Here is a 1,047,604-nt window from a genome sequence, read left to right on the forward strand (position 1 = left end):
CAAACCTGGGAAGAAATAAAAGCATGATCCTTCTGGAAGGGGTGGGGTGCTTGGTATCAGGGCAGCCTCTGGAAGAATGAGGTCATGTAAGGCAAAAGCTGCTTCCAGGTCTCTTGTCCAGGATAGTCAGTTGCTGTACAGGGATTATCGTGGAACATCCAAAGAACCTTACGTCACCTCTTTCCTCTAGGATTAGGGCCTAAACTGCTGTAAAAATTCTTCCAAGATGTGTCTGTTGGAATCATGCTGAGGGCTGAGGTGGTTTATTATGACTGGAAGCTCAGAATGAACATGAAAGAAGAGCGAGATATGGAGAGAGGTGTTAATTTGAGGCCTGGCGCTGGCAAAGAATTATTTAGAAAAGCAGTCAGAGTTCAGTGTGTGAAAGCCAGATTTATTTTTGCACATGATTAACTGAGTTAACTAACATCAGATACCCTGAAGCCAGCCCTCCCCACCCCTACCACCCAATCTAAAACTCAGAGTTTAAAGAATTAACAGCAATAAAAAAAAAACTAAATCATGAACTTGTTAAGGACTTCGCCTTTCTTCTGTGATTCTCTAAACACCAAGGCAAAATGAATCTACGTGGCAAATTGCACAGCCTAAACTGTACAGAAGCCTGTCCATATTAGAAGTGTTCATAATCACAGGTTCTGTGATGTTCACAATTTTCACTTTATATATTAAGATTCCCAAGTTCAGCACCCAAGAAGTTATTTGTGGGGGGTCACATGGACAGTACTGAATGCCCCTCCTATGAGGGGTGGTGCCTTTGTAAGAAGTTGTAGTTTAATGACAAAAACCTAACATTCAGATAATCAATTCTCCAATCAATACCATTTATCAAAATAAAACTCTTTATTAAAGCAGTTAGTCTAATGATATTAAAGAGTAGTTTATTTAAGAAAACAATACAAAGTTAGAGTAAGACATTCAAAAATATTTTTAACTCTATAATGGATTATTACTTTTCTCACTAATACTTCATTGAGGTTAAACAGAAAACAACAAAAATTTACATGGAGATATAAAGCTATTTTGGTAAGATACTGTGACCATCAGTAAGAGCCGGTGACAAAAAAAAAAAAAAGTTACACAAGGTCCTGGGGGAATGTGTTACACATAAGTAGGAATTATAATTAAAATTGACAATATGCTTGACAACATGACAACATTGGTCTCAGACTAATAATAGCTAGTATTTAAGTAAAATAAATGTTATGGAAGCACACAGGCTTTGATAAAAATATATCTCATCTGTTATTTCTTTATATTTTCACAAAATTCTCATGTTATATATTAGGCAAATATCTTTTTCAATTTTAAAATATGAGTTACGAGGGACTGTAGAAAAATTAGAAATGTGTAAAACTGTTTAAATGAAAATGTTTATACAATATTATACAGATAGCTATTACAAGAGCTGGGACAAGATTTCAGGTTTCTTTTTTTTTTTTTGCGGTCCGTGGGCCTCTCACTGTTGTGGCCTCTCCCGTTGCAGAGCACAGGCTCCGGACGCGCAGGCTCAGCGGCCATGGCTCACGGGCCTAGCCGCTCCGCGGCATGTGGGATCCTCCCGGACCGGGGCACGAACCCGTGTCCCCTGCATCGGCAGGCAGACTCTCAACCACTGTGCCACCAAGGAAGGCCCCCCCCACCAGGTTTCTTAATATTCATTCATTCACTGATCCTTCTACCAGACCAGTCCAGCTGCTTGTACTTCTAATGCTCACTGCCATCACAGGGCACTGGGGAAATATTAGTGAGATGAGACTGAATAATGTTAACATGATGTTTGTAAGTGTGTGTAGACACTTGCACACTAAAACTGTATTTGACATGAGGCAGGGAGAGTATAACTGAAAAATGGATGACAGACAGAATTATGATACAAAAAAGATTCTGACAGGCCATGGCATGGACGATGTTGAAAACACACTGTCTCCTGAAGGGCTCCATCCATCCTTGGATAGCTGAGTTAGTGATCCATAATCATTCTTTCATGTATATAAAATGTAAAATACATATTAGGTGCTTACTCTATGACAGATAGGCATTTGACCTCGATTCTGGAATTACAATGGCGTATCAGTTAGCTGTTACTGTGTAACAAACCACCCCCAATATCAGTGACTTAAAACAATATGCATTTATTACTGATCACAGGTCAGCTGGGTGGGTCTACTGATCTAAGCCAGCCTGTGTCTGGTCAGCTGGTGGGATGGTTGGTTAGGCTAGTCTGAGATGGCCTAACTCACATGTCTGGCAGTTGACTGACTGTTGGCTCGGGCAACAGGGTGACTAGACCACATAGCTTTTAACCTCCAGGAGGTAGTTACAGGGGACCAAGAGAGCAGCGAAAGCAGGCAATGCTTCTTAAGGTCTATCCCAGAAGTTGCACACTGTCACTTCCACTGCATTCTATTAGACAGAGCAAGGACAAGTACAGCTTGAAAGAAACAAGAGATGAGATAACAGAATCCACATCTTAATGCGAGGAGCTGAAAAGTCACATCATGTAGGGTGTGGGAGCAGGAGGGTATGAGAAACTGGGATCATTTTTTGGAATTAATCTACTACAAATGATGAATCAGACAAGCACTGATCCTATCCTATCAGAATTCAAGAACTTTTTTGCTGTAGCTTCCACCCATGAATTCTGGTTTATAAAACAAATCTAGTCACTTTCCACATGACCAGTTCTTCAGATACTTGAATTCATCTCTCATATCTCACGTGAGCTTTTTAAAGGCTAATTATGTCAAGTTCCTTCCAACCCTCATGAGGCAGTATGTACGATGGGACTCTGCAGTAGTGAGAATGTTTATTTCATAAGGTTTCTGAAAGCAAAGAGGGGGAAATTATGGCAAGAATATGTTGCAACTTGTTTCAGCTTAGAGATACTCTCAAAGTAACATATGGCTGCCTGGCAGCAGAGATCTAGTACATATACACACATATTGTGATTTTTAAATAAAAACTATTAATGTCAAATATGGGCCAAAATTAAATAAATCTTAAAGTGATCCAGTAGAAATTGTTAAAAATGTTATGGGGATAAAGCAATATCAAGAGAAAGAGATTTTTACAGGGAAGCTGAACATGACATTGATCATGTTATGAAAAATGGCTAAAAGGTAAGAGATTTGGAGTCATTTAAATAGAGGGCTGAATATGTGAATTTGGGCTACGCGGGTAATAGGAGATAAAGAAACGGGTTCAAAAAAAAAATTTTTAATAAAAAAAAAAAAAAAAAAACTAAAGCAAGAAAAGCACCAAAGAGGGAAGATTGCATGAGTTATATGAACACAGAAAAGAAAGGAAATTTTAGCAGTTTAAGAAAGTACAAGTAAACATACTTTAATAAAGCATGCACAAATATATATGTATATAGTACATATAGTAGACAAGATATAAATTACTTAATTTGTGCACTATGCAGTAAATATTTATTAAGCAAAAAAAAAAAAAAGGTTCACTGTGGGGGGAAAAAATGAGTCGAGTCAAATTTTTTTGGTAAATATTATATCACATACTAGTAGGACTAGTCAGAGATGACAGCATGTGTTTTTATCAATCAGGGAAAATTAATGACAACACCCTGTTTTTAAGGATTGTAACAGACAGTGATGAAACATTGTGTTTCCAGCATGACCAGAAAATAAATCATAAGTCTCCAGTAGGAAGCCCTCTAAGAGCCCTACAAAATGAAACAATAACAACAAAATTTATGTCCAAATCACAAATATAGATGATGCTGAATTTCTTTTTCTGATATCAGTAGCATCATTTGAAGAAAAATCCATCCCTAAAGCCAGATTGACTATCAGATTTAGCATGAAACTATCTGAAGGATTTGAAGGTGTCTGCTCTATAGAAGGGAGTGAAATGCAGCCTTTCATGAGCTGCAGTTTACAATAAGCTTTCCCTGAAAGGTTTTCTTTCTTTAACATTTTTATTGGAGTATAATTGCTTTACAATGGTGTGTTAGTTTCTGCTGTATAACAAAATGAATCAGCTACACATACACATATATCCCCATATCTCCTACTTCTTGCGTCTCCCTCGCACCCTCCCTATCCCACCCCTCTAGTTGGACACAAAACACCAAGCTGATCGCCCTGTGCTATGCAGCTGCTTCCCATTAGCTATCTATTTTACATTTGGTACTGTATATATGTCCATGCCACTCTCTCACTTCATCCCAGCTTATGCTTCCCCCTCCCTGTGTCCTCAAGTCCATTCTCTACATCTGTGTCTTTATTCCCGTCCTGCCCCTAGGTTCTTCAGAACCTTTTTGTTTTTAGATTCCATTGCATGTGTGTTAGCATATGGTATATGCTTTTCTCTTTCTGACTTACTTCACTCTGTATGAGAGTCTCTAGGTCAATCCACCTCACTACAAATAACTCAGATTTGTTTCTGAGTAATACTGCATTATATACATGTGCCACATCTTTATCCATTCGTCTGTGAATGGACACTTAGGTTGCTTCCACGTCCTAGCTATTGTAAACAGAGCTGCAATGAACATTGTGGTACATGACTCTTTTTCTCTCATTGCGGACCACAGGCTCTGGACGCACAGGCTCAGCGGCCATCTTCCCAGACCGGGGCATGAACCTGTCTCCCCTGCATCGGCAGGCGGACCCTCAACCACTGCGCCACCAGGGAAGCCCGCATGTGTCTTTTTGAATTATGGTTTTCTCAGGGTATATGCCAAGTAGTGGGATTGCTGGGTCGTATGGTAGTTCTATTTTTACTGTTTTAAGGAACCTCCATACTGTCCTCCATACGGGCTGTATCAATTTACATTCCCACCAACAGTGCAAGAGGGTTCCCTTGTCTCCATACCCTTTCCAGAATTTACTGTTTGTAGATTTTTTGGTGATGGCCATTCTGACCTGTGTGAGGTGATACCTCATTGTAGTTTTGATTTGCATTTCTCTAATGATTAGTGATGTTGAGCATCCTTTAATGTGTTTGTTGGCAATCTGTATACCTTCTTTGAAGAAATGTCTATTTAGGTCTTCTGCCCATTTTTGGATTGGGTTGTTTGTTTTTTTGATATTGAGCTGCATGAGCTGTTTATATATTTTGGAGATTAATCCTTTGTCAGTTGCTTCATTTGCAAATATTTTCTCCCATTCTGAGGGTTGTCTTTTCGTCTTGTTTATGATTTCCTTTGCTGTGCAAAAGCTTTTAAGTTTCATTAGGTCTCATTTGTTTATTTTTGTTTTTATTTCCATTTCTCTGGGAGGTGGGTCAAAAAGGATCTTGCTGTGACTTATGTCACAGAGTGTTCTGCCTATGTTTTCTTCTGAGTTTTACAGTGTCTGGTCTTATATTTAGGTCTTTAATCCATTTTGAGTTTATTTTTGTGTATGGTGTTAGGGAATGTTCTAATCTCATTCTTTTACATGTAGCTATCCAGCTTTCCCAGCATCACTTATTGAAGAGACTGTCTTTTCTCCATTGTATATTCTTGCCTCCTTTATCAAGGATAAGGTGGCTATATGTGTGCGGCTTTATCTCTGAGCTTTCTATCCTGTTCCATTGATCTATATTTCTGTTTTTGTGCCAGTACCATACTGTCTTGATGACTGTAGCTTTGTAGTATAGTCTGAAGTCGGGGAGTCTGATTCCTCCAGCTCCATTTATCTTTCTCAAGAATGCTTTGGCTCTTCAGGGTCTTTTGTGTTTCCATACAAATTGTGAAATTTTTTGTTCTAATTCTGTGAAAAATGCCATTGGTAGTTTGATAGGGATTGCATTGAATCTGTAGATTGCTTTGGGTCATATAGTCATTTTCACAATGTTGATTCTTCCAACTCAAAAACATGGTATATCTCTCCATTTTCTATCATCTTCAATTTCTTCCATCAGTGTCTTACAGTTTTCTGCATACAGGTCTTTTTTCTCCTTAGGTTGGTTTATTCCTAGGTATTCTATTTTTTTGCTGCAGTGGTAAATGAGAGTGTTTCCTTAATTTCTGTTTCAGACTTTTCGTTAGTGTATAGGAATGCAAGAGATTTCTGTGTATTAATTTTGTAGCCTGCTACTTTAACAACGTCATTGATTAGCTCTAGTAGATTTCTGGTAGCATCTTTAGGATCCTCTATGTATAGTATCATGTCATCTGCAAACAGTGAAAGTTTTACTTCTTCTTTTCCAATTTGGATTCCTTTTATTTATTTTTCTTCTCTGATTGCCATGGCAAAAACTTCCAAAACTATGTTGAATAATAGTGGTGAGAGTGGGCAACCATGTCTTGTTCCTGATCTTAGTGGAAATGGTTTAGTTTTTCACCATTGAGAACGATGTTGGTAGTGGCTTTGTCATACCTGGCCTTTATTATGTTGAGGTAAGTTCCCTCTATGCCCACTTTCTGGAGGGTTTTTTATCATAAAAGGGTTTTAAATTTTGTTGAAAGTGTTTTCTGCATTTATTGAGATCATCATATGTTTTTTTCTCCTTCAATTTGTTAATATGGTTTATCACATTGATTGATTTGCATATATGGAAGGATCTTTGCATTTCTGGGATAAACCCCACTTGATCACGGTGTATGATCCTTTTAATGTGCTGTTGGATTCTGTTTGCTAGTATTTTGTTGAGCATTGTTGCATCTATGTTCATCAGTGATATTGGCCTGTAGTTTTCTTTCTTTGTGAAATCTTTGTCTGGTTTTGGTTTCAGGGTGATTGTGGCCTTGTAGAATGAGTTTGGGAGTGTTCCTCCCTCTGCTATATTTTGGAAGAGTTTGAGAACAATAGGTGTTAGCTCTTCTCTAAATGTTTGATATAATTTTCCTGTGAAGCCATCTAGTCCTGGGCTTTTGTTTGAAAGATTTCTTTCTTTCTTTTTTTTTTTTTAACATCTTTATTGGAGTATAATTCCTTTAGAATTGTGTGTTAGTTTCTGCTTTATAACAAAGTGAATCAGCTATACATATACATATATCCCCATATCTCCTCCCTCTTGCATCTCCCTCCCACCTTCCCTAGCCCACCCCTCTAGGTGGTCACAAAGCACCGAGCTGATCTCCGTGTGCTATGCGGGTGCTTGTTGGAAGCTTTTTAATCACAGTTATATTTCAGTGGTTGTGACTGGTCTATTTATATTTTCTATTTCTTCCTAGTTCAGTCTCGGAAGGTTGTGCTTTTCTAAGAATTTGTCCATTTCTTCCAGGTTGGCCATTTTATTGGCATATAGTTGCTTGCAGTAACCTCTCATGAACCTTTGTATTTCTGCAGTGTCAGTTGCTACTTCTCCTTTTTCATTTCTAATTTTATTGAATTGAATCTGTTTATCAATTTTATCTTCTCAAGGAACCAGTTTTTAGATTTACTGAACTTTGCTATTGTTTTTTTCATTTCTTTTTCATTTATTTCTGATCTGATCTTTATATTTCTTTCCTTCTGTTAACTTTGGGTTTTTTTGATCTTCTTTCTCTAATTGCTTTAGGTGTAAGTTTTGGTTGTTTATTTGAGATGTTTCTTGTTTCTTGAGGTAGGATTGTATTGCTATAAATTTCCCTCTTAGAACTGCTTTTGCTGCATCCCATAGGTTTTGGGTCATTGTGTTTTCATTGTCATTTTTTCTAGGTATTTTTTGATTTCCTCTTTGATTTCTTCAGTGATCTCTTGGTTATTTAGTAGTGTATTGTTTATATTCCATGTGTTTGTAGTTTTTACAGATTTTTTTTTCCTGTAATTGATATCTAGTCTCATAGCTTGGGGTTGGAAAAGATACTTGATATGATTTCTATTTTCTTAAGTTTGCCAAGGCTTGATTTGTGACCCAAGATATGATCTGTCCTGGAGAATGTTCCATGAGCACTTGTGAAGAAAGTGTATTCTGTTGTTTTTGGATGGAATGTCCTATAAATATCAATTAAGTCCATCTTGTCTAATGTGTCATTTAAAGCTTGTGCTTTCTTATTTATTTTCATTTTGGATGATCTCTCCATTGGTGAAAGTGGGGTGTTAAAGTCCCCTACTATGATTGTGTTACTGTTGATTTCCCCTTTTTTGGCCATTAGCATTTGCCTTATGTACTGAGGCAATCCTACGTTGGGTGCATAAATATTTACAATTATTATATATTCTTGGATTGATCCCTTGATCATTATGTAGTGTCCTTCTTTGTCTCTTGTAGTAATCTTTATTTTAAAGTATATTTTATCTGATACGAGATTGCAACTCCAGCTTTCTTTTCCGTTCCATTTGCATGGAATATCTTTTACCATCCCCTCACTTTCAGTCTGTATGTGTCCCTAGGTCTGAGGTGGGTCTCTTGTAGACAGCATATATATGGGTCTTGTTTTTGTATCCATTCAGCCAGTCTATGTCTTTTGGTTGGAGCATTTAATCCATTTACATTTAAGGTAATTATTGATATGTATGTTCCTATTACCATTTTCTTAATTGTTTTGGGTTTGTTATTGTAGGTCTTTTCCTTCTCTTATGTTTCCTGCCTAGAGAAGTTCCTTCAGCATTTGTGGTAAATCTGGTTTGGTGGTGCTGAATTCTCTTAGCTTTCTGCTTGTCTGTAAAGCTTTTCATTCCTCTGTTGAGTCTAAATGAGATCCTTGCTGGGTAGAGTAATCTTGGTTGTAGGTTTTTCCCTTTCACCACTTTAAATATGTCCTGCCACTCCCTTCTGGCTTGCAGTTTGTGCTGAGAAATCAGCTGTTAACCTTATGGGGATTCCCTTGTATGTTATTTGTTGCTTTTCCCTTGCTTTTAATATTTTTTCTTTGCATTTAATTTTTGTATTTAATTTTACATATATAAAAGCAAGAGAGCAACCAAATCAATAAACTAATCTACCAATGATAATAAACTCTAAATACTAAACTACAAAAAACATAAAACCAGAAACTAATTAGATGCTGAAAGCAAACCCCAAGTCTATAGTTGTTCACAAATTCCACTGCCTCAATTTTGGGATGATTCATTGTCTTTTCAGGTATCCCAGAGATGCAGGGTACATCAAGTTGACTGTGGAGATTTAATCCACTGGTCTTGAGGCTGCTGAGAGAAATTTCCCTTTCTCTTCTTTGTTCGCACAGCTCCTGGGGTTGGATTTGGCCTGCCACTGCGTGTAGGTCACCTGAGGGCCTCTGTTCCCCACCTAGACAGCACGGGGTTAAAATAGCAGCTGATTAGGGGCTCCTGCTCACTCAGGTCGTGGGGAGGGAGGGGTACAGAAATGTGGGGTGAGCCTGAAGCAGCAGAGGCCAGCATGAGGTTGCAACAGCCTGAGGCATGCCGTATGTTCTTCCGGGAAAGTTGTCCCTGCATCACAGAGCCCTGGCAGTGGCCGGCTGCACAGGCTCTCTGGAGGGGAGGTGTGGATAGTGACCTGCACTTGCACACAGGTTTCTTGGTGGCTGCAGCAGCAGCCTTAGAGTTCCATGTCCGTCTCTGGGGTCTGCTGATAGCCGCGTTTCGCACCCGTCTCTGGAGCTCTTTTAGGTGTTGCTCTGAAACCCCTCTCCTCGTGCACCCCAAAACAATGGTCTCTTGCCTCTTAGGCAGTTCCAGAGTTCTTCCTGGACTCCCTCCCAGCTAGCTGTGGCACACTAGTCCCGTTCAGGCTGTGTTCGCGCAGCCAAACCCAATCCTCTCCCTGGCATCTGACTTCCGAAGCCCGAGCCTCAGCTCCCAGCCCCCGCCCGCCCCGGCGGGTGAGCAGACAAGCCTCTCGGGCTGGTAAGTGCTGGTCAGCACCAATCCTCTGTGCAGGAGTCTCTCCGCTTTGCCCTCCGCACCCCTGTGGCTGTGCTCTCCTCTGTGGCTCCAAAGCTCCCCCCCGCCCACCCCCTGTCTCCACCAGTGAAGGGGCTTCCTAGTGTGTAGAAACCTTTCCTCCTTCACAGCTCCCTCCCACTGGTGCAGGTCCCGTCCCTATTCTTTTGTCTCTGTTTATTCTTTTTTCTTTTGCCCTACCCAGGTACGCAGGGAGTTTCTTGCCTTTTGGGAAGTCTGAGGTCTTCTGCCAGTGTTCAGCAGGTGTTCTGTAGGAGTGGTTCCACATGTAGATGTATTTCTGATGTATTTGTGGGGAGGAAGGTGATCACCACATCTTACTCCTCTGCCATCTTGAAGGTCCCCCCTCCCTGAAAGTTTTTGATGGAAAACACCACCCATCAACATTGGCTCTTAATGACTAGTACAGTATTTCCAAAACTCAAATTCAACTTAAAAAGACACAGACACGCCATCACTGCTGCCTCATCTCTGAAGGCAATTCCAAAAGATAAAGTTTTTCACAGCCTTTTTAAAGATAAAGCAGTGTTAGAATAAATGGGTCCCCTCCTCTAATAAATACTTTGAAGGAAGTTTTGGGTATAAACTGGGCTGATTTCATCTAGTAGACACTGGGAAGACATGCCAGACAGCATTCTGACTTACCATTGCAAATTAGGGGTCAGGAAACCAGCACCCTTAGGCCAAATTCATCCTTGGACTATTTTTATAAATTAAATTTTATTGGAACACAGCCCTGCCCACTGTTTACATTTTTTCTATGGCTGCTTTCACCTACAATGGCAGAGCTGAATAGTCCACAAAAGCCTAAAATATGTATTATCTGGTCCTTTTCAGAAGTACCCACTCCTTACTTAGGCTATCATCAGTGTATAGTTTTACTGATGCTTGTGAGTTTTCGATCATCTCTCGTATTTTATATTTATGTCTCTATATTATTATAATTTGTTCATGGGCTGAGTTCTTTCTTTGTATTGTTTTAATTTTTTTAAGTCATTTCACTGAAAGATAAAGCAGAGATAACGAAAACCGCACACACCAAAAAATGCACAGTATAGTGAATTATTATAAGACAAAAACTCTTGTACCCAGGTTAAGAAATTAAACGTTGCCAAGCCACCCCAGATGCCTTTTTGTGTATCCTTTCCCCAAATGCATAACCAATAACCTAACTTTTATGGTAATCCTTTTCTTGCATTTTTGTAGGCTTATCACCCACGTGTGTATCCTTGGACACTAATTTTACCTGGCTCTTTAAAAGAAATTGAAATTAAGTCACTCTAATCTATAGTTCCCACCATCACCACCTCCACCTCTTTTCCTTACAATGTGCCTATTGAAGGAGCCAGTGCATTTGAGCCAAAGAATTCCCCATAGTCTAAATCTTTCTTACTATATATTCATGGTGCAGTTCAACATGTTCCTCTGTCCTAGGTGTTTCCTACAATTTGAAGCTGGGTCCAGAGGTTTGGTCAGTCTGCTTTGATTGATTTTTCTTATGCAACGTTCATATGAACAACCTTCATAAAGCAAATGGAGTCAAATATGCCATTTCAATAAATATGAAAAAATCATGACAACCAATAAAAAGGTAGGAGAGAGTGGCCTCATGAGTGCTCCTCTCCCCTTTCATTTGGTCCTCGTAATAGCTTTTGGGGTGGATGCACAGCTGTTTGGGGCCCTATTTTACATACAAGGAAAAGGAGACCCAAGTGGGTAGGGGGTTTGCCCAACACCATTCAGCCTGTCAGTGAGGGAGGCAGGACCAGCTGCCGGGCCCTTTGCCTACAAGGAGTCTGCATTCATCCCTCTACCACAGACAGTCTCCCTGTTTGTCTGTCCCCAGTCTCATGGTTTATTTAACTTCCTAAGTGTAGTTAATTAATGTAATTAAATATAATTAATGTAGATTAATTTACAACCTACAATGGGCTAGGTACCATGCCAGGTGCTGAGGACACAGACATGGCCCTACCCTCAAGTTGCATAACCATAACAGTCTAGTATAAATGAAAAATATCTTCATTATTCAAATATTTAATCAAAATGTGTTATGTTCAATAAAAGAAAGATACAGGGTGCTTCTGCAGTAAGTAATATGGTAGTAACTCCGTTTGGGGTAATTGTCAGGGAAAAGTGCTATTTAAACTGAGAGCTAAAAGGGTGACATAATAGGTAGAAGACAGGAAGGAGAAGGAGGTGGTGATGGAGCCAGAGTAAGGAGGGCCTCCAATTCCAGGCAGAAGGAATACATTTGTGAAGTCCCTGAAATGAGTAAGCAGATGGCAAAGCTCTAAAAGAACCAATGTAATGCAGTGCTGAGAACAGACTCCAGTCAGGCTGCCTGGGTTACTAGCTGCCTGACCTCAAGCAAGCTACTTAATCTTTGCTACAGTTTCCCCACCTGTAAAAGGAGAGTGAGGAATATAACAAAAACCCTATAGGATTATTTTGGGGTTTAAAGGAGTTAACTGATATAAAACACTTAGAACAGTGCCTGGCACCCATTCAGCCATATAGAAGTATTTGATAAATAAGAGAAGGTAAGTGTACTGAGCAAACAAAGAAGTTGGTGGTGGTTACATTGTCATTTTTGGACTTTATCCTAAGAACAGAGGCAGACCTTGAAGGTGTTAAACAGGAGAGTGACAGGTTCAAAAGGGTTGGAAAAACAAACGCCTGAAATAGCAACAACAGCAAAGTGAACACAACACAGCTGATCATCAGCCAACATTAATATTTTGATCTGCTACAAACTTCTGAGGGAAAGAGCCACCATCAATTACATAAATAAATGACTGGATTAAAAACGAAAGTATCCACGTAAGTACCATCTCTTTCTCCACAGCTAATGAATCATTAGCTATGAATTCAACTTTCAGAGAAGGATGATTTAGATGCTGGACAAGCCTGATAATTAAAACGCAATGTTTCTCTCCTTGCAAAAGAGTTATTTGTACATGTGTCCCAGACCCAGTCTAGATCACAGCCCTCTTTCAGGGCAAGGATTAAGTCTTACTTGTCTTTGAGACCCCTGTCCTGCATCTTTGCTCAAGGCAGGCACTCAGGAAATTCTTATTGCAGTGGGTTGAACAATTCTGTGACATTTGATTTTAGAATTGTCTCCATTCATGCTGTTCCAAGCCAGGAGAATAACCTACACAACACCCAGCTGGGAAACTCAACCACATTTCAGTGATGTGGAAGTCTTGGTTATTAACTCATGAATGATTGCACTGAATAGTGTGAATTTCCAACAAGAGCTGCTGCTTGGGGAAGTTCTAGTCTCATACTAGCAGACTGCCTCACTGACCCATTATAATCTACCCAGAAGCCTTTAGAGAATCAACGTTATATTTGGTTGTGCCCTTGTGTCTAGCCTAACTGAAAAATAACTAATGTTTTCCTGAGACTCCAATACCTTCCATGCCTTCCAAAAGTGTTGTTTCAGTGGCTGTCATTGATCCCAGCAGTCCTAATGCCATTAGAAAGAAAGAACTACCACTGAAAGAGTATTATCTGGTGACCTCACAAAGAGTCACCACGAGAGACCATGAGGATGACCTCTCTCATGGGTCTCAAACACAGTGAGAGCTTCCTCTTGCTGCCTGAAGTAGGACCAGATTCATTCTTTCCACGGTCAGGTCCCATCTCTACTATCACTACCTATTGGGTGACCTTGGCAATGGATCTTACCTCTTTCTGCCTTGAGTTTATCATCTCTAAAGTAGCACTCATAACAAGAGCTACCTTATAGGATTGGAGAAGAGAGAAGGATATAAATCTCTTTGCCCAGTGCCAGACCCACAGGTAAGAACTCAGTCAACGTAAGCTGCTATCACCTTTCAAGAATCTTTGAAACAATGAATTACAGTCCCAGTTTTACACTGCCCAAATTCTGAAAACAGAGAGTGTTAATTCACTTTAATTTAAAAAGTGCCACACAGCACTTTTAAGAAGAGTGGGAACGTGCCATGAAGTCAAAAGATCTGGTGTCTGTAATTCCAAAAGAGGTCAGGAATCAGAGCCCAGGAGTATACTATTTTGGACAGCCCTGCTGTCCCAACCAGACACTGTAGAAATTGTCCTTCTGGGTCACAGGAAGACCTGAGGGGACCCAGAGAGAAAGAGACCTCTTCCAAGATACACAGCGAGGACATTATAGGAGATAGAATTCCAGGAAAGGGACATAGAAGCTGTAGTTCAAACTTTGATTAATAAAACCCCAAACTTAGTTTGTCATTAGCCCACTTTCTAATGTAAACTTAACACATCTCACAAAGGAAGATAAACCGAACAAACACATGCACTAGTAGTGCAGTTTCTCTCACTTGCTCGATCATTCGCATGCACAAAACAAATTCCCTGGCTGTCCAGTGGTTAGGACTCCGTGCTACCACTACAGGAGGCACGGATTCAATCCCTAGTCAAGGAACTAAGATCCTGCATGCCGTGCAGTGCGGCCAAAAAAGAAAAATGTAAGAGTTCTTTCTTTCTACTGCAAATGAATGGCAATGCATTCAGGTTTTGGAACCATGGGCAGCAGACAAGCCTTGTAAAAGCCATCATGCAAGAACATTTGCTTACACTCAGTCTTTAATAAATTAAATCCCTCTTTTCTTTATTCATAAAGGTACAAATGTAGCCACTGAATCATGGAACAATTATTACCTTTTGATTACAGATAAATTGGCACTTCTGACCAGGCTAAGCTCTTTTAAACCTAGAAACCCAGGTTGTTTTATTTTTAACATTTTCTAGAAGAGGAACTTCTATATTTCATAAACTTTAAAGCCTGCACAGATTCATTCTCAATGATAAAACAGCCTAATCTGCTGCATCAACCAACAGTGATTATTAACATGGCGATATTGTTTTCAATCTAAATGTACAAAGTCACCAGCCATCCTCCTGTTATTGATTAGAAATCAAATGAAAAGAGCTAAGTATAGAGGAGTAATCTGGACACAAAAGCCTTTTCTTTTGCCCCATCTATTTACAAATTTCCTGGAAATGCAAATACTGTCCTTGAGAATTTCAAAGGTTCCTCATAATTTTACACCATTTTATATCAGCAGTCAATGGCAGCAAGCCCATAAAAGTCTTGCTAATATTTATTCAAGAGAGTTGAACATAAAAGTAGTTCCAGACTGAAACAAGATTAGTAAAGCGGAAAGGCTAAATACTCTTACAATCAGGTGGTCCTAAGAACAAATGAATCCCCTTTCTTTGTGGGTAGATGAATAGATGATAGATCGATAGATAGACAGATAGATAGATAGATAAATAGACAGATGATAGATAATGAAATCATTACTGTTACTTGGCCAGTGTGAGACATTGAACCTGAAGATCTCTTTCCTATTCAAGGAAATAGGTTGTCTTAGCCAGGGTCTTCAACAAGGTAAGGCATCTCTGTCCATCATCACAGGGCCCAGAACAACCCTGTATCAAATGAGACCCTGGTGGATCTAAGGGATTGACAAATATCTTCTGGAGAAGGTCAGCCTGATACACTGTAACCTAAGAAGAAAAATGTGTTCCCAACACCCCAATTGCTGACCTTTCTTGGCAGCTCAGTGTCAGAATGTGAGGAATCAGCTACTAGGCACAGCTACCATTTGCATGACTCCAAAGGCACTCTACAAATCAGAGGCTATGTGTGCAGTATATAGCCTACACAGCAGGATACAATAGCTCTGACCAACAATCTGTTCTCTGTCCAGGTAACACAGTGACCAGAATGAAGCTTTACTAGGGGAAAGATACTCCAGAAAAACTCAGCCTCTTCTGCAAGAAAAGGGACAAAGTGGTCCCGTAAATGCTCTTCACATCACTCCTTCAAGGAAAATATTGCACTAAGCACATTCCTAGCTTGAATAAGCACTGAGACAAAAAATTGCCACAAAAGACTCTGACAACTTAGGTGGCTGATCTTCAGATTTCCCAGGTAGGACCTGATGTACAGTTCCCTGAAATAATCACCAGGCCCCTGGGCTCTGATTCTGATCTCAACTTTCTGTGTGATTTTAGACAAACTGTTCAATTTCTCCTTATCTCATTTATACATACCTTATTTAGATGAGGAAATAAACATGAAAAGTTTTGAATGTTAAAAGTACTAAGTACATATTAACTATGATGATGATGATGATGTTATTGCAATGGTGCAGTATTAGAGAGAACACGGGATTCAGAAGATTTGCTTCAATTTAAAACTTCTCACTCACCCCTGGACAATTTAACCACTCTTTGACTCAATTTTTTCATTCTGTAAAACAGGGATAAAAAATAACTCTCTAGATTATCTCATTCAATCATCTGAGTACTAAATTCATGATACACTGTCAGTTCTCAACAAAGGTGAGGTTCCTTTTATCAATAGTGTCCCAATAAGGACCTCTATTTAATAAAGGTGATCATTAACTCCCCAGGAATTTTGTTTCAGGGAGCAAAGAAAAATCCCCCACAAAGGGCTGAAACCAGCTACATGGAAAGGAATTTCCCAGAACAAGCTCTTCCTCTACAGACTTCTAACTTAGTTGTGTTTTCTATCCCAGACATATTTAACATGAGCAGCTCAAGGGAATTAAATGATATCTCTGGCCTGGTCTGAGACACGAAGCCATCTGGAGAACATAACTTCCAACACTCATTCCTGGTTGCATCATATCTAACCACAAAACCCCATCCAAGCTCAGAGTTTCTCCACCACTTTCCTTTCTCCATGGACTTAAATTCATGGGCCTGCAATGACCTTTTAAAGCTTACAAAAGGCAACCCATTCTCTCCTTAGTCTCCTCTGGGCTGTTTCCCTAATTAGGGAACAGAAATATGGAGACGGTAACTTAGGAATAAAGCCAGACCATCCAAAGTCAGTCATTTCTGCATTGTTCTGGAATGTATGGCACATGTTTCACTGGGAGCAAATTTATCTTAATTGGGTTTTACTTAGTCAACTATTGAAATTAATTTCCATTCCCTGAGCATATTCCATTTGATAGCAAGGGAAGGCAGCCTGAGATTAAATTCTTACTATGGAAAGCTACAGAAGAAAGATTGTATGGCTAATCAAGAGCAACACATCTTTGGTAGAGACCTGAAGATTTCAAAGCTCTAGCTCAGGAATAGCATTCAGTGTCCTGCTGAACAACCAACAGTCTCTTAAAGTCTGCCTTCCTGCCCGCACATTTGGTCTTAATTCTTATCCTGGTACCATTCCCAAACTTTCCATCCCCATGGGGCTAAAGTTACCCCAGAAATCCTTCCACACGAGATGCAATCATTGTACTGTTTTCTGCCACCTTGGCCTAAGCCAAGGAGAGCTGGCCGCTTCAAATGCCTCGAGGTAGCTTATTGTTACTAAGACACATTTTCCAGCCTAGAGAGTGGCTGAGTCTCCTGCAATCCTGAGGTTTGGCTCTATTTGGTGGGTTGACTCTGCCTGTGACCAAACAAACAAACAAAAAAAAACAGCTGAGTAGCAGGGTGGTGAATGTTCTGAATCAACATAAGGCAACCAGACGCTTCAAAAAAGGCAGTTATGAAATATATTCAATAAATATCCACATCCAAGTGTGGGCTCTTTCTTTAGTTGTGACAGAGGGAATACAAACAAATCAACAGCACACAGTTAGCCCTCCATCCACGGAATGTAATTTCTCAAACTTTCCACTTGTGACCCACTCTGAGACTGCCATGTAAACCTAGACACTTGCAAGAACATTGCCTGAGATATAAACAAGGTGCTCTTTGGGTTGCCTTTGCCCATCGTCCCAATCGTATTCTCAGACTCTGAATTTGATAAGCTTTCTTTGCGCTTCTAGTTGACAAAGGGCCAGATCTGCAGTCAGTCAATTGTTTGTAACTAACTGATCAGAACATCACTGGGGATGTTTTCCCAGAGCAGGAGGAAAGACACAGCGCTAACTGTACCAGTATTTGCCATGAGATTTTCCATAAATATATAACACAAAAAAAGACAGAACCAAAATGATAATAAATTCAGCAGTCTAATTATCACTAGGCAATTTGATTCAATGCAACCCAAGTGATTTTATTTGGGGATTAAAAGTTGGGAACAAAAATATTACAAAGGCAGTACAGATAGTGGTTAAGACATGGGCTGTGTTGTCAGACCTGGATTCAAACTGCAGCTCTACTGTTTATCAACAGTGTGGCCCTGAACAAGTAATTTAACCTCTAAGCCTCAGTTTCCCCCTTTTATGTGCATAGTGGAGTGTGACACATAGTGAGAACCCACTGAAAGCGAGCAATAATAAGCTTCAAATACCAGAATGTTGTGGAACTGTTTTGGTCTCAGTTTTAACTGAGACCACAGGAGTGGTGCCAATTATCCCCAAATTTCAAAGTGAGATAACAAACAAGCTGAGCAGGATTTACAAAAGAGGTGTTCTCAAACTGTTTTGTGACCCTTGTTCCCTCACCCGCTCACAGGTATATAAAGAAACCATTTGATAAGGCTGGAAGAACTAAAGATTGGAGCAAGGAATTTTTTTGGAAATTTCTACCCTCACCTCAGTACTAATGAGAGAGGCTTCAAGGAGATCACTTGGTGAGCTTGTTAGAGGTCTCCAGAGACAAAGTAAATGGAAACTGGGCCATATCTGAGAAATATAAAGAGCCAGAGCTAGCTAAAGCAGTCTGTAGAAGAAGAGTAGGGAGCTGTAACTGGAAAGCAACTGTATCCCCACAGAAAGAGAATCTCAGACATGGGCCACATGAGAGAGATGACAGCTGGGTGGCGAGGAATTATAGTCCCTTCCCAAGAGAGGTATGGTAATCTTTAAGATTCCTGCCCCCTTGTGTGCATTCCTATATAATCCCCTCCCCTTGTATAATCGCCTCTATTGGGCAAGACTTATGAACATGATAGAAAATCACTCCCATGATTAGGCTACTAATCCTCTGAGTTGATCAAAGGACAGATTTCCTGAGTGGGCCTGACCTAATTCGATGAGCTTTAAAAGAAGGCAAAGTGTCACAGAGACTCTCTCCTACTGGCCTGAAAGATGCAGCCTTTGGGAGTTCTTGAGCTGCAAGGAAATAAATTTGGCCAACAATCATGTGAGATTGGAAAAGGACCCCTAACCACATTTGAGATCACCACTCTGGCCAACACCTTGATTTCAGCCTAGTTGGACCCTGAGCAGAGGACCCAGTCATGCTGTGCCTGGACTTCTGGCCTACAGAAACTGTGAGATAATAAATTTACATTGTTTTAAGCCACTAAGTTTGTAGTAATTTGTTTTACAGCAATAGAAAACTAATACAAGGACCCTCTGGGGGAGCAAGGAAACCTCAGCAGAAATGTGCTAGAGATAAATCATCAGATGCCCAGATCTGAGGAAAGTAACGTAGGCAGCCAGCCAGCGAGTACTTCACTTGTGACAGAACACACACAGCAGGCTAAAGATCCTCAGTGATGAGTTATTGAGGGAAGTTCCAAAGACTCAAAAACATGCCACAGGAGAATCAGCCTAGCCTACAGTGATCCAGCGCCAGCTAGATCCAGCGCTAGCTAGGCAGCCTAGCCTTCTGCCTAGCCTACAGTGATCCAGCGCCAGCTCACAAGAGTTCCAGTCCTATAGGACCTCACCTGTCCTCATTCCTTTCCTTTCATACCCATCCCCCAACTTCAAGATGCCAATGTGGGGATGAAGGTCAGAAACATGGTTAGCAAGCTGGGGGAGGAAGGGCAGAAATATAACACTGAGAATTGTAGGTACTCCCTACATTCAGACACCCCTACTCTGTCCCCTTCACCACTTTCAGCCTTCTATCTGCATAGGTCTAAAGTTTTACCTTTGAGCGGGTTCCTACTTTTCATCATTACACTAAACTGGACCTAATAAATGGAACTGAGTCTAGCTTTTTTCTTTCCAACTAAAGTGACTAGAAAACATTTTATTATCTGAAAATAAGAAAACTCTCAAGCTCAGCCAAGATTTTATCCAAGGGTAGGGAAAGAGCAAGCTGGGTTTACAGAAGCATTATTAATACAGAGTTGCTTTATAGTGGTACCATACTAGTCTGTTCTTTGAACATCAGGGTTACTTGGATTTTAATGATGATTCAACACACGAAGAAAAATCTGCCCTGTTTATAGATAGAAACCATCAGGTTGGGAGAATGAAGTAAGAAAATTATATCCATGAAATTGACCTAGTGTAAGGACTGATAATACTGCTTAGGCCAGGATCAAAAATTCTGCCATCAGGTTGTGCTGAATTCTGCTCCCAGGGGAATCTCAGACTCTAGGTTCCATTTTAGTGGGGAAGAAGCTTGGGGTGCTCAATAAATACAGCTCTCAGATTCAAGTCTAACATGGTGGCAACTATGCTGCCCCACTGAGGTGGAAAGGATTTCTTGCACACTAAGAATTGAAAATCCTTTCATGGTAACTCATTATTTATTCAATGTATACACTTGAGAACTGTCTTAGGCAAGAATCATAATTTACCTAAAAGTCATGGTCTTCACCCCTGAAAAGACTGCCATCTATTAGAGTGTTTTTAATATAAATTCCCCGTCTGAAATAAAGGTGAATGTGAATGGTAAGTATATGCAAACACACACTCACAAACACTCTCCCTTTTTAAAAGGTGTCCATGTTTTGGTAAAGCATGAGAAAGTGGCAAAATTACATTTTTATTTCTACTCCTACAGAAGAAATAGGAGGAAAAACATGTTGGGCCATAGAGGGATAGGAGAGTCTCAAGCAGTAAACAAAGAGAAAGAAGCTGAGGCAAGTGGGTAAGAAGAGGGCCTGAGGTTTAGACCAGAGGAGGGAGCAACGAGAGGCAGGCACAGAGAGTGTACCAAGCCAGAAGCAAGGGGCCAGTGTGAGGACCCCAGCAGCGCTGCAGTGTCTGTGACTCACTCCTGGCAAGGACTTGGCCTGGAGGGGGGGCGCTGGTGGCAAGGTCCGATCAGCACATTTCATTTCTCAGCATAAAATAAAGGAGGGGCTACTTAGGAAGTCCCCTCCTTCTGAGCAGTTTTATCTCCTGTCTGAAGGAGTAGGGGCTGACCACTGCATACTTCTAACAGTGAGTCATCTAAAGACTTACTCTAAGTCTCTGGTGCTAGCCACGCTCACTCCCACCGACATTCCTTGTCTGGAATGTCTTTCTGTGACACCCTTTCATCTCCCTGTTGAAATCCTGTGCTACCTTTAAGACCGAACTCAAAACCTACCACTCCATAAAGTCTGCAGGCAGGTCCCTCCTCTTTAACCTCTTATTATATTTAGAAGGAAAGGAGGAGGGAACTTACATGCTGAGATCACCTACTTTATGCAAAGGACTGTTGGGTGGCTTCCATTCTGTTCCAGTTGTTTCTCACTGTGTAACAAACCGTCCCCAAAACACAGGGACTTGAAACAGTAGCAATTTTATTATGCTCATGAATTCTGTGTGTCAGGGATTTGGAAAGAGCACTGTGGGGACAGTTCTTCTCTGTTCATCTTGTTTGGGGCTTTGGCTGAGGTAACCTTCAGGGCTGGGAGTGACTCAATAACCAAGAGCTGGAGTAGCTGGAGGATCCACATCCAAGATGGTATCTTCACTCAAATATCTGTTGCTTGAGCTGGGATGGCTGAAGAACAGCTCAACTAGGACTCAACTAGGCTTACATGTGGCCACCCCTGCATGGTGGTCTCAGGGTAGTCAAGAATTCTTTTATGGTAGCTCAGTGTTTCAAGAATGAGAATTCTGTCTGGCCATTTATGACCTAACTTTGGAGGTAACATACTATCACTTCTGCTGTACTCTTTTGGCCTAAGCAAACACAATCTGCCTAAATTTAAGGGGAGAATACATAGACCGCCCACCTCTCAATGGAAGCAACGACTAAAAATCTGCTGTCCTGTTTTAAGCCTACCACAGATAGAATGACATGTTTAATTCTCACAGAGATGTTTAGAGAATATTAGTATGTATTCTTCATAGATGAAGAAGCCAAGGCTCAAAGAAGTTAAGCAAGTTGATTACTGGGTCTCATGCCTAGAAAAAAGAGTACAGGTTTGTCTGATTTCAATGCCACCAATCTTTTCATTTAGACATTCTGCCACACTTGAGTCATCATCACATTGACATTTCTCTAATCCTAAACTCTTTAAGAGCACATATTGTATCATTTGTTTCTTATTACACACACATGTCCTAAATACTTAAGTTAATAGTGGTACTTCCCATATAATATTAGCCAACTGATTTCCAACCCTTTCTCCTGCCAAAAGCATTGTATCTTTCATCTTGCTTTCCCTCCTTATACTGCATAGGTAAATAAACTTGATTGACACCAAGTCTACTCCTGCTCCAAGGAAAGAGAGAAAGTATGGCAGAAAGTCATGTACACAGAAGCTTTTCTCCTAGCAGAGAAAAAATTCAAAAGGTACCATTCATTAATTCAACAAATATTTATAGAGCACCTACTAGTAGAGTGCCAGACACTGTTCTAGGCAATGGAGATAAGGGATTGACTAAAGTCCCTGCCCTCATGGACTCACACTCTAGGGGCTGAGTTGGATAAATCAATAGCTAAACTTAGAATACATCAGGCAATGATAAGTGCATGAAAAAAATAATGCAGGGCGGGCTTCCCTGGTGGCACAGTGGTTGACAGTATTATGCGTGGTAAATCTTATTATGCAACAATCAATAACTAGAACAAAGTTTGAGAGAGGAAGCAGAGGACCAATGAGGGAGCTACTGCAGTAACCTAGGTAAGAGAAAATGGGGCTTAGACTAAGTTGTTGCCAGTGGAGGGGCTGAAAATTATTAAGACTCCGGATGTGCTTTTACACAGAAAGAACTGGTGACTATCTATTGTTGCCTAAAATCTTGTGCCCAGACTGAAAGAACTGTGATCTAAAATTAACGGTAATAAGTTACATTATTAATTGAGGGTTTTACTAAGCGTAAGGCTTTGTTCTAAAAATCCTTTATATGTTTTACCCAATTTAAACCTCATGACAACCTATGAGGTAGGTACCATTATTATCCACAGTTACATATGAGGAAACTGAGGCAGAGAGGACTTAATTAACTTTTCTAAGTTTCTTATTTGGGAGAGAGTTGTTACTGGTAACTTGAATAGGGGCTGGCTGGTTCCACAGACTGTATTTTTAACCAATCTTAACCACTGTGTTATAAAATGCACACTATAATCTGAGTCATTCCAGCAACTAGCTCTATGACCTTTGACAAGTTTCTTGACCTTCCCAGGACTTAGTTTTGTAATCTGTAAACTAAGAAGGCTGAAGAAGATGATCTTTAAGGTCTCTGCAAACTGTAACGTCCTGTGATTCTAAATACCAGAATTCCTAGAATTGGTGGCCTGTTTGTCTCTGGAATTCAGAATGGATAACCTCAAGTGTCGTTGCAAGAAATAAGAGACAGAAAGTTCATTACAGACCCTAGAGACGCTTCAGGCCTGTGCAATAGATGGAAGATTAGGCACTTTAAAACCAACCCCCTCAAGATGAGATCATGTACCCAGAGCCAGCTACAGCTTATCTCTCTCCTTCTGGCTCTGCAGCCCAGTGTGACCAGCAAGATAGTCCCCAAGTTCAGCCCCAAGGTTCAGACAATGCTGCCAACAAAATCGCAAATTCGGGGGCTTCCCTGGTGGCGCAGTGGTTGGGAGTCCGCCCGCCGATGCGGGAACGCGGGTTCGTGCCCTGGTTCGGGGGAATCCCACATGCCGCGGAGCGGCTGGGCCCGTGAGCCATGGCCACTGAGCCTGTGCGTCCGGAGCCTGTGCTCCGCAGGGGGAGAGGCCACAACAGTGAGAGGCCCGCGTACCGAAAAAAAAAAAAAAATCGCAAATTCATTTTGGAGGTAAAGACCAGTTCAGCCCATCGTGGATGGTACAGGGGAAGAGACAGCAGCACTTCTGGGTTCTAACCACAGGGTACTGCTCACATCACCTCAAGCATGTAACCAAAGATCAAAGTATTCTTGTATTGAGAACACATACTGGGCTTAGTTCTGAGTTCCAAATGTTTCCATTTATGTTAAATTATTTCAAATCACCAAGATACCATGAAGACAATTATAATTACAGGTAGGAAAATATTTTGATCTTCTTAGAGGAAGAGGGTTATATATATTTGAAGAATCTGAGGATCATTTTATATGATTATTTTTCCCTGAAAAACAAAATCAAACAGCTAACTTTTAGAGAGCCTATTATGCATAAGTCTAATGTTTTGTGTGCATTCTCCCTTTTGACACATATTAATATCATCATCCCAATTTACACATGACGAAACTGACACTTAGAGGTAGGAAGGGGCAGATCTGAGTTCAGACAGTAAACTCCAGAGCACAGGGTCTTAACCCTACACCATACTGCTCCTCTTCTGTTTCTTATAATGTGAAGCTAGATTGATCTCTCCTGTAGGTGTTGCATGTTAATATAAGAATGAAGGTCTCAAGACCAAAGATCCACAACCACAGACCCCTGGCAGCCTGAAGGTCAAATTTTCTGCATCTTTAAGGTACTAGAAATCCTTTTAGAAATTACTCCATTCCATGTAGCATGAATATTTTAGTGGAGAATGGAAAGACCCTAAGTCCTCCCTACCCACCATCGCCGACTCACGTATCAAGAGAAAGGGTTGCTAATATTACTGGGCTAATTTCAGGATGCTGACAGAACCACACTGAGTAGGGTCATTGTGCATTAAAAGATCCCATGAAGGAAACTCACTTTTTTCTATTTCCAGCTTCCACACCTTTGGCTAGTTAAGACCCGAGCTGATTTGGCCATCTTGCTCTGGCCTCTGCCATTATCATGTTATATGGCCAGCCTGGTGAGCTGAGCCTGATCTCCCTGGGAACCTGGCCATCTTGCTGAGTGCAGTCCTGTTTCCATGTGGCTAAATGGCCAGGTAAGCAAGCCAGGATCTACCTCACACCCACCTATCTTACCCTTTGTCACTCTCCTGTGCAGTGGGTTTGACTGAACGAGCCACATCTACTTGGGAACTAGGTTGTCTTGATGCTTTTTATCCTCTTCTGTTCACTGAGCTGCAGCATTCTCTTTCCTCTAGAAGGTTCCAGCTGGCAGTGACAGAGCCACGTTTCACTGGGTGGAATCATTATACATTTAAAGGCCACCCAGTTATGCATCCCTTTCTTTCACTATTCCCAGCTTCTATCCTCCTCAGTGAGTCATGGACCCTCACCTGAGCATGCAGGTCACCTTGATTTCCTTTGTAGCACTTGTTTCCCTTCCCCAAGTGTCATGGAGTAAGCTGTGCCAGGATATCCTGAGGCCCCGATTCTTCTCTCTTCTCAAACATGATCATAAATGCATGTAATGTTGCCTGTGTCTGTGTATCTAGTGGTTTATCAAAAGGGATTAAGATTCAGAGATTTAGAGTGTGTGGACCTTTGGCTGGGCCATCTATGCCAACCTAGCTTTCACTAGAGAGTCCTACATTAGTGAAAGAGATACTCACCCAGGCACTAACAAAGTAAAATTTGGTTTCCCATCTGTCATTTTTGCTCATGGGTGGAGCTTCCTGGGAAACTTACTGCAATATAGGTGACCAAGGTAAAAAATCGTGTATTCTTAGGCCCCCAGACTGTACTAACAGCATTGATTTTACCAGATTATTTTTCTTTATTGAAGTATAGTTGATTTACAATACTGTATTAGTTTCAGGTATACAGCAAAGTGATTCGTGTGTGTGTGTGTGTGTGTGTGTGTGTCTGTGTGTGTGTGTATATATATACTTTCCAGATTCTTTTCCCTTATAGATTATTACAAAATATTTAGTATAGTGCTATATAGTAGGTCCTTGTTGGTTATCAATTTTATATATAGTAGAGTATATATGTCGATCCCAAACTCCTAATTTATCCCTCCCTCCCCTTCCCACTTTGGTAACCAGAAGTTTGTTTTCTATGTGTGTGGGTCTATTACCAGCTTATTTTAAAAGCAGAACTTTATTTCCTATCTGCTATTAACCATTGTGTGTATATCTGCCTCAGGAACCTTTAGAAGAGTGCTTAGACCAATACAGGATCCAGGCACTCTTTTTTCTCTGCCCATAATACCATCAAAACTTTAACCAATTCCTAATAATTTTCTTCTCCTTCTTAAAGGTGGAAACCAAGAACAATAGTCTCTCTCCACTGCTGGGGAGAAGCAGAGAAGTGGGGATAACATTGTGCAGTTACTCTGAAAGACCACAACCAAATTTAGATGGTGGAGGATAAAGTTATGCTTTAAGAAAGCCACTCTCTTTATAAATTTGCCCTCAGAAGAAGCATGTAAACTGATTTTTTATAGGACTATTTCCATAGAATAGGTGAAAACATGGAAGACTATGAGTTCAAAATCACATTTTCAATAGCATTAGCAGAAAGAGAAGTGCGATGGTACAGCCCATTAAGTCATCCAGTCCCTCAGTCCAACCACGGAATCTGGGACCTCATATAATTTAACTACCTCTTGATAGAGAAATACTGCTCACAACCACCTCTGGATCTGGTCATGAGCCTCCATTCTTCCCACAACTGGACATTTCTCAGCATGGAAACTTCTTTTACCCTGATCTGTCTCCTACCAATGTCCTCATTCTGCTCTCTAAGGTGTCAAATAATAAGTCTAGTCTTCTTACACTTTTTGTCTCCTTGAGTATTTTAAATGTCCTTCTTAACCCATCACCCTAAGCTACCACCAAGTCTTCTCTTCAGAAAAATTAAACTTCCCAATTTGACTGAATGTTTTCTCATGGGATGTGGTTTCCAGACCTCATGTCATTTTTTCATTCACCTCTGGATGTGCTCTAGATTGCCAAAGCTCTTGTTTAGGTGGAGAGTGTGTTTCCACAAGGGAGCATGATTCCAGACATAATATTGTTACCACAGAGTGAAGCAGGTCCTTCTTTGTTGATATGAATTCTAACATCTCTTAGTGCAATCCATGATTCTGTTGAATTTTTAGCAGCTACATCACACCAGTGGCTCCCTATCTGCAAGTAGCCAATAACTTGGCTTTAAAAGAGAAAAATTAAGAAAATGACCAGGTCCCTAGCTTTTTCTTTCACTGAGCCTAAACTCTTTTCAGGTTCTAAAATCCAAATTTTCAGCCCTCATGTGTGAAGGCATCACCCCTTCTTGAGAAATGTACTATAGCTAAATAGAGTGGGAGTCTAGCTGCAGTAATGTGGTTAAGACTACTGAAGGGGTGGGGACAGGACTCTAGAAGCAGAGCAAGTGGGGCATCAACAGGAGCTTCTAGGATGGTTTCATTAGTCCCCATCCAGTCACTCACAGAGTTTAAGAAGCTTGGCCAAGATTTCAGAGCTATTCAGTAATATAGCTGAATAACTTTGTCTGAGTAGTATTCTTGTCCACTACTCTATATTCTCTAACCTGCTAGTTTATTATTTCTCAAATCATAACCAACAGACCATTACATCAGAACCATAAAAGTACACATTCTCAGATGCCACACCAGTCTCACTGAATCAGATTCTCTGATGGGGGCCTGAAATCATCTTTTTCACAAACTGCCCAAGTAATTCTTAAGTGGGAACCAGTATGTTAGGCAACTCCAGTTAAACCATTCTCCACCTAGGAGAATAAGAGGATAAAAACCAGAAAGCCCTTTAGGAAAGTAACAAATTCTCCCAGGTATATAAATGGAAACTCCTTCTTTCCTAGTCTTTAAGATTTGCTGGGACCTCCCTGGTGGTCCAGTGGTAAAGAATCCTCCTTGCAATGAAGGGGATGGGGGTTCAATCCCTGGTCAGGAATTGAACTAACTGTGGCGCACTAAGCCCATGTGCCACAATTACTGAGCTCACACACCTCAACTAAGCTCGCGTGCCACAAACTACAGAGCCCACACGCCCTGGAGCCCACATGCAACAACTAGAGAAAAGAAAACCCACACTCCACAACTAGAGAGAAGCCCGTGCACCGCAACAAAAGATCCCGTGTGCCGCAACTAAGACCCAACACAGCTGAAAGTAAATAAAATAAATAATCTTTAAAAAAATATATTCTTTAAGATTTGCTGGGATGCAAAAAGCACTTATCCCACAAAACATGAAACAGTAGTTAAGCAATAGTGCTCACAATACACTGTCTTTTTTGTTTGGTGGGAAAAGTGTTGACAAAAGCTGGTTAGTCTCATGCAACTAAAGATAAGAAGATCAAAAGATTTAAATAATTGCTAGTCACTATTCTACTGGCAAACAGTATTATTATATGAACTATCAACACCTCAGGATCTCTATGATTTAGTTACCCAAAGTGGAACAGAGTTCAACAGGCAAGATGAGGTTCTAAAGGTAAACAGGAACAAACCATAAATGACCCTGTAGTCCTTGATAAAGAGTTTAGACTCTATGTCCTTTGAGATAAAGAGTTGCGACAGAAACGAGTTACTTATTCCCCAATTCTCTTTCCTTTCTTCCTAGGTAAGAGACTGCAATGGGCTACATTTCCCAGCCTCCCTTTGGTTAGGTGTGGTCATGTGACTAGTGTCTGGCCAATGGGCTATGAGTGGAAGTTTTTACTCCACTTTCAGGCCTGGACCATAAAAACCTCCCATTTATTTCCCAGGTCCTCTTTTTCCCAGCTAGAAGTTAAGGACTACAGAGATCTAAAAGTTGGTAGAGTCAACAGAAGGAAGGAGCCTGGGTCCCTGGCTCACCACATTGAAAGCTGCCCAACTGAGTAAGAAATAAATTTTATTTCATCGAGATACTGAAATTGGGGGATTTATTCATTACAGCAGCTAGCATTACATTAACTAACATAGGAATTATTACAGGACTTGAGTTAACATGATGAATTCTTTGAATAGAAAAGCCATCCTGATGTTATATCACTTAGCAAAAGTTAGTTGCTTATAGGGAATCTCATCTTTGTTTAAAATAAAAAAGAACAAAGATCAAGGGTACTAATGATCACACAGCTCAAATGATTTCTATGTGTCATTTAATTTAGTAACCTGCCTATGGGCAGTTGAATATCCAACAGCCATTCAACTCAAAGCATTGCTTACATATTTTTAATGAGCTCCAACAATTACACTACCTCCCATAGTAATCCAGAATTGTTTTTTTGCTCTAGGTATTTTTCTTCAAGTATAAATATAATTTCGCTGCATTTGAAAAAATTCTCTAAACAACTGGGAGGCGGTCTGCTAGTTTCCCCAAAAATCCATTCTCCTCTTCTTCCAAACTATCATAGTTCTTAAAGGGCCCATGGCCAACGTTAGAAGCTATGTTTTCCAGCCTCTCTTTCAGCTACATACGCTATTTGACTACATTCTCTCTATTAGAAAGTGAATGGAAGTATTCAACGTAACCAACTCTAGCCATAAAAAATTTTTTTTTAATGTAACTGACAATACAGTGCTCTTTCAGAATTCCTGGCAACCAGGTACACTTGCTAAATGTTAAGTCACTTTCTACTCCATGTTATCTTTATCATGCACTCAAAACAACACGTTTAATGTGATACTATTTTCTGGGTGGGAGAAAATGGAAGTAGAGGAACAAGGAATTGACCTTTCTGGATCATAGTACCACATTTGAAAGTTCCCACTTGATGCTCCATTCCCAGGCCTACAGTATCTCTCTAAGAGAAATATTTTAAAGTATGTCTAAAGCAGCCATCATTTACCCCCTTCTTTCTTAATTTAAAAATGACATTCATCTTCAAAGTTTTAATAAAAATAACCAGCAGAATTTTTGTAATTAGAAAAAAATCAAATAAGCACAAAGAATTGGAAAATGCAATTTTCTCATAATTTTATCATAGTAGTAACTGTACCATGAGTCTTTTTTATTAATAGATATTAGTATATATAATTGATATATTTAATTTTATTTATATATTAATATATACTTTTTATTAGTAATACTATATTTTGTTTTTACAAAAATAAAATCGTAAGTTCATTGAGTTAGGTTATTTGCTTTTTTTTCTTTTTAGTCTCTTTTTCAACAGCTTTACTGAAATATTATTCACATAACATAAATTTTAACCTTTTAAAGTATACAATACAGTGGTTTTTAGTATATCAAGAGTTTGCAAACATCTAACTGCAGAAAACTTTCACCACTCCAGAAAGAAACTTAATAGCCACTGGCAGTTATTCTCATTCCCTCCTCTGCCCAGCCCCTGGCAACCACTGATCTACTCTCTGTCTCTGTATATTTGCCTACTATGGGCATTTCATATAAATGGAATAATATAGTATGTGGCCTTTTGTGTCTGTCTTCTTTCACTTAACATGTTTTCAAGGTTCATAAATGTCATAGCATGTATCAGTACTTTATTCCTTTTTAAGGCTGAATAATATTCCATTGTATGGACATACCACATTTTATTTATACATTCATCAGTTGATGGACATTTGGGTTTCTAACTTGTTTTTTTGCTTAACAAATTTTTATTAACATGGAATTAAAAATCATGTTTAATGCCTGTGGATACTCCATTGAATAAGAAGAACTACTTCACTGAATGAGATGTACCATATTACTTAATCCAACTCCCTATTTACAAACTATCCTGCAATAAACATCCCTATAGACAAATATAAGCAATTCTGTCTCACTACAAATTAGAGTTGGGCAACTAGAATGGGATTGACTTTTTCCTTAAAGCCACTGCATTCTGGGTGGGGGAAAAATAAGTGCAAATATAGGGTGGAATAGGGCAGGGGGGTGGTGAAAGATGAAGGGCACTTTTTAAAGTTATCTATCATCAAGGAAAACAGATTCAGGAATATGCCACTGAAAATGTCTGTAATCCTACAAATAAAATGAGTTGTTTGACCAAGGGCAGATGTAGGTTATGGACTGCCAAGGTGTGTTTCTAATCTCTTTCAGACCTGAAGCAGCCTGAGGCAGTACTCTTACAGCCCTAAAAGACTGAATATAAATCATGCTTGTTGGCAATTTCTGCTGACGTGCTGCCTGACACATGGCTAAAAGCCTTTCTCAGAGCTGAGAATAAATTTCAAGACAGCAATGACAGCTGTAACAATGATGCCACATGTTAAAGTGTTTAAAAGCCCTCATCAGTAATAGTAATCCAACACAACATCCTTTACTTAGATGCATCCTGCCCACTGAAAGACAATGGGGAAAGGGGAGTGCTGTGCTAAAGAAGATTGTCCTGCAAAAGACTACAGGAATGAGGTTTTATAAGCAATGTTTAGACGAAATAGCCCCTGTTCCACCCTCACCTCGCCAAGCCCAAAGGAATCAAGTTCTTCTAAGGCATTTCAGTCTGAGCAGATGTCTACTGTGCCACACAAAAATGAGACAAAGGGGGATACAGCATCACTTGAAAGGGCATAATAAACACAAATTATTATTCCAACAGACTGTACGGCTTTCCTTTGCAATCTGGTTTATTCCACGTGATTTGTTTCAAAAAGACTCAGGCTTGTTCTGGGATGGGGTGGTGGGAGGTGGTTAGGCCAACATTGTGTCCTGGGGATCAGCTTCTGTGGGGTGTCTACATGGGAACATGTGCTCCAAGAGCATTTCTGGAAGTCAAGGGTTTTGCTTAAAAGGCAAAGTCACAAAAGGGAGGTTTGCCAGCCTCTTTGAAGAGGTAAAATTTATCCCTTTTTAGTAGTTTGCCTTTGCAACAATTTGCCATATACTAATTTTTTTTAACTAATAATACTGTGTGTGTGTGTGTGTGTGTGTGTGTGTGTGTGTGTGTTTTCAGAGAGCTGTTTTGCAAAGAGAACATGCCTTGAGATTTACAAAAAGAATTGGCAACATGGAGCAAAGTGAGGGACCTTCTTGAGTCAAAAGAAAAATAAAAATTCCTGGTGGTTTCTGGCTCACATATACTCTGCAAAATGTCCTGGGATGGGGACCATCTGGACAAAGATATTCCCACCCCACCAAACAAAATTCAAGTTAGAAAACAGGAAAAACACACCCACACACACAAAGCAGAGCCAAGAAGCCAAATGACTGAAGGGCGGCAACTTTGCTCAATGCAGAAGTGGAGCTCCACAGGCACCTCGAAATGCAGGGCTGCTTGGAATCTTGGGGGAATGCCCCCCAGAAAGTCCCAGGAGAGGGAAATAGCATAGGTTCTGCTGAATGTGGGGCTATAGAAGACTACCAGGCCAAAGGGAAAGGGGAAGACAGGAAATGGAGAAATTACCATTTTCATATCAATTTTCCATGCTTTCTACAAGCACTCAAAATCCATCCAAAATAAAAATGGTTACTTCCTGGGTGGTTTTGGATTTCAGAATGGCCATTTCTTGGGATTCCTTAATATGTTTAAACTCTTACAAGGCCGAAAAGATTTCATCTGCTAAATCAGATAAATTGTCAAACATATAAACATGTAAGAGTCACAGACAAGGAATTTTCACTGACGTGAGATACTATCTGCAAACTTAACCGAACTTCTTTTAGTTTACCAATGTTTATTATAACACTTTTTAAATTCTCCTACTCAACTAGCTTCTCTAAATGTATACGTTAGTTTGAAAAAAACTTTCATCATAGTCATTAGCAGTCCACAGGAATAACACAAATATGTGTGCTGTGGTATCACTGTTGCTTTTATGGTGTTTGTTTTCCAAGTACAGTAAGATGTCAGGCTACCCATTCTTTACACAGAAAACTTACCAGTGATTTTATCTGGAGTGGAATCGATCACATAAAATATTGTTTTCCCATCAGAGTGGTGAGGGCATGCCTTGTCCTTCATCTAATAGCTGAACACCCTGCTCTTTCCCCCACCCCATAAATCACTTCAACATCTGTTTCCTTTCACTCTATCTTTGAACTATGTAATCAGAGTCTTTCTGCCAATCAACAGCCCATCTTTCCCCATTTAAGAAGCCTGTTGGTTATGGACTTCTGCTTTCCAGAACAGCTGTCCACAGCTTGTGGTCCACAGCTCTATGCTGGTCTAAGACTAGGCAAGTGATTCAAAATGCCCTCTGTAGATAGAGGTGAAGTAAAAGGAAAGCTGACTGCTGCCTGTCAAACAAAATAACCTCACAAAGACACACAGGGAATCACTAATTCAGACCACAGGACAGTCTTCAGCTATTATCAGAGCTTTAAAAAATAAAATTAATCCATGTAGCCAGGCCAGAAACACTGTGGTCCTGGTTGTTAAGCACATACTTTCTGGTCAGGAATTTTGATTCACCATCCAGCTTCCATTGCTTTGCAAGTTTTTTCTAAAATGCTTTTGTGTGTGTATATATCTCACCTCTGAAATAGGAGACAAAAAGATATAGGCACTTTAAGATTAGAATATTTAGAAAAAAGAAAAAAAGAGTAAAGAAAGATAGTCCTGTGGGAGTCTTTCTTCCTTAATTTGTCTTTTATTTGTTGGCAATGGGATGTTTTTCCTTAGAAGAATATTAAAATCAACCTCATTATATAAAAAGGTAAAAGTGGAGCTGCTCTGGTCAAAGATAGGGTAAAGGACCCTGATTCTTGCTCTATCTCCCCTGTCAAGTGCTGCTTTCCTCTGTCAGTCACAGAGACTACTTCACAGTGTCCTGGGCATCCACAAAAGGCCTGACCATTGGTTTAGTAGAAAGACCACTGGCTGGGTGGCAGGAGACCCAGATTCTCATTTAGAAATGGAGCTCATTTCTAAATGGAACCAGAAGGAGCTCAGACCATGTCGTCCCATGTTAGGAACCAGAAGGACCAGAATGATCTAGGAGCTCAGAGACAGTTTCAACAGGAGTAAGTCAACCATGGCATAGCTCCCATGCTTCAATCAGAGTAGCTCCTCTTACAACTGGTTTTATATCAAGTTTACACTGGGGTTCCAGAATTTGTAAAATTACTTGAAAAGGAGATCTCAAAAGCCTCTTTTAATCACAAAGCTCTAAACTAGGATTCTAACTCTTTGTAGTCCATCTGACTTTTCTTTGGAGAAAACACTTCTGAAAGGTCACAGAATACAGCCAATTTGCCAGCTGTTGAGTGAATGTTATTAGTATGTTCCATTACACCCTCCCTTGTTATGCTTAAATCCCATAGTAAAAATACCTGGCTACTCTTCTTTCAGAAAAGAAAGATTATCATGACAATTCAGGAAGCAAGCATTCAGTTCTGTTCTTTAAAAGTGATTTATTACAACAATGTACATAAGATATAATCACTTTAACCAAGTTAACTTTATGATTTGGCCCAATTTGAGTCTTTTAGCCTCAGTGCTATTCCCAAGTACACATATTTTAAAAACTCATCTTCTCCATAGTCCCCCAAATTATACCAAGTACCAGTAGGTTGTTTGTATAAAAATTACATATTGAAGAAATGATGACACTACAGCAAATGACTTTTTGTAAAAACAGGAAAAATCAATCCCCAAATAAACCAGCTTTACCTTTTACCTCTATTCTCAACTTTGCCAATTACCTTCTAGTTCTTACATATACTTTATGCAGCTATTACCATGGTGTCCACATCAGTTTGCAATATGATTTTCAATTATTTTGTAAACAGTTAATATGTTTCTGCATTTTCTTCCCAGTTATAATTGGTAAAAGCTGCATAATATCCTATTGTGTTGATGCATTATAGTTCGTTAACCATTCCCTGACTGACTGTACTTCAGTCACAGATTAAGCAGCAAGAAAAGCTCAGAGTCATAATGCCAGAGGTTGTAGCTCTGCCTTGTGAAGGCCTATTTCTGAACCGCCAAAATACTCTGCTTGTCTCATTACATTACTACTGGGTCAAGGGTCAGCAGATTACAGGGTCTCCCTTGATGTTCTAAGGTTAGAAAATATATATTGCAAGGAGGGTGCAAAATGCATACCATATAAGGACTTTTCAGTCTACCTTGGCCAGTAAATACAGAGAAAATTGGAAATATTAACCTACACAGTCCCATCATGTTTTGATCACAGCTCCCAAGCTGTAGATACTGCCATAACCAAGTGATTCTTCGTTATCTCTAGTCCTACTTTCCAGAAAAATCTAAGTCATAAATTTCTATAGAAGTAACTCAATTGAAAAGTAATTTCTTCTTTCAAAAAGTATTTAAATTGGAAATAAACTCAAAGGTTTTGGAGCTGGAAAATTTTAAGGATGGACCTTGGGTGGGATCTAGGAAATATGTCCTCATCTAAAATAACATACTTCTTTTGTTTGGCGTTCTGTAAGCATTTGGATATGTTGAACAAAGCTTTTGTCATCCTCTAAAACATCAGGCAACAGTGGGCCTCCATTTGTGTATTTCAGAATGGACAGACCTCGACTTTTTCTTCAACCAGAATTTGGTTTTCAGATGCAGTGGGTGGTTATTTGATTATGTTCTGCATATGTTCAGAGGGTTTTGTCAGTGGGAACCAAAATGTCGCTTCCTAGAAATGTTCCCTTTTGTTCCTCTCTTACTGTTAGTCCTTGTCATTCTTGCTCTAAGACATGCTAAATAATTCCAACCTCCCAATGCTATTTGCACCTTTCCAACGCTCATAGCAGGTACATGGGGTTGCATAAATACTAACGAGGAAATCAGTCTCTGAAAAGTGCTAAATAATCACATTGTTGGAGCTATAACAGCAATACAAAGCACTTTCATTTTCACAAGTACATTTTGAATGTAATAAAATAAAGAGTGTTAGTTAAACAGAGACATTTGCACCATGGGAGGTTGTAGAACTATTCAAAGGTAACATTGATAGGTTAATACATGAAAGGGGCTGTTGGAAACAGATTATTATTTTTTTTTAGTAGAAATATACTTACAGCATTCAAAAGGAACAGGACTGCAATCTTATTATAAGTCCTCAAGTTCTTGATTTTTTTTAAGCTACAAATTTCTCTATGATTAGTATATATTATTCAGTGAAAGCTGAAATGCTTCTAGCATTTCCCCCACTTCCTTCCTTTTTTCTCTAAGAACCTTCCAAGTTCAGTATGTCAAGTTGGTAAAGTCCAACTGGGATAAACAACCAGCTTGAAATGAACCTTGATTCTCAGCAGCCACAATCATGCAAAGAATAATGATCATTTTTCTCAGGGGTCACCAGAGTGCATGTGTCATTAAAAGAATGAAATCCAACCTTTATCTCTACCTAAGAAACCTACTGCTAGGACTTTGAAGATGGGAACTCCATTGCAATCATCAACACCAGCCACCAAAAAGCATCTTGTCCAAAAAAAAAAAAATACAATTTAGGCCTTCTTCCACACCACTTCCAAAAAGAGTTCCAAAATTAGACTTTGACAATCACTAAATTTTTTTAGAATTTTATTGACTGGTGGAATCACAGCAAAAGAGATACACATAGTCAAAGCAGTACTTACCTTTCCAGAATTGTCCTAAATGCATTTGAAAATTCTCTTTTTACTTTCCTCTGCCCCCCAAACTCATGTTTTATACAAGGAAAATTTAAAGATACACTGGATCCTTTCAGTACGTTGGACCACAATAATTGCATCTCAATGAACAGTAGTCCATCAAATATGTTTTAGAAATATTCTACTTCCCCAAATCATTGTATAATAGAAAGGCAGGAAATGTTTCCATCATTGCCTTACTCCTCCTTTGTAGTCCTCGCACTCCTTAGTCTCTTAATGATGTTGCTGTCTGAGTGCCCAAAGCTCTGAGATACTTAAAAAATAACAAAAACACACCCTCAAAAAATAGTCATAGTTCTGAACCTCATGTAGCTTACAAACATACCTATAGTAATACGGTAATTCATAGGGTATGCATTGTTTGGCAAGAGTCCCAACTCTCCATTTTGTTTGTAGCTACTGCACCCCAATTGTAAAAAAATTTAAGTTTTGCTAAGCAAACATCTCACCAGACCCCAGGAAAACAATGGAGCTTATGGACCTAAAACAGACACCAAATCAAATCACATCTCTGCCATTACTTAGCTGTTCAGTATGTGACAATTACTTAATTTCTCTAAGCCTCAGTGTACTCATCTGTAAAATAGGATAACTGTGTCCATGGGATTATTGTAAGGATTTAATAAAATGCTCATGAAGTAGCTACCTCAGGACTTGACACAAAAAAGCCAAAAAAATAACCTTAGTTGTTTTTTCACTAGCTTTGCTTTTATTTTATCCATCTTATTTTATTCAGTGATGGGCACTTAACCAGGACTAAATGAACATGCCCTCTACTCATGGCACCTGTACTATACTACCTTCTTTCTGATAGTCTCATGCCTTATAATATATTCTTTTTTTTAAATTTCATTTATTTTTATACAGCAGGTTCTTAATAGTTATCTATTTTATACATATTAGTGTATATATGTCAATCCCAATCTCCCAATTCATCCCACCACCCCCCCCCCGGCTTTCCCCCCCCCGGTATCCATATGTTTGTTCTCTATATCTGTGTCTCTATTTCTGCCTTGCAAACCGGTTCACCTGTACCATTTTTCTTGATTCCACATATATGCATTAATATACAACATTTGTTTTTCCCTTTCTGACTTACTTCACTCTGTATGACAGTCTCTAGGTCCATCCACGTCTCTACAAATGACCCAATTTTGTTCCTTTTTATGGCTGAGTAATATTCCATTGTATATATGTACCACATCTTCTTTATCCATTCGTTTGTTGATGGGCTGCTTCCATGACCTGGCTATTGTAAACAGTGCTGCAATGAACATTGGAGTGCATGTGTCTTTTTGAATTATGGTTTTCTCTGGGTATATGTTCAGAGTGGGATTGCTAGGTAATATAGTAGTTCTATTCTTAGTTTTTTAAGGAACCTCCATACTGTTCTCTATAGTGGCTGTATCAATTTACATTCCCACCAATAGTGCAAGAGGGTTCCCTTTTCTCCACACCCTCTCCAGCATTTGTTGTTTATAGATTTTCTGACGATGCCCATTCTAACCAGTGTGAGGTGATACCTCATTGTAGTTTTGATTTGCATTTCTCTAATAATTAGTGATGTTGAGCAGCTTTTCACGTGCCTCTTGGCCATCTGTATGTCTTCTTTGGAGTAATGTCTATTTAAGTCTTCTGCTCATTTTTTGATTGGGTTGTTTTTTTTAATATTGAGCTGCATGAGCTGTTTATATATTTTGGAGATTAATCCTTTGTCAGTTGCTTCGTTTGCAAATATTTTCTCCCATTCTGAGGGTTGTCTTTTCATCTTGTTTATAGTTTCCTTTGCTGTGCAAAAGCTTTTATGTTTCATTAGGTCCTATTTGTTTTTATTTCCATTTCTCTAGGAGGTGGGTCAAAAAACATCTTGCTGTGATTTATGTCAAAGAATGTTCTGCCTATGTTTTCCTCTAAGAGTTTTATAGTGTCTGGTCTTACATTTAGGTCTTTAATCCATTTTGAGTTTATTTTTGTGTGTGGTGTTAGGGAGTGTCCTAATTTCATTCTTTTACATGTAGCTGTCCAGTTTTCCCAGCACCACTCATTGAAGAGGCTGTCTTTTCTCCATTGTATATCCTTGCCTCCTCTGTCATAGATTTGTTGACCACAGGTCTGTGGATATATCTCTGGGCTTTCTACCCTGTTCCATTGATCTATATTTCTTTTTTTGTGCCAGTACCATATTGTCTTGATTACTGTAGCTTTGTAGTATAGTCTGAAGTCAGGGAATCTGATTACTCCAGCTCTGTTTTTTCCCTCAGGATTGCTTTGGCTATTCGGGGTCTTTTGTGTCTCCATAGAAATTATAAGACTTTTTGTTCTAGTTCTGTAAAAAATGCCATTGGTAATTTGATAGGGATTGCATTGAATCTGTAGATTTCTTTGGGTAGTACAGTCATCTTATAATATACTCTTAAATTTCTTCTCATGTGAACTTTCACCTGGATTATAAATGCTTTTAGGGAAAGGATTATATCCTATGTTTTTTTTCTGTTGGATTGAATTATTTGGGGAGAAAATTGTTTATGGAACACACTGTCAATCAATCAGCAAGCTTTACTGAGTGCCTACTTTCTACATATATATATATCACCAGAATGGTTCATAGGTCTGCTAGGTTAACCTTGGGTAGAATTATCTTTTCACAATTTGGTCCTTATTTTGTAGAAGCTTCATGTTTAAAATAGTGGAACACTCTTCTTGGTATAGAGTTACACTGCCAGCAAATCTTCCTATTTTAATAAGTGTAAACTTCTCAGTAGGACATTCAAGGTCTGTTAGAAAACACTTATGTACAATAAGCACAAAGTAATAAAGATATCACAATTTCAGTGGAAGTCGGCAGAGAGCCTGAGAATCCTACAATGATATAATGTTATAATTTCAAAATACTTTTAATGAGCATCTGTAGGAATTGAGTTCTAATGTCTATTTTCAAAAAATATACATGACATGAATTCCCCATGGAAGTGAACCTCACGTTAACATCCAATTTAAAACATTACAGAGGGCTTCCCTGGTGGCGCAGTGGTTGAGAGTCCACCTGCCGATGCAGGGGACACGGGTTCGTGCCCTGGTCCGGGAAGATCCCACATGCCGCGGAGCGGCTGGGCCCGTGAGCCGTGGCCACTGAGCCTGCACGTCTGGAGCCTGTGCTCCGCAACGGGAGAGGCCACAACAGTGAGAGGCCTGTGTACCGCAAAAAAAAAAAAAAAAAAAATTACAGAAATGACATTATTGCCCAACATGTTTTATCATGTGATGATTCTGTTTTAAGAGTATGATGGTAAAGTTATTTCAGCAGAATTCAAGAGAGACCCTTATGCTGCTATACTTTCCTATTACTCCCACATCAGGCTCATGGCTGGGAAGGTAGAGAATAATCCAATAAAAGGAGACCATAGCATGTAACCTTAACCCATTCTCAGATTCCACAGAGTTCTACCTTCTCTGCTCCAAAGAAACGATTGTCTATTTGTCAAGCAATATAATTATTGCTATGGTTTGAAAGTTTTGTCCCCCAAAATTCATATGTTGAAATCCTAATGCCCAACGTGATATTAGGAGATTGGGTTTTTAGGAGGTGCTTAGGTCATGAGGATAGAACCCTCATGAATGGGATTAATGCCCTTACAAAAGAAATCTCACAGAGATCCCTTGCCCCTCTTATCCTGTGAGGACACAGAGAGAAGGCACCAATTATGAACCCGGAAGAGGGTCCTCACCAAAAGATAACCGTGCTGGTGCCTTGATCTTGGACTTAGCCCCTAGAACTGTGAGAAATAAATGTTAGTTGTTTATAAGCCACCTAGTATTTTTTCATAGCAGTCTGAATGGACTAAAACAGTTGTCAATTATAAAACACAATTTTGAGAAAGAAACGTGTTCTAATTTCAGTTTTATTTTAATAAATTATTTTCTTGTTTTGACCCCAAAGTGTCTTAAGTTGGCAGATCTGCAAAAAGTGGGATCATCTGTCTACTAGTAAGATATGTAGATATTATTTCATGGATAGATATTATTAATAAAAGCTACCATACTGCTCTTTGCAAAAGTAACTACTATACATATGATTAGTAGAAAATTATTTTTGCACATTTAAACTGTCTGAAATAATGCACTCAGACTAAATTCCTTATCCAAAGTTTCATGTCCCACAACTCCACACGTAATAAGCAATCAATTATATGCTGGAAAAATTAAAAAGGAAAGTAACATACATTTATGGAACTTTTATAATAGCCTTGAACTTTAGATCCTGGATATTAACAAACCAAATTTCACTAACTTTCACGATGATGCTATATATTACACGTACATTTGCTCATACATATTTTTGGAAGAAATGTTGTGTGGGCAAGAGGGTAGACTATGAATTTCTCACAAGATACAAGGCTTAGGTATAAGCTTGTTTTTTTTCAGAATGAACAGAAAGACAGGAGAAACTTTTACAGTACCATGAGCACAGTACAGTTACTATTCCTAGAGAGAGTAGTCCCTCAAATAGAGGGACTGTGTTTTCACATCAGTTGTAATTTTTAAGTTGAATCTATTCCGTTATTACACATAGGGAAAGCCTCTTGCACAGCGACTGAGACACTGTAGAGACATGCAATAAATGATAACTATCATCTTACCACACCATTCAAAATTAAACTAAGAATAGGAGCAGCAAAATTTACACACTACTGGTCTCTCACATCTTGCCCCCACTTTTTCCAGTTATGAAGAGCAGAGAGAGGTAAGCTGCTGGAAGGCAGGGAATGCCTGTTTTATTCACTGCTGTATCTCCAGGATCCAGAAGAGTGCCACACATATAACAGGCACTCAGTAAATAACTGTTAGCCATCTAGCTCTTCCCCTTTCTCCCTCAATCACCATGTCCCTGCCTTTCCTCCTCCAATATCACTGACCCTAAACCCAGGAGGAGAGAACAGAATAATGAACAGAGAAGAAGGTGGATAGGGGTCCCATATTCTGGCTTGGACTGCATGGTGCTTTTTTAGCTCTAAGTCGCCTGTAAAAGCATTAAAAATTAATGCACTAATGCAGTTTTAGAACTTGACTGTTCATTATGGTAAATACTATTTTGTTTGAAATTTGAAAATAAAAAAATAATTTCTTCAAATTTCACAAAGGTTTCTATCTAAATAAATAAGACCCCTGGAATCATTCAGAATAGCAGGAGATTCAGATAAGAAAAACATTTAAAAAAGCAAATCAATATAGGAATTCCATTAAAAGATTGAAAAGCAGTATCAGTAAAAAAAAATAAAAAAAGGACAACTAAGTTCTTTTTTTATTTTCTGAAAAAAAAACTGAACTAAGCATGGTGTACTGAATCACTTCGAAGGGTCATAAACCTCCAGATTTAAAAAACATCACATTCTGGGATGCCATGATACTGGCAGTTTTATAAATCAGTCTTGTTTTGCTCAATCATTTCAGAAAATATAAGATTTGAGTCTCTTGCCTTTACAGAGGCAGGTTGCTCCAAAATAAAAAATAGTATTTATATATACTATTATATATATAGTTATTAACACATGCTAACATAGAGACATATACATACATATATTAGAAAAATCCCTATATTTCATCCATATTCTTTTTTTAAAAAGCCAGAAAACATTCAAAAAGATAAAAGTTGTATTTTAGACTCTATTCAATATAGTTTTACTTCCTATTATTTTCCATTTTAGTCCCCTGGATAAAATTTTTTTCCTACAAATAATGCAGCACAAATATTCTGTTGGCAATGTGGAAATCATGCTAAATACAGTGGTAGAATAGTATTAGAACTCTATTAAAATATATACACACTTAAGCTTAAGCAACGTATAGACCAGAGCTTATTTTCTTCATTGCTTGAATCAAGAAGAATTTAACTTATTTTACAATGTTATATACTCATAGGAGACATATAGAATTTCTAGCCAAAAGAAAGCTTATATTCTAAGAGTTATACGTTGACTTTTTAAAAGTCAGTTTAATAAGAAATCCACATTTCTGGAAACATTTTGGTTCTTAATGGCCTGATATTGGGGGGAGGGAGTAAGACATAAGACTGCTATAATGAATAATAGATATTCTCCATTGAATTGAAATTTCACTGTTATTAGTAAAATAGGATATAATTCTAACAGAATGTTTGAGTACTCTTAAACATACGTGGCAAATTATAAGTTAGATAGACTAAATGTTAAACTGGGAGATGTACCATCATTATGTAGAAAGAATTTGCTGATTTCAAGAGGTGTAATTCTCTAAGTCAACGGTCCCTTTCCCCACATCATGTACTCAATAAATGTTGATTTGAATAATGAATCTGTACTTTATAGACTAATAAGTTGTAACTCAGAAAATTTAAATATCTTGACCAGATCACAATATGATCTTAGAATATGTAGCTTGAACCCCAGATCTCCGAGTCCTCGTCATCACCAGCACAGTTTCATAAAATGCAGACAGCTCAGATCCACATCCAATATTGCAGTGGGAAGAGGCAAGAGGGAGGTAGGGAATAAGAGGACAAAAAAGAGAGACAATGTGGTGAGATCCTGTAGTGGGGAAAGGGAAGAAGTCAGAGTCCAAAATTGTAAGTCCAAAGGATAGGAGCCAAACTCAAGTCCATCTCAAGCAGAGATGGATTACAGGCTGGAGCCAAGCAGGAGAGAGAGGACTTCAAGACTTCTGCAAGGTGCTGGTTCTTGTCAAGGAGCAGGGTTATCAACAAGGGAGTAGACAAGTAGAAACCAAGTAAAGAAGAGGCTCCTGGCCTACTGACAGGGGGTCAAATTAACCTCAGAACAGTGGAGCGGATTTACCTTCCCATTAGAGGGAATGCAGCAGAGAGAGTAGAGGCTAGGACTTTGGCCAGAAGTTTTGTTGGGATTGCCTGGCCACATACGAATGGAAACGCCTCAGTATGAGCCTGTTGCTAGACCAAGACTACAGTAGCCTTCAGATACTTGGACAGCCAAGTCTTATTTCCAAACCTTACCTCTCATAGAGATGTGGCTACAGACACCATACCCACTTAGTGCCCACTTGTTCCATGGCTGAGATGGCTGAACTTGCAGGGAGCAGCTAGGTGGGGCCAGGACAGGAAGACTTATACAACTCATCCAGAGCTGTCCCCATAAACCACATAGAGTCCAGTGTTCCTGTGTCAGAAAAAGTGGCATAAATTCAGGTGTGGTGATTCCAAGGTCACATAACAATGGGCCAAAAGGTAGAGATACTGAAAGTGAGGTAAATAGCCACTGAAAGAGGCAAAATGATGAACATGATGCCTTGGAAGATGACATGAGGTTAAAAACATAAAAAAAGTAATTTAAACACTATTGATGATGTGAAATATCAATATATCATTTGAACCAAAAATTATCAAGGGATTTTTAATAATAATAATATTATGTGCAGTGAGTGATACTGGCACACCCCTATATTGAAAATAAGTGTATGAATTGGGAATGGCAACTTGGCAATGAATACAGAGCTTTAAAAATTGCATAATACCCAGTAATTCAACTTTTAAGTATCCCTCATGAGGAAATAATCTGAGATTCAGATACTTTTAAACCACAATGCTGAACACACTATTACTTATCATGCTAAAAAAAATTAGAACCACCTAAATGTCCAAAAATAGGTAAATTACAGTACATATAGTCCATGAAGCATTAAGTAATCATTAAGCATGTTTATTTTGAAGAGTTTTTAACACCATATTGTTTGTTAAAGTAGACTGTAAAATCATTATATGCCCTATGATCCCAATTATATGTGTATATGTATACAGAGAGAAATGTGTCCCTCTATATTTGTTCACATGTTTTTCACATATATACCTACATGAATATATATATAGATATAGATAAAGTATAAATATAAGACACAGAAAAAGACTAAAAGGAAATTGAACAGAACTTCATCGAAACAGAGTGCTGTAGGTGATTTTTATTTTGTCATTTATTTGAACTGTTTCCTACGATGAACCTATATTGCTTTTTATAATCAGAAAAAAATAATAAGTTGTTCCTTTGTATTGGTCTGTTTTTCATTTTAGATAGAAAGCCATGGCTTGGACTTTGGAGTCATGAAGTTCTATACTAGAATCCTATTTTGCCCCTTATACCAGCTCTGTGACCTTGGGCAGGTTATTTATCTTCTCTGAGATGAATTTTTCCCATACATAACAGAGAGATAATACTACCTCAAAGAATTGTGAAAATTAAATAAGAACATGAAAATAAAGGATTTATCATGATACCTGAAAATAAATGGCAACTATGAAAATAGTATTCCAGTAATTTTGTCCCCCAAATCTACCACCCTACCTTCCCCAAACACACACATCTAGTCTTCACCCATCTAGTCTTCAGAGAACAGGTTTATAATGTTTTTCAATTAGCACCCTATACCAGGCAGTACACTACCTCCAGGGTTATGAGGAACTAAACCCTAGAATTAGAAAACTATTTAAAACCACATGGTTCATACAATTAAGTCCCAGCAGCTTCCCTGGCAATTCATTCCAGCCCCACAATTACTTCCTCCCATATCTGAAGAGTTTTAAAGTCACTGCTACTTATAGCAGTGAACTACACGATGTCCGATACTCCCATACTCTATACAATTAATTTTATGTGCTGTAACTTGATTTCCATGCTAAAAATTTAGCCTCCTTCATCTTTATTAATTTTTTTGGACTTTTATTTGCTCTTCACACAATTCTGGGCATATGCTGGGTTAAACAATCTGCTGAACACAGAGATCCCATTTGCATTCTCCTCGAAGTAATATAGTCAACCAGTAATCCACTTCAAAAAAGAAATGTGCATATAAAGACTAAAGACAGGTGCTTCCCTGGTGGCACAGTGGTTAAGAATCCGCCTGCCAGTGCAGGGGACATGGGTTCAAAACCTGGTCCAGGAGGAGCCCACATGCCACGGAGCAACTAAGCCCGTGCACCACAACCACTGAGCCTGTGTGGCACAACTACTGAAGCCGGCAAGCCTAGAGCCCATGCTCCGCAACAAGAGAAGCCACTGCAATGAGAAGTCCGTGCACCACAACGAAGAGTAGCCCCCGCTGTCCACAACTAGAGAAAGCCCGCATGCAGCAACGAAGACCCAATGCAGCCAAAAATAAATAAATTGAATAAAATTTTAAGAAAAGACTAAAGACAGTTCAACAGTTGTAAATTAATATTCAGCAAAAAAGACTGACACACCTTGTTTCTCCTGGGAAAGTGAAGATTATAGCCTGTTAGTCTTTAAGAGGTTTCAATTTTTAGAGCTACTGTTTACCCTGATACTACTTGAAAGGAAAGAGAGAGAGAGAGGAAGGGAGGGAGGGAGGAAGAGGGAGGGAGAAACAATGGGAGAACGGAGGGAAGGAGGGAGTAAGGAAGAGAGGCAGAGAGGAAAAAGTTAACATAAGTAAGATAAAGAGCTCCCATCAAAAAAGAAAAAAAATAATAAGATTTTTCAGGTGAGAAGGCTCTTTAAATACTGACATAAATACTTGGGAAAGTTGTAGATTCTTCTAATTTGGGGTGGAAATAGGAGATAGGGAGAAAATATGGAGACAGATTTTTATCTGCCTAAACTGATGGCTAAGGTGGGGTCCACTGATTCCACAGATCAAAATTATATAATTATTCTATTTTAATCCTCTTGTTTGAAGACTGTGTGTAAAAGATAACCTACATGGTAGAGACACTTTCAGATTTCTGAAATGTTTCCACTTGAGATGAATGTGAGAGAAAGAAAAACATGCTATTCTATAAAAGTGTCATTTGCAAATCACTCATTGATTCATCCAATAAATATTTATTGAGAATCTGCTCTGTGCCATGCCCTGTTCTAGGACTGGGAATAAAGCAGTGAACAAGACTTGCAAGTCCTTTATCTCAGGATTGCGCATTTTAAACAGTCAGTCATAAAACTAAGATAACGTTTTTATGTATGCAATGTAGATTACCCCGAAAAAAATGATCAGAAATTTTCAGTATGCTTCATGCCCTGAAAATAAATAAAGGGATGGATGGATGGATGGATAGATGGATGGATACATGGGAGGATAGAGAGAGAGAGAGAAAGAGAGATGAAAAATAGGTGATAGATAAAGGGCTTTCAGAGGTGTGGGAGAGATCATATACAATGGAATAAAGACACATGGTTTTTGTTTTGTGGTAAAATGTCTTGCTTTGAAATGGACAGAAGTTTGCCTTGAATTCTTCTGGAGCAATCTGCTCCAGTTGGGAGGCTGAACATTCTGAAAGAACATTCGGAAATACGAGGCTAACCCTTAAAGACCTCCATGTGTGCCAGCTGTTGGCCTTTCCTGCACACTCCAACAAAAAGGAATACTCTCCCAGGCATGTGTTTGATTTCAACACTCAATTATTTTCTTCAACCTCACCCACATGCTAGTACATGTCCAATAAAGTGTTGAATTTTTTTCTCTTTAGCTGTAAACACAGTACAAATCCAACTCCCACATAAATAGTATCTGCTGCAAAACCATGTAGCAGCCACATATTTCTTTAATGAAACAAGCCCAAATGGAAAAGTTACAATCTCATTTAAAGTTTAGATACCTGGGGATGATTCTGATAATGTTTAGAGGTGGATAATTGTGGGAAACAGAAGAAATGAGAGATAAATATCGGCAGTGGCTGAAAGAAAAGGAAAAGGCTGTCTTCAGATCCATGAGGAACACTAATAAATGGCATGATGTAAAAGACCAAGGATTTCAGGATGTCGACGTGTATATTTTCCTCAAGTGCCAGGTGCCTTCTGATTTCCACAAGGACAATTGCTTATAAAAGGAATAAGAAGTATTTATTATTGCAAAGCATTCAGCAATGGTCTTGCATTTACAAAATTTAACTAGAAATCCTACTGTTTCCAGAGACTAAAGGCTTCTAGGTAGATAAAGAACTAAGAAATTTTGATATTCATAGCTGGATAATGCCATGAGGTTAAAAATGAGGAAAGAAAGATGCTTTGGAAGCCCTCCTTCATTCCCAGAGAAAAGGTACCACATTCCACAAACCTAAAAGAGAGTCACTGCTGAGAGGGCAAAATCTCCTTTTGCTTTGTTTTGTTTTTCAAGATTAAAAAAATATATCAGAAATTATATAATTGGGCCTCAATGTTTATGTAGCTCAGAAGATGACATTGCAACATTCTGACTGGTGTTTACAAGAAAACTTCCAATTTACTTATTTTCAGTGACAAATCCAAAACATTCAAAATTTACTTGAAAAGGGAATCATTTGTTAGAAGCATCTGATGACCAGATTTTAGCTAAAATTACACACTTGTATTATTCTTGTTTTAGCATCTAGTATGTGTATATGTGACTGACATTGATGTTTTTCTCCCAGGAAAGGCCCTCTAAATATCCTCTCAAGTTCTGATTCTCAGTGACCAAGAAGAATATCACATAAACGCCAGTCGCGGTAGCAGGGAGTTAGAGGTCCAGGAGTGAGGCTGGAAAGGGCAAAGATCTAGGCAGAACAGACCAACAGAGACCATGGCTGCTGGGACACTGGTTATGGTGCTGAGGTTAAGTTGGCCTAACTAAACACTCTAAACTGAGCAAGTACTTTTTTGTTCTGTTCCTGACTATGGCTACAACAACCTGGGCCCCCCAGGAAATGTCATGAGTCCTAATAAGACCAATGAGCTCAACTCCTGTACAGACCCATTACTTTCATTCTGTTTCACAGCCAAAGACATCCTTCCTCTTTCCAGTACATCACTATCACCCATGAAAACATTTTATCAAAGTCTTTATCACCCTACAGTTTAATAGTGGTCAAAATATGAGTTCTGGAATCAGACTTCCTGGATTCAGGTCCTGCCTCTACTACTTTACACCACTGTAGCCTTGGACAAGTTACTTTTCTCATCCATAAAAGGTGGTCTAGTGAACATTTGTCTTTATTTATTTCTTTTTTAGCTGATCATTATTTGTAGCCCTACTTATGTTTGGAGACTCTCTCCCTTTATGAATCTTTGTGCAAGGCAGAGAGCCTAGCCTCCCAGTAAGGAAACTGGAAATGTGGGACATTCATCATCCCAGGCTGCCTTGCAGCTAGGGTGCAGTCACATGGTCAAACCTAGTCAGTCAGACTCACCCACTTTGACTCAAAGAAGCAGGAATGGTTGAGAATCATTCTGGGGCTAGGTGGCACATCTCTGGCAAGAAGGTCCACTTTCTCAGGCAGCAGAGGCAGAAGGGCCGGGGCGGGGGGGGCCATCAGAGTTGACAGCAGCAGTGCAAATTGAGGCATCTAGAGCTTAGTGGTGTCAGTTCTAAGGTACAATTTTTACTGAGGTGAAAATTAGTTGCTTAACAGAAATATATTGACTAGAAGGAAAACAAGAAATAGAGCAAGAAAAGCAGACATGATTAAATCAGCCCTCTATTTTAAAACCTTCAATAGCTTTCCATCCAACAGAATAACATGCAAATGTTACCTTGACCTATAAGTCTCTTCAGAATTTGGTCAAGCCAAACTTTCCAACCTGAAACCCTGCTGCTCAATCCACACAAGTTAGTCTCAAACCACAACATACTACTCTCCAGGTTGCAACATTATCATCTACATTCATGCCTTTACCATCTATTCCTACTCACCCTTAAGGGCCCTTCTTAAAAATCCTTTCCCTGGTCAGCCCTTTCTAACTCTTCTACCAAGGTAGAATCAATTGCTCCCTTTCTCTGTGTTACCCTAGTCTTTGATAAGTACCTACTGAGAGCATTTACCACAAGGAATTCTGATATGTATGCCTTCCCCAGGGCAAATTAGTTTTTTAATTTCCTCATTCTTAGCATCTAGTACATTGTCAGTCAGTTGATGGCCACTCAACAAATAATTAAGTGTAAGCACGAAGGCAAGAACCTAGTTTTGGGAGAAACCAATTAAAAAAAAAAAAAAACTTTAACAATTAGGTACAGTTTGGTCTCAGCCAGGAAATACATTTGGGTCTAGAGGGTGTGTACAAAGCATACAAATGTGATTTTTACACAGAGTTTACTGGTAGGGGAACATAACTTCAGGCACTTAACCAGAATCGGAGTTGAGTAAACAGTTCCCGATATTCCAATAAACATTTTTCTCCAACAAACATATATAAACAATCAATGCTCCTCAGGTCAAAAAGAAGTTTCTTAAGACAGGAAGCAAGACTAAGTGAAATCTAAGATAAGCCGACTTGTTTCACTCTTCTACTTTAGTTTGGAAGCATCAGAATTTTTACAGAGGAGTTCTAAAGATATTTTGTAATACATAATGCAAAAAAGGAGGTAGGGCAACTGGAAAAAAAAAAAAAAAGAAGAACTTAGATATGCATGGGTGAAACTAATGTCTAATGCAGGGACTCCTGTCTATTGTACTCAGTATGGTAGTTCATTGCCTTCACTCTGCAGATCAACTGACTTCTCTCTATTCATTAAGCCCCTCATGATCTATCATTAAAATTACATCTTGGAAAATATGTGAAAACCCCTTGCCCCTCTGTGCTTCTATAACCCCTGGCTAGCAAAACCCCAATCTGCTGACTACGTCACCCTGGCATGACTCACACTTGAGCCACCACCCTTCCCACCTTCTCAAAGAGACTGCTCCATTACTAACACTCTCTCCTACATCCTCAAATGCTTTCTCTCTCCTGCTCATTCCCATATGTACTCAAATTTGCTCTAGTTTCTCTCATCTTTTAAAAAGTCCTTTCTTGATGCACAATCCCCACCTGGGACCATTCCTCTCTCTGCTGCCCTTCACAGCCAATCCTTCCCTAAAAGGTTTTCTGTGCATTCTATATCCATTTCCTCACTGCCCATTTACTGTTCAGCCTACTACAATCTAAGTCCTGTCTCCACTTCCAAAATTATTCTTACTAAAGTAACCAATCACCTCTAAGTTATTAAGTTCTCATCTTACTAAACCAACAACAACATTCAATAAAGTTGACTTTTCTCTTATTGTTGAAATGTTCTCTTTGGTCCTGCTCTGACACTGTATTCTCATGGACCTCTTCTTCTTTCTCCTAAATAGAGAAACTTATATCCAACTAATTCTTTAACATCACCATTATAATGTCTCAAATACATTTCATCCATAACATATTAAAATCAAATTTTGATTTCCCCTCAAATTCGTTCTAACTCCAGCCTTCCATATTTCAGTAAATGCCATCTTTTCCACACACTTAGTTGCACTAGTCAAAAATCTGAAAAGTCCTCCCTCTTCCTCATACCCTCATCCAAGCCATTTCCAAGTCCTGTCTATTTTACTGACAAAATATTACTGAATCTATTAACTCCTGCCCATCATTGTGCTATCCCTGGAGTCCAGGTTGCTGTAATCTTATCTTAAGCTAAAGCAGTGTTACTCCATTTTTCAGTCTTGCCTCCTCCTCTAACTGATTTTCCACACAATAGCAAGAGCGGTCTTCAGGAGGAGACCTCCAAGATGGCAGAGGAGTACACATGGAGATCACCTTCCTCCCCACAAATACATCAGAAATACACCTACATGTGGAACAACCCCTACAGAACACCTACTGAACCCTGGCAGAAGACCTCAGACCTCCCAAAAGGCAAGAAATTCCTCACATACCTGGGTAGGGCAAAAGAAAAAAAAAAACAGAGACAAAAGAACAGGGATGGGACTGCACCTTTGGGAGGGAGTTGTGAAGAAGGAAAAGTTTCCCCACACTAGGAAGCCCCTTCACTGGTGGAGATGGGTGGTAGCAGGGGGGACGCTTCAGAGCCACGGAGGAGAGCACAGAAACAGGGGTGCAGAGGGCAAAGTGAGAAGACTCCTGCACAGGGGATCCGTGCTGAACAGCACTCACCAGCCTGAGAGGCTTTTCTGCTCACCCACCAGGGCGGGTGGGGGCTGGGAGCTGAGGCTCTGGCTTTGGAGGTCAGATCCCAGGGAAAGGACTGGGGCTGGCAGCGTGAACACAGCCTGAAGGGGGCTAGTGTGCCACAGATAGCCGGGAGGGAGTCCAGGGAAAAGTCTGGAACTGCCTAAGAGGCAAGAGACCATTGTTTCCAGGTGCACGAGGAGAGGGGATTCAGAGCACCACCTAAACGAGCTCCAGAGATGGGCGCAAGCCACAGCTATCAATGCAGACAAGAGAGACAGGCATGAAACACTAAGGCTGCTGCTACAGCCACCAAGAAGTCTGTGTGCAAGCACAGGTCACTATCCACACCCCCGCAGGAGGCTGTGCAGCCAGCCACTGCCAGGGTCCCATGATCCAGGGACAACTTCCCCAGGAGAACCACAGCATGCCTCAGGCTGTTGCAACGTCATGCCGGCCTCTGCCACCACAGGCTCACCCAGCATTCCATATCACTCCCTCCCCCAGGCCTGAGTGAGCCAGAGCCCCCAAATCAGCGGCTCCTTTAACCCCGTCCTGTATGAGCGAAGAACAGATGGCCTCAGGCGACCTAAACGCAGAGGCAGGGCCAAATCCAAAGCTGAACCCCAGGAGTTGTGTGAAAAAAGAAGAGAAAGGGATATTTCTTCCAGTAGCCTCAGGAGCAGCGGATTAAATCTCCACAATCAACCTGATGTACCCCGAATCTCTGGAATACCTGAATAGACAACGAATCATCCCCAAATTGAGGGAGTGGACTTAGGGAGCAGCTGTAGACTTGGGCTTTGCTTTCTGCATCTAATCTGTTTCTGGTTTTATGTTTTTCGTAGTTTAGTATTTAGAGCTTATTATCATTGGTAGCTTTCTTTATTGATTTGGTTGCTCTCTTCCTTCTTTTTTTTTTCTTAATATATATATATTTTTTTTCCTTTTTCTCTTTTTGTGAGTCTGTACGTGTATGCTTCTCTGTGTGATTTTGTCTGTATAGCTCTGCTTTTACCACTTGTCTTAGGGTTCTCTCTGTCCATTTTGTTTCTTTGTTTGATTTTGTATAGCTTTTAGCACTTATCATTGGTGGATTTGTTTTTTGGTTTGGTTGCTCCCTTCTTTATTTCTTTCTTCTTTTTTAATTACTTTTTATGTTTTTTATTTTATATATATATTTTTTATTTTAATAATTTTTTATTTTATTTTTTCCTTTCTTTCTTTTCTTTTCCATTTTCTACTAAGCTGTGTGGTTGACAGGGTCTTGGTGCTCCAGCCAGGTTTCAGGCCCGTGCCTCTGAGGTGGGAGAGCCAAGCTCAGGACATTGGTCCACCAGAGACCTCCCAGCTCCATGTAACATCAAACGGCAAAAGCTCCCCCAGAGATCTCCATCTCAACGCTAAGACCCAGCTCCACTCAACGACCAGCAAGCTACAATGCTGGACAACATATGCCAAACAACTAGCAAGACAGGAACACAACCCCACCCATTAGCAGAGAGGCTGCCTAAAAGCATAATAAGGTCACAGACACCCCAAAAACACACCACCAGATGCAGTCCTGCCCACCAGAAAGACAAGATCCAGCTTCATCCACCAGAACACAGGCACCAGTCCCCTACACCAGGAAGCCTACACAACCCTCTGAACCAACCTTAGACACTGGGGGCAGACACCAAAAGCAATGGGAACTATGAACCTGCAGCCTGCGAAAAGGAGACCCCAAACACAGTAAGTTAAGCAAAATGAGAAGACAGAGAAACACACAGCAGATGAAGGAGCAAGGCAAAAACCCACCAGACCTAACAAATGAAGAGGAAATAGGCAATCTACCTCAACAAGAATTCAGATAAGGATAGTAAAGATGATCCAAAACCTTGGAAATAGAATGAAGAAAACACAAGAAACATTTAACAAGGACCGAGAAGAACTAAAGAGCAAACAAAAAATGATGAAAACGCAATAAATGAAATTAAAAATTCTCTAGAAGCAATCAATAGCAGAAAAACTGAGGCAAAAGAACAGATCAGTGACCTGGAAGATAAAATAGTGGAAATAACTATTGCAGAGCAGAATAAAGAAAAAAGAATGAAAAGAATTGAGGACAGTCTCAGAGACCTCTGGCACAACATTAAATGCACCAACATTTGAATTATAGGAGTCCCAGAAGAAGAAGAGAAAAAGAAAGGGACTGAGAAAATATTTGGAGAGATTATAGTTGAAAACTTCCCTAATACGGGAAAGGAAATAGTCAATCAAGTCCAGGAAGTGCAGAGAGTCCCATACAGGATAAATCCAAGGAGAAATATGCCAAGACACATACTAATCAAAATATCAAAAATTAAATACAAAGAAAAAATTTTAAAGCAGCAAGGGAAAAACAACAAATAACATGTAAGGGAATCCCCCTAAGGTAAACAGCTGATCTTTCAGCAGAAACTCTCCAAGTCAGAAGGGAGTAGCAGGAAATATTTAGAGTGATGAAAGGGAAAAAACTACAACCAAGATTACTCTACCCAGCAAGGATCTCATTCAGATGAGACGGAGAAATAAAAAGCTTTACAGACAAGCAAAAGATAAGAGAATTCAGCTCCACCAAACCAGCTTTACAACAAATGCTAAAGGAACTTCTCTAGGCAGGTAACATAAGAGAAGGAAAATAACTACAATAATAAACCCAAAACAATTAAGAAAATGGTAATAGGAATATACATATCAATGACTACCTTAAATGTAAATGGATTAAGTGCTCCAACCAAAAGACATAGACTGGCTGAATGGATACAAAAACAAGACCCATATATAGGCTGTCTACAAGAGACCCACCTCAGACCTAGGGACACATACAGACCGAAAGTGAGGGCATAGAAAAAGATATTCCATGCAAATGGAAACCAAAAGAAAGTTGGAGTAGCAATTCTCATATGAGGTAAAATAGAGTTAAAAATAAAGACTATTACAAGAGGCAAGGAAGGATACTACATAATGATCAAGGGATCAATCCAAGAAGAACATATAACAATTGTAAATATTTATGCACCCAACATAGGAGCACCTCAATACATAAGACAAATGCTAACAGCCATAAAAGGGGAAATCGACAGTAACACAATCATAGTAGGGGACATTAACACCCCACTTTCACCAATGGACATATCATCCAAACAGAAAATAAATAAGGAAACACAAACTTTAAATGATACATTAAACAAGTTGGACTTAATTGATATATAAAGAACATTCCATCCAAAAACAACAGAATTCACTTTCTTCTCAAGTACTCAGGGAACATTCTCCAGGACAGATCATATCTTGGGTCACAAATCAAGCCCTGGTAAATTTAAGAAAATCAAAATCATATCAAGTATATTTTCTGACCACAGTGCTATGAGACTAGATACCTATTGCAGCAAAAAATCTGTAAAAACTACAAACCCATGGAGACTAAACAATACACTACTAAATAACCAAGAGATCACTGAAGAAATCAGGGAGGAAATCAAAAAATACCTAGAAACAAATGAAAATGAAAACACAATGACCCAAAACCTATGGGATGCAGCAAAAGCAGTTCTAAGAGTCAAGTTTATAGCAATACAATCCTAGCTTAAGAAACAGGAAACATCTCAAATAAACAACCTAACCTTGCACCTAAAGGAAAGATCAGGAATAAATGAAAAACATCAGGAATAAATGAAAAAGAAATGAAGGAAACAATAGCAAAGTTCAATACAACTAAAAGCCGGTTCTTTGAGAAGATACACAAAATTGATAAACCATTAGACTCATCAAGAAAAAAGGGAGAAGACTCAAACCAATAGAATTAGAAACGAAAAAGGAGATGTAACAACTGACACTGCAGAAATATAAAGGATCCTGATAGATTACTACAAGCAACTAAATGCCAATAAAATGGACAACCTGGTAGAAATGTACAAATTCTTAGAAAAGCACAACCTTCTGAGACTGAACCAGGAAGAAATAGAAAATATGAACAGACCAATCAAAACCACTGAAATAGAAACTCTGATTAAAAATCTTCCAACAAACAAAAGCCCAGGACCAGAGAGCATCCCAGGCAAATTCTATCAAACATTTAGAGAAGAGCTAACACCTATCCTTCTCAAACTCTTCCAAAATATAGCAGAGGGAGGAACACTCCCAAACTCATTCTACCAGGCCACCATCACCCTGAAACCAAAACCAGACAAAGATGTCACAAAGAAAGAAAACTATAGGCTAATATCACTGACGAACATAGATGCAAAGATCCTCAACAAAATACTAGCAAACAGAATCCAACAGCATATTAAAAGGATCATACACCATGATCAAGTGGGGTTTATCCCAGGAACTTAAGGATTCTTCAGGATATGCAAATCAATCAATGTGATAAACCATATTAACAAGTTGAAGGAGAAAAACCATATGATCATCTCAAGAGATGTAGAGAAAGCTTTCGACAAAATTCAACACCCATTTATGATAAAAACCCTCCAGAAAGTAGGCATAGAGGGAACTTACCTCAATATAATCAAGGCCATATATGAGAAACCCACAGCCAACATCATTCTCAACTGTGAAACACTGAAACCATTTCCTCTAAGATCAGGAACAAGAGAAGGTTGTCCACTCTCACCACTCTTATTCAACATAGTTTTGGAAGCTTTAGCCACAGCAGTAAGAGAAGAAAAAGAAATAAAAGGAATCCAAATAGGAAAAGAAGAAGTAAAGCTGTCAGTGTTTGCAGATGACATGATACTATACATAGAGAATCCTAAAGATGCTACCAGAAAACTACTAGAGCTAACAATGAAGTTGGTAAAGTCACATGATACATAATTAATGCACAGAAATCTCCTGCATTCCTATACACTAATGATGAAAAATCTGAAAGAAAAATTAAGGAAATACTCCCATTTACCACTGTAACAAAAATAATAAAATACCTAGGAATAAACCTACCTAAGGAGACAAAAGATCTGTATGCAGAAAACTATAAGACACTGATGAAAGAAATAAAAGATGATACAAACTTTAATGGAGAGATATACCATGTTCTTGGGTTGGAAGAATCAACATTGTGAAAATGACTATATTACCCAAGCAATCTACAGATTCAGCGCAATCCTTATCAAACTACCAATGGCATTTTTCACAGAACTAGAACAAAAAATTTCACAATTTGTATGGAGTCACAAAAGACCCCAAATACCCAAAGCAATCTTGAGAAAGAAAAACGGAGCTGGAGGAATCAAGCTCCTGCACTTCAGACTACACTGCAAAGCTACAGTAATCAAGACAGTATGGTACTCACACAAAAACAGAAATATAGATCAATGGAACAGGACAAAAATCCCAGAACTCAATCCATGCACATATGGTCACCTTATTTTTGATAAAGCAGGCAAGAATATACAGTGGAAAAAAGACAGCCTCTTCAATAAGTGGTGCTGGGAAAATTGGACAGCCACATGTAAAAGAATGAAATTAGAACACTCCCTAACACCATACACAAAAAGAAACTTAAAATGGATTAAAGACCTAAATGTAAGGCCAGACACTATAATACTCTTAGAGGAAAACATAGGCAGAACACTCTATGACATAAATCACAGCAAGATCCTTTCTGACCCACCTCTTAGAGAAATGGAAATAAAAATAAACAAACGGGACCTAATGAAACTTAAAAGCTTTTACACAGCAAAGGAAACCATAAACACGATGAAAAGACAACCCTCAGAATGGTTGAAAATATTTGCAAACGAAGCAACTTTCAAAGGCTTCATCTCCAAAATTTACAAGCAGCTCATGCAGCTCAGTATCAAAAAAAACAAACAACCCAATCCAAAAATGGGCAGAAGACCTAGACATTTCTCCAAAGAAGATATACAGATTGCCAACAAACACATGAAAGGATGCTCAACATCACTAATCATTAGAGAAATGCAAATCAAAACTACAATGAGGTATCACCTCACACCAGTCAGAATGGCCATCATCAAAAAAATCTACAAACAATAAATGCTGGAGAGGGTGTGGAGAAAAGCGAACCCTCTTGCACCGTTAGTGGGAGTGTAAATTGATACAGCCACTATGGAGAACAGTATGGAGGTTCCTTAAAAAACTAGAAGTAGAACTACCATGCGACCCAGCAATCCCACTACTGGGCATATATCCTGAGAAAACCGTAATTCTAAAAGAGTCATGTAGCACAATGTTCACTGCAGCTCTATTTACAATAGCCAGGACATGGAAGCAACCTAAGTGTCCATCAACAGATGAATGGTTGAAGAAGACATGGCACATATATATAATAGAATAGTACGAAGCCATAAGAAGAAACAAAATTGAGTTATTTGTAGTGAGATGGATGGACCTAGAGTCTGTCATAGAGAGTGAAGTAAGTCAGAGAGAGAAAAACAAATACTGTATGCTAACACATATATATGGAATCTAAAAAAAACAAAAAACAAAAATGGTTCTCATGAACCTAGGGGCAGGACAGGAATAAAGATGCAGACGTGGAGAATGGACTTGAGGACATGAGGAAGGGGAACGGTAAGCTGGGACGAAGTGTGAGAGTAGCACTGACATATATACAATACCAAATGTAAAACAGATAGCTAGTGGGAAGCAGCCACATAGCACAGGGAGATCAGGTTGGTGCTTTATGACCACCTAGAGGGGTGGGATAGGGAGGGTGGGAGGGAGACGCAAGAGGGAGGATATATGGGAACATATGTATATGTATAACTGATTCACTTTGTTATAAAGCAGAAACTAACACACCATTGTAAAGCAATTATACTCCAATAAAGATGTTAAAATAAATAAATAAAAATTCAGCTCTTCACAAAAAAAAAAAAAAGTGGTCTTCAGCTACTTAAATACCATTGTGCAATTCTCCTGCTTAAAAGCTTACAATGGCTTGTCATTCTTCTTAGGATAAAATCAAAATCTTTAAAATGGACCACATCTGGCCCCTGCCCATACACTTACCCCTTAATCCTCCTTCCCACACACACACCATGCACCAGCCACACTGGTTGCCTTTCCATTCCTTGAATGCTCCCATTTCTTCCCCTCCCCAGGGCCTTCTTACTTGTGCTTCTACCTGACTGGAACAATCTTCTCTCCAACTCACTCCTTGGCTAATTCTTACTCATCCTTCAAATCATCATAGTGTCATTCTCAGAAAAGCTTTTCCTGAAGTCCCAAACTAGCATCTATTATAATCTTCAATCAGAAATTGCACCTTATATTTTTCCACCACAGTTCTTACAACAATTTGAAGTTACATAATTTTCATTTAATTAACATCTGTTTCCCAAGTAGATCACAAGTTCTACAAGGGCAGTAATTGTGTCCATTTTGTTCAAGGCTGCATTCTCAGCATATTTATCAGTATTTGGCCCACCGATAAACATTTGTCGAATGGATGGGAAATTAGCATTTTTTGTAAAGCTGCATTTGGCTGTCCCTACCTGATTTGAGGAAAGTAGGAAATTTCTCATTTCCAAAATGGGCAAAAAGAACTATATAGCTTCAGGACACAGAGCGACAGCACACAGAGCTAGAGACATGGCTAAGATGCTATAGAATAAAACCCCAGCTCAGTTCTCTAGATGAATGGCACAGAAACAAGGGGTCAGAATGTGAAATCAGAGCTGACTAAAGTTATACACTCTGTTAGATGGAGTTGCAACATTCATTTTAACTTCTGCATCTCATGTCTCTCTTCACATTATTCATGAACTTAAAGGCTCTATTAAACCACCAAACCTAAAACTTTAACTGCATTTTCAAAAGCATGTACTTTTGTACCTTTTGCACAGAAGTGTGAGGCTTGCTTCCTCATTTCACTGAGCTATACACTGGTTCCTCTGTCCAGAGGTGCAAACTAGAACATGCTGCATTTGATGTTATGACTCATCGAATTACAGACATAAAATAATGAGGCTGAAAGAGATGCTATGCGGATGAAAAAAGAAAGTCCAGAGCTGTGAATAATATTCCTGCAGATTCTCAAGTAAAATCAGAAAATAAACAAATCTCATGGTCCAGTCCAGATCTAGTGATTAAAGTGCTATATTCCAGAAATCTTATCAATAATTACGGGAATTACATGCAGCCAAAATCAGAAGAGTCTTCTCAGCCCACTACTGCTACCCCAAAAGAATAAAGGTCAGATACTTAAAATCATAAAAAGTTTGCTTCACTTTCTTGTTTCCTTTCCAGAAGCTTTCTCATTCTGAAGCTAAAAACCTATGCTCATGGTTCTTCCTTTAGTCAGTTGGATATTTCCTCAGCATAATTTTTTTCTATTCTATAAAATATGTAAGCCAAATAAATTAACAATTAAGTGGATATCAATTTCTTAGCTACATTGGTGACTAAATCTAAGTTTAGTTTACAGCCTGCAAAATACACCTAAAGCTTCAATATAATGTCTTCCATGCTAAACAGAAGGTCAGATACCATTCCATTTAAGTAGCTAGTTTAGCAAGATTTAGCTCTTTTTCTAAAGGACTGTAAAACTTAAATCAATCATCATATTCGATATGAGGTTTGATAATCAAGATTGTTAAGCAAGAAAAAACTGAGTTTCAAACTTTGCTCTTCTTAAACATTTCTGGCTCTTTAATGATTTGAGCCTTTGCTGTGCCTTCGGTCATTCCTGCATGTTAATCATAGTCATAAAGTATAGTCATAAAATAGCAGGTACAGGAGATTAAACACATTTTTCACTGATTCCAAACTGTAATATGAAAGGTGGTTTCTTGAACAAAGCACCAGTAGGTATTTCACTGACATTTACCTTTTTCTCCAAAAGGTAGGTTATACAAAAATTGCAATCAACTAAAGATTCTGCTAAATTAAGGCCCTTATGCTTTAAGAACTACCAAAATGTTCCTAGTGAGTCCCACAGACTAGAGAATGTCTAATAGAAGAATCTTCTGGCTACATTAAAACTAGTCCAAGAGCTCACAGGCAGTTCCCTCTCCTGGAATTCAAAAGCAGGGATGCAGTTCTCAAAAAGAGGGGTGGGCTTCAGATTCAGAAAGGAACTAGAGATGTTTGCACAAACCACTGAGATCTATGTTTACTGGGTCAAGATGTCACCATGAAATATTTACTATAAGTATTTTAAACCTGTAATAAATTGATCTGCAGCTTGAGAAACCACACATTTTCACAACTCTACCCAATAAACTAGGAGCTTATACTTCAAATGTTGTACCTTTTTCCTTTGCCCTCTGTCTACTTCCCCAACTTAGGCCATAAAACCTTATCTGACAGGCTTATTTTCATCCTCAGAGCTGAGTGTGTGAGAACAAGCAATTTTTAAAATCAGCAGAAATAATGAATAAAAAACAACAACAAATAAGGAGATGGGCTATGGAAAGTAAAGTAAGCATTAGGGAAAATAATCACCATTTGAATCAGACTTATGCTTGGACCCACTTGTAACCTACTCCTACACTGACACAGATCAGCCATCCAACAGCATGACTGGTAAGGAGTCTTCTTTCCAAAGGTCTCTGTAAAATGTAACCTGCACTGCTTCAACTGATGACATGGTTCATTTCACCTTTGAAGACCCAGGCAAGCTAATGCCAAAAAGAGCCTCCCTGTGTTATCGCCTCAAACAACAGACCCTGCAGCATTCCAGGTCATCATCCAAGAGGCTGCTGAGAAGCTGAGTTCCAGCCATTCTCTTGATTCCTCTTATCACATGTCTGGGCTGTCAGAGGGTCAGAACCAAGGAAGCAAAAACTTGAGCCCTGAAGAACTGTTCCATCTTTACTAGCCTTCAGGACCCAGTCAGAATCACAACTGGCCCTGACCTTAATATGAGGAAAACGCAGTCTAGAGACAATGTGTTGTTACTTACCCAGGGTCACACTGCCAATGAGGGCTCATGTTAGGAGACGAAATGACCATTTGACCCCCACCATCTGCTTTTCCTTTTTTACTCTACTACCATCCCTCAACTGAACCAGATAGCTGGAAGAAAGGCTGGCTCATGCATCCTTATGTTTTGCTAGTTTATTTGTTTAAAATTTTTGTTAATACGATGTGAGTCCAGAAGCAGAATAGCCAAGAAGGAAAGGCGGCAGTCTGCAACGTGATACAATTTTACAGAAGTCACTTCTCCTTGTAAGATGGTCCAGCCACCAGCTCTCTGTTTCTCCATGTTTCCCAACCATTTTGGCAGAGTGTCATCTCTCCAGCCTCTAGAGTTACATATGGTGTAAGATCTCACTGTGTAAACTGACAGCAGAACCACTCCAAGTTCTCCCCCATAGAAAGGGACTGGTGGGATACCCCTATGTCAGAAAAACAGAAAGAATTTGTATCGCAAGTAGCAAAGTCTCCATAGGGAAAAGAAGGCTCCAAGGTCTTATTCTAAGAAAGGGTCCCTAATCTTTTTGTACATGGACCCCTTTTCAGTCATGTAAAGTCTGTGATGCTGTCTCACAATAATGTTTTTAAAAGCATAAAATAAAAAAAACAGAAATAGAAAGGAAACCAATTAAGTTTAAATACTAATATCAAAATGTTAATAAAACAAATTAATGATATAGTAATATACTCTTTATTAATGTATGACATAACAAAATCTATTTTCAGGTCTGATAATTGTCATATTTTTGAAGTAGTGTTGAATGTAAACAATATCTTAAGATACAGGAATTGACTGTAATGTGATACAAAAATATCTGTGGTTTCTATTAATGGCTGCATCACAGGTACCTTGAATACTACTGTAATTAGTTGCTTATATTCGTAATGAAAGAAAATACTAAATTTCATTACAAATGAGGTAAAATCAAGGTGTACTCTCTTTTCAGTCCAAGTCCACAGAACTCCTGAATTCTACCCACGGACCCCAGGTGAAGAATTTATGCTCTAAACAATCATTATGTCTTTCTGATAGCCATTTGTGCTGCTTCAAGAGTACATACCATGTACACTTGAGCATACTCAGTCCAACATTTCTTAATGCCATTGCCTTTAAATTGAAGGTTATCCAGGAGCCAGTAGGAATTAGATTACACTGCCATCAGTTTCATGAAACCAATAGCTAATATATTCTCATTAGCTCAATTAGCTCATAAGCATTATTTCCCAGAGTGAGATCATTGCACCAGTAAATATTGATTACTCACATGGATTATAGCAGGTCTTAGGTACAGGTCTGTCTGTCTCTGGGGTTGTGTATGCAGGCCAACATCTCAGCTGAGAATATGGGGGTGAATCACTGTTAAATGAGTTTAGGACTCTCCATTTATCACAGGGAAGTAAAGAAAAATCTACTACACAGCAAATGGGGACCAGCTGTTGCCTGCCTCCATTTTATGGAATTAGGCAAAATCACAACACTGACAGAGATTCAATTTAGTTCATAAAATTTGCATTGCCTTCTATTGTGTTTACCAATATTCCTATCCCATTTGCTTACTCTTGTCTCTAAGCTTCAGCACATAGAAATGTATTCTCAACTAAACACTATCTCTAATCATACTCTTTTTATCGTTGCATGTTAGTTTTTGCTACACAACCAAATTATAAATTGTGCATAAGATGCAATACACACTTTACTTTCAAAAGCACTGAGCACAGTGCTGGGCACATTATAGGAATTTTTATAAATACTTTCCCATTGACCAGAAGTAAATAAATATTTAAAGAGAGAGAAGCAAATATATTAACTTCTTTACTAACTACTCTGTTTTCACTGGTGTTGTTTCCAAAAAAAATAAATAAATACGTCAGATCTATCAGAGGGAATTGGTACATTGGTACTGTTTGGATAACAGTTTCTAAGGATGGATAACATTTTCTTTGGGAAGGCCATATGAGCAAGAAAGTTATTTAGATTGGACGGTATGTGATGGTTCTTAGCAACACCAGCATCACCAAAGCCTAGCATTCATTTGCTCATTCATTCATTCATTAAACAAACATGTAAATGAGGGCTCACTAGGTGTAAAAGAGGAAGAAAACCTAGTGTAGGCCTTAAGGGAATCAAAGCCTGAGAAGGTAACAATAACCCTCTTGATTTCTTCTATTCCTTTCCTTTGTTGCTACCCAATTTAGACCTTGAATCACTGAAACTTCTTCCTGTCACTGGCTCCCATTTCCAGTCAGTGTTATTTGTGTAACATAACCTCCTTCCCCAAATCATATTGCTGCCAAATGAATCTTAATAAAATTATAACACTAGGTAATATTAAATACATAATAACCCAAATGTTTGATAACAGAAAAATGGTTGAAGAAATAATAGTATTTCCACAAAATATTGTACAACCAATAAAAACAATGTTCATGAAGGGTTTTTAATAACATGGGATATTGTTGTTGTACTGAGTACAAAAACTAAAAATAAATTGTATACACAGTGTAATCTCAACCATGTAAGCATATGCACCCAAATAGAACTAGACAGAAACAGCAAAATATCAACCACAATTATGATTATTAGTGACTACAGAAATTTTCAAAATGTAGAAAGTTATAAAGAAAAATTATGAGAATGCATAACTTTTATACATCTTTAAGTCCACTAGTTCCTTTTATTAACCAAAAAAGAATTCTAAAACTACAAATCCAATAATGCAAATCATAATCCCATCTCATTATCCTTTCGTACTTTACTATGACTTAGTGAGCAGAAGCCAATTCTCTTGGACTAGACCAGCCTTCAAAGGTCTCTACCTGCTGACACCACTTCCTGTGTCACAATTTCTCCCACATCTCTTCTACAAATGACAGCTTACATTCTGTTATGTCACTCCCAAGCTCTCCAGCCTCTGCACCTTTGCTCAGTCTATTGCTTCTTCCAGAGCTAGGTTAGGGAGAGGGCCAGATGGCAACTACTCCAGCAGTGCTCAAGTGTGTAGTGAAATGGAGCAAACTGTGTTTACCAGAATTCCATTCAGAAACAGCACTGTAGGTGTTAAGAAGAAATAATTTAATAAAGCCACTTGGGGTGAGGGCAGTTGGCAGGGGTAAGTGTGAATAATCACAGATGGCAAGTGGCTAGACTGCCTTCCAGGGAGAGTGGGTCCAGGTGACTGCAGGGCTTGTATCCCGTTAAATAGGGTGTACAAGCTTGAGACCAGAGAGGGATGACTTGGGGCAGCACAGAAGAGTCTCATGTGGGTCTTCTTCTCTCCACTAAACAATGTTGAGCAAATATTTTAAAACCATAAGTTTAAAGGACCACCAAAGCATAAACCTGGTCAGAGGACTCACACCTTTGTCCTGCTTCTACTGTAAGTCTCTCAAATATGTCCTCCTCTATTATCTTCTCCTTACCTCTCCCACCCACCACCATCCCCCTTCTCTGAACTCCTCTTTCTCTTGGTTGATATGGCACTTCTCATTCCAGTTTAAGATTATTTGAGGATGTTCATTATCTCCTTCATTAGATGCTAAACTTATTTATTTTTAACTGCACCTAGCATACTACTCAATACATATTAAATTAATTAATTAATTACAGAACAAGTAAACTATCTGGATGCTAAACCAAGAAGATGGAAATGACTTAAGAATAAGAAGAGGTTCTACAGATACATTACAAAAGGTGATTCATTTGGGCCAATTTAACCTAGAGCAGGGCAAGAAAAGGGCAGAGACTTGCTGAAGTTTCTACCTTGGTGTGGCCATAACCTAGAGAAATAAAACCCTGAAGTATCCAGGGTCCCCTTCAGAGCACATTTCAGTGTCACTATCTGTCTGACAGCTGGCTATAAGCAGTCCTATATCTTTCATGAGGAAATGTCATTGAAATGTGAATAATGTGAAGCTCCATTGGAATCCCCTATGTAATTTCACCTAGATGAGCAACTTTCTAGCCTGATGTCACATGGAGTTCTTTGGGTGGAGGTGGGTGTTGAACAAACGCTCAGAATAGCATGCTATAAATAGAAGACTGCCTCACACATTCTAATAACAATAACCATCCCTGAACCATTTAGCCATTGCCTGCTGTATTTCACATTCCTCATATTTCCCAACTCATTTGCAAGAGTCAAACCTCAGCCGTGAATCACTCTGTGTTGCTAGCTCAATCCATTCTTCCAGAATTAACCTCCAGACTCAGCAAAAATCTTAAGTCTCAAAGTAAGTCATCCCTCACACAGGTAAATTGGACCATCTCCCTTTTCAATCCTCTGTGGGCCACATATCCCCCAGGAAGCTGTTCCTCGACGAGCACCTCTCAAGCTCCTTCCACAGTCTGTCCACAATCGCATTAGTGCTCTCTCCAGCCCTGGTTGCCAAGATCCAATTTTATCACTTCCTATGGCTTGTTTGGTAGCAATTTCATTACTATGGGCTATTGTTATCCAGTTAGACTGGGATTTTCTGAAGGTCCTGGTCAGATCTTCCCTTCTTCTCTCTACCCAGAGCTCACCAAGTAATATCTGCTTAAAAGACTTAAATGCTTATTTATTGCATCATTCATTTTCAATCTGGTGAGAATCCCATTAAAAATTCCACTTTGAAAGCAATTCAAACAAAAGGAAAAATAAGAGTACAACTCAAGGATGCTTGTTATACATTAGTTTATGTGCTGGTCGATTAGCTACAACTTATACATCTTAAGTCCATTTGTCCATTTCTAATTACATGTTAAGTCCGTTTGTCCATTTCTAATTGACCATTCTAACTTTCACAGTGCTGATGAAAAATATCCAAATGGACCCTCTTAGGATGGCTGGTTGGAGGTATTTTAAGCTCTGTTGAAATGAAGATTCTGCTAGACAAAAGTCCTCCTTCACTCAGCACTGGAAGTCAGTCTTTGTGAACCTAATTAGATACTGGGATTTATACGGTCTAAAGAAATCCGTAATCCTCATGTCTCTTTCCCTCTACAACAGGCTGCCAAGGGACCCGAAGCTGCACTAAGCACATTTACTCCTTTGAGTAAAGGCAGTGGGTTTCCCAGGAGCCTCCCCATTGGGTGCTTGCATGTCCCCTACAATACCCTGGACACTGCAAGTAAAGAGATACTGCCTCTTGACTCACTTCATCCTCTTTCTGACAATTTTAGTTTAAAAAATAATTTGTTAGGACATAAAAGTAACATACCTAAGTACCTTGCATTTAGAGTTTACAATTTTGACATTTTGTCTTTTTTTCCTCATTTTTATGAAAGAAATTAAATATTAGAGATAAAATTGAAGCCTCTTCTCATTGGTCAGCCTATCTCCTTCCCAGAGGAATTTAGTGTGGTAAACTCAAGGCTCTTTCTTAAAAATCTTTGTATTTAGTTTAAATAATATAAATTTGTTGATATTCAACTGGTTTTTTTGACCTAAAGAACACAATTTTATGTGTTTCAACCTAACATATATGTGCATTATGCATGTGGTTTTAAAGATGTACATAAACAATATTATATCATATGTCACTCTGTAATATGCTGATCAATATTATTTTTTAAAGGTCTATATATACATTGAGAGAGGTATTCATTTTCACAGCTATATGGGATCCTGTTATATGATGGCCTGCTTTGTATTTGTCTGTTTGCTATTACAAAGATGGCTAACAATGGACATCTTTGCCCATTCCATCTTTGAGCACAAGAGTGAGAGATTCTCAAGAATATATAATAAAGAGTAGAATTGCTGGGTTATGTAACACATTTTCGATTAAACAAGAGATTGCCAATTTGCTGACACCAGTGATTATACCACTCACATTCCACCAACAATAAATGAGAGCTCTTACTTTTACACACTCTCACCAAACTTGACACTATCAGATTTTTTAATGTTTGCCAGTGTGAGGGGTAAGAAATTATTTCTGTCTGGTATTTTAACTTTCATTTTTCTGATTATGGGATTGTGACAGATCTAATTTTCAGATGGTACTTCCTTACCTTAAGCTAAAATCTACAACTTCCACTCATTTATTTCCTATGTCAGCAGTTCTCAACCTTTTGTCCTCAGGACCACTTCACAACCTTTTAAAATCACTGGGTACTCAGAGACCTTTTCTATATGTAAATTCTATCTATTAATACTTATTGTATTATAAAATTTAATTAAGATTTAAATATCTAGTAATTAATGTAAAAATAATAAACCAATTATGTTAACATAAATAAAATACTTTTATTAAAAATAACCATATGGGCTTCCCTGGTGGCACAGTGGTTGAGAATCTGCCTGCTAATGCAGGGGACATGGGTTCGAGCCCTGGTCTGGGAGGATCCCACATGCCACGGAGCAACTAGGCCCGTGAGCCACAACTACTGAGCCTGCGCGTCTGGAGCCTGTGCTCCGCAACAAGAGAAGCCACGATAGTGAGAGGTCCGCGCACCGCGATGAAGAGTGGCCCCCGCTTGCCACAACTAGAGAAAGCCCTCACACAGAAACGAAGACCCAACACAGCAAAAATTAATTAATTAATTAATAAAACTCCTACCCCCAACATCTTCAAAAAAAAAAACCCACAGTTTAAAAAACAAACAAAAAAAAACATATGTTCCAAAACAAAAAATTTAGTGACAAAAGTGGCATTATTTTGCATCTTTGCAAATCATTTTAATAGCTCTGACTTAATAGAACACAGCTGGATTCTCATACATGCTTCTGCATTCAATCTGTTGTGATACATAGGTTTAAGTATATATAAAAAAAAAAAAAATCCAGCCTCACACAGGTGTTGAAAAAGGGAAGAGAATTTTAATAGCTTTTTCAGATAACTGTGAAAAATCTTCTTCGATACTACCCAAAACTCAACATGTGGTAGTATCTTAAAGCTTAGCTGCAATATGGAATCCGAAACCCTATCAATGACTATTTTGTCTTGTATTGCATTAAAATTCATTGAACTATGTTACACTTTAAATGGATTTTTTATCCATGAATGATTTTGTGACAGCATGCATTGGTTGTTTAGAAAATACTAATTCACTAGGTTATCAGATCTTCTAACTACTGACATATTTCATCATACTTATCAAAAAGTCATATTACTGTTATTCCTAGTAATCTCTTCAGAAAAGTCTTTAAGGACTGGGCAGCTGTCAAGATCACAGTGGCAGATACAAGTTTTCCAAAATTATAATTTCTACTTGAAACCTTGAATTTTATCATTGGCAACAAATGCTCAGTTTTTATTTGGATTGTCAGGTTCACTTTGTTAATTTTTAAGAAAATGTGTACCAAATACCTAAGTCAGCATAACCATAGTTTGTCAGTCATTCTTTCAATTTAAATTGCCATCCTATGAAAACAAAGTGGCTAGTTCAGCTTGCAACTTAAACAACTGCATACTTACTTCTCCTCAGAACAATCATCGTATTTGGATACACAGCAGAAATTACTTCATCCATTCTTCCCATTTCATCACACAGAATATTAAAAAGACATGTATGTATTCAGGGTTTGAAATTTCATAAAATTAATCATTCCTACTGCTTCATCAAGGATATTCTTAAAAGAAATTATTCGTTCACCATGTATGTGGTAGTCAAAAATCCAACAACTATTAGTAGTATAGTTTAGTACCACTTCTTTATTTTCTGCTAAGGTTCTAGTAGTTATACTACCATTGTTTTTGTACCATGTGTGTCAAAACAGTATAGGCAAATAATATTTTAATATTATCATGAATATAGTTTTGACCTCACAAATTTCCTGGAAGAATCTCAGAGAACCCAGGAATCCACAGATCACACTTTGAGAACCACTATCCTATGTTATATGCCCTTTGGAGCCATTTTCCAGTTGTCAATGTATTGTCTCTCAGCTCCAAATTCACCCTTCATTGCCTGCTCTGTAAATGGAGATGAACCCTGTAAATATTTTTCCTCTGTAAGTGGGCATAATGTTAAGCTTTGTTAGTACAAGGTGCTGGAGAGACACTGCAGGAGGAAAGGGCCTTCCTCCTGGTTCTTGATCCAGTGTGCATGGCTTCTCCAGAGCCCAGCTTGCACAGCACATATGGTTTCTCCAGCATCTGGCTCCTGTGTACCCAGAGGCCAGCAGCAGTTGGTGGTAAACAGCTTCCCCTAGCACCCTTCTTGGGTAGTTTCACAGTGGAGCGCCTCCAGCAAGATATCTTCCTGTGAAGGGCTTTCCCTGGCATCCCAGAGGGTGGGCTTCTGATAAGCTGCAGAGTACAGATTTTCAGAGAGTTCCACCATCAAGGCACCACTACCTTCACTACCCAGTGAGCCACAGCTATGCCCTCCATCAAGGTTTAGATCTCAACCCTGAGGATCTCTTCCTCAGGCGTCCTATCTAAGCCCTAGGGGTGGTGGATGTTCCTTATATGTGCTCTTTCTATATTCTTTAGGGTCTTCTTCAGTTCTTACTTCCAGTTCCTCAAAACTCCAATCCCCGTGCTATTAATAATTAGTTAATAATTCTTTATATGTAACTCTCCTTGTTCAAACAACTATGTGGTTTATATTTCTTGATGGGATCCTGACTGATACAGATCATATAGAACAGAACAATTTTCCCATTTCAAAAAGATAATCTTTGAGAGCTATTATCAGAGATGTTCTCATCTGTAGAAAAAAAGCCCTAAACAATGAGAAACAAGTACGTTTTGGAGAAGAAAACAGAAAACACAGAGAAATGAAAAGTCCATGGCATAGAATCTGAAATGGGGAGAATATTAATAAGGGCATAGAATGGAAACAGTCAGGAAATTCAGGTAGACAATTTGAGGAATCTGATCATTCAGGAGGGGAATTAACTGAATAATCTATTAGAGTGACCTGTTTTGTGTTCACCTTGTGTTCTGTTTTCTATTGTTGCAATGTATTACCACAAACTTAGTGGCTGAAAACAACACAAATTTATGATCTTACAGTTCTGGAGGTCAGATGTCTAAAATGGGTCTTACTGGACTAAAATCAAGGTATCAGCAGAACTACCTTCCTTTCTGTAGGCTGTAGGGGAGACTCCATTTCCTTGCCATTTCTAGCTTCTGGAGGTCACCCATATTCCTTGGCTTGTAGCCCTTTCCTCCATCTCCAAAGTCAGCAATGGAGGGCTATATCCTCATGTCATATCTCTCTGACCTTCTCTTCTGCCTCTCTCTTCTGCTCTTGATGATCCTTGTGACCAGATAAAACAGGATAATCTCCCTATTATCAGGTTAGCTGATTAGCAATCTTAATTCCCTTTTGCCCTGTAAGCAACATATTTACAGGTTCCAGGGATTAGAATGTGACACATCTTTGAGGAACCATTATATTGTCCATCACACCTTGGTTGCCTTCTGGAGCTCACTCAACCAGACCTAAAGTAAGGGATATTGATGGCAGAAAATTAATGATACCACAGAAAGTCACCAGTTTTGAAGACTTACAACCTTTTTTATGAGACTGTGTAATGCTTTGCCTTTGTTAAGTACATTTATGCACTTAATGCCAGTTTTTACTCTCAAGAAGGTTAAAACCTAACACAGAAAAATAAAACAAACCAAATGTTTCTTTAAGAGAAGAGAACCTTTCTATTAAGGACAGAGAATATTTTATTCTTCGTTTTTCTGAGCCCAAAGCACAGTGCCTTGAAGATAGGAACAAATGCTTGTTTAGTGGAGAAGAGGTAGAGAGAGGTTTGATATAAAGAACAATTATGTTTTATACACACATGTACACACACATTCTGGAAGGCAAAGAAGGGGATGTAAGTTAAGACAATATTTAAAAATAAAAGGGAGCTGTGGAAATAGAAAAATCTTTAATTCCAAAACCATATTACATTATCTTATTTCAGAGGTCTCTCAAAAACAGCCAAATAAAGTAAGCTCTCTCTGTTTCTCTTCTAATTTTAGCACGGTGGGGAGGGGAGTGAATCCTTTTCCCTCTTCAAAAAAATGCAAAATATGAGAAAAATAAGTTCCAAGGTGATAACGTTCAATTCAGAGGGTAAATTTTTATAGTTACATTAAATTATAGTCCCCTGAGGCCTCAGAAATGGGAATGTTGACAGACCCTGCAATATAGCAGCAGTACCCAGGGACTACCACCCTCTCTCTCTCTCTTTCTCATTCACACCCATCTTCTCCATCATTCCTCCCAATTCTGCTACCAAAAGGGAATTAAGCTATTTTTTGACCAGCTTTTGATTTATGTACTCAAAGAAAACTCATTAAAATATTATTATATATTTGCCAAAAGCTACGTGATCTTTGATTGACTAGTCTGTCCTGGAACATGTTGTCTAACAACATCTACTTTGTGTGACCCTGGATACTCCCAATTAGGGATTCTGAAAGGCAGAAATAGACAAAATCCCTGCCAACCCTTTATATCTGAGTCCCTTGCTAACTGCGTAAAGGGCTCTGAAAAATGGCAAGGGAGAAGCAGCAGACAGGGGGTTATGGAGGATGCAGTGGGGAGGTGTCTTGGGATACATTGCCTCTGATTGTTGCCAGAGCTTCCTTCCTCTTTGGAAAGCTCTAGGATTGTTATGGTCCCCCAGGATCACCCTCTGGGTTTACATCCTGCTGAAGTCTTTTGGAGGATTTTAAAGGAAGTAAATGCTTTTGGAAATTCCTCCTATGTACAGAATCAACTCTTGGTGATCTAGAGTGGGTGAATGTCCGTACAGGTTATAGCTCACCTGGCCTGACTACAGCTATCTACAGTTCTGCTGAGAGCAGTCATTGGAACTGCACGTGAAAGGGGGTATACACACATAGGGGTCTATGTTGTGAGCTGGCAGTTCTGAATATAGGCCAAACTGCATTGCAAAACCTAACAAGCAAGATTTTCTGGTTACCTGGTGTTTTTAAAATTTCTATATGTCACACTGTGACTCTTAAGAAAGATGCAAAATACAACTCTTTTGATACCATCTTACTTCCCCTCAGTAGCTTCCTCTCCCAGATGCCTTCTGCCTAGGACCATCCCCTCCAACAGCATCCCAACTTCACACCCTCCCTACCAGTCTTTCTCATTCAAAATGCACCTGTGTCCCGTGCCCTCAAAGCTCTTCCCAGGTAAAACTTTTGTTTTAGCAGATGCCTTCTGGGAAAAAAAATAAATTAACCCTAAAACAGTGAAAGTAAATGAAGACATTTCAAATCTGAGAAAATATATTTGGAGACAATGGGTTTTTGGTATCCCTCTAAATCAAACCACATAGTTTGGTTTGATTTAGGAAGGCCTACATTATTTATGCCAATGCCATTATTTATGCCAATGTAGGCAGGCCTACATTATTTATTTTCCTTCTATCTATGTCTTTCATTTGTTAAAGAAATTTTATTATATCTTGCTAATAGCAAGGCACAGCTGAAGGTGTTGAAGAGGGCAGTGAACTGTTGCCTTTGAGGAGTTTACAATATGGTAGATAAGAAATAGACATAAATACAATACTAGGCAGAAACATAAAAACAGAGTAAATCAGAGTATTACCTTCTAAGAGATAAGCACTACTTCCTCCTGAGAAACAGAATATCTGCATATATTAAGGGTCAATTTCAGACACTATATACATATAGTTCTGATGATACTTTTTCAACTATGTATACTAGTCTCACTGGAACCCTAGCAAGGCTTCATCCCATCTCTGTTTATGGTCTAATGGCAGTAATAGCAAGTAAAAAAAGAAATTCATCAGATGAGGAAAGAAAAGCAATTATATAGCTTATAAAAATACCCAGGATGATTTGTTTTCCTTCCTAGCTGTCACTGATTTCAAAAACAAAAGACAAATCTGTAATCTTAAAAAGAAAGCAGAAAATTAGGCACTGATTTGATTTTGTAGGAGAGCATTTTTAAATGCATCACAGTCCTTTTTTCTCCATGCACTTTGGGCAGCTTGAACAGTGAAGGGCATCAGAAGATTGTTTTCCCTAGTTTTGCTTATCTATATGTTGCTAGGATAAAATTTAAAATATTCATCAAAAGTCCATTTGGAAATATTTACTGGTAGAGGAGTAGCCTCCCAGGCTTCTGGATATTTTATTGTTATTTCAGAAATCTCACCTGCCTAGCAGATTGCTTTGCCTAAAGTGAGAAAAAAAAAAAAAATAGTGGTATCTATTTTAAGCATTATGATCCTTAATTTCTTAGTCTTTTGTTCTTGAGTTCTATAATATATCCATTCAAAGCTACACATATGCATTAAGAAGCACACGAAAGTCACCTTTTCTTTTCTCTTCAAAACATTAAAGCCTTTTTATTCTGTTTAAAAGACTCTTTTAAAGCAAGTTCTCTAAGCCAACTTTCTAACCCACACATCACAGAACACTATCACCCAGTTTTTCTGAATGCATATCTGGTACAGTTCTTTCACCCATCAGCATCTCAAGGAAAAGTAGCTTCTGAGAAGGGGCAGGGCTAGGGCCAGATCTAGGAAAAGGGTGGGAGTGTAGTATTCAAGGTCTCTCTCTCTCTCTCTCTCTTGCTGTCTCTTTCCTTCTCTCCGTCTTCCTCTCTCTCTCTGTTTCTCTCCCATTTAAACATAGCTCAATTTTCACCAAATCCCCAAAATATTAGCAAACAGTAAATACTAAGAATTCATTAGAAATGCCTTAAGATTGATAAAGAATTCGAGATATATTCTGGGAAGACATCTCTGATCCACATGCTCCTTCATAGGTCCCAAACCCCAGATATGCCAGCAATGGTCCCCAGTAGGTTCTGGGATGGAGGTGTTTGTCCAAAGTTATTGATCAGGGCAGAAAAGCTAACCGTCTGGATCATTAAATTTCAAAAACCATCTCTCTCTCTCTGGATAAAACAAATAATAAATAAAGAACATCTTGGCAATAAGATACAGAAAGAGATAAGGATCTGTAAATGGCTCCCTATTTCTGTATATTAATACATTTGCCTGTCTCAGAAATTCAGATATATAAAAAAAAAAAAAACTGGCTTCCTTTTGTAACTACAGTGTTTGTGCTGACATAATGCACTGTCCTTCAAGGGTTCTTAAAATCAAAAGGCTACATACCATACCATCAAAGCAAGCCCCTTAATGCAATTTATATTTACATTTGCACAATAATGACAGAGTGCAACATGTATATGGTGAGATAAGTTCTAAGTAACCCTCTATGATTTGTCTCATGCTTTGCCTCATCGATGCTTCTCCTCCCATCACTTCATGGCCCTCCTCTTAGGCCAGTCCATCAAAGAATCTTTCCTGCTTTCAGGCTTACGGCTCAAGCACCTCATCCTCTATAAATCCTCCCCTAACCGGTGGTCTCTCCTGCCTCTTACCACCACCATCACTTGATAATTGCCCATTGATCACAGGTGGCTTTGTGAGAGGTAAATTAGAACATCTCAGGTCACACTGCCTCTACCCACTCAAGGACACTTCCAGGAGGTCTCTATACCAGGTTCCTCTAGCACCGCTCATAGACCCAGTGACCTCAACATTTGCATAATAATTCCTTCAATAAGAAGCCCAGCAAATCACCCACAAGTCCCCATAGCTCCCAAGTCAAGGATTCTGTGCCTCCAGGTATCAGGATCTCATTAGGGCTTGTCCCCAGCTAGGACACACAAGTGTCCCTCCATTTCTAATCAGGGGCCATCCAAGATCTCATTCCTGCCTTCCCTCAGACGTTAGGGAGATTAACCTGAGAGGCTTTTTTCAATAGCAGATCCCTGGACCCAACCTCCCCCCGCCCCGTCCCCTCCGCCCACAATGTTCTGATTCAGCAGGTTTGGAGTGAAGCTCAAGTGTCTGAAGTTTTAGAGAGTGATAAAACCCAGGTGACGCTGATGAAAGTGATGACCTCTTTGGAGGACGGGGAATGCGTCTTATCCTTGACTGTTTTTTCCAGCATGTAGCACAAGGTCTGAAACATGTTTGTTGTTCTGACCCCAAAGCAGCCAGTCCTAACTAGGGGCAAACCAATATGGCACTGAATTAAAGTAGGGGCGTTAGAGATGAGATTGGAGATTCAGCTGTTCCTGTGCTTTACCTGCATCTTTCACTCTCCCTGCTAGGAACCACTCTCAGCCTCACTTTGCACCTTGTTTACAACCATCTGCCGATTCTGGGAGCTTCCAGCTATCTTACATCACCATCTTGGCCCCTGCAGCTACACGTGGGCACGCGGTCCTGTGTTCTACCATCCGCACCAGCCTCAAAAATAAGCTCAGGTGACTAGAGAGACTACAAGCAATCTGGAGGAAAGAGAAAAAACTTGGGCCGAATTCAAATAAGAAACTGAGCCGAGAGTGCTCAGCCCTCCTGTTTCCCTTTGGCTTTACAGGAACTGGTAGCTTCGGGAAAACTGAAGCTGTGGCTGCCGGCATTTTTACGTGTTGTCTGATGGGGAATAAGATGATGATTAGGTGGGCAGGGAATAAAGCCAATGCAAATGTTGTGGACTGAAAAAATGCTTAAGGAGTTTTGAAATCTTTTACAAGGCTGACTCCCCTTGAATTCAAACTTCCACACACCCACCATCCCTTACATAGCTCAGCTCCTCTGTCCAGAAAGCAAAGGAGAGGCTGGAAGAGCAGCTCCCCTGATAATGTAGTGCTCAGAGCGGATCAATGTGAGACACACTAGGGTTAAACAAAACTGAGCTTCAAAAAACAGAGTACCAGGGTCTGGTTACAGCTCCTTTACCCACTGGTTTGTTCATTTAGGTTTCAGCTGTCTACTTTGAAAGATGAGGTGGTGAGAAGCAATGGACTAGGGGCTTTTGCATATTAGACAACAAAATAAACCTAAACCCAAGTCCTTTTATACACCCCTTCCTCAACGTATTGCATCATAGGAAGCTCATCTCTGTGCAATGCAGAATTCCTGAATCCATTAAATAAGAACAATTTTGATAGCCTCCATTTTGCAGATATTGATGCACAGAAAACTACTAAACAAAAGTAAGCACCTAGAAATGATAAATTATTATAAATTTGTACAATCATCTCAAGAATGATGGTGTTCTGCTGTCTTCTTCATTAGTAATGAACTAGAGACAACACTTTTTAAAACAAACAATGGCAAATAGCAAGAAGATAAATATTTTACATTTTTGCATTCAGGACCTTCTCTCTACAAAGAGAAATTTCATCTTATAAATATCTCATGTTATTAATATCAATTACTTCATTGTATACTGCTCTTTCCCACTTGAATTTATATGGGGAGAAGAGCCGAGGTTGTTTTTCCCTTTTGTACTTGAAACTCAGGGTCATTCCTGCATTTTGCACTAAATCATCTTCACACATTTTCTTTTGCCTCTTTTGGATTTTAATATTTGAAAATGGGCAACAGCTTTTATTCTACAAAGGTGGTGATTTACTACTCATAGCTCAACGCCCAACGTGTGAGAGTACAGAACTCATGCAAACAGTGACACCTTTTTGCTGTGACAATTTCAGCCAGCCTTAATAAGCATTACTTTGCAATCCTCAAAAAATAACACAAAGGCACTAGGTGGAAATCCTGTCATCACCTAAACTCTGCAAACATTCAGTCTTAATGGAATACAACCAGCAGCCACTACATGTTCACTAGCTAATCTGACCACACAAAGCAGGTTCTAAATGAAGTGAGAGCATAATGCCTTATATTTAAATTGTACTTTCCAGTTTAAGAAATGCTTTAACATATCTCATTTGGTCCCCACATTAATCCAGTCATTAGCCCATTTTATAGATTAAGATGCTAAGAAAAGGTCATTCCACTGCTTTCCAGAAAAGCCTGAAGCCATCCCTCGTGGGAAGTGGGAGATTTTTGTAACCGTCCCAGTTCAAGCAACATTTATAGCTATAAGGCAAAGAAGAGTACACAGAGCACTGGAAGCCAACAAACCTGAATTCAAGTTCTGGTTTGGCCACTTACTAGCTATGTAACCTTGGGCAAGTTACCTAACCCACTTGAAACTCAAATTTTTCACCTATAAAAAATAGAGCTAGTAATAAACTACCTCACTGGGTTGTTATAATGGTTAAGTAAAATAATGTAAGTAACAGGCCTTGCTTTCATGCCTGGCACTCAGTAACCACTCAGAAAAGGATGCTTTATAACAAAACTACACAGTGCCACATGCTCTTCCTAATTAACATCCCTCATAAACACACCTAAATGAAATAACAAACCAAGCAAGATTCCATCTATGATCCTAGGAAGACAAACAAACAAACAAAAAACATGCCACTCTATAATAATCAGCCACACACTGTTCCTATGTATCTTATAATAATGAAGTCGTTACTCCAAGGGACTTACAAAAGCGTGTCTTCCTTAGACTAGATACAGAGAGGAGGGTTTGGGAAATGAGACTCCTCCTACGGCAATTTCCTTTGCAATTTCCTTTGCAACTTTGACCTACACAGAGAAGCTTTCTTATTCCTCTTTACCATTGATTAATGGCATATTTTTCAGGTGATTTACAAGCCTTTAACTCGTGATATCCTGAGTGAAGCGTGACAAAACCATAATCGTTGGTTTATCCATCAGGCACATTTCACTCACCTAGCCTGGGAAACAGATATCTTCGTCAAAAGGAATTGCTTCATGCACTTGGGCAATGCATGCCTGGTTCCAGGCTTCCTTCCTCCCTTCCTGTCCCTGCTCAGACACCACGCAAATGGGATTCCTTCAGGCAGGGCTTGGATGGAATCCAATTAAAAGACATATAATTGACAATTTTTTCATCTTTCAAAGGCCTTTTCAATACGCATACTGCTAGAGTCAGACTTGCTTTGATTCTCACAAAGCATTGCCTCACCTCCAAGACTGTTGCTAGGATATAGGGGATATCACAACTCCTGAATACATAGGCGGAAGGAAAAGATTTTCCTGCTCCTTACAAATGTCAGTCCAATTCTTGCTCTGCTTTTCTTCAAGGCCAAACTCAGGACAAAGAATAGGATTACCAGGATGAAGTATTCAAAATAAAAGTCAGAAACCAGAGAGACCAGTGCCTGACTGGGAATGGGGGTGGGGAAGGCCCTGTGGGAGAGAAAGTTTTGCTTGCTACAGTGATCAGATGACTCACCAGATATGGATCAGATCCAGAATTAGCATCGGTAACTACGTGTGTGCGTGCACGTGCACACACATGCCTGTGTGTATATCACAGACAAGGGAGGGTATTAAAAATCAACCAGAGACTGAAATGTCCCCATTATTTCCTCTCTAAAGGCCTAGTGCCCTCTCTAAAGTCAATAGGTCAGAGAAGGGAGCTCCATGATTTATTAAGCTTGAGGCTTTATTAGTATGCAAATATGGCATCTGGCAGGGTTAGCATATTAACCCTTTTAGTAGATTTAAACACATCCATAAATTCTTTTATATTCTTCCCATCAAAAAGTGGAGCCCAATTCCCCTTCCCTTAAATGTGGACTGTATTTAGTGACTCATTTCTACCTAAAAGAATGTGGTAGAAGTGACAGGGATACCGAGTGGCTTCTGAGATTAGAACATAAAAGGTGGTGTGGCTTCCTCCTCACTCCTTTGTATCACCCACTCTGAGGGAAGCCAGCTGCCATGCCATGAGGGCATTCAAGCAGCCCTGTGAATAGGTTACAAGGAGAGGAACTGAGGCCTCCAGCCAACAACCATGTAAGTGAGCCATCTTGAAAGCTGATCCTCCAACTGCCATCAGGTCTTGAGCCGACTGAAGCTCCAGCCAAAATCTTGATTGCAACCTCATAAAAGACCCCAAGCTAGAACCATCTAACTGAAGTCCTCCCAAATTCCTGACCCAAGGAAACTATGAGATCATAAATGTCTGTTGTTTTAAGCCACTCAGTATTGGGTTAGTTTTTTTTTTTTTTTCCCGGCAATAGATATCTAATCAGTCACCTTTCCTCCACAAACATATGAGTTCAGATTAGCTAACCACCTAGCCACGGAGGAAATCAGGCCTAGGACTAAAGTATTTTAAAGAGAAGGGAAAGTCAGATATTTTATATCCTTTTATCATTTAGAGGCCAACTCATGCTAACAGAGAGGCCAGGGTAGAGTGCCATGGGAAACCTTACGACACCAGAGCCAGCAGGGCCCAAAAGGAGATGGGAGGGATCCAGACAGGAGCTTTGACCTTTTTTAATGTTACCCAGAATTTGCCTCTTGGTTATCACAGACCCACCTTCTGCTTCTAAAAGACAAGACTCGCCTGCACCCAATGAGGCAAGGCCACAAGCAAAGAAAACCACCTCTATAGAAAACCAGAAGCAGGAAGACCCATCATGGCTAAGAAAGGCCTGAATATTCCCAATTTAACCACCCTAAGATTAAAGCACTGACGTTTCAAAGAACAAAACAATTTTATAAAGACCATGCACCACATGAGTTTAAACAACTGTACTAGTCAGTGTGAACATAACAAGGTTCCTACTGCAACGGTTCCCAAACCTGACTACACATCGACACCTGTGGAGCTTTGGGAAAATGCAGATTCCTTGGCCCCACTCCAGAACCTATGGAATCAGAATCTCTGCGAGTCAGGGCCACAGTTGAGAAATCATAAACTTCTCAGAGTCAGAAAGCAACAGAAGATGCTGCATCAGTGGCTTTAGTCACACAATTACCTCACTGGCCTCAGATTCACCATCTACAAAGATGGGGCCTTTGTGACCATTGTCCTGGGAACTGGGCTGATATCCTGATAGCACAGGCTCTTAACACAGAAGCCTACCCATGAATTATAGCCCTGAGAAGCCACTAAGAGCTTCTAGTAGTTGTTTCCAAAAGCATTCCCAGTTTTTAAGTATTCATAGCAGAAAAACACAGGAATGAAATATACTAATATGTTGATTACAGTTATTGCTGGATAGTGGGATTTCAGGTAATTCACCAGTTTTTTGGTATAGTTTTATTTTCTTTTTTTTTCTTACAATGTCATGCAGTATATATAAGAAAATAATGTTGTTGTTGTTGTTGTTGTTGTTGTAATTACAAATGGGGGGAGGGAAGTGGGAGGTGGTACGACCAGATCCCAGAGGCTGGAGCAGCCTGGAGACAACTGGATCCAGGCAATCCTGCCAGAGGGGAGCTGGGATCACAAAGGGAGGGGCTGCTTGGGAGCTGGAAACACTGAAACAAAGGGCAGAATACCCAGGTCTTTCCCCTCTTCCCACCCTCCAATTTCCTGCCCCATTATCTCTTTGGCTTACCCTGACTATGCTGAGCAAGAGCCTGAGAAGGACAAGGAATCAGTCTGAGGGAAATGAACAGCACTATCACTTTTCATAATTATTTTCCAATTTATCTTTCCACATTTGGGAGCACAGAGAGGGATAAGCCCACACAATCCTACAGTGCTCCTGGCACCACTACACCACAAAAGAATGCATTTTTAAAGCACTGTGAAAACCACCTAGCTGGATTGCATAAGTTCATTTTTTATGGAAAGGCCCTAAGGCATCAAAACCAGAGGTGGGAGGAAAGACTATAGTTCACAAAATGAGCTGCATTGCTCATGGAAATGTTTCATACTTAGGTTTAGATATTTAGGCCTATGCATAAAATTTATAAACAGAGAGCTCTTGTGGATAAGGTTTCATCACTTGTTTGCAACAGGAAGAAGACAGTTACACAAGGCTAGGTTTTCCAGGTAAGTCATCACTTTCTTCATTGTCTTTGTTCTTTTTTTTTTTTTAATAAATTTATTTATTTATTTATTTTCGGCTGCATTGGGTCTTTGTTGCTGCGCACTGGCTTTTCTCTAGTTGTGGCGAGCAGGGGCTACTCTTCATTGCAGTGCGCGGGCTTCTCATTGCAGTGGCTTCTCTTGCTGCGAAGCACCAGCTCTAGCCACGTGGGCTTCAGCAGTTGTGATGCACAGGCCTAGTTGCTCAGCGGCATGTGGGATCCTCCCGCACCAGGGCTCGAACCTGTGTCCCCTGCATTGGCAGGCAGATTCTCAACCACTGCACCACCAGGGAAGCCCTGTCTTTGTTCTTTGTGTAATCAGGCAGTGCTCTGAAACATGGAGACCCCATTACAATAACAATCCACTTGAAAGAAGGAGACAAATACTCACCAAACCAACTAAGAATGTGCAGACTTTTTGTGGTTGTAGAAGTTCTGAAAGAGAGGAATAATCTATTTCTCCAGTACCTAGTCATGCACTTCACCTTCAAAAACATCAGGTTCCACCAGGTTTTACAAAATACTCTGTATGAGTTAGCTAGATTTCAGTTTTAATTCTCTTTACACACATCTCGCATTCATTTATTAGAATTTTTTAAACTGCAGCCTTTGCTAAAAGCCAGTCCACAAACACAATAAAAATTTTCATTAAAATATTTAAAACCCAGAACAGCAGCAAAACACCAAAACTAAGTGCTAGCAGCCTGCAACAGCAAATCTCAAGAGGCCCCTGCACCATGCACTGTTGAAAGAGGCAGTGTTTCACACTTTGTCCTAAAAGTTATTAAGCCTGGACTCTTGAAGAGGCAAGGTCAGAAGAGTTATCCAAAATATTGAACTGTCCAAAGAAAAGGTCTGAAAGCCTTCTACTCCCTCCTCTCTATTTTCTTTGTAATGGATAGTTGGAGAGATAGGTAGGTAGGTAGGTAGGTAGGTAGATAGATAGATAGATAGATAAAATTACTGCATGGAGTTGAGCCTGCTGTGAATGTGCTTAGCAAGCTACAAGGCTTGGAGGCCTGAAAAGGGTCAGGAACTGTTGTTACCCCAGGAAGGGTAGAGGGTCAACTTAATACCAACAGATGGAGGCACTTACATATATATACATTGCCTGTATACATTGCTATCTAAAAAATCCATTAAAATAAGAATTAAGTGCCTACTATACACCAGACATAATTATGTTTCCCAAACCGAACCCAGCAAAATAAGAAAATGGTTTGATACATAGGGTAGAATATTTGAAACGAGGACTGCTCTGGGAAACATTGGCCTTGAGTACTGAGGACAAGCCCACAAAGCTATCCCATGAGGCCTGAGGACATGGCTCTCTTCCAGGATTCTGCCTATGAGACCCTGCCTCCATGGGCCTTTTTCCAGAAAATTCTAAAGTTTTCTGAAATCCTTTTAACAGGGGTAGAGTTCTACAACATGCAATAAAAACCTCAAATTGTAGGGACTTCCCTGGTCATCCAGTGGCTAAGACTCTGCACTCCCAGTGCAGGGGGCCCGGGTTCGATCCCTGGTCAGGGAACTAGATCCCACATGCCGCAACTGAAGATCCCACATGCCGCATCTAAGAATTCACATGCCACAACTGAGGATCCCACATGCTGCAACTGAAAAGATTCTGCATGCCGCAATGAAGACCCCACATGCTGCAACTAAGACCTAGTGCAGCCAAACAAATAAATATTTTTAAACTATTTAAAAAAATAAACAAACAAAAAAATAAACCTGAAATTGCAAACACACCTGAGAAAGATAATACTGTTAACTGGATTTCACACAAAGTCTAAACAGCTGCTTTCTTGAGAGTGGTTTTGATGTGAGGGTGAAGGTTGAGTGGTAACAGGGAGGAGATTTAAGACAATGATCCTGTGTACCTGAAAAGCAGATGTGCTGTGAAGGAATAAGGAAAAAGGATGTCTGAAATAAAATTCTCTTATGCCACAGTTTAGCTGAGGGGAAGAAATTCTCTTGCTCATTTTTACATTCACCAACACACGACATATACATTATAGCAACTAGCTCAATGACCCCACCCCATGACACCTAAAGTCAACCCTTGGATGGTGACCAGAAGCAGATTCCAGAGCCTGGTATCATGAGCTCACAGTGGTAGCAGTAGGCTCCCTGCTCTGCAACCAGGGAGAGAGCATCAGCAACATGAGATAGAAAGTGCTCTTGAGGAAAAGAGCAGAGAAACCCATGTTCCTTCCAACTATTTGTTGGCTTCTTAAAGAAACCTTTTCTGTGTTTGTTCTGGGGTTTGGTGATTCCAGCTCTACAATGCACTTGATAGTTTTATTGTAATAAAGTTCCTATTTGCCCATAATAACTATCATTTAATCCTCCCAGTGATCCCATAAGACAGATACTATAATCGCATTTCAGAGGAAAAGTGCCATGACTTGCCCAAGGTCACAAAGCCAATTGCAGGTGACAAAATTTGAGCCCAGATCTGCCTCCCCTTTTGAAACCACTAAGCCCCTGAGAACAAACATTCTCAGGATATAAATTATCTTTATTTCAAAATACTTTAAAAAAGTTTTGTTAACATTGAGTACTCCCTAAACAAACATATTAATTCACAATGTGTGTTTACATTGTCCTCTATCTCCCTCCCCTGCTCTTGTTGGACTCTTCTTTCACTTTTTCTCCCTCTCTGCCATTTCTACATACCCATACCTTTTCTCCACCCTCTACCCTTTTCTTTCTGGTCCCTGACATTTCCTCCCTTTCTTTCCATGGCTGTATGTTCTCAAAGCAGAGATAACTAACCTAACAGGTTTGACTTGACAAAAAACAACTTCAAAAACCTTTCTCAACCAAGATTCCTTGTCAGAATCACAGAACACAGAACAACTCTCTTCCCAATTCTCCCAAGAACGGTAAATAGAGAGTATTATATAAGATACATAACCAACAAGGACCTACTGCATAGCACAGGGAACTCTTCTCAATACTCTATGATAACCTATATGAAAAAGAATTTGAAAAAGAATGAATACATGTATATGTATAACTGAATCACTTTGCTATACACCTGAAACTAACAACACTGTAAATCAACTACACTCCAATAAAATTTTTTAAAAAGAAATTAAAAATAAAACTACAATATGATCCAGCAAAAAAAAAAAAAGAGAGTATTATTCTAAATGCATGAGTGAAAAGTTCATTCATCACACACAGTGGAGGCTGAACTCTTTCACAGAACTTTGAGAAAGGGATACCCTTGTACCTAGATAGTTGGTAAGAAATTAGAAGAAAATAACGTTTTTTGCCACTCATGAACATATACTCTAGGGGTACTGAGAAGTCAAACATGAAACAAATACTAAGCAAAACTGGTTACAAAGATGAGGAAGTGAAAACAAGTGTTAGACTTAGGAATAAACCCAAATAGTAGGGGAATTCAGTCATTCTCATACACCAACTTTTGTGACATATACACATACCACCTGTACTTTTATTTAATATTTTCTTTTTTTCCATATTTCTCCTTTAGATTAAAAGGTAGTGATGTTAAAAAAAAAAAATACCAGTACCCAGCTAAGCCTGTCTCCTTTACAGAATTAGAAAAATGGAAGGAGGACTGGAAAAAGAATTCTATGTGACTGAGTTTTGTTAAATGTAGGGTCCCAGCTCCGCCCAAAGTCATCCTGACCCTCACAACGCTACTCATCTCACCCTGGGGAACCCTGTATTAAGAAAATCAATCAACAGATGCTTACTGAGCCCAGTAATTTTCATTGCATTGTACTTGCAATTACAAAGTCTCTTTGAATGAAGAGCTGATATTCTAATTTTGGAAGACCCATTCCACTACAATATGGCAGATGCTAAAATCAACTCCATCTGCCTCTTTAGAAGATACGTAAAACCTTGCTACATGTAACACATTTTGAGTCCCCAGGACCCCAGAAAAAGAAAGTGGTTGCCTAGACAAAATCCAGCTCCACAATAAACAAGCAAATCTTATTAAGTCCAAGAGCTAAGAAAGGAGTTCTGAAGCAAGGAATGCAACAGACCACAGGGCACAGGTTTGAAGATTAAGCTCACACAACTAATCAGTCTTTGATGACATGGATCATTTGCATGATTCTCACTATTAACCAAAATTCTAAAATTCCATCACAGCGAACATTTCTTGTTCATGTTTGAAAGCTCTTATTGAAAGGGCTCTTCCATAAAATATCCTAATTGCTATGAAAACAATCAAGGTACCGCTTAACACCTTTGTCACAAGATCTTTATTTTTAGCCCCTACTCTTAACTATGCTGTGGAAAACTCTACTTCTCCAATCCCTTTTATTGCTCACAGATTATACATATTAAAGAGAAACAAGAAATTTTCAATAAACAAAAAAAGTAAAATTTACTCTCCATCCTCACAATTATTCTTATAATAACTAGAAACACTGGGATTATTATATTTCAGCAACTGTCATGGTTACAAAGTAATGCCAGACAGCTGCATATTATTTTTTTAATGTTTTCATTTGTTAAAATATTTTAAACATTGTTTGGATCCTTATACCAGCTGGCCAGAGGTGAATTTCAGCTCATCTCATGTTACAATGTCTCTAAGCCCAAAGAGCCTCAGACTTTTTAAAGTCCCCACACTAACAGGGTCCACATGTGTAAATAAAGCAACCAAACTTTACAGCTTGGGGGTTTGTAGCCCTGGATCTCACTCCCACTATGATTGAAAAATTCCCAACTTGATTAACTTTCAGTGCCTATAAAGTGTTTTCAGCTCCTCCAAGAAAGAGGCTATATAAATACAAAGTATTATTATTAGGTGGCACTGGAATTTATTAACAGTTTAGTTACTCCATCAGTTTCTTGGCGTGTCGTTTTTGTTCTGGCTTGAACAAATCCACCTGTAGGGCTAAAACAAAATTCAGTCCAATGATTCAAAAAGCCACCCTGTCTCAGACAATAAAGCAAAGATAGTCTCATTGGCCAGAAATAGAAAATAAATCTTGCACGCTACTGCAGCCTCATGTCCCAACTTCCCACAAGTAAAGTCTTGCTAAGCCACGGCCAGGGTCACCCAAACCCAGTTATTCTGTGTTTTTGGGGTGTCACCTTTGGTGAACCATCACAATTACTGTCCATGATATATACTGCAAAACTGAATGAACCCCAAATACTCTTCTCACTCAATAATTTAAACTTTCATTACCCATCCTTCTTTTACATACACTTCTGTATATAATGATTTTCATAAGTTTAGTATCAACTATCAAAATTCATATTTTATTTGCCAATTAAGTATGAAATATTTATTAATTTTCTATAATAATTTAAAGAAAAATCCACACATGCACAGTATGAAGTGTAAGGCACTGTACTGGAGAGGAAGGAATATGTAACATAAAACACATCCAAGGGATTTAGGATTCAAGTGGAGAAATGAGATGTGTGCACTCGGAAAGATGATTAACAGTATAAAGCAGGTAGTTCTTTCCTGTGGAATGAATTAAATCAGACATTATATTAATTACAAGTGAGTGTTCCTGCGGGAGGTCATGCGAACAAGTCAAATAGAGTAATGCATCACCGAAGTTTAGTTGGGATTAAACTGCTGGCCCTTAACACCAGGTTTCCACTAAAATCACCTGGAGAGTTTAAAATAATACTGATGCCTGGGCTCCACCCTACACCAATTAGAAGCCTCTGGAAGGAGCCCAAGCATAGAACTTTTTAAAGCTCTCTAGATAATTCTAATATGTAGCCAAAGTTGAGACTTCGAAGAATTCAATTGGACAGAAAAGTAGTAGGGACAACATAAAGGTGGGGGAGGCCCTCCAGGTGACTAGAAAGGTACATTTGGAAAAAAGTGAGGCAATACAAAGTGGATGGGTAAAGGATTCTGATAAGAGAGCAGGGAAGAACAGCATGAGGGAGGAGGGCTGGATCGATATATGGAGGGCTTTAAAGTCCAGAACTATAGTTTGACCGGTTATTTCTTCTTTGGCCACAGCCATTCTAGGCCTAATCTCTCCTCCGGATGTTAGGCTTTTAGTATTGAAAAGAAAAGTTTTTATTTAATTTGAAATGACCACCCTATCTCTAGAATCTTCACTTTTCTAGGCTAAATCCCTCCAAGTTTGTTCACTCCTCCTAAGACACTCAAGAATTCTCAAAATTCGAAGCCCAGGAAAACTCAGTCCTTGGGATGTGGCCTTACCAGGCCTTACCAGGACAGAACAGTCCTCCTTCAACCTTGGTGCTGGACACTTGCCACATGAAGCTGAGGCCTTAGCACTGCATACATATTTAGCACCGCATACATATGGAGTTTTTAGTCAACTCAAGCCTTTAAAGTTGGGTGGATGCTGTCTTGTCTTGCTCTGTCTCAATAAACCACATAGTTATTCTATGTATGTGCAGTTGATTTTTTTTTAACTGCAGGTTTTTGCATTCATCTCTGTTCTGTGTCAGCATATTTGTTTTGGCCCATTCTTCCAGCCTCCTTCCTTGAAAGTTAATAACGTTTGATTAACATAATCTGAATGTGTCTATTTCCAAGTGCCAAAGTGAAGTGTTCATTAGCCCTTAGGTGAGATGCACAAATTACTCTACCAAACAGTAAGAAACCAATTTGGACTCTTGGGAATAATTTAACTCAATTCCAAGACACTTCCATGCCATTTCCCTGTTACTACTCCCAACTAAATAATTTATGTGAAGGAAAGGGAGCAAGGAATAATGGGCTAAACAAAGAAGTGAGGAATCGAGATGAGTTTCCCATATGACTTTCTGTGACTTTTGATCACTCAAATATCATCTATACTTCCTTTGTAGAAGTCCAGTGTGAGACAGCGATGTAGGCCCTGAACTTTCTTTCTGCCCCTTAGTCTCTAAACCACCATATATTGATTTATTTCATTCCAAGATCCCAAGCTTCAATCTATTCTTCATTATAAGCCTCTTCAAAATTAAATCTGTGAGGAATGTAATTTCTGTTTGGAAGACACTGCCTCCAGTTAGCACTCTTCTCCAAACAGCAACTTCCAACCTCATCTGGACTGAGCTCTGGCCAGGGCCCACTTTCTTCCCCTGTACATCGGAAATTATATTGACCTACTTTCCTCAGCATAGCTAATAAAAAGTTGTGTAAAGCTCCGTCCAAAGATAACATGGTCTATGAATGCCTTCTGTTCTGCCAAATTGCATGGGACAGCCATGCATTTCTAAAGCTTAGAAGCCATGTGCCTCCCAAGTTTGCATCTTATAACTAAGAGAATTCCTTGTGTTTGCAAGTAAGAGATGCTACTTTTTATTAGGCAGGCTTAGTCCCTTAAATAAATTAGATAATCCAAAGACCAGTGGTTCTTTTTGTTCTTCTTAATTTTCTACTATTTTCTTCTGAAATACAGAACAAGAAAGATTAAAGAAAATATGGAGAGTGGGAGCCTATGGAATGTCTCTGAGTTCAGAAATAAACATGAGCATGACCTTACATTGAAGGCTGGGCTATGTGTGTGTGAACATACCTGCACGTGAGTACAAGTGATTGAGGACATATATTTGGAGGAGTGTTTAGCCTAAGATTGACTGCTTGCCTGTTTGAGCAGTGTCAGCATATGACAGGGAAGGAGGAAGGGAGCTCTGGACACCCAAACAATGGAGACAAAAGGCTGCTTCACATTCCATTAGGAGGAGATGAGATGGTGGAATGAGAGAGTCACATGGCACCAAGCACTTCACGTTCAGATTCTGCATTTTCTAAAAGTGTTTGTCACGCTTAATTTTCCCCCTTTGCTGATATTAATAATGATAGCACTTAGCATTTCTAAAACACTTTCCATCTTCAAAGCACTATATGAACATTACCTAATTAACTAACATTAACTAATTATAATTAAACTTGCCCTGGGCTCACAAATCAGAAGAACTTTAAGAAGGGAAGGGGGGGAGGGAGGAGAAAAGAAGAAAAGCTTTCTAGTCAGACAGGTTTCCCAAGTTTTCTGAGATTGAATTTTGATTCAAATTATCACAGAATTTCAAACAATTCTTGAGATAACCTAATAGGCCTCCCCTTGCTTCCCAATGGTTAAATATTGATAAGAACGATAATAAATGGTCTCCAGAAAAATTGTCATTCTTATACCAATTTGTATTGACAGAGAGTTTAAATGCCAATTAAAATGTGTTTCTCTGAAGCAACATGCTGTAAAATATTGAGCCAAAGAAATTTCTTTTCCTAGAGCAACCTCTCACTTCACACACACATGCACAATCACACACATATACTCACTACTGAGTGGCGTCAGAATTTTGACTTTCAATCTTTAAGTGCAATGAGCTCAGTGTTCTAACTCACGTGCCCGTTTCAGACATTTTAATGTATCTATTGAATTTCCTTTTTATTAACCTTAGCAAAAACTTTCAGTAATATTATATCCCAAGATCAAATAAAGCATCCTGTTTCCATAATTCCTAGACAGAAAAGCTATATAATCAAATAAGTCTATTTGGATGCTTGTTTTCTGTACATTACACTTATCTAAATTTATACTTGAAGAAGCGGGTGGGGAGATAGGGTTTAAGGCCTCTTAAAAGTTCCCTCGTTTTCATTCTAGAAATGTCTAAATGAAATATGTAGCTGTGCTTGACTGGAAGCCATCGCTAAGACTTTGTTCTAATCAGAACATGCTCAGACTGTTCGAAAGTATTCGCTTTAGCAACCTGCAAGTTCAGTATTGTATCAAGAATAATATTCCCCTTTACATAAACTCCTTTTAAAACATTAGGGTTGAGCAGGGTGGCTGTAAAAAATGTGGCAATAATGGCATCATTTTTCTTGTTTTTTTTAAAATTCACACTGCTTGCACTGGTGAAAATATTCTGTTTCCATCAATAAAGCAGATCTTCAAAATGTTATCAAAAAGAGAAATCACTGTAACAAGCCTTTATCCCTACAGGACTGCCTATTTAAAGGCCTCCAAGACTGAAAGGGATGTGATCTTCACTCCTTGGTAAGTCTCCAGGAGAGACTGATACAGCTCAGCTGACAGTGGTTACTCTCAGAAGCTGGTTATCGATCAGCTAAGATGATGTGTGCCATTTATCTCTGCTGAATTTGATCTTTTTATTGTGCTCCTCCAACCTCTATGTAATGAGAGCCTGCAGGCCACTGCTTGGCGGATCTTTACCCACTGAAGTCACTTCCACCTTCTTATTACCCACGTGCCTCCCCCCTATGAAGATAATAGTCATCTTTCTCCTCTGAAGACTGAATATCAGAGATAATAGAGGATATGGGCACAAACAAAAACTGGAAGGACAATCAAAACATCATCCACGAAGAGGCCAGGGGATCTCATCCAGGGCTAAATATTTTTAGTTTTTCGAATTCGATCCTTAGGCTTCTGCTTTGTAAAGACACATGGCTATATTTGAGGTTTTTTGCTCTCTCGAGAAGACTTTTGTTTGGGTTTTTTGTTTTGTTTTGTTTTGTTTTGTTTTAAACAGCAGAATTAATCCAGGGCTTGGAAAGTGTCCAATATCAAAGAAAAATGTGTGGATCATACAGAATTCAACATGTCAGATTACAAAAGGGATGATCCCTTGGGCACCCCCATCACAGGCCTCTTTCAGAAATACGAGACAAATAAAAGGGACCACAGAATAAATCAAAAGAGGACATAATTTTGAAGCAAGATATTTAAAACCCTCTCTCCATAAGGCTAATGACATGTGCCATTTTTATTTGATAGCCTGAAGCAGTCACCTAACAACCCATAACGCTCACAGAATCCCATCTTTATTTTTTAGCTTCTGCCAGGGAAGTTCTAAAACTCCTTATGGCATCATATGAAAGCTCAGTACACAGTGAATACAAATCTGCAAAAGCTTGCTCTCCTACCTTAATCCTTTAGAGAGATTTATTCACTACTGATGAAAACCTAATTTCTGAGCCCCGCCTATTTGCTGAATCCAAAATCTCTGTTACACTCTTGATAATTGCTCTACATAATTCCAGTTTCAAATGACATAAAATCTGTCCAAGCAATAAACAGCTTTACACAGTGAAACCTTCCTCAAACATTCTCCTAAGTACAGAATAAAGGAACTATTTTGTAACCATGTGTACTGAGCTTGACAATATATAATAAACCACAAAGATTTCATACGCAAAGGTAACACAAACTCAATATAAATATCCAGAGGCCAAAACTTGCTGAGCATAAGTCCCATACAGAGCCTATCACGCAATGCTTTCACATTATTTAAATTTATATGCTCACCACTGGGTAATTCCTGCTGGAAATTCATGGAGCTGTATATGCAGAATCTCTGCCTTAGTTTGTTTGATCTGTTCTGCTTGATGAGAGAATGAACACTCTAATCTGAAGTTGAGTTTTGAATAACTTTTTCTGAATAAAGGTAAAATAACTTCAAAAAATGAAACCATCATCTTCCAAAGAGAAAAGGTCTCAAGATCAAGGCTGTTTGTTTGGGCGTTTTGAAGCAAAGAAGAATTCCACATGTAAAGGGGCTGAGAATGGAGGAAGAATCAATTTAGAAATCTGATTTTTCAGAAGGAACTATCTAAAATATACAGAATATCTGAATAACACACATACACACATCACTTGCCAGAACTGTCCCCTGAAAAGGACCTCATGTTGGGAGCCTCCTTCTTCAACCTGCAATTTGCATCAAAGCAGAGAACAGAAGCCCAGCTGAAAGTCATGCACAACATAAGGGAAAGGGAGGACACGGATTCACGTTTAGTAAATGAACTAAGACAATCTCTGTAATGACTGTTACATTTCATTTGTGTACTCCAAGCAAAATCTGTTAAAAATAAATTATATATGTTGAAACTGGAAGTGTTCCTAGCATAATGGTATAAGGTACCCAGGGCTAAATTGAAATGATCATTCTAAAACTACAAAAATCTCAGGAACATAAATTATAATTTCACGGTATGCCTTGAAACGGTAGTTCTGCAATAAAATTAAAATATATATTCTCACTGTTTGTCTGGCAAATGCAAATACATGAAACAAACATGGTTAGTAAATGAACCAACAATTTGCTGCATTTGGAGAAATCTGTTTTTACACTGAATACTTCAACTGGCAAAAGCCTCAAAATTTTATCTTTCTAAAGGAATTACCATTGGTATAATTCACATGATGGTTCCAAAATGATCAGTGATTGTAACAATAGAGATTCCCTGTTCTAAAAAAACAAACTAACAAAAAACCTTAAGCAACAGGAAATGCTCTTGCTACATTAATTTTCTTTGTTGTATGTACACAGTCTTCAAACAAGGGCAAACAGAAACCAAGTACCCTTGCTGAAGGATCAAATAGAGGTAAAATCAGAGGTTTGAATTACAAAACAAACAAAAACCAACCTTAAGTTAAGAAGACATATTGCCCAGGTGGTTTTTGCTTGCTTCTTACCTATCTTGTTTGCAAGTGTAAGTGGACAGACCAAGGGCTTAAAAAAAACCCCTCAAAATGGGGCTGCTAGTGTTTCAGCAACTCACCAGCTACCAAAAGAGCTTACTGAGCGCTGGAATCAACAATTCTATGTTTTAAACGTAAACAAACATTCTTGATTTACTAATTTTTAGAGTAACAACACAAATTTTGCATTCTCCTTGCAATGGAAAACTTGCCGGGAAGTTCATTCTTTTTCTCATTTTCAAAAATGTGTCATGTAGCACCAGCTTTTCTCTGAAGTTACACTTAGTTTTTGACCATACTGGCCACACCACACCATCTTCAATTCTTTTCTAAAAAAACATTAATTTATTTGAAAGATGCCCATTTACTGTTATTGTTATTTCCTGAGTTCTGCACTAACCAAGTACAGATACTATGATACAGACGTGATAGGACTCTACACTATTTGATCACATAGCTCTGTATACCCATGGAGAAAAAAAGGGGTCTGAATTAGCATACTTGTTTGATCCTTTCCCTGAAAGGTCTTAAGAACATTATGTTTAAAACTCTACTGAATTTTACCTATTGAAGCACTCTTTGCCAGCTGCTACAGTGCAGAGTGAAGAGACCAGGAAGCTGCCAAATTAGAGACCAACATTCAGGGTCCCAGCTCTTGTACTGACCACACGCAGAGGTTTGGCTATTAAGTTTCCACCTTTTTCACCTCTACAGAATAAGGTGATTTGCCTTATTATGAATACTGAAGGCAGTGTCAGAGCCTCTGATCATGCAGTAAAGTAAGAAAAGTGAATAAATAGGTTCTTTTTTTAAAAATATTTTTTAGAGCAGTTTTAGGTTCACAGCAAAATTGAGAAGTTACAGAGATTTTCCATATACCCCTTGCCCCATACCTGTATAGCTTCCCCCATTATCATCTCCCACCAATGTGGTACATTTGTTGCAGTTGATGAATCTATTTTGACACATCATAATCACCCAAAGTCTATGTTTACTACAGGGTTCACTCTTGGTGCTATACGTTCTATAGGGTTGGGAAGTGTATAATGACACATATCCATCATTATAGTATCATACAGAGTATTTTCAGTTCCCTAAAAAACCTCTGTGCTCTGCCTGTTCACGCCCTTCCCCAACCCCAACCTCTCACAACCACGGATCCTTTTACTGTCTCCACAGTTTTGCCTTTTGCAGATGTCATATTGTTGGAATTATAAAATACATATAGCCTTCTCAGATTGGCTTCTTTCCCTTAGTAATATGCACTTAAGATTCCTCCATGTCTTTTCATGCCTTGATAGCTCATTTCTTTTTAGTGCTGAATAATATTTCATTGTCTGTATGTACCACAGTTTATCTGTTCACCTACTAAAGGACATCTTGGTTGCTTCCAAGTTTTGGCAATTATGAATAAAGCTGCTATAAAAGTCCATGTATAGATTTTTGTGTGGACATGTTTTCAACTCCTTTGGGTAAATATCAAGGCACGTGATTCCTGGACTGTCTGGTAAGAGTAATGTTTAGTTTTGTAAAAAAATACCAAACGGTTTTCCAAAGGGGCTGTACCATTTTGCATTCCCAACAGCAATGAATGAGAGTTCCTGTTATTCCACATCCTCAACAGCATTTGGTGTTATCAGTGTTCTGGATTTTGGCCACTCCAAATAAGTATGTATAGTATCTCATTGTTTTAATTTGTATTTCCCTGATGACATATGAGGTGAAGCATTACTCATATGCTTATTTGCTATCTGTATATCTTGTTTGGTGAGGTGTCTGTTAAGGTCCTTCACCCATTTTTCAATCAAGTTGTTTGTTTTCTTCTTGTTGAGTTTTAAGAGTTGTTTTTTTTTTTCTACTTTGGATAACAGTCCTTTAGCAGATGTGTCTTTTGCAGTATTTTCTCCTAGTCTGTGGACTGTCTTCTCATTCTTTTGACAGAGCAGAAGTTTGCAGAGCAGAAGTTTTCCATTTTAATGAAGTCCAGTTTATCAATTATTTATTTCATGGATCATGCCTTTGGTGTTATATCTAAAAAGTCATCCCCATATGCAAGGTCATCTAGGTTTCCCCCTATGTTATCTTCTAGGAGTTTCATAGTTTGCATTTTATATTTAGGTATACGATCCATTTTGGGTAAATTTTTGTGAAGGGTGTAAGGTCTGTGTCTAGATTCCTTTATTTACATGTGGATATCCAGTTGTTATAGCACCATTTGTTGAATAGAGTATCTTGGCTCCATTGTATTACCTTTGCTGCTTTATCAAAAATCAGTTAACCATATTTATGTGATTGTATCCTAAATAAGTTCTTGATGTTAAGTCTTTTTTGAAAAGTTTCACTGATTTTCAGAAGTCTTTAATGTTCTAGGCTACTTAGAAATGTCAATGGGTAGTATAAGTGGTGCCCTAATAACCTGGAAGAGTTTATACACACAGGCAGACCATTTAATTCAATGTACACTATACCTGCCAACTCAAATTGGGTAGAATTGAGAAAGTACAACTTTCTGTTTTCATTCAATAAATCTTTCTATGGGTTTCTAGTGTTTGAATTGAATGCCAGCCTGCTTAATAATTAACTTGATAATTTAATTTTTTCTGTGATTTGAAGAGAAGAGAGGACATTGAGGACAACTCTACCATAGACCTACATCTCCACCACCCTTACCCCATCACTCTCTATTCCCTCACCCTAGCCTATTTTTCTGCATAGCACTTATTGCCATCTGGCATTATTTTGTATATTTATTTACTGTTTGGTAATTGTCTGCTTCACCCAGTAGAATAAAATCTCCAAGAGGGTAGGGATATTGTCTTGTTCACTCCTATATTCCCAGTATGCAGAAAAATACCTAGCACATTATGGGTGCTTAATAAATATTTTTTGACTGAATAATGCTATTTGATTAGTTTAAAGGGATTATCATACGGAATGTCACAACTACTAGTAAAAATAACATTAAATGTGCCATAACGTATATCTATATAAACTTTACCGCAGGAAAAGGAGAAAAAAGTCAAAAAGAGACAATAAAGAAGATTTGAAAGACCCTCTAGACCCTTGCTACTCGAGTCTAGGGACCAACCACATTAGCATCACATGGGAGGTTGTTAGAAATGGAGAATCTTAGGTGCCACCCAAAATCTATAGAATCAGGATTAATAGTCTAATAAGATGCCAGGAAATTCATATGCACATTAAAGGTTGAGAAGCACTACCCTGGGGACCTATATAGGAAATTTATATTTAGGGAAGGCACCAAAACATGTCATTTCTCAACTGGTATAGGCTTCCAGTAACCATAGCTGAGTGGAAGGTGATTCCTGATGATTCTCCTTCAGAGCCCTCCAGTGTGATTAAATCAGGTTTACCTTCAGCACCTGTCTTACAACAAGGCCTAGAATGATATTGGAAGACTGTCTTACCCCTTCCAGAAAGACTCCCTTGCTGCTTAATGATGCTTGAAATTCCTTTAACGGAGGAGAAGAATCTTTCATTTCCCAAACAGAAATAAAAATCCTAAAGGGAAAATGCCTGGAAAAGGTAAAATATAGACAAAAACTTAAGCATACTAAGGTGAAATCCAAAATCAAGAATGAAAGACTGATATTAGTATCTGTAAGTTTTGCTAGAAAAGGAGTCAAGAGAGGAGAAAGGTATTCAATGTTTGTATCTTGTTCACTACAGAGATACCAAGACAGAAAAAAGGGAAGGGAATGTAGGAACCAGAAAACAGAATTTAAGGCATGAGAATTTTTGTAGAGCAAACACTATCTACTTTGAATTGAAAAAAAAATATTGCTTACATAAATTTATGAATATTTTTTAAATTCTAACTTTATATTGAAGTACTTTACTCCCAGTTTACATAACCCAAGTTTTATCTAATAATCCAAAATAAACTTACAGCACAGTGAACTACAATCTTAGCATCACTGGTTCAGTCTGTAGGCAGCACATGCAACATATGGAAGGGGTAGTCCCAGGAGGCCATATTGAAAAGGAGTACCCTAGTGGGTGTGCCATTTGGAAAAATTAGGACAATGAAGGAGCCCTTTTTCTTGGAATTCAACCTGCTATCAGCTGATAGTCATCTGAAGAGGCACTTTTCTATAAATTACTATAATTTAAAAACCAAATACTTTGAAACTCCTCTTGCCAGATCAAATCAAACTGACTCTCAGTTGGTGGAAGGCCCAGATGTGAGTTTCGTAACACACATCAATTACTATCTAATCCATCACTTGCACTGGCTGAATGTGCTCAGTGCCATTCCCAGAACTAGTGTCATGGAAACAACAGCATCTAGGTAGGAGTGGAATTTAAAAAATCTCCAGTCAGTGTCTGCAAAGCATTAGTGGAGCATGTGTAAGCACATGCTCAGTTTGGCCTTTTAATTTCAAACAATACCATCTCTTAAGCTATTTAAAGCTCAAGTTGTAAGCAGTAAGAGATGGTGTTACATAAAGAAAATATCGAGAAAAGTCCCTCACTAGGGCCATATCTCTTGTACCTGTGGCCGCCAGCTTCCCTGCACATTTGGCACCACTGGGGCTCCCACGATCCAAGCAGTCATACCACCTCTGTGCCCTGTCCTCACTGGGGGCAGACCCAAGAGCTCCAAGGCAGCCTCAGGACCAGACTCCTGTGGGTAGACCACACTCAGAGGCGGGAATAAAACCAAAACTGAACCCCAGGAACAGGGGGACTAAGGAAAAAGATCGAAACTCTTTCCATCAGCTGTCCAAGCTGCAGATTAAATCCCCACGATCACCTAGGTAGACCCTGCCTCTATAGATTATCTGAGTAGACAATGAGTGTCCACCACAAATGAAAACGGTCTAGCTCGGGCAGCTGTGGACTTTGGGGGCAGCACACGCAGGAATTGGGCCACATCAGAGTCTCAGGGGTCCCCACAGGGCCCACAGCAGGTCCAGAGACCAGCCCAGAGGCAGAGGAGGGCCTCCTGGAGAGGTGGAGGTGGGCTGTGGCTCACGGTGTGTGCAAGGACACTTACAGCTGAGACCCCAGGGAAACATAATTATTACTATTAATTGTATTATGTTTTGATTCATTCTGTTATTGGTTCTAGCAATTTGTTTTTTTGTTTGTTGTTTTAGTATTTTTTTCTTTTTAGTCTTTTGGGATCTTCATGTTTTATAACATATTTTTTATTTTTTTAAACTTTTTAAAAACTTATTTATTTTATTTATTTTTGGCTGTGTTGGGTCTTCATTGCTGCACTGGGCTTTCTCTATTTGCAGAGCGCAGGGGGCTACTCTTCAATGAGGTGCAAGAGCTTCTCACTGCAGTGGCTTCTCTTGTTGCAGAGCACAGGCTCTAGGCGCTTGGGCTTCAGCAGCTGTGGCTCGCGGAGAACAGGCTCAGTAGTTGTGGCACACGGGCTTAGTTGCTCCGCAGCATGTGAGACCTTCCTGGACCAGGGCTCAAACCTGTGTCCCCTGCACTGGCACTGCACCACCAGGGAAGCCCAATTTTTATTTTTTTCATATATTACTATTTTTACTTTGCTTTCCTGTTGTTCTGTGCTCTTTTCCCTTATTTTTCTTCTTTTTCTTTAATATATATTTTATTTTTTTATATTTCCATTTCTACCTTGCTTTTCTGTTGTCCTGTGTTTTTGCCCTTTTTATTTTATATTATTTCATTTTATTATTTTTAATCATTTTTATTGGTTTGTTGTTTCCTTGCTTTATTCTTCAGTTGGCACACTGCTTTGGTTAAGCTTTTAGGTTTTGTGTTTTTGTTAGTTTGGATCCTAATTGTTTGATTTTGTTTTTCAGCTCTACTATTTGTCTGGCTGTTCTCTTGCTTTTTGTTTTATTTGGTTCTGTTTCTGTTTCTTTTGCATGTGTATTTCCTTGTTTCTATTTTTGTTTGTTTGATTTTGTTTTTACCATTTCTATGGGGTTTTGTCTTTTTCTTTTCTTTAATATATTTTCTATTTCATTTTTTATATTTCTATTTCTACATTGCATTCCTGTTGTTCTGTCTTCTTTCCCCTTCCTCTTTTTCTATTTTTTATCATTTTTGTTGGTTTGTTTTGTTTCTTTACTCATTCTTCAGTTGACACTCTGCTTTGGTTTTGTTTTTTGGTTTTGTGTTTTTGTCAGTTTTCTTTTTAATTGTTTGATTTCGTTCTTGGGTTCTTTTGTTTCCCTGGTTGTTCTCCTGATTTTTGTTTTATTTGGTTCTGTTTTTGTTTCTTTTGTGTTTGTTTCCTTGTTTCTGTTTTTGTTTGATTTTACTTTTTACCATTTGCCTGGAGTTTTGTTAGTCTTCTTTCCTTTTTTAAATCCCCTTTATTGCCAGGATGAACGACTTGCCGGGTCTTCGTTCCTTGACTGGAAGTCAGGCCTCAGGCTCTGGGGTGGGAGCACCGAGTCCAGGATGCTGGACCACAAGAGAATTCCCAGCCCCAGGTAAGATTAATCACTGAGAGTTCTCACAGAGGCCTCTATCTGAATCTGAGACCTGGCTCCACCCAACTGCCAGCAGCTCCCAGTGCTGGACGCCTCACACCAAACAATAAACAAGAAAGAAAGAAACATAAATCCATCCATCAGCACACAGACTACCTAAAGTTATACTATGCTCACAGACACCCCAAAACACACCAACTGACACTGCCAGGCTCATCAGAGGGAAAAGACTCAGCTCCACCCACCAGAATGCGGGCACCAGTCCCTCCCATCAGGAACCCTACGCAAGCCACTGGACCAACCTCACCACCAGGGGCAGAGAACAGAAACAAGAGGAACTAAAACACTGCAGCCTAGGGAAAGGAGACCTCAATACTGTAAATGAGATAAAATGAGAACACAGAGAAATATCTTGCAGGCAAAGGAGCAAGATAAAAACCCATAAGACCAAATAAATGAAGAGGAAAAAGGCAAACTACCTGAGAAAGAATTCAGAGTAATGATAGTACAGATAATCCAAAATCTCAGAAATAGTGAAAATAAAAGAAATATTTAACAAGGGCCTATAAGAACTAAAGAGCAAACAAACAGTAATGAACAACACAATAACTGAAATTAAAAACACTCTAGAAGGAATCAATAGCAGAAGACTGAGGCACAAGAATGGATAAGTGAGCTAGAAGATAAAATGGTGGAATTAACTGCCACAAAGCCGAATAAAGAAAAAAGAATTAAAATAATGGAGGACAGGGACTTCCCTCGTGGTGCAGTGGTTAAGAATCCACCTGCCAATGCGGGGGATGTGGGTACAATCCCTGGTCTGGGAGGATCCCACATGCCATGGAGCAACGAAGCCCATGCACCACAAGTACTGAGCCTGCGCTTTACAGCCCACAAGCCACAACTACTGAGCTCACACACTGCAATTACTGAAGCCCACTTGCCTAGAGCCCGTGCTCTGACACAAGAGAAGCCACCACAATGAGAAGCCCAAGCAGCACAATGAAGAGTAGCCCCCACTCGCCACAACTAGAGAAAGCCTGTGTGCAGCAACGAAGACCCAATGCAGCCAAAAATAAAGTTAATAATAAATTTATTAAAAAAAAAAAAAAAAGAATGGAGGACAGTCTCAGAGACCACTGGGACAACATTAAGCACACCAACACTCGAATCATAGGTGTCCCAGAAGAAGAAGAAAAAAAGAAAGGGTCTAAAAAAATATTTGAAGAGATTATAGTCGAAGACTTCCCTAAATTGGGAAAGGAAATAGTCAATGAAGTCCAGGAAGTGCAGAGAGTCCCAAACAGGACAAACCCAAGGAGAAACATGCCGAAAAACATATTAATCAAACTAACAAAAATTAAACACAAAGAAAAAGTATTAAAAGCAGCAAGGGAAAAGCAACAAATAACATACAAGGGAATCCCCATAAGGTTAACAGCTGATCTTTCAACAGAAACTCTACAGGCCAGAAGGGAGTAGCAAGATATATTTAAAGTGATGAAAGGCAAAAACCTACAACCAAGATTACTCTACCCAGCAAGGATCTCATTCAGATTCAACAGAGAAATCAAAAGCTTTACAGACAAGCAAAAGCTAAGACAATTCAGCACCACCAAACCAGCTTTACAACAAATGCTAAAGAAACTTCTCTAGACAGAAAACACAAGAGAAGGAAAAGACGTACAAAAACAAACCCAAAACAATTAAGAAAATGGTAATAGGATTATACATATCAATAATTACCTGAAATGTAAATGAATTAAATGCTCCAACCAAAAGACACAGACTGGCTGAATGGATAAAAAAAGAAGACCCGTATACATGCTGTCTACAAGAGACCCACTTCAGACCCAGGGACACACACAGGCTGACAGTGAGGGGACAGAAAAAGATGTTCCATGCAAATGAAAATCAAAATAAATCTGGAGTAGCAATTCTTATATCAGACAAAATAGACTTTAAAATAAAGACTATTACAAGAGGCAAGGAAGGACACTACATAATGATCAAGGGATCAATCCAAGAAGAACATGTAACAATTGTAAATATCTAGGCATCCAACATGGGAGCACCTCAATACATAAGGCAAATGCTAACAGCTATAAAAGGGGAAATTGACAATAACACAATAATAGTAGAGGACTTTAACACCCCACTTTCACCAATGGACAGATCACCCAAAATGCAAATAAATAAGAAAACACAAGCTTTAAATGATACATTAGACCAGATGGACTTAATTGATATTTATAGAACATTTCATCCAAAAACAACAGAATACACTTTATTCTCAAGTACACATGGAACATTCTCCAGGACAGATCACATCTTGGGTCACAAATCAAGCCCTGGTAAATTTAAGAAAACTGAAATCTTTTCCAACCACAATGCTATAAGACTAGGTATCAAATTACAGGAAAACACTGTAAAAAATACAAACACATGGAGGCTAAACAATACACTACTGAACAACCAAGATATTACTGAAGAAACCAAAGAGGAAATAAAATATACCTAGAAACAAATGACAATGAAAATATAACAACCCAAAACCTACGGAATGCAGCAAAGGCAGTTCTAAGAGGGAAGTTTATAGCAATACAATCCTACCTCAAGAAACAAGAAAAGTCTCAAATGAACAACCTAACCTTACACCTGAAGCAATTAGAGAAAGAATAAAAAACAAAGAACAAAGTTAGCAGAAGAAATCATAAAGATCAGAGCAGAAATAAATGAAATAGAAATGAAGGAAACAATAGCAAAGATCCAAAAAAAAAAAAAAGCCGGTTCTTTGAGAAGATAAACAAAACTGATAAACCATCAGCCAGACTCATCAGGAAAAAAAGGGAGAAGACTCAAATCAACAGAATTAGAAAGGAAAAAGGAGAAGCAACAACTGACACTGCAGAAATACTAAGGATCATGAAAGACTACTACAAGCAACTCTATGCCAATAAAATGGACAACCTGGAAGAAATGGACAAATTCTTAGAAAAGCACAACCTTCCAAGACTGAACCAGGAAGAAACAGAAAATATAAACAGACCAATCACAAGCACTGAAATTGAAACTCTGATTAAAAATCTTCCAACAAACAAAAGCCCAGGACCAGAGGGCTTCACAGGCGAATTCTATCAAACATTCAGAGAAGAGTTAACACAGATCCTTCTAAAACTCTTCCAAAATACAGCAGAGGGAGGAACACTCCCAAACTCATTCTACAAGGCCACCATCACCATGATAGCAAAACCAGACAAAGATGTCACAAAAAAAGAAAATTAAGGGCCAATATCACAGATAAACATAGATTCAAAAATCCTCAACAAACTACTAGCAAACAAATCCAACAGCACATTAAAAGGATCACACACCATGATCAAATGGGGTTTATCCCAGGAATGCAAGGATTCTTCAATAGATGCAAATCAATCAATGTGATACATGATATTAACCAAATTGAAGGATAAAAACAATATGATCATCTCAATAAATTCAGAAAAAGCTTTTGACAAAATTCAACACCCACTTATGGTAAAAACTCTCCATAAAGTGGGCATAGAGGGAACCTACCTTATCATAATAAAAGTCATATATGACAAACCCACAGCCAATATCATTCTCAATGGTGAAAAACTGAAACCATTTCCTCTATGTTCAGTAATAAGAAGGTTGTCCACTCTCACCACTATTATTCAACATAGTTTTGGAAGTTTTAGCCATGGCAATCAGAGAAGAAAAGGAATCCAAACTGGAAAAGAAGAAGTAAAACTGTCACTGTTTGCAGATGATATGATACTATACATAGAAAATCCTAAAGATGCCACCAGAGAACTACTAGAGCTAATCAATGAATTTGGTAAAGTAGCAGGATAGAAAATTAATTCACAGAAATCCCTTGCATTCCTATACACTAACAATGAAAAATCAGAAAGAGAAATTAAGGAAGCATTCCCATTCACCACTGCAACAGAAAGAATAAAATATCTAGGAATAAGCCTACCTAAGGAGGCAAAAGACCTGCACACAGAAAACTATAAAAAACACTGATGAAAGAAATCAAAGACGATACAAACAGAGAGATATACCATGTTCTTGGATTGTAAGAATCAACGTTGTGAAAATAACTATACTACCCAAAGCAATCTACACATTCAATGCAATCCCTATCAAATTACCAATAGCATTTTTCACAGAACTAGAAAAAGAAATTTTACAATTTGTATGGAATCACACAAAACCCCGAACAGCCAAAGCAATCTTGAGAAAGAAATGGAGCTGGAGGAATCAGGCTCCCTGACTTCAGACTATACTACAAAGTTACAGTAATTAAGACAATATGGTACTGGCACAAAAACAGAAATATAGATCAATGGAACAGGACCGAAAGCCCAGAGATAAACCTATGCACATGTGGTCACCTTATCTTTGACAAAGGAAGCAAAAATATACAGTGGAGAAAACACAGCCTCTTCAATAAGTAGAGCTTGGAAAACTGGACAACTACATGTAAAAGAATGCAGTTAGAACCCTCCCTAACACCATACATAAAAATAAACTCAAAATGGATTAAAGACCTAAATGCAAGGCCAGACACTATAAAACTCTTAGAGGAAAACATAGGCAGAACACTCTTTGACATAAATCACAGCAAGACCCTTTTTGACCCACCTCCTAGAGTAATGGAAATAAAAACAAAAATAAACAAATTGGACCTAAAGAAACTTAAAAGCTTTTGCACAGGAAAGGAAACTATAGACAAGATGAAAAGACAGCCCTCAGAATGGGAGAAAATATTTGCATACAAAGCAACTGACTAAAGGATTAATCTCCCAAATATACAAGAAGCTCATGCAGCTCAATATCAAAAACAAACAACCCAATCCAAAAATAGGCAGAAGACCTAAATAGACTATTCTCCCAAGAAGACACACAGATGGCCAAGAAACACATGAAAAGATGCTCAACAACACGAATCATTAGAGAAATGCAAATCAAAACTACAATGAGGTATCACCTCATACCAGTCAGAATGGCCATCATCAAAAAAATCTAGAAACAGTAAATGCTGGAGAAGGTGTGGAGAAAAGGGAACCCTCTTGCACTGTTGGTGGGAATGTAAATTGATACAGCCACTATGGAGAACAGTATGGAGGTTCCTTACAAAAGTAGAAGTAGAACTACCATATGACCCACCAATCCCACCACTGGGCATATACCCTGAGAAAACCATAATTCAAAAAGATACATGTACCACAATGTTCACTGCAGCACTATTTACAATAACCAAGACATGGAAGCAACCTAAATGTTCATCGAAAGATGAATGGATAAAGATGATGTGACTCATGTATACAATGGAATATTACTCAGCCATAAAAAGGAATGAAATTTAGTTATTTGCAATGAGGTGGATGGACCTAGAGTCTCTCATACTGAGTGAAGTAAGTCAGAAAGAGAAAAACAAATACTCTATGCTAATGCATATATATGGAATCTAAAAAACCCATACTGATGAACATAGTGGCAGGGCAGGAATAAAGGTGCATAGAGAACGGACTTGAGGACACAGTGGGGGATGGGGAAGCTGGGACAAAGTGAGAGAGTAGCACTGACATATATACACTACCAAATGTAAAATGGATGGCTAGTGGGAAGCTGCTGCATAGCACAGGGAGATCAGCTCTAAGCTTTATGATGATCTAGAGGGGTGGATAGGGAGGGTGGGAGGGAGGTTCAAGAGGGAGGGTATATGAGTATATATGTATACATATAGCTGATTCACTTTATTGTACAGCAGAAACTAATACAACATTGTTAAGCAATTATATTCCAATAAAGATATTTAAAAAAAGAAAATATCAATTTCTATAATAGCAATTTAATAATAGCTCAGCTCCTTGGATACTTTCTCTGGTAACAGCCAAAATTTTCTAGGCAATGATATCGTCACTAACATGACTGTTAATCTCAGTGATGAACTCATGCGTTCCCTTCCACATGAGAAGTGCTGATTTATTTGTATCCTTCACATTGCCATAGGGTGCTTTCAACAGAAAATAATATTGCAAGTCTACACAAAATGAAAAAGCTGACATAAACATGAAATAGTATATAGGCCATTGGAACAACCAAACTATCCTCACAGCTGAGTCTCTAGTCCCACACAGCCTGGTGGGGCTGTGTTAGCTATAACTTCACTTTCTGTTTGAACTGGCTAATTTAACCAGCAACAATTATCCTAATGAGAGATCACTATCACTAAAATTTATGTCGTGCTTAGGATGTGCCAGGTACTTCTCTGTATATTTTACATGTATTAATCCACTTCTTCCTCATAAAAATCATATGTGGTAAGTACTGTTATTGTCCCCATTTTGCACATGAGGAAACTGAGGCCAGAGTGCTTAAAGAACTTGTGCAAGGTGATCCAACTAACTGTACTGGATGCTTGACAGAGTACAGGTCCCATTCTTCCTTGCTGCTTTTCCTACAGCTCCATATATTGTGACTGACTCCCCCCCCCACCCCCACAGTAGTCTCCCTGACCAGTTACAGTGTTATCAAGAAGAGAGCCAGACCAAAAAAAAAAAAAAAATCATAGAGATAGGAAGTAGAATGGTAGTTCCCAGGGGCTGGAGTGGGGAAGGAATAGGGAGTTATTGTTTAATGGGTATGGAGTTTCAGTTTTAGAAGATGAAAAGAGCCTTGGAGATGGATGGTGGTAATGATTGTGCAACATTATGAATGTATTTAATACCAATGAACTGAACACTTAAAAATGGTTAAGATGGTAAATTCTACATTTTTTACATTTTACCACAATAAAAAAAAAAACGGGGGGAAACTGACAAAGAAGAGAGCCATATGAATAGAGGAGATGCAGAGGTACCACTAGGGAGACTTTCTTGTACCAATCAGTTTAGCTATTTAAAAGAGCATCCATGGACTTGGCTTTGTACATGCCCAGATCTGTGCCTTTGGAAATACACAGCCTACTACCTCCTGGAATACTCTGTTTGGCAGGATTGCTCAAGAGGCACAACCACATGGAAATCACCTCAGCCAAGACCATCCGATCCACCAGGAGTGTGCTTTTCTTGTCTACCCACACTGAGCATCAGGATCTTAACTGTACCACTTAGGAGAGATGCATCAGGCTAAAGATTTCATGGAAACTACAAACGATTAACTACAACGATAGATTCCTTCCTGTGGAATAAAAACTGCAGGCAGTGTTCTATACATTTAACCTAAGCAAAAATCATACAAAAAAAACCATAATGTGCATCTGACCCAGAACTACCTAACATAGTATACGGCCAGTCCTACTCATCCTACAAATATTTTTCCTTTACGTCAACTCCACTCATTAACAAATTGGTCAAGAGGCATGTACCTGCACGCCAGGAAACACCAAGACCCGGACTCCCTCGTGGACCGCGTCATCTGTGTTGTGGAGAAGGACAAATGACGTCCTCCTGCACTGGGCTCCTGTAGAGAGGCTGGAGATTCCACTCAAATCCTCTTCTCCAAGAAGGACGCCAGTGGGGATGACTCCTGCACTTCTGACGAGGAACTGACCTTTGACCCCGGCTATAAACCCCACAGAGGGCAGTCATCAGCACAGGTCAGCTGCGGCCCGGCCACTCAGAGCCACGAGAGGTGCAGAGCCCAGCTTCCGCAGGGGCGCCCTGGTCTTCTTAGTGAGTAAGTCTGGGGGAGCTCAAGGCCATCTGCCGTTCAAAGTCTGGCCTCAGCTGGGCCTGTCCGGTCCTGGTCACGCAGGCCACAGGCTCCCCGCCTGCCCTGCATGTCCACCGTGGGGCACCAGCGCCCTGCTCTGTGTCTTTAGCCGTCACCTGCTGTTGGCCACCTCTCCACAGAACCGCCACCTCTACCTCGTCTCCCCCTATGCCTCCCCGGCCCTCTCCAACTCCTTCCATCACGTCCAGCTCTTTAACCAGGACCGTTCCCACGTGGTGTCTCGCTTCCTCCAGGATTCCTACTGCACCACCTTCAGCAGCTTCTCCAGCGCGACCACCTTTTCAGGGGAGACCTGCAGCCACACCTGGACGGGGCCTCCAGCGACCCTCTTCCGGCCTCTGAATACGCGCCCCACCTGGGTTGCAGGTCACTTCCGGTGTGGAGCTGGGGCCACGCCGCTTGTGGAGCGGACGCCTCGGGTCACAGGGGAGGAGTGGGCCCACCGCGTGTGCCCCGAGGGCCTCCTGCAGCAGGTCCCTGAGCTGAGACCCCGGCTCTTCTCAGGAATGCGGAGCCAAGTACCCCCTCAGGGAGGGCTGGGCAGGGCCGGCTGGCGGCGCCGCGGGGGCGGGGCGGTTTCCCCCAGGGTCTGACCCCAGCCTACTGCGCCAGGCTTGGCGGTCCCTCCTATGGTACTTCAGCTGGGAGGGCTCTGCCAAGGATAGCAAGGCCCACGTGCGCAAGAAAACTGATGAGGATTTCCACCGGAAGCTGCCGTGGAAATCCGTGAGGCCTGGGCAGGGGCGGAGGAACTCACCGCCGCATGGATACCGCAGCCTCATGGCCAGAGACGAGAGCCGCTCTCATAGAACCAACAAATTCTCTGAGGGTCGCGAGAACCCAGGGCTGGGCCTGCCGAACGACGTCCTCCTCCCCGACTGCCTGTACCATGACGAGCTCGGCTACGTCCAGGGCAGGAGTGACCTTCTCTTCCCGATCCGCTAGGGCTCTCAGGACGAGGTGGACGCCTTCCGCTGTTTTTGTGGCGTCACGGAGCACGTGCAACGGAACTCTGAGGAGATAATGAAGCGGCAACTCCTGCTACTCCTGAAGGTGCCGGATCCGCCGCTTTGAGACTTCCGGGACTCCCCCGACTCCGGCTCGCTCTGCTTCTGCTTCCGGTGGCTGCTCCTCTGGGTCAAGAGGAAATGCCCCTTCCCGGAAGTCCTTCGGCCGTGGGAGGCGATGTGGACAGGGCGCCCTGGCCCCAGTCTGCACCTGCTGGTGGCCTGCGCCGTCCTAGACGTGGAGCGGGACACCTCATGCTTTCCGGCTTCGGCTCCAGCGAGATCCTCAAGCACACAGACTAGCTGACCACAAAGCTGAGCTTGGAGGACGTGCCGACACTGGCCGAGGCGCTCTACCCGCCGCCGACAACCTGCCCGGTGAGTCCCTGACCTCTCACGATAGCCCGCAGGCCCCATCAAACCTCTGACTTTTCGCTCCCTGACCCCCAACCCTCGGTGAGCTGCCCCACCACGTGCAGGAGGTCCCAGGTCTGGGCCGTCCTCGGAGCACCACAGGCTCTCGCTCCAGACTCCCCACCGCCGCTGTCCCGTACCCGTTCCCCACCAGCTCCTACGCCCCGCAAGGAAACGGGCCTGCAGGCGGACCAAACGGCAGCCCAGAGATCCTGCCGGAGGAGGGGGAGGAAGGTGCGAACTCCTAACACTCCTGGGCCTGCTGAGCCATCATGTTGGCTTGGGCCTGGGTGGGGAGGCATGGTGCCTCTAGTCCCCTCCGACCCCTCAGCAGGGTTGACGTCTGGCCATGTGGCCCTGATCCGGTCAGTAAGGTTTAAGAGGACGCCGGGGGTGAGTGGTGGGGGTCGTGGAGACAGGGCTCCCTTACCTGCCTGAGTTTAGGGCTTTTGGAGGAGTAAGGATGGGGCGTTAAGGTGCAACTGCCACTTAGTGGATGTGCGGGAACACATCCCGGACATAACCGAGACGGAAGGGCCTGCAGAGCTGCTCACTCTTGGGACCCGGCCCACCAGATTGTTCTGTGAGAAAGAAAAACTCATGTTTAACGCCCACCCCTCCCCCCACCCCCAAAAAAAGAAAATTGGTGAAGACTTAGCCAAGCAGGGCTGAGAGAAATGTCTCTGCTCTAAAGTTCCTGTCCAGGTCTCTCCTTACACTGTCCATCATACTCTGTGGGCTCCACACTATCCTTGTCATGCCTGTGTCATTTCCTCATATAAGTTTCCTTATAAGAGGAATGTCATTATAAGTTTCCTTATATGAGGAATGTCATATAAGTTTCCTTATATGAGGAATGTCATTTCCTCATTTCCTCCCTTATTTCTAATTCCAGGCAATTTTTACTCTTTGCTTTTGCCTTGCATAGGACATGGTTTAAGTATAGAGTTTATAGCAATGGTATTTCTAAGAATGTTTGCTTCCTCCAGTATGTTTTACAGTGTTTCCACTCAGGAAAGACTTCTTTTTCCATGTGCATGGTCCTATAGTGCAGTTCTTGCCCATATGTCTGTGCTTCAGGTGACTCCCAGTCTTGCCTCCACGTGTGATCTCCATGAGACTATTGGAGAAATGTTTGTTTTGTGGGTTTTTTGGGCCACATCAACCAGGGATAGAACCCATGCCCCCTGCAGCAGAGGCACGGAGTCTTTACTGGACTGCCAGGGAAGTACCATGTTCTGTGGCTCCTCTTGTTGAAAAAAATATTTTTCAGAATAAGGTTTAAACAGAGGATGACTTGCCCTCCCTTAGCTCTGTTTGGAGGAAAATATACTGTCTTCCCCACCCACCCTTATGCCTTATTTCTAAAACAATAAACATTCTTATTGACTCTTATAAGACAGTTAACATATAATCTATCTCATCTCAGAAGAAAGAATATTAATTTCCAAACTGTGCTTTAGGTGTCTGGAACAAGACACAATAAAGGGCAAGCTAAGAAATCATTCGTGATTCAACTGAATAATTTCCCCAAAAGGGAACTGGCTTCAGTCAGTGCTATCAGTAGCTTTTGCTCTATTCTCAGCCCCCAGGGCAGTATTTAATGTGCTACATGGTAATAAGCTTCTGTGTGCTATTATCTGAAGAACTAAAAACCTAAAAAAATTCCATGAAGTTGTTAGTGTTGACCAAGAAGGAAGGAAACTCAGATGCCAACGTTTGACCTAAAAATGTGCTAAACAAACTAACTAGAGAAACAAGACACACTAACTTTATGTTTGTGGAACGTACAAAGAGAAGCTCATCCCTCAGCTCCTATGTTTCTTTTTTTAATCTAATTAATACTTTGCATTATAAATAGTTTTAAAATACCTTTGGTTATGCAGTAAAACAGTGAAGCCACTGGAAAATCATACAAACAATGCAATAGAAAAATCAAAACCAAAAGAAACAACAAAAAAAAGAAAAATCAAAACAATTTAAAAACCTAAATCAGTTAGGATTCATTTGGATGTAAGTAAAGGAAGTTGTTCAACTCAAAATGGGTAAAGTTAAAAATAAGGAGAGGGAGGGAAATTATTGGCTCACAAAATGCTAAAGTCCACAGAAAACTGAGCCAGGGGCTCCAGGGGTATTAGGCCTTAGTTTCTCTCCACCTGTTGGCTCTGCAAACCTCCTGGGTTGGCATCATTCTTAGGTAGATCCTGTCCTCATGGGGACCTTGTAGCTCAGGCTTACCTCAGCCTAGAGCTAGCAGTCACTACACAGAGAAATTGTCTCTTCACTATAATTCTAGGAAGCGTCCCAGAATTGAGTGTCATTGTCCTGAACTTGGTTACATGCCCACCCTTGAACCAACCACATACCAAAGGGACATAACGTATTCGATCTGGAGTGGAGGAAGGTGCTACACTTGAGCCCCATCCTCATGGACTGAAGGAGCTGAGGAGGGAGGGTCCCCAGAGTAAAATCAAGGTGCCATTACTTAAAAAAGGTAAAAGGATGCCAGATAAGCTAAAGGTTGCCCAATCCAGCACTCAAATTAATTAAGTCCCCAACCTCAGCTTGTGAGATACTTGACAGGAATTTTTTAAAAGGGAAATTAAGTACAGTGATGCAAGTCACAATTCCAACTCTTGACTAATCAGCAAACACAGACATACATAAATATATTAGGACAGTGACCCTTCCATTTTAACAAGAAAATATGTGAGTCACTCAGACAGAAACTAAAATCTGAATCTATTCAGAAACAATTGTTAACTCAGTTCTAAAGCCACAAGCATCCAAGCACATACACTCTCATGTCAAAGAGGTCCTATTCCTCTTCACTTCAGTTTGCATCTTGTTGTGACATTACACCATATGGCGTGGGCAAAGTGCTCCTGTATGCAAAGTGAGTTCAGAGTAAATGAGCTAAAAATGTCTTACATACGTAATGGCTCTTGTTTGAACTTAGCTGTGACTACTAGATTGCTGCAAACACCAAAATAATAGTGCTGCTAATGAGGAGATTTGTTCATAACTTACTACACTGTCAACTCTAATGTTCGACCATAATGGTTATTATTTATTGATATGTTGTGTGTATACAAAGCAGTGGCTGAGGCCAAAAGCAGCATCTTAACAGAACCCAAGTCTATTAGATTGTGAATAATCTCCTAAAGATAACCGTTAAAAAAAAAAAAAAATCTGCCCAAAGTCTCTGTTATTTGAGACATCTTAATTGAAAAGACAGAGACCTAGATTTAAAGTCAGAACACCAGGATTGATCCTGTAAGAGACTGGAGTGACAACTCCCAGTGCTGGTGAGGGTGCAGACAAGCAGGCACTTCCAGACATTGTCAGTGGGAAAGTGTTTAACCCAGTCTTTTGGAGAGGAATCTGACACGATACATTAAAATTTTAAAAGCTCATATCCTTTGATTCAGCAGTTTTACTTCTGGGAATCAACCCTGTAAAAATTAAAGTACCAGTACCTGAGGACATACATACAAGGCTGTTTATTGCAATTGTATTTGTGATAGCAAAAACTTGAAACAACCTACTCATCCACAAGAATGGAATGGTTGAGTAGACTGATGCATCCATTTGGTCACAGGTTATAAGCGACTACAGAAGAACAAGTCAGATTTACATTTTAGTTTGGAGAGATGAATATTATGTACTATTAGGTGAGAAAAGCAAGTTGCAGGAGAACGGGACAGATAAATAATGATACATGAGGTAGACAGATAATGTACATCCATGTATATAAAGATATGAACACACATATAGTATGATCACAACTTTTGTATAAAAGAATAGAATAATAGGGTTTGGATTCAGGCTCTGAAATTTGAGAGATCTTTGAACTTCACTTTCTTCTTGTGCAAAATAAAGGCAATCTTTTTGTGAAAATCAAATGAGATGATGATGAAAATGATTTTTGAACTGTAAATAGCAATCAAATGCCATATAATAATATTACCATAATATAGTCTTATATGAGTCTAAAGTTCAGGTTCCACAAAGTCCTCCGAAGGTAGTGTCAACTTGCAGAATTATATTTGACTTTATCCACACCAATATCAGCCGCTTCTTCTGGTCTCCAATTGTGTGTAACTGGATTCACAAGAGAGAAAACAAATGGGGAACTATATTAATACCCCTGCAGGTTACCCATGCAGTGCCAGGAAAACACTGCATATGTTCCCAGAGGAGCCACACAATCCATTCAGTACTTTCAACCCTAACAAGATCATGTTTTTCTAGATGGCTAGTTAGAGGACCACAGAAGATAATAGCCTTGCAGAAATATGGTTGTGTATAAGAAGTGTTTTCACTTTTTAGAATTAATGTATTCTCTCCGCATATATGCTTTATAAATAGTTTTAATCATATAACAGATATAATTTTATATCCTGACTCTGGGGCCAGGTGACTCTACTTCTTTCTAGTTGTGTAATCTTGGAAAATTACTTAGCCTCTCTCTATCTCGGTTCTGTCATTTGCAAAATGGGAGTGATGCTACTACTACCACTTCAGATTGTTGTGATGATTAAATGAGTTAAAACTTTTTTTTTTAATTGGAGTATAATTGCTTTACAATGGTGTGTTAGTTTCTGCTTTATAACAAAGTGAATCAGTTATACATATATATATGTTACCATATCTCTTCCCTCTTGGGTCTCCCTCCCTCCCACCCTTCCTATCCCACCCCTCTAGGTGATCACAAAGCACCAGGCTGATCTCGCTGTGTGATGCGGCTGCTTCCCGCTAGCTATCTGTTTTACATTTGGTAGTGTATATATGTCCATGCCACTCTCTCACTTTGTCACAGCTTACCCTTCCCCCTCCCCATATCCTCAAGTCCATTCTCTAGTAGGTCTGTGTCTTTATTCCCGTCTTACCTCTAGGTTCTTCATGACTTCTTTTTTTCTTAGATTCCATAAATATGTGTTAGCATATGGTATTTGTTTTTCTCTTTCTGACTTACTTCACTCTGTATGACAGACTCTAGGTCCATCCACTTCACTACAAATAACTCAATTTCTTTTCTTTTGATGGCTGAGTAATATTCCATTGTGTATATGTGCCACATCTTCTTTATCCATTCATCTGTCGATGGACACTTAGGTTGCTTCCTTGTCCTGGCTATTGTAAATAGAGCTGCAAAGAACATTTTGGTACAGGACTCTTTTTGAATTATGGTTTTCTCAGGGTATATGCCCAGTAGTGGGATTGCTGGGTCATATGGTAGTTCTATTTGTAGTTTTTAAAAGAACCTCCATACTGTTCTCCATAGTGGCTGTACCAATTCACATTCCCACCAGCAGTGCAAGAGTGTTCCCTTTTCTGCACACTCTCTCCAGCATTTATTGTTTCTAGATTTTTTCATGATGGCCATTCTGACCGGTGTGAGATGATATCTCATTGTAGTTTTGATTTGCATTTCTCTAATGATTAATGATGTTGAGCATTCTTTCATGTGTTTGTTGGCAGTCTGTATATCTTCTTTGGAGAAATGTCTATTTAGGTCTTCTGCCCATTTTTGGATTGGGTTGTTTGTTTTTTTCTTATTGAGCTGCATGAGCTGCTTGTAAATTTTGGAGATTAATCCTTTGTTAGTTGCTTCATTTGCAAATATTTTCTCCCATTCTGAGGGTTGTCTTTTGGTCTTGTTTATGGTTTCCTTTGCCGTGCAAAAGCTTTTAAGTTTCATTAGGTCCCATTTGTTAATTTTTGTTATTATTTCCATTTCTCTAGGAGGTGGGTCAAAAAGGATCTTGCTGTGATTTATGTTATAGAGTGTTCTGCCTATGTTTTCCTCTAAGAGTTTGATAGTTTCTGGCCTTACATTTAGATCTTTAATCAATTTTGAGCTTATTTTTGTGTATGGTGTTAAGGAGTGATCTAATCTCATACTTTTACATGTACCTGTACAGTTTTCCCAGCACCACTTATTGAAGAAGCTGTCCTTTCTCCACTGTACATTCTTGCCTCCTTTATCAGAGATAAGGTGACCATATGTGCATGGGTTTATCTCTGGACTTTCTATCCTGTTCCATTGATCTATATTTCTGTTTCTGTGCCAGTACCATACTGTCTTGATTACTGTAGCTTTGTAGTATAGTCTGAAGTCAGGGAGCCTGATTCCTCCAGCTCCATTTTTTGTTCTCAAGATTGCTTTGGCTATTCGGGGTCTTTTGTGTTTCTATACAAATTGTGAAATTTTTTGTTCTAGTTCTGTGAAAAATGCCAGTGGTAGTTTGATAGGCATTGCATTGAATCTGTAGATTGCTTAGAGTCATTTTCATAAAGTTGATTCTTCCAATCCAAGAACATGGCACATCTCTCCATCTGTTTGTATCATCTTTAATTTCTTTCATCAGTGTCTTATAATTTTCTGCATACAGGTCTTTTGTCTCCTTAGGTAGGTTTATTCCTAGATATTTTATTCTTTTTGTTGCAATGGTAAATGGGAGTGTTTTCTTGATTTCACTTTCAGATTTCTCATCATTAGTGTATAGGAATGCCAGAGATTTCTGTGCATTAATTTTGTATCCTGCTGCTTTACCAAATTCATTGATTAGCTCTAGTACTATTCTGGTAGCATCTTTAGGATTCTCTATGTATAGGATCATTTCATCTGCAAACAGTGACAGCTTTACTTCTTCTTATCTGATTTGGATTCCTTTTATTTCCTTTTCTTCTCTGATTGCTGTGGCTAAAGCTTCCAAAACTATGTTGAATAAGAGTGGTGAGAGTGGGCAACCTTGTCTTGTTCCTGATCTTAGTGGGAATGCTTTCTGTTTTTCACCATTGAGGACGATGTTGGCTGTGGGTTTGTCATACATGGCCTTTATTATGGTGAGGAAAGTTCCCTCTATGCCTACTTTCTGGAGGGTTTTTATCATAAATAGGTGTTGAATTTTGTTGAAATCATTCTCTGCATCTACTGAGATGACCATATTGTTTTTCTCCTTCAGTTTGTTAATATGGTGTATCACATTGATTGATTTGCATATATTAAAGAATCCTTGCATTCCTGGAATAAACCCCACTTGATCATGGTGTATAATCCTTTTAATGTACTGTTGGATTCTGTTTGCTAGTATTTCGTTGAGGATTTTTGCATCTATGTTCATCAGTGATAATGGCCTGTAGTTTTCTTTCTTTGTGACATCCTTGTCTGGTTTTGGTATCAGAGTGATGCTGGCCTTGTACAATGAGTTTGGGAGTGTTCCTCCCTCTGCTATATTTTGGAAGACTTTGAGAAGGATAGGTGTTAGCTCTTCTCTAAATGTTTGATAGAATTCGCCTGTGAAGCCATCTGGTCCTGGGCTTTTGTTTGTTGGAAGATTTTTAATCAGAGTTTCTATTTCAGTGGTTTTGATTGGTCTGTTCATATTTTCTATTTCTTCCTGGTTCATACTTGAAACGTTGTGCTTTTCTAAGAATTTGTCCATTTCTTCCAGGTTGTCCATTTTATTGGCATAGAGTTGCTTGTAGTAATCTCTCAGGATCTTCTGTATTTCTGCAGTGTCAGCTGTTACTTCTCCTTTTTCATTTCTAATTCTATTGATTTGTATCTTCTCACTTTTTTTCTTTATGAGTCTGGCTAATGGTTTATCAATTTTGTTTATCTTCTCAAAGAACCAGCTTTTAGTTTTATTGATCTTTGCTATCACTTCCTTCATTTCTTTTTCATTTATTTCTGATCTGATCTTTAGGATTTCTTTCCTTCTGCTAACTTTGGGGTTTTTTTGTTCTTCTTTCTCTAATTACTTTAGGTGCTAGGTTATGTTGTTTATTCGAGATGTTTCCTGTTTCTTAAGGTAAGATTGTATTGCTATAAACTTCCCTCTTAGAACTGCTTTTGCTGCATCCCATAGGTTTTGGGTTGTCGTGTCTCCATTGTCATTTGTTTCTAGATATTTTTTGATTTCCTCTTTGATTTCTTCTGTGATCACTTCGTTATTAGGTAGTGTATTGTTTAGCCTCCATGTGTTTGTATTTTTTACAGATCTTTTCCTGTAATTGATATCTAGTCTCATAGCGTTGTGGTCAGAAAAGATACTTGATACAATTTCAATTTTCTTAAATTTACCAAGGCTTGATTTGTGACCCAGGATATGATCTATCCTGGAGAATGTGCCATGAGCACTTGAGAAAAATGTGTATTCTGTTGTTTTTGGATGGAATGTCCTATAAATATCAATTAAGTCCATCTTGTTTAATGTATCATTTAAAGCTTGTGTTTCCTTATTTATTTTCATTTTGGATGATCTATCCATTGGTGAAAGTGGGGTGTTAACGTCCCCTACTATGAATGTGTTACTGTTGATTTCCCCTTTTATGGCTGTTAGTATTTGCCTTATGTATTGAGGTGCTCCTATGTTGGGTGCATAAATATTTACAATTGTTATATCTTCTTCTTGGATCGATCCCTTGATCATTATGTAGTGTCCTTCCTTGCCTCTTGTAATAGTCTTTATTTTTAAGTCTATTTTACCTCATATGAGAATTGCTACTCCAGCTTTCTTTTGGTTTCCATTTGCATGGAATATCTTTTTCCATCCCCTCACTTTCAGTCTGTATGTGTCTCTAGGTCTGAAATGGGTCTCTTGTAGACAGCATATATATGGGTCTTGTTTTTGTATCCATTCAGCCAGTCTGTGTCTTTTGGTAGGAGCATTTAATCCATTTACATTTAAGGTAATTATTGATATGTATTTTCCTATTCCCATTTTCTTAATTGTTTTTGGTGTGTTATTATAGGTCTTTTCCTTCTCTTGTGTTTCTTGCCTAGAGAAGTTCCTTTAGCATTTGTGGTAAAGCTGGTTTGGTGGTGCTGAACTCTCTCAGCTTTTGCTTGTCTGTAAAGGTTTTAATTTCTCCATCAAATCTGAATGAGATCCTTGCTGGGTAGAGTAATCTTGGTTGTAGGTTTTTCTCCTTCATCACTTTAAATATGTCCTGCCAGTCCCTTCTGGCTTTCAGAGTTTCTGCTGAAAGATCAGCTGTTAACCTTATGGGGATTCCCTTGTGTGTTATTTGTTGTTTTCCCCTTGCTGCTTTAATATGTTTTCTTTGTATTTAATTTTTGACAGTTTGATTAATATGTGTCTTGGTGTGTTTCTCCTTGGATTTATCCTGTATGGGACTCGCTGTGCTTCCTGGACTTCATTAACTATTTCCTTTCCCATATTAGGGAAGTTTTCAACTATAATCTCTTCAAATATTTTCTCAGTCCCTTTCTTCTTCTCTTCTTCTCGAACCCCTGTAATTCGAATGTTGGTGCGTTTAATGTTGTCCCAGAGGTCTCTGAGACTGTCCTCAGTTCTTTTCATTCTTTTTTCTTTATTCTTCTCTGCAGTAGTTACTTCGAGTATTTTATCTTCCAGGTCACTGATCTGTTCTTCTGCCTCAGTTATTCTGCTACTGATCCCATCTAGAGTATTTTTAATTTCAGTTATTGTGTTGTTCATCACTGCTTGTTTTATCTTTAGTTCTTCTAGGTCCTTGTTAAATGTTTCTTGCATTTTGTCTATTCTATTTCCAAGATTTTGGATCATCTTTATTGTCATTATTCTGAATTCTTTTTCAGGTAGACTGCCTATTTCCTCTTCATTTGTTAGGTCTGGTGGGTTTTTATCTTGCTCCTTCATCTGCTGTGTGTTTTTCAGTCTTCTCATTTTGCTTATCTTACTGGGTTTGGGGTCTCCTTTTTGCAGCCTGCAGGTTCATAGTTCCTGTTGTTTTTGGTGTCTGTCCCCAGTGGCTAAAGTTGGTTCAGTAGGTTGTGTAGGCTTCCTGGTGGAAGGGACTAGTGCCTGTGTTCTGGTGGATGAGGCTGGATCTTGTCTTTCTGGTGGGCAGGTCCACGTCTGGTGGTGTGTTTTGGGGTGTCCTTGGACTTACTTTGATTTTAGGCAGCCTCTCTGCTAATGGGTGGGGTTGTGTTCCTGTCTTGCTAGTTGTTTGGCATAGGGTGTCCATCACTGTATCTCGCTGGTCTTTGAGTGAAGCTGGGTGTTGGTGTTGAGGTGGAGATCTCTGGGAGATTTTTCACCATTTGATATTACGTGGAGATGGGAGGTCTCTTGTGGACCAGTGTCCTGAAGTTGGCTCTCCCTCCTCAGAGGCACAGCACTGACTTCTGGCTGTAGCACCAAGAGCCTTTCATCCACATGGCTCAGAATGAAAGGGAGAAAACGTAGAAAGAAAGAAAGAGGATAAAATAAAATAAAGTAAGGTAAAATAAAGTAAAGTTATTAAAATAAAAATATAATTATTAAGAAAAAACAATTTTTTAAGTAAAAAAAAAACAAAACAAAATAGACAGAACCCTAGGACGAATGGTGAAAGCAAAGCTATACAGACAAAATCTCACACAGAAGCATACACATACACACTCACAAAAAGAGGAAAAGGGGAAAAAAATCATAAATCTTGCTCTCAAAGTCCACCTCCTCAATTTGGGATGATTTGTTGTCTATTCAGGTATCCCACAGTTGCAGGGTACATCAAGTTGATTGTGGAGATTTAATCCGCTGCTCCTGAGGCTTCTGGGAGAAATATCCCTTTCTCTTCTTTGTTTGCACAGCTCCCAGGGTTCAGCCTTGGATTTGGCCCCACCTCTGCATGTAGGTCACCTGAGGGCGTCTGTTCTTCTCTCAGACAGGACGGGGTTAAAGGAGCTGCTGATTCAGGGGTTCCGGCTCACTCAGGCCGGAGGAGGGAGGGGTACGGAGTGCAGGGCGAGCCTGGCGGCAGAGGCCAGCAGGACGTTGCACCAGCCTGTGGCACACTGTGCGTTCTCCCGTGGAAGTTGTCCCTGGATCCCAGGACCCTGGCAGTGAGTGGCAGGCTGCACAGCTCCCCGGAAGGGAGGTGTGGAGAGTGACCTGTGCTCGCACACAGGCTTCTTGCTGGCGGCAGCAGCAGCCGTAGCATCTCCTGCCCGTCTCTGGGGTCTGTGCTGTTAGCCGCAGCTCGCGCCCGTCTCTAGAGCTCCTTTAAGCAGTGCTCTTAATCCCCTCTCCTCTGGCACCAGGAAACAAAGAGGGAAGAAAAAGTCTCTTGCCTCTTCGGCAGGTACTGACTTTTTCCCGGACTCCCTCCCGGCTAGCCATGGTGCGCTAACCCCTTTAGGCTGTGTTCACGCCTCCAGTCCTCTCCCTGCGTTCCGATGGAAGCCCGAGCCTCAGCTCCCAGCCCCCAGCCCGACCCGACAGGTGAGCAGACAAGCCTCTCGGGCTGGTTAGTGCTGGTCGGCACCGATCCTCTGTGCGGGAATCTCTCCGCTTTGCCCTGCGCACCCCTGTTGCTGTGCTCTCCTTCGCGGCTCCGAAGCTTTCCCACTCAGCCACCCGCAGTCTCTGCCCGAGGAGGGGCTTCCAGTGTGTGGAAACCTTTCCTCCTTCACGGCTCCCTCCCACTGGTGCAGGTCCCGTCCCTATTCTTTTGTCTCTATTTATTCTTTTTTCTTTTGCCCTACCCAGGTACGTGGGGAGTTTCTTGCCTTTTGGGAGGTCTGAGGTCTTCTGCCAGCGTTCAGTAGGTGTTCTGTAAGAGTTGTTCCCCGTGTAGATGTATTTCTGATGTATCTGTGGGGAGGAAGGTGATCTCCGCGTCTTACTCTTCTGCCATCTTCCGAATTAAAACTTTTAAAGGACTTAAAATGAGTTATTACCTAATAGGTGCAAAATAAATGTTAGTTATTATTATCCTAAATGTTCCATTAATCATAAGTTTCTGTGCTTTTTACATATTCATTATATAGTCTTCATAACCATCATTTTATTGATGTTTAATAGAACATAAATAGCATGCTCTACAAAATGTCTCTATAAATGTCATTTATTTGTGCATTATTCTGTTTGCTTCTTGTTTTTCAAAATGTTTTCTACTGTACATTAACTTTTTCCGTATTCTGGATTATTCCCATAAGATAGACCCCTAGCCCAAAAGAGTTTAGAGGAAGAAAGAATATAGAAATCTTTGGGTATTTTGATATATATTGAAAGTAGGACTTTAGGTTATGAATATATCTTTACTGAGTCCTTTCTGATCTCCCTTCAGAACTTGACATGATTTTCTTCATCCAGCCATTCAACACCTGCTGATGTGTTTATCAAGGTTGATTTAAGAAAGGTCATTATAGGAAATGACCCTATTAAAATTCATATATATATAAAAGTATTTGAGTTTCAGATCTTTAAAACATAGTTCCCTAAGTATAATCACATCATGTTAGAATTTTGCTGCCAGTAAGGAAACTTTGAACTCAAAAAAAAAAAAAAAAGGAAAGCCCACTTAATGACATTTTTAGCACATAAAATTCCCCCTCTGAATCATGCACTCACAAACCATGCACCCCTAAACATTTAGCTCCTCCTGACTCATTCTGAAACACTCTGACAACTTCTCCATTGAAATTCAAAATGTCCCAATACTGTAACATCCTCTTTTCCTCTAATTAATTAGTTCCCTTTCCCACTGGCAAAATGCAAGAGTGATAATCTCTGTATTTACAGATTGTGGAATGAAGCACACGCCTGGAATCTTCCACTGCCCACTCCTCTAAACATTCCCATCTTCCAGGCATGCCTGTCTCAATCCTAATACTGGATTTTCATTGTCCTCCTTCCCTGCCACCCCACCAGCATTGCCAATAGGTGACATCTTATCCTTCAAAATCCCGGATGTTCTTAAACCCCATTTCCATCTGTGGATGCTATAATTTCTGTGCCCTCTCTGCACAGTTTGCATAAGGAGACACACTGTCCTCACTAATTTATGTGGATTGATCCAGGCTTCCAAGACACAGTTAGCTCTCCCATGACAATCTGCTTACTTTCCTCTTCTACCAATACACTCTGAGTGTTCCATCTTGTATAGGGGGTCTCTCTACATGGAGAGCTCCCATCATGCCAGAGAAAAATTGAATCCATTGTGTTTGCTCTCAATAGCCCCTTTCCCTTATTGCTAATTATTACAGTACCCAAGAAATAAACATGAAACTCATTCCTCAGGTGTTTTTCTATTCTGTTGCTACAACTCACACTGGGCTGCTGGTCTGGCAAGCTTTCAAGTTCCTTTGCCACCAATTATTGAATTAATTAATTTTCCAGCAAGCTCGCTCTTTGTTCTGTGTAGCACATAAGTGGCACTCAGGGATGGCAAGTTTATACTAAGAAAGCAAGACAAGTACTAATTTAAGTCACTATGAGAAGCACTTAAAACCCCACACCTTCCTAGTAGACCCTTACTGACCATTATCAACCTCCCAAGTGGGACAAAGTGAATGACTTCAGAGACCTGAAAATTTCACCTAAGTGGCCTTGCATGAGCCCAGACTAAATTTGAAATTAAAGTCATTCTTTGAAACCCCACTGGAAATTCTAGCAATGTGGCTAGGGAGATGCTACTGGTTGGCAAAATGGCAAGTAATTTATCCTCTCTGCCCTTGTTTCCTCACACATGAAATGAGGAACACTGATTTGCTTCACAGGAAGGCTACATGTGTTTAATTAGTTAACAACACAAATCAAAAATAAAAGCTGTGGAACACCTTTGCTGAGCCCCTAAACTTGGTAAATCTGCCAATAGCATTCATTGTTTAGTTGATCTAACCTAGGTCTTTCCTTAAGTTGTGGCTCTGGTCTGGCCCATAAGTACGTTTGTCTACATTTATAGAAATTTATAGGCACACATGTGAGTTTTGGTTTCCTATTTTAATGTTTTCTTTTCACTGCTGCAATTGTTGAGGTCTTATGTTTTCTTCATCAAATGCTCACTGAGCTCCCCATTTACTACAGAAAACACTAGGCAGACATGCCAAAAACTTGCATGTCCGACTAGCGTATATCTAGCCAAATGAGCCCACATCAAACTCAGTTTTCCTTTCCTTACTCCAAAGTACCTTCTGTGACTAGACAAAAGGTGATGGAAACTTCATCCTAGAACATCAAACCCTGCCAGGCACATTTCCATCTGTCCTGTTGAAGATTGCCAAAAACAGTTTTTTAGGGTTTTTTTTTTCCCCTTAGTCAATCAAAAATTCTCTCAGGCAGAAGTTATTTTAGGACTAGGAAATGTGTTAGTTCCTACCGTGACTGACTTCTTGGACTTTGGAGGACATACCTGACCAAAATAGGGGGCAGAAAAACAACCGATGTACAGAAGTGGTACCTTCAGAATCTGTTTACTTCCTTCTTTTAGCTACAATAAAACACCCAAAGACATTCAGCCTAAGTGGTGAAGAATCATGTCTGTAAGGAGAGAGAGGAAATCAGATGTCTTAGATCCTATAGAGGTAGGAAGCTTTACAACTAGAGCCTAGAGCCAAGAAGATTAGAAGAGAAATGATATTAATGCCAAGGAGGGAAGGTCAAGGCCAAGGACTTGGGGTTGAATGATCAATGGCTGGTTGTCCAAGACAAAAAGTAGACTGCCCATTTTGACACTGGGACAAGGAAAAGTCTTACTGATAAACAGGGGCAGAGATAGGAAACATTCATGTTAAATGTGTTTATTCTCTTCTGTAAAGAAGACCAAATTGTTAAAGGGGAAAGGTTTCTTAATACCTCTCCCTGAACTGACGCTGTATCAGTTTGCTAATTTGTGCCAAATTAAGTCATCTCTCATCAGTCAACTTTAATTGATTCTCAGGACCACCAAGTATTCCCAAGACCAGTTCCTGCCCTGGTATAGGCTTTATCGCTTAAGAGGGGGAAGTGTAAGCTGGGACGAAGTGAGAGAGTGGCATGGACATATATACACTACCAAATGTAAAATAGATAGCTAGTGGGAAGCAGCCGCATAGCACAGGGAGATCAGCTCAGTGCTTTGTGACCCACCTAGAGGGGTGGGATAGAGAGGGTGGGAGGGAGACGCAAGAGGGAGGAAATTTGGGGATATATGTATATGTATAGTTGATTCACTTTGTTATACAGCAGAAACTAACACAACATTCTAAAGCAATTATACTCCAATAAAGATGTTAAAGAAAAAAAAAAAGACTGTTCTATGAGTCTTTTTTCATGTTTTTCCTAAATAGCCACAGCAGGATTATGCCTGAACATTGTAGTTTCTAGATGCACAGAGATGTTAGTGAGTCTTTGTTAAGAAATCATAGTTTTGATCACCATGCTACACACTATAAGAATTTTTTTAAATGAGGTTCTTCCTTCCACTAATAAAATTTGATTTTTAATTGAAAAGTCTGTACTCCCACAACTATAATAGCACTGAACAAATGCATTAACAAAGTGATTTATAGTCAAATGTAAGTCAAGATAGTACTGATAAAGCAGAATCCAGAGTTCTTGAATGAGCACCCTCCAACCACAAGACCAGGAAATGAGGTCAGACCTAACTGGGGAAAGTGACCACCCCAGCTGCCTTCCTTTTTTACTTCCCACTCACTCTTTAACCCTCTGGCATCTGTCTTCCCTCCACCACATGCTGGCTATATGGAAGTTGGTGGTTCCCAAATTTAGTGTGCATCAGAATTACCTGGAGAGCTTGTTAAAACACAGATTGCTGGGCTCCACCCCCAGTGTATCTGATTCAGTAGATCTGGAATAGGGCCCAAGAATTTGCATTTCCAACAAATTCCCAGGTTCTGCTGCTGCTGCTGACCTGGGAACCTCATTTTTTTTTTTTTTTTTTTTTTTTTTTTTTTATTACCGGTACACGGGCCTCTCACCATTGTGGCCTCTCCCGTTGCGGAGCACAGGCTCCGGACGTGCAGGCCCAGCGGCCGTGGCCCATGGGCCCAGCCACTCCGTGGCATGTGGGATCCTCCCAAACCGGGGCACAAACCCGTGTCCCCTGCATCAGCAGGCGAACTCTCAACCACTGCGCCACCAGGGAAACCCCAGGGAACCTCATTTTGAGAGCCACTGATCTATGGAAACTGCGGTGTAACCTTGACCCAATCTATTTTCTGAAAATGAGAATACCTACTACCTCTTCCTCAGAGAATTACGGAGAAGACCTGAAACTTGTAAATGAAATGAATCACTGTGAAAGAACTTTATAAACTAAGCAGATACAGTACTAGTGATCTTCAGTATGGACCTAATTGTCTCTCTGTTGTATTTGATCACAAGGAACACTTTCTTCTTGAAACTCTGGTCTCTGTCCCACTGTTCTTTTCTGTCTCCTTTATCATTCCTGTTTCTCCTTTATTCCCTGCTCTTCTCTCTCCATACTTTTTCTCTACATATCCATCTAGTCTCACTGGCTCAAAAATCACTTATAAAAAAAATCTAACTTATCCTGTTCTGGTCATAACTTCTCTAAGATTAAAAATATATATATCATGTTTTACCCTCTCCTGTACCTAACTCTTCTTCCCAGATACCAACAGTCTTAAATGCTTCCTATTACAGCCTTTAATGTCATCTGCCATATTGCCTCCCTTCCTCTACAATCCCAATGCTGCCACTCTTGTTGGCCTCTGTCCCACAGGCCTCCCACCTGGCCTCTCTACTTCCATAGCCTCCCTGCTCCCACCCTCCTAAATGCTCCCTCTTGTAAAGCTATTTTCATCAAGCCCCTTCCTCTCAAATCCACTCTGGCTCTCCATGGCCTAAATAATAAACTCCCAAAGCTAACTCAAATATTAGCATCTTTGAAATCTGCCCTCACTTTTGAACAGAAGCTGGATGGGTGTCTGTCAAAGGCAGTAGTAGAACAGATTCCTGTACTGAGTGATCTTCCCTTACCACTCTCCAATTAGGTATTTACAATCTTTAGTACTACTATTTCTCTAATAAAGCCATGGCTACAATCAATCCATCCTACTAACTTTTCATACCAAAATACCATCTTAAGTATTACACATGTGCCTTTGCCAGTGATGTTACCTCTCCTTTCTGCCCACACAAATTAATTGAGGTCAAAGTTAATGCCTTTTCTACTGGTGCTTGTAACTCCATACATTCTAAAGCACTTTGTGCTTAAAGTCTTCCCCTTCTTTCTCCTCTTCTTTTCCTTCTCCTCCTTCTCCTTCCTCCTCCTTCCTCCCTCCTTCCCTCTCTCCCTCTTTCCTTCTCTCCCCTGAGTCACTATACAACATGCTTTAGAACCTCTTATCCTTAAAAAAAAATAACTCCATTGACCCACTTGCACCATCATCTACCTTACTGTCAATCAGACCATTTCTTTGCTTGTTTCTACAACTTCTCTATACACAGCTTCTCTTTTTTTCACTTCACATTCATTCCTTCCTTCCTCAACCCTTTGCAATCTAGCTTCCAACTCCACTGAATTTGCTCTTTTCAGTTTAACTAAGAACCACCTCTGTGCCAAAGTCAATGAAATTGTCTGTCTTCTCCTCTTACCCACCTTTCAGTAGAAATTAACATGTCTAACCATTCCTCCCTACTTAACTCTCTTCTCTTGGCTTCCAGCATTTCTGCTTTTTTCTTACCTCACTGGTCACTCATTCTCAGTCTTCTATCATGACTCTTCTTCTTCGATTCAGCCTCTAAGTTTTGCAGTGCCAGGGGCTCAGTCCTGGGCTCTCCTTCTCTTACTATCTACACATTCCCTAGATGACCTCATCTACTCACTGGCATACTATCTACCTGCTGGTGACTCCTTATTTTTCCTCCAGGCGTAACATCTACTTTAAAGCCCAGACTCTGTCTTGGTATCTTAACTATGATGTCTAATATGCACATTAAACTTACCTGAATAGAACTCTTAGTTCGCCTCTCCAATCTCCTTCCTGTTTCTACTCCAGTCTTCCCTCTCCCAACAAATGACACTATTCATTTAACTCAAACCAAAAATTAAGACATCATCTTTAATATCCACCCACATTCAATCAGTCAGCAGATCCTGTGTGTTGTACCAGTAAAATATATCTCGAATGTGCCCAATTCTCTCCATCTCCAGTGCTGCCACCCTAGACCAAGTCATCAAACTCTCTTTCCTGGAATGTTATAATAGTCCCCTAAATGGCCTTCCTGCATGCATGCTTGGCCTTCTCCCATAGCAAATAGAGTGATCTTTTTGAAACATAAATAATACCACATCACTCTCCTACTTAAAATATTGCAGTGACCTCCCATTTTATAAAACCCAGACTTCTTACTGCAGCTTATAACATTGGGCTCTTGACTTTCCCATCTCATTGGTATCGCATTCACACAAGCATCTTATTCAGACCACACTGGTCTTCTTTTGCTCCTCACATAAGCCAACCTCTTTCTTGATCCCAGGATTTTTGCTGTTCCCTCCTTCAGGAATACTCCCTGCTAGGTTTTCACATGGTAAATTCTTCCTTATCCTTCAGATTTTAGTTACTAATATCATCTTCTCCGAGAGGTCTTTTTTGACTACCCTGTCAAAAATATTCCTTATTGGGGCTTCCCTGGTGGTGCAGTGGTTGAGAGTCCGCCTGCCCATGCAGGGGACACGGGTTTGTGCCCTGGTCCGGGAAGATCCCACATGCCACGGAGCAGCTGGGCCCGTGAGCCATGGCCACTGAGCCTGTGCATCCGGGGCCTGTGCTCCGCAACGGGAGAGGCCACAACAGTGAGAGGCCCACGTACCACAAAAAAATAAAATAAAATAAAATAAAAAATATTCCTTATTAAAAAGGTACTTTCTATCTCACTAAGAGTAATTATAATTCAGAATTCTCACTAGTTATGTTTTTATTTACATGTTTGTTATCTGTCTCTAGCTTCATCCCTTAACCTCCCTGAAACGAGAATATAAGCTCTAAAAGAAGAAATTTGTATGTATTCTTCTATGATTTATTCCTAGCCCCTAAGAATACTGCTTAGGTTCCTCAATAAATATTCATCAAAAAAATTTTAATGAATAGAAGGCCCACGCATGAGTCAGGATAGGCTATAGAAACACAAGTCCAAAATCTCAGTGGGCTAAAACCATAACAATGTATACCTTGTAAGGACTACAGGGCACTGCTCATTGTGGTCCATCAGGGACCATGACTGACAGATGCTTCCTCTCAACACATGTGTCCATGAGGAGCAGCACACCAGTGGGACAGGGTGTGTTTAATTGCATGCAGCTCTTAACACTTCCAACAAGAAGTGGCACGTATCAATTTTGCTTGCTTTGGCCAAAACAAGTTATATAGCCAAGCCTAAATTCCTTTATTTTTTTTTTATTGAAGTATAGTTGATTTACAATGTTGCATTAATTTCTGCTGTATAGCAAAGTGATTCAGTTATACATATATATATATATATATACTCTTTTTTTATATTATTTTCCATTGTGGTTTATCATAGGGTATTGAATATAGTTCCCTGTGCTATACAGTAGGACCTTGTTGTTTATCCATTCTATATATAATAGCTTACATCTACTAAACCCAACCTCCCATTCCTTCCCTCCCCTAACCCCCTTCCCCTTGGCAACCACAAGTCTGTTCTCTATGTCTGTGAGTCTGTTGCTGTTTTGTAGATAAGTTCATTTGTGTCATATTTTAAATTCCACATATAAGTGATATCATATGATATTTGTCTTTCTCTTTCTGACTTACTTCACATAGTATGATAATCTCTAGTTACATCCATGTTGCTGCAAATGGCATTATTTCATTCTTTTCATGGCTGAGTAGTCTTCTATTGTATATATGTACCACATCTTCTTTATCCATTCATCTGTCAATGGATATTTAGGTTGTTTCCATGTCTTTAACCAAGCCTAACTTCAAAAAGTGTGGGAAAGTATATTCATCCATGTGTCCAGAAGTCGGAAAGATGGAAATATTTGCTTATCAGCACTTGTGATTCCATACCTATCTTCTACTAGAACGTTTCTTACACTCAGAAGAAAGATGATAAAAATATTTGGTCATTGCACTTTTGACTTTCATATCTACCCTCTACTTAAAGCCTTCTTCCACCAACAGAGCCTAACATAAACTCTCTGAATCTGTGTAGCATATATTTCTGTAATTCTCAATTGGTGTAACTGTTCAATCATCTGACTCCCCATCTACACTGTAAATAAGGAGGGCAAGGATCCATATCTCTTTCCCTCTGAACCTAGTATTCTGAGAACCTGGCTCAGTGCCTTTCACATAGTAGATTCTATGAACAACTATTTGTTGGAGGAATGTCTTGTAGCCTTTCATGTGTATGTGTTTTTATCTGCACAATTAGACTAAATATTCCTCTGCATATAGTACATAAATTCAAGAATTTGTAGTTCATGTATCTTCTAGCTGACTCGTCATGGAGATATTCTCATATTGGCAGGAACACAATAAATACTTGTTGAACTAAGCTAATTGATAGTATTGAGGCCTCATCAAAATACCCCTATTAAAAAGGTACTCTCAAATCCCCAGCACCATCATCTTTTGAACACAAACTCACAGAAGACACACATTGCCGTCCCTGGCTTCCAGCAAAAGTTCCATGGCCAGTTTTCTTTGGTAGGAAAAAACCAACAAATGATTGCTTGGGTCTTCTTGGTTCTGCTGGTGATCAATCTTTCTGGAAGTGAAACTCCCCTTTCCACAGGATTTCATCAGAGCAGTAACCACAGGACTCAGATTTTGGTCATTGATAGTGTCTCAGCTCAGCCATGTATCCTAAAGTGAAAATGAAACTTGTGTTCCATTCCCTTATGTTCCTTTTCCTAAAATTGCCAATTCCTAAAATGATGCTGAGATTAAAATCTGTTCCTTCTTGAGTGGGGTCATAATGTGTGATGACAGATCTGTCTCTAAGACCCTTGCTGTATGACAGAGAGTGGCAGTATTGTTGAGATTTTTATATCAGAAAATATCCTTTGGTTTCCAGGTGGTTTCTATTTCTGCTGACAAGTTCAAAGTACATATATTTGGACATCCTCCCTGCTGCAATACTATTGGATTCATAGCCTTCTTCCTTAGAAAATTGTCATTTCAATTGACTGAGTATTCTCAATCTTCCAAATCACAGCCAGTGTATCACAGTAGAAAGAGTTAGAGAGGCCTTCTTTAATTCCATAGCACATCTTGGGTGAATCTCGTAACCTGAATTTCAGTTTCCTCATCAAAAAAATGAGGATAATAATACATGCCTCATGGGATTAAATAACATAAAATTGGAAGTGTTTCTTTCTATTCCTGGCACACAGGAGATATTCAGTAAATGTTTGTGCTTTTCTAACAGCTACTTTAACTGTTAAGCAAGGTACCAATTTAAAGTCCCTTCAAATAAAATCATCTAACAATCATAGAATTGTTTTGAGCTAATTAACTTAAGGACCCATAACAGAGCCTGATACACAATAAACTCTATATATGAATATTAGCCTATAGCATCTACAGCGGGACATACTGCTGTGCTACAACATTATTTTTGCCCCTTTCCCACATTTTCATCTCATTCATATGGCTTTTCTAAAATGTATCATGCTCTCTTCCGTTGTATTTGGGAATGTATGTTGGTACAACTTTTTTCTATGGAGAGCAATTTAGCAATGTCCTTCAAAATTTTAAATGCACAAATTCTTTGACCCAGCAATTCTACTTCTAGGAATTTATCCTATAGATATGCTAACACATATGCAATATGATATATGTAGAAAAACATTCATAGTAACATTGTAATATGAAAAGATGGAAAATAGCCTAATGTTCATTAGTAAGAGAGTAGTTACACAAATGATAGTATGTGCGTATAAAGAAATCTTATGGGTGAGGCAACTATAAATACTGACATGGAAAAACCTCCAAGATATGTCCTCAAACAAAAAGAGCAAGGTGCAGAGCAATGTCTATGATACGCTACTATCGCGTTACAAATTGTAAGTATCTACATACTTGTGTAAGAATAGACCATCCCTGGAAGGACACAAGAGACTGGTAATAGTGATTGCCTCTGGGAAGGGAACCAGGTGGCCCTGGGGAAGAATAGAGAGACGATTAACTCCTATAATACCTTTTGAATTTTGTTCTACGTACATGTAGTTTCTTTTCCAAAAATATGTTCCTTAAAACTGTCCTTAATTCTATTGTAAATCATTGATTAAATCTGGGAAGAGAATGATAAACAAAAGGAATGTCTAGAATGCTTTCTTTTTTCTTCGTTTATTTTTTTTAAAAAAGGTATTTGTATTCTGTAATTATTAAAAATTTAATATAAAAAAGGAAAATGACCGGAAAGGGAAAATATAGCTAGTTAAACCACTGTCACTTCCATACTACAGTGACTGTCCATCAGTCAACAAGCATTGAATTGAGTATTTATTAAGTCGTTGATGTTCTGGAGGATGCAGTGAGGGAAGAGATGCAAAAGAGATAGAGGGCCCAGTTTCTCCCCTCAAGGAGCTCACAGTCTGGTTGGATGGATGAGACTTGTAGGTGAAATGGTGAACACCATCCAGCAGTAAAGTATCATGCAGCAGTGAGGCTGGCCTGGGTAAGGAGGCTTTACAAAGGAGCGGTCTTTTTCTGTTGTAGAAACAGAGATAATGATGATGTTGGTGACAAGTTATGTCTCCTCCTTTATCTATTTCCTTGTCTTCAAAATGGAATAATCTGCCTTAGCTTTCCTCTCACAGGGATGCTGTTAGGATTAATGAGATAAAGTTTGTGCTTATACAGCATCTTTCTTCTGAGAACTCAGAGTGCTTTGTGTAAAGTATTCTTATTAACATTCATAGGGTGGTTTATATAGTTTTCCACCTTTCACTTTGGAATTTGCACATCTATACCTAAAGACTTGGATTATTTTCTCACTCTTCCTCAACATCACTCTCGTTTTTGCACCAAAATAGTGGAGGTTCAAACTTTAAAGTCTTGGTGGTTTTATATAGCTCAGGGCTAATAACATCGCACAGCTTGTCTGCAGGAGAGCCCACCTGTACATTCTAAAATTTCTGCAGATTCCATTGTATACATATGCATGATAAACCTGAGCACATGGTAAGATTTCAAACAAGTATATAACAGGAATGGAAAAATCTATAACTAAGACTGCTCCCTAGGAAGGGTGAATCACAACAGCAGTAAGTCTTGTGAGGTTGTGCTTGCAAGTTTAGGGGTCCAGGCTGAACCCCACCCCCCTCCACTGTCCCCAGAGACCAAACTACACTGCATAACAGGAGTGATTTTAGGTTGAGGACAGAGGGTGTCAAAAGAGAGAGGAGGCAGAAGTAGAGATGGGAAGAAGGAAAATGGAGCCAGGAAGGTAGCGGGAGGCCATGCATAGCAGGAAATGACTTCTCCATATTTCCCCTCCCCAGTTATGAATAAACTTCACCAAAGCTTACAAAATGCTAGGAATGAGTGGATTTCTTATGTAAGTTTGGCTGCGTTTCCACCCAGAGAGATGGGGGTAATGAAGCAGAGACAAGATTATGAGCCTGGGAAGTGATAGAAATCATGGGAGAATCTGGACTCGCGATGACCTGGCACTAACTAGGCTCCAAGTTAATTAGACTAAATCTCTGAGGAAAAAAGGGACTTGGCTGACATGAGGATAAAGATCTGTGATGCCCATTGCTGCTTGTTGTTTATGCATGTATACCAATGTTAAAATCAAGTTTTTAAGAAGTAAAATTTAGGTTTAGAAAAGATGGCCCAGTCCAGCTCCTGTCTTGGACCAAGTGGAGAGCGGAAGGCAGAGAGTGAGTGGACTTCCTCCCTGTGCAGCAGCCAAGCCTGGATCCAAGGTCTCCTACCTCCCAGTCAAGTGCTGGCTACATGTAACCAAACTGTGCCACCGCCCCACACATCTTTCCTCAGACTTGTTTCTACCCTGTTTGCATGTTTGAGAACAGCACTTGGCTGAAGCCTTCAACTTGAGAGGTAGTAGGAGTGCTGCCTACTCATATCACGCTACCTGTTTGGCCCTAGGCCAGTATCACAAAACAAAGCTTCTTGCAGCAACTGAGAAGAAACAATCTGCATAACTTAAAGCTATGTTAGAGTGTTGTGCTTCATGTCTGAGCAGCATAAGTCTTGAGCTTTAAATAGCCCAACCCTAACATATATTGAAGAACAATGTTCTAAAGGTTGTATTACATAAAGTGGAACACTTAGTGACACCACAGCAAAGTGCCAGGTCCCCTTTCTTGCAAACTGACAGAAGCCAGCCTCAGTTAGGCAGCTGGGGAGAAAACTTCCCTGTGATATGAAAACCAAAAGAGGTCAGCTCTGTTTATAATTTGGAGAGCCCTACAGTATTCCACTGACCCCAAATAGCTCCTCCCCTTGTCTGCTGCAGTCTTGCCAACCCTCTGATAGAACCGTCATAGAGTCACTTCTCTGGATTAGACAGTAAGAGTCATAATTCCTGGACGGACATTTAGGAATACCTAAATGTGCCACAGGTACACCTAAGGGCACAGGCCTTAGCTGGTGGACAAAAGTTATAGACAATGTCTTTTTCCTTTGGCCTTCTCCCTCTAACGTAGAGACCCAGATGTGTTTTCATTACTCTCTTTGATATCCTAGTAGTTGCTTCACACAGTTATAAAGCATTAAATACCAAGTTATATACCAGAATCATCTATGGAACTTATGTAAGTTATAAATGCCTAGGGTCCACCCCAAACTTACCAAGTTGGAATTTGGAAAGTGGTAGATGTTTGAACAAGTATGTTTTGAAAATGGTCCCACAGAGATTCTGATGCAAGCTTCTGTCTCACAACCACCGGGGATAGGATGGGATGTAGGTGAAGGTCAAGGATGGGAAAGAGGTATCCTGGAAGACCTGGTGACTGGAGAAATATGCCACCTGGAAAGGATGGGTCCCAAAGACTGTACCCCAAAGCAAGTCCCTGATAGGAAGGGAGTGCAATCACTGAAAGGTAATCACTCTGGAAAGTGACTGAGAATTCCAGACCATGCTGGGGAAAGTCCCCCCAAAAGGACTGCCTGAAACAAATAAGAACCTTACCCAGTGTATACTGCCATATACATTTGTTTATGCTTTCAATTTAATATTTACTAACTAATAAATGCCAGGTGCAAAGTTAGGTGCTGGAATAGAATGTGGAGCAAAACCAGACAAAATTGCTTACCCTGTGGAGCTTCCATTCTGATAGGAAAGGCAAGGGATTAAAGAAGTGATTATACTAAATGTAATGAGTAACAGGGGAAGTACAGAATGCTAGAGGAATACATAATGAGGGAACTAACCTAGTCTAAGGGTAATCAAGGAAAGCTTCTGGAGCAAGTGCTTGTTAAATGGAGACCAGGAGGATAAGTGAATATTAGCCTGATAAACAGAATAGGGGATGAGAATCCAGACTCATGTGCAAAGCTTCATGGTTTTTTACCCCAAGGAAGATTTTTTTTAACTCCCCGCTGCCTTCCCACAAGTTGAATAATAATCTCTAGGGGTAGGACCCAGATATCAATAATTTTTAAAGCTCTCCAGGTTATTCTAATGTGCAAACAAGGAGAACCAGTGGTATAGAGACAGGACTTTCCATTCAGGATACTGAAAGAAATTCAGAGCATTTAATGCAAGTGAGAAAACGGCAAGAGATGAGGCTGGAGTGACCATATGCAGTAAGCAATGTGTTGGAATTCTCCAGAGAATCAGAAGAATAGGACATGCCAAATAGATAGATAGATAGATAGAGGGATTTATTATAAGGAATTGGCTCACATGATTATAGAGGCTGAGAAGTCCTACAGTTTGCTGGTGGTATAGCTACAGTCCAAGTGCAGAAGAAGACTGATGTCCCATGTCAAAAACAGGCAGAGAGAAAGAGAATTCTCCCTCACCTTTATTCTATTCAGACCTCTAACTGATTGGATGAGGCCCACCCACAAGGGGAGGGCAACTGCTTTATTCAGTCTACCAATTCAAATGTTCATCTCATTAAGAAATACTCTCATAGGCGTACACAGAATGTTTAACCAAATATCTGGCTACCATATGGCCCAGTCGACTTGACACATAAAATCGGCCATCACACCATTCTTAAAAAATTCATATTTTATCTTGAAGTCATGGGAATCTTTTAAGCCAGGGAATATGATCTGATTAGTACATTTTATATGGTCACTCTGGTTGTGGTTGTGAGAAAAGAATAAAGGGGAAGAAACTAAAGGTGATGAAATCATTAGGATGTTGTTGCAATAATCTAGGCAACAGACGTGCTGGAGAGAGATGGAGAGATATGAATCCATCTGCAGAAAGGAAGAATCAATAGGACATGGTGATTGATTGGATATGAGAGATGATGCAGAACAGAGTCAAGAGTGCCTTCCAGGTTTTAATTTGAACAATGTGGTGGATTGGAATTGTATTTACCAAAATGGGGAACATAAGAACATCCCTCCACAGAGTTGCAGATTTCAGTATATGAGAGCTCCATCGTCTTTCAAAGACCACTCTCTTCCAAAAAGACTGCACCTCAGCTATCCCAAGCAGATGAGCATCCCAACTGGATTTCCCTATACCCTAAGGAAGTCGTTCCTCCACCTACTTCCAAGGCAGCCCTAAATTGAGAAAATCTGACGGTGAAGGTATCATTAAAAAGGGCTGGGAAGTCAGATATATAGAAGATACAAGTACTTGCCCTGAAGGGAAAGTGTTACTAAAATTTCATCCTTAGAAACACAAAATTTGCCCTTTTGTTTCTGATCATAATGCTGTGGTTCTACTTAGGGGCAAATGGAACATCAGTAGGATGTTTTCACCTGGAAGTGCTCTTCTGGGAAATGCAGCCAGCTGGTTTACCAATGCATCATGTCTTCTAACCCAGAGGACTAGTCAGATGACTACCAAGGCCTCTCATCTCTATTATAACATCTACTTAGATTCTCTACATGCCCTCCCTAAACAAGGAGCATAGGTCCTCCAAACATAGAGAGCAAGACCACAAGTATCATTCTTCCGCACTAGAGATGGTGTAGGAATTGTTATTAAGCAGGGGCACAGGGCAGTGCACACTGGAGAGCACTGTGAACCCCTGTGCCCTGACCTTGCCACAGAAAACTTAGAAACACTGGGTTCCATTTGCAAAACTGCTTTCATAGGATGGTCCCATAAATCCAGTTTCGACAGTGCTTGAAAGATTAAACTCAGGAAAATAATTGTGTTTGGTTTGGTAAAGCACCTGAAACTATGGCTACTTTTTTTTTGACACGCAAAAGTATTTATTGCAGCATTATTTGGAAACAAATAGTCAAAAGATTATTACACTGCAGTTAGTTACACTGATCGACCTACACATATCAACACAGGTGAATCTCAGACTACCGAATGGAAAAACTAGGTACAGAAGGATACTATGGTATGTTACCATTTACATAGTTTTAAGACATTCAAAACCAAAGATCTGAAACAGTAAATCAGCAGCCTCCTGTGTTTGCAGCAGACTGTTACGTAGGCATCCAAATGTCCATAGGCTAGACCACCATATTTCTGCCTGCCCCGTAAGAGATGAGGAGCTCGGGGCACTGACAGAATCAAAGCATCCACCGTCTACAACCACCCTAGAAAACCGCATCGCTGATGTTTCCAAAAACCACACTCAAAGTTTGGTTTCTTGGGTTGCTCAGTTAAAAGGCAGGATGTATTTGTGACCTCCCCAGATTTCTTAGGAAAGTCAGAGGTCTTGAAAATCAGACCAGGGACCGTCTGGAGGACTTGCTTTAAGTGGGTATCTTTTTTTTTTTTGGTCTGTGTCTTTTGTTCCTGTCATTAATTATTTTTTTCAGTTTACTTTTACTTTTTTTTATTGGAGTATAATTACTTTACAATGTTGTCTTAGTTTCTGCTAAGTTCACAATGAAGTGAATCAGCTATATGTATACATATATTCCCTCCTCTTGGACCTCCTTCCCATCCCCCCTCATCCCGCCCATCTAGGTCATCATAGAGCACTGAGCTTAGCTCAGTGTGCTATACCACAGGTTCCCACTAGCTGTCTGTTTTACACATGGTAGTGTATTTATGTCAAACGTAGTCTCCGAATTCATCCCACCCTTCCCTTCCCCACTGTGTCTACAAGTCTGTTCTCTACATCTGCATCTCTATTCCTGCCCTGGAAATAGGTTCATCTGCACTATTTTTCTAGAGTCCACATACATGCGTTAATATACAATATTTGTTTTCCTCTTTCTGACATACTTCACTCTGTATGGCAGACTCTAGATCCATCCACATCTCTACAAATGACCCAATTTTGTTCCTTTTTATGGCTGAGTAATATTCCATCATATATATGTTACCACATCTTCTTTATCCATTCATCTGTCAATGGACATTTAGGTTGCTGTAGATTGCTTTGGGTAGTATAATCATTTTCACAATGTTGATTCTTCGAATCCAAGAACAAGGTATATCTTTCCAACTGTTTGGGTCATCTTTGATTTCTTTCATCAGTGTTTTATAGTTTTCTGTGTACAGGTCTTTTGCCTCCTTAGGTAGGTTTATTCCTAGGTATTTTATTCTTTTGTTGCAATGGTAAATGGGATTGTTTCCTTAATGTCTCTTTCTGAATTTTCATTGTTAGTGTATAGAAATACAAGAGATTTCTGTGAATTAATTTTGTATCCTGCTACTTTACCAAATTCATGATTAGCTCTAGTTGTTTTCTGGTGGCATCTTTAGGATTATCTATGTATAGTATCATGTCATCTACAAACAGTGACATTTTTTCATCTTCTTTTCCAATTTGTATTCCTTTTATTTATTTTTCTTCTCTGATTACCATCCAGGACTTCCAAAACTATGTTGAATAATAGTGGCGAGAGTGGACATCCTTGTCTTGGTCCTGATCTTAGAGGAAATGCTTTCAGTTTTTCACCATTGAGAATGATGTTTGGTGTGGGTTTGTTGTATTCTTTATTATGTTGAGGTAGGTACCCTCTATGCCCACTTTCTGGAGATTTTTTATCATAGATGGGTGTTGAATTTTGTTGAAAGCTTTTTCTGCATCTGAGATCATATGGTTTTTATTCTTTAATTTATTAATATGGTATATCACATTGATTGATTTGCATTGAAGAATCCTTGCATCCCTGGGATAAATCCCACTTGATCATGGTGTATGATCCTTAATATGCTGTTGAATTCTGTTTGCTTGTATTCTGTTGAGCATTTTTGTGTCCATGTTCATCAGTGATATTGGTCTGTAATTTTCTTTTTTTGTGATATCTTTGTCTGGTTTTGGTATCAGCATGATGGTGGCCTTGTAGAACAAGCTTGGGAGTGTTCCTCCCTCTGCAATTTTTTGGAAGAGTCGAAAAAAGATAGGTGTTAGCACTTCTTTAAATGTTTGATAGAATTCACCTGTGAAGCCATCTGGTCCTGGACTTTTGTTTGTTGCAAGATTTTTAATCACAGTTTCAACTTCATTACTTGTGATTTGTCTGTCATATTTTCTGTTTCTTCCTGGATCAGTCTTGAAAGGTTGTACCTTTCCAAGAATTTGTCCATTTCTTCCAGGTTGTCCATTTTATTGGCATGTAGTTGCTTATAGTAGTGTCTTATGATCCTTTGTATTTCTGTGGTGTCAGTTGTAATTTCTCCTTTTTTATTTCTTATTTTATTGATTTGAGTCCTCTCCCTTTTTTTTCTTGATGTGTCTGGCTAAAAGCTTATTAATTTTGTTTATCTTCTCATAGAACCAATTTTTAGTTTTATTGATCTTTGCTATTGTTTTCTTCATTTCTATTTCATTTATTTCTGCTCTGATCTTTACGATTTCTTTCCTTCTACTAACTTTGAGTTTTGTTTGTTCTTCTTTCTCTAGTGGCTTTAGGTGTAAGGTTAGGTTGTTTATTTGAGTTTTTTCTTGTTTCTTGATGTGAGATTGAATTGTTATAAACTTCCCTCTTAGAGCCACTTTTGCTGCATTCCATAGGTTTGGAGTCGTCGTGTTTTGATTGTCATTTGTTTCTATGTATTTTTTAATTTCCTCTTTGATTTCTTCAGTGAGGTCTTGGTTATTTAGCAGCGCACTGTTTAGCCTCCATGAGTTTGTGTTTTTACAGGTTTTTTTCATTTAATTGATTTCTAATCTCATAGTGTTGTGGTCAGAAAAGATGCTTGATATGATTTCAATTTTCTTAAATTTTCCAAGGCTTGATTTGTGACCCGAGATGTGATCTGTCTTGGAGAATGTTCCATGTGCACTTGAGGTGAAAGTGTATTCTGCTACTTCCAGGTGGAATGTCCTATAAATACCAATTAAATCTATCTAGTCTTTTGTGTCATTTAAAGCTTGTGTTTCCTTATTTATTTTCTGTTTGAATGATCTGTCCATTGGTATAAGTGGGGTGTTAAAGTCCCCCACTATTATTGTGTTACTGTTGATTTCCCCTTTTATGGCTGTTAACATTTGCCTTATGTATTGAGGTGCTCCTGTGTTGGGCGCATAAATATTTATAATTGTTATATCTTCTCCTTGGATTGATCCCTTGATCATGTTGTAGTGTCCTTCCTTATCTCTTGTAACAGTTTTATTTTAAAGTCTATTTTATCTGATATGAGTATTGCTACTCCAGCTTTCTTTTGATTTCCATTTGCATGGAATATCTTTTTCCATCCCCTCACTTTCAGTCTGTATGTGTCCCTAGGTCTGAAGTGGGTCTCTTGTAGACAGCATATATACAGGTCTTGTTTTTGTATCCATTCAGCCAGTCTATGTCTTTTGGTTGGAGCATTTAATCCATTTACATTCAATGTAATTATCAATATGTATGTTTCTATTACCATTTTCTTAATTGTTTCAGGTTTCTTTTTGTGGGTCTTTTTCTTCCCTTGTGTTTCCCACCTAGAGAAGTTCCTTTAGCATATGTTGTAAAGCTGGTTTGGTGGTGCTGAATTCTCTTAGCTTTTGCTTGTCTGTAAAGCTTTTGATTTCTCTGTCAAAACTGAATGGGATCCTTTCTGGGTAGAGTAATCTTGGTTATAGGTTTTTCTCTTTCATCACTTTAAATATATCCTGCCACTCCCCTCTGGCCTGCAGAGTTTCTGCTGAAAAATCAGCTAATAACCTTATAGGGATTCCCTTATATGTTATTTGTTGCTTTTCCCTTGCTGCTTTTAATATTTTTTCTTTGAATTTAATTTAACTATCATTCTTCCACGCTAGAGATGGTATAGGAATTGGTATTAAGAAGGTGCACAGGGCACTGCACATTGGGGAGTGCTGTGGACCCCTGTGCCCTTACCTTGCCACAGAAAATTTAGAAGCACTGGGCTCCTGTTTGCAAAACTCCTTTCATAGGAGGATCTCATGAATCTAGTTTTGACAGTGCTGGAAAGATTAAGCTCAGGAAAATAATTGTGCTTGATTTGGTAAAGCACCTGAAACTATGGCTATTAACTGTTAAAATAAAATTATTAAGCAACTGTATTAGTTTCCTAGGACTTCCATAACAAATTACAGCAAACTTGGTGGCTTAAAATAACAGAAATTTATTTTCTCACAGTTCTGAAGTCCAGAAGTCCAAAATCAAGGTATCAGTGAGGTTGGCTTCTTCTAGAGGCTCTGAGGGAGAATCTGATCCATGCTTCTCTCCTAATTTCTGGTGGTTGCCAGCAATCCTTGGTGTTCCTTGGCATATAGATTGCTGACTCCAATCTTTGCCTTCACATTTCATTCTTCTCTGTGTCTCTGTGTCCTCTCTTCTTCTCATAAGGACACCAATCATTGGATTTAAGGCCCACCCTAATCCAATATGACCTCACCCTGATCCTTAACTAGTTACATCCAAAAATAACCAATTTCCAAATAAGGTAACATTTTGAGTTGGACATGACTTTTGAAGGGACTACTGCATTTGACTGCAGCAACATAATCAGTTTTTGATGTTACTGAATGATGGCTACAACCAATTACATATGCAAAGCCTGAAGTTTTTCTAAAAATATGTCAATCCTGCTATTAGTAAGTATCAAACAGGGAATTTCAAAGGGCATGTAGTCTTTATTTCTGGTACTGAGATAAAACCAAAAGCTCCCTTTTCTTGCAAGCCAGTCTTGGCCTCCTTCCCTCCTTTTTCCCAGTCGTTTTTTATGAATTAGAAACTTAAGTTGTTCTCCTCACCCCATCCATCATCACCTTTCTTTCCCTGCCCTAAATCCCAACCTCAAAGAAACAAAACTTAGCTGAGGTCAGGGTCTGACCATTTCTGAAATAATCAAATGAAATAGATTGCCATGGTTTTCCAGTTATCATACCATTGAAGGTATTTTAAGGTCTTACTCTTTTTTGATGTGAGAAGGTTTGAAGATGCGGGGTGGGTCACAGGACCTTTTGGGTGAAAAGGGTGTTCAGGATTTAAAAAGTGTGATAATCTGTTTTAGAAGTTGTGACCTTCTTGTGGTAATACCTTCAGATACAGATAGCAATGTTATCTGAAGCTATTCTGGTTTAAGATGTTTAAATAGTCTAATGTATCACAGTCTGTTTTAAATGTAATACATTTAAACACACCTCCACACAAGCCCATAAATGAAACAAAGATGTCTTAGAGGAATAGTTTAGCTCTGCTTCTTTGCAGCCTACATGTAAACTCTCCTTTAGTCTAAAAGCATTAAAATCATAGTAATGAAATCTTGCCATTAAGAATCAGAAAGCACTTTTCTCTTTAAAAAGACAGATGCATTAAAATATAATTATTTTCTCCCTATCTGATTATCAGACAAGAATAAAGCACATTTGAGGGGAAACTACACATATGTTCACCCAGTGTAGGAATGTTTTTTAAGACTTTTCCAGGAGTTGTTCCCTAGCACCCACCCGAAGTGGAAAAAAACATAATTGGCTACATGTATACACTTTGAAACAAAAGAGCCAATGCACCAACTGAACAATCAAACAGATACAAATCAGGTGCTTAGGAGATGATTTTGGTTTCCTAATCCTGTGCACATTCTTCCTGTCTCTAAATATATATATATATGTGCATTTGACTTGGTGTGGCATCCCCTCAGATGGTTCCTTGAACCACTTTTTCTTCTTCTTTAGGATAGGTAAGTAGAGATTCCTTTCTGGAGTGTGAAAGCTTGCAGCAGCAGGAACACAGCATATCTCATCTCTAATTTATGACTGACTAACTGAAACTCCGCACTGTCGGCAAACTCTGCCGTGTTTACTGGTGTGACAGCATACACACATATGGCAGAAGCCAGATGGACCTTCTCCCCCAGCTTCAAGCTAAGGGTGCTTCATTAGGAAAGAGATGCAGCCAGGCTTTGAGATCTTTGAACAAGGCTTTCCAGCACTACAGGAAGGAAATCAGTCAGCAATCTGGAAAGAAAATAACCCTTCCCTAGGTGAGAGATTAGGTCAGAAGAGAATTTATAGTTGCCCTGTTGAAGCCCATCAAGTTTTAAAGAACGAATGGCCTGTCCTCCCAACCACAGAAATTCGGAAGCTACTTCCAAAGAAATCAGTTGAAATGAAGTTTGCATTTCATCTACCCAGACAAGGGTTAATAGGACAATAAATCCACTTCCTAAACTCTGATTTATAGTTAAGTGTTAATAGTTTCAAAAAGTTCTATTAAGCTCCAAGAAAACAGCAGTCTTTTGCAGCTATGAAGATTTGCAGTGAAGAACCTTCCTACTTCAATGAAATGTTGCTCATAAGTTATAAAATAAAATATAACTCTCTAAACCCAAACTTTCATTCTAAACTTTCAAGAAAAACAATGTTTTCTTCAATTTATCCAACACTACTGTGTTTTAGTTTTCGTTTCTTTTTTCCTGGCATGTGATATCTGTACCTTTTTTGACTTATTAGCCTGAGGGTTTTTTTTTTTCCTTCTGTTTATACTCTAGCCTCCAAATTTTGGAGTGTGTCTCAGGAGCAATGGGCTTAGATTCCCATCAGAGTCCTTCTTATCCACACTTGAACCATCTGGAGCAGAGATCTCTGAAAAGTAATCTGAGATCTTCTCTCTTCCTAAAAACCCAGAAACAAGGGTTCTGGGAGTAGTAAAGGGGTGACAAGAAGAATTGAGGGAGAATGGATTCTTAGCCAAGGAATAAACTGCCCCACTATCTAAACTATCTGAACCTCTGATTCAGGTAAATCCATTAACTCCATATGTCTCAGGGCCTAGTTCAAACAGAGAAAGGCCTAATTCCAGGGCAGTAGGAGTGCCAGGGAGGAAAGAGGTTCATGGTTTGAGGAGATGATCCATTCTCAAGGACCTTGTAGATTTTATAGGAAATCTAGATACCCCTCCACTGCCTCCAAGGGCCTTATGGTGATTAAGCTCTGATGAAGAAAAGCAGTGAGGAGGGATCACTGGACGTAGTTAAAAACTACTTCTTTACACCCTACAATTGGTTCACACTGACTAGAAATTTTCCTCTCCAAGAGGCAAAAAAATTACATATTGCTACAGAGTGGGCCATAGAAGCAACTAACAATTCTCTCAATATTCTACACTGCAGAAAAAAAAATCTACTTCTCAAGAACAGCCCTTTAATTTTATGTTGGAATATATAGGGCCACTTCTAGTCTGCCTTTCTACAAAGAGTAATTAGAACTAATGCTTTTTGTAGGCACCAGGACTCCAGGTTTAGTGTAAGGCATTAACCTTCTGTTTAAATGTTATTTCACACCAATAGAGAAGCCCCTAGCATGAGACTGTGGGTAGATTTTAACCTGGTCCTTTTCCTCTCACTGGGAAGCTGTGATATGATTTGAAACTCAGTGGTCATTGTTGGTGAAACTCCATGGAACTAAAGCTCCATCATTAACCAAACAGAAGCTGAACAGAGTGCTCAGGGGCAGTACTGCCTGGGGTCCTCAGGGCACCATATTTCATAATGGTCCAGAATATGATACTCCTTAAAGGGTTCTACACCCATCCTACCCTTTGCACCTCAGAAGAATTCTGTGAATTAGAAACATTGTTATTGGTCCCCTTTTACAGACAAACTGAGGACCAGAAAGGTACATGATATGCACCCAACTGGTTAATGGTAGGGACAGAATTAAATCCCAAGGATTCTATATTCCAGAATCTAATAGTATCCTCTTATACAGAGTTTCTTCTCCTGATAAGTGAGTGCAACTACTATTTAAAGGTCTAATATTCGGTTAATGGCATTAAGCAGCCAGAGGAATGGAAAACATAGGCTATGTTTGATCACAGTTTAGAGCATCTAAATATAATAAGACAACTCAGGTAAGGGGAGGGAGGGATAAGATGAAACCAGAAGAGCCAAGTTTACTGTTCAGCAAACATGCTCCTGAATCTCTCTATGGTTTACACCTCAGACAGCCCCAGTCCAAGAGAATGGAAGTGAAAAGAACATGCAAATGTGCATGTTACATCCACAGCAAATGCAAAGACAAATTAAGAATTAAAGACAAATGCAAATTACTCTGCTCATAAAAGAAACCTATGCAAAAGACAGGGAATGAAAAGACTCTGACAGTTATGGATGAATCTCTGAAGAGGCACACAGCGACCGTATTTCCAAATTCAAGCCTTTTAAAAACCGGTTAGCAGTATGAGAACAGCTGCTGCAAAGAAACGGGGGAAACTTCGGTTAACAGTAAACCAAGCTGAGAGTAAAACTGAGAATTATGTCCTTATTGTCAAGGTGAGAATAAAAAGCAACAAAGGGACAAAGCCAAAGGAATTCTCTCTCCAGAAAGTATGGCAGATTTTAAAAGCTAAACCCACAGCAAGCCTTTGGCTGGGGGATATGGAGACAGGAAGAGAATAAAGAAGGAGGCAAGGTGGAAGAAGATGTGAGTGTTGGAAGAGAAAAAAACCACAGGACATCCTAGCAGGAAAGGGACCTAGAGATCAGGGGCCATTCTTTAACTCAGTGACTGCCAGACCAGGTAGGTAAGGGAGAGCCTGCTTGGCTAGGAGCGGTGGAGACAATGGAAAGTGGTGAAAGGCATTCAAATTCACCCTTTTTTAAGAAGATGTTAGACACAGTCACAGAGCATGTCACACAACATCAGTTTGCGTTTTTTTATAATTGAGTCCTTTGGTGCATCTTTAAATCTGTGCAACAGAATAGATGTGTTTTAAAAGGCAATGAATCAATGAACCCCGAACCCCTCATTTTACACATAAAGAAAATGAGACTCTGAAGGATTAAGAGGCTCTCGTGAATTCACTCAATTAGGTAAAAGAAATTATCACTAGAGCCAAGTCCCCAGCCCTCAATCCAGGGCTCCTTCATCTATGGCATAATACCTCTGTAAGAAGAAGAAAAAGAAAAGAAATGTCTTCACCAGGGTATAGAAGAAAGAGGCACACAATTGTCTCCAGTGGCACCAGTTGGCATTCCTGCCACAGACTGTCACCTCTGAGCTAGTGTGGAGCATTCAGGCTCTGGTTTTTGGTCAAAACCAAAGATCTGCAGTTGTCAAGGAGGCAAACATAGAGCAAAGTGGGTCTCAGCCAACCTGTGCCAAACTGGAAAGTATGTGCCCCAGAGAAGGGGCAACCTCTCCCCAATTCCACCCAGTCAAGAAAGTGGGAATGTGGCCAATCCTTTTAGAACCTATCATTTTTCAAGAGTCATAAATCTGTATTTTTTTTATTTGAAACACCCTCATTTTAAGATTTTACAACTAATTATTTCTAAATACAGTGAGAGCCAAACAATACAACTTTTTGAGTCAAAGGCAGCCTGAGCACAGCCAGCTGACAACCTCTGACAATAGTGATGGCAGCCATTTTAAGGCAAGGTACAATGTCTTAGTTCTAAAACACCCCAACACTTCAGCTATTCAGAAGCTCTCAGTCTAAAATGTCTACTTTTATTAAAGGATCAAATATATGAAACCTACATTTTAGTTGAAGCAAATGCCTTCAATGACGCCTTAGATCTATATACTTGTTTATCATATTTCCTGGACATTCATGTTTTCTCTATCCCTGGGTGGCATTAACTTGTGTTTGCTTTTCTTATCTACCTACAGTTGGTAAGGTTGTCAAAATGAGACTCTGTGGCTTCCACCTTTCTCGAATTTGTAAAATACCAGTCCTCACATAGCAACTCGTTCAGCCAAGTTCAGGCTCCTTAGTGGTTACACAAGCAAGACAATAGAAATTTGAGTCCAGTCTTTGTAAAAGTGCAATTTTTATTTAATAAGATTGGATTAGAAAATGAAAACTTGTTGCATTTATTATGACACAGAGTGAAAGAATTCCAAAACTTCCATCCAACAGATAGCAACTTTTATTTTAGGGCTGGTAATTTATTTAGGGCTGGGAAATTTTTTCTCTTCCGAAGCTATTAGAAGACCAGTTTCAGGAATTATCCAAGAAATAGAATTCAAATTGTTTATGAGGCAATCAGCCCCTGAAGTATGATGTCCATACTATAAACTTAGCCTTCTGAGAGGAAAGGCTGCGTTTTAAAACCTGTAGGAATGCAGCTTAGCTTAAAGGGCCTGTTGTTTCTCCTCACAAAATCCTGGGCTGTAGAAAATACAAGTGGTAAATGTTATATAAATAGTGTGTGACATTTGCAAAGGTTAAGAAGAGTCTCTTTACTCCTTTTCTTCTTTTCCCAAGTATTATATTTGAGCAGTGAACCCCAAGGTTTCAGTATTCAGGTACAAGCCTGCAGGTCAGATTACTGGTGATAATGCAGTAGATCAGGAATTTCCACCCTGTTTGTTCTTTGGAGGAAAGCAAGGGCTCACCAAGTAAGATTTTGCACAAACATTGCCCAAGCAAGGGGTGATGTGGCATTCTGCCAAGGGGTCTCAGCGCTGCTGAATTTGCACAAAGCGAACTTGGCTTTGTCTTTAGTTTCCATGAGGAATACAGGCACAATTTAGAGGCACTGCTTTACAAAACAAGCCTCATTCCATCTATTCGTAGCAAGTCTCTGATTTTTTTTTCCCCTTTAATCCTCCTTTTCAAGTGGCTAAACAAAGAGGTAGGGTGTTTCTGCTACCAAATCTGTGAAAAACATTCAGTGTCTAGGATATCTGAGCAGTTAAGGTGTTGGGTTTTCTAAGCCATAAACACAGAACTAAACTTGGAACTGGAAGACCATCAGAGAGGCCATCTCAGTCCTACCCTGCCTCCAGGCCAAGCAGAATTTAAGCCGTGAAGAAAACTTTGAAATTTGCAGGGAATAAGGATCTAACAGTTCCTTTCTTAGTGTCCCATCACTGACTCCTCAAACTTTGGGGGAGGAAATTCTCCCTAATATCTAGTTCACTTAAAGTTGTTTTCTGCTTTTTCCCTATAGAGGGACACATCTCCCTCTCATTGCTAATATGAACACCAGATATTCTGAACTACATCCATATTCATGCAGGAGTGTGTATATGGAGTTCCAGGAGATTGCTTGACCAAGATGTAACAACTGTCAATAATAAATCTCTCATGGGTCCTTGCTATGGTTTTTGTGGATTAACTGGGAACTCAGTTCAGCTCTCCAATGGAACTTTGCAAGCAGGGTTTCTTCTCTGGCTCACAAACGTTTACACGACTCATTTATCCCCCACACACCCTCCCATAGGACACACACCCAGCTCAGGATTGCTAGGTAATAGATAGTGAATAGCTGAATATTGATTGATAAATGGTTGTTGACAGATTGGCTTCATGGGAAGCCATCTTGGCTCTTTCTAAGCCCTTGGCTAAACTTTAACAGTTCCCTCATCCCTTGCCCTCACCCTCCTTTGCCCACTTAGTGCACCCCTTATTGTACTAGCCTCTAGACCTTAACCAACCTTGCCACACTCTCCATTGTGGCTCACTTTGGATCCTCTGGTGTTTTGGTTGGTCTCCTCTGCTGCCCTGATTGCTGGTCCAAGGTCCTATTTAAATTGTGCCCCAAGCTAGGTCTTCTCCTACTCTGCTTCCTAATCTCTGAAAACCTATCCAGAGATGAACCAGAGCCAATTGCCATACCTAGCAGTAAAGATGATGGTGATAAGGGCCAGTCAGGGCACAGAACTGTAGATCTATAGATGCTGAATTGAATGGACAAGGGAAGCTGCATTTGGCTACTGTATGCTTGATAACAACAAGTGTCTTTCTTTGGGCCATTTAGATTTGGTCATGTAGGATATAGGCTCCCTACTGTAAGTCCTTACCCTCAGCTTTATCACCTGGATGTCACTGAGCAGTGGGTTCTACAACATAGGATGTTGTGACTGACTGACTCTTAGATAACATTTAGTTGCACAAGTAAAGCAAGAAGGAAAAAGAGAGAAAATCTGGAGATCTGAGGAACATGGCATCATTATTTGCAAATTCTCTTCCCATGATGGTACTGAAAACTGAGGGTTTTTTCTTGAAAACAAATAAATGTAGAAATAAAGAGCCAGCCCCTCTGTGTGTGTGAAGTTTTTCCTGCTACCTTCCCCAATGCAATTGGCCACCACCTTCCATAAGCCTTTGTTCCCTTAACCCTAGATCTGGCACATACCTGCTCTGTTGTCAGGTTTAGTCCTAGGCTAATTGGATTCACTACATGTATTTCACTTTAATTTTTTTTTTAATTTACAAAAATAGATATGGCACTGATGGAAAAGTACAGACATGCTCAAAGAAAAAAGTTAAATCACCCATAATCCTATCACTTGGAGATAACCATTAAAAACACTTTAGTTCATTTCTGTCCCATTTTTTTTTCTAAGCATACATTTAGCATACTAAAACTGTTTGTAGAACAAGATTGCACTGTGTATATTTATTTGTAACTTGCTTTTTACACGTATTTATTTATTGGATAAGACTAGTTCCTAGTGATTCTTTTTTTTTTTTTTAAGAATGAACAAGGAAGTAATGGAAAGATAGAATCTAGAGCAGCCATGTGCTCAGAGAAATCTAGAAACCCATTCTTCAGAGAGAGAGAGAGACACACACACACACAGATGAAGCAGATGGGCAGAAAGAAGCAAAGACAAAAGACCACAAGATTCCAGAGAGCTGGAGAAAGTAACTTCCATTCTTTATGATTGCCTACTTGGGGTTCTAGTATCTCATGAGCCCCAACTGACTTCCTTCCCTTAGGTCCGATGCTATTGCCTTATCTCTCCCTAATTTCTCCGGTTTTTCTTAAGATTGTTTGAATGGGTTCTTTTTCTCACAGACAAAAAAAAAAAATCCTAACCATGGCAAAAACCTGAAATATACTAGAGAAGATTCAGGCATAAGAAGGCAGATGGATAATGGCTTAAGTAAGCAAGTGACTTTCGTCTTGAAGGTAAAACTTCCCCCAAATAGCCAATTCTATTCTTGCTGAAGCTTCTATGCCATGTTACTTCTCACCTTCAGATGTGTAGATGAGAAATTTTATTTAACACACTATGACAACCTGTCAAAAAGAATAACTTCAATGCATTGTGTGGTCTGAGCATCTTGATTTGTTTTTCCCTAGAGTTGGATAATTGCCTGGCTTGTTGCTGTTGTCATTGGGACTAGGTGCAATGATAAACTAAATCAGCGTCCAAACTGGGATTGTTCAGTGGTCCTTATCATCACAGATTCATATTATTAGCAAGCTATAGAGCTCTGCAGAGTTTCAAGACCAAGGTATGGTAGCTTTCTGGCAGCGAGACCCTATGAGTGCTCAAGGGTCTTTTCTAAATATCCATTTAATAGTATAGCCAAGGGCACTGCTGGAGTTCAAATGGAATTCTAGTGAACTGTCTCTCTTAGCTCTCCTGTGACCTAGGTTCAGAAGTACATTGTACTTGTTACTTTTTACTCCATTGAATTTTTGTACAAACCCCTCCTTTATTCAAACAGTGCCATCTCAGAGAGTCCTTCCCGAATCACTCTGTATAAAAAAGCACTTCTCTCCCTCTTCCTGCTCCTCTCTCTCTCCCTCTCTCTCTTTCTTTTTAATATCACTTTGTATCAGCTGACATAATACTCTATGTGTTGGCTATCAGTCTATCCCAAATGAATTTCAGTTTCTTGAGGACAGGGACTACTTGATTTACTGCTTGCTGATTGTACCTCAGAGCCAGGCACATAATAGGCCCTTAACAAATATTTGTTGAATGAATGAACTCCTAGACATAGCATCCTAAGACTTGGCAGGGATTAAATTCCTGACAGAATGGGATGACATAGTGTTTTCCTTTCCTGCAATTACACTAATTCCTATTTAGATTTGGGCAAGGAACCCAAAGGTCTTCCCACCTCTCTTCAGACCTGTCCTTTGGATCACTGAGCTTCCTTTCTTTTTAACCTCAGCTCTTTAAACACTAGATCCAGCTGTTCCTTCTAAGTTAAAAATGGAAGGAGGTAGCACGTGGGTTTCATTTACATAATACCATAATTCCCAGCCTTGGGATGCCTCCCACCACAAAGTACCTCTAATTACCTCAAGGGAACATCATTAAAACTTCAGAGAAAGAATCATTTTAATTCATTTGAAGTTTTAAATAAACATAGGCCACATGTGACAAAATCAAGCAAACAACCATGCAAGTATTAAAATGGTAAAAATGCTGGGAAACCCCACTCTAATGGATTTCAGGGGTGAGATCCACAATTCTGAGCTGCAGTTAGTGTGATATATGCCTACTATACATTTCCAAAATGACTCACCTTTGAATTTTCTCTAATTTACACACTTCACCTACTCTCCTTCCAAATTACCAGGTCAAGAAATGCCTCTCATTTTCCTCTGTTAATATGCTGCTTCGCCCATTCAGCTTCACATATTAAGTTTTAACTTATTGGCTTCAGTGACACTCAATGATCCCAAAGGGGGGTGGGATAAAATATGTGTTTTTCCAAGGTGCCTTCATGCCTGGATTGCAGTTTCTAATCTCTGAACTATTGCTTGCTCTACATCTGTGTCTTGTGGAAGAGCTATTGATCTGTAATCACGCCAGTGCATTTTCCCCCTGCTCATAAAATCCCAGGGACATTCTAACTAAGGACAGACTCTGGCTGCAAATTACAGAAAAGGCAGCACCCAGGTATCCAAATAGAATTCAGACCTTTGGTCATTTACACCCTGGGCAATTGGGAAGGAAGCCTGTGTTTGAACTCTCCTTAATCAGTCAGCCAGGTTCTACTGTGTCCCAAAGGCAATAATAGTAAGTAAATAATAAACAAACAAATAAATAAATGCAAATTAGATTCTTGTGTTGTTGCAGATAACGCTATTGATCCCATGGTATACAGTTTGTGAATTATGAGAAGCAGAATAAGGTAGCAGGAAAACAGAGGCTCTGGTGTCAAAACAACCTGAGTATCTTTGAATCCAGACTCCTCCTCTACCAGCTGTATGCTAATTTTCTCTCTAAGCCTCAGTTTCTTTATCTGTAAAATAAAAATAGTACTACTTAGCTCACAGACTTCTTGTGATGAAAACTGATTACATTGTGTATAAAGAGGTCCCGTAATGTGGGTTCAAGCAATGATAGTCACTGCCCCTACTTCAGATTCCCGTATTCAAGACTACAGGTCAGAGCAGAGTCTGTATGTATGTTCTTATCATTCAAAGGAATAGGAAAGAAATTTCTGAAACAGTGAGATGCCTGAAATTGGTCATAGGAATAGGAATGAGCTGCTGTAAATGCCTGATAAAAAGTTGAGTGGAGGAGTTGCACTTGGCCAAGAGAATGAGTGGGCTACCTGAGGTCAGGCTTGATGAAAGATGAGATTCTCCTCCTCTAGGCCAAGATTACCCAGGCAGGAGGAAAGCATTTCAATAAATGAATAACCAGAGCTCTTCAACACCAAGCAATGAGGACTGAATAGGGTCCACTGGATGTGGCCATCTCAGGTCACAAGATGACCAAGGTAGAGGTTGGGAGTCAGGCTGCAGCAGTGGATTAAAGCAGTAGGAGAGGAGGAAGCAGAGTTAACAAATGGAGACTATTCTTTTGAGTACCTGAGTTGTGAAGGGAAAGTAAGTCTCACCTTCCTCATTTTGAGGACTAGAAATTTTAATGCCAGAAATAGTGCAAATGGGAGTGCTGAGCTATACAGAAGATCTCAGTTATTAAGACAGTCTTCCCCCTCGCCTCTTCCCTCAGCAGTTGCTCAGCTATTGCTTTTTGGGTACCACACATGGCTTGCTTGAATCTTCCTTGCCTCTCTGGAAACTTCTGACTTGCCTCACTTGCCTGACATTGGCTCCTGCCCGGGATCAACCCAGGGTATCATGAGGGTGCCAGTAGCTTGCAGTCGGGAGTGAGACAGGCCTGGTTGGTATCACACCCATGGGCTGTGCGGCCTTGGGAAATGTGCTAAAATCTCTTTGTTCCTCAATTTCCCCAAATATAAAAGGGGGGTAACACCTAGATAGAAGCGTTATGAGGATTAAATGAGTTAGTAACTGTAAAACACTCAGAACAGTGCTTGGCATATTTTAAGTGCTCGGTAAACGTTAACCATTATTGTTGGTAGAAGACCTGTGCTGACCTGTGTGCCTAAACCTCTGATGAGTCCCTAGTCTGTCTGACCCTAAATTCTGTCCTGCCCTAGTCCACTACATCATGCTGTAATAACTTTCATTTTTCTCTGCCAACCTGAGCCAACCTCTCTCTTGCCCAGCCTTCAGTCTCCAGTACTGATCAGTCCTGTCTCCAACCCAGGCCCTATGCCACCGAAGTATCCTATAGGGATAACAACTATAACAGCTGCCATTTATTATTACTTAGCATATGCCAGGCACCATGCTAAGAGTGTTACATACATGCAATCCTCACAAACCCATGAGATAGTCATTATTAATGAGGAACCCAGCCAGTCAACAACACAGTCAGGATTTGAATCCAGTTCTGTATAAATGCACAACCATACTCCTAACCCCTGGGTTACATTTCCTGCAGAGGTTGTTCAGATATCTTGCTCCTGCTGGAGCATCTATTCCCTTGTCATTTCTCCTTTAAATTAGATCTTTAGGTGTCTGTGTGGTAGATTGCAAAAACAGCTACAAATTCTCCCACAATTTCTTTAAATCCATCAGGAAATAAAATTTATTATTTTACCCCTTAAACCTAGGCTGGTGTGCGATTTGCTTTGGCCAGTAGATATGTACAGATACAACTGTATGGTAGTTCCAAGCCTAGGCCTCAAGAAGCTTTGCATACTTCCACTCACTCTTTTGGGACCCCTGCCACCATCATCGTGTGAATAAGTCCTAGAGAATAAGATACTGCATAGAGGAAAACCAGAGCACCCCAGCCAAAAGTCCATCAGCCTCAGCTTCCCTGGCACCTGATCACAGAACCTGAATGAGCTCCAGCCAAGTGTAGCCAAGCCTAGCTCAGATCACTGGAGAAGCCCATGTGAGCACAGCCCAAATTACCAATGTGCAAAAGCATAAACCAGACAAATGCTTATTGTTTTAAGTCACTACATTTTGGGGTGATTTGTTATGCAGCAAAAGCTCACTGATACTATCTGCAAGTATTTTTTAAAAATCACTAATTCATTTCCTTGTCTTCTATTGGAGTTTCTGTTTGCCACTCAATCTCAGATACTGATCTTCCTGGTCCCTGCCTTTGCGTTGCTCTTGATCAGGTCTTGGGCAAGAGATAAACAGTATTAAAACAAGATTCCACTAGCACTCCAGTAATATACTTCTTTGATGAGATCCAAAACTACTCTCTTTATACCAAATTTCATACTATAATAGGTTGTATTATGGTAAAATACCCAGGTAATAACCAAACACAGAATAAAATAATTGAATTCAATCGCTAATAACAGAGATCCAACGACAACTTAAATACACAAAGACTTCCACCCCCTTTTTAAGTAAAAGAAGACTTTAGTCAACCTAAGGTTAATATCAGGGCTCCATGAAGTCATCAAGGACCCATGGTCCTTCTACTTTTCTGTTTTGCCACACATGATTTTCATAATCCAAAATAGCAGCTGTTTTTCCAGCCATTACATCTGGATTCCAAGCAGTAGGCAGGAGGACTTGCGCTTCTCCCTACCCATTCCTTCCACCATTAAGATCTTTGCCCACATACTACTACTCTCCACATCTGACTGTCCAGCACTTAAGTCGTAGGGCCACATACCACTTCAAATGGTGCTAGGAAATGTAGCCCAGGTTCTGTTACTAAGGAGGAAGAGTGAATGGGCGTTGGGAGGCAACTAGCAATGTTTGCAACAGACACATTTCATTATCATCTTAACTGTGTACCAGGTTGTTGGCAGTACAGACCAATTTGGCAATCTTAGTCTGAGTTTTAATATGGAGACATTGTAAAAGCCTCGTAATCTGTCAAGAGGCATTGAAAATAATGTGAATTGTAATACTCATTTCATAGAGAGGGCTGATAGGATGCTTTTGCCATCAGTCAAGATCTGAAGTATTAATTCCAATATCTGAAGTGTTTACCCAACAATGATTGAGGTAGTTATCAGCAGCAATTTGCAGCCCAAACTTTACCTCTGACCTCCAGATCTGTATATCCAACTCAATATCTTCTTCTGGATGTTTTAAAGGAAGCACAAATCCAACTTGTTCAAAACATAAGTCATTTTGTTTCCCAAACATCAGTCTTCCTCCAGTATGCCTCATCTCAGTGAAGGATACCACCATTCACCCAGGTGCCCAAGCCAGAATCCTTGATCTTCCCTTCTCCTTAGCACCACTATCCACTCAGTCACCATCCTGCCAGTTTTAATCCCTAATACCTGTTAAATCCATATATTTCTTTCCATCACCTAGGCTACTACCCTAATCAAAGCTAACTTCATCTCTTGCCTGGACAGCTATAATAGCTTACTAGTTGGTTTCTCCACTTCCATTCCTGCCATTCTTCCAACCCATTTTCTATATTGCAGCCAAAATGTTTACTTTGAAACATAAATGAGATCATATCACACCCCAGCATAAAACTCTTTGATGGTTTTCTATTACCTTTAGCATAAACACCCAAATCCTTTACATGGTTTATAAGATTACATACATCTCCAGCTCAACCTAGTTCCCTAATTCCACTCATTTTTTATGATCTGGTAATACCACCCTTTCCAGTCCCTCAAATATGCCAATTTCTCTCCTGCCTTGGAGCCTTTACACATGGTGTTCCTTCGCATAGAGTGTTCTTACTTCCCTCCTTCACCAACTAATGCCACTTTCCCCCCACATACAACTATACAAAACTCGGTTCAAATGTCTTCCTCAAGAAAGTGAACTAATCAGGCAAGTCTAAGTACCTCTATTAGAGACTCTACTATTATGGCACACTTTTACTCTGTGGTCCTTTTCACAACTGTAATTGAGCAATTGTGTCCACTGGCTCCCTCACTAGAAAGGATGCTCTGTGAAGACAGCGTCATTTTCAGTCTTATTCATAGTTGTACTCTCAGTTCCTACCCTGGTGACTAACATAATGCTTTCAATACTTTCAATATATATTAGTTAAAGGGATGACTGAATGAATGAGTGAGTGAAGGAATACAATGCAAGCAGAAGGTATCCTCATCCCAGGAGGCTGGCAGTAGATTTGACATAGTCATGAGAGAAGACTCAGTTATTGGGGAGGGTAGCATAAAGAGGATACACAGAAATGGTGTTAATATGGAATACTTTTACATACTCTAAAATCAGAGGTGGACAAACAGCAGTTTATAACCAGCAAACAACTCAAACACGGGTCTTCATACTTATCCTGCCTAGAACCACCTAGGACCAGTTCCATGTCCTTAGGCAGAGCTGATAGAAATTAGATCGACTTCAGTATAACCAGAAGCATCCTGCTATACCAATTTGGCCTTACTAAAATTTAAACTCTGTGAGAACAGGAGTTTTGTGTTTATTCATTGAGTATTCCAAACATGTATAATGGTGCCTGGCATAGCATCAATGCTCAGGAAACATTTGTTGACTGAATCTCAGCATGTATGGCCACAAGTAAGAAAGAAGTGAGTTAGCAGCCACAAATTCAAAACAGGCTCAAGAGGCAAGGGTTGGTTGAATGATCTACAGGCTAACATTAAAACATACTCACACACACACACACACACACAAGTATTTTCAAGGGGACACTGGACACTGTGCAGTCTTTAGTCCTTTTGACCCGAGTACAGAAGCTACAGAGCATCGCACTTTAATCACACTTTGGATGCCTTTTACACCCCGCCTGCAGTTTTGCCAGTTTACTTTGCTTTAAGTATAGTTTTTCAACACTAGTTAGTTCCCTTCCCTTTATAGACCACATTCTCATACCATCTGAACCACACCACAAACCAATGAGTAAGGAGTTTTCAGTCTCATTTGTCACATAAAATAACTGAACATCAGAAACATTAAGGCACTGGCCCAAGGTAGCACAGTTCACAGAATGGCACAGGTAGGTCTTTACATGGTCTTCTGCTTCCAGATTCTATTATTCTTCCACTATTCTCACTTCTGAGTAACGGTCACAGTAAAGGGAATAGTACATCCAAAATCAGTGATTAGGTCAGGGGAATGGGGAAACTATTTAAAAATTAACGAGATCATCATTAAAAACCTGCCTATAACATTTGCATAATTTCTGTCTCTCTGACAGCCTCTTTCACTGCGGTTTAAAAGCAATGCATGTGAGTCTCACCTGAAGTTTAGTGATATGAAAAGGTTGTGGTGACCAAATGTCCTACATTGGCTAATATAAGATATGGTCACTTTGGGAAAGATATTTACTTTCCCACAGCATGCTTCAATACATTTCAAAGATCCAGTCCTCTAGGGCTCTGCTTCCAGCTACTAAAACGTAGCCAGCAAGCAGTTTCCCAGCTCTTCTACATGAATTATTCTAATTTCCACCCTCTGTCTTGCATTTGCCCTAGAGTCTTGCCTGCAGTGTTTGCTCAACCAGCATTAAGAAGTGGGCATTGCGGGCTTCTGCCCACGGCCTGCTGTGCTGAGGTGTCGGCGCAGCTATTTCACATCAGGAACTCTGGCCGGAAGGGCCGGTTTCAGGCCTCTGCAAGCGGCCCCCTATGAGCAACTGACGCTACTCTAAGCACAAAGGACAAAAAAAAGCCTCCTACCTGTACAGCTGGCCCATGAGGCCCGTCGCCCCACAGAATAAGAGGACAGTGACAATTCTGCCTGGAACAAAGAAATCTTAAGAGACTGGCTAACATTGCTTCCTAAATAAAGAAAGCAGAAGAGAATAGTTTGTCTGAAGTCACAATAGATACCTGGCTAAACTGATATACTCAAGGTCCTAATCACATCACATCCTTGGGGAACTTCAAGGCCACCTTTACTTCTAACTCGGTGTGGATGAAAGGCTCTTGGTGCTGCAGCCAGGAGTCAGTGCTGTGCCTCTGAGGAGGGAGAGCCAACTTCAGGACACTGGTCCACAAGAGACCTCCCAGCTCCACATAATATCAAACGGCGAAAATCTCCCAGAGATCTCCATCTCAACACCAGCACCCAGCTTCACTCAATGACCAGCAAGCTACAGTGCTGGACACCCTATGCCAAACAACTAGCAAGACAGGAACACAACCCCACCCATTAGCAGAGAGGCTGCCTAAAAGCATAATAAGTCCACAGACACCCCAAAACACATGACCAGACGTGGACCAGCCCACCAGAAAGACAAGATCCAGCCTCATCCACCAGAATGCAGGCACTAGTCCCCTCCACCAGGAAGCCTACACAACCCACTGAACCAGATTTAGCCACTGGGGACAGACACCAAAAACAACGGGAACTACGAACCTGCAGCCTGCAAAAAGGAGACCCTAAACACAGTAAGGTAAGCAAAATGAGAAGACAGAAAAACACACAGCAAATGAAGGAGCAAAATAAAAACTCACCAGACCTAACAAATGAAGACGAAATGGGCAGTCTACCTGAAAAAGAATTCAGAATAATGATAGTAAAGATGATCCAAAATCTTGGAAATAGAATAGAGAAAATGCAAGAAACATTTCACAAGGACCTAGAAGAACTAAAGATAAAACAAGCAGTGAGACAATAAATGAAATTAAAAATACTCTAGATGGGATCAATACCAGAATAACTGAGGCAGAAGAACAGATCAGTGACCTGGAAGATAAAATAGTGGAAATAACTACTGCAGAGCAGAATAAAGAAAAAAGTCTCAGAGACCTCTGGGACAACATTAAACGCACTAACATTTGAATTACAGGGGTCCCAGAAGAAGAAGAGAAAAAGAAAGGGACTGAGAAAATATTTGAAGAGAGTATAGTTGAAAACTTCCCTAATATGGGAAAGGAAATAGTTAATGAAGTCCAGGAAGCACAGAGAGACCCATACAGGATAAATCCAAGGAGAAACATGCCAAGACACATATTAATCAAACTGTCAAAAATTAAATACAAAGAAAACATATTAAAAGCAGCAAGGGAAAAATAACAAATAACACACAAGGGAATCCCAATAAGGTTAACAGCTCATCTTTCAGCAGAAACTCTGCAAGCCAGAAGGGACTGGCAGGACATATTTAAAGTGATGAAGAAGAAAAACCTACAACCAAGATTACTCTACCCAGCAAGGATCTCATTCAGATTTGATGGAGAAATTAAAACCTTTACAGACGAGCAAAAGCTGAGAGAGTTCAGCACCACCAAACCAGCTTTACAACAAATGCTAAAGGAACTTCTCTAGGCAAGAAATACAAGAGAAGGAAAAGAGCTACAATAACAAACCCAAAATAATTAAGAAAATGGGAATAGGAACATACATATCAATAATTACCTTAAATGTAAATGGATTAAATGCTCCCACCAAAAGACACAGACTGGCTGAATGGATACAAAAACAAGACCCATATATATGCTGTCTACAAGAGACCCATTTCAGACCTAGAGACACATACGGACTGAAAGTGAGGGGATGGAAAAAGATATTCCATGCAAATGGAAACCAAAAGAAAGCTGGAGTAGCAATTCTCATATCAGACAAAATAGACTTTAAAATAAAGACTACTAGAAGAGACAAAGAAGGACACTACATAATGATCAAGGAATCGATGCAAGAAGAAGATATAACAATTGTAAATATTTATGCACCCAACATAGGAGCACCTCAATACATAAGGCAAATACTAACAGCCATAAAAGGGGAAATCGACAGTAACACATTCATAGTAGGGGACTTTAACACCCCACTTTCACCAATGGACAGATCATCCAAAATGAAAATAAATAAGGAAACACAAACTTTCAATGATACATTAAACAAGATGGACTTAATTGATATTTATAGGACATTCCATCCAAAAACAACAGAATACACATTTTTCTCAAGTGCTCATGCATGGCACATTCTCCAGGATAGATCATATCTTGGGTCACAAATCAAGCCTTGATAAATTTAAGAAAATTGAAATTGTATCAAGTATCTTTTCCGACCACAACGCTATGAGACTAGCTATCAATTACAGGAAAAGATCTGTAAAAACTACAAACACATGGAGACTAAACAATACACCACTTAATAACGAAGTGATCACAGAAGAAATCAAAGAGGAAATAAAAAATACCTAGAAACAAATGATAATGGAGACACGCCGACCCAAAACCTATGGGATGCAGCAAAAGCAGTTCTAAGAGGGAAGTTTATAGCAATACAATCCTACCTTAATAAACAGGAAACATCTCGAATAAACAACCTAACCTTGCACCTAAAGCAATTAGAGAAAGAAGAACAAAGAACCCCCAAAGTTAGCAGAAGGAAAGAAGTCATAAAGATCAGATCAGAAATAAATGAAAAAGAAATGAAGGAAACGATAGCAAAGATCAATAAAACTAAAAGCTGGTTCTTTGAGAAGATAAACAAAATTGATAAACCATTAGCCAGATTCATCAAGAAAAAAAGTGAGAAGATACAAATCAATAGAATTAGAAATGAAAAAGGAGAAGTAACAGCTGACACTGCAGATATACAGAAGATCCTGAGAGATTACTACAAGCAACTCTATGCCAATAAAATGGACAACCTGGAAGAAATGGACAAATTCTTAGAAATGCACAACCTGCCAAGACTGAATCAGGAAGAAATAGAAAATATGAACAGACCAGTCATAAGCACTGAAATTGAAACTGTGATTAAAAATCTTCCAACAAACAAAAGCCCAGGACCAGATGGCTTCACAGGCGAATTCTGTCAACCATTTAGAGAAGAGTTAACACCTATTCTTCTCAAACTCTTCCAAAATATAGCAGAGGGAGTAGCACTCCCAAACTCATTGTACGAGGCCAGCATCACTCTGATACCAAAACCAGACAAGGATGTCACAAAGAAAGAAAACTACAGGCCAATATCACTGACGAACATAGATGCAAAAATCCTCAACAAAGTACTAGCAAACAGAATCCAACAGCACGTTAAAAGGATCATACACCATGATCAAGTGGGGTTTATTCCAGGAATGCAAGGATTCTTCAATATACGCAAATCAATCAACGTGATACACCATATTAACAAATTGAAGGAGAAAAACCATATGATCATCTCAATAGATGCAGAGAAAGCTTTCGACAAAATTCAACACCTATTTATGATAAAAACCCTCCAGAAAGTAGGCATAGAGGGAACTTTCCTCAATATAATAAAGGCATATATGACAAACACACAGCCAACATCGTCGTCAATGGTGAAAAACTGAAAGCACTCCCACTAAGATCAGGAACAAGACAAGGTTGCCCACTCTCACCACTCTTATTCAACATAGTTTTGGAAGCTTTAGCCACAGCAATCAGAGAAGAAAAGGAGATAAAAGGAATCCAAATCGGAAAAGAAGACGTAAAGCTGTCACTGCTTGCAGATGACATGATACTATACATAGAGAATCCTAAAGATGCTACCAGAATAGTACTAGAGCTAATCAATGAATTTGGTAAAGCAGCAGGATACAAAATTAATGCACAGAAATCTCTGGCATTCCTATACACTAATGATGAGAAATCTGAAAGTGAAATCAAGAAAACACTCCCATTTACCATTGCAACAAAAAGAATAAAATATCTAGGAATAAACCTACCTAAGGAGACAAAAGACCTGTATGCAGAAAATTATAAGACACTGATGAACGAAATTTAAGATGATACAAATATATGGAGAGATGTGCCATGTTCTTGGATTGGAAGAATCAACATTGTGAAAATGACTCTACTATCCAAAGCAATCTACAGATTCAATGCAATCCCTATCAAACTACCACTGGCATTTTTCACAGAAGTAGAACAAAAAATTTCACAATTTTTATGGAAACACAAAAGACCCAAATAGCCAAAGCAATATTGAGAACGAAAAGGGAGCTGGAGGAATCAGGCTCCCTGACTTCAGACTATACTACAAAGCTACAGTAATCAAGACAGTATGGTACTGGCACAGAAACAGAAATATAGATTAATGGAACAGGATAGAAAGCCCAGAGATAAACCTATGCACATATGGTCACCTTATCTTTGATAAAGGAGGCAGGAATGTACAATGGAGAAAGGACAGCCTCTTCAATAAGTGGTGCTGGGAAAACAAGACAGATACATGTAAAAGTATGAGATTAGAACACTCCCTAACACCATACACAAAAATAAGCTCAAAATGGATTAAACACCTAAATGTAAGGCCAGAAACTATCAAACTCTTAGAGGAAAACATAGGCAGCACACTCTATGACATAAATCACAGCAAGAGCCTTTTTGACCCACCTCCTAGAGAAATGGAAATAAAAACAAAAATAAACAAATGGGACCTAATGAAGCTGCAAAGGTTTTGCACAGCAAAGGGAACCATAAACAAGACCAAAAGACAACCCTCAGAATGGGAGAAAATATTTGCAAATGAAGCAACTGACAAAGGATTAATCTCCAAAATTTACAAGCAGCTCTTGCAGCTCAATAACAAAAAGCAAACAACCCAATCCAAAAATGGGCAGAAGACCTAAATAGACATTTCTCCAAAGAAGATATACAGATTGCCAACAAACACATGAAAGAATGCTCAACATCACTAATCATTAGAGAAATGCAAATCAAAACTACAATGAGATATCATCTCACACCAGTCAGAATGGCCATCATCAAAAAATCTAGAAACAATAAATGCTGGAGAGGGTATGGAGAAAAGGGAACACTCTTGCATTGCTGGTAGGAATGTGAATTGGTACAGCCATTATGGAGAAACAGTATGGAGGTTCCTTAAAAAACTACAAATAGAACTACCATATGACCCTGCAATCCCACTACTGGGCACATACCCTGAGAAAACCATAATTCAAAAAGAGTCATGTACCAAAATGTTCATTGCAGCTCTGTTTACAATAGCCAGGAGGTGGAAACAACCTAAGTGTCCATCATCAGATGAATGGATAAAGAAGATGTGGCACATATATACAATGGAATATTACTCAGCCATAAAAAGAAACGAAATTGAGTTATTTGTAGTGAGGTGGATGCACCTAGAGTCTGTCATACAGAGTGAAGTAAGTCAGAAAGAGAAAGACCAATGCCGTATGCTAACACATATATATGGAATAAGAAAAAAAAATGTCATGAAGAACCTAGGGGTAAGATGGGAATAAAGACACAGACCTACTAGAGAATGGACTTGAGGATATAGGGAGGGGGAAGGGTAAGCTGTGACAAAGTGAGAGAGTGGCATGGACGTATATACACTACCAAACGTAAAATAGATAGCTAGTGGGAAGCAGCCGCATAGCACAGGGAGATCAGCTCGGTGCTTTGTGACCACCTGTGTGGGTGAGATAGGGAGGGTGGGAGGGAGATGCAAGAGGGAAGAGATGTGGGAACATATGTATATGTATAACTGATTCACTTTGTTATAAAGCAGAAACTAACACACCATTGTAAAGCAATTATACTCCAATAAGGATGTAAAAAAAGATATATATATGTATATGCCACCGAAAAAAAAAAAAAAAAAAGAAGTGGGCATTGCGGGCTCCCTGGTGGTGCAGTGGTTGAGAGTCCGCCTGCCGATGCAGGGGACACGGGTTCATGCCCCGGTCCGGGAAGCTCCCACATGCCACGGAGCGGCTAGGCCCGTGAGCCATGGAGGCTGAGCCTGTGCGTCCGGAGCCTGTGCTCCGCAACGGGAGAGGCCACAACAGTGAGAGGCCCTCATAGCGCAAAGAATAAAAAAAAAAAAGAAAAAAAGAAGTGGGCAGTGCAAGGTCTCCTCATTTGAATAGAGCTGAGATTAAGAGCCACCACTGATTCTTTACAATTCCAATAGATTAGAGCTGGGAGGTGTGAACCACAGTAATCAGATTGAAAGTAGATGCTATTGCTGGTTCACTCCTGTTAGCTGGGAAGCTTGTCAAAATGCAGATTCTGAACCAGTTGTAACTGGGATGGAATCTGAGACTCCTTATTTCTAACAAGCCCCCCAGGGAATGGCAATGCTACAGATGCATAGACCTCACTTGGAGTAGCAAGACCTTGAAGTAGATGAACACAGCTCCCCATCCAGTTACATGCCTTCATTGTAACTGTACTTTTTAACATATCACAGAATGTCATTATGTATTTGTAGGACTCTTTGAATAATATCTGTCCCCCCCAAAAAATGTAAAGTATTGAGATCATACCACTCAAAGTCTAGTTAGGGAAAGAGAGACCACATCAGATGGTTTAACAGAAGGAATTTAATTTTAGGAAACTAGTTACAGAGGTGTTGAAGAAATTGAGAGTGAAACAACCCAGAGTTAAGCAAGAGCAAGAAGCCACTACCATCCTAGGGCTGGAAGGACAAAGAAAGCTGGGACTGTTACATGATTCAAAGATGTGGGCTGCCTAGGGGGAGCAGGACACATGACAGAAGCAGCCTGGCCGGAGGTAGGACACAGAGGAGATGTAGCCACTTCCCAAAGCAGGAGATGGGGACATAGTGAGAAATACCATTGCTTCTCTTCGTCTTCCTGCTCTACTACCTTCTTCTAATGTCTCCCATTGGCTGAATCTAGCAAGAAGCCACTTGGCAAGGGAACCTGGAAAATATAGTTTACAGGGGAAGATCAGGAAGTCAACCTGCTTGCAAAAGCTGAATAGTGGAGGCATATCTACTTTACTTATAATATAGTGCCTAGCATACAGTAGACATTTAGTAAATATTTATTGAAAGACTGAACAACCATAGGAGAAGAAAAAGTCAGATACCCTTCTTACACATATACACCACATAGACACATACCTTGCATTCATTAAAAGTATGATACTAGTCATGTGTAGACACTGGCCTGTTGAAATGCTTGGTTTCTACAACATCCGAAGTTACCGTCATGCTAAACTCTAGCCAATGGGGGTGAACAGTTATCCCAGAGCAGTAAATGTGGTAAGCAGCTTCACAGTTGACCAAATTCCTTTTCTAGTAGACTGTGGTCCAGCCTTGAACGAGTAGGGGTAGGTGAACATCAAACACTCTCAGAATAATTTGGTTGCCACCCACATTAGGGAAGATAGCAATAATGGTGGCACAACAGCATCATCTACAGCCAGTGCAAGCCTTATAATGGAACAAGCAATCCACCATTAAGCCGAACCTTAGCTTCCCCTAAAGATTGATCTCTTATAAACACAACATTCTGCTAATCATTCTCTTATAGGACAAGCTGAACCAGTTTTGCTTACTAGCTGGTGCTAGTACAGACTGCAGAAATCCCTAATAATAACTGCCACCATTTACTGAGAAGTTATTATGTGCCAGATACTGTGTCATAAACTTTTCATGCTGTATCTCATTTTGTCCTCACCTCAAGTCAGTGAGGTTGGTACTATTCTCATTTCCATCTTACAAGGGAAGAAACTGAGCTTAGAGACTAAGTTTTTCTGCTCAAGATCATGAAGCAGATAAGTAACAGAATTGGATTCAAACCCAAGCAATGTGACTCCAAAGCCACTTTTCTTTTTTCTTTTCTTTTTTTTTTTTTGATTTGAAAAATAAGGGATTTTTTTAAACATCATTATTGGAGTATAATTGCTTTACAGTGGTGTGTTAGTTGCTGCTGTATAACAAAGTGAATCAGCTATATATATACCACCCATATCTCCTCCCTCTTGCGTCTCCCTCCCACCCTCCCTATCCCACCCCTCTAGGTGGACACAAAGCACCAAGCTGATCTCCCTGTGCTATGCGGCTGCTTCCCACTAGCTATCTAGTTTACATTTGGTACTGTATATATGTCCATGCCACTCTCTCACTTCGTCTCAGCTTACCCTTCCCCCTCCCTGTGTCCTCAAGTCCATTCACTATGTCTGCATCTTTATTCCTGTCTTGCCTCTAGGTTCTTCAGAACCTTTTCTTTTTTATATATTCCATATATACGTGTTAGCATACGGTATTTATTTTTCTCTTTCTGACTGACTTCACTCTGTATGACAGTCTCTAGGTCCATCCACCTCACTACAAATAACTCAGTTATGTTTCTTTTTATGGCTGAGTAATATTCCATTGTACATATGTGCCACATCTTCTTTATGCATTCATCTGTCGATGGACACTTAGGTTGCTTCCATGTCCTGGCTATTGTAAATAGAGCTGCAGTGAACATTGTGGTACATGACTCGTTTTGAATTATGGTTTTCTCAGGGTATATGCCCAGTAGTGGGATTGCTGGGTCATATGGTAGTTCTATTTTTAGTTTTTTGAGGAACATCCGTACTGTTCTCCATAGTGTCCAAAGCCACTTTTCATCTCTGATTCACCAAGGAAGAATCATAAGTGCAGGGATTCCCTTACATAGGCTTGGGTACATGACTTCATTCTTCAGGCCACAGCAGTGTTTTGACACTACAGAGTGGACAGATATTCCTCACATCTGCGTGTGTGTGCCTTTCTCAGCATGTGTATATCACCCTGGCTTATTGACTTAAGAAGGGACTTTAGAAGTCCAGTAACTCTTGATGATCTAGGAGAGTTTTCCAGGAGATCTGAAGCAGAGACTAACATCAGTTCTTAGATTTCTAGTGGCACTCTGAAGTATAGCTATACACAATAGAGTGGAGCTGAGTCTTTTGAGCAGCCTCGCTCATTCCATTGTTGATGGAAAGTGACTATGACACAGTGCCATCAACTCTGACCCACCTGACCAAAGTCCATGAAGCTCAGCTATTTTCCCTGGCAGTCTACTTAGCATCTGTCAGAGCCAAGCCTTACCGGGAAGGACAGGCATTCTAGAAAAACTGTCAAATGAGATTTAGATTTCAGAATTTGTACTGGACATTTCTCCTATGTCAGCTACCTTTAAGGAGTATGTGCGCCACCCTGTAAGGTATCCTAAATCCCACCAGAGCCCTGGGGGACCAGAAAACCCACCAAGCAATCACACTAAACCTCCTCACCTTTCCTCTTTCAGGGGCTGCTGATGGGTCTTTTCAATAGAGCAAAGGGGGAAAAGATAGGCGGTGTCTTTCTCCTTGCTGGAAAGTTTTAGAAAGGTTATCAACATTGGCTTGAGAAAGTTCCCATTTTTCATGGCTATAACTGTGGCTTTAAAATCTTTGACAGCCCAAGAAAATCTAAATCTATTAATTACTAGTTGTTTATTGAGCACTGGGGAAAGGGTAGAAAAGACATGGTCCTGCCCTCAGGAAGCATACAGTTTGTTGGGTCATGTATCAGTTATACATTCCCACAATAATGCTGAGTAACAAATAATTACATGCAAAATAAGCATTCAGTGCTCACATATCTGGGATTGTTAGGTGGATTTGCTGAGCTTGGCTGGGTTCTCTCACATGTCTAGTGGTTGGCTGGCTATAGGCTAAGGTCAAGTATGGTTTTAGCTAGGTTGACCAACGTGACTCAGCTCTCCTCACATGTCTTTCATTCTCCTTCTGGGAGCAGCAGGCCGGCCTGGGCATGTCCCTCCCATAACAATAGCAGAGTGCAAAAGCATAGGCAAAATGCACAAATACAATAGAATCTACTAACTTCTTATTAGCCACAGAAAGTCACCTGCCCAAATCCAGATTCATAGTAGAGAACAGACTACCGATTTAGTGAGAGGTACAACAGCATCACATGGCAAGGGGCAAGGACACAGAAAAGTCTGAATTGGGTTCATAAATAGAACGAGTGTATAGCAGAGAGCTAAGAGAGAAAAGAGTATTTATGACCAAGCTTCTTAGCATGGCTTTCACAATCTGGCCAGCTGTGACTTATAGCTCGAACTTCCTATCTCCTTTCCCACCCATACCACTTTCTTCATCTCACTAAGAGACCTAGGTATTCTTGCACTGCCTGGCCTTAGCCCATTTCTCTCTGCCTGGAAGATTATTCTTTCCCGTCGCACCTGACATTCGCCCAATAAACTCCTACTCATTCCTCAGGCAACTCAGGCTAAAATTCCTCTGGTAATCTTTTCTGAACTCTTGCACTTGAGTTAGGGGCCCATCTGTGTACCCTTAAGCACCCTGTTCTCAACCCACCATGGCACTTATGACCTGTATTGTCATTTATTGCTCACGTGTCTATTTCTTCCATTAGACTGTATCTTCTAAGAGGTTGGGGTGGGGGGGCTATAGGCGAGTCCAGCACAGCCTTTTGTTCAGAGCAATAAAATCAATAAGTGTGAGATGAGTGAAGCTGCTCAGAGCCTTGGCACCAATGGGGATGGGGAGAAAAAGGGCAGCAAACAATGCATTCAGGGAGGGAAGGGGTAGTTTCTTCCTAAAACAGTTAAATGGGAATGCAGTTTAGAGATGGCCTTGAAAGCTAAAAAGAACATACAGATTACATGGATGGGATTAAAGTACCACTAAAAGTTTTTGAGAAAAAGTGGGTGGGGAAGATTTGTGTTCAGCAGATACTCAAGAGCAGCACTGTCCAACAGAAATAAAATGTAAGTCATAAATGTGGACCCATTTAGGTAATTTTACATTTTCTGAAAGCCACATTTTAAAAAGTAAAAATAAACAGGTGAAATTCATCTTAATAACAATTTATTTATCCTAACTTGTCAAAAATACTGTCATTTCAGTGTGTAATCAATATAAAAATAGTATTGAGATATATTATTTTTTTATACTACATCTTTGAAATCTACCATGGATTTTACACTTAACGCACATCTCAATTTGAACTAGCTACATTTCAAGGGCTCAATAGCCGTAGTGGCTAGTGACTACAGTGTTGAACAGTTCAGCTCTCGGGGCAAAGAAATCATCTGGGAATAACCCAGGATGATGACAGTCATGAAGTGATGACAGAATTGAGAATGGAGAGATAAGCAAGGGCATGACATTCCACTGGCAGAATTAGCATGTCAGTTTATCTAAGAGAGAGCCTTCAAAATGGTAATGTATATTTACACATTTGGCCTTCAATCTGCATTGGAAAGAACTGGTTCACATACAAGCTGTGAGTTTGTTTATATTTCTATTGTCAAAAATAACTATTTGTTGGAGAAATGTACTACCTTTATCCAAGCCATGAAGATAGTAAAAATACTTTCTGAGGCTGATTTCCCTAGTGTGGAATGCAAGATTTGTGAAATTCAAGCACACTTGGTGGAATTTAAACACATTTTTATGTACTATGGGTCACAATCAATTCAATTCAACAATCAGTGAATGAGTTCCTACTAATTGGGAGCTTGAGCTACTCAGCAATTATCCTTGGGAGACGAGTAAACAAGAGAATAATTTATTAACTTGCTACTTATTCTCCCAGTTGTATAATTAGCTAACTGTTGCAGACTTATATTGTTGTGTGTCTATATGATATAAATGTGTATAGATATATTTTATTATACTTTATTTTAAGCCATACATAGAGGTTATCTATTTTGTGTCCTTCCAGCTCTCATATCTCTATTTTACAAATGAAAATATTGTAAAAGAATAAAGGACTTGCCTAAAGGGAGTCAGTGGATGTTTGATGACAGAACCCTTCCTCCTCCTAGGCAAGTGCTTCTCCTGGGGTTCCTTAGATTTTTACATAATGCACTGAGGTTTACAAGCTTTGCTAATTCCATCCATTTTACATGTAAAAAATTAAATATTCACATACATCAGGTTATATGTAAAGATATTTCTATGGCTCTTGGGTGTGCATGTATAATAAATGAATAAAATATATTAATTTATTAAATAATGTCCTATCTATGGGGATATTTTAAGTTTATATATTTCTATTAAAATGGATTTCAAGAAAAGACCTTAAGGCTTTAAACAACACTAAATTTGATTTGTCCCCAAACTGCATCTTCATATTAGCAGATAACTCTCATACTCTTATGAGCACCTTTAACGTATCTTTTTAAATGATCTGGATTGACTGTCTAGACTGTTTCAAGTTCCCTGGATAATTTTACAACTCCCTCTTTGCTGTGACAGTGTACATGTGACCTTGAGTTAAATTAGAGAGATTTCTTTTCTTCTAAATGCTTCTATGTACTACATATATCACTTAATATTGGAGATTTTTGCTTTTAAAGTATGGGGAAAAAATTTCCTGTTGAGCGATATTAAATACCACTTATCTGAGATTATCAAGTTACATGACTGCACATTTTCCAGCCCTTTCTTTCTGAAAGTGAATCCATTATTATTGAAATGTAAAGAAATTAATGCATTTTTAATCAGATCAACATACATTTGCTATAACAAGCACACAATCCATTTTGAATTGAGCACTGTTTTTCTGAAACTAATAAAATCACTGTAGGTCAAAAAACAAATGTATTGGAACTTAACTAAATAGGTATATCTATATTGCTAATAACAATGTGATTTCATCAGGAGCATCTGGTAAGTCTCAAAGCTTTGAACATTCCCTTGTTCTGTTTTTTCACATGACAATGTGAGCAATTAAGAATTCATAAATTAAAGGACATTTGCTTTCCACCAGCATCATGAGAATGAAAGAACTTCAAAGTTGAGACCCTTAGATCCAATAGGGAGTCTCCAATTTTGACACTGAGAAACTTGTTTTCTTACAGGATATCAGCCTCTGAAAAGTAGGGATGTACCCAGAAGCATCCTATAACTTTCACTAATTATATACAAAGCTACAGAATGTCAGATGTTTAGAAGTATTCTAATCCAAGTCTTTCAATTACAAATTCAATGTGGAACATAAACAAAACTAAACTCTTCCCCAAGTTTATTCACATGTCCAGCTAGCATCTCTTGAGGTAAACTTCTACAAATTTGCCAACCTAATCATCCTCTTAGAACTCTACTGTATTTCCTTTATATAACTAAACAAATGTTTGTTAAGGTGCAATTAAGTGCAGTGAGTTAGCCCTTGAAGGTTTAAGGCATTGCCCTTGGCTTTAGCTTTCAGAGATCTGGTGAGCATGTCTGTACTCACCCTGCTCAGACCCTTCGTGACTTTATAGACTTCAATCACATCCCTGCCAGCCTTCATTTTTCATATTATTCCTTCCAAACTAAAGACATCTGAGGATTCGAAACATTTGGAAGCATTCCCTTTCATTTCTAGCCAAGACAAAAATAGAGGGTTCCATTGTGCTCTCAAGGAAAAAACTTTATTTTTTTGGAACTTGGGGCTGCCTCCAAAAATGAGATCTTACATAGTGTATCTCTATAGAAGGCATACAAATAAGAGACACATAGACCTACAAAATACCCAAAACCAAAAATCCTATATCCACTCTCACCTCTTGCTAGCGACAACCTTTCCAGACTGGGGATGCTGACCCATTTCCTTCTTTTGTATGTATTGAGGGAAACGTTCCCAGAGGAGGAAAGTATAGTGTCCCAAAAGATTTCTTCTACAAAATACTTTTTATCTTTCTCTTCCACATAGATGTTCCTGATTTCTTTGATTGAACAAATTCTATGGATTTTTTTCATGTAAGATGATTTCTCCTAGCATGAGTCGTAAAATGCAGATGTCTCTGAATTAATTTATCAGTTATCTAGATTTCATTGTGAATTGCTTTAATCAGATTGCTTTCCTTACTGGTACTCAGATAAGATGAAGACTAAAAGAACTGTGTTTCTATAAAGCAGAAACTAACACACCATTGTAAAGCAATTATACTCTAATAAAGATGTTTAAAAAAATTTTTTTAAATAAAGGAACTGTGTGTTTTTGACTAGAAACTTAGAAGCACAGGGCACTAAAAAGAAGGTCAGGTCTGAACTGGCACATCAATAAGAAGCATTGGACCACCAAAGGGTAATGTAATGTCTGTGATCCTTGGGTAGGAGAAGAGAAGAAAGAGGGAACACAGGCAAGAGAGACAAAAGAATGTAGGAAAGAGATCGATGCACCCAGACAACTATAGGTATTTTCAAAAGAACATTTATTGAAATTTTACATTCATTATCTCATTTAATTCTCACAACTGTCTTGCAAATTACAGATTATTATGCCAATTTACAGATACGAAAACTGAGGCTCAGAGAGTCTAATGAAGTTTCAAAGGCCACATGGCTAATCTACCAATTATTGAATATTATGTACTTTATATAAATTTCCTCATAGAATCCTCACAAAAATTCTATAAAGTATATGTTACTATCTGCATTTTAAAGTGGAGGAAACAGAGGAACTTTCCAGGTGGTGCAGTGGTTAAGAATCCGCCTGCCAATGCAGGGGGCACAGGTTCGAGCCCTAGTCCGGGAAGATCTCACACGCCGTAGAGCAACTAAGCCCATGCTCCACATCTACTGAGCCTGCACTCAAGAGCCCACATGCCACAACTACTGAGCCCTCATGCCACAACTACTGAAGCCCACGTCCCTAGAGCCCGTGCTCCGCAACAAGAGAAGCCACCGCAATGAGAAGCTGGCGCACTGTAGTGAAGAGCAGCCCCAGCTCAACACAACTAGAGAAAGCCTGCGCACAGCAACGAAGACCCAACTCAGCCAATAAATAAATAAATTCATAAAATAACATAAAGTTGAGGAAACAGAGCCTTAGAAAACTTAAGGTGTTTTCCAGGCATCCAGAGCTAGTCAGTGACAGAGCTGGGATTAGAACCCAGCTTTTTCTGACTTAACAGCCAAGGCCAAGCCACTAAGAAGCACTATCCTTCTACCTCAAGGTCAGAGCTTTTCTTCTACTCCACAGCAGCCCAGTGGCTCGATCGCAAGGATCCTAGTTTGCTGCATGAGGCCTTGAGTCAGTGATTTTTCTAGGAGGCTTTTTTGTAACCCCATCTCCCTTTCTTTGCCAATTAAGATAACCTAATAAACTGTCACATTATCCTCAGTTATTCATGTTTGCTCACAAAAGCCTTTGCCGGGAAATCAGATGTCCTGCGTATTGGTTCCAGATCTCCCAACGATTGGTTGTATGTCTTTGCATCAACCACAGGACCACTAGGGACAAAGTCACATCAATGAAATGAGAGGATTGGAACTCTCCTAGCATCACAATTCCATAATCCTTTTGCAGTCTTCTGTCATTGGTGCAATGCAAATCACTTCCTAAGTATTAAAACTTAGTGGGGACTTCCTTGGTGGTCCAGTGGTAAGTTTGATCCCTGGTCAGGAAACTAAGATCCCACATGCCTCAGGGCAAATAAGCCCGCACACCACAACAACTGAACTCACGCACCTCAATGAGAGAGCCCACGTGCCACAACTAAAGACCCAACGCAGGCAAAAAAAAAAAAAAAAACACCTTAGTGTATATTTAACAGCTACTGGAGGAGGTAGAAAATAGGAGTAGAGGATTTCTCATTAAAGCTCCATTGTTTCTCCCACCACACACAACGTAATGTTGGAGATAACATGCCAGTTGTTTCTAGGTATGGATACTGCACAATACTAGCTTTGAGGCTTGGTTTGTGTTCGTTTAATTCCTTTTGCAAGCTGGATTCCACACTGTGACCAAGAGTAAAGCATTTTTTCATTCAACATTTGTTGAGTACAGAATATATGCCAGGAACTCAAGAAATAAACATGAATGTTGACATATGAATCGTGCCCTGTGGGAACTCACAGTGCAGAGGACAGGCCAGATAATTATCATAGCTAGCTAAATTTAATGAGCATCAAATGAATGCCAGGCAGTGTTCTGAGCACTTCATCTCATTTAATCCTCATGTCAGCTCTGCGAGGTAGGTACTAGAGATATCCTTACCTGACAGATGAAGAAACCAAGTCTAAGACAGTTATTTAAGTTGTCTAAAGTCACACAGATGGTAAATGCTGAAGTTCGGGTTGGACTTCATGCTTTAGGTTTTAGCTTATACACTTGCCCTCCCTGCTGTGGTGCTACTTTCTTATAGTACTTGTAGTAAGAGTTATGATAAAGGCATCCATGGGAAGCCGTGGGAACAGAGATAAGGAACTCATGACCTAGCTAGGGCTTCAGAAATTTTTGGGAAAATGGTTCTTGAGTTTGAGCCCATTGATTTTTTTTTTTCCTTTGGGGAGGATTTTCCCCAATATTGATTATCAGATAAATTTGAATTAAATACTATTTTTACAACATTAATGTTAGGATTGAGAAAATTTCATTTCACTTAAGGAAAAGGGATTTGGGGAAACATGTCCACATTGAAAATTATTTAATCGGGTTGTTTGTTTTAAATCAATACAAACTTTAAAACTATTAGGACAAGTTATCATGAAGATAAATTCTGAATAAGTGCAGAGCTATAGAGCAAAGAATAAACTTAATGACTTCACATGCAGTGTTTAACAAATGAGCAAAAGGTGTTTCTTTTTAGAGCTCTCTTATTTGTACTTCAATTTAAAAAAGAAATTTATTTTAATGTGATTTTGCTTCATTAAAAAAAAAAAAAGGACATGCAGTCGATAAGAATCTACCTGCCAATGCAGGGGACACGGGTTTGAGCCCTGGTCCAGGAAGATCCCACATGTTGCGGAGCAACTAAGCCCACGTGCCACAACTGCTGAAGCCTGCACACCTAGAACCCATGCTCTGCAAAAAGAGAAGCCACCGCAATGAGAAGCCCGCGCACCGCAATGAAGAGTAGCCCTCGCTCGCCGCAACTAGAGAAAGCCCGTGCACAGTAACAAAGACCCAATGCAGCCAAAAATAAATAAATAAAAAAAAAAAGAAACAAACAAGAGAAGTGGTAGATGTTTTCTGAAAACACCAACCTGAGACTCTGTCTCAATTTACTTTTGACATCCTGGGCCAGCCTTATCTGACCTTTCTGTTATTTTCCTTAAGTACAGATCCCAATTCCAATTCCATCTTCTACTGTTGTTAGGTTATGTTGTTTAATTCAAAAATCAAAGATGAAGTTCAGACTGGAGAGCAAAAATGGATTTGTCATCAGGTTACATTTGTGAGGGCTGAAAGGGCAAAGTAGTGAGAGCCAGAACTTCCTTGCCCATTATCATCCCCTCACTACCACCCCAGGTTACTACAAAGAACAGCCATTCATGTAACCTATGGGAGATGGTGCAGTTCTTGAGAGCGTTCTCATCATAAGAAAGCTGGCAAGGAAGCCAAAATAAACAACACAACTTTTAGGCTCATGCTCATGTGTGCTTATGACAAAGGGTACTGATAAACTCATCTTCTCTACCACCACCTCCCACCCCATCCCCCACCATACCTTAAGGCAGAGTGGTGAGCCTTGCCTGACTTGGAAAACATTTCCTAAGTCATTAGGCACCATCTGTAGACTGAAGCCTACACAATGGCTAGCTGGAGACTTAGTGGTACCAGGTACCAGTGGGTAGGAGCTTTTAGACTTATTCTCCGTACCTTCCTTCTCCCGCTTAAGCTGTGGCCCATCTATACCTCCACAAATCTCCAAGGGCAGATCTTACTTACCTACCTTTTATCTACTAACAATAGTTGTTTATTTTTGAAGATGACTCACTGAAGATATGTGACTAGGAAATTTCTGTGCTTTGAAACATCTCTAATTGCTTCCTCATTTTTGTCGAGTTTTTTTGCGTGTTCCAAAATGCCTTTGAGATCTTTTACCAAACAAATCTTTTTATATTAGCTTTCTAATCATTTCACTGTTTTTTTTTTTAATTTATTTCATTCTAGTCCAGCCAAAAAGCAGAGGACTGAATAAAGCCATCCCATGATGTCACTTTCAATTCCAAGACTTCATGATCGCATAAGAATTTTTACTAGAAGTATTGGGGCCAACAAAGAAAAGCAACTATAAATGAAACAGGATTGGCTATGGTTTAACACAAAGAAGGAATTCCTAAAGATCTGAGTAAGTTAAACCTAGAACTTTGTATAATCCTTTTCATGGTAGACTTTGAGAGTAACTTCATCCAGAAGACTGGACTTGATTATTACCCACCACAGAATGTTTAAACTCTAAAGAGCCTCAGAGTCTGTTCTGATCCAAACTTCTCACTTTATAGAAAGGAAACTGAGAGTAGAAAGGTTCCAGCTCATCCAAGGTCAGTCAGCTAGGAGGGTCAATGGTAGGTTAAAATGAACCTCTTGGCTGTTCCTGTACTTATTCGACGTCACAAGGTGAATTTCTATCTATGTGGACTATTTCCGCAATGTGCACCTTTAACAACTGTTCCATGGTTTTTTCTTTTTAATGACTAAAATTTATTTTTAAACTCAAAGATGAGCAAGACAGAAAATGTACCACTCAGTATTACAACTCGAATTTTACTAAAATTTTACCAAGGATATCCTTTAGCACCATGTGTGGGTGATGGCTACAACTATATTTTAGATAGATCAATCAATCATTTGATATAGAGATGATATACATACACATATGGTGGCTAGGGCAATTCTTAGAGACATTTCTAGCAGAGTTATTGGATATTCTAGAAACAGGGTCTCCTGTCATGCTGCTCATATGTTGTATCTAATATTCATATATTCATTTATTTAATCAGTATTTGTTGAGTGCCAACCATGTGCCAGGTATTATGCCTTTCCTATGGCTTGCATCATTTTGTGGAAATTGGGTCCTAGGGTCAGCACTTGAGACAAAAATCATTTTCCGAGAATCAAAATTACCCTTGGAAAAAAATCCATTATGAAGGTATAACCCCATTTCCCCCAGTTTTTTCTCTGATTGAGCACCAGATGAAGTTGTTAGCTTGTTTTTAGTGGCCCTGCTGTATGAAAATTGTCTCATTAAACATTTCAATCACCCTTGGTGCAGAGAAATACTCAGTGTGAGAAGAACATAAAAACTGAGACCAACCCAGGGAACAACTTGGGTTCACATCTCCTGTCTCTACTCATTTACTAGGTGGAATGGCAGGCCACCCCATTTAAATTATTTCTCTCTCTCTCTCTCTCTTTCTCCCCAAGTAGATAGAGTTGAATTCAAGTCATTTAAATCCAAGTATGTTTGGACCTCTTGCCATTGGTCATAATCTGTCCTCATTCTGCATTATCCTGCTTAATCTACATGGTATTTTATTATATTGGCTCATCTGTACTCACTGTAGGGAAAAAATGTAAGAGACTTTTTGTCAACAGGGGAGCCTCAGTTTCAAACTCCCTGTTCCTAGTATCTTCAGTCTGCTATTCAGTTGTGTGCTAGTATTTTACTATTGGACCTTGACCCCCAGGCCTCACTCTGGCAACTCAAGCAGCTGCTGACCCCTAGAATGAGTAGGGTTCTCTGGCTTGAAGATTGCTGACCTATTTTCGCAGTGCTCTGTAAGTTGTCGAGCCAATGGTGGATCCCAACTTTCTTTAACTTTCAAGACATTTGCTGTCTATCATACCCCATTTGCCACATGAAACCAAAATACTGGAACAACTCCAAATAACATATTTGGATCAGTAATAAAGTTTGGTTACAGTTCTACAGTTTATCCTATCAAATTGCCTAAGCTCTGAGGAGGGAGAGAGAAATTGTTTCCAGAAACGGTTCAATTCACAGGTAATTTATCAATCCTGTGGAGCAAAGGATACAATGTCGCACTGAATTATGGAGATTCTTGTCCATTAAAAATAGGATTGGCAGCAACAGCTTATTTCACAGGATCCTCTAACTGGAGGTCATTAAATCCAATGACATCTTGATTGGCTCTGAATTAGAACCCAAAAGATGAAAGACTCCACTTTTCCCATCTCTAATCTTATAAGCCACTCAACCTAAATCCTGGGTTTTATTGTCAAGCATCATACTACACGGAGAAGTGCAAAAATACTCCTAACTAGATCAAGCTCACCCAACCTATAGTATAACAGCATCAGGATTCGTAACTTCCAGGCGAGTGACCATAAACCATGAAGAGCTAACATTTCTCTACCTTTAGAAAATCTGAAAACATCATGCCACCAAGAGAAATAGTCATGGGACAGCTTGCAAGCACTGAAATTTGGGACTCAGTTGTATTTTATTTTGCTTTTATTCCCCAGTCTCATCGTTTCCTGCCCCCATCCTTTTCAATAAACGTATCTTAATGAAAGACGTTAAGAAAAAAAAGTTACTGGAAACATGTAAAGAAATATGCTTTAATACATAGGTGGTAATTAAAATGTGAACATGCCCTGAGGGCAGAAAATGGATACCTCTGTTAGGAATTTCAAAGCTAATAAACACAGCAATATAAATACACCATTAAATTGCATTGTAACCAACAAACAACATATGAATTATTGAGCCATACTTAAACTTTAGGACCTGACTGCAGAATAGGCTGAAAGCAAACAAAAAAGGTCCAAATTAATTGAGCAAGTAATAGGATACGGGAGGGTAAAATGTTTAAAAATGGAATAGCTGAAGCACTGAAGTATATAGATTCTCAAGAGAAGAATCCCAAGTGGCAAGAGGAAGCAGAAGAGAAGCAACAGAGAAAAGTTCAGAGTTTATTCTGGTAAATGCATACCTGTGGTTTAGATCTCAGCACTGATGCCAGTTTGATTCTGAAGATAGAATATATTTCTAAAAGCATAGATGTAGAAAGAAAATGGGATTTAGTTTTGAATACAATATATAGCACTGTCCATGAACTTTTTTAAAAGTCTATCATGAGCTTCCACTTCTGGTCATGTTGGAGTATCAGGGACCAGATTTACCTGCCCACCTTAAGTAATTTTTAAAAACAGACTAAACATATGAAACAATTGTTTTCAGACATTGGACAACATGAAGCAAGGACAGTAATCCCTGAGTGAAGGGAAACACACCAGGTGAGTTCCACCTCCAACGTCCCCTTTTACTGCCTAGAGATAGTTTCTAGGCTGAAACAAAGAGAGGAAACCCAAACGGACTCTGGCTTTCTCCCTGAGTGGAGGAAATAGAGCTGATTATTTAAGAAAGGAGCCCAAGGTGGCTCAAATTCAGAGCACACGGTTCTGGAGAGGGGAGAGCTTCACTGAGATCATGCTCAGGAGATCTGCAGAGAGTTCTTTGTGTCTTCAGCTGAGTACTGACCTTTGACACATGCATATGAGGAAACTACAAGGCTAGCTAAAGACCACTGTAAAGAAGCAATGCACAGAGCTCACACATGTCTGGAAATAGTTCCATTTCCCCTCTTCCCCACCAGAGTGGAAAATCTCATAACACACAGGTTACAAGGGCATCAGGTAGAGTACTCATAAGGCTATTGACTCAGTAGTGAGGAAAAATTTTCCCTAAAGTTTACTCTAGTCCCATCCAACAAATTTTAAAAATGAGCCTATGGGATCAAACTGTTTCCAAGTAACTTAAATGTGTCCAGAACAAAGTTCAAGGATATTTAAAAGAATAGAAAAATATTCCGCACCCAAGATAAGATTCACAACTGGCATCCAATGAAAAATCACTAAACATGCAAAGAAGCATAATGAAAAGGAAAAATAATTAATAGAAACAGATTCAGCAGATAGGACAAGTGGACAAAGATATTAAAACAGATACTATAATTAAATTCAAGAAGGTAGAATATGGTTTCTCAACCTTGGCACTACTAACATTTGGGGACAGATAATTCTTCATTGCAGGGGCTGTCCTGAGCATTATGAGATGTTTAGCAGCATCTCTAACCACTTGATTCCATTAGCATTCCCCCACCCACCTTGTGACAAGCAAAAATATCTTCAGACATTGTCATATGTCTCCTGAGGGGCAAGATCACTTCTGGCTGAGAACCACTAAGATAGAAGAAAGTATGAGCAAGTTAAGGAGAGATATGGGTAATATCCCAAAGACCTGGTTACAATTTCTATTGATGAAAAATACATCTGAGATGAAAAACACATTGAGTGAAATAAACAGCAGATTAGACACTGCAGAAAAAAATAATGGACCTGAATCTAAAGCAATAGAAATGCTCCAAAATGAAACACAGAGAGAGTCTACCATGGAGTATAGTTATTTATTATGGTAGATGTTCTATAAATGGAGTTAGGAATATCAACTACAGGGCTGTTGTAGCAAACCAGTCTAATGAAAGAAGATGATAGGCTGAAAATCACAGTACTGATGGTAGGAAATTAATACAGCTACTACTGCAACTAATAATGTAGCAGTATAAGGATTACCTAACATTGAATTTTTTGTACCAGTCACTTTGCTAAAGCACTTTATGTGCACTTTTTCATTTAATATTCACAACAATCTTTAGAGGCTAGTGTTACCATCCCCTTTTACAGGTATAGAAGCTGAATTTCAGACAGTTTAAATAAATAGTAAAGAGAACAAGATCATAAGATCACACAGTACTAATGGTAAAGGAGGAATTTGAACCCAAATTTGTACTACTATAGAGCTTGCCCTCTTAACCACTAGGCTTCCCAATACTAGTGGTTGGGAAGGAAATGCCTGGTTGAAAGGAAAACATTTGAGAGATATTTCAAAGAAGAATCAAAGTGAAACTGATGACCGACTTGGATGTGGAAGAAAGAAAATACAGCAAATGGAAAGTGTTTTATCCAAGAAATAGCTGAAGGGTCAAAAATATAAATAAAGCTGTAAACATGTACTGTCCATAGAACTTTAGAGGTGGAAGGAATATGAAAGATAATCTCTTCCAGGCACAGATGCACACACACACACATACATAAACTTTTAAACAGCAAAAACAGTACAGATCTAGAGATTTTGCTTTGCTTCTCCACATTTGCTGAGTGTTTTAAATGACTTGCTTAGTTTCCCCAGCTAGTTAAAGGCTATGCCAAAACTGAAGCTGTAATTGTCATGTTCTTTCTACTCGGACACCCTGCTTCTCCTGAATAAGTATGTAAACGTGCCTACCCCATGCCTAGCACATGGCAGATTCTTAATAAATATTAGATGTTTCTATTGACAACCAATTAAGCCATTCAAAATGACTTATGCATATAGACACAGCATTACTGCATGGGGGCAGATTCACTCTGAAACTGTCTCATTCTTTTCTTCATGGAATAATCTGATTTACTATCAAATGTTGTAGCCAAGTCACAGTGACTGAGGAAAGAACATGTTTTCAGGATTATTTCCCTTCTTATAGTATGTTCTTGAAACCCTCTCATGCTAAAGTGCCTAACACCTAAGCAGAATGGGAATAGAATAACTATCTCCACGTGACCAACATTACCCATGTTTACAATCCTTTCCACAGGAGGGATCGGCTGATGAAGGCAGACAGTCTGAATGTACAGTTACAGAAAGCACGACAGAAACCAGGTGAGCCGTTCTCCACAGGATTCTATATTATCCAGATCCCATATCGGCCCCAAATCAAAAGGCTGGCCTTAATCGCTTTATCCCCTCATTCTGCTCACACAATTGGTATGCCCAGTTAGAGATGGCTTTCTCTGCATGAGATTGCTGTCCTGAGCAACATGTGAAATCGTTTTCCTTTAAAGAGCCTCTCCATCGCCCTTGGCACCAACATTTCCTAATGTTTATGTTTTTGAGAGGAGAGTGTTGGTGATAAAGCTCTCGGTCACACGGAGGTGCCTTTTTGCCCCAGCAGTTCACAAGATATTCAGTTTTATTTAATGGCTTAACTGCTTCATAATTGCTCATATTCAGCTGCTCCTAAGCCTGAATGATCTCAGCTTTTAATATGCCTTGTCTAATTTTTAGCCACATCAATCTATACAAATAGCTCATCACTACTCCGAAATGCTAATGCTTGTCACATATTTCAGTTGCCTCTATAAGACCTTGTTCCTGTGTTCATAAATCTTGTTAACATTTCAGGACCTTTATTTTCTTGTCCAATGATTCGAAGATATATATACACATTTGTAAAAGGCCTAATCTCCTCCAAGGATGAAATTCTTTTAAAATATGGAATAAAAAAGATGTGACCTCTTTTCTCACTACATCTACATAGCACTATTTGTAATTATTCGTAGCATTTTACACCTTCTGCCTTTTTTTTATAGTTATTCTCATATTTTTCTTACCTCCTCTTCTTGTTTGTAAACACCTTGGGATAAACCAAGGAGATAAATAACAACCGGGGGGTGAAGGGTAGCTGGAGATTGGGTAGTCAGAGGCCACTCTGTGAGATGAGATATGAGCTGAGAGCTGAGAAATGGTAACAGTTAGCCACAGTGAAGACTGGTCCAGTTCCAGTACCCCACTTTCTATAGGAGAACAGCAAGCTTGTCATCATTCACTGTGTGTCATCAATCACTGTGTGACCTACTTCATCAGAATACTAATCTTTTCAGTAAGGTAACATCATCAGAAAGGGGTAGGGCATTAAGAAGAAAAAGTTTCCGGAGACACCTGAGTCAACTTGAAGTCTAAGGACTCCATTGTAAAATGCCCCATAATAGGGCACACTGGATATCAAGTAGAGATCCTTAAAGGTCCTCTAAATCACTGATAGTATATTACTATATTTATCTGATAAGTAAGTATATGCTGGTATATTAGTCTCTCCAATTACATTGAGAGCTCCTCCAAGGTAGAAACTATTTCTCTATATCCTTGTTATTTATTGTTTATTGTGTATCACCCCCACTAAATACAAGCTCCAAGAATCCAGAGACCCTGTTGTCTTGTTCATAACTGCATACCCAGTCCTAGAATAGAGCACACAGAAGGCACTCAACGTGCCTACTAACTAAATGAATGGAACCAATCTGGTATCAATGTGAACTTAAATTGTTTGCCAATAAAACTGTATGTTCCTTGGATCTAAAGGAGAACCTTTATAACTGACCTAAATAGTTAGTGTCTATTTTTAAAGCCAATAAAATGTCCCTACAATAAATGACTATTACAATGGTCCTATATTCGTTAGGCTACAAGCGCTAGGTCTGGTAGAACCGACCAACACATCATACCTACCCCTCTTCCAACTCTTTGTACCCCAGAAACCCAGGCCCAGGTAGAAAGCAAAAAACAATGGCCACAGGAACCCTCTCTCAGAAGCTGGTGCTCTTACAGGGCACCACTACTGGTCATAGGAAGGGCTGCTATCTGACTCACATCTCCCAGCTCTCCTCTTCCTTACACTCTATTCTAACTTGTGAAAATACAGGATTTCTCTCTCTTTTCAGGAAGCTAATAACATACGGCATCATAGACTGAACATTCAGTGTTTGTTTCAATTTCTACATGTAAACATCCATTTTCCTTAAACCCAGTGTCATTACCTTCAAGGGCGTACTCATCCACAGGACTGTTTCAGTTGTATCTATCAGAATGCATCATTACCCAAGCACTGTAAAATCATTTACAGATCATGGTCTTCCCTGAGAGCTGAAACATAAAGTACGTGACATCATTTTTAACTGCGTTGACTGGACCTTCCACAAACACTCCAATAAAAGAATTGTGCTTTCTTCCTCCTCCCGTACTTATTACCCTTAATAATACCTGTTATGACTGAGGCCTTTAGCAGAAAGAATGTTAGCTTAAAATTGTATGTTGTTAGTTATAATTTGTCTGCTAGGAAAAATGTTGCCTAAGTAATAAATACATTTTATTAATGAAAACTAGGTCAGAATAAAAAAAAAAGTCCACTCTCCAACTACCTTTCTCCTCTTTTCCTAATGTGTGCTACTTTCCAAAAGCTTCAGGTGCTAGCAGCAACTATTATAGCAGCTGGGGATGGATTCTTCTTACAAGACCGTCCCTCGGAAAAATACTTGGCTCAGTCAGATTGGTCTCCTGTCTTCTGGCCTCACTTTCCGCAACAATTCACCAGCATTTAACATCTCTCCTCTTTCAAGAATGTCTTATGGCATCATGATCTAATAAACTCACTCACATTAAACCTGAGGTGTTAGAGGTATAATATATAACCTTACTCAGGAGTTATCTGTGTTTCAACAGGAGGTGTGGGCAAAGAAAGGGCAGTGTTTAAAAGAGAGAAATGAATTCATAATGGTGGTCTTTTCCATCTACTTGTAAGATCCAACTATGTGCAAATCTCAGAAGCATTCATTTAGTCATTCATTCATTCAGTCAGTCACCAAATACTTTTTGAGGGCTTATTTATTATGTGCCAGTCACTGAGCGAGGTACTTAAGATGTTATGACAGACCTAGTCCCTGACCTTAAAGAATTTATAATACACAATTCTCTTGATTTTGGTTCACGTAAGAACACTGAACATTTTGGCCAACATACTTCAAATATCCTGTACTTCTTTAGAGTCCCCCAAATCCTAGAAGTTTCTATACTAATTTTAGCTTAAAAGCATTACCTAGTTCCGACTTCTGTCAAGTCTTTCACTTCTCTTCAGCCTCTGTGGAGAAAAAAATAATCTCCCAGAATCTTTCCAAAGTTTTTCTCTGAAAGGCTTCAGAGTCAGTTTTAAACTTACAAACTGGGGAGACCCCTTAAATAGTTTCTATGTAAAATAATCCTCGAGATGTAGGTAGCAACTTTCTTCAAGGAGGAAAGCCATTCAGCACTTTAGGAAGCAAGACACCTCTCTTTCCAGCAGCCCATCAGAGATACGAGTAACAGACCAACTGTCCCCTGGCTTGAGAGAACTTGGACAATACCAACAGTCTAGAAAAGGCAGTTGGTGTCAGGAAGCACTAGGATAGTTTTACCAGATGTTTACACCCGGCCTCCATATTGATTGTTGGTGTCCATGCCTTACCCCTGGTATACACCCGTTTTAATCATTTCCCTTAACACTCATATAGATTCTTTCTGTTTGTACTCAGATCACTAAATATTTTTCCATTTTGTTTAACCTCATCAGTTTAAACTGGATAGTATGTCTTGATCCCATCCTGTGGAAGATAGGAGAAAAAGACAATATTGCCATTGAAACCCAAGGTTTGTCATCAAGATATAATGAAATTTATTAAAGAAATTAGTGACAGGCAGGAGACCCATTCCTGTATTATCTGAAGGTTCCAGGTAAAATGTCAGTGTCTGTACAGGAGCATTATGGATGGTAACACTAGTCAAAAGTGCATTGAACCAAAGTTATGGTTGTAGTGAAGGAAAAGGATGCCACTTTGGAGCAAACACCTTTCATCAATTTGGGGACAGCTGATTTAAATTAGTAGGTTGCATAGAAACTTATTTCTGGAAACAAGTTTCAGGGCTGCTCTTGCAGGCTTTGAAGACCAGGAATTAGAGATACTTTTAAAAACTGTTCCCTCTATATATAGGGAAAAGAAGCTATATAAAGGAAGTAAAATACTCGTCTGGTTCTATATGAAGCAGACCAAAGTCTTCTCTAGTAATTTTTTGCATGTGAAACCATGCTGTAGTTACTTTAAAATGACTAAGGTTAATAGTTGGAGCATCCAAACAATATTACAGGTATTTGGAAGGTTATAAATAAATAGTTATTAGGATATTTAGGGGATAAATTTAGACATATTGTATAAATCATAATGACGACTAACAAAATCCTGACCAAAAATCTATAAATAATAATTATCAAGACCTTAAATTTTCCTTTGGATTTAAGCCAAAAAAATCCACATCTAAATTCAACCTACAAATTTGGTGTTCAGATATCTGTTTTATTTACTTATTTTAATTTTTATTGGAGAATTGTTGATTTACAATGTTGTGTTAGTTTCAGGTGTACAGCAAAGTGAATCACTTATACATATACTTTCGATATAGGCCATTACAGAGTATTGAGTAGCATTCCCTGTGCTATACAGTAGGTTCTTATTAGTTATCTATTTTATATACAGTAGTGTTCATATGTCAATCCCAATCTCCCAATTTATCCCTTCCCCCACCTTACCCCCTGGTAACCATAAGTTTGTTTTCTACATCTGTGACTCTACTTCTGTTTTACAGATAAGTTCATTTGTACCCGTTTTTTAGATTCCACATATGAGCGACGTCATATGATATTTGTCTTTCTCCGTCTGACTTACTTCACTCAGTACGACAACATCTGGGGGCATCCATGTTGCTGCAAATGGCATTATTTCATTCTTTTTTGTGGCTGAGTAATATTCCATTGTGTATATGTACCATATCTTTTTTATCCATTCCTCTGTTGATGGACATTTAGGTTACTTCCATGTCCTGGCTATTGTAAATAGTGCTGCAGTGAACATTGGGGTGCATATATCTTTTCGAATTATGGTTTTCTCCACATATATGCCCAGGAGTGGGATTGCTGGATGATATGGTAGCTCTATTTTTAGTTTTTTAAGGAACCTCCATACTGTTCTCCATAATGGCTGTACCAATTTACATTCCCACCAACAGTGTAGGAGGGTTCCCTTTTCTCCACACCCTCTCCAGCATTTATTGTTTGTAGACTTTTTGATGATGGCCATTCTGACAGGTGTGAGGAGATGCCTCACTGTAGTTTTGATTTGCATTTCTCTAATAATTAGTGATGTTGAGCATCTTTTCATGTGCTTTTTAGTCATCTTAGATATCTGTTTTACATGAGCATCACCCATCTTCTGTCTTAAGCCTTTATGATTACTTAAAGTATGTAATGCCCTCTTGCTATTATCCTCAGCTTCTTTCTTGCAAGGAGATGGACAAGCCACATTCATTACATAAAGTTAAATTCCTCAATGCCCCATCTCTTGTGCACGCGCACACACACACACACACACACACACACACACACACACATACACACGTCTCCTTTCCAAACAACCACTCTTCCCAGCCATGCAGAAGAGACTAGGCCTTGGGAATGGTACTCTTAGATTACCTGAAAACATACATCCTCAGGAATCACAGTCTAAGTGAATATGGGGTCAATTCATTTTTTCAAAATAGAGATATTGATTCATTGTCCTTGCTCATTAATTTTTTCCATCTCCATGATCCAGAATAGTTTACCTTGTCCCCTCCATCAGGCTAAATTCCAGCCATACTTTAAGGCTCCATTCAAGTGCCACATCATCCACACATTTTCCCTGACCCAGCCAGACAACTTAAACACTTTGTTCCCTCTGAGCCACATGATTCCCACAGTAAGGACCACACCATCAATAACAAAACTTGGAGCAAACCCAACCAGAGTAAACGCTCCTCAACCACAGACTGTGCTGGGTTAAATAGTGCCCCCCTAAAATTTATGTCCATCCAGAACCTCAGAGTGTGACTTTACTTGAAAATAGGGTTTTTCAGATATAATTGGTTAAGATGAGATTTGGGATTAGGATGGGCCCTATCCTAAGGACTAGAGTCCTCATAAGGATAGAGGCACAGATACACAGAGGGAAGACAGCCAAGAAAAGATAGAGGCAGAGTTATGCTACCACAAGCCAAAGAATGCCAAGGATTGCCAGGAAACATCAGAAGCTAGAAGAGGCAAAAACAAATTCTTCTCTACAGCCTTTGGAGGAAGTATGGTCCTGTTGACACCTTGATTTGAGACTTCTAACCTCCAGCACTATGAGAGAATAAATTTCTGTTGTTTTAAGCCACCAGTTTTTAGTAATTTGTTTTAGTAGCTCTTAGGAATTAATACATTGATCATGTCTTATACTTCTATTTCTTCAAGTTTCAGAGGGGTTTGGGTTTATGGCTGGTGATCAATAATCAATGCTTATTGACTAACAGGAAGATACTTTATGATGGTTGTGAAAGTCAGGACAGCTGATCTGTGTAGCCATAACTGAGTGGCTTTAGGTGGAGACAATGGACCATTCTCACGATACTTGTGAAGCATAAGAGTCCTGCTAGTGATTTCCCAATGCCATGGATAGATTCAAGTTCAAGAGGAAGACAAGAGCCGCTGTTTTTATGGATTTGTTATTGGTGGAGGGGATTAATACATCAAATATATTTTCTATTCAAAAGCATTTTCTCTTACCTACATGCTACTTATTTACTCCTCTCTTAAAAGGGATCTGTGGGATTATAAGCAGAGGAAAGGTTTTGCTCCAAGCCTCTGATATGCTAATTTGATCATTAACTTCCACGACCATATGTAGTTTTCAAATTTCCTATATTTATTTGATCATGGATTACTTTGGGTTGGAGGGCATATCCAAGGAATAATATTTTGAGTTAACACATTTTGGGAAGCTGACCTAATTAATAACCCTTGCCTCTTATATTGAGATTCTTTAGGCCAAAAATAACAATGAAGATGATTTAGAATGGCTTAAACAATAAAAATTATTATCTCATATAGCAAGAAGTTCTTCATTAGGTGTCTCCAGGGATGGTTAATTCAGCTGATCAGTGGTGTCATCAGTCCCCGTGAACTTTTTTGCAGTGAGAATATCAATTTATTCTCTTAAAACTCAAGGATTTTGAAATGTTTGTCTTTTTTTTTTTATGAATTGGTTCCTTCCCTTTTTTTTTTTTAACCTCTTTATTAGAGTATAATTGCTTTACAATGGTTGTTTCTCTTTTTTGCTTTCTTCAGTATGTCTTGTGGTTCCTCTTAGGACTGCAGCAGCTCCAGCCATCACAACCATATATGCCGATCAGAGAGGCAAATCATTCCCAGAAGCCTCCTGTCCAGTTCCCCTCACATCTCACTGGCCAAAATTGTGCCACATTTCCCTGCTTAACCCAACCACTGTCGAGGGGAACTAGGCCACCATGATTGGCTTAAATCACTCACACTCAATACATTCTCTGAAACTGGGAAGGTAGTCTCCCAGCATGAATGAGTCATACTTCTGGGACAGTATGGAGGAGGAAACTCAACAAAACCATGATTCTGTTAGTGGGGCTGTTGGTTGCCCCTCAACAGCCATCTATCCCTTCTTCCATACCAACAGAACAATCATTTTTGGGCAGAACGGTGATGTGTTCAGCCCCCATTGTCTGAATCATCATTAACAAAGCCATTCCTAGAAATCTCATTTATTTTTGCCAGATGCTAGCTTTCCCAGACTCTTGTACTGTGGGTGCCATAGGACATGGTTCTGGCCAATGAGATATGAGTAAAAGTCTTCTGCAGTCTTTTAATATATCCATATATCTATATCTACTTATAAATCTTATTTGTCTAATCTAGCAGTCTGTCTATACAGAGACAGAAAAAGACAGACACAGAATTAGCTTAAGCCACTTCTTCTCCCACCTACCACTACTCCCACTCCTCCTTTATGCCTTTGAATATGGACATGTTCCCAAGAGTTGTGGCAGCTACCTTATGGCCCTGAGGTAACCAGCACAAGAGCCAAATACCAACATACTGAGAATGACTGTGCAGAAGATGGAAAGAACCTATCATCAGTGAGCTACAGAATCCATCCTGGATGTTCATATGCCTGACACTCTTCATAACACCTATTCACATCAGGCTGAACATCCACAGAGCACAGAAAGCAAGATGCCAGAACACCCAGTCCTAGAGTGAAGACACTGTTGCAGCTGAATCCCCTAACCCTGACTCCCTAAAAAAAAGGGACAAAGAAGTATTGGTTTGGGGAACAGTGTGTCAAAGGCAGACAGAAAAGCACCCACAAAGGCAGGTATCCCCAGCTCTTTGGCTCATCCTACACCGTTTGGAGCTGTATCTGGGAGGTGCTCGGAGGTGCCCCTGTGCTCCCAGTGTTGTTGGGAGGGGCCACAGAGAGAACTGGGGGGAGAGTGCTTCTCTGCTGTGAAGAAAGCAGTTGGAGCCTCAGGGAGGTAATAGATCAGGAGAAGGGGCAAGTGTGTCCCTTAGTGACTCCCACAATAATCATCTTAACCAGCTTTTATCTGAACAAATCTGTGAGGTGAAGCGAAATGGCCCAGCCAGGATCATCAGCACTGGTTCTGTATCACCCACCTACCCTGACTCCCAGGATGGTCCTGGTGGCAAACCACTCTTTGGGGTATGTCTCTTCACTCCCTCCCCATAAGGTCCCTCCACATCTACTCATTTGGGACCACAGTTTTGTAAAGTACAGGCAAAGCACTAAATTTCAAAAGTATGCTTGGAAAAGGGGAACTGAAAATGCAGTAATGAAATGAGATGAGCTGGCGGAGCAAGCACAGGCTTGGTGCTTTACCAGCGGCAAAGAGAGCTTAGCAAGTGCACAGAATCAGCCCACTCACGTTCCTCAAATTATGACCATACCTTCATTCTAATCATTTATACAAAAACAGTATACATGTTATGCCTTCATCATGCACTTTTATCATGTGTCATGTAACTTTAAAACACTTTCATTTATTTGTGTATTACATTATTCTAAGACATATGCATTGATTCATGGCTTCTGAAATTTTAAAATCTGAGTTCAGGTCAAAAGAAGGAGGAAGAAAAGGAAGAATCAGTAATGGAGGAGAAGAAGAAGAAAAATAAATGATTTTCTAGCTAGAGGTCTCCTTACAGATTTCCTCATTCTATGCCCTTTCCTATTCAGGCAAGGAATGGAGAAATTAGTTTTGTGCCAGCACAAAAATCCATATTTCTACAATTCCCTTCCAGTGCTGTTCTCAAGCGACTCATCGTTTTAATTTCAACACCAATTTGTCAGACTGAAGGGTGGGAGAATTTTAATCATAAATTATTTGCATGGAAGCACATAAAGAATTTGCCACAAAAATATACATTCCTTGAAATATGTAAAAGTATTGCTTTTCACACTTTCTAGCTCTTTGATTGTAGTGGTATCTGTTAAGCTTATAATAGACCCATGGACTTAAGAAGGCTTCTCAAACATAACCATGCCGTCCCTCAGGGGACAAACAAGACTGACAAATATTCAACTAGAAATACCGTCTAGAATCACAGTGTTTCTGATAAAGGAGGTTTCTGTTTCATTTAATCACCGAAGGTCTTGTGGGTCCAGATCAATCCCCCCACATCCTCAAGGAGGGGTGCAGGCAGGGGGAGGCGGGAAGGAATGTCCCAATGATACTGTGAGGCTTCAGGCATTTCCTTCAGCTCTGCCTCCCAGAACTTCCTTTCCAACCTCCTGGTTCTCACTGGTTTGCATCCTGCATCCCATGGCTGTGTCACTGATGTCCATATCTATTCAGTTGCTACATATGAAACTGGACCAAACATCAGATCCTCATCTGGACAGGCTTTTGGAGCTCCCTTGGCTCTGCTTTTGGCAGTGAGCCAATCCCACCTACCCAGTGCCCCCTCACTCCCCAGGTCCTGCTAGCCCAGGTCAAGCCCTTTGAACCTACAGGGGGATTAAACATTAGCAAAAATGAGTCAGCTTTGCTTTGAAAGGTAGGCAAAGGGAAACAAATGGAGAATGAACATAGATTTGGCTTTGGTCAACACGCCTAATTTGGAAAATTCCTATGTCTTACCTGGAAGTAGCACTGCCCTAGGACTTAGAAAACCTCTGAAGAGCTGGATGACCCTTATCAAGGTAGCTCAATTTTCTAAAGTGTGTGATCAAAAGATCTGTACCACTCAATCCCTGAAGTCCCCTCCAGATCTAAGATTCCATGGTTGGATGAAGTAAGTGGATCAGAAAGCACAGGTATATAAACTTTCTAATAATACACATTCCTTAAACAACACAAGATGATGAGGGAGCCCAGGAGGAGGCACCAAGCAAACAAAAATCAGGATAGCTAAGTTTTCTTCTGTTATCCCATCCCTGTCTGAGAGAAAGCGACCAAGATCGGTTTTTGGCAGGCCGATTAGCAACCTAGGGGAAAATCAAAAGTACTTACTTACAGGATTCCTAACCCCAGCCATTTCCCCAGCTCAGTGAATGTTAAATCATGATGAGGAAGGTAGATCTGAGTATTGTAATCTGATTCTTTTAAAGTTCCAGAGGCTTTGGTTCAGAAAGAGCACATTACCAATTTACATCCTATTTGGAACGTATAAATATTGTTTTAAAAGGCCCAAACTTAAAGCATCTATAATAAAATAACAATCCCCTGGGCTATATTCAAGTGCAGCACAGAATATATATTTTGTCTTAATTTAATCACATTCTCAATAGGAAAAGAAGTACAACAAACATACAAATGTTCAGATTTACCCTGCTAGAGTAAGAAGGATATCCAGAAAGTAAGGCTTGTCCTTGACAAATTCTGTCTTCCATTTCCCTGACTGATACATCAAATTTCTGCAGCCCTCCAACCAGTTTTCATTTCCCAGAAGTCTTATTCCTAGCTGACTGTCATCTATTCCTTCTATAGATAATGGATTTTAGCTGATACTGGTTTAAGGTGTTTCTTTTCCCAGGTGTATTTGCATATATAAGTGAAAGCTTCAAATCATCAGCCTTAGGTTTAAGAAGCTAATTATGATATGGGTGAGGGGAAGGTGGGGAGTAGGGTAGAAAGTAGGAAAGTGTTTTGGTGGAAAATTCTCAATTTGTCATCTCCCCTTGTCAAAGTCCGAGAGAGAGAGAGAGTTACAAACAGACATCAAGGTACTCAAACCAGAAACTGTCACCTGCTGGACTTTTAGATTTCTTTTAATTACAAGTGACAGAAGCACAAATCATCTTGAGGAAATCTGGGACTTTGCTGGCTCATGATAGGAAAGAAAAGAACAATAAGACATGGGAAGAGCAGGGATGCTACTGAACCTCTGAAACTATTGGAATTAGGTACTTAGATGCACAGTGGGCTTTTACTCTGTTTCCCATTCCTGCCTCTCTGCCTGTGTACTTCTTCCTCTTCCCCTGCAGAATGATTATTTTTCAAATGAGAGGGTACATTACCTTTGACAGTTGCTGAGTTTTACATCTTACAGACTGACCCCTAGAAAGAGGCTGCCCTCAAGCTCTCTCTGGCCCCCAGTCCACCCAAGGAAAGTACTCATGACCTCAGCTTAAATCAGCCATGGGACCAGTCAACTGGGGCCAGAGGGAGGGCTGCTGCAATTGGTTCAGTTCCCAGGGTGGACCCAGCATGTAGAGCCTGGGAATGGAGACATGAAAGGATACTCAGGTGTTTATTCCTGTGTTAACTGTGAAGATGAGGAAAAGGGAAAGAGCCACTTCTTAGCAAAGGGATCCTGGCAGACAGTCCCAGGTGCCAGATGTCCTCTACAACTGGCACAGCACAGTGCTGCTTAAAGACCCAGTGTCTCACATTGGCAAAAAATCCTCACTCCGTCACTATGGAACACCATGTGGTTTCAAGTCACTGGGAACTATAAAGAACATAGCCTTCTTGGGTTAAACGGGTAATATAGAGACAGCAACAAGACAATATCATGGGGACACCCGAATAGGAGAAAAGGATTTGGTAGATACTACATGTCATACCAGTATCCACTGGTCCACACCTACCAGACAGTCTCTGGGATTTCCAGAAATGGTTGATGGTGGGGGCAGAGGGAGCTCTGCTGGAGGCTGGAGTTTCTGCAATAGTAATTAGGTGCTAGAGCTAGCAAAATAAGAATTAATGCTACTAGTGTAGGGCACAAGGGCATAGGGGTAAGAGCTGGGGCTCTGGAGCTAGACGGGCTGGGTTCAAATTCTTGCTGCACCACTTCCTAGCTATGCGATCTTGGTCAAATGGCTAGTACCTCTGTGCCTCAGGTTTTTCATCTGAAAAATGAGAATAATAACAGTACTTACCTCACAAAGTTATTTTGAGGATTAAAATATGTAATAGCACTTTAAAAATTTTATTTCTCATGTAGATACAGACAGAGACCTCTAAAAACTACAGTATCTCCAGATCCAAAGGCATGAATTTAAAATATAAATAGGATAAATATAAATATCCTATAAATATAAATAAATAAATAAATATAAATATCCTATAAATAGGATAAAATATAAATAGGATATTTCAGGGCAGAGAGTTATGCCTAATACCTCAGTCTATCCAGCATATAGACACCTACCTACTCTGATTTTGAGTTCACTGTGTCAGGCAGGAAGGAGTTATTTCTAACTCTTACTCTCCTCCTACCATATCTCTAAAGGTCTGATCTCAAGCAGCTTTTTGATGGCTTAGGAATTCTTGGGCCCAGGCCTTGAAGACCTCCCAATTTGGGCCCCATCCCCACTGATTCTGGTCTCTAAAACCTGGAACTTCAGAGTCTCTAAGAATTACTGGGGAAATATGGGGAAGGAGGGGGAGATAAGTCCTGAGAGGACTGAGGAGTATCTCACAATGACCCGCTGAAGGAGATAAGAAATAAAAAAGAAGAGTATACATTTGTGCAGCCTGGCACAGTGGTCCAGGCTGTCCTGGAGACAAATGATAACACCCAGCTGTCTTCCAGGGCAAGGTCAAGGCAAACAATTCATCTTTGGCTACCTACCATGGTTCTGAAATAACAGGGAGTTAGAAGACAACCAGGTTAATCCAGAGCACTTACAATCAAAGAGTGGCAACATCCAGGTCAGCTGCACTACTCCTTCCTGAAGTCAGGGAAATGTCAGCTCAGATACAAAATGGAAAAGTGGACTCTCTTGAACGGTTGACTGAAGATAACCATTGGTTGTGAGTGCAGTGAGTGTTTTTCTTCCTCTCTCTCTTAAAAGGAAGTTGCTAAACTTGTTACTGGAAAGAGTCAGATTCCTTAGATTGTTCCATATGCCCAAATCTGACAGTTACACTGGCACACTTTGATTCCCCATTTCAAAAATGTGTGTGGAGACGCAACTGAGCGGCTTCCATGTCACATCCTGTTCTCTCAATCCAGCTTTTGACATTTGCAGAGGACTCTTCCAAGGGAGTAAACTAAGCACAGATAGAACTCAGTCTTTTCCCTTTCAGCCATCTCTTCCTTTAACATATTCTTCATCAAAGATGCACTAGAAAACACTGTCTAGTGCGTAGTGAAGGTGTAATTTTTCAGTTTCTCACTGAGACGCAGGTTGGCAAATAGGTTAATTTTAACTTCACAGATTGCAAGGTGTGTGAATAGAACAGCTATATCAAGAACAAAATAGAGCTGAGAAGAAAGAGCTGCTCTGAACCAGTAGGCTGTTTCCTCCCTAAGGTCACAGAGGGCACAGGGGCTATTGCATTGACTGCTGAAACAGCACTGAGTTAAAGAACTTCAAAAGTATCTGCCCCTTTGGTTCTTATCAGGAAAAGAGAAGTGTGTGGAACATGAAAGAAAGAAAGAGATACCCAAATTTTTCATGGATAATAATTATAGCTAACATTGATTAGGTGCTTGCTGCATGCCATGCACCAGACCAGGAATATAACACACATGATCTCATTTAATTCTTACCACAACTCTATGAGAAAGGGACAATTTCAATCTCCTTTTGTAGATGCGGAAGCCAGGGCTCAGAGAAGTTAAAATATTGCTTGAAATCACATAACTGATAAATGGGGGCAGTGAGATTTGCACCAAGGTCTGTCTGGCTTCAGAACCCATATCCCATTTCTCTATCCTGGCTTGTGCCAAAACCCAAAGATAAGAAAAAATTGTTTGCTGTCAGCCTTCAGTTGCTTGAGGCCTCCTGCACAGTTTAGGGATTACCCTCTCACCTCTTTCTTCCTGGCGCCCATTTGTTAGATCCTCCTTCAGAAGAGTGAGTAAATAGGGGCTACGGGCCAGGGAAAGAGGAAAGAGCAAGCAATTGATTTGACGCACCTGTTACGAAACGCATGGAGGAAGTAATTAAAACCAGTGGGTAGAGAGATTTAGGGATTATCTGCATGTTTCAGTTATCAAAAGTGTTCACTGTTCTTCATAAACCTACATAATCAAGTTGGCTCCAGGGCAGTTTTGTTTGCTTTGCCCTTTTACCCACCTAATTAGCCTAGACAAAGACTTCATCTCTGATTTTAGATGAACAAAGTCATTCTGTATGAAACATAACTGGTTATGCAAGTTGTACAACAGCAAGGGCCCACCCTTAGATTAAATACAATTTAAGGCCAGTAATGAGCAAGGTCAGTAAGTCATTTTAAGGCCTCTTACTACTACTGCCTACCTAATTAGGGTGTGTTTATTCATTTTCAAATGCCAGAAAAGTCCAAAGGAGATTTTGCTCATCTTAATAAAGCATGGATCTTAAAAGGGTGTCGCTTCAATACAACCGACTTAGATTCACAGTTTTGTCATTCCCTGGGTATAGACCCTTGTCTTAGTGATAGAAAACACACACACACACACACACACACACACACACACATACACACAAATACATACTCAAATAAATATTTGCAATGATAATATATTGACTCAAGTAAAGCTTTGTTAAATATTTTGTTTAAAAAAAAACAATATTAGCCTGAGGATATTAAATGACTGTCTTGGGGGATAAAGGCAGAATGCTATTCCTGTTTGATTTAGGGGCAAAGCAGAAAGCTAGGGCAGCATGAAGTGCTGAAGTTTTGTAAGCTTGTATATTAAAATAAGTATTTCTTCTTGGATGAAGTCACAGTTACCTGAATGCTTTGGAAAAGAGAACTCCCTTTTAAATCTTTCTGACAAAATTTGTCCCTTGAATGAAATATATCTCTTCCCACAGGTCACGATAGCCATTGATTGATAAATGGACACTGTGGCAGAAACTGCCAGCTGCTCACTAGAATCCATGTTTTCCACTTCCTGGGAGCACAGGGGGCCTGTGCTTCCCACTCTTCTCTGCAGTTAGAGGTGACCATTTAGCCAGTGGAGTATGGGCAGAAGTGATGGGTGCCACCTCCAGGCCCATAAGAGCCTTCCATGCTTGCGCCTCTCTGCCCTTTTCCCTACCAGCTGTGCACTTGGAAGCCACATGTTAAAGATGGCACAGCTTCCTTATGCCTGGACCCTTAAATGACCCTTAAATGACCCTTAAAAAGAGGGCCACCCTTCTGCCCTGTTCACTTGCCCAGTATCATCATATGAGCAAGAAATAAATTTCATTGTGTTTTAGCCATAATATATTTTGGGGTCTATTCTTATGGCAGTTAGCCTGCCCTAATCAATAGACACATTTTTCAGGCAAAAATCAGCTCCAAATCTATTATAATCATTTCAGTTTTGACTGACCTCCTAGGTGTGACTCAGTAGAGGCATTAACCCCCTATAGCTAAGTCCCTATTGTTATTTACTTAGCACAGCTACATGGAGTAGCTTGACTGCAAATCAACATCTGTAAATCAGAACATCTGCCCTTGAGACTTTTCACTTAAGACTCATTTTGAAAATACTGTTGGTTTTCCTCTGTCCAGGGAGCCTTGACACATGCAAAGTACCTTTTCTAATTCACAGGCCAAGAGTTTCTAATGATGCTTCCATCTTAGTCTATCTAGAGAATGAATACCTATCTCTTTGAAGTGGCCCCCAGGAAACTCACAATTTCATATAGTAATTGTCTGAGTAAGATTATTTAACTTTCTTTAAACAAATTGTGCATCAATTCCCATCTCAATTGAAGGCATAGAAAGAAGTTTTAGTTTTTTTGAACAATGTGAAGACCAACTAGAAAACAATGTGCATAAAACTAGTCTAAGGTAAATGCTGTTTTCTTCAATATTCCATGCAATTACTCTGAAATATTTTTTAAAGTGGTTTCAAAAAATATTTTAAGATGATTTTTAAAAATCTGCCTAAACAGCATGTATAAATTATCTTTTGAAGTATGCAAATTATTTGTTCACATACAAGAACACTAACCCCCCCCCCTTCCCCATCCTCCCCTCCTCATTATTGAAGAACAAATATTCTGAGGAAGCTATTTGATTCCCTAGTTTCTGTCTTCACAGATTGCTGAAACAGGAAATCAGAATAGGGTTCAGGGCAGAGACCAGTCCTAGAAATTGGGGAGGGAGATTAGGAGGAAGATAGAAGAGAAAATGTGAGGGGAAAGAAAGAAGAGCTAATACAGCAGAAACTAACACAACATTGTAAAGCAATTATACTCCAATAAAGATGTTAAAAAAAAAAGAAAGAAAGAAAGAAAGAAGAGCTAAGCTTAAAAACAAGAGAAAGGAAGTGCCGTGCTCAGACAAACAGGCAACATGGAGCTGGGAAAGGGAGCTGAGGGTGTTGAATAGTTACTTATGCAGTGACTGAAGGGGAGGACGAGTCAGGGACACCACTTCATAGGCTGCTTGAAGCAGTTCAGTAATGTGACCAGTATGTTATGGTTTCATTGATCTGTGAATTATAAATTCAGAGTATATTAACTTTTAGTGCTCAAATCATAATAGTACTTTCTACAAATGAAGTTCTCAGCCTCCTTGCCCAACACCTGCAAATTACTACCCCCACGTTATTTGTGGAGCCTCCAAAGAAGTGAGTCCTTTGTGCTTAAAGAACAACTGTCCACTAGTCACCAGTTGGTGTCTTCCAACCAGTCCTTTCCATGGTTGATGTCCACTCCTTGACTTGAAGGAGCCTCTTGGTTGCCACTGATAATATATCCCTTATGAGATCACCAGCCAGCTCAGGGGTGAGAAGTTGAGGGCGCTTATGGCTACAGTAAAATGAAAAAGTCAAATGAATGACCTGGGGCTGGACATCCACCTGCCTTCTTACCCAAATTCAGCTTATGTTAATCACTGGCCAAATTAAGTAACTCTTTGGTATATGTCCTCTCCATACTTAGTTCATCTTCTGTTTCCTCTAATCTTGATTTCTTTGTAAACATGTCTTGAAGGCAAAAGGAATCTGATCTCAAAATGGATTCCTGTTTTGGTTTTTGAGGTCTGCCAGTAATTTGTACCATCTAAGGACATCAGAAGCAGCTATTTTGACCATAACCAGATGGCTGCAGCTTCCCAAATTATCTGTATCTTGACTGTAACATTTTTTCCCGTTTGTTTTATGAAACTTTTTGTGAATCTATTGGTATCTTTTATTTCAGCAATGAAAATTCCCCCAAGGAACATCTTTTCAGTCTCCCTCTAAGCTTTTTCCTAGTAGTTGTAAATTGTGAGGTTAAATATGAATTAAATAATCTGTTCAACTTTATAATGCTACAAAGAAACATCAGCAACTTCCCAGTAGGCCATGCTAATTTATACAGAAAAGCTAGGTTGGATCCAAATCTCAATGTTTCAATAACCATGCCCTGGCTCCTCAAAAAACCAGGCTCAACTCAAAAAATAAAACAAAAAAAAAAAAAAAGAAGAAGAAAGAAAGAAAATTTTAAAAACAATAATAGGTACTGTGTGTGCATAAAGTTTTATACATATATATTTCATTTATATGCATTATATATGTATATAAAACTTTATGGAGCTACGGTTACACAAAAGTCTAAATTTCAGCCAAAACTGGGAAGAAGATGAAAAGAAGACCCTAAACTCTGGTAACTGGACTTTATTTGGAGTCATTAATAAAAATTGATTTGATTAGGAAAGGATTTCAATGGAAGAAACAGAAAAGCTGTAATTACTGTCGTTGGACTGAAACGCGCTATGAGCTTATGCAGTCTCTCTCCTCTCTTGCTGAGACATGCTCCTCTTTAGAAAGACAGCAAGTTTAATCCCCATCTCTTCCTTGCACAGGGCAAGGGTGATTGAGAAGTCTACACGTGACCAGCAGAACTATCTTTTGTACCCATTCCAGTACTTCAGCTGGATCTTTGTGCAGTCTGGGGTTACTCTGGCAACACAGTGATAAATAATACCTCTTTCAGTGTAGCCTGCCCTGGCAAAGGCTTCAGTGACAGTTAAGGAGGAAACCAGATAAAAAAGGGAAGCTGGAGGATGTCACTGTAGAAGCAGAGAGGGTTTGGAGTATTAGTCTGCATTTTTCCGCACCTGATTTACATTTCTTATGCTAGTCCTTAAGAATATGGGAAAAGATCACCAACTTGGGTTAAGAGACCGATCTGAGGAGTGGCTCAGGTCATTCTTTAAACCTCTCTGGGCCCTTGTTTGTTCCAACTGCAAATTAAGAACAATTCCTTATTATATTTCCAGGCAACTCTGAGAATTTGAGATGCTAACACACTGGCCATTAAACATTTGCATTTTGCATTGTCAGGATAGGCTAAATTATGCTGAGGTTAAAAAAAAAAATCTAAACTAAAATTTTTGTGCTTTAGCATGACACAAGTTGATTATCTCATACACAGTCCAGGGCCGACCTGGGCCACTCTCCAGGGCAGCTGTTCTCCAAGCAGCAGGATAGCAATCCCTGATACTTAGATCCTAGGGCTCCACCATCTCCACACATGTCCTCCTCCATGACAACCGTGGCAGGAGAAGAGACTAGAAACTCACAACCTGTTGGCCGGAACTTGTCACGTGACTTCTCCCAAGTGTGGGGGCAAGTTTTCCCACTTCCTCAGGTGAGTTCAGTGAGAATTAAAAGTCTCGTCTACAGAGGTCTGTAAGAAAGCACATGTGATACATATAAAATGATATAAAATATCTAAGAAACCATAGATAACAGTACAGAGAGTTTTAAATATGCTCACAACTACCTGAGAAACAGAATCTGTGTGCCTAAGACTCAGCTTCATGCCAGGAAAGCTGAAAAGAATCATAACAGTTCCTTCTCTCAGAGAGCTTTCCTTCTTATTGGAAAGACAAGATATCCTTCAAAGAAACAAGGCAGGTGGAAATAGTGAAAAGAGCTTTGTGTTAGGAGCCAGACTACTTGGATTCTACTGCCAGCTCTGTCGCTTACTAACTGCATCATCTTGGGCAAGTACCTTGGTCATTCTCAGGTTTTCATCTAAAAACTACATAAGAGCATCTATTTCATCTGCCTTACAGGGCTGTGGTGAGGACCAGGTGAGATGACTGGCATGCCTGAGAACTGGGAATGACAAAGTGTTCTCCACATATAAGCTGTATCTGGAGAACAATACAGAATACTACAATAATAGCACTTGAACAATTTATTGAGTACCTACTCTTTTATAGACTTTATACTTTACATAGGATTTCTCTTCTTGGAGTTTGGCTGTGGATTTAAACAGGAAGAGAGAAGGAAGAGAAACTCAGTTACTCAATTCCATGTGTGGCGAGTGGCTTGAAACAGATGGAGGGGCTGGATTTGTAAGAGTAAGGCCTACTGTTAAAGACAAAAAGATGAAAAGTTTCTGGAGAAGTGTGGTTGCACAACAATGTGAATATATTTAACATTACTGAATTGTACACTTAAAAATGCTTAAGATGGTAAATCTTATGTTGTGTATTTTACCACAATTAAAAATTTTTAAACAAAAGCAAAACAAAACTTTTCAAAAAGAAGGTAGATCTGAATAGTACAAATGGTTTCTGAGAAACCAGAGTGGTTGTAGGGAAGGGCCCATTGATGGAGAAATTTTAAACGCAGGTTGACAAGAGTGGCCTAGATGCAGGTGTTAATAGGAATTTGTAATAGGTTCTTGAATAGGAAAATGACATGACAAAAATGTTGTTTAACAAGTTTAATTGGACACGATATTCAGGATGAATATTTATATCTGGAGAGAGGCTGGAAGAATGGACCATATACAATTATTTCTTGAATCTAGAGAAACGTGACTAGAGCCTCAGCCAGGGAATGGAGAGGAAGAAAATGTGGCTGTGAAGACAAAAACCAATATATTGTGCCACTGATTGGATAAGGAGGATAATGGAAAGAGGAGAGTCCAAGATACCCCCAAGTTTGAATCTGGAAGGTGGCAAAAATGACTTTGCACCTTTCATCTGCTATCACATAAGGAGGGCCATCTTAAATATTCTGACACAAAAGGAAAATTATATGATTACTTAATAATAAAAGGAGAGCTAAAGACAAATTGTTCATTTTAATCTATTTGAAGTGGCCACACGAGCTCTTCATTAGAAAAGCGGGATTAAACTAAGGTTTAAACTAGGGCCATCCCCCTTGATGGCCATCTCCCCATTACCTCTGAACAAGTCCACAGTCCTGAGCATAACATGCAAGGCCTTGGTTAGTCTGGCCACACCACACTTTCTTGAACCTTTAACTCATTACATCCTCTCATATGACCTCATGCAAACTGCCTAAGGCTTCCACAAGTAGGCCATGCAATTTCTCACCTCATGCCTTTGCTTCTTCAGTTCCCTCTAAATGGAATGCTCTTTCCTTTTTTTTGGAGGAACTTGCCATGCCTTGCCCTGTGCCTCAATATGACTTTGTTCTTCTAGCTTATTTGATTCATTTGATTTGGGATTATGACTAACTGAATACATGTTCTTCTATCTCTAGGGTAACCAGTTCATCTGGATTTGTCCAACACCATCACCATTTTAAAATGGAAAGAACCGTGTCCCTGGAAACCCATCAGCATCGGGCAAACTGTGATGGATGGTCACCTTACACCTTTATTGTATCACAAGCCAAAGGACAGAGAGAGCAGCCTAGGTATTTCTATAAGCACTTTATTTGTATTGTCTCAATTTCTATAAGCACTAGGTATTTCTATAAGCACTTATTTGTATTGTCTCAATCATCAAAGCCACGAAGAAGAAAGGTGTCATTATTCCATTTTATAGATAAGGAGACAGAGGCTCAGAGGAGGTAAGTAATATGTTTGGGAAATGGCAGAGCTGGGATTGGAACCCAAGATGTCTGATTTTGAAGCCCATTCAGGGAAGAGCCAGACATCAAGGAGTTGGAGCAGGAGACTGACAAGTGTTTTCCCGAACCCTGCTTTTCTTAATAAAGGACTATTTTTTCTATATTCCAAATGTGACAGTGACTAGCTCAATCAATGTTAATTGAACTGAGGTTAACTGATTGGTAGACACCTAATGTGAAGAAGAAGAGAAATGGATAAAGAATAAGGGAGTCAAGACAGAGAAATAGTAACTAATTTTCCACAGTACAAAGGAAAAAGAAGGATAGCAATGGTGCTTCTAGTTAGAGCTTAAGATAAAATTATATCTAGTCTGAATGCTCTCCCAAGTCTCACCTCCTTTCAATCGGATGGAAACCAAGTCCTTTTTTCAACATTTTCTCAGAACATTTCCAATATTACTTCTCATTATTCTTATATTATTCCATTTGCATTTTAAGCATACAGTGTAAAGGCTGGAAAACAATGAAACATGCAAATAAGGAAGCTGAAAGTGTTCTTTGAAAAGTTAAGTGATGAAAAGTAATGGCATTCACGTTCTTTAAATGCAATACATTATCTCTTAAATCGACTTTTCTGTTCCTTTTCTACCTTCCCCCTGCTTTTGTTACTCTCTGTGTTGAAAAAAAAAGTGAAATTCTACAATAGTATTTTGGCAGGGTAAAGTAATTTTTAGAGTTTGAATTATTTGTTTTTAATCTTAACCTGGAAGAAAAATTCTATAACAATTCTCCATCATTACTATTTGAGATAGGTTATCAAATTAATCCAGATGTATTTAGTACTGAATATTCTTAAAGTCTGGGCTATCCTGAAGGTCAAGGCTCTTGCCCTTCTTAGGCCAGGATTAATGACCTGAACTCCACTAATGGGTGTTTTTAGCCAATTGCATCATCACATGGCCATTCAGGGCATCATTGTGAGGAGCTACATTTTATAATTTCTGTTTATATAAAGTAAGCTTTTAAATTGTTCTCTCTCATAATCTGAAAGCTCTTAGAAAAGAAAAAAAAAATAAATCATTTCTACATTATTAACCTAAAAGTGCCCAAAATAGCCCTCCACGTGGATCAATTGAGAATAAATGTATCTTCATGATGACAGTAGGGACAGTGGTAGCAGAAACCTTCTTCAATGATGCTAGAACAGTCAGTAAAGCATTGTGTATCTATTTTTAAATAAGTCCCAAATGATCTCTGCACTCACAGAAGGCCTATGTGAGCCCAGCCCCGATCCCCTCATTGTAAGCGCTGGGCTCCTTCCCTTCACTCTCACAGCTGAACCCTGACCAGAGTCTTTCTAGATTTTGGTTCTGTTCTCCTCTGCCCCTTGGTAGAGAATCTTGGAGAGTGTCAGCCCTCAGGCAATGTGGCATCAATGTAAGAAAATTATGTATCTCAGTTAGGACATTTGGTAAGATGAGTCTTGAGGGAAGCAGGAGGTAAATGAAACTTATCTTTAGCTTGACCTTTAGGGTTTTATAACCTCCTCATTGGGTAGTTTTCCCCCTCCACAGGCCTTCTTTCTTAGTGCCGATGAAGGGCTTCTCCTAACGCCTCCTACCTTCATAAGCTACTCTCCCCATGTTTTCACCAGTTCTCCTCCCAGGAGTATCTGCATTTTAAATACAAAAAGTCTCCCCTTAAAAAAGAAGCAATTTAATCATTTTTAATTATAAAAAGATACATACTTACTTCCTAAAATGTACGGAATTATAAAGAAGAAAATGAAAATCACCCATCATCCCACCATCTCTGGATGGGATATATCCTTTTGGATTACTTTGCAAGCTTACGTGCCTATACAAGTGCTTGAGACCATGCATATATAATACCATATAATAACCTGCTTTTTCCCCCCTGTACTATCTCATTAATAAGGGCCCTCAAAGGTTTTTTTTTTTAAGTGCCTTAATAATTGCTGGCATAATCTGATTTTAACATTTTGTCTTTTCTGGTAGAAAAAGACCTGCTGCTCAATCTCTCCCTCTCTCTCTCTTCCTCTCTCTCTCTCTGCCCCTTACCACCAACACAACATTTGGTCAAAATGATACAGAGAACACTCTTTATTCACAAAATAAATCACAATCCACTCTTCAAATAGGATAAAGAACAACCTACCAAATGTGGCAGGTCTATCTGCCCCCTACACTGTGCTCTCCAAGGACAGATGCCAGATCCTGGTCTTCCTCTTGTGCTCCTCAGTGCTCAGAATTTGGACATTTTTGCATTGAGTGGGCTCTTTCAAGCTAAAAAGCCACGTGTTTCAACTTTGGCAAACTGTTTTCTCTTACTGCTTTGAGTATTTCCTCCCCTTCATTTTCTGTCCTTTTTTTCAGAAGATGTTGGACCTCCTGGTTTGATCTCTTATCTCATTGCATTTTGTATTTTTATTTCTTCTTATTATTGTTTTATATTCCAGGAGATTTCCCCTACTTCATTTTCCAGCTCTTGTACCAAATTTCTTTTATATAGGTAATAATATTTTTATTCTTTAAGAGTGCTTACTTTTCTGATTGTTCTTATATCATGGAATATTTTCTTGACTATTTTTGTTTTAAAATTTTATTCTGTTTCCTAAATAATCTTGGTTTCAGTTTTAGTTTTTTTCTGTTTATCTTGGTCTTTCTCTTTCATGGCACTATATCTCTGTGTGCCTTGTCTGTCCTATTACATTAAGAGAAGGGGATTACAAGGCTTCTGGGGAGCTCTACTGCTGCTGGATAAGCCAATCTACTTCTTAGGAGAGCTCTCCCCTGAGTAGGAAACCTAACAGGGAACTATGTGTTCATGGGTTAAACATAAACTTGCAGCTTCATTTAAAAAGTGAGGGTAAGGGCTTCCCTGGTGGCGCAGTGATTGGGAGTCTGCCTGCCGATGCAGGGGACACGGGTTCCTGCCCCGGTCCGGGAGGATCCCACATGCCGCAGAGCGGCTGAGCCCGTGAGCCATGGCCGCTGGGCCTGCGCGTCCGGAGCAAAGTGAGGGTAAGAGCTACCTCTGAGGCTACAGACTCCACCCTTACCCACCACCCCAAATAAAGAATACAGGCACCATCACCAAAGGCTTAACTTTCCTCCAAGGGTTAGTTCAATTATTCAAGATATGGAGTCTCAGAATATTTTCCTGGGAATAAATGACTCTTTAGGTTTCTAGGGATAGAAATATACAAAATTAGCAAAGATGCATAGTCTCTTACCCAGAATTCTGAAATCCAAAGACCCCTAAAAACCAATGTTTTTTCCTAAGTTTGGAGCTGACTCATTAGGTAGCAAACCCGGCCTGAACTGATTATAACTACATACAGTCTTTATTTGTCTACTTAGTGTAGAAATATTAAAGAGTTTGGTTATGAGGTGCTGTCCCAGACCTTCCTGGGGTGTTATGTAATATATGAGATATATATTCCCCAAGACTGTTCTTTTAAAGGGTTTTTTCAAAACAATAGATTGATTGCTCAAAAGGTAAACTAAAGAACTGATTTAGACTTTTAAATGGTGCTATTTTAATACTAGTTTTGTTGTTAAAAGTTTTTATTTGTTGGTTTTGGTTTTTTCCATTTATATCTATGAAATTTCAAAGGAAAAAAAAAAGTCTTAGGACTCAGTTTTAGCCAACGTACCCCATTTATACACAAACAGAAAATTATCAGTGATCCATTAATTTATTTGTTTTATCACTTGGAGTTGATTCTATCTTGAGTTTTCTTGTCCTCCTCCTGATTTATTTTCATACCTGGACCAGTTTTTTAAAGACCTAGGTCTATTCCTCCTGACATGTATATAATGGTGAGGCAAATTAATTTAAAATCTATAGTGAAATATCATGGTTAAAAAAAATGTGAAAATGAAACTTTCGTTTAGAAATGTTTCCTCAGCCAGAGCCATTCATATTGGCCACACATAATTCACTATTTATCTCAGTTAGGCAGAATCATTTTTCTAGTTGCATGTGAAGTCATAAGGTGGAAATCAGATTAGCCTCCCTCTTAACAGAGCCCAAAGCCGTTAATAAATCCAAGAGATATAGTTTAATTAAAAAAAACAAAAACCTAGAAACTATTATCAGACAGAAATCACCTAATAAAAAAAGTAATTTATAATGTACACCCTAATTAATAATTTACTCCTAGGCTAAAAAAAATTTATCAAAAGTAATTACAATTAAAATACACTCTTTCTCCTTTAAGGATAATAGGATAACACTAAGAAGCTAGGATAATCTTGAGCAACAAATTCAACTGCTGCTATCTCCACGTTCTGCCAAAAATTATAATTAATTTTTAATGCTACTTTTTTATACAGAGGTGTCATTCCCTCAGCTAACAGTCCATTAAGCTGGTAATTGTAAATTTTAAAATGTTAAAAATTTCTTACCATAGTCTAGTATAATTCTAGCCAGGAAGGCTATCCATTAATTTAAAAGGATTTGGAAAACAATAGCCAAGTGCATAAGACTTGAATGAGAGATTTAAATTGGCTTAAATTAGGCTACATTGAGTTACTGACCTAGAACCAATTTCTGATTAAACAAGAGACTTCAAGGAAGGAGATTAAATACAAATAGCCTCCCCCAGGCTATAAACATTACAAGAACAGGAACTTGGTACATATTTTTCATTGTCATATCCCCAACCTCTCACACAGTGCCTAGCCAAAAAAAAAAAAAAATCACACTGAAAAATTATATATTGCTTAAATAAATGAAAGAATAAAGAATTATAATACATACATATATCATTGTACTGTACATCTAAAACTAATATAATGTTATATGTCAATTACATCTCAATTAAAAAAAATACTTTCTCCTAATAAACAATTTTGCCAAATTAAAGGGAAAAAAGGAATTCCAGAAAAAAAATAATGTGAATATAAACAGTTGTGCTGGGTGCACAACTTAAGGAACAGAGGACTTACTTTCCCCAGCTGGGGGCAGGTGCTGCTGGCTGATAGCCGTCAATAGTCAGCCCTCTTCAGGATGACTATATCCAGTGACAGATCTTTGTGGGTAGAAAAGGCCCAGCCTCTACCCTACAACTCTGAACGGGTTATCCTATCTGAACTCCCTGTAGGTCTGTCTGAGGACTCTTGAAATTTCATCATAGCTCAGTTTCTTTCCTCTGCCCAATTCTGCCTCCTTCCATTTCCTTCAGAGACATTGATGCCAAGAGCACTCCCTAATACATCTCTGATATGCTAATCTCCATTTTAGATGCTGCTTCCCAGGGGACCCAACCTGTGATAAGAGGTTGAGAAAATTAAAGATTTAGAAAAATAAAATAGTTTTAAGCATCATTCCCTAAATCTCTTCCTTCATTATCCAGAGTACAACTAAACTTAATAAGCCAGGAAAGAAAGGTTAGAGAAGGAAGATTTCAATTAAGACAGACAAGAATCTCCGTGGCAGATCATTGGCAATGGTATCTTATTCGAGACCAGTGTCTCAAAACAAGGATGGACCAAGTTTGCCTGCTTGATGTCTGGGAGTAATGGTATCCCAAAGGAGTATAGCATGGTCATTAACAACATGGAATTGAGCATCCAACTGACCTGGATTTGAATCCTTTCTCCACAATTTGCTGGTTGAGTGACCTTGGGCAAGTTACTTTTTCTAAGCCTTGTAATGGAGATAATAACACATAAAGTTGTGAAGTGCTTAACAAAGTACCTGGCACCATAGTAATCACTCACTAAATAGTAGACATTCTTACTACTTTTTAAATATTTATTACTAAAAAGGCAGTAAATTAATGCCCTTCTGTTGTCAATCTCCCAACCTGAAAACTAAATGACAACTATTGTTGCCAAGGGGGAAAATAATTCTCTGCACCTTAGTTATCAGCACTCAGAAACGAGAACACTGAAAATTCATTCACAAGAAAATAGAGAAAGAGATATGGGTAGAGCTTTAAACCTGTTTGCTTCTTGAAGGATGGATGATGGATGGAGTATTTCTTGTTTTTGGACATAATGTCAAATACAGTGCATGACCTTTGGAACAGGGACTGACCTTTTATATACACATGCAAAGGATATGGACACCTCAGTGAAGATCTGGTCATTAAAACTAAGTGTAGGAGACTTCCAACTTCCACTATGACAGAATAAGGAAATCAAAAAATTCTGTCTCCCAAAAGCAACTCTAAAGCTGGACTGAACAGTCTAAAACATTCATCTAAGCATTCTGGAACTTAACCAAAGACATATAACAAACTGAGAAGCATTTATTCATGAAAATGACTAAACTTCGGTAAGGACAGCACAAGTCTGTAGCATTTTGCCTGGGGCTACAACCACCCCTCCTCCAGTAGTTCAACCAGAGTGGGACAAGCTATGAAAATAATAAGCACTGCTGCTGCTGCTGCTGCTGCTGCTGCTGCTGCTACTGGAAAGAGCTCACTCCATTTGGAGCATTGTCAGTTTAAAAGGAGATCTGGTGGCAAGGAAGGGTTAGGGTTCCATTAGCCTGATATTGCTGGCCTGCTTGAGGCAAGCAATGGACTGCTGGACTAGCCAGAGTTTTAACAGAGAGTTGTGGGAAATGGGACATCCACTGAGGGTGTGATAAACTTCAGATATCCTGGGTTGACCAGAGGCTGTGCACATGCACAGCCACCTACATGTTCCTGGTTGACGGAGCTGAGTCTGGGCATATGAAGAGGAAAAGCAAGAGAGCCCAGTAGAAAGGAAAAGCTGATGCAGACTTGAAAATTACCTGAAGTTTGAATACAGTTTCTGGCCTACACACAAATCCATTAGCAGTGAATAGAAACCATACTGACTCAAGGTATTTGAGGGCAGCCTCTGATCAATCATTGGCTGAACATTAAGCTACATAGGCATATAGATGATTCCCTAGGAAGTCAGGCTTAAAAATAAAAACAAGAAAAAGAAAAGAGGAGAAAGAGTAAAGGCATCAGGGGCCATGCATTGCAGGGGAGACAGATTTCACAGATTTATTCCAGACAAGTTATTAAACAAACAAACGATAACAAATCTTTAAGGGAAAAAATTCAGAATCCAGAGTTGCTACAAGAGATTATCAAAAATGAGCAATATTCAACAACAAAAATTATGAGTATGCAAAGAAACAAGACATTATGACCCAAACCCAGAGGAAAAAGCAGTCAATAGAAAGTGTCTCTGAGATAATCCAGATGTTGGATTTAGCAGACAAAGACCTAAAAATGGTTATTATAAATATGTTCAAAGGATTAAAGGTTTTTGGTTTCTTTTTTTTTTTTTGGCCACACCTCATGTCTTGAAGGATCTTAGCTCCCTGACCAGGGATTGAACCCGCTCCCTCAGCAATGAAACTGCAGAGTCCTAACCACTGGACCACCAGGGAATTTTGCAAAGGATTAAAGGAAACTGTTTAAAGAATTAAAGGAAAATATGATGACAATGATTCAGCAAAAAGAGTATCTCAATAAGAGATACAAATTATATAACAAAAAGAACTAAATGGAAATTCTAGAATTGAAAAATACAATTACTGAAATGAAAAATTGACTAGAGGATTACAACAGAAAGTGTAATATGGCAGAAAAATATGGAAGATATTTGAAAATAAATCCACAGAAATTATCCAAGCTGAAGAACAGAGAGGGAAAAAAAACAACAATGCAATTAATGACTAACTTCTCATCAGAAACAATAGAGGCCAAGTGACAGTGGAATGATAAACTCAAAGTATTTAAAATTATTGAATTGTATACTTGCAATAAGTGAATTTTAAGATAGGTCAATTATAACTCAATAAAGCTGTTTTTTTAAAAACAACAATAACAACAACCTAAGAGTAAGAGATCACAGCACAAATATACTTGGAACCATTTCTGGAAGTACTCCACCACACTCCCATTCTCTCCTTTTACTCTCTACTTTGCTTTATTTCTTATTCTCCCTTTTTCTTTATCTTCCATCACCATTTTTTCCTTCTCCCAGGCCATTAATTTCATGGCACCTAAAACCCATGGAGATTACTCAAATCCAGAAATAATACTTAAAGATAGTCTTTGAGTCACAGATATTCTAAGATGGGCCTTCTCCATGTTCAGATTTTTCCCTTTTCCTTCTGAAGGAAGAATTTCATTCTCACTGAGCAGTCTGACTTCATAATTTTTTACAAAAAAACAAAAACAAAAAAGGGACAAGCTGGATACCCAAAATGATGATTTCAAGATGGCTAGCATTCAAAAACAGACAGCTTAAGAAACCCAAAAGATAGGTCTCATATGCATACTTGGCTTTGGCTCCATGATTTAGCACAATAGCAATTTTTATGTAAACTTAGATATCTCAACTTAATAGTCAACTAGTTTGTTATTTATGCCCTTGTTATTTATGCTGATATTTTCCATAGAAAAAATAACTCAATTGTATTTACTTCGGTGCATTAAATTGAAGCAGGTTTAGAGGGGGGAGATTCCTTGAAAATAACCATATACTAACAGTAGCATTTTCTGTAAGATTAGTCAGATACAGGAGAAACTGGGCAGCCTTTCAAAATTAAAGTTGAACATGACAGATAGGGGCTAGCATCAGGTGGGAAAAGTTACACAGTATTCTTGGAGCTTGGTGATGGTACTGTACTGGCTAAGCTGGTACACTTAGTTGGTGCAGTATGCTACAAGGACATTCAAATTAAGGTCCTTTTTACAATGCTGAAAGGACATAATGTGATTCAGGCTTCAGAAAACAAACTTTTATCAAAAATGAAATATCAATTATTAGAATTCTGCCCAAGCCAGCAGCTTGATCTGGTGGGAAACTCTAAGGCAGCAGGCCCTAATAACAAAACCTTGGGCTGGGAATCAAGAATTCATTCGGGTTCTACAGCTGTTATGTAACCTAAATTGTGGCATTTACATTCTTTGGTCTTCAGTTTTCTCATCTGTAAAATGAAGGTGTTAGCCTATCTGGCCCAAGTCCTCTTTCAAGCTTAAATATAAATGAAGCTTATAAAATAGTCTCTAGCCCCACCATTTTGTTAATTGCTAATTCATTGTTTAAATGTTTGCCCAGGACTGATTGTTACCCTTCCTGAACAGTTTGGCAGATGATGATCCTATAGCAGATCACGAGGGCTCCGAAGACATCAGAGAACAACTTCTTACAAGAATTTACCAAATTCCTTACATTATTAAGGAACTTCTGGAGCCCAATCATGACTGGATATGAAAGGGCTTGAGATTAACATCCACAAAAAAATGCCTCCAGACATTTTTGTCTTTTGTGGAATCATGTCTGGGTTTTTGTAACAAGATATTTTAAATATTCCACCCACTATCCATGGAATTTTTTTAAAGATTTAGTCAGATATGAAGCAGAGATCAATTCACCAGTCTTCTCTACCCAAGTTATTGGTTGTCTGTGTGTCTCACAAAATGTATCCCCTTATGCTTTCAACATTCTTTTGGAATGAATTTCCCAATGAGGGACTTAGGAAAATGCATACTGCAAAAGCACATACTGCAAAAGAGAGTCTACCCTAAGGTGTTCTGTTTCACTTTCAACAGGTAGTCAACAATGAGCAAAGAGAAACCAGGCAAGAGATGAGGAGGAAAAGAGAAAGAATAAAGTCACAAATTGAGAATCTGGTCAATCTGCTCCCTACATAGAGAAATAATTCTATAGTAAGGAACCCTATTGCCCTCTATGTTCCTTAACAGAATCAAAGCTCCTATTTCTGTATTTTTCTGCAGGACCTCATTGCCAAGAGGTTTGTGTTTCAAGCTAGCTATTTCCCTGAATCAACTGGTGGAAATTCTCTAATTTGCATTAGCTCTAGTCTAGTCCTGGGAGCTTGTCCAGTAGAACAGGAACAGGGAAATTTGCATTTGGGCTCACAGATTTTTCACAGTTTAATCAGCAGGTGAAAGAGAATCATCTCACAAAATGTTCTTTATCTTTAGATGGTCCTTAGCTGTCAGTAACCAAGCTCTTCAATGAACACGTTTGACTAGAATGCAACATTTTCTTTGCTCTACAGCTGTTGAAGAGTAGCCATGTTGTAAGAACCTAATAAGAAACCAATACTTTATTTTAGCAAATGGGTATTGACTTTCTCTAAGCCATCTCTATAAAGTTACTACTTATATTTTTTCTACACAAATTCAATTCTTAATAAATCAACCAGAAATAAACTCCTTTTACTGATCATTCTCCCCCTGCGCCCTCCACATAGATCCAAGGTTATTTTACTACCCTGGATTTTTATTGACTATATTGATTCTCACCAAGAATCAGGGATGAAGATTCAACTGAAGATACATGACAATTGGACATGATTCAGGGATATTTTACTTGAAGAAGTTCTTCATGGTCATACATTCTTCCTTCACCTGACCAAAGCTTATATCATTTCTTATGGTGAGAAGGATATACTACCATCTGTGATTTTTAATGAAAGATCATCCCAAGCCATAAGAAGCCAGCTAAGCCTCACCACAGCAGCTGGGCTGTGTCTCCAAAGAGAGTTATAGGAGAATTGTTGCATGCATAGCATTGCTTTGCAAAAATCTGATTAGATACAGTGTGGTAACTGAAAAATGTGAACAAGCACAGTTTCAGAAAGTGAGATTTACTATTCTGTTCTCAGTTCCACATACTTTCTGGATTTCATGAGTAGAAAGTTATTGTTTCTCTGATATTCACAGAAATGACAGTAAGTTATTTTATGTTATCTATCTGGAAGTAAAATCATGGAAGGAGAAAATTTAAATGGAGGTATGAAAAATAAAGCCGAGGTTATTCCCCTACTGTTGCCCATAAAGAGGGGACAGAGAAGGACAGGCCATACATAGGTGCAGTGCTGTATCCTTTGTAAGTGTGTGAGGTCAGAATGGAATCACAGGAAAACTAAGACATTGTAAGGCAACAAAAAGTAACATGTCTAATGAATTTTAAGAGGAACTAAACTTTTCCCACCATGTTCCTTGAAACAAAGCCTAAAGAGTCATACCATTTTAGAAGATCAAGGGAACAAAACCCAATCAAGTGCAAGGATGGCAAACCAAGGAAGCTACAGGGCCCAAGAAGTTGTTGCTATTTGAGAATGCAGGCTCCATGTTGCCACATCTTTCCATTTCTTAAGAGATACTAGAAATCTTAGGTAAAATTTCCTGACTTTTAAAACAATATGTAGCCCAAACAAAACACCTGTGCACTTTAGATGTAAGCCATGAGCCCCCTGTTAACAAATATTTCATTTCAGACACTGAGGCTCAGGAAGTTTTAGTTCAAAGTCCAATAGCTGCTTGTGGGCAAATCCAAGCCTGGATTCCAGGTCTCTGTGTTCGGTCTATACCCTTCAGTATAACTGGCTTACCCTAAGTATTTCAACAATGTAAAGATGATGGCAAGGAAAAAAGGGGAAAAAATACAAGTGGATAAGGACCTTTCCATTTTTCCATATTAGTACCCAATTTGCACTGCGAAGAAACGAATCTAAGCCTTCCCAACATGCGTGCGCTCTGCTATAAGAAGCAAGATGCTTACAGGTGTGCAGCCACAGATCCTTTGAGAGATACACAATGATACACAGAACACTTCTCAGATTAAAATCTGACTCAAGGAGTACAAACCATTTTCTTCTAGGATTATGACACTTTCTCAAAATGACAAGCGTGTTGACATAAGGCAATAAACACAACTGACCAGTATTTTCTAAGAAGTTTTACTCGTTAATGCCTTGAAATAACAAACACTATTTAAAAACCTTTAAAAATAACTCGTCCTGCAGTATTTACTTGTTCCTGTTGAGAACTGAGAACAAAAATAGCCACTCATGGAGACTTGCATAAGAATAATGTGCTACATCTTTTCAGTAAAATCACAACCAGATGTCTAAGGTCAAAGGTAAAAGTCACCAAACTTTCACAAAACAAGATAATGCAAACTCAGGGAGATTTTTCATTCCTGCAAAGAAAAAAATGTAATGTTCTATATAAGAGTGTTATTGGGGAGTAGTGACTTGCATCTTGCAAGAGTGTGGAATGCATTATGTATGCATAATAGGTTTGCAATAAAGTTAGGGGCTCATTTTTAACAGGTTTGCCTTAAAGGAGCTTTCAGCCATGGGTTCTAAGATGAGAATTTTAGTAACTAATACTACAAATATTGTAAGTACAAAGCAAACATTTTTTATTTTTAAATGCATATATTCCTATGCAAATAAAATGTGATATTTGTAATACATAGACACAACATATTTTTATAATAAAGTTAACAAAACATGGCTTGGCCAAATTCACTGGCTGAATTTTATTTATTTTATTTAGAACTGTAAAATCAATACGGAAAAATAGTTGAAAGAAATTCCTTTACAGAAGAGTTGACTTAATTTCTTATAAAATATTACTATTTAGTTTGTCTGCTTTCTGCCATTGCACAGTCTCAGAAGACTCTGAGAGTATGAAATAAATTATACTTACCACAGACCATACAACTAAATGTCCTCTTATGTTATCTAAAGGAATCAAATTAGAACACCAGCACTTTGTAAATAGCTGATCATGTGATCAGACATTAATCTAGGAGGTCATTCTGTAAGGATGTAGGAGCTTTAAAAAGATCTAAGAAGACAGGAAACTGAACCAATAACTAAATACTACCATGATCTCATGCTTCATTTTGGGAAACAGTGTAGTGGCAATAAAGAGAATTTTAGGACTATTTTAGATACAAGTATGCAAGGATGGTGAGCTTGCTGTCTGCAAAGGAGCTAACTGTTCCTTTATAATTGTCAGAACCAACTTCAGAAGGTTCTGGGCCTATATAACATCATCTCAAAAAATAACAACTATTATTATAGGTCATACTGCAAATGGCATTTTGAATCATACCATCCATACCAAATTAAATTTCCAAAAGGTAAATCATGTGCTTCCATAATTTCAGTGGCATATGTCTGAGTTCTTAAGACCCAGCATTCTCATAGGCAACAAATGTTTGCTCACTGTTTTTTTATTATATTTCCCATCGTGAGAAATAATTTTGCTCTCCCAAACATGCCATACTTCTTTAATGAACATGAATATGTTCATCCTTGTATTACAGCATTTGTCATCTCTTAGGGATCAGGATTTGTTCATCTTTATATTTCTTACTATCTAATGGTGTACTGCACATAGTAGATGCTTAATACATGTCTGTTGATTGATATTCATCAAATCCCCCTTTCGTTCATCCATTCAATCAGTCAATCTAATATCTACTCAGGTAACTCAAATCAAAAAAGAACATTAAAATATGAAATTTGTGCTATTTGCTTCATATGCTTTGATACATTTTCACCAATTAAGGCTTTTTTAATCAAGTTTTCTGCATTCAATGAAGTACATTCTCTCCCTTGGCATTCCTAGATTTAGTGTTGCAATCAAGGGGAAATAAAATACTATTTCTAATACTGTTTATAACAGGAATATGGTTCTTAAATCTCCTCCCTACATGTAATGACATGTAAGAGTTCCATCTTCTCATGGGGAACTTACAAGGATTGCAATACCAATCCTTGTGTCATGAAACTTTATCCCCCAGCGTCTGGCCAAATTTAAACTGGAGCACATTCACTGTGCTTTCATAATCCAGCAAAATGCAAGCAGGAGTTCTGGGACCATTTGCTTCATCTTTCTCAGTTAATGGGGCGTCCCTTCCCCCCTTTACCCTAAGAAATACTATTTGGCATGGTCCTCAAGCCACTGCTGCTTTTGGATTTTCAGTTAGCAGCTTGAGCTGACAGTGTCAAATTCCTACTGTGTTAGGGCAGAGACTGTGGCCACTCTCTGAGAATCACACCTTTACTAACTAGCTACCTCGTACAAATCTGTATCAGTTTTCTAAGCAGCATATGGCATCAGGGAGAGACCAAAATTGGAAAGCAGAAGACCTGGTTTTTCATCCTCACTGTCACTATTTTCAATCAAAAAGAGTAACCCTTTAAACTTTTCTCTTCATGAGTAAAATGAAGAGTTTGAATAAAAATGTTTTCTGAGATACCTTCCAGAGTTGAAAATCTACAGTCTCAATCTCTTATAGTTTTCTCTTCTATTAAATGGGGACAGTGTAAAGATTAAACTACATAGCAGACATACTAGATCAGGGACTTTATTTTGTCATTGCTCTAGCCCAAGTGACCAGGACAGAGTCTACTACTTTGTAGGCACCCAATAAATATTTGTTGAGTGATTCATTAGTTGCTTTGAACAGGAACAACGTGAATGTGATTCCTTCTTAATGGTTGCTACCCTGGTGCTAACCAAGGAGAGGATCTAATAGTTCTGCCTGTCTACTGAGCAGTATCAGCCACAACAGCTGTCCCACACTTTATATCTTGCCTACTTATCTCTGGTGCAATTTAACGCCATGCCTATTTTGGAACGGTCTCATGGTTTTTGCTCCAAATCTCTTAACTCCCTAGGCAGCAGTGTTAGGATTGTAGGATTAGTCTGTATCACCCTGTTTTTAGTATTTTGCACCCACTTTTTCAATGATGCTGCCAACTGCTGCGAATAATATCAAAGACCTTTTTCTTCAGATGGCTGCATGGCAAAGTTGGCCAGGGCTATGCCATCTCCCATCACCTCTTGGCATGAGGTACACATTGATCAAAAGTTCTGGATTATTTGAGGCAGATCAAATTTCAAATTGTCCTATTGTCAGAGAACATGTCAGATCATGTGTACCAATTTTTGTTTCAAGATATGTATCTTTTCTCTCCTGTTCTACAGTTCTTGTTTAAGAAATTTAGGACACCATTTACCAAAGCAGTTTCCCCAAAACCTAGTCTTCAGAGATGCTCTCTGATAAAAAGAGTTTCATGGGAAAATAATTTGAGGAAAATATTGCTCACACAATGATTATGACCTTGTTAAATGCTCTGATAAGTCCTGTAGAGAAGAAACCAACTTGTTTTTCTAGCATTTCCCCAATCTTTTTTCACCAGGAAACATTTTCCTTTTCCAGTAACACTTATAAACACCCTGGAATGAAGGAACACTTTCTGAGAAAAACTCACAAGTCTATTTTAATCTGGGGCAAAGAAGGAAATGCAACAAAATTTATGGGAAAAAATGACAACCTTCAAATTAGTACTGACAAAAACATTTTCACCTTAAAATTTACCTGTGAGTAAATGTCATAATAAGGAAACAGCTCTAGCGTTGATAGATGCTAGCATTAAACTGTTAAAAGGCACGATAAAGAAGATATAGCACATATATACAATGGATTATTACTCAGCCATAAAAATAAACGAAATTGAGTTATTTGTAGTGAGGTGGATGGACCTAGAGTCTGTCATACAGAGTGAAGTAAGTCAGAAAGAGAAAAACAAATACTGTATGCTAACACATATATACGGAATCTAAAAACAAAAAAAAATGGTTCTGAAGAACCTAGGGACAGGGCAGGAATAAAGACGGAGATGTACAGAATGGACTTAAGGACACAGGGAGAGGGAAGGGTAAGCTGGGAAGAAGTGAGAGAGTGGCATGGACATATATACACTACCAAATGTAAAATAGATAGCTAGTGGGAAGCAGCTGCATAGCACAGGGAGATCAGCTTGGTGCTTTGTGACCACCTAGAGGGGTGGCATAGGGAGGGTGGGAGGGAGACGCAAGAGGGAGGAGATGTGGGGATATATGTATACATATAGCTATTTCACTTTGTTATACAGCAGAAACTAACAAAACATTATAAAGCAATTATAATCCAATAAAGATGTTAAAAAAAAAAAAAACTGTTAAAAGGCGGAGCCCCAGTGAGGCATGCTTTCCTCATAAGGGAACAGTCTGTAACCTCAGCTATTACAGCCAAGTTTAGGGTTGGAGGAGGGGGTGCATTTGATAGCTTGAAACAGTAGTCTGCTCCAGAGAAAAGAACTTCTGACCAATAAGGGGAAATCTATCAGGAGACATGCAGACAAGAGATCATCTTCTCTTTACCCAGATAACTCCTCACAGATTTATTTTAAATATGGAAGCAAGTTTTGTTGTAAGGCTGTTTTAAAGAGTGTATTCACATTGGAGGGAAAACACATATCCTACATTTCTCCCATTTAATACATTTGTACAAGAGCAACAGGAAAAGTTTTGAGTCAAAGAAATGCAACTGACAGAGGTCACGTATGAAGTCAGAAAGTACCTGTACGAGAGAATGATGTCCAAACAGGACCAATTCTTATATGGGAGCCCTGGCCCCAAGAGGCACACGCAGAACCTCATAACTACAGGGGCATGTTTACAGGTCTCTCGGTTGCTTAATACAGCTGTGGGTGGTCCTTGACTTCTTCTGATCTGACAAGGACACCACGGCGTGCTCTGTGGTAAATTACGTAGGGTACCCTCTGTAGGTTCAACATCAGGCACCTGGGTGTCTACCCTTTATTAACTGATCCTGATGCAGTCAGAATTGAGGACCACTGCTCTATTCTCTTCCAGAAGATTCTTAATCTCCCTGGCAATGCAGGTTAAGAAAGAAGGAAAAGAAGAGAAGCCAGAGATGGACAAACCAAAGTCAGGATTCTGGCTTCTATGGCAGACATTTCACATGTCATGTGGAAACTCCCTATGCAAGTTGGTAATTGCTCTTGGGTGAAGAGCGATCAAAACTAGAGACTAAAAGTGATTTTAAGTGAGAGCAGTTTAAAGACTACTGTTGGTTATGGTGACAGTGAGCAGAGGGAAAACAAGAAGACTTTTACAAACCCCAAGAATGCTTTTGTAGTATAGGATTATTCCTTGTAGCAAATTCATTGTAACCAAATCCCCAAAGACCAATTTCTTAATGCCATAACATGAAAACATCTTTTTTATACATATGTATCTATTCTTTTTTGAATTCTTTTCCATTATAGGTTTTTTAAAAAATATTTATTTATTTGCACTTGGTCTTAGTTGTGGCAGGCGGGGTCCTTAGCTGCGGCTCCAGGGCTCCTTAGTTGCAGCTTGCAGGCTCCTTAGTTGTGGCATGCAAACTCTTAGTTGCAGGATGCATGTGGGATCTAGTTCCCTGACCAGGGATTGAACCTGAGCCCCCTGCACTGGGAGTGCAGAGTCTTATCCACTGTGCCACCAGGGAAGTCCTGAAAACATCTTTATATTACAGAGCCCTTTGTTGAAATTCTCTAGTTCCAACTGCATCTTCCCATCAGATAGCCACTAATCACACCAGCTAACATTTATTGAACTTTCATTACATACCAAGCAACATGCTAAGTACAGTAAGCACAGTAGCTCAGTTACTCTTTGTCCCAACCCTATGTGGTGTGTAATGTTATTCTCTGTCTACAGAGAGAAAGGTGAGGCTTGGATAGTTTAAGTAATTTACTCAAAGTCACCCTGCTGGGAAGCAAGAGATGGAGGCACAAACAAGCTGGCCCCTGTCTGCTAGAGTCTCTCCCCTTAAATTGCCTGTGTCAGGCTGCCTGGACAGATACAGTTTAATTATCTACTATAGTACCTCTGTAGTAGATACAGGGTGTCTGTCCATGTTCTGGGTGAAGACCAGGCAGACCTTGCCTCTTTTCCACTGTGAAAGTGTGTTAGAGCTGTCAGACTCTCTTCATCCCTTTGCTTTCCTAAGGCGGGATAGCACTTGGGTCAAGCAACTTCAGAACTCACACATCCAGGTGATCCAACTTTCAGATTTTCTTGGATTTGTAAGCAAAACCCTTACACAGCATCACAGAAGGGTACGTCTGAGAAACACTATGTTTCTCCATGTTCGTCGATGGTGGATCCAAGTGTCATCTGCCCGACCTGTGTCCTAGCTCTGTATCTGATGGTGTCCCTCGTTTCACTGATAGTCAGCTTTGGTGCTCCCTGTTTCATGGTTCCTTCTGTTCTGAATGGATGCCCTTCAACATTCACGGGTTTTATTTGTCCGATTGAGGAGGGACTCTAACGTCTACAGACAAAGATCACAAATCTCAGTCCTAGAATGTAACAAATGGTATATTCCTCTCCTCAATTACCCTTGGCCAAATAATAGCAACAATTTTCAGGAACAGATTGTGAGTTTCAATCCAAACAGGTAAAATACCATTTAATCAGCTCTGCTTAGTACAGCAATTTCCAGGTCTCCAAGGGTAGGCCATAGTAACAGTGCTTTGCTGATCTGGTTTCCACACACACACAAAAATCTATTAAAAGAAAATCCTTTAGAACAGATGTGTTGACAAATCCCTGCCCACAAAGCGGTCAAGCTATTTAACAAAAATGTTGGTTCAGTATTTGTTCTCTCTGTTATAAGTGTGGGTGTTTGCTGAATCTCAGTAGGGGTGGGTTGGAGAAGGCGAGCTGAGGACAATCGGGAAAGAAGCATTGGCAGGGCCAGGTGAGGATGAAAGAAAACAGCAATAGGGTAGAGTGAGAGGACAATCAAAACCAAAGTTTTAGAGAAGTTACCAGAAGGCAGAACCAGGAAACCAAGATGTTTACCATTCCAGGCAATACTAATTTCAACAGATCTTCAACAGAACTGCTCAGTTCTGTTCAACAGAACTGCCCCAGTGCAGCTGTCTTAAATCATCTTCCCCCTCACACCTTCTCCTTAAAGAAACCACTGGATCCTCAGCCTGAAACCTGTGTCTTCTAGACTCCTTTCTCACTCGCCAAGTTCCAGTAACTCTTCCACTTTATTGTCGCTCAAACCTGTCCTCTTCTGTCCATTACTGCCATGGCGTCTCATGCAGGCTCCTCCAATCACCCCCTACTGCCCTCAGTCACACCCTCCTCCAACCCATTCCTCACCTGGCAGCCCAAAGGGCTTTATCTAAACTGCAGAATTTATCACCTAATTGTATCTAAGCACACTCTTTTTACTCCCATCTTTTGCCCGCTCCTTATGCCCCCAGTGCTAATGGGATGCTTAAATTCCTGAAGTGGTGCCCCCATGGCATTCCAAAGAAACTTCCAACTTTTAGAATGCCATATGGGACCCTTTAAGATTAGACGCTGCTTACGACTCCAGCTTCATCTTTTCTCCCATCTCGTTTTCCAGTCCCCACCTATACTCCAGCCAGCATCCTCAACTCCTGAATATTCCCATCTCTATAACTTTGCACATGCACAGCTCTCTACAGAGAATGGCTCATCACCATCACCAACACTTCCTACCAGGTATAGAGCTAGAGCACAGATCAGGCTGATTCTCTCAACTGTCCCTCCCCTGAGCTCCCACAGTCCTTTGATTTTGTCTCTCTAGGAGCCCTTGTCATTGTCACACTGTGTTCTAATCTCCAAAAGATTTTAATCCCCTCAGGAGCAAAAACTCTTGTCAGGACACCCTCAGCATAAGCCTAATGCTCAACACACAATAGCTACTTAATAATTGCTTCTTGAATGAAACAATCTCTGCCCCCACCAAAACTTCCAATGCTAATAAGCTGTTATTTGCAAAGAGTGCACACCAAAGCCAAGGGGAGAAAAAGTAAATTCTCCATACCTCGTGGCACTAAATTTTTACTTTAACATACTTTGAATTTAACAAAGCCATCTGAATAAGCCATCTGGTTGATTAAAATGGACTTTTTACCTGCAAATATGAATGGGGTTTAAAATAATTTTGTATACTATTCGAACTGTTCTCTCTGATGGAATCCTATCTGCAGTTTAATCACAGTGTTTACTGATGTTTCCATAAATGTATCTGTACTGAAACAGTTTATTTTCTGGACCACAGAGCTCTAATTTCAACCACCCCAGAGAATACCCATCATTTTCATCCAATTCCTTGACTTCATAGGAGGTCTTCATTTCTTCTCAATGGGACAAATGAACCATTTCCCATCATTTAAGCTCACAGTTGCTGCTGTAGTGGAAGTCCTTTGCACAAGAGAGAACAATTCATTAGGTACTCAACAATACTACACTAAGTGCCAGGAGGAGAAATTAAGGACCTAGATAAAGATCCTTTCGTTGAGGAACCTCCATTTTTAGATGCAAATAGTCAGCAACTTGGGAGAAACTGCTGTCAGCACCCTGTATGCTTCCCAGTCTATCCACCTCTTTTTCTGGTTTGCTTTTCTTTCCCTTTTCTGCTTTCCTAGACTTTTTGTCCACTCTCTTTTTTTTTTTCTTTCTGAGGGTTCCTTCACACATTCCCTTGGCCTTAGGCCTGACATTGACAATCCCAATAACTCAAAACTCCCAGGCCAATACTAAACTTTTCTCTTGCTCCTTCCCTCAACTTCTGCTGCCCCGGGTTCCGCAGAGTCACAGCATCCCTCCACGCCCCACCAGTGGGGAGGCTTTCTGCAAATGATTTAACTTCTCTGCAACATTATTTCTGTTGAAGGAAGTCTCATCTGCACAATCTTTTACAGAGTGTTGCTATATCAGATAAGATAATGAATATAAAAATATGCTAATGCCATAAAGTGCCACACAAATCCCATCATCATGATGATGTTTATGATCATTTTTTAAGTAAAAAGAAGAAATAAACATGTGACTGTCACATGGACCAAAATAGCTTATTTGATCTTGATTTATAACTCTGCCTAAATTTTCAGTCCCAAAGCCAACCTTAATTTTTTTTTAAATGTCCATCATATAGTTCATATCAATAACCAAGTTGTGACAGATGGATCACCTAAGAGCTAAGTTAATCACCTTTTTCTTGGTTCGTCTAGGCTTTGTTTCTGCAGCAGCTCAGATGGTCAGAAAGCCACATGCCTAGACTATATCTTTCTGCCATTTCTTGGTGGAGGAGGGAAGGGTTGCCGGTGGGAGTGGGGAAACCCACTTCTTTTTTTTTTTTTTAAAGAAAATGTTGGGGGTAGGAGTTTATTAATTAATTAATTAATTATTGCTGTGTTGGGTCTTCGTTTCTGTGTGAGGGCTTTCTCTAGCTGTGGCAAACGGGGGCCACTCTTCATCGCGGTGCGCAGGCCTCTCACTATCGCGGCCTCTCTTGTTGCGGAGCACAGGCTCCAGACGTGCAGGCTCAGTAGTTGTGGCTCACGGGCCTAGTTGCTCCGCGGCATGTGGGATCCTCCCAGACCAGGGCTCAAACCCGTGTCCCCTGCATTAGCAGGCAGATTCTCAACCACTGCGCCACCAGGGAAGCCCCAACCTTAATTTTTAAGAATGTATAATGGTGAGTGGATGGGAGTGGTACAGGGCGGGAATAAAAGGTGTGGGGGGGAGGGGAAAATTCAGTGACAAATACAGGGATTTCCACACAATCCCTTTGGGAAGGATTGCTTACATTAACTATAGGGACTATAGTAATAATGGCATTAATAATAATAGGTAATATTTATTAAGTAATTTACTATGTGCAGACACTCTTTTAAGTGTTTTTCATGTTTTACTCTCTATCCTCCCAACAACCCTATGCGACAGGAAGTGTTATCACCCTCATTTTACAGAGAGGGAAACTGAGGTACATGCAGTTATATAAACCAGAGTCTGGACCCCACACTCCTGACCAGGGTGTTCCATTGCCTTTCAGCATAGAGCTGTGCTTGAGACACGGGCTGAAGAGCCAAGCTGCGTAGAGTTGGAGGCGCTACACCTCTTGGAATAACCCGCCGATTCATGAGATAATAAATGCCTAGTGCATGGTAAGCACACAGTAGATGTAAGTTAGCAACACACTGCCTCAATTTACTTTCTTTGCTTCCCAAACAATTAACTGGGTCTGCTGATTGTCCCAAGGCAAAACAGTTTTTGAATATCATATATTTAAAATAAGATGCCAAGTGAAAACCCGTGAAGACACACAGTGAACCAGAGGAACTGGGATCATTAAATACATAGGGCTCAGACCCTCCCAGGCTTGACAGTAGAATGGGGCAGCCAGAAACCAGAAGTATTCATTTTGCCGTTTTGCTCAGTGCTACGACGGCCCTTTGTGAATAGAATTAATTGAATTTTTTGGCCCCAAATCAATCCATACAGGGTAAAGCAGACACAGCCTAAGGTCTGTCTCTCTAAACGGATAAAGTGAAATAGAGAGCAAGGTAATTTTAGATAATTTTAATGTAGTTAGTCCAGTTGAATAATTTAAGCCAAAAATCCCTGTTTAGCCTTAATGAAGGTTTTTAAAAATGAAATAATTTAGGTAATTGTCCCAGATTTTCATTTCACTTTGCTTGTATCCACAAAACTTAAACTTGCAATTGAGAAGCTCATTTTTAAAAAGGACAAGGAACTCAGCTCTTTGTTCAGGTAGAAGGGAAAATCTGCAGTCTTCACTTTACGTGATCGGGACCTCCCTTAGCCAGCTCTTTCATGGGTCCTGTGTCAGTACTTCCTCTGTAGCTCCTCCTATCATAGAAAGGATATGATCAATTATTTCATAATAAGGTGTGAGTTACTCAGGATATTACTCCTTTCTGGAGTATTTGCAATTTAGAAAAGAGCCACCGAATGAGAGGAAAGCTTTACAGAAAACAATGGATCATTATTGGTGACATTTCAGATATCCACAGTAGGCCTATATCTTTGAGCAGGGAAACTTCCCAGCTTCCTGTCAAAGCCACAGGTATCTATTTACACTATAGAAATTGAAACACTTCAAACTTTTTGGCATTTTAAGAACTAGAAATAATACATCATGATATTATAACCAAGACAATATAAACTTTTATTAATAGATAATAAAGGGACTATCTATTCAATATACCAAAAAGCTATGGTTAGAGGCATTTTCTCACTCAAAATGTAGGTTTTTTTCTATTTTTTCATATATTATATAAGCTAGAGAAGATATTCTTTTCAAATGTAATAAAATATATGGTAAGTCTGACCATGATATTTGGCACCAGCCATGTAAAATTTTTTATATATAAGAAAGGAAAGTATAAACAAGCACATTTGTCACACAGGAAGGTACTGACTCATTAAATATTACACATTTTTAGAGTAAGTTAAAAATCAGAATATGTGTGATGTAGCTGTGTGTCTGCATCACATAATGTATGTTTATGTGTGTCCCCAAGAAAAACACCAACTAAGTTTTAGAGACATGACACAATGTCTTGAGCTTTCACCAGTTTTTCTTAATAGCTATTCAACACCATGGTGATATTTGTAAAAATTGCCCATATGGATTTTTAATATGGTAAAAATTTAAGTCCAGAATTTAGAACAACTGCATTGTGTAAGAATTTCACCATTCTCATTATTAGAACTTCTTCCTTTAATAGCAAGATTACATGTATGTATTGTGTATGTATTGTTGGACATAGCACAATACTTACATAGTATTTCAGTCTACCCTCTATGTGCAAGAATTTTTTTTTTTTTTAATTCTGGTAAAATACACATAAAATTTACCATCTTAACCATTTTTTAAGTGTAAAGTTCAGTGTTGTTAAATACATTCACATTGTTATGCAGCAGATCTCCAGAGCTTTCATCTTGCAAAACTGAAACCTATTAAACAACAACTTCCCTTTCCCCCTCCTCTCAGCCCCTGGCAAGTACCATTGTACTTCCTGTTTCTATGAATTTGACTTACTGTAGATATCTCATGTAAATGGTATATAGTATTTTTATGACTGACTTATTTTACTTAGCCTAACATCCTCAAGGTTCATCCAGGTTATAACATGTGTTAGAATTTCCTTCCATTTTAAGGCTAAATAATATTACATTGTAGGTGTATACCACATTTTGCTTATCTGCTTATCCATCAATGGACCCTTGGGTGGCTTTCAAATTTTAGCTGCTGTGAATAATGCTGCTGTGAATACAAGAAACACAGGTATATAAATATATCTTTGAGACCCTATTTTCAGTTTTTTGGGGTATATACCCAGAAGTGAAATTGCTGGATCATATAGTAACTCCATTTTTAATTTTGGGGGGAACCACCATACTGTTTTCCACAGTGACTGCATCATTTAACATTCCCACCAACAGCGCACCCAGGTTCCAATTTGTCTGTATTCCCACTAATACTTGTTATTTTCTGGGTTTTTGATAGTAGCCATCCTGATGAATGTGAGAAAAAATATTTTTTAAATATATTTTCCTGAAGTCAAAGGCAAAGATTATTTATTGATTGAACTCAGTGCTGCATTTTGTTGTTGAAGAAAACATTTGGAACTGGACACACATGTATTCAGATTGCAACCCCATCACGTTCTGTTTCTTCTCCAGTGATACAGGAATAGTCACACCTTCCTTATACGATTATTCTAATGACTAAGTTAATGTAAACCAAGCACACAGCACAGTATAAGTGGTCAAAAATGGTACTGATATTAGAACTGATGTTAGAATAAGAAGACTTGAGATATACATTCACAAAAATCTTGCTAACTTGTTGGGAAGAGACAACTAACTCATATGGGACAGCTAAATGATGAGAGTGAACTTGGGACATCCAGAATGTGTTGTAAGAATTCAACACAGGCAGAAATCAACCTACAGCATTCAAAGCACTTAATGTCCATGGCACTTGTGAACTAGAAGAAGGAGAAAAATAATCTCCATGATTTTTCCGTCTGGCATCACCTTCAGGTTAAAAAAAAAAAAAAGATGCAAGTTGATTTTTTCATTCCTTCTACCCCAATATGGGTAGTTAAATAGGGAGTCAGTGAGAGGTTGACTGGCAAACCAAACTAGGGGTGGTAAGACCTAGAGGTCTGCGATGCAGACATGGCAGGAAAGAGGGAAATCTGGGATGTTGGGCAAGTTTTAAGGAGTTAGGCAGCAGGCAACAAGCACACATCTGGCAAAAGAGATGGTTGATCTGCTATCTAGTATCAAATATTCAGCCACAGGGGATGGGTACCAGAGGGAGGACTCTAGTAACCCAGAAAAGGGTCTAAATTAAAATACATCCTAATAGGGAGGGTGGGAGGATGGCTCAAGAGGGAGACGATATGGGGATATATGTATACATATAGCTGATTCACTTTGTTGTACAGCAGAAGCTAACACAAAATTGTAAAGCAATTATACTCCAACAAAGATATAAAAAAAAAATACATCCTAGAGTAAATGCTATATCAAGCAAACTATCAAGGTAGACCTAAGAAGACAAGGACTCACTCAGTTACTGTAATTGGGTACTGAAGCAAAACAAGAGCCTGAATATTAGCCTTACCACAGAAGGTAGGAGGTGGACTAGAAAGCATAAATTTTGAGCTCTTGGATCAATCCTCTAAGAAAAATGTCTCTAATAAAAAATAGGCTCAAGGTAACAGACTTAATGCAGTGGCTCCATCTGAGAATTAAAGGAACTGTGGAGTCGAGGAATGAGTGGTCTGCTCAAGAACCTTGTACTCTCTGCTAAAATTGAAATCACCTGGAATGCAGACTGTTAGGTGAGCTTATGCTCTAGACACTTAATAAATATATGCTGAATGAATGATTTGTGGTTAATGAATCATTAGCTTCACTAGCATGATGCCTACCACCTCCTGCTATAGTCAGGTCATTCATTTACTCATCCAACCAACATTAATTGAATACCTGCTACATACTGGGTCCTATTCTGAGTGCTATAGATACAGAGATGAATAAGTCAGTCCTGAATGTCTCTCAAAATGTTCCCAATCTAATAGGCAATGAGAATCTCTTGGCAACCAAGAATCTTTAGATCAAGCACACTTCTCCATGGGTTATTTCAGCTACCTGCCAGTGTTATACAATGAAACTGGAGCATGTGGTGAGTGATTCTCTGATCCATGTGAGAACATACACTGTACCTCTGAACATGGATAAAAATGTCAGAGGTAGAAGTGAAAAACAGGAATTGTTTCAATAGTTTTCAGAACATTCTACAACCATTCAGGTTTTGGTCAAACAGATGGCCTGATTCCTCTACTTACTAGCCATGAATAACGCCCTGTGACTCACCTTTAAAATGGGAATAAAAATAGTATATACCTCAAAGGTACTATTATGAATGGAACAAAATAAGCACTCAGTAAGAGTGGATCTTTTTAAAATTTATGTTGCTAATAACTTCTTACTACAGATATTAAAATGCTCTGAGAAGTGAGACTAACTTGACCACAGTGGTTACTTTAACCAGTGGGGGAGTTGAAAATAACGCTGATTTCCTCTCTTCCAAATTCCTTCCAACACAAGTTCCTGGCTCACCTCACCACAGATCTGAAATATTGGAAATACTTCTTCAGTATTAAAGAAAAAAACTTTATATCACAGTAATATATGATAGCTTAAAAATGTATATCTCAGTAATGTGCAATGGCTTAAATTAAGTACACCGTATATTCCTGAAATTAAAAGTTATGGAAGGGGACAGCAGAAGCATGAAGAACTACAGTCCTGCACCATGTGGAACAAAAACCACATTCACAGAAAGATAGACAAGATGAAAAGGCAGAGGGCTATGTACCAGATGAAGGAACAAGATAAAACCCCAGAAAAACAACTAAATGAAGTGGAGATAGGCAACCTTCCAGAAAAAGAATTCAGAATAATGATAGTGAAGATGATCCAGGACCTCGGAAAAAGAATGGAGGTAAAAATCGAGAAGATGCAAGAAATGTTTAACAAAGACCTAGAAGAATTAAAGAACAAACAAACAGAGATGAACAATACAATAACTGAAATGAAAACTACACTAGAAGGAATCAATAGCAGAATAACTGAGGCAGAAGAACGGATAAGTTACCTGGAAGACAGAATGGTGGAATTCACTGCTGCAGAACAGAATAGAGAAAAAAGAATAAAAAGAAATGAAGACAGGCTGAGAGACCTCCAGGACAACATTAAACACAACAACATTTGCATTATAGGGGTCCCAGAAGGAGAAGAGAGAGAGAAAGGGCCCGAGAAAATATTTGAAGAGATTATAGTCGAAAACATCCCTAACATGGGAAAGGAAATAGCCACCCAAGTCCAGGAAGTGCAGCGAGTCCCATACAGGATAAACCCAAGGAGAAATATGCCGAGACACATAGTAATCAAATAGGCAAAAATTAAAGACAAAGAAAAATTATTAAAAGCAGTAAGGGAAAAACAACAGATAACATACAAGGCAAGTCCCATAAGGTTAACAGAGTTTCTCAGCAGAAACTCTACAAGCCAGAAGGGAGTGGCATGATATACTTAAAGTGATGAAAGGGAAGAACCTACAACCAAGATTACTCTAGCCAGCAAAGATCTCATTCAGATTCGATGGAGAAATCAAAAGCTTTACAGACAAGCAAAAGCTAAGACAATTCAGCACCACCAAACCAGCTCTACAACAAATGCTAAAGGAACTTCTCTAAGTGGGAAACACAAGACAAGAAAGGACCTACAAAAACAAACCCCAAACAATTCAGAAAATGGTCACAGGAACATACATATCGATAATTACCTTAAATGTGAATGGATTAACTGCTCCAACCAAAAGACACAGGCTTGCTTAGGATACAAAAACAAGACCCATATATATACTGTCTACAAGAGACCCACTTCAGACCTAGAGACACATTCAGACTGAAAGTGAGGGGTTGGAAAAAGAAATTCCATGCAAATCAAAATCAAAAGAAAGCTGGAGTAGCAATACTCATATCAGATAAAATAGACTTTAAAATAAAGAATGTTACAAGAGACAAGAAAGAAAACTATGTAATGATCAAGGGATCAGTCCAAGAAAAAGATATAACAATTTTAAATATATATGCACCCAACATAGGAGCACCTCAATACATAAGGCAACTGCTAACAGCTATAAAAGAGGAAATGGACAGTAACACAATAATAGTGGGGGACTTTAAAACCTCACTTACACCAATGGACAGATTATCCAAAATGAAAATAAATAAGGAAACAGAAGCTTTAAATGACACAATAGACCAGATAGATTTAATTGATATTTAGAGGACATTCCATCCAAAAACAGCAGATTACACTTTCTTCTCAAGTGTGCACAGAACATTCTCGAGGATAGATCACATCTTGGGTCACAAATCAAGCCTCAGTATATTTAAGAAAATTGAAATCATATCAAGCATCTTTTCTAACCACAACGCTATGAGATTAGAAATGAATTACAGGGGAAAAACATAAAAAACACAAACACATGGAGGCTAAACAATACATTACTAAATAACCAAGAGATCACTGAAGAAATCAAAGAGGAAATCAAAAAATACCTAGAGACAAATGAGAATGAAAATACAATGATCCAAAACCTACGGGATGCAGCAAAAGCAGTTCTAAGAGGGAAGTTTATACCTATGCAAGCCTACCTCAAGAAACAAGAAAAATCTCAAATAAACAATCTAATCTTACACCTAAAGGAACTAGAGAAAGAAGAACAAACAAAACCCAAAGTTAGCAGAAGGAAAGAAATCATAAAGATCAGACCAGAAATCAATGAAGTAGAAACAAAGAAAACAATAGCAAAGATCAATAAAACTAAAAGCTGGTTCTTTGAGAAGATAAATAAAATTGATAAACCATTAGCCAGACTCATCAAGAAAAAGAGGGAGAAGACTCAAATCAATAAAATTAGAAATGAAGAAGGAGAAGTTACAACAGAAACCTCAGAAATACAAAGCATCCTAAGAGACTACTACAAGCAACTCTATGCCAATAAAATGGACAACCTGGAAAAATGGACAAATTCTTAGAAAGGTATAACCTTCCAAGACTGAACCAGGAAGAAACAGAAAATAGGAACAGACCAATCACAAGTAATGAAATTGAAACAGTGATTAAAAATCTTCCAACAAGCAAAAGTCCAGGACCAGATGGCTTCACAGGTGAATTCTATCAAACATTTAGAGAAGAGCTAACACCCATCCTTCTCAAACTCTTCCAAAAAATTGCAGAGGAAGGAACACTCCCAAACACATTCTATGAGGCCACCATCACCCTGATACCAAAACCAGACAAAGATACTACAGGAAAAGATTACAGACCAATATCACTGATGAATACAGATGCAAAAATCCTCAACAAAATACTAGCAAACAGAATCCAACAACACATTAAAAGGATCATACACCATGATCAAGTGGGATTTATCCCAGGGATTCAAGGATTCTTCAATATACGCAAATCAATCAATGTGATACACCATATTAACAAATTGAAGAATAAAAACCATATGATCTTCTCAATAGATGCAGAAAAAGCTTTTGACAAAATTCAACACCCATTTATGATAAAAACTCTCCAGAAAGTGGGCATAGAGGGAACCTACCTCAACATAATAAAGGCCATATATGACAAACCCACAGCAAACATCATTCTCAATGGAGAAAAACTGAAAACATTTCCTCTAGGATCAGGAAAAAGACAAGGATGTCCACTCTTGCCACTGTTATTCAACGTAGTTTTGGAAGTCCTAGCCACAGCAGTCAGAGAAGAAAAAGAGATAAAAGGAATACAAATTGGAAAAGAAGTAAAGCTGTCACTGTCTGCAGATGACATGATACTATACATAGAGAATCCTAAAGATGCCACCAAAAAACTACTAGAGCTAATCAATGAATTTGGTAAAGTTGCAGGATACAAAATTAATGCACAGAAATCTCGGGCATTCCTATACACTAATGATGAAAACTCTGAAAGAGAAATTAAGGAAACACTCCCATTTAACATTGCAACAAAAAGAATAAAATACCTAGGCATAAATCTACCAAGGAAGACAAAAGACCTGTATGCAGAAAACTATAAGACACTGATGAAAGAAATTAAACATGATACAAACAGATGGAGAGATATACCATGTTCTTGGATTGGAGGAATCAATATTGTGAAAATGACTATATTACTGAAAGCAATCTACAGAGTCAATGCAATCCCTGTCAAATTACCAATGGCATTTTTTATGGAACTAGAACAAAAAAATCTTGAAATTTGTATGGAAACACAAAAGACCCCGAATAGCCAAAGGAGTCTTGAGGGAAAAAAAACAGAGCTGGAGGAATCAGACTCCCTGACTTCAGACTATACTATAAAGCTACAGTAATCAAGACAATATGGTACTGGCACTAAAACAGAAACATAGATCAATGGAACAAGATAGAAAGCCCAGAGATTAACCCATGCACCTATGGTCAACTAATCTATGACAAAGGAGGCAAGGATATACAATGGAGAAAAGAGAGTCTTTTCAATAAGTGGTGCTGGGAAAACTGGACAGCTACATGTAAAAGAATGAAATTAGAACACTCCCTAACACCATACACAAAAATAAACTCAAAATGGATTAGAGACCTAAATGTAAGACCAGACACTATAAAACTCTTAGATGAAAACATATGAAGAACACTCTTTGACATAAATCACAGCAAGATCTTTTTTGATCCACCTCCTAGAGTAATGGAAATAAAAACAAAAATAAACAAATGGGACCTAATGAAACTTCAAAGCTTTTGCACAGCAAAGGAAACCATAAACAAGGCAAAAAGACAACCCTCAGAATGGGATAAAAAATTTGCAAACAAATCAACGGACAAAGGATTAATCTCCAAAATATATAAACAGCTCATGCAGCTCGATATTAAAAAAACAAACAACCCAATCCAAAAATGGGCAGAAGACCTAAATAGACATTTCTCCAAAGAAGACATACAGATGGCCAAGAAGCACATGAAAAGCTGCTCAACATCACTAATTATTAAGGAAATGCAAATCAAAACTACAATGAGGTACCACCTCACATCAGTTAGAATGGGCATCATCAGAAAATCTACAAACAAATGCTTGAGAGGATGTGGAGAAGAGGGTACCCTCTTGCACTCTTGGTGGGAATGTAAATTGATACAGCCACTATGGAGAACAGTATGAAGATTCCTTAAAACACTAAAAATAGAATTACCATATGATCCAGCAATCCCATTACTGGGCATATACCCTGAGAAAACCATAATTCAAAAAGACTCATGCACCCCAATGTTCATTGCAGCACTATTTACAATAGCCAGGTCATGGAAGCAACTTAAATGCCCATCGACAGACGAATGGCTAAAGAAGTTGTGGTACTTATATACAATGGAATATTACTCAGCCAGAAAATGGAATGAAATTAGGTCATTTGTTGAGACGTGGATAGATTTAGAGACTGTCATACAGTGAAGTAAGTCAGAAAGAGAAAAACAAATATCGTGTATTAACGCATATATGTGGAACCTAGAAAAATGGTACAGATGAACCGGTTTGCAGGGCAGAAGTTGAGACACAGTTGTAGAGAACAAACGTATGGACACCAAGGGGGGAAAGTGGTGGGTGCGTGGTGGTGGTGGTGTGATGAATTGGGCGACTGGTATTGACATGTATACAGTGATGTGTATAAAATTGATGACTAATAAGAACCTGCTGTATAAAAAAAATTAATAAAAAAAATTATGGAAGGAAGGAAGGGAAGGGGAGAGGGCGAGAGGGGAAAGGGAAGGAGGGGCATTGCAGTTAAATTTGGGGTTAAAGTACATTTTATTTGGTACTTCAGAACTTAGTCTGAGCTTTTCGAAATGTGTAATTACCCAACAGTCATTCAGTAAATATTTATTGAGTGCCTGCTATGTGCCAGGAATTATTCTAGGTGCTGGAGATATTTCTGTGAGTGAAGAAAAAATTCTGACCTCTTGGGACATATGAAGAATTGGGAGAAATGGACAATAATCAAATAAATATGTAATATAATTCAGGAAATGACAGATATAAAGAAAAATAAAGCAAGATAAAGGCATAGAGAGTGACGAAGGAGATAGTTCAGATAGGCTGATCTCTCTGAGGAGGTGATGCTTGAGACCAAAATGGAAGAGGAAGCAAGGTATGCAGTAATCTGGGGAAGAGCATTCTAACCAAAGAAACAGCAAATGCAGAGGTTCTGAGAAGAGAGTGAGCTTAGTGTGTTCAAAAAATAGCAAGAATGCTATTGGAATTATGGAAACTACAGGAGCGCGGGTGATGGAGGGATGGCAAGAGGTAAAATCACAGAGCTATGTAGAGTCCGAATCACATAGTCCAAACCTAGGGTTTGGGAATTTGTTGTAAGTATAATAGAAAGTCATTGGATACTTTTCATAGAGAAATGACATGATCCAATTTGTTAAAAGATTTTTCTGAATGTTGTGGGGAAAATATAATGAAAGGAGACAAGATTGGGAACTGGAGGCTATTGCAGTCATCTAGATAAGTAATGATGTTGATTGGACCAGGTTGGTGTAGTGGAAGCAGCAGCAGTAGTAGAAGTGGTAATAGCAGTAGTAGTAGTCAGAATTGGTAGGTTTCAGGATATATAATCTAAAGGTAGAGCTTCCCAATACTGATGAATTGGCTATTGGGAGTGAGACAGAAATCAATGATGACTCTTGTTTTAGCTTGCTCAACTGGTGGAATGGCAGTTTTCTTTACTGAAATGAGAGAAAACTTGGAAAGAAAGGGGGTTAATCAGGAGTTATACTTCAGGCATGTTAAATTTGAGATGCCTGTTAGACACCTCGGTGGAGACGTTGTGCAGGCAGTTAGACAAAAGTCTGAGGAAGAGACTGGAGTTGGAGGTGTAAGTTTGGGAGGCACTCTCTCTGAGTAGTAGAAGAGTACTTAGTACTCTTAGTAGTACTAAGTACTTAGTACTCTTAGTAGTAGAAGAGTAATGAGTAGAAGATAAAGAAAAGAGGGTTGGAGACTGAGCCCTGGGGCATTCTGTCATTCAGAGGTCTATTAAAGAGGAACACCCAGCTCAAGACACTGAGAAGGAGCAACCAGTCTGGCAGCAAGGAAACCAGGAGGGTGAGAAATCAAGAATTATACAGTATCCAAAAGAAAACAAATGAGTACAAGATAGGAAAATACAGTTCATATAAAATAAAATGCAAATAGCTGTTGGAAAAGAAAAGATAGTCAATCTCCTTCATAATAAGACAAAATAAAATTTAAACATCATTGCGATATCATTGTTCACCCATCAGATTAACAAAGATTAAAAAGTTTAATAACATACTATATTGGTGAGGTTGTAGGGAAACAGACAGTCATATATTGTAGATGGGTTTCATAAATTGGCACATTCTCTTTGGAGAGCAACTTGACAATAACAAAATTTTAAGAGTAAATATACTTTTTGACCAATCAATTCTACTCCTGGGAATTGATCCTATAGTATATTTATACATGTGCAAAATGATGAATGTACAAGGATATACACTGAAGAATTATATTCAATAGCAAAAGGTCAGAAACAATCATCAGGGAACTAGTTAAATAAATTGTGACTCATCCTGAAATAAATATAATAAAATTATGACAACTGGTTAAATAAATTATGGCTCATCCCAGAATACTATTCAGCTATTAAAAAGAACAAGGCAGATTTATAGGTACTATATGGAAGGCTCCTGAAGACATGTGATTAAGTGAAACAAGTCAAAGTTTAGATTAGTATCTTTATTATGTTACCTATATCTTTTATAAGAAAATAAAAGAATATAGGTACATATATATTTGTATATACCTAGAATATCTCTGAAAGGATACACAATAATCTGGTTATAAGGCTGCCTCCAGGCATGAGAACTGTGTGAGGTAGAATAGAGACTTATTCTCAGTTTATTCCACTTGTACCTTGTGAATTTTATGGCATGTCCATATATTTCTATTTTTTAAAGTTTTTCTTTTTTTTTTAATTTTGAGGAAAGAGTGTTGCCAAGAGGTCAAGTAAACTAAGAACTCAAAATTGACCATTGATAAGGCAAGATGGAGTTCCACAGTGACCTTTATAAGGTCAAGTCCACTGGACTGGTTGAGATGAAAACCTGATGAAACATTCAAGTGAGTGGGAGGTGAGTACGTGGTGATAGTGAATCCAGAGTCCTATACTGGAAAAAACACTGGACTTTGTTTCTACTTCTGACCCAGCCATTTCTAATTCTTTCAGTCTGGACAAGTCACTTAATTTTTGTGAGCCCCAATTACTACATGAGTAAGATGAAGAAAGCCATATTTGCCCTGCCTATTGGAGAGTATTCTTATTGGGCTCAAATGAGAGAATGTCTCTTAATTGATACTCTATAAAACCCTATTAGATAAGATGTATCATTGTTGTTATTAATACCCAAGCACCGTTTTACTGCAGAATAAAACACTAAAAGAAGTGTTTTGGAAAGTTGGAGGTTTAGTGTTTGCTCTATGGGCCTCTTTTAATAATATAACCTATATTATATTCCAGGTGTGTTCATATTGCTGCTTTCTTAAATGCCTCTTTTTTTCCAAATGAAAATATGTTTTATTTCTGGCTGAAAGCTCACTGATTTTAAAGCTATAGCTTTAAAAAAAAGCTTTAAAAAAGTCCTACTGGTTATCTTTGCTTTAACATTATTTTGATAACATAAATATACATAAATTATAAAAATAAAATAAGTTAATAGTCTCACTTCCCAGACATAACCACTATTAACTAGTACATTTTCAAATCTTTCCAGATGTTTCTCTATCATAATCAATAACCTTATATACATATTTACTTTGGATTTAAACAAAATCAACTTGGCCCTTCCTGGTAATTCTCAATACAAGCATTAACCACAATGTCCCCCCAAACACATGACCCATCCAGTTTTGACTTATAATAGGAAAATCAAGAACTTTTTTTTTTTTTTAACGAAGAAAACCCATATCAAAATTTGGAAAGAAACCATCAGTTTTGATTTTAGTCCCTTTCTAAATGTTCAGATTTCTTTGTCGAGTAGAAGTTGTAGAGCTAATTTTACCCTGCCAGATAATTCTTATCTCATTGGAAGCTGGGGCAATAGCATGGATGGGTGCCCTGCAGCATAAGAAATGCAAAACTCCCTTTGCTACTAACCCTTTTGACCAAGATAATAAGGAATCACTTAATTTAGCCCTGAACGCTCAGTAGTGAATAACATATTCTCACTTGAAAGAGAAATTTTAAGGCATAATAAATATTCTTTTTAATAAAATTAATCTTTGTCTACATAAGATCCATCTCTAGGGCAGGCGCAAGAGTAGAAAGTGCACATAAATCATTCAGTACAGGACTTCCCTGGGGGCACAGTGGTTAAGAATCCTCCTGCCAGTGCAGGAGACATGGGTTCGAGCCCTGGTCCGGGAAGATCCCACATGCCACAGAGCAACTAAGCCCGTGCGCCAGTTATTGAGACTGCACTCTAGAGACCACGAGCCACAACTATTGAGCCCTCGTGCCACAACTACTGAAGCCCACACGCCTAGAGCCCATGCTCTGCAACAAGAGAAGCCACCTCGATGAGAAGCCTGCACACCACAACAAAGAGTAGCCCCTACTCACTGTAACTAGGGGAAGCCCGCATGCAGCAATGAAGACCCAATGCAGCCAAAATTAAATAAATAAATAAATTTATTTTTTAAAAAATCATGCAGTACACCTCTATCTACAAATGTGAATTTGTGAGTTGCAGAAACAGCATGCACTGCTGAGATGAAGATACTTCTGTTTTCCTTCTCACCTTCTAATTGTACTTCATTAAGGCAATGTCAGAACTTGTAACAACACCAAATAAATGAGAAAATAGCCAAATTTGGTCATATTTTCAAAAAAGTATTTTTTTTTCTTTTATTGGTTATATTAGACTTCTTGGGCTACCATAACAAAATACCATAGACTGGATGGGTTAAAAAACAGAAATTTATTTTTTCACCATTCCGGAAGCTTGCAACTCCAAGATCAGGGTGCCAGCATGTTTGGTTTTCTAATAATGGCTCTTTTCCTGGCTTGTAGACAGCTCCCTTCTCACTGTGTCCTTACATAGCGTAGAGAGAGTCAGCAAGTTTTCTGGTGTCTCTTCATACAGGGGCACTAATCTCATCATCAGGGCCCCATCCTCATGACCTCATGTAACCCTAATTGCTTCCATAAAGGCCCCATCTCCAGATACAGTCACATTGGGAGTTAGGGCTTCAACATATGAATTTGGGAGAGATATAAACATTCAGTCCATAACAGTAGTTCTTTCTGATATAATTTTATAATTAAAAGAATTAGAGAAAGAATGAAAAGTAGTGAAAAATGCCCTGGATTAGAAGTCAAGAGACTTAAGTTGTGTTACAACTCCTGTGTGTCTTTGAATATCTCTCAGTTTCTCCGAATTGTTAAAATAAGACCGGTGACACTAGAGACTTGTTATCAGAGCTAAAATTCCATTTATTCAAAGAAAAAAATGTTATAGCACTTAATTTTTCTAACACCAACTAAAATTAATTTCTATCCAGCTGTGAAGATATGATTGAATTATAACTTCCCTTCCCTTTCAAAAATTATCTTCTCCAAACAAAAATCCAGTTTTGTTACCTAAAAATAAATTACAGTATCTATAAGAGAGAGAGTTTTAATGTTGCAAAACCATGTACAATGTATATCACATAACTGATGAAGAATTAAGAGAGACTCTGGGGAGCAATCCACCAGAGAAAATGTTTAAGTGATTTCAAATTTCTTGTTAATTTCCATTCATCATCTCACCTTCATCTCTGAATTTACTCCTTCATACTATGATAATGTTATTCCAACCTGACTTAATACAATTAGTTTGTAATCGTTCCACTTCCATAGTGATATATAATTGCCTAAGCTTCATTTGTGAGGATGATATATAGGTTACATGACTGTCACAAGACACTTCTCAGATACTGTGAATTTAGATAAGTAAGTATTTGGGAGTTTTGTTATTCATAGGATTCAAACATCTTATAAACTGTAAGAATAATAACATAAACTCCAAAGTTACTCAATAAGTGTTGAGCGTTTAATAGTGCCATGTAGCTCAAGCAATGCTTAATTTTTTTATTTATTTTTTTAATTAATTTTATTTATTTATTTTTGGCTGCATTGGGTCTTTGTTGCTGCATGCAGGCTTTTTCGTAGTTGCAGCGAGCAGAGGCTACTCTTCTTTGCAGTGCACAGGCTTCTCACTGTGGTGGCTTCTCTTGCTGTGGAGCACGGGCTCCAGGTGCGTGGGCTCCAGTAGTTGTGGCATGCAGGCTCAGTAGTTGTGGCTCGCGGGCTCTAGAGCACAGGCTCAGTAGTTGTGGAGCATGGGCTTAGTTGCTCCATGGTATGTGGGATCTTCCTAGACCAGGGCTTGAAACAGTGTCCCCTGCATTGGCAGGCAGATTCTTAACCACCGCGCCACCAGGGAAGCCCTTAATTTTTTTAAATTAGAGGTAGGCATAGAAGATATTTGTCTATGACATACAGAAAGCCATAGAAATGATTTCTACACAACAGAGCATTATTTTTCATTATTGAATCCAACCAGTGGCTGCTCCATTGTGTCAAAAATCCATGGAAATACATAAATTTTTTTCAGTCCTTCAATATAGGGCAAATCCAGAAACTCTTGGAGTTGCAGCAATGCTTGCAAAGAACATTCCCACTCCAGGGACCAAAATTGGGGCAAGGATTTTGTAGAATATAAGGGAGGCCAGGAATCCCCTTACATTTGATGCAGTAATGGATTTTATGCAATAATGGATTTGATGCAAATTACATTTGATGCAATTACCTAAAGAAATGGTTCATGAAAATTCTACTTAAAGGCTGTTCTAAGCAACTGTAAACATAACAACTAAATATCCTCTTCCAGTAGTAATCCTGAGTCTGAGGCAATGCATGTCCATTCTGAGGCAGGAAGATGTAGGACATGCAGAGTGTAGGATCCACAAAAGGAACTATACAAAGGGGTCAACACTAGGTCAGAGATATTTTTCTGATCCACACTTACCTAAGATTTCACCAGTTCCCTCACGTAAAGAGATGAATGTCACCATCAGAATAACATTCAATATTCACTGTAATATGTTGGCATATATTCAAGTATAACTTAGTTTTAAGTATAAGAGTACTAATTTCATATCACGGGTTCAGTTATTCTCAATTGCACACAATTCCTTCAAACCTTATTAAAGAATGTTGTTTGGAAGAAGTGATCCCCAAGATATCAAGTAACAACTGCAGTCAAGATTCAGTTGCCCAGAGTGACTAGTGTAGGAGTGTCATTCCTAGCAGAGGGTGCTTAAACAGGTCTTATTCCTACCTGGGTATATACACATTACACCAGCCTTTAACTGGGCACTAAACATATATACTATAGTGCACATGGCATTGTTACTGACTTTCAGAAATGTATAATATAGTTGGAGAGGCAAAACTGATACACACACACTCACAAATTTAGCAAAGGAAGGCCTATGTACAAGATGCTATGCTAAGCAGAATATAAAGAGAAATGAGACTGCATGGTCTTTGACCTCAAAATGACTATAGTCTTTAAGTAGGGGAGGACATAATAATAGCAGTAAAATAATAATTTCAAACATATATTGGTCACATAATGTGCGAAGGACTGCACCAAGAGCTTTACAGCACATATACTATCTCATTTAATCTTCATTTTAACATGATAGTGTAGGTATTACTATTCTCATTTTACAGATGAAGAGACTAAGCTCACAGATTTTAAGTAAGTGCTTCAAGTTTATAAAGCTAGTTAGCAGGACTTGGGTCTGAGTCCAAGAAGCATTAGCTCCTTCCTGTGATATCACACTACATCTCCCACATGTAGACAAATTACTGTGAAATGGCAAACATCATAAAAGTAGACCCATGAACCACAGTGTTTTACATCAGTCATTTCCAGCCTGAGAGAACTGGAAATGTTTGGTGGAGGAGGTGGCCTTTGAGCAATAGTAAGGAGCCTAACAGGAGATGAGTAACTGTAGGAAGTTGGATTATTCCAGGAAGCACATAGGCAAAGGCATAGAGGTAGGACAGCATACGTTTTTTAAAGGGGGAATGTGATTAATAATCTATTTCGGTGGTAGCCTGGAAATAATATGGCGGTGTGGTGGGAAAAGTAAGTTGGAATCAGTTTGGAATCAAATGATAACCAGCAGGTCTTGAACACTACTTTAAGGAGTTTAGACTATTTGGAGGCTACCACTGACCTATTAAAAGGTGTTTGTGGAAGAAGGGCATAATCAAACAGCATTTCAGTGTGATTAAACAAGGAGACAATCATTAGGTGATGATACATGACAATTATCAACAAATATTCGCTCAATGTGAGGAAATATTCTTGTCGTTATATTAGGAGAGAACTGGTAAACTGTTTCAGGAGTGGTTAGTTAAATAACTAATCATCAGAATCATCACAGTCTAGACTGGCCAAGAAAGTTACAAACTCAATTTCATCAGTTTCACCCCCAACAGTTTGATCATGCTGGGAGAAATAATAAAGAGCAAGGAAAATAAAATAATAATTTATAATAGTAGCTAATCTTTGTGGAGCTTATATGTCAGGCAGTGCACTCCAAACTCTTTATAATAACAATCTGCTGTCTGCTGAGCCCAGATTCACTGCAAAGGAGGTTGTATAGTCGTGTCAACTATTTAAATCAAGCTGTCTGAGAAATCAGAGAAGTTGTCACCTTTCAAGTGATCTAATCAAGATTACTAGTGACATAAAACATAGTCTCTTGCCCTTGTTGAACAGTCAAGGATAAACACTGAAATTACTCACCAACTTTCCTTTTCCTAAACTCCATAAGGACCATTTGTTTCTAGCATGTTTCCATTTCTAGGATTACAGTTTCTTTTACATTAGTTACATTTTATGGTGCTTGTTTCCCGGCACTTCTGTCTCTTCAGCAAACTCTTCTCCAAATCAGAGTGTAGGATGGGTTATTTCTAGGAAAAGCTTCTCCAAGTAAACTGATTCCACCCACTATGTATTCATTCTGGTGTCTTGTTCCTGCATTTTGAAGTACTTTTGGAGCCTACAGCTCACTATCTATGATTGCCTAAACTTTCTCACTGTAATGAGGGCGAGAGATTGTGAAACAAAAAGTTGGATTTGTGACCCCTATAAATCTTAATAAGCAAAGGAAACTCAGTCACCTATATTCTCACTCCCCAAACACCTACTGTAAGTAAACTATATGCATAATAAGTCACATTAGGATAGAATGGGGGGGGAGGGGGACACTAGTTTGAGCCAAATTATTACCTATAAGTTCTTTAGTAATAGAAATTATTTCTTAATAATATTTGCATATCTGAATTGCCTAGCATGGTTAACTGCACACTCTAGACACCAAATAAATATCTATCGAATAAATTTTTTTTTTAACAAACCATAGATTGGTGGAAAGGAGTGGAAATAAAATTCAAACATGAACAACTCACTTCTTTTAACAGCTTGAGTTAAAATAGTAAATGAAGAATGAGGCTAATGGCTAAATTTGAACAGAATGTTGGATTTTTACAGGGATTTGATAACGTTTTCTTTTACATGACCAATAGAATGAATATCTTTAATAATAATACCTGATTATTTAATTCAACAACTCAGGCAGTTATCAGGTGTCCTCTCAGCTAAAATTAAAATTGTATACATCCCTCTCTCTCACCTCATTTGCTTTTCTCACCATCTCCTTCATTTCAGTGAATGGTATAATGGGTTGAATAATGGGCCCTCCAAAATATATCCTTGGAACCTGGGAACATCACCTTATTTAGTAAAGGAGACTTTCAGATATAGTTAAGGATCTTGTGATAGAATCATCCTGAATCACCCCATGTGAGGGCTAAGAGAAGCATCCTAAGAGACAGAGAGCAGGAGTCATAGAGGCAGAGATTGGAATGATATAGCCAATGGAAGTCAATGAAAGCTGACAGCCACCAGAGCTGGAAGACACAAAGAATGGATTATCCCCTAGAACCTTCAGAGGGAGTGCAAGTTTGCCAACACCATGATTTTGAACTTATAGTCTCCAGAACTGTGAGAGAATACATTTCTGTCATTTGAAGTCGCCCAGTGGTAATCTTCTAAAAATCTAACAGAAAGGACAACTCTTTCCTGCCACTTGCTCACCAAAACCCCTAGAGTTGTCCTTAACTTTCATCTTTCTCTCACATCGCCAATCCATCCAACAGTAGTAAAGAATTTATATTTTTAAAATACATCCAGAATCTGACCACTGCTTACCACTTCCACTGCTCCCACCCATTGAAGCCAGATGCTGTTGTCAGGACTTTTATATCGGTGGTTATGGGCAAGGTGGCATTCCTGTATTATCCCCTTAAAGAGTCTCCTTGATTCCACCCATGCCCCCTACAACCTATTCTCAATACACCAGACAGACTGACTCTTTTAAAACTTAAGTCATGACATGTCAAAACACTGTAAGTCCTCCCCATTTTACCCACAATAAAGCCCAAATTCCTACATTGGCCTGTATAAACCCTGTCACCCCCGGACCTCATCGCCCCCCAACCAGTGCATTACTCTGATCCAGCCCACAGCCTCTATGCTCTTCCTTGCTCCTTCTCCAATACTCCAGGCGTGGTCTCTCCTCAAGGTCTTTGCACTGGCACTTCCCTCTGTTTAGAAAGGTGTTTCCTCGTGTATCTCTGCAAAGTTTACTCCACCACCTCCTTTAAGTCTTGCTCAAATGTCACCTTCTCAGAAGTAAGTAAAAACTTATTGAATAAATAATTAAGTGAATGGATTTCAAATCAATAGCTTTTATAACTATCAAGCACTTCTACTTTATAATTATTCTATTTTCTTTTTTTTTTTTTTTATAGAATTAGATTCCTTTATAATGTCTCATACATTAACTCCATGATTACTTAATGACCTTGGAAGTTTTGGAAGCATACAATACTGTCCAATATTTTCTGAGGTAGTATATCATAATTTGCCTAAGTTTTAATATGTGACATGAGTGAAGTAGTCTTTTCTTCATAATCAGGGGGACAAGAATGTATCTCCTCATTTTTTCCAAAGTTGAAAACTACTGTCAGAAATATGGATGTCAATTAGTTAATGAATAATGTAAGAGAGTGGTTAGAATAACACAGAAAGTTAGCTTCAAAATGAACAAACCTATCAAAGAAAAAGCCGTTTCTCCAATATGGTCAGCATGGTAGCAGGTATATTATCACTACAGGAAGCAAGTTTGACTGTCAAGTCGATGAAGAATAATTACAATTGTCAGGCAGAGAAATGATGAGATTGTGGGAAATTGAGCATTCCAAAATTCTCACACAGTTGTTGACTTCATGTTATAGTCCCCAAACTCATTTTAATGCTATAAGATCCAATTCACTTTTCCAGAAGTCATTGTTGCCAGTTTTCACCGTGCCAATTGTGAAATGTTCCAATGTGATTTTTGTGTTTGTTTGTTTTATTTGTTTGAGAATTCATTATCGCATTGTCAGATTTCTAGGTCATTGCTTAGAGAGGCAATTTTAGTAGTGTTTTAAATCACCCATGTGATAAACCTTTTCTTTGGAAAGACCTCTGTCTCAATCATCCAAAATAATTTCATAATCTCTCTTGGATTGAAAGTTTATAGATTTGAGGCCACATAATTCTTTCCTTGGCTAAGATAATAAATTTTCCCAAGCTAAAAAGAACTTTCCCAAGCCATGTTGAAAACAAAATTGTAACACTCTACGAAGTGTCAATTTCAACAGCTCAAATACATTTTCAGAAATTTCAAGCAGATCAAATACTTCTGTAAGTTAGGCACTGTGGATCTCCTTCTTGTTTTGCTAGGTACATGGTTTGTAGTGTTCATAATAGCACAGTACTCCCTTTGAAGTCAGTATTCTTGAAGTCTCTGGAGGCTCAGATAAGTTCCTCAGAGACAGACCTGGTATAATTTGTCAAACAGCCCACAGCATTACCAGTTCACACTGTAATTTTGCCAGATCTTATAAGATAAGCTGGCTTGGCCCTAGTCATTAGAGAGATGGGCAGCCTCTAGCGTAAACCCAATTGCTGTAGAAACTATCATTAAAACTATTATTGAACATCTATCTGGTGCCAAAAATACATCCAACTCATTGTAGTCATTGGGATCTGCAGCAAGACAATGCTTCTGTGCTTCACAAGGGACACATGAATGCCTCAGCAGTTTTAATCCATGGAAATGCTGAAATGGAAAAGCACTGGCTGCTCCCTCTCATTCTGGACCACTTACAGTTCCAGTATCCTTTTTTTTTTTTTTTTTGAATATAAAAATTTATTTTTTTAAGTCAAAGTATGCAACAAATAAAACCTACAGAAAACAGATTTTCCCATCACAATCTGTTGCTTTACCAAATAATAGTTTGAAAACACATTCCTTCAGTCATTATAAAGTTCTTAAAATACAAAAGAAATTAAATCTGTAAGAAAGTCTAGTAGACCAGATGCTGTTGTCAGGACTTTTATATCGGTGGTTATGCTTCAGTACATCCCACGCCATCCACCTCCACTCATGCCACCTTGCCCATAGTAACCGCCACTGCCTCCACCACCACAGCCATAGCCACCCAAACCATCAGGAGTACCATATCCTCCACTGTAATTGTTCCCCATTCCCATTCTTCCAACAGATCCATAGCCTCCCTGATTATCCATTCCATCTCTGCCATAAGCTCCCATTCCAGAACCTCCCATTCCAGAGCCACCTCCAGGAGTTGAATTCAAGAAGAGTTCAATGTATCGATGTTGCATGTTATTCTTATCTTTAGACATGGCAGGTAGTGCATCTTCGTGTGTCACAAACTCTACATCTGCTTCTCCTGTTGCTCTGCCATCAGCTCCAATATCAATATGCACTCGGATTGGATTTAGTGGTGAGAAGAAATTAGCAATGTCACTTTTGGTTGCATGGAAAGGTAATCCCCTCATATGTACAAAATGACCACCATGAAAACCTGAGCTTGCATCACCAGCTCCACCATAGCCATGTCCTCCCATACCTCTTCCATCTCTCATTCGCTCATCAAAGCCATCATTTTCATAGCCATAATTATTATAGCCACCATAGTCATCAAAACCTCCATAACTTCCATGCCCAGCTCCATAATAACCCCCTCTTCCTCCTATTGGTCTATTATATGGTCCCGGTTGCTGGCCCAGCGATCTTCTTGGTGGATCATAAAATCCTTTGATTTCACTCCTGCTACTTCTGAAGATCTCAATATACCTGTGCCCTATTCTTTCCTTGTGTTTCCCCAGAGCATTTTCTGCTATCTCCTTTGAAGCAAACTGCACGAAGGCCTCCCCTGTGCCTCTCCCCGGTAGTCCATCGTCAGTGTTATCCCATTTGGCACGATTTCCAACCCTTGAAAGAACTGAACTATTTCCTCTTTGCTGCAACCAAATGGCAGTCCACGAAGTCGTACTGTTCCATCATTAGCGTCATTTGGACCATTATGTTTCAACCCAATCCATCTCAATACCGTTTGATTTAAATGCCTGTCGGGCGACAGTAGCGCCGACTCCGCTGCTCACGGGGTCCGGTCGTGAGCAGGGAGAAGTCGCCCGCCTCGTTCCCACAACGGTTCTTCCAACCGTCCCCGGCGGCAAGCGCTAAGGGCTCCAGTATCCTTTATCATCCCCTTATGTAGCCAAGAATCTGAAGAGAGGCCCAGATGTAATTTGATCATGTTTGGCCAGTTTTATCTCCAAAACACTTCTTAAGTCGATCTCCTCTGCCTTCATGCCAAATACCACTGCCTTAGTTCAGTCCTTCATACTGTTCACCTGGACTAACACAAGAACTTCCAAACTGGTCTCTCTAACTCCTGTCTACCCACCTCCCTTACCCCAAATCTACCCCCTTATATACTCCACATTGCAGCCAGAGTGACCAGCCTAAAACACACACCTGATCCTTTCACTCCCAAGTTTTGAATGGTTCTGAATTCATTCATCTATTCATTCGACAAATCCCCAGTGCTCCAGCACTGGGAATACAACAGTAAACAAAACAGATACATTTTTGCCTTCTTGAAGCTTGCATTACTGTAGGTAAGACAGGCAATAAGAAGACAACTGTACAATGACATATGCTGTAGGAAAGAGAGACAGAGAGTGATGGAGGTGGGGGTATCTTAGAAAGGGTAGACAGGAGGGGCCTGTCTCAGCAGAAGGGAGTGAAGGGAGAGGGTCGACCATGAGAGATGGACAGGAAGGAAGGAAGAGCACAATAGGCAGAGGGATTAACGAGTGCAAACGCCTGAGTCAGAGAGATGCCAGCATGTTCTAGCACATCAAGGCGGCCTGTGAGTTTGGAGCCCAGTGTGTAAGGGGGTTGAAGGCAAAGTGGGGAGCAGGGCAGGGGCCAATTCAAGTAAGGATTTGCCTTCCAGGCCTTGGTAAGAATGTGGATTTTATTTTAGATGTGAAGAAGCCATTGGAGGTTTGAGCACTCACTGGGGAATGTTATTATCTGATTTATATTTTAGAGGGACCACTCTCACTTCTGTGAAAAGGGTAGACTTTAGGAGAGCCAAAATGGAAGGAGACTTATTCCCACTATAATTGTGGAGTTACTGCTGTGATCCATGGGAGCTTGGACTGTGATGGTGATGGTGGTCAAATTTGGCATACCTGGTCAAGAGGGTTTGCTGAAGGATTGAACGTGGGTACGAGAGAAAGCAAGGAATAAAGGACTCAGCATTTCCCATAGGATAAAGCCCAAGGTTGTAGCACAGCATCCAGTTCCCTCTCAATCTGACACCTGCTACCTTCTTCAGCCTCATCTCCCACCCACATCTGAAAAATTTCCCTACAAGAATTCTGATTTCTGGGAGTTTCCCTGCCCACGTGCCCATGCTACTTCACATCTCTGTGATGTTTTTCAGGCTGTACTTTTTGTGTGGATCTCCCTTCCCACTTATACAATTCTTTCTCAAGACTCAGCTCAGGCATCATCTCCCCAGGAAACCTTTCCTGTATTAACTTTCCAGGTTAAATTAAGTACCCCTTCCTGTACTCAGCATCCAGGAGTCTTATCTCAGAATTAATCATATTGCATTGAAACTCTGATTTTTGTCTGTCTTGCCACTAGCCTGTCACCTCCACAAAAGAGAGATCTTGCATTATATGCCTTGCATCCCCAGTGCCTCACTCAGTGCTTACACCCAGCAGAGGTTCAATAAATGCTTGTCGATTTGAACTGAATCTTCCAGCAACTCTTTATGCCATCAAGGCAGCATTATCAGGGACCACAGGGAATCATAGCGTCAAAGAGAAACGGAGAGTGAAGCTTTCCTGGATAAATCCCATTGTGAAGACTGGCATGTTGACCACGTGGATCACGTGCTCTTCTTATGGAGTGCTCAGGGCCTTTAGTCAAAGTAAGCCATCCCCAAAACATCTCTGCATGTGATAAACACAGGGATCAAGGAGTAAATGCTTGGGAGTAAAGGTAAGAGAGAACATAGTTACCTACTCTCTTTTGAACATGGGGTAACAGGCTTCTAGAAAAATGAAACAAGCAGGCACTAGCCACCTGTTTTCTCTGCCTGTATCCTCAACAGCCCATGCTGCTTTTCCTGGTCATCATATCTGATAGAGAATATCAAGAGAATCAGTCTGCAAGCTGCAGGTACAGAACAGTGTTCAGGGGATCTATAATCACGTTACATAAAGTGGGGTTTATATAAAGTTGACAGAATGTGCTGATGTGAGCCATTTACAGTTCAATTGTAACAGAGCAGTCTGGCAAGCAGCTAGCTTTATCTGGGAGATGATGTACTTTGGATTCTGCCATCAAGTCAGATTTAGAATAACAATCTGAAGGGAACACAATCCCCCTTTTAAAAATCTTGCCTTCTCTTCCTCGGATCCAGTGAAGCAAAAGAAGTTAGAAGAGTCTGCATAATACCAGCAGACTTTTCATTACTTTTTATGGAAATGCAACTTATCTAAAGATTTTTTTGTCAAGGGAAACATAGTCAATATACAAAACTAGATTTAATACAGCAGACAACAAACTTTTTTTTAAACAACTATGCTCCTTGAACTTTAAAAATTTGCCAGATGAATTAACCAAATCTTTAAAAAGTTTTCAGCATAGCTTTACTAGTTTCTATAAAACACACAGTCAATGACAATTCTATAAAGGGACTAAGTTATGGAAGAGACACAGATTGTCAGTCCATATATGTTGCATGTGTATGAAAATGTTGAAAACTGTTTTCCTTAAACACAAGAATGTATTGTCACCTGGTTTTATTTTCACATACATTCTCAAACATTTGTTTGAAATAGTTTTCCCAGTTTGTTTTTTCTGTTGTTTTTCATGGTTTCTTTTGCTATAATCAATTTTTTATATTTTTATACTTAAGTGTTTTAATATTTTTCTTTATGGTATATAGGAGGGGGAGTGTGTGTGTATGATGGTAAAAGGCTTTCTTCTCCACAAGAGTGTAATACTAGCTACCCTTGGTTTTTGTCTTTTAATTCTATGGTTTAGTTTTTTACACTAAATCTTTAATCCATTTGGATTTTATATTAACGTAACAAGTGAAGTCAGTATTGAGCTCTTTTTTTTTTTCTGAATGACTAAACAGTTTTCTTAACATGATTCATTAAAGTATCCATCTTTTTGATATTGCCATCTTTATCATATATTTTATTCCCCTACTAACTTGAGTCTCCTTCTAGACTCATTGTTTTGTCTCATCCTCTGTCTATTCCTGTCCTAGCAAAACCACATTGCTTACTTAATAATGCCTTGATGCTGGGGAAAGTTACCCATCATCACTTTTCTTTTTCAGAATTTTATTAGCTGCTATATTCATTGACTATTATATTTTTCAGAATATTGTTGGCTATATTTATGATCCAAGATTATGTTTTAGATAAGGAATCTTTTAGAATCTTTAGAATCATTTAGTCAAATTCCCTCCAAAAAATCCCATTTGGAATTCTGACTAAGATTACCATTCATACCTTGATTGACTTTGAGATCATGGACATCTTAACATTAGTGATTGTTTCTAGCCAAGAAAAGATGTCTTTCCATTTTTTTGTCTCCTTTTATGCCCCTCAGCACATTTCATCAGTCATGCATATTTCATGTTAAGTTTATCCCTAGGTATTTTGGATGTTTGCAAGTTAGAAATTACAATTTGTCCAAATCCTGCACGTCAAGATTCAAAAAAGATCTTAACCTCCAACTTTTAGTCAGCACATCCTGTTAATGTACCACTTAATTTTAAATTCTAGCTCATCCTGAAATAAATGTGTCCTCACTAAGTTTCTTTAGTCATAGCCTTTAGAACTTTATCATTTGTAGCTGCCTGATAGCTTTTGAACATTCTAAAAATTTCAATAGATTCTTATATTATGAATCTAGCCCTGCCAAAGTAGAATTAAACAAAAGCAAACAAAAAAAAGAACACTACTTCTTTCAGTCTCACTTACAGCTACAGTGCAAGCATCAGACCTAGGTTGTGTCAAGCAAATATACCCATAGAAGACTCCAGAAGTAAAACATGGAAGGTAGCAACATGAACCAGTGGCCACATGTAGGGAAATTGACCTTCTGGCAAATGGGGGAGTGGTAGTATCTGATTCTTTAGAAGGTGTCTGGCATGTGGCAACAAGCACAATCAGTGGAGGGTGGCAGCAGTGTTCTCTTGCTAGTAACAGTCCTGCAACATGGTGGAGCAGAGCTGCAAGTTGTATTGTTTAAGCATGTGTGGCATTCAAACCTCGTTCAGTGGCTACTATAGAAATTTTGTGAGCTATCTGAAGATACTTTAATAATTAATCTCTTTCTCTTTAAACTAGCCAGAGTACTGTGGCTTGCAACTAAAACTGGACAATTTATAGACGAAAGATGGAAACTCATGTAGTAGGCACTAAGAAAAAAGAACTATAAACAAAAGTGGATGGATTGTGCCTATGCTTGTCTTTCTATTCCCTCGGCTTTTATCTAACTATGTCCTTTACTAGGCCTCTGACTAGTAGACAGTTTCTGTTTGAATTCCTCAAGGGCTGCTAAACTTGGCTCCCTGGTGTGAAAAGCAAACATACTTTCATAGCACAAGACTTTGATCCCTCAGTTGTGTAATTAACTATGTGTTATGGAGAAAATGTATGAATCTGACAATTATTTTTTTAATTCTTGTTAATATTGGCCATCAGTATATCTAGAGGAGATTTAAGTGTAAGTATGTTTGATCACACAAATTAAGTATACATACACAACTATTAATTCACAATAAAACAATAAACACATATATTGTTGCTAAACTACATACTGGTCTCAGCTACACCATCACCATCAATAACCCTACATATTTTACTGGGTTTCCAAGGCCGTGTTAGTAAGCTAAAAGAGACCAAGACTTCAGAATTGAATAGGGCTGGGATTTATTGCCTTTGTTATTGGCATCTCATAGGGGAACACCAACTGAAGTTAAAAAAGCTCTCTTCAAGATTGCTAGGGATAAAATATGGACACATGAAGCTGAAAATATATTCCATTCTCTTCTTTGTCTAATTCTATTTTCTTTTTAAACCTCATATACGTGGGTGAACCATTTCTCTTTTCAGGTCTCCTTTCTACTTCCTCAACTAGATAGTGAAAAACCTGTTCTGTTCTCCCTTAGTCAAATTCAAAGATACCTAGGGCTTCTCCTCTATTTGCCTTCACCAAGACCAAGATAACCCCTACTCATTACCAGAAGTGCACCTTGTACCTGTTCACAGCATCTGTTAGTCATTAGAAGAACAGCTATTAATGAGGATTAATTCCCAGAATGCTCACACCCATTTCAGATGCCATTTATTTCTCTAGTTTCAGAACCACTAGCCTATAACCTTCATTGGGAAAGAAGCTTGTGTCTCATAGAGTTTAGCACAGTCCCTGGTACACATAGGCTTCACAAGCACTATTCTTTAAATGATGTTTTGGTGTTGGATTATCATTGATCAGTTTTTTGGATGTATGTGAAAATGCATTATAAGTAAATTTCAAATTTCCAAAGTATTTGAGGTGGTCTATGGTCCAAATAGCAAAACATTCTGAATAAGTATATATTGGTTTTCCTTCTGAAATTTATTCTTATAATTTACTTTAGAAACAAGAAGATGAGAAGGAAATTCATATCTATTCCACAATTGCCTTATCGGAATACTTTTTTGAAAACTTTATGGTTCTGCTTATATAACCAATTATATGCACTAACAGTAGCTTATTCAAGTGAATTAATCGACAGGGACCATCTAACAAAGAGTTGAACTGAAACATTTAACCAGTGAGAGTCCGAGGGATTATATCAACTATTTCATGTGTTGGAATTGATATTTCTAGATTCCGTGTTACAATATATACAATTATAATTATGTGGGAAAATCTCTGTCAAATTGAAAAGTCTGACATTTTTTCTGATCAGACTAATAGGCCATGTTGTCTAGACGTAGACTTTTCCTGTGAGGACATGGCTAAAATGGGTTTTTAAATACTAGTTCCTTTGCCTCTACATCTATCCAATTGCCCTTCTGAAAGATAAGCCCTAGCTCAGGTAGCTGCTACAAATTTTCTCTTTTATGCCATGATTCATTTTTCTCCTATTGACCTTCCTTTTTCAGTAATAATTGCAATAAAGATTAGTAGCAATTGGGAAATCAAGAATTTTACCCAAGAAACTTAAGAATGTGAGAAAAACTGAAAACTTGAAGGGTAGTGTCCTTTATAAGTACTTTCTTGAAGTCATTTATTTATTGCCGTAGATTAATCAAGTTTCTTGGAATTATTGGCTTTCATATAAACACAATTAAGAAACATTTTTTTCACATAAAAAACAGATGGGTACTTGTTTTCTAATAAAGCAAAATGATGACAAAATGAAAAGGGGAAAGAGGGAAGCTCTCCAAAACCTACAAAATTGCAATTGCTTCTTCCTCTTAAGGAATACTAAAGGGTATTTTTTTGCCCCTTCATTTGGGAATTTATCTCCTCAGCTTCAACCATGTTTAACAGGAATCTTACAGTTTAATGCCTGTACCTCACATTGAAAAGAGCAGGCAAAACTGTAAATAAGCATTTTAAAAGGATGAGCTTGCTCTTAGAAATCTTTTGAAGCCACTCTGAAGAAAATCAAGTCAACGATAGTTGGAAACAAAAAAATAAGTAATGATTACTAATAGTACGTGGCCACTTACAAAGCAGAGGCTTCTTTTATTTATAAAGTCTCCACATCATTTAATTCAATTTGGATGACCCATTTCTTTGCTGTTTCAAATTCATGTCAATTCTAGTGATCCCTTTTCTTTATGTACCACGGTGCAGATTAAGGTCACTGATTTTGCATAGAACAAAATGAAGAAAAAAGAAAAAAAAAACGAGAACCCAATTTCAGTCAGTTACTGGGAGAAAAAAGGTCAGTCTGTTAACAATTATCTATTAAATAGCCACTGTGTGTGGAGTGCTGAAATAGATTCTGTGTGGGGAAATGGGAAGCAGAAGATAGTAACCATACCTCTTAAAGAACTCAAAATATAAAAGGGACAGAACAAATCTCACAGAGACTGAACAAATACAAAAATAAGAACATGCAAAAAATAGGGGAAATATGTATGACCAGCCTGAAAATTCCATGCAGGATAAAATCCAAGATGAGTCTGACTTACTATCTTACCTTTTGTGGTACAGTTCACCTCACTCCTCTTTACTGCTTTGCCATGCTTACGGGATAGACCCTAGGACAGGAAAGCAGGGTCAGACAGATGCAACCCACATGTATCAGCCTCCCATCACACAACTGTTGGAACTATTCAAATTTCCCTCCAGATGTGTGAATTCAGAGGGTTTAAAGAAACTTTTTAATACCCAAACTATATTCTAGAAAACCATTAACTTAAATCTTCACTGGAACATGAATGCTCTCCCCCCTACACATACACACACACTGGTTTAATTAAAAAACAGTTAAAATTGATTAACATTTTTCATTGGATTCCTTAAGAAAAAAGAATTTAAAAAAGAAACAATTCTCCGTTTGTGAATCTGGGCCAAGGGAGCAGAAGACGAGGTGAAAAATGAAAGATGGCTCTGGCTACCCCATGCAGTATTGGAGAGAGCATGGTGTTACTTGTGTTTATCTTGATAGGGGGCTGTCCAATCAGAGGGCAATTTTTGAAAAACAGTAGGAAATGAACACAGAACAGCAACCTGGGAAAATCAGCAAGCATGTCAAACAGCAAACACTCTTAGCTTTTTCTTCTCTCTTTTCCTACATTTGTTGGCAATGACAGTTACCAAAACACAGGATCACATGCATTAAACTTTTTCAAGATAAAGTTCCTATCTCAAAAATAGTAAATTCCTAGTGGGAGCAGGATAAGAGGTATGTTGATTCTTTTGCAGATAGGTAGTTTCTACTGTGGATGCCAGTGTCTTTGTTGATTTTGTGTTTTTTTAAGTGCTCAAAAGAAAAATACCATCCATCTGTCCTTAATCTGGAAATGACTCAATTGTTTAGAAGCTTTTGTTTAAAGCTCACAGAATTGCTGTACATTGACTTGATGAATGTACTTCATTCTTGATGAAACTCAGGCCTTCAATGAGACACCCAAGTGAGAAAACTATTAGAGTAACAGAATTATGTTTTTTTAATAACCATTTATTGTAATCCAGTGTATTTAGCTTAATACCTTATGTCTCTTTGACATCTAGTTAAAATGTTAGTCTCATCTAAATGAAATTGATGAAATCTAAAATGTATAATTAATGACCTCCTTTGCAGAAGAATAGAAAATTAACTTTATTTCTTTTAGAAAAGGTGTTATTCTCATGAATAACCAAATTTCTCTAAGTTGTTGGAAGTAGTTTAGCTTAATAGTCTTATTTTAAAAAATCACAGATATTTTCTTCTTCCTTTTGCAAAAGGAATAAAAGCCACATGCACTGTCACGCTAATGCTCAAAATTAGAAATTTTTTGCTGGCTACTTCCATTCTCAGCCCTCACACTCATCACTTGCCGTGCCCCTTTTTTACCCTTTTGTATCATTTCCACGCTTATCTGTCTCCCCAAAAGACAGAAGCAGGAAGTAGTTCTTGTTCATTGTAAGCTTTAGCACTCCCATCTCCCAGCCCAACAATGTGTACAGAGTAGGCACTCAATAAATGTTGGCCCGTAAATATTTTAAAACTTAAATTATGTGCAAGAGACTATGTTTGTTTCTATATACAAAGATAGGGAATTTTTGACATCACAGCCAAGATGACACCAAGACTTCCAAGTGGGCACACAGTGTGTAAGCAATACCTTACCCACCTCCACCTTCCCCTAACCAGCCTGAAGCTGCTGTTTGATTGAGTAATATAACATTCCTCCTTACTTACCCTCAAGGCTGCTCTTGATACCAAATAGGTACTAACTGCTCCAAGGTTGAGAGTCCCTGTGGGGAGAGCTTAGCTGTGAGCAATGCTTTATTCCAAGGACAGATAGAGTCCCAAAGAAGCCTCTCTAGACTTCCCCAGCCCTCTAACCTGTGTGGGAATCTAATGATGCCCTGGACAAAAAAGGCAGAGTTCCTTAGACAAAGTGCATGTGGAGGAGGGAAGATTTATCAGCTGCTGAAAGTTGGCCTAGGGCAATGGTGGGGGTGAGTGTCATGAGTCTGTAGAGTGTTTGTCTAAATCTTCTTTGAGTCAGTTGTATTTCTGCCATCAGCAGATCCAGTGCTCCAGTACACATGGGTTAGAATGTTTGGCTTCTCATTCTCATCTCCACTCTGGTTGAAGCCAGGCATCCTCAATAGGGAATGAAAAGGCTGGAGCAGAAACCCTTCAGGTTCAACCTCCCCAGCTCCAAGAGTAGCAGCAGCGAGGAGAAGAATAAGCAGGACTAGCTTGAGGCTGTGTTCAAAGGAAACTAAAAGTCCTAGTCCTTGACCAGACAGCCCAATAATCAAGCCCAAGAATCAAGCACAGAACCAGAAATAGTTCCAAGCACAAGATTTGCAATAGAAAGCAAAGGGCCTGAGGGGTCAGAGAGAGAGCTGCAGTGACATGCCGAAGGAGGAAGCCTTTGATGCTGTCCCACACACGTATCCACTAGCAGGCAAGGAATTGTTAACGGTCCTGGCCAGTTTGGACTTCTTTTTTTCTCAGTTCCCAGGACGTCAGAATGAGAGTGGGACATTATAGAATCCATGCGCCTGCCCTTCTAGGAACAGTTTTTAGTTTGGAGTGCTTGTTTGTTTGTTTGTTTTCCAAAATCAGCATCAGAGAACCATCCATTGTCTCTGAGAGAGAGGGAGAGCAGCGATGTGGGAGGTGGCAGAGATGATGGTGATGAATGCAACATTGCTGAAAGCAGCAGAAAAAGCCTCAGGAAGTCAGCAAAAAAGGAGACCTATCTATGTTTCCAGGAGTGGCACCTCTGACCGAGATCAATGAAGGGAAAGCCAGAATAACTCAAATAATTGTACTAACACACTACTTTAGCAAATAATAGCTGGTATGTGAGTAGGTGAGAGGATCCTGAGAGACCAAGGGTATCAGGGTAAGATATGAGGCCAAATTTGCAAAAGGAAACAATTGGCGGTGCTACACTCTCCCTGTGGAACGTGTACCTGTGCAAACATGACTGTCGCAATTGGATTGGATGGCTCAGACTAAGACTGGGACTCACCTGCATGCTGTGTGTATAGACGTGAGGGAACTAGGGTCTTTCATTTGTCATCTGCATCAACATTCCTCAAATATTCACTGAATGACCAGTAGACACAGACATTGTTCTAAGACCAGGGATATACAGTAGTGAGCAAAAAAGATAAAACCCTGCCCTCATGAAGTTTGCTTTCTATTTGGGGAAATGGGTCAATAATTTAAATACATAATGTGAGAATGGGGACAAGTGTTACAGAGAAAATATATCAAGGAACGGGATAAAGGAATGTTGGTAGAGAAGAGGTTACAATTATAAATGAGGTGTCCAGGGAAGGTCCACTGAGAAGGGGATGTTTGACAAGTGATATATTCAAATAATTTTTTTTCATCATGAAAATTTATCTTTAAGTGAATGTTGAGGACAACCTAGAAACAGTACAAAAAGAGGAGTAGATGTCGCATAGGGTAAGGTGTCTTTTGAGAAGCATATGTGGAAATGAGTGAGGAGATGTGCTGCCCAGAAACCATCAGCAGGTCCAGTGTTGAAGTATTTACAAGGATCCCAGGAGTTCCTGGAGTCACTACTTCCTCCTTCAGGAAAATGGTGGTCTCTGTCCTCTGGGTGCAATCAGAGCCTGCTCTTACTGCCATGTTCTCTCCAGGGGCTGCTCGCTCCACGATGGCTTCCCTGTGGGATGCCCTTCAGCACTAGGCCTCCACATGGAACTCAGAGCATTACTGGAACCTGGAGAGGAAGGGATTAAATGGATCTCCTTTCCTTTGCCACACTAGCCCTTTAGTTTCCACAAGAATAACCCAGCAGGGACTTCCCTGGAGGTCCAGTGGGTAAGACTCTGCGGTCCCAATGCAGGGGGCCCGGGTTTGATCCCTGGTCGGAGAACATCCGGCATGCATGCCAAAACTAAGAAGCCCACATGCTGTGTGACTAAAAGATCCCGCATGCCACAATGAAGATCCCGTGAGCCACAACTAAGACCCAACCCAGCCAAAATAAATAAATATTTTTAAAAATAAAAAAATAATTTAAAAATAACATGCCAGCAGTTAAAAAAAAATCCAGCAGACTGCATAGATTTCAGCAAATTTCTTTCCTAAAAGATTAGTGGAATTTCAGAAGAGAATAAAAACAGAGGCAGAACAAATATTAAAATGCCAGCAACTTGGTCTTTTTCTTTGAGTGTCAAATACACCACACAGACACATCTTAAGAATTAAACCTTCAGAAAGGAAGGTCCCTGTGGAACCCTTTCCCCAACTCCTACCTGGGTTCTCTTCCACGCACATAGGTGCAGACACACACACACACGCATACACACACACATCCATACAACATTCCTTCCACCACTGTGTTCAAACAGATGCCTGCTGATGATAGAAACAAAAAGCAAAACAATATAGACCAACAATCTCTAGTTTTTATTGACTCCTAAATGTTACCTGGCTGGAGTGGGGGATTAATTCCTCATTAATGGATCTCCTGAACCTTTTTTTTTTTTCATTTTTTAGTATTTTTTTAGTATTAACTGAGAACCATCTCCTTATTTACACTGTCTCCAACATATAACCAGCCATTTAGTTTCAAAACTCTGGGGGTTCATTCTTCCCCGGATTGACTCTCTGTGTTCAGGAAAAGCTCTTAGCACAAAAGCAGCACAGAAATCCAGCTATGTGAAAAAAGATGATTTGAAATAAGAAAACGAACCCAAATTTTCCTTAGTAATTAAATAATATAGCTTGAAATTCATCTCAGAAATCTCCTCTTTGACTGGAGACCCAAGAATAAAGAAATTAAAATTACCAGTATATCGGGAATTGAATAGCTACTGAGTGCTCAGAAGAGTGAAGGTTGAATGATTTGGTATTTTTGATCCAATAAGCTATTAGAGAGAAAAAAAGACCAGTTTAAACACAGCCCTCACTGGACCATGCCTCAGCATGGGAAAACCAATCAGTGTGGCCACTCAGATTTGTCAAGGATCATTTCAATGTTTAGTAGAAGAAAATTTTAATATTCCTCTAATATTGAATGAGAGCTATGTCTCATTCTCATTCATACTATGTCTGAGAGCTCATGGCACTCATGTTTTCAGCTCAGTCTGATTTGATGTGCACTGTCCCTTTTTCTTTCTACAGATTATTTTTCTGTAAGTTTTTCTTGATAAGGTTGCATTTTCACCTAATATTCTCTGTATGCATATGAAGGTTATTTACATATATAAAACTGGTTAAGAAATCAAAGTGACATCTACTTGATATTTACAGACAATTTCATCTGCTTATTTTTCAGTTTCATAGAATTTAAATTGAGGATTTTCTGACTTGGATTCCATTAGATTGGTACACTTAAGAGTTAAGCTGATTTTCTTTCATTAAAGTTTAGTTTCTGAGGTTTAATCAGTGAACATATAATTGCTTAAAGTATTCATTTTATAAGATTTTTCAATAAATTATCAAGGATGTTTAAGTCTAAAAACCAGTGCTATTTCTGTACTTGTGGTCATAGATACACAGCACAATTTTTGCAGCTAGTCAACTTGCTCTACTTTAATCTAATAAACCAGCTGGAAAAATGGTTGTTTTCTTTACTGGATTTCTTTCTTTTTTTTTTTTTTTTTCTATATGAATATGGCCCTTTCATACTTTATCATCTGTCTCAAAGGCCATGAGATTTTATTTCGTATCATTCTTTGATTCATCAGTTAATAGCTAACATTGATTGAGAGTTTACTATATGCTAGGCACAGGGTAATAAGTTAATTCATTTAATCTTCATAATACCCCTAAGACATACTTACCATCACTATCCTTATAAAGATAAGAAAAGTAATGCACAAAGAGGTGAACCTTAGGAAACAATACCTACGTTCGGAGTCCATCATAGTCTCATTAAGTGCAAAAGTATATATGTAAAGTATGTAGCTATACGAGGTCTGCCATGTTCTTATTAAATGCAATGAGATGTGTGAAGCATGCAGCATAATGCCTAGCATACTTTTTGCATTGTAAGCATTCAACGAGAATTCATTCCCATTGTACTCTGTGTATGTTACTCTATTAGAGCAAATGGCTCACCCTGTTCCAGGTATTTATTTAGCTAAATGACCTTGAGCAAAGTGCTTAACAGCTAGTAAGTTGCACTGCAGGATTCTTACCCAGGCAGTTCTCGTCTGGATCCCTAACCCTTAAACAGTACAATACATTGCTGGATAAACAATATAGCATTGATAATTCCATCAAATCAACACATATTCCACCTTATTACACTACTATGGTACACAATGGGTACCTCTATTCCCACACTGATGTGAGAATATCAACCATAGTCAAATCTAGATGACAATGTCAAGGTGTAAATAAGGAAGGAAGATATAAAATGGAATAAGTACACACAGTGAAGGGCATAGGACTGTAGTGGATACTCTCATAAAAGCTGGGAACCTAGACTCAGGACTGGATAGTCATGACTCATCTAACGGAGGAAAGAGAAAGTGAAAAATCTAAATCCCAAAATGTGAGAGGGTTGATGAAGCATCTTGTTCATGACCTTAATCATGGTGATACTTTTAAGTCAATAAAGTAGTATAGTAATTGTAATTAAGACAACTTTTAAAGATAGAATCAGTCTTCTTAAATGCTACCAAACTGCTCTTTCTGCAACACAAATCTGATATTCCTCTGCCAAAATCTTTCGATGGCTACTCGTCACCCACCAGGTCACCATGATCTGACCGTGTTTCTTGCAGTTCTCTCTCCTTTCCCAACCTTTCACAGACCACTTGATGTGGTTGAGAGAACTTGGGTATTGAAGCCAGAAAGATGCAGATTTGGATTTCTTACTCCACTACTACAGAGTGATCTAGGGGAATTTAACCTCTCTGACCGTTATAGCCTTCTCTATAACTTGAGGATAATTGTAAATACCTTTGTGGCAGTATTATTTGGATTAAGTGTGACAACATTATTTGGATTAAATAATATAGCCTAATGCCCAACATGCCGTAAGCATTTTAGACGTTCAATTAGCTTTAATCCTACTATATTTTATTTGCATACTTTCCCTACAATAGTACCTGGAAATACATCCAAGTTTCTTCATTTCTTTAGGCTCCATTTTCCTTATCTTCAAAATGGGCACCTAGAAGAGTTTTTATGAGGAATAGAGAAAATAATGAAAGCAAGGCATGTAGAAATTACTCAATCAATGTTAGTTATTTTATTGACACTGCTGCTGCTCTTTAATCCATGAACTCCTTGTGGACAGCAACTGTCTTATTCTTCCTTTTTATCCCCAGTGTCTTACATAGCACTTGCTTATGCAGTGGGTGCTCAACAAACTTTCAAAATGTGAACAAAGGAGTTTTATCTGCTCTGCTTTTAAGGCAGGATTTCTTGAGACCAACCAAAAATACTGGCTGTAAAAACAGTTCCAAATCTCATATTCTTAGTCCTACTAGAGATTTCAGAACCCAACTTTATTAGTTAAGGTAAACAATTATAATTACCATAGAAGAGAACCCCCAAACCTCAGTAGTTCAACACAAAGAGTTTCTTTCTTTCTCATGGTACAGTCTAAGGCATATTGGATTCCCAAAGTTTTGTGATGAGGATAAAATTACCAAAAATAAATAAGTTCCTATAGAGTAGCATTAGTGTGTATATTTATTTATATGTGTGACTACCTTGATTATCACTACCCCTTTGTCCATAGTCATTAACACAGTGCTTTGTCTTCCATAAGAATTCAGAAAATATTTATTATTTACTAATCAAACTACACAATAAAGTTAAGCTGCTATCAAATATTTTAGGGAAAAAAACTCTTATCAAAGAAAAGTTGGATATAAAAGCCTGTATTTGCTGGTATTGTTTAAATTAGTTAGCTTTGCAAGAAAGTTGCTTAAATCATATTTACATTGAAAAAAAATCCTTTTGTACTAATTTAATGCACCTCTACATGAAAAAAAAAATTCTCAACTAGCTTAGTATGTGTGTGACAGGGGTGATAAGTGTTCTTTTGTATACAGGGGTCTGAATCTTCCTGAGTTCAATGTAGAGAATGTGTTAGAGTATAATAAATACTAAATACTTTCTCAATGTAGGCACTAAGTGCTTTGCTGGTATTGACTCATTTAATCCTCTCAATAAACCCCATGAGAGAAGTCCTATTATTATTCCCTTTTACAGATGAAAGAACTGAGACCCAGAGAAGTTTCAAAACTTGCCCAAGGGCTCACAGCCAGGGAGTAACACAGCCAGACTATAACTTCAAGCAACCTAACCCATAGTCTGTGCTCTTAACCACCTCCTCTACTGTCTCTGTAATAGAGCATAGATTGAAAAAAAATCTCTACAAAGTAGAAAGGACTGTGTAGAATACCACACAGGCAAATTGTCATTCTAAATATGTTTTGTATATTGTCTTTTATTTTTTTAACTATAAAAAAGCTAAAGCTTTAGTATAACCTAAATTGACAGCACTTGAGTTATGAATTAGCTTGGGGGCTGCTTTCTTTGATGCTAGAAAGGCATTTGATTTGAAGTGGCAAAATAATACAATCCAGTTTTAAGGGTAACATTTGAGCTGAACTCAAGATTTGCTTTTTAAAAAACAATATGTAATCTTCAGTTACCAATGGATAATTTCCAGGTTCTATTTTGAAAGTGATAATTAGGCCTGGAAATTTTTGCTAACTTTGTTATGTAAATCACACCTTTGGGGGAAAAATTGGACAAAATAGCAATAGAAAACCATTTTACCCTGAATGATCTTTTTTCATCTATTCAATCAGATGATATACATGCCAGGCTTTTTGCCATACTCAGTGATTCCTAGAGCATTTAAAAATTCAGCCCCCAATTTAAAAAAGAATGGTCCTTGTTTCTGTTTATGCCAACCTCAGATATAATGTTGAGTTCCTCAGATCTTGGCTTCCCACCCCTTGACTGGTTGGAGGCTCATTATAGAATCTTGTACCACCAGAATCTTAAACACTTTTCTCTTTTTCATCACATCCCAGCCCCACCCCATCCCCCCATTTTCACCAGCTATTCTCTGGAAAGAAATATAAATTAATCTCTAAACCATGTTTTTAAATTCCTATTTCTACATTTCCTAAAAACTTTGAGACTGACATAATTATACAACTCCAGAAGACTTTTCTTAGTCAAGGTAATCCCCAAATAAAACTCTATAACCTCTCTTGTGCAATCAATTGGAGATAACGTCTCTGGGTCAGACAAAAAAAGAACTATATCAGCTCTGTGCTGTTTCACAGTGGAAGGCAAAATGAAAATGGTCCCACCAAACTGCACGGGACACCCTATTCTGGCTCCTCGGGGAGCAGTATCTGGTTTTGATGGGAAAGTCCAATTCCAATGATAGACTCAAAAGACATCTGCAAAACTAAATATATCTCTAAATACAGCACAGCTTGAGAAACAGATCAGATCTGGTTTCAAAACACTATGTTGTTAACCCTTTTCAAGATTCGGAATTCCTTGAAATGATTATTCTCATGGTTAAAGAGAAAAAGTATCACAGAAAATCACTTTGTATCCAAATATTTGCTTGTATCTCAAAATATGACATTCCATGGTGGCCACATTCTACCTTAAATTACTTACTGAATGGCATCTGTTGGCTTACTGATTGCTAAAGCCAAGAACAAAAGCAAAAAGGATATAATTCTCCTATTCATATGTCGAGGTCAGAATAGAGAGGCTGACTCATCATAGAGTTGTTATAGCAAGTCATAGGCTTTTCTGCCATCAGTCTGTTCATTTGTTATTATGAGTTATACAATTGCTGTTTTTCTTCATTCAAGGCAGAAACATAAGGACTAGGCCAGAGAGAGTAGAGTCCTTAATGGCTCTTTTCTCTTACTTCCCTACTTGACAGGCTAGTCAGTTGGCTTACATAGCCAGTTGGACACATATGCCTTTGTCATCTCGCCTCCTCATGCCTCCCCACTTTAATTACTTGTCAGTGTGCTTTTGTCTCTTGTCTTTTGAGAGGGTTGGTTTCCTGAGCACATATGCTCTCTTTTTTGCTAGATATGACATTTGCCATAGTACAGTTTAGTTTAGTGTATACTTTAGTAATTTACCTACTTTAAAGAAGTCACTTTCCCTTTACAGGCAGACCTCAAGAGATATTGCACGTTCAGTTCCAGCCCACCTCAATAAAGCAAGTAACACAACAAAGTGAGGTACACAATTTTTTTTGTTTCTTGGTGCTTACAAAAGTTATGTTTAGACTATACTGTAGTCTATTAAGTGTGCAATAACATTATGTCGAAAAAAACCCAATGTACATACCTTAATTACAAAATATTTTATTGCTAAAAAGTGCTAACCATCATTTAAGCCTTCAGGGAGTCATATTTTTTGGTGATAGTAACATCAAAGATCACTGATCACAGGTCACCGTAACAAATACAATAAAATGGAAAAGTGAAATATTGGGAGAACTGCCAAAATGTGACACAAAGACACAAAGTGAGCAAATGTCATTGGAAAAATGGTGCAGAGGGCTTCCCTGGTGGCTCAGTGGTTGAGAGTCGGCCTGCCGATGCAGGGGACACGGGTTCGTGCCCCGGTCCGGGAAGATCCCACATGCCGCGGAGCGGCTGGGCCCGTGAGCCATGGCCGCTGAGCCTGCATGTCCGGCGCCTGTGCTCCGCAATGGGAGAGGCCACAACAGTGAGAGGCCCGTGTACCGCAAAAAAAAAAAAAAAAAATGGTGCAGAAAGACTTGTGAAACTAAGGGTAATCATCAGATCCATTAAACTTGTAACCTGCCTTCACTGATTAAGCTCCTTTAATTGTTGCTACAAAAAACTTGCATATCCTCCAAGCATCAAGTAGCCTAAACAATAAATTGTTTGCCCAGTTGTTTTTCAAGAACTTGGAGCCAGCTGTGTCCAGTTCAAGCTCCAGCCAGTTAACACTGGTTAGGACAACCGACCTTCCAACTGGGCATGTGCAAGTGTCCTCTTGGTGACCTTTTGATGTCAGAGGACCAAAAACTCCACCCACAGAAAGTACTAGGGCTGCCATTTTTTGAACATGAGTTACATAAAGAAGTTTAGTTGCATCTGCCCAGAATGAAGATTATCTCACCTTTTTCTTATTTCCAATCACCTTTCCCCATGCTTCCCACACCTCAGCTTTATCCCATAAATATCCCGAGCGCCCGAGTTTGAGGAGGCAGATTTGAGATTTGTTCTCCCATTTCCTCGCTTGGCTGTCTCGTGAATAAACTCTGCTGCAAACCTCAGCATCTCAGCCTTTGGCTTGCTGTGCATGAGGCAGTTGAGCCTGGTCTGACAACCCTTGCTCAGCACTGCGTTGCCACAAACCTTCAACTTGTAAAAAAAAAAAAAAAAAAAAAAAAAACGCAACATCTGCAAAGCACAATAAATCAAAACAAGGTATGTCTATTTTCATATTCTTCCCAACGATTGAAGATCCTGTAAGGATAAGGGACTTTTGTTTTTCAAACTCCAAATGCTAGTATATCTAGTTTTTTGTAAACATGCTGACTCAGCGAAACCTTCCCTGATTTCATAATATTTCCCTTTTCTGTTCCTTGGCAGTATTATTTAGAGTACCTATTTAATATCTTATTCTATTCTTTCTTACTCTCAGCTTACCTACCAGAGGTTCCCAAATCTGTCGCGTATCAGAAATGCCAGGGGAAACCCTAACCCTATAAATTCTGATTCAGTAGTCCGTGAAATACCCAAGAAACCCTGTGTCTAAAGCCCCTGCAGTTTTCAAAATTCTTACTCCACACCCCCACCAAAGAAAAAAGGAGACTGCATTGCATAGTTGGTGTGGAACAGATTAAAAGGACCACAATATCTGTAACAGTGTGGCCTGGGAATATAAGTTTTTTTTAATTTTCTGGTGATCCTGAGGTAGACGCCATTGACAGAATTGAGAACATTTGTTAGCACCTTGTAGCAGTAATAGGGGATGTTAAAGTGGAGATGGCAATATAGAGAATACTGATGTGGCTGGAGAACACAGGTAGGGACTAAAGGTTAGATTGGGGTAAAGGGATAAGAACTCTTAAATGCTAAATTAAGGAATTTGGATTTATTTTGTAAGTAGTGAACACAAGAGCTTCTTAGAAAAGGAGTATCATGATTCAGCCACAATTTTTGAAATGTAATTCTGAAAGCATTAGAAGGATGGAGTTGATGGGAAGACTAGAGTCAGGTAAAACCATAATGGACCAGAGACAAGATGAGGAGGTCCCAATTAATGAAAGAGGGAACATAAGGAATATGTATAAGACAGCAAAGAAATACTGTCAGGTGTTAGAGTGGAGATGAAGGGTCAAATGGTGGAAGGGATCGAAATGATTCAAGTCTTTAGCTGGACTACAGGAAGACTTATGATCCCATTAACTGAAAAAGGAGGTCCAGATTTTTTGTTTGTTTGTTTTTGTTTTTGTTTTGCGGTACGTGGGCCTCTCACCGCTGTGGCCTCTCCCGTTGTGGAGCACAGGCTCCGGACGCGCAGGCTCAGCGGCCATGGCTCACGGGCCCAGCCGCTTCACGGCATGTGGGATCTTCCCGGACCGGGGCACGAACCCACGTCCCCCGCATCGGCAGGCGGACTCTCAACCACTGCGCCACCAGGGAAGCCCAGGAGGTCCAGATTTTGAGGGAAAGATGATGAGTGTAGTGATGTATTTCTTATTTGAAAATCAAACTCAAGTTGATTTTGGAAAGATGCTGAGTAACCAGTTGGAAATTAAGGTCTGCAATTCACGAGCAGCCAAAACTGAAGAAGTAGGTTTAGGGTCATCCACGCAGAGATACTACTTAAGATTGTACACAAAACTACTTCTCAGGGAATTTGGATATTTTGAGATTGAGGGGGTTGGGATGAATTGGGGCCTTAAGTTTGAGGGTAGGCTGACTGTATCTTCTATCCCTCCATTGAATTTATGAGCTTAGTGAAGAGGAAATTGTGAAGAACGTGAGAAGGTGTAAACCAAGAAAAAGTAAAAGGATTATCTAGCAACATCAATGCCTGTCAGTCTATGCCAACTGGTGTAACAAACAGCCCCCAGATCTTAGTGGCCTAACACAATAAGAATGTATTTCTCACTTATGTCACAGTTCAATGAGGGTTAGTGGAGTTCAGAGGGAGCAAAAGTTAGGGTGGGTGAGGGGCTTTACTTGGCTCCATGTACCCACTCGGGGACCCCAGTTTCGTTACTCTTCAGCTGTGGTGTCTAGACCACCCTGGCTTCCTCCAACAAGAGAATGAGGAAAGAGGCATTACGGAGGATTTGTAAGACATTTAGAGGTCAGGCCCAGAAGAGGTATATCTCACTTCTACCCACACTCCACTGGTCAGAACTCAGTTATAGGGCTTAAACTAACTGCAGGAAATGCTGGGAAATGTATTTTGCTGCATGCCAGCTGGAAAATAAAACAGATTTGGTGAGCACATGAAAGTGTTTCTGCCACAGTCTTGGTCACCACATACCTATTTTACCCCCTCCTCCCATATGCAGAACAAAATCACCACCTCCCATGAGAGACAGCCCCAATTTCCATTCAATGACTGCATCCAGCCCAAACACAAGGATCTCTGAGTAATGCTCAGGCCCTCCACCAGGTCCAGATGGGATTTCTCAAGTTCTTGTAAACTATGAACTAAAAAAGCCACAAATTATCTGCCTCTCAACACACATACTCCCAAAATTCAGTGGTGGAATGGGCACATACTTATCACCAAAACACTCCCATTTGGGAAGAGGAAACAGACATGAGTTAAAGCAATCCTAAAATCCTGCTCAGCAGACACAATGAGAGCCTACCACTCTGGAGTGTGGAGTAGGTGAAGATGTTCTTGTACAGGTCCTGATTCTACTCTTTGGGAGAACTCCTTTGACTATTTTATCCATGGCTACTGTCTCTACCCACTGGGAGCTTCTTCCTTGTCCAACATCTCCTTTGGCCATGTCTGAAATGGGTACTTGGGAGTACTTCCTTCTTACAGACTGCACAGTTTTTACAGGCTGCTTCCTATTGGAACAGGTTGAGAGCCCAAGAGTTGTCTTTCTACTTAAACAATCAAGATTTGTTTTTAATCCAAGCTTGTTTCTTTGGTAATACAGTTCCCTCAAAAGCATAGAATATTTCTGTTCTACTGTATTCATGTTCATCCTGTTAGCTAAGTAAACATCCCCCAATTTTTTTTCTAGACATAATTCTCAAATATGCTTTATTTCCTCACTCTGAACCTTGCTATCTCAATTTAATGGCAGTCACCTCAGTGCCATCAATCCTGGTTGGAAAACCACATCCTTAATTTGATCTTTGCCAAATGCTTGGATATAATGTTTTTTTTAAATTTTTTCAGTCTTATTTTCTACTGACTGGGGCTTGGTAATGGTCATCTTTGTTAACTCTTCAAGGCCCCAAATTAATAGTCTCTATTACTTTAATTTCTGCTTGCTAAGGGGCCAGTTCTTTCCTGACCTTATCTATCTTTTGAAATATTTTTCAAAAATTAGCCAACAGTAGTCAATACACTGCTAAGTTGATTCTTTCCAACTATTTCCTCTAGAGCTATTTGTTCAACAGAGATATCATCTGCCTCCAAAATATAAGTGGTGACCGTTTTATCAAACCATTTGCTACTATATAACATGGATTGTCATCGTTTGTCATTTTTTCAGCTTTTAACATTAGTTTCTTTGCTAACTACCCTGCCTCGCTAACCAATGCCATATAGTTTAGGGTTTTATTATATAGCAGCCCAGTGTTGGTAACAATTTCTGTACTAGTCAAGATATCCTAGCTGCTATAATAACACCAACATCTTAATGAGTTAAATTATAAAGGTTTCTATAAAGGTTTCTCATGTCATAATCAAAGCATGTTAGGGACAAAGGGGAGCTTAGATACTCCCAACTGTAACATAATGGCTTCTGTTATGGGCTTGTGTTCCCCTCACCAAGATTCATTTAAGTACTAACTTCCAGTAACCTCAGAATGTGACCGTATATGGAGACAGGGTCTTTACAGAGTTAAGTTAAAATGAGGTCATGAGGGTGGGCACAATCAAATATGACTATGTCCTTAGAAGAGGAAGAAATTTAGAAACCCATCTACAAGCCAGGGAGAGAGGCCTGGAACAGATTCTTTGCTTAAGGCCCTCAGAAGGAACCAATTCTGCAGACACCTTAATCTTGGACTTCTGGTCTCCAGAACTGTGAAAAACTAAAATCTGTTGTTTTAAACAACCCAGTCCATGGTACTTTCTTATGGCCATCCTAGCAAACTAATACGACTTCCTAGTCGCCAGGTGTCATGCAGCCAGCAAGTGGGGAAAGAGAAAATGTGAGAATCTTGAAGGAGATCTCAGGATCATTGCCTGGAGATTTTAGGGGCTTTGCCTCTATATCATGTCTACCCCCATAGCATTAGCTAGAACTCAGGCACATGGACTCACCTTATTGCAGGAGAGATAAGGAAATATTTAGCTGTTTGCCAGAGATAAAAAGGAAATAGGTTTGGCGAGCCCATTAAAGTTTCTGTGCTAGAGTGGCCTAGCTCAAGTTGGGTAGTTTGAATTTGAGGTGGGAATGATTCTCTACTCAGACCAGCAATTAGTGTAATTTCAGCAGAGAACTGGAGAAGGAAGCAGAGGGAAGAGATTTTTCCTTCATTTATATATCACTCTCCAGTTGACTTTTCTCAGTTTTTACTCAATTCATTTGGTCCTCAAAATAGCCCATTTAAGTATCCACTGAACAAATATTTGTTGAATTCATTATACGTATTCAACACAAAAGAGACTTTCCCTTAATTTCCCAGTCCACTAGATGTATGGTTGGATAGGTAGGTACATAGTTGTAGGGATATTATTGTACTTATTTTATTTATAAGTAAATACAGTCGCAGAGAGATTGACTTGAATAAGTCATATAGTTAATAACTAATAGTCAGTGTCTTTTAAAAAATATGTATGTATACAGTGCCTGGCAGGCATGTAATAAATACTAGTCATCTCACTCCACCCTTTGCTTTTACATGCCGTGTAGTTTTCACAGATTACACAGGGTAATCAAGTATATTAAAACTGTAAGTGAAAGGTGCATTGTAGAAAGCATGATTATGTTAAATGCCTCTAACTATATATATATCACTTGTTCTGTGGCACCACCATCAAGTGCAAACTCCTCAACCACACGTTCAGACATGACTGCCACACACTGGCCCTTCCCACCTGAGCTGCCCAGCTGAAAGGACTCTGCTGTTCTCACCATTCATTCCACAACACATGCTATGAAACACCCCATTCTCTTGTGTTTGCTTATGCTATTTTTTGCCCATCATGCCTATCTGTCTAAATCCTACCAATTCCTCAAGTATCTTAGGTGGTCTCCTTATAACTTTCCCTGCATATTTCAGCTGACCTCAAGCCTCCATTATCTATCTGAACTCACTATTTATAATACTGTTTTGGCATACCATCCTTAGACTCCCCTTATATAACATTTTTATGCTCAATGGCATTAGAATAAAGCATATTTTTATATTTCTAAACTTCAGGGCATTCAAAATTCATTTTGTGTTTTTAAGTTTGCATGAATCATTTACTTCTTAAAAAGTCATAAGTTGGAAGATTTTTTTTCAGTGTGGTGTTTAGATAGGGCCTTCTCTGATCAAAAATGTGAAATAGGTTGCCTTGTGTGGCCCTTCCAATCTTTTTTTTTTTTTTGCACTTAAAAATAAGAACCCTATAGCATTTTCCTCCCACTGTCAAGGTTGCAGGGCTTCCTTGGTCTGGTAGGTCTGCCTGGAAGAACCCCTGTGGCCATAGACATTCTCAGTTTTCCTCATCTCTTTGCCAACAATACGTATCTGTCCCCTCTCCCACCCCCAGGTAGCCAAACTTAATCAGACACATTTCCAGTAAGATACAGAGGCTAAACGTGACAGCAGTTTCATGGTTGCAATTTCATGACATCTAAGATTGTTTGCGCAAATTGTAGTCAGTGAGGTAACACTGGAAGTAGGAGGGCAGCATGTGAAGAACTTTTGATGTCCCCAAAAAGATGAAACCATATGCTATGCCATGGACAAAACTCTGGTTCCGTAAAATATCATCAGTGTAAAGGGGAAAAATTGATTTGAGTAGTAAAACATCATAAAGCATGGAGTCTACAGAAATAATTTTAATTCAGAGATCTTGTATCCCTATTGTAGCTTTGTTCATTATTAGTTTATGGATATAGAGCATGATTATAGAGAAGCTGACCAGCTACCTAATACAAAAAGTTCATTGTTGCAAAAACAACAACAAAAGAACTGCTTTGGGACTTAACATTTAATAAAAGAGACAATAACAAACAGTGCTTTAGAGGACCACTTTCTGTTTAACAGTAAGGTAGCCTAGTAGAAAAATAACGAATAGATTTAAGCATGGAAAGCATCTTCCTTCTTTGCAGGTTTGCTTCTGGTAGGGACACAAACATAATGGTCCAGGCCCTGAATATAGTCCAGGCAGGCTCTGACCACCTCTGAGACAGAGCTGGGAACAGGCAGGTTGTATTTTTAGGTTATGAGCTTCAAGTTCCTGGAGACTATGTCTTGTTGATTCTCTTGGCTCCCTCTTGCACAGTACTACATGCATTTTTGGTACTCAAATATCCTTCAGTTCTGATATCGGAAACCTGTCTGTCTTTGTTCATTTATCTCAAGAACAGAAGAGAAAACTTCACCTATACTCAAATATTCCCATACCATTTAAGGTCCACAAGCTGAGAAGTCTTCCCCTACTCCATCATAAAATATTTTATTATGCCAATTATGGGGAACCCAATCACTCAAATAATTCATAGTGAGATGGAAAAAAGTACCTGGAGAAACATGGGGAATAATCATAAAACTAGCCATGGATGTGAATACAATGATATAAACACCTTTCTAATTTCAATAATTCCTTATTCCTGAAAATAAAGGAAATTATTCATTCCTCCCTTTTAACTACAAATATAGATATAAGTGCATTTAAATAGAGGAGTTAGGTTGAGCATAATAACCACCAACTTTGATTATGGATGAGGTCAATTCAAAGAGAGAGAAAAAGACAAAAACTAGTCACGTTCTCTCTCTCATAATAATTTACTATAAATGTATAGTAAATTAAGCTTCACAAAATTTTATTTAATTTTTAAATAAAAATAATTTAAGGTCTTCACTATAAAACAGCAAGATGAAAAAAGTAGGCTTTTTATTTAGGGAACACCCCCCCCCCCCACTTATAAGTATTTCAAAGCACATCAAAGGATAAATTGTTAATTACAGAGCTAAGATGGCATATTGATTACCTGCAAATGTTCTTAGCTCTGTTTTCCTCTATCACACAAAAATGGAGAAAATTTGTATTATTCTTTTTGTTTTCCATTTTAACAACTTTACCACCAACTACTTAATATTAACATGTTTGTGAATCTTACAAACAAAACCCTATAATCTGCTTTTTTAAAAAAGTCTGTTTAATAGCCTTTTTGTAGTTAGAAATTCTTTTCATCATCTTTGCTGTATTACAGAAAAAGGCAATCTCAAATCTTATTATAAATGACAAAAAGGATTTTTAAAAGAAAAAACTAGTTTCAATGATGCTTTTTCAACTCGTTGCAATAGAACCTCTCTGATACACGAATGACAATGTTTTCCTACAGTTTCTCATTAGTACTTTCATTTGTTCTGTATCTCACCTCTCTAGCTTCAAATATGCTAAAGGAACATGCAGAATCACAAAGAAGCCCACCTTTATGCCTTTCTGTGGGGAAGAATTAAATTCTGTGGCTACATCTCTGAATGATAGTGAGTTCTGCCTTCCTTGAATTCTCCATCTGACCTGGAATGTGCACTCGCAAATAGAAGTGATGAAAACAGGTAGAGGACTGTCATAGGTCCATCTGCCCCCATTTATGGCTGAGTCAATAGGATCTGCTTGTGGCCCCATACATATGTGTGAGGACAGGAGAAAGGAGGAAATGCAAAGAAAGGACTTCTCCAATCCTGGCTATTTGAACACTAAAAGATACCACATACCCACTTCCAACAACTCACTGAAGGTTACTGCAGATCTCTGTGCAAATAAAAACATAAAGCCTAAAAGAGTGGCTTTTCTAGTGCTTCAAATAGACAACCCACATCCTCACAAAGAAAGTAAATTCTCGTTTATTTAAAAAATGTCTTATGTGCTTAGAACCAAAACCCTCCTCTAAACAATATCATATGGTAGAAACTGAAAGGAACAAAGGATGTTTTAGTAACTGGGTCTTGTTGTGTTAAATAAATGCAGCATGAAGTTTACATATTTATGTGGGCGTAATGATGTAATCCAATCTCAGAAAACTCATACAAGATGATGCTGGGTTCTATGCATTCCTGAGCACTGAGATTAACAATGTGCTTATATAAAACTACACACGTTGTTGGTTAAAAAAATATAATATATTGCCACCTTTATGGGAAAAAAAATGAAGACAAAGACAAGCCATTTGTATAAAATATTTTGATCAGTTCTCTGTTAGCTTAAAATTGAATTACTCAGTTTTCTCCTTCCAGTTTAAGATTATCCAACAAATTTTCTCCAAGCATTTATAATTCAGGCTGAATCTTGTTTTCATATTCTTATTTCTTTCATTTTACCCTAAAATTTCCTCTTTTTTTTTTTTTTTTTTTTTTTGTCCTATTGTATTTTGTATAAACCACTGCAAATCCTCTTTGAACAACAGGGGAAGCACGGCCAATCACATCTCTTTCCCCAGTCCCAAGAAGCAGGGGGACTCAACTCTACCTTATTCAGAGGCTCTGTGCCCAAAGCTCACCTCCCAGCTGCCTCGGGAAAATTGTTCAGCCCTGACAGCAGCTGCACTCTGAGCTTCACAGTGTCCGGGAAGAGTCTGGGCAGTAATCCATGTCTGTGCACATTAGAATCACCAGGTCTAAAACCTGGCTTGAGGTACATACAGAACCACATACTTCATGTCAGAGTTGCTACAATTAGACTTATCTCAATTCCGCTCCTTATTCCAGGTAACTTTAGCTAACCGAATCGTCCCTTCCTATCTCTTCCCCAACATTATTAAACGCCTAAACGGTAGGATTATGGCCCTAACATTCTTTGTACCCCTCTTCACATTCCCAAGGATTTCATCCAATGTTGTACACATAATAGCTAATGCTTATTAAGCACTTACTGTATGCCAGGCCCTGCTGTCTGCACTTAACATGTATTATTGCGTATAATCATTTCAACAGCACTATGAAGTAGCATTAATTTTATCCCCATTTTACAGATGACAGAACTAAGTCACAGAGGTGTTCAAATCCATGTTTGTAAATAGTGAAGCCAGAATTCAAAGCCAGAGTGTACACTCCTAACTGCCAAGCAACACTTTCTCCCACTTAGCACATCACAGATGCTTAATCAAATTTTAATATGAGAATAGGTGATTCCAGCAAGCAGAATCATGAAAATGTAGGAAAGCAGTTTAAAGGCCAATTCTTCAAGTAAAAAGAAAAGTATCCTTGATAACTCAGACATTCTGCCTTATATCATCATCTGTTCAGCCACTGAGCAATGGCATCTCTTGAAACAGATTATGAGCACTGCCCTCACCTAAATGATTGCAGTAACTTCTTATGTGGCCTCTCTGTCTCCAATCTCTCCCTCTTCCAAACCCTGTTCTATACTTTCCAAATTGACTATATTAAGGGTTCTTATATAGACCAGATCAGAATAATTTAGTAAAATCATTTACCTCCCTTATTTGTCTCAAAATTCAGCCTCACTGAAGTAGGGACCGTATCTTTTTATTTCTGCTAAATTGCTTTTCAAGTAGTAGACTCTCAAAAATTTTGAAGGTAGTTAAATGAGGGCCTTGTCAGGTTTGGCTACTCTTTGGAACACAGAGTAGAGCAATCCCGATTGGCAAGATATTCTGGGAAGAGGCAGTGGTAGATATATGCACAATTATGCATACATAGGCAGTTTACCTTTGATTCTATATTTTTAGGAATGTGTTCAGCTACAAATAATAGAAAACCCAACCAACAAGCTCAAACCAATAAAAAATTTCTTCTTCTCACATAACAAGATCAAGGGTAGCATTTGACAGGATCGGTTCTACTGCTCAAATATGTTCTGAGATTCAGGCTCTTTCTACTCTTCCCCTTTACCATACTCAGTCTACTGCTTTTCCTCAGCCCGATTTTCATCTTATGTTGAAGGATGGCTCTGGACATCATATCCATACCCAGGGCAGGAAAGAGGGGACGTGGCAACACCAGCCACCCCTCCTACCAGGAAAGCAGTACTTTACCAGAAACCCCTACTCCCACTCCAGGCAAGGTGGTACTTACATCTCATTGGTCAGCAGTTTGTCACATTTTCCAGATGTCAGGAAATCTGGGGAAGTAAATTCATTTTCCTAGCCTCTTTAGTGAAAGGAGACAAGAAGGAAGGGAGTTGGAAATTGCTGTGGGTCAGCCAACCAACAGTACCTGCCACAGAGTCTTCCCTTCCCATCTTCTTCCCCCAGGAGAGCATCATTTCCAGGAAGTTCACATGCATGTGCTCTTTCCACCATCTCTTAACCAGTCTACATATCAAAACTATTTCTAAGGAAAGAAGATGGAACGTACGGTAAGTTCTGAGTGAAAATGACAGCTTCAGTTAAAAGAAACCAAAGTCTTAAGCTAGCCTCTGTCAGTGTCTCTCACCACATGCACTGTTGCCATTTGGGTAGGATAGTTCTTTCTTACACATGACTGACTGCTCATGGAGAGCATTTGCCATCATCCCTGTCTCCTGCTCCAACTGGCTGTAGTAATCCAAGTGTCTCTTCCCATTTCCAAATGCCCCGTGAAGAACTCCCAGTTGACAACAACTGAGCTAAAGATTGGAGCTCCCAGGTAAAATGTCAGAAACCAACAGTTAGGGACTGAGTAAGGAACTGAGTTGGGGAAGAGTGTGGAAAGGAAATTTTGAAGTGTAAACAAGACCTTCTCAGAGCCTCTTGAAAAAAGAACCTAAATAACTTTTCTTCACTCTTTGCTGTTAGCTCTTAAGAAAGAAGAGATCATCTGGGGTCCTTGTCTGACCAACATCACTGCATTCCACAATCCATCAAAGACCACAAATGGAATGAGAACAGGGTGAGTAAAGCAGATTTGCCACTCAGTTTAGAGAATGGCCAAAGAAGCAGACGTTTACACACACGCACCACACATACACACACACAAACACGTTTGCTTACACAGATGTTTTTTAAAAAAAGTTTTATTGCTAGGTCATCCATACACCATATAGTTCACCCCTTTATAGTGTGCAATTACAGTTTTCAAAGTGGATTTTACTTGTGTCTGGGGAATGAAAGTGTTGGAGTAGGTGGTCTCTAAGAGCACTTGCAGCTCGGGGATTCTCTAGCTTGCCCTCCTTATGAGGAGATGGAGGGTCATGGAGAGGAGACTGACTGGCTCTGCAATCAGTGCTGTAGGCAAAGACTCTTCACCTGCTTCAGCACCCTTGCACCAAACACTTGGGGAATGTGGTGTCCCTGAGCAATAACCATAACATTTACAAACTGTACTGTCCTGCAAAGAGCTCAAAGCTAATGTCATTACCTTACAGAAGTATTTATTTTCATAATATGCATTAAGTAGGTAGGGGTTAAGTATCATTATCTTCACTTCAGTAATAATGAAAGTGAAAAGTATTGGTTTAGAGTGGCTTAGTCAAAGTCCCACCATTTATCACTGGGTTAACTGAACTGAGGTTTCCAGTGAAAGTGCTCTGCTTTTATCTCTTAGGAGAATAAACTTTAATGGCAGTTTTCCACAAAGTTGAAAAGCAAAAATTACAATAGAATACAATTCCTTTGTAAAAAATTCTTGATGTGTTCTTTCTAACTTAATCTTTTGTTACTAACAATGAAGATTTAGCACTTGTGTAGCACTTTTAATCCACAAAGCACTTTTCAAATGTTAACTAATTAAACATCACAAGCACCTTGGAAATGAGAAAGTTCTTTTATTAGACTTATATGCTTCCTCTAACATGTATATTAAATACTTTATTTCAAGTTTATCAGAATATTTGTGACACCGATGAAGAAAATCTCATTTTAACTAATTAATTGTCTTCTTTACAGAATGCAATAGAAAGTGTTATTGAAAGTATTCATTAGATGTTCTGAACTTTTCATTTAAATAGAATAATATAGGGCTTGATGCTCTTAATATATATTTGGTGTGACATATTGTGATTTGAAAGCATAATAAAGTAATATGAATTTGATTGTTTTAAATCAACCCTTGAGAGAGTACAATAAAATCACCAAAATTGTTAATATTGATCAAGCCTCCTCTATGCCAGGCACAATTCTCAATGGTTTACATTTATCAGCTTATGTAGTCTTGCCAACATCCCTATGATGAAGTATACAATGATCCCCATTTCACAAATGAGGAGACTGAGAGAAGAGAAGTTAAATAATGTGAACAAGGTTAGATAGCTAATAGGGAGCCTAGCCAGGCAGCCTGGCTCCAGAGTCCATGCTCTCAAGATCTAAAGTATACTATTGAAATCACAACAGAGAGTAAGTTTGTTTTTGGTTTTTGGGGTTTTTTTGGCTACGTTGGGTCTTTGTTGCTGTGTGCGGACTTTCTCTATTTGCAGTGAGCGGGGGCTACTCTTCGTTGCGGCACGCGGGCTTCTCATTGCAGTGGCTTTTCTCATTGCAGAGCACAGGCTCTAGGTGTGCGGGCTTCCATAGTTGCAGCATGCGCACTCAGTAGTTGCGGCATGCAGGCCCTAGAGCGCGTGGGCTTCAGTAGTTGCGGCACATGGGCTCAGTAGTTGTGGCTCATGGGCTCTAGAGTGCAGGTTCAGTAGTTGTCGCACACAGGCTTATTTGCTCTGCAGCATGTGAGATCGTCCCAGACCACGGATTGAACCCATGTCCCCTGCATTGGCAGGTGGACTCTTAACCACTACGCTATTAAGGAAGTCCCTAGAGTAAGTTTTTAAAAAGACTGTAAGTTAAAGAACCATGGACAGTTTCTAAGGTACAATCTCTCCAGGCCTCTAAGAAGTCTTAAACATATTTAATTGTAAATATGGAAAATAAGCTAAAGTTCTGGCACCATCACAGGTTTGGGGAAAACGATGATAGATTTCATATTTTCAGTATGGATTTTAATGCTTGATAATTATATTAAAAATATTCTCTGCCACTAACGACAGTTAAATTTTTGAATTTTTAATTTGTCAGTTTGTCTGTTAATAACTTCTAAAACAACTGTTAAACTTAACACTGAGTGGGGAAAAAATGCCATATGTAAAATTTCTTCTTTAGATATGTAAAGTACCCAAGGATTTGTATGTGTGTGCATGCTCATGCGTGCGTGTGTGTGTGTGTGTGTGTGTGTGTGTGTGTGTGTGTGATATAAGGTAAGAACAAGTGAAGTAAGGCCTTTATATTAGGAAGGAATTAAAAATGTAACTAACCTTGGTCAACGTATATTGTTTCAAATATTATAGTAAATTCAGTGGATATTTGACAAGCATTCTCCATGAACACAATATCTATTAAGTTCTGCTACAAATCTTTAGCAAGGAAAAAGAAAAATATTTATCTGTAATTGAGTATATTAGTGTAAATATCTTTTTCTGTTTTGTTTTTTGAGGTTTTTGGGGTTTTTTTAACATCTTTATTGGAGTATAGTTACTTTACAGTGGTGTGTTAGTTTCTGCTGTATTACAAAGTGAATCAGCTATATGTATACATAAATCCCCATATCCCCCCCTCTTGCATCTCCCTCCCACCCTCCCTATCCCACCCCTCTAGGTGGTCATAAAGCACTGAGCTGATCTCCCTGTGCTATGCAGCTGCTTCCCACTAGCTATCTATTTTACATTTGGTAGTGTATATATGTCATTGCTACTCTCTCACTTTGTCCCAGCTTACCCTTCACCCCTCTCCATGTCCTCAAGTCCATTCTCTACATCTCCGTCTTTATTCCTGTCCTGCCCCTAGGTTCATCGGAACTTTTTTTTTTTTTTACATTCCGTATATATGTGTTAGCATACGGTATTTGTTTTTCTCTTTCTGACTTACTTCACTCTGTATGACAGACTCTAGGTCCATCCACCTCACTGCTAATAACTCAATTTTGTTTCTTTTTATGGCTAAGTAATATTTCATTGTATATATGTGCCACATCTTCTTTATCCATTCATCTGTCGAGGCACACTTAGGTTGCTTCCATGTCCTGGCTATTGTAAATAGAGCTGCAATGAACATTGGGGTGCATGCGTCTTTTTGAATTACGGTTTTCTCTGGGTATATGCCCAGTAGTGGGATTGCTGGGTCGTATGGTAGTTCTAGTTTTAGTCTTTTAAGGCATCTCCATACTATTCTCCATAGTGGCTGTATCAATTTACATTCCCACCAACAGTGCAAGAGGGTTCCCTTTTCTCCACACCCTCTCCAGCATATATTGTTTCTAGATTTTTTTGGTGATGGCCTTTCTGACTGGTGTGAGGTGATACCTCATTGTAGTTTTGATTTGCATTTCTCTAATGATTAGTGATGTTGAGCATCCTTTCATGTGTTTGTTGGCAATCTGTATATCTTCTTTGGAGAAATGTCTATTTAGGTCTTCTGCCCATTTTTGGATTGGGCTGTGTTTTTTTGATATTGAGCTGCATGAGCTGCTTGTGTATTTTGGAGATTAATCCTTTGTCAGTTGCTTTGTTTACAAATATTTTCTCCCATTCTGAGGGTTGTCTTTTGGTCTTGTTTATGATTTCCTTTGCTTTGCAAAAGCTTTGAAGTTCCATTAGGTCCCATTTGTTTATTTTTGTATTTATTTCCATTTCTCTAGGAGGTGAGTCAAAGAGGATCTTGCTGTGATTTATGTCATAGAGTGTTCTGCCTGTGTTTTCCTCTAAGAGTTTTATAGTGTCTGGTCTTACATTTAGATCGTTAATCCATTTTGAGTTTATTTTTGAGTATGGTGTTAGGAAGTGTTCTAATTTCATTCTTTTACATGTAGCTGTCCAGTTTTCCCAGTACCACTTATTGAAGAGGCTGTCTTTTCTCCATTGTATATTTTTGCCTCCTTTTTCAAAAATAAGGTGACCAGATGTGTGTGGCTTTATCTCTGGGCTCTCTATCCTGTTCCGTTGATCTATATTTCTGTTTTTGTGCCAGTACCATACTGTCTTGATTACTGTAGCTTTGTAGTATAGTCTGAAGTCAGGGAGCCTGATTCCTCCAGCTCCGTTTTTCTTTCTCAAGGTTGCTTTGGCTATTCAGGGTCTTTTGTGTTTCCATACAGATTGTGAATTTTTTTGTTCTAGTTCTGTGAAAAATGCCAGTGGTAGTTTGATAGGGATTGCATTGAATCTGCAGATTGCTTTGGGTAGTGTGCACATTTTCACAATGTTGATTCTTCCAATCCAAGAACACGGTATATCTCTCCATCTGTGTGTATTGTCTTTAATTTCTTCCATCAGTGTCTTATAGTTTTCTGCATACAGGTCCTTTTTCTCCTTAGGTAAGTTTATTCCTAGGTATTTTAATCTTTTTGTTGCAGTGAAAAATGGGAGTGTTTCCTTAATTTCTCTTTGAGATTTTTAATCATTAGTGTATAGGAATGTGAGAGATTTCTGTGCATTACTTTTGTATCCTGCAACTTTACCAAATTCATTGATTAGCTCTAGAAGTTTTCTGGTAGCATCTTTAGGATTCTCTGTGTATAGTATCATGACATCTGCAAACAGTGACAGTTTTACTTCTTTTCTGATTTGGATTCCTTTTATTTCTTTTCCTTCTCTGATTGCCATGGCTAAAGCTTCCAAAACTATGTTGAATAATAGTGGTGAGAGTGGGAAACCTTGTCTTGTTCCTTATCTTAGAGGAAATGGTTTTACTTTTTCACCATTGAGAACGATGTTAGCTGTGGAGTTGTCATATATGGCCTTTATTATGTTGAGGTAAGTTCCCTCTATGCCTACTTTCTGGAGAGTTTTTTGTTTTGTTTTGTTTTGTTTTTCTGCGGTACATGGGCCTCTCACTGTTGTGGCCTCTCCTGTTGCAGAGAACAGGCTCTGGATGCGCAGGCTCAGCGGCCATGGCTCACGGGCCTAGCCGCTCCGCGGCATGTGGGATCTTCCCAGACCGGAGCACGAACCCGTGTTCCCTGCATCGGCAGGCGGACTCTCAACCGCTGCACCACCAGGGAAGCCCTCTGGAGAGTTTTTATCATAAATGGGTGTTGAATTTTGTTGAAAGCTTTTTCTGCATCTATTAAGATTATCATATGGTTTTTATCCTTCAATTTGTTAATATGGTGTATCACACTGATTGATTTTCATATATTGAAGAATCCTTGCATTCCTGGGATAAACCCCACTTTATCATGGTGTATGGTCCTTTTAATGTGCTGTTGGATTCTGTTTGCTAGTATTTTGTTGAGGATTTTTCCATCTATATTCATCAGTGATATTGGCCTGTAGTTTTCTTTTTTTGTGACATCTTTGTCTGGTTTTGGTATCAGGGTGATGTTGGCCTCGTAGAATGAGTTTAGGAGTATTCCTCCCTCTGCTACATTCTGGAAGAGTTTGAGAAGGATAGGTGTTAGCTCTTCTCTAAATTTTGATAGAATTCACCTGTGAAGCCATCTGGTCCTGGGCTTTTGTTTGTTGGAAGATTTTTAATCAGAGTTTCAATTTCAGTGGTTGTGATTGGTCTGTTCATATTTTCTGTTTCTTTCTGGTTCCATCTTGGAAGGTTGTGCTTTTCAAAGAATTTGTCCATTTCTTCCAGGTTGTCCATTTTATTGGCATATAGTTGCTTGTAGTAATCTCTCATGATCCTTGTATTTGTGCAGTGGCAGTTGTTACTTCTCCTTTTTCATTTCTAATTCTGTTGATTTGAATCTTCTCCCTTTTTTTCTTGATGAGTCTGGCTAATGGGTTATCAGTTTTGTTTATCTTCTCAAAGAACCAGCTTTTAGTTTTATTGATCTTTGCTATTGTTTCCTTCATTTCTTTTTCATTTATTTCTTATTTTATCTTTATGATTTCTTTCCATCTGCTAAATTTGGGTTTTTTTTTGTTCTTCTTTCTCTAGTTGCTTTAGGTGTAGGGTTAGGTTGTTTGTTTCAGATGTTTCTTGTTTCTTGAGGTATGATTGTATTGCTATAAACTTCCCTCTTAGAACTGCTTTTGCTGCATCCCACTGGTTTTTGGTCATCGTGTTTTCATTGCCATTTGTTTCTAGGTATTTTTTGATTTCCTCTTTGATTTCTTCAGTGATTTCTTGGTTATTTAGTAGCATATTGCTTAGCCTCCATGTGTTTGTATTTTTTACATTTTTTTCCCTGTAATTGATATCTAGTCTCATAGCATTGTGGTCGGAAAAGATACTTGATATGATTTCTCAATTTTCTTAAATTTACCAAGGCTTAAATTTGTGACCCAAGATATGATCTATCCTGGAGAATATTCTGTGAGTGCTTGAGAAGAAAGTGTATTTTGTTATTTTTGGATGGAATGTCCTATAAATATCAATTAAGTCCATCTTGTCTAATGTGTCTTTTAAAGCTTGTGTTTCCTTATTTATTTTCATTTTGGATGATCTGTCCATTGGTGAAAGTGGGGTGTTAAAGTCCCCTACTATTATTGTGTTACTGTCCATTTCCCCTTTATGGCTCTTAACATTTGCCTTATATATTGAAGTGCTCCTATGTTGGGTGCATAAATATTTACAATTGTTATATCTTCTTCTTGTATGGATTCCTCGATCATTATGTAGTGTCCTTCTTTGTCTCTTGTAATAGTCTTTGTTTTAAAGTCTATTTTGTCTGATATGAGAATTGCTACTCCAGCTTTCTTTTGGTTCCCATTTGCATGGAATATCTTTTTCCATCCCCTGACTTTCAGTCTGTATGTGTGCCTGGGTCTGAAGTGGATCTCTTGTAGACAGCGTATATATGGGTCTTATTTTTGTATCCATTCAGCCAGTCTATTTCTGTTGCTTGGAGAATATAATCCATTTACATTTAAGGTAATTATCTATATGTATGTTCCTATTACCATTTTCTTAATTGTTTTGGGTTTGTTTTTATAGGTCTTTTCCTTCTCTTATGTTTCCTGCCTAGAGAAGTTCCTTTAGCATTTGTTGTAAAGCTGGTTTGGTAGTGCTGAATTCTCTTAACTTTTGCTTGTCTGTAAAGCTTTTAATTTCTCCATCGAATCGCAATGAGATCCTTGATGGGTAGAGTAATCTTGGTTGTAGGTTTTTCCCTTTCATCACTTTAAATATGTCTTGCCACTCCCTTCTGGCTTGCAGAGTTTCTGCTGAAAGATCAGCTGTTAACCTTATGGGAATTCCCTTGTATTTATTTGTTGGTTTTCCCTCTCTGCTTTTAATATTTTTTCTTTGTATTTAATGTTTGATAGTTTGATTAATATGTGTCTTGGCATGTTTCTTCTTGAATTTATCCTGTATGGGACTCTCTACACTTCCTGGACTTGATTGACTATTTCCTTTCCCATGTTAGGGAAGTTTTCAACTATGATCTCTTCACATATTTTCTCAGACCCTTTCTTTTTCTCTTCTTCTCCTGCAACCCCTATAATTCAAATGTTGGTGTGTTTAATGTTGCACCAGTGGTCTCTGAGACTGTCCTCAATTCTTTTCATTCTTTTTTCTTTGCTCTGCCCTGAAGTAGTTATTTCCACTATTTTATCATCCAGGTCTGCCCTGAAGTAGTTATTCGCACTATTTTATCTTCCAGGTCACTAATCAGTTTTTCTGCCTCACTTATTCTGCTATTGATTGCTTCTAGAGTATTTTTAATTTCATTTATTATGTTGTTCATCATTATTTTTTTGCTCTTTAATTCTTCTAGGTCCTTGTTAAACATTTCTTGTATTTTCTCCATTCTATTTCCAAGATTTTGGATCATCTTTACTGTCATTACTCTGAATTCTTTTTCAGGTAGACTGCCTATTTTCTCTTAATTTGTTTGGTTTGGTTAGTTTTTACCTTGCTCCTTCATCTGCTGCCTATTTCTCTGTCTTCTCATTTTGTTTACTCTGTTTGGGGTATCCTTTTCGTAGACTGCAGGTTTGTAATTCCCATTTTTTTTGGTGTCTGCCCCAAGTGCATGAGGTTGGTTCAGTGACTTGTGTAGGCTTCCTGATGGAGGGGATGGTGCCTGTGTTCTGGTGGGTGAGGCTGGATCTTGTCTTTCTGGTGGGCAGGACTTCTCCAGTGGTGCGTTTTGGCGTGTCTGTGAACTTAGTATGATTTTAGGCAACCTCTCTGTTAATGGGTGGGGTTGTGTTCCTGTCTTGCTAGTTGTTTGGCATGGGGCATCTAGCACTGGAGCTTGCTGGCCGTTGGGTGGAGCTGCGTCTTAACGTTAAGATGGAGATCTCTGGGAGAGCTCTCACCGATTGATATTACATGGGGCCAGGAGGTCTCTGGTGGCCCAATGTCCTGATCTCAGCTATCCCACCTCAGAGGCTCAGGTCTGACACCCGCCTGGAGCACCAAGACCCTGTCAGCCACACAGCCATGTACATGGGGATCTTCTTGCCTTTTGGGAAGTCTGAGGTCTTCTGCCAGCATGCAGTAGGGGTTCTGTAGGAGTTGTTCCACATGTAGATGTTTTTTTTGGTGTATTTGTGGGGAGGAAGGTGAATGTCTACATCTTACTCCTCCACCATCTTGAAGGTCACCCTGCAGTAGGAGACTCCACTGAAGATGCCAACCTCCTCAAGAGCTAGAGGTGCAGAGGCATATTTTTCAGAGGGTTTGCAGCTTACTTTTTTTTTTTTCTTTTCCTTTGTGCTTTGTCAAGTTTCACTTGTTCACAGGGTGCTTCATGCAGAGGCATGAAGAACAGAGTGCCTAGTGAGAAATGGCTGCGCTAACACCTCAGCTTGGTGGGCCAGGCCATATTAGTGTAAATATCTTGACAGAAATCTATCATCTTATCTATAATTGAGTATATTAGGATACATATCTTGATAGAAAAAGAAATGTTCATTTACTGTGATTTAATGTGTCAAGATACATGACTTAACATCTAGGTTGAATCAAAGTTTAGTAACATCCTGTGATAATTTGTCTTATTTTACTGTGAATTAGGTTTATACTTTAGTTCGAATAATGACCTTGAGTAGCTCACTCATTACAACACCAAAAGAACCTAAATGATGAATGTAGATTTTTTTTCTCTGTCACCAGTATTATATAACCGTGGCTGCATTGTATCATCGGAGTTTTAAAAGTCAACTTTGAGAAAACTACAGTATTCTCACCTCCTTGTGGAACCAGCACAGAGCAAATCCTCAAGGCTGTTTTCCACTTCTCTTTTCTTTCTTCTCTCACCACAACCCCTCAACGCTGCATCTCAGAGGCTAAGAGTCTCAGCCCTAAGAAGCTATGTATGGTCAAAGACATTAGAAAATAACTCACATTTTAAAAACACCTTAGCTATTATATCACTCATTAGGAAGACGTATGCATCATACCCTTTTGTGACTTTTTCCCCTCCTGTTAACCACTCCATCACTTTGTCTGTACTCCTGAAAGTGTAAACATACTCTCATGACCATTAAAAGCAACAAAATTAGTCATGGAGCTTACAAATCAACCACGTCAATGATATTTCAAAATTCTTATTAAATTGATGTCAGCTTTATTAGCCCTCTACCTTGAACAACTCATTTCCTTTGCTTCACCAGAAGGACAAATATTGTTAAAGGTATATATCAAAATAAGAGCAATAAAATTTAGCAATGATTAGAGAGTGCATAAAAAATCACTAAAACATTTTATACTTACCTTCAAGAATGGAAAGTTTTTCTTTTACTTTCTCTTTGTTTCTGAACTACAGTTTCAAGAATGGGAAACCTTGTACCTGATATATGTGTTATGTAAGGCTGACGATGATAACGCCACTCACATGCTCTTATAAATCTTAAGCAGAACTCTCTAACTCCAGATATGGAGCCTAACCATCAAACAAATCTTCCAATTTAGGAGTCAATCATTTTGATAAAAGAACCAAATTTGGTGATGTTAAAAGAATGTTACAATAACAAGGGGAAAATGTGACAAAACAGTAGGGCACACTATATTCTAACTTGTCTCACTGGGGAATTAATGTGCTGTAATGTTTGATCACAATCTAGTTGTAAAGTGAAATGATTGTGTGACAAATGAGCATAACACAAGTGTCACAAGGACTGTCTAGATAGTGAGGGGGTGTTTCATGCCTAAAAAGGACAACATTCTATGTTAATAGTGGAAGAAGTACTTTTTAAAATGTTTATTATATTTTGATTATGAAAGTAATATTTTCCTATATATGTCTACATAGTTGAGATTATACTACATATAGAATTATACACGTATTATATGTGTGTATGTATATAGAAATTTTTTGTCCTGCTTTTTCATCTAGCATTATGTCTTACATTATATTTTCTTAAGAAAGTGTTTTGAAAGTGTAGTTAAGGGATCCTTATTCTGCTACACACCCGAAGTCAAAAGGAAGGAAAAAAAAACAGTGAAAAATGGGCAGCCAGCTGAATGTGCCACAGTGCTAAAGCAGAACTTTCATTTATTTTAAAAAAGGTATTTTAAAACCTTATCTTTATTATTGATCACTTGAGCTCTTCACAGGTCATATATAAATAAGGTTGTGGCATGTAGGTGCATTACTCTTTATGTTGCAGATAACAGAAAACCCAACTCAAGCTGCTTTAAACAGTGCTTAAGGAGCTGAAATCCAGAAGCAGTTCCGACTTGAGGCAAGGCTGAATTTAGCAGCTTCATGGATTTTAACCGTGAGGCAACTTGTCTCCATCTCCACACTTTACCTTCCTTGCTGTTGCTTTTATTCTCTAGCTCCATGTCTTTGCCCCTAGTGGCCCCATCTGCAGCAACTGCACAGCTGATATCTTAATATCTTGCCAGCCAAGAAAAGAAAAACTCCAACAGTCAAATACAAATTTTGGTTCAGGATATTTCTGGTCCAGATTGGATCACATGCCTAACTCTGAACCAATCACAAGGGCCACAGGGAAGAGACACTGAAAAGCCAAACAAGGTCCAGTCCAGGGCTGAAAATAGGGTAAGTCCCACCTACCAAACTTTTGGCTAAGAATAGAGAAAGATAGGATGGGAATGAATATTGCCAGAAAAAATAAAATAAAATCATAAAATATGTACTCTGTACCAGGCTATTATTGTCCCACTGTTGTTGGCTCAGATCACACCTTCCTTGATTCATAGTCTTTACAAATAAAATAAGAAATGTGAAAAAATAGTAGATAATTCATAAGTGAACAGCTAAGATAACTAAGAGTATTTGGATTCCTTACCCAAGGAAAGGAAATTTTAAATCTGATCCAACAGACTCCATAAGAATAGTTGTAAAAAAAAAAATTATGATATACTTATCACTTCACCATGGCTTAGCATGGCAGAATTAACCCGGCCTCTTACCCAAACATTCTGTCACACATGAGAATAACAACTACAACAAGGGCTAACTGATACTGGCCACTTATTATGTGCCAGACAGTGTGCTAAGAGCTTTGTATTCATGCTTTCATTTAGGTTTCACAACTCCATTGGGTGGTAACTATTATATCCTCCTTTTAAAGATGAGGAAAGGAAGTTGACTTTCTTCTTCTCCAAGGTCATGGCCTGTAAGTAGTGCAGAATTCTTTCTACATGTCCAAATGATAAGTAACAAAAAGATCCTACTGAGCCAGCTGAAGACTCTGAGATGAGGTATCTTTTTTTTTTTAAAGAAGATTCTCACTTTTCTTAAGGACATATTCTTGTACTCTTCGAGGATAGCTGCCAAGTCTTATGCTCTTTGAATGCCCCTTCCAGCTATTTCAGGACTATGACCAGAATTGGTACTTATGGGCTATGTTAGAAGATGGATTAATCTGACCAAAGAGAGTCTTAAACTATTGTTCAAATCTATCTATCTAATTTATAATAGGCACATTGACCCAAGTGAATTTTAAAGTTTCTTTTACATGCTAAATCTATAAGTATATGTTCTATCTTTACAATTAACCCCCTCTGTATCAGTCGAGTGTTCTGTAACAAACCACCCCAGTACTTAAGTCAGAAAGATAAGCATTGATTCTTAGTCACATATCTGTGGATCAGCTGGAGGAGTGTCTTTGCTTCAGACTAGACCAGAATTGCTCTCATTCACTGGTCTCATTCAGAGGCCCAGGCTGAAGCAGTAGCTACGTGGGTATATTCTTTTCTTGATGGAGACAGAAGAGAAAGTGGGAAAATCTTAGTGTGGACGCACTCATATTTCTAACATCCCACTGGCCAAGGCAGTCACATGGCTAAGTTCAACATCAACGGGAGAGGGAAATAAACTTCTCTCTTGGAGATGTTGAAGAGGGAGAGACTAAGTATTATCTGAGCAAAAATCTACTCTACCACAACTCCTCAAATAAAGAATGAGGAGAATAACATGAATTAAGCACATACTCATTTATCCATCAATTTAGAAAAGATTATGGAATAGGTACAATATAGTAATTTTTGAGCTAGATGCTGGGACTGCAATAATGAACAATAGTCTAGTGGCAAAACAAATGCTATTTCTTTGTGACTCCTAATAGCAGTCCCATTGGCAGATATACTCGTCCCCATTTGATAGCTGAAGAAACTAAGGCATCAGGAGATCAAATAAGTTGGTCAAAGACACACAGATAACAAGCACCAAAGTGCCAAAGGTAGCATGTAAAGCCTGAGTACAAAGCCTGTATTTTTTCAACCTCATCAGTGTTGTTTCCCAATAAGAGAGAAGCTCTCAGATTGCTTTAGAAATGAATAACAAAAACCAGCCTGCTTGTGAGTTAGGGTTCCATCAGACAGGCAAAGCCAGTATGAGTGACAGAGAACAAGGAATTCACTACTGTAGGCATTAGCCTTATGCAGTCATGGATGTCTGCTGCCTCTAAATCTGGTGCTAAGCCTGAGCATCAGCAGTCAGGAAGAGAATGAAGTAGGGCAACCAAGGACAAACTGCAGCCTGCGAGGAAAAACTGAAAGTTCACCTAATCAGCACTGCCTCCAGTCCCAGTGATTTGGGCAACTTGTGAGATAAGCCAGCATCCTCTGCTACAGAGCTGTATGTGCCCCCGGCCCAGGATTCTCAGAAGCTGAAGGAGTTCGATGGCAGCTGGAGGTGCTGTGGGCCCAGGAGGTGCTCCTTGCCAACAGCAGGTCTGTGACAATATGCACAAAGTTCAACAGCACCTGCCCTGCAGCAATCCTCTGAGCCTAGAAGTGGCTGCCCTTTGGTGCCAAATCCCGCTTAAATTTCTATTGTGGCCACCTCTAATCTGAAACCACATGGGAAGAGGATGTGGGGAAATTGACAGGGGAAAAGACATCACACCACGTTAGTACTTTTATTGTGAATCAACTGAAAGTTGTATTTAAAATAGGAGAGTATGAAATAAAATGATTTGCTAGAACTTTCAAGTGTTCTAGGGCAGAAAACACTGAGAGATGTCAGAGGGTCCATGTCCAGAATCTACTTCCCATGTGGTAACAGATCATGAGTTTATGTATTTAACCCTGACATTTCATACTTAAACAGCCATAACACTTAGTTTTTTCCATCATAATGTCACTCTGATGCATACTGTTTTGGTTGCAAGAGCTCAAACTAGCTTAAGAAAAAAAGAGGGGATTTATTGGCTCATATACCTGGAAATTTAAGGATGGCTGTCACTTCAGGCATAGCTAAGTTCAGGGGTGCAAATAGTATCGTTAGGGTTTATTCACCATCTCTCAACTGTGCTAGTCTCTGCTTCTCTTTGTGGGTAAGGGTCATGTTTTCGTACCCTAAGCAGGCTATCTCCACCTGTCAGAAGACATAACTGCCGGTATCTCCCAAGTGTGCATCCTTACATCTTGAATGCAAAAAATAAATAAGCCATTTCTCTCCTCCTCCCACCCCCATGCGCACACACACATTGAATTGTTCCAAATTGCCTTGTCCAGATCATTTGCCCACTACTTGCATCAAACACTGTAAGACAGAAGGATGAGATACTATGATTGAACAGGCTTGGGTCTCCTGCCCGCTCCCACAGCAGAAGCTGGCGGGACACTGGGTCTGTCATTTCCACCGAAATCCCTAGAATGAAGGAGGAGCCACTCCTGAAGTAATCCAGGGGTCATGGCCAGATTAAAATGGTGTCTAATGCAAATGTACTTTAAATCAAAGAGCTGTAAAATCTTTGTTAATTGAGAGAGGGAAGATGTTGAAGTTTATGTTATTATTCTTTTCCCTTTTCTAGAAAGCATGACAGTGACATAAAGAAGCACCTTTATTAGTTCTCTGATAACAGATGAACTGTAGGAAAAAAAGCACATATTGGCAGTAGAACCAAACGCAGTTTTCTGTAGATAGCCCTGGCCTGCTGCTATCTCAATGTAAAATGCATTCAAAACATCGCCACCAGATGAACTTTATGGGCAGCTTTAGCTTTGAGGGAAATGAAAGAAATCTAATGTCCAGCAGCTATCCTGGAATGTTTTGCCTTTGCTTGGAATTTTTTTTTATTAACAAATAATGATGCATGCTGCTGTAACCCATTGGTCATGCACAACTCATATTTTTTAATACAAAAAAAAAAAGAATCCATAAAAATGGAGAGGCTTCCTAATAATGAAGAACGACCTCTAATTGTAATGGATTTTACTTTGAGGTAAATTGGTAAAAGTTAATTTTTATCGTTTGTCTTAAAATTATCATTTTTCTTAGTGGCTTTGTTTCTGGACAGAATGTTAATCCTTAAGTCATAGCACTGAAATTTGTTCACAACTAAAAGTACCAAAGAATTTCTTCATCCCCTCATTTCTTCACTCTGATTTCGAGCCCACTGTATTGTCACGCACTAAGCTTAGCACTAGGGATACCAAAAAGAATAAGATACGTCCTTGTCCTCAAGAAGCTCAGAGTGGAGGAGAGGAAAGCTCAAGAAACACAGACAGCACTACGAACCACTGGTATCCAGACAGCTGTGACAGCACAGAGGAACAAACACGTCATTTTGCCTGCGGTGTCAGAGAAAGCCTTTTAGATGAAGATCTTGATAGAGAAACAATAATTTTCTAATCAGAGACCCTAGAAAATGGTATTCCAGGAAGAAAGACAGCACCCACTGTAATAGGACATTGTGGATTAACTATATCACAGTGGAAGGGATATCCAGGAAGCTGACAGGGAGTGAGAACAGACAGAATGGGATGGAAATAATATGTCATGTCAAGGAGTTTGGAAAGATAACTCTGGAAGCAGGGAGAAGGGACAATGACAAAGGAGCGAGACTGATTACACAGAGACCTTATGGAGGTTACAGAGAAGCCTGACACGGGGCTAAACTAGATATCCTGTAATGTTCAAATGGAAATGAGTAGTAATGGATTGAATGAAGGAGCTAAGGAGGAGGGAGGAATCAGAATTCCTTACATGTATACAGTTTAGGAGACTAGCTGGACGGAGATACCATTAAAGATACTACAGGAAATAGACAAAACAGATGTGAGAGTAGAGAGGAGGACAGGGAGGATTAAGAGAGAGAACAGAGCTGTGATCGCCTATGCTACGAGACGTTAATTTGTGTTTTAGTACAATAGCTACATAAAATAATTTTTTTTTTTTTTTTTTTTTTTTTTTTTTGCGGTACACGGGCCTCTCACTGTTGTGGCCTCTCCCGTTGCGGAGCACAGGCTCTGGACGCGCAGGCTCAGCGGCCGTGGCTCACGGGCCCAGCCGCTCCGCGGCATGTGGGAGCTTCCCGGACCAGGGCAGGAACCCGTGTGCCCTGCATCAGCAGGCGGACTCTCAACCGCTGCACCACCAGGGAAGCCCTCTTTAGTATATTTTAATGTCACACTTAAACATATTCATCATGTTAATACACCTTATTAAATAACAGTATGGACCAAGTCATCTGTTTCTCCCAATACTATATGAGGGGTATAATGTTTTGAGTAGCAGTAATCTCATGTATATTTAGTATTCTGTCTTCATGAGTATATTACAGATGCTTTGGGGAAAAAATACATCTCCATGTGACTACACAATACTTTGAGACACACACAAAAAATGTTTCTGACCACAACTAGTGATCTTTTTATAAAAGCCAAGAGCTGATACAGTTTGTATTTCCTAACCTTCACTTTTCATGTGGAGATATTTTCATCTATTGGAATATAACAGTGTTAAATAAACCTTTTCAAATTATGTCTTTTGGTTTAACTCGAAAAACTTGACAACTACAGCTTCTTATGGATTAGGGGTAAACTATTCACCAGAAACAATAATAGTAACAAGTTGTTGAATACACATAGCATTTTTCAATGATATTCTAAGAAACTTGCTTACTACTATATTACAAAACTTTCACAGTGATCTTAGACAGGCATTAAAATGAATTACAAGAAAGGGAGCTGAGTTTTTTCACATCAAATATTCAGGTGGAGGAAGGTTGGTTGTCTAGTCTTATTTCACACTGAGTCTTTTTCATATACTTTTCTTAATGCATTCAAAGGTTGTTAAAGTTTCTTGTATAAAAATATGATTGACTGTTAGTGACAGTAATTGCATTTTAGCAAAAGTGACCATTATAGTAATTTTCTTTAAGGAAGAGAAATCGAACTAAAGTAGCTAGTTACTTCCTAACACATTAACTTTGAAATTTTTTAACATAAAAATACATGATAAGGGAAGTACAAATTGAAGAACATAAAATGGCATGCAATATTTATAAAACTACTTCCATTAGGTGGTTCTCAATTTTATGTAGCTGTTAATCACAAATTAAGTGAAACAAAATATAGGAAAAAGCTAAAATTTCTATACTAGTGGGCCAATTAAACTAAGTCCTCATTTAAAGCCTTTTAAAAATGACTCTCAGATAGCTCTTATTTTCATTTCTAAACTATAGAAGGTAATGATTTTTTTGAAACCAAGAATATTTATTCATATCATGCCCTTAGAAGATTGAATCAAATGATACATGAAGATAATATGATTACAAAGAAAAAAGAAAAAAACAATTATACATGTGCATAGACAAGGTAATGCTGTATATAGTAACAACTTGTACACGTTAAATCACAAATGAAACAGCATTAGCATTTAATTTCATGTATTCTGCTGCACACCTGAATACTAATTAGCAACTAAAATAGGAAATGTGTGATACTGCATGTATTGATAAAATCTCAGTTCCATATTCTTCAGACACCAGCAATTTAACATGCATTGCATACTGGGAAAAGCTACTTTATCATCTTCATGGTTTCCTTTCTAAAATTGTTTTTCATTATTACTGAGAGCAATATACTAATTTCAAAATCAATCAGAGGTGACTGAAATGTTGGCTGAATCTGGAATTGCATTTTCTAATATTTATTGTTAACAATGTATAGACAGTAACTGCAAAGTATAAAGCAAGAAGCCTCAAATTCAGTATGCAAATAGATGAACAGTAATTCAAGGTTACCTAAGTCATCTGAGTTAACTCAAATTTTTCATTTTTAGGGGCCACAGAGGACACTGGTGCTTTGTTTCTGCCCCTCCTTAGCCCTGTTTTTGAAATGGCCCCTGCAAAAGAGAGATTTATTTTGAAGGCTGAGACAGAGGAAAAGGAGTTTCAGCTTCATGATTTTTCCCTGGCTGCCTCTATTCATCTCTCTCCATCTCCATTCCTTTGCTAACCTCTATATTTAAATTGGCCCTTGCACTACCACTTGATTTATTTTTCAGTTATTCTTAAGGAAGGGAATTTTATTCACAAAGCCATATTTCTTTGAGTTAATACTTTATTTTTCCACTATTCCGCATAGATTACAGATGCTCTCCCATTTGTTTGTACCATTTTGTCCGTCAACTGCATCTATAATACAAGTTAGTTCTTATTATGTACGGCACGGAATGCAGTTGGGGAAATTGCAGGGGTGTGTGTGTGTGTGTGTGTGTGTGTGTGTGTGAATACACGTGTCTATTTGCTTTTGAGTTATATTCTAAAATAAGGATTCAGTATAAAATTGACGACAGTAGTCTTTCATCAAAGTCCTATTTCCTTAAAGCCTGCCTCATGTCTCATTTATTAACGGAACACAAAGGTAGAAGGTAATTACAAAATAATTACACTAGTGGACATCAAAATAAGAAGTTTCAAAGAGAAGGACCTAATAAATTTCTGCTAAGAAAGTTCCAGGAACTATATCAGTTAAGATGCTTCTAGTTACAAACAACAGAAAAACCGACTCAAACTTGCAGAAACAATAAAGCAAATTTATTGGCCCAAATAACTAATAGTTCAAAGGATGGGAGAGATTCAGGTGCAAATGACCAGAGTTCCAAATGATTTGGCTGCAGTTGTGTAGTTCTTCCTTCTTTTATTGTTGGCTCTGTCCTTAGGCTAGCTTCTTTCCAGGTTGTAAAATTTCAGCTCACAGCAACCAGGGTTCTTTCCCATTCACACCTCCCAAGAAAGGGCATGTTCTCCCCCAGCCAAAGAATAAAAGTCCTGAGCTTCATTTTGATTGGCCCAATTTGGGCCACTCTTGAATCACCTGTAGTGGCAAGAAGGAAAGACCAACCAAGGCATATGCCTGGCACACACTGATACAACTCCATAGGTTTTTAAAATATTGAAGTGCTTCTAAACCAGGTGATAAGAAGCCAATGCTCTAAGTCTCCCAGATGTTCCTCACTGCATCAGCCTGAATCCCTCTGATCCGTCTTTATCCAGCAAGTAAAGAGTTAACATCTGCAAAGCAGGAATCCATTTGGACCCAGCTCCAGCAATGCAGGAGGCATCTCTTCTGTTTGGATGGATCATGCCTTCGTTGTTAAACATGAATATATTCCCATCCTGCAACTGGGGGTAGGATCAGTTCCATTGTATTAGTTTCCTAGGGCTGCCATAACAAAGTACCAGAAACTGGGCGACTTAAGACAACAAAAATTTGTTCTCTTATCATCCTGAAGGCTGGAAGTCCAAAATCAAGGTGTTTGCTGAGCCATGCTCTCTCCGAAGACTCTAAGAAAGAATCCCTCCTTGCTTCTTCTAGCTTCTGGTGGTTGCTGGCAGTCCTTGGTGTTCCTTGGTTTGTGGCAGCATAACTCCAATCTCTGCCTCTGTTTTCCCATGGTGATTTTCTATGGGTCTGTGTCTAAATTTCCCTCTTCTTATAATGACACCAATCACTGGATTAGGGACCACCCTAATCCAGCATGACCTCATCTTAACTTGATTATATCTGCAAAGATCCTATTTCCACATGAGTCACATTCTATAGGTTCCAGGTGGACATGAATTTGGGGGGACACTATTCAACCTAGCACCCCCCTACCAAGTGGGATGACTGCTCTGTGATGGGAAAGCATTAAAGTGATGTTGGGGAAGTTGCCACAGTGTCCACTCTAGATGCTGGACCCTCTGGGCCTCAGCTCTCTTCATGTACCTGGTTATAGTCTACAGCAATATAGTTGACCTGGCATTTCAGACTTTATTTGTACCTTCTAAGCTGGCTCTTATACTGCCTAATCTCATTTTCAACTCTAAGGCCTAAGTCCATGGACTTCAAAAATTCATGTGGAGTAGGGGTCTGGCAGAGTCCTTAAGTCCACATTGCCAGTCCAAGCATTATCAATAGAGTGAATAAACAATATATCTCACTTACATGTTCAAATGCTTGTAGCTGTGATTAATTTTAAAAAATTCACTTAAAATCTTCCTGCATTTATAATACCTCTTTGTCATTATGTATGTTCTCTATCAACAGATAATAAATGCAACTACTGTTGTACTTTAGCACACAGGCCTTTATTAGAAGGACCATGAGTAAATTGGGATACGTCTGACTGCTGTCACAAAGGCCAAGAAACAATAGCTCAGACAAATAGACATTGATTTCTTTCTCTTGTAAGAGCTAGAGCATAAACAGTCCAGGGCTTATATAGCAGCTCTGTGGTCTTGAGGACCTAGACACTTACTACTTTGTTCTACCATTCTCAAGTCATGGCTTTCATCCCTGGTCTAAGATGGCTTTTGCAGCTCTCACCAGTGTGGCTGCATTCTGCTCACATACCATTTTTCGGACCCTAAAACATATGGCCAAAACGTAGCAGCAAGAGTGACTGGGAAATGTGGTCTTTATCTGAGCAGGCTTGTGCCCAGCTAAATGTTGAGCGTTCTATTACTAAAGAAAGAAGGAGAAAATCAATATTAGGGAAGCGTTAGCAGTCCTTGACAAAAACTACATGCATTTAGGAGAAAGCAATGGATATTTACAAATGATTGGCATATTCCTAATAGATTATGATGTTTGTTCTAAGATAATTTTCAATATAACTTTACACATCCTGAATATTATAATTTTGTGACATGTTTTCTGTAGACTCTACCTCATCTTACTGACTCTACTTATATAGTTGAACTGAATATGTTCACAAGGTGTCTGTAGTGAGAAAGTTTTAGAGTCATAAAGAGAATGGTTGCAAATATTGAGGTTAACAGGAAACAGTATATGGAAGGGGGAAAATTACAATTTAGGGAGTGACTATTTTGCTAGAATGAGAATTTTAACTATCTCTAATGACAAGTTATCCAATTACAGATCTTCCTCAACTTACAATGGGGTTATGTCCCAATAAACCCATCATATGTTGAAAATATCATAAATCGAAAATGCATTAATACACCTACTGAACATCATAACTTAGCCTACCCTAACTTAAATGTGGTCAGAACACATGTATTAGCCTAAAGTTCAGCAAAATCATCTAACACAGAGCCTATTTTATAATCAAGTGTTGAATATCTCATGTAATTTATTGAATACTATACTGAAAGTGAAAAAATGGTTCTATGGGTACAGAATGGTCATAAGTGTATCAGTTGTTTCCCGTCCTGATTATGTGGCTGACTGGGAGCAACAGCTAACCGCCCAGCATCAGGAAGGAAGATAGTACCACATATCCCTAGCCTGGGAAAGATGAAAATTCAAAATCTGAAGTACAGTTTCTACTGAATGCATGTCTTTCTCACCATCGTAAAAGTAGAAAAATTCTCAGTCAAACAATTGTAAGTTGAGGACCATCTGTACAACTAATAAGAAGAAAAGTTTGAAAACAAACTACACAGTGCCATAGCCAAGCGAGACTTTGTATAGCTTAAACCTGGTACCCAGCTTAGAAGCAGACTCTTCTCATATGGGAAGAGGCATGTCAAGGCCTTTATAAATACTGAATAACAAATATAAGCAGAGCTTTATCAAAACAAAACAATCAAATAGGACAATGATGCCAAATAAAGGAAGAAAGGGGAAAATAAGGTGAGCTTTTTTTTTAAAGACTTAACATTGAAGGAGTGGGAATCTATCATTCCATTCATGATGGTTCAAAGTTCTTAATGGTGCCAAAATTCTCATAATCCTCTGACTTTTCCCAGAAACTTATTATAAACTTTCTTATGGAGATAAGTGTACTGGATGGTTTCATTTTGTCTCTCCATCCACTCTCCATCCTTCCTGACCTGATCTGTGCCCCAGGAGGCTGACTTGTATGGACCACATCTCTAGATTTGCTTGCCCTCTGGTTTCCCGCTGCATCCCACCAATGAGAGGCTCCAACAGGACATCAGGAAATGGAAGGATGGTGAGGTTGAGTATTTATTCTTCTGCTTCCCTCCATGCCAGACTGCAGGTTAGCAGTGCCTGCGTTCCTCTGCTGAAGGCCACAGCTACTGTCAGCTGATCCTCTCCTGCAGCTGCAGCACAGCTGCCTTCCCTACTCCCTGGCCCTATAGACGGTCTAGCCAGGCCCCTCTTACCGGTTCAACCCTACCTACACCTTTAGAGATAGTTCATTCCTTAAATTCTCCTCAGTTGCTCCTTCCAAGTGAGCCCTCTGTTTCAGGGATACTGAGTGATAAAATAATGAAGAAATGACTCACTCACTGAAAAACTAGCCCTGCTAATCCAGTGGATAATAAGCCATTCTCGATTTTGAAATTCTCTCCTTTCTACAAATTCATATTCTCTTTAGAAACCTGCACCAAGGCTTGTCGCTAACATAAACCATTTCTAAACCAGCTGCATGGTTCTACTTCCTAGAAACACTGGCCATCACTTTCCAGTCCTGTTCATTACCCCACTTTTCTACTTTTGGTGTATTTATAAGCCATTTCTAAATTTACTGATGCTTGCTGTAGACTTTTTTTTTTAGGGGTTTTAGTATCTCCAGTGTGGAGATGACTTTTTAAAATCTACTTTCTGTACAAATTCCGTGACCATATCTAGTATTATATGCTTCTTAAGCAAGAGATATGCAATATTTGTTATTCCAGGAAGCCAATACCTCACTCTCTTAGGGTTTGAATTGGGAAGCAAGGTGGAATATAGATAATTTTCCTCAAAATATATCCCCCTACACTTTCACTACTAGCAACATATTTACAAATCAGATAGTTCCTCCTCATCTCCAGCACCTCGTAATGCTAGAGGGGCCCAGGACTTCATCTCTTGTCTACATACACTCTTCCCCTGGTAGCTCTCATCTAGTCCCATGACTTTATAGGCCCAATGAACATTTCTACTTCTAAGCCTAATAGGCATTTTAATCTTAAATGTTTCCAATCCAAACTTCTGATCTCCATATTTACCTCCATTCCAAATGTGTTCATGTTGCAGTTTTTCCCTCTCAGTGACTAGCAACTAGCCCCAGTTTCTTGGGCCAAAAATTTTGGAGTCACCTTTTACTTATCTTTCTTTCCCCACTCCCTACAATAATCCTTCAAGAAGTCATATCAACCCTATATGCAAAAATACATCCAGATTCTAATTACTTCTCACTGCCTCCTCTGCCACCTACCACTCTGGTCCAGGCCCCTGCAATTCACTGTAACAGCCTCCTCACTGGTCTCCCCTGCCTCTGACCTAGTCCTTCTAATAGTCTTTTCTCAACAGAGCAGCCTGAGTGCTTTCTTTTAAAATATTAGATCATGCCATTTTTCTGTTCAAACCTCTCTACTGGATCCACTTTCACTCAGAGTGATACCAAAAGTCCTTACATATAGCCTAGAAGGTTCCTCATGATATAGCCTCTGCTATCTGACCACATCTCCTACTTCACTCTAGACACACTGACCTCCTTGCCTCAGGGTAATGTACCTACCATCCCCTTATGGACCTTAAACGATAGACCGCCAGTTATTTCTCCAGCAAAAATGGGTTTATTCAGGATCAACAAAGAATAGCAATTCAGGGTCTGCAACTGTGGTGAGCCACATGCAAGTTCCCCCAAGAAGGAGAGAAGAATTATTTTATAGGAGGGAAAAGGAAGTTGGGAGGGCTATAGTAAACAAAGAGTCCATTGGAGGAATTGAGATTTTGAAGTTATAGTGGCTTTTCATTGAATGAGTTGTGACAGTCTTTCCTTGGCTGAGCTCTTGCCAGGCTAAAGGAAGTTTTCCTCTTCCTGTTGGGCTCTGCTATCATGGTAGGGCATGAGAGCAGCCCCTTGACATTTAAAATAGAAAACTGAAGAGGGAAGAGATATGGGAACATATGTATATGTATATCTGATTCACTTTGTTATAAAGCAGAAACTAACACACCATTATAAAGCAATTATACCCCAATAAAGATGTTAAAAAAATATAAAAATAAATAAATAAACAATAAATAAATAAATAAATAATAAATAAATTGAATAAAATAGAAAACTGTGTTTTAATTGAGCTTACTGTTTATTAACTTTTACACCCTCTTCCCCTAGGTAGATACACAGCTTACTCTCTAACCTCTTTTAAGTCTCCACTCAAGCATTACCTGCTCAGGACACAACCCCCTTTCCAATGCAGTTATCATCATTTGACATATATTTTGCATGTTTATTTTGTTTATTGTCTGTCTTCCCCATAAGAATGCAAAATCTTGTATAAATTTAATATTTGTTAAATATTCACCACATATTCCCACCTTTTAAACCTGTGCCTGGCATAAAGACAGTGTACAACAAATATTTGATGAATGAATGAAATTATATATACATATATTTATTTTTTAAACATAAATCCTTTCACAAAAATAAATAAGCATTAGAATACCTCAAATAAATTTTAAGAAATCTCATGTGTACAACGTGTTACTCATGTGTTAGGCTCTGGGTAGTACTTTACAAGTGTGATGTCAGTGAATTTTCATAGCAGATCCTATGTGCAATCACATAAGACCTGTGGTCTTATGGTAATAAGACCAATTCTTATTACAACCAACTTACATGTGACATGTAATATAACTAGTTTAAGAAGTGAAAAATCAGTACATGGGGAATACACGTTCAGACCCTGACATGTCTGACTCCAGAGGCCATTCTCTTCCTAATATGTCTAAAACATGCCTCTTTAAACTTAGAAAGAAAGTTACCACCAGCAACAGCAACAAAAAAGATTAAACCAAACCTTAATTTTAAAAGGGGCAACTAAATGCCTGACTAGGATTCCAAGTGTGTGAAAATTATAAATCCCAGCTTTTCAAAGGAAAAACATTGAGTAGGTCAGGCAAAAGGCTGACCAGAGATTAGAAAGGCAGAACTGCACACTCAAACAAATGAAGAGATTACAGTTAGAGAAACTTCTCTGAAAACTCCATCTTCTCTTCCCTGTTGTGGTCATTACCGAAGCAGCAACAGCCAAAATGAAGTTCAATCCCTTTGTGACTTGTGACCAGAGGAAGAACCATAAAAGCATTTCAACTCACTTTCCCACTTTCGCAGGAAGATTATGTCTTTCCCTCTTTCCAAAGAGCTGAGACAGAAGTACAATGTCCAACCCATGTCCATCTGAAAGGATGATGACGTTCAGGTTGTGTGAGGACACTACAAAGGTCAGCAAATTGGCAAAGCAGTTCAAGTTTACAGGAAGAAATGTATCATCTACACTGAACGTGTGCAGCAGGAGAAGCCAGTGGCACAACTGTCCGTGTGGGCATTCAACCCAGCAAGGTGATTATCAACAGGCTAAAAGTGAACAAAGGTTGCAAAAAGATCTCTGGATGAAAAGCCAAATCTTGCCAAGTAGGAGAGGAAAAGGGCTTAAAAAGGGAAGAAACAATTGAGAAGATGTGGGAATAAAGTAATTTATATACAATACCTGCTAAAATGAAAAAAAAAAAACCAACAACTCCCTAACCCTACCAGCTGCCCCATACTCCCACTGTGCAAAAGGATGAGAAATTGTTTCAAGTTCTTGCTTGTTGATTTGCTATCAGTTTGGGCCAAAAGACTGAGATAATCAAAGACTTCCAGGAATAAAATTAGGGACCTTTTTATTAAAGTGTTCTCTTAAAGTGTTTTGGTCAATCATAAAATAGTAGAGAAGGCCTTCCTTTGCCCTTTTGCTGGCCATGTGAAGAAACATGGGCTTATCTCTACCTCTGCCCTTCTCCAAGTCTTATTCTTTTCTCTGAAACATGCACTATGTTTGAAAACCACTATGTTTTAAAAATAATCCAGAAAAAAGACAAAGAGAGGGTAAAAGTCATAGCACACCCCAGAGACAAGGAAATGTTCTTGAGAAGCATTTGCACATAGGTACCTGAAACTTTTCAAAACCACATCAATAAAAGAAAAGGTTACATGAATGACTATTGAATATTGAAACTTAAGTATATTAGCAAATCAAATGGCCTGTGAAATAAGTGAAAACATTTTCTAACATCCCGTATGGTCTCTACATAAACAGGTTCTAAAAGGACATTTATATAAGTAATTCACACTTGAAACCAAAAGAAGCCCCCTATTTTTTTTTTAACATCTTTATTGGAGTATAATTGCTTTCCAATGGTGTGTTAGTTTCTGCTTTATAACAAAGTGAATCAGTTATACATATGCATATGTTACCATATCTCTTCCCTCTTGGGTCTCCCTCCCTCCCACCCTCCCTATCCCACCCCTCTAGGTGGTCACAGAGCACCGAGCTGGTCTCCCTGTGCTATGCGGCTGCTTCCCACTAGCTATCTATTTTACGTTTGGTAGTGTATATATGTCCATGCCACTCTCTCACTTTGTCACAGCTTACCCTTCCTCCTCCCCATATTCTCAAGTCCATTTTCTAGTAAGTCTGTGTCTTTATTCCCATCTTACCCCTAGGTTCTTCATGACTTTTTTTTTTTTCTTAGATTCCATATATACGTGTTAGCATACAGTTTTTATTTTTCTCTTTCTGACTTACTTCACTCTGTATGACAGACTCTAGGTCCATCCACCTCACTACAAAGAACTCAATTTTGCTTCTTTCTATGGCTGAGTAATATTCCATTGTATATATGTGCCACATCTTCTTTATCCATTCATCCGATGATGGACACTTAGGTTGCTTCCTTGTCCTGGGTATTGTAAATAGAGCTGCAAAGAACATTTTTGTACATGACTCTTTTTGAATTATGATTTTCTCAGGGTATATGCCCAGTAGTGGGATTGCTGGGTCATATGGTAGTTCTATTTGTAGTTTTTTAAGGAACCTCCATACTGTTCTCCATAGTGGCTGTATCAATTTACATTCCCACCAGCAGTGCAAGAGTGTTCCCTTTTCTGCACACCCTCTCCAGCATTTATTGTTTCTAGATTTTTTGATGATGGCCATTCTGACCGGTGTGAGATGATATCTCATTGTAGTTTTGATTTGCATGATGAGAATATTCCAAGTGCCAGCATCTCTCAGTGCACACAGAATAGTGACTTAAGATGTCAGTTCTTCATGTTATTTGTTCTGAAGTTTCACTGGTTTTATTTTAGAAGTAATGTCTCAGAGAAAACTGAAATTTATATAAAACTTATTTAGGATTTTAAAAGCATTTTATATCTTGGCTTTATTTTTAGAGAATTTTGTAGATGAGAGGTAAAATATTGAGATTCAACCAAAGCAGAAACAAGGCAATAAAGTTGAATTTACTAGACCAAATCAGGATTTCAGTGCCAACAGGTACAAATCTACACATTCACAATCTTTGGTTCCTCTATTGCACGTCTTTTATATTCATTGACACACAGCCCAGTATGACTGTGTACATTTTTTCTAATATGGACAACTTGTGATGTACCTCAAATGAGAAGATTCTTCAACACACCAAATTTCATGTTATTATGGCTAGCTCAGTACTAAGACTTGGGTGACAGCTGCAGCTCTCCAGAAACTAGCACTAAAAGGTGCTAATATCCTAGCAAGCACTTTAAGAAGACCTTAAGTTGTATATATCTAATCTAAGGTTGAACATTGTATATATATAAAAAAAAAAGTTAGCAGGAATTCAGCAACCAGAAGTCTGTGTTTCCTAGCAAAAGACAGTTGGACAATTCCTCTAAAAGATAGCAAGCTATTACTCAAAAGTCAAACATTTGCTTCTCCATTTACTAGTGAAAATTGCATTCTGTTATCAAATAAAATAAGTGTTATTATTAAAAATTACATGCCCATCACTAAATGGTTGAGTTCACCTACATATTTGGGTTAACATATCAAACAGAGAAAACAGGCTTGGCCACAAAGTCAATGAAAGTCAAATAAAAGGCCAGACTAAACAGATGAGACACCATGCCCTGAAGATCAACAGAGGATATCATTGTTAGGTGAGGAGGGTTTAGTAACTTCAGCAAGGAGGATTTTCTGTGCCCATCACAAACTAAGCAACTCATTTAGGCTACTTAACCACAAATTCTACTGCAAGACTGATGGACAGTTAGTTGCATACAACTGGATTTTTTTCTTTGCCATATTGTATTAGAGTTAAACTCCATTGAACCTTACATAGATATCCTAGAGATATCTTTGAAATTTTTGGTAATAACAATGGTGGTAACAAATAGGTAGCTTTATCTTAGTTAATTTTTCAATACAAGTTATATTTACATGTAACATGTGATGACAATTATGATAACTGAGATTAAGATAATAATGGGGGCTTCCCTGGTGGCGCAGTGGTTGAGAGTCCGCCTGCCGATGCAGGGGACACGGGTTCGTGCCCTGGTCTGGGAGGATCCCACATGCCGTGGAGCGGCTGGGCCCGTGAGCCACAGCCACTGAGCCTGCGTGTCCAGAGCCTGTGCTCCACAACGGGAGAGGCCACAACAGTGAGAGGCCCGCGTACCGCAAACCACCCCCCCCAAACAAAAAACAAAACAAAACAAAAAGATAATGAATTATTTGTTTGAAAACAATCCTTATTCCAGTAAATTCTTCCTAAAACGATCCTACAGCTTTTGAATACTGGGCATTACCTGGTCTGGTCTAGAGTATCAAAGAGTCCATAATGTGTCCATATTTGTCATTCTTGAGATTTGTCAGAAGGAACTTCCATGCACTAAACTGAAAAGCCCAATTTCTCCTTCTCCACAGCATCCATTAGGATTCATCCAGCTAAGTATTATGATTATATACCTAGAAAACTCAAGAGATTCAACCAAAAAGCTATTTAGCAAGGTAGTGGGGCACAAAATTAATACACAAAAGACAACAAATGGCATGAATATATAATGGATTCAAGTACTCATTTAAAAAAAGAAAAAAGATGAAAGGCACATTAATAAACTTAATAAGAAATGTTAAAACACTACTGGAGGGCTTCCCTGGTGGCACAGTGGTTGAGAGTCCGCCTGCCGATGCAGGGGACGCGGGTTCGTGCCCCGGTCCGGGAAGCTCCCACATGCCGCGGAGCGGCTGCGCCCGTGAGCCATGGCCGCTGAGCCTGCGCGTCTGGAGCCTGTGCTCTGCAACGGGAGAGGCCACGGCAGTGAGAGCCCCGCATACTGCAAAACAAACAAACAAAAAACACTACTGGAAAACATATAAGAAATTTTGTACAAAGGGAAGATGTACCTAGTTGGTAAATACCAAAAAGATGACAATTATTTCTGAGTTAATTTATAATTTCAACATGAGCCCAATAAGAAAAATATTGACAGTGGGGTTTTTGAAACAAGGCAAAGTGATCATAAAGTTTATATGGAAAAATAATCAAAAATAGGCAGAAAAACTGAGGGGAAAAAGGGGCAATGAGGGCAAATTAGCACTATCAGATATTAAAACGTAAAAACCTGGACACAAATAGTGTGGTACTCGTTCATCATTAGATAAAATGACTAATAGAATATTATACAAAGTTCAGAAATAATTCCAAATGCATACCGCAATTCAATATATGAAAAATATAGCATTTCAAATCAGCGGTGAAGAGGTAAACACCTCACTAAATGATGGCAGACTACCTGTGGAGAAAAGATGTTGGATTCATACCACACACCATACTCTAGTACAACCAGGATACATTTCAAATGAATGAAAGATGTTCATACAAAATAGAGCATATAAGTATTAGAAGAAGTCACAGGAAGTTCCTTTTTAGTATTTCAGTGGAGACGGTCCTTATAACTCAAAATCTAGAATCCATGAAAGAAAATAATAAATTTAATGACATATAAAACTATAAACAAAGTCAAAAGGTAAGTTACAAACTGAGAAACTCATCACAGATAAATTCTAATCTCCCTAACATATGAAGAACTACTAGATACCAATAAAAGACCAACCATATAATAGAAAGATAGGCAGAGATATATATATTCAAGTCATAGAAAGAAAATCTAAATGGCCTGTAAACATAAGTAGATGATCAAGTCCACTCGTAAGAAAAGAAATACATATTAAAACTACACTGATATCACTTTTTAGATTGGCAATGGTCTAAGAGCTTGATAATACATTTTATTGCTTATAGGAAAACAGGCCCTCTCATACATTAGGAAGAGTTGAAATTGGTACAACTCTGATGAAAGAAAATTTTGCAAGGTTTATTGAAACTGCATATACCCATCGACTCACAATTGCACTTCTAGGAATTTATCCTACAGATATATTTGCCCATATGTGAAATGACATTATGTGTAACATTATCCAGGCCTGTATTGCTTGAAATAAAAACTAGAAACAACTCACATGCTCATCAGTAGGAGAATGGTTAAAAAGTCATTGAACATTTACAGTGTAAAGTACTGCACAGTGGCTTTAAAAAAAGTGAGGATCTCTCTAGTATTGATCATTAATATGTAGATGTATTGTTAAAGGCAAAAAAAATAGTAATCGATAAAACAGGATACGTTGTATGCTACTTTTTTAAAAAAAGATGTATAAAGAAACTCTGCAAGAACATATAAGAAAATAATAACTGATTATGGCACTCTCTGTATGTGTGTGTGAGAGAGCTATGTAAATGGTGGACAGGGTGAGAGCAAAACTTTTCACTGTGTTCCTTTTTACATATTTTGAAAATTTTGAACTATGTGAACATATGACATTTTAGGGTACAGGACAGGGAAAGACTGTGCCACCCCAGAGAAGCTATTCCTTTAGGGCCCTAGTCATAAGCAACCATTTGCTGCTGGGGAGAGTGAAAGGTCAGTTAAAACTATCTTCTAGCAACAGTAAACAAATGTGACTACATCAAGCTAAAAAACTTTTGCGCAGCAAAAGAAACCATCAACAAAACAAAAAGGCAACCTATTGAATGGGAGAAGATAATTGCAAACAATATATCCTGTAAGGGATTGATATCCAAAATATATACAGAACTGATACAGCTCAATATCAAAAAAAAAACAAAAACAAAAAACAAAACCCAATTGAAAAATGGGCAGAGGACCTGAATAAACATTTTTCCGAAGAAGACAGACAGATGGTCAACAGGCACATGAAAAGATACTCAACATTACTAATAATTATGGAAATACAAACGAAACCTACAATGAGATACCACTTCACACCTTCACACTGCACTCGTCAGAATGGCTATTATCAAAAAGACAACAAATAACAATTATTGGGGAGGGTGTGAAGAAAAGGGAAAACTCATGCACTGTTGGTGGGAATGTAAGTTAGTGTGGCCTCTATGGAAAACAGTACTGAGTTGTATTAAAAATATGACTATCATATCATCCAGCAATTCCAGCTCTTGGTATTTATCTGAAGAAAACAAAAACACTAATTCAAAAAGATATGTACTCCCATGTTCATTGCAGCATTGTTTACCATAGCCAAGGTATGGAAACAACCTAAGTGTTCACCAATAGATGAATGGATAAAGAAGATGTGGTATATATACAATGGAATACTACTCAACAGTAAAAAAGAAAGAATTCATGCCATTTGCGATAACTAGGATAGACCTAGAGGGTATTATTCTAGTTGAAGTTAAGTCAGACACAGTAAGACAAATACTGTATAAAAAGAACAAAACAGAAACAGACTCATATATACAGAAAACAAACCTATGGTTGCCAGAGGAGAGGGGGCAAAGGATGGGTGAAATAGGTCAGAGGGATTAATAGGTACAACCTTCTTGTTATAAAATAAATAAGTTATGGGGATGTAATGTACAGCATAAGGAATATAGTCAATGATATTATAATAACTTTGTATGGTGACAAATGGTTACTAGACTTAACGGTGATCATTTCATGATATATAAAAATATGGAATCATTATGTTGTATACCTGAAACTAATATAATATTGTATGTCAATTATGACTCAATAAAAAAGACCAAAAACCCACCAAATCAATAAGTAAATAAATAAAACTATCTTCTTCATTGCCAGTGGACTCTTTCTACTAAAAAGTACACTGTCAAAGCTACACTTTGGAAAGAGAACTAAGTAGAATACATTTTTTACTTATTTTTGTTCCTTTACCTAAGAATAAGGGAATTATGCCCAAATAGAATGTGTGCTCCTTTAAATCTTTCTCTTCTTTTTAATCTTTTCTAAACATACCAAAAAAAAAAAAAAAAAACAACCCACCAAAATAGACCATTCAGTATTTTCCTTCTCTTAGTCTGCCCAGGCTGCTATAACAAAATGCCACAGACTGGGTAGCTTATAAACAACAGAAATTTATTTCTCGTAGTTCTGGAGCCTGGAAGTCCGAGATCAGGGTGCCAGCCTGGCTGATCAAGGGCCCTTTTTGGGTCACAGACTTTACATTGTATCCTCACATGGTGGAAGAGGCTAAGGATATCTCTGGAACCTCTTTTATAAGGATACTAATGCCATTCATGAGGGCTCCACCCTCATGACTTAAGACCTCCCATACAGTCGACCTCCTAATACAGTCACCTTTGGGGGTTAGGATTTCAACATATGAATTTGTGGTGGACACACACATTCAGACCATAGCATTCTTCAGAACATACTTTACACCTTTTAAATCTTATTTTGTAAGGTAAAATTTTCTCTACTTTTGTTGATTGTGCCATTAATCTTGGAGACTCCTCCATTTTGTATACAGAATTTTAAAGTTTTTTTTCAAAGATCCATATGGATACATTGTTTTAGTGCAAGTCCATCAAATGAAAAGCATAGTGGAAGAATTAGCTTTCAAACTGAATTTATGGGAGTTTCTTTGTACTTAAACCTCACCTTCTATTTGTCACCTCTGATTCCACACCCTGTTTTCAGACTAACATTTTACCAACTTTCAAGGTCATTTCTCTCTGGGCCCTAGGATATTAGCAAAGCACCTAATTCAGTTCACTATGAGTCTAACAGTATGCTCTGAATTCTTTTATCTCATCAATAAAGATATTAAGGAGACTATCCTTGTGACAGGTTTCCACTAAATATCATTTGATTCACTGTCATCATGTGAATCACTGGAAACACAGTGATGGCTAACTACTCTTTGTAGCTTTGTCAGATTCTCCCATTACCTAGAGGTGGTATAAACCAGACTACTTTAGCTCTTTGAAAACTTCTTCCCTCTTATTGATGAGATGCTGCAGCTGTTAATACTTCCTCATAAATAGATATCCCCAGACCCTAACCTGCCTAGATTGAAACTGATTCTATCTTTTGTCCAGAGGTTTCATTGAAGAATACATTGTAGGGTAACTATGACAACACTAGTGTGATAAAAGAAAAGCAAACTCCAATAATCTAGAATTCCCTTCAGCCCTTGTTTCAAGGGAGAATTTATAAGACACTTTATGTTGCAACTTGCTTTATGTGGTAAAGATAATATAAAAGAGATATCCCTCTGTATTCAGTTCGTTTGTTTTTCTTTTTTTCCTCTTTTTTTCCTGTGCTTTAGTTTGGTTTCAGGACCAGATTTAGAATAAAAAACAGTTTGCTCATTGGGGATAATAATCTTTGAGAAAGCAATTTTAATATGATACAGTGGCCAAAAATATATTAAAAAAATAGCTGATAATTGTAGAAATTGGGTGATGGATACCTGAGAGTTCAATATAGTATTCCTCTACTTTGGTATATTTTGAACATTTTCTATAACAAAAAAATTAAAATAAGCAAAGCTTAAAGTACATTCTCAGTCTCTTTTGCTGTGGTGCATCTTATCAGATATCCTCTAAATTACCCTTGTCATCATCCCCCAAACTGGATCTATGTCCAGAGAGAGAGATTAAAGTATAATTGAGGTGAAATATACTATTACTTTACTGTATTTAATAATTTGATGAGAAAAGTAGAGAGGTAATAGCAAAGTGGTGGTAATCCCTGAATGCTGGAAACTGGGGGCCACTCAGGTAGGTCATTGATATTGTTTGTATATGTTTAGAGGAAGAAAGAGGGGAACATAGTGTGGATTACACAGGGGTGCTAGGAAGAAATAAGGTTTTAAGAAAACTCTAGGTTCAGATGGTAAAGAACATGAAAAAAGAAGATGAAGAACAAACTCAGGAAGGGCTGATAATGAAAAGCTGAGCTCAGGCAATCTCTGCATATTACCACACATCCAGAATAAAGGAAGGAAGCCTGATCACGGGATTTCTGTGGGTTTGATCCCAGTGACCCTGGACAGACTGAACATTCAGATGCCTACAAGAACTTCAGCTTTAGCCTGAAACTGATCCAGGCAGAAAAGGACCCTGCACCTTCAATGATATGGTTTTCCAAAAAGGTTTATCTGCCCTCAGCTTGAGAATGGGGGTAGACTGAACTAGAAAGAAAAGGCAGTGATTTCAAGGGTTTGGACTCAAGGAGAGAGCAGAAAATGAAAGAACTGAGATTGCTTAAGAGAGATGGCTTACTGTTTTCAGGCTGTACTGAGCTAATGAAGCAATATCTTAACCAGTAACTTACTTCATCTATCTATAGTTTTTTCCTAAACTTGTCCAAAAGGATGCTAATATCAGACATGGAACTGAACAGATTGTATATACTGTATTTTGGTAGATATAATGGGAAAGGTATGCTCCAGAGAGAGAAAAGGGTATCAGGCTGTAGAGAGATATTTGGAGGAGAAATCTCTCCCCTCCTTGCATTTTTAAGTGATTGAGAAGGTAAGTTTTTTGCTCAAAATGAGGGGCAGAGAAAATCCAGCTAAAGTTGATTTCTGTTTGGGATCTGAGAGTGGCATTTCATCAGCCATTTGGAACTTAATTGCCAAAGCATAAATAAATTTCTATAGCCCCTTATTCTCTTTATAAATAGCACTTTCTCACTTGTGTGCTATTGTTCATTTGCCTGAAAAGCAAATTAAGGTTTTCTAGTAGCTATCCACAAATGCATAGCAGCTTTGTAAGTCCTGCTTTATTTATTATTCTCATTTGTGATTTCAGAATTTATGTTGAGAATATACTTATTAAACTAGCCAAAGATGCAAAGTTAGCTGGCATGCCTATTACTTAAGAAAACATGGTTAAATTCTAAGTCATCTTCACAAATCTAATGACCTTTAATGGGGACAAATGCAGATTAAATAACCTAAATAAGAGAAATAGATGTTAGAAATTTACATAAACAGGCAGAATATTATCTGGTAATCATGATATAACTGAAACAATAAAAATAATAACAAAACCTTTATATTGATCACTGACCAGGTCTTAAACAGAGTACTGTTTTCTAGAATAAAACTTCATAGCATAGATAGAATGACAAAACTTCATAGCATAGATAGAATGACAATTACTTCTCCCTTTCTTCCTGACAGGGAGAAGTTCAACCAATATATGAATGTTTAGTAAATGACAGGAGGAAAGCCTAAATGAAGTAGGGAAAAGGTCATTAATGTGAGGATAGGTCTTAATATTCCTCAAATATCTAGAAAGGAATCATAGATTGTGATCAATCATTCTATGTTTGAGTAGAAGGCTGAAAAAGAGCAGGCTGCAGAAACAGAGAGTATAATCATGGGACAACTTCCTTATTGTAAAAAGTATGTGATATTTTAATGAATTAGCATTGTGAAATCTCATCATAAGGTATATTTAAGCTGAATGACAAATACCCTTGTATCTCACAGAAAGACTTAAAAGAGGAGGTTTAAAATTCTGTCTATTCCTAGAATCCTAGGATTACCTAAAGAATCAAGGATTAATATCATCTTTTAAGAATGATTTAATAGAGAATTCTAAAACCGTGGGCACCAATCTAATATTGATAAGTTGGTGACTATCAATATTCTAAAAAAAAATGTAAGTATGGTAAAGAAGCATAATCATCTAATAATAATACATGAAAAGTATCCATTTTTACTCTGCTATTCACAAATTCTGACTCTACAACTGAGTCTACTCAAGGGAAAATATAACATTTGACCTCCAACTTCAAGAGTTGTACAGATAAGATATGTGAAAGCAATTTAAGAACTATAGAGCATTGCAGACATATAGGCTTCTGTTATTAGTATAAACAATAGTATTAAAAAGAAATCATTCCTATATCTCAGTGGCACATATATGAATCTCTTAACTCTGAATATGAAACCTTTTACTCTTTGCATAAAACTCTGCAAGGGAATCTATATCTAAGAATTAAAGAAGGGCCTGAGGTTAACCATTTACTTTTATTTACTTTTTAAGTTTTTATGAGAGTATAAATTCATACAGTAAAGTTCACAAAGTGCATTGCTCAAAGAATTTTAGTAAATGAATACACCCAAGTAACCACCATCCAAGTCAAGATAATAAAGAACAATACGAACATCCTAGGATATTTCCTCATGCCTCATTCCAGTTGACTATCCCAAAGATAACCACTATTCTGAATTTAATCACTATAGACTTATTTTAACTGTTTTGGAAGTTCATATAAATGAAATCATATGGTATGTACTCTTTGTGTCTGGCTTCTTTGGCTCAACCTTATTTCTGTGAGAGTCATAGTTGTGGTTGTATGAAGCAGTTGTTCATTATTTTGATTGCTGTATATTTTCACTTTAAGAATACAGAAGCACTTTTGGAATGGCACTCTGAAAATCTCCTGTCCTATAAAAGCAATGAGAACACTATTAAAAATTGTCAAAATCAAATTCTTCAGACATCTGGGAATAAACCAAAGATTTACAGCAATCTGAAGAGCATTTATTCAAGAAAAACAATTGAATTTTGACAAAACAGTGAGCTTTGTGACATTTTAACTTGCCCTATTTTGATTGCCCTCTCCCCAGATCCATGGTAGCCTTGAAAATAAGCAGCCTCACACCATAGTAGCTGTGAAAAGCACCCTAGTAGACACTGAAGAGGGCAGAATGGATTTGGAACTCCCCAAAGTCCTCAGTCAATTGTCATTATTCGACCTGTCTGGAAGCTTCCTGGAAAAGCCCCATTCATGAGGCTTGTCTTTATTTTGACTAACCCAGAGTTTGCTTGGTGAGGAGAGCTCTATCCCCAGGCACTGTCAAAAACATCCAGCAGCAATTGTTTAACATCATAGCTGTTTAAAACAGAGATACCATTTAAGAAAAATAAGTGGCTTGCCAAAAAATGTAAAAGGGAACTCTGGACAATAGATATCCATAGTGGGCTTTGGAAAGCTCCAACATATTCCTGGGTATCTAGGAGGCCACATGCACGTGCACGACTGTGTGCATGCCCCAGAAAGACCAGGGAAGGCCCTATTCTCTCACCTCTAGCACAACCAGAGGCTCTGTGCACATAGGAAATGAAGGCTAAGGCAGACATAAAATGCCAGAGCACTGAAGTCATGCCCCAACACAGACACACACAGATCCTCTTAGAAAAATCTTGGACATATTGTTTCAACACGCTGAAAGAGATTAACTTGGGAATGATAACAACAACAAACACCAACAACAATAAACCCTGGAAGGAGGGGATTTTAATTTACGAAGTTAGCACATTATATTATATAAAACTCCAGTTTTCAACAACAGCAAAACAAATTACAAGACTTGCTAGGACAGGAAAGTATGGCCAATACACAGGGGAAAAAAGCAGTTAATGGAAACTACCTCTGAGGAATCTCAGATGTAAATCTTACTAGGCAAAGAATTTAAATCAGCTACCGTAAACATGTTTAAAGAATGAAAGGAAATCATAGCTAAAGAATTAAAGTATGAGAAAGATGGCTCATCAAATAGAGAATTTCACAAAAAGATAGAAATTACATATGTGTGTGTGTGTATATATCTATATATCTATATATCTATATATCTATATATATACCAATTAGAAAATTTGGAATTGAAAAATACAATAAACAAAATGAAAATTTCACCAGAGGGGCTCAAGGTCAGATTTGAACTGACAGAATAAGAATGGGCAAACTTGAAGATAGGTCAAATAGAAATTGTCCAGTCTGAGAAACAGAAATTTTTTTCTTAATGAAGAAAAATGGACAGAGCCTCAGAGATCTGTGGAACACTGTCAATAATACCAACATATGCATAATAGGAGTCTCAGAAGAAGAGAGAAAGAGATACAAAAAATATTTAAAGAAACAATGACCAAACCTTTTCCAAATTTGATACAAAATATTAATCTATAGGTCCAGGAAGCTCAACAAACCCAAAGTGTGTTAAACATAAAGAGATTAACCCCTTTACACAGACAAATCATATTGTCAAACTGTCAAAAAACAAAGATTAAAAATGTATTTTTGTTTGTAATGCTTTTATTTCCCTGTATGAATTAAAAGATATACACATAAATTATAAAACCACATTGATGGACTTAATATATACAAATATAATTTGTATGACAATAATAGCACAAAAGTTGGGGTGGGAAAATGAACTATAGTGGAGCAAAATTTTTATACATTATTGAAATTAAGTTGGTAATAATCTGAAGTAGATTGTTTTAAGTTAGTATGCTAATTGTAATTCCCAGGGAAACCACTAAAAAAAACCCTCAAAATAATGTAATAGAATAAACAACAAGGGAATTAAAGTAGTACACTAGGAAATATCTAACAAAAAAGAATACAGAAAGGGAAAAAAGGCATAAGACATAGAACACAAAAAACAAACAGGTAAATGAAATCCTACCTTACCAGTAATTACATTACATGTGAATGAATTAAGCATTTGAATCAAGACAGATATCAGCAAAATGAATTTTTAAAAAATGATCCAACTATATGCTGTCTATAAAAGACACATGTGTGATTCAAAGAATTAAAAGGTTGAAAGTAAAAGAATAGGAAAAAAATCTCTTTGGTTACTGTAACCAAAGAGACCTAGTAACCAAAAGAGACCTAGAGTGGCTATACTAATATCCAACAAAGTAGATTTTAAGACAAAAACAGTTACTAGAGACAAAGAAGGGCATTTTATAATAATAAATGAGTCAATCCCTCAGAATGGCATAACAACTTTAAATATATATGCACCTCACAGCAGAGCTCCAAAATACATGAAGAAAAAACTTGTGGAATTCAAGAAAGAAACAGACAATTCAAAAACAACAGTTCGACAGAAGTAGAGTTGCAGATGTAGAAAACAAACTTATGGTTACCAGAGGATGGGGGGAGGGGTAAATTGGGAGATTGGGATTGACATATACACACTACTATATATAAAACAGATAACTAATAAGAACCTGCTGTATAGCACAGGGAACTCTACTCAATACTCTGTAATGGCCTATATGGGAAAAGAATCTTAAAAAAAAAAAAAAAAAAAGAGTGGATGTTTGTGACTGATTCACTTTGGTCTATGCCTGAAACTGGCACAGCATTGTAAATCAACGATGCTCCAATAAAAAATTTAAAAAAAAAAAAAACAGTTTGAGACAGCGATATCCTACTTTCAATAATGGAGAGAGAAGATCAACAAGAAAATTGAAAAGTGCATGACAGTATAAGACAACTAGGCCTAAAATACATCTATAGAACACTCCACCCAACAACAGCAGAATTCACATTCTTCTCAAGTGCACGTGCAATAATTCTCTAGGATAGACCATATGTTAGGCCATAAAAGAAGCCACAATAAATTTAAAATGATTGAAATCATACAATATGTGTCCTTTGGCCACAATGTAATAATATTAAAAATCAATAACAAGGAAATTTGAGAAGCTCATAAATATGTGAAAATTGAACAACACACTCCTAAATAATAAATGGATCAAAAAATCACAAGGAAGATTAGAATATACTTTGAGATGAATGAAAATGAAAACACAACATGCTAAAACTTATGGCATACAGTGAAAGAAGTGCTCAGAGAAAAATGTACAGTTATAAATGCCTAGATTAAAAGAGAAGAAATATCTCAAATAGCCAAAACTTCCACCTTAAGAAACTAGAAAAAGAAGAGCAAACTAAATCCAAAACAAACAGGAAGGAAAAACAAAAATTAGAGAGAAAATAAATAAAGTAGGGAAAAAAATAAAGAAAAAACAACAAAACTAAAGATCGATTATTTGAAAATATCAAAAAATTGGCAATCCTTTAGCTAGATTGATCAAAAAAAAAAGAGAAAAAGAACTGAGAAAGAAGACTCAAATTACTAAAATTAGAAATGAAAAATGGGCCATTTGTACCAATCTTACAGAAATAGGAAAGATTATAATGGAATACTATGAACACCGTATGTCAACAAATTAGACAACCAAGCTGAAATGAGCAAAGTATTAATACTAGAAAGACACAAACTAGTGAAACATTTTTATCTGTAATATCATTATTTACATATTTAAGACTTTACTATTATGTAAGTTATATTAAAATTTAAGTTTGTAATCTTGTTGATCCCTTTATCATTATGAAGCACTCATTTTTTTCTCTAGTAATACTTTTTGCCCTAGAGTTTCTTTGCCTGGTATAAGTATAACTACATTGTTTTCTTTTGGTTATTATTTCATATTATATTTTTCATAACTATTACTTTATACATTTAAGAGTCCTTATATTTCAGGTGTATCTCATAAGGTGCATACAGTTGATTATTGTTTTTCTGTCCACTTTGACCATCTTTTTCATTTAATTGGAGTATTAATCCAACTAAGTGTAATTATTGCTGTATTTGGATTTAAATCTACCTTCTTACTCTATGTTTCCTATTATACCATCTTCTTTTAGATTAATCAAGTGTTTATTATTCCATTTGCCACATCTATTAGATTATTAGTTATATATTTGTTATTTTGTTGGTTATCATAAATAAGAGATTCCAACATTCATCCTTTGCTTGTTACAGTCTACCTTAAATTAGTACATTTACACTTCTCGGATAACACTTCTAGTGTTGTCATCTATTTTAATCCTGCATATATATATATATATATATATATATATATATATATATATATATATTTTTTTTTTTTTTTTCTTTTTTTTGCGGTACGCAGGCCTCTCACTGTTGTGGCCTCTCCGTTGCAGAGCACAGGCTCTGGACGTGCAGGCTCAGCAGCCATGGCTCACGGGCCCAGCTGCTCTGCGGCATGTGGGATCTTCCCGGACCGGGGCACGAACCCGTGTCCTCTCCATCGGCAGGCGGACTCTCAACCACTGCGCCACCAGGGAAGCCCCTGCATATATTTTAAATCCTATAATGCATTACTACTATTATTTGTATAGATTTACTAATTTACCCTTTCCTGTGTTCTTAATTTTTTTCCTGCAGTTCCATGTGTAAACCTGAAAAAAATTCCTTTAGAGTTTTTTTTTTACTATAAATCTGTTAGCAGCAAATTCTCTCTGCTTTTGTTTGTCTGAAAGTGTATTTATTTCACATTCTTTTCTGATGGATATTTTGTGAGCATAGAATTTTGGGTTGGGAATTATGTTCTTTCAGAACTTTAAAGATGACATTCCATTGTCTTCTGGATTCCATAGTTTGTATCAAAAAGTCAGACTTAAATCTTATTTTTGCTCCTTTGAAAGTAATGTATACATATATTTTTTCTCTGACTACTTTCAACATTTATTTTTATCATTGTTTTTCAGATGTTTGATTATGATGCTCTGGGTGTAGCTTCCTTGTATTTCTTCTGTGGTGTTGTGGAGCTTCTTGAATTTATGACTTCCTGTCTTTCATCAGTTTTCTAAAAGTAGTTGCCAATAGTATTTGAAATGTTGCTTTTGTTCAATTCATGCAATTCTATCCTTCTGGGACTCCAAGTACAGGTATATCAGACTTTTAAACTCTTCCACATAGCTCTTATTCTCCTGTATTTTCTACCTCTTTCAATCTCTATATTTAAATTTGAATATTTTTGACAGTCTTCTCTCTTAGTTCACTGTCCTTCTTTCTAATGTGCCTAATCCATTAAAAACTCATCTTTCAATTTGTTTTAGTTCTTGTAATTTCTGGTTCTAGCATTTCCATTTGGTCCTCTTTTTTATATACTTGGTAATTTTTAAATTGTATGCTGAACATTGTGTGTAAAAAAGTTGCAGACACTACATAAAGTCATCTTTTTCCAGAAAGGATTTAATATGCCCCAGTCATGTAATGGATGGACTTATTACATTACTCCAGTGGATGCTGGATTTCAGACTTTTAGCATCATCAATTTCCAGTTTGTTCTAACTCTTAAAGCATAGCCTTTAATTTTTAAGGAGTAGACTTCTTGGGTTCTCTTATGAAATCCCGAGGTGTTTACTTGGGCTCTTGCACCTTGATGGTCTCTAAACTTTCATCTTTGTCTCCCAAGGTCTCCAAGACTGCCAAAAATCTCTGCTCACTCTTTAACCTCCAAGCTGTTCCTTTACACTTAGTTTCTCTGCATTTTACCCTGCACGGTTTAAGAGTCAGCACACACCGTAAGGGGAAATCACACAGAAGTCTGGGCTTCCTCCTCTGTAATTTTTTCAACTTCTGGATCTTAGTCTTTCATATCCTAATCACCCTGTTACACTCAAGCTTGAACATCTGTCTCCCTACTCCAGTGAGACTGCTATAAGCCCAGGTTGACACTTTCTTAGCCTGTATTACCCATGCCATGAATCTGCAAATATATAAGTGAACATTTGAGGTGAATGTGGAGCTCAATTTATTATAGTTTTCTCCTCTCTGGGATCTTGGTCCCTCCAGTGCTGGCTTCCTTAGTTCCTGTCTAGTGACTTCAAACAATTGTTGTATATACTTTCAAATAGTTCTTCTCAATAGGAGAGTTAAAGTAGTACAAGCTATTCTATCATAGCCAGAAGTGGAAGTTGAACCATTTACTTTCAATTTGCAATTTTCCTTAATCTCTACTTTCAACATAGTCTTCTTATTTGTGGTTTTGAAACTGCAGAGTTAAAATTGAGTCAGAAAAATTATGTACCTGGGTGGACTTGAAGTAAGAAAAATGAGTCAGGAAAGCATCTATTCAAATATTAAATAAAATTTTTACAGTTGCTTTTTTTCTATGATTAGCCTAAATCACAAAGGGAAAATGGATTCCTGAATTATGTAGGTTTTTATCTAATATTGAAGATTCACTGTTCTGTGTATCCCAGGTCTAATGTCAGTGTTGAAAGATAAAATCAAAACATCTTTTTGGTTTTACAAGTACAAAATTTAGTGCCTTTTAATGACATATATTTTGCACTACTTTTTGAATATATAACATATATTTCCTCCTCACAAAAAGATGAGATTGACAGTTTGGTGGGTAATTTTTTTTTTTTTTTTTTTTAAGTGAGAGAAGTATGTCTCTCTACTATGTAGCATAGGTCTTCTGGATGGAACATGCTCCACTTAGAGCTCTGTTTCCTGCTTGGAAGGACAATTAATATGCTTACTACTTGAGAAACGCATGGCTCATTGGACTAAGCTTTGAGTCAGTAGTTGGGAGTTATAATCCTACTTCTGCTACTGATTCAATTTGTGCCCCTGGGCAAGCCATTTAACATTTGTATTTGTTCACCTGAAAAATGGGATAAAATTATCACTTATTTGCTAGAGTAGCTAGTAATAACAGATTTTGAATATGAAGAAGTGCATATATTTTGACCAGTTAAGATTACTACAAACATTCCTACAATTAAGTTTCCCCTAAAGCCTCAGTACTGCTTTGATTAAAATTCTTCTGATTTAAGTTAAAATGAAGCACAATAAAGTGAAGTTAAGTGTTTTGCCTAATTTGCATGCTTAAACAGGTAGGAAAATCCAGAGTAGTTTAGCCTGAGAAAACAAATTATTTTTAAAATAGAGAGGAAAATAATCTTTCTTCCCCCCACTGTTTTTTTTTAATTGTAAGAAGTATTATATATTATACACATGTACTATTCTCTACTGCCAAATTGCAAAAATTCACATTTACGCACAATAATAACAATAAACTCACATCTATCCTTTTCCTTTTCTTATTTATAATTCTTCAGAAATAGAGTTTTAATAATAATTATTCTTAAATTTTATGATAATTTTATCTCAGCATGGATTGTTTTAAATGCTCTAACCATATTATAAAAGGGAAATGATCATATTACTCCTTTGCCTGGTGCTTTATCTTACTTTGCAGAGTCTATGCTTCTGATAAAAATATGAAAATTGAATTTTTTGTATATAGAGAAATTTAAAATATACTTGTACTTTGGAAAGGTGCCATTGAAAAGGAGGCCTTAAAAAGAATGCTTTTAAATATTTAATAAATTATCCTCAATTTATTTCATAAATTTGAATTTAATATAAAATAGAAGACAATAAATTGTCTCTCTTTACCATGTGCCTCCTTTTAACTGCTTCTAATATATTTGTAGTTTTTCTGAGACTCAGTTTTTTCCTCTTATTATGAAATGGTAATAATATTATCAAGGCAACCTGCTTCATAAAGTTGTAATGAAAATTAAGTAAGAATGTGTATGAAAACACATTAAAAACCATTGATCTTGTTAGAGATAATGTTGAAGAATGCTGTCATCGAACAGCCTTCACGTAACATTCCTGAATTCTTGAAGTCTTAATTTTTACTTTCCAGCCTAATCTTTGTCACCATTCTGGGTGGTTTCAATATCCTTGCAAATGACCCATCCAGCTCCCTGGAGGTTTTGATATCCAATTTTTTCATCTCTTCATTGCCAGGGACCATTTTTTTTCTATCACTGCAGTGGTAAATCCCTGGCCACTGTCGTCACCAGATATGACTCCCCTCCATACCTTGAATTCTATTCTTAGATTATCTCTCCTATCCTTCTCGCTCACTTGCTTAAATATCTGCCCGGAAGCAAGGATTCCTCTGAATGGTGTCAGCCTTCTAATCCATTACACGTATCACTTCTTTCTATCCACAACAGCCTCTTCTATGCTATACTTTCTTCTTATAAGACTCAAATTCCATTATTCATTGTACCAATGACTCCCATACAACTCCCATAACTTCCTTGTTCCTTTCTTCCTCAAATCCAACCATTGAAGAACTCATTCATCTGCCTTCTCTGTGGTGCCAATAACTATGTGTTCTGGGAAATAACCACACACAGCTGGGCAGACTGGAGTCATGATAAACATGATCTCCAACCTCAAATGGGTGCTCAAGTCTGGCAATTCTACTATAATGCTTCTGTCTCCAACCTCAATCAGGACTATTTTTAACTTTTTATCATGTCCCTTCCACTTTAAGCTGAAAACCTTGCTTTATATTTCAGGGAATTTAGAGTTCTCAGCCGAGACTATCATCACCCTCCAGTGTCAAGTTGTACAAACTCACCGGCTTCTGCTTGCCCTTTCTTCTTCCTGCCTGCCTCAATATGGCGTCTGCTGAAACTACTGTCAAGGAGAGCAGTTCTCTCCATGATGCCACATGCAGTGGACCCTTATATTTTTACTCTTCAATTTACTTATGTCTCTATAGATTTCAATACTGTTCCTATTTCCCTTTTACAAAACACTTTCATGTATGACATCTGCCTCTCTCTTGGTTTTTATCTCATCTCTTTGGCTTTTTCATTACTTTTTCATCCCCTTTCCTGGCTTTTAATCCTCTACTCACTAAATTTCTTTTCTCTGTCCACTCTTTATTTAGATACTCTAATTCATTTCCATGGCCTTAAATACCATTTGTGTGCTGACAGTTCCCAAATTTGTATCTGTGAGACCATGTTCTTCCAAACTTCAGTCACCTCCATCCAATTGCTTGCTCTACATCTCCATTTGGATGTCTCACAGGTGTCTCAAATTTAACATTTTCAAAATTGAGATCTTTCACTATTCATCTCTTTACTCCCTTCCCTATCATATATCTCTCCCCCTAAATCTTGCCCAACTCAACAAATGTAACTACCTCTGCTCCTTTGCTCAAGAAAAAAAGTAGGAGTCATCCAATTCGTCGGCAAATCCTGTTGATTCTGCTTCCAAAATATATCTTGAATCTGCCTGCTTCTTTCCATAATAGTTCGTGGTACCATAATGTCTTGCCTGACTTACTGCAACATCCTTCTAACTAGCTCTCTGCTTTCTTTGGTAATCTCTTGCAACCCGTTCTCCATACAAGAGCAAGAGTGATCTTTTCAACATAAACCAGACCATGTAACTCCCTTACTTAAAATCCTCCAATGGCTGGACACTTCACTTTGAATAAAATACAAGAACCTTACTTTGGCCTATAAGATCTTGCAGTCTGGGGCCTGTATCCCTCTGTCTCCTTATTCATACCACTCTTTCACTGCCACAAGAGCCTCCTTTCAATTTCTTCAACATATGGTAGGTTTTGTACATACTTTTCCTTCTTAACTAGCTCCTCTCATAGCTATCTCTTTTTCATCTTGTAGGTTTCAGTTTAAATGCCACTTCCTTAGTCAGTCCTTCCTGAATCATTCTCTTATATAAGCCCATTTTTCCTATCCAGTACTATCACTCTTATTCTTTATCTCAACATCCTGTCAATATTTAGAAATAATCCTTCCCATTTGACAATTATTTGTTTACTTGCTATTTTTCTGTCTTCCTTATAATACTGTAAGCTCAATGAGGGCAGAGACTGTATACATTTCATTTATCACTATACAATCAACATATAGCACAAATCTTGTAGCTAATAATTACTTGTCAAATAAATGAATATCACAGATGAAGATGGACAATGTAATGAAAATGACTGATTCTTATGCAGTCTTGCATTATAGAATATTTTAGGACTATAGCATCAAAGCTTTATTTAAGATTTTAAGCATTTGTCAAAATGGATGAAGGGCACTGTTTTCGAGAAAGAATGTTGGGTATATAGCCTATTCTCTACTTCAATGCCTCTCAAACTGTAGTTGGCAAATTTCCAATCTATGAGACTTTTGTAAAATACAATAACATTGAATTACTAAAAACATGAACTATAAATAAAAACAAAATATAAGCTCACTTATTTTTATTATTACCTTCAATTGTAGTAAAATTATTCTGTCAAGTTTCTACAAAAATTAAACAGTTGTTGTCAATGTCTGTACTAGTCTCATTGAAGATCAGTAACAAACAGTTTAAGGTTAACACTAGTTTTAGAACTGTACTTTGAGCAGTTTTGGTTTACTCCAACTTGAATGTCTTAAGTCATTGGCATTGGGTTAGGTAGGGTATCTCAAAGTCTCAACTATTCTTTGTTATAGAAAGAATAGTTGAAAACTATCAGAAATAAAAGTTAGAATACCAAGCAATAAAATAGTTGTAGCATTTATAAAAGTTATAAAATTTAGAAATAAAATAGTTAGAAAACTATTAGAAATAAGATAGAAAACTAAGTCCCTGTGGTCATGAGTATAAATTGGAGGATGGGCAAAAAAAGACACAAAAACCTTCCCTGAATTAAGCCTGTTCTATTTCCCACATACTTACTGGATTTTTTTTTTTTTTTTTTTTTTTTTTTTTTGTTGCATTACGCGGGCCTCTCACTGTTGTGGCCTCTCCCGTTGCGAAGCACAGGCTCCGGACGCGCAGGCTCAGCGGCCATGGCTCACGGGCCCAGCCGCTCCGCGGCACGTGGGATCTTCCCAGACCGGGGCACGAACCCGTGTGCCCTGCATCGGCAGGCGGACTCTCAACCACTGCGCCACCAGGGAAGCCCTACTTACTGGATTTTGAACAAGTTGCTAGCAGGAGAAAAAGTCAAATGTTACCCTTGGGATGTTACAGAAAAACCAATTGGTTGTTGAGATTTTATTACTAGCTGGGTTGGTATAGCCTTGTAATCAAAGTGCTGGATACATTATTTCCATCACAGCTAGTTTCTCTTAACTCTTCTAACTCACTTTCCTGACCTAAAATATTCTGCCTTAATGTTTTATCCCTTAGCCATTTCCACATCCTTATAACAGTACCAAAAGCTAGGATATAGGGAATTTTCTTCCCACCTTGAGCATTTAGGGTGTGAAGGATATTCATGGAAGATAGGCTGATTATTATCTGCCTGCCTTTGACTTACCAAGTTACTAAATTTCTTCCCCTTATATTATGCCTTACAGCTTCGGTATATAAGAAATTCTTTACTTGTGCCACTTCAGGAATGTCCATGTTATCTGAACATAGGAGTAGGTTTTTACAGTAGCTGAAAGCAGCAGAAATACTTTAAAATCCTTCATCTAAGAGGAATTCAACATCCCTCATACTCCAAAGGGATTTTGTCACCTTCCTGAAGATGAAGGAAGAGAGATTTGGCATGCCTTGCTTATTTGTGGCTGTTGGTATATCCAAAGACAGGTGAATACCTTAAGGTGAATTTCCTCATGATATATGGCATACTATCCAATCTCAAAGGCAAGGTCAATTCCAGCCCAGTTCAATTCCAGCCCTACCTTGGAGCTGAAGATTTAAACTTAATCTATACATTTTTGAGCCATGTGAATTTCAAGCATAGGAAGAAATCAACTTTTGTTCTGGAAGCAGTCTATGGTACTCATTTACCTCTGTTTCCTCATCCAGCCAACACACACTTGAATCTCTAGAGTAAATTGGCTTCTCTAGAGTCTTCCAACTGGTAATAACTGGAAGTTCAATTGAACTTCTGTCAAGACCTTGGACTTGAAATTCTGGCATTGGGACTTCCCTGGTGGCACAGTGGTTAAGAATCCGACTTCCAATGTAGGGGACGCGGGTTTGATCCCTGGTCGGGGAACTAAGATCCCACATACTGTGTGGCAACTGAGCCCATGAGCCGCAACTACTGAGCCTGTGTGCTCTAGAGCCTGAGTGCCACAACTAGAGAGAAGCCCGTGTGCCGCAACTAAGGCCCGACACAGCCAAATAAAAAAAATAATAATAAAAAAAGGACTTCCCTGGTGCACAGTAGTTAAGAATGCTCCTGCCAATGCAGGGGACACGAGTTCAATCCCTGGTCCGGGAAGATCCCACATGCCGCAGAGCAACCGAGCCTGTGCGCCATAACTACTGAGCCGGCACTCTAGAGCCCGCAAGCCACAACTACTGAGCCACGTGCCACAGCTACTGAAGCCCGCGCGCCTAGAGCCCATGCTCTGCAACGAGAAGCCACTGCAATGAGAAGCTTGCACACCGCAGTGAAGAGTAGACCCCTCGCAGCAACTAGAGAAAGCCCACGCACAGCAACAGACCCAATGCAGCCAAAAATAAATAAAGTTATTTTAAAAAAATGTTAAAAAGAAATTCTGGCATTGGAGTGGCTACAAGGCTAGGTATCAGGTTTGGGGACTGAGTGATGTTAGCTGAAGCTGTTTAACACATAACAGTCTAATGCTCAGGCAGACCAGAATTCCTTTCATGTTTCCTTTTCCTTTCCTTTCCTTCCTTCCTAAATCCAGTTTGTACAGCTTGCATTGTGTTAGGGAGGTGTTGGATTCGTAGATAAGAAAAAGTGATTGTAGAAAATAGGAAGGAAAGAGGGGCAGTAGGGTTAGCTGCAGCTACCTCTGTCTTCTTTTTAAGCTTTGGAATTCAAGTGGGAATTAGTCATATACTCTCATGTCTTATTCTGTTAAATTTTTTTTGAATTCTTTTTTTCTACTTACAAACTAAATATTTCTAAAAATGAAAGAAACTAGCCACAATAGGTTTCTGGTTCATGTGAACTGGGGAATATTCAATATTAAGTTAGTTTGTTGATCTAATTAATATAGGCATGTCTTTAGAATCATCAACATTAAGTATAATACTTCTATTATACCTAGGTTTTTAAAAAATTTTTTTGAAATATAGTTGATTTACAATGTTGTGTTAGTTTCAGGTGTACAGCAAAGTGATTCACACACACACACATACAGGTTATTACAAGATATTGAGTTTAGTTCCCTGTACTACACAGTAGGTGTCTGTTGGTTATCTATTTTATATACAGTAAATATTTTTGAATTTTTAAGAAATGCAGAGGGCGGGAGTGAACACAGATTCAGGAACAAAATGGATAGTTACTGTTACTGGATGTTAATAACTTTTACCATGGAGTTATTTTAACTATTAGAGAATAGTCTAGTGAAGACTTTGACTTGTTGCTCCTCTTTCATATTACAGAAAAATATTTTTCATCTTCTCTTCCGTTCTTATACTGGAAATTTGGGTGGTAAGATAAGGAATATATTTTCAAGTTTTAGTCCTATTGCTGGTTATTCCAGTTATTCCACTTGCTCTGGTTTCACAATTCAAGAAAGATTGAAGCGATGCAGAGATAAGACAACAGTGGGGCCTGATTCAGGGCATAACTAACATCAAATTCCTGAATGAACTAAATAAAATACACTCTTCTACTCCAGAAATGTTAGGGAATGGAAGATTTATATTTATTCCTTGACCAGCTCATAAAGTCCAGAGAACTACATAATATGAGATTACATTTAGACACCTTGAAGACCAACTAGGGACTTAACTGTTGCACAGTATCATTCAAATTCTGAGCACCACGACTTGGGAACTGGAAATCTTGGAGAGAGCTTAAAGAGCCACAATGATTACTAATAACCTTGACAAGCTGTAGAAATGGCCAGATAATTACAGGATGAACTTAATAGAAATACACAGTAATTTACAGGAAGAGAAAAATAAGACTCTATAAGTACAAGGGAGAAGGCTTGGCTTTGTGGGAAAATGTGGGAATCAGTAAACCATAAGCAAAACATGAATTAGCCATATAGTCCAGATGTTTTATTTTTTATTAATAAAACCCCAAAACTTGTAGATTACATGTGAGAATATTGTATTTAAGAAACAGGCAGTTATCCCCTAGTCACTTATACAGTTATTTATTAAGCACCTATCATATCAGGCTAGACACTCTTAGGGCTGGCATAAAACGGGGAAGAAGACGTAAGACCCCCATCTTCACGGAGCTCGCTAAAGTGTAGTAAATAACAAAGCTAGTACCTTTAATACTCTCTTCAGTTTGTATTCTGTAGTCAACTCGAGTACAGCAAATACTGTGAGCAGAGATCCTACTTTTACATTTTGGATCCCATTCCATGCCTAGCAGCATCTTTTAAGCAATCAACTTGGATTAAGGGGTAAAAATTAGCCCTAAAAGAACTAAAATTTGAAAAAGTAAACACTTGTCTGATCATCAGATATGTCGATCGAAATCTGCAGGTTTCCTCTTAAGCGCGTTTTAAATATTTGAGAACCTATTACATGCAGAACAATTCTCAACACAATGCTTTGTGTACAAAAGGGAAGGTGGGAATGGATTCATATTGCACATCATGATAATTGCTGTGGAAATCCTGCACGGGTGGACAGCCCATCCTCCGCGGGTTATTTTTCCCCGTTTCTTTTCTCTTTTAGCCGAAAGACAAAACGCTTAAAACAGAAGCCACAGGGGTGGGACACACCGCTAGGACTGGGGGTACAAACACCAGCTCCTGCAGCTCGGCAGGCGCGGAGGACCGACTCCCCACCCCCGGCTTCCCGGCGCCCGGGATTTCAGAGCGGACGAGGCGTCCCCCCAGAGGAAAGACAGGGCGCCGCAGACGCCCCCCCCGGAGGAGTCACCAGTCACCCGCCCCGCCCCGGGGTCCTGTTCCTCTTGGGCTCCCCGTGACCATTCGGGCGTGCGCTCCGCAGAGAGGCCAGTAGAGCACGGTTAGGAAACCGGGCACTCGAGACCCCAACAGCATTTACTTGCCACCCACTGTAGCCCCACCGCCCAGCAGGCCAAGCAGGCCGAACCACGAGGCCTCGCGGTATCGAGCCTCCGCCCGCCCCGCCTCCTCGCCCTCCTGCCGGCCCCGCCCTCGCTCTCTCACCCCTCCCCCGCTCCCGCCTTGCTTCCCCGACAATCTCCTCGCGCTCCCGGCCCGGCACGCGCGCTGCGCCCGGCCGCCGCTGCCACCGCCGCAGCCGCCGCCGCTGCGGAGCGTTCCTCCGCGGTGCCTGGCTTCCAGCTTCGGGCCGGAACCGGAAGTTTAGGGGGCGGGGCCGGCGGAGGCCAGGGAACCGAAAACGCGGCCGAGCCCGGAGCCTGGAGCTGGAGCCAGAGCCTGGACCAGAACTTGGCCGCCGCCTGCGCTGCCGCCGCCGCTCGCCTCTCCTTCCCCGCGCCGCCGCCGCCGCCTCGGCCGCCACCGCCGCGAGCTCAACCGCCAGTGGTCCGGGGGACTTTGGGTGTCCGGGCTGAAGGTCGGTCCGGACGTCGGACCCAGCTCGGTTCCCGGACTGTCCGGGCGGCAGCGGACGCCGCAGCCGCCGCCTCTTCGTCGCCTCAGCCTGGCGTTTTGTTCCGAGAGACCCGAGAGGCGAGCGGAGCTGACAGTGATTTTGACAGTGATTTAAACCCGCTTTTGTTGTTGTTGGCTTTTCGTTGTTTGGTTTTGTGTGTTGTGCTTGTGTGTGGCGGTTTTTCCCCCGTGGTGCATTTTTTTTTTTAATTGTTGTGCTCGCTGTTTTTATTTTTCATTTTTTTCCCTCTTTTTTTGACCCCGTGAACGCTTTTTTGGTCGGGGCTTCCGAATATGTTTTATGACGGTTGATTTTACACCAGGAGGTTTGTTTCCGAGGAAGACCCAGGGAACTGGATATCTAGCGAGAACTTCCTACGGCTTCCCCGGCGCCTCGGGAAAATGGGAGCTGCTGCAAAGTTGGCGTTTGCCGTCTTTCTTATCTCTTGTTCTTCAGGTAGGTGCATGGAGCGCGGCGCGGCGGGGCTGCTGCCGCTGCCGCTGCTGGCGGCTGCGGTTGTTGTCGGGTCGACGAGCTTCAGCGGAGCCTGGGGAGGTTTCCCCCCACCCCGAGCCCCTCGGCGGCCGCCCCCCAGGGCTGATTATGATATGGAAATCTCCATGAATTTTCCTCGTTTTGAGTTAGGTTGGTAAGAGTGACTGCTCTGTTGTTGTGGAAGTGAGAAAGTCATGGTTTGTGGCCGTAACACTGGATGACAGCGCTGGTTGGGTTGCAATTAAGCCGCAAATACCACAAGTGACAATTTATGCAAAGGTTTGAGACCCTAAAGGCGTATTCCAAAATGTCCTTTAGTGTGGCATCCTCCAAAATAAGGGTGTTTTTTTTTTGTTGTTGTTGTTTGTGTTTTAACGTCTTTTAATTAGTGCTTCAGTGACTATCACAACAGAGATCAAAGTCAGCTGCTACTTAATTTTGACCGTGAGAAACAATGCATTATATCAGCAATTTCATCTGGGTCTCCCCTCACGTTTTCTTCAACTTCAGTGTCCAGCAGTGTTAAAAATAGTTGTAGTTGTTGTTGTTGGAGTATTAGCAATAACCCAGTGCAGAAGAGGTATGCCGCTGTGTGTTGGTAATGTGCTGGCTTTCAACCACCATTTATGTGCTCTTTTCTGGCAGAGATTTTTGCTTACCTACGGAATACTTATTTTAAACGCGTTGTATTGAAGCATTGTTTTCGGTTTAGAACAGCCCATTTGAAATTGTTCACACTGCCAAATACACTGTAGTCTTCCAGGGTTGGAAGAATAATCTGGCCCATTTATATTTGAAATTTTGATTTTGTGAGAACGTTCTGTGGTTGCAACCAGTGGTTGGAAAACTAGTCTTTTGTATTTGAAATTCTGTAAATGAATACAGCATCTAGCTCAGAGGTGTGCAAATGTACCTAAGAGGAGAGTTAGTTTGATAGAAGAAACAATTTTAAAGTGGCAGTGGATCTATTTATCATAAAATTCAATATTCAGTTACTAGGTTGTGAGATAGAATTATAGGGGGACAACGAATTGACAGGTTTGTGGCCATGTCTTTATCTCGTTTGCCACAGGGAAATTAGAGGGTGGTAGTCTTTTCTTTGTGTACCTCTGTGGTGTGTGTATTTGTGTGTGTGTGTGTCCGTGTCCACCCATCCTCCCTGCCCCCCTTTTTAATAGAATCTTTTGTAATGTATAGAATTTTGCTGAATGGTACATTTCCTTGTGGTTAATAAATGGATAAAGTCTAGTCTTATGTCTGTAGTGGTATTGATCAGTTCCGGGTGGGCTGAATGTGTTGTGAAATGGCGATCATTGCCAGAGATTAACCAACAGAATCATGTCTGTTTAAATGGAAGAATGAACATGCTTAAGGCAGGCTGACAGTTCTTTTTGTGCACGGTTTGGGGAGGAAGATAAACAATGGTGTCTCTGAAATGAATGAATACTGGATAACATTAAACCTCTTGCTTTTGTGACATAACTTAACCATGTAGTTTTAATTTTTCCTGTAGTACTCTTCCTCCTCTGGCCCTATATGTTCTGGTTGGTGAACTCCTCTTGTTCTCATCCCTTTTTCTGATCTTCTGCCCTTGAGGAGGAGGGGCATCATGGCCACTGACCAAAGAATTGTGGACATTATTCCCTCCCAGACCCACCTGAGTCACACTAATTGGTGAAGGAGGCTATTCTTGAGCAGTCTCAAGGTATTACTTCTGGAAAAGAAGGCTGTCGCTACAAATCTTACAGCTTCCTCTGCTTGGCTTGGGAATAAAAAGAATTGAGCATTAGTTTCTTGTAGGATTATTTTCACTGAGTCAGGAGGTTAATAGCTAAAATTTTGAAATAAAGTAATTTTGTTGCTGGAGAGCACATAGATATTGCACTTACATTAAACTAAGTATCATTGCATCTTTTTTTAAAAAAATAAACAATCCTAGTTGAACTAAAATATAATTCTGTTGAAGATAATTGAAATAAATCTTAAAGACTTTCATCCATATTTATACATGAAGATTTTTATTACAGTATCTGATTTTTTTGAAGGGCTTTTGTTATGCATCAAATGCACTCTAAAAAAGAATTTTTTATGTTTTTTTTTCCGAATTGATTTTTCTATGAAATATGTAATCTGACCTGCTGGAAGCATGAGAATGGCTATTTTTATGAGAATTAAAAAATTTCTGAAGTTGTAATTTTTTTTGTTTATGGGTATTTGATTGTTTTAAAAATCAGGTGAAGAACCGTAGTAAAGAGCAGTTTTATTTCAGATGTTTAGGATGGATGTTTACTGTTTTTTTTAGTATTTTGTGGACTTTGATTTTTCATTTTCCATCCCATGGTATGTATACTGGAGACTGATTATGTAGACTATTCCTCTGGGATATGGCTAAGTGTATAATTCACTCCTCTCATTCTGGGGGAAACATTTTTGAGTTTTTCCCTCATGCTGAAATGCCTTCACATTCCCTTTGATTTTGAATTTTTTCATTACTCTTATCCTTCCTCAGGTTCTGTTTCAAAACACCAATCTACTTCTTAGTTGTTTTGTTTTTAAAGCATTATGATTAGTTTGTATCATCCTCCAAATTTGTTAAAATGTGAGGATGAGTTTAATATTTGCTCTAGGACTTAGGTTTATCATATCTAGAGTGATGCAGCTATTGTATTTGAGTTGCATTGGATAAGTTGAGAATTCTCTTGGTTTCTGTGGGAACTGGAACAGTCTGGTCCATATATTTGATGAAATAAGAAATGCAAATACAGTAATTTTGTGCATTTTCTTCAGTTCAGCTAGGCAGTACTGTGTGTGTATGTGTGCACGGATGTGTGTGTATGTGTGGTTGAGGGGTCATTGGCAGTACAGTGAATCTTCTGGGACTCTTCTGAACTTTGACTAACAAGTGATAGATATTACATGCTTTGTTTTCAAAGGCAGAATCTCTCAAATATAATCCGTGATCAAATTCAAATATAATATCTTGGAACATTAAGACCAGAAGAAAAACAAAACAACACCCTCTCCCTCAATTCATTTTTTTCTGTTTATGATAAGACAGTAGTTCTCAAGCTTGGGTGACTTTTGCTCCCCAGCCCTGCAGCTCTCCCCCAGGGGCCATTTAGAGATGTATTCGGTTGTCACAATTGTGTGGGAGGAGGGGAGGGTGTGCTACTGGTATCTAGTGGATAGAGGATGGGATGCTGGCTAATCATCCTATAATGCACAGGACAGCCTTCCACAACAAAGAATTATCTGGCTCAGAATGTCAATAGTGTTCAGGTTGAGAAGCCCTATTCTAAACTCTTAATTTTAAAAAGCATTAGTGTGTTAGTAAAAGGTCTCTGCTCCCCCTCACACAGTTAATCATCTAAATTTTACAGGTACATGGTATTGATGATCTCCAGCTGACCTTGTATTGAGAGTTTTCATTAGCTTGTAAAATTAGAATGATTAGAAAAATAGGCTATAGGTATACACATTATTTCATCCTATTATGCTTTAATAAAAATATTTTGTTGACTGTTTTGAATAAACTTTCTCCAGTCACTTGTTATAATGGAGTACTTATGAAGACTGCATATTAATGGATATGATAAATGATTGGTCAAGGTATCAAGTTTAATTATATTTGTTTTGATTCAGTAGTTTCTTTGCAATAATGATCATCTTTAAGAATATTTCCTTTTATCCTTATTGAAATTACTGTGAGTGATGTGCTGGCAGCAGGTGTGTGTGGACCGGGGGTGGGGGGGGGGAGGGAAGGAAGGAGAAGGAGGAGGGAGGGAGAGGGAGAGAGAGAGATTAATATGGTATCTGAAAATTTCGTAAGTTTCGTATGGAAGAAATATTTTCACTATTATATTTTACCTGAATGGAAAAACTGAATTTACACCTTGAGTTTTTTTTTTTTTTTAAGAGTATTTCCTTTACCTAGCAAACCTTAATTTTAAGAAACTTTTAAAGTAATTTCTTAATTACATAATTTTTTTGAGAATCATTATCTGGGTTTTGGTTACCATTAGACTCATTTAGGCTATACCGCTAAGTAATATTCTGTGATCTATTGCAGACCCTTGTCCTTTTTGGGGTTAAAATTTGACCATAATTAAAAAGTGTTTACCTTGTTTTGAACTCTGGTTTTAAGGAAGTTACCCAGCCAGCCAGGATAAGAATTACAGTGAAATACTTAAAATAAGTAGCACTAACCAATAGAAAGGAAAAATTCTGAAATTGCTCCCACAGAAAAGTATACAAGTAAGTCTCATACTTTCTTTGTAACACATCTCCCCAGACATATCTCTGGTACTAACTGACATTTTCACCTTTTGTGTCCATCAGACTCATTGTTTCATGAGAAGTAAAAGCATAACTAAACCAAATGAGATTTTAGTAATCTTTAAATTGTCTCTTTAGACTCTAAAACTATTTTGTTGCTTTTTTAGTTTTGTCATTATCCTTATTTCTCATCGTTGGTGTCTCATAAATCTGTGATTTAAATGTGTCTTTTCATGCTCTCTAATGTTGCCACTATCATGGTGCCCCTCAGTAAGTTAGCTAAGGTTGGCAACATTTGATATTGAGGTCACTAGCACGCCTCAGTTTTATTCCATATTCTGTAACATCATTTCTTCCATTCCCTTTCATTGTGATTCCCTTTCTACTTTCCTCTCTTCTTTATCTTCTCTGTCCCTTCTGTACTTTCCTCCCTATACTGTAGGCTGCTTGTTTGTGGAACCCACTTGTTCCTTAGTCTCAAGGGTGGCTCAGGAGGGCTCACCCTTGGTTTAAATCTAAAGGGATTGAATTTAGAATGCTTGAGAATTGACCAGATAGTCTTTTCTACTGTTCTTTCATTTGTTGGTTTCTGGAATACCACACACACTTGGGACTGGTGTTACTCTCTTGGAAACAAATGGCTTGAACTTTACATTGCTCTGATTCATATCCGTTTTTAATATTCTGTTTTTCTTTAACTCTTGCTGCTTTCAGAAAGTCTATCTCTTATTATTATTCATTCATCACCTCTGTTTAAGCCAAAATTTGACCAGACCAGAGAGTATATTTATTGCCACAGCTGGGACCACATTAGACTTCCTCTGTGGTGTATTTAATTGTTAGGTTGGTTATAATAGTCATGTCTAGACAGAACATTGATTTCAAATTGACTATTGAACATGAAAGTTCCAGGAATAGTATATAGAGGAAGGAGAAGGAGAAGTCAAGAAGGTGAGAAAACTGCAGATAGCAATTGACTTTCTGTCATTCTCCAACTGTTCTGTCACTTTCATATACGCAACACATCTAGTGGTTATGCTTTGTTTAATAAAGGGGCCTAAAGGGAATGTGCTGTTGTTCCTGAGGTTGGATTTCTTAAACTATTAGTATGGTGACTTAAGGGGAAAAATGGGAGGTTCTTAAGCGGTTGTGGTGGTCAGTAGACTTGGGTTCTGGTGCCAGCACTGCCGCTGTACAGCTCATCTATCATTTCTCTTACCTGAATTATTGTAGTATCTTTCTAGCTATGACTAGCTAAGTTCCCTGCCACTAATTCCTCTTCCAATCCAACCACATACCTGCCAGACTGACCTCATTAAAAAATAAGTCTGAATATGTCACTCCTGCTTAAAACCTTTCATGGACTGTGAGTCACCTTTAACGTAAAATCTGAAGTCTTAGAAGGGCATACAAGGTCCTTTTTCATTTAGATCCTGCCTGTTTTCTCTAACCTCTTGGTATAGAGGATAAGAGTATAGGCTCTGGAGTTAGACTTTCTTGCTTTTACATCCTCGCTTCACAACTTAACCTTAGGCAGATCACTTCACCTTTTGTGCTTCAGTTTTGTCATCTACAAAATGGGGATATTAATAGTGCCTACCTCACATAGTGGTTTGAAGATTAAATGTCAGATAAATTCTAGGTATTCTGCTGTGGCTCCTCCTCAGCATGAGTCCTATATGCCAGATATACAAACTCAACCTTCAGTTTCCTGAATGTGTCCTCCTTTATTGTATATTAGTATGGTACTTTTGTACATGTTATTTCTTTCTCCTTTACCTGGCTAACTCCTTGTGTTTAAGACTGAGAAGTACCACCTCTTTAAAAACAAAAGTTCTCTGCCACTCAGCCCAGATTGAGTTAGTTGATTTCTGTTCTTTATAAATGACCTTGATTTCAGTAATTAATGTAAATATTTACTTGCATATATACAGTGTAGACTCTGAGCTCTTTGAAGACATCTTCTCTTTATCCACAAACCCACTCCTAAAACCTGGTACACAATACGTGCTTAGCAAATGCTTACTGAATAAATGAAGTGACATTTTTTCATTTCTGGGCCTGAGTTTCTTTTGTATATTAAAGCGATAAACTTGGATTAGATGATCTCTGAACTTTTTTCCTACTCTAAAAGCTTTATGATTCTATAGTTCTAAGGATATAGTTTAATAGTGACATTTTATTAAGAAAAAGTGATTTTGCTGGTTGTTTTTTGAGTATCCTTAAGTTCTGCCCCCTTTTTTAATGCCGTGTCTCGGTTCCTTAGACTAAATCTTTTAATATAATTTGAATTGTATAGATTTAGAAGACATCGTAGAGTGCTTCAAATTCAGTGGCTTTCAGCTTTTTTGACCATAACCCACAATAAGAAATACTCGTTGTCTTGACTCAGTTCCCATATACATAAATGTGTATGTGTATTTATCAGAAATAGAAGTTTCATGAACTTACTGTGTGCAGGACACTTTTGTTTGTTTTTTTATTCTATTTCATTAACAAATTTTTGATTATGACCCATTAATTAATTCAGTGACCCACTAATGGGTTCTAAACTCCTAAAAAATACTGGCTTTATTCTTTTGACCCAATCCTCTGAGTAGAGAAGGAAGCTGCCTATGTAAATATGTGCAATAAAAAATATGCGCAGTGAAAAATATGCTCATTATTTAATCTGCAAAGGAGAACTTGTGCCTAGGTGCAGAATATATGGAAAACTGGTCCCAAGGGAGAACATGGACCTACCCTGACTGAGCTAGTATCTCTCTTGGACTAGCTGGATGACTTATGGACACACAAAGGTGCTAGAACAAAATTAGATTGTAATTGGAACAGTTCAGATTTTTTCATTTAGGAAAGGCTTGTTGGAGGAGATAGCTCCCAATAATACGAAAAAAAAATGTCTTGGCAGGAGGTTAAGTATATTCATCTTAATATGAGGGATTAGGAACAAAATGGGATGAGGAATACAGAAAGCATTTGTGAGTAAACTTGACTGTGGATGGAAGGCAAGTTGAAATGGAGGAATTTTTGACTAAATCTGAGGAAGAGATTTCTGTGATGAAAAAATGTTTATAACTGCTTGAAGTAGAACAATCTCAGTTGAGAGGGTTAAATCCAGATGAAAATAATTAAAACCAAGAGGAGGTAAGCGGGTGGATGATGGAGACCCTGATAGATGTCCCAAATACTTATAGTATGTGGACTATAAAATAGAAAAACAGCTTGAAGATTAAGGTAGGATGGTAGCACTACTAAATAAAATTGGTAAAGAAATAACAAGCCAGAAGAAAATAGGAAGCACTTTCATAACTAAAGAAATTCTACAGACAGAGATGAATTTAGAATATAAGCATGAATGAAAATATAAACATAGATTTGGGAAAATAAGAGTTCATAAAAAACGTGAGAGCATATAATATTCTTTAACACACATACACTGTACGGTGTATATGTCTCCATTGTGAGGTTGAGTTAATTCTAAGCTCTAGTAGCTCAGTGTGTTGTTTGTGTTTAAATAATGGTCAGATTCCAGTAATTGCAGTGATTGCTCATACTGGTCATTCAGATTATATTCTTTGAAATCTATGTGAGGCATTTTCTTCACAGTAAATTATACTGTTTTATAAAAGTAGTTTTAGAAACTTTTCTGAAGTTGGTATATGTGATTCAGACCTGAATCCTAAACCTTTTCAATACCATTCTTTTGGACTAGATAAAAGTATTTTTTTCTTTGGCTGACTATCAGTAGCTGTAATCATATTGGAAATCATTATATTCTCTAATGTTGCTGAAGAAAAATAAATGTAAAGCAATGAGATAATTATTAGGAGGACTCATGTAGGGGGGGCTTGCCTTTTTAAAATGAATCGTCTTTACATATCATAGTAATAAGCCTATCTTATCTAAAGCTTTTGAGAAAGGATTTTTTTCCTACTTATGATTACTAACTATATTTTATAGAAATGAGACCTCTACTGGGAAAAATCTGTTGGTCTTCACATCTTTATGATATATTGTAAATCAAGCTTGTTCCAAGGCATTATTTCAAGAGGAAGAGGCATGGGCAAGTTATCAGATGTTGGCAAATTTCTAAAGTGCTGAGATTAATTTTTTAAATTTGTAAACCAAGATGTAGTAAATGAAATAATATGCCACATAACACAGTAGCTGGTTCATAGTAGATCTTACATACATGTCAGTTTTTAACCTATCTTTAAAAACGTAATATGTAAAACATTTAAAAATACAGATTCAGTTGTTGGGAGGCTTTAAAAATTTGCTCGTAAATTACTTATAAGTTAATATGAAATAATATTCTGACTAAATGATTCAGCCAAAGAAAATATCAATAACGCTGCCAAGTAGGTGCCAGGAAACATCTAGAACATTCAGCTATCATAGTTCTTTTACAAAGAGTTCTTTAAGGTCTCATTGTTCTAGCATGCGTGAAAAGGAAACATTGGCATTAAACCTTCATCTTTATGTATTTGTTGGAATTTAAAGTATTTCTCATAAGAAATTTCACCTAAACCTTAAGTGTTTTAAAACTTTTCATGTAAAATCTTGAAAGATTCTCAAGTCAGTTTGGGGGTACCAGTACCAGCTACCAGCCACAAGCTTCGTAAACATGATCAGTGGAGTTTTGAGGTCAATATTTTGAATGTGGTATAATATTTTGGATTAAAACTTAAGAGTCTCTCATTTAAATTCCTGCTTTCCTACTGACTCTTCTTTGACCTTGGTAACCATGAAGACTTTACTCATCACTAACTTAAAGAGGATGAAATAAGTATTCATTTATTTAACAAATAAATATTGAACTACATGCTAGGGGTACTGCTAGGTGGTTGGGATGTAGCAGTGAACAAGACAGACATGATAATGCCCTCACAGAGCTTACAGTCATAAAGTAAGTAGTCAAATGAATAAAATAATTACAAATTGTCATATGTGCTCTGACAGGGTTCTGAGAGGGTAACTCTTTATTTGCCTCACATCACCTATCACAGTCTCTAATTATTCAGTTTATTTATCTACCTATTTATCATCTGTTCTTTCCACTACTAGAGCGTAAATTCTGTGAGAGAGAGTTTCTCACTTATTCATCACAGTACCCCCAGGTCATGGCACGGTTTCTGGCACAGAGTAGAAGCTCAGTAAATATTTGGCTGGCTGCCTGAAGAAATGAGTGCAAGGATGGGACTGGAGAGATAGATAGGGACAAGATCCTGCAGGGCTTTTGATCTACGCTGGGAAAGAGAATAAAATCCAAAGGGCAATGGAAAGCAAAGAGCTTTAAGGAGGAGCTTGACCTGGGTTATGTGTTAAGATCACTGGCAGCTATCCGGAAAATATATTGGAGGTGTGTAGGAGTGAGGAGGTGAGACCAGTTAGGAGACTGTTATGTCTTCCTAAGCTAGAGAGACTCTCTAAGATCCTTTCTAGCTTTGTATTCTAGAACTTGCCTACACTTACCAGTCTTATTTTACTAGTTACCCCATTTTTTCCCATACTTATTATTACTTAAGAAAAATGGATAGCTTATTGTGCATGTGAGAACTGAATACAGCGTCTCAAAAAAAAAAAAAAAAACTCAGAGAGAAAACACAGACCAGAGGTTATTGAATTTTTGTGGCAAATGCCTATCTTTAGATTCCATGCACCTGCTAATTTATATTCTTACTAACCATTCCTATTTCTCTTTGAAACTTTGGCTTTACTTCTTTTCAAATGCCTATTTTAAAAAAAATAATGTTACCTCTTTATTGTTTTAACATGTAATATACGGTATTGTTGATATGGCTGAAGATTTAGAAGCAGAAAACTCAGCATATTTTGTATCTTAATTCTTAGGAATTTGATATCTTTACGGGTTATCAAGGTCTTACAATAAAGGCTGAAAGGATAAATAGTTAATACTGTAGGCTATTATTTTTACTCAGGGCTATCGCCTCTGTTAAGTAGTTAGCTTGAATATTTTTATCTGAAAGATTTCAAGCCTCTACTGTTAGTGGGAGGGGGAGGTGGTGCTTGGCACAGGGAAATCAACTATATTGGCAGAAGTTCAGCAGCATCATCTTTGACTAGGGAAAAACTGCATTATTACACAGAGATAAAGCCAGAAGAGACTGTTAAACTTTACTGAATTTAGCAATATAATAGTGGCTGCCTCTTTTCACTTGGTTTCATTTAGTTTCTTTCATTTTGGAAGTAGGTAAACCTAACTGCCCGTCTTTGGTTAGCCATCTTCTTCTGTAAAGAAGTCTAGCTTCACCCTGTAAATATTACAGGCCATTTTATTTATTATGACCTTAAAGTAGTTCTAGAAGAAGAACTGGTTGCTAGGCTTTGTGCTACTTGGTAGTGGAGTTTCATACATACAAGATTAGTGAGTAGAATTTGCTAATTTTTTTTTTTTTTTTTTTTTAAGCTAAGAGTTGAAATTAACTTCTGTAAGTACATTTTAAAATGGTTTGGGGAGAAATGAGAAGTCAAAGCTAAAAGGAAATGATAAAAAATGAGTAAGGGCAGTTGCAAGATATTAATTATTCAAGATGAGCATGGTGATAGTAAAGCAATTTGATTAGTAGGCATTCAGAAGAAGAATAAAATCCCTTTCTAAATGACCATCCTTTTATTCTCTATAAATATTGCATAGTAAATCTTTCCAGGTAACCTTTTAAAATATTCTGTTCTTTAGTTCTTTAGAGATACATAATACCAGTTTGGGTGTTGAATTAGGAAATTAATTGCTAATTTAATTGTTTGTTAAAATGTAAATAGAGATTGCCTATTAGCTGAGAGGGCTAGAAATAAGAGAAGCAATTAAATTAGTAGGGTTTAACTGCTGAGAGGACCTAACAAACTATCAGGTACTGTTTTCTAAATTAACTATCTCTGTCAGAATCATTTTTATGAAGAATAAACTACTCAAACTGAAGAATGAAATAAAATTAAAAGCTTAGGGTCAGAGAAGAATATTGTTACATATTTTTTCTTTTTGAATCAGTGAAGGGTAGTTTTGGTCTTTTATCTACAGATCTTTCACCGCTGTAGCCCAAGAATAGCCCTACATCAAGATTTGTAATTCTTAGTCTAGCAACATATATTTAGCAACCCTGATTAAGCAGGAGTTTTATAATTAATATCTAGTCTTATTTCCATGATATGGAAAGAAATCGGTTCACTAAGAGAGCATAAGAGTAGATGAGCCTAGTCTGTTACAAGATTATAGAATTTTCTACCTTTGGAACATGTGGTTACCCAGCAAGGACTAGTTACAGAAGTAGAAGCTAATCTTGTTGGTACAAGCGTAGCTGTTGCTTGCAAAGAATGGTTTTCTCAAAAACAAACAAATAGCAGTAGGTCCTTCATTTCAAATTCAGTGAAAGTAGTTAATTATGCAGTTTGGAGGCAGGTATAGTAGAAACAACAAACATTCTGTAGGGAGAAAATTTTTGTGTTGGGCCTTTCTTTACCATGGTGTGATATACCATGTGAACTTGAGAAAATTCTATAGTTTATTCATCTGTAAAATGGAGTTTATAATACTGCCTCACAAGATTACAGTGAGGATCAAAGACTGCATGCACAGACATAAGCACACTCATATATGTGTGTGTATATGTATACACACACATACATATATATGAAGCTTTTAAAACTTCATAATGTTATTCAAAATATTTGTAATAAATGATTTTTTTTCAAGGAGAGCAATAGGAGAGGTTCAAGTGAACTGTAATAACACTTTTAATTCCGAATTTGTGATTCTTCATCAGTAGACATTTATCTTTACCCTGTGAATAAAGGAATTAATTCTGTGAACAACTGAATATAAAATCTTAGAAGAATGTCTATTCCTTACAGTGACCCATAGCTCCTACAAACAAATCAACTGTTTCTTATTCCTCCAAACTTTTTTTCCCACTTGCCTTCCATTAATACTTATGAGGGGGACCATATCTGACTTATGCACTGTAGTTTCCCCAGTGTTTGACACGTAATAGGTGCTCAACAAATATTTGTGAATGAATATTGAATGCTTTCAAGTGCTTAGGATAGAGTCCACAGACTTTTTTGTAAAGGGCCAGATAGTAAATATTTTAGTCAGTCTCTTTTGGAGCTACTCAGCTCTGCCAGTTGTAACACAAAAGCAGTCATAGACAATACGTAAATGAGTCAGTGTGACTGCGTTCCAATAAAACTTTATTTATAGATACTGGAATTTGAATTTCATATAATTTTCATGTGTCACAAAATAGTATATTCTTTTTTTCAACCATTTGAAAATGTAAAAACCATTGTTCAGCATCTGTACAGCTGCAAACTGGATTTGACCCATAGGCAATAGTTTACCAACCCCTGGCATACTGCATTGTATAAGTAGCACCCTCCCCCAACTTAGAAATAAATATATTATTTTCCAAAAACTTTGTTTGGAACCTGGGAAGCATTTTCTTATAGGATGATCGTCATCTGTGTTGGTTACGTTCCCAGACCAATCTACAAGCCTGTTTTACCTTGTGTTCTGTATTCCAGCAATACAGCTTTATCCCTAGGAATAACACTGTGTCTGAGGGAAAATGGATTTAGTATTCCTTCTGAGACCAGAAGAAACAGACTCTCCCCAGCACTCTCAGAATTTCCTTCTTCCCTGCTCTCTCATTTCAAGTACCCTGCTCCCTGGGGCTTCAATAGGGTGGTATGGTGACAGGACTAAAAAGCGCTTTGTGTATGTGATTAGGGAGGAGAAAGGTGGTGGGGAGAGAAGAATGAAAGAAAATAGAAGATATCAGGATGAATCACACACAGTAGGGGTAGTACTGTTTTGTGAAACCTCAGTTATGTGTGTGATTGTATGAATACATGTACTGGGTCACAGTGAAAAATGTATTTCTTACTGTGATTTGTAGTCAGAATGTTTGAAAGCCTGTGGTTCTAAGGGTTTGAGGTCTTGAGATCCTGAGATCTTTTTTCCCCTCTTACTGCATATGAGAGCCAAATGAAAAATATAAAGGAAGCCTCTTGACCACTTGGGACAGTGTGTTTCTGGTAAAGAGTTACCTTATGAGGTAGTTAACCTGTTTTACAGGTGAGAAAACAGGGTCATACAGCTAATAAGCATCATAATTGAGATTCAAACAGATTCTTACCTTATTTAAGAATATGTGCTTGGGCTTCCCTGGTGGCGCAGTGGTTGAGAGTCTGCCTGCCAATGCAGGGGACACGGGTTCGTGCCCCGGTCCGGGGGGATCCCACATGCCGCAGAGCGGCTGGGCCCGTGAGCCATGGCCACTGAGCCTGCGCGTCCGGAGCCTGTGCTCCGCAACGGGAGAGGCCACAACAGTGAGAGGGCTGCGTACCGCAAAAAAAAAAAAAAAAAAAAAAACAGAATATGTGCTTGATACTTTATACCATGTTATTTCCCCTGTAGGGAAAGAAGCCATGTATGACTTCCATTGTGTTTCAGAGGATGAAAAACATCCCAATTGGTGGCAGCTCACCAGATTTCTTGAGACATTGGCTTAAGTATTAGGACAGGGCCACTGGAAGAAAATGGTTAGGAACTCTATATGAAGAATGACATGATGTATTAGAAAAGAAGGGGCTCTGTCATTTTACCTTTAATTTTTCTTATTTCTCTTCTGTACTACTATCCCTGCTCCTTCATACCTCACCACCAACATGGACTGTTAATTCATACTAGAAACAGCAAGGAAGGGTTTGAGGATGAGGTTTAGTGAGGAAGAGTAATATAATCTTGTCTTTAGCTGAAAGGAGAATGAGGAGGGAAACCCAAGTAGCTGGGCCACCTGGCCACCCAGATGAATTGGCGGTTCCCAAGTGGCAGTGTATAAGTGGGTGTAGGTAGAAAAGGGCCTGCTATTAATTGTGATATAAGCCGAAGTCTTGGCTTTGGAGACTTGTACCTTTGATATGCTAACTGAAAATAGTTCTTTTTTAGTTATTAAAGGAAAGCCTCTCTTAAGCAATACTTGGTTAGTCTAGACTTAGTTACCCATTTTAGGTACTTAAAAATCAGAATCAATGTTTAAGACATCTCTTTCTCTTATGTATTAAGTTAGCAAGTATGGTGAAAACAAATTGATGCTGATTCTGATTTCTAACTTGATTTGGAACTGTCTTGGGAAGAAGTAGACTGATAGGAAGGCTGTTGTTCTTAACTAGAAAAGTAATGAAATGATAGCAGATACCTGGTTAATTGAATGGAAAGATGACAGATACTTGTAAAATGTGTTTATCTTTATCAAGCTGAGTTGAGATTCTTGATTTTGCAATGGGAATTACTAATTCATATAGAAAACGTTTCAACTAGTAATATCTGAAGACTTGGACTTAATATCTTTTAGCCCAATCTCTTACCCCTATGGTACTGCTTACCATGTTCTGTATTATAATTGCTCGCGAATGTGTCTGTCTTCCAGCTGACCTGGAGTTCTTTTAGGCTCATTCATTACAGCGCTAAGTTAGTATTTGATGTAGGTTAAGAGCATTGGAGCCAGAGTGGCTGGTGATATATCTTGGCTCCATTATTTTCTGTCTCTGTGACCCAGGGCAAGTTATTTAACCTCTCTCATCTGGAAAATGGAAATAATAATGGTACTTACTTTATACAGTTGTTATAAAGTGTAAGTGAGTTAACATATCTAAAGTGCATTGAATGATATCTGGCATGTAGTAGGCATTCTGAATAACTCAATAAAAATATTACTTGAAAGATAAAACACAGACTGGGAGAAAATATTTGCAATATTTGATAAAGGATTGTTATCCAAAATAAACAAAGAACTCTTAAGACTCAACAAGAAGAAAATGAACAACCCGATTAAAAAATGGGCCAAAGATAGCTCAGATACCTCACCAAAGAAGATATGCAGATGGTAAATAAGCATATGAAAAGATGCTCTACATCATATGTCATCAGGGAAATGCAAGTTAAAACAACTAGGTACCACTACACACCTATTAGAATGGCCAAAATCTGGAACACTGACACCACCAACTGCTAGCAAGGATGTGGAACAACAGGAACTCTCATTCATTTCTGGTGGGAATGCAAAATGGTATAGCTACTTTGGAAGACAGTTTGGTGGTTTCTTACAAAACTAAAAATCCTCTTACCATATGATCCAGCAATCATGCTTTTTCGTATTTACTCAAAGGAATTGAAAACATTTTCACACAGAAACCTATACACAGATGTTTATAGCAGCTTTATTCCTAATTGCCAAAACTTGGAAGAACCAAAATGTTCTTCAGTAGGTTAATCGATAAATAAACTGTGGTACCTCCAGACAATTATATATTTTTTCAGCACTAAAAAGAAATGAGCTGTCAAGTCATGAGAAAACATGGAGGAACCTTAAATGCATATTACTAAGAGCCAGTCTGAAAAGGCTACATACTGTATGATTACAACTATATGACATCTGGAAAAGGAAAAATTATGGAGACAGTAAAATGATCAGTGGTTGCCAGGGATCGGGTGGGAGAAAAGGGATGAATAGGCAGAGAACAGTATTTTTAGGGCAGTAAAAATACTCTGTGTGATTTTATAGTGATGGGTATATGTCATTATACATTTGTCTGAACCCATAGAATGTACATCACCAAAAGTGAACCCTAAGGTAAACCATGGAATTTGGGTAATTCTGATGTATCAGTGTAGGTTGGTCTTCGGTAACAAATGTAACACTCTGGTGAGTGATGTTGATAATGAGGGAGGCTATGCATGTGTGGGGTCAGGGGGGTATATGGGAAATTTCTGCATCTTCCTTTAAATTTTATTGTGAACCTAAAACTGCTCTTAAAAAAAAAAAGGCTTTAAAAAAATAGTTGCTAATGTATATTTAGTGAGAAACTGATCTTTGGCAGATGGCCATGCTGTTTTGTTTAGGATACAGTACTGTTTGTTTTATTTACAACATTTACATTTATTTATATATTTATTGGACTCTGGTTTAATTCTAAAACAGCAGCTGGTATCCAGGGAAGAATACAGTTGGCTCTCCCTGGGTTCCCCATCCATGGATTCAACCAATTGGGGATCAGAAATATTTGGGGAAAAAATTCCAGAAAGTGCCACATTTGCTGCACATTGGCAACTATTTTCATAGCATTTACATTGCATGAGGTATTATGAGTAGTCTAGAGATGATTTAAAGTATGCATGAGAATGTACAGGTTATATGCAAATACTGCATCATTTTATAGAAGGGATTTGAACATCCTCTGGTTTTGGTATCCCTGGGAGGGGTGGGGAAGGTGTCCTGGAATCAATCTCCCTTGGATACCCAAGGACGACTGCACTAACATTTCCAGTTATGTAATTTGGTGGTATTGTTTTATATAGAAATATGGGGAGATCCTTTCAGAAAACTATAGAGTGGAGTAGTGCATCATTCAGTAGTATCAATATATTCACAAATGAGAGTACCTCAAAATCTTTTTTCCAAAGTGAGATAAAGACAAAAGGGAGCGAAACTGAGTTATTTGTAGTGAGGTGGATGGACCTAGAGTCTGTCATACAGAGTGAAGTAAGTCAGAAAGAGAAAAACAAAGACCGTATGCTAACACATATATATGGAATCTAAAAAACAAACAAAAAAATGGTGATAAGAACCTAGGGGCAAGACGGGAATAAAGCCAAAGACCTACTAGAGAATGGACTTGAGGACATGGGGAGGGGGAAGGGTAAGCTGGGAGAAAGTGAGAGAGTGGCATGGACATATATACACTACCAAATGTAAAATAGATAGCTAGTGGGAAGCAGCTGCATAGCACAGGGAGATCAGCTCAGTTAGCGACCACCTAGAGGGGTGGGAGGGAGGGAGATGCAAGAGGGAGGAGATATGGGGATATGTGTATATGTATAACTGATTCACTTTGTTGTAAAGCAGAAACTAACACACCATTGTAAAGCAGTTATACTCCAATAAAGATGTAAAAAAAAAAAAAGACAAGGGAGTGGGTATGTTAGGGGAATAACTGTAACTTCCAAAAGTGTATGTAGTTTTATTTTCTCAATATTTGAATATCATCACTTCTGGGAGGGTAACTTCTTTTTATTAATGCTTTATAGTTTTCTAAGTGATTTCATGTATGTTCCTATTTGATCCTGTGTGACCCTATTTGAGATAGGTTTCATGTTGTTTTGTTTGTTTGTTTGTTTGTTTGTTTTTTTAGCTCAGACTCTAAGATAATAGAATTAGTCTGAAGTCACTAACCAGTGGAGCTAGAACTTAAACCCTAATTTTTAAGTTCTTTGTTCTTTTATAAAAGTAAAGACCAACTTTTGCCTCATTATCCTCTGCTGTCTCCCACCCTAGGGGAGGAAGTGTTTGCAGCCATTTATACTAGAGGTAGTTGCTTTGCAGATAATCCTTATACCACATTTTAAGAAATTCATGCTTGGCGCTGGGCAAGGCGGGAGCCAGAAGTAGCAATACAGCAGTAGAAAGCACTAAAATGAGCTCTAATTCCAGGGCAGAGGTTGTTTTGCTCTTGCTTGGATAGCTTGATGGCAATCATAAATCCACATATGTTAATTATTGCTGAAGGAAATTTGTAGGTAAATCCTGCCTTTGATTGCTTCAGAAGTGCTTTTGTTAATCACTTTTTGCTCTTGATGAAGAATGGTTAAAATTGTTTTCCTAATGGGCCATTATTAGGTTAAGGCCCATTACACATGTGCCACAATTTTACATTATTACATTTCTTTGGTCAAAATTGGAACTGGCAAGTTATATCACAGCTCAGTCATTATGTAGAACAATGGTGTTATTAATTATTACCATTTGTTAAAACAGCCATTATTAATAGTCACTGCTTATTGCATGCTCTGGGCTAAGTGCTTTTAAGTTTTAGTGATAATGTGTGTGACTCACCCTACAAGATAAGTATTATCCCCATTTTATAGGTGAAGAAACTGAGATTCAGTGACTTGCCTAAGGATACCTAACTAAATAAGTACCAGAGCCAGTGTATGTAGCCTAGATCTGCAGGGATTAAATCTATTATTCTGTTGAATCACATATTCTAAAATGTGTATTAAAACAGGAGTTACCAATTCCAGTGCAATGCGACTTTCTTTGAACCTGTTCTGCCAGGCTTCCCTCCCCCGTTCCCACTCTGACAGCAGCTGCTATTTGTGGTACTCCTCAAATCCTATGATGTAGTAAAAAATGCTGAGTTATCAAATTGAATTGTTGATAATATATCATGGGTACTGTAGCTGATATAGCAGAACTTTCTTCACCTCTTAAATGAAAGTAATTGTTTGTCCACAGCTGTTTAAAGACTGAGAAACAGAAGTTGTTCCTTTTGGTTATACAGTGAGCCAGAATCAGAACTAGGTCAGAATTCATTTGCTCTGATCACCACTTGAGTAATTAGTGAATCAAATGATCAAAGTAAATGCATCTTTTAAAAATGATTATCGTTGATTCAGAGAGGTTGAATTAATTGAAATTTGCTCATGTAGAACCAGACAAATCCAATGTTCTTTTTGACTCATATTTGGAAAAGAATTTAATGATAGTGGTTGTTAATTGCTTACTTGGTGCCTGTTACCTATGATTGGTGGGTGAGGAAGAACATGTTAGATAGACAAGAATGAGTGGTTCTGGCATTTGGATTTGTGATTCCCTTGCCTGCATTCATATTAAGACAGATTGGTAGGGACTTCCCTGGTGGTACAGTGGTTAAGAATCCGCCTGCCAATGCTGGGGACCCGGGTTCGAGCCCTGGTCTGGGAAGATCCCACACGCCGTGGAGCAACTGAGCCTGTGTGCCACAACTACTGAGCCTGCGCTCTAGAGCCCGCGAGCCACAACTGCTGAGCCTGTGTGCTGCAGCTACTGAAGCCCACGTGCCTAGAGCCCGTGCTCCGCAACAAGAGAAGCCACTGCAGTGAGAAGCCCACACACCGCAATGAGAAGCCCGCACACCGCAATGAAGAGTAGCCCCCGCTCGCCGCAACTAGAGAAAGCCCGCACAATGAAGACCTAACGCAGCCAAAAATTTAAATAAATTAATTAATTAAAAAAAAAAGATTGGTAAAAAGATTTAACACACACATTGTTTTTCCAAATCCAAGGACTTCAGTTTTCTGTTACTTTAACTTTTAAATTATAAATCAGCTTGCAGGAAACTGAAAGATGATGAAGAGAATAGAAAGAAAAGGAAGTCCCTTATTTCTGTGTTTCTTAGGCTAGGAATAATGAATAAAAGGTGGCAAATGAGTAGTAGAAACCAATAAATCCATAGGGATTTGATTTGAATTTAAGTGACTGAATTTATAGAAAAACTTTAGTATTGTTGTATCCTGAATCCATGTAGCTATATCTGAAATCATCTGTCATTTAAGGGGTACCTACTGTGTGCTAATTATTATGCCAATTACTATGGAGGTTACAAAAGGAATATGAAGTCTTTGATTGTCTAAGAAACTAGTCACTTTGGAGTGATAAACCTTATACTCTAAACATAATATACATTCTGAAACTGAAAATGTAATATAAAAACATTTCATATGTTAATTATTAAAATTAATGGTGTTAGGCACTAACAGACATTTCTTTCTCTTTTTTGCGGGGGGGGGGCACTTTGGTTATCTTTTAGGACTTCACTAGGTGAGGGATGCCTTTCAGATTCTACTTGGTCTAGTCTTCTTGAGTCCTTCTGGGCTTTGTTTTTTCCTGAATTTATTGCTGCTAAAATAAAAGCACCATTTGGATGGGGATTATGGCCCTCATGTTTATCACTGCATCCCTAGTGTCCAGTGCTCAATAAATATTTATTGAATACGTTAATGTGAAAGTCTTTCTTTTTCTTCTCACTGTCTTGAAAAGTTTCTTTCCTACCTTCTGTTTTCTTTGTTATCCTAAAGTATGTGAAATAATTCCCTCAAAGATTAATGATTTTCTAATTGCCTAATCTAAAGGATTCTTGTTATCTATATTCGGTTACTACTTGACTTTCCTGTAACTTTGATGCTATTGTCTACCTGTTCCTTCTTGAAATTCTTTTGTCCCTTTAACTCTCTCAGTGTTTCTGACTACAGCTCCTCACCACGCCAGTTTTTCAATCTGCCCATCCTTTTAGTTTTGCATTTCTCAGAGTTCAACCCTATGGAATTCTTAGTCCATATAACCTTCCCTGCTGAAGTAATCCCATTTCTCTTCTAAATATAGGTATCCATAGTTATATCTCTAACTTTGATCTCCCTCTTGAGCTCCAGACTTATTTATTAGCCATCCAGTAAACAATAAGCATATGTCAGAACTGGGAATATAGAGATGAATAAGACACAGTCTTTACTCTAGAGGACACACAGCTTAGTTGGAGGAGAATGATTAGTAAACTAAAAATTATGCAGCACATTATGTCAATATTAGAGTGCCTGGGACTGTAGAAAAAGATAGTCTGGGGCTTCCCTGGTGGCGCAGTGGTTGAGAGTCCGCCTGCCGATGCAGGGGACATGGGTTCGTGCCCCGGTCCGGGAAGATCCCACATGCCGCGGAGCGGCTGGGCCCGTGAGCCATGGCCGCTGAGCCTGTGCGTCTGGAGCCTGTGCTCCGCAACGGGAGAGGCCACAACAGTGAGAGGCCCACACACCGCAAAAACAAAAAACAAACAAACAAACAAAAAATAGCCTGATTCAGTTTGGAGGGAGTCAGGTAATGTTTTCCCTCAGTGATGCTTGAGGTGATCGAAGGATGATTAGAATTTTATCAGGTGAACAAAGTGGGAAGACTGTTTTATGTTGTCTTATCAAGTCTGGTGGATGTACTTCCTGGTGGTAAGACAGCCAGTATAGAAACCTCAAGGTCTAAGGATATAAAGCCTCAGGGCAGAGAGTGAGAATTGTCCAGTGGAGCCAATGTCAATACCAGCAAAATGGTATGAAGTATTAAGTCCAGAGGGAGAGAGGTGACTGTAAGAACAGGAGAGTCAATTACAGAATCCATTACTGCTCAGTCAAAAGCAGTGTGTGTAAGGGAATTATTTAGGCTAAGGCTCTGAAAGTGATGTGTGCTAGATTTGCCCTTTTCTGTGATACCTGTTGTATATTATAATAGTGGTCATAGTAAATTAATGCAGAGCTTCTCAGGCTTTAATAGGCATATGAATCACTTGGAGATAATGTTAAAAATGCAGATGTTGATTCATTGTGTCTGGAGTGGGGCCTGAGGTTCTACCTTTCTAACAGGCTCCCAGCGATGCCATGCTGTCGGCACCGTACTTTGAGTAGAAAGGGACTAAAGGAACTGAGAGTGGCCAGACAGATGCAGAGGAAACAACTTATATGGGGCATGAATAATTATTACATGTCAAATTTGAGGAACTGGAATTAGTTCGTGAGACCTAGATCATAAGCCCTATTATGGGGCATGTGGAACAGTGATGGGTGAGTGCAGAGGTGAGCAGGGATCAGGACTTGATTTTCGAAGGAGTGTTAACTTCATGTTGAAGGCTGTGGAAGGGCCATTTTGAGCCAGAGAGTGCTTCATCAGGTTAGTGCTATTTAGCATAAAGAGATGCGTTAAGTTTTCATCAGGGTGAGGTCAAAGTACTTGTGGTTCATCCTGAAAAAGTAGTTGATGATATAGGTCTAAGCTGGAGAAAGATTTGAGTCTTTGGCCAGTAGATTTACAGGCATGAAATCAACTTGGCAGAAGAAGAAGAAAAAAGAAAACCAAAGATCAAACGCTTTGAAACGCTAATTTTTTCAGCGTAGGGGGAGAGGACAAGGAAGAGCTTGTAGAGGAGAACCAGCTGTGGCCAGAAAGGTAGAAGGAAGATTAGTGTCATTGTAAGAAATCTAGATGGAGGGAGTATTTGATGGTGCCAGAGAGATTAAGTAAGATAGAACCTGAAAAGTCACCACTAAATTTGTAAATTTGGAGATTATTTGTAACTTTAGCAAGAGACATTTCAGTGGAATGGTGGAGACAAAAACCATGTTGTAGAAGATGGGGAGTGAGTTGTGAATAAGGAAGTAGGTTTGGTGGTGGTCGATTACTTTTTAGGAAATGTTGGCTGAGAAGGGATGTAAAGAGATGGAAGAAAGCTAAAGTTGAGATGTTTTTGTGCTTGAGGAGTTGGTTCAGGAGAGAGCTAATAGAAAGGGAAAGATTAAAATTTAAACCTCTTGGAGCCAGAAACTTGGGTGCCATCTTCAATGCTTACTTCTTAGTGTTCTGCCAAATCCAAGAAATTACTAAATCCTATAAATTTTACCTTCTGGATATTTGTTGAATCTATTCTTGCTTTTCCATTCCCATCACCAGTGTGTTAGTTTTACCCTTACCATTCCTTGCCTAGACTCTTAAATGGACCTTTCTCCCTCCCACTTCCAAACAAAGCAAACAAAAAAGCACCAGGGAAAAAGAAAACCTGTCTTCTATACTCTTTGCTAGAAACCATGGAGACTGTAGATACTGAGATCTATCATGAATGTGGAGATCTGACCCTGACGCTCAACAGCTTAAATCCCCCCCACCGACTTCTCTCATCACCTACGTAGGACGAAGGTCAAACTTTTTAACATGACATATAGTACCCTCTGGGACTGTTCATTTCCAGCTTAATTTCCTGCCATCACTGCCTCCCACTTTGATCCTGTAACACTAAAAAAATCTCCTAATCTCTCCCCTCTCCCCACATACTTGTTTTTTGCCCCCAGACTCTATTCATTTTGTACTTCCTGCAGTTCCTGTGGGGCCACTCTTTCCTAGGCAGACTGTTAGGTACTCCTTTCCGTATTCCCATAGCATCTTATTCATCCACTTATTGTTATACTCCCTACATTATTGACATTTTCTCCAGTTTTCTCTGTTCACATAAGATCTGTAAGGGATTCGTCTCTGAATTTTAGGTGCCTGACTCAGTGCTGGTAGAGTTGGTGCTCAGCTCGTGTTCATTGATTAGTTGTAATCAGAATTGTATGTGGGGGTAGTGGCATTTGGACCTGGGAAGAATGGTAGTATTTCAGCAAGTGGCCTTTGATGGAGAAGATTCAATTCAGAGTGGCCAGCATGTGTAAGAGCATTGAGGCGGTAAGTATGATAATACTTACAGATAGGCTGAATACTTCTTTTAGACAGGAGAGAAAAGGTAGAAAATGTAATGGGAGATATGGTTAGAAAAATAAATTCAGTACAAATGAGATGGAGTCTTGGATGCTATGCTTTAAGATTTTAATTTTCATTTTTCCCCCGTAACAACCCTTGTAGATTGTTAAACTGAGAAGTTACACCAACTCTTGAATTTTGAGGAAAGGCTCTATTTCTTCTTGAAATAACAATGTGAAATAACCTGTTTATTTTGTGCAAAGTTTTAGAAATGTCTGGGTTTTTTTGTTGTTGTTTGTTTTAGTTCCTTTCCTAAAGATTATAAGATGCTGCCCTTTATGAATATATCAGTACTTTCTGTTATTTTAATATTTTTAAAACAATCCTGATAACTGCTATGTTTTTTTTTCCCCTCAGAGAGATTATCATTCAGTAAGGGTAGTTTACATTATTCTTCCTTTAATATTAGAAAATATTCTAATATTATACTTTTATACCCTTAAGAGAACTTTCTAAAGTTGCTCCCTTTTGACACGGTAACATCAGTAAGTCTGGAGGTCTTGCTGTACCCATGCCTTTTCAGGTTATTTGTAAAAATGTTAAAATTGATTTTACATCATTCATAAGGGAGACTGATTATTCATTCTTGTCTTTTGTGTATTCCCTTAAACCAATAACCAGTTTATTACTGTGGGACACTTTTAGTTGTGTGTTTAAATGTGATATTGTGAATTGTGGAAGGAAATCCAGGGATTGAATGTGTTTGGGGAGCTATTAGACAAAATTAGGTCAGAAAGGGGAATAGCATATAGGTAACAGTCATTCAAAGGGGTGTGCCCTTTATTGTGCTCCTGTAGAGAAAACAGAAAGCTGTGGCCTGTGCTTATGCTCTAGTTGAGGAGAGAATTTTATATATAAATCGACAGTAAATGTTACAATATAGTTTATATTTAAGTGCTAAGTTGCATGAGAAACCAGCTGAATGCCAGTTGGGTAAGTAAGAAATCCCAAGACCAAGAAAAATCATCAAAAGGTAAAGGTATCCTGGAGAGCTTCATAAAGAAAACGAGACTTCAATGAGCCTTGAAAGATGAATTAAAATTTAGATAGACGGGAAGGTGGTTGCTGTGGGGTTGAGAGTTGGGGGAGGAAAGGTGAAGGTAGGGACAGGAGCTCAGATGGGGGGGACAGTGAGGTAGCATACTTGGCCTTGAGCGGGATATGGATGTGCTTGGGGTGTAGGAGAGCGTGAGTGTGGGGGTGTGAAGCTTGTGGGCACGTGTGAGGAGACAGCATGTGAGGGCGTGTGGGGGTGTGTAAGAGGAAGGGGCGGGGGCGTGTGAGGGTGTGGTGGGGTATGAGAGGAGGGTGTGTGAGGAGACGTGTGTGTAGGGGTGTGAGAGGAGGGTGGGGGTGTGAGGGTGTGTTTTGGGGGAATGCGTGTGGGTGTGAGAGGAGGGTGTGTGTGGAGGGTGTGAGTGTGTGTTCTCTTCAAAGAGAAAAATTTTTTACTGGAGTGAAAAATGTCTGAAGTACAAGGAAACCTTCAATATTCAAACATGCCTGTTAGTCATTGTGGTCATCTCATGTAGCATAGCCTCAAGTTAAAGTGTTGGCCTATTTCTTCCTCCTTTTAATATTCTACCTGGTGATCTCTGTTACTTCTTTAATCAAAAATGTGCTTTTAATCTCAAGTAACTCTACCTACCTGCTGTTTTTGAATTAGTCTTTGAGTAAAGTATACCTTGCCAGAGTGCTGAATTTAACAAGTCACTTCTGATTTTTCTTGTTTCAAGCATTTACAACTTGAGAGCAGGTGTCACACTTTGTAAAGTTCTTTGGCCTATCCTAGTACCCTGTGGGCTGCCTAGGACAGAGATTTACCCTTTACACTTTCAGGCCTGCTGACCTGTCACTATGGAGGGACTCTGATACCATAGGTAATTATCCTACACCTTTTAGTTGCAAGAACTGTTTTCCCTGACTTTTTTCATTTATTTCTCCTGTTAATCCATTCACTCTATTGTGAAGACCCCACTTCTTCCTTCTTTCCTTTTAATGGGCTTTGTTTTTTATTATTTCTCAGTATAGACTGCTTTCTGTATGTGTGCCATTCTTTTCCTTGAGTACCCTCTTCCTTTGACAGATATCTTTACTTTCCAAATATAGCTAGAATATTTTTCATAAACTGCTTCTTTTCTGTGAAGCCTTTTCTAATTAATCCTTTTTATCCCTTTAAGCCTTCACATTCCTCATGTACTTTGTTTGCAACGAAGCAAAAATATTATTTTAAACAATTTCTAAATTTTTGGTATATCTGATATTCAGAATGGATTACAGATTCCCCAAGGGCAGAAAGGGACTGTTTTATTTCTTTTGGTGTGTTTCCATAACACTTTGCTTACTCGGAGTGCTTAGATATGGGTATTGTCTGATGTTCGGAACTCCCCTCCTGTGCCCAGAGCACATACGTGGAAAGGTGTTTCCCCTGCAATGTCGCAACTTCTAATTCTTACACTTGTGGATTTTTATGATATTAAGAATTTGTTAGGAAGACATTTTCTTTTTCCTTTTGGTCACTGTTGAGTAAATGCCGACAAGCTAGTACATTATTACTAAATTAATTGTTAATTACCTTCTGCTAATCACTTTCTTTAATTTTAATACCTAAATTCTAAGGACCTGAAGGGACATCAAGAAATAATTTAATTTGGTCTGCTTTTAAAGTCAGAGTTTTATTTAAATAAAGAGTTTTGTATCTTATCCTTCATAGGAGATTCTGCACAGCATCTATCCTAGGTGCCTGTGCATTTATGTATATATGGTGTATTTAATTATAAATAAATTTTTAAAGCTGATGTATCAATATTTTGTGAAAGAAAACAAAAAGGTAAAAAGCTGTGCTATCTGCTTCAGGTAAGTCCTAGCAAGAAAAAGTGTGGAACAGTTGCTTTTAAGCCTTGTACTATCTTTTTGGTTTCAGTAGAATTGAGCAGATATGTATTGAAAAACTCATTTTATAAATATTCTGAGGACTGAGTCCCCTACTTAACCATCTGTTAAGATTTCATTTTAAAGACAAACTTGCCTCCTGCTTTCGGGATCATCTTAGAACACTGCTCACAGTGCCATCTTCTTGCTCTTCTTCAAGATGAGATCTTGTTTATTTTTCTGCTCATTCTCTTCTCTTGTTACTTCCCATTAACATTCCTTGTGACTTGATTTTGTTTGTTGGTTGGTCTTTGGCATGAGTAGGAGAGAAACAATTTAAGTAGCTGCTGTATTAGGAATTCTTACTGGTGAAGATTGCTAGCTCTCTGATGCAAGTTTTTTTTTAATCCCAAGTAGTGGCAAACCTGATCACATACTTTCCATTTCCTCCTTTGAATCAGCATTGGAAACATAGAGCCCATGGTTTGGCGTGTACATATTCTACCCAGTAAAATTTAAATGATTGACAGTTAACTTCTTAAATGTGTCCTGCCTACCAGTTTTGCACCTATCAAAAAGGAGTCATACATTATTTCTCCACATTGAACACATTATGTAAAGCCCAATTAAAAGTAAAATATGCCTTGATGTAAAAAGCTTCTTATATCTTAATGGAAAGTTGGATTCCATGGATATTCAATATGTTAAGTAGTTGATTTAAAGCATTGGTAGCCTACATTGTGTTCTGCTTTATATTTTCAGAGTATTTCTCAAGAGAAACCTCTATCTTTTGTTTCTTTATCAGTCTGACATTAACAGATTGCCATGGTTTTTCATCTGATGTTTTGGTTTATCACTGCCACTTCTGAAAATTCAGGAAACTTGTCATTGATGCATCTCTTGGCTTATACAATTAAAGAAGTGTTGGTATGACTTCTTCCTTTGACGGAATTGCTACCAGGTGACCATGGTAGGAATCTGAGTCACCTACTACTATCTCCAGGTCATCTGGTTGAGTAGGATTTGTGACAGATGTTGTTAAATGCATCCTTTCTGAAAGTTATAATGATTTTCTTTCCTAATAACATATACTTTAACTCCCAAAATCTTATTCATTTGGTTTTATGTATAGATCTTTTAGTGATGGAAGTTTTACTTGTCTTCTTATGGTTTCTAGGATTTTCCTTTGTTAGAGATAGCCATTGCATCACCTTCTTGGGGGCACCTTTTATGTACAAAGGAGAAAAAGCAATGAGAAAAATTCCAGAGAATAATTTCCAAGTATAAGAGAGGACTATTTTTAGAATAGGCAGGGTGTTTTATGTGCCTCTGAGTAGCTCATTTACTTGACACCTAGCTTGTAGTTCCCACTTTGGAGACATCCATGGTAGCTTCATTTCCAGGTGATGTTCCTTAAACTGTGCATGTATATTATTTGTGATAAAGCATTGTTTTGGATTTTTTAATGGGGTGAACTAATTGTTATAGCTTTTAGGAGATGACTGAACAGATAGAGTGAGTATGTTCTAAGAAGATCACATATGGCATGTGTTACATGCATGGCATGAGGGCATTGGGCCAATCAAGCTCAGGATGGTGGAGTGTCTAGAGCAGTGCTGCAAAAGAAATATAATGCAAGCCATACTGTGAGCATATAAATTATACAAAAATATAATTTTAGATTTTCTAGTAGCCACATTAAAAAACATTAGAAAAAAAGGTGAGATTAATTTTAATAATATACTTCATTTAATACATTTTATTAGAAATATTATTTCAACATGTAATCAGTATGAAAATTATTAGTTTTTTTTGTACTAAGTCTTTGAAAGCCAGTGTATATTTTACACTGACGGCACATGTTAATTCAGATTAGCCATCTTTCTAGTGCTCAGTCACCACACATGGCTAGTGACTACTGTATTGGACAACTCAGGTGTCGTAGAGTGTTTGCTGAATCTCTAAGATACACTTGGTGCAGGTAATTCTGTATGAAATGGTTTGTAACTTCAGGAGGGAGTCAGATTGAGAAACTGGTGTGAAAGAACTTTGGTAGATGGTGGGAAACCAGCTGGAAGATGAAAACAGCAGAGATTCAAAAGAAGGTGAAAATAGGAAATGGCAGGACTTGACAATGGCCAGTATTCTATAAGAAGAACAAAATAATTATCATTTTAAGGAAAACAGCTTTCCCAACTAAGGGCTTTTTAGCCTAGGCTATGTCATTATAGTTTGGAGGAAAGCAGTAGCTACTCATAATGGCACCCAAGAAAAACCACTGAGATCAACAGGCAAAATTGATTGCAGAGAAATAGTGTGGGTGGCAGGGAGGCAGGGGAGGATGATTTACACTAATATAGTAGAGAGGAAGGATCTGAGGTAAATGATTGCTTTTTATGAAATAGGAACTGGACCAAGTTCTTGGTGACTTAAGAGCAAATGAAAGATTATGCAGAATACTATATCAATATTTATTGCTTAAGCAGTGAATAAGAGGACCTAGTGATAGGGACATTGGCCACAGTATGTAAGTGAGGTTAAGAGCTCATACTTTCAATTTTGGTCCAGTCCTGTCCTGACCATTAACTTTACGTTCCTTGGTGAGGTAAAACCACCCAAGCCTCAGTTTCTTCATCCATAAAATGGGCAGAAATAGCATCTACTTCATAGAATTACATGGATTGAATAAGATTATGTATTCAGTGACTTTGGCCAGTATGACACATCTTCCTGTTATTCCTCTTAGTTTGGAATATCCAGAGGGAGGAAAAAGAGATACTATAGTGTTTTCTTGGAATACATGCTTACACCACATCTTCTGAGCTATTACCCCTCAAAGCAGTTTTCAGAGTTTAGGCTGGTAACAGTTGATGAAAATTTCTTTATGCGTAATTCCTATTAAGTGAAGAAAGACTTTCTAAGTCTTGTTTTGTGAATTGTTTGGATAGTGAAAAAAAGAACAGAAATCTGGAATTGAGTCACAGCTCCACCACAGTGACCTAATCACTTTATCTTTCTGGGACTCAATTAGAATTGAATTGATTAGTGTTTCTCCAACTCTGGTTTGAGGACCTCACAGCATTAGAATCACCTTGAGTACTGGATTAAAATGCAGTTTCTTGATCCCCACTGTATACCCACTGAGTCAATCTCTGAGAGTAGAGCCAAGGAAGTTTTATTTTGCACTCAGGTATAGCTGATCTACACCGCATCTAGTTTGAGAACCACCAGAAGGGATGATTCTGAGATCTTTTTTGTAAGTTCATTGTATTATAAGCCTAGAGTAGGAGTTGGATAGGAATAATGATATCTATTCCTATTTCCCCTGTAGGATTTTTGTGAGGATCAAGTAAGATATCTTTCAGTTTGTAAACATAAGTTTAGGTGAAAAGATAATTAAATTTTAGACTCCTATAGATTGTAATACATTTTTTAAAAAATTTATTTATTTATTTATTTATTTTTGGCTGCATTGGGTCTTCGTTGCGGCACGCAGGCTTTCTCTAGTTGCGGCGAGTGGGGGCTACTCTTTGTTGCAGTGCGCGGGCTTCTCATTGCAGTGGCTTCTCTTGTTGCGGAGCATGGGCTCTAGGCGCGCGGGCTTCAGTAGTTGCAGCATGCGGGCTCAGTAGTTGCGGCACGTGGGCCCTAGGGTGCGCGGGCTTCAGTAGTTGCGGCACACGGGCTTAGCTGCTCTGTGGCATGTGGGATCTTCCTGGACCAGGGACTGAACCTGTGTCCTCTACATTGGCAGGCAGATTCTTAACCACCGCGCCACCAGGGAAGTCCCTGTTCTAATTTTTTAATTTAGGCATTAAAGTGTTTAATACTAGGAATAATAATTCCTAATAATATTAGGAATAATTTTTTAAAAGAATTTTTGTGATTCAGTTGTTTAGGTTGTCCTATTTAGGGATTATCTGTACTTTCATACTGTTCCATCCATTAAACCCTCTGCTCTCAACAAACAAAAAAACCACCCCCACTACTAGGGTGTTTTCTGGGGATAGAATATAATCCCCCATTTTTTCCATTTCCAGAGAGGGCAGACTGTTACTGGGTATATACCTTGTGTTGGTTATAGCATTTCATGCTTTAAAACATTCTTATTTTGGTGTCTAATCCCTACACATAATTTAATATATAGAAATACTTATTAAATGGTTTTTAAGCATGCAGTGTGTTGACCAGACAGCACACTTTTAGAGAATTCAATTTAGTTGGTCTGGACTGGGGCCAGAAATGAGTGTTTTGGTGATTTAGATGGAGGTTGTTCATGGCCCACACTTTGAGAAGCATGGCTCTGTTTCTTGTTTCCTCTAGAGGCATAAATTTTGTAGGCACTGGCTGCACAACATAAATTAGGAATAGTTTGCTTCCAGCTTGAAAGTGAATATAAAAATATTGCACATTAGAACTCTACATGTGTTTGTGTATGTTTTTCCCATAGGAACTCAAGATGGTGTTACCACAGATGTCAAAATGAAGGGACAAATCTACCACCTGCAGGTTAAAGCTGTTTAATATCACAGAAAACATTTTTATAAGAAAGAAAATCGTAGGACATTGTTGGATCTTGACTGAGTCTATACTTCTTAGCCTTCCTTTTAAAGTTAGTTTCAGGGATTCCAAAATGTTACCATCCATTAGTGAAAATTTAAGACTTTGTGGCAAAATAAATAGGGAAGCAGAAAATAAGATAGGCAGTGTGTAGTACTTCTGTTAGAAAAGCTGTTGAGCTTTATTGTATGCCTAGTACTGTGCTCCTGCAAGCATGATCTGCAACACTAGCGTTCACCTCTTGAACTGATTAAATGCCTTTATTCCCATGAACAATCCTCAGTTTTTGGTCCTTTTTCCTGTATCTTATTTAAACGGTCTGCTCAATCACTGTTACTTCTGTTCTTCTTGTAATATATCTCAATTTTTGTCTCTTACCCTGGCTTCTTGGTTTCCCTTTTTACTGTATGGTATAATTAATGAAATCGCTTATTACAGATTTAAAATTCCTAAGTACCAGACTAAGTAAAAAATTAAAAATTGGTTTGATAAAACCCATTTTCTTTACTTATACCAGTGCTGCTGCCTTTTCTCTTAGGTATTTACTCCTAAACCTCTTCTCAAGTGTTAGGTATATGCTGTAAGTGCTAATTTATATTTGAAAAATGCTAATGTTAAAGGGAGATCATAGATTTTGTGGCACCTAGGACATAATTTTCATCAGCTTATCACTTCCATTCTCTTCATCAGACTTATGAGGCTTTTAATACCTATTGTTACTTAAGTTCCTGTTGGGCTCAAACTTTTATTGCAGTCATTCCCTGTTCTTAGTTTGTTTTTAAAAAGCAAAATTTTTCTTCACTGAAAATTGGGGCAGGTGGGTATAAGTGCTAAATGGGAAGAGGGTGTGTAAATTCCACCAGGAATTGGTTTTCAGATTCAGTGAAGGCCAGGGATTAGAATTGTTGACCCCTGAGTCACCAGCCAGCCAGCTGCTTAACAGAGAACAACTCGGATGGTTGCAGTTGTTCCCCATGTCCTTTCAACTGCTTTTTATCTCCATCCTTTTCTTATCTCCGGTTGCTCCTGTCCCTTCTCCATCTCCTCAGTGCACAAATACATCACTGAGTATGAAAAAGGGCAACAACAGTAGCATTATTGCTAAAGTTTTTGTGTCTCTGAATTCCTTTGCTTTTTTTTCCATTTCTAGGGTAGCCCTAAACCTACACATTGGCCAGCTGTGTCCTTAATTAGTTTCTGGCACTGGAAAAGTAGCTTTTAACTTGGAGGAAAATGCCCTATATTTGAACTTTTTTGAATCTTATTTTGGTATCTTTCAGTGGCTTACTAATAAGAATTTTTTAACCTCATGTTTAAATGTTTCACAAATAAAAGACTGGGAACAGCCCTGATAGTTGTTAGGGTTCTGTGGATCTTTGTTCCTTAAGAAAATAGTAGATATAAACATTTCTGGGTGGGAGGATGTTGAAAAAATGGTGGAATGGCACTCAGGGTGGGCCCAACAATTCTTTTTAAGACATTTAACGTACTGAACTTATTAGGACATAAGCAAGGATGTATCAATGTGTTAACCCCCTTCCACTATCAGATTTAAAAGTAAATAGTTTAACTTTATTTACTCTTCTTCAGTTCTACATTTCCGAGGTTGTCTGTCATACTCCTGAACGCAAAAATTTCCTTTTACTATTAGTTTAAGTAAAGAGGAGTTTTCTGGTTTTGTTAATGGGGTATATAGGTGGTGGCTTATTAGAAAATAGTTTAATCATTCGTATAGAGGACTTCCGTGGCGGTCCAGTGGTTAAGACTGTGTGCTTCTGCTGCAGGGGGTGCAGGTTCGATCCCTGGTCAGGGAACTAAGATCCCGCATGCTGCGTGTCGCAGCCACACACACACAAAAATCATTCATTAGATAGGAAATCTTACCAGCTATTGATTATTGTTGTAGTAGACATACCTTGTTTTCAGTGTAAACATGACATTTCAAATGCAAGTTATATTAGCGAAGGTGATAAAATTTGTGGACTATGAGTAGTGTGCTTTATAGAGGTTTATATGAAAGCTTTCTGAAGGAGACTAGTCTAGAATGTCTATGTTCTGCTCTTCCTTTGATACTTGATGAAAACTGTTAGTGCTACATTTATCATGCTGCTCTTTTACTCTTTGAAAACCAAATTTCTTAACTACTGCATGGATATAGCATATTTTACAAATTGGAAGTTTGTGGCAACCCTGCGTTGAACAAGTCTAGCGGTGCTGTTTTTCCAGCAGCATTTGCTCACAGCGTGTCTCTGTGTCAAGTTTTGGTAGTACTCACAATATTTCACACTTTTTCGTTATTTGGTATGGTGATCTGTGATCAGTGATCTTTGATGTTACTGTTGTAATTGTTTTGGGGCACCACAAACTGTACCGATACAAGACGGCAAAATTAATTGTTAAATGTTGTGTGTATTCTGACTGCTCTACCGATCAGCTGTTCCCTCATCTCTCCCCCTCTCCTTGGGCCTCCTTATTCTCTGAGACACAACAATATTGAAATTAGGCCAATTAATAACCCTACAGTGGCCTCTTAGTGTTTAAGTGACAGGAAGAGTCACACATCTCTCACTTTAAATCGAAAGCTAGAAATGATTAAGCTTAGTGAGGAAGGCATGTTGAAAGCTGAGATAGGCCAAGAGCTAGGCCTCTTGTGCCAAACAGCCAAGTTGTGAAAGCAAAGGAAAAATTCTTGAAGGAAATTAAAAGTGCTACTCCAGTGAACACACAAATGATAAGCAAAACAGCCTTACTGCTGACATGGAGAAAGTTTCAGTGGTCTGGATAGAAGATCAAACCAACCACAATATTCCTTTAAACCAGAGCCTAATCCAGAGCAAGCCCCTAACTTTCTTTAGTTCTCTGAAGCCTGAGAGAGGTGAGGAAGCTGCAGAAGAAAAGTTTGAAGCTAGCAAAGGTTGGTTCCTGAGTTTAAGGAAAGAAGCTGTCTCCATAATATCAAACTGCAAGGTGAAAGCAGCAAGTGCTGATGTAAAAGCTGCAGCAAGTTTTCCAGAAGATCCAGCTAAGATAATGAATGAAGGTGACTACACTAAAGAACAGATTTCAGTATAGACAAAACAGCCTTCTATTGGAAGAAGAGGCCATCTAGGACTTTCATAGCTAGAGAGGAGAAGTCAGTGCCTGGCTTCAGAGCTTCAAAGGACAGGCTGACTCTCTTATTAGGGACTAATGCAGCTGGTGACTTGAAGTTGAAGCCAATGCCATTTACCATTATGAAAATCCTAGGGACCTTAAGAATTATGCTAAATCTGTTCTGCATGTGCTCTATAAATGGAACAACAAAGCCTGGACATCTGTTTACAGCATGGTTTACTGAATATTTTAAGCCCACTATGGAGACCTATTGCTTAGGGGGGAAAAAAAAGATTCCTTTCAAATATTACTGCTCACTGACAATGCACCTGGTCACCCAAGAGTTCTGATGAAGATGTTCAATGAGATTATGTTGTTTTCATGCCTGCTAATGCAGTATCCATTTTGTGGCCCATGGATCAAGGAGTAATTTCAACTTTCAGGTCTTATTATTTAAGAAATACATTTCATAAGGCCATGGGTGCTATAGATAGTGAGTGATTCCTCTGATGGATCTGGGCAAAGTAAGTTGGAAACCTTCTGGAAAGGATTCACCACCATTCTAGCTGCCATTAAGAACATTTGTGATTCATGGGAAGAGGTGAAAATATCAACATTAACAGGAATTTGGAAGCAGTTGATTCCAGCTCTCACAGATTGAGGGGCTTGGGGTTCAAGACTTCAGTGGAGGAAGTAACTGCAGATGTGGAATTAGCAAGAGAACTAGAATTAGAAGTGGAGCCTGCAGATGTGACTGAATTGCTGCAGCCTCATGATAAAACTTGAATGGATAAGGATTTATTTCTTATGGATGAGCAAAGAAAGTGGTTTCTTGAGATGGGATCTACTCCTGGTGAAGACACTATGATGATTGTTGAAATAACAGCAAAGTATTTAGAATATTGTATAAACTTAGTTTATAAAGCAGCTGCAGAGTTTGAGAGGATTGACTCCCATTTTGAAAGAAGTTCTGTTGTGGGTAAAATGCTATGAAACAGCATTGCCTGCTACAGAGAAATCATTCATAAAAGGAAGAATCAATTGACGTGGCAAACATCATTGCTGTCTTATTTTAAGATAGTGCCAGAGCCACCCAAAGATTCAGCAACCACTAGCCTGATCAGTCAGCAGCCTTCAACATCAAGGCAAGACCTTCCACTGGCAAAAAGATTATGACTCACTGAAGGCTTAGGTGATGGTTAGCATTTTTTAGCAGTAAAGTATTTTATACTTAAGGTATGTACACTGTCTTTTCAGGCATAATGCTTTTTGTACAGTTAATAGACTACAGTATAGTGTAAACATAACTTTTATATGCACTGGGAAGCCAAAAAATTTGTGCGACTTGGTTTATTGCGATAGTCACTTTGTTGCAGTTATCTGGAACCTGAACCCCGAGGTATGCCTGTACAGAGAAGTATGAATACTTATAGTAAAAATTATTGCCTGTAGTATATATATTTTGTTCCATTAAGTTGTGGAGGGAAAATTTTATTGAGATACTATTAATAATTCTTTTGTGGTAAGTAACATAGAACAAAATTGTTAGATTTGGGCAGTATTAATATAGCAAGTCTATTAAAGTGTTCAAGAAAAAAATGTTTTCTTCAAGTTTAGAGGAGATTTGAAGGAAATGTTTTAAAATTGTAAACATGAAAGATTTAGATAGAATATACTTTGTAATATTAAATAAGAATGAGTGTGTTAATCTGGTTTTTACTATTCCTGCTACTCTTTTATAAGATTCAGACAAGCCAACATCTAAAACAACTTTGGTAGCTGTTGAAAGGTATTATATGGATGTGTTTATCTTTAAAATGGGCAAACATGACTTTTACAAATATAGCTTTTACAGATTTTACACAAGAGGCCAGTAACTGTAACCTAGAATCAAATATTCATTTGATTTAGAAAGTTTACCTGAAATTTTTGCTTAGTTTTCTCTGGGTTTTAGAGGAAGGGTGCATGTTTTGTATTGTTGTGATTTAGGGATTTTTTTTAAAGGGTTATTAGTTTTAAGGGCTTTCCCCTTTTCTCTTATGAATTAAGTAGCAAATGAATCTTTCATTTTTGGAGGGTGGGGTAATAGTTATAGAAATATCATAGAAAATTAACTGAGTATTTTAATTTTTTAAGAGCTAAGAGATCAGTAGTTTCTTAAGAGTGAAGCTGGTAAATATATGTGTTTTTAAAAACTTACTAAATATAATCAAACTGTGTTCTCAGTTGTTTGAGAACTATTTCCAAATTAAGAGTTGATATTTTGCCTTTTTTCATTTCATGATCTGGTAACTCTTATTAAACCTCTTTGTATTGAACTAGATCTACAGTTAAGTGAATTAAAAACTAAAATTTGTAAGGGCTTTATTTACAGAGGTTTTGCTTGCCTCTTTTATAAAAGGAAATTCTATTTCAAATTTGGTGTTCTCTTTGGGCCTCTAAAATTTTGTTAAGGCTTTTTAAGAGAGAGGTTTGAGAAATTTATGTTTTCTTCAAACCCTGGTCTGTATAAAAGTAGATATATACTTATTTTGGACCTATCTGAGGAAAATCAGTCACTTATGAGTTAACAGTGTTAAAATACATTTTAGGCGGTTATCTTAGTAATTTGTCAGGAATTAACATTAGGAGTCCTTAGATAACCAGTGGTTAAATGTTGACATCTGCTTTTATTCTCCTTCTCACACCCACGTATGCACACACTATGTCTAGTGTTACAACGTACAGTGTTTATATTTTTATTTTATACAACATAAGTTCTGTTTTTAGTTTATATTACTTTAGCTAGGTGGACAGAATCTTGAACTGTTTTGTCAGACTGATAGTACTGAGTATACAGGCAAGGCAAAAAAAATTTCTGGGAAAATTGCCAGAAAGTGTTTGTGTTTTCCTTTGGAAGTGATTGTTTGGTGGTAGGAAGGTGCTTAGTTTAAAAAAATAAAAATAAAAATTAGATTGACAGGTCCTAAAATGTTGCATTGCCATCCAGAAATTTTATTTGAAAATTTGTTCTCCTTCCTCATATTTCTAAATTGTTTATCAGAAGTCTTTTGGGACATTGTGGACTTTACTTTTTTTCCTAATACTTAAAAACAGCCCAGGGCAGCCAAATAGGGAAGGTGACTTCTGTGATGTTTATTAATATAGAAAAGAAAGGATACCAGAAGACCTTTGATGTGTTTATAGATGCATAAAAACAAATTATTTAAATGAGTTTTAAAGAAATTACACAACACATAGAAGTAATAAACAAGAATTTTAGATTCTTCTCTTCTAAGTACTAAGCATCTTAGTTATAAATATGAAGGCCATTGGTGATTTTTAAAATAAGGCTAGTTGTGATATAGCTGTTATTTAATATAGTGAGTTTTCAGTTTGTATTCTTGTCCTTTAATAGAAGTGTACTGCTATTTAAAACTTCTCTAATAAGTATTGCTGATTTTCTTCAGTTGCTCGTTTTAAGTTGCCAGATGTTACTTTGATGAAAACTTTGTGATGAGTTGTTTTGTTTTGTTTTTTTAAGTTTCTCACTCTTAATACTGCTGGTTCCTCAAGGGTAATATTTCACATTACTTTCATAGCAGCTGAAGTGATCCGTTTTTACATCAGAGTTTGATGATTTACTAAAAGAAAGCCTGCATTTTCCCAAGTAAATGAAGCACTAAAACCCCTTAATGTACCTAGTGTCTTTTCAGAGTAATTGAGACTTGTAGGTTGTTTTTAGTAGAAACTACTTTGTGTGTGTGTGTGTGGGGGGGGGGGGTTCCTTAATCTATCTTAGGATGTCTGTTCTGAGAATTTACCTTTATCTCTTATTCTTCTAAGTTTATGCCCAGTTTTGGCTTTTGTGCAATTGAAAAAATAGTCCATTTATTCTGATGGGAGTATTGGCCTCTAGCTGCAGTCAACGTGATCTCCCTGTTGCCCCCAAAATGAACATCTAATATCAGAAACCTGTTTTATATGGTCTAGGTAATACTTGTATCTGCTTGTACCTGTTTTGATGTAATTTGTATTTTGAATGAGTGCCAGAGAACTGCATAGAATTATTTCAGTCTTGAGATCTGGGCATTTATAGGTAGCCCACACATTTTGTGGCTATAGGCAAAACCACTTTTCTGTTGTGCCTTATCTTTGAAGATACCTTGCTTATCCCGGACAATACATACCTTTCATGACAGTAAGAACATAACATCAGAAAGAGAGTTAGCAAAAAAGGGAAACATAGGGTAAATATATATAGAATAAAGCTTTATTTTGTAAGATGATGTAAGCTAAACATTTATCAACAGCCAGATACCTAACTCAGGTCACTTATATCTTACTTTCTTACACTTAGACCAAATAGGAGACTGTATAAAGCAAAAACTTTCTCCATATCCTAATTTGCCAGTCCTTTTGATACCTGTGGCCATCTGATAAGCATGGATATTACAGACTCGTAGTTTTTATTGGGTAGTTAGTATGGCTTGCTGAGTTTCCTTCCATTCCAACACAGTTTACTGATTTTCAGGTTAATCTTAAAAATATAACTTCTATTCTTAGCTTTTGATGTCTTGCACATCTGCCTTGATTATACCCAATACTGAAGAATATGGAACGTTCATGTTTAGTGAAAGCAATCTTGTCAAACACTGATTAACCACAGCCCTGTTTATTTGATCATGATCTTCTCTGTCTCTGTTTAGCTCAGTTCTGTCTCTTTCCTTAATAGTCCCGCTTTAGTCCCCTTTCCTCCATAAAACCTTCTTTTTTCATTTCCTTGTTAATTGATTGATTTAGTGCATGTTTATTGAGTGCCTGTACTGTGCCAGGTACTGCTGATACAGCAATGATAGTAGGGCTTGTTCTGGAAGCTCATAGTCTAGTGGAGGTCCAGGTTATCATCTCCAAAGTCCTACTGCATTTATTTATAGCCCTTATCTTGGTGTTTTACAGTACAGGCATATGATCAATTTTTTTCATCTGTATATGTTCAACATAAAAGCAAAGTTTTCTTCAAAGATTATCCCAGAAAAAGTCATTTTATATTTGAGACTTTGCAAAGTTTTTAATATTTTGAGGCTCTTGCTCAATAATTTTATTTTGAATAGAAGAATAATGTTTGTAGAAGACAGGCTTGAAATGATGCCAGTCAGTGCTAGTTTTGAATTTTTATGGAAGTTTCCTGAGGGAAAAGGGGAATAAAGAGTTCAAACAGATAAGAAATTATTCTTGGGAGGGTTGATTAACTATCATAATTTGTTGTAAACTATTCACAAAGGTTGTAAAAAAAAAAAGCCTTTAAAATCTCACTTTTAAGAGCAATATTGTAAGTACTTTATGAACATCACAATATATACCTATAGAACAATGGGAAAAAAAACAGTGTCTTAGTATTATGGGAGTGGAAGTTTGTGGCTTGGAGAAACATTTCCACTGACAATATTCTATATGACTTCAAAAAGTACTGTTTCTCAAACAACTTAAACGGAAATGAAGATAATTCAAGTTTTGTTACTTTTAAATGACTCAAAAAGAAGGTAATGAGATGACACTTGTTGAAAGACGTATGTGAAGTTTGAATAAAATTGTTTTTAAAAGTTTTGTGCTTCATGATTTTAAAACATTCATAAAACTAAATTAATGAGTTAAAATAAGTATACATTAGGCTTTTCATACAAATATAGAAAGGTTTGTATATTTCAAGTTGGTCAAAAGATTTTTAAAATATCTCCTCATTGGGGAAAATTAGGGTATCTGTCATATTGAGGGTTGCATGAGGGTTGTATCAATGTTTTGATACAATTTTATTTTATTTTATTTGTACTATAAAGTGTTTTTGATTAAAAGCATCATTCAGTTTGATCTGCCTTCCATAGCTGATTCTCTTTGGACATGTGTTCTACCCCTAGAGTGGTGGGAAGCAGTGGCATGTGAAGGGAAAACAAGAATTGCTTTTCATTATTTTTGAAACTTCATTAACCCTTCCTAGCAGACTAAGTTGCCTTTGGGAGGCACAAGGTTAGGGAAGGCATTCAGTAGTAGCCTGTTTATACTGTGTTCTCAATGACTTGTTGATAGTTTCAGACAGCATTAAAATACTTTTCCAGAAGTGAGCCTCAGATTTGTAAGTTGTCAAAACAGTTCTTTTCTTTCTTTTTAATGTTGGTTGCATACTGTAGGAAAATTGTGATAGGATGAGGCTGGTCACAGGACCGTGAAAAACAGTGTCATCTTAATCAGATAAGAAATTAATACAATTCTTAATTGTAAAAGACTCTTTAATTCCATCTATCTGTTTCAGAGGAGATGGGGGTGCAGTAGTAGTTGGTGGATTTTTTTTTTTTTTTTTTTTTTTTTTTTTTGCTGTATACAGGCCTCTCACTGTTGTGGCCTCTCCCGTTGCGGAGCACAGGCTCCGGACGCACAGGCTTAGCGGCCATGGCTCACGGGCCCAGCTGCTCCGCGGCATGTGGGATCTTCCCGGACTGGGGCACGAACCTGTGTCCCCTGCATCGGCAGGCGGACTTTCAACCACTGCGCCACCAGGGAAGCCCTAGTTGGTGGATTTTTAAAATTCAGTTGTCACATCACATTTTAATCATTCATTAAGTATTGTTTATGTTTGGAGGGCAAGTAAGACAGTCTTAGATCCAATAGCATTCTGATGTATGAAAGGACTTATATAGACAACTAACTAAAAACAATGAATAAATATAAAATATTTTATATTGGATTGCAAGTAGTGTGCATTTTGTGGGAAGGAGGAGTTCTGATGAGAAAACTTGAAAATTGTCACATATGTGAGATTTAGCCTGGGAGGCTTTTTGCAAGAGCTGGGCTTTCAGAAACTGTTTGTTAGCTAGATTGCAAAGGGGAGGGCATTTAAGAAATATTTGCGTGAACCATGTCCACTGTTCCAGTACCATTTATTGAAAAGGCTATCTCTCCTCCTTTAAAATTCTTTTGCTCATTTGTTAAAAATTAATTGGGCATATTCGTATGGGTCTGTTTCTGGGTTCTCTATCTGTTCCACTGCTCTTTGTGTCTTTGTCTCCACCAGTACCACACTGTCATGCTACTGCAACTATATGGTAAGCCTTAACACCAAGAAGAGTGATTTGTCCCTTTATTATTCTTTTTCAACACATTAGTAAGCTCTTTTAGGTGTCTACAAAGAAATTTGCTGAGATTTTGATGTGAATTGGATTAATCCTATATATCAGTTTAGGGAAAATTGACATCTTTATTATGTTGACTCTTCCAATCCATGAGTACAGTATGTCTCTCCAAGTGTTTAGGTCTTCTTTGATTTCTTTCATCAACATTTTATAACTTTTCATCATAAAAATCCTATATATGTTTTATTAGACTATATGTATTTTATTTTCTTAGGAGCAATTGTAACTGGTACTTTTAATTTTTAATTTCAGTTCCACTTGTTCATTGTCAGTATAAAGAAACACAGTTGATTTTTGTGTGTTGATTTGTATTCTGTGATCTTACGGAACTCACTCACTAGTTCTAGCATTTTTTTTGTTTGAAGATTCCTTGGAATTTCCTAAATAGACAGTCATTTCATCTGCAAATAGAAACAGTTTTATATCTTCTTTTCCAATCGGTATGCCTTTAATTTCTTTTTCTTGCCTTATTGCAAGAGCTAAAACTTTCAGTACAGTGTTAAATAAAAGTGGTGGGAGTAGACATTGCCTTGTTTCTAATATTAGAGGGAAAGCATTCAGTCTTTCACCATTAAGTATGATGTTGGCTGTAGGTTTTTTTGTAGGTGCTGTTTGTGACTTTGGGGGAGTTTCTGTCTATTCCTGTTACACTGATAGACCATATGATTTTTCTCTTTTAGCCTGTTTATTTGGCAGATTGCATTTACTGAGTTTTGAATATCAAACCAACCTTACATGCCTGGAATAGATTGTACTTGGTTGTGATGTATTACTTTAAAAAAAATACAGTTTTGGATTTTGTTTGCTAAAATTTTCTTGAGAACTTTTACATCTAAGTTAGTGAGAGATACTGGTCTGTATTACCCCTCTTCTTTTTTGTTCTGTCTTTGGTTTTTGTATCAAGGTAATACTGGCTTCAGAAAATTAGTTAAGTAGTCCCTCTTCATCTTTTTCTGGAAGAGATTGTGTAAAATTAGTGTTGGTATATTATTTTAATACTTCATGCTTTCAAAAAACAAAACCCTAATTGTCCTCAGATGCAGTTGCAGTAGGTAAAATTTACTTTTTCCTCATGGGAGGTGTATTTCAGATTTTGAGTATGACTTTTACAGGCCTACTTTATGGCCAAATGTTCTAACAAATTTCAGGTCCTGTGTATTTCTTTTTTTTTCTTTCTTAAATGGTAGGAAAAATGAAATGGTCAGTATGAGTCATTATGTATAAGCAGTACTTTAGTAATAGAACTATTATCTAAAATAATTCTGATACTAAATTCTGTGACTAGACTTACTGATTTGCTATAACTTGCCTGAGTGTGAGTTATGAAACTATGGAATTATCCATAATAATTATGGATTTATTAGGGAAATTGAATCAAATATGGAAACAAAGCTGTGAAAGGTTTGGTAACTTGTTCAAGGTCACAGTTTGTAAACTAAATTCCAAGTTCAGGTCACAGTCTACTAAGCCAGTGGTACTTCACTGGGGAGGAACATTAGATCACCAGTGGGTCTTTGCCAAAAGGAGAAAAGAAAACATACGTACAATATCTATACATCTATATATTTTCCTGCTGCCCCCCACGTACTTTTCAACTACTCATTCCTGGGGCATACAAAATGGCACTCAAACATGAATTCAAGAAAACACATAGGGGATTCTGATGCCCATCATTTGTTAAGAACCATTATAATAAACCCTGCACACAGACCTTTTATGTTCATTTATTTCTTTTGAAAGTCATATTAACTATTTGGAATTACCTTGATAGAATAAACCTATGGTAGAAATTTAAAGTTTCAGAAAATTTTAAATTGGGAGATGCTCTTAAAAACTAGTAAATACAGGTAACTTTTGTCATCCTTTTTAGAACTACACCTTTAAAGTCACTATGTGAGCTTAACATAAAAATACATATAACTTGGTTTATTTTTATAATTATCATGTTATTATATTTAGTGGTCAGTTGGAGACGTGATGGATAGAGACTGATTACCCAATCAGCTTGAGGAGGGGGGGTGGCAAGATTGTCAGTTTTCCCCATTAAGCAGTTTTCTTTCTATCTATGGATAATATCAATCAAGTGATAGTCTAGATCTAGAAAATCATCTGAAATCTTAACTTACCATTAAATATTAAGAAGTAGGGCTTCCCTGGTGGCGCAGTGGTTGAGAGTCCTCCTGCCGATGCAGGGGACACGGGTTCGTGCCCTGGTTCGGGAAGATCCCACATGCCGCGGAGCGGCTGGGCCCGTGAGCCATGGCTGCTGAGCCTGCGCGTCCGGAGCCTGTGCTCCACAATGGGAGAGGCCACAACAGTGAGAGGCCCGCGTACCACCAAAAAAAAAAAAAAAAAAAAAAAAAAAAATATATATATATATATATATATAAAGAAGTATTAAAAGAAATAAAGAAAATAGTCATTTGTTTATCTTTTTTCAAGACCAGAGGTGGCAAAGAAAAGATACTGATGTTTTCCCGCCTCCTTCTATACTAATTTCAAAACCCTTTACCTCAAAATCTTTCTCAGTACATGGCTCCTGGCAGCCACTCTTAATTGATTGGAATTGACGCCAAAGATAAAACCTATTTGGCATTTTTTTTATAGGCAATGTTCTTTTTTGGGAGGTCAGTTTTATTTAGTTCAAGTGTTGTTCCTATGCTTCAATGGAGTCTTCTTTTGGAAATTAAAAATAATTAATAGTGGTTTTTAACATGAATTACACAAGTGATAGTTCACAGAAGACTCCTCCCCAACAAACAAAACAAACGAAAGGCAGGTTAGCTAGACTGTGGAAATTAGGGTGTTGTTTCAAGAGGTAGCTGACCAGGACTTCCCTGGCAGTCCAGTGGTTAAGACTTCACCTTCCAATGCAGGGAGTGTGGGTTCGATCCCTGGTCGGGGAGCTAAGATCCCACATGCCTCGCTGCCAAAAACCAAAACTTAAAACAGAAGCAATATTGTAACAAATTCAATAAAGACTTTAAAAATGGTCCACATCAAAAAAAAAAAATCTTTAAAAAAAGAAGAGGTAGCTGACCACACAGCCTGTGGGCCAAATCCAGCCTGTGAACTAAGAATGATAATTTACATTTTTAAATGGTTGGAAAAAAAAATCAAAAAAAGAATAGTATTTTGTGACATGTAAAAATTACATGAAATTTAATTTTCACTGTAAATAAAGTTTTATTCGAATGTAACAATGCTCATTCATTTACTGTCCTCTGGATGCTTTTGTGCTACAATGGCAGAATTGAGTAGTTGTGAAAGAGGCCATATGGCCTGCAAAAGCTAAAATATTTACTCTCTGGCCCTTTACAGAAAAAGTTTGCCATCCCCTGTTTTGAGATAACGTGGGCAGAGTATGATTTCTTTGTGGTTATTTAGTAAAGGAGGAAACTTAATTTGCTGTTATTTTCAACAGGTTTCTGAAAAGGAATAATTTACAAAATGGCTACTGTTTATATACAGATGAATAGTAGTAGCAGCCCTTCTTTTATAAAATACAGTGGACATAGAGTTACCAGCCATAGTTTACATGTCCGCTCACACTATTATTTCTTCCGTAGTTGAGGAGTCCACAGCACCATTACTGCCACAGATTTTATCAGCTTATAATTATATCTCTGTGCTAGAGCACTGTAGAGCAGCAGTTCTCAAACTTTTTGGTCTCGGAACTTCTTTAGACTTACCCCAAAGAGTTTTTATGTGGTTTGTATCTGTAAGTATTCATCATATTAGAAATTAAGGCAGAAAATTTTAAAAAAAGTTATTTAGAAGTGACAATAAATCCATTATATGTTAACAAAAGAATAGGTTTTTATGAAAAATATTTTCCAAGACAACAAAAAAATTAGTGAAATTGTTACAGATCTCTTTATAATTGTTTTAGTAGAAGACAACTGGATTCTTATATCTGTTTTTTCCACTCAGTTCGTGATACAACAATCTGTTGTGTTGTTTTGATATGAAGGAAATTTGGCCATACACAGATATATAGTTAGAAAAGTGAGGAATATTTTAATCCTTTTTTAAGATAATTGTGGATTATTAGTGATATTGAATATCTTTATATGTAGTATTTCCCGTTCATATCTCTTTGATAAAGCATGTCTTTTAATCTCTTGTTCAGTTTTTAGAAATTGGGTAGTATGTTTTCATATTGTTGAGTTGTGAGAGGTCTTTATATTTTCTGAATATCAGTTATTTTTAAGGTATGTACTTTGCAAGTATTTGCTCCCAGTCTGAATTTTTTTCCTTAACTTTCAAAGAGAAGTTTCAATTTTAATGAAGTTCAACTTACCAGTTTTTTTCTTTTGTAGCTCATGTGTTTTGTGTTCTAAGAAATCTTTCATAATTTAGGGTCACCATATTTTTCATTTTTTCTAGAAATTTTATAGTTTTAGGTTTTATTTTGAGTTTGTGATCTGTTTAGAGTTAATTTGTATATAGCATGAGCTATGAGTTGACATGAGGTGAGGTTCTTTGTTTTGCATATAGATGTTCAATTGTTCCAGCATCAGTTGTTGACTTTCTCTGCTAAATGCATTGGTACCTTTGCTATGTATCAATTGACTGTATGTGTATGGGTCTATTTCTGGATTCTCTGTCCTGTCCTGTAGGTTCGTGTGTCTGTCTTTTCACTAAGACCACACTGTCTTGATTGCCGAAGCTTTAGTGAAAGTCTTAAAAACAAGTAATATGGGGAGTTCCCTGGTGGTCCAGTGGTTAGGACTAGGCGCTTTCATTGCCATGGCCCTGGTTCAATGCCTGAGTGGGGAACTACGATCTCTCACAAGCCACGCAGTGCGGCCAACGAAAAAACAAACAGTATGAATTGTTTTGTACATCTTTTTCAGAATTATTTTGGGTATTCCAGTTCCCTTGCTTTTCCATGTAAGACAAGAGATAGTTTCTTAAAAGTTAGTTACAGTGTGGAATCTGAAACCGCTAATGAACTTTTTGTCCTCTGTAACGTTAAAATCTACTTGGCTGTCTTGAACTTTGTATGGATTTTTTGCCCATGAGTGTTTTTCAAACGTCATACATAATTCACTTGGAAAATATTGATTCTCTGAATTATATAGACTTTCTGAATATTGGCACATCTCATTATTCTGTATTTAAAAGTCACATTTGTTAATATCACCACTCATCAGAAATTCTTTAAGTATTGGGAAGGTGTCAGGCTAATTGTGGTGGTAAATACAAATTTTCCAAAATTCTTATTTTTGCTTGAAAACTCATATTTTATTATTGGCAGTGCATACTGTCAGGTGTTTTTCTTGAAATAACAGGTTTACTTGGTTCATTTTGGGAACATTTCTGCCAAATACTTGTCTGAATAGCCTTGGTTGGTTTAGTTCACAACTCAATCATGCAAGGGCTTTTTTGGAGGCAATCATTGTACTTCAGTGTGTAGCAGCAGTGCTTTTGGTTAGTTCCCATTTTGTCACACAGAATATTGAGAAGAAGTCTACTCAAGGGTCAAGATTTTTAAAAAATTAGCAATTGTACTGCTTTCCATCAAGGACATTCTTAAGTGAAACTGGCCTTTTACAGAGAAACCTTGTGATATATGTGGTTGCTTTTTATTATTATGTTTATTATACTTAAAGTACAGAGATTGACCTGGAAACCTGAACCCAATGTTATAACACTAGTAAGGCAGTAAATTATTGACATTTCAGGAAGATTTGAAGTTTCATATACTGGGAGACGAGACGATCTGTTTAGGAACAAATACAGTTATATTAAAAGTTGTCGTCTTATTATCTTATAGGTGCTATACTTGGTAGATCAGAAACTCAGGAGTGTATTTTCTATAATGCTAATTGGGAAAGAGATAGAACCAATCGAACTGGTGTTGAATCCTGTTATGGTGACAAAGACAAACGGCGGCATTGTTTTGCTACCTGGAAGAATATTTCTGGTTCCATTGAAATAGTGAAGCAAGGTTGTTGGCTGGATGATATCAACTGCTATGACAGGTAAGAACACATTTTATTTTTTTATGATAGTGTTGAATAATTTTCATTTCCTCCATTTCCCTCCCCCCATTTTTTTAAAAGGAGAAAGATCAATGCATGGATTTTCACTTAAATGTTTCTTTTTTAAGATGGGATTATGAAGACCATTATAACATGTTGTAATGACAAGATATATATTTTAAAGTAAAAAAATAAATATAGCATGTTTATGTTTTATCTTTAATATACTTTGAATAATCTATCAAGTAGTGAGAACTTTAGATAAGAAACATTTCTTTCCTTATGTTGTAGGGTTATAGGTTTTTTTTAAACACCAATTTTAAGGAAAAAGGATTTTTAAAATTGCTTTAAGAGAGACTATATCTGTTGAAAATCTATCCTGAAGGAGAATAAAGCTTAATCATAGTATTTAATTTCCTTTTAGTTCCCTCTTTATGTATCTGGAAGAAATTGATCTCACTACATTTCCTTGCAGAGTAGGCCTTTGTTCTTTATCCCAAGAGACATTTTAACTTGACATTCAGAATTACATCAGAACTAACACAATTCTCATAGAAAGCTACATTTTATTTAAAAAATCTTGTTTAAATTGTTTTATTCTGTTGGAAATAAAATATAGTGGATATGTCATTGACTGCCTGTGATCTTTCTGCAAGGTGTCCCTAGATGTTTGGCCGATCACTTAAACTGCCTGGGCCACAGGATTTTCACTGAGGGTGGGTGCTGATGACTGCAGAAGGTACAGAATCCTAGATAACCAGACTTTTTGGAGCCAAATAACTAATACACTCACGGAACTCTAGCTACATCCTGATCCACTTTCAGGGGCTTTAATAGATTACCACGAATCTGTGGTTGATTGGACATATGTGATTAGTAGTAAAATGTGTTGAATAAACTCATGAAAATTGAATTAGCTCCACTTTTGGTGAAAATTAAAATGGTCATTTAGGTATATATTTAGTATTTAGGATATACTTGTACATATTTGAATTTTCCGGGGATTATTACTCTGTAATTATACATTTTAGCTGTATTTCTGATTATTAGCTTCTTTCTTAACAGAGGTGATAATTAAGTGATATTTGCTGTTATGAAAGAGTAAGTAGAGCCACTAGGGAAACAGTATAGATGTTCCTCAGAAAATTAAAAATAGCAGTGATATAGCAGTTCCACTTTTGGGTATATATCCAAAGGAAACGAAAACACTAACTTGAAAAGATATATGCACCTCCGTGTTTATTGCAGCATTATTTACAATATCAACCTAAGTGTCTGTCAGTGGTTGAATGGGTAAAGAAAATATGGTCTGTGTATACAATGAACTATTTTTCAGCCATAAAAAAGAAGAACATCTTGCCATTTGCGACAACACTGATGACCTTGAGGGCATTATGCTAAGTGAAATAAATCAGACAGAGAAAGACAAATACCATATGATCTCACTAGTATGTGGAATCTTTAAAAAAAAGAAAAAGAAAAAAAAGAAAAGAACCCATATATAGAGAGAACCATTGGTGGTTGCCAGAGGCCGGGGGTGAGGGGTGGGCATATGGTTGAAGGGAGTCAAAAGGGTTTGAATTTTCAGTTATAAAACAAATAGGTCCTGGGGATATAATGGGGGATGTGATGTAATGGTGACTATAGTTAATAATACTGTATTGTATATTTGAAAGTTGCTAAGGAACTTAGCAACTTTTAAGTAAATCTTAAAAGTTCAATTCACAAGAAAAAAAATTTGTAACTGTGGTGATGAGATGTTAACTAGACTTACTGTGGTGATCATTTCACAATATATGCAAATATCCAATCACTAGGTTGTACACCTGAAACTAATATAATGTTATAGCAAATTATATCTCAATTTATAAAAAAAGAAAAATTGAGGAAGAAGTTGGGGAAAAAATGAGGTTTGGAGGTCATCTTTATTCAAAACTGTCTTTATTAATTAGTTGAAATCAGGGATCCCTGTTCTTTTTATTGTAAAACGCTACTGTGCTTCTCACCTAAAACCAGTATTACTGGAGATTATACTTTGCTCGATAATGTGAGTGAGTTGTTCAGTGCAAATGCCTGCTCTTACAGTGATAATTACTACATCAGCTTTGTTTCTAGGGGTTAAATGCCAATTTAAAAGTATGTGAATTTCTGCTTTTATGTTCTGAATTTGATTAAAAAACAAATATTAAAGGTAGTAACATAAATAAGAGAAAGGAAAAGAAGATTCAAGAAATGTCAAAGTGTGGAGGAAAAGACAGTGGTAAAAAGAATGAAATTGAATGGCGAAAAGTATTGATAATTTACTTCAGTTAACTAGGCTAGGTATTTAATCATGTTAACCTATGATTTGATTCATGATTCTAAATATTAAATTTGTAGATTTTTCTTTATAAATTGTTAGAAATTTAGCTTTCATTTGTCCTTTACTTTCTACTACATAGACATTGGTATAGATTTTATTTCAAAGTTTAATTTTATTAAAATTGCCTTCTCCCTGAAATTTCTTGAGCTTTTCCCTTTAGAGTTAAATTCAACCTTGTTATTCTAACAGCCATTATAAAAGTTCACAGTTTATTTGTAATGTGTCTTTAAATCTACCTGATGTTATTAGCAATATTTAAATATCTGATTTTAAAAACTAACTATAGCTAATTTTTTAGTGGTTGATTAGGATTTAATCTAGATGCTAAATCCCTATCTTTTCAGTAATTCAGGTCCTATATAAAAGACTGCCTCCCCCTACCCCTTAAGTTAGCCCACCTCCAGTCAGTTTTTTGAATTACTAGGGCCTGTATGTTTGTTGTTACGTATTGCTCTTGTTGCTTATCCTTAACCCTGTTCATTGTGTTCAGGGAATTTAAATCTCCTGCAAAAATGGCTTAATTCCCAAGCCTGGTTTAGGTCTCTGATGTTGAAATATGTTCTGCCACAAGATATGAACACGAATTATTTTGTGCCTGTGTATTTATATGTATACATAGGCGTATAGGTATGTATTTATATGTGTACACATACAGTTTTTTATATATAGTGTTCAGTTTTTGTATTCATAAAATGGGAAAGCTATATTTCCTGTGAGTAAAAGTACCCTTAGACCAAATTTCTTCTTCATTGGCTTTATGTTCCTCTTCAAGCTTTTCTACTAATTAAACAAACAATTAAAAAGATGGTTGCCTTAGATTGATCATTAAAAACCAAATTAAAGAAGTGGTTTCAAGGAGCCAATGTGATTGTTATAAAATCAGCTGTTGATTTATTTTTCTGATGAGATTTAATAATAGGATTCAAGGAACATTTTTGACTTTTAAGAATTGATTATTGAATATTAATAAAAATCTCAAAGTTGACTATAAATGACTTATTCATTATTTTATCTCTGAGAACTTTAGAAAAACACCTATTGTAGATTCAGAGTAATAATGTTGATTTTAATTATTTCTCCTCTTTTTGTTTATAGGACTGATTGTATAGAAAAAAAAGATAGCCCTGAAGTATATTTTTGTTGCTGTGAGGGCAATATGTGTAATGAAAGGTTTTCTTATTTTCCGGAGATGGAAGTCACACAGCGTAAGTTCACAGGGAAAATGCATATGTCTGTTCAACTAGTAGACTGAAAACAAAGCATGTTTGTATTGATGGAATAATTTACTCCCATCTTCTCCTACTCTTTATTTTTTCTCCTAAAATTTGATGCTATAATAAATATTTATTGTGAAATTTTGTCGACCAAATCTGAGTGGTTTTCTTCCTCCTCTTTTCCACAGCTACTTCGAATCCAGTTACACCAAAGCCACCCTATTACAACATCTTGCTCTATTCTTTGGTGCCACTTATGCTAATTGCGGGGATTGTCATTTGTGCATTTTGGGTGTACAGGCATCATAAGATGGCTTATCCTCCTGTGCTTGTTCCAACTCAAGTAAGTTATTGTCTTGTACTTTATGTTGTTTTAGATTTTACACTTTAAAGAAATACTACTGTGGTGAAACCACAGTAGATTGTTACAAATCATTTTCCTTTGGGGTTAATTTTTGAATATTTATTGTCATGGAAACTATAGCTAATTTTGCAAACTTATTAATTTGCTGTGTCCTAAGTTTAAGGGTTGAAGTGGAGTAGAATAAAGAGTATTCCCATTCCTGTTCTTCTTTGGGGAGTTTTACTGTCATCATAGTACTTTAAAATGTGGGATATACTCTGCTGTCTTTCTTAAGAAGTAATTGATGATGGAGAAGTGATATCATAGCTCTTTCTTTCCCTTCTATTTTCTCCTCCACTCCTAAGTTTTTGTGTCTTTTTCAAAACTACTTGCCAAAAAATCCTTTTAACCATGGTGAGGGACCCAGTAAGGTAACCAAGAACGTGGGGTAGAGAAGTTTCACAAAGGCATCAAGAGGATATATCTATAAAATTCTTGTTCTGGGAAGAGGAGCAACAGTTCTCATCATGTGTTGTTTGTAGTTCCAAGTGTATATATTTTTATTTGCAGCATATCAAACATGTACTGAAGTCTGAAAACTTTTTTAATGCCCTTGATTCTCCCTCCCTTGACACCGAATATATCTGAAAATATAGGTGTGGTAGGTAGGTAGTCAGAATAAATTCATGAAGTTTTCCTCACTCTCTGTCATGTGGACAGTTGGAGCTGATTCAGTGCTTTACAAGGACTTTTAATATAAGTAGTTATTATTCTACAGGCAGAGGAAACGTGATAACTTTTGGTTTAATTGCTTGAGATGTCTTTTTGTGTTTCTTTTGTGTTTCTTTTGACTCTTAAGATCAGATTACCTCAGCCTTCTGGATCTCTTGGTTTAACTTTGTTTCTCTAATACCACTAGGATTAATGGTTAAAACTTGGTAGAAGAAAATGGTAAAGTCTTATAATTTAATGACCAAAACAACTTCTTCACTTTAAGCTTTATTTACATAACATATTCCTTTCTCAGTGCTTGAAGCAATCTGTTGGCATTAGATCATTGATCCCTGTAATCTTTGTAAGATGTGTATATGAAGAAATAAGCCCAAAGGTAAAACTCCTCATTTAGTAAATTAGGTAAACACACTATTTTGTACAGCTGAAATATTTTAACTTTTAACATTAGTAGATAACTTGTAGATTTGTTAAAAATCACTTTAAGAAGTACTTTAAAATTTTAAAAATTTAGTGCCTAATAAATATATGTAGTTTACTCCAAAGTGTCCATAGAATACACTTTACTTTCTGTTGGTGGTAACTGTTTTTTATGTAATATCTACATTTAACAGAATGAGTATTTACTGTTGGTGACATGCATTGATTTGTGAAACTGTCTCTTTCAGTAACCTAAGAGCAGTTGCCTTTATTAGGATCACCAGCAGAAATAAATGTGGGAGCTAACTTCCTTCTAAACCTCCAATTTGAATGTAATCATATCAATTCAGAAGTCTGTGATGCTGGTTCAAAAGGAGAGTTATGGACAAATGGAAATTAAATTTGGCACATAAAATATATTGATAGGGGGTTTTAGGAAGCTCCATTTTACTTTCTTTGATGGTGGGTACAACAAATATTTGTGCAAAGAATATTTTAAATGTATTTGTGCAGATTGTAATGACATAAATAACGATGCCACCTTGGGCTTATATAATTCTATTTTCAAAAATGATTATTTCCTGTACATGATTTTGCAAAGTAGTCAGTTTGCTTCATAGAGATCTACTTTTTTTTGTTTTGTTTTCTTATATTGTCTCTAATTAGTGATTAAATTGTTGTGAATTTAACACAAAAGAAAAGAAAAGAAAAAAAAAGAAAGAGTGTTTAAGTGTCTAAATTTGCCCTGGATTTGTGATATGATAGAAACAAACTGGAAACTACACTTAAAAACAAATTTGTTAAGTTTCTTAATAGAACTTTAAAAATAATAATGTAATCCTATAGATAACATTGATTTATATAAAATATTGGTAAAAAAGTGTGGTTGGACATTTTTATTTAAAGGGCTGGATATCATATATTTGAGGCCACTTTATTTAGAAATGCTAATTAATTCAAGGGTTTGGATTTTTAAAAAGGAAAGATGCATTATTATTCATAAATAAGGACTAGGAATGTTCAATGAGTATCCATCTCTGTGGGTTTTAGATATTTGTTGCAATGGTTAATGTTATTGTACACATTTATTTAGTGTTTGTGTTGTTCTCTAGTGAATTTGCATGAATTGTATGAATTGCTGAAAAATAAGGAATGAACTTAAAAAAGTTGTGTGAAGGAATGACCTGGAATGGTCAGGCTTTCTTATGAAAAATTTAAGACATGCCTGACTTTATGCTTTCCTTCTGTCATAAACTGTGTTGTGGAAAAGGAGCATTGTCATCAGTGTGGAACTTCATATATGTCATTTTTCACTGTTTGAAACGGTATAGAGTCATGCTGTAAGTCTCATTTTTGGTGAGAGGTTTATGCAGACTACTTCTGCAAGATTACTTAGTGGCCATCTTGTTACAAAATACTCAGTTTTATTTCTGCTTCAAAAAAATGATTGATAATTGTATCAAGCATTAATTGAACATTTACAGTGTACTAGAGTACTGGTAAGTTACATAGATGTATTAATATATATATAAAAAATATACAAAAAATACATAAAAATTTCCCCATGATTTCCAAGTTGTGACCAGTATGTAAGGATCATCTTGGGAATTTGTTAAGAAATACAAATTCCTGGACCACACCCCTGAAAGTATGGAATGGGGCCTGGGATATTATGATTCTAATAAGTTTTCCAGGCAGTTCTGGTGACCAGCCAGGTGTGGAAAGGACTGATCTGATTTTACCTCACAGGTTTGTTTATGTAGTGTTATAATCCCCATTTTATAGATAAAGAAATTGAGACATAGCAAAGCTCACAAGTATCAGAGCTGGAATCTGAACCAAGGACTCTCTGACACTAAAGCTTTGCTCTTACTGCTTATGCTGTTCTGCCTCTCTTTTTTCAGAAAGCAGACGCTTTTGCTGTTTCAGATAATTCAGTAAACATCCCTGCCATTTCAAAATCATTCTATAAGTGAATTTATTTTCCTATTTTGGGATGTTGAGTAGTTTGACTACTAAAGTGGGCAATAACGTGATCATATTGTCTCACAGAGGACAGAAGGGGAAATAAACAAGTCATCTGTTTTCCACTAAAATTTTTTTAGCACACATTTTAGAATAGGGTTTATGAACATTGATTGGGTTGCAGGTAAAGATTCTTGTGCTTTTGAGTTGATAGTGCCAATGCCCTAGCTATTCAAGGCTTTTTTGAGGGACAGGAGAAGTCGGTAGGGGAAACATACTACAGATTTGAAGTCTTAAGGTGTCTTCTGCATTTCACCCCATATTCATGTCCCCATATTCAAAGTTTAATTTCAAGACCAGTTAGGAAAAGATCTTACATTCTTGTTGTGCATTTCTGCAACAATCTTCCTTCTAATTTCTTCACTTTTAGACAATGACATAAAATTTGTCATTCTCTTTTCTTAGGGAAACTTTCTTAAAGCGTTGGCTAAAGGTTGGTGATAGCTTATTGATGGATCCTTCCTACAATAAGAACTATATTTGAAGAGAATTTACAGTGATTCTCAGCAGAACAAGCTAACATTACATATACTGTGCTCATTCATTGGTCTGATCTCAGTCTTTCATTCTCTTTGTGGGTAAACGATCAGTCTTACAGGGTATTCTGGAGGACTAAGACATACCTACATACATCTCTTAATAAGCTGGTTCTGGCACTTAAATGGTAGGATTCTTTATTTGTAAGACATCAAGTTGTTTAAAGTTTCTTCTGGTTTTGTTAGTATTTTGAAGTGATACAGGAATAAACATGCTTTAAAATCTGGTCTTTAATTATGGTTCTAATTTATTTTAAAATAAAAAATATTCTAAAGTACATCTATCATAGTTAAAGACATAGAAAAACGTAATTGTGCTTTTTTTTTTTTTTAAGAAATAAGCCATTCTTCTTTCTTTATAACCTGTAACTACTATGTTTCTAACACTTTTTCATGTTATCACTGTCTTCCCCTCATCCTGGGTGAAAGCCTTGGAGACAGCAACTTCTCCTATTCTTAGCCCTGTTATTTATGAACTCCAATACCTTTTCATCCTTCTGATCCTGTGGTTTTCAGGACATTATTACGCTGGAGGCTGAGATTATTTCTGTAGTCTCATAGCTTGTCTTCTTGTTTCCAGTTCTCTCTCTCCATTTATACTATTGCTATACAGTAACATTTTACATGTCTGATTATGTTACTTCCGTGCTTAAAAATTTTTGAGGGTTCTGAGTGATCCAACAGCAAGAATACAAAGTTTGGAACATGGCATGTTATCTTCCATACTTTGTCTGCCTTTTGATTCTTTTCTTCCATTACACCCTAAGCCATCCATCATATGTATCTATAATGGTATTAGTTACGTGCCATCCTTGAAAGAATTGAGAAAATAGTGCTCAAGTCAGTTTCTCTCTTTTGTGACTCAGATGAAATAACTTAGGTTGAGAAAGGTTCTGGCCATTTGTGAGCATGTTCCATTATCATACTTTATTATAAGCTCCTTAAAGACAAGGTATGTATTGTAGTCACTACTGTATCTCATGCAGTGTTTGTATGTAATAACCATTCTGTAAGTGATGAATTGCTGAATTGTTTCATTTAGTGTTATATTAAGATGATAATGCAGTATACCCAGGAATTGTTTAATAAACATTTTATGTGCTTTAGGACTTTATTTCTTGGGGGTAAAATAAGTTGAAGTATTTCAGGCTTTTATAAGAGAATGCCATTATTCGAGTCTTTCTGTAATCACAGGTGTGAAGCATCCTTTTAATTTGCATTACCTGGGTCACCTTTTCTTTTGCCTGTCCTGAAACTGTCTTTCTGTATGTAGGTAGATGCTCTTACAATCTCCAGTAAGTAAATTGAATGCAAACTGGTTTTTCTAGTACCAGTGAGTCATGAATATGAGGGAATTGATGCATTGACTCTATTAAGAAGTCTTATTGTGGTTAATGTGGTTTCAGTGAAACTGTTTGCATTGCTTTCATACCCATATGTAAGCTTAAGTTTCCTTCTTATAAAATCTATATTTGTGCTGATAAAAAATACCACTTGATAAGAAAATGCAGTTTAGGGGCTAGAAATTACCTACCTTTAACAAGGTATGAAGTTAGTTTCTTGTTAATTTTTGAAGGCTATATAATAGCACTAAAGTATTGCAGCATTAATACTTTTTAAATGACATCAATCTCTTCAGTCCTGACATAACATTTTCATGACATTTTGTCTAGATTTTGGTCTGACTAAAGGCTTTCAGATGTTTGGAATATTGAGTTCTGCATACAAAACAATGCTGTTGACCTTAATATTAAAGTAATAATAGGTTGTCGTTTCACGGACGGTATGTGAGATTACTATCCACTGAGAAACCAAGCCATGTGTGACAATGCTTTGTAGTATTTTCCTGTTGAACATGAGTTTATATATGTACCCATTTAAAATTAATAAGATACTAAAGGAGTAGCATAACATTATTCAGCCAAGTCAATTTAGGAGAGTGTGCTGCTTCCCTATTTGGAGAAGATGCAGGGAGAAGTTTACCGAGTTTTATTGAATATTTAATATGTTAGTATTAAGTTATACTTACAGAATAAATATTACATCTGTAGAAGCACATCTTGAAATAGGTTGATTGCTGAATGGCTGGAGTTTAAGAACACATCTCTCTCTTTCACTTTCTCTTCCATTTAAAAATTAACTACAAATGCTTGCTTGTTATATAGCAAGGCAAATTATTCAGAAAGAAGTATGTCCAAAAAAAGGAGAGAATCATTTGTTCTTCCTCTTTTTCCTTTATCAATTTCCTGAAATAAACAGTTTTAACAGGTTGATGTGTATCTTTTCACATCTTTCTCTAATCTCGTTTGAGTATATATATTTTTTCTTTTTTGTAAACTATAAAATGTTATTCTACAGTTGCTTTCTTTTAACAGTATATTGACGACAGCTTTTCAGCTTAGTACTTTGAATCTATCTCATTCTGATTGTATGATGTGTTTTTAAGTGAAATTTAGTGGAGCTTTAATGTATTCTCATAAAATACCAAAATTTGATGTTTTATTAGCTTAGATTTTGTGTTAGGTTTCTGCTAAGAGCTAGAACCTACACTTCACAAATAGTTTTTAATTGTATTATTTTAGGATATTTAATGTGGTGGTATAATTCTACTGCCTAACTCTTGAGCACCTTTTTTTCTTTTTTTTTCCATATATGCCTGAGAAATAGTACAGGGCTACTACAAATGTCTCTTTGTATCATTATTTTTGTACTGATAACCTAAATTACAACTTACTTAAAAAAAATGTTTTTTTATTTATTTTTGGCTGTGTTGTGTCTTTGTTGCTTCACGTGGGCTTTCTCTAGTTGCAGCAAGCGGGGCTACTCTTCGTTGCATTGCGTGGGCTTCTCATTGCAGTGGCTTCTCTTGCCTAGAGCATGGGCTCTAGGTGCACGGGCTTCAGTAGTTCAGCACATAGGCTCAGTAGTTGTGGTACACAGGCCTTAGAGCACATAGGCTTCAGTAGTTGTGGTTCGTGGGCTCTAGAGTGCAGGCTCAGGTAGTTGTGGCACACGGGCTTAGTTGCTCCACGGCATGTGGGATCTTCCTGGACCAGGGATCGAACCCATGTCCCCTGCATTGGCAGGTGGATTCTTAACCACTGTGCCACCAGGGAGGCCCCACAACTTACTTTTATATATACTTCTAAACTAATTGTAGGGAGAAGTATCATAAATTATCCATAGATATGCAGCTTGACAAAGTATTATTAGGTGTATATAAGTTGTTTCTCTTACAAATGTACAGACAGGCCCACTTGGAGGTTGGCTGAAATTCTGTGTCCAAAAGCAAAAAAGAAGGGGAGAAGGAGCGAAAGGGAAAAAAAAGCTGTATCAAAAGCTTAAAACAAGTTAAAGCTGCACATTAAAATTACTCAAAGCACCTTATTTCTAAAAATGACATATTAAATTTTAAAATCTTGAAATCAGTTTTTCTTTGGCCTGTGAAGGGCCCCGCGTTGTTTGCCAATTTGCAAATGGGACTGATGCATATAGCCCAGAGTGCATAATATCTCCTTTTTCTTGTCTGGCAAGGAGATGGTAGATAGGAAGAAGTGAGCTTGCTTTTCTCTGTTTTTTATTTCCTGAACCTCATCCTCGATCTCTTCCATCATTCCTAGCTACTTCATTGCTGTCAAACCTTTTTCTATTAATTTGAGATAATAAAAATGAAGAAGTCCATTTGTTAGTGAAAGCTGCTTGCATCAGATAGGCTGGGTTCACCTTGGTTGGTTTGTTTTATTTTTGCTTAACTATTCATCTGTTGCTTGACCACCTACTGTATGCCAGGCGCTGTGCTTGATGTATAATGTTAAGTGGCTCAGGGACAGTCTTTGCTGGCCCTTCTAAGGGAGCCTACAGTTAACATGTAGGTGTACTAAACATAGGTTGGTTGATTGGTTGTTTGACTTTGCAGCTTGGAGAGGAAGGGTAAAAAGAGTAAAAAGGGAATTGCTTCAACAATTTTGGGCAAAGATGGAGGAAAGGAGGAGAAATGTTTGATTCCATTTCTATAGTGATTGGGAGAAGAGCCACATCTAGGGTGCTGGGCTAATTTTAAGTGCTCAATAAGTTTTAGCCGTTAATTGCCAATGACCTCAAAATTGTACTCCAAAGGAAGAATTTTTGTTGAAACCATTGATTTCAATATTAAAAATGATTTATTGAAATTATTTTACTTGAAAATAATTTCAAAATATTGGCATATATGTGTGTCAATACTTTGAAGTTAATTTCAAATAATAAAAAATTTCATTTTGAGTACTCTGTCAAGCACTATACAGAGCACTTTATACATATTAACTCAGTGTAATCTTTCAGTACCCCATGATGTATATATATAGGTGAAGTGACTTTGCCTAGAGTCAGTCTGCTGAATGGCAAAGCCTTGGACATTTATGTCCAAGGATTATTATTATCCATTGAAGTAATTTTAATTGAATAGCTCATTTCAGTAAATTATTAGGTTGGGTCCGTAAAAAACTAAAGTAGGATACAGGGAGGGATCAGAGTACATAATTTACATTTAAAATAGTTTTTATAGTGACTATATATAGCCTTGCAGATAAACATAACCATTTTATCACATCACAATTTATTAATGTATAGCACGGTCCTTTTCCTTTTTTCCACTTGCAGAACACAAATGCTAAATAAAAATAAAGTTTCTTCTGTACCCAGTAATAAACCTGATGCTCCTGAGCAGCAGCCAGAAGAATAGGCATGTCTGCCGTCTCTCTTTCAGACTTGCAGCTCCAGTGCTGACTGCCCTGAGGAGCTAATCACTTCTTAGGGAACTTACTCAGAATCCTCATTCATCCACCTTGGTCTGCCTTCATGCTTTGCTTTTGGAAGGAGTTAAGATGTGAGCAGTAGGAGTTGGTGTATCATAGAGTAATTTTGAAGACCTAATTGGATAGAATCATGGCTGTGTATTTGACAGTATCAGTATTATTAAATCTGTTAATGTATAATGTCTTGCTTTCCTTAGCTCAGAAGCATTTGTCCTGATACACATACTGTATTATTTCTTTACATATTCTATTTCTGTCTGCTTGGCAATAGTCTTCTTAAAAATTTGCAATTGTAAAATGTCTTAGAATGTAAGATAATTATATGATTTAAGAGGAGACAAATTCAGAATTTGTCAGTTTTCAAATACTTTGTTGAGCAGTTACTTAATTCTTCTTAATCATCCAAAGAGGTTGTTGAGTGAGTTATTAAAAAAATTATATATAAATATAAATCTTGGAATGGTTTAAATGGTAAGAGAAAATTTATAGTATATTTCACGTATATTTATAGCATGTAAAATCCATATTTCTAGAAAGATTTCTTTGTATTCTAGTTCTGTTTATCTAACTGCGTTCTAAATATTTCCACTTAGATGTCTCCAAGCACTTAACAATACAAGGGTAATGATCTTCTCTCTCAGACCTGGTTCTCAGTAAATGGAACCAGTAACCATTTGGTTGCACAAGACAGAAATCTAGGATGTGTCCCAGTACTGTTTTTTTCCACCTTATCTGCCTCCCTCTAGTACTTATTTCGTTGCTCAAGGATCCTCTCCTCAGGAGGTCTTCTCTTATTTACCTTGCCCAGTATAAGTTAGGTTTCTCTTTACAGGTGCTCCAGGTAACTAAATTGCTTTTTATTGCTCTTATTTTATAATTATGCATTCATTAGTATGATTCTTTGATTAGTCTTTCTTCCCCACACTATAGTAAGTGTCATGAGAGCCTGGGTAGCCAGTGCCTGGCACAAACTAGGTGCTCAGTAAAGATTTGTTGAATGAATAGAGAAGTATTATTCATTCCTTTCTGATGTTTGTCAATAGTTAATTTCTTTTCCCCTTAAGGAATAAGCAGCAAGGCTCTTTCTCATCCAGCAACCTAATTACTTGACATTAATGTGCTGATTTGGTTTTCACTATTATCTCCAGTCACAGTGCATGATATTCAAGTTTCATTTTCCAAGTTGTGAATACAGATTACTTTGTTTGGTTACTCTTTATCTATTTGTGTATTTCGGTGAATTATTTTTTTTTGGATTCTGTTTTGCCTCTTATTTTGTAACATAGTTTATGCATTGAGGCCTGCTCTTGGTGTCTTTTGTTTAGTTTGGATCGTTCTATAGCTTATTCTAATACTCATTTGTTGAGAGGTATATTGAGCAAAGGTACACTTTTTTGGTAAGATGCATGCACAGCACCTACTTGCCCAGTGTTATTACAGTGGCATCTTTGTCTCTGAAAGCACTGGTATGAAAAGAAAAACAGATGTTTAAGCTTTGGAAGCTACAGTCTAGTTACTCATTTGGCATGTATTTCTTTCAAGGGATGAATTTTACTTTGGAGTACTGATAAAATGTTTTGATAGTGGGATTAGCTAAGCCTTTTAGATGAATTATTAAATAATCCTGAATCATTATCACAGGAGAAAATCAAGAAACAAGAAAAACTAGTTAAGCAACTGGTACATATAAACAAGTTGTCAAATCTTTTTCGTCAGTGCTATTTGTTCTCTGTAGAAATATTGGAAACTGGGAAATATAGTCAAGTGTTTGGAGGAATTCGAAGTCTTTCTTTACACTGGTGACAATATTTCTCTTGATTTTAAATTAGGGCCCTTCCTTACCTGTTGTGGGATGACTAGGAAAATGAAAATCTTGTTCTTTATCAGTATCTGAGTGTCCTGAGCCTGAAAAATATGCATGGATGCTTCCTTCCAGGGCCACCACTGCTTGCCCTCTTCACTCTGGATTGTAGCTGGGGAAGTAGTTAACAGTAGGCCTGGTCTGTCACTGTGTTCTACTCAGTTCTGATCTTACTCTTCTCCCATCTTATTTTCTTTCCCTAGTGTATTATTTATGTTGCACACACTCACATAGGCACCAGAAATGTTTTTTTGTCTCACTGTAAGGATTCTCCTGTCTTCCATGAGAGGGGAATGAAGCAGTTCAGGAAGTTGGAGATTCTAGATTCTTAGGACAACTGTCTGAGAAACTTAACTCTAGCTATATAAAAATTTCTTTTGCTGCTCCTACAGTTTTTGTTAAAGGCAGTACTGCCCTCTGGTGTCCAGAGTCCAATTCCAACGCATAGCTTCTCAGCTAAATTGCTTTTTTAAAAAAAAAACTCTTATAGTTAGTCCTTAGAACTTCTTAGAAAAATAAGTAACAATTATTTAAGACTAGGTTTAGTTTATTTGCTGGCTTGAAGTCCATTGGATCAGGTAACTTGGGGTCATACTAGAGTCATCTATATAATAATACCTCTTATCTGATAGGTAATGTCCAAGATTTAAAAAAGAATATATTACTTTCCTCTGTTTATAAGGAAAGTGTTCTCAGTTCTCATTTAAAAAATATGATACATTGGATCATTGCCAGCTTTTAAAAAGCTAAATCATTATTCTCCTTCCTTCACTTTTGTAACTGATGTGTCATTTTTCATTTCATTCTGGATATAAATCGTAATTTCTTTTGCCTGTGTTTTTTCTTCACAAGCACGCCTTTCATATAATGATAGAGGTAAGATGCATTGATGTTTGTTTTATGGTTGTGGCACTTTTTGTGGATACATACTAAACATTTTGTTCTTAGATTTTTTGTTGTTGTTGTTGCTTTATTGTCCATCCTCTATAGTTTATAAATTTATGTTGTAGTTTTTTTTCCACTTCTAGTATTAAAAACATGATTGGCTTGTCATAGTAATAGTTTTGGGTTTTAAAGAATTGTTACCAGTGTTTATGCTTATCTAAGGTGAAATGTAGAAACACAACTGGTTTAGTTGACTAGAAGTTAACACCTAATGGCTAGATTTTTAGCCTTACAAACCTTGTATTGCTTAATTTTTATAGTATGTCATTACCTTAAATGTCAGCATGTGCTCATTTTTAACAGATGCTGACTTTCTGGTCGAATCCATTATCTTTTAATGTGAAATCTATATTTTCAGGTAGTTTCTTTCATCTTTGGCATCTTTAGCAAATGGACTGGCTAGAGAAGTATAACTTGATCTTTTGCTGTCTGGAAGTTTAAGGCTTTATTTAGATTAGAATTCACCTTTCATATGGAGAACTCAGAATAAGTAAAATGATCACAGACTGCTTTACAGCTCTTCACCTCTAATCTTTTATCCACTGTTGGTTATAGTAATGATACTGGGTAGTGGTGCAGGGGTGGGGGGCACTTTTTCCAGCTATTGTCATTTGTCGCTTCTCAACATGTCTTCTGATGCCATAATTTTCACATACAAGTGGGTAAAGAAGAGATGTAATCAGAGCCATGTTCTAATGAAAATCTTTTTAACTGTGCAAAATAGCATGGGTGCTGGAAGAGAGCTGGAACTTAGGGAAAGTTTTCAGGAACTCTGTAGTCCTTATAGTTACCCCTCCAAAAGTGGTTTTTCTCTGTAGCAGGGCAAAGCCATGTTTTATGGATAATATCAGAATGTTGTTGTCATTATGAAGTTTAAGTCTGAATTTGTCTCCCCAGGTTCTCATATATTTTAAGGGTATAAATCTTTATTCCTAGAATCAAGTATGAGGTTTTTTTGGGTAAATTAGTATAATGCTGTTAATAAACAGAAAATAATTTCTAATATTCTTAGATTATAGGATAAGTAAAAGCTAGATATGAGGGAAGTGGTTAAAACTTCTTTTAGATGTAAGCTGTTAAATGGAAGAACTGAGAAGTATGAATTAGAAGAATAGTCCGATAACATTTTATTAGAAAAGCAAAAAGATATATTGACTGGTAGTATAGATTTTATAGAGTTGTAATCTGTTACAGAGTTCTCATTTTTGAACCTAACCTTTCTAAGAATTGTAGAATTATCATTTCTAAAAGTTTTGACATTTTGTAGGAGTGTGCCTTTGTAGATCTTCTTCTTACCCTTTGAAAATTGGCCTGTGTTCTCCTAAATTTAAGCTTTTTACTTATAAGTAATTTTGACAAAGCATATTTTCAGGTTGTTAATATATAATGCTGACTATAATGGGAATTTCATTAGGAGAGTGATCTAAGATTTCTTACTGAAATAACGGTAGCTTACAAACTTTGTAAACAGAGTCTTGGAAACTTATGGGAACTTTTAAGTTTATCTACGCATTTGGAAAACATTCAGTGATTTTTTTTTTTAATTCTAAACATAGGCATTGGAAATTTTTGTTTCCTAAAATTAAGGTTAATATTATATTAAAGTCTTATTTTGGGTATTCTTTTTTTTTTTTTAAACATCTTTATTGGAGTATAATTGCTTTACAGTGGTGTGTTAGTTTCTGCTTTATAACAACATGAATCAGCTACAGTAGCCAGGACACGGAAGCAACCTAAGTGTCCATCGACAGATGAATGGATAAAGAAGATGTGGCACATATATACAATGGAATATAAATGAAATTGAGTTATTTGTAGTGAGGTGGATGTACCTAGAGTCTGTCATACAGAGTAAAGTCTTATTTTGAACTGCCGACATATTCTTAATTTGAGGTGTGGATTAAGTCATCTAAATTCTATTTTATAGACTGAATCATATCCATATGGTTGGTACTCTTTAGAATAGGGAATGGATAATGTGTATGTTATCTAAAGAGACATTATCAGTCAATTTATTAAAAATTTTAGTGTTTACATATAGTGCTATATTACTCTTTACCTGGTTATTTTCCCTCTTCAGCTTTCAACCCTTATCTGCATACTTTAATTTTTGTCATCCCTGCTTTGAAAACTCAACTTTTCTAACTTATCTCTAAAGGAGGGGGAATCATTGACTTTAACCTTATAGTTATTTAAAGTTTTTCAAAGTGAACTTTGTTTAGTTAGCACAATTACTCTTTTATGCAGTTATCCAATAATTCTTGAACTTAGAGCACTGAGTGGTTTTCTTTGCCTCTAGAAGAGTGGTTTCAACTTGTTCCCTCCTGTCTCCACATTCACATAAGTCATGTACTACGATCAGTGGGGTCTCTTATTGCAGATATATATGATCAGTCAAGGAATGAGGGAGGGAGGATTCAGTTCTGGTAAAACTTCTCCAGAGCGTCTTGTGTCCCCTCCCACTGAGAATCATAATTTGAGAGGCCATACTTCTATAAGATGTACATCTGACTTTCTTGTCACTCTGTTAAACTAAAATAATCTTTAGCTCTACTAACCTTTCATGTTTTGAATGTGTGAAGGAAAAGCAACTTTTGCAGACATTTAAAAAATAAATATCTGATGTTAAAATGGGTCACAGGAAGTCTTCTGGTTTATCATACTGTTTTAAAATAGGAATTCTCAAACCATTTTAGAAAGATTGTCTACTTTAGAAGAAGAAATTACATTATTTTTTCTCTTTAATACTTTGCAGTGTTTCTATTGCTGAGGGTCTTTCTAACATAGATGCCAACTTTTAAAAAATCTTGAGTGGCATCCAGGGGCTGAATAATGCCTCAAGGGAGCACTTACTGTCCTGAGGCATTAGAAGAGGAGGTTTTTGTTTGTTTGTTTGTTTGTTTTAAGGAAGGAGAGTAAAGGCAGAGAGACATGCATTGATAAAGGGGTGACATACAATCTCCAAGTGTCTTAAGTGCCACCCAGTGTCATAAAGTCTGTTGCCACAGAAATTTTAGTTCTTGCTAACAATACTCATTACACAGGCCTTCAAACATGTTACTACTTTCCTCTGGAAGCTTTCCAAAAGGCTTTCTACCTCTTGCTTTAGTTGCAGATATTTAACTAATACAATGTTTTCAGCGAAGGGTAGCCACTCTACTTTGTATAGGAGGATCCCCTGGTGATGCTGTACTCCTATTTATATATTATAGTTGCTCCATTTAAAAAATTAACTATAGCAGTATACTTCTCTTTCATTTTCCATACCTTCTCATCTAATATGATGACCACTTATTTTCTGAATTATTTGTACTTTCTTTGCCCATGAGTCCCAGAATACTAATAATATCTCAGATCAATTCTGGGAAGTAATTATAAGCAAAGGGACAAATTGTTACCGGGTGGAAAAGTTAGAATGAATGGAGCAGTTTGGTTATAGCAACACTAACTTACATATTCCTTTTATGTGCTTTGTATTTGAAATACCTATTTGTAATGTGTTTGAGAATAGCTGTGTGGGTATTTCTGATATTAATGAAGAAAGATTTAAACACTCACTGGGGAAAGTAATGGATTTTGAGGAGTGGTTTCTTTGAGACATAGCCATAATTTGCTGTATCTGGCACTTTTCAAATCCTTATCCTATAAGGAATAATCAACTGGATGAAATTAAAATACCATTAGTAATATCCTGAAGGTCACAGAAAAATCTTAGGAGAATTAGTGAGACTGGATCAAGAAGATTTTAGATCTTTTCTCCTGATTGCTATATATATATATATATATATATATATATGTAGCAGTAGGAATGTTATTGTGAAAACTCTTAATTCAAGTTTCTTGCTTTTTGATCACTATAGGTAATTAGTAATGCTTGAGAATTCAGTTTTGGCAAGATTGAAGTTAATGTCATTTGTATGTGTCTACCGTTTCTGTCAATCGATTTCTCAGTATACTGATATTTAGAAGCGAGATGTGTCATGTGCTGCTCTTTAGATAATATTATTATTGTTTATCTGTAGGACCCAGGACCACCCCCTCCTTCTCCATTACTAGGTTTGAAGCCACTGCAGTTACTAGAAGTGAAAGCAAGGGGAAGATTTGGTTGTGTGTGGAAAGCCCAGTTACTCAATGAATATGTGGCTGTGAAAATATTTCCAATACAGGTATGTTTATTGCAGTTTTCTAGTCTGCATATATTTTTTAAAAGATGCGACTGGCTAGGTCATTGGAACTCAGAAACAGTCTGAAAACACAAGCCGTATGTTTCATGGTGGTTCTTTATGATACCGGGGGAAGTGGTTAGCCCTTTTATGTCTGCCTTCTCATCTGAGAAATTAATGGTACAACAGTCATGTTTGTTTAGAGTGGTGGAATTACAATACATAAGCATATAGGAGACTTTTTGCCAGTAAAAATTCTACAGAAATGCAAAGTGAAGATGAGGATTCTAATTAAAAAATATAATTCATTGTCTGAGTGGTTAACTTTTTTTTTTTTTTTTTTTGCGGTACGCGGGCCTCTCACTGCTGTGGCCTCTCCCGTTGCGGAGCACAGGCCCCGGATGCACAGGCTCAGTGGCCATGGCTCACGGGCCCAGCTGCTCCGCGGCATGTGGGATCTTCCCGGACCGGGGCACGAACCCGTGTCCCCTGCGTTGGCAGGTGGACTCTCAGCCACTGTGCCACCAGGGGAGCCCTGAGTGGTTAACTTTTAATGTCCCATTGACATTATCAGAAAAAGCAAACAGAATATTGAAAGAGTAGTGTGCTTTGTTTTAGAATCGCTGTTTGGAGATATATTACCAGGCTGATTCATTTTTGTTCTACTTTGAGTATTGGTGTAATCATTTCAGATTTTGTTTGGTGAATTTTCAGAGGCATTGAGTCAAGACTCCAAATAATTGGTTTACTGTTGACTTGTTTTTCTATTAAAGGGGGCCAACCTTATAAAACCCTGGTCTCATGCACCTCTGAGATATTCTTTAGTTTTGCTCCGTTGGTGGTATAGATCTATGATAATTCCTTTGTTCCTGTTTTCTGCTTATACACACCTGTGGCTAATGCTGTGCATGGTATTGCGATCCTGGCTGGGTTTTTTGATGCAGGCTTCACCCCTGCACCTGTATAGTAGATCTTCCTTATACCAAAATTATTCAATTTCTTTGTCTTAATATACCTAGATTTTTGCCCTCTTACCTCCTTGAAAGTCTGTTCCTTAGAGTCTGTGAAGAAGTTTATTACTTTTTTTCTTTTTATTACTGTTAACTGTAGTTTAGTTCTCAAAAGAAAAGTCTTTTGGGCCAAGGTTCACAAAGAAGATCAGGGTTCTTATTTCATGTGAGGAAGCTTAAAAATTAGAGAAGCGCATTTGGATGCTATTAACGTCAGAGTAACAACAAGAACAGTAGCTAACATTTTACTGAATGGTTCTATTGTGTCAGATAGAGGTACTTTACATATGTGAGTACTCACTAATATGTATTATTACCCATACATATAATATAACACACAATATATGTATAATACAACGACCCTATGGGGCACCCACTACAGTCCTTGTTTTGCTGATCAGGAAGCTGAATGATTATGTAACATGCCAAAGGTTCTTAGATAGCTTGGATCCAGAGGGTTCCTAACCGTTATGCTGTGGTGCCTCCCACTTTCGTTATTCTCCCATTGTGAAAAGAAACTAATCCTTTATAAGTAGACATGTAAGAGGTATGGATCACTTGCAGGCACAAGTGAATCTGTGGTGTTTCAAATTATTGTATTGCATATTTATACCCCATTGCTCTCTTATTGACTCTGCAGGGTATTCTAAACATTTTGTTAAGAAGGTTTGACATGCTGTTAGTGTTTGAAAAAAATTTGTTTTCTATTTAGATGAAGTCATTCTCCCTGAATTTCATCTCTCAGAGAGATTATTCTTAATAGTAACACAGGTAACTTCACACCGTGATAAAATTACACTGTAGTACTAACTTGTATGTGGAATGTGTTGCCATTGTTAGGATTCAGAAGTGCAGTATTTCTGATCAACTTCTATGTTTACAAATTACAAACACAAAAAAGTATGTTTGAAGGAATGGGGCAGGGCAGGCATTTGGTATGTAACTGTTACCTGTTGTCAAAGTTTTCTTTTATTAAAAAACAGGACAAAACAAAACCAAAGAATCTCTTAATACTTAGCCTTTAAAAAAAATTGCCTTAGAACTTACTTGAGTGATCTCTTAGATATGGTTTATTTGCCTGTGTTCTTTGCATTCTTACTATTCTTTTTAACTCTAGGACAAACAGTCATGGCAGAATGAATATGAAGTCTATAGTTTGCCTGGAATGAAGCATGAGAACATATTACAGTTCATTGGTGCAGAAAAACGAGGTACCAGTGTTGATGTGGATCTTTGGCTAATCACAGCATTTCATGAAAAGGTAAAACTACTTTCCATTTTAACTCAGTGAAGTCAGGGTTGGCTTACTTCCTAATGTTGGCTACAAAGCCCTCACTTATTTTTCTGGGAACAGTGTGTTATTATAGTTGGTTAATATTTATAAATAAAAACCTGCTTTAAAAATGATTTATTTAATAGAAGAACAAAGATGACAACTTTTTCACCTAACCCTCTACTTATATAATACCAGTCTTTTGTCCCTGATTTCTTGTGCTGCAATTATACTTCTCTTACAAATAATTATTTTAGTATAGCCAATGCTTAGGAATTTTCATTTACCATTTACTGTCCACTTTTATTACATGAGACATTTTTTCAGCTTGAATTTTGTTTCTTAAAATTCTTTAATTGATGTCACTTAGTGACAAAACTAGGGTCAGGAAATTTATCTGATCTTTGATCAGTCACTGATTTGTAGGGTAATTACCACCAAAACACACTTGCTATTTTTCCTCAATTTTTCTGCTTTCAGAGTTAGTATGAAAGTATACATTAATGGAGTAGGAAATTGTGATCTTCTTGGCAATCAGTTTCATCACTGTCAGAAAAAAGTGGCTGTTTTAATTCCCTTAATTCTTGACTAAAAGGTTGGCAGTAATCTCTAGAGGAAGATTCTTTAGGTTAGTTGTTGTTCATATGTTTTAATTTTTGTTCTCCTAGTCCTATTTATAACATCTCTATAGTCAACATATTTTAACTTTTAAAATATTTTCTAGAACTTTAGATTTTCAATAACCTTTTTTTTTTGTTGTTAATTTTGCCTTCTCAATGGGAAATTGACCAACTGTGCTTGTAGCAAACCTTTAAAGATTAGTGGTATTCCTTTCAAATGTTTATTAATGTGAAACTTGAACCCTTCCAGAAAGATTGCGTTTTGGATATTATTCACTGAAAGGAAAACTATGTTGCCTTCCATGACCTCTTAAAAGTAAAAAGGAAAGTCTCCATATACATACGGCTTTTGTCAAGAACATAAGTTGTTTTTTTTCCCCCTTCCTTTAGGGTTCACTATCAGACTTTCTTAAGGCTAATGTGGTCTCTTGGAATGAATTGTGTCATATTGCAGAAACCATGGCTAGAGGATTGGCATATTTACATGAGGATATACCTGGCCTAAAAGATGGCCACAAACCCGCCATATCTCACAGGTAGAGCTAAATTTATATTATTTTACCCAATAATTCAGTATTTATTATTTAAACTTTCAATCCCCTGGGCAAAATTTATTTTTCCCCAAGTTACCTAATCATGCTATAGGAAGCATTGATTTTCACTTGTTTTTCAAATTAGCTTTGAGATTGGCCAGGAAGTATTTTGGATAATGTATATATTAACATCATTGTCAAAGGTTAAGTATTGACTTATGTTTCAATTTGTCTCATTTCCGAAAACATAGTTAAGAAAAAATGTATTTTCTTTGTCTCAAAGGAGAAATCTGTTTTACCTCAAAACATGATTTACTTCAAAGATGATTATAAATAGGTATAAGGGGATGTAATTAAGGAGAGATTTTGAGTATCTTTTTTGCTTGTGTTTTGAATGACCATGTGATCATTACCTAAGTTGAGGTGGAAGGAGGTATTATTTGAATAATTGGGTTTACTAAACTTTCTTTTTCAGTGAAGAAATAGTACTTGGACTCAACAATTGTCATATCCTTAAAAGGGAAACCGTTAGTTCCCTTAAACATGGGATTCAGTTTGCCATTGTGTATTTAACTTCCTTGAACATGGGGTCAATCTGTCATCTTATATTCAGTTTAAAGATGGATGTTTTAAATTACCTGATTCATTTAACAAATACTTAGTTGAGTGCCATCAGGTGGTGTCTTAGGTTGCTGGGAGGCATTACTTTTATTCCAATTCTAATGTAGATTCTGATTTTGAAAACCTTAAATGACTTCTACCTCAGAAATAGCTTCCCTGCTCACCTTCCTACATAGTCTAACCCTGTCCTCCTGGATTTTTGCTCACCTCACCTAGTCCTATAGGGAACTAATCCTTTGGAACCCCCAAAGGTTATTATAAGTAGGGTCCCTAAAAATCGTTTGAGTCTAAAACTGATTTTTGTAGCATTTGTGGTTGTCTATCTATGCGTCCTTTGTCTCACACTTTGTGTCTGCACACATAAATTTACCATTGCTCATGGTACCGGTGTGTTTACTGGGGTATAGTAAGCCCTAGGATGAGCTAGTTGAGGCTAATGTGTAGAGGAAGACATCTGATTGCCTTAAAATGGTTACTCTTTTTGGAACACCAGGATCCAGCTGGAGCAGTGTATGTTTATGGTGAAAAATTTCTCTTATACATTCGTAGAGATGCTTTTGTACAGCCAAGTTGGTGAATGTAATAAGAACCATTAAAATAAGGGACCGTTTTAAAATGTAGGCCTGTGTGTCATCCAATTCAGCTTTAACTGAAAATTCTTTCATTGTGGTTTTTAAATTTCAGTGTCAATGAGAGTTTCTAATTATAAACTCTGAAATATGCTTATTATCTTAAAACAACAACAATTTTATGATTGGTAGTTAGGAGTGACATAGATAACATGTAGGCTGGACAGTACTTTTGGAATGGCAGCTCTTTATAAAACTGCTTTATGGAGAGAATTCCTTCTTATTGTCCATGTAATGGATACGACTAGGTCACTGTACCCTTGTGCTTCAAGCTATCTGGAGACTTTACTTAAACTTTTTGTCCCTCTGCCCTTTTCTGTATTTCATACTTTGAAATAACTATTTTTTTTAAAAGCATACATAGTCTCTCTTCCTACTTACAGTCAAAAAATTTAAAAGATAACTTGTTTAAACTGAATTTGAATACTTTATCTTTCTATTTGCAAGGGACATCAAAAGTAAAAATGTGCTGTTGAAAAACAATCTGACAGCTTGCATTGCTGACTTTGGGTTGGCGTTAAAGTTTGAGGCTGGCAAGTCTGCAGGTGATACCCATGGACAGGTAAGGATAACTGTAAACTGTAAGAAAAAATAATCTTGTCCCATATTTTCTTAGATGGCATCTGGGATCAGTTGGTCTAAAATTATTGTGCTGGTTCTTAAATTGGTATCTATTATAAAAATGACTCTCGGGCTTCCCTGGTGGCACAGTGGTTGAAAGTCTGCCTGCCGATGCAGGGGACACGGGTTCGTGCCCCGGTCCGGGAAGATCCCACATGCCGCGGAGCGGCTGGGCCCGTGAGCCATGGCCGCTGAGCCTGCGCGGCCGGAGCCTGTGCTCCACAATGGGAGAGGCCACAACAGTGAGAGAGGCCCGCGTACTGCAGGAAAAAAAAAAAAAAAAAGACTCTCTTAAGAGTAATATGTTAAATTTGCTGAGGAAGATATTTTCATATGGTGATGAAGGACTGTTAGGACCTCAGGTGGTTTAGATCAAGCAATTCATAAAACAATTTAGATGTCATAGGATTCTATTTTTAAAACTAATCAAAGAAGAATCCAACACATTTTAATAAGCCTCATTCTTCTAGGGAGTTCTTAATATTAACTCACTAGTTTTAACTTGTTAATTCTTTCACTATCTTAAGAGGAATGGAAGAATAATCAGTCACTATTCATGTTATAATGTACTAAGATCTAGTGCCTGTTTTTCCAGACAGCAATGATAGTTTCTTGCTTCTTGGTCTCTATTGCTTCTTTAACTCTTTAATCAACTTTATAGCTTTTCTCTGAATTCTCTCCAGAGTTCAGAGGACTTCTAAGGCCCTGAGCAAGGAGTTTAATTTTACTAACCAAGGTCTGCACAGAGACTTCAGCAATGGGAGCCTTTAAGGAAGCCAAAGAGGAAAAGAACATTATCCATACATTTTATTCTCAGAAACTGAGGCTCTAGGAAAGGTGTTTTCAAACTAGTTTGACCTGAAAGGTGATATTTCCTTACAAAGCCAAATGATTTTGCACAATCATTACTTCATCTTTCAAATCAGGCAAATTATTTGATCATCTGATTCTCAGCTTTCTTTTTGCCCAGTGTGTCCTACTGACCTCCAAGAACATAGCACAACAAATTTTGACAACATTGACTAATGATTTAAGAATTTAGTCAGCAGTCATAGTTCTAGAAAAGTTGACAACATATGTATTTGCGGAGAATGTACTGAGATGGGAGATTGTGCAGGAAGCCTAGGACCAGGCTTCTGAGCTGATTGTCTGATTACCTTAAGACTAAATTTTGGGAAGAGTTTAATCCTTTGGTACCTTATAAACCTCCCCCCTTTTTAAGAAAAGAATTTGGGGATTCATTCATATCTTTTTTTTTCAAGTTTTTTTTAATAGATCTTTATTGGAGTATAATTGCTTCACAATACTGTGTTAGTGTCTGTTGCACAACAAAGCGAATCAGCCATATGCATATGCATGTCCTCATACCCACTACCTCTTGAGCCTCCCTCCCATCCTCCCTGTCCCACCCCTCTAGGTCATCGCAAAGCACCGAACTAATCTCCCCTCATTCATATCTTTTAATGCCCTCATGATTGGCTTACATGATGAGGGTAAAAATAACTAATACATAATAATTACATATATATATATAATAATGAATAATACATCACTGATTCCTTGACTTTAGATTTCATGGACCAGAAAGTTTCAAAATGCTTGTTATTGCATATTTTATATATTGCAAAGAACACTGGGAAAAAAATAACATTTTTCTCTAATATCATCATCAATTTATAAAAGAGAGGACATTTTATACTAAAAAGGAAGATGTCATCATTTCATAAGAAAAGAAGTACTTTGGAAGGCATAACATTTATCTTCAGGAGAAAAGTAGATTTTGGGGAAAAGCTTACTTACAGTACAATTAAAATAGTTATTTAAAGTAGCAAAAAAGGCAAAGCTACCTTTTTACGCTTTCTTTAAAGTGTTCTCCTTATTAAATGAATTAAAAACTTCGGGTTTTTGAACTTCAGTGTCTTAGTGATCTATCCTTGTTTTTTCTTAAACATCTCTTTATATGTATATTTGCAGATAATTGCCCAACTTCTAGTCTATAGATCATAGTCACTTAACTTATGGAGCTTTTGGAAATACCAGTATCTGGGCCGCTCCCTAGACCTATTAAACTCAAGTGGATTAATCTAACCACCTATCTCACAGAAATTAAGTGTTCATATATGAATCTTGTCAAGCACCAACCAAAGTTAGCTGTGCTAGCTTAGTAACCATAGTTACATTACTAAGAAATACCAGATTGTTAGGGACAGATATCAATAAAGAATTTAAGACAGAATTCATGAAGAAACAAATACATAGATTTTGTGGAAACAACTTTAAAAAGTTTATCCATCCTGTACTTGGCTAATTCATTTTATGTTTATTAGGGTTTTTTTTTTTCGTACAGAGAAAGAGAAACTCTCAAAAGGAGTATTTTTTTAAAAAAGATACATTTCAAACAATGTACAGTTAAAAAGTATACAGCCTTTTTTCTCTGTTCCATCCTCTCTCCACAAATAACCATTGTTCAGTTTCTTGTGATTACTTCCAGAAGGAGGAAAAAGTCGAAGCCTAGACCAGCATAATGTCGGTTGATATATCTGTTAAGTGTATCCAGAAGGGATCTTAGTATATATACTGCTTTGTTCTTTGCTGTTTTCATCTTACAGTATTTTTGGAAATCTTTCCATATTTGTCCTTATAGATTTACCTCATGTTTTTTTTAAGAGCTGCATAGTTCTCTTACTTATTTAAGCAGTCCCTACTGATGGTTGCATCCACTGTTTCCAGGGTCTTGGCTGTTGTGTTACTTGAAATGGAATAAAATTCTGGTAGTCATAATTTAGTTATCTTACCTAATACTAGAGCACACTTGGTTTTGATTCTCTACAAAATCATAAAATGTTATTTCACAAAGTTAGTAAGTGCTGCTTGCTTTCAACATCTTTTTCAGGTTGGTACCCGAAGGTATATGGCTCCAGAGGTATTAGAGGGTGCTATAAACTTCCAAAGGGATGCATTTTTGAGGATAGATATGTACGCCATGGGATTAGTCCTGTGGGAACTGGCTTCTCGCTGTACTGCTGCAGATGGTAAGGGAACATATATTTTTTTAAAAGACATATACATATATATGTATACCTGTACCTACTACACGTGTATGAAAAGGGTTGATTACTCTCAAAGGTAATATTTTAAAGTACAATTTTTTAAAAATAGACTCCAAGAGGTGGTAGCATAAAGAAAACTCAGGAGGCAGGGGATGGGGAGGGCAGGAGAGGAAAGGTACTGATACGTATTGATCCATTACCATTGCCAGATGTTTTGCTGGGCACTTTACATACCTTCAGCTTATTTCCTAAAACAACTTTGGAGGTAATTATCACCTCAGTTGTGAGGAATTTGATGCTCAAATTTTAAATAGAAATTAAATAGCTTGTCTGTTTTAGTTGCAGAGTGATAAGTGGTGAAATCAAGATTTGAAACTCTGATCCAGATTCAGGGAGAGGGCTGCTACTTTGGTAAGATCACGAGGGTCCTGAGACACCTAAGAGTTAAAGTCAACTCTTGGGTGAGAGGAGGTGCACAGAGTCGGGGGATTTTGCTTCCCAGGATACTCAGGCTGGCTGTTCAGCCCTCCTGTGATGGATTGAATTACCATTCTATCCTCCATGACCCAGAACTGAGTGTGTGTTACAGCACAAGTTAGATTCTGCCTCCTTAAAGCTTTGTTAAGTCTGATCTGATGTAGACATTATTGTGAACATAAGTTACATTCCCTAGCACATCACCTTGGTTCTAAGGGATTCCTAGTCCTTGTTCTTGAAGTCCTTTTCAAGTCCTAAAAATATTTACATTGATTGACTCATTATAAACCTGCATATTATGTTCCTAGTGTGACAGAATTATAGCGTTGTAGGTATTCTGTCTTTAGTGCTCCTCAGAAGGTCTCTACCCTCTCCAATTATACTACTTTTTTGGATATGAGAATATAAGGCAAATTTCCTATTAAACTCCCAAACCAAGTAAATTAGTTTGATCTTTTAAAACTTTAATTTATAAAAGTTATAACCATCTTAACCTATGTTTATAAGAATATTTTCTGAGTACTGTAATAGTTTCTCAGTGTAGGACAGACTACCTCTGGTATATGAAACTTGATTTGGGATACTCTGCTTTTAAAGGGAATTTAGTGGAAAGTGCTCAGGAATGGACAGCCATTCATTCTTCCAAAATTGGCGTGGGAATGGATCCAGAACCTAAGAAAGGTTGAAGCAATTTGGATATAATTTTAGCTTAGAAGTCTATAGGAAGAAGAGTAAGCTGTTCAGTGTGTTTTGGCTCAAAGTGGAAGAAAAAATGCATTTATTGCGTGCATTTATGGAGGCACAAGTAGGTTAGATGGCAGATGTTACAGGAAAATATATTTCTTCAGAATTTCATTAACATGAACTCTCCAAAGCAAGCCAATTGGATGTAGTGTTATAGGGGATACACAAGTAATATACAGTTTAGTTAAGGTGATAAAATGTATCCTGGACAATTAACTCCAGAGTAAGGTAAGTATGAATTGTCTACATAGGCAAATGTTTTTGGATGAATGTTAATACCTGAGAAATGTTAAGGGAGTGTTATGGGAGCTTAGAGGTGTGAGGACTTGCTTTGTTGGTGGGGAGGAGAGGTTATCAGGGAAGTTTTTATGGAAAAAGAATAGGATAAGGATAGATGCTTACATTTCTTAAATGCCTTGCATGTGCTATGAAATACTCAATTTCAGAGTCAGGCATTTCTGATTCAAGTCAGAAATTGAAGCAGAGGGGACAGTATGAACACTGCTAACGTAAGTGCTTTTCAATTTTTTAGATGGCTAATTGTTGATGGTTCAGTTCAGTGATTCTCAAACTTTAACGTGCAAACCAAACTCCTGGGAATCTTGTTAAAATTCAGATTTTGACTCGGTAGGTCTGAGGTGGGGCCTGATATTTACATTTCTTACAAAAGCTACCCCATCAGTGCCAGTGCTGGACCTGTGGACCACACTTTGAGTAGCAAGGGTTAAATAGACACCTTAGAATGTCAGTACTCTAAGTGATTGGAAATGCTTCAGCAGAGACTGACTATCCAGCCATCAAGGATTCTTATATTTAGACAGGGTTGAGTTAGATGGCCTCCTTCTTGATCAGCTGTTTATAACTTATATTCTACGCAGGAGTATTTGGTGTGTTTTGAGAACTTATACAAGGTTTATGTCTATATACAGACACATCTGGTCACTGAAATTGCTCATTAGCGACCAATTTCTGTCAACGGGAGACAGTTTAGTGATTGAAAGCACAGACTTTAGAGTCACTGAGGTGGATTCAAATTCCAACTCTATCACTTAACAGCTGTATGCCCTTGTGCAGATGATGGAACTTTTTCTTGAGCTTTTTATCTGTAAAATAGGGTAATGCCACCTTCACTCTGTGAAGATAAAATGGAAGTAAATAATATAAAGTTCCTGGTTAGCATAAGTGCTCATCAGTTATTAGTTATTACAAACTCCTAACTGAATTTCCATATTTGCGTAGGCCTAAGAAAAAGAACATGTAGAATAAATCTTGCTTGTCTGTGAAGGCACATTCTGATTCGTTGGGGACCCTTTTTGTAGAGTACATTTGTGATTTTTAAAAAAACAATATCTGGCAGCTCCTGTGAGGGCAGAGAAGAGGTGTGACTCTGGGGTACGTAATTCCTCATGTGGAATGTGTAGGGGGTTTGGGCATGTCAGAATAAAAATGGTTATAGCAGACCGAACCCAAAATCTTCAGAGATGAAAGCACTACTATTTACAGTCTGATCTGAATTGCAAGAGTGGGTACCTTAAAGAGCTATTACGTCCTTAATATGCAGAGATCCATGGTTCCCTATGTGCTATATACAAACAGAGATAGGCATTCCTTATACAACAGGTAATAAAGCTCCTTTCACAGTCCTTAGCAGAGTTACATGCCAAATTACAGACTTTCTGATTTCCTCTAAAGTTTGCGTCACACTGCGGTATAAGTACAGTTGAGGGTTTGTTTCTCTCCCGTCACTATAGCATATGACAGTTGGGAAAAGGTGATTCAGAGTGTGTTTTAGAAAGCTTGTTCCAGTTTGGAAGTTAGGAAGATTTGAATTACAATGATTTTTTCCCCTTTTTTTACATTTCAGGACCTGTAGATGAATACATGTTGCCATTTGAGGAGGAAATTGGCCAGCATCCCTCTCTTGAAGACATGCAGGAAGTTGTTGTGCATAAAAAAAAGAGGCCTGTTCTAAGAGATTATTGGCAGAAACATGCTGTAAGTTATATAGTTAGCTTTGCACTTGAATTTCCAATAAAAAATGTTTTTCAGAGGAATGATTGATATCTCTGCACATTTCTCTTTTTGTCTGAGGTGGTGGTCTTCATACAGGATATTCTGAACTAGAGTTCTAGAAACAACAGAATTAAGGCTATGTTCACTGGTGAGGAAGATGGTGAGGTCAGAGCCTTGGGGCACTCAGGTCTGTGGTCTTTCTTGTGCAGATGAGTGTGCCCCCCGTTTGGAGATCTTCCCGGGGGAGGAGTACTTGGCTCTGAGCCTGCGGATAGTCGGGTAGGCTTGCTGATCACCACCTTCCCAGGTCATTTAAGAAAGTGAAGCGCCCAGTTTTCTCCTCTCCATGACAGTTTTTGCATTTTGATTTGGGACTGGATGATTTTCAAGTTCTTAAGAACTTAAGAGACTAGGTAGGTGAAGGGTGGAACAAAACTGCCCTGGTTATTTTGGTCTAGATATAACTAGAAACATGGATAAAGCCAGGTAGAAAATCCTTAAGGTTGGCTTTTGAACCTTTTTTCCTACTTTAACTGCAAGGTAGAAATGCTGATATTAAGAAAACAATAAAAATTGGTAAACTTCTTAAAGCCTCGGTTTTGAATACAATTCAGAGGTTAGCATTTAAATTACCTGGTTTATGAACAATGGTCAGGGATTTCTGGAATTAAAGAAACGGTGCTCTGTGAAGACCTAGATGGGTAGGATTGGGTCAGGGGGAGGGAGGTCCAAGAGGGAGGGGATATATGTATACATATTGGCTGATTCACTTCACTGTGCAGCAGAAAGTAACATGACATTGTAAAGCAATTATACTCGAAAAAAAAAATCACCTGCTGTGATAGTCCCAATGCTCAGAAAAAAACATTGATTTCTCTCAGTGCTTTTCTCCATGTGTCTGCATATAATAGATACTCAAAAGTGAATGCTGACAAATATCAAACTTGGCTAATCTTGAAACTTTCTTCGACCCACAAAAATAGCAATTTTTTTGTGAGAGTTTTAGTCTGTTTCCTAACAGAAAACAAAAACTGATGTGGTGTTTGAATGTGTTTTTCCTTTTTAGGGAATGGCAATGCTCTGTGAAACGATAGAAGAATGTTGGGATCACGATGCAGAAGCCAGGTTATCAGCTGGATGTGTAGGTGAAAGAATTACTCAGATGCAAAGACTAACAAATATCATTACCACAGAGGACATTGTAACAGTGGTCACGATGGTGACAAATGTTGACTTTCCTCCCAAAGAATCTAGTCTATGATGGTTGCACCATGTGTACACACTGAGAAACAGGACTCTGAACTGGAGCTGCTAACGAAACTGCTTACAGTTTATTTTCCGTGTGAAATGAGTAAGATGTCTCCTGGACATCTCAGAAAGAAGACCCTCGTTTCAAAAGGTGGCTCTGGGAGACTTAATGGCATTGCCTGTAGCAGAGACATGAAGGACATGAGACTAAGAGAAAAGTTGCAAACTCTAAAAAGAAACTTTTGAAGAAGTGTACATGAAGAATGTGGCCCTCTCCAAATCAAGGATCTTTTTGGACCTGGCTAATCAAGTGTTTGAAAACTGACATCAGATTTCTTAATGTCTGTCCGAAGACACTAATTCCTTAAATGAACTACTGCTATTTTTTTTAAAATCAAAAACTTTTCATTTCAGATTTTAAAAAGGGTAACTTGTTTTTATTGCATTTGCTGTTGTGTTTCTATAAATGACTATTGTAATGCCAATATGACACAGCTTGTGAATGTTTAGTGTGCTGCTGTTCTGTGTACATAAACAAAGTCATCTAAGTGGGGTACAGTAAAGAGGCTTCCAAGCATTACTTTAACCTCCCTCAACAAGGTATACCTCAGTTCCACGGTTGCTAAATTATAAAATTGAAAACACTAACAAAATTTGAATAATAAATTGACCCGTTTTGTAACAAGGTATTACAAATTCACTGTGTTATTTAAGAAAAAAGGTAAGCTATGCTTAGTGCCAACAGTAAGTGGCCATTCATAAAGCAGTGTTTTAGCTTTTCTTGTGCTAGCTTGTGATTTAAGGAAAAAAAAGTGCTGTTTTTTGAAATGAAAAAACGGTGTCTTTCCCCTTTCTCCCATATTTTAAAGCTTCATCTTATATCCAGTTCCCAAAATGTTGCATACTTACCTATGTATTTTTCTAGGTGTGCTGTGCTTGGGGACTATTTGAAAATTTAAAGCATGATTTAAATTTTTTAAAGTGAGCTGTAACACTGGAAAGCTCTTCATTTTTATTCTTTTAAAATAGATTTTTTTTTTCCTATTTATATATGTAAAATTGTAGTGTATTTCTTTTCACCAAACAGTGTGTGGGACATTCTTTATCACTGTTTTAGGATCACCTCAGGAAGTGTCATTACCCAGAATTCCTCACTCTCTGCTTCGAGACTTGTAACTTTATCACTATATTTCTGCTTGGTGCCATCTTGTCAGAGTAATATTTGATGTCTGTGATATGTCAAGAATTATCCTAGGATAGAGATTTAAATTTTTAAGCACAGATTTCAGATGTTACTGCTTTAAAACAAATCAGGGATAACAAGTTAAACTTATAACTTAAAATATGCAATGACATTTAGAGGTAACCAATGTTGATATAGGTAACATAGCTTAGCCTCCTCCCACGAATTGCTTTTACAACTAACCCTGATATTAGTTTAGGATAGTTCATGCCTTATCTTTGATAAGAAAATGGAATTGACGGTAGGTAGGTGCCAAAGTGCTTTTCAAAACAATATTACATTAGAATATAATTGGATTCTTTCTCAAATTTATAGGCCAAAGTAAAACATTAATTTCCTGAATTTCTGGATTACTGATGACCAACAAATAGCCAGTATTATGCTATGTACTTTTGTCAGGTCATTTTAAAATCCATACATTAATTTTATAAAAGAATTTTTTACGTGTCACTATCAGGAGCTCACTGTGAATGTGTTATCTTCAAATGGCTATTTAACCACACAGTACACTACATTTTACATAAAACATGCACTTAATCTCTGGGAATAATAAATTATATTATTTATAAATAATACATAGGTCAACAAGACTCCTTTAAGCAGGGAGGGAAAGAAGAATAACAGCATTGTTGTCTGTGTGCCACACACCATACAGAACTTTGTGCTCTTGGTCACATAATGTACCCAAGGCTTTGTTGTATTTCTAAGAATTGCCATTTCAATGTTGAGTTCACCTTTATTTCAAAAAGTACTTGGCTTCTCAATTTCTTGGTCTGGTTTTGCTTCCACTTGGAAACTAATTAAGAAGGGAAAATGAGAATGTTCATACATGAAAATTGTTAATCTCCTGAAGACTAATTTCTACCTGTTGTGAACAATCCTGTTTTTAAAAGTTAAAAAAAAAAAATCAAATCAAAAGAAAACAAAAGGGAATATTATGATGAATGTTTGGCTTATGTGAATCTTAGAGATAAACTTTATAAGACCACTTATTCACAAAATAAAGTTTTCTCTTCATGTTAGAAAAAATTTTTAGAAATCCTGGGTATTGTACTTAAAACTCTAGCTAACCAATTTTAAAACCTGTATCCTTTTGAGAATTACATTGACAGAAAAATACTTTTTATAAGCAGTAAAATAAGAATGTTCCAGTGACTACCTGTCCTGATACCTAGTCTTGTTAAAACTTTCTTTTGCAGGGCATTTTCATGTTTGGTTTACAGTCAGTGTAAGTGGGCAAGTTAAAAACTTTGAGCTTAGGGATACTGAAAAAAAGAAAGATCAAAAAGAGAAAAATGATTTGTTTTGGGGTACACTAAGACCCCAGTAATTTTTTCCTCATGTGTATGGTGCTCCTTATGATTCGTCTTGTATTTTGCCTTTATGACACCCATCAGAACTGCTGCTCTAACTTATACTCTCTACCTTGCCCAGATCTCCGTGTAAGGAATGCTTTATGATCAACTGCCATAGGACTGATGGATTAACCAGTGTTTGGCTTTATTCGAAGTTTATGCCCTGCACAGCTCTTGTATGTATTTTAGATGCTAGGAAGTTTTTAGCATGTGATGTGTGATTCTTGTTTGAATGTTTATTACAGGTACCTTGTGAATTCCAGAACAGAGACTGTGCCTCACAATTGTTGGTCCCATGAACTTGCACTATCCTTCATGGTGATGTTTCGAAAATACAATCAGGAAAAAAAAAAGTTTATAACTTAAAAATGAGTCATATATCATGAAACTAAAAAGAATCTGTTCTTCCCCCTTTCCTCACTCCTAGGTAACAGCTACATTTAAGTAAAATGCAGGTGGTAGGGGAAAAATCCTGGCCAGATGATAGTTTAGTGGAATAAACTGATTACTGTTTTAAAAAAATGCTTCACCACGGATATTTTCCAGTTTCTCTTTTTTACCTTTTTAAAATACTACTTTTTAGGAACATTTGGTATAATGTGCATAAAATTATTTACTGATTTATGGGCAAAATGATACAAGTAGCATCTTGATTGAACATCATTTACCTCAGATATTCAACCAGCAGTACATTTTTTAATGCAGTCTCAACCCATATCCTATTTGTTACCTCTCAAAATATTGGTAAACAGTTATTTTAGCTTTACTCTGTATTTCTTGTCAGTGTTTTGGGCACAGGTTGTTGTACTACTGTCAAATTGTACTTGCTATTTTTTCTGCAAGTATTTAACAAAAAGTTAAAAAAGAAAAAAAAAAGTCCCATAAAACCCCACCTTGGGTAAGTGATTGTTAAATATTGTACAAATAAAATGTATGCTATCCCCATTCCATTCCCAAGTTAAATAAAAAAATAAATATGGTATGATTTGCATATGAAGTTTTTCTTTAGTTATACGTTCTTAAAGAGGGGAACAGTAGCTTTATAATTTACAGTGAGGCTTACACCTTGAGATTTGCAAGAATGGGGATAGGTGAAAGGGAGGTTTGTCAGTTGTGGCATTTCCCTCCTTTGTTGTGTAAACAGATTGTATTCCCACTAAACTACATATGTTGGTCCTGCCAATTTTAAGAGAGGCTAAATGGTCTTAGTTACCTTGTCTTTTCATACGGAGATTTAAAAAAAGTGGCTTAGGTAATAGACATCAAAGACATAAACTACTCTTCCCAACTGTAACTAGTTTACCAGTTGAACAGAAGAATTCTGGTATTTTCACTTAGGGTAATCGGTGAGAGAGATCACCAAGGAAGCTAGCATTCATTTACATTTTTAGTGTTGCAAATTCTTTTGTTTATCCTGTGACTTTCGAAGAAAGGGGGGGAGGAAGAGCCCTACCTTGTCACACTGAGCGTCACAGTTCACACCCATGGATTCTCAATTTTTGGGGGGTAAAGGTGAAGGAAATGGCAACACTTAGGTTATGGTGGTTTGAAAGAACCTGCGTTGTCTTCTAAAACCAAATGAAAATGCAAACCATGGTGGAATCTGCAAGGAATCTCTACAGAAAGACCGAAACTGTTTCCACAGCGTTGTTCTGCAAAACAGATTCTTCAGACAGTTAATAGTATATTATCAACACATATAGCATTATGATGTGTGGTAAGTTTGGACCAACAGCTCTTATCTCCTCAGAGCCATTCACATGCATGTCCACAAAATTGGAAAGACTTTTTTTCTTAATAAGATCCTGTTCTTGGTAGGGCACCTGGAGGGAATCACATGAGTGAAAACTGCACTGATGGCGCTAACATTCCTCCTCACCTGGTTTTCAGTCTTTTGATTGCGCTGTTAACAGGCTACATTCCTCCTCTAGTAAATGAAAATATCTTTAAGCCATATTTGTTTACATTATTCTCGAAAGCTTTTTACTAGGGCTTTTTCAGATTTGGTTTTTATTTTATTCATGATGGTTTAAACAATTTAAGAGATGAAGTTAGTTTAAAAAATTTTAAGTATATTTAGCTTCTCTGTATTAGGGAATGTGGAAAGGGGTACATCAACATTCCTCTGAAAAAAATGCCCTTGAAATGTAGGCACGTGCTTCATTTGTATGACTTCTGCTAACCTACTTTTTCTAGTGTGTTTCATAGCTCTTTCACTGATATTGATGGATTTTCTGTAAGGCAGGTGAGGGCTCTCAAACTTCTAGTGGCATCTTAAGCTGATAAAAATTTGCAATCTTCAAGCCAGTTCTTTGGGTGCTTTTATGGTCAGTACCTTTAAGCAGAGGGTACTTCTCTAAACAGTTGAGAAGAATTTTTAAAGGGACAATCTTAGCTCAAGTGCAAAATCCTTGCTTCTGGTAATAGTGATGCCACCATGGGAAGTATTTTTTCAAAATATCTCCTAAAAATCTGTAGACTATTGCATAGAACCAGGGTGCAAGCCTTAGCTTTCATAATACACTGCTGAAAAGTAAATGACAGTGATCTGAAAACTTAGAATGCCGGTATACAAAGAACAGGTTGCAACTACTAAAGAGCTATTTTTATGCACAGAAATCTCATATTCCATTCTAAACGCAATACTTCTTAAAAACCACGTAAATAGTTTTTTAGAGTATACTTTTAAAACTACATGGTAAGGAACGCATTACTGAGTTTTGGTGTCAACGAAATGAGTTGAATTCCAGGGTCTGTCAATCCTCTGGACAGGGTCACTACTGTGTTAGTTTTCTCACCTGTAAACAACAGTAACTAAATATCATAAGGTCTTTGACAGTTAAAAGGATTACAAACTGCACAAGGATAGGGAGTCTGTCTTTAGTAAACCTTCCATGAAAATAATAGACAATCAAATATTTTTAAATAAATGAAGTCACTAACACGTAACGAATGCTTACTAAATTTCATTTTAAACATATACCAGCATTAGTTCATGGATTCCTGATGCTTTGCCATTCCCACGTTCCTCCCTCCTAGGGCTCCACATTTTGATACAAGCAGGTTTAGTTAGCACCGTCATACACTTTCCATTATCTGTGGGGGTGGGTTCACAGGATCCCCTAAACTGCCTGTGTCAGAAAGACAAATGCTAGTCCCTAGAACAGGCCCCAGAATCTGCATTTTAAAACATGCTACAAAAGATTCTTCTGTAGATGGTATGAGTACCATATTATAAGAAGCCTGGAAGAAAATGGTCAAACCTTTTGCTTTTTTCTTCCGTGTAAACCATCTTCTAGCCAAACTGATCAGTCTCCTGAACTAGAAGACGTGGGTCTGGGACAGAATCCCAAATTTCCATGAATACAGAAAAACTGCAGCACCTCCCAAAGGACCAAAAGACTACTCATTACACCTCAACTCTTACCATTGTTTCTTTACTGCTTTGTTTAAGGTTTGTAAAAACATCTGGCTGCTGGGTTGAAATGAACTCTTCAAATGTACCACATAAATACTTCACAAGTGTTAAATAAGCATATGATTCAATCCCTAAAATAGTCATATTTATTTTTTGAACAACTACCTACAACATAATCTAAATTACTGGAATTATAAATCATGTAACTGCTCATGTGCCGTGATTCAAAGGCAAGGCACAGCCATGATGCTACATGTGTAACAGTCTCCCATAAATACAAAAATACATTTTTATAAATATAAGAAAATGTAATAACATATCTTGTTGAAGGACAACATTCTTTAGAGAAGTATGCCTGAAACTCCACAACTGAAGCCATGGTTATATTCATAACCAGCTTAGGGAGGATGTTGCCCACTGCCTAACATCTGTAGGACAGTTAGGGTATTTTTGCAAAGCATTCATAATTTGCGTATTATCCAAAAGTAGTTTCATCAGCTGGTACTCCCTCTGTGCATTTACTGATGTTCTTTCCATGGGCCTTATTAATTCTAATTGTTGTAAATGTTCAAAGGCCTGAAAGATGAAAGAAATAGTTTAGGTTGAATAGGGGAAGTAAAGTAAACAACATTAACTCAGAGAACAGTCAGGATCTTGGTCAGTTGTGGAATAGAGTACCAGGAAACAAAACTTAATAGATATGAGTAAAGTTCAAAAACAGCTCTCATTAACCTCATAAAAACTTCACACATCACACGAGGCAGTGTCTATATACAGTTATCCGTCCCTGCATCACTGAATATAAACAGGGCAAACTTAATTCAGTTTGTACAACGTGGTTTTTGTTCCTAACCTCATTCTATGTCATATCTCCTCCTAGTACTTAAGTTAACAGTTTCTAGTTCTCTATAAAAACCTAAGATCTGATAAGACCAGTACTTTTTGACTAATTGCCTAGGTTACTCAAATTCGCCTTTACATTTTGTTTCTACCTTTGTAAGACTTTGCTGTGTAAAAGTTTAATACAGCTGTAAAAAGAGAGGGAGGCAGGAAAGACCTGTAGGAGTACACCTGTTCAGCTAACCCTATAAATAAATGATTCAGCAGAGTGGTACAGGTATGGAAGAAAAGACAGGCTCCTGTTTCCCTAAGAAGTCTGACAGACCACTACAACCCGTCAGAAAGTCCCTTTCTTTCATCTTCCCCACCTTAACAGGGCTCTTTACTGTCTGCTTCCTCTTACCTCCAACATTCATGTATTATGTCTTTTCTAACCATGTTTGTTGTTTCAGGTATTTTATTAATGTATTAAAAAAAACCCATTAAATCATGACCTACTAACCATTAAATACTGAGACACTGAAATAGATTATGAGCTTTCTATTCTTAAGCCTCATTGTGAAAAATACTGTTGGAATATATTCTTTATGTACTATAAAAATTCTTCTGATGAAAAGAGAAACAGTTCAGACACCATTAATTTCTGAAAATGAGAAAATACTAGAGGCTGCAGGTACTGGCTGAATAAAACTGAGGAGATTTAAAGTATTTCTAGGTAGCAAAATACTTTCTTATTTAATTAAAAGGTAGAAATGAGCAGCTTCAAATTACTCATAAAAATTTAAGTGCTCAGCTAAACCTTTCCACTCATACAACTCCCACAAGCTATGACTATCAGACAAATATGGACATTAGGAAGGGAGGAAAAAACCAACCTCCAGTATACTAAATACTTTTCCTATTGTTTTGAAGAAATGGCAATGCCCTGATCTCACATTTTTTGGTTGCTGTAAGAAATAAAATTGACTACTAATCCCTTATAAAGGATGCTAAAGAAGCTATGGGTCCACTGCTTAAAAAAAAATCAAAAAAGGTGTTTCTTCCCATAAAGTCCTCTAGAGCTGTACTGTCCAATAGGTAACCACTAGCTACACGGGGCTCTTGAGCATTTGAAATGTGGGACTCTATTTTTAATTTTATTTAATTTTTATTAAGTTTAATTAAAAAACTAACACTTAGAAAATTTGTATGTTTGAAACAATTTCATAATGTAAATCTACTTCAGCTAAATAAGGAATCTAAAAAAAATAATTGAAGGAATCTAAAGAGCAATTATTTCCAATGAATAGTCAGTGAATTAAGATGTGCTTTAAATGTAAACACATAGAATTTCAAAGATTTAACACAAAAGAAAATAAACTTCATTAATAATTTTCTATATTGACTATAGATCAAAAGATTTTGGTACAGTAAATAAAATTTACTGTCCAAGTTAATTTCACCTTTTTTTTGTTTTACTTTTTTGTTGCTACTAGAAAATCTAAAATTACATTATGTGGCTCATATTTCTGGTGGACAATCGTATGCTAGAATAAAGTTCCTCAAGTTTTAAAACTCATGCCTCACCCCTAACAAAACTTTCTCTGTATACCCTCACCAACCAATGAGATTCTTTTTTGTTTTCTTAATGACCCATTCGGTCTCTTTTTACTGCTGAGATTATAAAGCCAAGCTTAGAGGTATAAAGGGATAGGGTTATGACTGTAATGAGTAGATCCTTTGCACGATGCCAGTTCTAGGAAGAGACAGTAGAGGGCAGTATACCCCCAAAACTGTAAAAAGAACTGGCTGCATTCTTCAGAATGATTCAAACATTTCATTTTTAGATTGATTTTTTTTTGTCTGTTTTGAATAAAATTCCTATGATAATACCTAATGTTTCAAAATTAATGAAAGTGCAACTATGATATATACAATCAAATCAGATGTAAAAATAAGCCTTTAAAAATTAAAACTCTTACCTTCATGACAACAGGTTTCTCAAAATTATAAACAGAATGGGCCTTCCTTTGAACAAACTTCTGAAACTCTGGACAGAAAGCAATGACAGCATTAGTAGCTTCAAATAAGCAGTGGGGGTAGTAGTGTTAGAAAATACCAATGTCTCATCTCACCATTATAAACCATTTGAAAATTAAAGGGTTCCTCTTCATAGATGTCATTTAAATGTTTCATTGCTATGATAAGACAGATTTCCAAGACTGACAGACCTATAATAAAAGGGGAACAAACTATGAGGTATCGTTTATTTACTGATACATAAGACTGAAATAACTTTCCTTCAAATAGAAGGATAAAGTGAAAGATTATGGTTTTGAGGGGTGGAGGGAGGTCAAGACACCCCTCTAGGTTCAAATGTGTTTCAGTCACTATTATCTGAATAATCTTAAGAAAGTTACTCAACCTCCCTGAGCTCAGTTTTCATATATGTAAAATAGGATCGTTCTAAACTTCCAGAGATGGTACAAGGATTCGAGACAATACTATCTAACACTTAACCACATAAACCAGAGCTGCAATTATGATGTAACTTTAAAATTACACAGGGCCCTCGATTATTCAGAATCTCTAATCCCCTGGAAATTATATCTAATTTTTTTATTTCCTGGAGAGGAGAAGGTTCATTAGATTCTCAAAAGGGATAGTGAACCCCAAATGGCTAAAAGCCAGTGCCCTTCATTAACACTTGGTGCAATGAGAACGCCTGCAATACAGTCTCAGCTGGATTTACAATGTAGCAAGTGAGGCAGTGCCTCGAGTTCCTTTCACTTTAAATGGGAGGAACAATACCTTTTAAAGGGCTGAGTTAAAGGACGTATGGATATAAAAGTATTCTGTATATAAAATACTATACCCAATGTTAATTATAATTTTGAAAATCATACCATTATATAAACTCAAACATTTAAAAAACTACTAATTAAGCAGGTTTCTCACCATGTACAATATTTGCTTTAGAGTCCATGCTACACAGCTGGTTTGCCTCCATCAGATCTGCTGCAGTCATAAATGGGTGTGATGGTGTTACACGATTTAAAGCAAGCATCTAAGGAAATGCAGATCAGAAAAACAACTGCATATTTACTTAGGCACTTTAACAAAACTTCTTAATTCAGAGAGTTATGAAAGAGTAAATAGTAATGCCTGGGAAAGGTATTCTCATATTTAGCTCTATTAAAATACAGTATTTCAGTTCATATGTCATGTAACTGTATAAATGTAAAGCATTAAAAAATTCTTGCTGCTCTCTCTACCCCTTTCCATTTGCATATCTTGTTTGTTTACAACTCCTCAAAAGAAAAATACTTTAGAAGGAGTAGGGTGACGAGAAGAGACCAAAAATAAGTAAGACTACTATTTAAAGCCCCAGACTAAACCAAACCAAAAAGGCAGAAGTGTGACTTGTAAAAACTTTCTTACCACCCAATCGACCAATCCAGGTTATTAGTCTTAAGTGACAGAGGTGAGCTACTTTATATTGAATTGTATTAAAAATTAAAAAAACAAAAACAAAATTATACCAAGAAACAACTCTCCTTGAAAGCAAGGACAAGTTGCCTCCATGTAGCAAGTGCTCTGTCCAATGACTAACAAAAACTTCTGCATTTGAAGATTTATTTGTAACTTTCCTAACATCTAAATTTTACTTAATTTTTTAAAAATTTATTTTTCATTGAAATATAATTGACTCAGCATTTAAATTTAGTCATGTAAGTAGGGTGAGCAGGTAAAAATGCATGACATCTCATTAAATTTGAATTCCAGGTAAACAATGAGTAATTTCTTAGTGTAAGTATATGCCATGTAATATTTGGGACACTAACACTAGAAACTCCTTTTTTTAAAAAAATATATATTTTATTGAAGCATACTTGATTTACAATGTTGTGTTAATTTCTACTGTATAGCAAAGTGATTCAGTTATACATATCTATACACTCTTTTTCACTATGGTTTATCACAGGATATTGAATATAGTTCCCTGTGCTATACAGTGGGAACTTGTTGTTTATCCATTCTACCTATATTTTGCATCTGCTAATCCCATACTACCAATCCATCCCTCCACCACCCCACTCTCACCCTCGGCAGCCACAAGTCTATTCTCTATGTCTGTGAGTCTGTCTCTGCTTCGTAGATAAGTTCATTTGTGTCATATTTTAGATTCCACATATAATTGATAGTATATGGTATTTGTCTTTCTCTTTCTGACTTACTTCAGTTAGTATGATGATCTCTAGGTCCATCCATGTTGTTGCAAATGGCATTATTTCATTCAGTTTTTAATGGCTGAGTAGTATTCCACTGTATATATGTGTACCACATCTTCATTATCCATTCATCTATCGATAGACATTTAGGTTGTTTCCATGTCTTGGCTATTGTGAATAGTGCTGCTATGAACATATGGTTGCATGTATCTTTTTGAATTATAGGTTTGTGCAAATATATGCCCAGGAGTGGGATTACTGGATCACATGGCAAATCTATTTTTAGTTTTTTGAAGAACCTCCATACTGTTTTCCATAGCAGCTGCACGAATTCACATTCCCACCAACATAGTTGCTGCACAAATTTACATTCCACACTCTCTCCAGCATTTGTTATTTGTAGACTTTTTAATGATGGCCATTCTGACCAGTGTGAGGCGGTACCTCATTGTAGTTTTGATTTGCATTTCTCTAATAATTAGCAATGTTGAACATCTTTTCATGTGCCCGTTACCATCTGTATGCCTTCTTTGGAGAAGTATCTATTTAGGTCTACTGCCTATTTTTCGATTGGGTTTTTTAATTGTTGTTATTATTAAGTTGTATGATCTGTTCGTATATTTTGGAAATTAAGCCCTTGTCTGTCACATCATTTGCAAATATTTTCTCCCAGTCCTTAGGTTGTCTTTTTGCTTTGTTTATGGTTTCCTTTGCTGTACAAAAGCCTGTAAGTTTGATTAGGTCCCATTTGTTTACTTTTCCTTTTATTTCTATTGCCTTGAACTCTCTCCCTTTTTTAACCAGGGCCCAGGGTCTTTAACTGAACAAAAAAGTTTGGTAATCCTTGTCCTTCATTCCCCATACTGGGAGGGATCCAGGTACCCAGTAGCTCCTTCCCTTTCTCTTACCTTTTCTTTTTGCTTTTATTATAAAATATTTTTGACATATAAAAAGGCAAGAGAATAATATAATGAATATCCATGACCACTTTCTCAGCTTACAAAATATAAACTTACAGAGTTGAAGCTCCTGTCTCTTGCCCTGGTTGGACTCTCTACTCTTCTCCATGCAAAAAAATCATGCAAGTCTTCATCCTTCTACTACATATCTTTGTATTCCTAGACAATACAGAGTAATTTTCAACTTTTATATAAATACCATATTGTACTTAATGCTACTCTTTCTTCACTAAACAACTGTCATGAGAATTCATCTATGTCCAGATGTCAATTGTGGTTTATTCTTTTTTTTGTTATATTCCTTTGTATATATGCACAATTTAATTATTCTTTCCCTTATTGATGGGTATCTGTCATTTTGGGGGAGGGACTATAAACAAGGCTGCAATAAACAATCTTGTACATGCCTTCTTGTGTATTTGAGTCTCTCTAGATACCTAATTTTCCATATTGCTCTCCAAAGTATCTATACATATTTACACTACTAGCAGCAATAAACGTAACAGTCACCATATCATCAGACATAAACTTTTGTTGTTGTTATTGTTGCAGTACGCGGGCCTCTCACTGTTGTGGCCTCTCCCGTTGCGGAGCACAGGCTCCAGACGCGCAGGCTCAACGGCGATGGCTCATGGGCCCAGCCGCTCCGCGGTAGGTGGGATCCTCCCGGACCGGGGCACGAACCTGTGTCCCCTGCATCGGCAGGCGGACTCTCAACCACTGTGCCACCAGGGAAGCCCCAGACATAAACTTTTGACACCCACCAGATTGGCAGAAAAAAGGGTTTAACTGTAAAGTTTAAATTGTACCATTTCCCTAATTACTGGAGAGGTTAAATATCTTTGCAATTTATAAGTCATGTGGGATTCTACAATGGTGGATTGCTTGCACTCATATTCTTAGTTCTTCCCTTTATTTTTCATTATTATTTTTTTTTTTATGGTCGGGATGCAAAAACTCGGGCTCTGTGCACCGGTGCTGAATTGTATCTCAGAGACAGAGTTTTGGATGAAGTAGAAAAGAATAGCTTTATTGCTTTGCCAGGCAAAGAGGGAGACAGCAGACTCCTGCCCTTGAAAACTGTGGGTCCCAACCTGGGAGGATTTAGTGAGGAGTTTTATAACAATGGTTCAAGGCCAGGGTTGCTGATAAGGATCAGGGTGTATGCAGGGCCTGCACTCCTTTAATCAGTCCTCAGGTGGTCTTTTTAATCTAATTTTTAAATTTTATTTTTTTTATATTGCAGGTTCTTATTAGTCATCAATTTTATACACATCAGTGTATACATGACAATCCCAATCACCCAATTCAGCACACCACCATCCTCACCCCACCGCAGTTTTCCCCCCTTGGTGTCCATACGTTTGTTCTCTACATCTGTGTCTCAACTTTTGCCCTGCAAACCGGTTCATCTGTACCATTTTTCTAGGTTCCACATATATGCATTAATATACTATATTTGTTTTTCTTTTTCTTACTTCACTCTATGACAGTCTCTAGATCCATCCACATCTCAACAAATGACCCAATTTCGTTCCTTTTTATGGCTGAGTAATATTCCATTGCATATATGTACCACATCCTCTTTAACCATTCGTCTGTCGAGGGGCATTTAGTTTGCTTCCATGACCTGGCTATTGTAAATAGTGCTGCAATGAACATTGGGGTGCATGTATCTTTTAGAATTATGGTTTTCTCTGGGTATATGCCCAGTAGTGGGATTGCTGGATCATATGGTAGTTCTAGTTTTTAAGGAACCTCCACACTGTTCTCCATAGTGGCTGTATCAATTTACATTCCCACCAACGGTGCAAGAGGGTTCCCTTTTCTCCACACCCTCTCCAGCATTTGTTGTTTGTAGATTTTCTGAGGATGCCTATTCTAACTGGTGTGAGGTGATACCTCATTGTAGTTTTGATTTGCATTTCTCTAATAATTAGTGAGGTTGAGCAAATTTTCATGTGCTTCTTGGCCATCTGTATGTCTTCTTTGGAGAAATGTCTATTTAGGTCTTTTGCCCATTTTTGGATTGGGTTGTTTTTTTTACTATTGAGCTGTTGAGCTGTTTATACATTTTGGAGATTAATCCTTTGTCTGCTGATTCATTTGCAAATATTTTCTCCCATTCAGAGGGTTGTCTTTTCATCTTGTTTATGGTTTCCTTTGCTGTGCAAAAGCTTTGAAGTTTCATTAGGTCCCATTTGTTTATTTTTGTTTTTATTTCCATTACTCTAGGAGATGAATCAAAAAAGATCTTTCTGTGATTTCTGTCAAAGAGTGTTCTTCCTATGTTTTCCTCTAAGAATTTTATAGTGTCTGGTCTTACATTTAGGTCTCTAATCCATTTTGAGTTTATTTTTGTGTATGGTGTTAGGGAGTGCTCTAATTTCATTCTTTTACATGTAGCTGTCCAGTTTTCCCAGCACCACTTATGAAGAGACTCTCTTTTCTCCATTGTATATCTTTGACTCCTTTGTCATAGATTAGTTGATCATAGATGCGTGGGTTTATCTCTGGGCTTTCTATCTTGTTCCATTGATTTATGTTTCTGTTTTTGTGCCAGTACCATATTGTCTTGATTACTGTAGCTTCATAGTACAGTCTGAACTCAGGGAGTCTGATTCCTCCAGCTCTGTTTTCTGCCCCCAAGACTGCTTTAGCTATTCAGGGTCTGTTGTGTCTCCATACAAATTTTAAGATTTTTTGTTCTAGTTCCGTAAAAAATGCCATTGGTAATTTGATAGGGATTGCATTGAATCTGTAGATTGCTTTGGGTAGTATAGTCATTTTCACAATATTGATTCTTCCGATCCAAGAACATAGTATATCTCTCCATCTGTTGGTATCATCTTTAATTTCTTTCATCAGTGTCTTATAGTTTTCTGCATACAGGTCTTTCGTCTCCCCAGGTAGGTTTATTCCTAGGTATTTTATTCTTTCTGTTACAATGGTAAATGGGAGTGTTTCCTTAACTTCTCTTTCAGAGTTTTCATCATTAGTGTATAGGAATGCAAGAGATTTCTGTGCATTAATTTTGTATCTTGCAACTTTACCAAATTCATTGATTAGCTCTAGTAGTTTTCTGGTGGCATCTTTAGGATTCTCTATGTATGGTATCATGTCATCTGCAGTGACACTTTTACTTCTTCTTTTCCAATTTGTATTCCTTTTATTTCTTTTTCTTCTGATTGCTGTGGCTAAAGCTTTCAAAACTATGTTGAATAATAGTGGTGAGAGTCGACATCCTTGCCTTGTTCCTGATCTTAGAGGAAATGCTTTCAGTTTTTCACCATTGAGAATGATGTTTGCGGTGGCTTTGTCATATATGGCATTTATTATGTTGAGGTAGGTTCCCTTTATGCCCACTTTCTGAAGAGTTTTTATCATAAATGAGTGTTGAATTCTGTCAAAAGCTTTTTCTGCATCTATTGAGATGATCATATGGTTTTTATTCATCAATTTGTTAACATGGTGTATCACATTGATTGATTTGTGTATATTGAAGAATCCTTGCATCCCTGGGATAAGTCCCACTTGATCATGGTGTATGATCCTTTTAATGTGTTGTTGGATTCTGTTTGCTGGTAGTTTGTTGAGGATTTTTGCATCTATATTCATCAGTAATATTGGTCTGTAATTTTCTTCTTTTGTAGTATCTTTGTCTGGTTTTGGTATCAGGGTGATGTGGCCTCACAGAATGAGTTTGGGAGTGTTCCTTCCTCCACCACTTTTTGGAAGAGTTTGAGAAGGATGGGTGTTAGCTCTTCTGTAAATGTTTGATAGAATTCACCTGTGAAGCCATCTGGTCCTGGACTTTTGCTTGTTAGAAGATTTTTAATCACTGTTTCAATTTCATTACTTGTGATTGGTCTGTTCATATTTTCTATTTCTTCCTGGTTCAGTCTTGGAAGGTTATACCTTTCTAAGAATTTGTCCATTTCTTCCAGGTTGTCCATTTTATTGGCATAGAGTTGCCTGTAGTAGTCTCTTAGGATGCTTTGTATTTCTGCGGTTTCTGTTGTAACTTCTCCTTTTTCATTTCTAATTTTTATTGATTTGAGTCTTCTCCCTCTTTTTCTTGATGAGTCTGGCTAACGGTTTATCAATTTGTTTACCTTCCCAAAGAACCAGCTTTTAGTTTTATTGATCTTTGCTATTATTTTCTTTGTTTCTATTTCACTGATTTCTGCTCTGATCTTTATGATTTCTTTCCTTCTGCTAACTTTGGATTTTTTTTTGTTCTTCTTTATGTAGTTCCTTTAGGTGTAAGGTTAGATTGTTTATTTGAGACATTTCTTGTTTCTTGCGGTAGGCTTGTATAGCTATAAACTTCCCTCTTAGAACTGCTTTTGCTGCATCCCATAGGTTTTGGATCGTTGTGTTTTCATTGTCACTCATCGCTAGGTATTGTTTAACTTCCTCTTTGATTTCTTCAGTGATCTCTTGGTTACTCAGTAACTTAGTGCTTAGCCTCCATGTGTTTGTGGTCTTTTATGTTTTTTTTCCTGTAATTGATTTCTAATTTCATAGTGCTGTGGTCAGAAAAGATTCTTGATATGATTTCAATTTTCTTAAAATTACTGGGGTTGATTTGTGACCCAAGATGTGATCTATCCTGGAGAATATTCTGTGCGCATTTGAGAAGAAAGTGTAATCTGCTGTTTTGGGATGAAATGTCCTATAAATAAAATTAAATCTATCTGGTCTTGTGTCATTTAAAGCTTCTGTTTCCTTATTTATTTTTATTTTGGATGATCTGTCCCTTGGTGTAAGTGAGGTGTTAAAGTCGCCCACTATTATTGTGTTACGGTTGATTTCCTCTTTCATAGCTGTTAGCAGCTGCCTTATGTATTGATGTGCTCCTATGTTGGGTGCATATATATTTATAATTGTTATATCTTCTTTTGGATTGATCCATTGATCATTATGTAGTGTCCTTCCTTGTCTCTTGTAACATTCTTTATTTTAAAGTCTATTTTATCTGATATGAGTATTGCTACTCCAGCTTTCTTTTGATTTCCATTTGCATGGAATATCTTTTTCCATTCCCTCACTTTCAGTCTGTAAGTGTCCCTAGGTCTGAAGTGGATCTCTTGTAGACAGCATATAGATGGGTCTTGTTTTTGTATCCATTCAGCAAGCCTGTGTCTTTTGGTTGGAGTATTTAATCCATTCACGTTTAAGGTAATTATCGATATGTATGTTCCTACGACCATTTTCTTAATTGTTTTGGGTTTGTGTTTGTAGGTCCTTTTCTTCTCTTGTGTTTCCCACTTAGAGAAGTTCCTTTAGCATTTGTTGTAGAGCTGGTTTGGTGGTGATGAATTCTCTCAGCTTTTGCTTGTTGTAAAGCTTTTGATTTCTCCATCGAATCTGAATGAGATCGTTGCTGGCTAGAGTAATCTTGATTGTAGGTTCTTCCCTTTCATCACTTTATCATGCCACTCCCTTCTGGCTTGTAGAGTTTCTGCTGAGAAATCAGCTGTTAACCTTATGGGAGTTCCCTTGTATGTTATTTGTCGTTTTTCCCTTGCTGCTTTCAATAATTTTTCTTTGTCTTTAATTTTTGCCAATTTGATTACTATGTGTCTTGGCATGTTTCTTCTTGGTTTTATCCTGTATGGGACTCTGCTTCCTGGACTTGGGTGGCTATTTCCTTTCCCATGTTAGGCAAGTTTTCAACTATGATAATCACTTCAAATATTTTCTCTGGTCCTTTCTCTCTCTCCTCCCTTTCTGGGACCCCTATAATGCAAATGTTGTTGCGTTTAATGTTGTCCTAGAGGTCTCTTAGGCTGTCTTCATTTCTTTTCATTCTTTTTTCTCTATTCTGTTCTGCAGCAGTGAATTCCACCATTCTGTCTTCCAGGTCACTTATATGTTCTTCTGCCTCAGTTATTCTGCTACTGATTCCTTCTCGTGTAGTTTTCATTTCAGTTATTGTATTGTTCATCTCTGTTTTTTTGTTCTTTAATTCTTCTAGGTCTTTGTTAAACATTTCTTGCATCTTCTCGATCTTTGCCTCCATTCTTTTTCCGAGGTCCTGGATCATCTTCACTATCATTATTCTGAATTCTTTTTCTGGAAGGTTGCCTATCTGCACTTCATTTAGTTGTTTTTCTGGGGTTTTATCTTGTTCCTTCATCTGGTACATAGCCCTCTGTGTTTTCATCTTGTCTATCTTTCTGTGAATGTGGTTTTTGTTCCACAGGCTGCAGGATTGTTGTTCTTGCTTCTGCTGTCTGCCCTCTGGTCAGTTCATTCCTTTATTGATTACTGTAGAAGCTCTTTATATATTATGGACAGTGTTGATGATTATACACATTCCATTTTTCCTCTCCTTATCAGTCTTCACTTCATCTATGGTATCTTTCAGTGTCTAGACATTTAAAAATTCAATGTAATTAACTTTAACCATCTTTTTTGTTATGACTTGTGCTCTGTGTAACTTCTGTAAGAAATCTTTCCCTACCTCAAGAATACAAACATATTCTCTTATATGTTTCTTGTAATTTAAAAAAAAGTTTTGTTTTTCTACATAAAGTTAGGTTTATCAACCTGAAATGTACTTTAGGCTATGCAATGACGGTGTTTTTTCTATGTGTATAACTGATCTATTTTTGTTGAAAAATTATCCAAACTATATTTAATCTCAGGCAGGTCTTTCTCCTTTCTTTATAATTTCCACCAATTCTAAAAGTTTTCTTAAATTAGAAAACCCCAAACAAAAATTGAGTCATCTCCTTGAATTAAAAATATAGGAAACTGGCAAAACAATGGTTTTTCATGTTGACAATTCTGAGGCAGAGATATTTTCCCAGAATAATGAAAGGTATGTGTTTATGTATATACATGTGTGTGTGTATCCTCCATATACCGTAAGCTAGTAAATAAAGTCTAATTTTGGTAAATAAATAACTAAAATCTCTACTCTAAAAATTCTTAGCCTGTAATACTTCTGTGATAAAGACAGCTGTTGCTGAAAATGGCAGTGTGGTTTTGATAAATGGGAGGGGGATGTGCTAACGAGAGGGAAAGTATATAGAGAGGAAAACACTCTTAAGTTTCCTAAGCAAGACCAGAAATGGAGATGGAGAATCTGTAAAAAGTGGCAGAACCATATAGTAAAGCAGTTATGATAAGCTTGAAGCCAGACAGCCCTGGATTTGAGTCCTGGGTTTGCCATCTACTAGCTGTGTGACCTGGGGTAAGTTATTTAACCTCAAAGAGCATCAGTTTCCTCAAAGGTAAGGATAAAATACATCCAAAGATTAAAAAACAGGATTAATATAACTAGACATAACGCTGGTAAAGTAACTAGGTCACCTGACTCATGTGCTCTTTAATAAATGATACCCATTATTATTATAAATGGAAGTGATCAAGAAGAAACTCAGGAAACCAAAATTATTTTCTCTTTGAAAGGTATTTGCCATACCTTTTGTAATAATGAATAAATAAATTTCTAGAAATATTAGACTAGTATCAAATACTCTAAGAGAAGGAAAAACTTTACTTTTCAGAACAATTAAGTACCCCTTTCTTGATACTGTTTAAGCTTAAGATATAATTACTGGGTGAAAGACCATGACCAGGTAGGATTTGTCCAGGCATGTAAAGCTAGTTCAAGATTCAAAAATCAAGCAAGGTAATTCAACATACCAACAGGCTAAAGAAGCAAAGTCATAGATCATATTCATTGATACAGAATAAGCATTTAATAAAATCTAACACAATCATAATAAACTCTCAGCAAGTTAGGAATAGATGGGAATTACCTTAACTTGATAATAAACATGTATTAAAAACCTACAGCTTATATCATACTTAACAGTAAAAGACTAAATCCTTTCCCCCTAAGACTGGCAATTATCTACCCTCACCATTCTTATCCAACATAGTGTAAGAAGTTCTAGCCATTGCAAAAAAGACAAGAAAAAGAAAGAAAAGATATACAAATTAGAAAGGAAAAAAATAAAACTCTTTATTTGCAGATGATATGATTATCTACATAGGAAATCTCAAAGAATCTGTTAAAAAAAGTCCTAAAATAAATTAGTTCAGCAACATTGCAGAATACAACATCAACACAAAAATCAGTCACATTTCTATACACTAATAATGGGCATGCTAAAACCAAAATTAAAAACAAAATATCATTTAAAATTGCTCCACAGGAAACTAAACACTTAGGTATACACTGTAAACATGTACAGCATGTGTGAGGTGAGAATTATAAAATGATGATGAAAGAAATCAAAGAAGAACTAAATAAAAGAAAAGACGTACCATATTCATGGATTGGAAGACCTAATGTAGTAGACATGTTTATTTTCCCAAAGTTTATCTAGAGGTTTAACCAATTCCCATCAGAACATAATTACCTGGTGAAAGAAATGAGTGATAAAAATAAAACTAATACAAACCAGTAGCGTGTGTAATGACCGCAGGCTTTTGCTGACATTGAAATGCTTCTGCAGCACGTCTCGCACATTCCTATCTTCTGAGAGACTCTAGAGGAAAAAAATCAAAACAGAATTAAGGAACAATGCAGTTTAAAACCTAACTATAACCTTGTGCCTCACTGGCTGGTGTATCTCATGAACTCTATCTGGTATTTATCCATTATTAAACAGGTGCTGGTCTTATTTGTGGAAAACAAAAATCAAAATCAAACTTCCACTCTATTTTCTTCTTGTCCCTTTACGTTAATTCCAAAGACACCAAGATAAAACATAACCCTTGCTACCACAAAATTTCCAGTCTAAAGAGGGAAACTATACAGTCATACTAATGGGATGATCAAAATGCACCACTAAATGAAACAGAGAATAACGGTTGTTTACTATACTTCAAAAACAAGGTAAAGTGTTACAAAGAATGCTTAAACTGTATGAGTCAATATGCTACAAAGAGCAATCCAGTTATAGGGAACATCATGAACAACGTAGGGAGATTGTGGCATAGGGACAGAAGATGAGTAGTAATGTCATCCTGAGTTTCAGCTTTGGCTAAGTGACTGTACGGAAGGACAAAGGCAGGAAAACCTAACTGGAGGCAACTGCAATTGTCCATGTAAGAAACAAAATGAGTCTGGATTAACACAGTGGTGTGAAGACAAGAAAGAATTAAACATATTTATAGAAGACATGTCTGATGGAGAATCAACCGCTGGGGAGCAGCGATGAAGGGTTTGAGAGGGGTTAGAAAAAAATCAAAGATGAAACTATGGGGAACAGAATGTCCCAGGAGAAGTGAAGAGGGAGATGTGGTCAGGAAGTAAAACTTGTATTATAAATGTTTAAGAAGTAAATGGAGGGGCTTCCCTGGTGGCGCAGTGGTTGAGAGTCCGCCTGCCGATGCAGGGGACAAGGGTTCGTGCCCCGGTCCGGGAAGATCCCACATGCCGCGGAGCGGCTGGGCCCGTCCAGCAGGCTGGCCTGCGCGTCCAGAGCCTGTGCTCCGCAACGGGAGAGGCCACAACAGTGAGAGGCCCTCGTACCGGAAAAAAAAAAAAAAGAAGAAGTAAATGGAAAAAGAGGAGCAAAGTAAGAGACTGAAAAAGATGTTGAAGACTGGAATAGAATCCAAGAGAGAGCAATAAAACCAGGGGAAGAAAACAAGAGGGACAACACTTCAAGAGGGAAGTGGTGATCAACAATGTAAACTGCATACTTTGTATAACTAAATTAAGATGTATTTTGAGAAGTTGATGGCTTTGGAAATTTAGAGCTCAATAGGGCCCTTTGAAAAAGAAATATCTAAATATATATTTAATATATCAACTTTATAAGTGACTTGGTAAGAGTCAACAACTGCAGAAGCAAGGACTACGGTTAATTTCCCAAAGTTTTTTATTTGTATTACTTTGCTTTATTATTTTATGTTCATCTGGTATGCTTCCAAGGGTATTCAACCCTGTTTATGATACAAATATATATATAGCAACAGCAAGCCCTTTAAGAGAGAAAGAGAAGACTAAACACAGTGACTGCAGTGAATTAGGATTAATGAAAGGTGAGGTTCACTTGGCACCAAAGAAAAGATCAGATGAAAGGACAGTAAAATCAGAGTTGGCAGAGCCAAAAAAGGCTTGGATAAGACTGACATAATTTTTCAAAACTCATCTGCAAAGAATAACGATTCTTTTTCCAAAAAAAAAGGCCCAGAAAACTAAGTATTTCTGTATTTCCTAGAGCTGAAACTGTATGTCTCTAATTCTTCCACTGTGAGAAGATCCAGATTCATGAATAAGTTCTAGTCAAATGGGATGAAGTTTTATGCTCTCAGTAAATATATTATCCTAGTTACAGTCCCCATTCCCTTGCTACTGTTTTTAGTCTTCTCTGCCTTATTCAGGGAAGCTGACACATTCCCTTGTCACTGATGAGCACAGGAGTAGCACTTGCAGAAACAAGTTCTTAATGTGCTCACTGCAGTGTGCTTGACCGGCAGGATTACACTAGTACTTGAGGGCTCATGCTGCTCCAGGGATAACTTAGTGGCAGCAGTATATATACTAAATCTCCTAGTCTTCCTGCTAAACATTCTTACCTTCTGTTAACTAAACAGGGAAGGTTAAGAAAGTTGGTAGATCTTTCTTGAACTTAGCTATAGCACTTTGTGGGAATTTCCTTTGAGGAGAATTAGCTATGGTCCTTTCATTTAATTAATTAATTTATTTAACATCTTTATTGGAGTATAATTGCTTTACAATGGTGTGTTTCTGCTGTATAACCAAGTGAATCAGCTATACATATACATATATCCCCACATCTCCTCCCTCTTGCGTCTCCCTCCCACCCTCCCTATCCCACCCCTCTAGGTGGTCACAAAGCACCCAGCTGATCTCCCTGTGCTATGCGGCTGCTTCCCACTAGCTATCTATTTTACATTTGGTAGTGCATATACATCCATGCCACTCTCTCACTTCCTCCCAGCTTACCCTTCCCCCCTCTGTGTCCTCAAGTCCATTCTCTATGTCTGAGTCTTTATTCCTGTCCTGCCCCTAGGTTCTTCAGAACCTTTTTAATTTTTTTAGATTCCATATATATGGGTTAGCATATGGTATTTGTTTTTCTCTTTCTGACTTACTTCAATCTGTATGACAGTCTCTAGGTCCATCCACCTCACTACAAATAGTTCAATTTCATTTCTTTTTATGGTTGAGTAATATTCCATTGTATATATGTACCACAACTTCTTTATCCATTCATCTGTCGATGGACACTTAGGTTGCTTCCATGTCCTGGCTATTGTAAATAGAGCTGCAATGAACACTGATACATGACTCTTTGAATTATGGTCTTCTCAGGGTATATGCCTTGAGAGTGGGATTGCTGGGTCATATGGTAGTTCTATTTTTAGTTTTTCAAAGAACCTCCATACTGTTCTCCATAGTGGCTGTATCAATTTACATTCCCACCAACAGTGCAAGAGGGTTCCCTTTTCTCCACACCCTCTCCAGCATTTACTGTTTGTAGATGTTTTGATGATGGTCATTCTGAGCTATGGTCCTTTTAAATGCTCTTTTATACAGATTTTTCTTATACTGCCATGCTGAGATGGTATTTACCCTGCTTACATATTTGGGATAGGGCTAAAACAAATATTCAAGTTAGGCAGGATGTCCAGGTTCAAGTCTATCCTGAAGATATTTCTTGGATGAGATTCCCTAGGTGACCTGTCACCTATACCATTGCTTTTGTTTAACCTTGGAATTAGAAAAACTTGCTGGATAGTCAGCACTGAGTGAAAGGATAGCTCCTTCAGTGCACACCCCCCCTTTTCAGACAGGGCCTCTGGCCATGGTGCTGACATATTTTTTTCAAGTGAAGCTCATTTATGAGCATACCCTAAAGGGAGGTGGCAAATGATGATTAGGATAGGGCAAGAAAATATTAGAACTAAGAGACACAAACTCCAGTGGTATTAGTTCTACCTTATGAAAGAACTGTAAGATTATCAAAAAGGTGACAGGAGAGTGTTCACATTCATTCCTATCATCCTGCCTCTAAATTCAGTGATCAGCAAAGAAGGACCAAAAACCTAGGGTTAGCCACTCTCCATCACATGCTTACCATTTTCTGAGTCATCCAGAGTTATGCTTCACAGTAACTGTCACCATCTACTTCCTTTATATACCCATTCTAGGATCTCAGAATACAACATAGCTGGGAGGGACAGAAAGATGGATGACAGTACAGTATAATCTGGGCTTACGTAGTCGTCTTAGGAAAAGAAAGTGAGCAGGGATAAGAATAATAAAAGCCCTGGGAAAGCACAGACATTTAAATACTAAGACTGCATTTGATCACTAAAGCAATCAGAAAAACACACTGTTGCAACAAGACAATCAGTTCAGGAGCTGTAAAAGGTGAAAGTCTGTGACGCACTCAAAAGTGGATTCAGAGGCCAAAGATTCAGAGCACTGACCCACTCCAGATCCAGGTAAAGGAAAAGACAATGTGAGAGCACCAACTATAAAGTGTTCTTATAGCATGGACTCTTATAATTAGACATAGTATCAAGAAAAACTTGCACGAGCTAGTAAATATCTGAGTCCCAGGAAAAGTTAATTTGGGGAGGAAGGTGGAAGGAAGGACCCACACCTAATTATATCATGACACAGTATCATGATTTAAGGATAAAGTCAATCATTTTGATATACAATTCTGTACAGTTATATTAGGAAAAAAATATGAGATTAACGATTACAACAAAGTAAAAAAGGTAAACCAAAGAATAATATTTAAGGTTTGAATCCTTTATGTAAAAACAAATTTGGCATGTATCAATATATAAGGTCTGAAATTCTATGAACCAAATAATTACTTTGTAGTGAAAGGAGGGAAGATGGGCATGGACATAAGGGAAAATTCTACCTTTTACCATGTATTCTTAAGCACTGATTAAATTTTGTTCGTAACTTTTAATTTTAAAAAACTGTGTCAAAATTAATAGTTCTCACATAAGCTGACTCTATTTTAAAATCAAAATAAGAATCAAGTTTCAGTTATACAAGTTAGGTTCTGCATAAGTAATGGATAGCAATGTGATTACAGTTAACGATACAGTACTATATACTTGAAATTTGCTTAGAAGATAGAACTTAACTGTTTTACCACAAAATTTAAAAAAAGGAGAAAAGAAAGAAATCTATATGAGGTGATGGATATGTTAAATATTATAGCTTGATTGTGGTATTTCACAATGTATACCAAAACATCAAGTTGTATACCTTAAATATAAGCAATTTCTAACTTGTCAATTATACCTCAACAAAGATGGGAAAAAAGCAAGAATCGTTAAAGAGCAAAATAAATGCAAACTTTCACTTTTAATTTGGTATTGATATTTAAGATTTTACAGTAAAAAAATATAATCTATCATTATTGCTATAACATAAAACAATCTTTTAGAGCCAAAGAATATAGACTGTTCAATTCTAAGCAGATCTAATCATCCTCACTCATTAGTATTTAATATTATAGACCAGTTTTTCCTAATTCTTTCATAACCAAGGACTCTATATTATTTTCCACTTTCACAAGGTCCATATTTTTGACATGTAAGATTTATTCAGTAATATTTTTTTTCAAACACATTATTAAACACATATTCACACACATACACTCTCTCCCTTTTCCCTGCCAACTAAAACTTGTCAGTATAAGATAAACTGATGCTAGTACGCTTAGCTGATAAAACAACAGTCTGTACAAATTAGGCTGTTCAACTTAAGTATATTTAGAGTCCACAAGGTTCAGAAGATGTTTAAAACAACAAGTGAGTGTGCATTTGCAACTTAAGACCCTCAGGGCTCCAAGGACTCAAAGATGGGATATGTCAATATAGATAATATAACCAAAGTTGCCACAGTCTGAATTGCCTCTTAATAGACCCAATGAGAAAAACGCTTAAGTTGTTCATGAGAACTGGAAAAGAAAAATCCACACTGGATAGGTAGGTATGAACCTTACTAAATTAATATATTGCTAAACTTATAAATAAAGAAAATAAATATTTAATGATGAAGTTCATTAACAAAGTAATCTAAAATATAAACCAGATACAAATAAATCTCATAAAAGTTCCTTTGAGAAAAAAAATTTAGAAGTATGACATTTCAACTGTTTTTGAAAAGAAAATACACAAACAAAAGAGTATAATTTGTATTAATGCAGTTTTGTGCCACAGTAATATTAGAAATTTTATGCTAACTTACAGATTTTAAAGATTTTCAAGTTTTAATTGCTTTCAAATGGTATAGCAAGACACAAATATTACTTTAATATTATTGTCTTTTTTCCAAACTACCTGAACATTTTCATTCCACTTCTCAGCAAAAATCTTGCCTGGAAATACTGCAGGTAGAGATAATTGTTCTTTAAATATTTTAAGATACTGTGGAAAACCAAATGAATTCATTAAGTGTATCTGCCGGTGGGAAAATCGTGACTTCACTCTCTTTTCTAAGAGTTCCAAAATATCCTTAAAAACAAACAAAAATCTCCGTAAGATGCATATTTAAAATAACCATACCAATGTTACAGGTATAACTATTTGAACTATCACTTATAATCAGCAATGTTTATCCTGTAATAGACAATTAAGCATTAAAAATGCTTATCCTGTAATACACAATTAAGCATTAAAAAAAATTTAATTATTCCCTTGATCTACTTAGGGCTACAAGGTAGTAGAGGTAAGAGAATGCGGCTTGGAAATAAACCAAGCCTCTGAAAGTATTTTTAATCCAAGCTACTTTTAATCCCCTTCTAAGCACTTGTAAGCCTGGTGATGTCAAGCCTTTTTCCAACCATGTTTTTCTCAGCTTATCTTTAACATTGCAAGGCCAACAATAACTACTAAAAAATTATAGCTATCAATAAACAATTTCATACATTCTATGAAGAATTCAGATAAAAATTAATATAATAAAATGTAATTAGACTTATTAACATTCATGAAAATTTAAACATCTTCTTCATTGTTTTATGTAACAAAGACTCAAGAAGCAGCATGTGTAATGGAGAAACATTCAATTCACTAAACTATACAAATTTAAGCTGAAGCCACGCTGGACTTAAGGAACAAACTGTAGAAGAGGAAACTGGCAGGAACACAGTGTGACACTGGTAAATTATTCTGTCTTTTGGCTTTTTTATAACAATATTTGAGAAACTACTTGTATTAGTGCTATTTTTCCTTGAGAAGTGAGGGAGCAAGTTTAGTGTCAATTTTCTATAAAAGAAGAAAAACAAAAAGCTGTGGTGAGGCCCAGAAATACGGATTTTCAAATCTACCCAGATGACTCTAGGTTAAGAAACCAATGATACACAGGAAAGAATTAAAGCGACCAAAAAGGCATCATGGTTAGTGTGGAAAGGAAGACAGGAAAGATTAATAGCTTGGGGTTAGAGTGGAGGAGGGTGAATGAAAAACCTGAGATGTGTTTACAGGTTAAAGAAAAATATAGTGACAGCATAAGACAATTAAAAGTTATGTTCAGAGACAGAAATATTATACATTTACTTTCTACTAAGGAGCAGTTCTAGATCACCCATACAGGTAAGCAATAATTAAGAGCCTGAACTTGGGAATGGAAAGAGATGGAAGTAAAAGAATTTTAGAGGTGAACAGTAACTGATAGTTTGGTGGTGGGCAGTAATGACAGAAATTGGTAATGTGGGGATACAGGGAATAGTAGAAAAAAAAAAATTACTGCCACAAGGAAGAGGTTATTTGCTAACAAAATCACTACTCCATCATTCCTTTTGCTCTTTCCCTATAAACATGGACACATAGATATATACTTAGACTTGAATTACACAGTTGGAGAATTATACATACAGAATAAAAAAGAGCCTCTGATAATATGGCTAAGGAGCTACTAACCCTTTATTTGGTCCCTCACTGGGTCAAAAGCATTTGCCACAGCCACTTCCACCCAAAGGAAGAGCTTTTAGCAAGGAGGAATGTGCTTCCTTAACCACTGTGTTAGATTGCTACATTTTGAAAAGAAGAATAAAGATATGTGGAGAACCAGCCAGATTTTCTGTGAGAGAGGCTTATTATGAAAGCATACATTGTAAGCTCTAGAGCACTGGGGAAGGAGGACAGAGAAAGCCACTCCTTTGAGAAACAGCACTAGCAAGACTGTTGAAAGATGACTTAGTAAAGAGTTTCACATTTCTAAAAAAGGGAATGAGCTGTACAAAAGGAGAATGAGGGCTTGACATAAGCCTGCCATAAATGAAGGAGGAAAAAGGATGAAAGCTACAGATGCATGGCAGCCATAGTATAAGAAGTGGGTGACTCTTAAAAACCAGTTTTACCTGAATTCAATTAGAAAGTTCATACTAGGAGAGTAAAAGAAGGTAAACACACTGCTTCTCAGCCTTTCGGCTAAGATCAAGTATAGTATCTGTTCTTATCAGTTTAATAACCGATATGTGCTCTATCCGAGGACAATGAATTAAATGGATTTCTGGAACTAGGAGATGGAATAGGAACTTGCTCCATCCATTCCATGCATCGACCTGGTACTGCAGTACTTCCAAGAATGGTGCACCCACTTCGGGGAATAATTTTTTAAAAAAAGAAAAAGAGATAGATAAGGTAAATGCAAAAAGACCTACATAAGCTGTCTGAAGGTACACAGGGTTCAACATACATGGAGTCTTCACAAAGTAATGTGATAGTGACATTAACACTATGGTTAAATCATTCTAAAATCCTCCAAGGAGCAAAGAAGCCACTATCTACAGTGACAGCCTGATAGAGATAATCCCTTCCATTTCTGGAGATGTATACTTACAAAGTTGGGACAGTATCATTTTGAGTTGATTCCAAGCATTTTTAAAATATGGAAAGAATCTTAAATGTAAAAAGTAGAAACTATTAGCAATTTTTATAAAATGGTAGTGAGGTCATTTACCTTTCTCTTTATTTGCTAATGTAGAAATTATATTTATTAGCATAATCTCACTTCACATTTTTTTATTCAGTGATTTGATTAGACGGCAGGAGGTATTAGTCTATCAAGATATGTGATAAATATTTCCTTGTTTTCCTCAATTTGAGTTGAAAAGTGGGATAAATGTGCCAAGTATTGATGAAATACATTTGAAAAATGACCTACATAGTAACTAAGTCAGTAATTAAACTTTAATTTTCTAAATATTATAATCAATTTTTAAAATAGAAACACTTACCAATCTACATGTAAGACCAATAACTGCTACCGGAGTCTGTGCAGACTGAGAAATGTCAAAAAGATTATAGAGGAGTGTTTGGTTTTTATGATGAGCAAAAAGATCAAATTCATCTAATATGAAGATCACTGGGCAACTACTAGTCCGGTCACCTAAGAAAAAATAAGAGTTTTATATTAACAAGCAATTATATCAGCCTTTCTTAAATTTCCAAACTATTTATTACATTTCATTTTTTAAAACTCAATTCAAAAAAAATATATTGATAACCTACTTTGGGTGGGGCACTTACCAATGCTTGTACATTTATTCAACAAAAAAAATTATTCAAAGGACAAAATAGCCCCTATGGCCCTGAGGTAATTCAGTCTAATCACCAGACTCTAGTAGCTTTACTGATGTTAAGAAAATCATTTAAATGACTGAAGATTATTGTTTTTTTAAATTATGTAAACGTAATTCTTCTATCATCAGAAAATTGACAAGGATCTTTTAACACCTACAGAGACCAAAACACTTTGGGATTAAATACAGAGGGACATAAAACTATTACTTCAAAAGAGACTTATTTTTAGTTAGTAGAAATACAAAGTAAATCTTCCCATAGAAATAATTTTTATAAATAACCGTTGTACTGTGAAGTTTAACCAAAGCTACTTTAACTCCTACTAATGACAATTTTAACACTTCTACAATAGGGAAAAGTTCAACATGACTCTGTGGATTTGTTTTTCTCCTCACAACAATGGAAACTACTTTAGCAGAACAATCACTATTACCTTAAGGTCTAAGGCTTTATATTTGCATAAAAAGTGAAAAAAACTGATAATAAACAGATTTATTAATAATAATTATTATCTGTTAGATAATATCTGATAATATTATCCAATAGATAATAAAACATATGCATTAACCTAAATGACATTAAAACCACAGGGACCACTCAGAAGTCTAGACCTACAAAATACAGTACTTTAGTTTTTGATAAAATATAGCATTACATAACAATGGAAAAAGTGGTATATTCAAGATTAGATCTTTACTTTACACCTTACCAAAATAAATTCCAGCCAAATTATGAATTATATGTACTGGATGAAAATATAAGTGAATGTCAAAGTATGAAGGAGAGAAAAATTTTGACTATGTAAAAAATTTTAAACTTCTATTCAGCAGAAAAGTCCAAACCAAACTTAAGAGAAGAAAGAAACAAGTGCAAGAATTCACATAATAAGTATGAGATAAACCACCAAAATAAGGCAAAGAACCAACAGGAAAAACACAAACCAGGAAATATCAGTGGCCAATTAAAATTTGATATGAGCATCATCAGTATACAAATTATGCAAATTAAACTAAAATAAAAATTTTTTTCTATTAAATAGGCAAACATGAAAATAATTGTTTTTGAGGTCCTGTAGGAAAAAAGTACTTTTAAATATGTTTAGAAAATGGACCTTCTAGGGTAGTTTGGTAATTAATATTTATTCTTTTAAATGTAGAACCTTTTAATCTAGAATTCTACTCATTGAAATTTACCCCAGGAAATCTGGATGATCATTTAAGCATTTCTTCCTAATTATACAAAATTAGAAATAAAAGTTGATAGCTGGTGATTAATAAATTATAATTCATTATATTAGAATTATAAATTATAGTTAATTTATATTTTTTAAATGAAATATATGAGAACCATAAAAATGATGATGCACCTCAATATTTACTGACATGGAAAGATGCTTACGACATACCATGAGTAAGTGAAAAGATGTATATCACACAACAAAATAGAAAAGATTTTATTCTTATTGAAAATTATGTCTATACCAACGATATACTACAGGTGAATAAAGATATGAAATCAAATGTTAGTTGGAATAATCACTATTATTAGGGATTTCAATGGTCATTATTTTATTCTTTTTTATATTTCTTTGTTTTTGTAAAAGCGTATGATCAAGGGATAAATAAAGCTAAACAATTATTGTTTGATATTGTTAAACATACTAATATTTACCTTTTTTTAAAGCTTCCAGAAGAAATGAAAGGTTTTCGGCAAAGCTTCCCTGAATAACAAAAAGATACCATGACTAGAAGTTTAGTGAAATAAAGAATAAAAGAGGGCTATATGATTCTATATACTGTATAGACACCGTGTATCTGGCCAAAGTCACTGGCCAGATTCTGAGCTGAATATCTCTATGCTTACAATCTAAAACTTAAATACAAAAGTAGAGATGGCATAGCACTGAAAATGGCATTATTATGCCATGTTCAAAATTTTATATTTTCTGGATAAAATCTGTAAAACTGTTAACTTTATTTAAAGGTAATTTTTAAGAGTTGTTATATTCTGAATAGTCAGAGATCAAGAAATCCATTGCACTTTGTATCTTGAAACACATCAGTCTCTAGCAAGTCTCAAACTTGTACCATTAAAAAAATTACCATGAATTTAAATGAGATCCAAAAGGAAAAGGGAGAAGAAACTTGCCTCAAACATCAGACAATACAACAGTGTTTCTCTATTCAAGAGAATATTATAGAATTTGTATATATCATATCAAATTTGGCTATGTTTACTTGGAACACAGCCAAAACATTTTTGGATACAACTTAAATATTCTGGTTGGAAATTAATAGAGTAGCAGATGCATTATCCAGATGTTCCAGCTTGTGGATAAAGGCCTCATTAAAATATTTTTTCACTTAAGTCCTTAATTTTTACTTCATTCAGATTTCTTAATTTAAAGAAACAGCCAACTTTAAATTTGAGGAGCTATACAGGAAAAAAGAAACCCACTTGTTTGTTTCCCAGTAGAGAGAACTGATATAAAATAGCATAACAGGTTTTAAAGAGCTTCTACATATTTTGTGATGATTACATACTGTCAAGTAATACTATTTCCAAGGTAGGCAGGGCAAGAGGTATTTACCATAACATAAACAAAGGCTCAGAGACAATCTGTTGGAAAATCAGTGGTCAAAGTTACTCAAAGGTTGCTTACGTTTTGCTTTTTTTTAAAGACTATTATACCTGACATTAAGTGTAAGTATATACTTAAATTCATATGCACATATTATAAGAATTTACTTATATGAGTATATATTTATATAAATATACACATTTATGTGTGTGTGTGTGTGTGTGTATATATATATATATATATATATATAAAAAAATGAATATACAAGTTTGCTCTAAGTACATCAAAACAGAAAGGGTCTGGGTTAAATCACTTAGTTTCTTAATGCCCAGCCTTTGTCATTTTATGACTTTAGGCACACTAATTATGTTCTCTTAGCCTCAGGTGCCTAATCTATACAATGTAGAAGTTAAACTAATAATCTGTATATGTGGGGATTATGATAACAATAGTGATGACTATGATGATAACCAACTGTGCCTTGTATTATTTCATATGAATCCAACGCAAATAGCTCTATTTAGAAAAGTCAGAAACACTTATCTACTGGAAACCAAAAGCCAAACAGAGTCTACGTAATAGTAACTCTCCTTTGCCAACTAGGCCGCTATCTTCTACATTACATTCTGGACAGGAGGTAGAACAACAGATTTACAGAAGAAGCATTTGAACTTGCACTTCAAAGACCTGTAGATAGGGACTTCCCTGGTGGTGCAGTGTTTAAGAATCCGCCTGCCAATGCAGGGGACACGGGTTCGATCCCTGGTCCGGGAAGATCCCACATGCCGCAGAACAACTAAGCCTGCGTGCCACAACTACTGAGCCTGCGCTCTAGAGCCCGCGAGCCACAACTACTGAGCCCATGTGCCACAAATACTGAAGCCCACGCACCTAGAGCCCGTGCTCCGCAACAAGAGAAGCCACTGCAATGAGAAGCCTGCCCACCGCAATGAAGATTATCCCCGCTCACCACAACTAGAGAAAGCCCGCGTGCAGCAATGAAGACCCAATGCAGCCAAAAAAAAAAAAAAAAAAGACCTGTAGATAATGGAAGGGTAACACATGATTGGCTCAACTTGTTATAGGTAATTTTTAAAGAATAAAATTACTAAATGTTAGGAGGCTTACACAACTATGTCAGTGTTACTGCAGAACAGAGACACAGTTTAGAGATTAGAGTGACACCACTGAATGATCACCAGTGACCAGAAAATGAACTTGGAACGTCTACAACCTGCTTCAATTGCATTAAGCAGATGAGTCATTTCATTATGAAAATTAAGGCAGCTGCAAGTTAATCATGTTTCCCTTGAGCCTTATAAATCAAGTGGTAGGTAAAAAGTTTAATAAAAGTTCCAAAACATTTCTTATCAGTTTAAGTTATTGATGTTTACTGTCCTGAGATTCCAAGCTACAATAATGAGATGTGGGTAACTTTCGGAGAACATTTTAATAATAAGAGATAACTGACATTTGCACAGCATATTACCATCCTATTTAAAAAAAAAAAAAACATAAATGATGTTTAATACTTCTTTTCTTCTTTAGAATAAATCTGTGAGGTAAGTATAATAAGATAATGCCAATTTAACAGGTGAGGAATCTGTAATTCAAAGATATTTATTAGCCATGATTACCAGGTAGTCAATAGTTATAGGGCAAGACTCAAATCCACTTTTTGTAGCTTCAAATTCAATACATTTTCCACTACTCCCATGCTATCCAAGTCTCATAAGACTAGAAATAGACTGCCAGAGTGTAGTATTTTTAAAAACATATTAATCTATCTCCAAGGGTAGAGAATCATAATATTTACCTTACAGATAAAGAAACAAACTCAGATAATATCTACACAAACCTGGATTTCTTGAAGTATTTTATAACTAGTATAACCTACTTCAAAAAAAATCTAAACATAAAGATTTGATGAATAAATGCATCCTAGTACATTGTACATTCTTATAAGAATCTTACGTATTTCAATTTAGAATCTCTGAACTCTTCCTACTCTTCCAAAAATATAAACATATCTATGCTATACAGACTTTAATTTGAAGCCTATTTAATAAAATAATGAAAATGATACTTACAAAAACTTTATCTCCAACTACATTTTCCAGATTTAACTGCCTTGTGATTTCCTTTAAGGCAATTTTATCATTGATCTGCAGCAGTCCTGAAATAAAGCCCATTTTAAAGTATTTAATAAAAATGAAATATGTATTTGATACAATGCAGATTATTTTCAAGTAAATTTTCTAATGCTTTTAAAAATTTAACTAGAAAGAAAAAAGTCAAAGCCTGTTAGTGTACATTATTTCCTTTTAAAAACTCAACAGTGAAAACATTTAATAGACTCAAAGAACCATCTTCCTTGGGATTAGTATTTAAAAAAAAACAAGAGACCTTATGTGTCTCCTTTATTAATATTTTTTTAATTTCTAAAAATACTGTGTACAGTGTGCTAAAGTAAAAGTTGTTAAACAAGGATTTAGTTTTTAAAATATAGTTATTAATGCAGATTTAAAACACACTAGTAAATTAAGGTTCATAACATAAAAAGCTCACATGGCTTACATCATTTCCAATAACAAAATGAGGACATACTTACCATTTAAGTGAACTTGTAATACATTTTCACTCACTTCTTCTACTTCCATTAGTTCTTTCAAAGCATGGTTTATTAACTAAATAATATTAAAAAGTTTATGAAATATTTAATAATAGGTAAAAGATGATAAGCCCATATTCTTTTTTAAACTATCAGTAATAGGAACAGAATATAAACAGATTGTCATTTAAAAATCAACAATTAAATTTGCAGATTCTCTGTAGATAGAAAGTTTAACTGAACTCCTAAAGTCTGACTCTTAAGATGCCAGAGCCTGGACTGATGCCACACTCTCTCAATCAGCTACCCAAACTTCTAATAAACGTTCAGAAATAACCCTTAAGTTTTCAAAGAAATACTTCTCTACAGTAGAAGTCACATAAAACTATGGCCACTTAAGAACTTCATGTTTCAGTCAGTTCATTATATGTCTCCACCATTTACTCTACAAAATTATCACTGAAATCAGTTAAAAGCTATTGAAAATAAGTACAAGAACAATGCTAAATGATAGCAAAACATCTGCCCCCAATACAGCAATTTTTATGAAATACTGTGAACTACTTTGTATGTTACCTTAAAATGAAAATTAAAAAAGAAATACCAAGAGGTTAAGCTGAGAAAAGAGATGTTGCCTTTGTTAGCTGCTAGATAAGCAAAGAAAGCCCTTATTAAACTTAGAGCTCACAATTAAAAAAAAATTATTAATACTAATAAAATATAATAGTAATTACTACTAAAAATACCCAGAAAGTGTTATGCCACCTTAAACTGTTCAATTATAAAGCTTCACATTTTTATAATTACAGGTTTCTATGCCACATACTTACATTCTTTATATTTTTTGATTTGTGACATCTTATCACTCATATTGCACTATCATATATATCTCTTCATATTAATACTACATATTTCCTTAAATTTGAAAATAAATAGAATTAAGAAAAAACATAAAGCTTTTTAAAAGGAAGAGTAATGGCAGATTATTCTTTTTAATATGAAAATAGAAATAGAATGGTACTATCCCAAAATATATAGTCCAGGAAATTAGGCTATGTATACAATAAAGATGGCATCAAAATTTAGTGAGGACAAAAAGGATTATTCAACAAAGTCACTGAGACAACTGGTAAGCTATTTTGAAAAATAAAATACTATTTGTATTTGCAATATTCTACCTCTATTTGTCACTGTAATATCTTTGTGCAATAGAAAGAAAACAAATACCCTCATTTTAAATTATTACGTTTCACAACAGTATATCAAACATACTAGCTATTCCTGGTATATCTGTATAGTTTCTAAAGCATGGAATTCTACCTCAGATCACAGGTAGTCCTCTTAAAAAAGTCCTCTTAAAAAAAGACAATCTCAAAATGTCAACTGTCATACTATGAGTAAAAGCCCAGCTGAGATGTTACATTCTTTACAGAAAACTGTCAGAAGATGAGGTGGTACTTTTCCGTCTTTGGATCAAGTCAGACCCTATCGCAAGAGTTAGCCCCCAAATGATACAAACTCGGGTCTCTTATGCTGTATTCTCTTAGTAACCTGCTGTGTTCTTTCCCCCACCTCTTGATATTTTACTTACATAATATTTATATTTCCCTGGCTCTGATTTTATGTTTAAAATCATTTTACGTTTGATGAATTGTTCAAAACCATTTCAAATTCTTTGCAAAATGAAACAGGGTTAATAATAATACCTTCATTTTACATATGCATAGAGAGAGTTGTAACAGATTTATAGCCTCTTTCCACTGAATTTACTTTAACACCAGGTTACTATGATTTGCTTGAATCAGCTCACAATTTTTTAACGAGGTGTGACCGTCTGAAATGATCATATTAGCAAGTATGTCTTCAAATAATAATTTTAGTTCCACTCTGGATATTGCTAAAATTTACTGTGTAATTAGCTAGGTTACCAATCACATAATGCCAGTTTTTTTTCAAGGAAACAATGTCATCTTTTCAAATATTTTAAACTATATTATGTACTAAAAAAACTTAGTTGGTTATGTTACACTAACCATCATAACGAATTTGGCTACCCCATCTCCACATTCTTTGTAGCTTAAAATTAATTTTACCAACATAGTAGCACAGCTTGCTTAGAACTGCCAACACCCAGAGATTTTTATGCTTACCTACTATTACTATTCCCAAATACTTTATGGAACACAAGATTCAACAATATGCAACTAGAGGAAATATCAACTAGAAGAAACATCCTACTTAACCATCTAGCAAGTTTCTTTGTCTACAGTTATCTCTATATAGAAGAGTATTTTCCAGGGTCCAATCTGTCATTTGGAACCATATCTATTTTTAAAATAAATGTTTGAAATACAACAAACCACAATATCTGTTACCTTTATCGCTTAACTGTAGATTTTGAATTTTTGTATTTTGGATAGTTTGGCCAAGGATAGTGTTTTAAATATACTGTAATCTTATTTTTTAAGTTCAAATTTACATGATTATACTAAATAATATTACTAACACGACTGTACTAATGCTATGATATATATAATTATACTAATTATATTACATAATAAAATTCTTATCTAAGAATATATTTTATATCTCAGGATACTCCCACATACAACAAATCACAAAAGTGGCACGAGTTAAACAATACTCCTTATCTTTTTGACCTCTCAATATTGGAGTGCAGTAGGAATAAATTAAATTGTACCAAAATGGAATACCAGGTATGGGTTCTTCCATATTCCAGTTAACTCACATTAGATAAATGACGTCAAAACACCAGAACAGTGTGCTGTACCCACAGACTTGTGGAATTCAAAGAGTGACCCTTAATGTAGACAATGGATTTTAGTTAGTAATGATGTCTCACTATCACTTTCATTAATTTTAACAAATGTACCACACTAAAGCAAGATATTAATGATAGGGGAAACTGTGTGCACGTGTGTGCATGTATGTATGTGGAGATTATATGGGAACTCTGTACTATCTGCTTACTTTTTCTGTAAAAAAAAATATCTATTTTAGCCAATTTACTAATGAAATGGAGTATAGCTTTAATTTGTATTTACTTATACAACTTTGTAAGCGTTTACTAGCTCTGTTTCCTTTTTTCTGAACTTTCTCCATGCCTTTAGGGACAAACTTCCAAGATGAAAGTTCAGAATAAATTCAGTCATTAGCTGTTCAAGTTATATTTTTAGGCTTGACACTTTGATGTATAAATCACTGAGATTCAACTTCTCTGTTGTATTGTTACTTTGTTTCAAGATGTGCAGTGTACCACAGAATAACAGGTCTAATGTACTGATTTCCTAGATCTCATTTTCTCCTGTACTGATACAAGAGTATCACTATGGAGCTCCTTGAAGAATTAAAGTATTATGTAAAAATGTTCTTCCAAAATACATAGGATAGGGCTTCCCTGGTGGCACAGTGGTTGAGAGTCCACCTGCCGACACAGGGGACACGGGTTCGTGCACCAGTCCGGGAAGATCCCACATGCCGCGGAGCAGCTGGGCCCGTGAGCCATGGCCGCTGAGCCTGCGCCTCCAGGGCCTGTGCTCTGCAAAGGGAGAGGCCACAACAGTGAGAGGCCCGCGTACAGCAAAAAAAAAAAAAAAAAAAAAAAAAATACATAGGATAGAGCTTCCCTGGTGGCGTAGTGGTAGAGAGTCTGCCTGCCGATGCAGGGGACGCGGGTTCGTGCCCCGGTCCGGGAGGATCCCACATACCGCAGAGTGGCTGGGCCCGTGGACCATGGCCGCTGAGCCTGCGTGTCAGGGTCCTGTGCTCCGCGGCGGGAGAGACCACAGCAGTGAGAGGCCCATGTACCACAAAAAAAAATAAATTAATTAAATTAAATAAATAAAAAATACGTAGGATAATGTGTTTTCCAAAGACAATAAAATAATGAAAACTGGAAAGAAAGGAAAATTATCCTTTACTAAAGAAAGACTTAAATTCACATTAAGAGGGTTTGCAGAGCTTCAGTTTTTATGACCCACACTTGGAAATAGCCTGTGAAATGTTCACACTGCTAAGACAGAGAAATTCTAAAAGCATCCAGACGAGGAAATATCACAAACTCAAAACATGTTAGCTGTGGTGGTCATCAGTGATGTTCACCTTACTTCTGCTTAACCTCCCTTTCTAGGCACCTAGGAAAAATGCACTTCCTTGCTCTCTTGAAATTAGGTGTGACCATGTGACTCACTCTGTTCAATGAACTGTGAGATGTGTTCTGTATCACCTCTGGGTAGGAACTTTAAGAGTGTCCATGATTCATCATGCTCCCTTTCTTCCACGGGGGTGTTTGTGGAGAAATGCTGACATAACATCCACCACTTCCTTTGAGTGACTACAGAGAACAGTGTCCCCTTGCTGATCCACACTATGCATAGAGCAAAAGTAAACAATAAACTTTTGTGTCAAGACACTGAAATTTAGGGTTGTTATGACTGCATAATCTAAACTATCCAGATTGAAACAGCAATTTATAAAGGAAAAAAGAAAAGCCTACCCTTGGAGTTTTCCCACAGAATACAAATTGAATAAAATCTATGTAATTCCAAAGGAGAAAAAACTGTGACCCAAGAATTCAATCCCAGCCATGTTGTAAGTAATGTGCAAAATAATTTTTGATGTATTTAAAATATTTTTTACATTTCCCCATATTACTAAACTTCAATTCTCTTTTGCATTTCTGTGGTCTGAATGACTTTAGTGATTTGTTCTGTTAAGCAGGTTGTTGGGGTTTTTACCCTTGCCTTCAACCAACTTTCCATTCTTTAGTTTTTAAGATAGATTGTATGGTCATATAGTTTACCCCTCAAAAAGTATAAAAAGATATGCAGTGAAAAGATTCCTACCTCTGTTCCCATATCCCTGCCTCAACAAATAACTCACTATATTTGTGTTTAATATCTTAGGGAGGCACATGGATGGCCAAAGAGCACATGAAAGGACTTCCCTGGTGGTGCAGTGGTAAAGAATCCTTCTGCCAATGCAGGGGGCACAGGTTCTAGCCCTGGTCCAGGAAGATCCCACATGCCGCGGAGCAACTAAGCCCGTGCGCAACAACAACTGTTGAGCCTGTGCTCTAGAGCCCGTCAGCCACAACTACTGAAGCCCACGTGCCTAGAGCCCATGCTCCGCAATGAGAGAAGCCACCACAATAAGAAGCCCATGCACCGCAACGAAGAGTAGCCGCCACTCGCCACAAGCACAGAAAGCCACTGCACAGCAACGAAGACCCAACACAACCAAAAATAAAAATAAATTTATATATAAAAAAATGGGGACTTCCCTGGTGGCGCAGTGGTTGGGAATCTGCCTGCCAATGCAGGGGACACGGGTTCGAGCCCCGGTCCGAGAAGATCCCACATGCCACGGAGCAGCTAAGCCCATGCGCCACAACTACTGAGCCTGTGCTCTAGAGCCCGTGAGCCACAACTGCTGAGCCCACGTGCCACAACTACTGAAGCCCGGGTGACTAGAGCCCGTGCTCCGCAACAAGAGAAGCCACTGCAATAAGAAGCCAGCGCACGGCAGCGAGGGGCAGCCCCCACTCGCCGCAACTAGAAAGAAGCCAGCGGTCAGCAACGAAGACCCAATACAGCCAAAAATAAATTTAAAAAAAATGCACACGAAAAGATGCTCAACATCACTAATTATTAGAGAAATGCAAATCAAAACTACAATGAGGTATCACCTCACACCGGTCAGAATGGCCATCATCAAAAAAATCTACAAATAATAAATGCTGGAGAGAGTGTGGAGAAAAGTGAACTCTCCTACACTGTTGGTGGGAATGTAAATTGTTCTCCAGACACTATGGAGAACAGTATGGCGGTTCCTTAAAAAATTAAAAATAGAACTACCTTGTGACCCAGCAATCCCACTCTTAGGCATATACCTGAAGAAAACCATAATTTGAAAAGATACATGCACCCCAATGGTCACTACAGCACTGTTTACAATAGCCAGGACATGGAAGCAACCTAAATGTCCATCAACAGAGGAATGGAAAAAGAAGATGTGGTACATATATACAATGGAATATTACTCAGCCATAAAAAAGAACAAAATAATGCCATTTGCAGCAACATGGATGGACCTAGAGATTGTCATACTGACTGAAGTAAGTCAGACACAGAAAGACAAATATCATATGATAGCACTTATATGTGGAATCTAAAAAAAAGGGTATAAATGAACTTATTTACAAACAAGTCACAGATGTAGAAAACAAACTTATGGTTACCAGGGGATAAAGGGGGCAGGGATACATTGGAAGACTGGGATTGACATATACATACTACTATATATAAAACAGATAACTAATAAGAACCTACTGTATAGCACAGGGAACTCTAGTCAATACTCTGTAATGGCCTATATAGGAAAAGAATCTAAAAAAAGAGTGGATGTGTATATATGTAAAACTGATTCACCTTTGATATATACCTGAAACTAACACAACATTGTAAATCAACTATACTCCAATAAAAATTTTTAAAAATATATACACATTTCAGGGAATTTTTGGTTCACAGATGAACCAACAGAAATATGAGCATTTTTTTCCTTTTCTTTATGTACTGTCTACAAATATTTCCTTATTCGTTTTTACCGCTGTATCATAGTCCATTATATGGATGGATGTACCATGATTTGTCAACCAGTATTCTGTTGATGGGCATTTATATTGTTTCTCATCTTTCACTATTAACAAACAGTGCTGAAATAAGTAACTGTACACGCATCATTTCACAACAGTAAATTCCTAGAAATGTTGCTGAGTCAAAGGGTATACACATTTGTAGTGTGGTTAGATTTTGTCTAATTCTAATTTATACCACCAGCAAAAACATCAGTATGTTATCAATCTTACAGATTTTCTTGTCAACCTGATAGAGAAAATTACTATAGTTTTTATTTAATTTACTAAATATGAGTGAAATTGAACACGTTTATAAGTTTAAGATCGCTTTGTATTTAATTTCCTATGATCTTTCTGTGCATATCTTTGCTCAGTTTTTCTATTGTTAACAGAATTATTGTTAATAATTTTAAATAGTCTAATAATTCCAAAGCATATTAGTCACATGGTTCTCCTGTAAAAACTACCCCAAATAGCACTGAAGTCGAACACAAAAAGGAAAATCGTAATAAAAAAACAAGAATAAAGAAACAGTGGTTACATATAAGGACTGAGCCCAAGGACTGAACCAAATTAAACAGTCAAAAATAAATACTATCGTAAATGTGATTATAATAAATGAAAAACTCTTAAAAGATTAAAAAAGAAAAGAAATTATCTAGATCTAAATTCCCAATTGATGTACTTCAAACAATACTGGAAATGGGTGATAACAGTAAAATCCTAAAGTCCTAATTTCCTCATCTTACATAATGTACAGTGAAAACATACTGCTTAAAAAATAAAAACGTAGGGCTTCCCTGGTGGCGCAGTGGTTGAGAGTCCGCCTGCCGATGCAGGGGACATGGGTTCGTGCCGCGGTCCGGGAAGATCCCACATGCCGCGGAGCGGCCAGAGCCTGTGCTCCGCAACGGGAGAGGCCACAACAGTGAGAGGCCCGCATACCGCAAAATAAATAAATAAATAAATAAATAAAAACGTAATTTTATTTCTATTTTACATAATTTTACTTAATATAAAATAATACATAATTTTACTTATACACATAATATAAAAAGCATATTAGTGAGAAATCTAAATTTATTGCATGGAATATAGCAGAAAACAGATTTTATAATTAAACAGTAATACTTGCAATATAACAGCCATAATTTGTCTTATATAATGAATGAAGAAAGAGAAACTGAGGGAAAAAAGCAACAGTATCTTTTGAAGGTGACTAAGCAAATATAGTAAAGAGGGAAAGTAGAAGAGAATTCTAGAAGACGTGAGTGTACATATAAAAACTGCCTGAGTTAGGGTTAAACAATAAGAGGAAAAAAAAGAATGCATGGTATGATAGTTACCTAATCTACAAATAGAGACAATACCAAACCTACCTTGCAGGGTTAATGTAAAGAATAAATGACAAAACATAAATAAAAGACACAAGGTACAGGCTCAATAGCTGCTAGTCTGCTTTGTCCATTGTCAATCACAAATTCTTCAAGGATAAAAGACCATGATGGAACAAACATTATTTGAAAATTTGTTACTGTGAGGGAGAAAAAGGTAAAAAACATTGTTCAACTCAAATATACCACTCTATACAGGCTTTGCATGTCTTCTATGATTTAAATAAAAAAAAAAAAGCAAAATATTAGTAACACAATAATGAAAACAATGAAAAATATTTCCAGTGTTGTCCCTAAGAATCATCACATGCCTACAAAGCAAAGGAACATCAGAAATCAACAGCTTTTACCATGGTCTTTCCTGATCCTCGGGGTCCAATAATGAGAACAGAATTACTTTCTCCATGAATAGCAGTTCTTTTTAGCAGTTCAATTAAGTGTCTGAAATGATATAAATAGGCCAAAATTTAAAAAGGAAAGCTGAAATAATTTGCTAGGTAATACTTTTTAAAAGCTGAATTTGAACAAAAAACAGCCATTCCTTTTTTCTCTTCTTCTGGGCACTTGACTTATGCTCTAAATAGTCCTACAGAGAAGAACACAAATACTGATTCTCTGGAAACGTCAAAAAGAGAAACCAAGTAACACTGAAGTATCTTGGTCTTTATGATAGTATGGGACAAGGGACAACAGTGGCAACTCTTAGAACCTTTCACTCCACAGCTGGCTGCTGAGTATTAGGTAGGTGCAAGCTCAGAATTCTCTCCATAATACCAGATTATAGAAATGATACAAGATTGAAAGTTAAAAGGTTTTTTTCACTATGGAAATATTGATATCTGCTCTTGCTTCACAACAGTCATTTTTTTATATACAAAGCAAAATTTTTTACCTCTATAAAATGTCTGTTAGCCTTGTTTAATAAAATCTGTGTATGACAATTTTTGCAAAACCTAAAGGGCATCTGTAAGTAGTTTCATAACAGACAAGCAGATAGCTAAACTTACTTATATTGTACTTGTACTCCAAATAGGTTACTATGTGGACTCTGATGACAAAATCTTTCCCGTAAAATTCTTTGTGCCTGATAAAAATAAAGTGAATAAATATAAATGAAAATATTACATATGCAATCAAAAAAGAACAAGAATATACATTTATAGCAGTCAGAATTAGGTATTAATGAATCAATTCATCCCTCCCTAAATAACTTATCATCATGACATCTGGCATTTTCCTAAGTTGTAAAATTAACAATTCTTTTTACCTATCTCAAGGCCCAGAGAAAGGATGAGAACTTAGTTATGAAGCTTTCAACAAGAGAAAGAATTAGTTCCTTTAGATACATCAGCAATTTGAGGGCTGTTTTAATCCATGTGAGTGAATGAATACCTCACTTTGCATAACATATCAGCCAACAAACAAAGATAGGAGAGAATCTAATAATGTAATCTAATTTAATAATGCCCATGAACCACACCTCAGTCTCTAGAGACCAACACATCTAAACTGGTTTACCTCAAGCCTTATCAATCTCTACCTGTCACAAAAGTCAGGATTCCGAGGAAATAAAAGAAATTTAGGGCTTCCCTGGTGGTGCAGTGGTTGAGAGTCTGCCTGCCGATGCAGGGGACACGGGTTCGAGCCCCGGTCCGGGAGGATCCCACGTGCCGCGGAGCGGCTGTGCCCGTGGGCCATGGCCGCTGAGCCTGCGTGTCCGGAGCCTGTTGCTCCGCAACGGGAGAGGCCACAGCAGTGAGAGGCCCGCGTACCGCAAAAAAAAAAAAAAAAAAAAAAAAGAAATTTAAAAGTCCATATAGTTATTGAGAGCCTATTAGATGCAGAGCACCATACTACTAAAAGAACATGATCTATGCCTAAAAAAACACTGCAAATATATTGGAAAGAAATGAATGTATTTGGAAAAAAATGACACATTCAAGAAACAACGTGCAAAATAGCAGTAACAGCATATAAGGATTTGCTCAATTATATGGAAGAAATTATATTCACCTAGGACATAAAATACAAAATGATTGGAATTAAGAAAAAATTCTTCTAAAGACCTAAATTTTGAGTTTGCCTTAGAACAAAGGGCTTAGATTCAGTTGTAAAAAAAAAAAAAAAAAAGCCAATCACGATCTTTAAAAATATGGATCATTAAAATCATTCCTTTTCTGCTTTGCTGCTAATACAGAGGCCCTCAGTGACAAAAACCTTAGGAGGCTGTTTCAGATTTAGCCCCATCAGCAGAAACAAGAAGCCTCCAGGATTATTTGCTTCTCCCAGACTGACAGCATGGGACTGATCCTTCACATACCAAAGAAATAGATCTGAGTTCTCTTTGCATGTACCAGAGGATGATCAAAGCAAATTATTCACTGGGGATAAAATAATCCATACTTATAGTTATAGAGGAAGTGGAAAGAATAGGAAGATTGGTGCCAAAGAAACAATAACACTTTTCTGGCAGGCCTGTTTTGATGATTAAAAGAGGCAGTTATCTATAACACAATATAGGTACTATACAGGTAATAGCTGATATCTGTAAAAAAATTAAAGGGGCATATATAGATTCAACGAATCATAGTGTGTATTCCGCCCCCTAGATAAGATCACTAGAAGTCAAAAGACAACCCTCAGTCCTTTTCTTTTTTTAAACTTCATTAAAGTCTATTAGAGAGACAACTGTATAAAATAAAGTGAGAGATAAAGTGAAGTTGTAGTGAATAGTCAGAGGTTCAAAAATCCTAAAGTGATCTGAGATGAAAGTTAAACAGGTGTATACATGTGTAGAAATTAATTAAGCTGCACATGGAAGATTTGTTCACTTTACAAAGATATGTAAAAGTTAAATTAAAAAACAGAATTAAACATTTTCCTTCTAAAAGAAGGAAGGTAAGGTCTCACAAAGGAATGCCAAAAACATTTAGTTTAGTTTTTTTTTTTTTGCGGTACGTGGGCCTCTCACTGTTGTGGCCTCTACCGTTGCAGAGCACAGGCTCCGGCGCACAGGCTCAGCGGCCATGGCTCACGGGCCCAGCCATTCTGCGGCATGTGGGATCTTCCTGGACCGGGGCACGAACCCGTGTCCCCTGCATTGGCAGGCGGACTCTCAACCACTGTGCCACCAGGGAAGCCCAACATTTAGTTTTTGTTTAAAAGAAATGTAGTCTGGTCAAGCCAGATAAATAGAAATGCCAGTGTAGGGAGTTCCCTGGCAGTTCAGTGGTTAAGACTTCACCTTACAATGTAGGGGGTGTGGGTTCGATCACCGGTTGGGGAGCTAAGATCCCATATATCTCATGGCCAAAAAACCAAAACATAAAACAAAAGCAATATTGTAATAAACTCAATAAAGACTTTAAACATGGTCCACATCAAAAAAATCTTTAAAAAAGAAATGCCAGTGTAGAAATATCATGCACATTCCCTAATAGACTCCTCGAAAGAGATATATATGCACTTAAGAAAACATTAAATGTTCATGATAAAAACACTCAACATACTAGGAATATAAAGGGACTTCCTCAACCTGATAAAGAACACACACAAAAACCTACAGCTAACATCATACTCAATGGTGAAAGACTGAACGCATTTCCCCAATATCAAAAACAAAATAAGATTGTCTGTTCTTGCTAGTTTATTCAGTGTTATACTGAAGGTTCTAGTCAGGGCAATTAGACAAGAAAAAGAAATGAAATTCATCTAGATTGAGAAGAAAGAATTAAAACTACCTCTATTGCAGATGACATGATCTTATATAAAGAAAATCCTAAGGAATAAACTAAAAAAATATTAGAATAAATGAGTTCAGGAAGGTTACAGAATACAAGATTAATATAGAAAAATCAATTTCATTTAGATACACTTGCAATAAATAAAACATAAAATTAAGAAAACAATTCTGTTTACAATAGCACCAAAAGGAATAAAATACTTAGGAATAAATTTACCAAAAGTAGTACAAAACTCTAAAGATAATATTAAACTAAACTGAACTAGAGCACATTTAGGAAGACATGAGTAAAGTTAGGATTCCATCTATCCAAAGACTTAGAGGTTGAAATTAGGAAGTAGCAAAGATACTCTTCCCTTGAGAATGAAAAGAGTGGTTCTTCATACATGCTAAGGGAAGAATTCAAGTTAAGAAGATGACTAATTCTCTTATCACCTTTGCAAGGTAACAGACCTTCAGAGTAATGAAAATATATACCAACCTGTGAAAGGTATTCTGCTTGTATTAAGTTGTTACTCTTTGATTTACGACTGCTCATTTCAACAAACTGAAATCCTTAAAAAAAAGAAAAATAATTTTTAGCATGAATATAAAGACTATTAACTTATAGAGATTATTTAAGAATGTACTATTATAGAATCAAAATAAACAAGTTTTAAAACATGAAAAATGTTCAAATTTCTCAAACTTTAAAAATTCTCAGTTGAACCTAATTGTAGGAATCATTTCATAATATATGTAAATAAAACCATCCTGCTAAACATCTTAAAATTATACAGTGATGTATGTAAATTGTTTCTCAATAAAAACAGAAAAAAAAACCATCTCAACGGCTCCTCTTTGTCTAAGTACAGGTTTAATTGGCACTCCATTCCACAATTTAGATGGTTCTCACACACAATTACTCCTACCTTTCTTTTCAATTTACTATTCAGTTTCCCTTCCTTGCCTTTAAAAACAAAAACAAAAACCAATCTATATGCTTCCTTTACATACAGTGTTTCTCCCCACATCCATCCCACAGGATCAGCCCTTCCAGAAAGCTTTCGCTTTCTTGTTCTACTCATCAGTCATAAACACTCATTACAGACTAGGTAAAATGTCTCTTCTGTAAACATACAGAACTGCCTGTACTTCTTTTTCATAATCAAATCACACTAAACAAAATTTGGTTAACTGTCAGTGTCCCCAAATTGAGGATATTTAGAAGTTCCAAGCATTTTAGCATAATGTCCAAAATAAAATTGGCAATGGTAACTGGAATGAAAAATACATATATACTAACGAAAAAAAAGAAGTTCTGTAAAATTCTCCTTGAGGGCAATATACTCATAGATAAACACCTTTGGCTAAAAGATCTAATTTTCTCATCAACAATTTCCTATATAATTACTTTACTAATCAGGTAATAATAGCTTAGCCAGTAACTGTTACAAGTGCTCTGATTTTATGAACTCATTTAATCCTAAGAATAACCCTATGGGATAAATATGATCATTAACACTGCTTTCAGATTAGAAGACACAGAAAGGTTAAGTAGCTTGACCAAAACCAGTGTGTAAGTCACAGAGTCAAGATTTAAACCCAGTCACGGTATACTTGATTATATATAACTATTATATATAGCTATAACTGTATATACTTGGTTAACTGCTATTTAGTCAACTGTTTTATTTTTTTGCGGTACACGGGCCTCTCACTGTTGTGGCCTCTCCCGTTGTGGAGCACAGGCTCCGGATGTGCAGGCTCAGCGGCCATGGCTCATGGGCCTAGCCGCTCCGCGGTATGTGGGATCTTCCCAGACCAGGGCACGAACCCATGTCCCCTGCATTGGCAGGCGGACTCTCAACCACTGCGCCACCAGGGAAGCCCTCAACTGTTTTTAAAAAGTACACATTTCAATAACTTAAAGGAAGATCAACCTCTGTGACATATTTTATATTCATATTTATTAATTTCATATACTGACAGATGCCAACCCTTGGAATGCTGTTTCTAACAGGACAGCAGTTGAGAAATGCTTTGAAAAACAGATAACAAGCAAATCTGTCCCTCCCTTCTTAAACCCCAAAGGGCTTCCGGCTCCAGGCACTCAAATTGGAAACTCAAGAACAGAGTACTCTACTGATGTCTTGGTCCCTTAAGAAGCTTCTTTCTTAAGAGAAAAGTGGTTTCCTCAGTCACCCTTAGAGCCCTTCTAGCAGCTTTTTCTCTGTATGAGGCACCTTGCTTGAGAAACTTTACATTAATTATTTTAATTTTATTCTATTTAAAATTTTTCCCTTAAATCAGAGTTGTGTGTGGGCAAAAAACCATTTTAGCAACATGAAATGATATCCTCATTCTGGTTTAAGATACTCTTGATTGTGAAGAAGGTCTACAAGCCAAAATCTGAAATCACAGGAAACAATGGAACAAATGTCCCCTAGACAATAAGGAGAAGTGAATTTTTAAAAAATGGAGGAGAGCTTTTACAATATACCTTATCTTTGTAGAGCTATATTAGCGATTTCACAGTATTAATGGAATTAAAACATATTTCTCCCCATTTCATGGGTTGAAAAAACATGCTCAGAAGAGGTAAGTAAAATGCCTGAGGTTGCAGGGTAGGTGTCTAATCTGCCTCTTTGCATCAAATATAATTCAGGTAAGCCACTAAAAACAAACATATTCGTCATTTGGTGATCATTCATGAAAGAAACATACACATACACACTACTTCAGTTCCTAACCCACATAAATTTTTACTGCAAATTGAGTCTTAATTGACATTGATTTTAATACATCTAGCCCCTCCAAATAACAGTCAAATCTCCACTCTATTACAAAGAATATTTTAAAAGACAATTCTAACTTTATAGATGAAACGACAAGTTTTGGAATGATAGATGCAAACCACATATCTGACAAAGGACTTATATACAGAGAAGCTTCAAAGCTCAACAATACAGAAATCTAGAAAAATGACAAAGGGCATAGACACTTCAACCAAAGAGGGTATATGGATGCCAAATAAACACATGAAACACATTAGTCATTAGAAAAATGCAAATTATAACCACAATGAGGTATATGTACACACCTATTTGAACAGCAAAAATTAAAACGTGAAAACAGCAAATGCTGGTGAGGATGCAGAGAATCCACATCTCTAATACAACTACTGGTAAGAATGTGAAATGTTATAGTCATTCTGCAAAGTTTCCTTTTGGCAGTTTTTTTTTCAATTTAACTTAATTTTATTTTTTTATACAGCTGGTTATTAGCTATCTATTTTATACATATTAGTGTATACATGTCAATTCCAATCTCCCAATTAATCCCACAACCACCCAACACCCCGCTTTTGCCCCTTGGTGTCCATACGTTTATTCTCTACATCCGTGTCTCCACCTCTGCATTGCAAACCAGTTCATCTGTACCATTTTTCTAGACTCCACATATATGAGTTAATGTACAATACTTGTTTTTCTCTTTGACTTACTTCACTCTGTATGACAGTATATAGGTCTATCCACATCTCTAGAAATGACACAATTTCATTCCTTTTTATGGCTGAGTAATATCCCATTGCATATATGTACAATTTCCTTAGACATTTGTCTGTCTATGGGCATTTAGGTTGCTTCCATGACCTGGCTACTGTAAATAGTGCTGTAATGAACACTGGGGTGCATGTGTATTTTTAAATTATGGTTTTCTCTGGGTATATGCCCAGTAATGGGATTGCTGGGACACATGGTAGTTCTATTTTTAGTTTAAGGAACCTCCATACTGTTCTCCATAGTGGCTGCATCAATTTACATTCCCACCAACAGTACAAGAGGGTTCCCTTTTCCTCACACCCTCTGCAGCATTTATTGTTTGTAGATTTTCTGATGATGCCCATTCTAACCAGTATCAGTTGATACCTCATTGTACTTTTGATTTGCATTTCTCTAATAATTAGTGATGTTGAGCATCTTTTCATGTGCCTTTTGGCCATCTATATGTCTTTGGAGAAATGTCATATTTAGGTCTTCTGCCCATTTTTTGAGTGGGTTGTTTTTTTTTTTTTTTTTTAATATTGAGCTGCATAAGCTGTTTATGTATTTTGGAGATTAATCCTTTGTCTGTTGATTTGTTTGCAAATGTTTTCTCCCATTCTGAGGGTTGTACTTTCGTCTTGCTTATAGTTTCCTTTGTTATGCAAAAGCTTTTAAGTTTCATTAGATCCCATTTGTTTATTTCTGTTTTTATTTCCATTACTCTAGGAGGTGGGTCAAAAAAGATCTTGCTGTGATTTATGTCAAAGAGTGTTCTTCCTATGTTTTCCTTGAAGATTTTATAGTGTCCAGTCTTACATTTAGGTCTTTAATTCATTTTGAGTTTATTTTTGTGTATGGTGTCAGGGAGTGTGCTAATTTCATTCTTATACATGTAACTGTCCAGTTTTCCCAGCACCAGTTACTGAAGAAACTCTTTTCTCCATTGCATAGCCTTGCCTCCTTTGTCATATATTAGCTGACCAAAGGTGTGTGGGTTTATCTCTGGGCTTTCTATCCTGTTCCACTGATCTATATTTCTGTTTTTGTGTCAGTACCATATTATCTTGATTGCTGTAGCTTTGTAGTATAGTCTGAAGTCAGGGAGTCTGATTCCTCCAGCTCCGCTTTTTTCCCTCAAGATTGCTTTGGCTATTTGGAGTCTTTTATATTTCCATACAAATTTTAAGATTTTTTTTGCTCTAGTTCTGTACAAAATGCCATTGGTATTTTGATAGGGATTACACTGAATCTGTAGTTTGCTTTGGGTACTAGAGTCATTTTCACAATATTGATTCTTCCAATCCAAGAACATGGTATATCTCTCAATCTGTTTGTGTCATCTTTGATTTCTTTCATCAGTGTCTTATAGTTTTCTGAGTACAGGTCTTTTACCTCCTTAGGTAGATTTATTCCTAGGTATTTTATTATTTTTGTTACAATGGTGAATAGAATTGTTTCCTTAATTTCTCTTTCTGATCTTTCATTGTTAGTGTATAGGGATGTAAAAGATTTCTGTGCATTAATTTTGTATCCTGCAACTTTACCAAATTCATTGATTAGCTCTAGTAGTTTTCTAGTGGCATTTTTAGGATTATTTATGTATAGTATCATGTCATCTGCAAACAGTGACAATTTTACTTCTACTTTTCCAATTTGGATTCCTTTTATTTTTTTCTTCTCTGATTGCCGTGGTTAGGACTTCCAAAACTATGCTGAATACTAGTGGCAAGAGTGGACATCCTTGTTTTGTTCCTGAGCTTAGAGGAAATGCTTTCAGTTTTTCACCATAGAGAATGATGCTTGCTGTGGGTTTATCTTATATGGCCTTTATTATGTTGAGGTTGGTTCCCTCTGTGTCCATGTTCTGGAGATTTTTTAATCATAAATGGGTGTTGAATTTTGTCAAAAGCTTTGACTGCATCTATTAAGATGATCATATGGTTTCTATTCTTCAATCTGTTAATATTGTGTATCACACTGATTTGTGTATATTGAAGAATCCTTGAATCCCTGGTATAAATCCCTCTTGACCATCATGTATGATCCTTTTAGTGTGTTGCTGGATTTTGTCTGCTAGTATTTTGTTTGGAATTTTTGCATCTATACACATCAGTAATGTTGGTCTGTAATTTTCATTTTTTGTAGTATCTTTGATTTTTGTATCAGGGTGATGGTGGCCTCGTAGAATGAGTTTGGGAGTGTTCCTTCCTCTGCAATTTTTTTGGAAGAGTTTGAGAAGGATGTGTATTAGCTCTTCTCTAAATGTTCAATACAATTCACCTGTGAAACCATCTGGTCCTGGACTTTTGTTTGCTGCAAGATTTTTAATCATAGTTTCAATTTCATTACTTCTGATTTGTCTGTTCATATTTTCTATTTTTCTTGGTTCAGTCTTGAAAGGTTGTGCTTGTCTAAGAATTTGTCCACTTCCTCCAGGTTGTCCATTTTATGGGCATATAGTTGCTTGTAGTAATCTCTCATGATCCTTTGTATCTCTACAGTGTCAGTTGTTACTTCTTGATTTTCATTTCTAATTTTATTGATTCTTGATGAGTCTGGCTAAAGGTTTATCAATTTTGTTTATCTTCTCAAAGAAACAGCTTTTAGTTTTATTGATCTTTGCTACTGTTTTCTATGTTTCTACTTTCTTTCTCCTCTGATCTTTATGACTTCTTTCCTTCTACTCAGTTTGGGTTTTGTCTTCTTTCTCTAGTATCCTTAAGGTGTAAGGTTAGATTGTATGAGATATTTCTTGTTACTTGAGGCAGGATTGTATTGCTATAAACTGCCCTTTTAGAACTGCTTTTGCTGCATCCCACAGGTTTTTGATCATTGTGTTTTCATTGTCATTTTTCTCTAGGTATTGTTTGACTTACTCTTTGATTTCTTAAGTGATCTTTTGGTTATTTAGTAACATATTGATTAGCCTGTGTTTGTGTTTTTTGCGGTTTTTAACCTGAAACTGATTTCTAATCTCATAGCATTGTTGTCAGAAAAGATGCATGCTATGATTTCAATTTCCTTAAATTTACTGAGGTTTGATTTGTGACCCAAGATGTGGTCTATCCTGGAGAATGTTCTGTGTGCAACTGAGAAGAAAGTGTAATCTGCTGGTTTTGGATGGAATGTGCTATAAATATCAATTAAATCTATCTGCTCTATTGTGTCATTTAAATCTTGTGTTTCCTTATTAATTTTCTGTCTGGATGATCTGTCCATTGGTGTAAGTGAGCTGTTAAAATCCCTCACTATTACTGTGTTACTGTCGATTTTCTCTTTTATAGCTGTTAGCATTTGCCTTATGTACTGAGGTGCTCCTATGTTGGGTTCATAGATATTTATAATTGTTATATCTTCTTCATGGATTGATCCCTTGATCGTTATGTAGTGTCCTCCCTTGTCTCTTGTAACAATCTTTGTTTCAAAGTCTATTTTATCTGATATGAGTATTGCTACCCCAGCTTTCTTTTGATTTCCATTTGCATGGAGTATCTTTTTCCATCCCCTCACTTTCAGTCTGTATGTGTCCCTAGGTCTGAAGTGGGTCTCTTGTAGACAGCATATAGATGGGTCTTGTTTTTGTATTCATTCAGCAAGCCTGTATCTTTTGGTTGGAGCATTTAATCCATTCACATTTAAGGTAATTATCAATATGTATGTTCCTATTACCATTTTCTTAATTGTTTTGGGTTTGTTTTCGTAGGTGCTTTTCTTCTCTTGTTTCCCACTTAGAAATGTTCCTTTAGCATTTGCTGTAGAGATGGTTTGGTGAAGCTGAATTCTCTTAGCTTTTGCTTGTCTGTAAAGTTTTGATTTCTGTTGAATCTGAATGAGATCCTTGCCAGCTAGAGCAATCTTGGTTGTAGGTTCCTCCTTTTCATCACTTTAAATATATTGTGCCACTCCCTTCTGGCTTGTAGAGTTTTTGCTAAGAAATCAGCTGTTAACCTTATGGGAGTTCCCTTGTATGTTATTTTTCCCTTGTTGCTTTTAATAATTCTTCTTTTTATTTAATTCTTGTCAATTTGATTACTATGTGTCTTGGCATGTTTCTCCTTGGGTTTATCCTGTATGGGACTCTCTGTGCTTCCTGGACTTGACTATTTCCTTTCCCATGTTAGGGAACTTTTTGCCTGTAATCTCCTCAAATATTTTCTCAGGTCCTTTCTCTCAATCTTCTTCTTCTGGGACCCCTATAATGCCAATGTTGGTGCATTTAATATTGTTCCAGAGGTCTCTTAGGCTGTCTTCATTTCTTTTCATTCTTTTTTTTTTATTCTGTTCCGCAGCAGCTAATTCCACCTTTCTGTCTTCCAGGTCACTTATCCGTTCTTCTGCCTCAGTTATTCTAGTATTGATTCCTTCTATTGTATTTTTCACTTCAGTTATTGTATTGTTCATGTCTGTTTGTTTATCCTTTAATTATTCTAGGTGTTGGTTCTTTAATTCTTCTAGGTCTTTGTTAAACATTTCTTGCATCTTTTTGATATTTGCCTCATTCTTTTTCTGAGGTCCTGGATCATCTTCACTATCATCATTCTGAATTCTTTTTCTAGAAGGTTCCCTATCTCCACTTCATTTAGTTGTTTTTTCTGGGGTTTTATCTTGTTCCTTCATCTGGTACATAGTCCTCTGCCTTTTCATTTTGTCTTTCTGTGAATGTGGTTTTTGTTCCACAAGCTGCAGGACTGTAGTTCTTCTTGCTTCTGCTGTCTGCCCTCTGATGGATGAGGCTAAGAGGCTTGTGCACGCTTCCTGATGGGAGGGACTAGTGGTGGGCAGAGCTCAGTAAAACTTTAATCCACTTGTTTGCTGATGGGTGGGGCTGAGTTCCCTCCCTGTTGGTTGTTTGGCCTGAGGTGACCCAGCACTGGAGCCTATCTGGCTCTTTGGTGGGGCTAATGGTAGACTCCAGGAGGGCACATGCCAAGGAGTACTTCCCAGAACTTCTGCTGCCAGTGTCCTTGTCCCTGTGGTGAGCCACAGCCAGCCCCTGCCTCTTCAGGAGACCCTCCAACACTATCACGTAGGTCTGGTTCAGTCTCCTATAGGGTCACTGCTCCTTTCCCCTGGATCCTGATATGTACACTACTTTGTGTGTGCCCTCCATGAGTGGAGTCTCTATTTCCCCCAGTTCTGTCAAAGTCCTGCAATCAAATCCCGCTAGCCTTCAAAGTCTGATTCTCTGGGAATTCCTCCTCCCATTGCCGGAACCCCAGGTTGGGAAGCCTGACGTGGCAGTCAGAACCTTCAGTCCAGTGGGTGGACTTCTGTGGTAAAACTGTTCTCCAATTTGTGAGTCACCCACCCAGTGGTTATGGGATTTGATTTTATTGTGTTTGCACCCCTCCTACCATCTCATTGCTGTTTCTTCTTTGTCTTTGGATGTGGGGTATCTTTTTTGATGAGTTCCAGTGTCTTCCTGTTCAGCAGTTAGTTGTGATTCTGAAGTTCTCGAAAAAGAGAGTGAGAGCACGTCCTTCTACTCCACCATCTTGAACCCGTTTTAAGCTCTCCTATGCTTTGGCAGTTTCTCATAAACAAACACTTACCATGTAACATGGCAATTGTACTCGGTATTTATACCAAAGAAATGAAAATTTATCCTCAAACAAAAACCTGTAAATGTGAATATTCACAACAATTTTATTTGTAATAGCCAAAAAACTGAAAACAATACAGATGTCCTTCAAAGAGCCAATGGAGTTAAAGAAACTGAAACATCCATACATACAGGGGGACTGTAACTGAGGAAAAAAAAAAGAGATTAACTACTGATATGTGAAATAACTTGGATGGCTGTCAAGGGCATCACGCTTAGTGAACAGAAAAAAGAAAAAAAAGGCTGATCTCAAAAAAATTACATATTTTACAATTCCATTTAAAAAACATTCTTGGAATGACAAAACTATTATGAAGATGAAGAACAGATTCACGATTGTGAGGAGACAGAACTTAGGGGTGAGTATGACTACAAAAAGGAGTTACATGAAGAATGTTCTCTGTAATGATGGAACAGTTCGGCATCTTTATTGCAATGGTGTTCAAACAAATCTAACCATGGGATAAAATCACAGAGAATTATACAGACACACAAAAATGAGTGCTAGTAAAAACTGTTGAGAACTGAATAAGGTCTGTAGTCTTGTTAACAGTGTTATACCAATGTCAGTTTTCTGGTTTTGACATGCAGTATCATTTTATAAGATGTCACCCTTAAGAGAATGTGGGTGAAGGGTTTATGTGACACTATGAATTATATTTGCAACTTCTGTGAGTCTATAATAATGTCAAAATAAAAAGTTAAAACAAAATTAAACTCTAATTTTATAGGTTTTTTTGAAGTGCTTAATGACAAAAATGAGAGTATAACTGGTATAACTAAATCTTCTTTATCTGCAAATAGATTGATTGAATTTCTCCTCAAATTTACCAGTGGATCATGGGACACCTCCTTCCACTTCCTACTGTGCTTTTGATACCATGATTTTACTTGCTATTCTAAATAGCAGGACTAGACATAAAGTGTAAAAGGAGCTGAACGTCTATGCATGACTAAGTCATGTTGGTATCAAATACAATAGGTGACAAAGATTATTTAGTTGTAGAAATTTTGGTAGAAACTACTATTTTATTTATACTCTTAAGACGAGCAGTGAAATGGGTAATCCCAAAGAATGGCTTACCCTCACAGTATTTCTTTAGCACCTATACTTTTTATATTATTGGTTTCCAGTAAATCCTCCTCTCAACTTATGCTTTCTAAGGTGAATAAACCTAATTTTCAGTTTCAGAGTTTCAAGTAACAATTGGTCTATTCTATAGCCTAAAAAAATTGAACCCAATCCACTCCTGTCACTAGCTGCCTCCATCCTACTTTAGATCACCATTATTTCTTGACTGGAAATCTATGCCAGCTTCTTTATTGCCTCCAACTCTTACTCCCATTTTCATGTAAAAACCCTTCAACTCCATCCTCAACCCCCAAAGTTCTAAATTCCAAATTCCCTAACATCATTTAAAAGGAAGGTTCCGAATGACTAATTTCCCAGTTTAGCTCACAGCTCCTTCTCTTAATATGCCTGGGAGAATCAACAATTCTCTATACCCTGACTCACTCCAAACTCAGGCCTTAGTTGAGATATTATTTCCTTTGGAATACTTTCTGTGACACCGCTGAACACTCCTAGTCTGGGCAAAATCTGAGGGTTATGTATCCCTCAAGTGCTATCTTCCCCTTTCACAGAACTTAATTAGCATACAGTGATGTAACTAACTCTGTGTTTACTTATGTTTGCTCCACTGGACCACAGCTCCTTGAAAGAAAGACTCAGAAATCATGTTATCATTGTATCCAAATCAAGTAGTGCAAAAATGGCATACAGTTGGTTTTCAAGAAAATATTTGATAAGTGAATGAATGTTAGGCAATGGAGAATGTCCACAGGCAAATTAGCTGCTAAAAAGGAGCCAGATTAGTTTAAATCAACTGCTTAGCTAAATTTAAAAGTTTTGAATAATTACATGCCATGACCCTCAAAAAAACCCTGCCAAGCATGAAAGAAAAATTATATATATACTAATATATATTTATATAAATATTTATATAAAATAAATACAGAATGATTTATACTTCAAGTAAAATACATGTGGTATAATATTATCATGGTAGTGTCACATCAATGGAAATTCAAGTTGGTTAAAATATAGTTAATTTGGTTAAGAAATTAATTTCTTTTAATAGAGAAGTCCCCAAATTAACAAAAGATAAAGTACACATGTTTTTTAACAAATAATTTTTAAATCAAATGATATACCTTATAAAGCTATAAGTCTGATGATGTAAGAGAAGGTAAAGTCAATTATCTTTAGAAAAAGATTATCAATTATTTCTGTCTTTTTATAATGGGTTGACAGTTTGCTAGTAACACATTAAAAAAAGATTAGTAATATATTCTCCTTTCTGGAATTAGGCTACCATACTTCATTCTTATTTACACTGCCTTCAATTAAGACTTGGAGGATTAAAAGGAATATCTGAAATGAATATTAAATTTACTAGTCAAAATCTACACTTTTACGTATTTTATTAATATTTACAAGTACTCCAGCCATCCTCAATTTCATTATTTTAATTTTGCTGTGATTTGGAATACTCTCCCTACTCATTTCAAACTTGCAGTTACTGAATGCCAGTTTTAGCTTGTCTAAAATATAGGCAACACAGATTTTAAATCTAATATACAGTAATACTGAACATATGAAAAAAGAGAGTTCAAGGTTTTCATTTCTGAAGTTAAACCAGAAAAGCGAAGGCAGAAGAAGTGAAGATGAAGACACTAGAATCTTTCTAGAAAGTTTTGATTTTTCTTAGAAAGTAAGTCACACGCAATGAAATAAAGAAATATTTGAGGATATTATTGAAATCAGAACTGTAAGCAAGGAGAAGTCTAAAAGAAGGCCATTTATATATCAAATTTAAGATAAATGCAAATTCAGACAAAGTCAAGGAGAAGCAGAACTTGAAAACTGAGATTGATGGTAATATCAACTGTCCCTAAGAGTTCTGTCATCAAGCATAGATTTGAATTCTTGGTTCTGTGGTGTGACCTTCGCAAATTAACCTTCCTAAGCCCCAGTGTTCTCCTCTGTAAAGTTTGAGATAAAAGCATTATTTAATTCACAGGATTACTGTGGGGATTAAATGAAATGTTTTACCTGATATGCCATGCTGTCAAATGCCAAGCATGGTGATACAGAGTACCCTTTATAAATTATTATATTACACTGGAGAGAAGAACCAAGATTAGAAACAATTAGAGTTGTGGGCTGGGGGGAATGAAGCACAGAATTAGACTCTTGTTCTAAATAATTTCTTTTTTTTTTAACATCTTTATTGGAGTATAATTGTTTTACAATGGTGTGTTAGTTTCTGCTTTATAACAAAGTGAATCAGTTATACATATACATACGTTCCCATTAAACAATTTCTTTGAGGGTACTTTGACCATGCAATGAAGTATCGAGTACAACTCCAACTAAGGTACACCAGAACTATGATGGCAACTTCAATGGTATAAATTCACTAAGTATTCCTCAATATAAAAAAACATTTTAATACTAGTAATAATAAGAAATTATGGGCAGATCAATCTATATAGAGTTATATGGACCCTAAAGACTTCAAATCCCTAGTGCCCAAAGCTATTCAACACCTAGAAGTGATTAAGATTGCTGGGCCTCATCCCCAGAGTTTCTAATTTAATAATAGGTCTAGGATAGACCTTGAGAATTTCATTTCTGATAAATTCCCAGAGGATGTTCCTGTTGCCTGTCCTGGAACCACACTTTGTGAGCTACTGAGAAAACTGACTTTATTACTGTGCATTCCACATCAAAGCGGATAAAACTGCTAAGAGGCCAAAGAAAATGAAGAAATCCACGGGTATAGACAGCATCTCTTCAAACCAAGCTAAGCCTAACGTAAGTATTTGAGGATCGTGAAGGGAAAAGAGGAGAATGTAGAATAAAACAGGCATCAGGAGGCCAACGGACTTTCATCACGGTAAATAAACAATAAGCTTTGAAGCCCTAGAAGGCTTCTTAGCAGATAGATAAAGAGATCACAAATCATACAACATAAGAGGAAACAAGGAGTTTCTCTTTCCTCCTGTTACTGAAAAGTAACAAAAGGTTTTTGTTTTACCAGCTGATAATTTAGAGAGCCTTCTGAGGATATTCCAAAAAAGTATACAGTCCTGTGATCTACTTGGGAGATTCTTCTGGTTGTCTAAATATTCATATAAACTTTTAAAATAAAAGAGTGGAAAGATAGAAAAAAACATTTGCCTGGATATTTTATATTTATGTCATCCCCTGATTTAAAAAAAAAAAAAGTCCTTTCTTTCCTGCAAAGAATTTTTAAATTGTTTTTTGATATGTATATTTTAACATCATAGAAGACAATGTTTTAATAACAGTTTTTGATTCAACAATATTTCTTGGGACAAATTAAATATGCCTAGGCTAAAATAATTAAAAGTAAAAATTAGTACCTAAAAAATAAAATACTTAAAAGTTATCAACCAGTCTAAGACTGGTATCAAACAACATGAAAGACTTTTAACACAAAAAGGCCAAAAAAGATGTGCTTGATTCAGGAGAGGAGGACAGGCATTTGCTCTATGGAGCTAACGGAAAATTACAGTCTCACTGTCCGAATTACAAGATGAATGAGGAACTGGTTAAGCACTAATGCTGTAACACTGTGGGACAGGCTGTGTCAGTTACTATGATGCAAAGTTCGTAGTATCCAGGAAGACACAAGCAAAATGGATGAATATTCATTAAAAAAAAATCCCTGGGCAACACTCTTGAATCTTCAGGGGTAGAAAACACCCCCCTCCCCCTTTTAAAGCAGTAAATGTTAAATTCTGACATACAGTCAAAGTTGGAAAAAAAAAAAAAAAAGGATTAACATCACAGACCATGCCTGTAGAGTTCTTGGTAAATGTTAGTGGAATCTTTTTTGTAAAACCTGAGCCAACTTCATTCTGCTTTGGTTTGCCACTTCCTCTGGACATTGATCTCTTGAGCAGTAAGTGTTACATATGAAATCCTCGCAGTTGAAGTGAAAACGGAATGGAGAAACTTACTGAGATTCACAGACGAGAGATACTTTTCTTTGCCAAAGGCTAGGTGCTTCAAATACTGCCCAGAATGAGACTACTGCATGGAAAATCCAAGTAGACCACCACAGATAGTCTATTAAGAGCAGTAAAGCAGGAAAACAAAAAACATAACTTTTCTTCCCCTTTATTGTTTCAATGTGTTGGTCATGGTTAATGCATTTAACCAAGTAAATAATCTGCTTTTATTTATTATATGTGTTTATGTGACATTTAAAGTTGACTCTTGAGTTATGTGACCTTTTCTCTATATACTACCACCAGACCAAATGGTTCAGAATACAAACATGGCAGTGACTATTCTTTTAAAAAACTAAGTTGGAAGAATTAAAAACTCTTAACCAGACAACTAAAAATAAACAATGGCATTTTAACCATGCATAAATATGCACACACAGAACTACCCAAGCCAGTATATTCATTTATACAATAGCCAAGTAAAGCAAACCATTTGCTGAATATGCACACATACACTTACAAATAGCAGATATAATTTGTTTTACATTAATGATCTTTCCCTTAGATGTTCAAAATGTCCAGATCTAAGGAACTAAACTGAAAGGCATCCTGGCTATGCTACTCAAATATTTTATCTTCATCACGAAGCTGTCAATAGAGAAATGGCCAAAGCTACAGAGAAAACTAACAGGCATCCTTAAAATTTTTCTGAATTCTAATTATTCTTCTCACCTTTCTAATTATAACATTCTTAGGGACTATGTAGTAAAATGGTAAAGAGACAAACTGTAGAGCAGTTAGGTTATAGTCAATTCATCGATGATAGAATTCCACTATTATAAATCCCAGTGCACCTAGCAAGGTAATACCTTTAATGTGGTATGTCCAATGAAAGAATTCTTCCTCATAAAACAAGAGTACAAACTCACGAATTATTACACTTTTCATTTTTAAAAGGCAAATAAAAATCAGCAAACATTCATGAAATTTTGGACACAAGGGTAACATTAAACTCTAATTAGAAAACATACACAAAGAACCAACCGAGTATTTGTTTTATTCTATATCAGTTTCCCAAATATCATCATAATCACCTGGGAAAATGCTTTTAAAATATGATTTCTGGGTCTCAGTCAAAAATCTGTAATCTACACAATGTTCCCTGATTGACTCTTCTATACAACCAGGTCTAGGAACCAGTGTCCTACACTATGGGCTCAAGTAAGTGAGTGGCATTGTAGCTCTGACTTTTGTACTGTCTTAGATGATACTCAGTTCTGACACACACATAAAGGTGCACACCTATATATGATTGAGAAGATTCTTGCTATACCAATTCCAGAGCACTTCTATATTATAAACCAGAAAGGTACTGACCATTTAGAATTTATTCCTGCACTGACAAAGGACAAAAATGACAGTAATTATTAAAATATGCCACCTGAAGCTGCCTGCTCAGAACAGTCTATCTACATTCCCCATGACAGTAAGATCCCTGCAACTTACACCCTTACCACTGAAAGGATGATAAAGGTGAAATATTGAGATATATTCATTGACCACTACTTACCATAACTATATGTGGAATTTCAGACTTTTAAAAACATGTTAACCAAAGCAGGATGGTTAAACAAATAAGTTCAAGACTCAATCACGTGTAGATTCAGCTCCCACTTATCAACCAAGGTGGTGTATTTATCATGATAATTACCCATTCCTATGCTTTCCAAAACCTACATGTTGATAAATCCCTGAGAATTATGAAGCATGTCCTTTTCTACTCCTGGGATTTCATGAGCAGTTATAGATCTTTTTTTTCTAATGGTGACTTCCTCAGTTCAAAGCCTGTACTCTATTTCTACTTCATTGTTTCTACATCATATATTTTAGATCAACTCTATTCGGCCAACAATAAAAATAATTAGGGAAATCACTTAACTTCTAAAAACACTAGAAAATAAATGTCACTAATAACTTATTTACAAATATAGTTCAATATCCAGTCAGATGTCCAAGTGTTTTGCCACTCTACAGATGTTAAACAAAAATCTACTTGGTATACACAGTTAACTTGACCTCTTCATTTTAGGCTAGTTCGAGTCATTGTCTTTCAGACTAACAGTAGTAAACGAACGAAGGAAAACATATGTGGATAGACTCCTGACACACTCCTTCAAATCAGATTTTTTTCTAATGTCTAGTCAACTGACCAAATACCTCTCAGCTTGCTGACTCACAACACAACATTTATATTATGACAAAAGTCAACCTGATTTTGAATATTACTGTCTTAACTTAGAATTATCAAATATTACAAGGGCACAGATCATGAGACTTGCTTTGGAATACCACCAGCTATATCTAAGAATAAGCTGCTCAACAAATCACTGAATTAATATGATAATGTTTTTAAGTCAAAAGCAAATTATTGCTTCGCCAAAATAATACTGTTAAGTCACAAGTCCTTTCATGCCACAGATTTTAGGCACTCAACTTGTTGCCAGTTATATAAACTAGATATAAAATTTCTGGTGATATTGTTATGTGGTGATAACATTTAATGATTAAGTTCCTTTGGCCCAAGAAGTTAATAACATGAAATAACAGGGCCACACAACATACCTTTGGCATATTGATTGTCGTCTGTATGTGTGTGTGAGTTTATGTATACATGTATAGGTGACATATATACATATATGTGAGCTTATGGCTTCAGTTTCAGATACTGCTTAAAGAAACATTTTTGCTACACTGAAACACAAATTGTTGCTGAGAATGACATTTCAAATGACAGAAAATAAATGCATTTTGAAAAGGAATTAAATAAATGCTTATTCTATATAAACACCTCCTTTTATTAAACGAGACAACCAACGGGCTCCAAGTTGATTTCAAAGTTTCTCAATCAACTCAATCTAACAAGTATTTAGTGAATGTTTACTTATTACAAGGCCATGTGGCAAGCATTACAGGAAAGATGAAATGTAAAAGTTGGTCTCTATCCTCAAGAAGCTTAAAATCTCATTGGAATAATACATATGAATATAAAAAGCAGAAAAGGCAACACAAGTATAAAACAAGGGATAAACTCATGGACTTAGTGGTGAAAGAAACCATAAAGAACATATAGTCTACCTTTTATATGAGTAGAAATTGAACAGAGAGGTTTTAAATGACTTGCCCAAGATCACAACTTATAAGCAGGAGCTGTTACATCTAGTGACACCAACACAATGGTCATTTAGTCTCAAGAGGAAGGGAGGAAAAAAAACCCTGTAAACATCAGAAAAGCCATCAAAATCATCACTGGACTTTTCTTTAGGGGAATAAAAACAGTGGAAGGATGCATTCTGAAAGAAAATTGCTAGTATTCCAGAAGTTCAAGGATGATAATCCATTTCTTCAAATGTGTATCTGTACAATTTATGTTTTTTATAGGCATCTATATTTTTAAGACCATAAACTTACTTTTTTTATTCATTAGAAAGTAACACGTTTATCATAGAAACTTTGGAAAGCCAATAAGAAATCACGTAGATAAGAACTGTGGTGCAAAATGGAATAAGAGACTCTCTGCAACATCTTTTTTTTCAAATTGAAGTATAGTTGATTTACAACATTGTTTTAGTTTCTGGTGTATAGCAAAGTGATTCAGATATACATATATACACATATTCTTTTCCATTTATTACAGGATACTGAATACAGTTCCCTGTGTGATACAGTAGGACCTCATTGTTTACCTATTTTATATATAGTATTTTCTATATGCTAATCCCAAACTCCTAATTTATCCCTCACCCACTCCCTTTCCCCTTTGGAAACCATAAGTTTTTTCTATGTCTGTGAATCTGTTTCTGTTTTGTAAATAAGTTCACTTGTGTCATATTTTAGATTCTACTTATAAGTGATATCATATGGTATTTGTCTGACTTACTTTACTTAGTATGATAATCTTTAGGTCTATCCATGTTGCTGCAAATGGCACTATTTCATTTTTTTTTTATGGCTGATAGTATTCCATTGTGTATATATACCACATCTTCTTTATCCATTCACCTATCGATGGATATTTAGGTTGCTTCCATATCTTGGCTATTGTGAATAGCGATGCTGTGAACACTGGGGTGCATGTACCTTTTCGAATTAGTTTTCTCCGGATATATGACCAGGAGTGGTATTGCTAGATCACATGGCAACTCTATTTTTAGCTTTTTAAGGAACCTCCATACTGCTCTCCATAGTGACTGTACCAATTTACACTGCCACCAACAAACATTGTAGGAGGGTTCTCTGTTCTCCACACCCTCTCCAGCATTTATTATTTGTAGACTTTTTGATGATGGCCATTCTGACTGTTCTGAGGTGGTACCTCATTATAGTTTTGATTTGCATTTCTCTAATAATTAGTGATGTTGACCATATTTTCGTGTGATTTTTGGCCATCTGTATGTCTTCTTTGGAGAAATGTCTATTTAGATCTTCCACCCATTTTTTGATTGGGTTTTCTTTGTTTTTGTTTTGTCATTGAGCTGCATGAGCTGTTTGTATATTTTGGAGTTTAATCCCTTGTCGGTCACTTTGTTTGCAAATATTTTCTCCCAGTTCATAGGCTGTCTTTACATTTTGTTGATGGTTTCCTTTGTTGTGTGAAAGCTTATATGTTTGATTAGGTGTCATTTGCTTATTTTTGCTTTTATTTCTATTGCCCTGGGAGAGTGAGCTAAGAAAACACTGCTATGACTTGTGTCAAAGAATGTTTTGCCTATGTTCTCTTCTAGGAGTTTTATGGTGTCAGATCTTATATTTAAATCTTTAAGCCATTTTGAGTTTATTTTTGTGTAGGGTATGAAGGTGTGTTCAAACTTCACTGATTTACATGCAGCTGTCCCGCTTTCCCAACACCGCTGGCTGAAGAGACTGTCTTTTCTCCATTGTATATTCTTGTCTCCTTTGCCAAAGATTAATTAACTGTAGGTTTATTCCTGGGCTCTCTATTCTGTTCCATTGAGCCATGTCTGTTTTTGTGCCAATACCACATTGTTTTGATTACTATAGCTTTGTAGTATTGTCTGAAGTCTGGGAGGTTTATACCTCCAGATTTGTTCTTCTTCCTCAGGATTACTTTGGCAATTCTGGGTCTTTTATGGTTCCCTATAAATTTTAGGATTATTTGTTTTAGTTCTGTGAAAAATGTCATAGGTAATCCGATAGGGATCACATTAAATCTGTACATTGCTTTGGGATGTATGGCCACTTTAACAATGTTAATTCTGCTCCAAGAACATGGGGTATCTTTCCATTTCTTTGAATCATCTTCAATTACTTTTATCATGTTTTATAGTTCTCAGCATGTAAGTCTTTCACCTCCTTGGTCAGGTTTATTCCTATTTTATTTTTTTGCTGCAATTTTAAAAGGGACTTTTTTTTACTTTATTATATTTCACTGTTAGTGTAAAGAAATGCAACAGATTTCTTTATGTTAACCTTGTATCCTGCGACCTTGCTGAATTCGTTTATCAGTTCTAGTAGTTTTTGTGTGGAGTCTTTCTTCGTACTTGTAATATCTAATAAAACAAATAGTTAAAAAGAAATGTCCTAGGTAGATTATGAGAAGATGGTGGAGTAGAAAGCAACAGGAATCTGTCTCTATACCAAGAGAGCAATTGCACTTGCACAATCTGTCTGATGAAACTATTTTGGAACTCTAGAATATAGTATATTAAAGGTTTGAAATTTCCAAGAGAAGCCTAGGAAAGCAAGTTGCCATTAATTTTGGTCAATTTCAGCTCTTAGCACAGTAGTAGCTACCCATTCCCCATTACCCAGTTCAATGGGTGGCAGTTGTATGCACACGTTCCTGGAGCAGCTTACACATAGCTTGTCGTGAAAGGGTGGGTAAAAAGGATCCTGCTGTCCATATGTCAAGGATCTGTGATCTGATCACAGCTTCTCATCTCAGAGGAACAGAGACAGGTAGACACTGCTGTTCCATCTCCCCTGACTGTTGCAAGTCCCTCTTGTTCCTGCTGAAGTATGCTAGGGGGCCAGCGCCCTTTCACCCTCCCTTCATTTTACTCTTATTCTCTTTTGGAAAGACAGACATCAAATACTAGGACATTTAAAAGAAACTGCACATATGAGGGAAATTGGAAAGTCACCATGCATGCCCAGGGAAAAGACCAGGCTCAAAGCACCTAAGAAGACCTTAAGTATATACCTCAGTTGATCTTTGGCAAAGAAACAGAACACACAATTTTAAGAAAGCAAAACAATAAACAAAAATAACAACAAAAACCCAGCAAACCCTGCAGAATGGGGAAATCTGATTTCCAGAGTTACCAAATGATTATATTCAAATGTCCAGTTTTCAAATTAAAATTATCAAGAAATATAAAGAGGAAAGTATAGCCCATAAAAAGAAAAAATATAAATAAACAGAAGATGTTCTTTAAAAAGACCTGATGGCAGATCTACTAGATTCTAAAGCAACTGTCTTAGAGATTCTCAAAGAACTAAAGTAAAATTTACAAAAAGTCAAGAAAATTAAATATGAACAAAATGGAAATAATATTAATAAAGAAAACTGAAAAGGAAATTCTGGAGCTGAAAGTATAATAAATGAGGTGAAAACTTTACTACAAGAATTATAAGGCATATTTGATCAGGCAGAAGAAAGAATGAGTGAACATGAAGATAGGACAATGAAAATTACCAAGTCAGAGAAACAAACAGAAAAAAGATTGAAGAAAGGTGAACAGAGCCTAAGGGACCTGTGGGACACCATCAAATGGGCCGACAAATACACTGTGGGAGTCCCAGAAGGAGAAAGAAAAAAGGGATGAGAGAATATATAAAGAAATAATAGCTGAAACTCCAAATTTAATGAAAGAAGCTCAATGAACTAGAAATTTGATGAACTCAGAGATCTACACAGACACATTATAATCAAATTTTCAAGACAGAGAAAGTCTTGAAAGGTGAAGGAAAGAAGCAACACTTCACATACAAGAGATCCTCAATAAGATTATCATCAGAGTCCTCATCAAAAACTTTAGAGACAAGAAGGGAGTGGGCCAATATTGTCAAAGTGCAAAAAGATTAAAAAAAATAAAAACCTGTCACCCAAGAAGCATATATCCCGAAAAACTATCCTTTAAGAGCAAGGGAGAACTTAAGTCATTCATAGGTAAATAAAAGACGGAATCTGTTACTACTAGACCTGCACTGCAATAAATGCATAGGGAAGTCCTGCAAGGTGTAATAAAAGGACACAAGACAGGAACACAAAACCACATAAGGAGATAAATGTCTCAATAAAAGTACATGAGTGATTTTAAAAGCTAGTATTATTCTAATTTGGTCTTCAATTCCACATTTTGTTTTCTACATAATTTAAATGACTAATGCATTTCAAATAACAGTTTATGCCTTTGGGTACACAATGTATAAAGATGTAACTGTGACATGAACAACTTAAAAGGGCGGGAATGGAGTAGTAAAGGAGCAGAGATTTTGATATGTTATTTAAATAACATAAGCAAACTAGTGTTACAATTTCAGAATTTTAAATGTAATCCCTATGGTAACTGCAAAGAAATTATTTATGAATATACACAAAAAGAAATAACAAAGGAATTTAAATGTTTCCTTACCACACCCCCAATCAACTAAGCACAAGAGTAGACAGTAATACAGAAAATGAGGTACAAAAAAGCTATAAGACATACAGAAAATAGCAAAATGAAAGAAAAAATTCCTTATCCGTAAATAGGTTTTTTTTTTGCGGTACGCAGGCCTCTCACTGTTGTGGCCTCTCCCATTGCAGAGCACAGGCTCCGGAAGCACAGGCTCATCGGCCATGGCTCACGGGCCCAGCCGCTCCACGGCATGTGGGATCTTCCCGGACTGGGGCATAAACCCGTGTCTCCTGCACCGGCAGGCGGACTCTCAACCACTGCGCCACTAGGGAAGCCCCATAAGTAGTTTTTAACATAAAGAGTTAAACTCTATAATCAAAAGAGACTGGCAGAATAGATAACAAATATGAATAAACTATATGATAGCTACAAGAGGTTCACCTTTAAATCCAAAGGCACATATAGTTTGAATGTGAAAGAATGGGAAAAGATATTCCATACAAATAACCAAAAGACAGCAGAGGTGTCTATAGTAATATCAGACGAAATAGACTTTAAATCAAAAAAGGATGCAAGAGACAAATAAATGCATTAATAAAAGGTTCAACACAACAAGAAGATATAACAATTATAAACATTTACACACCAAATAACAAACCTTCAAAGTACATGAAGAAAAAAATGAACAGAACTGAAGGGAGAAATACAGTTCTACAATAACAGTTGGAGATTTCAATACCCCACTCTCACTGGATAGAACCATATGGAAAATAAGTAAAGAGAGGACATGAAGAACATAATATACCAACCAGATGTAACAGACCTATTCAAAATACACTACACAATAAAATATACATTCTTCTCAAGTGCACATGGGTCATTTTCCAGGATATACCATATATTAGGACACAAATTAAGTCTCAACAGATTTTTAAAGATAGATACCATACCAAGTACCTTCTCCAACCAAATTGGGATAAAGTTAGATATACTGGAAGAAAAAGAAGACAATTCACAAATTTGTGGAAATTAAACAACACATTCTTAAACAATCAATGGATCAAAGAAGAAATCACATGGGATATTAGAAAATACCCAAAGATAAATGAAAATGAAAACACAATTTACCAAACTCCTGGCACACAGGTAAAGCAGTGCTAAAGGAGAAATTCAGAGCTATCAACTCTTTAATTGAAGAAGAAGAAAAATCTCAAATCAATAACATACTCTACAACCTTAAGAAACTAAACAAAGTGTAAACAGATTAAGCCTAAAGACAGCAGATGGAATGAAATAATAAAGATTAGAGCAGAGATTTTTCTTAAAAATAGGGAATAGAAAAACAACAGAGAAACCAAAAGTTGTATCTTTGAAAAGATCAACAAAATTGACAAATCTTTAGCTAGATGGACTATGAAAAAAAGAGAAGAGATTCAAATTAATAAAATCAGAAGTCAATGTGGGGACAGTACTACCAATTCTACAGAAATAAAGAAAAATTAGAAGAGAGTACTATAAATTGCATGCCCACAAATTGAAAAACCTAGATAAAATGGACAAATCCATAGAAACACAAAATCTACCAAGACTAAATCACAAGGAAATAGAGTATCTGACTAGACATATAACTAGTAAAGAGATTGAATCAAAAGTCAAAAATCTCTTGACAAAGAAGAGCCCTGGAATTCTACCAAACATTTAAAGAACTAGCATCAATTCTTCCCAAACTTATCCAAAAAATTGAAAACGGAACACGTTCTAATTCATTCTTTGAGGCCAACATTACACTGGTACCAAAGACACTATAAGAACACTACAGACCTCAATTCTTATGAACACTGATGTAAAAATCCTCAACAAAATATTAGCGAACTGAATTCAGCAGCATATTAAAAAGATCATACATCATGACCAAGTGGGATTTATTCTTGAAATGCAAGGATGGTTCAACATATAAAAATTGATGTATGTAACACTTCACATTAACGTAATTAAGGGAAAAAAACACATAATTATCTCAAGTGATGCACAAGCAGCATTAAAAGTTCAACTAAACAAACTAGGGACAGAAGAAAACTATGTCAGCATAATAAAAGCCATATATTAAAAACCCACAGTGAACATCATGGTGAAAGATTGAAAACTTTTCCTCCATAATCAGGAACAAGGCAAGGATGACTGCTTTCACCCCTTCTATGTTCTATTCAACACAGTACTGGAAGTTCTAGTCTGAGCAATTAGGCAAGAAAAGAATTAAAGGTATCCAAATTGGAACAGAAGAAGTAAAATTGTCTCTGTTCACAGATGACATAATCTCGTATGTAGAAAACCATAAAGATTCCATGAAGAAACTGTTAGAATAAATGAGTTCAGCAAAATAGTAGGATACAAAGTCAATGTAAAAAATTCAGCTGCATTTCTAAAACAATCTGAAAGGGAAATCAATAAAACAATTCCAATAAACACTACTACATATAATATAAACAACAAGGACCTACTGTATAGCACAGAGAACTATATTCAATATCTTATAATAACCTATAATGGAAAGGAAGCTGAAATGTATATATATTTTACATATATATATATAAACTGAATTATATATATAAACTGAATCACTTTGCTGCACATCTGAAACTAACACATTTTAAATCAACTATAACTTCAATTTAAAATAAAAGTCTAGTGTCTTCCCTGGTGGCACAGTGGTTGAGAATCCGCCTGCCATTGCAGGGGACACGGGTTCAAGCACTGGTCTGGGAAGATCCCACATGACACGGAGCAACTAAGCCCGTGTGCCACAACTACTGAGCCTGCACTCTGGAGCCCGAGAGCCACAACTACTGAAGCCCATGCACCTAGAGTCTGTTGTCCGCAACAAGAGGAGACACCGCAATGAGAAGCTCTTGCACCACAATGAAGAGTAGCCCCCTGCTTGCCACAACTAGAGAAAGCCCACACGCAGCAATGAAGACCCAACACAACCAAAATTAAATAAATAAATTTATAAAAATAAAAACAATAAAATAAAAGCATAACTACCCACCCTCCACCCCCCAAAAAAAAGTAAAAGAAAAAAAGAAAACAATTCCATTTACGGTAGTATCAAATAGAATAAAATATGTACGAATTAACTTAGCCAAGGAGGTGAAAGACTTGTACAATGAAATGTACAAAGCACTACTGAAATAAACTTATAAATGGAAATACATCCCATGTTCATAGATTAGAAGACTTAAAATATTGTAAGATGTCAACATTACCTGGTTTGATCTACAGATTCAATGTAATCTCTATCAAAATCCCAATGATGTATTTGGAAAAAAAGAAAAACTCATGCTAAAGTTCATATGGAGTCTTAAAGGACACTAAATAGCCAAAACAAGGCTGATAAAGGAACAACAAAGCTGGAGGACTAACACTTTCTGATTTCAAAACTTACTACAATGCTGCAGTAATCAAAACAACATAGTACTGGCATAAAGACAGACATATAGACCAATGAAACAGAATAGACAACCTAGAAATAAAAAAATAAATACCCCCCCCCCCGATTTTTGACAATGGTGCCAAGGCTATTCAATGGGGCAAAGACAGTCTTTTAAAAAATGATTCTGGGGAAACTGAATATCCACATGCAAAAGAATGAAGTTGGATCCTTATGAACACTATATAAAAAAATCAACTCATCAAAGAGCTAAATAAATGACCTAAAACTATAAATCTCTTAGAAGAAATTTAAGATAAATAAATATAGGGTAAAAGCTTCATGATATTTAATTTTGCAATAGTTTCCTGGATATGACACCAAAAACACAGGCAAAAGAAAAAAAGAGATAAATTGGACTTCATGAAAAATTTAAAATTTGTGCACTAAAAGACACTATTAACAGAGTAAAACGACAACCCGCAGAATGTGAGAAAATATTTGCAAATCATTTATCCAATCAAGGATTAAAAATACATATATGACAATTAATATTAAAACTCAGCAACAAAAACAAATAACCTAATTCAAAAATGGGTGAAGGATCTGAATGGACATTTCTTCAGGAAAGATATACAAACAAGCACATGCAAAGATGCTCAACATCACTAATAATTAGCAAATTCAAATCAAGGCTATGAGATACCACCTCACACCCATTCGGATGGTTACTATATTAAAACAAAACCAAAAACGTTAAACAACAAGTGTTGAAGACAATGTGGAGATATGAGAACCCTTAGCACTGTTAGCTGGGAATGTAAAATGGTAGAGAAGCCTGTGGAAAACAATATGGCAGTTCCTCAAAAAATTAAAAACAGTGTTGTCATATGGTGCAGTCATTCCACTTCTGGGTATAAATACTGAAAAGAACTGAAATCAGGGTCTCAGATATTTGTACACTCATGTTCACAGTAGCACAACTGATAAAATATGGAAGTGTCCAATGACAGATAAATGGATAATCAAAATACGGTATATACCTAAAATGGGATATTAAACCCTAAAAAGGAAGGAAATTCTGACACATGCCACAACATAGATGAAGCTTAAGGACATTATGCAAAGTGAATTAAGGCAGTCACTAAAAGACAAATAATGTATGATTCCACTTATATTAAATACTCAGAAGAGTCAAAATCATATAGACAAAATGTAGTGTGGTGGTAGCCAGGGGCTGGGGGCAAGGGGAGAATGAGTAGTTAGTTTTTAATGGGTATAGAGTTTCAGTTTACAAGATGAAAAAAGTTCTGGAGATGGATGGTGATGATGGTAGTGTACTTGTATGAATGTATTTAATGCCACCAAACAGTACATTTAAAAATGGTTAAGATGGTAAATTTTATGTTATATGTACTTTACCACAAAAAAACACTCTGAGAAAAAGAGAAAAGAATGTCCAAGCAGTAACTAAAGAACGAAAGAGGCAGAAGTTAATACTATAAAGAAACAAAAGCCTAGGAAATTCTAGAAGCATTGTACATAGTTCCCAACTTAAACCCCACTCTCCAAAGCCCCCAAACGTTCACAAGTGCATCAAATAAGGAGGCAAGCAAACTGTAAAAATCATGATTCATTTATTAAACCTTAAAATTAAAGAAAAAATTCATCAGGCATACAGGCTGAAAACATCTTCAAGGTAGAAAAATAAATGCTGAAAGACAGTGGATTAATATTTACAAAGTTCTGAGAGAGTGAGTGTAAAGACTCATGATCAGTAAAGATTTCATTCACATATAAAGGTATAACAGGTATAACCTTATCAAACTAGAATGGACTCAATAAACAGTGCAAATAAAGCTTTGTGGGGGAGCGGAGTGTGGGGAGCTCAACCATGAAATCCAGCCAATTAAAGCATGATTCACCCCCCCCCCATGCACACACATGATGGTGACCTGTGAATCCACTAAAGTGAAGAATTAAAACTAAACAACTAGGGGCTTCCCTGGTGGTGCAGTGGTTAAGAATCCACCTGCCAATGCAGGGGACGCGGGTTTGATCCCTGGTTGCCACGGAGCAACTAAGCCCATGCACCACAACTACTGAGCCACAACGCCCTAGAGCCCATGCATTGCAAATACTGAGCCCACGTGCTGCAACTACTGAAGCCCGTGCGCCCTAGGGCCCATCCTCCTCAACAGGAGAAGCCACCACAATGAGAAGCCCACACACCACAATAAAGGGTAGCCCCCACTCGCCGCAACTAGAGAAAGCCCGCGTGCAGCAACGAAGACGCAACGCAGCCAAAAAAAAAAACAAAAAACAAAAAACTGAACTATAAGCATTATAGTTGCAAAATAGGTAATAAACATATAAATCTTGATAATGTGAAAATAATTATACCAAAAAAGAAGTGAATGCATAAGAATGCAAATTTCTTCATTTTTCACCGTAGGAAGACAATAGGGTCTAAAGTTGAAACATGCATTATAGAAAAAGGAACTTTTTTTAAACCTTAGATTGGAATCTTTTATAAAATCATCTTTTGGGTTTAATAAATATTCAAAGTTCAGCAATTCCAACAATTTTTACTTGGTTAAATTCAGGAAAACTGAATGCAAGCAATACCACTACTGGTATTAAGCGCGCACACGCGCACACACACACACACACACACACACACACACTTTTTACCAAAATGGAGTCTCTAGATACTGCTTCATAATATCTGTCACTTAAAAGAACATGAACAACTTGCCACATTTATACGTATATATACATATATTTGTACACACTATGTATTTTTAACGTTTTATTAAAATCTTTTGTAGCACCATAAAATAATCTGCGTTTTGAATGAAACGCAAAAAGAGGGGCAAGTTTTGTTTGATATGTCTTTGGTTAATGCAAACTGGATTCAGTGAAGCACCTCAGGCAAGCCCTACAGGAGTATCCTTATATTTCAAGTGAGTGGAGTCAGTGAAATGACAAGGTAAAGAGAAAGGAAAATTAGATGAAAGCCATAGTAGTAATGTGAGTAAGACCTATAAAACTGTATACCAAAGAGAGCATTTACAAGAGAAAAGTGGTGAGAACATGTCCTATTAGTTTCAAAGTTTTCCAAGTAGGTCGAAGAGACAATAAATAGTTTTTCCTAGCCTGCAGATCAATGCCTTCCAAGATGGGTGGTGCAAAACAACTCTCTCAGGTAAAGTATTTTAAAACTTTTACTTATATACATATTTATCCAAAAAAAAGATTTAAGCTTATATAATATTTAATATATAAAATGACATTAATATCTTCACTTCATCCCTGTTAGCAGGTCATATCATGTCACTAGCAGCAACCCAGGAGTCCTAAGGAAAGAGTGGGAGATCAGTAACAGATAGGGGTTACAAAGGGCACCATCATGTTTATTCACTTTCAGCTTATTATAAAACAATACGGGGCCCACTTGGATGGGAGAATATTATTATTTAGAGGAAATGCTCACTGAAATATTTGGGGGTGAAGGGCTTTATGCAAGTAACTTACTCTTGAATCATTCAGAAAAATGTTATGTATATATATTATTTGTGTGTGTATGTGTGAATACATGTCGATCTAGATGTATATGGAAGAGAAACAGCAAACAATAAAGCAAAGAGAAAAAAAAGAAAAATTGTTGCCTTGCTGAACTAAAGTATTGTTGATGTTTTAAATAAAAGAAAAATGATTCAGGTGTTCCAATAAATTGCTGATCTTTCCTGGAATGAAAAGTGGCTGCCTGTCAAAATCATGTTATTTAGCAAAAAACAAACAAACAAAACTCCAAACAAAAATTCTTGGTGTAGAACTTTCAGATGAAAGTAGAAAAGAAACTGCTTTTTGAAAGAAACTTATGTTATGGAAAGAGCACTTTGAAAATGTTTTCACTTCTGATTTTATGGCTGAAAATGGTGTATTATGTATAAAAATTCTCATACCTATGTACTTAAAAACACTTATGAAGACGACTTTCTAGTCTATTAACAGATATTCCTACAAAGAGTATGAGTGAGTTTTATAAGCATTTGTTAGAAATATAAAAACACACCACATCCCAATCAGTTTGCAAAAACAAATAATTTACATGAGAGAAAATGAAATGTACTAATAAAATTTCTACAAAAACCTTTGTAAAATTGGAGGATGGGACTCAAAATTAAAAACATACAAATGGGGCTTCCCTGGTGGCACAGTGGTTGAGAGTCCGCCTGCCGATGCAGGGGACACGGCTTCGTGCCCCGGGTCTGGGAAGATCCCACAGGCTGCGGAGCCTGCGCGTCTGGAGCCTGTGCTCCGCAACGGGAGAGGCCACAACAGTGAGAGGCCCGTGTACCGCAAAAAAAAAAAAAACCATACAAACGATCATTATTTTCTTTAGTAACGTTTTTTTGGTTAAAATCCTAAAGTTCCAGTAGTGGGGCATATTACTTTGTGACAAGAACTCTTGGTAAATTAAAAAAAAAAAAAAAAAAGTAATACTCTCTTTCTGATGATGACTGAAGAAAACACTGAAAATAATACCATTATCAACTTCTATCTAATTTAGGAGAAAGTTGAAAAATACAAATTCTACTACTGTTTATCTAGTGTCTAACTCTGCATGGTTGACATTTTTCAAAGAAGAATGGACAGAAGATTAGAACTTTGCCTCTCTCTTCAGTTAGAAAAATGTTGTGATAAACAGTCACATAATATAGAAAAGGCATTTTAGAAGAAATCTGTGGGTGGTTTCCACCCTTTGTTAATGTTCTTTGACATGAAACTTAGGTAAGAACATATTTAAGCTGTTTATCAGTCAGGTAGAATTAGTTTTCACATATCTCTTTCCACATAGAGCATTTGCAGCAAGGTGAAGATTAAAATAGAGTTAAGAGAAATTTTAAAGGTGGAAGAAATAAGCAATAAAATAGGTATAAATTCCAAGTTAACAGACAAGCAAACATATTTTTACTACTCCTAAAGGGATAAGGTTGAAAATGCTGTCTATGAAATTATGCACATTTAGTAAGTCAAGTTGGGGAACATTTTCTGGTAAGATGTTTCCTTGAGTTCTCCACAGAGCTGAAGCATAATTCCAAATAAAATAAAAGCCTTTTGTGATTTCTAGATAAACTTGTCCACAGTGAACTGTGGTAATTGCTGAGAATTTTATAAAATCTTTTTTTCTCCTCATTTGTTCCCAGCGAATATACAGGGGTGCAATTTACTTAGGAACTCACTCAGATCAAATGAATCCAAGGTTTAATAATCTGTAGTCTAATCATATGATGACATGCTGTTTTCTTAATTGATATTAAAGTGAAGAAAAATATTTTATAATGTCTAATACTCAAAAATGACCATATGGAAATGCTTGCAGTTCTCCAGAAAAGCCATTCTGTCTCTCACCTCTGCGTTTTCAATATTGCATAGCAGTGTGCCTGGAATCACATATACACATGGAGACACACCCTCACACATATATGTGTATATTTATGCATACATATATGTGCATAGGTACTCTACATATATATCTTTTAGTAAATGTATTTATTTGTAAAGTACCTATTAGAATCCTGACATCAAATATGCCCATCAAGTTGTTTTTGAGAACATGTGCAACCATCACAAACTAAGTAAACAACTTCAGTGGGAGAATCATAGGTTTAACAACATGAAATCTTCAGGAAAAAAAGGCAATTTATAAGTTACTACAGTACTTTATGATTATTAACCATGGAACATCCCTTGTAAATGATGAGAAGTATAAACTTTGCATTACTGTAAAAGAATACATTAAAAAGAAATAATATTGAGAGGACTTCTTTACTTTTTAATTTTTTATAAATTTTACTTATATATTTATTTTGGGCTGTGTTGGGTCTTCGTTGCTGCGCGCGGTTTTTCTCTAGTTGCGGCGAGTGGGGGCTACTCTTCATTGCGGTGCGCGGGCTTCTCATTGCGGTGGCTTCTCTTGTTGCGGAGCATGGCTCTAGGTGCGCGGGCTTCAGTAGTTGTGGCTCGTGGGCTCTAGAGCACAGGCTCAGTAGTTGTGGCGCACGGGCTCAGTTGCTCTGCGGCATGTGGGATCTTCCCGGACCAGGGCGCAAACCCATGTCCCCTGCACTGGCAGGCAGATTCTTAGCCACTGCGCCACCAGGGAAGTCCCGGGAGGACTTAAGACACATATCTAAAAATAAAATATATTCACTTCTGAACTATGAAAGAAGCTAATGAAAGAAGCAACACAAACTTGCAAAGAATCTAGAAACCCTTCCAGCCTTTGGAATGCATTATAACACTTTATTGGCACTGATTTATGTTATAACTACATCTTAAATATTACACTGGCTAACAGTATTCTACATTCTCTGAGCACACAGAATCTGACTAGAAATGTGCTGAATAGAAGGAAGAATTAAGCTTGTGAATCAGAGCTAATGTGTTTATTTGGATGGATAAATAGTATAAAGGAAACAAAGATTTGAATTCAATGAAAACATTATTTTTTTTGGAAAGAGGAAAGTGTCATACATGGGACTCAAGATTTAAGACCTGGCACTAAAGTCAGTGAGTAAGGAAAGAGCACATATGGTCAAATTTTCTCTGAAAAGCTCTGAACTGCTTATAAAGTAGTACTGTACTTTTTCGCAAGACCATTACTCCAGGGCATATGTTCATTTGAGAAAAATGATGAATAGAATCCCCCCTACTATTAAAATAATTTTTTCCTTTGACATGCTCACACAGTTGAATTTATGTAAATATTATATGCTACAACCCCAATGAATTAATTAGCAAATGTTAATTAAACTATTTAAGTAGAGAGAAAATTGAAAACATTGCCTTAGAGAGAAACAATCTGAGAATTTCTAGAAATTACCCATGTGAATACAAACTCTAAGAATTTTTGCTAAAAACTTTAAGAACAGTATGTTTCTAATGAGACTTTCAGCTTATGTAGGAAACATAAGGAGACCAAATTCCTACAATTTGAGCACTAGGGCCAAAGAAATTATGTTCTCCAATTGTGTTTACTACTGACTACACAGCCACCACCCCACACCCCCAATCAGCATGTTTGGGTAACTTTGCCATGACAGATGAAAACTTGAGTTTAAGCATTTTTACTGTAATAAGATCTTAAAACAGTTGGCTTTTCTTTTTTACGGGAGAGTGTGCTAAGAAAAAGTTGCGGGTTTTGGGGGGGTTTTTTTGCTTTAAAAAGGCAGCTTAGAATTTCTTATATAGCATTATACAATACAGAAGAAAACACATCCTTTTCAGACTCCAAACCAGGAGAATGCTCAAAAAACTTGTTATTGCTTGCATTGCAAAATAACCGTTCATTGTAATTACTTTAATGCAATAGGCTATCCAAACTGTCTCAATAAAAGTTATAGACTCACTTACTTTTAAAAGATCACCAAATATAACTCTCTCATTTTCACATAGGAAAACCTGAGACGCAAATTTATTCACAGATCCAGTTGCAGGCAGATCTAGGTTAAGAATTCGGGTGCAATACATCCATCCTTTTCTGTAAATCTTTCTTTCCCCCAAGGTTAAAGGGCTGTCAGTGAGACAACTAACGGATGATTGATTTTGAGCAGATAGGTTCAAATATACTGTTTCCTATATTGATGTCATTCTATATACAGCTTTTCTCATGTACACACCATTCTGTCCTGAGAAAATGCTATTCCTTAACTACTGATGTAAGGAAAACAAGAAAATTCACCCTCATTGAAACAAAAAACGCCCAACAACCATAAACAAAAGGACCATTAAACTGGCTACAGGGAGAACTCAGATTATAGTTGAAAAAAACTCAAATACATCCTGACCTATGAATTTCCTAATTCTTAAATAAGACAGAACTAACTCATGATATCCAGATTACTCCCTTGAAAAGGCAGCAGCAGGTAAACAAACACGGAATCTCCGACACTGGATTTGTGGTGCAATCTACTTGCTAATAAAAAAAAAATGGTCTTTTCTAAGTAAACACGAGAAAGCACTCAGGGAAATAGTCTTTTCTCCCTTTGGAGGTAGACCAGACTGCATAACAATGAGTCAACTCTAACAAAGGGGTAGGCTCAGAAGCAGAGGCTTCCCCTTTAAGAAGGCTGACTATTTCAGTTTACCTTGACTTCCTTCAGAAATGTCACAGAAGAAACAACAATAAAAAGGATAAATCTATGCAATCAGGAAAGCTAAAAAGCTGAGATGACCAGAATGCTGAAGAACATCTGGAAGACATAAAGCACATGGGCTAAAAATCCACTAGTATAGAGGGAGTTACAACACAATATTAGTAAAAGAAAACTTAAAACAAATAAGTTTCCTCAGGGGAACTCCAGAATAAATGTAAGATCTAAAGTAGCAGCAGAACAGGGAACTCCCTGGAGGTCCAGTGATTAGGACTCCGAGCTCTCACTGCCGAAGGGCCGGGTTTGATTCTTGGTCAGGGAACTAAAAATCCCACAAAAAAGCCGCAGGGCACAGCCAAAAGAAAAAAGTATCAGCAGGACAATGATCACAGAGAAGACAAAGAAAATGAATGGTAGAAAAGCATACCAATCTCCAACGCTGAATACTCAGTAGCTCCATTTATCCCAACTGAAAGCAACAATTATAGCTATGTATAAAATGAGAATTTCTTATACAAGAAATTCAGAAGAAACTTGGAGTAGATACTGAGGTCTGAGAAGGGGAGGTGGTACGCCAGATAACTTTCTGGCCCTCTTAAGAGAGGAGATCTTATTCTCAAAGTGCAAGGTTTTATTTATTCCACTTTAACTACCCTCCAAAATGGCCCCCAATGGTTCTCATCTTCTAGTATTCATTTCCTTGAGTAATCCCCTATCACACTATTGAGCTGGCTAGTATAACCAACACGTTATTGTGGTAATAATGGAGTGTGACTTCTGAGGATAGAAAATTTGACTTCCTCTGGACCACCTGCTCTGGTGAAGCCACCTGTCATGTAGGGAAGACAGTCAGGCAACACTATGAAGAGGTCCACATCATAAGGAACTGAGGACTCTTGCCAGGAGTAAGTAGTAACTTGCCAACCATATGAGTGAACCAGTTTAGATGCAGATTCTCCAGCTCCTGTCAAGCCTTCAGATGACGGCAACTCCAGCTAATATCTTGACCGTAACCCATGAGAGACCAAGAGCCACAACCGTCTATCTAAGCTGCCCCTGAATTCCTGACCCACAGAAACTGTGTGAGAAAATAAATGTTGTTTTAAGCAACTACTGGTTGCACCTGTTTTGGAGTAGTTTGCTACATAGCAACAAATAACTAATATACCCTCCTTCAGAATTTATTAAAAAAATAAAAGTACTGATAATCCAATTATTGATATTGAGAAATACTGTAAACTTCCTGTTTAAAAAAAAAAGAAAAACAAAACCGCAAAAATATCACAAAATCTAGAGAATGTGACCAAGGTAAAATTTAGAGAAAAATGTATGGTATTTGTGAGGTAATAAAAATATATATATTGGTCTCTGCCCCTGGTTTCTGGCACAGAGCTTCAGAAACCCTTGTAATTTCCTAAGTAATAAGAGCACCAGGAGCATTTTTTGTTCTAATATTTGGTTATTAAACTCAGTTCCTGACACAGGGATCCTAAAACCCTTGTGATTTCCTGGGTGATAAGAGTGCCTTTTGTTCTAATGAGGCGACTTTCAGTGGGCTCCTGGATGGGTCCTGAATGAGGGCTAGCCAGCAGAAAGAACAATACATAAGAAGCTTGGAATTTTTTAGCCTTGCCTCCCATTCTCTTGAGTAGGGAGAAAGGCTAAAAACGGAGTTAATGATTCATCATGCCTATGTAATGAAGCCTCCTCCATAAAAATCCCCCAAATATTGGTTTTGAAGAACTTCTGGGTTGGTGAACGTGTGGAGATTTGGGGAGAGTAGCACCCACTCTGAGACGTACGGTCTCAGAGCTCCACTTCCCCATAACCTGCCATACACATCTCTTCCAAATGACTATTCCTGAGTTATATCCTTTCATAATAAACTGCTCATCTAGTAAGTAAAATGTTTCTCTGAATTCTAGGAGCCACTCAGGCAAATTAATCAAGCCTAAGGGTGTGTGTGTGGGGGGGTTGTCATTGGAACCTCTGAACTATAGTGGGTTGATCAGAAGCACAGGTGACAACCTTGACTTGCAACTGGCATCTGAAGGGGCTGGGGGTGTCTTGTAAGACTGACTCATTAACCTGTGGAATCTGATGCTACCTCTGGGTAAAAAGTGTCAGAATTAAGTTGAATTGTAGGACACTCACCTGGTGTCTGAGAAGTGCTTGGTGGTATGGGAAAACCTGCCTTTCCCACAACCCTAGGCTGAAACTGGGTGCAGAACTGTACAGTATTAAACAAACTTATTATTAAAGACGAAAATAAATATGTAATTTGCAACAAGTAACTTACATAGAAAATTAAGTAAATCGAAAGACTGCATAACAGAAAATAAGGATCAAAGCACAAAATTGAAGAAATAATTACTAATAAATAGTAAGGAAAGTAGAGGCAGAAAACCTGAACAAATTAGTTATCACAAAAGAAATGGAAAGGGTACTCAAAACTAAGCCCCCAAATGGCTATAGACCAAGGTAGTCTGGGAAGATAATTTTTAACCTAAACACTCAAAACAGAAGTTCAAAAGGATTTAAACAGTTCCAATATCTAGAAAAAAAGATATAGGCCTTCTAACTTTATTCTACATACCTGATATAATCTTTGTAAATAAAACTGGACAGAAGGTAAAAAATTTTTACAGATAAAGCTCACACAGAATTCATAAAGAGAAACAGAGACTCTGCCTCAAATATTAGCAAATATAATATGTAAATAAGAAAGTGCATCTTTTAGATTGCTAGAAACCTGGTTCTTTAATTTGAAATAGGATAGGTATCAAAAATCCATTGTAAACAGTGTTGCAAATAAAATCATGAATAATATGTTCACTACTACTAATACTTAACAGCATTCTAGAGAAAACAAGCAACAACAAAAACTCACTAACGCAATTTTAAGTGGTTCCATATATGAGTTTAAACACTACCGCTCTTCCCAATAAAAGTTGGACTGTAAGATTCCTTCAAACTGAAAAATGCTCAATTTAAGTTACCAAACTATCAATTCAACCATTGAAACAACATGTTTATATTTACTTTGTTAAAGTATTATGCTTATTGATGAAAATATACAAATTTATTAATCAGTTTATTGTATTACATAATTAAGCATCTGTAAGCAGCTCCTGTTTCAGTGATTAATGAATGCAGTATAACAATATTGAGGTAGTAAACTGGAAAGTTGCACTGTTTAACATTCCACTGCCTTATTAGCTATCACTGATGAGTGGCAAAATCATTAAGCAATATTCTGATGTTAATACAAAATAACTTAGGAAAATAAAAAATAAATCTCAACTTTAAAATGCAGTTCTTTATTAAAACTAAATGAAAAATGATTAAATGAGATATCATTTTTGGCATACGGAAGTAAAGTGTTTTGTTTCAGTTGGGACAATACTTGGGGTTGGTGAAGTTGTGGTTAATGAAACTAACACACAATAATGGTACAAACACACAGTACTAGAAGCCACATTTTACTGCCTTCCATTCAGCAATTCCACTTTCAGAATTTTACTCAAAAGAAATAATCACAGATATGTACAAATACTTAGCTGAAAGGATGTTTAATATAGCTCTGGTTATAAAAAGAAAAAATTAAATATCCAGTACCAGGAAATTAGTTAACCAAGTCACAATACAAACACAATGAAAGCCAATTACTCTTCAACTAAAGTCCTGGTGAATTTGGTTAAAAAAAAAAATACCATTTTTTGGTTCAAAAAGGATCAAGGCTTTCTGTCTGGCATGTAAAGAGCTTAGAGGTTGATACTCTTGTCCTCACAAGAAAAAAACTGAATTAAAAAACAACTCTCCCTTAATCCCTAAAAGGAATGAAGTCATAGGGCAAACTGTTTCCTCTAAAATTAGAGACACACAGGCAGATATAGAGAATCACAGTTTATTGGAGCAGAAGCCTGGAAACAGAAATTACATTGAAGCCAGTTCCAAGGTATGAAAACTTAAAATGTAATTGACAAACTGCTAGAGACTCAATGTAGACAAGTTTAAGTTAAAAACTCCAAGAGGGCCCAGGCTTAGGGAAGCCTCCCAACTTTCCTGAATTTTACCTCCAGGAACCTCACTAGGTTCTCAGAGAAAGCCAGAGAAAAGTCTCCTCCTGCTTCAATAGGGGTAAGGGAAAAGTACCCATACTGAAATACATCCAAGACCATTCTGTCCTCCTTAACAGGGCTTGCCCTGAAAGGAAACTCTTTTACCAGAGCGTAACTGACCTGGGGAAAAGAAATATACAACTCTAGCTCCTTCTAGCCTTCCTGACTCACCTAAAAAGGGTAATGTGTGTGTGTTGGAGAATGGGGGGAGGGAGCTGACAAGCACCTGTGAAAGTCACATCCCAGGCACACAGGCTCTCTCACAAATATAAAACAAAACCAAGACCAAATCAAAGAAACATGGAATGTTTCCCCTCCCCTCACATCTTACCATATGATAGGGCTTGGGTATTTTAACTGGGGATTACAACTAAAAGAACAACTCTCAGATCTTATTTAAGAAATTGCTAAAGAAATTCAAAGAAAAGAGTGGAGACAAAAGTAAGGACACTAAAAGAAATTTTAGCTTCTGACACATACAGGTACAGTAAACAATAAACACAGTCTACCTCTGAGATAAAGGAACATAAATATCACACTAAAGACTTACCTCAGTTCTTTATATCTAGTTCATCATGTCTGGCTCTCAACAAAAAAATTACAAGGCATAATAAAAGGAGAAAAACACACAGTTTGAAGAGAAGAGACAGAATGAGATTCAGATATGGCAGAGAATTTGGAATTAATAGACTGGGAATTTAAAACAACTATGACTAATATGCTAAGGGATCTAATGGAAAAAGCAGACAACCTGCAATTACAGATGGGCAATGTAACAAGCAAAGAATGAATCAAAAGGAAATGCCAGAAATAGAAAACAGTGGCACAGAAATAAAGAATACCATTGATATGCTTAACAATGTAGAAGTGATGAGAGAAAATGTTACAAGGGATAGGAGGAACTGGAAATACTGTTATATGATACTTGTACTACCCGATAAATGGTATAGTGTTATTTGAAAGTGGACTTGCATTGCTTATAAGTGTATACTACAAATACTACAGCAACCACTAAAAGAAGTTTTTAAAAAGTATAATTTATAGCCTGAAAGAGGAAAAGAACCCAAATATAAAATGCCTGGTTAAAACCAGAGAAGGCAGGGGAAGGAAAAAAAAAAAAAAACAAGAGTAGAGACAAAAAAGAAACAAAGAACAATGAAACAAAAGAAAACAATAATAAATGTAGTAGATATAAATCTATTATGTCAGTAATGACTTTAAATGTCAATGGTCTAAATAAATAGACCAATTAAAAACTGTGTAATTAAAAAAAAAAACCATAACTTTATGTCCTCTATAAGAAACTGACTTTAAAAATGACACACATTAAAGTACAGAAATGGAAGAAGACATACACTAATCCAAAGAAAGTTTAAGTAGCTATGTTAATTTCACACAGAGCAAATTTCAGAGCAAGAAGAAGTATTGGGAATAAAGAGGGCATTACATATTGATAAAGGAATTAACTCTCCAATAAGGTAATACACATTCTTCTCAAGTTCACAAGTCACATTTACCAAGATAGACCACATTCTGGGCCATAAAACACACCTAAAATCTGGAAGACTACAAATCGTATTAAAGTATGCTCTAATACCATAATGGAATTAAACTAGGAATAAATAATAAAAAGATAACTAGAAAATCCTACAATACAGAGATTAAAAGTCAAATAAGAAAAATCAAAAATCAAAAATTATGAATGACAGTGCTGTTTTTTTTTGCGGGTTTGGAGCCATTCCAGATGCTTTAGGCTGCTGGATGTCTGAACACTGGATAACTGAGGCATTTCTATACATGGAATATCTGTGTTTTAGAGCACTCTGCTGCAGGGGACTACCGCCTGCATACCCAAAGGATGACCTGTTCTGCATAGGCCTCATGAGCTCTGGCAAGATCAGTCTGCCATCCAAGCTCTGCAGTGAAAGCCCTGACAGCCTAGTGTCCACTATGGGTTTTAAAAGCAGTGCCATTCCAGAATGCCATCTTGAATGTGAAAGAACTTGGAGAAGAGAGCAGCCAAGATGGCAGAGTAGAAAGACCATGAGCTCACCTCCTCTCACGAGAACACCAAAATCACACTATCTGCAGAACAACCATGGATGAAAAAGACTGGAACCTGCCAAAAAGTATCTTCTACAGCTAAAAACATAAAGAAGGAACCACAGTAAGATGGGTAGGAAGGGCAGACTTGTGATATAATCAAATCCCATTCCCCCAAGGTCAGTGACCCACAAAATCGAGAATAATTATAATGCACAGGTTCTCCCACAGGCATGAGAGCTCTGGGCCCCATGTCAGGCTCCCCAGCCCAGGGGCTCCAGCACCAGGAAGATGAGTCCCAAGAGCATTTGGCTTTGAAGGCAAGCAGGCTTAACTGCAGGAGCCCCACAGGGCTGGGAAAAATAGAGATTTCACTCTTGAAAGGGGCACACAAATGTGCACTGGGATTCAGCACAAAAGCAGTAATTTGATAGCAGCCAGGGCCAGACCTACTTTCTGGTCTTGAAGAGTCTCCCAGAGAGGCGGCTGCAGCTCACCCCGGGACACAAACACTGGTGGCTGACATATTTGGGAACGTCTAACCATATGAACAAGCTGCCAGCAGCTGCCTTGTTCACTCATTAGCACCAACACCTGGCCTCACCCAACAGCCTGTAGTGATGGACCACCTCAGGCCAAACAACTAACTGGGCGGGGGATGCAACCCCCCCCCCCCCCCCCCCGCCCCATCAGCAGACAGGATGCCTAAAGACTTCCTGAGCCCACAGCTGCCCGTAGACAACTCTCTAGACACAGCCCTGCCCACCAGAGGGCCAAGACACAGCTCCACCCACTAATGGGCAGGCATGGCCTTTCCCTTTTCCTTTCCAGGAAGCCTGCCCTAGCCTCTGGACCAGATTTACCCAGCAGGGAGCAGACACCAGAAAACTATAATCCTGAAGCCTGTGGACACAGGCCACCCACAGCAGGCCAGACCCTACCCTGGGACCAGATGGGCCCTGGTCCTGTCTACTAGCAGGCGAATGGAAGCTTTGGGACACTCCAGACTCCATACTCAACTGTGTCAGGACCACCCCCCACCCCCCAAACAACGATCTGAAATGAGCTCTGGACCTCAGGGCCTGCAGCCAGATTCCAGGAACAAGCTCTGCCTGCCAGTAGTCTAGCACTAACCTCAGATCTGGCTCCACCTCCCAGGGGGTGGGCAACAGTCCCAGAGTCTTGGGGACCCTGATTCTACCCAGCAGAGCCAGTACTAGCCCTGGGGTTCCCTAGGGTTCTTCAACCAGCCACCTTGTGACCAGGTCCCACTAAACAGCAGCCAGCAGCATCCAAACAAGGTAGAGTGTGGCACCCAACCGGACTAGGGGGCAACCAAGCCTACCAGACCACCTACATAGTCAACCTGCCACAACAGAAGGACCCACGCAGCCCTCTTAGGGGAAAACCCTAGAGCATATAGCTTGGGTGATGAAAGGGGAGTGCACTGCTGGGAGACATAGGATGTCTCCTACAGAAGGCCACTTCTCCAAGATTAAATACATAACAACCTGACACACACAGAAAAATACAAAAAGCAACTCAGAAAAATGAGGTAGCAGAAAACTATGTTCCAGATGCAGGGAATAAGCTAAAACCCCAGAAAAATAACTAAGTGAAGTGGAGACAGACAATATAACTGAGAAAGAATTCAGAGTAATGATCATAAAGATGAAAAAACTCGGGAGAAGAACAGAGGCACAGAGCGAGAAGTTAGAAGTTTTTAACGAAAAGTTAGAAAACATAAAGAACAACCAGAGATGAAAAATACAATAACTAAAATGAAAAATACATTAGAAGAAATCAACAGTAGATTAAATGATACACAGGAACGGATCAGTGAGCTGGAAGACAGAGTAGTGGAAATCACTGCTGCTTAACAAAAAAAAAAAAGAAAAGAAAAGAAACGAGGACAGTTTAAGATACCTCTGCGACAACATCAAGTGCACTAGTATTTGCAGTATAGATGTCCCAGAATGAGAAGAAAGAGAGAAAGGGCCTGAGAAAATATTTTAAGAGATAATAGCTGAAAATTTCCCTAACCTGGGAAAGGAAACAGTCACCCAAGTCCAAGTAGCACAGACTCCCATACAGGATTAACTCTAAGAAGAACAGACCAAGATACATTGTAAACAAAATGACAAAAATGAAAGATAAAGAGAGAATAGGAAAAAAAAAAAAAGAGAGAGAGAGAATAGGGACTTCCTTGGTGGTCCAGTGGCTAAGACTCCATGCTCCCAATGCAGGGGGCCCAGTGTTCGATCCTTGGTCAGGGAAATAGATCCCACATGCCACAACTAAGAGTTCTCATGCTGCAACTAAAGATCCTGCATGCCACAACTAAAGATTCCGCACACGGCAACGAAGATCCCACATGCTGCAACTAAGACGTGATGCAGCCAAACAAATAAACAAATACATACTAAAAATATATATAGAGAGAGAAAATATTAAAAGCAACAAGGGAAAAGCAACAAATAATATACAAAGAAATTCCCATATGGCTATCAGCTGACTTTTCAGCAGACACTCGGCAGGCCAAAAGGCATGATAAATTCAAAGTGATGAAAAAGAAAAACCTACAACTAAGAATACTCTACCCAGCAAGTCTCTCATTCAATTTGATGGAGAAATTAAAAGCTTTACAGAAAAGCAAAAGCAAAAGCTAAAAGAATTCAGCACCACCAGTTTTACAACAAATGTTAAAGGAACTTCTCTAGGCAAAAAGAAAAGGCCACAACTAGAAACAAGAAAACTATGAAATGAAATAGCTCACTGGGAAAGGCATACATACAGTAAAGATAGAAAATCATCCACACACAAAGCTACTAGGAAGTTCAAAAGACAAAAGTAGTAGAAACATCCATATTCACAATAAACAGTTAAGGGATATATATACAGAACAATTAGATGTAAAATACAGTATCAAAAACAGTATACGTGAAGGAAAGAGAGTACAAAGACAGGGTTTTAAAATGGACTTGAGGAGGTCAACAACTTAAAACAATCATATATACATACATACACATATATATACGCGCTGTTAGACAAAAACCTCATGGTAATCTCAAACCAAAAATCTACAATATACACACAAAAAAAGAAAAAGGAATCCACACATAACACTAAAGATAGTCATCAAGTCGCGAGAGAACAAAAGAAGGGGGAACAAAAGACCTATAACAAATCCAAAACAGTTAACAAAATGGCAATAAGAGCATACATATCTATAATTACCTTAAATGTAAACGGACTAAACACTCCAAGCAAAAGACAGAGTGGCTGAATGGATACAAAAACAAGATGCATGTATATGCTGCCTACGAAAGACTCATTTCACATCTAGAGACACATAAAGAATGAAAGTGAGGGGATGAAAAAAGTATTCCATGCAAACGGAAATCAAAAGAAAGTCGGAGTAGCAATACTTATATCAGACAAAATAGACGTTAAAACTAAAATAGGGCTTCCCTGGCGGCACAGTGGTTGGGAGTCCGCCTGCCGATGCAGGGGACGCGGGTTCGTGCCCCGGTCTGGGAGGATCCCATGTGCAGCGGGGCGGCTGGGCCTGTGGGCCGTGGCCACTGGGCCTGCGCGTCCGGAGCCTGTGTTCCGCGACGGGAGAGGCCACAACAGTGAGAGGCCCGCGTACCGCAAAAAAAAAAAATAAACTAAAATAAAGACTGTTACAAGAGACAAAGAAGAACACTACATAATGATCAAGGGATCAATCCAAGACATAACAATTGTAAATACATACGCACCCAACATAGGAGAACCTCAATAAATAAGGTAAATATTAACATAAAAGGAGAAATGAACAGTAACATAGTAATAGTAGAGGACTTTAACACCTCGCTTACATCAATGGACAGATCATCCAGATAGAAAATCAATAAAGAAACACAGGCCTTGAATAACACATTCAACCAAATGGACTGAATTAATATATAGACAGCATCCCATCCAAAAGCAGAATACATGCTTTTCAAGTGCACATAGAACATTGCCCTAGACAGATCACATGCTATGCCACAGAACAAGCCTTGGTAAATTTAAGAAAACTGAAATCATATCAAGTATCTTTTCTGATCACAATGCTATGAGACTAGAAATCAACTACAAGAAAAAAAACTGCAAAAAATAAACACATGGAGGCTAAACAATATGCCACTAAACAACCAATGGATCACTGAAGAAGACAAAGAGGACATCAAGAAATACCTAGATACAAATAAAAATGAATACACAAAGATCCAAACTTATGCAATGCAGCAAAAGCAGTTCTAAGAGGGAAGTTTATAGCAATACAAGCTTACCTTGGTATACAAGAAAAATGTCAAATAAACAACATAACTTTACACCTAAAGAAACTAGATAAAGAAGAACAAACAAATTCCAAAGTTAGTACAAGGAAATCATAAAGATCAGAGGAGAAATCAATGAAATAGAGACTAAAAAAATAGAAAAGATCAATGAAATAAAAAGCTGGTTGTGGGCTTCCCTGCTGGCACAGTGGTTGAGAGTCTGCCTGCCGATGCAGGGGACGCGGGTTCGTGCCCCGGTCCGGGAAGATCCCACATGCCGCCGAGTGGCTGGGCCCGTGAGCCATGGCCGCTGAGCCTGCACGTCCGGAGCCTGTGCTCTGCAACGGGAGAGGCCACAACAGTGAGAGGCCCGTGTACCGCAAAAAAATAAAATAAAATAAAGATGCGTTCTCTAAAAAAAAAAAAAAAAAAAAAAAAAGCTGGTTGTTTGAGAAGATAAACAAAATTGATAAACACCCAGCCTCACCAAGAAAAAGAGGGCCTAAATCAATAAATTCAGAAATAAAAAAAGTTACCACTGGCACCACAGAAATAGAAAAGACCCTAAGAGACTACTACAAGCAATTTTACGTCAATAAAATGAAAACAATCCCATTTACCATTGCATCAAAAAGAATAAAATATCTAGGAATAAACCTACCTAAGGAGGCAAAAGGCTTGTAATACCACAACTATAAAGACTCTGATGAAAGAAATTGAAGATGACACAAACAGATGGAAAGATATACCATGTTCTTGTATTGGAAGAATCAATATTGTTAAAATGACCATACTGCCCAAGGCAAGGTACAGATTAAGTGCAATCCCTATGGAATTATCAATGGTATTTTTCACAGAAGTAGAACAAATAATTTTAAACTTTGTACGGCGATACAAAAGCCCCCAAATAGCCAAAACAATCTTGAGAAAAAAGAACGGAGTTAGAAGAGTCATGCTCCCTGGCTTCAGACTATACTACAAAGCTACAGTAATCAAAACAGTACAGTCCTGGCACAAAAAGAGACAATAGATAAATGGAACAGGATAGAAAGCCCAGAAATAAACCCATGCACCTATGGTCAATTAATCTATGACAAAGGAGGCATGAATACACAATGGAGAAAATATAGTGTATGTATGTACACACACACACACACACACACACACACACACACACAAAGGAATACTATTCAGCCATAAAAAGAATGAAGTAATGCCATTTTCAGCAACATGAATGGACCTAGAGATTACCATACTAGGTGAAGTAAATCAGACAAGACAAATATCATATGATATCACTTATATGTGGATTCTAAAAAAATGATACAAATGAACTTATTTACAAAACAGAAATAGACTCACAGACATAGAAAACAAACTTATGGTTACCAAAAGGAAAGGGGAGGGGGGAGGGATAAATTGGTAGGAGTTTGGGATTAGCAGATATAAACTGATAAACAATATAAACAATGATATAGATAAACATAAACAATGAGGTCCTACTGTATCACACAGGGAACTGTATTCAATATCCTGTAATAAATGGAAAAGAATATGTATATATATGTATATCTGAATCATTTTGTGGTACACCAGAAACTAACACAATGTTGTAAACCAACTATACTTCAATTTGAAAATAAAAGATATTGCAAGGATAGAGTCTCTTATTCCATTCTGCACCACGATTCTTATCTGTGTGATTCCTTATTGGCTTTCCAAAGTTTCTATGATAAACACACAGAAATAAAAACACATAAAAATAATTATACACAAAGAGTAAGTGGGATTTATTCCAGGTATGCAAAGTTAATTCAACATTCCTAAAGCAATTAATGTAATTTACAACATCAACAGGATAAAGAAGAAATATCTTCTTTGCAGAAAAAGCATTTGACAAAATCCAACATCCACTCATGATAAAGAATTTCAGCAAACTAGGACTATAAGGAACCTTTTTAACTCGGTAAAAAAAAAAAAAACTAAAAAACTCTATAGCTAACATGATTTTTAATACTAAGAAACTAGATGCTTTCCTACTAAGATCAAGAAGAATGTAAGAATCACCACTGCTAGTCAACATCATACAGTAAGACAAGAAAAGAAAAGAAAAGGTACACAGGAAGGAAAGAGTAAAAATGTCTGTTTGCAGATGGCATGATCGTGTATGTAGAAAATCCCAAAGAATCTACACACACAATAGGTACTATTGGAATCAATAAGGTATTGAAGCAAGGGTGCAGGTTTTATATATATATATATATATAGAGAGAGAGAGAGAGAGAGAGAGAGAGAGAGGGAGAGAGAGAGAGAGAGAGAGGGAGAGAGAGAGAGAGAGAGAGAGAGAGAGGGAGGGAGGGAGGGAGGGAGGGGGAGGGGGAGAGAGAGAGAGAGGTTAGTATTACCAATGTCAATTGCTTTCCTATGCCAGTAACAACTGGAATTCGGAATTAAAAATATAATACCATTTACATTAGTATCAAAAAAAAAAAGCCCCACAAAAAATGTATGCATAAATCTAACAAAATACGTATAAGATCTATATGAGGTAACTATAAAACTATGGTGAAAGAAATTAAAGAGGATCTAAATAAATGGAGAGATATTCCATGTATATGGATAGGAAGACTCAATAGTGTTAAGATGTCAGTTCTTCCAATCCTGACTTACAGATTCAATGCAATCCCAATCAAAATTATAGTAAGTTATTTTAAAGTTTACATGAAAAGGCAGAAGACAGAACAGCCAATACAATACTGAACAGGAACAAAGCTGGAGGTCAGAAACTACCCCACTTCAAGACTTACTATTAAGATAACAGATAATAATACAGTGTGGTAATGGGGAAAGAACAGACAAACAAATCAATGGAACAGAGTAGAGAGCTCAGATATAGACCCACATAAATATAGTCAACTAATTTGTGACAAAGAAGCAAAAGCAATTCAAAAGAGAAAGAAGTCGTTCTCCGCTTCTCAACAAATGGTGTGGGAACAACTAGACACCTGCAGGCAAAAAAAATGAGTTGACATACACCTTATACTTTTCATGCAAAATGGATCAGAGACCTATACGTAAAACACAAAACTATAAGACTTCTAAAAAGGAACACAGGAAAAATGTAGGTGCCCTTGGGTTTGGCAATGAATTTTTGGATACAACACCAAAAAGTATGAACCATGAAAGAAAATGTGATAAAATGGACTTTATTTAAAGTAAAATTTTCTGTTCTGCAAAAGACACCATTAAGAGAATGAAGACAAGCCACAAACTGAGAAAAAATATTTGCAAAACACATATCTGATAAAAGATTGGTATCCAAAATATACGAAGGACTCTTAAAACTCAACTATAAGAAAATAAGCAATCCAGCTTAAAAATGTGCAAAAGATCTGGACACGAAACTCAACAAATAAGACATACAGATTGCAAATGAGCCTAAGAAAAGATGTTCAGGGGCCTCCCTGGTGGAGTCTGCCTGCCGATGCAGGGGGACACGGGTTTGTGCCCCGCTCCAGGAAGATCCCACATGCTGCGGAGCGGCTGGGCCCGTGAGCCATGGCCGCTGAGCCTGCGCGTCCAGAGCCTGTGCTCCCCAACGGGAGAGGCCACAACAGTGAGAGGCCCGTGTACCACACACACAGAAAAAAGTTCAATACCATGTATCACTAGGGAATTGCACATTAAAACAACAATCTATAACCATTAGAATGGCTAAATCCAAAACAATGACAAGACCAGTGCTGATGAGGACATGGAGTAATTACAACTCTGATTTATTGCTGACTGGAGTGCAAAATGGTAAGTATATGGACTTTGGTAGACAGGTGCGCAGTTTCTTACAAAACTAAATGTACTCTTACACATAATCCAGCAATCATGCACCTTGGTATTTACCCAAGTGAACTGAAGACTTACGTCCACACAAAGACCTGCATCTGAATGTTTATGACAACTTCATTCATAATTGCCAAAACTTCGAAGCAACCAAGGTGCCCTTCATTAGGTATATGGATAAACAAACTGTGATACATCCATAAGATGAAATATTCAGCGCTAAAAAGAAATGAGCTATCAGGCCATGAAGAGAAATGGAGGAAACTTACAGGCATATTGCTAAGGGAAAAAGCAAATCTGAAAGGGGCACACACTGTATGATTCTAACCATATGACAATTTGGAAAAAGCAAAACTATGGAGATAATGAAAAATCAGTGATTGCCAAGAGTTCAAGGCATGCATGGGAGCATAGGGGACTTTGGAGCAGTTAAACTATTCTGTATGATGCTGTCATTGTGGATATATGTCATTATACATTTGTCAAAACCCATAATGTTCAATTCAAAGAGTGAACCTTAATGTAAACTATACACTTTGATTAAAATAATGCATCAATACTGGTTCATCAATTGCAACAAATGTACCACACTAAGGCAAAATGTTAATAAGGGAAACTAGGTTAATAGTAAGAGGAACTGGGTGAGTGTGGATATATAGCAATTCATTGTACTATACATTCAATTTTTCTGGAAAACAAACAAATGGAAAAAACCCCACATCCATTAAAAAATTACAAAGAAAAAAAAAAAAAGGCACAATCAAAGGCACAATTTGTGAAAACACCAGGTAGGAATACAAGCTTATAGAAGATTTGTGAAAATGAGATGTAAGCACAAAAGATAATCAGTTCAAGTCAGTAAGACAATCTATAAAATGAAGTAAAAAAATAAAATGTATGGGCAAAATCTGCTTTAGCAGATTGTGACCCTACAGAAATATTTGTAAAACAATGGACGGTAATTCAAGGGGAATGTTAGCTACTTTAAAGCTACTTTAAAATTAATTCATCTGTTTGTTGTTGTTTTTAAAGAAATCAGATGCTTTAAGAACATTTATATAGGGAATGAGAAAACTTTTTATATTTTATTTTCTCTTGTCAACACTGATCATGGCATTATTCAGGAACATAGCTCACAGAGGCTGGCAGATATCTGCAATATAAAGCAAATAAGCATCATATTATTTTACACAAGTACTTAATACATTGGAAAGATGCTAGCTACATGTTATTTCTTTTAAAAGAATACAACAAAATTTTATGATCCAGCTTTGTTAATAAATGTACAGAAACATAGGTAAAAAACACTAAAATTACATATATCAACATCTTAACAGATTTATAGGTGTAGAGATTATAGGTAATTTTCATTTTTTCTGATCATTTTTACACTGAATGTATATTACTTTTTGGTAACTTACAAAATAATTATCTTGTGTATTTAAATTAAATAATGTATCTTATAATTTGAGTGTACAGAATAATCAGTGCTAACTGTGACAATAAAAAACTTTTAAAATGTATGTCACATATATAAAACTTACTTCAACATAAAATTTTAAATACATTAGGCCCATGAGACATTGCATCAGAGTGGTGCTATAACACAACTGGACATGATACAAACCACCCAACTTTTAGAGAAAATATTTTTGGTATTTACTCATTATAAAGTAAGTTGACCCAGACATATACCAGACTAGAAATGATTGTGTTGAGAACAATATAAGTTGACATTTCTGGGTCATCTACATAAAAATATGTATATTTTTTAAATTGCAGAAAGATGAAAGCCCTAAGGAAATGTGAAAATGTGCATATGTGTGCCAAAAGAAAAGCTAACACACTTAGAATTTTAATCTTGCCAAGTCTGACTTCAACCTTTCAGTCAAAATGTCATATTAAATTTCAATTCCAATATTAATCAAGGAAGCAGTATAAAATATAAAAGACTAAGATTTTGTTGTGTTTTTATGGAGGTGAGGAGGGAGAAAGAGAAGAATGTGAGATTAAGGAGAAAAAAATTAGGAAAAACTAACAACCCCAACAAATGCTTGCTTGAAGATAAGCATTTAAGGCAGATTGGGACTGAAAAGGGGGAAACAAATTGAAATAAAAGGATGGGGAACAACTGTCTGTTCCATACTTCATCTACCTCCTAGTTTATAATGGTCAACTCACATTTTATTTTCCCATTAAAGCATTAGTAAAATATACAAAGCTATCCAGACTCATCAGCCAATTCTGTTCAAATAAGATGAACACAGAACATCAAGGTCACTTAATAACCAGTATTTTAATTTCGGCTAGAATTCATTGACAAAGCCATCTCCAAAAGACCTGCAGTGCTAAAATGGTTAAAATTAAACAGAACCTCTATGCCACTCCATCAGAACACAAAGCGGGTCTATAATGAATCCCCAATTCCCTCTGTTATATATTTGCATGCCATGGCTACAAACAAGGACGGATACAGGCGTGCCCTACCGGCAGCTCAGATATCATAAGGGCGTTGCCAAAATGATGAACAGCTCTTGGTAAAGTTCCCAACAAAACAAAGTACTACTTTCCCTCAAATTACTCAGTAATTGCATTTGTGGAAAATTTCAGTGTACGTTAAAACCCTGCAAAAATACTATGTGTTTATTTTAAAAATGGAGTACTAGGCTCAAATCATAATGTTCTTTTTTTTTTAACCCATGTAAACATCCTGGGAGACGTGGGAAAGGCACGTGGGGGCACAGAGCCATTCTTCCTCATGCTGGACCACCCCAAGCACTGCAGGCAGTCTATCCTGGCCCCTGCCCTCTCTGGGACTGGCTGCCGTCCTTGGGACCAGAAATGCCCCACAAACACCCCGTAGGAGGCCGTCCCACCTCCACTAGAAACCACAGACCTAAGGTGAATAAAGGATTGTTTGAGGAACATTTTAGATTTTAACAGCAGAAACACATCCCCCAAAACAGAATTAGTAGACTATTATGTGTTCATTCTTAAACCATTCAATGCAAAAATATTTTCAATTTCTTTAAACAATTCGTGGCCAACTTGCGGTTAAAAATAACACAACCCCACAAAGATATATTCAGATACACAGTCCTCTGCTGATGTTTTGTGACTATAGTTTCACTACAAAGAAAGCATTTCAAATAATAGCTAAAGACTTGTCATATGGAAATAATATTTGCTTATTCCTGCCTAGGGCAGGAATATCTATCTATATATAAATAAATATAAATAAATAAATATATATAAATATAAAAATATATATATAGAGAGAGAGAGAGAGAGAGACAGACAGAGAGAGGGAGGGAGAGGGAGAGGGAGAGAGAGAGAGAGAGAGAGAGAGAGAATGTTGAGATTCCTGAGCTCTGCTTTCACCTGGTTCTCAGAGCACTGGAAATCAGGCTTATACCCTGGAGCAGGATTTCTCATGATAGGCAGTACTGACATTTTGAACTGGATAACTGTTGTGGGTGGCTGCCCTGTGCATCGTAGGATTTTCAACAGCACCTGCAGCATCTACCCACCTGTTTTCAGTAGGAACCCATTCTTAATAATCAAATGTGTCTCTTAGGCATTGCCAAATGACCCCTGGGGAGATCTTATTGCCACAGCTGAGAACTACTGACTTATAGGCAGACGACTGGAAAATCCTTCTTGTTGGACTCTTACTGGCCCAAGAGAAAAAGCTTCCAAATACCTAAAGAAATTGATATCAGGGTTTTCCCCCCGAAATATGTCCCAGCCAAATCTTTCCACAGTGAGAACCATCAATAGCTAGCAAACCCTAGCTAAGTTAAGAGAGACATGAAATAGGTTTCCAATGCCCCTTACATAAATTTGAACACAGAATCAAGGATCACAACAGAGCTGAGGAAAGCCTCTAAAATGAGACTAAAATATACCAACAGAAAGAATAACTTAGAAAACACAGAGCACGCAGGGAGAAATAAACCTCAAAACAAAACTTTAAATCCATAAAGAGAAAAAAAAATACCAGAATGCTTTGGAAAAAAATACAAAGATCAGAAAAAGGTATTCAAAATTAAAAATATGATAAGAGAAACGGAAGTTTCAAGGCTTGAAAAATCAAGTAAATTTCCCGGAAAGTGAAAAGCAAAAGACTGGAAAAAGATGAAAAATGGGAGAAAAGAAACAGGTCCAGGAGTACAATATCTAATTGCAGTTACAAAAAACACAGAGGCAAGGAAATTACAGAAAATGTATCAGAAACTTTCTCAGAGCTGAGGCATACAGGTTGTCAAACTGAAAGAATACATGAAATGCACAGCAAAGTAGATTTCTATAGACTCATAAGTCAACTCACATTACTGTGACATTTCAGAACACTGAGTAAAACAAAGAGAAGATTCTATAAGTTTCAGACAAAAAGGTTGTAGATGCTTCCATAGGGGAGAAGTAAAGTGCAGTGTTAAAAGTAAGAATGGCTTCAAACTTTATATCAAACACTACGAGTTCCTTCTCAAATCTGAAGAGAAACATTACCAATTTAGAATTCTACATCCAGTCAAACTAACAGGGTACAGTAAAGCCATTTACAGGAACATAATGCCTCACAACATTTGCCTCTAAAATACCCAATAAATTTTTGAAAAAAATGCTCACCCCCATTAATAACCAGGATCTGCAAATTAAAACAATAACCTAAAGCTACCTTCATCAGGTCGGCAAAAACAAAAAATATCAATTGTTATGAAAACTGTAGAAAAAAGGATTTATCATACATTGTTGGTGGGAGTCTAAATTTATATATTCGCTTTGGAAAGTTTGGCATAATCCACACTCTACAGAAATGCATGCTATGTACATGAAATGCATGTGTAAGAAAATTCACAGAAGCATTATTTCTAAGCACTAAAAACTGGACACAATCCAAATGTCCACAATACTACACTAGTTAAATTAATTGTGGTTTATTCATAAAAAGACTTACTACACTTACTATACTATAAACATTACTATACAACAATGAAAATATGTGAACTAAAGCTGTTAACAGGATTAAAAATTTCAACATGGGAGAAAAACTATACATAACATAATTCAATTACATATAGGTAGAAAACAGGCAAAATTAATGTATATTGTTTAGGAATGCTGACAAAGGTGGGTAAAAAATACTTGAAATAGAAGTAGGAAATCATTACCATAAAAATCCAGACAATCCCAATTAACCTTTGGGTGTGGTGAGGAGAGAGGAATGAATAAGAATGAATGGGGGGGTGGGGAGAGGGTGCCAGCAATGTTCTAATTCTTCACTTTGGTGGTGATTACAGTGTTCACTTTATAATTATTCATTATACTGTACATCTACGATTTGTGCATTTTTGCACATTTTGTTCACTTTATTTCTATTCATTATACTGCATATCTATGATCTGTACACTTTTTTGCACATTTAGTATTTTGCCATAAAAAAGATTTAAAAATTGTTATCTAAGGCACTTTTATGGCTCTGCTATAATTTTTTTCTGTTCTAAAGTGGCAAACATTTGGTTCCAATATAGACAAAACATTAAGGCACAGGAGTCTAGTTTTTATTCCATTTGACAACATTACTGCACACACTGAAAGTGGTAAAAGCACTAGTCAATGATGCATAGATAGAATCCACTGTCAAAACACACAAGAGAAATAAGTAGGAACTTTAACTGAGTACCCTAAAGGAACCACTACAGAATTAAATAATATCAACACAATAAACATGAGGAATTTCAGATTCTCGGTCTTAAAAGAAACTATATATGGGTCATAATCTTTCAAAGCACCTTTACAAAGGAAGATAATTGAAAGACTAGAATGGTTTTAGTTATGATTATATGGACTGAATGTGAAAAAGAAACGGTGTACTTTACTAAAAAAAAACTTTATTAATGAAAATCCATGAATCCTTTCTTAAATATTCTTAATTAACATGAGGGAAACTATTTCCAGCAAAAATAGTAGCATCTAGTTGAGAAACCAAAGGCTCTAAATCCGAGGCTAATAACCAAAGACACTTAAAATACCTTTTTTAAAAATCTGTTATCTACACTACAGAAAGGGAAACTTCGATGATGTCCCTTCTCTCTCAACCATGACACACACTATCAAGGGTTACACAATCTCACATGCCCTTCTGAGAACAGCCACAGGCGTTGTGTTGCGGCACCAACGCAAGACAAGGAGAGAAGTTCCACTGAAGAACTCCCAGCTTGCTCCCTCCCCAAAGCCTCTCCAGAATTCCAGGGAGGTCAGCCAAGTAAGGGCTGCTGGTCCTCACACCCCATATAAACACTGCGTCTAATGCCAGAAGTTGTCAAAACTCACACAGCTTGTCTCTCTCCCTGGACAGGTGCCCCGCTCTGGGCTGAAGAAGCAGTCACCAGAGTCATCTAATGAGGCTCCTGAGATCCCATTCCTCTCTTACACCTGGACCATCACATTCCTCACCATCACCGGGGTGTAGTCACCACCTGCCACAGATCTACTCTCATCAGGACGCCAGACGCTCGTCAAGCATTCGTCGCCGGCTGGCTCACAAGGAAGCCACGAGACGGAAGGAGCCCGCCTAGTTTCTGGCCTGCCAGGCCTAGACAAGCCTGCCCCCCTTCCCGCATTCCCAGTCTCCACACCCTTCCGTCCTCCCCTTTTCGATTCGCCTTTCGCCACTGGCGCCCACGGCTTTCGTTCTGAGGCCTGCCTACGCCATGTTACCTCTCACGGAAAAGCCTGCCCTTATCAGGGCAGAGCAGGATTCTGGAGACAGCAGGAATCCCTTCACTTGCTCCTCTCGCCGCGTTCTCTATTCCGCTTCACCTGCTGCTGCCAACGTTACACCAAGACTCCCGGCATGCCCTGCGCAGGCACCGCCTCTCCCATCCCGCCCCCCCTCCCTCACAAACACGTGACCTCCTTTCGCCTCCGTCCACGCCCACTTCCGTTTCTCCACTTTCCCTTAGGGGTGGGGGAGGGGACTGGGGGTGTTAAAGAGTAGCGACTTCCTCCTACTCCCCGCCCCCGCCTCTCTACCCCCCACCCCCCACCCCGCTACAATGTCTTCCGGGTCGCGATCGCCTCGGAGCCTTCTGGGAAACCATCTCATTTCCTCCCCTCCCCCTCCTCCTGCCTTCAACCAACCAGCCTCCCGTCAGAGAGAGACATGCGCAGTGAGTGCCTCCCGTCTCTTCTACCCGAACCCCCCCTCCCCCCCCAAGCAGAGAGACCCCAGCAGCAGCAGCAGCTGATGATGAAGAGAGAGGCAGTGGCAGAGGGGGGGCACCTTTTATTTCTATTTTTAAAGGGACAGGACACTAATTTTACCCCACTTCAACCTTGAATTGAGGGGGGTGGGGGGAAGGCGGCTGAGTTCCTTCCCCCACCCTCCAGCCCTGAGACCTGAGAGGGGGATTGAGCCTGAGAGAGAAGGAGAAGGAGTTTCTTCTTCTTCAAAAATCCCCCATCCACGACTCCTACCCCCTCACCCCTCCACTAGCCTCCCTCCCGAGCCCCCTCCATCCTCCTCCTCTTTGGCCGTGAAAGGAGAGAAAGAGACCAAAAGCCTCTTAGCAACACAGACCCTTCTCTGCTGCTGCTGCTGCTGCTGCTACTGCTGCTGCTGCTGCTGCTGCTGCTGCTGCTACTGCTGCTGCTGCTTGGCCCTGGCTGGAGACATCTCACTACACCCGGGAGCAGCCACTTCCCCAGCTCTCCTCCTCCTTCGCCTCCTCCTCCTCCTCCACTCCCCCCCCTTTATTACCCTTTGTGTCATCCTCCACAGCTCCAGGGAAGGCACTCAAAAGTGGGGGGCAGGAAAGGTAAGTGTGTCTGTGGGGGCTTCATTGCCTTCCTCTGGCTCTGACTTTAACTCCGGGGCAACAGTAGCACCAAACCACATACGCAGTGGAGCTCCGGGGTGAGGAGGGGGTGGTGCTGGGGGGGCAGTGAAGGAGGGGCTGGAGTGGGGAGGGGTGTGTGAGGTGGGTGCCCATCCTGTCAGAGTAGGAAGGGCACTTTTTATTTTTATTTGCTGTTGTCAAAAGTGGTTTCTCTCCTCTAGCTAACATCTGATTGTGTCTTGCTCCAGTGGGGGAGAATACAAAAACAACCCCCTCCTTCCTCCAATGAGGCGCCAGGGAAAGAGACAGAAAGAGGCACACTTTCTAGATGTCACTTTAAAAAAAGCATTTGGAGAGCTTTTTTCCTTTTTCCCTAGGAAAAGCTCCACTGCATTTGTTTCTGAGTGGGAAAATGTCGGGATCTGGATTGTATCGGAACTGCTTATCCATTTGTAGACCTGAGTGTTTTACCCGTTTTGGTTCTGTGTGATTTGGATATTGACTTCAGTGTTGGAACAGACTTGATTGGTTTTTGCTTTCTGGGTTTAATTTTCCTTTTTTTCGTTTTGTCTGACTTGCATAGAAAATTTCAAATTTTTGGTTGATAGAGGCCTTTGGTTAGGTTTTGACTTGTATTATTGCTTTTTTTGTTAAATGTTTGTTTCATATATCAGCATATGAAGTTCAAAGCTTAAAATGCTTAAAGTTTTAATACCACTGGTATTGTTTCTCCCTATATACGTTCCTGGTATTTATTTTACATAAGATGAAAATATTATCTGTTTCATAATTAATCTGGGTATTTTTCTAATCTTTGTAACTTGTCTGAACAAGTAATCCCCATTGAAAACTTTTATGTTGTTCTGGCTTCATGGAAGGCCAAACCTCTCCATCAATAGTTTGCTGGATTGGTACCACTTTCAGTTTTAACTGAATTATTTATTTACTGTTGTAAATTGAGATGAGTTTTTTATCTCTTGGGGGTACTGAACCAAACTGCTCACTATATGTGAAAGGAGACAAATTTCTAAAATATGTTTTCATGAGTCAAAGAAATCATGATGTTGTAGTTAGAATATGCATTGTAGTGAGATATTAATTGAAAGATAAATCTAAATTTAGTTTTATAGAGTAACAGTCTTGATAAAAGTATTCTTCATTTTTACTTGGTATGTTCTTAGTGAATGGTTTTCAAATTCAGTACTGTATTTGATTTCAGAAATGCTAGAAAGTATATTTCTGATGTAGGCCTTTTACTAGGGCTTACATTGCAAAGTGGAATTTTGTTTCATATGTACATTTCTTTATCCTTTCCTTAAAGATGGATGCACACATTCACACACACACATTCCCTCTCACTCTCTCTCTCTCTCTCTCTCTCTCTCTCTCTCACACACACACACACACACACACACACACCCTTTTTTGAAACTGCATTGGTATCTCTGATCCCATAATTTATGTCAGCAAAAAATATTCTGCTGTAAAGTAGCAATTTTGTGATCAGACTGGCAATGTGAAAACAGCAATTTGATCAACTAGAAAGGATTGAAGAAAAATAAATCTAGAAGGATATTTGACATAAATATTAGAAAGACATGATAATACTTTTAATTTTTTGTTTTCTTGACGGTAAAGCCAAAACACCATATACTTACATTTTACTGACAGAAAAGCATTGCGTATGTAGAAACTTGTTCTGTAAAATTTTAATTACCAACTGTGTGCAAAAGTAGACATTTACACCCAGGGGGAAAAAAAGCTGTGTAGCAGTAAACAACATGGTCCTATTTCCCTCCTTTCTGTTATAAATTTGAACAATTTCTTACCTTTCTCTGAGGTGTAATTAGTGCACTTAAGGAGAAATCTGTGCCAAGTTCAAGTTTGTCTCCCAATAATACTATTCCAGGTCCACCTAGGATTTCTTGTCCTCACCTTAATACCTCAGGAACCTTAACATAAAAGATGGAAAGTAGAACTTAGTGAAGAAATCACTTAAGTAAAGCGAATTGTGTAGGTAACTGGGGTGGTAATTTCCTAGTAGGCAGCTGAGTGAAAATTTACAGCTTGATTATAATACCTTTACTTCCTTTCTGTTTTCCTTTGAAAACATTTCTTATCCACCACCCCCCAGGGTAACCCTATATGGTTTGAAGATTCCAGACCTCCTCTAAGTTGGATAATGACTTACCTTTAGGAGTCTGTTTATTTTCATTATGGCTTATTTTTTATGTATTAAGATATATTTTAGAATTGTAATTTTCAACTTGGTGATATCTTGGAGGTCACTTTATCCAACTCTTCATTTTCCATATTGCTGAAGTTCAGAGAGTTTGAGGAACTTGTGCATAGTTCCAAGGCCTGTAAGTGGATGCACATGGACCAGAGAACTCTGGTTTCTTGACATTCACTGTGCTACACTACCTCATATTCTTTTGTCAGGAATGAAACTTGTGCACAGTTATCTGTATGGCACTTAAGGGTTTTATATGGGGGCGTATACTAAGAATATTAAGGCAAATAGCTCTAAAGCCATAATTTTGTCCATTTATAATTCAGTAATTTGTTGTTGATTTTTTTAGGAGATACTGATTTCCCTCATCTTGGATTATTACTATTTTGAGAATTATTTCAGCTTTCCCTAATGCTTATTTTTCCCCCGCACTTCCAATTAATCAATGAATACCCTTCTTACTCTTGTATTAAGGATATATATGTATATATATATAAAGAATGCGTATTGTATTATAAATGTTTACTTGTGATTCATGCTTTATGAACTGCTTAAGTAAGACTAAAGATTTTTTTCTTGTTAATATTTATATACCTTACAGCACAGTGTCCGGTACACAGTAGGCCCTACTGCTTGTTTGTATAATTGTTATTAGAGTTAGGCATATTTGAATTTCTTGACTCTCAGATGTAGAATTTCTTCCATTTTCCTTTCCTTGCTGCTACAATTTATTCACTACCACGAATATTTTTTTTCTTTATCTTAACTGTGGTTCTCACTTTTTCTAATAGCCAATTTAAATCCTGTTAACAAATAGTACTCATAAAAAGTGAAAACATATTCTGTACAGGATGCAATTTGACAAAAGTGATTTATTTTAAATAAGAGATGATAAAAAAACTCCAATTAAGAATGTACTAGCAAATGTTCAGGATACATTTAAATTTTATTTCATTGAGTAACTGGTACAATAGGTTACTGGAATGATTAGGCTGCTTTTACTATCTCTATAAAGCAACTGATACTTAGGTGACATGTTTCCCTGACTTTGCTTTTTCGGTCCTTACCCAGACAATTATCAACTTTCCAGTTTTCTATGGATATGAACATTTATTGCTAGTCATCAGTGGGACCCCAGGAGGTCAGCCAGAAGGCCTATGTCCAGCTTATGTACTTTTGCAAACTTGTCTGTATTTTGAATGTATGTGCAGAACAGATTGTACTTAATTATTCATTAAACATTTATTGAGCATCTACTGTATGTCAGGCACTCTGCTAGGCATCTGAGAAACAATGCCTACAAGTCCTTACAATTTAATGTGAAGACATATCCTTAATTGTATTCCACAGGCAAATTGGTCATATCTTTATTTGATGTCTCTGCCTAAATAAATTTTATTAACTAAATGGATACTGTTAGGTGGAAAAATGCATGTTTAAAAAGTTTTCATCAGTAAATTTAAAAGTATACTAGAGAGAAAGAGATTTCCTGAATTTCCTTTGCTCTTATATACCTCTTAGAATAATATAGATTCACAATTTTTAAAAAGGAGGGGATCCCCTGCTGGTACATTATCTTGTGAAGGTATATAGACTTCTGAGGGTCAGTCAATTCTGATCTCTGTTACATTCATTCTTAACTTTCTATATTAGTAATAATTATACTTACCGATTATTATGAGTTCCTAGCACTGTGATAAATATTATCAATCTCAGTCAGCCCTTACAGTGATCTTGTTAACTTTGTAACATTGTCCCCATGTTATAAATGAAGAAACCTGTTACTGACAAAAAAGGAATTTTTCATGTGGCAGCAAAATATTCCATCATAGTAAATTCATGACACTTTCTAATTAAAAACAGTCACAATAAAGAGTTTTTATCAGTCAGTAAGTATGCTGGTAAACATTAGTAAAATTATGGCCCCAATAGCTTATTGACAGAGCAATGGAAAATTTCTAAAAATTTATAAGGACAGGAAAACAAACCAAAAAATCCAATCCTTTATCAGGAACATAGATGCAGACCAGCGTGCAACTTGAAATAAAATATACATAAAGTCAGTCTTCTCTTTGTATGGCAAAAATGACATTTAGGCCTTCTACATATTGAACTTCCTTTGTCTTGCATGGAGTTAAATTTAGTATCTTGTTTCATGAAGTTTGGAGGTTCCAACAATTTGTGACCCAGTGAATATTTACTATAAAAATTTTTATATAACTGTTGATAATGGAAAACCTGTAAATAAAGGGGAGTTTATATTGCCTAATGTTTTGATGTGTATATATACATACTTTCTGGACCTTCTGTCTTACAATATTTTCATAATTATTACATCATGTATATATGATTAAGTTCAATGTACTCTTTTTAGTATTGCTTAAAGTCAAATTTTTTTAGTATAAGAATGGACAACTTGTTGGATTCTCTAGATGCCTAAATTATTATATAGTTGTTCTTTAAAGCAGCTACTGAATTAAGATACTTTTTGATCCAGCTAATCAGAGTTGATTTTTAACATCCTTTGCTTTTAGGAGAAAAGGGTAATTTTTTAAAATTCTATTTTATTAATCGAGTAACTTCCATATCCATCCTAAGTAATGCAATTCATCCTGTATGCTTACATTGACTCTATTATCCTATAAACGTTACGCCAAAGCATTATGACCTGTAGAGTTTGGAAATATTTTTAAATGCTAAAGAACTGTTCTGTGTCATCTATTATTCTTCAGAAAGGAATGTTTATAACATGTGATTTCTTATTTTTAAACCAATCTGAATAATTGGTGGGATTGAATAAGTCTGTGATCCTAAATAATCTCCTTAGATAACCTAAAGGTAATTCAGTTAAAAGTAGAGATTCTAACTCTTAAGCATCTCTGTTTGAGGTATTTCTATATCATGTAAGATTTTAGAAGTTGGAATGACTCAGTATAACTCTTCAGAGAGACAAGGTGCAAGTCAGGCCTAACATATATTAAGGTATATCTTCTAATGTAGCTAGACATAACAGAAAAGAAAATCACTAATGATATCATACCTGGTGAAAAGCATATACTTCATTCAAAGTTGGTTGTGAGTAATTCTGATTTGAGTCCTTATTTCACTTGACCTATATAACCTTTTCTTAGAGAAGTTGTAATTAAATTCTGTGATTTTTCCATGTATTCAAAGCTATTGTTTTCTATACACCCAGTTCAGAAGTGTCTACTAATCTGTTTACCACAAATTAACTTAATCCATACATTCTTAATATTACTAGTATCTAAAAATAATAATCTAGGCTCACTGGTGTTGGGGGAGGGAAGTATTCCACTTTCAACAAAAGAAAGTATTGATTTTCAAATAGCTTCTTTACTTGGGATATACTGATCTAAAAAATAGCTGCTATGTAAATTAAAAAGGATTTTTATTTATTTGGAAAGTAAATATAAAGTTTACCATTACTGAATGTTAAGCGACATCAAAATATTTAGGAAATCAATTACATGTTCCAGTAATGACAGAAATTTAGAGGCTGTTTTTTTAGCATTATTCTAAAATCATTTTCCTTCTTCCACATTTGTCACACAGGAGTTTGTGCTGAAGGATTTCTAGGCCATTTTAGAGACTGTAATCTAGTTAAAAGGTTTGTTTATGCTTCCCATCTCTGTTCTGCTGATGGTATTAGAATGCAGGCCAGAGCCAGACATCTAACTGTTTATAACATTCAAACTTCAATTAAAGCTACAGTGTTCTGTTCACTATATATCAGAAAGCTCTTACCAGATGCAAATACCGCCAGTAATAATGGCAATGATTTTGTATAGCCATAGGCTTTCCTAAATCATGCCACTCCTTATGAATTCCTTTTTCTTATTTAGGAAGTATTAACATTTAATTACTTCATAGAAGTCTAAAAATGAAGCTTTTTTCATTCTAGAATTAGTATAGCATTTCCTTCAACAATCGTTTTTGATAATAAAACCTAGCGGCTTATATTATTGCATATCTTATTAAAATGATCCAGTTTAGCTTTTTTAACATTAGTAAATTCTTAGTTAAGTGTTAGTTTGCTATCCAATTGATTTGACTCCTGTTTCTAGTTTGAAGACTATAACAATATTTTGTCTATTAGAAAATAAAAGCAGCAATCACATTACTACAGTATTTTTATATGTATGAGAGGGGACTAGATCCACATAATACATATTTTAATTTAATCTTATGTTGCCTTTCTGGTCTGCTGCTCATACTATTTGTGGTTTCTATGTTTAAGTACATTGATAAACTGTTTTTAAAATTTTTTAAGCTGTTAAGAATTATCTGAAAATATTTTTTCAGCAGCTTCTCTGTTGTACAGTTTACCTCAGTGAGTCAGAAAATGAATTGTGTATGTGTCTAATTTTTCTAATTAGTAGGCAAATTTCCTATCTTATATTGCTTTTGCTTTTTATAAAACTAAATTTTAGTTTTTATTAATTTTAGACCTTGATTTATTAAATGTATATATTCTTTATGTATATACATATATTTTTTATTAAAATATAAATTTAAAGGAGATTTAAACATTTCAGGAACGATGAAAAATTATATTAAATTGAATGAAAACTTGCTAAAATGCTTTTAATTAAGAAACATTACAGTGGAAAAAGCTGTATTTCTCATTTTCCTTGGCACTGAAAGTAATGATCCTTTTATTTTGGGATTATTATAGGGTAGAAAGTTAGGAAAGACTACCTGTGGTATCTAAAGATAAGCGCTAACAACAACCATGCAAAATTTGACTTGTAGGCTAAAAACCTGGAAGGATCTGTAAGATAAGCTAAGTTGAAACCAAGTCACAAAATAATGTGCACAGTATGATCCCATTTGTGTGAAAAAAAATACATACAGGTTAATATACATATAACATATAAGAATATATATATTTACATACATATAATTTTGTATATCTGCATATATATTTATAAAATTAAAAATTGTGTAAAATATATGCCTTATATTTTTGTAAATACATTAAGAAATGGTCTGGAAAATACGTACCAAATTGTATCCTTAGTTTATAGAAAGTATGTATGTGGGATGCTGGAAGGTTGAAGAACTCTTCCTGTTTTGCATACTTTAGTATTACTGGGATTTTTTTTTTTTTCAAGAATAAGCTCATATCCATGTAGTAATTTTATAATGGAAAAATATACTTACGTATTAAAGGATTCAGATAAAGAATGACCCAGGAAAATTGCAGTCCTAGCCCCTAATTGTCACATTAATATATCTCTTGACTACCTTGAAGAGAATTGAGTATTGGCCAACAGTCATCATAGCTTGATACAGAATAAAGTCTGTTAGACTGATCTAATCTTATCTAACAGGGTGAAAAGCCTAGTCACTTGAGGCAGGAACAATGGATGTAATCTATCCTGATTTTTAAATATTTTGCTTCTTATTGCCAAATGCATTTCTCACTATCTTGGGAAAATACAGACTGGAGAACCAGTGGTGGGGACTGTCAGTCTTAAAGTGGTAGACAGTAAATTAGTTTCAGTCTGAGATAAGATACAATGTATGGGCCTAAGATAGACTTTTGTTATTTTAATCAGTGATCCAAATTATTGTATGCTCATTCAGAATACAGATGACATAGTCACTTAACATTTTTATGATGTTTTCCATATTTAGATACTGGTTTGAATAAAGACAAAAATAAAACAGGAGGTTTTAAGATTAAGTCCTTTTTTTTTTTTTTAAGTGACTGAAACTTGTACTTGAAAAACACTTCAGGAGCCTTTGTAAAATAACATCAGACTCAGTATGTAAACATGCAGAGTAAAGAAGCAATTAGAACTCTGTAGAGTTAATCACAGTGGCCTTCCTGAGAGGACATGAGTTAATCAGAGTTTAGGTAGAGGAGAGATGCTAGGTTGGCACAGAAGAGAGTAATTCAAGTAAAGACAAAGCTTCCAATGGGATAAGGGGATGGGGACGCTTATTTTTACTAGTTTGAAAGCTAGGATTAAAATTCAGAATAACCCGATAAGTTAGGAAAGTGATTAGAAATAATATACTTTGCATTTATGTTTCTAAAATTTTATTTCCCAGAATGCAGGTCAGAAAAGGAATAGGGGACAAAATAACTTGCATAAAAAATAAGACAATGAATAGTTGTTTGCAATTATGACTGGAAAATCTGTCAGAGTCTGAAGCAAGTGTATTGGGAATATGCGTTGGAAATGAAACACTATAGTTAAAATAGGAAAATTTTATCCAAGGATACTGAGTTTCTTTTTCCCTTCATAATTAAAATTCATACTCAGGTTGGTCTCTAGGATCAGTAGTAAATAGTACACAATTGAAACTATAAATCTTATATATAAATAAATTCTAAAAATAACAAAAAGATGCAGCTTACTTTTTCTCCATTTACTTTATAAGGTTTATGTGCATTTAATTTGTTTCCAGCTGGCCCCATCATGTAACTTACCATCCCACCTACCCCCTACCACTATGTACTGAACTTTTTTTTTTCTGAAAAATGGGCAGTTTCACAAGTTCTATAAAATATGACTGTATTTTGTTTCATCCAAAAAGTCATGAAATATTTTCTTTTAAATCTATGTAGGGGTCATTGACTTGGTGTTTATCTTTTTTTTTTTTTTTAATCAGTAGTTAGTCGATGTCTTCCTTCAACAAATGTAGGTTGACACCTGTTATGTGCTCACTGGAATCATGAGGAAAAATAGACATGGATCTTGCTCTTCTAAACTGAAGTCCTAGAAATAGGGAAGGATAGTAATCAAATCACATAAATAAATGCAAGTTGAAACTGTTTCATTTGCTGTAGAGAGGTACATGGTATTTAATATGAGGCCTTTTAGGAGGATAATTAATCAGTTAGTGGGGACCAAGGGAAGCTTTTGTTTTGTTTTGAGAAAGTGTTTAGTTAGCTGAAATTTTGATGAATTTGAGTTAACTTGATCAAGAGACAGAAAAAAGTTTTGTGGACGGAAGGAACAGTATGTACAAAGGTCCTGATGGGGGGATGGGGAGCATAGTACCTAATATTAAATGAAGGTCAGAGTGACAGAAGCTAAGAACTAGAGAGTGTATGGTAAGAAGTGATGCTAAGGAGTTATGTAGGAGCCAAATTGCAGTATGTTGTAGGCCAAGATTTTCTTAGCCTTAGGGTTACTATTTAAACTTAGACTAATATTCTTTATACTCAACACAAAAGCTTACTACCACAGTTGACCCTTGAACAGCTTGGGGGTTAGGGATGCCAACGCTTCAAGCAGTCAAAAACCTGAGTATAATTTATAGTTGGTCTCATCCGCGGTTCCTCCGAATGGGAGGATTCAACCAATCGCAGATGGTGTAGTACTGTAGTATTTACTATTGAAGAAAATCTGTGTATAAGTGGACCCACGTGGTTCAAACCCCTGTTGTTCAAGAGTCAACTGTACTTATAAAAGGGTTGTTAAGGAGTTCATTTTTATTTCAGTTTAAAACTCATAACGCTTTTTCCCGTAGAATCATTGTTGTAGTGGTCAGGTCTCCTAAAACCCCTTTAACACAGATTAACAATGGAAAGTAGTGAATATTATGTTGTGCCCTAAACATACCTAGGTGGAAGTTAGAAAAGAAAAGCAAAAAAGGGGATTAAATTGATGTCTGTATGTGCTCAAGAGAATGTCCTGGGTGTGATTGACTACGTTTGAATAATGAAGAAAAAGAATGTGTCTGCAAGTATATCAGGCTGCTGTAAGAGATCATAGGAAATGATTGTCACATTCAGTTGGACAACTTGAGAGGACCCTCAACTGGCACCTGGATATGAAACAGTGTCATGTCTGGAGCGTACCAAGACAGAGAAAGTAGAAGACATCACGTTCACAAATTGTTCCAATCTTGACATATTTGTGTCAACATATTGGAACACAAAATTTTTTTAACTTCTTTTAAGAAAAGCAGAATTGCAAAATGGTAACAATACAATGCCAACTTTATTTTGGTTTTTTTTAGAGTAATTCATACAGTCAGAAGTAATTATAAATTACTAAGTTATGTTAACTATTTCAGGCCTCTGTGTTAGCCTTGAAAATATTGATGTATCTCCCTTGGAGTAGTACTTTTAAAGACAAAGTTAAAGAAATTTAACTTTTGATTCTTATTTTCCATTTAACTTAGAACATTGTCAATAAGATATTTTCATTTCTTGTACATTTTAAGCCTCTTTGAACACCAGTTTCTGTCTGTATTAATAAACAATCTAATTAATAACTAAAACTTCAAGAAATGCCCCAAGTATTAAGAACATTATAAAAAGATGGATAAGTTACTTGAATTTTATTAAGACCAAAATATCACAAAATGTGTTAAATTATAAGAAAAAGGCAAAATATATGCAAGCATTTGCTGAATAGACAGGGTACATCACATTACTCTTGGTTGATGAATTCTGCCAATGCATCATCCTTCATCAGGTGATCTTGAACTTTGTGGCATTCTCAGGTATGACTTTTGAAAGATTAATATCTAAAATTAAGAACTACAGAATTGAGTTTAGTGTTTATTTATTTACTTATGTATTTGCTTTTTTACTTATTTATAAAACATTCTAAATGAGACAGTATCACTAGCATTGCTTTATTTTACTACAGTGTCTAGTAAACTACTGATGATTCATAGACCATAAGTATTTGGGAAGCTCATTAGTGTTTGAAAAGACAGTTCACTAAATGTAACTAATAACTCTAAGAGGTCATCATACCTTCTAAACAGAATTGAAGAATCATCACTTGGGAATTATTCCGTGATTGATGTGTTCCCTCTGTTTTACAGCTTTCTACTTGTCTGTCTGTCAAAGTGTATTCCAGAGATCCCTAGTTCTGTGATAAGTTAATAGGCATGATCCCTCTACCTCCAGGAAGGTTTCTTCATCAAAGTTTAGAAAACATGATTGAAGAATGCTGAATAGGATTGTTTTACTGCAGTAGTAATCACTCAGATTTATTGAGTGCTTACTTTGTGCCACTAACTAAGTGCTAAGCATTTTACATACATTAGCACATAAATGTGCTAAGCATTTTACATACATTATCTTATTTAATCTTAACAACCAGAAAAAACATTCCGAGGAACACACTTAAGGAAGTATTTCCTCACAGCTTGTATGCACCTGTGCAAGAACTTCTGTTAAGAATGTAAAAGTGAGACAAATACCATTTTCTGTTGTTAAAATCCTACAACTTTGGGAAAGAAAGGTTATGAAATTTATCCTTAAAATTAAATGTTGAACTTAATAGTATGTTTCTATACTCTTCTAACCACTATATTCACAGATGATCAGTGGTAACCATTATACTCTTTTTATAAATAGGGAACAACCTTTATAGCTTCAGAGACATGCCTAGGTTTAAACACGGGTTGTATATACTGACTACTGTAGTATTCAACCTTTGGTGAGCTGTTACGGTTCTGAACTTTAGTTTATCTGTAAAATTAGTATAGTGATGCATTTCTCACAGAGTTGTGACTATTAAATGATAGAGTACTGAGTGCATATGAATTCCTAGCATGTTGTGGACATTTACTAAAACTTGGCTTCCTTTCCTTTTCCTTCTCTGCTTCTTCTATTAGTAATCATGTTTTAGAATCTTTGTGAAATTATATATACATTAAAATTTTAAATTGTTTACCTTTTTAAAAAAATAAAATAATCTGTTACTCCTAAAACTACTTTTAAGACTTTCCTGAAATTCTACAAATGAGGGCTTGATTTACTCCATCTTTTTGCTATTCTGTACTTTGCTAATAAAATGGGCACCTATAAATGTTGTTGAACTCAGATATTAGAGAAATTTGAATAAATGGTCACAATTCATTAATGTAGGTATTCTACTGGTAGCTTAAGCTGTGCTTTTGGTAATTCTTAGTAAGTGAAGTAGTATTAAATTATTTCCTTTTTTTTGGCCTTAATTACCCCACATTAAACAGGCAATATTGCAAAAAGGTTAAGAGCCTGGACTCTAGACCACCCTGAGGTGGGCACAATTATTACACGTGTTTTACTGATGAGGAAATTGAGGCACAGAATGGCACATAGTTAAGTGGTAGAGATTTGAATATATATATATGTATATATATATTTCACCTTTAAAAATACCTCGAATTTCCTGAGTGCCATAAAAGTGTTAACTGTTAATAGTGATTATATGCATTATTTGTATATTGTAATATAGAAAAAATTGTAACTTTTTTTAAACGTTTTATTTTATATTAGAGTATAGTTGATTAACAACGTTGTGTTAGTTTCAGGTGTACAACAAAGTTATTCCGTTATACATATACATATATCTATTCTTTTCCAAATTCTTTTTTTTTTTTTTTTTTTTTGCGGTACGCGGGCCTCTCACTGTTGTGGCCTCTCCTGTTGCGGAGCACAGGCTCCGGACAGCCTGCCATGGCTCACAGGCCCAGCCGCTCCGCGGCATGTGGGATCTTCCCGGACCAGGGCACGAACCCGTGTGCCCTGCATGGGCAGGCGGACTCTCAACCACTGCGCCACCAGGGAGGCCCTCAAATTCTTTTCCCAATTAGGTTGTTACATAATATTGAGCAAAGTTCCCTATGCTCTTTTGTAGGTCCTTGTTGGTTATCCATTTTAAATATAGTAGTGTGTTCATGTCAATCCCAAACTCCCTATCCCTCCCCACTTCCCTTCCCCCCCACCCCCCCACCCCGTAACCTTAAGTTTGTTCTTCAAGTCTGTGAGTCTGTTTCTGTTTTGTAAATAAGTTCATTTGTATCACATATAAGCAATATCATACAATATTTCTCTTTCTCTGTCTGACTGACTTAACATGACATTCTCTAGGTCCATCCATGTTGCTGCAAATGGCATTATTTCATTCTTTTTAATGGTGACTAATATGTTTTGGTAAGAGTCTAATTTGGTAATTTTTCATTTGGCAGAATAAAACAAATTCAGTTTAATTTACAGTTCCTTGAAAAGTGTATGAGACTTTTATGTAGCATTTTTATTTGACAAATTCTTTACATTATTTTTTACTTCTTAATCTTATCATTGAGAGATAGAGGGAAAAAAATCCCTACTGTTTCCCATAAAGAAACTGAGACATAAAGAAAGTTTAGGACCTTTTAAAGCATGGCAGTATTTAAAGTCAGTAGGAAGACTAAAATTAGAATTCAGAATATTCCATGTGCCAGTATGTTGAGCCACACATCTCTATTCAAACAACAAGCTTATATTAGTTGGCAAACTAAATGTTAAAGGTATATTATTTTGTTCGTCAAAACTTTCACTGGCTTGTGTCTCCTTTGGATGTGTCCTCTTACTTAAGGTTGATTGAATGGAAAGATGGTATGAAAAAAAAAATTTTGTCTTAACTGGGATTAGACTAATTAAAGCTAAGTGGTGGCCTATGTATCCCTCAGGACATGTAACAGTTGAGTATCTTTTTTTAGTTATCAACTGGCTTCCCCTCCACCCCCATCCCCCCACCCTCCCCACCCCTGTTTGATAAGCTAGGTGGAAAACTTCTCTCCTATTTCTCATAGTATCAGGAAGTACTGTAGTACTATCGCCTCAATGTGCTTTTCTGAGCCACCTAAAAAACTTAACCATCATTCTTATTTAGTTTCTGTGAAAAGTGATTCCAAGTTTCAAAGAATAAATTATTGTACAATGAACTTTTGAAAACCTTTAGGATTATAAGAACAGTTTCTGTTTTTTAGAAATATATATTAGAAAGACATTTTAAATAGATGTTTGTTTGTTTGTTTGTTTTGCGGTATGCGGGCCTCTCACTGCTGTGGCCTCTCCCGTTGCAGAGCACAGGCTCCGGACGCACAGGCCCAGCGGCCATGGCTCACGGGCCCAGCCGCTCCACGGCATGCGGGATCCTCCCGGACCGGGGCACGAACCCGTGTCCCCTGCATCGGCAGGCGGACCCCCAACCACTGCGCCACCAGGGAAGCCCCTAGATGTTTGTTTTTTCTCGTTTAGAATATTGCATAGGGTCTATAATTCATCAATTTAAGAAAGTGATGAACAGTTCGGTTGGGATCCAGAAAATAATAAATGGTGATGACCAGAAATCTCAAAACCCTCTCTTTAAGAGAGAATTGTAGATGGTTGCTTAGACAAATAAGTAATAGAAGACTTTCTAATAGTTGCTTAGGAGGTCTTTTATGTAAAATAATTTATTATGAATTTTCTCTTTAAAACTAACAAAACTTAAAATTTAGTGTTTTAGTCTAATAGTTTGCAAACCTTTATGGGGACTTCCATGTAAATGCAACTTTTATTATAGAAAACTGAATAAAGATAACTCTTTATGTGTTTAAAATAGCAAGGTATTGACTCAAAGACATAGTGTCCGTACTATTTTCCGCATGGAGTAATGTTTAAATTTTTAAAAAGTTTTGCAGAATGTTTGCTCTCTCCATATCTCTCTCTCTCTTTCTGGTGTTTTCATATATTCATTCTGCCAGTTATTAGGGGCATAGACTCAGGGGGATCCTAATCACCTAATAACCCAGTTTGAAAATTTAAATTATTTTGTGAGTCCTGATGTGATTAAACCACTTTAAGTTTCTAGAAAAAATATTATTATGTTTTAAATAATCGTTTTTAAAGTTATGGCTTATGAAAAGGATTATTCTCTTTAAATGAGAATGTTGTGGATGCTTTAGAATATTATTAAGACTACCATCAGCTGCTAAGGGACATCAAATCCTGACTCAAGAAAATAGTAATATTTTCATAAGCAGGATTTTTTTTCAAAGAGAGAAAAGATGTACATTATTACCTATGTATTCATATTATAGATGCAGTTAGGTAAAGAGAGTCCTAGGATACAAGAAGAATCTCAGGTTTTTCATAGTGGTATAGAGAAGCATAAATATTCATTCAGTTTGTTCTACACATGTTCAACTACTTGCTGTGAGCCAGATATTCAGCAATAAATAAGACAGGTAGGGATAATGGAGCTTAAGAGTGATCAGCTATACAAAGAACAGTTCTTTCAGGTAGCTAAAGAATGGAGATATAAGTTGAGCTGTAAGACAGACCTTTCTAGGTAATAGTAATAAATACATGTAATTTTCAACCTCTTAATTTTATTGATGAAGAAATAGAGACCCAGAAAAGGTAAATGATTTATCCAGGGTCATATAGCAAGTGGTATATTTAAGACCAAGGTCCCCTGCCTCCTAGTATACTTATATTTGCCACTTGGGTTAAAGCAGGAAGTGAAAAGAGAAGAAAATAAGACAAAGTGCCTAGAAATTTGGACCAGCCACTTCGACTTGAATGTAGTTAATATACTGTGAGGAATTGTACTTTTTAAACTTATTTCTACATGTTTGTTTTCATTTTATTTGAATTTTTAAAAATTTCTTTTGTTCTCCTTTAACATTTACTGAATGATCTTTCATTTTTGCTAAGTCCATATTTGTACAAAATTTTTAGAAGGGAGCTCTGCCCCTGGAAGACACCTATGTTGGTGCCATGGTTCCTGAAGCTCTTGTCTATTAGAACTTTTCAAGGGTGTATGTTTCTTTTTCTCAGTGAAGAAAGTTGTTTCCTTTAATTATCTTGAATTTACTTAGCTACAGCATACTTCTTGCTGAAAAAAGAAGAGAAAAGCAGGGGATGGTAGAAGATTAAAGGCACAAGTTTTTCTGGGATGGTTTTGATCTAACACTAGATTGAAATCCTGTTACTATAGACTAATTCTGGTTATGTCTGATAAGAAAATACTTTGTAATAAATTATTAAACGGTATTCCAATCACATATAATGTTTTGACTAAACTAATAGATATAAGGATTTGTAAGAAAGTTATATGATTCCATCTTCGTTTCCATTATAATTTTTGTATTTCACTTTCAGTGTTACTGTTTAATTCCTTTAAGTTAACAAATAGTTTGAATTTTGTTTTTTGTGGTTTTTTTAAAGGATATTAAATAGGAAAACTAGGTACACATCCTAGTAACTTACTTTGACTTAGGGACAGCAAAGCACAATTACAGGATCACAGTTTGAGAAGTAAACAAACTGAAAGTTGAGTCTGCAAAGCTAGACATAGTAACAACAGGAAACATCTCATCTACAATGCATATGGCAAAGGAGAAAGATGGTGCAACAGACTACAGACAAAAATAATAACTGGGAGTTAAAAATGCATATTCTGCTTTACAACCTTAGATCTGTCATCTCAGAAATAATAATACTGTATCATTCTTCCAGATATAATATGATATGGACATACTTTATAAGAAAATTTTTTTTTCTTTGAGTATCTCACTACATATTTATACATTATTTATAGTTAGGGTGTAATGTCTTCTGTATTTTTTAACCTTTACTATTTTTCTGGTATATATCTATGGTTTTGTATCTTAGGGACACATACTATTTTCACTTTATTGTTGTGCCAGATTTTAAGAAATTTGTTACATGAAAAATTGAACATACAAAGGCTGTAAAGTAAACGGTGAAAAGGTTTCACTGAAGAATTCCTTTAAATAGAAAGCTCTTCTAATGTACTGAAGTGTTTAAAAAATCATTTCCTACCCTTGGCTAAGAGAAACACAAGGAAACTCAGTGCTGAAATGTCAGAAGCCACTGCTGCTTGAATAGTAATCAGAAATGAGGATAAAGCATTTCTGAAATTTTAATCATAAACTAATGAAAAAGTGTTCTGCATATAGAAACTCCATTTGCATCTAACTTCTGAATATATTCATTTTATCAAGTAAGTTACTATTGTATATTGTGTAATTTTATTATCTTTGAAATTAGTTTGTAGAGTCTATATGAAAATAATATATGGAGTAAGGAGTTTTTATATGTAAAAAAGACATTATTATATGAGTATCAATTGAGCTAGAGTACTGGCCTGTCAGTTATGTTTCAAAATATTTGATACTTAGTTTGGGCACATGCTGTTGCTACTCTTTTAGTACAAGGGAACTCAATGGTCTGTAATACTGGGCTATTGTCTAGTTTGATATTTAATCAGAGCACCCTACTGATAGGAAAGTTCATGTCCATCAAACCTGAGCATATAGTATATGTACAGAGTTAAATATCTTGCTTAATGATTCTCTGTTTCTCCAAGTCTGTCATCTAATTAAATAACACTAACACAGTTAAGTTGATGTGTGTGTGTATATATATATATATATATATATATATATATATATTTTTTTTTTTTTTTTTTTTTTTTTTTTTTTTTGCGGTATGTGGACCTCTCACTGTTGTGGCCTCTCCCGTTGCGGAGCATAGGCTCCGGACACGCAGGCCCAGTGGCCATGGCTCACAGGCCCAGCCGCTCCGCGGCATGTGGGATCTTCCCAGACCGGGGCACGAACCCGTGTCCCCTGCATTGGCAGGCGGACTCTCAACCACTGCACCACCAGGGAAGCCCAGATGTATATTTAATGGTATTGTTGAAATTCATTATAATTAGGAAAATATGATAGATTATTGCTGTAAACAACAATAATAATAGGTTTTTTTTAAAATACAGTTGTTTTTTCTATTTTATTTGTACAAACTCTAATGTCAGTTTTGGTAACACATACAATGTAATCTTTGTCATATATACATACATTAGTTTATTAATTGTTTACCCCATCCCTAACAAGTTGGCATATTAAAGCAATACTTTCATATACGCTTTCTTCTTGGTCTAAGATAGTTCTAGTGAATGCACATTGAAATCATCCAAGGCCAACCTCTGACATTTAAATAAGAATCTCTGAAGGTGGGGACCCTAGTATTGTTATTTTTAAAAGTTCCTCAGATGATGCTAAAGTGCAGCCAGTATTAAGAATTATTGTTCTAGAGCTAAGATCTGCTGTCTTCAAATTCTCATGCCTTGCTCTTGAGAGATCCTTAAACATCAGGTTCACAGGGTGCTGGAGCACTGATGGCACTGCAGAATCTGGACTCAATAACTTGTTTTGGGTGTGACACTAGAGTGATGAATTCCTGTGAGGATGGCTTCTGGATCCTCAACTCTAGTTGAGACTAGAGCTCTCTGAGACTAGAGCGAGATAACTGAGAACACTCATCCTGGCTCAACCCAGGGAAGAATTTGGATAGGGACCTTCTGACTAGTCAGGTGAAATTGAAGTGAGTTTTGAAGTTTCAGGAAAGTAATGTTTAAAAATAATCGATTATATAGGCGTTCATGCCTTGAAGTACCTTGAAATGGACCTCCAGAAGAGCCACCACCTTGCCATCATAAAGGTCTTTCTTAGGGAGAAGGATGAGAACCAGGTATTAACAGCCCTCCCCCTTGTCCCAGCACACACGTGCACACTCATGCATGTCATACATAATGCCACCCAGTTATTCTAAAGCGAGTAAGGTTACACATATTTTGTTGTAGAAATTGATTACTGCAGCAGCAGAAGTTTCTACCGTGCCTCCACTGCCTTTCTTCTGCTTACTCTCTACCCTCCCTCTCTTCAAAAGCATAAACAAAAAACTTTTATTTAATACCTAGTGGCTTGTAACTTGACATTTCTTAAGGGGAATGGACTTTCTCCTTAAATAGTTAGAGATGAAGAACTTAACGTGGAAACATACATATTGAAATCTTCTCACAGCATAATGTAGTTTTTTAGCAAGTTAAATGTATCTTGAGCCAGTATTTTACTCTGGGAGTGACAGGGATAGAAAAGCTCTGCAACCTAAGGGGGATTGCTCCCTTCCTGGTTTGCTGCTTACCTTTCACTGGGAACAGATAAATAAGATATATACAAAAGTACTATTTAGCTACTAAACCTCAGGTGAGCAGTTTAGTTGCCAATAAGTGATTAGCATATAGTATTCTTGCTTTAATAGAATTTCTGTTTTATAAGACTGTATGTGGATATAAATAGTAAATGCTATTATAATAAGAGCTATTAAGTGGATGATACTAGGGTTCAGAAAAAGCATGCTTTTTTCTTCCTTTTCTTTTCTACATAATAGTCATTAGAATAATTAAGCATCCTCATGAAAAAAGTGCTGTTGCACTAAGAGTTCAGTGATTGTACATCTCTACCCTTCCTTTTCCTATCATTTATTTTTAGTGCCTATATAACAATTTAAAGTTGCATCTTCCTTTTTATGGCTGATGAGAAGCATATGCCTCTATGAAGAAGAAAGAGGTTTATAACTTACAGATAAAATGTTTCTCACAGCTGTGAGTAAGCTATAGAGACCTTCAAGTAAAAGGCCAAAGGCCCTTTTTATTTATTTTTTTTATTTTAAATAATGCCCTTGGATACCTAAAGATATTTAGATTAGCCTTAAAAAAAGTACAATTTAAAAAATTTTACATTATCAAGATTTATTACATTATTTTTTTAAAGCTGTACAGTTCCTCTAAAATCAACATTAAATTAATAGTAAAATAAAACTTATTTCAACAAATTCGGGAAAAGAAAAAGGAGTGAAAAAAAGTGACAAGTAGAGTTGCAGATCTCATAATCTCTTGGAAAGAAAACAGTGATGTTGATAAAGTTTCCATACTAGCATTTGGTAATTTTATTTAAAAAAAAAAAATTGCAAGGTGCCTGCCTCTACAGCTGAAAAAGGCAAAGGAGACTAGACTAGTAATGCTAAAAGAAGTCTTACAAGTTATAGGAATCCAGTTGCTGAAAAGGGATTTTTTTACTGGGACTTTAGGGCTTCTGAAGGCAACATGGCTTTTACCCTCTTTTGGGTCTTGGCTCCCTTTGAGAGTCTGATAAAAGCATTATTTTCTTGAGTGAGGGTGTCTATGAAAAATTCTATATTACTTTCTTTATGTATCGGAGTTTGTGACCTTCTGAAGACTAATAATTAACTCCCTTCAACCACTTGCATCAGAATCACCTGAGTTGCCTGTTTAAAACACAGACTACTGGGCTATACCCCAAAGCTACTGTAATAGAATTTCCAGTGACCTGGGTTCTGAAATTTGCATTTTAAAAAGCATTTCCACATGAGTCTTCTGTTCACTACTGAAGTTTCAGAGTCACTGCTCTAGAGCTTTATGTATTATTACCAGTTCTGGCCTTGGCCTAGAAACAAGATTTTAAGTGATATTGATACTTGACTTACCATATGTTACCTACTAATTTCTTACCTGCCTACAAAATATCAACTAGATGCCTTTAATGTTAATGAGTTAATGAGTACCAGGATTATAAAGAAATGAAGTTATTTGTGCTGGGTTGATCATTTTAATTAAAAGAAATGTTATGAAAGAAACATTTTCGATCCTAGGTCTGTGGGTACATATGATGTACAAATTTAGATAAATTTAACTTATTTCTAGTCTTTGTAAAATATACTTATTTGCTCTAAAAATGTATCTACAGTTACTCAAGAGGTTAATAGACATCATACTGAGATTTCCAATGGTAGGTACTTCAAAATACTGCTACCCCAGAATAATTGAGGTTGAATACAGTGTGAATTTTGGAAAAATGAGACGTAGAGAATTATTTTAAAATACATAAATAAATGTACTTCAAATAAATGTACATAGTATTATGAACTATCTCCAGGAGTCATCTCTATATCTGAATGAATCAGCCTTATTTGTAATGCACACATTAAGTGATGGTATATAAATTATGCTGCTAAAACAGTTTAAAGACTGCTTGAAAATAGTATGTAAAATTTGACCAAACATTTCTGTCCAGGTGTTGTTAAGGTCTTAATTTATTTTTGCTGGTTTCCTTCATAGATAAATTCAGGGTTGAACTTTAGACTAATAGGGACATGCTGTTATTTTAAGTTATTGCATCTGGATTAATGAGCTAGTATGCCCATGTAGCTGAACTATTTAGTATTAATGCATAAACACTTTTGTACTATGACGCTGAGAGACAGGTTTTGAGTCCAGTATTCTTAGGACATTTCTTTAAACACAAGAAAAAATTCCTTGTCAACAATTATACCATATATTTTAGTCAACTTTCTCACTAAACATGTTGCTGAGAGTCAGGGAAGATCAAGTAAAATGATGTAAATTACTCACTGAAGGCTTTTTTATTGATATGAGGAAGAAAGTAACTATAAGGTGATCAGTGGGTAAGTGAGAAATACCATTTCTGTGTGGGAATAATACTTGTACTATTGTTATATTATTGGTAAAACAAAAAGTCCTATTAATGTTCATTTGTATATTGCTTTCTTAAAAGGAAATTAAAGTTAATTCAGTAAGTATTATGTAAAAATCTGTTATTCTAAGGTTTCTGGAAAATATATGAAAATACCCTATAGATTTTTTCATGTCTCCTGTGATCATCCAAACTTGCATAAAAACAACAGTTTAGATAGTTATTCCACAAAGATTTAAAATTTAGTTTGTGACCTTGTCACTGCATCTTTTTTATCATAAAAGAATGTACTTCTTGGGGCTTCCCTGGTGGCGCAGTGGTTGAGAGTCCGCCTGCCGATGCAGGGGACACGGGTTCGTGCCCCGGTCCGGGAAGATCCCACATGCCGCGGAGCAGCTGGGCCCGTGAGCCGTGGCCGCTGAGCCTGCGCGTCCGGAGCCTGTGCTCCGCAAAGGGAGAGGCCACAGCAGTGGGAGGCCCGCGTACTGCAACAACAACAACAAAAAAAAGAATGTACTTCTTTTATGGTATATTTTTCAGTGTATTGAATTCAGTTTCTTGTTCCCTTTGACTTCCTCCTCATGTGTCCCTCAAGGGCACACACACGTATGTTCACACACGCAAATGGTATACAAAATATAATATACACAAATAGTATAGTTTATCTCTGCAGTAAAAATTACATTATATTTTCATATTTGACACATGTATTGTAATAGCTAACTTTTTGATTAGCGTGCTAACTGGTACATAATAAGTATGTATTTTATTTGCATTATGTCATTTATTCCACACAGTCATCTTCAAAGTAAGTACAATTTTTATTCCCGTTTTATAGATGAGAAAACGTATTGAGGTGAACTAACTCAACCAAGGTCACGTGATTAGTAAATTTTAAACTAGGTTTAATATCAGTACTTGATTTCTTACCCACTATGGTTTACTAACTTGGAAGGTGACTTTAAAATATGGTTGACCCTCAAACAATGTGGTTGTTAGGGGCACTGACCCTCCCTGCAGTCAGAAGTCCACCTGTAACTTATAATCAGCCCTCCATATCTGTGGTTCCTCTGTATCCCCGGTTCCGCATCTGCAGATTCAACCAACAGTGGATCATGTGGTGCTGTAGTATTTACTATGGAAAAAATCCGCATGTAAGTGGATCTGTGCAGTTCAAACCATGTTGTTCAAGGCTCAGCTGTATATCCAAAGTCTTTATATTAAAAACAATATTTTTTAAAAAGCTAATGTAGATTCTTCTCTCTCATGAAGATACTTGAAGGAAAGATACTAACTTACTTGCTTATTATGTGCCAGACATAGTATAGACATTTTTATATGTAACAATCCTTATTTGTAAGATAGGCTTCGTTATCCTCTTTTACAGATTTAAAAAGTAAGGGTCCACTTGTGTAACTTCCTAAGGTCATAGATTATTTGGTACAGGCAATATCTGATACCGTAGTGCTTGGGAATGGTGAATAAAACACTGAACTTGGATTAAGTGACTTTCTCAAGTAGCTTGGAGACTAATTATTCCAGGATAAACGGCAGATTAAGAGTTATAGGGGAAAATGTCCTCTAGCTACCAGCAAATGTAAAGAAAAGATGTCATTTCTCTTCTTTCTCTCTTGTCTTCATGCTATTAAGTATGTTAGGATTCTCTGCACATAGCAATTTAGAAGTTATGAAGACTTTTACTCCTCAGTCCTAGAATGGATAATAAAACTATGTCTTGATTTACGTATACAGTCATAGTCCATGCAGATCAAATCAGTTCACCAAGGGTTTGTGGTTGTTTTAAAGAAGGCTTTCTATATACCAGTGATGTTGTGAAAGAAATAAGATACAAGATCTTTAAAGGTTTTATCATTAGTTTAGAAGTCTGCATAAACACACGTTAATTTGACAATATATGATTAAGTCCTAGAGTGAGTGGTTAACGGTACGTCCCAGAGGTCCTTCAAAATCCGCATTTATATAATTAAACTTATAAATATCTCCCACAGACCTCTCTTCTGCTCATATTTACTCTCTTGGATGTTGTCATCCCTGTTCACCCCAGTTTCCCAAGTTAGAAATGTCACAGTCTTCTGCCACCCCTTCCTTTTCCTCCATAGTCAAGCAGTCACCAGATCTTATAGAATTTGTCTCCTTTCTAATCCATAAGTCTTTTCAGTTCTATCTTTGTGTTAGGCCTACTGCTGCTTCCTTAGCTCATTCCTTGGCTAGGCAATGATAGTATTACATAGTCTCTTTAGTTAATTAATTTGCCTCTAGCTTTCTCTACACTAGTCCATATTCTATCTTTTACTGAAGTTAGTTCCCAAACATAAATCTAGTTATGTCATGACCCTGATTAAAAACGGTAAGAGGTACCCTTTCATTTTGGCTTATGTAAAATCTTATTTTCAGTCTGGCTCATAAGCCCTTTATCTTCACTATTTTACTTCAGCTTAGACCTCCAGCCTCATCTCCCATTACTTCTCCTCTTATTTCTTTTCTTGCAGCTCACCCAGTTGCTTCCTCTCCAAGGTTATGTTGTGCTTCTTCAAGTCCCTTTGCCTTTACATAAGTGCTATCTTCTGTACAATGCCTCTTGCCTTGCTGCTCCCCTCCCTCACAACCCAAAAGGACATAGTTTTACTATAAGTCTGAACTCAGATGTCACTTCCTATCATATCATCCTAACCCTTCTCAAGCAGAATTAATTTGCTCTCTCTAAGTTGATGGCATACACATTTATCTTTTATCATCTGATAAGGTAATTATCTCTACTTTTAGTGTCTATCTACCCTCAAGATTATGAGGTGTTTGCTTTGTTTTTATTTGTACTTTCAAATCTAGCCCAAGTCATAACAGACGCATGTCCTGGGTATATTTTAGTCATTAAGAACATAGGCTTTGCAGAGAGTCAGACAGACCTGGATTGAAATAAGGGCCCTGCAACCAAAAGGAATAGAATACATTTTGTGTGGAGAAAGGGGAAGTTCTGAAAAGAAAGGAACATGGGCAATGGCAGGTCTGGATATTTTTCACATCCTGCTTGGCCAGGATTAGAGGCAGGTAATACCTCAAAACCTACAGAAGGCCCAACTGGGAAACACAAATTCAATTAGCCAATATTTTTACTAAACACCTTGATACATGCACGGCTTTTTGCTACACAAGCACTAGGAGTGTGAAGATGGGTAAGACACGGACTCTGCTTTTGAAAAAGTTCAGCATGAACAAGGAAGATAGACATGTAAGTAAATATAATATCGTCTACAAATATATATTAATAAAGTAATTGTGAGGAACAGAAACCCCTTAGGAGAATGTCTCCTTTGGCAGAAAAACCTCAAGTCCAAAGTGCTGCCCTAGCAAAGTTTTAAAATATTAATTGGAATTCTACAGATGGGTAAGATGGTAAGGGCTTGGTAGACTGAGAACAGCATGTACTAAGGCATGAGGTACAGAAGCAGCAAAAGTAGAGAAACCATTGTTTGTAAGATTTCATGCATATGGTTATCTTAGCCTTTCAAAGCAGCCTCTACTAAGATACCATAGATAACACCCAATTTAAATGTTTACATATGCTCTCTTGAAACAATCCTCATATCAATTTGTTATATCCTTTCCCTTTGAAATATAAAGTGGGTAGGAGCATGAACTTTGGAGATCAGAATTTGAGTTCAAATCCTGAAATACTTAGTTTTGCGAAGCATTTTTACCATTTGTAAAAAGGGGTTATTAACTCTATCTATCCCGCAGGGATTTTAGAAGATTCAGAGAGAATGCGTGCAAAGCTGTTGGCACAGTGCCTGGTCCATAAGAAGGTCTCATCAGGACTCCATAAATGTTAACTATGTTGTGACTCCTGATAGGCCTTTTTAAAAATCTTATTTATTTAAGAAGTGATTTATTGAGTGCTTACTGTTTATTAGGCGCTGGAATTACAAAGATGAGTAAGGCACAACCTCTGCCCTTGAAGAATTTATAATTTATGAATACATGCACTATATCCTACTACATTTTGAGAATCAATAATTAATAACCTGGAAAATGCTTTGGGGGTTGGTTATAATAATAAAAAAAACTGAGAGAAGAAGCACCCAGATGTCTTTGGGGGCATTAGGAAAGTGTTTATCAACGAAGACTGTGACTTGAAGAATGAACCAGTTTGCTGGTTTAGAGTTGGAGGATGGAGAGGAGTGAGGCTTTTCAGGGAAAAGGAAGAGCATATTCAAAAGGAAGGAGAAGGTAACATAACTCGTTCAGAGAAAGACAAATGGTAGAAAAACCTCTAAGAGAGGAAAGGATGGGAGTAAAAAACATGCAGGGAACTGAATCTTCTCAGGTGAAACTCTGTGCTTGAAAAGTACCCCAGAGGGCCTAAAGTTACAACTTTGCTCCTCTAGAGAAGTGATAAATTCTTTAGGTTGAGTATGAGAGAAACCTCTGAAAAATTGCCCTGTCTCAGCCTGGGGTGCTGGGGTGGTCCACTCATCAGGCATGAAGTCTTGCCTAGTCTAAGCAAACACTGCCAGTCCTCCGAACAGTGAGCACTAAACACTGGGTCAAAGGGTGGGTGGGGTAGGAGGAGCAAAGGAATGGGAGTTCATTAGTGATGTTAGTATCTGAGAGATGGTGTCAGCAGCAAAAGTAAAATTGTCCATGTTGTAGGGAGACAGTAAGAAAGAAGAAATTTCCTGTGGTTGCTGAAAATTTCTGGAAACACATGAGATAGATTAACCAACTAGACTGTGGTTTGATGGACAGCACCCCAAAATTGGACAGCACCTTAGCTCTCTAGAAGCTAAAAATCATGTGGATTTTGTAGAATATCCCATGGAGTCAGCCATTCTTAACCTTTCCTTTGAGCCAAGGGAGGAATTTGGGTAGCACTAGAAATTCCTAGAAATCTTTGGTTAAGCATTAGGCATAGAATTTTCATCTATTGCAATGATTGTATTTTTTTTCTTTGTTCTATTAATATGTTAGTTTCACATTGATTAATTTTCAAATGTTGAACCAACCATGCACTCCTAGGATAAATCCCACTTGGGTGTCATATGTAATCCATTTAGATGCTGCTGGATTTGATTTTTAGTATTTGATGATAATTGTATTTATATTCATAGGAGCTATCGGTCTGTAGTTTTCTTGTGATTTCTCTATTTGGCCTTGGTATCAGGGAATAGTGGTCTCATAGAATGAGTTAGGAAGTATTCTTTCCTCTTGATTTTTGGAAACGTTTGAGAAGAATTGGTGTTAATTTTTCTATAAAGTTTGATAGAATTCACCAGTGATGCCGTCTAGTCCTGGACTTTTATATTAGAAATTTTTTGATTATTGATTTAGTCTTTTTACTTGTTCTAGGTATATTCAGATTTTCTATTTCTTAGTCAGTTTTGGTTATTTGTGTGTTTCTAAGAATTTGTCATTTTTGTCTCGGTTATCTAATTTGTTTGTCATACAACTGTTCATAGTATTCTCTTACAATTCTTTTTATTTGTATAAAGTCAGTAGTAATGTCCCTGTTTTCATTCCTGATTTTAGTAATCTTAGTCTTCTCTCTTTTTTACTAGGTCAGTCTAGCTAAAAGTTTGTCAGTTTTGTTATCTTTTAAGAGAACCAACTTTTGGTTTTATCAGTGTTTCTCTTTTACTTTTCCTATTCTTTATGCTTTATCTCTGCTTTAATCTTTATTACTTTCTTCTTGCTTTGGGTTTAGTTTACTCTTTCTAGTCTCTTAAGGTGAAGATTATGTTATTGATTTGAGATCTTTTTTCTTATTTGATGTGGGCATTTACAGCTATAAATTTTCCTCTTAACACTGCTTTCACTGCATACCGTAAGTTTTCACATGTTGTGTTTTCATTTTCACTTATATTAAGGTATTTTCTGTTTTTTCTTGTGACTTCTTTTTTGATCTATTGATTGTTTAGAAGTATGTTGTTTAATTTCCACATATTTATGAATTTTCCAAATTTTCTTCTGCTGTTGATTATCTTATTACATTCCATTGTGATCAGAACACACTGTGATTTCAGTCTTTCAAGCTCAGATACACATTTCCATTATCACTGAGAATTCTCTTGGTTAACACTGCTCTAACATAATGCTCTTTAAAATGTTCCATGGACCAGTACTGATCTGCAGACTGTCACTGGTCTGTGACACAGTAAGTCCAGAAGTTGAGAATGTTTAGAAACTTTCACAGCTGCAACATCCAAGCACATGACCAGTTACCTCATAATGCATTTTTATTGTAGTTTACATAGTATTGATCTAATCTGTGATAGATTGGAAATTTTAAAAAATACAACTGATTGTTCACAATGGGTAATTTGAGAAGTACTACTCTAAGGTAGGTTTACATAAGAATTGCAGGATCACAGTCTATTCATATGTTCAACTTTTACAAGATAAATTCAGTCTGTTTTCTAAAATCATTGTATCAATTTATACTTCCACCACCAGGGAATGAGAGTTTCCATTGCTCTGCTGTTTCTCTGACCCTTGGTATTGCCCACCTCCCACTTTTTTTTTCAAAGTTTTGCCATCTGGTAGGTGTGAAATGTCATCTCATAGTTTTAATTTGCATTTCTCAAATTACTGATGATAAGTATATTTTCATATGTATATAGTACACTTGTGATTCCATTTTGTCATCTTAGGAATTATTTATATGTCTGGATACTAATCCTCTGTTGGTATGTTGCAAATATCTTCTCCTGTTTGCAATTTATTTTTATGGTGCTTTGATAAGCAGAAGTTCTTAGTTCTTTTTGTGTCATGTTTAATAAATTCTTCTATAACTTCTTTTTATTTTAAAGTTTTGTCTTTCACATTTAGGTCTTTGTGCCCACTTGCACTTGAATTTGATTTCTGTGTAGAATTTGAGATAAGGATATAATTTTATTTTTTTTCCTATGTGATTAAGTGTTCCAGGATTGTCTCTTGAATAGATTCTCCTTTACCATTGATTTTCAATATCAAATTGGCCTTAAGTTATGTTTTAATATATGAATAGGTCAACTTCTGGACTCACCATTGTGTTCCATTGATCAATTAGTCCAATCCTTGCCTTAATTGCTACACCTTTAAAATAAGTCTTGATAGCAGATAGTATAAATCTTGTCATGCAGTTCTTCTGTGGAAATTTCATGATCAGTTTGTCGTTTGTCTTTTGTATGTTTGTTATTTATCCAGAAAGCTTACTAAACACTCTTTTTTCATTCTAATAATTTATTTGTACACTCTTGGGGTATTTTTAAAATAATCATTCTCAGCAAATAATAAAACTTTTGTTTGTTCCTCTCCAAACCTTATACCTATTATTTCTTCTCTTTGGCTTCATATGGGGGCTAGAATCTATAGTGCTGATGGCAATGGACATGCTTGTAATGTTGCTGATCTTAAAAAGAATGCTTTCCACATCACCTTTAAGCATGACTTCTTTTCTTGTGGATGCCTTTTATTAGATTTTTAAAGTCCTCTTCTGTTCCTAGTATTAAAAGTTTTTATCATGCACAAATACTAATTTACATTAAATGCATTTATTGAGATGATTATATGATTTTTCTCCTTTAATCTGTTAATGCAAACGTTAAATTAAATTACATTTAAGCGATTTCCCAAATTAAACCAACTTGGCATTCCTGTTATAAAACCAACTTAGTAATGTAATATCTTTTTTATTCAATACTGGATTAGATTTTAAAATGTTTACTTTGGGCATTTTGCATCTCTATACATAAAGCAAGACTGTTCTGTAATTGTCTTTTTTTTGTAAAATTAGTTGATGAGTTTAACCTTTTTTTTTTTTTATTCTCTGGAAGTGTTTGTATAAGATTACAATTTTGTTTCTTGAATGCATAGTGAAATTCACCTGTAAGCCATCAGAACTGTTGTTTTCTTGTGAGAAAAATGTTAACTTTTGATATAATTACTTTAGCGGCTGAAATATATTTAGGATTCTAGTTTGTTCTTTAGATAATTTATTGGATTTTTGGGGGGTTCATCTGTGTCATTTATGTTTTCAAATTTATTGGCATAAAATTATTCTTAATATTCTCTTATCTGTTTAATCATATGCATTATTTGTTATATTCCATTTTTCATATTTAACTTTTTAATTTATGCTTTTCATGTTGTTCATGATTAACCCTGTAATGGCATTATCAATTTTGTTCATCTTTTGAAGAACTAGCTTTTGGGTACAGTGAGTCCCCTACATACGAAGGAGTTCTGTTCCGTGAGTGCGTTCGTGAGTCCAATTTGTTTGTAAGTCCAACAAAGTTAGCCTAGGTACCCAACTAACACAATCGGCTATATAGTACTGTACTGTAATAGGATTGTAATGCTTTTCACACAAATAATACATAAAAAACAAAAACTAAAGAAAACATTTTTAATCTTACAGTATAGTGCCTTCAAAAGTACAGTAGTACAGTACAACAGCTGGCATATTAGGGCTGGCATCGAGTGAACGGGCAAGAAGAGTTACTGACTGCAGGAGGGAGTGGAGGTGGGAGATGGTTGAGCTGAAGGATCCTCAGCAATAGGAGACGGAGGGCAAGCTGCAATTTCACTCACACCTGACACTGATGGAATGCATGTTCACATCTTTGAAAGTTCACAACTTGAAGGTTCATATGTAGGGGACTTACTGTATATTGATACTTACTATTGGCTGCTTATTTCCTACCTAATTTCTTTCCATAACTATCTGTATTATTTTCTTCCTTCTACTTTTTTATTTTGCTTTATTCATTATATATTATGCTGACTTTTAAAACTTTAATTTAGATGCTTTCTCATTAATTTTCAGCCATTTATCTTTCCTAATGTAAGCATTTAAGGCCATTAAATGTCCACTAAGTATTGCTTTAGCTGTATCCTACAAGTTTTGATATGTATGGTTTTTGTTAATGTTTTCTTATAAATATTTTCTGATTTCTGTTGTGATTTCTTAAGTGACTTCTGAAGTTTTTTAAAGTTCTTTTGTTTATTTTTGGTTTTGTTTTTGTTTTGCCTCAAGCCTGTAAGTGTATCTTTCTTGTTACTGATTTCTGCATTTAAAGGCATTGTGGTCATGGGATGTGAGCAATATGAAGACCTTGTTACTTAGTAAAAGCACTATAATTCTTAAAATCCTATACTATAATACTGGGATCAGTTTTTCCAATTTTAAATCCAACATGCTAAAAAAAACATATATATATATATATATATATATTCAGTGTACCTTAGGGTTTGTAATTTAGTCAAGTGCATTTGCAGTACTATCATTACTTAGGTTTTTCCCTTCAGTCTTAGATCGTAGATATTAGCAGTAGCATGAAGAGAAGGCCCACAAAATTATTCCCATACCTAAAAAAAAAAATTAGGTTCTAAAAACTCTTACTGAGTTGTTGTTTTATTTTCTAATTTGTTTGTTTTGTTTTCTGGGCCCTGAAATGAGTACTGTAAATCTGGTTCAGATTTATTGATTATAAAGAACAGACATTAAAATCTTCAGTGTGATTTATAGTTCATTTCCAAAGACTTTTTATCAATAATGATGTTCTTTACCCTGTACTTTTAAACTCCACAAAGAATAGTGTTCTTAGAGCACTGTTTAAAGGGAGGAAGGAGTAACTCTCCCCTCCCTACCTTTTATCTCAGAGTTTGGGTCAGCATTTTTCCCTTTGTTTTTTTTTCCCTGCTTCCATCTTACAGTATGTATTACATTTATGTAACATTGAACTTTTATGTATTATTTAACAGTGTCATGAACTGTTTTCTCTGACTGCTGTATGTTAGATACTCACAGATAAACTACAGATTAGGTAGTGTCTGTATTTTCCAGGTAATGAAACCAAGACTGAAATGCTAAATGCCAGTAAATGGGACAAGCCAGAGTTCAAACCCGTCTCACTCCAGTGTTGCCAACATTTATATTTGTGTAAGTTTTGTTCTGTAGATCTTTTGTAGTATGTGTGATCTCATTAAGAAGCAATTTTAGACCATGGATGGCTTAACATGTCCCAATATATGAATAGTTGTTTTGATTTTTCAGATTGCTTTAATTTTATTTCCATTGCAAATGCTTAAAAAAGATTTTCAGAGGCTCTAACTTGTTTACTACTAAATATTCCCCACTGTCATTTATATTTAGTTTCATCACTTCATTAAAAGAATGAGCAAAGTGTGGTCATAAAGGTTGATCTGTCTCCCCACATACTTTTCCATTTATCTCTAGCTTCTATATAGAATAGGTACAGTGCTTGAAGTTTTCCTCGAGTAGATTTCATTATTTCTGTCTGACCTTAAAAGATTTGTTCAAAGAATGTCTGTTAGGCAAAAAGTTTGCTTGAGTTATTAGTTTAAAAACTTCCTGCTAGACTGCATTTTTTTGTGTATTCAACATGGCATTCCAGAAGAACATAGTGGCCTTATATGAGCTTGGTCAAAACTTCTCCTGGCTATTTCAGAAATTAAGTCATTGGAACACAGTGAAAGTGTTTCATGAGGTATATTGGATGGATGGTTGCATACATGGGTGAATGAGTGAGTAAATAAATGGAAATTTTGCATATAAGTTTTTACAGTAGCTAGTCTCCTGTGTGTGTACCTTTGTAATGTTGCTAATATTATAGATACAACAGCAGCAGAAAGACTTTCTGGATGAAGAACCCTGGCAAGAACTTCTTATTAATCCTTCATTGTGGTATTAAAAAAAAAAACAAAAAACTGATGTATCTGTTTCTGTAGTTTGCATATTTTCATCATACCATGATTTATAAATACATATTGAACCCAAGAGTTGTCAGTGACTTTTTTAATATGAAAATATTTGCACATGTGTGAAACCTGGTTCTAACAATTGAAGAAAAGTATAATTTACTATTTGCTTTCCATATATACAGTAAACTACAACATTCACACGTTTAGTAATGGAGTGCCCATTAATCAACTTTTCAGCCCTATTGGCATCACCAGACTCTTTTTTTTTCCAGCTTGATTGAGGCATAATTGACAAAATCATAAGATATTTAAAGGGTACTATGTGTATACATATGCAAGGTGAAAGGATTCCCTCTATCAAGTTAATTAAGGAATCCATCACCTATGTTTACCTTTCTTCCCTTCCTCCCTCCTCTCCCCTCCCCTCTCCTTCTCTCCCCTCCCCTCTCCTTCCCTCCCTTCCCCTCCCTCTTTCTTTCTTCCTTCCTTCCTTTCTTTCTTTCTCTTTCTTTCGTGAGAACATTTAAGTTCTATTCTCATAACAAATTTTAGTTATACAATGCAGTGCTATCAACTGCAGTCACTGTGTTTACATTAGAATTATCATATTCTTAAGTTTGGATATAGTACAGCAGTTTTACCTTAATACATTAGACTAGTAGAAATGTAATTAGTATTAAGTGAGCTGTGCCAATATACTAGTATAATTAAAATATTGTTTAATAGTCTAGATTTAAACATTTAAAATTATTTTCCAATTAAGAAATAACCAAAGGAAATTCTTCCAGTTTGTTACAGTGAGGGTTAATTGTACTAATCTGCTTTTATGTTGCATACACTTGTAAACTGATTATTTTAGGGCCTAACTGAGGTATGGACTGCCATTCCAAAATTCATTGAAAACTTCAAAGTAAAAGATTTATTTTGTTAGTATCCTTCTTAATAATGCCCAGAATTTCGAGTGTTAAACAGAAAACTTCACAAAAGACATTTAAAAAAATATTACTTCCAAGTTTCTTTTTCTTATAATGACTGATTATTTGTTTTATAAATATATTTTTGTCATTTCTCCCTAAATGACCTTACCTCAGTCAAATCATGTACCATTTTACCTGGCCTTTATAGATGGGGATATGGGTCTGCTGTTTATCCTGTCACCTTGCCATTTTATTATCTGTTCATTTTCTAACTAAATAGGCTTTATACATGTTTCCACCAAGATTATGAAAAGGTTAGATAGGACTTATTTCTGATGATGATACCCTTTATCCCTCCTTAGATTCTTTGTGTGTTATGCGTTTTCTTCTCCACTGCAAAAAAGTTTCCCAATCTCTGGGTGTTGCAGTTTTTGAAATAGTTTTTGAGGTTTAATTTTGTCAAGGTGTTTAAAAATAATATAAATAATTTTTTACTAATTTTTCATTTTTTGAACATATTCGCAATCCCATAGAATTTTTATTTAGAATGTAACTCCTTTACAAAATGTTCTTTCCTTTGTCATAAATAACCCTGCTTGCCTATTAGAGATACAAGTCAGACCGATCTGTAATTATAAGAATATTGTAATTATAAGTAGCTGGTAATAGTATTTAAGTGATCAATGGCACAGTGGTGAGGTTTTTTTCTTTTTATGTTTCTCTTTTCTGTTTTTAAGTTTACTTCCTAGTCACTTCGGTAAAGCTAGGAAGTACATAAAACTAGAAGGAACCACTGTTAAGACTTCAGCATGTTTCTTTGTTTTTTTCTCTACCCTTTCCTCCCTTTATGTTTTTTCTCTATACCTGTGCATTGTGTATCTAGTTTTTCTTAATCAAAGAAAAGGGGAAATTTATGCTATTATAAATATATTTCCATGTTATTCAAAACTTTTAAATGTAATATTTCTTTGTGTATATACACCATAACTTAGCCATTCCCTTAATGTTAGACCTTAGATTGTTTCTAATATTTATTATTCCACGGCAATAAGTATTTTTTTACATAAGACTTTATCAGCATCTCAACTTCCAAAGGCTAGAATTCTTGAAAATGAAATTCCTGAATCAAAGTTTATGAAGTTTTTTTTTTTTTTTAATGTTTTGGCCACGCCTTGCGGCATGTGGGATCTTAGTTCCCTGACCAGAGATCGAACCCACGCCTCCTACATTGGAAGCGTGGAGTCTTAACCACTGGACCACCAGGGAAGTCCCTATGAAGATTTTTAAAGCTATCTTTCATATTGTCAATTTACATATCTACTCTGGCACTATATTAGATTGTCTTATTTACCATTGAATGCTTTGGGTTCTTTCTTCTTTAAAATCTTTAATTTTTATTTCTTTGTATCCTCAGGATATTAAATGTTTCTCATGTACTTTTTTACCATTGGTACTTCCTTTTGTTTTAATAGGCTATCCATTGATATTCACTTTGTTCTTTTCACCTATTGAGGGCCTAATTTTTTATTTATGAATACATAAGAGTGTATTGTATAGTTTGGATATTAACATTTTGTCATGTTGGCTGAAAATATCTTCCCAGTTTGTTTGCATGTTAGATTGAAATCAGAATTATCATAAAATCGTTTTACAAATTCTCTTCCTGTTGGCAGCCTTAACCTTGAGATGAATAAATATAATAATATATACACATGTATGATATCATTTTTGTTTTGTTTTGTTTTTGGTGCGAGGAAAGTTGCAAGATGTGAAAATTTGACATTACTTCCTAGAATTTTAATTTGTAAAAAGTAAAAAACAGCATGGTTCCTGCTCTTAAAACACTTAGTTTTTATTCCAAATTTGCATATTTTCTAAACTACATTCTTTTGAGCTACCCTAATCATTGAAATTTGAGTCCCTTAACATACTTTCAAAATGCATATAATTTTATATTTTGTATTTAGTAGCTTAAATATTTAACACTTTGTCTATATTCTATAAGCTCAGAATAATATATAAACTTTTGCTGAAGTCTTCTTGTTTTAACTTCATGTAAATGATATTTTGTTTTGCAGATGTGTGATTACTGTTACAGGCAAACGAATATCTAGTTTAAACTTAGGTTTAGGAATTTTTAATAATTAATGGTACTTGAATCATAAAATTGTTCCTGAGTTTTAACTGTTAGTATGATTTTGGGGGGTGTCATTTTTCTTTCCACCACTGGCATATTCTGATAAGGATTTCTGAAATATTGTATATACTACGCTAAAAGGAAAAAATATATATATTGCAGATTCTTTTCTAGAAAATTACAAATTGTCTTGGAGAACACAAGAATTTCTGAGAAGATGTTTACAGATTCCTTGGCATCTGTGACCCAGTTTGAGAAGCAATTTGCTTAGCCTCTCTCTCAGTACTCCAATAAAATTTTTGAGACTTATCTTCATCACTAACAGGGGAAAAAAAACACAAAATGTTTTTAAAGAAATATGAGGTACACATTACTTTTAGAGTTTGTTTTAGGGATTGTGGATGGATTGAGTACCGATGTTTCTTTGGTTTCTTTAGAATTTAAGTTACTCTTCAGATGTTTTGAACTTGTGTCTTTCCTGAAATTTTAGGAGCTTTATACATTTCTTGTCTCTGTTTTAGTTTAAACCTTGCCATTGAAAAACATCCAGATTTTAATTTACCTGGGAAATAGAAGTAAAATAAATGGCAGGAACAGAAGTTGGGGATCCTTAGGATTCTTTCTAAATTGTATTGCCCTAACAAAGGGGTCAACACACTTTTTCTGTAAAGAGCCACCCGGTAAGGCCCTGAATGTTTTATGAGCTAGACTCAACTTTGCTTTTGTAGCACAAAACTAGCCACTGACAATACATAAATGAATGGCATGACTGTGTTCCAATAGAACTTTTTTTACAAAAACAGACAGACAGTGGGCTTGGTTTGCTAATTCCTGTGCTAATGCATATTTTGGATGAGACTGCCTACGTGTGAACAAGGGCTCACTTATTAAAAAAAAAAAAAAGTTGGTGATCTTGATGCGTCCTCTCTAATGGCCCCTTTTGCCATCACTGTACAATTTATACATCCTATAAAACCTATGAATATACCAATTATAATATTGCTGCTTTCTTATTTACCAGTATCTGAGACCTTTGACCTACAGACCCTGCCCAACCCAGTTCCTAGTCAGGGTATTAGTGATCTCATTCTTGGAAATTAACCTTTCTGCTTTTTAGCACATTGTCCAAATGCCTAGGTTGAGTCTGTAAGTGCTCTAATGCCAATAAGGTATACCCTTCTCCACCATTGTCACCCTGTTTGATCAGACTAGAGTCTGATAACTTGTCCAGTATTGGTAAACTTCCATTTCCTGGGATCTCATGGGACTGCAGCCTCTTATACCAGGCAGAGAATCCTTATGCTTCTGCCTTATATAGGATTGATCTCAGGAAACGTACTGCTTCTACTACTTATCTTCATGTGTCATCACTACACAAAGATCCCTTCCATATTGCTCCTTGTACCAGCTAAGATCATTTAGAAGTTAGTGCTACCCTAGATCAAATCTACATTTTTCCTCATAACACCTTGGACACTCTAATTTTTGCTGCTCCTCACGTTTCTCTGCGGCCAGCTAATGCCCCCAGCCCCAACCATGTCCATTCCCAGCCATTTTTCATAGGGCCCATCAAGCCTCACAGCTGAGCTCACCCTCCTCTTACCTAGTGACAAAAGAGCATTAACTTTGAGATAACTACCTGGCAAATAATTGGAAGCTTTATGTTGGCCAGTTTCCCCTCCCTTCCTTCCTTCTTCCTTCCCCTCCTTTCCTCCCTTTATTCCTTTAGTAATTGATGTATGAAAAACAATACTTAAAATATTGACAGCAATTTGTTCTTTTGTATAGTCCACTGCTTTTATATTGATGTATTTCTGATAACATACTCGAGAGGTGAAATTGTATATTGTGGTCACTTCTTGATACCTAAAATTATGGTTCCTGCTTGTCTTACCTCCTTCAAGCCCTACAACCCAGTGATTAGGTGAGATTCTTTACTGCTTTAGAGTCTGACAGAGTTGCACAGCCAGCATCTGAGAAAATAAATTTAGGCATCACCACTTTCCAAAAGGAAGATTTGGGACTAGGTAGCTCCTAACATCATCCCCAGTTTTCAAATGTATAAGCCCCAACTGCTCAGAGAAGAAACAGGGGAAGGGTGAAACATCTTTGCTTTATTCTGGAGCATGTACCAAGAAGGGCCTGGCAGGCCTCTTTCCAGCCTCATAGTCCCCCATGTTGAGGCTCTCCTCTCCTCATATATCCTGGTATTTCCCAGCGTTGTTAAGGCAGAAGTGGGAGGAAGGTCGGTGAGAATAGCTTTAAGATTGGAGGAAGCTGGACCCCAGTAGGCTGTGTGAACCTATCAGTTGAGGTTCCAGCTATCAGAAGAGCAAACCTTTGAGTTTGGGAGGTGTTTCTGTGTTTTCCTAGCCTGTGAACGTTCTCTATCCCGTAGTTGAAACCAGACTGTTTTCTTTGACAGTAACAGCTCAGAAGCAGTGTTATGAACATTTCAGATCATCATTCAAAAAAGATGTAGGGGGGCTTCCCTGGTGGTGCAGTGGTTGAGAGTCCACCTGCCGATGCAGGGGACATGGGTTCGTGCCCCGGTCCAGGAAGATCCCACATGCCGCGGAGCGGCTAGGCCCGTGAGCCATGGCCGCTGAGCCAGCGCGTCCGGAGACTGTGCTCTGCAACGGGAGAGGCCACAACAGTGAGAGGCCCGCGTACCGCAAAAAAAAAAAAAAAAAAAGATGTAGGACAGCCATTTTTAGGAAAGGAAATTAATATAGGGATATCACAGTATGAATTAAAATGTGAATTAAAATGTGAGTTTTTTCAAAGCTGAGTGTGTTAAATTAAATGACCGCCTGTTAGATAAATTAGAGATGACATGGAAAGTGTGGGATAGGAATGTTACAAAATAAAATGCTAAGTTAGAATATTCTATGGATTATAGGGTTTTTTTTTTTTAATAGAAAACACTGTAAACTCTGTGCCTTGTGTGATTTTTCTTAAAGGTAGGAAGATCGTCTGTTGATGCTCATTGGCTGGAATATATTCAAAGCAGAGCTGAAAAGATGAATTTAGCATTTAATTGATGTGTGATTAATAAAACATATCTGTTATTTGTATGTTCCAGAATTAAGCAGATGGTATTGTTAAAGCTTTGGGGATAGGGAGGGCCAAGAGGCATTTACATTATTTTCACTGGGTAGATTTATAGGTATTTATTGATTTTAAATGCTGTGTTAATAGGTAAATATTTTACGTTCATCTGATAATGATGCCTCATCTCTCACAATCTACTCACCTTAGTATTTCCTCCAGCAGTACTAAACTGTTTTTAAATCTACCACATATACTATGTTTTTTCTCACCTCCAGGGCTTTGCTCAAGCTATACTTTCAGTGAAGAATGCACTTCATTTATCTGTGCTTGTTTCATTCTTATTTGAGATTTGGCTTGGACATACTGTCAGGCTTCTTTTATTCTTCAGAGAATTTTTGGCACCATCCAGTTTTGTACTCTGTCATGTTAGAATTTTCTGGGAACGCCTAGAGAGCAAAGATGGCGTTCCCAGCACCTAGCATAGATCATGGCACATCAAGGTGCTCAATAAGTGTTTCGAACTGAATATAGATTTAAGGCTAGTTGTAGCTATTCTGGTGAATACTAAGAAACACAAGTTAATGTTGTTAGAAGTTTTGACTCTATTCACAGTAACTGTGCAAAATAGAATACAAAGGGTGCATACACTCTGAATATTCATTAATTCAGTACATTTATTGAGCATTCACTCTGAACCAGACACTATGCTAGATGCTGAAATGTCTATGAGCTTCAAATGTATCTACATCAAAAAAAGTATTTTGAACCCCAATTAAGAGCCACTCAGTAATTGTTAGGCATTTTTGTTATATTTGATTTTCTTTACAAATTATCATTAGACATGGAGCAAGATAAAGTCTTCAAGAATTCAGTAAACACCTTATCTCATTTGCCAAGACATAAATAAATTTTTCTTAAGTTCTGATACCTCCAAGACTCAATAAATTAATCTGTATCCTATAGATTCATTCCAGATGACTTGTTACATAAGTAAATACTGTTTAGGATCTCACTCTCAATGTTACTTGAAAAACAAAAACATTGAATTTAGATTCTATTTTTATTCAGCTGTTAACTGGAATTAAAACAAGTGGAAATAGGATGCTGTTCAGGGTTACAAAATAATTTCATTCAATTCTTTTCCCCTGTCTTACACTACCCCCTACTTCCATCCCTCCCCCTATCCTCCAAAGCTGACTTTTAAAATCTCATGATAACTGAGTGGTCATTCTTACGCTCATCTCACACCGGTGCTATAGAAAGCATCTTGCCCTGTGTGGGTAAAGGTTTAAGAAAACCTTTTCCCCTTCAACATGAGAGTTTGACCTTCTGTTAACTGCTCGCTCTGTTTCCTTGGTAACCTGATAAGGGTAATATATCAGCTGTGTCACTAGGCAACATTGCTTATGGTAAAAATTGATAAACTTCATCTGTACTGATAGCACTACACATACCTGGCAGGAAGCCATATCTTTGGGTTTCCCTGAATGTGGTGACTCTTATAAATGGATGTGTCCCTTGAAGGGATCCTGGAAGCTATGCCTATGGAGTTGTTACAAGAGATACTGACACCTGGCGGGGCATGAGGCCTCTAAATCAGTGCAGCTTCCTCATCTGTCTGATGTGGGTCTCATTTGTACTGAAGCCATGATCTAGGAGACCATTACGTGGACTGCTACAAGGACTCCTACAGAAGAGGAACAGCTGACACTGCCCTGCTGGCAAACATCAGTACATGTCCTGTAACATTCTGGGTAGACTGTTGCCTGCTGTAGCTTGTGGTTGTCCTGTGAATCTGCATATTCAGTTTGATCTAAGATTTTTTAGTGTGGTTTGAGCATCTGGCAACGTACACTTTGTTTCTGAGATCATGCTAAGGAGAGAATGTATTGGAAGAACAGAAGCAGATCTTAGATTAGTTATTTCACAGTAATGCTCCCTTTGAGATCATATCTGAATCCAGGAGTTTTTTCCACACTGGGTTGTAGAATACTTCCAACAAGTAACTTCTGTTGGAGAAAGTCTGATTTGGTTGTACACTGCAGTATTTATTTGTTCATTTGTCAAGTATTCCCACTGATGGTGCATCGATAGTTTCCTTTTTTGTGGCTTTTATGAATTAGGGATCATCTTAAGAATAAGGAGATGATGAGTGATAATTGTAACCAGTTAGCACTTTGTGGGTACCTCATTTCACTTTCACTGTGTCGTTGCTCTCTGTACCATGTTGATAGATTCTTCATCTAATTTTACTAACAGTTACTCAATTCTTCTATTTAAAATTTGCCCTTCTAGATCATTTATAAGAAAGGATTTCATTCTCTGGTTATAATTTTAAGTGATGTGTTGTTACCAGTAGGTAAAGGAAAATATCACAAAGGTTCTTAAGAATTGAGAAAACACTTTAGACTAAAACCCAAATTTTTAGCTAATGCAGGATTCATTCATTTAATTTTTTTTTTAATATTACAGGAACGAGTAGTTCTCTTTCGAAAAATTGTAATGTATGGATAAATGAGAGTAAAGTTTCCAAATGTGTAATTTCATTGTTCAGAGATACCCACTGTTAGTATACATGTTTTTCATTACATACCTTTTGTTACTCTGTGTGAATATACAATGTAAAGGTAGAGGGAGGGAGGAAGTGAGAGACAGAGAAAAAGAGACATATCTATTCTATTGTAATTTTTTTAATGGGATCAAAATGTGCATACTGTTACACAACCTTTTTTCATTTGATACATCGTAAATATATTTTCATGACAATACATGTTTATCAACATAATTTTAAAATTCAAGATAGAATTATACTAAATGGAAGAACCATAATTTGATCAATCCACTATTGTTGGCATTTATGTTTTTTCCTTATTGACAGGAGTCTTTCTTAAGAGCTCACAGTAAATGGTTATATAGCCAGTGCTTTTTTCTGGATTTAACATTTATATAAATGTCACCTTATACTATGTTACTGTGTTTAGCAGCTGTGTCACAATGCTGGATAATAAGGAGCTTGTGGGAAACTCTACAGTAGGTGGTTCCTATTTATATAAAGTATTGCTAAGCCATTTTATCCTTATTTTTTCAATATCTTCATTAATTAAATAACACAAATACTGAATAAGATCAAAGGACAAAAGCATGTGATGCTTCCGTAAAGACTTCTCTGTATATCAACATAGCACTCTATTTTAGGGGTAAGATTCAGTCACTGGTGCTTTTATGTGATGATATATGTAATAACCATTTCAGTAATTTGAAATTTGTAGTATGTTTGCTACTAGTAGGACAGAGAAGTAATCCCAGCTGCTTTATTCAAAAGTATCACCACAATTGTTAAAACATAAATCAATAAGAGAACCTCTGGAAAAACAAACCAACAAAAAAATCCTCAGACAGAATGACCATTCTGTTTTATTATGGTGGTACCAAGGTTCTTTAATGGAGAAATAAGTAGAGTACCAGGTATAAAAGTTTGAGGGCATATCTCTAGTTCACATTTCACCATCTTGTCCAAAAGTGTATTCTGGAGATTTTTTTTTTCATTTTTGCATTGTTAAACTTTATGCCATTCCTCTGATACTACATAGCACATTCTAGATTGTTAGAATTATAGAAAAGTCTGGCAACTTCACTGCTGTGAAAATTGGAAATACGGAAATAACATTATAAAAGAACTTAATACTATTTTGTTTATATAACAGTCTTTTAAAATGTAAGTAAAACTTTAATATTACTATAAATTGATGATAACTCCAAGTAAAGTAATAATTTAACTTTAAATTACGTTTAAACTATGTCTATAAATGATAGACATAGTTTAAAATATTGAGAATTATTTTTATTTAAAGTTAAAATCACTAGTATCAGTCTAGTAGATTATATTCTCTCCCTCTTTCTGACACACTCCCAACTGTTTTACATATGTAAATATAGATATTTATGTATGATGTATTTTTCTTTATGTGTGTGTATATATAAAAATGTGGGTTTATGTATATGTACATATAAATATGTGAATAGTTAGCAGAGGGCCACAGTTATTGAGGCAGACATTGTGCTAAGTCACTTTATATTCTCATTTAATCCTCCTAATAATCCAGTGAAATAGATACTCTTCTTATCCCCCCCCCCTTTTTTTTTTTTTTTTTTTTTTTTTTTTTTTGCGGTACGCGGGCCTCTCACTGTTGTGGCCTCGCCCTTTGTGGAGCACAGACTCCGGACGCTCAGGCTCAGCGGCCATGGCTCACGGGCCTAGCCGCTCCGCGGCATGTGGGATCTTCCCGGACCGGGGCACAAACCCGTGTCCCCTGCATTGGCAGGCGGACTCTCAACCACTGCACCACCAGGGAAGCCCTATCCCCCTTTTTTGAGATGAGAAAATTGGTATGTAGAGAGGAGAAGTGACTTGTCCACAGTTACACAATCATTAAATAATAGACCTTGGGACTCAGACTGAGGTCTCTCAATGCTTTAATGGTATTATAGCTAATATATATGCCCAGTATGTTTCTACCTGTTGGACTGTCTGTTCATTAAAGATGATCTTAGATGTTTTCTCTGTGCTAGTTCAGCATTACCCATTTCTGTCCGTGAGTCCTCCTAGGTTGCTCTCTGTCTTTAAAATGCATTCTGTTTTAAACACTTTTAAAGAACAAAACTGGTTGTTTTTGTCTTACAAATTTTTCTTAGAAGATGTCATGTTGGATAACTCTCTTTTTAGTTGAAAATGGAATAAATGGTTAACATACTGTGAGTTTTGTAATCATTAAGTTTTGTTTTTAAATAATTTTCATGGTGCGATCAAATACTAAATTGGAAAGATTATATGAAGAAAAAATTTAAAGTTCTTTGGATAGTACATGTTTACAAAATGTCTTACATGATCAGATGTTATCTTCTGGAGGAAATTATAGCTAAGTGTACATATCTATTCACCTTCTTTTAATCATTATATGCATCTAGAGAATTCAGTATGCCTAATTCGAACATAGTTTCTGCCCTGATCATACTATCTAATATAATATTAGCATTTATTATAATAGATATAACATCTTGAGATATACTGAAAGTCAAATACAAAACACATTTAGTTAATGGGACTATGTATACATATATTGTAGTTACCTGAAGTCTGCATAGTGAAAATGAGTCATCATTTAGTTAAAAATAAGTTTACTAAATTATACCGTCTCACACAGTGTCATCCCTTGGGATAATATATTTTTGGATGCAAAACAGATTCCCGTTTTACTAGGGATCAAACATCTAAAAAATTTATGGGCCAAAATACAGACTTTTGTCTTTATAGGTAGTATTTCTATTTTAGAAATTATCAACATGGTTTGCTCTGTTTCTAAAAAATGCTTTTAGAAGTATCTGTGTTATACAGCATAAAGAAAAATACTGGCTCCTTTCATTGTGATTTAGTTCAGCTTATTGTTGTTTTTTTTCTGGGGATATAACCTATATACCAACCAAGGGTTTGATTGAGTAGTAAGTTGAATGCTTTTAGGTTTAACACATCACATAGCATATCACTTTAGTTCTTCAGGGGGCACCTGAATTAGTTGTTGTATAAAAACTGAATAAAATGGCACTTGATTACCCCCTGACAATAGAATATTACTTTCCATGACAGGCTCTTATATTATGAATGTATCAGATTTATTTATTAACTCAAAAATTTTATCATTCTAAATTTTCATATCTCCTGAAAGCTAGATAAGTTGGGTCTGACTGAGAGTAGTATTTCCTTTACCAGGGGTAAATGTTTATGTATGTTTTCTCTAAGTTTTCTAAACTACAGTGATTTGACTGAGAACTATAAATTTCTGTTTTATTTTGTTAATGTTCTGGAGTACACATATGTAGCCCTAAAGTTTACCCTTTTAACAAAAATGGCATAGGACATGAAGTGATAGATGCAGTGAATACTCCATCTAGGTTTCTTTGAAAACCCAAGGCCTTAGACCCCTCCCATAGAACTGGCCAAGAATCCTCACAAAGAAATATTTTAGTCTTCTACTTAGTACCTGATTTAATCTAAATAGCCTGCTCTCCTTAAAAGTGTGAGATTCTTGCTGTGATGATTTTTTGTTACTGTGTGACAAGAAGATGGATCAGGTCAAGACCCTACTGTAGTGATGAAGTCAGTTTAGAAGAGAAAAAGGTCACTGTTGCCTTAATTTTAGATTTACTGTGCTTTGTGTGTGTGTTGGGGGAGGTGGTAGTAGGTAAGTCAGACTGCACATTAAACTCTTTCTCTTGATGTACAAATAAAACTCTTGGACTTAAGGGGAGGGCACATTGCTAAAATTGGTGGGTGTGAAGTTAATATTAAAATTCAGTGTTGTAATTGTTTTTCATGAATCAGTTTAAAACCGTGTGAATGATTTTCTTATCCCTTTTCCTTCCTTGCTCTTTCATTTAAAAACATTGCCTCGGTGGAAACAAAAAATGTAGTGCGTATAAGTGGAAAGTAATAAACCTCAAAGGAATAGAATTTTTTATATGAGGAGTGGCAGTCATGATTTGGAAATGAGTGGCTGGAGGAATGTTGACCTCCTACTTCCCCCAGCCTCTGGGCGGGGGAGGCTGTTAATCCCCAGTGTTAATACAAGGGTGCTGGGAGAGTAAAGGTATCCTTCTCTAGAAAGGGCTACCAGAGAAGGGTGTCCTCTGGGTTTCTATTAAGGCAAATAGGTCTCTAGACGTAGCATTTTGTGAAGACAGTGAGGCATAGGGGATTGTCAATTGTTAATTATTAATTACAGTGGCAGTAACAGAGGTGCAGTAGAAAAAGCATTGTCGGAAGGGATTATTGAAAAGATGCCTCAGGGAAGAAGACGAGTAGAATGAGGCAACCAAGGAAGACTATAGATGACTCTGGGAGTGGCTAATGATAATGGGGCTGTAGGGCATATTGGGATAAACTGGATTTAGTCAGGTTTGTTTCTTGGGTTTTTTTGGTAGTCACAGGCAAAAGTAAAAACTGATTTACTCTGTTTGAAATCAGAATAGGAGTCTAGAATCCTGCCTGCGTACCTTTTTTCCTTGTCTGATCTCTATCCCCATTACCTTTCTTTACTAAAGCTCTAGACAAGGGTAAGAGAAATGGAAATAATTGTCCTGAAAATGTTATAATATTAGCTATTAGAACTTTTTTCATTTATAAATATTTCTATATGTATATCTAAAAGCAGGAACTCATTTTTTAAAAACCCATACTATTACTATCACACGTTAAAAAGTTAGAAATAGTCCTTAATTATCATCATACATGTCAGTTTCCAGATTTTTTCCAGTTGTAAGTTTGGTTTTTTGAGGGGGTTTTTTGTTTGTTTTTTGATTTTTTAAAGTTTACTTGAATCAGGATCTAAAGAAGATCCATACATTGCAATTGGTTGATGTGTCTCTTAAGTGTTTCTGAATCTATAGCTTTTCCCTCTCAGGATTAATATTATTGATTAGATATACTTTTATAGATACAATTTCTCTTACAGGGGTTTTAGCAAATAGCAATCTATACTGTAAGAAATATATGAGAAAGTACTTATCCAGTTTCTTATTGTTTCTACATCAATGTATTAATGATCAAAATAACTAGTTTTCAAGGAAACAGGAAATTTAGTAATTAGCCAACTTATTCAATTGTAAATAACATCTGTATAGTTGTTTTCTTAATTTTCCCTGCAAATGTGATCTTATAAAGTAACTATCCTAAAACAACTATACCCCAATTAAAAAAAAAAAAAGTAAGCTGATTATCCTATCCTGGTTAGGAAAACAGGTCATAAAATTGAAATGATTGGTGATTTGCCCTAGATCACCCTTAGAAACTATTTGAAAACTCAGAGCACTTGATTTTTTAGCAGAGTGATAAAGATGCCTTTGTCTTTCTGCTTTGTACTACAGCCAGGTGTGAATTTTAAAATAGGTTGTATGTAGTCTGAAGATGAGTATGATTGGTACTGTATCAATCAGGATAGACAATATTATGAAGTAGTGAGAAACAACCATGAAACCTCAGTGGTTTAAAACAACAAAGGTTTGTTTCTTGTTCTCCTTGTATGACCATCATGATCAGAGGTATCTCTGTTCATAATAATCACTTAGGGACCTTATGGAGCAGCCACCATTTCAATCATTGCTGATCATCAAACTGGAAAGAAAGGGGGGAGAAAAGAGCCCTGGAAGGTCTCACATCTGCCATTAAATGATCCAGACAGAAGTAACACATCCAATCACAAGGAGGTTGTGAAGTTAGTCATCTACCTGCCTCAGAGTAAAGAACTAGTTATTGGTAGGCAGGACAAATAATATTGTAAGTAATAATTCTGTTACTGGACTGTTGACAGATCATTCATTCATTCATTCACTTGTTATTCATTCATTAATCGAATATTTTTTGAATGGCTGCTACGTGCAACTCACTGTACTGAACAGTGGAAATATTAAAGTGGTTGAACACTTTTCATCCCTCATCTCTAGGTTCTTAGAGTCTAGTAGAGACAAGAAGCAGGTTATTCTATATTAGGGATCAGCAAAGTGTCACCCACAGGCCAAATTTGGCCTGCAGCCTGTTTTTATATGGCCCTTAAGCTAAAAATGTCTTAATATTTTTAAACAGTTGAAAAAGCAAATGAACAAAAAAGAATATTCAACAGAAACTGTAAGTGGCCCACACAGCCTAAAATACTTACTATATGACCCTTTACAGTAAAAAAAAGTTTATTGACCTCTGTTCTGTAACATCTGTATTTAAATTTGAAGCTCCTCAAACTAATTGCTATCTAGCCCATTGTCAGATAAGAGGCACACAGTTATCTTGTAAGCTCAGGATATCTCAACAGTGTGCCTTTTGTTTGACCTGTTACTGTATTTCGATGGAAATATATTTTTCTGTGTTGTTGGAATGGTGACTTTATTGGCATCTTGAGTGGTCTTGTTACGGGGCATTGGAGACATGGGATCTGTATTAGATTTGATGCGTAGTTGCATAGCCACAAGATGGTCAGACCCCTAAAGTGGGTATATGTAGATATTAAGTAATGATTTCTTTGGGAACAGGAAGTAAAGCAGCCATAAGGTTATCTGCTTCTTCAGAGAAGTAACATCTAAATTTTATGGACTTTAGAAATCAAAGGCAGTGGATGGAAGTACACATAAAAGTAGATATTTTATTTTCCATTCTATGGATTTGGCTTCTCAATTAAGGATTATAATTGTAGATATTTCTTAAACTGAACAAAAGGCTGTGGTTCAAAGTATACGGGGTTCAGAGACTCTATATGAAGTCCCTTACTATGAATGAGGCAGCACTTGATATAGAAGGACAAGTGAAAATCACTCCTGGTACTTCAAGTTCAAAATAAAGGAAGAGGGTGTTCTGATTCAGGTGGAGAGGAATTGTGTGAAGCAAATATGGTTTATTCTACAGCAATTTTGGAGGAAAAGCCTCCAAAATATACAACTTTTATAGCATGAGGAGAGAAAAGATGCCTTGAGCTTACATTTTATGCAGTCTTATATTGACCATCAGAGCTCAATTCAATTATATCCCCAATTTTATTTTACTTGTTTTTGCACTTAAGATTTTAGAACTCTGACAGATTCCACACCAGTTTTAGAATCTACTTAAGGTATTCTAATATGTGGAATGTAGATTGTCCATGCCAAAAACACCTGTTTAACAACAGTTTGTAGAATTCTAGTCTTGGCCAAGGTTAGCTTCTATCCTGTTCAGTTTATAGGAGCCAGATTTTTATAGATCTGCGGAAAATCCTCTTTCAGTTCTGGAGCTTCAGAGCTTGAGCTCTTAAATGTTCCTCTCCACTATTTTACAAGCACTAGAGTTTGTTTTCTTAATAATAGGAAGCATACCTTTCCAAGTGATTCCGAAGTATCTTTCTAATTTTATGACTATGACTGGATGACAGACGAGGCTCGGGTCTATGATTCCAGTAACTCTAATCAGATTCTGAGCTTGTATACTAAATGACCTGTGTACTTAGTGGGTGCTTGTTGGCATAGTATTTTACTAGCCTTCTGTTTGTTTTGAGGACCAGCAGATTGCTCTAAATATGCCAAATGTGCAGTATTTACTATGGATTATATGTGATCCACTTCCCATGGCTATTGACTGCTGCTATATGTAATTCTGAGATTATCATTTAAAATCACCTTTTCCTTATGTAGTCATTTTATTGTTAATTTGCATTAAGTGAACTACCCTACAATTTAGCCACTGCAAATGTGCCATTACGTAAGAAGGTCACGTGACTGGCTGCCCTTTCTGCGGTAGCTAAAATAGTCCAGTGTAAGTGTATATTACCTATACTTTTTTTTTTATAAGTTTATTTATTATTTATTTTTGGCTGTGTTGAGTCTGTTGCTGCATGCTGGCTTTCTCTAGTTGCCGCCAGTGGGGGCTACTCTTCATTGCAGTGCACAGGCTTCTCATTGCGGTGGCTTCTCTTGTTGCGGAGCACAGGCTCTAGGCGCGTGGGCTTCAGTAGTTGTGGCTCGCGGGCTCTAGAGCACAGGCTCAGTAGTTGTGTCACACGGGCTAAGTTGCTCCGCAGCACGTGGGATCTTCCTGGACCAGGGCTCGAACCCACGTCCCCTGCATTGGCAGGCAGATTCATAACCACTGCACCACAAGGGAAGTCCTACCCATACTTCTTTTAACACACATCCTTTGACCCTTTCGGATCTCTAATTTCTATTAGTATTTTTGCTGGTAATCATGAACTTCTTTGGTTAATGCTAACTGCAAACATAATTTCACATAATGGGTTATCATAGCTATAATTTGGAATCAGCCAATAATCCTGTCATTATGTTGGAAAATTTAATATCACAAAAAAAGGTGTGTAATTGTCAATATTTTATTAACTATCAAAATATTTTATCATCAAAATATTTTATTCATGGAGATAAATGCTACACAGACTGGAACTAATGACCTAATACCTAACCTTCTAAGACACGTTTAAAGAAAAATGTTTAACATTGTTGACCCATCTCTCTTATCTATTCTCGATGTATAGCTTTTCTGTCTTCATTTTGAGAAATCCACTGAAATATATTTCCAGGTCAGCCTCATTAAAGTTTTTAAAACAAAATTGAAATGATCAAGTATCTGAAGTTATTCATTGCCACCCAGGCCAGTTCTAATTCATAAAATGCTGACCTGGAATTTCAGCAGAATTGTGAATAGTTTGACTCTATTTGCCAATGTCAAAACCATTGGCTTTGTGTTGTCAATATCCTGAGTACTGGGTTAGGCCTAACGTACATCGGCATTATCCTCTTATATCAGTCTTATGTCAGTGACTTTCAGATATTTTAGAGGGTGACAGTAGTGTTGGCAGGAGTAACTGCCCCTGAGGATATTGTAGTTAGAGAAGCAAAGTCAGTTTTGATAATGCAAATGAGAGAAAGTGAAGCTTCATAGAATATTTTGTTAGTGGGTGAATACAGAAAATAAACCATTTTTTATGTGCCTTTGATTCTCAAGTCAGAGAAGCAGTCCCTGTCCATCCATGGCATCCCTATCTCAATTATAGCTGTGACCACTCTCCTGCCTATTAAAACTTGCCCTTGCATATTTTCATTAGTGTCCAGATCACAGAAGCTAATTTAATTTTAATTTAATAAAGCATGTTTGCGTGTTAATAAATACTACTTTATCTCTAGTGGCTCTTTGGGGATTATTGAGACAAAATCAAAACAAAACAGACAAACAAAAACCTTTGTCTTATTGTGTAAAGGAAGTTTAGAATCAACATGAAGGCGAAGTCTGAAGGTATGGATTTAGGGGCAAATGATTAATCTTTCCCTCAGTTAGAAGATACATGTATTCATATACTAAATTTATGAGTGAGTAGTCATCTAGCTGAGGCGTTTATATCTTGTGATGCAAGAGATGTCTTAAAATCATAACCCTTCAATAAAATTAGTATATATGGAAATTCTGTGTATTCTGTATTTAGTTTTAGACATGTCTTCTACAGCTAGCAAGTTTCAGCTAACATCAGAAAATGATCCAGGAATGTAGAGTCATAGAGAAGCAGTAGTTTAATTTGTATAAATATTCTTTTATTTTAAAAGTGTGATTCTTTAGTTTTCTGAACTTTCGAGTTATATGTTTGGAACCTAGCATTTTACTAGTTGCTAAATAAATGTATATTATTGAAAAAAATGATCTCATTGATTTTCCCATTTTATCCAACAGCATATCTAAAGTAGAAATGTGTGGTAATGTAAATACAACACTTACTATATATAATAATACTTTAAAAATTATACCTAACATCACATTTTGACCTAGCATTGTTTAGGCCTAAAACCTTTAGCATTGAGCCCCACTTTAAAGACTAGTTAGGCTTAAAATAGACTTTTTACATTCATTCTTAAAGTTTTTAGATGGTCTGGGAGAAAGATAAATACATATGTGGCTTTTTCACTAATTTGTGGATCTACTAAATTTTTTTTCAACTTTTTATTTTATATTGGAGTATAGCTGATTAACAATGTTGTGATAGTTTCAGGTGCACAGCAGAGCGACTCAACCATACATACACGTGTATTCATTTTCCCCCAGACTCCCCTCTCATCCAGGCTGCCACATAACATTGAGCAGAGCTCCCTGTGCTATACAGTAGGTCCTTGTTGGTTATCCTTTTCAAATATAGCAGTGTGTACATGTCAATCCCAAACTACCTGACTATCCCTTCCTTTCACCCTACCCCCCTGGTAACCATAAGTTCATTCTCTAAGTCTGTGAGTCCGTTTCTGTTTTGTAAATATGTTCACTTGTATCATTTCTTTTTTGGATCTACTAAATTTTAAAGTAAACAGGAATTATGAAGTAAGGAGAAAATGCTTAAAAGAAAACAAAAATATTCAAAAGTATTACATATTATAATTACAACTATGTAAACATACAGCTATTTAAACATTAAAAATGTTAGAAGGAAATGTAGTGAAATCCTGAATGATTTGTATTAAGGTGCTAAAATTAGGGCCCTTTTTTCCCTTTCTTCTAGATTCAATATTTCTGTAATATGGTTGTTACTTTTATGATGAGAAGAATAAATATGTTTTCACAAAATGCAATAAAGGAAGCTAGAATTAAATATAGAAAAGCATTTGCTGCTTCTAATTATAGCAGATGTTTCAAAGGCACTTATATTAAATGTAAGGGTAATTCAAGTACCCAAAAGGCCATACTTCCTTTAGAGTATATATCAGTATAAGAAGCAGCTCATGGCTCATAGAGTCAGAGTTCTAGGCAATGTAAAAGTGGTTAAATAAATGTTAACTTGTTTGTTGTCTCCAAACCTTTGCATTCCCACAAACACCTGAATAAAAACTCTGAGAGGATGGGGTTCTTGTCTTTTTAAATTGTTATATCCCTAGCATTTATAATCGTTCTGGGATACAGTAGTAGCAAAATAAGTATATGTTGAATGAGCAAATAAATAACACATGAGATATGCAGTTAACTCCTAATTAATTATGTTCCGGTGTAAATTATTTATGTTCTCTGTTCCCTTACTATCTCCCCTGGTTTAAGCTGTAAAACCAGAGGAATATGAAATTTGTCACAAGGATTAAAGATACCTTGAACTGCAGAGAATGTATCAACATGGAGCCAAGCAAAATCAAACTTGATAAGCAGTTACATCCGCATTACTCGTAACAAAACATCTGGCTCTGAGGAGGAATGAGTATAGTTGGCCCTCGGTATCGGCAAGTTCCACATTTGTGGAAGGGCCGACTATGGAACTTGAGCATCTGCAGATCCACATCGGGTCCTGGAACCACTCCCATGCAGATACCAAGGGACTGCAGTACAGTGAGCAGGGCAGAGAGGTGATAGGCACATCCCATAAATCCTAATCTGCTTTCCGTAAATGGACCCTGTATTGCAGCACAATCCAAGGCGGCACTCACTCAGAAGGCTTCCCAGGTGGTTCCGTGCATGCTCAGATGAGCTGATGCACCCCTCTCTGGGTCCACCCCAGAATCATAGCTTTAAATCCTTCTGTTTCTTCCACATAGTGCCTACTGCACTGTCACTCATGCTTTTGTGGGGGAATTTCAGGTATCTTAGCACACAAACCATACAAAATATCAGTAACTGCTCATTTTGAAGGTGATTACATTAATTTAGGAGGTAAATCATTTAATCTTCCTCATGGCCAGTATACTCATTTCCTTTTATTCATTAGCGTGATACTATGTAAATAATTTTTAGATTCTTCTGAATCTTTCTGCTTTCTTTTGTTCTGTAGCCTCATTCTTTTTGGTTGCTGTGTCCTTCTATGCTTCTTTCCTCTTTAAGGAAATATTTTGCCCTTCTTGTGCAAAACCAGAGGCATTTTTCATGGATCCTTTAGACTTTGTGAAAGTATAATTTCCTTTCTCTAGTCCTACACCTCTATAGTTTTAGGCTGAAACTGCTCTCTCCAGAACCACTGGAATGTTTATATGACAGGATCTCTCATTATGAAACCTGAATTTTCTGATTCTTGTCACTCATTCAGTGTTTTCTGTGGTATCTTCCCTTTCCTAGAGCACATATCCATCTCCCTGTCAAGCTTCTTTCAAGTCTCCTTGTTCCTTTAGACTTTCACAGGTTCTCTAAACTCCTCAGGTCTTTGCCATTTTCCCAGGACCACCAGCATCTCATTGTTGATTGTTCTTCATCTCACATGGTCATATTTCCCATTATTCATCTTTTGTCCTTTCTATATCTTCTCTGATTGACATTAGCTCATTCATTCACTTATTCATTCAACAGATATTTACTGAGTCACCACCATGCACCAGAGCTGTGCTAGGTATTAGGGTAAGTGGTAAAAGAAACAAACATGGTCCGAAACCTTACGGAGTTTTCTGTCCAGTTGAAGGATTAAACATTAACCTCATACTTATACAATTGTTATACTTGCATTCCTTAATCTGCATGTGATTTCAGGGGAAGTAGGTTTTTATTACAGAACAGTCTTGTGCATTTGCAACCCAAAAAGGAATAAGATAATCTTACCTTTTTGCTGGTAGCCTAGGCATAATTTCAAGACCATTTGCCATGTTTCCAACAAAATGAGTAGGTTATCCCCTATAAAAATCTTGTTAATAATTGTAACCAGTGTTCTTCTTGGCCATTTAGGCATGATTTACTATGATTCTCACAAAAATTTATGAAGAAATGGGCACAAAGAAGTCAGTGGCTGTAGTTATTCAGGCGCTATGTGAGAGAGTGGAGGTTCAAATCCAAGTCTGTTCAGTCCCAGAATCTGAACTCTGTTATTGCTCATATTTGCTGATTTCCACCACAAGTGAAATTAAAAGTCAAATGTATAAAATTTGTGTTGACCCTTTGCTGTTACTAACCATCCAGTATATCTGCTCTGTAATATGTTAAGGAATTTTGTTTCAAAAATCAAGATATAACCATATTCACAAAGCCACTTTTTGTTTGGTTGATTTTGACTATGAAAGAGATTATGACTTTTGAAACACTGGGAAATACTCTCAAGTGGAAAATATTTTTGTAAAAGGATTGATTGCATATTAGTATTATTTACGATTTTAAATCAACTTCTGCTTGATTGAGAGTCACTAAACATACTTTGTTAAAAATTTTTTAAGTGAGAAGATGAAAAGATATCATACATGCTTCCCCCCAAGTATATTTTGTATATTTTTCACTTTATAATATTCACTTAACGTATTTCACCCAAAAATTAGATATAGAGCATCCCAATCAAGGCCCTGTATTCCACCATGCCCTTATTGAAATATTTCTCTTTTTATCCATTGTTTATATCATTTATAAAAAATATTTTTTAATCCTTCACATTTTCGCTATCAGGAAACTTTTTTCTGCTAGATAAAGATTGCACAAAAAAATTGAAAACCTGGCTTAGAAATACTATATAAAGTCTTTTTTTGCCTGCTTGCAATTTAATACTTAGTTTCATTTTATAGAATACAGATTTTTTTTTTTAATTTTATTTATTTATTTATTTGGCTGTGTTGGGTCTTTGTTTCTGTGCTAGGGCTTTCTCTAGTTGAGGCGAGCGGGGACCGCTCTTCATCGCGGTGCACGGGCCTCTCACTGTCACAGCCTCTCTTGTTGTGGAGCACAGGCTCCAGATGCGCAGGCTCAGTAGTTGTGGCTCACGGGCCCAGTGGCTCCACGGCATGTGGGATCTTCCCAGATCAGGGCTCGAACCCGTGTCCCCTGCATTGGCAGGCAGACTCTCAACCACTGCGCCACCAGGGAAGCCCCTAGAATACAGATTTATGTGGTACTTAAAAGCATTGGACTTGAAGTCAAATAACAAGATCTCTGCCTCGTTTTGCCATTAATATTGGGCAAATCACTTAACTACCTAACCTTTTCCATGCTTCTCTTCTCATATAAGATGCCACCAACTCCCTGTGACATGCCTAACTGAAGCTTCATCTTTATTTTGGGATCATAAAATTCACCCAACTAGAATTTAAAATATTCCCAAAACAAGGACATATAAAACAAAAGATACTATATTATAATAGCCATTGAATAAATAAAACAATTTTGACAGATCTTAGTTAATATTTTCCCTTATTTTTTACCTCTTAAAATATAACTTTTTAAAATATTTAAATATTTCAGTATAATGTTTGTTGATTTCCAATTCATTATTTCAGTATGTATAAATTTTTCATCATGTTACATTGATCTTTCAGTGGAAACTTGGGCCTGTTAAAGTCTTTGTCTCAGATTAAAAAACAATGTCTTAAAAAAAAAAAAAGTCTTTAATAGTCCGTGTTTTTTGTTTTGTTTTTTAGAACCAAGCGATTAACCTTCACTGTGCAAATATATACTTTTAAGAGTGATTCAGGCTTATCCTATATTGGCTCATCTTCTTTAAGAAAAAATTGTCTTCATTTAAAAAAAATACATCACCATGAATTCTTTGGAAGAAAGCCATTATGTAAATACAGGTTATCTTGTTACTATTTATAGAATATTTTTGCCATTTAATGGTGGCTGATTTTTTTTCCCCCCGAGGCCTTTTTCTCTCTTTCTCAAACAATCCACTCCCCTATCCTCCATCTCCAACTAATAGCATTTTCTTGTTGCCATCATTTTTCCTTATTTATTTGGTTGAGAATTGACACTGTTAATGACAGTGGGTTTTTAAAGAGTTGTAGTAAACATTTTTGATTGTCTTTAAATTTGTTCTTATTTTTCTAATATAACATTTTTGTCTTTTTTCAAAATATTTGGCTAATGGCTTCCATTGTATTTGATTATGGAAGTTGATGGGGAGATCTGTGAAGAAGAGAAAACATAGAAGGAGTACATATTTTATAACTGTAAACCAATACTTTCAGAAGAGTAACAGCATTTCTTTTCCTACCAATGGCACAGGATGTGGCAGGCCAAGAGAAGCCTGGGACCAAAGCTGATTTAGGCTGATAAGAGGTGACAGATAATGAGGGTCTCTGCAAACACAGAGCTTTAAGCAGAAAATTAGCTACCCTGGAGAGAATATAAATTCTCAAATAATAGAAGATGGAGTCTAATTTTAAGTCAGGAAAGCCCCTGAAAGCAGAAGTGAGTAGGTTCTAGCTACTAAGAAGCTGGCAGAAAAGGGATCAGTAGGAAGGAGGGAGAAGGAAACACTAGGCAGATTGACCCAGGGATGGATCCTCTGTGTCACAAAAATGTATTTGGTCTGAGTAGCCAACACAGCAGGTCCTGACCACTGAAACAAGGGCAGGGTTGAGAAACACTGTCCAGGTTCAGGGCATTTCTGCTTGAGTGTGAGGAAATAAGGAATGGCTGGTTTTCTTGGCAGCCAGTGTAAAGCAATGTTTCCCACATCACTGTTATAATTATTATAGTAATTGTTGATTGTGGCAGAGAAGCTAATCTAAATCTCATATTTTGAATAATGGCATTTTCTAACATCCAGTCCAAGAGAAACTGTTGTTATTACCTCAGCCTTTGAAACCTTTGCAAGATTCCTTGGGCACCAGAACAATTTCTGATATCCAGGGCTTTTAAAAGCTTTTTGGCTATTGTCACATAGTCTTTAGCTAGTTAGGAAGCCCCCCCAATTTTCTTTTTTTTTTTTTTTTTTTTTTTTTTGATTAAGGATACTTTATTGCTAAAAACTGCTAACCATTCATTTCAGCCTTCATTGAGTGATAATCTTTTTGCAATAGTAACCTCAAAGACCGCCAATTTTCTTTTTTAAAGGTGACCATGGATCACGTTGAGAGAGTAACATTTGCAGATACTGATACGTGTCCATAGTCCCTTATCTATAATTCTGAACTTTAAAAAGTTCAGAGGGAGGAGGGAGGGAACTCACACTTTTTAAATAAAAAATTAAGTAAAAGTGTATTTAGTTAAGGCAGCAAAATCTGACTTGCACTTAACTCAGTTGGTCGCAAATCGAGAACTGAGTTTATGTGAGGCTATTTGTAGGCTTTATGTTTCCCATGTGTGAATACTGCTATATTTTACTGCAGAAATATTTATGTGTTTGATTCTCAGGTGCTGCCCCAGTCACCTCTGGGGATATCACATCATATATACTATATGCACTATATTACCTTTCTAAAATTAAAAGCAAAATACATATATATCAGTGCTGAAATTCTGCTAGCCCCAGTGGTTTTGAGTGAGAGGTATTGTGTCTGTTAGTAGTTTTAGTCATGTGACCCTGGGGTCACATACTTAGTAACTGTTAACTGTGATGGGCCTCATCATCCTGGAGAGAGTAATACAGGCAGTCTGTAATTTGTATATCAGTTTTTTCACTCAGAATTGCTTTATCATAGAAATGCTGTTTTACCTGGTGGTTATGCTTGGTGGTATTATGTCACTTTAATCAATCCATAGTGTATTTAAGGCATAATATTAGCAGTGTTTCTATAGAAAATATTTTTAAATTGTACCTATCTCCTTTACTGCATCTTGGCCAGCCCTCAAACATAAACACACACCTACTGCAGCCTTCATGTGACTTCTGAGTCTCACTTATCCCATCATGCAACAAGAGTAGCAATTCCAACAGGCCCAGACCATTGCTAAAGGCTCCTTTAACCAACAGGATGCAGGGTGGAGATGGAGTTCTTTTTGCTTCTTCTGGCTTCCCTATCATTCTTTTCATCTTTAGACTCTAGGAACTGCCCTGCCTAATCCTTTTCCATTTATACCATCTGTAATTCTCATGTTTATTTGGAAGTAATGCAACTATTTTCCCTTCTTTCTTATGTACCACTTTACCTTTGTCTTTAATTTTGAGCTATCCACTTAACTCTTCTGTCTTTCAATTTTCCTTTCATAAAAATGTTTTTATTCAAAACTACATGATAGATGAGCTATTAAGTAACTGACACCAGGAAGAAAGAATATTAGAGCACTACTACCAAGAAGTTAGAAAAGCTAGAAGCATGGCTTCTTGTCCATCATGACCTTTTAGTTTCTTGCAGATTATTAGTTTATATGACAAGTCAGTTTGCGAAGGAATACACCCATTAGTACCTTTTCCTATAAATGGTTTCCCAATTTCACTCTGTCCTGTATGTATACACATAATGTACATATTGGTACACTGCTTTTAAACAAATATCCTAGAAACTATCCATGCAAACAAGTATCTTTTCTTAGAAAGTAATCATGTGAGAGGCTATGTACTTATTTCAGTGCTGTTGCTTTGCTTAAATACTTTTGGAACTCCTTAGGTTGTCTAAACAGTATGACATCATTTTGAATGTTATCTGTATTATCAGTCATTTTTTGAGGGCTAAGTTTGAATTAACAAGCAACTGTCTGAGTGATGTCTAATAAGCAAAGTTTTGTTTTTGTGCTTTGTTTCTTGGTCAAAAACAAGTGAAAGTTTAAAATCAGTAGAATTCTGTTAGGCTTTTAAATAGATTCTTACAGTAGTTCTAGAAGAGAAGGTTCAAAGCTATTCGGAACAATGTAGACCTGTAATCCTATACTTTGTTTTTCGGGGTTTTTTGGCCACACCCTGTGGCATGTGGGATCTTAGTTCCCCAACTAGGGATCTAGGGATCAAAACCATGCCCCCTGCAGTGGGAGCATGGAGTTTTAACCACTGGACCGTAAGGGAAGTCCCTGTAATCCTGTACTTTGAATAGAGCAACATTTATTTGGTGTATAGGTTTTTGTACGTTGATTTAAAATACATGCTATTCTTAGGTTTATTATTTTGTAACATTTGAACATTCAGATACAGACACTAAATGATATGGGATTATTAGGAAGTTGAAGCTATGGAAATTCAGATACAAAAGAAAGAGTTTTCTTGAAAACTTAGCATGTTTCAATTCTTCTTTCATTGCTTTGAGCTGATGAGTTTATCTGGAAGAGCAGAAGAGACTGATCTGGAATAACATTTTATTAAGTACCCACAAAATAATGGGTAATTACTGGGTATTATATATTAATTATCTTGTTTAATCTTCATAACAGTTTTGGAGATACTTACTCTATTCCCTTTTATAGATGAGGAAATTGAGATCCAGAGAACTGAAGATTTTACCATGTCCTTGATCACATGGGTAATAGGTAACAGAGCCTTCTGAGCCTCTGACTTTTGCTTTTAGCCCTAAATTTTTTAGACCATGCCTACTATCCTTACCAATTAGTGGTATATTCTATTATTATATAGTGAGACAGTGAGACCTTTTCTTACAAATACAATGCCATCAGATTAATTACAGTATTCATTATTTGTACTCCAATGGCAGAATTTTTCAGTATGGTGTATTGGAGGTCTTCACTTACAGAAAACTCTCCGAACTATTTACCCCATCCCAGATGATACTATGTGATTGACTTGGCCCCTGAGTATCTATCTACCCTCATTTGCAATCCAAATTAACCTATTTCTTGACACACCAAACTTGTTTCTCCTTTAGGACATTTACACAAGTTGTTCCCTCTACCTAGAATGTTCTTCTCTCAGTCTTTCCATAGGTGGCTCTTGTTAGTCAGATCTCAGCTTAAATGTTAACTCCTTAGAAAAGTCTTCTCCAACCACCACCAAATCTAAAGAAATCACTCAAGTCACATTACCTTGTTTTAATTCTGTTTATGGCATTTACTACTGTCCTGTATTTTTCTGTTTATTTATGTATTTATTGTCCCCCTAACTAATAGAATGTAAGCTCCATGAGAGCAGGAACCTTGTCTATCTTGTTCACCAGAACCTTAAACAGCCTAGCCAAGAAATAGCTGTAGGAATAAATGAATGAATTGTGTCTAGAAAATATAACAGATTATTCAGATTACAGAAAACTAGGAATAATGTAGATTTAGAGATATTTGGACCAGTGGTTCTCATAGCCTGCTAAAATAACCTGGCTAGCAACATCAGCGTCACCTGGAACTTTGATAGAAAAGCAAATTCCAAAGACCTAGCCAAGAGCTATTGAATCAGAAACTCTGGAGGTGGGACCTCGCAGTCTGTTTTTTATTAAAACAGAGACCAGCTGCTGCAAAGAGTAATTAAATTTTTAATAAGTTGCAGACAAAGCTTGATCAAAGAAGTGCATTGGCATTCTAAGGATTAGTATAATCTAGTATCTCCTATAGATCTTAGAAGGAAAATTAAGTACAGAGCCCTGTATTTGAAGCCCATTGCTCTAAACTGAAGGTTTACTCAGGGACATTAAAATATTTTCACAATCCCACTTAAATTTTATCTGTCTTGAAATATTGATTTCTACTGTCATTTTCATATGTACCCATTAAGTAGTGTTCAGCTAAGTTTAGTGGTATGAGTACATATAAAGTAGTTCAAAAAAAAGAATGAATCCAGAATGGCATCTGCATTGATATTTTGAGATATTGATTTTTTTCTATCCGGCACGGTACCAAAGCCTTATCTTTTTTGATCTAGAAGAGAATATTGTAAAAAATAATATGCTTAATTCTCTAAAAGTCTAACCATTTTTGAAGAGGAAGAAATGTATTGTAACTTATGGAATGGCAGCCACAAGCCAGGTACATACAAGTATCAGAGCTAATAGGTATAGAATCAGCTATTCAGAGAGTAAGATAAGTGACTTGACCAAAATTCCTTGGGTACTGTGCCAGTGAAAGGCTTGAAACCTAAGTGTGTCTATTTCCAAAGCCAGTGCTTTTTCTACCATTGGATGCTGCCTCATAATGCCAGTGTAAAAGACCAGGTGAATCATCTTAAAACATTACTGGAAGCTAGCAGGGTATAAATAATAAATGAAAAATAAAATTACCACAAGTTATACTCTTTCCTCACTAAATATAGTTAAAAGGTTAACATTACTCTCAGCATATGCCTAATCACTTGAAAATGTTGGATCACAATTAAGAAATCCAGATTCAGCAACTCTTTTTAACAGGTGGGAAAATGTTGTTTGTCATAGAAATGTTCATTTTCAAATTCTTGAAAGAACACAGTGAATATTAAGATAACATTATTTAAAGAAGTATTTGAGACTGAACAAATTTCCCCATATTCTGTTGCTTTAGAAATTAAAACTACTTCCTTATGTTATTTTTACATTAGATCTTGAAGGGAATACAAAATTAAATGTAATTGCTAGGAAATGATTTATAGCTGACCGCCTGTCATTTTATATTATTGGTTGCATTATTTAATCCCTTTAGTACATATACAATCTGTATTTAAGTAAAAAGTACACTTGATTTATTTAGTATTAAAGTGCTTTAGTAATATAGGGTGTATTTTAAGGAAATACCTTTATTTGAAGACTTTATTTTCAGGTGCTTAAAATTTATTCCTTTCTTATGAAAGGTGGGAACATTTAATAATTAGATTTAACATTTATAAAGTGTTTTGAGAGTGTGTAGAATAGTATAACTACAAATTACTTATTATGAGCAATGTATGTCCCCATGCATAATATTCATTTTTAAATTAATTCCATTAATTTGAGTTAGATTATCTTTGAAGTATTCTTGCTACCTTCAACAGAGTTGGAAAAAAAAAAATTTCAGAGTGAAGAAGCAGTTTTTCAGTGTTTGCAAGTGTTAAATGTTAATTGGGATCCCTGAGCTATAAAGCCACCAAGTGTGGGAGAAGGGAAATTGAAGTACCCTTTTCTTCTTAAAAGAGAATATAGAAAGTCATTGAAATATTGTTAAGAGTTAAAAGAGCAATATTATCAAATTTTAATTACCCCAGGACAAATTGTATAATCAGTTTAACATTTACACTTTTCCTTTTCTTTCTTTCTTTGATATGCTTTTGACTATTTAAAAGCGAATTACAAGAGAACAGAGAAGGAAAAGGAAAATGATGCAGACAGACTATGAACATTTAACCTGGTAATTTGTTAGACGTTCTGGAAAAAATGGGGGATAAATTACTGAAAAAGCTATAGAACTATAAAGTATTGTTCTTCCTTATCTTAAAGCAGTGGTTCTCAGCTCCTCATTGCACATTGCACAATGTTTGTAGATATTTTTGATTGTCCTCACCTGAGAGTAGCAAGATATTACTACTGGCGTCTAGTGGGTAGAGGTCAGATATGCTGCGCTAAACATCTTACAGTGCACAAGACAGCCTCCAACAACAAAGAGTTATCCAGTCCAAAAATATCAGTAGTGTTAGGCTGAGAAACTCTGCTGCAGAAAGAGACACACCTCTCTCAAAAATAATATAAATACAGAGAGATTATGCATAAGGCCATACAACTACTAAATGAAGTGGCCAGAACTTAAACTTGGATCTGCTGATGCCAGGCATTGTGCTTTCCTTGGCTCTTAGAATCAAAATTTCATTTATCTTTGGAGAATTATGGTGGAGTGGAGGAGGAACAAGAGAATCATCAGAGTCAATGCTATGTCTCCATTTCTGTTATGTTCCTCTTAATTGTAGTATAATTGGGTTTATATATATATATTTTTAGATGTCTTATTTATGCAGTCTCTGGTAGTACCCTTTGTTTTGGAATTGATAGCTTCAATTTTTCCGCATTAAAAACTTAATCGAGGGCTTCCCTGGTGGCGCAGTGGTTGAGAGTCCGCCTGCCGATGCAGGGGACACGGGTTCGTGCCCCGGTCCGGGAAGATCCCACATGCCGCGGAGCGGCTGGGCCCGTGAGCCATGGCCACTGAGGCTGCGCGTCCGGAGCCTGTGCTCCGCAACGGGAGAGGCCACAACAGTGAGAGGCCCGCGTACCGCAAAAAAAAAAATTCTTATACATTTATGGTATGCCTTTCTAGTTGCCTTGAATTGAAAAAACATTGATAGTATGTATCAAGTTTTTTCTTTTTTTTTTAGTGTTTAGTGAAAAAAATTAAAACATGTTTAGTGAAAAAAATTAAAACAGGATACAAAATATATATAGCTGCTTTTGACGAAAAATAAAAGATATAGAAAAAATACTGGCAGATAAAATATCTGGTATATAGTATTACTTACAAATTCAAACTGGTGGTACTACAGTATTCTACTAAACAAAGTAGGTTATATTGATCCATTCATTCATGTACCAAAATATTTTCTTAATGCCTTGTAAGTTTCAAGCACTATGCTACATTCTAGACATAAGGCAGGGAACAGGAGAAGCACAAAACTTTTCCTTAAAATGCTAAGAGTCTTATCTGGGCAGACAGACAGGTAAGCAATAACAAACTATGCTAGGTAGTAAAGGAGTCCTGTGGGAGTATATAGCAGAAGCCCTGTATTGTTATTAGTAAGTGTAGGCTAGGTTAATCTTGGTAGCAAATTAACCCAGATATCTCAGTAATTTATTACACAAGGAATTTGCTTTTCACACAAGTAAGATCCAGTTTATATCAGGCATTTCTCCTCCATCTTGCTTCTTCAGGTGGCTTCTTCAGTTGTCATGACAGAGGAAGTAGGAAGTAGAGAATTGGACATTTTTAAGGACAATCCTGTAAGTTGTTTACTTCTTTTTCCTCTCATCTTACTGGCCAGAAATCAACCTCATTCCCCCAACCTTACTCGAAGGCATGCTAGAAAATGCAGAGGAGGTACATTTGACTATTTGTTGAGCACCAGCTCTGCCACTGGCCTATACCACAGACTGGACATAGGAAAGGCCTCCCTGGAAGCTGTGGCATTTAAATTGAGACCTGAAAAATAAGTAGTTACCTAGACCAGTAAAGACATGGAAAAATTATTTCAGGTAGGAATAATCTTGTTCCAGTGCCTAGAGGAGAGAGAAGGATGACCCTTTAAAGAACTGGAAATTCAGTATTTGAGCTTTGAAGGTAGGGGGAGGGCAGGCAGGGGCACATTCATGAAGGACTTTATAAGTTGTGTTAAGGTATTTTAAAATTATTCTGAAGGCGAGGAGAAGCCACTGGAAGGTTTAAAGCATGATAAAGTTTGAGCAATGTGAGTAGAGTAATGTAATAAAGTTTGCATTTTAGAAAAGTCATTCTGGTTGCAGTGAAGAGTATGGATTGAAGGAGAGCAAGATTGTAGGTGCGAGGCCAGTTAAGAATCTCCAGTATCAGTCCAGTTAAGCAATGATGGTGACCTGTAGGAAGAATAGGGATAGAAAGTAATAGATTGGAGAGATATTTAAGAGTTATAGTTGTTGGAATTTAGTAGTTCATTGGAAGAACAGTAATAAGTGGGTTATTTGGGGAATGGGGAGTGATTAATTCAGTTTGAGATATCTTGAGTTCGAGACATATAAACCATCAGAGTGTTTCTGTCTGAATGAAAGATTTGAATACATAGATAGGTCTAGAAATCCGAAGAGAGATCTGAGCTGAAGATACAGATTTGGGATTTATCAGCATTTAGATCATACTTAAGCCACAAGAGTAGGTGAGTTTGTACATGCATACTGTAAAGGAAAGAGGGCCTGTGGCAGAGCCCTGTGGACAACATTTAAGGCAGAGGTTCTTAATTTTCACAGTGTCTGTGAAAAAAGACGGAGAAGGAGAAAAGAAGGAGGAAAAAAGAGTACTACCTGGAAAGAACCTGAGACTGGAGGAGAGCTCTTTTAATAATTGGAGAGACTTAAGCATGTTTAACTGCTAAGGGTAATAGAGAGACTGAACAAATTAGCAACAGAAATGATAAACAGGTAAGAGGATTGAGACTAAAAAACCAGAGCACGAAAAGAAATACCTTTCCATACTAAGAGGAGGGAAGAAGAAATGTTGGAAATCTATGAATAGTAGTTTGTAGCATTGGTGGTAGAAAATTGAGGGAACTGAGTTCTCATCTCATCTAAGGGCAGTGATTTTTTTTTTTCCTATTAACCAGCACTTTATATGCTCTGCTGGGAGTGAGGGAAGAGCTGGTAAGGACAGAGTTTTTAGAGAAGTGATGAATGTTTGAAACAATCACTAGGGAGAGGTTGAGAGAGCTAAAGAGGAAAAGCTAATAGGATTACCAGGCATCATTGAGGCCCAAATTGAGGGTGCTTACCAAGGATTTATGGTGGCCACTATCTGTAGAGTTTTATATTTTGTAATTTTTCTGTTGAAGCACTCAGGAACCCAGATACAATGGAAGGACAGTGAGGCAGGGGAATTGAATATATTGACAGGGGAGTGGCTTACGTGATGTACAACACAATAAAAACAGAGTAGGGAAGGCAGTAATGAGAAAGAACAAAAGGTAGAAAGTAGCCAATGAAATGGTCTTCAATTTTTTAACACATACCATCGATGTATATATGTATTTATAAATTATATGTATTTACCTGTATGCTCATATACTTTATATAAAGCTTATTAAAAATATATTAAATTACATAAGTATAATAAAATCTACTTTGTATAACCTGCAACCTACTTTATATATTCTACAAAAATATAAACTATAAAAATATAAAATATAAATAATGAAAGATTAAAAAGTTCTAAGACTTTCATCTTGTGCTCTACAGGATTGTCTTACACTTGTCTTACAAGTGTATTTTAAGACACTTGTCTTACAATTGTCTTACACTTCCTACTTTGGAGATGACTTGCCTTGAGAATGTATATATATTGGATTGTAATTAGTAGAGAATGCTGGGATGTTGGGAGGTCATGGTCAGAGAGTAGAATGTCTAAATTTATTATTTTGAGGGTAGAGCAGTAATGACATCTGGGACATGTCCATGGAAAAAAATGGTAGATTGAATCACTAAGAAAAATCAAGAAATGGAAGACAAGTATGGGATTATTAATGTAGCGTATTGTGGTTACTCTGGTTGATTGCAACTTTGGGGTAAAAATAAAAGCCTGTGAGCCAGGTGCAAGGGGATAAAAAATGAAAGAAGTTTTTGAAGAGGAAGTTATCTAGTAGGTGACAACGAGGAAGAGGGATAAATATACAAGTCTGCAAAAAGCATAGACTTGTACTCCTTGAGAGACTTTTTGTATACACTACCTGCAGTAGACAGTGAATGCTGAAAGATATTCCTAACTCAAAAGTAATTCTTTACTGGGTAATTTGTTTAAGGAAACAAGTCCCTCATCTCCCGTTGATAATCCCTGGGGAGGGATAAAGTGATTCATACTCTAGAGTTAATTGTTATAATTAAATTGATACTTAGTTTAAATCAGTACTAAGGAATGGAAGCAAAAACTTCCAAGAATTGGAGCATAATTTTGGAATCTTTAGTCAGATGTCCTTTTTTTCTCTCCAGAAAATTGGGATCCATCTTACACTTCTATCAATTCATGAATGCGTTTATATGGTAGTTTTTATAATGATATTATTTCATGTAGATTGATGTTTAGATTAATGAAAAGAAAAAAATGTATGAAATCAGTACTGTCTTGAAAACTGCCAGCTGTATGATCCTAAGTATGGGGCATTTTTAATGGCAGACCTGGATAAATTAGGAGATTTTGAATTTCTGGAGGTTATCATGAGGGTCTACAAACCAAGGTAACATGAGGAAATGAAAGTGTGTGTCAGGAGAGAAAGGTAAGACAAACTGAGGGAGAACTGAGTCTGATTTGCAGAATTTTCTGAAACCAGAATGGAGACTGTTTTGTCTCTGAAATTCATCAGACCCTATGACTTTAGCTGCTAACTTCATTGTGTCTTTGTTCATTCCCGTCTAACCTGCAGTTTCTGAATATCTACTTTCTCCAGCTTTCCAGGGTCTTGCCTTTCAGTCCTTTATAGCAGGGTAGAGGTAGAGAGAAGCATTCATTCATTCATATACTCATTTATCAAGATGATTTTTATTGATCATCCATCACTACTTGATGCTGGGTATGCAGTAGTAAATAAGAAAGTTCATATCCTCAAGGAGCTTACAGGCTAGTAGGATGGAGGGATAAATAACTGGAACATAGTGTGATAAATTCACTAAAATCTAATAGAAGGGGCACCTAAATCCATTCCTTAGCAGTCAGATGAGTCTTCTGGGAGAATGTGACATTTCATGTAAGACCTAAGACCTTTGAGGAGATGAAGATCAGAGTGAGTGTTGGGTCACAGGGGAGGATGAATGTTCAGGCTGAGAGAATAGAATAGAATGTCCCTAATGCAAGAGAAAGCAAAAGCCATATATTGACTGGGAAAATTAGATCAGATGTTAACCCCCCCTGTCTTCCCCATCTCCATCATTAGAGATATACTCAGATTTTCATACAAGTACAAACCTCTATACATAGGCCTCAAATGCCAGAGTCTCAAACTTGCATGTATGGAAGTACCTTATTCCAGTTATCTAATGGTGCATAACAAATTACCCAAAACTAATGGGATAGAACATACATTTATTATACTCACAGATTCTGGGTCAGGATTTCAGACAGGGCATAGTGGGGATGGTTTGTCTCAATTCCATGATGTTTGGGGTCCAGCTTGAGGATTGGAAGTCTGTGAGAGCTAAAGTCATCTGCATCATTGTTCATTCAACTTTTTAGCAATTAATTTTGGATGTTGGCTTGGGGAATTAATTCTTCTCTAAAAGGACTACTTTGTATGGTCTCCTCATGGGCTAGTTTGAGTTTCCTCATAGCATGGGGACCAGGACCCAAAAGCAAGTGTCTCAAGAAGAAGAAAATTAGGTGGAAGTTTTATATACTTTTTATGATCTAACCTCAGGTGACCTAATCATCTTTACCATATTCTACTTGTTAGAACAGTCATGGGCTCATGTTGAAGGGAAGGGAAAATACCACCTACCTCTCAGTGGGAGGAGTGTCAGTCACATTGTAAGAAGAGAATGTGGGAAAGGATTGATTTATTGATTAGCATCTTTGGAAGGTACAATCTTGCATATTCCTCACTTAAGAATGTTCACAAATAAGATCAAATCTATGTTCCACTGCACCAGTAACAGTCATTAATTTCCCTTTATAGTTCACCTGTCGGTTATTCATCCACGATGTCTTTGACATTACTTTTGAGGTATTTTATAAATGTTAGTAGCTCCATCCTGTCCAATAAGTGCAAAAGCAGAAAAGAAGGCTAGACATGGTTCAAAGAAAAATCAACAAAGTTTTAAAATTAAAACAGAGATAAAACTACAATATAACTAATGCTTGTATGCTGTCACCTTAAACATATAAATAAATGAAATTAAATGCACATCCTTTCAGAACCTAAAATAAATTTAAGTAAAGGAACTTCAGTACTACTTTACCATCTTTATGCTTGCTAGCTAGGTTAGGAGAGTGTTGGGTTTGTTTTTTTAACCTCATTTTATTTCACTATACTGACTACTAGCCTCAGCTATAATATAAACTGAATACTAAACTTTTTAAAAATTGTGTTCTTTCAGTAAAAATAGATGTTAAATTTTAAACTACAACTCATTACATTTCTCTTTGTTTTTCTTTGTTTGGTCCTGATTTTCCCATGCGTAGATTTGTCTTATGTGTGTTTGTGTAAGGTATGTATGTGTACTCACACATGCGTGTATATACATACACAAATACGTTGAACACTCTCTATATACATACATAATACATACCCATAAATGCAAATCAAGCTCTTTGTTGTTTCACTTAGCCTATCTTAACCATTCACAGAATCCTCCAATTTAAAGTGATCCAGGTGGGCCTGAATTAAATTAGAAGGAAAATGTTTAAAAGTCATGTATCTAGTCTTGTTTTCAAGTTTGCTGTTCTAATCCATCCCATCCTCCTTTCTTCTGCCTCAAAAATATTGTAGGAACAAGGTTGATCTGGGCATGAAGTTAAACAGGATATTGCTTTCATCTACTTCAGCCAAATCTCAAAGTCACTGACCTAAGAAAGACCTCCCCATCTACTTTGATAAAAAGCAGAGTTGAAAATGGTAATGTCCACTATTTTTTGCTAGTTGCTGTACATTTGTTACCTCATTTAATCCTCTGAAGAGTGTATGTTATTCTGTTTATTTCGAGAAGAAAGCAAAAGGCTAGAAGAAATGAAGTAGCTTGTCTGTTACACAGCTATGACATAGTAGTGACAATAAGATTCTAGCCAGATCTGTCTAACTCCAAATGCTGAGTTCTTTCAATTTAGTATCAGTACCTGTAGTTTTTCTGTAATGTTTCTCAGCTGAGTATTTTGATTTTGATGTAACATTTATGTGAGTGATCAGAATCGCTTGTTTTATTCAGCTAGCTGAATATATAAACCTGGATTGTTTGTAGTAGGCATTTACAAAGCAGAAGACTTATAAGAACAGAACATTGGCCCTACTAGGAGCTCACAGTCTGTTCATTGGCAAATCAAAGAAATTTTAAAGTCAGACAAAAGAAACTATGAAAAGCATGATTTATTATGTTGTATAAGACTAGAACATTCCTACTCACCAAGATAGATGGGAAAAATTTAATCAGAATATAAGTTCCTGTAAGAAAATACAGCATTCTGTGAGAAATCAGACTGTTGCCTTAGAATAAATTCCTCATGTATCCATGTAAGCAGCATGAAGAAAATAAAATGTACATTATCAACTTTTTCTTTACTGTACCAAAGCCAAACACAGCCCCAACTGTGTTGCTACTTACTACTTGATCTTTCTATTATTTTGCTTTCCATCAGTGACTTTTTTCCTCTTCAGAGTAACAGCTATCCCTAATGGTAGAGTACATTTCTTACAGAGATCAAAATTAATGTAATTGAAAACATTATGGCCTTGAAAATACTTTAATATTTAATTTAGTGGTTCATGGGTAAATGTTACTGGAGTTATAGAAAAGTTAAGATAGAAGTAGTGATATAAGAAACAATCCCCAAAGCCAATCAGTCCTAGAAGAAGAGCCCAGGATAGTGGCCTTAGTTCAGGGAACCTTTTCAGGAAAACACATAAGCTGTTGACGTTCTGATACATGCTGCATACTAAGGTGGCAAGTTAGTACATGGAATAGTTTGGAAAGGTAGCCTCAGAATTCAGTGAAGTGCCCTTTCTTTGTTCTGGACCAGAGATACGCCCGACTTTCCCCCGACTTTCCCATCCCGTCACACATCCCTTGGCTTCTTATAATTTCTAGCTATGTCACTATATGGAAAACTGAAACAACATGGGCATGATTTTTTTTTAAATTTCACTGTATTTTAGTCAAACATGGATGTCTAAAGTTTGATTTCAAAATAAATTTAAGGTATCTTGCCAGAGTTAGAATAATTTAAACACATTATATAACTCACATTATTAAAGCTCATTTTTAGCATTATCCAATAGTAAATTTAAAATCCTGTTCTTTATGAAATAATTTTTGTGACAGGTGCCATGCTTGACCAGTGTAATGTAACATATTAATGCATGATGAGGTTGTAAGAGGGAGCATGAGGAGCTGTGACAGCAGTGGCCTGAGTTCCCTCCTCCTGGAATGGCCAGCCGTCTCCCCCTAGCTAACTCTAATTTCTTCTCTCATACACAGCTTAGAAGTCATCCCTTCTGCGGACATTCTCCGATCTTTTCATTTTGCATTAGGTGTACCTCCTCTGTGAACATCTGTAGTATCCTGTGCATACTCAGGTACTTCTCTTTATATATCTCTCTCTCCTTCACTGGACTGTAAAATTGTTGTGAGCTTCACTGCTTTTCATCTTTGTATCCTCAACATCTAAACTTGTGCCTCATACCTGGTAGGCACTAACATCTTTGTTGAATGAAAGCATACATGAAAAGATGAATATGAATAGATTTATAGGTATTTTATGAAGCGCACATTCATAGAAGGTTATGTTTCACAAGGAAAAAGCATTAACTCATTACCCATGAAACATTGTCTTGTTATGCTTCTTCATCCCATTCTGCAATATTATTTTTTGTTTCTTTGGATCTTTAACCTATTGCACTAAACAAAAAATAGTTACTACTTAAACTACATTTTGTAACTTTGTCATTAAGTTTTTAACACACAATATTGACTATTTGTAAAGGTTACTCTAAATTTTTTCAGAATTTTTAATTTGCAGTTGTATTATTTTGTGGCCAGTTTTCCTCCCAAAGAATGTATCATTAGGTATTTAGTGGATGCAGTAGCAAAATAAGATTTGCCTTTTGGAGAAAATTTTACTTTGTGGAAGATTCTTTGGAATGTGTCTTTTTAAAGTTATGGGCTTTCTGATTTTAATCTAAAATTGAGTGAATAATATTTATAGTTTTTATAACACCTTAGAGTTCACAGATTGCCTTATGTACTTTTTTATATAATCTTCAAATTAAATTGCTTGTGAGATAGCATAATACTTACGAGATAATATGGGATATCATAAATAAGTAAACGAAGAATCATAGAGGTTAAATAACACCTTAGATTGTACAGCTGAATGTGGAATTTTATTTGTGAGGAGATTTTTACTGTTGATTCAATTTCTTTAGTAGTTTTGTTCAGAATTTTCTATTTAATCTTGAATCAGTGGCAGTAAGCTATATTTTTCTAGTTTGTTCATTTCATCTGTCTTCAAATGTATTGGCATGAAGCTATTTTAATATGCTCTTATTATTTTAATGTCTGCAGCATCTGTAGTTATGTAGTTTCTGACACTAGCTATTTCTGCATGCCTGCCCTTCCTCCTTCTCTTCCTCGCTTCCTCCCTCCCTCCCTTTTTTTCTTCCTTTCTTCCTTACAACTTTTTAATGAATCTATCCAGAGGTTTGAAGTTTTACGCTTTTCAGAGAGTCAATTTTTAGCTTTCCCGTCACCTCTATTTTATCTTTATTTTCTGGTTCATCAGTTTCTGGGTTTTTATTTTAATTATTTCTTGTCCTTTGCTTTTTTCAACTCCTGTTTTTTTCTTTTTTTTTTTTTTAAAGTGTATTGTGTTTCTTTTATAAAGCCTGTTTTATTGGATTCTCAGGTCACTAATTTTCATCCTTTTCCATAGTAGGCATTTAAGGTTATAAAATTCTCTTCAGTTATTGATTTTCACATATACCACAGGTTTTCATATTAGGTTGTCACTTAGTTCTGAATATTTAGTTCCAATTTCCATTTCGAGTTATTTAGAAGTATGCTGCTTATTTTCAAAACAATTGAATTATTTCTAGTTATCTTTTTGTTATTAAATTCTATCTTAATCTCATTGTTGTTAAAGAATGTGGTTTGTATAATATCAATTATTTAACTTGCTGAGCCTTATTTTTGTGGCCTAGTTTGTGATCAGCTTTTGAAATGTTCTATTTTGGAAATGTACTTGAAAATAACGTGTATTTTACAGCTCTGGGTATCATTTTATACATATGTCCATTAGATAAGGGTAATTGTTCAAATCTTTTATGTTCTTATGACGTTGTCTTCTTGACCTTTCAGTTACTAAGCTAAACTATAAAGCTCCCATTTTACATCGTTTGTTTAGTTTTTCTTGTCAAGTTTTGCTTTGTATATTTTGAGATCGTTAGCTGTGTACAACTTTGTTATTGTTATATTTTCCTGAAGAAGTAAACTTTTTATCATTTAACAATGATCCTCTTTATTTCTAATAATGCTTTTTTCCTTATATTAATATAATTTTGATATTTGTATTAATATCTTTTTTCATTTTGTACTTTTATTTATGTTATGGATGTATCTTTTGAAAAGAGAACAATATAGCTAAGTTTTTTTAAATCCAATCTGACAATTTTTATCTTTTAACTAGACTATACAGCCAGTTTACGTTTATTGTAATTACTGATGTATTTGGGTTTATTTCTGCCATTTAATTTGGTATATTTATTTTCCCATCATTTCTTTGTTTCTCTTTCTTTCTTTTATTGACTTCTTTGTGCATTCTTCACTATTTTTTTCTCATTCATTTTTTTTCCTACTGGTTTGGAGGTTATACTTGCTTACCCTAGAAATGTTATCATGTATACTGTTTAAATTATATACATACCTTTACTCTCTACCCAAACAAAAAGACCTTAGAAGAGAATATTTTAACTCTGCTTACCTTTTTCAAATTTATATATTTTTGCTTATGTTTTTAATTCTGTAAGAAATAAATATCCTATTTTATAATGTTAATATTGTTTATATTTACCACTTTTTTTCACCTCATCATTCTTTAGGCATTTCAGAACTTTTGATTGAAAATAAATTCAATGAGGACATGAGAGTGATAAACACTCTCAGTCTTTATCTCTAAATGACCTTATTTCACTCTCATTGTTAGAAGAATTTTATTGGGTATAAACTTCTAGGTTACTAGGTTAATTTCTTTTAGCCCATTAAAGTTATTATTTCACTGTCTTGTGGATTCTTTTTCTTTCAAAAGTTTAATTATTGGTCTGTCAGTCCTTTGAATGTAATTTATCTTTTTTTTCTGTTTGCTTTTGATGTCTTTTCTTTTTCTTGTATTAACAGTTTCACTCTTCCAATATATCCTCTACCTCTTTCTGTCTTTGCTAGAGCTTTAATTCAGATGTACATGAGATCTGTTTGCAATATTTTCCATGCCTCTTTATGTCTCAGGATTACATCTGACATAATATATTCATTTCTCGATTACAGTTCTCTAATTCTCATTTCAACTATTTTGAAGTTACTGTTTAACCTATTGATTGACTTCTTTTGCTTTATCATACTTTGCATTTTTAAAAATTCTCTTTTTTCAGAATTCATCTTTTCTTACATTGTTAAACTTTTTACTTCTTGAAACATATTAAACATATTTATTGTATGTGCAGTAATTCTAATACCTGGCAACTTCTTAGGAGGGATTCTGCCATACGTTGTTTATTTGTTTTACATATGATGCCTTGTTTTTTAATATATTTAAATGATTTTTAAAATCTTGAGCTACTCATTTTTCTTTGAATTTTACATGTGAAAGTATTTTGATACCTGTGTTTCAAGGTGTACATTCGTTTCTATCAGATGCCTGACAGTATTAGTATGATACTATTAATATAGGACCACTTTAAAATCTTGGCTTGAGATTTTGTGGAGCAAAAGAGTAGTGAGACTTCAGACTGCAGACTGCAGTGAGGGTTAGCTCGTGATTACAAATTATCAGAGAGGACTTATTTTTCCCATCCATCCAGTGTCAAAGTTCTGTATAGGCAATTTCCCTTACATTTCCTCTTAGGGAAGGAAGCAAGAGGGTGGGGGTGTTATGGCATAATGCTTAAGAGCATTGTGCCTAGACCCAGACTGTCTGAATATGCATTTTGGCTCTACTGCTAACCTTGAACAAATTACTTAACCTTTCTGTTCTTCAGTGTCTTGATCTCTAAGATAAAGATTATAATGGTGCCCTTTTTATGGGTTTTCTGAGGATAAAATGAATTAATATCTTTGAAGCACTTAGAATGCAGTAAGTTCTATAAGTGTTTCCTATTATTATCATGATCATCATTATTGTGTCTAACTAACTCTTATACTAAGTGAGTAGTGCTTTGTGGCCCCAGCACTCTTGGGGGGTGGGGTCTGCTGTTAGACATCCTACCTTTTGAGGCCTCAAAAATTAATACTCAACTTCAGCTGATTCAGCAAATATTCTTAAGACAAAAGACAACTCAAGTGCTTACCTTACCACTCTGAATACCAGTCTTCACTTAGTCTTGTCCCCAGAATTCCTTACTTTTTTTCTTACCTCATGGGATCATTTAAGTATTTTTTATATTTCTTATTTTATTTTAGTTGTTTTCAGGTGATACTCGTGTTACAGGATATAGAAGTCCGTTATACAGCTTGTAAATGGCAAAGCCAAGACTAAAGTCCCAAACTGACTCTGAGCATGGTGCTTCAAGAAATTTGGACAGCAGACATACACAGACATGAATGTTTCAAATATTTAAAATCATTAGTGATCCAAGAAATACTGATAGAAGTAACTATACAGTACCGTTTTTCTTATCAAATTAGAAAAGTTAAGAAGAAAAGAAAGGAAGAAGGAAGGAAACAGAATTTGAAAACCCAAATTAACAAGCATTCAAAAATCCAGAAACTTTCTTATCTCTTATTGGCAAAGATGTTAATTGCTACAACTCCTGTGCAGAGCAGTTTGGCAGTGTATATCCAAGTTAAAAGATTTATATTTATGACACATAAATTTCGCTTCTACAAATTTATAAAAACAATTAAAGGTATGTATAGAGATTTAGCCATAAGAGTGGACATTACATCACTTTACAGAAAATTAAAATATTGGAAACAAACATTTACCTCACAATAAGAGAATGGGTTGAGTTGAGTGTGAAACATCCAAATAATGAAATGCTAAATGCAATTTTAAAAGATTTCTTTGAATGCCATCAAAAGAAGTTTGTGGTAATTTGTTGAGGGGAAACAGAGACGGTTGCAAGTTAAAATATACAATCTAATTTTTAAAAAACAATGGTGTGTATATATATAATCATAATCCATTGCAAAAGTCAAAATTAATAGCTCTTGGGCATGAGGTTTGGGGTGATTATTAACACATTTTCTTTTTACTTATTCGTAGTTTCTACAGTGATCTGAACACTATTAAAAATAGATAACATGCTGTTAAGTAAATTCTTAAATAAGAATCATAATTCAAGATGCCAGTACTCTAATAAAACTATTTATATTTCTGTATATTGACTTTTCAATTCTAATGCTTAGGCATATATATTTTTATGTAGTTAAAATTATTATGTACATATATTTTATAATCTGACATTTTCTTTGACAATTTCTATTTTTCCATGTTTCTACATAGCTTTGCAGTGATCTATTTGATGACCACATCATATTGATATTCTGTTTATTTAATTACTAAAATTTAACATATTTTCTACAATTGTTTAAATATTTACTTTTTTTAGCATTTATCTATTACAGCTAGCACTTCAATTAAATAATACAAATGATAGTTCTGAAAATAATGGTAACACATTATCAAATACCTTTTTGGTGTTTCATAAAAGTTATGTATAATCTTTGAACAATTCTATGAGTTAGGCATTATTATTCTCTTATGAAAATGAAGCTAAATAACCCATTGATTACAAATCTAGTGAGAAGTTGAGCTAGAGTTCAATCCAGGTTTGTCTGATTGTATGTCTGATTTATCTAAGCTTTTTCCATTAAAGTTTGTAAAATTGTGCTCCGTAATCATTAACAGGAAATATTAGCAGGGATGAAAAATAGTTCTAATTCAGTTTCCTGAATCCCATATCTATTTCAGAGTTTTTGAGACCATTATCTTTTAGTTTCTAGTATTGTTGTTAAAAGAACAGTAACCTTTCAGAGTCTCATCTTAGGCACAGGAGTTCTCCCTGCCCAGTCTCTGGAATCTTTTAGAACCTTCTCTTCTTCCTCAGTGCTTTCTACTCTCTTAATGATTCACCTTGTTGTTTGCTCAGTTTTCATCCTTTGACCTGGGTATTCCATTTGCAGATTTTTCATGTTTTATTTCTTTGATGGTTTCCTGTCTTCTAATTTGCTGTTATTGACCATGTTGTGTTGTTGTTGTTGTTGTTGTTGTATCCTTGGAACTCCTTTTATTTGGATACCGGACCTCTTATACTCTTACTGTCGTATCTTTTGTTTCCTATTGTTCATTTCTCTATCATTTTGTTTCTACCTTAGGGAAGAGTTTTTAGCTTTATATTTGAATCCACTTTAAAACTCTGCCTTTTTTTTTTCATTGATCGATCTTGTTCTCTGAGAGTTTCTTTTTTTATAGCTTCTGATTCTTGCTTCCTGGATACAATATAGTTTCTTATTTCTGTGAGGTTTTTAAATACATTTTTTGAAGTTTCTTCTGTTCCCTGAATGTATGTTTCTCCACGTTCAGTTTTTCTGTTTATGTGGTTTGAATTCCTATCTCTGTGTACTATGAGCAGAGCTTGTTGATTGGAGAGCTTCACTGAGCTTTGAATGCACGATGAACTGATCTCTTTGTTGGGAGGTCACCAAATGTCAGTATCTGCAGGTATTTACTCTTAGGCAGTTCAGATTACTCAGAGAGGAATTTTCCAGTATCTTGTCTCTGGAGGAAAACCCTGTATGCCAGAATTCTGGGAGGCAATCAGTGGAAACGGAGGAAAGGGAGTGGTGTAATAAACCTTTACTTTATCCCAGTTGTTAAATAAGACAAATTATTCCACTCTCAACTCTTTTTGGTGACTCATAATCTAAAGCCTCTTGGTTCAAACTTTTACGGAATAAAACTTGAGTCAACTATTTAAGTAGTCACCTGGCTCCAGAGTAGGGAAGATCAGTATGGCATCCTCTTTTAAAAAATTGTGAACGAAGCCCTACCTTATTATACCCTTCTATCCAGAAATACAATTCCTTAGCTTTTCTGAAGTTCTGCGATAAAACTGCCTTCTCTGTCTCTCTCTCTTCCCCTCCCTTCCTCCCCTGCTTCCCGCCTACCTCCTTCTCTTTCTCCCTTACCTTTCTCACCCTTTGGGTTATTTTTAATCAATTCAGTTTCCAGTTTCAAAAAGTATATTGATACCTTCTATCTGTTTTGTCTCCTTTCTTTTTTTTTCTTATAGTATTATAATTTAAAATGTATATATACATTTACTATCTTTTAAATGGTGTTTCAGGAAGGAGTAGAAAGGAACATATGTTTAATCCACTATGTTTAACTAAAAAACTCATTTTATAATATTATGGCCACCCATTCAAGAACATGTCTCCATTTATTTAGGTCATAGTTTAAATATACTAATTAGGTTTAATGGTTGTCTTCATAGAGATTAAATGCAGCTCTTATTAAATTACATTCCAAATAATGCAGTTTTTCCTCATTATTTGGAATGAAGTCTCTTCTTCCTTTCTATTTTCTACCTAGTTGTAACTTGATGATATTACTTTAGCATGTTTAACTTACATCTGGAAAAATTGCTACTCATTAATGCTATAATTTCTGCACTGATTCTTTTAGATTTCATAGTGTACATTTCATCAAAATAATATCTTACCTCTTCCTATGTTATATTAATTCCTTATGTTTCTTTTTCTGTTGTTTTACATATGTAAAATATATTCAAAACCACTTTGAATAATATTGGTAATAATTAATATCCTTATTTTTATTCCTGAGTTTGGAGGGAGTACTTCTAGTAGAGTTCTATTTGATATAATATTGACTTTTGTTTTGAAATGTCATTATTTTTAAATGTATTTTGGAACAGGCTTAAAAACTGAACAGACGTGTCCAAAGAGCATAGGAGCTAGCTTTAAGGGGGCTCCCTCTGAACATATTTGAGACAATTATGTCCCAAATCAAAAAAATAATGGTAGAAATGGATTGTAACACACCGAATTAAAAACAATAATCTGTAAGTCCACACTGATACATAAAAGAAATTAGAGAGAAGAATGGATGAAGGGAAAGTGCCTTTTTACAGAATGCCATCTAACAAATGTAGAAAGGATAAAAGAAATGGAAAATCACTTTTCTTTACAACGATTGTAATAATTAAGGCCTCAGTCACCAGTTGATGCTAAAATTATTGGGTAAAAAGACTGCTTGGAAGCAGGGTATTCACATGGTCTCCAAGTATCACCTCACAGGTCACTTATTAATTAGAATATTACCTGTAAAATGGAGAAATCTGGCAGCTACCATCTTAACCATATGATTAAACTTCAAAACACCAATAAAGGACAGTGTGGCATCATGTGCTTCCTAATATGTTGCACCTCAGAAGGAAAAGATGCACCTTTGTTATAGTCCTGCCAATAATGTTTAACCTAAATCTATTCGTGAGGAATTAACCAGACAGATTCAAATCGAGAAATAGTCTGAGAAACAAGTGATCTAGACTTCCAAAATGTCAGTGATGTGAAAAACTAGACAAGATTGGAGAATTGCTCTAGATGAAAGGAGAATGAAGATTGATTGGATCATAATTTGAAAAAAAAAACAAAACAGTAAAACCAACAAAAGGCAAATGGCTTGGGAGACAAATGGTAAAATAGAAATATGGATTATAAATTATATCATATTATCAATGTAAAGTGTCCTGCATGTGATAATTATATTATCACAATTGTGTAGAGAGTATCATTATTCTTGGGTGATACATACTGAAGAGTATACATCAATCAAGTGCTGCAGTATGTACAAGTAACTCTCAAATAGTTCAGCAAAAAAAAAAGTGTATGTATAGATACAGATATGCAGACACACAAGCACATACCCATAAAGGGGGGAGGGCAAATGTGGCAAGTGGTTAAAAATATGTTAAACTAGGTGGAAGTTATTAGGTGTTCTCTGGAGGTACTATTATTGGAACTTTCCTTAAGTTTGCAAGTTTTCAGAGATCTTGGAAAAGTGAAATATATTTTTGTAACTTTGATGTATAGTGTCACAGAATTTAAATTTAGCTATTCTGTATCTACAACTGTATCTCTTTAGTAGTAAAAGAGAACAATTTGTTTCTCTAACAATTTGTTTTGATTCATTTTTTTTCAGCCTATATAAGAAATTTTGTGTGTGTGTGTGTGTGTGTGAGTATGTGTACACATACTCATTTGTGAGAACCTTTAATGTCTCTACTGAAATCCTGTTCTCCAAGGAATCTCCTCAGCATGTATATTTTTTATTGGAGGTTCTGCTCTGTCATAAATATCCTGAACTAAAATGCTCTTTCTTTCTTTAAAAAACTATACCATTTATTAGCTTCTCTTGAATTGTTTTTCTAAACTGGCCTAGCAAACCTTTGCACCAAATACTTTCTACTGGGTGCAAAATGAATGTCTTTATGAATTTTTCACACATTTCAAAATAAAAAAAAGCATGAGGAATTATCACATGAGCCTCTTTGTAGTTCGTGGTCTCTAATACTTAATAAAAAGAGTCTAAAGTGCTGTTTCTTCTCTTAAAATTTTACAATTTTTAAATGCTTATCATTGAGTCATTATCTACTTTGCCACCCAATTATACTGATTTGTATTTAAATCTAATCCCCATGATAATTCTGTTTATGGCTTGTCTATCTCATTTTGTCTATTATTATAGTGCTGAACTTGGAATTTTAAAAATTCTTTCAGTTAGACTCAGAAATCCTTGGAGGCCCAGTTCTGCCTCTGACTAGCTCTAAAATTGAGGTATCAGTTTGGTAATCTAAAAGTTTTATTAGACCAGATATGTAGAAAACAATCACCAATATTACTTCTACTCTAGCATACAATGAGTTGGACCCTCTATTGTATGGCATCTGCAGCTGTGCATTTTCAAACCATAGCTAAAAATCTTGCTGGTTTTATCACGTTCTATCCATCTGTAATACCTCAGGTGAGGTTGGGGTTGGTTGAGAAATAGGTGGTATGACTTTAGAGCATCTTCTTAATTCTCATAATAATTCTTTCAATGATTGATGCTTCCCTTTTGCACATAAAGTTTAACTCTTAAAAAATTGGTACATTGTATTTCATCTGCTGGGAATATTACCTTGTGGAAAACTTTCTGATTTATAGTAACTACTCTCAAACTTGTACTGTTGATATTTTTGGCATTTACTGTTAACAGCTTCCAATCTCTAATTAAAATGTTGTTGACATCCCCAGTTTTGTTAGAGGATAGAGGAACTTAAAATGACATGCGTGGAGGACCCATTCACTACTTTCTGTGTTGCAGTGGAATGTGAGTAGCCTAAGTACACCTTATTCTGTTGTGACAGCCAATTTTTAGCATGGAAGAGGCTGCTAGGAAAAGTAGGACAAGATGGTGAACTGGGTTAATAAATGATCATCACTTTGCTTTTGTACCCCATTTTTCCCCTCTCTATGAATAATCTGAAGATGACTATATACCATATGGTAAATATAACACAGCACACAATTTTGATTCTTTTCAATTTTTTCAACTACTAATTTTGTTATTACAAATGTAATATTTTTTCTTTTAGAAAATATAGAAGAGGAAAATTAAAATCACATGTAATTACACCATCCAGAGATAATCACTTTGGTGCTTACCCTCCCAGATCTTTCTCTTTAGGGATTTCTAGTTTTGAGATGAGTTCATGTTGTATATGCCACTTTGTTACTTGAATTTTGTCATTAACAATATACTGTGGACCTCTTTCCAGGTTATTTAATTTTTTCTGCACTATTATTTTATATGGCTGTATAATATTGTGTAGTTGTTCCATGACTTATTTAAACAGCTTCCTGTGATTGATATAAATTTTTTATTATACTAGTGCTCTGATGATACTGATGAAATAAATCTGTGGTCACAATTTCTTTTGAATGAAAAATCTAGCTATTGCTAGATCAAAGAGGATTGAAATTTTAAAATTTTTGATACATGTTGCTCAACAACTTTTTTTTAAAGTACTCTATCCTGAAAGAGCTTAATGGAATTTTTAGAGAAAACCAATAAGGAAGGTGGCTGGCTTAAATACTATGAGTACTCTAGATAATCTCTTAGCAAGCTTTAAAATTGTTGGTTAATTGTTTAGAGGTGAGAATAAGTTAGTTATTACCTGCTGTCATTAGGAATAACATATCAGAAATTTCCAGTATAAATTGAAGGTAATACCTATGTAACAGCATAAGACATTTTACCAATATATAAAACCTATGAGCTTATATAGGAAATGATTTGTTAAATGTAGTTTTCCCTTCTTTTTTTTCCAAAAGGGGGATGTTTTTACTAATTATTGTAAATAATAAAAATAACATGAGATCATACTCTAATTCTGTTTTGCAAGTTGATTTTTAAAAATCTACCAACATATTACTAAAATATTCCCATATTGCTACATAGAATTACCTTACTATTTTTAATTCCTGCATATTACATGGTATGGTGGATATGCTATATGTTAGTAAATAAATTCCTTGTTGATAATTATTTAGATTATTTACTTTTTTCTCAGTTATAAATAGTGAGTGCACTTATTGTCTTGTACAGACATCTGTGTACTTATTATTCCATTAAATACACCTGTAGCAGTGACATTGTTACTGGTAGAAAACAGTGATAAAACTCTGAGTTCTGGTATTAGAGCTTGAAACCCAGCCTCCATCATTGACATGCTGTGTAACTTTGGCAAGCTAATTGACCTTACTATAATACTGATCTGAAATTAGAAGACACTTTGTAGAATTGTTGAGAATTCTATAGCCTCTCCTTAATAACGGAATTCATGTAAGGCAGATGCTATGTACCTATTGCATCTGGTACATAATAAGTGCTAAAATATCCCTATTGTTATATAAATTTTCTTCTTTAGTGAATTTTCTAGTCATTTCTTTTGTTTGTTTTTCTCTTGGATAGTTTCTTTTTTATTAAGTTTGTGGGAGAATTTTTTATATTAAGAATATTTACTTGTCCCTTTTGTAAGTTATAAATATGTTTCCCCAATTTATCATATCTACATTTTGGTTTAGTCAAGTGTGTCAATCTTTTCTTTTATGATTTCTGGTCTTTGTGTCATGCTAAGAAAGGAAATCTCTACTGTAAGATTATGAAATTATCATCCTGTATTCTATCCTAGAGATCTTTTTATTTTCTACATTTAAGTATTTACCTCTTTTGTGTGTGTGTGTGGCTAGTACTGCTCCTTCTCAGCTCCCTTGTATATTCCCCCAAGGGATATATTGGAAATGCTAGGGTCCTTTTTAGGTTATCACCATGATTGAGAAAGGACTACTGGTGGTATTCAGTGGTCAGGAGCCAGGGATGTCTGCCACACTCCTTTAGTGCACAGAACTTCCCTTAACAAAGAATTCCTGAGTCCTACTTGACTTTGAAATGCCTTGCCAGACCTCTGAATCTTACCATTGCTTTCTGCCAACAGCAAACATCTGAAAACTAAACATCTAAGAATTAAAAATAAAAATAACAGTGGATTTAATCGATTGCTTCTCAGGTTGAGTTTAAAAATAACACCTGAATATGTAGAGAAAATCTGAATTTCATGGACCAGGGGGAGTATGTAGAATAGTACAACCTTTTTTGGTTTTGTTTTATTATTGATTGCTCCTTTTCTGTGGGAGTTTATTCTTGTTTTATTTCCACAATACCCCTCAAATGTAACTGAAAACAAAATTAGAAAATTTCAGTCACCTCTCTTGTTTCTTGCATTGTTTCTCTTTATTGGGTGCCATTTGCACAGCTTGTTCACATTGCTCTCCTCTTTTGAGCTGCTGATTTTTCTCTTATGTCCAGTAATTTCTATTTGTGTAGATAGATCTCCATTAATAGTATTGTTGTCTCTCTTGGGCTTCTTCAGCACATCGATAGGTCTGGCTGCAGGGTTTCCCTGGCTGGGAAATAGGAATTTTTATTACTGAATATGATCAACTTGTAGAATAGAGGTTCAGTCCTTTTCCATAAATTACAGTGGTCAAATAAGTCATTCCTTGTTTTTGTATAATATAGATAAGATAACATAGTTTGAGTTTTTAGCCTTCTGGTAGTGAAAGTTTAAGAATACTACCTAAAAGAGTTGAAAAAATATATATAGCTTACAAATAATTTTCCATAAACATCATTTCTCTTAATGTTTTTTTAAGTAATTACCCACAAGAGAAGCTGGAGGAAAAAAGGCATTTCTACAACGTGAAAACATCTTTGGAGATTATGATGAAAAGGTACATGGCTATAGCGTCTACAGAATTTCAATAACAGTTCTTAAATAGATTTCTTATGGCTATTTATTCTCTACTTTTTCAATTAAAAAATGGAGTTTCTATGAAGGGCAACCATTATCCCCATTTTGTTGATGTAGAAATTAAGGCACAGAGAATCTAAATAACTTGTTCAAGGTCTCATAGCTAGGAAAAAAAAATAGTCATACAGATTGAATTAAAAATTCATGCTTATAGCATGCTGCATCTTTAGTTAAAAGAGAATTTGGGTTCTGCTCCAGGACACAGGAAAAAACTGTTTGAGACCTGGGAAGTCTTTACCATAAAGCATAAAACACTACAAAACATCTTGTCCTGCTTATTGCTAAAGTAGGCATTACCATTATTCCACCATACCCCTCAAAGAATGGTCACCACTGAATACCCAGCACTTATCACAGTGCCGCCATAATCAGTACTCAGTAAATATTCACAAAAGATGAGTGAACCTATGTAATGTCCCCAGGGACTGACTAAAACAATGGGTGACATAGTCTCATTCTACCAAATAAGTTAGTTTCAAAAATGTGCCCCCAATTACAGGAATGAATTAATTTGCTGTATTAAATTATTGTTATAAATCAATTGTATTTTCAAGAAAAACTATTAAAAGTTAATCATTTTAGCTTTACAGTCATTAATATTAAACCATTATATCTGATAATAGTTTAATAGTAGAACTGTTCTAGCTTGGTGTTGGTCAAAATAGGCAGCACATGACAAAGAGGATTTTAACCTTTTCTCTTTCACAAAGGGGGCATCTCCCCAGGTCACCTAAGGTAGGTTTCACTCACAAGTAATTTATATAAGGTAAAAATATGATATTTAAGTTATTTTAACAGTTTTATTGAGCTGTAACTTATACCAAATATCGATAATTCACCCACTAAAAGTGTATGATTCAGTGATTTTTTAATACATTCATAGAATAGTGCAATAATCAACACAATCAATTTTTAGAGTATTTTAATTACCCCCCAAAAACCCCATGTACCCATTAGTGGTCACTCCCTATTCTCCCCACCCTCCAGCTCTAAGAAATCACTAATTTACCCATTTTTTTCCTATGGATTTGCTTATGCTGGACACTTCATACAAACAGAATCATATAATATGTGGTCTTTTGTGACTTGCTTCTCTCGTGTAACATAATGCTTGCCTATGTTACAGTATGTATCCTAATTCCTTTTCATTTATTTCAGTATATGGTTATAACATTTTGTTTATCCATCTGTCAATTGATGGACATTTGGGTTGTCCCCTATTAGGTACATGATTTACAGATATTTTCTCCCATTCTGTGGGTTGTCTTTTCACTTTCTTGATGGTATTCTTTATAACACAAAAGTTCCTAATATTGGTGAAGTCTAACTTTATTTTTCTTTTATTGCTTGTGTTTTTGGTGTCGTATCTAAAGAAGGCTTTGCCTGTCCCAAGGTCGCAAACACTTATTCCTATCTTTTCTTTTAAAGTTTTATAATATATCTCTTACAGCAAACTATGTGACCCATTTAGAGTTAATGTTTGTGTATGATATAAGGAAGTGGTCCACTTTTTTCTTTTTCATATGGATATTTGATTACACCCAGCATTGTTTGTTGAAAAGACTATTATTTCACCATTGAATGGTCTTAGAATCCTTGTCAAAAACCAGTTGACCGTAAATGTAAGGATTTATTTCTTGACTCTTGGATCTGTTCCATTAATCTACACCTGTATTCTTGTGCCATTATCACATTGTTTTCATTTTGTGAAGTGTCGGTTCTCTACTTTGTTATTCTTTTTCAAGATTATTTTGGTTATTCTTGCATTTCCATTTGAAATCCTAATCAGCTTGTCAGTTCTGCAGAATTTGATAGATTATTTGATAGTGTTTGCATTTATTCTGTAGACAATTTCAGGAATATTACTGTTACTGTCTTAATAATGGTAAGTCTTCTGATTCAGAAGTATGCCGTATTCTTCAACTTATTTAGGTTTTCTTTAATATCTTAATATTTTGTAGTTTTAAAAATTTAAAGCTTAAGTCTTATACTTTTTAGAAGTTTATTTCTAAGTATTTTCTTTTCAGGCTCTTGTAAATAGAATTGTTTTCTTAATTTCACTTTCAGATTGTTCATTGCTAGTGTATTGATGTACAGCTGACTTTTGTATATTGGTCTTTTATCCTGGTGTCTTACTGAACTCACTTATTCTAGTAGTTTCTGTGGTGGATTCCTTAGGATTTTCTACATATTAAAAAAATCATGTCCTCTGTAAATAAAGATCAGTTTACTTTTTCCTTTGAAATCTGGCTCTCCTTTCTTTTTTCTTTTTTTCTCCTTTTTCTTGCCTAATTGCCCTACCTAGAAACTCTAGTATCATATTGTATACAAGGGGCAAAAGACTTGTTCCTGATTTGGAGAGAAAGCATGCAGTCTCTCATCATTAAGTATGATGATAGCTGTGGGTTTTTCATGATGCCCTGTATCAAGTTGAGGCAGTTCCCTTCTGTTTCTGGTTTGTTTGGGGCAGTGTTTAAATTGTTGAATTAAAAATACTCAGTACTCCATTTTTACATTGGATTTAACATTTTGTATTTTAGAATTTACATCATATAAAGACTGCAGTAACTAAAATATCCTTCAGTTATATTATCAGCTCTTCTACTTTTTATTAAACAGTGTTTCTTCTTTCCAGTTGTGTGAACTTGAGCAACTTTAACTTCTGTGCACCTGAGTTTCCTCATCTGTAAAACTGGGTTTCACTGATTTCATTACCTACCTTATAGAGCTTTTTAAAGACTAGACTATTTACAAGTAAAGCATTTCGAATAGCTGATGTCCCCATTGTAAGCAATAATATATCTCAGTTCTTATTAAAGGTATGCATAGTTAATGCCTGAATTAATCCCAATATATTTTTTCACATGTACAGCTTGTTTAGAAGAGATTTCTTTAAGAAAATAACATTTCTTTCAGAGCTTTTATTTCAATCTCTTTGTTGTTTACAATAATACGTATCTCTAACAGTAGAAGAATATTCAAGCAAGCTTGTCTAAGACTTCATATCTAGCACCTATAAAATTAGGCAATGTAAGACCCAGAAACCCTTGTTCAATATTTGGAAAGTTTTTAAGTTAGTTTGGTTTATTTTTATGTCTTACCTTTTCTGTCAGATGACCTTGGTTCTTCAGTCATGTTTCTTTTACAAAGCCATGTACTATGTCTAAAAAAACTTGAGAGGCATCTTCCTGGTTTTGATATTTAGTTATTTACCTAAGCTACTTCCTTAGAGAACATGAATGAACAGCTGTGAAAAGCAAGACATCTTGCCATGACGGACTAGATTCATTAAGGACATCCTAAATTTTTTTTTAACATCTTTATTGGAGTATATTTGCTTTACAATGGTTTGTTAGTTTCTGCTGTATAACAGAGTGAATCAGCTATACATATACGTACATCCCCATATCTCTTCCCTCTTGCATCTCCCTCCCACCTTCCCTATCCCACCTCTCTAGGTGAACACAAAGCATCAGGCTGATCTCCCTGTGCTGTGTGACTGCTTCCCACTACCTATCTATTTTACATTTGGTAGTGTATATCTGTCCATGCCACTCTCTCACTTCATCCCAGCTTACCCTTCCCCCTCACCGTGTCCTCAAGTGCATTCTCTATGTCTGCATCTTTATTCCTGTCCTGCCCCTAAGTTCTTCAGAACCATTTTTTTTTATTGCATATATATATGTGTTAGCATACGGTATTGTTAATCTCTTTCTGACTTACTTCACTCTGTAAGACAGTCTCTAGGTCCATCCACCTCACTACAAATAACTCAATTTCGTTTCTTTTTATGGCTGAGTAATATTCCATTGTATATATGTGCCATTCATCTGTCGATGGACACTTAGGTTGCTTCCATGTCCTGGCTATTGTAAACAGAGCTGCAGTGAACATTGTGGTACATGACTCTTTTAGAATTATGGTTTTCTCAGGGTATATGCCCAGTAGTGGGATTGCTGGGTCATATGGTAGTTCTATTTTTAGTTTTTTGAGGAACCTCCATACTGTTCTCCATAGTGGCTGTATCAATTTACATTCCCACCACCAGTGCAAGAGGTTTCCCTTTTCTCCACACCCTCTCCAGCATTTATTGTTTGTAGCTTTTTAATGATGGCCATTCTGACCGCTGTGAGGTGATACCTCATTGTAGTTTTGATTTGCATTTCTCTAATGATTAGTGATGTTGAGCATCCTTTCATGTGTTTGTTGGTAATCTGTATATCTTCTTTGGAGAAATGTCTATTTAGGTCTTCTGCCCATTTTTGGATTGGGTTCTTTGTTTTTTTGATATTGAGCTGCATGAGCTGCTTGTATATTTTGGAGATTAATCATTTGTCAGTTGCTTCATTTGCAAATATTTTCTCCCATTCTGAGGATTGTCTTTTGGTTGTGTTTATGGTTTCCTTTGCTGTGCAAAAGCTTTTAAGTTTCATTAGGTCCCATTTGTTTATTTTTGTTTTTATTTCCATTTCTCTAGGAGGTGGGTCAAAAAGGATCTTGCTGTTATGGAGTGTTCTGCCTATGTTTTCCTCAAGAGTGTTATAGTGTCTGCCCTTACATTTAGGTCTTTAATCCATTTTGAGTTTATCTTTGTGTATGGTGTTAGGTAGTGTTCTAATTTCATTCTTTTACATGTAGCTGTCCAGTTTTCCCAGCACCACTTATTGAAGAGGCTGTCTTTTCTCTATTGTATATTCTTGCCTCCTTTATCAAAGATAAGGTGACCATAGGTGTGTGGGTTTATCTCTGGTCTTTCTATCCTGTTCCACTGATCTATATTTCTGCTTTTGTGCCAGTACCATACTGTCTGATTACTGTAACTTTGTAGTATAGTCTGAAGTCAGGGAGCCTGATTCGTACAGCTCCATTTTTCTTTCTCAGGGTTGCTTTGGCTATTTGGGGTCTTTTGTGTTTCCATACAAATTGTGAAATTTTTTGTTCTAGTTCTGTGAATAATGCCACTGGTAGTTTGATAGGGATTGCATTGAATCTGTAGATTGCTTTGGGTAGTATAGTCATTTTCACAATGTTGATTCTTCCAATGCAAGAACAAGGTATATCTCTCCATCTGTATCATCTTTAATTTCTTTCATCAGTGTCTTACAATTTTCTGCATACAGGTCTTTTGTCTCCTTAGGTAGGTTTATTCCTAGATATTTTATTCTTTTTGTTGCAGTGGTAAATGGGAGTGTTTCCTTAATTTCTCTTTCAGATTTTTCATCATTAGTGTATAGGAATGCAAGAGATTTCTGTGCATTAATTTTGTATCCTGCTACTTTACCAAATTCATTGATTAGCTCTAATAGTTTTCTGGTAGCATTTTTAGGATTCTCTATGTATAGGATCATGTCATCTGCAGACAGTGACAGTTTTACTTCTTCTTTGCTGATTTGGATTCCTTTTATTTCTTTTCCATCTCTGTCTGCTGTGACTAAGGCTTCCAAAACTATGTTGAATAATAGTGGTGAGAGTGGGCAACCTTGTCTTTTCCCTGATCTTAGAGCAAATGGTTTCTGTTTTTCACCATTGAGAAGGATGTTGGCTGTGGGTTTGTCATATAAGGGACATCCTAAAATTTAAAGAACGAAGTTTCTAAGCTTTTTATATCAGAGTAAAAAAAAAATCATTTTCTTTTCTGAGAAGTCCTTTGATGGAAATTGAAAGAAAGGAGACAGGTATAATGTTTTCTTATTTCCTGTTATTATGAGTTAGACATACAGATCTAAGAAGTTTCCAAATGAAATTCTTTGCATTTCTTTAGAGTCAACTATGAAAGCATGTTTCAACATGTGAATTTCCTTACCTTATGAACCATCAACATATGATTTACTCTCATCTTTTAAAATTTGAATACCAACTTAAATTATTCTTTTAGCTATCTAGAGAAATTCCAAAATTAACGGACCTCCCCACTTTTGATATGAAATAAATTTTAGCACAAGCAACCATTTGAGTACAACTCCTAATACAGAGATAAAGTAATATAAAAACTCAGAGCACTGAAAAGAGTTCTCATGAAGTACTTGTATTAAAGCACTTTACTTTCTCTTTAGACCCTCAATAACATTATTATTATTATTTATTTTTGTGTGTGTGTGCTGTACGCGGGCCTCTCACCGTTGTGGCCTCTCCCGTTGCGGAGCACAGGCTCCGGACACGCAGGCTCAGCAGCCATGGCTCACGGGCCCAGCCACTCCGCGGCATGTGGGATCTTCCCGGACCAGGGCACGAACCCGTGTCCCTTGCATTGGCAGGTGTACTCTCAACCACTGCGCCACCAGGGAAGCCCAACATTATTAAATCTTAACATCATTTTCTAGCTGTCCAGTACAAAAAAGATTAGAAGTAATACCTGAATGTAGAGATGTGTAAAAGTATTTGGATGAAAGAGATACAACCTTTATTTAAAGAGGAATCTGGGCTTCCCTGGTGGCGCAGTGGTTGAGAGTCCGCCTGCCGATGCAGGGGACACGGGTTCGTGACCCGGTCCGGGAGGATCCCACATGCCATGGAGCGACTAGGCCCGTGAGCCATGGCCACTGAGCCTGCGCATCCGGAGCCTGTGCTCCGCAACGGGAGAGGCCACAACAGTGAGAGGCCCGTGTACCACAATAAATAAATAAATAAAGAGGAATCTAAAAAAATGAGAGACAGTAATATTATGACAGTGTATCATAATAGATGGACTGAAATCATCAAATAGAGTTAAAATCATTCTATATCTTTCTACTTAGCAAGGTAGGAATGTGTATATTTTCGAATGCTTTTCTTCAAAAGTGGTTAAATTTTTTTAAAGTTTGACATCTAAGGAGGTAAATATCCGTTCCTTAGAAAATTATGTCAAACATTTCATTTCCTAAAAATTGCATAAATGATATATTTTATTTTCTTAACTTTTCCTTAGGATGGCTTGATGAAAATAGCATATACCTTTTCCTATTTATTAGGTTGACTCTTTTGTCTGTAATAGTAAACTATGCTATGTTAGCCTCAAAATGTCAAATAAATGGTGGGTAATTATGTTAATGCAGTGGATATGAAAGCAGCTTTTGTAAACTCTAAAGTGTTATATAGAGTTCATTCTTGGCCATTTTTATCGCCTTCAAGGCTGTCCCTTAAAGAAGAAGGATAAGTGAATATTAGAGGCCATATGTGAGCCAAATGACTTGGCCAAAGGTAGGGTAAACTAAGGGTAGACAGATGGAGGTGGGCAATGGTGAGTTGGGTAGAGAGTAGTGATTGCTAAGAATATGCAACTTTGTGGTCTCATCAAGTGCTGTTCTTCTCCTTAGCTTTTACCTCCAATCCTAATTTTTTTAAAAGTCTTTCTCCTGTTTATCACATATATAGGCACATAAAAAGTACTTATTAAAAATTTGTGGAAATATTAGAAACTGAGGAGTTTGAGCTTTATAGTGTGGGAAGCTTTTCAGATTAGCACTGTTAACTGAATAGACTTTCTACATTTTAGGAAAATGACTTTAATGTGAATTATCATGGGGAGATTAGAAACAGGGAACTCAGAAAGCTATTATGGGTTGGCCAAAGAGTTCATTCGGGTTATTCTGTGACAGCTTACAGAAAAACCAGAATGAACTTTTTAGCTAACCCAGTATAATCCAAATGAGAGATGTATGCAAGTTATGGGACTTTGAAAGGGAGAGAATGTTAGAAACAATGTTGGTATAAATTCAACATTGTTTATTAATTACTGACCGGTGACTGCCTATGTTGGGGACCTTGTAACCTTGTAAAAAGGATAGGAATCACAGGTGTTTCTGAGGTTTCTAGAATGAAAGTTTGATTCATTAACCAAGATATGGAGCAATTATCAAAGTAGGATTGAGAATGAATAAGGTGGGTTGTGTTTTGAATATGTTCATTGAGTGTTGACTGTGTGATATCCACTTAGAAAAGTCCCTCAGACAACTGGTAATAAACTATTTCCAACTTTATTTATCTATTATTCACATGTGAGAAGTGAGACCTAAGGAACCTAATAGATACGAGCTGACACCATTAAATAGGTAAAGTCTCCAAAGGAGGTATCTGTACAGGAAGAAGACTGATGAGAACTAAAACGTGGGGAACAATAACAAAATTGGGCCATAGAAGGGGAACCAGTGAAGGATATTGGATAGAACACTAAAGCTGGAACTCAAAAGAGTGAAGTATCCAACAAGACAAAGGATAGATCACTTAAACTATGGAAGTTAAAACAAATGTTCATAGTGATTTTTCTAAGAAATGTTAATTTTAAGAGTAATATGTTATTTTTTTTAATTACTGAAAGAGTTTTAAAAGGTAGAAAGTGAAAAATTAGTGCCCCTCTCCCTACCATGTTCTTCCCTAGAGTATTAAGTTTTTAATTTCTCCTGCATCTTTCTAATCATTTTTCTTGCATATGCAAGCGTTACTGTATTCCTACCACCTGAAATGCAAATTTTTTCACATTTTAACATTTCTGAAATTAGGCTATATCTTACAGTAGGTATATATGTTAAATTTAATGACTTTTTTTCCAGAAAGACTGATATTAAATGAATACCATCTGAAAGTCTAGGAATAGAATTAATATAAAATGTAAGTGAATAAAAAATAAAAGTACATGTATATTTATAATATATCAAATCAAGAAAATGTAGTTATCTAAGTAAAAGAAATATGTATGTATGTAAAAAATACATTAAATTATATACAATAAAATACATATAAGTATAAACATGTTTAATATACAAGTGGAACTAGGAAGATATTTATTTAGAAATGCTTTTTAACTTTGAGATGTTTTTGACATACAAAAATTCATATATATACATAATTTCATATTTCATCAATTCTAAGAGGTACTTTTTTCTTACTTTAAGGTCTCTGAATCCAGGCTATATTTTACCATTTCTAGCATCTTAGACTCAAAAATACAGTGATTAAGTCTTTCTCTTGGCTGCATATTATTCCATGGTATGAGTCTTTCATAATTTTCTAACCAGTCCCTTATTTACAAATTAGGGGTTTTTGTTATTGTTCATTATGATTTTGGGTTTTCATTTTGCTTTTAGCTTTTTATTATTACCAAAGATGACTTAATTAACATTCTTTTTCTACTTTAAATGTTGTGTTTATTTCATTTTATATAAATGCCTATAAGCTATATTGCTAATTTATATACATTATTAAAATGGAATAGTGGTTAACTTCTTAGTTTTTGCCTTTTATCTTTTTTCTTTTTATTTATTTTTATTAATTGGTATTGGAGTATAGCTGCTTTACAATGTTGTGTTAGTTTCTACTGTACAGACAAATGAATCAGTTATATGAATACATGTATCCACTCTTTTTAAGATTTCCTTCCCATCTAGGTCACCACAGAGCACTGTGCTATACAGTAGGTTCTCATCAGTTATGTATTTTATATATAGTAGTGTATATATGTCAATCCCAATCTCCCAATTCATCCCACCCCCCACTTCCCCCCTTGGTAACCATAAGTTTGTTTTGTACATCTGTGACTCTATTTCTGCTTTGCAAATAAGTTCATCTGTACCATTTTTCTAGATTCCACACATAAGCAATATTATACGATGTTTGTCTTTCTCTTTCTGACTTAATTCAGTCTGTATGACAATCTCTGTGTCCATCCACCTCACTACAAATAACTCAATTTTGTTTCTTTTTATGGCTGAGTAATATCCCATTGCATATATGTGCCACATCTTCTTTATCCATTCATCTGTCAGTGGACACTTAGGTTGCTTCCATGTCCTGGCTATTGTAAATAGAGCTGCAGTGAACATTGTAGTACATGACTCTTTTTGAATTATAGTTTTCTCAGGGTATATGCCCAGTAGTGGGATTGCTAGGTCATATGGTACTTCTATTTTTAGTTTTTTAAGGAATCTCCGTACTGTTCTCCACAGTGACTGTACCAATTTACATTCCCACCAACAGTGTAAGAGGGATCCCTTTTCTCCACACCCTCTCCAGCATTTATTGTTTGTAGATTTTTTGATGATGGCCATTCTGACTGATGTGAGGGATACCTCATTGTAGTTTTGATTTTTATTTCTCTAAGAATTAGCCATGTTGAGTATCTTTTCATGTGTTTTTGGCCATCTGTATGTCTTTGGAGAAATATCTATTTATGTATTTCTCCCATTTTTTGATTGGGTTTTTGGTTTTATTTGATATTGAGCTGCATGAGCTGTTTGTATATTTTGGAGATTAATCCCTTGTCAGTTGCTTCATTTGCAAATATTTTCTCCCACTCTGAGGGTTGTTTTTTCATTTTGTTTGTGGTTTTCTTTGTTGCGCAAAAGCTTTTACATTTAATTAGGTCCCATTTGTTTACTTTTGTTTTTATTTTCATTACTCTAGGCTGTGGAGGTTTTTGCCTTTTTCTGATTCATTTTCCATATTCTAATCTAGGCCTTTCTAAAAAAGTAAATGTGATTATGACAATTATGTAATATAGTATATAAATTCTTATGATATTCCCTCCACTTGAAATACCCTACCCAAATTTTTGTTTGCCCATGAAGAATTCAGGACTTAGCCTTGCTGTCATCTCAGAAAACTATCTTCAACCTCAAGGGTGTCTCCAGCATTGCTCGATAGCCCCCTATGCTTAACTCCTTTCAACATTTATCATAATTGTACTGCAGATGCCTTATTTATTTTTCTGTCTCTTGTATTCGGCTTCCTTAAGATCTGGGACTGTGTAGCTAGCATAAGGAGTAGTTGCCACTTGATAGATCAGTAAATATTGAAGGAATGAATAATGCTGTGATTGTTTTTAAAGTGTTTCCAAATGTTTTAAAAATATTGGCTATGAAAAGTTTTTGTTATGCTGAAAAGGAAAGTAAAAAGAGAAATTTACAAAGCTGTATGACTAGCTTAGAAGGAAATGAAAAATATGTTAGTATTACAAGTACATGCTTTTTTTCTGGTTTTAGCCATCTTAAGAGGAGCAGTAACTAAAATAAAAATGTGTTCAAGAGATCTGTTATCTACCAGCCAAGGCATTGAGAATTACGGGTCAAGAAGTAGGTACCTTTACAAAGGAAAAATTACTAAAGGCTTTGGATAAAGAACTATAACTTTAGTCTTTAGATGGCTAAATATTACCTTCCATATGTGTTCTTGTTATATTTCACTATATATACTGAGTGCTTACTCCTAAATGCTTCCTTCCCATACTTTACACATATACCAAAGGGAAAAAACAAAGCAATCCTTTGTGCTTTTGTTTCTCAGACTGATGTATGAATTACAGCTTTAAGAGGAGGGCTCTAACCTGGGCTATGTTAATAATAGGAACAATGATAATACCATTTTTTTCCCCTAACTGTTTATACTGAAATAGAAGTTGACAATCTCTTATCCAACATAACTACATGATGGATAGTAGTCACATGTACAGCACATTCCTTACTCAGAAAAGCATATCAGAATGCACTTAACTGAAAGAGAGAATATAATTTACAGTTGAACAATAGTATTAAATATTCCTTAAAGTAAAAATAAATTTAAAATTTTTTGCAAGTTTCAGTACTTAATTATTAATAATTACTGTGACACTTTAGTTGAGAAACTGTACTTTAAAAACCACGTCTACATGTATTTCTTTACATGCATATAATACAGTACGTATATTATTGACCCTTACGATAGACCTGTATTTTGGGTAGTAAAGGTCCTGGTATCCTGAAGGCCAATTACAAACACTTGTCTGTCCAAAGTTACATGTTAATTAGAATTGGAGGAGAAACTAAGTCCCAAGTTTCTTCCTTCATGGGCCTGTCCTTTTTCCGTCATACCACATAGCCATGTATGGACTGAAAACGACAATCAGCACAAAAAAGTAGTGTATAAATTTTCATATACGGACACACTCAGATATACACATTCATGTATATGCGTGTATTGCTAGTGAGTCAGTCTTTAAATATCTGAAAACTGTTTTACCAACAGCAAATATCTGAAGCTTCACTTCCACCTCTCTCTTAGAAAAACCTTAAAGTTAATAGGTTTCATGTGTATGGAGTGTTTACACTTATCCTTATTTAGTATACCAGCACAATTCCTGTTCTTTAAGGAAAAAAAAAAAGTCTAGCATCTAATTGAATGCTCCTGTCCGCACTGTTGTAAAATTTGATGCAAAGTTTTGATCTTGTAAGAGTTGAAGCTTTAACTCTATTTTTTTAGGCTATCAATTTCAGACTACTTTTTGTCATTTTATAATGATCTCCAAAATGCCTTTATCTATCCAATCCCAATTTTGAAGATATTACAGTTCAGGAGAATTAAAAGCAGCAAAGAACTGTCAGCAGTCCTGAACAAGAAAACACAAGCTATGGCTGAGGGAAACTTAAGGAACTTCCTAACCAAAATAGTGACTCAGATCATAGTGTTATGTCTTAAAAGATAGGCTCAGTGGAAATACGGCTGACGCATTGTACAAAGAAAGTTGTCGCTGAATTGAAAGTATCACTGATCATTAACAAAAAGGAATATTTTGTTGGTAATAAGTTTTAAGAACTTGGCAATTGATGAAAATATGGAAATTTGGGGGAAGAACTCATTAGTTCTATATCTCCGTAGCTTTTTTGTGGCTATACGCCATAAAAATTGATAATTCAGACATTAAGTATACTTTACTAAATAATTGACAAGACAAATGTAGAATTTGGTATTAATATTTAATTTATTATTAAATAATACAGGACTTAAATTCTTTTTACTTTATGTACTAACTTCCATCTATAGAATACTTAAACATAATTTAATAGCCTTCTGAAATTTGGACTACCTACCTCCCTGACACTTTCAAAAAGTTTTAATTTCCTGTTGTTTAAATGTATGTGATTCAAATAGTTTTCAAATTAAAGAAATTTTGTGACATCACAGAGATTTTGGTGGCTTCTGTAGGCTTTGAAATAATTGTTATGGATGGAGCACAGTCTTTGCTTCATGGATCTACAAGCAAAGTCTCTGAACATTTAGGGAAATAATAGTTTCAAAGCCCATGCATTATTTTCTAAAAGAGAGAACTATAAGCATTCTAACTATTTTGGAAAAAAAAATGTTAGTATACTATTTTAAGAAAATGTTAATATAAGTTTTAGGTAAATTGGTTAAATAAAGTTCATCTTCTGGTTTTTCTGACAGCTCTCAACTCTTCCTATATAGTAGTATGTTAGAAACACTGTAGTTCTAGAAGTTGACACAGTATAGCAAATGCCTCTAGAATATCATCTTTAGTGATAAACTAGGTCAATGAAACCATGCAAATTTATTTTCAATATATTGCTTCCTATAACCAGTATTTCTGTTTGTTACCATACAAACATCTAGAAATAAGCGTGTAGAAAATTTTCATCAAAATTCATCAAATTTGAAACGTTTGTTTGAGATTGTCTAACTTAAAATATAAGCTGTGTGATATAAACAAAATTTACTCTGGGAACTGAGGAACCTACCTCATAGACCAGTTAAATTATCATACCAAAGAAGTTCTTATGACTCCTGGTCAGGAGAGACAGGGATGTGTATTAACACACTGTACAAGGAGAAAACAGTGGTGTTAAATACAAGTGTCCAAACAAACGTCCAAAGGATGGACCTGCCAAATTGCAGACCTTGATTTGCTATCCAGCTTTTTCTCATATAGCATACTCCAGAGTGAGTAGCAGCAAGGATTTACTCACTTTAATGATCGTTAGTGATTCTCCTGGGCAAGGTTGAGGAGACCAGAAAATATGTAATAAATTTTAGAAAGCTCGCCAAAAGTGATTAGAGTCAAAATAGTTTGGGCAGTTATTAAGTGAAGCTTCACCTACCTGAAAACTGCATTCATCCATAACATCTTATTTCCTCATAGTAAGAGATGAATGAGAAATTCTTAGTCATAAAATGTGGTATAGAGGCCATTCAAAGGACTTATTTTGTTCCTATTTTTAAAGAGGATTTATGGGTCAAGTTATACTATCAACTAATTACAGTAATCACTTGTCCATGTTCAAAAATAGAAATTAATTAGAGCTTATTAAGTGAAAAGACTATTGATTTTGCTGTCTTTAAGAACATTAGACTCTAAGCTTTTATAGTTTAGGGACTATCTGTTGGTCATCTTTATACTATGAACATCTAGATACCCTGTTTGACATATAACGAGTAAATCTTTAAGGAAGGAATGAAAGAATAGCCTTCATATGTATGTAAGATAGAAAATCTACTTTTATTATTATTATTATTATTATTTTTGGCTGCATTGGGTCTTTGTTGCTGCATGCAGGCTTTCTCTAGTTGTGACGAGCAAGGGCTACTCTTTGTTGAGGTGCATGGGCTTCTCATTGTGGTGGCTTCTCTTGTTGCAGAGCACAGCCTCTAGGCGTGTGGGCCTCAGTAGTTGCAGCACGCAGGCCCTAGAGTGCGCGGGCTTCAATAGTTGTGGCACGTGGCTCAGTAGTTGTGTACACGGGCTCTAGGGCATGCGGGCTTCAGTAGTTGTGGCACGCAGGCTCAGTAGTTGTGGCTCGCAGGCTCTAGAGCACAGGCTCAGTAGTTCTGGCACATGGGCTTAGCTGCTCCACAGCATATGGGATCTTCCCGGACCAGGGATCGAACCCATGTCCCCTGCATTGGCAGGCAGACTCTTAACCACTGCGCCACCAGGGAAGTCCCAGAAAATCAATTTTGTCTTAGTTATAAGGGTATTTTGTTTCTAACATAGCTTCCAGGTGTAGCTGTTTATATTAAACGTGAGTTTCTTAGAAATGGAGGTTCTCATGCTTCGGCCCCACATTTTCTAATTCAGTAGATCTGGGATAAGGCTGAGGAATCCACATTTTATTAATAAGCACTGTGGATGATTATTTTACAGGTACTAAATGAACCATGCTGAGAGATACTGCACCCAAACCCATACCCAGTTCATACCTGAACTGCCACAGCCATTCTCTTTTCTTTTTCCAATTTGTATCAAACTTTACCTTTCTTTTTTTAAGTATAATATTGATTTTTTTTTTACCTCAGTTCCCTGTAATATTGTATTTAACAAAATGTGGATCCTGGACCACCAGCATCAACATCGGCTGGGTGATTTAATAAAGTATTCCCAGGAGAAATTGTTTATCAGTCATGTTCATAGTTGTTAGAACATAAAATCTAATTCTGACCAGCATCTAGCACAGTGCCTGGCTCCTAAAATAGCCACACAATATCTGTTGAGTGAATAGATAGAAGAGAGGAAGGATGTTGGAAGGATTAAAAGATCTGCTTGTTTTTCTATTTCCCAACCTGCAGTTGTTTAGGGGTTTTTTTTTTTTTTTTTTAATGGAATGAGGGGCATATCAGGCAGAGGTAGGCATGCTTGCAGTAGCCAACTAATAAGAAATAGGAAAATGTTAGAAAAGATTTAAGAAGTCAAAAAGTATGGTCACCTGGGTCCTATTACAATAAGGGCAAATAGCACTACTCTCATTGACAGCTAAGGTCACCGCTATAATTAATTACAGCATAGTCACTGAATTTTTTTAACCAGAAGAGATTCCAATTTTAATAAGAATAAATTTTCATTATCAAGAAAAGTTACATTATTCTAAAAAGTTTATTCTGTTAAGAATATAGGAAAATGTATTATGTGTATTTAGAAAAATGCCCTTAAATATTTTAAATGATGAATAGAGTGCTGTGTTTTAATTATCTGGAAAAATCTCCTTAAAGTTTCTAAAGTTTCTAAGTCTTTGATGGTTCCAGATGACTGAGATGTTATTGTATCTTTTCAGCATGATGACCTCTTCACTTATGGGATGTGTGTGTGGTGTGTGTGTGTGTGTGTGTGTGTGTGTGTGTGTGTGTGTGTGTATGTTCCTTTTGGGGTACTGTTCACTAATGACTACTTTTCACATTGTCATCTTAGAGTTAAATGTTTTTGATAAATGACTTTTATATGATTTTAGAGGAAAGAGCTTTGAAGTCAGACTTGAGCTATGATTCTGCCCATGTGACCTCTCCAACTTTGTTTCCTCACTAGCAAAATGGGAATAATTTGCTTGCTGCATAGATCTAGTGTATTATGGGAATTAAGTGAGATAATTCACTGAGCACAATGCCTCGCACATTGAAAGTTCTCAATAAATAATCAAATCTATTTTTAGAAGATTGGAAAAAGAGAATTTTATATGTATTGTGGTAGTTTTTTAGATCTGCTCCTTCGTGTTTTTATTTTTCTGTAGACTAAATCTACTTAGTCTACTGTTCAAAGTCAACTGTTCAAATACTAGAATGAAAATAAAATACACATAGACAATGCATAATTTACCCTCTGTTGCTTTTACCTCTTAGTGTAAACAAAAGTTCTCTAGGCTTTCAATAGGAATGGATCTTTAGTGAAGTATATCCATATGGCAATTCTAAAATATAAAAATGAACTTTTTTAATATTGAATAAGCATAAAAATCAAATTATGTTGCTCGAAAAAGAATACATCTTTTCCCATCTTGCATAACACAAAAATAGCTAACTGCTTTTGCTCATAAAAATCATATTTAGAGGGTGACTAAGCATGAGACAGTTCCCAAACAAATCTTTGAGAAAGTTATGCAGGAGTGAAAGTGAGATTTCAGTTGTAATCAGTTTCTTCATCTAGGTTAGTTCAGTGACGGTAGACTGGTAAATTTCTTAAATCAACTGTTAGCCATACATCATATTTCAAGATATTTTGTAAATCACTGGAATATTAAAACCTAATGTGATTTGTTTTTAACCAGAACCTGGTTTTGTAGGCTCTAGCTACTATGTTCTTCTTTCTTTTACAGGCACATGCGTACATTTCCGTAAGAATATTTGTTCATTTACATAAAATGCATGAAACAGAGAACACTTATCTGAAGGATGATTTAGTAATCTGTCATCTTATGTATCCATATACTATTGTTGCTACATAAAAATAATTGGATGGTCCATTTATTAACAATAAAATTTTTATTAGAAAGTGGGGATATTGATAGCACCATACCAGAATGTTACTTTAAAAAAAAATTAACAGTTAGTGTCTCAGAATACATAATATGAAGGGATTATGCAATCACTTATAAAGGAAATATAAAAAGTTTATCTCTGCTATTCATGAGGTCCAATAATAGTTTAATTTGTTTCTTCATCTTTTAAAGAAGCATACATATCATATTTTTAGGACAATCTTTGTATAAGTTTTTCTTATGGTAATCAAATGTCATTTAGGGTAGATTGTATTTTCTTTTTTCATATTTCAAGAGATTCGGTTTTGTAGTTTACCTTAAAAACCTTATATTTACAAATTATGCCATTTAAAGTAAGTTATTCTCAGTAGAATATTGAGGTATGAATTTGCCCTTGTTTATCTCCAACTTTTAACTTTCATTTGGATAACTTTCCTACTGTGACATTTCTGCCTTTACTTCATTTTCTTCTTTGTTTTTCTTGTCATTTTAGTTGTCAAACATAGAAAATAGAATGTATAAGTAAAACTATCCTATTTTCAGAAAAAAGGCAAGTTAAGCATACTATTTGTAACTTATTTTGAAAAGAAAAATAATTGCCTCGAAATTCACATTACATTACGAAAATTTATTTGCAAAGCAAGGGTAATGAGGATAGATATCCAAATTGCCATGCATGTCACAAAGAAAATATTCCTCTGGAGTTATCTGGAATGTGAAGAAAATATTTTTCTGCTAAATAACTGTGTATCATCCAACCTTTGAACAAAATTTGACTTTACTTCTACTTATCATGCCTAGCTCTTGTTTATCTTAATGGTTGGATAGAGACAGACAGACATATATATATTTACATTTATATTTTTTAATTCTTAGCACTGAAACAAGAAAGATATATAGTAATTTCTTTTAAATGTGTTAAATAAACGTGTTTAAATGTGTTTTTTTACAAAATAATCATATTGCTGAGTTTTACTTTTTTTTTTTTTAACATCTTTATTGGGGTATAATTGCTTTACAATGGTGTGTTAGTTTCTGCTTTATAACAAAGTGAATCAGTCATACATAAACATATGTTCCCATATGTCTTCCTTCTTGCGTCTCCCTCCCTCCCACCCTCCCTATCCCACCCCTCCAGGCTGTCACAAAGCACCGAGCCAATATCCCTGTGCCATGCGGCTGCTGCCCACTAGCTATCTACCTTACTACGTTTGTTAGTGTGTATATGCCCATGACTCTCTCTCGCCCTGTCACAGCTCACCCTTCCCCCTCCCCATAACCTCAAGTCAGTTTTACTTTTTAACCCTGTCTGAAACTCCCTCTATTTAAGAGGAATCCTCATATCACTGTGCAGAGTGACAACTGATACACGTCATTGGACTTCTTCCATATTACTTTATGTTCATTTTTTTTGTTGTTGTTTGCTCTTTTCCCTTTCCTTTCTTTTTACTGATTTGTTCAAATTACTATTAATTTCATTTTTCCGTTTGTTATTATTTCCTTTTGTGCCTTGTTAATCTGGAAATAATGTGCTTTTTTATTTTAATACTCATTATCTGACATATATTTCTCCACAGTTATATGAAAACCAGAAACCAAATAAACTCTCCACCAATCCACTCTATTCCCCTCTCCTAGATGAAAGCTTTAGAATGTTTTAATTCCCCATTCCATTCCCCTTCCCAATGACATTTAGGGTGACCTTTTACTTTCCTTTACCCCCTTCCAACTCAGTTTTGCTGACATAGTTCAGTACTTTTAGTTCCAGATTTATTAGACTTTTCCCTTGCCATATGTCTCCTCTGTTTTAAGAATCCTTACTTCATAGTTACATTACAAATTCCCAGTCAATCATTTTCCATTTAGTTTTAACATATATATTGCAAGGCTATTGCACTGTTTTCTATTATTCATCATCTTCTGTTTTGGGGTTTCTATTCTGATTCATATGTTGTTTGGTTCAAGTACTTTTTTGAGTATTTTCATTAGATGGTTTAGATAAGTGGTATTATCTCTCATGGTTGTATATCCACAGTTCTTTCTTCTAACCTGCACAATGTATGATATACTTAGTTGGGCCTAGAATTGTTTGTTGGCAGTCTTTTCCTCAGTATAAGGATGTATAAAACATGTCTAACATATTGTGAAAGTCTGTGGAAATGTCTTAACTAGTTTGAACTTTATTTATTTTTTTTTTTCTTTGCGGTACGCAGGCCTCTCACTGCTGTGGCCTCTCCCGTTGCGGAGCACAGGCTCCGGACATTCAGGCCCAGCGGCCATGGCTCACCGGCCCAGCCGCTCCGCGGCATGTGGGATCCTCCCAGACCGGGGCACGAACCCGTGTCCCCTGCATGAGCAGGCGGACTCCCAACCACTGCACCACCAGGGAAGCCCTGAACTTTATTTTGCCTAAAGCATTTTAAATTGACAAATCACTTAAAATTATCATCAGAATTAATTATAAAATAATTTTTGTAATGTCAGATTATGTGAATGTATTTATGAAATATCCTTGAAATTGCTATAGGTTTTGTATAGCCTGCTCAAAGTAGTTTCAACCTGTACAGCAAAACAGAGTAAGGAAATAGCACTTTACTCTCGATGCCTCTTGAGTATCGCTTACTCTAAAGAGTAAGAGATCTTCAGATCCTAACATTTGGAGATCCTCCTACAAATAGAATATCTTATCTGATCAAGGTGATTAACTCTCAGTGAAGCCCACAGTTGACAAGTCCTACCCAGACACTTTCTTTTGGTGTTTCATTCTTAATATGAGTGAATGTCCAGCAGTTCATTCCAGCAGTTTTCCAGTAATTTAAGGAAAGCCTCCAACATGAAAAACATGATAAATCTAAAGCAACAGAGGGAACTGACAATGAAGGTAGCCAGATAATTAAAATACAAAAGCAAAAAGAAAAGAAACATACGCAAGTTAGAGAAAAACAAACTATATCCTCAAAGAGTTAAGAGAAAATATGGAGTCCATTAAATAAGAAAATACAAAATTCATTAAACAAGGTGCTATTTAAATTTTTTTAATTAGAAAAGGCAGAACTCTGAAGTTAAAAATACTATAACATAAATAAAATTTAATTATAAACTTTAATAGGCTGGAAAAGAAAGTATGGTGAGCTCCTAGAAAATAGAATAAGAAGCAAAGAATAAGAAACCAAAAGGCAGAAAATACATGAGATTCAAGGCTTAACCAGGAGCCCCATGATATTGCAAATAGGACTTCATAAAAGAAGAACAGAATAAAGTAGAGGGGAAAAGAAATTGTCAATGAAATAAGATATATTATTAAATTTCTCAGAACTGAAGGATATGAGTCTTCACACTGAAAAAGCCCACTGAATATCCAGCACAATAAATGAAAAATATGCATACCACAGAAAATTTTCACAAAATTTCAGCATACCAAGGATAAAGAAAAAATGGTAAGAGCTTCCCAAGGGCAAGGAATGGGGATAGTTCACATCCAAAGGAGTATAATGGCATTGGACTTCTCCGCAAATACACTATGGAACAATTTCTTCAAAATTGTAATGGAAACAATTTTATTACTTAGAATTTTATCCCCAGACAAATCAAGTGTGATGGTAGAATAGAAGGAGTACTCCCTCCAACCCCCCAAAAATACTTTCCATGGACTGATTCCTAGGAAATTACTGCAAAATGTGTTTTGCTAGATGATTAAGTAAATTATGACGGAAAAAGATGTAGACAACTGAAAATAAGGGATCCCACTCAGGAGAGGGATAAAGAAAAGTGTCAGCATGGCTGCTATTCAGCAAACCAAAAAGACAACCAGTTAACATTGTACTCTTAAAAGAGAACCTTCAAGAAGGAACTCACCAGGAAACAAAGGAAAATGATATGTTTGAGCATATAGAAAAAATATTGATATGCATGTTGCAGTGATGTTGGAAGAGTACATAATAATTGTATTAAGCACCTAGAAAACTAGGTTAGTGAAAAAAATGAGGAAATTATTAACTCCAGAAGAAAAAAATAGGCATGGACCTAATTCACTTCTTGCCCTATAGTGTTTATAAGTCATGATACGTAAACATTGGCTATTCGATTAACCCAAAATTATAACATTATTTTGGCATCAGAGATGTGTAGAAATGTGGGATAAGTGTACAGAAGAGTTAAGTCTTCATATATGATTGGGAATCAACCAGTAGTGTTTAAAATTGACAAGTGAAGAAATAGAAGAATAAGAATATCATTTAGAAATATATAGGTTAATCCCAAAGGAAAAAGCCAGAAGAGTTGAGCATGATTGCCTCTGGGGACATAGAATAGAAAGGTATGTGGCAGAAGAATGCTGTTTTTCACTAGAAGTCTTTTAATATTATTTTACTTTATAAACTACATACGTATGTTACCTTGATAAAAATAAAATCAATTTTAAAAATACAATATCCTACTTTTTGTGGAAGTAAGAGTTAATTTTGTGTTGTTTAGCCCTCTTCTATTCCTGATCTGACTTGAGATCTTTTTTTTTAAAAAAAAAAAGGTATTTACAGCTATAAATTTCCTTCTGAACACTACTTTAGTTGAATCATACTGGTTTTGGTGTATTCTGTTTACATTTTTATTCATTTAAAATATTTTCTGATTTCCCTTGTGATATCTTATTTGACTCATTGATTATTTAGGAATGTGTCATTTAATTTCCACATATTTGTGAATTTCCATGTGCGTTTAAGAATAATAGTCTACTGTTGTTGGTTGGAGTGTTCTATAGATCTCTGTTAGGTCCCGTTGATTTTTAGTACTCTTTTAAGTCTTTTATTTCCTTACTAATTTTCTGCCTAGTCTGTCCATTGTTGAAAATAGAATAGTGGAGTCTCCAACTATTACTGTTCAATTGTCTATTTTTTCCCTTCAGTTATGTGAGTTTTTGCTTCAGGTATTTTGGGACTTTTTTGTTAAGTACATATATGTTTACAATAGTTATGTCTTTCTGATAAACTGACTCATTATTATAAAACGTCCTTCTTTATCTCTAGTAAAAATTTTGGCTTAAAGTCTCTTTTGTCTCATATTAGTGTATCCATTCCAGCTCTCTTTTGGTTACTGTTTGTATGACATATTTTTTTCATCCTTTAAGTTTCAACCTATTTTTGTCTTTGAATCTAAAGCGTTTCTCTTCTAGACAGTATATAACTGGATCATGATTTTAATCCATTCTGCCAATTTCTGACTTTTGATTGGGGTGTTTGTCCCATTTATATATAATGTAATAACTGATAAGGTAAGAATTACATCTGCCATTTTGCTACTTGCTGTCTGTGTTTTTTATGTTTTTTCCCCCCTCTTTCTTCGTTATTACCACCTTTTGAGTTTGATAGATTTTTTTTATAGTATACCATCTTAATTGTCTTGTTGCTTCTTTTACTGTATTTTTCAGCTATTTTCTTAATGGTTGCCCTGGTGACTATAATTAACATCTTAACCTAAAACAATCTAGTTTAGATTAACACCAACTTAATTTCATTGCAAAAACTTTGCTCCACTATAGTTTCATTCCCTTCTTTACTTTGTACTACTATTGTCATATAAATTACATTTCTTATACACTATCAGTCCATCAACAAAGTTTTAAAATTATGCAGCTGTTTTTTAAATCTTATAGAAGAAAAGAATTACAATAAAAATATATATTTATACTGTCTCTTATACTTATCTATGTCGTTACCTTTACTGGTGCTCTTTGTAATGTAGATTACAGTTATTGTCTAGTATTAGGCTGAAGGATTCTCTTTTTTATTTCCTGGGCAGAGCTGCTAGCAACATATTCCCTCAGTTTTTGTTTTTCTGGAAATATCTTGATTTCTCCTTCATTTTTAAAGAATAGTTTTGCTGGATGTGAGATTCTTTTTTGACAGTTGTTTTCTTTGAGCACTTTGAATATGTCATCCAAGTGCCATTTGACCTCCATGACTTCTGATGAGAAGTCAGCCTTTAATCTTACTGAGGGTCCCCTGTACATGATGAGTCTATTTTCTATTGCTGTTTTAAAGATTATCTCTTGTCTTTGTTTTTTGACATTTTGACTATGATGTGTTTGAGTGTGGATCTCTTTGAGTTTATTGTACTTTTGTTGAGCTTCTGGGATATTAAGATTAATGTTGCTTTTTTCAGTATATTTGGGGAGTTTTCAGTCATTATTTCTTCAGATATTCTTTCTGCTCCTTTCTCTCTCTCCTCTCCTTCTGGGACTTCTGTTTTGCATTCCCTGGGATGCTGGATGCTGTCCCACTGGTGTCTGGCTCAGTTAACTTTTTCAAATTATTTTTGCTTTTTGCTTCTTATATTGGATAATTGCAATTGACCTGTCTTCAAGTTAACTGATACTTTTTTCTGCCAGTTTATATATACTATTCAAACTTTAGTTATTTTACTTTTCAATGCCAGAATTTGTTTTATTATTTTTTTTAATTTTCTCTCTTTATTGTGATTCAGTAGTTGGTGAAACATCATTTGCATATTTTCATTTAATTCTTGGACTTTTTTTTTTTTTAGTTCTTTGAACTTATTTATTATAGGTGATTTAAAATCTTGTCTAATAAGTCTAACTTTGGGGCTTCCTCAGAGACAGTTTCTATTGATTGCTGTTTTTCCTATTTATGAGCCATACTTCCTTGTTTGCATATCTCATATTTTTTTGTTAAAACTTGACATTTTGAATAATAATCAACTCTAGAAATCAGATGCCATCCTCCCTAAGGTTTGTTATTGTTGCTGTCTCTGTTGTTGTTGCTACTTGTTTTTTCAGTGATTTTTCTATAAAGTCTGTATTATTTGTTATTTTGATCACTAAAGTCTCTGTTCTGTTACCTTAGTAGCTATCTAATGATTGATGGGAGGTTGAACTAATAAATCTCTTGTCCTTTCCTGAGAAAGCTCTGTGTATGTGTTGGGGTATGTTCTCAGTGCTCCATCAGGCAGTTTACAACTCTGCCTTAGACTTAGCCTTCACTTTCTCCTTACACAGAACCTCAAAGTCAGCCAGAGGTGAGAGCTTAGAACCTTCTCAAATCTTTCATGGTCATGCACAAAGCCCTATGCCTGTTCATGACCCTCCAGGGTATGTTGGACCTTTTCATAGCCCTGTGTGGACATCCCATTCTCCAGTTTTCCCTTTAATTTTTTTGATCAGCCTCTTGTTAGTCCCAACTATCAAAGCCGCCTCCGATAGCTTTAGTGTTAAACAATTGCTGCTGATTGTCCTCAACAAATGCCTTGGGGGGAGGACTGTTTTTACAGAGGTAGGTCTGAGTCAAATGAAATGAAGTGCAAAATGGAACCATGTAATGACCTGCAAGATTAGTCAAATAGTGACAGTTCTCTGGGGATGGACATTTTGGGGAACTCTAAATCTGTACTAATCCCTTAAGTGGCTGATAAGCTGCAAGTTTATATAGCTACCAGAATTATGTGGCGCTTGGTTTTCAAGACTACTCCAGAACCTGAGAGGGGAATGGGATTAACAAAAATTAAAATATCATAAGATTTGCTCTTACCGAGATTCAGCCATTTATCTTGAATAAACAGTCCTTGGATTGTCATTAAGCCTTCAGTTAATTTCCAGAGTTTTGAAAAAGGTGATTTTGACAGTTTTTTCCAGTATTATCATCCAGTATTATCATATTTATGCAGAAGCTATTTTTGGAGGTCTTTATTCTACCATTACAAATATTGATCTCTGTTTTTTAAAAACAATTCAGATAGTACAAATAGAACAAAAAAGTACTGTAAATAAGATTTTTACCCTAAACACCTTTTTTCCCCAGTCCCATCTGGAATATTAACTAGTATTAGCAATTGTGTTCTTCATAAATATATGCCTAGAGAAGCATATATGTGTATAGAGATAAGATCTATGTTTCCTTTTATACATATAGAAATATACTGTATACTATAGTCTATACCATTTTCTTTGCACTTGATAATTTACCTTAGATATTGGTCCATATTGATCTGTATTGATGAAGCTATCTCAGTCTGGTTTTGCTCTTGTTGTAGTTGTTTGGTATCCCATGATGGATAGTCCATTATTTATGAATTTTCTAGTATCAGATATTTGGGTTGGTCTACTGTTTTGTTATTTCAAACAATGATGGAGTGAACATTGTTGCATTTACATCTTGACCGTGTGTGCTGATATCACTATAGGATAAATCCCTACCTATGTAATGTAAGATGTATTTGTTTTTAAATTTTGATGGATGTTGATAAATTGCTGCTTCAGTGATGTTTCATCAGTTTATACTTCTATCCCTGGTAAAAGAGAATGCTGTTTCTCCTCACCCTTGCCACATTGTATTACAAAATACATTTTGCTAATTTCAAAGATGGAAAAATATATCATTTTAATTTTCTTCTCTAATATCTTTTTACTAATACCTTTTTACATCTTTGTAAATCTTCCTCCACCACCACACACCACCCTTAAGAGTGCCTCTTTTCATATCCTTCATTCATTTTTTTTTTTAAGCGAGTTTTTGATTTGTAATAGATCTTTGTGAGTTAGGGTGATTAGACTTTAGGTCTGTTTTATGTATTACAAATATTCCTATCTCTAGTTGATTATTTATCATTTGGCATGTTTACAGTATTTTTTTTCTTAATTTTTTAAAAATAGTCAAAATTTTCAGTCTTTTTCCTGTGGTTTTTATGTCTTTTTAGAAAGGTCTTTGCTTTTTCTAAGTTTATGAAAATTCAGACAATTTCTTCCAAGAACTTATTGTTCCATTTATTCATTTATTTGGCTGGTTCATTGTTTGTGAGTGCTAAGGAGTTGTCTCTGCACCATTCCCCTTGATTTAAAATGCCACTCCTTTTGAATACTAAATTCTTTTATGTATAAAGAATATTTCTGGACTCTTCATTCTTCGCCATTGATGTCTTTGCCAATTTGTCCCTTCTCTAGTGCCAAATTTTAATGTTTATTTTTTCCATGAGACCTTTAGAATCAGCTTGTCTAATTCTGTTTCCTTCTTGAAGAAAGAAATCCTGTTGTTACTTTTGTTGATAATTACATTAAAAAACAGTGATCTCACATTTTTGCATGTATCAATCAGGATCATGCAGAAAGCTTGTTAAAACATAGTTTGTTGGACCCTGCCTTTAGAGTTCCTGATACATTAAGTCTGGGCTGGGGCTTGGGAATTTGCATTTCTAAAAAATCCACGGGTGACATTGATGCTGCTGGTCTGAGGCACCATACTTTGAGAAACACTGCAGTAAATATATTTATACATTAATTTTGGGATAGTTGTTACCCTTCCAGTGTTAACATCATTCTAACAACAAGGTATGTTATTTCATTTTTGTCCTGTTTTCCCAGTAGAGTTTCAAAGTTTTCTTTGTATTGATCCTACCTAAGTTTTAAGTTTATTCCTACACAGTTTATTTTTTGTTACTTTTGTAATAAAGGTTAGTTTATAGTTTCACTTAATATCAGAGACATCCCTCCTTTATTTGGCAATTTGTGAATTATTGTTTATTTATGGTTAACAGTTCCTCCTTGTTCAGCTTCTTGCAGTGGAAGTGGGGGTAGTTTTAAGTTACCATCTGGGAAATTGGAGGAAACAGGGAAAGAAAGGAAGGTGAGCTATGTTAAGCAGATGATTCCAAAGCTTTCCCCACTCATGGCTTAAAATGTATTGCCCACATGTGTTTCTACTGCTGGAAAAATTAGTTGGGATAACTAACTCTTCTAAAATACAGTAAAACCTCTGAAAAGTGTTGTCCTTGCTTAACACTTAAGATGAATTACTAATATTTTTCATTCAAATAGCTTGAGCTCTAAATATATGTATATTTAGAGGGCAAAGGGAAGTCCCAGGCAGGGTGAAAGTCTTTATCAATTCCAAGGGCAAAGGATGAAGGAATGATGACTAACAAAAAGATACTCTTACTTTTACAGAAGGTAAGTACCTTTCAGGACCGTAGCAATATGCTGCTAAATATTATTGCGTAGACTGAGGATATCTGAAGATTATTTTTAAGATGTGAAAGATAGATTTTTAAAATTCAGTCTAAATTTTCCTGCCATATAGTGTAATCCAATTTAGTATTTCCCAGTCAGGCTAGTATCTCTTTCCTTCTTTTTCTATCGGTAAGAGAAATAAAAAGAAATGGAAAACACATGTCTCCACCCTGTTCTTCAATAGTAGGATCATATCATGCTATGGTTGAGGATTTTCTTGGTTACTGTGGTAGACACACTACCAAAAATGACGCTCCCCAAAGATGTCCATGTTCTAATCTTCAGAACCTGTGAATGTGTTACCTTAAATGGCAAAGGGGAATTAAGGTTGCAGGTGAAGTTGAAGTTGCTAATCAGCTAAACCTTAAAAAAGGGAGCGTATCCTGGATTATGCAGGTGATCCCAGTGTAATCATAAGAGTCTTCAAAAGTGAAAGAGGAAAGCAGGAGAGGAGGTGAGAGTGATTTCATGTGAAAAGGAAGGACTCAACCTGCCCTTGTGGGCTTTGAGAATGGAGGAGGGAAAAACAAGCCAAGGAGTGTGTGAGGCCTCTAGAAGCTGGGAAAGGCAAGGAAACTGATTCTCCTTAAATGCCTCCAGAAAGGAATGCAGCTCTGCCAACACCTTGATATTAGCCCAGTGAGACCCATGCAAGATTACTAACCTACAGAACAAGGTAATAAATTGTGTTGTGTTAAGCCATAAGTTTGTGGTAATTTATTTTGGCATTAAATAGGAAATTAATGCAGTTATTAGACGATTAAGACAGAGCACTCACAAATATTGAAGATTTGCTGTGTTGGTAAACATTTAACGGGTGGGTAAAGTTATGCTTAATATGCTACCTGCTTCCATTTTTTTTCTCAAATTGTTAGAATTTGTCCAAAATTCTAAAAGTTTAACTTTTTTTTTTTTCCAGTTAACATTACATTTTCTGGAAGTTTAATAACTCAGTTTATTTAGGGCAATACTTCTTCTATCTGCAATTACTTATCTGGAAATCTGAACTATCTGCAAAGTGACTAAGGACCTCCTTGGAAAATTAGCCTGGAAAACAGCTGAGTCAGAATTAAGAATTTGAGCTTTGGAGTTGGAGGCTCAGACACTTAGAATGTTTGCTAGGACTGGCTATGTGACATTGAATAAGTTATTTAACCCCTCTATGCCTCTTTTTTCTTATAATAGAACTTAAATTATAAACACGTGGTGAGGACTACATAAAATGACATATGTATAGCAGTTAGCATGGTTCTGTCCCATAGGCAGAAAAATTATGAATTGAAGATACAGATACTCAAATTAAAAAAATCATTGTAGTGCCTTTCATCATAAAAGCAAAAACTCCAGACAACTCAAGAGTTCCCAAAGGCATAAACACAGCAAGTAATAGTCATAATGGTATTCTTGAGTTATCGAGTGTAAGCTTTAAACTTTTAAAGATCTTTAAATATGTGAGTATTGGTGCTTAAAGTGGCAAGCTTTTTGTACCTGGAAAATTAATTACACAGAAAATTAATTTATGTGGAATTTATATTGAATGTCAAATGAACAAAATATTTTTAAGTGTGTTTTCATTATGACTCAAACCTTAGCTCCTTCTCTTGTTATTCACCTATACAGCTATGAGCCACTTACCCTTTCTGAGCCTAAGTTTCTTCTATAAAATTTAGGTAATAGAATAGCTACCTGGCAGTGTGGTTGGGAGGATTCGAGATATGGTATATTTTAGCATGAAGCATCTTGCATAGCATATAAGTAGGTGCTCAGTAAGTGGTAATTATTCTCGTGATTATTTTGTGCTCTTCTAAGACTGCATTGCCTCAACACTGACCTAGTTATGAAATACTATGGATCGTCCTCTTCCTTTATTTTAGTTTCTGTTATATTTGATGCTATTGAACTTCTTGAAATTGTTTCTTTTCCCCTTTTCTAGGGTTCTTCCTACTCCTGTGGGTATTCTTCAGATTTCTTTGCTTGCTCTTCTTCCTTTGCCCACTCCTTAAATACTGGTGTTTCCCAATTTCCATAGGTCTTTATAATTTCCTTTTTCCTCTACATATTGTCTCTGGGTATGAAATGCTTCATGGCACCAGCTGAAAGCGTTTCCCTGAGCACCAGTTGGGATATCCCACAGATGTCTCCTAATGAAGTGTATCTAAGAATGAACTTATAATCATCTCCTGCATACTTTTTCTTTCTTCTCTCTGCCCATATGGACAACACTGTTCATTCATTCAATGAATTAATTCAGTATTCATTGAGTGCCTACTCTGTTCTAAGCCCTGGGGATACAGTAGTGAAGTAAACAAATTACAAATCCTTACCCCTCAGGGATCCTATTTCTAGTGGGAGGCAAAGAAAATAAAATATGTTATGTGTCTGATATTGATAAATTCTGTGGAGAAAAGTAAAGCAGGGAAGAGAACTAAGGAAAGCCAAGATGAGGATAAAGGTTGCAGTTCTAAGTAGGATTTGGGGGGAAGTCAATCACTAAAAAGGTGCCATTTGAGCAAAGATCTGAGGAGGTGAGGGAGCAAGCCATGTGGATATCTGGAGGAAGATTATTTCAGGATGGGGAAATAGCAGCTGCGCACTGCGAGGCAAAGGTGTGCCTGGCATTTTGAGGAAACAACAAGGTAGCCATTGTGCCTGGCCTGTGTGAGGGAGAGAGCAGTAGGAGAGAGGTCAAAGAGTTATAGGAAATATGATTGTGTTGGTCCTGTCTATACTTTTCTTAAAAATAGGCAACTAGCCTTCACTACTTAATCTATCATTCTCCTTTCATTTCCTCCTCTTACATCTAGTAACTCACCAAGTTTTACGGATTACAACTCCCATATTACACTCCTGTCTATCCTCTTCATTCTCACTGCTTTTGCCTTAGTTCAAGCCTTTATTATTGATCAGCTAACTGACCTGCTGCTAGCCTCACACTTTATGTTCATCACTCATTCAAGAGATTGTTTTGAGCAACTTCTGTGTTCCAGGCCCTGCACTAGGTATTGTGGATATCATGGTCATCAAGCTAGACACGATCGTTGTCCTTAACAAAATTCACAGTAATTGGAGAGAAAATCATACAGGCAGTTAGTAACATGACTGTGTAATAAGTGCTTTGAGATTGGAAGTTCTAGCAGTCTTAGTACTTAGTGGTGGATGGGCAACTCTGACTTATGAGGGTTAGTGCAAGCTTTCCAGGAGAAATTATCTTCCAGTTGAGATCTAAAAGATAAGTGGGAGTTAGACCCTCAGAATGGGAGTTAGACCTTTCCAAGCTAAGGGACCATTTGTGTGAATGCCCAGAAAATAGAACTGAATGTAGCATAATGTGACCAACTAGAGGACAGAGGAGAGTAGCTCAGACTCAAACTGGAGAGGTACAAAGAGCCAGATCATGTCTAGTATCTTCAGGTCCTTTTAAAATGTTCAGTTAATCCATTTGTTACCAAAATGATCATTTTATGACTTGAATATAGTAATTTATCTCCCAGAATTAAAACCCACCAATGACTTCCTATTGGCTTTATGTTAAATTCAAGTTCTGTAATATAGCACACATTCTGTTTTTTTAAATTTTTTTTTATTTGAGGTAACACTGGTTTATAACATAAGTTTCATATGTACAACATATTTCCACTTCTGTATACCCTACAGAGTGCTCACCACCAAAAATTTAATTTCCATTCATCACCATCTGGTTGATCCCCTTTACCCATTTCACACACACCCACCACGCACTCCTTACCCTCGGGTAACCACTACTGTGTTCTTTGTATCTACATGTTTGTTTTTGTTTGATTTGGTTTGTTCATTTATTTTGTTTGTGTTTCAGATTCCCCATATGAGTAAAATAATATGGTATTTGTCTTTCTCCATCTGACTTATTTCACTTAGCAGAATACCCTCAAGGTCCATCCATGTTGTCACAAATGGCAGATTTCATCCATTTTTATGGCTGAGTAGTATTCCATATACTTGTATGTGTGTATATATATAAATATAAATAAAAACAAATATGTATTTTTTTTCACATCTTCTTTAGCAATTTGTTGATGGGCACTTAGGTTGTTTGCATATTTTGGCAGTTGTAAATAATGCTGTGAAGAACATAGGGATGCATATATCTCTTCAAATTACAGTTTTTGGATTCTTTGGATAAATACCCAGAAGTGGGATAGTTGGATCACGTGGTAGTTCAATTCTTAATTTTTTGTGAAATCTCCATACTGTTTCCCATAGTGGTTGCACCAATTTACATTACCAGCAACAGTGTGTGCGGGTTCCCTTTTCAGCACACAGGGTTCATTAATCTGCCTTTTGCCTCTTCAGTGTCAGCTCCCTAAGACCCCACTCTTACGTTTATGTACTAGTAGTGTGGAACTGCTTGTAATTACCCTCCAGAACACAGAAATTTTAAGTCTCCAGGCCTTAGCAAATACTTGGAATATTCTTTGGCCCTTGCCAACTTCATGAATTCATTTTTGCTTTCAAAATTAATCTCAAATGTCTTCTTCTCTGAGAATCTTTCCCTGAAAACTCAAAGCTAATCATTTCCTCTTCTTTGCTACCACCCACTTCTTTGTGATCTTTTCATTGCAATTATCTCAATCTGTAACAGTTTGTTTATATGTTAAACTTCTCCACTAGTGTGAATTCGTTGAAGGTCTATGGGTTTTTTGTTTTTGTTTTCATCTGTGTATCCTTAGCCCCAGTATAGTGCATGGCACTTAGCCACATTTAACAAATGTTTAGTGAATTTAATATAATAAATTCTTAGAGCTATAATTCTCAGAGACTATCCCACCGAAATCAATCTCATGTATGAATCTGAGTTGCATCTTTTTAAAGAATCTAAAGGCGTTACATTCTTAATTTAGCATTATCTTTAGTTTTGACTTTCAAAACTTGCAGAAATTTCCCTATCATACTTGTGCACTCTTAATCATTTTTAGTAATTTTAGAATTCCTTTACTTTTAGCCACAGAGTGATAGGCTCACTGTTAAATATTTAAATCATTTTGTAAATTAATATTTGAATGAAAATATTTGTCATTTTTGTTTTCTTATAATAATCCTTTATATTTTTCATCTCTGCTTACTATTTTTTAAAAACCTAGTGTTTTATCATAGACAATGGAATGATTTCACCAATGTAGGTATGTAAGTATCCCAAAACACAAAACTAGCCTTCCTGGCACTTCCAGAGCCCTTGAATAATTTCAAGTTTAACCTCATCTGAGCCCATGTATCCCTTACATAGGAACCTTTAAAGCATCCATTGTAAAAACCACTGGAGATGCCTCATAGAATCTCAGAATTGTCTCATTACTATGGACAGTTCTGAAAAAGAAGAAACATAGATGACAAGTAAATATTTTAAAAATCAAAACCTTATGTTCATCACTGAAAATGAAGAAAAATATTTTGTAAAACCTTTCTCACTGTCAAGGTTTTTTACTTTTTAATATACTTGGAAATAAGTGTGCTATGAAATGGGTTCTCTCAGATACTACTGATGAAAGTATAAATTGGCCTACTTTTTGAAGGCAGTTTAACAGTATATATTGAATTTTTTTTTAATGTTCATTCTTATTAATACCTCAAAATATTCATCCTGATGGAAATGTTTCAGAAGTAATGGTGGTGGTTGCACAACATTGTGAATGTACAAAATGCCACTGAATTGTTCACTTTAAAATAGTTAATTTTATGTTATGCGAATTTTACCTCAATAAATTATGCTTTAGAATATTCATCCTAAGGAAATAATATAGAAATGTTAATGAATAAGGATATTCCGTTCAGCATTATTTATAATAGCAAAAATTTATAAACAAAATCAGGGCTTCCCTTGTGACGCAGTGGTTAAGAATCCACCTGCCAATGCAGGGGACACGGGTTTGAGCCCTGGTCCGGGAAGATCCCACATGCCGCAGAGCAACTAAGCCCATGCGTCACAACTACTGAGCCTGCTCTCTAGAGCCTGCAAGCCACAGCTTCTGAAGCCCACGCGCCTAGAGCCCGTGTTCTGCAACAAGAGAAGCCGTGACGATGAGAAGCCCGTGCACCTCAACGAAGAGTAGCCCCCTCTCGCTGGCAAGTAGAGAAAGCCCGCGCACGGCAACGAAGTCCCAACACAGCCAAATATAAAAACAAATAAATAAATAAATTTATTAAGAAAAAAAATTTATAAACAAAATCAAAGCCTAGCAGAAAGGGAGCAATTATATATGATACATCTTTATGCTAGTCAACTATGCAGCCAGTGCAGATAATATTTGTAAAGAATTTTTAACGAAATGGGGAAATGCTCAAGAGAATATGTCATATGAAGAACATTGAATACAAAATTATACCTTTGGACAGTTTTGTAAAACAAGCATACATAGAAAAAGATGGGAAGAAAATAGTGAGTATTCCTTGAGCTCCTTTAAGCACATGAAGCCCTTGTCCCTGGGTTTAAATGGCAGGCTTTCCATTCGAGTCTCTTGCAGTTGACTCTGTTAAGATCATCAGCCATGGGGGCTCCAATTTTGTCAGTGGTCTGTTCATTATATCCAGAACCTTAACCATCATGGTACAAAGAGCCAGAATAGAGAAAATGTTATTAACATACTAAATTGGGAGATTAGATTTGGCAGTTTATATTGTCTTTTAGCTTTAAATAGGTTAAATAGGATTGGGGGGCTCACATGGGGGGAACATCAAATTTATTGAATATTTACCATGTGTCCAACTGTATACTAAATACATTCACATTCATCATCTCATGTAATCTTCACAGAAACATTGCAGAGTTAAAACTTTATATACCCACTTTACAGAGAGGAGAACAAAAAGTTGAATGTTCTGCTCTGGTTTATACAGAGCAAGTGTAAATTGAGTACAGTTGAGTACTAAATTGAGTAAATTGAGTAGTCAATTGAGGCTCAAACACTAGTACCCTACTTCTAAATCTATGCTTTTTCTGCTACATAACATAGGTTTTATTTTTCTGTGCCATGCTGGACATCACTACCACAAAGCTTCAAATACAAATAGTCCTCAGTTTGCAAATAAGTTGTGTTCTAAGTATATTTCTCAGTTAGAAGTGTACATATTAAATGTCTTTTCTCATAGGTATAACATTAAACTCATTAAGTTTCAGCCCCCAAGACTGTCATTTCTCAAGTCTGAATTGGCAAATACTTAGTACTTAGGATGCCACTCCCATGACAGTTGCTAATATTTATTGAAATTTTCCACGTGCCAGGCACTGTTCTAAATTCCTTACTTAGTAAAGTTTTTATTCATCTCAGCAACCCTAGTAAACACCAGTATTATTCATGTTTTCATATAAGGAAGTTGAACACAAGGTCACACAGGTAATTAATGCCAAAGCCAAGATTTGAATCCAGGCAATCTGAGCTTGCACTGGCCCTAGTATCCTTCTTAATACAGTGTTCGTGGCAGCCACTGAGAAATCCAAATTGGTGCTCATGCTATTTAAAATGTGTCTGTGTTGTAAAAGTGTGTAATGTACATTAGCTGTCAACCCTGGCTACACATCAGAAATACCTGTGGGGTTTTCTAAGCATACAGAGGCCCAATCCAACTGTGGACAAAATGAATCAATATCTTCTAGGGTGGGTTATGGATATCTGTGTTAAGATGTTCCGCAGATGATTTGGGTGTGCAATTATCTTATGTACACAAAGCAAATGGAATTGTCGTGGTATCTCAGGCTCTCATAGGCAGGAGTTTTTTAATATAACATTTACAACAATGTTAAGCAAGGTAGTATTGCTTATTGATTGGTAGTGTGGCCTCTGGAGCTAGACTTCCTGACTATAATTTATTAATTTTGTTAGTTTTCCGCATGTGACTTAATTTTTGTAAGCCTTAGTTTCTTGATGCATGAAATAGAGTCGGTTTTGTTAAGTAGCATGCAGGGTTGTTGTGAGGATCAACAGAATAAATACAAGTAAAGCAATTCAGCACAGTACCTGACAGTAAAGTTACCAAAGTTTAAGGTAGTTATGTAAGTGATATCATAAATAGTAAGTAATGTGGGTACGGTAGTCATTACATGTTATAGAGAACAATCACAGCGTTTGAGACCAGGTGAGAGAGCTTCCTAGAGTTGATGGCATTTTCAGAGGTCATGTGAAATATAACAAGAAGCTGTTGAGTGGGATCTTCCCAAGACATTGGATCTATTGTGGGAGATATCTTTGAGATGGATAAGCAGAGGAGTTTATGAGATTCGTGTTGAAAGTTATAATTAGGGATAGACTTGCATCTGAGTTCCTTAGTATTAGATTTTGAATCTCAGTCCACCAGAATTTGATTTACTTTATATCTTAATTCTTCAAGAGTTACAAAGGAGTTATTACTCCCTCCCACCTCTTAGTTTCCATGGTATTTTATTTGTATCTCTGCTTTTATGGTGATTTGTGCACATTGATATCTCCAACTCTTTGTACTCCTTAAAACGCTCAAGAGCACCTGAAACCGATCTCACACAGTAGGGTTTCCAAATTTTATTGTATTGAATTAAGAGAGAAGACCCAGTTATGTTCTTTAATGTTAGTTTACTAGAAGAACTATGATGTATATATAATGCTAACAACATGGAAGTCTAAAATTATGTATATGTTGAGATATCTACATTGGAATTAATAAATTATATATAGCTTCAAGAACCAGGTCTTATTAACAATCCAGGAAATGCTTTTGGTAGGTGAGCATTTGTTATTTCTTCCAAGATCTGTTTTAGTCATAATATTTAAATTTTAGTGTCAAACCTAGTGATGCCTATTTATTCCCATAGTCTGTTTGGAGAAGTAAGTCATACCATATCTAATTTCTATCTTTGAAGCAAGAAAGAGAGGGAAGAAAGGAAAGAGAATAGGTAAGTAGGTGAGCAGAGAGGAGAATTTAAAATGTAGGTCGTGTGTAGTTTTGTCCCCTCACAAGATATTATAGTGGCAGACTTGGAAGTAGAGGACCTGGAATGTCAGATTCTCAGTAAACCACAAAGGACTGCACCTACTCAGAAAACCGAAGTTGGTGCTGAGCAGGAGTATATCATGAGAATGGGACTGAGATGGGGTGGAGTTAAACTTCTTGCCCTTTGCACTTTTTCCACTTATATCAGTCATTTCAGAGGCACATGAATTTAAATACTGACAGATAAACTCGACTCTTTACCCCTTAACCCAGTTGAGGAGTGTGTCAGCTTTCTTTACTCTAATGAGGAATTATTTATGTCACAAGATCCAAAAACATTTATAGGATAAAAGCCAGGCTTGTAAACCTTGTTATACTGTATGCTATTTTCGTGCTGTGTTAAATGGATACACTCTGTTTCTTCCCAGGAGGAAATTGTAGTTTGAATACTAATTAATAAATATTTAATTGAAAAGATGGGTTTGAAATGGATTGCATAGGTGTTTTTCTGGAAAGTGCTAATAACACTTAGGAGAAGTTAGGCTTTGATATCTTCCTTCTACTTTCCATATATAATATGTAATATACCTTCCAGTTTTCATAATATATAATGTGATCAAAACTGGGTATTATACTAATGTAATTTATTGAAATGAGTTTGATCATATTTGAATTAAAATCTCTCTGGAAATGAATATATTAGGAACTAGAAATATCTATGTAGATGTTCTTGGTCACTGTACTAGTTCTGTAGACTTTCTGCATTATTCCATCAAATAGGGAATAACTGAAACCCCCAAGCCTCAAGTTATAGGGTGTTTTTTTTGGTAATTTACTGTTTTGGAATTGGAAATACATTTCTACCTTTGAAAACCATGTAGTAGATGGAACTAGGTTCCTAGGGTGGAGTTCCCACAGAGATCACATCATCCTGGCCACCTGGGAAAAGGGAGGCCTTTTCTGATTTTTGGATCATTGTTGACAACTACATCACTGAAAATAGAGGGACCCATAGAAAAGAGAATTCCAGAGTGATTATACCTGACAACATTGCTGAATTAATGATATTTTGAAAAAAGCGCTATATTGCTAAAGTAGGTCTTATATATTAATATGTTCCTGTACTGTCATCATAATGATATATAAAAACATTCATTTCCTACAACTCTTTCTTAATCTCAACTTTTCCCACTCATAATTTTTCTTTATCTCAATTTTCTCACTTATTTCCATTTTAATATATGGTACTGGTACTTTATAAGCTATCTCAATCACTTTGTAATAAAACAGACAAATAATTTTAAAATGTAATAAATCTGAATTTTGATACTAACAACTAAAAAAACAATGTGGAAAGATGGAGTCAGCACTAGACTTGGGCTTGGGTTCTACCACCACAGTTTTTCAATCCAGGGCCAGAGCTTTGTCCTCTCTTAGTCTCTTGGTTTTCTCATCTGCTAAGTGAAGATGAGAACACCTATACCCTAAGGTTTTAATGATGATGAAATCACATTATATTAGGGAAAGTATATAGTATAAACTAGAAAGTTATTACTTGAATCCAGATCAGATTTTCACAGTTTGGGAAAAAATATTTTGATTTCTGTTCATTTAAAACCTATAATTCCTGTGACTGAATTGTTATAGGTTGTCCCAGTCACAAGGAACGAGTCTAGGCATTCTGGATTCTGAGCATCTGGTTTGTGAAGATCTAATTAATGCCACGTTTGTGCTGTACCTAGAGAGCTCCCTTTAGAGAAGAAGGCTTATTCTTTGATCCTCCCATGTTGTCTGTATGCCAGTAGACAGCAAGAGGAAGACATTCTCCAAGCCTCCAAAGCAGGAACCTAAAACACATCTTAGAGAAGTTGTGCTGTAAATAGGATTGATTTGTTTTGGTTTCTCCCCAAAGCTATTTTACTCTTAATATAATTAAACAACTGTGCACTTGTGAGAATATAATTTATACTCACTATATTTCTTATTGTAAATGGGTCTTTCCCTCAGGTGCATCTAGACTAGTTATCTTCATGTTGGCCTTCATTCTGAGCCAGCATTTTCTTCAGTCAGGAACTTCTTTCAACCTGTTTCATGTCCAAGCCAAAAAACTCTGTACCCAGGGCTTCCCTGGTGGTGCAGTGGTTGGGAGTCCGCCTGCCAATGCAGGGGACGTGGGTTCATGCCCCGGTCTGGGAGGATCCCAACATGCCACGGAGCGGCTGGGCCCATGAGCCATGGCCGCTGAGCCTGCACGTCCAGAGCCTGTGCTCCGCAACGGGAGAGGCCACAGCAGTGAGAGGCCCGCATACCACAAAAAAAAAAAAAAACTCTGTACCCAGATGACTTGTTAATGAAGTAGTACTATATTGTTGATTTAAAACCTTTTATGGATCAATGAAGAGCTGTTAGAAGCACTTTTCTTGTTTATATGTAGTTTTGGAGCGGAGAGAAAGGGGAGAAAAACTTTGGGTTAAAGTGCTGGGATAATTTTTTTTTTAATTTACATGTCCACATCCCCCTTTTCCACACTTTGCTTAATTTTAGAAGGTGTGACTTTCAGAAAATAGCTCTTTATCTTTTGAGACTGGTGACTTGCTGTAAATTTTAAAAGAATTACAGTAATTCAGATGTATTTCATGTTAATGGAATTGTTAACAGTCAAGATGTATAATATATAGGTGTATAATATAATATAAGGTGTATAATATAATATTTTATATATATATATATATATAATATATATACCTGTACACAAACATCCTTTCACACTGTTAGTGAGAAAATAATTAAAAGACATACAGATTTGAAATATGCTCAAGTTCGGAGGTGGTGCAATGCTTATAATACTTCCTACAAGTACATATATGAAGAAGGTATTATGTTGTGGAGCACAGATGAAAAGCTCTGCAAATTGCGTAAAAACTATGTTAATAGTATTTTAAAGTTTTTTGTGAAATGGACATTTGAGAGGAAATGAGGAGACCTGGATCCTAGCCCTTTTATCGCTGTTACGACCTTCGGCAAGTCAACCATTTAGCTCTGTTTTCTTTTCTTGAAAATGAAGCAAGGTCTGGGAGATTACTAAGGTTTCTTCTAGCTGTAAATTTCTTCTTTTTAAAATGTATTTTATTCAGGTATAGTTGACTTACAATGTTGTGTTAGTTTCTGGTGTATGGCAAAGTGACTCAGTTATACATACATATGTATTCTTTTACATACTCTTTTTCATTGTGGTTTATCACAGGATATTGAATATAGTTCCCTGTGCTATACAGTAGGACCTTATTGTTTATCCATTCTATATATATAGTTTGCATCTGGTAATCTCAAACTCCCAGTCCATTCCTCTTCCACCCTTCCCTCCCCCTTGGCAGCCACAATTCTGTTCTCTATGTCTGTGAGACTGTTTCTGTTTGATAGATAAGTTCATTTGTGTCATATTTTAGATTCTACATATAAGTGATATCATATAGTATTTGTGTCTTTCTGACTTCAATTAGTATGATAATCTCTAGGCCCGTCCATGTTGCTGCCCAGCTATAAATTTCTGTTATTCTTGTTATTAAAATTGAGATGATAAGAAATTAGACATATTGTACATAAAATGATTGTTTTACTCAAGAGTTATTAATAGTATATAATTTTATATTGCAAACTGCTCTTTTAAAAATATACGAAAGTACAATTTTATTCTTTTTTTCCCAAGTTTTTAGTGCTTTATGTGCTATATTTCTTTACCAGACTTCTTCATTTTGAGAAGGAAAATATGTTTCCAAGGTGAATCTCTTACCCTTTTCATTTCCTACTACCTCTCCCCCAACCCCACCCCCTCAAAAATACCCACCCCGTGCATTCACACTTTAAAAGTAAGTCTGACAACCACAGAACCCACAGAGTGACAGCAGAGGTGCTCTGACAAAGTCTGGGGCGCTACTTTCTGCAGTAGAGATAGACCAATGCTTGGCAACTATGTCGTAAAAATATAATTCAGAGGAAGTAAATGCATGCATAATTGTCCCAAATAGAATGATAAGTAACATGGCACAGTTTAAGGGGAAACGTCATTTCTTTACTTTCACACAGCACTTGCTTTCCACCTTTTTTTCTCTGTTCTCTGCAAAAAATCACAACTACAATTCAGTTTCATAGCTACAGTATTGATCTTGCTTGGTACAGATACATAGTTGATATACAGTTATTTTTCTCACTGGTATGTTTAGCTTTTGAAAGATCACCGCTCTTTTAATAAACCTACATCAGTGGGTAGTATGTGACCAAAGATGCCCCTATATGGCCCACAGAGCTCAAGACAGCCATCTAGTTTGGTTTAGCTATCCAGTTGGCTGTAAGCACTAATCCAAAGTGAGACATTGAGCAGAGTGAAGATCCAGAAATAGGAATCCATCAGATTTGACATCACATTGACCACAGGAGCTCTGGCATTATGGTAACACCAGGACCTGGACCTGAGCTCTCCAGGTCAGCAACTATCAACTGACCCCAAGAAACATAAATGCTATCGAATACTCCAAAAGGAGGAGGCTCTAAGATGCAACTCGGATGAGTACTAAGAGGAGCAAAGAAAGACTTTAAAGCTGAGGAAGAATTCAAATCTGAGTAACAGAAATTTTACTTAGGTCAGGGCAGTATTGTCTTTTCGGGGAAAGCGTTTGTGGATCCTCCAAATGACTTTATCCATACTTTGATTTTTTTTTTAATACCATGGGCCTTCAAGTTGCAATAGGAATGTAGCCATTTATTAGGGACCGGCCAGACTGATTATTTGGTTTGATGCTTCACATTCTTTGTTCTGATGGGTGTTGGTCCTTGCTGGAGTTTGAGACATTATAGGAATCTGTAAGGATTATTTCTTGAAAGAGTTAAATCATAGGCTGGTATTATTCCTTGAACTTATATGTTTCCTAGTGTCTTTGTACCAGGCTCCTATTGGGTTAGCATTTTGAATTGAGAAGTTACAAACTACCTTTTTAGTAGTAATATTGGGCTGGCCAAAAAGTTTGTTAGGGTCTTTGTAACATCTTATTGAAAAACCCGAACGAACTTTTTGGACAGCCCAATACTTAGATATTGTCACCAATATCTAATTTCAGCTTCCAGTCAGAACTGGTTTGCCAAAATTTCACCAACATTTTGGGCTAAATTTACTTTGTTGGAATGATCACTGTGGCGATTGGGGGCTACCTAACAGCTTTAATAGGTAATGTGGTACTCTGTCCATATGCTCTTGTAGCCCTTCACTGTTTTGTACACATCAGCCTTCCAAAGGCCAGCACCTGCGTCTAAGCCATAGGATTGCCTTTGAGCTGCTGTAAGCTACTGGGGGAAAACTTTAAGCAATGAGTGATAGGTTTCAGCTTCTTGTCATTGGCTTAGGCAGTTCTGAGACATGTATCTTATACCATTTGCCAGGTTCCCCCATTAGATTGTTTCTATTGGCTTCTGTGATACCTAGCTTAATAATGTACCCTGTATTAGCTGCCTGCCCTTCTCTTATCACCTTGCCCCCTCCCCTACCAGTTTCGCTGAACCTCCCAAATAAATTATGTCCACTCAGTCCTAGTCTCAGGGTCTGCTTCCTTGGAAACCCCACTAAGATAACTAATAAACCCAAAGATGAGAATCCTTCCCGTTTTGCTGGTATAATTTATTTTATACTGTTATGATAAATTGTTTAGAGTAAATGGGCAGTTGTAAAGGTTATCTATTAATTGTTTGGGACTGAAAATATTTAGTATGATAGTATTTTGTATGATACAAAACTGTTAAAATTACTAGCTACCAAATACTGGTAAAAATTAGCGAAGTTATGTAAGTAAAAGGGTCTTATATGGTCACCCTTTTATTAAAATTCTAAACATAACTTTAAAATACTAGAATCAATATAAATAGTAAAGTCTCAACACTGGAAGTAAGAAAAAATGCATTTTAACCAAAAAATTAAATATAGTTCTAACAAAAAATATATTGAAACCTACAGTCTAAATTAAAACAAACCTTAATACTCTTAAAATGCTCAAATGTAAATGTTTAGGGATACCTAAAAATGCTAAGAATTGAAAACAATAAAGTAATAAGATCCTGAGAGACTAGAAACTAGCATTCAGAGCATTTAATATACCAAATAAATGAATAAAATACTTAACGGCCACCTTGATTCTAGAAGTAAAATGTAATTCATTGCTCAGAGGAAAATATTAAGAGCAATCTAAAAATACTAAGAGTGTTAGAGATAAATTATTTAGCACACCAAGAAGTGAATTTAAAAAGTAACCTTTCAAAGCCAGAAATGGTCACAGAGCATTCAGAGGAGTCTCAAGGGTAAAAAGAAGGCCTAGGTCTAGTTTGAAGAAGATAGAGTCAGGCAGTGGCTGAGTTTAACCCCCTTGGATCAAATATGCCCATTCTCTTGATCTGAGGGAAAGGTGCCAGGCAAGAGCCTGGTCACTGTTGATAATCCAGTTTGGGGAGCCCAGGCCGAAACCAGTTGCAAACTGTTTGGAGGCTGTCTTTAAAAGGACACTTACCCTGAAAGAGGAGGGAGAAATCAAGCCCATTTTAGGGACTATAGATTTCCTGCTGGATTTTCTACCCTTTAAGTGTCATTTTGTAAAACCTATGATAGATATGTAAATAAGAAAAGGAAAGATAACTCAGGAAGTTTAACTGTGATGAAGAACCAATGATAGCAGCATTTAAAGCCTTTGACAATAGACAAACTTGGTGTCTCCATAAATCTAATTTGTCTTAGCCTGCTTTTCCTCCAACCACCAGCATGCAAGATAAATTCAGTGTAGCACTCTTTTTTCTTCTTTTGCTCAGTTTGACCTGCTTTGTTTATATCACAAATTGAGAAACTACTATGTATTTCTTCTCAGTGTTTTACTTTTTATAAGTATTTATAGGTTTTATGATTTATATAACTCCAAAGACAATACAGTATAGTGATTAGGAGGAACATAGGCCCTTGGTCAAATCCTGGCTCTGCCACTCAACGAGCTAATGTGACCAAGCACATGTTACTTCACCTTGCCTTGATTTCCTCGTTTGTTAAGTGGGCATGATAAGAACATACTACTCTGTAAGAGTTTTTGAGGATTAAATAACTTAAATGTAAAATTCTTAGAATAGTGCTTATCATATATGAATGCCCAATAAATTTTTCATGTATGAGAACAGTGCATTATGGATAAAATTGGAATTTATAAAATTGTTGAGATACATAACTGCTTTTTTTTTTGGCGGTACACAGGCCTCTCACTGTTGGGGCCTCTCCCGTTGCGGAGCACAGGCTCCGGACGTGCAGGCTCAGCGGCCATGGCTCACAGGCCCAGCCGCTTCGCGGCATGTAGGATCTTTCCAGACCGGGGCACAAACCCGCGTCCCCTGCATCGGCAGACGGACTCTCAACCACTGCGCCACCAGGGAAGCCCATAACTACTTTTATATAATGATTACTATGGGGAACATTCATTCTAATTCTACTCATTTCAAAAATGAATATTTAAAACATGACCCATTTGTGATAAAGGATTGCAGTTTTTGCTTATTTTTCCATGTAATATTTACTATGTTCCTAGTAAGGTGAGGAGAAAGTAAATGGTATGCCTACCGTGTGCTAATAATAAGCCCATTATGTCATTTCACATAATCCACAATCAGCCCTACTAGGTAGCTAGTAATAACTTTATTTCAAAAGAAGTTGAAATTTCAAAAAGATCCAGTGATTTACTCAAATAGCAGAGCTGCTGTAATATAGTCTCTCTGACTCCAAGCTTAAAGCTTGTGCCCTGTCTTATTAACAGAGGAGAGGTTCGAATTATGTAAGGGCTGGTATGGTCCAAGCACCAACCATAGTGGATGCCAGGGTCTTGTAGGCCTTATGCTCTGCCAAGTGTTAGCTCCTTAGGGATTAGAACATGGAGAACTCTGGTGGGGGGAGAGGTCCCTCCCCCCACAAGAGAGAGAAGGGGACATATGGAGAGGTTGGAGCAGTGGCTATTTTCCAACAAGTGTGGAAGTCTTTTACTATTTAGTATTTAACAACTGGTATAGCCACACTGTTCATTCTGACCAAACATTAGATATATCAAAATACATAATCTTGATATATCTAATATTTGGATAGATATGTAAAGATTTGAATACTGTATTAATTTTTAATGTTTTTTAAAACACATTTATAGGATCAGGTATAACTGAGAATTCCTTCCTTGAGATTTCTGCTAAACTTTTATTGTATGATCCTTTTCAGTTATATTGATTGATGATTGATCGATCTCCAGATAACATACATTGCCTTTATTTGCAGTCAACAATTTTTTTTAAATTATGAACTTGCAATAGTTTGGAAGAAACTTGCGATTTATGGTTCTCTGACCAAAAATTGTATTGTTATTGTAAAGACTTTGTCGGTTTGCTTTTCCAAATGTGAATTTGCTCTCATTTATAACCTTCTTCTTGTTACGTCTTCTTTATCCACATCCAAGAAAAATAAAACAATGATGATTTTTACCTAATAATCTATATAGTGTATGTTCAAATTTGCTAAAAACCTAATCTCTTAATTTCATAATCTGGGAGCAACAGAAAATGACTGAGAGTATTTATTCTTTCACCTTTTTGTGTGATAGAAAAATTATTTGAAATGCAGATTTCAGTGAATGAATACATTTTTTCTTGGTTTGTATCACAATATTTCGTATTTTTTTAACTGCTTTTGAGATCATTTCTTTCTATTATTTTTATATGAAAGAACTGAATATTTCATTTTATTTTTTGCTTCATTTGCTCTTGTATTTTTTTAACTGCTTTGAGATCATTTCTTCCTATTATTTTTATATAAAAGAACTGAATATTTCATTTTTTGCTTCATTTGCTCTCTGTTGCAACCAGCCAATCAGTAAATATTTTAAACATTTTATATTTAATTTTTACCGAACATGAACCCATCATACTAAGTTTTCCTTCCACATATTAATTTGCAGTTTACTGTACCTAGTTAAAGATCTACTTACTGTATATTTATATAGGGTGCATTTTATTATTTCTGTATCTACCATGGTACCTACAGCTGTATTCTCAGTGCTAAGGAATCATCAGAAGATCACAGCATTATAAATGCTGGCCATGTTTGGAACATTTAATATTCGACTAATTTTAAGTAGCATTTAAAGCTATATATGAGAGGTGGTATTAAGACTTAAATCACTCAGAGAAAAATGGCCTATAATCTGTGGTTTAAACGTTCAAGTATTTTTCTGCATAGTCATTCAGCTCATTATAAACACAGAGAAGATGGAACAAATTTCTGGAAAGACTTCACATTTTATATGTATAGCATTTGACTTGTCACCTTTGAAAGATCTAAAATGATATTCCATTAATTTTTCATACATCCCACAAAATCTTGACAGGACAATCCTCTAAACCTGAAAAATCTAATAAACAAGAGTGACTCAGAAGCTCTTTTTGGTTGCATTTGTGCTCATATTTGGATTTCATTTTTTTATTTCTCAATTATCTTTCACCGAGTCAATAATGACCCCATCTTTGTTTAATCCTAGAGGTAATTTGTGTAATCCAGACATCTTTTTCTGTTTATAAGGAATTTATTCCTTTGGCAGTGTGTTATTTTCTCCAACAAAACTCTTCATTATTTGACAAGTTGGCATAATATTGAGCTGTTCTTGGTAGGATTTGAATATTGTTTTTGAAATATTGTTCTTTTGGTAAAAGATAGCTGTTTCCAGATGTCATAAAATCAGTCATTACTGCAGCTCACAGAATTTCTTACATAATATGGTTTCTTTTGCTGTTATGAGTGCCGGCACCAAAAATCTACAGAAGGTCAGATCCTAGTGGTTCCTCCAAGCACTGGTGGCTTTGATACTTTAGTCACATTAACGTGTTTTTCAGACATCACTAAGGATGATATTCCTATTCTTCTGTGCATTTATTTGCATTTTCTCTGCTTGTCATTTTATTGTTTCAATGGGTTGACATATGGGGACTTCACCTCCTTGCACAGAGCTCTATCACCTCTCCCTGCTATCTTTTTGTTTCTGTTAGAAATTGTTGTAGAATTTGATTTGGTTATGTAGGTAATTTTCATTTTGGTTTTTTTCCCTCCATTTCTTTCTTTTATAACTTTTTAATATTCTCCCAATATACAACCACTTGTTGCTTTTTTTCAGTTATATTGGCTAAAGTCTCTTTTATTAGGATATTACCTTGAATATTTATTTCCATTAATGAGGAGTGATGATTCATCATTTTGGAGGGCTGTTTTGTTTATAATTTGAAAAGTCACTTTGGCTTTACATGTTTAAACTATGTGTTATATATAAAGTATATGTTATATAAAAAGATTATGCTTTCTTTACATTATCAATGTTATAAATATTGGAAGGAGGGTATTTAGATATTAAAGGACGTTTAAAAAGTCTTATAGCATAAATTTGGTGTTTGCCTAGGAGCACTTTTTATGCCAGTTTTAATAATCTATAGCTGTATTGTGAAGCTGCTTATTTAAAAAATATCTACAAGAGAGCAATTTTTAGTCTGTATGCACATACTTTAAATTGTATTTATTTAAAATTTTTCTATAAGTTAATGTAAATATATCTTCCCTCTAATTAGTTTTCTCTCAAATTAGTCTTAACTAACAAGTACTAATTAATGAGTCTAGCATATCTTATTAATTTTTTAACTTACATGATTTTGTTTTTATATAGAGAACATCTTCCAAAGAGACTTTTTCTGAGTTTTGATTCAATATTTTCTGCTAAAGCTCCTATAACACTGTAGTAATTTGTTCAGTTAAATACAGTGGACCTATTATTTTAGACCTATTATCTTTGTTACCACCATGTAAATAAAACATGGTTCATATTCTGGATCTGGATTTCTTTTTAGGCAGTGGGCTGGATTTATGATAGATTCATGAAATCTTTCTTCATAATAGTGTTCTTTGAGATGTCAGTGTCTTTTATGTCAAATGCCCCAAAATGTTGTTGTAGCACCATTAATATACTGGAAAATATGTGAAACTTCTTTAAGGCCTCCTAATTTTTGTGCACAAAAACAATGGTCTCTCTCTCTCTCTCTCTCTCTCTCTCTCTCTCTCTCTCTCTCTCTCTCTCGTGCGTGCGCGTGCACACGAGGTCATGGACCCATTGTCTGTTTCAGCAGCAGCAGAACATCTTTTTTGTTTTGTTTTGTTTTGCGGTACGCAGGCCTCTCACCGTTGTGGCCTCTCTCGTCGCGGAGCACAGGCTCCAGACGTGCAGGCCCAGCAGCCATGGCTCACGGGCACAGCCGCTCCGCGCCATGTGGGATCCTCCCGGACCGGGGCACGGACCCGTGTCCCCTGCATCGGCAGGTGGACTCTCAACCACTGCGCCACCAGGGAAGCCCCAGAACATCTTTTTTGTTAGGCAAAATTCCAGTTCTTTCCTTTGGTGGCATGAAGTTCAGCATCATTCCCCAGGTTTTGGTTTTATTCTTCATGTTGGCTCATGATCAATTTATAATATTTAAACCCCAAGGTTTTAACCTTGGGGTTAGTTAAATATGTTAGGTAGTAAATTGCTGACTGGTACGACTAGTGCCTGTATTTTGCCATATTGCTTTAGAATTTAAAAAATTAGTGATACTCTGTTAAATGTTCATGAATTTCTGTTGTCTTCCTCCAAAAGGAGGCAGTACAACTTTGGTGTTTGACTTGTGAATGCTTTTTTCAAAACATTCTTCTCTTGTTTGCTCATAAAATTTGTTGTGATTCCTAATCATAAATTCAAAGAATCATGGAGTTGGAAGGGGCCTTCAAGGTTACCATGTTTCAGAAGGAATTTAAGCATACCCTCTGATGTTGAAATTCCTTCTTTGATATCCCTGTCTCTTGTCCAGTAATCTCATCTACCCTTTTAGCATAATCCTGAACAGTGAAATCAGTAGTTGTTGTCACTCTTACATTTCTTCCCTTCCTTTTCCTCCTCTATAGAATTTTCCAGCATTGAAAAGTACTTCATTTCTGGTATTCTGGAAATGTAGGCAACTCCTGTTGATGATGATAATCAGAGAAAGAGGAATATGATGTTTTAGAAAAGAAAACTGAGGTTATGTCAGTGGTAGTGACTTTTTAAGGAAGCCACACACACACTCACACACAAAAAGATAAAGGGGGGATAAACTGCTAGAAATGTGTTGAGAGACTACTGGGACAGGACTCAGGAGGCAAGAGGCAGAACCTGAGAAGATAAGAAGATAGCATCGACATCATCCTAGCTATTTATCCTATAAATAGCTTTATACTGTTTCTATAGCACTGCCTCTGAGAAAGTCCCTGCAAATTTCTAACACATGGAAGGATAAATGAAATGATTCCTTTAAAAAATTTTTGTTTTATTGAATGTAAACCTATTAACACAGACCTTCATATTCACTTGATTTCGTTCTCCCTATCCATTTTTTTTCTCTACAACATACTCATTTTTGTCAACCTTGAGTTCTCATTCCATAGTAGTTGAGGAATGAGAACCTTATTTTTGAGGTTGAGAGAGACTATATAGAATTATAGTAATAAATGAGCTGCCAACCCATTTACTGGCTCCAGCTCTATTAGCTCATTAATTGTCTATCAACAAGCCCAATAGGATAATAAGATTAAAGTTGAATTTAGTATTGCCAGAATATTCATATGTGTGTTCTTGGTACTGTATTTGGCAAAATGTTGTACTTAGTTTTTTCTCTCCAGAAAGGTCAGTTCTCAAGGTGTTTGCATATTAGTGTAGCCAAAAAATCGCTCACTAGTATTCTCCAAATAACAGATGTAATTAAGGAGGTCTGTCACAACCAAATTGATTATTTATTTTAGCTGAAGAGATACCCTGCCTAGACCAGATGGATGTTTTTAGAGAATGCTAGTAGGGAAAAAAAAATGATGGCTATTTTTTCTTTATTTAATGAAAATGTATCATTTACTGTGAATACTTTGAATACCCTGGTTATTATCAACTTTCATAGAGAGAACTTCAGTTGCTTTGGACTTTATAGTTTCCTACTGAAGCCAGATCATATGGACAAGTTGCAAGAGGGCTAAAGACAAGGCTTACTTTGGTGGACAGGATTTAGAATAACCTATGGTTGGTTGTTTTTGAAAGTGACTTGGGCATACTCAATAAGGGCCTCTTAGGCTGTTTACCACAAAAAAATAGAATAACTACAAAAAAACATATATAAAAGTTATTCCAGATCCACTAAAAGAATGATCTGGAGTAAATCTAATAATGGTCCTAACTGGCACTAAGAATGGCTTGAATATGCTCAGGCTAAGATTATTCTCTATGATAAAAACAGTTGAGAAAACAAATCTTCCATGGATTGCATGATTAGAGCTCTTGTACTGAAGAAATTTGGAAACTTTAAGAAAGCAAACATAGGCTAAAAATATTTTTAATTCTTTGAATGTTTGTTTTCTGTTAAGACTTTGTGAGGTTTTTTTATTCTGTAATTTCTTTCTATAATCTGTTTCTATTCAGCCATGTATGAAACTTGTGAATTAAAAAAATTTTTACATCACTGTCAGATCAGAATAAATGGGATCTTGAGGGCTATGAAATTGCATACTGCTAATGGTATGAAAGCAATAACCTGTAAACGTTTAGTTAAATATAATTCCATAGCTCAGGGAAGTAGAAAGCATGTTTTCTTCCTATAAAAACTGCCATGTTTTAAACTTGGGAGTGCAGTGATATTTTAAGAAGGCAAATTTTTTTGTAGAAAAAATTGAGTTAAAACCATAAGTTTTATATCCCAGTATTGAACCATACTTCATTGATTTTAATGTGATTAGGCTTATAGTACATTACATTCAGAAGCAAGACTGAGGTTTTTAGGATACACCCTTTATATCACAGAGGCTTTATTATGTAAATGGTACAGAAATAATAGGAAGCATGTAGCGCTAAATGAGAACTTAGAAATCATCTTATTGTGAGGAAGAAGTGTTGGAAGTAGACCACCATGACATTTTCCTTTCTGTGGGAAACCTGATAAACTGCAAAAGGGTGGAAGGTGTAAGGCGGAAATGATATGAGGATGTATTAGATAAGGCTACCAGAGCTAATGGATGAGGGTTTCATGAAATGCTATAGTTAATTGTAGACTGCATGAGTTGAAAACCCAGCTCTGCCAGTTATTATCTGTGAAACATTGGGCAAGTTACTCTCTCTCTTCCTCAACTTACTTATCTGTAAAATGTAGATGATAAAAGCATTTCTTAGTATTGTTGTAAGGATTAAATTAATTAATGCTACATAGAATTTAGAAATCAATAAATGTTAGTTCTTACTACTGTATTTAAAAGCAAGGAGGAAGTTTTAGCAACTTATATGACAAATGTTGGAGATACCTAATGTCCATTATCTAGAAGTCTGTATTTTTAATCATTGAAGAGTAATATATATAGGTTGTGAATTCTTTGGTGATGTAAAGTATTGTGTGATTTAGAGTTATTGGTTCTTCTTAAAACAGGTGGTTTTCCTAAGGAAACACTGAACCATATTCCCTATGACTTCTGTGTTAAGTATATTTAAATAGATTCTAATTTACTGAAAATTGTTCATTCTTGTTAATTTAGCTGCTATTAATACCAGTGATTATTACGCTATTACTCTCAGACAAAATTACCTGGCTTATTAGACATTAAGAGAGTTAGGTGCCATAGTCTTCAGAACAGATGGTTAAGTTCATGCAGCATAGGGAGATTACAATTTTTAAAGCATTCATAGTCATAAAGTATACTAAAGAGAAAAGCTAGGTGCCTCACTTAATCACTGTAAAACACTGTACTTAATTACTAGAAAAACATGCTAAATCTTAAATAATAACAAAAGTAGAAATAAGGAACCACAAGTGAGTACCTGATTAATTAGCTAAGTAATTTGCAATAATGAGTGAAGGAAGTCAGAAGAGAAAGATAGCTTTAGTGTCAGGTTGATGGAAATTTCCGTTAAGGAGCAAGCAGTATCTGAGCTAATTTTTGGTTGACCAAGAGATGAGAGATAAACAGCAAAAGGCAGCTGAGGTCAGATAATAGAAGATCAAGAGTCTTCTATTAAAAGACACTGGGACTTCATTTCATAGCTGTGAATCACAGAGGCAGACTTACTGGTTTGAGAAGTGGAATAGCTCCCTTTTTGTGAAGACATTTGGGAAGTCCATGACTGTTGCCCAGCTGTTAAGCAGCACTAAGCCTGAGAGAAAAAATCGACTTTGGTCACGAACTTAAGATTGATTTAACTTAGTATAAAAACCTAAAGTCTTTAGTGGCACATGCATGTAGGAAGAATACTTTATTAGGAGCTCTTCCATCTTAGGCAGATAAGAGAAAATATCTATAGTTTTCTTTCAAGGTTTAGTGCTTGTTGATTACCATCTTTATTGTGTATAACAGAGACTCCGATACTTACCTCTGTTTATTAGACTTTTCTTTTTCAGAAAAAATCTAAAGAGTAAGTGAAGTTGAATATATTATTTTTATTGTGAAGTACTTCTGGACCTGTTTATAAGAATTTTCAAAACTAAAATGTTAACAGCCTATTTCATGTTATTTTTAGTAAGTTATGTTTGTGTGTGTGTGTATGTTGTTGAGGAAAATGAATCAAGATGTTTTCTTGGCTTTGTATTTAAACAGAGCAAATGATATTAGAGTAGCTTTTTCCCCCCACTAAGTTAAGGACAAAAAATTTTAATTTTGAGACATTGAGGGCATGTTTCTAGTTATATATGAGGTTTTAGATTAAATTTTCATTGTAGAATATAACCTGATTTTCTCTTTTTTGGGCCACAAGTATTTTATCAATTACGTACACAGTTTATTTAGGAGGATAGCAAAGCTTACAAAATATATGATCCATAAACATTATTTTAGCTTAACTACATTGATTTATTGCTGAAATCCTATTTACTCTTGTTTAAAGTTACTTTTTACCAGTGGGTTTTAGAATTATCTTTAAAGATCGGAAATGTAACCGCAGAATAAACTGAAGAAGTTTTTTTATAAATGCTTATAATGAAGTTCTAGTAATAGTCACTATTTATAAATACTTGGAGCACTGTTTTTTTTGTTTTGTTTTTGGCCGCGATACGCAGCTTGCGGGATCTTAGTTCCCTAACCAGGGTCAAATCTGTGCCCTCGGCAGTGAGAGCACGGAGTCCTAACCACTGGACTGTCAGGGAACTCCCTTAGAGCACTGTTTTACAGGGACTGTAGACCTTTTGTATTATGATCACCAGAGATACCTCTAAAAATAGAGACTGCTATTAGCCTAGTTCTTCTGAATCAGAATCTCTGGGCATGGCACCTGGGAATCTATATTTTATTTTAAAGTAGTACCTTTGGTCCTTAAGTGCATTATAGTTTGGGATTCACTACAACCACCATTATGCTATGCTTGGATCCATGTAATCTAATGTAATCAATCCATATAGATTGTTGAGGTAGGTTTATGTGTGTCATGGAAGCTTTGAAGTCATTTTAAATATTGAGTAGTGAGATTAGCAAGTATCTTACTAGTTTTCATAGACATCTGTAGTAAGTATTTTTTTTAAGTTAATGTCTTATTAGTTATCTGTAGAAACTAAGTCAAATAGTTGCAGTGAGATTGTTTCTTAACCTGCAGAACAGATATCCTTCCTAAATGCTTTTGAAAAATAGCTAGTTTCTGGCCCCCACGTGATACTAATTAAATCAGAATATTTAGGGAAGAGACTGAGTCTCCATACATTTAGAAGCGCCCCAGGTGTTTTTAATGTGTAGTTGCAACTGAAACAGGGATCTACACTAATGACAGAAAGGAACAATGATGTTCCTAATCAAAAAGTTATTGATTGGCTTTGGAATCCATAGTACTGAAAACCACATGCTAAAGGTATGGCACTGTAGCATCCAAATCCTGTTTCCCTAACTGCTTGTCTCAGGCTTATTTAAAAAATCAAAGGAAATCAGAATCAAATTATTTCAACAAAGAGCATTTTCTCTGAATAATCCCAATTCTCTGTTAGAGGCAATTTCTTTTAAAAGACCCCTGCTAAGCTTTACTAGGTTGATGTAAAGCACTGATTGGGCAGTTGAAGTGATAAGGGGTAAATAATACCTTTTCATGAGGACAGAATATTTAACTAATTGATTTCTATGATTTTGACTTTTATAGGTAACTCAAATGTAATTGAGAATATATTTTTGGTAATTATTCATTCTGAACAAGGGAAGTATTTTCTAGGGTAGGGCTACATTCATGTAGGACATCAGAATCAATGTGTTTAAAATTATATTTCTTAAAAATGTTGATAGAAACTAGGTTAGCGAGATAAAATTAGTACTTATAGAAACTATTAAACTCTATGCCAGGGATCAAAATATATGTTTCACAAAACTTTCTGATCTTCTAAAGGGAAGAATTATTATTACTGTTTAATTACATAAAATATGTCCTATGATACATACCTCCCTTTGCACACAGTTATTAAAGAAATCATAAAAAATAATTTCAAGATCTCCTTTAATAGTTAAAATAAGTGGAAAAATATTTATAACCTCAAAGTCATGATATTTTCTTATGTTTCTCTTTTAGATGCTTATTGAAGATAACAGTTTCTGCGTATGGGAAGTAGATATTGAAGGGTATATGGTTTACAGACAAGATCTTTAAAAAATAGACACTCAAGGTAAGTAATAAATATAGCCTCATAAATAAGCTAATTTAAATGGTTAGGGCTGCCAAATTATAATTTAATTTGCTAAACTTGCTTACTTTTTGTCACTGGCCCTGTCTAAGCAACCTCACAACCACATTCATTAATTTTCGGAAACAAATTTTTATGCCCTAATACCATCTTGACAGGAAGTATCAGATTTCATTTATAAAGGGAAGTTGATAAAATTGATGTATTATGGAAGAGTGCAAACCAATTAAGAAGACTGGAGAAGAGATTAAGTAAGCTTCCATCAAAACTGTGTGCATAACTCAGTAGAGTTTAACTTGAAAAAATAATTTTACAGAAACTAGTATCCACTGTATTTTTTAAATTTATTTATGTCCTTAACCATATTAAAAGCGTGTTTTTTAACCACTCCAAAAAACACTGTCATAATTTCAAATACTAATAGTATTACCTCTGAATACCAAACCTCTTTTTCACTATTTCTTGAGCCCCCAAAGATTTGTTTTGACTTACCATATCCTTTCACTTATATTCTGTGCATGTCTCCCATGACTGTTTACATGCTTATGTTACTAAGTAAATTTCTGAATACACTTGGTAAAATTTTGAGTGAGATACAAAGAATACAAAATGCAAAAAAGGTACTTTAAATAATTTTGTGTGTCAGGTAGGTACTCTGGAACCTTGGACCTGTTAATGGGACGCTTTTCTTTAGCTCTAGAATCCTTTCTAAGTGGGAATATTAGACCAGTAAAATCAAATTTTATTATTTTTTTTCAGAAAAAACCAGAAATACTTTGAAAAGTCCTAATTTTTCAATATCAGCATAAAATTTTTCCTGTGACAAACTCCACTTCTGCTACTGTGTGAATCAAATAAAACAGTATACAGCCTCTGGTGCAGGAATTTTTTTTTCCTTTGCTCTCTATTTTTCTTCTTTTTGAGTGTAGGTACTTAGAGTCTATTTGTTCCCCTTAATTTCTGGTTAGCAGCTTAGTGATTTTTGCTAGTTTTCTGTGATGAATATTATTGTCAAAAATGACTTCTCTTGAAAATATAAATATTACTTATTTTTAATTTGTTTCTATAGTTTTATATGGTGAGTTGGTTGCTTAGAAGAGCTATTAAATTGTTTTCTGAATTATACTAATTAGACAGTTATTTTTATAGTTCCTTTATCTCCACAGTCTAACATAGATCCTTCTGATTTAAAAAAAAAAAAAAGGTTTCCTTTTTTTGTTGTTGTTTTTTGCGGTACGCGGGCCTCTCACTGTTGTGCCTCTTCCCGGACCGGGGCACGAACCCGTGTCCCCTGCATCGGCAGGCAGACTCTCAACCACCGCGCCACCAGGGAAGCCCAAGGTTTCCTTTTCACTGTACCTTTTGCATAGAAAATAGAGTTAATCACATTCCTTAGTTCACATGACACACTGTCATCACTGGTCCGTGAAAAGCACTTTATTTATTTATATATTTTCTTTTATTCTCATTTCCACTCTCATGCTGCTGACCTGGACTCATAGGAAATTATTCTAATGTGATAATCTAATATCTGTTGCACTGTTCTCTTTTGTTTATATGTATTTTCAGAACATGAGTATTGGTTTATATATATGTGTTTTTTTTAATATTTTAAGTGGAAATTTTTAAATAAATAAAAAAGAAAAGAGAGTATAATATCATGAACTTTCATGTGCCCGTCTCTCAGCTTCAACAGTTATCTCACGGTTGAGCTTGTCTTAACTATATCTTATGCCTTCTCCCCTACTTATGCACATTAAATTTTAATATGCATAAATGGTATTGTGCTGTGTAACTCATTCTCTTTATTACTCTTTCATTTTACTTATCTCTACATTTTTATCATTTATTTATGTTGTTGTGTTTACATTGCTTCTAACTGCTGCATAGTATTCCAAGCTTTGTAGCTATCATGTTTTAACTATCCACATTTCCAGTGATTTCCACCCAGATTGCTTCCAATTTTCTGTTGCAACAAACAATGCCACGATGAACATCCTCATATTTCTCCTAGCATAGAACTTTGCAAGGATTTCTTTGGGATATATACCCAGGAACAGTATTGCTGGGTTTATACTTAATTTGTCTGAGTCCTGCCAGATGCTCTGCCAAATAAATACTTGGACCACACTTTCACCAACGGTAACCCCCTCCTTCCTGCCAACCCTTGACACTATCTAGCTTTCTAATACTCTCAATCTAATGTGTGTAATTCTGTAGCTCACTGTTTTAATTTGAATTCTTATCACTAATGAGTTTGAGTATCTCTTTCATATTCTTGTTGGCCTTTTGGCGTCCCTCTTCTGAAATTCCTTGTTCATATTCTTTATTTTTCATTTGGGTTCCTATCTGTTGGTTAATGTTCTTTAAGAGTTTATTATATATTTTAGATCTTCATTTCCTATCAGTTTTAGATATTAAAAACAGTCTTCCATTTTTTCAACTTTTTAATTTTATGCATGATGTCCTTTAAGTAGATATTCATGTTTTAAATATTCAATTAAAAATATTTTCTTGAAGTCTGCTGCTGGTGTACAGAAATGCTACTGAGTTTTTGAAACTTGACCTTGGTTCTAACACTGAATTCTCATTCTTAATAACATTACTGTACTCTCTTTCATTTTTATAGGGAGATGATCATATTATCAACTATACATAATGACGGTTTTATTTCTAATTTCCTTATCCTTACATACTTTTACTTCTTTCTTCTTTCCAATACCTTTGGTCAGTTCCTCTGGAACTATGTTAAATGGTAGTACTGACAGTAGGCATTCTCATCTTATGCCTAATCTTAAAGAGAATATATCTAATTTCTCACTTAAGCATAATGCTTGCTGAAGATTTTTAATATAAAACCTTTACCAAATTAAGAAAGGTTCTTATTTCTAGCTTGTTATGCATTCTTACCATAAATAACTTTCAAACCCATAAAATGTTTTTTATACATCTGTTAAAATAATCATGTGATATTTATCCTGGTATATTAATGTTGTGAATTATATGGATAGAATTTCTAATGTTAAACCATGCCTGCATTACTAGTTTACACCCTACTTGACCATGGTGCATTATTTTAATACATTACTGTATTTGGTTAGCAAATATTTTATTTAGGATTTTAGAATCTACATTCTTAAGTGGAATGTGCTATACTTTTTTCTTCATTTTCCTTGTCTGGTTTTGCAATTAAGATTACACTGGCCTTATAAAATGAGATGAGCAGCTTTTACTCTTTTTCTGTTTTCTAGAATAACTTTATATAATACGAATTTACTGTTTCTTTAATGTATGTTAAAACTCATATGTAAAAGTATCTGGTTGTGAGATTTCTTTGAATGCTATTTATGTCTTTAATCCCTTTTGATCTATTCAAGTTTTCCCCTCAGCTTCTTCCAGTCCCCCTCTCATGGGTACTGCTAACACCTGATTGTCCTCCCACCTGCAGGTATAATAGCCCAGACCCACTTTCCTTTCAGTCAGGAAATACCTAGACAATCTCAGTGTCCACATCTGAGCCATGTAATAGTCACTCTGTTTTGAGCTAATGTCCTAACCCTGACCAGTGGGCTCTGATCTGCCCAATCTTGCTTGACTTAAACTGCCACTGACACATACCTAAATTAATCCTGAACTCCAATAGTTTTCTACTATTCTATAACCAGAAACTTTGGTTAACAATGCTCTGAATTGACTTCTTTACATTTCTTAAAACCTTTGCCATACTGCTGGTTACGTGTGTTAAGGTTGTGTAAAAGGTAAATATTTTGACAAAAGAACAAGTAAGGTTATTATGTTCAGGGAAGGTAAGTGTTCGGAAAAAAATAGGCAACCATCCAGTCTAATGTCCTGTACAGTATATACCAAATTGTAGTTAACTTTGGAAGATTTTTACTTTATCTCCAGAGTTTGACACTTTATTGTAACCATTTATTATCAGAAGAATAATTAAAGGTATTTCCATGTACAAAAAGAAAAAAGAGTAGAGAGCACAAGCAGGAAGTTCATAGACCCACTAACAAAAAGAAATGATAAATAAACATATAATAGTTATAATTTTTGATGCATTTGAATGTGTTTCTACCATCTTATTTCAGTTTTTCTTACACACTTTCATACTATATCTTTATTTCTTTTTAATTCTTTCTTCCTTAAAAAAAACTTTATATATATATATATATATAAAGTTTTATTTATATATATATATAGATATATATATATATCTCCCCTAAAAAGATTCTTGCTGGGGCAAATTATGTATGAGACTTAGAGGTCTTATTAAGGAATTTAAAGTTTAGGTTTTATTTTAACTCTACAAGAAGCCATCGGTGGGTTTTGAACAAAGGATTGATGTGATTTCTGAAATTTAAAACATCTTTGGAAAACATTGGATGATAACTGTGACTTTAGTATTTTGTTTTAAAAGCAACTCTTTAAAAGCCATAAAATAATAGATGTGTAATTTTTACTATAAAAATTTTAAATAATTAGAAAGATATATAAATTAACTTTAAAAAGCACTTCAAAACCTAAGAATTAATAGTTAGTAGCTACAACAAGGAAGATGCTGATTTTCTTAATATACAAAGAGTGTCAACAATTCAATATGGAAAAGACAACCCATTTTTATAAGACTTGAACATGTAATTTATCAAAGAAGAAATACAGATGGCTAACAAACATGAAAATGTTCCATTTTCCAACCTCTCCCTTGCATTGTAGTAACATTTTTCTAGTGATCAGTTGCTGCCTGTCATTATGTTTTGCTATTCTTTTCATTCGCTTAGAGTATCCTTGTTATCAGTGCCATGCTAGTCCTTTTTTTTTTATTACTCATGACCGAATGTAATGGTTTTACCTGGCATGTATGTGTGTGTGTGTGTGTGTGTGTGTGTGTGTGTGTGTGTGTTGGTGGAGAGGGTCCAGAGTATTGTTCCCAATTTGCTTTCCAAGGAGCAGTCTTCTCTGCTGCCACAGACACAAAATATTTCCTGTAAATATGGCTTGTTTATGTATTCTGTGTGTAACCCCTACCTTCTTTACTTCTCTAAATCTAACGGAGTCTACTAGATTCTGCTGATAACACAACTCACCTGTGTTCCCATACCTGTGATTATAAACAAGGCCTGTAACAACTTAGGGTGTGTTATGTACCTTCAGGGCATATTTTTTGCCATCACTTTCTGAGATCCACACCGTGGTGTCCTTTACCACTACATTTCTCCAAAACTGCTTCTCTTCACTTACGCTCATGTGGCTACTATCAGGTCTCAGCTGCTTTTGCCTATTTCAGAGTTTGGAGATTACAACTGAATCCTAATATTACTGAAAATATATTTAAATGTGTTTCTCCATAAAGAAAGAAAAGGAAAGAGAGAGACACGGAGTGATGGATAGAAAGACACAGAGACAGAGAAGAGAGAAAATGAATAAAGCAATCAACTCTAGGAGCAGAACTGATCCAGAAAGCAAGAACTCTGGGAAATATGTTATAAAATGACAGAAGGTGAATTATGAGCTGGCCAAAACAAACTTAAGAAATACTTACTTCAAAGTTGAAGTTGGAAAGAACAGAGAAGAGACAAGACATTATGGAAAGTACTTTTAAGGAATATAAAAGGTTAAAATGAGAAGAATGAACAAAAGAAGCCAAAGAAAGAATAGAATAATTATAGAAAAAATTTTGTGTGTTATGTCTATAAGTATTGATAGATAAATTGAGATAGACACTAAAGAAAAAAAAAGAACAAATATTTAAGGATAAAATTTAATATCTTTTATAAAATAGAAGGTACATATGGAAAAGGCACACCATGGGTCAGGGAAAATAAACTAAGAACTGTCAGTACTGAGACATAGTTTCATGAACTTCCAGACTTTAAACATGAAGAAAGAATGATTAAGTCACTGATTAGAGGGAAATGGGGAAAAATATTTGCCCTTGTCTCTGATTTATCCACAGTAACATTTAGGGCCAGTTGACAGTGGAGTAACATCTACATGACCATATAAAAAACAAAGTATTTTGTATTTTAAATTCAAAGTGTCTTTAGGTATAAAGACTACAGACAGTTTTGAACTCAAAGAATATTGTTTTGAAAAAAATTCCTAGAAGATGAACTACTGCCATTCAGATGGAAATACCTTAAATTACCACAGAAAGATAAGCAGTGAGCATTGAAAGGATTTAACTGTAAAATAAAGATGAGAACAAAATATAAACACTATATTCTATTCTCTAAAAATAGAAATTACTCACTACCTTGACCTATTTTCTCCCCTTTTCATCCTGGGTTTTGTAGTTATAAGTTTGTTGATTTCCACTTCTTTAATACTTGAAACTCAAAGAATGTCCATTAAAGCTGCAAATAATAAAAGTATTAGCAGAGTTTAACAGTACAGAGGAAAATACTAAAAAGTATTAACTGAAATATGAAGGAAAGAAAGAGCAGGACAGAGTAACAGGAAATATGCTAATATCTTAATTGCTTATAGAAGTGAACTAATAGATTTTGAATAGAGAAATAAAAGACAAAGTTGTATAAATTACCTAAGTTAATTTATAAATACAAAGTTGCATAAAGTTATAAAAACATAACTACTGGAACAAAGATATGTACAGAGAAGCTACACATGGAGAGAAACAAGATAACTAATGATAAAATATTTCTTTTAAAAGAAAAATCCCTAAAGTAAGTTAAAATAAAAAGAATGAAAAGCAATTCCATTTATCAGATGCCCACTGTCACAATTATCATTTAAGATTGTACTGAAGGGAATCAGCTGAGAGAAAAATTAATGTAAATGGGCTTTTAGCTTGTGTTGGTTTTTTAGAAAGTGTATTTCCAACTAAATCACAGAGCAAAATGCTATTTTCTGATATATGCAAGAAATACAAGAAATTGCTTTTAAAATATTGAAAACTAAAGAAGGATAAAAATTAAAATTAAGACAGATAAAGGCAAGCAAATACTTAATGTCAGGCCAGACCAATCGTTCCACATAAACATCAAATGAGATGAACAAAATCATTTTTTAATGCAAAAAGTACGATACACAATGAAGATGTAGCAGTTACGAATATCTGCAAACCAAATAACATGGTGCCAACACTTATAAAGCAAAAACAATGTAGGTACAAGGGAAAATAGTCAAAAACACACCAGACTTGGAAAGTTTATTAATTCTCTCAGTACAAAACAAATCAGCCAGGCGTGAGGGTGAGGGAAAAATGAGGAAACACTGAAAGCATTTGCACAAGTCAGGAACATTGCAAAGATGCCCACTGTCATGACTATCATTTGATGTTGTGATGAGGGCAAAAAGCCAAGAGAAAAATACTAGAACTATAAAAGAAATTTAGAAAGATGAAGTTAAAAGCTCCATGTGCAGATCATATGATTATATACTTGGAACTACCATCCAGTGGATTTTACTTAATCAACTGAGTGACTACTACAAATAATAGCATTCAATAAGCTATTGTGACACAAGATTAATGTATACGTATGGGTAATTTTCATGTGTAACAAAATAATTTTAAATTAAGCCCTAGTGCCACATTGTGCTTACGTATATTGTTTGAGTATGTGCCATAAACCTAAGAATATTATTAGTTTCCTATGGCTTCTATAACAATTACCACAAACTTTGTGGTTTAATACAACAGATTTTTTATTCTCTCACAGTTCCAGATGCCAGAAGTCTGAAAGTAGTGTCCCTGGGCCAAAATCAAAATCAAGGGCTATTCTCCTTCTAAGGCTCCAGGGAGAATTGTTTCCTCACCTCTTCAAGCTTGTGGTGGCTGCCAGCATTCCTTGGCTTATGGCCACATCCCCACTTCAGTCTTGGGCTCCATGGCCACATTGCCTCCTCCATTTCTGTGTGTGTCTGATTTTCTCTTATGAGGGCCCTTGTGATTGCATTTAGGACTCACCTGAATAATCCAGGAAAATGTCCTCATTTCAGAATCCTTGATTTAATCACATCTGGAAAGACCCTTCTTCCTTATAAGATGACATTTACAGTTTACAGGGATTAGGATGTGATAACTTTGGGTAGCCATTATTTAGCCAATGTATGTAGTGAATTAACTTCCTATGCATCTAGAATGATACTATGTACCATTCTTGGGAAAATCAGGAAAGTACTACCCTTGGGATAGTTAAGAAAATTTTATTCACATATTTTTGTAGAATTTAATTCTCTCACAGAAACCTAGTTGGAAACGGCTATATTGGTGTATGAAATGACAGAATGAACAGGATTATAAACTTAGCAATAGACTTAATAAATGCAGGAATATTGAAAATAATAAAGATGGCATCTCATATCAGTGGGCAATTGTTTAATACATGTTGGGACAACTGGTTAGCCATCTGGAAAGAAAAGTTGAATCCATACCTCACACCATACACCAAGATATATTATAAATGTACCAAATATTTAAATGTAAAATATGAAGCTACAGAGGGTCTCAGTAAACACGGGAGTGGTTTCATTTTTTCTTATTTTGACTTTAGAGTAGAAAAACATATTCAAAACAAGATCTGTAAGCTGCAAAATGACATGACTAATAAATCTGACCTCATTTTGCAACACAAACACACACACATAGAAGCAAAACTCAAAAGACAAACTTGTACATAGAAAAAAAAAGTTTGCAATTCTTACTGAAGTGACTAAATTTTTTTTTTTTTTTTTTTTTGCGCGGGGTACGCAGGCCTCTCACCGCTGTGGCCTCTCCCGTCGCGGAGCACAGGCTCCGGACGCGCAGGCCCAGCGGCCATGGCTCACGGGCCCAGCCGCTCCGCGGCACGTGGGATCCTCCCAGACCGGGGCACGAACCCATGTCCCCGCATCGGCAGGCGGACTCCCCACCACTGCACCACCAGGGAAGCCCGAAGTGACTAAATTTAAAAAAAAAAAATTTATTGTAGTATAGTTTGATTTACAATATTGTGTTTCAGGTATATAGCAAAGTGATTCAGTTATATATATATTCTTTTTCAGATTCTTTTCCATTGTAGGTGATTACAAGATACTGAATATAGCTCCCAGTGCTATACATTAGGTCCTTGTATTTATCTGTTTTATGTATAGTAGGTGTGTGTCTTTTAATCCCAAATGCCTAACTTATCCTCCTTCCTTTCACCTTTGGTATCCATTAGGTTGTTTTCTATGTCTGTGAGTCTGTTTCTGTTTTGTAAATAAGTTCATTTGTATCATTTTTTTAGGTTCCACAAATAAGTGATATCATGATATTTGTCTTTATCTGACTTCACTTAAATTTGATAATCTCTAGGTCCATCCATGTCACTGCAAATGGCATTATTTTGTTCTTTTTTATGGCTGAGTAATATTCCATTGTATATATGTACCACATCTTCTTTATCCATCCTGTGCTGATTGACACTTGGGTTGCTTCCATATCTTGGCTATTGTAAATAGTGCTGCCGTGAACATTGGGTTGCATGTGTCTTTTTGAATTAGAGTTTTCGTCTTTTCTATATATATGCCCAGGAGTGGGATCGCTGGATCATATGGTAACTCTATTTTTAGTTTCTTAAGGAACCTACATACTGTTCTCCACAGTGGCTGCACCAATTTATATTCCCACCAACAGTGTAGGAAGTTTCCTTTTTCTCCATACCCTCTCGCACATTTATCATTTGCAGGCTTTTTGATGATGGCCATTCTGAACAGTGTGAGATGATACCTCATTGTAGTTTTGATTTGCATTACTCTAATAATTAGTGATTTTGAGCATTGTCTCATGTACCTGTTAGCCATCTGTATGTCTTCTTTGGAGAAATGTCTCTTTAGGTCTTCTGCCCATTTTTTGATTAGGTTGTTTGTTTTTTTAATATTGAGTTGTATGAGCTGTTTGTATGTTTTAATATTGAGTTGTATGAGCTGTTTGTATGTGGGTCACATCATTTGAGATATTTTCTTCCACTCCCTAGGTTGTCTTTTTGTTGTTTATGGTTTCCTTTTCTGTGCAAAAGCTTGTAAGTTTCATTAGGCCCCATTTGTTTCTTTTTGCTTTTATTTCTTTTTCCTAGGGAGATTGACCTAAGAAAACATTGCTACAATTTATGTCAGAGACTGTTTTGCCTATGTTCTGTTCTAGGAGTTTTATGGGGTCATATCTTTTAAGTCTTTAAGCCATTTTGAGTTTATTTTTGTGTATGGTGTGAGGGAGTGTTCTAACTTCATTGATTTACATGTGGCTGTCCAGCTTTCCCAACACCCAAAGTGGCTAAATTTTTTAAAATATACCTAAAAAACACAAAATAAGTTAAAAGACTAACGTTGCAGTCAGAAAAATGATGAAGTATGTGAACAGGCTGTTTACAGAAAAAGAAATACAAATGCCTCATAAGCATATGAAAATTTCAACTTCACTCTTAATAAAAGAAAAGCCACCGTGAATTACTACCTGTCACCTATTGGAATTTCTGAAATTCTCAAAATTGGATATAATAGTTTTGGTGAGAATGGAGGCATTCTTTTATGTTCCTGGTGGACTGTATATTGACACAAATCATATGGAGGGTAATTGGCAGTATCTGTCAAAATTAGAAAAGCATGTTTTCCAATGACCTAGTTAATTACTTCTAGGAGTTTATCCACTGATATATTACTTTATGAGATAGGTACAAAGTTATTCTTAGCAATATTTAATAGCAAATGTTGGAGAGACCTAATGTGCATCTATATGGGACAAATTTAACTATGGGCTATCCAGATGAAATACTATGCATCTGTTAAAAGCAAACCAGGAACTTGCTATTTCTAATAAAGAAAAATCTTCATGGTCTAGTTTTTCAAGTTACAATTAAAATTAAAATATTACACATACAGAACAGTATGTATAGGATGCTACCTTTGTGGTTCAAAGATAATGGGGAAAAGAATGTTCATTTTTATATGCTTACTTATGCAGAAAAATCACTGCAAGGATACACAAGGAATTAATAACAGTGATGATATTATCTCATGGAGAGAGAATAGGAATTAGATAGATGGAGAACAGGAGTGGGAGGTAAATTTTACTATAAAATATTTTAAGCTTTTAAAAGTTATTAAAATAAATATATATCTTAAATTAAATGAATAAACTTTTGTTCATTTTTTTTCTCAAGTATTTATTGAGGGCCTACTTTGTGCCAGGCTATGTTTTAGGTGCTTGGGATCAGTGAACAAAACAAAGATCCAAACCCTCATGGAGCTTACCTTCAAGTGGTGGGAGAGGGACATTTAAAAATAATCATAATACATACATAGTGTTGTACCTCAGAAGATAATATGTGCTATGGAAAAAAACATAAAACAGAGTAAGTTGTATTGGCAATGTCAGTGGAATTGGGAGAAGGTGTTGCAATGTTAAATATGATTAGCAGGGTAAGTCTTATCAAGAAAGAGCAAATTTAAGCAAAGACTTAAAAGAAGCAAGGGGGTTAGTCATGTGGATATCTGAGGAAAGAATGTTCCCAGGTAGCAAGAACAACCAGTGTAGACTCCTTGGGAGAGGGACATGTCAGATGTTTTAAATAAAAGGGTTAGAGGCCAGTGTGTCTTTAGCAGAGCAAGAGGGATAGTGGTAGGATATGGGGCCAAAAAGATAATGATATCCATTGGACTTTGTCTTAGCAGAGAAGTAACATGATCTGACAAATTTCTGAAAAGCTTACTCTGGTTTTACCAATGATAATTATTACAAATAGGCTGATGGGGAGCAAGTGTAAAACCTGGGACGTAATTTGGAAATAATGGTTCCTTAGACCAGAGGAATAGCAGTGGAAGTGGTGAGAAGTCATTGGAGCTTGGATGTAATTTGAAATTAAATCAACTGGATTCCTGACAGACTAGATGTGTAGTGCAAGAGAGAGGACTCAAGGAACAGGAGGTGTGAAGACATTATCTAGGAAAATGAGAGATTGAATGGACTAAGAAATTATACTATGATTGGCTGAGAGTGTTAAGAGCCCACTTGAGTTCTTCATGAATTTAAAAGTGAGACCAGTCAGTATATTTATTGGTTTTTCTCCAGCTGCATTCAGCTGCATGACTTAGGTCTCATCCAGTCTAAACAAGCAGATCTCTGTGGTATAACGGAAGGATACCCTTGTTAAATTTTTTTTTTAAACTGAGTTATAGGACATACATAGAATGTTCTCATCTTAATAATTTTAAAAGGAATACATATATGCTTATTTATATTTATACAAAACTTAGATATGTTTCCCCAAGGTTTAGCTGAACGTTTTTTACATGCTCATTCTAGACATAAATGTACAAGCATCAAATGATCCTTAATAAACCATTTCTTACTATATTAGCAGGTGGCAAATATAAGATAGATCTCAATTAAAAAATTGAGGGGGGTGGGGATGGACTGGGAGTTTGGGATTGAGAAGTACACACTGCTGTGCTTAAGAGGGATAACCAACAAGGACCTACTGTATAGCAAAAATAAATAATAAATAAATAATTTTTTAAAAATTGAGGTGACAGGCAGGTAGTGACCATTTAAGGCAGGAATGCATTTCAGAGTGCTTACTTATTTAATCTTTTTACAATTAAGCTTATATTATGCAGTTTTAAAAATGAACGTCATACTTATTTTGAGCTTAATATAGTATATAAAATTGTTTATACGGATTTTATGTGTTTCTGATCATTTGTTAACTCAAAATGCTTAAAAGTTTTAGTGTGTAAAAACTTTATGAGACTATGAAACAAATGCTTACAAAATATCAAAAGAGTTGGAACGATTATTAGCCAGATTGAACATCTAGTGAAAACAGCTTGTAAGGGAACATACAGAGGGGTAAAAAAGAAGTTGGAAATGAAAGGAGGCAAATATCAAAGGCTGAACCAAACATATATAAAAGATATAAATAATTATAACCCACAATCAATAGCAAAGAGGGAATGTGGATGGGATACATCCAGAAGCAATGCAAGGCATGATGTTGCAGTGTTGGAGACAATAGTTAAGACATTGAATGAATACACCACATGCCATGTGATAGAGCATTTTCACTTGACCCAACTAACTGAGTTCTCTTTTCTGAATTCTCTGTATAAGCTGCTTCTAGGAAATATACACAAATCCAGAAATAACTCAACAATGAGACCCTTTACTAGTGGGTACTAAGTTACTACCTGTATTTAGTGAGAGTCAAATATGTAGTGTTCTTAGATTTCAGTCATTGAATACCATGACTAAGAACAAGATTGCGTTTCATTTATAGTGAAGTATGTGAATGAATAAAAGGACACAATTTATCATTTAGGTATATGGTAATATATTGTGTTTCCATGGGTAGAGTTAATACAGGTCTATAATTGCAATTCTAAAAGGTAAAAGGCTCTGAAATACAAAAGGTTCTTTTTCCCTCAGTACATTTTGGCGGTAAAGCCTGACTGACCAGGGAACATTAAGAGCCCACCTGAGTTCATTGAGAATTTAAAAGCTATTTATGACCACACACCAGATAAGAGGTTAATATCCAAAATATATGAAGAACTCATACAACTCAATAGCCAAAAAGTGGACAATCTGGTTTAAAAATGGGCATAGGACCTGAATAGAAATTTTTCAGAAAAAGACATACAGGTGGCCAACAGGTACCGGGAAAGGAGTTCAGCCTCACTAATCATCAGGGAAATGCAAATCAAAACCACAATGAGATATCACCTCACACCTGTAAGAATGGCTGTTATCAAAAAATAAATAAACAACATGTGTTGGCAATGGTGTGGAGAAAAGGGAACCCTAAGGGTGAATGTAAATTGGTACATCCATTATGGAAAACATTATGGAAAAAATTAAAAGCAGATCTGCTGTATGGCCCCACATCTGCATATATATATCCCACTTCTGGGAATATATTGGAAGGAAATGAAATCATTATCTCAAAGTGATACCTGCACCCCCATGCTTATTGCAACATTATTCACTATAGCCACAACATGGAAACAACCTAAGTGTCCATTGATGAATGAATGCATAATGAAAATGGGATATATATGTGAAAATGTGATATATACACATCATATATATTTACATATGACTGTATATCTATATGTATGTATATATGAATATTATTCAGCCATAAAAAGAGAAGGAAATCCTCCCATTTGTGACAACATGAATGGACCTTGAGGGCATTATGCTTAGTGAAATATGTCACACAGAGAAAGACAAATACTGCATGATCTCAAATATATGTGAAGTCTTTAAAAAAAAAAAAAATCAAACTCATAGAAACAGAGATTAGAAGGGTGATTGCCAAGGGCTGGGAAGTAGGGGAAATGGGGAGATTTTGGTCAAAGTGTACAAACTCCCAGTTATAAGAGGAGTAAGTTCTTGGGATCTAATATTTAGCATGGTGCCTATAGTTAGCAATACTTATACTATATACTTGAAAGTTGTAAAGAGAGTAGATCTTAAATGTTCTCACCACAAACACACACACACACAAAACTGTAATTAAGTGAGGTGATAGATGGGTTAACTAACCTTACTGAGGTAATCATTTTGCACTATGTGTATCACGTTGTACAGAACGTGAATTATCACGTTGTACAGAAATATACCAATTATATCTCAACAAAGCTGGAGGAATAAAATATCCTCTGAGGAAAAAAATAAAAGCTACTTGTTAATATGTGAAATTATTTATGTTCTATGTTTATATCAAAGGGTGAATATTCACTACAGATAACATGAATGTCTTTGATTGTGAGCTGCTGGCTAGACACCATTGACTGGTGTTAGTGGTAAAATTCAATAAATGCATCAAATTATCTTTCTAAATCTGAAAAACTCCAGATTCCTAAATACATTTGTCCCCAAGAGTTTCTAAGACAGATGTATAAAATCTATAGAATGAGATATGAAGGAAATTATAATGGTGTTCATCTGTGGAGAGAGAGACGGGGCTTTTATTTTTCACTTTACAACCTGCAGTGCTCTTTGAATTTTACCAGCATTATGAATTACTTTAATAAATTTTTTAAATGACCTTAGAAATAAACATACGATGGATTATCTCTGTGCTATGGGAAAAAAATCAGTTGGCTTTTTGCTCTATCTCATGACTTTTAAGTGGGTAGTACTCTCAACCAAGAGTCCAGAGAAAGGGGAGCATACTATGAGCTAGAGTGGGTAGGATGGACTGTATAATTCTGGGTCTTGGGGCTAAGTTTTAAAATGTGAGGGGTTAGAGAACAAGAAAGGCAATGAAGAGCAAACCAGAAGGAAGGGTTATATTATATGAAAATACATATAGTGTATAATTTGGGGCTTCTTGCTAATTGTACAAATCTGTTTATTTTTACTTTGTATTATGCAGTTATACTTTAATCTCTGTGTATGGGACTTGAAAATATTCAACAATGTGTAATTAGTAGAACTTTCCTTGCTGTATTCCACATTAGTTAATTAATGGATTTTACATAGCTTGCATGTCATACAGTTGTGAAGACATGAAATAATGACATTGTACTGTGTTTTTGCTTCACCCAGATAACTACTCTAATAGGCTTAAATTATAAGATTTCATTTCTTCTAAGTGAAATGTGTGACTAGAAGCAATTTTGTGATCTTGCTATATACCTACTTCTTGTTTTACATTTTTAGCAGTCAATTTCTTTTAAGTTGCCTATAAGCATCACTTGGCTATTAGTTACTTTTATAGATTCTTTTGTCTGTCACTTATATGGACTCTTCATTCCCCAACTTTTCTGTTTAATTACTTATTTTTCTTAGAAACTTTAAACCAAAACTTTTCATAACAAAGCAAATGCTTTCATGAAGTATAAAGTTAATACAAATAGTGTCACCAAGTGCCTCTCTTCTATAAGTTATAGTAAAAGAATTTATTTAAAGCAAATTAAATTTTAATTAAATGTCTCCAGTAATGTTTCTGCATAGGATTTCTTTTTGTATTTAAAAAGTTTCCAAATCCAAATGTGATTTTTAACCCTTATTATTACTTCTCTTTTTCATTAATATTGGTATTAATATACTGTAACTTCTTCATTTGATTTCTCCAAGAATACAGAAGGATTTTTTCTTCCAGGTCTATTGAGATATAATTAACATATAGCACTGTATAAGTTTAAAGTGTACAGCATAATGATTTGACTTAAGTACATCATGAAATGATTACCACAATAAGTTTAATGAACCTCCATCGTCTCATATAGGTATAAAATAAAAGAATGTATTTTACTTGTGATGAGAAAGAACTCTTAGGATTCACTTTCCTAACCACTTTCATATATAACATACAGCAGTTTAATCATATTAATCATGTTGTATATTACATCCCTAGTATTTATTTACTTTATAACTGGAAGTTTTTACATTTGACCACCTTCATCCAGTTTCCTCTGTCCCTCCCATTTCCTCTGTTAGCCAGAAATCTGTTCTCTTTTTCTTTGAGTGTATTTGGTTGTTTGTTTTTTGAAGTATAATTGACCTATATCACTAGATTAGTACCTGGTGACAACATAGTGATTCCATATTTCTTTTCATTACAAAATGATCACAGTAAATCTAGTAACTATGTCACCATACAAATACATTATTACTGACTGTATTTCCCATACTGTCTATTTCATTCCCATGTTTCATTTATTTTGTAACTGGAAGTTTGTACCTCTTAATTTCCCTCACCTATTTCACTTATCCTCCTCTCCTCCTCCCCTCTGGCAACCACCTGTTTGTTCTCTGTATCTGTGACTCTGTTTTGTTTTGTTATGTTTGTTCACTTATTTTGTTTTTTAGATTCCACATATCAGTGAAATCATACAGTATTCGTCTTTCTCTGTCTAATTCATTTCACTTAGCATGATACCCTATGGGTCCATGCATGTTGTGGCAAATGGAAAGATTTCATCCTTCTTTACGGATGAGTAATATTCCACTGTGCATGTGTGTGTGTGTGTGTGTGTGTATATATATATATATATATATATATACCACGTCTTCCTTAGCCATTCGTCTGTCAGAGGGCACTTAGGCTACTTCCATATCTTTGCTATTGTGAATAATGCTTCTGTGAACATTATATAATGTGCATATATCTTTTTGAATTAGTGTTTTTGTTTTCTTTGGAAAAATACCCAGAAGTGGAATTGCTGGATCATATGGTAGTTCTAATTTTTTGAGATAATTCTATACTGTACTCCACAATGACTACAGCAATTTACATTCTCACCAACAGTGCTTAAGTGTTCCCTTTCCTCCACATTCTAACACTTGTTATTTGTTGTCCTTCTGATAATAGCCATTTTGACAGGTGTGAGGTGATATCTCATGTGGTTTACTCATGATTAGTGATGGTGAGCATCTTTTTATGTGCCTGTTGGCCATCTGTATGTCTTCTTTGGAAAAATTTCTATTCAGATTCCCTGCACATTTTTTAATAGGCTTTTTTTTTTTTGGCTATTGAGTTGTATGATTTCTTTGTATATTTTAGATATTAACCCCATATCATATATATTGCTTGCAAATGTTTTTTTCCCATTCAATATGAAGCTTTTTCATTTTGTTGATAATTTCCATTGCTGTGCAAAAGTTTTTTGGTTTGATATAGTCCCATTTGTTTATTTTTGGTTTGTTTCCCTTGCCTGAGGAGACATGTCCAAAAAAATATTGCTAAGACTGATGTCAAAGAACATACTGTCTTTGTTTTCTTCGAGAATCTTTATGGTTTAAACTCGTATATTTAAGTCTTTAATCCGTTTTGAGCTTATTTTTGTATATGGTGTGAGAAAGTAGTCCAGTTTGATTTCTTTGCATATAGCTGTCCAGTTGTCCCAGCACCACTTATTGAAGAGGCTGTCTTTCTCCATTGTGTATTCTTGCCTCCTTCATCAAATATAGGGCGACCATATGTGCATGGGTTTATCCCTGGGCTTTCTATCCTGTTCCATTGATCTATACTTCTGCTTTTGTGCCAGTACCATACTGCCTTGATTACTGTGGCTTTGTAAATATACTCTGCAGTCCAGGAGCCTGATTCCTCCAGCTCCATTTTCCTTTCTCAAGAATGCTTTGGCTATTCAGGGACTTTTGTGTTTCCATATAGATTGTGAAATTTTTTGTTCTAGTTTTGTAAAAAATGCCATTGGTAATTTCATAGGGATTGCATTGAATCTGTACATTGCTTTGGGTAGTATAGTCATTTTCACAATGTTGATTCTTCCAATTCAAGAACATGGTATATCTCTCCATCTCTTTGTATCGTCTTTAATTTCTTTCATCAGTGTCTTACAGTTTTCTACATACAGATCTTTTGTCTCCTTAGGTAGGTTTATTCCTAGGTATGTTTTTGTTGTCATTGCAATGGTAAATGGGAGTGTTTCCTTAATTTCTCTTTCAGATTTTTCGTCTTTAGTGTATAGGAATGCAAAATATTTCTGTGCATTAATTTTGGATCCTGCTACTTTACCAGATTCATTAATTAGCTCTAGTAGTTTTCTGATAGCATCTTTAGGATTCTCTTTGTATGATATCATGTCATCTGCAAAGAGTGACAGTTTTACTTCTTCTTTTCCGATTTGGATTCCTTTTATTTCTTTTTCTTCTCTGATTGCTGTGGCTAAAACTTCCAAAACTATGTTGAATAATAGTGGTAACAGTGGACAACCTTATCTTTTTCCTGATCTTAGAGGAAATGGTTTCAGTTTTCACCACTGAGAACGATGTTGGCCGTGGGTTTCTCCTATATGACCTTTCTTATGTTGAGGTAAGTTCCCTTTATGCCTACTTTCTGGAGGGTTTTTATCTTAAATGGGTGTTGAATTTTGTCGAAAGCTTTTCTGCATCTATTGAGATAATCATATGGTTTTTATCCTCCAATTTCTTAATATGGTGTATCACATTGATTGATTCACATATATTGAAGAATCCTTTCATTCCTAGGATAAACCCCACTTGATTATAGTGTATGATCCTTTTAATGTGCTGTTGGATTCCGTTTGCTAGTATTTTGTTGAGGATTTTTGCATCTATGTTTAGCAGTGATATTGGCCTGTAGTTTTCTTTCTTTGTGACATCTTTCTCTGGTTTTGGTATCAGGGTGATGGTGGCCTCGTAGAATGAGTTTGGGAGTGTTCCTCCCTCTGCTATATTTTGGAAGAGTTTGAGAAGGTAGGTGTTAGCTCTTCTCTAAATGTTAGATAGAATTCGCCTGTGAAGGCCTCTGGTCCTGGGCTTTTGTTTATTGGAAGATTTTTAATCACAGTTTCAATTTCAGTGCTTGTGATTGGTCTGTTTATATTTTCTATTTCTTCCTGGTTCAAGTCTCAGAAGGTTGTGCTTTTCCAAGAATTTGTCTATTTCTTCCAGGTTGTCCATTGTATTGGCATATAGTTGCTGGTAGTAGTCTCTCATGATCCTTTGTATTTCTGCAGTGTCACTTGTTACTTCTCCTTTTTCATTTATAATTTTATTGATTTGAGTCTTCTCCCTCTTTTTCTTGATGAGTCTGGCTAATGGTTTATCAATTTTATCTTCTCAAAGAAACAGCTTTTAGTTTTATTGATCTTTGCTATTGTTTTCTTCATTTCTTTTTCATTTATTTCTGATCTGATCTTTATGATTTCTTTCCTTCTGCTATCTTTGAGGGTTTTTTGTTCTTCTTTCGCTAATTGCTTTAGGTGTAAGGTTAGATTGTTTATTTGAGATGCTTCATGTTTCTTGAAGTAGGATTGTATTGCTATAAACTTCCCTCTTAGAACTGCTTTTTCTACATCCCATAGGTTTTGGGTCTTTGTGTTTTCATTGTCATTTGTTTCTAGGTAGTTTTTGATTTCCTCTTTGATTTCTTCAGTGATCTCTTGGTTATTTAGTAGTGTATTATTTAGCCTCCATGTGTTTATATTTTTTACAGATTTTTTCCTTAATTGATATCTAGGCTCATAGCGTTGTGGTCGGAAAAGATACTTGATATGATTTCAGTTTTCTTAAATTTACCAAGGCTTGATTTGTGACCCAAGGTATGATGTATCCTGGAGAATGTTCCATGAGCACTTGAGAAGAAAGTGTATTCTGTTGTTTCTGGATGGAATGTCCTGTAGATATCAGTTAAGTTCATCTTGTTTAATGTGTCATTTAAAGCTTGTGTTTCCTTATTTATTTTCATTTTGGATGATCTGTCCATTGGTGAAAGTGGGGTGTTAAATTCCCCTACTATGATTGTGTTACTGTCGATTTCCCCCTTATGGCTGTTAGCATTTTCCTTATGTATTGAGGTGCCCCTGTGTTAGGTGCATAAATATTTACAGTTGTTATATCTTCTTGGATTGCTCCCTTGATCATTATGTAGTGTCCTTCTTTGTCTCTTGTAATACTCTTTATTTTAAAGTCTATTTTGTCATATGAAATTTGCTACTCCAGCTTTCTTTATATTTCCATTTGCATGGAATATCTTTTTCCATCCCCTCACTTTCAGTCTGTATGTGTCCCTAGGTCTGAAGTGGTCTCTTGTAGACAGCATATATATGGGTCTTGTTTATTTATCCATTCAGCCAGTCTATGTCTTTTGGTTGGAGCTTTAATCCATTTACATTTAAGGTAGTTATCATTATGTATGTTCCTATTACCATTTTCCTACTTGTTTTGGGTTTGTTTTTGTAGGTCTTTTCCTTCTCTTGTGTTTCCTGCCTAGAGAAGTTCCTTTGGCATTTGTTGTAAAGCTGGTTTGGTGGTGCTGAATTCTCTTAGCTTTTGCTTGTCTATAAAGGTTTTAATTTCTCTGTCAAGTCAAATGAGATCCTTGCCAGCTAGAGTAATCTTGGTTGTAGGTTTTTCCCTTTCATCACTTTAAATATGTCCTGCCACTCCCTTCTGGCTTGCAGAGTTTCTGCTGAAAGATCAGCTGTTAACCTTATGGGGATTCCCTTGTATGTTATTTGTTGTTTTTCCCTTGCTGCTTTTAATATTTTTTCTTCATATTTATTTTTTTATAGTTTTGATTAATATGTGTCTTGGCGTGTTTCTCCTTGAATTTATCCTGTAAGGGACTCTCTGTGCTTCCTGGACTTGATTGACTATTTCCTTTCCCATACTGGGGAAGTTTTCAACTATAATCTCTTCAAATATTTTCTCAGTCCATTTCTTTTTCTCTTCTTCTTCTGGAACCCCTATAATTTGAATGTTGGTGCGTTTAATGTTCTCCCAGAGGTCTCTGAGACTGTCCTCCGTTCTTTTCATTCTTTTTTCTTTATTCTGCTCTGTGGTAGTTATTTCCATTATTTTCTCTTCCAGGTCACTTATCATTTCTTCTGCCTCAGTTATTGATTCCTTCTAGAGAATTTTTAATTTCATTTATTGTGTTGTTCATCATTGTTTGTTTGCTCTTTAGTTCTTCTAGGTGCTTGTTAAATGTTTCTTGTAATTTCTCCATTCTATTTCCAAGATTTTGGATCATCTTTACTATCATTACTCTGAATTTTTTTTCAGGTAGACTGCCTAGTTTCTCTTCATTTGTTTGGTCTGGTTGGTTTTTACCTTGCTCCTTCATATGCTGTGTGTTTCTCTGCCTTCTCATTTTGCTTAACTTACTGTGTTTGGGATCTCCTTTTTGCCTGCTGCAGGTTCATAGTTCCTGTTGTTTTTGGTGTCTTCCCCCAATGGCTAAAGTTGGTTCAGTGGCTTGTGTAGGCTTTCTCGTGGAGGGGACTGGTACCTTTTGTTCTGGTGGCTGAGGCTGGATCTTGTCTTTCTGGTGGGCAGGACTACGCCCGGAGGTGTGTTTTGGGGTGTCTGTGACCGTATTATGTTTTTAGGCAGCCTCTCTGCTAATGGGTCGGGTTGTATTCCTGTCTTGCTAGTTGTATGGCATAGGGTGTCCAACACTGTAGCTTTCTGGTCATTAAGTGGAACTCAGTCTTACCATTGAGATGCAGATCTCTGGGAGAGATTTCGCTGTTTCATATTACGTGGAGCCAGGATATCTCTGGGGGACCAACGTCCTCAAGTTGGCTCTCCCACCTCAGAGGCACAGGCTGGACACCCAGCCGGAGCCCCAAGACCCTGTCAGCCACATGGCTCAGAGAAAAAGAAAGAAAGAAAAAAATAAAATAAAGTTATTAAAATTAAAAAATTTTAAATTATTAATAATAAAAAATTTTTGAAAAGTAATTTTTAAAAAAAAGAAAGAAAAAAGAGAGCAGCGAAACCAAAAAACAAATCCGCCAATGATAAGCAGCACTAAAAACTATACAGAAAAATAAAGAAAAAAACGACAGACAGAACCCTAGGACAAATGGTAAAAGCAAAGGTATATAGACAAAATCACACAAAGAAGCATATACATACACACTCGTAAAAAGAGAAAAAGGGAAAATGTATTTATATCTTAAAAGGAAGAGAGCAATCAAATCAATAAACAAATCCACCAATGATAATAACCTCTAAGTACTAAACTAAGATAAACATAAAACCAGAAACAAATTAGATGCAGAAAGCAAACCCCAAGTTTACAGTTGCTCCCAAAGTCCACCTCCTCAATTTGGGATTTCGTTGTCTATTCAGGTATTCCACAGATGCAGCGTACCTCAAGTTGATTGTGGAGATTTAATCCACTGCTCCTGAAGCTCCTGGGAGAGATTTCCCTTTCTTTTCTTTGTTCGCACAGCTCCTGGGGTTCAGCTTTGGATTTGGCCCCACCTCTGCATGTAGGTCGCCTGAGTGTGTCTGTTCTTTGCTCATATAGAAGGGGCTTAAAGGAGCAGCTGATTCTGGGGCTCTGGCTCACTCAGGCCAGGGGAGGGAGGGGTACGGAATGCGGGACAAGCCTGTGGTGGCAGAGGCTGGCGTGATGTTCCACCAGCCTGAGGCACGCCGTGTGTTCTCCTGGGGAAGTTGTCCCTAGATCACGGGACCCTGGCAGTGGCAGGCTGCACAGGCTCCCAGGAGAGGAGATATGGATAGTGACCTGTGCTTGCACACAGACTTCTTGGTGGCTGCAGCAGCAGCCTTAGTGTTTCATGCCTGTCTCTTGTGTTCACACTGATAGCCGCGGCTCACACCCATCTCTGGAGCTCGTTTAGGTGGTGCTCTGAATCTCCTTGTGCACCCCAAAACAATAGTCTCTTGCCTCTTAGGCCTTTCCAGACTCCCTCCCGGCTAGCTGTGGTGCACTTGCCCCCTTCAGGCTGCATTCACACAGCCAACCCCAGTCCTCTCCCTGGCATCTGACTTCCGAAGCTGGAGCCTCAGCTCCCAGCCCCCACCCGCCCTGGCAGGTGAGCAGACAAGCCTCTCGGGCTGATGAGTGCTGGTCGGCACCTATCCCCTGTGCTAGAATCTCTCCACTTTGCCCTCTGCACCCCTATTGCTGTGCTCTCCTCCGTGGCTCCGAAGATTCCCCCTTGCCACCCCCCATCTCTGCCCATAAAGGGGCTTCCTAGTGTGTGGAAACTTTTCCTCCTTCACAGCTCCCTCCCAGAGGGGCAGGTCCTGCCCTATTCTTTTGTCTCTGTTTTTTCTTTTTTCTTTTGCCCTAGCCAGGTACGTGGGGAGTTTCTTGCCTTTTGGGAAGTGTGAGGTCTACCAGCGTTCAGTAGGTGTTCTGTAGGAGTTGTTGCACAGGTAGATGTATTTCTGATGTATTTGTGGGGAGGAAGGTGATCTCCAAGTCTCACTCCTCCTCCATCTTGAAGGTCTCCTGATCACAGTATCTTTACATGGTTTTTTTTTGTAAAGATTTTTTTGCTGTACACCATTTTTAAAGTCTTTATTGAATTTGTTACTGTATTGCGTCTGTTTTATGTTTTGGTTTTTTGGCCACGAGGCATGTGCGATCTTAGCTCCCCGACCAGGTATCAAACACTCACCTCCTGCATTAGAAGGCAAAGTCTTAACCACTGCACCACCAGGGAATTCCCTCTTTACATGTTATTTTAATATTTTAATTCCAAAAAGAAAAGTAAAGCCATAAAATTACTTACTTCTAGCTGCAAGCATTAGCCAATTTCTTCATCCTAAACAGGACCTATAGACTGATTTTCATACGAATCAGTTGCTGTTGCTATGTTATTGTCACATATATGTACCTACCCATCATTCCTTTCTATCTCCAATGTTGAGTGTACTACTTATGAAAGAATTCTGAATTCTTTTTTTTCTCATACTTCAAACATACCACATGATTTTATACAAACTGTTCAAGAGATAGCAGCTTCTATAAAAATGATTGGGAAGCTCATATTTTGCTAAATTACCTAGATCCAATTATATTTTATACTTTATATTATCAAGCTTTCTAGTAGTAAACTTATATTATGATCTTAAAAACCCAAAACAAATAAAAGAATTTCTAATAGTGTTGTTGTGATTTACCACATATTAAAGTAAATATTGGGAGCTGCTTGAATTTATCTCATGGTCATTTCCTAGAATCTAGTAATCATATTGTTATGTTATATTTATAAATTGAAATTTATTTATTTTACTTACATTGCCCAATAGGAATAAGACACAAAGTATAAAAAATATATAACTAAATAAATATTGGTAATTTGGTAAGAATTTTATCCTGTTACAATTTATTTTCATGAATATTAAAGAAAGTGTTTCTTGCTACATATATAAAGCTTTTTGACTCATAAATTTTCAGTATATGTATAAATTTTCATATATATATATGAAGATTATGCAGTTGTAATTTTACTATAGAGTTTCCCAAACCACTGGAGTAAATTTCTCTCTTTACCCATTTGCTGACTAGTTGTGATCTACCAATGGAAGCAATCATTCAGTTGATCTTAACACCTGAATCATCAAGCCAATTTAAGTATTCTAGATAGTAATATCTTCAGCTCAAGCCTAACTGGAACATCAGTATGGGACTCAAGTAAATGAACATAGATTTTGGTGGACTTTGCTGTCTCTTTTCCTGTTTGTTTTTTGCTCTATAATTCACCTTTTGCATGTTAAAACTTCAGGTTCAAATTCAGACAGATTCTAATTTCTTCATTCTTTCATTCTTCTGATTGAATCTTCAATTTTAAATTTATTCCAGTTCCCAAATACCATTGTTCACAGTGATCCTATTGTAGTGGTTGTAGATTGGTTTATAAATATTTCCTAACTTAATTTGGAATAAAAAGAATTTGGACTTTGAATTTAGAGGGGGAAAAAATACCAGATTAACGCTTTAGGACTATTTTCAGCATCTGATTGGAATTTTTAATTTTTGTTGTGTGTTTGAAGTAAGGACAAACTATAATCTAAACCAGGTTTAGTCTATCGTTTGATTCTTTTCTTATTCTTTACTTATCCATACTAATTATATGTGTTCCCATGTTTTAGATTTTTGTGTATGTGCTTAGATTTTTAAACGTGAAGTGTCTGAAGAACTTTATTACTACTTTCTTTTAGCTATCTTACAAGATCAATGTGGTTATTCAGTCACAAACAGAAATAGTTCCCTAGGATAGTTCATCTTAGCAGTTTATTTTTAATACTTTAGAGATTGAACATTCTCTGATAAAATAAGTTCATTCTTCTTCATAGAAAAAATTTTGATGACAGCTTTATTAAAATACAATTTGTTATAAATTTCACAATTTTAAATTGTACAGTTCAGTGCTTTTTGGTGTATTCAGAATGTTGTACCTCAATTACCACTTATTCCAGAACATTTTCATCACCCCAAAAACAAACCCTGTACCCCTTAGCAGTCACTCTTCATTCCCCTCTACTTCAAGCCCCTAGCAGTCATTAATCTTCTTTTTGCCTCTATGTATTTGCCTATTCTGTACATTTTATATACATAGAATCATACATTATTCTGCTCTTTGTGTCTTGATCCTTTCACTTAGCATAATGTTTTCAAGTTTCATCCATGTTGTAGCATGTGTCAGAATTTCATTCCTTTTTATGGCCAAATAATATTCCATTGTATGGATGGTACTACATTTTATGTATCTGTTCATCAACTCATGATAGTTTATTCTTTTTGAATAAGTTATTATCAGCAACAAGAAGCCTAAAATTATCTTTTGGTACAGAGCAGTCTTTGATGTATGTTTTAGGCATTAAAAACTTGTGTTTTTTTGTTGGTTTTTTTTAGTTTTGGTATGTTTTTTAACAGTTATAATGGATTTAAACTTACCTTTCAAAACTAAAAAGTTGTTAATTACAAAACACATCTCACTCCCAAAAGTTTTGAATGAAGGTATTGTGTAAACTCTCTGGAAATTAAGAGAAAAGGAGAATTTGGTCATCTGTTGAGAATATTTAATTTATCCTTTTTTCTAGATAAACATTCACTAGACCCTGCCTTCCTTATATCTGTAACTAAAGTGCATCCTTTTTGAAAAGAGAGTCTCTCTTCTGTTTTCACCACCAGGAACTGAGTTCATTTTTGTCTAGATTATAAAGTAGCAGCTTCTTTACATCTGTGAGCACCTTACTTTACATCTATTAAAGAAGTTAACAAACTGAATTTTAACAATCAGTATACTTGTCACTTTTCTAGCTACCAGCCTGTAAGCTCCTTGAAAACAAAAACTGTCATTTATCTCTTGGCTTTTTTCTACAAGGCTGGCAAAGAGTTTCTGCTCATTTGTTTGCTGGAAGAATAATGAATGAATATGTAGAGTCAATAAGTATTATCACTTATTTTCCCTATTCTTTGGTACAGTGTTTCTCAACATTTTTTAATAGGTAAGTGTTAAAACTTTCAAGAAGAATGTCATTGTTTTTCAGTTATAAAAATGTTGGGAACCTATTTGTTAAAAATTAGATCACAACCCAAAGCTTTATGAAGGAACATTACAAATCAAGGGGAAATGGGCCTCTATAGTGAACATTCAGAGAAGTAACATTTCTAAATACAACAAGTTTCAAAAACATAAATATTTAGAAAACTGTTTATTGCATAAAACTCCTATGAAGCCTGTAAATCTGCTTGCAAAATCAGCTGATTTTAATTTCTAAATAAGAGAAAATTTTACTCAAGAAAATTTTGAAAATGATCATCACCATATTCTTTTTAATACTGACTTTTAGAATATTTGAGTCTTTTAGGGGTTCCTTTTGATTAGATAAATGCAACTTACAGATTTGATGACAGTCATCTTAAGGCAGATTTACAGGCTTCATAGAATTTTTATTCTCCTCATTAATTATATGTCACCAAAAGTTTCTTTGTGTTTGCTGTCTTTAACCAGCAATCTGTGTGACAGTAAATTTGAAAATGTAGGACTGGTAGTTAAACAATTTAAACCTCTGTAATAATCACAAACACCATGGTGTCAAGGAGGTCATCCGAGTGATCAGCTGCCTGAGTGGCTGAGATGCAAGCATGCTTCTCAGGCCCCTAGGATAGTCATTGACTCATATGCCTCGGGTGCTCTCAAATCATTCCATTAAATAACTATGCAGTTATTAATTTCTTAAATTAAAATTTTAAACAGGTGTTTTTACCACCTTTAACATGAACTCCTTGGAAAACTCTGTGACCTTCTAGATCAGCGATCAGCTAACTTTTTCTGTTAAAGGCCAGATAGATAGTAAATATTTTAGGCTTGACTGACCAGCAGGTCCTCAACTACTGTTGAGGCATGAAAGAAGTCACAGGTGATACATGAACGAATGAGCATGGCTGTGTTTCAGCTTTATTTATGGACACTTAAATTTGAATTTCATATAATTTTCAGGTGTCATGGTTTTTTTTTCTTGTGGTGCTTTCTGAACCACTTAAAATGTAAATACCATTCTTGGCTTGGGGGGACGCGGGGGGCATACAAAAAAACAGGTGGCAAACTGGGTTTGTTCTCTGGCTGAAGTTGGCCAACCCCTACTCTAGATGGTTAAATCTTCTGGTTGGGAAAAGTCTGCTGTAATACATTCTTAAACTCCTCCACTACCAATTCTATCATGACATCCCAAAGTGATTTGAGCTTATGCCTGAAGACAAAAGATGTTCAATTTGTTACCAGCAGCTTCTGTGTGACCCCAATAATGTTGCTTCTTTCTCCCACTTCACAAGTAGCTCACAGAAGTAAATAAAAGAAAATTTCAACGCTGCCTGCTGTGAAACTAATCGTCTTTTGTTAAGATGATGTAGTGTGGTATAATGAAAAGAAAAGCTGGGAAACTTAGAAACCAGGGTGTAGTTGGTTTTACCACTACTCAAAGTGGTCAAATTTCTCAAACTTCTGAGGCTTCATTTTCTCTCCTGCTCATCTGGAAGAAGTATTGAGGTTATATTGTAGTAGTAGATATGAAATCACTGGTAAAGTAAAAAGCATAAAAATCATTGCCATTGTGGTGGTGGTAGTATTGAATGCTTTATTATTTACTCTTACATAGGATTTCTTGCAGGGTTCCCTATATATGGTGATATATTCCTCTTGAAGATTAGGTATAGATTAAGGATTGCTCATAAACTTTCCACAGGCATTTTACCACCACATACTCTCACACTTTCAAGCTACCCTCATCTCCTTACTGTATAGATGTACCAAGTTCATTACTAACAGTACTATGAAATTTTTAAATTATATTCCTCATATTCTTTCTTATTCCTTTATGAGGGCAGAGACTTTGTCTCATCCCTGTTGTATCTTCAGTACCTAAAACAATGTCTGGAATATATTTGAGTCTCATAAATAGTTTCTGAGTGAATCAATGGCAAAAATAATCCCATATGTTTACTTGTCTTTCATTATCAAAAGGCATATAGAAAGCTCCTTACAAACAAAATGTACTTAAATACATAGGATTACAAAGGAAATCTACTTTTTGCAACTTTACTAAAATATAGTTCTATCCACAGATCCTTTAGGGTCCATGAACCCTGGTTTTTAAAATATGGAAGAATTTTTAACTAGTATCAGGAGACACACAATCCATAACTCTAAACTGCAAAATTACTTTGACAGGATCAAAAAGCAAATGCAAGCTTCATTAGGTCTTTTTAAGAAATCCTTCCTCTGCACTTTTAAATTATAACAAAAAGAACAATGGATTTTTTAAAAGAAAACAATGGATTTTCTTTTGGTTGCAGTAAGAAGAAACAGAGTTTGGCAAGCCTATTTTAAAAGGGCATTTGCTTGGGAAGATACTAGAGTATCATGAAATTCACAGGTGGGAAGAAAATGAACAAGGATAGCTCTGGGGATTTCACCTTTCTCTAGAGTAGAGCCATTCATGGGGACTCCCACTCACATGTCGAAATTTCAAGCTACTAAAAGAGAAACCTGGATGATTCAGCTTAGATAACAGATGCAGTCCTGAATTGGTCAGCCAAAGTCAGAGGGTAGAATTATGCGGTAGAGCTATGAGCACTGAGGGCCACTGTTCAGTGTCAGGGTGAGCTGGGAAGCTACTTCAAGAGATGTGTAGTCTTATTAGTTTGACTCCAGAAAATAGTACGTTTATTTTATATTTATTAATGTCTCAAGATGGAACTTTACACTCAAAGCTACAGGACATCTTTGTCCACTGACAATTAGACTACATTTACAATTACGAATTTCAATATGTGCCAGATCACCCACTGCCGTATTAATAAATGGCTTAATATCTTATAATACAGTATGCCAGTATAATGTAGTGGCAATATAGCATAGGGACTTAGAGTGTAGGCCCTTGAGCTAGACTTGCATGGCTTCATATCCACCTCCACCGCTTTATTAGCTGTGAAAGTTTGGACAAATTACTCAATCTCTGACCCTCATTTTTGCTGTCTATAAAAAGGAAGTTTATCAGTGAGCTTTTGCTGCAGTACAGACCACCACAAAAATCTCACTGGCATGTCACAAATGCATTTAGTTCTTGCTCAGAAGTCTGGGGGTAAGCAGGAGGAGGTCTGATCCAGGTTGAGCTCAACTGGACGTGGTTCCAAGTGGAGGATGGGCCTAAGTCTGTGCCACATATCTCATCTTCCTTGGACCTATAGCTACCTGAAACATTTTTTTCTCAGAATAAAAAGCAAGAGTGCAAGGAGGAAGCCCACTTACTAAAGCTAGGTATTTCAAGGCTCTGCTTGTGTGTTGCCTGCTGTTATCCTCTTTGGTCAAAGCAAGTCACGTGGCCAAGCCCAAACTCAAAGAGCAGAGAGGTACACATGCACCTCCCATGAATGTGTGGTGGGGAAAGGGAGGAATAATCTAATATACCACAGAGATTTAATATTAGTATCTAGCTAATAGAATTGTTGTAAGTTTAATACTATACATACGGAGCTTAGAATAGCACTTGGCACATAGTAAATGCCCAATAAATATTTGTTATTATTAGGCATACTCTTATGCAGAAACTCACACAGAAGTTCAGTATTGTTTACCTGTGATATGAGGTAGATATTTTACAAATGTGTCACTTCAAAACATGCATGCTTAAATTTAATTAAAAACTTACCTCTAATTTTTAAATTGTAGATTAGATGAACAAGATTATATGTCTTTCAGACTGGCCAGCCAGCTTCTGGGATAGTCAGAGTGGTTACTGCCTCAATTACTTAATTCAGTAAAGTCATAGAACTACTAAAGATTGAGTTCTGCCTTCTCATTTTAGAGATAATATGTTGGGCCAAGAATGGTAAGGTATCTAAATCAAAGATAAAGAGATAGATGGATGGAAGGTGGATAGATAAATGATAAATAGATAAGTAATTAAATAGAAAATGGGAATGCAAGGAATCACCTAGATCTCTAGAATTCCAGTTGAAAACTCTTCCTACTATATTACACAGCCCAGGTGCTGTTTCCTGTAGTTTTGTTTGGGATTTTTTTTGAATTTTATTTTTTTATACAGCAGGTTCTTATTATCTATTTTATACATATTAGTGTATACACGTCAACCCCAATCTCCCAATTCATCCCACCCCCCGCCACTTTACCCCCTTGGTGTCCATACGTTTGTTCTCTACTTCTGTGTTTCTATTTCTGCCCTGCAAACCGGTTCATCTGTACCATTTTTCTAGGTTCCACATATATGCGTTAATATACGATACTTGTTTTTCTCTTTCTGACTTACTTCACTCTGTATGACAGTCTCTAGGTCCATCCACGTCTCTACAAATGACCCAATTTTGTTCGTTTTTATGGTAGAGTAATATTATCTAAGTGCTGTTTATCATATTTTTTTCTTTCAGCAACCCATATAAGAAGAAATAATTTTAAGAAGCTTTTAAAATAATTTTTTCAACTTCCTTCAACTGAGAAGAATATTATTATAGGATAGGGTTTACTTATAATGTTAAAAAAAAAAAACTAATCCTTACAGAAACCTTCACTTACCTACTTAACTAATATTTATTGAGTACTTATCTGTTAGGTACTTGGGCATACAGCAGAAAAAGAAAAAAAAAGCTGGTCTTGTGAGCATACATTACATAGAGGAGACAGGCAATAAACAAACTAATGCATAGTATATTCCACAATCCTTTATCTGCAATTCCAAAATCCAAAAGCTCTAAAACTGAAAGTTTTTGCAATTCATATAATGGTAAAACCTGACCTAATCTTAACTTGTTTAGTGGTAAAACTGATATGAGCTATTTATTGTCTTTTTACAGATACCACTGAGAATGGATATATGTTTTGCTGTAGAGATATTAACATTTTATTTCAGAGTGCTGTCCAAGACCTCTCAGACTAGGGGGAGAGGCTGCATAATTGTAGTCCATTTACCATATTACCTTTAAAAATTCAAATAATACTTAATCCCAAAACACATCTGGCCCCCTGGGGATTATATTGGGTTGTTTAATATCTAGAAATTATAAATACTGTGACTGGAAATGAAGTACGTATGGGTATAGAAAAATGAGGGTCAGTAGGGAGAGGGATGAATGCTGGAGGGTGGGAAAGTCGTTTAGCTAGTAGTAAGAGAAAACCTCTCTGGGAGGTGACATTTGAGCAGATTCTTGAAACATGCAGTGGAGCTCTCAGGGAAAAGAATGTTTCAGTCATTGGGAACAGACATGCGCCTAGATGGAGAAATGTTCCAGTCTGAGGAGGAACCAAGGTCAAAGACCTTACCCAAAAGTGTGCTTAGTATATTTAAGGAAGAACAAGAAGACCACTAAGCTGTAGATTACACAGCAAGGGGAAAAATGATAGGATAGGCTCTCAGAGGTAGCCAGGGCCCAATCATCTAAGGCAAGATAAGGCCTTTGGATTTTATCATAGATGTTCTGGGATATCTTTGAAGTGTTTTGATCAAGAGTGTCTAAAATCCAATTTTCTTATTAAAAATATTGCTCTGTGGATAATAAAAATATCCTTTTTTGCTATATGGATAATAGATTGTTGCAGTACCAAAGATTAGAAAAAATAAATGATCATAATTGTTTGAAATTCAGAAATTTAAGTGATTGGTCATTTTTAATAAAATACCTCTTAATCGTTCTTTAATAAAATAGTATCGTAGGTGTTCATTGAGCAAGTGCTGTGCTTTGAATTAATAATCTAAATATTACTTAACTATCATGTTTGTTCTTTCTTTCTAGATTTTTCTCTAAGCATTAGGGCTGAGAAACTAGCTTGTTCATGATAATGCTATTCCCAGTCTCCCTTCCTCTTCCAGAGAGTCTTCTCTTCTACCTGCTGGGAGATAACTAGAGGAAAGAGCCCTGGATTTGAAATGATAAGAACTGGTTTGTCACACTGGCTCTGCTACCAGTTGATTGTAACAATGGTTGAGTTGTTTAACCTGTCTGGATTTCAGTTTCCTATCCTGTAAGATATGGGGATTGAATCATCTGATTTATATAGCTCTTTCTTACCTGGAGTCATAAATTTAGCAAGTCCTGTGTGTAAGACTAAAATTCTATGATTCTTAACGAGACCTCGTTAAGAATCTCAAAATGTCTTTAAATATGAATCTAAAGAAATATAGAATAACTGTCTGTTCAGAATTCACCCTTATTTCCTTTTTAACAGGACCAAGGAAATATATACCAGAAGCCAAGAGCACAGAATATGTTTCTTCATCAATCTGTAGAACTGTGATACTCCTCTAATTCCATCAAACACAAAGGAATGATCACCTTGACAGATGGCCACAGAGGATGTCAACAATTTTTTGGAGGCAAGCAATGAAATATTTGTGCTGAGTTTTCTATTATTAAGTATGTATAAACAAGTAGAATTGTCTTACGTTTTAATGAAAAAATAAAAAGTAGTCTTTAGTATAGCAATTTATATAAGCATAGCTATTTCTTTTTCTTTTTCTTTTTTTCCTGAGTACTGCTGCATGTCAAAAATTATAGTAAGCTGCTTTTGCCCTTACCTGGAGTACTATATAGTATAGGACTACATTATATCCCTAAATACAAAAAATCTAAATAATAAAAATTAAGTACCCATGTTTGAAAATAGGGCTCTTTGCATCTATCTTGGACACACATATCATATAACTATAAATACTAAATAGTTTGGGAAGTTAGAATTATTTTCTACTTATTTTAAAATTATCTGTACCATGTATGAATTTTTTTTGTTTAATTTCTACTTTTTTTTCCCTCACTTATTTTAAACAACTATTCTGAAGTGCTCCAAAATCTTGGGGTGTGATCCCTTTACATCCCTAATAGCTTTATATTTTATGAGAATCATACACCACAAGATCCCATTGAACATTTCGTTACTTTCACAGCAGCTCTTATTGCTCCTGGAAAAATAGCTGGCCAAGGATTATGGACCACAGTGCCATCTTCAAAATTGAAATTAATTACATTACCCTTTAAAGGGGGTTTGCTTGGAAAGAAATTGACTGGATTATAAAGAAAAAAATAATAAATGTATGGAATCTGCTTTCTCTACTTTCATGAAAAATAAAGACTTAAGTAGATGACTATAAAATGAAGTAAAAGTAAACTCAAAAATTTGAGTAGAATGCACTAAAGTTGAATTTCTCCAAGCATTTTATACAAAGAAACTGTAGGTATGTTCAGAATTTTTAATTTAGTGTTAATTCAACTCATAGGCCTAAAGTCATCCAGCAAATGAGTCTGCTTTTTAAGCTGTACATAAGGGATGCTTTCTAGGTAAAGGAGACCATAAATGTTTAAAAAACCCAGTGTAGCTTCTGAGTTTTCTTTCAGTAACTAGAGTCAAAATTAGTTCTTGCTTTTCTGTTGGGGAAAATTTCATCTAATTACATTCAAATTATTCTGCAACTTTTTGGACAGCAAATCCTGATCACAAAAGAAAAGAAAAAGCAGCTGTGTTGCCCTTTCCTCGTAGTTATAAGAATAGCATTATTATGCAGTCACTAGGCTTTATAGAACCATAAGTGATTATCCACTGGTGGCTTTCTGGCAGAGAGACACCTAAACCTTTCTGAACTGCTGATAATGTATGCCTTCTCTTTTTAAGGATCTTCAGAAAAATAGATTTCATTGCTTCCTTCAGTAAACCAATCTAGTATAACAGCTCTCAGGAGTAGGGAGATCTTTCTTAACCCTTTTATTAAGTGACTGTTTCTAAAACTTCTTTTCTCAGAATTACACTCTAATCATGATTTAAATCTTCTCTTAGTTCGATATACATAATTCACCTATTTAAGAAAATAGTTAAAATTGACCATTGCTAAATTAATGGAACTAGTTCCTATAAACAGGGCTTCTCTGTAAGCAACCTGTAGTCAAATTTCTTCTTTCTCTAATATTTCCTTTTTTAACTCATCCACATGTCATATCTTATTTTGATCTTCAGTTATTCTTTAACCACAGCAACGTATCTTGTGTCAGATAACTGTAATTTATATTTCTTCCACATTGTATTAAGAACCAGCCCTTTGTTCTCTTTGAATTGCATTCTATTTATGACCATGTCATTAATAAGCCACAGATATTTATAATTCTAATCAAAAGTGCTATTTCATTTATTTCCCATATTTTAACATTTATTTGAAAATTATGATTTAAAAAATTTTCAGTAGTTAGAAAAGCAATTAGAGCATAGCGGGTATGACTTACAAGCTTACTATTCAAGAACACAAATTCATAGAACAGATTAAGACTGATTAACCACAACTGTGCCACACCCACCAGCTGTGTGACCTTGAACAAATTGATTCTCTCTGACCCCCAGTTTGTACATCTTTAAATCTGATGATAATAATATAATTGTAAGGATTAAATGGGATGCATAATATAAGTAAAAAGCTTAGCTACCTAGCACTTGTGTAGTACATAATTCAATAAATAGGTGATGCAATTATTCTACTTTTTGCAAAATGAGTAAAAACAGGTTTCCTCATAGTAGCAAGCTGAACTCTTGCAAAAGCAATAATGAATTTGTCCATTATACTCATGCCAAATTTCTTTTATCATGTTTGTTGTACTGCTAGTAAATTTTATGCCCATTGAAGTTTCCCAATCAGCAGTTGAAAGTTGATTTTTAAACATGTAAAAATAGTTTATCCAGAAATAACCATTAAAAAACATAATTCTTAAAAAATGGTTGTTAACCTTTTAGTCTCATGAAAACTATGTATATTCCAAATTTTGCAAGAAATTTTACTTGGGTGTTCATGGACTCACTGCCTATTATAAAATTTAACTTCATATCAACCACTATTATTTGGAGAAATATTCCATGTGCAAGGCAGAATGATTTGAAGAATTTTCTTATTTGGATTAAATATCTTTTATGTACACATTGATCAGATATTTATTTAGTCTGAGAAACTGATTTGACATTTCACTAGAAAAATAAAAGTAAACAGGCAGTTTGGTTCTCTGTTAAAGTTTCCTAGGTTTCTGTAACAGATTACCACAAACTGGATGGTTTAAATTAACAAAAATTTATTCTCCAAAGTTCTTGAGACTAGAATTCTGAAATCAAATTGTCCATAGGGCCATGTTATTTTGAAGGCATTGGGGAGAATCTGCTCTATGCCGTTTTCTTAACGTATTGGCGACATTCCTTGGCATGTGTTGGTTTATAGACTCATCACTCCAATCTCTGCCTCCCTCATCACATGGTTTTCTCCCTGTGTGTCTGTGTCTGTTCTCTTATTATAAGGACACAGTCATGTTGGATTCATCATGACTTCATCTTAACTTGATTACAACTGCTAAGGTCCTGTTTCCAAATAAGGTCACATTCATAGGTGTTGAGGGTTAAGATTTGAACAATGTCTTTTGGGGGAACACAATTCAACAATAACACTGTCTTTTATATATATCTATATATATTTTTTAACTGAAAATAAAGTTAGGGAAGAAAAATTGATTTTAAAAACAAAGAGTTTTTTCTCCTAAGAAAGAAGTTTTTACAGTTGTGAAAAGACACCTTTTGCTTATAATGATTTGGCAGTATCTTTTCTTCAACATTGTTTCTTGATACTTTTTCCCATCTCCTCTATAGCTCTATTTCTTAAAATTATATAACAATAGCTATCATTTTATTTGTTTACTTGAGGTCAAAGTTCAAATAATAGCATTATTGTTTTATTATCAAAGGCTTGAGTCCATATTATACATATCAACAAATGAAACACCCTGAAGACTGTAAAGATGGTATAGCGTTTGCATTTATAATTGAACTGGTAGTTGTACTTTGTAAATGAACTGAGTCAGTTTTTCCTTTCCTTTACTTGATTCAAACCAAGGTTACTTTTTATTTCCATGAGTAAGAAATTCGCTTTAAATAAAGTTAAGAAAAATTGATGACCTTTCAAAATGAACATAGCCACTATATATTTTTAACATTAATTCTACGCTTTATTCTAGTCAAGTCTTTCTAACTTATACTTGGTATGTGGTATATAGATCATCAGTACATTTTTATCTTATCTTTTTTTGCATTCATTTCCCATATATTTAGACAATTGTCACAGATTTTTCATGTAATAAAACTTATACAGGGTGTGCACTCTTATTTCAGCACTTCAATATAAAGATTTTATGTTTATTTTCTTCTCTTTGAGCTTCCGAAAGGAAGGGAGGTAAAGCATTATAAAATCCTATTGTAGGGTCCTTGTGTTTTTCCATTCTTGCATGAAGCACGTGAAGTTTCCAAAACATACTTTTCTTGTGGGTAAAACCTGCTTCAAATTATTTTTTGCATGCAATAGACACTCAATAAATGTTTTTGAAGTTAATGAAGAAAATTGTAATTAGGCCCTCTGCTGTAGACAGCATCCAGAAGGATTGCTATTGCAAGATAAGTTAATTCTGAAGCCAACTCAGTTATACACCATTCATGTTAAATATTTTCCTTGAGTTTGGTATAAATGATAAACAGAAGTAGGAACTAGAGAATTTACAGTGCTGAAAAGTGGAGTTATGTTCTTTATTTCCCAGAACTTAAGCCTAAAGGATTCCAGGCTTTGGTTTATATTTTTATCTATTTTTCCAAAAGAATGTTTAGACTTTGGGGAAAAAAACAAAATGCATGGTTAAATGAATAGTTGACTGTGTATTTACGGAGTGAGATTTTCTAAACTATGGATCAAATTAGTAGAGTGGTGGTTCTCCACCCTGACTGTGCTTCAGCATAACCTGGAAAGCTTTTTAAAAACACAGATGTTTTGGTCCTGTCTCTACAGGTTAATCTTGATTCTGCCAATTACTAGCTGCATGACTTTGAGCTTTATTTAGTCCACAGAATCAGATTCTCTAAAAGTGGATATGATACAAGAGTAGTAGACTTAACAGACAGAGGAAGGCAAGTATCATATGATATCACTTATATGTGAAATCTAAAAAAATTATACAAAGGGATTTATTTACAAAACAAAAATAGACTCACAGACATAGAAAACAAACCAAAGGGGAAAGAAAGGGGAGGGATAAATTAGGGATTTAGGATTAACATATACACACTACTATATATAAAATAGATAAACAACAAGGACCTATCATATAGCACAGGAAACTATATTCAATACCTTATAATAACCTATAATGGAAAAGAATCTGAAAAAGAATATATATGTGTATATGTGTGTGTGTGTATAACTGAATCACTTTGCTGCACACCTGAAACACTGTAAATCAACTATACTTCAAGCAATCAAGCAATCAATAAGAATAGTAGACTTTTGGGGACTTCCCTGGTGGTCCAGTGGTAAAGAATCCACCTTGAAATGCAGGGGACACCGGTTCAATCCCTGGTCGGGGAACTAAGATCCCACGTGTCACGGGGCAGCCAAGCCATGCACTGCAACTACTGAGTTCACATGCTTCAACCAGAGAGCCCGCATGCTGCAAACTACAGAGCCCATGCTCCTTGGTGCCTGCAGGCCACACGCCACAACTAGAGAGAGAAAACCCGCCCACCACCACTAAAGAGAAGTCTGCATGCCACAACAAAGAGCCCGCGCGCCGCAAGGAAAAGACCCCACGTGCCGCAACTAAGATCTGATGCAGCCAAACAAAATAGTAGACTTTTGGATGAGAATGTACCTCACAAAATTGGGAATAAAATATTTACTTAGAGATGTGCTGATCTAATTAGGAAAACTTTGAAGCTTTATAATATGAAGAGGATCAGTAACAGTGAAGTAAATACCCTGTACCTCTGGTAAAAAATACCTAATGGAAATGTAAGGAAATTGTACTTTTGCCCTCAGATGTCTATATTCAGAGGCCCAGGGTACATCTGAAACTGGAATGGACTGATTTCTTAGGTGGAGGATTTAACATCAATGGAGTGTTCCCAGTGAGATTGAATAACCATTTGGAGTATGACAGTGGAAGTTATGGTGGTGATTAGGGATAGGCTAAGGGTGGCTTAGGGAATTCTTATAGATTAGAAACCTCTAAGGTCCTTTCCAACTCTAACATACTATATTTGTAAATAACAGTCCTTTCTTTGCACTTACTTATTCTTCTATATATTTAGGACACTTTTATTTGCCAGACACCATACTGGAAGATAAAATTTATGGATATGAAGAAAAATAGAATATACTAGATTTGATAATCACTACAATATAGTATAATGGAGGCAATTAAATGACATAATTGTATTTCATTTGTATATGTGTTAATTCTGTTACCATTTAGGAGCTAACTGAAATGTATGAAATAGGAGTTCCAATGTAATTAAATGTTCAGAAAGAAATTACATTGTGATTATTAGAAAAAGTGTCATTTTTTAAAAAATTGAAGTATTGTTGATTTATAATATTATATTAGCTTCAGATGTATAGCACAGTGATTCAGTATTTTACATTTATACTCCATTGAAAGTTACTACAAGATAATGACTGTGATTCCCTGTGCCATATACTATATCCTTGTTCCTTATCTATTTTATGCATAGTGGTTTGTATCTCTTAATCTCATACCCCTATCTTCCCTCCCCCTTCCCTCTCCCCACTGGTAACCACTAGTTTATTTTCTATATCTGTGAGTCTGTTTCTGTTTTGCTATATACACTCATTTGTTTTAATTGTTAGATTGCACATATGATATCATACAGTATTTGTCTTTCTCTGTCTGACTTATTTCACTAAGCATACTATTCTCTAGGTCCATCCACGTTGCTGCAAATGGCAGAATTTTATTCTTTTTTATGGCTGAGTAATATATTCCATTGTATAGATGACCACGTCTTCTTTATTCATTTGTCTGTTGATGGACATTTGGGTTGCTTCCATATCTTGGCTGTTGTAAATAGAGCTGCTATGAACATTGAGGTGCATGTATCTTTTCGAATTAGTGGAGTTTTTTCCAGATATATACCCAGGAGTAGAATTGCTGGATCATACGGTAGTTCTATTTTTTAGTTTTTTAGGGAACCTGCATACTGTTTTCCATAGTGGCTGCAGCAATTTATATTGCCACCAACAGTGTACAAGGGTTCCATTTTCTCCACATGCTTGCCAATAGTTGTTATTTGTAGATTTTTGATGGTAGCCATTCTGACAGTTGTGAGGTGATATCTCTTTGTTTAGATTTGCATTTCTCTAATAATTAGCCATATTAAACATCTTTTCATGTGCCTGTTAACCATCTGAATGTCTTCTTTAGACAAATGTCTATTCTGGTCTTCATCCCATTTTTTGATTGGGTGGCTTTTTTGATACTGAGTTCTATGAGCTGTTTATATATTTTAGATATTAACCCCTTGTCAGTCATATGATTTGCAAGTATTTTCTCCCATTCTGTAGGTTATCTTTTCATTTCATCAGTGGTTTCCTTTGTTGTACAAAAGCTTTTAAATTTAATAAGGTCCCATTTGTTTATTTTTGCTTTTATTTCTTTTGCCTTAGGAAACAGATCCAAAAAAATATCGTTACGATTTATGTCAGTGTATCCTGCCTATGTTCTTCTAGGAGTTTTATGGCTTCAGGTCTTACATTTAGGTCTTTAATCCAACTTGAGTTTCTTTTTGTATATGGTATAAAGAATTGTTCTAATCTCATTCTTTTACATGTAACTGTCCGTTTTTCCCAGCACCACTTATTGAAGAGACTGTCTTTTCTCCATTGCATATTCTTGCCTCTTTTGTCATAGATTAATTGACCATAGGTCTGTGAGTTTATTTCTGGAGTCTCAATTCTGTTCCATTGATCTATGTCTGTTTTTGTGTCATTATCATGCTGTTTTGATTACTGTAGCTTAAGTATAGTTGAAGCCTGAGAGGATGATAACTCCAGCTTTGTTCTCCTTTCTCAAGATTGCTTTGGCAATTTGGAGTCTTTTATGTTTCCATATGAATTTTAGGATTATTTGATCTGGTTCTGTGAAAAATGTCATGGGTATTTTGATAGGGATTGAATTAAATCTGTACATTGCTTTGGGTAGTTATGGACATTTTAACAATATTAATTCCTCCAATCCAAGAGTACGGGATATCTTTCCATTGCTTTATATCATCTTCAGTTTCCTTCATCAGTGTTTCATAGTTTTCAGAGTATAGGTCTTTCACTTCCTTGGTTAAGTTTATTCCAAGATGTTCTTTTTGATGAAATTTTAAACAGGAATATTTTTTTACTTTCTCTTTCTGATGGTCCATTATTAGTGTATAGAAAGCAACAGATTTCTGTTTGTTAATCTTGTATCCTGCAACTTTGCTGAATTCATTTACTAGTTCTAGTAGTTTTTTAGTGGAGACTTTAGGGGTTTTTATATATAGATAGTGTCATGACATCTGCAAATAGTGATGGTTTTACTTCTTCCCTTCCAATTTGGATGCCTTTTTTTTTTTTTTCTCATCTGCCTCCTGTGGCTAGGACTTCCAGTACTATGTTAAATAAAAGTGGCGAGAGTGGGTATCCTTTTCTTGTCCCTGAATTTAGAGGAAAGGCTTTCTGGTTTTCATCACTGAGCATGATGTTAGCTGTGGGTGTGTCATAAATGGCCTTTATTATGTTGAGATATGTTCCCTCTGTACCCACTTTGATGTGAGTTTTTATCATGAATGGATGTTGAATTTTGTCAAATGCTTTTTCTGTGTACATTGAGATGATCACATGATTTTTAACCTTTTATTAATGTGGTGTATCACATTGACTGATTTGTGAATACTGAACAATCCTTATATCCCTAGAATAAATCCCACTTGATCATGCTGTGTGACCCTTTTTATGTATTGTTGGATTCAGTTTGCTAATATTTTGGTGGAGATTTTTACATCTATATTCATCAAAGATATTGGCCTGTAATATTCTTTTTTTTGTAGTGTCTTTGTCTGGTTTTGGTATCAGGGTAATGGTGGCCTTGTAGAATGAATTTGGGAGTAGTCCATCTTCTTCAATCTTTTGGAGTAGTTTGAGAAGGGTAGTTATTAACTCTTCTTTATATGTTTGGTAGAATTCCATTTGAAGCCATCCAGTCCTGGACTTTTGTTTGCTGGGAGTTTTTTTAATTAAAAATTCAGTTTCACTACTACTGATCAGTCTGTTCAAATTGTCTGTTCTTTATTCAGTCTTGGCAGATAGTATGTTTCTAGAAATTTTTCAATTTCTTCTATGTTGTCCAATTTATTGGAGAAAAAGTGTCACCTTGATCCAGCATCTTTGAGGAGAAACTTCTTAAAACTCTCTACAATATGCAATATACTGTATCTCAAATTACTATACTAATGGGTCAGACTCAGATCATTACATTAATTACTGTCATTGTTCCTTGTCTGCATGCTTCTCTATTGAGCATGCAACTGGTCAAGTTGCTTTTCATGCAACTGATCAAGTTGCTTTTTATGCAGCTATTGCTTGTTAATAGCTAGAATCTTGGGCAGAGAGACCAGTTTCCTGGGAAAAAAAACTGCTGAGGTTAGAGAAGACGCATCCATAAGAGAGAAGTCTGAGTGTGATGGGCCTTGAAAGGCGAGACTTGATTGATTTTAGAATCCCAGAGGGAATGAAGAGAAAGGGAGTTCTAGACAAAACTCTCTAGTTCTGACTTTAAAGAACCAAAATGAAAACGGCAATAATCATTTTCTTTTTTCTGCTATATATTTCAAAAATAATACAAGGATAAAAAAAGTTCGTAAGTAAAATTGTGCTACCTTTATTTAGTAAACTTCCCTTAGTCTAGAGTTGTACTGCTTTCTGTTTTACCGGATTTTACTAAGTCACTCCCTTTTTTTGAAATGCTTCTAATGCCATAATAGAATACAGCATGTAATGTTGTCAGTGAGTGAGGAGACGGACTACAGAAATGAATAGATTGGTTCAAACAGTCAGCATGTTACTGGTGGGGTTCTACAGAAGTAATGTGTTTCTATCAGGTTTTGCTTTTGAATTATAAAAACAATACATACTCATGGTTTTTAAAATAAGAAACAAATAATATGGAAAAGTGTAAAATAAAAAGTAAAATTTGAAGCCATCCTGTTTCTACTTCCCACAAGTAACTTCTATTAACTTTTTTAATATATCATTTCAGAATTCTATCCATATACAAGTACATGTGTGCACATACATGTGCCACACACATATGCATACACATTTATGCACTGCATATACTTTTATATGCCTTTTTTTGTACATAAACACAGCATATCTATTGTTGTTTGCTACTGGCCTTTCTGCTATTTGTCTCTGTATTATTGATTTCTAAGACCTCTTTGTATACAAATAAAATATGCCTTTTTCATGCATTTCAAATGTTTAATTTGAACATTAATTCGTTGTTTAATTTTGTCCTTCAACTTGATTTATGGTAGTCTCTTTTTCTCACACTGAAATTTTTAATTTTAGTTTAGTCAAATTATCATTATTTTCTACTATGGCTTCTGGAATTTATGTCCAAGATTATAAGATATATAACACCGTTTTTTCTTCCCTACCCATATGGCTTAATTTTTGTTAAGATACTTTGTTTTACAGCAGTTTTAGTTTCACAACAAAACTATGAGGAAAGTGCATAGATTTCCCATAGACTCCTGCCCCCAAATATGCATAACCTCCCATTATCAATATGCCCAACACAGCAGTACATTTGTTACAATTGATACACCTACATTGACACATCATTGTTACCTGGAGTCTATACTTCACATTAGGGTTCACTATTGGTATTGTATATTCTATAGATTTGGACAAATGTATAATGGCATGTATTCACCATCATAGTATCATACGTAATATTTCACTGCCTTAAAAATCTTCTATGTTCTGCCTATTCATCTACCACCACCCCCAATTATTTTATAAAATTTTTTGTGTTTAAGTGTTTAAGTCACCTAGAATTTTGTTCATGTCCCAGTGGCTTTTACTGAAATAACCTTTTCTTAAAATGTCACCTTTATCATATATTAAAATCGTATATATATTGTAGTGTATTTCAGGATTCTCATTATACATTTTTCCATTTGTCTATTTCTTCTCTAGAACTAAACTCTTTAATTACTGCACTTTTACAATGTTTTTAACATCTGGAAGGACTGGTCCTTTCTTTACTCCTCCTTTTTTTCAAAATATTCCTAGATAATGACATGTTTTAGCCATATGAACTTTAGTGTCATCTTTCAAGTTCTCAAAATAAAAAAATTCTATTGGTATTTTAATAAGAATCTTAGTAAAATAATATATTAATTTAGGAGAATCAGCAGTCTTAGAATATTGATATATCTATTCTGAAAACAAATTATATGTCTTGCAGGTATCTGGATTTATTTTGAGTTATTTATTTTTCTAGTATTTTTCATATTAAGTGGGTTTATTTCTAGTTTTTATTTTTTTAACTTGGCTTGTAAGGAGAGTCCTAGATTTCCATATACTAATTATATAACTAGTTACCTTTATAAATTCTTTTTTGTCTTAGTTTTTCCATTGATTTTCTCAGGGTTTTCAAGTATACATGCATGTCATCACGAAAACTAGGATATAATTGTCTCCTCTTTTTATTTTCTTGGGTTTATTGAGATATAATTGACAGAAAACATTGTGTAAGTTAAAGGTATACAATGTAATGATTTGATATGTGTATATACTGCAAATAATTACCACAATGTTAGTTAACACATCCATCTCCTCAAATAGCTACTGTGTGTGTGTATGGTGAGAGCTTTCAAGATCTTTTCTCTTAGTAACTTTCAGGTATACAATACAGTATTGTTAACTATAGTCACCATGCTGTACATTAGATCCCCAGAACTTATTCATCTTATAACCAGAAGTTTGTACCCATTTCCCCAACCTCATCCTCCCCACACCTCTAGCAACCACCAACCTACTCTCTGTTTCTGAGTTCAGTTGTTCGTTTGTTTTTTAAGATTCCATGTATAAGTGAAATCATTCTATAATGCCCTCAGGGTTAATCCATGATGTCTGATGTCAAAAATGGCAGAATTTCCTTCTTCTTTACAGATGAGTACTATTCCATTTATTTTTATCAATATATACATCATCATATTTTCTTTATCTATTCATTCACTGGCGGACACAGGTTGTTTACATGCCTTGGCTATTGTAAATGATGCTTCAATGAACATGGAGATGTAGATACCTCTTTGAGATACTGATTTCATTTTCTTCAGCTATGTACCCAGAAGTGAGGAACCTCTATACTGTTTTCTATAGTGGCTATACCAATCTACATTTCCACCAACAATCCACAACAGTTCCCTCTTCTTCACATCTTTGCCAGCACTTGTTATCTCTTGGTCTTTTTGATAATAGCCATTCTACCAGGTGTAGAGTGGTATCTCACTGTGGTTTTTATCTGTATTTCCCCAATGATTAATGATGTTGAGCACCTTTTTATGGAACTGTTAGCCATTTGTATATCTTCTTCAGAAAAAATGTCTGTTCAATTCTTTTACCCAGTTTTTAAACATCAGGTTTATTTTTTTGCTATTGAGTAGTATGAGTTTCTTATATGTTTTGGATATTAACCCCTTAATCAAAAAATCGTGGCCAATACCAATGTCAAGGAGTTTTTTCACTATGTTTTCTTCTAAGAGTTTTATGGTTTCAGGTCTTACATTTAAGTGTTTAATCCAGTTAAGGTTAATTATTGTGAATGGTGTAAGATAGAGGTCCATTTTCATTCTTTAGCATGTGGATATTCAGTGTTCTCAACACTGTTGAAGACACTGTCTTTTCCCTACTGAATTTTCTTGCTTCCCTTGTCAGCTTGGTCCCTTGCTGACCGTATGTGTGGGTTTATTTCTGGGATCTCGATTCTGTTCCATTGGTCTCTGTGTCTGTTTTATGCCAATACCATACTATATTGATTACTATAGTTTTTTAATATAGTTTGAAATCAGGAAGCGTGATGCCTCCAGCTTTGTTCTTCTTTGTCAAGATTGCTTTGGCTGTTTGGGACCTTTTATATTCTATACAAATTTTTGCATTTTTTTTCTCTGTAAAAAATGCCATTGAAATTTTGATAGGAATTGCATTGAATCTAAAGATGGCTTTCGGTAGTATGGACATTTTATTTAATATTAATTCTTTCAATCCATTAACATGAGATATCTTCCCACTTATTTGTGTCTTCTTCAGTTTCTTTCATCAGTGTCTTCTGGTTTTCAATGTACAGATCTTTCAGCCCCTTGGTTAAATTTATTCCTAAGTATTTTATTTGATACTATTGTGAATGGGATTGTTTTCTATATTTCTTTTTCAGATTATTCATTGTTAGCATATAGAAATGCAACTGATTTTTGCATATTGATTTTTCTCCTGCAACTTTACTGAATTCACTTATTAGTTTTAACAGTTTTTTGGTGGAGTCAAGGTTTTCCGATATGTAAGATCATATCCTGTGCAAACAGGGAAAGTTTTACCCTTTCTTTTCCATGTGGATGGCTTTTATTCCTTTTTCTTGCCTGATTGCTCTGGTTAGGAATTCCAGTACTGTGTTGAATAAAAGTGGTGAGAGTGGGCATCCTTGTTTTGTTCCTGATCTTAGAGGAAAGGTTTCAAACTTTCACCATAGGTATGATGTTAGCTGTAGGCTTGTCTATATGGCCTTTATTATGTTGAGGTTTTTGTTGAGAGTTTTTAATCATGAAAGGATATTGGATTTTGTCAAATGCCTTTTTGGGCATCTGTTGAGATCATTTGATTTTGATCTTCATTCTATTAATGTGATGTATCACACTTATTGGTTTGCATATACTGAATCATCGTTGCATCCCATGAATGAATCCCACTTGAACATGGTGTATGATCCTTTTAGTGTGCTGTTGAATTCACTTTGCTAATATTTTGTTGAGAATTTCTGCATGTATTTTCATTAGGGATATTGGCCTGTATTTTTCTTTTCTTGTGGTATCCTTATCTGGCTTTGGTATTAGGGTAGGCTGGCCTTGTAAAATGAGTTTAGGAGTGTTCTCTCCTCTTGAGCTTTTTGGAAGAGTTTGTGAAGGACTGGCGTTAATTCTTCTGTAAATGTTTGGTAGAATTCACCAGTGAAACCATCTAAACCTACCTAGCCTTTTGTTTGTTGGGAGGTTTTTGATTGCTGACTCTGTCTCCTTATTCATTATTGGTCTGTTCATGTTTTCTATTTCTTCATGATTCAGTTGTGGTAGGTTGCATATTTCTAGAAGTGTAACCATTTTTTTAGGTTGTCCAGCATATTGGCGTGTTATTGTTCATAGTAGTCTCTTATTATCCTTTATATTTCTGTGGTGTCTGTTGTAATGTCTCCCCCTTCATTTATAATTTTATTTATTAGAATCCTCTCTCTTTTTTACTTAGTGTACCTAAAGTTTTGTCCATTTTGTTTATCTTTTTAAAGAACCAACTCTTAAGTTTTGTTAATCTTTTCTATTCTTTTCCTATTCTCTATTTCGTTTATTTCTGCTCTGATCTTTATTTTCTTCCTAATGCTAACTTTGGGCTTAGTTTGTTCTTTTTCAAGTTCCTTGAGGTATAATGTTAGGTTGTTTATTAGAGATCTTTCTATTATGTATGCATTTATATCTATAAACCTTCCTGCTAGAACTGCTTTTGCTGTATCACACTAGTTTTGGTGTGCTGTGTTTCCATTTTCATTTGTTTCAATGTTTTTTATTCCCGTTCTGAGTTCTTCGTTGATCCATTGGTTGTTTAGGAGTGTACGCTTTAATTTCAATGTATTTGTGTATTTTCCAGCTTTCCTCCTGTTATGATTTCTAATTTCATACCATTATGGTTGGAATACATCCTTGATATAATTTCTCTCTTCTTGAATTTGTTGACATTTGTTTTGTGGCCTAATATATGATCTATTCTAGAAATTTTTCCATATATACTTGAAAAGAATGTATATTCCACTGCTGTTAGATGGAATGTTCTGTACATATCTCTTAGGTCCATTTGGTCTGTAGTGTTGTTCAAATCCACTATTTCCTTATTTGGTCTCTGTATGGATTGATCTATCCATTGTTGAGAGTGGTACCTTTTCATTCCTAATATTTATCTTTTATTCTTTTTCTCCTTTCTAATTAGCTAGTATATTCAGAACAATATTAATATAATTGCTTTTAATAGAATTACTCTTTTTTCCTATGACTACTTTAAGATTTACTCTTTATCTTTGATCTTCAGCAATCTGACATGATGTCCCTAGAGTATGTTTCTTTGTATATTTCCTTCTTGAGTTTTGCTGAGCTTTTTGGATCTGTAGGTTGATTTTTTTCACCAAACATGGGGAATTTTGAAATCTTTTTACTTATTCACATATTTTTTCCTGCCCCATTTTCTCTCTCTTCTCCTTGAGGGGCTCCAAATACATGTACACTAGATTACTTGATGTTGTTCATTGGATAGGTACGTGGGTCACTGAGATTGTGGATTTTTTTCCTAATATTTTTCTATCTGTCCTTGAGAAATTTCTATTCATCTGTCTTCCAGTTCTCCAGCTGGTTTATCTGTGATATCCAATATGCTATTAAGCCTGAACAGTGAATTTTTCATTTTGATGCTGAGCTTTTTATTGCTACAATTTCAATTTGATTCTTTTAAAAAAATGTATTCTGGTAAAATATACGTAACAGAATGTATTATTTTAATCATTTTTAAGTATGCTCAATTCTTTCTTATTGTTTCTGTTTCCCTGATAAGATCTCTATTTGTGCATTCATTGTGATGATATTTTCCTTTATGTTCTTGATAATGTTTATAATAGCTTCCTTAAAATACTTGTGTGAGTGTTCTCAGAGTCTTTTCTATGGGAAGCTTTTTCTATGGACTTTGGGTCACATTTTACTGTTTGTTCATGTTTATTGTATACTGGATAGATATACACATTAGAGATTCTGGATTCTGTCATCTTCCTCTGAAGAGTATTGACTTTCACTAGCTGCTGTCTTTATCTAGTAAAGCCTTGGTTTTATGTTTTGTTAGAGTAGGTCTCTTTGGGATTTGCCCTTAATCCTAGGGTGACTCTTTTAGTACAGGGATATAATCTTTACTCCTAAAATGTTGCCCTTGAGGGATTTCTGTGGAAACCCTGAGTTGTTCACCAAGCTGCTTTAATTTGGTGGGATTCAAACTCCAAACTCTGTCTCACACAGTGAGCAGCAATAGAAATCCCTGTTTCAGCCTTCCATCTGTTACTTTCTGCTGGGTTCTTTAGCGTCTTCCCCAAAAATGTGCAGTTCAGGGATCAACCCTGGTGGGAGTATACATGCAAATTTTTTTTTTTTTTTTGCAGTATGCGGGCCTCTTACTGTTGTGGCCTCTCCCGTTGCGGAGCAGAGGCTCCGGACACACAGGCCCAGCAGCCATGGCTCACGGGCCCAGCCGCTCCGCGGCATGTGGGATCTTCCCAGACCGGGGCACGAACCCGTGTCCCCTGCATCGGCAGGCGGACTCTCAACCACTGCGCCACCAGGGAAGCCCTACATGCAAATTTTTAAACTCCTTCTCTGTTTTCCTTTTTTCTGAAATCCACCTCTCCGAACACTCAATTGTCAACCATTCTCTGAACTTTGAACTCTGGCCTCTGATACCTCAATCAATAAAAGTCTGGCCTTCTGCGTTAATTCTAGCTGCTCCCCCATCTTTTTACCTCAAGGGAAACCCATATAAATGTAGATCTTGCCCAGTGATGTTCTCCTCTTTCAAGCATAAAATTCTCTCTTTCTGTTTCTGCCTGCTTTTGGTCACTCTCCATTGTGTCTTCAGATAGTTCTTTTAAATTTGTTTGTTTTAGTATTTTTCCACAGTTTATAATTGTTATCAGTGGGATAACAAGTCTGATTCAAATTACTCCTCAATTACCTAATTGGAATTCCAAAGGATTTTTATTTTCATATTTATCTATCTACTTCATTATTTCACATTCATGTTTATTATTTTACTTCATGATCAGTTTAGTCACTTAGACCTAGATTTGATTCCTGGCTCTGACATTTATTATGTCGTTACTTCAAATTTCTGATCTTAAGTGAGTTTATATGGCCCTTATGTGTAAAATGGAAATGAGCCTATGTACCTTAAAAGGTTGATTACTTTTGAATATTAAATGTGAAGACATATGTAAAACATGGGCACAGGGCCTAGAACTTCATTGACACTCATAAATGCTGCTACTCTCCTTAACATAATTCTATAAGATTGGAAGGTCAGATATTACTATATGGGATGACTTACCTAAGATCTTACTGCTAGATAATAGGAGTACAAATCAATTAAATCAATTCTGCAAGATAGGTTTATGCTTCCCAGAGGTTCCTGTGTCAGTATTATCCATATACAAAGGAGAAACTGCCAGATTATGATTCGAAGGAGGAATAGCAAAATGAGGATTACTTAACAGTAAGGCTGCATGGTCAACGTTCTGCGCAATGTCCTTTTCTCTTCTTTGAGCATTTAAGAGCCAGCCAACTGACTAGTGGCCAAAAGATACTACTGTAGCATTTTTTTTTTCGTAACAGAGAAGAAAGAGGCTAACTTTCCAATTTTAGAACCAGCCAGAATATTCAATGAGAATACTTAGGCCCAGTAAAATAAGTGGTCCTCATATATATGGTCAGTAAATAGTATATACCACTATGTAATGAACTCTTCTCTCCTCCTGGTTTACTTGTGACTCACAAATGATTAATTTGTACCCTGGGCAAACGTGGAACTTCAGAAATTGGTTATAGAATGAGCTTTTCTATGAATAGTTAACATCAATATTTGTTCTGTATACTGGAATCATGTTATAGATGTGCATATGTATTGTTTGGGGTTATATCTAGGCAATGCATAGGATTTTGTGTGTGGTTTGTTAAAGTATTTTTGCTATAGTGGAGCAATTTAATGCTATAGATAAAAGGGGAAACTGGTTGATGTTGCATCAACTCTCTCTCTGGTAAGCATTATTACAGTTACTATTCACATTTATGCCCGTTCAAATAGAAACCCATCAGGCATGTAAACTCAGGGCTAGATTCTGATCTCTAATGCATAGCATGAATTGCCACATATTTTTTTCTACCAAAAAAAAAAATCCTTAGTAGCATCTGAGATTAAAATCTGTCCTTTCAAATTGATTTTATTTTTATCTAGACTAAAAAGCAAAATGCAGTGTCAGAAGAGGAAATAAAATAATTCCTGTCAAGCTGTGGGTTCTTTTTTTATATATGATTCTTGTGAAATCAAGTGTTCATATATTTCTATAATCATAATAGCTCTGAGAAAAAATAGAAAAATTATTATTTATTCCTTTTAAAATAGAATCTTTTTATCCTTTTGAAATCATATGCACAAAATTAGATTGTAGGGAAAGGCCATATTATAAAAAGAACATTACCTAAGATTATAATATATGAAAAGCAAGCAAAGCCTGTTTACATAGAACATGAGATTTATAAGAATAGATTTTATATTTATTTCTATGAAAATTTAACAATTTTATTAAAACTCACCGATAAAATATTTAAAAAATAAAACTGTCTCATTTGGGGCATTTATATATTTTTTAAGTATAGGATAATTGCATGGAAGATTTGAAGATAAAATCTTCATTTACATTTTTTCTCAGCCCAGGAAATTTAGTTCAAACTATGTTTATTGAGAACTTTTTATAACATCACACTGTGCCTAGGCATTTTTAGGGAACACAAGAAAATGAATCTGGTGCCACCCTGCCTCAAAGAAGTATGTAGCTAGTAGGACAAACAAAAGCCCACATGTTACACCTGGATACGAAAAGAGTGGGGAAACCTTCGGAGTATAGTTTTCAACAGTAAGGTCTCAGAGAGTAATGTTGTTGTATGCCACTTATTTCAGAATTACAAGTGATCTTAAGATTGCCCAGCATAGTGCCTGGAGCATAATAGGTGTTCAATAAATGTTGAAAGAATAGATGAACATTGTCTCATGCTTGCGGTTGGGTAGCAGGCTCGATGTATTGTGAGTCTGTGTGTGTGTGTATGTCGACTGTCTCTGTGATTAAACTGTTTACTTTAGATTTAGAGTAATTTTATATGGATTTTACCATCTTTGTGACCTTGGACACCTCCATTTTAAACTCTGTTTTCTTCATCTGTCAAATGTGGTGATAATATCTGTCAGAAATTTGTGTAAAGAGTGAATGAGCTAATGTATGTCAGGCCTATTTATAGTGGCTATAATAGTTTAAGTTAGAAAAAATTGTTACAGTTACTCTTACTGTTCTCATTATTTTTACAAATAAAGGATGGGTGAAAGTACCTCATTATGAAACAGAAGTAGTTAAACCATAACATTGACATTGCATTGTATAAGTCGCAGAATTTTAATTCCAGATTGATAGCACTTCATTTTATCTATATTATTTGATTTTTAATTAAGGAAAAATATGTCATGAGTTATAAATAAAATAAGTTTATTATATGATTTTGTACTTAGTAATTTTGTCTTTGCAGAGTGAAAACTCAATCACTTAGGAATGATTATTTACTCTTTCATCCATTCCACAAATGTCAACTGAGCATCTAGTGTTCACCAGGCATTAATAAGGAAGTCTCTGTTGAGAGAGCAGTGAACAAGACTAACTCCCTGCTTTCAAGAAGTTTACATTTAGTTGGAATTCTAGTTCATTGTTCACAGACCTGGATTTACAAGTCCAGCCCTTCAGAGGTGGTTCACAGGTGGTGAGCAGTGTCCTAGGCATAGATGGCATATGAATGAGGGTTTCTTTTTTTGACTCCATGAATTATAACAAGGCCAGACACCATCAGGCTTGAAAAGTTACATTATAACCCACATTCCTGAAAGTTATATTTAATTGTTCTCCTCTGTCATTTTAAGGGAAAGATCAATTTTTGAGCATACTTTAAGAAATTATGAGGGCTTAGGTACAAATGAATAACAAAGTTAGGTCAGGAAGTACATGATCCCAGTTGACTCTAACTCTACTATTAGAGTTCTATTAATTCTATTATCTAGGCTACATTAAATAAAACTAATTAAATTTCTCTCTCTGTCTTTTGAATATTAGAAAACTTTGGGCCTTGGACTGGTACCTAGATTCATAGCTATTTTCTGTTTAGAACTTTTCTTCTATTTTCCCCACCATTAATCACCTTATTGCTAACTATGGTGGAAGAATATGATTAATGATTTCATCATTATGTATGATGAAAACAGTGTACTAAACCTTAGAAAAGGCTATATATCCTTGCCTTCTCTGCTTTTCTGTTTATTGTTTGAACGAGACAGAACTATTTTTGAGACAGACTGAGCAAACTAAGCATTTGTAATTTTGTTTCAAGTTTAAATTCTTACCAGTAGGAGGATTTGGGCAAATAGGCTTGTCCTTTTTGCTCAGCTGTAAAGTGCAGATGATAAAGCTTGCCAGATAGTTATGTGATTCAGATTTCAAAATAAGAATGAGGCTTTAGAAAGTATGCATAGACTTTGATATAGCTAGCTATTGTTTTTATTGGCAAGAAATAATGAATAATTATAGCAGCAACTATTAATTAAGCATTTTCTAGGCACCATATGCTTCATATAGATTGTTGGTAGTCCTCACAGTAACTCTGCATTATAGGAATAATTATTGCCTAATTATATATAAAAAAATATGGTCTTCAAAAACATTAACTGGCTTTCCCACAGGTATTTGAAATACTCAATTGCGCAGCCAGAATTCAAATGCATGTTTGTGCTGATCTGAATCCAACGCTTGTTGTACCATGTTGCCTCTCTATTGGATGCTAAAACGCCGAAGTGGAGTGAGAAAGCATGTGCCTTCAATTCCCTGTTATGGCCTTACTCTTTTTAGTTCTTTTTCAGAAAATTTACTCGTTATAGGCACATGTTAAATCAAATAGTATTGAGTGCCCCCTCCATAGGAATCCACCTGAAGATAACTGCTTTTAGTTTCTAATTGCTTCAAATTTTCTCAAGTATTTAGCCACCTAATTGTAAATAATGCTATGTCTAGGTTTACCAATATTAGACATTATTTATAGATAGAAATTATAGATAATTTATCATAGGTGATGACTTAGCTCACTTATACCACCTAGTAGCTCTATGTCTCCCTATCTTACCAATATAGTTTTAAAAATTAATGTTTACCTTGTTGATGTTATATAAATATTGTTCACTGCAAAACCAAGTAATATATTATAATTACATTTCCTTTCTTGTACAACGATTTTTATTGCCTAGGGTTTTTCTCTCATTCTCTGTTACAAGCTTTTTATGATCAGAAAGAAACTTTCTTTTCACCTGTTCCTTTTCCTATCTCTATCACTATTCTTTGAAACCATGATTGATACAAATGTTAACTTTTATCCAGTTAGTTTCTTTATTAAACTTGCAGCAGGTTTTCTTGTAGACTCTGCAACCCATCCCTGCCAGAAATTCATTTTAATTCTCAAAGAGCCAATGCATTTGATTCCAGAAGTTTGCCAAAATCCACATTTAAAACATCTTTTGATAGACAAAATTTAAGCAGAGATCTTTGCTCTTTTTCTCACAATAAATAGATTCTATGGTAGGAGCAGTATTTTATTTTAATCAGTAAGTACTTTAAGTAAATTAGCATGGGTTTTCATCACAGCTTAAAAATATGTGTATTGGGGCTTCCCTGGTGGTGCAGTGGTTGACAGCCCACCTGCCGATGTAGGGGACACGGGTTCGTGCCCTGGTCCGGGAAGATCCCACATGCCGCGGAGCGGCTGGGTCCGTGAGCCATGGCCGCTGAGCCTGCGCGTCCAGAGCCTGTGCTCCTCAACAGGAGAGGCCACAACAGTGAGAGGCCCACGTACCGCAAAAAATATATATATATATGTGTATTGATACCCTCTTGGCTAGTGGACCTCCAAAATATTGAAATGGTAGATGTCATTAATTGTTCATTTGATCCCTCAAAAGAGGTATGCTTTTGCAGCATATCAGAGCAACCAAAGAAGATGGTAGCTCAAAGCCAGTGAGAGTATTGAGTCCCTTTAAGGAATATAACAGCTACTTTAAATCTACTTAGTATCATTTGAAATAAAATTTATGTAGTATATTGAGCATATTGAAAATATTTTGTAATCCCACTATACCTAGTGACTTACAAAATCCTAATCCAGGAATGGAATTTTATAAAAAGAAAGGAGAATGTCAAGCCTTGAAAATATGTCATGTTGAGTCTATTTAAATTATTTACTAATAAATAGCATAAAGTGAATTGGTGAGTGTGGGTCTCCAAGCAAACATTGCATATTCAATAAAGTATGTTAAAATATACTTTCAGAGTGTCTTTCAGAAAGTAGGATTCTAAATTGAACAAAAGAGAAATAAATTCAAGATTTGCAAGACAGTGTTTTCTTTTGAAAAGGTTCATGAAGAAGAGCTGTAATTAATGTGTTAAATTCTACCTGATACAGTGTTTCTTTTTTTAAAACCATGTTAAAGAACAATAGGGAAATATGAGTAGGTATACTGTTTTGTATAGCAAAATATATAAAATAAAAATATATATTATATGAGAGCAAAGTATTAACAGTGTCTTTGCAATAGGGTTATGTGGAAGTGGGGTGGGGGACTGTAACTTTTATACTTCCATATCATTTGAGGTTCTTCAAGATGAGTATCTGACTTGTTGAAAGCAGAAAAATAAAAAAATAGAGACATCTTAAAGAAATAAGTAAAGGGTAGATAAATCTGAAGGAAAAAAATAAAATGTAGCCTTTATGTCTTGTTAGTATGGTGAACTACATACCCGAACGTCTCAGGGTAAACAACCAGAAATGATGTGATAGATAAAAATAGTGTTTGCATGCAACTGTGAACTGGAAAGGCAGTGTGGAAGATGGTGATGGTTTGTTTAGCCAAAGAGGTTAAAACAAACAAAAACAAACAACAAGAAACCTAGGTAAAAATGTGATCCAGAGAGGTATGCCTTAGAGTATTTGTTGAACCTGGTAAACCCTGGGCTAGGGTTTTCACGTGCTCATTCCTTTTTTTTTTTTTTTTTTTTTTTTGCAGTATGCAGGCCTCTCACCGTTGTGGCCTCCCCCGTTGTGGAGCACAGGCTCCGGACGCGCAGGCTCAGCGGCCATGACTCATGGGCCCAGTCACTCCGCGGCATGTGGGATCTTCCCGGACCAGGTCACGAACCTGTGACCCTTGCATCGGCAGGCGGACTCTCAACCACTGCGCCACCAGGAAAGCCCACTCATTCCTTATTGAAAGAGGAACAGGAAGCAGTCAAACTCCAGGTTCTTCTTTGGTGGAGAGTTTAAACTTCAGGTCCCCTCAACATAGACTTCAAATCTCTGCACCTTCATTGTAAGAGTGTATAATAAAATCAGGCTGTCACCACCCACAGCACTGCAAGAAAAACTGATTGGCTCAAACCTTAGCACTGAATATAGTGAAAAGAATATCTCCCTGATCACTTGTAACCACAAGCTGGTCTTGTGGGTTTGCTACTGAAATTCACACTACATGGTGTTATAAAAAAGAAAATTAATGCAAGAATTTACAGTGGTCCTAAGTTTAAAATCCCCCCAAGTACCTGGCAGAAGCAAACATAAATCCCCTCTGAAGGACTCTACCTTCAATGAAGGACTCAAAAAATCCCCACAGGTAAAATTTCTTTTAAAAAATGAGTTTGCAGGCTTTCCTGGTGGCACAGTGGTTGAGAGTCCATCTGCTGATGCAGGGGACATGGGTTCGTGCCCCGGTCCAGGAAGATCCCACATGCCGTGGAGTGGCTAGGCCTGTGAACCATGGCCGCTGAGCCTGCGCATCCGGAGCCTGTGCTTCGCAATGGGAGAGGCCACAACAGTGAGAGGCCCATGTACCGCAAAAAAATGAATAAATAAATAAATGAGTTTGCAATCAAAAATTACAAAACAAGTTGTCATAAATGAGTATCAGAAACAGTATTCAGGAGAATAAGATTAGTAAACATTTCAGATATTAAAATTATCAAACAATATAAAACAAATGTGTTTAATTAAGAAATAATAGAAGGGATTAAGTTCACGAAAGAATAATAATAAGGTGGGGAAACTTGACCTACCACATATAAAGATTTGGTTTAAAGCTTTAGTCATTAATACAGCAATATACTGGTGCAAAGGTAACTGGATTGGCCAGTGAAACAAAATAACCCAGGAATATCTATGTGGGTGGAAACTTACTATATAACAGAGCTAGTGTTATGATAAGGATTGACTTTTCAATAAATGATATTGGGCTTATTGATTATTATGGGAAAACAGATAAATGGGCCAAAGAGTTACTATATTTTAAGCTGATTTTGCTTTCAGATGATCTTTTATTTCTGATCCTCTTACTTGTCTGTCCACCTGCCCACTTATCTAAAGGGGCAAAATCTGCTATTGTGTGTTCCTCAGTTACTGTTTTGGCAAAAAAATTAAGGAGAAAATTTAAATTGTTACACTGGAAAAGTTACCTCTGAGCTGACTCACTCCCACATCTTTGTCTACCCCCACCCAATTCATTGGTCCCTTCTCTCAGCTTCTGACCTTTGACACAGTCATTACATTACATTCATTCTTCTTCTGTAGTATCAAGTAGATACTACATTATCTACTTGAGAGTTACTGCTGATAGTTTTCCCCAGACATGATTCATATAAACATATATCATTTTTGTGTTCAGAAATCTTCTTAAATTGTGCCTTTTTTCAACTGTGAATCTTTTGGACAGTATTATTAGTTATCTCACTCTTTTTCTCCCTACCACTGTTACCATCTAAATCAGTGTTTCTCACCAACGGTGCAAGAGGGTTCCCTTTTCTCCACACCCTCTCCAGCATTGATTGTTTGTAGATTTTTTGATGCTGGCCGTTCTGACCAGTGTGAGGTGATATCTCATTGTAGTTTTGATTTGCATTTCTCTAATGATTAATGATGTTGAGCATTCTTTCATGTGTTTGTTGGCAATCTGTATATCTTCTTTGGAGAAATGTCTGTTTAGGTCTTCTCCCCATTTTTGGTTTGGGTTGTTTGTTTTTTTGATACTGAGTTGCATGAGCTGCATGTAAATTTTGGAGATTAATCCTTTGTCAGCTGCTTCATTTGCAAATATTTTCTCCCATTCTGAGGGTTGTCTTTTCATCTTGTTTATGGTTTCCTTAGCTGTGCAAAAGCTTTTAAGTTTCATTAGGTCCCATTTGTTTATTTTTGTTTTTATTTCCATTTCTCTAGGAGGTGAGTCAAAAAGGATCTTGCTGTGATTTATGTCATAGAGTGTTCTGCCTATGTTTTCCTCTAAGAGTTTGATGTAAATTGATACAGCCACTATGGAGAACAGTATAAGGTTCCTTAAAAAGCTAAAAATAGAACTACCATATGAGCCAGCAGTCCCACTACTGGGCATATACCCTGAGAAAACCATAATTCAAAAAGGTATTACCACAATGTTCATTGCAGCTCTGTTTACAATAGTCAGGACATGGAAGCAACCTAAGTGTCCATCGACAGATGAATGGATACAGAAGATGTGGCACATATATACAATGGAGTATTACTCAGCCATAACAAGAAACGAAATTGAGTTATTTGTAGTGAGGTGGATGGACCTAGAGTCTGTCATACAGAGTGAAGTAAGTCAGAAAGAGAAAAACAAATACCTTATGCTAACACATATATATGGAATCTAAAAAAAAAAAAAAATTGTCATGAAGAACCTGGGGCAAGACAGGAATAAAGACACAGACCTACTAGAGAATGTACTTGAGGACATGGGGCGGGGGAAGGGTAACCTGAGACAAAATGAGAGAGTGACATGGACATATATACACTACCAAATGTAAAACCGATAGCTAGTGGGTAGCAGCCACACAGCACAGGGAGATCAGCTTGGTACTTTGTGACCAACTAGAAGGATGGGATAGGGAGGGTGGGAGGGAGGGAGACGCAAGAGGGAAGAGATATGGGGATATATGCATACGTATAACTGATTTACTTTGTTATAAAGCAGAAACTAACACACCATTGTAAAGCAATTACAGTCCAATAAAGATGTTAAAATAAATAAATAAAAAATAAATCAGTGGTTCTCAACCAAGGGTAGTTTTTCCCCCTAAAGAAACATTTGGCAATGTCTGGTGGCATTTTGGGTTGTTACGGGTGCAGTGTAATATGAGGCCAGGGATGATGCTATGACAGCCTCCCATAACAAAGAATTACCTCACCCAAAATCTACATAGTGCCAATTTGAGAAGCCCTGCCCCATATAACTGCCTTTTGAGCTAATTTCTTATCATGCTTCTTTCTAATTTTGACTCTTCTGGATGTACCTGCTTTCCTAGGCCACCTTCCTAATGTAAGAAAACACTATGTTCTAAATTCTGTTACTGCAACTAATATCTAGCCATAAGATAGCCTTTTTCTTCAGTGGGTCCCACGAAATAGTACACAAAGTGGAGAATGGATTGGCAGAAATAGGTTTGAATCAAGATAGCTAGGGCTTTCCTGCTCTCCTATATCAGTGTTTTCCCTGCTCTCCTGTATCAGTGTTTTTCCCCCTATAGATTATGAACTTCAGGCAAATTAATAAAACACAGATAGTGATCCTGCCTTGGTTTTCATTCCCAGACTATATGGAAAAGAAGCATTTACTGGGTGGCTAGTTATGTGTGCCAATCATTATACTAAGCCAGTGCTTTCAGAGATTTAGCTCAGTGATTCTCAAAACAACTCTAAGAGAAATCTTATTATTCTTAATTTACAGAAGAGAAAACTGGGACTTCAAAAAAGTAAACATAAATGCCTTTCACAGTTTCACACAGAAATTGGGATTTGATCCCAAGTTTTCTAATTCAGGGTTAGTGTTCTTTCTACTATCCCACTCAACCACTTTAGACTTTATTACTTGCAGCATGCCTGTTTTATCTAGTCCTTTTTTAAGACTTTATTCTGTTATCCAGAAAAATACTGGATAACCGAATACTATTTGAAAAATACTGTGACTTTTTAAAAAATAGGTCCTCTTTTTTTTCTTCATGTTTTTAAAAGACTATTTTTTAGAGCAGTTTTACATTCACAACAAAATTAAGAGGAAGGTATAGAGATTTCTCATATACTCCTTGACCCCGCACATGTGTAACCTCCTCGATGATCAATATCACTAATCTGAATGGTACATTTTTTACCAAGGCTGAACCTACAATGACACAGCATAATCACTCAAGAGTCCTTAGGCTTTACTCTTGGTGCTATACATTCTGTAGGTTTGACAAAAGTATAATGACATATATCCATCATTAGAATATCATACTGTTTTCACTGCCCTAAAAATTCTATGTTCTCTGTTTATTCATCCCTACACCCACCTCCCCCCTGGCAACCACTGATCTTTCTACTGTCTCCATAATTTTGCCTTTTCCAGATATCATGTAGTTAGAATCATACAGTATGTAGCCTTTCTGATTGGCTACTTTTACTTAATACGCATCTAAGATTCCTCTATGTCATTTCAAGACTTAATAGCTCAATTTTTTTTTAGCACTGGTTAATATTCTATTGTCCGGATATACCATACTTTATCTGTTCATCTACTAAGGGACATCTTGGTTGCCCCCAAATTTTGACAATTACAAATAAAGGTGCTATAAATGTCCATGTCCAGATTTTTCTGTGAATGTAAGTTTTCAATTCCTTGGGTAAATACCAAGGATTTGCTGGGTCATGTGATAAGAGTATGTTTAGTTTTGTAAGAAACCACCAAACTGTCTTCCAAAGTGGCTGTACCATTTTCGATGCCCAGCAGCAATGTATGAGAGTTCCCTTTGCTCTACATCCTCCCCAGCATTTGATGTCAGTGTTCAGATTTTGGCCATTCTAATAGTGTAGTGGTATCTCGTTGTTGTTTTAATTTGCATTTCCCCTTTTCTTCATTTTTCACCCTGCCATAATTCAGAGTGCCTTGTATAGTGCTCTGGGTACAAAAATGCTCAATAAATATTCTTTAAAAAGAAAAAAGATACAGGTGGGGGGCACATGGGTGTAAAGAAGAAAGGTAGGAATGCCTGACTTCTTCAAAACAATGGAAGAAACCTGCCAGAGCAGTTATTTCAAAACAGAAAAGGCTAGGTTTGCATTATAAATTAGGACTTTGTTTATATTTCCTTTTGACTCAAGAAATACTGTACTTCAGAAGCCCTTATTGCTTGATGTATTTGAATCATTTATCTTACTGATTTGTATTTTCTTGTTGCAGTGAGGTTAAGTGTCATGATGAGTAAAGAAAGGCGAGACCTCCCATGCATTATGGACTTCCTTGTGACTCAGCATTCTTGTTATCATCAAAATAAAAAATGATTGGGTTTCACTTTCATACCATTTTTTGTTTGTATGACCATTTTGATAAAAATGACAACAGTCATTTGAAAATATTCAATACCTATGCATAATATTTTAAAAAGTTTTCAGTAGCTTACTATAGCTAATAAGATAGAGGTATAATTGTCTATATTAATTGATTTAAAGCATACATTTTACATAATTTCTATTCAATTTAAAGTACCTGTCAGTCATGGTTTTTTAAGAGTTGTGGTCATTTTTCAGAAGAATTATTTCCTAATTTTAATAGGGAGTGCCACATTCTGTATGTTTAGCTTAAAACTGAGTAAATGTAAAAACATTTCAAAGGTAATATTTTTTAAATGTATACATATTCAACAATTAATACAAATGTTGATTTCTCTTAACGTTTTACTTGTATATGTCAAGAGTACAGGTCATTTTGAGAGGGGAAATGCATAATCATAACCTTCACAACTCCTGCCTTGCTTTCATCAATAGGAAATCAGGGACAAAGTATGTATTAAGTATATTAGAGAAATGAATATATTTTAGAGGTTATGTGTATGATCTTACTGAAAATGATTCTCGACTAAGTGTGATCATTTTCATTCCCCCTCACCCATGCCAGAAAGAGTTTGGATAGGTCTGGAGGCACTGTTGACTCTCACAGTGGTTGGAGGGAGCTGAGTACTACTGGAAGGGTCCAATAGTGTTAAATTACTTGCAGAGCGTGGAACAGTCCCCTCTAACAAAGATTTTTCTTATCCAACGTATCAGATGTCTGCATTAAGAAACACTGAAAGATATTGATTCATATTCTACTTTTATCACCAAGTATAAGACACTAGGTACCTTTATGAGAAATCTCTGAGAGTTAAGGCATCTCCAAGGCAAAATCTTTAAACTGAACAAACCTCTTCCACTCATGAAGATGTTTGTTGTAAAAATAAAGTTTATCCGTGTCACATGGCATTAGGTGTTTGAAGGATGTATCCTGAACTGTTCTTAGAAGCATTTTTCTCCAGTGTTAGCCCTTCAGAAAAAGGCCCAGAAATGAAAATAGAGACTTAATCTCTTATTATGAGGAGATTATTAAGGTTGGGATACTGAAACTCAGCAATGACAATTGGTTTAGATTCAGGTAAAAGGGCTCACTAAATGGCCTGGTACTTTATCTGGTAAAGGTCAAGATTCAAAGCAGAGAGAACTCTAGTAGGAGACTGTCATACTACCATCCCCACCACAGATTGAGAAAATTGATAAAGGGAATTAACATATATTGACCACCTACTATTTGCTAGACATTGGGAAAGGTGTTATGTATATATTCATTCATTTGTACAATAAAATTTTGCTATGATATACAGTAGGAAAACTGCTGGGGGATATATAGCTCCTGCAATTCAAGAACATCCAGTATGATGAGGGAGACACAGAAGCAGTCAACTGTAACTACATATGATAAGTGCTATGATATGGAGTACATACTGGTACAGTGGGGGCATATACATTTATTCCTGACTTGGAGAATTGGGAGGTCTGAAAATGCTTTAACAGAGGATGTGACATCTAGTATGAGTCTCTTTATATCATCTAATATCAAAAAAACTATGTTGTACATATTATTTCTATTTATAGATGAGACTGAAGTTACAAAAAGGCGATCTAATCTCTATAAGGCCATATAATAATAATAGCAATTCTTCATATGGCTTGTAATCTGCAAGAGTGTTATATTATTGTAATCCTCACAACCACTCTATAACATAGATGCTTTTGTTATTTCAATGTTACAATTAAGAAAACTAAGCCCAACAAGGCTAAGTAATTGTTCCAAGATCACGTATTCATAAATGTTGGGATTTGAACCAAAGCAGACAAACCGTAGTGTCTGTGTGCTTAACCACTGTAGCATACACTCTCTCTCCTACTTGATCATTAAACCAGGGTTCAGAACTCAGCAGTCAGACTCCAGAACCCAGGCTGTTAAGTGACAGAATGAGATTGGCATTTTAGAAAGGTTGTTTTGACAATAGTATAAACAGTGAACTGAAATTAGACAGACTTGGAGACAGGAAGGCGAAATAGAAGAAAGAATGGCTGCTGGTCTGATCTTGGGTAGTGGCAGCTAATGTGTACAGTAGTGTACAGATTCAAGAGATTTTAACAGTTGGAAAGATCAGGACTTGGTGATTAATTAACATGGAATGTGAAGGAAATAGGAAAGTCAGGGATCACACGAGGGCTTTTTGTTTGACTGAGTGAGAAGTTGATAGTTGGGATGGAGAATACAGGAGGGAGAAGAAGATTTGGAGAGAAAGTTGTTAAGTTTTTCCATTCTCTTTAAATTTTATGTTTGGAATGCTCTAAGACACCCAAATGAAGATATCCAAAAAGCAGAGGCATTTTTGAATCTGGAATTCAGGAGAAAGGCCTGGGCTGTAAATAGAGAAAAGGACCAAGCAGGGAAATGTAGGATTGCCAAGCATTTTTAAAGACACAGTTGAGGTTTTTAGGTCGAAATATATCATGGCCCAAATCTATAAAATTGTGGTGGGTGTGTATGTGAGAGAGAGAGAGAGGGGAGAATGGGGAGGGAGAGAGAGAGAGAGAGAAATGGTGGTGGGGGAAGATAGAGGGAGAGGAGAAGAAAAAGGAGAAATCTTGGAAGGCATTGGGGAGGATAAAAGATTGTAAATACTTAAAAGTTAATAAATCTTTTCCTGTTTGCCTGCTCAGCTTCGGGGTCAATTCTTGGGCTGTTTTATAATGTTGGAAGGGAGGAGAATTGAAAGAAGCTGAGAAAGCTTGATTGATTTACACTAGGAAGTTAGAAGGAGAAAATAATCAATCCAGAAGACTGGAGGAGGGTATATATTGGAGGAAAATGTCATATTGGGTGGAGCTTGGAGAGATAGTTTGAGGAATATTTGTGGGTATGAGATGAGATTCTGGGGCAGCCGTGCTGCTCTGGACAAAAGAGAATTTTAAGATCTTTTACTATGCATTAGCAATGAAATCCTACATTAGTGCTTGTTCATGAGAGTTCAGTAAAGATTTAAAATCTCTTTCCGCTTTTCAGTGCTTTTTGGATATAGGCTGCTGTTTTGTTTGTTTTTATCTGAACATGGCATTATGAGTCTGGCCAAAAGGTAGCTTGGCTTTATATAGGTTACTTCTAATTTCTCTCCCAGAACTCCAGCAACTTCACTATTTCTACTGAACATCTTACATGACAGTTTTAGAAGTACATACTGTTCCATTGTATAGATGTATTATAATTTATTCAAAAATCAATATCTTTGAACACTTAGGTTGTTTACAGTTTTTTAATCATAAACAACGCTTTAATAAAAAATGTTTTTCATTAGATTCGATTACTTTAGAAAAAATGCTAGAAATACACTTACTTGGTCAAAAGGTATCACATTTTAAAGACTTCCAGTTGTTATCTTCAAATTACTTTTCAGAAAAATTATCTCAATGTATGCATATAAATGTGTGTTCATTTTTCCCCAAAGTCCCAATATGGATATTTCAAGCTTTTTGTCTTTGCTAATCTGATTGATGAAAAGTAGGATTTTTTTTTTCAATTTAACATATTTTTGAGCCCCTGCTGTATAGATTTGACACAGGCCTAATTTCTGGGAAGAGACAAGTTCCTTATTCTTGTGGAGGTTACATTTTAGAGCATGTGTGAGGTGGTAGGCTGAGGGTAAGAAAAATGGTTTGGGAAAGAGAAAAAATAAATACTTAAATATATTTGAAAAAAAGGGAGGATTAGAGGATAATCCAGTTGGTGGCTTGGACTAGGGTGGAGGAGGAAAGAAGGGTTTCAAGAAAAGTGGGAAAGCTTTTCTCTTTGATTTTAATATCAGAATCAGGCAAAGACAAATCGGAAAAGTTATAAACCAGTCTCACATGAATACTATGATGCAAAAATCCTAAATAAAATATTGGTAAACTGAGGTGAGTAATGTTTTATGTGAGTGTTAGTATCTCTGGACCATTAGGCTTTATGGAAGAAATTCAAGAATGGCTCAGTTTTTTTAAAAAAATCTATCAGTGTAATCTATTACGTCGAACAAATTAAAGCAGAAAATTATATGATCATCGCAACAGATGTGTAAAAAGCATTCAATAAAATTCAACAATAATTATAAGAAAAACTTAGCAAATTAGGAATAGAAGGAAAATTCCTTAACCTGATAAATGTTATCTACAGAAATTAAATAAGTAAAACCAAAAACAGCAAGCATGCCATTTGAAAGTCTGAATAAAAGAAAAGGTTGCCTATTATTCCAACTTCTCAACATATTAGAAGTTCTACCCAATGAAAAAAGGAAAGAGAGATATACAGTTTAGCTAGCAAAACACAATGTCATTACTTGCAGATGGTACTGTTATCTATGTTGAATTAAAAGAACATAGCAGCAAGTTTGCGGGATAAAAAATAAACTCACAAAAATCAGTAACTCTCTTATCTACTAATAATCAGTCTTTTAAAAGAATCCTGATGTCACTTAGCTGTCTTTGGAGCTTGTTATATATTATGTGTGATTAATAAATAACTTTAATATTGAAACAAAAAAAAGATAAAAAGGGTATCAGTAATAACAAAAATTATACCAAGAATAAACATAAAAGGAATGTCCTGAACAGTTTATCTGAAGAAAGTTATAAAATTATAAAGCTTTGTTGAGACATTTAAAAACATATTAACAAATAGATATATGTTGGTTTGACTAAATACAAAAAAGGTGCAAATTTTCCTCCACATTAGTCTGTAAATATAATGTGAATCTAGTTTGTCAGGGTTTTTCATGTTTTGGGTTTTTTTGTTTGTTTGTTTGTTTAGGGAAAATGAATGAATTTACTGAACAGATGCTTATTCAGGGACTACCCTGTATCAAAATCTGTAGATGCTATTAGGGATACAGCAAAAAACAAAACAGGGAAATCCCTGTATTCGTGGAGCTGACATAAATAGTTCCAAGCTTCACAGCTCTTCTAAAGTTTACTTTGAATGCTATGAGGAACAGTAAAGGAAGTACAAGGCTAATGCTGATTTGAGAGAGGAGGAAGAGTTGTGAAGAGAGGGAGGAGTAATGCAGGCTAGGCTGTCTGTATATTTTCAACTTGATTATAAAGATTCTTTTTTAATTGAGGTGTAATTGATATAACACATTATGTTTCAGGTATACAACGTAATGATTTGATATTTGTATGTATTACAGAATGATCACCACAGAAGTCTACTTAACATCTGTCACCATACACAGTTACAGAATTTTTTTCTTCTTGTGATGAGAACTTTTAAGATTTACTCTCTTAGCAGCTTTGAAATATGCAATACAGTATTAACTTTAGTCACCATGCTTTACATTACATCCCCATGACATTTATTTTATAACTGGAAGTTTCTACCTTTTGACTCCTTTACCAGTTTTGCCCATCTCCACACCCCCTGCCTCTGGCAAACACCTATCCATTCTCTGTATCTATAAGCTTGGGGGTTTTTTGTTTGTTGTTTTTTCTTTTGTTTTTTAGATTCCATATATAAGTGAGACCATATGGTATTTGTCTTTGTCTAACTTATTTCACTTAGCATTATGCCCTTGAGGTCCATCATGTTGTCACAAATGGCAAGATCTCATTCTTTTTTATGGCTGAATAATAGTCCATTATATATTCTTTATCCATTCATTTGTCAGTGGACACTTAGGTTGTTTCAATATCTTAGCTTTTTAAAATAATGCTGAAATGAACATAAAGGTTTTAATAACTAAACTGCAATTCTACTGAATAGCAGAATAGACAAATAAAAAAGAAAGACAGAAATAGGCCCAAGTGTAAAAAATTTACAACATGATACAGGTGGCATTTCAAATTAAAATGGGAAAATTATGGATTATTCAATAAATAGTGTTGTGGCAGTTTGGAATGAAATTAATACACTAGCCTCATAACTTACACCAAAATAAAGATCAGATAGGTTAAAAATGTTGCAATTTTTCTCACCTTATTTTTTGCTATGAAATATTTCAAATATACTGAAAACTACAGGATAATTAAGTAACTCAATCAAATCAAATTACATTTAATTCTGATTTCTCTCTCACTTAAAAAAAAAATAATAGTATGTTACTGACAAAGCTAAAGCCCACTTTCCATCCCTTCTCCAGTCCTCCCTTTACAGAGGTAACCACTATTCTGAAATTAATATATTCAAATGCATGGATGTTTTTATGTACTTTTTAAATATATGTTGATAAACAATAGTATTCATTAATTTTTTTAAATCTTATGTTTAAGTCTGCAGTTCATGTGTAGGGCTTAAATCCACCTGGAATTTGCCTTACATATGATTTAAGGTAGGGATCTAATTTTTTGTGTGTGTGTGTGGTACGTGTGCCTCTCACTGTTGTGGCCTCTCCCATTGCGGAGCACAGGCTCCGGACACGCGGGCTCAGCGGCCATGGCTCACGGGCCCAGCCGCTCCGCGGCATGTGGGATCTTCCCAGACCGGGGCACGAACCCATGTCCCCTGCATCAGCAGGCGGGCTCTCAACCACTGCGCCACCAGGGAAGCCCGGGATCTAATTTTTCAGTATAAATAACCTATTGTCCAGAAGAGCCCATCCTATTCCTACTGATTTTAATAGTATAGTTTCTATGAGGTTTATTACCATACCAAGTGTGTATGCTTTTTTGTTTCTATTGTATTCTTCCTTGATACTCATCTTTCCTTCAGTCTCTCCATTTTTTTCCATTTGCTAGAGTATATTTTAGTCTGACACTTAAACATCTGAGTGTCTAATCAACTCTCCTGAGTGGGATCTGCCATTTCTTACACTCCTTAGTTTTCCTCTTTCTTGATTCCCTCCCTATTGCTAGATGCTCAAGCTCAAATAATCATCCAAGAAAGGATAATAGGAAATTCTTCTATGCCTGAAAGTCTTTTTATTCGACTTTTCATATTTGAAAACTGCGTTTGTGGTCCAGTGGTTGGGAATCTCACTTCCAGTGCTGGGAGCCTGGGTTCAGTCCCCAGTCGGGGAACTAATATCCTATAAGCTATGTGGCACAGCCAAAAAGAAAAAAAGAAAAGATCGAAAACTGCGTTTGTTAGATATCTGATTTCAAAATCATCTTCTCACAAATTTAAGATATTGCTCCATTTCTTTCAGTGTTGCTGATCAGATGATTGATCTGTGACTTGTTTCTTCCTTCTAGAAGCCTGTAAGAGCTCTTTATCTGGTGGTCCAAATTTTCATAAAGATATGTCTAATTATAGGTACTTTTTAAATCTATTGTACTTGGCATACAGGTCTCCTTAAATCTGAGGTCTTATATCCTTTTTGTCTGTGGCATTCTACCTTCTGTTATTTCTATGATTATTTTTTTCATTTCTATGTCTTTATTTTTTCTCATTCTGAGACTTAGTTGAATGTTAACCCTTTAGAATCAGTCCTCTATAACTCTTAACTTACTATATCCTTCCTTGTGCTTGTAATTCTACTTTTTAAAGATTTTTCTCAACTTTACTTTCTAAGCTCTGCTTTATCACTTACCACTCCTTCTACTTTCATTCTTTCCAAAGTTATTGAACTCCCTTTTCTACAGATAGATGGCCCTTCATTTTTTTTCCTTATTGTATGCTTTTCCCTTTAAAAAAGTATTTCATTACTAGTATATTAATGAGATCTCAAGAGAGAGGAAATGGAAATATGTGTTCAACGTATAATCTCACAGCAGAAACACATCTTAAGAGCTTTTGACTGCCTTTACTGTTCTTTTTAAAGCATAGAATATGCAATTTATGTTTTTATTTCCTCTTTGGAGAATGATTTTTAGTCTCTAGATAGTATTATTTATACTCTTTATCTTTAGTCAGTAGTTTCCAGTTTTATTGCCCTGTGATTAGTGGCTGCCCTATAGATTTCTTTTTCTATTTTTTTTTTTACATCTTTATTGGAGTATAATTGCTTTACAATGGTGTGTTAGTTTCTGCTTTATAACAAAGTGAATCAGTTATACATATGTTCCCATATCTCTTCCCTCTTGCATCTCCCTCCCTCCCACCCTCCCTATCCCACCCCTCCAGGCGGTCACAAAGCACCAAGCTGATCTCCATGTGCTATGCGGCTGCTTCCCACTAGCTATCTACCTTACGTTTGGTAGTGTATATATGTCCTTGGCACTCTCTCGCTTTGTCACAGCTTACCCTTCCCCCTCCCCATATCCTCAAGTCCATTCTCTAGTAGGTCTGTGTCTTTATTCCTGTCTTACCCCTAGGTTCTTCATGACATTTTTTTTTTCTTAAATTCCATATATATGTGTTAGCATACAGTTTTTATTTTTCTCTTTCTGACTTACTTCACTCTGTATGACAGACTCTAGGTCTATCCACCTCATTACAAGTAGCTCAATTTCGTTTCTTTTTATGGCTGAGTAATATTCCATTGTATATATGTGCCACATCTTCTTTATCCATTCATCCGATGATGGACACTTAGGTTGTTTCCATCTCCGGGCTATTGTAAATAGAGCTGCAATGAACATTTTGGTACATGACTCTTTTTGAATTATGGTTTTCTCAGGGTATATGCCCAGTAGTGGGATTGCTGGGTCATATGGTAGTTCTATTTGTAGTTTTTTAAGGAACCTCCATACTGTTCTCCACGGTGGCTGCATCAATTTACATTCCCACCAACAGTGCAAGAGGGTTCCCTATTTTTGGAGTTCAGTGAAGTTTTCTATGTAGTACAGAATATAATCAGTTTTGATAAACATTACATGGATGTTTGAAGAAAATGTGTTTCTATTATATACAAAGTTATGTGCATCCATTCTGTTGGTTAATCCTTTAATTTACTTCTAAATGCTTGATTTGTAAATGACTGTTAGAGAAGCTGTTATCCCAAAACAATTATTTCCATCTTTTCATGTTTTCCTTGAATTTCAAATAGCTTTCTTTTGTTTCCTTTTTAAGTGCTATGTTATTTGTAGTATAAAACTTCATAAAATATATATATATATCCTTATTGTAGATCTACACTTCTGATCAGTTTTTTTTAATTCACTTTGTCGGTAAATGTGCATTTGCTTTGATTTCCCCAAATGTGCTGTTAACGTTGCCACTCTTCCTTTTTTTGTTTGTATTTGCTTGATATATCTTTATCTTTTCCATTAATTTTAACCTTTGCTTAGAAATTTTTAACATGTGAATCTTACAGCATATAATTTCTTATATAGCATAGAATTGCTTTCTTATAGCATAGAAAGGAGCATAGAAATCAATTTTGTTGTTTAGACTAGCCTAAGAGTCTTATTTTTCTAGACAAAGAACTGAATGATCTCACTGTTACTATGAGAAGAAATATGTTTGTTTCCATGTTCTCTATTTTTTGCACTTATTTTTAGAAAACATTTCTCTTTTTTTCTTTTGTTATATCTCTCATGTGTGCCCTGGGAAGTGACAGTGCTTGAATTCGCCTGTGTCCCTTACGAATATAAGCAGTTCACTGTCATCACATATACTTATCAGTGTTGGACTGTTTTTTTCTTCCAGTTTTATTTAGATATAATTGACATACAACCCTGAATAAGTTTAAGCTGTATAGCATAATGGTTTGACTTACCTACATCATGAAATGATTATCACACTAAGTTAAGTGAACATCTATCATCTCATATAGATACAAAATTAAAGAAATAGAAGAAAAAATATTTTTCTTTGTGATGAGAACTCTTAGGATTTACTCTCTTAACAACTTTCATATATAACATATAGCAGTGTTAATTATATGTTTATCATGTTGTACATTACAGCCCTGGTACTTAACAGGGAGGTTGTACCTTTTGACTGCCTTCATCCAATTCACCCTACCCCTACCCCCGCCTCTAGTAAACACAAATCTGATTTCTTTTTCTATGAGTTTTTTTTAATTTGATTTTTGAAGTGTCATTGACCTACAACACTGTTAGTTCCAGTTATGCAACATAGTGATTTGATACTCCTATACATTACAAAATGATCACAATAAGTGTAAGTTACCATATGTCACCATACAAAGATATTTCATAGTTGTTGATTATATTTCCCACACTGTACACTTCATATCCATGACTGATTTATTTTGCAACTGGATGTTTGCTTAATCTCCCTCACCTATTTCTTCTGCACCACCCCCACCTCCCCTCTGGCAACCACCTGATTGTTCTCTGTATCTATAACTGTTTCTTTTTTGTTATGTTTGCTCATTTGTTTTTCAGATTTCACATATAAGTGTGCCCATCCATGTGGTTGCAAATGGCAAGATTTCATTCCTTTTATGGCTAAATAGTAGTCTATTATATATTCTTTATCCATTCATCTGTCAGTGGACACTTAGGTTGTTCCCATATCTTGGCTTTTGTAAATAATGCTGCAGTGAACATTGGGATGCATGTACTTTCTGGATTAGTGTTTTTGTTTTCTTTGCATATATAACCAAAAGTGGAATTGCTGGATCAATATGGTAGTTCCATTTTTAGTTTTTTTTGAGGAACCTCCATACTATTTTTCATAGTGGCTGCACCAATTTACATTCCCACCAACAGAACATGAGAGTTCCCTTTTCTCCACATTCTTGACGATTCTTATTTGCTGTCTTTTTGAAAATAGCCATTCTAACAGGTGTGAGATGATGTCTCATTGTGCTTTTGATTTTCATTTACCTAATGATTAGTGATGGTGAGCATCTTTTCCTGTGCCTGTTGGCCATCTGTATGTCTTCTTTGGAAAGATGTCTATTCAGGTCCTCTGCCCATTTTATAATTGGGTGGTTTGTTTTTCTGATGTTGACTGGTATGAGTTTTTTGTATATTTTGGATATTAACTCTTCATCAGATATATTGTTTACAAATATATTCTTCTGTTTACTAGGTGGCCTTTTCATTTTGTAGATAGTTTCCTTCACTGTGCAAAAGCTTTTTAGTTTGATGTATTCCTGCGTGTTTATTTTTGCTTTTATTTCCCTTGCCTGAGAAGACATATCCAAAAAAATATTACTAAGACTGATGTCAAAGAGCTTACTGCCTATAATTTCTTGGAGAGGCTGTCTTTTCCCTAATGTATATTCTTGCTCCCTCTGGCATAGATTCATTGACCATAAGTGTGTGGGTTTATTTCTGGGCTCTCTATTCTGTTCCATTTATCTCTGTGTCGGTTTTTGTGACAGTACCATACTGTTTTGATGTCTGTAGCTTTGTAGTGTAGTTGAAATCAGGGAGCATGATACATCCAGCTTTGTTCTTCTTTCTCAAGATTCTTTTGGCTATTCGGGGTCTTTTGTGTTTTCATACAAAGTTTAAAATTATTTCTTCTGTGAAAAATGCCATTGGTATTTTTAAAGAAATTGCATTGAATCTGTAGATTGCCTTGGGTAGTTATGGACACTTTAACAATATTAATTCTTCCAATCTATGAACACAGTATATCTTCCCATCTGTTTTTGTCATCTTCAATTTCTTTCATCAGTGTCTTACAGTTTTCCAAGTACAGGTCTTTTACCTCTTTAGTCAGATTTATTCCTAGGTATTTTATTCTTTTTGATGCAATTGTAAATGGAATTTTTTCCTTAATTTCTCTTTCCAATAGTTCATTGTTAGTGTATAGAAATGCAACAGGTTTCTGCATATTAATTTTGTATTCTGCAACTTTACCAAATCCATTGATTAGCTCTAGTAGATTTTTGGTAGTATCTTTAGGATTTTCTATGTATAGTATCATGTCATCTGCAAACAGTGACAGTTTTACTTCTTCCTTTCCATTTTGGATTATTTCTATTTCTTACCTGATTGCTGTGACTAGGACTTCCAATACTATTGGGATGTTGAATAACATGTCTAGGGTGAGTATCCTTGTCTTGTTCCTGCTCTTGTAGGAAATACTTTCAGCTTTTGACCATTGAGTATGGAGTTAGCTGTGGGCTGTCATATATGACCTTTACTATGTTGAGGTAGATTTCCCTCAACACCCACTTAGTTGAGAGTTTTTATCATAAACGGATATTGAATTTTGTCAGAAGTTTTTTCTACATCTATTGAGATGATCATATGATTTTTATTCTTCAGCTTGTTATTGTGGTGTATCACATTGATTGACTTGGGGATATTGAACCATCCTTGCATTCCTAGGATAAATTCCACTTGATCATGGTATATTACCCTTTTAATGTATTATTGAATTTGGTTTGCTGATATTTTGTTGAGGATTTTTGCATCTCTTTTTGGATTGTTTTTTTTTAGTTTGCTCTTTTCTTTTTCTCTTCCTATATTTTGCTATATCTGCTGAGTTTTTCTTGATCTTTCTTTATTCTAGTTCCCACTTGGAAGTTTTACATTATATTTTTACTCTACTAGTGCTTTATTCTTCTTTCAAGGTCATGAATAAAATTATGTAATAGTTCCCCTCATGTACAATGAGAGATTTAACATTTTACTTCCTCCCATTCTTACCCTTGCCACAAACACACACATAAGTGCGTGTGCGCATGCACGCATACCACTTTTTTGTCATGATAATCTTGACTTTTAGCTTTAGATCAACGTTATCTTTTTTACATTACTTAAATTTTGTTAAATGATTATTTTAACATGTTCTTTGGCTTAGACCCATGTTAACTTGGGCATATAATCCAAAGCTTTAATAGTTTTTTGGTGATACTTCTTCATTATTAAGTATTTTGCATTTCTTAAATTCATTTGCTTCTTGTTTTTTGTTTTTGTTTTTTTGTTTGTTTGGGTTTTTTTGCGATACGCGGGCCTCTCACTGTTGTGGCCTCTCCTGCTGTGGAGCACAGGCTCCAGACGCGCAGGCTCAGTGGCCATGGCCCACGGGCCCAGCTGCTCCGTGGCGTGTGGGATCCTCCCGGACCAGGGTACGAGCCCATGTCCCCTGCGTCGGCAGGCAGACTCTCAACCACTGCACCACCAGGGAAGCCCCAAATTCATTTGTTTTTATGATGGATGGTAAGTTTCTGAGTCCTTGCATGACTGTGAAATACTTTTGTGTCTTTGAAAGTGAACAATAGAGCTAGGCTAGTTTTAGATTCTTGGGCAGAAATCTTTTACTTTTAAAAATTAATTGATTATGGTCCACTGCCTTCTATTACATATGGTATGAGAGAAGTCTAGTGTCAATCTGATGTATTTCATTTTAGATGACATGTTTTTTCTGCTTGAAACCCATATAGGGTTTTGTCTTTCCTTTATTATTTAAATTCTTTAGATTTAAATGTATCACCAGGGTTTTTTATGAGTAAGACTTCTTTGTGTAAGTTTGAGTAAGCCCTTTTATTGTGAAAATTCATATTTCCTTTATCTCAGGAAAATTTCCAGTATTATTTATTTGATTGCTCCCCTCCCATCTACTATCTTTTCTCCCACTCAAATTCTTATTATATTGGACCTCCTGGATTTGTCCTCTGTATGCGGGTTCTCCAGAGAACCAATGGGATATATGTATGTGTATGCATACCATATGTATGAATGTATACATATTTGTATATATAAAGAGATTATTTTATGTATATAAAGAGATTTATTTTAAGGAATTGGTTTGTGCAGTTGTGGCAGCTGGCAGGCAAGTCTGAAATCTGTAGGCAGATTTCAGTCTGAAAATTCCAGCAGGAGTTGATGTTGCAGTCTTGCATCCCAAGGCAGTCTGTAGACAGAATTCATTTCTACTTGGAGGACCTCAGTCTTTCCTCTAAATGCCTTCAAGTGATTCGATGAGACCCACCCACATTACCAGTTAACTGCTTTACTCAACATCTATTGATTTTTTTCATTAATTAGTTAATTAATTTGGCTATGTCGGGTCTTAGTTGTGGCACATGGGATCCTTCATTGTGGCACATGGGCTTCTCTTTAGTTGTGGCGCATGGGGTCCAGAGTGTGCAGGCTCAGTAGTTGCAGCGCAGGAGCTCTCTAGTTGTGACACGCAGGCTCTAGAGTGCGTGAGCCCTGTAGTTGTGATGCATGGGTTAGTTGCCCCATGGCATGTGGGATCTTAGTTCCCCCACCAGAGACCGAACGCACGTCCCCAGCATTAGAAGGCGGATTCTTAACCACTGGACCACCAGGGAAGTCCAGCATCTATTGATTTTACATGTTGATTACATCCAAAAATTACCTTCACAGGAATATCTAGACTGGTGTTTGATCAGACCACTGTGCACTAGAGTGCAACCAAGTTGACATAAAATTAACCATCATATCCTCGGAATCACTTTCTCTTTGCTTTTTATTTCTTTTGCCTTTTAGTTTGAATTCTAGGAGAATAGTCTTCTAAAACAGTCTTCTAAATTCACCTATTTGCTGCTTGCAGCATTTATTGCTTTTTATAAATTTGGTGTTCATGTTTTTATTTAAAAGCAATATTTACTGATTTCATATTTTTCATAGTTATAAACTTTCTATTTTAATTTGAAATATTTTTGGATAGTTATATATTTGTTTTTAAACAAATTTAAAATTTTTTTTTAATTTTTAAAAACTTGTTATTTTTAACTATTATTTGAGTACTTTTTAAAATTTTATTTTGAAAAATCTCAAAGCTACAGAAAATTTGGAAGAATAGTTTAATTAATATCATTATACTCTTCACCTAGATCAATGTTTTTCACATTTGCCATATTTGGTTTATGTCTTGTCATATCCATGAATCACTTATCATTATTTGGCTAAACCATTTGAGATTACATTACAGACCTTGACTTCTGTCTAAATAGTTACTTCAGTAATATCTCCTAAAGTAGGGACATTCTTTTACATGACTTAAAATAGTTATTGAAATCAGAAAATTTAAATTTAACATTGATGCAGTACTGTTACCTAAATATACAGTCTATATTCAAATTTTGCCAGTTATTTCAATACTGTCCTATTATAGTAATTTTTTTCTCCAGTCCAGTTTCCAGTCGAGAATTATGCATTGACTTTAGTTGCCATCTAGGAGATTTTTTTTGGAATGATACACTCTTTCTTGACATAAATCTGTTTTATAGGGAAATATTTAGTGTGCCTCTTCAGAACAAACACCTTCTTTTCATATATGTGATGTTTTTTTGTTTGTTTTCTTATCATAAAGAGCAGTTGTATATGTATCCAGTATCAGGAGTTCAGAATTTGATAAAGCTTATATTAGTCCTTTCAAAAACTTCAAACCCAGGGAAGAGGAAAGGGAGTTTGTCTTTTTCTAGTTTTAATATACTCAGTTGATTTACTCTTGACTCTATAACTTCAGAAAACAATTGTGTCTTCCTTTCTTCAACATCATTCTTCAGGAACAATTTTCAGTTGTTATTCACAGTATTTAGAGGGCATTTTGTTAAGCCCATCTGAGAATACAAAGTAAGTGTAAAGTCTGGTTGAATGGGCAATAATCATGTAGAGAAGGCAATTAGAGAGCTATGAGAAATGGGAAGAACTTATGGAAAGTTCAGAGCCTTGGGACTGAAAAGATGCATAAGATTTGCGTAATAGGGAAAAGATTCCTAGTGAGACCTCAGGAGGAATATAGATCGTTAAAGTTTGATTTTAGTATGCCACTATGAAGCATTTTGTAAAACCTACCCCTTTACTTGAATTCTATCAGATTAAAAAAATAGGCAAACAGGCATAAATTGTTCAATTCCTCCACACTAGCAAATATGTCCTAAAGTTTTTAATATTTTGTTATTTTTCATACCTTATCTATGATAGTGTCCCCTTCTCATTCATAATGTCTTTTGTTTGCTCTGTTCATCAGTCTGGCTAGAGATTGGTTTACATTGTTATCTTTATCATTTCCCTCCTTCTTCTTTCCTTTTTTTTTAAGGCCGCGCCATGCGGCATGCAGAACCTTAGTTCCCTGACCATGGATCAAACCCGTGCCCCCTACATTGGAAGCGCAGAGTCTTAACTACTGGACCTCCAGGGAAGTCCCCTTATTACTTATATTTACTCTTTTTTTCACACTTCTTTGATTGAAACATTTTATTGATTTTTAAGCTTTTTCTAATTTAATAAATGCATCTGAAGTGATACCTTTATTATAGTTTTAATTAATTAAGCAGGGTTTCAAAATCAGGTTAATTAGGGTATAAGTTGTACAAAGTAAAATTACCTTTTTACTGTACAGTTCTGAGCTTTGGTAAATGTACATATTCATTTACCCACCACCATAGTGAGGTTATAGAACCTCCATCACCCACAAGAATTTCTTTGTGCCCTTTTGTAGTCTGTGCCTCTCCTCAACTCCAGTCCTTGGAAACCAATGGTTTGTTTTATGTCCCTATAGTTGTGTCTCTTCCAGATTGTCATATAAATATAATCATACCATGTGTAGCCTTTTGATTTTGTCTTCTTTCACTTAATGTAATACACTTGAAATTTATCTGTATTTTTACATGGCTTAGTAGTTCATTATGATCAGACTACTGGCCTGTATTATTCTGAATCTTTTATACTTATTGAGGCTTATTTTGAAGTTTCTTATGTCCTCATTTTTCATCAATGGTCTCATATATACTGGAAAGGAATTCTCTATTTTTTGGTGCTATGTTCTATATACAGCTGCTAGAAAAACTTATTAATTCTGTTGTTCAAATCTTCTACATTCTTACCTCTTAGCCAAAAGAAGTACTAGTACTGCCTGGAATATCTTTTCCATTTTTCTTTGTTTTTATACCACTGAATCATTTGGTTCTAGGTGTGTCTTATCTGAGCATCATAAAGCTGGATTCATTTCCCTAATTCCATTCTCATATTTTTTAAGAAGTTAGTTTAACACATTTGTATTTATTGTAGACATAGGCACATTTGATTCATTTTTACCATTTTATTTTGGTTTTGTTTAATTTTTCTTTCCTTTTTTCCTCCTTTCATGCTATCTGTTGAACTTATATTCTTTTCTGCTTTTTTATTTCTCCTCTGCTGGTTTGGAAACTGTAACTTTATATTCTGATCATTTTAATCATTACCCATAAATTTTAATATACATAAGTACTATCGTATTTTCTCATAAATTTTAAAATCATTTATCCTATCCTCTACCTAAGCAATCTTTGCAGGTTTATCTCCCACCTTTCTTAATAATTTTTTCCAGAATTGTAATAACATCTTTGAGTTTTGTTGGTTTTATTTTTAAAAAGATTAATTTGATTTCTGTGCTCAGAGTTACGTCTTATGTCCCATGCTTTCCCTCAATGTTCAGTTTTTTCCTTGCTTTAAGAAGTAGCTATTTCAACAAACATGTCTAGCAGGTCAACTAGATCTTATAGGCCTAAAAATACCTTTATTTTGGCCTTACTACTTAATGGTACGTAGTTTTAAATGTTTAGGTTGCAGTTGTTTTTCCCTCAGTACTTTGAAGATATTCCTCTATATCTTCTAGCATCTTTGGATACAATAAGAAGTCTGCTATTTAATTATTATTTCTTTACAGCGAATCTTTTTTTCTCTCTAACAGTATTAAGATTTTCTTATCCACCTTGATTTTTACATTTGCTCTATGTGGGGGTTGAGGTGTGGATTTATTTTCATGTATCTTTCTGTAGATTTAATGGTGATGATGCTTTCAATCTTAGATATCACATTGATCTTTAGTACCAGAAATATCTCAGGCACATGTCTAAACATTGCTTATCTGCCGTGCCTTTTATATTCTATTTCTGAAATATCTGTTTTGATAGATGTTAGAGCCTGTTTCCTCCATGACTGTTAGTAGCTGTTTCACAATTTTCACCTCTCTGTATCTCACTCTTTGTGAATTCCTTAATCCTGTTTTCTAGTTTACTGTCTTTTCTACTATATCCAGTCTAGAATTTCTACTGTATGCTACGATTTTCTTTTTTTAACTAACATATTTTCATCTCCAAGAATTTTTGTTGTATTTTTACATATACATCTACTCTTGTCTTTTCTTTTGACTTTGTTTTGTATTTTCTTTTTATTTTTATAGGTGTGGTTTATTCAGTATTTCTTTGTGAATTTTAAACTCTTATTTTTAAGATGTTTTCTGATTCCTCCAAGTATGTATTTGTTCTTGCATACTTTTTTCTTTTTTTAACTTTACATACTCTTTTTAAATTTTTATTTTGTAGTGGACCATAGTTGATTTACAATGTTGTGTTAGTTTCAGGTGTACAGCAAAGTGATTCAGTTATACATATACATGTATTATTCTTTTTCAAATTCTTTTCCCATTTAGGTTATTCCAGAATATTAAATAGAGTTCCCTGTGCTATACAGTAGGTCCTTGTTGGTTATCTATTTTACATATAGTAGTGTGTATATGTCAATCCCAAACTCCCAATTTATCCCTCCCCACCCCACCTTTCCCCTTTTGTAACCATAAGTTTGTCTTCGAAGTCTCTGAGTCTGTTTCTGTTTTCTAAATAAGTTCATTTGTATCATTTTTTTAGACTCCACATATAAACGATATCATATGATATTTGTCTTTCTCTGTCTGACTTACCTCACTTAGTATGATAATCTCCAGGTCCATCCATATTGCTGCAAATGGCATTATTTCATTCTTTTTAATGGGTGAGTAATATTCCATTGTGTATATGTAACATCTTCTTTATCCATTCATCTGTCAATGGACATTTTGGTTGCTTCTGTGACTGGGCTGTTGTAAACAGCTCTGCAGTGAATGCTGAGGTGCATGTGTTTTGTCCAGATATATGCCCAGGAGTGGGATTGCTGGATCATATGGTAGCTCTATTTTGTTATTTAAGGAATCTCCATACTGTTCTCCGTAGTGGCTGTACCAATTTACATTCCCACCAACAGTGTAGGACGGTTCCCTTTTCTACACACCCTCTCCAGCATTTATTGTTTGTAGACTTTTTGATGATGGCCATTCTGACTGGTGTGAGGTGATATCTCATTGTAGTTTTGATTTGCATTTCTCTAATAATTAGCAGTGTTGAGCATCTTTTCATGTGCCTGTCAGCCATCTGTGTGTCTTCTTTGGAGAAATATCTACGGAGCTGGAGGAATCGGGCTCCCTGACTTAAGACTGTACTACAAAACTACAGTAATCAAAACAGTGTGATACCGGCACAAAAACAGAAATATAGAACAATGGAACAGAATAGAAAGCCCAGAAATAAACCCACACACCTGTGGTCAATTAATGTATGACAAAGGAAGCAAGACATACAATGGAGAAAAGGTGGTCTCTTGAGTAAGTTGTGCTGGGAAAACTGGACAGCTACATGTAAAAGAATGAAATTAGGTGGTCCAGTGGTAAGGAATCTGCCTTCCAAGGCAGGGGACACGGGTTCAATCCCTGGTTGGGGAACTAAGATCCCACATGCTGCAGGGTAACTAAGCCCACGCACCACAACCATTGAGCTCACGCACCTCAACAAGAGAGCCCGCATGCTGCAAACTATAGAACCCACACACTCTAGAGCCTGCACGCCACAACTACAGAGCCCACACACCCTGGAGCCCTGCACGCCACAACTCGAGAGAGAAAACACACACACCACAACTTGAGAGAAGCCCAAGCACTACACCTAGAGAGAAACCCAAGCAGACCACACACCGTAATGAAAAGATCTCACATGCCTCAGCAAAGATCCTGTGTGCCACAACTAAGACCCAGTGTAGCCAAAATAAAAATTAAATTAAAAAAATAAGGAAAATAAAGGAATAAAATAAATAAATTTTTTAAAAAGAGAATGAAATTAGAACACGCCCTAACACCATACACAAAAATAAACTCAAAATGGGTTAAAGACCTAAATGTAAGGCCAGACACTATAAAACTCTTAGAGGAAAACATAGGCAGAACACTCTTTGAAATAAATCACAGCAAGATCTTTTTTGATCCACCTTCTAGAGTAATGAAAATAAAAACAAAAATAAACAAATGGGACCTAATTAAACTCAAAAGCTTTTGCACAGCAAAGGAAACCATAAACAAAGCAAAAAGACAATCCACAGAATGGGAGAAAATATTTGCAAACGATGCGACCGACAAGGGATTAATCTCCAAACTTTACAAACAGCTCATGCAGCTCAATATGAAAAAAACAAGCAACCCAATCAAAAAATGGGCAGAAGACCTAAATAGACATTTCTCCAAAGAAGACATACATACTCTCCTAATTGTTGCGGTTGTTGACTTTTTTTCTTGGCTTTAATTTGCCTCATGTACTTTGGAAATTATTTTGCAGGTTCATATTGAAGGGAAACTTTTTTCTCTATCTCTGTCTTTTTCTGCTTTATCACTGAGTCAGTATGTGACTTGGCCTGTGTTTTAGGAGGTAGACTTAGTGTCCTCTGGACTCCTGCGTTTTTATAACCTTTAGTTCTAAGAACTTTTTTCAGCCTCTTTTCATAGTTTGGGAAGTCATTCCTCAGTATAGGTATCATGCACTGAGACTGACTCAAGTCTTTTACCGGGTAGTTATTTTTATCCCCACCCCCATGCAGTATCCAACCCCTGGTGCCTCTGACTGCTACCAAACCTGGAACCAAACAAGTCTATGCTGTCATCCTTGCTTACTACTTTGTGTTCTGTTACATGTCAATTTTTACTTTTATACAATTGTATTTTTTACTGTTTTCTCTTATCTGTTATTACTAAGTATCTGAAACAGAGAAGTCTCTAAAATGTGTACTCCCACTGCCATCTTGACCAGAAGAAGTCCTATCAATATAGTTTTTATGTAAGAATTTGGAAGTTAGGATATGAATCTTTGTCAAACCCTTCATCTTTGATATATATATAAGATTCATTCTGCCACCTTATTTAATGCCATAGATTTGGTGCACCAGAACAAGAAAATGAACACCAATTCATATTCTATGGGCATAATTTCTAGACTCAAAGTGAATAGGTTCAAATCATGGCAATTGGTATTCACTCCCTGTGTGACTCAACCTTTCGAAGACATTTGTTTCTGCATCTGTATTTATGAGTTTGTATCTACCTCATAGACATGTAAAGGATTAAATATGGTAATATATAAAACATTAGTATAATATATGACTTGTAGTAAGCCCTCAATGAATGTTAGCTATTATTTTTACAGTGAAGTTCATGATATGCACATTAAATTGTATAAATTCACCTAGAGCCATTCTCTTTTGTGAACTATATGTAAATAACACATGTATAAAATTATATTTAGGTATATACCCTAGTAAATGTGATATATTGATTTGTACTTTGAAATTAAGTATTACCAAGATTGTTAACCCCCTATATTATGTTTATACCTTATGGGTGATTTAAATTATCTTCAAAGGCAATTTTGACTACTGGATAGTTTTTCCTTACAGACCAACTTTAAGACTTAATCGTCTCATCAGGTATAACTATCACTAGTTATATCTAAACTAATCAGGTGTGTATTTATGACAGGCATTGATAATCATATATAACTGTGCGATAATAGAAAATCATTTGAGCTCAGAATCAGAAGATCTGGGTACACATCTGGACTCTGCCAGTCCCTGGAGGTGGGATTTTATCCAACAACATCACCTCTCTGAACCTCAGTTTCTTAATTTCTTAAACAGAGATAATAATACCCACATACCAGTGGGTTTGTAAAGGTTAAATAAATTATGAGAATGCAATCTGTAAACTGTAAATCACTGTAGAAATATAAGCTGTGATTGCTTGCCTTCATTACAGTGGCTTTATGGAGCTCATATGGAAAGCAGGTTACCCTGAGCCTGTAAAGTTTGTTTCATTTGCAGTCCATCCTGTACTTTTGTAATAAGGATAAACTCTCAGAGAGTAGTCTATGAAGAATGATTGTTAGGGAATGGCAGTGATATACATTATCTACTGTTTATATTTGACAGTTTAACTGCTGAGACCAAAGTTTTAGAATCCTTTGCTCTTTCAAACACAGCATACAATATTTAGTTCTTAGCAATTTGGAAAAGCAATAAAGGAATCCTAATTTTAGTTCTGGAGTCAGCTGAGCAGGCATTTCCTTCCCTATTCAAATAAAATTACTGCATACCTTTAGTGGACTATGCCGAACTCTAAGATGTTTATCCGTAGTTGATGTCTCTCTTTTTTTTTTTTTTTTGGCTGCATTGGGTCTTCGTTGTTGTGTGTGGGCTTCCTCTAGTTGAGGTGAGCAGGGGCTACTCTTCGTTGCAGTGTGTGGGCTTCTCATTGCGGTGGCTTCTCTTGTTGCAGAACACGGGCTCTAGGCGCGCGGGCTTCAGTAGTTGTGGCACACGGGCTCAGTAGTTGTGACTCATGGGCTCTAGAGTACAGGCTCAGTAGCTGTGGTGCACGGGCTTAGTTGCTCTGCAGCACACGGGATCTTCCCGGACCAGGGCTCGAACCCATGTCCCCTGCATTGGCAGGCAGATTCTTAACCACTGCACCACCAGGGATGTCCCAGTGGCTCTATTTTAAGTCACAAGAAATGTGTTCCCCACCTAAGTCTCCAATACAGTTTTTCCCTTCTTTCTCCAGACTCAAATGTAGCAGAAACTACTCTAAGTGGAATGCTTTGTCGTTACCAGAGCAGGATAAGCATTAAACTAAAATTTTAGTTCCTGGAAGCCCAGTAAAAGGTTAGCACGTAAACTTGTAGTTCCACTCAGCTCCTTTTAACCCCTTCCTTAACTGTCTTCTTAACTTTCCACGTATGGTTCAAAAAACAAAGCAGTATGAAAAAGTATTCACTGAGAATCTTACTTTCAATCCTGTTCCCATCTGCTCCCACCATCACCCCCTTCTGGTCAAAGCTATTACTGGTTTCTTATGTATCCTTCTGGTATCTGTTTATACACACAAACACAAGATAGACAGAAAGATTCAATCCAAAGTAGGATTTACGGGGTGAAAGAATAAGTGCATTCTTTTAAAAATAAGTTTATTGTTTCAACCACCGCAAAACAACAGAGAGTAGAGGCATCGGGGATGGAGCCTGTTGGAGTTGTGCAGACAGCCTGGATTTGGTCCAGGCTTCTTTATTCCCTGGCCACGTGGGTTTGGGCAAGTCATTTCCCCTCTCACGGAGCCTTGGTGTACTCCTCTGCAAAAATTGGAGACCAGGCTCTGTCTTAATTGGTTGATTATGAAATTAGATGAGATAATGGATGAGAATTGTCAGCATTGCCCACCTTTAAGGTACTATGATCATCAACCTGAAAATGTCTACAACCCTGTGCCCACGTGCTACGCTCACTTGCTTTGTTTTCTTATTATCATACAGTGAAACTGACTTTTTTCTTTTTGATGTTCCGTACTATAAATTTTAACACATATGTAGATTTGTGTCACAACCACCATAATCAGGATACAAAATAGTAAGTACATTTTTATTTTAATAAATAAAATAAAATGGCTAGTTGCTCTCCACGATGAAGCTTTTACACCTTCACTGGACTCCCCCCAACAATATATGAATGAGTTTTTCTTATAGCTTTGACAAAAGATAGAGTTGATTGTTTGCTGTGATTGTTTGTTGTTATAGCATTCTCCGGGCAGAGACATAAGCAGTGGACTAAGGCTGCAGCAGCTGTCTGGTCCTTCTTCTCTTGATTAAAGTTGCTTAAGCCTAAAATCTGAAGCTTAAACAGAAAAATAAATACTAGATGGAGGCCTCACATTTTAATCACATTTGAGAGTAGCTACTTTTCCCATCTGCTCTTGAAACAAATAGACAGCTCAGTTTTCACCACTCTGTCTTTCTGAATAACTAAGAGAAACCTAAAGGAAAGCAGAAAAAGTAGTCTCGATTGCAGTTGTGTATCTTTGACATGATAACGGTTCTTCACAAAATATTGCCAAGTTCAGATGCACATATATTTTCTCTTCTGCCTCCTACCCAGCATCAAAACATTTAGAAATGGATAAAACAATATTACAATTTTATATTTTATTTGTAAATTTACTTTAAAAAAAGAATGGTATTAATAAGATTGACATGAGAAAATTGGACTAAAGTGTTTGAAACATTTTCTTTCTGCACTAAAAATGTAAATCAGCCATAGATAACCAAAATAGCATTCCTTTGTACTTGGTTTGCAAACGACTGTCCTACAGGCCAGATTCAGCGAGCAGGCTTGTATCATCTGTATCACATAATCTTTCAAAATGGGGAGATTTTGCATTGAAATCCAAATCTCTGGTTTGTCTTGAATAATCAGACTATCTGGCCACAGTTACACATATTATTGCACTGCCACTGTTGATTGGGGCATGCACTCTAATTCACTACATTTCTGTATATGACTACTTCCCTTATTTTTTTCCTACATCCTCTTCAGAATACTATATAATTTAGTTAAAGTTTTAACAAGTTTTAATATCAGCAAACACTTGTTTTTATTACCAGTATTTTTAGGTTTCCATAGAGTATTTAGCAGTAATATTTCAGAAAAAAAATATAGTTATCATTATTAAACTATTTGTTTTTACAAACATGAAATCTGACATTTGATTTAATGGTTGGACTACTTACCATAGAAATTTCTTTCCTTCCTAATAAATGAACGTATTTTCTTAGAATCTTGGAAAACTTTCATTGATTTTTATCACTTTCCAAATGAATCTTGCCTTTTTTCCACCTGATAGATTATTCCATATCCATGTCATTTGACTTCTAAAGATACATATTGTATCTTTAAAATACTTTAGTTGCTGAGAAATGATACAGCAAAGTTATGATCAGAATTACAATCGTATTTCTTCTGCATTTTGATCCCTGAGCTGATGAGCTGACTTACTGTATAACTTCTCATTGATTTTAATCTTCCAGACTTTGCACACTTCTTTTCTATTTAGTTGAGCTTTAATCACTTGCTCACCTAACACCCTACACTCTTATTTTATCTTTTATTTTTTTTACATCTTTATTGGAGTATAATTGCTTTACAATAGTGTGTTAGTTTCTGCTTTATAAGAAAGTGAATCAGTTATACATATACATATATCCCCATATCACTTCCCTCTTGTGTCTCCCTCCCTCCTACCGTCCATATCCCACCCATCTAGGTGGTCACAAAGCACCGAGCTGATCTCCCTGTGCTATGCGGCTGCTTCCCACTAGCTATCAGTTTTACATTTGGTAGTGTATATATGTCGATGCCACTCTCTCAGTTTGTCCCAGCTTACCCTTACCCCTTCCTGTGTCCTCAAGTGCATTCGCTAGTAGGTCTGCATCTTTGTTCGCATCTTGCCCCTAGGTTCTTCATGACCATTTTTTTTTTAATTTTAGAATCCATATATATATGTTAGCGTACGGTATTTGTTTTTCTCTTTCTGACTTACTTCACTCTGTATGACAGACTCTAGTTCCAGCCACCTCACTACAAATAGTTCAATTTTGTTTCTTTCTACGGCTGGGTAATATTCCATTGTATATATGTGCCACATCTTCTTTATCCATTCATCTGTCGATGGACACTTAGGCTGCTTCCATGTCCTGGCTATTGTAAAAAGAGCTACAGTGAACATTGTGGTACATGACTCTTTTTGAATTATGGTTTTCTCAGGGTATATGCCCAGTAGTGGGATTGCTGGGTCGTATGGCAGTTCTGTTTTTAGCTTTTTCAGGAACCTCCATACTGTTCTCCATAGTGGCTGTATCAATTTACATTCCCACCAACAGTGCAAGAGGGTTCCCTTTTCTCCACACCCTCTCCAGCATTGATTGTTTGTAGATTTTTTGATGCTGGCCATTCTGACTGGTGTGAGATGATATCTCATTGTAGTTTTGATTTGCATTTCTCTAATAATTAGTGGTGTTGAGCCTTTTCATGTGCCTCTAGGCCATCTGTATGTCTTCTTTGGAGAAATGTCTATTTAGGTCTTTTGTCCATTTTTGCATTGGGGTTGTTTGTTTTTTTGATATTGAGCTGCATGAGCTGTTTGTAAATTTTGGAGATTAATCCTTTGTCAGTTGCTTCATTTGCAAATATTTTCTCCCATTCTGAGGGTTGTCTTTTCGTCTTGTTTATGGTTTCCTTTGCTGTGCAGAAGCTTTTAAGTTCCATTAGGTCCCATTTGTTTATTTTTGTTTTTATTTCCAATTCTCTAGGAGGTGGGTCAAAAAGGATCTTGCTGGGATTTATGTCATAGAGTGTTCTGCCTATATTTTCCTAACCGTTTTATAGTGTCTGGCCTTACATTTAGGTCTTTAACCCATTTTGAGTTTGTTTTGGTGTATGGTGTTAGGGATTGTTCTAATTTCATTCTTTTACATGTAGCTGTCCAGTTTTCCCAGCACCACTTATTGAAGAGGCTGTCTTTTCTCCACTGTATATTCTTGCCTCCTTTATCAAAGATAAGGTGACCATATGTGCGTGGGTTTATCTCTGGGCTTTCTATCCTGTTCCATTGATCTATACTCCTGTTTTTGTGCCAGTACCATACTGTCTTGATTACTGTTGCTTTGTTGTATAGTCTGAAGTCCAGGAGCCTGATTCCTCAAGCTCCGTTTTTCTTTCTCAAGATTGCTTTGGCTATTTGGAGTCTTTTGTGTTTCCATACAAATTGTGAAATTTTTTGTTCTAGTTCTGTGAAAACTGCCATTGGTAATTTGAAAGGGATTGCGTTGAATCTGTAGATTGCTTTGGGTAGTATAGTCATTTTCACAGTGTTGATTCTTCCAATCCAAGAACATGGTATATCTCTCCATCTATTTGTATCATTTTTAATTTCTTTCATCAGTATCTTATAATTTACTGCATACAGGTCTTTTGTCTCCTTAGTTAAGTTTATTCCTAGGTATTTTATTCTTTTTGTTGCAATGGTAAATGAGAGTGTTTTCTTAATTACACTTTCAGATTTTTCATCATTAGTATATAGGAATGCAAGGGATTTTTGTGCATTAATTTTGTATCCTGCTACTTTAACATATCCATTGTTTAGCTCTAGTTGTTTTCTGGTAGCATCTTTAGGATTCTCTATGTATAGTATCATGTCATCTATAAACAGTGACAGCTTTACTTCTTCTTTTCTGATTTGGATTCCTTTTATTTCTTTTTCTTCTCTGATTGCTGCGGCTAAGACTTCCAAAACTATGTTGAATAATAGTGGTGAGAGTGGGCAACCTTGTCTTTTTCCTGCTCTTACTGGAAATGGTTTCAGTTTTTTGCCGTTGAGGACGATGTTGACCGTGGGTTTATCATATATGGCCTTTATTATGTTGGGGTAAGTTCCCTCTATGCCTACTTTCTGGAGGGTTTTTATCATAAATGGTGTTGAATTTTGTTGAAAGCTTTCTCTGCATCTATTGAGATGATCATATGTTTTTTCTCCTTCAATTTGTTAATATGGTGTATCACATTGACTGATTTGCTTATATTGAAGAATCCTTGCATTCCTGGGATAAATCTCACTTGATCATGGTGTATGATCCTTTTAATGTGCTGTTGGATTCTGTTTGCTACTATTTTGTTGAGGATTTTTGCATCTGTGTTCATCATTGTTATTGGCCAGTAGTTTTCTTTCTTTGTGACACCTTTGTCTGGTTTTAGTATCAGGGTGATGGTGGCCTCGTAGAATGAGTTTGGGAGTGTTCCTCCTCTGCTATATTTTGGAAGAGTTTTAGAAGGAGAGGTGTTAGCTCTTCACTAAATGTTTGATAGAATTCACCTGTGAAGCCATCTGGTCCTGGGCTTTTGTTTAGTGGAAGATTTTTAATCTCAGTTTCAATTTCAGTGCTTGTGATTGGTCTGTTCATATTTTCTGTTTCTTCCTGGTTCAGTCTCAGAATGTTATGCATTTCTAAGAATTTGTCCATTTCTTCCAGGTTTTCCATTTTATTGGCATATAGTTGCTTATATTAGTCTCTTTCGATGCTTTGTATTTCTGAGGTGTCAGTTGTAACTTCTCATTTTTCGTTTCTAATTTTATTGATTTGAGTCCTCTCCCTTTTTTGCTGATGAGTCTACCGTAAGGTTTATCAATTTTGTTTATCTTCTCAAAGAACCAGCTTTTAGTTTTATTGATCTTTGCTGTTGTTTTCTTCATTTCTTTTTCATTTATTTCTGATCTGATATTTATAATTTCTTTCCTTCTGCTAATTTTGGGTTTTGTTTATTCTTCTTTCTCTCATTGCTTTAGGTGTAAGGTTAGGTTGTTTATTTGAGATGTTTCTTGTTTCTTAAGGTAGGATTGTATTGCTATAAACTTCCCTTTTAGAACTGCTTTTGCTGCATCCCATAGGTTTTGGGTCGTTGTGTTTTCATTGTCATTTATTTCTAGGTAGTTTTTGGTTTCCTCTTTGATTTCTTCAGTGATCTCTTGGTTATTAAGTAGTGTATTGTTTTTTTGTTTTTTTTTTATTTGCGGTACACAAGCCTCTCACTGTTGTGGCCTCTCCCATTGCAGAGCACAGGCTCCAGATGCGCAGGGTCAGCGGCTATGGCTCACAGGCCCAGCCGCTCCATGGCATGTGGGATCTTCCCAGACCAGGGCACGAACCCGTATCCCATGCTTCGGCAGGCAGATTCTCAACCACTGCTCCACCAGGGAAACCCAGTAGTGTATTGTTTAGCCTCCATGTGTTTGTATTTTTTTCACAGATGTTTTTCCTGTAGTTGATATCTAGTCTCATAGCGTTCTGGTCAGAAAAGATACTTAATACGATTTCAATATTCTTAAATTTACCAAGGCTTGATTTGTGACCCAAGATATGATGTATCCTGGAGAATATTCCATGAGCACTTGAGAAGAAAATGTATTCTGTTGTTTTTGAATGGAATGTCCTATAAATATCAATTAAGCCCATCTTGTTTAATGTGTAATTTAAAGCTTGTGTTTCCTTATTTATTTTCGTTTTGGATATCTGTCCATTGGTGAAAGTGGGGTGGTAAAGTCCCCTACTATGATTGTGTTACTGTCGATTTCCCCTTTTATGGCTGTTAGTATTTGCCTTATGTATTGAGGTGCTCTATGTTGGGTGCATAAATATTTACAATTGTTATATCTTCTTCTTGGATTGATTCCTTGATCATTATGTAGTGTCCTTTGTCTCTTGTAATAGTCTTTGTTTTAAAGTCTACTTTGTCTGATATGAGAATTCCTACTCCAGCTTTCTTTTGATTTCCATTTGCATGGAATATCTTTTTCCATCCCTTCACTTTCAATCTGTATGTTTCCCTAGGTCTGAAGTGGGTCTCTTGTAGACAGCATATATATGGATCTTGTTTTTGTATCTATTCAGCCCCCTTATGTCTTTTGTTTGGAGCATTTAATCCATTTACATTTAAGGTAATTATCGGTATGTATGTTCCTATTACCATTTTCTTAATGGTTTTGGGTTTGTTATTGTAGGTCTTTTTGTTCCCTTGTGTTTCCTGCCTAGAGAATTTCCTTTAGCATTTGTTGTAAAGCTGGTTTGGTGGTGCTGAATTCTCTTAGCTTTTACTTGTCTGTAAAGCTTTTGATTTCTCCATTCTCCACTGAATGAGACCCTTGCCGGCTAGAGTAATCTTGGTTGTAGATTCTTCCCTTTCATCACTTTAAGTATATCATGCCATTCCCTTCTGGCTTGCAGAGTTTCTGCTGAAAGATCAGCTGTTAACTTTATGAGGATTCCCTTGTATGTTATTTGTTGTTTTTCCTTTGCTGCTTTTAATATGTTTTCTTTGTACTTAATTTTTGATAGTTTGATATGTGTCATGGCTTGTTTCTCCTTGGATTTATCCTGTATGGGACTCTCCGTGCTTCCTGGACTTGATTAACTATTTCCTTTCCCATATTAGGGAAGTTTTCAACTATAATCTCTTCAAATATTTTCTCAGTCCCTTTCTTTATCTCTTCTTCTGGGACCCCTATAATTCGAATGCTGGTGTGTTTAATGTTGTCCCAGAGGTCTCTGAGACTGTCCTCAATTCTTTTCATTCTTTTTTCTTTATTCTACTCTGTGGTAGTTATTTCCACTATTTTATCTCCCAGGTCACTTTTCCATTCTGCCTCAGTTATTCTTTTATTGATCCCTTCTAGAGTATTTTTTTTCATTTTTTTTTTTTCTTGCGGTACGCTCTGGACGCACAGGCTCAGCGGCCATGGCTCACGGGCCTAGCCGCTCCGCGGCATGTGGGATCTTCCTGGACCGAGGCACTAACCTGTGTCCCCTGCATTGGCAGGTGGACGCTCAACCACTGCACCACCAGGGAAGCCCTAGAGTATTTTTAATTTCATTTATTGTGTTGTTCATCACTGTTTGCTTACTCTTTAGTTCTTCCAGTTCCTTGTTAAACATTTCTTGCATTTTCTCCATTCTATTTCCAAGATTTTGGATCATCTTTACTATCATTATTCTGAATTCTTTTTCAGGTAGACTGCCTATTTCCTCTTCATTTTGTAGGTCTGGTGGGTTTTTACCTTGCTCCTTCATCTGCTGTGTGTTTCTCTGTCTTCTCATTTTGCTTAACTTACTGTTTTGGGGGGGGTCTCCTTTTCGCAGGCTGCAGGTTTGTGGTTCCTGTTGTTTTTGGTGTCTGCCCCCTGTGGCTAAGGTTGGTTCAGTGGGTTGTGTAGGCTTCCTTATGGAGGGGACTAGTGCCTGTGTTCTGGTGGATGGGGCTGGATCTTGTCTTTCTGGTGGGCAGGTCCACGTCTGGTCGTGTGTTTTGGGGTGTCTGTGACCTTATTATGATTTTAGGCAGCTCTCTGCTAATGGGTGTGTCTGTGTTCCTGTCTTTCTAGTTGTTTGGCATAGGGTGCCCAGCACTATAGCTTGCTGGTCGTTAAGTGGAGCTGGGTCTTGGCGTTGATATGGAGATCTCTGGGAGGTTTTTGCCGTTTGATATTACGTGGAGTTGGGAGGTCTCTTATGGACCAGTGTCCTGAACTTGGCTCTCCCACCTCAGAGGCACAGCCCTTACACCTGGCTGGAGCACCAAGAGCCTGTCATCCCCACAGCTCAGAATACAAGGGAGAAAAAAAGAAGGAAAGAAAGAAGATAAAAGAAAAGAAAAGAAGATAAAATAGTTATTAAAGTAAAAAATAATTGTTAAAAAACATTTTAAAGTAATAAAAAGTAAAAAGATAGAAAGAAAGAAGAGATCAACCAAACCGAACTGCAAATCCACCAATGATAACAAGCGCTAAAAACTATACTAACAAAAACCAAAAAAACCAAAAACGGACAGACAGACTGTAGGACAAATGGTAAAAGCAAAGCTATACAGACAAAATCACACACAGAAGCATATGCATACACACTCACAAAAAGAGAAAAAGGTAAAAATATATGTATATCGTTGCTCCCAAAGTCCACCTCCTCAATTTGGGATGATTCGTTGTCCATTCAAGTATTCCACAGATGCAGGGTACATCAAGTTGATTGTGGAGATTTAATCCACTGCTCCTGATGCTGCTGGGAGAGATTTCCCTTTCTCTTCTTTGTTCACACAGCTCCCGGGGTTCAGCTTTGGATTTGGCCCCACCTCTGTGTGTAGGTCACCTGAGGGTGTCTGTTCCCCGCTCAGACAGGACTGGGTTAAAGGAGCCGCTGATTCGGGGGCTCTGGCTCACTCAGACCGCGGGGAGGGAGAGGGGTATGGATGTGGGGCGAGCCTGCGGCAGCAGAGGCCAGCATGACGTTGCACCAGCATGAGGCGCACCATGCGTTCTCCCAGGGAAGTTGTCCCTGGATCTCGGGACTCTGGCAGTGGCGGGCTGCACAGGCTTCCGGGAGGGGAGGTGTGGATAGTGACCTTTGCTTGCACACAGACTTGGTGGCGGCAGCAGCAGCCTTAGCTTCTCATACCTGGTTCTAGGGTCCGCGCTGATAACCGCGGCTCACGCCCGTCTCTGGAGCTCCTTTAAGCAGCGCTCTTAATCCCCTCTCCTCGCGTACCAGGAAACAAAGAGGCAATAAAAAGTGTCTTGCCTCTTCAGCAGCTCCAGACTTTTTCCTAGACTCCCTCCCAGCTAGCTGTGGTCCACTAGCCCCCTTCAGGCTGTGTTCATGCGGCCAACCCCAGTCCTCTCCCTGGGATGTGACCTTCGAAGCCTGAGCCTCAGCTCCCAGCCCACACCCGCCCCGGCGGGTGAGCAGACAAGCCTCTTGGGCTGGTGAGTGCTGGTCGGCACCGATCCTCTGTGCGGGAATCTCTCCGCTTTGCCCTCCGCACCCCTGTTGCTGTGCTCTCCTCCGCGGCTCCAAAGCTTTCCCCCTCCGCCACCCGCAGTCTCCGCCCGCAAAGGGGCTTCCTAGTGTGTGGGAACCTTTCCTCCTTCACAGCTCTCTCCCACTGGTGCAGGTCCCGTCCCTATTCTTTTGTCTCTGTTTATTCTTTTTTCTTTTGCTCTACCCAAGTACGTGGGGAGTTTCTTGCCTCTTGGGAGGTCTGAGGTCTTCTGCCAGCGTTCAGTAGGTGTTCTGTAGGAGTTGTTCCACATGTAGATGTATTTCTGATGTATTTGTGGGGAGGAAGGTGATCTCCATGCCCTACTCTTCTGCCATCTTAAGCTTCTCCTCCCTGCACTCTTAAGATGGCTCATTTTTAAATGGTATAAGCAAAGATTGAAGATGATGGACATTGCTTTCTTTGCACTTTACCAGAACTGTGGAATGCTTTGTTTATGAGAGCACTTAATTAAGGTTCACATCTCTGTTAAAAAGAAATTCATTTAAATCTGGTTTTATTCATTTTTAAAAATCAAAATTCTTTTCATGACTTGTACTGTATTGTTGTTATCTAAGAATAATTGGTACCAGGATGAGAAATTTAAATGAAATAGGAACTAAAGATTTATGGTAAATAGCAGGGACATAGGAGTGAAGAGGGAAAGTTTAGTAAGACTTTATTATGAAAAGTATTAAACCAAAGGCTATTTAAAGACAGGTTATAATTTTAACTGTGGGAATAACAAAAATCAACAGAGTGAATAACTTTTTTTTCTTTTTTCTGATGTCTAACACAGTTGATAACACAATATGACATTCTGTCCTTAATGTTTAACTTCCTAGCATGCTTTTTAAAAGATTCCTTTCTTACAAAAATATTCAGAGCATTTTTTTCAATTTTCCCAATGCCCTCTCCAATCCTTTGATATTCAAATTATTCTCCTTTGTAGCACCCATTGAATCATCATCCATTTTCTCTATTTCATTTTAACTGGTATAACTGGCTTTATGTATGATTTGAGTAGTATTCAAATATCACTTTCATTAACCTCATGATATTCTGCATTTTTCCCAGTATTGACTTTGAGTCAATTTGCATTACATTATTTATAGCCATAAATAGCATCCCAAAAAACATATACATTTACATCATCCAGTGATTAAGGGAAGATTGACCAGCAGAACTTTCATCATGATGGGTAAGGACAGGCTCTTTAGTGTTGACTGGGAAGAATATTTGAGTAGGGAACAGTTAGTGAGTGATGCATGCATTAGTCAGTATTTTATGGTGTGAGAACTTTTGCTTGGGTGATGAATATCCAGATAATGGGAACTCTTTTGGGTCTTTAGTCTTCTGGATATGGAACTGTGTCTTTCTGGGTGGCAGATTCTGAAGTTTTTTGAGTTCAATGTAAAAGCTTCCTATCTGACATATACTCATCAACTATATATTTCTTTAAGTACCATAAAAATTGTGTGTGTGTGTGTAACCTTTAGACTTTGAAAAAAGTGAATTGATTTCTTCAAAGTAATAAGATGGAAGTTCATTCGTAGCATTGGTTAAACTAGGCTGCCAGTGTTGATACTGATATTCATTTAGCATGAATAATATTCTACCAGCCAAGAAAGATATTTTTCTATGTAATAGATATTAGACAAAAGAGCATAACACCAGGTGACGCACTACTACATTACAGTAGATGCTCCAAGGACAAATCCATACCAAGGAAAAGAAAGCCCTGATGACAGAACTAGATGAACCACACGTGCAGTTAACCACTAACTGCAAGGATGAATTTAGTTAATCTGTCACAACCTAATTTGTTAGAAGTGAATCTTAAAGTAGAAATTTAAAAAATGAAAGAACAGTAATCTAGAAATGGGGGATATAATGGCCAAATGTTATAAAACACTAATTAAACAGAACTTAAAAATTCTGACATTTATTGTTCAAAGACTTTTGAATAATGTTAAGACAAAGACTTTTCTAGGTTTCCTATATATGTAGTAAGTTCTTTGATTAGCAAATCTCATTCTAACCTTAAGTGATTTCTCTTTCCTGTGAACTTCTAGAAGTTTCGTTCTCCATATTGCTCCTTTGACAGATAATTTTATACCAACCATGAACAACTCTTCTGCTATTTTCTGAAACTTACTTAAATCTTACATTGTTACTGAACTACTTTTGTGCTTATATCTTTCCAGCCAAACTCTAAGCTTCTTATAATCGATCATACTCTCCAATTTCTATTATTACACCTTATTAATGGTAGACACGACCAAAATATTTATTTGATTTGGTTGATGCAAACCCATTCTTTTCCAGAATAAGAAAAATTAACTTGATTCCTATTTAATGTATGGGTACAATACTTTCGTGAAACTACAAAAAGCCTTTGTAGCAAATTTTAACCAATACCCTATTACTAAACTTATAATGAATTCTTCTAATATGCATTGTGAGTACAATTGCAGATTCATGCTCTAAAGACTTTCTGAGAGGATAGCATTTATGAGGGTGAGATGATGTATTTGTGAAGGTGTTCAGAAACAAGTATTTTCTGACACTGCTGTTGGATGTAAATTGGTACAACTCTTGGAAAGCAATTAAGATATATATGTATACTGGAAGCCTAAAGATATTATTATCCTTTGACCCAATTTCTAAAAATCTATTCTAAAGAAGTATAGAAAAAGCATTATTCTAAGGAAACTGCAATATTATTTATAATAATTAACTTTGGAAAAAACCTAAATAATTAATAAGAGTGAATGGTAATAGGCACATTACAGTACAATAATATGATGTTATTATAAATAATGTTTGCAAGGAATTTGAAACATTGACTTTTTTGTTAAAAAATGTATAAAATTTAGGTATACTATTATCACTGCTTTACAAACGAAATGCGTAGGGGAAAATGTCTGGAAGAAGCTATGCAAAAAAAACGTAACAATTTAACAGTGATTTGTCTTTCAGTGGTAGAACTGTTTCTTTCTTACACTTATTTGTGTTCTCTAATAATCCTGTAAAAATCATGTATTATTTTTAGAATGCAAAAACAAGCTGCCTTATATTTTTTAATCTATGAAGCAAAACTTAAATCATATCTCTTTGGGGAAAGACATACTTCTAAAAAATGAGAACCCGGGCTTCGCTGGTGGCGCAGTGGTTGAGAGTCCGCCTGCTGATGCAGGGGACGTGGGTTCATGCCCTGGTCTGGGAAGATCCCACATGCCGCAGAGCGGCTAGGCCCGTGAGCCATGGCCGCTGAGCCTGCGCGTCCGGAGCCTGTGCTCTGCAACGGGAGAGGCCACAACAGTGAGAGGCCCAAGTACCGCAAAAAAAAAAAAAAAAAAAAAATGAGAATCTTGCCTTTTAATAGTTTTTAGGAACTTCAAAATAAAAAAGGAAAACTAGAACTACTTTAAAACACTGAGGACCTGATCAAATTCACAGTCATTCTGCCATGACTCTTCCTCCTTCCAAATGAAAGAGGCCTCAATGCAAATCATCAGACTCCTTTCCTCATCTGGCCTTCTCTCTCATATATATATATATATATATATATATATATATATATATATATATATATATTCATTTACATATATATTATATGTATATATATAAATTTTTATTGGAGTATAGTTGATTTACAATGTTGTGTTAGTTTCTGCTGTACAGCAAAGTGAATCATTTATACATATAGATCATTACAGAGTATTGAGTAGAGTTCCCTGTGCTATACAGTGGGTACTTACAGGCCTTCTTTTGACTTACCAGAGACTAAGCCAAATGCCTGCCCATTTCAGTGTGGCAGCTTCCAGACTCCTGCCTTTACTACCCATTATTTACTCTTCATTTCCTTCTTATGAAACCAGATAGAATTGCCCCTTGTAGCTTTCACCTAATTATGTGTGCTGAGTCCAACCTCATGTTTTAAGAAACAGACTAGTGAACTATCGAAGGAAAGCTTTACCTCTATTTGAGATGGACTACTCTTAATCTTTCTCATGTATTGTTTAATGTCACTGACATGGGTGGTTCAAATTGCAGACACAAAACTTCATTTTCTGAAACTCAACTCACAGTTCTAGTTCAGGCATTGTTGTTTATAATTTGCACATACTAGTATAGTTGGGCCATTAACTTTTTAAAATATATGTAACAGCTTTATTGACCTGTAATTCATATATCATACAATCCACCCAATTAAATTATGTAGTTCAGTGTTTTAGTATGTTATAGCTTTATTGACATATAATTTATATCTAATACAATCAACCCAATTAAATTATATAATTCAGTGTTTTTTAGTATATTCACATAGTTGTGCAACCTTCACTACAATGAATTTTAAAACATTTTCCTCACTCCAAGAAGAAATCTATACCCATTAGCAATAACTCCTCATTTCCCCCAAGTTGTGTTCCCCGCTTTGGCCCTCCCTAGGCAACCAGTAATCTGCTTTTTGTCTCCATAGATTTTCCTATTCTGGAATTTCTTAAAAATGGAATCATAAAATGTGGTCTTTTGTGACTCATTTCTTTCACTAGGCACAATATTTTTAATGTTCATTTTGTAGCATATATCATTAATTTGTTCCTTTTCATTACCGAGTAATATTCCATTTATGGATATACCCATTTTTATTTATCCAGTCATCAGTTGATGAATATTTAGGTAGTTTCTACTTTTTAGCTATTATGAATAATGCTGCTTTGAGCCTTTATGTACAAGTGTTTGTGTGACCATATGTTCTTATTGCTCTTCAGTATATAACTAGGTGTAGAATTACTGAGTCATATGGTATCTCTATTTTTAACATTTGAGGAACTATGAGGCTGTTTTCCAAAGTTGCTGCACCATTTTTTAGCCTACCAAGGGTGTATGAGGCTTTCACTTTCTTCATATCTTTGTCAGTGCTTGCTAGTATCTTTTTTATTTTGTTATTACCATCCTAATGGATGTAAATTGGTACCTGATTGTGGTATTGTGTATTTCCCTAATGTCAGATGATGTTGAGAATCTTTTCTTGTGCTTATTGACCATTTGTATATTTCTTAAAGAAATGACTATTCAGATGCTTTACCTGCTTTCAAGTTGTCTTTATTATTGTTTTAAGGGTTCTTTATATATTCTAAATATAAATTCATTCTTGTGAAGCACAGAAGTTTTAATTTTGATCATACACAACTTATTCTTTCTTTATCACTTGTGATTTTGGTATCATATCTAAGAAGACTGCCTAACCAAAAATCACAAAAATTTATTCCTATATTTATTTCTAAGAGTTTTAGCTTGTACATTTAGTTCTAAGATCTATTTTGAGTTAATTTTTTTGTGTATGGTATAAGAAACATACCCAACTACATTTATTTTTTTAATGTGAGTATCCAGTTGTCATAGCACCATTTCTTTTTTTAAATACTATAGTTTTGTGATGTTTGAAATAAGAAAGTAAGAGTCCTCCAACTTTGTTCTTGTTTTTCTTTACTCTAGCTATTCTGGTTCCCTTGAATTTCCATATGAATTTTAAGTTCAGCTTGTGAATTTCTTTAAAGAAGCCAGCTGTAATTTTGATAGAGATTAATCTAGAGATCAATTTGGGGAATATTGGCATCCTAAAAATATTAAGGCTCATGTTCATCCATGAACATGAGATGTCTTTCCATTTATTTGTCTTCTTTAATTTTTTCCAACAATGTTTTATACTTTTGAGAATGTAGGTTTACACTTCTTTTAATAAATATATTTCTAAATATTTTATTCTTTTGATATGTAAATGGAAATTTTTCTTCCTTTCATTTCATATTATTCATGGCTACTATAGGGAAATATGGCTGATTTTTGTATATTGATCTTGCATCCTGTAACCTTGCTGAACTTGTTTATTAATTTCTATAGTTTCTTGGGGGATTTATTTTGATTTTCTTCATGTGAGATCATATCATCTGAAACACAAATAGTTTTACTTTTTACCAATCCAGATGTCTTTTATTACATTTACTTGCCTAGTTTCCTTGGCTAGAACCTCTAGTACAATGTTGAGTAAAAGTAGTGAGAGTGGACATCCTTTGTCTTCTTCCTGATCTACGGGGAAAGCATTCATTCTTACTTCATTAGGTATGACGTAAGCTGTGGGTTTTTCATAGATGCCTTTTATTAGTTAAAGAAGTTCCCTTCTTATTCTAATTTATTGGATACTGTTATTATGAAGAGGTGTTAGATTTTGTCAAATTCTTATTCTGCATCTATTGAGATGATCACTTGATTTTTGTCTTTAGTCTATTGATATGATGGATTACATTAATTAATTTTTGGATGTTAAACATGCCCTACATTCCTGAGATAACTTCCACATAGTCATGGTGTATGATCCTTTTCATATGTTGCTGAATTTGGTTTAGTACTATTTAGTTGAGGATGTCTGTGTCTGTATTCATAAGAGATATTGTTCTATAGTTTTCTTGTGATGTCTTTGTCTAATTTTTGTATCAGGGTAATAATGGCTTCAGAATGAAAGGAGAAGTGTTCTCTTCTCCTATTGTTTTGGAACAATTTGTGAAGAGTTGATATTGATTGTTCTTTAAATGTTTGAAAGAATTCAGCGAATCCATCTGGGCCTAGGCTTTTATATATGGGAAGGTTTTTTTTTTAAGACTTTTTTAGAGCAGTTTTAGTTTCACAGAAAAATTGAGGGGGAAGATACAGTGATTTCCCGTAAAACCTCCTGTCCCTATACGTGTGTGAATCTTTCATTATCAACATCCCCCACCAGAGTGGTACACTTGTTATATTGATGAATCTACATTAACACATTGTGGGAAATTTTTATATTACTGATTCAATCACTTTACTTGTTACAGGTCTATTCAGATTTTATATTTCTTCTTGAGTCAGTTGTAGTAATTTATATCTCAGGAATTTGCCTATTTCACCTAAGTTATCTAATTTTTTGATTTTGTATTCCCTATATTCTTTTTTTTCTACAAGTCAGTAATATCCTCTCTTTCATTTCTGATATTAGCAATTTGTGCCTTCTCTGTCTTCTTTTTTTTTCTTGATTAATCTAGCTAAAGGTTTGTCAATTTGGTTGATCTTTCCAAAGAACCAGATTTTGGTTTTATTTGTTCTTCTCTACTTTTTCTAGTCTCCATTTTATTTATTTCCACTATAATTTTTATTATTTCCTTCCTTCTACTTTCTTTCAGTTTAATTTCTCTTATTGGTGTCTTAAGGTGGAAAGTTAGGTTACTGATTTGAGATCTTTCTTCTTTTTTTTTTTGTGGTACGCGGGCCCCTCACTGCTGTGGCCTCTCCCATTGCGGAGCACAGGCTCCAGATGCGCAGGCTCAGTGGCCATGGCTCACGGGCCCAGCCGCTCCGCGGCATGTGGGATCTTCCCAGACTGGGGCACGAACCTATGTACCCTGCATTGGCAGGCGGACTCTCAACCACTACGCCACCAGGGAAGCCCTCTTTCTTCTTTTTTAATATAGGTGCTTATAATTTTCCTCTAAGTACTGCTCTAGCTTCATCCCATATGTTTTGGTACGTTATATCTTGTTTTCATTCATCTTAAAATATTTTCTAATATATCTTTTATTTCTTTCTTGATCCACTGATTATTGAAGAATGTGTTGTTTAATATCTACATATTTTTTAATTTCCCAAATTTCTTTCTGGTACTGATTTTTTATTTCATTCTGTTGTGATTGGAGAACATACTTTGTATGATTCAATCCTTTTAAATTTATTGAGGCTTTTTTTTTTTATTCACAAGATATGGTCTAGCCAGGAGAATGTTCTGTGTCCAATTAGAAGAATGTGTATTCAGATATTCTTGAGTAGAATATTTTATGAATGTCTGCTGAATCTAACTGGTTGGTTTATAGTGTTATTCAAGTCTTTTGTTTCCTTGCTGACCTTCTGCCTAGTTGTTCCTTCCATTAATGAAAGTGGGATATTGAAGACTCCAACTATTGTTGAATTGTATATTTCTCCCTTCAGTTCTGTCAGTTTTGCCTCATGTAATTTGAGGCTCTGTTGTTAGATACATATGTGTTTATAATTATTATATCTTCCAATGGTTCTACTTTTTATCATTATAAAATGTCCTTTATCTTTCATAATAATTTTGTTTTAAAACCTATTTTATCCAGCTTCCTTTGGTTGCCATTTGCATGAGCTGTGTTTTTCCATTTTAAAAATTTCAACCTATTTGTGTCTTTGAATCTAAACTGTCTCACCTATAGCATATAGTTACATTTTGTTTTTTTAATCCAATTTGACAGTCTCTGCTTTTTGATAGATTGTTTAATCCATTTGCATTTAATGTTATTAATACATTTAGATTTATGTCTGAAATTTCATTCTTTGTTTTCAGTATGTCTCATATCTTTTTTTGTTCCTCTATTCCTCCTTTACTGCTTTCTTTTCAATTAAGTGAATATTTTCTCATGTAATATTTTAGTTCCCTTAATGATTTTTCATTATATTTTAAAGTTATTTTCTGACTGATTTCTCCTGGACTTACCATGTACACCTTAACTTATCAGATTCTACTTCAGATTTTACTTACTTAATTCCAGTGAGATAATTTTATTTCTATATAGCCCTATTTCCTCTTCTGCCTTTTTGTGCTGTATAAGTGTTATGCACTTACATGTATATGTGTTACAAACATAACAACACTTTGTATAATTTTATGTCTTTTAAGAAGCTAAGAGAAGAAAGGAAAGCAAGTGTGTATTTATAGTTTGTTACATTAACCTTCTTATTTACCATTTCTGGTTCCCTTTGTTTGTTCTTGTGGATTTGTGTTACAATCTGGTGTCATTGCCTTACTGCAATACAGCTTTGCTCCCTCCCTCCTCCTTACTGAGCTGGTGGGCACAGATGAGGGAGTGAGTGGGTCATGATTCAAGTGCCAATGACTCTCACTGTTCTTACCAAGAGTTAGTAAATTGTCTTGCTTAATGTTTCTTCATTTACTTTGTACCCTTAGGACAATTTCCAGAAATTTTCAGTGACTTTGTTTTTATAATTTTTACCAGTTATGATTGTTTTACTGGTGAGCTCCTCATCCATTTCACAAGTGGATCTTGGTCATTAACTTTTGGATGGTATCCTATCAACCTCTCTGTTCTTCACAGAGGACCTTTATTACTGTGTGATTTATAATTTATTAATATGTTGGTATAGCTCTAGAAATCAACATCATCATGCCATAAATCACTTTATACATTACATGTCAATGAATTACAGCATCTCCAAATATCAATAATACATGTGTAGACTTATGGCCAACAGTGTGAATATATATTCAACCTAACTTAAGATCACCTGTTTATATAGATGACACTTTGTAAGTCATATACAAGGAAAGGAAATAAGCAATTCTGGGTCACAGCCAATCTTAGTTTTTGTCATGTTATTGCCTTCATCCATATGCAATGTAACAAAGCCAAAGGGGAAACTTTCCGCTTTCTCTGAGAGATGATTCCCTAGTTAACCCAGGCTATGCCAGCCAGGATGGGACAGGCCCTCCTTCCTTCTCCAGCAGCCATTCTCTTCCCAGAGCCTCCCTGGCAAAAGGTGATCTTTGCTCTGTACTCTGTTTAAAGAACTTTGTCTCAAGTTCTTTAGAATTTTAAGAGTTCTGAAGTTAAATTTTAAGAGTTTGACTCTAAGGAGTTAAAGAATTTGAAGAGTTCTCACTTCTCCCCACCCAGTCTGCATTGGCTACTAATCCTCCACTCTAATTTACCCAAGAAAACCAGAGTAAAAGATCTTCTGGATCTATTGTTTGATTAAGCCTTCAGGCACCTGCATACAATATGTTAAAAAGGCTCAGTTTTATTCCATTTTCTTGGTAATAATTTTTCTGTTTTGTTTAATAATTGATATCTAGTCGTTTCCTGTTGTTCACTGAAGTGTTAATATTTCACCCACATGCAGGTTAACAGGTTTCTCTGTTGTGTTATTCCAATTTTCAAAAATGTCTGGTGGCCTGTAGAATAAACTTAAAACTGCTCAGGAAGTCTTTTATAACGTTTCCTATTTGGCCATAGTTTACTGGTCTTGCCTCATCTCTGATCTTCTGCCTGTGCTTTACTTATACTGGGCCAGCAACTTACTACTTTCTCCGAACGTATCATTTACTTCACATGTTCATGCCTTTCCTTTCAGAGATGCTAAACCAAGTGATTGCAAAAATATCCTGAAAATAATGTGAGGTGGTAGGGCCCCAGTCCACATCTACTGAATCAGATTCTTCACAGATGATGAGTTTTTTAAAAGCTCCTTAGTTGATCATAAAGCTACTTAGGAACCATTGCTGCTCTCCTTTCTCTCTTTGCAGCATCTTCCCTTTCACTTGCTTTCACATTTCCTGACAAAATTCTTGTTCAACAGAAACAAGAGACAGAGACCCAACTAAAATATTACCTTCTCTGAAAAATTTTTGTCAATTCTGTCTCCATTCTTAGTCTAATGGATATATGTTGTTGCTCTTGGCTAATTAGTAGTAGGATCCTCTTTCTGTGCTCAGAGAGTTCCCTACATTCTGAATTAGAGATAGTTCCTACCTAAAAGACTTAAAATGCCAACTCTTGACTTTCTCAGCCTTCCTTACGTATTGAGTGTGACTCCACAAACAAGACTCTTAATCAAGCATACACACAACATCTTTGAATTAAAACCTAGAGACATTTAAACTGCTGGTAACTAAGATACAGGGACACCTAATAGAATAACCACCCCATTACACTTCATTCACAGGCCAATATAATAATGAATTATATTGTCTTATAGTTAATTGCCAGTAGAATATGGGTTAACTATGTCAAGAGGGAAGGAAAGAACATTTTAGGCAGAAGGCATAGCAGGAAGTCATATATGGCTGGAAGGAACATAGAGAATACCAGCCACTGACGGGACAATGTGTCCAGAAGATAAAGTGAACTAATTGGTGAAAGATGTCAATGGATAGAAAGTTGTTAGAGGAATTAAGTAACTGGATCATAGTAGCTCTACAAGACCATCTGAAGACACTTTTATTTTAAGTTCATGAACAATGTAAAGTTATTGAAGGTTTTTAACTGGCAGATGTTATGCTCAGATTTATATTTTGAAAAAAAATTACTCTATCACATAAAGAATAAATTGGAGGTGGGGAAATGCTGGTTGGAATTCGCTTGGATTTGAGCTTTGCTCATAGTATTATGAGGTTCTACATTGTTCCAAGTTAATCACTGCTTTCTAGCTTTGTCTTGCTACTAATTCTAAAATTTTCCTTTTGGAGTAATCCAGGGTGAAGTCCTCCCTCTCCCATAAGAGAGCCCTTTAACCTTTAAAGCTAACTAAACATGCAGAGCAGTCTGGGGCAATATTTTCTCCAAGTTTCTTGCTGTTTATAAATAGCTATTGCTAATAAAGACACTTAAATTTTTATCAAGTCCATTTAACTTCATATAGATGTATAACTTAGATTGGATTCTTTTGATATCCAGGAATTAAAGCAGTTCTAGTCTGTTTTTTGTTTGTCTGGTTTTTAAGAGCTGGGGTACATTTCATCTTACTCTTCTAAAACTAAAAATGAAAGTATCACACTAAAACATATGCTAATAATGTGTCCTTATATTATTTCATGTATTGTTATGAATACTATGGCTGTATTACAAGAGCTATTCAAAACTAAAATTAAGTCTGAAGATACTATTTATACTTTTAGTTGGTCTCAGAGAATGAAACAATGATTGCACATGGCCAGATTGCAGATGGCCAGCCAAATAATTAGAGCTGCTACTGATTTTAATAAGTATGACCTTCTGAATTTTAGCATATCCCCCAAAACATTACAAAAGACATTCAGTGGAAAGTCAACCATTTGGTTTTTCATTCATTAGTATAGTCAAAAACCTTTCAGTTTCTGAAGAATAATGTTACCATTCTAGAAAATCTTTCCAAGCAATATCCCATGAGTTTGTTTCTAAGTCTATGAGTCTGTTTCTGTTTTGTATATAGATTCATTTGTATTTTTTTTAGATTCCACATATAAGTGATATCATACCAAAGGGGAAAGGGGGGGATAAATTAGGAGCATGGAACTAACAGATACACACTACTCTATGTAAAATAGATAAGCAACAGTGATTTACTGTATAACACAGGGAACTATATTCAATATCTTGTAATAATCTATAATGGAAAATAATCTGAAAAATATGTGTGTGTGTGTGTGTGTATATATATATATATATATATATATAAAAAACTGAATCACTTTGCTGTACACCTAAAACTAACACAATATTGTAAATCAACTATACTTCAATAATAATTTTTTAAAAAGCAATATTAAGAACAAAGGCAAGGCATTTGGTGACTAATACATGCAAAGTTGGTAGGGAGATATCTCTAAGGCCAGCCTGCTCACAACAGCACTGCAGAAACTAGGGGAGGAATCAGAGGTTAAAGGTCAAGACAGAGGAGTTTTGCAAGTTCCAGACTGGTATCTTACATAAGAGTGATTTTGTTCAAATCATTCTGTGTTTTTTTGTTTTGTTTTGTTTTGTTTTTGGCTGTGTTGGGTCTTCATTGCTGCATGTGCGCTTTCTGTAGTTGCTGCAAGGGGGAGCTACTCCTGTTGCGGTGCATGGGCTTCTCATTGCGGTGGCTTCTCTTGTTGCAGAGCACAGGCTCTAGGCGCCTGGACTTCAGTAGTTGTGGCACGCAGGCTTAGTAGTTGTGGTTCGTGGGCTGTAGAGCGCAGGCTTAGTAGTTGTGGCACACGGGCTTAGTTGCTCCGTGGCATGTGGGATCTTCCCAGACCAGGGCTCGAACCCATGGCCCTGCACTGGCAGGCAGGTTCTTAACCACTACACCACCAGGGAAGTCCCATTTCATGCTTATTTTAACAAACAAAAAAAAGTGTAGAATTTGCTTAAGAAAAATAAAAGTATATATTATTTGTCCAAAGTATGTTTAAGGTAATATGAAGCTGAACCATATGAAAATGTCATTTTTGTAAGTCAAAAATGATTAAATATGACAATTTTATGTGGCCCAACCTAATAAAACCTACCAGTGCAGTATAACGTACCATAACATATAGCAAATCATTGAGTTTGCCCATTCTGAGAAGATAGATATACATTTTTCTCCATTTTTTAGTATCAACAATTATCTTCTATCAAATAAATTTAGTCTTACTAGATGCCAAAAACACTTGCTGTGGACATTTTTAAAATACGTTATCAAATTTGTAAGAGAATTTGATGGTAATATTTTTAATGGTAACAAAGGGGCAACAGGGTATAAAATGTACTGATGAACTGGCTCAACCTATAATGTTTTTAAAGACCTCATTGATCTCTGGGCCGTCACAGAATTAGAGAAGATATACTCACACTGTAGATCTCCCTAGTTCCTTGGAACTTAAAATCTCAGGAAAGATGAGGGTTAATATAAATAGTTTTTTTTTAAAGTAATTGTGACAGCTAACACTTAAATAGTGTTTACTGTGCCAGGCACTGTTCTAGGTGCTTTACATGTATTAACTCATTTAGTCCTCACAGCAATACAGTGAAGTAGGTAGTACTGTCATTATTCCCATTACACAGATGAGGAAGTAGAGATACAGAACAGTTTGTACAAAACTTATACAGCATGTAAGTGCCTGAGCTGAAATTTAACCCTAAGAATTCTGGCACCAGAGTTGGTACTTAACCAACAGTAAACTGCCTCTCAATATAAAGAAGGTCTAGTATCATTCAGTCAATTCTAATATACTGCAAGGTTGCTATATTAGTTGAAATACTAAGTTCCTTAATAGAGCTTGTCAAGTTTCTTTCCATTCTAATAGCTGCTATTCTGGACTGTTGGAATAGTTCTTTAGCTAGGATACAGATTTCTAATCTTCTCCCCCATTTCTAGGCCAGCCTGCATCCTGCTGCTAGATTAATACAAGTAAATCATCACTTCAGTCCTGTTACTACCTTGCTCAAATTGCTTTAATGACTATATTTCCACTGCCAGGAAAGGATGTAAATGAGAGCACCCTCTAGGATCTGGTAGCATAGCTCACCACAAGCTCAGTATTTCTTGGAAGTTTCCTGTTTTATCTTAAAAATTTGCACAAATTTTACATCCCACTCCATAGTACATCTGTTTGTTTTAATATAAAAATAATGTATTAAATTTAAATAAATGTTTTAAAATAGTGTTTTAAATTTAGATTAAAACTTAAATTACTTAATTCTTCAAATTTTCAAATAAAATTGATGAGCCAGAAAGATGCTTTATATTTATTCTGGGCCTTCTAATGTCACATGAAGTTTGCATTCTCCTATTTGAAGAGCCTGGGTATTCAGGATAGATTTTAGGTGCCTTTGCTTCTTATTTATTTATTTATTTATTTATTTTTGGCTGCGTTGGGTCTTTGTTGCTGTGCACGGGCTTTCTCTAGTTGTGGAGAGCGGGGGGCTACTCTTCGTTGTGGTGCGCAGGCTTCTCATTGCGGTGGCTTCTCTTGTTGCGGAGCATGGGCTCTAGGCACACAGGCTTCTGTAATTGTGGCTCACGGGCTCTAGAACTCGGGTTCAGTAGTTGTGGCGCACTGGCTTAGTTGCTCCACAGCATGTGGGATCTTCCCAGACCAGGGATGGAACCCATGTCCCCTGCATTGGCAGGCAGATTCTTAACCACTGAGCCATCAGGGAAGCCCTGCTTCATATTTTAGAGTCTAAGTTATCTGGCCATATTCCAACCTTCCCATCTTATAACTTGCTGTTTCCCTGTATTAATCCTCTGATAAATCCATCTACCCATCCATAAGTATTTACCACGTACCCTCCTAAAGATGTCATGTACTGTATACCACCTATACATCTTGGCTTTTGTCCTTTCTCCCCGCTTTGTAATATAGGCATACCTCATTTTATTGGACTTTGCTTTATTGCACTTCACAGATATTGCATTTTTTACATATTGAACGTTTGTGGCAACCCTGCGTTAAGCAAGTCTTTTGGCGCCATTTTTCCAACAGCGTTTGCTCACTTCATGTCTCTGTGTCAAGTTTCGGTAGTAATTCTTGCAATATTTCAAACTTTTTAATTATTATTGTATTTGTTATGGTGATCTGTAATCAGTGATCTTTGATGTTACTGGTGTAATTGTTTTGGGGCACCAGGAACCACACCCATGTAAGATATGGAACTCAATCAGTATTGTGTGTGTTCTGACTGCTTCACTAACTGGCTGTTCCCCCATCTCTCTCCCTCTCCTTGGGTCTCCCTGTTCCCTGAGACAAAACAATATTGAAATTAGCCCAATTAATAACCCTACAGTGGCCCCTAAGTGTTCAAGTGAAAGGAGGAGTTGCACATCTCTCCCTTTAAATCAAAAGCTAGAAATTATTAAGCTCAGTGAGCAAGGCATGTAGAAAGTTAAAACAGGTTGAAAGCTAGGCCTCTTGTGCCAGACAGTTAGCCAAGTTGTGAATGCAAAGGAAGAGTTCTTAAAGGAAATCAGAAGTGTGAGTCCAGTGAACATATGAATGACAAGAAAGCAAAACAGCCTTATTGCTGATATGAAGAAAGTTTTAGTGGTCTTGGATAGAAGATCAAACCAGCCACAACATGCTCTTAAGCCAAAGCCTAATCCAGAGCAAGGCCTTAATGCTCTTCATTTCTGTGAAGGCTGAGAGAGTTGAGGACACTGCAAAAAAAAAAGTTTAAAGTTAGCAGAGGTTGGTTCATGAGGTTTAAGAAAAGAAGCCATCTCCATAGCATCAAAGTGCAAGGTAAAGCAGCAAGTGCTGATGTAGAAGCAGCAGCAAGTTACCCAGAAGATCTAGCTAAGATAATGAAGGTTAAGAAAGAGAAAAACAAATACTGTATGCTAACACATATATATGGAATCTGAAAAAAAAAATGGTTATGAAGAACCTAGGGGCAGGACAGGAATAAAGATGCAGACGTTGAGAATGGACTTGAGGACACGGGGAGGTGGAATGGTAAGCTGGGATGAAGTGAGAGAGTGGCATGGATTTATATATACTACCAAATGTAAAATAGATAGCTAGTGGGAAGCAGCCGCATAGCACAGGGAGATCAGCTTGGCGCTTTGTGATCACCTAGAAGGGTGGGATAGGGAGGATGGGAGGGAGACGCAAGAGGGAGGAGATATGGGGATATATGTATATGTATATGTATAGCTGATTCACTTTGTTATACAGCAGAAACTAACACACCATTGTAAAGCAATTATATTCCAATAAAGATGTTAAAAAAAAAGATAATGAAGATTGGTACACTACACAACAGATTTTCAGTATAGCCCTATGTTGGAAGAAGATGCCATCTAGGACTTTCATAGGTAGAGAGGAGAATTCAGTGCCTGGCTTCAAAGCATCAAAGGATAGGCTGTCTCTCTTGTTGGGGCTAATGCAGCTGATGAAGTTGAAGCCAGTGATCATTTACCATTCTGAAAATCCTAAGGCCCTTAAGAATTATGCTAAATCTACTGCGCCTGTGCTCTATAAATGGAACAACAAAGCCTGGGAGACAGCACATCTGTTGACAACATGGTTTACTGAATATTTTAAGCCCACTGATGAGACCTACTGCTCAGAAAAGAGATTCCTTTTGAAATATTACTGCTCATTAACAATGTACCTGTCACCCAAGAGCTTTGATGGAGATGTGCAATGAGATTCATGTTGTTTTCATGCCTGCTAACACAACATCCATTCTGCAGTCCATGGATCAAGGAGTAATTTCAACTTTCAAGCCCTATTCTTTAAGAAATACGTTTAATAAGGCTATCGCTGCCATAGATAGTGATTCCTCTGATGGATCTGGGCAAAGTAAATTGCAAACCTTCTGGAAAGGATTCACCATTCCAAATGCCATTAAGAATATTTGTGATTCATGGCAAGAGGTCAAAATATCAACATAAATAGGAGTTTACAAAAAATCGATTGCAACCCTCATGGATGACTTTGAGGGGTTCAAGATTTCAGTGGAGAAAGTAACTGTGGATGTGGTGGAAACAGCAAAAAGCTAAAATTAGAAGTGGAGGCTGAAGATGTGGCTGAATTGCTACAATCTCATGATAAAACTTGAATGGATGAGGAGTTGCTTCTTAAGGATAAGCAAAGAAGGTGGTTTCTTGAGGTGGAATCTACTCTTAATGAAGATGCTGTGAAGATTGTTGAAATGACAGTAACTTAGCTGATAAAGCAGCAGCAGGGTTTGAGAGGATTGAGTCCAGTTTTGAAAGAAGTCCTGCTGTGGGTATGGGTAAAATGCTATCAAACAACATTGCATGCTACAGAGAAATTGTGAGAGCAAGAGTCAATCAATGCACCAAACGTCACTGTTGTCTTATTTTAAGAAATTCCCACAGCCACCCCAGCCTTCAGCACCCACCACCCTGATCAGTCAGCAGCCATCAACATCGAGGCAGGAACTTCCACCAGGGAAAAGATTATGACTCACTGAAGGCTCAGATGTTTGTTAGCATTTTTTAGCAATAAAGTTTTTTAATTAAGGTATGTACACCGTTTTTTAGACATAATGCTATTGCACAATTAATAGACAACAGTAGAGGGTAAACATAACTTTTATATGCACTGGGAAACCAAAAAATTTGTGTGAGTTGCTTTTTGAGAATAATATTTGCTTTATTGCAGTGGTCTGGAACTGAACCTACAATATCTCCGAGGTATGCCTGTACCCTCTCTCCTCACTTCTGTTAAAGTGCTAATCTTTCAAGACCTAATTCATTTACTAGCTTTTCCTGACTACTCCAGTCAGGACTTTGAATTCCTGTAATACTTACTCAATGCTTATTATACAACAGGTTGCATTTTTAATATTTGTTTGACAAAGTCTTACACATAAACTTTTTAAGAGTTCAACATGCAGAGAAGCAAAAAAAAGGACATTTCGGGCAGTGGACACGGTGTGTACAAAGGCACAGGATTATGAAGTAGCACAGAGTATCCCAGTAAATGCTAGGTTGTTTACTATAGCTGGAATGTAGAGTATATACTGGGAATGTGAGAAAAGTAGGAATCAAACCATGAAAGAATATATAACTCATGCTACGAAATGTACATCTCACCTGCCCCAGCCCCTACCATAATTAATGGGAATTCATCAAAGAAATCAAATAGGAAAGATTTATTGTATTAGTTTTAATCAACTTTGATGCAATTTCTCTAGGTTTTAATATTCTTCATTTTCTTAGATCTTATTTTTATTTTATATACCAGTAAAATTATCATATTTTTATGCAGTCTTTTTTCTTAATCTATATGTATCCTCCATATACTCAATGTGTATACACATATATATGTATAGACACATATAGAGAGATGAATTGTTCATTGCTTTAAAAGATGGAATTACACACACACACACACACACACACACAGACACCCCTGCACCTTGCATTTCTCGCTCTACAGTGCTTTGTAGAAATAGCTCTAATTTATTTTTTTAATGACTGCAATATTGTGTAGTATGGAGGTACCAAATTTTTTTTAACTTTTCCCCTATTTGTAGACATTCATCTTGTTTCCAGTTTCTTTATATTTTTTAAGGCGATATAGCTAAATCAAACCTTATGTTTATCTGACTAAATTTCACTGTAGCCTGTGATTAATTCACCATAAACTATTAAATAATCCATGTAGGTTTGGGTATATAAGATGAAGTAAATTTATATTGATAATTTCTTATTATGATACTGTCTCATACCCTCTGTTTGCTACCAAATTGGTGGATATTTAGGAGTTGTTCCCAGTAGTACTATAACATCATAATGCATGAAATAGACCCATTGGATGACTCAAATTTTAAGTTAAAGTGTAGTGATACCTTATATATTAAAAATAGGGAAATTACAATAATATTTTCTAAACTGAGATGTTAACAGGAATTTTATGACAGAAATGTTCCATGGTCAAATTATTTGGGAAAATATACTGAATTGAACTGGGTTCTGCAATTGTTCGCATTTCTCTAAGAGTGCATTATTCCATGAAATGCCATTTGGTAAGGAGTGCTCTACATTATTCTAAAATAATATAGACATCTGAATTGTGTTCAGACATAAGAGCAGATTTTCAAAGGCCATTTTTTGTGGCACCATTTTGATAGACGTGTACTGTTGGTTCCCCCGGGTAGTACAGGTCTGGGAAAGATGACCCACTCAGATTGCTGCTAATTTGTCTAAGTGTTATTCCCAGTACCCCTCCTATAGTTAATACAGCTATTAATCAATCACAAAAGCTTGGAATTCCAGTGATACTGGATTGTGAATATTGTAAAGCATACCCAGTACCTTCCTTACCTTCATAGTTTTGCAAACTTTTCCTGTTCCATCTGCCCATAATCCTCTCTCTCGTTATGTTTCTGTATATTAAGATCTCAGTTTTCTTTAAATGCTCCCTTGTTTTTGAAGCTTTCTCCAGTGGGAATTAAAACCATTTCTTTTCTGATTTTCTCATACCACTTTGCCTTTCTTTCAGTAATTTAACTTCCTGCCTTATGATTCACACAGTTGTTGTTCATGTACATTACAGTAAATGTTGTGCCATGACCTCTAGTTCATGTGGAGGAGCTCATAGACCAGCTGAGGATAAATAAATTTATACAATGTGATGTGATATGTACTTATAATGGTACACAATGCTAGTGGTAAAAGGAATGACATGAGAAACTATGGACTAAAACGTTTGAATGTAAATTAGCTTATATAACTAAGATTTTAGCTTTATTTAGAATGTTTAAGTCTAGAACTGAAGTAGAATGTTGTACTGGTTATTGTACGTAACTTTCTCTTCCACTTAGCTTATAATTGCTCTGAACACCTGGCCTGTATATTACTTATTTTGCTGTTTTCTATTGTACCTATAGCACTCCTATAGATAAATAGAATACATTCAATAAATGTTTGTTAGATTGAATTAATTTTTAGAAGCTGCAATTTTAAAAAAATTTATTCTCACAATCTGAAATTTGATAGTTTATGTCTGCATATTCAGACTGCTATTTTATTCTTAATTTAAGACATAGTTATAGGGAAGGCGACAACATTTTAAAATCTTTATTATTTTTTGACTCTCAGAAGCACTTTTGGAAACTGTAGACTTACTCCATGGATACTGCCTTTGCACAAAATATTTATGGAATTGCTTTTGTTCCTTAAGATACTATTTTGCATGCACATTACTAGTTTCATCTGAATTCTTAAACCAAGTAAATGTCATGTCAAACTAAGCTTAATGGGTCAAAAGTTATGTATGCCTTTTGGGGTCAGAAACAACAAGGGATCTTGTGTCATACAAAAGTTAACTGTAGAGGCAATTACAAAAGAGAAATTCCAGAAATATTTTCACAATTCTGGCATTTCTGGGCTTGTTTACAGCCTCCGAAGATAACCATTTTGAAGGACAAAAGTGACTTAAAGTATATTTATTAAAATACCACATTCTTCATAGTCCAGTTTATTAAGGAGAGTTGTTGGTTTTGTTGGACTGGAATTTAAGCATTTTATTATGTTTCCTGACTAATTATCTGTCTAATACTATTTTTAATTGGTATTAAACTTTTAACAGTGACCCTGATATTATAACTTGTTTTAATTAAAGAATAGCATTCTTATCTCATCATTTTCTTTCTTTAAAAAAATGCCATTACAGCCCAGTTTTTTTTTTTCATTTTGTATTGGATATTTTCCATCATGAAAAAAATGTATACATTCATGCTCATGATTTTCTCATTATTATATTCATTGTTATCATTGGGTATTGATAATGGAAGATGAGACCAAAGTCATCCTTATTACCTGATTATCTGATCCTTTACCTAAAGGAGCGTAATCTAGAGATAAGACCTAGGAGATATCAGATGAAGCAAATACTGTAAAGCAGCATTTATTTCAATTGCACTTATTTCGTTTCTGAGAAATTAAACAGGAGTTGAGCTAAAGTTTACTTTTGCTTTAGCCAGAAAGAAAAGAATTGTCAGTCATATTAATCCTGTAGACATGAAGAGATGGATCTATTTAAGAAAACAAATGCCTTTTTATACCCTTTGAGGTCACTTGGGATATCATTTATTTCTAATTTTTATTCTGAATTCAGAGTATTTTATTTTATACATTTATAAAATCAGCCTTTATAGGGACTAGGTACCATTTTTCAATTTCTCTTTAATTTGTGTTTTACTTATAAATAAAATAATTGTACTACTCTAGACTTTACTAATTAAGTCTGATAAAATTCACTTGCAAGTAATTAGTACAGAATACATATTTTCAAAAGGATTCAAACAGGTTTATGGAGCGTACAACTTTAAATATCAAAGGGTAAAATAGAGATTTGGGGTGTACTAGCCTAACCTTTTAAATCTGGTAGATAAGGAAGCCGTCTGAGCTGCTGTCACATGCATGACCTGGAATAATTTGGACAATTGGGCATTCTTATATTTTTTATGCAAAATATATATTCACAAATACTGTCCATCATGTCCAGATTTTTAATAAGGTACTTTGATTTTTGTGAAAATAAGTTATAACTATTACAAGGATAGTATACTTTGTGAAGAAATTGGGCTTGTGTTATTACAGTTTTTAACAATTAACATTTGCACTCTTTTACGTTTATCCAAGATTTTTATATTTATTATCTCAGTTCATCTTAGAAACAGTAGAGATAATACATACATGGTTGATAGGAGTTAAGACTCATTTAGCTGAAGAACACTTGCCCTTTCTGCCCTCCCCTCCCCCTCCCCTCCCTCCCCACTCCACACACACAAGCTTAGGCTAAAAGGAGATATTGTGGTTTATAGGATAGAATGGTCTCCAGAAAGACTAATCTGAGGCTCGCAGTTCTTATCCCCTGAATTGGCTTCATTGTCAGCTCCACACTTGGTGTCACTGACAGTTTTGAGTGTCAGTGGTCCTGATCTGATTAAGTATCCATCCTTGGAAACCTCACTGTGGACAGAGGGATAGGGGGCTATGCAGACTGGCTTTGGCAGTTAGGCCCACCTCTGAAGCTGTCGAACGGGTGAGTTGTCAAAAGGAAAATTGGTATACAGTTAGCAGAAATAGCAGGAAAGCATGGTGGAGAGACAAACTTCAAGTATCCACTCCAGCAGGTATTATCATCTCCACTTAACAGATGAGAAAATGGATAGTCAGAGAGGCTAAATGATCTGCCCAAACTTAGGTCCTCTGCTTACAAATTCTGCTCCAGGCTGCCTTAAAGGAAAAGGAAAGTAAGAATGGATAAGACAAAAGAGGTGGTTCCAGGTATTTATTTCTAGTTTGTGTTTTGAAGTGAACCAGGCAATATTGATTTTAGGGTGATGATTAGGGTTAGAGTTGTTGAACAAGACATTTGTGGGAAATAAAATGTCGTGAGGTCTGTGCAAGGGAGTAGTAGGAGGTACAGTAGACATGATCCTTAACATCCAGAGTTAGGATTTGGGGATAAAAATTAAAATAGCTAGCATTTATTAACCATTCCTTATGCCTCAGGCACTGTGCTAAACACTCTTCCTATAATATATGTTAACACTCACAACATTCCTATGAAATGAGGATTTTACAGATAAGGAAGCATAAACAAACAGAGATTTAATATCTTGTCCAAGACTATATAACTAGAAAGGGTTAGAGTCAAGATTTGAACCCAGGAGTTCTAGAACCCACCACAGTGCCTGTTTTTGTTTTTCATTGTTAGCAGTTAAAGTAGCAATGTTTAGTTACCTGCCATGTGCTGGCTGCCATAGCAGATATTTGTCTGGTGTAACACCTGTTTTCTAGAAACTTACCCTTTAAGGTTGGACAGTACAGCAGTTCATACGCAGTCACATTTAAGAATTTAAATTTGAATTGCTAAGTTCCTACAGATCATTGTTAATGTTAATTTTATACTGTTTTTTTCTATATTTATCAAAGTTACACATGCACATAGTTTAAAAAATCAAGTAGTCCTACAAGACTTATTTTTAAAAGAAATTAGCAGTTTCCTGTTCTACACCTCTTTTCACCATTTTTCCAATTACCAGAAGCAATCACTTTCAGTTCTTTCTACGTGTTTCTTTTGGTGTTTATGAAGAACAATATCTCTAAATAAATGATTATATTTCTACTTCTTGATTTTTTTTCAGCTTCACATTTAATCCATTAATTTCCCACTGCTCATGTTTAAAGAAAGGGGGATATCTGGATAATACATAATTGGGGCTTGATGACTGTGCATTCCATAGATCTGACTATGCTGTTTTGTTCAGGAACTCCCAGTGTCAATTTATTGAGAACTTTAATCCAGTTTTTAATCCAGTTAGATTCTCTTTAATCCAGTTAGATTCTCCAAAGAAGAATCTTTCACTCTCCTACCTAGAGCTTATAAGATGCGCTACTAGCATTTTACAAACTAAGTAGAAGAGGACTTGGGATGTCATATTCAAAGTATAAAATTTCATTCAGTTCTGTTGTCAGTAGAGTACTCTGCTGACCAGAATTCTCCAAATTTCCCAGTTTGGGAACCTTCTGTTTTACCACTCCAAAGAATAAACATTGTCTTCGGCTAGGATGATAGAGGGAGGGGTACTTGTCCAGTTGCAGATGGTAGAGAGGGAATGCAAGAGACTAATTCTTAAACAGACTTCCAACCAGCCTTGCTCTTATTTCTACCTTTAAACTACTTCCATAAGTCTGGGTGCTACCAATTACTAAGTTTCTTGGAAACTGTAATGCAAATAAAACTTTTTCCTGGCTTTATCTCCTACTAGTTTAAGATTTAGTTTGTTTGGATTTGCTAAGTCAGTTAGCTGTAGTCCTTCTGCTGTCTAGTTTCCAAATTTTGGTACTGTCATTCATCCTTCATTCTCTTTTTCTTTCTTGTTTCATGCTTTTTAAGGAAATATTTAATATTATATTGTATTTTAATGTGGTTTTGAAAGGGGATGGAATTAAGTATATGTTCAATCTACCATCTTTAACCAGAAATCAACATTATTATCTACTGAGTAGTTTTTCTTTCTAACATGTGTTAGATTTGAGATAAATACCTTTTTTTTAATATCTTTTTCAAAAAGACAATTTCTATTTTAAGAAAATGGGAAATTACCATATCCAATTCCTATACTCAGTCTCAGAGTAAGACTTGAAGAGATTGCTGGTTATGTGTCATATATTTTATATTGAATGCTTTTATTATGACACAGGCCTGCTTTCTTCACAGTGTGTGGGGATTTTTAGTACTCCATTGCCCTGGGAACAATAACTAAGAGCCATATATTACAGAGCTCAATATATTAGAGTCAGGACATGGACAAGATTATCAAAATTTCCAAATCAAAAACTGGGCAACATTGTTTAACCTTTAGAGGAAGTAATTGTTTGTTTCATTATCTTACTTAATATATGTATACAGTGATTTTTGGTTATTAAAGACAGTGTCGTGTGTACATTTCATTATTTCACCTAATACAGTATAACATAATTTTTGATTGTCACACTATGTTTTATGAATAAAGATTCAGAGACTCAGAGAAGTTAAGTTACTTCCCCAGATTCTTACAGCTAGTGGGTGACAGAGGTAGAATTTGAACTGAGGATTCACTTACTTCAAAGCTAATACTCTTTGGAAGTGGCCGTGTATAATAAAATTTGGAAATATAGGACCACCGTAAAGTTCCCCAGAACTTGGGGGGAAGTCACAGAAAGGTTGCTATCAAAAACTGTAACCAGCAGAAACTAACGCAACATTGTAAAGCAATTATACTCCAATAAAGATATAAAAAAAAATTGTAACCAGAAAATCACACCATTTATTCTTTGTACATTTTCACACAACCATTTCATTGAATCCTTGTAACAGCCTTATGAGCTATGTAGGTTTAAATCTTATTAAGTGTGTAAAATACCGTTTGCCTGTGTGTGAACAGGATTAACTCACAAACCTCTTCTCCTGGTCCCCCAACCCCATCACTTCCATAGATAAAGGAAAACTTAATCTTACCAGCTGGTAGTAACTTGGTCACTTCTGAGTTAAAATTGAGTCAATTTAGGCTTTAAGATTCTTCTTCTTATCCTCTCCTTCGCTTCTGCTCTTCCCCAAGTTCCTGGGGAGACTCATATCGTCCTGATATCAGCGGATAAGCATGGGCTTCCACATTCTTCTCTCTGCTTGCTGGTCTCTGCTGAGTTACTCAGGGCCCTTGGCATTTGGGCACCATGTGCCGTCATCCGCTGAGATGTGTTTCCTCTTGCTGGGCCTCTGGACTTCATATACTTAGTCTACTGCTGAGGTTCTTGCTGTGGTCTCCAATTGTGAGGACCAGGTACTCTTCACCCTGTTTCCTCAAACCCCAGTCTCCTTAATGTCTGCCAGATCAGTCTTAGCCACTTTTGCACCCCTCTCATGGCAAAGACTTCAGTAACTTTTCAGATGTTCTGCCACAATGCACTGGTACTCTCTGAATCCAAAGATGTCTTCAGACAAATCCTCCCAGCTACCTTTCTCAGTCGTCATCTTCAGTACTCTACCCTCAGATACCTCAACGCTCTTTTTTGTCTGGTGGACAGTTTTTTTTTCCTTTCCATGGGAAAACACCTGTTGTGTCGTCTTGCGTTCTTATCTACTCTGTAGTTTTTACAGTATAAGCTTTATGAAAATAATATATAATAATGCAGCTCTCTATGTACTGAAGTGATCAGTTGACACAACATATTACATAAAGAAAGCAAGGTATAGAACAGAGTGTATAACCTGCTCCATTTCTGTAAATACATGTATAGATATGGCAATGCATTAAACATTTCTGGAAAAATACATGAGCGGTAGCAGGGATTGCCTCTGGGGAGGGAAAATAGATGTCTGGGGGACAGGACTGGATGGGAAATTTTTCACTGCCTTTTTATATCTCTCAAATTCTATATCATGCAAATAACCTATTCAAAAATAAATAAAAGATAATTATAAAACATTTATAATTTGGCTTCTTCAGTCTTGCCAAGCTCCAGATCATCTGATTCTCATCCACAGACAGAAAGTAGCTCTTTTGGCAAAGCTATCTTTTTTGCCCTTCTCTGCTTCCTGATGTGCCACTCTTTCTTGTAGAACTTTATTGAAGGCTGCATGAAGCAGCAGCCTGCTCCAACATTCTGAATTTTTCCCCTTCATTAGAAGGGAAAACACTTCAGTAGGAAGATGGCCTGAGTCCCAAATATATCAGATGGTGGTTTAGCCACTTTGCTAACTTGCCAGACTAAGAGGGGTCCGCACTACCCGTCACCTGACCTCTTTGGCCAGGCCAAGACTGTATTTTAAGGTCTGTTACTTGCAAGAATTTTTATTATCTGCAGGCCTATCACACTGAATAGATGTTTAATTAATTATGATGCATATAAACGCATGAATGAATAATTTTTATTTACAGGAATAATCCACCTAATTTTAAATGTATTAACTAATAGGGATTTTAAAAGTCTGTATTTTAAATTTCCCAACTGTTCAGTAATTATAGCTGTCTTTTTTCCCCCTGATTCCAAGATCCACTCAAGGATCATGCATTGTATTCAGTTGTCATATCCATTTAACCTCCTTTAAACTTAAAAAAAGAAAAATTCCCAGCCTTCTTGTGTCATGTTGTTGACATGTTTTAAAAGTCTGGGCAAATTGTTTGCAAGATGTCCCTTAATTTAGATTTTTCTGATTTTTTTTTGATTATTAGATTGAGATTAAACATTCTTGGCAAGAATATTCCATTGGTGATGTTGTGCTTTCTCAAGGTATCATATCAGGTGTAAGAGGAGATTAGTAACACAGTAGAAAAGCACACTACTATGGTTTGATGGAAGATCCAGTTTGAGTTTTTCAATTCTACTTGCTTTAACTTTACACTAAACAGGTAGTTTCTAAGTGGTTTGTACTTAAATAGACCAGGTAGCAGGAAATAGTATTATATCCAGTCCATTTGCTATCATTTTGGAACAACAAAAAGTTGCCTTTTTAAATTTATCAGTTCTTGTGAGTTTGTAACAGTTTGGGGAGCTCTGATAAAATCAACTTTCTGATTTGCAAAGCGGAGGGCCAGGTGGTAATAATATCCATTCATAGCACTGAAGTGAGAATTACTTGAGATGTTAACAGAAGTAAAATATCACTGAAAGTAATATGCTCTGTGAAGAGTCTCTATTAATATAATCAACCCCACTGAGGTATTTCTCTTTAAAAACCACATATATGGCATACACTATTGTTATTGTATCTGACACTGTTGTACTTTATGAATATTAATCTTTATAATGACCCTTCTACTTGGGTACTGTTATTATCCCTATTTACAGATGAGGAAACTAAGGAACAGAGAGGATAAGTAATGTTCCCAAGGTCATATAACAAATAAGTGGTAATGGGGGACTTCCCTGGTGGTCCAGTGGTTAAGACTCCACGCTTCCAATGCAGAGGGCGTGGATTCAGTCCCTGGTCGGGGAACTAGATCCCGCATGCATGCCGCAACTAAGAAGCCCACATGGCACAACAAAGGTCCCTCATGCCACAACTAAAACCCAATACAGTCAAAAGTAAATAAATAAAATGGTTAAAATGGTAAATTAAAAAAAAAAAATAGGACTTCCCTGGTGGCACAGAGGTTAAGAATCCGCCTGCCAATTCAGGGGACACGGCTTTGATCCCTGGTCCGTGAAGATCCCACATGCTGCAGAGCAGCTAAGCCCATCCTCCACAACTACTGAGCCTGTGCTCTAGAGCCCATGAACCACAACTACTGAGTCCGCTTGCCACAACTACCGAAGCCTACGCGCCTAGAGCCCATGATCTGCAACAAGAGAAGCCACCACAATGAGAAGCCCACGTACCGCAATGAAGGGTAGCCCCCGTGCACCGCAACTAGAGAAAGCTTGCACACAGCAACAAAGACCCAATGCAGCCAAAAATAAATAAATAAATTTTTTTTTTTTTAAAGTGGTAATATTTCCAACTGTTTTTCTGTGAGACCCCACTTGAAAACAGGCAGCAGCCTATATAGCTGCAGTGTGTACTTAAGGATAATTTACATTCCTTTAAATAAATGTGTGTGTCTATGTTATTTCTGTTACAGAGAGAAGAGGTACTCCTTTATAGGGACTCGTAAAGACATAGAGCATCTAGAGATTTACTGCCTCCATTACGCTGCTGGGTCTCACAGCACATGTTATGTTTTTATCAGTTTCTCTGCAGAAGGTAGGAGTTGTTTTCTCTGCATGAATTCTTCATATAATTATAGTTTTCTTGTCTGTGAACTTAATATTTATTGAATATGAAAAACATCTGACATCTATAGATTAAAATGCCAATTGGGAGATTGGGATTGACATATATACACTAATATGTATAAAATGGATAACTAATAAGAACCTGCTGTATAAAAAAATAAATAAAATTCTAAAATTCAAAAAATAAATAAAATGCTGGACTTCTCGAAATAGTTGACATACAAACACCTCTAAAGAATATTTCTATTATAAAATTAATACATGTTTATTGTAAAAAAAAAGGAGACAATATGGAAAAGTAGAGTAATCTTACCACCTTGAGATAAGTACTTTTTATATGTTATCATGTCTTTCTGAATTTATTGATATATGTCTATATGATGCATAATAATACATATATAATTATGCATTATGTATTATTATATACATATGTACATATATTATGACTAAAAATAATAGAATATAAATGCTCCTTGGCTAGAATGCTTCTTTTTTAATTTTTTTAAATTTAATTTAATTTTATATTAGAGTGTAGTTGATTTACAATGTTGTGTTCATTTTAGGTGTACAGCAAAGTGATTCAGTTATACATATACCTGTATCCATTATTTTTCAGATTCTTTTCCCATATAGGTTATCACAGAATATTGAGTAGACTTCCTTGTGCTATACAGTAGATCCTTGTTGATTGTCTACTTTATTTATAGTACTGTGTATATATCAATCCCAATCTCCCAATTAATTCCTCCCTACCACTTTCCCCCTTGGTAACCATAAGTTTGTTTTCTACATCTGTAACTCTGTTTCTATTTTGTAAATAAGTTCATTTGTATCATTTTTTTAGATTCCATATATAAGCGATATTATATGATACTTGTCCTTCTCTGTCTGACTTACTTCACTCAGTATGACAATCTCTGGGTCCATCCATGTTGCTGCAAATGGCATTATTTTGTTCTTTTTTATGGCTGAATAATATTCCATTGTATATATGTACCACATCTTCTTTATTCATTCCTCTGTCGATGGACATTTAGGCTGCTTCCATGTCTTGGCTATTGTAAATAGAGCGGCAGTGAACATTGGAGTGCATGTATCTTTTCAAATTATGGTTTTGTTCAGATATATGCCCAGGAGTGGGATTGCTGGATCGCATGGTACTTCTATTTTTAGTTTTTTAAGGAACCTCCATACTGTTCTCCATAGTGGCTGTAGCAATTTACATTCCCACCAACAGTGCAGGAGGGTTCCCTTTTCCCCACACCCTCTCCAGCATTTATTGTTTGTAGACTTTTTGATGATGGCCATTCTGACTGGTGTGAAGTGATAACTCATTGTAGTTTTGATTTGCTTTTCTCTAATAATTAGTGATGTTGAGCATCTTTTCATGTGTTTGTTGGCCATCTGTATGCCTTCTTTGGAGAAATGTCTATTTAGGTCTTCTGCTCATTTTTTGATTGGGTTGTTTGTTTTTTTGTTATTGAGCTGCATGAACTGTTTATATATATTGGAGATGAATCCCTCCCTGGTCACTTCATTTGCAAATCTTTTCTCCCATTCTGTGGGTTGTCTTTTCATTTTGTTTATGGTTTCCTTTGCTGTGCAAAAGCTTTTAAGTTTCATTAGGTCCCATTTGTTTATTTTTGTTTTTGTTTTCATTACTCTAGGAGGTGGGCCAGAAAAGATCTTTCTGCAATTTATGTCAGAGAATGTTCTGCCTATGTTTTCCTCTAAGAGTTTTATACTTTGCCACCTTACATTTAGGTCTTTAATCCATTTTGAGTTTATTTTGTGTATGATGTTAGGGAGTGTTCTAATTTTATTATTTTACATGTAACTGTCCAGTTTTCCCCACACTACTTATTGAAGGGACCATCTTTTCTCCATTTTATATTCTTGCCTCCTTTGTCATAGAGTAGTTGACGATAGGTGTGTGGGTTCATCTCTGGACTTTCTATCCTGTTTTATTGATCTATGTTTCTGGTTTTGTGCCACTACCATATGGTTTTGATTACTGTAGCTTTGTAGAATAGTCTGAAGTCAGGGAGCCTGATTCTTCCAGCTCTGTTTTTCTTTCTCAGGATGCTTTGGCTATTCAGGGTCTTTTGTGTTGTAAAATTGTAAAAAAAATTTTTCTAGTTCTGTGAAAAATGCCATTGTTAGTTTGATAGGGATTCCATTGAATCTGTAGATTGCCTTGGATAGTATAGTCATTTTGATAATATTGATTCTTCCAATCCAAGAACATGGTATATCTCTCCATTTCTTTGTGTCATCTTTGATTTCTTTCATCAGTATCTTATAGTTTTCAGAGTACAGGTCTTTTGCATCCTTAAGTAGGTTTATTCCTAGGTATTTTATTCTTTTTGATATGATGGTAAATGGGATTGTTTCCTTAATTTCTCTTTCTGAACTTTCGTTGTTAGTGTGTAGGAATGCAAGAGATTTCTGTGTATTAATTATGTATCCTGAAACTTTACCAAACTCATTGATGAGCTCTAGTAGTTTTCTGGTAGCATCTTTAGGATTTTCTATGTATAGTATCATGTCATCTGCAAACAGTTTCAGTTTTACTTCTTCTTTTCCGGATTTCTTTCTTTTTCTTCTCTGATTGCTGTGGCTAGGACTTACAAAACTATGTTGAACCCAAGTGGCTAGAGTGGACATCTTTATCTTGTTCCTGATCTTTGAGAAAATGCTTTCAGTTTTTCACCATTGAGAATAATGTTGCTGTGGGTTTGTCATATATGGCCTTTATTATGTTGAGGTATGTTACCTCCATGTCCACTGTCTGGAGAGTTTTTATCATAAATAGGTGTTGAGTTTTGTGAAAAGCTTTTTCTGCATCTATTGAGACGATCATATGGGTTTTTTTCTTCAGTTTGTTAATGTGGTGTATAAATTGATTGGTTTGTGTATGTTGAAGAATCCTTGTGTCCCTGGGATATATTCCACTTGATCATGGTGTGTGATCTTTTTAATGTGTTGTTGGATTCGGTTTGCTAGTCTTTTGTTGAGGATTTTTGCATCTACATTCATCAGTGATATTGGCCTGTAATTTTCTTTGTTTATGATATCTTTGTCTGGTTTTGGTATCAGGATGATGGTGGCCTCATAGAATGAGTTTGGGAGTGTTTGTTCCTCTGCAGTTTTTTGGAAGAGTTTGAGAAGGATTGGTGTTAACTCTTCTCTAAATATTTGATAGAATTCACCTGTGAAGCCATCTAGTCCTGGACTTTTGTATGTTTGAAGTTTTTAATCACAGTTTCAATCTCATTACTTGTAATTGGTCTGTTCATGTTGTCTATTTCTTCCTGGTTCAGGCTTGGAAAGTTGTACCTTTCTCAGAGTTTGTCCATTTCTTCTAAGTTGTCCATGTTATTGGCATATAGTTGCTTATAGTAGTCTCTTTTGATGCTTTGTATTTGTGGTGTCAGTTGTAACTTCTCCATTTTCATTTCTAATTTTATTGATTTGAGTCCTGTCCCTTTTATTGCTGATGAGTCTGGCATAAGATTTATCAAATTTGTTTATCTTCTCAAAGAAACAGCTTTTAGTTTTATTGATCTTTGCCATTGTTTTCTTCATCTGTATTTCATTTATTTCTGGTCTGATCTTTATGATTTCTTTCATTCTACTAACTTTGGGTTTTGTTTGTTCTTCTTTCTCTAGTTGCTTTAGTTGTGTTTTTAGGTTGTTTATTTGAGATTTTTCTTGTTTCCTGAGCTAAGATTGCATTGTTATAAACCTCCCTTTCAGAACTGCTTTTGCTGCGTCCCATAGGTTTTGGATCATTGTGTCTTCATTGTTGTTTGCCTCTAGGTATTTTTTAATTTCTTCTTTGATTTCTTCAGTGATCCATTGGTTGTTTAGTAACATTGTTTAGCCTCCATGTGTTTGTGTTTTTTTACAGTTTTTTTCCTATAATTGATTTCTAGTCTCATTGAGTTGTGGTCAGAAAAGATGCTTGATATGATTTCAGTTTTCTTAAATTTACCAAGGCTTGATTTGTGGACCAGGATGTGAACTCCCCTGGAGAATGTTCCATGCTCACTTGAGAAGAAAGTGTATTCTGCTGCTTTTGGATGGAATGTCCTATCAATATCAATTAAGTCTCTCTCGTCTAATGTGTCATTTAAGGCTTGTGTTTCCTTGTTGGTCTTCTGTGTGGATGATTTGTCCATTGGGGTAATTGGGGTGTTAAAGTCCCCCACTATTATTGTGTTACTGTCAGTTTCTTGTTTTATGGCTGTTAGCATTTGCCTTATATATTGAGGTGCTCCTATGTTGGGTGCATATATATTTACAATTGTTATGTCTTCTTGGATTGGTCCCTTCATCATTATGTAGTGTCCTTCCTTGTGTCTTGTAACAGTCTTTATTTTAAAGTTTATTTTGTCTGATTAAAAAGCTGCTACTCCAGCTTTCTTTTGGTTTCTATTTGTATGGAATACCTTTTTCTATCCCCTCATTTTCAGTCTGTATGTGTCCCTAGAGCTGAAGTGGGTCTCTTTTAGACAGCGTATACATGGGTCTTATTTTTGTATCCATTCAGCCAGTCTTTTTCTTTTGGTTGGAGCATTTAATCCATTTACATTTAAGGTGATTATTGATATGTATGTTCCTATTGACGTTTTCTTAATTGTTTTGGATTTGTTTTTGTAGGTCTTTCTTCTTCCCTTTCTCTTTTGTTCTCTTCTCTTGTGATTTGATAACTATCTTTGGTGTTGTGTTTGGGTTGCTTTTTCTTTTTGTGTGTTATGTATTGTAATTTTTTGGTTTGCTGTTCCCATGAGGTTTTGATATAGCAGTCTATATGTATACAAGGTTGTTTTATGTTGCTGGTCTCTTTCCCACCTAGGGAAGTTCCTTTAACATTTGTTGTAAAGCTGGTTGTTTTTGTTTTATGTACTTACTTTTTGCCATATAAAGTTAGCATTTTTATGAGGTTAAATCTATCATCTTCCTCATGGGTTCTGGTTTTGGTGTCTGCTGGTACATTGGCTTTTTTTTTTTTTTTTTTGAACTGTGTATATTACGGACGGTTTTAAACACAGAGTATTTGGCAGAATAGTATAATGAACCTCCATGTACCTCAGTCTGGCTTCAGTAATTAAGAACTCACAGCTAATCTTGTTTCGCTTATATCGTCTGTATTATTTTGAAGCAAATTCAGATATTAAATCATTAAGTACTTCAGTATGCACACTGACTTTAAAGGTATTTTTAACTAACCTGTATTTTACATCTGCCATAGTTTGTCTTGCTGGAATCACTGACTTTCACTACAAGATACTTATAATGTTAAACCAAACATCAGCATTAGTTAAGATTATTGTTACATAATTTAGGATTTTAAAATAGCCTCTATGAGAATTTAATTATACTAAATACTTATGTTACTCCTCTCGCATTGATTAAATATACATATCTGTATGATATCCGTATAACTTTTTTGTTACTAAAGTTATATCTTTTTTTTTAACCAAATCCTGTTCTTTTAATCATTTTTTTTTTTTTTTAGATGTTGGGGGTAGGAGTTTATTAATTATTTATTTTTGCTGTGTTGGGTCTTCATTTCTATGCGAGGGCTTTCTCTAGTTGTGGCAAGCGGGGGCCACTCTTCATCACGGTGCGCGGGCCTCTCACTATCGCGGCCTCTCTTGTTGTGGAGCACAAGCTCCAGACACACAGGCTCAGTAGTTGTGGCTCACGGGCCTAGTTGCTCCGCAGCATGTGGGATCCCTCCAGACCAGGGCTTGAACCCGTGTCCCCTGCATTAGCAGGCAGATTCTCAACCACTGCGCCACTAGGGAAGCCCCTAAAGTTATATCTTAATAAAAAGCTTCAGCTTCCTTTTTTACTAAAGTTATGCCATATTAGAATCTATAACTCTTCTTATACCATGATATAAATTTTATTTTCCTGTCCTCAGAAGGCACTATCCTAAATTGTGAATTATGTTACTATATTAAAAAGACTTTCCAAGCCTTTTGAGTAAAACTTCGTATACACCTCTCCAGAAACATAACAGGGTTTGTTTTGTTTTTTTTTAATCCATGGATTAGATAGAATTTCATTTGTTATATGTGGTTAATATCTGATTAGTTTTTGAGCTATCAGTTCAGAAGAAAGCAATACCATCTTAAGGCCTTCTTTGGGGTTTGATACTGAATATAAAAGTTCATCATAAGAAGTTAAGAAAGTATCTCATGATTACTAATGCCAGAAAGAGTACAGAATATCATTAGACATGATTCTTATTCAAAGAAGAAGGATAAAAAAACCAGAGTTAGTCTCAACTGGAAATAAGATTGTCAATACATATCAAATGCAGAGAAGGAAAATAAATCTGAACCTTCGTCACAGCTAAGTAATATCATGTAAGTTTTTATAGTTAAGAGACTCCTTTAGGTTAATATTGCCAGATTATTTCATTTTATAAATGAGAAAAGAGAAGAGCAGAGAGCTTAGCTGAAGCTTATCCAAAGTCACAAGAATGTTTCTTTATCCAGTTTTCTCAGAAGATATTTAAGAAGTATTATAAATAAAAGGTTCTAAAAAGTTATCATTATTAGCAATAATAACAGTTATTCAGTGCTTACTATGTAGCAGTCAATCTACTAAATACTTTGAATTATTTATTTCATTTAATCCTTACAGTGTGCTTTGAGGTAAAATCTTTTATTATCCCCTTTTACAGAGGTAAGGAATCTGACTCTAACCCAGGCAGCCCGAGACACATAGCCCTCACTCTTAATTGCTGTTATTCAGAGAAGAGACTCCTAAATGTTATAATCAGTAAGAAATTGTATTTCTCTATCAACTAAAGTAGACAGAGTTACTGGAAGAACAGAGAGAGGATTCCAGCAGTCAATCCTAGAGATAAAGCAGGAATGGAAAGTTTTGGTAAGATAGATGGCAAGAAATTACATCCTAAGGAAAAATAATGTGAAAGGTCTAATTAAGGAAATTTGTGGCATGATTTGACTCTAGATTATTCCCTTATTTTCAGGGAATGCTGCATCCCTCAATTCATTTTTGCATTTATAAATTTTATTTTGGTTTTCAAATAAAGGATGGCTTATCTTTTTCATAAATTAATGAAGAAAGCAACACTCAAAACGTGTTGACTGTTGCTCTAGGTTTTAATGCTTGCTGCAGTTCGTGTCTAAAGGTGCACATGAATTAAGCAAAAAAATGAAATCATGAAAGAAGAAAGAATTTTTTTAATGAATTTGCAAGTTTAGTTGTAAGTAGCAATCACAGTTTTAGCTTGAGGCTTTTCTGGGTGATTGTGAATAATGATTAGGTGAGATTACAGACCCCAGGCAAAGCCCGAGGACATTAATCCTCCTAGACAGTCATTTATCCTCAAAATAAATGGTCCTTAGTTTGTGGAGTATTGTTTGAAATACCAGAAGGAATCAAGACTAGAGTCTGTCATTTTATCCCAAGGGTCATCTCAGGAGTCTGAAGCTTAAATGTTAAGATAAATGTTTACCAAAATGAAAACCGTTGGCAGGCTTTTCATTTACTGTTGCTTTATTTTATTTTTACTGCTTTGGGGGTATGTATTTTTATTTACCCTCAGATGGAATTATGTATTAAAAAATTGTAACCCCAAGAAAGTAATATCACTATTGAAAATTGTGTTCAACTGTGTAGAGCATCTATTCAGGGGAAATGGGTAAGATTTTTTTTAAAAAGATAATAAATTCCACCTCTCATTTTTATTAGATTTTCATGGAAATTTATGTTTGAGAGAATTCTCATTTACTACTCTTTGCTAAAAACATTCTTCTAGCCCGATCTTATCATGTAAAATTATGAACTGGTTAGTGTGGCTATTTTGAAAGCCCTGAAGTTTTGAATTCATGGATAATTACGTATTTTTCAATTACCAAAATCTCCATTTCCTTCGATCCTTATAGCTCTTTGCTCTAACTCTTCTCTAAAAACTTTGTGACTTAAGTTCTTAAAACGAGTCCACCCTCTTTTAAAACATATTTACATAATAGATAGTAAGAGGGAGGAAATTAACAAACTAAAACATTTACTTAACTCACCCAATGTATGGAATAATAATGATGATAATACTAATAAAAAGGGTAGTGTTCTCGTAATCATCTAATAACATGAAGAAGGGTAACGAGGCTTTATATAGGGTTTACTATATGCCGGTCACTATTCTAATTCACATTCTAACTCAAAACTCCATTATTATCCCCAATTTTAAATGAGGAAACTGAGTCAATAAGAGATTAAATAGTAAGTAGTAAATTTGGGATCAGAAACCTGAACCAGGGCTTGAGGGAGACACAGTAGAAAATTCTCAGTCCTACATGGCCTCACATCAATACATATAAGGCTTTGTACTGGGAACATAGTGGTAAATGAGGTAGGCACAGTTCCTGATTTCATTAAACAGAAAATTACACAATTTATTTCATTTCCACATTATAAGGTAATGCAAGAACATATGTAGGGACCTCATATAGTCTGGGAAAATCAGGCAAAGGATCTCCGAAGAAGGGGCTTTTTGGCTAAGATCTGAGGGATGAGTAGGATCCACAAGGTCAGGTGGAAATGGGGAGTAGGATAGGCAGGGGCCACACTGTGACTTTTATGGGCCCTAGACACTTTTGCCTTCATGGGCCCCTTCCTCCATAAGAATATTAAAAATTGTATTTTGTGATTATACTGGTATGAAGACAAATATGTTAGTATTATATACTAGAACATTTTCTTTCAACGAAAAGTGGTTTTTTTTCCTTATTTTAATAGAAATGGACTCCTAAAAGTATTTTGGGCCCTAGGCACTTGTGCCCGCTGTACCTAATGGATAAGTCAGCCTGGAGGTGAATATTGGGCCAAACATTTCAGATGGAAGGAACAGCATAGGGACTTGCTTGCTCAGGAAACTGAAAGGGGGCCAGTGTGGTCAGAGCAGAGAGTGCAGGTGAAGGAGGCATGAAGTGAGGCTGGTGAGGCAGGCAGGGCCCTGTAGGCAGTGTTATTTATCCTAAGAGCTTCCAAAGGGGTGTGTGTGTGTGTGTGTGTGTGTGTGTGTGTGTGTGTGTGTGTGTGTGTGTGTGTGTGTGTGTGTGTGTGTAGGTGGGTGTGCTTAAGTCAAATTAATATATGCACATGGTTAAAATCAATAGTTCTTTGGTTCCCCTTTTCCCACTGACGCCTCACTTCTCCTTCCACTTTTCCTTCTGATATTTATCTTCATTTATCCAGGTAAAAGTAATTTGCTTCCACCTCAAATTTTTTAATTTATCACTTTTAGGCATCATATAGTAACGCACACACACATACACACACAAATAAAGGAGGCATTATAAATTCACTCACTTAACCCTACCCCACCTCTACCTTTTCTCTATCATTCTTCATTTGGTTTTATCTCTGTTTTGGGTTTCTCTGTTGTAACTGTGGATACAGCAGTATACCTTTATAATACCTTTATTTCTTATCCCATTAACTGTAGGTGCTGCTTTGGGATTGTCCCCTCTAGCAGATGAGGATAAGTGTGTCCACATTCTCCATGGTTCTGTTCTCAGTTCTTTCATTTTTGTATTTCTAAAATTGATGCCATTTACATCTATTTTATAACCATAATTAAGCATTTATATATTATTGTGTGAAAAGTGCCTTTGCATTTTCTGTTCCCACCACCTGGAACATCCATTCACCCACAGGACCACATTGACTGTTCCTGCCCTTCCTTAAGTTCTTGACCCAAGTGACAGCTGCTCAGTAGGGCTGTTTCTGACCATCTTATCGGAAATAGCAACTCCCCTACCTAGGATTCTTGTTTTACTGTCTGTTGTATTTTTCGCTGTAGCACTTATTGTTAATACAAATCATATATTGTATTTCACTTAATTTTTAAAATTATTGTCACTCTCCCTGTCCTTGACTACAGCTTCAAGGAGACAAGGATTATCTACTTTAATTTCTTTGATTTTTTTGGTTTACTATTTTTCCCCTCACTTTTATAATCTCAGTGGCTAAAGTAGTGCCAGATACAGAATCATTTGAATTAATGATTAATTATAGTCCCAAGTAGTCTTCTTTGGTTATATTCCCTTACTTAGGCCATTTTTCAGTTTTCTTAAAATTTCTAATTGCCTATTTTTGTTTTTCTTGCATTGTTTTTCTTTGTCATATTCCCAATTCTTTCCAACTCTTCATTATGTGAAACATTCTGGGCATCTCTTTTTGTTTTTGTTCTTTTCCCTGGGAGCTGCTCTTCTAGATCCTTACATCCTTTGGCTGCACAACTGTCATCCTAAGGCTTCCCTTTCCTCCTCAACCCACATTTTTTCTCTTTTTCGTTGTACATCCTCCTTTAATGAAGCATATCCCTTAGCAACTTTCTAAGAAAGAATATATGGATGATAAACTTTCTGAACTTTCACATGTTTGAATGTTCTTTATTTTATTCTCACTAGAAGTGTATCCAGGTTCTAACATCAGAAGGTGCAAGCGTGGGAGCAGGGCCTGACTGGGGGAAAGGGGAGAAGTGGGGTTTGTGCATCAGTATTGGAGAGGGAGAAAAAGCATTAAAAGGTGCCACGTTCGACTACTTGCTCTACATGAGACACAGTCTAAAAACTGACATTTTGTGCCACTTCTACAACTGACTGTTTTTATAATAGTCTTAACAATCATTGTGTTAAAAATTGTAGAAAGAGTACCGACTTTGAAGAATGTGCTGAGGATAAGCAGTTGCTGCCTATCTTAACTGCTTGCTGTCTGAATTGTAGGTTGTCTGGGATTCTAGGGTACAAATCATTTTCCCACTGAACTTGGATGGTGATGCTCCACAATCTTTTAAAATTTATTTACACCAGCCTGAGTTGTTCCTTTGTAGCTCATCTGTTCTTTCCTTCTGGTAACTTTTGGGGTCCATTCTTGTTTTTCTTGGTGTTTTCAGTTCCCAATGATGTGCATGTTATAGGCTTTTTTCTGTTCATGTTGTATTCAGTGAGCACTTTCATCTGAGGAGTTTAATCCCTAGAAAATAATCTTGTACTATTTCTTTAGTAATGTCCTTCCTTTTTTTCTTTTTTTTCTTCTTGTTCTTTCCTTCTGTAACTGTGTTATTCTGTGAAGGACCACATGAGCTGAACATCTAATGTCTCTTCTTTATAATAATATTTTCTATTTCTTTTTAAATCTATTTCCAGGCAATGCTCTCAATTCCTAAAACCAAACCAAAAAAAGAGATTCATAGCAGGGTTGAAATATAAAATTATGTTTTCATTTTCCAAGAGTCTTTCATATTCTCTGGGAGTTTTGTTTGTTTGTCTTTGTTTGTTTAAAGATGAAGAGGGTAGTGATTAAGAGCACAGATTTTGGAGCCAGACTGAGCTTGAATCCCTGTCTCCCACTTAGTAACTCTGTGACCTTGAGCAATTTTAAATTATCTGTCTCTGTCCTAATCTGAAATGGGGATAATAATAGTCTGCTTATCTCAGAGTTCTAAGGATTAAATGAGTTTGTAAATATAAAACGTTAAGAATAAAATCTGGAATGTAGTAAGCCTTATATGTATTTGCTATTATCGTTACTATTATAATAATCTCTAATATTATTTTGTGTATGTGTCTGCTCACTGTCCCTGAGGATGCTAGCTAGAGTTCTTTTTAAAATTCATCTTTTTTCCCTAAGTTACCCATTGCCTCCAATTCAGCTTCATTTTTCTGTTGCTTTTTGTTTTTTTTTTTTTTCCTCTTTTTTATGCAGGAAGCTTTCTTTAAATATTTGGTAATTCTTGGATACAGGTTCATATATAACAGTGAGGAAATAAACAGCTGATTGGGAGCTTTGCATACAAAGGCAGCTTTTCCTGATTTCAGGTGTTTAGGGTGGCTAGGACAAGACCCATTCATTACAATCGAGAGTCCCTAAATGCCAGAGATAAAAGCTATTCATAGGATTGATTTTCCCCAAGAGGAGCCCTTTGATTATTTCTTTAAGAATGCCTTGCTTCAGTGGATGTGGGTGCCAGCTGTTCCTTATACAAACCTTAAATTAATCCCCCCGTTTTCAGCCCAACCTCTCACTGCTGCTCTCATTGCTGCCCTCTCACTGGGCATCCGCGAGCCTTTGAACCTCTCTGTAGTTCTGCAGATTGATGGGTCCGATCTTAGCTTTTGCCACTCCATGTCTACTGTAGGCTGAGGTTTCCTGTGCTCCACCGCAGCATTTTCCTCTCTGTATTTTCCTGTTCACATTAATTTTTTGAAATCTCTTATCTGTTGATGGTCTGTCCCCCATACAATGTGGTGTCACTTATTTTTTATTCCTTTACTATCATTTTAGTAGGTCTTAAAAGAAGTAAAAACATGTATGGTCTACCTCCCATCTTTAACTAGAAGTCATTGAATGTTCGTAAGTAGAAAAATGACCAGATCAAATGTCATTTGAAGTATAGCAGCATAAACTAACAGACTAAGTTTTCCTGGATATAATTATGTGATGCTTATAGCACCTAGCACATGCTAGATAATAAAACTAGTTATTAAAATAATGACATAAATATATGTTCTTAGACATAAATAGATCAATATTTAATGAAATAAATATTAAGCAAAATATATTTATCATATTACATAAACATAAAATATTAATATGTTATATAATATATTATTCCCCAGGCTAAAACAGAAGTAACTTTCTTCAGAAATCATCTAATCTCTACCTACTCTAGCAGTGCTTTCCGTCTGTTGCTGAATACCAACCTATCTCTTTTATCATTGAATATAAACGTGATTTTGCATAGAATAGCAGTAAATTAGTCTTAAACCAGCCTTTGACTTCTAGAAGCTTATAATCCTTTATTTGCAGTAAGATGACAGCTATGAGGATCAAAATACTGTCTCATAGGGTGGCAATGATGATTAAATGAGATAAAATATATAATTTCATTTTCCCCTTCTTCATACTGTGGACCCATTTTTAAACCACCTCTAGAATATTTCCATAACTAGAGTAAATTCGCTAATCCAAATCCCCTAACCTGTATCTGTATGAAAATTTTGGTACTTTAAAGAGGATTGTTGCCAGCTCATGGAATGTTACATCTAAAAAGTGTTTTTCCTGCTTTCTTGTTGTCTTAAGCAGCTCCGTTGGGTACTTGATTAAAAGATACTTGTAAGCTTTAGTGCTGTTAAAGAAATATACATTGATTATAGCCAAGTCTTTATACTATGAATCATTTCTTTATCAAAGTTCTATCTTTATAAATTCTAGTCACTTAAATGCAGTTTTTTAGTATTTCCCATCTAATTTGTTGTGCTGTCATGTGTGATTTCTCTTTAATGTTATTGAATGATTAAGAAAAATGTACTTAGACAAGTTGCTTTCATTTGAATCTCCCTTAAAAAGAAATATACATACATAAAAATTATAAGTGGTAGCAGAGTTTTATTATAGATTATTAGGGTCTCTCATTTACTTCCTGTCTTTCACATAACCTGGGGAAGGGGAAAGGAGAAATTTTAAATCCAAAACCTAATAAATTCAGTAGATTTCAAGGAAAATAATAAAAATTACAGTAAAGAAGATTCCAGACTCCAGATATCTACAACTATGTGATTGTGGCTTAAAGAAATTAGGAAACCACTATGCATTTTTCATAATTAAAATATATTGTCCAGCCCTTGAGTTTCCTTATATAAATAAAAAGATTGTAATTTCAGATATCATTATTATCATACCTATTTGCCTTTATTGTAACTGGAAATTTTCAGTATCTTCTTCTTGTCTCTTTCTGACTGTTCAGTGCTCACACACACATACAGTGTGTGCACGTACACACACACACATCTGAGGGAGTAGTAAAAACAAAAGGCATTTTATTAAGTAAATAACGCTCCTCAATGGTTTTATTCATTTTAAATAATAGATCAGAAGTTCATTTTCAGGGCACTAGCTTCTATTTTTACATAGGAATTATTTTTAAAACCATACTATGCTATTTTCTTTCATAATTTGAATGTTGTTATGATTTCTTGGTAGCACTACAGAAATCTTCCTGCTTGTTTTTTTTTTTTCTATTCACAGTATTCAAAGTGAGTCATGTGACCTAGATATTGAAAATTGAGGTAGAGTGTGCTGCATTGCTGATATTTACTGTGAAACCTCAGAAACTGCTTCCACAGGCTAGAATTACAGGGTGCACGTGCACACCATTTAATATTGCTGCACAATCATTTTTAAATCTGGCATAAAATATTGTTTTAAAATATTCAATTAATAGAACATAATGCTTTTATATTCCAGTTTAAAAGGCACAAATAATGATTGTTCATTTTAAAGTTTTAGATCATGCTAGATAAGACTCATTATGGATTTTTCCCCATTATTTACCTTGTGTTTAGAATTACAGTAATCTACTTATTTTGAAATCTAACCCCAATAAGGTGCAATTAGTCTGTTGCTATTTTGCAATTTGGGGTGAACTCTGTTAAATTATTAAAAATAAAATAGTATCTAGAGTCTGCAGTATAAAATTGTGATCATCAAGAGAAGTTATTTTATCATCTGTCAGATTGGTGTAGAGCATCTCTTTCAAGAAGTCAGCTTTCACATTCAGGAAGCCATATTCTCCCAGTGTGGAAAGCTCTTTCACCATTTAATACTTTTGTGTAAAAAATAAAGCCCAGAAAGGAAAGCACTGAATGAATTAAAGCATCTGAACAGGTGACTGACTTTCAAGTCATGTATGTACTGAAAGAATCTGATTTGTTTTCTCTTTACTCACTGCAAAAATATTATAAAATAGAAGAAATAACAGATTACATAGCAACTCCCAGCTAAGAAAATTAAAGCACAAATGTGCTAAGGATCAGCTCTGTAGTTTTGTTTGTCCTCGTTTTTTTTTTTTTTTTGTGGTACGTGGGCCTCTCACTGTTGTGGCCTCTCCCGTTGCGGAGCACAGGCTCCGGACGCGCAGGCTCAGCAGCCATGGCTCACGGGCTCAGCCGCTCCACAGCATGTGGGATCTTCCCAGACCGGGGCACGAACCCATGTCCCCTGCATCGGCAGGTGGACTCTCAACCACTGCACCACCAGGGAAGCCCTGTTTGTCCTCTTGATGACAGAGAGATTAGCTTACCAAACTAATTCATAGGTTTCTTTATATAGCCAGGGAAAACTACAGAGTACCAGGGCAGATGACCAGAATCCGTACTGAGAAGTCTAAGACCATAAGCTGGAAACTCAGTGCCTAGAATCCAATCTGAAGTACAAGGAGAGGCAGAAATAAGTAAGGAATACAACCAGGTTTGGCCAAAGCTGGGTAGAATGAGATGCAGTAAACAAATAAACAATAAGCAAATACAAGAGAGTGGCCCGGAACCAGGACTCTAACAGAAAGTGTGGGTGCAGCATATTAATACCTTTTGGGGGAGTGGGAATGGGAGGCATATCAGGACTAGATACTTATTATAATTGAACAGTACACCGAGCTCTGATTTGTCTCCAGCTCCTGGATGAATTTGCTCGTCCTTTTTCCCAAATCAGTATTTCCCAAACGGGTGTTTCATGGAACAGTCTTCTAAAAGCTGTATCATGAAGACTGGGAGAAAATATCACTTGTCAAGTAAATCTGGAAAGTGAAAATACACACACACACACACACATATATATATTCTTCATATTTTTCTTTCTTGAAAATGCATAATGCCCTTATCATGTAAAAGTTTCTTAGTAGTCCTGGAAAAAAGAAATCTGTAAACCCAACCATTCCCAAACATGTTTGACCTGGAACACTATTTTGCATCATATCAAGTTCCATCTTTTAGAGCTGTGTTCTCCAGGACACCAGTTTGGGAAACTAACTGTCTTGTTTTATAAGTATTTCAATAAGCTGTTGCAAAGCCATTTTTAAAAGGTAGGATATATGCTGAATAAATGAATGAATTTGTCCGATATTTACTAATATAGTTGTTTCAACTTCGCACAAGATCCAGTCTCTGATACAAGAAGGGCTCACATTATTATCTGTATAGTCAGACAAATAGGAAATCACTATAGCAACTTATTTTTAAAGGTCACTTACTGTGTTGAGTTATATAAGCTAGGCTCTACAACACAGAACCACTGATCCCATATTTGGGGCAGCAATCACTATTCATTAATAAGAGCATCAAAGCATGTTTCACAACAATTATATTGTGCTCTTAGTAATTCTTGGTAAAGAGGACTCCAACTAAAAGGGTCCTGAAGTGGTCTTGTGTTAACAAGACACACAGAACTGCCAGTAGCCAGGAGATTTGTACTTTCTGTTCTGGATCTGCGATCAGCTGTCTATGAGACATTATAAAAGATATTTCTCTTCTGAAAAATGAAGAGATTACCACTTCTCAGCTAGATATTAAGAATGAACTTCTAAAAAATTCTAAGTTCTGTGCTCATTCTGTACCCAGTATTAATGTGAATTTCCGAAAGATGGATGTAGTATTAAAAGTTTCTGTTACCCTATATTTTAAGTGATCTTCCAAACATAGTTTGGGAAATACAGGACTAAATATATTCCAAAATTCCTTGTAATTCTGAAATGTTATATTCAGTTATTCTAAATTATATATTTACATTTTTCTCCTTACAAGAAAGAGGACAGTATAAGTTCTTTATAAGCAAAGAACTTTACCATGTGCTTGTGAGGGACCAGAGCTATTTGAAAAATGTCCTAGGTTACAGCATTATCTTATAACAACTCAACGTTTAATTAGATCTTTTTAATTTTTAATTAATTAAAAATAATATATGCATGATTTTAGAGTGTTAAAGATTTTTAAAGTTGTTATATAGTATTGGTCTTTATGATTTCTAGATAAAATACTCTAAAATCATGAACATATTATTTTTTACTTTAAAAAATTGCATGTTACAACTCTAAGGAAATAATAGCTAAAGAAGAAATAGTTTTTCCAAAATAGAAACCGTGTTGGGTTTTGTCACTTAATTTAGTAGTTCATCAGTGTCATGTGTCATTGCATATTCTTCTAAAACATTTTTGAATATGACATAGTAACTTTCTGCTATTTAAAAAAACAAAAATAAAGGAAAAATATTTTATTTCTTTGGAGGTAGAGTGGAACGTAGAATGGTTGGGATTTTCTTAAGGAAAATTTAGTTGCAAAAAATATTTGGGACAGGAGACCATTTGAAAAGATTCTCACTGGCCAAATTTGAGACAGTTTGAGCATCAAAATAAATAATGATGATAATGAATTATAACACACTGAATAAAATAAGAATCCAACCATTAAATGAATAAATAAATAAATGAGAGAGAAGAGAAAGCTCTTTCTTAAATTAGAACGACAACTAATACAAGAGATCAGATCATGGAGTTAGAAAACCATCAATGGGATGCTAAAATTAGTGGGTAAAATTTTACATAAAATATTTCCCCACGAATAACTTTTTAACTATAAAGGAAACAATAATTTGACAGTGGATAAACCAGTGGACATCACATTAACAAACTGATGAAATTTAACACCATCAATATTGTATTAAACTGACATTTCATGTGCCTCCTGATATGATGCACTTGAAAAGCACACAGCATTACCTCTGTAGTATTCCCGCCAAAATGCATAACGCAAAGCTAATCATGAGGAAACATCAGACAGACTCAGAATGAGGGACATTTAACAAAATACCTGGCCTGCATTCTTCAAAAATGTCAAGATCAAGAAAGACAAAGAGAGGCCAAGTAAAAGTTCCATTTTAAAGGAAACTAAAGAATCTTTAACAACTAAATGTAATGTGTGATAATGGAACCTGGCCCAGGGGATTTTTAAAAAGTATAAAATGCTAAAAGGGCATTATTTAATAGTTATCAAAAATTTAATATGAACTGTGAGTTACATATATTAAATTTCTTGATTTCAAAAATTATATTGTGGTTATATAAGAGAATGCCCATGTTCTAAGGAAATGCTTACTGAAGTTTTCAGAGGTAAATTGGCACATTGCTCCAATTTACTCTCAAAATAAGAAATTAGATAAATAGATAAGATACTTAGATGACAAAACAAATGGGGCAAAATGTAAACAGTTGAGGAATCTGGATGATGTTTCTGGAGAGTTCCTCATCCTATTCTTGCAACATTTCTCTGAGTTTGAATTTATACCAAAATAAAAAGTTTTAATACTTCTTTGAACTCGAGTATGCCACTGAGAGTTAAAACCTGTTTCATTATCATGGGTCAAATTGTTCCAAGTATTTAAGAAAAAAGGCCAAACCTTAGAAATGTATTCCTTGCTCTTTGTCCAAATTGATAAAATTATAAACCTAAATTAATATGGTGATTAATCCCCCTCTCTCAAGAAAAGGCAATTAATAGTGTATTTGTGAGCCATGTTAAGTTCTTTTTTTTAAGATTTATTTATTTTATTTACTTTTGGCTGCATCGGGTCTCAGTTGTGGCCCACGGGATCCTCATTGAGGCCCGCAGGATCTTTCCTTGCAGAGCACGGGCTTCTCTCTAGTTGTGGTGGGCGAGTTTTCTCTTCTCTAGTTGTGGCGTGCGGGTTCCAGAGCTCATGGGCTCTGTAGTTTGTGGCACACAGGCTCTCTAGTTGAGGCACGCGAGCTCAGTAATTGTGGCATGCGGACTTAGTTGCCCTGCGGCATGTGGGATCCTAGTTCCCTGTCCAGGGATCAAACCCATGTCCCCTGCATTGTAAGGTGGACTCTTTACCCCTGGACCACCAGGGAAGTCCCTCATGTTAAATTCTTTATGTTAAATGTACCATGTGAATTCAGGGTATTAATATTTTAAATGAATGCACTTGGAGAATGTACAATGGACAGCTATTTCAAGACACACATAAAACTTAGACTACATCCATTCTTCCCAACCTCCACCCCACCTGCCACACGCTTGTTTATTCCTCATCCTCCACTTTATGTGGCTAATTCAAGTGTAACAAGAGCTTTGTCCGGTAATCTTTTTTGCCTTCTATATTTTGTAATCATTGTCACCGCTCTATAAAGGTGATAGTTTATGTATTAAATTAAGAAAGGTTTTTTTAAAAAGACTTTCTACTAAAAAAATTACCTGGTTTTTGATATTTTCTTTGTGTCATATATTACTATGTTTTATTTTTTAAGTGGGATAATCATTAAATTATCCTTTTAAATATTTTGTGTGCATTGCCATTTTTTAAAACCTGGCACAATATGTATATTTATGTTATGTATGTTATTTACATGTATTATATGTATATTTACATAAAGGAAGTAAAAATATGTTTTACTTCTTTTATCCTTCTCAAAGTATAAATCTTGCCTTCTTTGGACACATAAGCTATATAGTCTTTATACACTAATTAATATTTGTTTTCTTTTCAGAAGTTACATTTGCAAGTTAGTTGACATTGCAAGTTGGCAAGTCAGAGTAAAATCCAGAGGACTAAATTGTTCTGTGGTTTAATTTTTTTAAGATATTTTCCGTTTAATAGATAATCAGGAGACAAAGACTGTAATAGATTCAGATATCAGCTGGTATAATTTTTGAATCCAAGAGTCTAGACCAAAAATAAATGTGTAAGAGGGGTAAACTAAGAGGGGCAAAGTATGTGTGAATATGTGAGTATGTTTGAAGCAGGATTTTTAAATTGTTTTGATGTTTCTGTGTAAGAAAGAATATTATTATTATTATTATTATTAGGCCATACCGCACGGCATGTGGGATCTTAGTTCCCTGACCAGGGATTGAACCCGTGCCCCCTGCAGCGGAAGCTCAGAGTCTTAACCACTGGACCACCAGGGAAGTCCCAAGAAGGCATATTCTTATTCTTAACGTTATAAATATTGAGAGAGATGAAGGATTGTTTTCTCACAGAACATTTAATGGCTTTCTAAGTAAAAGTAAACATATAAGCATTTCAGCAAATGATTTTTTTTCTGTTGAATGTTATTTTTTTTAATTCCACCAAGAATTTTATAGTCTACATTCAAAATGTATTGAATAAAACATGTCAGTAATATTCTTGCCCTTTTAACAACCATATAATTTCTCTGAGAAAATGGTCCTGTGTCATCATGTAAAATTATTTTATAGAATTAAATCTTGGCGCTCTTATCTACATAAGAAAGGATTCAGCATCAATGTTGACCTACTTTTTTTCTCATTCACATTTTTTTAGCAAGAGAATAACTGTCTCACACCAAGATTTGAAACCAGGATTTTATCGTAACATATTTAAAAAGAGAAACTCATTCTTCTTGTGTTTCTGTAATCTGAATATCAGGTTATACCATATCAACAGCCAGCAGATGGAGAAAAAAAAAAATGCTCTGGGAAGCTAGGCTATAAATACTAGGTTAATTCCAGAACTTCAAGATTTTCAAAATTTTGCTAAAGCTTCTCTAAACTCTCTGATCTTTTAGTAAGAAATTCATAGTTTAGAGTGGGAAAGAAAGGCACAGAATCTCAAGTTGAGGTCTGTATACTTCAGGTGGTTTCATCATCCTCTTATACTTCCTGTGAAAGCCATTTTTGGTCCTCTAATCTCCTCACTGGTGTCGGTTCAAAAAAATCGTTCAATTGGGAATAGAAAAGTGATTTTTTTTTCCCATGATACCAGCGTTGTGACTCTCTTATACATCTAGTGATCTTCCTATTAAAAAAAATCAATGTATTAAATTTACCCTTAGTAATTGAATGCCCAGTTGGAAAAGCTGCTTTGGCTTCCATTCACTAAGTATAATTCATGCACATGTGTGCCAGGTTCTGTAATTGGATTAATGTTGCAGACATAGAAGATATAGTTCCCATTCTCCAGTTGCTTAAGACAAGCTGACTGAACCATAACAATGCAATATAATAAATATGATATAAGTAAGCACAATGTGCTATGGAGGTATGTCGTCATAGCTCCTAACCCAAAGTGGGTAGTTGTAGAAGTCAGTGATTTTGACTACCAAAGATGGGGTTAGTAAAATATGAGGTGAATTTTGTGATCCAAATCAGCTTTTTTCAATACAAACATTAGTCTTACTAACATTACCAATGTATTGAATGTCTATGATATGTTAAATGTGACAACAAATGCAGTCTTATCATCTATATTAGATATCTTAATAATAATGAGAATTTTTTTTCCCTAAAAATTATTTGTCTTATTTCTTCTGATTGTTGGGCTCTTTATGGTTAGTGGTATATGCCAGTTCAGGGCACACAACTCTCACGTACTGTTGGCTTTCAGAGATACCTAAGGAAAACTGTGGATTCATTAGTAAAAATTCATCCTTTACTACTATAAACCCAACTCAAACTCATGTCATACTAATGATTGTTGGATCATTCCCTTCATCCTTGTGTGTGAAGGACAGTAAATCATGATTACATTGTGAGCCCTCAGTGATAGGAAAAGCATTGTGATGTAGAGTTTCTGAAAAGTAGTAATAATGAATTTGGAGAAACAGCCTTGAACAGAGAGGGAGATTTCCAAACACAAGAAAAAGGGATACAGAAATTAAGATGAAAGATAAGAAGGTGGGAAAGGTTAGCAAAGAGAACATGAGTTTAAGTGAAGTAAGGTAAGTGGAAGAAAATGTAGTAGGCTCAAGAAGTTTGAGGACATTAACAGTTAAATATCATGCAAAAAGACTTAATGGAAACTCACTTGTACTTGAAGTTGGGATGTTGGGCAGTCTTTGTTATTTTCTACAATTCTGTCTCTGATTTTTACCAACTCTGCTACCACGGTAACTGCGGAAAACTACTTTAGCCTTTGATCAGTTCTAATTAGCTCTCTATAGTGTAGTGAAGACCTATATCTTATCTTTAGTTGCGTACTGCAGTAAACACATAGTTTAGTCGTATATAGTCATCTAATTTTTAAAAGAATTATGTGTTGATATGGCTACAGAATTAATTTTTATCTTTGGTAAGAACAGACTTTAGTGGTAAATGAAAATTTTGTTCTGTAATGTCACAGGAAAGCAAGCAGGCCCAATTTTTAAATAAGCTGAACCATTCAACATTTTCATGAAGCAGAGGGAGAGAATATCTTTGAGAAGGTTTTGTTTACTTATTTTTTATTTCCACTCATGACTTTAGTAGATCTCAGTCAATTGGGGGAATAATACCTCTTGTTTGGTGATACCATTTCATTACAGTGAGAAGTACACAGTGAATAATCGGATAATGACCTAACACAGTAATGATTCTTGTTGATTTATATCTCATATGGGGAAAAATAAAATCATGTTCATCTGTATTTGCTGTTGAAAGGAGAGGTTTTACAAGTACCATTTTTGCTTTCACTTATGCATTACATCTATTAGCTTTTCAATAATTGATAAATCATAAGACTTTTTGGACCAAAGTATGTTGGAATCTTCAGGATTTTGAAAATTTCAAACTGATGGTATTCATATGACATAAATGTTGATGATGGCTTAAATTTTAAAATGGACAAGCTTCTGTCTACCTGCAAGTCACCTTTTTAGGAGATTCTGAAACCAGTTACATTTACTGAAAAATCCCCGATTAAAATGTGAAGCAAGTAAAATACTCTCAATAGTCATTAGGTGACTATAATCCTTTTTTTTGTATTTACCAATTAGAATTATTCTTAATACTGTAATTGGCTTTCCACACCCTCCTTTTTCAGCACAGTCCTTTTAAGTGTTGAATATAGCCTTACCTGATGACATTACTGATATAATATATTGAGATACTTCCTTGGGTTGGAGTGACTTACTAGATGCCAATTTGCCACACCCAGAATGTTGCAAAGCTTAGAACATGGCACACAGGCCTATTTACTTGTTCCAGACTAAATAAGTATCTTTGTGTATGTGTGTGTATATACACATATGCCCATGTATTCCTTTATTTCAATGATCTTTATTACAGCGATAGGGGGCAGAACAATTCTGAATGTATACGTAGGTGTTTAACAATCCTCAGTCATCATATTATCTTTCACAGTGTAAAAGACCCTTGAGCAACATTAAGCAATATAAGACTATATTCTGTATTTCTTGTTATGGGTCTAAGGTATCCTGTTTTCTTTTTTCTTTTTTAACCTCGATAAATTAGTTAGTTAACAGGTGCTTGTTGAACACTTTCTAAGTGTAACCTAAAGTTTAAAGTAATATTAAGGAAAAGAAAGTGAAACCCTGGCCCCTGTTGACCTTCCATTTAAGTGTTTCCCCATAGTAGGAGAATCTGCAGGTGACCAGTCTGCTCCCTTGAACTGGGGTTGAGGTGTGGAGGACAGAGTACATCCTCTCAGGACCCTCGGGTACTGAAGAAGATGATCTTTCAGACAGATGTGCAAATTGGTGCTGCAGATACAAAGTAATAATAATACAGATTGTACTGTCCTCCTGAATTGTCATATCTAGCCTCCTTTCTGCCACACATACATATGACTATACTTATATTTTAGAGCATTTCTTTTTTTTACTCCTAAGTGTGCTTTTTTCTTAACATTAGAAAACAATACTATTTTAAATACTTGATCACTATTCCAGTATAATGATTTTATTTTGGATTCAAGTTAACTTCTTCGCTAACATTATTTAATACCTGTTGTATACAAATATTATGTTAAACATTGATCCTGAATGCCACAGCCCTGGACTTTTATTTTAACATCCTTTCCAAAGTATAATACATGTAATTAATGAAAATTCTATAAGCACCAGCTCCAAAACACCATGGTTTAATAGTATATCTTAGGCGTACTGCTGAATATTTACTTTATTAGTAAAAAGAGAGTTTAGGGAAGAAATATTTTTAAATCATATATTTTTGTATTGGTCAAGATTCTTTATTACAAATAACATAATCCTCTTTGACCAGTTTATCAAAGGAAACACAGTAAAAGGTATTAAGTAGCTACAAGACTCCAGCAGGACCAGAGAGCTGGCTCTGAAGTTAATAACATTTTCCAAGCATCTTTCAGGAGCTCCTCTAGCAAAAAACACTCTTTTCACTGGCACCCAGCACTTACGATGCATCCGTCTGAACATCACTGCTGTCCCAGAAGAATATCCCAAAGAAATACCTGATATTTCTACCAACAAATCAAGTTATCCAAGAAGAGTTGTATCCTCAGGTTGTTTGCTTCCAATGTCAAAATCATGCTCTGTGAATTTGATTCCTGGAACCAAAGGTACTTGCCTAGCTGCAAGACAGTCTCAGAATGCTAGTTTTCTGATCTCTGCCATGAGAAGATTGGTATCGTATTGTAGAAAGTTAACAAAATATAAAGGAAGTGTTCAAAGTGTTGTGGCAGCCAGGGTGACCAATGCCACAGACAACAGTGAACTAGATTAATTTTCATGTTAAATCTTCTTTGCAGCATTTTATATTTTTAGGGGTCAGATATAGGTCATTATCTTTCTCTGGGAAATTTATCCCAATCTTTGCCTTCAGTGAGCATCCAAATTATTTTCTCAGTAAATCACCCACCATATATTAACTTCTCTAACCACCATTCATTGTTAAACTGAACGAGAGGAGCACACCTGTGGTGTAAGGCAAGATTTCTTGCCCTTACCACTATTGACATTTCAGATGGATAATTCTTTGTTGCTGGGGACTGTCCTGTGCATTATGGGATGTTTAGCAGCATCTCTAGCCTCTACTCATTAGGTGCCAGTAGCATACACACACACACACACACACACACACACACAGATAATTAAAATTGTCTTCAGAAATTGACAAATGTCCCCTGGGGTGCAAAATCACTGCCAGCACTGAGCTCTGCCCACCAGAGCAACAGCCAGCTCTACCCACCACCAGTACCTCCCATCAGGAAACTTCCACAAGCCTCTTGGATAGCCTCATCAACCAGAAGGCAGACAGCAGAAGCGAGAACTACAGTCCTGCAGCTGGTGGAACAAAAACCACATTCACAGAAAGATACACAAGACAAAAAGGCAGAGGACTATATACCAGATGAAAGAACAAGATAAAACCCCAGAAAAACAACTAAATGAAGTGGAGATAGGCAACCTTCCAGAAAAAAGAATGTAGAATAATGATAGTCAAGATGATCCAGGACCTCAGAAAAACAATGGAGGCAAAGATTGAGAAGTTGCAAGACATGTTTAACAAAGACCTAGAAGAATTAAAGAACAAACAAACAGAGATGAACAATACAATAACTGAAATGAAAACTACACTAGAAGGAATCAATAGCAGAATAACTGAGGCAGAAGAATGGATAAGTAACCTGGAGGACAGAATGGTGGAATTCACTGCTGCAGAACAGAATAAAGAAAAAAGAATGGAAAGAAATGAGGACAGCCTAAGAGACTTCTGGGACAACATTAAACACAACAACATTTGCATAATAGGGGTCGCCGAAGGAGAAGAAAGAGAGAAAGGACCCGAGAAAATATTTCAAGAGATTATAGTCGGAAACTTCCCTAACATGGGAAAGGAAATAGCCACGCAAGTCCAGGAAGCACAGAGGGTCCCATACAGGATAAACCCAAGGAGAAACACGCCGAGACACATAGTAATCAAGTTGGCAAAAATTAAAGACAGAAAAATTATTGAAAGCAGCAAGTGAAAAATGACAAATATCATACAAGGGAACTCCCATAAGGTTAACAGCTGATTTCTCAGCAGAAACTCTACAAGCCAGAAGGGAGTGGCATGGTATACTTAAAGTGATGAAAGGGAAGAACCTACAATCAAGATTATTCTAGCCAGCAACGATCTCATTCAGATTCGATGGAGAAATCAAAAGCTTTACAGACAAGCAAAAGCTAAGAGAATTCAGCACCACCAAAGCAGCTCTACAACAAATGCCAAAGGAACTTCTCTAAGTGGGAAACACAAGAGAAGAAAAGGACCTACAAAAACAAACCCAAAACAATTAAGAAAATGGTCAAAGGAACATGCATATTGATAATTACCTTAAATGTGAATGGATTAAATGCTCCAACCAAAACACACAGGCTTGCTGAATGGATACAAAAACAAGACCCATCTATATACAGTCTACAAGAGACCCACTTCAGACCTAGGGACATATACAGACTGAAAGTGAGGGGTTGGAAAAAGATATTCAATGCAAATGGAAATCAAAAGAAAGCTGAAGTAGGAATTCTCATATCAGACAAAGTAGACTTTAAAACAAAGACTATTACAAGAGACAAAGGACACTACATAATGATCAAGGAATCAATCCAAGAAGAAGATACAACAATTATAAATATATATGGACCCAACATAGGAGCACCTCAATACATAAGGCAACTGCTAACAGCTATAAAACAGGAAATTGACAGTAACACAATATTAGTGGGGGACTTTAACACCTCACTTACACCAAGGGACAGATCATCCAGACAGAAAATTAATAAGGAAACACAGCTTTAAATGGCACAATAGACCACATAGATTTAATTGATATTTATAGGACATTCCATCCAAAAACGGCAGATTACACTTTCTTCTCAAGTGCACACAGAACATTCTCCAGGATACATCACATCTTGGGTCACAAATCAAGCCTCAGTAAATTTAAGAAAATTGAAATCATATCAAGCATCTTTTCTTACCACAACGCTATGAGATTAGAAATCAGTTACAGGGAAAAGAAACATAAAAAACACAAACACATGGAGGCTAAACAATATGTTATTAAGTAACTAAGAGATCACTGAAGAAATCAAAGAGGAAATCAAAAAATACCTAGAGACAAATGACAATCAAAACACAATGATCCAAAACCTATGGGATGCAGCAAAAGCAGTTCTAAGAGGGAAGTTTAAAGCTATACAAGCCTACATCAAGAAACAAGAAAAATCTCAAACAATCGAACCTTACACCTAAAGGAACTAGGAAAAGAAGAACAAACAAAACCCAAAGTTAGCAGAAGGAAAGAAATCATAAAGATCAGAGCAGAATTAAATGAGATAGAAACAAGGAAAACAGTAGCAAAGATCAATAAAACTAAAAGCTGGTTCTTTGAGAAGATAAACAAAATTGAATAACCATTAGCCAGACTCATCTAGAAAAAGAGGGAGGGGATTCCCTGGTGGCACAGTGGTTGAGGGTCTGCCTGCCAGTGCAGAGGACATGGGTTCGAGCCCTGGTCTGGGAGGATCCCACATGCCGCAGAGCAACTGGGCCCTTGAGCCACGGCTGCTGAGCCTGCGCCTCTGGAGCTTGTGCTCCGCAACAAGAGAGGCCACAGTGGTGAGAGGCCCGCGAACCGCAATGAGGAGTGGCCCCCGCTCGCCGTGTCTGGAGAAAGCCCTCGCACAGAAACGAACACCAAACACAGCCAAAAATAGATAAGTAAATAAATTTTAAAAATTAAAAAAAAAAGAAAAAGAGGGAGAAGACTCAAATCAATAAAATTAGAAATGAAAAATAAGTTACAACAGCCAACGCAGAAACACAAAGCATCCGAGAGACTACTACAAACAACTCTATGCCTATAAAATGACAACCTTGAAGAAATGGTATACCTTCTTAGAAAGGTATAAGCTTCCAAGACTGAACCAGGAAGAAATAGAAAATATGAACAGACCGATCACAAGTAATGAAATTGAAACTGTGATTAAAAACTTCCAATAAACAAAAGTCCAGGACCAGATGGCTTCACAGGTGAATCCTATCAAACATTTAGAGAAGAGCTAACACCCATCCTTTTCAAACTCTTCCAAAAAATTGCAGAGGAAGGAAAACTCCCAAACTCATTCTGTGAGGCCACCATCACACTGATACCAAAACCAGACAAAGATACTACATAAAAAAGAAAATTACAGACAAATATCACTGATGAATGTACATGCAAAAATCCTCAACAAAATACTAGCAAACAGAATCCAACAACACATTAAAAGGATCATACACCATGATCAAGTGGGATTTATCCCAGAGATGCAAGGATTCTTCAATATACGCAAATCAATCAATATGATACACCATATTAACAAACTGAAGAATAAAAACCATATGATCATCTCAACAGATGCAGAAAAAGCTTTTGACAAAAATCAACACCGATTTGTGATCAAAACTCTCTAGAAAGTGGGCATAGAGGGAACCTACCTCAACATAATAAAGGCCATATATGACAAACCCACAGCAAACATCATTCTCAATGGTGAAAAACTGAAAGCATTTCATCTAAGATCAGGAACAAGAGAAGGATATCCACTCTCACCACTATTATTCAACATAGTTTTGGAAGTCCTAGCCATGGCAATCAGAGAAGAAAAACAAATAAAAGGAAAACAACCTGGAAAAGAAGAAGTAAAACTGTCACTGTTTGCAGATGACATACTATACATAGAGAATCCTAAACATGCCACCAGAAAACTACTAGACCTAATCATGAATTTGGTAAAGTTGCAGGATACAGAATTAATGCACAGAAATCTCTTGCATTCCTATACACTAATGATTAAAAATCGAAAGAGAAATTAAGGAAACACTCCCATTTACCATTGCAACAAAAAGAATAAAATACCTAGGAGTAAACCTACCTAGGGAGACAAAAAAACTGTATGCAGAAAACTATAAGACACTGATGAAAGAAATTAAAGGTGATACAGGGGCTTCTCTGGTGGCGCAGTGGTTGAGAGTCCACCTGCCGATGCAGGGGACGTGGGTTCGTGCCCCGGTCCAGGAGGATGCCACATGCCGCAGAGCGGCTGGGCCCGTGAGCCATGGCCGCTTGGCCTGTGCGTCCGGAGCCTGTGCTCTGCAACGGGAGAGGCCACAGCAGTGAGAGGCCCGCATACCGCAAAAAAAAAAAAAAAAAAAAAAAAGATGTTACAAACAGATGAAGAGATATACCATGTTCTTGGATTGGAAGAATCAATATTGTGAAAATGACTATACTACCCAAAGCAATGCAATCTATACTACCCAGATCCAATGCAATCCCTATCAAATTACCAATGGCATTTTTTAAAGAACTAGAACAAAAAATCTTAAAATGAGGATACAAAAGACCTCGAATAGCCAAGCAATCTTGAGGGAAAATAACGGAGCTGGAGGAATCAGACTCCCTGACTTCAGACTATATTACAGAGCTACAGTAATCCAGATAATATCGTACTGGCACAAAAACAGGAATATAGCTCAATGGAACAAGATAGAAAGCCCAGAGATAAACCCACGCACCTATGGTCAACTAATCTATGACAAAAGAGGGAAGGATATACAGTGGAGAAAAGACAGTGTCTTCAACAAGTGGTGCTGGGAAAACTGGACAGCTGCATATAAAAGAATGAAATTAGAACACTCCCTAACACCATACACAAAAATAAACTCAAAATGGATTAAAGACCTAAGTGTAAGTCTAGACACTATAAAACTCTTAGAGGAAAACATAGGCAGAACACACTATGACATAAATCACAGCAAGATCCCTTTTGACCCACCTCCTACAGAAATGGAAATAAAAACAAAAATAAACAAATGGGACCTAATGAAACTTCAGAGCTTTTGCACAGCAAAGGAAACCATAAACAAGATGAAAAGACAACCCTCAGAATGGGAGAAAATATTTGCAAATGAAGCAACTGACAAAGGATTAATCTCCAAAATTTACAAGCAGCTCATGCAGCTCAATAGCGAAAAAACAACCCAAACCAAAAATGGGCAGAAGACCTAAATAGAGATTTCTCCAAAGAAGACATACAGATTGCCAAGAAGCACATGAAAAGCTGCTCAACGTCACTAATCATTAGAGAAATGCAAATCAAGACTACAGTGAGGTATCACCTCACACCGGTCAGAATGGCCATCATCAGAAAATCTACAAACAATAAATTCTGGAGAGGGTGTGGAGAAAATGGAACCCTCTTGCACTGTTGGTGGGAATGTAAACTGATACAGCCACTATGGAGAACAGTATGGAGGTTCTTTAAAGAACTAAAAATAGAACTACCATATGACCCAACAATCCCACTACTGGGCATATACCCTCAGAAAACATAATTCAAAAAGACACATGCACCCCAGTTTTCATTGCAGCACTATTTACAGTAACCAGGTCATGGAAGCAACCTAAATTCCCATTGACAGACGAATGGATAAAGAAGATGTGGTACATATATACAATGGAATGTTACTCAGCCATAAAAAGGAACGAAACTGGGTCATTTATAGAGACGTGGATGGATCTAGAGACTGTCATACAGAATGAAGTAAGTCAGAAAGAGAAAAACAAATATCATATATTAGTGCATATATGTGGAACCTAGAAAATGGTACAGATGAACCAGTTTGCAGAGCAGAAACTGAGAAAGAGAAGTAGAGAAGAAACGTATGGACACCAGAGGGGGAAAGCAGCGGGGGCCTGGGGTATGATGAATTGGGAGATTGAGATTGACATGTTTACACTGATGTGTATAAAATGGATGACTAATAAGAAAAATAATTAATTAAAAAAAAAGGCAAGGCTCCTGATCTCATGTAGCTCATATTCTAGAACAGTGGAGGATGGGGAGGAAGCAGACAATATACAAGTAAATAATAAATGAACAGAATATTAAAAAAAGAAACAATCACTGCCAGTTAGAGCCCCTAAGTTACAACTGTGTTTTTGCTTAGTGGACAGCTTACACAAATAAATGGAAGCCACCTTTGACTACTTTATCTCTGTTTCTCACCATTGATGTTGTAGTTATATGTCTCTCACTGCTTCCCCTAAATTCTTTTCATCAAAATATAAGAAATTGTATAAATCTAAAAAGGAGGTTGAAAAATTATCTCTTCTGTGTAGCTTCCTCCAGTACTTCCCTTTTGCTTTGTCTTCTGTCCCTTTTGCACAGTGTAACTATTCTACATCCTCTCCCTTCTTCAAGGGTAGTCTTGACATTGGATACCTATAAGAAGGAAGGGAAAAGGAAAGTTAGTTCATATTTTCAATTTAAACTTTGTGCCCCAGAAATTTGGTTAATTGAGTGAGTACATATTTCTTAAGCTTATCATTGGAACAAATGAAATACAAGTTTCCATTTTGTCATTACATTAAATTTACTTGAAAAGATGTTCCCAGGATATAGAAATTAGTTGTTATGTAGTCAAGATTTGGGATAGAGCGTGGAAAGCCTCTTTAAAAAATCTTCCGATATTTCCTTTTGTAATTCAGAGCATGCACAGGGAAATATAGATAAGCCACATAAATTGCCTTTTTCTTTTCATGCTTATTGCAGTATTCATTAATTTATATATATTTTCACTCCTTAAAAAATAGTCTGTATGAGTAAGATGGTTTTATATATTAATCCTTAACTATCCTAAGCAAAGATAAAATAGTAAAAGGAAAGAAAATCAGTTTAATGACATTTGGTTTCCTGATAAATTTCAAAGTTGACATGAATCATATTGCTACTTTTTCAAATTAACTTCCAAAATTGCTAACCTGTTTTAATAGTTTAGGAGCATGCTTTTCCAAAATTGAAAAGTAACATCTAATTTCCTTATTTTAAGCATTTCTTTTACTGCTTAATAAGTTGTAGTTTTGCAAGTATAAGAACATGATTAAATTTCTTTTTGTATTGCTTTTAAATAGAATGAATAATTCAGCTTTTTATAAGAATAGTTTCAGTTTTTATACTGTATCATAAATAGCTCATCAGCCGTGTTAAAGAGATTTTTTTCTCCTTGCCAGAAATACTTAAGGTTTTTCTATTATAAAAAAGAGAGAAAGAGAAATGTTGATGTTATTCTGTCTTGAAATAATTCACTTGAAATAATTCACTAATTCTAAACAATACGTTTTTATTAATTTTGGCTAACTTTATCTTACTGTATCTCCAGAGTGTTTATTATACTAATTAAACTCATTTAGAATTTGGTATAGCTCAGATGTGTTTTAACAGTATATATAGGAAAAATACTTATTTACAAATGTGTGATAGGTAAGCACAAACATATAATTTTTTGCTATCCGTTGACCTATTTGGAAAGTAACAAATATTTTGTGGCTTACATCTTCCTATTTTTAATACTAGCGAGGTTAGAATTTTACATAATGCATCAAATGAAAAGAATTTGGAGAGTCTGAGGTACACTGTGTAAAATATAATTAAACATAAGAAATTGATATTCATGTTTTATTATTTATGGTTAAAATTAAAGAAAATAATTGGAAAGAGAAGAGTAATACATTCTTGGTCGTCTGAATTATCATTAAATTTTTTAGAAACTATTATTTTTATTATAAAATAATACTATTTTGAAAACAGTGGAATAAGTAGAAAATCAGAATGAAGACCTCCATTTCTAGCAGTGTAACAGATTATTCTCAAGGGCTGTCTTAATTATAAACAACCAAATCTTGCCTAAAACTTAATATTATTTCATTGTTATGTTCCACAGGTTGAAGTAAAACCTCAACAAGCAAGGAAAAAAAAACTTGGGCTGAAACTAAACCATGAGCAGTAAACATACAAGACAGGGGGAGTTGTCTTAATGGCAAATGAAAGTAAAAACACTTAATCCAGAAAGAAACCTATAGGCCAACAACAAGATAAATAAGCTAGAAGAAATTCTCACTTAAAGCCCCCAGGTGGGGTTTTTTCCTCTTGTTTTTTTGTTTGTTTGTTTGTTTTTAAAGATGGCTCTTTTTTTTAAAATTTTTATTTATTTATTTTTGGCTGCATTGGGTCTTCGTTGCTGTGCGCAGGCTTTCTCTAGTTGTGGTGAGTGGGGGCTACTCTTCGTTGCTGCACGGGCTTCTCATTGCAGTGGCTTCTCTTGTTGAGGAGCATGGGCTCTAGGCGCGTGGGCTTCAGTAGTTGTGGCACATGGGCTCAGTAGTTGTGGCTCGAGGGCTCTAGAGCACAGGCTCAGTAGTTGAGGCGCACGGGCTTACCTGCTCCACGGCATGTGGGATCTTCCCGGACCAGGGCTCGAACCCGTGTCCCCTGCCTTGGCAGGCGGATTCATAACCACTGCACCACCAGGGAAGCCCTCCTCCTGTTTTATTTACAGATTATGTCAACCATATATGTGTTCATAATCAAAGTCCAGCAAACATATAAGGAAATAACCCATTGTGAGTGAGATTTAGCAGTATTGACCTAAAACAAATAGGCTGCCAGTTATTTCTCCAGGGGAAAAAAAGGGGGTTAATTTGGGATCAGCAGAGAAGTGAAATTTGGAGTCTGCATCCATGGTGAGCCACATGCAAGTCTCCACAAAGCAAGGAAAGGAGAACTGCTTTATAGAAGAGAGAAAGAAGTCGGAAGGGCTATAGTAAACTAAGAGTTTATGATTGGCAGAATTGTTGCCAGGAAAGAAGAGAAGTCTTTCTTCTTCCTCTAGCCTCTGCCGTCATCTCAGAGCATGAGAGCTCCCTCTTCTGGTATCACAACTCTGTTTAATTGAGGTTTCTGTTTATTAATTTTTACAGTAGAAACGACAAATTACAAATTTAGACCCCAAGGACTGTAGATACTGAAATTATCTGATGTAGAATATGTAAAAACAAACCTGAAATACTTTTAAAAATAAGCCAAGAGAATTTAACTTACAAGTGGAAAATTTAATTGTCGAAAAGAAATCCTCAATGGATAGGTGTATTAGTCAGTGTCTAGTCAGAAAAACAAAAACCATTCTAATTATTTTATACAGAGACAATTTAATACAGGGAATTGGTTACCCAGGTTATTAGAAAGGACCAGGAAAGCAAAGAGAGGATGACTGGCAGAGCAAATAAAAAGTAAAAACGACTAATAGCCAGAACTCAGAAGCTGCTAACATTTCTTGGTTGGAGCCTGTGATCCTAGACTCACTGAGATGCTGTTGCAGTCACTTTTGGATCCACCAAAGTGGTGTCATCTCAGCCAGAATTACCAAAAAGTCACACTGCCTCTTCTCAAAATGCTGGGTTCCAGAATCACCTCTTTCCTCTTGCCCAAATAGCAACTCTTTCTTTATAATCTGCAACTGGTGTCTTTTATTGGAAGAATTCAATAGGAAACTTGTCAGGGGAACCAGGCATTTTCAAACTCCTCACCTCATACAATACTAAACAGAGTATAGAACAGTGGAAACAATGAGGACTTTAAGAGTCAACAGACAGATAGTTGGAAGAATGGATTATGTATCAGTTTGAACACAGCAGAAGGGAGAATTGGTGGGTTAGATGGGATGTTTTAAAATGGCAGAATATATGAGAAAAACAAATACATTGAAAACATGAAACAAAGGTAGAGATTTGTAGGCTTAAATGGGAAATTCTGAGACTAATCAAAGCTCCCCACAGAAAAAATAGAGGAAATGAAGGATAGACAGTATTTAAAGAGCTAATAACTGATAATTTTCCAGAAATGGTGAAGAATAGAGTCTACAAATAGCAGAAGCACAAGATGTAACAAGCAAGAAAAATAAAAATAAATCCATATCTTGAGATTGTATGGTAAAACTGTAGGATATCAGACAAGAAAAGGTTGTAAAAGCAGCCTGAGGGGGTAAAAACACATAAGCTGAAAAGAAACAATGAAATGGACAACAGACCCCTCAAAAGCAACAATGGAAGCTAAAACTCAATGGAATATCTTTAAAGTGCAGAGAGAAAATACTTGTAAACCTAAAATTGTGTGCCTAGTGAAACTTTTTTTCAAGCCAAAGTTCTAAAAAATGTAGACAACCAAAAACAGAGTTTACCACCAACAGACATAAACTAAAGGAACTTCTAAAAGGAAATGATTAATTAAGAAAAATATCATTAAAATGACAGAAAAAAATAATTTCAAAGTCAAATATATGAAGGTAGAAGTAATGATGAGTGAAAAAAATTGGCAGATAAAATAAGTCCAATAAAATCTATATAAAATACCATTACTACTAGTAGTAATAATAGATATTATTATTTAAAGTTTCGGGGGTTGAAGAAAATGGAAAGAATGTAATGTCAGACATCAACAGCATGAAAGCCTGGGGAGGGATACAGCAGGGATTATCAGTACTCATAGTAAAATTTCCAAGGAAATTAAAAGAGTATAAAAGGAGTGTATGAGGGCAATTCCATGGCAGTCCAGTGGTTAGGACTCAGCTCTTTCACTGCTGGGCCTGGAGTTTGATCCCTGGTTGGGGAATTACGATCCCACAAGCCACACAGTGCAGGAAAAAAAAAAAAAAAAGAGGGTATGATATCCAGTCCAATAGAAGGGAGAAAATGGAATAAGTTCCAAACAAATAAAAACTATGCCAATCAATTTTTAAGGCAAGAAGAGAGGTTTTTTTTTTAAGCATAGAAAAATGGGACCAATAGAAAGGAAAAGGTGTAAAGTAATTGAAACAAGTCTAAAAACATTAGCAATTACAATCAGTGACACTCTGAAAATATAAAGACATGAAAAAGTTAAAAATAAAAGGTAGTAGAAAGTTATACTGGGCAAACACCAAACAAACAAAAGCTGGGGCGTCAATCTTTTTTTTTTTTTTTTTTTGCGGTACGCGGGCCTCTCACTATTGTGGCCTCTCCCATTGCAGAGCACAGGCTCTGGACGTGCAGGCTCAGCGGCCATGGCTTACGGGCCCAGCTGCTCTGCGGCATGTGGGATCTTCCCGGACCAGGGCACAAACCCATATTCCCTGCATCGGGAGATGGACTCTCAACCACTGCACCACCAGGGAAGCCCTGGGGCGTCAATCTTAATGTGACAAGCATGACTAGAGATAAAAAGAGTCACCACATAATAATGAAAAGTTCAGTTCACTAAAAAGATATATAACATGCTCCCTGGTTTCAAACTATATTACAAAGCTATAGTAATTAAAACAATATGGTATTAGCATAAAAACAGGCATGTAGATCAATGGAACAGAATAGAGATCCCAGAAATAAACCCATGCATGTATGGTCAATTAAGTTACAACAAAGGAGCCAGGAATATGAAATGGATAAAGGATAGTCTCTTCGATAAATGTTGTTGGGAAAATTAGACAGTCTCATTCATGAAGAAGAACGAAACTGAACTGCTTACATCATACACAAAAATTAAAATAGGTTAAAGACTTGAACACAAGACTTGACACCGTAAAAATTCCTGGAAGAAAACATAGACAGTAAGCTACTTGACATAAGCCTTGGCAATAATTTGTTGAATTTGACACCAAAAACAAACCAACAAAAGCAAAAATAAACAAGGGTGACTACGTAAAACTAAAAAGCTTCTGTACAGCAAAAGAAACTATCAACAAAGTGAAAACACAGCCTACTGAATGGGAGAAAATAATTGCAAATCTTACATCTGATAAGGGACAAATATCCAAAATGTACAAAAAATAAAATTTAAAAATAAAAATTGGGCAGAAGGTCTCAATAGATATTTTTCCCAGGAAGACATACAGATGGCCAACAGGTACATGAAAAGATGCTCAACATCATTAATATATAAGGAAATGCAAATCGGACCACAATGAGATATCACCTTACACCTGTTAGAATAGCTGTCATCAAAGAGTAAAAAAATAAGTGTTGGTGAGCATGGAGAAAATGGAACCCTTGTGCACTGTTGGTAGGAATGTAAATTGATGCAGCCACTATGGAAAACAGTATGGAAGTTCCTCAAAAAAATTAAAAACAGAATTACCATATGATCCAGCAGTTCCACTTCTGAATATTTATCTGAAGAAAGTGAAAACATTAATTCGAAAAGATATATGCAGCCCCATGTTCATTGCAGCATTATTTACAATAGCCAAGAGATGGAAACAACCCAAGTGTCCATCAGTGGATGAATGAATAAAGAAAATGTGGCGTATATGTACAATGGAATATTATTCAGCCATAAAAAAGAATGAAATCTTGCCATTAGAGACAATTTGGATGGAACTCAAGGGCATAATGCTAAGTGAAATAAGTCAGAGAAAGACAAATACTGTATGATTTCACTTATATATGGAATCAGAAAAAACAAATCAAGCTCATAGATACAGAGAACAGATTGGTGCTTGCAAGAGGTAGGGTTTGGGGGGTGAGAGAAATGGGTGAAATTTAAACAAAACAAAAACAAGTGTTAGAGAACTGACATACCTAAACTTCCCAACAATCAAGCCAAACTAAAGAGGTAAAAGGATAAAAAGATATGTAACAATATTAAGCCTCTATGCCCATAAAAACATGGCTTCAAAATATATTAAAATATTAAAATTCAATAAAATTAAAGGAAGAAAGTGACAAACTCAATACCATAATAAATTTTAACATACATTTGTCTGATTGAACTATGTACCCAACAATTAGACAGTATGCATTCTTCTCAAGTGATTACTCATTTACAAAAATACACCATATTTTTTAACCACAAAATGTCAATAAATTTCAGAGAATTATCTTACAGACCACATCTTCTGACATATAAATAAAAGTCAATAGCTAAAAGATAAATTTTTAAATGACTATACATTTGGAAATTTAAAGAAAAAAGTCTTTTGAATAACTCATGAACCAGAAAGGAAATACTTCTAACTGGACAAAAACTAAACATTTCAAATGTATAGGATACATAACCTTAACTGCTTACATTAGAAAAGGAAGGAGGCTGAAAGTCAATGACTTAGGGTTCCAATTTAATGAGTTAGAAAATGAACAATAGCTTTAAAAACAAAAAGTAAGAATGAGATAACAAAGAGCAGAAACGAATGAAATAGAAAACATTTAGCAGGTGGGATCAACAAAGCCTGAAATTCCTTCTTTTAAAACACCTATGAAATAGATAAACCTCTGGAAGTTTAATCAGTTAAAAATTAAAGGGAAAAAGCAGAAATAAATGATATTATCAGTTTTTTTTAAAGGTACACACCTACAAATCAAGTAGAGATTAAAGGATAAGAGGATACGCTTAACAGCTTGATACCAATAAATTTTGAAAACTTAGGTAAAATATACAAACTCCTAAGAATTATCACTTACCAGAAGTGACTCAAGAACCAGATGAAAACCAAAATAACTCTGTAATCATTAAAGAATTAAATACTTTGTTAAAACCTTCTCATTTAAAAAAAAAAAAACACTTCTGGCAGAGTTACAACTGACCTCTGACATTTCAAATAAAAATTATTTCAAACTTACATACTCTTCCAGAGAAGAGAAAAAGAATAAGTATCCCCAAATTCAGCAAATACATCTATATCAAAACCTTAATATCCAAACCAGATAAAGACAGCAAGAGAAAATAAAAGTATGATTCATTCTCATTCACAAATGTTAATATCAAATCCTAAACAAAACATTAGCAAACTGAATACAACAATGAATAAAAGGAGAAAATACATCAGGACTAAGAAGGGCATCAAAAGAATGCAAATGTGGTTTAACATTAGGGGGGGAAGATCTGTATGTGTCATTTTAGCATATTTACAGGAGAAAAAACGTGAATAGATTGAGAATAGATTTTTGAATAATTTAGTTGACTCATTCAACTAAATTGAAGGAGGAATAAAACCTCTTAGCAAAAGTGGGAAAAAAGGGAAGATTCCCTAACTTCATAAAGGGTATCTATCAAGAATATGCAGCAAATATTATTCTTACCAATGTAATACAGACATTTTCTTTAAAATTGGAACAAGACAATTTAACATTGTAGTGGAGGTCAGAGTCCCCACAGCAAGAACAGAAAAGAAATATCAACTATAAGCATTTGAAAGGAAGAAATAAAACTGGCTTCATTTGTAGATGACATGATTGTCTACTTGGAAAACTCAAAATAATGAACAGGTAAACTGTTATGAGAGTTTAGCAAGTTGACTGACTATAAAATCAATAGACAAAGATAAGTTGAATTTCTAATGTTAAAAAAGTTAGAAAACATGCTGTTTACTACAGCCACAAAGACTTAAAGTATATAGAAATAAAATGAACAAAAGTACGCAAGATATCTATGGAAAAACTATAAACTTTATTGAGCAACAGTAAAGATCTAAATGGAGAGTTGCACTAATATATTAGATTCAGTATACTCAGGTTTTTCCAAATTGATTCATAGATCAATGTGATGCTAGTGAAGAATTGTAACAGGATTTTTAAGGAATTCTACTTCGGAATATCTACTTGATATTAACCTCTCTTGGAATTCCTTTTTATATTTCTATAAGAAAGGCAAGAATAGGGTCCTGAATAGGAAACAGACATAGTCATAAATCACATAAGTCTGTAAAGTCTGCATTTCAAGCCAGTAAATTGAAACTCCCAGGACTCTTTAAAAACCTAATAATGGAAGAGACCAAAGAAAACATTCCAAGGTTTCTGAATATTTAATCTTAGATAGTTGCAAGTTATATTTCAAGGTATTTTTTATCTTCTATAAATGACTTAGAGAAATGTTGATTATTTTTTAGATGTTTAAGAAAACAATGTTAAAGAACAATACTTACTAGGAAGAACATCTGTATCTAAGAACAGTTTTATCACATGAGTTTATATTTCAGCACACAAACAAAAAAAAATTTACAGGTTTAATTTGCAGCCAGCTATATTTTTGACATATTCTTGCTTTACTAGACTGAATGACTCAATGACTTAATATTTCTCTCTGCACTGAATGCAAGGAATTTTACCAACTACCCAATAATTTAATGTAATTTATACTGTTTAAATCTCTTTTTCCTGCCTGAAAGTAAATTTTGACTCTAGAATGCTTTTCTTTTGACATCACATATTTCACAAGTAATGTACTTTGGGGGTCATCTAAAACAAAAAATGGGTTTCTTACCAGCAGATACCATTCCCATCTAATATGTTCAGTCTGCCTGATTTTTAGTAGCATGTAAGAATTAATGGAAGTGCCCAGATACTTTTACAATAGGGTTATTTCTTCAATTATTCTGTATTTTTTCAAAGCTTAATAGCCTGAAACCTAATAGATATATTGATAAAGTTGTGGGATAAAAACAAATATTTACAAATCATTATTCTGAAAACAGATGATATTCATTTGTTTCAGGTTTTGCATTTCTTCCTCAATGGATATAGATATATAACATGTATTCTCTAAGGGAATGTTTCTGTTGCCTTTATATGTATCTGTTTTTTTCAGTTCTCTCTGAAGTATTGAACTGTTGAAAAACAAATAGAACATTTAATAATTTTTTCCGTAGCATCCCTCAATCTGGTGTACTATGTTATATAAATTTCTGTTTTACTTTTTTCTCGCAAAGTAGAAATTACTTCATTGGGTTTTTTTTTCTGAATATAAAAGGGGTGCTACTTATTGCAAATGTCTGTTTTTCTAATAATGTAGACAAAAGTTTATATTAGAACGGGTTTTCTGGAAGATGTGATATCACATTTTATTATTGCCATAGATATTTCTGTAATAAGAGCAATGTAGACAACACACAGTAACATAATTCCAAATTCCAAATCCTTGTCATGGGATTTGATTGGTTTTTATTAACAAAATCAACTGGGGAACTGCCAAATACTCTATTTCTTTTTTATATTTTAGACCAGTGTTCTTCAATATGTGGCATTTAGACTTCCACTTCTATCAAAATTACCTGGAAGTGCTTGTTAAAAAGTACAGGTGCCTAAATGCTACCCTATAGCTTCTCAGTTAGAATACTGTCAGTCTGGCCTGCACATATGCATTTTAACAAGCAGCACTGGTGATTCTTAAGCACTCTACAGTTCCAGAACCACTAATATACCCTATAGCCTGAAAACTGAAGAAACTTTATTCTCTGCCTTTTATGGTATACTTCATCTTCCAAGTTACTACTTTTTTATTGAGGTATAATTGATATAATATTAGTTTCAGGTATACAACATAATGATTCAATATTTCTATATATTACAAAATGATCATCACAATAAGTCACATTAACTTCTATTACCATACATAGTTACAAAAAAATGTTTTTTCCTTGTGATGAGGATTTTTGAGATCTACTCTTTTAGCACCTTTCAAATATGTAACACAGTGTTACCAACTGTAGTCAGCATGTTGTACATTACATCCCCATGACTTATTTATCTTATAACTGGAAGATTGTACCTTTTGACTCTCTTCATCCATTTCACCCACTACTGACTCCCCACCTCTGGCAACCAGCAATCTGTTCTCCGTATCTATAAGCTTGATTTTTGTTTTGCTTTGTTTCCTTTTGTTTAAATTCCACATGTAGGGAATTCCCTGGCAGTCCAGTGGTTAGGACTCTGCACTCCCACTGCAGGGGGCACGGGTTCGATCCCTGGTGGGGGAACTAAGATCCCACAAGCCGAGCGGCATGGCAAAAAAAAAAAAATCCACACGTAAGTGAGGTCATATGGTATTAGCCTTTGTCTGACTTATTTCATATAACATAATGCCCTCACATTCCATCCATGTTGCCTCAAATGGCAAGAATTTTTTTTTTTTTTACAGCTGAATAATATCCCATTGTATCTGTATACCACATCTTCTTTATCCATTCATTATCCATTGATGGACGCTTGGGTTGTTTCTATCTCTTGTCTATTGTAAATAATGCTGCAACGAACATGAGAGTGCATATGTCTTTTCAAATTAGTGTTTTCACTTTCTTCAGATAAATACTCAGAAGTAGAACTGCTGGATTATATGGTAATTCTATTTTAAAATTTAAATTCTATTTTAAAATTTTTGAGGAACCTGCATGCTGTTTTCCATAGTGTCTGCACCAATTTATATTCCCACCAACAGTGCCCAAGGGTTCCCTTTTCTCCACATCCTTGGCAATACCTGTTTTTTGGTGTGTGTGTGTGTGTGTGTGTATGTGAGTGTGGTTTTGGTTTTGATTTGTTTTTTTTTTTGTCTTTTTGATGATATCCATTCTGACAGGTGTGAGAAGATATCTCATTGTGTTTTATATTTGCATTTCTTTGATGACAGTGATGTTGAACACCTTTCCAAGTTACTTCTTTATTTTTTTTTAACATCTTTATTGGGGTATAATTGCTTTACAATGGTGTGTTAATTTCTGCTTTATAGCAAAGTGAATCAGTTATACATATACATATGTTCCCATATCTCTTCCCTCTTGCGTCTCCCTCCCTCCCACCCTCCCTACCAAGTTACTTCTTAATGCTATTATATCTGCATTACAGCCCTTAAGCAGCAACTCAAACCAAGGAAAAGCAGCCTCAGCTCCGACTCTGAGCTAAATGGTCTTCCCTACACTAGTTTACCTGAGGAACTTCTCTTCATCCTTTACAGCCTATGGCTGCCCAGTGTTTGTCTGTCAGGTGTGGAGTACAGATAGCATTTGTAAAAATCTGTCCCATTCTTTCTTGTTACAAAGAGTTTAGGAATTATTATCTCTGATTTATTTAAAGAAATATTTTAGTCCAGTATTAACTTAGGGGATAATGTTTACAGTGAAAGGTTTGCTTTCATTCTTTAATTCAGTGTAACTACAAATTCGAGCAGCTTTTAACTAAGTTAAAAAGAAAAATTCACTGCCCTTCAGCCTCTTAAATACAGCTTGTAATTCTCTACCGGGGTTATGATATATTTCTAAATTTTAGCTCTACATTACTAGGATTTAGTTAGTTCCAGAAACCTTATAGTCTACAGGCCTTTTTTGTTATGTAGAGACCAAGGGAGGTAAAGATAAAGACCTTCCAGCAAATTATTCGGCTCTCACTCCTGTAAGAGTTTCTGGATAAAAGAAATAAACTGTCAGCATGTTTTAGAGAATTGAGAAGTTTGACAATCCTGTGGGGAAGTATTCCTATCTAATCTTTTAAATGTATGTCCATCTATGTTTTCCATAGTTTTCGGAATCTCCTCTTTAATTCCTGTGATACTACAATAAAGAAATAAATCACCTCCAGAGTCAAAAATCTGAAATTAAGGAAAGTAAACAGTACACTACTCAAGCTTTTCTCTTCCCCTACCCAGTTAAAATAATAAAATAGAAAAGCAACATGGTCTGTAATTAACATCTCCCTTTTCCAAAGGCATTGCTAGCCTTATGTCATCCTCACAGGTTAGCAGGGAGTATACGTTGAAGCCATGAGAAACAGATTGTGTACCCCCAGCAGTCAAAACAACGAACTGCTAATTTCATTGGTTCCTATGCATTATAAACCAGTGCTTCTAAGTTATCCTAACAGGTTAACCAGATATACCAGATTTGGGGGACCAATGGCAGACATCTCCTTGTCCAAGACTACGTTCTCTTCTCACTTTTATCCTGATTTGGGAAGTCTGATTTTCCTAGCCTGAGAAGTTCACCAACTTTGAAAGAAAAAGTTCAGCCTCCTCTGAGATGAACTGGAGATAGAGCAGATGTTCTTAAGTTTATGTTCAACCCTAACACACCTGAGGGATTAGTAGCAGTGACAAAGTACAGTGGCGGAGAAGGGGAGGTTGGCAGATTCGGAGTAAGAAAAGGAGTTGTTGAGACCACTGAGGATTCACCGTAGTTTTGAATTGCAAGGAAAAGGTCATGCTTATAACTTTAAGGTAGATATTAAGGCAATATTAACTTATTACTGTCTAGTATATTATTTACACTTTTTACTGCTTTATGTCAGAAATCTTCTGGCTTAAGATTTTGCAAATAGCAAATGCATTTTTGCGTTAACAAACATATGAGGTCATATTTTTGCTTTTCTTCCATACTAAATTCACCATGGATTGGTTTTTGCGGTGCTATTTCTATCTGACTAGCTAAAATTATATTAGCTTCATAAATAACTTGGGTAGCCTTTATTCTTTTTGTATTTTTCTGGATCAAATTACATGAAATAAGAGTTCTATATGTCGTAAAATTTGTTCGAACCTACCAGCATAGCCATCTGGTCCTGGGATTTCTTCACAGGTGTGGTCTTTGACTGTTACTTCAATTTCTATATTACTTATTCAAGTTCTTTATTTCTTCTTGTAATAGTTGTGATATTTTACATTTTCCTGGGAATTTATTTATTTATAAATTTATTTATTTCATCTCTATTTTCAAATATTTTAATATATAGTTGTTCATAATACCCATTCTCCTGTTTTAATCTTTTGATGTCTATAGTTATTTTCTTTTTTTAATTCTGTATTTTGTTTATTTGCACATTGTCTTGTCTTTTTTCAGTCTTGCCCAAAGTCTACTTATTTTATTAATCTTTTCAGATAATCAGGTTTGGGGTTGCTATTCTTGTTTGTTACTATTGTGGAGGTTGTTGATGTTGTTCTCTACATCACCTGCCCCTATATTTATATTTCCTTCCTTCTTGTTTCTTTAGGCGCGCTCTGTGACTCTTTTCCAACTTCTTTAGTTGGATGCTTAACTTCATTTAGTTTTAATCTTTTTTGTTTTTTGCTTTTTTTTGATAAATGTTTGAGCTATGGACTTCCTTCCAGCTCCTGCATCAACACATGTTCTTTCTTTCTTAGGATCACTGAGTATTAGATTTTCAGTTTTGTTCAAAGCAACCCTTTTCACTTGACTTTTCCTTTCCTGACTCCTCTGCGGCTTTGCTTTTAGTCCTTGTCTTAGTGTTGAAGTTTGGGATTCAAGGAACAGAAACTCATTCACATTAAGAGAAAAGATGAGTTAATGTAAGGATACCAGTGAACCGTAACTGGAAAGTTATCAGATACCAAAGCAGTTCTCTGTGTCACTCCTTTAGAGGGACATGGCCTCTCTTGGTGCCTCCACCTCTCCCCCCCACACACACATCTCTGTTCTCTTCTGTTTCTAAGATCTAACTTCCTTATGCTCTACCTAACAGATGATTCCATCATCCACTCATGGTTTTTATTTTGTCTGACTTCAGCTTAACATTGCTCATCACTGCTGTGCTGTGCCTTCTTTTTTTTAATCATTACTCTTTCCTCTGAGTTTCCACTGCTAATCAGCCAGTTATTTCCATATTTCTTAGTTCATACTCCTAACAAAGAGAATCCATTTGGCTCAATTCATCTTTTCTTAATAGGTCATTAACCAATTTATATGCCTACTATAGTCAATCACCTGTACTGAGGGGTGTGGGCAAGACACTTTCCCTTAGGGAACAGGCTCCAGCCGTCTCTAATAGTTCTCTCGTTCTTATTTATTCAGTTTCACTCCATTAGCTCCTTCTCCTCATACTTTAATTTTGTTTTGTCACTCTAAAAAAATACTCTTTTGATCCTATTTTTGTCTGGCTACCATCAACTCATTCTTTTTTTCACCTCATCCATTGTATTCAAAAGAACAATATTTGAAGTGTTCACATCCTTGTCTCTCATTAACTTCTCATCCCACTGAAATTGGGCTTCCTCTTTTATTATATTCCTGAAACTGGTCTCATCAAGGGCACCAGTAATCTTCTAATTGTCGTATCCAGTGGAAATTTTTCAGTCCTTATTTCACGGCTGTTCTTCAACATTTGACATTCACGGCAACTTTCTTCTCCAGATATTCTACTCCCTTGGTTTCTGTGAATCTACATTCCGTGGTGCTGCTTGTAACCTTCTGACTATTCTTGCTCTTTTTCTTTTTGCAGGTTTTTTCTATGCCCTCCACTTATAATGTTGATATTCCCCAGTATTCATACTTACCCATGATTCTTTTTCTCTGTGTTCTCTCTATTCTTATGGTTTCAACTATCATATATAAACTATTGATTCCAAAACTCCCATTTCCAGGCTGGACTTGCCCACTGAACTTCAGATTCATATATCCAGGGATGATCTTTGGGCATCTCCAAGTCAACATAACCTAAACTGAATTTATCATCCCTGCTCCCTAATATGTTCCTCTTGTATTTTTTGTTTCATTTGTTGGTATAGCTACTTATCATTCAGACAAACTAGAAGTGTGAAAGTCTTCATACTCCAGGGTTGGGAAACAGAAGACACACATGCTTATTACAGGCATAGGATTCATGAGCACATGCTGACACTGCCTCACCCCATTCTCATAATAGGTATATGGCTCTCATGGTTGTTTATCCTAATGAGGTTGGATGACATCACAGAATCCTTTTCTACATGGTGTTGTAGGCAACTACTGTCAATCGATTAGGCTTGGTATCCGGCTTATTCTTCACCCAACTCTTTGTGCAGTCACCTTTAGGACTACATCAAGAGCTTTCTTGTCCTGTGTCTTCTGGGTGGGTTTGCTGGGAGGCATCTGCAGAAGATCAAAAAGTGGAAGAAGAGTGATATTGAGATATTTATTTTTACAGGTGTCATCACAGTGAAGGACACAACTCCTGTCAATACCCTCTTCAATTCTAGAAACTGCTCTTTTCTGACTTAGGGGTGTAATGGGTCTTTGGTATTGCCAGTCCTGGGGCCATATACTATCCTTTGCCAGTTCCCCTAAATCTACTCCACATCTTTGCAGGTAAAGTTTTTCACAAATTACCCAATTTGAGTGTACTGTTGTCTTATTTTCTGCTGAAATCCATGCTATATCAGATAGCATGTGAATTAAAACTTATTTGCCATCCCTTTCCTAGACTCCTTACATCATCCTCAGGCCCCACACATCCATATAATAACTAAGATTTGCTTATTTCAGAACCCAAATATTGCTCAATTGTATTCCTTCTCTCTAGTCTCATTCTCAGAATCCTAGTTCAGGCCCTCAGTATCTCTCTATGAGATAAAAATGTATGAAATGGAAAAGGATTGATATTGAGGCGAACTATTTAACAAAGGTTGCCAATCCCTGGCAAACTGATTACATGGTCTACTTGATTATATTTGGTTTAATTATTCTCTGGTTAATTCACGAGTGTGTTTTCTGTGGCCCCTATACTTTTGCCTTCTGCTCCTTATATTTTAAAAGATCATTGTTTGGGGACGGGGGGATTGTTTTATTTATAAATACAGGAATCTTTGATCTAATGGAATCCTCTTATATAAAATAAAAGTGGAGCTGGTGCTTGTTAAAGTAAGGTTAGCACTTCAGACACAATAGGAAAATTACTGCTCAGCATCTATTACCAGTGCTTAATAATTATTTTTCTCCTATTTCCTCCAGCTCTAACTCTACTGCCATCCTGGCCCTGTGCCAAATTAGCATGTATAAATATTCTCACCTGACCTTAGCCATGATACATTAATAAATAGGCTGTTCCATTTTGCTAACAGAGAGTTTGTTCTACCTATATTCACCAGGGTAATCAGAAACTGGTTAAAATGAGATCCTGGCTCTCATTCTATCTGGGGAAGATGATTTTTCAAGAAAGATTCTCATTTCAAAGGCATTTGGAAAGTCTATCATAAGAATTTACTTATTCTCATTTTTCTATGAATTAAAGAAATTTGATGAGTGCAATATGGAAAATTTTACAGTTGTCAGAATTCCCCATTCTTTTTCTTTATAACCTTTTTTTTTTTTAAATTTTTGGCTGCATTGGGTCTTCGTTGCTGTGCGCGGGCTTTCTCTAGTTGCGGCAAGCGGGGGCTACTCTTTGTTGCGGTGCGTGGGCTTCTCACAGCAATGGCTTCTCCTGCTGCGGAACATGGGCTCTAGGCAAATTGGCTTCAGTAGTTGTGGCGTGCGGGCTCTAGAGCGCAGGCTCAGTAGTTGTGGCGCACGGGCTGAGTTGCTCCGCGGCATGTGGGATCTTCCCGGACCAGAGATCAAACCCATGTCCCCTGCATTGGCAGGAGGATTCTCAACCACTGCACCACCAGGGAAGTCCACAGAATTCCCCATTCTAATGTAGGCTGAATATCACTCTCTGATAACTATTATCCCGTTGGCCCTTCTACCAACTATATTGTACAGCAAAATTTTATATCATATACTATAAATTATATCTCCTCCATATTCCACTTGATCTTATTTTTTAAGGTTTTTTTTTAAAATCCCTTTAAGGATATTAGGATCCTAATTCTATTCTGCAACCATCAACCATTCTTCCATCTCAGAGTTTCTTCATCCTTGTTAATGGAAAATGGTTATTTGGATAGGATTGCAGAGAAGAAGCCTTTCGATCTGCCAATAGAGAATTCTAATAGATTGAACTTGGACATTGAGTCATAAATCTGTAGTCATTCAGTCAATAATGAATATATACGACTTCTGAAATGTCATCTAGCTCTTATTTTACCATCTGGTCCACAAGCTTTCTAATGACTTTGCCAAATACCTTCTTAAAATCAAATTTACTAGGGCTAGAGTATTTTTCCGATCTGCCAAGCAAGCGATACTTTCAGGAAATGACTGAGGTTAGTCTAACATGACTTGTTCTTGGTAAAGATGAACTAGCTCATAGTTATCACTGTCTTCCTTTCTAAACACATGTAAAGCTATCTGTTCATTAGTTCCTTCCAGAAATCTTGCAGAGCTTAAAAAGCATGATTTGAAGCCTGACTGGTTTATAACTTGAGATCTCCACATTCTTTTCCTTTTCAAAAAAATTAGAGTTTCATTATCTAGTCTCTTATCATCTCTTCTAGTCTCTGTAGTTCTTCAAAGATTACCATCATCCAGGGCTTCTCTCGTGGTGCAGTGGTTAAGAATCTGCCTGCCAATGCAGGGGACACGGGTTCGAGCCCTGTTCCGGGAAGATCCCACATGCCACGGAGCAGCTAAGCCCGTGCGCCACAACTACTGAAGCCCACACGCCTAGAGCCCGTGCTCTGCAACAAGACAAGCCACCGCAATGAGAAGCCCGCGCACTACAATGAAGACTAGCCTGCAACTAGAGAAAGACTGCGTGTAGCAACGAAGACCCAACACAGCCAAAAATAAAATAAATTAATTTTAACAATGTATTTTTTAAAAAAGGATTACCGTCATCCATCCAGTCATTTCATCTCCAGGTTCTCTCATTCATTTCTTTCAGGCAATCATGTAGGGCAAACCCGTGCCCCCTGCAGTGGAAGCACAGAACCTTAAGCACTGGACCACCAGGGAAATCCCTGTGATTTATTCTGTAAAAATTTTTTTTTGTTTTGAAATAATTTTAGACTAAAAAGAGAGTTATAAAAATTGTGCAGAGCATTTCCATGCAGGCTTTACCTACCCTCCCATAATGTTAACATCTTGCATAGGGCATAATCAAGTGGTCAAAGCTAAGAAATTAATATTGATGCAATATTATTAACTGAACTATAGACTTTATTCTGATTTCACCAGTTTTTCCATTAATGTACTTTTTCTTTTCAAGATACAGTCCAGGATCCCACATTACACTTTATTTTCATGTCTCCTTAGTCTCCTCCAATCTGTTAGAGTTCCTTAGTCTCCTTACCCTTCATGCCCTTGACCCTTTGAGTACCACCTACTCAGGCATTTTCTTTAATGTCTCTCAGTTTGGGTTTATCTGAAGTTTTGTCTGATTACATTGCCATTATGCATTTGTGGGACAAATATTTGGAAGTGATGTCCCCTTCTCAGTGCATTCTAGCAGGGGGCGCATGATGTTGATATGTCTTTCTACCGATGGTGTTAACCTTGATCACTTGGCTTAGTGGGTGTCTGTCAGGTTTCTCCACTGTAAAGTTACTATTTTCCCCCTTTGTAATTAATAAATATTTGGAAGGAAATACTTTTATGCTATGCAAATATCCTGTTTCTTCTTATACTCTCGTCTACTATTTTTAGCATTCATTGATCACGCCTGCCACAGTTATTACTGTGGTGTTCAAATAATGATTTTCTGTCTTCCTCATTTCTTCTGCATTTATTGACTTATTCTGTAAGGAAGAGTTGTTCCTTCTTTTATTTATTTATTTTTAATGGTTTTATTGTGATATAGTTGACATACAATAAACATATTTAAGGAGTACAGTTTGATGTTTTAACATATGTGAAACCATCCCCACAATTAAGATAACTAACATATCCATGTCCACCAAAAGTTTTCTTATATTTCTTTATAATTCCTACCTCCCTTATCTCCGCACCCTCTTGATGTCCTCAAGCAATCACTGATGTGTTTTCTGTCACTGTAGATTAGTTTTCATTTTCTAGAATTTTATATAAATGGGAAAATGCAGTATATACTCTTTTTCATTAGGCACTTTTCGCTCAAGATGATGACTTTGAGTTTTATTCTTGCTGTTACATGAGTCAATAGTTTTTCGTTTGTTTTTCAGAGTTATATTCCACTATATGGATATACCATAGTTAGGTTATCTGTCTGTTCACCTGTGATGGATATTTGGGTTTTTTCAGTTTGGGCTATCACAAATGCCCCTTCTACCTTTCTTTTGATTAGTGTTAATAGATTTATCATTGTCATTTCGTTGCTATCTTTAAAGTATGATTTTTGTAAGCAGCATTACTTTTTATTTTTTACAAAGTCTGACAACCCCTGCCTCTTTTTTTTTAACATCTTTATTAGAGTATAATTGCTTCACAATGGTGTGTTAGTTTCTACTTTATAACAAGGTGAATCAGCTATACACATGCATATGTCCCCATATCCACTCCCTCTTGCGTCTCCCTCCCACCCTCCCTATCCCACCCTTCTAGGTAGGCACAAAGCACCGAGCTGATCTCCCTGTGCCATGCAGCTGCTTCCCACTAGCTATCTATTTTACATTTGGTAGGGTATATATGTCCATGCCACTCTCTCACTTCATCCCAGCTTACCCTTCCTCCTCCCTGTGTTCTCAAGTCCATTCTTTATGTCTGTGTCTTTATTCCTGTCCTGCCCCTAGGTTCTTCAGAACCTTTTTTTTTTTCTTTTTTAGATTCCATATATATGTGTTAGTTTACGATATTTGTTTTTCTCTTTCTGACTTACTTCACTCTGTAAGACAGTCTCTAGGTCCATCCACCTCACTTCAAATAACTCAGTTTCCTTTCTTTTTATGGCTGAGTAATATTCCACTGCATATATGTGCCACATCTTTATCCATTCATCTGTCAATGGACACTTAGGATCCTTCCATGTCCTGGCTATTGGAAATAGTGCTGCAATGAACACTGATACATGACTCTTTGAATTATGGTATTCTCAGGGTATATGCCCAGTAGTGGGATTGCTGTGTCATATGGCAGTTCTAATTTTAGTTTTTTAAGGAACCTCCATACTGTTCTCCATAGTGAATGTATCAATTTACATTCCCACCAACAGTGCAAGAGGGTTCCCTTTTCTCCACACCCTCTATAGTATTTACTGTTTGTAGGTTTTTTGATGATGGCCATTCTGACTGATGTGAGGTGATACCTCATTGTAGTTTTGATTTGCATTTCTCTAATGATTAGCGATGTTGAGCATCCTTTCATGTGTTTGTTGGCAATCTGTATATCTTCTTTGGAGAAAGGTCTATTTAGGTCTTCTGCCCATTTTTGGATTGGGTTGTTTGTTTTCTTGATATTGAGCTACATGAGCTGCTTGTAAATTTTGGAGATTAATCCTTTGTCAGTTGCTTCATTTGCAAATATTTTCTCCCATTCTGAGGGTTGTCTTTTCATCTTGTTTATGGTTTCCTTAGCTATGCAAAAGCTTTCAAGTTTCATTAGGTCCCATTTGTTGATTTTTGTTTTTTATTTCCATTTCTCTAGGAGGTGGGTCAAAAAGGATCTTGCTGTAATTTATGTCATAGTGTGTTTTGCCTATGTTTTCCTCTAAGAGTTTCATAGTGTCTAACCTTACATTTCAGGGCTTTAATCCATTTTGAGTTTATTTTTGTGTATGGTGTTAGGGAATGTTCTAATTTCATTCTTTTACATGTAGCTGTCCAGTTTCCGCAGCACCACTTATTAAAGAGGCTTTCTTTTATCCATTGTATATTCTTCCCTCTTTATCAAAGACAGGGTAACTGTATGTGCGTGGGTTTATCTCTGGGCTTTCTATCCTGTTCCACTGATCTGTATTTCTGTTTTTGTGCCAGTACCATACTGTCTTGATTACTATAGCTTTGTAATATAGTCTGAAATGAGGGAGCCTGATTCCTCCAGCTCCATTTTTCTTTCTTAAGATTGCTTTGGCTATTCAGAGTCTTATGTGTTTCCATACAAATTGTGAAGTTTTTTGTTCTAGTTCTGTAAAAAATGCCATTGTTAGTTTGATAGGGATTGCATTGAATCTGTAGATTGCTTTGGGTAGTATAGTCATTTTCACAATGTTGATTCTTCCAATCCAAGAGCATGGTATATCTCTCCATCTGTTTGTATCATCTTTTTCTTTTTTTTTGAATTTTTGAATTTTATTTTATTTATTCTTTTTATACAGCAGGTGTTTATTAGTTATCCATTTTATACATATTAGTGTATATATATGTCAATCTCAATCTCCCAATTCATCACAGCACCACCACCACCCCCTGCTGCTTCTCCCCTTGATGTCCATACGTTTGTTCTCTACATCTGTGTCTCAAATTCTGCCCTGCAAATCGGTTCATCTGTACCATTTTTCTAAGTTGCACATATATGCGTTAATATATCATATTTGTTTTTCTCTTTCTGACTTACTTCACCCTGTATGACAGTCTCTAGATTCATCCACGTCTCTAAAAATGACCCAATTTCGTTCCTTTTTATGGCTGAGTAATATTGCATTGTATATATGTACCACATCTTTATCCATTTGTCTGTCGATAGGCATTTAGGTTGTTCCCATGACCTGGCTATTGTAAATAGTGCTGAAGTGAACATTGGGGTGCATGTGTCTTTTTGAATTATGGTTTTCTCTGGGTATATGCCCAGTAGTGGGATTGCTGGATCATATGGTAATTCTGTTTTTAGTTTCTTAAGGAACGTCCATACTGATGTCCATAGTGGCTGTATCAATTTACACTCCCACCAACAGTGCAAGAGGGTTCCCTTTTCTCCACACCCTCTCCAGCATTAGTTGTTTGTAGATTTTCTGATGATGCCCATTCTAACTGGTGTGAGGTGATACTTCATTGTAGTTTTGATTTGCATTCTCTAATAATTAGTGATATTAAGCAGCTTTTCATGTGCTTCTTGACCATCTATATGTCTTCTTTGGAGAAATGTCTATTTAGGTCTTCTGCCCATTTTTGGATTGGGTTGTTTGTTTTTTTGCTTTTGAGCTGCATGAGCTGCTTGTAAATTTTGGAGATTAATCCTTTGTCAGTTGCTTCATTTGCAAATATTTTCTCCCATTCTGACAGTTGTCTTTTCATCTTGTTTGTAGTTTCCTTTGCTTTGCAGAAGCTTTTAAGTTTCATTAGGTCCCATTTCTTTAAATATATTTTTTATTTCCCTTATTCTAGGAGGTGGATCAAAACAGATCTTGCTGTGATTTATGTCAAAGAGTGTTCTTCCTATGTCTTCCTCTAAGAGTTTTATAGTGTCTACCCTTACATTTAGGTCTCTAATGCATTTTGAGTTTATTTTTGTGTATGCTGTTAGGGAGTGTTCCAATTTCATTCTTTTATATGTAGCTGGCCAGTTTTCCCAGTACCACTTATTAAAGAGACTGTCTGGGGCTTCCCTGGTGGTGCAGTGGTTGGGAGTCCGCCTGCCGATGCAGGGGACACGGGTTCATGCCCCGGTCCGGGAGGATCCCACATGCCGCGGAGCGGCTGGGCCCGTGAGCCATGGCCACTGAGCCTGCGCGTCTGGAGCCTGTGCTCCGCGACAGGAGAGGCCACAACAGTGAGAGGCCCGCGTACCGCAAAAAAATAAATAAATAAATAAAGAGACTGTCTTTTCTGCATTGTATATCCTTGCCTCCTTTGTCATAGATTAGTTGACCATAGGTACGTGGGTTTATCTCCGGGCTTTCTATCATGTTCCATTGATCTATATTTCCGTTTTTGTGCCAGTACCATATTCTCTTGATTACTGTAGCTTTGTAGTATAATCTGAAGTCAGGGAGGCTGATTCCGCCAGCTCCATTTTTTTCCCTGAAGACTGCTTTGGCTATTCTGCGTCTTTTGTGTCTCCATACAAATTTTAAGATTTTTTGTTCTATTTCCTTAAAAAATGCCATTGGTAATTTGATAGGGATTGCATTGGATCTGGGTAGTATACATTGCATTGCTTTGGGTAGTATAGTCATTTTCACAATATTGATTCTTCCAATCCAAGAACATGGTGTATCTCTCCATCTGTTTGTATCATCTTTTATTTCTTTCATCAGTGTCTTATAGTCTTCTGCATACAGGTCTTTTGTCTCCCTAGGTAGGTTTATTCCTAGATATTTTATTCTTTTTGTTGCAATGGTAAATGAGAGTGTTTCCTTCATTTCTCTTTCAGATTTTTCATCATTAGTGTATAGGAGTGCAAGAGATTTCTGTGCATTAATTTTGTATCCTGTAACTTTACCAAATTCATTGATTAGGTCCAGTAGTTTTCTGCTGGCATCTTTAGGATTCTCTATGTATAGTATCATGTCATCTGCCAACAGTGAGAGTTATACTTCTTCTTTTCCAGTTTGTATTTTATTTGTTATTCTTCTCTGATTGCCATGGCTAGGACTTCCAAAACTATGTTGAATAATAGTGGTAAGAGTGGACACCCTTGTCTTTTCCTGATCTTAGAGGAAATACTTTCAGTTTTTCAACATTGAGAATGATGTTTGCTGTGGGTTTGTCATATATGGCCTTTATTATGTTGAGGTAGGTTCCCTCTATGCCCACTTTCTAGAGAGTTTTTATCATTAATGGTGTTGAATTTTGTCAAAAGCTTTTTCTGCATCTATTGAGGTGATCATATGGTTTTTATTCTTCAATTTGTTAATATGGTGTATCACATTGAATGATTTGCGTATTTTGAAGAATCCTTGCATCCCTGGGATAAATCCCACTTGATCATCGTGTATGATCCTTTTAATGTGTTGTTGGATTCTGTTTGCTAGTATTTTGTTGAGGATTTTTGCATCTACATTCATCAGTGATATTGGTCTGTAATTTTTTTTTTTTTTGTAGTATCTTTGTCTGGTTTTGGTATCAGGGTGATGGTGGCCTCATAGAATGAGTTTGGGAATGTTCCTTCATCTGCAGTTTTTTGGAGGAGTTTGGAAGGATGGGTGTTAGCTCTTCTCTAAATGTTTGATAGAATTCACCTGTGGAGCCATCTGGTCCTGGACTTTTGTTTGTTGGAAGATTTTTAATCACTGTTTCAATTTCATTACTTGTGATTGGTCTGTTCATATTTTCTATTTCTTCCTGGTTCAGTCTTGGAAGCTTATACCTTTCTAAGAATTTGTCCATTTCTTACAGGTTGTCCATTTTATTGGCATAGAGTTGCTTATAGTAGTCTCTAAGGATGCTTTGTATTTCTGCGGTGTCTGTTGTAACTTCTCCTTTCCCATTTCTAATTTTATTGATCTCAGTCCTCTCCCTCTTTTTCCTGATGAGTCTGGCTAATGGTTTATCAATTTTGTTTATCTTCTCAAAGAACCAGCCTTTAGTTTTATTGATCTTTGCTATTGTTTTCTTTGTTTCTGTTTTACTTATTTCAGCTCTGATCTTTATGATTTCTTTCCTTGTGCTAACTATGGGTTTTGTTTGTTCTTCTTTCTTGAGGCATAAAGTTAAATTGTTTATTTGAGATTTTTTTTGTATCTTTAGGTAGCCTTGTAATGCTATAAGCTTCCATCTTAGAACTACTTTTGCTGCATCTCATAGGTTTTGGATCATCGTGTTTTCATGTCATTTGTCTCTAGGTATTTTTTGATTTCCTCTTTGATTTCTTCAGTGATCTCTTGGTTATTTAGTAACATATTTTTGAGCCTCCATGTGTTTGTGTTTTTTACATTTGTTTCCGTGTAATTCATTTCTAATCTCAAAGTGTTGTGGTCAGAAAAGATGATATGATTTCAATTTTCTTAACTTTACTGAGGCTTGATTTGTGACCCAAGATGTGATCTATCCTGGAGAATGTTCTGTGCGCACTTGAGAAGAAAGTGTAATCTGCTGGTTTTGGATGGAATGTCCTATAAATTTCAATTAAATCTGTCTGGTCTATTGTGTCATTTAAAGCTTCTGTTTCCTTATTTATTTTCATTTTAGATGATCTGTCCATTGGTGTAAGTGAGGTGTTAAAGTCCCCCACTAATACTGTGTTACTGTTGATTTCCTCTTTTATATCTGTTAGCAGTTGCCTTATATATTGAAGTGCTCCTATGTTGCGTGGGTATATATTTATAATTGTTATATCTTCTTCTTGGATTGAGCCCGTGATCATTATGTAGTGTCCTTTCTTGTCTCTTGTAACATTCTGTATTTTAAAGTCTATTTTATCTGATATGAGTGTAGCTGCTCCAGCTTTCTTTTGATTTCCATTTGCATGGAATATCTTTTTCCATCCCCTCACTTTCAGTGTGTATGTGTCCCTAGGTCTGAAGTGGGTCTCTTGTAGACAGCATATAGATGGGTCTTGTTTTTGTATCCATTCAGCAAGCCTGTGTCTTTTGGTTGGAGCATTTAATCCATTCACATTTAAGGTAATTATCGATATGTATGTTCCTATGACCATTTCCTTAATTGTTTTGGGTTTGTTTTTGTAGGTCCTTTTCTTCTCTTGTGTTTCCCACTTAGAGAAGTTCGTTTAGCATTTGTCTGGTTTGGTGGTGCAGAATTCTCTTAGCTTTTGCTTGTCTGTAAAGCTTTTGATTTCTCCCTCGAATCTGAATTAGATCCTTGCCAGTAGAGTAATCTTGATTGTAGGTTCTTCCCTTTCATCACTTTAAGTATATCATGCCACTCACTTCTGGCTTGTAGAGTTTGTGCTGAGAAATCAGCTGTTAAGTTTATGGGAGTTCCCTTGTATGGTATTTGTCATTTTTCACTTGCTGCTTTCAATCATTTTTCTTTGTCTTTAATTTTTGCCAGTTTGATTACTATGTGTCTCAGCGTGTTTCTCCTCGTGTTTATCCTGTATGGGACCCTCTGTGCTTCCTGGACTTGCGTGGCTATTTCCTTTCCCATGTTAGGGAAGTTTTCGACTATAATCTCTTGAAATATTTTCTCGGGTCCTTTCTCTCTCTCTTCTCCTTCTGGGACCCCTATAATGCGAATGTTGTTGTGTTTAATGTTGTCCCAGATGTCTCTTAGGCTGTCTTCATTTCTTTTCATTCTTTTCTCTTTATTCTGTTCTGCAGCAGTGAATTCCACCATTCTGTCTTCCAGGTCACTTATCTGTTCTTCTGCTGCAGTTATTCTGCTATTGATTCCTTCTAGTGTAGTTTTCATTTCAGTTATTGTGTTGTTCATTTCTGTTTGTTTGCTCTTTAATTCTTCTAGGTCTTTCTTAAACATTTCTTGCATCTTCTCGATCTTTGCTTCCATTCATTTTCCGAGGCCCTAGATCATCCTCACTCTCATTATTCTGAATTCTTTTTCTGGAAGATTGCCTATCTCCACTTCATTTAGTTGTTTTTCTGGGGTTTTATCTTGTTCCTTCTTCTGGTACATAGCTATCTGCCTTTTCATCTTGTGTATCTTTCTGTGAATGTGGTTTTTATTCCACAGGCTGCAGGATTGTAGTTCTACTTGCTTCTGCTGTCTGCCCTCTGGTGGATGAGGCTATCTAAGAGGCTTGTGGAAGTTTCCTGATAGGAGGAACTGGTGGTGGGTAGAGCTGGCTTTGCTCTGGTAGGCAGAACTCAGTGAAACTTTAATCCGCTTGTCTGCTGATGAGTGGGGCTAGGTTCCCTCCCTGTTGGTTGTTTAACCTGAGGCAACCCAGCACTGGAACCTACACAGGCTCTTTGGTGGGGCTGATGGCATACTCTGGGAGGGCTCATGCCAAGGAGTACTTTCCAGAACTTCTGCTGCCAGTGTCCTTGTCCTCATGGTGAGACACAGCCACACCCCGCCTCTGAAGGAGACCCTCCAACACTAGCAGGTAGGTCTGGTTCAGCCTCCTGTGGGGTCACTGCTCCTTCCGTTGTGTCCCAATGCGCACACTACTTTGTGTGTGCCCTCCAAGAGTGGAGTCTCTTTCCCCCAGTCCTGTTGAAGTCCTGCAATCAAATCCGCTAGCTTTCAAAGTCTGATTCTCTAGGAATTCCTCCTCCCATTGCCGGACCCCCAAGTTTGGAAGCCTGACATGGGGCTCAGAACCTTCACTCCAGTGGGTGGACTTCTGTGGTATCAGTGTTCTCCAGTTTGTGAGTCACCCACCCAGCCATTATGGGATTTGATTTTATTGTGATTACGGCCCTCCTACCATCTCACTGTGGCTTCTCCTTTGTCTTTGGATGTGCAGTATCTTTTTTGGTGAGTTCCAGTGTCTTCCTGTCGATGATTGTTCAGCAGTTATTTGTGATTCTGGTGCTGTCACAAGAGGGAGTCTCCATCTGTTTATATCATCTTTAATTTCTTTCATAAGTGTCTTGTAGTTTTCTGCATACAGGTCTTTTGTCTCCTTAGGTAGGTTTATTCCTAGATATTTTATTCTTTTTGTTGCAATGGTAAAGGGAGTGTTTCCTTCATTTCTCTTTCAGATTTTTTATTATTAGTGTATAGAAATGCAAGAGGTTTTTGTGCATTAATTTTGTATCCTGCTATTTTACCAGATGCATTGATTAGCTCTAGTAGTTTTCTGGTGGCATCTTTAGGATCTTCTATGTATAGTATCATGTTCTCTGCAAACAGTGACCGTTTTACTTCTTCTTTTCCAATTTGGATTCCTTTTATTTCTTTTTCTTCTCTGATTGCTGTGGCTAAAACTTCCAAAACTATGTCTAATAATAGTGGTGAGAGTGCAACCCCTGCCTTTTAATTGGGGTATTTAGACCATTTGTGTTTGATACGGTAAGTGATTTGGTTAGGTTTGTCTATCATTTTGCTGTTTGTCCCATGTTTTTTATTTTGTATTTGTCCCATTTGATCTTTGTTCTTTTCCCCTTCTCCGTCTATTTTCCTTTTTTGTGTAGTATAAACCTCATGTTACATTTTTAAAAATTTAAATTGTTAATTATCTTTAAAGATATTTAAATGCAAGAAAAAGATTTGATATGTTTAGCCAAATAATTTCTATTTCTGGTGCTCTACATTCCCTTTGTCTTAGATCCAGATTTCAATCTGGTATTATTTTGCTTCTTCCTGAGGATCTTTCTTTATCATTACTTAAATTCTTTCAGCTTTGTATATCTGAAAAAGTCTTTATATCACCCTCATTTTTTTTTTTTTTTTTTTTTTTTTTTGCGGTATGCGGGCCTCTCACTGTTGTGGCCTCTCCCATTGCGGAGCACAGGCTCCAGACGCGCAGGCTCAGCGGCCTTGGCTCATGGGCCTAGCCGCTCCATGGCATGTGGGATCTTCCCGGACTGGGGCATGAACCCACATCTCCTGCTTCGGCAGGCGGACTCCCAACCACTGCACCACCAGGGAAGGCCTCACCTTCATTTTTGAAAGATACTTTTGCTGTCTGTAGAACTCTAGGTTGACAGATTTGGGGGGATTTTTTAGTACTTTAAAGATGAGAGCTCACAGTCTTCTCACATGCATTCTTTTTAGTGAGGAATCTGCTGTCATCCTTAACTTTGGTCTTCTGTACATAACACATTCCTCCATCCCTCAGCTGCTTTTCAGACTCTTACTTCAAGCAATTTGATTATGGTGTGCCTTAGGGTAGTTTTCTTCATACTTTTTTTGTTTGGGATTTATTTTGTTTCTTAGGTCTCTGGGCTTATAATTATCACTAAATCCAAGAAAATTTTAGCCATTGTTTCTTTAAACTTTTTTGTTCCTGCTTTCTTCTTTCCTTCAAGAATTCCAGTTACACACTTGTATTACACTTGAATCATCCCACACGTCACTGACACTGTCCGTTTTTTTTTCAGTCTCTTTTCTTTCTCCATTTCATTTTGGATAGTTTCTATTCTTATGTCTTCACATTTACTAATCTTTTCTGCAGTGTCTAATCCACTGTTAATCCCATTCAGTGTATTTTTCACCTCATAGTTTTTGTCTCTAGAAGTTCAATTTGGGTTGTTTTTTTGTTTTGTTTTACTATCTTGCATATTTCTTTATATTTTACTATCTTGCATATCTCTTTTATAGTTACAGTAACTCTGCCAATGTTACAGTTACAGTAACTCTGCCAATGTTCTTATCTGCTAATTCTAAAATCTGTGAGTCTGGATAAGTTTCAATTGATTGATCTTTTTAATTGAAATTTTCATTTAATTGTAGGTTCACATGCAATTGTAACAAATAATACAGAGAAATCCCATGTACCCTTTACCCATTTTCTGCCAATGGTAACATCTTGTAAAACCAGTGTAATATCATAACCAGAATACACTGATACAAAGCACTGATCTTGTTCACAGTTCCTTGATTTTACTGGTACTCGTTCATGTGCATGTATGTGTATTTAGTTCTGTACAGTTCTATCCCATGTGTACAATTCTGTCCCATGTGTAAGTTCTGTTCTCTGTTTCTAAAATTTTGTCACTTCAAAAATGTTAAATAATGGAATTATATAGTATATAACCTTTGGGGATTGGCTTTTTTCACTCAGCATAATTCCCTGGAATTTCATTCAAGATTGACTGGTTTTATGCCTCACCACATGTTTTATTTTCCTGCTTTTTCCATGTCTGATCATTTTTACTTCATGTTATACACTGTGAATTTTTCCTTCTTGAGTCCTGGGTATTTTTGTATGCCTTTAAATATTCTTCAGCTTTCCTCTGGAGTGCACTTAAGCTACTTGGAAATAACAATTTGATCCTTTTAAGTCTTGCTTTTAAAACTCATTAGGTGGGACCAGAACAATGTTTAGTCTAAGTCTACGTATTCCCCACTATTAGGCAAGACACTTCTGAGTTTGCTACTCTATACCTAATGAATTATGAGGTATTCTAGTTCCCAGCCCAGTGTGAATGCCAAGTGCTATTCTCTCTATCCTTTCAGGGAATTCTTTCCTCAGCCTCAGTTATTTTCCTCACATGCATGCATTTATCAGTACTCTGAGGGATGCTCAAAGGGAGCCTTCCACAGATATCTCCATTTCTCTCCCTGCAGCTCTCTCTTCTCTGGCATTCTGTCCTGCAAATTCACACTGCCTTGATCTCCCCTGACTCTTCAGCTACATCTCCTCAACTTAGTCTGCTGAGCTCCAACTGGGTTCACCCTCTTTGCACACAGAATAGAAACTCACTCAAGGCAATAAGCTAGGGCATTTCTAGGGCTCATCTCCTTTGTTTCCTGTTTCTGAAAGATCACTGACCTTGATTGACTGATGTCTAATTTCTTAAAAACCATTGTTTCATATATTTTGTCTGGGTTTTTTTTTTTGTTAATTTCAAGCAAGTGGGCAAATATGACCCCTGTTATTCCATCTTGGCTGGAAGCCAGAGTCCTCTATGATTTATTCTTAATCAGATTTATTTTTTCATTTTGACATAAGATTTATTCTCTTTGATCAAGAAGACAGAAACAAAATTGAAATTTAATTGTCTTTTAATTTCATTTTATTATTTCAGTGTTTATCCAAATAAAAGTCTTTCCCTGAATCTTTTTCTTGTTCCAATCATAACTTTAAAAGTTCCTTTTATATCTTTAGGATTTTTCTAAAGCCCAATTCATTCTGTACTTGATAAAAGTTTTTATATTTTTCTTGCATGCCTTTTCATTTTTCCCTTCTTTTCTTTCTACTTTTCTTCCTTCTTTCCATTCAGTAAGTATTGAAGGCCTATAATGTGCCAGATGCTGTGTTAAGCACTGAGAATAACTTATGGAAAGGATAGACAAAGTCCTTACTCTGTTGCGTAAATTCTAGTGATGAGAGAAAGGCAATAAACATAAACAGATTATTTTAGTCAGGAATATGTGCTATGAAGAAAATAAACAAGATGGCATTTTGAGGTGATGTTTGAGCTCAGATATTAGAAGAGTTTAGGAGAGGGAACAGCAACTGCAAAAGCCCGAAGTCAAGAATAAGTGTGACATATTCAATAAACTGAAAAAAGATACAACTAGAGAGTCATTTACAAAGAACAGACTGGTACAAAATGTAGTCAGGTAAATATCAAGAAGTCAAATGACATAAACTCTTAAAGGCTGAATCTTCGGTTTATATGACTTTTCTTTTGCTTTTGAAACATACCTCTTTATACCTAAGCCACATGGAAAGCTGCCTGTTCAACCCCTTGAGCTTCTACATAACTCTCTGGTTTCTTCATCTTTGGGCTTAGGCTGGTTGTATGGTCATGGTCAGAGTGTCCTTTTTTTTTTTTTTTTTTTTTTTTTTTTTTTTTTTTTTTGCGGTACGTGGGCCTCTCCGTTGCGGAGCACAGGCCCCGGACGCGCAGGCCCAGCGGCCGTGGCTCACAGGCCCAGCCGCTCCGTGGCATGCGGGACCCTCCCGGACCGGGGCACGGACCCGCGTCCCCTGCATCGGCAGGCGGACTCCCAACCACTGCGCCACCAGGGAAGCCCCAGAGTGTCCTCTTTTTTTTTTTTTTTTTTTTTTCCTTAATTTAAAACTTTCTTTGAGTTCCTTATAATAGATGCTGACAATGCACTTTTGCTGTCTTTGAATACTTTGAAATACACTTTCCCAAAGTGTAAGATACCTTTGTGACCACACCCAGTGTGCACTTCCTAGGCTATTACAACGTCCAAGAGAACATGACCGATTTTTCCAATTATATTCCAACTATACCTGTTATTATTATTCACAGTTAAACACAAAGAAGTACTTTAAAGAGACAGTTGTGAACAGGCATCCAAAATTTTGTCAAGCTCTCAGCCTTTATCACAAAAACTTCTATCAGATTGCTTCTCCCAATCCATTCTTTTTTTTTTAACTTTAAAAAAATTTTTTTTTTTTTTGTGGTATGCGGGCCTCTCACTGTTGTGGCCTCTCCCGTTGCGGAGCGCAGGCTCAGCAGCCATGGCTCACGGGCCCAGCTGCTCCACGGCATGTGGGATCCTCCCAGACCGGGGCACAAACCCGTGTCCCCTGCATCGGCAGGCGGACTCTCACCCACTGCGCCACCAGGGAAGGCCCTAAAATTAATTTTTATTGGAGTGTAGTTGATTTACAATGTGTGTTACTTTCTGCTGTACAGCAAAATGAATGAGTTATACATACACATATATCCACTCTTTTTTAGATTCTATTCCCATATAGGTCATTACAGAGTATTGAGTAGAGTTACCTGTGCTATACACTAGGTTCTTATTAGTTATCTATTTTATATATAGTATTGTGTATATGTTAATCCCAGTCTCCCAATTTATCTCTCCCTGCCCCTTCCCCCTTGGTAACCATAAGTTTGTTTTCTACATCTGTGGCTCTATTTCTGTTTTGTTAATAGGTTCATTTGTACTATTTTTTTGGATTCCACATATAAGCAGTATCATATTTGTCTTTCTCTGTCTGACTTAACTTCATTCAATATGACAAACTCTGGGTGCATCCATGTTGCTGCAAATGGCATTATTTTGTTCTTTTTTATGGCTGAGTAATATTCCATTGTATATATGTACCACATCTTCTTTATCCATTCCTCTGTCGATGGACATTTAGGTTGCTTCCATGTCCTTGCTATTGTAAATAGTGCTGCAATGAACATTGGGGTTCGTGTATCTTTTCAAATTATGGTTTTCTCCAGGTATATGCCCAGGAGTGGGATTGCTGGATCATATGGCCCAATCCATTCTTTTTTTTTTTAATATTTATTTATTTGGTTGCACCAGATCTTAGTTGCAGCAGGCGGGCTCCTTAGTTGCGGCATGCATGTGGGATCTAGTTCCCAGGCCCCCTGCATTGGGAGCATGGAGTCTTAATCATTACACCACCAGGGAAGTCCCCTGGTCCAATCCATTCTTAACACAGCAAAAAAGAGATACCTTCCTAAAGTGCAATTAAAGTCTTGTCAATCCTATGCTTATACTCTTGAAAGCTTCCTGTTGCAATGAAAAAAAAATTCACAACATGATTATGAATAATGAGGCCCTACATGATTCCCTCCCTGCCTATTTCTCCAGCCTCATCTCATGCCACTCCCCACTTCCCTCATTACATTTCAGCAACGTGGATCTTCCTTCAGTTTCTGGATCACACCCAACCCTTTTCCAGCTCTGGAATTTTGCACATGCTGTTTCCTTTGCCTAGAATACTCTTGCCCAGATTCCCTTCTCATGGCCAGTTTCTCTCTCATCTTTCAGGTCTCACTTAAATTTCATCTCCTCAGGGAGGACTTCCCATCACTCTAAGGGAGATCTTTCCTACCCCTCACCCTTGTTCTCCCTTAGGTCCTTATTTATTTCTTTCACAGCACTTAACATGACTGCCAGTTATTTTATTTATATATTCATTTCTTGATTTTTGGTCTTTCTCCACCACTACATTGTAAGCCTTCCAATTGTAGGATCCCCACTGCCTACAACTATGTCTGATATGTAGTAGGCCATAATGAAGGATTTAAATAATTTCATTTGATTTTATACCTAGTTCATATACTTTTGAATGAATGAATGAATAACCATGTTGTAAACAAATCATAAAACTTAGAATAAAACTGACTTTTCAACAAAGATTTTCTTTAATACTGAAGTATTAAAAAGTCCAGTGAGGGAAAGGACATATAGGTATTGTAAAATTCTCATTATCTGAATTACTGGTTCAGTGTGACCCAGTTACTCTAAACACATCTATAGCTGAACAAATGAAAAAGATTAAGAACAGTATCATCTCACAAAATGCATTTTTACTAAATATAATTTCATTTTTAATGTTAATGACAAGTCTTCTTTTTGTTATTTTATACGATTAATCAAGATTTGGTATATGAAATTTCCCTGTGGCTTTCTGGTATTTTATATATATGTATGTGTATATGAATATTTATATATTTATATGTATAGTCATGTATATATGAAGTAGATTGAGGCTACCAAAAATTTTCCTAGAAAAATAGAATTTATACAGTAGTGAGCTGTTTGTGATCTCTGATATAACACCAAAGTTGAAAATATGAAAGTGTGGGATTTTATCTCTTTATCATTCAGCATTATTTGCATAATACAGTTAAATCAAAGCACTTGTATTATAATATCCTGGTGTTTTTTTCAAACAGAATATTTTTGTCTGTTGAAAAAAAAGGGGGTGGGGGGGTGTGGAGTTCCCTGGCAGTCCAGTGGTTAGGACTCGGAGCTTTCACAGCCGTGGCCTGAGTTTGATCCCTGGTCAGGGAACTAAGATCCCACGAGCCACACAATGTGGCCACAAAAGAAAAAGATATTGTCTGTTGAAGTGTTCATACTTAAAATGTACAATTACTGCTGCAGTTGTCTTTTGAAGTGTTCATGCCTGAAACATTAAAACTATCACTGCAGTCTCATCTTTGGATTTGTTTATTGTTTATTACTAGTAAGAAATGACCTGGTAATATAAATTTGAAATTTACTTGAGGGTTTCAGGATTATTTTCTTATAAATTTGGTAAATTCCTTTTACTTCTCCCTCTTGTTTTCAGTGTAAAAATTCATAGCTATGTTTTGTTGTTACCTGCTGTGTTTAATAGATGACTTATATGTCAGCATCTGTTTTTGGGGGGTTTTTTTGCGGTACGCGGGCCTCTCACTGTTGTGGCCTCTCCCGTTGCGGAGCACAGGCTCCGGATGCGCAGGCTCAGTGGCCATGGCTCACGGGCCTAGCTGCTCCGCAGCATGTGGGATCTTCCCGGACTGGGGCACGAACCCGTGTAGCCTGCATCGGCAGGCAGACTCTCAACCACTGTGCCACCAGGGAAGCCCCCAGCATCTGTTTTCTGATTCTAATTTGGATATCTTTCTGACAAAAATAATGAATCAATAAATAGTATTACTGCTCAGCTATGAACTAGAATTAATAAATGCTCCTAAAAGTTACATAGCAGTCCAGATACTTTGACTCTCTAGATCAATAGAGACTAGTTTATTAGCTTACAGGTTAATCTGAGTCATCAATATCCTTCTTGAAAACTATAAAAATAAAAATATTAAAACATAACCCTGTTGAAGGTTAGAAACAAAAAACTTCAATAAAGAGTAAAGTTTTCAAACAGTACCTATAGTTAGAACTAAAAAAATCTTTATCTTTTTATTCTGCACCTTTGCTTCTGTATCAGGTTGCCATGGAAATTTTTTCATTAACATTAGATTGATTTTTCCAGAGATGAAATTGCTTGCATCATCTCATCTCCTAATATTCCTAAAGCCTCCTAAGCCAACTTTAGTGGTTTAACCTCCAAGTTCCAGATTCCCAAGAATTTCTGCCATGCTGAGTATTCTTGAAACTCAAATGTAACACACTGATGTGTTCAATGTTAATATCAAGGTTACTGCCATGTTTTCATTCTTGGTCCAAAAAAAGTGTTTTAAACATTTTTAGGCGTCAAGGAAAAACTTTGAATTGTAAGCTGAAGAATTCCAAGGACATTTACCTAATAAAAATAAAGAAACAAAATCAGATGCTTTTATAAAGGCTTATACGTAGTATTCTAGGCTTTTTTGCTATAAAATATTGAAGTTCAAGTTAGTGAACAAAGAAAACAGTATTTGATTTGAGTAATTGGACCTTATACACCTCTACGTGATATGTTAAAATTCGTACCTGAGTCAGTTCTTAAAAGTAGAACTTCACCTTGTGTAGACTGCCAAAAATAAACATAATTTTGTCCTAAGTACTTGATTGCTTCATGCCTCCTGAGTGAACATCCCAGGTGGTTTCCAAAAGTTATTCCTCAGGTTTTGAGGGAACATACCTTGTGTTACTTGTTTTTGAGCACCTAGATTTTTAGTAGATACTCAGTACATGTTTCTTACTACCATGTTTCTTACTGACATGTAATTTTAGTCTAAGATAAGATACAAAAGGCACCCAAGGAAGAAAAGCTTGAAAATTCATGGCATTTGATGTGAAAAGGAACCCAATTTCACCATCAATAGATACAAAAAATACTATTATAATCCTTATGTATGATATTTTAATGTAACTTAAATGTTTCTACTTTTTTTTAGGAAGTAACTTTTTATTTTTCTTTATACAAATACAATTTTTAAAAATTCTGCATCTTTTTTTCTTCAAGCCCAAATTTTATTATAAGATTCAGTGAACATAACTCTGTTAAATTGCTAGCACAGTTTCTCACTCTTTCACACACTGTTCTTACAGACTGACAGTGCTCTCCAGACCTCACTTTGAATAGCACTTAGTAGTTAAGTGATCATTTAAAGTTAGGGACGGTACCTAACTTTTGAGCCTTACTTTCTTTATTTATCCAATGGAACCAATAATACTTACCCTGGCATTGTCAGAATTAAATGAAATCATTGAAGTGTCTGTCATTGCCTGGCAGAAGCTCTGTGTCTATTAAATAGTAGTTCATTAATCACCCTCCAATGCCTAGGGAAATTCATAGGAATTCGATTTCTTTTCTTTCCTGCCTTTAGTAAGTCTGTGCATCACAGGCAACTGGAGATCTGGTTTCTTTCAGTCCGACCATGGTGTTTAGAGTCCTTAGGCTTAGCCTGGGAATGTTCATTGTTACTGGCTGGCCTTTGCTTCTACGCCTTTTCAGTAAACAGCATTCTATCCTGATGATCTTTCCATAGCAGTACATTAGTGATCATCTCCATTCTAAACGTTTTTACTTTTAGAACATGTTCTTCAATTCATTTTTCCTCACTTGACAATATGTCTTAGAAATTTTTCCATATCACTGTAGAACTACCTCTTTTTTTTTTTTTTTGCGGTACGCGGGCCTCTCACTGCCGTGACCTCTCCCGTTGCGGAGCACAGGCTCCGGACGCGAAGGCTCAGCGGCCATGGCTCACGGGCCCAGCCGCTCCGCGGCATGTGGGATCTTTCCAGACCGGAGCACGAACCCGTGTCCCCTGCATCAGCAGGCGGACTCCCAACCACTGCGCCACCAGGGAAGCCCAGAACTACCTCTTTTAACTGTTGTATTATCTTCCATATTATGAACGTTTTATTATTTACCCATTCCCTAGTTAATAGGCATTTAGGTTGTTTTGTATTTTTCATTCTAATGATCAGTGCTAGTGAATATCATTTTACATAATTCTTTGTGCACATATTTTATTATTTTTCCAAGCATGATAAAGAAGAGGAGCTACTGTTTCAAAGAATATGCATACCTTAAGTTAATACTGGTGCTGATATATATACCTCCTAAAAGGAGGTAAATGGTCCTTCTACCAGTAGTTTGACACTAGCTGTTACCCCATACTCTTGACCGAACTTGCTATTACCAGTCTTTTAAAAATGTTTACACATCTTAGGAGTGAAAAGTGATACTTTGTTATTGCTTTATTTTGCATTTTCTGATTACTGCGAAGATCGAACATCTTTTCTTAAGCTTACAGGCCTTTTTGGCATTTCCTCTTCTCAGCCTATCCATATTTATGGTCCATTTTTCTTTTGGGCTTTATATCTTTTTTTTATTGACTTTTAGAAGTTACTTATACATTCCAGATACTAATGCTTTAGACTGTTATATATGTTGCAAATATTTTCCCCCTATCAATTGTCTTTTAAGTATTTTGGTGATTCTTTTGCTGAACAGAAGTTTTAAATTTTGATGTAGTCAAATTTAACAGTCTTTTTCATAATTGCATTTGCTTTTTGTATCTCCTTTAGAAGGCTTTCATAAATATAGTTCAAATAAACATTCTTTTATATTGTCTTACTGCATTTATGTTTTAGCTTGATTTAGTTTTTGTTTTTGACTTATGTCTTGAATCATCTGGAATGCATTTTTGTAAATTACATGAGTTATGAAAGTAACTCATTTTTTTCCCCAAGTGAGTATACAGTTGTCCCAATGCCATATATTGAATTGGCCATCCCTTTCCTACTGATTTAAAATACCACCTCATAAAAAAAAATAAAATGCCACCTCTATCATCAACTAAATTTGCATATCTATGGGTTTATTTGTAGCCAGTCTCTTCTGTTATACTACTTGCCTATTCTTGTATCAATACTACAACTTTTTAATATGTTTTACTATTTGATAGGGCAATTATCCCTTTCTTGTTTTTGTATGTTAGTTTTATACTTAGCTACCTTCTAAATACCTTTGTCCTTGGTTCTAATAATTTTCCAGTTTGGGTACTTTAAGAAAATGATCATGTTGACTTCAAGTACTGACAGTTTTATTTTTTTATTTCTATTAATCATACCTCATTTAATAGTTATATGTCTTACTAAATATTCAAGGCCAAGCCAATTCCACATAAACACCTAAGAAGGGACACATTTTTATCAGCTTCTCCAGAAGGTTTTATCCTTCTCTACCTACCCCTCTCCCAAATTTTGTCCTCCATTCACGCAAGATGGATTGGAGTTTTCTTTCTTCCTTCCTTCCTTCCTTTCTTTTCTTCCTTTCTTTTCTTTTCTTTTTTTTTTTTAATGAACAGTTCTTAAGCTTGAGTTACTCCAACCAATATATGGGGCTAGGGGAATTAACAAGGTAGAGAAGCGATTCAAAAGTAGAATAGCCCATTATATTAATCTTTTGTGACCTGAAGTCGAATTTTTCTTTCTCCTTTATGTATTTGGGCATTTAATCACTTTGCCTTATAATCTTCAAAAGTCTATGTTTTGTCTCCCCAACATTTTAACTCCTTCCGATTAGGCTATTTCTCCTACCTCATATACTCACAGTTCCTTTCCTCCTCCCCTGATACCTGTACTGCATGTCCTTTAACTTCATATAAACCTGTATTCCAGCTTAGATTCTGTGTTCCATATTTCAGTCACACAGGTGCCATATCTCAGACTTCATTGCCCCTCTATCTTTTGCCCACCCCTCTTCAGAACCATGGTCCTATTTTATTTTTGTTTGATTTTCTTACATTTTTTGAAATAATTTCAAACTTACCGAGACGTTGCAATAGTGCAAAGAACTCTATTCGCACAAATTCAGCAATTAACATTTTGCCATATTTCCTTTATCATTCTCTCTTGCCCCACTCTATGTGAGTGTTTGTGTATATTTTTTAGAATACTTTGGTATTAAATTGCAAAAATCATATAATCTGTTTTGTTTTTGTTTTTTCTGTGCCTGTACTCAATAAGGCAGAGGTCCAGCTCTGTCCATACTGCTGTCTTGTCTGATAAGTCATGTTCTGGTGAATAAGTTCACCTTTTGGATTCTGCCATAAATTCATGATCATTGACCTCAAATTGGCTTTCACCGCTACCTATATATGAGTGACTGTTTTTAAATTTACAAATAGAGGGATGTTTGGGGATACCATTTTGTTATGACGTCCTGTTTGGAAATTTGATCAGATGATACATTGTGTGTGATTTCATTTGTCTGGAATCACTGAGATTTCCTTTATGGCCAGCTATTTTTATTTACTTACCAAATATTTACATAACGCTTACCATGGGCCAGGAGCTAAGTACTTTATAAATCTTCACTTATTCAATTTGCTCAACACTGTGTGGTAGATATTAGTATTATCTTCATTTTGCAGATGAGAAAATTGAAGAAGAGAGATATAACTTACCCTAAGTCACACACCAAGAGGTAGAGTTGAAATTTTATTTTCAGCAGTCTGGGTCCAGAATTTGTGCTCTTAACCACAATTTTTAGGGTTTTCCCCCCAAGATTCTGCTCTTTTCCATCTTGTTCAACCTCACTTTTTAAGAGGCGGGTATTAAAAGTTATGCTTTCAACTTAATTTTTTTTTTTTTTTTTTTTTTTTTGCGGTACGCGGGCCTCTCACTGTTGTGGCCTCTCCCATTGTGGAGCACAGGCTCCAGACGCGCAGGCTCAGTGGCCATGGCTCACGGGCCCAGCCGCTCCGCGGCATGTGGGATCTTCCCGGACCGGGGCACAAACCCGTGTCCCCTGCATCGGCAGGCGGACTCTCAACCACTGCGCCACCAGGGAAGCCCTTTTCAACTTAATTTTCATGGAAACAGTCATTCTCTTTTTATATTTATATTTCATTTGTTTACAAAATATTTTATTAAATTCCTAAATGACACCAGCAAGTGTTATTGACTCAGACAGCTTTGGAAACAACACAACTGATATTCAAAAGCATATAATTCAGGTGGTAAGAGCAGAAGTAAGCTTTGGCCAGTTTTCAAATGGAAATGCTGTTTTGATTAATTCAGTGATTTGTTTATGTGGAGGTCCGTTAAGAGACTTTCCTCTGTAGTTCAAATCAGAATATGTTCTTCAAGTAAATAAAGGCAGAATCACTGAAAAGTTATTTGCCATCTGACAGATGTCATTATCAGAAAATAAGTACATAGGAATGAAATTGCATTTGTAAATTAAGATACTTGTAGACCAGCAATGCTTATGTTAGAAATGTCATGGATCTATGATACCAAAGCTGTTTTTAGCTTTATGTGCATAGAGATTCATCCTATGCTAGGAAGACTGACATATTTTTTAAAGCTGTATTTCTGATACTCCCTAGCACAAGTTCTCCACTTCAGTCTGGTCAGGCTCTTCCCCCATCCCACGGGTATCTAATCTCAGTAAACATATATAAGATTGAGTTGAAAACATTGAAGTCATCTTTATAAAGTATTTCTTGCTTTTCTAGCTTATGTAGAAAGGATAGCATTGGAATGACCAGGAGAACATCTAGCTCAGAGGAGGTTCTTCAGAGTTTTCCAAACGTTGGACACTAATTTACATTTTTAAATTATATTAAGTATTTTAACACAGTCATAAAAATAACATGCCCACTCACATGTGTTATACCAAATTGTTACACATGAACACATCATGAAACAAAAATAAACTGTGCTGCTAGTTTATATTTTTATGAACTGCTGACTAAAGCCTTGCCACCAATTTCCCTGTAGATATGTGAACTTCTTATGAGTATGCATTTTTATTTTTAGTTGGCCTTTTTTTAAAACTTGAGTCCATTGTTGTATCTCCAAATTAAATTATGCAAGCAAGAGAATAGCTGCAGCATATGTATGCTCCATTAAATAAATACAAATACGACATAGAGGAGTCTTCCTGCCATGTATCCTTATCACTCCTTAACAATTCTGCAATGGCAAATTAATGTGATAATATTGTATTAACGAAAGTCTTCTTGCTTAATTTAAGTTTTTGGTAGTTCTTACCCATATTTTGTATTCATGACCAAAGACATGAGTAATGATTAGATATAGTCATTCAATTTTGGAAACAGGATTTTCTTTACTTCCCTTCAAGCTTCTAGACCATTTTGATTGCAGCGATTTTAATATTGCCAAAGCCAAATTTACTATTTTTCCAAAAAGTTGACATTTATAATAGCTTTTATGTGGTAATCAGAATTGTCTCAATATTATAAAACCAAAACAAAGTACAGAAATAAATTTGTTGATGAAGATTACTTAAATTGCAACTGTCACCTATATCCCTTGGTTTCATACATTTTATTAATCAAAATAACCCATTATTCTTATTGATGGATTTTAATAAGTAATATTATAATTTGGTCTTCCAAAATGAATTATTACCAACAAATCTGTTTTTCTGCTTTTTATAATGGAAGTTCCATTTAGATTTTATTAGGCAAAAGAGACCTACAACTAAAATAATTTGAAAACTACTGATCTAGTTCAGTCCATTAATCTTAACAAATTGAAAAATTAAAGCTCAGGTTACATATCTTGCTCAAAGTTATAAGCTGGAAAATTGTAGATACCAAACTTCCTGTTCGTTCACTGTTCTTTCTATTATGTGTTATCTCATCTCTGAGTTCCTATAGTACATTTAATTTATGCCATGCCATTTAGCATTTAATGCCATGGTTTGTATACAGGCATTCATTTATTTATTCAACAAGTAATCTTCTGTGTGCCAGATACTCTTTTTTTTAAAAAAATAAATTTATTTATTTATTTATTTATTTTTGGCTGCGTTGGGTCTTCACTGCTGCACGCGGGCTTTCTGTAGCTGCGGTGAGTGAGGGCTACTCTTCGTTGTGGTGCGTAGACTTCTCATTTGCGCAGGCTTCTCATTGCGGTGGCTTCTCTCGTTGCGGGGCACGGGCTCTAGGCGCATGGGCTTCAGTAGTTGCGGCACGCGGACTTCAGTAGTTGTGGCTTGCAGGCTCTAGAGTGCAGGCTCAGTAGTTGCGGTGCATGGGCTTAGTCGCTCCGCGGCATGTGGGATCTTCCTGGACCAGGGCTCGAACCCGTGTCCCCTGCATTGGCAGGTGGATTCTTAACCACTGCACCACCAGGGAAACCCATGTCAGATACTCTTTTTGGCACTGGAAATAGTCTCTCAATCCAAAAGTTGAGCTGAAAATAAAATAAGAAAAGTAGATTCTATTCTGCCTTCATTTGATTTTGGTTAAATAAATACACACCTACGATTAATCACCTTGTGTATCACTGATTGGTTTTAACATATCATTAAGAACCTTTCTATTTGTGATTATATTTTAGGGGAGTAGTAAAAAGTTCTCTAGGTGAGAAAAACAAATAATTCAACTCAAAGCACACTGTTTTCATACCCTGTACCTGATAATGTAAGTACATAAAACAGAATATGGTAAGGGCTGTTACATGCATGTAAGCAATACTGTAGAATGAGATAGTAACTCTAAGCAGGAGACTGGAAGAGGCTTCATGGAGGAGTTGACCCTGGAATTTAGTTAAAGGACAGAAGGTTGCTTTAAGAAAGTGAGAGGAAATCTTTCTATGCCCAGGGAACAACACGTGCATAGGCATAGAGCTGTGAACAGTTGTGGCATTTCCAAGAAAGATTAATGCATTAGAATAGTAGGATGTCTTGAGAGAAGTGGCGAATAAGCATTTTTAGGCATCATTATATGATTGAACAATGGAAGTAATGAAATGTGAGGACTTTTTATATTGTACACCAGGTATTCCTCATGCATCTACCTGTTTCTGTTCCTAAGTTCTTGAAGAACACTGATGGTATTTTGTACTTGCCCATTTATGGTGACAAGTGCAGTGCCATACATGGCAAGGGCTTTGTATATCCTTACTGATTAATTACACTCATCATTCACTCAACAAATATTTTTGGCTCCAGCATGTGTAAGATTCTATACTTTGTGCTATGAGAAGTAAAAATAGTTGCGATACAAAGCCAGCCTTCAAGAAGCTATTGAGCCCAAAGCACAAATTAGTCTGGGATAAACCATAATGGGAAAGAATATTAAAAAATAATGTCTATATGTGTAAAACTGAGTCACTCTGCTGTACAGCAGAGATTGGCACTACACTGTAAATCAACTATACTTCAATTTTAAAAAGTTTTTTTAATTAGCAAGGGTTTTTGTCTGTTATGGTGACTAATACATCCATATGTTCACAGAGCTTATGTTCTTATCAGAGGAGACAGACAATAATAGGATAAATAGTAAAATACAGTATGTTAGATAGTGATGAATACTAAGAAGAAAAGTAAAGTAGGAAAAGAGGGAAATTGATTATCAGACAGAAAAAGGAAAGGTAAAATTATTTAATTTCTCTTGCCTCAGTTTCCTCAATGCTAGAAAAGAAAAAGTAGTAGTACTTACTTACAGGGCTGTGACAAGGCTAAGTGAGTTAATATGTGTATGTATAAAGTCCCAGAAGATGGTAGGATGTCAGCCAGTATTATTTATACATTTGGCCAGAATAACTTTAGCACAACAGTCATCTTATTTTCATCACTTATGGACTTCTTTTATTTTAAGACATATTTTTATTAAAGGATATACTTCCAAACAGTTTTGAACTACTTTATCTATGGAGGAAGGCTCCCTCATCCATATCTTGTTTGTTTTAGCTTCTGCTTCCAGTGCAGTCACATCTAAATCACTTTCTTACTGAAGTGAATCATCATTCTTTCATAGTATTTCTTATACAGAACAATATTTGCTTATCTGGATGTCAGGGCATCATTTTCTATTTAAGGCATCGGGTAGGCATCCAGATCTTCCTGTGGAAAATATTCATTAATGCCTCATCACTTATCACATCTCAAGGTTAACAGATCTAACAAAATGAGACCTTTATGCTTGCTTACCAGCTAAAAATGAGTACCATATTGGGATTATTATTGCCAGATAAATATAAAATATTCAATATTAATCTTTTGGAACTAAGATCATTTGCATGGATTAGGTAAGGTTTCAGGTCTCCTACTAACCTTTCTTTGCCTGTGTAACCTCTGCACATCCTTAGATGTATCCTGCTTCCCCCTTTCTCTGATCCCTGAAAACTGGACTAGCTCTTTCTTTGTGTTCATTTAGCGCTCCATACTTAGCCCTAGCACAGCTGGTGTCACTCAGTGTTCTAATTAATTACCTGTTTACCTGACTGCCCACCTCCCTACCCTCCACCGCTCAGACAGTAAGCTCCTTGAGCTAGGGGAACAATGTTCTCTTTATGTCTGGGCCCCGAGTATCTGTTACAGTGCTTCACATGTAGTTGACTCCCAATAAACTTAAAACATTAAATATAATGCCAGGAGTACCTTTAATATATCAGGAATATAGAAACATAGTTATTTAACCTTGGTCACACATCCCTTAGTTGTTTCTTTGTCTCTCTTGGCTGCTTTCTGAGGAATAGCGTTGCTCAAGCATGCTGCTACACCCTGTCCTACACAGTCCCCTGTCCTGCTTTGGCCCAAAATCAAAAAGAAAAAGAAAAAGTAGGCCAGATCTGGAAAGACCTCAAAGGTAGAGGAGCACCCTGTGGAGTACTGTGGTCCAGAATGTGATCCCTACTTTTCCAATTTTAAAACATTGACTTCGCCATTCCTCTCAAGGGTGATGGGCCTCTAGGTTCTGAAAAAAGACCATCTATATATATATATTTTTTAACATCTTTATTGGAGTATAATTGCTTTACAATGGTGTGTTAGTTTCTGCTGTATAACAAAGTGAATCAGCTATACATATACATATATCCCCATATCTCCTCCCTCTTGCGTCTCCCTCCCACCCTCCCTATCCCACACCTCTGGGTGGTCACAAGGCACGGAGCTGATCTCCCTGTGCTATGCAACTGCTTCCCACTAGCTATGTATTTTACATTTGGTAGTGTATATATGTCCATGCCACTCTCTCAAATCGTCCCGGCTTACCCTTCCCCCCCACCCGTGTCCTCAAGTCCATTCTCTATGTCTGCGTCTTTATTCCTGTCCTGCCCCTAGGTTCTTCAGAACTTTTTTTTTTTAGATTCCGTATATATGTGTTAGCATACGGTATTTGTTTTTCTCTTTCTGACTTCACTCTGTATGACAGTCTCTAGGTCCATCCACCTCACTACAAATAACTCAATTTCATTTCTTTTTATGGCTGAGTAATAGTCCATTGCATATAAGTGCTACATCTTCTTTATCCATTCATCTGTCAATGGACACTTAGGATCCTTCCATGTCCTGGTTATTGGAAATAGTGCTTCAATGAACACTGTGGTACATGACTCTTTGAATTATGGTTTTCTCAGGGTATATGCCCAGTAGTGGGATTGCTGGGTCGTATGGCAGTTCTGTTTTTAGCTTTTTCAGGAACCTCCATACTGTTCTCCATAGTGGCTGTATCAATTTACATTCTCAGCAACAGTGCAAGAGGGTTCCCTTTTCTCCACACCCTCTGCAGCATTTATTGTTTGTAGATTTTTTGATGATGGCCATTCTGACTGGTGTGAGGTGATACCTCATTGTAGTTTTGATTTGCATTTCTCTAATGATTAATGATGTTGAGCATCCTTTCATGTGTTTGTTGGCAATCTGTATATATCTTGTTTGGAGAAATGTCTGTTTAGGTCTTCTGCCCATTTTTGGATTGGGTTTTTTGTTTTTTTGATATTGAGCTGCATGAGCTGCTTGTAAATTTTGGAGGTTAATCCTTTGTTAATTGCTTCATTTGCAAATATTTTCTCCCATTCTGAGGGTTGTCTTTTCATCTTGTTTATGGTTTCCTTTGCTGTGCAAAAGCTTTGAAGTTTCATTAGGCCCCATTTGTTTTCATTTTTGTTTTTGTTATTTTTACAGTACGTGGGTCTCTCATTGCCGTGACCTCTCCTGTTGCGGAGCACAGGCTCCAGATGCGCAGGCTCAGCGGCCATGGCTTACGGGCCTAGCCACTCCGTGGCATGTGGGATCTTCCCGGACTGGGGCACAAACCCGTGTACCCTGTATTGGCAGGCAGACTCTCAACCACTGTGCCACCAGGGAAGCCCCCCATTTGTTTATTTTTGTTTTTATTTCCATTTCTCTAGGGGGTGGGTCAGAAAGGATCTTGCTGTGATTTATGTCATGGAGTGTTCTGCCTATGTTTTCCTCTGAGAGTTTTATAGTGTCTAACCTTACATTTAGGTGTTTAATCCATTTTGAGTTTATTTTTGTGTATGGTGTTAGGGAGTGTTCTAATTTCACTCTTTTACATGTAGCTGTCCAGTTTTCCCAGCACCACTTATTGAAGAGACTGTCTTTTCTCCATTCTATGTCCTTGCCTCCTTTGTCATAGATTAGTTGACCATATGTGTATAGGTTTATCTCTGGGCTTTCTATCCTGTTCCATTGATCTATATTTCTGTTTTTGTGCCAGTACCATACTGTCTTGATTACTGTAGCTTTGTAATATAGTCTGAAATCAGGGAGCCTGATTCCTCCAGCTCCGTTTTTCTTTCTCAAGATTGTTTTGGCTATTCAGGGTCTTTCGTGTTTCCATACAAATTGAAATTTTTTGTTCTAGTTCTGTGAAAAATGCCATTTTTAGTTTGATAGGGACTGCATTGAATCTATAGATTGCTTTGGGTAGTATAGTCATTTTCACAATGTTGATTCAATATTTGCAAGAATTTAATTTATAAACCAGGTGACCTGTTTGTTGGTTGGTTGGTTTTCATTGATTGAAATACCTGTATCTGATATCTAAGTCACTAACTTAATGATATCAAAGCTCCTGTGAAATCCATCAAATAATTAAAGGGTTGTTCAATGCCTGTGGAAACAGAACAAAATGAGTTAAACTGCACCAAGGATTATTTTACCCACGCTGAGGAGCAACCTTGTCCTTGTCTCCCTGATGGCTAGGAGAAAATTAAGTAAGGGGTAATAAGGTCTCAAGTATACTTTTGAAAGTCCTTATAATGTTTTTCCTTATTTGCTAAAAGGAAGCCGTTTTAAAAGTCAGGGGAAAATGTCTTTTTGTAACTCAGTAATGATAATGTACAATTTGGTTCCATAATTCTTTTATCCCAACATTAAGTTCCTGAAATAATGATAATGTGGTATTGCTGACAATGGTTCTAAGAAAGAAGGAAAGATAAAGAATTAAAGTTGGATGAGCATTCTCTGTACCCTCTGACTCCTCTAATTCAACGATCACCATAGTCACAGGGTTAAATCAATTTCATTAAGAAGGTTGACTGTGTGTGCTGGCTGGTATTCCTTCATATACTAACAATGCGTGAAGATCCACTACAGAGTAGAGAGTTCATCCTCTACCCTTGTGAAGAAACAATGAAGTGTAGGTTAAATGGTCATTAAAAGAAATAAGTTGTACCTCTTGTCAAGGTCTACAGTCTGTCCTTCAAGCCTTACCTCAAGGTCCTTTCTATTCCAGAAGGTTGGAAACCCAAGTGCCTACGGAGGCCAGGCTGGTGGGAATGAAGCAGGAAGCCACTGCAGTGTACTGGAGAGCCAAGTCCTTTCTGAAGGAGCAGCCACTGCTCCGTTCCAGATAATTGTTGCAAGGCAGGAATGCTGACCTAGTGTTACCACATTGTCCAGTTTCTCAGGTAAAGCAGGAAATGCAAATTTTCATGTGACATCTTTTGATTTAAGTATTGTCAATTAATTCACTTGTATTATTATTCTCAAACTGTGTGCGTGCCAGATACTTCCACAGGTGGGATTTGGCCCAGAGCCCTCGTGTTTGTAACTTGGTTTTGTATTTTGCTTACCTATTTGTTAAATTGCAGACTTTATTTTCTACAGGTTTTGCTTTGCTTCAGCATGTTCTCTAAAATATTCTATGCCTGGTTTTGTGCTATTGAAACTACCTTTCTCTCCAACCTGAACATTTTGTGCATAAGTTTTCTTTGGCTGCTACATTTTCTCTGCCACCATCAGCATTCCACTGAGCAGTCAAATGCTAGATGGAGTCTCCTTGAGACACTTTTCTTATGCCACCACTAAACATCTACAGGTATTACTACTTACTCATTTCCTTCCTGATGTGTAAGCTAAATAAACACAGTAAAAGATCATGGGATTTAGAGATTGTATGCTTTGGGCTGCCCCTTCTAGAATTTACACAGAGACTGTCTTCTTTCTCTTGCATCTTGAGAACCTTATCAGATAATTAATTAGACTATGGTTATCCTTTACATTTAATTATGTTTGCTGGAGATGTTGATTAGACTTAAGTGTTCCTAGATATTTATACATATAAAGAGACAATGTATTTGTTTCTTCAATGGCTGAGGAATCTTCCTGTTTTCACTTTGAGTAACTTGATTGCCAGTGTTACAGGGGGGCGGTGGGGACCATTACCTCTATGTGGAACTAATTACTCCAGGTAGGAACTTGGCATCCATTGCCATGTGAATTGAAGAATGCTAAAACATTTTTTAAGTAAAAGAGTACATAAACATTAGTTGTTTCAATATGTTGTACAACCCCCAGATGGACAAAAATCACAACTGTTTCATTCTTAGTACAGTTTTGATTTTAAAAAATTGATATACATTCTTTTTTTTAACAATGATTTGACCTATTGAGCTACCTTGAGTAGCCAAAATACTAGTAATTCACAGATAAAATGTGAAAATAACCCCTTAAACTTGCTTAATGCACTCTTAAAAAGATTATGTAAATGTAAGCAAGTATTTTTTATAAATAATCTTTATGAGAAATTTTACTATACCATAGAAAAGCAAAAATAGCCAACTATGTTGATGCCAAATATGCAGAAATATATCATAAATAAATTTTCCCTCAGAGTTACAGTGAGTTTATTAATTAGTTTATAAATGTTCTGGCGTGACCTGTTACTACACTTTAAAACAGTTCTCTAAATTTTTTTTAAAGAATATGTATTTGGGAGCTGTGATTGTTCACTTTTTGGCTTCTAAGAAAGTAAACTGCATCATAAGCATTTTCTACATGTTCATATAAACCCTCACTTTCCTTCTGTATTTTTTAAGGCACAAGGGAAGCTGTAACTTGAAGTTAGCTGCCTCAGTTGCTTTTTCTTTGTAGTCATGTAGAATGGTGAGCGCAAAGAAAAAGCTCAGTTATGGCTAGTAATGCATGTGAATTCCTGAATATCATAAGGGGGAGTTATAAAGAGAACTAAATTTAGACCTGGAAAACCAAATAATGACTGGAGAAACCAGGGAAGGCCTCTCTGAGGAAGTGACATGTAAAAACTGAGATAATCAGAAGTTGGTTTAATGAAAAACATGGGGATGACAGATGACATTGCAAGCAGAAAAGTAAGGGTGACAGCCTGAGACATTTTAGAACAAATCAAAGGGATAGCCTTAATTTTTCTTTCTGCTATTTAGGTCAGTCAGGTTAATGTGGTATTCTTTCTGACTCTCCCTATCTTTTTCTCCTCTTAGCTAAAACAGAAAGAGAAATAATAGCATAATACTAGGCACAAAGCTTGTGACTGTTTCCAATAAAAATCTTCCCTAATGCTTTTAAGTATTGGGGAAACATTAATTAGCTGTTCTATGGATATAACATTTAATTTTTTTGGAAATAATAATTTTCCTAATTACAGATCCAACACATTTTTATTATAAAAATTTTTTGAAAATATAGAAAAGCAATGAAGAAAATAAAAGTCACTCATGTTCCTGCTATCCAGGGATAAGCATGGGGAAGATACTGCTGTTCTATTACTATATCTACATAAATAGTAGCATTTTTGTAAATGAAGATTTATACTATACATGCAACTTTGTCATGTGTTTTTTCACCTGACAATGTCATGGACCTTTTCAATAACATGATTTTAATAGCTATGTATAAATAATAACAACTTAGATATTTATTATGTGCTAGGTACTAGTTTACGACTTTTAACTTATTGTATCCCCAGAACAAAGCAGTTCTATAAAATCTCCATTTTATAAGGAAAGAAAATTTTTTAAACTTTTCCAAGGTCACAAGCTATTAAAATGTACAGCTACATAGCGTCTCAATACTGTACTTAATTTAAATAAAATCCTATTTTAGACTTCTAGATCATTTCCAGTATAATGTTTGGCTATTTGAAATAATACTCATGATTCTGTGGGTTGGAAGTCTAGGCTGGGCTTAACTGGGACAGCTCATCCCTGTTCCACATGGTGCTGGCTGGGCTCAGTTACATGTCTGGGGCTTCAGCTGGACTAGCTGGACCAGCTGGACTTTTCTCTCTCCACAGAGTAATAAGTCCCAATTCCTGATGGAAGGAGCTACAAAATATTTGTGGCCAATTGCAATCTACTACATTCAGCACTTAATCCTCCAAAGGCTTCTGTGTGCCGAGAATGTGTAAGTTGCTGAACGTTGGTAACATGAAATGGCCTGTGTAAGTAATCCTCCTGACCATAGAAGGGCATAGGTCAGGATCCTTGTTACCTTGACTCTGAAGACTGGCCTCATTCTCAGGAGCCTATCCCTATACCTTCCAAGTTTGTGAAAAAATGTTACCTTCCACGTGAATGTGATCCTTATGCACAGTTTTTGAATGTTTACACTCTTCTGCACTGAAAGGGCAAGGACGTTTGAAACTAGAGAGTTTTAGTGATCAGAGCAGGAAAGATGTGCTTGTGGTATCCTGATACAACTGTATAAAACAGGTGTAAATGTACTGAGGTACTTTGGGGTGAGTAAGTAGAGCCTGGCAGAGGCATTAGGTCTCTTACAAAAGATGTATCTGAGAGGTATGTTTTGGAAGAGGTGGCTGCACAGTGAATATTAGAACCAAATGAAAATAATAACCAGAGTTAAAATGAGGCTACTTTTTGGAAGGTTTTTTTTTTTTAAATGAAAGAAGATATAACTGTAAGATAAGTGTGCTCATAAATAAAAATGCATAACTTGAGTAAATAGGTGAAAGGTGAAACAGATGGGAAGGTTGAATGGGAAGGCTGGCTAAGTACTTTTAAGGAACTGTTTAAATAATAGATATGAGGATGAAAGATCACTGAAAAGGGAAATGTCATTCAGGGTTACCCTAAGAAGCATAATTTAACTTAATAATGATGGAAAGATGATGAGTATATCCATTCATTACCCAATCAAATGATAACATTGTAGCCACTCAGACATTACTCTTCAAAATGCTAACGCTTATGTTATTTCTTAATCCAATTATACCTGTTGTTGCATGTACATATTGTTTTGGAATTTAAGTATAGAGGTAGGTTTTATGTGAGCTTTTTTTCTCAATTGGAGAACATGAGGCATTCACCCTTGCAAATGTCAGAATGGAGGAGACTTCTTTTTTCTATTTTTTTAAATTTTTTTATTGAAGTATATAGTTGATTTACTGGAGGAGACTTCTTAACTTTGAATATTTCCTGAGTTAAGTTTATAATCATTGTATAAAAAGTACAAATGATAACTTATACTTATATAACATTAAATATTGGTGTTTTACCTAATTTACATCGTCTCACCTTGGTGATAGCTCATTCAGGATTCATTCTGTCCTACTGTGTATCCAAGTAATGGCCCTGAGCTCAAGATTAATGCGTGATGTCATTATAAACATTTTAATAGAATTTACTCATAATATCACATGACTTAAAAATCAATTCATTATTTTTACATTAATCAAGGTTGTGTGACATTATTCAGAAGAATGTATGATGTTTGATGTTATTCAGAAAGATTTATGAAGATTACCTACTTATTTTCATGATGTCATATTCTCTGATACTTAGTCTGCATGGTGTTTTGGGTGTAACTTTTAAAATATACACTTATCACTGCATAACATAGTGAATTTATTCTTAGGTTGACAAGAATGTCAGTAAAGCAGATAGAGAAAAAAGGTCTATTGCATTAATTATCATCCTGTTGAAATACAAGTTTCATTTTTATATGGTTGCATTCATCTATTTTAGTGGTTCCATTATTAATCCAATTAAAGTGTGTATATAAACCATTTAAATAAAACTCTGATACACTTTACAAATAAAGTATAAAGTTAACATATTGTTTTTTTTAGAAGCCCTATCATACTTTTGCTACACAGAAGTTATTACTCAGAGATTTTGAGATCATTAGGGACAAATCTAGAGCAAAAAACATCCTTTGTATTTTTTGTCAACATGCATAGTCACTGGCTTCTGTTGACTTCTTTTAAAAACTTTTCTTTCACTTTTGACGCCTGTGTTGCTAAAACTTTACAGGCCTACGTGGTAAAAATCAAAATATAAAACTGTATTGGCTAACTAGAATGTAGTCATTGTAGTAACTTGTAACTAGTCTTCATCAAGTATTTAAGCACCTCCTGTAGGCCAGGGGTACTATACCAGGAAGTGGGACTACTGGAGGAACCTAGAGAAACAAGTCCCTGCTGTGAGGAGTTTACATTCCTGTGGGGAGAGATAGGCAATAAACAAACAAAAAATGATAAGAAAAAAATCGGGTAATAAGAGGTATCAGTGAATTAACAAAGTTTCAGAGAATACCTAGGATTTACAGTGTGATCTCGTTGAGGAGGTGACATTTAATTTGAATTCTGAATGAAGCCAATGCAAAGAAGTGAATCAGGTCACTAAAATTCAGTTCACCAAAAGTCGACTCTCATAGACTAATTTGCATATTGAAAGGTGGTTGGAAAATGAAATTGTTGGTAGAATGGTGGCAGATATTCTCAGAACATACACACACACACACACGCGCACACACACACACACACACACACACACACACACACACCCCTTTGTGAATTTTATTATTGCTACCAGAAATGTTTGTGAAATAAATTTAAATTATGTTCTAAGTATAATATCTATCCCTGATCCTTAGTATTAATGAGATGGAGGTGCCTTTCATATTACAATATCTTTTCTGTTTTAACCTGTGTCTACTGGGCTTGAACCAAGCCATATAAACAGGGTGGGTCATAATGGAATCTTTGGGGAAGGAGTGAAGGGAAAATGTTGTGGATATGTAGTTTTTATGTTAAATTTGGAAAAGAGGAGAAACTGGTGTTTTCATCATAAAACTATAAAAATAAAACTTGACTAAATCTTGAATGATTGGTCTATATAGAAGATAAACTTATCAGAATCTCGGAGGCAAATAGAATAGATTTTAATATTCAGCAAAAGAGGGCATGCATGGATTTCAAAAGTTTGAGAAGCATGTCCTGAAATGTTTTCCTAAAACTACCCTCTTGGCGCTTTAGGAAATTTATCAAAGGCCCTAAAATTACGCAATTCTATTTTAGCAAATACTTCTAAGTGAATTATCAAAATGGCCATATATTTATGTACAGAGATATTTACCTCAGATTTATTAGTAATTGTGAAAATTTAGGAGAAAATCTATGTCCACAAAAGGGAAGTAAGTAAATAAATTATAAACCTCTGTCCAAGAAAATTCTAAGCAATTAAAAGTCATATTTTGGAAAAATATTTAATGCCATAGTAAAATGCTCAAGGTGAAAATAAAGTATAAAGTGGTAATAATTCAATATTTAAAGGAAAGAAGGCACTATTATACATAGAAAAAAATGGAATTAGTTTAGCTACTTTAGAGAGCAATTTGGCAGTGCCTCTAAAGTTTAAACGTGCAGACCCTACAACCCAACATTAATATGATTGATATACCAATAGATGAATAATTGTAAAGTCATATGTTAGAATACCATTCAAATGTTTAAAATTAACAAATTGGATCTATATATCTGCAACAGAGATAGATCTATGTATCTCAACAGAGATAGCACTCAAAGCAATGTTGAATTTTAAAAAGCAAGTTGCAGAATGATATATATGTATAATAGTATTTATGTAAAAACTTTAAAATACATATAACAAAACCAAATATTGTTTACATATATACATAAGGAATAAACATATAAAAACATAGCCTCGGGCTTTCCTGGTGGCGCAATTGTTAAGAATCCGCCTGTCAATGTAGGGGACACGGGTTCGAGCCCTGGTCTGGGAAGATCCCACACACCACGGAGCAACTAAGCCCATGCGCCACAACTACTGAGCCTGCACTCTAGAGCCCGCGAGCCGCAGCTACTGAGCCCACATGCTGCAACTACTAAAGCCCGCATGCCTAGAGCCCGTGCTCCGCAACAAGAGAAGCCACCGCAATGAGAAGCGCACGCACCGCAAGGAAGAGTAGCCCCCACTTGCCGCAACTAGAGAAAGCCGGCACGTGGCACCGGAGACCCAACGCAGCCAAAAATAAATAAATAAAATAAATAAATTTATTTTAAAAAAAAAAACATAGCCTGGAAAGATACAGACCAAAATAAGGATGTTAGTTGCCTTTAAGCCAGAGGGGAGGTGAATGGGATGAAAAAGAGAAATTGGATGGGGGTGAGGGGTAGTATTTAACTTCATCTGTAATATTTTTAAAGTGTTTTGTTTTTTTAAATAAGCAAAAGTGACAAAATGCTTACATTGTGAATTTGGAGTAGTGGTTCATTGTTTATTAGATTAAATGCTTTTTTTTAATGTGTGCTTTTAGAAATTTCCAGAAACAATGACTGAAAGAAAGTCATCCATGTTTGCAGTGGTTATGATTCAACAGTGAGATTACAGTTCAATTTTAGTTTTCATCTCAAACATCTCTGAATTTTCCAAATTTACAAAATGAATGTTGAGGAAATCAATGCCTCTTAGAGATAAATAGATGATAACTGTATAGTTACTGGACCTCAGCTGCGTGAGGGGTTCCTAAGGCCCTTACAACTGAGCTGCCACTAGAATGGTGATCTATCAGCCAAAAAAAGGATGACCCTCCCAGGAACAAAAGGAAGTAGTAGGCTGGCTGCCTGCATGGTGTAGAAATGTAAAACCGGTCATGTCCGGGGATGGAAAGCAGGGGCATTAGTCTAAGCCAGTGGGTCTCAAGCTTGAGCATGCATTAGAATCACCTAGAGGGCTTGTTAAAAAACAGACTGCCCCCAGAGTTTCTAATTTAGAAAGTATGGGGTCAGTCCTGTGAATTGTATTTCTGACATGTTCCCAGATGTTAGTAACAATAATGATGCTTGTCGCAGGACCATGCTTTGAGAACCGCTGGTCTAAGCAAAACCCAGCCGTCAGATATTTGTATTTTTGATTATTGAAATATGAGGGAGACATTTGGCAGAAATGAATCCAATGTTATTATCTGGCAGATCTACAAATTACTTAATGGAGTGAGCCAGTCAGTCTTGGGGAAGTTGGAGTCACACGCCAGAGCAGGCAGACAAAAAAAAAAAAAGAAAGAAATAGGCATCTAAAAGAAAGCTTGAAAGTGAGGAAGATGAGAGGTGGTCCAATCTAAAGACCACAGACCACGGAAGAGGTTTCTTTAGGAAAAAACAAGGTAGTAAAATGAGCATGAAAAAGGACTGTAAAAAAAAAGTTTCACTCATTGGGGGCTGTTGCTATTTGGCCAAACTGGGAGTCCAGGATCACACAAAATTCTTATCTCTGTCACATCTTTCACTAGCACCAGGAACTCCACTAGTCTGGAAACTTCTTGAGGACAGGAACTGTCCCTTCCTTGCTCTCTCCATCCTTTCTCGTCCCACTCCCTGCCTCTTTCCTTTCTATTCTACCCCACTCAGCAGCTTTTTTTTTTTTTTTTTTTTTTTTTGCCACACAGCCTGCAGGATCTTACTTCCCTGACCAGGGATCAAACTCTCACCCCCTGCAGTGGAAGTGCAGAGTCTTAACCACTGGACTGCCAGGGAAGTCCCTCAGCACCTCTTTAGTGCCAAACACAAATATTTCCTGGGGCTTTGGATAAACTGGTGTCTTACCGTCTTTGTAATCCAGCACGTAGCATAGTGCCTCGTACATAATAGCCACTCATTAACTGTTAAATGAAACATGAATAAAACACATATGTGATCAGCAGGGGTCGGTGAATGGGAGACAGAAATAGGAAGCTGTGCCTGCAAGCAGGTCATTTCTTTGAGAGGCATAGACCCAGTGGAGTGGGCCCAGAAATGCAAATTAGCACCTTGAGTCACCATTGAGAATGTACTACTTGGCACTATCCTTTACACCCCACATTTTTCCCAATAAATTTTTGCTGGTTTTCCCATTGCCTGCCAGTGTTTCCCACACCCATCCCCATGGTTCCTGACTTTCAGCTATATTAGTATTTGCTTCATTACAACACGTTTAATCTGCCTCAGAGCCAAGGCTGCAATAAGGTGTATGCCTGAATCATGATGCCTTTTACTATAAAGCATTCTCCTGCTTTCCCAATGAAGAGATCTAAAAATAGATTTGGGACCAACTTAAATATGTAGACTTTTAAGAATGCAGATTGAGTAGTTTTGTGTATACTTACACTATGTGTTGATTGAGTTATACATGCACATATATTTAAAACAATCTAAAATATTAATTTTTATTTTAACTTTTTAAAGTTTTACTATTATTATATGAATCTTAAGTCATTTAACACAGTTTTTGAGGAACTTCCCTGGCAGTCCAGTGGTTAAGACTTCTTGCTCCCAATGCAGGGGATGTGGGTTCAATCCCTGGTCGGGGAACTAAGATCCTACATGCCACATGGCCAAAAAAAAAAGTGATTGGATTAACACACAACTTTCTAGTTTTCAGGTTCTAAGAGGTGATAAATATGTTTTTATTGTCAGAAGGAGGTTGTGCGTAAATATGTTTTTATTGTCAGTTAGAAGGAGATTCTGTGTGTATATGTGTAACGCCATAATTATGGGTCTATCTCTATCTTGCAATTAGAAAGTTGCAAGAGCAACCAAATTGTTTTAACTGGAGTAAGTGGATCAAGTTGGAAGAAGAAAACACGTTGAGTTTGACATGTGATTTTGACAGCAGGGGACTTAAGAGTGGTTTAGTACACTTACCAGTTTATTCTATTTTTAAAAGTGTACAGCTTAGAACAGTATGGAGGTTCCTTAAAAAAACAAAAATGGAACTACCATATGATCCAGCAATCCCATTACTGGGCATATACCCTGAGGAAACCATAATTCAAAAAGAGACATGTACCACAATGTTAATTGCAGCACTATTTACAATAACCAAGACGTAGAAGCAACCTAAGTGTCCATCGACAGATGAATGGGTAAAGAAGATGTGGCACATATATACAATGGAATATTACTCAGCCATAAAAAGAAACAAAATTGAACTATTTGTAGTGAGGTGGATGGACCTAGAGTCTGTCATACAGAGTGAACTAAGTCAGAAAGAAAAAAGCAAATACCGTATGCTAACACATATATATGGAATCTAAAAACAAACAAACAAAAATGGTTCTTATGAACCTAGGGACAGGACAGGAATAAAGATGCAGACATAGAGAATGGACTTGAGGACACCGGGAGGGGAAGGGAAAGCTGGGACGAAGTGAGAGAGTAGCATTGACATATATACACTACCAAATGTAAAATAGATAGCTAGTGGGAAGAAGCCACATAGCAGAGGGAGATCAGCTCGGTGCTTTGTGACCACCTAGAGGGGTGGGATAGGGAGAGTGGGAGGGAGACGCAAGAGGGAGGAGATGTGGGGATATATGTATACTTATAGCTGGTTCACTTTGTTATACAGCAGAAACTAACAACATTGTAAAGCAATTATATTCCAATAAAGATGTTAAAAAAAAAGAAAAACAGTGTGCAGCTTCTCAGTTTTTCATTATTAAATGTAGTGTTTACATATTTACATATGTTTCAGGCTACATTATTGGAATTTTGAAGACATGAAAACATCAGATGAACCAACCTGCAACATCTTGGATTCAGATTGGAAGATGAAGAGAAAGTTTAAAGAATGTGGCCTATAAAGGCGGGTAGTACCTGGAAATATTAACTGACTCACACTGTAAAAATGAGAACAGTTTCTAAACAATAGAGGTTATTTTAGTCCAACATCAAGGTTCAAGACAAAATGTTGAACTAAAAACTTACACTCCTCCCCTCCCCCACTTCAGACAGGTACCAGCATTGGTGAATATGATTTTCCTTAGTCAGAAGCACTCGTTTTTACCCATGTAGACCATCCTTAGGAATTAAATATTGCTTATTTAATGTAGATTATAATGGGAAACTGATTTTTTCTACAATGGCAGATTTCAAGGACTTGGTTCCAAACTGAGCCGAAGCTTCCCAATGCATTTTGTACAGTCTGGGGAAAACTGTGCTGCGTTGGCCATTTTTGAAGGCCATGATGCCCTGTAATATAAGGATATCATCTTATTGCTGATATCTTTGGGGAGTCCCAAGCAGACACAGAAAATGAATGGAGGCAAGGAGTGTGACGGAGGGGACAAGGATGGAGGTCTTCCAGCTATACAAGTTCCTGTGGGTTGGCAGCGTCGTGTGGATCAAAATGGAGTGCTTTATGTCAGGTGAGCCCTTATCATTACCTGTGCTACCTCCAAGTTTGTGGTCCCCAGCTGAAGGAGGTACAGTCTGTTCCTCTGAGAGTGTAACTATTATAACGGACAGCACCTGAAATTAATTTGAATAAATGATCTTCATGCTGGAAATATTTAAGTGTTTTTATTCTGTACTGTTTTGCGATGTAAATTGCCTTAGGTTACAAGAGAGGATTTTTATGCATTATTTGTGTTTATATAAAATGTCATCCTGCTTATCTCTCTAACAAGGATAAAGAAAAATAGGAAGATTTCTAAAAGAAACTCATGAGCATCATTACTACATTCACAGGAGAATGTAAAATACTGAAAACAGACCCGATGTCTCCTCACAATATTATTGTGTCCTTCATAGTGCTTCAGCTGGCTATTCTGATGTAAGGTTAAGTGTTTTTATCTATAGGCAGTTTCAATTATTAGTTTCTGAATGCCTGATATTAACTAAAAATAATTTCCCTATTTTTTCTGTGCAGTTTTTAATCTATTCCCTGCATATAATAGTAAAAGAATAAGTCATGATGGAGTCATCTCGCAAGTAAAAATCATACAAATTACATATAAATGCCTGCTCTTTTAAATTTTGACAGCCTTTATTATGTTGAACAACTTGAATGAAGTAACTGAACTGTTGGCAAGAAGTTTTAGTCTTATTATTAAACAATTGGCACCTAAGTTCCTTACTTTGTAGTTTATCAGTAAGTATATGATTAGAATACCATAAATCTTTCTTTGTGATGTAATAAGAAAAACTATTACAAAGAGAACTTTTTAAAAAATATCACATTGCATCATTACATTAATGTTGTTACTTTCATTGTGGTTATTTGTATCTCAGCTTCAACGGAATTCTCATTTGTGCAAAGATGTATTTATATAAATGAAGAATTTTCCATTATATAAACCCAAATGATTTCATACTATAACAACTCTACTGTCAGTTCAGATTCTGTCCTGGGTTGGTTGGTTGGCTGGTTGGTTGTTTGGTTTGTTTTGTGCAACGTATTTCTTGAGGTAAACTTAATGACCAATTGAAATTCTTTTGCACACGTGTTTTTTGTTTCTGTAATATTCAAGCTATGCTCTATATTAATTGAGGTGAAGGGATAAGAAAGCAGGGAATGTGGAGCTCACCCCATGGTAGCTTAGATGGATGAGGACACACGGAATAACTTTCTCAAAGTGTTTCTATTGTCAGTGCTGTTAACAAACTGCCAGAAATACTTTGTTATCAATGTATCAATAATATAGCAAGATATCAGTGTTATGTTCATATTTATGGTTTTCCTAGTCTGTAAGGAGCAAATATATATTCAGCTTAGAGCAAATAACTCCAAAAATCTTGATAATTTAGTTTTGGGGGGATTTTGTTTGTTTTGTTTTTGTTTTACTTCATCTTTATCCCTATGAAAGATAAATCAGCTTTTCAGGTTGCTGAGAGTTAGGTTAAAGCAAATTAAGTCTGGGAATCTGTCAGTTATCTTGCTCATGACTTTTCCAAGTCTGAGTAGACTTTACTATCTGTTAGTATGAGTTTGAATTCTCCCAATCCAAATCTGTACACTAAAGATTATTTTGGAAACTAACTTTGCCAGATAAGGTAAGACACCTTCAAATAAATTCAGCCAGCATGGGTTTGATTTGTTTGTATATAACTGGTTAAATTACTACTTGAACATGTAGAAGAGGCTAGCCCTCCTTCTATAGCTTCCTTTGCAATGTGCAGTTTGCTTATAATTTTTAGGTTAGTCTCCAGCTGCTCCTGCCTCAGGGTGGCATTGAGGCTGCACATTAAATTTCCCACCTGCTTCCAATCTTCTAAGCTTTATCTATGCCATAAGACTTGTAACTATTTTTATGTTAATTATTACTCCCAAAAGTGAATTAAAGAGCTGCAACTAAAGGAAAGAACCCAACTGACTGATTGAGAGGAAGTGTTTTTAAAGTGTCTAGAGTAGAGTACTCATAGAATTCAGGAATTCTTATCTTCAAGTTTAATTTTACAATTAACTGCCTCTAGGATTCATTCATACACTTTTTTTAACTGTAACACATTAGGCAGTTTCTTTTCATAAAATTCATGGATTCTTCACATAACTAGTGATTTTGTTTTATCAAAATTACCAGACCTCCAAAAACATCTTGCTGCCCCTACCGCTAGGGTGGAACTCCAGTCTGTAATATGGGAATTATTATTCTTTGCATATCATCTGAAAAAAATTGTTAGCCCAAATAAATGAGAGAGTTAACAAAGTTGAGGATTTTAATTGTGATTTTCTACATGTGTAAGTCACTTATATGATTGTCCATAAGTAAAATACGAATTGCATTTTAAAGCTGGTTTATTTATAGACACTACCTGTGTCTATAAATATAGAAGTATAGTATACTTCTATAAATATAGAAGTATAAGTATAGAAACTACTACCTGTGTTTTTGTAGAAGCAGAATAGTCTACCCCCGGTAATGTAAAGCTTTGTTTATGAAATGGAGATATCGTTTCTGGTTAAACTTTACCAGATGGCTTAAGCGAAAGTTTTGGTAAATAGTCATAAATAACAGATATTCTTGAATTAAAAAGTATGTAATAGTTTTCAAGACATAATACGCATGCAAGCTGTAAAATCAGTACCTTAATAATAGAAGTCCTAAAATGCAAATTGCCCATTTTAAACTAATCCTCATTGTAAATAAACATTAGAGACTTATCCTGTCATCAGGATTAGTACCTCATCTGTAGACTTAAATTTGATCAGTATTCACATATCATACTAACTTCTGTGACCCAAAGAGTAGTAATGTTGAGAGCACTACCCAATCACCAGCCGCAAGGCCTGCAAGGCACCTTTCTGCCACCTAAAACCCTATCTCCTCAAGAGTTCCCCATCCTTATAAGTACAGCTTGGATCTTCAGTAGAATTTGAGCTGAGCCACATTGATCTATCTTCAAAGAAACACATGAATGAGGGAGGAAAAAGAGAAGCCTGTTTTTACACAGGGGCAGCTTGGTTCTAGACTCCAAGATTAAAGGGAAGAACTTGTTAGCTCGAATTTTTGTAAATTAAGTGACTTTCTGGTTTGACCTCCAATGTGTTCCTAAATTTCAGTTTTTCCTCAAACAGCTTTAGAAGTAGATCTTCTAGTTTAAAATGATAATGATTACTTTCATGTAGTTTTCTTGTTCCTTTCTTACCTGCTCTTTCTTAAGAATACATTCTTCCCATCCTTAGTCCACTCTTGGTTGTCAAAATACTTTTATTTATTTTTCTATGAAGATCTGTATTTTTCTGAGAAATATTTTGGTCAGAAGAAAGAGTGATAGTGTTAAAGGCTATAATTTAGTAGCTAACATAATACTGACAAAGAAAATGCTTTTCCTTAGTAGGAAAATATTTCATAGGAAAAAACCCTGTGAAGGACAGTAAGACTATAAATTATGCCGTTTTTCATATAATATGTGCAGTCAGAATTATTTCCTGATGTTTTTTTAAACTATTTTCACAGTCCCAGTGGGTCTTTGTTATCTTGCTTGGAGCAGGTTAAAACATACCTGCTTACTGACGGAACATGCAAGTGTGGCTTGGAATGTCCTCTTATTCTTCCCAAGGTAACCATTTCGCAATAGATGTATCAGCAATTTTTCATTTTTTAGGTGTTTCATATATTTGCTTTTCTCATTTGGCATTTCATTTTTATATTACTTCTCCAATCATTTATACATTTTAAAGTCTTAAATTATATATCATTTGCATGCATTTTGGAATGCTTAAAGATTGTGGAAAATAGTTCAAGTCCAAGAGTCATTTTCAAAGGTGACAAACCTATATTCATATTAAATATTTCATCAAAACCCCTTTTGCACCGTTTTATTAGAGCTATACCCATGCTCACTATTTAATAGTGCAGTATTTTTTTCCCTCCTGCTCAGTCTGCAATGTTATTTTTAGTACTGGTGTTGATAGATCTGCCACAAATATTTCTTAAATTACAAAGCTGAACCCTCATAGCCAAAAGTGAAACTGTTTTACTCCTTTGCAAGGTAAAAAGTAAAATCATTTTAAATGATAAAATATTTACTATAGAAACATGTCATTGTTTTCTGGGTATCTATAATAGTCCCAATCATAGAACTAACGATTAATAGACAAGTTTTTCTTTTTTAGTTGTGTCACCTCATTCACAAAAAAGCACTTGAAACAGCTTATAAGTATATACACAATAAATATTTTTTTAAATAGATTGGTAGATTTTTTAAATCAGTGAAAAGGTCATATTAATATAGCAATAAAGTAAAGCCAAAGAAAAAGTTAGCATATAGCAATGTCAGATTTTAGGGTTTCTTAACTGTACTTCATCTGTTTTTGTACTGTTATAACATCAGGAAGTATCTAAAATTGGGAACATTATCAGATACTATTCCTTTCCATATATTTATCTTGGCTATCTCAGAATTAGGATAATTCTCATTATTTACCCTGCCACTAAAAACCATGAGTTCAGCAGAAGTATTTATTCCATTATATATAAAGTTGCTTTTCTTAAATTTAAAAACTTGAGAAAGTTGTATTCAGATTTATGGGTTAATCTGTGCAAAACTTTTTTTTTAACAAGGGAATCTTTTTACTTAATATTTTTACAGACATATTTTAAACAAAGGCTGTGCTTTTTCCAGGTGTTTAATTTTGATCCTGGAGCTGCTGTGAAACAGAGAACTGCAGAAGATGTTAAAGCAGATGAAGATGTCACAAAGCTATGCATACATAAAAGAAAAATCATTGCAGTGGCCACACTTCATAAAAGCATGGAAGCCCCACATCCTTCTCTGGTGCTCCCCAGTCCCGGAGGAGGAACAAGTATGTAATATGGTGAAGGTTTTAGGGATTTTTCCTCCCCCACTCCTCTCCTGGAGGAGTCACTAGAAATCACTTTGCCAAGCATTTTCTGAGTCCACTTTTCAAACATGCACAATGCATTTAAAATTATGTATGTTTTATCATTTTATTGCAAATAGCAAATTAGTTCTGAAAAATTCCCATGAAGTTGTCACCCAAAGTTTCCTATCCAAATCATTTAGTTTAATGAGGAAAATAAACACTGATTAGCACATACAAATGCTACGGAGGTACATAGAGCTGAGCTAACAAAAGAGAAAGTGCCATTGGTGTTTAGGAAACAAATGTAGCCTTTTTCCTAGGGCTTTATTGGAACGTGCAGTATCAAGTCCTTAAATGCAGCTAGCAATGTTATCAAGAACTGGCAGTGTTATTCTTTCAGTCATTTAATAGCTACATATTGAACACCTACTAACAAATCACCTTGCCGAGAATTTTTTATACCTCCATCCAACACATACATGCACACACGCTTGTATGCACACACAAATTTTTTAAAAATTTCAAAGCTGCAGAAAAATTACATGAACAGTTCGAGTACCCTAGATTTACCAGTTAACGTTTTGTTTCAGGAGTTGCAGATATTGTGACAATTCACCCCTAAGTATTTCAACACACATGGATGTTCTCTTATATAAACCGCGGTCTAATTATCACATTCAGGAAATTTAAAACTGTTATGATAGTATTATCTAATATGCAGTCTATATTCAGATTTCTCCAGTTGTCCTAATAATATTCTTACAGTTTTTTCAATCCAATCTTTTTTAAAATCCAGGATGCAAAGATTGTGCAACTGCAAAGAGACGTTACTTTTCTTTAATCTACATCAATTCCCCAGTCTTTTTAAATCTTTCATGACGTTGATACTTTTGAAGAGTCTAGGCCAGTTTTTTTTTCTTTTTTTTTGGCGGTACGCGGGCCTCTCACCGCTGCGGCCCCTCCCGCTGCGGAGCACAGGCTCCGGACGCGCAGGCTCAGCGGCCATGGCTCACGGGCCTAGCCGCTCTGCAGCATGTGGGATCTTCCCGGACCGGGGCACGAACCCGTGTCCCCTGCATCAACAGGCGGACTCTCAACCACTGCGCCACCAGGGAAGCCCTAGGCCAGTTTTATAGATGTTCCTCAATTTGGATTTGCCTGATTGCTTCCTCATATGTATATTCAGATTAAACATAGTTTGATAGGAATACTGCATAGGTGATGTTATATCCTCATTAGGAAGCACATAATGGCAGTTTATCCCGTATTGATGACATTAAGTTTGATTCTTGGTTAAAGTTATGTCCATTATTGAGGTACATTTTCCCTTTATGATTTATATGTAATTTGTGGAATTATACTTTGAGGCCGAGGAACTTCTTTTTGCAAGGGCTAGAATATGAACTCTCCAAAATATTACAATTAACACTTGAATAGTAATTCTGGATAAAATACAGCTGAACACCAAAGCATTTGTTTATGAAAGATAAGTAGCATTGTTCTGCAGAGTTCTGAAAAATAAGGATGAGGAATATAACTTGTAGTGATCAGAGAAAGCTTTATGGTAGAACTCAGATTTGAACCAGCCCTGGAAAATGGTAGGATTTAGACACATAAGGGAAATAAGAAAATTCTTGTCTAGAATAAGTATAGCATAATTAAGAAATGATGTGGAAACTAATGTGACTTGAGTGGAAAATTAAACCTGCATAGGTAAATTGAGGCCAAATTATTGATAGTTTTAGATACAAAGAGAAGCAGTTGTGACACCAAACAGGTCATTAAAGAGTCACACTTAGAACTCATGTGAAGAGGGTAGGGAAAGACAAACTTGGCGGTTATTAGCAGAGAGCTCCTCTCCAATAACCCTCTAACCTTTAAACTTTAACAGGAATGATCAGAAAAATTTGCTCCACTAAGGTATGTAAGAAAAAAATATATTTTAGTGAATTTTTCTTTTTCTTTAATGAGCTATGTTTTTTAAATTAAAAGATATTGCAACAACTTAAAGACATTTAACAGTAATAAATTATTTAAAATTTATCATTAGCCTGCCACCTTGATGTAAGTATGTTTTCATTTTTGCATCTTACCTTGCACATGTGTTTGCACATGCTCATATCTGCTGCCATTCTCACTTCACATCATATCAAACCATTTCAGCTCTGTCTACAGAGTCTGCCTTGTTTCCTTTTTAATGATTGGAGCAGAATCTTGGTCTAGGTCCTTTGTCCTACTCTATACATACAAGTTTCATTATTGAAATTAAAGGTAAATATTTAACTAGTATAGGTATAAGAGGTATATCTCCATCTCCTTTTAAAATGATATACTTTATTGGATTAATTTCTACTCTTTTACCAACTTCAGACATAGCATTTATTTCAATTTTCTAATTTTAAATTATATTAAAAGGTTGGGATTTAAATAAAGATTAAGAAGACTCATGTAGTAGTTTTCACCTCTCTTTATTTTACATGCATAAACATACAACACCTCTTTCGAAAGGTCTACTTAATATACACAAAAGCACTTGATGAGTACCTAGCATTTACGTTTGCCAACTCTTGTAATACTTTAGTTCCTAACTGCAACATAAGAGCAGCATGACTTCTGTTTGTTTATCTGTTTAGTATTCCTTTTATTTTAAAGATGGTACCTATTTTTCCCCACTATGGAAGAAATCCTTTCTAAACGACAGCTACTTTCTAAATTCTGTTGAATGTAAAAATGCCAATGTCTATATTTTTAATCATTGAATTGTAGACAGCTATATAAATGAACAAGGAAAGACACAACTTGGTGGTTTTATTACTAAAGAGGACACAGTCAGTCCCGTAATAATGTTAGTGATGTTAATACAGACGACTATGTTCTCACTATATGCCAAGCTCAGTGCCCCAAATATTCTTCATATGTTATTTCCTTGATTACAAACTGTAAAAATCTTTCTTTAACAAGAAAATGAATTCAGTTGAGTTTATCTGCTGTGATTTTCTTTTATGATTGGTTCTCAACTTTTCATATACTGTATTATATACAGAAATCACTCTATCAAAGCATCTCTACCATGCCAGAAACAGAAAGCCCACATTTCCCAAGAAAAATATACGTTCACTACGTTCTCTTACTTCTTGATTGTATACTACCAAGACTTCTGTTTATCCCAGGTTGAGAACCACTGACTTAGAAATTGTTATGTTATGATTTGACCTGTATACTACTCAGCAGGTAGGAGAAGTTTATTTATCTTAAATGTGTAATTATCCATTTAAGTAAATATACCTCTGATAGCAAATGAATCTGAGTATACTTGCTGATATGCTGTAAGTCTAAGAATTGGGGTGGCCAATGTATAGTATGAATAGTACCACTCTTATCTCCTGTGCCTCTAATAGACTCATTGGCATTTTCTCATGGAGTCCAGCTAGAGCTCAGCACCCTTTTCAGCATAGCTCTCTAAGCAGCCACCACCAGTTGATGGGAATTGGTATATGAAACTAATTTTATTTGCCATCCCTGTTTTAGAAGTCACAACCTTATAAAATAGTTAAACTTCCTTTGGGGCTAAAAAAACTTAAACCTAGAATTCTGACATCAAATGAAAATTCTGTATGATGAACCAGGTTGCTTTTGTTGCCTGTATTCTGTCTGATCTCTGAAAGAACTGAAGGGATTCCAAAAAGCCAGCTAGGGAGCAATGCGCTCTGTAAAAAGAGAATACTCAATTGGAGCCCAGTACTGAGGATTTTTGCACTCTGACTAAATTTTGCTTAAGAATTCTATCCTAATAAAAGAATTGCAATCTTTTACCTAATTTGGTTGACTGAGGCTGGTTTTACAACAATGACTAATTAATGGGAAAGAAATTGAAGTGTTAAAGTATTGCAAACTTGATATGAAGTTTAGCATGATTGTTTAACTTCACTGTATTTACTGTTGTTATCACTCCCTTTGTAAAAGATTCAGAATCTTATTTACTTAATTCACAAAAATTAAGACTCTGTTACTCTCACAGTGAAAATATTGGGATGAGGAAGAGTTTTCGTAGCTGTCCCGAGGAGGTTTTAGTAAGGTTATACAAACCTTTATAGGGCAACAAATTTTCTGGTGAAAATGGTAATTCATTTAAATCACTCAAGAAAATATTATGCCACACAGATTACAATTTTCTATTGTAACTGTGTTCTTAAAAAATTCAAATCCAAAAAATAAAATCATCATCATTTCCATCTGGGCTGTCATTCTTGATTTTGCATATTATAAATACTATTAGAATGGCTAATGTCAGTATGTACAGATTCAGATCCCCATCCTTTCTCAACAGACATGAGGGAAACAAGCATAATGAGCAGTTATTGAGAACCTTTGGTCAACTAAGACAGAACAGTGTGCATCTTTTACAATCAAAATTTATTGTAGAGTACAGAACGTTTTTTTTAATTGCAAAGAGTCACAGCTTCTGTTTGCAGATTTCTTTTTTCAGATGCCCTCCCTTCCCCATTTCCTTCCCTCCCTCCATCCTAACGCAAAAGAATTGAGACTACTAACAGATTTTTTTTTTTTTTCTCTTTCACATCAGATGCAACTCCAGTAGTACCTTCACGGGCAGCAACTCCAAGATCTGTAAGAAATAAGTCTCACGAAGGAATTACAAATTCTGTAATGCCTGAATGTAAGAATCCTTTCAAATTAATGATTGGATCATCAAATGCCATGGGAAGGCTATATGTACAAGAACTGCCTGGAAGCCAGCAACAAGAACTCCACCCTGTCTACCCCCGGCAGAGATTGGGCAGCAGTGAACACGGACAGAAATCTCCATTCCGTGGCAGCCATGGAGGCCTGCCCAGCCCAGCGTCGTCAGGTTCCCAGATATATGGAGATGGCTCAATCTCTCCAAGGACTGACCCACTTGGAAGCCCTGATGTTTTCACAAGAAATAATCCTGGTTTTCATGGAGCTCCCAATTCTAGTCCTATTCACCTGAATAGGACTCCTCTTTCTCCCCCTTCAGTAATGCTACACGGTTCTCCTGGACAGTCATCCTGTGCAATGGCTGGAAGGACTAATATACCTCTTTCCCCAACCTTGACTACAAAGAGTCCAGTAATGAAAAAACCAATGTGTAATTTTTCAACTAATATGGAAATACCACGAGCAATGTTCCATCACAAACTACCCCAAGGCCCACCTCCCCCTCCTCCACCTTCTTGTGCTCTTCAGAAAAAGCCATTAACATCTGAGAAAGATCCACTTGGCATTCTTGACCCTATTCCTAGTAAACCAGTGAATCAGAACCCTGTTATCATTAATCCAACTAGTTTCCATTCAAATGTCCACTCTCAGGTACCTGTGATGAATGTAAGCATGCCTCCTGCTGTTGTTCCTTTGCCAAGTAATCTCCCTTTGCCAACCGTAAAACCTGGCCACATGAATCATGGGAGTCATGTACAAAGAGTTCAGCATTCAGCTTCAACCTCCCTGTCCCCTTCTCCAGTGACATCCCCAGTGCACATGATGGGGACTGGAATTGGAAGGATTGAGGCATCGCCCCAAAGATCACGCTCATCTTCCACATCATCAGATCACGGAAATTTCATGATGCCACCTCTAGGACCCCAGGCCACTTGTAGTGGTATTAAGGTTCCACCCAGGTCACCAAGGTCAACAATAGGGTCCCCAAGGCCATCAATGCCATCAAGCCCTTCTACCAAGTCCGATGGACATCATCAGTACAAGGATATCCCTAACCCATTAATTGCTGGAATGAGTAATGTACTAAATACCCCAAGCAGTGCAGCTTTTCCTACTGCATCTGCCGGAAGCGGTTCTGTAAAGAGTCAGCCTGGTTTGCTGGGAATGCCTTTAAATCAGATCTTGAACCAGCACAATGCTGCCTCCTTTCCAGCAAGTAGTTTACTCTCAGCAGCAGCCAAAGCACAGCTAGCAAATCAAAACAAACTTGCTGGTAACAACAGTAGCAGCAGTAGCAATTCTGGAGCTGTTGCTGGCAGTGGCAACACTGAAGGACATAGCACTTTAAACACCATGTTCCCTCCTGCTGCCAACATGCTTCTCCCAACAGGTGAAGGGCAAAGTGGTCGAGCAGCACTAAGAGATAAGCTGATGTCTCAGCAAAAGGACTCACTGCGGAAAAGAAAACAGCCACCTACCACAGTGTTGAGTTTGCTCAGACAGTCTCAAATGGATAGTTCTGCAGTTCCTAAACCTGGACCCGACTTGCTAAGGAAGCAGGGTCAGGGGTCGTTTCCCATCAGTTCAATGTCTCAGTTACTACAGTCTATGAGTTGTCAAAGCTCTCACTTGAGTAGCAATAGTAGCCCGGGTTGCGGGCGCTCAAATACTGCTTTGCCTTGCTCTGCTAACCAGCTGCATTTTACAGACCCCAGTGTGAACTCCAGTGGTCTTCAGAATCCACTGACACAGGACGTACCTTTAAGAGGGGAAGCCGTGCACTGCCACAATGCAAACACTAACTTTGTTCACAGTAACAGTCCAGTCCCAAACCACCATCTTGCAGGTTTAATAAATCAGATTCAGGCTAGCGGGAACTGTGGGATGCTCAGTCAGTCGGGCATGGCCTTAGGAAATTCATTACATCCCAATCCACCTCAGTCAAGAATTTCAACGTCCTCCACTCCAGTGATACCAAACAGCATTGTTAGCAGCTATAATCAAACAAGTTCTGAAGCAGGTATGGTTTTATTAGAAAAAAGTACCCAAAGGTACTAAACTTTTATACGTTTTTTTAAAATTTATACCAAAATATTTATTATGATAAGAAATGATCCTTTCCCCATTGTGAAATTCTCATCATTTCTTTAGTATTTATAATTTTATTTACAGAATGCTAGGGATTTGTCTCGGAAAAAATAACAGCCAAGAGGATTCCATGTGTTTCCATTATGTGTCAACCTGTGTCATTTTGAATTTTGTTCGACTTTCAGTTGGTTCTATAACCATTGGACTCGAAACTACAAAAGAAGCCATAGAAGGCAGGATTTCCTGGTTCATGAGACATGTACTTGGTCTATGCCAATATAAAAGCTGTTTCCCCTAGCTCTTGTTTGTATTCAGGTAAATGAAGCTCATTTGGAAAACCCCCCAAAAAAGGCAGAAATACATGGATTTTTTGTTCTTGCTGCTGACCAGAAATAGGTGAATGGATAGGAAAAGGTAACTAGAAGTTGTATGAAGTAGAAAGCTGTCTTCTAATGTGTTTTCTTATCCTAGTTTGCTATCCTTTATTATTATTTGTTTGAAAAAATTCATAAATGGATATTGGCTACTCCCTTTTTTAAAAAGGTAATAATTGAAGTTTTCCAATAAAAAAGGCTTGAAAACCTGATTTCCAGAATTTTTGATCTTGAAATTATTTTACAGTTTTCTTGGAGAACTAAACCATTGTTTTTACCATTGACATTATGGTATCTCTTTATCCGCTATTATTGAAGGAGACAAATTTATTTAAAAGTAGACACATTAGAAAGAACTATATTTTATTTCAGTAGAGTCCTCAGAAATTGTTACAAAAAAACGTAAAGAAGCACTATAGAGATAAATTCATTGAGACATCAGAAAATTTGACCATAAGAATAATAGAAAGAATACCCAAAACCCAACAATGACGATTTGAGAGATTGGTGGGAAATGACAGGGAGGAAATAAAAGATGAATATAGAGACAATATTATTCAGCTATGAAAACAGTGGGCTTTTAAAACCAGATTGCTACTGGAAGTGGGAAAACTGCTGAGGCTTTTAATAATCTATTGTGTAGATATATATAGACTGTGTTATACCACCATGCTGGAAAGGCATTATGACCTACATGTCTTCGTTGCTGATAGTAAAATCAAGTGTTTTCCTTCCTGGTGTCACTACTTTTACCTGCCATTCTCCACAACTTGTGTTATGTGTTATGTTTTGATGTCAGTATTTAATGAAGAACTGTTCATTGACCTCTTCTGTTAAAAAGAATATAAGGTGAAGATGATAATTGAAATGATTAGTGCCTTCTTGATATTCTTAGTCTAAGGAATCTCATGAAACTATTTTTTACGTGTTTAACAGGATTCTTATTCTGAAGGGGCTTCCAGCTTTTCAATGACTCATATTCCTTTTTAGATAATCCCAAACAAATGAAAATTTAATCTTATGCATTTATCAGATTAAGGTTACATAAAATCAGTAACTATTTAAAAATACACTATATTTATTAAGCACACCTTCAATCATTTAGATGAGGCATTGTTAGTCTCATTGTGTTATATCTTTCAATTTTGATACCCCTTACCTCAACTTACTTTGTTTCAGGTCTAAGTTCATATTGCAAAGTACGTATTTTATTAATGATGTATTTTAATTTATCTATAATGGAAAAGACCAACATTTATTTATATTCTTGTTTCTTCTGATTGTCAAGTTTTGACTTATTTTATATAGTCTTAGACATGTATTTTCTTGTTCCGTGCATCTCTGTAAAACATCAGATCTGGATTGCCAGTGCTGGGAGTGTCAAAACACACATGTTGAAAATTTACTAATATAAGTAAAGTGTTAGCATATAAATAGCTAAAAGGGATGAGAATAAATGTCTAGTAATGATATGGATGTGACCAATCATGTGTAAGCTAACAGAAAGCATATCCCTGATAAAAATCTAGGTCAATAAGAACTTTTTAAAGTAGTAACCTAATAAAATTAAATACTGCTTAATGTACATAGCTCTGATGTGCAGCTGGTAATAAAAATGGGTAGATTTACTAATTAATATAATTCTTTTGATGAGCTGAATATTAAAGAGGTCTCTAATATCATGTTTCTTTTAGATACACAGTGAACTGTGTCAACTGAATGTACCGTTATTATAACTGCTTAGCCTGAATGTTTATTTTCACTGACATTTATTCATCCATCAAATAAACACCAAAGCTGGGCTTTCAGAGTGAGACAGCTGATGACAGTTACAACTATCCCTTTAAGTTTTGCTGAGTATTTCTAGCATACTAGTAAGGCATTAGAAGAAAACCACATTTTATTCTTAAAATGTTGCTTTTAGCTGTCATTGAGTACCTATGATGTGCCAGGTGATTTGCCTGTATTATTTCTAATTTGTGCAGTTTTCCAAAGTATAAGGTATTCTTGTCCTCATTTTACAGATGAGTACATTGGGCCTCAGAGAACTTGAATAACTGTCCAAGGTCATACATATTTGAATTAGGATTTGAACTCAGGTTCATCTGATTCTAAAATCCATTTTCTTCCCAGCTGCATAAGTTCTTCATTTGAAACATCTAGTTGTGAAAAATACTGTTTTCACTTTCAAATCTTTAAAAATACCCAACAGATAGTGAATCAAAGCATACCAATGCATGTTAGGAACTACGTTTGTAAACTTTTGATGCACTTTTAGACAAAAGTCAGTAATTTTGCCTTCTCTATTTGGACTCTAATATCCTAGTGTACAATAATTAGGATGTTTGTGCCAGTGCAGATGAAATGTCCACAGTATCAAAAGAACTACCCCTCATTTGTGAATCACATTTGGTAACCTTTATTTGAATGAATTTGTATCACCTCACTCAGATAAAAATGGGTTTCCTAGTGGGTGATGTGTCAATAGGCCTTTGAAGAAGGCAACTCTGCAGACGCTAGCCCTGCCATTCCAGGTGTGATAGCACAGTGAGGGTGAAAGAGACCCACAGGTAACATGGCCCAACTCTTCCTTGTGGTAATGGAGCATGAACAGAACTCAAGTGACCTCCTGCTCAATCCAGTGCCTTTTTTCCCCACTCTCCTGAGCAGCAGCTCAAAAATGTTACATTAAGACCTTATTTAAGATCAGAAATCACTCTGAAAACGTTTAATTCGATTGGCTGTTTGTTTTCAAAAACTTCTTTTAAAGAAAGTTTTTCTATCATAAACAGCCCAAATATTCATTTTTTAGGCCTATATGTGAATACCAGTCCATATTTTAAATGTATTAAAACTCATATATGAGAATCGGAGGCAAAGTAGTAAAAAAAAAAAATCAGATTAAAGGTATGAAATGCTTAGAAAACATTTCTAAAAAGAATATACAAGGTTTTATTAATTGTATTTGGTGTTTTGAAATTGCCTTTCCACTAAAGCTCTCTAAACACTTTGCATTGTAAAGTTTACAGGTTTCTATTAGCTTTTTGGATATGAAATTACAAGTGAAGTTTAATATTTCCATGTAACAGATTTAGAAAATGACCAGTAGGATACTTGGTGACATTCCTCAAGTTGTAAAGCAAAGCTCTGGTGGATCTGGCAACCAAACCCCAATCAGTTCCTGATTCTCAGTCCAAACACTCAAACTGCTGAATGCAGGTATGTTCTGAAATCCATCACTCGTGTACATTTAAAGCAACTTTCAGTTTATGAAGTGAGATAAGTTTCAACACTTAAGTGGTTCCAGCACGTGTCCTGTGGTGTTTTGGTTTAGGGAGGAATTCAAAATCCAGTACCCCTGACTGACAAATTTCATCAAGTCCATGCCTCTTTGGGCCTCTGACTGCTGCCCGCCTGTTTACGATAGAACAAAAACACACATGCCAGTAACCTGGGCCTCTGCTGAGGACCCAGCCCTGTCAGTGTCCACATGACAACCCATCCTTCCATGGCCCTGTGGGTTTTCACAATTTTCAAAGAAGCAAAAAGATTTAGATTATTCTGCTAACCAACTTAATAACTGAACCTTACCTCCCTCCAATATGATAAAGTCATTAAATATAACTTTTTCACTTTAAAATGCCTTTTATATTCTCACTTTGTTTTCTAATAAAAAACATTTAATCAACTCTTCTAAAACACATGAAAATGTAGTCCTGTGAAAGGGCAGAGTATGAGTTTGTACCAAAAGAGAAAACAATTCAATCATTTATTTGCCTTAACTCTTAAAGATATACATTGACTAACAAGAATATAAATAAACCTATGAATAAATATTTGCTCATGAATATTTATATATATATATATTTTTTTTTTTTAACTCTGGAAAAGAAAGTGGTTTTTTTTCAGCACAAAATACATTTGATTGAAACTCAGTGCAGCCACTAATATGGTAGGTATAAGAAAATTAGAGATCACAAAAGAATGCTTTGGATAAATATTGCAAAGTGCAAGCTTGGTTTTTTGTTCTATGTATGTATTTATTCTCAGAGCATGCCAGTAAAGAAAATAAAGGGAAATTGTCATTTCCTTCATTTGAGGTTATAGTTGCAAAAAGATTATGGGATAAAAATACTCCAGGATGGATTGTTCTATGTTAGCTGTCTCAGGATATGGGACGTTTGTGTGGAAATAAGCTTCTAGTCTTTTATAGACTTATGTAGAATGAAAAAAGGCAGAGACTCCTTTAAGGTTGTGACTGAATTAATAATAATTGCTATTGAAAGTATTTCCACCCAAGTTTTTAAATGCCTAGATTTTACGCCTCACCTGATTGATGCATAGGCTTCTAGGTTGAAACTTGCCCTCTGCTCTTGTTTTTTAACCAAATACCAAAACTATATTAAAATCTTCATTATGTGATAAAAATCTATGTCTATTCTTTTAGTTAAATTTTTGCAAAATGAGCCATTTCTTCTTTGCTGTAAGTTATTTTTACAACAGGCAGTGTCTTGCTGTTTAAGAAGGTTTCCTAATATCAGGGTTACACCACTTGCTTTGTTTACATATTCCAGGTTTAATGTTTCCTTGTGTACAAAAAGAGGAGTTAAAATATGTTCAAATTTAGACACTGAGTCTATGTAATCAAAGGTGATAACAACTCAGAGTGGTGTGATATGTTTACTGATTCAATGATCTATTTTGTACCTTTCAAGAAATAAATTGTCCCAGTGTGCAAATTGGGGGAATTTTATTCTATTGCAACACACTAAGCTCACTTCTAAAATCACTAGAAATCCTTCAGTTCTCAAGGGGATGCCTAAGCTATTATTTACTAAAATCAAGTGGTCTAAGAACATTGAAGCAGCTTCTAAAAGTACCTAAATTCTAGGCAGTAATGTCAACTCTACAAAGACTTGACTCATTAAAAATAATTCTTAAACATTTTCCTAGTGTCATCAAAATAAATTTCATTTCCATGTGCATGGAGTACTAAATAAATCAAATCATAAACTTCCTACCTTCGAGGAACTTATATCAAACAACATTAATGCTAACAAAGCAAAGAGTAGAGTAAAAATTATTTTCTAAGAATTATACTTCTTGCAAAGTCAAAGTAACAACTCACCTTTTTACAGATTAGGAATGGAACTAGACAAACAGAAGTCTGAAGGAGTTGCTGAGATACTCCTCGGGTAGGAGCTAGTCCAGGGAAATTCTAAATATCTATCCAAGACCCATGGGTACGGGTATAAGAAAGAGTAGTATTTATCACAAATGCCCCAGAGCGGAGCTCCTGTGCTGCACGACTCCACAGGGATACCTCTCACTTTAGAGTCTGATAAACATGCTTCCTGGAACACAACTCCATAGACCATCCCCCACGGAGTTGAGCAACTGAGAGGCCTGATCCTAAAGCAGTGTTTTTCAAACTTATTTTTACTTTTAACCACGGCAAGAAATTAACTTGCATTCCATTTAACTAGAGATATGTTTTGAATGTACAACAAAAGTTTCCTGAAAAAAACACTGTGTGATGCACTCTGACATTTTAGATCCCATTCTATCTTATCCTATCTTATTCTATTTCTTTTTTTTATGACAGTCATGATCTACTGAAATGATTTCATCACTCACCAGCAGAACATGACCCAGCACTCACATGTATAAGTTAACAGACACAGTTTCCACAAAATAATATCCCAGTTATGCAATGTACTCTTTTTTTTTTCTTTTCTATTTCATTTATCAAAATATACTGGTTTGGGGGCATACTAAATCGATTTTACAGTCTTAAATAGGTCTAAGCACTGTCTTAGAATATTCATGAGGTAGTTAGCAAATATTTATTGAATACCTAGTATGTGCTCTGCACTGTTTAACACTGAAAATAAAATAGTCACAATGGAAGGATACAAAGTTAACTATTCATAATCTAGAATCTCTACTTGCTCTGCTCATTAAACAAAATGAGATAAACTTCCAGTTGGTATATTGATGGATGGAGCATTTTAACTGTTATTCTAGCATTTTGAGAGAACAGAAATCCTACCAAGCAAAAGACTTAACCTCTTCTCTCAGCATTTGCTTCTTTACAATAAATATTAAGAAAAATATGATAAAAAGCATTTGTAAAAAAAAAACCAAAAATCTTTGTTACTTGAGAAACAGTGAAAAATCTCAAGCAATTTTTTTCATTTCAACAGTTTTCAGAGTAATTCTATGTATTAATAAAGGAAGCAGAAGTGATCAGTAGTAAAACACCCTTTTTTTTGTCTGACCCCATTACCACCCGAAGACTGGCCTCGCCTCCTCAACACGGTCATAATCACTCAGACCTCATATTCCAAGATTCAAGCTACAGTCCTTCCACTGTTCTTTCCTCTTCCCTAAGAGGTTGGCCCTGTTGAGGGTGGAGACTATTTCCTCAGATACTGCCACTGATCCCTTTCCCCTCTTCCTTTTCTCCTAAGTTGTGTTGGTTTTGGGTCCCTCCCTCCCTTCCTTATGGAGAACAAATAGACACTAGTCCCTAGGGCTTCCTGCCTACTTCTGGTAAAGGAATGCTAGGAATTTACATCAGGATCCAAAACACAAAGAGTTTGGTATATTTTTGTAAATACATATTACCTTATCATTACTAAGGCTTGGGAAAATAATATCTTGTTGGAAGATCTAGACCTCATAAAAGTTATCTTTCAATTTTTTAAATCCTTTAAATATAGAAGAGAAAATTTTACTATTTCCATGGGATTGAAAAGTGAATTATATTTATTAGACTCACTAGGGCATGATATTTTCTCTTGTCTCTAGAAGCATTCGTTTTTATTAAGGATTATCATTGACCCTGTTTGCAATTAAAGTACACTGGCCAAAGCAAATGATAAAGGTCAAATAGTGAAGGAGTATGTTCCATATGATGTATTTCTTAGGTTCTTGAATTTATGGATAAAAACCAGTATTTGGGCATATCAATTAAGAAAAAGTTTTCTAGCATTAAGTAGTATTTATTCAAAATTGAAGCTATAGATCAAACTGGTAAAATGACATTTTAAAACGAGCTTTATGCCCTCTCTTGTACACATACAAAGACATGTACAACAATATTATTAATACTTAAGGACTAACCATGAGAGAGTTTAGCATGATATGAACAATGACTCTTCTCAAAGAATATTGGTGACGAAGAAGAGAAATAACTCTAAAGAAGTAGACATTACCTTTGTTTTGAAAAGCAGTGTTTAAAAAATGAGGCAAATAAAACACCTCAAGAATGAAATTGTTAGTAATAGGAAAACATCCTTTAAAAAATCCTTAAAAAAATTACTGATGCTATTTCTGTATACACACACATATACAGACACACACACACACATCATAAATTATATGTGTGTGCAAAGAATACTGTTTATATCTGGAAATCTACCCCACTGGAAAAAGCTACCACTGTTGTTTCCTAATTGTACTGGACTATCTCAGTGTCTGATTGGGTGTCTAGGCATGTGATCTCACACCAGGAAAGTTTATTTGGATGGCTTTCCAGTCTTATTTCCTACTTCTTTAAAAGTAACAGAAACAATGAGAAAAAGAAGTTATGCCAGTTCATGGTGCTGCTGGCTGGTGTGAAATAATAATTTTTTCTAATTAAAGGACTTCTCCAGCTTACTAACTTGTTCGAGGCTCCCAGCTGCCTTTTAGTTATTTAACTGCTAAATGTTTAGTGAATAGTTTGCTATTTTAAAAACTCTTTTAAAAAAACTCTCTCCCTCATTAGATTAAGCTCAAAACATCTTAGCTGCCAAAAGAAAACTCAGCTTTAAGAAAACTTTTTCCCCACATGCTTCAACAGACCACAGGTTTTTATGCAGAACTATGAAGTAAGTTCACCAGAGAATGCCTGTTCAAGATTAAGTGCTTCAGAAATAAGCAATTTCCAATTTCCCTCCTGCTATAAAAATTCAGGATCTTCTTTCAATGACCCCAAGCATTAATGAGTTGACTTTAAGAATTCAGAGTACTTTGGGATGGACGTCTTCCTCCATAAGATTATTTTAACTCCCCAGCACACTTGGGAGTCTTCTAAAGTAACTTAACATCTTTCAGCCATCTCCTTTCCAGCATCCCTTATCTCCTGGCATTGGACCAATCATACCCTACAGAGTCAGTTTTCACTTTTCTCCACAAATGGGTGGTATTCTCTCCTCCACATACACACTTGCCACACACACACACAGCATCAAGTGATCTGATTCCTAGAAGTTGAATGCAAGTTTTACGATCTTAATAGATTGATTCAACCAACACTTTTTGAATGCTAACCACGTGCCAGAGACTCTTAGGTCTTGGAAATACAGAGGGAAATAAGAAGTGATCCTTGCCTTTAATGGTTTAGAAAGATGATTTTAAATTTCTTCACTGCTTCTCTAAGGCAGCAGGTTTAACCATGGGTGGGAGGGCTTGGGTGTGTAGGAAAGCAGCATACAATATTTTCAGTCATATTTCTTTGTTCTGAGGATACATAGGACTCTATTACCCTCCATACATTTTATTATCTCCTTGCCTTTTTAAAAAATTACTTTGCTTCTACTTAGAAGCCTTTTCTATCTCCTTTTCCACTCTCAAATCCCAGATCAAATGTTACCACTTGCTTAGTTTTTCCTGACACCTTCAGTTTTACAATTGTCCCCTTGTTATATACCTGCTATTGTTCCTGGCATATTGCCTTGTAGTTATACTAGATACGTGAAAAGAGCTTTAAAATTTCCTGGTTTGTAATAAGCTCTCAAAAAATGTATATTTGAGAGAGACAGAGAGATCTGTGTGTTTATCACATTGCCTAAACTCTGAGTTCCTTAAAGAAAGGGCAGGGTGTTGTATTGTTGTTGTTTATTTGTTTGTATCACCATTTCTACCCTTTTGTTCAGTAGAGTGTACTTGATTGTTGAATTGGTGTGTTGAAAATTAGAGAAAATAAAAAATATGCCTGATCCGCATATTAGCCTTAAGAAGCTTGTGGTATTCACCTGCTTCTTGTTTGTAATGCAAAAATATACCCAAAGTAGCTATATTTTCTTTATTGTCATTCCTCAAGAATATTTAGATGGAGAATTTTTAGAATAATGTCCCCAAATGACTACTTTCATGAATCCTCAATGTGGATGTTTCTCTCTTACAAAATAAAGATAAAAGAATAATAACCTCTACAGAAATCCTTCATCTACAAAGCCTTGTCATATACACACTAGAGTATTTTGAAAATGTACTCTGACTGTGATTAAAGGAATGGGTGATCTGTACATTTAAATATGCCGTTATTATTTAACAGATAGGGGAAAAAGCCATAGATAGTGATTACTAGTAAATAAGAGTTTTTATTAGCTTGTTTAAAAAGATGGATTCCAAACGCAAATAAAGCACATACCTATTTAACGGAAATAGCAGAAAGATTTAAGAAGCAATGAAATGTTTAAGGTGTTGATTGTTTTATTACAAATCTGAATTAATATTTAAAGAATTGTATACCATATGCCTACTTCGGCATTTTGTCTCCTTTAAATGAAACAGAGCTTAAAAAAAAAAAAAAAGACCACAACAGCTAGGAAAAATTGCAAAGTCGTGCTATAGAGATATATATGTTGGATATGCTGATTTATACTTACTACTATTACCATGTCATCACAACTAACTGCAGCTACTAATGTCAATAATAATGATGACAATGGTAACTCCTTTTATTTGTATACTTTTACACATTGCAAGCCTTTCACTTACCTATTTTTGAGTCTCACAACAATCATGCCAATGAGTTTCCTTAGGAAAAATTCAAAGGTAGGAAAGTTTCATATGCAGGAAGATGTCCATTTGTGTGTTATATATAATGATGAAAAAATCAAAATATAAATGCCAAACTTTATTGGATCAATAATTATGATCAATCCATATGCTACATGGTTTAAAATATTAGTATGGAGTTTTTATGTCAGAAAGGAAAAATTATTGTGGTAGTCTGTTAGGAGGAAACAAGAATAATATATAGTTATATTTGTACTACTATTACAACTATGGAATCATTTCTGTGTATTTGAACAAGGCCTCAATGGTAACGTGGTCAAATATAAAGTTTGTTATGATGACATGTAGCACAGCAGTAAAGTGTCTGAATTATTTTAGATTTTCAGTAACACTGATATTGTTCATAATAACATATACATGTTTAATATTTTAATAAATTAAGTGTATGTTCTTATAATATTTGCCAAATGCATGTATTAAATGAAACAATGCATTTCTTTAGGGTAAGGCATTTTTCAAAAACATGATTGTAGGTTCCTTCAACAGAATGTGATTCTCACCCTCCCCACCCCACCCCTTGTGCATCTGGATCACCAGGGGTGATTTCAAAGAATACTACTGCCCAGGCTGTACCCCAAGAGATGAGTTTTCAGCTGGTCTTGGATAGGATCCAGACATTGGTTTGTTTGTTTTTAAGTTCTCTAGGTAATTATTTTGTGTAGCTTGGATTGATAACAACTAAAACAATTATAATACACAACTGAAATTTTATTATTAAGTTCCCTGAATTTAATATACATTACTTTAGTATACTTTAATATATACATCTTTAGCATACATAAGACTTTCAAGGTTAAGAATGCTATTTGGAAAAAAAAAAAAAAGAATGCTATTTGGGTGAAGACTGGTCTGATTTAAGGAATCATGAGTATAAAGTATCTTTATGCTATTAGAATGACAAAGATTTAAAAATAATGATAAAATACAGTGTTGGTGAGAAAAATGAGTGCTGCCTACATTGTTTATAGAAATATAAATTGAATATATATTGATCAGCTTCACTGGAGACAGTCTGACAATGTCTATCCAGAGCTTTAAAAATATGTAAACGCTTTGTCCCTGGAATTCCACTTTTAAGCATTTTCCCTTAGAAAATAATTGAGCATATTGGCAAAGATGAGTTAATAAGAATGTTTATCATAGTGTTGCTTGAAATAGTAAAAGATTGTAAACAATCGAAATATCCACAACAATGGATTGAATCAATTATGTATATCCATACATGATACTAGTAAAATGGATCTATAGTTAACATGAAAGGATATTCACAATATATTGATAAATGAAAAAAAGCTGCAAAACAATATGATTCCATTCTTGTTAAAAAATGTATGTAACATGTATATATATGTCTGCATATGTATATACATATAGGTGGGAAAAGCCCAGAAAACTATACACTAAAATATTAGTAGTTATCTACATAGGTACTTTTTATTTTCTGTTTTGTATTCTCATGCATATTCTATGTGGGGGGTTTTTTTCCACTAAAAGAAAGTACTGGTATTATAAATGTAGAACAAAAACTTTTTTTTAAATGTAAAAATATATTTTGAAAAATGAAGCATTGTTACTTTTATCTACCCAATTGAATGGACTACAGCACAACTTGCTCCATTTTCACCTTGTCTGGTTGTGAAAAACAAAATATTTGATAGTTAGAAACAGGTATTGCTTAAAGTACTAAGCTTCTTCAATATATTCATGTTCAAAGTAAGTCAAGAAGTATGAAGTCAAACTAGTTTCATTAACATGTCAAATCATCTCTAATTACAGTTTATCTGGCTAGAATCTACAGAGGACATGTAACATATTATTTGAAATGTATCTTGATGTATTTTTATAGAGTTGTCTTCCTTAACATCCATAATTAATAAGTGGGTTTTTTTCCCTTTATTTTAGGCGGTTCAGGACCATCATCCTCCATAGCCATAGCTGGCACCAACCACCCTGCCATCACAAAGACAACATCTGTCCTTCAAGACGGCGTCATAGTCACCACCGCAGCTGGAAACCCACTGCAGAGTCAGCTGCCCATTGGGAGTGATTTTCCTTTTGTTGGCCAGGAGCACGCACTTCATTTTCCATCCAACAGCACTTCAAACAACCATCTTCCACACCCCTTGAACCCCAGCCTCCTCAGTTCTCTACCTATCTCTTTGCCAGTGAATCAACAGCATCTCCTAAACCAGAATCTATTAAATATCCTCCAGCCTTCAGCAGGAGAAGGCAAGTCTGAGATCAACCTCCACCCTTTAGGTTTTCTCAACCCGAATGTAAACGCTGCTTTAGCTTTTCTCTCCAGTGACATGGATGGGCAGGTATTGCAGCCTGTTCACTTTCAACTCTTAGCAGCCCTGCTTCAGAACCAAGCCCACGCAGCTGCCATGCTTCCCCTGCCATCTTTCAATCTGACCATCTCAGATCTTTTGCAACAGCAAAATACCCCTTTACCCTCATTAACACAGATGACAGCCCCACCAGACCATTTGCCAAGCAATCAGTCAGAGAACAGCCGAGCTGAGACCCTTTTAACCAGCCCCCTGGGGAACCCTTTACCAAGCTTTGCAGGCAGTGACACTACTTTTAACCCCCTGTTCCTCCCAGCTGTCACTGGGGCCTCAGGATTAATGGCCTTGAATCCCCAGCTGTTGGGAGGTGTCCTGAACTCGGCATCGGCCAACACCGCTAATCATCCAGAGGTTTCCATAGCAACTTCTTCCCAGGCAACCACTACCACAACCACTACATCATCAGCAGTGGCAGCACTGACTGTCTCAACACTTGGTGGGACAGCAGTGGTGTCAATGGCAGAAACATTGCTGAATATATCTAATAATGCTGGGAATACACCTGGTCCAGCTAAACTGAACAGTAACTCTGTGGTGCCACAGCTACTTAACCCTCTACTGGGGACAGGTCTGCTTGGTAAGTTAAATTTTTTCACAAATTTTTACAAAAGAAACGTTTTTCTAATTCATTTTCTCCTTTTTAAAAAAACTCCATTTTGTCACACTATTTTTAAAAATGTTTTTGTTATGTCACAGCTTGCTTAAGGAACTAAATATAATAACACCCACACATAACCATAGTTATACAAACATGAAAATGACTTCTTCCTTTTCCCCCTATTCTAGCAATACTAAGTATCATTTTAATCTGCTTTCTCTTCTAATTCTGATGCCACCTAAACCTAACCTACCCATCATTCTCTTAAGCCAAGTAGAGTCTTATTTTTCAAATACTTAAAGCACAGGTGCACCTTAAAAATAACATTTATTTGAATTTTAGTTGGTGTGGCATCACAGGGTTAGTATGAGCAGCTGCACTGTGGATGAAAACGGTTTGAGGAAGTGTTTTTCCATGTGATCCCTAAATAAACAAAACTAAATGCTTATCCAGCAAAATAAGAAGCAAGGCATAATAACATTCAGAGTTAAAGTTTGCCCAAGTTCAAGGAAACAGAAGGCCCCAATAGCTACTGCTAGGTTTTCTCAAACAGTATTATTCTTTAGAACTTTGTGGCTTAAAAACAAAATCCTTTATGTAGATTGTCTTATCTCAAAAAATTTAGAAAATAATGTCAAGTACGTTCAGCTGTTTGATGTGAGTAATTGTAATATAAAGTATAGAGATGATGTCCATAAAGTCTGGAAACATAGGCAAATATACATGATATTGTCAAGGGTATCTTCAGTATCTTAAAAAAATATGTTTCCAGATTTCATGGACACCTTTACAAAAAAGTTTAATTAGTTCTATTTGGCGGTCAAATCAATGTAGTTAAGTAACCTACAAAGCATTACAGATTTACAGATTTCAAGCTATAGGGCAATTTCTGTGACGTTATCCTCAAAATAATTTCAGTGTAATTTCAAAACAAGTTAATTTTGAATTTTGAATATAAATGTAGTTATTAACTAATCCTATCTGATTATATAATATTTATTTTTAATGACTGTGACAATGAATCCTTTTGTATTATTAGCTTTCTTTACAATTTTAGTTTTAGGTAACCAAAATACAAAATACATATTTTGTATAAAAAAATACACATTAAAACAAAACAAAATACATATTTCTAGACCAAATCTGATTTTATTTGATGGTATTTATTGATGACTGTGGCTTGAGAACTAAATTTTGTAAACAGGCCTGATCAGACCCACTTGTTTTAACTATCTTGTCAAATACTTATGCTTGCTAAAGCAGTTAGGACTAATTTTAACTTTTAATTGTAGTTGCTCTAACAAAAATGGTTTCAAGGAATTCTATAACACTGAAAATCAATATATAAGGATTGGCTAGTGGATAGACCAAAGACTTAACTTGTCTCTCCATGATACAAAATCAAAACACTAATTGTGAAAGATGAAATTAAATAATAAAACTACTCTTTCCTTACCACTTAGTAAGACTTTGAGGAGAAAAAGAAAAAAGAATTACCATGTAAGTCTAGTTTTTAGTTTTTGTTTTAGGAATCCTCAACAAAGATAGGCATAGGACCTCCAAAGAATCACATTGACTTATATTTTATGTTTTTCAAACTATAGGTGACATGTCCTCAATAAACAGTACTTTGAATAACCATCAACTGACTCATCTACAGTCACTGTTAAACAACAATCAGATGTTTCCTCCAACTCAGCAACAGCAGCAGATTCTTCAGGGGTACCAGAATCTCCAGGCTTTTCAAGGACAGTCCACAATTCCTTGCCCAGCTAACAATAACCCCATGGCTTGTCTGTTTCAGAACTTTCAGGTACTCTCCTTCCCTGGGTTACTTTAGTAGAAAACAATATTTACTATTTGTTTTACTTAATTGGGGGGGAAGAGACGAAAGAAGGTAGTTATGTACCTTTTCACCTTTACTTACTATTATTTCTCAATAATGAATATTGTTAAACATTCCAGTTTTTTGTGTGAAGCATTTTATTTTGTCTGAAGCATATCACTGGTCCTTTTGGAGCTGTTAGTAAAAACTGATCATGTTACCCTGTTAAACCCTTTTGTGGTTTCCCATCACTCCCATGATTAAAATCCACATCCTTAACATGCTTACCCTGCCTCACTCTCCAGCCCCAGCTCTCACCACTCTCTCCCTGGCTTCAGCCACATGGTCTTCTTTTAGTTCTACAAACTGAATAAATTCATGGTAGATTAAGGAGCTGGATGGAAAGAGTAACACTAAATAAATACATGAAAAAAATATAGAAGATTTTAAAATAATCTTGGGGTAGAGAAGCCTCTTTCAGCAAGACACAAAACCAAGAAGTCAAAAAGAAAAGAGGTAACAGAATTGAATACATAAAACTTTAAAATCTGTATGACCAAAGGTATTCTAAACAAAGTTCAAGACAGGTGGCAACCTGGCAGAAAATACTTGCATAATAATAGCAAATAATTCCCATTCATAATATTTTTAAAGCCCCTACAAATTAGGAAGAAAAAAGATAATTGATTTGAAAAATGAGCAATAGAAATGAACAGACAATTCAGAGAAAATTAAATAATAATTAGTAATAAACATGAAAAGAATAATCAGAGTTATATAAATTACAACATTACTATGTTCATCAGATTGATGATATCCCTTGCTGACAGAGGCATGGGAAAATGGATTCTTTCAGATATATGTTTGTCTGATTGTATGCTGATATAGTCCTTTTGGAGGGTAAAAATATATATATATATAAAATATATATATATTTATGTATATAAAATATGTATATATAAAATATGTACATATATATACATATATTTATATACATATAAAATATGTATACATATACATATATACACACACCTCCTTTGACCCAGAAGTTCAACTTTTATGTATCTATTTTAGAGAAATCTTCAAATGTGAACAAAAGGGCACAGTCTAGAATGTTCATTACAACTTGATTTATGGCATCAAAAATTAGAAACCACTTAAGCAACCATCAGGAGGGAAATAGTAAAATATGTTATGCTATATCCATCTATCTAGTAGTTTACAAGATTAGGTAGATTTATATAATCTGATATAGAAGATCCACAAGATTACAGAGCTCCAATACTGTAGTATTATAGAACAATACTAAAATACAATACCATTTATGTGAAAGAAAGAAAGAAGGCAGGAAGAAAGGAAGGAATGGAAGAAAGAAGGGAGACTAGATATACACCTACACACCTTAAGGTATTAAAAACAAGTCTGCAAGGATGCACTAGAACATTGATTACTTCTGAGAAGGAAATGGCATCAGAGTGGCATGCAGAAGTACAGATTTGGGTGGGGAAGTGATGAAAGCTTTTCTCTTTTCTGACAATGAGAAAATGTTCATATATGTCTTATATAATAAAAGAATTTAGAAGGAAAGAGGACGTGCTCAACCATGTCCCTGAGTAAATAGGTAGATAAAGCCTGAAGGGACTCCATTAGATTTAGCAGTAAGAGCATCACCAGTGACTTGGTGGAATGCAGTTTTGGTGGAGTTGTGGGAGCAGGAACCAGACTGCAATGAATGTAAGGATGAGAAAAGAAAGAGTATGGATTACTCTTTCAAAAACTTTCAAAAACTTAACTATGAAGAACATACGAGAAACAAGGTAGTGCCCCAAGGCGGGTGTAGGTTGAATGCAAACTTGTAAAATATGGAAGCCACGCACGTAGGTGAATGCTAAAGGAAAGAGACCAAAAAAAGTGGAAGAGATTGAACATAAAGAAGAAAAGGGGTAACAGATAAGGCAAGATCCCTGAGGAGAGGCTTGGGATCCACAACATGAATGGAGGACGACTCTCAGAGAGTAGAAGGGGCTCCTCTTACACTGGGAAGCAGGACAGGATCAGGGACACATATACTGCAGAGAAGTGTGTGCTGCCAGAAGGCAGGGAATAGCAGAGTATAAGAATTATGAGAATTCTTAACCTGTGAACTTCATTATCTCTAAGTAAGGTCATTTCCTAAGAATACTGTGGGATATGGTACAGCAGCTGGCTTGAGGAAGTGGATAAATACCTGAATAGTTGTGAGAGGGAGTGATGCCTAACCAGAGAATCATAGGATTGATGGGAACGTAAGCCCCCAGCTGTGGTTGGAAGCCATAAGTTCCTGTGGATAGATACTCAGCATCCTCACTGTACATATAGATATATAAGGTAGGGAGTTAAATTGATCCAAGATTGGGATTTTATCTGATAGGTGTAGACAAGGGGAGAATGGCATGAGAGTAGTTATGTGCTGATAGATCCCAGGTTCTGGTTTAATAGGAAAGGATATAAAGACAGGAAGGGAGTGATCACTGTGGGGGAAAAATCCAAAGTATCAAGGGTCTATAGCAGCAATTCTTAGCTGAGGTTGGTGAAATTAGAATAACCTGTGGACTTTTTCAAACTGCACTCATCATTCCTGTCCTGAGTATTGATATTCTTCCCTGGCAGGCATTCCCTCCCTTCACCACTTCCCAATTAAGCATCACCTCTGGAGCGAGCCATTGTCACTGTTGGCAGCATGGGGGTGTCCCTCAGGCAGTGGCCTGGTAAGGTTCAAGAGTAGGCATTACTACCCTATTTAAAGACTTCAAAAATTTACTGTCATATCAGAAATAGTTTATTGTTAAGAAAGGGGTATATGTATTTTGTTTTATCTTATATTTCATTTAGATCAGTAGAAATATCAGTGAGTTAGAAATCATTTTTAAATCTGCTTTCCTTTTTAATTTGAGCAGTGCTGGTGACAGATTTGTTTCTCTCTTTGAATTCCAAGTTGCAAAACCTGTAATGACACTGAAAACATGGAGTCATCACCTGGAAACATTTTGGTTTTGTTTTTTTTTTTTTTGAGGTACGCGGGCCTCTCCTGTTGCGGAGCACAGGCTCCGGACTCGCAGGCCCAGCGGCCACGGCTCACGGGCCCAGCCTCTCCACGGCATGTGGGATTCTCCTGGACCGGGGCACGAACCCATGTACCCTGCTTCGGCAGGCGGACTCTCAACCACTGCACCACCAGGGAAGCCCACCTGGAAACATTTTGTATCCAACCACCTCAACTTTAGTTTTCCTAGAGAGTGTTTAGTAATGATGATTTTTTAAAAAAACCTGTTACATGTTTTAATCAAAGAAACAGTACCCAAATATAATCAAGACATAAGGCTTTCTATACAGAGTGACTTTTAATTTCATTTTTGAGTCTTGTTCTTTCTTTATATTGCCTTCCTTGTTATATTTGTTTGTCTTCTGGTAAATCTTAAAATTATGGTCTTTCTCTTTAAGGACTTGAATATTTTTTTCTCTCTCTCTCACTGCTTCCTGTCTGTTTCTTTAAGGTGAGAATGCAGGAAGATGCAGCTCTCCTAAACAAAAGAATAAGCACTCAGCCGGGGCTCACAGCACTTCCCGAAAATCCAAACACTACACTTCCACCTTTCCAAGATACATCTTGTGAGTTGCAATCGCGGATTGACCCATCTCTTGGTCAACAGGTGAAGGATGGCCTCATTGTGGGTGGCCAAGGTGATGCTTCCATAGATGCTATTTACAAAGCAGTTGTTGATGCAGCCAGCAAAGGAATGCAGGTTGTCATCACCACTGCAGTCAACAGTACAACTCAGATCAGCCCCATTCCAGCTCTGAGTGCCATGAGTGCCTTCACTGCTTCAATTGGTGACCCATTAAGTCTCCCCAGTGCTGTCAGTGCGGTCATTCATGGACGAAACATGGGCAGTGTTGATCATGATGGTAGGCTGAGAAGTGTAAGAGGGGCTCGGCTGCCCAGCAATCTGGACCATGGGAAAAACTCAAACGAAGGAGATGGGTTTGAATATTTCAAGTCGGCAAGTTGCCACACATCTAAAAAACAGTGGGATGGGGAGCAAAGCCCTGGAGGGGAGCGAAACAGGTGGAAGTGTGAGGAATTTTTAGATCATCCAGACCATATCCACAATAGTCCTTGTCATGAAAGACTCAACAATGTCTCTACACTGCCATTTCTGCCTGGGGAACAGCACCCAATACTGTTACCATCAAGAAACTGTCAAGGGGATAAAATTCTGGAGGAAAATTTCAGGTATAATAACTACAAAAGAACTATGATGAGTTTTAAGGAGAGACTAGAGAACACTGTGGAAAGATGTACACACATCAATGGGAACAGACCTCGACAGAGTCGGGGCTTTGGAGAGCTGCTGAGCACCACAAAGCAAGACCTGGTCCTAGAGGAGCAATCTCCGAGCTCCTCAAATAGTTTGGAAAGTTCTCTGGTCAAAGACTACATCCATTACAATGGAGACTTTAATGCCAAAAGCATTAACGGGTGTGTACCTAGCCCTTCAGACGCTAAAAGCATTAGTAGTGAAGATGACCTAAGGAATCCAGACTCCCCCTCTTCAAATGAATTGATACATTATAGGCCAAGGACGTTCAACGTTGGCGACTTGGTCTGGGGCCAAATCAAAGGACTGACTTCCTGGCCTGGAAAATTAGTAAGAGAAGACGACGTTCACAGTTCTTGTCAACAAAGCCCCGAGGAAGGGAAGGTATACCAATCTTTATCCATTGTCAAATACTAACCTTTGTTCAGATATCAATTATTATTTTTTGTTATCACCACTTTGGATTCTTCATGACTCATTGAGGTCTCACAAACTTCTGGAGCATAAAATGAAGAGGGGATGGTTGTAGTCACCAAAATGTCGTATCGTCAAGGGGTGAGTTGTGAAGCATTTGTAGATCCCACTAGGGCTCAGGGTGGCTCTAACCCAAGAACCAGATTTCCAGAATTTTGTTAACTTTGCCTTCCTTCCTTGCATGTACCTAATTCTTCATTCATACACAGAGAATGAAGGCAAGTGGCAATGATGGGAGAAAAAAAAAATATGGTGGTTGCTGGAAACCAGCAGTGAGGCAGAGGTAGGGGTCCTCCCAGGCAGCAGGAAATGCCAGGGGACTGCGTCTCTCCCGTATGCTGACAGTGACACATAGAGCTGGCAAGAGGGTAAAATTGGGGTGGAGTTGCAGCCATTTCTGGAAGCAGCAGGTAACATCTGAGTTCAGAATGGAGTCTCCTTTCAGGAAACGTTCTGGGTCTTTATAACATATGGAAATGTTTAACCCCATAGTCTGGTTCTACTTAACACAATCTGATCACATAAATTCAATGAAAACTTCTCCATGAAACTACCATTCAATTTAGAAGAAATTAGTAGGGGTCTTCTGAGCTTCTTTTCCCCCCTCACAATTGGTAAAATTGACTCACTAGGCAAGAAATATGCAGAATGTTTAAAGTAGATAGAAAAATTTATATCCGAGCAGGAGGAGATAATAATGTACATTCCCCACATATGATGAAGAAACATGTAATTTTTCGTCTCCTTAGGAAATAAAAATTCCTCTTACAGGTATATATTATTCTCTTAAAGAGTATATTGTATAAAGCTCTTTCAACTCTGCTCAAACCTCCACTGGCATTTAGGTTTCATGGCAAAGGAAACCAAAAGCATTCTTGCCAGCACAATAAAAGGATTGTCTTTCTCCAAATGACCAGGAGGTCCTTTAACCCGTTGCTTATAATGCCTAATATATACTTGTCAAGATACACTCTGGGCATAATGTTTCTACCTTTGATAAGAAAATGAATTCCATACTCCTATTCACAAAACATTTTATTCTCTAATCTCTCTGAGACCAGACAATCATTCTTTAGGTTGATAAACCTAAATATTTTTGACAGTTTATTCAAAATATAATTAGAAACAGCAAAACTGGGCTTTTATGATATAAACGGACCTGCTACACATACAAGATGTAGACATTAAACTGTTTTATAATCTCTGTGCAAATGAAACCAAGTCTTTTTTACGTGCCATTTTACCAAAAAAAGCTTAACTAAGGAAAAGATTATGGCCTCACTTTCCTGGAAACATTCTTCCTGTCCTAAATGACTTGTCTAAATATCTTTTTATGTCCTCAGGAGAATAAAGGCATGTACTTTCAACACATTTCACATTAAACAGTGGTCCTAATCTTCTGCTTAGTCTGTGTTAGCAAATTCCTGAGATTTGAGTTCCTCACTGATGTTTAAGGAGATGCACTTAAAAAAAAAATCATTATCTAAGAGTCCAAGAAACATTTATTTTACTCTATTTAAATACTCAACTGATTTTCAGTCACTATAAAAGTGGTTCAAAAATCCAGATTCTTCTTCTTTATTATAGACAATAGGTAGATTCCTAATAGAGAGCATAAAGTTGTTTCTGTAAATTCAAATATCCCCCCTCCCATTGGCTGACATTGTAATTTTGCATTCTCAAAACTTTGATATCAAAATCTTGATATCAAGATACACTAAAAATACTTCTGGTAAATCCGAAAAAGTAATTGAAAGCAAACATTTAGAGGTGAAAAACTGAAAATTTATAATAAAATACTAATGATAACACATGAAATATTTATCTGTCATTAAAAATCAAGGTATAACAGCCTTAAAAGCTCTAGGGCACTTAACATTTAAAAAAACCCTCTGGTCTTTTCAGGACCTACCTCACTTTTGCACATAAAAAAACAAAGTGCTATTTCACAAACCCTTTTTCCCCCTATAGTTCACCAAACAAAGGAAAGGCTTCCTCATACCTTATTTAATGATGCCCAGCTAGCCAAACCCTGTTCTCAGTTGATAATACCAAGAAAGGTGAAATTTCAAACACAGATCTCTCTGACTTCAAGCCAGATGTCCTCTGCCTCATGTCTTGGTGATCCTGGTCTACCTAGAAAGGATTAAACTATGGTTGATATCTGTGTAAGACAAAGCATGATCTATTTGAAAAGATCTCCTATAAAACATGTTTTACAGTAAAATTGGTTTAAAATTGTGAACCAATTATGATGTAAATTTTATTTACATTGAACTCCTTAGTCCTCACAATATTGGATAAAGTCTTCCACGTTTATAACTAGACTTCTGCTTTTAGAAAGGTAAGCAATGTATTAGGTTTCCTTCCATATACTGCCTGACATTTTAATGAAGTCAAGAGAGGAAGATAGAGACTGACTTCATAAACTATTTGTTTATTATAGTAAAATCTTATTAATTCTGTCTTGCTGATGTGGAATGTGGGACCATTTCCCCCAGTATGTGTCTCTGTAGTATCTCAGAAGAAAAGGTTCGCTAAACAGTTTGCTTATACATGATTATTTAAAATCTTCTTAGCCTCTCAGATTTTCATACTAGTATTTCTGTGTCCACCCAAGTATGTAACTTAATCCAAGATCCTGTCAGATTCCACCAGATAAAATCTGTGTTAACTCAAGTTTTAGAATAGATTTATTATCTTACCTCCTCCCATCCCTCACATCTCACAAACTTATTTGTTTTCTGTTACAATCTTTGTTCTCAGCAAGTCACTTCAAATCCTTTTTGGAAGCAGGCAAAGTAGAAAAAATAATAATAATTAATGAACACGATTGCAGGTTACTAGTTCAGATCAAGCCAGGCCCCTCTCATGTTTTCAGGTTGCATGAGTGGTCTCTGGACTGAGAGGTCAGGGCTGTGATTGGAGCAGGCGCTGAGATCTCCAAGTTGTCCATAACCTGATACTTTAGCCAACTGTTTGTCATGATAGTAAATGACTTGGTCAGCTTAGAAAGACATTTTTAATCTTCCATGGGGTGTTAAATGTAGCAGAATTACTAATAATGCATTAGAAATGTCCTGGAATTTCTGAGATTCCTTTCTAGGAGGTATGATTTCTAAATATCAAATACTGTGTGAACACAGTCCTCAGAGAACTAGAGAGAAAGCCAGGTGTGGCAAAAAGAGGCCTGGGCTTCGGGCATTCTTGTGTGGGCTTAAACTCACCTCTGCCAGTTATCTAAATGGTCCTGAATAGGTATATTAATCTCCAGAGGTGAAATCTCCTCACTGCTCAAGTGGGAATATTAATTCCTACTCAGGATGATGTTTAAGAATTAAATGCATTACCATAAATACATGGTACACAAAAGAGGCTCAGTAAAAGTTAGCCTCCTCCTCTCTGTTGTCTATATTAAACAACCTTATGTATATGTGCTGCCAAAGCAAGCACTGTATTAAACAACCTTAGGAATTTGGATTCCACCATTATAGAATTGTGGTCATTTGACCTTCATTATTGTTTACCTATGCATTATCTGTGTAAAAAGGACTTACTAACCAGGCTGGGGGTGAAAGGATAATAATAACATATTTAATGAATGAAATAGTTTATAACTATTTTTTCCGAACCTCAGGACATTGCATACAAATTGGCATATCTGATTATAAATTACTATTAGCTGTTCATTTTAAGCAGGAGTTCTACTTGGAAGCATTTTAAAGCACTTAGTTTGTTGAGTGAATTTGAAAGCCCCCCTCTCCTCAATGTTTCTAAACACTATAAACTCAGACTTTCTTCCTCTACCTTCCTACCCCACAAAACACTCAACAATAATTAGTAGAGATTTTTAACAGTCTGTGTAAAGTTGCACTGAATCACCCCTATATAATGCTGTCCCAATATTGAAGCTATGTGACAGCACCGAAGGATGTTATGTGCCTTATATAATGCCATTCAGGAAGTGGTATCTCCTTACTAATTCATTTTTTCCTTTGACTATCAGTTTGTAACGAAGTACATTCTAGAAGATATTTATACTTTTTCTAAAGAAGTGGTACAAGCTTCTATCTGAGCCATGAACCCTTGATAGTTTCAGATTTAGTGGCCAAGAATAAGACCTCAGTGCTTAGTCATGGCTGGAGAAATGTACTGCCAGATCTTGGCACAGTATTAAGGAATTCTTGGAAAGGAAAATGGCTTCCACTGGCATTATACCTATACACTATGATGTACAAACATTTTAAGCCTGTGCAACTATGGGGGGTAATGGTTATCTTTATGTATTTATTTCAATAACTATTTTAAAACAGGAAAAAATGCTCTTTTTTTCTAAGATATATTTTGTAATTATCATCCACCATCTTTGATCTTACATTAACTAGCCTAAAAGGATTGACTATCAAGTAATAATCAAAAACTAAAATTCTTATTTTTTTCTGAGTAGATTATTTTTACTCTTTTTGCACACTGTCCCATTGGTCTTCATATTTCATTGTTACATTCGATGTGTGTTCTGACTCAAGCCAAATTTAGGAAAGAATTTATTTCTATATTGACACCAAAATGTTCCCTTTCAGTGAAATGTTTGTTGTTGTTGGACAGGTAGAGACATCTCCTGATTACCCAGAAAAGTTCTACATGTTGGTTCAACACCACTTGGTTAAATGAAGACGTTTTTAAAAGCAATGGGTAGGGTGCTCATTCTCTAGACTCACACTTTGACTTTTTTCCACATGGTTATATTTGACAGGTAGAGATTAAAGTAGCTCTCTGAATGGTTGTTTAAAACAGAAAGAACTCATCATTATTAAAACTCATGCCAAATTTTTTTTGACACAATCACTTTCTGTATGTCAGTTCAGTATCACATGCACTCACGTTTTGATGTTATGGAGCAATACCAGAGATAGCTTACAGTGGCATTCTGGGGATGTGTAACTTGAGAAATTGAGCCTGGGAACTAAATTTGGGAGGTATGCCCTCCTGTGAGGTTTAAACACTGTTACTTTGAAGAACATTCTTTCTGGGCTTGATTATCAGTGTTAACTATTTATATTCTTTGGTACTATCATTCTCTGTTGAAAGTGTTCTTTGTGTATTCCCTTTGCCTTATGTATTTTCTTAACCACTTCTGGAAATGAATTATTTCTCTATACCCAGTCAATATCCACAATATTTTGGCTGCATTTTGGCTGGTGGGGCGGCTGGGGCAATCAATGCTCTGTAGCAACAGAATCTTTTTGAGAAAGGAGCAAAATCGTTTTTGCAAAGGAATAAGCAAGATAAAATCCAGGCAGACAAAGTCAGTGCCTGATCAAAATTTGAAAGGTAATAAACATGAAAAACTAGGTAACATCAAAAATATGAATATTAGGGAAAAGACTAAACTGAGTACAAAGCTTAGGTAAACTTTAGTAAATTGTGGAATACCATGAACTTTTTTTTTTTCTGAGAAAGATTAAAGAGGAAAAGGAGGACTGTCTCCATTCATAGATAACTGAGACCAAGCACAGAGTTCTTGAGCTTGTTAATACAGTTGTCATATGGTTAGTAGCAAATGAAATCTCAGGTATGAGGCAAATACATGCTTCTGTTATATGGACTTTTAAACAGTGTATCCTTAGAAGTACAAGTTTATTCAAAACATTTAATTCTATATGTCATATGGACCTATATGAAATGTATTGTCATATTTAGAATAGATTTACTCTAGTCCTATAGTATAGTTCTCTAGTACTTAAAAACGCTGCTATCTGAACTGAAGAGGAAAGGAAACCAAGAAAAAGCCTCAGATAATGCCACTGACTAAAACTGTAATAATGTGGATTTGCTTAGTCCCTTTGAAAAAAATTGTGATTCACTTTATGGATTTTTCCTTAAGTGCTATTGTTGGAAAATTAGATTCATCCTTTCTGTCACAGGTGAGTCAACTTTTTACCCCCAAATTATTTGTTTATCATTAATTCCCATACTTGCAAAACTGTTGAAATATTGCACTTAAGTTAGCAAGACATTTTCAGCTTGCAGATTAAAATAGTTACTATTAAAATAGTTACTATTTAATAAATATTTGATAACAACAAACCTAATAAATGCCTCCTATTTGCTTATTGCTTCAGAACTGCATTTCCCAGACTTCAGCTCAAGTCACATGGTACCTGTACTATTAGTTAAAATTTTTCTTTAAATTCATTTACTCATTTATATATTCATTCAACAAATATTTTGGGCACGTATTATGTAGGCACTATTCAAGCCACTTTAAAAATAACTTCTAGTCTTATTCTAAGATATATGTGAAATCACAGGTATAATGTTTTCATATTTTTCTAATATAAATTTATATGGATATATAACTATTAAAAATGATTAAAGGTCTGTCCATGTTCCACCTAAAACAATTTCACATGCCACCGGTGGCACTTTGGGAAAGGCTGCTTTGGTGTTTATAAAGCACCTTCCTATTTATAATCTTTTTAGATCCTCTCCATAAAGATGTGCACAATTATTTCCATTTGGAGCTCAGGGAAGTGGCATTCCTAAGGGCACAAGTCACAAGCAGTTAAACCAGGCCCCAACCCTGGTCTCCTAACTCTAAGCTTAGTACTCTTTGCATGATACCATTCCCCCAACAACAGGAGCTGATGACACTGTAGAAATGGGATGGGAAGTGAAGAATGAAAAGGGGCGATTGAGGTCAGCTGTTTTATCTCTGTTATGAAATCTGTGACGTGGCTCTGCTCTATCCTTTGACCTTTGTGTGACAGCTTTGCCTCAGCACTAAGTACCAACAAAGTAATCACCAAGAGATTTAATCCTGTTATCAGGGATTAAAACCTGCAGGGAGTTTTGACATCTTCTCTAGTTAACTGGCTCTATTGAAAAGTGATCTAGGATCTTTGGTCCAGGTTCTTCTAATACATACTATACCTCGCTTTCAGAGGGTCACTTTGGCTCTCTGAAATGTTTGTGTCTCCTTTTGTCATAGACTTACTTCTGAGATACACTACATGCTACTGTGCTGACCCCAGGTCAAACTTAATTAAATTACCAAATGTTTAATACGTGCCTTTTGAACAGAATAAGCAACCAGAGCTTGAGACTTGTTCAGAAAACTCAAACTTCCACCATATAATAATGTCTGGCTCTATGGGTATGTTTCTAACCCTACAGACAGACTACAGGACTATTTATGTCAAAGAATTATTATATCTAAAGAATCTGAATGAATGAAAGAAGGGATTTAGTATTCAACATATGTGTATATTGATACATGAGGTAATATATGTACTATAAATACATATAAGTTCTGGATATCTTTTTCTAATTCTAGAATGACATATGTGCAGAGTTATACCATGATAGCCATTACTGTTAGCATCATCACTGTTAGAATGAGAATATGTTGGCAGATTATTGGTAAAGATACATTATAAAGTTCTCCCCCAATTTCTCACCAAGATAGGAATCAGCTTATGGAGCTTCTGCCTTTTGAATATACAGGAATATAAGATTATGAAATTACAGATTAAAATAGTGTCTTAAATTACTTGCTCCTTCAGTGTTTTATTTTAAAATATGTATGTGTTTAATCTTTTTAATGTTATATTTATGTATTTGATTCCCAGTACTTTCTTCATTTACCAGTTAGCTAAGTAATTTATGAGGGAGTATTCATTAAATCATTAAATATGATTTCTATTTGACTAGAGATGGAATTTATTTTGTTGTTCCCTGATACCTTTGGTGGGGGAGGGGGCGGGTATCTTTAAAGACTTTCTTGAATATTGTGGAAGTAGATGAATATTTCCACAGAACAAACACACCCACTTCATGTATTATATTTCATAATACAAAAGAGTACTAAACTTGTGAAACCAAATAAACTAAACATTTACTTGTGGATATGTATGATCTTGTCATCTCAGAAATACAGAGTGATGTGTGTCTTACTTATATTTAGTTTCAGAAAGCACCGTCATTGCTTTCTCTTTCAAGGTCATTGAATCCTTTATAAATAATGTAATTTATTATGAGATACCATAGAACCTTAGAGGCATATTTAAATGAAGAAATCATGGTAGAGAATTAGTTCAAAAAAATCACCAGAAAATTATCCAAGCATAAAAAAATTTTTGAAGATAAGTTTGAGCAAGTATCATCTAAATATCTATAAAACTATAATTGGATTTAAAATAATTTGACCTAATTTTTTGAGTATTGTGTATATACATATATACCTACATGTGTATATATGTGTGTGTATATATTTATATATATACCTATATATATTATGTATATTTCAATGTATATTAGAGTTGGTGTGGTGGAGAGAGGCTGCTTTGGAGTCAGGTCTGAGTTTCAGTGCTGGCCATGTTGCTTAAATTCACTTAGTCCCATCTGTAAAGTGACAAAACAATATTAGTGTGCAGTATTACCACATTAAATAATAAAAGAGTAACTTCTACATAATAACTGCACAAGAAATGCTTTTACTGCCCCTTATTTCTTAATTAAAAACAAAAATAGATGATTTTTTAAAAGTAGTTCAACCTAACTTAGTTTTTAAAATTAAGACCAATTGGGTAAGTTTTCATTGTGATGTGTTGCTTTGTTTCACTGTGAATCTGCTTTCTGTTGCCTGCGTCAATCCCTGCTGAGATCTCTCACTACACCAGTTTGTGTCTAATAGAAGTTTATGTTACAGGAGAGCTTTCTCCTGGCTGCCAAGAAAATAATTTAAATATAAGCAGAATTAGCTATAAATTACATAAATGTAAGGTGTGAAATATCTTTCATACTTTCTTTGTGTGAGTGAATGCACGATAGAACCTCATTTCTAATGTGAAATGTGAAAAGGTATCCAGGTACCTTTTTTTAGAAAACAACACATGGATATATTCATCTTACTTAAGCTTTTCCAGTCATCCCAATAAGACGCTTCATCACTCCTGTAGAATTGTTACTGGAACAAAGTTCTCTCTTGTTCTGGCACAATACATTAGGTATCCCCAATGAACGTGTGTATATAAAACATTTGGATCCTTTGGGACAAAATACAGAAGTCATGAAAAGGAAAATGTTTCCATTATTTGACTGTTTTTCTCATTGAATAATTAGAAATGCTTGTTTTCAGACTTGATAATGGAGACCCTTTGTTAATCATTACTGTGTACTGGATTTGAAGGGGTCAAAGAAAAATTATTTATGAATGGTGTTCATGAGTCAGGAAGATTTAAAGACAAAAGTTAATCATTTCCTTGCTTATTAGTGTAAATTTTTTTACCCACTAGGCGTTTTGGCAACCTCTGAATTTTTATACAAAAGTAGTGTAGGGGTGAGGGAAAAACTGGGTTAAGGGATGGTGGGGGACTGACTGTGAAGCTATATTTACACAGCAAGGCAGTACTGTTTCTACTTAGATTGTGTTCAAGATCAATAAAAATAGCAGTGTTTTTCTAAATGTGTTTTTATTCACATACAACATTTCCTATTTATTAATTGCTTTTCTTAGGAGAAGTGGCTTCAAGAACCATGATAGAGTTTATAAGGGGCAGGTGGCAAAGGCTGCACCTCCCCTTCCCCACTAATCCCCCAGCCACCATTTAGTGACACACTGCGATGAGATAGCAGATGTCACATAACCTAGGCTGGGGCGGGGGGAAAGCAGGACAGGGGAGAGGACACGCCCATCAGGTGTAGCAACACCCTCTTCCCACATCATTAAGGAGGACGTGCAGCTTAGTGCCCCACTCCTTCTCTGGCCTCTGCAGAGCCTAACGTATACTGAGTAACACTAGCTGCTCTCTGCTTAGCTAAGTGTTCAGCGTGACTTCTTGCATTTTAATTCTCACGGCGATGCTAGCAGGAAGGTAGGTATTATTGTCCTCATTTTAAAGAGGAGGAAACTGAGGCTCAGGAAATTTAAGTGTTTTATTCGTGCTAGAAAGTGAGGAGGTGGGATTCAGACTTCCATCTGCTGGCTCCAAAGTCCACCCCCTTCACTAACCACCGCTTTTGTTCATCCGTAATGAAATACAGCTTTGCAATTGCTGAGCATCAGGCAGTGCAGAAAGCAAACCAGGATCTCCTGCTTATATGATTTTGTGAAATGAAGGTTATTTAAATTCCAAGTTTTGTTCTTAAAACATTATTTTGAAAATGTTGACACTTTTGAAAGCCAGTCTTTCATTTCCCCTGATGTTGCAGCCTGGGAGCCGCAGAATCAACCTCTGCTGGAGTGAGGACAGAGCATTTGACAGGGCAATGAGGGTTAAGCCTCCCTTCCCCCAGTGCAGCACCTGCTTGTACAGCAGGAAAATAAACACACTGTTAACAATTGCAGGTCTGGGTAATGTGGTTTGGTCTTCATGCCTTCACTCAGGTGGAGCCCGAGAAGTTGAAGACACTAACAGAAGGTTTAGAAGCTTACAGCCGAGCCCGGAAAAGGAACAGAAAGTAAGCACTATTTTTTTTCTGTTTTGTTTTTCAAGGATATAATTTACTGGTTTTCCTTCAAAGGGACAATGAAATCTCACTGATTTTGTCCATCTTGGTTCTTGCCTAAGTACTGCTTAATAGTTATCATCCAAGAGGACCATTATAGATAAATTAGCTACACAGAAAATATTTTCTTAACAATTTATACTGTGTGTGGGGTTTCCCACTTCATCAGCTCTTTCCTTACTCCTTCCGTCTCCATCCCTCCCATTTAATGGGAAAGAAAATATGATTAATATTCTCAACATGTAGCCATTAGTCTCTGAAAGTGTAGCAAAAGTATATCCCTTTGTAATTCAAATACTTTGGGAGGGGGAAAAGCCCCTCACCCCTAGTTGTACACATGTGAATAACTTTGGCAGATTAACTGTTAGTCAGAGTGATGGTAAATCATTACTTTTTCTTGGGGCAGGGGCAATAGGCTTTCTTTGGAATTATAATAACAAGTTGAACTTTGGGACATTATTATTATTCAATTTTTTCTAGATCTTTATAGTCTGAGTAAATGTAGTATGGACAAGTAGATAATGTTTGAAACACAATTTGACTGTAATGCAATGTAGTTTTATATATCATAACTATTATTTCATTTTAAGGTAGAGAACTATAAATGTGCTTCTGTAAATGTACATGGAAAGTTATTTTAAATATGTATATAATCAATACACCTGTTCAGTTACTATAATTTTCATATTATCCAACATCTAAGAAGTATGAAAACATAATGATTAGTAATGTATCTTGTATAAAAGACTTATATAATGATAATAATATCTATTAAAGGGCACTCATTCTCTTAGTGGTGTCTTCAGTAATTCTTGCCAGAGCTAAAATTTTAGAACTCAACAAATCTTGGGGAGACTCTCTTCACCTCACTAGAATGTCTCAAAAAGATGCCAGCTGCAAGGAGTAAACTCCTGTGCTCCTATGTTCGGGACTCCTCTGGAAGGTAGCAAGTTGGCACTGGTTGTGGTGAGGGCCAAGTGAATTGCCAGATTCACTATAGATAAGGCACACAGTGAGGCAAGTCCCCTCCCCTCTATTCTGACTGCAGTGACACAATGCAGAGCTTAGCAGTAGAATAAAGCCTATAAAATTCATACAAGGTCTGGATGAAAGGAGGGAAATTGCAAACTACCTAAGTCACAAATTTTCAGTGGGCCGTTTGCTTTAGAATATTCAATAGTACTTGTTTTTTATTTTTATTTTTTATAAATTTATTTATTTATTTTTGGCTGTGTTGGGTCTTCGTTGCTGTGCGCGGGCTTTCTCTAGTTGCGGTGAGCGGGGGTAGGCTTCTCATTGTCGTGACTTCTCTTGTTGCAGAACACAGGCTCTAGTCGCGCAGGCTTCAGTAGTTGTGGCTTGCGGGCTCTAGAGCTCAGGCTCAGTAGTTATGGCACACGGGCTTAGTTGTTCTGCGGCATGTGGGATCTTCCCGGGCTAGGGCTCAAACCCGTGTCCCTTGCATTGGCAGGCAGATTCTTAACCACTGCACCACCAAGGAAGCCCGATAGTACTTGTTTATTGATGTAAAATATCCCTGAAATCTTTTCTTTGGTGAGGTATGCCAGTTAGCTGGATTATGTGCAATATATCCAAAACTGTTGATAACACAGAAATAAAATAACTCCTCCAAATATTTAGATATACTGCCTTGAAATGAGCTGTATTTTCCCCATAAATTTGCTATTAAGCAATTTCTGAAAGGTAATGAGTAACAAACAGCAGTTTAAGCATTTTTCCTCAAAGCCAGTTTACTATTTCTGGTGAATTTATACGAGTCCTAAGTGGCATTATCTAAAGGAAGTCTCATGAAACCATAAACTTAAGAGTATGGATTGGAGAGGTAAAAGACAAAAATATGAAGCAAAACAGTTTTGTTTATCAGACTGTTGTCTAAGTAAACTGACTTGCCTTATAAATGCCTAGTAGAATACTCTACATTTTGCATATATGATTTAAAATCCATTTTTCTATTCTCCCAATCAGAAGATGGGCCAGAATTACTGAACCCATTTATAGATGAGGACACTCAGACCGAAATAGCTTAAATAATTAGTTGAAGGTTACATAATGATAAATGATAGTTGAACCCATCACTTATTTATTTATTTAATCATTTATTTATTCTCCAATTTAAGGAGATTAATTTAGCAAAAAATCTGTGCCAACCAGGCACAGTGCTATAGTCCCTGGACATCACTGTTTAGTGAAGGAGGCAGATGTAGAAACAAATAATTAAGATGCTAAAGTTGCAATGACAGGAATATGTATAGTATATTTTGGGATCACAGAGAAGTGGCATTAAACTCAGGTAATGGAAGACGTCCTAGAGGAGGTAATAGCTGAGCCAAACCTTACACACTGCATAGGTATTAGCCAGACACAGAAACGAGGATGATGCGGTGGGGGTGGGAGATAGCATTTAGATAAGATCAGCAGTTGGATTTAGGGGACAGGAAACTGTAAAAGATGAAGCCAAAGATATAATCAGGAGCCAGACCATAAAGGGCCTAGTAAGGCCTCGTGGGTCTTTATGTTATTGGAAGTGCCTGAAGGGCACAGGTGGTTGGATTTTCACTTTAGATATAGCTATATGGAGGATAAATTTTAGGAGAACAGTATTGGAGACAAGGGCATCCATTTAGGAGGCCTTGTCAGAGGACAGGGGAGGATGAGGACTCAAACCAGGAGGGGAGCCATGAGAATGGAGGAGAAGGAATATGATCAAGATATATTTAGGAGGTAAAACTGACAGAACATCATGGTGATTTGGTTGGAATGTGAAGGAGAGCAAGCAATCAAGGACAACTCTCAGGGTTTTAGCTTGGGTGACTTCATGGGTAGTGGAAACTGAAGTGGGGAACACAGGAGAAAACTGTTGAGTGCAGTGTGAGGTACCTGTGATCCCACAGGTACAAGTCTGAAACTGGGAAGAAGTGGTATTTGATTATGTAAAACTGACTGCAGTCACATATTACCAATTTGAATAGTGGGCTAAGGATTGAACGCTGGGGCACTTGAACATTTACTAGAGATAATGAAGGAGATGGGAATAGTGATCAGAAAGGAGGAGGAGAACCAGGGGGTAGGGGAGTTGGTTTTTGACCTGAGTTGAAATCCTGTTTCCATGACTACATAGCTATGTGTACCCTTGGGTACGTTATTTAACCTCTCTGAGCCTAAATTCTTCATTTCTAAAATGAGGATATTAATTCCAACCTCTTAGAATTGTTATAAAGAGAACCTTAACATGGTATTTAGTAAACAGTTATTTTTATTGTAAACAGTTATTTTAGTAAACAGTTATTTTTATTGTAAAGATACAGTTGAAACAAACAAAATCATCATGTATTTTTGCCAGTTGAAACATTCTATCACCATATTAGACGTTTAGAGCATTATGTAGTCATTTTAATTCTCAATATCCTATAATCAAATCAAACTGTACAATAAATACATATCTTTAAAGTGATGTGCTTATTACAGCCTAATCACAAAAGAAATATTAATGTATTTATTGAAGAATCACTCAGGGTCATTTTCTACTTAAAAGAGGAAATAGCTTCATTAAAGAAAAAGATTCCATAGCTTTTAGATATGATTTTAAGTAAGGATCAAATCTTCTGCCTATATGTACATATATATTTGTTCAGTAACCTTATTTTTATGAATCTGGAAAGTGATAAAGTAATAACATAAATCATACTTTTACTTTAAAACCAAGAAATGATACTTATTGTATTAAATTTTCTTTATCTTTTAAAATTGAAATATAGCTGGTTTACAGTATTACTTTCAGGTATACAACTTAGTGATGCAATATTTTTATAGATTAAACTCTGTTTAAAGTTATTATAAAATACTGGCTATATTCCCTGTGCTGTATGTTATATCCTTGTATCTTATTTTATACCTGGTAGCTTATACATCTTAATCCCCTTCCCCTATCTTGCCCTTCACCCCACCCCCTCCCTACTGGTAACCACTAGTTTGTTCTATGTATCTGTGAGTCTGTTTCTGTTTTGTTACATTCATTTTTTTTTTTTTTTTTTTTTTAGATTCCACATGTAAGTGAAAACATACAGTATTTGTATTTCTCTGACTTATTTCACTAAGCATAATACCTTCCAGGTCCATCCATGTTGTTAAAAATGGCAAAATTTCATTCTTTTTTATGGCTGAGTAGTATTCTCATTGTATATATATATACTACTTCTTTATCCATTCTTCTGTTGATGGACACACTTAGGTTGCTTCCATATCTTGGCTATTGTAAATAATCCTGCTATGAACATTAGGGTACATGTATCTTTTTAAAGTAGTGTCTTCACTTGATATATCGAGCTAGTTCTCCTCCCTCCAGATGTGGTCAGGGATACGTGCACTGGCAATGGCTGCTTCTGCCCTGGTCAGAGGGTCTGTGCGGGCTCCATTCCCTCTAAATGTGTGCACTCTCACTGGCAATGACAGCCCCTGCTCTAGTGGAGAGCAGTGCCTGAGCGAGAGGGGCTGGAGCAGGAACCCAGTGAAGGCTAGGGAGTGTGCTGACAAGCCAGCCAAAGCACCAGGCTGTTTCCAATATGCTGTCTCTCTGCTGTGTGTGTGTGTGTGTGTGTGTGTGTGTGTGTGTGTGTGTGTGTGTGTGTGTGTGTGTGTGTGTGTGTGGCGGGGGAGTAAGCAAGTCTGTGCATGCACTCTTCAAGAGCGGAGTCTTGGTTTCTTACAGCCCTCCAGTAAGCCCCACTTGTTTTCAAACCAGCTCAGGGGCTCATCTTCCCAGTGTTGGACCCCAGGGCTGGGGTGCCTGAATGTGGCTTGAACCCCATGCTCCCCAGGGAGGATCTCCAAGCTGGTGATAACCCCTCCTCTTCTGTGTGCGACTCCCGACCAGATATCTTCTCCTCCCTTCCTACCAGACTCCATGTGGACCTTTCTCTACAGTCTTTGTTGTAGAGGAGTCATTATTGCTAGTCTCCAGGTCGTTTTCAGCGAGAGTTGCTCAACAAATAGTTGTATTTTTGATATATTCATTGGGGCAGGGGGTGGGGTGTGCAGGTAGATTCAGTATCCTCGCACTCCACCACCTTGACCTCTCATGTGTTGAATTTTCTTAAATCTGCATACTTTCCCTGTGGATTAGGTTTTAGAATCGAAGTTTCTTGACATTTATGTCTTATCCAAGTTTGTTCTGTTCTACATGAAGTGAGTTGCTTAAATTCTGAACTGATAGTCCAGAGCAACGTGCACTTCTCATTTCCCTCTTATTTCTCATACCATTCACAGATGTGAACCTGGCTTTTTTTTTTAACTAATGAGGATAAGGGTAATGTGTGACAATGTAGGCAGTGAAGGTAAGTGGCAATTATCTCCATTAATAACTAGAAATGTGATTATATGAACATCTATTGCTTAATCAAGTAGCTTTTAGAGTGTCCATCAGTAAAAATGTTTATTATTAAATGTCAGTGGGGAAGAGAAAATAGTCAAAGAGCCTCCATAAGGAGGCCCTCTGGACTAGAAGACTGAATTTTGACTAATTTTTCATTTCATGGACTCATGGAGCTTTCTCTTCCTCTTTTAAGCTCATTTTTTCCTGACTTGACCAGCTAGTGTAAAAATTAGTATGCAGATTTGACATCTGGGAAACTCTCTTTACCTCTTGATTCCAATGATGTATTCATGTAATTTCCTGTGCCACATCTCCATATTTATTCTCTCTTCCAAAGGTAGTCATTTCACCCTCTAATAACTACTTAAGTTTGTTAAAGGGAAAACATACTAATTACCTTAAATTGATACAAGGTGTTTATAAACATTTTAAATATCTCCTTGAAGAATGAAATCACAAACTCCTAAAATTTTGTCTATTTATTCAACAAATAATGTTGAATTATTTTTATTCTTTAATGGTGATGTCACTGTAATTTTTCATAGTTAGGGAAAACATTTTTATGACTCTGTTACTTTTGAAAACTATTTGTAGTTAAATATCCATCTTCTTCGCTATAAAATTGCAGTTGGTTTCACCAATTTTCCCTAAAAAGTCATGAAGTATTGCGTACAAACAGTTGTCATAATACCTACTTCATCAGATTGTTATAAGGATTAAATGAAATAATGTATATAAAGATTTAATACAATTCTTGGCACATATAAACTTTTCAATAAATACTAGCTATTTTTGTTATTAAAGGTGAGAGAACCAAGATTCTGATGGTTTTTCACTGAAACATTTTACCTCTTTTTAGATATTTAGAACTTTTACATAGTCAATTTTAAACCCATAAGATAGTAAATAAAAATGCATAACAAATATCTTTTAAACTTATGTTCATACTTTTATACAAAAGAAATAGTAAGGATAAAGCTATTTAACACATTACACAAGGTGTAATATTGTCAGGCAACTGGGCAGTTTGTGATACTGTCAAGACGTTTGCTAAACAGTCCACAAAAGGGGCCCTAGCCCAACCCCAGCTCAGCTTAAATTGCCCTACAGAGTCCTGGGATTGGATTCCTATCCAGTCACCCAGAATCATGCTTAGCAAACTCCTCATTGGGAAAACAACTCAGACTGACTCCACAAGATGCCCAGGGCCCCTTAAAACTGGAAAAGGTAGGTAAATAAAAGACAGTATGTGAATAGATTATATCAACTTGGACAGTACTCAAAAATAGCAATAAAAGGGAAAGAAAAGTTGCAGAATGGTAGGTATATCAGGACACCATTTGATATATATATATATAAAACACGTAAAAGACAATACTAGGTACTGTTCATGGATATATAAAATATTAAAACACACTGTAAGAATACACAACACAGCTAGTTGCCTTTGGGGAGGAGGGTGGGAGAGTATGGGACTAGGAATTGATAACAAATGGGAACTTCAGCTTAATTTTTTTATAAAAAAGAATGAAAGGAAATATGTAATTTATTACCAATTTATTTTTGGAAATGGGTTTGATAGGGATTGCTAATTTATTCTATGCACTTTTCTGCATTGTTTATATTTCTAAAAGTAAATGGGAAGAATATAAAAGCTAGAGGCTAGCTTACAGGCCAATAAAAGGTGGGGGAAGAGGTTGGTGCTGCATTGCCCTTATAATTTAGTTACAACCACTACATTAATCTTTCCTTTCAGTTAAACTGACTTAAGTGCATATATATTTCCCCAAATATGGAGCCGTTGTTTCAGCTTTAGACAAATATTTTTATTTAGTAAGTACATGGAGCATCCACAAGGTACCTAGCAGTATACTACTCAGGATTATATACAGAAACTAAATGTATGAATTTTTCAGTCCTGGTGTATGAGGGTAAAACTTGGTGAGGGCTGTGGTAAACCAAAAGGCCTCATCTGAAAGCATTCCACTAGGGCTTCTCTGGTGGCGCAGTGGTCGAGAATCCACCTGCCAATGCAGGGGACACGGGTCCAAGCCCTGGTCTGGGAAGATCCCACATGCCACGGAGCAACTAAGCCCATGCACCACAACTACTGAAGCCCGCGTGCCTAGAGCCTGTACTCCACAGCAAGAGAAGCCACCACAATGAGAAGCCCGTGCACTGCAACAAAGGGCTAACCGCAACGAGAGAAAACCTGCGTGCAGCAATGAAGACCCAACACAGCCAAAAATAAATAAGTAAAATAAATAAGTTTATAAAAACATAAATAAATAAATATTTTAAATAAATAAATAATAAAAGCATTCCACTAAAGCTCAAATATGTTTCTAAACATGATGTGAGCCAAACCAAATAGGTCTGTGAGCTAAAGTCTTCTACAACTGCAAATTTCCAGTCTCCATGTAGATGCTGGGATAGGACTTAATTCTTGGAAAGCCATGCTAGCAGCCTATTTTGAAAAGGTTTACCTCTGCAGCTTTTCTGGTAATTGTCGTGACAAGATAAATGAAATGAATCACCTTAGTACTCAGAATAATTGGGTAATTCTTTATATGCATCAAGAAGGAAAAATTAGAGTGTACCTAACTATAGACATGGATAGTGTAGATTTGCCTGATTTTAGTAATTAGTTCAACAGCTTCCTAGGTAAAACTTTCAATCATGGCAGATATTCCATGTGTTATAGTACATGTGATGGTATGCTGAGTGCAGAGAAAAGGTCAGACGAGTGATAGACACTCTGAGCCCATCATTCTTTATTTGCTCAAATAGTTATGTCATTTTGGTTTGCGGGGGGGAAAAAAAAATGTGGCAGAGCCTCAGGTGTAGCGAGTTGAACTGTTTCCCACCTGGAACAAATGTGTACCAGGATTTCAGCCTTCACTTGTTCAACTCCTGAAGCCAGGAGCTCCAGAGAGGGTAGAGGGAGCTCCCTAGTGGCCAGAGCCTGAAGTTCAGAGCCCTTCCTCTGGCCACACAGCCGGATCGCCTGCAAAAGAGACAAGCCAGAACAAAAGGCAATGCAAAGCAGGCTGGACTCTAAGAGGACAAGTTACATCTGTGGGAAAAGAGACCTGTGGCCCAGCTTTCTTGCAAAATCATCAGACTATGGAAGAAACATGTGGAAGGGGAAAGAATCCATTTTCCCCAATCATGTGTTCCATTTTTTTTCTGTAGTTTTGTGACTCTATCATTAGTATTCAGTTGTGAGAATCCCAGAGTGTTTTGTCATCTGAATTGTCAAATGTAAATATAAATTGACTTTCTCTTGTGGAATGGGTACTTCCGTTCTCTGACTAGGGAATTACATTGAGATTTTGTTTCTTTAATTTATTAATCTGGTGTGTTGTTTTCATTAATTCCAGAAGTGGAAAGCTAAATAACCATTTAGAAGCTGCTATTCATGAGGCCATGAGTGAACTGGACAAAATGTCTGGGACTGTAAGTTAATTTATTTTTCCATTATATTGTGTTTCTTTGGAAATAAATTGTATTATACTTTTTGGTAAAGTCCCTTAAGTACTGTCAAGCAATTCACATAGCAATACTAAATTACTAGGCTCAGAAAAAGACTAATATCAGAAAAGATTAAAAATAACTTAAGAAAAAATAACCTAGTGGTATTAACTATGATTTTTCCTGAGATAAGTACCTTTTTTTCCCCACATAACATTCTTTTAAAATGTGAGCAGCAAAATACTGAAGTTCAAATTACGGCTTTTACATTTGACTGTCAGACTAGCAGTGATCATTAGTGTTGCCTAAGTATTCAGTAATATAAATTTCACTCTGCCCATAAAACAATAAGGGAAATTGAACATAGGGTCAAGATCAAGAGTATATAGACCTCTCATTTCCTTTCTACTATTATGTAAAAACATAAAATATTTGGCCCAACATTCTGTTGTTAAATTATTTAACACTATAACCACTGGTTTTAAAGAAGTAGAGTCAACTTTTTATTTACATTTTTTTTGAATGGTGCATATAATAGTGTTGAATGAGAGAGGTTTACTCATCATTCTCTAATTTATATATTGGCTAATGTAAATGCTCAAAATATAATTTTGATAATCTCTAATAAATACGAATTATCAAAAGCTACTCAGCAATGAAAGGTAATTTACTTTTACTTGACACTGTGTTAAGAAGGTTATCTGAATCCTAACAAGTCGTCTAGTGGCTATTGAATGACAGAGATAAGTTATACGTTCATAGAGTGTTGGGATTGGTATGGACTTTAGAGATTTTGTGATCCGACACATTTCAAAAGTGGGTAAACTGAGGCCCTGAGATGTTAACTTTCCTGGTAGAATTATAGGAAAATTCTGGAGCGGAGATTATAAACTCAAACGCCTTCTAGGGCCAGGCAAATAATATCATTAAGTAAAAGGGGTCAGGTATGAGTAAAAGAGCAATTTCAGTGGATTAAGAAATGCCAACCAAGGTGCACTGGTCAAGGTAGGCTGTGTACCAACTCTCAGTCTTAGAGGCTCAGCGCCGTAAAGATGGTTCCTCACTTGGGTCTCCTGGTTGAGGAAGGGCTTGCTCCACACCGTCATTCAGGGGCTCAGATTATTTCTATTTCTAGTGTCCACCCTTCCCTAGGGCCTCAGAGTGCTCCATTACATCCTTTGCATCCAGCCCAGCAGGGGAGAGAAGACTGTGTACACAGAAGACACCAGGATAGGTTTTATGGGCCAGACCTGAAAGCTCATCACTTGTGCTAACTTTCCACTGGCCTGACCCAAAGGCCATCATGTGGCCTTTTTAATTCAAGGCGACTACTAAATGTACTATACACCGTGCCTGCTCAGGAAGAAGAGAAATGGGTTTGGCAATATCTCGCTAGTCTCTGTCTCAGGACATTTGGCCTTTGTGGCCAGCAGGCAGTCAGCAGTGCTGGGGACCCTGGCAACTTGGGGGCTGTGCTCTGTCCAGAAGGAGCTCCTGCTTCCATGCTGCAGCACATCTGAGCCATGTGAGGAATTGTGTCAGTGTTGCAAGATCTTCCCATTTTTCATGAGATGCTACAAGTCTAGAAGTAAAATTTCTCACTTTTTAGTGTTGCCAACTATTTTTGAAATATTAAAACACCATATAGCTAAATAAAATCCCTTTCCAGGCCACATTTGATCCACAGGTTACTAGTTCGCAGTCTTGAATAAAGCCTTCTTTTCTCAATTTTAAAAAGGTTTCAGTTGGCTCTTTATCAGAGACTAGTGGTTTTAAAGAATGTATGTGGAGGGGTTAGGAGGATGAAGCAGTGTGAGAAACTCATAGGTGTTATTTTTGAAATATAATATTTTTTAAAGTTTTCTGTATTTGACTCTGAATAGCATTGGCCTTTGCTTTTATCTAAACATTACCTTTAAAACATGCATTTGAGCCAACTTGCAGTGGATCTTGAGAGCTGATTCTGCACATCCCTTCCTAAGTCTGAGTTCTGTGGCATCCCATTGGTAGCCTGAAATTGGCTGTGGTGAAAACATGTATTATACCACAGAGACTGGCATAGGCTACAGTGGGCTTGTGTCCCTCCACAGGGAGCTGATTGTTAAGCATTTACTACACCATTGCCTTGGGCGCATCCTGCCTTTCCTGGGTCCTGACCTTGCCTCCTCCTATCTGTATCACAACAGCCACAATACAACGTGGGGCACCTGATCACCTCCCTTGCCCTTGTCCTCTGCCCCTCCAAACCATACATGCTGTCTGATACCTGGGAACCAAGTGCTGCTGCTGCTCTACCACATTCGATCTGATACACAGCCCTAAATGCGGCTAGTTTCCGCATTTGTATATAAAGATGAGTTGTATGAATTGCTCTTCCCGGGCTACACAAGCTTAGATTTGCCAACAGATGGTAGTGGTATTCTGTTTTCCATCCGATTCTTCTCCTAAGTAAACCTCCTTGGGCTGAGTTGTGAGTATGTTTGTATTATCTTTGACCCTTCTTAGCAGTTATAAAATAAGTACAGTGATGAAATAAAGAAGAAAATATGTTTAGTATATATTTATCCACTTTTCCAGACTTCAGTGAAATTAGGGAATTCAGGGAATCTCTGATGGGAAACGTCTTATTTTTGTCTTAAATGGACAACGGGGGTAGCAACTGCAAGTCCCATTTCCCACATTGATTTTTTTTTTCCAGTTCCTCCTCTGTATTCCACTAGTTGGGGGGGGTCCACAGAGTGTTGCTCTGCTTGTTAGTTTCCAAGATTTCTCATCCTCTGTAGTGACTGTGGGCACGCTGTGATCTGGGCCTTGGTAAAAACTTTAAATGCCTCAGGATAGCAATGATAGAAAATGAGGGCCAGAGTCTGTTCCCTACCCTGTTTCTTTGTCAGAAATCGTATGGTGTTTGTGATTTCAATCTCTGTTGTTGTTGTTTTTTTCCCCATCTCTTTTATTTCCAGGTTCACCAAATCCCACAGGGAGACAGACAAATGAGACCCCCCAAACCCAAGAGGAGGAAGATCTCCAGATAACAGGGACTACTCCACCAATGCGCAGTGTTTATTAAAGGAATGTGCACAGATATAGCTGTATATAAGTATTGATATAGCCGCTGTTATATCAATATTTATACTACGGCAGATAGTTAACACCGCCACAGGGTGCTAAAAGAAACAGTGATACAATATTTTTTTTTTTTTTTGATCAGGAAGGATAATGAATGCTGGAAAACCAATCAGAATCCCTGAATGATGAGAGTGATAGTCAAGAGATTACTGAGAAACTCTTTTTCTATAATACTAAAATTGTGATTATAAGAAATAGTCCAAATGTTTCTGAAGAATTTTCCATGTTGTATATAGAAAATGCAGAATTTCATGGTGATATCAAAAATGTAAATATTGTACAATATTGTCATGTACAAGCATACCTAATGCACACTTTATCTTTTATTGTACAAAGAAATAGTGTACAAAATTCTTTGGTTTCTATGGAGTACACCTACCAGAGACTACAAGTGTAAAGTGATAAATAAAAATACAACCTAAATGCTTTTCTATGATAATGTAAAAGATGCTGTTTTTGTATTTAACAGCAGAGAAAAGGCATGATAATGTATTAACTGAATTATGACATACACTGCACACCACTGAGTGTCCATTTATATTGTCTGTTTGGAATGAACCTTGCCTGGAAGCACTGGACTTGATTTCGGGTGTCTAGGAAATCGAAACCTTGCAGATTTCTAAAGGGACAAGGGCTCACAGGTCTAAATTAAGAATTCAGAAACTGCAACCATTTGTTGCATATTTTTTTTACCTAAGTTTTAAAGTAGAATAGGTTTTATAAAAAAAAATCTTAGATGGGATATTTTACTCAATCATTTCTGTAGTTAACATTTGATAGCCACCTCTTGAACTAGACAGCTTATGCTGCACCACCACTGACGCTCAGAGTTGAGGTTTTTTTGCAAACAATACCTGACAAGATAAAACTTTCTGTTTCCGTACATGGAGGCAAAGCCCCACTTTGAAACCATTATCAGAGGTAAGGTTGATTATAATTCAGTTTTTCTGTAGCAGCAAAAATAAGTACAAATCATCAAAGCAAGTTTCACATCCATTCATCAGTATTAACTTACACCAGAAGTTAAGGTGGCTTATGAAATTATTAGCAATGGTAATTTTTTATCAGTATTATGTAACATATCAGATTTATTTTATTTAAAGAATTATTTATACCATTAATAGATTCTTATATATATTAATGTGGCTGAAATGTGCAGGTTGAATCTATTAACCAAATTATTTATATTATATTAAGTAAAAAAATGTGAAACAAATGTAGAGAGAAAATACTACATTGCAAGTATACAAACCTAAAACTGTGAGCCATTGTAAAGTACAAGGTTATTAATAAGAAATGTAGCACAACATAAATATCTTTTTTTCACAGTTTTTGTGGTGGTGGTATAACCCTATCTCCCAGGCAATTGAGCCAAGTTTCAGGCCTTCAGCCTGAAATTGATTGGATTGAATTCAATTGATGGATTGTCAAAGGAAGGGATCCCTTATCTCTTTATTCTTAGAGCCACCAACCCCACCTCCAAACCCTTAACCCTCGGGAGAGCACTGCCTCTTCCCCTCGCCTGGGATTCCCTCCACAGCCTACTGCTTCGGCTTCTGGGAGGCCCTCCAGTGGCATGCTCTGAACCCGTTAAATGCCCACCACGTCGCTTCTCTTCTCTCATCCACCCCTCCAGCTCCTCAGTCCCATGATGTAGCAGAGTTCCAGTCACTCAGGAAAAAGGAGACCAAGGTCATTCCCCTGTTTGGTTTCTCGGGGCCACAGCACAGAGCACTGCACCTGGGCTCACTTTTGATATCAACAGCTCTTAGTTCTCCTCCCAGGTCTCCTGTGTCTCTCTGTCCTTTCCATTCCCACTCTCACCCCTACCCCCAAGCCTGATGGAGTGCAACTGGCTACACTGGGCTTCATGGCCTGGAGGCAGGAACCCTTCCTTCTGGGGGTAGGTTGAGTTTGTCTTTCCTGTCATGGCCGGATTGCCTGCCTGGTCCTTCCTGCAGTCACCTGAAGTAACCTCGTGTACTTTAGTTGACTATTTTTGTTCTAAGTTGATGTATTTGGTATGTTTAAACCATCAATGTTGTCCTTTTTTTTGTACCAGTCTGCTTTTCTACTGTGTTGTCTACACGGTTGTCTTTATTTACAGATTCACAGCATATGTGTGTTTGCGTATTGGGTGTGTCTGCGTGTATGTGGGTTTTTGTGTGTGTTGATATGCAGAAGCTTTTTTAGCCTTTGCTTTTTTGTCTTCAGACTGAGTTTATGTCTGCCAAGGCTTCTTTTTGATATTTTAAACTAATTAGGTTTCTGCATCCCTGACCCGTGTATACTTTACATCAGTAGACCATGTAAAGTATGAATGTGCCCATGATTTCACTGGTTGCTTATGACTTCATGTGGGTGCTAGGTATTGTTTCAGTCCACACAGGTTTGGTTTTTTTTCTTTTTCTGTTTTTTTTTTTTTTGCGGTACGCGGGCCTCTCACTGTTGTGGCCTCTCCTGTTGCGGAGCACAGACTCCGGACGCGCAGGCTCAGAGGCCATGGCTCACGGGCCCAGCCGCTCCGCGGCGTGTGGGATCTTCCCGGACCGGGGCACGAACTCGTGTCCCCTGCATCGGCAGGCGGACTCTCAACCACTGCGCCACCAGGGAAACCCAGGTTTTTTTCTTTTTTTCCTCTCTTTTACAGTTCTATGGTTTCATGTAAGCAGTTAATGTAAATATTGTTAGCATTACATGCAGTGCTGTAACATTTTTTTAAATGTTGCACCTACTTTACAATTTAAAAACTTGGTCATTCGTATTTGAATTTTGCCCACAGAGCCATTTCATTCTCTTTGTATTAAAGCCAATTCATTTTTTTAAAATGAAGGCTAGCCCTTCTACATTAGTACATTTTTTTATTCCCTAAAATAAACTTTTTTTTCCAACAAATCTGAGAATGGAAGCAGAATGAAAAAATTTTGCTCCTTTAAAGAACTGCATAGTCCCTAATTTTATTTTGTGCCCTTTAAAAGTCTTAGGAAGCACATGGAGAATAAATTATACCTTTAAGTGTTTTTTTAAGATTATTTCAAATGAGTGAAATCTAACTGAGCAGCACTTATTTAATCTGTCTTGTTTGTAGCGTTAAAAGCAATCAGTGTTTTTATTTATTTAAGGAACATTTTTGGTTTGTACTTTTTAGTCCTATTGTGCATGTAAATTCTTTGAGAAGAATATTCATCCCTTGTGATATCGTGGGCCACTTTTAGTCTTTTATTTGAACCCTGACTTTGAGTTATTTGCTATGTCTGTTTTTTAAGTAAACACAAGCTTCTTTTTTGAACGTTAACACTGCAGAATTTTGGGAGGAGTGGAGGGTGGTTTTTCTACTTTCTGTAAGTTTTATGAAGATTTTCAGCTGACTTATCCCATGAGGTGATTCTTTTTTTCATTTCAGACCATGATAACATATTGTAGTTAACTTTGGTAATCTTCCATGCAGTTTGCAAAGTTCCCTTGTAAGTCACAAGTGGTTTCGCATTGAGATTTTAAAATCTAAGATGCTTAAGGTGCTGGTGACATTGCTCTTTCTGAAAAGAAAGCCAAGATTCTAGACCTTACTGAAAATCTGATATCTTGTTTACTTTGCCCATTTATGCCCAAATGATGTAATGCAAGACTCAAGACTTTTCCATGTAGTGTATAAAATGAGTTATGCATTACTTGACTCATTTGGGGACTATGAACAAATACTATCAACCAACCAGAACTGTAATACTGAATTATTGTTTATCTTTTTCTTTCATTCACTCTATCACATTTGCATTAGCCAAAGAGATAAGAACATTAGTAATTCATATGTGTAAACAACCCAGAAGTGAATATTAAATCAGTGAGCCAAAAAGCAATAAACAACTCAAGCATGGGAAATCCTGCTAACAGTGGGCAGTCTGATATAGAAAAAATATATAAAAAACATTATCTTCAAATATGAAAGATTAATTTGTATCTACTGTAAATATGTGTTATCAGCCTTATCTGCTTTTATACACACTGTGTGTGTACCTCAGTGACCTTTTATAAACCGGAAAAATGGTTGATTTAATAATTTGTTATGTAAATACAAAGTTGTCTATAAATTGGAAAATTTGATGCCAGATGGCTTCACAATATACAACTGTGTTTTGTAACATCATGCCTTTATGGATTAAGTATAAATACACTGGATTGTCTGTGTAGAAGAGTAGCAATTTACATTTCACCTGCATATCAAATGGATATTTTTGTCCAAATGGTTATACTCTTAGAAAAAGAAAATGACCTGAACGGTTTCAATGTGAAAAACAAATATGGTTTTGAATTCACCAAAACTCCTTTTCACACTCAAGAGTCTATTCAGTTCCACACTAAATGCCTTGTATTATGATATTTCCATAGGAGATTCATTGATTCAAGACTGGGATCTACCTAGGAAACCTCCCCAAACTGAATAATTCTACTTTAGAGACAGACTGGGCATCTTAATTTCTAAATCACAGGCAGGGGAGGAACCACAGCCTTCTTATTGCTTTTTAATGTATTCTTTTCTGCTTTGTTTTCATACATCATGGAGAGCACCACACAGAAAAAGAGGGCCTAGTTCTGTGCACCAAGGTATCTACAGAGTGTCATCTCCACTCAGAGCTCCTCGGCCTCAGCGCTGTTGACATTTTGGGTGAGCTCATTCTTTGCTGTGGGGCCTGTCCTGCGTATTCTAGGATGTTTGGCAGCCTCCCTGGCCTCTGCCCACCAGATACTAGTAGCATCCCTTCCAAATTGCGACAATCAAAGGTGACTCCAGACATTGCCAAATATCTCCGGGCGTGGGAGTCAGGGGCACAGGTGGGAGACAAAATGAGATTCGAAAACCACTGCGTTAACGGAATCAGTTCTGGAACATATGTCTGTATAAAATATGGGCATGTTTTGCATGCTGTAATCAACAGGAAACTGATCCTAGATCAAAATCCAAAACAAAATCCATGCCAAAGGAATGCTTCTCAGTCCATGTTTAAGAAAGTGAATATACTAGCTTCAGTTTCATTTTGAGTGCACTTGACACTTTTGATCATAAGATTGACCCAGGACAATCCTGTTTTGTTTTTTGTTTTTGTTTATTTATTTATTTATTTATTTTTGGCTGCGTTGGGTCTTTGTTGCTGCGCGCGGGCTTTCTCTAGTTGCGGTGAGTGGGAGCTAATCTTCGTTGAGGTGCACAGGCTTCTCATTGCGGTGGCTTCTCTTGTTGCGGAGCACAGGCTCTAGGCACACGGGCTTCAGTGATTGTAGCACGTGAGCTCAGTAGTTGTGGCTCGCGGGCTCTAGAGCGCAGCCTCAGTAGTTGTGGCGCGCGGGCTTAGTTGCTCTGCTGCATGTGGGATCTTCCCGGACCAGGGCTTGAACCCATGTCCCCTGCATTGGCAGGCAGATTCTTAACCACTACGCCACTAGGGAAGCCTGACAATCCTGTTTTGAGAACTCCCAGGTAGGGCTTAGAATTACCTAGTGTGGTTCAGAGTTTGCAAGAAGACTGATGGGCCACTTTGGTGGAAGGCTTCCCGGTGATAGTGCAGCTGTCTCCCTTGAGTCAAGATGAGGAATGTGGCTAAGTGTATGTATGTATGTATATATCGATCTTTTTTTTTTTTTTTTTTGCGGTACGCGGGCCTCTCACTGTCGTGGCCTCTCCCGTTGTGGAGCACAGGCTCTGGATGCGCTGGCTCAGCGGCCATGGCTCACGGGCCCAGCCGCTCCGCGGCATGTGGGATCTTCCTGGACCAGGGCACGAACCCGTGTCCCCTGCATCGGCAGGTGGACTCTCAACCACTGCGCCACCAGGGAAACCCTCGATCCATTTTAATAGCTCTCTACATCAGCCTGGTTCAGGTATCTGTAGTTTTTGTGTGATCCTCTTTGAAGTTCTGACAGAAACAGTTCAATAGATCTTGGAGATGTCATTGATACATTTATTAATTCAGTAAACATTTGTTGAGTCCCACTCTATGCCACAACCTATATGCGGCAATGTGAGTAAGGCAGACCCATTTCCTACCCTCACAGAGCTGCTAAGGAGGAGGCCACTTAAACATGTAAGTACGATAAAGGGTGATAAGGGCTGGGATAGGGTACACATCACAGGCCCCTGACCTAGTTTAAGGGGAATGGGGGCTTGAGTGAGGGTCAGGGAAAGATGCATCAGAATTAGACAAAGGAGAAGTGTGTGCCTTGTGGGAGGGTAAAGGAGAGCATTTTACGGGCAGAGAGAAGGGCTTGTATGAGGCCTGGAGGTTAGAGGAAGCAGGAAAGAAGAGCGGCTAAAGTGCATAGTGCTAGGGGGAGTATGGAGAGAAGTGGGGCAAAGAACAGAGCGGGGGTCGGGGCATGTCCTGTCAAGACCGCACTGTAGGGAATTCCCCGGCGGTCCAGTGGTCAGGACTCCATGCTCTCACTGCTGAGGGCCCAGGTTCAATCCCTGGTCGGGGAACTAAAATCCCATAAGCTGAACCACATGGCAAATAAATATATACATAAATAAAAATAAAAATATTAAGAAAAAAAGAGACTGCACTGTCACGTGACAGTAATGGGGACCATGGCAGAGTTTTAAGGATGGGCGTGATATGACCAGGTTTGTGTTTTAGAAAGATTATTCTGACTGCAGCTGAAGAACAGGAAGTTGGAAGGGGACAACATCAAGTGCAGCATTTTATTTTATTTATTTATTTACAAATTTTTATTTATTTTTGGCTGCATTGGGTCTTTGTTGCTGCACGCAGGCTTTCTCTAGTTGCAGCAAGCGGGGGCTACTCTTTGTTGCGGCGCGTGGGCTTCTCATTGCAGTGGCTTCTCTTGTTGTGGAGCACGGGCTCTAGGTTGCTTGGGCTTCAGTAGTTGTGGCTCACGGGCTCTAGAGCGAAGGCTCAGTAGCTGTGGCGCACGGGCTTAGATGCTCCAGGGCATGTGGGATCTTCCTGGACCAGGGCTCGAGCTCGTGTCCCTTGAATTGGCAGGCGGATTCTTAACCACTGCACCACCAGGGAAGTCCCCGCAGCATTTTATTATTTTGAGGTATAGCTGATTACAAGATTACGTTAGTTTCAGGTATACAACATAGTGATTAGTGATTTGAAGATTTTCGTAGAATATACTCCATTTAAAGTTGTTATAAAACATTGGCTATATTCCAGGTGCAGCATTTTTTAAAAGGAAAATTTTTAAAAGACCTGAGCCCACCATAATTCTTCATATTACATTTGTTGAGCAAGTTCCATCCCAGTCTTGAGGTATGTACATAGCTATGTTTGTGTAAATTCACACTAATAGTCATGAAGAAATGCTATTCAGTATACTTACAGTTACTGCCAACAACATGATTCCCTATGTCTCTCACACAAATTAGTGCTCTATTGGTAGAGCAATAATGTTCCTACTTTGATGATCAGAAGTTGGGAAAGTTTGAAGTCCCAAAGCATTCTGTTAGATTGTTAGGAAGCAAGGCCTGCTTCCCAGAATGCACAGGTAAGTATAGGTCAGGTCCAGGCCCTCGGCACCATCCCTTCATCCTACACACCTCACTGGAAAACAGGAAGCTGCAGAGGAGCATGCGAGATGTCAGAGGTACCAGGTGAGCACCAAGGGTTATGAAGGCACAGGAAAGCAGGACCACAGGGAGTCAGGGCCCAGAAAAGGCCATCTGGCTACAAAGACCTCTGCCCCACAGCAGGGGGGACCACAATGGCCTTTCATCATCCATTCCAGCCAGTGTTTATGTACATGCCCTTCAAAATATCCCCAACCACAATTAGTCACCTCCTACATTCAGTGAACATTGAACTCGAGGGCTTTTTAAAGCTAATTATCTGTTTAAAAAAAGGGGGTGGGGGCAGAAGCAATTCTATGATCCAGATGCCAGCAAATAGCCCTTCTCTCTAGCACAGGGTCCTGTACACAGGAAATGGAGCCTCAACAGAGAGCCCATTATAACGTTTACAAACTGGTCCTTGGAGGGGGATTGTCTACTTTGAAATCTAGTCTGTACCACTAAATAGTTGCTTGACTTTGTGCAGGTTACTTTTTCTGTGCTTAGCCTCCAGGTCTAAGAAAGAGGGATAATAACGGCACTTCCCTCATGGGGTTGATGAGGGATAGAATGAGATAATGCAGATAAACTCTTAGTGCCTGGTACATAGCAGGCACTCAGGGACTGTTTATTGTTAAGCTGCAGTTTGAAAGGTTTAAATTAGAAAAGGGAACTTATTGCCAGGGTAAGTTGTTGTCAGACATAAGGAGGAGTTGTGTGTAGAGTTGCTGTCTCCCCAGGAAGCCTTTTAAAGGTAGAGTGGTTCCCCTGTCCAGGGCAAACTGCAACACAGAAGCCCTCTCTGGTGCACCCTGTCCAGCCCAGTTTCTGAATCTGCTTCCCGGGGTGTTTCTCAGATGAATTCCATTGTCTATAATGCCACATGCAGAAATGGACCAGCAAAATGATGTCCCAAGAAACTAGTCTGGAAAATGATTTCTCCACGAAGTGCATTGGCTGTGGTAACCAGAACAGAAACGGAACTTCAACCACAGAGTGAAGTTAGAAACGGCTCTTCAAATAAGTAGCTCAAGATGGTGTCCCTATTCTTGCCCCTGACTAGCTCCGTGAATTAGGACAAACCCCTGAAAAGATTCTGGGGCCAGACTCCTAGGGTGTGAGTCCAGTCATTCAGTGGCGGTGTGACCTCAAGCAAATTGCCCTCTAAGTGCTTTAGTTTCATCATCTGAAAGTGGGGCTACTAGGATCATAACATTGCTTGAGGATTAAATAGATGAATCGACATGAAGCCCTTAGAAGAGCGTAGGCTTGGAGTAAATGCTATGCAAGTCTAGCTATTGTACTGTTATTACTGTTAATAGAAGTGGAGCCTCACTCGGTTCCTTCATCCACAGATGGGAACGACGAAGCCCTCACTGATCTTGAACCAGTCTTCTGGGGGTAATCCCTTGAGGGGGTCGTGCTCTTCACATGGAGCCATTTATTTCTCTTCCCTGATTTCAACATAGGTGCCTTTGAACCAAGCAAGTGTCAGGAAGTTCCCCAAACATTTGAGAATATGGAGGGTTGGAAGAAGATGTTCATAACTCTCCTAGGATGAGCCTGTCCTCAGACATGCATGAAAATGAAAAGAGAGAAATACACGGAGGCATGCTTTTAAAGAGGAGAGGAAAGAACTAATGATCTGGTAGTATTTTTCAGCGCTATTAAGGATTACTATTTGTTTCTTACTTGGAAGTTTATATCTAAATACTATACCTAGACTTTTTTGTCTAGGTACAAAAAAGTCTAGGTATAGTATTGAAGTATATGAAAAATACTTCTAAGACTGTGAAGCCTTAGGCACATCTTGCTAAAAGAGGGGGCAGAATTTGTCAAACACTGGTGAAAGGAGTAGGTTTAGCTGAACACTTAGTGGCCAGGGGCAGGGCCTCTCCAGGGTTTACTGTCTTCCGCTCCATGGGCCTCTGCAGAACACTGATTCTGGGGAACGTGGCCAGGATGACTGGCCCCCCGGGGCTTTGGTCCCTGGACTGTGACTGAATCCCCCCAGAACATAGCTCTCCCTGCCAAGTTAATCTTAAATAGCTTTCATGGTCAGGGAAGATATCCTTAGGAAATCTGAGATCTGTTACAGTCTCTGTCCCCCTTTTCCAATCAAATAGGGATCATCTAGAATCGGTAGGTTCCTTCAAATTTCGAAACAAGCATGGAGGTTAGGAGCCTGTGATTTCAGGCTGAGTCTCATTGTTCTGGTTTATTTGGCACAGAATGGGAAGCAAAAATTCACAGGAGCCAGGAAAGAAAGCATGCAAGGACTGGTGTGGAGTAATATACCAGCTCTCTCTGGACAAGCCATCTGTCTGAACAAGAGCAGGCAAAGCTGAAGAGAGATTGTTCCCCCACCCCACCTTTCTCTTGGCTTCCCAGCTCTTCCCAAATGTCCAAGGTGATTACGGAACAGGTGAGGCCTCCTGGGAGGAGGAGAAAGTGTGTGCACTGTGTTTCTGTGCTTCGTAAGGCAACCAGGTTAGCCAAGAGATCAGGCCATATAGCGATGGCCATTCTGAGGAGCTCATAGCTTTCTGAGCAGAGAACAAAATAAAAAAGAGATGTGGTTCCTGCCTCAAAGAATAACTTTCCTTGTTCTGAAGCAGTGGTTTCCAAACTTTATTATCAGAAATTCCTATCAGTAAAATAAAAATAAAATTGGGGACATGCTATATATAAGTATATGCGCGCACGTGTGTGTGTGTGTGTGTGTATGTACTATGTGTACTACTGAATTAATATATTATGTGTGTTACAAAACACCCAAAATAAAAATTAGGAAAGACTGAGATGAACCAAACAGAAATAGAAATTTTTATTTTTTCCCTCTTTCTCACCCCAGTAGATTATCTTGCACTGTGCCTGGGGTGCGTGCACTCAACTTTGGAGATCACTCTAAGTGATGAAATACTGGGAGGTCATGGCATGTTGCTCCAATACCAAAGGCAGCGATGGAACCAAACCATCAACGGGAGCTCCTTGAGGAGGGACCCAGTTTTTCTTATTCAACTTTCTATGCTCAGTTCTAATTAAATGGTAGGTAAAGAAAGAAGAAAGGAAGGAAAGTGTCCTGAAAACCTGATAACTGATGTGGAATCCATGTTTTATATTAGGTTATATGACTAACCTTGATCTTTCTATAAGCTCAAAGCATCTATCAAATCTATCTCTCTGGCTGTGAGACAGGGTCACCTTCTCAGGAGAGTTGCTGATCCATGTGCAAGGGCCAGACTGTAGGCCCTGCACTGCTGCTCCCACCCTTGTAGAAGTGAGAGGACACGCCAACGCCATGCTCACATACCTAGGCCAGGCACCCTGAGTGTGTGCATGCATGTGTATTCTATGCACTCCCAGCCCCAGGAAAGTTCTGGAGCTTTCTTGAAAGAAACCCAATGTGTGTGGTTCTAGGCAGCTCATTCATAAGGTCATAGTATTGTAGAAAAGGAGCTGAACCAAGCTGTAGTCTCAGCTCTGCTCTGTGACCTTGGGCAAGTGCCTTAACATCTCTCAACCTGAGTTTTCTCATCTGTCCTGAGGGGAACTGGTGTCACCCTACCTGACCCACAGGGTCATCATGAAGTTCACATGAACATGCTTATGAAGGTATTTTGCAAAGAATGCAAAACATAGTACCTTGATGTCATAAGGTATTTAGACTTATGTGTTAAGGTCTTTTCAAGGCACAAAGACAAACTTTTCCTAGAAATCTTGGAGTTACCTATCCTGGGAAACTCTCTTGAGGAGACCAGCTCAGAGGGATACTGGCTCATAGTAGATTTCTAATCTGAACCCAGAGTTCTGGAGGCTTCATAAGCCTAAAGAAGAAACCAAATGGACTATGGTGACTCCCATAAAGCAATTTGGGTAGATTTCCATTTTTCTAGGTAATGCCAAGATTTCCAAGGGAGGAGATTTGTCTGTTCATTTCTTCAATAAATATTTATAGAGCATCTTATCTCTGAGATAAAGGCCCCTTCCTCAAGGGCTTTTGTTCCTGAAAATGAGAAAAACTTGTGAACAATCATTGCAATACACTGACAAGAGCCACAAGCCAGGTGTGACTTACAAACAGCTTTGGATACTACTGGGAGGCTTAAATATTGCAGAATCAGGTAAGTGACTTATGGAAGTCCAGGAATTCAGGCATTACCAGGAGAGGTAAAGGACATTCAAGAGAGAGAGAAAGAAGTACAAAGGCCAGGGGCTGGGTGGGGGATGGAAAGAGGTAGAGAATAGCGTGGTTTTCGGGAACTCTGAGGGATCCAGTAAGTCTTGAATGTGATGTCCAGGAAGGAGAGAGGTAGACCATAAACCCAGAAAGTAAGCAGAAGCCAGCTCATGGTAAAAGTGGGGTGCCAGCAGGTCTTTTAGGCCAGGAGAACTTGGAAAGCCATTCAAAACATCTTAAACCAGATGAACAACAGCCATCCATCTATACACATACCAACAAATATTTGTTGTGCACTTAGCATGTGCCAGCACTATTCTAGGATACAGTGGTAACTATGGCTGCCATGTGCCTACTCTCACAGGATGGATAGTCTAGTGTCAAAGATAAGAAATTATTAAAGTGTAATGAGTATTATGATGGCCATAGGAGACTATGGTACCATATAATGTTGTTTTACAAAGGCCACTTGTCAATATGCCTAAAAATGAGGCCACTTAGATGATATGTAACTCATATGTTGTTCTGTAACTATGACATTCACCCATGGAAACAGCTAGGAAATAATAAAGAATATAAGTGGCAACTCTGGTCAAGATTCACCACTGCTATATCCACATCACCTGGGTGTGCCTACCCCAGGCTCAGCTAGGTGGCTATCATCTGAGGTGTTGGTTGCAGTCAGATGGTGCCTGCAGAGTCGTGATGAAGGCTTCCTCCCCACATGTCCAGTGGCTGATTGATGCTGGCTGTCAACTGGGACCTCAGATGGCACTGTTAGCCAGAACACATGGCTTCTCCATGTGCTCTGGGCATCCTCACAGCATTGTGTCTGGGTTCTCAGAGCAAGTGTCCCAAGACACATTAGAAAGAGCCAACGGGAAGCTGCACTGCCTTACTAACCTAGCCTCCTAAGTCACATGTTTTTGCTTCTGCCCAATTCGTTTGGTTGGAAGCAAGGCCCTAAAGCCAGCCCATATTCTGGAAGAGGGGAATTTGACTGCCTCTCCTGATGGAGTGACAAAAATTTGCAGACACATTTAAAGCCACTACATAGGTTTTCAACAAAATATGTGATTGGAATGTATTCTCTTTGCTGGTATAAATATTGCTAAGATAAAAAATAATTGCTAATATTTGGGGAAAACTTATGTGCGAGAAACAATGCTAAGCACTCTACGTGTTGTGAAAATTAAATGACATACCACTCCCCATCCTATGGGACAAGTACTATTATTTCCCCATTTCATAGATCTGGAATCTAAAACTGAAAGATTTCAGGTAATTTGTCTGGTTTTTTTTTTAATTTATTAATTTTTTTTTGGTTGCATTGGGTCTTTGTTGCTGCACGCGAGCTTTCTCTAGTTGTGGCGAGTGCAGGCTACTCTTTGTTGCGGTGTGCGGGCTTCTCATTGCGGTGGCTTCTCTTGTTACGGTGGCTCTAGGTGTGCGGGCTTCAGTAGTTGTGACATGTGGGCTCAGTAGCTGTGGCTCACAGGCTCTAGAGCGCAAGCTCAATAGTTATGGCGCATGGGCTTAGTTGCTCCGTGGCATGTGGGATCTTCCCGGACCCAGGCTTGAACCCGTGTCCCCTGGATTGGCAGGTGGATTCTTAACCACTGCGCCACCAGGGAAGCCCCTAATTTGTCTGTTTTACCCAGATAGAAAGTGGTAGCCCCAAGAGAGGAGCCCAGATGGGCTCAGGGTCCAAGCACTTATCCACTAAGCCAAACTGTCCCGTTTCCTCAAGGCTCATATATAAGATGAAGTTCAGGTACTTGAAATAGATTTCTCCAAGTTAATGAGTGAATGTATAACCGTATCCAACCACACATGAAAAGCATATTTGTACAGTTCATAACAAAATGGAGAAAATGTTTTCCTGGTAGCTCTTATGCGAAGGTTTCTGGAGGAAGGAGGTTGGCTTTAAAAGAAAGATGCTGTGATAATCCTTTTGTGGAGTAGAAGGGAGATACCCCAGCCACGTTGCAGGGCAGGAGAGAGCATCTTGGAAGAGGAGGTGCTGACGGTTGTGGGGGAAGGATGAAGAAAGAGGCAGGTCTCCCACCCTTCAATCTACCCCATTTCCCACAGGCAAATCAGGGGGAGATTTTAGGAGAAGAAACTTATCTAAAAGATATTTCCTTGTTGTAAAGAGATTTACAGGAAAGATGCTACATGCTGTGCAACATGAACTCCCTCCATGCCTCTGAAAATTTTCGGTGAAATTGCAAAAAATCTTGATGAGTTTTGGTGTGGTTGGATTTATTGTTATAGCTAGTTTAGGGGCTGAGTTTTGTATCATGAATGGCTCAGAATCAGCCAGTGCTCAAAGGGGGGACATTAACTTCCAGGGTCTTAAATCTTGCCCTCTAACAAGTAGTTCATGTCCCTGACAGAGCGATGGAATTCACTAACTAGTTGCAGTCCCACTAAGGCCCTCTTCATCCTTGCCAGGAATTGGCATCAGACCCAATCTGTTCCAGTAAGAATGAATCTCCTCCACTGAGCATAAGCTTACTGACTGCCTACAACACTGATCATACCCAGATACTAACAAACCTGGGTGACATTAAATTCTGGATTAAGGGGCTGTTCACCTTGTTTTGCCCACTCTAGATACCAGGAATCTACCAGGAAGGTAGGTCCCACTTGGTCCAGACACATAACAATTCTTCAATGAGTCTATGAAACCAATTCCAAGTACTCACTGAGACTAACCCAATGCTCTGTGGTGAGAACCAGGTAAATTAGATGGTTGTTATTCCTTTGGTCTCAATCCCAGAAAAAGGATGAGATTTGGAGACTGGAGCTGAGCAGAGATGAGCAGAGCTGGAGCTGACCTGCAAGAGTCATGAAACGTGAGCAAGAAATAAACCTTTGTGGTTTTAAGCCACTAGGATTTGGGGATTGTTATAAAACACTCATAATGTATATTACACACTTGCTGTGTGGAAGGCTTTGTGGAATATGGAGTTGTACAAGATGCAGTCTCTGACTTCTAGAAGCTTACAATCTAAGAAGGTTAGACACCCAAGTATCTTGTAAAGTAGCAGAAGTGGCCAAGATGATGAGTGAGGCAAGAGGACCATAAGGACGGTTAGCAGAATGGAAAGTCAGGGGAGATTTCATAGAGGAGGGATGATTGGGAGGCTCAATGATGCAGGGAATGCAAAGAGAAAAAGGACTGAGGAGATGTCTGTAGATTTTGTTTCTAGAAGACAAATATGGGCTTTGAGGAAATACTTCCAGGTGAGGGGGTAGATGGGGCAGTTAAGGGGTAAAGGAGGTGGAGAGGAAGCAAACCCATCAACAAAAGATTACTCTTTCAACATGTGCAGTGAGAGAAACCATAGGGATGGGGGAAGTCAAAGGACTGTGCCGTTTTTCAGGATGGGGCAGCAACCATACTTGGGGTCTCCACCCTCCCTACTCTCCCTCCTCATAGAGTCTACCCTGCCCACTGTGCCTGCTGAGAGGAGAGGGAATTGGCCAACTCCAGGCTCCCAGACTCAGATGACTGGACCGAGGGGGGCACCTGATTTGAGGAGGACAACCCAAGTTGTGAATGACATACCGCTTCAGTGACCGGGCTCAAAAAGATGACTGGGGAGGAAACTTGCAAAGCCTCTTAGATAGCCTCATCCACCAGAGGGCAGACAACAGAAGCAAGAAGAACTACAATCCTGCAGCCTATGGAACAAAAACCACATTCACAGAAAGACCGACAAGATGAAAAGGCAGAGGGCTACGTACCAGATGAAGGAACAAGATATAACCCCCGAAAAACAACTAAATGAAGTGGAGATAGGCAACCTTCCAGAAAAAGAATTCAGAATAATGATAGTCAAGATGATCCAGGACCTCGGAAAAAGAATGGAGGCAAAGATTGAGAAGATGCAAGAAATGTTTAACAAAGACCTAGAAGAATTAAAGAACAAACAAACAGAGATGAACAATACAATAACTGAAATGAAAACTACACTAGAAGGAATCAATAGCAGAATAACTGAGGCAGAAGAACAGATAAGTGACCTGGAAGACAGAATGGTGGAATTCACTGCTGCAGAACAGAATAAAGAAAACAGAATGAAAAGAAATGAAGACAGCCTAAGAGACCTCTGGGACAACATTAAATGCAACAACATTCGCATTATAGGGGTCCCAGAAGGAGAAGAGAGAGAGAAAGGACCAGAGAAAATATTTGAAGAGATTATAGTCAAAAACTTCCCTAACATGGGAAAGGAAATAGCCATGCAAGTCCAGGAAGCGCAGAGATTCCCATACAGGATAAACCCAAGGAGAAACATGCCAAGATACATAGTAATCAAATTGGCAAAAATTAAAGACAAAGAAAAATTATTGAAAGCAGCAAGGGAAAAATGACAAATAATATACAAGGGAACTCCCATAAGGTTAACAGCTGATTTCTCAGCAGAAACTCTACAAGCCAAAAGGGAGTGATATGATATACTTAAAGTGATGAAAGGGAAGAACCTACAATCAAGATTACTCTAGCCAGCAAGGATCTCATTCAGATTTGATGGAGAAATCAAAAGTTTTACAGACAAGTGAAAGCTAAGAGAATTCAGCACCACCAAAGCAGCTCTACAACAAATGCTAAAGGAACTTCTCTAAGTGGGAAACACAAGAGAAGACAAGGACCTACAAAAACAAACCCAAAACAATTAAGAAAATGGTCATAGGAACATACATATTGATAATTACCTTAAATGTGAATGGATTAAATGCTCCAACCAAAAGACACAGACTTGCTTAATGGATACAAAAACAAGAGCCATATATATGCTGTCTAGGAGAGACCCACTTCAGACCTAGGGACACATACAGACTGAAAGTGAGGGGATGGAAAAAGATATTCCATGCAAATGGAAATCACAAGAAAGCTGGAGTAGCAATACTCATATCAGATAAAATAGACTTTAAAATAAAGAATGTTACAAGAGACAAGGAAGGACACTATGTAATGATGAAGGGATCAATCCAGGAAGAAGATATAACAATTATAAATATATATGCACGCAACATAGGAGCACCTCAATATATAAGGCAACTGCTAACAGCTATAAAAGAGGAAATCAACAGTAACACAATAATAGTGGGGGACTTTAACACCTCACTTACACCAACGGACAGGCCATCCAAAATGAAAATAAATAACGAAACAGAAGCTTTAAATGACACAATAGACCAGATAGATTTAATTGATATTTATATGACATTCCATCCAAAACCAGCAGATTACACTTTCTTCTCAAGTGTGCATGGAACATTCTCCAGGATAGATCACATCTTGGGTCACAAATCAAGCCTCAGTAAATTTAAGAAAATTGAAATCATATCAAGCATCTTTTCTGACCACAACGCTATGAGATTAGAAATGAATTACAGGGAAAAAAATGGAAAAAGCACAAACACATGGAGGCTAAACAATACGTTACTAACTAACCAAGAGATCACTGAAGAAATCAAAGAGGAAATCAAAAAATACCTAGAGACAAATGACAATGAAAACACAATGATCCAAAACCTATGGGATACAGCAAAAGCAGTTCTAAGAGGGAAGTTTATAGCTATACAAGCCTACATCAAGAAACAAGAAAAATCTCAACTAAACAATCGAACCTTACACCTAAAGGAACTAGAGAAAGAAGAACAAATAAGACCCAAAGTTAGCAGAAGGAAAGAAATCATGAAGATCAGAGCAGAAATCAGTGAAATAGAAATGAAGAAAACAATAGCAAAGATCAATAAAACTAAAAGCTGGTTGTTTGAGAAGATAAACAAAATTGATAAACCATTAGCCAGATTCATCAAGAGGGAGAGGACTCAAATCAATAAAATTAGAAATGAAAATGGAGAAGTTACAACAGACACTGCAGAAATACAAAGCATCCTAAGAGACTACTACAAGCAACTTTATGCCAATAAAATGGACAACCTGGAAGGAATGGACAAATTCTTAGAAAGGTATAACCTTCCAAGACTGAACCAGGAAGAAATAGAAAATATGAACAGATGAATCACAAGTAATGAAATTGAAACTGTGATTTAAAATTTTCCAACAAACAAAAGTCCAGGACCAGATGTCTCCACAGGTGAATTCTACCAAACATTTAGAGAAGAGCTAACACCCATCCTTCTCAAACTCTTCCAAAAAATTGCAGAGGAAGGAACACTCCCAAACACATTCTATGAGGCTACCATCACGCTGATACCAAAACCAGACAAAGATACTACAAAAAAAGAATATTACAGACCAATATCACTGATGAATATAGATGCAAAAATCCTCAACAAAATACTAGCAAACAGAATCCAACAACACATTAAAAGGATCATACACCATGATCAAGTGGGATTTATCCCAGATATGCAAGGATTCTTCAGTATACACCAATCATTCAATGTGATACACCATATTAACAAATTGAAGAATAAAAACCATATGATCATCTCAATAGATGCAGAAAAAGCTTTTGACGAAATTCAACACCCATTTATGATAAAAACTCTCCAGAAAGTGGGCACAGAGGGAACCTACCTCAACATAATAAAGGCCATATACAACAAACCCACAGCAAACATCATTCTCAATGGAGAAAAACTGAAATCATTTCCTAGAAGATCAGGAACAAGACAAGGATGTTCACTCTCACCACTATTATTCAACATAGTTTTGGAAGTTTTAGCCACGGCAATCATAGAAGAAAAAGAAATAAAAGGAATCCATATTGGAAAAGAAGAAGTAAAACTGTCACTGTTTGCAGATGACATGATACTATACATAGAGAGTCCTAAAAATGCCACCAGAAAACTACTAGAGCTAATCAATGAATTTGGTAAAGTTGCAGGATACAAAATTAATGCACTGAAATCTCTCGCATTCCTATACACTAATGATGAAAAATCTGAAAAAGAAATTAAGGAAACACTCCCATTTACCATTGCAACAAAAAGAATAAAGTACCTAGGAATAAACCTACCTAGGGAGACAAACTCTTTCTATGAGGCCACCATCACCCTGATACCAAAAACAGACAAAGATACTACAAAAAAAGAAAATTACAGAACAATATCACTGATATGTATGCAGAAAACTATAAGACACTGATGAAAGAAATTAAAGATGATACAACAGATGGAGAGATATACCATGTACTTGGATTGGAAGAATCAACATTGTGAAAATGACTGTACTACCCAAAGCAATCTACAGATTCAATGCAATCCCTATCAAATTACCAATGGCATTTTTTACAGAACTAGAACAAAAAATCTTAAAATTTGTATGGAGACATAAAGGACCCCGAATAGCCAAAGCAGTCTTGAGGGGAAAAAATGGAGCTGGAGGAATCAGACTCCCTGATTTCAGACTCTACTACAAAGCTACAGTAATCAAGACAATATGGTACTGGCACAGAAACAGAAACACAGATCAATGGAACAAGATAGGAAGTCCAGAGATAAACCCACGCACCTATGGTCAACTAATCTATGACAAAGGAGGCAAGGATATACAATGGAGAAAAGACAGTCTCTTCAATAAATGGTGCTGGGAAAACTGAACAGCTATGTGTAAAAAATGAAATTAGAACACTCCCTAACACCATACAAAAAAGTAAACCCAAAATGGATTAGAGACCTAAATATAAGACCGGACACTATAAAACTCTTAGAGGAAAACATAGGAAGAACACTCTTTGACATAAATCACAGCAAGATCTTTTTTGATCCACCTCCTAGAGTAATGGAAATAAAAACATATTTTAAAAAATGGGACGTAATGAAACTTCAAAGGTTTTGCACAGCAAAGGAAACCATAAACAAGATGAAAAGACAACCCTCAGAATGGGAGAAAATAGTTGCAAATGAATCAACAGACAAAGGATTAATCTCCAAAATATATAAACAGCTTATGAAGCTCAATATTAAAAAAACAAACAATCCAATCCAAAAATGGGCAGAAGAACTAAATAGACATTTCTCCAAAGAAGACATACAGTTGGCCAAGAAGCACATGAAAGGCTGCTCAACATCACTAATTATTAGAGAAATGCAAATCAAAACTACAATGAGGTATCATCTCACACCAGTTAGAATGGGCATCATCAGAAAATCTACAAACAACAAATGCTGGAGAGGGTGTGGAGAAAAGGGAACCCTCTTGCACTGTTGGTGGGAATGTAAATTGATACAGCCACTATGGAGAACAGTATGGAGGTTCCTTAAAAGACTAAAAATAGAATTATCATATGATCCAGCAATCGCACTACTGGGCATATACCCAGAGAAAACCATACTTCAAAAAGACACATGCACCCCAATGTTCATTGCAGCACTATTTACAATAGCCAGGTCATGGAAGTAACCTAAATGCCCGTTGACAGATGAATGGGTAAGGAAGATGTGGTACATATATACAATGGAATATTACTCAGCCATAAAAAGGAACGAAATTGGGTCATTTGTTGAGACATGGATGGATCTAGAGACTGTCATACAGAATGAAGTAAGTCAGAAAGAGAAAAACAAATATCACATATTAACGCATATATGTGGAACCAGAAAAATGGTACAGATGAACCGGTTTGCAGGAAAGAAATTGAGACACAGATATAGAGAACAAATGTATGGACACCAGCGGGGGAAAGTGGCGGGGTGGTGGGGGTGGTGTTGGGATGAATTGGGTGATTGGGATTGACATGTATACACTGATGTGTATAAAATTGATGACTAATAAGGACCTGCTGTATAAAAAAAAAAAATGTGCCTTCTTGATAAAATGTTTAAAATAAGTCAAAAAAAAAAAGATGACTGGGGACAATCGTGTACCTTCTCATAGGAGTCCTGAGCAAAGAGAGACAGATGAAAGATACTCTTTGGGAATTGTTCCTTGAGCTGAAAATCAGGTACAGAAGAATGAAGTGGCCATTATCCATTCGTGTGCGTACCGAAGTTATGAGGACCCACAGGAATTGGCTGGGAAAGGAGAACAAGAGAACAACAGATACAAGGAGAGAAGTGGAGAAGCCACGAGTAAGGGATGACAGTAATGAACCTATGGTGCCTCATGATGTAAGTCTTTACATTAATACTACCTCATTTATTTCTCATAACTGTCCTATGAGATGGGTGGTATGATTGTCCTCATTTTACAGATGAGGAACCCAAGACACAAAGAAGTTGTACCCAAGACACAAAGAAGTTTTGCCCAAGATGACTTGCAGGAAAGCCATGATATAAACTAAATAGGCTGGCTTTTAGCCACCTTGATCACTGCCTCTCAAAAGGGAGATGAGAGGTGCTCCCTGAAGCCCCTGGGAGTCGACCCTTCCTAAGGTCAGGCACTTGAGTTTCATTGGATTTCCTGAGATCATCTGAGCCATCCAGAGTGGCTTCAGTTCCTGGCAACCAAAAGAACTCAAACCAAATCAGATGGGAGACATGCGCTTTCTGGGTGAGAGAGACTGCAAATATTAGAGGGAAAAAGGGATTGTTGATGGAACAGACCTGCAAGGAAGCACAAAGGGGTGGGATTAGGGTGAGAGAGAGATTTTTCTTGTCCCATAGCTGGGACCACATGGCTTAGTTTTACCATCAGGCGCCCACAGTGCCAAATGGCAGGTTAGACAACTAACCAAACCAAGAGGAGTTACACATAACCCAGGGGCTGTGCCTTTCTGGCTGACCCAGCCACTAATGGAGCCGGTGAGACTGGGCCGACGTGACTCCTCCTTTCCGAGCCCTAGTTGCTCTGTCAATAAAATGGGGATGATGATAAAACATGGAGAGCACGTGACTTTCCAGGACTCTGGGGAAACTGCAGAGGTACAGAGCAGCACGGTAGGGCTGCCCCCTGTGGCAGCCAGACCCAGGGTCTCGAGCCAGGTTTTCCAGAGGCTGTCTCGGAGGTGGAAGTCTGAGTGCAAGCAGTTTATCAGGGAATGCTCTCAGGATCAACACCTGTGAGGGGTGAGGGCAGCCAGACCGAGCAGAAGGAGAAGTTGCGGCAAAGGCAGCAGCCGATTCCGTGGGGAACTTGAGCTAGGATGGCCCCTCATACTTGTCCCAAACCGAGGCAAAGAGCTGTGCCTTTGAACCCCACACCCTTCGAGAAGCCACTGGGCCTGGGATGCGCTGTTAGGTGAGGCAGCTCCCTTGAGTCAAGGGCAGGTCCTGGGGAGAGACTCAGCTGTGAGAGCTTCAGCAGGCAACATCCTGTGCAGATGCGAGTGGGGCGTGAATGCCTCAGCCTTGAAAGGGGGGGATCTGGGCAGCATACCACAGCACTTGCTGCACAGAGAACTGAACACCACTTGTCGGAGGCCAAATCAGGCAGGGAGCCTGGGCTTTGGGAAAGTGGGGACTGAAAGGGGCCAGGAGGAGACTGCAGAAGGTTGTCTTGTACTGATATGATCTCGCTCTGTCCCCACCTGAAATCGTCAGGAAAGTACATGACCTGTGAAAACGCTGCATGTGTCTGGATGTGTGTGGAAACTCTAAAGAAGGGACTCCTGTATCTAGTCTGAGGCCAAGAAGCCCAAGGAACTTAACAAAAATTCAGAGAGAAACTGGAGATAATGAGGGAAGGGAACTTTAAGGAGGCCACAGAATTACAGTTTGGGCCAAGTTTAACCTAAATCTCCAAAGGGCAGGGAAGTCTCAGGTGTGTCATATTAGGCAAGGGTGCTTTTCCTGGCGTTCAGCAGGGTTTTAAGGATTTCAGAGCTTCCAGAGCAAAATAGAAACTGCTCTCTGTAGCATGTGTGTTCCCAGCCCACTTCTGGGCTGTTAAGTTACTGAGAATTGTACCAGTCCTGATCCTGGGGACACACTATGAAATGAATTCGAGGATAAGCCTCTGCCCAAAGCATCCTTACTTCAGGGGAGCACGCACAGAGAAAGGCCATGTGAGGACACAGCCAGAGGCATTTGCAAGCCAAGGAGAGAGGCTTCAGGAGAAATCAAACCTGCCAGCACCTTGATCATGGACTTCCAGCCTCCAGAATGGTGAGAAATACGTTTCTGTTGCTTAAGCCACTAAGCCTGTGGTGTTTTGTTATGGCAACCCCAGCTGACTGAGACAGGGAGACAGGCAACCAGGAAGCAGGGGGCTGAGAAGGATGGTGCAGGAAGATAAACCCACCCATGGGTTTCTCTTCTCTTTCCTGCCTCACACGATCTGACCCTGGAGGGGTCAGTGGCCAGGGGACACCTGGCAGAGACGTGTTTCCAAGGTTGCATGTCACTCTGGACGGAAAAATGTATGACACTGGAGACCAGAGCCTTCCAGACTCCTTTGCCAATCGGCTTTCAGGCCGGAGGTCACCGGCTGCAGGCACTTGAGGAGGTAAAGGGAAGAGAAGCAGCTTCATACCCATGCCTCCTTTGCTTCCTGCCACTTGTTTGCTTCTTGTTGGCTATTGCCAAGGTCACTGACCTGAATTCAGCTTTCAAGGTAAATTTGTTTCACTGTAATACTTTTGGTTCCAGTTTGGAACTTGGGTAAAAAGTATCACCCAGTTTAAGAAAATGTTCAACGCCCAAATCAGAACTGAAAACTGAGAACAAGGAAGATGAGAGTTTACTCTCTGGACCTCCTTATCTGAAAAATGAGGCAGTTGTACTAGATTTGTGGTTTAAAAAAAAGGTTTGTTTTTTTAACCACAAGAAGGCTTTCTTCAGAGGAAATCTTACCAGGAAGTAGAAACAAGGGAGGTACATGTGAGCTGAGTTGCTCATGACTGCTGAGCCATGGCCGCTGGGCCTGCGCGTCTGGAGCCTGTGCTCCGCAACGGGAGAGGCCACAACAGTGAGAGGCCCGCATACCGCAGAAAAAAAAAAAAAAAAAAAAAATACAGAAAAGAATATTTAAAAAGTGAATGCAAAGGAAGGAGTGGAGATGCCAATCGTAGGCGCTCTTCTAAAGCATAATGAACAGGGAGGAGAAGAGGGAACAAGGGCCTTTTCACTCAGGGTTTTTTTTTGATCTCTGATGAAGAGAGGCCGGCAGAGAAGGAGAGGCTGAAGGTGCCTGGGAGAGGCACCCGGGGAGCCAGGAGGGGCCGGTGCAGATGCGGACTGGTCTTAGACAAAGGGACCAAGGGTTTTCCTGCAGCAAGAAGTCAGGAGGAAAGGACAGCAACATACATGGCACAGGGGAGTTTTGTCCTGGGAGGTGAGTGGGCTTCCCCCACCCTGGGTCACAGGATGTATCATTTGGGGCCACTCCTCCTGGTTTTCTGTGAAGGAGCTTCAGCTAGATGGCCTCACCTGGCCTCTCTCCCCGCCCAGCCCTCCCTCCCCCATGGGGAGTGAACGGATGGATGGTGAGTTAGGAGAAGTAGGTGAGGACCCTCCCCTGGGCCCCAGCTCCACTCTCCCCACAGTGTGGCAAGGAGGTGACCGGCTCAGACCACTAAGTCCTCAGAGATCACAGACTAGAGGCTGGAAGAGGATTTCAGAGATGATAGTAAAATGATTTCAGACCCTGCTCTGCAGAGCCTCACCTCGGTGGGCAGGATTCTAGAATTCACCCTTCCCCCCCCCCTTTTTTTTTTTTGCGGTACACAGGCCTCTCACTGTTGTGGCCTCTCCCGTTGCGGAGCACAGGCTCCGGACACGCAGGCTCAGCGGCCATGGCCCACAGGCCCAGCCGCTCCGCGGCATGTGGGATCTTCCCGGACTGGGGCACGAACCCACGTCCCCTGCATCGGCAGACGGACTCTCAACCACTGCGCCACCAGGGAAGCCCTCTTTTCTGTATTTACATGTCTTGATTCCTTGCTCTTTTCTTGGTTTGCATTGTCAGTCTGTTGTGTCCTTTATCCTTGTGGTTGGGTCACCAGCTGAGAGCAGAGGTCTTGAACTTGCTGTTTTGTTGCCAGGAGGGGTGAGTAGTGGGTAGCAGGGCAGCCTCAGGCTTGCCCTCCCCCCCCTGCTTTAAGGCTCGCATGGAGCCTTCCAGTGAAACCAGTGCACCAAGCTTGCCACCAGCCTTCTTGTTATTTGAGATAAATCCGTTAGGGTTTATCTCAATCTCCCTCTGTCCCACCAGCACCTCAGCTCTGGGGCACTCACCAGCTGCCCTTTAAACAGGCTCTTCACCGGTCTTTTTTCCTCTCAGCAAAGAGTAGCCCCCTCCACCAGAATATCCCCTATGCCCCCAAACTGAATCTCCATTCCGCCTGCCGCTGCCTTAGTTCAGACCACCATCAGCCCATCCTGCATACCTGCGACCGCTTCCTAACTGGGCCCTCTGCCCCAGCTCAGCCCTCTCTAATTGAGAACTCACATTGCTGCCAGGGTGGACTTTTTTTTTCTTACTTTTTATTGGAGTGTAGTTGATTTACAATGTTGTATTACTTTCTGCTGTACAGCACAGTGAATCTGTTATACATAAACAGATCCAATCTTTTTTAGATTCTTTTCCCATATAGGTCATTACAGAGTATCAAGTAAAGTTTCCTGTGCTATACAGTTGATCCTTATTACTTATCTATTTTATATATAGTAATGTGTATATGTCAATCCCGATCTCCCAATTTATCCCTCCTCCCCTTTCCCCTCTGGTAACCAGGGGGTTGTTTTCTACAACTGTAACTCTATTTCTGTTTTGTAAACAAGTTTGTAGCATTTTTTTAGATTCCACATATAAGTGATATCATAATGATATTCGTCCTTCTCTGTCTGACCTACTTCACTCATTATGACAGTTTCTAGGTCCATCCATGTTGCAGCAAATGGCATTATTTTGTTCTTTTTTATGGCTGAGCAATATTCCATTGTATATATGTACCACATCTTCTTTATCCATTCCTCTGTCGATGGACACTTAGGTTGCTTCCATGTCCTGGCTATTGTAAAAAGAGCTGCAATGAACATTGGGGTGCATGTATCTTTTCGAATTATAGTTTTCTCTGGGTATATGCCCAGGAGTGGGATTGCTGGATTATATGGTAGCTCTATGTTTAGTTTTTTAATGACCCTCCATACTGTTCTCCATAGTGGCTGTAGCAATTTACATTCCCACCAACAGTGTAGGAGGGTTCCCTTTTCTCCACACCCTCTCCAGCATTTATTGTTTGTAGACTTTTTGATGATGGTCATTCTGACTGGTGTGAGGTGATACCTGATTGTAGTTTTGATTTGCATTTCTCTAATAATTAGTGATGTTGAGCATCTTTTCATGTGCCTTTTGGCCATCTGTATGTCTTCTTTGGAGAAATGTCTCTTTAGATCTTCTGCCCATTTTTTGATTTGGTTGTTTGTTATTTTGTTATTGAGCTGCATGAGCTGTTTGTATATTTTGGAGGTCAATCCCTTGTCAGTCACTTCATTTGCAAATATTTTCTCCTATTCTGTGGGTTGTCTATGGGTTGTTGTTTATGGTTTCCTTTGCTATGCAAAAGCTTTTAAGTTTAATTAGGCCCCATTTGTTTATTTTTGGTTTTATTTTCATTATTCTAGGAGGTGGGTGAGATCTTGCTGCAATTTATGTCAGTGTTCTGCCTATGTTTTGCTCTAAGAGTTTTATAGTATCCGACCTTGCATTTAGGTCTTTAATCCATTTTGAGTTTATTTTTGTGTATGGTGTTAGGGAGTGTTCTAATTTCATTCTTTTACATGTAGTTGTCCAATTTTCACAGCACCACTTACTGAAGAGACTGTCTTTTCTCCATTGTATATTCTTGCCTCCTTTGTCATAGATTAGTTGATGGTAGGTGTGTGGGTTTATCTCTGGACTTTCTATCTTGTTCCATTGGTCTATAAGTCTGTTTTTGTGCCACTACCATACTGTCTTGATTACTGTAGCTTTGTAGAATAGTCTGAAGTTAGGGTGCTGATTCCTCCAGCTCTGTTTTTCTTTCTCAAGATTGCTTTGACTATTCAGGGTCTTTTGTGTTTCCACACAAATTGTAAGCTCTTTTGTTCTGTGGAAAATGCCATTGGTGATTTGATAGGGATTGTGTTGAATCTGTAGATTGCTTTGGGTAATATAGTCATTTTGATAATATTGACTATTCCAGTCCAAGAACATGGTGTATCTCTCCATCTGTTTGTGTGTCCTCTTTGATTTCTTTCATCAGTATCGTATAGTTTTCTGAGTACAGGTCTTTTGCCTTTTCTGTACTCTTTCTGAGTACAGTACAGGTCTTTTGTCTCCTTAGGTAGGTTGATTCCTAGGTATTGGTAAATACCTAGGACGGTAAATGGGATTATTTCCTTAATTTCTCTTTCTGATCTTTCATTGTTAGTAGTTTTCTAACAAAAAACTACAGGGTGGACTTTTAAAGACACAGATCTAACATGTCACTGCTGGGTAAAATCATGGGATAAAGGCTTAACCCCTGAATGTAGCTTTGGAGGCTGTCATGGACTGAATTGTGTCCCCTCCACCCCAAAATGTATACATGGAAGCCCTAACACCCCCAATGTGACTGTATATGAGATAGGGCCTTTAAGAAATTATTAAGGTTAAATGAGGTCATAAGGATGGGGCCCTAATCTAATAGGACTGATGTCCATATAAGAAGAAGGGACACCAGAGATGTAGGCAAACAGGGAGAAGGTCATGTGAGGAAACAGTGAGAAGGCAGCCATCTACAAGCCAGGGAGAGATGCCTCAGGGGAAACCAATCATGTCAGCACCTTGATTTTGAAATTGTAGCCTCCAAAACTGTTCGAAAATCAATTTCTGTGGTTGAAGCCACCCAGTCTGGGGTGTTTTGTCATGGCAGCCTGAGCAGACTAACACAGAGGCCTTTTGCATGCTCTGCCCCACCCACTCTCCTCCTTTCACAGCAGTGCTCCAGAGAGCCGGACTGCCTGTACATCCTCGAATGCACCACACTCTCATCTCATGTGGTCACCATTTCCTCTGCATGGAATGTCCTCCCACTTCATCACCATCTCTACCACTTGGATGAATTCCGTACACATGTTGGTCACAATCTCCATCCAGTTTTCATAGAATTGTCCACAAAAATGTTCTTTTATGTGAACTAATAATTCCATGTTTCTTTTCTTAATTTTTTATTGATGTTTCTTTATATTTTTATTATTTATTCTTGGGTATCCTCTGTGCTTTGTATCCCTCCTCTTCAAACTCGTATTAAAACTTATCTACCTACCTCACACCATCTGCAACAATGAACTCAAAATGGATCAAAGACCTAAATTTAAACACTAAAACTATAAAACACTTAGAAGAAAATATAGTTGCAAATCTTCATGACCCTGGATTAGGCAGTTGTTTGTTTTTTTTTTAATGTGATAACAAAAACATGAGCAACAAAAGAGAAAAAGAGATAAGCTGGACATGATCAAACTAAAAACTTTTGTGTTTCAAAGGACACTATCAAGAAGGTGAAAAGGCAGCCTACAGAATGGAAGAAAACTTTTTCAAATCATATATCTAATAAGGACTTCCATCTAGAATTTATAAAGAACTATTACAACTTAGTAATAGTCAAAATAAAAATGGGCAAAGCATTCTGAATAGGCACAGAAGATATTCAAATGGCCAATAAGCACATAAAAAGATGTTCAACATTATTAGCTGTCAGGGAAAAGGAAATCAAAATCACAATGAGATACCACTTCATACTCATTAGGATGGCTGTAACCAAAAAGTTGGTTAATAAGAAGTAGGATATGGAGAAACCAGAGCCCTTATACATTACTGTTAAGAATGTAAAATGGTGCAGCTACCTTGGGAAACGGTCTGACAGTTATTCAAATGTTTAAGCATAGAGTTACCATATGATTTAGCAATTCTACATCTAGATATATACCCAAGAGAAGTGAAGATATATGTCCACACAAAGACTTGTACATGAGTGTTCACAGCAGCATTATTCATAATAGCCAAAATGTGGAAACAACCCAAACATTCATCAGGTGATGAATGGATGAACAAAATGTGTTATAGCCAGACAATGGCATATTATTTGGCAGTAAAAAGAAATGAGGTACTGATACATGAAACAATGTGAGTAAACCTTGAAAGCATTATTGTAAATGAAAGAAGCCACAAAAGACTTCACACGTATGGTGGCATTTATATACAATGTCCAGATTAGGTAAATAAATCTATATAAGCAGAAAGTAGCTGCTTAGGGCTGAGGGAAGAGAGGTTGAGAGTGATGGCTAAGGGGTGCAGGGTTTCTTTTAGGGTAACAAAAATGTTCTAAAGTTGATTGCGGTGATGAACGTACAACTCTGTGAGTATATCAAAAGCCATTAAGTTGTTTATTTTAAATGGGTGAATTGTATGGTATATGAAATATATTTCAATAGAGCTGTGTTATAAAATCCTGCCTACCCTATGACCCCTAGAGTAGAGGCCTAGATTATCCTTTTGTTATCTGGGGAAAAGTATGGTAACTGATTCATTCAAAAGTGTTACTGACTAGGCATATCCCAATAGGCCTTCCTCTCAAGTTTTATTTGAAGTTAGTAGAAGAACATTCCTTCACTAAAAGGAATTCTTTTTCAACTTTAAACTCATAGTTAAGAATGTTTTTTTAAATAAATATTTTGACATTTTAAAATTTTTCAAAAATTTAACTCTTTAATTTTTGGTGTTATCATCTGTTCAGTGACTGACTTTTCCTGCCAGAGCTAAATAATCTTTAGCAGAACAGGGACCAGGTTTGTCTTGTTCTTCATTGTATCACTAGCAGTTAACACAGTGCCTGGCTCAGAATAATCCCTTCATAAATATTTGTTAAATAATGTCTTATGAGTAAATGAGCAAATGAGTGAGTAAGAGGGAAAATCGCCTCTAGTGTCCCTAAAATACCTCCCACAGGCAGGCATCAGTATGCCCCTGAGGAAGTCTGGCCCTGGAGAGAAGTTGAGGGGACAAGCAGTGTCTTTGGCATGGGTAATGCAGCCCCCGGTGCGCTCTGAATTGGCCTCTTAGGACATTCCTGCATATTCCAATGATGCTGTCCTTGGTCTAAACATCTCTGGAAGAGCCTGCATAGCCATGGGGTGAGGGTAGGATATCTTTTAGCCTCAGTCACCTCTTATGTTTGACTCCAAATGCTTTCACCCAGCTAAATTACCCACTCTATCCGCCAGACTTGCCTGAAATGACTTTCTGTAGTTCTTAAAACTAAATTTACCTCCTGAATGATAAAGACTTGCTGTCATCAAAGTTACTCCAAAGACAGTGGCTGAGGCAAATCTAAAGCGGGCTTCAAGGGGCATCTGAGCAGTGGCTATGAACGAACACCTCGAGAGGGCAAAACTCTCCCCGAGGTACAGAACCTCCAAATGTGTGCATGAGAGAATGTGACCTCAGGGCGACATGATGCATGTGCCTAAACAGATGCAGTCAGATCGAAAGCGAGTGTGTGATTCAAACTGGAGGCGCCAGAGATGCTGAGAAAGGCAAGACAGAGACAGAGAAAGCCTCCTCATAAAAAGTAAGAAGAATTCGTTTAGATAAAAGAATCCTTTAAAGAAATGTAGCCAGTTCTGGGTCTTAAAAAGGCTTAGATCAAAGGGGGTGAAACAGGGCAATCATTTGCAATTATGAAATGCTTGTAAAATATTAAATGTGTTATATTTAATTTTTTAAAGTGTACACTTCCATGTTTCATTTTTGGTTTGGTTTTCAACTTTTTTAATTGAAGTATAGTTGATTTATAATGTTGTGTTAGTTTCAGGTGTACAGCACAGTGATCCAGTTATACATATATATTTTTTCAGATTCTTTTCCCTTGTAGGTTATTACAAAAAATTGGGTATAGCTCCCTGTGCTATACAGTAGGCCCTGTTGGTTATCTATTTTATAATAGTAGTGTGTATCCGTTAATCCCAAACTCCTAATTTCTCTATCCCGCCCGCTTCCCCTTTGGTAACCGTAAGTTTGTTTTCTCTGTCTGTGGGTCTATTTCTATTTTGTAAATAAGTTCATTTGTATCTTTTTTTGGATTCTACATATAAGTGATGTCATATGATATTTGTCTTTCTCTGTCTGGCTTATTTCACTTAATATGATAATCACTGGGTCCATCCATGTTGCTGCAAATGGCATTATTTTGTTCTATTTTATGGCTGAGTAATATTCCAGTGTATATATGTACCACATCTTCTTTATCCATTCCTCTGTCAATGGACACTTAGGTTGCTTCCAAGTCTTGGCTATTGTAAATAGTGCTGCAATGAACATTGGGGTGCATGTGTCTTTTTGAAGTATGGCTTTCTCCAGATATATGCCCAGAAGTGGGATTGCTGAATCACATGGTAGCTCTGTTTTTAGTTTTATGTTGTTAATGTTTTTTATTTTTTATATTTTTTTGTATTATCGTTTTTTTAATTCTTTTAATTTTTTAAATTTTTTATTGGAATATAGTTGATTTACAATGTTGTGTTAGTTTCTGCTGCACAGCAAAGTGAGCCAGTTATACATATAAATATATCCACTCCTTTTTAGATTCTATTCCCATATAGGTCATTACAGAGTATTGAATAGAGTTTTCTGTGCTATATATTAGGTTCTTATTAGTTATCTATTTTATATAGAGTAGTGTCTATATGTCAATCCCAATCTCCCAATTTATTCCTCCCCCTCCCTTTGCCCCCTTGGTAATCATAAGTTTTGTTTTCTACATCTGTGACTCTATTTCTGTTTTATAAATAGGTTCATTAGTACCATTTTTTAGATTCCACATATAAACAATATCATATGATATTTGCCTTTCTCTGTCTGACTTCACTTAGTATGACAATCTCTAGGTCCATCCATGTCACTGCAAATGGCATTATTTCATTCTTTTTTATGGCTGAGTAATATTCCATTATATATATATATATATATATATACATAAAATGCATCTTCTTTATCCACTCCTCTGTCAATGGACACGTAGGTTGCTTCCATGTCCTGGCTATTGTAAATAGTACTGCAATGAACATTGGCGTTCATGCGCCTTTCTGAAGTATGGTTTTCTCTGGGTGTATGCCCAGGATTGGGATTGCTGGATCATATGGTAATTCTATTTTTAGTTTTTTAAGGACCCTCCATACTGTTCTCCATAGTGGCTGCACCAATTTAAATTCCCACCAACAGTGTTGGACGGTTCCCTTTTCTCCACACCCTCACCAGCATTTATTGTAAACCAAATTATTTTCTTAAAAAAGCATAAGAAACTGGATTAACTAGCTGTGTGATCTTGGGCAAGTCATTTTAACAACTCAGTTATGCAGTTTCTCCATTTTTTATATAAGGGAGTTGGACTCCAGACTCTCTAAGCCCCTTCCAGCCTGGGGTTTATTCTCCACAACATCCCTGAGATTCCTCTGAGAGAAGTCCTTTGTCCCAGGCACTAGGAGGACATCCAGCCTGCTGGGTGAGGAGCCACACGGCCACTCCGCTGGGAGGTCGAGCTCCCCCGGGTGCTGCCAGAAGTAGGCAGAGATTGGGGACCTGCAGAACCTTCAGACCTACTCTCCTCCTGCCAGGTCAAATGGAACAAATGACTTTTCCCTGTGGCCCGATCTCGTGTGAGGCACTGTTCTCTCCTTCCCCCCTCCTTGTCTTCACCCCCTCAAAGGGCTTGGACTTTCCAAAAACAAGGGCTTGGCCACCTGCCTGGAAAGAAAAGAGAGAGAGAGCAGTACACATGGAAGGATCAGGAAAGCCAGTCTTTGCATCCTTCGCAAGTCAGCCAGAAACCTGCCCGAGGGGTGTCCTTATATCCCCTGCCTTTTCTCACCAGCTATGACTACAACCAACAAAGAGAAGAAGAGAGAGAGATAGAGAGGGCAGGGGAGGAGGGAGAGAGGGAGGGAAGGAAGGAAAGAAGGAAGGTCCGCTCACAGGTGCTCTACCACTGTAAGCATGGGCAGCCCAAAGTAGGGGGCTGGAGTGCAGACCCTGGGCTGGGCACGAACACCTGGTTCTTAATCTAGGCTAAGAGTATCCCAACATTTCTGAAAGTACCAACTCCTAGTGAAAACTTTTTCTGAAGGCACCTGCAGTATGTGTTTGTTTGTTTATTGACATGTCCTGCGTTCTAAACTATAACTATTAAAAATATGGGTAGAACATACACTAAAATGATACAATTAAGCTTTTGCACAGCAAAGGAAACCATAAACAAAATGAAAAGACAACCTACAAGCTAAAAAAAAAAAAAAAAAAGACAACCTACAAAATGGGGGAAAATATTTGCAAATGATGCAACCATCAAGGGCTTAATTTCTGAAGTATACAAACAGCTCATACAACTCAACAATGACAACAAAACAACCCACTCAAAAAATGGGCAGAAGACCTAAACAAACATTTCTCCGAAGAAGACATACAGATGGCCAATAGGCACATGAAAAGATGTTCAATATCACTAATTATTAGAGAAATGCAATTCAAAACTTCAGTGAGGTACCACCTCACATCGGTCAGAATGGACATCACTAAACCGTCTTATAAATAACAAATGCTGGAGAGGATGTGGAGAAAAGAGAACGCTCACACACTGTTGGTGGGAGCCACTATGGAGAATGGTATGGAGGCTCCTCAGAAAACTGAAAATAGAATTACCATACGATCCAGCAATCCCACTCCTGTGCATATATCCAGACGAAACTATAATTCGAAAAGATAATGCAGCCCTATGTTCATAACAGCACTATTCATAATAGCCAATACATGGAAACAACATAAATGTCCATCAACAACTGAATGGATAAAGAAGATGTGGTACCTTGAGGACACGGTGAGGGGGAAGGGTAAGCTGGGACGAAGTGAGAGAGAGGCATGGACATATATACACTACCAAACGTAAAATAGATAGCTAGTGGGAAGAAGCTGCATAGCACAGGGAGATCAGCTCGGTGCTTTGTGACCACCTAGAGGGGTGGGATAGGGAGGGTGGGAGGGAGACGCAAGAGGGAGTGGATATGGGGATATATGTATACATATAGCTGATTCACTTTGTTATACAGCAGAAACTAACACACCATTGTGAAGCAATTATACTCCAATAAAGATGTTAAAAAAAAATACCTATGAGTAGGAGTTCTAATATATTCTCTGCATCCTGGCCTAAGCCTTGGGGCTGATCACTTAGAGTACGTAGACCCCCTGGACATACACAGTGATGTGCCGGAGGCACTGGAAGCCACCATAGACGTGACACATCTTCAGAGAGCATCCATTCCACTCAGGTGCGAGTAACTCAAAATACAGATGTGAACCCAGCTATGTTATAGAATAGGATGTACAATCCACGTGAATTTTTAAAGTCAAAGAGGAGGCTTGGGAGATAGTTATGTTGCTGTGGGAAACCCTGGGATCTGGGTCAGATCACCAAGGTTCTGGCTTTTTCTGAGGCTGGGGGCACTTGGCGAAAACGTTTCCAAAGCAGTGTTCCCAGTGGGAGCAATTAGGCCCAAGGATGAGATGGTGTTGGGGGTTAGGGTGTCAACATATGAATTTTGGGAGAGGAAACAATTCAGCTGATAACATAACTATTTTCTCAGCTTGGTTAAAATGAAGCAACAGGAGAAAAGAGAACCAACCAGCTCACTGTGTGAAATGTCATAAAGGCTTCACTGGGGCCTGATGTGAATGAGAGAAGACTGGCCCAACTTGGCCACTTTTGGGCAGGACCTAGGGGTGACCAGCCTCTACTAAGGGCCTTCTCTATAGCAGGATACTGATATGGCCTGAATGTTTGTGTCCCTCCAGATTCACTTGTCAAAATCCTAACCCACAGTGTGATGGTATTAAGAGGTGGGGCCTTTGGAAGGTGATTAGGTCATGAGGGTAGAGCCCTCGTGATGGGATTAGTGTCCTTATAAGAAGAGACTAGAGAACTTTCTCTCTCTCTCTGCTCTCTAGCATGTGAGGACATGAGAAGAAAGCCATCTGCAAACCAGGAAGAGGGCTCTCACCCAAACAGAAAAGAAACAACCAGCACATTGATCTTGGACTTTCTAGCTTCTATAACTGTTAAAAATGTTTGTGATTTAAGCCACCCAGTCTGTGGTCATTTGTTAACAGCAGACAAGCTAAGGCAGACTGTGAGAATTCTAGGGGTGTGATGACCCAGCCACACATGTGCAAAGGAAAAACCTCCTTGATCACAGTTTTGGCCCCATTGCCCAGTGAGTAGAGCCGTCTGAAGGCAGCAGCTGTGCAGGGCCTGCAGGGCAGGTTTTCCAGGGGGCAACTTCCCCAAGAACGTGCCCCCAAATTCTTGCTGCCCCACTGACCCCAGGGCAAGTCCCCTTCCTCAAGATGTGGTATTGCTTGGACGCCGTGCAGTCCAGTTTTGAGGTCTCTGTCACTGTGGTGGCCCGAGTCTCTGAGGGTCGATGGCGAGGAATCGCTTGCTGATCCGGCAGTGGAGGTTTCCCTGGGTGCTGACACCAGCAGCCATTTGTAGTGCTGGTAGCAGCTCTGCACAGCCCTAATCTGGTTTATGCAAACCCTGTCGTTTTGCAGCCCACAAGGAAGGCTGGGAGGAGGGATTTGCTTTGATCTATTATCGAAGTAGATTTTGCACCTATGTGAGAATGGCTAATGCTAAAAATATTGCTGTTTGGGAGAAACATGAGCCCATCTATGCCCTAAATTCAGATATTTTAAATGATATTGTGGCATCCTGGAACACTCAGCATTAAACAAACAAACGTGAAACTCCCTGTTTCATTCTTCAAATGAAGACCAAATGAGGGGAGAGCAAAGCACCCAAGGGCTTGTGCAAGTTTCCTGCCCCTTTCTCTGTGCGAAGTCCTCCACGACCCTGTGCTCCAGCGTGGCCGGAGCTGCCAGAAAGCACGGCAGTGCTGTCCTGCTCAAGGTCCCGCCACAAGGCTCTGCACACGAGGGCTGGGGTTTGCAAACTTGGCTTCAGAAACAAGTTTCTTCCACATTCTGCTCCAGCCCACAGGACTGGGATTCGAGTCAGGAGTCAGGGTCTGAATCGAAGCACTGCCTCCTACAGCTGTAAGGGATTAGCTGGGGTGAGCTTTTAACCTCTGAGTCTGGATTTCTCTGTTGGTAGGGTGGGAATCACAGTATTTGACCTTGCCCCTCGTGGGGCTTTTGTGAGAATCACATGAAGTGGTTCAGGTGAAATTACCTATAAAGCATCATATACCTTTCGGGGGACATTTTGGGGGTTTTGTCACCCAGCATCTTTTACCTCTCCTGCTAGTAACAGTATAATGGTTATGCTACAACCTAATTTCCTCTGGACAACCAACCTCATCCCACTGTTAGTCCCCAGGCTGCAGATGGACTTGACCCTTCCCCCAGTCCCAGAAGCTAGGGGTGTGGCTCAAGGCGTGGCTGAGGAAAGCCTTGTGCCCTCTAGCCTCCTCCTGCGGTGTACTGGCCCTCATAATCCTTTCCAGTGCCCTCCAGTGTGCTGTCCTGTGTTGCAGAAGCTGTACAGCTAAAAACTACCTTTTCCCGTCTCTTCTAGAGGCAAAGATCTGAACTCAAATTATAATCCAAAATTTTCCACTGAAACTAGATTTGGAAGGCAGAATTGCAGAAGAGATGGTGTCCCTATGACTTTCACGTTTTCTGCAGGCATACATGCTCACAGAGACACTCTCTCCTGCAGCAGTGGTCCAGCACCTGGTCAGTCGTGTCTTGAGTTTGAGAAGCAGGTTGGTGGTAGTGGCAGTGATGCCATCAGCCTCCTGGTCTCCCAATCCCTGATTCACAAATATGACAGGTGGTCTTGAACTCACCTGTTCTCATGGTGGCCTCTGGATCCCCCCATCTCTCCTGAGAAGGTCAGTTCTGCTGTATTCTGAGAGTCACTTCTAAAGATTCAACCTAGAGCATCTCTTCAGACGATCCAACAATTTTGTGAGCTCCTGGTACTAAAGTTAAATCCCTCTCTGCTCTATATATCTAGAGTGGCTTCTGTATTCTACCTGTGAATACCCGTACCTGGTACAGATGAGACGGGTACTTCAGACCCCATTTAGACCAAGGAGAAGATCAGATCACAGAATTTCATTCAAACAGTTGAGAAATACAGGTTAACTTTCTGATGGACTTGGAGGCTTCAAGGCCAGAGCAGCTGGCCGCAATCTCGCCTCCACAAGAAGTCTGAGAAAAACACCAGCGTGAGGGGACAAATCCAAGAGATGAGACAATCCTCATCATGACACCATTTCAGCAGCTGAATCAAGGCAACTACTTGTTCTTGTGCCAGACCTATCCTTGGGCTTTCAAGTTACAGGAGCCAACAAATTTCTCCTTCTGTCTAGGACAGTTGGGGTTGGGCTAGTCTGTCATTTGACCAAAACATAACTCATCAGGCATAATGACGATCACAGGAGAGAAACCGCGGAGCAGCAGTGGTCAGAAGGATATAGATCACACGTTCTCAACGAGGGGTCAGCTGCAGCATCACCTGGGAGCATTTTACAAGATACAAAGGGACAGGTCTGGGCCTGGGCCTTCCAGACCCCAGGAGAGGATTTCTGTCGGGTGAGGTGGTCCCGTGCACCCTCGGAGAACTTGGCTGTTGTGGCTCAAACCACAGGATCCACGGCTGTGGATTAAAAAACACCCTTAGCATTAAATCACTCGGGAATGTAACCACCAGATGAGAATCCTATCAAGTGAAACATTGCAGCCCAGCTTGTATGAGCCAAAGCAGCTGGGCCATTTTTTAAAAATTGTAATAAATAAGTGAATACATAATCAATCCTTTGAGTGCCAGATCTCTGTTCTGTGTGCTCCCAGAGCTGTGCTTTTTCATCTTGATTCTATGCCCCTGAAAAGAAAACCAGTGTAGGGGAAAATGTTGACAGACTGTTGTCTGTGACGTCAACCAACAGAAAAAGCCAAACGATTGATGCTCGTTCCAGAAAGTGTTTCTACTGTGGGTTTTGGGAGGTGCAAATTTAAATAACCCTTCCTTTTCTGGAATAAATATTAACTATTTGATACCAAAAGCCACCTGAGGAAAGAAAGCAAATGTTTTGATGCCTGCAATATGTATAAGACATGACAGTGTTGGAAACAGCCCTATGGAGTGAACAACCTCACAACTAAATACCGATCAAGCATTTCTGAAGTGCCTGGACAGGGCTTGGGTGGCCAAAGATAGACCAGACATGCTCTCTTGGGTCAAGAAATTTACCATCTCCAGAGAAACAGGCTTGGTGAAAGAGCATAATCATTTAATAGAGGATTTTATCTTTGGAATCAAACAAAAATTACTTAAAGGCAAATCTGAAGAATAAGCTGGGTGATCAAACCAGCTGACTCTAAAGTATGACTCACAGGATGGTTCTGAAATCAGCTCCCAAAAATAATTTCTGCAAATATCGTGAGCCTCTTGGGATGTGCGTGTAACCTCCTGAGGTACCACTTTATTTTTATTTTTTTATTGTGCTATAGTTGATGTACTATATTATATAAGTTTCAGGTGTATAACATAGTGATTCATGATTTTGAAAGGTTATACTCTATTTATAGTTATTATAAAACATCGGCTCTATTCCTTGTGCTATACAGTATATCCTTGTAGCTTATTTATTTTATACATAATAGTTTGTGCCTCTTAATCCCCTACCCCTATCTCACTCCTCCCCACTCCTCTCTCCCCACTGGTGACCTCTAGTTTGTTCTCTAGATCTGTGAGTCTGTTTCTTTTTTGTTATATTCTCTAGTTTGTTGTATTTTTTAGATTCCACATATAAGTGATATCATACAATATTTGTCTTTATCTGAGTTATTTTACTGAGCATAATACCCTCCAAATCCATCCCTGTTGTTGTCTGAGGTACCATTTTAAAGGGGCAAATTCATTCAATGTATAAATTCCAGTTTGGTTTTTTTTTTTTTTTTTTTGGTTTTGTTTCCAGGAACTCATATAGGCAAAAACGATCATGTAATTAAATGCTTAGTTGATGGAAATTTTCTCTAAACCAAATTTCTCCAAGCCTTCCCTGGATGTGAATGTTTATTAGGGCACATAAACATTAACAGTAAATTATCCTGGCCCATTGCCTCTGACCAGGCATCCCCTTTAAGTCTCCCTCTGGCTACTGCTGGAGTCTTGTCTGTGTGAAAGAGCAATCTGGTCTCTCTCTCTGGCCCCTCACTGCTGACTGCTGCCCATGAAGCTGCTCATGACCCTTTTGGCCTGACCTCTGGGAGCACTGCCTTCCTTCTGAGCCTCTATATTCCCCACAGACCTGGGCAACCCTGTGTTGTATTTCATCCTCTGGATCTGATTCTCCAAAGTCCCTGCTGCAAGCAGCTCACTGACAGTCTGCAGCTCCCTTCTCATCCCATCCCCTCCTCCACAGGGCAGGGGGACAGATGCCGCAATACCCAGCTCCATCCTGCCTCCCCTCCAGGCTCTGAATCGAAGTCCACATCAACTCCTCTCTTTATGCCAACAGATCCCTGAGCTGTCTGCTAGCTCATGAGTCCATTGGACGATGACTCCCCAACAGGCTCAGCTACATCTAAAATCAAGATGAGGCGAGGGCCGCGAGAAGCTAGATTCCCCTCTATTACCTCTCTTGATTTCTGACAGAGCTGACTTTGGGCCAAAGCTTACATTTAATTAACAGAATGGGGTATGGGCAGGCGGCCACTGCTCTCAATTAAGAGGCTGAGAACCGTGTCTGCAAGTGACTGTACGATCAAGACACACCGCATAGACTCCAGGGGCAGGGATGGTGGTCAACGACATGGCAAGGCCGGTGGACATGATGGTGCCACGGATGCTGTTTACCAGGGTTTCTTTTAGGGACTCCTATTGTGGGGGATGCTCACATCCTGCTCTATAAAGCCTGTAATGTTTTAATTCTTTTACAGAAAAGAAAAAGGCTTTACCTCATACGGTTATGGGGAAAATTAAAAGGAATTCCAGATGTGAGGCGTTAAACTCTCACATCTCTTCCTCACCACCCAGCCGCCTTCTCCCAGCAACTTTGTAGAGCTGTACACTTTATCTGAATATTTGAAGAAAATGATATATTTCTATTAAAACCAGCATGAATATATTATGGAGTCAGATAGAAAAATTCATGAATTTTTAAGATAGAACAGGAGACTTGAAAGAAATTTCATCTCTGCTGCTCCAGGGCATGCGTTACTCTTGTTAGGGATACTTCAGCAGAAAAGTTGCAGAAGTTCTGACGTGGGTCCCCGGAAGGCACCGAAAGCTTCCTTGCTGATGACTGACAGGGTTGGCTTGTGTGTTAGAGAAACCTCTCTGAAGGCAGCGTGGTGAGGTGGGAGAAATGGAGGCGAGGTTCCTGAGCGTGGCCCTGGGTAGTAATCGTACGCGTTGGCTCCTGGATCCAGAGCCTCCTGGGTGCTAGGGAATCCACGTGCGTTTCTCTGCAGGTCCACGACAAGCCCATGTTACCAGAGGAGAGTGAGCCTCAGGGAGCTGAAGAGCTCTCAGCCACATGGCCTGCTGCATCTCTCCACCCTGCCCCTTCTGACAAACCGTCCCCATGCTTGCACCTTCTGGCCTTCCCCAGCTCCAACATGACAGGCTCCCAGGGGCCCTGTGGCCTGGTCACCTGAAAGAGGCCATGCTGCCTGAGGCGTCCGGCAGTGTCCAGGGACCCGGCCCTGGGCTCTCTTGGCCCTCGCCTGCCCCGACCCGAGCCCGCACTCCCAATGCACCCCATCGGTGACCCACCCCTGACAGCACAGTGTCAACCACTCCACGTCTGACTCCAGAGACAGCGACCTCATGGTGTTTCCAGAGGGACACACGGCAATGAGTTTCTAGTGGTCGTGGCTGACCTTGAAGAGAAGGGGGTGTTCTCAAACCCAGAGTGGAGATGAGGCTCACGGGACCCTGAAAAGCCTGGCCCGACAGCCTTGTGTGGCGGGGGAAGGGTGTGACCCCAGGTCACATTTCCTTTCAGGAAGCTGAGCTGCTCCAGAGGCCTCAGAGAGAGAGACCAGTGGTTCCCCACACAGCCCTTCAGCTGCCCCCGCCTTGGGCATCGTAGCTGTGGCTTCTCCCGCCAGATGTCTGCCTGCAGCCCAAGAGCGAGCACTGATGTGGGGACTTGAAACGCCCCTACTTATCGCCGAGGAAGCAGGAGGAGGACGAGGACCCTCTCCCCACGCGGGCTGTGGGTGAACAGGAAATGGCTCCAGCCTTTCTTCCTCTCCGCCTTTGCTTTCTGTTTCAAGTCTGTGGTGTGTACCTTTGAGTCACACCAAACATTTTAGAACAAACAGTGGGAAACAAGTCTGCTTACGAGGGGCAGGTCCTGAATTCTAATAAACCATTTTCTCTCCGTAAGGCAATAGCATTGCTTCCAGGTTCCAGACTGGATTCGGATCCATCTACTTCTGTCTCTTTCCATGCTCTGTCCCCTCGAGCGGGAACTTGGTAGATGTGAAGCTCCGTGGATGCTTAAGAGGCCAAATAGGGTCTCGAGGGGTCAGCGGGGCCGCACTTTTGGAGGCCTCAGCGATGGCTACACCGGCAGGCAGCCAACCAGTGTTCATTGCCTAATTGTTGATTATGTGCCAGGCATTGTGATAGGTGCTTGGGATGGAGCGTGAAGCAACGTGGACAAAATCTCTACCCTCCTTAAGCTTAAATCTAATTGGCAAGAAAGATATTAAGTAAAAGTTTCCTGTAACTCTGGCAGCGTAATAACTGTGCTGCTTATTACGAAGGAGAAGGACATGGTACTGCAGGCACAGGTAAAGAGGATGGAACTTGGCTGGGGTGGGGAGATAGAGTAAGAAACCTTCTCCCCAAGGAAGTAACAGTGAAGATAAGACTGCAAGGAGTGGGCTATGCCCAAATGAGGGGGTGGGGGGATGGAGAGCAGACAGCTCCAAACTGAGGGATCAGATTACGGGGAAAGCCCTGAGGTGAGAGAATGGGTGTGTATAAGGAATTCAAGATGTCCAGGATACTAGAGCAGAGGGGGCAAGGGAGGTACAGAGGGAGGTCTGCAGAAGCAGGGAGGATGTGGTTGGTAGTGGGAAGAAATTCATAGCTTCTGGGCAAGGAAAAGGCACTGGCAGATTTGCATTTTTTGTTCCTTTGTTTGGTTTTGTTTTGGTCACACCCTGTGACTTGTGAGATCTTAGTTCCCTGACCAGGAATTGAACCTGCACCCTCAGCAGTGAAAGAGCAGAGTCCTAACCACTGGACCACCAGGGATTTCCCAGATTTGCATTTTTTTTTAAATTTATTTATTTTATTTTATTTTTTGGCTGTGTTGGGTCTTCGTTGTTGTGCACGGGCTTTCTCTAGTTGCAGCGAGCGGGGGCTACTCTTTGTTGCGGTGCTTGGGCTTCTCACTGCAGTGACTTCTCTTGTTGCGGAGCACTGGCTCTAGGCGCTCGGGCTTCCGTAGTTGTGGCTCGCGGGCTCTAGAGCGCAGGCTCAGTAGTTGTGACGCACGGGCTTTGTTGCTCTGTAACATGTGGGATCTTCCTGGACGAGGGCTCAAACCCCTGTCCCCTGCATTGGCAGGCAGATTCTTAACAACTGTGCCACCAGGGAAGCCCCCAGATTTGCATTTTTAAAGGAGCACTCAGGCTGCTGTGGAAAGAATGGAGTTGGAAAGGGTGGAAATTGATTCAAAGAATCCGTTGGGCTATTGAAATCGTCTGGGTGAGAGACAGTGATGATTTGCAAAGGGGTGGTGGCAGAGAAACTAGAAAAGGGAGGATGAATCAACGAGAGGCTGAGGAGTAATTGGGTGAAAAGTTGTGGCTCGGCTGCATGCGTTGGGTGTGGGCGAGAGGAGAGTCCTGGATGACCCCTACTCTGAGGATTTCCGCAGTTAAGTATTCATTGACTCCTGAAGTGTTCAGCACCAGCTCCCATAAAAGCAGAGATGCTCCATTCAAGGGTGCCATCTTGGATTTCAAGTCCACTTAAGAAGGATGAGAAGTGTGGGACACATGGATGGGGGAGAAGCCCAGCAATTCCCTCTCTAATGTGTGGGGAAAGCCAGAGCCTTCTGAAGGCTGCAGACCCTACCCGGCCACCTGTTCCTGTGAATATTATAAAAATGCATTAGCATAATTTCCGTGATGAATATCTTGCCATGGAATGGGTGCCATTGTATTCCAAAGACGATCCACAGCAGCAAGGGCTGGGCACAACTTTCCTGCTGGTAGCACGTGGTCTTGTGTCTGGAGCTTCATGTTAGTGGCGTTCAAAGCAGGATGGTCTGACATTAGGAAGAATTGTCTCTCTAGCTCAAAATAGTGCAGGGCATTCCAATGCCTCCTCCTTCTGATAGACCTACTCCTACCACTGCCCTTCCTTTTTCTCCTACACTGTCTGCTTCCTGCCTCCAAACAGTGGTGGTCACTGGGGGACAGAGGGCTCCCTCCCTTTAGCATAGCCCTCATTTCACAGTAGTCAGGGCGAGTGTTCACTGAGCACTGCATCTGTTAGGATACTCTTGGTTATATATGTTCTTGGCTGAAAAAATCAAATTTGCACAAACAACAAGAAAAGCTATTATATCATGTGATTGGGAGTCCAGAGGGAGAGGGTGGACTTCAGGGTTGTTTGATCCAGAAGCTCAGCGCTCATAGCAAGGATTCAGGTCCATGTCTCTGCTCTGCTGTTCAGCACGTCGGCTTCATCCTGAGCTGACTTTCCTCTAGGATGTAGCATGGCTGCTGATGGCATTTGGGACCACCTCCTTCCTCCTGGCAGGAGAGAAGTGCTGCTTCCAGCAGTCCCCCGGGAGAGTACAGAGGAACCTTCTCAGAAGCCCCAGCAAAGCTCTCCTGCATCCCGTGTCCTTCCAGAACCAATGATTAGTGAGAAGGTTGGGCTCGCTCTGATTGGCTGAGACAAATAGGACTGGAGGTGGAGATGGGGTCACCTTGCCTCGATCACAGGGGCTGTTTGCGGAAAAGTGGACACCCGGATGGAATCAGGGATTCTTTCAGGAAAGAGCCAGGGAGTAAGAGTTGTTGGGTAAGCAACTATCAGGCTCTGACTGGGATGGGTACTTCAGGGGCTGCAGGAAAAGAATTGTGATTTTTAAAAACATTTTATTATGGAAAGTTTCAACCATATAAAAAGTAGACAAAACACTGTAACAAATTCCCATGTATGTATTGCCAAGCCTTAACAATGATCAACTCAAGGCCCTTTTCACCTGTTTTCCTGCCTGCTTTCCTTTCCAATTCATTATGAAGCAAATCTTGAACATCATATTTCTTCATCCAAAAGCATTTAAGCATGTATCTTTAAAAGACAAAGGCACTTTTTAAAACGAAACCACACCATCATTATCTCATTATCTCATCACTATCTCATTATTAAATAACAGTAATTCTTTAACGTCATCAAATTATCCAGTCAGGGTTCAAATTTCCAATTGTCTCATATGTGACCAAAATTTTTTTTGCAGGACTTCCCTGGTGGTGCAGTGGTTAAGAATCCACCTGCCAACGCTGGGGGCACAGGTTGGAGCCCTGGTCCGGGAAGATCCCACATGCTGTAGAGCAACTAAGCCCGTGCGCCACAACTACTGAGCCTGCGCTCTAGAGCCTACGTGCCACTACTACTGAAGCCCGCGCGCCTAGAGCCCGTGCTCCGCAACAAGAGAAGCCATTGCAACAAGAAGCCCGTGCACCGCAGCGAAGAGTAGCCCCCGCAACTAGAGAAAGCTGGCGTGCAGCAACGAAGACCCAACGCAGCCATTAATTAATTAATTAATTAAAAATTTTTTTTTCGCAGTTTGTTCAAAGGTAAATCGTTAGAGATCAGTGTCATCCCACCTTTTATCTTACAAGATAAAGACAGAGATCTGGAGAGATTAAATCATTTACCCCAGGGCCCTCAGGTTTTATTTGATTGATTGATAATTCTATCCTGCCTCTTTTCATGATGTGTTTGAGGCAGGTGATTACATAGTGGAAGACCTATAATTCATTCATTCACTTAGCAAATATTAGTTGACATCAGCTATGTGCAAGGCACTTAATGAGGCCATTGCAGTCAACAGCACTTGGGTCTATAATCAGAGAAACTGAGCATTGATTCTAGGGCTTCTGCCTATGACATTAGGCAAGTCTCCCCATCCATCTGCCATGGTGCCTGAAGTCCCCAGGAGAGGCAGCTTTTGGATTAGAGTTGTCCTGGGGACCCTCATGAATATACATACATATTATTCTAGCAGACAGTTGTTCTTGTGGGCTGCCCACGTTGAACACTTCCTATTTGGGAGGAATTCTAAAATAAGAGGAATCCTAAAATAGGAAAACAGGCTCCACTTTCTACTATAGAAACCAAAATTTATGGATGGTCTTTTCCCCACCTCCAGACAGCTGGAGAGAGACACGGGACCTGGTGCTCCAATCCATTGCTGCAGCACTTGACCGTCAATCCTGGAGAAGTGGCCCAGGCCAGCTGGAGATTATCCACAGGTGCCGTGATCACATCGAGTCCAAAGGAATGGTGCCAAGCGTCCAGAGTCACCAGGGGCAGGAACCAAGAAGATGGTTCCCAAGAGTCACTTCTGCTTGGTCTTGTTTCCCACTGAAGCCCGGTTCGTGCCCTCTGCCCACACTGTGAACGATGCCTAGCCGTTCAAGTAAGTGACTTTTCTGCTTAGGTGCCTAGAGTCACTTCCTTCTCTGGGCAACCGAAACCTCTAACTCAGTTGAGAATAATCATCTATTAACAACTTAGTTCTTTTATGTTGTTCTGACTTGCCGGCTATTAGGAAACAAAATGAAACACAGGGTAGAGACATTTTGATGGACACTGCCAGGGACATGAGAGGTTCAGAACTCACTTCTATCTAGAAGTCAAGAGTGTTAGCCCAGGATGCTGGGTGATTAGAGGTTGTAGAGAAACCATCACCTCCTTTCCAAATCTGCTGAGGGATGACCCTGAAAAATAGGCGTTTCACAATGATCTGTGCTAATTACAGCACTGTGTCTGGGAGGAGGTGATACATGATTCCCTAGAACCCCAGATGGAGACATCTGCTCCACCAACCCCAGCTGTTTCATTCTTGGCTGGAATTATGACTGAAGCGCTCGGAGCAGAGATGGGCAGGATGGCACTGGGGAGTCTAGCTGCTGTGAGTTCCTGTCTGCCTCGGAGGGAGCCGGGAGGACCTGGGCTGTGCCTGCTCCCCATTGTGGGGTGGGGTGGGCAGTGCCTGGCTAGGCCCTGGGCTCAGCTCCCCCAGGAAGCAGCTCTGCTCCTCCAGGCAGTTCTGCCAGCTCCCAAGCTGTGGTATCTGTCAGCCTGGTCTCCGGTCCACAGCTCAGGGGACCTGGCTCAAAATGCCACAGCCCTGGGCTCCTCCCATGTGCTCTTCCACGTTTTAAACCAACATGAAGCAAGACCATCAGCCTGCTGGTCAGAACACCCACTGCCCTTCTAGCCTCACGCAGGCAGTTGCTTCACGAACTTGAAAATGATTACTTGCAGAGATGAGATTTCCTACACTGAGTCTGTAGTTTCCTGTCCTTCAGAGCGTGCCTCCCACCCTCCTTTCCCATGCCTCTCACCACCCGTGTATCTTCCTGGGCTCAGACACCCACTTTCCCTCTCCACCACCTCAATCCTTATTCTTGCCTTACTTTCTCTTCCCTTCCCTTTCCTCTGCAAGACTTATTTTCTTCCAAACCCATACTCTTGTGCCCAGTATTGTTTGTTGCTTTCCGAAAATATTTCCACTTCAAAAGCAGTTTATGACCATCCCTGGCTCTCTCTCATGCTGGACTATACTGAGGCCCTCACCCCATTTCTTCCCAGTCTGATACTGTTATAGTTGAATTGTGTCCCCCTAAAAAAAGATATGTTGAAGTCTTAATCCATCCACAGTACCTCAAAACGGATGTTATTTGGAAATAGGGTCATTGCAGATGTAATTAGTTAAGATGAGGTTGTAGTGAAGTAGGATGGGCCCCTACTTATAACGACCCAATCCAATCTGACTAGTGTCCTTATAAGACAACCACGTGAAGACACAGAGACACAGGGAGAATGCCATGCGACAGCAAAGGCAGGTATTGGAGTGATGTGGGTATAAGCCAAGTAACACCAAGGGTTGCCAGCAATCGCCTGAAATTAGGAAGGGGCAAGGAATTGTTCTCCTACAGTTTTCAGAAGGAGCGTGGTCCTGCTGACGCCTTGATTTTGGACTTCTGGGTTCCAGAACTGTGAGACAATATGTATCTGTCGTTCTAAGGCTCCCGTTTGTGGCACTCTGTTGTGGTAGCCCTAGGAAACTAATACAAACGCCATCAGGAAGATCCCAGGAACTTCCTTCTAGAGCCTCTTCCGCTACCAACCCTGAGCTTTACCAGGCTCCCAGTTCTTACCTGAAAATCTCCTCGGAGCAAATAAGAGTGACGTTTCCATGAGTGAAAGAGCTCTCTAGAGGTTTGGATTCTGTGACCTGTAATATCCGAGGGGGTTGGTTGACCCTCACTGCCCAGCTATGTTTCCCCGCCCTACTCCAGCTGCTTTTCGCCTTGGCCTTCAATCACTTCCTAGCATCCTCGATAAGGCTATTATGGAATATGTGCATTGTTTGCTGCCTGCCTTCCCCCTGCCAGCCTGTAGGCTCCGTGAGGGCAGGGGTCTGATTTGTTCACTGGCACAAAGTAGGCATTCAGTAAACCTTTGTTGAATAAACAAATAACTGAGCGAGGACCTTTCCACCTCTGACCACATGGAAGGGCTACAACTCCTCTGCAGGAGATGGGGCGGGGGTGGAGTGGGGGAAGGCGGCAGGGCTAGGAACAGCGAATACCGTGTTCGGGTGACTGGGAATGAAAAGGTCATTTTTCACCTGTCTGAGGAATTCAAGAGAGAGATACAGCAAATGCAGGGCCTACCTCGGATCTTTTCCATCTTGCTATCTCAAGTTCCCTACTGCTTGAGGGACTTAACAACCCCTGACTCTCAGTGTGATCCCACCTGGAGTGACAGAGGCCACCCAGGTGGTTGCCATCCAGCACTCCAGCCTGGGGTTCCCAAGGGCCACCTTGGCGGGCACAACCAAAAGTTCTGGTGGCTCCACAATGGAACAGGGAGGCTGTGCAAGAACCTGGCAGAGCCATGAAGCCCACAAGCTGCACGTTTGGAGGCTGGAGTGTTCTCCCTCAAGTTCTGGACCTGACGCTGCACATGCAATTCAGCCCCTACTCTTTCAAGGTACTGTGCCAGATGTGGTGGTAAGGGGGGTGATGAAGGACATCAAGATAAATAAACTTGAGCTGAAATGATACAAATAAACTTATTTACAAAACAGAAACAGACTCACAGATTTAGAGAACAGAATTTATGGTTACTGAAGGCTGGGGGCGGCGGTGGGGGGAAGGGTGAAGGGAAGGGATAGTGAGGGAGTTTGGGATTGACATGTACACACTGCTGTATTTAAAACTAATAACCAACAAGGACTTTCTGTATAGCACAGGGAGCTCTGCTCCCTGTTATGTGGCAGCCTGGATGGGAGGGGAGTTTGGGGGAGAATAGATGCATGTTTATGTATGGCTGAGTGTCTTTGCTGTGCACCTGAAACTATCACAGCATTGTTAATCAGCTATACTCCAATACGAAATAACAAGGTTTCTTAAAATAAATAAATAAAAAATAAACCAGAGCCTGCACTCTGAAGATGGTGAAGGCCTGTCTGGTTGGGAAGCTAAGACCTGTCCATAGAAACACATTAACAGCTCCAAGGCAGAAATAGGTACCATAGAATCAGGCAGCTTGGGAGGGCTATTGGAGTTCAGATCAGGAAGACGTCAGTATGGGTGAAGGGAGAGAAGGATTGTTGGATGTCATGGGACCTAGAACCAGGCCTTGAAGGAGGAGGAGGAGTGGAAAGGCATCTCACAGGGCTGCGGTGTGAGCAGAATTGTGAGCTGGGGCTTGAGCATGAGTTTAAAAGACAGTCAGCCCCTGAGCAGAGAGCGTATGAGCCAGCTAATAATTCCAGGCAGACAGCACCAGGGGACATCAACAAACAGGTCCTGATGTCCAGAGAGATGCAGAAGGGGTGGGTTCTGAGTTAAAGAGGGAAACACCAGCCTTTTAGCTACTGGGATAAATAACATCCTGATAGTTTAGTAATGGGTGCTTCAAATAAAATACAGTGACAGAGGTAATATAGTATCAGTCAAGTTATCATTAAAAATACCAGAAGGCAGTCACTGGCAGCGTTGGACCAGAAATACGATTCCCTTGAGGAGCTGACGTCACCCACCGCTGGCCTCTTGTTCTCAGGCTGGTTTGTGCTTGTTTATTCTCTGGAGTCTGCAGGGTGAGATGGGCTATTTAGGTAGTAGCTCAAGGGGGACCCCTCTGAGAGCTCGCCTGAGCACACCTTCCCCAGTGGCCTTTTGGGAAATGGGCAGTGTAAGTTTAATGAAGGGGATGTGATGGGAGAAGAAAATCAGCAGTGAGGAAATGACCTTGTGACAGTTAATGTGGAGCCAATTTCCAAGAAGAGATGAACGTGTGCCACCACGGTGGACAGGATAGAATAAATGGATACAAGTCTTAAAAGCTGTTAAATCAACCATCTTCACAGTAGGCAATTTCTTTGCTTTAAAATGACACTTATAGGCAAATTGATAACATACTGGCAAAGTTAATTGACGTTTTAGATGTCACCCCAAGGCAAAAAACGAGAGAAAATACATTGCTGGCTTGAGCTTCTTCCACTGAAGTTTGTCAAGATGGCATTCCTCTTGGCAAATGCAGTGCCTTCACTTTTCCAGACTCAACTCGTCCGTCTTCAATTTCAACTCAATTTGTTCAGCTGCTGGGTCTCTGGGTTCCTTTCGCCTCCCCGCGCCCAAGGACAGGCTCCATCTAGACACTCATTTGATCGTTAGGTGTTGAATTGCTGCCACTTTTGCCACTTCCTGGCAGTCTCAGGGATCTCGTGTGTGAAAAAGTGGGCCAAATGTGTAGACCTCCTTTGTCACCCGTATCTCTCATGACTCTGCAAGTAGACAGAGGTGGAGTTTTTAGATGGGGAGTGGGGTGAGATTGCGGGGCTTATGTGCTAACCCCTGTCTGAAAGGTCTGCGCAGACTGCTTAGTGCAGTGCTTGGCACATAGTAGCAACCCATAAATACCTGCTAGCTTCCTGAAGTGACCGGAAATAGTGGGGGAGCGACGGAATACAGCAGAGACATTTCATACACAGACGCAGACTTACAAAATTCAGCGATAAATTGCGGGGCCAAGAAAGAGGGGCAGGGGGATTTTTAAATGCCCATTTAAGTCCTTTCAGTGCCTCTGCCCGTGAGTCCCGCACTGATGTGAGGGAGGCGAGAGAGATGGGGCTCTGCTCCGCCCTCAGGGTCTCAGCTTCTGCCAGCGCCTCCCGGTGTGAGCTCCCACTGCTAAGTATGATCCTCGAATTTAAAGAAATATACTTTTTATACAATATAGTGCTTAGACGTAAGCCAGCCCCACATCGAGTGTTTGACCAAAGAAACACCAATTTATCCTTACTTGGCCAGAAGAAAAATGTGGTTTTCCCACTGGATGTTTTGAGAGATGGTGCGTTGGTTTCCAATGTGGCACCAAAATACCACCCCATAAGCAGTATCCAGAGGCCGATTTCAGAGACTTTAAAGAGAAATGTTGACCACGTGCAATTTTCATCGTGTGAGCGATCCGCAAGTCAGCTACGACACCACTGTGTGGAGGACACTCTGATCAGCCACGACTTAGCCTACTGTCCGCTGGGCCAGCCCCTCTCAGCCCCGTTCCCCCTCTTGTAGTGAACTGTGCTTCTCCAAATCCATCTCCATTCTCTCTTCCATCTGAAGTAACTAGACAGAGAGGGGAGGAGGGGGCAACGGTGAGGAGGGGCGTGTTGGAGCTGAGTCAACTGCTCGGAAGGAACTAAGTCTTGTCCTGCTGATTCTTCCCAAGCCCTGCGTTTGGTCCTTTCCACCCGGCACAGGCTTAAAAATTCCAGACAAGAGAAGCAACCTCTGTGGAAGAAACCCCAGGCGTAGTTCTACCTTAGTGACAGCCTTGGAGAGCAGGCCAGAGGCCTACGGCAGGGATGCTGACAGGGCCACCGTGTCTCAGTTTGAGGGGCACCAGGGAACTGTCCTCATCTTTACCCCTTGGCAGGTTTCAATGGAAACTTCCACAGCAGTAGCAGCAGCAACAACAGGCACCTGGGTGTTGAGCCCAGCCTCCATCTTCCAATGGCAGCTATCTTCAAATCCAGGTTCAAGTACACCTGAGATTCTACAGACTTTTCAAGGGGGTAAAAGTTCACAAATGATCTAAAGAGAATCCACTTCCAGAGTCTTAACTTCCAAGTATAGATTTCTAAAATTATTTCATAAAATTTCCCATGTTCCCCATACCCATCGTACTCTTACATGTAGTTTGCTCTGGAGTGTAAAAACCTCCTTGAGCCAGAAAAGGGGGAGATTGACATATTGGTTTCTGGGGCGCTTCTTTAATGATTCATCAAAGCATCTTTGCCCCTTACGGCTTTCTGTCCTTCCCTGTCTTCTACGTATTTCTGTGGCCCCCATTGAGATGCTCTAAATTTAGAACAACTAAAGCAGGATAGGTTAGTGGTGCTAAATTTGTTACGTGATTTCTTTCAGATTCAGTCTGCATTATTCAGTAATTAAACCTATCTTATCAAACCATCTCATGAAATATTTATGCTAATTATAGTTCATTCTCATCTTATGAAATGTTTAATCTTTTATAACTCCTAACAAAGATAAACTTTCAAACTAAGGATGAAGCATTTAAACGTCAACTTTAATTTTTGCAAGGGGGTATGTATTTCTTTAAAGTTGTTTTAGGAAGTACCTGTGTAAAGCTACAGGGAGACCATCAACCCAAGGATTCTCATGTTCCCCACACTCATCCCATCCATGTAAGCGCCTCCCATGTTCTAGAGCTGTGTTGTCCAAGACATAGCCACCAGCCACATGTGGTTATTTAGGACTTGAAATGTGGCTGGTATGATTAAGGACTTAAATTTTAACTTAGTTTAATTTTAACTGTAATAGCCACCTGTGGCTAATGGCTACTACATTGGACAGTGCAGAGGTATTTCTATCATCATAGAAAATTCTATTGGACAACAGTGGTCTAGAGTGTCCTAGAAACTGACATGGCCTCTAGGGGTAAGTGTAGCTGCAGGCAAAGCTGCAACATGGTTAAAAATATTTAATTTTTTGAAAAGGTAATTCAAGCACATGATGCAAAATTATAAAAGATACAAAATGGCTTATAGGGCAAAGTTAGTCTCTTTCCTACTTCTATCCCCAGTTTCTCCCCTTACCAGTTCCTTGAGATTCCCTCCAAAGACATTCCACTCAAATGCAAGTATAAGTGTATCTATCTCTGTGACAGTTGAAAAACATAGCCACAAACATTCTTTGACGTTCCTCTCATTGAGAGATGAGGTTTATGCCCTCTCTCCTTGAGTCTGGATAAGCTTTTGACTACTTCAGCTGTTACAATTTGGTGGCATTGTGTTACTTTCCATCTAAGAGGTCCTAAAAGGCGAAACAGCTTCCACCTTGCTTGCTTGAACACTCACTCTTGGAGCCCTGAGCTGCGATGTCCAGCTATTCTATAACCACCATGCTAGAGAGACCACATTCAAGAACACGGGTCAGCACTTCCAGCTAAGTCATACTTTAGCCACAAAAGCCAAGGCACCGGACTCAAGTGTGATGAAGCCATCTTGATTCATTACCTGTGACTCATGAGAGGGGCTTTACAATTTGAAAAGTTTGGTAAAACCTTGGTACTAGCTACTTTTAAAACTAAGCAATGAAAAAATGAGGTAATTAGTAATCCCAAGAAAAACAAAGTTGACCCATAAAAGAATAGCATCCTATATGGTTCAGCTGTGAGTACTTAAGTCATGGTAATGCAAACACTGAACACTGATTTAGCCAAAAATGGTGATATGACTGACTACACTGGGAGGCTGGAAGGGGGGAAACGTGCATGAGGACGGGGAAGGAAAGCAATCGAAAGTGTCTAAAATTGAAGAAGCTAAAAATAGCTGTATTGTTTAGAAGTACAGATATAAATTACAGAAGAGACAGATGGGAGATACTAAAGCATGGGTATATGCCAGTGGGCATAATCCAATAGAGAGGGAGATGCTGATGGAGGGTGATTGAACAAATGAGGGGAGGCCACTCAGCACCAGTGGACTGACGGGCCTTTGACAGGGGACGGACACACTAACCAGAGAGAAGGAGAAGAGGCCAACAAATGTAGATGTGTAGATTTAAGGTGGAAAAGTGAGGGAGTTCACATCTGATAGTTTCTCTTTGCTCATGAAATTATGAGCAGAGTTTATCAGCTGGAGGAAGAAGCAGGAAGGGTTGTGGGAGCTTTAAAGATAGAAAAGGTATAGAAACCTTGCTTCAAAAAATGTGAATGCTAGTTTACCAGAAAAACACAGTAAAATGGCCTAGCTGTTGTGAGTACCCCTTTGAGGTCTGTGATCATGAACTTAAAGTGAAAACAGTCTGCTGACATGGCTTTTCCATAGTAACATTAAATTACTTGAGGGCAGGGCTTCCCTGGTGGCGCAGTGGTTAAGAGTCCGCCTGCCGATGCAGGGGACACGGGTTCGTGCCCTGGTCCGGGAAGATCCCACATGCCGCGCAGTGGCTGGGCCCGTGAGCCATGGCCGCTGAGCCTGCGCGTCCGGAGCCTGTGCTCCGCAACGGGAGAGGCCACAACAGTGAGAGGCGCGCGTATCGCAAAAAAAAAAAAAAAAAAAAAAAAATTACTTGAGGGCAGGTATGGAGAAATGGATGGTGTTTTGTAGGATGCTATAATAGAAGGGGAGGGAATTATTAGCATGAGGGTTTTTGAAGGGAGTATGTACAGTGATGGACCAGGAACCCTAAGCTGGACAAGAAGAGTGAACACAGGTGGTAGCTGATGGATAGTAAAAAGTGGTGGAGCCAATGGAAGGGCCATCCCAGCAGAGTTGAAGAATTGTTACAATGGACACTCGAACAAGTGCCTTGTAGGAGCAGAGGCTGTGGAAGACAGTGGGCATTTGAGCTTGCAGAGGCCTGACAGGCTCTGAAGGTGACAAGGTTCAGACTATGACCTTGAGGTCATTAGAGATGAGAAGGTTGAGGAAACTGAGAAGCCAGTGTGCTGGATGGAGCATTGGTGTGGTTAACTTCACTGTTGACAGGAGCCGTGCAGAGAGGAAGATGGAGAACAGGGGGTGTAGCCCTCAGTGAACGGGAACATGTGGTCTAGTCTTAGAGTCAGACAGCAGGACCCTCTAATGGGCAGGGGCTTTGTGAGAGGCAATAAGACTTACACTCTGGGAGCAACAATGGAGAAGAAGCAGGCACCAACACCACCTCCTGGCCTTGAAGTTTGTGGACTCTAAGAGATCAGACAGGCTCTGCCAGAAAGAACTGCAGGAATAGTGTCCTCAGGACCAGCCAGGCTCTAAGCAGGGCAAGGAGGGGCAGGGAGGCTGTTACAGGATGAGATCAGGGAGCTGGGGGGCAGGGTTGTCCAGAAGACACAATGGGAATGTTTGGGAGGAAATGGAAAGGAAGGGTGGGAAATTGGGACAAATCAGGTGATGAGCAAAGCAGGAAAGGGATGCAACTCCAGGTGGCAATGGGTGACTGGAAAGGTCTGCTCTTCTGGTGGTGACAGAGGAAAAGAAAGTCAGATCTTGTCATTCCCCTGCTTAGAATCCTCCAATGGCATCCCACCAAACAGAACATAACTGAACTCCCAACAAGGCCCCACAAGGCTCTACATCAGTGGTTGTCGAAGTGTGGTCCCTGGACCTTGTTAGAAATGTAAATTATGGGGTGCGGCCCAAGAGTGGGTAAATCTGAAATTCTTGGGGTGGGACCCAGCAATCTGTGTTTTAACAAGCCCTTCTCCAGGTGATTCTCATGTATGTGAAGTTTTTGAGAATCACAGATGCACGTAATCTGGCCCTTCCCTACCTCTGACCTCTCTGACCTCTGAGTTTCCTAATTGACTAGGTCTCAGCCACAACGGCTTGCTTGCTTTCTTTCTGTTCCCAAGCTCATACTCTCCTCCGGGCCTTTGCTCTAGCTGTGCCATCTACCTGGAGTGTGCCTGTCCCAGCCTGTCTCATGTCCCCTCTCTCTCGTCGTGCAGGTCTTTATTCAGAGAGACCCTTCCTGAGCAATGTTTCTCACCCCCAATTGTTTTCCAATCCATGGTGCTCTTATTTCTTCCAGCATTTACCACTTCCTGAAATCTTTTGTTTTAAACTTGTTTATGTCTGTCTCCCCCACTAGAATGTAAAGTGCATGAGAACTGGGAACTTCTCTGCCTTTTTACCACTGTGTCCTCAATATGTAGGACAGAGCTGTTGTATAGTGGGGTGCTCAGTAATTACTTTTGAAAAAGGATGGGATGAATCCTGGTGCTTCTTCGACTTTGAGGTACAAGGGAGACAGATCACTTGGGGATCTGTTCAAATGCAGATTCCTCTTTGAGGGGTCTGGGGTGGGACCCCAGATTTTGCATTTCTAACAAGTTCTCAGTGTCTGGTTCAGAGAGCTCACTTGGTCTCAAATACTTGGTAGTTCGGCAGCTTCCAGGCAACATCCTGGACATCCAGTCACATTTGTACTGATTCTATTTTAACTATTCTCTGGCCAGGAACAATGGTAGTTTTCCTGAACCAGCTCTCCTTGGGGAGGAGAGATGTTTGGGCTCTTTCCAAAGATTACAGAATAATGAAAAGATGCTTACTAAGGAGGCTACTGCTTTTAAAGGAGCAAAGTTTTGCTGAGAATAAGTCCAGTTTTTCCAAAGTAATAAAGAAATGAGAGTCTAGATAATTGCAATCTGTAGCTAATCAGCTAACTATACAGTGAGGAATTATTTAAATCTGTTCCTGACTAAATTGTTTGCTAGGAAAGCCGACAAGAAACAGCAGAGGGTTCGGTATGCATTTGGCCTCTTCTCTTTCCTGCTCACGTGCTCTGGGGTGGCATCAACAAGGGAAAACAGCAAAAGAAGGAAGTCTGGGCTGTATTATCTGAAAACTCAGATAGCAAACACTGCAACTGAAGACCATGAGCATCAGATAAGCGTTTCTCAGAATCCATTCTTAAGACATGATAATTCACATGCACTAAACAGTTATTTCATCAAAAAAAAGTTTGGAAAATGCTGGGTTACGTAAACACAAATTAGGATTCCCAGCTGCTGTACTCCTCAGAAGCGTCAATGTGCCAACCTACTTGTAGACTCCCCAAGGACTTTCAATACACAGCATCTTCTAAGCGTATCTTGTAGAACCAGTGTCCAGTGGAGTGAACCTTGGGAAAGTTCATTGGATGAGGTTGGCTTCTATTTACGCATTTCTCAGAAGAGGAAGGCTAAGCAGAGATGAGAAATAGGACCAAGGAGAGAGGCACAAGTAAGTGGTTTGTCACCAGGCCCCTCACTCAGCCTTCTGCTTCCCAGGGATTTCCAATTTGAACGAGCCACCTGTGCTAGCATTCCCTTAATATCTCCCCTTAACCCCCCCTTCTTCATCCCCTGTGTCCCACTCTCTCCCTTAATCTCCCCTTCTTCATCTCCTGTGTCCCATTCTCTCAGAGCTCTGTTCAAAAACTAAAAGAATCACCCACTGTTGTGAATTAATTTGAATATCCCTCCCAAGGGTATCAGTATCTTAAAGAGGATTTACGCAGTGGTCCTACTCGACCCAAAGGAATGGTTGTCTGTTGAATTATCAGGCTGGTGGGAGTGGTTTCTGACTGAGGAATGCACCTATACTTACTGAAGGATGTCTGCTTCCAGGTCCTGTAATTGAGGGGCGGGGTTCTTGGCTGGTGAAGAAACCGCTCTATCTCCATCTGCCTTGTTCTGTGAAGTTTGGGGGGTAAGCCCAGCATGCTATCATTGTGTACCCCATCCCCACCCCACCACCCCAAGCTTTAATCACTTCTTCAAACTGGGACCCTGGGGGTTACTTGCTGCAGTTCCGAGTAATACTTTACAAGCACAACATAGTTTTTAGCATTTTGGGGTAAAGAACAGTTTTGCTCCCATACTCTGTTTATGTGATCTTTTTGAATCAAATTTTTTTCTAACTATTTTTCTCCCTCTGAATTGTGCTCATTCTGACCTTAACAATACGTTTCTCACCGAGTATACAATCAGCAGCAGCACAGCAAGTGAAGAGTACAAGCGTTGCTGGATGAACAGTTTCGCATTTATTCTTCCACGATTTGGATAAAATATAACCTGGGAAAAAAAGATTTTAAAAAAAAAAAACAATCTTTGAGCTCCTCAAGGAAAATGACCAATGTCTCATTCCCGTCTGACACCCCAGTGCTAAGTGCCTAGCATATAGCAGGTTTAATAGTTATTTGCTGAACTGAATATCCAGTTATGTTACAAAGAATTGTTTCTGTTTCACCTTTTTGCTGTTATTTCAGGCCCTCTCTCTGTTTAACGTGGTGGTTGACTATAAATCTCTACTCATTTTGCTTTCCTACTATTTGCCAACCAAGTGTGAGCACGTAGAATATGTCATGAACATTTTTTTACCAAGATTTTTCAAATTTTGAAAGTTTTTTTTTTTTTTTTAGGTGCTAGGCTATTTAAAGCCAATTTGACCATCTCTGCCTTAAGGCAACATAGAACCAATCTAATTCTCCATCAATTAGTAGGCTTCCGGCCACTAACAACATAACCCCAACTCAAACTGAAATAAGCCATATAGAAATGTATTATTTCACATGACAGGAAGAGTGGGACCACCTTCAGGGCTGGTAAATTGATTCATTGGCTCACTAGTTGACTCAAATTGGTGTCAAGACTGATGCTGCAGTTGCAGGCATCATGCCCGGACATGCCCAAGTCTGGAAGAAGGATCATCTCTTCCTGTGGCTCCCTCACAGGAGCAATGAACTGTCCCAGAGGCTACTGTTTCCCTCTGACTTGGCCAGAGTTAGGAGACTGCTTGGATGAACCAGGATCCACCCCAGACATCATGTGAGACAGGCAGGAAATGGGTGGCTCACGAAAACTGGGTAATGTCAGTTGAGTTTAAGAGCAGGACTGTTGGGACTTCCCTGATGGTCCAGTGGCTAAGACTCCACACTCCCAATGCAGCGAGCCTGGGTTCGATCCCTGGTCAGGGAACTGGATCCCACATGCCACAACTAAAAAATGATCCGGCATGCCACAACTAAGACCCTACACAACCAAATAAATAAATATTTTTTAAAAAGAGTGGGACTATCTACCAAAGTGTGGGGAAAGCATAGAGAGACCACAAAAATACCATGCAACCCCATTCCCACCAGGGCAGGTAACAATGGGGACACCATTACTGCCTGTTTTAGTTTCCTGCAGTTACTGTAACAAATGACTACAAACAGGTGGTTTAAAGCAACAGAAATTTATTCCCTCACGGTTCTGGGGGCTAGAAGTTGGGAACTCCCTCTGGAGGCTCTAGGGGAGAATCCATTCTTTGCCTCTTTCAGCCTCTGGTGACTGTGGCGTTCCTTGAGTTGTGGCCGTATCACTCCAGTTCTGCCTCCGTGGTCACACTGCCTCCTCTCTCCTACCCGTCAAATCTCCCTCTGCCTCTCTCTTATGAAGACACTTGGCATTAGATTTAGGGCCCACCTGGATAATCCAGAATTATCTCCTCTTCTCAAGATCCTTAATTACATCTGCAGAGACCTTTTCTTTCCAAATGAGGTCACATTTTCAATCCAGGGATGAAGACGTGGATGTCTTTTGGCGGCCACCATTCTGCCCACTGCACCACCCCAAGGCCTGCAGGGGTAGGGCAGGGAACCCAAAGCCAGAGCTGTGTGGAGTAAGCCTTTTGAAGGAGTCAAGACCTCCTAAAGAGAGACACAGCCAGCCCACTGAGAGGAAGCCAGGGGAATCAATACCACAGCCGCATGCTCCTGTCTCCCTTTGATCTCCTGCTGGTGTCCCCAATAGCCAGACCCAACCAGAGCTTTTGATGTTCTCCATAAAGGTCAGCCTCCCAGGGCTCAAAGTGAGGAAGAGAGAAGTGGGTCTGGAAGGGCAAAGGGAAGATATGGAGCATGATGCAGACAGCACTGAGGCTTCTGTAGGAAGGAAGAGGGGGGAATAGGTGCTCTGGGGCAACAAGCCGTGCCCACCAAGCCCCCAACTCACTGGCCCACAGCCCACGGACTCTTTGACACGCCATACAGTTTACAGGAAACCTGTGCTACATGTATGTAAAGTTACTGTTCTCCCTGTTTACAAAAGCAAGGCACACTGGTTATAGAAAATATGGAATGTATAGAAAGACGTGAAGACAATAAACACCCACAAATGCTACTACGCAGAGCTAACCATTGTGGACGCTTTGGCGACTTCCAGTTACCACATTTCCACGTGTGTGTCTGTGTGTGCATTCAACAAAATAAGGGGAATCTGTAAGTAGTATTTGTAATACAAGCTTTTTTCACTTACACATACATCATGAGCATTTCCCATCTACTTAAATAGTCTTAAAGAGCAGCATGGTTTAGTGGCTAGGTAGTATTCCACGATATGGCCATACTATCCTTGTCCAGCGTTTCAGGTTTTGAAATCAGGTACCTGGGCTGGGGCTGGGCTGACCACTCAGCTTTGAGCTTCATTGTCTTCCTTTCTCTCTTCTGCCCCCCACCTTCCCCGGAACTGCTTCCCAAGAGACTCTCCTGCACCCACATGACCTCCTGATTGAGGAGGACCCCTCCTGTTGGACCCCTTAACCAGGTGCGTAACAATGAACTTGGGGCCTCCTTGTTTACCTTCATACCTCTTCCCACCCTTGCCAACTTCTGTGTTAGCTGTACCTTGCAGAAGGCTTCCTATAGTAAAACATTATCAGCTTAATATTACCCCCTCCCTAGGTTCTGTCAGTAACAGTTTCTTAATATCCCAGAAGAGCCAGTTTGGGGAATTTGGGGGAGAGGCAAGAAACCCTTGTCCCTCTGATCTGGTGAAGTCCTAGGCTTTTTAGGCTGAGACCTGTCCCAAAGACGATTCCTTGAATTTAGGGACAGATCTCATGCCTGAGGCCTGCCCAGCAGGCCTGGGAGACCAAGAGGTAAAGGTGACTTCCCAGGTCTCCCTGCAAGCAACCTCAGCCTCTGTCTCCCTCCCTTTATGGATATGGCCCAGGCCACGGTGCAGCCTCCACCAGGACCAGCAGCCCTTGCTCTGTCCCCAGAGGTGTCCACAACCACCCTGTAAAGAGCTCAGGTTTCACAGCCTTTTCTTACCACAAAGTTTGAACAAACTCAGGACCCCGCACAGCTGGGAGTCATTAACCAGGAATCAAAGGGCAGCATCAAGGGGAGGCGGGGCCTTAACACACTCAGCCCCCAGGAGCTGATGAATCAGCCTCCAGGCAGAGTTAAGGGGCCCCAGCTGGATGTCAACATGCCCTGAGCAGTGGGGGCAGGGCTGAGGGGTGTCCCAGCTGCTTCATCTTCAGGACGGGTGGCTGAGGGGGCCCTGCAGGGATGGAGTGGCTTCCCCTTATCCCTTGGTCACTGGTCCTTCTGCCAGAGTCCATTCCATTGCCTTGGCTTAGAGACCTCACTGGGCCTCTCAAGAGGTCAAGAGAAAGCCAGGACAGACTCCTAGCAAAATCAGGGCTGGTCAGGTGGTCCCGGGCAGAATCAACACTTCAGGCCGCCAGCCAAGCTGCACCTTCTGTTTCCCAGGGCTTGTAGGGGGGGCCTATAAATTCAGCAGACACATAAGGCTTCAGTTCTACCTATCTGGATTCTGAAGAAGACTAGGTGATTCTTTTTATTATTTTTGCGGTACGCGGGCCTCTCACTGCTGTGGCCTCTCCCGCTGCGGAGCACAGGCTCCGGACGCGCAGGCTCAGCGGCCATGGCTCACGGGCCCAGCCGCTCCGCGGCATGTGGGATCTTCCCAGACCGGGGCACGAACCCGTGTCCCCTGCATCGGCAGGCGGACTCTCAACCACTGCGTCACCAGGGAAGCCCGACTAGGTGATTCTTGACTCAACTGAAGTTACCTCGCTGCTGGACTGGAGGCTTTTATGGTTCAAACTCCTCTTGGGAACAGCCCCACCAGAAGCCTCCTTGGGCAGGCAGGCCTCCCCTCTGCCACCCTCCCCAGCAACCCCCCGTCACTCCCCAAGTCTGCCCTGTCCCAGCGTCTTTCCAGCCAATGCTCTCAACAGCCCCCTCCCTCCGGGCTATGCTTAGAGTCAAGTGCTCTCCACAGAGCCCGGCCTGGGACGAGCCGCCAGCCTCCCCCTTCCTCCATCCCGGGGCCCTGTGAAGCCTGGAGCTGTGGAAGGGCTCGCAGCAGCGGCCTCTGTGCCCCTCAGGAGAGAGAAGCTGGAAGGACCAAGAATGTGCTGTTACGGACCAGACTTCCTGCCCTAGGTGCCCTCTGACCTTGGGTAATTACAGCTTCCGGAAGTGGTTGGCTCCCCATCTAGAAAATGGAGATAATGAGGCCCTACATCTCGGGGCTATTGAAGGTTTAATTGATTCATGGTGGCGACACGGTTGGGAATCCTGGCCTGGAATTCAGCGGAGGCTGCTCGTCAACAAGGTCAACAAGGTAAGGGGGTCTGAAGCAGGCCAGGAGTGGGAGAGCTGGCTGGTGGCAGGACTCTCTCAGCCCCAAGTTCTTCTCTGCCCCAGATTCTTCAAACTGTTCCTAAGTGCTCTGCTACCAGAACCCTCTGTATGGCCAGGGCGGTCTGTTCCCGACCCCCTCACCTTGCCCCTCCCCCCCCCAGAGTACCCGCCCCATGTTTCCCAGTCTAGTTGATTCAAATCATACCCTGCTGAAATCCCACCTTGCTTTTAGGCCTTACTGTTCCTACCATAAGCCCTATTTGATTTCATTTCTGTGATGTCCCATGGATCAAGGGCTTCTCAAACTCTAAGGTGCACGAGATCTTGTTGAAATGCAGGCCCTGATCCAGAAGGTCCGTGGTGGGGCCTGAGATTCTGCATTTGTACCAAGCACTTAGGTGATGCTGATGCTGTTGTCTGAGCGACACACTTGGAGGGCCAAGCCACATCTTATGCCCTGTACCAGTGGTTTTCAAAGGTCTTTTTCGTAGCACAGGCCTTTCTTTCTTTTCCAAATGAGATCGGTATTTCTTTAATTCAAATGTATAAGTTGAAACTTAATGACTTTTACTTCTAAAGTCAATCATTTAGGCTGTTTGATAAATACAAAAATATGAAACCATGATAGGGATGACAGTTTGTAGTCTGTGTCAGCCTCAGCTTCTAAATGTGTTTCTGTATTTTGTTGAGAAAAACCTTGATACACACAAAGAGTTAGAAATGGCTAAATTGTTTTAAAATAATGACTTACCTAGAAATTTTAGGATATTCTTCATAGTGGGTAATCTTGTTAAGAAATTGTTCTCCTTTACAATCACTACGCTAGGAAGATTTAGTCCAAGTTCACAAAAGTATTTAAATTGGCAGCACAGGTTAATCCTTTGGTGAGTACAGTGTGTGAAAATTTAGTATGTAATAATTTTCAGCATATCTGTTGTTTTATTGCTATTTTAAAATAAAGTGTAGGGCTTCCCTGCTGGCACAGTGGTTAAGAATCCACCTGCCAATGCAGGGGACACGGGTTCGATCCCTGGTCCGGGAAGATCCCACATGCCGTGGAGCAACTAAGCCCATGCACCACAACTACTGAGCCTGTGCTCTAGAGCCCACAAGCCACAACTACTGAGCCCATGTGCCACAACTGCTGAAGCCCACGCGCCTAGAGCCCGTGCTCCTCAACAAGAGAAGCCACCGCAATGAGAAGCCCACACACCACAACGAAGAGTAGCCCCCGCTCACCGCAACTAGAGAAAGCCTGCGCGCAGCAACGAAGACCCAACGCAGCCAAAAGTAAAAAACAAATAAATTAAATTAAATTAGAAAGTGTAAATTTAAAAATGAAATTCAAATCAAGGTAATTGTATTACCCTGGAGCAGGTTTCTCAGCTTTGGCACCACTGTTGTTCTGGGCTGGAGACTTCTCTGCTGTGAGGGCTGTCCTGTGCCTTGTGGGACGACTGTCAGCTCCCGTGCCCTCTACCCACCAGACGTCAGCGCCCTTCCCCTCCAAAGCTGAGAGAACCAAACCCGTCTCCACTCTGTGCCAAATGTCCCCCCTTTTGCCAAAGGGCAACATCATTCCACTCCTTGAGAACCACTGTCCTAGAGGAACTAGGACACAGTTTGAAAACTAATGGTTTGTAGCCTCCATTTGGTGCTTTGCCCGTCTGCCTTATGTTTTTATATGGCCCCCCTGTAGCAACTGTCAACCCCTTGTGAGCAGGACCATGAAGGAAACTTCGGCAAACACCCTGTGAGCAGTGATTCGCTCGGTGGGGATACTTGGCCAATGTTTGTTCACTGATTGATAGAGTTACAAGTATCAGCCCTGGCAGCCTCATGTAGATATTTTGTGAGAAATATGAGATAAGGAATGTGAACATGTTTTGAAAGCGTGAACGTAAAATAAGTGTAAGTGTCAAAGTGCATTTGTTCACCCAAATGTCTCATCAGCCTATCCCTCCCCCCACCAAATATGAACAATGAAAAATTCTTACTTCTTTACTGAAATTTTCTTTATTCTCATGGACTGGTTTCAGCTCTACCATTTATTAACTGTGAGGCTTTTAGCACATTACTTAATCCTTTTGAATCTCACTTTGTTCATCTGTAAACTAGGAATGATGATTTTCATTTCAATAGACTCTTTTGAGGATCAAATGAGGTAATATAGGTAAAGTACTTAACCACCGGAAAAAGTCACAAAGGAAACACCTAGTAAATGTGAGTTGTTGGTTCTTCCTTTGGTGTGTCTTTAAATATTCCCTGTCTAAAGAGGAGAGGTGGCAAAGACAGTATAAAACAGCAGATAAGCTAAATATCTTGTCCATTTAGCTTTGGAAAGTGTCTTTCACTCAGTGCACTTCTTCTACTCATATACACACACATCCCCCTACCCACCCAGCCCTCCTCTCCATCCTGCATCCGAAAAGGAAGTTATCTTCCCCACTTGTACACCCTCGGTCTCTTGAATCACCATTATCCCCTCAGTCACCCAAACCAGAACCAGGGAGTCTCTCTTCTCTTATGGATAAGCTCTGCAAGTTCTACTGATTTCACTTTCAGAAGGTGAATTGCCGTCCCCTGGAGTCCTGATTTAGCTCAGGCCTTCATCAGTCTTACTCGAACTATTGCTGGGGGTCTCATAATTTTCCCACTGTCCAGTCGTGGTCCCTTCGAAACCCTTCTCCACTGTGTTTCTAAGCCAACATTCCCCTGCTCAACACCATTCAGTGATTTATCACAGCTTAGAAAGATCGGGTTCAAGTGCCCAGACAAGATACACAGCATCCTAGCCTAGCCCCAGCTCTCAGCTTCATCTTCCTCTCCTTGCCCTTTACCCTACTGCTGGTGCATTCTGCACAAACTATGCTGTTCTGCATCTTTAGACTTTGGACACATTCTTCCCCTTGCTTGGTACGTCTGTCTCCTTCCTACTTGTCTACTTGGAAACTCCTCTTCCTCCCTTGGTGGGACCCACATCAAGGCATTTTTCTAACACACATTTGCCAGGTACTCAATGACGTGAAATATACTCAAATGACTGAAGCTCCCTGCCCTTTCCCCCACCATTCTTGAATATATGAAGTAGTAGATTAATACTCTGTTTCATGTTTACGTCAAGAAATTTAATCAATAGAAAATTCTGCACATAATGTAACAACACGTATGACAACAAATGCTAAGTGTGTGGACTGATGTCCTTTAGGGCACAATCACGGCTCCCTCACCGTTGATGCTGCATTATTTCCTGGGTTGACATGTGAAACTGTGGGGTGTGTATTCAGTCGTGGTCTCTCAGCTTCTCAGTTTTCTCAGAAATCCTGTAAATGTTCTCATTCTGGCTCCTGTGAGACCCTGGGCAATTCACCTCCTTTGGAATATATAACTCACTCCTTCCCCAGGGGAGAAGCCTCTCTCTTGGCCCACAGAGGCAAGTGGGGGACCCCACCACCCACCCCAGGGATCTGCCTCCTGCTGCTTCTTTTTCCTCTTCCTGTCCCATCTTTTTTCCTCTCCTCTTCCCTCCCCATCTCTTGGGGTTTGTTTTTCCTCTACTTTTATATCTACCTGGCAAGATGGAAAGATTCCCGTCACAGGAAGGATAAAAGCAGATGTTCTAAAATTGTCTACCAGCTAATGCGTATTGAACACCTAAGAGCTTCACACGTGTTAACTCATTCAGTCCTCGCAATAAGCCTGCGAGACAGGAACTTTCGTTTCCCCCAGTTTTCTAGATAAGGAATCCCTGACACAGAGAGGTTAAGTCACTTTCCCAAGGCCCCACAGCCGACAGGGAGCAGAGGCAGAGTTGGACCTCGATGTGTGACTCCAGGGCTCACACTGCCATGATCCTTTCAGTGAGTCTTGCAACAGTTTTATGAGCTGTATTTTAACATCCCACTCACCTGTCTACTCTATGAGTCTTCGTGATCACCACTTCTTCAAAGGAAAAACAAACGAAAAACCCAAAAAGAATAGAGAAAAAGGAAAAAGGATAATTTGGTTCTTGCCATGCGGTTTCTGTATGTGCTTTCATCATCACGTGTGCCACACCTCAATGGCAGGACTTTAGAACGGTGCTTTCTCAGCCATCTTTCTATCCTAAGCACGTAGAAGTTTTTCAGGGTGGAGAGATTTTTCTAGAAGCAGCCTGATCACAAAGTGGTATGCATCAGCTCATTCCACCACAGCAGTGTTCTTGTTTCGTCTCTTCCGTGGACCAGATGACTGAAGCCAGAGGACTGAACAAGATCGCTGGACCCTCCGACAGTAGAAAGGTGAAAGGACATGGCTAACGAGGTAAAGGTTCAGAAAAGTGTTCAATAAAAATATCTGTGCCATGACAGAGCACAGTCCTCTGTCCTTCTGTTGAACCAGAAGGCTTCCTTAGCCTGAGGGTGGGCATGTTTGCTGGACTGCAGCCATCCTCATGGAGTAAAACCATTTCTAAATGAAAATGAACTAAGAGCTTTCTGGGCTGCCATAGAAAATGTCCCCTTTGGGGCTAATGTTGCCCAGACCTGGGTGTGAGCTGGCGAAAGCAGCATGGGTGTGTGTGAACTCATTGCCTGGGCTGCGCCACCAGGCACACCTCGAGAGTGTGTGACGGAGCTTCTCAGCATCACCACATCCTGGCTCTGTTAGTGCTAATAGGGGCAGAGTGGCTCTGTTGTTGGGCCAGCTTGATAAAGCCTTCTGAAAACATCCCCATCCCGGTGCTCAGGAAAGGAGTCAGAGAATGATGCCAGGAAGAGAAGAAAGGAGGGTCAGGACTGGGGACCCCACAGAGGGCTGAGCAGGGCTCCGCTGGGCTAGCGCTTATTCCTCTAACTGCCTGTTCCTGCCTTGAGATGCAAAACTGTCTGCTGGAGGAAGAGCACATTTGACAGCTCAGCCTTTGTAAGAGCAGAAAGGAGAGTCAGTTTATTAGGAAATTGATTGTGAGACCAACGAGCTGCTGCATTGATGCATCTTATGGTCAACTGGCCTTTTAGTGACGTGAGGATTCTCAGGGGGCACAGAGAGCATCCATCCTACAGCCCAGTCCTTCCCTGTGTGACAGGAAGCCAGGGACAGGCTGAAGTAAAGACCTCCAGTCATCTCCTTCCACGCAGCAGTTGGCACTCACAACGCCCTACTTTCTGCCTGAGAGGAGAAAATTATGATACAAACCAAGTGGCAATCTCCTGCCACTGTTTCTGGGGCCTGCACAGTGAACACTGAGTGGGGAGGGGATTGACCAGGCTGACGGCAGGTGTCTTTGAACCTACCTGTGCTCCCCACTTCCCTCTGTATGATTGCCTGGTGGCAGGGAAGCAACAGCAGTAATCCTTCATTTAACCATTTTTTTTTCATTCTTCGACTTGCCATTTGTCCCTACTCCAGTGTTGACCTTAAAACACGGAGACTTCTACATTTGGGACTGCGGAAAATCTGGCTAAAACGTCCACAGCCACTTTCTCACTTTGTGCTGGGCCCCCAAACCACAAGGGTTATCTTCTGGTTCATTCATTGTCTCTAACTTTGTTTCTGGTCTGCTCTAAATGTCTTTTTGGTGACTAATAGACTATAACGTCACATTTACAAAGTTGAAGAGAGTTGAAATATGAAGAAATGGTTTTGAGGTTGATAAAGCTTCCTTTTAGATAAGGCTACCTTTTACTGTAGACTGCTAAAAATATATTTTAAAAGAAAGATGTTAAGCCGTATCCTGCTTAGGAAATATCCCTTAGTTTCTCTTTGAGGAGACATTTAAGAGCAGGTGGAAGGAGCACGTTTAGTTTCATTCCTGGCTGTAGTTAGCGCTTTCGCTGATTGCTTAACAGGAGACTTCTCGAGGATGCCACAAAAGGCAGAATCATCAGCCCCAAAGAGTGATGAGTAGGATCCTTGGGCTTCAGGCTCTATGAGAAAAGTTGAGAGAGATGGAAAATGTCTGGGCCTGTGGAACGCCTGGCTTCAGTCCTGCTGCTGTTGCCCTAAAGAGCCAACCATTAGCAAGGATGCAAGGGGTTATTTCTGAGATTTCTCTGCCGTCTTTCAGCAGTCCCTGCCCTCAGCTTCTCTTGGCCTCTCAAGGATGCAGTGGTTGGTATCCACAAAAAAGCCGGTGGGGCCAGCTTCTGAAACGTGCAATCACCAGGACTGTGAGTTGGGTTTCCTAGGCGACAGGCTGGGTGAGGAGGTTTTGCGTGCAGATGATTGTTGGGGTGTGCTCTCACAAACAGCACCGTGACAGAGTAAGGGAAACAGGAGGATGGAGGGAGAAGTTCAACTGTGAGGTGGAGGCCTGAACTCCGAAGCTGGGAAGACCCCCTCCAGAGATGTCTCCAACTGAGGCAGGGAGGCCGGGCCTTTGGACCCTCACGTCAGCTAGCTCCTGGCTGACCAGCAAGGGGTATAACTTTGGGTGAGGTAGCTTCCTTCAGCCAAGGACAGTTCTTGGGAAGAGACTCTACTGAAAGCCAAGCCACCAGCAAACAACGCTTCCCCAGCAGCTGGAGAAATGAGTGCCTGAGTCCTGAAGAGGGACTCCAGGGCAAGCACCACAGCATCCAGGACAGTCTACCCCTTGTGAGTTCAGTATACCTTTTAGAATAATACATTTGTCTCATTGCAAACATGTCCTCCACTTTCCTCAGTTCCCTGGGAAACTTAAAGTAAGGTTAGTGACACAAACCATAGCCCCCACTGCTATAGCTGATCTTGATACAACTGATGCGCATCACCTACTAGCCGTTCTCCACTTTCCTCAACCTCAGCGCGCGTCTCTGCTAGTCTACGTGGCTATCCTGTTGGGGGAAATCAGGAATTCGTCCCTGAGGTTTCTGAGTCCCTGGACAGAGCTGCTGCCCTTTTTGATTTACCATCACAATTGGGCAGAGGACTACGAAACAGAGACAGACTCACAGACATAGAGAACAGCCCTGTGGTCCCCAAGCGGGGAGGCGAGGTGGGGGAAGGAAGTATTGGAGTTTGGGATTAGCAGATGCAAACTATTATATATAGGATGGATGAACAACAAGTTCCTACTGTATAGTACAGGGAGCTATATTCAATATCTTGTGATAAAGCATAATAGAAAAGAATATAAAAAAGAATTATATATATATATATATATATATATATATATATATAAAACTGAATCACTCTGCTGTATAGCAGAAATTAACCCAACATTGTATATCAACTATACTTCAATAAAATTTTTTATAAATCAGGCAGAGGACCATTCAGAGATACCCAGTGGATTACATGGGTGCCAAACATAATCTACCTTGTCCATTGTATAAAAGCAGTCTACCTACTCCTGCTGATTGGGGCCAATTACCCCTTCCAAGAGAGTAACCCGTCTGATTCTCTGCTGGTCTCTTTGCTCAAGGAGCCCTAGTGAACAAGTAGCAGTCATAGCTTAAAGCTGAATGGGGGACTTCCCTGGTGGCACAGTGGTTAAGAATCCACCTGCCAGTGCAGGGGACACGGGTTCGAGCCCTGGTCCGGGAAGATCCCACATGCCGTGGAGCAACTAAGCCCATGCGCCACAACTACGGAGCCTGTGTGCCACAACTACTGAAGCCCACGTGCCTAAAGCCTGTGCTCTGCAACAAGAGAAGCCACTCAGTGAGAAGCCCGCGAACCGCAACGAAGAGCAGCCCCCACTTGCTGCAACTAGAGAATGCCCGTGCCCAGTAACAAAGACCTAAGGCAGCCAAAAATAAAAATAAATTAATTAAAAAAAAAAAAGAAAAGCTGAATGGGACTTTTTCTGTGACTCCGGATGGAAGAGTCTCTCCCTCTGGGAACCAGGAACTCCAAACCTGCAGGCAGAGATTTGCAGGAGCTATAAGCATGCATTTCCCAAGTGGATCGCTGGGAGTGATGGTAAGCACAGCCGTCCTCTCCCACCCCTCCCCCTGCCCCTTGACTCCTGGACTCATGAATTCTACCTACTGGAGATACAGCCCTTCATAATGGTCATTATTTTAGGGTGCATACTGCATCCTAGAAGATGGTATCCTTTCTAAGCTGGCACCTTGGCTTTGTCATCCTATTATTCAATCAGGTTGGCAAATTCTGGGTGGAATGGTGTATGATAGAATCAGTGGATCCCATGGTCATGTGTCCACAGCATACCTTCCTGGATGTAAAATGAGTTCCCTCATCTTTTGTGTTACTATGCAGGATTCTGTATTGTTGTATGAAACATTCTGGAAGCCCTTGGACAGCGATGTTGGAAAGGCAAAAGAAAACCTGTGACGTGTCCATACCAGTCAAGAGGAAGCACTGACCCTTGCAGAATGGGAGGAGTCCAGTGTAAGCAGCTTACCACCAATTGGTTGGTTGGTCCCCACTTTGTGGGGAACTCAGCCCTGTTCCTGTTGCCAGTTGGTTGGACATTCAGCAGTGGCAGTAGCTAGACCAGCCCTGGTGAGTAAGAATATAGATTACCTATTGTATTTTTTATTGTTAACTAATAAACTTTGGGGGTTGTTTATATTAGTTTTTACTGTTTTCAGTTCATTAATTTCTCCTTATATTTTTATTAATTCCTTTTTCTTTGCTTTATTGAGTATTTTGTTATTTTGTTACGGCGGTTGTTCTTTTTCGGATCTCCCTGGCCACTCTTCTGTTTCAATTGGCATATCTCTTGAACGGCTTGTCACAGAAAGCTCCTGGGTCAGGTATCAGCCCAAAACTGCAGAGTCTGCTGCTGCAAAGGCTCAGAATGACTTCCCTTCTTCCCTTTCCCTCCTAAGTGGATAGTCATTCCTGGCTGGATGTCTTCATCTTGCTCTAATTCAGGAGGCTAAACTGTTGTCAGGAAGGCATCAAGTTTCCTTGGTAGGACAAGAGACCTGTTGTACTTTTTGTGATTTGTGTGTGTGTGTTTGCTTGGCATCCTTGACTCTTCCCTTGACTTAAAAGGAAAGTAATAGAGAACGCAATTTTGGATCTTAGGGCCCAAGGCGTAGCTTCCTATGGATAGCAACAAATGGACAGGGGGCAGGTCTGGATTGTCCCAAATGCACTACAAGTATCTGCAGTTCAGCTGGGCAGGGCTTTCCTTTAACCTGCCTAAGCTTCAGTTCCCTGTTCTGTGAAATGTCCTTGCTGGGTCACTGTGTGGCTTGGATGAAATACCTTCCAATTGCACTTGGCACTTAGTACTTGCTCAATAAATGTTTGTTGTAAGGACATTATTGTAGTAATGGGTTCTCTACATGGCTCTTAAGCCTTCCTGAGGGCAGTTAGTCATCTTAGTTACCTCATCATCCACCGGAACATTGAATATACTCAATAAATGCTTGTGCAGACTAACTGACTAATTTCTATTGGAGGAATCTGGTATACCTGAAAGTGCCCAGACCTGAATTTTATAATGCAGCCCTGGGCATGGGTGTAGTTAGCAAACACATATACAGTAGCACTTAATATACAGTAGCACTTAATTGGGAATTGCTGCTTATTGGGAATCCCACCACAGTCTCATTTGGCCTGGCCAGCCCAGGTAGGTTTGTTTACAAGGCCAAAAGGGTGCAAGATGCAGTTTTTTGTTTTGTTAATTTTTATTTATTTATTTATTTTTGGCTGCATTGGGTCTTTGTTGCCGTGCGTGGGCTTTCTCTAGTTGTGGCGAGCGGGGGCTACTCTTCGTTGCGGTGCGCGGGCTTCTCATTGCGGTGGCTTCTCTTGTTGCAGAGCACGGGCTCTAGGTGCTTGGGCTTCAGTAGTTGTGGCACGAGGGCTCAGTAGTTGTGGCTCGCGGACTCTAGAGCGAAGGCTCAGTAGTTGTGGCGCACGGGCTTAGTTGCTCTGCGGCATGTGGGAATCTTCCCGCACCAGGGATCGAACCCGTGTCCTCTGCATTGGCAGGTGGATTCTTAACCACTGCGCCACCAGGGAAGTCCCAAGATGCAGTTTTATTCTTAACTGCCAAAACTTTGAAGCAACCAAGTGGTCCTTCAGTAGGTAAATGAATAAATAAACTGTACCTCCAGAATGGAATGTTATTCAGCACTGAAGCTATCAAGCCATGAGTAGACATGGAGGAACTTTAAATGTATATTTCTTAGTAAAGAAGCCAAATCGAAAAGGCTACGTATTGTATGATTCCAAATATATTGACATTCTGGAAAAGACAAAACTATAGAGACAGTAAAAAGATCAGTGGCTGGCAGGGTTTAGTTGGGAGGGAGAAATGTATAGGCAGATCACAGAGGATTTTAGGGCAGGGAATCTATCCTATATGTTACTACAATGGTGGATACACGTCATTACACATTTGTCCAATCCATAGAATGTACAACACCAAGAGTGAACCCTAATGTAAACTATTGACTACATTGTGTCAATGTAGGTTCATCTACTGTAACACATCCCATGTGAAGTGGGATGTTAATAGTGGGGGAGATTATGCAAGTATGGAGGCAGGGTGTATATGGGAACTTTCTATAGTTTCTGTTCAATTTTTCTGTGAACCTAAAATTGTGCTTAAAAATAAAGTCTATTTAGAAAAAAAAGTCAGCTGGATGAATGAGTGATGGATTTATGTGACGGGGATGCTGTGTGGTACCTGTGATAGGCAGTGCATCCAGGGAGTTAATAGGGAAAATGAAAACTTTTATGATGGGCCTATCTTCCCCAATCTTTTCTTGCAAAGGATCAATTCAGAAAAAATAAAAATGATTACAGTCGTGTCTTTTTTTAATCATTCAAAATGAAAATAGCTCCTTTTGACGCTGATAATAAATACGAAGCCTATTTTTACAACCAAGGTGACCTATTTTATTGAAAAGAAAAATGTCAATAAGAAAATTGGCACTAACTTTACTTTTTAAGTTTCATTATCTGATCATGTTTAGAACGTAGCCACATGAAGCCAGGTATCTAATTTTTTATCCTGAAGTCGGAGAATTGGCTGCTGAAGCTCAGCTGATCACTGTTAGCTCCGCTGGCCTGTCCTGTGCTAGCCGTCCTTGCATTTTCACACAACTTGGGAAGGCCAGATCACAGGTTCAGTAGGGAGCTATGGCAGGTTGTGAGGAGGTACTGGGAGGCTGTGTGGTTAAAGTGGTATTTTGTGAAGATTAATATGTCAGCTGTGACAAGAATAGATTCCACCAGGGGAGAAACAGAGGCAGAGAAACCTATTGCATGATGTTATCACAACAGATGGGAGGTGTCGACTGAAAAAAATGCACAACCTAAAAGTTGATAATTATGTTTTACTCGGCTGACAAAACTGAGGACTTAAGCCTGGGAGGCAGCGTCTCAGATAGCTCTGAGGGACTGCTCCAAACAGGCAAGGGAAGAGCCAGGATACGTAGGAACAAAGACCAGGCTTTTTTGCAACAAAGACCAGGTAGTCAGAACATCAAAAGGTTCCTGTTCATTAAAGAAAACCAGACATCTCAAGTTAACGAATTGAGCACTTTTCTGTGTATGGGAAGATGCAAAAGTCTGAGTTCGTTGAAATCACTCCTTTGATATGTGCCTCAGTTATCCGGGGCCAGTATCCTGTGGTTCCTCACCCTGAGTCTCCTCAGGGTGCATGGTCGGGGTGGCTGTCATGCGATGGCTTAATGCAACATCCTTTGTTTACTGATGAGACAGGCAACATTTTTTCACTGACAGAGCGATAAGGACCCAAACTCTGGTGAGAGCCACGGGACCGTAGGAAAGGAGTACGAGGTGTGAGAATACATGAAAAGTCAAGACGATTGAGGAGAGGAACAGAAGTTGGACACTGGGTGTAGATACGCGGGCTTCTCTCTTGGGAGGTATAGTGTAAGTCCTGAAATGAAGGCTCAAAGTTGTGTGCTACCTTGACAACTGGTAAAATCGGGAGAGCCTCAAATGGCCTAAATGCAAGTCCCCCTCCCCATTCAGCTTCCACAGAGGCGATCCTCTAGCCAGACAGCCCTCCTTATCAAAGGGACCAGGCACAGCTCCCGCTTATTCCTGAGAAGTGGGTTCCCGTTTCCCAGCCAGCCCACGGAACACTTCAAACAAGCCAATCACATCTCTCCATGGGAAGCAGGGCTCACCCCTACCCTCTTGGTAGTACAAAACCTGCCTCCCACAGCCCCTGGTTGTTCACTCTGTTTCCTGTGACTTCACATGGCATGAGTGTCTTCCTTCCCTGGGCTGTGAGCATGTGTGAGTATACATGGCTATGAGTATTCCACACACAGAGACAGAGAAATTCAAAGCTGGATAAACCTGTCTCACTCTCTAAATAAGGAAACAGACCTAGAGGCCAGGGTTTCTGACTGTCCATGCCTTTTCCACATCTCAGCAAGAGGATCTGAAAGGCAAGGGGAGAGGAGCTATATAAAGGTAAATATTGAATAATTGTATGAAGAAGTACAGAAGTTCTGGATGGTGTCATCTTCCTCCAGAGTAGATTTACTTTTGCTTCTGGAAAGCAGTTAGAATGGGGCTGTTTGCCTTAATCCAGCCTTGGATTGATCTGATCTGAGGTTGGATGTCAATCTTGCTGCTGACAGAGTTATTTCTGGTTCTTCTTTTCTCCTTGGTGCAGCCCTTCAGGTATCACAGCTGTGAGCCTGAGGTCCCTTCTCCCTGGTGAACCCCCAGCTCCAGTTTTTATTTTCTCAACCCTGTGAGACTTTGCTCAGCTTCTCTGTCTCTTAATCATCCCTTTCTTTTTTCCCTAAAGCTCTATGAGCATTTGTTTTGATTTTTTTCCCCCAGCTTTATTGAAATACAGTTGATTAGCAATCACTTTGTATCCTCAGCCTCTCACCCCATTCCTCCTATGAATCAGCAACTCCCTGGAGGGGAGAAATGGCCCAACCTTGGTCTCACCTCAATGCCTTTCCTCTCTCTCCAGGACCCTGCCCCTAATTTCTGCTGCTGTGGTAACCCCTCTAATGGCTTTAAACAGGTAGCTCTTTTTAAAAATCCAGATATTTTAGTTGGGTTCAATGGAGAGCTGGTCCCACGTAAATTGACTGTTATAGCCAGAGTGAAAATCCAGTTAATAAAGCATTCACTGAACATTGCGGAGCTTCAGTGCATGAAACAGAAGTAACAGACTTGTTCTCTGCCCTTCATTCACGTGGAGAGACAAGACAGCACGTGCAGTTACTGCGCACTACAAAAAGAGTACACTGTTAGGAGAAGGGACTCTCCTTCGTTCCTCACCTTCTGAGCCAGCACAATACTAAAGTCTCCTTGTCAATCGGTAAACATGTGTGTGCAGGTGGATGTGTTTCTGTGCCTGGAAACCCGCATGCTTTTAGGAAGAGATTAAGTCCGGATTGGGGAGCGGGTGGCCAGAGAGTGCCTGTGGTCTCAACCTTGCTTTGGCCAATCCTACGCCTCTTAGTAAGTGGTGTCCTGTTGTCAAGTTCCAAGCAGAGAGATGCTTCAGTATTAAGTAACTACTTTCCTTTTCTCACTTTGATTGTTTCTAATTTTCCTTTTCTACCTTTGAATCAAAACTATATTGAGATACTTCTATTGAAATGGGCAGGAGAATTTGCCTACAAATGACCCGTCATTGTCATTCTGCATCATCTCACTTAATATTCACCCTTGAGGCAGGAATTATTTTCCTCATCTGGAAAGTTTAAAAAGCAAACTTTGAGGTTCAAAAAGGTTAAGTCACAGAGTTGGTAAGAGGTAAATGTTTGCCTTTTCCACCACACCCAGGTTATGCCCTTTGCCAAAAATCTTCTCAAACAAAAGGTGCTTTTCTTTTCATTTTTTCTTAGTCTCTCAAGTCTCCTAGTAATCACCTTTCTAGAAAGTCTAATACCCAGATGTATTAGGAGATGATTTTCAATAAGCTTTCCCGGTCTCTGTAGGAACTCAGTTAGCTTACAGGTTTCCCTGAAGCAAAAGTACCTTTTATTTTGGCTGATGTCAGAGAATCAGAAGAACACAAAGGTTGTAAAGGGTTTAGTTGAGAACAAAGTACTGGCTTTTCCATTGGGAAAACAAAGACAAAAACAAAACACAGAGCCACTTAAACCACCACATAGCTTTGCAGCTTTGTTCCCTTAGGCCTGAGAGGCAGTTAAGGGGTGTGTTCTGTCCTGTAACAAGGAGGTCTAGAAACATCATGCGCGGGTTGGAAAAATGAACCAAAACTTCAAGCAGAGCTCCTCCATTTACTTTCTATCTCATTCAACTCATTTCCTTGCCCCCTACCCCCCGCAGATGTGGCATTTTCAGCTCGTCCCACTGACCCCTTTACTCACAGATAAGACTTTTCCTGATCTCCGGACTTAGAGGGACAAAGGGTTCTCTGCAGGAGGGCTCAGCATATCTGTTATTTGAGAAAGACACCTCAATAAGCTGCTTCCTTGGCTTTCTGCAAAGCAGCAGGTAGTGAGTTAAGCCAGAGTAACTTCTGAGGAGGGTCAGAAGAAAATGTTAGATGGGGTTATAGCTTGGGAGAAGAGGTGGGGAGTGGGGAGGGGTGAGGGGCGGTTAGGAACAAGGGTGAGTAGAGTTGGGAGGGCTTTTGTTCTCCCATAGGGATGATGGGCAGGTCCTTTGAAACCCGGTCACTATTTTCACTCTCTCCAGTAATGACTATTTCCTTTGAAATGATACCAAGTGAGTCCACTGTCATGTGGGCAAAAGGCAGAAAGAAACTGAGAGGATCTGCCCAATGTGTGGTCCAGTCTGCTGTTGAGGAAGAAAGACATAGCCAGTCCAGCCATGCACAGCTCAGAAAAAGGAATCCCCTGTTAAAGGTTGAATTGAGCCCCCACAAAATTTGAAGTCTTAACCCCGCCAAAACTCAGAATGTAACCTTATTTAGTGATAGGGTTTTTACAGAGGTAGTCAGGTTAAAATGAGGTCATTAAAAAGGGCTCTAATCCAATATGACTGGTGTCCTTATAAAAAGGGGAAATTTGGAGACAGAAACACACACGCAGGGAGAATGCTGTGTGAAATGAAGGCAGAGATTGGGGTGATGCTTCTGCAAGCCAAGGGACACAAAAGACTGCCAGGAAAGAACCAGAAACCGAAGAAAGGCATGAAACAGATTCTTCTTTACAGCACTTAGAAGGAACCAATCCTGCTGACACCTTGATCTCGGACTTCTAGCCTCCAGATCTGTGAAACAATAAATTTCTGTTGTTTAAGCCACCTAGTTTGTGGTACTTTTTTACAGCAACTCTAGCAAACTATTATATCCCCTCTAGCGTCCAACTCTAATTCTTAGATACATTTCCCTAGATGATTGCAATCATTTCCTCTCAGTAAAGAAGCTGAGAAACTGAAGAAATGTGAAAGGAGAGAAAGATCAAGCTACAGACAAAGTAGTCAATCTTTTATAAACAAAATCCCAGAAAACATTTGAGTCAGGAAAATGAAGACAATATAGCTGGCACCTCATATGATTTTCTTTTTCATAACTATTCACTGGCAGTTAAATATCAGTGGGGAGTGGAAGGGAAAGAGTTGGTTTGATAAATGGGTGTTTGAACACTTTGAAGATGCTGGAATGGTAAGAAGCTATTGCAAAATTACAAGAAGAAGGTATAAAAAAATATGATAGAAGTTGATAAAGAGGCAATTTGCAGGTGAAATGGGATGAACTATAATAACAAGAATTAAACTTCAAAGAAAGAATGAGATGTTTGGATCTCTGTATTTTTATATGTTATATAATATAGATGTGTATTTATATCTTATCTCCTCATTCTAGAAATCAGGTGCATTTAAAAATGCAATCAAGAACGCAAAGTGAAGGTTTGGGTAAGAGCATTAGTGAGAGATGGACCCAGTGAGGAGACAAGAGCTGGAAAAAAGCTGTTTAATTGGTTCACAGATCCTTCTCCTACAATTATGCCATCATACGGAAGTGAACCCTCCTGGCAATGTCCTGGTTTCCAGGTGGTATCATGGAACAGATCTGTGTGTTGTCAGGGCTTCCGGAATTGAGGAACTTCCTGCTGCCTTTGTGTATATTCCTAGTGTTTGCTCTTTGTGTGTCTGCCTGAGAAACAGTGGATGCTTCTGTTAGAGCTAATATCTTCTCAGGTGAAACACTTCAGAACTCTAACTGCATTTGCAGTGGCTGATGCTGCAGCATGTGACCTCATCCTAGAATATCCTACATAGAGCCTCACACACCAGGTATATAGATTAATGTCAAATAGTGGAGAGTTCTCTATCGTACTGGTATTTGGTGAAGAGACTAGCATCCACCAAAGAGGCTGACAATATTAGAACATTCATTTTAGGCTTTGTGAAATAATTTGACTCCCAGTCTATCCAAATCTCTGTTATAAAGTGTTGTAATGTGGTGGGATGCTCGTACGGTAAGAACACAACGTGATACATCTTGTATACTGTGTACCAAGACAGCAAGATATGCTACCTAGGTTCTAGCATCACAAATTGTTCAAAGGAACTCCATTACAGAAGGTGACATTTGAATACAACTTGTAGACACACGTAAACATGCATAATATCCCTTGATCTTATGAATCTCATTCAATGCCTGAGAACTCAGTTCCACCATAGTCAGTCATATCAAAAAGGGAAGAATTTGTAAAAGGGCAAAGGTTTGACTCCAAGTAAGTAACTAAAGGAGATATTCTCACAGCAGAATTCAGTCATTGGCTACCAATGTTCATGGAATTCTTTTTTCTTCTATGGTGCCACAGTGTTGTGTCTCACCCCCGACTGAAGACACTCCCTGATCTCCCCTTCTGATCACAACTTGACCCTGGCAAGGAGGAGCCTCAGATGAAGGAGGGGAGGGTCCAAGGACCTCTACAGCTGGCTCAGAGATGGGCTCAGGGCTCTCTGGTTCATCTGTGGCAAAGAACTCATGCTACTCATTTGCTGCTGAGGAGATGGGTAGTAAAGTTCCACAGAGCCAGGAACAGTGGAGCTAGCAGAGTTTCTATGTCTTCTTTTGCCAAGGAAGTAATATGGTACTATGCCACTCCATCATCACTTTTTTTTCATTTAATAGACATATATTCGATTGAGATGGGCCAGGCCGTATGAATATGACTTCAAGAAGCTTCCCAGTCATCATCATTAAGATCTTCAACACACGTTTATCGATTGTAGACTGTGATAGGTACTGGAAATAAAAGACTTGGCCCTTGTTCTCAAGAATCATAAAGAAAGATGTTCTATCTATTATGTACACTGAGATCTCAATAAATTTATCACTCAGACTTACATATGGATGATATTAATATAATGCTATAATACACATGTTTCAGAGCAGTGGTTCTCAACTTTGGCCCACAGGCAGATCACCTAGGGAGTTTCAAAAAAACTCTGATGTCCCCAGCCCCACCTCAACCAATTGAATCAGAATTTCTGGGAATGGGGTCCAAGCATTAGTATATATTTTGAAAGATTCCAGGTGATTCTACTGTACAGCCACTACTGAGAACCATTGCGTTAGAATTTCTGCCTTAGACGCTTAGAGTCCAAAACAATACCTGCCACATAGTAGGTCACCTATGATATCTTTTATTCTCGTATTTTATCCACCTTTATTTCTCACCAACCTCCCAGCAGACTGCCTGGGACGGAATAGGGGCACAGTCATTGGCAGTTGCTTTCCACTCTTCCTCCTTGCTAGAAATACCTGGAGAAAACTAAAGCACAGTAACATTCAGGGTTTGAGATGCGCTCGTCAAAATGTCCTTCTTGAGGAACATTTAGACTCAAATCAATGACTTTACTCTTATTCACATGGATATATCAAAGTCCATTATTACATATCATTACAAGATAATGTTCTGACAATAACATCTTATTATTCCCCACAGCAAATGTTAAGAGGCTAGTTGAGAAAATTTTTGAATATGTTGATGAAATAAGACACAGAAAGAAAATGGTGGCAGTGTTGGAGCCTGGTATATTTTGAGTTCAGAACGGAAATCTAGGGATAAGGAATTTGAATATGCAAAAATAAACCCTTTTTCTCTTATATCTAAAGATTAGAGTGTGGCTCACTTCAAAAGACAGAAACTCCATGATTATGTGCAGCCACTGGCTGTTTGTTTATTTTCTGGTTGGCTCATTTCATTTGGCCTTTTAAATAACCAATTTCTACTTAGTCACTGGCAATATTTTAAATGCTTTTGATTTATTCTGTTGATTGGATGGCAGAAACCATTCTATCAAATGGCTTTTGGAAAGAATCCAGAGTTTCCAGAGGGGCTGAGAGGAGAAGGAGGCTTTGTAGGCTATTGCCCATGAAGGGCAATGATTTCATTCATTCATTCATTCAATTAATACATGTTGGGTATTGACTGAATGAATGAATAAAGGAAGGAACAGCGGTCTTGAGTTCAGTAAAGGAGTCCTCTGGGCTAATGCTCTCAGGGAAAACGTTTTCTCATAGAAATGCTCATGCCTTTTCCACATAAAAGATGACATTTTCTTTTCCATGTGAATATATTCACCCATAAATATTTTCCTTTATATGAATCTTTATCACTTTACATGTTCAAGCTGAAGCTTTCAGTTTTACAATGGAGGACAGATGTGTTTCTGAGCCAGTGGGTACAGGGGTAGTGAGATGGTAGAGATGGTTGGAAGAAGGAAGAAAACAAGTATTATTTTAATATGGTTCTTAGACTCATTCAGCTGTTGGACCACAAGTTATGGCTTGGGGGTTTTGATTTTAGTTTAAATTGATGTTTATTTTTTCCCCCTAAATAAAATACACCTTCCTAAGTCTTCTGTTTAATGTGACATCCCTCAAAGACAGTGGAGGGGAAACACACGAATCTAATGTATTTAATCTATCAGGGACCTCTGGTATCCTTGCTACCTGGCCTGGGCTATGTCCTTGAAGGACCATTTTTAGATAAGCAGTGGCTAAGGTAGGCTCCGGTGGTTAAAGCTGTTCTTCTCACACTTAATGTGCATATGAATCACCTGGGATCAGGAAAAAAAGCAGATTCAATTCAGCAGGGCTGCAGTTAGGACCTGAGAACCTGCATTTCTAACAAGCTCCCTGGCCATGACGATGTTCACCAAATATACTTCGAATTGCAAGGCTTAGGGGACCTCTGGCTGGTCATAATAAAGGGAAGAGTTTGTGTAATTTCTAAAATCTTTTCTCTTCTAAGAGGCTTTCCCAGACTACTCAAAATGAATCTGTTCCCTTATCTCTCAAACAAAATCCCCAACACCCACTAAAATATTTAAGACAAAGATTAAATCTGAAATCCCTCATGTGTGTTTCCAAGTATCAAGAGATCTGGTGCTTTTTACCAACATAAGGCTAATTAATCTTCAAGGTCCAGTGACTCCAACACAATTATCTTATTACTTACTTAAAAGCCATATATTGATAAATACTTAGTAGGATCTATTTTTGTGTTTAGAAATATGTATGATTGTATGTTTTCTCCCCCCACCACTCTTTTTTAATATGACAAAGAGTAATTGTCCTACAGAGAATTCCCTGTTCATGTCTGTCATGACCCTTAGATTGTAAACTTTGGTGGACAGACTGTGCCCCTCTTAGAACCATAGAAACACCAAACATAGGAGCCAGGAAGACACCTAGGTATCAGCTAGTTCAGTGTTGTCCAAGGATGGCACAGCTACCACTGGGGGACAAGAGAGATGTTTTTTGGTGGAATGTGAGCAACATTTTACAATTTTTAATAGTTGTGTATATATTTTAATATGTTTTAAAGAAAGCTATAACTAGCATATCTTGCCCAGGACTCCACGGATATTATTATGAGGAGAAAGCTAGATTTACTTAAATCTTAAAAGTGAGTTACTGTAAAGACAAATATAATATGAATGTCCTTACTGTAGAATGTGCATAGATCAAAAATTGTAAGAGTTGTATGCAAATGACTGAGGTTTGGAAATAGTATTTAACCCACCAATGGGGCTCACAATTGAGGAAACTCGAGCTCAGAAGTATCACCATGTTTCAAAGAATTTAAGATGCTATGGGTCATAGGCGGTATCCTAATTTCAAGGGGCTAAAATGTAAGGAAATTTGATGAATAAATGAAATATGGAAGTGGCTTACCTCAAAGTTAAACATCTATGATTGAGAGTGTTTCAAAGGTCATTTTCTTCTCTGAGAGCATTTCTGCCTAAATAGTCATTAAGTGTCAACGCGAAGGAATAACATTCTCATGGTGGAATTTCGGGTCTTCCTTGTGGCAGGTACGTAGGTGAAATAGTTTCAGGTAGGAACCCTTCTGTGGTTCCCTGAAGTAACCCTTACAGAAGATGACCTACTCCCCCCATCAATGTCCTTCATCCAAAGACCAGTAGAAGAAACATATCTGTAGATGAACAGGTTGTGTGCATCACTTGTTTCAGCAAGAGATGTTGGAAAGGAGTTATGATGCGATTTGAGTTTGAGTTATGTGATTTTGAGGAGGGTCAGACAAGCAGGGCTTTGCTTTGGATTGGATGCTATCAGAAAGGACAGGCAATTCTAGGATTTGATATCTTAATACCTCTTATCTAGAAGGTGAGAGAAATGAAGGTACGCTAATGCTAGGGTTGGTAAGGAAGCAGCACCCACTTCTATTAGCCAGGACAGGAGGATGTTTGGTCATTTTTGTGGTTTGGAAATATTCACGTGAGTCCCTATTCAGACGTAATAACAGAGTGGTCTGGTCTTTGTCTTGGTCCATCGTGGTCACAGCACGGCCTTGCCGTATGTTAGCGTTCTGTACAATTGTTTATGTTCAACAAGAGAACAAGACTTAGCTGTGAGTGCCAGACCAACGCCTGGGTGTTGGGCTGCTTTTCTTTCTTACATCTTCCCATGTAGCTCTTTCCTGAACCACCTTGCTCCATTCCCAGACAAAATGCCAGACACAAATTGTCAGCGAGAGTTTTGTATTATGTTAATGAATTCAAGACCCAGTCTTGGACTCGGCGATGGCAAATGCCTTTGCTTAACTCTGAAAGAAATTGCCCCGCTACCTTATCTCTTCAGGAGGATGTGATCTGCAGCCATCCATGACAATCAATACTATACTTTAACAAAGGCAATAATCTATGTGCTCACCAGTTAATCTTTCCCCAGACAACACCCCCCCGCCCCACCCCCCACAACTCTTTTTTAATATGACAAAGAGTAATTGCCCTACAGAGAATTCCCTGTGATTTCTGTGCTCGGTCAGTAGCATTTGCTGATGGTGGCAGAAAAAGAAAAGCATCCTTGGAAACAGAACTCTCTCAAGGCCTGTGATACTAATGGCCACCACCTCCCCAAGGCTAGAGGCACTATTATCTAGAGGTAACTAAAAGGAAATGAATCTCAGGGCCCTGGACAGTAGGGGATTCCTTTTTGGGGATGATGGAAGTGTTCTGGAATTAGATGGTGCTGATGAGTGAATATACTAAAAACTACTGAATTGTACACTCAGAAGGGTGAATTTTATGGTATGTGAATTATATCTCAATTTTTTAAGTCTTTTGAAGGAAGTGAAAAGCGAGAGAGGGCAGAGAGACTTCTCTTACAGGCAATTGTTAGACTTGCTTTTTATTTTTGTCCCCTAAATTATGAAGTTTTAAAGGTCACTGGAAATGTAGTGTTTGATATTTACTTAGGAACATATTTGCTATCTGTATTCAAAGCTTTCGTCTCTGGATGAAAGTAACTAGCAGAATTGGTAACTGTGGTTAATCCAGTATCCATGACACTAGCAGAGGTGTAAATTTTCTCTTTGAAATAGTGTGAACTGAACCAGGCTAGGAGGTTATATTCTTCCCTTATCATAGGAAGGTTCATTTTTAAGAAGTCAGTCAGTTGTGTTTTCAGAGAGAATTTGTACTCGTCTTTTTAACTATTTTGTCACCAATTCCAGCAAAAGTAAATCAGACACACCTGTACCAGTAATTTCTAAAAGGATTTCTCTAAAGGCTAAAACCCAGTTAAGTGTGAGAAGGAGAAAGGTATTAGAAAGCATGTTGCTCTGCACAGGTTTACAGAGTGAACATGGATGCTCATAGCATTCGTTCATTCATTCATTCATTCATTCATTTGTGTCAGGTGTTCTGTCAGGCACTGGGGGATGCAAGGACAGAGGGGGCACATAGCCTGCCATCAAGGAACTTCAAGGGCAGTGGCACAGCTGAGTATGTCTTTTTATGTCACCTGGGTACATGGCTGAGCACTTTTTTTTTAAGGTAATGTCTACTCATGCTGATTCCACAGTAATGGAAATTAAGACTCTGGAACTTGGAAACAAAAAAGACAAAGGAAACTCTTATTCCTTAATTAAGTAAAAAAACTCCTCCTAGAGAGGGACCCCCATCTTTCCTTGGGACCTCTTTGAACCCAGGGGCAACTAGGGTGGTATTTATCAGTACAAAGGGAAAGGGCAGCTGGCAGGGCTGCCCCATCCCAGGTGTTGTTCTGCCATTTTCTCTGCATCATATTGGGTAGTTTTCTCATGTAGACAAGAGCTCAAATAATTACAGGCTTCCAGATATTTTACTGCAAGCATCTTTTTTTGAAAGAAACAAAATCAAAAACTTCTGCATGGGGCTTCCCTGGTGGCGCAGTGGTTGAGAGCCTGCCTGCCAGTGCAGGGGACACGGGTTCAAGCCCTGGTCTGGGAAGATCCCACATGCTGCGGAGCAACTGGGCCCGTGAGCCACAATTACTGAGCCTGCGCGTCTGGAGCCTGTGCTCCGCAGCAAGAGAGGCCGCGATAGTGGCCCGCGATGAAGAGTGGACCATGCTTGCCACAACTAGAGATAGCCCTCGCACAGAAACGAAGACCCAACACAGCAATCAATCAATCAATAAATAAATATTAAAAAAAAACAAAACAAAAAACTTCTGCATGATAGTGGTTTAAGGAGCTGTTGCTTGAGGAAATGCATAACGATAAATAGATAACTTAATGAAATAACATTTTGAAATGATTTTATATTTCAACAAGCACAGCAGCATGTATACACATTTGATTTGAAACATAGAATACCATCAACTCAGTTTACACCCAACTTTTAACTTTTCAACCATCAGATTTCCAAAGATTTAAAAGTTCTATGATTCTCAGTGTTGGTGAGAATGTGGCAAAACTTTCCTACTCTGTGGGTGGGGTAGAAAATTGATACAGCCTTTCTGGAAAACAATTGGGCAGTATCTATCAAAAATTTAAATATGCCTTCTCTTTGACTCAGCAATTCCATACCTATAAAAATTACCCTACACAAGTTTACAAAACGAAGAATGATATATACTGCAATGTTCCTCATGAGAGTGTGAAATCTGGAAACAACAAAAGTATTTTAATGAGGGACTGGCTAACCAGTCATATAACAAAAATTATTTTAATAAACAATTTTAATAAACAATTTTAATGAGGGACTGGCTAACCAGTCATATAACAAAATACTTTATAGCCATTGAAAAGAATGAGTTCTGTGGTGTATTATTGAGTAAAGATTCAAGTTACAGAACAGCATGTATGGGATGGTCTCATTGATATTAAATATATATATATTTATTTACAGTCTAAAGCCTACAACAGGAACAAGAAACATTTTTTTAGCCTTACGCTGGAATTTCTCAAATTTGAGTAATGTATGGATCCCCTAAAGGAAAATAGTTCTTTGGATACTCACTATTAGTTTAAAATTTTTAATCCTAAATTTTACTTAAATAGGTACAAGAATTGGAAATCAGTGTACTCTTGGTGCTTTTAGCATCAACTGGGGATCCCAGAAAGTTGGAGCATTAGTGAAAATACAAATGCAAAGGCAATTTATAAATTAAATGCCAAAAAATTATATAATAAAAACTCAAATTGGTAGAGGATGTTATGCTGAAATGAGATCTCTGATGAAGTTACAATTGTAGAGAGACCTCAGGTAGAAGTCTATATTAAATCATTTTGCATTTGACTTTGATAATACTCTTTATATTGCTATCATGCTATAAAATATGAAAAACTTCAGGTCTGTGTTTGAAATTCAAGATTATCAGACCACATTTAACCAAAACTATGGATCAATTTTAATAAGATACTTGATAGCTCTAAATTGATTTTATTCCCTTAAAAGTAAGGTTATTATTATAACATTTTTAACACATCAAATATTGTGGGGAACAGGAAAATATCTGAACCTGCTGTGTTTTTTGAAACAGAGCAGGTTCAGATGTTGAAAAAAATGCAGTTTCAACATAGAGTTCACAGTCAAAACTTAGAAAGAAAATGATAAAGATATGAATCATTCATATCATTTAGAAAATGACCATAATTCAAGTTTTCTTATCATTGTTTCTATTTTGTCTGCAAATGAAATGTTCAACTAACCAACAGTACGATGTCCTGTGGCTTTCAGATAGCCCAAATGCACCATCTTCATATTAAGTCTGCTTCTGGTCTTTTCTCATTATTCCTCATTAATTGAAGTAGTCCATTACTCATTTTAATTATGTTAATTTTCAGGATGTCAGCTTGAATTCTCAATTTATTAAATACTTTTTTTGACTTAAGTCTTCATATATGAAAATACCACTCAGGTGCAAATTAGAAAATAATTCAACATAAGGGTGACAGTTATCATTTTGACATTGGGACCTGCCAACATTATGGCAGTTACATCTGCTTTTCAACTCATAAAAAGTTAAAAACCAGAAAAAATCATGTTATGGCACGAGGAGTAGGATTTTGAGTGATTTTTACTTTTTCCTTGCCCTTTCATGCGTTATTGGAATGTTTTTCAATGATTGTGATTATTGACACAACATTAAAAGTAAATAATAAGGCTGGTTTCATTGTGCGGAAAAAAGAAAAAAAGATAATATGCTGTCACTTGACTCCTGAAGTTATAAGCATAAATTAAAACAAAGGTGATAAAATTGAGGTCTAGCTTTAAGTCATCTGGAATCTGGATGACAGTGTTTTTTCACATTTAATCGTCAAGAAGGCTATGCAAATGAATAGACACAGTTACAAATAATTTTGTATAAAGAGCCCACAGGTTTCAGACAGTATGTCTCGAATCCCCAGGTGTCCTTAGACCTGGTTGGAGAAACACTTTATATCCTGTTGTTTAAAGTTTTTATAATGGGGGCTTCCCTGGTGGCGCAGTGGTTGAGAGTCCGCCTGCCGATGCAGGGGACACGGGTTCGTGCCCCGGTCCGGGAAGATCCCACATGCCGCGGAGCGGCTGGGCCCGTGAGCCATGGCCGCTGAGCCTGCGCGTCCGGAGCCTGTGCTCCGCAACGGGAGAGGCCACAACAGTGAGAGGCCTGCGTACTGCAAAAAATAAAAATAAAAATAAATAAAGTTTTTATAATGATCGAGATAAAAATAAAGTAGTGCCATCTTATAGTCACCCCCCTTCTCACCACCCCACCCTGCGCTCCCCATCTCCTTTTTAGGGTTTTCCCTCCCCCTGTGTGTCTACTAGACATGCTCTTCCTTACAGGTAGGTGCTTTGATACACTGATAGGACTGCTGCAAAACAGCCTGCTATGGAGTGTGACCGCGACAGAAAATTAGAGCAGACCAAAGATCTGGTACCAAGTCAGAAGCCCAGTACAGCAGAGTCCAGGCTGGGATGGAGAGGTTTTAAAGGTTTTGAAAGCCTAAAACCACCGGTAGCGGCTCCACATTAGAAAAGCAAAGTCTCTGAGCACTGCTGACTGGCTGCCAAGGTCTGGGTTTATGGTAGAGGGAGCACAGGGGCCCCTGGAGGGGCTCTGCTGAGCCCTGGGCACCCACCTGAGATGACAGGTCTAGCTCCTCTGCTGTGTGGGTAGAGTCTGGATTTTGGAGCCCAGCCAAGTCTGTGGGCTCAATGGCCCGATCAAGACTGGTCAGCATCTAGAAGATGGTTTCAATCACTAACTTCACAAAGAGACTCAGAAGGTTAGAGGAAACCTTAAAAACTGGCTGATCTAGTTCTTTTTCAAGCGCAGGAAAAGGAGTCTTATAGAGATTACTACTTGCCCAGTGGATCGATTAGAGTTAGAATCCAATTCTCTTGACTCCACCCAGAGCTCTTTAAAATTACAACGCATTGCAAATTCATCTTCAGTAAGAAACACTACCTTCCTCCTTTCTGAAAACCACCAACAGCAGCATGCAAAGAGTCCGCACTCAGCAAGGGAGCCTGGTGGCACCCACTAAGGCCAGAATTCTGTTTAAAAAGGTTGTCTTTTATGTGCTCTGAGAGGGAATGGGGCAGGTGGACAGAGAGGGGAGAGAAGTTAAGCAAGTGTATGATTCTGGCAAACCCCAGAGGAGGTGAACATGGCCTGATCCCAAAGGGCACCTCTGCAGCTGGAGGTTACCATTCAGAGTTTTGTACTCATGACTTGAGGCAAGAGGATTAGCATTTAGTACCCTTGCATCTTGGCCAAAGTCCTGCCTGCAGGAGCTGAAACTCCTAGGCACTGCTAGGTGGGCAGAGCCACTCCAGAAGCCCAAGGGCAGGACTGTGCAGAAAGCGGCAGGTCTGGGCTGTTAGAAAGCACAGATGCCAGAGGAGGGTCGCACAGATGCCAGAGGAGGGTCACACAGAACAGCATGGGGATCCCAGGGGCGTGGGGAGTAGTGGCAGTGTCCACGACACTCCCCAAATATCATATTCCAATCCTGTCAGATCGTTGCCCTATTTCTTCTACAAACCAAATTGCACAGATTTACAGACTTGAAAAACAGGCATCAAGAAAGTCTTCTAGATCATGGGTCAGTAACCTTCTTCTGTAATGATAGTAAATATTTTAGGCTTTATGGGCCACAAAGTGTCTGTTGCAACTACTACTCAACTCTTGGAAAAGCGGCCACAGACAATACATAAACAAATAAGTGTGGCTTCGTTCCAATAATATTTACTTTATGGACAATAGGAAATATGGAATTTCACATGATTTTCACATGTCATGATACATACTTCTTTTAAAGCCATTCTTAGCTTGCAGTCCATACAGACAATAAGCAACAAGTTGGTCTTTGAACCATAGTTTGCCAACTTCTGCCTTAGATCAATGGCTTTCAACCTCTTTTGACCATAACTATAAAAAAGCATTTAATATTACTTTATATCCTACAACATACATAAGCACACGTATATGTAATTAAAACTTGTTTCACAATAGCAAAGATCAATAAAACTAAAATCTGGTTCTTTGAGAAGATAAACAAAATTGATAAACCCTTAGCCAGACTCATCAGGAAAAAAAGGGAGAAGACTCAAATCAACAGCATTAGAAATGAAAAAGGAGAAGTAACAACTGACACTGCAGAAATACAAAGGATCATGAGAGACTACTACAAGAAACTGTATGCCAATAAAATGGACAACCTGGAAGATATGAACAAATTCTTAGAAAAGTACAACCTTCCAACACTGGACAGGGAGAAATAGAAAACATGAACAGACCAATCACAAGCACTGAAATTGAAACTGTGCTTAAAAATCTTCCAACAGGGGCATCCCTGGTGGCGCAGTGGTTGAGAGTCCGCCTGCCGATGCAGGGGACATGGGTTCGTGCCCTGGTCCGGGAAGATCCCACATGCCGTGGAGAAGCTAGGCCTGTGAGCCATGGCCGCTGGGCCTGTGCATCCGGAGCCTGTGCGTCCGGAGCCTGTGCTCTGCAATGGGAGAGACCACAACAGTGAGAGGCCTGCGTACCACAAGAAAAAAAAAAAAAATCTTCCAACAAACAAAAGCCCAGGGCCAGATGGCTTCACCAGAGAATTCTATCAAACGTTTAGAGAAGAGCTAACACCTATTCTTCTCAAACTCTTTCAAAATATAGCAGAAGGAAGAACACTCCCAAACTCATTCTATGAGGCCACCATCACACTGATACCAAAACCAGACAAAGATGTCACAAAAAAAGAAAACTACAGGCCAATAACTCTGATGAACATAGATGCAAAAATCCTCAACAAAATACTAGCAAACAGAATCCAACAGCACACTAAAAGGATCATACACCATGATCAAGTGGGGTTTATCCCAGGAATGCAAGGATTCTCAATATACACAAATCAATCAATGTGATATACCATATTAACAAACTGAAGGATAAAAACCATATGATCATCTCAATAGATGCAGAAAAAGCTTCTGACAAAATTCAACACCATTTATGATAAAAACTCTCCAGAAAGTAGGCATAGAGGGAACCTACCTCAACATAATAAAAGCCACAAACCCACAACCAACATCATTCTTAATGGTGAAAAACTGAAAGCATTTCCTCTAAGATCAGGAACAAGACAAGGGTGCCCACTCACCAGTATTATTCAACATAGTTTTGGAAGTTTTAGCCATGGCAATCAGAGAAGAAAAAGAAATTAAAGGAATCCAAATTGTAAAAGAAGAAGTAAAACTGTCACTGTTTGCCAATGACATGATACTATACACAGAAAATCCTAAATATGCTACCAGAAAACTACTAGAGCTAATCAATGAATTTGGTAGAGTAGCGGGATACAAAAGTAATGCACAGAAATCTCTTGCATTCCTATACACTAACAATGAAAAATCAGAAAGGGAAGTCAAGAAAACACTCCCATTTACCATTGCAACAAAAAGAATAAAATACCTGGGAACAAACCTACCTAAGGAAGCAAAAGACCTGTATGCAGAAAACTATAAGACACAGATGAAAGAAATCAAAGACAATGCAAACAGATGGAGAGATATACCATGTTCTTGGACTGGAAGAATCAACATTGCGAAAATGGGTATAAGACCCAAAGCAATCTATAGATTCAATACAATCCCTATCAAATTACCAATGGCATTTTTCACAGAACTAGAACAAAAAATTTTACAATATGTATGGAAACACAAAAGACCCCAAATAGCCAAAGAAATCTTGAGAAAAATAACGGAGCTGGAGGAATCAGGCTCCCTGACTTCAGACTATACTACAAAGCTACAGTAATCAAGACAGTATGGTACTGGCACAAAAACAGAAACATAGATCAATGGAACAGTATAGAAAGCCCAGAGATAATCCCAGGCACATATGGTCACCTTATCTTTGACAAAGAAGGCAAGAATATACAATGGAGAAAAGACACCCTCTTCAATAAGTGGTGCTGGGAAAACTGGACAGCTACATGTAAAATAATGAAATTAGAACACCCCTAACACCATACACAAAAATAAACTCAAAATGGATTAAAGACCTAAATGTAAGGCCAGACACTACAAAACTCTTAGAGGAAAACATAGGCAGAACACTCTTTGAAATAAATCACAGCAAGATCTTTTTTGACCCACCTCCTAGAATAATGGAAATAAAAACAAAAATAAACAAATGGGACATAATGAAACTTAAAAGCTTTTGCACAGCAAAGGAAACCATAAACAAGATGAAAAGACAACTCTCAGAATGGGAGAAAATATTTGCAAATGAAGCAACTGACACACAATTAATATCCAAAATATACAAGCAGATCATGCAGCTCAATATCAAAAAACCAAACAACCCAATCCAAAAATGGGCAGAAGACCTAATAGACATTTCTCCAAAGGAGACATACAGACGGCCAACAAACACATGAAAAGATGCTCAACATCGCTAATCATTAGAGAAATGCAAATCAAAACCACAATGAGGTATCACCTCACACCAGTCAGAATGGCCATCATCAAAAAATCTACAAACAATAAATACTGGAGAGGTTGTGGGGAAAAAGGAACGCTCCTGCACTGTTGGTGGGAATGTAAATTGATACAGCTACTATGGAGAACTTAAAAAATTAAAATAGAACTACTGTATGACCCAGTAATCCCACTACTGGGCATATACCCTGATAAAACCATAATTCAAAAAATACATGTACCACAATATTTATTGCAGCACTATTTGCAGTGGTCAGGACGTGGAAGTAATCTAAATGTCCATTGACAGATGAATGGATAAAGAAGATGTGAAATATATATACAATGGAATATTACTCAGCCATAAAAAGGAACAAAATTGAGTTATTTGTAAGGGTGTGGATGGACCTAGAGTCTGTCACACAGAGTGAAGTAAGTCAGAAAGAGAAAGACAAATACTGTATGCTAACACGTATATATGGAATCTAAAAAAATGGTACTGAAGAACCTAGTTGCAGGGCAGAAATAAAGACGCAGATATAGAGAAAGGATTTGAGGACCTGGGGCGGGGGGGGGGGGGAAGGGGAAGCTGGGACGAAGTGAGAGAGTAGCACTGATATATATACACTACCAAATGTAAAATAGATAGCTAGTGGGAAGCAGCCGCATAGCACAGGGAGATCAGCTTAGTGCTTTATGAAGACCTAGAGAGGTGGGATATGGAGGATGGGAGGGAGGCTCAAGAGGGAGGGGATATGGGGATATACGTATACGTATAGCTGATTCACTTTGTTGTACAACAGAAACTAACACAACATTGTAAAGCAATTATACTGCAATAAAGATATATTAAAAAATACTTGTTTCATAAAACAATTCTCACATTTTCTATGAACTATAAACTGATATTTTTTCATTTTAACCTATTTGGTTTTATTTTTAAACACTGTCATGATCCGCTGAATTGTTTTGCAACCCACCAATGGGTCACACCACCTGCAGTCTGCAAAACTCTGCTCTAGATCAATCGAAGTCTGTGCTCTGGGGAGTGGTGATAGCGCTGTCACAGTAGCTGTTTTGCATTCATCAGCACTGACGTTACATGGAATTTGCCAGTAAATAACATAAAGACCAAAAAAAGATGCTATCACAAACCTGTCAAGGGCAGCATGACAGGTTTGCCTGCCTCAACCTGCCTGGTACCAGGTGTTACAGGAAATTTCAGATGGCTCCCTGTCTTTCTTGATGTAGGAAGCATGAATTTTATTTGAACTGAGCAGAATTCAGAGCAAAGAGAGAATTTAAAGCAACTGCAAGGCTCAACCTGAAACCTCAAGTTTGGCAGTTTCAAAGGAGACTTTAGACCATTTGCATTATAGCCATGCTCACCATCAGCTGAGGTATTTGAAAAGCATGATCATTTCCAATAGTAACCTCCTGATACAGCTCAGCTAAATATCAAAGAGAGACCAGACTATGGTTGGCTTAAAAAAACCAAAAAACAAAACAAAGCAACAACAAAAACCAACAAACCGATTCACTATGACTGGAGGATAATGAAATGCCTGGTACTTTTATCTGATTGAGGCTAGCCTTATACTCGTTGCCTGTAGTTCAGGGAACATGACTGGCTTCTGGAAAACAAGACCTAGGAAAAACTTGCCTTTGTCGTTTCCCATTGTCCATTTCCCTCTTGTCACTTTCCTCTGGAGTTCCTGTCTTGCCTTCTTAACTAGATCTTAAAAATGCGATGGAAGATGGGGAGAAATTTGAAATCCTATTAAATGGCTTCAGGGTGATTACTATTTTAATGTTCTCCTCTTCACCCCTACTTTCCCCCTAATGCATGTGGATAATTGGGATCCTTTTGCTTCTTTCTCTCCCCAACTTCAGTTCAGTTTAGAAGACACCTAATTGTGCACATTGCCTGAGCCAGATCTCAGGGACACAGTGGTTAACGAGACAGGAACCTGATCTTAAGGAACCTAGGATAGCATTAGGCCCCTCAAGGAGGTTCAAGGAGGTGAGATACCCCCTCAAGGAGGTTCAAGGAGATGAGATGCGCCGAGTTCTTTGTTAGCTGTGAAGTTATTGATAATCGGAGTAATGTTAGCAATTAATCATTCCTCACAGGCACAGCCATCCTCTATGTAGCAGGATTATGGTCCACAAGCAGAAGCTTCTTACTTCCAAAGTCCCAGCTCTTTTATGTTTCAGGTAGAAAAAGATAAAAACTCTTAGTAAATGTGTGAGAGGTGGGGGGGAAATATATTAACTGATGATAAAACACATGTAAAGAAATACTTCAGAAAAAAGGATTCCAGGATATCCTAGATTCTAAGAAATTTTATTTTCTTATCTAAAATGGTCTTTTTAAAATACCTTGAAATATGCCATAATGTATTCATATTATATTTTGAGCTTTCAAGATATTCACTAATTTTTACAGCGATTAGTTTTTCTGATTATAGAAGAGTTAAACATGCTTATTTTTAGAGAGAATCTTTTTTTAAAATTAATTAATTTATTTATTTTTGGCTGCATTGGGTCTTTGTTGCTGCGCGCGGGCTTTCTCCAGTTGTGGCGAAAAGGGGCTACTCTTTGCTGCGGGGCTTCTTATTGCGGCGGCTTCTCTTGTTGTGGAGCACGGGCTCTAGGCATGTGGGCTTAGTAGTTGCGGCACGCAGCCTCAGTAGCTGTGGCACGCAGGCTCTAGAGCGCAGGCTCAGTAGTTGTGGCGCACGGGCTTAGTTGCTCCGCGGCATGTGGGATCTTCCCGGACCAGAGATCAAACCCATGTCCCCTAAATTGACAGGCGGATTCTTAACCACTGCGCCACCAGGGAGGTCCCAACTTTATTCAAAACTTTAAGTAATAATGATAGATAGAAGGTAAAATTTCCCCCAAATCTCGTCTTCCTTCATCCCCAACAACCGTTATTAACATTTCAGTGTATGCTTCTCTAGTCTTTATGCTACAAATTAACATGCAAGCATACATACACTTTGGACAAAAATAGGATGTATTTTATGTATAATGTATATATGCTTAAGTATAAGGCATATAAGTGTATATGTAATGTAACATTTTAAAGATTATAGCTGATATATATATAATATATACACATATATATGTATATATGATAACTTTTTAAAAAACATTTCAGTATATTATGGGCATCTTTCCATATAAGCCTCCTTTATTGTTTTAGCAGTAGCTTAACATTCCATTCATTGTGTGGCTATACAATTAAATGGTTTCCAGTTTTTAACTCTTAATAACAATGCTACAGCTAACAACTTTAAACATTACTTATTTGTACAAATGTAAGCATAGAGTAAATTCTTGGAATTGAGGTGATTTGCTCGAAGAGTACAAACACAATATGCCAGATTACTCTTCCTCCAACAGGATATACGCATTTCTCTACTACCATGAAACGCTATGTGTGTTACAGATTTTATTTTATTAAAAAACTTTCTTTTTTTTTTTTTGCGTACGCGAGCCTCTCACTGTTGTGGCCTCTCCCGTTGCGGAGCACAGGCTCCGGACGCGCAGGCTCAGCGGCCATGGCTCATGGGCCTAGTCGCTCCGCGGCATGTGGGATCTTTCCGGACTGGGGCACGAACCTGTGTCCCCTGCATCGGCAGGCGGACTCTCAACCACGGCGCCACCAGGGAAGCCCTAAACCTTCTTTTTTAAAAAAAATTATTTTTAAAATTTATTTATTTTTGGCTGCATTGGGTCTTCATTGCTGTGCGCGGGCTTTCTCTAGTTGCGGAGAGCGGGGCTACTCTTAGTTGCCGTGCGTGGGCTTCTCATTATGGTGGCTTCTCTTGTTGTGGAGCACATGCTCTAGGCACGCGGGTTTCAGTAGTTGTGGCGCACGGGCTTAGCTGCTCCGTGGCATGTGGGATCTTCCCGGACCAGGGCTTGAACCCGTATCCCCTGCATTGGCAGGTGGATTCTTAACCACTGCGCCACCAGGGAAGCCCATGTTATAGATTTTAAATCTTTACCAATCTAATGATGGGAAAAATGAATCCTGATTGTTAAATTAAAACAATTGAATATTCAAGATTGCTATTGAGTTTGATCATCCATTCCCATGTGTATTAGCCACTTGCTTTTTTTTCACTTTTTTGTTGAGATATAATTCACATACCATAAAATTCACTATTTTAAAGTATATATTTCAGTGTGTTTTAGTATATTCACAAGATAGTACAACCACCACCTCTGTCTAGTTCCAAGACATTCTGGATATTTCCAATAAATGGAATCAAGTAATATGTGGACTTTTGTGACTAGTTTCTTTCACTTAGCATAATGTTTTCAAGGTTCATCCATGTTGTAGCAGGTATCAGTGCTTTCTTTTTATGGTTGAATAATATTCCATAGTATGGATATACCAAATTTTGTTTATCCATTCATCAATTAATGAACATTTGGGCTGTTTCCACTTTTTGCCTATTATGAATAATGTTGCTATATACATTTGTGTACAAGTTCTTGTATGAACATATATTTTCAATTATCTTGAGTATATACCTAGGAATAGAATTGCTGGGTCATATGGTAACTCTATATTTAACTTTTTGAGGAACTGCCAAGCTGTTTTCCACAGTGGCTGTACCATTTGCATTCTAATCAGTAGTGCACAAGGGTTCCAATTCTACACATCTTTACCAGTATTTTTTATCATCCTTTTTTTCCCCAAATTATAACCATCCTAGTACATGTGAAGAGGTATCTCATCATAGTTTTGATTTGCATTTCCCTAGTGACCACTGAGATTGAACAGCTTTTCATGTACTTATTGACCATTTGTATATCTTCTTTGAAGAAATATCTCTTCAAATGCTTTGCCCATTTAAAATTTACTTGTTCATTTTAAAATTTTTAAACTTTTAATCATTAACTTGTAAGTTTTCTTTACATATTCTAGGTACTACTAATCCCTTACTATATGATTTGCAAATATTTTCTCCCATTCTGTGACTTGTCTCTTCACTTTCTTGATAGTGTCCTTTGATGCAAAAAAGTTTCTAATTTTGAAAAAGTCCTCTTTATTTTTTTTTGGTTGTTGTGCTTTTGGCGTCACATCTAAGGAAATTTTGCCTAATCCAAGGTCACAAGGATTTACATTTATGTTTTCTTCTAGGAGTTTTATAGTTTTAGCTCTTACACTGAGAGCTTTGATCTATTTTGAGTTAACATTTGTATATGTTGTGAGGTAGGGGACCAAATTTATTCTTTTGTATGTCAAAATCCAGTTATCTCGGCACCCACTTGCCTTTTTTTTAACCCTATAAATTTTCTATTTATACCTTTTCCCCATTTTTTCCTTACTGGGTTGTTTTGGGGCATTTTCATGAATTTGTAAGGGTTGTCTCTATAGTAAGAAAATTAGCATTTGCCATATTAATTATAAATATTTTTCTCAATTGATGATTTATCTGTTAAGTTTGCTTATGGTAGGTTTGGTTTGTTGGTTGTTTTTAAACTCCTTTGTTGGATTTTTAGCCATGCAGATGTTTTAAATTTTGGGTCATCGAATTTACCAGTGTCTATGTTTAGGGCTTCTGGTTTCCCTGTCAAGCTTTTTTCTTCTATGGAATTTCTTCTGAAGTGGTAATAAAATACTGAAGTGATAGACATCAACATCATTAGAAGTACACAAGTGACAACCGAAGCTGTGAGGGTGAGTGAGTTCTCTGGGAGAAGGTGCACAGAGACAGAAGGGATGAGGGCCAAGTACTGGGCCTTTGGGAATATCCAGACCAGAGGTGGAGGGAGAAGATGAGAAAGCAAAGAAAATCCAGAAGAAACAAATGAATGAGGCGGAGGGGAAAGGAGATGATATGGACCACTAACCAACAGAGGCAAGCAGGGATTTACTGAGTGCCGGCTACAGCAGTAGTCCCAGGAGAGCTGTGGGATATCAGATGGCCAGGTCCATGGACAAGTGTACATGGAGATAAAGGAGACAGCTTGTTTAGGAAGTGTGGCAATGAAAAGACAGATAATTAGAGGGGGCAAAAGGGTCTAACAAAGATTTATTTTCTCTCCAAAAAGAGAAAAATGGGGGAATTTTGCCATGATTTACGGTTAAGAACAGGAGAGTTTTGCTGATAAAAATAAGGATTTAGGAAGCTTAGTTAATTCTCATGATGCTGGGGGTTTAGATCCTAAGAAATTCTGAAAGCTCTATGAACAGAAGCTGGAAGGGAAAAAAAGCCAAGCATTTAAGTGAGTTAATATAGGTAAATTGCTTCTAACAGTACATGTGTAAGTTTTGGTCTCTGAGAAGCAGACACTAAAATGGGATTAGGAATGCAAAAGATTATTGGGTGTAATGCCTTTAAAAGATAAAAGGAAAAGGAGGCAAGATTAGGCAGGGAAAGCCTTGAGACCAATATGCAGATCTGACAGCACCTCTGCCAACCCATAGGGGAACTCTGGGGTAAGACTGCCCATTAAAGGAGTCCTGAGCTAGGGAGCAAGGGCCTGGCCCCAAACAATATGTCAGGGGGTGATAAGTGCTAAGGATGTAGGGAGGGCTGTGGAGGGTGGACGGGCTTGCAAATTTAAAAAGAGGCAAAGAGGTGAGTGTGGTGAGTGTGGAGTGTTGGGGGAGATGGGAGAGGGGACAGGGAGTGTAGATTAATAATTGATGAGATCTGAGAGGATGGGAGTGGGAAGGGAACACCATGTAGAGTCACTGTAAGAATTTGGCTTTTATATAAGGGAAATGAGAAAACAGTTGCGGGGGTTTGAGCAGGGGAGTGACGTGATCTAACTAATGTCTTGCAAGGATTGTGGTTGCTCCTTTAAGAATAGACTGAGGTAGTGCAGGCATGGAAGCAGTGAGATGATGGGCCAGGGTGGTGGCAGCGGAGATGGTGCGAGATGGTCAGATTCTAGATACGAGTAGAGCCAATAAGATTTTATGATGGATTAGACATGGAATGTGAGCAAAAAAGAGGCATTAGGGATAAATCTGTGTGTATTATTTCTCTACTGCTCTGTAACACATTACCTCCACACTTACAGAACTGTGAGGTAGTGAGGGTTGTTTTAAACTGCTAAATTCGTGATTATTTTTTATGGCAGCAATGGAAAATGAATAAACCTTCCCAAGAAGCTTATCTTTGAATAACCCTCGTAAGGAAATGTCTCCTTATTTATTGCACTAAAATCTGTCACTCCATTCCTTCCACCATTAGACCTAACTTTATTTCTTGGAGCCATGTAGACAGCCCATCCTATCTTAGAATACAGCCCATTTGAACCTTCCCTTCTTTGGACCAAAGATTCCCTGTGCATTCTCCACCCTGGTTACTTTTCTTTAATGTAGTGTTTTATTTAGGTCCCTGGATTTACATTCTAGATAAAAGGGACTTTACTATAACAACAATATGTTTGAAAAGTCTTTGCCAATTTGGAGTTTCTTATTCTTCCATTATAAAAGAGAATGTTTCCATCTGTATTACCAAAGATAAACATTATTTTCTGGACCATCGACAATGTTATTGTCCGTAATAGAAAAGCATCCTGTAGAATGACCTGGAATCGAGGAAAATGAAGTAGAAAATTGTCAGGAAGCTTTCAGAAGTATGAATTTGCATGAACATTATGGATCGTGATACTTAATTAGGATTAAAATTCAATGCTTAGGTAGCTAACAGAAATTTCCCCAAGTGAAGTAAGCTCAGTGAAGAACAGCAGCATCTGGGAATTAAGATGTTGTATTTCATCTATCTAGCTGGGCATCTGACAGGAATAAGTCTCCTTCCTTGGTTCTTGCAACACAGGGCAGTACCAAGAGCTTTGCTAACACATCAGGGAAGACAGGTGGCTGATTATTGGTATGATCTTCAGCTGAGAGCTCTTAAAATCTCCCGGCAGCATGATTCATGGCCAACCAGAACAAAAATGGATAAAATGAGAGGGAAAAAAAACCCTTAAGACTGAAAAGACAGAAACCTACAAGGGAGAACAACATCTGAATGATCATTAAAATGATTAACTATCCCATAAAAAGGTGACTTTAAAGATAAAATGATATGAGGGAAGCAAGGCCATTGGGAATACTTTGGAAAGTGACCAAGAAAAACTAGATCTGATAACTAATAAGAGTGGGTTCTTGTTTGGTTTGTATTACAATTGCAGTTTCCAGTTTCATGCGTATATGGGCATTTTCCTCAATTAAATTTTCAGCTCTTTTGGAAGAATGGCTATGTCTTATGTTTGCTTTGAATAAGATAAATAGCAAGTACTTCAAAAATACTCAATTAATTGAACTGAATCAAGTTGGCTGTTTGTTGACTGGCTGAATAACAAATGAAGACATTGTTGTTCTAATTAGAATACAGATCTCTTGGGAGAAAGCTAGATTGTGTCCAAAGAAACCATATGTTCCTGATTCTTCCATCCTTCCTCCTTAAATAATCCACTACTCGGTGGTGTTTTTAAAATTATGATCCAAGGATTTCTGCATTAGAATTGCCTGGAGATACTTGTTAACAATGAAAAATGCCACATCCTACTGCCCAGGTTAGACCCACTGAATCAGAATCTGGAAGGGAGAGGTATTTGTGTTTTTCTAAAACTGAAGTATAATTTATATACAATAAATGCATATATTTTAATTATATCATTCAATGGGATTTGAAAAATATGTATACCCTATATAACCACCACCCCAACCAAGACTTCTATCATTCCAGAAAGTTTCCTTAGGCCCCTTTCCAGTCAAGTACCCCACGGCTCTGAAGCAACCACTGTTCTCATTTCTATCACACCACATATACTTTTTTTAAATAGATCTTTATTGGAGTATAACTGCTTCACAATACTGTATTAGTTTCTGTTACACAACAAAGCGAATCAGCCATATGCACACACATGTCCTCATATCCCCTCCCTCTGGAGCCTCCCTGCCATCCTCCCTATCCCACCCCTCTAGATCATCTCAAAGCACTGAGCTGATCTCCCTGTGCTATGCTGCTGCTTCCCACCAGCCAACTATTTTACATTCGGTCGTGTATATATGTCGATGCTACTCTCACTTCACCCCAGCTTTGCCCTCCCACCCTGTGTCATCAAGTCCATTCTCTATGTCTAACTTTTTATTCCTGCCCTGCAACTAGGTTCATCCAACTCCATTTTTCTTTCTCAAGATTGCTTTGGCTATTCGGGGTTTTTTGTGTTTCCATACAAATTGTAAGATTTTTTGTTCTAATTCTGTGAAGAATGCCATTGGTAATTTGATAAGGATTGCATTGAATCTGTAGATTGCTTTGGGCAGTATAGTCATTTTCACAATATTGATTATTCCGATCGAAGAACATGGTATATTTCTCCATCTGTTTATGTCATCTTTGATTTTTTTCATCAGTGTTTTATAGTTTTCTGCGTACAAGTCTTTCGCCTCCTTAGGCAAGTTTATTCCTAGGTTTTTTATTCTTTTTGTTGCAGTGGCAAATGGGAGTGTTTCCTTAATTTCTCTTTCTGATTTTTCGTTGTTGTTGTATAGGAATGCCAGAGATTCCTGTGCATTAATTTTGTATCCTGCAACCTTACCAAATTCATTGATTAGTTCTAGTAGTTTTCTGGTGGCATCTTTAGGATTTTCTATGTATAGTGTCATGTCAATGGCAAACTGTGACAGTTTTACTTCTTCTTTTCCAATTTGTATTCCTTATATTTCTTTTTCTTCTCTGATTGCTGTGGCTAGGACTTCCAAAACTATGTTGAATACGAGTAGCGAGAGTGGACATCCTTGTCTTGTTCCTGATTTAGTGGAAATGCTTAGCCAAACTCATCAAGAAATGAAGGGAGAGGATGCAAATCAATAAAATTAGAAATGAAAAAGGACAAATCACAACTGACACAGTAGAAATACAAAGCATTATAAGAGACTACTACAAACAACTATATGCCAATAAAATGGACAACCATGAAGAAATGGACAAATTCTTGGAAAGGTACAATTTTCCAAGACTGAAACAGGAAGAATTAGAAAATATAAACAGACCTATCACAAGTAATGAAATTGAAACTGTAATTAAAAATCTTCCAGCAAACAAAAGTCCAGGACCAGATGGCTTCACAGGCGAATTCTACCAAACGTTTAGAGAAGAGCTAACACCAATCCTTCTCAAACTCCCAAATTCATTCTATAAAACCACCATCACCCTGATACCAAATCCAGAAAAAGATATCACAAAAAAAGAAAATTATAGACCAATATCACTGATGAACATAGATGCAAAACTCCTGAACAAAATACTAGCAAACAGAATCCAAGAGCACATTAAAAGTGTCCTACACCATGATCAAGTGGGATTTATCCCAGGGATTCAAGGATTCTTCAATATACGCAAATCAATCAATACACCACATTAACAAATTAAGGAATAAAAACCACGTGATTGTCTCAATAGATGCAGAAAAAGCTTTTGAAAAAATTCAGCACCCATTTATGGTAAAAGCTCTACAGAAAATGGGCATAGAGGGAACCTACCTCAACATACTACAGGCCATATATGACAAACCCACATATACTCTTTTGAGTCAGGCTTCTTTCACTCAACATGTTTTTTGATATTTATCCATGTTTTTACATGTGTCAATAATTAGTTCTTAGGCTTCCCTGGTGGCACAGTGGTTGAGAGTCTGCCTGCCGATGCAGGGGACACGGGTTCGTGCCCCGGTCCGGGAAGATCCCACATGCCGCGGAGCGGCTGGGCCCATGAGCCATGGCCGCTGAGCCTGCGCGTCCGGAGCCTGTGCTCCGCAACGGGAGAGGCCACAACAGTGAGAGGCCTGCATACTGAAAAAAAAAAAAAAAATTAGTTCTTTTTATTGCTAAGTAATATCCCATTGCAGGAATATGCTGCAATTGGTTTATACATTCACCTGTTGATGGACATTTGAGTTGTGTATTCCTTTTCTAGGTAGCATAACAAATTACCACAAATGTAGCAGTTTAAAACAACACACATTTATTATCTCACAATTTCCATGGGTCAGGAGTCTAGACCTGGCTTAGCTGGATCCTCTGCTCAGAGTCTCACAAAACTGCATGCATGGTGTCAGCCAGGCTGCACTCCTGTCTAGAGCTCAGGGACCTCTTCCAAGCTCAGAATTCAGATCCTTGCAGTTGTGGGACTGAGGAGCTCGGATTTTTACTGGCCATCAGCTGCCCTCTGCAGTTCTCTGCCATGTGGCCCTGTCCATAGACGGTTAACAACATGGCTGGCTGCTCCTCCAAGGCCAGCAGGAGAGGCTTCCCCTTCAGTCTACTAAAATGGAATCTTATAAAATATAACATAATTGTGGGGGTGACATTCCATTGCCTTTGCTACATTGCATAGAACAAGTCAAGATTTCACCCAGACTCTAGAAGAGGGGATTATACAAGGCTGTGGCTTATCAGGAGTCACCTTACAGTGTGTCCACCAGAAGTTGTTTCTAGTTTTTAGCTATTATGTATACTAGTACCAAGTCTTTTTTTTTTTAAATTTTTATTGGAGTATAGTTGATTTACAATGTTGTGTTACTTTCTGCTGTACAGCAAAGTGAATCAGTTATACATATACATACATCTATTCTTTTTTAGATTCTTTTCCCATATAGGTCATTCAGAGTATTGAGTAGAGTTCCCTGTGCTATACAATAGGTCCTTATTAGTTATCTATTTTATATATAGTAGTGTGTATATGTCAGTCCCAATCTCCCAATTTATCCCTACCCCTCCTTCCCCTGGTAACCATAAAATTGTTTTCTATATCTGTAACTCTGTTTTGTTAATAAGTTCATTTGTACCATTTTTTAAGATTTCACATATAAGCAATATCATACGATATCCATTCCTCTGTTGATGGACATTTAGGTTGCTTCCATGTCCTGGCTATTGTAACTAGAGCTGCAGTCAACATTGGGCTGCATGTATCTTTTTGAATTATGGCTTTCTCCAAGTATATGCTCAGGAGTGGGATTGCTGGATCATACGGTAGCTCTATTTTTAGTTTTTTAATGAACCTCTATACTGTTCTCCATGGTGGCTGTACCAATTTACATTCCCACCAACAGTGCAGGAAGGTTCCCTTTTCTCCACACCCTCTCTAGCATTTATTGTTTGTAGCTTTTTAATGATGGCCATTCTGACTGCTGTGAGGTTATACCTTGTAGTTTTGATTTGCATTTCTCTAATAATTAGTGATGTTGAGCAGCTTTTCATGTGTTTGTTGGCCATCTGTATGTCTTCTTTGGAGAAATGTCTATTTAGGTCTTCTGCCCATTTTTGGATTGGGTTGTTTGTTTTTTTGATATTGAACTGCATGAGCTTCTTGTATATTTTGGAGATTAATCCTTTGTCCGTTGCTTCATTGGCAAATATCTTCTCCCATTCTGAGGGTTGTCTTTTTGTCTTATTTATGGTTTCCTTTGCTATGCAAAAGCTTTGAGATTTCATTAGGTCCCATTTGTTTATTTTTGTTTTTAGTTCCATTTCTCTAGGAGATGGGTCAAAAAAAGATCTTGCTGCAATTTATGTCAGAGAGTGTTCTGTCTATGTTTTCCCCCAAGAGTTTTATAATATCCAGCCTTACATTTAGGTGTTTAACCCATTTTGAGTTGATTTTTGTGTATGGTGTTAGGGAGTGTTCTAATTTTATTCTTTTACATGTAGCTGTTCAGTTTTCCCAGCAACACTCATTGAAGAGGCTGTCTTTTCCCCAACTAGTACGCAAGTCTTTATGTGAACATATGCTTTCACTTCTCTTGGGTAAATTCCTAGGACTGGACTTGCTTGATCACAGAGTAGGTGTATGTTTAACCTTATAAGAAAATGCCAAACAGCTTTTCAAAAAGACTACAGTTTTATGCTCCCATCAACAATGTAATGAGAGTTCCAGCTGCTCCCCTTTTTCACGTATATTTGCTGTTGTCTCTCTTTGTCATTTTAGCCACTTTCTACTGGATGTGAAATCTGCATTTTTAATGAGCTCTGTGGGTGATTCTTACACATACTCATCCACTGCTTTAAAGACATGAGTCATGGAGAATTAGTTCAAGCCTAGTTAGTTACAGTTTTTTCAGAAGTCAGTCCCCAATCCTAACTGATCAACTGAATCACGGGCAACATTTGTTAAAAACAGATTCCAAGCCCTACTTCAGACCTCTGGAATCAGCATCTACGGGACTATAATTTGGGAAACTGTATTTTCCAAAAAACCTTCTAAGTGATCCTTTGCCCTTCTGGGGTTGGGAACCACTTCCCTCACTGTTTCCAGGCACAAAGTTTCTTTGGTATGCTACTCACACAGAGAAACAAATGTGAAGTGGATCTAGGACTCTAAGAGGACACCTTAGCACTCCTTGCATTAATAAAGTCCGTTAACACACCAACAGGTTTATTTGCTTCCTGACTATCTTCTTATGTTAATGTCACAGCTTCACAGGAGAAAAGAATTTGGGAAGTTGTAGTTCAGATGTTTGGCTTTAATAACAAGGCATTTCTTACTTGAATAACTTTTATTTATTTATTTTTGACTGCATTGGGTCTTTGTTGCTGTGCGTGGGCTTTCTCTAGTTGAGGCGAGCAGGGACTACTCTTCGTTGCAGTGCGTGGGGTTCTCACTGCGGTGGCTTCTCTTGTTGCAGAGCATGGGCTCTAGGCATGTCGGCTTCAGTAGTAGTGGCACATGGGCTCAGTAGTTGTGGCTCATGGGCTCTAGAGCGCAGGCTCTGTAGTTGTGGCGCACGGGTTTAGTTGCTCTGCAGCATGTGGGATCTTCCTGGACCAGAGCTTGAACCCGTGTCCCCTGCATTGGCAGGTTCTTAACCACTGCACCACCAGGGAAGCCCTTGAGAAACTTTTATCTCCAAGTGTAACTCTGTACTCTCAAGTAGCAACATTTTCAGGAAGACCTTAGTTTCTTTAAGAAGTAATTCTTTGAAAGATACTTTCTGTGCTGGTGAACGCTGGATGTGAGCCAGGGAGGAAGACAGAGCACCCAGAAAGCAGTTGCAATCTGGGTGCAAAGAGCTGAGAGAAGGAAAGGGCAGGGCCCTCTGGGGGCACGCAGCAGGGGCACCCCACCTGAGGAGGGGATGACAAAGACTATTCCAAGTTTCTTCTTCTCTAACCATCATTTTTTAAAAACCATGTTCATATGAATAGATGCAACTGAACTCTTCTCTGACCAGCAGTCTTTTCCCCTCATGCCAAACCTAGGGTAGTCATGTGTCAGGAGTGAAAGCATAGAGGAGGGGTGCTAGCTGCCTCCATGCCACTGGAGTTGAGAGCAACAGAGGGAGGGACAGAGGACAGGGCATGTGGCCAGTCACACATGCCAATGTGGCGGTAAACAGTTGATGGACTGTAGCCCAGGAACGAGGGGACCTCTTGTTGTGCTGCTGACTGCTGTGTTTGGGAGTCACATACCTCTGCTTCTTACACCGGGAAAAAAGCAAAATAAAATGGCGTCTCAACAACCTATATATACAGGGTGTCTGAAAAGTCTGGGCACATAGAATAAACATATTTTTAAACAGGATGCTACTGCATTTTCAAATAATATGCTCATACTACTTTTCTTTAACCTTCAGACACATTTTCAGGTAAAATTTTTCTAAATTTCAATACACTGCAGAGCATTCACAAAGTCTAGAAACACAGAGAAAATAAGTACTTCTTGTACTTTTTCAGGTGAACAATTGGACTCATAGCTTTAAAGTTAGAAGTTCTTCACCTGAAAAGGGGTCTGGAGATGGAAGAACACACTGAGCACAGCATTGGAAAATATAACCAACATGCTGTTTAAAAATAACCTGGGGGCAGAGTCAAGATGGCATACTAGGAGGATGTGGAATTCACGTCTCCTCACAACTAGGGCACCTACAGGCACTGTTGAGGGACCACAGACACCTAAGGGGATGGGAGGAACCTGCAGCAACCGGTAGTTTCAATTATACTTTTATTTTTCCTAATATATTTTTTTATCTTTCTAATTTTATTTTGTTTTTCATTCGTTGATATCATACTGCTCCTTTTTTTCTTTCTTTCTTCCTTTTTTTTTTTTTTTTAACTGCGCCATGAAGCTTGAGGGATCTAGGTTCCCAAGCCAGTGGTCGCACCTGAGCTCCTGTGGTGGGAGCTCTGAGTCCAAACCGCTGGACTAACAGAGAACCTCAGACCCCAGGGAATGTCAATCAGAGTGAGGCCTCCTGGAGGTCCTCATCTCAGCACCAAGACCCAGCTCTATCCAACTGCCTGCAAACTCCAGTGCTGGACGTCTCAGGCCAAACAACCAGTAAGACAGGAATACAGCACCACCCATCAAAAACAAAAAACAAAAAACAATGAAATGACAAAATTTTGTAACAGATGAAGGAGCAAGGTAAAAGCCTACAAGAAGAAATAAATAAAGATGAAATAGGCAACCTACTTGAAAAAGAATTCAGAGTAATGATAGTAAAGATGATCCAAAATCTCGGAAACAGAATGGAGAAAATACAAGGTACATTTAACAAGGATCTAGAAGAACTAAAGTGCAAACAACAGGGATGAGCAACACAATTACTGAAATTAAAAATACTCTGGAAGGAATCAATAACAGAATAACTGAGGCAGAAGAACGGATAAGTGAGCTGGAAGATAAAATGGTGGAAATAACTGCCAGGGAGCAGAATAAAGAAAGAAAAAGGAATGAAAAGAATTGAGGACAGTCTCAGAGACCTCTGGGACAACATTGAATGCACCAACATTCAAATTATAGGGATCCCAGAAGAAGAAGAGAAAAAGAAAGGGACTGAGAAAATATTTGAAGAGATTATAGTTGAAAACTTCCCTAACATGGGAAAGGAAATAGTCAGTCAAGTCCAGGAGGCACAGAGAGTACTATACAGGATAAACCCAAAGAGAAAGACACCAAGACATATTAATCAAACTACCAAAAATTAAATACAAAGAAAAAATATTGAAAGCAGCAAAGGAAAAGGAACAAATAACATACAAGGGAATTCCCATAAGGTTAACAGCTGATTTTTCAGCAGAAACTCTGCAAGCCAGAAGGGAGTGGCAAGACATATTTAATGTGATGAAAGGGAAAAACCTACAACCAAGTTTACTCTACCCAGCAAGGATCTCATTCAGATCTGAGGGAGAAATTAAAACCTTTACAGACAATCAAAAGGTAAGAGAATTCAGCACCACCAAACCAGCTTTACAAGAAATGTTAAAGGAACTTCTAGGTAGGAAAAACAAGAGAAGGAAAAGACCTACAAAAACAAACCCAAAACAATTAAGAAAATGGTAATAGGAACATACATATCGATGATTACCTTAAATGTAAATGGATTAAATGCTCCAACCAAAAGACATAGACTGACTTAATGGATACAAAAACAAGACCCATACATATGCTGTCTACAAGAGGCCACTTCAGACCTAGGACACATACAGACTGAAAGTGAGGGGATGGAAGAAGATATTCCATACAAATGGAAATCAAAAGAAAGCTAGAGTAGCAATTCTCATATCAGACAAGATAGACTTTAAAATAAAGAGTATTATAAGAGACAAAGAAGGACACTACATAATGATCAGGGGATCAATCCAAGAAGAAGGTATAACAATTGTAAATATTTATGCTTCCAACATAGGAGCACCTCGATACATAAGGCAAATGCTAACAGCCATAAAAGGGGAAATCGACAGTAACACAATCATAGTAGGGGACTTTACCACCCCACTTTCACCAGTGGACAGATCATCCAAAATGAAAATAAATAAGAAAACACAAGCTTTAAATGATACAGTAAACAAGGTGGACTTAATTGATAGTTATAGGACATTCCATCCAAAAACAACAGAATACACTTTCTTCTCAAATGCTCATGGAACATTCTCCAGGATAGATCATATCTTGGGTCACAAATCAAGCCTTGGTAAATTTAAGAAAATTGAAATCATATCAAGTATCTTTTCCGACCACAATGCTATGAGACTAGATATCAATTACAGGAAAAAAAACTATAAAAAATATAAACACATGGAGGCTAAACAATATGCTACTAAATAACCAAGAGATCACTGAAGAAATCAAAGAGGAAATCAAAATATACCTAGAAACAAATGACAATGGAAACAGGACAACCCAAAACCAATGGGATGCAGCAAAAGCTGTTCTAAGAGGGAAGTTTATATAAATACAATCCTACCTCAAGAAACAAGAAAAATCTCAAATAAACAACCTAAACTTACACCTAAAGCAATTAGAGAAAGAAGAACAAAAACACCCCAAAGTTAGCAGAAGGAAAGAAATCATAAAAATCAGATCAGAAATAAATGAAAAAGAAATGAAAGAAACAATAGCAAAGATCAATAAAACTAAAAGCTGTTTCTCTGAGAAGATAAAGACAAAATGATAAACAATTAGCCAGACTCATCAAGAAATAAAGGGAGAAGACTCAAATCAACAGAATTAGAAATGAAAAAGGAGAAGTAACAATGGATACTGCAGAAATACAAAGGATCATGAGAGACTACTACAAGCAACTATATGCCAATAAAATGGACAACCTGGAAGAAATGGGCAAATTCTTAGAAAAGCACAACCTTCCAAGACTGAGCCAGGAAGAAATAGAAAGTATAAACAGACCAATCACAAGCACTGAAATTGAAACTGTGATTAAAAATCTTCCAACAAACAAAAGCTCAGGACCAGATGCCTTCACAGGTGAATTCTATCAAACATTTAGAGAAGAGCTAACACCTATCTTTCTCAAACTCTTCCAAAATATAGCAGAGGGAGGAACACTCCCAAACTCATTCTACGAGGCCACCATCACCCTGATACCAAAACCAGACAAAGATGTCACAAAAAAAGAAAACTACAGGCCAATAACTCTGATGAACATAGATGCAAAAATCCTCAACAAAATACTAGCAAACAGAATCCAACAGCACACTAAAAGGATCATACAACATGATCAAGTGGGGTTTATCCCAGGAATGCAAGGATTCTTCAATGTGCGCAAATCAATCAATGTGATACACCATATTAACAAACTGAAGGATAAAAACCATATGATCATCTCAATAGATGCACAGAAAGCTTTTGACAAAACTCAACATCCATTTATGATAAAAACTCTCCAGAAAGTAGGCATAGAGGGGGAACCTACCTCAACATAATAAAGGCCATATCTGACAAACCCACAGCTAAGATTGTTCTCAATGGTGAAAAACTGAAAACATTTCCTCTAAGATCAGGAACAAGACAAGGGTGCCCACTCTCACCACTATTATTCAACATATTTTGGAAGTTTTAGCCATGACAAGCAGAGAAGAAAAAGAAATTAAAGGAATCCAAGTTGGAAAAGAAGAAGTAATACTGTCACTGTTTGCAGATGACATGATACTACACATAGAGAGTCCTAAAGATGCTACCAGAAAACTACTAGAGCTAATCAATGAATTTTGTATAGTAGCAGGATACAAAATTAATGCACAGAAATGTCTTGCAATCCTATACACTAATGATAAAAAATCTGAAAGAGAAATTAAGGAAACACTCCCATTTATCATTGCAACAAAAAGAATAAAATACCTAGGAATAAACATACCTAAGGAGACAAAAGACCTGTATGCAGAAAACTGTAAGACACTGATGAAAGAAATTAAAGATGATACAAACAGATGGAGAGATATACAATGTCCTTGGATTGGAAAAATCAACATTGTGAAAATGACTATACTACCCAAAGCAGTCTACAGATTCAATGCAATCCCTATCAAACTACCAATGGCATTTTTCACAGAACTAGAACAAAAAATTTTACAATTTGTATGGAAACACAAAAGTCCCTGAATAGCCAAAACAATCTTGAGAAAGAAAAACGGAGCTGGAGGAATCAGACTCCCTGACTTCAGACTATACTACAAAGCTACAGTAATCAAGACAATATGGTACTGGCACAAAAACAGAAATACAGATAAATGGAACAGGATAGAAAGCCCAGAGATAAACCCACACACGTGTGGTCACCTTATCATTGATAAAGGAGGCAAGAGTATACAATGGAGAAAAGACAGTGTCTTCAATAACTGGTGTTGTGAAAACTGGACAGCTACATGTAAAAGAATGAAATTAGAACACTTCCTAACATCATACACAAAAATAAACTCAAAATAGATTTAAGACCTAAATGTAAGGCTAAACAGTATAAAACTCTTAGAGGAAAACATAGTTAGAATACTCTATGACATAAATCACAAAAGATCCTTTTTGACCCACCTCCTAGAGAAATGGAAATAAAAAGAAAAATAAACAAATGGGACCTAATGAAACTTAAAAGCTTTTGCACAGCAAAGGAAACCATAAAAAAGACGAAAAGACAACCCTTAGAATGGGAGAAAATATTGGCAAACGAAGCAACTGACAAACGATTAATCTCCAAAATTTACAAGCAGCTCATGCAGCTCAATATCAAAAAAACAAACAACCCAATCCAAAAATGGGCAGAAGACCTAAATAGACATCTCACCAAAGATATACAGATTGCCAACAAACACATAAAAAGATGCTCAAGATCGCTCATCATTAGAGAAATGCAAATCAAAACTACAATGAGGTATCACCTCACACCAGTCAGAATGGCCATCATCAAAAAATCTACAACAAATAAATGCTGGAGAGGGTGTGGAGAAATGGGAACCCTCCTGCACTGTTCGTGGGAATGTAAATTGGTACTGCCACTATGGAGAACAATATGGAGGTTCCTTAAAAACTAAAAAGAGAACTATCATATGACCCAGCAATCCCACTAATGGGCATATACCCTGAGAAAAACCATAATTCAAAAAGAGTCATGTACCACAATGTTCATTGCAGCTCTATTTACAATAACCAGGACATGGAAGCAACATAGGTGTCCATTGACAGATGAATGGATAAAGAAGATGTGGCACATATATACAGTGGAATATTACTCAGCCATAAAAAGAAAGGAAATTGAGTTATTTGTAGTGAGGTGGATGGACCTAGAGTCTGTCATACAGAGTGAAGTAAGTCAGGAAGAGAAAAACAAATACCGTATGCTAACACATATATATGGAATCTAAAAAAAAAAATGGTTCTGATGAACCTAGGGGCAGGACAGGAATAAAGACACAGATGTAGAGAATGGACTTAAGGACATGGCGAGGGGGAAGGGTAAGCTGGAACGAAGTGAGAGAGTAGCATGGACATATATATACACTACCAAATGTAAAATAGATAGCTAGTGGGAAGCAACCGCATAGCACAGGGAGATCAGCTCAGTGCTTTGTGACCACCTAGAGGGGTGGGATAGGGAGGGTGGGAGGGAGCCTCAAGAGGGAGGGCATGTGGGGATATACATATGCATATAGCTGATTCACTTTGTTATACAGCAGAAACTAACACAACATTGTAAAGCAATTATACTCCAATAAAGATGTTAAAAATTAAATAAATAAATAAATAATCTGTACCCTGTTGCCCAGCTTTTCAAACGCACTGGACCCTATCCCATTTAAGTCTCAAAGCAAGGGAGGACCTGGTTTCAGGGAGGTCACCCAACTTGCCCAAGGTCCCCCAAAGCTCAGGGGCAGAGCCAGGATTTAAAGCTCACCCGTTTGAGGCCCAAGCCCACCTGTTTCTCCTTCAGGGCATCACCTCCAAGCTCTGACCCCCATACAGGGTTGTTTTGAGACCATGTGCTTTCCTGATACCTTGAGTGCAGCCTTTTTCTATTACATCATCAGCCCAGCTCTTAACATCGTGGGCTTCAGGAAGGAACTTTTTGACACACCAGTGAAAGTGATGGACCCTTTCCCCAAACAACTGAAATTTTGCATTCAAGTTCAAGGCATGTGCAAGACCCCTGAAGGCCATCCCTGGTCTCCCTTAGGGATCATGGTCACAGGTAAAGAACCACTTCTTTTATGTGTAAAATTCTTAATGTCAGAGATCAAGGCCTCTGTTTTTCTACCTCCATCTAACTACAGGGCTGGTACTCAGTGGAGCTCTGGAAATGTTTGGTCTCATGTGAAAATGTTTTAGAAACTGTTGGAGGAAATGTAAGGAGTAAGTGAAGCAGAGAATAAAGAGGAAAAAAACTCTTCCAATAACAGTGATATTATAGATATTATAAGGCTCAAGGAATGATGGTTCCCTTCCCTTTCAACAGAGTCCACATGATTATAAACGCACACTCATGAGGCAGTAGCTGTCGGTCATCTGCTTCCCATCTGCACTGCAGCCAGTGTGCCCGCAGATGTGTGCCCATGCACGCACTCCAACCCTAACTGTCCCTTGGGGTGAAGGCATGGGGCAGGACAGGACATGGGCAGAAGGTCTCTTCCATGGGCTACCCAGGAGACTTGACCACTTCATTTCCTATTTCCTGTACAAGTAGACACTGATCCTTCTTTGAGGTGCTGGTCTATTTTTTATTGCTGAGAGTCAGAAAGATCTGTTATCTCCGATTTCCCAGAAAAAGGTGCAATATTAAAACAACCTTCAAAGCCCTTTGAATACAGAATGTTCACTCCCTCCATGCTCAGAAAATACGTTGAGAATGAATCAATATCCTTCAGATTGTCCTCCTGACTGTTCCTTGTCCCCATATCCCCCCCACCATCGCCCCAGCATCCTCTGCCATGCCACACACACCCCATCCTGATGGCTTTATTGTCCCTCTGGTGAGCATTTCTCACAAACAAAAACAAGCAAAGCACCTCACACACAGACATCTTGCATCCTTGTGAGAGGTGCTCATTCACTAATGATATGCCTCCGTGGGGCTTCAGGGACAGGGAAGGCAAATGCAGGACTAGGGACCAAGAAATGCAATTACTGATCTCTTGGGCACAAGCAGGTTAATGAAGTGAGAATGAACCAGCGACTAGCCCGACTCTTGGAATGTCTTTTCCAAGCTGCATTGTTTATGGCTTTAATAAATATGTTCTGCGTGGCCTCGTACCAGGTCAACTTGACAGCTGCCCCCATGAAGAGATTTCATGCGACGCAAGGAGTACATTCATTCATGCATGCAAGAAACATTTTGGAGTACTCACTATGTGCTGGGTACTGTGCAAAGTCTGGTGGATGCCAGGAGCTTGTGGTCTAATGGAGACACTCCTGAGCATCTGTACTAGAGGGAAACACAGGTGGCTCAGAAGCAGGTAGGAGGAGCATTGCCTCCCACCCCCAGGCAAGGTGACTACAGCTAGGCCACCAGTTGAATCTCTGCAGGAATTAGGCTGGAATTGTGTGGGGAGAAGTGGAAGAACTTGGAGAAGGTGGTTCTAAGCAGAAAGAACAGACTATGTGAAGAGCCAGAGGAAGTGGTGGGCTGGATCCTGTTCATACCTATTGGAAGAGCTGACTGTGTGCCTCTCCTCGCAACCCTACATTTACCAACTGGATGCCGACAGCCTGAACTCAGTCGCAGTGGGAGGATTTACACCACAGAAATGGGCAAACACCAATTATCAGGGCTTTTTGCCTCAGAAAACCCAGCTGATGAACATTCACCAACACACCCTTGCCCAGAGGTGATAAAGAGCGTGTTGGTCTGTTGGAAACTGCCAGAAGTGCTGCCTTTCCCTGTTAATAGTGAGATTGGTTAGTTGTGACAGCTGTGGCTGGGTGGATCTTCAGAAATCAGGTCATGAAATGCCTCACCACCACGGAAAGGAGTTTGGGAGGGACGCTATCTTGCCAAGGTATTTGTAGTGGAAATCCGTTGTTCATGCTTGCCTAGCATCCATTTCTTTCTTCTGGGAAAAGCAGCGCATGCTCTAATTGGGGACAATGAACTAGTTGATAGGACATAGCTCATGACAGCCCTGATGACAAAGGCGACAAGCTCTGATCTTCCAAGTTCCGGCCCCTGTAATCTCACATCTGTTCTTGTATTGATTGGGTGGGGAATTTCAAGTCAAAGGTCTTGCAGGTTCAACTACATCAGTGTATATCAAAATGTGGTCCTTGCACACTCACATCAGAATCACTGAGTGGTTGTTTACAGTGGTGGGCTCTAACCCAAAAAAGCTCAATCAGGATATCTGCAAAGAATCTGCATTTTTACAAGAGCCAAGTGATTCTTATATACACTAAAGCTAGAGCTCTAAAGACTACAAGTACTTTTTCTCTTATATATTCATCATCAACTCCATTTTATTTATTAATTCATTTATTTAACTCATATTTATTTGTGTCAGTCACTGTCTCAGGTGCTGGAGAATAAAATGGTAAACAAGATCAACCAAGTCCCTGCCCTCAAGAAGCTTACAGTCTCAGGGGGAGGGAAAGAGAGGCAATAAATTATCTTTTAATGTAATTTCAGATAATAGGAGCTATGGAGGAAATAAAGTGATTAGGAGTAGGGGGCAAGTGGCTCAGTGGTTCCTCTATATTTGATGGTGAAGAAAGGCCATGAGGAGGCAACATTTCAATTGAGATGCATATTCTATGCCATTTGTTTTGTCACTCAGAATTCTTATTCAGGATAAAACACACACACACACACACTTTAGTCCTGTTAGACAAATCAATATTTTTTAATCCTCAATATAAATTTAAGTTAAGAGGATATTTTAACTGCATACTTACACATTTATATTAGACATGTCAATCGTGGTACCCACCATTGTTAATAGGACTATTAACCATCTCCTATTATCTGCCCCCATGCACTGCACCCAAGCAAGAGACCTCCAAGACTTCCCCATTTTGAGTCACATGACCCTATTCATAACTTACTACTGGCTGTATCTAAGGGCAATCAATCCTCAGGACAGCCAGCTGTATAGGAAGCGGGGAACTGAGCCATGAAACTCTCTCCCAGAGCCCAGAATGAGGAAACACTTGGCCAGTGAGGCAGGGAGAAGCAAGCTCAGGGGCTGAGAGGGTGTATGGAGAGAGATTGGGAGGTACAGTTAGATGCACACATGGTCAGAGAAGTTAAGGGGAAACAGAAACTGTGAGTAAATGAGGAAGCAAAAACTCTGAGAAAGCAGAAATAGTGAAATGGAGGCACAGGAGGGCAGAGGAGCTGAGGAAGAGCAAGTGATGGTCCACCTGTGTGAAGCTGGGCAAATTCCTCCTCCTCCTTTCACCCAACGCTACTCCAATTCCTGATCTCCCTATGGCAGGGTATTTGGCTTTGGGGGGGGGGGTCCCATTTTTTAAAACTTGTTAGCAGTAGCAGCAGAAGCATGGCTCCCAACACACTTTTTTTTTTTTTTTTTTTTTCTGTACGCGGGCCTCTCACTGTTGTGGCCTCTCCCGTTGCGGAGCACAGACTCCGGACGCGCAGGCTCGGCGGCCATGGCTCACGGGCCAGCCGCTCCACGGAATGTGGGATCCTCCAGGACCGGGGCACGAACCTGTGCCCCCTGCATCGGCAGGCAGACTCTCAACCACTGCGCCACCAGGGAAGCCCCCAACACACATTTTTAAAGGTAACTTGATTGTGTCTCTGTCACTGAAACTATTTATAGTCTTATTTTGAATGATGTAATCATAGCATGATTATAGCTTACAGACACACACACAGCTTTTTTGTGCCTGCTTCCTGGATGAGGGAGAAGTGGAGTGGTTGTACACTCACTCAGACATCACTTCTGGAATAATCCACTCGCACCCCCAAGTAAAGGCCATGACTCCTGAGTGCCCCTGACACATCCTTGCTTACTTTTCTATGTGGGGAACAGGCTTCTTTTGTGGGTCTATGACAGCTTTAAGAGATTTGCCGTTCATTGATCCCAAATAACAAGAACACTTTGCAGTAACTCCCCTGCTTCCTGAAGTTGATTTTATCCTGATGAACTTCTTATCAGTGAGCAGTTGTTCCTTACAAATAGTTTCCGAAAAGCCTTAAGCATTGGCTATTTCTTTAAAGAGAGAGAAACAGAATGTATAAACGGAAAATGCATCTGATGTCAGACCCCATCACCAGTTTCTTTGACCAATACGAAAAAGATATGTTTTGCAACAGCTGAGATATTTAGCTCTGAAAATTAGCCAGTAAGGAACTACTTGGATAATGTTGAATTTTTTTTTTTTTTTTACAAACCCCCCTTTGAAATAAACGAGACAGAGATTCCTTTCACTTCCATGGGAGTTTTCAGCAAAAGGAGAAAGGAGGACTTGATAAGCTCTAAACAGACTCAGAGGCCATTCATGGACTTCCTAGCATTCTCTGTCACTTCCCAGTGCTAAAGGCCCTGAATGTGGCTTCTCACTATTGGCATTGTCCCTCTCCGGCACTTGCCTGCCAGCTGAGCTCTCTGAAGCTTATAGCCTTTGGCGTATACGAAGAAGCTGCCATCAGACGTGGTCACAGACACTGCAGAGAAAGAGATGAGCTGGGAACTGTGACCATGAGAGATGAAGCATATAGGCCTGTTTGCATACCCTCCTGAATAACACTTCCTGTCTCCTGAGCCTGGAGCCCCTATAGCAGTCTGGCAAAACCCCTGCTGTGGAGCATGGAGGGAAACCATACCATCCAGCAGAGAGGTCTCTGCCTCTGCCTCCAGAAACGAGATCTACACTGCCGACTTCATTGAAATGTCCTCCTCCCTGCTCCATGGCTGTTGGCAGTCCCCTGACTTGGCTGCAAGATTCTTGTCATTTGGGAGGGTCATAAGCAGATTCTGACACCTGGCCAGTACATCATTGCGAGTTCACTATTTCCTCTGCTAGAAAAGCCTCATCCTCTTTGGGTTCTTACTTTCTCACATGTATGATGACATATTCTTCTCAAGTTTTGTTTGAAAGGGTAATAGGTACAGCATCTAGAGAGCCCTACCACCTCCTCCAGCACTGAAAACCTCTTTCTCTGTATCTTTGAGTCTGCTTCTTTTTTGTTATATTCACTGGTTTGTTGTAGTTTTTAGATTCCACAGTGGTTACCAGTGGGGAGAGGGAAGTGGGGAGAGGCAATATCAGGGTAGGGGAGTAAGAGGTACAGACTATTAGGTATAAAATAAGCTATAAGGATATATTGTACAACATGGGGGAATATAGCCAGTATTTTATAATAACTATAAATGGAGTATAACCACAATTGTGAATCACTATGTTGTACACCTGTAACTTATATAATATTGTATAGCAACTATACTTCAAAAAAAAAAAACTCATTCATTTATTTGCCAGCTGTGTATGAATTTCCCAGATATCCTTTCTGGGAAGCATTCAGAATAAGTCTGGATAAAGTAATCCTAAGAAGATCCTAATGATGTTGTACCTAGAGGAATACCCTATAAGTTCCTTTAAGAACGTCAAAGAGATGCCCATCTTTGCTTGATTCAATTATAATAGTTGAATAAATCCACATAGGTCCAGAGGGGAGTTCCCAGACCCATTAATATCTCCCCTCCCATTCCATACCTATCTTCTCACCATAGTATGGTCCCCTCTCACTCTGAGCACTTTGCCCTTTGAGATTAGAGCCAGGGTGGGCTTTATAAGTAGGTGTTAACTACAAAATGTAATCTAGGGAACTTTGAAAAGACGGCCTCACTTGCAATATATTGCCTTCCTGTATTAGATAGGAATTCTTTGGGCTATAAGTAATAGAAAAATATAATTGTGGTTTAAACAATTTTTTATTGGTGAGAGCCATTTTCAATGGCTCAATAATGCTGTCACAGAAATAGACACTCTCCACTCTTCCACTCAGACCTCCTCAGGGAGTTGGCTTTTCTCCCACCTGCCTGTTGTCTTATGGCCACATGGCATCCCATCCCCATACTAAAGTGAATGGGCAGAAAAAGACTCAAAGTCTTTCTTCTAACAAGGGTCTGCTTTTTGTTTTTGAAGTATTGTTGATTTACAATGTTGTATTAGTTTCTGGTGTACAGCAAAGTACCAGTGTGTGTGTGTTCTATATATATATATATATATGTATATATATATGTGTGTATATATATATACATGTTCTTTTTCATAGTCTTTCAAATTATGGTTTATTACAGGATATTGAATATAGTTCCCTGTGCTATGTAGTAAGACCCTGTTGTTTATCTATTTCATATATAGTAGTTTGTATCTGCTAATCCCAAACTCCTAATTTACCCCTCCCCAACCCCTTCCCCTCTGGTAACCATAAGTTTGTTTTCTATGTCTGTGAAAATGTTTCTGTTTTGTAAATAAGTTCATTTGTATCATATTTTAGATTCCACATATAAATGATATCATATGGTATTTGTCTTTCTCTTTCTGACTTGCTTCACTTGGTATGATAATCTCTAGGTCCATCCATGTTGCTGCAAATTGCATTATTTCATTCTTTTTTATGGCTGAGTAGTATTCCATTGTATATATGTATGTATGTATATATATATATATATATATATATATACCACATCTTCTTTATCCATTCAGCTGTCAATGGACATTTAGGTTGCTTCCATGTCTTGGCTATTGTAAATAGCACTGCTATGAACATGGGGGTGCATGTATCTTTTCAAATTAGAGTTTTTTCCAGATACATGCCCAGGAGTATGGTAACTCCATTTTTAGTTTTTTTAAGGAAGCTCCATACTGTTTTCCAAAGTGGCTGCACCAATGTTACATTCCCAACAACAGTGCAAGAGGGTTCCCTTTTCTCCACACTCTCTCTAGCACTTATTATTTGTAGACTTTTTGATGATGGCCATTCTGACCGGTGTGAGGTGATACCTCACTGTAGTTTTGATTTGCATTTCTCTAATAATTAGTGAAGTTGAGCATCCTTTCATGTGCCTATTGGCCATCTGTACATCTTCTCTGGAGAAACGTCTGTTTAGGTCTTCTGCCCACGTTTTTGATTGGGTTGTATGTTTTTTTGTTATTTAGTTGTATAAGCTGTATTTTGGAGATTAAGGCTTTGTCAGTCACATGGTTTGCAATATTTTCATTTTGCTGATGGTTTCCTTTGCTGTGCAAAAGCTTATAAGTTTGGTTAGGTCCCATTTGTTTATTTTTGCTTTTATTTCTATTGCCTTGGGAGACTGACCTATGAAAACATTGGTACAATTTATGTCAGGGCCTATGTTATGTCAGAGCCTATGTTATGCCTGCATTCTCTTCTAGGAGTTTTATGTTGTCATGTTTTATTACATTTAAGTCTTTAAGCTGTTTTGAGTTTATTTTTGTGTATGGTGTGAGGGTGTGTTCTCTCTTCATTGATTTATATGCAAGCTGTCCAGCTTTCCCAACACCACTGGCTGAAGGGACTGTCTTTTCTCCATTGTATATTCTTGCCTTCTTTGTTGAAGATTAATTGACCATAGGTGTGTGGGTTTATTTCTGGGCTCTCTATTCTTTTCCATTGATCCATACGTCTGTTTTTGTGCCACTACCATGCTGTTTTTTGGGGGGTTTTTTTGTGGTACGCGGGCCTCTCACTGTTGTGGCTTCTCCCGTTGCGGAGCACAGGCTCTGGACGCGCAGGCTCAGCGGCCATGGCTCACGGGCCCAGCCGCTCCGCGGCATGTGGGATCTTCCCGGACCGGGGCACGGACCCGTGTTGCCTGCATCGGCAGGCGTACTCTCAACCACTGCGCCACCAGGGAAGCCCTCCAGCTTTGTTCTTTTTCCTCAGGATTGCTGTGGTAATTCTGGGTCTTTTATGGTTCCATATAAATTTTAGGATTATTTGTTCTAGTTCTGTGAAAAATGTCATGGGTAATTTGATAGAGATCACATTAATTCTGTAGATTGCTTTGGGTCATATGGAACAAGGGTCTGCTTTTTTATCCAAGAAGGGAAGCCAGAAATCAGTTATATGAGTGCTGCTAGACCAATCAAAGGTGAGGGAGAATCACACTGTCGTGACTGACTAGAGCAATCATGATCCATCTCTGGGGCTGTAACTTTGGATCGGAGCCTACCTTCCTTGAAATCAAGGAATCCAGTTTGGTGATGAGGGAAGAAAGGCAGGGTGGGGAGCAGTGGTTGTTGGAGAGGCAGCCAACAGTGTCTGTTATAGCCACTAAGCTTGCTGATTCCTGGAATCCCACAATTGCTCACTGGTGCTTTAAACCAACAGAGGCTCTGCCCCAGTGAAAGAAAATTCATCGCATCTTCAAGACATTTATACCCCAAAAATATTTAGTTAATCCTATTTTTTAGCACAATATTGAATACGAGAAAAGAGAAAAACATATTTATTAAGAGCAGTAGGGACTTCCCTGGTGATGCAGTGGTTAAGAATCCACCTGACAATGCAGGGGACACGGGTTCGAGCCCTGGTCCGGGAAGATCCCACATGCCGCGGAGCAACTAAGCCTGTGTGCCACAACTACTGAGCCTGCGCTCTAGAGCCCGTGAGCCACAACTACTGAAGCCCGTGTGCTTAGAGCCCATGCTCCGCAACAAAGAGAAGCCACCGCAATGAGAAGCCCGTGCACCCCAACGAAGAGTAGCCCCCGCTCGCCGCAACTAGAGAAAGCCGGCATGCAGCAATGAAGACCCAACGCAGCCATAAATAAATAAATAAATTCATTAAAAAAAAAAAAAAGAGCAGTAGTGGTGCATTTGTAAATTTTTAGCGACTGGGTGGGGAGGAACCCTGATTTATAGTTTGCTAATTTCTGTTGTGTGAATACTCTTAGCATGATGGGTCTCAGGCTACCAGTGGTTTAGCAGCTGGCTAGCAAAGTTCAGGAAAGTATAACAATCAGCTCTTGTGAGCTCATACAAATCAACTCCAGCACACCATCGAAGGAGTTTACTCAACACTATAGTGCCAGGCAGTTGTGCTGTACACATTTACCTGTGTTGTGTCTCCTTTACTCCAGCACTTGTAAAGTAGACATTGTCATTGCATTTCACAGACGTGAAGCCTGGGCTCCAAGAAGTGGAATCTTTTCCCAATTCTTCTGACACTAGGTGCCAACAGGAGGCCCATGGGAGCTTAAGGATGAGAAAGTCCCGATACTGGCGATTTTACCCGGGTACCAAACAAACGCGTATTACTGGAATTGTGTGCACTGTCAAGTCTTAATGCCCTTGGAGTGAAAAAGACTAAGGCAAACTGAAAGTCACTGGATGCCTTTATTCTTGTTTTGAAGAAAAGAAAAATGTAACGATCTCATCAGAAACCTCCAAAACAGAATACCTTCTGTTCTTATTGTGAATGTTCTACGTTTGAGAGAAAGGTCAGGTCCTTCTTGTTTTTTGTGACATCAGAAAGAAACGTTTCTAAAAGCACTCACACTGGCATTCATTTCTACCTTTAGCTTCACGCGGAGGAGCAGCCTTGTGGCTCCAATGTACGGGCAGCTCTTATAGGCCGTATATTTCCTTATTCTAGAAATATTCCCCAGCATTCTGTGAGTCGTGACGCTCGCTTTTCCCTTTGCCCACCTCATTTGGTTGGAGTGAGCTGCAGCCGTGGTGACATGGAGTGTGGAAATGCCCCATGACGGTGTTGTACTTCTGAAAATGTAAGGCACCCTTGTTTTTGTTGCCATGGGCAGCCTTGGCCCAGGCTGAGTTTTCTCCCGTCAATGAGCCTTTCCTCAGGAGAAGAAAAACATTCTGGTTCCCTTTCCCCTTCTCCTGGTTCCTATTTCATAATCTTTTCCCTCCTGCCTATTGACACAGCAGGTTGGGAAAAATTCTCTCGATTGCAATTTATCAGTCAGGGGCTACAGCAGAGTCGGTGCCATCCACTCTAGGGGTGGGGACAGGAAGCAGCAGCTGGCCCACTTCTAGGAGTCCACCGCTGTGTGCACCCCCATACCCTACCTCCACAGTCTCAGGGTAGGGCTGCTGGTCAGCAACCTCTCTCAGTGCTTCTGGCTCACTGGCTTGGTGCTAGAGTGAGGTTTTGGTACAAGCCTAATCCCCAGGAGTGGAATGGGTTCTGCCTGGGAGAACTCTGCCTGCACTGTTCAGAGCCAGTGAAGAGGCCAAGAAGACAGAAGGTTTTGTTTTCTCTGACAGTCAAACTGCACCAATGTGACAAATGTGGCCTGTTCTCCTCCCTCTTTCCCCCCTCATCCAGGTCCTACCTGGATTGCTCCCTCTTGGAGGTCCCTTCCCCTAGGGCCACTGTGCAAACACAGCATCCCAGGTTGTTCAACATTACACAAAGGTACTTAAGAGCTGGGTTCCCCTGCTCACTGCTCCTTGACTGTGAACACAGTGCATTTGCTCCACGCGGAGAACAGCTCTATGGCTGCCACGTGCTTTAAAGGAACCACTGTGCTCTGCATTTTAAAAATAAAGTCTGCCCCCCCCCCCCGAATAAATATCTTACTCACAAAGTTGTCCTCTCACAGATGTCATCAGGCATTTATGAATTAGCTACACACTACCAGAAAAGCACCCTGGAAGGAGATGAAGTGTAGATGAAGTGAAATTAGCCAGAGGTGAGAACTCAAATCCAAATGGTCTGAAGCAACTGAATTTGTGCTAAAAGGCAAATTCTGGTTACAGGTAAAGGCGCCTCCTCCCTGAATTCCTGTTACCTTTCCCCCTCAAAAGCAAATTCATATTTCTAGAGTTTATAGTCTGAGAAATAGGAATTAGAAGAAGCCAGCAAGAGACAGTGATCCTTGAGACTGTTCTCGAAGCATGTTATGGGCAAAGAAAAGCAAATTTTAGAATCAGTGCCACGATAATATGTTTGTATCTAAATATTGTAAAAAAAATTGCTAATCTCGTCTATAACTGAGTCTCTCTTCTCACACATTCTCTTTTCTCTCATGGTTTTTGAGCCATTTTCCAGTTTCAGGCTTACACTGTTTTACCAGTGTATTGTCTGGTCACATTATGCTGGAAGATAATGCCACACCTTTGCTGAAGCCTTTTGGAAAGTTTCACAGCAGATAGACGGACACAGCCGTTCTCAAAGAGTGGTCTACAGATTCCTGGAAGTCCACAAGACCTTTTCAGGGGATTAGAAAGGTCAAAGCTATTTTCTTTAAGATACTAAGATGTTATTTGCCTTGCTGCTGTGTTGACATTTGCACTGGTGTGAAAGCAATGGTGGGCAAACCTGCTGGTGCCTTTGCACAAGTCAAGATACCAGGCAGTAGTCATTGTGTTCTTAACTACCACAAAATCACAGTTAAAAAAAAGAAAAAAAGGAAAGAAGAAAGAAAAAGAAAAGCCAGTTTCAGTTAAGAATTTCCTTGTTGAAGTAGTAAAAATTATTAATTTCATTTAATCTTGAGTCTTGAGTACAAGTCTTTTTAACATTCTGTCTGATATAATGGGAAGTACAAATAAAGCACTTCTGTATGCCAAATGTAGTTCAAAGAAAAGCAACTGTGTGATTGAATTGTGAGCTAAACTACCCTTTTTTTTAATGGTTATTTTGTAGGCATTTTCTTGAAAATGAATAAAGTGGGCCTATCACTATGAAGGAAAATAACTGACAGTATTTGTTGCCAATGATAAATTCATGCTTTCAAACAAAAATTACTAAAATTACTAATTTTGGAAATCTCGTATCCGCCACTATCAACTTGACAACTTCCCAGTACTTGAAGATTCCTGACAATGTTAGTAGTGATATTAATGAATGTTATTTTTTGATATTGTATGACAAAATGCACAAACTTTTGGAAGATGTGCATAATGCAGTGAACCAATATTTGGCCTAACTGACCAAATACGTGATACTACAAAATCACGCATGGGTCGATCCAAACCATGCAAGATAGGGGAATGGATTTGAATGTAGCAAAGTACAAAAAAATCATGAAAGATAGGGGAATGGATTTGAATGTAGCAAAGTACAAAAATTTCATTGACATGGTTTCTTATTTCATACTGAACTAATCTTTAAGAAACTACCAATTGTTAAGTTAGGGTATACTATCAAAGCATCCCACAATTATCTGAAAAGGCTATTAAAACACTTTTCCTTTTCTAACCACATACGTGGGTGACGCTGGATTATTTTTTTCCAAAACAGCATAGCAAAAGAAATGTAATTTTGAAGCGATCTAATAAATCGATGATTTTAAAATTCCTCAGTTTTCACTTTTAGTATGGTGAGTATTGATAGACATAATCCTTATTGCAAAAGCTCTTTGAGGATCTTCAATACTTTTTAAGAATACAGAAGTCCAAAATGTTTGAGGACACTGGACTAAATGAGGCACACTGGAAATCTAATTAGAAAGCAATAAAGTTAATCTTGAACTGATGTGCTAGAATGTATGTGACCAATTGAGTTGTTCCCTGTAGATTGTACACTGGTGAGGAACACGGCCATCGGGCAACCATTAGAACCCCTCTTCTGCGGTGTCCGTAGGACATACACACACAGCCTTACTATTTTATAATCACAAGGCACTTTTGAACCAAAGTTAGGTTACCTAGTTGTGACAAGCTTGCTCCTTGCAAATTTGATCTCAAAAGGCTTTTATCTACCTCTAAAAATAAAATCTACCTTCAAAGGATGAATGTGTGCTTTCTCAGCAGTAAGCACACAGCAAAAAGCATTTGCCACAGACCCAGCAGTTTAGGTACTGCATGGAATTTTCTGCAGTGAGGAGAATGCCAGAAAGAAGTCTATTCATTTGTTCCTTTATTCAAAAAATATTGACCACTGTGGGTCAGTTGCTGAGCTGAATGTGAGGGACATGGTACAGAGCAAAACAGACCCCGTCCCTTACAGAGCAAGGTAAGACATTCCACTAGTAAACATGCAAAGGAATGTTTGTTGGGATAAATTTAACAGAGGAGAAAAACAGGATGCATGAGAGAATATAAGCAGGGGAGACTGTCTTTAGCCAGGTGAACAGGGAGGTCTCTCTGAGGAGGAAACATGTAAACTGAGACGTGAAGAAGGATCTCACTAGGTACAGAATGAGGGAGGGTGTTCCAAACCGGAAGGAAGGCAAGGTCTTGGGTCATCCCCTTTCCGGAAGGTTGGAAATGTTCTGAAATGCATGGGTGAAAGCATAGACTCAGCAGTCTGTCTGCCTGGGTTCCAATGCCAGCTTTACCAACAGCTGGCTTTCTGATCTTAGACAAGTTACTCAACCTTTCTATGTTTTAGTATTTTCATCTGTAAAATAGGAAAGGCAGTATTCTCTTACATACATGTATTTCCTGTGGATTACAAGAGAGAATTCATGCAAAGTTCTAGGCTTATAGGAAAAAAACAATAAATATTAGTGATATAATATTGGTTTGCAGGAATTGAGGTAGTTGGCCAGGCTGGAGTATCTTGAGGATAGTGGCACGAACGTGGTTTAGCATCAGACCCCACCTGTTCCTGGTTATGAGGTAAGAATAGTGTGTATCAATATTTCAAGCCAAGACAGTGTCAAGAATCCCAAACAAAATTGGAAGAAATGCAGTGTTGAGAAAAGCAGCTATCAAAACTTGGAATTCAAATGCATGCTAGGGCTAGAGTTTGCAGAAGGGGTTCATCAAAGGCACACACAGGTGGAGGCTGAGTCTGTGAACAGGAAAGAGTGCCAAGTAATGAGCAGGGCAGATGGGAGCTTGGGCGACAAGCCCAGGTCAGGACTCAAGAGATGGGACAGACAGAAGCCCAAGCTTGGTCTCAGCAACTAGAATCACCCCAGTAGGCTTCATCATCCCAAGATGGGGTCTGTCTAGTAGGTGTGGCCGCCAGCCCATTTGTTAATGTTTGCACCTATTAGTGTGTTGAGCTAGGCTGTCCTTTCTCCATGTTGCCCTTGGTGAAAGTGCTCTCTCTTCCTGGAAAATGTAGGGGAGAGTAGGGGAGAGTTCACCCAGGCATCATGTTGTTGCTGGCATCTCTGAGTTGCCATGCTCTTTGGATTTTCCTTCTGGCTCTAGGGCCCTTGTCCAGATGGCCATCTGTTCTTTGCTCCTATAGCCTATAGAAGGCTGAGATGACTTGGGGTCTCTTTCTGAACAGCTTCATATTTAAATTGGGAAGTAATTTCCATCTTTATTTAGGTCTCATAAAATTCCAAGGGGCGAAGTGTATCATTGCATGACAAACAGCCAAACATCCTAACATTTCTTTTTAGCCACCTACTGCCCCAGCCTCCCTCTCATCCCAACGGCTGCTTATTTCTCTTTCTCTTTCTCTCTCTCCCACCCTCTCTCCCTCCCTCTAAACTTCTTCAAAGGACCATGATGACTCTTCTCACGTCTGCTGCTCCTATATCCTTCGCAGGGAAAGTTAAGAAGGCTCTACTATGTGATCCTATCACACCCCTAAAGGAGAGAGGCAGAAGCGGGTTAAGTTTTGTGTCTCTGTCATGCAGCCATGTTCAAGAGTATAACAGGGGACCTGGAAGCTGGCGCTAGACTAGTTCTTAGTCTGAGTCACTACAATGACTATGGAAATTATCAAGTCTCTGAGATAGCCATGCAGGATTTCCTATGTTGTGTCTACTTTCAAAGTATACACACAGTTGAAATATACTCTATCTCCCAGTAAAAAAGTGATATCACAAAATCAATGTTATTTTACAAAGCATTGTGTTAATTCCAAAATAACATTATTGTCCACCATCTGGAAATGGTGTGTAATTAAACAGTGTGCTGGATATTTTCTGCTGCTCCTCCACATTCGCTTTGTACCCTTCTCCTTCCTGTCCTGGGCCCTGGAGACTCACCTTTGTGAACTGAATCAGCAGGTAACCTTGCTTGCTGGATTGCTACCACTAAGGAGCAAAAGCAGATGAGAGGGAGGTGGAGATGGGAAGTAGAGCAAAGCTGGGCATAGATTCATTTTCTGTGCTCCCTCCCTGCCTGGTCACTACAAGCCGGCTGCATTCTCTTCTGCATTCTCTACCTATGTAACTGTCTCTCTGTTCCTGTAACCACTCCCCTCTCCTTTACCCCTTCAGGCTTAGAGGTGACAACAGTGCCTCACTCTTAGACCCTAGATATAGCACCATCCTTGTGGTTTCTCAACACATCCTATAAACAATTCCTTTATTGTGTCCGTCTTTTTCCTGCCAAGACCCTGACTCCAACACCCCTCTAATAAACAAACATCAAACAAATCACAGTGGAAAGTTTAGAGTAAGAAAAGGTGAGAACAATTTAAGAGCCCTTATTTGGAAAAGACGTTGACAGCAGATAGATTAAATAGTTTAGTTCCTATTTTGCTTACATCTTCACAAAGGAAAATGATCTGTTATTCATTCAGTAAAGGAAATTTTAAAATGTTTACTTTGTTTTGAATCTAGCCGTGGATACAGTATGTATCAGAAACTGTGAGTGGATGATTCCCTGTACCCCTAGCTTCCTCCTGTCCTGGCTTCCCTTAAGGGCTACAGGGCTGCTGCTTTCTGTGCAGGTCGAGTCCTGCCATCTAAAGATGGTATCGTAAAATTTTTCTTGTAGTCCGTTACGTGAGCCTCAGCTCCTGGGCTAATGTTATCCTCCACAGCACTGTTCTTGCAGATGACTCCACGTCTGTATGTACCCATCCTCTCACACCCCCATAGTGTCTCATCTGAGACTTTCCTGAGACATTAATTTCATAGCTGCTCTCCACTGTCTTTCAAGTATATGGAAAGAATATTACTTACAAGTCCCCATCTCCCGTGAACTGTATTTCTTCTTAGATGCCTCTGGCCAATGGTTCATATCTATGTTTCCTCTGAAAGTTTTTGAATTTTGCTATCGAGGGCATCTTTGATCTCTGCATTCCCGGTCTCTCTTTTACACAGCGTTTGTTTACGGTGGTACCTAACATGAACTAGGAACTGTGCTAAGGCATACGACAGGGAGAAAAGTAGACCCAGTTTCCATTTTCATGGATCTTATAGATTAGGAAAAAATAATAAGCAAATAGCCACGCTAATAAATATAGAGTTGCCACCCTTGATACATATTCTGAAGAAATGGTGTACAATGTTATAAGAACATGTAACGGGTCATTTGATCCATTCTGAGGGGTTAAGGAAAGCTTCCAAGAGGTGGTGACACATTAGCTAAAATACGAAGGGTGAGCAGGAATCAGTTATGTCAATGACTCTCAAGCAGGGGTGATTTTGCCTTCCAGGGGACGTTTGGCAATACCTTGAGACATTTTCGGTTGTCTCAGTTGGGGCAGGGGTGTTGCTGGCATCGAGTGGGTAGAGGCAAGGGATGCTGCTAAATATCTTAGGATGCATTGGAAAACCCCACAGCGAAGAATTATCAGACCCAAAATATCCATTGCACCAATGTTGAGAAACCTGAACTAAATAAATTATTCCAGACAGAAGGAAGAATATGTGTGGAGACCTAGCTCACACCCCAGCCGGCACAGAGAAGCCATGCAATATTCAACTGAATTTCCAGTTTAAGTTGGTTGGTATATCACCTTTAGTTTTCTTTTCTGTCATTACTCAGTTGGGTAAAATTCTATTTTACAAGACTTCGGTAGAAATGAATATGACAAAACTATTCCTCTCCAAAGTGTAACCGAAAGGTTGATTGAGGCGAGAGAGTGCAATAGAGTTGATGGATGTGAGAATTTTTTCTTTCACTCTAGTCTGCTTGAAGATAGAAAATGGCCTCTTCATCATGACTGGCAAGATGACTCCCTCCAAGTGGACATCTGTGGTTGGGGTCCCCATATGGTGACCTGGGTCGAGCTGAAATGGAAATTAAGGTTGTTAGACACTGAAGAGAATAGGGGACAGGAAAACGGGTGAAAGGGAACTAGGATTTGTAGAGCACTTTCTAAAGTCAAGGTTTGTGGGTACATTATTCATTCATTTAACAACTATTTATTGGGCTCAACTGTGCTGGATACCCAGGCTTGGAAAAATAAAAGGCTCAGGATCCAGTGTGGCAACAGGTGAGCAAACAAATAGTGATAATGAAATACGAATAGTGCCCCAATAGAGTTAATTTTGCACGAAGTGCCGAGAGAAAGCCTGAATCCATGATGTCCCGGGTGGGGATGGGGAAGGTGGGCGGGCATCCCCGTCAGGGTGTCTTCACCGAGGAGGGATTGATAGATATGAGACTTGAAGGTGCACTCTGAGGATACTGAGTGGAAACTCCAGGGGATAGCACATGGAAACGCCAACTGTGGAAGAGCACAGCAGGCTTGGAGTGCAGTGGGTGTGGGGTGTGGCTGAAAGGGTGTGCCACCGGGGCGGGGTGGTGAGGGGTGGTGTGGAATGGGGAGAAGTGGCAGAGGGGGAAGTCATGGAGGGCTGTAGGCAGTGCCGAGGAAGCAAAGGAAAGGTGCAAACAGCTGTACCTGTTCAGAACAACCATTCTGGCACCGTTGTGGAGACTGGACGGGAAGAAGGTAAGACTGGTCAGGAGCATCTAGTTAGGAGACCAGTGGAGTTAGGATACCAGTAGGAGTCCAGGCAAAAGTATCTGATTACAGAGAAATGGTGCTGCATTTGGGAGCAGTTAGTGGGTGGGCAGCAGGAAAGAGGAATTCACTTTACCTTTATTCTGAATGGTTTTAATTTTGCAAATAATCCATTGTTAATAACAATTGAAAAGTTAAGTATAAAATAAAAACCAGCACAAATTTCAAAACAATGACAGTTTAACTCCTACTGCAGGTCCTCTGAGACATTGTTGCCAATGAATATACTCACCCTTAATGAATTTAAATTGTTTTCATCTATGTGAAGCAGGAACTACCTTCAATGTGAGGTGAGCAGTGCGTTCCAAACCTCAGACCAGGACTGAGTCTGATTCTTCAGGAATCAGTGGAGCTGGGAGGAATGTCCTAGTGTGGGCTTGAGAAGGGGAGTTGTGAAAACAAGAAATTTGAAATGGTGGCCCCAACATCCAGGCCAGAGGACAAACCTGTCAATCTATAGAAGAGGAAAACAGAGAAACCTGGAAGGTTGTGCTTAAAATTTTGAAACTGTAGCAAGTTAATTTAACAAAGTGAGTTACAGGTGTGTAACCTATACCAGTTACCAAATGTGTATACAGCTGGTGTACCAGATTACATCACATTGTGTAGAAGAGGTAACTGGACTTTCCCTGGGTAGCAATAGGAATTCTTGGTGAAGGACCTCTGGGTCTGATGCAGGTGGCTTGTGCAAATCCCTCAGTCTGATGTTCAAAGCCTTCCATCATTGGGCCCCAACCCACCAATAAAAACTTCTTACGCTTGTATAGCTTTTTGTGGTTTGCATAGTATTTTCACATACTTTACTATATTTTATATTCACAATAACCCTTGTGGAGTTGGCAGGTAGATATTTTGCCATCTGCAACAACAAAAACTGAGAATGAGAGAAACTGAGTACTTTGAACAAATAGCCATTAAAAGGCAGGACCAGGGGCTTCCCTGGTGGCGCAGTGGTTGAGAGTCCGCCTGCTGATGCAGGGGACACGGGGTCGTGCCCTGGTCCGGGAAGATCCCACATGCCGCGAAGCGGCTGGGCCCGTGAGCCATGGCCGCTGAGCCTGCGCATCCGGAGCCTGTGCTCCGCAATGGGAGAGGCCACAACAGTGAGATGCCCGCGTAACGCAAAAAAAAAAAAAAGGCAGGACCAGTACTGGAATTGTTGTGGACTGTTTCTTAGATCTTTCCACTCACCATGCTTCATCCTTCAGGTTCCTGATCCTGGAAGGCATCCTCTCCTTTCCTCCTTTGTGTCTTTGTTCACACATTTCTTTCTGCCAAGAATGAACTTCTTGCCCCATTTCTACCTGTTCATATATTTTTCAAGGATCAGAGAATATTTCCCCCTAAATCTTTCTCTGACGTACTCCCAAGCCTATCAGCCAGAAGTAATCTCTCCATAGTTTCTCTCCCCGTAGCATTTTTGTGTGGGCTTCTTAAGATACCTATCACTTTCTATGTTGCATCATAGTTAAATGTGTATATGTCTTGTCTCCTCTACCAGGCAATAGGCACTAAAGGCATGTACTTTCTCATCTTTGAATCATTATAGCACTTAGTAGAAAGCATTACTAACTTGGTAGAAAGTGGATAGTGTAGCAGGCATTACTGACTGTTTGAATGAATGATGTGAAAAAGGTGAAAGTCCCAAGGACATGGTCTTTGGAAAAGAAACTGTTTCTACAACTTTCCTCTCTCCCCAACATCCCCTCTTATTCCAGGGTTGCAAGCAGAAACACACTCTAGAAAAGTCCAAAGATTCCCAAGCAGTGTACCTTCTGTTTAATTTTAATGGAAGAGTCCCCTAATTTCTTACACAAAGTCAACGAGGGGAGAGCATCAAACTTGAGTCAACATATATGGAAAACCAGTATTATGTTTGGGAGTCTTGGACCTTTAACTTAAATCATGTCTGATTAAGAACAAGGATCCTAGGGCCATGATGGGAAACGTCTTTGACTGAATATCCCAGGGTTCCTTTCCACTGCTTCCTTGTTTCACTTCCCTCAGAATGCAGAAGGAAGGCCGAGGGATGTCTATCTCATAGTTTGGAAAAGAGTCTTGTTGACAATAGATTCCTGGATCTGATATCTGGAAAAAGAAAATGTATATAGTACAATGGGGCATGGAAATTGGGATTAGGTCCACAAGACACCAGGAAATTTATCTCAAACTCACAGCTTGGTTTTCTTGTCTATGATTTTTTTATTTTTTAAACCATGCCACACAGCTTGTGGGATCTTAGTTCCCTGACCAGGTGCACAGCAGTGAAAGTGCCGAGTCCTAACCACTGGACAACCAGGGAATTCCCATCTTGTCTATGATTTTTAATGAGTGGTCCAGAAATTCATTCTGTGCTTTTTCCATTGATTACATGTACTAAATATTTTTAAATGTTCAAACAAAAACAATATAGAACTCAACTCACAAACTCTTGGTCCTGCCTATTAATGGCTATTTGGTCAAAGTACTCAGTTTCTCTCATTCTCAGTTTTTGTTATTGTAGATGGCAAAATACCTACCTGCCAATTTGACAGGGTTACTGTGAATATAAAATATAGTAAAGTATGTGAAAATGCTACATAAACCACTAAATGACACACAATCAAGTTACTTATTTTTAATCAAATAACCTGATTTAAAAATGGGCAAAGGGCTTCCCTGGTGGCGCAGTGGTTGGGAGTCCGCCTGCCGATGCAGGGGACACGGGTTCGAGCCCCGGTCTGGGAGGATCCCACATGCCGCGGAGCGGCTGGGCCCGTGAGCCATGGCCGCTGGGCCTGCGCGTCTGAAGCCTGTGCTCTGCAGTGGGAGAGGCCACAACAGTGAGAGGCCCACGTACCGCAAAAAAAAATAAATAAATTAAAAAAAATAAATAAATAAAAATGGGCAAAGAACTTGAATAGACATTTCTCCAAAGAAGATATACAAATGGCCCAAAAGCATGTGAAAGATGCTCAACGTCACTAATCATTAAGGAAATGCAAATCAAAACCACAATGAGGTATCCTCTCACACCAGTCAGGATGGCTATTATTAAAAAAAAAGAAGAAGAAGAAGAAAATAAAAAGGGTTAGCAAGGATAGGGAGAAATTAAAACCCTTGTGTACTGTTGGTAGGAATGTAAAATGGTATAGCCCCTATGGAAAACAGTACAGAGGTTCCTCAAAAAATTAAAAATAGAATTACTATATGATCTAGCAATTCCACTTCTGAGTATGTACTCAAAAGAATCGAAAGCAGGGTCTCAAAGAGATATTTACACACCCATGTTCATAGCAGCATTATTCACAATAGCCAAGATGTAGGAGTGACCCAAGTGCTTATTGATGGATGAATGGATAAACAAAATGTGGTACGCACATATAATGGAATATTAGCGTTAAATTTAAAAGAGGAGATTCTGACACATGCTACAACATGGATGAACCTTGAGGACATTATGCTAAGTGAAATAAATCAGTCACAAAAAGACAAATACTGTATAATTCCACTTATATGAGGTCCTAGAGTAGTCAAGTTCATAGAAAAGGAAAGCAGAATGCTGGCTGCCAGAGACTGGGGGGAGGGGAAACGGGAGTTGTTAGTTAATGGGCATAGCGTTTCAGTTTTGTAAGATAAAAAGTTCTGGAGACTGGTTGCACAACAATGTGAATATACTTAGTGATACTGAACTGTACAGTTAAAAATTAATTTTAGGGCTTCCCTGGTGGCGCAGTGGTTGAGAGTCCGCCTGCCGATGCAGGGGGCACGACTTCGTGCCCCGGGTCCGCGGGGCAGCTGGGCCCGTGAGCCATGGCCGCTGAGCCTGCGTGTCCGGAGCCTGTGCTCTGCAACGGGAGAGGCCCCAACAGTGAGAGGCCGTGTACAGCAAAAAAAAAAAAAAAATTAATTTTAATTTAATTTTAAAGTGAAACTAAACTAAGTTTAATTTTTAAAAATTAAAAATCAAAACAAAAAATATAGAACTGTATGAAATCCAAGGAAATTTCAGGCTGTTGTTAATTTTCCTGATTGACTTCTCTGTCTGGGAAGATGGTAAAAGTTGGATGCTAATATTCTTATTAATTTTGTTAATTGAGTAGAAGGAGGTAATACTTGCTTTACAGATCCTGTATAGTTCTCTACTCAATAGCACTTAATTCATGACCAACACTAGGTATAGGATAGAAAAGGAAAGGTATGTTTATGTCCTGTGGGTGGGGGTGGGGTGGGAGGAAACACTGTATACTTTATGAATTGCAGTAAAATGCAAGGTGAGCTGTGCAAAGAACATGGGTCAATAATATGGACTTTTAAAGATGGACTTTTATGAGATTAAATGTAGGCAAAGGCCATGTCTTCCTTCCTTGACACTCCATGATCAGCTCTCAGATTAGGCACAGAAGATATTCAGTGGTCAGGTACTAAATGAATTCAAAGTGCCTCGTACAGTGCCTGGTAAATGACACAGTGCCTGATAAATGACATTGTTCCATAAGTGTTAGTTCTGTCCTTCCCCTTCCTCCCTCCCTGCAGCTCCCGTACCCTTCTTCCCTCCTTCTGTGGAATATCACCATAAAGGCTGATACTTTGTGTCCAAGGAGAAAGATTTCTGTCCTAAGAACTCATATGCCTTATTTCTATATCCTATTCTCATCTTGTTTATAAGTGTTCAGAAAAGATGTTTAAATATTTTTTCCCCACGCTACTCAGGGGGATCCTAAATATGAGTTGTGATAATAATAAAGCCAATGTTTTAATCCACTCAAACTGTTTAATTTTAAAAAGGCATTCTTGTAGTTTCCTTAAATGATAATCATGATAAAAATAATATATCCTTAATAATCAGGACATTTAAGAAGCTAGTAGTTCAATTCAAAACATTAACCTCTTTTTAAGTTTATAAGTTTACCATTCAGACTCCCTTTGATTATGAGCTAACAAATACAGTAGGAAACGGGCAGCCATTTAATTCTGACTCTAGACAAGATACTGCTAGTTTAAATTTTTTTAAGGACAAAAAAATCACTTATTCTGGATGCTAAAAACTTTGTTATAATTTATGCCTTATTTATCTTGAAGCATTATAGGAGAGGAATATGACTTCTTTTTATTCTATATAATTTTAGAACTAAAATGAGCATTGCAGATAACCCCCTTAATTTACAGTGAAGACAATGAGACTGGAGAGGTTGCAGGACTTCTCCAGGTTCACAGGGTAGCTAATGCCAGGGCCAGATGGGGATACAGACCTCGTGACTCCTAAATTAGGGTTCTTCAAATTATATTACTTCACTGTGTTCAATGAAACAGTCCAGGGGAGAAGCAAACAAAACCAGATGACCGGGACTTCCCTGGTGGTCCAGTGGTTAAGACTCCATGCTCCCAATGCAGGGGGCCCAGGCTCCATCCCTGGTCAGAGAACTAGAGCCCGCATGCTGCAACTAAGAGCCCGCATGCGGCAACTATGACCCGGAGCAGCCAAATAAATAAATATTAAAACAAAAAAACCAACAGATGACCAGTAAATAGATGAAGAATCGGGGTAGAAAGCAGAGGAACGGGATGACCATGAATACTGGATCCTCCTTATTTACAAAGACCATTAGTGGGAACTTAAGACGATAGTTGTTCCAATCCTGGGTTTGCTGTAAGTACTTTAAATGCAGCATTTTTTAGTTGGTGGAAACAAACTTGGACGATTGCAGGCTCAGTCCAAGATCTCTGCCTGTCTTCTCTTGACTCCTGGTGACCTCCCTCTATTAACCATGACTGTAGAAACTTAGGTGGCATGATCTGTGTGCTACAATTAAAGGGGCACAGGGACTACAGTGACACCTCACACTGTTTTGGAACATGACTTGAGGCTTATGAAATTGACAGGATTTTCTTTCTTCTCTTTTCCTTATGGCCCTTCACCCAATCTCCCCATTCCTGCCCATACCTAGGGAGAAAACAAAAAATTACGGGAGGAAGATAGAGCCAAGGGAAAAAAGATGAGAGAATGGGAGATGAGACAGAGGGAAAGCAAGAGGAAGATGAAACTTAGAGAAAAGAAAAGAGGAAGGAGAAAAGAAAACCAATGGGATGAAGCCGTATAAAATACTCTGATGCAGAATCACCTGGTGTATCTGTTAAATGTACATTTCTGGGCCACATTCCAGATCAGCCAAATTGGAATCTATGGGAGTAACATCATTTAAAAGTAAATGAAAAGCTCTTTGATAAAATAATTACTCTCCTTTTTGTTAATTTGATTTCAAATTTTATTTGGATTTCAAATTTGCAAATCCATTTGTTTCTTTAAAGCTGGCAAAAAAAGAAGTATTCCATTTATTTGCTTAAAAAGCTTTTCTTTTTTATTCTACAGAACTGCTGATAACGTTACTTTACACAAAGAAGTTGGCGTATTTTCACACACATCAAAGCAGCTCAGAGACACAGCACCTTCCATCAAAAGGATGTGCTCTAATGAGAGTAACAGGATAATGTCAAAGCCATCCTCTTCTGCCAGGGGCACTGGAGGTGTGGGTGCAGGAAAATCCACACTCCACGGAAGGCAGTGAGCTCCTTGTCTTTTCTTTTGGGGCCATTTGTTGCAGCGTTTTCTAAATTACAGGTCTTTTGTTCATCATTAGGCTTTTGCTTATTTGCACTTGGCTAAAGTCAGAATATTGCCTGCCATGTTAGCAGTCCATTGGAAGGTCCTATCACATGTTGTCTGCAGGATCAAATCTGTTTCCACTGTGTCCATGGCCAAATTTTTGTAGGGCAGAACCTGCTGTGCTAAACGTGCAGCGTGTCTACACCTGAGTGCACATGTGGAGTTGGGTATTTTATGACACGTCCCCATCAAGGTGTTCCTGCAGGGATGGTGGTTGCAGTCCAGAAGCATGCAAGTTGCCTGGTATATTAGTCACGGCCATGTTAGGAATACATATTTAAAGGACCTGCTGTGTCGTGATCATGTTGTGTAATCATATCGAACGGTGCCTACTGGGTAAGTGATCGTGTTGTGTATCCGTATCTAGCTGGGCCTGCTGTGATAGTGATCACGTTGTGTATAATTGCACAGCCGCCCGGGGAATTTATTGCTATAGATCAAGCAACAGGGCAGAGGAGAAGTCAATAATTGTGCCTGCTCCGGGCTGTTAGCTGTACTATTGAGAGCGAGCACAACTACTAGGGTGGGAAAGGAATCTTCAGTTTGCAGGTGGAAACGAAGTTGACATTCTCTATTCTAAGTATTTTGGGGGCTATTCCCGCTCTTCTTACTATTTCATATAATGGCAAATTATTTCTAATTAGAATAAGGTGACTCTAAAAGTGATGAATTCTGTACAGACTGCAGGCTATATTAAAAGTAACAAAGTCAAGCTTGAATATTCTCCATCTTATTCGAATAAAATGCCTTCAGAGCTGCTCATAAATTTGTAAAAATAATGAAGAAGGAATACCTTGTCAGAGAACACAGTGCCGAGAAGGATGTTATTGTTCTTTTTGGCTAAACTCTCATCTGAAGAATTTTCTCATTGCTCAGGAGTCAGGAAAGGTGGGTAAAATTAAGGTTACCTGCCTTATGTTCCAATAGTTTCCTCTTAATTAAGTTATACCAATGGATCATAAAGAGGAGAGAAGGTGAGTAAGCAATGGGACTGGCTTAAAAGCACATAGTGAGCAGTATACATACCCCCAAATCAGTGTGATCCTGCAAAGTGGAGACTTGGACAAGTTTACTGCATTTATGGAACTCTTCTTTTGGAAAAAGGCCTTCAGAGACAGTTTACAAATCATGCAAGCAAACCATTATCATTACCTCCTTCCTCTGTGACCAAAACAAAAACAAACTACTCTAATGGCTTGCTCACTTTTAGTCACCAGGTTTGACTCTGAGGAATATCTGGCTCTTCACAAAGCCAAGGCAGGGCATACATTAGGGTGGATGTGTTCCAACAGATTTGTTGAAAACAATCAGACAAACTTTATTTTCAAACATCATTTGCAAATGCTTCTGGAAGTCCTCCCAGTATGTTGGAACCCCTGCTGATCTCCTTTATAATCTCACTTGTGAAGGTGGTAGCATTCATTTTCCAGGGGGACATAAACTCAGCCACAAGCGAGCTCCTGATTGTGATATGAGATTTTTCATGGGTAAGTAGCCTATCTCTGTCTGAATTTGAACAGGAAATAGCTGTGTTGCTGTTTAGACAGACACTTGAACTTTTAAAAATTAGCTTTAGAATTTCCTAAAATAAGAAGCAAATGGAAGCAGGGAAAAGAAGGAGGGAAGGAGGGTAAGAAAAAAGAAGGAAGGAAAGGCAGATCCCTCCCCTCAAATCTGGGTCTTAAGGCCACGTGATAAATAGTTATTGAAGAGAACTTTCGGAAAATGAAAAATAAACTGAACTTTTCAGAGGGTTTGATTAAGTATGTAGCTATAAATATGTCCATCCTTAATAAATATAAGATCTTCTCACTTTGAAGGATCTAATGTTATGTCTTTGGCATGGCCCTATGGCTGTGATGATTTGAATAATAGTTCTACATGCCTGGGACCCAAACAGGGCCAGGGAATGAGGTGTTTTGGGGGGTGGGAGGAATGTTCTGTTTAGTTTAGTTTTAAGTTAAAGAGTTTAAAGTAAAACATAAGCCAGAGTAGAAATGCAGGGTTTCATCTTATATATGCTACAGTTCTAACTGTATCTAATTTTAACCACCTCAAGCCATGGAAATAAAAAGGCAGAGGGCAGAGAAAAGAAATAGTAGTTTTAATGTTGATTGGGCCTCTACTATTTGCCAGGGACTGTGTTAGCCGATTTGTACCACGTTGTCTCATTTAGCTCTCGTGAGGAGCCTATGAGATAGGCACAGTAGATCCATTTCACAAGTAAACTCACAGAGGTTAAGCAATATAACAAGAGTTGTAGAATACATGGAGACAAGCTTGGTCTCTCTCCCAAGCCCAAGTGCTCCCTTATCTGACTTTAACTTTTTAGAAGGAGTTTTTAAATTCATCTATCTAGAATTACTATTATTATTATTTACTCAGTACAGAGGGGTTTATGAAGTGAGAAGTAAGAA

At 37.5% G+C, this 1,047,604-nt stretch overlaps 4 protein-coding genes, 2 long non-coding RNA genes, 1 other non-coding gene and 2 pseudogenes across 20 annotated transcripts; 6 read left to right on the top strand and 3 right to left on the bottom strand.

Moving 5' to 3' along the window:
* The first annotated feature begins 105,930 nt into the window (after positions 1-105,930).
* LOC101284236 (TBC1 domain family member 17-like) lies at positions 105,931-107,973 on the top strand (annotated as a pseudogene).
* Positions 107,974-243,106: 135,133 nt separating this feature from the next.
* On the bottom strand, positions 243,107-244,479 carry LOC101282896 (heterogeneous nuclear ribonucleoprotein H3-like). The gene has a single exon (XM_033425308.2). It carries the CDS (start codon positions 243,873-243,875, stop codon positions 243,342-243,344), a length of 534 nt encoding a protein of 177 aa, XP_033281199.2. The 5' UTR covers positions 243,876-244,479; the 3' UTR covers positions 243,107-243,341.
* A 25,857-nt stretch (positions 244,480-270,336) lies between these two features.
* Positions 270,337-273,754, top strand: LOC125965036 (uncharacterized). Its single transcript, XR_007478500.1, has 3 exons — positions 270,337-270,480; positions 273,138-273,241; positions 273,660-273,754. It is a non-coding gene; the product is annotated as an uncharacterized LOC125965036 (long non-coding RNA).
* A 24,649-nt stretch (positions 273,755-298,403) lies between these two features.
* Positions 298,404-298,839, top strand: LOC101284486 (60S ribosomal protein L26-like; annotated as a pseudogene).
* A 26,302-nt stretch (positions 298,840-325,141) lies between these two features.
* Positions 325,142-408,907, top strand: ACVR2A (activin A receptor type 2A). Of its 4 annotated transcripts, none has more exons than XR_004482497.2 (11): positions 325,142-325,945; positions 372,889-373,096; positions 376,554-376,663; positions 376,861-377,015; positions 392,350-392,493; positions 394,618-394,761; positions 395,784-395,929; positions 397,624-397,738; positions 400,691-400,829; positions 401,187-401,258; positions 403,933-403,949. XR_004482497.2 is itself a non-coding variant. In XM_033425316.2 (11 exons), exons 1-11 carry the CDS (start codon positions 325,891-325,893, stop codon positions 405,340-405,342), a joined length of 1,542 nt encoding a protein of 513 aa, XP_033281207.1. In that variant the 5' UTR covers positions 325,152-325,890; the 3' UTR covers positions 405,343-408,907. The 4 variants fall into 4 exon arrangements, 3 of the variants coding, with proteins under 3 accessions (XP_033281208.1, XP_033281207.1, XP_033281209.1); XM_033425316.2 differs by lacking the exon at positions 401,187-401,258 and adding an exon at positions 405,148-408,907 and having other exon boundaries at positions 325,152-325,945; positions 403,933-404,063; XM_033425318.2 differs by lacking the exons at positions 325,142-325,945; positions 401,187-401,258 and adding exons at positions 373,753-373,835; positions 405,148-408,907 and having other exon boundaries at positions 372,961-373,096; positions 403,933-404,063.
* Positions 408,908-411,473: 2,566 nt separating this feature from the next.
* ORC4 (origin recognition complex subunit 4) lies at positions 411,474-507,236 on the bottom strand. Of its 5 annotated transcripts, XM_033425319.2 has the most exons (15): positions 506,336-506,482; positions 491,482-491,570; positions 452,388-452,461; positions 449,172-449,248; positions 448,515-448,605; positions 440,113-440,188; positions 439,592-439,677; positions 436,592-436,640; positions 434,575-434,726; positions 431,675-431,848; positions 425,782-425,868; positions 415,123-415,231; positions 414,300-414,395; positions 414,147-414,214; positions 411,474-411,921 (listed from the first exon to the last, which is right to left on the bottom strand). In XM_033425319.2, exons 3-15 carry the CDS (start codon positions 452,442-452,444, stop codon positions 411,733-411,735), a joined length of 1,311 nt encoding a protein of 436 aa, XP_033281210.1. In that variant the 5' UTR covers positions 452,445-452,461; positions 491,482-491,570; positions 506,336-506,482; the 3' UTR covers positions 411,474-411,732. The 5 variants fall into 5 exon arrangements, with proteins under 5 accessions (XP_033281210.1, XP_049568447.1, XP_004268286.1 ...); XM_049712490.1 differs by lacking the exons at positions 491,482-491,570; positions 506,336-506,482 and adding an exon at positions 507,198-507,236; XM_004268238.4 differs by lacking the exon at positions 491,482-491,570 and having other exon boundaries at positions 506,336-506,489.
* On the top strand, positions 433,746-433,936 carry LOC117200841 (U2 spliceosomal RNA). Its single transcript, XR_004482566.1, has one exon. It is a non-coding gene; the product is annotated as a U2 spliceosomal RNA (small nuclear RNA).
* A 61-nt stretch (positions 507,237-507,297) lies between the features above and the next one.
* MBD5 (methyl-CpG binding domain protein 5) lies at positions 507,298-909,679 on the top strand. Of its 7 annotated transcripts, XM_033425310.2 has the most exons (19): positions 507,304-507,435; positions 575,806-575,931; positions 577,505-577,602; positions 587,555-587,630; positions 590,516-590,593; positions 644,247-644,340; positions 677,293-677,480; positions 765,738-765,859; positions 844,270-844,444; positions 854,564-855,236; positions 858,768-858,870; positions 859,936-860,116; positions 864,720-866,855; positions 879,052-880,077; positions 881,703-881,911; positions 885,457-886,665; positions 897,143-897,216; positions 906,037-906,112; positions 909,091-909,679. In XM_033425310.2, the coding sequence occupies exons 10-19, from the start codon at positions 855,124-855,126 to the stop codon at positions 909,160-909,162; spliced, it is 5,199 nt and encodes a 1,732-aa protein (XP_033281201.1). In that variant the 5' UTR covers positions 507,304-507,435; positions 575,806-575,931; positions 577,505-577,602; positions 587,555-587,630; positions 590,516-590,593; positions 644,247-644,340; positions 677,293-677,480; positions 765,738-765,859; positions 844,270-844,444; positions 854,564-855,123; the 3' UTR covers positions 909,163-909,679. The 7 variants fall into 7 exon arrangements, with proteins under 7 accessions (XP_049568442.1, XP_033281201.1, XP_033281200.1 ...); XM_033425309.2 differs by lacking the exons at positions 587,555-587,630; positions 590,516-590,593; XM_033425314.2 differs by lacking the exons at positions 587,555-587,630; positions 590,516-590,593 and having other exon boundaries at positions 879,052-879,378.
* On the bottom strand, positions 838,566-844,425 carry LOC125965034 (uncharacterized). Its single transcript, XR_007478498.1, has 2 exons — positions 844,248-844,425; positions 838,566-838,975 (listed from the first exon to the last, which is right to left on the bottom strand). It is a non-coding gene; the product is annotated as an uncharacterized LOC125965034 (long non-coding RNA).
* Positions 909,680-1,047,604: the final 137,925 nt, after the last annotated feature.

The sequence above is a fragment of the Orcinus orca genome, chromosome 7 (genome assembly GCF_937001465.1).
Source record: "Orcinus orca chromosome 7, mOrcOrc1.1, whole genome shotgun sequence".
In the NCBI taxonomy this organism is placed as follows: domain Eukaryota; kingdom Metazoa; phylum Chordata; class Mammalia; order Artiodactyla; family Delphinidae; genus Orcinus; species Orcinus orca.

What these genes read in the sequence shown, in the direction of transcription:
- ORC4 (XM_049712490.1), bottom strand. Translation starts at nt 452,444, where the DNA reads ATGAGCAGTCGTAAATCAAAGAGTAACAACTTAATACAAGCAGAATAC. An exon ending in GGAGTACAAGTACAATATAA is followed by an intron (nt 448,606 to 449,171) that starts GTAAGTTTAGCT and finishes ATATCATTTCAG; the next exon opens with ACACTTAATTGAACTGCTAA. An exon ending in GAGGATCAGGAAAGACCATG is followed by an intron (nt 440,189 to 448,514) that starts GTAAAAGCTGTT and finishes AATATTATTTAG; the next exon opens with TTAATAAACCATGCTTTGAA.
- LOC101282896 (XM_033425308.2), bottom strand. Translation starts at nt 243,875, where the DNA reads ATGAGAGATGGAAGAGGTATGGGAGGACATGGCTATGGTGGAGCTGGT.
- ACVR2A (XM_033425316.2), top strand. Translation starts at nt 325,891, where the DNA reads ATGGGAGCTGCTGCAAAGTTGGCGTTTGCCGTCTTTCTTATCTCTTGT. An exon ending in TGAAAATATTTCCAATACAG is followed by an intron (nt 392,494 to 394,617) that starts GTATGTTTATTG and finishes TTTTAACTCTAG; the next exon opens with GACAAACAGTCATGGCAGAA. An exon ending in TCGCTGTACTGCTGCAGATG is followed by an intron (nt 400,830 to 403,932) that starts GTAAGGGAACAT and finishes TTTACATTTCAG; the next exon opens with GACCTGTAGATGAATACATG.
- MBD5 (XM_049712485.1), top strand. Translation starts at nt 855,124, where the DNA reads ATGAATGGAGGCAAGGAGTGTGACGGAGGGGACAAGGATGGAGGTCTT. An exon ending in AATGGAGTGCTTTATGTCAG is followed by an intron (nt 855,237 to 858,767) that starts GTGAGCCCTTAT and finishes CTATTTTCACAG; the next exon opens with TCCCAGTGGGTCTTTGTTAT. An exon ending in GCCCGGAAAAGGAACAGAAA is followed by an intron (nt 897,217 to 906,036) that starts GTAAGCACTATT and finishes CATTAATTCCAG; the next exon opens with AAGTGGAAAGCTAAATAACC.